Here is a 1,153,433-nt window from a genome sequence, read left to right on the forward strand (position 1 = left end):
ACTATTTTGAGTGGCACTGTACAAATGGTAGGATATGGATTGTTCCACTGTACTGTTGCCATTTCAAATTAACTGCAAAATAAGTTGTAGGCATTCACTTTTACTTTTGACTAAAGTATTGAAGTATGGCACTATTTTTGTTGCAACGTTCATATAACCTCTGGCTTTCTCCATTGATGTATTTCATTGCATTGCTTATTTTTCATCTGAGGGCCTTCTTAATTATTGTTATGTTGCTAAATATATCTTTTAGAAGACGAGAGTGGTTCAGAGGAGGAAACTATGCAGTATTACACTACTGGAGATCCTGGCTTTAGAAATCGTCGGAAACGAAAGCTTGAACCTCAAAACAAAACTTCCCAAAGCCTATTATCTGTTCTTCTTAATGTAAACCATGGACTTGTCACCTTACAGACAGATGCAAAGGTAATGTTTAACTACAATGGCCACCTTCCTTATTTTCTACAGTCAGGCCTCTTAGTTTTACCATAAACAGCACTTGAAGACCACACGTCTATACATTGACTTAATGTTGGCCTTAGTTGCCAAAATATCTTGCAGGGGGGTTTGTAGTTTCTTTTTAAACCCAATAGTATGACAGATTTCATGTTTTCCTGTAAGAAAATAAATTTAAGACGGATGCAAATATTAAATTGATTGAGGTAAGCACTTAAAGTAAGTAATTTGGTGTCATTTTCTTCTGAAAAGTCAAATTTAACAATAGACAAAAAAGGTTAATCTCCTAATTCCTTGTTTTGACAGTTCTCTTCATTTTTTATCTATTAGCAAGAAGATGGTAAAAGAATAGAAGGAAAGCATGGTGAATTCTGGCTAGAAATTGACTCTGGTGTTTTGTTCAGTGTAAGTCAGTATGAGGGATATGAAGATCAGCAATATATTTGCCTCCATACCAACCGACTATGCCTTTATCATCAAGGTAGGATTTGGCTACAGTACTGTATTACATGTCATTGAAACTGTCAAAAAGTCTATATACCCAAATAATCCAAACCAAATAGGATAGACTTATGAGAAATACTATTAATTTATCTGCAAATTTAGCACTTTTGTGTACTTTCTTTATTATTGCTCTTTTTTAAATATTTCCATAATTAATGGTTTAAATGAGTTCTGGACAAACTTACTTGAAGGTTTCTAATTATATTTTCTTTTTCTTTAATTTTTTCACACATTCAGTAATGCTTTTCTGATTTCATTGATTTTTTTCTTGCGTCATCTAATATAATGTACAAGTAGTAATTCACATTCCATCTTCTATGACTACTGTCATCTCAGGCCAACATAAATATTGAAATTCCAAAGTGTTTCATGGATTTGCCCATGGTTTTCAATACAGTTGTTGGTGCATTGTTACACGATCCTTGCATATCCACAATCATTTTTCAAACCAGTGATTCTGCTTTGATCTAGAGCAGCCCTTGCTCCTGCCAGGGGTTCAGTGTCATTAGGACTACAGCTTTGCTATACTAGGTGAATAATCAAGCAATACTAGTTAAATAAAACTACTGCTTTTTCCATTATGAGCAATATACTTAATGGTCACTGTTAATAACAGGAGAAAATCTGTGAAGTGCTTGCACAACACCTGGAAAAGTCCAATAACACCAAAGTACACACTTCAATCTAGCCAAGAAATCCTAAAAGAAATACTTGTTGAAAAGCATCAAGAAGAAGAGACTGCGCTGTGCGAAAAAGCATAAAACATGGAGAAACAGACAGTGACAAAGTCTTTTAGAATGATGAATACTACTTTGAAAAATATAGACACTAGTAAACAAAAATAAAATGTGAAGAGACTTACATGGATGTCTGTCTACAGCCTTCTATGAAGCGCTGTGGGGGAATCTGTCATGCTCCAGGGCTGCATTTCAGCCAACAGTGTTAAGGATACAGTCAAAACTGATAGAATGAAGACTGCTGAGAAATGTAACAGGTTTTGACTTTTCATATTGTAACTTTAGGAAAAGTTCTTCTTTACAAAAGAAGTACTATTGGCCCCAAATAGAACAAAACAATTAAGACCAACGTTCAGCAGAAGTCTGGAGATTTCACATAAACTGTAATAAATAGTCCACCTCAAAGTCCTGACCAAACATACGTGAAACTGTGTGGAATCACTTGTACAGGGATGAAAACAACAAGAAGACAAGTTAAAAAGAAGATTTATAGTAAATCCTATAAGGCTATTGCATTGTAAGAGAGGCCACACTAAATTCTTAATTATTTTTAAAAACATTCTTGTTGCTTTTTATCTGGCTTTAAAAACATTTGTTTTGAGTGGCCCAAGACGTGTGCACAGTGGCGCATATGTATATAATGTTATATGAGCTAAAGTCTGCACATCTTCTAAGACAACCAGACAGGCTATAAAACATCCTGTGCATTTACTAACATATCAGATTTTAAAAATATTGCAGCACATCAGAAAAATACATGTTGAACATTTTTAAAGCTGCACCACTTTCCACATTCTTTCTCTTGTGTATACTTTTAAAATCAGCATTATCTGTTAAATGAGTATTATATGTTAAACCTTGGGTGTAAGTCCTACGAATTAGCAGTGCTAGCTGCTGTTTTCTACAGTCATGTTAAAGACGTTACACTTGTCACTAACATGGCATTAGGAACATGGAAATCCAAATCTGTTACAGGTTGTCTTAGTTTGGGGTGTACTAGTTTTATTTGGTTTTATTGTGTGCTTAACTGTTTTCTTTTAGCAGCCTGTTTCTGTTTGACTATTTTACTAGGTTTGGTGGATGACACAGTTCCTAAGGGAGAGATCAAAATGCCCAGTAAAACCCGACCTCACTGGCTGGAGCCTACAATCTACCGTTCTGAAGAAGGACTCATTAGTAAACAAAATGCCTCAGATCCAGTTGCAGTAGAAAACCAGACTATGTTGTCAGTTGCCATCAAGATACATTCAGAAAATCTGGAGCGCAATCTTAAAGAGTATATCGTTTCTGTGGGAGTAAGAGGAGCGACTCTTCAGCACTGCATTGTTCCTTCTAGCCTCAGCTGGCATGAGCAGGTTTAGCTATTTCTCATTTTTTCTCACACTTCCTTTGAATTTTGTCCATAATATGTACAGTTTATATCGTGTAAGCCTTGGTTGCTTTTTTGCATGAAATGCATCAAAAAGTATTTATATAATAACTGTTATTTTCTGAACAGGTCTGTATACTTCCTACTGTTGATATTCTGTTTTATGTTGTATATGTCACATTTGATGTCATGTTTTTCATTCATAGTTATTAGAAAAGTAAACTCTTATTAGGTGTATTTGCATTAAGTGCAGAAAAACATGTTGTGGTCATCTTGTCTGTGTGTTTGTCTATACAAGATGAAACAAGTGTAGTTCCAGTGGATGAATTTCATTTGACCATACTTACTCTTCAAGGAGATTTTTTGGGAAAGTTCAGTTTTTGCTAAGCTTAGCGTGTTGAATATAGCATGCCTTACACATTCAGACTATTTGAATAGCAATAGCAAATTTTCATTTCATCTATGTAATCATTCATCTATCTTAAAAGATTACAAAACTTTATGTGAGACCTGCGTTACTGACTAATTTACCCATTCAAAATTACCTTAAAAGAGCTTACTTCATCCTGTATTTTTTTTAGACATTTACATGTGCAATAGTTGGTCCTGATGGCAATACATCACCTCAATACAATGTATTGAAAGGGCAGAAGACTCATGCACAAAGCCAAGATCTCTGCATCAACTCAACATAGCTGGACTTCACAATAGATGTTAACTGTCCACAACCAACAACCAATAAATGAACATCAGTCAGTGATATTTACAAATATATTGGAAATGCACTGTTGCAGTTTTTTCATATAATGCACCAGTTCTATCCACAAAATGCATCCTCTTCTGCTTTGCTTCTTCTTCCATTTTTTTGACTAGATCTCACCAATAGAGGTTTCAACATGATATTTATGACCAGATGACTTTCCTGATGCCAACTTGTATGACGTTACAAAATGATTGGTGTTAACATAAAAAAATTAAGCCATCAAAGAAAAGGACAGTATCCCTAGTGGCAAACACAGAGGTGGATCTGTGATGTTTTAAGGTTGCTTTGCCACCTCTGACACTGGGTGCCTTGAAACTGTGCATAGTATTATCGATTCTGAAGATTAACAAAGAATTTTAGTGTCAAAATGCATGGTCTCCATCAAAGGTCATGGATCTTCCAGCATGACAATGACCCAAATCACACTTCAAAACAGTTTTTTTGGACAGGTTTGAAGTTGTTACCAATGAGACCTGATCTAAATCCCATTGAACTCTTGTAGGGAGATTTGAAAAAACATTTGGGAGATGATACCCATCAAATCTTGGAAACCTGGAGCATTTTGCAAAAGAGTGCTCAAAAATTCTGGAAGAAGGATGCAAGAAACTTGGTTATCAGTACAGAAAGCATTTGTCTACAATTGTTCATTCCAAAGGGTGTGCCACCAAATACTAAATCAACAATGGCAACAATTTTGCCAGAACTTTTTTTGGGATTCTGTGTGAAATAAGATTAGATTTGGCTTTTTCCCCACAGGTTTTTGTGTTCATCCAATACAAGTAAATGTTAACACCAATCATTTTGTAATTTCATACATTTTGTGGAAGAATTGGTACATTATCTGAAAAAACTGCAACAGTGTCAATATTTTTGGCCACAACTGTATCGCTTAAGTTGAAATCGAGGTCTATGAAAGCTATTTCAACGACCATAAGACTATTTGGGCTCATGTTTTAACAACACGATATTATAAAATACTATTAAAAATTTGGATGTGTGCATCAGTAGGCCTTGTGCCCTAGGAACCAAGTTACCCAAACTATTATTTAACATTACAGTAATTATTTGCCGCTCAAGTGCTGATCTTTCTGATCATAAAATAGTTCATTACGATAGCAATTGACGAGAAGAATTAATAATTAATTGCAGAATTATGGTATTTGAGGGTTTGCTCTAAAGTGCCTCTTTCTCTTGCACGATTTAGCTTAAAAACTAATCAGCACATTGTCATCTTATAACAGGCTTAAATCCCGAGTTTAGTATTTTTCTGTCCAGCCATTTTAGCTCTAGACCATCCTCAAGAAACTGTGACACACAGACACACACCCATCATCAAGATATAAATATTTTCGTTATTAGGAGACCCTAAAACATTGAGATCCATCAAAAAACAGAGATCAACATTTCTGACGAATCAAAAGCTTTCGCTCCTCCTCCATAGATGATGGTTATGGTGGGGGAGGGTGCCCTCTGCATGTAATTAATTACATTCCATTATCACTGTTAGTTTTGAATATGACTTGTTACTATAAAAATATCTAATAAAAAAATTTTGACAGCTCCGTCTTTAATGAAGTAAATAACAAATAATAAAATACTTCAACTTTCAAAACAGTTGACTAACTCCTGAAACAGACATGAATGTTGCATCATTTTTTAACTTGTTTATGTGTATAATTTTGGTTTAATGCTTCAATAGGCACACTTTTAGATTTTATTTTAAGTCATCATATTTCTTTTTATAATGTATTGTACAAATATGTATATAATCTTTCATGAAAGAAAAATGCCTTTTGGCTATATTCTGTTGTCATTCTGTGAATAAATTAGGAGAAGCACTAAATGTACCTGTTAAAAAAATTAACTCTACCTGTAACTATGAATGAGATGATTTGAATCACAAGTTTTTTTTTGACTCTTCAACAGATTTTAGATTTTTTGAATGTATCAGATGAGCCAGTTCTTGGATATAGTCCACCTGTATCAGGCACTACATTTCACTTGCACCTGTGGAGCTGCTCTCTCGATTACAGGTATTATAAAATGAAATTTGCTCTAACTTTTATTGGTTATGCTGATTTCTGCGTTATAATGTAGGGTTGTGTCAGTGTCTTTCTGACAAATTAATAAAAAAGGCAGTGTCCACCATAAAAGTAAAATGAAGCAGTGCTTAATATGCAGTATTTTGACTCTTGCGCATTTTTCAGGTGTGATTTTAAGCCAAGATGTCTCCTTCACCTAAGTATAGCTGTGTGCTGTCTTTGTATTAGTGTTTTTATTATGCATTTTGTGTGGTTTTATATGCTGCATCTATATATATTATTTCTTTTCAGACCCCGATCTCTCCCAGTACGATCCCTCCTTACTGTTGAAACATTTAGTATCTCCAGGAATATATCACTTGACAAGTCTTCCTCAACATTGAGGTATGCATTACTGAAACTCCTACCAAGGTTTATGTATGATGTACAGCAATATGTTAGGACAGTACTAATTTAAAGGAGCATTTGCAAATAAAAGTTAACACTTTTAATTTAGAAAATGAATGATGAGTAAGCATTCTCCCAAATGTCAACAAGAAGATTACTTTTTTCATAAACATTGCTATAAAAGTAAGAAAAAATAAAATTTTTAAAAAGTTAACGTTTCTTAAATTTTATTTAAAATAATATTCAGAGTATATGTTTGGAAAAAATGTTACAGTATAAGACAACAAATATGTCCCAAAAATTTTATAATATTTTAGAGCAATGAAAAAAAAATTGTCATCAGTATATCCCACACATATGAGTTGGTAGGAACAATGACAGTTGCCAAAGAATTTTTCAGTATATACCAAGGTGTCTTTTGAAAAAATATAATGGAGGATTTCTAAGACGCTCATGAATAGAAGGTGTAGTTTGCAAAAAAAAAGTTACACCTTTTTTACATGCTAAAAAAACCTTGTTTTTCACAGAATAATACTTGATGAAGCTGCTTTGTTTTTATCTGACAAATGCAATGCAGTGTCCGTTAACCTCAGCAGAGGTGAGTTTATTTTTGGTTTGCTGCTTGATGCTCTGCCGTTTAATTTGAAGAGATTCAATCTTGATTTTCTTTCATATTTGCAAATATTTATGTATTCATTAAACATATGTAAATATTCGGAAGTGTAAAGTGAATTCGTCACCTCCGTCTTAGTTTTGTAGCTTCTTGCAACTATTTCAGCAGTAGCACATTTATGTAAATATGTTTTAAGAAAGTTTTTTCTTTTTCAAGTTTCGTTGATCTTTTAATTTAAAATACTTATTTTAATTTATTTCGCATATTGAGGAGATGGTAGTAGTATGTATTAAAAATAGAAAAATGTTCAAAAGTCAGAATTTAACTTTGTTTTTTAAGGAACCAAAAAAACCCTGTATATGATGTATTGTTTCCTTCACTATATTATGTTGTAGTATTTTTGAAGAATGTGGAAAACTATGTTTTTTCCACAGTTAAACCAGCCCAACGGCCCATTAAAAAATTATACAAGTTACAATGCATACATTCATAATGTGACATGTTCTGCTGAAAAAAATAATTTAATTCTTGATTTTAATATACAGATTATGTGCAGGTAGTGGATATGGGTCTATTAGAGCTACGCATTAGTGCAACCAAACCTGGAAAAAATGGCGAAAGGGTAAGAAGATTGTTTATTAACTGTTTATTACAGTTTAGCGTGCATGTTTATTAACTGTTTATTACAGTTTAGCGTGCAGAAATGTCCCAGTAAGGGGGACTACTGAAATGGTAACGGTTTACCTGTGACACATAATTATTACTGAAATGATTTGAAGTGTTGTGCTATAGTCAAAAGAAAAAAGTCAGTGCACCCCATTAAATGTTGTTTCATTTTTAACATATGTGAACATATGAAACTTTGATTTTCATTTAAAGAGTATATACAGTTAAAGGTGATATAATGTGACTGTGGTATAGCGGGTCTGTGGCTTCAAAAAAAAGGTCGAGTTTTAAATCCATAAAGCCATGTCACTCTTCGTGGGCACGACTGCGGGGAGTTAATGAGGTAGTTGGAGCGAGTCGCACCTGTATGTGCAGGTGTGATTGTTCTCAATTGCTTCATTGGCTTCCTGCGGCGTGTGATTAAAGCGCTGTGCAAACGGAGACGGGAGGGTATATATACGGGTCGGCACAAGGAAAGATGGAGAAGTTAAAAGATGGGGAGAAATCAAAAATGCGAGAATCAAAGAAAAGGAACGAAAGTGAATGAGGTTAAAGGACATGAAGGCAGGCTTGGGAAGGACGATCTGGCCACCTGGAAGGAGGAGACAGCACAAGCTGGGGCACCGTGAAGGACTGCTAGCTGTGGCGCTCTAGGGGCTAGTTTGCCCCACTGAACATTCGGGTGGAGTGTGGCGAGCAAGGCAGGTGCACTCCCTAGACTTCCGAGGTGCAACCATGTGAGCGCGAAGGAAGAAGGGAGGATAGCTGACCTTGGAGGGTCTGGCAGTGATGACTGGAGGCAGCCAAGACGGAGGTCGGCTGAAAGAAGCTCGTGCCTGTTGAGTCTCCGGCGGCTACGTGAGCAATGGGCGAGCCGGGGAGAAAGAGAAGGAGGTGGGTTGAGATCAGGAGGAGTTAGTCTGCATTTTTAACCTCGGATTTTTAATGGATTTGTTTATTATTTTTATTCCCACTTTTTACTGATTTTTATGGATTTATATATGTACTTTGTTTTTGAACACTGCACAACTGACACTTTTTTGTTGATTTTTACTTTTGTTTTGATTGGTTTGTAATAAAGCACTTAAGCACTTTTTCCACCATCCTTTGGCATCATCAGTGAATTGTCCTCATATGTCAGCTCATCTCTGTCATAACTATTGACGGTGTGGGTTCAGCAGACTCCCATGTGGGAAGAGGGAGTCTGTAGGGGACCGGCATTGTCACAGTGACATGATGTTCAGAATGCTATATATATATTTTGTAGTCCATTGTATATTTTAAATAAACATAAATGCAAAATTAGCTTATAAAATTGTAAGTACACTCCTACCTTTATCACTACTTGAAATAGCTAAAATTAGAATGATGTGCTTCAGGTAAGGTGCAAGTAAGTAGAACATCATTAGAGAGTATCTTGGAGGGAAATGTTATATTTAATGTCTAATACTTTGGTTTAAGTATGTTTTATTACCATGCCTAAATCAAAAGAGCTCTCTGTGGCCTTCAGAAAGAATGTTTTACATGCCTATGAGTCTGAGAAGGGATTTAGAAAGCACTACAAACAACTGGAAAGCAACCCTTCCATTGTCTGGGGCAGATTGCAAACATCTGCCAACTTGTCCAGGCCTGGCCACCCTAGCAAGTTTAGCCTGAGAGGGGAGCACAAGATGCTGAAAGAAATCTCTTAAGAACTCTAGAATTTCATCACAGGACCTACAAGAAGCTCTGCCACTATTGATATCAAAGTCCATGAGTCTACCATAAAAAAGAGGCTGAATAAATCGGATCTACATGACAGTTGTGCCAGGAGAAAACCTTTGTTGTGCAGAAAAAACACAGGGACAAAAGTAAAGTTTGCTCAAGAACATCTAGGCATAGACTAGGGTTTCTGGAACAAGGTGCTCTGGACAGATGTGGCAAAGATAGTTAGTTATTTAGCCACAACACCTAAACGCGTTTGGTAAAAACCAAAGACAACATTTGATCACAAAAACCCAATACCAGCTATAAAGCGTGGTGGTGGAAATGGTTTGGGGTTGCTCTGCTGCATCAGGGCATAGGAGCTCATTTATAAAGCTTGATTATGCATAAAATAAAATATTTTGAAATATGCATACACAACTTCTGAATCAAACATCTGGATTTATAACAGAAAACTTCATGGGCAAATTTGCATATTTTTACCACATCTTCGATATATGTGCATGCAACATTTTGGCGAAACTGAGAAATGACGACACACTTTATTAAGTAGGGAAATGCAGCCAGACCAGCAAAACGATGAGTTGCACACATAATAATTCACATCACCAAGCCATTATTATAATGTGCATTGGCATAACAAGCATAGTACACATCAAAAGTGCTGAATATATTGTATAGACTGTGTTTTAGTTTCCTTTTAAGAGGGAAATGACTGACAGGTCAGGAATATCTCATCCAAGCTTCACTCTGTCATGTCCTCTGTGCTGAAAACCTTGAACTGACTGAAAAGGTGCTACATACATTTTTCGTATGGTGTGGGTGCACATACATTAAACATAATATGTTTTTGCCGACATAAAAAGCAATTTGCAGCAGTGTCCAGTTCTCCTAATGCAATTGGAGCAAGTTACTGCAATAATATTGTTTAAGTACACCTAGCACTATATTATACTTGTTTTCAGATTTGATAATGCATAACTTTCTCAGTATTAACAGTTAATAAATATTTTATTCCACCTTAACATTTCATTTTTATTTTACTGCTTTAACTTTTTTCTTGTCTTAATTGATATGTTTGTAGACTGAACCTAGATTTGAAATGCGCTGCTCCAGTGATGTTATTCATATACGCACCTGTGCAGACTCCTGTGCCGCCCTCATGAACCTCATACAGTATATAGCAAGTTACGGTGATCTGGCACCTCCTTCTGAACTAGAAACTAATGTTGTATGCCACACAAAACGAGGCAGAGTAAGTTCAAAGCGTAATCAAAACTTTCATGTTGCACATTGTTGATAATTATATAGTATGCTCTTGTCTAAACTAGAAAGTAAAATATAGCATGTAACAGTACTTTTAAGTAATAATCAATGGCTGTTACTTTCCTAAACATTATAAGCATGTAAAGAAAGCTGTAATTGTTCCATTGGTCAACAGACTGTTTGTAACTCCATTTTTGATTTTGTCATATGATAAAGTTTGGGAACTCCTCTCAGCCTGCATAGTAATTTACTCGTACTTTCAACAAAAAAGTCAACAGTGGTATGTCTTTCATTTCCTAGGAACATCTGAGTACTGGGGTGTTTTCTGAACAAAGATTTTTAGTGAAGCAGTATTTAGTTGTATGAAATTAAATCAAATGTGAAAAACTGACTGGGCAAAAATTTGGGTACCATTGTAATTTTGCTGATTTGATGCATGTAACTGCTCAATACTGATTACTTGCAACACCAAATTGGTTGGATTAGCTTGTTAAGCCTTGAACTTCATAGACAGGTTTGTCCAATCGTGAGAAAAGGTATTTAAGGTGATCAATTGCAAGTTGTACTTCCCTTTGACTCTCCCCTGAAGAGTGACAGCATGGGATCCTCAAAGCAACTCTCAAAATATCAGAAAACAAAGATTGTTCAGTATCATTGTTTAGGGGAAGGCTACAAAAAGCTATCTCAGAGGTTTAAACTGTCAGTTTCAACTGTAAGGAATGTAATCAGTAAATGGAGGGCCACAGGCAAAGTTGCTGTTAAAACCCAGGTCTGGCAGGCCAAGAAAAATACAGGAGCGGCATATGCGCAGGATTGTGAGAATGGTTACAGACAACCCACAGATCACCTCTAAAGACCTGCAAGAACATCTTGCAGATGGTGTATCTGTACATTGTTCTACAATTCAACGCAATTTGCACAAAGAACATCTGTATGGCAGGGTGATGAGAAAGAAGCCCTTTCTGCACTCGCGCCACAAACAGAGTCGCTTGTTGTATGCAAATGCTCATTTAGACAAGCCAGATTCATTTTGGAACAAAGTGCTTTGGAATGATGAGACAAAAATTGAGTTATTTGGTCATAACAAAAAGCGCTTTGCATGGCGGAAGAAGAACACCGCATTCCAAGGGACTGGGGCCCTTGTTAAAGTCGAGGGTTGGATGAATTCAACCCAATATCAACAAATTCTTCAGGATAATGTTCAAGCATCAGTCACAAAGTTGAAGTTACGCAGGGGTTGCATATTCCAAGAAGACAACGACCCAAAACAGTTCGAAATCTACAAAGGCATTCATGCAGAGGGAGAAGTACAAAGTTCTGGAATGGCCGTCACAGTCCCCTGACTTGAATATCATCGAAAATCTATGGGATGATTTGAAGCAGGTTGTTCATGCTTGGTAGCCATCAAATTTAACTGAACTGGAGAGATTTTGCATGGAAGAATGGTCAAAAATACCTCCATCCAGAATCCAGACACTCATCAAAGGCTATAGGAGGTGTCTAGAGGCTGTCATATTTGCAAAAGGAAGCTCAACTAAGTATTGATATAATATCTCTGTTGGGGTGCCCAAATTTATGCACCTGTCTAATTTTGTTATGATGCATATTGAATATTTTCTGTTAATCCGATAAACTTAATGTCACTGCTGAAATACTACACTTTCCATAAGGCAAGTCATATATTAAAAGGAAGTTGGTACTTTGAAAGCTCAGCCAATGATAAACAAAAATCCAAAGAATTAAGAGGGGTTCCAAAACTTTTTCATATGACTGTATGTATGTATATATATATATATATATATATATATATATATATATATATATATATATATATATATATATATATATATGTTGTTTTTTAAAGGGTATTTACCAAGTGCATTTTTTATGAAATTTGTGTTATAAAGTGTGTGACTGCATTACCATTTTTTTCTTTTCTATTTTTAGCTTGATATTCTCAGCCAACCTCCATCACATCCTTCACCCCTTCCTGAAGCTGAGCAGCAGATGCTGCAGGACTTAATGAGTGAAGCAATGGAGGACACAGACATCCAGCAGATGATGCCCTCTGATGGCCCACATACTAATGGTGAAAGTTCTCTTTTCCAGTGCTGATTACAGTTCAGTAACACAAGTAAACATTCATCATAGCAGTTCTAACAGATGGTTATGCAATAGTGCAGTGATCCCCAAACTGTTTTTAGCCAAGGACTCCCCAAAATGTTTTACCATTTGGTCAGGGACCCCCACTAAAATAAATCCAATATTGCAAAGTGGATTATGATCTTATGATATTCTTATGATTATTGTTCTTGGTTACTGCTATTTGTAGTCGCACTGCATGATTTTAGATAATAGTAGACATGTTATTAAAAGTAAGTGCTTAACCACTGTAAACTACTAAATGAAAATGAAATATTTAATGTATCAAAATCAAATGTTTCATATATACCATATAGCAATGACTGGGATAAAGATCATTTATTGTTCCAGTCTTTTTAGAATGCATGCTTTTCTTTCTTGAGATGAGAAGTTGAAACAGAAAGCTTAGGCAATAATACGGTAGATGAAGCTGAACAAAATTATTCTGTTTTTGCCTATCTATGTAGTTATTTCATTGCCAAAATTACATTTAAAGATAAACTTCTAGTCAATAATGCAAACATTTCATATTGCCAAATGTTGTTGTGCAATCTTGCTATTCTAAATTATTTTTAAAGCCTTCATTTCCATTATATAATGGTATATGCAGTAATATAAATATATTTTTAACACAACTGATTTTAGCTTTATTATTGCTTTTAATAAATTTTATTACTGTACATGTAACACTGTCTTTTTTTTCCTCTCTCTCTAAAGGTTCACATGATGTACTTGCACAGACAGTGGAGCCAGCTCGTTCTGATCTCTTCCTGTTTCCAGATGAAAGTGGTACTTCTTCACGGGAGCCAAGCCCAACCCACATACCTTTTCACCAGCCAATGATTTTCACTGCAGTTCCAGAGTCTGCTCCAGAGAGTGACGATTTCTGTATTCTAGAGACTCCCTTATCAGGAGTTAATGTTAGTAGCAAAACAAAGTTACTTTTCCTGTTATTTGATATGTACAGTAGCACCCAAGCAAGAAGTTCTGGTTTGCATTTCCCTTTTTTTTAATAAATTAGAATTTCTTGCATGTATTATGAAGGTATTTGCCCTGATGTGTATATCAATTAATTCAGTTTCTATTTGTAAAGCTCATTCAGTCCAGTTTTAGTCTTCTTGAGGTGATGCTAGATCTGTATGTTTGAAATACCTTTTTATAGTATATAATTTAAGTTTCTTAATATATTAATACTGTAGTTTATGAGCATTTCTAAATTTTTTTTAAGTAGAATTTGTTTTTTGACTTTCTTTATGGAACCATAGAAATTAACAGTTTGTGGAATGCGCATTGTACATTCTCTCATGTCCTAATCATCATCTTTGTTTTCATACAATGTTTTGACATATGCTCTAGTGTTACGTTGGGCCATATATACTGTATATATGGAAATTATCCCACTTTCATACTCCACTGAATAAATAAATTTAATCTAATAAAAAGCTAAAGCTGGTTTTAAACCATTTGTATTTATGTAGGATCGTGATGAAGAGCCACTAGTGAAGAAGCTAACCATGGATTCAATTGAAATTAAAGAAAATCACTTCTGCCCTGTTGACAGGGCTGACTCAAATAAGGTGCCAATGCGCTTCCCTGTTCCAGAGATTAGGTATTTAGTGAAGGAAATCTCTCTCATCTGGCACTTGTATGGAGGAAGAGATTTTGGGAGTGGGCAGATCACATCCTCCCCAGCTAAGAGTCACATGTGAGTCATATTTCTGGCAGAACATTTAAAAATTAATTCTATTAGATTCTACGTTTTTGCAGTCCGTGAATCTAAAATTATAATGATTTATTAATGATATTTATTTATAGAATTTATTGAGATGGTATGGTTTTGTATATTTTCCTTTTTCATACTTATTAGTCTTTACTCTCATAGTATAAAGATGTTTCCTTTTGTTTGACATAAAGATAATTCTTAAGTAAAATTTAGTTTTTCAATAATCATGGCCTGCTGTCATTGCTGCAGACACTTAACTTCATTAAAGCTTCATTTAGTAATTTTATAAAAACACAACTTCCTAAACAGTTTACATTTGCAGTAGATGGAGTACTAGTTCATACATGAAATAAAAGTTCTGCAAAGTGGGAACCTTATCGCTGTATTTTATTGGATTGTCTTTGACCTGTACAGTATAGACATAATTACAAGGCACAGCTTTATCAATGCTTCAATTATAGACTTACATTGATGGTGTTTTTTAAATGTATGAGACATCTGTTTGTTTGCTTGTTTATTTATTTATGTATGCATTTTTAATCAGATATTTTATATTGCTGCACACAAACATCCAATATTGGATGAATATGTCCATCTTACAAAGACACCATAAACCATATCTGAGGTTATGACTGAAGTTTTTGCTCATTATTTTACATAGTATAGAAATATTATATTGACCCAAACTGTTAATGAACAAACAGGACGAATGTCCAAAATAAAGACTTCCCATACATAAAAATGGGTTTGAACTCCTTAGATTATTAGACTGTGATTTTAGCAGGTATTCTTGTGTAAATGAATGTTTTTCAGTCAATAACATGTAGCATCTTCTTTAACAGCTATAAACTTCACACAGTTTTCTTAACCAATTATCAGTCTCTTGACATCCTGCTGGAGTGATCATTTGCATTCCTCTTTACAAAACCCAGCAAGGGTTATGAGGTTTAAAGGTTGTCTTGTGTGAACAGCCATCTTCATGCCCTGCCACAGCACTTCATTTGGATTTTGGTCAAGACTTTGGTTGACCATTCCAGGACACAGAACCTCTTCTTAGCATGCGCATACATAGGGCTTTTGTTTCGTATTTTGGCTAAAACGCTATTCCCTGCAATTGAAGGCTGCTCTAGGATTGTTTTTTTATTTTTAATAAAAGTGATAAATATAAGTTCACTTTGAAAATAACAGCTTGTCACACTTATGAAAAAATAACTATTTCAAAAATTATGAAAAATAATATTGAAAATATATATTGAAAAATTGTGTTGATTGATCAAAAAGTGTTGACTGTCTCAAAATGAGGACATTAGAAAATTGTTTCAGTGGTGTTTAAAATTAGGAAACTTCAGAAAGTTTTTTTATGTCATGTTATGGTTGCTGGAAATTATTTAGTGACTTTTGAACCAAAGAGGAATTTGCAGCATACATGTTTATGAAGAACTTTTATTTTTATAGCTGCACGCCACACAGTTCTCCATCACAAACTCCGGTGAGGCAGGCCCGTACCTCGGCTCGTATTGGTGGTGGAAGAGGAAGAAAGCTTGATGTTCTCATGGAAATACAGCTGAGCAAGGTACAAGAATCACTTGGTTTAATTAAGTAATTACATACTGTAAAATTATATTATTTCTGACGCCTTCAATACAAAATATATGTAAGTCTAGGTATTTTCTTAAACTAATTTTATATTACTGTATTATATTAATATTATTATATTTATATACACTAATTTTTATATAAGTTTAAATGATAATTTGTTGTCAGTTCTTTATATTCATCATAGTGAGTGCAGAATGCAAAAAAAAAAATATGTAAACCATTTTTATTTCATGTCTCACTTTGCTCATACATGGCTGATACATGACTTTTTTTGTACATTTTTCATATTCTTCATATGTCTCTTTTATTACTTGTTGACACTTCAGTTTTTTTAAACCTCAGTTTAAATATGTGCATTCAGGTCAATTGGTCCTCTGAATTGCCATAGTGTGAGTATGCACATACTGTAGTTATGTTTGTGTTTAAATTGACAGAGTAAAAGAACAAATAAATAAACTAATGAACACACTAACTAACATTCATTATTTATCCCAGTGGGAAATTTGGCTTTTTACACAAGCTTAATAAATTAATAATTCCGCGCACATTATGATTTGAATACACCCTAGAATGACTACAAAGAATGAAACTTCTGATTTGGCAGTCACAGTCTCAATGAGTCATTATGCAGACATTGAATAAAGGAGCCCCCATAGCATTCTGTCAAATGTTTCTTTGGCTGATAGTCCTCAGTATTAGTGTGGCAGAGAGAGGATGTATGGCATTGTTCATAATGGCACTCAGTTTTGTTTTCATTCTCTCCTTCGTTAATACCTCCAGGGGGCCCAAAGTGTGTCACGTAATTGAGCCTACCTTTTTAATTAGCATGTTGATTCAGTGGGCTTCTCTTGAAATGATGTTGCCAGCCATGCACACCACAGCATAGAAAATTTCAATGGCAGTCACAGAGTTCTAGAAGATGTGCAGGATGCCACTACCCACATTTAATAATGCTGTCTTCTAAGGAGAAAAGTCTGCTCTGCCCTTTCCTGTGTGTCATAAGACCAGTCCAGCCTGTTGATGTGGACATCCAAGTACTAGTAGGAGTGGACCACCACTACATCCACACCCCTGAATAGTGATCAGGCTTAGAGGCTTTTTGGTGCAGCAAAAGTCAATAAGCAGTTCCTTGGATTTATTGATGTTAAGATGCAGACAGTTCTTTTTGCACCAAGAAACAAAGTTCTGACTTCTGCATTCTGTCTCATCCCCATAAGTGCAGAATCATCTTGAGAATTTTTGCAAGTGAAATTACGTGGCCTTGTATTATATAGTCTGAGGTGTAAAGAGATACTGTTCTTTGTGGTGCTTCAGTGTTGTTCACATCTGTTTTAGAAACACAGTCATTGAGTGTCACAACTTACCCTTAAATAAACTGAATGTCCTTTATTGAAAGTTACATCATTAAACTGTTTGTCATCAGGTTAGGTTACAGCTCCTGCAAAGCTGAGCCAAACTGCAGTTGTGAACATAGAAAAATGGATAGTTCGGTTCTCTTCTTAAAATACCTGTTTTGAAGCTAATGCAATTTTAATTATTGTGCTTAAACTTTTAAATAAATGTTCCTTAACTTATCTATGCCTCTCTTCACTAATGAAAAAAGGAAAAATACATTTTATGTAAGGAGTGTGTTTCCAATGCTTAATGCACATACGTAGATTAGGATATTTAAACAGTTGTTTGCATGTAAACTTTATTACGAGGGTAAGTCAAAAAGTAGCAGCAATAATGTTTGAACTTTGTGTACTGTGGACTGCAGTGGTATTTTACACATGCATGCATGTCAGTTTTGTGTACGTTGCCTTTTTATATGTACCATGGAAGAACTTCAGGGTCTTTTATCCACTTTTTGTCAGCTGAAGGTGCTTTAAATCCTTTGAGAACTTTCAGCACAGTATGGAAACAATATTATGCTTTAGTGGCATGTCTGTTAATGGACTGAAAAGTTCAAGAATGACCTTAAGAGTGTCATAAATGAAGTACAGTCAGGTTACCCATTCATGTCCTCTACTGCTGACAATATTGAACATGTTCTTGACATGGTCCTAATGAACATGCAGGTGACTGTTGGACTAAATGTGTTTAATAACCCTGGAGATTATGTCAAAAATGATGCTCAAGTAACCTATCTGTTCCTTACATACAGTTACCTTTGTAGTATATTTTATGACACATGAAGATGGCTTGCTGTCACATGGATAATGTAATGTCCAGCCAGCAACCTTGTAGGTTAAAGTCCAGTCCCTTAGCCACTATGCCATGTTAATTGTAAAGTCTTATCTTTGTGTGATTTTAATAACTGACTTTATCCATCCAAACATCCATTGATTCTGTTTGACTTTTTCCATTAACCTATGAAAATGGAGCCAGAGGCTTTTCAAGGACCAGTGTTTGCAGAGCAAATACCACACTTTGATGACACATCCCAGTTTACAGTTGTGATTTAGCAAAAACATTTTTGTAGTAAGTCCACACACATACTTGAGGGATTTGCAATCTTCACAGAGATTATCCATGCCTGAAATTGAATCCAGGCTGCAGCGCTAAACACAGTCTTTACTGTAGGCTCATATTCAACCAGCTATCAATGCCTTATCAAGTATTAACGCAATCAACAATTAATAGATGTATTTCAGTGATTTCATGTAAGTATTTTGTTTAGTTTTTCAATTCCAATGAAACTTGTGGAATAATGGGTCCGTGGCTAAGCAGCATGTGGTTGGTTTTTGAATAATTAAATAGCTGACTCGATCTCCATGGGTGTGCATACTCGTATGGCTGCAGGAGGTTACTGGAGTGATTGGGATGGAGCGCACCTGCATGTGAGGGTATGGTCTGTCTTGATTGCTCCATTGGCTTGCCGTGATTTACAATTAAGGCTCTGCGCCCATGGAGGCATATAAGGGGGTGCTGGTATAGAAAAGAGAGAACCGAAGAAGATGGTGAGCGAAGGTTAACTGGAGAGAAGAAGAGACAGCTATAAAGAGAGAGAAAGAGCCAGGAATAGAGGCAGGTGGTCAGGAGTGAGCCTCAGGGCTGCAGGAGCTTGAGGCTGAAGAAGGGAAGCTCCTGCAGAGTGATTGCAGGGGAGTAGGGGTGGCCCCATATGCCGTGTTTCCACAGACACTGAGGGACTGGCGGTGAGAGGGGTATGCGGCTCAGCGAGGCACCCCAGGGTTGTCGAGACCAGGCAATTGGGAACCGAGCCTGGATGAGAAGGTTGAGTGTACTGTCAGTTGGGAGTCTCCCTGGTTGCTGGATTCCATATAGGGTAAGCTGAGGAGACATCAGCGTTTAGACAGCAGCACTGAGGCTTGTGAATTTGTGTTAAAAAGAACTGTCTGTGTGCTTTTAACCTTGTTTTTAAAGGATTATTTATGAATTGATTTTATCCTTCACTTTCACCATGTTTTTATTGGACTATTTATTTATTGAAGACTTTTTGACTCTTGTACTGCATTTTTCCTAAAATTGCCTTCTTTTTACAGGTGAAGTTCCAGCATGAGGTTTACCCCGAGAGTGGGACAGACTGTGAATTCGGTGTAGGGGAGCGGCCAGTGTCCCGACAGATGTTTATTGTTCAGGACTTAGAGATACGGGACCGCCTGGCATCTTCACAAATGAATAAATTCCTTTATCTGTATTCCAGCAAAGAATTACCAAGAAAGGCACATTCTAATATGGTAAGACTACACCCAGGGATGGTGCAAACACTATTTCGTGCATGGTCAGTTCAATGCAATGTAATTCATTATGTTTCTACAGCTGACAGTGAAAGCTTTACACGTATGTCCCGAGTCAGGACGTGCACCTCAGGAGTGCTGTTTGCGAGTTTCTTTGATGCCCCTTCGTCTGAATATCGATCAGGTCTGTAATGTAAAAGAAATACATTTGAGGAAGTTGTGTATTTTCTTTTTAGTTCTCTGCTTTCTTTAAGGTAGAAAAAAAATCAAATCAGTTCTTTTTATCTTCACAGGATGCTCTGTTTTTCCTGAAAGAGTTTTTCTCTAGTCTAGCTGCTGAGGTGGAGCTTTTAGCACCACCCGAACAAGAAGGTAAATCAGTCTCCTTAGTTCTATATTTATATAGAAGTTTTTAATTTTCAGTCTAATCATACAAGCTCACAGGCATGAATGCTTTCACGTTCTATTTAACTGCAATTTAAAAAGAATACTCAGATGATACACCCAAAAAGATTTTAATTTAATTAATAGTGGTCTTATTTTTCGTATTATTAATATAAAAAATCTGAATTAGCAGTATATGTGCTGTTTGCACAACCAGAATAACAAGGGGCTTTATAGCTTAAGTAATTACTTAAACTGTATTTTATTTACATGCAATTGATTACAAAATTAATTGTGTACTGTAATAGACATACATACAGCAGATAATAAAATGTGAATTAATTCTGAAGGACATTAATATAAATAAAAATATAAAAAATGTAAAATTTACATTAAATTTATTTGTGTAAATGCTGTCATGCAAAATTCTACAAAATAATTCAGATCACTTGATTACATATGTTATAAGCGTACAGTAAATTCACCGAGTTTCTTTAGTGTAAATAGTGGACATTAAAATGGATCCTGTTATGGTTTGACCAAGTTTCTTGTTTTGTGTTGGTAAATCCATTTCTGTTTTCTTTCCTTTTCTGATGTATTGTACTTTAACTAGTATTTTCTTGTTTATTTATTTTACTTTATCTTGCTATGTTAATTATGTTCCTCGTTTCTTAGTATATTAAGCCTAAGGAGATGAGATCCTGATGATGCAGCTATGGGACCACCCTTGGCTTATACGAGTTGTTGGGTGCCTCAGTACTATTGCTGAGTCAAGCTGTTGTTCTTGTTGTTCATGTGCCTTTCAGATTTTGTTTTATTTGGATTTTCTGTTTTTTTGAATCTCTGCCCTTGTCCTTAGTTTTTCATTTTTGCCTTCTAGAGCATTAGTTTTGCTTGCTTTGGAGCTTTGTTTAATAAACGTTTCTAGAAACTTTGTTTTTGGTTGCTGCGGGTTATTTGACCAAGCGACATTGTTCTGCTATAACATCGCTGGTGATTCTCCAAGGGGGACCATATCCCCCCATCCCCCAATCTGACTATTGTTGTGGACTGTGTTTTGAACACACTGGGTCACAACAAAAAAAATGTTTAAGAAACTCTGGTTTTAATAATTTATTTTAAATTTTAAGCAGCTGTAGGTTTAAATTAATTGTTTTCAGTGTCTTGAATCATTTGGAGCAGGTGTCTTGGTGCAAGTAGGTCAAATAAAGAGAAAGTAAAGCTTATTTTTTAATTTGTTTTTTTCCTTTATCCATTATCTGTTACTTAATCTCATGCATTTTGCAGCTGTTTTTATTAATTCATCATGAATACATTTGGAGCCTTTTAAAACTGTTTTTGGTAAATAATATTCAAAATGTTTTTTGACAGTGAAGAAGCCTCCAGCACCAGACCTGTCCTGTAGCTTTCCTAAGCATGGAAGTAGCAGTTTGGATCCTGCTCCAATAATTTCGGTCCCAGGACAAAGTAGACAGAGCATGAATGGAATGACACTTTCCAGCAGCACAGAACATGGTGAAGCTGACACTTCCACTTCAGGAGCGTCATTTACTGACCAGCCAGTGTTCTTCAGGTATACAAATCAGACATTTTAAATAATATAATGAAATACGTGTGTTTTCTTGGCTTAATAAATTTATCATACCAACACAATTTTTTATTTAGTATCTCACTATGCTTTTTGACTCACTTTTAAACAACTTTGAATTTGAACGAAATCGCACTTTTAAGTAGCATGCAGATCTTTCCATATCCTAAAAATAATATTATCAAAGAAGTCACTCTTGACGTTCTGTTCAGATAAATTGGGTTTTCAGTTACTGCTCATATGACATATAGTATGTACTGCTGGGCCTTTACAATTGTTTAACTAAACCATGAAAGTGGCTAGTGCCAGAAAGAGTTGCATTGCAGTATTGGGAGACTTTTACTGTCACAGCATTGGAAAATACAGTATTGGCTTTTTGTTTTGGATGACAGTGTACCTGAAAACCTCAAGGAAAATTTCATTCAAGAAAAAAGTTTTGCTAAGGATAGATGTTCAGAAAAACTAGACTGCTTAATTCTTAGCCACTGTGTAATTCAGAAAAATACCTCTACACTTAATGGGGCTTTTGCAAAACAACATTGCAGTATTCATAATTGTTATATTTTGTATATTTGTGTCATTGAAGAATAAATCTACCAGTTAGTTATTGAACAGTTACTTGCATTGCAGGGAATTCCGTTTTACTTCAGAAGTACCCATTCGCCTGGATTACCATGGGAAACACATGGCAATGGAGCAGGTATGAAATTAGAGAAAAAGAAAGTTTTATGATTAGTAGGGAAATTATGTATCGGATAGCTTTTTGATGTATGAAAATTCATTTCAGGGCACCTTTGCAGGCATCGTAATCGGGCTAACTCAACTCAACTGTTCAGAACTGAAGCTGAAGAGACTTTGCTGCAGGCAAGGGTAGGGCCACCTTTGCTTATATACACTCTAGGAATATAAATGTATTTTCAAACTTAACAAAACAATTTTCTACTTTGAAATGCACATTGGACTTGTGTTTTTTAAAAACTGCAAGTACACTTAAAATTTCTTTCTTATTTGTTTGTTTTTATTTTTAAGTCTACTGGGTGTTGATAAACTCTTTGCTTATGCAATTGGTGAATGGCTAAATGATATTAAAAAAAATCAGCTGCCAGGAATTTTGGGAGGAGTTGGCCCAATCCATTCTTTGGTCCAATTAGGTAAGTGAGATATTGTCCATAATATTTTTTTGTAAAACTCGTGATAGCTGATGTGGAGAAGCTGCAGTAATTTACTGCCTGTAATGATATACAGTATGTGCAGTATATTATTTTAGTAGTGAAAATAAGATACTAGGCTTGCTTATTGTACATACAACCCTAAAGCAAGTCATTCTATTTCAAAATTGTTTATATCAACTATTGTATATTCACCTTGCAAGACTATAATATTTTGTGTATAGCACATTGGCAATGGATATGAAAGTATAGATTAATGTATTTGGCATGTTGCTGTTTAATAACTTATACAGTGGGGTCAAAGTAATTATCTGTGTCCATTCATAAGCAAAATGATAGAATGCTAGAGCAGGGGTAGGCAACGTCGGTCCTGGAGTGCCACAGTATGTGCAGGTTTTTGTTCCAACCCATTTCCTTAACGAGAACTCAATTATTGCTGATGAAGCACATATTGCTTAAGTGACATTTTAATGCTTCATTTTAGTGGTCTCGCTTGTTAAGGTTCTCCAACCTTAATTACTTATTTCAATCTTAAACTGCTGCATTCAGTGTTTTAATTGCTCCTTATTAGCAATAAGATGTAAAAGACAAAGCAGCCAGCAGTTCTCCAGCTAGCTTTTTTCCAATTACATCTTTGTGTGTTCATCATGCACGGTTTGATTTAATAAAACACTTAATAGAAAAATGTGACAGACTGAAAATGATCTGTTTTAGGCTTCAAATCATTTGGATGATATCCTTGGAAAGGAAAAAAATCTACGATATAAAAGCCTTACATTGCACAGACTAACAAGCCATAAAATTAAATAAGGTCTGAGATTGGCAATGATTGGTTTCTAATTAAGCAATTGGGTTGAATGAAAACCTGTAGCCACTGCGGCTCACCAGGACCGACATTGCCTACCCCTGTTTTACATCTTATTGCTAATAAGGAGCAATTAAAACACTGAATGCAGCAGTTTAAGATTGAAATAAGCAATTAAGGTTGGAGAACCTTAACAAGCGAGACCACTAAAATGAAGCATTAAAATGTCACTTAAGCAATATGTGCTTCATCAGCAATAATTGAGTTCTCGTTAAGGAAATGGGTTGGAACAAAAACCTGCACATACTGTGGCACTCCAGGACCGACGTTGCCTACCCCTGTGCTAGAGTATTATTGAATTGCAGTGTAATAGTACAATATCATGAGTAGCATATGTTTTTTGGCATATACAGTATATTATTTTTGTCACTTTACAGTTCAGGGTGTAAAAGACCTGGTTTGGCTACCAATTGAACAGTATAGAAAAGATGGAAGGATTGTTAGGGGTTTTCAGCGTGGTGCTTCTTCTTTTGGAACCTCAACTGCCATGGCTGCTTTGGAACTAACCAATAGGATGGTTCAGACAATTCAGGTAAATATGAAATGAATTATGCATGCTCAAGATATCTTAGCTGCATGTGTCCCCTTACCTCCAACTGATCTTTCAGTCAATGTGGAATTAGAGCTTGTCCTTTTAAGATTAACTGTAGACATGTTGCCAGCACAAAGTACTTTCATGTGTCCATGCTCACTCAGCAATATGACTTAATTCTGTGAATTTTGGAACAACAGTAAAAGGTGTACGTTTAAACTGAATATATACAGCATACAGTTAGGTCCATAAATATTTGGACAGAGACAACTTTTTTCTAATTTTGGTTCTGTGCATTACCACAATGAATTTTAAATGAAACAATTCAGATGCAGTTGAAGTGCAGACTTTCAGCTTTAATTCAGTGGGGTGAACAAAACGATTGCATAAAAATTTGAGGCAACTAAAGCATTTTTTTAACACAATCCCTTCATTTCAGGGTCTCAAAAGTAATTGGACAATTGAATCAAAGGCTATTTCATGGGCAGGTGTGGGCAAGTCTGTCGTTATGTCACTATTAATTAAGCAGATAAAAGGCCTGGAGTTGATTTGAGGTGTGGTGCTTGCATGTGGAAGATTTTGCTGTGAACAGACAACATGCGGTCAAAGGAGCTCTCCATGCAGGTGAAAGAAGCCATCCTTAAGCTGCAAAAACAGAAAAAACCCCATCTGAGAAATTGCTACAATATTACGAGTGGCAAAATCTACAGTTTGGTACATCCTGAGAAAGAAAGCAAGCACTGGTGAACTCAGCAACGCAAAAAGACCTGGACATCCAAGGAAGACAACAGTGGTGGATGATCGCAGAATCATTTCCATGGTGAAGAGAAACCCCTTCACAACAGCCAACCAAGTGAACAACACTCTCCAGGGGGTAGGCGTATCGATATCCAAGTCTACCATAAAGAGAAGACTGCATAAAAGTAAATACAGAGGGTGCACTGCAAGGTGCAAGCCACTCATAAGCCTCAAGAATAGAAAGGCTAGATTGGACTTTGCTAAAGAACATCTAAAAAAGCCAGCACAGTTCTGGAAAAACATTCTTTGGACAGATGAAACCAAGATCAACCTCTACCAGAATGATGAAAGAAAAAAGTATGGAGAAGGCGTGGAACAGCTCATTATCCAAAGCATACCACATCATCTGTAAAACATGGTGGAAGCAGTGTGATGACTTGGGCGTGCATGGCTGCCAGTGGTACTGGGACACTAGTGTTTATTGATGATGTGACACAGGACAGAAGCAGCCAAATGAATTCTGAGGTGTTCAGAGACATACTGTCTGCTCAAATCCAGCTAAATGCAGTCAAATTGATTGGGAGGCGTTTTATGATACAGATGGACAATGACCCAAAACATACAGCCAAAGCAACCCAGGAGTTTATTAAAGCAAAGAAGTGGAAAATTCTTTAATGGCCAAGTCAGTCACCTGATCTTAACCAAATTGAGCATGCATTTGACTTGTTGAAGACTAATCTTCAGACAGAAAGGCCCACAAACAAACAGCAACTGAAAGCCGCTGCAGTAAAGGCCTGGCAGAGCATTAAAAAGGAGGAAACCCAGCATCTGGTGATGTCCATGAGTTCAAGACTTCAGGCTGTCATTGCCAGCAAAGGGTTTTCAACCAAGTATTAGAAATGAACATTTTATTTCCAGTTATTTAATTTGTCCAATTACTTTTGAGCCCCTGAAATGAAGGGATTATGTTAAAAAAATGCTTTAGTTGCCTCACATTTTTATGCAATCGTTTTGTTTACCCCACTGAATTAAAGCTGAAAGTCTGCACTTCAACTGCATCCGAGTTGTTTAATTTAAAATTCATTGTGGTAATGTACAGAACCAAAATTAGAAAAAAGTTGTCTCTGTTCAAATATTTATGGACCGAACTGTATACATTGCATAAATTTTTAGTGTAAGCTTCTGTTCAATACTTATAGGTCTATAAATATTTCTTAGGTTTTAAATATCCTGTGAGCTACAGATTTGTAGCTTTGGAAGTGGTCTGTAGTTGTTTTAGATGAAGACCCCAGATACTTGTTAGAAATTAGTGATATTTTATCGTACCGTAATTGACTGCAGCTATGAGCAGATGTCCTGCTATTGTGCATATGATTTTATGGTTCAAGCAGTGGACAAGGAGAATATCAATGCCCTTTAACTCCCTTGGAAAATTAAAGCAGATAGGTAGGGAGGATGGAACTGAAAGCACAAGACAGGGTGTATTTCTTCAAGACAAAGGACTTTTGCGCTGTTCTGAGATACATGGGACACTGCCCTCTTCTCCCTAGAATGTATTCATATCATTCCATCAACTAAGGTTAAATAAAGGTTTGAGGAGTAGCAGCAATGACAAAGCACCAATCTAGGAGATGGAGAAGATCAAGAATGGAAAATTTTAGCTGTTCACAATGACTACCATAATTATTAAAAAATCAATATGAACAGGTGCACTTGCAGGTATAACAGGAGCATGCTGTGTTAAAGTAATATAATATAACTAAGTCCAAATAGACAGCTTCATTAAAGTATTTTAAAAGAGAGTTTTTTTCCTTCCAACACAGGCAGCAGCTGAAACAGCCTATGATATGGTATCTCCTGGTCCTGATGACAGTGAATTAAAAAGAATCAAGCGCCTCTCTCACTATCGACTAACGCATCAACCAGTTGACTTACGAGAAGGTGTAGCCAAAGCATACACAGTTGTCAAGGAGGTATTGTATAGCAGTCATTTTTTCTTTAATAGTATTAAAATGTTTACATCAAGAGGAGCTTTGGTTATTTTAAAAGACATGCTTTCTCATTTTGTAACTAATTGTTTAATTGTATATATAAATCTAACATGGGACATAAATAGTTTCAAATGTAGCTTGTCAGAGAAATGTGTCCCATCAGTTTTCGTAAATTTCAGACTGCATTGATGTTTAACCCTCAAGGTATGACAGTTTTTGTCTGAATGCTTATGTTGGATGTTGCATCATATATGCTTTGTAGTCAACTAATGACAATATAAAACCAAAAAATAGAAACAAGACAGTTAGGCAGTTTACACATATTACAATTTATAAACCTCAGCAACAAATTAAGCATTATTTTATGTAAGATGTAATAATTATCTTTGCGTAGTTACCAAAAGTGAAGGGATTTACATTTTGGTCAAGGTGGTGTTTAGGTGAAATGAAACATAATTTGGATTGTCAGCAGAAAATGGTGGAGATATTATTACAGCAACACACTAAAGACCAAACAACTTTATTTAAAATATTCTGTCAGTGCTTTTAAATGCTAAGTAGAATATTATGAGGTTTTGAAATTCCAGCCATAGTTTCCTTGATCGCATGTCGACAAATTTACTTGGCTATACAACAGGAAGGCACAGGGTCATGCAGTATAAGCATTGTACAGTCAAGCCAACATTGTGTGCAATCATTGTGTTTAAATTGCTGTGTCTCAGCAAAATACAACTTGTTGCTTGATATTGAGTGACTAGTAATTCATGATGTACAGGTGCTGGTCATAAAATTAGAATATCATGACAAAGTTGATTTATTTCAGTAATTCCATTCAAAAAGTGAAACTTGTATATTAGATTCATTCATTACACACAGACTGATGTTTAATCAAATGTTTATTTCTTTTAATTTTGATGATTATAACTGACAGCTAATGAAAGTCCCAAATTCAGTATCTCGGAAAATTAGAATATTGTGAAAAGGTTCAATATTGAAGACACCTGGTGCCACACTCTAATCAGCTAATTAACTCAAAACACCTGCAAAAGCCTTTAAATAGTCTCTCAGTCTAGTTCTGTAGGCTACACAATCATGGGGAAGACTGCTGACTTGACAGTTGTCCAAAAGACGACCATTGACACCTTGCACAAGGAGGGCAAGACACAAAAGGTCATTGCTAAAGAGGCTGGCTGTTCACAGACCTCTGTGTCCAAGCACATTAATAGAGAGGCGAAGGGAAGGACAAGATGTGGTAGAAAAAAGTGTACAAGCAATAGAGATAACCGCACCCTGGAGAGGATTGTGAAACAAAACCCATTCAAAAATGTGGGGGAGATTCACAAAGAGTGGACTGCAGCTGGAGTCAGTGCTTCAAGAACCACCACGCACAGACGTATGCAAGACATGGGTTTCAGCTGTCGCATTCCTTGTGTCAAGCCACTCTTGAACAAGAGATAGCGTCAGAAGCGTCTCGCCTGGGCTAAAGACAAAAAGGACTCGACTGCTGCTGAATGGTCCAAAGTCATGTTCTCTGATGAAAGTAAATTTTGCATTTCCTTTGGAAATCAAGGTCCCAGAGTCTGGAGGAAGAGAGGAGAGGCACAGAATCCACATTGCGTGAGGTCCAGTGTAAAGTTTCCACAGTCAGTGATGGTTTGGGGTGCCATGTCATCTGCTGGTGTTGGTCCATTGTGTTTTCTGAGGTCCAAGGTCAACGCAGCCGTCTACCAGGAAGTTTTAGAGCACTTCATGCTTCCTGCTGCTGACGAACTTTATGGAGATGCAGATTTCATTTTCCAACAGGACCTGGCACCTGCACACAGTGCCAAAGCTACCAGTACCTGGTTTAAGGACCATGGTATCCCTGTTCTTGATTGGCCAGCAAACTCGCCTGACCTTAACCCCGTAGAAAATCTATGGGGTATTGTGAAGAGGAAGATGCAATACGCCAGACCCAACAATTCAGAAGAGCTGAAGGCCACTATCAGAGCAACATGGGTTCTCATAACACCTGAGCAGTGCCACAGACTGATTGACTCCATGCCACACCGCATTGCTGCAGTAATCCAGGCCAAAGGAGCCCCAACTAAATATTGAGTGCTGTACATGCTCATACTTTTCATGTTCATACCTTTCAGTTGGCCAACATTTCTAAAAATCCTTTTTTTGCATTGGTCTTAATTGATATTCTAATTTTCCGAGATACTGAATTTGGGATTTTCATTAGTTGTCAGTTATAATCATCAACATTAAAAGAAATAAACATTTGAAATACATCAGTCTGTGTGTAATGAATGAATCTAATATACAAGTTTCTCTTTCTGAATGGAATTACTGAAATAAATCAACTTTGTCATGATATTCTAATTTTATGACCACAACCTATATTTATCTGCAGTTGACCTGAAGCATTCCACTGTGAGAAGAAGGTGGTTTTAGTAATCAGTGCCTTCAGACAATTAGAGAATGTGTGCCAGCATACTGAAAGTTGGTAGTATAGTTAATAAGTAAAAGTCAATAGCAAAATGATTTTGGCAAAAAGTACTCTGCTGATCCTTAAGGATTATGTTGGCACATAAAAATGATCCAGATACCCAACTGCAATACAGTATCCAAAACATCAGGCTGGAGCCTATTCCAGCTAGCATATGTCCCAAGGCAGGAACAAACCCTGAACATGTGTGCCAGTCCATTGTAGGGCAAACACATAGACACACACAAACCCACACACTAATCACACACTAGGTACAATTTAGCATCAGCAACTCACTTAATATTCATATCTTTGGAGTGTGGGAGAAAACTGGAGTACCCAGAGGAATCACATACAGACACGGTGTGAACATGCAGACTCAACACAGAGGGGACCCTGGTCTGCTTACTGTGAGCCAGCAGCACTACCTCTGCACCACAGTGCTGCCCCAGTCACAAAGAGTACAACTTCGCTCATGCGAGTCAGTTGTACGCAAACTTTAACTGCCAGTACACAGTAGCCCAAACTGATCTTCAAGTCTCTGGCTGCATGACCAGGTGTGTGTAATTGCTTGTTTGTGGCCATTTGTTGGTTGCAGCATCAGTACAGGAAGGAAGACAACATCCAGGAGACTGTTGCCTCTGCAGTTCCACCACTGCTTCTCTTACTGCTTCTATACGGTGTGTATCATTCTATGGCTGACAGCAATGCCACAAATAACATGATAAACAAAAGATATACATACAGTGTCCTATAGCGATTGGTTTTGGAAATTTTTAGAACATTATTATCCTATTTTCCTGTGGCCCTCAGCCGCAAGTATGAATGACTTCAACTCAGTGAGCCATAAAGTGGTGCATGATTGTATTTACAATTCTTTAAGGTACAAGTACACAAGTTTACAAAAATTACGATTTAAATTTTACCTCTCATGAACAAACACATTCATCATTTTAGACATCACTAATTGCATTAGCCATAGAATGAAAGAGTATGAATGTGAAATAATATTGGCATATGAATGAATTTGCAATGAATAGATTTTTTAATTTTATAGACAGGAAAATCCAGTATTTTTTTTTTTAATGTAAGGCTGATGATTTTGTTTGTGGTATGAAAGTTGACATTATTTATACAGCAGTATTTACATATATCCCTTCCAAGTGTAAAATGGTGTTATTTTAAAGACTATCTCCCGTGCTTATTGTGTCCGTCTTGCTATCATTAGTACATTAGTAGTTTACTTTTAGATTTCTGTTTCAGTTCCTAGTATTACCATCATGCTTGCAAAATCTTTGTTCTGTTTGAGTTGAAGCTGTTGAAAATATCATTTTGCAGGGAATAACGGACACTGCACTGACAATTTATGATACAGCAACACGAGAGCATGAACAACGAGGAGTCACTGGAGCTGTGGGTGGAGTTTTGAGGCAAATCCCTCCTGCTGTGGTGAAGCCACTCATTGTGGCAACAGAGGCTACTTCCAACGTTTTGGGTGGCATGAGAAACCAGATACGCCCAGATGCTCGCCAAGAAGAATCTCAGAAATGGAGATTAGGGGAGGACTGATCATTCAGTAGAGAAGGAAGTACAGCAGTAGCTTAAAGCATAGCAGTGCTTAACACTATACCAGTAGCATTTGCTTATCTTGTGCTGATAAATAACCTATACTGAGCAACCCAAACTGTATGCACATTCCTTTTGATCAGCATTTTACTTCCTTGGGGGTCTCCAGTTGTGCCTTTCTATAAGCATGATTATTAACATATGCATCATAAAATCTTATTTTAATAGTTCTGTGTCCTTTCAAGCTGATAGTTTCATAGAATGAGTTCTGCTAATTTACCATAAAGATTAATAGCAGTTACCTTGCAGTACTCATTACATTTAACACATTTTTTTTTTTAAAACTATCACTGGATTTTCAATACTGGTGTTTACCGCTTGGGCCATTTAACCATATACTAGCTATATGACGATGCTCCATTTCCTCTTCTTGTTGTCACATTTTTGGCACACCCACTATAATTTAATGCTTCAGAATATAACAGTAAAAAATTACAAAGACTTTTATGAACAACCAGTATAGCAGTGCTTATTTTTGAACTGATGAGATTTAATTGAATTAGTACAATTATAGATTTGCTTTCAGCATTACAGTTCATTTGGAGTTCAAATCAAGTTAGAAGTACAAATTATAATAGCACTTCCAAAGGTTCTATATGCAGAAGTTATTGACTGGAAAAATGTAATGTAAATGTAGCCAGTCTTGTTTTGGTTTCAGGATGGTATTTCATCATAGAATCTGATCGCTTATGCTTATTTCACAAAGCTTTGCTATAATAGAGCCATGAACTTGTTGATAATTATTAAAGGATTGTTTTCAGTTGCTAGCATGAAACTTCTTTTCTGAGAAAAGCTTATATTTTCCTTTAATAATATATAATTTGCTTTTTTCCTCTCATCTTTATGTAAGAATATTTCTCAAAGATAACTTCCTTGAAAATGAAGATGCTGCCATATTTTATCAAAGCTGAACTTTATTAATGCACTCTGGGATCTCTTGGTCTCAAAAGTATCTTCAGACAGTCAAAGACCATTGTGTTAATAATTGTGCTGCTCATTTCATTTGTACATTTTTAATTATTACATTTTAATTTTTTGTATTTCAACATGTCATTATTAAAATAAGGGAAACTGTAAATGTTGCTAATGTACATATGTGTCAGATGTTGAAAATGTTTACCTCTTGTGATATCCTTAGCCATTGCTGTTTTCCTAGTCATTTCTATTTCCTCACTTTTATATTCAGGCTTCACTGCTATTATATTTGGGCAGTTAATGGTAAGTCTTAATTATCATGTACTGTTCACTTAAATTTGCTAGCAATTTTTATATTTCATAAAAATTATAGAAAGAAAGACCTACTTTAAGCCTACACATACAGAGTGAGTACTGGAATATTTTTGTTGAATTGCAAGAAGAGAAAACAAATTGCCTCAGTTAACCGCAGGAGTCATACACTATTACAAATCCAGTTTAACCAATTTCAAACAGTGCTTAGGTGGGCTTAAGTTGTGTTTTCATGTATATTTTGTTCATATGTGCTCTGTAATGCAGGTTCTTTATTTAAGTACCTAGGAAATATTATATTGCTTGTATATAGTTGATGAGTGTACAGACTAAATAGTTAATTTGTGCAAATGATAAGGCATGTAATTACCTGTGTAAAGATAAATAAATAACTCCTTTGAATTTGGTGTTTTTATCTCTTTGTTCATTCCTTAATTTTTCATTCCTATGCTCATTCATTAATTTTCCATACTTATGTATTCTAGTACTGGGTCATTGGAAGCCAAAGCACACCCCAGTAGCAGTGGGTACACACTCAACACTGACTCGGCAATCATTCTAACCTGCAAGGCTTTTCAGATGTAGGAGAAATCCTTGAAGACTCTGAAGCAGCGAGGCAGTTGTGGCAATAACTTTGCCAAAAAGCCAACCTTCAAACTATTTCTGTAAAATTATTTTATGGTATTGTGCATTATACCAAATTATGGCTAGTTTGTATGTTTACCGCTACTAATTAATTGTTTGGAGATTAGAAGAGTTCATTCATTAGAAGAGTTTCATATATATTTTTTTTTCCATTGTTAATAATTTTATCATTTTAACTCCATTTGCAGTTTACCCCACAAAAGGGGGTACATTTTTCTAAATAGGTTTATAGGGTCTTTAATGTCAGTACAGTGAAATTCTTTTAACTTGCGTATGCTAATCAACATGGAACATGTCCCCACTTTCTAGCACCATGATTAGTTAAGTATGATGTGCCACTAAATCAAACCGTGTTCAGTTTAATTCATTCTTCTATATTGCCATTCACTGAGATCATGCCCAAGGCCCTTACACAGGTTTACAAATATAGGATGGTACCAGTGAACTACATAATCTTGCAGCATTTGTATACAGAAAAGTGCTTATCAAAGAAAAGAAACCGTGTAATAGAAAACAGTGTCACCTGTTATAATAAAATAACGTCATGCTAATATAAGTTCCTGTTAACCTAGGCATGAATTACAAGCAGTTGAGGTGGCTCTACTGTCATTTATAATGGCCAAAGTCACATTGTTGCTGACTTAATTTGTTCACATGTAAGTTATCATTTTACTGTTAGCTGCATACATGATAATACTTTAGAACTTGATCTTAAGTGTCCACATCAGTATTAACACTTACTAAATAAGATGGTCCGAAGCCATGTACAGTATACGGTCATAAAGTAACTGAACAGAATAACAGTTTGAGAATAAAAGTTCATCTTATTTTTATCCCAGAATAATGTCACAGTGGGAAGATTGATATATTTTGTAAACAAAGCCATCCCTCATAGGGAATCACAGTGGGAGTTACTGTATTTTTATTATGTTCATTATCATTTTTCTTAGCTGTTCCCTTGGGCAGCGCCAAACATAGTCATCTTTAAAGAATATAGTACACTGACATACTTTCATCAGATACCCAGAGCTGTCTCTGTCCTTACCCTCAAACCAGTCAGATTAATTACAAAAGAAAAAGCAGACCCACTAAAGAGCTGGCTCCAGAGGATCACAACAACAGTTCACAAAACAGGCTGGATATTCTGCAACAGTTTATGGAACCTGCAGTTTCAGATCATTGCTAAAGGCCCGGGATATGGTATGTAAAATACTTTTAGTGATTGCTGATATATCTGGAGTAGTAAAGCTCTGGCCATGGTTCCAGTCCCTCATTAAAAACAGTTTAATTTTTGGTAGTTTTGCTTACCTGTTGTATGTCTTTGGCTGTGCCTCAGTATTGTCTTTTGGTAATTTAAATGATTCATGTGAGAGCACCTTGTTACAATGATTAGGGATTATTTATATTAAAGTTTTTTTTTCTTTTTTGTAGAAGCACCTCAGCCATTCTTGTTGATTCATCTACATAAAAAGCAATGTATAAAAGAGGTATGCTGTCATGGTGGAACCAATTCAAGAATGAGGGACAAAAATAAATTATTATACAAACAACAGATGCAAAGGAGAGGTGCACAAGGAATTAAAAAAAAAAAAAACTTGCTGCTCATTTGTGCTGGCCTATATCAGTCATGTGCCCTGGCCGCTAGGTAGTTTGGCTGCCTCAATATACAGTACTTGTCACTTCCAGTCGCTCTGTCTCACTACACTTCAGGTCTTTATTCCTTTTTCTAGATGACCATCTGTCCTTTGTCTCCTCCAGAGACAAAGATTAATAGGACGCATATGCCAGCGATACAGCTAAGATATGGTATCACCAGTGTCTTCTTACGAAAAGCCAGTGCAGCAGCAGGCACGGGTGGGTCCACGTCCTCTGCACTGGGTAATTCTTAAGAGTTAGCGGACACCTCTCCAAATTTACAAATATACTTTAGTAAAACTGCCAGGAAGTCTTTGGTTTGTTTTTTGTCCTGAAGAACTCACTCAGCCAGTTGTATATACACTGCCTGGCCAAAAAAAAAGGTCACACACACTAATATTTCGTTGGACCGCCTTTAGCTTTGATTACGGCACGCATTCGCTGTGGCATTGTTTCGATAAGCTTCTGCAATGTCACAAGATTTAGTTCCATCCAGTGTTGCATTAATTTTTCACCAAGATCTTGCATTGATGATGGTAGAGTCTGACCGCTGCGCAAAGCCTTCTCCAGCAGATTCTCAACTCTGGAACAGGGTAAATCTGGACTCATCAGACCACATGACCTTCTTCCATTGCTCCAGAGTCCAATCTTTATGCTCCCTAGCAAATTGAAGCCTTTTTTTCCGGTTTGCCTCACAAGTTAGTGGTTTTCTTATGGCTACACAGCTGTTCAGTCCCAATCCCTTGAGTTCCCTTCACATAGTGAAAGTAAGAGCATTTCCACATGCACAATTAAACATAGACCTGAGTTCTACTGTTGTTTTTCTTCGATTTGATTTCACCAAACGTTTAAGTGATCGCCGATCACGATCATTCAGGATTTTTTTCCGGCCACATTTCTTCCTCGAAGACGATGGGTCCCCACTATCCTTCCAGTTTTTAATAATGCGTTGGACAGTTCTTAACCCAATTTTAGTAGTTTCTGCAATCTCCTTAGATGTTTTCTCTGCTTGATGCATGCCAATGTTTTGACCCTTCTCAAACAGACTAACATATTTTCCACGACCACGAGACGTGTCTTTCAACATGGTTGTTTAAGAAATGAGAAGCAACTCATTGCACCAGTTGGGGTTAAATAACTTGTTGCCAGCTGAAAGATAATCGCCCATGCAGTAATTATCCAATAGGAGGCTCGTACCTATTTGCTTAGTTAAATCCAGGTGGCGACTTTTTTTTTGGCCAGGCAGTGTAACTTGTTTTCCAAAGAGTGAGACAAGTTTCTAATTGATGTCCAATCTATTCACTTTGCCACCAGTGGGCCCAGCCAAGTTCTCAAGGATAATTAAAGTAAACAGGAGGGCCACAGCAAAGGGTCTGAATAGTTAAAAACTGAAATCTCTCCTTATATCATTTTTTTTTTTATAATTTTGCAGATTTTTATGAAAACACATTTTCACTTTCGCTTTATCAGTATGGGTTATTGAGTGTAACTTGATGGGCAAAATGGCAAATGCAACCATTTAAAAGTTAATTACAATATTAAATACAGTGTTTAGAAATTGAAGGGGTCTAAATGCTTTCTGAAACCACTGTATGATGAGCTGCCCAGACACTGCTGTTGCATTCAAGACACAACCATCTTCTGACAATCTTCTCAGAGTTTGGGGTCCTGTTCTTGCATTAACCCTTTGTTATCATAATTTGTGCATCAAATTTGATTAACTGCTGTGGTGTGGTAATGGATGTGATACCCAGTGTTGGCGATTTGCAATTTTAGGCGCCACAATTGACCCCTAGAAACACAACCAGTAAATTAAATAGACATTACAAAAATTGGCATACTGTATGAACCACGCATTAAAAATACAGTTTTCTCATCGTGTCAGCACTTCGTTTGAAAGCTGGACATGTACTGTAGCTTTACTTCTAACGCTGTACTTATTACCTCTGACACACTTGGGGCATCGACGTTTGTCGTTTGAGAAGGTCACAAAAAAGCAGTCACCCTCGGAGTGGAGCGAGTTTGTCGCAATCCACACAACCCTGAACCTCGCACTTCTTTTGAATGTTGCAGAAATCAGATTACCAGAAAAATATAACAAAGCATGAAAACACGAGTAGGACTGGCAAAACTCCATAATCCCAGTGAAAATAGATAGCATGTTAACTGAAATTTATCATTATCAGTATTGGCACGCAGAAGGAAAAACAAACGAGGTCGTTCAAGTGTGCGGGGCTTCACATAACAGGCTTGACTATATATGATATGCCTCATTACAAATCACCTCTTTCCTTTCGAGTTTGCCGCCCCCACCCTCGTTATTTTTGCCGTGTAGTCTTTCTCTTCTATCCTGCTAAATAAACCAATAAACGCGCGCCTCTCAGCATATTCACAGCAAACTGCTCGAGTCGTCTGGTTCGCCTGAGCCTTGCGCTTGACACGTGATGTCGTTTCCATGGTAGCGTGGTGCTGTTGGCCAGGCGTTTCTAGTTGATGTCGGACTTCAGCGCGAGTCGATGACGGAGTCATGTAAGTACTGTACGGCTTGAAATGGTAGAGATGAAACTAAAAGCGACTTTACTTGTATTGATAGAAAGAACATAACCACTGCACAAATACATCTTTTATGGTCATCTACGATGAAGCACAAATCCAGTGGAAAAAAAGGTAAAATTTTGTACCCAGGGGCTGTCCGACTGCAGGTAGCGCATGACTTTAACTCTCATCCCCACAGCATCTGTCATATTAAAATAGTTCTTTAAGTTTTATATAACGTTAACAGAATATTAAGTTTTTCCACGAGATGTTCCAAACACACTGAGCAATTTCACATTGGCCAGTTCATGTGTAGGGTGTTGCGAACAAGTGCGAATTTATATTCTGATAAATTGTATCTTTTTTGTAATCCATTTAACTATCCAGATATCCATCCATTTGGATCAGGTATAAGAGAAGGACCGACATCTCAGAGCACACTCAGCTACTTGGTATGGAATTATATACACTTGTCACAAATTTACGATTTAGTACTGTGTGTTAATATCAGGTTGGAAACCAGAGCTTTCACAGTATATTGCTCAACCTCCACATGGGGAGCATCCCATCCGGAAATGAAACCATGCCCAAATCCCACATGCTAGGTCCTGTCCTGTTACACCCTTAAAGCAGTAACAATTTACATGACATGCTTAATGTTGGGGATAGACTCAGTAACATTTTTTTTCTTGCTTATTATAACTTATAAAACAACTAAACTGAAATAACTTTAGTGCAGAGAGAAGTTTTATCTCACAGTAAACAGTTCAGTCTCAATGTTATGAACAATCACACAGCATTGCATATCCTGTATTCTGTAATAAACTAAATGAGCAAGCAACTGGTTCAACAAGAGTTTTTTTAACATTTGATTAAATAGTTGCATTAAAACCTGTAAACATAAAGTTCCAATATTAGGTGTCAGAATAAAGATAATGATACCCCGATACAAGGGAGACCGGTGTTCATGTCCCAGGTGTTTTCTGTGTAGAACTGGCATATTCCATTTTGTGTCAGGGAGGAATGCAGAATTTTCATTGGATGTTGTTCAAATTCCTCCCTTCTCTTTGATATTGTATCCTGTTATACTCTTAATATAATGGTGGGGATTGACATAGTAACATTGTACTTTATAGCATTTCAGGCATTTACCATATTGCCACTCTTAAGGTCTCTGGTGTATAACAATAAGCCAAAGATTATTGTTCTAACTTCTGTCTGCACTCTAGGAATTTTACATTTGCAGTTTTTGTAATTTTCATTAACAAAATAAAGTGCATGAATACCTCAGTCTTCATAGAAGAATTTGTAATGTGATCCATGTGACACCAGACTATAAAAAAGGTTTCATAAATGGAAGACAGTGTAACCTGACCTATTAATATTCTTTTTGTATATTATCCTGACACCGTTACCTAAGGCAACCTTTAAGATCAGAAGACACTGCAAAACAATTTTTATAAGTACATTAAAAATGAGTAAAGTAACTTGCCAAGGGTCACACAGCAAGCCAAATGTGAGAAGTGAACTGAGAACCTTGTGAATTAGAAAAGCTCAGCGCCTCAAACACTACCATGCATTGTCTGCATGCCATTTAAACTTGAATAGAAGATTCTGTTACTCGCTGCAAGCTTATTGTTTTCAAAGTGGAAATAGATGAGATGGAACTAAACACTAGATAAGTATAAGTGTAATGCTTTTCATAGTAGTAGGAAAGAGCATCTATTGTATTTTAAGTTTAAGAAACTCAAGATAGCGGCACGGTGGCGCAGTGGGTAGCGCTGCTGCCTCGCAGTTAGGAGACCCGGGTTCGCTTCCCGGGTCCTCCCTGCGTGGAGTTTGCATGTTCTCCCCGTGTCTGCGTGGGTTTCCTCCGGGCACTCCGGTTTCCTCCCACAGTCCAAAGACATGCAGGTTAGGTGGATTGGTGATTCTAAATTGGCCCTAGTGTGTGCTTGGTGTGTGGGTGTGTTTGTGTGTGTCCTGCGGTGGGTTGGCACCCTGCCCGGGATTGGTTCCCTTCCTTGTGCCCTGTGTTGGCTGGGATTGGCTCCAGAAGACCCCCGTGACCCTGTGTTCGGATTCAGCGGGTTGGATAATGGATGGATGGATGGATGGATGGATGGAAACTCAAGATGAGCTTTTCAAATATGTGCCCACAGACCTATCTACAAATGTGATTACATTGTTTTCATTAGTGACATGGTTAGGAAAATATATTTTAAAAACACAGAATTTGAAAAATTAACTGCAGCATCTTGCAAAAGTCTGTAAATAGTTCCTGTATTCACACTTTAAAAGGTAAAATAAAAATACTGCATGAATAATCAGCAGGCTAGCTAACTGAAGAAATTGCCTTGCAGAAATGTTCCTTTTATAATTGTGGTGCATATTTATATTTATACTAATACAAAAATTGGACAATACATACATTTTATTATTTAAATAACTTCTTGTAAGAAAATGCATGTTCTTCCTGAAGATTCAGTTCCAGTACCTTTACTGATTTGCAGTTTGTATTATTTACTTTTCTTTCTATTCCGACCATACACTCTTACTCCATGCCTTGCCACTATGGCACCCCCTGCATATACTGTAGAATAAAAGGGAAATAAGTTTTTCTGTGATTATTTGAAAATGGGTTACTGCCTCTTTGCAACACACCATTTCTGTTACTCATTGATGAAGCATCTTTTAATCACTATGATGTACAGAGTTACCAGAATTAAAATAATTAGTGGAATGTTTTTTTCTTTTTTAGATGAATAGCCCAAAGATGACCGATGTAGCAGCAAATTTACGCACTCTGGACTTTGAGTCAGGCCTTAGTGTCGATGAAAGGCAGTTTTTGTTTCTGCGTGCCCGTGCTTCTGCGAAGACGATATGTGGCTGTGCCCATGCCACTTTCTTCTGTAAACTCCTGCATACAGTGAGGTAGGAAACCTTAATGAAAATTTTGGAATGTACCTGATAAATTGAGAAGCTGGCTACCGCTTGTGTGTGTCACATAAATGTAAAAGCTCTTTTTATGTGATTAAACAGAAAATAAGATAATCAATGAAAAGATTAAAAACCAGCAGTGACTTCTAGAGATGCCATGGCCTGAATACCCTATTTAAAACATTCTCTCTCACAAAACAGTTAATGTGCTTATGATTTAAAATAAAACACTTTTTTGTCTTGTATAAATACAATTGCAAATATTGTATTTTTGAATAAAAATTACCAATAATATTAATTCTGGCTAAGTTTCCCTTTCAAAGGGGCATTCAGTTAAATGAAGAATGTGAAAAGGTTTCAGGTCTTTTATTAGACTAAAACCTAAGATGTTTAAACTATTTATGGCACCCACTTTCTTTGAGATTATTTTTCACTTGATTTTGATTGTTAAGTGTCCTGTGATCAAACCCTCTGGCCAGACCTTATCTGTAGGGTGTTTTCATATTCTCACAGTGTCTTTGTGAGTTCTTTATATATGGATGCTCAGGTTTCCCTTCCACATCTCCAAAGACATGCAGGTTAGGTGTGTGCATTAATGGGCCCTGCAATGAAATAGCACCTTCTTCAGTGCTGTTTCCTGTCATACACCCAGTCTTGTCAAGACACACTCCAGCACCCTGCAGCCCTGAATTGGATTAAGCAGGTATTTAAATGATGCTTTTTGTTTTATGTTGTCTGATAACTCCTACATATTTAGGTTAGGTAAATATGTAATATGATATATTTGACTCACGGGTAGTGCAGTGGTCAAAATTGCAGCTTCACAGGTCCATAGAAGTTAGCTGAATTCTCCACCAGTTAGCATGTGTGTAAAATTTATATGTTCTCAATTGGCCTAGTATCAGTGACTGAAGATAGTAATGAAAGTAAGAATTTTGTCACATGTATAGAGTACTGTGAAGTTCTTACTTGCAGCCCAACAAACATGCAACACATGGCAACATCGTGATAAACAAGAAAGAATCTTTTAATTAAAATAAATGGAAAGTCCTTACTCAGTTTTATAATGCATTTCCACACTGAACACCATACCAAGGCATCACATACTTGTAATATAGCTAGTTTTCATATTGTCTTTCCTTTGATGATCCATTCTGCCCAGTGTTAGTTCCTATGTTGTGCTTTATCCTGTGAAGATCACATTTAACTTCCTGGAAATGTACTTAAAAAAAAATGTTCAGAAAATGGCTGGATGGATTTTGAGTTATAAAAATAAGCAGCATTGTTTTTCACAGCTTATTGTACTTTGATGGACATACATGCTGTACATACATACAGACAGACATACATTCTCAAAACCGTTTAATCCAGTTCAGGGCTATGGTGGGTTGAATCCTGTCCTGGCAGCACTGAGTGCAAGGCAGGGAGATAACCCTAGACATGACACTTGATCATTGCTGAAAACACCAAAATCTACTTAGAGTGCATGTGGTCCAGGTTAGAGTTGCAAGTTAATGTAATATGAATGTCTTTGTGGATGTGGGTGGAAAACTCACATAGACAAGCAGAGAATGCACATTCTAAATGGATGAAGGAATTGAACCTATGGTACAGGATCTACATGGCAGCTGCAAGTTGGTCACCCTACCAGCATAACAAGATATTATATTATTGGAAAAGGGCATATCTTGAGTTTATTATAGGCTTCAACTATAGTGAGCCAATAAGCTGAAATTGTACTTTTATACTGGTTTAAAATAACTGATCTATTTATATATTGTATTTTATAAAAAAAATAAAAGCAAATATATTATATTTGTGAATTTCCCCTTGAGATTAATAAAGTATCTATCTATCTATCTATCTATCTATCTATCTATCTATCTATCTATCTATCTATCTAGTAATAGTAAAAATTATATTCTTATTTAAATTACATTGGGTTATAATTAACTGTTTGAGCATAACACTCAGCCTTAGATTGTGAGTACAATTCAGTGAGCTAATGAGAAATGCAGGGCTAACTATTTGTTCAACTTGCTTTTTCAGAAAAAAGCTGTTAAAAGGCAGTGCCTCTGTAATGTCTAAACCTTCATCCATGTTCTCCAGTGATGCAGAATGTCTAAAAGTAGGTATTATTGGCGGAGGTCACATTGGAAAGCAGCTGGTTCATGCCTTACTTGAAGTTGCATGTCTAAAGCCATCTGCCATCAATGTTTCTAGCAGGAGACCAGAAACATTAGGTAAGGAGTTTGCCACACTCATTCCTGGAGCTCCCTGTAGTTAGGGAAGTTTCATAATCATACCTCAGTAATGATTGCAGACCTCCAATTTTAACCTTTTCTTAATTCACTGTTTCTACCTTTGGTCTGTCCTTCCAAGTATTCATTTTGTGTTTTACCTTTCTAAGAAAGTACCAGATATGCAAGTGTGATGTATATACTTGATTAATTTTCTGAGACATTTTGTTACTTCTTTTCATTCACCTCTCCACCCAATTTGTAAACTTTCCATCTCAATTATAGGATCACAGGAGGTCATTGCCAATTGGCAGCAGTAGGCAACATGCAGGAGACAACCTAGGACCAAATGCCAGATCATCACAAGGAATAATGATTTAGCCAATTTAGATTCAGCAGTTAAATAAACACAGCTTCATGAATAAGGAGAATCTGGAGTAATCTGTATTGGGGTTGGGAAATTATGGGTTCATTCACACAGACAATGATAGAGCCAGGACCTGAATGTGCATCCTTATACCTGTGAGTCAGCACTACTACATAATGCAACATTCTGCAACCCTATTTTTTAATTTCTTCTACTTCTTTGTTATAGAAAGCAGTTGAAGTTCGGTTCATACAAGTAGAAAAGACATTTTGCTGTTACAGAATATAGAAACGCTCAACTGTAAAATAAGTAAATTGAAATAACTTTAGTGCCCAGAAAAGTATTAGCTCAGTGTACACAATCCAGTCTAAATATCATGAACAAGGAAAACACACAGCATTGAGTATCCTGTATTCTGTAATAAACTACATTAGCAATCATAGGCTCCCACAAACCTTCTCTGGGTAAGTTGGTTGCAGCTTTTAAAAATTTTACGTTCAACTACAGGCGGATAACACTGCTCTTTGTGCCGAGTAAGGTCCTTGCTAGGGTCGTCCTCAATAGGATCCGTGATCACTTGCTCACCCTAGGTTTTACACCTAAAAAGTCTATCATCAACTGTATCCTGGCACTGAGGGTTCTCATGGAGCGCAAACATGAATATCGGCAGAGTTTCTTTGCAGGCTTTGTCGATTTTCGCAAAGCGTTCGAGCTGCCCTGTGGGACATCCTGAGGGTTCGCGGGATCCCCTCGAGGTTGCTGGATATCATGGCCGGCCTGTACACTGGTACTGTGAGTGCTGTGCAGAGTGGAGGCAGGACCTCTGTGTTTTTCCCAGTTGATTCTGGGGTTCGTTAGGGGTGTGTTCTTGCTCCTGCTCTGTTCATTGCTTGTATGGACTGGGTGTTGGGCAAGGTCGTGGGGTCCAGCAGCTGTGGGGCATCTGTTGGTGAAGAAAGATTCACGGATCTTGACTTTGCTGATGATGCTGTGATCTTTGTGGAGTCAATGGAGGCTGTGATCGGGACGCTCGAGAGACTGAGCGAGGAGTCTGAGTGTCTGGGCTTGTGAGTGTCCTGGATAAAAACCAAGATCCAGGCCTTTGTGTCTCTTGGGCACAACTATCAGCAGTGTGTCTGTTTGTGGAGATAGTGTCGACCTTGTCGAGAGGTTTACATACCTTGGCAGTGACATTCATGTCTCTGGTGATTCTTCCTATGAAGTCAGTAGGCGGATTGGGAGAGCATGGGGGGGTCATGAGGTCACTGGAAAGGGGTGTGTTGCGCTCCCGATGTCTTTGCAAAAGGACGAAGGTCCAAGTCTTTAGAGTCCTGGTGCTTCCTGTCTTGCTATATGATTGCGAGACATGGACGCTATCCAATGACCTGAGACAAAGACTGAACTCCTTTGGTACTGTGTCTCTCCGGAAAATCCTTAGGTACCGTTAGTTTGACTTTGTGTCGAATGAGCGGTTGCTCATGGAGTCCCGAATGAGGCACATTGGTTGCATTGTGAGGGAGCGTCAGTTACGGCACTATGGCCATGTGGCGCGTTTCCCCAAGGGTTATCCGGCTCATAAGATCCTCATAGCTGGGGAACCGAGTGGCTGGACCAGGCCAAGGGGTCGCCCACATAACACCTGGCTGCGGCAGATAGAGGGTCATTTCTGGAGGGTGGAACTAGACCACATGTCTGCCTGGGGTGTTGCCAACCGGGATCCCAAGTTGTTTGGTCATGTAGTGGCTGGGGAAACGCACAGTACCAGTGCATGCTCCCCAACTTGACTTGACTTGCCACTATGGTAAATATTGCTATTTTTGCCAGTTGTTCCAAAACATTTTTTTCAAGAGTGAAATTATAGGTGATCAAGAATTAAAGAGAAAATGCTCTGTCTTGCTTTTTTTAATTTTTGACCAAATACTTATTATAAATCACATGGAAATGAGTGCTAACCTGAAATGTAAAAAAATTAATGTAGCAAAAAATGTTTAAAATAGCAAACTGATGAACACAGAGGGGCGGCACGGTGGCGCAGTGGGTAGCGCTGCTGCCTCGCAGTTGGGAGATCTTGGGGACCTGGGTTCGCTTCCCGGGTCCTCCCTGCGTGGAGTTTGCATGTTCTCCCCGTGTCTGCGTGGGTTTCCTCCGGGCGCTCCGGTTTCCTCCCACAGTCCAAAGACATGCAGGTTAGGTGGATTGGCGATTCTAAATTGGCCCTAGTGTGTGTGTGGGTGTGTTTGTGTGTGTCCTGCGGTGGGTTGGCACCCTGCCCAGGATTGGTTCCCTGCCTTGTGCCCTGTGTTGGCTGGGATTGGCTCCAGCAGACCCCCGTGACCCTGTGTTCGGATTCAGCGGGTTGGAAAATGGATGGATGGATGGATGGATGAACACAGAAGGCAGTGTGGTTTAGTGTCCAACACACTGGACTTAATGTTACAAGTTCATATATAATTCCTGATTCCCTCTGTGACATTGAGTGAGTTGTCTAAGCAAGTAATGCTTTTGGGGTGAAACCCATTATAAAAGGCACAGCTTGAAGTTAGGATTGATTTATTGAGTCTTAGCAAAAGGATCATTTGGTGCTGCTAATTTCATTCTTAGATTTTTAATTCTGAAGACATGCTGTGTGATCTAGTCATTAAGGAGTTGGTCATGAAGCAAACAGGTCAGTAATCACTTTATTGGCTAGGTCAAATTCAATCTATACCATATACGTATACTACTGGTTAAAAGTTTTAGAACACCTCAGATTTTTCTACTTTTTCTTCAGATTTATTCAGTTTAAATGCAATGATTGACTTAAAATGGTGAAAAGGTAAGTTCTAAACTGTTAGAGGTTTACATTTAAAGTTTAGGTTAGCAAAAACTGAAAAAAATGAAATTTTAGAATTTACAAATGGGCCTTCTTCTGGGAACAATACATTACAACCTACAGATGTTTTCCAGCAATTAAAGTAAATTAAGTCTTGAAAGCTGACGCAAACAGTTTGCACAGGTGACCCACCTTCTGTTGATTACTTAAAAACCCATTGTCTGTCTTAAAGCAGAGTTGGAATAGACTGTGCTGCTACACCCTCTACTCCCTAGAAATGTGGAAATTCCAGTGATAATAGAAAGAAAACTGCAATTAATAAATGAAACAAGATAGAACATTATTATAGTTAGAAGTGTAGGCCTTTCATTTAGAGGAACTGCAAAAAACAAAGTATGAGCGAGTACAATTGGGTTCCTTCACAATCCAAAGACAATTAGAAACTGCTATAGAAAGTGATCTGGCAGACCTAAAGTCACAACCCAAGTTTCTAAGGGTCACCAACTTCTAAAACTTTTGACCGGTAGCTTATCACTACAGTCATTTGGTGTGAAATGCATAGTATAAAGTGTAAACACTCCATAGTATAGGGCTTACAATTAAGAATGTCATGTAAGGTTAAGTGATGATTACCAAAGAGTACACTTAGAAATTAAATGATACTGTATATTTTTGTTAGTTATTTCTGTTTTAAAAGTATATAGAAGTACTTAACAACAGATAATTGTGCTGAAGATTTCACTTAGCCAATAGCAAAAGGTTTATGATTCGTCTGTTACTAAATAAAAGAGAAATTCCCAAAAAAACAACATAAGCCCTTAATGAACTGAGTTATTCAGTAAAATAAACTGTCTTTATACTTGTTCAGCTATTTCTATTTTTGTTTTTCAATCATAGCATTACACACGTGGTAATAATCTTTTTTTTTCATTTTAGAAGACTTAGAGAAGCTAGAAGTGAAATGCTTTTATAACAATGGACGGCTGGCTGCTTGGGCAGATGTTCTTTTCCTCTGCTGCCTGCCATCTCACCTGTCTCATGTCTGTGCAGAGATTCAACACAAGCTTAATCGTACCTGTGTGGTGTACAGTTTTGTGTCAGCAGTGCCAGTACTGAGGTAGCCACCTTAATTGCAATTTTTCATCTTTTTTTTTGGATGGGTAACCATTTCATACTTCTGGAACACCAATTTACTTATGACCTGAGGGACTGGTTTCCTGCCAGTACTACTGTAGTTGTCCAGATATGACAGCACCAAAGTCTGGAGCAGACGTTGTGCTGCATAATCTGATTTTGCAGTTATTGAGCAAATCTGCAAGATCAGGAGACTGTAGCAACACAGTCCCTGTAGAACAGCTGGTCATCAGTCACACCCAAATCCCCCCAAGGTTGCATAGCAGCTTGGTGAGTGTTAACAATAATGAGCCTAGCAGAGGAGAGGTGGGGTGCTGAATAGCATCAAGCACCAAGCTTTAAGTGGAAGTCAGAATGCACACTTTTACAGGTTTCATTGACGAGCCAGTGTGTTTTACCACATACACAGATTTATGTTGCATTTATATTATTATAAATGGTCTTGGTTATAGTTAATTGTTTTACATTGAATAGAGAAAAAAAATCTTTATTGTTACTGGTGACTTGTTTTAAAAAGTTAGGGTTTTTTGGTTTATTAAGGGCTATGTCTTTAATATTTTAGTAATGTTCAATTTCTTTTCTTTGTTACTCCACCATCCTTATCTTAACATCGGTACATTCATTTTTTGTCCATATCATTGTAAAATGCTTCTTGATAAGACATTTTCTAATTCTACTGCATCGTGATGTACAGTATTTTTGTGATATTTTTTTCCATAGCTCATCAGCGATTTATTTTTTCTTTATTTTTTTTCTGACTGCAGTCATGGAATGGAAGGGGATAGGACTGTGCTTTGTTGACATGAAAAGAAACTTTACTTTTCCATACACGCAAAAAAATGTAATGAAGCAGAGCTATGTATACGTACATGTGCAGTTTGTTTTTTGTCAATAATTAAATTTAAGATGTTTTTTGTCTTTAAATATAGCCATTTATTTATACCTAACTTATCTTAAATGTCAACTGGAAATTTGATGCTCATTTTTATGATGACTGCAAACAATATACTGTGCAGAATACCAGAACACAGTAAATGTTTACTTTCACTGACATTCATTTCTTTTCCCATCAAAATTGCTCTTATTTTCTATGTCTGCAATTGTAACATTTTACAATTACTGTTGTTTAATTGCAGACAACAATTTTTCTTAATTATTGTACATAGCAAATGTACTTTATATGTCACATTTCTTTTTATTTTAATATATTTGCTTTCATGTACAGTAACTGTTTTTTGTAGGGGACCAATGCATTCCCACACAACTTTTATATGTTTTTGTATATCACATTTATTAATATATACCAGATTGACAGGGTTTGAGTGATCGTTTATATAACTTTACATACTAACAATAAATATTAACAACATGCAGTATGATTAAAGTAAACTAGTTTCTATCCATTTTCTAACTCTGACTCAGTCTACTTCTCTAGTTCCTATGTTTTGCTTTTGCTTAACTTTTAAGTCTTAATTCATAATTTCACACTGATTATACTGTTCCTTGTTATTCTTTAGACTCCAGCAGTTACTGTCTCATAATATGATTTTGAGACCAGAATACAACTTTACAAGTGAAAGCTCTGGTGAGGTCTGGTTGACCAAATGCGGTATTGTTGCATCGCTGAGAGACCCTGTGGTAATTGAGGCTACCTGCCCTTTCAGAGAAAACTGTAAGAGCATAAGATCAATTTTAGGATCTCTATGAATGCTTGAATGATTTACTGATATGACATACAATTAAACAGTGGCTACCCCATGGCCCTACCCTGGAAAGGTAGCTTAAGAAGATGGATGGATAGAGATTGACAATGTGCTTGTTAATAAAACTTGTAGTGCATTGATTCAATGCTGCAACGTTTATTAACAAACACATGTCTTATATAATACTTGATAGAAATGCCATTTAGGAATACTCACGTTTGCAATCAATTATAGAAAATTATACCAGTTTAACCAGCCACAACATATTTTTAGTACACAAATGGCACAAAAGTAAACCATTGCAAAAGTTACTACTGGTAAGGAGATCAATAATAAGAATATTCATTCTGAAAATACCAGTAATAGTAATTTCAGCTTGAATAAAATGACTAAAAATACCATTTAAAAGGATAAATTCCTATTGAATTAAATTGGTGGCTTTACATATTTTGTTTGTAAGAACCTCATACTTTAGACATATTTACAGTTACTCTCTGTGGCTTGCATGTTTCTTTAGATAAAGTATGTTTCTATTAGATATCTAATCCAAAGGGTTAAAGATGATTCAGGTCTTCTGTCCATGCCAGTGTGAAACAATCCTTTCTGCATTTGACATACTGTACATACTGAAACAATTCTCTTTCATTAGTGTTTGGTACATACTGTACAATCACAGCATACAGTCATATGAAAAAGTTTGGGAACCTCTCTCAGCCAGCATAATAATTTACTCTACTTTCAACAAAAAAGATAACAGTGGTATGTCTTTCATTTCCTAGGAACATCTGAGTACTGGGGTGTTTTCCGAACAAAGATTTTTAGTGAAGCAGTATTTAGTTGTATAAAATTAAATCAAATGTGAAAAACTGTGCAAAAATTTCGGTCCCCATGTAATTTTGCTGATTTGAATGCATGTAACTGCTCAATACTGATTACCTGCAACACCAAATTGGTTGGATTAGCTGGTTAAGCCTTGAACTTCATATACAGATGTGTCCAATCATGAGAAAAGGTATTTAAGGAGGTCAATTGCAAGTTGTGCTTCTCTTTGACTCTCCTCTGAAGAGTGACAGCATGGGCTCCTCAAAGCAACTCTCAAAAGATCTGAAAACAAAAATTGTTCAGTATGATGGTTTAGGGCAGCGGTTCTCAAACTGTGGGGCACGCTTCAATGGCTCGTGCCCCAAACATTTCTCTGTGTTTGTTATCTTTTCTTACAATATAACACTTAATTCACAGTGGGAAGTAATTTCACCAAATAAATTGTATTTCACCACAAGTGAAGTCCATGCAATTAGCAGATATTTTTTCATCTCATCTGCAACTTTTTTCTCCATGTGCAAAAGCATAGCACAGTTTAGACAGATAGAACTTTATTTGTCCCTGGAGGGAAACTTGCCTTTTCAAAGAAGCTCAATAAATAGAACACAGAGCTCCTGTGAAATGTTGTAGAGCATGGAAATGAGGGCACAGCTAGAGAGCAAATACCTGCAAGCAATTTGTTGCTACTAAAATTCATTGGCCTAGGTATGTGGCCGCCGGTGATTGGATTACTGATTTGGGGAAACAGTGCAGATGGTGTTACCCATGGTGTTACCTCTGCTCCTAAATGAGAACTGCAAGGCAGAACTGGTGTAATGAATATGTAGATAGAACAAAAAAAGGGGCGCGAATGTTGCCATATGTGGCATAATTTTGGTATTCGTAGGGAAATTTTAAACTTGTAGCAGTGTATCGACAGCAAAAAATATAGGAATAAATTTTATTAGGGTTTCAAAAAAACGTTAGGGGGCGCGATTAAAACTGTTATGAAAACTTGGGTTGCAAATACTTAAAGGCTGAGAAATGCTGGTTTAGGGGAAGGCTACAAAAAGTCAGTTTCAACTGTAAGGAATGTAATCAGGAAATGGAAGGCCACAGGCACAGTTGCTGTTAAACCTAGCAGGTCTGGCAGGCCAAGAAAAATACAGGAGCGGCATATGTGTAGAATTGATCAGATCACCTCCAAAGACCTGCAAGAACATCTTGCTGCAGATGGTGTATCTGTACATCGTTCTACAATTCAGCGCAATTTGCACAAAGAACATCTGTATGGCAGGGTGATGAGAAAGAAGCCCTTTCTGCACTCACGCCACAAACAGAGTCGCTTGTTGTATGCAAATGCTCATTTAGACAAGCCAGATTAATTTTGGAAGTGCTTTGGATTGATGAAATAAAAATTGAGTTATTTGGTCAGAACAAAAAGTGCTTTGCATGGCGGAAGAAAAACACCACATTCCAAGAAAAACACCAGCTACCTACTTTTCAAATTTGGTGGAGGTTCCATCATGCTAGAGGGCTGTGTAGCTAGTACAGGGACTGGGGCCCTTGTTAAAGTCGAGGGTCAGATGAATTCAACCCAATATCAACAAATTCTTCAGGATAATGTTCAAGCATCAGTCACAAAGTTAAAGTTACGCAGGGGTTGGATATTCCAGCAAGACAATGACCCAAAGCACAGTTCAAAATCTACAAGGCATTCATGCAGAGGGAGAAGTACAATGTTCTGGAATGGCCGTCACAGTCCCCTGACTTGAATATCATTGAAAATCTATGGGATGATTTGAAGCAGGCTGTCCATGCTCGGCAGCCATCAAATTTAACTGAACTGGAGAGATTTTGTATGGAAGAATGGTCACAAATACCTCCATCCAGAATCCAGACACCCATCAAAGGCTATAGGAGGCGTCTAGAGGCTGTTATATTTGCAAAAGGAGGCTCAACTAAGTATTGATGTAATATCTCTGTTGGGGTGCCCAAATCTATGCACCTGTCTAATTTTGTTATGATGCATATTGCATATTTTCTATTAATCCAATAAACTTAATGTCACTGCTGAAATACTACTGTTTCCATAAGGCAAGTCATATATTAAAAGGAAGTTGCTACTTTGAAAGCTCAGCCAATAATAAATAAAAATCCAAACAATTAAGAGGGGTTCCCAAACTTTTTCATATGACTGTAAATTAAACTGAATAAAATTGGTTTGCTAAGAATCGGGATGTTTGAGCACTCTGTACATGAATTAAAATTAACGAGTTGTTGCTGTGCCAGTTATTTGCTTGCTTCTTTAATCTCTTTGCAGAATTAAAATGTTGTTTTTGTTTCAATAAAAATAACACATATTAAACAGTGTTTTTGGATCACATTTTCATGTTTAATTCATATCAGTCTGTCTTCATGTATTGTTTGCTGAGGTGACTTTTCTATATTCTAAGTCATATATTTGACATGATAAGATGATATGCAGTATGTGTACGATTTTAGTAACCTGTGCAAAATGGTTTTTGTCTGTTTGTATACAGCAGGAATTTCTCTATCTAAAAAGTGGCCCGAGGCTGTTTTATACTCTCTATTAAATATGTGCACTGCAATGCATTTGGCCTCCAAGCAGACTATTAGCATCATTAATGAGTTGCTGCTTCTGCAAGGAACATCTGCAGTATATGACACCGAGCAAGTCTTCCAGTTCAAAACGCAGAGCTTTGTCAGCACATCCTTTGCTTCTGGTCTGTCTGATACAGAGTAAGTTGGAAATAAGTTCATTCAATCCATTATAGTACGTCTACTGGCAAATAAACAGCTCAGTCCGAAAGGTCAATAAACGCAAACTGCTGGCTGGTCGTTAACTGGAAAGGAGGAACTGATCAGTCTTGTAGTAGTAACAGACAAGGAGACATGTGTTTGAATTTCTCAAATACTAAACTTATATATTTGTTTGTATATTCATCAATGTATTCATATTAGCATCATTTATTACCATCTATGTTGAGTAATGATGGTTCTGTGTATGTGAATTTGTTTTTTTTTTTTATATATATATATATTTTCATGATGAACCTCCTTTGATGTGAAATTAGTGATCATTTATCAGTCAGGCTGAAGGTGAAGTTTATCTCAAAATTCAACCTTTATTTAGTCATAGATATAACAATTGAAAAACAAAACAATATACTGTAAGATAAAGATAAAGTCTTTCTCCTAGAAACAGAATGCATTGCCATTTTTCTGTTTTTGTCATTAAACCTAGATACTTGCTAAAGGTGTAAATGATCTCTTGAACCATGTTGCATTTATTACACATTTCAGGATTTGATCACTTGTCAAACCGCTAAAACAGAATTTATAGTCCTGAGGATGAGTAGGGTCATTAGTGATATGGTGAGGTCTGCTGTACATATTGATGTTCCGCTAGTGTTTTTTTAAACCAACCAGCCTATTTCTTTAATCTTTCTGCAAAACTTATACACAGAAGATTGGTAAAATCCTGCAGTTAAAATTCAGATTATTGTTTTTACAAGGAAAAGCAAATTTTGTTGAAATATTGTTGATTAGGGTGGCACGGTAGCGCAGTGGTAGCGCTGCTGCCTTGCAGTTAGGAGACCTGGGTTCACTTCCCTGGTCCTCCCTGCGTGGAGTTTGCATGTTCTCCCCGTGTCTGCGTAGGTTTCCTCCAGATGTTCCGGTTTCCTCCCACAGTCCACAGACATGCAAGTTAGGTGCATTGGCGATCCTAAATTGTCCCTAGTGTGTGGGTGTATGTGCGTGTGCCCTGTGGTAGGCTGGGGCCCTGCCTGGGGTTTGTTCCTGCCTTCCGCCCTGTGTTGGCTGCAATTGGCTCCAGCAGACCCCCGTGACCCTGTGTTCGGATTCAGCGGGTTGAAAAATGGATGGATGGACAATGGACGGATGGATGGATATCGTTGATTATTTATATTGATTCATTGATAATCAATCTGAATCTTGAAGTACAGAACTGTATTTATACGATGGATGTGGCACACTGTTCTTCTGTTTATCTTGGTGTTTTTCACTCTCTGTAAAGTTTAAAACCATTTCTCAGTTTTAAACAGGGGAGGTGCAGTAGTAGGTTTGAATCCCTCCCCAGACATTATTTGTATGAAGTTTGCACATCTCTGGTCTATTCCCCATAACAAAGATGCATTTGTTAGGCTCATTGGCAGATCCAAGTGTGATTATATGAGCTCTACGTTTGGATGAGTGCCCTGTCCGTGACTGACTCCTTCTTGCACAAAATGCTACCTGAATAGACTTAGACTTCCTGTAAATCAGAAGTGGATGAACAGACTTGAAATTGAATGGATAGATGAATAGAATTTTAAAGTATTCCTGGGATACTATGTCTGTCCAGCTTCCATTGCTATATAAAATATAAACTATGGATGCAACACACACCTTTTCTGTGCACTTGTACCAGCTGTTCCCTAAAAAACAAATAATGTAAGCCAATTGCCCTGCAGGAGAAGCAGTGCAGCCTAGTATCAAAAGTGTATTGGGTATACTTTTGAAACAGAATATCACTGTAAATTCAGATGCAATCAGATATGACGTATATCTGGTTGCCAATTGTTTGTCATATAATGGTGAGAGGCATATTTAGCAAGTTTTGTTTGCTAGAGCAATTAAATTATCCAGCAGTCAAATTTGTTAATTTGGATTGCATCCATTCAGAACCATTCTATGGCATGTCGCACACACGTCCATTCTCATCCCTATGTGTCTAGTTTAGAGACATCAGTCAGCCAATCATGAGTGAGAAAACTCAAGTATTCCAAAACAGGCATTTTCCACCCAGACAGTGTTCAAGTTACGTTTAAAAATCTAGGGCTATGATACATCAATGACTACCATAATGCTACCATGACACCCACTCAGATGTTCTCCCGCTGCATTAATTTTACCCTTTTCATGTATTGTCCTGTTCACACAACTACTTTGTCCAATTTCATTCTTTCGTCTGTATTCAATTCATTGTTTTGTTTGTGTTGTGCTGTAATGTTTACAATTGCTTTACAAAGTGCCTTGAGACGGTTCTAATTATTAAAAGTGTAATGCTATGGATGTGTATGATTACTGTTATGCATTATTGACTTTTGGAATTCTAGTAACATGCTTTTCTATTTACATGATATCTGCATTTAGGTCTTTTCCCTGGTTAAGTCTGGTAGAAGTGCAGAAGAAGGAAACTCCCCTGTCAAAAACTCTTTCAGATGAATATTTGCAAAGACACCTCTCAACAGTGTACTTTGCAGCTCTTGGAGTCCCAGAAGCTGAAAGGAAAGAGGAGTACAGAGAAAATCAGAAAGCTATCAGGTGGAGTCCTGAGTAATGTTTCTGTAATTCATATACATTTCATCTAAGTATATTTTAAACTATTCATCCTTGTCTACCATCTGCACCCGAAGAGTTAACAAAATAAAAGTCACTGAAATGTCTTAAGAGTATGATTGCTCTTTGTATGTGTTAATTTAAAAAATATATGTAAGTATTAAAAAATACATGTTTTTTTTGACCGTAAAATTTGTGTTTCAGGGATCTGGTTTAAAGGAACACCCCTGATCATTAATGGTCTGATGCAGATGAGCATCTTGTTGGCAATGATGACTGCCAGTGGTTTTAATAGTGACGCAAAACTGGTGCAAATACAGTCGCTAAACTTGGAATATTGATATGCAGTACATTTGATTAAATTTCATAGTTTGAAGTCATGCATTCTTATATAAACATCAGGCTCAGAAAGTATCCACCTCTACTGTCACACAGAGCCAAAGCCAGTCCAGTCAGCATCAACTGTAAGGCAGGAATCAACCCTGGAGGAGAAACAATTCTATAGCAGTACATGCTAATACGCTAGTACACAGTAAAAGTAAAAAAAAATCAAAATCATTTAAATATAAGTACACCTATTTCTCAAGCCCACTTACTTCATTTAAGGGTCACCGCAACCATCAATAAAAATACACAGTAATCAATTAAGAATTGGTGCATTGGATTGCTTATAAATGTGGAATTTAGGGAACAGCCATTTAGAAAATATGGGTGTAAATGTCGAAATGTTTGGATCAATTGAGGCCAGTGGTGTGACCGTATGGTCCAGGTTTTGTATTTGACTCCTGTTTGATCTGTCCTGCCCACAGCCAATTAGGCCCAACAGTTCAACGTGATTTTTATAAAAGTCAAACCGTTTCTAATCATTCAAGAAATACAGCAATTTTTAAAACAAATTTTGGCAACATTTAAACAGTTCATTATAAGTCATGGTCAGGTTCATAAAATACTCTGAGCCCAGTATACAATAACGTATTAATTTTGTTCTCCAAATTATACTTTTAGATCTGTCCAAACTGCTACAGTCGACCACACTACTGTGCAGCTTGTACAATTTATGTCATCTGGGCGTTCACTGCCATAGTCAGAATTAGAAAAGTAAGGAATCAGGACATTAGCAATGCTAAACTTATATCCCCCCTGTCATTCTAAACATGGTGGAGTAACAGAAATCTTGAGCATGCCCAAATAAAAGCATAATCCAGTTGAAATATACACGTTGATGAGGGTGGTTTAGTGGTTTATGCTGCTAGCTCTGAGCACTTGGCTGGTCCATAATAAATGCTTGACTACGCCCCGCATCTCATCAGCTTTCCATCCCTTGCTGCTAGACTAGGTTTCAATCTATGTCAGCGTTAAAATGGAGATCAGGAACATGCATATATTAAATGCAGATACCAATTACTAAAAATTATGTTCAGTACTCACATGCTCTTTGAAGAGAAGTAAAGCAAGTAAATATTTTGTGTGCCAACAATTTATCACAACTGTTTAGCTTTGTTCAGTGGAAGAGATGGCAAACTACAATATTCTGAGGTGGGATTATACACACAACCAAAATGAAGACCTCTAGAAACATCATTAATGTGCTAAAGCAAAACAGGGGTTGGGCCTAACAGAGACAGACAAACGTCCTCTGATACTGAAAAGATTCGGCAAGCCAGTGTAGTTAGCCACATTTCTGTTGTCTTTGATGCCGCGTCCTCTCCTGTTATAAAGCTTCCTCTACTTCTCTCTGTCCTGCGACATTTCTTCCAGGTGTCTTCCTCTTGCTCTTCTGTCTCTTGATTCCTCTATCACCATATCTTTCCACCTATTTCTTGACTTTCCTGCTGTTCTCTTTCCCACTGGAATCCATCTTTCCACTCTTCTTGCAGTCCCGAGTTGTCCATACACTATACTTGTCCTGCCCATCTTCTTATTCTCGAGACGCCTATTTTACTCGGCTCCATCTGAACTGTCTTTTACATTTACTTATTTGGCTGACACCTTTATCCAAGGCAACTTACAACATTTATGGTACAATCGGTTATATTTCTTTTGGTTTTCCAATTGGAGCACAGGCAGGTTTTCTCTCAAATCCTCGTTACTAATCTTTCTTGACCATATTAATCCCATAATCCGTCTCAAGCATCTTTGGTCAAATACATCCAGTCTTCTCTTAATTGCTTGGCTAAATGTCCAGCTTTCAGAGCCGTACAAGGCTACTGGTACCATTAGTGCGTCATAGACTCCTAATTTTGTCCACGGTTTGATGTCTCCGCGCCTCCAAAGTCCTCTTTCTAACTTGACATGTACTGCTCCTGCCAAAACTAATCTCTTCGTCATGTCTATCTCACAGCCACCTTAATCCTCAAGCTCACTTCCCAAATATGTGAATCTCTTGACTCTTTCCAGCTCTTGGCCTTTTCAGTTCATCAACTTTCATCCATTTTGCTTTGGCTATGTTTCGTATGTAATCTGATCTTCTCTGATTCAGATCCAAATACTCTGAACAGCTCTACTAATCCTGCTATAACTCACTGCCAGAAGCTCTGTATCATCTGTGTATTCAAGATTTTTCACCGGTGCTCCACCGATATCTAGTCTACCACTATCATCTATTTCATCAGCCTCCCTCAGTACATGGTCCAGTGCCAAGATGAACAACCATATTGACAGAATATACCCTTGACATCCTCCTCTCCTGAGTCCAAATCACTCAGACCTGTTTTTCAATTCTCACACCGCATCTGCATTCTTGTACAGATTGACTACCATTTTAATGATCTTCTCGGGTATACCATATCTTCTCATTATCACCCACAGTCCCTCTCACCATACCAAATCATAAGTCTGTTTAAAATCTACAAAGCCACAGGCCAGTGTAGGAAGCGACATACCTAAAGGGAACAGTAAGGCTAACCACTATAGAAGGTGCAATGCAAATGAATGCACTGGGAACACTGAGGAGAGAGACAGGGCATGACTGTCCAGGAGGAAGACAATGCAATTCTCATAACACTCTGTAGCCCAAGAGTGTCCGATGAGGTCCTGAGGATGACAGGTTACTTACCTCTATGGCCTCAGTCTCAGGTAGGTACACAGAGTGCTGCATCTTTTGATTTCAGCTAATCGTTATGGACTGGCAGGTGACTTTTTATTTTGGAAAATAGTCTACACTTCTTAACTCCTTCATGCAGCAGTACAACAGTACACACTACAGTGTAGGATTGAGAATAAGGAACATTCAAGGAAATTGATGCCAATGCCACCACACCAAAAGCATAGGAAGTTAGATGCCGAGGTTTGTCTCTCACCTAATTGGTCACCTCCTTTCTCACATTCATTTATGCCAGAACATCCCAGCTGCATTTGCTGCAAGGCAGGACCCAAACCCTGGACAGGCCCTAGACCAGGGGTCTCCAACTCCAGTCCCGGAGAGCTATTGTGGCTGCAGGTTTTCATTCTAACCCTTTTCTTAATTAGTGACCAGATTTTGCTGCTAATTAACTCTTTGCCTTGATTTTAACTGATGCACAACTTAAGACTCAGGCCCCTTAATTATTTTTTTCCTTAATTAGCAACCAAACAATAATAAGACACAAAATGAACCAACACATAAACAACAACCTGCATCCATCACACAATAACTGAAAATCAAGAAAGGTGAAGGCCTCAGTAATGTTGATCTGCTCAGGTCCACAAAACATTTTGACAGCGCTCTTAAAAAAGAAAATCAACAGTTTTGGAAATGTCTGCCATGGCAGAATGAGTGCCATGGAATTAAATAACGGGTTTAATTAGCAACGAGAATTGGCTTCAAATTAAGAAACTGAAAGAAGGTTGGAGTTGGTCACCTGTTCGCTCACTTCACATCAAATTTATGTTTAGGTGCCGTTTAAGGAAAAAAGAATCAATTCAGCGGTCATAGTCCATTAAAATAAAGGGAAATAGTTAATTAGCAGCAAAAACTGGTCACTAATTAAGAAAAGAGAATGAAAACTTCCAGCCACAGTAGCTCTCCAGGACTGGACTTGCAGACCACTGCCCCAGACCTTTTGCATATGATTTAGCTAAACGTTGACTACTGATAATTCCACCTCTAAGCTGTTGTGACCAGTTAGATAAAAGTGGACCGAGGTGGTCTGTATTTTCTGGATTGAAGCAGTGATCTTTTATGAGTTAAACATAAGAGCTGTAAGGGAAAAACAGAGGGGCCAATACACAAGAATCTAAGAAGTAAGCAACCACAGTAACAGGAAAAGATCATATTCAAAAACAAAATCACTTAAGCCAAAAGTCCAACACCTCGGAAGGAAACTGCTGTTATATTAAGCTAAACAAAATGGTATTACTTTGAAACAAAGTTCATATAACAAAATGTACAAGGGGGCATGAACATGCTCCCTAACAATCTGTGGAGTATTGGCAGCCAAATGGCCAAAATGGCACATGTTCGCATCATCCCACATTATGCCAACATGGGACAAAATGACAAGATTAAAATAAACTGGAAAATTCTGACTATCCTGGGGTTCCTGACATATGTTCTGCAAATCAAAGTAACAGGCCCATTTTTAACATCAGAGGACCACCTTCCAAGCTCATTGAGAGGGGGCACTGTTGCTAAGAGTATCATCTCTTTTCTCATCCACAGCGCTGAGGAGGCGATCACTAAGGTCAACTAACTCCACTCATTTCCGGTCGGCACCCAGATGTCCACAGAAGGAGGCATCTCATTTGGGCCTGAGCTCCCAAATATCCCAAATATTGACTCGCTCTTCCCATCCATTGATTTATTATAGCCTGAGAAGGCTGCTTACTTTGTGTTCTTCTTTTTGTTTTTTTTTGTGTTGCACCTTCAAGCGCCGCTTTGTTTGTCTGCATGAACCTCAGATTAAAAGGGGTGACCCAGATAGCAACCCAACATTCCTTTGGGATTCCCTCTTGTGTCTTGCACAAATGCCTAAGGGTCAGGACAGTATCCTTAACCAAATGCACATTCCTGCATCACTAATTGTCAGCCATGACCCCTTTAACTAAACGCTTTGGCTATCATTTTGGGGAAGGCCTTAGAAGTGATCCCAAGGTGGGGTTTAGAAGGCTGCCCTCTAGTTGGGGTAGAGGGAAGAATTGAGGTTGCATAGTGTAAGAAAGGGAGACTATGGCTTTTACTTTAGTACTGTTCTTCGACAAATAAAGGGTTAAATAATTAATTGCACTCATTTGACGTTTTTTTCACTTCTTTTTACATTTTTCACAGACTGCACCCTCTCCTTTGACTCCTAGCTTTAAGTTTTTTAAATTCAATTTGTTAACTTACATTGTGTTGCGAGAAAAGCATTATATAAATGTAAAGAATTATTATTGTTAATGAAGGAAATTCTGTGATGTAAAAAGAATGTGAAAGGGCAAGGCAGCTTCTATAGGAACATCAATGGAAAGAAATGACACTCTGCTGCTGTGCTGTGCTGTGCTGTGCTGACGGACTCTGTAAACTTTTAAGTCTTTCTTTAGCTAAACACTACAACTTGTTTCTTGTTGATTTTAAATGGAACAGTGGAAACAGGATTATGCTTTCAAATGGATTTCACACCATATGTGGGACAGTTTTAAATGTCTTACAAAAACAAAGAATTAATTTAATTAACATTCAACGCAGTTTAAAAGAATAACACGAAAGGTTTGTTGGAATCTGAAGGGAAATGGAAGTCCGGCTCCGACTATGTCTCCATCTCCTTAATAAACAAGTCGTAGGTGAGTTTGTCTGCTTTCTGTCCCGTCTGACTCTTCCTTTCCAGAAACAGTCCTTTCGTGTCCCGACGTGGCAGTGCGATGCTTCGTTCCCAACGGGGCTCTTCAATTTCTAGAAGCTCCCTGATGTGTCGTGAAACTGCCTAAAAGTAAGTATTAAGAATTTTTTTTTAGTCAAACAGAGTTGGGATTTTAGCATCAGGAAGAGAGATCCACAAATTAAACAACCTGCCATATTGTTAACATTCATTGATTTATAACAATGCTCATCATGAAGGGCAATATATACAAGGCAAAATAAACACAGACTCATTGATCACTTTTTATGTTTTAGCATTTGTGCCTGAGGGTTGCTCCTTTTGCTCAACGTTTATTGCCTGTATGGGCTGAAATCACTTTACAGTAATCCCTTTTTTAGGAGCCATATTGTATCCCCGGAGAAGTGCAGGGGTTCTCAGATAAAGTACTGGGGAGCCTGTGGTTTTCAAAGTTTTCATTTCATACATTATGTGCCTCACCTTAAATTTAATGTTGTCTTTAACTAGTTTACTGTATTTCTGCTTTTACTTTTCACATTAAACAATAAAAACATTAAACACTAACCCTGCTAAGCATCTTACTAAGAAAACACAGTAATACCTGTAAGTCCCATTCAGCCAGTTGTCTGTGTGTAAAACACAACTAATCCAATCAAGGACCATGAGAGCCAGAGTCGGCAGGAACCATCAACCATCAGCCCACTGCAGGGCCCACTCTTGCACACAGCCACAAAGCCAGCTTATACTCCTCAGTTCACCCGACACAAACCTTTGGGATATGTGAGTAAAAAACGAGAGAAATCCATCCTGAAATGGGGAAAATGTGCAACCGCCACAGAGTGGATCGAGCCAATTCAGGAGCTGTGAGGCAATCACTGCACCACCATACTGAGTGTAGAACACTTACTGAATTGTGTTGATTTCTGGACTGACACCACAAAGCATTGGCCAGCCAATGCATTAATAAACACGATTCATGAACCAATTAAATCAACCAATCAAACTAACTGAATGATTACTTCAGAAACTACAGGAAGTGTCACGTATTGAACCAATTAATGGACTGACAAGTTAACATATTAACTGAACAAAGTTCCGGTTTAAACTATTTAATTGCTTGTGGTTATAAAACTTATGGAAATCAAGCAGTCAAATAAACTATCAGGTTCTGTTATGGCCTTTTCCAGTAGGCACCCTGGCCAGCCTGGAGTGTTAGCTCCATGAATAGACTGGGTTCAACACCAGGAAATTCACTGTGCAAAACTCATTCCATGTAAAGCGCAGGTTCAAAGCCACGACAGCGACAAACTAACAACAACAACAACCTGAGTCAGTCATAACGCAAATAGTAATCTTATACTCCGCTTATTTTAAAGAATCTTTCATCTTTCACCAAACTAACATCATTTTGGACCAGAATTTTTAAGTGCCTTTCAGACAGCCTTGGGGTCACAATCCCTCCTAACCCATTAACAGCTGTGTTCGGTGTTCTTCCAGACGGATTTGAAGTGGAGAAGGACAAGCAAACGGTGATTGCATTCACTACACTTTTGGCACGCAGACTTATTTTGTTAAATTGGAAGAATCCTAACTCTCCTCTGCTAAGTCAGTGGGAAACCGATGTTTTATATTATTTGAAATTGGAAAAAATCTAATTCTCAGTTAGAGGATCTGTACAGAACTTTTTCAAAACCTGGCAGGATCTAATCAATATTATTTTAGAATAAGAGAAATAATTATTACCGCATTTATTTTCCTTCTCCATTTTTTATATACCTAAATATATTTCTACCTTCTTTTTGTTTATTGTTGCCTTATTAAAAAGCCCTAAGCAATTCTCCTTTGGCTACGCTCTCCTTCTCAGGGGTGGGGTTTGATTTGTTTTCAATTTTTCTTTTTTTTTGGTTATAAATTGATCTATTTGTATGGAATGATTACAATAAAATTAATAAAAAAAATTTTTAAATTTTAAAAAAAGAAAAAAAAGAATCTTTCAGTATAGAAGTCCAAAACAAGCTTCTGCCAGGAAACCTCAGATTAAATTTAAAACAGCAATTGACTGAAGTGCTGTCACTGCTCTGGCTGTTGTCTTCTCCAGATACTGCTGGAGGGGGCAGACGGTTATGGAGGACAGCAATTCAAAAGTCCCAGGGTTGAGTGGGGCAGAAGCTACGGGTGTCCATCATGGCCGGGGTCAAGCAGCTGTGGGATCTCATTGCCAGGGTGTGGTAGCTTTTAATAATGTTAAGATAATAATGATTTGATAAAATAAACCAATCAGTGTTTAGTAAGGAGCTTCTCTCTCCCATAGCACAAAGTCTCTTGGAGCAAAGTTTCTCCTGACTGAACCCAGGAAATATTTTTCTCAGACTGATATAGCATTGTAATATAATTAAAAAGCAAGAATGTATAATAAAAAGGAAAACAAAGATATGTAACATAATAATAAGTAGGAATAATATATATATAGTGTGCCAGACAGCTGGGGAACCCACCCAGCCAGAACGCCTGGATGGTCCATGACAGGGATGATACCTCCCCAGGGCCACGAGAGGGCAGTCGCCCGGGTCTGCTTGGGGGCCACTGGAATGGAGCTGGGAAGCTCATCCCTATGGGAGGACATGGCCACCACCAGGGTGCATCCAGACAGCTATGGAACCCTGGATGGCAGCACTTGTGCCACACCAGGAAGTGCTGCCAGAAGAAATCCCAGGAGTGCTTCCGGGTGCTCTCCTGACACTTCCGCCACGCCAGGAAGTGTCGTCAGACAGAGCACCTGGAGCCCATCCGAGTCATTATAAAAGGGGTTGGGAGGAAGGAGGGGAGTGGAGGTCCAAAAAAGAGAAAGAGAGAGAGAGAGAGAGAGAGAGAACGAGAAAGAAGAATTGTTGGGATAAGGCATTGTGGTGCTGTGGACATTCTGGTGTCTGTCTGTCTGCCTGTGTCCGGGGGTTGGCTTTCCACTATATATATATATATATATATATATATATATATATATATATATATATATATATATATATATATATATGGTAGATGAAGGTATAATAAGCAGATTAGCAGTACAAAGCTTATGGAATACACACTGGAGTGTTAATGTTTAATAATGGTGGAGATCATGGCTGCCTACACATACTTATACTATTTTTTCATTTATTTATTTGCTTATTTTATTCATTCACAAACCCAACTACTAAAAACAGAAATATGACAGCGTGTTATAAATACATATATATATATATGCTATAAGCAGTCTTCAGAATTCTCACCTTCATGTCTTCAAAATCTGTTATGCCAATTCGAGGAAGTGTGGAGCAGTTAATAAAGATTAATTTTCTACCATCAATGAAGTTATCTGTAAAACACTCCTGAGGAAAATTGTCATGTTATTAACTACAGAGCCATTTAAATTACAAGCACAAAATAATTCATGAAAATAATAAAGACGAAGAAACACTGGGATGAAAAAAAAAGTCAGAATGTAGAGAAAACATAAACGCAGGGAGAACATGCAAATTCCATACAGATAGTGGCCATCAGTGCTAGCCATTATGCCAACACTGACATGTGCTTAAGTGAAAATCAATAATTTGATTGGATAAGGGGAAATCCTGTCAAAATTATAACCTTTCTTTAAGCTTTTTTTAATATATACTTTATTAATTGCAGTTGGCACAAAACAGGGTGCAATAATATTAGGAGCTAGAGTTACGAGTGCTGAAGGACAGGTGACTCTGCACACAAATGCAAGCACAGTGCTCAGGTATGGCGCCTCAGTCTGCACTCAAACCAGGAGCTTCAGCTACCTGCAGAGCCACTGACTCACTCATTGGTCACCCTGCATTGGTGATATCCTGCAAATATGTGTCACGATTTAACTATGATTCTCTTCGTCTCATTTTTTTTTCAATCCAGACTGGGGGAAAAAAACAGAGAAAACTTAAAAGCAACGTCGGTCCCATCAGAATCGTCAGTGTTCTGCAGCAACACTCGGCACGTTTAGTACTGTTTACTGTTTATAGTTACCGGGTGCCAAAAACAGCAAATTTCTAATAACAAACATAAAATGAGTTAAGCCATAATTTTTGCAGTAACTCTCATCTTTACCTTATATTGAGGGAAACCGAGGGACTCGATCCATTCCGAGACCGTCTCGCAGTTCCAGTGCAGGAAGTCCGCCATGATGTCAAGCCGCGTCTCGTTGCCAAGGAAACCTGGCTTGTGGACTGAGCCGCATCTGAAGTTGTAAACCGGTATATTAAAAACTAAGAATTGTAATTGAATTGAAGCGAAAAGCCTGTTCTAACTTTATCACATCTTAAATTAACATCTGCATAAAACTGTGACATATGTTTACTGTATATATGGGTCAATAGGTTGCGTGTACTGACTGAGCCATCTTAAGGTTTACAGTTAAACGAGCACGCGGGTCTTCATGGCAAACTATATACTGTCCAGGTCAGGGTTTGCATTTTGAGTCTGCAGCGCTAACCGTTGTGTCACCTCCGTTAATAAGCCACACTGGTGACTAACGTGTACGCGTCATTAGCTGCAACAACCTTGTTTTAAATGTTACAGTGCATCCGGAAAGTATTCACAGCGCATCACTTTTCCCACATTTCGTTATGTTACAGCCTTATTCCAAAATGGATTAAATTCATTTTTTTCCTCAGAATTCTACACTCAACACCCCATAATGACAACGTGAAAAAAGTTTACTTGAGATTTTTGCAAATATATTAAAAATAAAAAAATTGAGAAAGCACATGTACATTCACAGCCTTTGCCATGAAGCTCAAAATTGAGCTCAGGTGCATCCTGTTTCCCCAGATCATCCTGGAGATGTTTCTGCAGCTTAATTGGAGTCCACCTGCGGTAAATTCAGTTGATTGGACATGATTTGGAAAGGCACACACCTGTCTATATAAGGTCCCACAGTTGACAGTTCATGTCAGAGCACAAACCAAGAAGTCAAAGGAATTGTCTGTAGACCTCCGAGACAGGATTGTCTCAAGGCACAAATCTGGGGAATGTTGCAGAAAAAATTCTGCTGCTTTGAAGGTCCCAATGAACACAGTGGCCTCCATCATCCGTAAGTGGAAGAAGTTCGAAACCACCAGGACTCTTCCTAGAGTTGGCCAGCCATCTAAACTGAGCGATCGGGGGATAAGGGCCTTAGTCAGGGAGGTGACCAAGAGCCTGATGGTCACTCTGTCAGAGCTCCAGAGGTCCTCTGTGGAGAGAGGAGAACCTTCCAGAAGGACAACCATCTCTGCAGCAATCCACCAATCAGGCCTGTATGGTAGAGTGGCCAGACGAAAGCCACTCCTTAGTAAAAGGCACATGGCAGCCCGCCTGGAGTTTGCCAAAAGGCACCTGAAGGACTCTCGGACCATGAGAAAGAAAATTCTCTTGTCTGATGAGACAAAGATTGAACTCTTTGGTGTGAATGCCAGGCGTCACGTTTGAAGGAAACCAGGCACCGCTCATCACCAGGCCAATACCATCCCTACAGTGAAGCATGGTGGTGGCAGCATCATGCTGTGGGGATGTTTTTCAGCGGCAGGGACTGGGAGACTAGTCAGGATAAAGGAAAAGATGACTGCAGCAATGTACAGAGACATCCTGGATGAAAACCTGCTCCAGAGCGCTCTTGACCTCAGACTGGGGCGACGGTTCATCTTTCAGCAGGACAACGACCCTAAGCACACAGCCAAGATATCAAAGGAGTGGCTTCAGGACAACTCTGTGAATGTCCTTGAGTGGCCCAGCTAGAGCCCAGACTTGAATCCGTTTGAACACCTCTGGAGAGATCTTAAAATGGCTGTGCACCGACGCTTCACATCCAACCTGATGGAGCTTGAGAGGTGCTGCAAAGAGGAATGGGCGAAACTGACCAAGGATAGGTGTGCCAAGCTTGTGGCATCATATTCAAAAAGACTTGAGGCTGTGCTGCCAAAGGTGCATCGACAAAGTATTGAGCAAAGGCTGTGAATACTTTGAGCAAAGGCTGTGAATACTTATGTACATGGGATTTTTCAGTTTTTTTATTTTTAATAAATTTGCAAAAACCTCAAGTAAACTTTTTTTCACGTTGTCATTATAGATAGATAGATTGATACTTTATTAATCCCATGGGGAAATTCACAATTTATGGGGTGTTGTAGGTAGAATTCTGAGGAAAAAAATTAATTTAATCCATTTTGGAATAAGGCTGTTAACATAACAAAATGTGGAAAACGTGATGCGCTGTGAATACTTTCCGGATGCACTGTAGGTGGAGTAAGAAAACATGCAGCCGCAATGACCACCCGGAACCCGAGTTTGAGAGCTGAATTTGCCCGACCTGCGACAGACGATCAAGCGCCTGCCGTCGTGTTAGTTTCCTGGTGGTCTCATTAACCCTCATTTATTCAAATACATCCATTTGGACTATAAAAATGGCTTATCCTGCTTTGCTACTCAATTCCGCTCATCTTCTGCTTTTTAGAACTTGCTACTGGAAAGAAAAGACATTTACGAAGAGGGAGACAATCCCGTTAATGTTACAGAATATGGTAGCATTTAATGAGCCTGCAGTTAGCAGACACCACTTTTCATTACACTTGCCCATTTTTAAATGTGTTACTTTTTCATTATTTCACATAATGATGTCGTGTTTTAACGTAAAGATCGACTTTGGAATTTCAACCAAAAACAAAATCCATAGACAGATGGATGTTTTGAACATTTTTGGAAGGCTGTGTGTGCCTGTGGTAAAATCTTGAGAACACCACAAGATGACAAATGGACCGAATTTTATGAAATTTTGTGGACAACTTGCAGTCGATGGTCAAGAGCGTAATACGCTTTGGCTGAACTATTTCGCTTTAAATTTTTAACATTCACATTTTATTAAAGTTTATACCAACATCAGTCTTTCCACTCCTCTGATTATCTTTGAAAGAAGTTTAAAAGACTTTTGTAAATGTTGCGTTCAATCCAGAAGTCGAGCATTTAACTTTTTAAGTTCGACATCTTAAACATTCATACATTTAGATAAATGTACACTGTAAACTCAACTTATGCTGTAAATAAGGAAAATAACCAAGCGCTTGCAGATCTTTAAAATCCTGAGGTGATAAAGTGGCATTAAAAGCAGGAATTGGCATCCGATTAAGAAATTAACAGTTATTGTCACACTATTGTTCACAATATCGCTCGCATATTACACAAAGACCGGGGGGGGGGGGGGGGTTCAATCATACAAACCTTTAAAAAGCAAAGCATAATGCTAAACAAAACAAATGTGACTAGCCACCCTGTAGGCAGGGACGACAATGATGAACACAATATTTAACAGCAGGCTTTAAGGGAAACCTGTCCCTACTTCCGGTTAGATCATTTACCCATAATTCCAGTTTTGTAGGTACAGTACTACTAAATTCCTCCACTTTCTACTTTTCATTGCTCTTTTACATGGAATTGTCAAAGTTTTATCACGCATCGTTAATAGCCGAGCGCCAGACACGACGTTACCGTAAATTAATTGCTGTGCAAGCAATATGATTCTTTTTGTCAAGTCTGTCGATACGGCGATTGACGTTTAAAAAGCAAAAATGGGTACACAATTAAGCACCAGTAACAAGTGAGAGAGAGAGAGTGGTTGGGGGCATGTGCAGATTACTACCCGGATTGGGACCCGAGTGCAGCCATGGGACGGGTGACACCTCGGCACCGCACTGCAACAGTGTGGGGTTTCTTACAGTGGCTGGAGTTCCAATCCTCCCACCAACCCCCAGATTTTCCCTTATAAATTGGAGGACCTGCTTGCAGGGGTGGATGCAGGTTAAGGACCTACGCTCAAATCACACTGGTCCAATTTAGAGGCCACAATTAATCTACCTGCACACCTATTTTGGAACGTGAACATAGATAGATAGATAGATAGATAGATAGATAGATAGATAGATAGATAGATAGATTGACAGATCTTTTGATACTGGGGAGAAATCTGGCTTTTCATATTTTGTGGTGAGCCTATGCACAAATGCCTTGGTTTGTGACTTTAATAATCTGGTTACCCTACCATAAAGCTGCGACTGTGAAAGCACCCGGGTAACAGTTGTTGTGTACACAGCCTCTCCAGTCCTAGCTTGTAATCCCTTCAGAGTTTTCAGAAGTGTCTTGAATTCCTCCCTCCCTCATTACTGTTTTTGCCTTTTGATGGATGATCTGCTCTAGCCAGTTTTCCAGCTGTCCCATACTATTTCCAGTTCTTAATATCTGATTTAACTGGACTCGGGTATTCAGTGATGTTTCATTTATCCATCACCTTTTTACATAGTTACTTGGAATGTTCTTTTTGATTTCATTGCGTATGTTTGTGTAGGCTTTCAACCTCAGGTTCAAATCCTACTAATGAGGCTGCATGACCTTGACCAAAATGTCAGTTCACCTACAGGTGCACAGATTAGGAAAACAAACGAAATTAAACCAAATTGTATCCTTCAAATGTTCAAGTCACCTTGAATACGTCAGTCCAATAAGTAAATGTAATATCCAGCAGAGATGGCCTGCCATGATGTTCCAGTAGGTGAACCATTGATCAATGGTGTCACCAGTTACACGTCGCAGACTGTTCCATGATAAGATTTCTGTCTATTTTCCTAGCAAGAGACTGACAATAGAACTTGCGGAAAGCAGCACATAAACGTTAAGGCTTATAAAAAAATTAACTTAGCAAAAAGTGTTAATTTACATAAGGTTGTCAAAACGTATTCATTTATTTTTAATGATGTTGCGTTCCTCAAAAGGCTTAAAATATTAATGATGTTGCGTTCCTCAAAAGGCTTAAAATAATATTTCCGAGAACAGTCTTGAACATCTCTTAACATCTTTAAATACATCACGTAGTTTACTCCTTCGAACGACGCCCCCCAACGCTCCGTTTTTCTACTATTTCGCCTCCTGCTCAGTACAAACGGCCTTCATCATCGATAGCCGTCGAAGAACGTGGGCACGGAGACGTGCACGCGCGCTCCCTGTTCGGTCATTTCCGGCTGTTTTCGGCGCGTCGTCACCCTCCTGTTTGCTCGTACGCGCGCGGCAGGCTGTTTGGTTTATGTGAACGCGCTGCGCGTCTCTCGGCAACCCGGTTCGATCGAGTGCAGAGACTACTAGGCAGCAAGCTACTCCGCCGTCCATCGGGGCTCCATTGCCCTGCTCAGCAGAGATGGAGAATGAAGGTAAGATCTGATTAAAAACAAATTAACAATTTTTTCAGTCGACAGGCATTAGCAGGGTTACCCAAAACAGATCATTTCCTGAAGGAAGCCGCGACACAGACAGAGGCTTTGCAGTCTGATGCGCCGTTGCGACACACGGACTCTTGGCCAAATGATGGCAGATGTTATTGGTCTTTATAAATATTTTGGAAAAGCCGGTAAGCTTCTATCATGTGTTTTCGAGAGTGGAAGTGAGGTGCTCATGTGTGTTACCTACCCGTTTTTGAAAAGTCAGGTCATCTTAAACCCGGATTTGGCAGATGAGTAAATTAACTGTCAGTCCGTGGCCCACATGTTCTGTGATGTTTCTTCATATGGACTGCTTTTAGGCCACCGTGGAAGCAGCCACCTTTGTATAATTCTCGTAAAGGCACAAACTGGCATACAGATTTAACTCGAGAATGTTAGAAGTGGCATCCAGAGATTAGGCGCTGTCAGATCAATAAACAACCCTACTACCACTATGATCAAGAAGAAATAAAACCAGCTTAAGAAATACATTGTTGAAAAAAGTGTGGAAATCAGCCTTAGCACCCAGCATTGAGAAAGGAGAAGTGTTCATATGCACTGTATGTTCATTCCCATTACAACTGGCCAAGCATACATTTTTGCAAACTCCAACTTTTTACAGTTTTACTTATTTTTAAAACCTTCTTTTCTAGAATGAGTTCACAGTAAGCTAGGTGTTGGTATAATGAGTGAAATGGAACGTGCCAACCCTGGATCAGACACCAGGACATCAAAGAACTCGAAAGTAAAATGAGTCTCAACTTGGCAGGCTGTGTTATTTTAGCAAGTGGTTAGGGAGAAAAATACGACAGGCATAAATAGTGCTCTCATGCACTCAAGCCAGCTCTCACAGAGGACAAGTAGAGAGTGACCAATCTATCTGAAAAATATCTTTGTACTCTATTAAAAAAAAAAAAAAAACAATGATCGTGGTTTCCACTTTATATTGAATAAAACATGTTAGTGCTGCAGACAGTAAAATGTCCATTACTGTCCCACTGCTACTGAAAGGTCTTTTCACATTATACATTTCAGTTTACCGATGAACAGACACAACATTATCATCTGTACAAGTAGCAATGTGTAGCACACACCAAAGATGTGACATCATCATGTCCATACTTTTCCTGCAGCTTATTCAGGGCCAGGGTTGTGGGGACAACGTTCTATGTAAAGAAGCTCAGACACCCCTTTTCTCTACCACTTCCTCCTTCAACTCCTCTGGAGGAACACTGAGGTGGTCCCAGGCCAGCTAAGAGAGGTGATCTGTCTTATCGTGCCCGGTATCTGCTCTGAGGTCTCCTCCTGGTTGCACATGTCTGCAAGAACACTTTCAGGAGGTGTCCAGGAGACATCCTAATCAGGTGCCCAAACCACCTCAACTGGGTGCTTTGGAAGTGTAGGAACAGCAGCTCTGGTTGTGGAGGTCAAATTAATCTTTAAGGCTGAGCACAGACACCCTGTGATGGAAGCTCATTTCTGCCATTTGTATCACAATCCAGTTCTTTTGGTCACTACCAGGACATCTGAGCTTCTTTACTCAGACTGCTGTCCCTACAACCTGGACCTGGATAAGCTGCAGAAAATGGCTGGATATGATGACATCACATAAGGGTAGGAATGTAGATCAACTAGTAAACTGAGAGCTTTGTCTTTTGGCCCAACTCTGTCTTCACCACGACTGACTGGTACAACATCTACATGTCTGTGGATGCCTCTTTGATCCACCTGTCAATCTTCCACTCCCTTCTTATCTCACTCATGGAGAAGACCCTGAGATATGTAAACTCCACCACTTAAGGAAGCACCTCATCCCCAAATTGGAGAGAGGACTCTAGCCTGATCCTCATCCTGGCTGCTTCACACTTGACTGCCCCCCCATTGTGTGTCTGAGGCCACAGCTCAATGAAGTTAATAAGACCACCTCTCCTGGAAAAAGAAGATATATGAACTTGGGGTCACTGAACTGGACACCTTCCATTATTTGGCAGCGCCTAGAAATTCTGTACACACAGTAAAAGTAATGAACAGAATCGAGAACATAGAACAGCCCTGGCAGAGTTCCACATTCACTGGGAACAAGTCTGACATACTGCTATGCAAACCAGGTTTTCATACTAGTAGTGCAGGGACCAAATAGAATGCACCCCATACTCCAGAAGCACCCTCCAAAGGACATCTCAAGGACACAAAGCACTTATAGACTGATTGGGCATACTCCCATAAACCCTCAGGAATCCTTGCAAGGGTAGAAAGTTGATCCTGTGTTGTGTGACCAGGACAAAATCCATATTGTTCCTCCAGAATCTGAGGTTTGCCCAACAGCCGGACATTCCTTCTCAGAACCCTGGGATAGGTCTTCCTCGGGATGGTGAGGAGAGTGACTCCCCATAAACTTGGAGCACACCTTCCAGTCCCCTTTCTTACAGATGTGGATCACCACTCCAGAGGCACTGTCCCTGGGGGAACCATGTCACCATAGCAGAGGAAAAACAGAAAATCCAGCATGATGTTGAATCATTGGGAAAAACAGATGCTTGCTGGCCAGCAAGGCCAAGCTAAGAAGACTAATGATAAACAAAGCTGTGCAGGCATGTATCTGAAAATGTGGCCAGCAGCTGAGCCAGCGCATATCAAGGTTTCTCCTGTCTCCTGTGATGCCATGTCCAATATACAGGGGAAGCCACTTGACCAGTGGCTGTAGTGATGTGTACGTAATAAATATGAGGAAAAAAATCCAATTGGCGTAACACTGACACCCACTATACATTTTATGAATCATCTTGTTCAACAGCAGGGGGACCATAACCCATCCTGACTGTACTGGTGCAGGGACAGAATTAACTCTGAGTGGGACACCAGTCCACCACAGACCACACTCACTGTTGCAACTGTACAGTTAAGTCAATAATTGATTTTACAGGCAACGTGTCACCATACCAGCCCTTAAAGGTAAGCTTGGTATAGAAAGCCAAGAATGATGGTCTAGATTTCATATTTGCTTAGAAATCATTGTTTAGAGCCTAGTTAAATACAGACTTACAGTAAGCCTGTGTGTTGTGATAAAAAATTACAGGCTAATAAAAAACGTTCAAAGTGTTGAAGAAACTTGTGTCATTAACTAAATATAATCTTACCACTGCTGACTCACAGCCCGGGGGAGGACTGATTGAAGTGTCAGCCAGGTCATGGTCTCTGTGGAGTTTACACATTTTTCCCCGGTGCTCTTTCTCCATCATTCTAAAATTGTGCCTGTTAAGTGAGTTATTGACTCTCCAAGGTTCCCAAATGCTGGCCTGTACATGAGTGGACCCTATGATGATTTCTCTACCTTTGGCCCCAGTGCTCCAGCTCCTTCAGTCCTAAACCTAGCTAAGGGAGTTCAATAATGGATGGATGGAACTCTCTTAATAATCAGATATGCTTTAGTATAGTGAGGTAAAGATAGTGAAGAGGAGTTCAGTGGCAGTTGAACTGGTCAGTTCTACAGGTTGACCAAAGGAAACAAGTAAAGTGGCATAGAAACAACAGCACTGAAAGCTTTAGACGGCCTGTTCAAAAAATGCAAAATGAAAAGCAGGTGCAGGTGACCATTGCCACATAGCGGGGTTATTGTTGTGTGCCTTTTAGCTTGGAGCAGTCACTTTCCACCAAGCGCACAGGGTCTATATGAAACACTTGTGTACAAATGTTATCAGATTAATCAACTTCCTATACTTCAACATTAAAAAAGGAAACCTTAAAGCAGTTCTGTTTGCATTGTGGCTGCTTGCTTTACTGTATCAATGACTTATTTACTTTCCCGACTTTTAAAATAATACAATGGAGGTGACACAGAGTAGCAGGATCACCCTTTGGCTTTTCCATTTTATACAAAGAGGCTCAGGATAACAAGCAAGTGAGTCCGAATAAGTTGTCCCTGATAATGATTTATGAAGGCCCAGATGATTTGGTGGGTTTCTTTGCTGGGAAAGTGTAGCGTGATTGCTTCGGAAGTTACGTGAGTGATGCCTCACATTTATTCCATCTGTACTTAACTAAAAGGTGCTCTATATGGCTTGATGTGGAGAACTGACAGTTGTGTTAAGCCAGCTGATTGCCCCCAGTAGTCTCCTTTAGAGATTTTCAAATACTCTAGGTAACCTTGTGACCCTTTTCAGAACATTATAGTTGGTACCTGTATGATGATACATCATTTTAGAAGCATGGTGGCATAGTAGCCACATTTCCAGGAGACTGGGTTCAAATCACAGCTTGGTCACTGCTCATGTGTGGAGTTTACATGCTCTCCCTGTGTAGGAACCCATTTATGTTTGTGTGCAGTGGTTTTCCCCCCAGGATCTCAAAGATGCATGTTTTAGGTGAACCCATGTGAGAGTGCATGCCTAGTGCTGCCTGAATTGGCTCCAGTTCCCCACGACCTTAAATTTGTTAAGTGGATTCAATAGATGGATGGATAATTGTGAAACATTGTATGCTTCATACCAAAGCAAATCCTCATCCTGATGAGCTATTCAACCCCTTCTTTATTCCAGAGATGGAGAATCTCGACTCAGTCTCAGCAGTGAACTCCCGTCTGGCTGCTTTGTCTCTCTCTTCATTTCCCGGAATCACATCTGAGAATTGTCAGCATCATTCCCAAGAGAGGTATTTGCTGTTATAACTCACGGTTAAAGAGATAAAAACAAAGAGTCAGGTCCCAGGTTATCTTTTGTTGTTTTGGCTCATCTAAGCTTTAAATTGATGGTCTTCGAAATAAAAAGGCTGACTACTTTAAATGTCAGTCTACAACTGTGAGAGACACCAGGGGCCTCATGTATAAACGGTGCGTATGCACAGAAATGTTGCGTAATAATAATAATAATAATACATTTTATTTATATAGCGCCTTTCCCATGCTCAAGGCACTTACAGAATATAATAAAGAACGGCAGAATATACAGTATATAGCATTGTACAAACCAGATAAATAAATAAAGAAGATTAAGACAGTAAATTCTGAAAACTGTCTTAATCTTCTTTATTGTTCAAATCGAGACGTATAAAACCTAAACTTGGCGTAAAGCCATGCACATTTCCACGGTACCTCATACCCTGGCGTACGCAAGTTCTCCGCTCGGTTTTACAGACTGGCGGCACCCAGTGTCAAAAGGTAACCACACAGGAACAGTAGCACTGCTTTCTTTTTTAGATCCACATCCCTGACGCAGCTTTATAAATACACTGAAATTAACCGCATATTGTTTATTAGTTTAATGCATCTGATTGTAATTAACCAGTAACAATATAATGGTCCACAGAATGGTCAAACTATTTCAAATACCATAACTGCTTTAGCATTGTTACTCTCACTGCACGTTCTTTTACTTCTGTCAGCTGCTCCCGTTAGGGGTTGTCACAGCAGATCATCTTTTTTCATATTACTGTGACTGCACCACTCGGAGCAGCTGATTGGAAAGAGGATTATTGGTATACAGCATTAAGCACAGGCTGCATCAGCCATGCTTCCTATTTGAACTGCTTCTCACACGGCAAACGCTTCAAAACCTTTCCTGTACGGACCTCGCGGTTCAGAAAGAGTTTCATCCCAAGAGCTCTAAATGCAATCAATCAGTTCATCAAGTGCTCCTTGTAGAACTGTTTGGACTTATAAGTACAATCACCTCACTGTAAACTTGCACTACAGTTATAATATTGCACAACCTGAGCCACTTTATAAAGCACGTATTTACATATGATGATGATATCATTTTTAAGATGAAATGCAGCAAAATATGTTTATTATACAGATAAAACTTTAACATTTAAATAATCTATATTGTTAATAATAAAGGACACGGTGTCGCTACGGTAGCAAGGATCTGGCGCTCCGTTCATGGATTGTTCCTGTCTCACACTGTATGCTTCACTGGGACTGGCGTGAAGGATAGAATAATTAAACATGTACTACGAAGATATTTCAACATCCCTTAAAAGTTTTGAATAATCGGCGTTATAAGTTTACAGATGGCTTCACGTCTATTACAGAGCTGATTGTGTGGCGATTCGGTATTTGGAGAAAGAAAAGGAAGGACAGGAATTGGGGGTTAGTACGTTTGAAAGAGACAGTACTGCTGTAATAAATTATTTCATCGAAGGTCGTGCATAATCACTGCGCCACCGTGTTCCCATGTTTAATAACATGCTTTAACTCCTGTCATCATTAAAATGATTTCAAGTATACATCTCAGTACTTTAATTATTCAGAGAGCTGTAATATTACGAATGTAATGGATTTTGTGCCCTGTTGGAGGAAGAAAAAGCCGGTAAGCACGTAGTGATTCACACACATAGAGCACATAGAAGATCAAATACAAAACAAAGCATTTAACGTTCTACTTTTGTTACGATGGGATTTGAGAAACTAGTAAATTAAATGATATTAAGATGAAGTTTATGATATTCTACTTTAATGACAAAATAAACTACATGATTAAAGTGGAAATTTCAAGATTAAAGTTGACATTTCCTGCTTTTTTCCCCACTGTGTGTCTATTTTTTTTTCTCTGTACCCTAATAAGCTTTCATATGACGCTCAAGACAGTGGGCTACGACCCGCCTTTTCACGTCGACTTTAATATCTGATAACTTCTTTTTTATTTAGGGCACTGTGCGACTTTGTGACCTTGAGCGTTCAAGTTTCTCCGACACGCTATGTCACTCGATCAACTTCCTTTTTTTGTTTATACCACTGTTTAAACCAACAAATAGTACGTTTTTCTTTGCCTCCACTTGGTATTCGCTGAAATTCTTATATTTTTTCCCCCGTGCTTTTTCCATTGTCTTTTCACAGAAGGTTGAGCTTAATGGCTATTTATATTGATTTGCATATTCAAAGAGGCGTAATTCTGGGAGGAGTTAGGGCGGGACAGCAGGTGCATGCACGTGCGTTACTTTTCACGCTGATCAGGATTTATGTAGCGGAAGAATGTGGAAGTTTGCGTACGTACAGATTCCTGCATCTGGATTTTGCTGTGCGTACGCACATTCCCACTTTTGTGCTTACACCATGTTATGGTGTGAGTTCTACGCACGGCGTTATACATGAGGCCCCAGGGAACAGCAACAGTGGGCTTGAAATCTTTGTGATTAGTGCCATCATACAATAAATGGCATATTCCTTCAGGAAGACGGCAACTAAATTCCAGTACTTGGTGTGTGTCATTCTGTGAACTTGTACCTTTGAAAAGAGAGCCTCACTTGAATTTTGTTTTTGTATTTGCTTCAGATTCAAGAAATATACAAAAAAGAAATAATATTTGTAGTGATGGCTGAGAAAAATTTGTAATCTCGTGCTTTCAGGGAGAACAGAGATAATCAAGTCCCTCCTGTGGGGACCCAACTCGAACAACAGGAAACAATATCAAAATGTCCATGAAAGAAATCTCAAATTAGTCATTTCCCATAATGGAAATGTCAGGTATCCAGTCAAATGATCACAACATCTCAAACATGTGCTTTTACTGAAACATTGTTGAATACAGTAATCCCTCGCTATATCGCGCTTCGCCTTTCGCGGCTTCACTCCATCGCGGATTTTATATGTAAGCATATTTAAATATATATCGCGGATTTTTTGCTGGTTCGCGGATTTCTGCGGACAATGGGTCTTTTAATTTCTGGTACATGCTTTCTCAGTTGGTTTGCCCAGTTGATTTCATACAAGGGACGCTATTGGCAGATGGCTGAGAAGCTACCCAACTTACTTTTCTCTCTCTCTTGCGCTGACTTTCTCTGATCCTGACGTAGGGGGATTGAGCAGGGGGGCTGTTCGCACACCTAGATGATAGGGACGCTCGTCTAAAAATGCTGAAAGATTATCTTCACGTTGCTACCTTCTGTGCAGCTGCTTCCTGAAGCGACATGCTGCACGGTGCTTCGCATACTTAAAAGCTCGAAGGGCACGTATTGATTTTTGATTGAAAAACAAACTCTGTCTCTCTCTATCTCTCTCTCTCTCTCTCTCTCTCTTTGTCTGCTCCTGACGGAGGGGGTGTGAGCTGCCGCCTTCAACAGCTTTGTGCTGCGGTGCTTCGCATACTTAAAAGCCAAACAGCCCTATTGATTTGTTTGCTTTTCTCTGTCTCTCTGACATTATCTGCTCCTGACGCGCACTCCTTTGAAGAGGAAGATATGTTTGCATTCTTTTAATTGTGAGACAGAACTGTCATCTCTGTCTTGTCATGGAGCACAGTTTAAACTTTTGAAAAAGAGACAAATGTTTGTTTGCAGTGTTTGAATAACGTTCCTGTCTCTCTACAACCTCCTGTGTTTCTGCGCAAATCTGTGACCCAAGCATGACAATATAAAAATAACCATATAAACATATGGTTTCTATTTCGCGGATTTTCTTATTTCGCGGGTGGCTCTGGAACGCAACCCCCACGATGGAGGAGGGATTACTGTATACCATTTACAAAAAGTCATCTTTTGTAAAGTAGTAGTAGTTTTGAATTGAAGATCCACTTTCTCAACCCAATGTTCTGTTTGTCTTCTCACAGTGGTACACAGAGGTGGTCTTTTCTGCTAGTTTTGATTTCTTACCTTCTTTCGAATGTTTTGTTTGTGAACCCTTCTGTGTCCCCTTGATTTTATTCATACAAAAGGTCAGAAATTTATGCTAAAACAAATTGATTAGAAGTACGACACAACTTAAAGGAAACAATGAAGAAAACCATCAGAGAAGGTTATCTCCATTTGATATGAGTGTCGAGACTGAAGGAGTATTCTGCTTGTCGAATAGTAAAATAAATAATGAACAGCGACCAATTCCATTTTATTCTGAGTGGTTTATGCTGACATTGTGGGCAGCCAGTATTTGTTCCTCCTTGCTGTCTATTCCGTGAGCAGCTCTGTGGTGGTGTCCTGAGACGCAGTGTCTATAAGTGCAGAATATCTTCAGTTGTAATATCCTGGGATTGTGCACAGATGTACAGTGTTTACTTTGTGCTTTCCCCAAAGGCTTCATCAAGCAGAAAATTCCCAACTTTCCGTGCAGACTTCTGAGCAGGAGGCACTGCCCTCAGGAGACGCTGCTTCAAAGCTCTGCAACCAATCATCACCTGCCAAGGTAAGTATAAGTTATTGCTGCTCCAAACCCGACTTCTTTGTGACAGTTAAGTCTCTTCTGGTCACTGGCCATGTAATGCCGCCTCCGTTTGCCTCAGATCTCTCACATCAAATTGCACTTCATTTTCACACATGGAAAAGGTAAATGGCAAACAAATTTGTTAATTGTTCTTGGATTCTGTAGATATGATGGCATACTAACGAGTAATGTGGATCATGTTTTGTTTTTAGAATCTTGAAGAAGGAAAAGCGCCTACTTGGACTAATTCAGCTCTTAGCCAGAATGTCCCTGCTGAGTCCGTGTATCGCTCTGACCCCCTCGCTCTTGAGGCTCGGCTTGCAGCAGAGAGCATAAAAGGTGATTTTTTTTTTTTTACTTTAAACTCTATGAAGCAGCATTATACAGTAAAAGTATACATTAGCAGAATCACTAATTTGTTGCTTTTCTGTTTATTCTTATTTATCTTTAAATACTGGTTCTGCTTGAATATCCTCTGGCCCTCCATGACCCTTAATTAAATAAAATAAGTAGGATTAAAAATGTATCCATTTTTATTTATAGTTTTCTTTGGTAGCATGGTGGTGTAGTTGTTAGCAACACTGTCTCATAGCTCCAAAGTCCTGTGCTTGACTCTAGACAAGTCACTGCCTGTGTCACACTTCCACATTCTTCAAGTATCTGCATGTGGTTTCATCTGGATAGTCTGGCTTTCCTTTCCATATCCACAAGCTATGAATGTTAAACTAATTCATGTCTGTAAGTGACTTTGTATGACTGAGCGCACGAGTGTTCCCCACGCGACCCCATCCAGATTTGATTCCCATACTCAATGCTGGTGGGACAGACTCCAGCCCCTGTGATCCGGCACTGGATTGCGTGGGCTTTGTAGGGTTGTTGTAGATTAGCACAATTGGTTTTGCTACTCCATTTCAAATTCTTTCTCAGTCACTGTTTATGAGGAGTTTGAAAATGTTCCCAGTGTTCCTGTAGCATGATGTTTGTTTATTTTATGTGATTCTATTGTCTGTAAACATAACGTTTTTTGATTTCCTTTACATTTCCATTGTCGTATTCTGTAATTTAAATGGATTAGTTTACCAATGTAATTTAAGTAAACGGTAGTGCCACTTTCTCTATCTATCCTGCATTGTTCTTTATTAATTGTCATGTCTGCTTTGCTTCTGCACAGTTATTGAGCAGTGAGTTTACAATTATCGCTCTATGTCATAAGTACATCATTAGTATTCTGTAAAGTTCCCTGCTCATATGTAATGATAACTGTGTTATCTATTCCACTGAAAAAAACAAAAGTCTTATTTACTTCTGTAATAATACAAAAGTATGACTTCTTATTGGTGGAATATGCCATGTCATTTTCTAACCTGCTTAATCCAGACCAGGGTTGAGGAGAGGTGCCGGAGCCTAGGACACAAGGCAGGAACAGGCCTTGGATAGAGCGCCAGTCCATCACAGGGTGAACACACACACACACAGACACACAGAGAGGCTAATTTAGTGTCGCCAATCCACCTAACCTGTAAGTCTTTCGAGTGTGGGGAAAAAGCCAGAGTATCTGGAGGAAAGCCATGCAGATACGAGGAGAACATGCAAACTCCACACAAGGAGGACCTGGGATGTGAATCCTGGTGCTACCACTGCACCTGTTGGTTTAATATTTTGGAATGAAAGGGAAGCATTAGCTTGTCTGCCTAACCATCTATTTATCAACCTGCTTATTCAGTTCAAGACCACCTGGTGCCAGTGCCCATGGGTTGGAAGGCTGCAATCAGCTTATCGCCGGACATTTTTGTGCACATCTCACATTCACATGGAACCAACTTAGAGTTGTCAGTTCACTTACCTGACAAGACTTTGGGATGTGCGAGGAAAATTGGAGTCCCTGACGAAAAACTCACTGTCTCTTGGATCCCATTGTTTCTAATAGGGAAGGGGCAAATGCTCACCAAAATAATCGAGTTCTCCTTTGATCCAGTGGACACAATCAGTGTACAGCACAGAAAAGAGCAGGCCATTAAGTCCATTTACACAAGTGCACGCATAAAATAGCACAGGATGAAGAAAATTGAAACGGAGTTCGCTACTTACTAACCAAGCAGAAAGCCCTAATCTATGGTTTGCCTGCATGATCCAATATAATCTTAATTATATTTACTTTATTTCTTGCTTTAGTTTCACTCCCTTCTTAATTTCTACTCCATCCTCCACTCCAAAGGTTGTGCTCATCATTATGTGCTAGATATTTTAAGGCTTTGTTGGTTTGTGAATTTGCCTATGCAAAACTAAAGTCATTCTTCATTATCACTGAATGTTTGTACACCACATTTTGCATAAACAATCTTGTCATTTCCACATGCTGAATGCATTTGTAGTTAAACACAGAAAGAGCATCAATAATGGCTCAGTCACCTGGCTGATTTTAAAATGCAGCATTTTCGCCTCACAGGGTCTGGACTCGGATTCAGCTCCTGCCTATGGAGTTTGCATCTCCCATCCAATGGCCACTCATTCGGGCCGATTAGTGTTGCTAGTCTAGTGTGAGTCTTTGGCTGTGTCGGAGTGTTGCTCTCTCACCCATGTGTTGTGCCCTTTGCGACTGTGTCTTTCTCTGCCTCCCTGCAATTCCAAATAGGATTAGTAGTTTGGAGAAACATTTGGGTGGAAATGCATGTGTTATCTAACAGTGTGCCTTCCAGCGTTTATCAAACGGACCTTGTCCAATTCATTTTTCAAGGTGGTCTGATTTTATTCCTACATCATGAAGCACAAGCCGGGCACCATCCCTGGACTTGTTGCCAGTCCACTATAGGAAATAGGCATGTGTGCTCCTACACTCACTTGTATGGGGCCACCATAGAGTTGTGAATTAACTCGTCATGCATGTCTTAAGGATGTAGCAGTAATCAGAGGAAAAATAAACCCACATGGACAAGGAGAGAGCATGCTAACTCCTCACAGATAGTATCTTGTAATGAATTAAAATCCAAGCTCCTAAAACTGTGAGGCACCTGGAGAAAGCACTACTGTGTCCTAGCGGGTCTCTCAGATAACTCTTCATCCATCCATTTTCAAATCTGTCAATCCAGTAGAGCAGTGGTCCCCAACCTTTTTGACAGCAAGGACCACTTCATTAGATGCAAATTTTTCCACGGACCGGTCTTTGGGGGCAATTTTATACACAATTTACATAACATTTCTTTTATTATTAAGTTATTAAGCAGTTCGCATACATTTGCAACCCAAGATTTTTCTTCTTTTTTTGCATATAACAAAGACATATGCTTTGCATTTGCCATTCCAACAGATTGCACATCACAAACATTAACACTGTTATCGTTTTTTTCGTGTCTGCCGTTTCTATAGGAGGGTGACAATGAGTTAAATTCCAATGGATGTTTTTCAAATGTTGACAAGCAATAAGCAAAAGGTATCACTAAAAACCACAGAAAACAAAAACATCAAAAAAAAAAAAAAAAACAGTACGAGGAAAGTTCGAAGAAAGAATTTTTTTTACAATGTTTCTGTTTGGGGATCGTTGTGCAAACGTGCACATCTGAGCTGCGACCACAGATCTAACTGCTCTGTAGATGATTCATTCAGGCATTTCAAGGTCACTTCGTTGTAATGAAAGCATCTGCTGAATGTACTTCGTAGTAACGCGATTTCTATAGACTCGTGTCATATGGGGAAACTGTCGGGACCGTAACAATACTTTGTTGTAATACTCGCTCACCTCGGTCTCTCTCCTCTCTCTGCGCCACTGCAAAGCCCCGCCTGGCAAGCATTCTGAAAAGTCTGAGTGAGTCTCCGTTGCCGGCAGTTCTCTCGCGGCCCGGCTGTCAGACGGCTGCAGCCCGGTAGTGGGTCGCGGACCGGTGGTTGGGGACCCCTGCAGTAGAGGGTCACAGAATGCCAGAGGGTATCTCTTCAGCACTGAATCCAAGGCATGAACCACCTCAGGATGGTGTGCCAACCCATCACAGGGCACATTCACTCAGACAGAAATGACATTGATTGGCTAGCAGCACATCTAAGCAGGTTAGAAAATGGATGGGAAATGCTTAAGTGTCCTTCTCCAGATAGTTTGTATTATTCTAGCTTTGTCAGAGCTGCAGGACCATTTGAGATGTACTGGATACAGTACTGTCTTACTTTTACACTTTAGAATGTCCAACAGATTGAAATCTCAGTCTATGTATCCTTTAATCATTATTTTATATTGCCCCATTAACAACATGCAGCTTTATATAGTGTGTACCAAAGGAAGTAGCATTACAGTTCAGGATCTGGATTCAAGCTTACCAGCATAATAAAATAAATGCAACAAGTGTACATAAGAACAAAAAATGCAGTCGGTAATGGATAACCTTAATGTTATATTGTGTATACCAATAAGAAAAAGGTAAAGTAGCCAATAGTTACTTTGGCAAAGAAATCTGGTGTTTACAAGCATTAAAATAAGAAGCCTAGTCTGTAACAGAAATAAAATCTTGCTGTACTTCTTTATATGCCCTGTTTTGTGCCACAGTAACTACAATTTATTGTCAATATACTGAAAATCTAATTGTACATCACTTACTCAGAATATGAAACCAATGCAGGAAGCACTTCAAGACAGAGGAGCTTTTATCTGTTGCACCTCTACATGATAATCGCCTTCTTCTACCTTCTCAAACCTACACCGTATTTAATGTTTTGAAAACATCCAGGATTAAAACACTTAGAGAAGTGTATAAAGATCATGTCTTTGCATGTTATCAACAATTACCCTTCAAATGTAACTTCCCATCCACACAATTTTTCCACTACTTTCAAATTAGAAAATTTTCTAAAAGGAACCTGCCCAGTTTTCCTCACCTCCCACCCATTTCTGTTCCAGATGAAATAATAATAAGTCTTGAAGTTTCAGACAGTATCTCAATAATATATATAAAACATATTAAAGTCTCTTCCTTTCAAAGATTCCTATGGTACGATGGGGAATGATCTTTCACTTAACTTCTTAGAAAAGGAGTGGAAGGCAGCCATGCATACAATACACTCTTCACTCCATATGCGCAAAGCGTTCAATCATTCAACTTCAAATCTTTTATTGAAGCGCATTTATCTTGTTTAAAATTGTCCAAAATGTATCCAGGCCAAGATTCAACATATGAACGTTACAGTCTAGCTCCAGCCTCACCAGGACGTTACAGTCTAGCTCCAGCCTCACTAGGCCACATATTTTGGCCACTAAATTAACATAATTCTGGACAAAATCTTTGCATGCCTATCAGACAGCCTTGGTATCACAATGACTCCTAATCCATCAACAGCTTTGTTTGGTGGACTCCCAGATGGGCTGAAAGTGGAGAAGGACAAGTTAATTGTAATTGCCTATTCTGTACCACACTACTAGCGTGTAGACTTTTCTTTGCTTAATTGGAAGAATCCCAGTCCACCTCTTTTAAGTCAATGGGTAACTTATGTCCTAATCTATTTGAAATTAGAAAAAATCAAATTTTTGCTTAGAGGATTTGTTCAAAACTTTTTAAAAATTTGGTCAAATCTAATTATCAAATTTTAGAAGAAGCATTTATATTGGGGAAAAGTACTTTCTCTTTTAGCACAACCCATTAGATTTACTTGCGCTGCTGAGAGGTGTGCAAGTGTGTGTATGTGTGTGTGTGTGTGTGAATGTGAGAATGAGTCTGCGCTCGCTTAAGATGGTAAATACCAATTAAATAGTGGCTGTATACTGATTAGTGGGCACCGGCTGACAGCTGAGGAGGGTAAAGAGGGGGACGGGTTAGTGAGAGGTGAAACAAGTGTTTTTGGAAAATTTTTTTTTTTTTTTGTTTTTGTTAGAGAGAAATGAAAGGAAAGGCAGCGATTGCTCATGGGAGAGGAAAAAGATAGAGAGGGATAGGCAGTTGTGGTCATGCTGAGAAGTTAAGAGAGCCAGCTGAAGAGTTGTTGTAGACATTCTGTGTCATGGCCATAATCAAGTCTGCTGAGCAGAGGAGCAGATGTGATGGAGTGCGTTGTGGCACCCTGAGGAGCCGTCGAGACCAGACAGGGTGGAGGTGTGTGTGCTGGACAGGGATGTGCCAGGCTGTGTTGTTGAGATCCTTGATATCCTGAAAAGGACAGAGAGAGAGAGAGAAAATGAGATGGATTTACCTCTTTAAAATACATTTATTGGATTTTCATATTCAAAGACATCATTTTTATTTGACTTGATTTAATGCATTTATTTATTTATTGAAATGCACTATTTGTTGGCACTTTTGAGCACTTCTATTTTCATTATTTTAATAAACTCTGCTATTCTTCGGAATTTCAGAGTCTTACTTGTCTTCACACTCTGCCTGGTCCATTTTGGTCATGACTATCGATGTCCTGGATTGTGCCCATGGCTGTGAGTGCTGGACATTGCAGAGATCAAGCATACATTTTGTGCGTAATGATTTCATTCCCGTTCTGCGGTGGGCTGGCGCTCTGCCTGGGGTTTGTTTCCTGCCTTGCACCATGTTTTGGCTGGGATTGGCTCCAGCAGACCCCCGTGACCCTGTAGTTAGGATATAGCGGGTTGGATAATGGATGGATGGTTTCATTCCACTTTCCCCATTTGCTTTGTGTCTTGCAGAACAACACCCTCCCCTGCAAGTCCCAACTGTCTGGACCTCTCCAGACATCAAGGAATTCAAAGCAAAGCTGAGGCACGAGAAAGGCAAAGTCTTGACTGTGTACCGTGGAGATGTCTTGACGGTCAATGTCCCCACTGTTCCCGAGGGAAAGCAGGTCTGCTGGGAATTTGCAACTGACAACTATGACATTGGATTTGGAATTTATTTTGACTGGACGCCTGTTGTAAGCAGAGCCATTACTGTCCAAGTGAGTGAGTCAAGTGAAGATGAAGATGAAGAAGAAGATGTTGAAGGTGGGTGGAAACATTTGAGTGCAACTGTAGCATAACAGAAATATTTAACCTATAGAATGTTGTACATTGAATTGTTTGCTTTGTCGTTGTCATGTTACAAGGAATTCACAAAATATTTATTTACCGTATATACTCACGTATAAGCCGGGTCTTGAAAAATCGATCATAAAATCAGACCTCAACTTAGGGCTTGTTTATACTTCACGCTCAGAACGCAGATGCGCATGCATTATGGCTGCCACGCGTTTCCAACGTTCATTTGACATGTTCTCTGAGTAGATCCTCTTATACACCCGTTCAAAAATAAGACACTTAGTTTTTGTTTTTTTTTAACATCTTCTTGCTTCCTCAAATCTCGCACCAGTTTCTCAGACACATCTAGTTTTGTTGCAGCACCGCAGTTACCAATGTCTTTCACCACTTCAACAATTTTTAATTTAATAATAGCTTCATATTTTCTTCTGATCAAACACTCCATCAATGATAAGGGATGCTCTTACGATAAAGGTATATGAGGGTGTGAGATACAAAAAACACAAATCACTGCAAACGTCAAACACTCCATCAATGATAAGGGATGCTCTTACGATAAAGGTATATGAGGGTGTGAGATACAAAAAACACAAATCACTGCAAACGTCAAACACTCCATCAATGATAAGGGATGCTCTTACGATAAAGGTATATGAGGGTGTGAGATACAAAAAACACAAATCACTGCAAACGTCGCTTCAGAATAGTTCAGGTATTACCATGTGGTCACGTAGGCACAATACATATAAAAAAAAGGCAGTGTGGTCAGTGGTTACTCTGTCAGGTGAGCGTTAGCATATCATAATCTCTTGAACCAATAGTGTGAGTTTTCCGACTTATATGAACAACACTATAAAATACCAGAAATTATATGGTAAAATCAAGCCCCGACTTATCTGTCGGAGAACTTAAACGCGAGTATATACAGTAGTTACGGTGCCCAGTAAAGATAGTAATCATATAACACCATTTCACAATGCTCCACTGATTATTACTGAGTACATTAATTAGTAAAATGGACATTGTTTGGCAGTCCTTTGGTAATGACAGTGGCAGCTCAGTTGTCCAGCTTGTTTAACTTGGGAGTCCAAAATCAGACAGCTGTCTCTGTCACATTATTCACAAGAATTTCAGGAGAGATTTCCCTCTAAAATTCAAGCCAGCTGCAAAATGGACATGACCTGTAGAGCAAAGGAGGCCGAGCCAGATATGTCCTACAGCAGGGGGCGCTTCACAGAAAAAGAGACTCTCATCATTGATTTATTGCTGCAACAGCAGTGGAGTGCTCACAGCACATCTTATTTAATCCAGTCAGATATTCACGAAAACATAAATAAACACTATGGACTTTTATCCAGCAAAAATGTAATTTTCTGTCCTAATTTTCTGTATAAGCTATAAATGTACAAATTGTTCAATTAAGCAACTTCCACAGTAGTCTCCAAAGTTCACAATTTTCATGATATTTCACCACAAGCTCAGTGCTCTTTCCAGAAGCAGGCCTCAACCTCTTTCTTTTGGTTGAGTTAAATTTTCTTTTACAGTGTGCAAGTTTACTCCTTCCACATCTGATGAAGAATAACAAAGAACCATCAACATCAATGAAAAAAAACATGTCTGCCCCTTTTTAGACCTTACTGAAGAGGGAGTGTGTCATCTTACAGATGGGACAGCCTCCCAAGTTTACCAAATGTACTTTCAGTAATTAAAAAGAGTGTGATTCATCTTGTTGTCTACAGATACATTTCTCTTCTTTTCGTGCCCCCAATCCCCTATGAATACCACCATCCATGAGGAGTTTATAATAATGCTTAGCAAACTGCATCTGTGATTCACAGCTACCTCACATAAAGAGCCTGACAAGGATTTCCCGTTGTCTGCCTGCGCTGTATCTAATTCTTTCAGAACAGCAATTTTCAACCAGTATGACATAAGGGTTTTTAAAGCAAATTAATTAAAGAGTTCTTTAAAGAAATATGATGCAAAAGAAGTCTACAATGCAAATTTGATACCATTTTATATGATTTATGTATCATTTTAATAATGTACTACCAGGGACGTTCAAAAAGGTTTCGCACATTTTTTTTTATTAATTTCAAAAACAAATTTCATCACTTTTCTACAGTCACCTTTGTTTGGGATTCAATTTTCCCAGCGTCATACCAACTTTTTAATGCCCAATTGCTACTCCTTTCGCCTTCACTGTTTCCAGTGAAAGTATAAAAGTGTGGAAACTTTTTGTATGTCCCTCGTATATGTGAAATATAAAGTAGTAAATGTATAATTTCATGCATTTATAGCCAGTTTACGCATCAACTTGTTACACATTTGTATACTAAAAATTATTTTGTATAATCAACTTATATGAACATTTACTTCAATAATATACACATTATGTTAATGTTGCATATGTAATTATTTCAAGTAATGCGTCTTCTTGTCAATCACATCTAGTGTCCCTCTTTATCCCCCACTATGCCGCGGCCGAATTTGATCACACATTTTGGCTTTTTTCTCTTTCTTCATCATGTAAAGCACTTTGAGCTACATCATTTGTATGAAGATGTGCTATAGAAATAAATGTTGTTGTTGTTGTTGTTGTTATCAGTAGTGTCTTCTGAATTTACCAGCTGTGAGGTGATAGCCATATGGACAAGAACTCGCACAAAGGCAGTACATTGACATAGCTGATACCAGCAAGAGGTCCTCCGCACCACTGAAATCAGGACCCAGCTGACTTTTATTTGTGAGAGTCACTTACCTCCTGTCTCTTCCAGGAATGCATCCATGTTAGTTACTTGATAAAAAAAACACTGTAAAAACATATTCAAAAGCTGCGTTGCCTGATAATTTGGGTTCTACTGGGTAAAAAATGTTTGTATGGAACACAGTTGGCTTTCCTAATATAATGTGGCAGTATAAGTCAACAGTAGCAGCAACTCTATCGTTCCTCCCCCACACTATGCGACTCTTCAATTCCACCCGGGGGGGGTAAACGTTAACATTAATCAAAGTTATTGACTGTCTGTATACCTGCATTGTTGTCACTCTTTAATATTGTTCTTTATCAGTATGCTGCTGCTGGAGTATGTGAATTTCCCCTTGGGATTAATTAAGTATCTATCTCTCTCTCTCTCTCTCTCCTTCTGACCATCATAATATTAAAATGTGGCACTAGATTGCTTTAGTTCTAAATTTAAGTTCTCTACGAGGCCTGAAGCTATTTTCAGTGCAGGCGGTTTAGTCTTTCTGGCCATCTTCTATGTCATGTTTGTTCACCTTTGTTTATTCTGTGGGTCAAAATCACACTTTATCCCATTTTCTTTTTTGAAAGTGAAATGGAATTTACATTGGCTGACATGAAAAGTTTGGAAGAAAAATGAGTTGGTGACTCAAATATGAATTTCTTTAAAGTTTACAGTGTTTGATAATGAGTCATTGTCCACAAGAACACTATGGAACAGCATCTCGTGTTCTGTGGTCCAATCCATTTGTCAGCTCTTTTTGCAACTTGCATTCGTAAGTGAATTAAACATAAAGTGTGATGTAGCACTTGTCCATGATAAGTTATAATTGTGATACACTAAATTAAAATTATAAGACAGCGCAACCAAATTAAGACATGTCAAAGCTAAATTGTGAGTTGGTAAATCATGATTATGAGATGTCTACATATAAGATAGTACAAACCTAACCTATATATGAGATAGTACAAACCTAAGTCTTAGTCATGAAGTTCTAAATAAATTATGAGGCTAAAAGTGTGTCATCATCTATATATATAATTCACTAAGTCCATGGCAAGCAAGACCAAGCCCCGCCCACCAACAATTCACTAAGCAGCTGACCATGGCACACGCACTACAGAGCCAACAATTTGCACAAGAGCGAAAGTATTTGCCAAGAATGTTTTCATTAATCAAGAACGAAAGTCGGAGGTTCGAAGAAGATCACATACCATCATAGTTCCGACCATAAACGATGCTGACTGGCGTTCCAGCGGCGTTATTCCCATGACCCGCCGGGCAGCCATTACTCCCACTGGCATGCATCCGCATAAAGTCAGACTTATAATTGGTTCAGTTGTCATGCTTCTCAGAAACCTCATGCCAGCAAGAAGTCTCTGTAAAGCCACTAGACTGACTGTTCTCAGCATTCATCGCAATGTACTGGAGTGTAAGACAATCGCAGCTGCTACCTCACAAACTGTCCATATTCCCCAGATTTCCCTGACCCCATCAGATTCAAATTTGCCTTTTACTTTTACACGCAGACAATTTCCTGTTAGATTGGCCTTTGCAATGACAATTAATAAGGCACAGGGCCAAACTTTCAAAACGATATGCCTGTATCTGCCAAACCCAGTTTTCAGTCACGGACAATTGTATGTTACTCTCTCCAGAGTTCCATCTCTTCATTCAATTACAGTCGTATCCTCAAACCCACCCCATTTGGACAACTGTGTCTTTCAAGAAGTGTTCACCCATCAATACATAATTATGCGGCGTACCGCGGGTTGGCTAGTTATCATTATTTACTGATGTAAAATCACAAGATAAAGCACCTAATTAAGACATACTAGGTGTAACATATGTGTTAGTAGATCACAATTATGAAATACTAAATCAAATTTATGATGTGGTAAGTCATAATTTTCAGGTGCAAAGTCATCATCATGACATTAAAAGACATTTTCATGAAATACAATCTGTTTTTGCTTTGCACCCTCCCCCACCATAACATATCGTCTATGGGGCAGAAGCAAAAGCTTTAAATTTGTCAAAAATTTCAGTCCCTAGTTGTCAACGGATCTCGACATTTTAGGGTCCCCAATACCAAAAATGTCAATATCTCAATGATGGTTGTGTATCTGTCTGTCTGTGTGTCACAGTTTCTTGAAGGCGATCTAGAGCTAAAACAGCTGGACGGAAAAATACCAAATTCGAAACTTAAGCCTGTCATGAGATGACGACAAGAGATAGAGACACTCTAGAGGAACCCTCAAATACCGTAATTCTGCAATTAATTATGAATTCTTCTTGTCAATTGCTATCGTATGACCTATTTTATGAAGAGAAAGATCAGCATTAGAGCCGTAAACAATTACTGAAATGTTATAGAATAGTTCGAGCAACTTGATTCTTAGGGCGCAAAGCCTACTGGCACTCACATCCAAATTTTTTTTCTTTCAATTATTTGGCCTTCCATACTGCACGCTTTATCTCTGTGAAGGCAACATACTGTAAATTGTATCTTTTGGGCAACAATGTCCTGCCTTTACCAGTAGAAATAACTCGACTGCTGTTTGCTTTCTGAAGGAATTATGGATTCTTGTCAGCCTTCCAGGACTATCACTGCGCTGGCCCCCAACCCGTTTAAGTTTTTTTAATCCTGTAATATACAAGGGCTGTCACCTGTTTTTATAATCAAGAATCAAATGCCAAATATTAAAATTTGCATCCATTTGAATATATTCTAATGTTGGTTTTTGAGATCTGTATGCACATTCCTGCATGATGTGAACACAGATTGCATGGTCTCACACAAAGAGCAAGCACATACATACTTTATTGCACTGCTGTTAAGTAAACCAACAGTGCATGTTTTGGTTCTCAAAAATAATAATTATCAGGGACAAAAAGTCTGTGATAGTCCATTATTTTCCTTTTTGTAAAGTACATATAGTTATTTCTGTAAGCTTTTTCCATTTTTGTGGAATTTTGTTGCGCCCAGGTAGGGCAAAGACAGATCTTGGAGGATTTATGAGCACGTATGAAGTTGTAAACAGTGCAAGCCTTGGTCGAATGTAGTAAGTACTCCTTAAAAACATGCCCCTTTACAATGTATTGCATGTGGTGCTTCTTCCATTCTGCTTTCTTCCTGGAATGTGTCTGCCCTGACTTTGTCATTTGTCATTTAGCCTGGAGTGTTGTCATCTAACTTGGGATATACCTGCAGTGCCAGATCTCATGTACTTAAGTTTAATTAATTTCCCTTTCATCACCAACTTCGTAGTTTCCTACTAATCACTATTGTGTCTTTCAAGATTTTGAACTTTTTATAACTTGTTTGGGTTAAAGACATCTGCTAAATAATTACTGGCAATGAGGAGTTGTTAACTGATGATCACAGTAGGACATTTAGTATGCCCATGTGTAAAATTCATCTTGGGATGCATCTTCAGTGATGTTCCTGGGGTCATGGGATGTTTCTGGTCTTTCAACATTAGACACCCTCACCCAGGTGACCCAGCCGGAGTTGATCAAGCCCTGTCTTTGTCCCAGTAGCAGCCACCCTCTTAATCCAAAGTCACCTGGTGACTTTCTCTGCGGCTTCATTCACAGATTTAATGGCCCCCTTCCTTGCCTCTCCTGTAATGCACAATTGATTGAGGATTTTGCAAAGTGAATGTCCTGTAAATCCTCTACAGACAACCTCTGTGGGCTCACAGAGCGCGTTTTCCTGCCTCTGTCCTGGCACTTCTCCACCAGTTCCTGGTACTTGACACATTTCTTCTCATTTGCTTCTTCCATTTGCTCTTCCCAGGGCACTGTCAGTTCAAGCATGATCAGGTGTTTTGTCACCACAGAGGTGATGATCATGTTTGGCCGAAGTGATGTCATGACTATATGTTGCGGAAACTTCAACTGTTTATCCAGGTCATCATGCAGCTAGCTGCCAGTCGGGGGCTGTAGAAAGGAGGCCTGTCCTTGTTTTTGGTTGTGGGCAGGGTTCCTCTCCAGCTTTCACAAAGTGAGATCTTTATGGTGTGATGGTACTTGCTGAACCGGATAGCAGTGGATATACTTTTATGAACTGCCTGAGCACCTAATTGTGGCGTCAGCGGTAGCAGCCTTCCCCAAGGGCCTTTGGGCAGCTGCTGAGGAGGTGTTCTAAGGATCCTCTACCAGAGCATACTTTTGCCCCAGATGTGTAGGTTTGTGTAGGTTTGCTGGGCTGGATAGAGCATCGTAGACTGCTTGCACAAGGAAGCGGACACTATGGAAGTCTTCCCGCAATATGTTAGACCAGGTACACTCTCCCACCTTGTCCATGCTCCCTTCTGTCTGAGCCCCACTGTCCTGTTCACCTCCTCTTCCTCCATGCCTGCTCAAACCTCTCCTAGATAAGACAGTGTCTCTCCTTGCCCAGGACTTTGCCAGCCTGCATCTTTGGAAAGTATCCAATTCCGACTAATTGTTCTGTTTTTGAAATACATAATCCTCACAAAGCCCCAAATTTGTATTAAAGGGAGACGAGCAGTGAAATTACATGTTCTGACCTCAGGCAGTGGTGAGGAGCAGTTATGAGAAACAACAATGGGGTTGAACAATCACTAGCCTAATGTTCTTTGTGCAGAATTTCCATGTAGAAGTTAGGTAGAGAGATATCATTAACTCCAAATGTGCGTTTCTCTGCCTTCACTTTGATTACATCAGTTTGTGCACTCACAAACTCGAAAATGTGCCTTTGCATCTATCGACCTTCAAGTGCCATCTTTCCTGTATTCTGGAGTTTAGGAATTATTCAGCCATAGAGTGGCCAGCTACTCCAACAAAGGAGTAGTGGAGATAAACCATTGTAGAGAGTCACCTTTGAAAAGAAAACGGTCTGCTGTTCCTTTCAGGACAGAAGGCTGTCTCTTTTATTTATTGTAGTAATGGTAGTCCAACAAGCAACTTGAATATCTGTGAATACAGTATGGCTATCTGAAAAAAATCCTACAATGCATTTACAGTTACACTGTACGTGACGTTACGTGACACTGACTGGAGACATTTAAATTGTTAAATTCAATTCAGAGTATTTAAAAATTGGAGAAGCACAGTGGAACAGTGGTAGTTTTCTCCCATAGTCCAAAGACATGCAGGTTATGTGACACGACATTTCTAAAATGACCTCAGTGCGTGAGTGTGTGTGTGTGTGTGTGCGTGCGCGCACGCGCCCTGCAATGAACTGGCATCCTATCCAGATTTTGTTCCTGTCTTGTACCCTAGGCCAGCTGGGATAGGCTGCAGCACCCCCGTGATCCTGGTCTGGATTAAGTAGGTTAGAAAATGACATGACATATTTAAATATTAGTACATATTAGATTTATTTGAAAATCAGATGACAAAGTGTCATTCATTCAATGTACAGTATATTGTTATCTTCTCTGTAGAGTCCACTGGTAATATTGCAGATCTCTTTTCAGCCATTCTGTCTTTCTCTCTTTGTTTTTCTTGAACTTAGAAAAATTCACTTCAAGAACATCGTTCACAATAAAGCAGTTGTCCCAGCCTGCAGAAGTGGGTTCGTTTAAGTGTTCTCCAATTAGTAGTGAGGGCGTGCCTCTCTCTTCCACTTTCTCTTCCTCTTTCTTTCTCTTTGTTTCTTTAGCTTCTGTTGGGTTTTGCCCATACTGAGTGCAGACCTGTTGCCTCATTCAGTCTCAGAGAATCCCCTACAATAGTAATAAAATAAGGAAAGTGATGCTGTGATACTTTGTCGTATATGAAGTACTGTATAGGGAAAGTATTGTAATCTCTCTATTAAAAAAGAAAATCCTGTGATGAGACATGATCTTGAAGAGAGACAGAGAGACACTTCAGAGAGGCAGAGACACTTTCACTTCCCGCGACACGGTCAAGGCAAGTCATACTGACATCCATTGGAAGCAGGTTCCCGTGAGACGATGACTTGTCAAACAAGATCACAGTCATGTAACCTCTCAGTTGTTGCCCCGCCCTGCAAAAAACCATTTGCCCTTCCTTCAACCATTTTCATCCTTTGATAAGACGTGATCTTGAAGAGAGACAGAGAGACATTTTCACTTCCTGTGACACGGTCAAGTCACGGTCAAGGCATGTCATACTGACACCCATTGGAAGCATGTTCCCGTGAGATGGTGACTTCTCAAACAAGATCACAGTCGTGTAACCTCTTAGTTGTTGCCCCGCCCTACTTACAACCAATTGCCCTACTTACAACCATTTTCAAACAAGATCACGGTCATCTAAAAAGCGAAGAAGAAAGAGCAGCTCTAAAAAAACTGAAGTTGAAGATGACACGACTACGACTAAGCGAAGAAGAAAGAGCAGCGTGTCAAAAAAAGTCCCAAAAGCGCTGGAGACATAGTAGAACTTCATAAAGACGATCAAAAACGGTGGCGCCATACACATGCAGAGCAAGTTCAAAAATATGACAGTACTAAAATTCGAAAGTGTCAAAAAAGACAGTATAGTTTGCATTCGCGCTAACAAACGGAAATTATTACTCGGTGAAATAACAGAACAGCAAACACTATTCGAATATATGGACATAGGTGATATTTCGGAAGTATGTAGATATTGTAAGGCTTTAAAGTTTAAGTCGGAGACTTGTAGATTGGCAAATCCGTGTTGCCGTCAGAGAAAAGTACCGCTGCTTCCCAATGAAGAGGCGTTTCCGCAAGAATTCAAAGATTTGGTGTTGGTGAACTGGAAATCCACAAACACTACAGGCTAAATATACGCGTCTACAATACTCATTTCACGTTACCATCATTCAATGCACAAAACGTTGATTTACACAATAATGGACCATACACTATGAGAATCTGTGTTCCCGCGACAATTAAAGCTATGACAAGTTTAAATTCGAAAAAAACGCAATTTGGTCAGGTGTATCTTTATGATCACAGAGAAGCGCTGCAACATAGAATCGAAAGAGTTAAACGAACCGACGTACTAGAAATTCTACAGCCAATAATGGATACAAATCCATACGTCCAAAAGTATCACACATTACACGACATTTATCTAGTGAACACGGACAAAGAAATTGTCTTGGATTTCTATCTGAATCTGAAAGATTCTGAAAGAGAGACAGAGTAGATATTTGTGTACATCCAATTTCGAAAGACGGAGATATCAAAGACACAGTAGATATTTGTGTACATCCAAAGTCGAAGCTAATCGTCTCTTCTTTATTAAATCGAATCAAGCTAAACTTAGAACAGAACATACGCAAGGCCTCATTGATCACATTCAGAATTCAAATATCAATAGTTCAGACAAATTCAAAATAGGTAAAGCAGTAATATTACCTTCATCATATCAAGGTGTAATCCAAGAGCATTGCAACAGTTGTATCATGATGCAAGGGCAATATCCCAAACTATCGGTCGGCCAGAGTTATTTATTACAATGACGTGCAATCCACAATGGCCAGAAATCCGCAGATTCTTGAGAACAATGCCACCGGCTACATCGGCTCTGCATATTCCCACTTTCGTAAGTAGATTATTTTATCAGAAAGTCTTATTTTTATTGAATGGACTCAAAACGGTGTTCGGGCAAATCAGAGCATACATTTACACCATTGGATTTCAAAAACGGGGTTTGCCTCACATGCATTTATTGGTTACTTTGCAAAAAAAATTATTAACTGCTGATGATGTGGATCGGTTTGTCTGTGCTGAGATTCCAAACAGAGAAACCTGTCCTAAATTATGGTACAAAGTCATTAAGCACATGTCTCACGGACCACATTTAAAAGATTCAGTATTGGATCTCAAAAGAAAAGTGTATAAAGAAATTTGTACGGAAGTTTTAAAATAAAAAGTGATCATAATACCTATGTAACAATTCCAATGAAAACAAAATAACTTGTATTTCCACTGGACCAAACCCCGGGGTTGGTGAGTGAAGCGAGCAGGGGGCGGAGCCCCCTAGTCTTTCAAAAATTCGACCTCAAGATTTTGATGAATCTCAACGTTTTAGACCTCCCTGAGTCCGATTTACTTTCTCATAGACAAAGTATTTTATTCGTCCAAAAATTCGATGTCAAGATTGTGATGAATCTCGATGTTTTAGGCCTCCCTGAGTCCGATTTACTTTCTCATTGGGAAAGCATTGTAATTGTCCAAAAGTTCGATTTTGATGAAATCTTGATGTTTTAGACCTCCCTGAGTCAGAAAATACCATTTTTGGAATTATGTCTGTGTGTGTGTGTGGGTGTGGGGGTTTGTGTATGTGTGTGTGTGCGTTTGTGTTTGTAAACACAATAACCTGAGTACGCTTTCACTTCGGTCAACCAAATTTTGCATACAAATATTAGGTACAAAACGTAGATTTCTATCAACTTTTGAGCTATTTTTGCTAACCGGAACTGGAACTTTTTTATTCATGCAGCTGCAGAGTCAGATTTATTCAGCTTTACTTTTATAATAATTGTTCAATATATCATTAATTTGATTTGATTTGTTGTTAATGGTTCTTTAATGTACATAATATAAAAATATAATCATTGTCTTGTGGTTTACTCCTCAAATATCCATTCCCATATCTGAGTATACGATGAAGTCGAGGGGAGACCATTCCCGATTTTTTGTTAAAGTGTTGATAGGTAAAAATAATTTGCATGGTAAGTTTGGAATTTTTGAAATCAGTAATTTTTTCACAGTTGTGGCATTCATTCATTTCCCTCATTATTTGCTGAAAATGGAGAAAAGAAGATGGATCTAGCCAAAGTGCTAAAATGTGGAGGTCTATTGAGCACTAGTGGAAAACCCTTAAAAACTGCACTTTGAAGCAGAAAAGGTCCCAGTTTCAGAAAACACACATTCCTTGTTTTAAATGTGCACAATGAAGGCTGAATTAATTCACTTTTCTCATAGATTATTGGCACTGTCTTTCCTGAGGGAAGCATATGTGGTTGGTTCTTTGTTCACTGCAGCTGTTATGGGCGGAGTTTCATGTAAACTACAGCCATTGTTATGGAAGCCATGACGTAGAGTCCAATATCCTGAAGCAAAGTGTGTGTCTGTAGTTGTAAAGCACAATTTTGCCTTTTAGCTAAAATGGTTGGAAAATGCACACACCCAGGATATGAGCATAACATCAAATAATGGAGTGACCTCATTTTAACGTGCATTTGTTTGGAGTACAGACAACCTCCACTAAACATTGTAGAGCATCCACACTCCGTGCAATCACTTGGATCTTTGAGGCATTGGCGCTAAGAAGAGCAGTAAACACATATATTCTAATGAATGCTGTCTGGTAAGTCCTTACAGCTTCAGTCACTTCTGCCAGTTTAACTTCAGAAAAAGGAAAAATGTCATCAGAACTCTTTATTTGATGATGACTGGAAAATCATCTTTATCAGTAATAAAAAATGCTGCATCACATTGCAAAGCACACTCATCTGTGTTTTCCGTGGTGATAACAGGAAGTCTGTCTGTCTGTCTTTCTCATCGTCCTTGAAAGACATTATTTTATTTTATTCCTGATGTGCACCACCAGTTAAGTTTTCCTCTTCTGCCTGTCCAGTTACATCTCTGTCCTTTTCACCTCACCTCCAATCTGTTACATTTTTTTCGTATTTCGTGGCTTGAACAAATGAGGTTCAGTAAAATGGCATCTTCATAGTCGAACATACCAGTTATATAAACTGAGAACTCCTTTGACTAAATGCTTAGAGACTTCAGTCTTTTGAAATGCACCAAATTCTGATCTAAGAAAAGGTAATTTTGACCAACCCTTCCCTGAGCTTTGTTGAATTGTAGTGCATATTATTAATCATGGCAGAATTATATGATAAAGTGATGCAACATCAGTTATGATTGTTAACCTTTTCATCAGGAACTCTCTTGTTGCATAGACCAGAAGGAACGTGGCTATTCACAGATTTATGTTAAAAATCTGTGTTAAGCAATGATGACTAGTATTCGGTTAGTGATATAATCTACCAGTTTGTAATCTACCAATTTCCAACAAGTTCCACTCATAGCCTTCATTTTTATCTTAGCAAGTTTGGGATATTTGCAGCACACTCCCATGTCATTCACTTGGACAGAATCACAACAGGCTTGATTTTGGCTTAAGCCACTGGAGTAGGCGGCTCTGTGTACGAGACTTGACATCCAGCGAGCACTCACCTGGAAGAACAATGTATACAATGAAAAAATGGGTGTTTAAAACTGCAAAAAGAGAAGAGAGATTTGCCTGATGTTTTGAGATTTTTATACCATTAAAGAAGATAAAAAGGAACAAAGACAGGTGGACACTTAAGGCTAAACTCAATGTACCTGGAAAGCATTCATACAACCTCTGGTGTTGTCAGGTACTACATCATGTAGTTGTCAAAAAGCTGTGTGCTGACAATACTTTGGAAATTTGAAACTGTGTTGAGAGAGCATGATCAAGTCTTATAATCTGTCACCCACTGCGATTCCTAATTAATTTTGTCATCCTCATAACAACGAGATCCAGCAACTGACATCTGAAAGTCTGACATTCTCTCTTACTATTGTGATTGGTGCTGTTTATTCTCTTTTTTTTTAATACGTTCCTGAGGAGTTTTTGCAATTTCTTAATGGTTATTCTGGAGTTTCTGAGGCGAGGGAATTTGATTAAGACATTTATTTCATCCTTTCTTGGTTCCTGACTGAATTCATTGGTGGGGCAGGGGTTATACATTCCCTGGGGATATGTTCATTAGAGATTGCAGCTTTTATTAAACCAGAGAATCTCTCAATCTCCCCCCCCCCCCCACCCCCTCTCTCTCTCTCTCTCTCTCTCTCTCTCTCTCTCTCTCTCTCTCTCTCTCTCTCTCTCTCTCTCTCTCTATATATATATATATATATATATATATATATATATATACAGTGGTGTGAAAAACTATTTGCCCCCCTTCCTGATTTCTTATTCTTTTGCATGTTTGTCACACAAAATGTTTCTGATCATCAAACACATTTAACCATTAGTCAAATATAACACAAGTAAACACACAATGCAGTTTTTAAATGATGGTTTTTATTATTTAGGGAGAAAAAAAATCCAAACCTACATGACCCCGTGTGAAAAAGTAATTGCCCCCTTGTTAAAAAATAACCTAACTGTGGTGTATCACACCTGAGTTCAATTTCCGTAGCCACCCCCAGGCCTGATTACTGCCACACCTGTTTCAATCAAGAAATCACTTAAATAGGAGCTGCCTGACACAGAGAAGTAGACCAAAAGCACCTCAAAAGCTAGACATCATGCCAAGATCCAAAGAAATTCAGGAACAAATGAGAACAGAAGTAATTGAGATCTATCAGTCTGGTAAAGGTTACAAAGCCATTTCTAAAGCTTTGGGACCCCAGCGAACCACAGTGAGAGCCATTATCCACAAATGGCAAAAACATGGAACAGTGGTGAACCTTCCCAGGAGTGGCCGGCCGACCAAAATTACCCCAAGAGCGCAGAGACGACTCATCCGAGAGGTCACAAAAGACCCCAGGACAACGTCTAAAGAACTGCAGGCCTCACTTGCCTCAATTAAGGTCAGTGTTCACGACTCCACCATAAGAAAGAGACTGGGCAAAAACGGCCTGCATGGCAGATTTCCAAGACGCAAACCACTGTTAAGCAAAAAGAACATTAGGGCTCGTCTCAATTTTGCTAAGAAACATCTCAATGATTGCCAAGACTTTTGGGAAAATACCTTGTGGACTGATGAGACAAAAGTTGAACTTTTTGGAAGGCAAATGTCCCGTTACATCTGGCGTAAAAGGAACACAGCATTTCAGAAAAAGAACATCATACCAACAGTAAAATATGGTGGTGGTAGTGTGATGGTCTGGGGTTGTTTTGCTGCTTCAGGACCTGGAAGGCTTGCTGTGATAGATGGAACCATGAATTCTACTGTCTACCAAAAAATCCTGAAGGAGAATGTCCGGCCATCTGTTCGTCAACTCAAGCTGAAGCGATCTTGGGTGCTGCAACAGGACAATGACCCAAAACACACCAGCAAATCCACCTCTGAATGGCTGAAGAAAAACAAAATGAAGACTTTGGAGTGGCCTAGTCAAAGTCCTGACCTGAATCCAATTGAGATGCTATGGCATACCTTAAAAAGGCGGTTCATGCTAGAAAACCCTCAAATAAAGCTGAATTACAACAATTTTGCAAAGATGAGTGGGCCAAAATTCCTCCAGAGCGCTGTAAAAGACTCATTGCAAGTTATCGCAAACGCTTGATTGCAGTTATTGCTGCTAAGGGTGGCCCAACCAGTTATTAGGTTCAGGGGGCAATTACTTTTTCATACAGGGCCATGTAGGTTTGGATTTTTTTTTCTCCCTAAATAATAAAAAACCACCATTTACAAACTGCATTTTGTGTTTACTTGTGTTATATTTGACTAATGGTTAAATGTGTTTGATGATCAGAAACATTTTGTGTGACAAACATGCAAAAGAATAAGAAATCAGGAAGGGGGCAAATAGTTTTTCACACCACTGTATATACTGTATATATATAAAATCCTAAGCCTAATAGTGCAATGATTTTATGTCACGTTTTTTGTCACGCTTTAAATGTGGCTTATTTTAAAACCTACATATATATATTTGGTATCATTCTTTTCAGAATTTATTGAACTTTAATGTGATGTTGTTAGATTTTCAGATTCTTATTCTGTTTTTAAATTATACACTAAAATATCAAGAACTTGCATCTCGCGAGACGAGACTTTGTGCCAAGACATTTAACCACACCCGGGGCCGGAAATAAAAGACAAAGAGTAGATGACAAAGACAGCTGCTGTAGAGGCTTTTAAATGTTCGAAGCGCAGCGTGAGATGCAGATCACATGGCACGGCACCAGCAGCAAGCCAGTAGCTGATCGAGCAAAGAGGAGGTAAAAAAAACTATTTGTTTCCCCATTGTATCTCCGTTTAAGAGGGGGTTTCGGAGGAGTGACCGCGTCTCCTTGAAGTGCGTTCAGCCCCCCTCTTCACAACACGAGTGGCAGAGACGTGAAGTGGCTGGCGCATAGCGTTGGCCAGGGAGGTTGGCGAGTGAAGTAAGCAGGGGGTATATATATATATATATATATACAGTGGAACCTCTAGATACGATCACCTCTGTATACGAGAAATTCAAAATACGAGGAAAGTATGAGCGAAAAATTCAGATCTAAATATGAGCATTGGCTCACGTAACGAGCCACGAGCCAGGCTGTGGGTATAGCTCGCAGCTTAGCGAGGGGGCGTGGTAGCTGTAGCGAGCCGCAGGGCGATCTGCGGTGTCTGCGTTTCTCACCTAAGTGCACAGATGGGAAACTGCCCACATCCATGATTTGTCCTGTGGCTGATGGGCTGGGCAGGGTTGCCACCCGTCCTTTAAAATACGGAATCGTCCAGTATTTGAGAATGAAATTGCGCGTCCCGTTTTGAATCAATACGTATGTGTCCCTTATTTTTTTGTATTAAAAGTGGTAACCCTAGCAGCTGCCATGTCGTCCCCACATATATAGAGAAGCGCGAGCCGGTTAAGGGGGAGAAGAAGTAAAAGAAAAGAGAGGAGAGGAGAGAGAACGGAGGTTGCAGGACGGGCAGGAATCCGCAGCAGTAGGAAGTCGGTGCGAGAGAGCGAGCGAGTACAGGCTCGCGTGTAGCTGAACAGGCGAGCCAAACAGCTGAAGCAGGACGGTGTAGAGAAGGTCAGCTGCATTAAGTGTCTCGCCTGTTGCAGAGCCCGCATGGGAGAAGCAGGTGAGACGCTAACAGAGAAGAAGCACCGGGGATTGTCATCTGTTTTTTGAAGACTGCTTCCTGTTGACGTTTTAACCTCGTGTTAAAGGATTGTTATTCTTATGTACTTTAAACCCCATTTCACAACTGTTTTAAGGATTATTTATTTAAAGATTTATTGAATGCTCTACTGCACTTTGGACACCTGTTTTGATTCTTTTAATAATCAGTTATATTATTTACCAGTGTTATTTATTAAAGGTAGACTACAGTATATATAATTTATCAGTGTTATTTGTTAGGAAAATTGATTTTTATGTTAATATATTTGGAATGCGGAACGGATTAACTGGATTTCCATTATTTTCAATGGGGAAGTTTGTTCTAGATACGAGAAATTCGCTATACAAGCTCAGTGCTGGAACGAATTAAACTCGTATCTAGAGGTTCCACTGTATATATATATATATATATATATATATATATATATATATATATTCACGGCATTCGTAGTCTGTGTCACAATCTGATTGTATGGGTGGTTACCTACCAGGTAACGCTTGTGGTTGGCCAGCAATCTGCTAACATCTGCCACGGTGCCCTCAGTTTGTGAGGAGCAGATCATAGAATGGTTGAAATAGTTTACTGTCAAATAAATGCAAAGAGTACGCGACACGTGTTTTGCCCTCATTCTGGGCTCATCAGGCGTACACACTCCACTGCACTCCCTCTCGGGAATTGAACCTTGGACGTCAGCGCCAGAGGCGATGCCCCTAACGTTGCGCCACGGTGTGTGGTTCGTTTATATATATATATATATATATATATATATATATATATATATATATATATATATATATGTATATATATATGTATATGTATATAAATATATATATATATATATATATATATATAATAGAGAGAGAGAGAGATAGAGAGACTCAAGAGTACTTCTGGTGACACATGATTACACTAAGAATGCAATTCCAGGTCTAGTGGAACCTCCTTAAAATGTGTGAGTTCTCTTCCCCGCGGCTCCCTCTGGTGACACCCACATACACTGTCAGGTCTGTCCATCAGGACTGCAGTTCCCAAGGTGTCCTGTGAGTGTACAAATGGAAGTTGGACTCGAGTGAACTTTCCGCCTCTTCTGTTATACTGTATGTTCCCGGCCAGGAAAGGTATGTGCAGCTGCCCTGGCTGGGACATCTGTCCACCCATATCCTTGCCTTATGACCTCCTGTCTGGGTAAGGAACCACCCTCCTTTGTGATCAGGATGCTAGTCTGTCCACTTTGGCACCTATAAAATATTATCTACGTCCTTAGTAGTACAGCAGTAATTCTAAGATGAACAAAGGAAAAATAACACTTGAGAGTGGATACACTTAGCTTCTTTTAATATTGTCTGACACTCACAGTAATACAATTTTCAAAGGAAGCTATTGGCAAAGCTAAGTGCAGTTGTGCGGTTTCTGCAGTTGTCTCCATCACTTTAAGAGCGCAGGAGGTATTTTTTTAATTATGGGCAGGAGTGATGTTGTACGTTGGTCCATACATGAGCTTCCATTTTCAGTGCAGTTGCCAGAGATTTATGCTTTTCTCACTGTCTTTGCTTCCAAATTAAGAACATGCAATTTTCTAACATGGGATACAATCTTTTGCTGGCACAGTTCAATTCTAAATAGCCTGCAGTAACTGCTGACCATAAACTGACCACCAAACCACGGGGTACACCTGCTTTGCTTTAATACCCTGCGTGAGTTGCTTCCATTTGTTTTTTCATATCTGTGTTTCGACTTCTCCTTGTCAGTTTGTTTGTGGCTTAAAGGCTTCATGGCTTCAGTTACCCGTCTTATGTAAAATAATGTAATGTGTAATAAAACTCACAATTTACATGCACGTCAGGTGAATTGGCTACACTGTGTGTTTGGGGTGTGTGTGTGTGTTCGCCCTGCAAAGGATTGGCACCCTTTTCCAGGGTTTGTTCCTGCCTTGCACCCAATGATAGGTGGTAGTGGCTCCAGTACCCCCCTGAGCCTGGTCTGGATTAAGCAGGTTAGAAAATGAAATGAAATGAGATCACAGTGGCACACTTTAAACCTTTAGCCACACTAAATTGTCATTTTTAGCATCTTATTGCGGTACCATTTTGAATATTGACAAGCTGTGTCGTTTTGTGACTTTCCTGTCAGCTGTTGTTGAGGCAACCTCCAAGAAGTCCCTGGGAGAGTGCTTCCGTGATGTCATCAGCATGACCCTTTGAAAAGGTTGTTTATGCGCTGTTCGGGTATCCATGTTTTGGATAAAACTCAAAGACTTAATTTGTGCTTCTCTGTATTTTTGTTCTTGGTTTTATGACTTGCTTTCCGGCTTACGATACTGATTCTTGTCTCACATTTCTGACTTGGTGAATGATCAGTTTGTCTCTTTGGTTTTGTCCCTGGCAAACACTCCATTTTGTTTTCGTTTCATTGTTTGGTCCGTAAATTAAAAAATTCTGCTTCAGCAGAATACTTAATGAGAAGTCGTGTAATGTGGCCCTGGCCTTAGCAGTGGAGTTTGGCAAACGGTTGTGTGTTGGACTGGAGGCCTGGTTAGTCAAACCAGTCGAGGGGTGGCATGGCCATTACATTACATCTGTAATCTGCCAATACTTAAGGCCTTTAAAATGAGAAAGTTGAGCAACATGTGAAGGTAGGATTTGATTTAGCTTTGTCTTCTATATGAATAATTAACTCTGCGACTTCAGCCATGTAAGGTCATATATTATTTCTGCTTCAAGAAGAATTACTGTCCCTTAGCCCTCAACTTACTGTTTGTTTGTTTTTTTTCCCTCCAGGCCCTGTTAGTCCAGGAGATGTGGAGAAAGGATCCAAAACATCACGTATGTCTCATCTGGGTGAAATTTTGCCTGTCTACAGGCAAGACAGCCATCTGATGGTGCAGCATGGGAGCCATGAATACCCAGGAGAAGGAACATACCTCCTGAAATTTGACAACTCCTACTCACTGTGGAGAAACAAAACTCTTTATTACAGAGTTTATTATAGTGATTGAGAAGCAATCCAAGGCCTTTCAAGGACTGCAGATGTCACCAAGCTGTTTCTCTTTCCCGTGTTGTGATTTCTGTCAGTGTTCCCCCTTTCAGAGGGGTGGCTTCATGTACTGGTAATGTGGTTCATAAGAAAAGTGCAAATCCAAATCCTCAGCCTGTGAATTTCAAAACTACTACAGTTTTGTAATAGTAGACAGGGAAACACACGTTTGACTTTCCCTAGTGGTTTTTGGGGGCTTTTGCTTGGGGAAAATGAAGCCACTGTATGGTGTTAAAAAAAATACCCAACTCTACCCACTCAAAAGCCAACATTCCAGCCAAATACTTCACATCCATAATACGCTGGCAGTATTTGAATGATCTACCCTCATCAGTGTAAGTCATGACACCTGAGATGTGTGAGCTGCAGGAACGTCAGGGGAAATGTGCTGCCTGGCTCGTGGGTACCTGTATCTGTAGGAAAATGAGTAAACGTTTCTGTTATTTTCTGCGTGGTTATGATCAGGTTTCATAGTCAGCAATTTAGTATGCAGGAGGAAAAAAAAAAAGAATTCATTGTTCTTCTCCTGTGCTGTGACAGAGGGTTTATATAATAATTTATACTTAAGTAGAGTATATTAAAGTGGCAGTCTGTCATCTGATTAGAATTTTAAGGTACCTGAATATGGAAGCTACCAACTTACTGGTTTAGCATCATCGGCCCACCACTGCAGGTTCATTATGAACAACATGTCTGAAAGGGATGAGGAAATAGAAGGCGCCTAGGAAAAGAAATGACAAAATATTGGTATTATAAAATAGTTGACTTTTTGAGATGAAAGACAAGGCTGTAGTGGCTTAATTCAGGGAGGCTGTTGAATTTGGAGAATCGGTAATTCAATTATATCATTGATCAGTGAGCCGAGACATGAGTTGGACGAGTTTTGTTTGGGCTTTGTGTAAACTCTCTGGTGCTCATCTCGCCTGTGATGTTACTGTGAGGATGGCCTTTTCTTTTGAATGGAATGTATATTTACTGTGTACGACAATCACTGCTTTTCTCACCACGTGCAGCCTCATTTCCTTTTGTCCAATATACTATGTTTCCAGTAGCATGAAAACCATTACAAACCTATGCACACATTTACACTGACACATTTATGATGCACTCTGATGCAGACACACACATTCTGTAATGTTTAGAAATTCACTCCTGCTGATTTGCACTCTTGTGCTTTTGATACAGAAGCAAATTCCCAGACACACACACACACACACATACAGATCATTTCAGAATCACAAGGCTCAAAAGCGTGTCTGGGCTGCTCACATTTTCAGGTTGTTTATACGATATAGTGGTCCAGGTGACAGAGGTGTCTTTTCCAAGTGAAGTAAACGTTGTGCTCAAGCCAAAAAATATTGAAATTGTTACATGGATAACTGCAGATTATTTATTTCTTTATAAAGATGATAGTTTACAACATCACCAGCAGATACGAGATTTTTAATTGTATCATAGTGAAGGCAGATCTGTGATTTTTATTAAATGTGGAAACAAAGTATACTGAGATATTATTTTCTAAGTGGGTACTGAATGTCAATGTTTGTAGCAAAAACTATAAAATTCAGATCATTTTTATATAAAACCATTTACTTGCACTAATGATTGTAGTACATATTAACTAGTAATGAAAAATTGTGTGTGTATATACACTATATATATATATATATATATATATGAATCTGTCAATGGAGTTTGTTTTCTTGACCCACTAATGGATCAGAGGTTTCTGTTGCTGGTCCCTAAATGACTCCTGATTTCTTTTAACAAAATAAACTGTGTGATGCCAACTGACTAAGATTTATATCATGTTTGATATCAATGTTAAAGGCTAATTTATGTGTCATAAATCTCCCCAGGTAATCAAAGATTTGGCTGCCCTTTGGAGGTTGAACCTCTCCAGGGGCCTCATGTATAACGCCGTGCATAGAGCTCACACTATAACATGGTGTAAGCACAAAAGCGGGATTGTGCGTACGCATAGAAAAATCCAGATGCAGGAATCTGTACGTACGCAAACTTTCACGTTCTTCCACTACATAAATCCCGATCAGCGTGAAAAGTAACGCACGTGCACGCGTCTTCTGTCCCGCGCCAACTCCTCCCAGAATTATGCCTCTTTGAATATGCAAATCAATATAAATAGCCTTCTGTGAAAAGACAATGGGAAAAGCACGGGGAAAAATATAAGAATTTCAGTGAATACCAAGTGGAGGGAAAGGAAAAACGTACTATTTGTTGGTTTAAACAGTGATATAAACAGCAAAAGGAAGTTGATCGAGTGACAGAGTGTTGGAGAAACTCGAAAGCTCAAGTTCACAAAGTCGCACAGTGCCCGAAATAAAAAAGAAATCACATATCAAAGTCGCCGTGAAAAGGCAAGTCGTAGCCCACCGTCTGAGTGTCATATGAAAGCTTATTAGGGTACAGACAAAAAAATAGGCACACAGTGGGAAAAAAAGCACGAAATGTCAACTTTAATCTCGAAATGTCCACTTTAATCACATAGTTTATTTTGCCATTAAAGTAGAACATCATAAACTTCATCTTAAAATCGTTTAATTTACTAGTTTCTCAAATCCCATTGTAACTAAAGTAGCACTGTAAATGCTTTGTTCTGTATTTGATCTTCTATGTGTGTGAATCACTACCTGCTTCTGAAACGGGCTTTCTCTTTCTCCGACAGGACACATAATCCATTACATTCGCGATATTACAGCTCTCTGGATAATTAAAATACTGAGATGTATACGTGATATCTTTTTCATGATGATAGGAATAAAAGCATGTTATTAAACATGGGAACACGGTGGCGCAGTGCTTGTTCATGTCTCACGCAAGAGACTTGCTGCACCATGCGCGACCTTCGATGAAATAATTTATTACAGAAGTACTGTCTCTTTCAAACGTACTAACCTCCAATTCCTGTCCTTACTTTTCTTTCTCCAAATACCCAATCGCCACACAATCAGCTCTGTAATAGACGTGAAGCCATCTGTAAGCTTAGAACGCTGATTCTTCAAAACTTTTAAAGAACATTGAAATATCTTCGTAGTACATGTCTATCCATCTGTCGCGTCAGCACGAGCAAGAATACAACGCAATGCAGGAATAATCCCTGAACTAGCTAGCGCTGAGGCACTGTGTCCTCACATGTTTAATTATTAACAATACAGATTATTTAAATGAAGTTAAAGTTTTATCTGTATAATCAACATATTTTGCTGCATTTCATCTTAAAAATGATATCGTCATCATATGTAAATGCGCGCTTTATAAAGTGGCGCAGGTTGTGCAATATTATAACTGTAGTGCAAGTTTACAGTGAGGTAATTATACTTATAAGTACAAACAGTTCTACAAGGAGCACTTGATGGACTGATTGAGTGCGTTTATAGTTCTTAGGATGAAACGTTTTCTAAACTGCAAAGTCTGTACAGGGAAGTCTGAAACGTTTTGCCATGGCTCAGGCAGCGTCTGCTTCATGCTGTGTACTGATAATTCTCTTTCCGATCAGCTGCTGCTGTGATTCCCCACTCAGATATAGTGATATAAATACTCCGAGTGGTGCAGTGAGAGTAATATGGAAAAAGATGATCTGTTATGGCAACCCTTAACGGGAGCAGCTGAAAGAAGAAGAAGATGCATTGAGAGTAACAATGCTAAAGCAGTTATGGTATTTGGAATACTATGGCTATTCCCTGGACCATTATATTGCTGCAGGTTAATTACAATCAGATGCATTACACTAATAAACAATATGCAGTTAGTTTCAGTGTATTTATAAAGCCGCGTCAGGAATGTGGATCTAAGAAAGAAAGGGTGACCACACAGGAACAGTAGCACTGCTTTGACGCTGGGTGCCGCCAGTCTGCAAAACTGAGCGGAGAAATTGCGTACGCCAAGGTATGAGTTACCGTGGAAATGTGCGTGGCTTTACGGCAAGTTTAGGTTTTATACATCGCGATTTGAGCGTGGAAACATTCGTATGCAACATTTCTGTGCGTTATCACCGTTTATACATGAGGCCCCAGAATGTTCTGATTGTTCGCAATTTCCTGAGTGGTGACCCCCCCTTTACGTTACAGCCCAGTAGACTTGCTGTGCCTCAGGGATCCAGGGAACCTCCATTTTCATTTAATGTCACCAAAGTCTTCTGAAAGGAATGTCAGTGTGCATCAGAGCTACTCTCATCACACCGAGGAGGACAGTGGGACCCATAAACATCCACAGCTAGTGTGAAACTACATTTCGTTTTAATTCGCTTTTGTTTATATATCTGAAAGTGACCAAACACTGAGTGAGATGGTGGTATCAGTGCTGGGTCCCTTGAAATCTGTTATCTGGTTAAATGTGTTCACAGTTCTGTACTGCTGATTATTTCAGTTGCAAGCAGTCTATGAATTAGCAGGTTAATTTAATATTCTTAATAGAGAATTTGCTTTATTTGTCATCTTGTTGCTTGTGTATTAAGCTTGGACTGAATGATTGTGCACTATGTGTTTTGTGTTTCTGAGATATTTGCAGTAATTACTAGAGAGCTGTTCAAGAATTTGTTTTCATTATTACTACTACTAGGGGGTTTTGCTCGCTCCAGTTTCTGTTATTTTAAAGGGGAAAAATTGTCTTGGAACTCGAACGATTTGGAACTCGAACGGGGTTCTGGAATGGATTAAGTATCCAAAGTTTCACTGTACTTTCATTATCTCTAAGCTGCTCTGCATTTGATACCGCACCAACGTTTTTGTCTTTATGACATTCTACTTTGTCATCTACTCTTTGTCTTTTATTTCCGGCCCCGGGTGTGGTTAAATCTCTTGGCACAAAGTCTCGTCTTGTGGGACATGAAAGTATCTCTCTAAAAAAGTAACGTCTCGTCCCAGACTAAAAAGTCTTGTCTTATCCCAGGATTTTTTTATTATAATAGAGAGACATTGTCTCCTTAATGTGTCTCCTTTCAAACCTGACTCTTAAGACGCTTTCTCACCTCAGGAACTTCTTTCAGGAATCAGGGACGTTTTAGAAATGCAGGAATTGTTGTAGCATTCCCACCACAAGAAATAAAAAATTGAGACTAATATTTGCCTTTTTAAATAAAATATAGTACAGTAGTGTGGACTTAGGCTCAATCTGCCTTCAAGCTGGAGTAATTTGATCAGTTGTGTCCATGCTTTGTGACTTTTTGAGACATTTGAGAACAGCTCACCATGTTTCTGTTCATGTTATCACACAGATTTATTATTTGTCTTGAGTGGCACAACGGCCCCGCAGTTGAGGCTGCTGTCTCACAGCGTCTGGCCTGTACTTGAGTGGGTTATCCTCCGGCTACTCCAGTTCTCCTTCTACTTTACAGATACTTGCTGACTGAATTTTGAAAGAGAGAAACAAGGAGGATAAGATTTAATCATCAGTTAGAATTGCTTAGTTCTACTAATCACATACAGTGCTGTGAAGAAGTATTTGCCCCCTTCCTGATTTTCTCTGTTTTTAATTATTCATAAGACTTGTTTCTGATCTCCAAACAAATTTAGTATAATAGATAGATAGATAGATAGATAGATAGATAGATAGATAGATAGATAGATAGATAGATAGATAGATAGATAGATAGATAGATAGATAGATAGATAGATAGATACTTTATTAATCCCAAGGGGAAATTCACAAATACAAATGACAACCTGAGTAAACATAATACAGCTTTTAGGTGATCATTTCATTTATTGAAAGATAAAAGTTCACTAACACCTATGTGAAAAAGTAATTACCCCCCAAAGCTTAATGCTTGGGTGTTCCACGTTTAGCAGTAACTACTGCACTCAAATGCTTCTGGTAATAGGAGATCAGTCTTTGGCATCGCTGCAGAGAAATTCTGGCCCACTCTCCTCTACAGAATTGTTTTAACTTAAGCACATTGCAGGTATTTGACGAGGAACTGCCCATTTAAGGTCCCAATACAACATTTCAGTTGGGTCCCATTCAGAACTTTGACTAGGCCACTCCAAAATTTTAATTTTGTTATTTTTTGCACCCATACAGAACTGGACTGGCTCTCACACTTCCAATTCTTGTCCTGCTGCATAACCCAGACGTGCTTGAGCTTCAGATCATCGACTGATAACCAGATATTCTGCTTCAGTATTTTCTGGTAGAGAGTTAAATTCTTGCTTTCCTCAATTAAGGCAAGTTGCCCAGGTGCTGAGATATAAAGCATCCCCACACCATCACACCACCACTACATGTGTGACTGTGGCCATGATGTTCTTATGGTTGAAAGATGAGTTAGCTTTATGCCAGATGTCTTCCAAAAAGTTCTCCTTTTGACTCATCGGTCCATAGAAGATTATACCAAATGGTTTTGGGGTGTAGTAGAGGTGCATTTTGGCAAATTTTAGATAGGCCTTTATGTTCTTCTTGTTTAGCAGTGTAACTCTCCCATGGATACCATTTTTGCCCTTTCTAATCATGAATGCTGACATTAACTGAGCTGAGAGAGGCCTGCAGTTCCTTAGATTGTTCATCTGGGTTCTTTTGTGGTTTCCCAAATGAGTTTCCTATGCACTTTTGAAGTACTTTTGCTAGACTGGCCACTGCTGGGCAGATTTTCCACTATTCCAAGTCTTCTCTATATGGAGATGATGGCTATCATGCTGTTTTGTTGAAGTCCCAGGGTTTTAGAGATTGCTTCCAACTGATAAATTTCACCAACTTTCTTTCTCAAATCTGGATATTTATTTTTGGCATGTTGTACTGCTTGTTGAGACCTTTTAGCCAACTTCACATTGCTTCACAAGGTGCTATTTAAGTGACGTTTAGATTCAACAATAACCAAGCCTGAGCGTGCGTGTCTAGTCAAATTTAACCCATTGTTTAAATTTTTTCATTGGTTAATTGAGTGACTAGGGGGCAATTACTTTTTCCTTCAGTAAATTGAATCACCATTAAAAAAAAAAGAAAAAAAACTATTGTGTTTACTCAGGTTGTCATTTGTATTATACTAAAATTATTTGAAGATCAGAAACATTTAAGTGTTATGAAGAAGCGAAAGCAGAGGAAAGCACAAAGGGGGCAAATACTTTTTCATTGCACTGTATATGCTAGAAATATGGCCTAAGGTGGAGAGGCGTCTTGGCCCCTTCCCAGTCTGGCACACATACTCATACACTCCTGTTTTTCATGGGAGGTGGTCCCATTACGCTCTAGCCGTATGCTTACAAAGATAGTCACATAATTCTGAATGATGTATGTAATGAATCAGGCCTTTGAACATTCTAATCTCCAAAACCTTCCTTTTCTACCCCCTCTCCTCTCTTGTTCTTTGACCTACAATGCAGATCTGTTTTTAAAGCTAATGGGGTTCCAATCTCTTGTGCTTTTGCTTCCCAATTCTCACTTACGCTGCCCACCAGTCAGTATCAATCTTATACACAGTGCTTTGTGAGGCCTCTCATGGCTCATAATGAATACGTTCGTGTGGCATTTCGATCTTTCCTCTGCCCCTTCTGTTGAACCTCCTTGACGTTTACCCTGAATATCTCACAGGCTCAGATTTCCATGTAAAGATGGTTAAGTCCGAGCCTTTCTTAGGTTAGGCTGTTGTAATCCGTTGTAAGGTCTTAAGCGTGAATAACATCTCGGCACAGAATTCTATCACCATTTAGTGGATAAAATAGCATCATGCTGCAAAAACAAAACATGTCTATGCGTTTTGCCACCTTACGGTAACTCATCAATATTCATGAGTGGGGTGAAGCCATCATCGAAAACGCACAATGGCGTATAAAAGAGCAACTGTAAAGCCAGTTTTAGAACAACAAACTGAAACTTAACCATTTACCAAATCAAGTGATATTGGGGACAGTGTGAATTGGTTATTAAATATTGACAAGGATAGTGAAACTGATGCATATGGCAATACAAGTAAGCCCGTGATTCGCTAGCGAATCGGAAATCCAAGAATGGCAATCAGTTTCTGTTCTGTCCGATATCTGGATGGGTGACATATCATGGAGGGTGGGTGCGTCTGGGGAAATGTCATTTAATTACATAAGCATATCTGTAGTACAGTGGTCTCGTTTTGTGGAGACGTGATTCCGTTGCCTTTGCTGACACCGACTGCTGGCAGATGGAGCACAGCAAGTTCAGTTCACAGGTTGTGGTGTTTGTTTGCCTGCCACTGAGTCTGGGGAGCCACTGGGTTAGAGTCTGTGACCGTTATGTGATCTATATTACCAGCACAGTAGATTAGAGCAACTCTGGGAAGTCGCTGCATTTGACTCTGGGGCGGGCGCCACGGCGCATTACGTTGTGTTATTTGGGTGCCACCTACTGACTCTGGGACGCCGCCGCGTTTTGGGAAGTCGCTGCGTTTGACTCTGGGGCGGGCGCCACCGCGTTTTGGGACGCTGCTGCGTTTGACTCTGGACTCTGGGGCGGGTGCCAAACTGAATGACCGTTATGTGATCTACATTACTGGCACAGTGGATTAGAGCAAGTCTAGTTTACAGGTGGCGGGCTCGTTGCAGTGCACGTGACATCCGGTTTACAACCTTCTCGTTTCTGTGTTTTCTGTGGCTGTGTTGTTAGCTATGGGCGGGCTCGTTGTAGTGCGGCAGTGCGCGTGCGCTTCGGTTAGTAATATAGATACAACTGGACCACCATGGTATGCCCGGTGATTCTACTTGTGTAACGTTGCATCAGGATGCAGTGTCTGTGTGGCAAAATGACTGTGATTAGGTGCAAGGACAAGAAAAACATTGGCACCCTTAGCACTGTTCACAATGCAGCAACTGTCGATGTTTGTGGAAGGGGAAATGTGGAAGTCACTAAGCTGCTGCCCAGTGTTACTGTAGCCTACTATAACACGATGTGGATTAACTCATTGAAAAAAAAACTCAAACCAGAGCCAGTCACAACCAGAAATGAGTGAAAACCTTAGCAACAAAACCTTTTTTACATCAAGGTTGAGGTTGCAATCAAAGTTGGAGAGAAGAAAAGTAAAATGGGGAGTCAGAACATAGAGAAGGAAATACACGCTAAGTCTGATTGTGTTTTTTTTTTTGTTTTCCAAATCATGGATACAGAATGAATTTTTGCACCAGACTTAAAGGGTCGGGCTGATGACACAATGTGTAGAGACATCCGAAATAACATTCAGTGACAATCAGGAGCATCGTGCCAGTAACATGCATCACAACCTGGTGGCGCCCAATTGCAAAACAAAATAATGTCGCAGCCTCATGAATTAATTAGTCATTATATCCAGGAAACATTTTAAAGCAAGGTAACCACTCAGAAAAGTTCTATAGAAAAAACACGTAAATTTTTGTTATAAAAATGTATTTTAAGAGTGAAAACATTTAGAGAGTGAGCAAATCATAACATCGTAAAGCACCGGCTCTGTCAGAAAAATGGCAAACACTACTGTAGTGGAAAGTCATCATGCAGCTGTTAAATTTAATATGCTTGGTGATTTCCAGTCATGTTAACTGACTGGTCTGGTGACAAGCTCAGCAAATCAGTTAGCAACTGTGTCATACTCAATGACTAATGTGACATCGGCTCAAGTTGACCGAGCGTGAGTGAGTGTGGGTGTGTGCTGTAGGGTACCTTTGCGATGTACTGTACTGTCGCACCATGCATTGCTACGTCCTCCTATGTGCTCGGTGATGATGGGAAAGACTTTCACTTTCCCAGTGACATTGTGATGAAAATCAGCCTCAAGAAAATAGTTAAGACTTAGCTGGATTAAAAACAAGATACCACTGCACTCCTCCTCCTGAAGCCGTGTTTGTCTAAATCAAGCTGATAATGGGGGCTACCAGTTCCCCTATAGAAACTTATGGTTAATGGATTCCTATAAAGGTGCCCCCAACCCCACAAATCTGTTTAATTAACAATGCCAACTGGTTTATAGTAGAACAAATCATAATGAGTCAGACAGAGTAAAGCCACCCTCATGGGTTTGTGTGTCTGATTTTAACATAGTCTTTATATAGAATACGCTACCCTGGCTGTCCATTTGTCTCTCCAGGATTTTTAATCGCCTGGAGCTCGCAAATCGTTTGAACTAATGATCTGAAATTTGGTACACATATACTACGTGACGTTTGAACTAATGACCTGAAATTTGGTACACATATACTACGTGACATTTTCTATCCGTTTTCAGAATCTGAATCAGAATATCTTTATCATTGTAACAAATACAATGAAATTAGGTGCTGTCCCTGCAGTGTCAAAATATAAATAAACTAGCCATGTGCGGCCAACTACGTTGCGCATGTTAAAGTTGTCTGTGAAGGGCTCCCTGTTTAAACGCGGCTGCCAGTTGTGAACTGGGCCCTTTGTCACACAGCATTGTGATTTTTTATAAGGGAAACAAAATTACAAAAGAAAACCCTTGGACGTTGATTCGATAGGAACGGCCTACTCGGAATCACTGTCCAAATAGTAATTATGTGGTTGTGTAGGAGCATTTTTGCTTCTCTCCGTTCACAGTCTGTCTCGTTTTCACGACGCTGTCGTTTCCTCTCACGATCCCTTCTCAACCTTTCTCCAATCTCGCAGGTTGCTTTGTGGCAATCCAAAAAGTAAGGCAATATACACGGAGCAATGGTTATAAAAGGGGGACACATAGGTATCCAGGCTCTTTAAAGCATAAATAGGGATCACTTCACTGACATGTGAGCAAGCCAAGGGTACAACTGTGAGACACGCAGCACTTGCCAGCTACAATGTAACAATAATAATTTCCGGAACGTGCTGTTACGTTGTCATTCATTTTACCCACTTTCTTTCATTCACATGTTACGTACCTTTTATCTTCGGCAATCTCATTCTCTAACCAGGCCTCAGGAGCTAACCAGCGTAACACTGTCCACCACCCCTTTCGTTATTCCGGCACATTGTTGACATCCGTGAGTAACAACAACGTACTAAACTGGAAGGTGGTCTATGCATGCGTGGAATTCACGGACAAACAAAGATCAAGATCCAAATGAAGATTATATATAAAGATTAGTTAATTTAAAGCACAAAAATGTGTTTAGTTTGAATGTCTGTGTTTTGAGGTGTGACTGGAGTACTACAGTCTTCAGTAGTATAAGCCTGGAGGAGATTCCTTATGCAATGCCTCTGTTTTAGCTGTCTCTCTACTGCCATCTAGTGCTTCTTCTTCTAATTCATTCGCGGACAAACAAAGATCAAGATCCAAATGAAGATTATATATAGAGATATAATTAAGAAAGGATAAGAAGAAATAAGGTAGAACACAAACATTCAACATAAAGCCTTATTGCACATGAACACTATTGCACAAGATGTCATCTATTGCACTGCTGCATTGGAGGTGATTAGGTGGCATTTAGAAACTGTTATTCAGTCTATTAGTCTTTGTTTTAATGCTCCTCTATCTTTTGCCTGATGGCAACCGTTGGAACATGTCATGAGCGGGGTGTGAGGAGTCTATTAACATATTTTCTGCTTTCCTGAGGCAGCAAGAGCTGTGCAGTTCATCCAGAGAGGATAAAGAACAGCCGATGATCTGCTGGGCAGTCTTTACGATCCGCTGAAGTGTTTTCCTCTGTGCTGTTGTGGACCTGGAAAACCACACGCAGAGGCAGTAGCACAGGATACTCTCGATAGAGAAGCGATAGAAGGACACCAGCAGTTTTTGGGGGATGTTATTTTTCCTGAGGACTCTCAGAAAATAAAGTCTCTGCTGTGCCTTCTTCGCCAGCTCAGCTGTGTTCACACCCCAGGACAGGTCTACCATGATGTGGACTCCCAGGAAGCGGAAGTCTGACACCCTCTCTACACAGTCCCTTCTGATGCAGAGTGGTTTGATGATTCGGGATGATGATTGACCTCCAAGGTTATTCCTCTTTTTATTTTTATCTTACTTTATTGTAGAATCAACTCTCTGCAGTGGCCAGCAGGTCGGCCATGCGGCGCATGTGTACAGGTGCCATTCTCATCCCTACCACCTTCGCCATCACTTCCCCTACCTCTTCATATCTTAAATCATTCTTCAGGCAGATTGAAGAAGCTTAAGTGAAAAATTAAGGAAAACGTACAAAGTAATTGCAACACAAACTCGGACCTCATCAGTTTTAACGAGAAAAGATGCCAACTAAAGAAGAGAATAAGCAGGCCACTAGGGTGGAGAAAAGAAGAGCTGCTCAGGAAGCAGCAAGCACATCAACCTCTGAGCAAACGAATGCTACACGTACAGAGAAAGAGAATGAAAACTAGGAATGATTAAGTCAAGTGTATCCGTGCACCGTTACTGGTTTATTTATAATTTGCACTCATTCTAACACAGAAACAAAACAAGATAAACGGCGTTCAGATTCCACCAGAAATTAGCCACCGACTAATAGATTGGCTGCCATGAAAACCTGCCCTCCAACTTTACAAATTCTGAGACCTGTGTCCCTTTTCACCGTCACCTCAGGTGAGGATGTGATCATTTATGGCATTTTGACAGGAGGAAGAAGAGGAGGAATGCCTGACACGTCAGCTGTGGGTCCTTTGCTTATCTACCTGACACACCTGTCATAAGCTGTGACCCAATTCAGTTCAGTTTCCTGATGATCGACACGTATCCCAAGTTGCTGAGCTTTGAAAATACTTTTCTTTTCTTTACAAGAGATCGCCTTTGTGCCTTTGAGTTTAGCACTTTTCTATACCCGTGATGTGATAATGGGCACTCCTGGGAGTTTCTATTATTAAAGGAACTGACTGCCATATCCTGAGCTTCCCTTTTTCATGTCCTTATTTAGTTGGTGGATTGTGTTAAAACGTACTATAATGGGGAGTGATATCTGGCATATAGATTGATAGTTTTTTTTGTAAAATTGACTTTATTGAATAACTCAGAGCCATACTTTTATTTTAAAAATAATAATGATTAAGAAAAAGCTAGATAAGCAAGTGTTTGCTTGGACACATTTATGACACTACTAGATCCAATAAGAAGTTCTGTTAAGTGCGGAGTGGTGGCTCTGAGGCTAGAGATCTGTGTCGGCAGGCGAAGGTTGCTGGTTCGAATCCCGTAAGTGCCAGAAGTGATTCCACTCCGTTGAGGCCTTGAGTAAGGCCCTTAATCTACAATTGCTTCGTCCTGGGTATGACATTAAGCTGTATTCTCCAAATTACAGGGAAAAACTTGGGGGTTGGTGGCAGGATTGGCACTCCAGCCACTGTAAAAAACTCTCACCCTGTTCCATTCCATTCAGACTAGTGTGGTGCTGAGGTGTCAGCCATTGCACGACTGCACTTGGGCCCTAATTCGGGATCCTGAGGTGGTTCATTGTGTCATTGGTGCGGCAATGCGCTGTATCAGTGCATATCCACAAAGTCTGTCTCTGCTCTGGGATATGTAATTTGTGGTAGAGGGGGTTGAAGGCTCTGCATCAGATCTGCTTGTAACTGATTGCACAAGACTGCTCTCCTCCATATGGAGTGCAAAGCCACTGCTTTGATACTCTTATCTGCGACTCCAGACATCTGGATTTAGTTATACAGGTGATGTTTATGAGCCTCTAGAAGGAGAAGACACAAAGACAGCCTGGGGGAATACAGCTGGCTGAAATGAAAGGACAGACTGGCTAAGGATGGAATGGAGGCTGAGACATGCCTATGGGTCAACTGCAGTACACATCCACTGGGCCAAGAGTTGTGTCAAAAGACCTTCAGGACTGGATGAATTGATGGCATGCTGTGTGTCTCCTGCTCCATTTATGCCAATGGCCATGCTGCTGCTTCTGCCATTCCACTCAAGGGCCATGCTGCACCACGTCGGACCAGAGACCAATCGACATACTAAGATGGAGAGCCACCTAGTAGCCTAAGCTTGAGGAACTGCTTATTACTCCGGTTGTATTATTTTCCCAACACTCATTTTACTCTGCTTATATTTTGGGCACAATTGGAAATCATAAAATCATAAATAATCTTAAAATAATTAAAAAATATATTCTGGTACTTTCTCTAACTGCCTAAGGTTACAGATGTAAAAGAAGGTGGAGGAGTATTTAACTACAATAGTATTCAATCCTGACATGGACCAGGCTGGTAAGAATAAACAAACAAGAGCTTTATCTGAGATTTGGGGCCTTCTGTTCAGGTGTACATAATAAAAAAATCCGAAAGGGAACACAAGGGTCACCCAAGGACCTTACCACGACAAAACATTTTACCTTAGCCATTTCGGCTTACTTTGTGTTTAGTTCAAATCATGGGGCTGTAGCTGGGCTTTTGATATTGATTTTTATGCATGTTGTTCTTTGAAACTAATTGGATTTTGTCTTAGTTTGTTGCTTTGGTGAAAGCAAATTGTGGTGGTAAGCACTGACTTTTGTTTGAATCTCTTTATTTGTGCCTGATTTTCCTGCCAGTGGCAAGAGATTGTGGGTTCACTTCCCAGGTCCTCCCTGTGTGGAGAGCGCTTTGAGTAGTGAGAAAAGCGCTATATAAATGTAAAGAATTATTATTAAGTGCAGCTTTTGGCAATTACAGTCAGCCGGCACCTCCCACCACATACGTACACATTAGTGTTGCATATTGGTTGGACATTCAAGTAAGAACTTCACAGTATTCTGTATGTGTGACAGTAAAACGTCCAGCTGATATGGACTACTACAGCAGTAATCTGTGACATGCAGCCTGTCTTAACCGTGTCTCACCCTCCATCGGACTGCTGGCTTACTCTGACCCCCCAAATAGAAACACAACCTAGTGAGTCATTGCCTCCTTTTAATGCTGCACTCCTATTGGCTTTATGGCCCATTATTATTTTCATTTGTTTTAACTTTCTGGTTACTTTACTATAATGCCTGGGATTGAAGAACCTCTGGATTTTTTTTATCACTATCAAATTGGTTTGGTTTTTTATTCCATAATGTGTCAATTACAGAAGCAAACCATGCATTTACTAAGCCCACTTTGATCAATATTTCACAAAATACAGGAAAGCAATGTGAAAACATTAAATGCATGAAGAAATACAATGAGGAATATGAAATCGTCCTAAATATCCAGTGCTTTGTTTCTGTTGGTGGATTGCAAATACTTCCAAATGAGTCCGTTGGCAATTTATTAAGAGTTAAACACATTGCTGTCTCTTTTAATAGCGATTGCCCCTAGCCAGCGGTAATCCAATGAAGGACCATTATTATTATTCTTTAACAGCTCCTTCTGGGAATCCAGCCTCTGTACTGTTATGATGAAATTCTTGCAGCACAGAAATCACTTGTGGTCTGCTGCTTTATTTTTGGTTTTGTTAGTCAGGTGAAGAGTTTAGGAAGATGACTTGGATATTCTGTAGTGAACTAGAAACATCACCACTGGAGGCTAGTGAAAACAATTTGGGTGGGTGTGCAGCTTTTGGGGGGTGCCTTTCACGTCTCTATCTATCTATCTATCCATCCATCCATCCATCCTGCCACTGCTTTGATACTCTTATCTGCGACATCAGACGTCTGGATTTAGTTATACAGGTGATTTTTATGAGCCTCTATAAGGAGAAGACATGAAAACAGCCTGGGGGAATACAGGTGGCTAAGATGAAAGGAAAGACTGGCTATCTATCTATCTATCTATCTTGCCAACTATACTAAAATTAAAATCTATCTATCTTTCCAACTTTACTAAAATTAAAATCTATCTATTTGGTCATTCTACATGCTCTTGCGGTACTCATCATAGTACCAATGCACATCTTGGCCTGTCTAGTACCAGGCCCATAGGACAAATCCAGGCTAAAATGTATTCTACCCTTTCCACCGTACTGTCCAATCTGATGCCAGCTTTCCTATTTCTACTTTGCTCCAAAACTTCAGTCCGTGACATCTGTAGTCCCCTTATTCTTAACATAACTTGCCCTATAGATGTAGAAAGGAACAGGTGCACCTGCCACCCAAATTTTATACTACACCTGTCTATAAATTGCCAAAACTTGCCCAGTTCACCATTCTGCCAAAACCCACACCATAATGTCCGTACTCCCACCTCCATAATCTTCCAAAAATGCGTACTTCTGTCTGTCCCATAGCACATCCATAGCAAAAGTCCAATACAAATCTTATTCTGCCTCTTATTCTAACAGAATGCCCAGTCCTTGGCCATTTCCACTCTATCTCATAAATCCACATCATACAATCACTAGTCCTCTGATTTTTCTCAAGTCTTGCATCCCAGTTTATTGTTTACCTCACCCACAGAGTCATTCCCACCCTAATTGTACTCTACACTTGCTGCCAGTCTGCCCAGTCCTATTCAGGTTTTCCAGACTTGCCTCACCTGGGCACAAATTCAAATTGTAAGATCCACAGACCCCATCTTAAAACATAACTCACCCCCCAACCTGTCTTGTACACCCACAGGACAAGTCCAACCTAATTCTTCTTTTGCCTTTATGATCAGGATACCTAGATTTCCTTAAACATAATTTTGCCCTCGTTTCCTTCAGGCCTGAAAATGTCTTCATTTCTTTCTGATTAAATTGAGTCATTTCACTAAGCCTGCTACAGCAGTGCTTCCTAACATTTTTTTTTCTGCAGTGGTACACTTTTTGTAACTATTAACCACAATCACATGTATATTTCATCTATTAATTCATCTATTATTCTCGACAGAATGTGTGTATTTTTGGTCACCTCTTTGTTGTGCCTTCATCTAGCCGTTCAGCAATACTAAGCCTGACAAAAACATTTAGCCTCACACTACTTTTTAGATGACTGCGGCTATGTGTATGCCGCTTGCATTTTCCAGAAAGATGTTTTAGGTCTCGTACCCCCATCATTGTACACAACGCTTTGCTACCAGTATTTTTAAACAACAAACAAGGAAAGCAAAAAAAGGCAGCACCAGTTAGCCAACTCCGTTTGTCATAACAAGAGCTGGAAAAAATCCATGTGTAAGCTCGGCCTTGAATTCTTAAGTTAGGTCGGTCCAGTCCAAGCTCCTTTATCTTCTTTTTTTCTTCAAGTGAATGATTTCCTGAAGGAGTGTTTCATTAAAGAAATACCCGAATTTTCTTCAATTTCTGAAGTTCTACTTAAAGTTGTGCTCACTCATTCATAGTTACGTAACGTAAAAGGCGGGTGTGGACTGGGGACCATTGATGTTCACATGACATAGAGCATCAACGATTGTCCAATCACATTAGATTAAAAAACCTAAAACAACAGTAATTCGCTGCCAATAAATGTGGGAGTGTCCGAGGTGCCTAGAGCTGCAGCCCCAGAAAAATCTGAAAACAACCAATTAAAGGGCAGCCTCAGGTCACCTGCACTTACACAGACTCTCATTTGGCCGGCGTCCTTCACTGCATAAATATTCACACAGAATTTTTTTTTAGTTCACACAGAAATTAAACAGACAAGTCGGAAGTAGTTTTTAATGGATGTTGACATGTGCTGACACCAGGCATGGTGTGCAAATAAACAAATTTACTTCATGATTATTTCACATTACCTAATTAATTTAAGTAGAGTTTTTAAAATATTTGGGGGGTTTCGGTAGCACCCCAGTGTTCCGCATTTCAAACCGCCACTGAACATCGCCATCCTGGCTGGTTTCCTCGTCCTCATGTCTAGGTTTTCCCTGCTTTGTCCTGACATGTAACAGCCATTTGTCCGACAGTTTATTTCTTGGCAGGGTGGTGGAGGAGGATAGGAGATAAGCAACTGGATGGCAAACCAATGACCCAATATTTGACTCTGAGAAAATCGCTTTACCTGCCTGTGAAAAATACATGTAAACGGTGCTACTAAATATGCATCCTTGTAAAGTGCCTCGGGATGAAATCCCTGTAGAGGAGCGTTATGTAAAGTCGAGGTTGTTTTTGATGCCTGTTGCCTATACATAAATCAGTGATACACTGCTGTGATATTGAAACAGACTCAGAGGCACCATAAAATAATAAAAAAGAAGACATTTAATTTCAAGAACCAAACCTCCTTTATTTTGTATAGCACTTCTCTATAGTGAATGCCATCTCGAGGTACCTGAACAGTTCATTACTGTGATCCTCTTGTGCTTGGAGCGGAGGCTGCTAAGGTGACTCCCTCAGGGTCTCCGAGTGAGTCTGGGATGGGGACTGAACTGGCAGCCAGGGCACAGTGCCAAAGTGCCCGCACGGAAAACACACAAAAGACCCCCAATAGTTAAAAGGAAAATTTGTTTTGCTTAACATTCTCCCCGGCATTTGATGTGCAAGTCTCCTGTTGGTTACCTTCTAACATCCTCCACATGTGCTGCCGAGCTCTGAGGTGACACATCAGTGGCTGGACCCACAGCTGTTACATCTGTAAGGCTGTAAGCAGAATCTGCAGGGGGCTCATGGGTGTCGTGACAGGGGTTCAGATGTATGTTTTGATGTCTTTTTTCCTCATTTTTGATTCTTTGATGTATGCTGATTATGCTAATGTTACTTTGGTCAGTTATGTGCATTATTCTTTGTTTTTTTATTTTGTTTATGTATTGAAGCTGCCTATGGTATGTTCCGTGTGTTTTCTGGGTGGTTCCCCACAAGATGGGGCCAGCTGCACTCCACCCTATAAATCTCCCACAATTCCTGGCAGTTCATTTTGAGTGAGCCAGGCAATGGCACGTTTACTTGTATTTATTTGATTTGTTGGATTTAAAGATTTTTTTTACCCTTTTGCTCTGTATTTTGATGATTCTTTGAATATCTGCATTCGGACTTGTTTGCTTCGGAATGTCTTTGGTTTCACAAACAACTTATTTTTTGCCTTTTGTGCTCTTACAGAGCTTCAGTCTCCTAACAAGCCGTTTTGTGAAGAATAAATGGTTTTATTTATAAAGATTCTGGGTGTGTCCTATTACTAGCTGGGGTTTGGTGGTGATATCCCCCTCTAGTGGGCAATTATGGAAGTGTTTTGGGGACTCCTAGTTCTACTTTAGCCCAAATTCTCATTTGCATAATAAATGGACCAGGTCAGACACAAAGACCTGACACAGACCACTTGGCATCCACTAAACTGTGCAGGGCCCCCAATACTTCCTTTGTTCCTGTGTACTCTTGATAGTAAGCTGGGGTTGGATGTGAGACCTGAGGAAAGGTGCTGTGGTATATGGGGTCTCTGTTTCACTTACCAGCTGGGATGTCAGAACTATGACGAGTGCTGTGAAGGGCTTCTCTAAACACTAAGAGACGTTGCTGGTACTCTAAATAGAAATGGGAAGAGATGCAGGAAGAGAACTGGCCCACTACATGTACTGGCTGGCAGCAATCAGGTCTGTCTGTGTTCAGTCAGCTCAGTCAAATAATCCGTTCACTTTGGTCAGCTGTTTGAACGAGTGGAGCAACTAAGGAAGCAATTACTTGTTCACACAGGAAATACAGACATTGGATAGCTTCATTACTTAAATATATTAGGTAGCAATTTAGAGATGCTGTTATGGGTTTATTCTGATTCCCTTTATCATATATTACATTGTCTAAAGATCTAAAGTTGTTCATTGTGACAAATGCACAAAAACAGATGATGTCAGGAAGGGGCTAATACTTTTTCACAGCACCGTTGAGTACTTTTATTTTATTCTCTCATTGATCTTGAGGTGCTTGAGGTGTGCAGCAGCTAATTATTCAGCATGCTTCAGAACATACTGTATCTACTCTTAGCCTGGGGAGGGTCCCACTTCTCTGAAAGACATCCAGCATGTTTCCAGTAACAAAGAAAGGTAACTACAGTGACGGAATGGCTACAGGACTGACATCACGAAAACCCAGAAAAGACACCTCAGATCACAGAGGAGAAAACGTCATTGGAACTCCTGCTGCCTCTCAGCTGGCAGTCTGTATTGGACAATGCAGGCATTTGTCTGCTTCTCACCTGGATTAGGGCAGGCAGCTATGTGAAGGTCATGTTCTTGACTTTTCTAGTGCCTTTCGTTTACAGTAATGTGGTCCTTACTGGCAGAAGTCCAGCAAAGGTCAATGAAGTTGGGTATCCACTTAGTATCTTAAATGATTACTTGGCAGGAATATTAGTTTGTGAGATAATCTGCACAGCTGTATGTCAGAACAAGTGGTCACCAGCTAAGTCCCTTAAGGAACTTCCTTTGCCCCCTACTTGTTCAGTCACGTTTATACAATTTTAAGACTTGTCACCTACAGAAAATATCTGAAGATTTTGAGATCACGATGTGTATAAGTGATGGACAGGAGAATGAATACAGAAGATTGGCGGATTTCTCGAGGTGGAAAACCAAGCAGATGGTGGTGGACTTCAATATGAACAAAGTAATCTTTATCCAGGTACTAAAAATCGAGCGGTTACAGGTGTATAAGCACCTCTTTTAGTTTATTTGGAGTGACAGAAATCTCGGTTAAGTTGAAAGCTAAACCCTTATACATATGAAATAAAGGTACAAACAAATCGCTAAACTCTTATTTGCCAGTTCATTAACCTTCCGCGCCTGAGCAGGCACCCTGTAAAACTGCGCTATCGTAGCGTACCCACAACGCTTCTGACCGCAGACTATGGAGCGAAGGCAAGATGACGTGACCACGCCCGTTACGTCATCGATGGGCGGAGATTTTCAGGTGGCTTTAATTGAAAGGTCTGCCGCGTTAATGAGTTTCTGGACGGGACGATCTGTGACCGACTGAAATATTGTAAATTTAGTGTGCTTTATTTGTCGAAATGGGAAAAGTTAATTTTTATGTCCTGTGGTCTCTGCGTGAGGTGCCCCGTCAGTTAATAAGGTAAATTGATATTTTAGATACGCCCTTAAACTACATGGTGTTGGTTTTAAAATGTAAAAGCTTTACAGTTGGACGTTGTCTTAGATCGGCAGTAAGAAACCATCTATGATGAAGGTGTTGAGAAACTCACATTCGAGCCTTGTGCAGTCTTTGACGTAAGAAAAAAAAAGACAACGTTGTGTCAAACAAACATCAATAATGGATGTTTCAGGATTTATATCTCGAAAAGCGACTCTCCCAAACACTGCCTACGTGTGGCACTTGTAATTTGTGGTCCATCGGGCACCGCTGACTTACGCCCGCTTGAGACGATCACACGCTGTGAGACAAACGACTTGGCAGTATAGAGTCACAGGGGGCTGAGCCGAGGGACAAGGAGCAGTTACAGCTAAAGAAAAGGTGTCACGAGGGGTCGCTATTATTAGACTTTAAGGTTACTGTCTCGTTTGAGCAAATGTAACAAAGGCAAACCTCACACACAGGATTTTTTTTTATAAATGGCTAATCTCAAACTGTGCACAACGACTAACTTTCTACATTTTAATTAAAACCACTGCGCTTATTTTACCAGGCTGGTTGGTGGCTGTCCGGGAGGGTCATGCCTCGTACAACCGAGCGGGTTTGAGATTGTATGTATGTATTTGTATGGAGGAATAATGCTCGAGCATTACATGTTGTAATATTACTTATTATTTGGCTGACACACTTACCTGAGAGAGTTACAGTTACAACCCACCGCAGCCAAACATTACTTTTGTTCTGAAAATTCCCCCCCAGGAAAGTTTTAGTGGCAGGATTAGTACCGGTGCTATTTAAAGTGGGTGAAGATTGCAGGTTGCATGTAACATAGGCAAAGGCCAACATAACCTAATTCAGCTCTGGGCCTAATTAGTAGGTGTTGGATCTAGTCTTGATCTGGTGGTGTTCTTTCAGAACCGCCGCATCTCTAGTCTTACTTGGACTTATTGAGTGTACACTCAGTGCTTGGTTTCTGTTGGAAGTGGCTTTGTATTCTCATCCCAGGGTTATTTCCTGCTAAAGATGGCCTTCTACTTACCCCTGGGATACCAGGCTACCTCTCTCTGCTTCACTTAAAGGGCCAGATCTCCAAGACAGTTCTCCTGTGTCCAGCTCAGTCAGAGAGACAATATGATCCCATATGTTCTCTTCAGGAACATGTACCCTCTATCTCTACCAGCCACAAAGTGCTGCTAGCAGTGACATTCCCCTCTTTGTTTCACTTTCTTTTCACCTGCCATTTTGCATCCTTGGAGTGAACTGCCAGGCCTCCTCTCTCTTTTGGTTTCAAATTCTGCATGATGGCCTTCCAGAGCACACTGTATGCTACCTGGCATACCTCCCTGTGCCCCAGCAGCTCTTGTTTCCACACTGAAATGTGAAGGACCTTTTTCACCTCTCAGTATAGACAACTCTTTGTGTTTAATCCTAGTGGTGCCTTTATTCTCAGCCGGGCATGCTCTCCTAGCATACCCCTTCATGTGCAGGGCAGGCAGACAGCTGTGTTGCCATTCATGTCCTCATATGAACTGTAAATAGTCATTAGTTTTCAAAAATTAGCGTCTCTCAAAACTGTGCAGCTTCATAAACTAAATTGGGAAGGGGGGGGGGGGGAGTAGTGTTAAACTTGGAGAAAAGACTGTAAATTCTCAAGAAGGCGCAGGAAAGTACGAAAGGCAAAGGCACCAACACAGCATGGTAAAACCCGACATAATAAGGAAGGCGCATGCGTTGCCGCCATATTGTGAGTGGCACTACTGCCTAGTGAAGGCGCAGGCGTCACCGCCATATTGTGCGTGGCACTACTGCGGAGTGAAGTTAGGAATAATGTGCTGCTTGGGATCATACAAAACGCCGAACGCGACCCACCGTCTGAAACTGCGGAGGCAAAGCAGGCACGGGTTCAAACCGAACGAGCTCGACTGACGGATATATGCCTACAACGTGCGTCTCAAACCGCAGAAGCAAGGCAAGCACGGGTTCAAAACAACGCAGGCTCCTACAACGCGCGTCTGAAACTACGGCTGCCCAGCGGGCACGGGTTCAAAATGCCGGGAGTAGGCGAGCGAAGCGAGCAGGGGGCGAAGCCCCCTTGTAATAGCCTAATCCATTAACAAACAGTGATAAAAACATGATTCCATTACTGAAAGGCTGAAGATTAACAATTTTACAATTTGTATGCCTACCTATATAGTCTGTCTGTCCACATCAGTGTCAGGCTGGACTGGTCTCGTAATACAAAGGGACTGTAGTGGAAAGGGCAGAGGAGACTGTGTTCATATAATGTGGGTAGTGAAGTCCTTCACATCTTCTATTACTCTGGGATTGCCAGTGCGATTTTTCTACACTGTCGTGTGCTGGGCTGGTAACATCGCTACAGGAAAGGCCCACTGAATCAACAAGTTAATTAACTCTTTGAGGGCTGAATATTTGTTTCCAAAAAACTCAGTTTTCTGAAAAGCACGCAGTTCACTAGTTTCACATATAAATCAACATAAAACGTCTGTCACTACGTGCTGTGGCTGCTGTTTGGCATCCCTGGCAGCAGTGGCTGTGCAGGGGCGGCTCAATGGCCAGCAGGAATGCACGGTGGGCCGACTACCTCTCTGCCTTCACACAGCAGGCGGTCGACAGTGGCAGTCACAGTGTGATGCAATATGGTTTGTACCTCTTGTCATAATAAGTGGTGGTTCTCTTAGTCGAACGCTGCTGTAAGCGTATCAGCTACACAAACGCGTTCAGCACCACGATCAACTGGGGACTGATAGACTGATGCTGGTACCTCAATTTCATTTTTGATCTCCATCTCCAGATCACTTGCATCAAACTGAGTCCGAAAAGTCAGCCTGATTCAGCGATAATACAGAAAACATCCATGGAGTATTTTGCTTTGCACATTTGCTTTAGTCTCATCAGATGCTGATGCCATTTTTTGAGGCTATTTTCTCCTTGCTACTCCTGGACGTGCAGGAAATCGAGGCCAAATCATCAAAGCTATGTAACTTTCCTTCAAGCAAAGAGAGTCAAACTAAAAAATAAGGGCAAGTTTTGTCTCAGTTTACAGTCCTCTACCCCTGAATTTTGACAAAAGGCAACATCAGCCCTGAAAGAGTTAAAAGGCAGGCTGTTCTGGGATGCAGCCTGGACCCTCAGTAGCGAGGGGAGAATGAAAACAAAACTGAGTTCCATTATGAACAATGCTGCACATCCCCTGTCTGACACATCAACACTGAGGACTTTCAGCCAATGAATCATTCAGCAGACGTGTGTCAAGAAACACTACTGGGGCTCCTTTATACCAACAACAATACGCCTGGATTGCCTCATTAGGAATGTGACAGCCAAGTCGGATGTTTTCTTATTCCTAAAATAAATGAATATATATGTAATTTATTTTTTTTATTTATTTAAAGAGCTTCTGTAAAAATCCAAATATCCTCCTGTTGACAAATAAAGTTCTGTCTAGCTAATCACAGTTTAAACTGTCTGGCTCATCACCAGCTTTCAAATATGGCTACTTAGACTGCATTTCACCTTGAATTGGATTGAGGAGCTTTGAAAATATTCTCTTATGAGGACTCGTATTCTGTAATATCATGCACTGAGGTGTTGTATTTAATGATTTTTTTTTAACTTGACTCAAATAACCATAGTTCATGTAATTGCCAGCTCCAGATGTTTGTTTCACATTTGAACATGATACGGTGTGTTACTTGTGATTTTATTTTTGTGATGCGCCTTGTTAACCCAAATGTACAAACTTTTTATCTAAGATTAGTACCTCGATTTATTAAGTTCCTTTGTATAATGAAATATAGATAAACAATGAACTTGGAAGCCTAATTGCTAGATTATGCCTTTTTACAACTGGTCATTATTCCACTTATGCATGTAATATCATCATTAAAATAATCATTATAACAATGTAAATGAGTACATTTACACACCTGAATGTTTTCTTCTTCTAGCAAGTGTAATCGCCTCTACTATCAATCCCAACTGCCCTTGCCATTGCCAAGACAGCTAATCGTGTTTGGCCTGGGAGACTGGAAATCATACACCAGTGATGCTAGCATCTCGGTCGAGGTGTCTGTCAGTCCGGACATTAAGCCGCAAAAGATTGGACAGCTAACCTCTGACTCAAGGTAATGTAAGACCACTGAAGTGGAACTGGACTTGGACCTGGAGCCACAATTGTTAGTTAAGCATTGCCATAGCCATATCAATGAGCCCAGTAAACTGGAGAATAATGCTAATGGGTCAGCTGTAAAAGTTCTTTCAAGGGTACTAAAGTGAAAAATGACAGCAGACTATGTAACTGAAATTCCAGTGTTCTGTAATGGAGTGGTGAACCTGTTTCAGTCCTTTTCCCTGACTCACCGGGTAACCCTGATGAAAGTCACTTAAACCAACAATGCTTTAATTATGGAAACAATTGTATTGCAATTTGTAATTCACTCTGGGGGAGGGAGGTGGTTTGCTTCATTTTCATCTTGACTGGAAGCCAATATGTTTATCCATCCATTATCCAACCCGTTATATCCTAACTGCAGGGTCACGGGGGTCTGCTGGAGCCAATCCCAGCCAACACAGGGCACAAGGCAGGAAACAAACCCCAGGCAGGGTGCAAGCCCACTGCAGAGCACACACACCCACACACCAAGCACACACTAGGGTCAATTTAGGATCGCCAATGCACCTAACCTGCATGTCTTTGGACTGTTGGAGGAAACCAGAGCACCCGGAGGAAACCCACGCGGACACGGGGAGAACATGCAAACTCCACGTAGGGAGGACCCGGGAAGCGAACCTGGGTCTCCTAACTGCGAGGCAGGCCAATATGTTTAGCAGATGCCAATGTTACTGCTTGTTCTTTTTGTAGAAGCATCGTATGGGAAGGCGACTGGAGGCTTGATTTGCTTACTGCAGCAATAGAACAAGCAGAGCTGGGGGTCTTTGGTAAAATTATGCTGACTGTCAATGGACAGGTATGTATGTGGACTGATATTTTTCTCAGTTTGTAGCCAAAGGGTTCAGTGTATGTGGAAAATTGGAAGTTAGAAAGGATATGAATTTTCTTATTTAAATCTGACCAGATAGTCACTACTCCTCATTATGCCTTTGAATAATCCAAGTAAAAAAAAAAAACGGAATATGGTCACGATAGTAGAAAAAATATTTCTGCCTAAAATGTTTTCCTTAATTCAGATGCCTTCATTATATTTGTACCTCTGGATCATTTCTTGCACTAGTCCTCCCCTGCCTTATGACCCAGAAGAGGTGTAGCTGAGTTCTCTTGGCCTGCTTCAAGGAGGCACATGGCTTCTGGACATCAATGTTTTATGGCAGGGGGGTGAATGGGGGATTCTGCAGTTACTTTGATTAACGTAGCCTGCCAAAGTTCAGCCAGGAATGTTCTCTCTTGTTTATAAAAGATACAGTCTGAACTGTAAGCAAACTTAATTCTACAGTATGTGATTTGGTTCACATTCTTCTTTATATGGAGAACTTCAGAATACACAGACTTAAAGTACTTTTACAGACTTTAAAAATATAAAATCTCAACAAACTATGAAATGCACTGTAACGTAAGAGTTCATCAAGTTTTCCACTGTATTTTTCAAGAATGTGTTATTTATTTTGCAGACCTTTCAAGTTCATTATTTCTATGTATAATTTCCCTTCTCAGTACACTTAAACCAGTGGTCTGTAAAACTCTGAAGACCTTCAGAAAAGTCGAAACCAGTTATGCCCCACCTTTTTCACCCATTTCTGTCTGCAAATCTATAACCTCACCTAACTGTAATGCAATTTCATTTAATTTTACTCTTTAGTCAGTAAAAGCAACAATCTAAGTTTGTCTCCACTTCTCATTAGTGATTTGACCAGTCTGCCCTCCATCTCTTTGTCCCAATACTAAATGCCAAACTAGTATACTTTTTGATTTCTTAACAACTTCTGTCCTTGAAACTCGCACAGATCTTCTTTGTTCTTATTTGGTTGCAAATTGATGGATGCACAGCTACAGTGGATCAGAAAGTATCCAGAACCCTTCATTTTCTGCATAGTCAATTGTGTTGTACATTTAATTATAATTGGGATAAATTTGCCATTTTTGCCCATCAAGGTGTACACTGAATAACCCATAATGAGAAAGTGGAAACGTTTTCAGAAAGATTTGCAAATTTCCTAAAAATCCGTGCCTGAAATCTCGCATTTCTGTAAGTGTTCAGACCCTTTATTGTGGTGCTCCAGATTGTGGTTAGGTGCGTCTTGTTTGCTTTAATTCTTCTTGAGATGTGTCTGGAACTTGATTCTTGAGTCTACCTCTAGCAAATTGAATTGATTGGACATTGTTTAGAAAGGTGCACACCCCGTGTTATATAAGGTTTCACAATTCGCACTGCTTGTTGGGACTAAAACCAAACCTTGAAGTCCAAGGAACTCTCTGTAGACCTCTACAATCAAGTTCTTGTTAGGCATGGATCAGGGCAACGGGATAAAACCCTTTCTAAAGCTTTGAGTGTTCCCAGGAGCACAGTGGCCTCAATGATTGTGAACTGGAAGACGTTTCGAGCCACCAGGACTCTTCGTAGAGTTGGTCATCTGACCCAACTGAGTAACCAGACAAGAAGAGCCTTGATCAGGTGGGGTGACCAAGAACCCAATGATCACTCTAACAGAACTTCAGAAGTCTGCTACTGAGATACAAGAACCTGTTGGAAGGATTATCATTTCAACAGTACTCCAACAATCATGTGTTTATGGTAGAGTGGCTAGATGGAAGCCACTGTTTGGTAAAAGACCTATGGCAGCCCTTTTGGAGCTTGCCAAACAGCAGTTTAAGGACTTGAAGAGCATAAGGAAAGAGACTCTCTGGCCTGACTCAAAAATTTAACTCCTTGAACAGAATTTGGAGCTTTCTGTCTGCCAGAGACCAGGCACTGTTGATGACCTGCCTAATACCATTCATCCGGTGAAGCATGCTGGTTGCAACATAAGGGCTATGGGGGGTGCTTCTCAGCGACATCAACAGTGAGACTAGTCAGAATTGAGGGAAGGATGAATGCAGCCAAATACAATGAAGTGCTTGGGGGGGAAAAAAAACCTGCTTCGGAGTACACACCACCTTGGACTGGGCTGTGGTTCACCTTTCAGCACAATTATCTGAGGCAAGCAGCCACGGGAGGGATCCTCAAAGTTGACCTAGGCCATTTTGCTACTTTTGCTCTTCACCAAGTAGCGTATTCTAAGAGGCAGAGTAGCCCTCACAATATCGTGAGTAAAGTGGTGCTCTGCAGCTCCAGTCGGACACTGGTGATAGTATTTTTCTATCTTCTACTTCTGTCCTGTCCAAAGCCAGGAAGAGTAGCTTCAGGTCACAGTGGTAGTGACATCACACCCTGCACCAGGACAGAGTTCAAGGGCTATGGCCAATTATTGAAAATGCTATAGTCCGTATGGACTAGTCACTGAAGAGCAAGCCCTTTGAATTTCTAAACAATTTTTTTTTCACAACAGGTTAAAACCAGTTTTACCAGTAGTACTCCTGTGCCTTCTCGGAAACGTCTCAATATGGATTGGCAGGTGAGCTCACGGCAGATAGATGCCACCGTGATGTCTTTGACAAGTGGAATCAGTCATTTGGTAAGAAAACATTATTGTCTGTGAATAACGAGAACCAATGTGGGAGGTGTAAGAGGGCATTTTAGTCAAAGTACTGCTGAAATTGGATCACTTTAAGGAAATAGTCAGAACTTTATTTGTCCTCCGGGTGTAATCAGTGTGTGTGTGTATAATAATATGTATGTGTATAGATAGATACAGTGCATCCGGAAAGTATTCACAGCGCATCACTTTTTCCACATTTTGTTATGTTACAGCCTTATTCCAAAATGGATTAAATTCATTTTTTTCCTCAGAATTCTACACACAACACCCCATAATGACAACGTGAAAAAAGTTTACTTGAGATTTTTGCAAATTTATTAAAAATAAAAACATTGAGAAAGCACATGTACATAAGTATTCACAGCCTTTGCCATGAAGCTCGAAATTGAGCTCAGGTGCATCCTGTTTCCCCTGATCATCCTTGAGATGTTTCTGCAGCTTAACTGGAGTCCACCTGTGGTAAATTCAGTTGATTGGACAGGATTTGGAAAGGCACACACCTGTCTATATAAGGTCCCACAGTTGACAGTTAATGTCAGAGCACAAACCAAGCATGAAGTCAAAGGAATTGTTTGTAGACCTCCGAGACAGGATTGTCTCGAGGCACATATCTGGGGAAGGTTACAGAAAAAAAGTCTGCTGCTTTGAAGGTCCCAATGAGCACAGTGGCCTCCATCATCCATAAGTGGAAGAAGTTCGAAACCACCAGGACTCTTTCTAGAGCTGGCCGGCCATCTAAACTGAGCGATTGGGAGAGAAGGGCCTTAGTCAGGGGAGGTGACCAAGAACCCGTTGGTCACTCTGTCAGAGCTCCAGAGGTCCTCTGTGGAGAGAGGAGAACCTTCCAGAAGGACAACCATCTCTGCAGCAACCTACCAATCAGGCCTGTATGGTAGAGTGGCCAGACGGAAGCCACTTCTTAGTAAAAGGCACATGGCAGCCTGCCTGGAGTTTGCCAAAAGGCACCTGAAGGACTCTCAGACCATGAGAAAGAAAATTCTCTGGTCTGATGAGTCAAAGATTGAACTCTTTGGAGTGAATGCCAGGCGTCACGTTTAGAGGAAACCTGGCACCATCCCTACAGTGAAGCGTGGTGGTGGCAGCATCATGCTGTGGGGATGTTTTTCAGTGGCAGGAATTGGGAGACTAGTCAGGATAAAGGGAAAGATGAATGCAGCAATGTACAGAGACATCCTGGATGAAAACCTGCTCCAGAGCGCTATTGACCTCAGACTGGGGCGACGGTTCATCTTTCAGCAGGACAACAACCCGAAGCACACAGCCAAGATATCAAAGGAGTGGCTTCAGGACAACTCTGTGAATGTCCTTGAGTGGCCCAGACTTGAATCCGATTGAACATCTCTGGAGAGATCTTAAAATGGCTGTGCACCGACGCTTCCCATCTAACCTGATGGATCTTGAGAGGTGCTGCAAAGAGGAATGGGCAAAACTGGCCAAGGATACGTGTGCCAAGCTTATGGCATCATATTCAAAAATGACTTGAGGCTGTAATTGCTGCCAAAGGTGCACCGACAAAGTATTGAGCAAAGGCTGTGAATACTTATGTACATGGGATTTCTCAGTTTTTTTTAATTAAATTTGCAAAAACCTCAAGTAAACTTTTTTCACGTTGTCATTATGGGGTGTTGTGTGCAGAATTCTGAGGGAAAAAAATGAATTTAATCCATTTTGGAATAAGGCTGCAACTTAACAAAATGTGGAAAAAGTGATGCTCTGTGAATACTTTCTGGATGCACTGTATGTGTGTGAGTATATACAAACCCACACCAGAATTACTTAAAAGACAGAAAAAGGAGCCCAGTAACGTTTCTTGACATACTTCTGCTGAATAATTCGTTGGCTGAATGTCCTCAATATTGGTGTATCACAGAGAGGATGTGCAGCATTGTTCATAATGGCACTCAGTTTTGTCTTCATTATCTCCTTTGTTACAACAACATAAAGTTCTCATCTTGACGCCTATACTTTCTCACATCCCCTTTATCACTTAAAACACCCCCATAAGTGTGGAATCATTTGAAAATTTGTGCAAGTGACATGACTTTGTGTTTATATTTGCATTCGGATGTGTGCAGAGTGAAAAGGAAAGGAGACAGGGCTGTTCCTGGTGGTGCTCCAGTGTTGCTCACACAGATAGTCCATTATCCAGGACACCACAGGCTCCTCCACCTGCATACCTCTGTGGTTACACCTTAACAGGGATGGCTGGATAGTATTGAGAGTACTGGAGAAATCAAAAAAAGATTTTACATTTAAGTGTATTGCCATATAAGGTATTTTCTTGTATGTCTTCTGCTGACCAGTGCCAATAGTGTCACACAAACAACATGACATCATTTAATGCTTTTAAACCCATTGTTTCCTGCTTTGTGGTCAGTGCTGCCAAGCTACTCTCAGCTCCAACTGAACCCCAAGTTGCAGAAAGTGCTACCAGGATAACCTCGGGCCCACTCATGACCCTAAACTTGTTTAGTCAGGTTTGAAAATATTATATTATAAATGGGACACTTTCCATTAAATTCCACATTAGATTCTAAATATGACAAGCAATCATCAAACATACACCTGCATTTGACATTAAGAGCAACTCTCGAATAACCTTCTAATCCGAAGTAAATAGTACTAGGGTGTTGTACCATGTTAGCCATTGTGAATGTAGTGAAAAGTCAAGCAAAATGACACCTTTTATTGGCTAACTAAAAAGATTACAATATGCAAGCTTTCGTGAAGAAGGGGCCTGAGTTGCCTCGAAAGCTTGCATATTGTAATCTTTTTAGTTAGCTAATAAAAGGTGTCATTTTGCTTGACTTTTCACTAAATCCAAAGTAAATAAAAATAATGCTAAACTTAAAGTAAATCTCATTGACAAGGACTGCTATATCATTTGTACATCTTAAATGTTAAGTGAATATAAGCGCTATATAAATGTAATGAATTATTATTAGTTTTACTTCTAATAATAAATAATATTAATAATAATTAAATGCATGGATCATGGCAATAAAAATAGTTCCTTTTTTTTAATTTATTTTTTAAAGCTTCCATGATATCCCTTTTCATGTTGTTGAAGACCAGAACTAAATAACCAGCACCCCTCAATCAAATGAGGATGCCGAGTGTACTCTGGATCTTTTCTGGGCAACCAGTATCATTCTGACTATGGGTGCAGGGGGAGGGGAGGTATGCACTTCTTAATTTTAATTTTGAAAACTTTCTTAGGAAGTATAATCAAGTAATATTTCTACAGCCTGTGACACTTGATTATGACATGTCAGTGAAACCTGATGTGCTGAATGTGGCAAGTGAAGACCAGAGTGCGGCACAAGATGACCCTCCTTTTAAAAAGAAATGCATGCTTCCAAACACCATAGAAGAGGAGCAGCTATTCTGCAGTCAGAAGAATCCTCTGCATATCGCTCATGAGTGGGTTAAGGAGATACCGTTAGGTAAGATTGGGTTCGACCTTCTCACTTTGGAAACTGTCACTTTATCTCTTTCTAAGATGCTGTTTTTCTTGGAATGACTTTATCCATCCATCCATCCATTTTCCAACCCGCTGAATCCGAACGCAGGGTCACGGGGGGTCTGCTGGAGCCAATCCCCGCCAACACAGGGCACAAGGCAGGGAACCAATCCAGGCAGGGTGCCAACCCACCACAGGACACACACAAACACACCCACACACCAAGCACACACTAGGGCCAATTTAGAATCACCAATCCACCTAACCTGCATGTCTTTGGACTGTGGGAGGAAACCGGAGCGCTCGGAGGAAACCCACGCAGACACGGGGAGAACATGCAAACTCCACGCAGGGTGGACCCGGGAAGCGAACCCGGGTCTCCTAACTGCGAGGCAGCAGCGCTACCCACTGCGCCACCGTGGGAATGACTTTATTCATTTCCATAACTGAACAGTTCATTCATTAGGTGGTCACGTTAGTTGTCTGCATCGCAAGGGCTAATTAATCCTACTTTATTTCAGTGGTTTACTTAAATTTGCTGCCTTTTTGTTTTCTGAAATTTCACAAATATGATAGTCAGGATTGTTGGACGGCTTGGTGATCATTTATTGTAAATGCTTGCATACCTTACCTTGGAGGACACTTCTCAACCAGATCATCCTGGTCTGATATTTTTTTTAATTTTAATACATTTTACACAATACTCTTTTTAGCTATTAATTAACAATAGTTTTAATTAAGACAATGACATAAAGCAGCTCAGCCTGTTCATCTTCTTCTTAACAGATGCAGAGGTAAACAAGACCAAGCTTCAAGGTAAGAATTACTGTGTGCTTGATGATGCTTTTAATTTCATTGGCCAGTCTTCTCTGTTTTGCACGGTTTTCTAGAATAAGCTAAAGGGTAATGTTTATGTACATAGTTAGTTGTCTCTGTCCAAATATTTATGGACTTTTTTTTCTAATTTTGGTTCTGTACATTATCACAATGAATTTGAAATGAAACAACTCAGATTCAGTTGAAGTGCAGACTTTCAGCTTTAATTCAGTGGGGTGAACAAAACGATTGCATAAAAATGTGAGGCAACTAAAGCATTTTGTGAACACAATCCCTTCATTTCAGGGGCTCAAAAGTAATTGGACAATTGACTCCAAGGCTATTTCATGGGCAGGTGTGGGCAAGCCCATCGTTCTGTCATTATCAATTAAGCAGATAAAAGGCCTGGAGTTGATTTGAGGTGTGGGTGCTTGCATGTGGAAGATTTTGCTGTGAACAGACAACATGAGGTCAAAGGAGCTCTCCATGCAGGTGAAAGAAGCCATCCTTAAGCTGCAAAAACAGAAAAAACCCATCCGAGAAATTGCTACAATATTACGAGTGGCAAAATCTACAGTTTGGTACATCATGAGAAAGAAAGCAAGCACTGGTGAACTCAGCAACGCAAAAAGACCTGGACGTCCACAGAAGACAACAGTGGTGGATGATCACAGAATCATTTCCATGGTGAAGAGAAACCCCTTCACAACAGCCAACCAAGTGAACAACACTCTCCCAGGGGGTAGGCGTATCAATCTCCAAGTCTACCATAAAGAAAAGACTGCATGAAAGTAAATACAGAGGGTGCACTGCAAGGTGCAAGCCACTCATAAGCCTCAAGAATAGAAAGGCTAGATTGGACTTTGCTAAAGAACATCTAAAAAAGCCAGCACAGTTCTGGAAAAACATTCTTTGGACAGATGAAACCAAGATCAACCTCTACCAGAATGATGGCAGAAAAAAGTATGGAGAAGGCGTGGAACAGCTCATTATCCAAAGCATACCACATCATCTGTAAAACATGGTGGAAGCAGTGTGATGGCTTGGGCATGCATGGCTGCCAGTGGCACTGGTACACTAGTGTTTATTGATGATGTGACACAGGACAGAAGCAGCCAAATGAATTCTGAGGTGTTCAGAGATATACTGTCTGCTCAAATCCAGCTAAATGCAGTCAAATTGACTGGGTGGCATTTCATGATACAGATGGATCTTAACCCAACTGAGCAGGCATTTCACTTGTTGAAGACTAAACTTCAGACAGAAAGGCCCACAAACAAACAGCAACTGAAAGCCACTGCAGTAAAGGCCTGGCAGAGCATTAAAAAGGAGGAAACCCAGCATCTGGTGATGTCTTGAACTCATGGACTTCAGGCTGTCATTGCCAGCAAAGGGGTTTCAACCAAGTATTAGAAATGAACATTTTATTTCCAGTTATTTAATTTGTCCAATTACTTTTGAGCCCCTGAAATGAAGGGATTGTGTTAAAAAAAATGCTTTAGTTGCCTCACATTTTTATGCAATCATTTTGTTCACCCCACTGAATTAAACCTGAAAGTCTGCACTTCAACTACATCTGAGTTATTTCATTTCAAATTCATTGTGGGTAATGTACAGAACCAAAATTAGAAAAAAAGTTGTCTCTGTCCAAATATTTATGGACCTAACTGTACGTGAAAACTGTTCCTATCTAAGCTTTTTTTTTCTTTTTGAAAATAACATTCTTCTCTGAAAATCTGTTAACTTTAACAAATCCCAAGTTTCTGCATTTGTGAACCCAGACTGAAACTCTGAAAGAAGGCAACAGGCTGCTTAATATGGTAAAATGAGTCCTTTGATTCTCATTGAGGAAAGGTTTAATTCTCATGGACAGAGATAATGTTCTTCTATTACTGTCAAGAGATTATGTGGTTTTCACTTTATGATACCGGCACTGTATTTGTGTTATGGTTGAAACAAGCTACAGTTTTTATGAATCTGCATCTGTAGTGCAATAGCAGACGGTTCCAAGAAAGTAGTAAAGAAAAAAACTACACCAGAAAAAGAATTAGGGTCTCTAGGGAGCACTGGGAGATGTTATTTGGAGGTTTAAAAGTTGGTGAACAGCTGAGAAGGGCCTAAACATTATTAGGAGCCGGAGGATTTTTATTGCTGCTTGGTAGGCACGAGCACCTGTAGCCATAAAAATGGTGTTTAGACCCTAGAGGATTCTTTACATTTCAGGGGGCAGCAGCTGTTCCACACAGTATTAGAAATTACTCTCCGGTATCTGGGGGAAAAAATTTAAATATGTGCTGAAGGTCCTGAATAGGCCTATACAGTGGGAACAACCGCTTGAAAATTGTACTATTACTATTAAATATTCTGGCCATATTTTCATTTGCCCATTGAGGGGCGGGGGGAGACATGACATCGGGAGTGGGGAGCCGGGCAGGGCCCTCCTCACTGTCCTGTTTCACTATTACGCAGGTGGAGCCGCGTAGTATGTAATATATTCGAAGTTTTCAAATGCATCATATGCATAACATATCTTTAAAATCTGTTCAGTTTAATATCTTAAAATTCAAGCCATGTCAGAAGTTCCACTCAACTCCACTAGGAGTTTAAACAAGATGTTTTGAGATGAATTGTGGGTGCTGTGCCCATGGATGATTCTCTGAGGCTGGAGTTACAAAGGGAATGACTGCCACCTTATCTCCAGAGCCAGATGAATGTGAAAAACTTGCCTCTGGCATCCACATCATGGTGCTGTTGGAAGACTGCGATAATTCAAATATGTGAGACACAAAGTTAAAGAGAGAGAGAGCCTCACTTAGAAGTTATGGATGCTAAGGTTCTAGAAGAGTTCGAGTGAGCAGTGTGACAGAGATGCACTGTCTAGACTGTAATTTTTACATTATAATTCAAGAGAACAAATGATTAAGGGGTGTGGAGTGAATAGAGAAATCCTTTGTATGATGTCCAATTACTAGAAGAGAGTGGACCTGTCAACTTAGGTTTTGTGTACTTTGAGATGCCTGACAGCAGTGTGCTTTATACAAGACAGACCATCAAGTCAGCAGGAGGATGAAGGTGGAAACCTCTGTGAGAGACTACTGTTTAATCTGTACTTTCTGTGTGTGGCAAAATGAGCTCACAGTTTGACTTTGCACAGAGGAACTCTTATTTACAGGTAAAATGAGCAGAAATAAAGGTGAAGGTTGCTGATTGAACAACAGACACATTTTGTCCTAGCCCAGCACCACAGGTAGAACACTCATTGGTAAAAGATTTGAGAACATGGGTTGTGAGTGACCAGGATTGGTCCAGTGACATCTGGCCATCGGAAGGGAGTTGACCATTAAATTATGAGACCCCATTGGTCTGACATGTACAGTAAGGAAGAACAATACTGGTTTAAAAATGGGGGCACACCAGGAGTTGCTGGTCTCTTCCTTTCCATCAATATCCATCTAGAGACCATGCTGGATTAAAGATCTATAAGAAGAGCAAGACTGGAAGAGCCTCCTGATATGCCTAAACTACAAAGAGCTGCTATCCGTCCAGGTTGTATGGTTACAGCCTTACTTTGCTTGTGCTTTTGGCACATTAAGAATTTAGTTTAGAGTATGTTTGTCATTCAGCTGTATATTTGAGTGAATAAACTTTGAACCCATTTCTCTGCTTAGTCATGAACTCTTCCTAATAAGCCATTTGGGGTCTAGAAGAAGAATTTGACTGGACTATTAGGAGTTACAGGCTGTTAGGATTGGATTAATAGAGCAGGAGTCAAAGGTTTGGGATACTCAGGTTTACATGGAAAGTCCTTGGGTAGGATCGGGTCACTCTGGACACTTCCAGGACAAAACACTTTTACAGAGAGTGTTTAAAAATGTCCTTACAGAATATTTCGACCAAGACCCAGAAATTAATATAAAACACAGTATTCCATACCCCGCCTCCACTGGCACAGGTAACAGCAGATGTATGGAAGGAATTCCCTTCATAACTGGAATAACATTAAATGGAATGGTGATCATTATCATTATTGACATCCTGTTCATTATATATCAACACCTTATCAGTTATATTATTAGCATTGTGCAGATTTTACTATAATTAAATCTTCAGGCCTTTAAATTTATTCTATTTGTATTGTTTTGTTTTTTTTTATCTTTTATAGTGTGCCCAAATCCAAGATGGGGTCAAGCAATGTGCCTCAGTGATCCTGAAACTGCAGTTTTGATTGGCGGAGAGGGACAAAATGAGAAGCATTGCACAGACTCGCTTTGGAAACTTGAGATCGGTATCGAAGTGTATTGTTCTCTAATCTAGCAGCTAACAAAAGCATGAAAAAAATTTTCATGAATTCTTGCATCTTTATTGTATGTATAGCATCCTTTTTATAGAGCAAATAACAAAAGGTGACACACCTTTTTCGGCTTTCTGCTTTTGTTAAAGGATAAGATTGGTATTAAGTTATTTCTTCCCAAACATGGTAAATATGCATTTGTCACGCATAATTGTATTCTAAAGTTAAGCACTCTCTCTATACATTTAAAAAATATACTATTTTGTAACGAATCCATGGAAGACTAATGGAAAATAAAAATATAAAAACTTACCGAATATGTAAATTTTTCAAGCCAAGGCAGTTGTTGAGAATTGATCTGCATATTGCAATTACACACGCATTTTGAAAATAGGTGATATGCTTCACTTCTGAACAAAAAACATTAATTTAATGAGATTTAGTCAATTTAAAAGAAGACCGACTGTGCGCCCTACCTCAGGCCTTGTCGCCTCCAGTGGTGGCTCTAAGGCTAGGGATCTGCACTGGCAATCAGAAGGTTGCCAATTTGAATCCCGTAAATGCTAATAGGGACTCTGCTCTGTTGGGCCCTTGAGCAAGGCCCTTAACCTGCAATTGCTAAGCGCTTTGAGTAGTGAGAAAAAAAATAAATAAATAAATGCACAGAATTATTAATAATCTTTCACCCCCCAGTGTGCGCCTTCCAATCGAAGGACCAAATCGCAGTAAACTATTCATGCCATGTGGTTGGTTGGGTTCTGATTTATTTCCCTATTTTTGTGAGAACTCACACAAGGGAATAGAAAACATATCCTTACCACAAGAATAGTAGTACCAAGATTATGCGATTTAAAATGTGTATTTCTAGATCTCTTTTGTTGTCACAAACATGCATCAGAAACGTGGAAGGCATGTTTCCTTTTATCGAAACTCGGAGAATATATTCAGTAAGGTTTAATGTGCTGGAACCCCATGCCCCATAAGATTCATTTTAAATCACCAGGACTGGTGTCATATATATTTTTTTTTAAATTCTAGAAAACATTTAACTTTTTAGAACACAGTTTTGAGTGGCAAATACTTCTATACCATGTGTGTGAAGAAACAGCTTCAACTTGAAAAAATGCTGAATATATCCATTAAGGTAAAGTCTGTAAAAAAAAAAAAAAAAAAAAAAAAAAAGTCATGTTCAGCCTTTTCTGACTTTTAATAAGATACAGCAATCAATAACTAAATGAAACAAATGGAATAAAACCGAAATTGGCACAGAACCTTTTATAAAGAAAAATTTTGTATTTAGTCATCCTATTGGTATAATGTATGATTTTCATTCCAAAAGTAATCTCTCTGCACTGTACACTTCATACTCTGAGAAGATGTGAACAAATTCATAATGCAAAGTAAATAAACTCTTAATGAAAATTCTTAAACTTTATATTCATGTGAAATAATCTGAAATAAAACTGAAATTGGGAGCCCGAGTAAGACATGCTGCTGTATCCTGGATTTTAATCCTATTCTCAATTTCTCTGTGCGAATTTCTGTAGGTGGAGAGTTTATTCTTCCATGTTAGGTTCATTGGCAACTGTAAATATTGGCCGCCTATGTGTGGTTGAGGACCCAGCATTGGGTTGGTGTCTCTTTTCAGGATGGTTCTTGCCTTGTGCCCATTGTTAATTTAGACTGTAGCCTTTCACAACCTGGAATTGGACTTGGGGGGGCTTTGGGTGTGTGTGTGTATGTCTACTTTGTCAGAGAGCAAAAAAGAATTTAATCTGTGTGAAGTTAAGCATACAATGGTACCATTCTAGAATGATATATTTCTTCATGTATGTTAGAATGTCATTGAAGTTCTCATACAGTATGGTGTCCTAACCTTTAAACTGTTTGATTTGGCAGAAAATGACTTTTGGTTTCCAATGGACTCCTCTGCATGTTTGTCCATGCCACTGTCTTCTCGTGGACATACAGCCACTTATGACTCTGACTCAAAGCTCATTTACATTTTTGGTGGAATACGAGATGGGAAACGTTACAATAACATGTATGTCCTCAACACTTTGACATGGAAATGGACTCCGATAAATGTAAGTTTTTGTATATTCTGCCAGGTTTCCTCCATGCATCTGCTGGATGACGTGTACAGTATTCGGTCAGTAAACCTGACCACTCATTTATAAAAATGGAGAATGATGGTCATTTATAAAGCATACTTGACCCAGCCCATTAGGTCTGCTAATAGCAGAATGAAATGAAAGATGCACAATTGCTTTCTGATGCACATCATTTATACAGTTAGGTCCATAAGTATTTGAACAGAGACAACTTTTTTCTAATTTTGGTTCTGTACATTACCACAATGAATTTTAAATGAAACAACTCCGATGCAGTTGAAGTGCAGACTTTCAGCTTTAATTCAGTGGGGTGAACAAAACGATTGCATAAAAATGTGAGGAACTAAAGCATTTTTTTAAACACAATCCCTTCATTTCAGGTCTCTCTGTTAATTAGTTAGTTAATTTCCAAACAGAAAAGTAGGCTGCTTAACAGATCATCTTCATCTTTTTCTTCTTCTCTTTATCCAGGAATTGAGTTTTTCTCTTGCATTTTTTTTTTCTTCTCTCTGGATAAAAGTATGATTTAAAGACTGCAAATAAAGAATAAAACCAAACACAAATACCAAAGAAGGGAAAACTGCCCTTGCATGCAATGGTCTCCTAGTAAATCAGCCGGAGGCGACCTTCATCTAAGCCCATCTTGGACTGCTGCCGTGTCATTTTGCATAAACACATCAAAAGAAACGGTCTACAGTACTGGAACTTTCGGTTATTTTAGCTGTTTTACTAACACACCATGCATGTTAATAAAGTACAAAGAACTTAAGTGTTGAAGAAAATGCGGGTTTAATCATTAAAAATGCACAGTTCAACAATTATTTCTTCTAAATGGTGTGGAACAGTAAAACCCGAGGACACCTCCTCGTACTGAATGGCCTCTTCGTCTGAAAGTACATCAGTTGTAGAAACGTAACTAAAACATCGTACTGTAGTCGAGTTCAGATAAAATAATAAATAAATAAATAAATGTACACATCTTCATCTGTGCTTCCTAAATGATGCTTTGTCCTGAATGACTGACAATTGCTGCATTTCTTTTCATGGCCGTGTTTATTTCATTATAATGTAACACAATGTTGACTTTTTTTTTTTTTCTTTAATTGATATTTACAATGAATGTTTGGATTAAAACAGTTCTTTGTGCTTGCAGGCTAAAGGCAAAGTGCCCACCCTGGCATTTCACAGCGCTACAATCTACAGAAAAGAGCTCTATGTTTTCGGGGGTGTTTATCCCAAGAACATTCCAGAAGGTGAAGCTTGCAACAATACGCTTTTCATCTTTAACCCAGAATATGAGCTGTGGTACCAACCAATTGTTGAAGGGGATAGGCCCCTGCCTAGATTTGGGTAGGTCTCTTTAGCATTCATTTGCAGATTGTCTGTCTGTGATTGTCTGTAAAAAGCAGACCACTGTGTTTAGCTGTAAAACGAATCTCCTGTGTTTTTCATACAGCATCCATTTTAGTCTGTGAACATATCTGCAAGTAGCTTCAAATCTTGAAAAGAGAAACTCGTGTGCGGCCGAGATCATTGTGGAAATTCCCACCTAATTCGGTGGTTCTCTAGTTTAGTCCTGGGGGTCTCCTATGGCTACAAGTGTTTTGTTCCAACCAGTTTCACAATCGGTAAATCATTTTTACCTCTAATTGATCTCATTATTGTATTCACTGCCCTTTTTCTTCTCTGTTACGCAGCAGCAGTGTGAAACTTGCATTTATACAATAAGGAATATGTGTGTTGTTTCTTATATCCTCTGTTTTAACTGTTTTGTCACTTTTTTTGGGGGAGTTTTCTGTCTTAATTGTTTTCGAGTACTAACCATCAGATGGGCTGAGCAGACCACCCTACAAACAACATGGAACACTAAAGGGCGGCCATTTTAACATTACCACTTGTAGTGTGCTTATTAGTAAGTGATAGCTTAAATAAGCAGAACACTTGAGAACATATTAAAAAAACAAAAATGAATGAATTATTACCAAGGATGACTCACAGAACTATGGGGTGGGGGGGCTATACATAAGCAGTCATTGTGCGCCCCCTCCTCTCGATCCATGTCTGTCACATGTGTTTTCTTTCCAGGCTTCGAGGGCCACCCACCCAGCGGGCCCTGGGTCATCATTGCCCTTTTTCCCCTCACTATGATGCCCATGATTATTACCCATGTAACACACACACACACGTACACACATGCTTCTTTCTGTAAATATTTAGCATATCCAGTTTGTAATTTCTAGGAACTAACTGCCTTCCTAATTAAGCCTGGAGTCCAAATAAAAGCAGAAGCTGTTTGTAGCCACAGGGGGTCCCAGGACTGAACTTGAGGACTACTGGCCTAATTAGTGTCTGTCACTGTAAATGTGAAATCGTCCGTTGTTCAAAAGCTGTATGGATGGAGGAATATTTAAAACACAGTACTGCTCTGCCTTACTAGCATCTTCTGTCGTAAGTAACCGAACTGTAAGGCGTTTATATTGAATTTTGTCATTACTGTGTGGCGAAACTCAAATTAGTTTCACTTCTGATTTCTAGTTAACTCTTTTTAACATGTGCTACAGTAGCAACAGAATTTCATATTAGGGTGGGCCTAATTTTGTTTTTATTACTTTTAAATACACATTTGATTAAAACAAATGAGAAGTCCAGTCCTACTACGGTACATGACACTTTTTTTTTTTTTTTTTTCTTTTTGCATGCCTAGTTTCAATGGTTTCTGCTAACACTCATTTAAATCCACTTACAAATGGTGAGGCTGCCTACATGTCGATGATGCGTCAGACATAGCAGCCCATCGCAAGGCACAAATGGTCAAATAATATCTGTCAGGATTTTGACCAGTATGGCATTATATAAAAGCAAACACTCCAATTATTGTTTTACCATTCCATGCAATTTGTGTCTGCATAACTGATACGTGTTTCCAGTCTGGTAATGCATGAGTGAGTCCGTCTTCAGCTGGATTAGTACAAGAATGGCAACACGGTATCCTTTGATACCCTTTAATCCACTCGTGCACCGTTAGCTGTTGTATCAATGAGCCGCAAAGCTGGGCGTCTTACCGCCTAATAGAAGTTTGAATACTTTGAAACCGTTGAGATGGTGGCTCGTGGATATCCGTCAAATCCGTGACCTGGCTGATTCTTCAGCAGATGGCAGCTCAATGGTTGTAGATTCCACCACCCCCCCCAGCACACTCTATCATTGCTAAAGTGAACACAGCTAGTGGTGGGATATCGCCAAAATTTTCAGTGCCGACCACTGCTGTTTGTTTCCTTTCACTAATGACACCTAAAATGGCCGTTTGTCAAGATGTCATTCACATTTCTCAACTGCAAGTCTAGTGATGGGCAAGTCACAAATTGTTTGTTCTTTTTGAACCTCTCTTTCCAGTGAATCATGCAAATCGATTCTCGGGAGTGCTAAGTACGTTATGTAAGTTAGCGGTTGATAGTCTGTTAGCGTTGTGTACAAGAGCAGTGTTTGGGGGTGGCAAGTGGGCTGACCGCCCCAGGCCCTGCGTCTAAGGTGGCCCCTGCTTTTGAGCTCCGTGTGTCCCTTTCGAGCAGATTTGTCAAATTATATTCTTCAGTATATATATATTTGAGATTCTTCTAAGAGGATCTCTTCCTAAAATAGGTATAGCCCATTAGTTGTTAGGTTGGCTCTGTTTTGACTTGGGAGCAACTGATGGCTTGTCGCTTATGACTCATTTGTGTCCGGAGAGCCTTCCATCGTTTAAGTCAAGACATTGGTTCAGTTTGCTACAGTAGGCCTAGTTGAAACAGTGCGGGAAGGGTTTGGAAGTGGAACAGGCAGCAACATTTTACTAATGGTTTAGCCGTATCGCTGTCGATGCCATGAGTGGAAGAGATTGTGGCGCATTTTTTTTAATAGATTATATCATTATATTTTGATAGTCATCATGTTATCTTGCAAAAATTTAGCTGAATACTGTAATAAGAAAATCCAGTGTATGGTAACATTATTTTTATTCAATTCGTGCGCAAGTTTATACAGTCTACATATACCGGTAATAGCGTTTGACGTAACCAGCCCCACGTGGGGTTGGTCAGCCCTAGGCCCTGCACACCACTAAGACCACCTCTGCTTGTGTGTTTTGAGTGGCTGTGATTGGTAACATTTTAAGTTAATCTCATTTTCTAGACCTACTTTTTTATGTAGGTGTACGCTGTATAATCACCATCTATACATGTGCTTTTCAAATGCTTTTTATGAGTTAAATGGACTTTTCTTCTGATAAAGTTCACACTGGTTTATAATCAACAGATATTTTAAATGTAATTTTTTAAATTAAAATGCATATATGTGGTGCAAAATACTTTTCATTTAAAAAAAAAAAAAATGGGGTGGGCCGTGTCCAATACTGACACTGCTCCTGGTGTGCCATTATTTTTATTCATCTTAATACCATTATTGCATTTCTCATTGTAATTTATCTTGTGGGTTTCTCTAAAATTACTATTTTAAAATTGCCAACATATGTGTGTGTGTGTGTGTGTGTGTGTCGTGCAAAACTGAGATTTCAAATTCGTGATCCTACTTGAAAACTTTTTTGACTGGGTGCCATTTAAATTTGTTTTATAAAGCAATGTTACAAAGTTTTTGCTTCTTAATTCTATTGTCAAAATAACTCCTCTTGCATTTAAACACCGCAGTACAAATATTACCAGTTTCCACCTTTTTTTGTTTTTGTTTAACAATAACTACACTTTTTCAGGGTATGCCATCGTTGAATCATTCAGGTTCGACAAACTGACTGCCGTACTTTTAATTTAGTTTTAAAGGGAGTAATGGGATGGAAGACAATAATACAGGGCCGGTTACTGGGCCCCTCGGACAAAGTCTGGCACTTTAATGAGTTTATTTTTGCCTTGTGAAGGCCTGCTGTTTGCCATTTCTAATATCAAAGGAAAATAACAAATTGTGACAATCCACAGTTCCACAGCAGTCTGACAAAACAGACCGAGAACACGTTGTCGGGAAAACGAGACCTCTGCCATGTTACTCAATATCTACGTATCGAGGGCGGTTCAAAAATGTACACTACGGTGATCTCTTAAATCTTCCCTAGTAGTTCACTTACAACATTTATTGCTGAGTTTGGAACCTGAGGCTGTGAATTTTGCGTTAATCAATATTTTTACTTGTAGTCATTCAGCTACTCTCCTGACAAACAAGCTGATCATTTTTGGAGGAAAGAAAAATCAGGCCTACCTTAATGACCTTCACATAATGGATTTAGGTATTACTTTGTGAATTTATTTTTTTTAAACTAGAAATGCTTTTAGTTGGCTTCAACAGATAAGCCATACGTTTTTGATAATCCAAAGCTGGTGCCCTCCTACAGTCTTAATTTATGTATATTTTGTACTTGCAAGATGGGCCAGTTTGAGAAAATCTTAGTACTTGCTGTCTGCCTGGGCAGCTGGTACCAACAATTTTCTTACGTTACTTCGACTCTTTTCACAGGTTTCATGGAGTATACATCAGTACAGTACGCTAATTTACCACCAGTCCCAAGAGGGTAAGTTTTTTATCTAAATTCACCAATGTAGCCCTACCCCGCCAGCACTGTGGGATTCCCTCAAACTGCTTTTTCAGTTAAAAATGTTTGCTTTCGATGGAAGCTGTACTGAGAAGATCATTTCTCCAGATATTCCATCAGTTACATGAGGCAGCAGGCAGTAAGAACATTTAAACCAAACATCTGACTCTTGTCTTCAGGCCCTCCTAACTTTTAAATTGATTTCCTCAAAAAAAAAAAAAAAAAAAAGCAATTATTCTAAGAGATAACATACACATAAATATACACACACATACATAATTCTCAAACCTGCTTAATAAAAACCCGTGTCATGGAGGACTGGAGTTCATCCTTACTTTACTGGGCGTAAGCTGGGAAAGAAGCCTGAAGAGGGCACCAGTCCATCACTCTTGGCAATACCTGCACTCACACTGGGCCGATTTAGAATCCCACACAAAGGTCTTTGAGGATGTGAAAGGACTGGGCACAGGAGTTGAAGCCAGGATACTGGATTTGCGAGGAAGGAGTGCTAACCACTGCAGCAGTGTGCTCTTCTGGTAGATGGTACTTTGCTTTGGTGTGTGCTAAAAATTTATCTGTTCTGTCCAAGACTGCTTGATTGGCCTCATGCATTGTTCAGCTTATAAAACGGAAGCATGGATGTGACATATTGACCTTCTTGAAACACTGATCATTTCTGTAAACATTAATAAAATTTAATGACAGACACTTGACAGTCCATCTTGTATCGCAGGTTTCATGCTGCAGTACCAGTTTCTGACCAGAAACTCCTAATAAGTGGAGGACGTAGTGCAATCGGCACCTTGCAGGACATACATCTTTTTGATTTAGGTAAGTGTCTATTGTGAAATTGTGTTCAGTCATGACACCTAGGTCTCCATGTTAGGTTTACATTGGTCATATTTAGGGTTGATGCAGGTTCTTTTACACCATCATAGTGCTGGAGTCAGTTCTGTTTAATAAGGGGGGCTCCGCCCCCTGCTCGCTTCGCTCGCCTACCCCCAGCATTGGGTATCCTGAAATACATTAGTCGAGCTCGTTCGTCTTGGAGCCGTGCCCGCTTTGCTTGCGGCATTTCAGACGCGCGTTGTAGGCACTTGCATTCATTCATTCATTTTATCTAGCCAGGCTCGTGTTTGTATATCCGTCAGTTGAGCTCGTTCGTTTTGAACCCGTGCCTGCTTTGCTTACGCAGTTTCATACGCACATTGAAGGAGCCTGCGTTCATTGATCCTATATAGGTGGGCTCGTGTTTGTATCGTTGAGCTGTATTATGCTTGAATTCAGTGTAAAGCGTTCAGCGGTTTGTACAATCCCAAGCAGCACATCATTCCTAACTTCACCCCGTAGTAGTGCCACTCACAATATGGCGGTGACGCCTGCGCCTTCCGTAGTATCATTGTGGACCTGTGGGGCAGCTGTAGCCTCTTCCGTTTGACTCTGGGTTGCAGCGCAGAATCCTCTTTTTTGTATGGCTGTGTTGTTAGTCGTTAGCTATGGGCGCGTTGTTGCTTCATTTCTCATTCACGTCAGTTGAGCTCTTTCGTTTTTGGGCCGTGACTCCTTCGTTCGCGGTGGATATGACTTTGCATGCGGTCTATGAGACGCGCACTGTACGCGCCTGCGCAGTATGTCTCATGGTCCCATCGTCGTGTACCTGTGTTCATGCCATCCGGTTTACCATTCTCGGTTAGTAATATAGATTGGTTGTATTGTTTACGGTCTTTGATAAAATTATGCAGGACATAAACCTCACATTATATTCAAATTTATCTAAGGTATAACTGGGATGTGCTTTCAATGTGGCTTTTGGATATTTATGGTTTGTTTAATAACTTCCCGAATATGCCGATCACCACAGGCCTACAGTATGTGCTGCAGAATCGAGTAATAAGATTTACAGGGTTTGATGTTCTCCAATACTGGCATTCTTCACTGGGTCTGTGGTGTCCTATGAGCTTTGTTGGTTTGCTTCATCCCTACCTAAAGTAAAACGCATTAATAGATGCAATTTAAATGTCACTTACTGCTAAAATTAGCTCTCGTTTTATTCAGCCAGCTGTAGTTGGACGGCCATCCGCACCCCAGCTCTGTGCTCGGTGCCTCGGGCGGGACACAGCCTAATCAACCTCAACACCACGCACCTCACCGACACGGAGAAGCAGAAGCAAACGCAGAAAGGTTTCTGCACCCTCTTGCTCTTTGGTGGTTCAGATTGTGCTGGAAACTTCTACAGCGATACTGTGAAAGCTGTAGTCGAAATCTAACTGCAAAACACAGATGACATTTCTATTTCCGATTTATTTCTGTGGGGTTGAGGTTTGAATGTTTTTTTTTTTACAACAGAACTGGAATAATTTGTAAAACAGGAATTAGCTTTAGGCTAAACTGTATTGATTGGTTTGCCATAGCACTTTATTTAATGTTAGATCACATTATTGAAATGAATGGTATTCATAATCGTAAGTGTGGCACAGATGAAGTAAACACAATCATGTTATTTAAAAATGGGGCAGTGAACAAAGCGTGCAGGACTAAGCCTGGTCTGGTCTGTGTGGCATTTCTACACTCCAGCTCTTTTAACACTGACGTATAAATACTAACTTTTTACAATTTTTAATGATGCATTTTTGTGTATATATGTATAATTATAACATACTGCCATGTAAGTAATATAATAGGTGGTAAAAAAATATTGAGTGCTGCAGAGAAGAATAAACAATCTTCATAAATTGAATAGACCTCGTTTTTAAGTAGAACTAAACCATTCCTACTATAAAGTGTACATTAAACTAGACAACTGTATGACTTGCACTTGTGCACACTTTTTTTTTTTTTCTTTTGAAAATCTGCATCGGTGTCCTCACTTGTTTGCACAAACATGGGTTGGGAATCCTGAGGAAAAGGCCTGTCAGCATTCTCCGAATAAAATGCACTGCAGGGACACCCTGTTTGGTTTCCCTTGCTCTTCAATTTGATTGTTTGCTTTCAGTGCCAGTTCAGAGAATGAATAGCCGACCTTCTATCAGGTAAACTTTTTTATTTAGAAAGAGAAACTTTCACCTTGGATTTTATTAGCACTTTTATTGTCGTGTGTGTAAATACAGTCAGTCACGCCCTGTGATTATGTAATGGGCATTATGACTTTTATTTCTGTCCACTTATTGTGTAATTTTCTTTCTGACTTGTAAAATAGAACATTTTAAGAATATTTATTTGTATACAAAGCAGCATTATTTGCAGTGCACTTTAGTAATTGCCAAATATACCTTTGAATTTTATCCAGAGAAATAAAATGTTTAATGCAGCGCTGTGGTTTAGCCATACATTTGTATGTTAAAAAATAATTGTAGTCTTGTCTAATGTGTTGTGACCATTTTGAAATTTTAAGTTATAGCCAATGCATATGTTTATGTATTGTATGTTTGCTTTGATAACTTTTTAAAATAAATTAAACATTTACATTTAAGTATAGCACTTAACTTATCTTTTATTCTATAAATACAGTACTTCTGTAGTTAAATGACTGCAAATTAATTTAAAGGCTTTCCATATGTGTTTGTATCCTTGTGGAGACGTCTTCCTATGTATGCCAACTTGACCAGCACAGTGTGGAAAGAACCCCCCCTGCGAGGTACACACAATGGGGGTGATAACCAGAAAGCTGTGGAGGAAGGTTTTAACAGTTAACCATGAACAGGGAAAGAACAAACTCAAATCTGCTGTCCTGTTTCACCTGCCTTAACAGGACACAAAGTCTGGAGTGCCGTATCCACTTTCTAACATTCGTAACACACACAAATATTTCTCGCCTCCATTCGGATCCTCTGGCTATGCTACCCTTGCTTTCAGTGAGTTTTCATTCCAGGGAACCTGCCAGGGATGAAAAATTCTGTCTTGGGGAGCCACAGCATCTGTAGTCTGTGGATTTGTTTTTTCCTTTTAGTTGGTTGCTGCTTTGGACATGTGATGAAGCCTCTTGCTTATTAATGTGTCTATCTCGACATTTCAAAAAGCACAAAATGCGTTCTCTGAATTATCGGTGCATCCTTTTGTGAATTCAGGGCAGTATTTCATTCATTTTCAGTCAGGTTGATTATTTCTTATTAAAGTTGGTTAAGCAAGTGCAAATTGTAATGTCTAATCTATTTTGTGAATATTCTGAAGTGAAAATCTTTGGGTTCTGTTGTCTACCAGAATAATGAACTGATACTTGAGAGTGACTCACATCCCACCTACCTTAGGTCATGTCAGTTGGGTTAGAGGTAGCACAGGACTCCTAAAAGAATGAAACTCTCTTAAAAGTGCTGCCAATCCACTTGTGTGTGTGTGTGTAAAATATATATATATATATATATATATATATATATATATATATATATATATATATAATATAATAATACACATGCTCTCTCGCACTCACAAACACACACAACTATTTACAAATTCACTCACACATTTGCCTTTCACTGCCTGCCCTGCTGCATTCTGTAGGGAACTGTTATTTCTGTCCATCCTTAATTCCCTTAACCTGGACACTATCTCTTCCAGTCAGAGGGTACCATCTATTATTCTGTATGTCACAGGTTCCCAAACTTATAAGCTTTAGGTAACCATTACTTGCCTTGATAGCTCAGCTACCATTTTAATTAGTTTAATCTCCTGGTGCTGGCCAATCTGTGTCTCATTAATAGATTAAAAACGTAATTCCTGAAAAGAAATATCTTGGGCACAGTCACCTATAAGAGTTTATTGAATTGTAGACCACAGGTTTGTACTTCATTGTTCCTGGTAACTCGTCACAATGCAAACCACCGGATTAGCCCACACCAAAGGTCACGTGCTCCCTTCATGATTGGAGGTCGGGTGGTGTGTCGGGCTGGCAAGATGGGTGACTTGCTTTAAAAGCTTCAACTTCAAGCAGAGTGTCATTGATCTTCTTTATTGTTGGAAACGGAGTCATGTCCACCTTGAACCTGAAACAACAAAGGTATGTTGATGAGTGCTACTTTATTTCGGTTGTGCTATATATTTAGTTGTCTGTCTTTGTTCATTCCACTGATACCTCATAATTTAATTTCTTTTTTTTTTCTGCATTGTTGTTACCACTGTCAACAATTACTAATTTTGATTTGAACAGCACTTTGTGAATTAATAAGTGCAAATAAAAGGTTAATTCACATTTTGATGGACCAAAGTGGGTAGTAGTGGTGGTAGTAGTACTGTTTAGAGTATAGTAGATTAGTTCCAGACACTGTTTCAGCATTTGACAACTTAAATCTCAGCACTTAAGTAAGAAAGTCCAATTAAGACGTTCTCCTTTTTAAAATGGTCAGGTACTACTTACCTTGCAGCATTGTAAACCTGAGGAACCAGGCATATGTCTGCCATGGATATCTGAAAAATAGATACAAAATGACAGTTTACTACATTTCTTCCTAGTCTGGTTTCTTACAAGTCAAAGGTGCTTCTCCATAAACATTCCTCAGGGAAGCCTACTATATATACTGTGTTTTCTGTTAGCTGTCTGTTTTTATTAGGTAGCCAGCACTGCAAAGTTGAAATAAATAAAAACACATTATTATTCTATTCACGTTGTCTTCTCTGTGCTCTTACACTAAAAGGAGGAAAAAAATAACACAATACACTGTTAAAAACAGCAATATGCTAAAGATGGGTTTTACGTGGGTGGCACAACTTGTTTGTTAGAAGTATAAACTCCATGTGAGGAGTATATTTAGTAGTGTTAACTCTGATATACCTTACTTGGTTACCCAATGTTTCTACATCAGGGGTCTCAAACTCCGATCCTGTAGCACTACTGTGGCTGCAGGTTTCCATTCTAACCCTTATCTTAGTGACCAGTTCTTGATGCTAATTAACTTAATTTCTCTACATTTTAATTGCCTTGTGTTTTAAGATTCAGTCCTCTGAATTGCTTAATATTTTTCTTAACCTGATACCAAATGTGAAGTGAGCCAACAGATTACCATCTAAGTCGGGGACTCGGTCTCCTACCAGTTTCACTCCAATCGGTTTTGTTAATCAGAAGCCAATTCTTGTTGCGTAATTAAACAGATTATTTAATTCCATGGCTTGTTGATGCTCTCATTCTGCCACAGCAGACAATTCCAAATCTGTTATTTTTCTTTTTTCTAAGAACACCATCAAAATGTTTTGGAGCTGAGCAGATCAAGATTACTGAGACCTTCACCTTTCTTTATTTTCAGATGCTGTATGATGAACACCGGTCCCTGATTATGTGTTTACTGAATTTGTAGCTCAGTGTTTGGCTGTTAATTAAGGAAAAAAAAGAAAAAAAGGGTCTGAGTTTTAAACAGCAAGTCAATAGAGTTAATTAGCAGCAAAAACTGGTCACTAATTAGGAAAAGGGTTAGAATGAAAACCTGCAGCTACAGTAGTACTACGGAACTGGAGCCGGAGACCCCCTGTACTACATGTACAGAATTAAAGATGCAAGACTATAAAAGATGCAGCTACAGAACAGTATATATATTTTTTTTATATTTTGACTGCAAGGTGGAGATATTACCTGACATTATTTGTCAGTTTTTTAAAAGGCGTTAACTGGTTTTATTTATTAAGATCAATTTGGTCTTCGGCTATTCTGTAGCTCTTCCTTAAGAGGTATCTCTGGTACTGTGCATTTCATTTTTTAAGCAGGAAAGCCTATTAACACTTCCTTGTCCTACACTTTTATTTTCAAGTGCTTTAATGAAAAAGTAATTTCATGATGATCACACCTATGTGCAAATAGGAACAACTGATCTGTTGGCTTCTTTGTCATTTTGCAGCAAGTTAAGCAAACCAAAAGCAACTAAAACTGTGAATGCATCAGTGTTAAGAACTGAAACAGCAATGAACATTTGTGAATCTTAATAAATTAGCTAAAATTTAGCCCAGAACAATTTTGCATTAACAGCCATATTTGTCATCGTGTCTAGAATTAAAATCTGCAGGAACTGTGGCCTTTTAGAAATAAGACTAAGGATCACTTGTATATTGACCTTCTCCAAAAATAAATCTACAATATCTGAAATGACTCACAAGGCAGAGAATTAAATAGCTTAATAAAATCCTGCAACCACTTCAGCTGTAATACCGACATTGGAGACCTCATTTTAGATTATTAATTGAGACTCTATCATACTTGGCTGATTTCAAAGTTAATGATTAGGTTAGATGAACTTTATTATGCCAGGGAGAAATTTGTTTGGAGCAGCAAAGTACAAAAAAAATAGAACACTATTACAATTTCAAGAATGTATGTCTGTCCTACTTCAAATGAGGAGAGCTCTGTACCCCAAAAGAATACTAAAGAAAGGAAAAATATATACAGTATATAAAATGTGTGCATGTGATATTAAAGAAAAATACCATAATTTCATATCATGAAAAGCAACACTGTACAAGTTTCTAAACTAAAGGATGATGCATGACTAAAGATTAAAGCAACTGTACTTAATAGTTTTGCAATCATTTCTGCTTGTCTGTAGTACTGCAATGTAAGTAAACATAGTTTACTCCTTATAGTTATCAATTTCTTGTTTTTATGACACTATACAATAATGTGGGCCAATCTTCTGATGATGATCATGCTCAAACTCCACCTCACATGATCAGGAGGGAATTTCAGTCGGCACTTGCTTCTAAATGCCTTAACACACTTGCAATTTTATTTCTGAGACTGACTGATTTTAAGGACGGCATTAACTTTTGTACATTAGTAAGACATTTTAAATATACAGGCATAAGGTATAAAAATATTAATTAAAAATATATATTAATACTAAAGACAGATGAGAAAAGGCTTACCAACCAAATCAGTATTAAGAAATATACGAGTTTAATATGATCAACAGTGAAGAGGTGGACTGCACTGTACAGAAAAAAAATCATAAAAATGTCTAAAGTGCTACAAAGGGCCTTACAATTACAGGTCAGGTAATGTACAGTATGTTACACACGCAATTTTTTTTTTTTTTTGCAGTGATTTGTGAAGGCCACTAAAACAGCTCCTTGATTTAGCAGCTACCACCATTATAGATAGTTATGCTAGATACTTTAATCCGATAAAAATGTAAGGTGTTGCACCAGATTATGCTAATTTATTCAGATGTGGTGAAAGTTTATGATAAGTATATGCATTTAAGATTGCTCTGAGGAATGGCAAAGGCTGGAAGTATGCTGCTGTATTCTAAATGTTAATCATCTATGAGGAATCCACTCCAGGGGCCTCATGTATAAACGGTGCGTACGCACAAAAATGTTGCGTACGAACATTTCCACGCTCAAATCACAATGTATAAAACCTAAACTTGGTGAAAAGCCGTGCACATTTCCACGGTAGCTCATACTCTGTCGTACGCAAGTTCTCCGCTTGGTTTTGCAAACTGGCGGCACCCAGCGTCAAAGCAGTGCTACTGTTCCTGTGTGGTTACCCTTTCTTTTTTAGATCCACATCCCTGACACGGCTTTATCATATATACACTGAAACTAACTGCATATTGTTTATTAGTTTAAGGCATCTGATTGTAATTAACCTGTAACAATACAATGGTCCACGGAATAGCCAAAGTATTCTAAATACCATAGCTGCTTTAGCGTTGTTACTCTCACTGCACCACCTTCTTCTTTCAGCTGCTCCCGTTAGGGGTTGCCACAATGGGTCATCTTTTTCTATATTACTCTCGCTGCACCACTCGGAGTACTTGTATCACTGTATCTGAGTGTGGAATCACAGATCTACAGCAGCTGATCAGAAAGAGAATTATCGGTATACAGCATCAAACACACGCTGCCTCAGCCATGCTGTCTATTGAACTGCTCTCACACAGCAAATGCTTGAAAGCCTTTCCTGTATGGACCTCGCGGTTCAGAAACCAGTTTCATCAAAAGAACTCTAAACGCACTTGGTCTCAATCAAGTGCTCCTTGTAGAACTGTTTGTACTTATAAGTACAATTACCTCACTGTAAACTTGCACTACAATTATAATATTGCACAACCTGAGCCACTTTATAAAGCGCGTATTTACATACGATGACGATATCATTTTTAAGATGAAATGCAGCAAAATATGTTTATTATATTATACAGACAAAACTTTAACTTCATTTAAATAATCTATATTGTTAATAATTAAACATGTGAGGACACGGTGCCGCAGCGTTCACGGATTGTTCCTGCCTCGAGCTGTATTCTTGCTGGTGCTGGCACAACGCTGGAAGGATAGATGGATTGAATAATTAAACATTACGAAGATATTTTGATGTTCCTTAAAAGTTTTAAAGAATCGGCGTTCTAAGCTTATAGATGGCTTAACGTCTATTACAGAGCTGATTGTGTGGCGATTGGGTATTTGGAGAAAGAAAAGTAAGGACAGGAATTGGGGGTTAGTATGTTTGAAAGAGACAGTACTGCAACAATAAAGTATTTCATCGAAGGTTGCGCAAGGCGCAGCAAGCATCTTATGTGAGACATGAACAATCACTGCGCCACCGTGTTCCCATGTTTAATAACATGCTTTAATTCCTGTCATCATGAAAATTATATCACGTATACATCTCAGTATTTTAATTATTCAGAGAGCTGTATTATTATGAAAGTAATGGATTCTGTGCCCTGTCGGAGGAAGAGACAGCCCGGAAGCACGTAGTGATTCACACACACAGAGCACATAGAAGATCAAATACAAAACAAAGCATTTAATGTGCTACTTTAGTTACGATGGGATTTGAGTAACTAGTAAATTAAATGATTTTAAGAAGAAGTTTAGGATGTTCTACTTTTAATCTCGAAATTTCCACTTTAATCACGTACTTTGTCATTAAAGTTGACATTTCATGTTTTTTTCCCCACTGTGTGCCTTTTTCTTCTCTCTGTACCCTAATAAACTTTCATATGACACTCAGACAACGACTTTGATACGTGACAACTTTTTTATTTCGGGCACTGTGCGACTTTGTGAACTTGAGCTTTTGAGTTTCTCCGACACACTATGTCACTCGATCAACTTCCTTATGTTATTTATACCACTGTTTAAACCAACAAATAGTACATTTTTCCTTTCCTCCACTTGGTATTCTCTGAAATTCTTCTATTTCCCTCGTGCTTTTGCCAGTCTTTTCACAGAAGGCTGAGCTTAAGGACTATTTATATTAATATGCATATTCAAAGAGGCATAATTCTGGGAGGAGTTGGGGTGGGACAGCAGGCGCGTGCACTTGCGTTACTTTTCACGCTGACCAGGGTTTATGGAGCGGAAGAACGTGGAAGTTGGCGTTCTCACAGATTTATGCATCTGGATTTTTTTGTGTGTACGAACATTTCCGCTTTTGTGCTTACACCATGTTATAGTGTGAGTTCTACGCACGGCGTTATACATGAGGCCCCAGGTCTGACATTCACCACCGCTATTACCATTTAAATGAACAGGAGTTTTCCTTCAAGGATCTGATTTTATTTGGTTTTAAGAATCTCAAGTTACACATTGAATAAAGCAGTCTATTTACGGGCTGTCATTTAATTCTGAATGTGCTAATGCTAATATTATTATTATTTTTTTTCACCAATTTGCAATGAAATCTTTGTAAATTAAAGCTTCTGAATTCTGACCTAAATTATTATACATGAGTGTGCTTGTGTTTTATTGCATTTTTATAAACTATAAAAAAATATTTATAATATTACCTCATCTCCTACACAGTACTGTCCAGCTGACTGTACCAGGATTTGTTCCAGAGCTGCAGATAAAGGAAGAAAGCAAGAGGACAACTGAAACTTAAGACTGATTCCAAACTTATCAAGAAGCTTGCCTAATAAAACTCTTAATGCACATATTTAATCATAAGTTCAAACAGTAAAGATGAAAACATATATAATATTACAGTTATCTTTTGACAATATTGTGGAACTGTGACTTGACTATTTTGGCTCTTTGAAGTCACTGGCTGTTTAACTATTATTTCACATTTTGAGAATATGATATTGCATAGATTAGCGAATGGTTTCAGGTCGGTTCCTGCCTTGTGCAATTTCTTTAGGGATGAGCTGTGGCTTCATGTTAACTTTAAATATGAAATAAGTGTGTTCAGACAGTGGATAAATGATTAGGTACATAAACTCACTGTTTCACTTTTTTCAATTTTGAGAGTACTCCACATAGTTGTTTTCTGTCAAACCAAAATCATTAAAAGAAATGCATGTTTAGGACAAATTCCCCAGAATAGCCTCCTATAATGTAGTACAATTTTAAAACAAGGCCAAAAACAACAATAACTTCTGGCCACTGCATTGTTGCAGAACAGTTTGTCTTCCTGCTTCTGTCCTGAAGTTCAGAGTTGTAGGACCCTGCAAAAATCTAAATGTGCAGCTTTACATTTGAGTGATTTTATCCTTTTAAATGACTACTTACACAAGAATGTGCTTATCCAAGTGGAGTAGTTATTTAACTTTATAAAAGGTCATCTATTCACAATGTGAGAATAAAAGACATTTGTGTGAAATCTAGGATAGTTACAGTTGTATAATATGACATTGTATTAGAAATGCATTGTATTAGAAATGGTGACATTACCTGCATTCAAAAAAACACATTTGTTTCTTAAGTGATACAAAGGGACAGTTAGTGAGTCCACATGTGTATGTGTGTAAATATAAAATTGTATTAAGTTTAACATTTAGGAATTTACAAGATTATGATTGTGTGAGTCTCCTCGCACACACAAATACTTTCAACAATTTCATACAATAGTGGTTTTCTATTTAACACTTCTAAGGAATGATTACAGTATTTGGTAGCACCATTAGTTTAATGAAATACCTAAGGGTAGAAAACGTATAGTGTGTTTGCCATTTTGATTCAAGTGTAATGTTGGTCCTAAGTTAAAGCCAGGTGGTAGAGAGCTGGCTGTGTGGTGTTGACTCCATTCAAAAGCACACTCCGCACTGATCCTCAGTGGTGGAAGTGAAACTGGCTGAAATACGCTTGGCTTGTTGATTTAAGCAAGACTTGCTTGCTAGGTGTGTCTTGTGAAACACCTCTAGGGAAGAATTAGTACATGAGTTACTACCTAACCTTTATATGGACAGTGGAAGAAGGAATACAAAAAAAACCAAACACAGAAAACCTGAAAACACACACTGCAAACAAAACCACTACCCCAGCCTGGTACAAGCAAAATGAAAATGGCAGAATTTCACTACTATTCCATGACAGTTTCAATACTGGGGTAAACATTGAAAGACGTTCCTGTAAAAGACATTTACTTAAATCAAATGAAACTTTAATATGTCACATACATATTATACATACAATACAATAAGTTGTGAAATGCTTAGTGTTCAAATCCAGTGACTGTGCCTTTGAGAAAAATATAAAGGATAATAATAATAATACCTGATTTTATAAGAAAATCATTAACAGAATTATAAATATGTGATAAATAATAAATAATAACTCAAGTAACCTGATGTAGGAGAGTTAACAATAGGACATCATGTAATGCTGGACACTTTCCTTATTCAAGACACAAATGAACTATGGGAGCTCCTTCTTAGTCTCTCTATAAGAATATGGGCATGTAAACCTGCATCATCATGTTTAGAATTTTTAGACTTCCATAGATGAATAACATTACACTGTGACACACTCTCCATTAAGCAGGAAAGAATAAAAATAATCAAACAGGTGGTTAGAAATATAATGCTTTAGATGCTGAAACTTTCCTTTACGTGTACATAGACTTTTTGGATTATTTGTGTTATGATGAACATATGAATATTGAGTATTCATGCTGCACTATTGATAGCTTTTTATTGTGTTTAGAGCAGGCATGTCAAACACCCGCAACAGAAATCTGTGCGGCCCGCATGACCAATCCTAGTTAGCACTAAACTTGTACAAAATGATTACTATCATTTGTGATTGAATCATTCTGCATCTTCGGCGTTACTTATTGACTTTTCTTACTTCTGCCTTCTGACAAAAGCGCGTTTTCCCATGGCATTACAGTACCAGAAACGTCATCTGCTAGTATAGCCACGAGCCTTGTACAAAGTTAATGAGCCGCGACGTCGCAATTGAAATGCTAGGCTGCAGCAGGGGCAGCCTTAGGCATGTGCAAACTGCACCTGTACAGGGCAGCCACGCCAATATATATTGAATATAAAACAGAAAGAGAAAATAACGAGAACAGCTGACGGCAATGTGGCCGAAAAACATTGTGTTTCTTGTTAATTAGTATACTGTATTTACTAATGTCGCTCGAGTCGGAGCAGTAAGCTATATGTAGTATTATAACGTTCTGCCGTAATGAGAATATCATGGACCGCCACTTGGTTTTCAAGTTTCGGACACGCGCATATAGAAGCGTGTCATGAGCACGAGGCGGCAATGCAGTGTCCGCAACGGACGTGGCCATCCGCCGTGCATAAGATACCATATTGACATTGGCGGGCGAAGGGGCCACCGATTCTTTCTCTGCCCAGGGCCGCCACGAGCCTAGAGCCGCCCCTGGCAGGCTACACTACTGGCTGGGCTGCTGAGACTGGCCACTGGGCAGAACTGACCATCACGAGTAGTAATAGCTTGCATATTTTCACGTTTTTTTGCTCTGCTTTTATGTAATTTTGTGCTAGTATTGTAACGAACAGTTAGTGCAGACTACAGCTGAAGATCTGAAGTGGACGTGAGAAGTTGGCAAGTTGTTTATTAATACACTTTTGTGATTTTGAGTTTGTAAACTTAGTGTAGGTCAGGGGGCTTTTTGCATATCGGCTTATTTTACAATATAAACTTTGAAGTAAACTTAGTAAAGTAAAATTTGATTTTTGGAGGATTTGTTTTCCAACTTGAATTACTGGGCAATGAATTCAGTGAGTGTTTTCGTAATTTCAGTTCACACGAACAGGACTTTGCGCTGTTTACATCACCATACTCTTACAACATTGAGAATGCGCCTGAGAATATCCAAATGGAATTGATTGAACTGCAGTCAGATTCTATTCTGAAGGCAAAATACAACGAAGTTGGTGTGCCAGGCTTGTATGCTTACCTGCCACCCTCGTATGTGCAGATCCGTAAGTTGGCATCGAGAGTACTATGTTCGGAAGCATTTACCTTTATGAGCAATTGTTTTCGTTAATGAAAGCTACCAAAACCCTCATCGCTCAAGATTTAACGTCGAGCACCTTTCATCCCTCATAAAAGTTGAGCCTGATATTGACGAGCTGGTTACTAACAAGAGATGCCAAGTGTCGGGACAAAAGAAATAGATCTCACACTGTAAGACTCCTATATAAGCAATGAATACAATGTAATGAATATAATATAATAATATAAGGACCTAGCTAAGAGACTAAGACTCTAATTGTACGCTGTTGTATGGAGATTGTATGGAAATAAATTGCTTTTCTTTAAACTTTAAAGTTTAAGTGTTACATTTTTTAAAGTTTTCAGTATGTTACAGTGCGGCCCGCTGACGCACATATGGCAGTCGAAGCGGCCCACCAATGGTAGTGAGTTTGACATGCCTGGTTTAGAGGAGAGCAAGGTGGCACAATAAATCTTATGGACTCAGTCTTATACTGTATGCATAAGACTTGGACATTAGGATAACTGTATGGGACTCAGCTAGCATCCTTTCTTTCTTTCTTCCTGCCATGGCAATGGAAAATGGATGGCTGTTTTACTAAAACAGGATTTCTTGAGCCATAGTGTTTAAGTGCTGACACGGTGAAGCTGTAGGGTAGAAAAAGTCTCAATAATGCTAACTGTATCACAGCCATTGTAATTAAATAAAGGATGTTATGTTTCACATGTTATATATTAATACAGACAACATTAATAAATATATAATGCTGATTATGATTTGATGGGAAAGTAGTGAAATTTATAGTTTAAACGGTTTTCCATTTTTAACCTACAACCCATGTGAAAAGTAGTGAATCTTTTTGTTAATACCTACTACTGTAAATGACTGTCATTGAGGTTTGATTGATTGATGAATTGATTGGTTGATTGATTTTTGGGTAACATTCTTAAATCTAGAAAAACTCCATCTTTATCTTATTTTTTGTAAAGATAGTAAAAAAAAAACATTATTTTATACTGTATCATGTATTCATGTCATTTTGAGAAAAGAAAATGTATAGGCAACTCACTAGCCACTTGCTACTTTGCAGGAATAACTGATTTTTTAATGCTTACTTTTGTTAAATGAACTTGAAAACTTTAACTGAAAATGCAATCAAATCAATTTAGGGTTTCTAGTTCAGAGAAGATTATGTATCCAGAATGTCAAGTTTTGTTAATGTTGCTTTAAAGATATTCAAGTATAATAAAACTAAGTTTTAAAATATATAGTAGGCTACTTATAATGCGTATATCATAAAATGTATTAATTAGAATTATCTTGGGTGCAGTGCTAAACTTTAGCAGGAAACCAACTATACTGAACACTGTATTTTCAAAATACTTACGAGACTTTGCTTGGATAACAAATGTTGGTATAAACTTTTAGGTAACAAGTTCTGAAATATTCTGAAATTCTGGAATATATTCATATATCACAGATGGCGTGAATGTAATTTTACCAAAAGTTACTGTTTCAAAAGGAAAAGTGCAACTGTTTAGAAGAAAATTACATACAACTGTATATGGAATAAAATTAATAAATTGATTCCACTCACCTTGAAAGCCTCGTTCAATGAAATACTTGGCCCATTCTGCTTTTCCTTCACCAACCTTTTGCAGCACATGAAGATTCTGGAAGAAACCAAACCAACATCATATGCCTTACAGAATTGTACTGAACAGATTGAAAAGATGTTTAAACATCAATTGTGGACTTCCTAACAATTGTAGAAAAATGTTTTGTCAGGTATTGTCCTAAAATCAGCATCTATAGATGTGATCAGTTTCATAGTATGCCGCCTTCTCTGCTGACTACTGTCGAATTTTATATTAAATATATAATACATAATAGCTGCTTAGTTCTTCTTCTTTCGGCTGCTCCCATTAGGGGTTGCCACAGCAGATCATCTTTTTCCATATCTTCCATAATAGCTGCTTAGTTCAAATCTAGGAAATAGATTGCATGCTTTTCACTGTAAAATTACTACAAGTGAGAAATACTGTCAGAAATGGAGTGCCAGTATACTTTACTTGGACCTTAGTCGTATATCAGTTACAATGGACAGGTCAGGTCAAGTTAAGGAGCATGCGCTGGTACAGCGTGTTGCCCCAACAACCACATGACGAAACATCTCAGGCTCCCAGATGGCAAACCTCCAGGCAGACATGTGGTCCCACCCCCTGGAAATGACAAACTATCTGCCACAGCCAGGTGTTATGTGGGTGTCCACTTGGCCTGGTCTGGCTGCTCGGGTCCTCAACAATGGGAATCCATTAAATACCTTAATCTTGGTTTTTACCTAGGATACGCGCAAGCTCAGTCACTCAGACTCCTTGCTCAGTCTCTTGAGAGCTGTGAACAGAGTCTCTGTGAAGATCACAGCATTGTTGGCAAAGTCAAGATTTGCATATCTTTCTTTACCAACAGAGGCCCCACAGTCACTGAACTCCACGACCCTGGCAAAACACTAGGTCCATACAAGCACTGAACAGAGTAGGAGCAAGAACACCCCTGACAAAGCCCAGAATCAACTGGGAAAAACACAAAGGTATTGCCTCCACTCTGCACAGAACTCACGGTACCAGTGTACAGACCAGCCATGAAATCCAACAACTTTGGGGGTGATCGCGCAAAGTCTCAGGATGTCACACAGGGTACCTCGATCAACTGAGCTGAATACTTTATGAAAAACGACAAAGACTACAAAGAAACTCTGCTGATATTCGTGCTAGTGCTTAATGAGAACCCTTACTTATCAAAATATAAATCACTTGCTTCAGCAGAGGCAGGTAATTACTGTATTTCTGACCAAAATAAATGGATTAATCACAAGCTAACCCCCCATAGTACAGGACTGTTAATTTTTTTACAAATACGATGACAATAATAACACACACCTGAAGTGGCTGAATGCCTGAGGTGATAAGATCACAGATCACTCGTACTTGTGCTCTCTTTTTGGGGTCCTGAGGAAGAAGATGTGGACCAGGTCTTGTCTCTTCAATATACTGAATAATTGCAAGCTGTTTGGAAAAATAAAAAGACAATTGGTCTTAATAGATAAGGGCTTCATTTGTGCAAGGAGGGGAAAAAAAAGAAAAAAAACGTTTAAAACTCGGGACTATTTTCTCTTATTTACAGTATACTACAAAGGCTACACTGCCTATTTTTGTCTGGTCATTATTTCTGTCAGATTATATAGCCCAATAAAATATATTAAAAGACTGATATACATTGTAGGTGGTATGGTATTGTTGCATTTCAATATCTGAATTAAACACAATTTGACTACAATGTTTATGTAGAGTTACGGGCAGGAAATCCTACACTTTTTTTATACTTTCTTCAAAAACTACATTTAACACACTATTAATGTCACTTGTGAATTAATAGTAATTGTTTATCAGGCTCAATACAGTTATTTTTTTCCTAAAAATAGGATTTGTTCATAATTGTCACAATAAAAGTAGCAATATATCGTACCATACTCCTAAGGATTCAGCTTTAGTTTTTCCTTTTATTTGTTAATGCTTTCCCAGCATTATACACTAACTCTCTCTTTACATCTAATTAGTAGACTTTATCCAGAAGGACATGGCAACAACATACATAAAAACCAGAAACGTAATCCGTCTTATCACTTAAGCCCATTCCTGCAGATGCGTTCATACTCACCGACTGGGAGATGGTGATTCCATCAATGCAGACAGCAGGCACTTGCTGCATGGGGTTTATTTTTCTATATTGATCAGTCAGCTGTAGAGACAGATAATTTGTCTGCAGGTTTGGTTTCCGTAACTGTACTATAATGCTGTTTCAGCAAAGTACTATACAGTGGTGCTTACAATGAAAAGCACTATATGAAACATTTTAAATTTACATAGATTATTAATTCACAAGGAAAAAATTAGGTTCACATTACTTAATTTTGTCATTATTTTAAAGGGAATGTCTTATTCTGTATACACACTGGTGATGCATTTGTTTCACTAGCAACACGGAAACTATAGTCAGATGAAAATATCAAAATGCTGGACACAATGTATACGTATCAGATTTAAAAAAACAGTTAAAACTCCCACTAGTGCCTCTGGCCTTATACATTCAGAAGACATTTTTAAAGTAACACTGCATCTTATGAAAATTGTATTTTACATTGACCAGTTCCATTTAGCTCCTATCAAGTGTAAATGTGCAGATTACATTTTATCTCAGTCATTTATGAATGACGTCATGTGTGTTAAGATTTAAGTTGAATAATGTTTATGCTAAGCCACAGCTCTGTTATGGCATGGTTCACACATGCCGTTACTGACTCCACTCTATAACAGCCTGCTGGCATATGAATCAGAAAATGCTTCTGAGCAGGTTTCAGTTCCTATGACTTTTACACTTACCACTTCTGATAGCTATTTCTTTACACTTAAATTAATTTGACTACACAATTGCAATATCATTTGAACTGCATCATTCTTGCAAGATATTCCATATGCCATTTTTAGTGGAAAATGAAAAATTCAAGATTACATTGACCAGTACCATCTACTGCCTGACAAATATAATAATAATAATTCATTACATTTATATAGCGCTTTTCTCAGTGCTCAAAGCGCAAATATGCTACATGTGACAAGAAAAGGCCGGGTAAAAACAGCATTGTATCTTCTAAATATGTACATACAAGAAATAAACTTGCACTTTTCAAAGTAAATATCATTCTAAACATTACAAGAGTTTCTACATTTCTACAACTGGAGTCCTGGCAGATTATCTGTCATACTCCATGTCTCACAGTGACTCAACTGACTATTGGTGTACATATGTGTACGTGAAAGTGTTTTTTGATTAAAAAAAAAGAAAAAAAAAAACTTCTATACTAATTTGTGTTGTGGTGATACTGACTAGATAACACAGAGTTTATCAATTTGTAATTGGGTCTCACACTGGTAAAGATTTGAAAATTACTGTGGTTTATTTTTTTAAGCACTAATGCTTTTTTTAAAATCGATATTTATTACATATGGCTTCATATTTTAGATTTTCAAATATTACATTTATTTTGTTTCAAATAATTTATTTTGTTGTTTTTTTCAGGTGTTTTTCAGGTGACAATTTACATTACCAGGTCTTGATCTTCCAAACTGTCCTAAATTTGCATATGCTTTAATTTCACCATAAAACTAGTTCTGTAATAGGAAATATTCCCATACTTTGTATTTGACACATGCAACCTTTTCACGTCCAATATATAATGGGACAGAACATCAAAGGTAATCTTAACAACTGGTCCTTCTGCTGCAATCCCTAGACATTTTGTGTGAAACACATTACATTACAATTTTGTAGCTAAGTTTACCATATGCATAGTATTGTAATGAAATTCTTACTTGTGTGCTAATAAGTTGAAAATTATAAAAAGTTATACCTGCCACAAACCTATAATACTAACAGTCTAAAACTAAAAAACTGCCGTTAACCATTATGCATATCAAGCATATTCACTCATAGGTAGAGACTGTGCCATAGAGATCAATGCACTGACCCTTAAGCCACAAGACTACAGCTTCTATCCAGACCTCCAAACCCCAGGACCAACAGGGTTGATGGGAGTGAACCTCTCACCAGAATGCAAGAAAGAAACTAAAGAAAGGGTAAGAGTAGGAACATACTATGCCTTCTTTGTTACATGACTTCCTACAGTTATTGTACCAGACAGCATTTGAGAAGGCACAATCAATAAATATTCTTAGACGCTTAGGATGCTGGTGTACGTTTTAAATTATATTAGCCAGATAGTCTGCTGATGGTGAGAGTGCCCAGAAATCTGAAGCTGATGACCCTCTCTGGACTACGTTGCCCTGTCTTTCAAGGCTTCCTAAAATCAGTAACATGTTCTTTACTTTAGTTGATGTTAAGGGAGAGTTTGTTGTTGTGGTACTACACTGACAAGTCTTTAACCTGCTCCCTGTGGGCTGTTGTGCTTTGTCATTTTTGTTGGTGATATACAGTGCAATAGAAGTGTTACAGGTATACCTGAAAATGAAATTAAAGCTTTGTCAAGATATCTAGTAATGGGTAAACTGGGACCAAAGAAATGCAAGGACAGCCACCTTTGGGTACTCCTGTGCTCTGTGTAATTGTGAAAAAGATTCTGTAGTTATCTGCAAAGCGTTTGGACTGCCAGTCAGAAAATCTAACAGAGGTGATAGGATCCAAGTCCTTGATTGTAATCAGTTTGAATGAGATTATTGTATTAAATCTTGCTATTATTCTTAAAGAGATATTTTCCTATTTTCTAGGTGAGTCAAAATGATATGAGAAGTGAGGGAATTGGAATCCACTGGGGATACATTTTGGCAGTATTGGGGATACTAATTTTAAAAAAAGTAATTTCAAAAACAAAGGTGTATAGTGCTTTTTGCATATTATTGCCAAGGGCATTTTAATATTAAGTGATTTGCTTGGGTGACAAACTGAGTCAGTACATATTAAACCAGAATACTGTATCTACTGTTCAGAACTCCATGCCACTGTTGGCCTAACACAGAGACCCTTTGCAATTCCTTGCATTACAAGTTTAATTAATTACATACCTTTCACCAATGCATCTTAAAATTCAGAAATCCACTACATGGGAACACAGTAAGTTAACAGACTTGCTCAGGGTACTCAGTGCTGAAAAACGTACATTCAAGACTGGCCCATGCCAACATCACATTGCCTAATAGGTAAACTGAAGGTTCCTTTAATTCCTAAAAAGATTCCAGTGACCATTTTCCTTGGATGATGTGCACGTTGACATTGTCGATACAAAGTAATTAAAATTACAGAAGCATTACTCCAGTTCTTTCTCAAGCTATAATGTCGGGACTGTTTAGGAAGGAGTTCCAATACCTGCTGTCCACCATCTTTGATCAGATTCACTGGGAACTGGTCATATTCAATACCTTTCAGGGCAAAAGCTAGAAAGAAAAATGAAAGATATTGATATTATTCGTTGCTGTCACTAAAATTGAGAAGCTCGATGAGGTCCAGTATAATAACTGGAAATGAAAATGCCCTGTACACAAAGTATTGGTTACTGATAAGCCACTCGCCTTTTGTCCAGGACGGGCGGGGCCGGCTTCTACTCACCGATCCGCACTCGCCAAGAGCAGGAACTCCTGAAGTAGCCATAGAGCACGGGCTGCAAAAGCACAAAGTAAGGGAGACGACCGTTAGATCGCCATACTTTTACGCTCAGTGACACCCCAAACCCCCCAACCCGGCACCGAACCCGCTTTTTCTATTTTAGAGCGCGCACCTTGTAATACACACCTTGTCTTTTGCACTCATCGTCCCAGCACTGAAGTTTTGCAACGTTTGCCTGGACTCTTAGCCCGCCACGCTCGCTGCAGCAATAGCCAATCGCACGCACGCACTCAAATCCTCCTCCTCTTGCGCCCCTCTACATTCAGTGACTATGCACTTTTCTATGATTTGAGGACAATGCAAAGCAAGCGGATCTGTTTTATATTATTTACACAGCAAGCGAAGCCCTGAGATGACCTGTCGACGCAAAACCAGGTTGTTCAAAATTTGCGCTCGATTTGATAGCTGATGACTTTCGACGAGAGCAGGCAATTCGTGTGGTGGTGTGGAGAACATGCAAACTCCACACTGAGGACTTTCAAGCCACAGCCGAACGGGCATCTTTGGGGCTTGGTGGAGTTTGATGCTATGTGCGGCAAATCGCGGAGCAACGGCGTGGGTTTCTGGCCCAACACAAGTTTTGGTATTTCATTCATAAAGTTTAACATTACGTAAACACCAATTGTAAAAAAAAAAAACATGAATGAAAACGAGCTTTGCCGGATTCTCTTAAATTCCTGCATAAGAAGGACCTTTAAATATATCAAATACGTGATCTCGCAAACGTATTGCGACCTTGTCGGAATGAAATTTTCTTATCTGACGGTACGTCTTACTGGAAAGCCTCTTTGTCTTAGATTATGTCAATAATGGAAAGACAGAGTGCACGCAACCTTAGACATGAAATTACTCATCTTAGTCACGTTTTGGCATTAAAGTTTTGGTGGGGTCATACCAGAATTTGTATTTATGTGTGCAGACATAACGCTAACATTAACTAATAATATGTCTCTCTTTTGCTAATGACAAGCAAGACCTGCAAGTTCGAGTACCCTTTGTACTATATACATATTTTAAAAAAATCAAACAATGGGGTATTGATTCCTGGTTTGTCACAATTGGCATTAGATCACCCGTTTGACACCATCTTCTTACAAAATACAGTAATACAGATTTTGAATGTTAGGCACACAGAGAGACAGACAACCTCCCACTGTCCACGAAAAAAGTGTTGGCTAAGAGCTGCCTAAAACAGAATCAGCAATATCTCACTAAAACAGGGGCATCACACCGCTGGCTTCTTTTCCACAAAGTGTGAGGCTTCCTTGGTGGGTTTCTCGGGATTTAGTGCTGTCGGATGGCCCTCCTCAGCAGTGGGTGAAGATCAAGATACTCTTCAGTGCCTTTCCAATCTGTGAATGTCTTTTGCTTGATGCATTTCTTATACTGATCTTTATTTATTTATTTTTTACATTATTCTGGCTACCATTAAGGGAGCAGATTGTACTGGCCTTTTCACACTTCTTTACTGGCTTATGCTGCAAAGCTTTGACTGAGAAGAAGCTCCAAGCCCCAAGTGCAAAGACATGATTTAGAAAATAAAAAAACAACAGCCCTCATTTAACACCAAGAATAAGGGGCTCTAGCCTTCAAGCTACATCAATAAATTGGAATATTGTGGTTGCACACGCACACACTCAAGGGTAAATCTATGGCACCACATGGCCATTACAACTAACACCCTGAGCCGGAGCCAGGCTTGCAGCATCCTGCACAAAGACAATTTCATATACTGTACTACAAAACACTATTTTTCTAGATGAGAAATTATTTTGAGCATATGATGAACAATTGGAATAATACTTAACAAGACAAAAAGTTATCTATAGCATCAGCTGACCTTGAGACACTACACGCTCTTTTAAATGTTTGCATCACCATGTCATTGAGTAATATTACCTCAAGCTAAACAAGGAAAAAATGCTGTTTTTCAGAAAAATGAAATATGTGAGGCCTTTACAAATAAGCTTGAAAAACAGGTCTTAAAAATTAAGCAAGAAGTAAAGAATTTAGGCATTATTACAGACTTCAATCTGAACTTCAAAGCATGTATTAACCATATTACTATGGCTGTTTTTTATATATCACAAACATATCATGAGTCAGACCTGTTATCATAACTCAAGATGATGGAAAAATTAACAGTTTTAACTGACTAGATAACTATAATGCACTCCTAACAGGGCTACCTGTGAAAGACACAAATTGTCTGCAGTGAGTTCATAATGCAGCAGTAAGAATCTTAACTACTTAAAGAGAATTTCTATCCAGTCCTACTCATTGTTATATTGGTTACTTTTGCCCTTTAGAACTAGAAAATATTCTTAATCAAATATAAATCTTTGAACACTCTGGCCTTTTTATGTTTTGGAGTGCCTGTCCTCTTATATTCCAGGTTGAAATCTCAGATGCTCAAGCACTGGTTTGCTTATTCTTCTAACAGACAAGCACAAAAGAAGTGGTGGGGCAGCCTTTTGCTGTGCATCTAAAATCTGTAATTTATGCCTAATTCAGTAGAAGCTTCTTAAAAGTTATTTTTTTCAGTTTGTTTTTTTCAGAATTCTCTTCTTCCTCTGGTTTTAATAGATTATAATATGTATTGTAATGTCATATACTTTAAAGATTTGCAATCGTTACTAATTTCTGCTATCCTCTGTCTTCTTTTCCAGTATTCCTGATGGCATCTTGTGTCACTGCCACCTGATCAAAGTACTGTTACTCACCTGTGACGTCAGAAGAAATGTGCATGCTCCAACTTTTGGTGAAACCCACTGCATCTAATCGTACAGGATGGAGCATCACAACAATAATAAACTACTTTAGCATATTTATGTTTAGCAGAATCAACAGAGGGGGCCAAGTGGTCTTTTGCCCTTAGAATCTTTGCAGGTTTTTTTTATCCAGCATCTTGCCACCTGGAGATCTCCTCTTCTCCCTTAACATCCAACCATTATAACCGTCAGAGACTTCAAAAATGAGTTTAGTTAATAGTAATGTAAGACATGTTTAAGGACTCTTACATTAAAATTGTATTATTCATTTATCTGCATGGTGCAATTCTTATTTATTTGTATTTTTATGTATTTATTTGTATTTTGTTCTTCAACTTCTTGTAAGCCACTAAGATTGATGTTGTTTTACACTAATTTTCCCAACAAAGACAATATCACATACCCTTCCATACTCACCGCTTCCCTGTTAAAGATTCCTACAGAGACACCTTCAGACACAGACTGTAATGGACTCACTTTTTTATTGGACTAACTGCACGTTTCTACACTCGGGCTCAGACCGAGTTCTTCTTTCAACTATGCAGTGGTCTGATTCTCTAAAACATTAAAATAACCCAAAAATGTAGTCAAGACTTATAGTTCCCAGAACTTTTATTACTTCATAAAAACATGTTTGTTAAATGCGCAGTTTAAACTAACCAGGGTAAAGACGTGTGTAGTTGTTCATTCATTGTCTTGAAAATGCACATTTTATTGTGTTAATATAAATATTTACTAAGCTAACACAACAGGATATTAAAGTAAAACAAATTAATTTTGCAAGTATTAAAATAACTACTACTGTACTAGCAAGAATTTATCTTTTCAAAAATTCCAAGTGTTGCTTCGCCTTATATATAACAAATTAATTACACTGTAGAACTATTATGACTGCTAGATTTTCTCCTGTTTAGTAAGCCGTTTCACCAGTTCCTAGCATTACCTTTAGCACTTCCAGTTAAGCTGACACGTATATATATATCTGCATGAAGTTAAAGTCTGTATGCTGTATGAAATTGCTTTGTACAGTTTATTGAAAAATGCCGTCTAGTCGCTTTATGAACGCAACAGAAATGAAACGTAAGGTCAGCAAGGTGGAGCAACTGACATCACAGCCTTTGGACGCCAGACCAAAGGTTCGCTCTGACTCAAGCTTGCACTTTACCTTGTCTCCTTCAGATCTCTATGGTTTTATTACTGCTATTCCAGTATCACGCAATATACTTAAAATGTAGTCAATATGACTTATTAAAGTGTTGAAAAACATTTTGTAAATGATAAAGGAAGGACAAAAAGAGCTACATTAGTAAGGCAAGCGCGGTCAGTAATACGAAATTTCTACATAACAAACGCCTCCCTAAAATAACAATAAATCATGTCAGCAGATCTATGTTTTGTACGTTTGTTTAACAATTGTCCGTTTTTAGAAAATAATTTCTGTAAATTTTTTTATAGGTGGCCCGTGCACTTATTTAAAAAGTATAACACTGGCAATGCCCTGCACATGTCGTGCAAAAAAAAGCATGCGTTACTTTCCACAATACACCACAGCACAGTAGTGTCTTCTATATAGTCTCAACTTTATAAAAAAAATCTTTTTATTATAAAAACAGTACTTTTAATAATATTCAATGCTATTTAAAAATGGTCAGTCAATGGACTGAATTACTCCAACAGTACCTTTAAAGCTGCACACATCTTCGGTCAGCTTAAGTTGCCTATTAAAGAACGCAGGTACGCCTTTTAATTTTTAAAAGCCCGCCTCCTAAACAGAATAACGCATTTTAATTGGCCACAATAATTGTTAGTGAGAAAAGCGGGACGCACGCTCTCTTTTGGTTTGATGGGTAATGTAGTTTTAAATAACGGTATGCCTTTTTGTGGTGTAGCTATAAGGAATCGTTTAAGCACTACATTTTCCATGAAGCCCTTTGGTGTGACGTGTCAGGGTCAGACAACGTAGTAGTCTATAACAGTGTTGGATTTTTTTTCCATTATTTTTTCATACCCCCTTCGTGTTGTCTGTGCGAAATTGATCAGGTTTAGCGAGCATGCTTTTTAGTTACTATTATTATTTTATTACCAGAGAACAAAATGAACATAAAGCGAGGAAAGGAGAAATTTGACGTAACAATTAGTGGCGATTTCATTTTCCTACTTTATTACTGCTTATGTTCTGGAGATAAATGAAAACCACATTTGCAAAGTATGACTGATTTTTGTCTTCGACGTTTGCATGGAGACGCAATTGTATTGAGAGCACCGTGAGGACGCATTTATAGAAATCGTGTTTATGTCTTGCACACAGATGCAGATTTTACTTAGAAGAGCTGACTTTAGCTTCCAGTGAAATTTAAAACTTACTGTAAATGCGCCGTGGTCACGTGACTTGGAACGTGTTCTCTCATACAGGCACTGGATTCCATGACAACCGCGGGAGCCACTGTCTGACAAATGTGATTGGCCAACGTGAGCGCTGTGATCACATGTTCCGCACGGTGGCGTAAACTTTAGAACTTCGCTTGCTTCTTCGAGCCATTTTATGTTTGTTGCACTGCATGAAATAGTTATTTTAAGTAGATGTTGTAGAAGCTTACAAAATACTGAATTTGCTGTTGTAATAAATCTTCATTTCATGATACTAATATCACTTCGTTCATAATTAAAATGTAGAATGAAGTGCCTTCAGAAACAGCCTTGTCAGTTCTGCATTAGATTGGCTGGTAAGTACAATTAAAGATCTTGCAGTAATATTGTTCAAAAATGACCAAATGCGTTTTCCAGTCCGCTGAACTTAACGTTTTTTTGCAGACCCCTGGGTCATTTGACTGGTTCTTTGTATCGCTCCCTTCGACAAGTTATTTGTCAATGACTATAGCGACTTTTTGCGCACACCATTCAATGTGACATGCCTGCGCGGGAATCCGAGACAGGTCCACCTCGTCAGGTGCACGAACTTCGAAAGCGGGGAGGCACAGGAAGGCAAGATCAGAAACATGGTCAAAATGGGAGACACGACGAACCAATTAAGCCCAACAGGGCCAGCGACGAGCTCCATATATGTCAGAAAACCCCTGGACATGTACCTGCAGTTCACTCCAGAGACTATTCGTTTTGGCTGTTGCTTGTTCTGCTACTTTCTATCCTCACCAGGTTTTACAAAATCCTGGAACCACCTCACGTATGGTAAGTAAAGTCGCACAACTCGGACTATATTAAAAGTCAATGTACAATTGTGAGGCGCATAGCGTTTAGCAGCACTCCAGGAGATTGGTTATGATCTGTGTGTACTGCGAATGTTTCCTTGTGTCCAGATATATTTTTTTTCCTGGATACTTAAGTGTACTTTTACAGTCTAATGATTGGTCTCTTGTAAGTGAGAAAGATGTTGTGCCAATGTGTTCCTAGTAATTGACAAGCCTCCTATCTTCCTTGTGATGGTCAGGTCTTCTATTGGGATGCAATGATTGATTTTAGTAGCTACTTTTTATATTTTAACAGAGTATTTTTTAAAAGTGCATAATTGTATTTTTACAGTTTGCAGTGTACCACTCAAGTGGTATAAAATGAGTATTTTTGTTTGTTAACAGCTGCAGTGCTGTAAAAAAAAAAGTTTTTTTTTCCCCGTTTAGTTTCTTACATTATTGTGTGTATGTGTGTGTATATATATATACACCCATGGTGAATCATTAGGTCACCTACCAAACACTAATCTTAAATATTAGATCATTTTGAAAAATAAAAATGCAACGTTTTTTAAACTTGTTTATCTACTGAAAAACCACTGCCCATATGAAAACACATTGCATTCTGGAACTGGTTATGCCACAGTTAGCAGCAGTGAGTATTACTCACTATGTCACTTCAACATGATGGCATTTGGTTCTAGTTGCCTCTGGGGACTCCTTAATCTTAGTAATGTTTGTGTATATTTAACATGCAGTAAACCAAATATTGAAACATTCTTCTGCTTTTTCTAATCTGTTTATCTAATCCTCAATTCTCTAGAGATGATGTTTATCCTCGGAGCACTGAATGCAAGTTGGAACCCAACTGTGTACTGGGTGCCAGTCTGTCGCTGGGCGCACTAATGCAGTTAAGCTGGGCCAATTCAGAATCAGCTGTTAACTTCACACATGCATTTGGGCTGTGGGAGAAAAAAATATGTATCTTTCATAGACACTCTGCGTTATATCTGTTGGGCAACATGACAGCCTGTATTTAAAGACCTAACCTTCTTAATCTCTTTAACTGAATTGAGTTCATTAGTTGGGGGCTTCAGGTTTAGATATCCATATGCTTCATTTCTGATTGCTTTGAACACAACACGTTTGATGTAATGTTTCTACTTACATTATCTGTTTTTTATACAGCTGTAAATCACAAAAAATTGGCCGAACTTGATGTGAAAAATAGCATTTAATGCAGGGGATTATTTATTCATTTTCTAAAGCCAGTTTATTTCAATATATATTAGCGGGATGTCTGAAGCCTTTCTCAGCAGCACTGGGTGCAAGGCAGGAATCAACTGTGGACAGGGCACCAGTCCATCAATGCAGATACTATGTGGATGTGAATTTAGAATCACATTTAAAAAAAATAAAAATAAAAATTGGAGGAATCTAGAATACCTGGAGAAAACCAATATGGAGAATGTGCAGTTTCGATGTGGAACATGCAAGTTTTACAAGATGAAATGCAAAATCACAATACTGAAGTTGTGCAGCAGCAGTGCTGACCACCAAGTCACTTTGCAAATAATCAGATAGAGGCAGATGCTTCAGTAGAGCCCATAAAAGTGCTTTTATTGAAAGAATATAAACCAAGTGTTGTTATGCACCTCCCACCATTGTCCCTTTGCAGACCGACCAAAACCTGTGTAGCAGTTTTTGCCATGTGGCAGTAATGGATAAAATAGATCAATGCAGTGTCATTGCAACAAATACGTAGTATGCAGACTAAAAAATATATATATATATATTTTTTTCTTTTCAGTTGGGATGAGACTCACTTTGGTAAAATGGGAAGTTACTACATTAATCAAACTTTTTTCTTTGATGTACATCCACCTCTTGGAAAGGTAACTCTTTTTGATTTTGCTTTACCTGATCATGGGGCCAATATTATTTATTGACTTAATGTCTACAAGGTTGGGGCTGCATTTGAAGTGGCTGAACTATCAGAATGTGCAGAGTTTGAGACCTCCTGATGTGAAGACTAAAGCCTTATGATGGCTTTAAATCTGTACCTGTATTGTTCTTAAAAGCTTTATATATGGGATCCTTTGCGATAAGTAAAGAATGTTTTCAAATGTATTTTACAAGGCATTTCACATTACAGTGCCTGACAAAATCATATACTGTATTACATTTTGCGTATAACCGCAGGAGTCTGTGGCTCTTCTAATAAAGGTCTTTGTGTTGGCTGTAGATGCTGATTGGGCTGGTAGGGTACCTGACCGGTTATGATGGTACATTCCCATTCCTTAAACCTGGAGATGAGTATGGACAGCACAGTTACTGGGGCATGCGAGCGGTGAGTTTTTCATAGGCATGCTCTTTTTTGGCTAAAGTAATTGGTGTGAAATGAGTTGTATTTCAGTGCAGATGTTTGAAGAAATGTATTACATACTCATTACTGAATTATTTCGTCTTAAATAACGGTGGCACAGGGCTGTTGATGCACAGTTTCAGTATTTCGTTTTTTTCTTTTTTTTTCCTCTGGATACTCCAGTTTTCAACAGAGACACACATTTTAGGTTAGGTGGCAGTTCTACATTGGCTCAGTGGTGGTGTACATCAGTGGGTCCTGTGAAAAACCTGTGTTCTGCCTTACACCTCACTCTGCTGGAATTAGCCAGAGGTTCATGTTCCTTTAAATTGGTTTAAGCAGGTTTTCAAATATTATGTATTTTCTCATCATTGTTCACCTCTTTGAGCCTTAACTGTCTTCCCTCACATAATTAAGGCAGTCAGTTATGTACAGTATACTAATATTTGAAACATAACTATAGAGAAAAATGTTGCTATTCTGTTAATGCTGAAGAAGGTTTAATCTACATTTTACATATTGACACATATGCATTTGTTTCCTTTGTTATCAAGTTACCGGTATCTGTAAACTTGTGAATTCTAACAATGAAAAAATCAGCTGAGGTTTTGTTTTATTGCACTGTATATATGTGTGCTTTGCTCATCTCTTGTCCCTCTTGTTCTTTAGTTCTGTGCTCTTCTTGGCTCAAGTTTGGCACCTTTTGCTTATCTTATTGTGTTGGAATTGTCCAAGTCACTTCCCGCTGCCATGATTGCTGCCTCATTACTGATTTTTGGTAAGGGTTATTTCTTGCTTAATCTTCTTCCACATGGTACATGTGCATCTTTTTACTTGTGTATTAAGTGCTATTGTAATGCTATTTTTTACTTCTGTTACTTTGCTAAACTCATTTTTATTTCTTGTAGTACAACATGTCTGTATATACATTGCAGTCTCATTTATCTTGACTGGTCATCGATATTCCCCGTATCAAACAGTGCCAAAACTAAATCAGAGGCACAATGTTTTCTGTGTATGTTAGCTGCTAAAGTAAGGTTTGCATCTAGTAATATATCATGTGCAGGAGTTGGCATAGCGCATTTTACAAAGAATGACAGACGAAAAATGTCACATGTTTCAGCTGAACATCTGGCCAGTCTAACACATTGCTGTACTAATTTGTCCTGATTCCTGTCTCCCAAAGAAATTTCTCTAACAGGTTCAAGTTAGTTGTCAGATTACACTGTTCATTTTTACATTCAGAAACTCTCCAGCGATTATAATCATTGTGCTGTAGTAATCCTACTTATTTAGGTACAAAATATTTGTAAAATAATACCTGTTTTACTTGCAAGTTAAAAGCAAGCCACTAGGCTATGACTTGCTGCTGTGCTTAATAGAGACAAACTGCTCTTAATAAATGTTGTAAGGGCATAATATTGTTCTGATAAAATGACACATCTGGATGAAGAAGAAAATACACATTTTTTGTGTTAATAACATACAGACTTTATTAACACAATTTTACAGAATATTTAACCACTAGCTGCGTGTGGTCTTTGGGACAAAAATACAACTCGAAGACTCCCTAGCAGTTTTACTATATTTGTGAACTTGGAGAGCCATCAGGTAACTCTTAAGAATTACCCAGTGCAGAGGATGGCTTTTGTAAGAAGACCCTGGCGATACCATATCTTAGCCGTATCGCTGGCAGATTAGTCCTATTCATCTTTGTCACAACAACAACAACAACATTTATTTATATAGCACATTTTCATACAAAAAGTACAGTAGCTCAAAGTGCTTTACATAATGAAGAAAAGAAAAATAACAGACAAAATAACTAATGTTGTCTTATTTTAATTTCTTAACATAGAAAATGAGTAAGGTCCGATGGCCAGGGTGGACAAGAAAAACAAAAAAAAAAAAACTCCAGAAGGCTGGAGAAAAAAAATAAAATCTGTAGGGGTTCCAGGCCACGAGACCGCCCAGTCCCCTCTGGGCATTCTACCTAACATAAATGAAATAGTCCTCTTTGTAGTTAGGGTTCTCACGGAATCACTTGATGCTGATGGTCATACAGACTTCTGGCTTTTAATCCATCCATCATTGTTGGAACATCATGGTACTTTGAGTAGATGGTGGTGGCTTGGAAGGACAATGGAAAAGGAAACAGAAGAGAGAGTAGGGGTTAGTACAGATTTTAGAGCCACCATGAAAAGTTATTATAATGAATTGGATATACAGAGTATCAGGATTTAATTTACAGTGAAGTTATGAGAAGGCCATGTTAAAGTAATGTGTTTTTAGCAGTTTTTTAAAGTGCTCCACTGTATTAGCCTGGCGAATTCCTACTGGCAGGCTATTCCAGATTTTAAGTGTATAACAGCAGAAGGCCGCCTCACCACTTCTTTTAAGTTTTGCTCTTGGAATTCTAAGGAGACACTCAGTTGAGGATCTGAGGTTACGATTTGGAATATAAGATGTCAGACATTCCGATATATAAGATGGGGCGAGATTATTTAAGGCTTTATAAACCATAAGCAGAATTTTAAAGTCAATCCTGAATGACACAGGTAACCAGTGTAGTGACATCAAAACTGGAGAGATGTGCTCGGATTTTCTTTTCCTGGTTAGGATTCTAGCAGCTGCATTCTGCACTAGTTGCAAACGATTTATGTCTTTTTTGGGTAGTCCTGAGAGGAGTGCGTTACAGTAATCTAGTCGACTGAAAACAAACGCGTGAACTAATTTCTCAGCATCTTTCAATGATATAAGCAGTCTAACTTTTGCTATGTTTCTTAAGTGAAAAAATGCTGTCCTAGTGATCTGATTAATATGCGATTTAAGATTTAGATTACAGTCAACAGTTACCCCTAAGCTTTTTACCTGTGTTTTGACTTTTAATCCTAATGTATCCAGTTTATTTCTAATAGCCTCATTGTATCCATTATTGCCAATCACTAAGGTTTCAGTTTTCTCTTTATTTAATTTGAGAAAGTTACTATTCATCCATTCTGAGATACAAGTCAGACATTGCGTTAGTGAATCAAGAGAATCGGGGTCATCAGGTGCAATTGATAAATACAGCTGTGTGTCATCAGCATAGCTGTGGTAGCTCACGTTGTGCCCTAAAATAATCTGACCTAAGGAAGCATGTAGACCCAGAATAGAGCCTTGTGGAACACCATATAGGATATCATGTGTCTTTGAGTTGTAATTACCACAACTAACAAAGAATTTTCTCCCTGTCAGGTAGGATTCAAACCAATTTAAGACACTGCCAGAGAGGCCCACCCATTGACTAAGGCGATTTCTAAGAATATTATGATCAATGGTGTCAAATGCGGCACTCAGATCTAAGAGGATGAGAACAGATAAATGACCTCTGTCTGCATTTACCCGCAAGACATTTACTACTTTAACGAGTGCAGTTTCTGTGCTGTGATTTGTTCTAAAACCTGACTGAAATTTGTCAAGAATAGCATGTTTATTGAGGTGCTCATTTAACTGTATAATGACTGCCTTCTCTAGAATTTTACTTAAGAAAGGCAGGTTAGAGATGGGTCTAAAATTTTCAAGAGCAGAGGGGTCGAGATTATTTTTCTTAAGTAGGGGTTTAACTACACCAGTCTTAAGACAGTCTGGGAAGACCCCCGTATCTAATGACGAATTTACTATGTCAAGAACATTATCAATTAGCACGCCTGATACCTCTTTGAAAAAATTTGTTGGTATTAGGTCAAGGACGCAGGTGGAGGGTTTCATTTGAGAAATTATTTTATGTAAATCAGGTAAATCTATCCTAGTGAAAGAGTTTAATTTGTTTATAACGGAATTCTGGGGTTTAGGAGGATCCTTAGTGTTGGGGAGATATACTATGTTATTTCTAATATCATTAATTTTTTGATTGAAAAATACAGCAATAGCCTCACAGGTTTTACTGGAAGTACTTAGGAGGCATTCCTTTGAGTTACCTGGGTTTAACAGACGATCAATAGTCGAAAATAAGACTCTGGGATTACTAGCATTGTTATTTATAATCTTAGAGAAATAGCAGCGCCTTTCAAGATGGACTGTGTTATTGTATTCTGTTATTTTAACTTTTTTAATATTTCATAGTGGACAGTTAGTTTAGTCATCCTCCATTTACGCTCAGCTCTACGGCATGTTCTGTTTAAATCAGACACTCTTTGGGTCTTCCATGGTATAACAATGCTAGAAGATTTTTTAACTGTCTTTTCAGGTGCAACTATGTCAACAGCAGCTGTCACCTTAGTATTAAATCTTTCCACCTTGCTATTTACATTCTCCTCACTATTATAGTTGGCACTATAAACGGACTGATTGCTTAGAATGTTTGTAAGTTTTAAAGCTGCTGATGAGTCAAAGAAGCGTTTTTTAACAGTATGTTTCTCATGAGTGTTTTCTATCATTATTTCTATATTAAAAAGTAGAAGAAAATGGTCTGATAGACCCTTATCAATGACCTGCTTTATATCAACTTTTAGTCCTTTAGTAATCACGTATGACCTGCTTTATGTGTAGGCTGATTAACGAGCTGTCTCAAATCAAAAGAGTCCAGGAGGTTCATAAATTCTTTTACTTTTTGGTCACACTGATTATCTATATAAAAGTTAAAGTCGCCGACTATTAAGAGTGTGTCATAGTTTGTAATTAAAATTGACATTAAGTCAGAGAATTCCTCAAAGAAAGACAAGTTGAATTTAGGAGGTCTATACACGGATAATACTAGAACTTGAGAATCTCCATGAATAACAACAGCGAGATACTCAAAGGATTTGAATTTACCAAAACTGACATCTTTACATTTTAACCGGCTTGAGTAAATGTTTGCTAGTCCGCCACCTCTCTTTCCTTGGCGAGCTGCACGAGTAAAACTGTAATCCAGAGGCGCAGATTCGATTAAAACAGCTGCGCCATCTGAGCTAAGCCACGTTTCACTTAGTGCAATAAAATCAATTTTTTTATCACTAATAAGATCGTTGATAAAAAAAACGTCTTGTTAGTTAAAGCTCTAACATTTAATAGTGCCATATTTAATGTTTTGGAAGGGCAGAGATGAATACTATGTGCATTATTGATATTTGGAATAGGAACTAAGTTATTTTTATTAGCGCCACTCTGTGTGTATTTTTTGTTTAATCTATAATCTGTTTTTATAGTTTTAATACATTTTTCATCTAAAGTAGTAATTTTAATTAAATTATTGGTGTTTATGCTGTATTGCCTAGATTTTCTACGTGCATTGAGATTGGTTATTACAGTATTTATGTTGTGCACTTTTACAGAAGATTTTATTAAACAATTATCATGTCCTACAAGAAAGTACTGTAATGTTTTTAGTGAAAACTTCAAGCCTTGCCTTCCATTGCTGAGGTGTTTCATTTGCATGAGCCGTGGCATTTGCTTCATTTCGACGTTACATCTCTTCATCTGTGTCCTTAGTACAATGTCATTGTTGTATGGTGATGTTTGCCGCATGCAGGTCTTTCATAGTGAGAAGTGAGGTGCATGCAGTGCTGGAAACATTTACAAGTGCATGCATGTGCCATCTGGTGGCTGTGGCTGAGCGTGAGCACAGTGGACTGCTCCATACACACACAGGTCTTTCGTTTATATATGTCTGTTCTGAACGATATAATAAAAGAAATGCTTAGATAGAACAATGATGGAAGAAACAATGCAAATGTTATGTAGTTATTTTCTATTTTAAGTTTAAATTTATTCACAATAACAGAGATGGCCACAGTAAATGCATGTAAACATTCAATTAGCAGTTGACTTTTAAGTAGAATGTCTGGATTAATGGAAACCTTCAAAACCTGGAAGGCTTCAGGAACAGTAGTAATAATGAATAAAAACAATAAAGGAAACTGTCGTGCACAACTGCTGTTGCTTGCAGTCTTTGCAGACTCTCAAACTTTGTTGAACTAAATAGGTATAGTGAATAATAATAATCATTGTATCATTTGACAAACCACTGTGTGAATTATTCAAGACCAGTTGTCCTTATGCTGATTTCTTTTTTGAATATGCTGTATATCTCACTGTTTTTCTTTGATCTATGTGGAAACAGTCTGATTTGAAGCAAGTGCGGGTGGGCTCGGGGGTTTGAATGCTTGTATTTGAGCTTCTCTGTTTTACAGACATGGGCTGCATTACAATCTCCCAGTACATCTTGCTGGATCCTATTCTCATGTTTTTTATTCTGGGATCAGTTCTGAGCAATGTCAAGTTCAACTGCCATCATAAGAGGTAAGATTTATAGATATAACAGGAACCAAATCAGTCCTGCTAATGCTGTAAAAACTGATTTATTACGTTAGAAAACCACAGGGCAGAATGGTTTTATGGCCACTGCATAAGATGGCTCTCCGAATATAAATGCTATTCAGATTGTTGACTCAAAAAATAGTTTTTAAGACTTGTCGGGTTCAAGGTTGAAATTTTCCTTAATGTAGAAGCGCTCTTCTTTATCCTTTCTTTTGCAAGCACATATGACGATATTTTAACTTACTACAGTTTTGCGGATGTTGCCTTTTGGTAGTTTTTTCTTATACCAAACTATTCTTATAGGATGCTTTCATTGTGGGGACTATCTTACTGAGATGATCACAGTATGATTACATAGTTGTTAAATTGCTTTTTTTTTTAAATTACCATATTAATGAATATTTAACAAGATAAGTTTTCATTCCAGCCAATTTGATATCTACTAAGCCTCACAGTAAAGTCCAGTTGTGATGCAGTTATTATGGAAGGTACATAAATGTGATAATGGAGTTTACATGTTCTCCCCGTGTCTGCGTGGGTTTCCTCTCACAGTCCAAAGACATGCAGGTTAGGTGGATTGGCGATCCTAAATTGTCCCTAGTGTTTGCTTGGTGTGTGTGTGTGTGCCCTGGGGTGGGTTGGGGCCCTTCCTGGGATTGGTTCCTGCCTTGCACCCTGTGTTGGCTGGGATTGGCTCCAGCAGACCCCCATGATCCTATCCATATTACTAACTGAGAATAAACCGGATATGGACGCAGGTACACGGCGATGGGACCATGAGACGTACTGCGCAGGCGCCTACAGCGCGCGTCTCATAAATTATCCACCGCGAATGAAGGAGTCACGGCCCAAAAACGAAAGAGCTCAACTAACGTGAATGAGAAATGAAGCAACAATGCGCCCATAGCTAACGACTAACGACACAGCCACACAAAAAAGAGGATTCTGCGCTGCAGCCCAGAGTCAAACGGAAGAGGCTACGGAGGCCCCACAGGTCCACAAAGATAGTACGAAAGGCGCAGGCGTCCAAAACGCGCTTCTGAATAGGACATGAATCAACAACGCGCCACGAACTCTCCGTATTAAACATACGGCATCCTCACACGTCCAAACCATATAGCATATGTGAATCACATTACAGGGATGCATTATTAACGGTACAACCACAGAAAACGCTCCATATTAACAGTAAGTGCAATTATCCATATTACTAACGGTAGACAACGGATAACTAATGGAGTCACGGTCACGGCTCCAAAACGATCCAGCTCAACTAACGGAGCTACAAAAGCGAGCCCGCATGGATAAAAACAATAGACGTAGGCGCCTACAACGCGCGTCTGCAACCGCGGAAGCAAAACTGTCTCGGCTCCAAAACCAAACGGCTCCACATGAACAAATACAATGTACATAGACGCCTAAAACGCGCGTCACAAACTGCGGAAGCAAAGCAGGCACGGGTTCAAAACGAAAGACCACAACTGACGGAGATACAAACACGAGCCCGCCTGGATATAATCAATGAACGCAGGCGCCTACAGTGTGCGTCTGAAATGCTGCAAGCAATGCAGGCACATATCTCATACATTCATCAATGTATTTCGGGTTACGCCGACAATAATCTCTTTCAAATCTATTTCGGGTTACTCAAGACCAGGGTTTGGCGAGCGAAGTAGCAGGGAGCAGAGCCCCCTAGTAGTTAGGATATAGCGGGTTGGATAATGGATGGATGGATGTGATAATCTGAAGTGAAATAAGTCCTCTTGGTTCACAGCTGGATATATGTATGATGTATGGCTATTTTTTTCTTCATCCACTTAAATAATCCTTGACTAATTTTGTTTTCCAATTTAACTAACTCCTTTATTAGTTTTCATTATCAGCCCTTATTTTGAAGTGTGTAATTTTATTTCTACAAAGCAACTGAAGTCTGTATTTTAATTAAAGATTTGTATAAGGCTAATGAAGATCTGTATTTTCTATTACATTTTTAATGTGAAATGTCTCATTTTTTATTGTTTTCCTTTTGATTCACTCACTTTTTGTAGAAAACACTATTTATTTTAATTATATACAGTACAGATAGATATAATTAACCAAAAGCTGGTGCTGCTGCAAACAAGAATACATGCTGATTGTGAAGCTTCTTTAGGACCTTTTCTATCTACATGATCATTAATAAACAATGTCCTAATTAACTAAAACATTTCTACAATGAAAAACTAATTTGTCCAGCACAGCATTTGCCCTACATAAACTTGTTATTTTGGTAGTAAAGTTTTGTTACTCAGTGTTTTGTTCTGAAAAATGAAAAAAAAAATCTTATTGAAAAATGTTTATTGTTCTACCCCAGAATACTGCAGCTGGGGCACACATGTTAGCAAAAATCATACTTTGGTGAAGCAAAACCTAATGGAGCAGTTTTACTTCTATCATTTTGCAGAGCTAATAACTCTGCCAGGTTTAAATGTTTTGAGTTATTGTATGCAGAGATTCTTGAAAAACGATACCTTTAAATGGTCAAATTATAGTAAGAAACGTGTAAAAAGTATACAGCAGTTGAAAACTGGAAACAAAATGTTTAGCCTTTCACAATACTTTGTCTCTCTCGCTCATATACTGTACTTACGCTGTGTGTAGGGAAAAGAGAAGTGGAGCAGATTCTTCAGTATAGATCTGTTGGTGGTTCTAACTCTCAGTGTTTCTCGAAGTTCACAAGTAGTTTCTTTGTCTTTGTGCCATTCTGGACCAGTTTATTGTCCAAACACATTTTTGTTACATCTATTGCTTCATTCCTTTTTGCTGTCTTATTTTTGATCCACAAAAGATGACAGTTTCATGCATTTAATGAAAGGTTTGCATACAAGTTCACTTTCTGCCTTTATGCCACATTAGCAACAGAGCATTTTTTCTTATAATTAGGTGCTGTTGCGTTGCATGCCATTTTCCATTCCTGCTCAATTAGGGCAGATGGTAGTGACTTATCTGTAAGATGTGTGTTCCCAAATGAGCATGTTGGTATTCATTGCCAGTTAGCATTAGTATTTTTAGAGGCCTTTGTTTTTTGGGTGGTTTTGTGATTATTTATTTTCCTTGATTCTCTTGACATGACAACTGCATTCATCCAAACTTTCCTCATTGAACCCTAGGCCCTTCTCTACTCTCTGGTGGATGTGGCTCCTTCTCACTGGAGTGAACTTGGCAGGAGCCCTGGGAGTTAAATTTGTAGGTCTGTTTGTTGTCCTCATGGTTGGAATCAATACAATCCATGATCTCTGGAGGTTGTTGGGTGATACACACCTCTCCTTGGTATGTCTGGCCTTTTTTTTTTTTTTTTTTTGAGCTTTCTACAATGTACAAAGAGACTTCTACAATTTACAGGCCACTGACCACAAATCTTTAACATCTGCTTCCCAGGTCCACTTTGGCAGGCACTTGCTGGCTCGAGTGTTATGTCTTATCCTGGTCCCTGCAGCTCTGTACATATCTGTGTTTGCAGTTCATTTTATAGTTTTAAGCAGAAGGTAAGATATGCATCCTAAATAACACAGATTAACATTCCAAAGAGATTACACAGAGTGCACTGAGACAGACTGTTAGACATGAGTAACAAGATTGGTAAATACTGATGTTTGGTTTAGTGATTGAAATTTACAAATGCTGTCTGATAAGTTGTTTGACTAGCCTCTTGTTTTTCAATTACAATGAATAGCATTAGGAAACCTCTTCTAGCCTTAGGAATTTTATTTCAAAATAATCTGCTTACAATTCCTGGTAGTCTTCAGTACCATCTCCTATAAGAGTGTGCCCTGTTTTTACCCAAGTATTCAAAGGGTTTGGCTAGTGTGTACACCTGTCCATTCTTTGCTGGTGTTATGCCTTTGACCAATTAGTATCTGACAAGAAAATTGTTAGACATGGTTCTTGCTTAAAGAGAAATGAAACAATATTAATTGCTGATTTTACTTTTACTGTCTTCAGTGGTCCTGGAGACGGCTTCTTTAGCTCTGCATTTCAGTCTCGACTCACTGGGAACAACTTGCACAATGCCTCTATGCCTGAATGTACGTATGCCTGCCTGCCTGCATGCATGCATAAGCTAATTAAATGCTGATGGGGATTTTCTCATACTTACACTTAGTTTGGGTTTAGAAAAATGAACTAGTATAGTTAGCACCTTTTTCCCATATTAGTACTTATCAGCTTCTGTTTTTCTATTTGTGTTTATCATGTGATGTCCTGGTTCTGAATCTTTCATCTAATCTCTGTAATGAGTATGCACATTCTCCCTGTAGGTATTCTATGAACTCTTTGTGATCCTCATACAACCCAAAGATGTGTGTTAGGCTAATTTCCATAAAGGCTTGTGCTGGACAGATATTTTTAAGACTGCTCCCATGCACCTTTCTAAAAGTTTTTGTCCCAGTAAAGCACAGACTAATCTTCAGATCCCAACTTCTGCATGCATCAGAACAAGTTGTGTCCTGCTTCTATTTGTACATTAGAATAATCGTCTAGTTGTTTCTATGATAAATTTTGTCCTGCTCCACATGTTCATGAGAGAGATAGATAAATAGATAGAACTTTATTTATCCCCAGGATGTTTCATTACATTCCTTAAGGGATTTGTTCAAGGTGTGACAAGTGTAGAGGGCATAGCAGCCACTCAACCCGACACAGACAGATGCAAGGGGCACTTATAAAAACACAAATGTTTTTGTATTTTTTCTTCACCTCATTGGAAACGCCTTACACTAACCACAATCACAGCACAATTTTTTTCTTATTCTTTTCTTTCTCTTTTCATTCTCCTCCACTCTTCCTTGGCAAGCTTCGCCTCCTGACTCTGGCTCACTGAGTACTGTCTGCTGGCTCCTTTTATATGTTACCCAGAAGTGCTCCAGGTGCTTGATGACCTATTTCTGGCAGCACTTCCACCCACGCTTGCTCCCCCAGTTTTCTCAGCAAAAAAGGGTCGGCCGGGCAAGAACCCCGGCTGTCTGCGACAAAGGTTACTCACTGACAGTACATCAACAAAATGTGCAAAACTGTGCATGCGCAAACAGGAAACGGGACATGTGATTTTAGGGTAGGGCATTAGTGTCTTAAAAGTTATGACTTTGTGAAAGGACTTCCACCTGGTTTTGTTATCTAGATAGATACATTCATACAGCACATACTGTACATACTTACATTTTTAGCTGCAGGGTAAACCACAGATCAGAGAAGATCTTCTGGAATGTCTTATGAATGATATTAGATAATGAAACCACTTAGATAATACAAATAAAAATAAAGCACATGGAGTATAAAACTAAAAAATATCAGATGCTAGGCACAAGGTCCAAGGAAAGCATGTGGAATCTGATTTCTTTTTTTTTTCTTTTTTTTTTTAAATTTGAAAATATGTTGAATTGAGGTCGTTGTCCTTGTTCATCTGGCAAAGTCTACAGAGATGTCATCTCATCTTTGTGTGACATATCTGGTAATTTTAATAAAACTTAAATAAGTGTCCTTCTGGAATGTAGAAGAGGCCCAGCTGGTGTTCAGCAGCTCTGTAAAGTCTGTTCTTTAAGTAGAAAAGGCCCTATGTGCTTCTGAAAGTCGAGCACAAGGACAATGCCTTCAAGTTCTATTGAAATACTGGAATCTTTTTTTTTTCAGTTTATATAGTAATTGGTTTGTAAAACATTCATGTAAGTCATTTAAAGTCATATTAATGTTGGTGGCAGCATTCAGAATTCAACATAAATGTACTTATCTTCATTTTATATTTTCAGACTTAGCTTATGGGTCATTGGTTACTGTGAAAAACATCCGCATTGCCGGTGGATATCTCCACTCACACTGGCATCTGTACCCTGAAGGTGTTGGTGCGAGACAGCAACAGGTAATTGATAATACTTAACGCACCTCTTAAAATTTCTTTTTTAACTTCATACAGATTTACCATTTACTTATGAAATATTGGTGCAGTTTATAAAGAACAACTTCTGTCAACGTAAACATGGTATGTTTCTTACTGCAGATCCTCAAAATGAATTAGTTGTAAGGTTTCAAGGAAAATATCTATGTTCATCATCACATATTTCAGCATCTCTTGTCAATCATCTACAACTGACAATAGATGCTGATTAAAGAAAATGCAAAGATGTCTCTGATGTTACCCTTGAAAAAGCAGGCCTGTGACATAATTTAATCAGCTTTTCTTATTTCTGACAAAAATGCTGTCATTTTCATGTTATTTGCTGCTTATTTTTTGTAGTAATGAATATTTTTGTATGGTGATTTTTGGCATCTATAAAACATGTTTTTTGTGCTGTATTTTTCCTTTTTAAAGGTCACAGTTGCCAATTTTACTAAAGCCATTAACATAATGCATCCAGAAACAAGCATTTATGCCTTTTGTGCCTGCTGAATCCTGAAATAATGACATCAGAACTACAGTGCATCCGGAAAGTATTCACATCGCATCACATTTTCCACATTTTGTTATGTTACAGCCTTATTCCAAAATGGATTAAATTCATTTTTTTCCTCAGAATTCTACACACAACACCCCATAATGACAACATGAAAAAAGTTTACTTGAGGTTTTTGCAAATTTATTAAAAATGAAAAAACTGAGAAAGCACATGTACATAAGTATTCACAGCCTTTACCATGAAGCTCGAAATTGAGCTCAGGTGCATCCTGTTTCACCTGATCATCCTTGAGATGTTTCTGCAGCTTAATTGGAGTCCACCTGTGGTAAATTCATTTGATTGGACATGATTTGGAAAGGCACACACCTGTCTATATAAGGTCCCACAGTTGAAAGTTCATGTCAGAGCACAAACCAAGCATGAAGTCAAAGGAATTGTCTGTAGACCTCCGAGACAGGATTGTCTCAAGGCACAAATCTGGGGAAGGTTACAGAAAAATTTCTGCTGCTTTGAAGGTCCCAGTGAGCACAGTGGCCTCCATCATCCGTAAGTGGAGGAAGTTCGAAAACACCAGGACTCTTCCTAGAGCTGGCCGGCCATCTAAACTGAGCGATCGGGGGAAAAGGGCCTTAGTCAGGGAGGTCACCAAGAACCCGATGGTCACTCTGTCAGAGCTCCAGAGGTCCTCTGTGGAGAGATGAGAACCTTCCAGAAGGACAACCATCTCTGCAGCAATCCACCAGTCAGGCCTGTATGGCCAGACGGAAGCCACTCCCTAATAAAAGGCACATGGCAGCCCGCCTGGAGTTTGCCAAAAGGCACCTGAAGGACTCTCAGACCATGAGAAAGAAAAATCTCTGGTCTGATGAGACAAAGATTGAACTCTTTGGTGTGAATGCCAGGCGTCACGTTTGAAGGAAACCAGGCACCACTCATCACCAGGCCAATACCATCCCTACAGTGAAGCATGGTGGTGGCAGCATCATGCTGTGGGGATGTTTTTCAGCGGCAGGGATTGGGAGACTAGTCAGGATAAAGGGAAAGATGACTGCAGCAATGTACAGAGACATCCTGGATGAAAACCTGCTCCAGAGCGCTCTTGACCTCAGACTGGGGCGACGGTTCATCTTTCAGCAGGACAACGACCCTAAGCACACAGCCAAGATATCAAAGGAGTGGCTTCAGGACAACTCTGTGAATGTCCTTGAGTGGCCCAGCCAGAGCCCAGACGAATCCGATTGAACATCTCTGGAGAGATCTTAAAATGGCTGTGCACCGACGCTTCCCATCTAACCTGATGGAGCTTGAGAGGTGCTGCAAAGAGGAATGGGTGAAACTGGCCAAGGATAGGTGTGCCAAGCTTGTGGCATCATATTCAAAAAAACTTGAGGCTGTAATTGCTGCCAAAGGTGCATCGACAAAGTATTGAGCAAAGGCTGTGAATACTTATGTACATGTGATTTCTCAGTTTTTTTTATTTTTAATAAATTTGCAAAAACCTCAAGTAAAGTTTTTTCACGTTGTTATTATGGGGTGTTGTGTGTAGAATTCTGAGGAAAAGAATGAATTTAATCCATTTGGAATAAGGCTGTAACATAACAAAATGTGGAAAAAGTGATGCGCTGTGAATACTTTACGGATGCACTGTATATACTGTACACAGACTCTACAGAGTTGTTGCATGAGTGCAGGATATTTTCCTAGATGAGTAATTGAATACTGTTTTTAATCGCAACTTTTGTCAACCTCACAAACAGAGTTTAATCTTTAGGCAAACACTGTCTGCAGTGAAATAAGATGTATTTATTTTAGCTTAAAGTATGGACAGTTCCCTAGCATTTCTACTTCTGTATCAAATCCTTGTGAAAGATTATGCACCTCTGCAGCCACCCACATGTGTCTACTTTTCTTAACTACGTAATCTGCAAAAACCTTTGCTTCTCTTTGCTTTTTTGTTAGAGCATTGCATAAAATCTATATCAACATAGTGACTAAGGCACATTATTACTTTATAATGATACTGGATGTCACTCACCTAACCTAACCAGCAGACCTGATGGACTGAATTATTTCACAACATTCATATTTTTGATATAACTAGCACTGGATGATATCAGTAAAATATCCATCTTACTAACCGAAGGTTGTAAACCGGATATGGACGCAGGGCGCATCGAGGCGCACGCGCACTGCCGCACAGCACAGAAAACACAGAAACGAGAAGGTTGTAAACCGGATGTCACGCGCACTGCAACAAGCCCGCCACAGAGCAAAATAAAACCCGCCACAGAGCAAAAAAATAAACGAGAGGATTCGAAGGTTGTATTACAGTACGGAAACCCCAGAGGTCCACACTACACAGCATATTGGAATCACATTACTGTATTACAGTAATACATTATTAACAGTCCAGCCACAGAAAACACAGAAACGGCACCAGATGGAAAGAAACAATACACGAGCGCTCCGTATTAAACGTGAGTGCGATTATAATTCTTAACAGTAGACGCCGTATAGCTAACGGAGTCACGGCTCCAAGAACAAACAGCTCAACTAACGGAAATACAAAAACGAGCCCACATGGATACACACAATGAACGCAGGCGCCTACAACACGTTTCTAAAACAGCGGAGGCAAAACAGTCACGTCTCCAAAATGAAACAGCTCAACTAACGGAAACACAAAAACGAGCCCGCATGGATAGACACAATGCACGCAGGTGTCTAATGAATAATAATATTCCATTTGGAGGAAAAGTACTCTTATTAGGAGGAGACTTCCGGCAGTACCTGGCTATTGTTCCGCATGCCATGCATTCAGCGATTGTTCAATCCAGTTTAAAATACGCAGACAATTGGCATTACTTTGAGAAACTACATTTTGTACAAAACATGCATTGTACAGATTCAGAATATACCAATTGGTTGTTGCAACTAGGAGATGGAAACCTTACCAATACATATGAACTTCACCCAGATATTATTCAGATCCCTCAAGCCTTTATTTGCGACGACTTAGTAACACAGGTGTTTGGTCAAGCAATCTCATTAGACGAAATACCACTTTTAACGCACCGAGCTATATTATGTCCAAAGAATATTGACGTTGATCAGATAAATGACCAAGTCATTGCATTGCTTCCTGGAGAAAGCCGCCTCTTTCTAAGTACTGACAATGTTGATTCTGAAGATGAAACTGAGCATATTAATTTCCCATTAGAATATTTAAACACTATTAACCCGGCCGGGTTACCACAGCACAGTCGTAACCTTAACATGGGAACAATAGTCATGGTATTAAGAAACCTTAATACTAAACAAGGTTTATGCAACGGTACACGATTACGAATGTCACGCGCACTGCAACAAGCCCGCCACCTGTAAACTAGACTTGCTCTAATCCACTGTGCCAGTAATGTTGATCACATAGCGGTCATTCAGTTTGGCGCCCGCCCCAGAGTCCAGAGTCAAACGCAGCGGTGTCCCGCCCAAACAACACATCCTGTGAGCTACACTTGCTCTAATCCACTGTGACAGTAGTATAGATCACATGACGGTCACAGACTCTAACCCAGCGGCTTCCCAGACTCAGTGGCTGGCACACAAACACCACAACCTGTAAACTGAACTTGCTGTGCTCCACTCTGCCAGCAGTTGGTGTCAGCAAAGGCAACGGAATCACATCTCCACAAAACGAGACCGCTTTACTACAGATATGCTTATGTAATTAAATGACATTTCCCCAGACGCACCCACCCTCCATGATATGTCATCCATCCAGATATCGGACGGAACAGAAATTTCCGATTCCCTGGCAAATCGTGGGCTTACTGGTCTTTTTCAGAACACACACAATTACTATTCAGTAGTAACAACAAACCCTGATCTCGCACTACATCTGTACAGGTGGTGCTCTAGTGTCCTGCTCATATTTGTAACTTTTTTTACAGGTCACTGCATATTTACATAAAGATTTCAACAATGTGTGGATTGTAAGGAAAAGGGAATCCAAACCAGGTGAGGAATGCCAGTAATTTGTCAGTTTTAAAGGACTTTCTTTTCTTTTGTGTGCCACTGTAGACATAGTTTTAAGGCAAACATATAACCCCTGTGTTGATGAGTGTGTGCCATCTTGAATTCATTTTTTTTCTTAGAGGACCCCATGGACCCTGTAGAATTAGTCCGACATGGAGACATTATTAGACTGGAGCACAAAGAGTAAGTAATGGAATACAAAAGAATGGTAGTGGTGGCTGTGCAAGGAGCTGTGTGGGTATGCTGGAGAATGCCTAGACTACAAGAAAAAATTAAAAAGAGGCGTTCATGTAGGAGAGTATCTCTTCTCAAATTCTGCCCTCATGCACCGTTGTGGAAGCTGCTTCTGTGCAAACCTGTTTGTGTTTTCAGCTAAACTGGTGCTGAATTAAATAAACAGCATCGTTCTGCTCTTTCCTTGTTCACTCATAAGTACTAAACAGCTTATTACGTGTGTCCAGCCAACGGAGAAGTGTGTGCATTGTAAACATCTTCAGTTCTGAGATTGGTTTTCTTCTACTTTTTATTTACAGTAACTGTGTCATCTTTAATTGTTTTACACAACCAGTTTATGGTGCAAATGATGCCCATTGAGGGGCATCTAGCTAACTGAGTGTAATTTCTGACTTGGATTCTTCACCAATTATGCCAATTGTTGTGCTTAATTAGCCATTTTAATAAAACTAGTTTGTCAGATTTCTTATAAAAGTGAAGCAAACACTTTTAAGTATCCAGTCCTAAAGAAACTGGTACAAACTGTTTAAAAAGGCAAAATAAGAATCAGCATTATGTTTAGTTGTCTATTGTGGTAGTATTTTTTCCTAAAGCCAAATTTTTACACATTTAAATCTTGAAAACGTGTCTGAAGCCAGTAAGCAGAGTTGAAAGAATCGGAAGAAAAAAACCTAAAAGTGGAATGGTTTAAAGCTGTCTGGACGCCTTTTGATCTTTGGCTCCTCGTTTCCCAGCACTTGTTGGCACCACACTCTTGCCACATGCTGAATTCTCAATCTGTTTCCTATTATTATTTTATTTTCTTCCTTCTAGAACATCACGCAACCTTCATAGTCACCTGCATGAGGCGCCATTAACCAAAAAGCACCTTCAGGTCACAGGTTATGGAATAGTAGGTGGCCTTGTTTTATTTTTTGTTTTTATTTGGAACACAATGTCCCAGTTCCTTGTTTTGCCTGCAGTACTGGTAGATATGCTGGGGACATTCCGATTAATGCATCTTTTTTGTTTGGCAGAATGGTACAGGGGATCCAAATGATTTCTGGCAAATTGAAGTATGGGGCGGTAAGAAAGGGGATTTAATCAAAGTACTCCGTAGCAAGCTGCGATTTATTCACATCTCCACAGGGTGTGTTCTCTTCTCTTCTGGGAAGACTCTGCCAAAATGGTAAGTCAGATACATATTTTTTATGTTTCCATTTAGCAAAAGTTAGAATGGATCCTTTGATTTGGAAATGAGGAACATAACAGTCTTTGAGTTACAGGGACCTGTTTGCGAAGCTTGACAGGTTAAGAAATTGCTGCTACTGTTCTGCAGTTATATTAGAATGAAGCTATGGGTCAAGGCTAGAATTGGTGTTCTCTTCATAGTTTTTGTGCCATATTTACAGAGGTGGCTATGGCTATCTGCGTTAAATTGGCGCTTTTTTGTACAGTAAGTGAAGTCCGAGGATCAGTGTGCTGTAAATGACTTGATGAAAACTGACACTGCCTTGTACATACATGATTCTAGACTGAGACTTGTTCCTTTCTGCCAGTCAGTTTTCCTCCAAAGTCACTTGCTTGTTTAGAATGAGGAAATTAATTTATAAATGGCAGGTAGAAAAATACCTGAAGTCTTCCTGTTGATGTGCTGATCTATTGGTGTATAACATTCCAGTTGCAGTAAGAGTGCTATATATAGATTAATGGATAAAGGAAACCATCACTTGCTGCTTCAGCCCACTGTGGAAGTTTAGTGCAGGACAGGCAGCGATTAACACATTTGTACTCTAAAGCTGCACTAGAAGATGTCTGCATGGGAAACCGGCCTAGTCAGTCTTCTTCCTTATTTCCAGGGGCTGGGAGCAGGTAGAGGTGACATGTAGCCCATACTTGAAAGAGACCCCCAGCTCTCAGTGGAACATCGAGGATCACTTCAACACAAAATGTAAGCTTTGTGTGAACTGCGTAGTGTAGAATAATTAACTTCATGGTATTTGTGGCCATTCTTTATGTCATTTTGAATTGTTCTGTTTCCCTTTTATAACATTCACAAACTGGAGATCTGTATGAAGTGCCCCCCATTTTGTACAGAGCTCAGTTTGGCTTACCTTTGGGCTTGTAAAGATCTGTACACTTCAGTGTTCCTTTTTACTTTCTCGTATACAAAGTATTGTAATCGTCCAAAAAATACGACCTCGAGATTTTGATGAATCTCGCCATTTAAGACCTCCCCAAGTCTGAAAATACCATTTTTGGAATTATGTGTCTGTATTTGTGTGCGCGCGTGTGTGTGTGTGTGTGTGTGTGTGTGTGTAAACATGATAACTTGAGTACGCATTCACTTAGGTCAACCAAGTTTTGCATACAAGTATTAGGTAAAAAATGTAGATTTCTGTCAACTTTTGAGCCATTTCCGTTAACCAGAAGTGGTACTTTACTTTTTATTCATTCAGCTGCAGAGTCTCAACTTTACCTTTATGATAATTGTTCAATATATTATTAGTTTGATTTGTTGTTGATGATTTTTTAATATACATAATATAAAAATATAATCATTGTCTTGTGGCTTACTCCTCAAATATCCATCCCCATATCTGAGTATACGAGAAAGTCGAGGGGAGACCACTCCTGATTTTTCTTTCATATACCTCTTCATTGCACAGAACTGTTGGCTGTGGTTGTAAGTAAAGTTCAAGATTCTTTCCTTTATTGGGTTCTCATGTAAGTAAATAGTGCTGTACACATCCATCTGTTTAAATTTGTGTCACTAACCAGAGACCTGAAAAACTGCCAGGGCACATTGTAGCTTTTCAGGCTTAAAAGGAGGAGCACAGACAGATTTAAGTGGATTATGTTCATTCAGAAGCACAAAGGCTAAATCTGTTCTGCCAAGAAGGGTTTGGGCTGCTTACTTAGAAGTACATTTTTTTTATCATATGGTAAGAATAACACACCCTAAGCACTGTGCTCGTGTACAGACATTTTTTGCTACTTGAGGGTGTTCATGAGGGCTAGTTACATTGGAGAACTGTAGACGGCGGTTGTCAGCTTACTTGCACAGTGATAAGACAGAATTTCTGAGTGGTGTTTACATAAAATAGAGAATCTCAACCAGAAAATACAAAGTAGACACTCCAGGTCAGAGTGTGTTCTTGCTGGGGAAACGATGGTACTTGATATGTAGGCTGGAGAGGTGAAATTCTAGCACTTGTCTGCAACACACTGAGGCCCTGATGAACTGCTTGCTTGAAGGAGAACTCAGGCTTATAACTCTGCCTGATAAAATGTGGTGGCTGAACGTGAATGTTAGGTCAGTTTATGTGTGTGCACAATAACTGCTGGTTTCATAGGATTGGTATGGCTTCATCCACGTTGGCCATCTGCACCCCAGATTAGTCTATGTTCTTTTTAACATCAGGGGCTCCATTTCCATTCAAATACCTCTTTGGCCTTGTTCTTTAAGTTATCTCCTCAATTGCTTCAGCCAGCCATCTTCAAACTCTTTCTCCATTTGCCAAAACCACCTGTGCCTAGTCATGTCATGGTCTACTTTACTGTGTTTATACCAACCCGCTGTCTCATCTGGGCACCGTCTCTGTGTTGCTGTCTGTGAAACGCTTTATGTTTAATCCGTCATCCTCATCTTAGTCCAGCTTTGTTTTGTGATTTTCCTTCATAAGCCACGTCTTGGTCTTCAGAAACAGCATAACAAAACTTTTTTTTTTTTTTTTCATAATTGGCAGAGTTTTTAAAAACTGATTGTGTTATTTAGTTTGGGGACCTGTTTTTTCCCAAATTTATGACATGTTTATTATTTTGTTTTCCAGTGCCTAACATTAGTTTGGATGTTTTAAAGCCCACATTCCCAGAGATTTTAATCGAGTCCCACATTGTGATGATCAGGGTAGGTATGAGTGAGTAGAACTACTTGCCAATGTAATGCAAGAAGACACTCATTAGTGGCTGACAATGCTGGTAATTTTTTTTTTTCCACATACCTGGTGGTGAATTTGGCGTAGGTGCAGAGTATATGAGCTGTGTCTATTAAATAACGAGACTGTGATTCCACGTAATAAACAAAGCAGTCAGAACCGGTTATAACTGCATGTGTGGTGACCTTGAACATATCTGAACCCGCATGACAAGCAGCAACACTCTATGATGTTCAGTTGATTGTGAGTCACCATTTAGTTTGGTTGTGTTTTCTGTAGTGTGCCGAAAAAATGCGAAGTTTAAAAGTTGTGCAAAGATGGTCCCAAGGGTTCTCACACCAGAACAAAAAGAACGTCGCAAGGAATGCTGTGTTGACATTCTACAGCAACTTGAGCAGATCCAAACCTGTTTCATAAAGTAATCACTTATGACGAAACCTGGATATTCCAGTATGATCCTGAAACCAAAAAACAGTCAATGCACTGGAAAACACCGTCATCACCAAGAATGAAAAAAGCTTGTCAAAGCAAATCAAATTTCAAAGCCATGCTCATTGTGTTTTTCGATATCAAGGGTGTCATTTTGGAAGAATGGGTTCCAGAAGGCAGAACAGTTAACCAGCATTATTATAAGGAAGGTTTGATAAAGCTGAGAGAAAAAGTCAGAAAAAAATGGCCGCAACTGTGGGAAAATGGTTTAATTCTTCACCAGGACAATGCGCCTGCTCAAACAGCACTTTCTGTAAAGCAGTGTTTGACTGACAAGCACATTACTACACTTGAACATCATCCATATTCGCCCAGTTTAGCACCGTGCAACTTTTATCTTTTCCCAAATGTTAAATCAGTGCTTAAAGGGACACGTTTTGAGTCAGTTGATGCTGTAAAGAAGAAAACGACGGATGTGTGACAGAAACTGATTTGCTCCATGCCTTCGACCTGTGGAAAACAAGACTGCAGCAATGTATTAGTGCAAATGGGGAGTATACTGAAGGGGACAAGCATTAAATTTGTAATACATATAAATAAAGGTGAGTTATTTAATAGACACACCTCGTATGTCAGCATTCATTACAACCTGTTGACTACGCCAGGGGTACTCCTCTCCAGTCCTGGAGGTCTGCAGCGGGTGCAGGTTTTTACTCCACCCAGTTCCATAATAAGAAGGCAGGCCTAACAAATAATAAAACTAGGATTTTAAGTGTATGGCTTGTTAGTTCTTCATTCTTCCAAGACAAGTCTTTATTACATTATAGATTTTTCATTTTCTCTCTCTCATTATCCATGTTTTGCGGTCTGGAACAGATTTGGTCTTTCTCTTCTCTCTCATTTATTTCAAAATGTTGTATTAACACAGGTATTTCATGATGCATGTACACAGGTTTAAATGAAAGTACGTTAGCTGGAGAGCTGGCGATTCCTTTCTCATTTTGCACCTCAACTGATTGCTGGTTAAGAAAACTGCATCTATTAAAACCTTAATGCACCTGTTTAAAACTAAAATAGGCAATTAAGGGTTCTGAATCATAACAAATAAGTAAAACCAAGCTGAAAATATATTTTTCTTTAGTAGTAAATCAATGGGTGCTAATTAAAAATTAGGTTAAAGCAAAAACCTGCAGCCACAATGGACCTCCAGGACTGGAGTTGAGTAGCCCTGGACTAGACATAATGGACAGATAAAGCAACTCCTATTCACATTCACAAATAGGGCTCTGATGTGGTCATTTTGGGCCAATACCAAATTTCTGCCACACACAAGAGGTACTCATTTGGGCAGGGGAAATTATTTGAAAGAAATCTCTGACATTCCATTTTGCTGGGTTCAGTTTTTTTCTTAATAGACAATATCGCCCCCACTCACTGTGCTGAAATGGTGTAAACTAAAATAATAAAGTAATCTGTAGGGCATGCAGCACTTCACTCAAAGGTTCTGCAAACTGCTTTTTCTTTAAATACTTGATTGTGTGATTGGTCTTCATAGCCCAGAAACCTACCTGTTCACACTGACTGACTTCAGTATTATTACTCTGTTACTTGCAATAGGGAAACAGTGGTTTAAAGCCAAAGGACAACGAAGTGAGTTCCAAACCCTGGCACTGGCCAATCAACTATCAGGTAAGTGCAACACTCTACTCATTATCAGTTCTGAAGGACGTATTCAACTAGCGGCATCGAGAGTTACCTATGCATGGCTTTAAAATAAACAGTAGATTTACGTCAATACCTTTGAATAAGGCAGAGATTGCAAAATGGAAGTGTTAAAGAATAAACATACAGACCTGAAGACCGGAGTTTTGTTGTGTAGTGGACAGCATGGCCTTGTGATGGCACCTTGTCAACATATTCTTTTGTAGTGTCAAGCCAGATCATCTTTGGCTGGAATTAAAACGTTGTCCCATGTCACAACAAAGAAGCTTGATGTCTGCTTGCACTGTCTTACATCTGCCATACATCAGATTAGAAAAGAAGGCCCAAAAGGGACACACAACTGACTGTTCTTCAGATAGAGAACTCGCCCTGCTATATGACATTTGTTGTATTTTTCTTTGTGATTTTCCAATTGTTGATTAGCCTTTTTTTTTTTTTTTTTTTTTTTGCTCTGATTTTTTTGTGTGTTTGTGCAGATTTATGCTGTGTGCATTTTTTAACCCCCACAGTTTATAATTTCCCTGCACATGAACATAGGATGCCCAGTTTATTCATTTCTAAATACAGTTTGTTAAGGTGTGCTAAAGCGGAGGTGTGTATGCTGAGAAACCAACATGACAGTGAGCTACAGAACATTACAATACACAAGAAAACGGACACTTTTTAATATATTTGTGTATGTACAGTATTTGTACACATGTGTTGTGTTTATGGTGTATCACTAATCTCTGTGTCTTTTCTTTTTGGGCTCTTCTTAACATAACATAACTAAAGACTCCCAGAGTTTTTCCTGGGGTCCTTGTATTTGATTATCAGTATCACTGATGTCTTGCAGTGGACACCAACAGTTGGATTAGCCCCCTTTCAATACCTGAAATCTAAAACTTAAATGTAAACAGCACTCTGATCCCCCTTTAGCATGTGAGAAGAATCTGTCTTATTGGAACAGTCAGATTTCCCTCTTTTTGTAATCTTGTATTTTATACGTTCATTATTGTCTTGTATACAGAGTGCACTGAAGTTCTTCTTTGCATTCACTAATCAACACGCAGTATGTATGCTGTGATTTAGATGTATGCTGGTAACAGGCAGACAAACCAGAACAGATAGCGTTTGTATAGAAGCAGATTTTCTTATGATGCATGTGGCCTGCCACAAAAACCACAGTGGAGAAACATTAAACCTGAGCCTGAAGGTGACGGGCCTGAATCGAGCCACAGCGTGTAAACCTGTCCTGACGGAGATTATTTGGGCCATAATGGCACCGAGGTTTTGATCACATTTGACTAATAACCACTGTTTAAAAATGCTCACTTGCATGTCATCTGCTAATTCTACTGAAGTATTTCACATGAATTACACCTTTTTTTGTTTCCTTGACTGTCTTATAGCTACACGTGCGCAGATCGTCTGCTCAGTTATGTGCTTAGTTAGATGTTTTTGTTTAACGTCTGCACTTGAAAGGTTCTCTTTGTCGACTGGGGTGGTTACCAAAATCGGTGACTCTTTTAGAGGTTAACGAGCAACTTCACAAGGGACGAGTATAACATACGAGATACTTTTTCATAGGGTTCCCAGAAGCCCTCTTAATTGGCTACTTCACAAATGAGTGCAAAAAGTACTAATTTGTTAATTCCACCCTTTGAAGTCGCCCAGAAAAAAAGCATCATAAGTCGAATAAAAAACAACTTTTATTATATGATGTCATTTTTGTTCCCTCAGTGGGAATAAAATAAAACTCATAAAAGAAATGAAGTAAACATTTTATTATAATTTAACAACCAAACAAGGTAAAGTGTATCAATAGGCACAAAATCAGACATCGTTTATTTTTTTTTTTTATGATAAATGCCGAAGAAATGACAAAGCCACGCCGTGAAAGAAAGTCACACTTTTCTTAAGTAGTGCTTCTGGTTCTGTTAGATGCAACAGAGACTTGTTGTATATTAAGGCTCATGACGTCCTTTTCTAAAGCAAGAAAAAACAAAAGAGGATTGAGACACTGAAGAGGGTAAGTGTCTGCATATCATGGCCTAACCCAGCGTTTCTCAACCTTTAAGTATTTGTGACCCGAGTTTTCATAACAGTTTTAATCACGCCTCCCTAATGTTTTTTTGAAACCGTAATAAAATTTATTCCTATATTTTTTGCTGCCAATACACCACTACAAGTTTAAAATTTCCCTACAAATAGTGAAATTACGCCACATATGGCAACATTCGCTACGTCTTTTTTGTTACTTTGGGGGGCGCACCCCACAGTTTGAGAACCGCTGGCCTAACCTGACTCTTGCTCAGACGCACAGACACCACATGAACAGCCTGGTGGCAATCTCTAAACTGTTTGTGTATATATTTAATTTATCAGATCACTAATGTTTCTGCAATCCGTAAATGAAGTGAATAAATTCAATGATGTAATCCCACAACTGGTTTGGATGGTGCACACTGTCTGTTTATTGCTAATTTATAGGCAGTAGCTCAGCAACAATGACATGAATACAAACTCTCTTAATTACAAAATAAATAGCCAAAAACATTAATGGTGATGACCAGCCTAGCATCCACACCAGTCTGCTATAAACCCTCTGCCTGATGACAAGCAGACATATCTAATTACCATGCCCCTCATAACAACACTTCACACTCGGCTATCATAGGGCAGCAGGACTGTATGAAGGTCTGAAACCACCCAGCAATTTATGAGAAGAGCGGAAGGGCATTTTACAGATGCTGTAGCTAAGCCAGTATGGGGGGTTGCTAATGTGCCGAGTACTGTTCTTCAGACACGGTCAGAGGGTTAGTCACAGGTATCAAGCGTCATGTGTGAAGCAGATGCTTGTCCATCAACAGACTCAGTTTCTTGTCATCTCACACAATGCTAAATTGGCCCACAGATGAAGACCTTGTAGCCAATTGCCCAGGCAGTTTTGCCACAATACCCATAAAAAGTCCTTGATGATTACAAATTAATTGTATGTTTAAAACAAGAACCTTTCCAGTAGATGTGACAAGGCTTGAAGAGGATGGTAGTATGCAAGGGTATTAGCTAGGATTTAACTTCAATAACATGTGAGCGTTGGTTGTTGGCAATTCTGTGGATTTCCTTCTCAGCAGGTTTTCTTTATTGTATCCATCCTACTCTCTATCCAAACGGTGACACCAATCAGTCCTTCCCTTTTCTTTCTTTCAGCATCTCTCCATAACCAATAGCAATACAGAACAGTTGCTGTCATCATGAAAATGATATCATATCAAGTGTAAATTTTAGTGTTATAAATGTACAGAAAACTGTCTTGGTTTGAATTTAATGTGATCCCTCTGTCTGTTAACTGTGGGTACTGCAAAGGGGTTCTCCATTTAAGAAGCACTTGGCAATTAACGAATGGGTCAGGAAGCATGTAGAGTTCGGTAAATTTAAAGTGTTACTTTAGTTACAGTGAGTTTTCTGAAGCTCTGGTAAATTAATGATTGATCTGAAGATTGAGTTTATGATGTTCGTAGCATTGCAGTGTTTCTGGGAAACTTGCCTCAGTTTACTATCATTCACTGATGTGATGTCATTGTAAACCATATACCATCCCTTACCTGCTCTTCACATACTCCGAGGGCACTCATTCAGCATGTAACATTGATGTCTTGTAACCCAATTCCTTCTTGTCTTTAAGGGTCTAAGGTTCTCTGGGGTGAATGAGACAGAATATCGAGTGTACCTGCTGGGAAATCCTGTGAGTAAACAAAAATGCGTTGTTCTGAACCTAAGAGGGTGACAAAGTAGAGCGACCTTTCTTGATGTACACCATCTTTGTGTTTCTAGGTGATCTGGTGGTTGAACCTCTTTAGCCTTGCATTGTATGCCCTCATGGCTGGGGTGGCTGCTGTGCTGTTAAAGCGAGGGATTGCTCTGAGTCAAGAAGCCAGACGTGAGTAAATTCAACCTGAGTTGACTAGAGGGGACTAAAAGTCCTGTGAAGTAGTCAGCTGTCACAGAAGTTACTTTGGGGGGGATGATCTGGTTCATACTGAAGAAAAATGTGCTATATTCTGGAAATATGTAATGCACATCTAAACTGTCAAGTCCGTTTTACAGTCTTTTACTATCTCACCCCCAGAGCGCTGCATGGTACTTCTTGGCGGTGGCCAACAGATGTTGATGGGATGGTTGCTTCATTATCTGCCATTTTTTACGATGGGACGGATTTTATATTTCCATCACTACTTTCCTGCCATGTTGTTTAGCAGCATGTTAACAGGTTGGTAACCCGGCGCTCTGCCATCTAATTCCTAAGTTGTTCCTCTGACGTCTTGACAATTACCATTTGTAGGTCTAAATCAGTGGTCCCCAACCTTTTTGACAGCAAGGACCACTTTATTAGATGCAAATTTTTCCACGGACCGGTTGGGGGGAGTGGGGGGGGGGCAGTTTTATACACAATTTACATAACATTTCTATTATTATTAAGTTATTAAGCAGTCCGCATATGTTTGCAACCTGAGATTTTTCTTCTTTTTTTGCATATAACAGACATATGCTTTGCATTTGCCATTCCAACAGATTGCACATCACAAACATTAACACTGTTTTCGTTTTTTTCGAGTCTGCCGTTTCTATAGGAGGGTGACAATGAGTTAAATTCCAATGGATGTTTTTCAAATGTTGACAAGCAATAAGCAAAAGGTATCACTGAAAACCACAGAAAACAAAAACAGCAAAAAAAAAAAAACAGTACGAGGAAAGTTCGATGAAAGAATTTTTTTACAATGTTTCTGTTTGGGGATCGTTGTGCAAACGTGCACATCTGAGCTGTGACCACAGATCTAACTGCTCTGTGGATGATTCCTTCAGGCATTTCAAGGTCACTTCGTTGTAATGAAAGCATCTGCTGAATGTACTTCGTAGTAACGCGATTTCTATAGACTCGTGTCATATGGGGAAACTGTCGGGACCGTAACAATACTTTGTTGTAATACTCTCTCACCTCGGTCTCTCTCCTCTCTCTGGGCCGCTGCAAAGCCCCGCCCGGCAAGCATTCTGAAAAGTCTGAGTGAGTCTCCGTTGCCGGCAGTTCTCTCGCGGCCCGGCTGTCAGATGGCTGCGGCCCGGTAGTGGGTCGCGGACCGGTGGTTGGGGACCCCTGGTCTAAATAACCGTTGTGTACTGAAATGGATCATTTTTTATATAGTAAACCTGCAGATGCTATTGCTCATGTGGAGACCTTCTCAATGTTAGCAGTGCCTTTCCTTTAACTCCTCGCATCATGCCACAGTCTCCTCCGAGTCTGGTCCTGGGGGTGCCGGACATGTGCACTAAGTGGCAGGTTATGATTGTAGCACACGGACAGACGAGACACCACTGCTGTTTGCTTAGTTGTGCACTTTTCTGCTTTTTAGACCAGTAGAACACCTAAAGCTCTGATATGGTGTCTTTAATGCTTGTAGTTCTGCTGTTGGCATTTTAGGACCTTTTATTTTAAGATATCCCTGTGAACTGAGTGAATGGTTATCATTTCTGTTTTTTCTTTGCTTTTAGCAATAACGTGGGACATACTGCTACAGAGCTGTGATTTAATTGTTCCCTCTCACCTGGCTAAAAGCACCTATCAAGGAGGACTTGTTTTTCTGGCTGCACTGGTCCTATACAGGTGAGCAGAATGTCAATAACTCAACAATGACAGGCTGTTAACCCCTTACAATAGAGCTGCTGTTTTAGCAGTAAGTGCTATTATCTTATTCTGACTGCCCTTCCTGTTGATGTCAAACACATCTTGCAATTACTTATGCTCAGGTTGTGAAAGTTCTTGTGTGCATTTTAAGTAAATATTTAACTACATGTCACCCAACAAATAAAAAGTATACTCACTTGCAAAGTCAAGGGCCCGAATCAGGTGGGTACTTCTGTCCTGTCACCGGCTACACTCATGGCTACATGGTTTGGTCTTTTCTAGTTTCTACTTGTTTCATCCGCTTTCCTATGGCATGATGGGACCTCTGGCTCATGAGCGTGGCAGTCCAATGGCGGGGCTAAAGTGGATGGAGTCGTGGGAGTTTTAGGTGGAGATCTGCTGTTGCTCCCCACACAGACTCTGAACTGTCCTTCCTTCATTGACTGCACAAAAGCACCAGCATCAGAAAAATGGATTGGCATGTGTTCCGGCCAAAACCTCGGAGTTGTTTGGTGAGACAGTATCCTTCTACTCAGGCCTTACATTTATATTGGAAGGTACATTCATGGATGACATTTTAGTTTGGAACACTGTTTGTAGTTCATTTGACCAGCAAGCCCCTTTGTCCTGTTTGTGCACCACTCCAGTAAGCTGCTTTAATGCGTTTATAATAAGAAGATGACTGCTGTGCAGCTCATGGGGGCTGCCTGCCCAGCCCACTCAGGCTGCAATACCAGCGGGTTTCTTATTTCCTGCCACATTTTCACTTGACTCCGTTTTGAAGGAAGTTGCTTGCACTGATACATTTGTGACTGATGGGACCACCACTCCTCGTTTGGGAGCCTTCTGCCTGCACCGACTTTGCTGTTTCTTGTTACTTATTTAAACTTGTTTTATCGTGGGCTGAAACAGTCAAACCGAAGAAGCCACCTAATTTAGTTGAGATTACATTTGTTATTAGAGAAACGTTTTCTGTTAAATCTTTAATAAAGCATAACTTGTATTTAGTAATCTTTCCGTTTATGCCCATTTTATTTTATCTCTGTTTTTATATTCTGTTTGCTTTGCCAACCAACAGATTATTGTCAGTTCTTCATTTTTGCTGACAGTATTTGCAGTTCGGCTTTGTTTTGCTGCTGACAGAGCAGGCCAGAAGGTTTCTCTCACAGCCGTAGCACAAGCAGCTTTTATAATCAAGTAGTGTTTTTCTTTCCGTTTACAAAGTAGCAACTTTGTTTCTAACAAATATATTTAAATAATGGGAAGCTGCAGATTATTTTGTCATGGTCAAAACATTTACTAGTAGATCATTTTTGCATTTGTTTTTTTTTCATATTGTAAGTAAAAACATCAAGATGACAGATCATAAAGCGGAGCTTCCATTTGTAGCTCATAAAATAAACATTTCGACAGTGGTATTCCAGTCTGGTTTATTTGAGAAATGCCAGTTTTACAAAAAATAAATCGCTCATCTTCTGTTTTTTTAAAGCCGGAAGGGTTTCCTGGTGACGTTTTTTAATGCATCATGTCACTGAGGGGGGTGACCCTGGGGTCTAAGTGCGTTTGCAGTGAACAACGGAAGGAGGTCAGGACCACACGTAACCAGTCCGCTGCTGGTCTTGTAGTGGTCTGCATGGGCAGCTGAGCTCTGGTAACAATGACACACCAGTGATTAATGAAGTGTCCCATTAAGGGGGCAGCACGAAAGGGACTGGCGGTATTTCAACTTCAGGAAACATACTTGGAAACACAACATTAAATGATATGAAAATGACGGCTGTAAGACAAACTGCAGGAGTGTTGTAAATATTCACTTCAGGGCTATTGAAATGAACAAATCCGTCAAATTCAGGGTAAATCATCACTGAATGAGGACTTCAATACTGCATTAGTACGGTCACGCTTTATGTTCAGTCCTGTTAACTACTTCACTGAAAGAGGCACCTTTATCGGGAAAAGAAAGATGTGGCGTGATGCCTTTATGACAGGGGTGTCCAACTCCGGTGCTGGTGGGCCCGCAGTGGCTGCAGGTTTTCATTCTAATCATCTTGTCGGTGGTCTTAGAAAAACAGAAGATCAACTGTCAGCTATGGCAGAATGAAAGCAGCAACAAGTCATGATATCAATAACGGCTTTAATTAACAGCAAGAACTGGCTTCTCATTAAGAAACTGGTTGAAGTGAAATTGGCTGGAGTTTGACGTTCCAATTTAGCTGGTCATCTGTGGGCTCGTTTCACATCTCACTTCTGTTTGACTGCCATTTAATGAAACGAATCAATTCAGAGGACTGAATCCTTAAAAACAGGGCTAGTAAAATGAAGGGAAAAGGAGTTAATTAGCAGTGAAAACTGCTCGCTGATTAGGAAAGGGGGTAAAATAAAAACCTGCAGTCCACCAGGGCTGGAGTCGGACACCCCTGCTTTATGAGAATTTAAAAATTTAGTTGCACATTACTAGCATCATTGCCAACTTTTGTTTTATTCTTTTTCCAATTTCATAGATGTAACAACAGCTGGTGAAGTAACCAGCTGCCAACCCCCTGAGAATTTTGCTACTTGTAGCTATCATGTGCACAGCTTATTGTAATAATATTAACAATCCCCCTTCACCAGAAGGCAAAATGTCTCTTGTCAGATGCTGGTCACTACTCATGAAGAATAATGAGTGGCAGTGTGAACTGTACACTGGAGCCCAAGCTCGGCAGAATCCACATTGTGGAATATTATATTAAATAGCAGAAATGAAAGACATCACAAAAGTATCTGCACAGTACTCCGATGTAATTCAGCATGGAAGAACGTCACGTCATCTTACAATGTGCACTTCACTAACAGCATTGCCGATATTGAAGATTAAGTAATGGTTAGATGGACAAGGCAGTCTTTTTTATTTTTTTTCACAACGCAGTGAGACATTTAATATTGAAAATTAAACAACTGATTCATTACAGTGCTGCACTTTGTTTCAAATCGTGACAGTTGCTATGTTTATGTTTTATGGTTGACCTCTTTTAGAATGTTTTTTATCTTATGTATTACATTAAGAGTATTCCTTTTATCAATATAGACCTCCAGGGTACTCCACGAAGAGCGTTTATGAAATCACTGACTAAGCCCTGCTTGAATAAGCTTTGTTTTCCCATTGAGGCCTAGTTGGTTCTATAAGCACCAAGTGGGAAGGTGGGCTTCACCAATCCACGATTATGTGTGCACTTGTGAGATTTAAGTAGCTCCAAGAACCAATTGTCGATGACATTTATCAGGGCTTAAAAACCACGGAGGAAGGCACAATATCAACAGATTGAGTACCTGTGACTTTAAACTGTTGTGATGTATGGTGCATTATGGGACATCTTTGAAAAGTTAAGAGTTTCATTTAATTGTCTTAAAACAGAAGAACATGAAACAGGGACAGAGGAGCTCATTTCAGCAGTTGATCAAGGAGTAACAAAAATGTGTTTGCTGTAAAGAAAGTGAGGAAGGCTGCGAGGCAATCTATAGCAGGCCAGTGTCTAAGTACATTACGATTCTGAATTTGGGCATTGCTTATTTAAATATTACTGGCATTATTCATGTTAAAAAAATCGACACATATTAGTTTGTGAACATCATGCTTGAAATGCTTAGCAAATATTCATCAGCAGTATGAAGCACATTTGGCAGTAATTGAAAATGATACACAAGAACATACTTCACAATTACTAGAATATAAATGTATATGCAAAGTTGTGTCTATAGGTTTACATACCCTGGCAAAATTTGTAACGTGTACTTTAAAGAAAAGATGACTGATCAGGCAAAACACATTTCATTTACGTTTACAGTAATCCCTCGCTATATCGCGCTTCGCCTTTCGCGGCTTCACTCCATCGCGGATTTTATATGTAAGCATATTTAAATATATATCGCGGATTTCTGCGGACAATGGGTCTTTTAATTTCTGGTACATGCTTCCTCAGTTGGTTTGCCCAGTTGATTTCATACAAGGGACGCTATTGGCAGATGGCTGAGAAGCTACCCAGCTTACTTTTCTCTCTCTCTTGCGCTGACTTTCTCTGATCCTGACGTAGGGGGATTGAGCAGGGGGGCTGTTCGCACACCTAGACGATACGGACGCTCCTCTAAAAATGCTGAAAGATTATCTTCACGTTGCTATCTTTTGTGCAGCTGCTTCCTGAAACGACAAGCTGCACGGTGCTTCACATACTTAAAAGCTCGAAGGGCACGTATTGATTTTTGATTGAAAAACAAACTCTGTCTCTCTCTCTATCTCTCTCTCTTTGTCTGCTCCTGACGGAGGGGGTGTGAGCTGCAACAGCTTTGTGCCGCGGTGCTTCGCATAGTTAAAAGCAAACAGCCCTATTGATTTGTTTGCTTTTCTCTATCTCTCTGACATGATCTGCTCCTGACATGCACTCCTTTGAAGAGGAAGATATGTTTGCATTCTTTTAATTGTGAGACGGAACTGTCATCTCTGTCTTGTCATGGAGCACAGTTTAAACTTTTGAAAAAGAGACAAATGTTTGTTTGCAGTGTTTGAATAACGTTCCTGTCTCTCTACAACCTCCTGTGTTTCTGCGCAAATCTGTGACCCAAGCATGACAATATAAAAATAACCATATAAACATATGGTTTCTACTTCGCAGATTTTCTTATTTCGCGGGTGGCTCTGGAACGCAACCCCCGCGATGGAGGAGGGATTACTGTAATGGAGTCCAAGTTGAACTATAAGGTATCACAAAATAGCACAACCATTAAACAAAATCTAATAAAAAAAGGAAAACAATGAGATGGTCCCTGTTGAAAAGCTTGCATACCCTTAGTTCTTATTACTGTTTACTGCTCCCTTTAGCATCAATGATGGCGTGCAGTCTTTTGTGATAGTTGTGGATGAGGCCCTTGATTTTCTCCGGTGGTAGAGATGCTCATTCTTCTTGGCGAAAAGCCTCCATTTCCCATAAATCCTTTGGTTGTCTTGCATGAACTACACGTTAGACATATTCCCAAAGTGGCTCAATGATATTGAGGTCAGGAGACTGTGATGGCCCCTCCATCACCTTCATTTTTTTCTGCTGTACCCACTGAAGGGTTGACTTGGCCTTGTGTTTTGGATCATTGTCATGTTGGAAGATCCATGCGCAGCTTCCGGCCTGATGAATGCAAGTTTTCCTCCAATATTTTCCGGTAACAAGATGAATGCAGCAATTTTCACTGAGTTACCTGTGGTGCTGCAGCTCATAAACCCCCAGAACATCAGAGATCCACCTCCGTGCTTCATAGTAGGTATGGTATACATTTAATCATAGGCCTTGAGGCGTCCTTTCCAAACATAGCGTTTATGGTTGTGACCATAAATTTCCATTTTGGTCTCATCACTCCAAAGGACTTTGTTCCAGAAGTTTTGAGGCTTGTTTAGATGCTGTTTGGCATATTGCAAGCTGGCTGTTTTTGTGGAATTGGCACAGTAAAGGCGTTTGCAACTCAACCGTGCTGACCATTTAAGTTCAAGTACCTTCTTATTGTGCATCTTGAAATAGCAACACTACTTGTTTGCAGAGAAGCTGGTATCTCAGCTGAAGTGGTTTGTGACTTTTTTTTGGCAGCTCGACAACTGATCCTGGCAGATGTGGCTGAAATCTTGGATGGTCTACCTGACCGTGGCTTGGTAACAACAGAACCCCTACCTTCCCACTTTTTTTTTTTTTATCAGAGTCTGAACACTAGTGACAGGCATTTTCAGATCTCCGGATATCTTTTTAGATCCTTTTCCTGATTTATACAATTCAACATCCTTTTCTTGCTGGTCCTTTGACAGCTCTTTGCTTTCCCCATGGCTTGGTATCCAGTAAAGTCAGTGCAGCTCTGCATGAATTCAAATTGACTATTTATACAAAGACACTGACTACAATCAAAGAAGTTACCGGTTTGGACACTCTCCCTTATTTGCCCTTAATTTGAACCTGTTTGTGTTATCAGCCCCAACATTCAAGGGGATGTACGACCCATTCGGGTGATTTCAGTTATCATTATGATTTAAAAAGGACACACAATTATGTGATAAGAAATTGCTTCACCTGTCACACTCCCTAATTATAAGGAGGAAAGCTTTCTGCATGATTACTTGCATTTTCCTAAACAATGACTGATATTTCACAAATTCTGCCAGGGTATGTAAACTTAGGAGCTTCTGTGATCCCACTGTCACTCCGGCTGATTAGTTCGCCCTCATCAGAATGTCACATTGCGCAATACGACAGAACATTTAGTTTGGTGCTGCCATTATTCACACATGGGTGCAGTCTGTTGTGCCTATGGAGTCTAAATAACATTACTTAGTGACACTGACATGACATTGGATAAATACATTTTACACAGACTCGCCCCCCCCAAAAATCAAATTGATTCAAACAGCATTTGCAGTGGTGAGTTGACTTCTTAATGTATGGCCTCATCTGATCGCATACAGTATAAAGTTATTTGTTTTGTAATTGATTGTCAGGAAATGCCAATAGGTCCGTGCTGTATTTGAACTATTTGTTAGGGATAATCCAAGCTTCCTCATCCTTTGGATTTTCAAGTACCAGATACACTATGGATGATCTCACAGGATTCTTGAAAATAAATTGACTTTGTAGGTGTGGAATGTAACCACCAACATCTGTATGATAATCATCATCACGAACCAGACCTGACTTCACAAAGTTTATAACAAGGGTTTCTGTTTTACTACTACATCATCAATTAGAGTATTTTTAGTTTTAACGTTTTACTAGTGGAGAAAAACACAATATGGACTGTCAAATACATTTCATTATTGAGGTATGTAATTGAATCTATTAATGTATGTTAACTTTATTATTTTACAATGTAAAATGCAACCACCTATAGGAGGGGCCAAGGAGGTCGGGTGCAGTGTGAGTTGGGTGGTGGCCGAAGGCGGGGACCTTGGTGGTCCAATCCTCGGCTACAGAAGCTGGCTTTTGGGATGTGGAATGTCACCTCTCTGAAGGGGAAGGAGCCTGAGCTTGTGCGTGAGGTTGAGAGGTTCCAGCTAGATATAGTCGGACTCACCTCGAAGCACAGCTTGGACTCTGGAACCAATCTCCTTGAGAGGGGCTGGACTCTGTACCACTCTGGAGTTGCCCCCGGTGAGAGGCGCCGAGCGGGTGTGGGCATACTTATTGCCCCCTGACTTGGAGCGTGTACATTGGGGTTTACCCCGGTGGACGAGAGGTTAGCCTCCCTCTGCCTTCAGGTGGGGGGATGGATCCTAACTGTTGTTTGTGCGTATGCGCCGAACAGCAATCTGGAGTACCCACACTTTTTGGAGTCCCTGGAGGGGGTGCTAGAGGGCATACCTTTTGGGGACTCCCTCGTTCTGCTGGGAGACTTCAGTGCTCACGTGGGCAATGACAGTGAGACCTGGAAGGGCATGATTGGGAGGAATGGCCCCCCCGATCTGAACCCTAGCGGTGTTTTGTTATTGGACTTCTGTGCTCGTCACGGATTGTCCATAACGAACACCATGTTCAAGCATAGGGGTGTTCATATGTGCACTTGGCACCAGGACACCCTAGGCCTCAGTTCAATGATCGACTTTGTGGTCGTGTCGTCGGACTTGCGGCCACATGTCTTGGACACTCGGGTGAAGAGAGGGGCGGAGCTGTCAACTGATCACCACCTGGTGGTGAGTTGGCTTCGATGGTGGGGGAGGATGCCGGTCAGGCCTGGTAGGCCCAAACGTGTTGTGAGGGTCTGCTGGGAACGTCTGGCAGAGCCCCCTGTCAGAAGTAGATTCAACTCCCACCTCTGGCAGAACTTCGACCACGTTCCGAGGGAGGTGGGGGACATTGAGACTGAATGGGCCATGTTCCGTGCCTCTATTGTTGAGTCAGCTGACCGGAACTGTGGCCGTAAGGTGGTCGGTGCCTGTCATGGCGGCAATCCCTGAACCCGTTGGTGGACACCGGTGGTGAGGGATGCCATCAAGCTGAAGGAGTCCTACAGGATCCTTTTATCCTGTGGGACTCTGGAGGCAGCTAATAGGTACCGGCAGGCCAAGCGGAATGCGGCTTTGGTGGTTGTTGAGGCAAAAACTCGGGCATGGGAGGAGTTTGGGGAGGCCATGGAGAATGACTTTCGGATGGCTTCGAGGAGATTCTGGTCCACCGTCCGGCATCTCATGAGGGGGAAACAGTGCAGTGTCAACACTGTGTATGGTGGGGATGGTGCGCTGCTGACCTCGACTCAGGACGTTTTGGGTCGGTGGGGGGAGTACTTCAAAGACCTCCTCAATCCCACTAACATGCCTTCCAATGAGGAAGCAGAGCCTGGGGACTTGGAGGTGGGCTCCCCCATCTCTGGGACTGAGGTCACCGAGGTGGTCAAAAAAATGAGATACGCCTGGAGTTCCTCAAGGCTCTGGATGTTGTAGGACTGTCTTGGTTGACACGTCTCTGCAACATCGCATGGACATCAGGGACAGTGCCTCTGGATTGGCAGACTGGGGTGGTGGTCCCCCTCTTTAAGAAAGGGGACCGGAGGGTGTGTTCCAACTACAGAGGGATCACACTCCTCAGCCTCCCTGGAAAAGTCTATTTGGGGGTCCTGGAGAGGAGGGTCCGTCGGATAGTCGAACCTCGGATTTAGGAGGAACAGTGTGGTTTTTGTCCTGGCCGCGGAACAGTGGACCAGCTCTACACCCTTGGCAGGGTCCTGGAAGGTGCATGGGAGTTTGCCCAACCAGTCTACATGTGTTTTGTGGACTTGGAAAAGGCGTTCGACCGTGTCCCTCGGGGGATCCTGTGGGGGGGTACTCCGAGAGTATGGGGTACCGGCCCCCCTGATAAGGGCTGTTCGGTCCCTGTACAACCGGTGTCATAGCTTGGTCCGCATTGCTGGCAGTAAGTCGAACCCGTTTCCAGTGAGAGTTGGACTCCACCAGGGCTGCCCTTTGTCACCGATTCTGTTCATAACTTTTATGGACAGCATTTCTAGGCGCAGCCAAGGTGTTGAGGGGGTCCAGTTTGGTGGACTCAGGATTGGGTCACTGCTTTTTGCAGATGATGTTGTCCTGTTTGCTTCATCAGGCCGTGATCTTCAGCTCTCTCTGGATTGGTTTGCAGCTGAGTGTGAAGCGGCTGGGATGGGAATCAGCACCTCCAAATCCGAGACCATGGTCCTCAGCCGGAAAAGGGTGGACTGCCCTCTCAGGGTTGGGAGCGAGATCCTGCCCCAAGTGGAGGAGTTCAAGTATCTCGGGGTCTTGTTCACGAGTGAGGGAAGAATGGAGTGTGAGATCGACAGACGGATGGTTGCGGCGTCCGCAGTGATGCGGGCTCTGCATTGGTCTGTCGTGGTGCAAAAGGAGCTGAGCCATATGGCAAAGCTCTCAATTTACCAGTCGATCTATGTTCCTACCCTCACGTATGGTCATGAGCTGTGGGTAGTGACCGAAAGAACGAGATCGCGAATACAAGCGGCTGAAATGAGTTTCCTCCGCAGGGTGTCTGGGCTCTCCCTTAAAGATAGGGTGAGAAGCTCAGTCATCCGGGAGGGGCTCAGAGTAGAGCTGCTGCTCCTCCGCATCGAGAGGAGTCAGATGAGGTGGCTCGGGCATCTGATCAGGATGCCTCCTGGACGCTTCCCTGGTGAGGTGTTCCGGGCACGTCCAACCGGGAGAAGGCCCCGGGGAAAACCAAGGACACGCCGGAGGGACTGTCTCCCGGCTGGCCTGGGAACGCCTCGGGATTCTCCCGGAAGAGCTAGAAGACGTGGCCGGGGAGAGAGAAGTCTGGGCATCTCTACTCAAGCTGCTGCCCCCGCGACCCGACCTCGGATAAGCGGGAGACAATGGATGGATGGCTTTCCTTCTGATCCTTTTTTGTGCTGATGGTGTAAAAGCTCTGGTAGTATGTGAGGACAGCGGCACACTGATGTTGATCCTAGAAGGTCCTGAAGTGCACCACTTTAGTGACTTAGAATTGGGGCTCTTTATAACAGACAATTTTAACATTATGAAACACATGTTTGAAACTTTTTTTATTTATTTTCCCCCCCTATTATTATTGCTATATTTTTCCTTTTATCTCCTTCTGAAAAAGGCAATGGGGATGAATGGCATAATAATTTGAATGTGATATATTACTAATTCTTGTTTCCCGAGTTTTCCAGGTCTCTGACTGTGTCTGGCTTGTCTGACTCGTTTACTACAATCTGGCTGGGATTCTACGATTTGTTGATGGGCAGTTATTCTTGTTTTTCATGTATGGTAATTAGTTTCAGCTTCGTTTCTGATGTTTTAACAATTCTATATCCTTTTATGTGACAGCTCTGTGTTTAGTGAGTTTTGCTTTGAGAGTTGGTGAGGAGCGCTTGTGTTGTGGTGTTGTAGTTCTGAGCTGGCAGTGACAGACTGGACATCGAGCTCCGTGAAGAGGATTACTTGTGTTCTGTTTTGTGTGTTGTCTTTACCCCATTTTTGACACCCACTGCACTCTGTCTAAATTGAACTTCCTAAGATTTCTTCCATTTTTTCCCCCTGTAAGGCTTTATTTTTCTTGTCTTCTTAGAGAGTCAAGGCGTGAGGGCCTGTCAAACAACAGGGCCTATTAAATCTCATTGAGGCGTTCCTTGTATGATTTTAGGCTACACAAGAACTCAACTCTTATTGTTGTTATGTTTTACCATTTTGCAACAAACATCATATTAGTTTAACTGATAGTGTAACTTAAGACCACAGCAGCATTAGATGTGCTAAACCGTCCTGTCACTGACAAAAAAGGTGGTAATGGATGACAGAATTTAAACATCTTGTATTTTCAACCAATAGTTCCGGTTATAATGTCTTACTCCTGCCTTGCGCCCTGTGTTGGCTGAGTTTGGCTCCAGCAGACCCCCGTGACCCTCTAGTTAGGATATAGCGGGATGGATAATGTCTTACATGTTCAATACAAAACGGTAAGACAATTTCCATGAGAATTCTACAACATTATTTTAAAAAAAAAAACTAGAACGTTTCTCTGATGTTTTTGTTTCTCGTTGATCTGGTGTTTCGTGAACTCTCAATCCACCTCACTCCTCTAGGTTTCATCTTTAGCCTACTAGGCTAAGACAGGATGGTCAGTTGCCTTGTTGCCAAATTTGACTTGTCGTGATCCTCTTTGGTGGAACTGAAACAACAGGCTCTGATAAGGCCAGTGTCTCATTTTAAGCAAGGCTTACTTTCTCAGCGTGCTTTGTGGAATACCCCCAAATGAGACGGCTTTAAGTTTGGACGCAACATTGTTCCCCTTTGCCAGCTCCAGGATGCACACCACAACAGCAATCAGTCCGAGTCCACAGCTCGTCTTGATCTGCTGCCAGTTCACAGGTCAGATACTCACTGCAACAACGCTTAACCTGACGGACAGTCTTGTAGCTGTAAACACGCACTAAGAGGAGGTCGTCTCCAGATGATCAAATGCTGAATGCAAAACATAAACACAGACAACACTCCCATCTTGGTTAGTATATGAGGAGAATCCTACTTACTGGCACTGTCAGATGTCCTTCCGCTTCTAGTCAGTTTGGGTTTAATGTCACTCCTGTTCACTTTGGCACATCACAGGTTTCACACCTCAGTGGTCTTACCGGCAGTGCAGCTCTTTGGTTCTACCACTTCAAGTTAAATATAAAGCTCATCCTTCTAGGTAACATGTTGATAAAAATCACAAGGATATTGTACCCACATAGCACCTTTCTGCTCAGGAACCATGATTCAAAATGACAGTTCTGCCTTTAGAGGTGCAAAATATATAAAAGTGTGATGGACTGATGCCAGGCTTGGTTCCAGTAAAAATAGACTTTGACCCTAAACTGGATTAAGAGAATGTATGTAGACCCCATAATTTGATAAAGGCTGATGACAGCTGTCAGTAGTTTCATTTCTTATGGGCAGAGGACTTGGCCTTGACCAGTAAAGCCTTGAGTGTGGATTACACAAACTGAAGGTCCGCAGTGTGGTCGCCTGCCCTTTATTGCTGATCTGAAGTTCCTCTCGTACTGCTGGATTTGGCTAAGCAGCCTGAAATCAGCAAGCCTCTCACAGACAATTGAGTTCCCCCTTCTGCCTTTGGAAATCAAACAGAGAAACAGAACTGGAAAATCAAGAATCTTTATTTTGATGACAAAGAATGGCTACTGTGCACCTCAAGGGAGACGTGAAGGCATTTAGGGGAAACTCCTGCCCACAACTTCTAACTTCATAAAGGCAACTGTTCATAAATAAGGCAGATGGAGCCAGCACACCTTTAATATTTTTTCCTTTCCATTTTTAGAGTTGGCAAAAGATGATAAACTTCTTACTGCTTTAGCAAGGTGAAAATATCCATGGGGTAAATTTGAAGGAAGTCATTTTAAAGCTGTGCTGGTGACTTGGACTGTGAACAGATGACAGCCTGCCTTCGGGGTGGCACATGTCTTCTCAGGACAGCCTGACAGAACCTCACAATTAACACAGGATTTTCAGTAACATGAAAGAAGCGTCTTCAAAGTAAATGTGAACAGAAAAAAAGATGGGGTTGAGAGTCCCACTGCTCGTTTTATGACGCACACACACACACACACCGTCATTTCTCCCATTTTTTTCTTTTTTACATCATGGTGGCTGTCCACAGGCTGTAACGTTGATTGACTATATGTGATTCTTTGCCTCCAGAACCAGATTTCTTGCAGAGCTGCGCCCTGCTCTCATAGCCGTGACCTTGTTGGCGTATCTGGACCCTTCGTGACCGAGTTTATGATCAAATGACGAGCGCCTAATTGTCTCTGTTCAAAAATACAAGTGGTGTGCCTGCCAAGAAATGGCCGAGAGGTCTGGACAGCAACTCCCTTTTAGCAAGTACTGTGGTCTGCTCCACAGGGCAGGATATTTTATATTTCTACAGCACAAAGTAAAAGCACATTTTGTTTAAGCAACACATATGTTAAAGCAACCATTTACATAAGTAAAAAAAATAAACTAAAATAAAATACGATGCACTTACATGTTGCATATCAAACAAAACAGCCCTAACCTGCATTTTGATTTAAAAGGAACAACATGGAATGGTTAAGATTCAATTGGTCTATATCAAAATACAGAAAAACAAAACCTTTAAAAATAAAATACAGACTCTGTACACAGCATTGAGATTTTTGTTTTGCTTCTCCAAACTTACAGTTGTGAGGACGGAGGTCGAGTATCGCTGCAATTCTCTTACCATTTCTGCCCACAGGAATGCACTGCACAGGATCTGGGAGCCGCAATTGTTTTGTGGTTTGGCTGTTAGTTTCTTTATTTTCTTTACTTTAGCAGAAGCACATCTTCTAGGGGCTTTAAATGGTGGGCAGTGCTTGCTGGACAAAACGTTTTATGTTTTAGCCTTCCTTTTATCCTACCCGACTTTCAGCTGCTCAGTTAACACACAAGCTGCACACACATCATTCAAATCCTGTCCAGTCGTGACTCACAAAGAGCTTTACATCAAAGTTCATGCCGGCTTTACGTTTTTCTTTTTCGGGAAATAATTTAATGTTTGCTTTGATTAACAGTAACAAATATATTAAATGAGACTTGTTTGTTCTGTATTTGGCAGCAGTCTAACTCGTATGCACAGTCACAGCAAACGGTGCCTCTAGAATTTGTACAGATCTACCTTTTTTGTTTTTTCACTCCGGTTTTTAACAAAACATCCCTTCTAAAGCGCAGTCTTACACATTGCATGTAATAAATGGTCTGCATGTACATGTAGTGACCTTCAAGTGCTTTGCTGATTCTTCCCCTTCACTTCCTGTCAGTCTGTGGGTTTCCAGTTGTGTCTCTAAACTGAGATCAGGCGCCCGTCCAGCACTTCACTGCTCTGCTCCCGGCTTTGGTGGGCTGGGAATGCACTGATCTGGATGAGCAGAGGCGACGAATCCCGGCAGACACTCGCATCGGTAGGAGCCCTCTGTATTCTCACACTTGCCATTCTTGCAGAGTGGAATGCGGTCGCTGATGTCTTTACATTCATTTATGTCTGAAAAGAGCAGTCAGGCAGTTACATGGGATTCCATTTACTAGTGACCTTTCAAAAAATAATGTTAGGCCTTTGAAATGACACAGAAAATGAAAGGAGACGTAATGTAGTCAAAATCAAACAAAAAAAGACATGCAATTTAGAGAAAGGTCACATCTTCAGCAATTGTAAACTACCAAGGATGGAGCGTCCTGCTGCATTAGAGCTCCGGGGCCGTTCATTCAAATGCTGCTGGTGTGCAGTTTTCAATTTCTTCAAGCAAATTCATCACTCACCCCAAAAACATGAACGTCATGTCATGTTAAACTGATCCAGTATGAGTAAGTGTACAGTATGTGTGTAAGTGAGTGTAAGCAAAGATGGATGGTAGCAGGTGCTCGGAGATGTTGCCAAGTGTCCTGGAAGATAAAATCATAATTTTTTAAAACTGAAGACTGTCACTATTATAAGTTTATTTTGCTCAGACAAACTACGATGAAATATAAAGGAACTAACTAAGTTACAAACCACAAAGGGCCCTTACCTGTAAAGCAACTTATCTAACTACACCTGCATTATTCCTTTCTTTTGATCAATAATTGTACATTCTGTCTTCTTGAGATCAATAATTTACCAATAATTTACAACTTTAATGAATGTCTCATCTTATCAACGTAATTTATGGTACTCGTAGTTTACAATGGTTGACAATTTATCCTCTTTAATAAAATCCCTGTGTGCGTCCAGGTGTCCGTGTGTGTGTGTCTTCTGGTGAAGTGCGCATGCAAGTCGCAGTTCTTGTACTATCTCCTTCACAACTCTTACTCACTACCTCACCTTCATTTTCTTGGCCACCAAACTGGCCTCTCCAGATCATAAAATGAGTTCCCTCTGCCTGTGCCTCAGCAGGTTCCTGAACGTTCTGTTTGTTGTAGGTAGACAGAGATACCCACGGGATACTATGGACTGTACCCCACCCATGCTTTGTGACTCCCATCATGGTGGCATTTAAATGGAATCTTTCAGGGCCAGATGCTCTTCTTGATGCCAATCTCCTTTAGCTCCCTTCTTGACGCACGGAGGGGACTGTGGCCTTATTCTAAGCCCAGGTCATATTTTATTGTAAAATAATAATAATAATAATAAAAAACCTTGAGAATCCTAGGGCTTGTACCACATCACTCTTTGTTGAATACTTTTACAGCCACATATTTCTTACTGTGTTCCAGTAGTTGAATCTCAATCCTTATAATATAAAGTGGCATTGTGCCCAACAGGTCTTATTAAATGGGACTTTTCTGAATTTTGAGATTCTTAATTTCCATGTTGTCTAAGTGTCTCATTTACTTTATTACATTTTTTAATTATAAATTAATGCACCTTTGTTGTTTCTTCTCTGATTATTTGTCCATGCCTCTATCTCCTCGACCGAGACTCAGATGTGATTACATATAAGAAGAGACTCAGAGATTTGTGAATCACTTCTTCACTCTCAATATTTGTGAGGATATGGTAATTGATCCATTGTCTGTTGACAATTAGTACTTGGTTATGATCACAGCATACAACAGGTTAACTCCTATATCTAGACATATATTTCATCTCATTACATCTCCGAAACTGCTTTTCCTGGTGAGGATCACAGTGCAGCAGGCCAAACAGATCAGCCCGAGACTTCCATGTTCCCAGCTACTGATTCAAGCTCATTCTGAGGAACTCCCAAGACAGCCAAGAGATAGAATCCCTCCAGAGTGTCCTGGGTCTGCTGCAGGGTCTCCACCTGAGGGACATGCCTTGGACAGCTCTAGAGAGAGTTGCCTGGAGAGCATGCTTTCACCATGCCTAACCCACCTCGACTAGTTCCTCTCGATCCGGAAGTGCAGTGACTCTTCTGAGTGTCTCCTGAATTGCCAAGCTTCTCACCCTGTCATGGGAGTGTCAGCCCAGCCACCCTGCAAATAAACCTAATTTCTCCCACTTGTACTTGTGGCCATTGCCCACAGCTCATACAACCACAGGTGAGAACAGGGATGTAGACCACCCCAGTAAACGTAAGAGTTTTGTCATCAGACTCCTCTCTGGCTTCACTACCATGAATTGCTATACCACCTGCAGAACAGTTGCCACCCCTGCATTTCACATATCAGTCTTGTGTTTCCTGTTTCTATTACTCAAGAACAAGATCCTGAAATACTTTAACTCTTCTACTAATGACACTTGGAGAGAGCAATCCACTCTTTTCCGAGAGAGAGAATCATAATCTCAGACTTAAATTAACATGGAGCGGACAGGTATCTGCCTATTCTGAACAGGCTGATATTGTTTGGTGTGAACCATCAGTCTGGTCTACAAAACCTGCACTACAGCTTAGCTCTAAGAAACAGACCTTATACAAATTCCATGAATACATGGGAGTAAGTTAAAGCTATTCTAGACACGAGCAAGGCCCGAGAAAATCAAATCTTGACCCATGTATGTTCTGAACACTGGGGACCTTCTTCTCCAATCACATAAATATTCCTAGGTTTAATGTTATGCTATATTTGTAAGGTTTGTATTTCTTATTCTGTTTAAATTCTTAATGTATCTATGTTTGTGTGGTCTTTGTGTTATATGTCATGGGGGTTGAGTAAATGCTGAACGTCTAAAATAAATAAAGGTAGCCTATCTCATTTATTTGGACTAAAGCTCTAACTTTTACCTAGAAGGTTTCTTAAGTGCCAAAAACACTGCAGAGGACAAATAGGTGGGATATGGAACAGGCTGTCCCAATGCCCACAGCACTTCTTTCTACCATCTTCTGAGATGTGATGCTTTTCATGAATCTCCTGGTAGTTCCTTGCACCAGTGGCTGATGATTCATGGAAGTGGGATTCCATTCATAGTGTTCATTTAATTTAAAGCCCTCATGACTGTGAACAGCACGGAGGCTGGTGATGGGCTCAAGCAGCTGATAGTCGGTTAACTTTACCAATAAGCACACTGAATGTACAGCTGGAGGTGGTGACACAATCAACAGAGGTGTTGATGGCTTTTATCTCCCAGAGTGCAGCACCTTTGTTTCATCAGCCCTGGACAGCACTACACCCCCATGAATTCTCAATAGAAGTACTTTCAGTTGGCAAAATGCTGTGTCTCCCCAACTATGCAAGAGAAAAAATGAAACTTACCAAGACAAGCCATTTTAGTCAAGTCAAGTTCATATCCATCAAAGCAGTCACAAGTGTACCCTTCACGCACTCTGACGCAGCGGCCATTGTCACAGCCATTTAAAATCCCACATTCTTCTGCCTGCAATCCTTCAAATCCATCATATCGATCTGCACAGTAAAACAGAAGAGTCTTCTAAAATGTGCGTTTTGTAACCAGGATTTACTGGTTCTTAACACAGAGGGTGTTAACGTTAAGATAAACACACAGAATCCATCATCATACAAGGATTTTTGCACAGTTTTAACTATCATAAAGTTTTGAAAAGAAATGCAGTTTTCATTATAAATGATTTCACAGCCAAGACGTTGAGCAGTAACATTTAGTATTGTGCAGATCAAGGAGAGGCCACTGGTCAAGGCCTTGTGCTCAGTTTTCAAGGCAGACAACCAGCTGTGTCTGTACATTCACTGCCATTCTGGCACCGTCGTGTGTGAACAAAAGTCTTTGGAGCGCAGAGAACAGTCGATAACGAATGCTTACCAGGAAAGGTGTTTATCAGTGGAGGATTGTATTGTCTGGGGTGACCGCTGGGCACTCTGGGGGAAGAATATTCACGGTCAGGGTGTCTGGCAGGATAGAAAGGTCCAGTATGCAGTTCGGGTGGTCCGTATGCTGGTTCATTCACATTGTAGCCATAAAAAGGGATATCTGGTCCGTATTCATAGCCGGGCCGCTCTCTTAGGCCATCCACTGCTCGATTACATACCATTGCATATTCCTCTGGAAAAATTACACAAAAAAATATACATGCATTTAAAGTATTTATTGATTGTACAGCACATACGTGAAGCAATACATTTGTATTACTTTGTCGTATTTAATAGACAGAATTTATCGCTTCTTTAAGGGTTATTTTGAAATTAGCACCACAGAACACCATTGAGTCAAATACATTTTCAGCAAATCCTACCCATAACAAGATGGCATTGAAAGATTTAAATTATATAAATTACTTTTTTACTGTAAATAAATTACAGGGTCCAGGATTCAATAAGAAATAAGTGACACCTGCACATAAAGTCTAAGGTTTATTCTCAGATTTTCTCACCTGAGGTCGGTGTGGGACAGAGGGCACAGTTATTACTCCAGGCCACACCATACATGCAGCAGCATTCTGTAAACGTGGTCTGTCTTTGCAGTTGGGGGGCCGAGCACACGTATCCGTCAATCAGCTCCTTCCAGCAGATGTCCAGATGTATGGTTCCTTCCAAGTCTGTTAAAGAATAGAATACTCTGGTATTCAAAAGGTATGGCTCTTATATTAACCATTCAACATGTCTCTTAACTGTGCCATTTTCTGCTGGCATTAAAGCTTCTGACAAAGTACAGAAGAACACAGGAACACACTGAAGAACAACCTTAAAAGTAACTGCCACTCTAATTGGCCCCCTTGATGACAATCATTGGGACCCTTCTCATTCTGCAGTGTTTGAGAATGTGAACACCAAATGGCATGCTGGATATCATTAAAGTGCAGAGCTACACAAAATCTTCATCTAGTTGACAGGTAGTGGAGCACCGTTAAAGTGCGTCTGTCACAGAGTGCGCAGGGATAAAATGTCAGATTTGTACATGGAGTGCAGTACCTGTGGTAAAGCTGGAGTTGACACATCGTCTCCTAGTTACATCCAGAATAAGAGGAGGACTGCAGAAGCAGTTATATGAACCGGGTGTATTGACACACTCCCCATCCTCGCAGACGTCCTCATGCTCGCACTCATTATTGTCTCCATAAAAAAAAAAGGGCAAAAATCACTTAGTGTATAATATAATAATGAAGTTTATGTATCACAATTCTGAAGACTACTGTCACCATTCTACACAAATGCATGTAACTGCTTCTGCTAAGCATCTCAGAATTATTTCCAGGAATTGCACTAAAAGCCTAAGATAAAATTTGTTCTACCCCAGAGTGTGATATGAAAAAATGTTATGAAGTGTCCTACGCCTGAGAACTAAGAGCTGATGTTTGAGAATGAGTGACGTTAGATATAATGGCACTGATGAAGGCGTTTTGTAGTTTCCTGGGAAATCATGATTCCTGATACTAACAATAAGACTTCATTACAAACTTGATAATAATAATAATAATATTCATAGGGATGTGATTACATTCAAATAAAAGCTTTATCCCACTCTCATGAAGTATTACAGAATCATGCATTGAACTGGGCCACTTAGCAACAACATCTTTATATATAATATGCTACCGTATATACAGTATATATATATACCATTTGTTTGTCTGTCCAGGATTTTAAATCATATAAATCACCTGTAAATCATTTAAATCGCCTGTAGCTCGCAAAACGTTTGAACTATTGACGTGAAATTTGGTTCACATATACTACGTGTCGTCTACTATCCAAGGTTATTCCTCTTTTTATTTTTATTTTATGTTATTGTACAATCAATTCTGGGCAGCAGGATGACCGTGCGGTGTATGCGTACGGGCGCCGTTCTCATTCCCTACCACCTTCACCGTCACTTTCTCTTCATATCTTAAATCATTCTTGAGGCAGATTGAAGACTTAAGTGTCAGCTTAAGTGAAAAATTAAGGAAATCATACTAAGTAATTGCAACACAAACACCGACTTAATCAGTTTTAACGTGAAAAGATGCTGACAGAAGAAGAGAAGAAGTGGGCTCAGGAAGCAGCAAGCACATCAACCTTTGAGCAAACGAATGCTAAACGTACAGAGAAAGAGGATGAAAACTAGGAACGCTCAAGTCAAGTGTAACGTGCAGTGCACTGTTACTGTCACAAATAATACTGTAATGAGCACCGACATTGGAAAGGCAGAGAAACACACACCAAATGAGACTTAGACCTGATAATGGGCGTGACTATTAACAATATTAATGATCTACAGTCGTACTTCCATAAGAATCGCCTTCCTGGCCACAGGAAACACCTTATAAAATAACATTTACTGAAACTAGCCATAGCTATTCTGCCGTTGTTTAAGAAGCTGTGTTCACTCTTCCAGTGTTTCCGATTGTCTTCCTGAGCTGCGTGTTGTGCCTCTTTCTATGATCCCCCTTTATCTTCAGCGAGGGTCTATTTATCCAGTGCCCTGGGAGTATCTGCCTGTCTTCTTGTGCCCTCCCAGGCCTGTAAAGTATACACGAAATGTTCAAAAGGTCCATAGAATGCAGAGCTCAGTGTACGTCTGTGACATTTCAGTGTCACTCACCCCATCCAGCCTTGCTTATGTTCAGGGTAATATACTGGCTACTAGAATACATTGTGTATGCATGAGCACCTGTGTGTTGGTACTGTGCGTTTTATAGTCGTACTCATCCAAACGCAAGACAATGATCTTTATGTACATGCTGACAATTACACCCGCAAATCCAGGAAAACCAGCAGTTTGCATGAATACAGCTTTCTGGAACAGTACATCATGTGGAGTGCTGGGGAAATGTGTTAATCTGCATATTACCTCACACGTTGTAAAGGTACAAAATTCGAGCAATGGTTGATTGGGTGATACCCAAAATTATAGCTTTTGCATAGTTTCATTTTCCCCGTGGCTAAAAAATTAACATGAGCAACACTTTCATTTCGGCTGACAGGACATGTCTTCTCGGTGTAGATGAAGTGATCACACGCTACAAATATTATTCCATCTCTGTCAGATCTATCTTTTTATGAGTTCATTGTTGTCCAGCATTTCCAAAACATTCCAAAAGAAATGTGTGTGCCGATCTGTGCCTGAACGCTTTCTTCTGGAAGCTCCTAGCAAGTTATACCAGCTCAAAAGCTCTCCAAAATCCTGTTCAAGTTAAGAGTAGTTTCCTAAATTAGGTAAATTGATAACATTCTATTATCTTGCTCCTATGAGTAAGACCAAATTTGCATCTGAGATTTGTGAGCCCTTTAGGACCGTTTTCCTGCACTGAGATGCTTGATAAATACGGACACTGGTCTTCTGAAGTAGTGTTCTTTGCTAATTTATTCTTCACAGGAATTGGCCCTTATTTGCTGCCAGTGTGTCTAAACCACATCCCTTTTCAAAGTGGCCCAGTCTGGTATCTCGGCTCCATTAGATGAGTTACAGTGGTGCTCATTTCCGCACTGTGGACTACTTACCCACACACTCCAAATGAACTGTATCATAGTAAAATCCATCACGACAGATGCACCTGTATCTTGGGACTGTGTTTATGCACACTCCATTTTTACAAATCTCAGATCCAAAAAGGAAGCATTCATCAGCATCTATATTGTAATGGGTGAGAAAAGAAAGAAGAGCAAAAAAAAAAACGGGCAAAACTATCAGCTAAACAAATGGTTTATAGGCACAGCAAGGATTTAAAGTAGCAAACAACAAACAGATTTACAGATAGAAAAACCTCCACGGCCATCAGGATGTCTGATCTAATCTGTCTACATCCTGAAAAAAAAGTCTGGCGATGCTGTGAGCAACGTAGCTATTGATAGGTGGATCAGCAGACACCTTGATGGTGACCAAACCTTAAATAGTCCTGGATGCAATTCTAAACTGGGTTGATAAATGGCAGAGGCAGCTTAATGTAAAAACATTCACTCATTCATTTCCAAACTCGCTTCTTCTAATTCAAGGTTACAGAAGACTGCATGATATTCTGGCAGTATGGGTCCCACTCACGGACACACTTCCGCTAACACTAATACAGAACCAATTCAGTCACCAATCTACTGTCCATCTACATCATTGGCAAGTTGGACGACACCAGTGCTGACATGGAGAAAACATGCAAACTCCATGGATTCCCCTGACCGTGAATAAAAGTCTAGTCCTTGCAAGTCAGAGTTAGCTGCTTGTCACCACCTTGTCACCCATTCATAGAAACTGAAGAGTGTCAATAAACATGCAAACCAAAAATGACAAGGGGTTGCTGTATGAAGTCTGCATTTTTGAGACATGTCATAGACTCACCGCTGTACAGTGGATGTGTTAAGCCAAAGGCACTGCCATCCACAGCAAGGAAACCGTTCCCTTTTGGGCAAAGTTCATTGTATTCGGCTATGGAAAAAACAAACAACATGATAACATTTTAAATTTAAACCATTGTGCTAAATCTGATCTTGTCTAGTTGTCTACAGTGACATCTGCATAGTGTTTGAGGTACTGAAAACAGCAACTAGGAAAATGTTTTATTTTAACTCTGATGACTCTAAGCATCACTTTAAGTATAGTAACTTTGAATTGTAATAAAAATATACAAGAGATACAATTGTGAACTCAAAATGATGTCTGAAGCGAAAACAAAGATGGCACAGGGTTTGCTTCAGCTTGTAACACTTTAGAGCCAGGATCATCAATTAGCGATCTGTAGGTCAAACCCTCTGCTCCAAAGCCATCTTCCAGCACATTTTTAAAATTATATTAAAATTATGTAGAATCCAGCCACCCTTTTTCTTTAATGTGATTTTCCTGGGGGGGCGTCACTAGGATATATAGATGTATTGATACCACAAGAAAGGATACCATTTCACTGCAGGGAACACTCATGGGCACACATTTGTGCTGTGTTACAGACACATTTCTAATATTCTGGCTGGTGGGCATGCCCAAGAGAAACCTCAAGACCACTCCAGTGATCAAGTAAAAGCCAAGCCTCATGATTGCTCTCCGCGAAGGCTTTCAACACAGTGCCAAATGGTGAAGTAATATTCTCAAGAGAGAAAGCTGTCCATGGGCTCTTTCCCACAGCATTAACTTTTCTCAGGAACTGGGGACTTTTGTGGCATTCCCATCAAAGGTAGGTAGCTCCTGGTCCTTTTTTTTGTAGCTCCTACTCCAGGGTATACTGTATACAGTATTTTTCAATCAACCAGGAACTATCACGAGTGGGGCTCAGGTAATGAATTGTGCTGATTGGTTGATCACAAGCACTGGCAACATTGTACACATCAGCTGCTAGTTTGGACCTTGGAGCATCACTCTTCACAACTGCCTCCCTTGTGGACTGCATCAAAGCAATGACCTCCCCTATGAACTTGCAATCATACTGAAGAAATAAGATATGTGTGCTTCTCCATGAATTCCCAAATATGCCTCACTTTGTACCGTATCACTCTTGTTTGCACATCACATATATTGCATAAAAGTTTCAGGTCCTGTAGTGCGAAAAGTATCCAGTAACCACAAGTATCCACAACCACTACATCGGACAGGAGCTCATTGGTTCCTGAACACAAAAGTTCCTGCAGTAGGAAAGCTCCTGATGCTTTCTGAAACAATTACTCCATTGACCTTGTTAACCTTACCAAACACTCTTTAAGATGTTCATTCACTGTCATAAAGAAGGACTTACCTTCTAATCACACCACTCCCTGACATTCCTTTTTAGATGTGTAAAACTCTTAAATGCTGAAGGATCATCAGTCTACTGTATACTCACCACCTCCCACAATGGGGCACAGGTGTGTCTCACAGTTGTCTCCCCAGCCTTCACCCACAGTGCAGCAGCATTCTTGCTTGGTGGTGTTTCCTGACAGGACGCTGTCACAGAAGCTGGGGTCGTTCAGATTGTAGTAGCACTCCTTTCTCTCTTCTTCTCCTGCTGGGGGTGCACCAGGTATTTTGGGAATTTTGGGCTCTTCTATACACCCAAAAGAAAGTGCACAGCATAAAGAAACAGGTGTGTTATGAAGAAACAATGCAAACAATGGAAAAAGCTTTACAAAGAGCTTACCCCCATCAGAGAGACACCATATGATACTGGGGTTAAATATGATTTATGATCTTTTATGCTGCTTCACATTCCTAGTTACAGTGATCATGGCCGTGTTTTCGGGCTAAGCTTTAGTTCATTCACAGGCCCCTAAATAAGGCTCTGCTGCTTCAGGAGAGTTTCTGTTTGATTCTTGCTGATTTCTTATCTGAAGTGGCCTCTTTTCTTGATACTTTTGCACTATTCAGGTATGTTTGGGAGTAGAGTGGCTTAGTAAATGTACAGATTACAAACTCCGGTGTGAATAACACTGCAAGAGCCGAGATACAATTGTGAACTCAAAATGATGTCTGAAGCGAAAACAAAGATGGCACGGGGTTTGCTTGAGCTTGTAACACTTTAGAGCCAGGATCATCAATTAGCGATCTGTAGGTCAAACCCTCTGCTCCAAAGCCATCTTCCAGCACATTTTTAAAATTATATTAAAATTATGTAGAATCTATAAGAGTTAGGTATCTTTAAAATAAGTTATGTGCAGACAGGATTCATAACAAAATCAAACAAATTACTCCACGTTTGCCACTTTGGCCTCGCCTTAGTTTACGCCTTAAAGGTTAAAATGAATAACTCCGCGATTATGGCTTTGCTTGTAAAGTCAGCACCTCACAGGCAGGAGAGTACAAGGGCTTCCAATGGCTAGAGAGTCGCACTTGGAGCAAAGGGGTAGGTGCTCAGGCATCGTGCCTCTGAAGATGGTGGCACCCAACGGTGGACTCTGTTATGATAGCAACTGCTACATTGTGGACCAGAGAGATCAGCTGTGTATTTTGGAACACTGATATAAAAGATATACTTTTTACACCATTTGTCATTGACATTCTCTATTTCTGTCTTCCTCTTAAAGCATTTTGATGGAGGCATTTTTCCTAGCTAACATATTTTGATGAGTTATGTGAATTTTGAATATTAGTTTCAAGTTTATCAGTAGAAGTGATGTGATTGGGTTCAACTACTCTGAAATTTCTTGACAAAACATTCAATGAAATGATTAAGATTCCTTGTATGGAATAATAATAATACTGAAATGATATCAATTTTGACAGATTTGAACTGACTTAATGTGTGTAATGTGATTGGATAGCTGATTAGATGAGAATGTCATGGAGGAATGAGGATGTGTGCCTGTTAAAGTGTGTGTGAGGTGTGGGTAGAGTTATGTCAGGGCTTGCTCGGGGAGAATTTGGCCTCAGGTAAAATCTATCTGATGGCCCTTGGCTTAAAGGAAAGAACGATTCTGCTTATTTTGTTTATTGGCCACCAATTTTAATTCCATCCATTGTTTAGAGAATTCATGTTTTACATTACAGGTTCTTGGTGAGCTGAGGCCAGATGTCACTGGTCACCATCCTCCTTCAGGTGTCTTTTACAAAAGGTAGGCTGTAGAAGTTTTGATCAAACAGATAGTAAGTGCAATATCACTATTTCTTTATTTTCACAAAACTAAAGAGTAAAATTAACTACAGCTTTACTTTGTTTGTAAAAGGCACATGCCAAAGATATTTCCATACTATTAAATCAGAGTGATGATGGGGTGTGTGTATTTATTTTTCAAGGAAGCAATACTAATGAAGACTACAACATATTTAATTCATTTTTACAATCTCAGACAACCGGAGACATCGGACATGAGGCAGGAACCAAAAGTAATAGACCACTGCAGATAAGAGAATAAACCTAACATACACATTTTTGGGATGAGGGGGAAGAAAACTAAAGGGAGGAATGTACAGACTGAGAACTGGCCATGATCAGGTTGAGAGATCAACAAATTTCTAAAACAATATGGGGAAGTCAATGCACTCCCACGACACTAGTAAAACAATTTAAAATAATACAAGTAAATGAAAGTAAGAAAGTAACAACAGCAGTTTTATCAAATTTGGGGTTGTAGGTAAGCAAAGAAATGAACATTGAAAATGCCAGATTTACATGTAATAAAATCAACGACCAGAAGATGGCAGAGTAGGCTTGTAATTCGACAGTTTTAGGCCCACAAGCGCGTCTTTCAAGACCAAGCTGCAGTGGTGACTGATGTTTATTGCATTGCTATTGTTAACTGATTTCCAGACTCTCAATCTGTGGGGTTAATCTCTTGCGGTGCCCTGCTTATACCGAGACGCATTTCATTTTCTTACTTACAGAAGCACATGACGCTGCCCCATTCATCAGCCATGTGATCCTACCTTGCTAGAAGTTATTTGGTAGAATTAAAGCAGCCACCTCTAATCAGTTGACTGCGAAAAAAAGCAAACAACCTCCATGCATGACAGCAATTTTGTAGAAATTCAATGTTGTCAAGAATGTTTGTGTTAAATGGCTAACAGAATTATGGAAATGAATGATGTCCTTAAACAACGAGTGAGTTAATGTCTGCACGTTATTGAGTCTGCCAACCTCCTCTTATCTTGAAGACAAAAGATATTTGACATCTGATTATATCACCTTCTGTGGACGAGGACCTACATTCATTTAATATGTTATAATATCACCTTTGTTCCAGGATAACCAATTGTATAATACACTTAATAGTTTTTATGGCTATGGCATCTGTTAAGGTGAGGAAACAAAAATACTGAGCAATAGTTTGCATGGCACAACAATTACGTTTGGTCATTAGGTTGTTAGACAGTAGAAATTAGAAAGAGAGGAGGATTAGGGTTAGTATGAAAGGATGAAACAGAGGAAAATCAAAAATGTGGTTTTCATGTACTGTGTATCACCAGAACAAGGGTTCATATCAGAGTAGTCAGCTTTTGACCAAATTTTTCACCACACTGAGGAAATAATCAGAGTTTAGAAAAAGACCTCCTCTACCTGTCATGATCCTGTTGCGACACTGGTTGGTCTGGGGATCAAACTCTTCATTGTCAGAGGGACAGAGGCACAAGAAGGTCCCCTCTACATTCTCGCAAAAAGCTGAGCCACACACTGCAGTGAAACTCTCGCATTCGTTCATATCTGTTTATGATACGATAGATTCAATTAGTGACTGCAAAGCATAAAACAGACAGCATACCAAAGTGAGAACAGAAGATGTGGAGATCCTCAATGAGCAAAACTTCCATGGTTTCTTTTTCATTAGATTTTGTCTTGCAACATTCTTGCAATATTGAGCACAGTATGTTGTGGAGTACAATTAGGCCATCACATTAGAAACGTGTGGTTTATAGGACACAGACAAATACAATTGTACATTAAACGTCTATTTTCTAGTGATACATAATTAAGGCTCTCACAGCTCACAAATACCCTTTAGTGCAGCGGACAAGCCTCTGGTCAGGGCTGGACTAGGGCTGAAACTTTGTATAGTGCCCAGGAAAAGTATGACAGTTAAGAAACAGTAGAAAGACCACACAAAATGTACAAATGAATGATAAAACTCCCATGGCTGTGTTCGTTTCATACATACCGACACATGCTGAAGTCCCTGGAGAGTTCTGAAAGCCTTGATCACACACACAGTGGTAGGAGCCATCAGTGTTTTCGCAGAAGCCATGGCTACCACAGATGGTCTTATTAACACACTCATCAATGTCTAGGAGAGAATAAGATAATAAAAGACAGCTATTTGACACTTTGAGCCCGAGGGTTCAGCTGAATAGTAGTAACAACAGTAGTATTAATATTGTGATGTGTATGTGCCACCAAGAATGATGCGTTAGCTGTACCTGGATGGCCTGCCACGTGACCAGAGTCATCAGTGTACTTTAAGAAGCCTGTTGGACTGAACCTGCGTGTTGTGCAGTGGAGCTGATTTTTACATAATAATGACATCCTGCTATTGTCTTCCAGTCTAATCACGTTACTAGAAGAAAAACAAGTATTAAGTTTCTATTTATTCAATGACTTTTGAAAAATATTTTGGTGAGCAATTAGAAGTAATCTGTAAAACTGTAATAAATGTGCACCTCAGCAGCTGGCAAAGTGAAGCAAAATGTTTCATTGAAATTAATAGCTACATCTAAAAATACCAGGAAAGAACTTAACTGTGAAAAAGAATCGTTAAAAAGTCACAAAGAGGCCCAAGAAGCACCTGCTGCTTACTAAAGGGGGAGAATGTCACAGATTGATAACACTTTCTGGATGTACGTTTATTACATTGCAGTATATGCACGTGTAAGGGCAGTTCAGAGCTGCTCATGTATATTACTTATGAGTACAATTGCTTTAAAGTAAAATTGTTAGGGATACCATACTGAACCGGTAAAAGACACATGCTTTCATTTTTTTAATTGTTAAAGTACTCTTTCTTAGTAATCAAAGCCTGATGTTGTTTCTTATTTAATTATATCGAGTTTTCTCTTATATAGAGCTCTTCACGGAGTATAAGATTAGAGGGCTTACACAGCTGAAGAAACACAATACATCAGGGGTCATCAAATAGACATGACCTGGCAAACACTCTTTGGGACAGGCCCTGCTATAACAAACACGACATCACACACACACACACACACACTTTTTTTATCCCCGTCCTGGCTGCTCTTAAAGGTCTATCCTGTTTTCACCCTCTTTCTCCAGTTCCCTTAAAGGTTCAATCCCATTGGTAACTGCGGTGAACCACCAGGGGGCGTACAGCTCCCCAAACACCTGACACAACAGACACAGAGCACAAGTCCGACACACAACACACGTTTATTAAGAGTGGGAAACGTTTTTCTCTCGTTTCCCACCACTCCAGCACAGTACAGCACCAAGCACAATATACAATGCAGCAAGGCACTTTTCTTCTTCTTCCTCCTCGTCTCCCTCTCTTCTTCGCCTCCACTCCTCCATCGACCTCCTCCCGACTCTGGCTCATCTCTGTGAGACTGTTGGCTCCTTTAAAGATTACTCCAGGTGACTTGTTAGGGAGGTCTGGAATTACTCCCAGGTGTGGTGGAAGCCCAAAGTAGGGCTTTTCATCTCCTTCAGCTTCCCCTGGTGGCATTCCCAGAACCCAACAGGGCTGAGCTGACCAATACCAAGTCCCATATAACCCTGTGGGACTCCGAGGGGCTGCTGCACTCCAGGGGGGCTGCCAAATAACAGTCTGGGGGAGACAGTGTCCTTCATAAGTCATCTTTTTCTGTCCTTCCAATATAGAGGTGTCCCAGCTGGGTAATGGCGCCGGCCACCATCCATCACACTGCATTTCTGTTTTCCCTTTTAAAAGGGACATGAATTGGACAACAGGTTAAGTGGGTTCTTAAAACAGGACATTCTACAACAGCGGGGAAAAACTACAATAGTCCAGCCAGTAATCACTGTCAGGCATGTGCCTTTACAAGCCGCTACACATACGCATCACGATGGCTATGACAATTCTTTTTATTTTTTTTTTAAAGTGAGACACCAATGCATTATAGACACATGCATACTGTCTTTTTCTTCTTTTCCAACTGCATGACTTATACAGAAAAACAGTATGAATTATAAAACTAATGATAGTTTATTTACTTTTGCAAGAGGCCATTTTAGCATCATCTATGCTTCTGTCCACATGAATAAAGCCCATCTGCCCTCGCCTGTTCACAACTCTTATTAGAGTTAGTCCTGTACCATAATACTTTGAGTCGAGTCCCATGGGTATCATGGGATTGCTGCAGAAATGCAGACCTCTAAGACACAATCTCTCATTCTCTCCTGGACACTCTCATTCAATCACCCACTCATTCATGTCACACACATTAAGTCATTTCAGATCAGTCAAATGTATGTCTCTGCAAGACAAGGACTCATCAAGCATCATCCTGGTATCATCGCCACTCCAAACGAGCAAGCTCAGTCATTTAAATATTTTTTTAGTGGCTGTACCCAATCATGTAACCTTTACTGCTTGGCCAGGAAGTGACATTCAAAATTCAGGAGACAGTGAGCTAGCTAGCAAAAATGTCTCTATGAAAATGTCTTAAGAAGTACATGAATACCAAAATTTGTCACTTCAATGATGAACGAGTTGAAAAGGATGCCACCTGTCTCGTCTGCAATGAAACACTCACTAAAGTGCAGTTCAGCACCTGTCCCTTTTAAACGTGCTGTGCATTTCTGATTTGATAGATGGCTATCATGGGGCGGCACAGTGCCTCGCAGTTAGGAGACCCGGGTTCACTTCCTGGATCCTCCCTGCGTGGAGTTTGCAGGTTCTCCCCGTGTCTGTATGGGTTTCCTCCCACAGTCCAAAGACATGCAGGTTAGGTGTATTGGCGATTCTAAATTGTGCTTGGTGTGTGGGTGTGAGTGTGCGTGTACCCTGAAGTGGGGTGGCGCCCTGCCCAGGGTTTGTTTCCTGTCTTGCGCCCTGTGTTGGCTGGGATTGGCTCCAGCAGACCCCTGTGACCCTGTAGTTTGGATATAGCGGGTTGGATAATGGATGGATGAATGGATGGCTAGATGCCTATCATTGATATATTCTACATAATTTTTGTATAACTGATAAAAAATGCATTGGAGGATGGATTAGGGCCACAGACATCTTACACCTGGGCTGCTAACTGATGATGCCAGTAATTCTTACTCTTCCTGTGAAGCCTCCTGAGTACAGCATTACAGTACAACAGCTTGATTTTTGTTTGTAATCTTCCCTCTCTCTTTACATCATTGGCACTCTCCTTCCATCTGTTAGCTGAATCAAGGTAGTCCATAAAGGGTCATGGAGAGCTGGAGATTTACACTACAGCATCAGGCACCAAGCTGCTAACAGCCATGGACAGGCTGCCAATCCAATATCGAGCACGTTGATGCATTTAGTCAGACTCACTCAACCACATTAACAGTCACTGAGCTTGGAAGCCAACCTGTGTACCTAGAGGGCTAAATCAGGAGTGTTAATAACTATACCTTCATATCGCCCACTGATTGACCAGCCTGATAAAAATACCATTTATCACACGTGCAGGGGGCTATAAAGCACCATTTCACAATATAGGCTTGGCTCCATCTTCAATTACTACTTGTGATGTAAGGTAATACCTGCCATGAAGGTAGCTTGACCTATACTCTGATTTGTAGCCATTGTGCACATGGAAACCTTTTATCTTCATGGCTAAGTGTTGTGTTTCTGTGGAGTTTTACAGCAGTCTCAATTCGGATACATTCATCTATTCACATATTCAAGCATTCCTCACAAAGTGGGCCACAAGTGAGCATTCCAAAATGTATAGGTAGTTCTAACTTGTGATTGACAGTAGTTCATCTAAAACAGACTCAAATGAATAAAAACCTCAATAAAAGATTGAACCAAACCCTACAAAGACCATAGCTGGTCATCTCACATGAAGCACCCTGGAATCACAGTTTTTATACTAGTCAATTTTATGTTTTCCTTAGTTTGATATTTTGAAAGATTTACTAGAAGAATGTGCCAAGCAAATTGTAAATGTGAGTCCCCCTCTCTCTGATATCATAATTGAGACCCTTATTTAGGCTTTTGTCACCTGGCAAGTTGATTGCTGATACACCTGCTGGGATCCTAAACAGATTACAAAATGTGTAAGATTCAGCAGCATGGGTCCCCACAAAACCCTGGGATCCCATTACTCCAACAATGTCTCCTTGTTCACTATAAACTACACCTTTTAGTTTTTAACATCCTTCATGGTCTGTCCCCAAATTATCTGTATTCCTTATTAATAAGAAAAAAAAAACATTCACCCCACTACATTCAATTAGTTCCTTAGTTCCTCTGACACCGTGGTGTTTAATATTCCATTGTTCAGGCTCTGAACTATGGGTGACAGAGCTCTTAGCGTAGCGGGCCCACAGTTGTGAAATGCCCTGCCACAGGAGCTCTGTGTCTGCACCTCACTCTCTTTTTTTATCTATTTATTTATTTTTTTAAATATTTTTATTGATTTTATTTGAAGCAAATAACATTCCATATTATCGAGTCAAACTTAAAAAACCAAAACAAGAACTTTGATCCCACCAATACATTTACTGTAATGTGATGTTTTAACTGTGAATACCACTTATGACCAACAGAAGAGCGGTAACAGCATTACTTCTACTGATGCACACAAAGATGAACTCAATAAATCAAATATTTGTGTTGGAATTTACTGGCAAGAGGCTATAAGTATAATGGGCACAATGAGGCCTGATGACTGACTTCATTTTTGGCATCGGAGTGTAATCTGTAGCACTGTAGATAAGAAGAGTATTCCCCCATCAGATTGCAGCAAAACTGGAACTTTCCCTAAGTTTGCTGACCCCTTTTTAAAGCCTATGACTGAACTGACAAACTTTTCAAACAAAACAAAATCCATCATTTTTTAAGACAGCTAATCAATCTTTTCCATTTGGTTTTAATTTGTATTCCCTGTATTCCTGCTTATTTACATAAGTGAAATACAAACCTTCATCTAATTGAATGTTTTTTCAACTGAACATTCTTGTATCTGAGCCACATTCTTGCTGGCTCTACAAATACTTCTTTATATACCAAATGGCTGGTTGACTTCTGAGGACTTGCTAATCCTTTCTTTGCTGTCAGCTATTAAACACCAAATGTCTCATCTTCAGCAATGGCCCTTATCCCCTCTTTTCTTTGTGACTGTCCAAAGACTGAATTGTTGTGCAGCTCTCTGAGGCTTATTTTAGTGCTGATGGCTACTGTTTATTTTTGACCTTTCAAAGTCTCAGATAGGCTACTTGCTTTGGCTTTTGGTTGTGAACCACTTTGTTTTTGGAACTTTATCTGTTTTGTCCCACCTTGCCTCCTCTTCTAGTTCCAATTAGCTTTCCATCCTTTTTACATACCACTATATACGCATGTGTGTCCTTCCACTGCACTGAGCCCATCAAAAATCAATGCCACTGGAAGCAGTCATTTCTGTGCTGACATAAAGCAATCATACCCACTTAGTTAATTGCACTAAAAGATGACAAGGTGGGTACACAACGGCAGGGAGTGAAGATCCTGTCGATCTGCTTGATTTGCCATCCAGTTTTTAGACACATTGGTATACAATTGTTGGAAGTTTTCCATTTTTGTTTCCCTGTGTATCATGTTATGAAGTACCTTCAGATATCGCTTGGAAATTAATACCACTGAATATTCCTCCTGAAGTTCTTCCCTTTGGTAACAACTATATGCTTTTCTATGGAGGCAACCTTTTTGTCTCACTCCTCTTTCCTGCAGTTTCTCAAAGAAAGCTGAACTTAGGACAGTGGTTCTCAAGTTCAGTCTCCCTGGGCCCACTGTGGCTGCAGGTTTTTGTTCCAACCATTTACACAATCAGTCACAAACGATTTTACCTTTAATTCATCTCATTGTTTAAATAACTGTCATTTTTACTTCTTCCCTTATTTTACATTAAAAATGTGCATTAGTGTTGAATTTACTCTTGCAAGAAATTAAGAAATTTGTATTTCTTTTGTATTTTTTGATGCACAACTCATTTTCTTTTAAATTCTTTTGCTCTCTTACTTGACTCCAAATACTGACAATTAATGAGAAATATAGCAGACACCAGGGCAAACAACATTGAGAGCTAAAGGGCAGCTACGTTGTGTCACCCATTGTGTGCTTATCGATATATAGCAAATTAAGGGTTATTGGTCTGTCACAGAAAAACGTGTGCATCCCTGGTCTTTAAGGCTAGATCTTGGTCTCAATCATGAGCTTATGCCCTGATACGCATAACATTATACATGAATTGTTTGGCCATGGAATTTGGCTATGGGTTCTTCTCATGGTTGGCAGCGACATGGCTGCACACCCCATTGCAGTTAGCAACACAAATGTGCACCGTGGCTGATGTTCTTCTCACGGCAGACAGCGATGAGGATGCGCAGCGTGGATGACAGGTATGGTATGGTGAAGTCACCACAAACAAGTGCTGAACATCAACTCTGGGATAATGACACTGATCAACAAGGTCACTCGGCTGTAAGAACAACTGTGACAAACAACTGCATGATAGAAATGTGCAGTGATTGACAAAGGGCCATGGTGAATGAACAGCAGTGACAAACAAATCTGTGATAACATAGCAGAAGAAAAAACAGAGCTGAACCAAAGGTCTGTGTGTGTCCTAGTTGTCAATAAACAGAAACATAAAATGAACAACATATTTAACAGCAAAACATGAAATATTATGCCTTTAACACAAAAAGTCCTGTTTTGTTCAGTAAATATTTAGCACAACCGGTTTGTAATTTCTGGAATGATTCCTGGAAATTGATTGGGATGAAAACCTGCAGTCACCGGGGCCTCCAAGACGGAACTTGAGAACCGCTGTTCTATATTACATATTCCCTTTGGAGCACCTGATCTGCCAGCAACAGTAATATCAATTCAGATTCACATGCTGTTAGTGCTTATGACATACATAAACACATAATCTATCATTTATGCACAATAAATGTTATATAAAATGGAAACTGTATTAAACATGACTTTCTTATTCCTTGAGTCCAGTTAAAAACATATGTCCTTTTCTTAACTCTTTGAGGGCTGAGTATTTTTTCCAAAAAACATAGTTTCTGAAAAGCAATGGTTTCACACATAAATCAACATAAAACATCTGTTGCTGCATGCTGTGGCTGCCAGTATGCCAAGAATGTGCGGCAGGCTGTCTTTGCGTGGCTGGGACAAAGTCGCAGTGCATTGCAAACTGGTTTCTACTTCTTATCATTGTTAAGTGGCAGTCCTCCCTGGCGAACAATGTTAGTACAACGATTAGCTGGGGACCAATCAGCTGAAGCTGGAACCTCACATTTGTTTTCAATCACTGGTATCAAAATCTGAGTCCGACAAGTCATAGTCCAGTTCAAAGATAATATGGAAAATGTCGTCCACGGAATATTTTGCTTTACGCATTCGCTTTGATCTCTCGCCAGATGTCAGTGCCATTTTTGCCGTTGTTTGCGCCTTTCTACTCATGCGAGCGCAGGAAATCTCAGTCATATCAATGAATCTAACTTTCCTTCTAGCAATGAGAGTCCAACTAAAAAATAACAGTTGGTTTTGTCACAGTTTACAGTCGATTACCATCGTCAACTCCTCCTTTTGACAAAAGTCGACATCAGCTCTGAAAGAGTTAAACTTCAAATGTGGCCAAAGCAGGTACTTGATCATTGTCTCTTATTTTTCAGTTAATAAAACCTGTTAAGGAGGGCGTGGATGGAATGCCACCCTATCTGGGATTGAAGGTGTACTGTTGCTTGGCCAAGAGACCACTATAATGAATTGATGGTGGGAGACTACATTCCTGTGTTTTCAAAGTATGCTGGATGCAGCATCCATCTAGCATTACTCCCATTTAGACACCTGCAGGACTACAACAGAGGTATAAGTCTAACAAGCAGAACTGTTGGGGTCCACCAGGAGGAGGCTCCCCTATCCTATGGAAGTTCTGCTTGACTCAAAAGTGCTTCCTGGATGTGCAGGAAGTACTTCCGGGTCCAGTTTGAAAAAAAACTCTTCCAGTTTAGCCAGGTGAGTTGGAGTCAGACAAAGATAACCTGGAGAGGTGTGCAGGAAAAAAAGAAATGAAAGAAAGAAAAAGAACTGTATTTCATTACAGTGGGGTGACAAGCAACTTTGAAGTTTAAAAAAAAAATACTGAGTCTTTTGAGCCAGGAATTGTATGTGTAGTTGTAGTCTGGGTTTGGGTTGTGAGACGCCATTGAGTGTCCACAAGCCTGACAGTTATATATATAACATCTGCATATACAGGGAGTCCTTGGGTTACAACGTCTCGAGTTTACAACGTTTTGAGTTTACAACGTTCACTCCCATAAAAACTTAAAAAAAATTGAGACATGAGCGTTTCGGCTTATGCTATTAGCATCATACTTACAGACTACATGGGCGAACTAGTTTGGTTGCACGCAGCGGAAGAATACACAGTAACACAGCGTATGAGTGAGGGAGTTGGCGAACTCGTTTGGTTGCGCGTGGAGGAAGTGTTCCGTTTGTGTGACTTTGTGGCCCTTATCATGGCTCCTAAACTAAAGTCAGAGTCTTCAAATGGTAGTGCTTCGAAGAAGAGGAAAGCCATCACGATGGAAGTGAAATTAGACATTGTAAAGAGATCAGAAGGAATAAAGGTAAGGATTTTTTTTGTCATTTTTTCTGTTACTACAGTACAGTGTACAGTACAGTATATTTAGGTCCTTTTCCTTTTTCTGTGGCTTAGTTGTGTTTTTATGTTCTAGATTATGATTTTGCAAATGTGTTAGGATAGGTAAGTGACTTAGGCTAGGGTGTGTTTCGACTTACACCAAAATTCGGGTTACATCACTGTTGTAGGAACGTAACTGTGTCGTAACCCGAGGACCCCCATACTGCTTTGTTAGACTGTCCAAATTTCTTGGCTTGGCTACTGGACCACAACTATCATTACCGGTACCTCATCTCTGAAACTTGTCATGTTGGGGTAAACAAGGACAATGGAAATTTGTTCAGTAACCATCCAGTAGTCTGGTGGGCATTTTAGTTGTAATTTGCATATCAATATCAATCACTAGGTCTTTATTTTATATATCTCTATGAACAGTATGCACTAGCACAATATAAAAAACCTTCACAATAAATGCAAAGTATGAAGCTTCAGCAAGATACCTTTAAATGCATAAAGTCACAAAGAAGAGAACGCTGCAACAGATTTCAATAAAGTAACAGTGTAAGATAAATTGATCATTCTGACAACCTAAAGGGACGATTCTGCTCTAGTGTTGCACTGACAAGACTCTGTGAATAGCGGTGACTGTTGGAATTCATAAATGTATTGAGGACACAAAAAGGTCTCTATTTATAACAGAGCTCTCTTCATATAGATTTTTTGAATTTTTTTTTTGTCTGTACACTAAAATCCAAATAGAAAACCCACAATAACTGCATTCTAAAGCTGCTAATTCTCATTGCTCATCTGCAGCAGTTAGTTTTTAGTTCTCCATTACTTTGGTGTAAAATTCACCTGTTTAATATTGGGGCTAATAAAGCAGTCAACATAAAATGGAGACGTCTCACTGGTAAGCTGCTTTTGCTTTGTTTTGCTGCATTCTAATTATTGGGCAGTCTGTTCAATAAATTAGCAAACATTTATTGGCTTTGGCTCATACATGCTGGTATTGAGGGGATTACCACCATACCGCATCATTGTGAAAAAATGCAGTTTGATAATTGCACATACTATAGTCTAACTAGTTTATACAAAGGGTTATATGTATATGGAACAAAGTATGAATTATGCAATTTAAGAGTAAACTGACAATGTTTAAAAATTTATTGATTTGTTTATTAGAACAGATCAGTCATAATGGACCACTTTAATATTTTTCTGGGGAAGCACTAATCAGGCATCAATTTCACCATTAAAGTGGCACAGGAAATAACACAGGAGTTCTGACAATTTTTCAGTGCACTAGCAGTGTGCCCTTCAACCCTTTGTTAAAGCCCTCTAGTACAGATCTGCTTGCTCTGAGTTTAATGGTCTGATATTTTTGCTATACTGTTATGATTATACTAGTTTGTATTTCCTACTTTGTGTTTTTTGACCTACGTTTTTTGAGTATGAACACCAGAGATGTTACTTTATTTTGACCTGTCTTTATCACGTCTCCTGTCCTTGCCACAGTCTGCACTCCTTAACCTGCTCCTGTTGCGAGGAGAGCACTGTGTGACGTCACTCTGATCTCTGACTTTGTTGCTCACTTCCTGTACTGGCAAAGGTGGAAGCTGGAGGTCACATTTACTAATGGACAACTCTAAAATCATGGATGGCTGGCGTGATGCTGACAACAACTAAGGTAAAAGAATTACTGATTGCAGCCTGATCATGCCAGTAGTGTTTTGTTTATGTCATTTTGTTTTCTAAGTTCGGGACAATAAAAGCACAAAAAATTTTAAAAAATTTCGAAAAGTTTCCATTTGTGCTAGTTTCCATTCCTGTATTTTTGCTTACCAATATCTAGAAATGTGAGATTGGTGGGCAAAAATTTAAAAAGAAATGAATGCATTGTTGCATTATGCTTACTGCAGAGGATGTGTATGTGATGTATGCGTTGTTTGGTGGTTTCTAGATTTCATCAGATGGATTTGATTTAAACATAATTTGTATACACTTTTGCTGAATTCAGCATGAACAATTTGTATGTAGGTGATTTATAAGGAAAAATCTGCAAATATCTATTGTCATGCATGCACACCACATGCGCATGTGGAAGGCTCGGCTCACGAGGTAAACTGGGGGACAGATGATGGTGACACGCAGCTAATAATCTCTCTTCCTCTTCCACCCCAAGAGTGGAGGCGGACCCACCCCATTGAAACCCCACCCCTTCCGATAACCCTGCTATAAAAGAGCATAACCGGAAGTCGGTGTTCATTCAAAGGAATGAAACTGGCCACAGAAGCATTAAAATTACAATTGCTAAAGTTCAGTGAACGCTTGCTGTTCATGTTTTTGATTTTGCTCATTTTTTTTTTTTTAATCTTGCTGTCGTTGGTATTAAATGCGGATCTCACTGGAACCCCAAGACTTTACCCTGTACTGCCTCTTTTCTCCACACACATTTGTAAATTAAAAGAGATCCCAATTCAGTTCTCTCTCTGGTGAACTAGCTAACACAGCAGGTGAAATGGCTCCAGTTTCCTTTCCATATACATGCAAGTCTATTAAAACTGCAACTGTTTAGTCTGTTTTGCCAGGTAAATGTTTTTCTGCTATCTTTTGTGTTTGGTAAATATATTTCTGTTGTTTGGCATTTGTGTAGTTATTGTGTGAGACACAAAAATTACTGTACTAGTTTGCATTAAAGCAGAGCCTAGAATATGATGACTTCCAAAAGAAGCTTGAGAGTCATTTTGACCTAGGGATTAAATAAATGAAGTTTCATCGTTTACCACCAATTCTCATTAGTTAAAGATACAAATAGAACATGTTAACTGATATCCTTTATTCTTCTTAATGTCAATGCTGAGGTCATTTTGTTTGTTACGAGTTAAGATTTTGTTCTCAAATCACACTGTGTTCCAATAATGGGGAGTAGATATTACATAAACATCACTAAATGCCATTGTACATCATCCATTTGTATATATATATATATATATATATATATTATATATATATATATATATATATATATATGGCTTTATTCCAAATAAAATAACTATAAATGTGTATACAATATATTGCACTCCAGTAATATGCAATAACTTTCAGACACTGTAATGTGGTGAATTTGGAAGCTGCAGGAAAGATGATATCACGTTCCCTATGGAATATAAGCTTGGAAATCTTTTGGTTTGAGTAATTACTGCACAGTGAAAAGAAGAAGTAGTAGAGAAGTGTTGTTAGTTTGAGAGCCATTCTATACTGACCCGTTATGCCAGCGACCTAACATACCACAAGCAACAGCGGAGTCATGAAGCCGTCAGGGTGATACGTTAAACCTGAACATAGCCCAGTTCTATAAGGGAACTGTCGTCTTCATTATAAATCATGACAGACCACAGTTGCATTGTCAGCTATGTAGAACATCTACAGTATCGTCATAGGTGATGAAATAGGATGATAATATATTTCTAAAATAGAGAACTCGATCTCATTAGCAAGTCATTAAATAACTGGTATTTTTTATTGCTCAGAATTATTGTAAAACCATTACAATTACCTATTCTTTCAAGTCGGAAAAGAGATTTCTTGTTTGAAAAGTTTTAAGAACTTGGCTTGAAACAGTCAAGTGAATCTCATCTGGAATCTGCTATAAGACTTTCTAATGAGGTGTGATCTGAAGCTGCAAACTGTGTTGCGCTGAGTAAGACGGAGCCTCTGTTAAAATTCCACTGACACAACTGAATTTCACTTTAAGCTCTGCCAAAATTATATTGCGCAGTAGCAGGTAGTTGTAAAATAAAATAAAAAAAGTCTACTGTCAGCATTTAAAATGCTACCCAAAATATTACACAGGACAAAAACAAAAATGTGAGCTCGAAAAAATATTTTAGTTTAATCCATACACTCTGATTCTGTTCTATAAACCATATCAAAATGTTTTATCGTGTTTGATCTTACAGTATGTCTATGACTAAATGTCCCAGTAATAAAATTATAATGATTTACATAGGAAGTAACTAGTGCTACTTACGGTAACTCCCATATTAAAAGTATAAAAATATAGGGGCCTATGAGAGCTGCATGCTAACCTACACGTACAAGTGTCAGAATTAGAGCTGCCTCCATAACACAAAGCAAGAAGGAAGGGGCGTGTGAAAAGCTCAGTTTGTACCTATCAAAGTCACAAAAGGTGGAAACTATACAAGAAAAAAACTACGTTTGGTCAGTGAGGCTCTCACAAGGGCTGATAATACAAAAATAACACATCTTTGAGTACGATGAACAGTGTGTGACAAAACCTCACACTCTTTACGAGACTTTAGAATCAGATGCCTGACAGAAGGAGAGCAGCAAGAAGTAGTCTGGCCGCAGCATGAGGCACTGTGGAATGTGAAACAATATGGAATGGGATGGAGAGACTTGCAGACAAAAACATGCAGAAATGCTGGGAAATCTGAGAGACAGTTGCTCACTAGCATTATTGCTAAATAAACTGTAACTTTAACTTTCAGCACTGTAATAGCACAACACACAACTAAGTCTACTCTCATTCTTGCTGGGCTAATATTCTTTGTGCAACAACATGTGAAACTACTGTATCTGTGCGGATTTGAATGGCAGACAATTTTGCTCAAAAAGTCCAGCACTACACTGATCCTGAAACTTGCAGCCAATTTTCTCACAAGCTTTAATTTTTCTGTTCTTTTTCTCATGAGATATCAAGCATAAGTTTATTGGCATTTGTACACAGTACAATGAAATTCTTCGTTGTACATGTCCTCAAACAGTGACAATATGACAAAACTAACAAACAGGGGTGGGCAAAAGTAGGTTTATAGTTATGGGTACACAAGGCCGGTAATTTGAGCACTTACACGAGATTGTACTGAAGTGCACTAAGCCATTGTGACATTCTTTTGAGTTAATAAAGTTAGTAAGGCTATTGTAATAATCATAACCTGCATGTCTTTTTCCATACAAATAACTGTAAACATACCTTTGCACACCCCATATATATATATATGTATATATATATATATGTATATATATATATATATATATATATATATATATATATATATATATATATATATACACACACACATACATACATACATATATACACACACATTTATAAAATACGTATATCATGTCATGCAGCATGTTTGAGGACCACCTGTATCACTGTGAAGGGCACTGTCCCTAACTGGCCTCTTTCCTCTGCAGTTCAGAGAAGACACCCCAGGAGACAGACAGACAGACAGACAGACAGACTGACTGACTGACTGACTACACCCCCATCATTCCCAAAAGTTCCACCCTTTCCAGGAGAAATTACATAACAACAGCTGACCCCGGAAGGAGGTGACTCACTTGCCACCTGAACCTTCAGCCTGACCAAGCACCTTGTCAGACCTAACCCTTAGAGAAACACTGCTTAAGCACTTGATTTGTGTTTCAGCTCCCCTATACGCTTGTTTATTTTATTAAGTTCTATTATTATGTGCATTGCCTCGAAATTAAATGAGGTGGCCCAGCTGGCACCACAACTATTTTTGGGAGTCTATTTTGCTCTTCATCAGTGTCAAAAAAGCCAAATTAAATCCACTGTGATTCAGTTTATAAAAATTACATATACAATAATCCAAGACATTGAGTACTTTCTGTAAGCACTATAGTATTTGTGTATTGTGTTTTTAACATTGCAGAAGTGTTATTGTGATTGACTGAGCAGTAACCTTACTACTTCTGTAAAGTAACTGTCTCTGAATCTAAAGGTAACAGTCAATGGTCCTGTACTGTTTTGTGAAAGACTGATTGTGCAATTAGAATGGAAGAGTCCTTGAAGAAGGCTTAAAAAATGATTTAACTTCAGGGAAAATACATCAATTGTTTGCAAGACATTTAATTCTTACTTTAGATCAGACTTCACACAATGACAACCACTGTGCTCCTGGAATATATAAACCAAGTCAAAAACCGCAAATGTATCCGAAGTGTATGATAAGAGATATCGACACGTAACTTTAATTTGTTCAAGGTGGCCTGATGTTACCCCTTGTTTGTCTAAGAGCTGGAAAGCACTCATTCTTCGTGGAGTAACATGTGAATCAAATGACAACTGGGAGACATCAGTCCAACTGCACTGGTCTGTGGAAAAACAGGAGAGACATTTCACTTGGTGGCACGGTGGCGCAGTGATAGCACTGCTGCCTCGCAGTAAAGAGACCTGGTTCACTTCCCGGGTCCTCCCTGCATGGAGTTTGCATGTTCTCCCCGTGTCTGTATGGGTTTCCTCCGGGTGCTCCGGTTTCCTCCCACAGTCCAAAGACATGCAGGTTAGGTCGATTGGCGATTCTAAATTGGCCCTAATGTGTGCTTGGTGTGTGAGTGTGTGTCCTGCAGTGGGTTGCCGCCCTGCCCAGGATTGGTTCCCTGCCTTGCGCCCTGTGTTGGCTGGGATTGGCTCCAGCAGACCCCCGTGACCCTGTGTTCAGATTCTGCGGGTTGGAAAACGGATGGATGGATGGCTGGACATTTCACTTTGACTTTGCTGTCGAGGGAATAGGGAGCAATTAAAATTTAAAGTTGGATGAATATTCTGTAGCTCATTCTTTCACATTGCCACATAAATAATTTTCCAAATTTTCTATAACATATCCAGGCATCTTATTTTAATGTGAATTAAATTAGCTTAGTAACAAAACTATCTACAAACACATTTCAGAGTAACATGGTATGTTGTTTTTTTACTATCAGATTCAATTATTTTCATTAGAGTGTTTATTCTTCATAAAAAGAATTGTTTTCCCTAAAAAGCAAATATTTCACATAGTTGGTAACTCACAAAGATCTGCTGGAAAAACTGTTGTTTAGACTGTTATGTTAAGCTTGGACCAATCACTTCCAATTTTTCCACCATTTACTTTCACTACATTTTAAAGGTTGAATATAATTAGGATGAGTTGAGGTGGGTGTTCTGTAGATTAAATGTATGACACTACAATAAAAAAGAAAGAACTTTAAATGCAAATAAATTTGTAACATGAAGCACAGCGCAAACAAAATGTACATGATTATTTAAAATTTTAGATAGTCACATTTGTTAAAAAGTTGCTGCCTGGATAAAATTCTCATATTGTAGTCTTTTAAAAATCAACACACTGCCACTGGCCATCTGTTTAGCAAGAGTCAATTGGTGCACTTTATATAATGAGTAATCTACTGATAAGAGGCCATACACTGTGCAGTAACAGGAGGTGTCTGAATTAGTCCCACAAAAAGATAATAAACAACACAAATACGTTTAGCATCTAACATCAATACGGTCTCTCTGCAAACATATCTTTTTAAAATTACTTTATATAGTCAGGACTTCAGTGTAAAGGATGAGAAAAACTAAAATCCTGCAGAAATCTTTGTAAAGCTGCCAGCAAGTCGATGGAGTTATTATTTAAGGACCACCTACCACGAAGCAAAGGAAAACCAGCTGCCATCCAAACAAAATAGCCATATCTTATTTTTTGTTCTGGAAATTCAGTTTACAAGTAGTATCAATTGTTTGTGCTTTTTCAAAAGCTTTGCAAGTCTTGTAACTCGCCTTCAGTTCATATGGTGCTGTGAATGGGTATACAGCTGGTAAGACACTGCCAGGGGCTAGGATGGCATGGAAAATGCTAAAATTTCACAAGATAACTCCAAGTCATAATGGCAGCAGGAAAGGCCCTATGCATACCAGTGTGGGAACCCTGGGGCTGCCACGAGACTCCAAGGGGCAGTAGGCAGGGGCAGCAGCACAAATGAGAGCAAATGTCTGATGTCTGATTTTCTGTTAAGGAAGGAAGCAAGGAATGCCACAGTGGGTTGGCAGGCAATAGAAGCGTAAATGAACTGTCTTGTAAATTTATTGCCATTGGTACCGTATTTTTTATTTCTTTATTCTTTATATAACATATCATTTTTGACATTTTGTACTTAAACCATTTTCAGTAACATAAAGGAATTAGTTTAGCTTAAACATAATTAATTATTTCTTCCATCCTATATACCCAAGGATTCATTTCACAATAAATGAAAAAATGTAATAAAAAAAGAAAACAAAACAGTTCAAACACTTCTTATATAAGTATTCCACCCAAAAGTGATATTCTTGAAATATATTACCCTAGGCGTTTTGTAGTGATGACCACGAAAATTCTTTAATATAATGTTTTTATGGAGAGTGAAGATAAAAACGTTAATGATGTAATACAAGCCAGTGGTGATCAATGCTGTGCAATGGCAAATGACATGAAAAATGTCTATAGAAAAAAATTCTCATGTCATATAATCCACATGTCAGTTATCCAGCTGTTTGTTTGGAACATGCAAAATACCTGCACTTTGGATAAAATATTGGTAGATACTTCCTGAAAAATCAGTGCACAGCATAAACTTGAAAGATAATGCTGAGCTTTTGAATTGAAGGCCCGCCTGTCCCACTCATTCACTGGTCAAAAGTCTTGTCTTCAACGAGGGGTGGAGTTTAGTGGCACGGTGTGCCAGTCGGCGGGTGCTGACACAGAGTGGGAGACGTGTGCCAGAGGGGCTCTGAGCGCCTGCCAAAAGGAGTCCTGTAATTAACTCAGGCTGCAAACGCGAGTTCGAAACTCGCTGCCAACAGCTCACCATGGACCAAATCTTCAGACTAAAAGAAATTCGCCACTACATATACATAAGCCTTGACCTTGGATATCTTATTGGTTTAATAAGACTACTGCAATGTGTAAAAACTGGTAGCAAGCAAATCATTTGAATGGAGAATTCGCTTTTGTATTTAATTTAACAAAAAAAAAAGTATATATGTCCTTTTGGAGATTTGGCCCAAACAGCAAACATCCAAAATGCAGGAACTGACTCTAACAATGAAATCAAAATTCTCACTGTATTTGTATATATTTGTGTACCTTTATTTTATAAAAATATGTCTATGAACATTTGACTTATAAATGCAATTTGATCATACAAATCTGATATTTCACTAACTGATACATTTAGGCAGACATGTATTGATAAGCATAAAGCACCACCCCCTAAATGACATATTGCACAGAAAAGGACAGGATTTTCATACATTAGACAGCAAGATAAACAAACTTGAAAAAGACAGAAGAAAAATCAACCATAATGACTGAAACTGAAGAGCTTCCCAGTGGGATGCAGAGATGGTTGGGATGGCGTGGCACGGTAGATCATACTTCTACCTTACAGCTGCAGAATCCTGTGTTTGGATCCCAGGACAAGGGTGTTTTCCCATGTTGACATGAGTTTTCTAAAGGTGCTCTGCCTCCCACCCACATTCTAAAGACACATGGGATAAGTTGATTGGCATTCTAAACTAAGGTTTGGCTCCTACATTAGACTCTGGGCAGTCAGAATCAACTCCAGCCTCCTACAAAACTGTATTGGAATCACAACATTCCAAAAATGAACGGCTAGATGTTTTGCATTTTGCTTAATAAATAAAATGCTGTAAAATGACATAATTACAAAACAGTAAATAATTCTTTTGGGTATTTTCATAATTATACTAACATTTTCAGTGCACAGTTTTGAATACATTCTGTGACTAATCTGAAAAATACTCATGTTCAACATGCTTCAAATTCAGTCCTTTGATTCTTTTATTGTTCTTATTTTACTTTCCAATATTTGCAGTTCATTTAAGCCACGTATCCACACATGGTTGAAAGGAGCCAGAGCCTATCCCAGACGAGACACAACTTCCATCCATTGCTCTCCCTCACACATTCACAATAATTCACATTGCAGCGAGCAATGTTATCAACCACAAGCGTCAAAGTTTGAAAAAAAGTGGTTATAAGCTTTAAGAAATAATCAGAAACACTATTTAATTTTGCAACAAATTAGGCTGTGATTACAAAGAATCTTCAAATTACATAATCCTAGCCATGTATAAAAAATGGTGTATTTTATTCAAAAAGGTTCATAACCAAGTAATCAAAAGGTTTCTTCACCAGAAGACCCAAGGATGAACTTTTCTGTTCAACCTAGCAGCCATAGCATGTAAAAGATTATTTGCAGCTGCTTTAGCTCTGGCTGCAGTACAAAACAAATATTGTGCCTTATAGTCTTGGCATTTGTTGAAATTACATGATAAAATCAAAGCCAGGCATCTTTTGAAGATGCACCTGAACTCCTACTTCACTTTGCCATTGGATTTATTCCCACAGGGGTTATCCGCTGTGTATCAGTGTTCTGTTAGTTTCATTCTGGTGTTCCAAATCTGAACAAAGATTCTAATTTAGTTCTAAGCATTTTTAAGAATTTACTATATATCCTAGCAAAAATCATTTTTTAATAACCTATATCCCTCTTAGGTTTGCATGGCTGCTTAAATGTGATCTACAAAGATGAAGCTTATGAAGATGAATCGTATAGCTTTTTTTTTCCCAAACATGGAAAAAAAGAAAGAGGACAGAAAGAAAGATCCTATTAAGACTCTGGACCAGGATTTTTACACCTTTTCTTGACTGTGAGAGTCTGAATATAGACAGAGGAAGGAGGAGTAGCCACAGGACATCTCCTAAAGGTTTGGCCATTTTGTTAGGAAAATGCTAAATCTTGCTTCCATCCTAGTAGTGTACGGTATACAAAGTTTCACACTTGAAACATGAAGGTGGTTACTAGGGTGATCTATATTCATAAATAAAATTCTTGCAAATAAAATAGGAATCTGTTTGTTCACCAATCATGCAAAAACAGCTCATCTGAATTCATAAAACATGTAGGTTGCCACTGGTCCAACCTAAAACATAAGAAATTTGACAAAAGAGAGGAGACCATTCAGTCCATCAAGCCCACTTGTTTAACTAATAGCCAAGCTGCCCAAATATCTCATCCAGCAACTTCTTAAATGCTGTCAAGGTTTCTGCCTCAACTCCATGTATCAGCAATTTGTGAGTCCCACAACTCTTTACATATGAAGTGCTTCCTGGCTTCAGTCTTAAATGTACTTCCCCTTAATTTCCACTGATGTCCTTGAGTATGTGATTCACCTTTAAGCTGAAAGAATATTGCTGGATCAGCTTTATTAATGTCAGCCTACATGGCATTCAAAGATTTAATTGGGGGGGGGGGGGGGGGTTGTAATGAAAGGAAATTCATGAAAAGTTCATGAAATTTTGGAAGCATACTACTCTTGCTAGAACTTAAAATGTAGAATTTAAGACCTTTCAAAGGTTCCATTGAGAAACGGAGTTACAACGTGGGTTGCAATCAAAATGGTAATAAAACTTGCCATGATAGTGTGGTGGTGGTGGGGTCAATGGGGTTTGAGGGCGACTGGATGAATGAGTGTGTCGTGATGAGGGACCAACACAAAAATTGTGTATCACTCAAAAACAGCTTTGTTTACTTTAACAAAATTTTGTATTTAAATTATTTATGCAATTTAAAATACAGACATCATGGAGTTTCAACAATTTCAACATGGAGTCATAACAGGTGGGTCAACACCACAAAAAGTATGCATTACTCCAAAACAGCTAAGTAGATGTTCATGAAATTTTGCATGTATATTATGGTTACCCCAACTTAAATAGTTTATGGAGTTTCATCATTTCGTCATGAATTGAGATTCACTAGAAGGAACAACACAAACACCAGTAACACCAGTAGTTTTGCTGAACTCAAATGTTGTGCCAATGATACGATTATTCAACAAGATGTCAAGTTCATTAATGTGGGATTAAAAATCTGTTTATTAAGCCACACTAAACCAGGAAATACAAAGTAGTAATGTTCGCGGCTCCAACCCAGCAAAGAGCAACCATAATCATACACAAAATGAACATATTCTTGACATATTGTAGAAAGGTAGTGTAGATGATGAACGGGAGACTGGCATTTTAGCCAGTATCAATATTTGAAAAACATAATGATATTTGCTTTCATACCTTAACCATGACACAAATATACCCGGGCAACTCTGGATACTTTGGCTAATCTGTCATGGAGCTCTTTTGTGATTTTGGATCTCATTTAAAAGATGCTGTGCACCCTTGATTTGTAACATTATATATTAACAAAGTACATCCAGAGCTATAACTTCTTTGACATGTTTAAGGAGCATTTCAAGATGGAAACCTGTTTTTTCATTTGTATGCCATCAACCACAGCAGAAACAAAAAAGTAGTCTTTTGTAGAAAACTAGACATGACATAGAAAAGGTTTATATTGAGCCAACAATCACACCTGTTATTGTTATTAAGTTTTAACTTTGTTATTCTTGGAAATAGACAAAGAAAATCAGTTCGATTATTCACTGCTAATGGCAATAAACCTGGAAAAACCCTTCAGATAAGAGCCAAATACTAACTTGTTTTATACTTTGCTCAAGTTACGATGTCGTGTTGGAACCATGAGACTATTTGGAAATTTAGATTTGGGCAAACAGAGTACTTAAGGAGTTTATCAGATCATCACTTGTAGATCATTACTTGTAGTCTTGTTCAGAAAACCAACTAACATCTCATGTCAGAGGTCCCACTATCAAAACCAAAGCTTCTCAATTTAGAAACTACTACAAGCCTTTCTCTCAAGACCATCCTGGACTTTCTTAGGAATACTTAACACCAATATGTAGGAAAAAATGTCATAGTTACAAACAGGTTCAACATAAAATTATTTTATTTTAAAACATATTGGAAAATGCTTTTGTGTTCTCTTTTATTTTAAACTACTTAAATAGCATTCTGTCACTTGCTACTGAAGAATCAATGCATGAGCCTCCATAAGGTGTGATTTTCCTTTTTATCTTTATTGCTGCAATAAACAGTGTGATGCAAGGGTGAACAGAGGGTGTGCATTTTCCAGGTCTTAGATGGTTGTGTAAAAGCTTGTATGTATAGCAGTCCTAACATGTTATGGCAGTTATAAAATCTTCAATAAGATCTCCAGTATTGTTCACTCAGAGGCTGTTGCTAAGTGTCTGGATAAGTGTAATACAAATTTGTGCTAAAAACAGTTAAGGCGTACATTCAAAAGAAGTTAAATTGAGCTGTTTTTTGACATTTGGACTGAAGGAAAACAGACCTTGTAACTTTGTGCAAAACGTGACGGTGCTAAAGTGTTAATTAAATTATAATTTTGTTCACTCTGCTACTCTTGGAAATATAGGTGGTGGTTAAGTGAGTATTTACTCTTGTCAGTTTAACTGTAAAATTATCAGTTCTGGTGCTTTCACGTTTTTTAGGTATCTTGCCATAGTTATTCAAGGAATACTACATGCTCTCATGCTGACCATTTATTGTACACCAAAGTATAATGCGTCTTTTATCATTAAATTCTCATACTTATTGTCTATAATAATAACTAATTATGATGGGTTCCTTGTACTAGGTGATCTCAGATTTCTTGTAAATATCCAGTACATCATAAAAGCATGGGTCCTCCCTGCGTGGAGTTTGCATGTTCTCCGCGTGTCTGTGTGGGTTTCCTCTGGGTGCTCCGGTTTCCTCCCACAGTCCAAAGACATGCAGGTTAGGTGCATTGGCAATTCTAAAATTGTCCCTAGTGTGTTTGGTGGGTATGTGTATGTGTGTGTCTGTGTCCTGCGGTGGGTTGGTGCCCTGCCCGGGATTGGTTCCTGCCATGCACCCTGTGTTGGCTGGGATTGGCTCCAGCAGACCCCCCGTGACCCTGTGTTCGGATTCAGCAGGTTGGAACATGGATGGATAGATAGATCATAAAAGCAAGAGAGTTTATTAACTTGCTGCATTTCTTTGATCTCAGTCAGCATGTCACTCAGCCAACACAGAAAGCAGGACACATGCTGGACCTAATCATTTCAAAAGAATTAACAATCGATGCAAGGCAGGTCATGGATACTGGTATATCTGACCATTTCTTCATTTTATTTCACATGTAATATTGGTAACTAGAGCTAAAGAGCATTACGTTGTTAACAGACATGACTTTGATGCCGGTGCAGCTTCTCAGTTTACTAATATACTGAACAGCCAGTCTGAACTCAGTGCTTAATACGGACTGCAATGTAAACAGTCAGATGGAAATGTTTAATACTAAGGTGACATAGTTGATCTTAAAAAACGTAAATCTTCCACCAATTAAATACCAAACACTGTGTAAACATAAAAGCAAATGTCGGAAGGGGTGGATTAAAGTGGAGGAAAACTAAATTAACAGTCAGTTATGATATAATGAGCACAAGCAGTCCAACTTGAGAGGTAGTAAAAATGCAAATGATTATGTGGAAAAACTGAGAGTATTATTTTCAACTATTAAGCATCTTCTAAACTCAGCTCCAAGATGGGTTGGCTCCGGAAACCTTCATGATAAAAACATGAGGCTTATGTAACATTTTTTAAAAATAAAGAGGTAATATTGGATGTAATATAATATATTCTTCAAAAGCAAACTGTGCTTAACCTCAGTGTGCTCATTATGATGAATTAAATTCCTTTACTAAAATACGTTTATCTGATCTTCATAGAATGATCAGTCAAAAAAATATCCACTTGTGTCCTTGACCCTGTTCCAGCAGGCTTTTTCAAGAACTTTCTGATTTGCTAATTGACAGTGGACCAGAGATAGTTTATTAGATGTTTCCAGATTCTTTAAAGTCTGCAGTAATTAAACCACTACTTAAGAAATATGATTATTCTGTCTTTGATAATTTTATACCTATCTCTAACTTGCCTTTTTAAAATAAACTTCTAGAAAGAGTAGCTTTTCAACAGTTATATGATTACTTGAATAAAAGCCCTATTCTTGAAAGGTTTCAGTCAAGTTTTACACTAAAGTGCAGGAACTGTGTTGGTTTAAGCAGTTCATAATTTAATTTTTAATGTTGACTCAGACATCATGTCTCTTCTTGTTCTCTTGGATCTGAACACAGCATTTGACACCATAGACCACGGTATTTTCATTAATCCCACCAGTCACTAGGTGGATCCCTCTGGTAGTGTCTTAAACTGGTTTTAGTCTTACAGAACAGGTAGAAAATTTGTTGTAAATTGTGATGATTATGTGTGGGAGGTTCAGGAATCGAATCTGCACCCACTGTTATTTTTATTCTACATACTCCTGTTAAGTCAGATTATTTTAAAACACAAGATGAACTACAACAACTATGCAGATGACATACATCTTTACTTATCTGATCACTGCCTCTAAGTCCTCTGATCAAATATCTTAATAACATTATAGAATGGGTGAGTAGCAATTTCCTTAAGCTTAATAAGGGAAAAAAATTAAATTTTAGCTGTTGGAAGAAATGAAAAAAGCGAGGGTCTAGAAATAAACTTGATGTCCTGGCCTCTCTTTCCAAGAGAAGATACTTCAGCATCAAAGCCAGATCTGCCAGGCTGCAGGAGAGTTTTTACTCCCAAGCTGTTAGACTCCTTAACACCAGGCTGCCCCCTGGGACCTTCCACACGGCCTCAACCACCTCTAAAAACAGAACTGTTATACATGCGAGCCACTGTCCTGCAAAGACGAGTGTGCAGGTAGAAAAGAACTGGAAATCTCCTACTGACCTTGAAGTATTTTGACACTCTTGATATCCTTCTTCTGTGAAAGATTCTTACCTGTCATTGTTTACACATGTCTTAAACAACTATTATCATACACTGATAATTTCTGTATTATCTATATCTATTATTTATTATTTATTTATTTATTATATTACATATCTTACACATCAATATTGCTGCTACGTCTTTGTCTTGTCTTTGCACAATGTCTTGTCTTGTTTGTGTTTTAATTTTAAATTTAAATTTTAATTCTATTTTTAATTTATTATTTGCATGTCATGTTGTTACACTGTGGACCCTGAGCTTCGCAATTTCGTCTATCTGTATACTTGTATATGGCTGAGATGACAATAAAGTTCATTTTGACTTTTGACAAATCAAGCCAAAAGTAAAGAATTAAGGTGTTATGGACTCAGATCTAAACTTCAAATAGCATAATAACTGTAGTTCCAAGATTGTGTTTTTTCATTTAAGATATATTGGAAAAGTAAGACCTGCTATGAAATCCCAAGACACTGAAAAAATAATTAATGTGTTTGTTTTTAGCTGGCTACGTTACAATAAGGCATTCATAACAAGGCTGCCCAAGAAAGACAAAAACTAAATGAAGCTAGTTCAAGATGGAGCATCAAGAATCTTAATCAGCAAAAGAAAACTGGAACACATCTTACTGGTTTTTGTTAAATTGGTTACCTGTGGACTTCAGAATTCACTTTAAAATACTTTTAAACCTATATAAAGCTTTGAATAATCTTGTTGCTTCTTATGGTTTTGAGTGCTTGCTCCTTTATATTTCCAGTCACAATGTTAGATCTTCTAATAGCGGTTAGCTTATTCCCAGAGCAAAGCATAAAAGAAATGGTGAGGCGGCCTTTTGCTGTTATGCACCAAAAATCTGGAAAGCTTTACCAATAGAGATATGCCAGGCTAAGAGCGTGGAACTTTTTAAAAAAGCTCTAAGAATCCACTCTTTTAATTTGGCCTTTCAAAGTTGCTTTTTTTGCAAGTGTTTTAATAGACTATGGTATTAATTGCAATATCATATGCTTAATGGATTTGCAATCATTAGTAATCTCTACTATTCTCAGTTTTCTTTTCTGATTTTCTGTGATGGCGTCTTGCACCACTGCCATCTGATCAAAGTACTCTGCTTCTGCGGTCTGTGATGTTGGAAGGAATGTGGACCCCCAACTTTCAATGAGATCCACTGCCTGTAATCCTATACGACAGCGCACCCTAACAATAACGAATGACTTTAGCACATTTATATCTCGCAGAATGCCCACTGGGGGTAGGGTGGTCTTTTGACTTGGATGTTTTCTTTTTCTGTCCATAGTATTTGGACTTATTGTTAAAATCACTGGAGACTTTAAAAATGAATGTACTGATTTAATCCATATTTAAGGACTTGTATCACTCACTCGTTTATCTGTAATATGTAAGTCTGTATTTATCTATTTTTTATTTTATGCGTTTATTATTTTTTTGTGTTTATTTATTTATTGTATATGTGATTTTTTTCTTTAACGTCTTGTAAAGCATATTGAGCTACACACTGTAGAAATAAATGTATACATTTTAAGTTATACTTTTATTTCAATATAGGCATTTATAATAAAGGCTTAAGTAAGTAAACTTGATATTCATTGAGGCAACAGGGTTGATATTTTATCAGTATTTATTGACTAATTATGTTTTCCCCAGACCATTGTTTCAATAATTCTACATGACTACAGGTCATTTTTCAAAAATGACTTGTTTGCAAAAAAAAGAAAATACTCCATCTTTGTGAGCTGCATACTTCTACTGAGGTAAATTTGTCTTTTAACTCCAAACTCCTAAAATGCCATGGAACCACATCAGGCAAATACTTTGTTTAGAAAAATGAACAACAAATAACTCACCACAATCTCCAGTTGTTTCTCCATTCTGACAACCCATAAAGCACCTGTACGAGCCGATGGTATTCTCGCAGCGCCACGTGCCACAGATGTTAATGCCATACTCCATACATTCATCCTTATCTAAAGACAGCAACAATAATAAGCAAGAAGCCTATGTTCTGTTTCAAAAACCAATGAGTCAACTGTGATTACTAAAATGTTCCAAGAATAATATTTTCAAAGCAATAGTGTATAATATAACGAAATAGAGAAAAGAACAGTAAAAAAAAGTAATATAATTTATATTCCCTGAGAACACTTACATGTGTTTGGCTAGTTTTTTCTCCTTGAAATATGACCTTGAAACTTTGACTTTTAAAGTGAAAATCTGGCCCGACGTACAGAACTTCGTTTTTGAGTGGTGACAAAACAGTTTTTGTGTGAGTATTTAGTCAAACCTAAGAAAAATCTCCCTAGCTAATAATTATCAATGGAACAAAACAAAAAGTTTGCTGGCAACTTGATTCAGCATGGCTAAAAATTATTTGATTTTATAGATGTAGTTGTATAGATGATGTTTCCAGGTCAAATTCAAATTAATAAAATAATGAAACAAGTTTTCTAAAACCAAAACCACACTAAGATGAATAGCAAAATTAAATAGTCCTTCAAAAAACAAACATTTGTTTCCTTTAAGGGTTTTACTCAATTTATAACCAAACAGCCATCATCATTTACACATCTTCTAAAAATGACATTTAAGTTTTTAGTCAGGGCTGTTCTAAGGAAATAGATGAGTTAGAACTTGACATTGTAGGAGCAAACTGAAAATTATTTGATGGCAATTTTAACACTCTAACAATGCATGGAAAAGTCCAACAGGAAAGATATGACTGTAAAATTTCTTAATTGAGCTTCTCATTCTTCATCTAATCATATGCTGAAATAACTGCTTTAGAAGATGAACTACCAATCAGTCTACCTATAGCTTTCCATGTTTCTTTTGAAGAAAAAAAAAACTAATTCAGAGTTTGGATAAATGCCTTCAAATTTAACTACTTAGAGAAATGGTGAAATTCTGTTCCATAAAAAATGCTGGAGCAGTTTTGAGAACAACAGGCCATGCAGCCCTACAAACCTCAACATTCCTATTTGCCTATTTTTTTTTTCCAAAATAACATTGAGTTTTGAAAGTCCCTTAAGTCCCAACCTCTACCACGTTATTTGGTAATTTATTCCATGCGTCTCTGGTTTCTGAGAAGAAAAAGCTCACTTTCAGTAAAGAAAAACTTTCTAACATGTGTGAAACGTGTGTCCCTCATTCATTGGTCAGGAGTCCTGTCTCCAATACTAAAGTTTGTGTCCAACATGACCTGACATGTGAATTATGTGACACATGAGATTTTTCAGGGATGTTTTTGATATTTTGCTGTGGTTAAGCATTGGCCTCCAAAGATGTCTATTCTATCAGAAAGTCTATCTCCGTTCTCCATAAGAACATGAGATTAAACATTGTTTCATCACTACAAAATACATGGAGTGGTAACATATAAAGCATATCATTTTTAGAGTGTAGTATTCCTTTAAAACTATTAGTGTAGTTAGGTGGTAGATTGAGCTCACCCTGTCTGTAGTGCTACTTCAGTTTATTAAATGATGCTTCAGGTCTATCGCCGTACTCCATGGACATGAAAAACATATTCTACTAGGTGAGATGGACAATAACAGAATTAAATAATTATTTATAGTAGTTAAATAGCTAAATCTTTTTTTTTCATTTCACTCTAATTACTCTGGGTAATTTGTATTGTGTTGAGGGCATTTTGTGTTGTTTACTCAGTTTATGATGGTGGTGGCTATTCATGGCTAATACATTTTGAAATCCACAACACACTCAGGTTTGTTCCTTATTATAATGACTTTAAGAGGTTATTAATTTTGGTTATTAGTAATTTGGTGAAAGGAAAGGATGAAATTAGGGTTTAGGTGTTATCATCACTATGAATTGGTCTTGATATTCTGTATACCACTTAAGAATGTGAGGGGTTCTTGTGTGTAGGTATAAGTGAAAGGACATGCTGCAATACCATTGTTTTATTCTGGGACACAGTGGCATACACAGGTCCTGTTCCTATACCTTATTTAAAAATAAAATTAAGGGCTGTTCAAACACATACTTTTTTCAGTATCACAAATGCAGTAAGCAGGTGTGTGGTATAGCGGCTTAGAAAAAGGTGGCTGTTTTTTAAATAAATAATTAATTGGCCGGCTTGAACTCTTTGGGTGTGTGTGCTCACGCAGCGCCGGGAGGCTGGTGAGATAACTGGGGCAAGATGCACCTGCACGAGAGGGTGTGGTGTGTCTCAGTTGCTTCATCGGCTTCCTGCAGTGCGCAACTGCGCCCATGGAGGCATATAAGAAAGACTCAGCAAGGGAAAAAGGAAAAACATAGACTGGCCAGTGAGCGAGGAAGAGGAGAAAGGAAGGACAGTGGTTAAAAGTAGAGGAAGAAAAATGGGAAGAAAGACAGGAGAGCGATTGCCCATATGGGATAGATTGGAGACTGGTGGTTGGGAGTGGAGCCTCAGGGCGAGAAGGCTGAGGCAGAAGAGAGGGTGTTCCTACTGAGCGATCGCCAGGCATGCAGTGTCTCCCGCACATGCCATGGGACAGGTGTCAGGAGATGTACAGTACTGTGCAAAAGTTTTAGGCAGGTGTGAAAAAATGCTGTAAACAAAGAATGCTTTCAAAAATGGAAGTGTTCATCATTTATTTTCATCAACCAACAAGATGCAGTGAATGAACAAAAGAGAAATCTAAATCAAATCAATGTTTGGTGTGACCACCCTTTGCCTTCTAAACAGCATCAATTCTTCTAGGTACACTTGCACACAGTTTTTGAAGGAACTCGGCTGGTAGGTTGTTTCAAACATCTTGGAGAACTAACCACAGGTCTTCTGTGGATGTAGGCTTCCTCACATCCTTCTGTCTCTTCATGTAATCTCAGACACACTCGATGATGTTGAGATCAGGGCTCTGTGGGGGCCATACCATCACTTCCAGGACTTCTTGTTCTTCTTTACACTGAAGATAGTTCTTAATGACTTTGACTGTATGTTTGGGGTCGTTGTCCTGCTGCAGAATAAATTTGGTGCCAATCATACGCCTCCCTGATGGTATTGCATGATGGATAAGTATCTGCCTGTATTTCTCAGCATTGAGAACACCATTAATCCTGACCAAATCTCCAACTCCATTTGCAGAAATGCAGCCCCAAACATTCAAGGACCCTCCACCATGCTTCACTGTTGCCTGCAGACACTTATTATTGTACCGCTCTCCAGCCCTTCGATGAACAAACTACCTTCTGCTGCAGCCAAATATTTCAAATTTTGACTCATCAGTCCAGAGCACCTGCTGCCATTTTTCTGCACCCCAGTTCCTATGTTTTTGTGCATACTTGAGTCGCTTGGCCTTGTTTCCACGTCGGAGGTATGGCTTTTTGGCTGCAACTCTTCCATGAAGACCACTTCTGGCCAGACTTCTCCGGACAGTAGATGGGTGTACCTGGGTCCCACTGGTTTCTGCCAGTTCTGAGCTGATGGCACTGCTGGACATCTTCCGATTTCGAAGGGTAATAAGCTTGATGTGTCTTTCATCTGCTGCACTAAGTTTCCTTGGCCGACCACTGTGTCTACGATCCTCAACATTGCCCGTTTCTTTGTGCTTCTTCAAAAGAGCTTGAACAGCACATCTTGAAACCCCAGTCTGCTTTGAAATCTTTGTCTGGGAGAGACCTTGCTGATGCAGTGGAACTACGTTGTGTCTTGTTGCTGTGCTCAATCTTGCCATGACATGAAACTGTCTTCCATAACCTCACCTTGGTAGCAGAGTTTGGCTGTTCCTCACCCAGTTTTAAGCCTCCTACACAGCTGTTTCTGTTTCAGTTAATGACTGTGTTTCAACCTACGTGTGACATTGATGATCATTAGCACCTGTTTGGTAGAATTGGTTGATCATACACCTGACTAGAATCCTACAAAATCCCTGACTTTGTGCAAGTGTACCTATAAGAATTGATGCTGGTTTGAAGGCAAAAGGTAGTAACACTAAATATTGATTTGATTTAGATTTTTCTTTTGTTCGCTCACTTTGCATTTTGTAAATTGATAACAATAAACAATCATTATTTATATTTCTGAAAGCATTCTTTGTTTACAGCATTTTTTCACACCTGCCTAAAACTTTTGCACAGTACTGTATGCAGCTCAGCATGGAGCCCCATGGTTACTGAAGGCCCGGCAATGGGGACTCAAGCCTGTCGGTGAGCATCTCCTCTTACTGCAAGGTCTGAACAGGATAAGTAGAGGAGATGTCAGATTCTAGATGGAAGCATTGGGGCTCATGAATTTTTTTAAAGGAACTGTCTCTTAGATTTTAACCTCATTTTAAGGGTTTATTTATGGATTGATTTTAACCTTCACTGTCTACACTTGGTTTTTATCCAATTATTTATTTATTAACTTATTAACTTTTAGTACTGGCCTTAGATCTTACTTGTACATTGTCCCAGTTAAACTTATGTCCTGTTGATTTTGTATGTGTATAGATCTGTGATTGTGAGTCCTTACTTCTAACGGCTTTGTGATGTTCCTGTATACGTGTTGTGATTCTTTTTGATGTTTGTCCTATGTATACCGCTGGGCAAGAACTGCATGGAATGCTATAAACTGCATTTTGTGTTTCTGCTGTCGATTTCTTGTTTTTAGCGTTGAAAAGGACAGTGCGCAGATTGTTCAAAGGTTTGTGTGCTATTCTGATGCCTGATTTGGCCAGGATGCGTGCTGCACCTTCAGACACACCGTAATGATAAGGAAGTGCGTACCAGGTGGGATGGGGGGTCTGGTTCGAGTCAATTGTTTGCTGAGTTTTTTGGCATCTTCTGTGTAGGCATTGTTTAATGAATGTCTTTGAGTATCTGTTTGAAGTGAAAAGATGGAAAAAATAGCGTCTTTCGTTCATTTTTGTTTCCTTCATATTACAATGGGTGTGGACTCTTCTGAATAAAGTTTTAACACAGCTCCGTTTATGAGACAATGGGTGATTGCTGGCAAAGTGTAATATCTTGTCTGCATAGAATTCTTTACGGTAAACACTAGTGGTCAGGGTGGTGTCGTTACTTCTTACAATGGAGATGTCCAGGAAGCTGATGTGTTGGTTCATTTCTTTTTCCATGGTGAATTGGATTGGAGGCAATGTTGTGACATAAACCCAGCATATGCAAACTTAAGTAGAACATGTTCATAATAAATAAAACTTTACAACCAATCCCCCCCCCCCCCCCCCCCATCCCCCACCTAATTTTTGCTATTGTATTGCCTTTGATTCTTGTATGTCTAAGCATTATCCTCTGATGAAGGCTCCTGGTAGGGGCTGAAAGCTCAGGAATAAAAACTACTTTATGACACGTGATTCATTTTTTCTCCCTTTGTGGATCTCCAGCTGCTTATATATATATACAGTATATATATAAAACATATATTATTATTATATTCAATATAAACTTATAGCATTTGTTTACATATAGGATATTTATTGTTTCTTTGTTTTAGAGCTACAAGAAGATCTCATTTAGAATTAAATTAGCTACAATCAAGCAATACACAATGGCGTAAGTTTAGAAGCAATGTTCCACTAAATGATTTAATAGATGCCTTGTACAGAGTTTTTTTAGTAGCTGTGTCTTTGCACATAAGCCTTTGTTTGATTAATTTAATTTATATACTAACTCCATTTTGATTCTACTCATGCAAAATATCATTACACAAACTGCTTCTGTAACATTTAAGAAGCCATAATAAAGTCATCCATGAGTAAAAACAACTGATATGTGTGAGAGGTTAAGTAAAATACTGCATGAAGATGCAAATAACAGTGGCTGTTTCAAAACCGTTAGCGTAGTCATTCAAAAGGTTTCTGATCTGAAAACAATTGTTGCTGCCTGTTGATGTCCTCACAGGTGGCGCAGTGGTAGTGCTGCTGCTTTGCAGTAAGGAGACTGTGGAAGATTGTGGATTTGCTTCCCGGTTCCTCCCTGTGTGGATAGCGCTTTGAGTACTAAGAAAAGTGCTATATAAATGTAATGAATTATTATTATTATTATTGAATTGCTGTGGTGGGTTGGCACCCTGCCCGGGATTGGTTCCTGCCTTGTGCCCTGTGTTGGCTGGGATTGGCTCCAGCAGACCCCCGTGACCCTGCGGGTTGGAAAATGGATGGATTATTGAATCTTGTTCTTACCTTCACAATCTTTAGTCTCCTCTGAAAACTGAAATCCCGCATCACAGATGCACTGGTATGACCCACCAATGTTCAGACACTGGCCTCTTGAGCATGTAGTAGGCTCCTCACACTCATTGACATCTGCAAAGAGATTATCAGAATAGAATGAGTGCTATTCATCCTCCCTGTTTTAAGTCAGTAGTCGTCACTTAGTTGGGATTTACCCAGTATGTTCACAAGGATTCACAATATTGTGACAGGTGTCTAATCTTTGCATAATGTTTTATTGTTTATGAATCAGTTGCTTGAGTTTATAAAGACACCTCTGCATTTTCATGATCTTATGAAATGTAAATAATCAGCCATACCACCAGTTTTTGGTGTTTAATGAATGTCCCTGAGAGCTGTATTTTAAGGCCACTTTAAAAAGATACTATCGTCATATAAACGGCAGGAGATTCCCAGTATTCTTTAACCAAAATAAAACATGACAAACTGTACACATGCAGCAAGTATCTGATTATAATAAATATGCAATATTTTACAAAAATCAATGCTTTCTTTCCTGTCATTTGTTTTTATTTGTGGAGAATAGTAAAAGGAACACATACTTTGACGGTGACTTCATTATTTCCTGTGATATATTTGTGAATGGGGAGTAAAGCAAGATAATATGGTGAGCACCCTATCTATGAGGAGAGGAAGTAGATTACTGTCATCTTCAAACATAAATAAATAAAGGAAGAGGGAACTTCCAAAGTTTTTTCAATCTAAAGTAGACAAATCAAAAGAATACTTTTACATCTGGACTGTGCAGCTGCCAGAAAGAGGATAAGTGCCATAGAAAGTTCATTCCCCAACCATTAGAATTGTCTGTCAATTGTCAGACTATGTGATTGAACAAATACTACACATAGAACAGAGCTATCACGAGTATGCATCAATGACCTTCATGGCTTCCCTCTATACTGGCCAAGACCTCTGTAAGAAGTAAGAAATACTAATGGTGAAGTGGGATGTACTGTTGGTTCTGATAAGAACACAAAGTATTTTCCTGTTGTTGACATTTGTTATGCTTCTGGGATTATTCAGTACTAGCTGTGTTACCTGTCAAAAACAGGTAATATATAATAAATGTAAAAATATTTGATATCTCTTGCCGTACTGGTATCTTCAGTACTTTATCTTGGTATCCTCGCGTGTGTCTGAGACCCTCTTGATGGGTTCTCACTCTGTTGAGCACTTTTCTGTAAAGTCTGCTTCTCAGAGTCCCATTATTTTTGAGGCGCCTTGCTCACCTCCTGTCCACATTTATACTTCCCATCTTTGAAGGTGACTCTCCACGTGCCTCCTATGCCTTTATTCATTCTTGTGTGTCTCAGTCACTTGCACGTCCTCTCTCAGTCACTCCCCTAAAGACCTTAGTGTTTTATTATATAGTACATTTTACTTGGTGCTATAAGGAGGTACACCTTAAGGGCCGACAAATTCACAATAAAATAAACACACATTCCAAGCAATCTAATATAAAAAGTGTATGTAAAAAGTTGTCCTCACAGGTGGCGCAGTGGTAGTGCTGCTGCTTTGCAGTAAGGAGACTGTGGAAGATTGTGGGTTCGCTTCCCGGTTCCTCCCTGTGTGTATAGCGCTTTGAGTACTGAGAAAAGCGCTATATAAATGTAATGAATTATTATTTATTATTATTATTATTATGTACTCTATGTATGTACTAGGGGGCTCCGCCCCCTGCTTGCTTCGCTCGCCAACCCCTGGTGTTGGGAATGACAAAGAGCGTGATGTATGAATGAGATATAGAATAGTGTGACGGTGTAGATGATGCAAATAGAAAGCAAACAATAAAGTGTGTGGCACAGTGTAAAGGTTTATTTGAAAATTTCTTTGTACACGCCGTTTAAGTGTAAAAGGTAATTCCAGCTCAGAACTTGTAAGGTCATTTAAGATGGTTATTGTTGTGATCAGAGTCAAGTTTGTCAGAGCTTAGAAAGAGTTGTGTCTTTCCAGGAAGTAATGGAATGACTTGGGTATTTATGTTTTCCACATTAATATTTTTTGGACATAATATAGTGCGTTGTGTTAAAAGGGGCATTTGGTCTAATGAGATTGCTGTTCCAAATCTCTCTGTAACTAAGTCGTCGCAGATAAAGGTTTGAGGAATTGTAATAATATGTGGCTGAAGTCCATCTGTATTGGTGAGTGTACCATCTTTCAGTTGTAATAAGCAATTGTTATGATTTGGTTCTGGACATCGTATCTTTTTTACTAACTATCTTTTGAAAGCAATGCCAATTGTCTGTGTATTTTAAGGTGCACTGAACAATAGCTGAGTGCATGGCATCTGGAAGAATAGCTAATCACTGTCTAAAATCTCCTCCTCATAAAAGTACCTTTCCTCCAAATCGAATATTATTATTCATAAACGTTTGTTCATGCCATTGAACATTCATCAATAAACAACATTTTTTCAAGACGGATGTCACGTGCAGTGCTACCGTTAATGTTCATAGTGGATTCCGATTTGTAGGATCTAATGTAGTTGATAAAGATTTCACTTTCAGGTACATCGTCAGTTATAAGCTTCTGTAGATATTCAGTATATGAATGTAAAGAAGGCAGTCTAATTTGACCCTTTTGACAACAACGTGTAAATGTATAACTTGTATTGCCAGTTGTTTCTTCAGGGAAGTGAACTGAATGACAATGATTGCAAATGACATTCATTAATCCGAATGAATTTTCCTGGTGTATGTTTTGCTTGTGCCTTTTGAGAGGCGCGTTGTTGCATGTGTAGTATTTGGGACGTGTTGTTTTGGAGCTGTAATCGATTTGCCTGTGCTGCGTGAGAAGCCAGTTGTAGCCTTCGCTGCCATTAACGTATGTCTGAGACGGGAGGTGTTTCGTTTTGAATCCGTGCCTGTTGCGATGCAGCACTTTGATTGATAGTTTGCGTCATGTGGATCTAGGATGTAGATTTGTGCATATTAAATGAACTATTGTAGGATCTAATGCAGTTCATAAAGTTTTTACTTTTAGGTACATCGTTAGTTAGAAGCTTTAGTTGAGCTTTGCGTTTTTGGAGTCGAGTCATTTTTTCTTTTAGAAATATGGATAAGTAATAAGGAGTACTGCACTCACTGTTAATATTGAGCCTTATTGCACTCACTGTTAATATGGAGCCTTTTCTGCGGTTGAATGGTTAATAGTGCCTTATTGTAATGAGATCCACCCATGCTGCATAGCCGTCTATTTTGTTGTTTCTTTCGTGTTCGTGTGTTTGTTCCTGTTATCCTTTCCTTTTCGTTTTGTACCCGTGACCGTGTATTCATGACTTGTTTCTTTCTCAGCATGCGAAATATGGATAAGTAATAAGGAGGATCGCAGTCACTGTTAATATGTTTCCTTTTCTGCAGTTGAACGGTTAATAGTGCTTTATTGTAAGGAGATCCACCAATGCTGACACCTATGCTGTCTAGTGTGAAGGTGTTGATGTTCACTTTAGAATATGTGGCTTTGGGTGTCACTTCTTATGGATGTGTGTGTGTGTGGGGGGGGGGGGGGGGGGGGATGGGGGGTTGGGGATTGTTGTCGCGCGAGCGTCTTCTTTCTTTTTGTGTTCCTGTGTCTTGTTGAATCGCCCTGTTTGTGTGTGTCCCGTCCCTTGCTTGTAGGGTCTGTGGGGTGGTTTTGTGTTCTTTTTTTTGTGTTCCATGGGCTTGTTGAATCCCCCTCTTGGTGTGTGTCCCGTCCGGTGCCCGTAGGGGGGGGGGTGGGTGCCTTGCTGTTGTGCGCGAGCCTCTTTTTTTTTTTTTTTTTTTTTTTTGGGTCTAGTTTCGTGTGCAATGTGTTTCGTGCTTTGCCTGCGTTTCCTCATTTCTCCATTTTTCCTGTGCTCACTCCTTTTTTCTGTGGTCTTGTCCGCCTCTCTCGCCCTCTTTTGTCCGCCTTTCTCGGCTCCTCAGCCGACTCTCGCGGACTCTTTTTGCGCCTGCGCAGTACGTCTTTTTGCAGCTACGGCCCATTGCCGGATGTGCCTGCGTCCATCATCCGGTTTAGCATTCTCGGTTAGTAATATGGATGGTGCTTATGCATTTTGAAACTGCTAAAGACTGAATAACATAAGTTGTCAGGGATTTAAAATTCAAACCCATCATGGCAATAAACTTCATGTAAATGTTTCTACCATAAACATTTTAATGTATAGCCTGAAATGCAAACATGCTACAACATCACTTGACAAACAGAAAACAAAAACTCCAACAGCAGCAGTGGAAACCTGCCTTGAAAATGGGACCAGTCCATCACAAGGCACATCAGGTTTGTAGGATATGGGAGGAAAACCAGAGAAAACCCATACGGACACAGAGCGAATGTATAAACGTCAATGGAGATATTGACTAAGCAGGATTTGTGCCTGCAACTCCGAACCAGTAAGGCAACAGCACTAACCACAGTGCCACCCACCTTAGGTTAACTAATATTAACAAATAAAGATGTATCTCTTGGCTGATTATTCGTATATTAATCAGTAGTCTATATTTTATTTTAGCATAGTAAATCCCAAATAATTAGATTTCTAGAACACTTACTATCCAAAAACAGATCCAGTTAAGATCTTTTTTACTGGCCATTTTACATAATCGAACATATAATGGATTTTTCATCAATATTTAATATCCTTCGATATTTCCAGGAATTAGACACCATTTCCGCATTATATAAAATCTTATTAGAGTCCCTTCCTTTCAAAGATCCAAGAGGACATTGGGAAAAAGATCTCTTAATTAATATATCAGAAAAGGAGTGGAAGGTAGCATTGCAGAGAATTCACTCGAGCTCCATATGTGCAAAGCATAGAATTATTCAACTTAAAATTATATATCGAGCTCATCTGTCTCGCTTAAAACTGTCCAAAATGTTTCCGGGGCAAGATCCAAACTGCGAACGCTGCAACCAAGCTCCTGCCTCCCTGGGTCACATGTTCTGGGCCTGCACCAAATTAACATCATTTTGGACTAAAATTTTTAAGTGCCTCTCAGACAGCCTTAGTATCACAATCCCTCCTAACCCACTAACAGCTGTGTTCGGTGTTCTTCCAGACGGACTTGAAGTGGAGAAGGACAAGCAAACGGTGATTGCATTCACTACACTTTTGGCACGCAGACTTATTTTGTTAAATTGGAAAAATCCTAACTCTCCTCTGATAAGTCAGTGGGAAACCGATGTTTTATATTATTTGAAATTGGAAAAAATCTAATTCTCAGTTAGAGGATCTGTACAGAATTTTTTCAAAACCTGGCAGGATCTAATCAATAATATTTTAGAATAAGAAGAAATAATTATTTCCACATTTCTTTCCCTTCTCCATTTTTTATTTACCTATATATATTTTTTCCTTTTTTTTTTGTTTATTTTTGCCCTATTAAAAAGCCCTAAGCAATTCTCCTTTGGCCATGCTCTCCTTCTCAAGAGTGGGGTTTGATTTGTCTTTAATTCTTTTTTGTATAAATTGATCTATTTGTATGGAATGATTACAATAAAATTAATAAATAAATAAATAAAAAATTATATATATATATATATATATATATATATATATATATATATATATATATATATATATATATATATATATATATATATATATAATATCCTTTACATGGTCAATAATATGACATAAAATGATATTTCAGCACCTCATGGAAAGATGATGTCATAAAGCATTGCAATCATATCTACAAATATAACTGGCACATTGTACAACCAAAATCAAATGGAGTACTTAAATCAGCATCTTCTACATGCAATGCAACTACTAAGAATGTCTGCTAGTGTTTATTAAACTACTACTAAATGTGTTAAAGAGGACTGCTCATGCTAAACTGTCAGGGAGCAAAGTTATGTCCACTATGAAAAGTACTGGCATCTAACTCCACATGCCTCATTGCTTGTCATCTCCTCTCCATAGAAATGCACCAGAAGTGCAGGGGCCAGAACATGCCCACCAAGACTAACTGAAGTAAAGGATGTCAATCAGGCCTTTCTAGGGAGTAAACAAGTTTCTTGGCACTGTATTAGAGAAAAACAGTTAAGGAGACCCATAAAAAGGCTGTAAATCTACACCCGATTAATGATTAAAAATATCTGTTTTGAAGAAAAAAGTCTGCGGGACATTCCCAAAAGAAAGACGTTTATCTCTATGTCTCTATCAGCAGTCTGTCTTCACACACATTGTCTCTAGCACTAATAAACTATTAGCTTTTCTTAAACATCTTTTTCATTTAACATCAAAAGAAGCTACAAACCTCTTCAAAAAATTTAAGACAAAACCATCTACACTACAGCTACAATTTAGTCCTCCTGGCCTATCCAAGGACCCAGAAGCACTAAGAACATCTCAACCTTAATTACCTCTGAATGACAGTAACAGAGAAATGCAGATTAATTTCTGATGAACTAATGACCTAATTGGACAGACAGAAGGCACTCTTAAATAAATAGCACACTTTGAATCATAGTAATGAAAATCCTATAATACGGCACTGTCCCCAATTATAACTATTTCGCTGAAGCTAACATTCTTCAAAATGTAAAAGATATATGCACAGAAACAGCATTGTCTTCATATTGGTGTGGTATTGAGTGCTTTTGAGCAAAACAGTTAAACCTGGTTCAAAACAGCCTGTGCAAATATCGTAAATAATCAAAACCTTAAAGGTCTAAATAAAACACGAAAAGTCCAAAAGAAAGCTGAACATTTTTTAGCCTCCAGGAATATACACGTCTAAACATATGGAGTTGTGCAGTCTTGCTGCTTGAATATAAAGCCAGACACACTATAAAGATATTTACAAGAAATCTGCCCTTTAAACTCCGGAGATGGGTGCTCACTGCTTCATTAGTGTCATGCTTGTTAACCTCAAAGAGACTGCTGACATTTGGCTGACAAAAGTCCCATCATCAGACCTACAACTGATAAGAAGTCAGAAGACCTGAAGCAACTGTAGTGCCCATACTACTTTTTTAGATTATGAGATATCTAAATCAGATGAGTTTAATTAAACTTGTGTTCAGTGTGAATATGGCTCAAGGAATGCTAAGCATTAATTGAAAAAGATAAGAATGTTATCAACACATAAATATGATGAACATATTTCTTAAATAATTGATATCATGAAATTACTGCATCGTGTTTTTCATTTAAGAATAACATACTTTGACATAATCTTAAAAAAATGAAAATGATCTACAGTGTTATTAAACTCAAGGTAGGATTTCTCACCTTGACAACTGATCCCATCAGTGCTTGTGGTATAGCCAGCAACACAGAGGCAGAAGTAGGAACCTTGGTTGTTCATGCATTCTCCATTAGGTCCACAGATATCCAGTGTCAAGCACTCATTCACATCTATAGAGACAAGCAAAAGTCACTAGACAACACACGTTAGCTACTAACCCTGTCTAACTAAATCATGACTAGGATGATGGAGAGGTTTAAATCACAACTGATGTTAGATTGGTAGCCATAATTTTGTATTGCTGGAATATGTTTGATTCACTGTACCCTGCTCAGGATAATAATAATTCTTTACATTTATATAGCGCTTTTCGCACTACTCAAAGCGCTCTCCACACAGGGAGGACCTGGGAGTCGAACCCACAATCTCCTTACTGCAAAGCAGCAGCACTGCGCTGATGAAGTGGTTGTAAAAATAAATGAATAGTTCAGGTGACTAAGGGCACTGTCAATCACTGAACCTTAACAATGCCAATGATGCCAGAGAAATACAAGACAAAGTACTTTATTAGCACAAGTAATCACACAAGGAGGTGATAAGTATGAGGAGGATAAGAGTGACAAAGTAAAATAGACAAAACAAAACCTTAGCTGTCCTACTGGGCCTGCTTAATACAAATCTTGCATCTCTGTCTATGTCTTGGGGTCAGGGGTGTATATACTTGCCAACCTTTAAGTGCATCCTCTCCTTCACTTTCAGTACCCATGTCTATGGTTTTGTACTCCGTGCCATTCAAACTCTTGCCAAAACCTATCCTCTTGAATTGAATCATCTCCATATGGTGTACAGACACAGATTTAAGCCATAGCTCAGCGCATACTCCCAGCCTCCTCAGAACTGCTTTGGAAAACAACAGGGGGATAATTTAGAGAGTCAAAGCTAGACTTCAGAACTCATCATCCTGTCTTCTTAGAGCACCACCTAAAAGCTCCAAGTGTCTCTGCTGCCCCGAACACCCATGATTAATTAATGGTACAAGGCAAGCACCAAGATCATCTGTCGGTTATATTGGGCAGCAGGGGCCACACATAACAATGTGGGGCTCTCTAATGCCACATTTTGGGCTGGTGGACTCCTGCCATACTACCTGGGCAATCGCTCATTGTTCTTCTAATTCTTCTTCTTTCGGTTACTCGTGTTAGGGGTTGCCACAGCAGATCATCTTCGTCCATATCTTTCTGTCCTCTGCATCTTGTTCTGTTACACCCATCACCTGCATGTCCTCTCTCACCACATCCATAAACCTTCTCTTAGGCCTTCCTCTTTTTCTTTTGCATGGCAGCCCTATCCTTAGCATCCTTCTTCCAATATACTCAGCATTTCTCCTCTGCACATGTCCAAATCAACGCAATCTCGCCTCTCTGACTTTGTCTCCCAACCGTCCAACTTGAGCTGACCCTCTAATGTACTCATTTCTAATCCTATCTGTCCTTGTCACACTCTTGTCAAATCTTAGAATTTTTAACTCTACTACCTCCAGCTCTGTCTCCTGCTTTCTGGTCAGTGCCACCGTCTCCAATCCATATAACATAGCTGGTCTGACTACCGTCCTGTAGACCTTCCCTTTCACTCTTGCTGATATCCGTCTGTCACAAATCACTCCTGACACTCTTGCTCATTGTTCTTCTAATCAACTAATTATTTTAGGGGTTGTCAACTCCAAAACGCAGTTAGGTGTCACTAGCAAGGCCAAAGAAGCTGCCATTGCCAGCACACTCACCAATAGGGTCCCTAATGAATCAGCTCGTATCGTGCATGCTGGGAAAATACCTGTGGCTTAGTTCCTTCGGTCAAAATAGATGTTATTTACTTATTTACCCTGCTTTTTCTGAATACTTTTCAGGATTTTAACATTTACTTAACATATGCATTGATATTCTGACCATTTTTACTTTCCCATGGGTACAAATTATTATAAACTGTTTGAGGGACACCACATGGGGACTCACATTCAGGCCGGAGAAAAAAACAAGATCCTTACCCGTGGGATCTCCATGGTGTTGAAGGACAGGGCATTGTCTCCCTGGAAATGCTAGATGTTTGCCTCATGGGTTACTGTTCCACCACAGGGCACATTGGAAACTGGAGCTCATTGGCTCATCCCTGTTGGGTTTTGTAAGTGCTGCTAGGGGGTGCTGAGGACACTAGCGAGTCCTGCTTTATCTGGTTTCAGCCTAACCAAGAAGTACTCCTGGGCCATGGTTTTGGGACACTGGAAGTACTTCTAGGTTTTAGATAAAAAGCAGCTGCCCGCCTAAACACAGGAAGCCAGAGGTGGAAGGAGGAGGAAGAGGACGATGAAGCTTGCTGAGAGGTCCAGAGGAAGAGTTACGGAGAGTGTAAGAAACAGAGTTATGGTTGTGGAGTAGGAAACTATTATTCTAAGAGTTTTCCACAATAAAATCCTCTTTGTTTCATTGGAACTTCTGCCTGAGTTTGTTCTGTTGGGAGTTTGACCGGCTGTAGCGCCCACTGGGGCCCACAACTGTGCATAGTGGAAGTATTGTGATGGGGAAAAGAATTATGACTTTGTTTTCTGATGGGTTTAATGTTTTACACATCTCTAAAATCAATTTGACTCAGTGTGTATGTTTGTCAGGAGTTAAGACTGTGGACAGGACAATTTAAAAATTGAACCAGAGTCTAAATGAAACTTTGCAAAACATTGTAAAATGCTAGAAGTCTATTGAAGTCATGTGCTGGACACATCATACACATTATACAGTATATATATTTATATATAATAAAAAAGCAAGGTGGACAGTCCTAACCTTACCCCTTTCGCTTATTCTTTATGTGACAGTGGCAATTCAGTGGCAAATCAAGCACAGGCATGAATGTTTATTTAAAAAATGTTTTGACCAATAAAACAGTCATTTTTAGTTATGTACATTTTGAAATTTAAAACATATAGATGTGCTAAAGTGTACTTTCAGTGTGGCAACACCTAAAACGGATGATAGTAAAACACTCTTTCATCCCATTTCCCGTGAGTATGACAGAAGATAGGTAAGGTGAATACAGTAGTTTATATCAAAACTGCATACAATACTAATAGTCAATTAAATTGATTGAAGATTTGGGGTATTTTAGGCTATTTTATTATGAACATTTTGAAGAAAGAAAAAACTAATTTCAATTAAAAATTGGCCCTGGAAAAGACCTTGCAAAATGCATAAACTTCCCCTTTAGTGATGTGCACCACTGAAAATACATAAAGTTGTTGTCTGACTTTCCTTTTGTTAATTCTTTCACCGACTTTCTTTAAACAAGAATAATTGTCAAGACTTTAATAAAGAAATTTTTTGATGCATTTTAAGTATGTATGCATCCAGCCATCCGTGAAAACGCATAGACATACCATATTCCTCTGTCTATTAATTCATCCTTCATTAATTTGAAACAAGTGCAGTTTAATATCCGTCAACCCAAAAATGGCTATATTTAATGACATTTTCTTTCCTCTCTTCTAACAAACAATCCTTTGCTGGCAAATTGTAGCCAGACTTAATAATGGATGTTTATTTTTCTTCTCATTAGATCTGTGCAGACTCAAAGACACCTTGTCAGTACAAATCACATTCACCCTTTTCTAGCACTGTCAGTGATACAGCTGTTCTCAACAAACAGTGGATATGCACTATGTTGTGTAAGAGGGGAAAAATGGAATCTTAAAAAAATATGTTGTTCTAAATAGAGATTTTTTCATCTTATCGCTTCTTTTCTGCATTTTTATGTATTTATGTATAATACATACCTATGCACATAATGCCACCAATGAGTTCATATCCTTGAGTACATGAACAGCTGTAAGACCCTGGGGAGTTAGTGCACTCTCCCCCTGAACAAGTGTTGCCATCTTCACATTCATTTATATCTGGAGAGGCAAATTATAAAAGTTGAAAGTGCATAGCATAGCAAAAGTTAAAAGACTGCTGTCATTTTGAGATTTTCATCAGACTACATACATTCAACTGAGTGAAACCATTTCCATAACATTCTTAAACCCACTTAATCCAATTCAGGGTTGCAGGGGGCTGAGGCCTAACATGTTAGCAATGGGTGTAAGGCACAAGGTGCCTGTCCATCAAAGGGCCACCTCACATTCACCACACATAGGGTCAATTTGGAATAACCAATGAATCTACACAGCACATCCTTGGGAATGTGGCAGGAAACCCAGAGTACACTGGAGGAAAGTTCAAGCATACTTGGGTAGAACATTCAAGCTCTACAACAACTGAATGTGGGATTTGGATCCATTATGCTTAAATCCAGAAGGTGAAAATGCTATGTATTGCACCACCATATTTCACTTGTTTTGAAAGTACAGTTTTAAAATTAGATAGCTTGAAAGTCTAAAATCTACTATATAATAAAGCACTAAGGTCTGTGTGTCTAGTTCCTCAGAGTAATCTGACTGTTCAGTTTGGCTTTGGTGATGTGACAAAAGGGGAAATGCAAGTGTGAAAGGTACAAGGAGGATTAAAGGTGCACAATGAGAGAGTCGCCTTCAAAGATGGAAAGTATAAAACCAGGCAAGAGGTGAGAAGGCACCTTGAAAATAATGACAGAGTCTGAGAAGCTGGCTTTATGGGAACACGCTTCAGAGAAGGAACTCCAGTGAAGAGACATTCGCACATGTAAATACAGAGAAAAAATGCTGACAGTTCATGAAGGGCAAGAGACAGCAAATACATTTAAATTATTCTATTGCCTGTCTTTGACAGGTACAGTGGCTACTAAATACAAAAAAGGAGTGAAAATGTAATGACTTAATGGAACTACACATTTAGACAATAGTTCATTATAAACAGAAATTAAATAATAAAGTGTGAGAAACAAGTTCTGAGACAGATCTGATTATTTTGCTATAATACTCAACTCCTAGCATTCATGAAATAAAATGGAGTGAATGTAAAACCTTAAGAGATTTTTCACCAGTAGCAGTAAAGTATTATCAATGGTTCAAAATGCTGCTTCCTTGGTTCAAATTTGATGAACACACCACTCCCTTAGTGGCTCAGCTACAATGGCATCCAGTGTGTTATCACATTTTCCTTTTAACGTTGCTACTGATTGATAAATCTGTAAATTGTCATACTCCAGCCTTATCCATTTATACTTAGGAGTTTCTAACATTGACCTCCTCATTTCTCTAAAGCATGAGTGTCAAACTCAGTTCCAGGAGGGCTGCTTGGCTATTCATTTTCATTCCAGCTATTTTAATAATTATGTAATAACCAATTACTAATACAAATGGAATATGGTGTGTTGTCTTCATTTTAAATGACTTGCATTTTAATTGTTTACTTTTTATTTAACCAGCAGCCAAAAGAACCAACTGATGAGCAGACTGACTCAATTCCATTTACGCTTAAGTATCCATTGTACAGTATCTGTCTCGATGAAATACTTGAAAAGGAAAGAGTTAATATCTATGAAATATTGTTCTGATTCACTAATCATTTTTATGGTGATATCACATAAAACAAAAACTGTTTTGAAAATGACCTGTTGGGGCAGAATGAGAACACTAATAAGCTAAAGAATTAAATAATGGGCTTCATTAACAGCTAAACTGGAGACTTTTTCAAGTGAAAATGGTGGCTCTACAAGGCATTTTGAGACCCCTGAGTTAAATGGACATCTGTTGGCTTGCTTTGCATCTTTTGATTGTTTGGCTGCCAGTTAAGGAAAAAAGCAATTAATCAAAGTAATCATAATTAAGGAAAAAGATGTCTGTTCCTTTCATAGCAATATTTTTTTACTAATTTAAAAAGTAACAAAAGCCAACACCCACTGCTGCCCTCCAGGGTTTGTGTTTGACACCCCTGCTCTAAAGCCTCTTTTAATTTTACATCTCCTTTGAGAACTGTCTTCCTAAGACTATACATGCTGCTCTGTCACTTTTAATATTCATATAATGCTTAAAAACTCTGTTTTTCTCCTCACAGCTATGCGTACTTTAATTTTAATAAGTAATTCTGAATCTACTGTTCTGATGCTATATTTACTGCTCTTTTTTAAAATTATTGTGACACGGTTATATATGTTTCTTTACTTTTTACTTTAATATGTTTTACCTAGTACAGTATCTGTATTCAATGTTTTACAATGAAATTTAACAATTTTGTGTTAAACTTTAAATCAGAATATTATTATAATGCAGAACTGAATTCTTTTCTATAACCTGAAGAGAGAGCAAGAGAGAGAGTGTGAGAGAGATGGGAGTAAGAAACACAATTTTAAGATCAAGGGCTCTCATTTTTATCAGTGTTGAGCAAATCCTACTGTGTAAAATACTAAAAGACTTCAGCAAAGCAAGTCCAAATGATCTATGACTGCATAGCAAGACATCGCGCAGTCGCAGACATCAGTTATAAACTAAAAAGAAACACATTTAAGAGGGAACATAGGAATAACTCATTTATATGTGAGTGACTTCAGAACAAAGAGTTTCAAAATAGTCCACTTATTTTTTTACTTATGTTGTTGACATGGATATCCTGCTGCTTTTTAAAGAATAGTAAAAAAAACTGGATCAATAAGCCACTAACAAATAGCAAAGTTAATTGTGTGCAACCCACTTTGTTGAGTTTTCGTCTGTTCCTTTATTATTTTAATGTCGTTCCAGTTTAACTGTTGATGATTTGTGAGGCTTGTTGAAACAGAGCCAGAGGCAAATAATACACAGCTCTGCAGAAACACAGATAGATTCAGAGCAAAACTCAGTACATGCGAGAGACAGAGATTTTAATCCTAAAAGAGATAACACTTTTATTGTGGTTAGAAACCTGTTTGCTTATTTTTAGCATTCAAGCAGTTTTTTTTTTTATTTTACATACTGAATTGTGTTAATGACATGATCTTGTTTCATATATGATTTAGCCTTTTATACGAGGATAAATCAAAAATTAAAGACAATTTGAAAAGTACTTACATATAAATATATATATAAGACATCCCTCCATACTTGTCCTTACAGGTGATGGAGACAGTCAGTTTTGATGAGTGACCTGGCTCTTCCCTATTTGTATTTGTATAAACTTGCAGTTGGTTTGGTATAAGTTGATGGCTTTTGTGATAAATTGATCTGCATAAGCAACATCCTTCAGTGAATTTCAGCAGGTTTCACTCCCGTTGTCCAAAGAACTCTCACTATAACACATTGTTTAACAAAGGTGTAATCCCACAGCAGAGCGTCCATGTTCATTTAACCTTGGCCTCACCTAGACTGATGGCAGAGCGCTGCCCTGTGCGCGTTCAAACTACCCATAAGCCACCATGAACGTGTTGTATTGTGTTAGCTTCTACCCATTGCAGTTACCGCATAATTTTCAACTTGCCTTTACCTTCTGATTTACCCTCATATCATGCCTTTCTTGTCCATGGAATGTATTACAAAAACATAATATAACGCCATGATATCAGCATTACTTTGTATGACACATTATACAGAAATGAATGACAACAGCACTCCTTTATATCTGGTATTAAGAGATTGAATCTGCAAGTTTAAACTAGAGCAGGGGGTCTTTAAATTCTAGCCTCTGACATATGAAGAGGAGCAGCTGAACAAGAAAGTAAAACTCAAATGTAATATTATTGGTTTGTTTGAAATTGTACCTTCACAGCTCTTGCTGTCAGCAGAGAGTCTATAACCAGCATCGCAACTGACGCATGAGTACGAGCCATCAGTATTCACACAAGCTGCACCCGGGCATACATTTGACAAGAGGCACTCATCAATATCTAGAGAAAATAATTAGAAGCAAAACATCATAGTAGTTAGACAAGCTTTTCAGAAGCATGCACAGAGTCCTGAAGGCATCTTGAAGGAGTGAATGTCTTTCTTGGCAGCAGTAGATTTGCTGCTGGACAAAATGTCAGTCCATAAAAGGTCACTTACAACTATCTGAACATGAGTGAAAACTGAGGCAATATTGCTTTTTCAAACAATCTGACAGCATGTCTCTAGATTACGGAAAGATAATGGAATTCCAAGAGAAATCAGAGTAGGCAGGAAGAAAGCTTGAAAACTAAATACATCAGGCTTTCACACCCTGAACTCTGAGACTCGTGTTTTAAACACTAATGCTTCCAAGACATGTTAAATCAGATTTATTTTTACTATCCTTGTATTGCAAACAAAAGCTGCAATCAAAGTCATTATTGCTCAAGACTGGGTAAAAAAAGGAATGAAAAACAAAGCCTAGTTACAGTCCACTGCCATATAGAAAGTTCATGAAAGTATGTTTTGAAAAAGGGAATTTTAAATGTGGGCAGGACATATGATACCTGTATCACTTATTAATTCACACCAGGTGGCACAAAGAGGTAACAAATATACAATTTTAAAGAATTAATGTAAGAAAGGATATGAAATTCTTTTTTTCATATTGCAAAAATGTAAGAATTATGATTACAGGCATTGTGCAACATATGAGATAAATAATGTAAACTCCTTATTAAGTAAATTTTAGTTGTTTACATATCATATCAGCTTTTCCTAAACTTATTTGTGGACTGTTGGTAGTTAGCCTTTAAATCCCTGTGACCTTAAAAGAATCTGGTATATGAAAAAGAAAATTAAAACTGAAGGCATCGTAAATACAATTAAAGCTATCTAATCTACAAAGCTTTAGGACCCAGATCACGGTCTGATTATTTGTTAATATCCTTCAATGTTCTTAACCCATTTATCCAGTTGTGGGGAAGCTGGAGCCTACCCCAGCAAGCATAGGGCAGGAAACATCCCAGGACTGGGTGCCAGTCCATTACAGGGTAAGCACAAATACACACACACACACGCACCCCCACATGCACACACACAATGACTACTCTAACAGTGCCAATTCACCTAACTTGCATGTCTTAGGAAGGAAATCGGAGTACACAGAGGAGACCTGGATGGACACTAGGAGAACATGCAGACTCCCAACAGGGAGGATGTAAACCCAGGTCTCCTTGTTGTGAGGCAGCAGCACTACCACTGTGCCACTATGCTGCTTTATTGGTAATTAGGGTTAACTTATATTAGGGTGACAACTTTTAAACTGCTCTAAAACTGGTAAATTAAAATACATTTTGAAAGTAGTGATTAATTTTGCAAAAGTATATACTTATGATTCTATGACCATATCAGAATATTTTATTTTAGAAAACATTAATTTGCATAGATACATTGGTGTAAAATGTAATATAGGCAAATATTCTAATATTTTGGAAGACATAATGAACAGTGAATTAATGTGCACGGAGGCACAGTATACAGTGCATCCGGAAAGTATTCACAGCGCATCACTTTTTCCACATTTTGTTATGTTACAGCTTTATTCTAAAATGGATTAAATTAATTTTTTTTCTCAGAATTCTACACACAACACCCCATAATGACAACGTGAAAAAAATTTACTTGAGGTTTTTGCAAATTTATTAAAAATTAAAAAACTGAGAAATCACATGTACATAAGTATTCATAGCCTTTGCTCAATACTTTGTCGATGCACCTTTGGCAGCAATTACAGCCTCAAGTCTTTTTGAATATGATGCCACAAGCTTGGCACACCTATTCTTGGCCAGTTTCGCCCATTCTTCTTTGCAGCGCCTCTCAAGCTCCATCAGGGTGGATGGGAAGCGTCGGTGCACAGCCATTTTAAGATCTCTCCAGAGATGTTCAATCGGATTCAAGTCTGGGCTCTGGCTGAGCCACTCAAGGACATTCACAGAGTTGTCCTGAAGCCACTCCTTTGATATCTTGGCTGTATGCTTAGGGTCGTTGTCCTGCTGAAAGATGAACCGTCGCCCCAGTCTGAGGTCAAGAGCGCTCTGGAGCAGGTTTTCATCCAGGATGTCTCTGTACATTGCTGCAGTCATCTTTCCCTTTATCCTGACTAGTCTCCCGGTCCCTGCCGCTGAAAAACATCCCCACAGCATGATGCTGCCACCACCATGCTTCACTGTAGGGATGGTATTGGCCTGGTGATGAGCGGTGCCTGGTTTCCTCCAAACGTGACGCCTGGCATTCACACCAAAGAGTTCAATCTTTGTCTCATCAGACCAGAGAATTTTCTTTCTCATGGTCTGAGAGTCCTTCAGGTGCCTTTTGGCAAACTCCAGGCGGGCTGCCATGTGCCTTTTACTAAGGAGTGGCTTCCGTCTGGCCACTCTACCATATAGGCATGATTGGTGGATTGCTGCAGAGATGGTCGTCCTTCTGGAAGGTTCTCCTCTCTCCACAGAGGACCTCTGGAGCTCTGACAGAGTGACCATCGGGTTCTTGGTCACCTCCCTGACTAAGGCCCTTCTCATCCGATCGCTCAGTTTAGATGGCCAGCCAGCTCTAGGAAGAGTCCTGGTGGTTTCGAACTTCTTCCACTTACGGATGATGGAGGCCACTGTGCTCATTGGGACCTTCAAAGCAGCAGAAATTTTTCTGTAACCTTCCTCAGATTTGTGCCTCGAGACAATCCTGTCTCAGAGGTCTACAGACAATTCCTTTGACCTTCATGCTTGGTTTGTGCTCTGACATGAACTGTCAACTGTGGGATCTTATATAGGCAGGTGTGTGCCTTTCCAAATCATGTCCAATCAACTGAATTTACCACAGGTGGACTCCAATTAAGCTGCAGAAACATCTCAAGGATGATCAGGGGAAACAGGATGCACCTGAGCTCAATTTTGAGCTTCATGGCAAAGGCTATGAATACTTATGTACATGTGCTTTCTCAGGTTTTTTATTTTTAATAAATTTGCAAAAATCTCAAGTAAACTTTTTTCAAGTTGTCATTATGGGGTGTTGTGTGCAGAATTCTGAGGAAAAAGATAAATTTAATCAATTTTGGAATAAGGCTGTAACATAACAAAATGTGGAAAAAGTGATGTGCTGTGAATACTTTCCGGATGCACTGTAAATGCAAGTGAGGAATAAAAGAAGCTCTTTGATATACTTACCTACACATTGCTGTCTATCTGCAGATAATCTGTGCCCATGAGGACAAGCCATACAAGAGTAGGAACCCACTGTATTAGCACACAGACCTCTGGGACAAATATTGTAGACTGCACATTCGTTAATATCTGAAAACATATATAAAAAAAGCTAAATCAAAGGGATTTTATCAGAATGCTGGCTTCTTCCAATCTCATTATTTCTGTAAGTTAGACCATCTAACTGGTATATTTGCTAGTAAGTTGCTCTTTTCTCAAGTTTAACTTAACTACAGCCATAAAAAACAAGCACAGTGCAGCTCATGTTGAAATGAGCAACTATCATGAACAGGATATCATCTGGCTCGGTAAACAATTCTTCTGTCCCAGGAAGTGCCAGAAACATTATTTTTCACACCAGACAAGTAGCAGGCCTCATTCACTGCACATGCATGTTTACGAATGGGGAAAGAGTCTGAGACAGTGACGTAATACTTCTCCAAGTTGTGAGTACACAAATCTCTCTTTGTCAGTCTTTTGGCATGAAACTAGCTGTTGGAAGTCCTGATGACCAAATCTCAGCTATGCCTTAGAAAACTTCGAAATTGGCCTCTGTGTGTTAACAAATGTGAATGTATCCACCAGTGTGTGGAATTCTAAAGCCTACCTTCACAGCGTTTTTTATCTTCAGAAAGACGGAACCCTTTTCTACATTTGAAGCAAGAGAAAGAGCCCTCCGTATTGGTGCAGACTCCACCTGCACAGATGTCTGGAAGCGTGCATTCATTGATATCTGAAAGAGAAATCACAGATTTGACATCAGCATATAATGGAGGTTTGATTTACTAGATTCATTGTAGTTACCAACATTTAAAATGTGTTGCTAGTTACTCTCTTATAGAAAGAAACAGTTGACAAGAAGTCATAGAGCCTAATTTGAATGAATGCAATGATGCAGTAATTTTTTTTACGTCAGATTTCAGTTGGGAAGTTGACTACCTTCACATTTTAGATGATCTTCTGAAATCTTGTACCCTGGTTTACAGTCTGAACACAAATAGGATCCTTCCACATTGGTGCACATGCCATTAAGGCAGGTTTCACTTCTCAAGCACTCGTTGATGTCTAAAGGAAAAAAAGCAAGAATTTACAGTTTTTTTTCTTGAATGTAGAGAAAAGCCAAGCAAAATGACACCTTTTATTGGCTAACTAAAAAGATTACAACATGCAAGCTTTCGAGGCAACTCAGGCCCCTTCTTCAGGCAAGATGTAATACAGAGACTGGAGTTCCCTATGTTTATATACACACTCTAGGACAAGAAACAACATTGGTAAATCTTTAAATGAGAAATTTTAAATGTAAAAAATTAATAGATTTATTCAGGCTAGGGTTAATTTAACAAGAGAGAGAAGAACAACGTATGCCTGAAGAAGGGGCCTGAGTTGCCTCGAAAGCTTGCATATTGTAATCTTTTTAGTTAGCCAATAAAAGGTGTCATTTTGTTTGGCTTTTCTCTACATTCATAATGGCTAACACGGTACAACACCCTAGTACTTTTCTTGAGTGGTAATGTTTAAAACCATTTTTCTACTGTGCAGATGTAACCAAATGGAATTGTATTTAAAGACTGAGTAAAAATTTAAAGGATAAGTTCAGTATTTTTCAATTACAGTAAATATTAATTTGCCATGTGAAACTGTTGTTCTAAAATAAACCATATTTAATACATTTTGGAAAAAACTAGCTAGCTCATGCATTTTATAATAGAGTTAATGCATCCCTATGTGAAAAAAAATTCTCAAATCTTACTAAATGCATCAATTTTTCAAGCCAAAATTTTATTAAGTATTGAACTGCATCTTGAGATTGCACACATATTGCTAAACCATGTATCCATGTTGTTTTAAGAAGCAATTTTAAATACACTGGCTGTGTGCTTCACTTTGCTGCTTGCCTTCCTCCATGGCAACCTTTCAGACTCAGAGACGTGAATTTACTGTGAAACGTCATCGTGAAGCACCATTGCTGACATTAAATGCTGATGCTCAGACATGATTTGCTGTCTCTGCTTTGTAGATAACTAGACAAAAATAACCGAAAAAGCCACACTTATGAAGCCTCACATTCTTTCACTATTTGGAAGCTTATTTCATTATTTTGCAAAAATATTGCCTGTTGCTACTGGAATTACCGTACACGCCTGTGCTTTGGTAGTCTAGTGAGAGAAATGTTAAGCTCACACATAACATGGAATCAAGTGACAACAACTGAACAGACTTTATAGGTATACATTTAGTTTTAATCAGGTTGAAGTTTAGTAAGTTTAGTACAGATGTTTTAGTGTAGGCACAGTAGTAGCACAGAGCTGTTGTTGCTGCCTCACAGCTTTAGGGTCTGAATGGAGTCTACATGTTCTCACTGTGTATTTATGGATTGATTGGTGTCAGTGTCACTGAGTTTACTCACTCAAAAACGTTATCCTCAGTTCTTTTATTACCATGCCCTCAACAAGACCAATTCATCATGCATTAAAAAATATAATAATTGATTTGTGGTACTTTAATCTGTTTCATCATGGTTAAGTTGTATTGCACACTCTGCTTTTTCATTTTTTTTATCATGCTTGTGCAAGATAATCTTATGATTTAAGCACGCATCTGTCTGTTTTTACAAGGCATGGCGGAACACAGAGGTAGAAGAAAATAGACAGAAGAAACAGAATTGCAGAAGCAAAAGTAGGAGTATAAGCACTATATAGCTTGGCGAAGAGAGGGGTTGTCAAAACGCCACCCATGACACCTGCTGCGAGCAGACAAGTGAACAGAAAACATACCCTTACCTTGAGAAAAGAGTACCAAGGATCCATGATGAAATGTATTTTTCCAAAAGTGGAAGGTATGTTTTCTTAAATCCAAAAGCTTTGTTACTTAAAAATTGACATACTGGATAAGTTTGCAGGCTTTTTTTCACATTGGGACACAGGTACCAATTAGCTCCATTATAAAACACAAGGTCAGGCAAGTTATTTTTCAAATTTTTAAAATATGTTTTACTTTAGGAAACAATTTCATGTGGCAAATTAATATATACCATGATTGTGATGAAATAACTATGACTTGAAAAAATACTGAAATTATTCTTTCAGTGCTGCACATTAGACTAACCAGACCTAACTCAATAAAGCAAGAGGCTGCTGAACATTTCCAGACCATTCTGACCTGAATTAGCAATGGAACAAAATAGTATAGAAATTCAGGTTATGGGTAAATGGCAGGAAAAATGTCATTTAAAATGTCTTTAAACTCTTGTTTAAAGTGACATGATTTATTCTATGCCTTCAGACATACCAAAGGTGGACATAACTGCTATTTTAAAAATTACTATTGTTAGCATTTTGAGAAGATAATTGCAAGTATAATTACATATGTATAATCTGGAATAAAAAAAAATACAATACTGCATTTTAAAACCTATTTTCAACATTTCTGGCTCAATGGAATGTGTTAAGTGAAGGCCTTGTGGAGACATTGCCCTTGCCCGTGTTCTATCCCAAAATAACTAAGTAACATAGCACATTCCTTAAAGATTATCATACTAAGACCAGAAAAGCAGGACAAGTGAAAACTTCTTCTAGCACAGCAGTTATTTCATACCTGGACAATTCCATCCATCCATTATCCAACCTGCTATATCCTAACTACAGTACAGGGTCACGGGGGGTCTGCTGGAGTCGATCCCAGCCAACACAGGGTGTAAGGCAGGAGGCAAACCCCGGGCAGGGCGCCAGCCCACCGCAGGGCGCACACACACACACACACCAAGCACACACTAGAGACAATTTAGGATTGCCAATCCACCTAACCTGCATGTCTTTGGACTGTGGGAGGAAACCGGAGCACCCGGAGGAAACCCACGCAGACACGGGGAGAACATGGACAATTCCACAACAATTTATTTAACCCATTCCCAAACTTCTATTAAGACTTTAAATCTTATAAGTAGTACACTAATGCTTCTTAGCACATCTGAAAATTGTTTCTTTTTTCAAATTAATATTAAATGCTTTACAATCCAAAAATGATGATCTTTGAAGAAATCCAAGGATAGATAAACCAGTTGTAGGGCATTCAACCTTTACCTACATATGACCTATACTACTGAATGATCTGGAAACTTGTATATGGGGTTTACCATCAGTCTAAGATTATAAATCCAGGCAATGGAATCTAGCATACCATGATAAGAGCCCGTCTGTTCAAACTGAAACTATGCTCGTCAGTCATTTACTCAAAAAAGCTTGTTAATCTTTATACATTGTTTCTGACACTTTTCTACTCTATTTTACTTCTCAGTATTGTGTCATGGCACTTACTATCAATGCTGCTTTGCCAAGGTACTGATCCAGTCCATGGAATGAGATATCAGAGCCATTGGAATCCTTAAGATTGAACACTTAGTGACCATAACACCAAATCATTTTTTTAACTTTAGTTTATACAGTTAAGGACTTTAATATTTACTAATGGAATTCTAGAATATCTGACAGGGTTAGGGGCAGCTGGTTAGCGTAAGTCACCAAAACAGTGACTTTGATACTTACAAATGATCATGGATCTCACAGAGGTTTGTTATTGACAGGATTATTGTAAACAGAAGTTTCTGTCTCCTCCGTTCTTACATAGAAGCTTTATACAGCACGACTTCATTTATACTTAATGTATAGAACTGTCAGGTTTTCCTCCAGGTACTCCGTTTTTCCCAAAATTATAAAGTCTTGTGTTCTGTGTTGAGTGGTATTTTAAACTGGCCCAGTATGAGTGAGTGAGGGTCTCCGCAAGAGTGTACCTGTGATAAACTGGCTCATTGTCAAAAGCATTACCTGCCTTGAATCCAGTGCTGCCTGGTTAAGCATCAAGTCACAGTGATCCTTAAATGATTATGCATTTTAGATAATTAAATGCTTTAGGTGTTTGCTTACCTTGATATGTGTGTTAATGTATGCAAATATTATAAGATTCTGTACATATTTGTTACATTATTATAGTTTTAAAAATGTCTGAAACACTCTGATCCTGTACTGAGTGGATAGCACTAGACAATAACAAACTGAACTGAATAAAATGCTTAAGGTGAAATGACATTATGCATGCTCAAAACATAAAAAAGTTAATCAAAATGAAAAGAAAACCAACATTTCTGTAGTAGATGGACTAGGACAACATAAAGTATCCATTCATAACCATTCAGTTTTTATTTATGATGTCTTGAATCAAAATCATTCTATTTAAACTTAGTCCTCTTCAATGTATCAGCTCTGCAGCAAGCAATGCTAACAACTGTAAACTGTGTTCCTGTTATTTCAAAGTATGAATGGAACAACGTTCTTTACAATTTCCTATACTAATTACTTACAATGTCACTGGCCAGCATATATCTTTCCACTCATTATGTGTGAAGAGGTCTATACGCAAACCATAAAAAGAATTTTAAAAGACTGTGTGTTGGCAGGCCTTGCCAACTTGTTCTTGTGCCCAGTAACACCCATGAGTTCCTATGACGGAGTACAAGGACAGAATTACAATAAATACTTTTTGTAATGACAGAAATTCCCCACAGTGTAACTTTTATCCTTGCCGCTTCTGTAAGATTTATAGCTAAGAGACGGCAAAGCTGACAAAAATGACAAAAAATGGAATTAATACACATGGGCCCATTATATAACATTTTGCTTGTTACAAAGAAATCATTATGGAAATGACAACAGGCGTATTATCCACTAAAGTGTGCTGTACCAGATGGCGTGTGTTATACAGTACTGTAATTAAATTGGAGAACTGTTTCTGGCACAGCCCTGCGTAATGTGACACTCCGTCGCATGCAACAAGCTCATGAAGTAAATCTACAAATGACTGTCTTCAGCATCTCTTTACAAATGAATATTGGCTCACTATAGCCTGAACTTTGAGCTGCGTATGGATCTGTAGCACTCATAAGCTGCCCACTGTAGATAAACACAGACAACATGAGGTCAGCAGTAAGAAAGAAAAACATTTGCTCAGCCTGCCTATGCAGTTTTTGGCATCTGCAGTCTCCATGAATCCCTGGTCACATCTACATCTGTAAGAGCCATCCACATTGATACACTGTCCGTTGATGCAGATTCCTGCAGTTAGGCACTCATCTTCATCTGAAAGTATCAAAGCAGATGGGAAAACTGAATGCCAGAAAATTTCATTTCCGCAGAGATGTGAAAATGATGCAACAAAATTTTTCTGTTTATTTATGCTCTGGATGTTTTTAGAGTAACTATAAATTGTTATATGATGACATATGGTCTGCAGCATATCTAATAACCTATCCAGTTACATTAAATATCTTAAAAGCAAAGAGATATAACACACAGAATTTTATGCTCTGCCATCAAATAGATGCTACCTTTTTGAATGAATTACTATAATACATGGTTTTCTGTAGTTTTATTTAATTAACTATGCACATGAATTAAAAGCCAAACACAAAACAAACAAAAATTCCATCAGTTAATGGAAATACGGTACCAGGACATTGTCACAGTCAATGTGTAACTCAGGAGCCAAAGAATTAGTTTTGTACCCTTTAGAACGTACATGACTGCTTTACCAAGAAAAAGAAACATAGGGGCCTTAAGGTTCAGACACTATGCACAATTAAAAAGGTAACTCATGCTTTTATTTCAAACTGACTGCTGTAATACTTTCTTCATACACTATTCTAATCTGTAGATAGTTCAAAATGCTGTTGCAAGTTTCATTAGTAGGACTTAGAAAGTAAGAATATCTATACACAAACTTTCCATTAAACATCCATCCATTATCCAACCCGCTATATCCTATCTACAGGGTCACGAGGGTCTGCTGGAGCCAATCCCAGTCAACACAAGGCAGGAAACAAACCCCGGGCAGGGCGCCAGCCCACCGCAGAGTTTCATTAGTAGGACTTAGAAAGTAAGAATATCTATACACAAATTTTCCATTAAACATCCATCCATCCATTATCCAACCCGCTATATCACAGGGGTCTGCTGGTCTGCTCTCAGTCTCAGCCAACACAGCCAACACAGAGCGCAAGGCAGGAAACAAACCCCACCGCAGAGTTTCATTAGTAGGTCTTAGAGAATAAGAATATCTATACACAAACTTTCCATTAAACATCCATCCATCCATTATCCAACCCGCTATATCCTATCTACAGGGTCACGGGGGTCTGCTGGAGCTAATCCCAGCCAACACAGGGCGCAAGGCAGGAAACAAACCCTGGGCAGGGCGCCCGCCCACCGCAGGAGACACACACACACCCACACACCAAGCACACACTAGGGACAATTTAGGAGCACAAATGCACCTAACCTGCATGTTTTTGGGCTGTGGGTGGAAACCAGAGCACCCGGAGGAAACCCACACAGACACGGGGAGAACATGCAAACTCTATGCAGGGAGGACCCGGGAAGCAAACCCGGGTCTCCTAACTGAGAGGCAGCAGCTCTACCCACTGCGCCACCGTGCCGCCCTTCCATTAAACACCAATTTTCCAATCCTTCTTTTAATACGTATAGTTTTAGAGGGCTTGGACCCAATTTATTTGACAAAACTCACATTCTTGAGCAGTCTTGATCTGGAAATTCCAAGGATAAATAAATAAGACCACTGTAGAAGTTAGTGGCTTTCACTACTGAGCCCCAAAGCTTCCTGCTTCTGTAACCAATGCCCAGTCGACAACAGGATGAACAGCCATTTCTTTTGTCTAGCATAATGTTAATAGAGCTTCTAAACAGGCTGTTCAAATTTCAATTAAGTTTCTTAGTTATTTTTATTAAATACAAATGTAACAGTCAATTACTAACTGCTAATGACATATTTTTATGCTTGATATTCTACCACAGCACTTAGTAGCTACTGCAACATTGACCCAGCCATTGGGTTTTGACCACATAATGAAGTGACTGTAAACCTTATATAAAAACTACTGACAGCACAGAAATACAAAATTGTACTATTGAAAAACTCTGAACTTCAACACGTGGCTTATATTTTAATATGTCCATATGGTGGGAATAGAAATTTTGGCCTTAACTGTTGACAATAATGTACAGTTTTATGCTTAAAGTTGCCTTAAGAACTATTTTTTGAACAAACATCTACATTCACTCCAAGCTGAAAACTTACGGAGTGTAGCACTTAAGTAAAAACCAATGTAACATCATACAGCTTACCTTGACAGTTCTTGTCATCCTGAGTTGCTACATATCCAAGCTTGCAGCTGCAGAAATAAGACCCTTCCAGGTTGACACAGGTTCCATTTTCACAAATTTTGTCAATAAGACATTCATCTTCATCTGTAAATGAGGTGACCAACATCATAATTTCAAAATGTCATGAAACGTGACAGATAGCAATGTATATGTTTTATTAACTCTCAGGTAAAAAAGAAATGATAGAAGCATCCTAATACTGTTTGAGACCTGTACACACAAAATCTAGGCAGAAATGCAATGAATCCTGTATTCCACATTGATACCATTATCTTCACACTGCTTCAAAGAACATGAACTATCTCCTTTGAGTATGTGTATGATGCATATCATTGTAGTTGTTCAGGATGACGTAGTTACTTTGTAAGTGGTCTTCAGTAAAGGTTTCTGCCAAATGTGCAATAATAATAACTATACAAACATACATACATACACACATGCATACATAGATTCTCAAATCCGCTTAATCTAATTCAGGGTCACGAGGCAGCAGGGCTGCGGTCTATCTTAGTATTATCAGGTACAAAGCAGGAAACAATCTGGACCTTTTATACAGTCACCCACACTCATACTGTATGGTATGTAGAATTGACAATTAACCTTACATAAAGTACATGTTTTATGGAGTATGGGAGGAAAACTGTAGCACTTGAACAGTCCCAGGTCCATAGGGAGAAAGTGCACATTACGAACAGAAAACAATCAAGCGTAGGATTTAGACTCCATGTGGCAGCAATGTTAATCACTACATCATCATTCTGCCCACTATAATAATAGAAAGTAATAATAATAATAATAATAATAACAGTTAAAGGTAAAGGAGCACAGTGGTTAGTGCTGTTACTTCACATATCTGTGGCTCTGACTTGAATTCCACACTCACTTGTTGCCCATTTGTACTTTCTCACTACCTTTCTGTGGATTTTGCTGCAGGTACTTCAGTTTTCCTCCTTCAAGTGGTTGACTGGCAATTAGAAACTGGCCCTGTGTAAGTGTGGGTGTGTGGATGAGTGTCTCCTGTGACGGACTGGTGCCCTGACTGGGATAGCTTTCTGCTTTGTGCCTAGTGCTGTTGGGATTCAACTGTAATAGTAATTAAAACACTTGATAGCAACACAGGGAAAAATACAATATTCACCAAAAACTTACTGTGCATACATTAGTGCTAGTAGGCAGATGATAAAGCTTCAACTTAGAGAAAATGAAACATATAAAGACAATATTGTGATAAAGTATTAGCTTTTCTGTGACTGACACACAGTAGGGGCGAGTTCTAATAAAGACTGCAGGTATCTACAGAACACAAATAACTTCCTGAGAGTCCTGGCCTGTACACTAAACATACTGTAACCATAAACAATATGGTGATTCAATCACTCTCTTTCCAACTGCAGGCTCCAGTTTTATCTACCTGTTTTTCTCAATTACTCATTTCAAACAGAATCTTAAATATCTAATAAAAAGCTGTACATCACTGTGCACTGCACACTTGATATTAATTATATCACGGACACCATTCGACAGTGCCATCTACAGCTCAGGTGTTTATATGTTTGTTTCTTTGGTACCTGGCTGATTAGGTGACATGGATGGAACGAGTCAGTGATTACCTTGTCATTTGCAGTCCAATCAAAGCATTAGTCAACCAGGGCCGTGTTGTCTACAATGACTTCATTTTCCACGAACTCCAGAGATTTTCTTTTTGCTTCCAAACAGTATTCGTATTAGGTGTTAGCTTTATTTACTATCATGTAGTGTATTTGTGATAAACACTTCCAAAAGTTAATTTTCTTGGGGAGTGGTTTTGCGGAGTTGTAGTTATTGCTTATGCATGGAGGCTTCAGAATATTTGGTTCAAATACATTCAGGCTATACAGTCTATACATGTCCGGGTGGATTTTTTCCATGCATTCCAGTTTTACTTCTACATTGAAAGGTGGTCAGGTCATGTGACTCAGAATTGGCTCTATATATGAGAAAGTGGGTGATCGAGGGGGCATGCTCTGTGACACAGCTACTTCCTGCTTTGAGTCTGAATGCTTTCGCTGCCGGTGATTCTACAATCGAATAGGTGGGACCACAAATTGGACTGATGACTTTATTGATTCTCCAGTACTAGAAGATGCTAAACATGTTAAGAATTTCTGCATGTAAGACAAACTATATAAATCTAGACGATGGAAACAATTCTTAGCATTCCTTCTTCCTAATATCCATAGCATTCATTAAGAATAGGCCAATTTTAAACTCCAGTCCTAATAAAGCTAGTAGAGGGGGAAGAGGCAGGTCACTGTAGAAAAGTGGTTCACCAATTCCAAAGCCCTTTATCAAAGAGCATTTTTGGAAAATTGCACAAAGACTTCAGTCATCAAATTTTATCAGGACTATCAACATGGGTTTCCTGCTGCTTGGGAAGACTGAGGCCACACAATCTGATGACAGCCAGAGGAAAAAGAAGGTCAGGCAAGTATAAATGAAATCAGATGGAAATTTATTTAACCATTTCCTTTAATGTTGGGAATGAATGCACTGATTCAAGGCAAAGGGTGGTACAGCCAATAAACTATGCTTAAGATTCATGTGTAATGTAATAAATCATGGAGGAAAACAGTTCAGCACAACGTAGATGAAGGCATCGGTTTCAAAGCGCTGCAAGAAAGAGTTTATTCTTATGTCAGATAGTGGCAGTAAGCAAATGATAGCCATTACCTTAAGCTGTAAAGACAAATATGTGCAGCTGTTACAGTACTCTTACTCATAATGTGTCACCAAACAAATCTCTGAGTGACGTCACTTAAATTGATCTTTTCAGATATAATCTTACAATGGTCATACTGATTTGATCTAGGATACTGCTTTCGTTTGCAACAGCTAAATCGATCAAATCTGTGACAGCAATAACTCAGCTTGAAACATTTTATCTGCCTAGTTATGAAGTATGGAACTTGTAATGGGTTCAGATGGTGAGGCTGTGTGCAGTATGGTGGTGACAATAACAATGCACTGGATTATATCAACCTAAATTAAACAGAAATCAAATTGCATTTGCCCAATCTGCACCCATTTGCATTTAAGCTTAGTTTCAAGGTGCAGCTACTGCCCACTAATAAGACACCTCTGCAATATAAGAAAAACTAAACATTTTTGTACTGGTTGAAGAACCTTTGGCAATATGTCCATTGTTTAGATGTGCAGTGTTCTGTACAAGGTTAAAAGGTGATAAAGAGCCATGTTATTGATTAACCCATATCCCATAAGCAGGAATTCACTAGTAAATAGAAATTGGGATTTTGAAATAGAGATACTTTTCTCCATCCAAGTCAACCAGAAAGGTGCTGAGCTCATTTACACTGAGAGGCAGCAGTATGTCCACTTGACAAATGCTATTTAACATCAATGAAGTAAGCAGCATGATTTAGTGGTTGTGAGACTGGAGTAAGAGAGGTACTTATGAAAAAGCTTTCATACACGTTTGTATCCCTGCTCCTCTTTAATTGAATCTACTTCAATAAACAGTCTATAGTATTAATTATATCCCAAATACATCTTTAGAAATCAGGTATATTACATTCAAAATCATTAAATACATACAATGAACTCAACAGTCAGCCATTGCTACTCACTAATACATTTGATGGCTGTTGACCTTTAAACTAAATTTATGAACCTCTCCCTTCCCTGTTTACCTGGGATGAAACATTCATGTGTGAACAGCAAAACCTATTGACCCAGGAATCTTGTCTATTTTTGCAAAAATCCAATGTTGTGATTAGAGGACATGCTCACCCTCTAATGTTGCTTCATTTTTAGGGTCTGAGATTTAGCTTCAACACTCAGGTCATTTGCCCTCTAACGTTTTTTGTAGTCATGGCACTGCCAATTGTGACACCAAGTTACAAACATGAACTCTCCTCATTACCACAGTAGGACAAAGTAGTTTAAGATGGGTTGTGCTTCAGCTCGAGTTTTGTGGTTATTTTTTTGCCTTTCGTTGTTCCTTTACTAGACCTTTTCACTGTGGAGAGGTTTGCTGAACCCAAGATCCTTTGCAAGTGATGTTGCAAGCCTTGTGCTCGTAAAAGTGTTACACCTTGCAGGAGAATGACCACAAAAATGAAGATTAAAAATTGATCCCCAAAAAATGTTCACATGAAATTTAAGAGAACCTTGTGTGGACCAAAGCTACCAGGAACCACTCCTGAATTTCATCGTAATGGCTATAATGGCTTTATGACGTAGGGGCTAAAGGTGTGGCTCAGATACAGTGCCCATCTTTATATGGTCATGCACAAGACAGATCCAGAATGTTTAAAAATTAGAAAACAAAAATCAGGGATAATCCACCTAATAGGTCATAACTATGGGAATAACTGTATGCCCCCAACTTGATATTGTGCATTCGGACTTTGTACCAGAAAATGAGAAGTTCCCTTCAATATGACTTTGAGTTAAGCAGTGGAAGTCTTTTACTCAGTAATTATTCATTTGTTGTTCAGAATTTAAAAAAAAAGATATTCAAGCATCAGATTCAAGAGTAATTCAGATTCTTTTCCTGGCTGGGGAATGTTTAGTTATACTCCGAATTGTTAAATGGATATTTGAGAGGATGTGAGAATTTACCAGTCATGTCTTTAAAAGTGTTTGCAGACCTGGAGAAAAAAAAAACATCTGAAGGAATACCCCACGATGTCCTGCAGAAGTCAAATAATGTAATTCAGGGCCAGAGCTGTATTGACTCTTGGCAAGGAAGCATGAGAATGGCTGAATGAAAAATATTCAAGGTTTAGAATCTGCACCCCCCAGATAGCATCCCCTAGCAGATATGTACTTTACATCCTTGTTCCCAAGTCTTCTTCTTCTTCTTCCGGCTTCTCCTGTCAGGGGTTGCCACAGCTGATCATCTTCTTCCATATCTTTCTGTCTTCTGCATTTTGTTCTGTTACACCCATCACCTGCATGTCCTCTCTCACCACATCCATAAACCTTTGCTTAGGCGTTCCTCTTTTCTTCTCCCTGGCAGCTCTATCCTAAGCATCCTTCTCCCAATATACCCAGCATCTCTCCTCTGCAAATGTCCAAACCAACACAATCTTGCCTCTCTGACTTTGTCTCCCAACTGTCCAACTTGAGCTGACCCTCTAATGTCCTCATTTCTAATCCTATCTATCCTCGTCACACCCAGTGCAAATCTTAGCATCTTTAACTCTGCTACCTCCAGCTCTGTCTCCTGCTTTCTGGTCAGTGCCACCATCTCCAACCCATATAACATAGCCAGTCTCACTACTGTCCTGTAGACCTTCCCTTTCACTCTTGCTAATTCCCGTCTGTCACAAATTACTCCTCACACTCTTCTCCACCCATTCCACCATGCCTGCACTCTCTTTTTCACCTCTCTTCCACAATCCCCATTACTCTGTACTGTTGATCCCAAGTATTTAAACTCATCCACCTTCACCAACTCTACTCCCTGCATCCTCACCATTCTTTTGACCTCCCTCTCATCCTTGTTCCCAAGTGAATGTAGAGAAAATTGAGATTATCCAACAGACTGGGGTGGTGGCCAGGGCTTATAGTGGACCTTTCTGATAAAGTGATTACCCCAGTTGAAGCTCTCAATTTCATTCTGTTTGCATCCTGAATTTCTTCTATGTTCACCAAATTTGTTAATTTACTATAACAATTATATCAAGGTTAAAAGATGGGGTATTAGTACAGAGTTGCAGGGTTAACTCTCCCTGACAGAATGAGAAGCCCAACAATCTGGGAAAACACTACTGTACAGCTGCTACAGTTCCAAATTGAATTACGTGACCTGAGGTGGTTTTGGACATCCAAAAGAGGTGGTCTCTGGACATCTGGAACAAGAGGTATACACCCAAGTGGGAGATACAGGGGCAGAACCAAGGTATGCTTGACTTATGATCCTTTTTTCATTCGCCTGGAAATGAGTGGAAATCCCTCAGGAAGAGCTGGAGACTTTTGATGGAAAAAGTGAAGCATGATGTACCTTTCTCAGTTTGTTACCAGTGCTACTCTCATAAGGACAAATGTTAATAGAAAATTAAATGAGACTGAACACACTGCATTACATGCACCTTTTCGTTTGAAAGGTGTGACATCAGAAAAAGCCTGAGAGATTTGCCCTTTCTTTGTCACTGTGTTCATTTATGCCCAGTAATTTAAAACTTACTCAATACAATAATGAATATTGTGCTTTAAAAACAAGGTATAATGAACCTAAAACCACACTCTCTGAAAAATGCAATTTTGATTTTTATGAAAGACTTAACAGTATATTATCATGGCAAAATATTTAGGATAGACCGGACTACTGGAGAAGGTTTTGATTTTAGTTAATGTATTCTTTCATATAAAAATAAAGAAAAAGCAACAATATCCTTCAGTGGAAAAATAATTAACACAAATTTCCTGTAATTAACACAAATTTCCTACAAAAAATATTTTTAAACATCAAGTCATTTTGCAACTAAAGCCACAAAAATGTCTTAAAACACTATTATTAACTTAATGGAAAAGGCTCAATTATTAGTGCAGTGAATGCCTCAAAACCTGAGCCAGTAACTTGTCTATTGTAGATCCTTTGCATAAAAAATGGACATGAAAGGTGAACCAAGATTTTATATACACAAATTCCAGCAAGACACTTACACTTTTGTTTTCCATTTAATTGAATTCATTCATCTGCTCTCCATTTTAACTTAAAATAATCTGCTTGTTCTGAAGCCAGTATTACAACGTAAACTTAAAAATTGCTGCAGCATACAGTATGTCATATATGAAGGGAAACATGGTTTTAATTTTACTTTGCCTTCTGTTTCCTGGTTAACTACAGTATCTGTCTATAGGTATAAGAATAAAACTTGACTAGAATGTACAGCCCTCTAACTCACTGTCCCTGGCTGGTCCTGCTATCACTGCATTATTAGTGTGTTCTTTTCTCTATTATAAACTGATATTATGAAATTGTGTTATGATACTTGCTTTCATCTGGATTACATGACCTATAATAAAACAACTGGAGAGTCAAAAGATAGTGTGAAGTAAAAAAAAAAAAAAACAGTAGCAGACCTGCATAAATGAATACATTTAAATACAGAGATAAACTGCTAAATACTGAAAATACAGCATAGATGTAAAGTGTCATGTAAAGGCCAGACACCAAATCTCCATTTCCTGGAATATCAAGTCATATCTCTGGTTTTAGTCAGTGCTTGAACTGGAACTAAATAACTGGTGGCACTCTATTTATTGCAATACTGTGGCATTCAATGAAACAGTTGGCGGGGAATGGGAAGGGGGGTTGTCCCCCATGAAGATTTCAGACAAGGTGCCCATACTCACTTCAAGGAAAAAGTGCCATATGGTAAAGTGCAGATCAACGCGATTCAATCACATTTGACTAAAGTGTGGGCCCTCGTGTAGATTTCTGCAGCGTTGGAAAGGTAGTGGTACTCACTGCTATAGTAAAAAGCTGCTGTTAGGGTGAAATGCAGATCATTGTGATACAATGATGACTAAACTGTTGGCTCTCGTGAAGATTTCTGTAAAGTTAAAGAGGTGCTGTTTCTCACTGCTATGCTAAGAAACTGTGCCAGTATGGTGAAACATGAATAGAAAAGCTGACAGGACAGTTCTTTGTGGTGCATAAGTGTTTCTCACATCAGAGACACTGTCACTGAGCTTCACAAACTGTGGTCTGCTGGATGGACAGTCCATTAGCCAGGACATGTAGCTTGAGACTGTGAGACTGATTGATTACTTTATTAAACTGAGTAGCAAAAAAATAAGGGAATGTTACAAAAATGAGGTCAGTCATACACAATATCAAAGCACAGTTAATAAAGCGATCAGTCATTAAGTTTAAAGGAGTTCCCTAAATTTGTAGGCAAAAAGATTGCTCAAAAACAGTTTTCTCGGAAAGTACAGTATTTTCTCCCTTTTACAAAGTTCGGAAACTACTTGAACATTGTAAAAAAATTATATAACACTGCCGCCATGATGTGAGAGGTCAAATGCACATATAATACGTGCCCAAGACAAACAAAATGGCGGTGCCCATAGAAAGCAAACAGACAATAGATTTATTGACAATATGTTGTTGTGGAATAGCGGGTCCGCGGCTTCAAAAAAAATAGGGCCAGAATTAAATCCATAAAGCTGTGTCACTCTCCATGGGTGCGATCCTTCTCAGTTGCTTCATTGGCTTCCTGCGGCATGTGATTAAGGCGCTGTGCACACGGAGATAAGTGTGTACTGTATATATACAAAAAGAGGACAGGAATCAAAGAAAGGGAAAAAGATCGAAAGGAAAGAAAGAGATTAAAAGATGTGAAAGGCAGTCTTGGAAGTACAATCTGGCCACCTGGAAAGAGGGAGACAGTACGAACAGGGGCCCCGCGAAGGAGCGTTGGTTGTGGCGCTCTAGGGGCCAGTTCACCCCACTGAATATTCGGGTGGAGTATGGCGAGCAAGGCAGGTGCCCTCCCTAGGCTTCTAAGTGTGACCAAGTGAGCGTAAAGGAAGAAGGGAAGAGAGCCGACCTTGGACGGTCTGGCTGTGATGTCCGGAGGCAGTCAAGACGGGGGTCAGCATAATGGAGCTTGTGACTGCTGAGTCTCTGCTGGCTATGCAAGCAATAGGTAAGCCGAGGAGAATGAGTAGGAGGTGGGCTGAGATCGGGAGGAGTTAGCCTTCATTTTTAACCACTGATTTTTAATGAATTTATTTATTGATGTTTATCCCCCACTTTTCACTGGATTTTTATGGATTTATATACAGTATGTACTGTTTTTAGAACACTGCACAATGGACACTTTTTTGGTTTTACTTTTGTTTTTGACTGTTTTTTTTAATAAAAGCACTTTGACACTTTTTCCACCATCCTCTGGCATCATCAGAGAATTGTCCTCATTTGTCAGCTCATCTCGGTCATAACTATCAACGGTGTTCAACTATCAGCAGGCTCCCATGTGGGAAGAGGGAGTCTATAGGGGACCGGCATTAATTGTCAATAAAATAATAGTAAACAATGTAAACAAATGAGAATAAAAATGAAAATGTGTGCAATCTTGACACATTGCATTTGGTCTGTAGACATGTCAGCTCATCTTGGTTATCGGATGAAATTCTGAGAGCACACTGACCAAAAGATGGGAGAGCTGCAGAAGAGAGCAGCCACTCACTTCAGAATTCTTCCACAGTGCAGGTGGAGGATGGCCAGGTGGCTTTCTGCATCTCTGTCAAATCTGTTGTTTAAGCAGAGAAATCCTGAACTTCACTGAAAATGTCTAACAAAACTGGGCAGTGCTCACTTTGTCTTACCCTGGCTTCCTAACCCCTTCCAAATGAAAACAGATTATTAGTGATTTACATACCCTTAAAGAAAAATAATTATTTGGAATGTCAGGGGTCTGCTGGAATGTGATAGAAGGGTGAATCTCATTTTTGCCATTATGTCAGCACCAATTTATATTATTTTAGAGATCACAGAACCTAAATGAGACCTAGTAATTCAGAAAAAAAATAGAAGTAATCTCAAAAAGAAGAAAATATGTAGTAACATTTCTTAGGAGATCAAAAGAAAAACAAAGTCAGATATCTAATTATGAAAGGGGTTCATTCATGTGGGTAATTTAACTTTTAAGTGTGAAATTCTCTGAAAGGAAAACTTGGAGCCAAATGGTCATGAAAAATAAAAGCGATTTCTTAAAATTTTATTTTCATTTTCATCTGTCAGTTCTGGTGAGGTATGTACACTTCATGAAAGGAACACAGGAAAGAGGCTAACTGTTTAGCATTAAGGAAAAAGAAGACTATGATCTGCGCCACCGCCACCTGACCAAAGCACCGTGCTGTCCCTAAATTGATAGATTGAAGGCCAGAGGTCCACATGACCATCATCATCAAATTCTTCCATGTGAAGCCTGAAAACCACGAGGACCGATTGAGATCATTTATGTTAGGTAGAATGCCTAGAGGGGGCTGGGTGGTCTCGTGGCCTCGGAGCCCCTGCAGATTTTGTTTTTTTCTCCAGCTGTCTGGAGCTTTTTTTTTTTTTTTTTTTTTTTAACGTCCTCCCTGGCCATCTGACCTTACTTTTATTCTATGTTAATTAGTACTGCCTAATTTTATTTTTATATTTTGTCTTTTTTCCTCTTTCTTTATCCTGTAAAGCACTTTGAGCTATATCTTTTGTATGAAAATGTGCTGTATAAATAAATGTTATTGTTGTTATTGTTCTTCATGAAGACCCCTACCCTCAATGAATGGAACAGAAATGATGTGTCCAAAACAGTCCGTACCTCCCATTGGTTAGACTTTGATGCCAATCTGAAAGGTAAATAAAGCCTTAAATATGATGCTGGTTATCACAACTATGAACTGCATGGGACCAAAATGTCAGGCTCTCCTCTGCATTTACCTGCTTATCAATGCACAGCTTTTGTTCTGTACTGTCCTGCTCTACAAAGTGTTTTGACACAAACTACCCTGCATCCAAAGAACTCCCACCAGCAGCCCTACAGTAAAACATTGCAGCAGAGCCCCACAGACAAAAACAACAGCATCTGTCAGTGATGAAAATATAATTCTTTTTTACCTCAGCCAATAAAGTCCTTTGTGAATTGACCTATGGTTGAACTGAAAGTGCAAGATATTGAATTTGGGCCAGCAAATACTAAAGGTAAACCATATATTGAAAACAATATTTTGCAGTGTGGACAAATCTTATAAAAAACATCTTGTATTTTTCATTTCTAATAGAAAAGAAGCCATCACCTTAAAATAAATGTGGCCTACTTAAAAAAGCAAGCAGTTTGACTGTCTATTTCTTAGCCAGACTATATATGAAAACTATGAAAAGAACATTAGGTCTAATGCCTTGGTGAGGGTTTCAACCACAGTCTTCACTGAATGTTCACTTTATGAAGTGGTGGACACAAAGATGACTGAGATATGCAAGCTGCAGTTCTAACAGAGGAGTGTGTTTGCACTTTTACAACAATAATTTCCTTTCTTACCTATACATCCATTGTTCGTCGCTCTGTATCCCACTCCACAGCTTACACAGTGGAATGAGCCCAGTGTGTTTATACATCCTCCAGTGAGACAGGTGGTAGGGTTTTGGCATTCATCAACGTCTGGGAAATGAAGGGAAATTCCATTACAACAAGCATTCATTGAACTCATATTAGATTAATTGTGCTGCTTTTGATTTAGCATCCAGAATATCGGTTTTACTAATGCATAAGTGCCAGTAAAGAGTATTTACATCCTATAAATACTGTATTTTTTATTGATATTAAGGATTAACTCTTGCCAAACCAGTGAATACTGAATTTTAAAGATTTTTGACAACTCAGGGCAGATATATGACCCAAAAGTGATGCTTTTGTTGGAAGGCAGATGTGAGATCATTAGTGGCTTCTTTCCAGATTAATCTGAAAAAAGAAAATTGTAACAAAGGAGACTTTACAAAATATATTACGTTTATGTAGCATTTTTTTCCTAAATGGCAGAACTCCAAACATTTGCTCTCTGTTAAAAGAGGTCATTCAGAAAAACATGGCATTTAGAAAATATTATTTTCTTATAAAGCCAGCAATCTAAAAGATGTGACATAAGGAGGTGATAAAGACATCTACAAGAGACTACCCAGTGTTCCCAGCCACTGAACAAAGTACTTTGGGGAGACAGCAAAAAGAAGAACTAGACACAAATCAACATTTTACAACAAGAAAGTCAAAAGGTCAGACAAATTAAAGGCCTAATCTTTGAGAGCAGCCGGTTAACTAAAAGAAATCTAGTTAGTATCTGCGGTTTAATTCTATTATCTTGCAAGAAACACAAGCTCTTTTTCAACATACATGGTAACTGACTAAATAAATAATAGGATTAAGTTAAAACTGAAATATGTAATTGAATAATGTGGGTAAATTAATTTAATGCAGCACACTATCTCAGACTTCAGTGTGTTTTCTGACTGGAATCTTTTATCACATTTTGGATGGGAGATGTTATATGCAACCACCATCATTTACACCAAGATGAATGCTGCTGAGTAAATCACCACATAGTACAAGCCTAGAGGCATTTAAGGGCTTCAGAAGAGTAGTGAGGCGTTTATTCAGAATGCCAGGGAAATCGAAAACTGGGGAGACGAATAGAAGACTGGGTTGACTGATGCGGCTCCACTCTCTCCATAAGTAAGTGAGGGGTAGCATTTACCAAAGAACCACAAAGTCATAACATGCAAGTCAATAAATGACAATTAAAAGAAGAGAGGGGCTTGCTGGGATGTATTTTGTGAATGCTAGCATTCTCTGTGTTGTTATTTCATTAGGAAGGAAAGGGAGCATGCGCATTACAGCAGCACAGGAAGACAGACTTTCCTCATCTTGTGACATGACCTGCTCTCACATGGAAGGAAGCAGGATAAATGTGATTCCACAAGGAATGGACTCCACCTGCCAGATAACATTGGTGGGGATTGTCTTTTCTTAGGTAGGGATTTCCACGATATGATTATTAGTACTACCTTGAGACATCTTTTCAATTTAAAATGTCAGTTATCATCTGCAAAAGCAAAGCTTTTTCAAGTTTTTTAATAGTTTGATGTTAGAAAAACTGAAAGTGTCATCACAGATAACCATGAAGAAAGCTTTTTAATTATTGCATTATATTGTTTCAATTAACATGTGGCCTGTTTCACTTAAATTAAATAGGAATTTGACAGTTGCCTGCTTCATGCGTTTGTAGCTGACCTTATTTCAAAGATACTTGATATACTTTCTCTTCATGTTCAGTATTTAAACATTATATGGTTTGAAAAATAGAATGATACTTTCAAAATGACCATAAACTTTAAAATAAATTTGTAACAGTAAAAGCACAGAAGCTAAAGTAGGTACAATAAAATGGTATTATCCAAAAAAATAAATGAGCTTCATACTCTAAGAGAAAAAATGAAAAATAAAAATAAACAATTGACATAATTTAAACAGTTGAAAAGTTAAAGCAATAACACATAATTCAATGAAAGAAATCTGCAAGTATGAAGAATCGCTTGCTCCTTAATAATCGAGATTTGCATGATGTTTAAACTGTGTAAAGTCAGCACAGGAAGATGGAAGTACATTTTCATGTACAAAGTCTAGGTGACTTCTACCAAAATGCTTCTAGTTATTTGTTATTTCCCATTTAAAGTAAAACCTGAAGACATTTCCGGAGTTTACAAAAGCATTTGTGGAAAAACTGTCAAAGCTTATTGGAAAGTTTCCAAAGTGAGGTATGGCAGATACTTACCCTCACAGTGTCCTCTCCTTGACTTCAAATATCCCTGTGCACACTCACAACTATAGGAGCCTAGAGTGTTTATACAATGATGTCCAGGGCAAATATTAGGCTGCTCACACTCATTGACATCTGTAGCAGCACAAAGCAAATACATTAAGTCTGACATTGTAAAAATGTTTCTAATCAACCATTACCAACAGTATTGTGAAAATGCATTAGTCAATAGTAAAAAGATGCAGGGTGGTTTCATACTGCATGAACAACTAGATAAAGCTACAGCAGACAGCATGCTGTATGTGACTTGAGTATTCCTTTCACTGAAGGAGTTCACTTTGTGGTTGTACTTATAAGGACTGAGTTTTTGACTGATAAGGAAAGCATACCCATTTCTATAGACTGACACTCAGATTCTGCTTATGCATGAGGTCATATTTAAGTAATTTTGCTTGCTTGTTATTTACTTAATTATGAATATTGAACATTCATGCATATATTCAAGAAATGAATCACTTTTTATATAAAGTTTCCTAAATACGTGGAAAATAAACTTCACACTAAACATCTAAACTAAACATTATTGATTAAGCATAAAGTCAACAAAACCACTGCATTTTTATTAGAAATAACAAATAACATGGATGAGTATGATCATCCATCCATTCACTGATCATTAAACTCACGAAATCTGGTTCATTCCCATGGGCTCACCACCTGTAGGAGGGGCCAAAGAGGTTGGGTGCAGTGTTAGTTGGGTGGTGGCCGAAGGTGGGGACCTTGGTTGTCCGATCCTTGGCTAGAGAAGCTAGCTCTTGGGACGTGGAATGTAACCTCTCTGAAGGGGAAGGAGCCTGAGATAGTGCGCGAGGTTGAGAGGTTCCGGCTAGATATAGTCGGGCTCACCTCGGTGCACAGTCGTGGACTCTGGAACCAGTCTCCTTGAGAGGGGCTGGACTCTCTACCACTCTGGAGTTGCCCCTGGTGAGAAGCGCTGAGCGGGTGTGGGCATACTTATTGCTGACTTGAAGCCTGTTCATTGGGGTTCACCCCGGTAGATGAGAGGGTAGCCTCCCTCTGCCTTTGGGTGGGGGGATGGGTGGTAACTGTTGTTTGCGCGTATGCGCTGAACAGCAGTCTGGAGTACCCACCCTTTTTGGAGTCCCTGGAGGGGGTGCTTGAGGGCCCACCTGCTGGGTACTCCCTCGTTCTGCTGGGAGATTTCAATGCTCATGTGGGCAATTACAGTGAGACTTGGAAGGGCGTGATTGGGTGGAATGGCCCCCCCGATCTGAACCCGAGTGATGTTTTGTTATTGGACTTCTGTGCTCATTATGGATTGTCCATAACGAACACCATGTTCAAGCATAGGGGTGTTCATATGTGCACTTGGCACCAGGACACCCTAGGCCTCAGTTCGATGATCGACTTTGTGGTCGTGTCATCAGATTTGCGGCCACATGTCCTGGACACTCGGGCAAGGAGAGTGGCGGAGCTGTGAACTGATCACCACCTGGTGGTGAGTTGGCTTAGTTGGTGGGGGAGGATGCCAGTCAGGCCTGGAAGGTCCAAACGTATTGTGAAGGTCTGCTGCGAACGTCTGGCAGAGTCCCCTGTCAGAAGCAGTTTCAACTCCCACCTTCGGCAGAACTTTGACCACGTCCCGAGGGAGGTGGGGGACATTGAGTCCAAATGGGCTATGTTCTGTGCCTCTATTGTTGAGGCAACTGACTGGAGCTGTGGCCGTAAGGTGGTCGGTGCCTGTCGTGGTGGCAATCCCCGAACCCGTTGGTGGACACTGGTGGTGAGGGATGCCGTCAAGCTGAAGAAGGAGTCCTATAGGACCCTTTTGTCCTGTAGGACTCCAGAGGCGGCTAACAGGTACCGGCAGGCCAAGCAGAATGCGGCTTCGGTGGTGCTGAGGCAAAAACTCGGCCGTGGGAGGAGTTTGGGGAGGCCATGGAGAATGACTTTCGGACGGCTTTGACGAGATTCTGGTCCACCTTCCAGCGTCTCAGGAGGGGGAAGTAGTGCAGCGTCAACACTGTATATGGTGGGGATGGTGTGCTGCTGACCTCAACTCTGGACATTGTGGGTCGGTGGGGGGAATACTTTGAAGACCTCCTCAATCCCACTAACATGTCTTCCAATAAGGAAGCAGAGCCTGGGGACTTGGAGGTGGGCTCTCCCATCTCTGGGACTGAGGTCACCAAGGTGGTCAAAAAACTCCTTGGTGGCAGGGCCCCGGGGGTGGAAGAGATACACCCGGAGTTCCTCAAGGCTCTGGATGTTGTAGGACTGTCTTGGTTGACACGCCCATGCAACATCGCATGGACATCGGGGACAGTGCCTCTGGATTGGCAGACAGGGGTGGTGGTCCCCCTCTTTAAGAAGGGGGACCGGAGGGTGTGTTCCAACAACAGAGGGATCACACTCCTCAGCCTCCCTGAAAAAGTCTATTCGGGGGTCCTGAAGAGGAGGGTCCGTCAGATAGTCGAACCTCAGATTCAGGAGGAACAGTGTGGTTTTCATTCTAGTCGTGGAACAGTTGACCAGCTCTACACCCTTGGCAGAGTCCTGGAGGGTGCATGGGAGTTTGCCCAACCAGTCTACATGTGTTTTGTGGACTTGGAAAAGGCGTTTGACCGTGTCCTTCGGGGAATCCTGTTGGGAATGCCCCAGGAGTATGGGGTACCGGACCCCTGATAAGGGCTGTTCAGTCCCTGTACAGCCGGTATCAGAGCTTGGTCCACATTGCCGACAGTAAGTCAAACCCATTTCCGGTGAGAGTTGGACTCTGCCAGGGCTGCCCTATGTCACTGATTCTGTTCATAACTTTTATGGACAGAATTTCTAGGCACAGCCAGGCCGTTGAGGGGGTCCAGTTTGGTGGGCTCAGGATTGGGTCACTGCTTTTTGCAGGTGATGTTGTCCTGTTTGCTTCGTCAGGCCGTGATCTTCAGCTCTCTCTGGATTGGTTCGCAGCCGAGTATGAAACAACTGGGATGGGAATCAGCACCTCCAAATTCTCAGCCTGAAAAGGGTGGAGTGCCCTCTCAGGATTGGGAGCAAGATCCTCCTCCAAGTGGAGGAGTTCCAGTATCTCGGGGTCTTGTTCACGAGTGAGGGAAGAATAGAGCGAGAGATCGGCAGGCGGATCGGTGCGACATCCGCAGTGATGCGGGCTCTGCATCGGTCTGTCGTGGTGAAAAAGGAGCTGAGCTGAAAGGCAACGCTTTCAATTTACCAGTAGATCTACGTTCCTACCCTCACCTATGGTCATGAGTTATGGGTAGTGACCGAAAGAACGAGATCGCGAATACAAGCGGCTGAGGTGTTCCGGGCACGTCTAACTGGGAGGAGGCCCCGAGGAAGACCCAGGACACACTAGGCTGGCCTGGGAACGCCTCAGAATTCCCCCAGAAGAGCTAGTAGAAGTGGCCAGGGAGAGGGAAGTCTGGGCATCTCTGCTCAAGATGCTGCCCCCGCGAACCAATCTCGGATAGGTGGAAGAGAATGGATGGAATCTGGTTCAGGATCACTGATTCTAGAGCCTACCTTTGTTGCATCAAGCACAAAATATGAACCAAACATGCATCCTGTGCCAGCTATCCACAAATGATGACATAGTAACTGCAACTGAAAAACATGAAAGGTATCAACCAACCTTGACAAGACCTCCGTTTTTGTGTGATGACCTGTATATATCCAGAGTAGCAGTAGCAGGTGTAAGAGCCTGCAGTGTTCACACATCTTCCTTTTCCTTCACAAGGAGCATTCTCACATTCATTGATATCTGAAAAACCAAAAATTTGTAAAGTTTATTAATTTAAAAGTTTATATCTTCATGCTGGGCCTTAGAAACAATTTCTTCTTTTTGCCACTTTGAGTTAAAATAGCAGATACATATCAAGGGAACAGTTTTAAATATAACCACTGTTAAATGTTGTAACAGAGTGAGCCATCAAACGTAACACAGACAAGGGAGTTTATGGTCCCTTGGAAGAAAGCTCATAAGGTGGGACATGACATGGAAAGGTGTTGGCCCATGTTATGGGTTGAAAGGGGAGGCATTAAGGCATGGTGACACCATCATACATAGCTGGAACCAGACTGTCTGGTGTATACAGTAGTTTTAGAATTCACTATACTGACAAACACATGTGCAATACATTTGTTTTGTATTTTAGCAAGGGCTTATATTTAATTGCTGTTTTTATTATTTTCAAGTAATTTTCACATTTTTTTATATTATGTATGTTTTGCTGGTCACAACCCAGGCACAGGGGATGCACAAACCAGTGTGTTTCTTTGTGCTGGTCACAAGCCCGGATAAATGGGGAGGGTTACATCAGGAAGGGCATCCAGTGTAAAATTTTGCCAAATCAATATGCGGACAACAATACAAATTTCCATACTGGATCGGTCGAGCCCTGGGTTAACAACAACCGCCACCAGTACTGTTAGCCAACAGGGTGCTGGCGGAAACTGGGCTACTGTTGGCCAAAGAAGAAGAAGGAGAAGAAGAGGGGGGAGATGTGTCCGGAGGCAGGAGAAGAGGAGGAAAGTAAAGAGTGGAACTGAGGGTAGGAACTTTGAATGCTGACAGTATGACTAGTCAGGGGAGAGAGTTAACAGATATGAAGGAGAGAAGGAAGGCTGATATATTGTGCGTGCAAGTGACTAAATGGAAGCGGAGTAAGGCCACGGGGATTGGAGGTGGATTCAAATTGTTCTATCATGGTGTGGATGGGAGGAGAAATGGGGTAGGAGTTATTTTGAAGGAACAGTATGTCAAGAGTGTTTTGTAAGTGAAAAGAGTGTCAGGCAGAGTAATGATTATGAAGCTGGAAATTGGAGGTGTGATGATGAATGTTGTTAGTGCATATGCACCGCAAGTTGGGTGTGCAATGGGTGAGAAAGAAGATTTTTAAAGTGAGTTGGATGAAGTGATGGACAGTGTACCCAAGGGGCAGAAAGTGGTGATTGGAGCGGATTTCAATGGGCATGTTGGTGAAGGGAACAGTGGAGACGAGGAGGTGATGGGTAGGTATGGTGTCAAGGAGAGGAATGAAGAAGGTCAGAGGATAGTGGATTTTGCCAAAAGGATGGACATGGCTGTGGTGAATACGTATTTTAAGAAGAGGGAGGAACATAGGGTTATGTACAAGAGTGGAGGAAGATGCACACAGGTAGATTACATCCTATGCAGAACAGTTGATCTGAAGGAGATTGAAGACTACAAAGTGGTGGCAGGGGAAAGTGTAGTTAAGCAGCATAGGATGGTGGTCTGTAGGATGGCGTTGAAGATCAAGAAGAGGAAGAGAGTGAGGGCAGAGCCAAGGATCAAATGGTGGAAGTTGAAAAAGGAAGACTGCAAGGTTGAGTTTAGGGAGGAGGTGAGACAGGCACTGGGTGGCAGTGAAGAGTTACCAGACAGCTGGGAAACTACAGCAGATGTAATAAAGGTGACAGCAAGAAGAGTGCTTGGCACAACATCTGGAAAGAGGAAGGAGGAAAAGGAAACCAGGTGGTGGAATTAGGAAATACAGGAGAGTATACAGAGGAAGAGGATGGCAAAGAAGAAGTGGGATTGTCAGAGAGATGCAGAAAGTAGACAAAAGTACAAGGAGATAAGGCGCAAGGAGAAGAGAGAGGCAGCGAAGGCTAAAGAAAAGGCGTATGACGAGTTGTATGACAGGTTGGACACTAAGGAGAAGGAAAAGGACCTGTACCAATTAGCTAGACAGAGGGACCAAGCTGGGAAAGATGTGCAGCAGGTTAGGGTGATAAAGGGTAAAGATGGAAATATACTCACAAGCGAGGAGAGTGTGTTGAGCAGATGGAAAGAGTACTTTGAGAGGCTGATGAATGAAGACAACGAGAGAGAGAAGAGGTTGGATGATGTGAAGATAGTGAATCAGGAAGAGCAACGGATTAGCAAGGAGGAAGTAAGGACAGCTATGAAGAGGATGAAAAATGGAAAGGCCGTTAGTCCAGATGACATACGTATGGAAGCATGGAGGTGTTTAGGAGAGATGGCAATGGAGTTTTTAACCAGATTGTTTAATGGAAACTTGGAAAGTGAGAGGATGCCTGAGGAGTGGAGAAGAAGTGTTTAAGAATAAGGAGGATGTGCTGGGCTGCAGTAACTGCAGGGGAATAAAATTGATGAGCCACAGCATGAAGTTATGGGAAAGAGTAGTAGAAGCTAGGTTAAGAAGTAAGGTGATGATTAGTGAGCAGCAGTATGGTTTCATGCCAAGAAAGAGCACCACAGATGCAATGTTTGCTCTGAGGATGTTGATGGAGAAGTTTAGAGATGTCCAGAAGGAGTTGCATTGCGTCTTTGTGGACCTGGAGAAAGCATATGACAGGGTGCCTTGAGAGGACTGTGGTATTGTATGAGGAAGTCGGGAGTGGCAGAGAAGTATGTAAGAATTGTACAGGATATGTACGAGGGAAGTGTGACAGTGGTGAGGTCTGCGGTAGGAGTGACGGATGCATTTAAGTTGGAGGTGGGATTACATCAGGGATCGGCTCTAAGCCCTTTCTTATTTGCATATGGTGATGGACAGCTTGACAGATGAGATTAGATAGGAGTCCCCGTGGACTATGATGTTTGCTGATGACATTGTGATCTGTAGTGATAGTAGGGAGCAGGTTGAGGAGACCCTGGAGAGGTGGAGATATGCTCTAGAGAGGAGAGGAATGAAGGTCAGTAGGAACAAGACAGAATACATGTGTGTAAATTTGAGGGAGGTCAGTGGAATGGTGAGGATGCAAGGAGTAGAGTTGGCGAAGGTGGATGAGTTTAAATACTTGGGATCAACAATACAGAGTAATGGGGATTGTGGAAGGGAGGTGAAAAAGAGAGTGCAAGCAGGGAGGAATGGGTGGAGAAGAGTGTCAGGAGTGATTTGTGACAGACGGGTATCAGCAAGAGTGAAAGGGAAGGTCTACAGGATGGTAGTGAGACCAGCTATGTTATATGGGTTGGAGACGGTGGCACTGACCAGAAAGCAGGAGACAGAGCTGGAGGTAGCAGAGTTAAAGATGCTAAGATTTGCGCTGGGTGTGACAAGGATGGATAGGATTAGAAATGAGGACATTAGAGGGTCAGCTCAAGTTGGACGGTTGGGAGACAAAGTCAGAGAGGCAAGATTGTGTTTGTTTGGACATGTGCAGAGGAGAGATGCTGGGTATATTGGGAGAAGGATGCTAAGAATAGAGCTGCCAGGGAAGAGGAAAAGAGGAAGGCGTAAGCGAATGTTTATGGATGTGGTGAGAGAGGACATGCAGGTGATGGGTGTAACAGAATAAGATGCAGAAGACAGAAAGATATGGAAGAAGATGATCTGCTGTGGCAACCCCTAACGGGAGCAGCCGAAAGAAGAAGAAGAAGATGTTTTGCTGGTCATCTTTCTAAATGTTCAGACACACTTGTGCCTTGTGGGTGGTTCCCACCCTAACATCACTACTGCTGAAACCTCCCCCCAGCTAAGCTGCATGTTCTGCCTGGGAAGGAGCCTCAGCAGTGTTTTTTTGAAGCTGCCTTGGAATTTTTTGTCTGAGCATTGACATTTCTTTGTTTTGTCAGTTTCCTTGATCAGTTTGCTCCTGTCATTAGATTGTATTTTCTGGATTTGGGTACTGGGACTTGTTCACCCTTAGGATTGTCTTTTGGCAAATAATTTCCACTCTTTTAACAACCCTTTTGTTATTCTTTTTGTTAAATGAATATTTTGAATTTATAAAGGATCTGTGTTGCCTTTTGGGTCACAATCTGGAATTTTCCATGGTTTATCCCTCTTTGGAGGTATTTAAGTATTATTTTTGTAGTTCTGTCCAGTTTCTCTACTTCTAAGCCTAGTAAGGCCAAAGCCTACTGGGAGTAGTTCTGAGTTAGCTGGTCTGGGCAAGCTTCATCTGGGTTGGCAGTGAAGGTCCTGTTATGGTCTGTTTGGAGGCCTCAGTTTTCAGTTTCTCTTGTCTGTAACTCCAATATACTGTAACAATATTAGTGTATGTAATTGTTCTGTACTCTTTTTTTTGGTATGCTACTTTATATTGGTGACCTCACTGCTGAGCAGTACGTTGTGTCATTGTAGCAAGGCGCGCCATGAGTTTAGTGACACGATTCTTTTTCTAGCTCTAGAAAACGATGCTCCCACTAATCTTGTTTTGACTGAATAGTTACTAGTGGATGGGCGAGAGTGATTGTCAATTAACTTCCTACAGGTGGGGCTGGTAGGGGTAATGAAGGTGCAGATGTTTTTAAGTGCTGCAGGAGGTGCAGTGAGAATGTCATTTATTGAAAACGATTGAGCTGATGGTGTTGAGGGCGACCTGAGATGAAAAAAAAGGAGATTGGTATAATCGTGGAGAGGAAGGACCGCGATCAGAAGAGAAGGAAAGAGAGGGAATTCTTAATAACTTGGAATTGTGAAGAACAAGAGAGAGAGTCAGGGTGGGTGGCCAGGACCTGCTAAGAATACATCTAAGAGGTTATGAGGTAGGATGTGCAAATCCCCACCAGGAATACGACGAGCGACTGGCCATCAAGAGCTGATGATAGTGGCAGATGGCTGCTAGGAATACCTTTTGGTGGCACAGCATGGAAAGACAAATGTGGCAAATAAATCTGCTGCTACAGAGCAGAGGCAGCAAAGTATGCTGGGAACTCCTCAGTGTCCATGAGGATGCCAGAGCAGGGGTTTATGCCCAGCTAGCTAGCACAATGAAGGGTGCTTAACCTTGATAAGGATGTGTGGACTGGTTCCACACGATGATCATTATGGGTTGCTTCTTCTGCTGCTGGCATGTTCTGCAGCAAAGGTGGTTTTACTCTCCTGGGATACTTCGGTTTGTTAAAAAAAACAACTAATTTCAAAGGAGACTTTTTAAGGATGATTTGTGTGATTTTCTGGATATTACCATTTTATTCTTTGAACTGATTTGAACATTTTAATTATTTATTTATTGACCTGCACAATTTGTTCAATAAACTTTGTAACTTTTTTAGAAATTTTAAGATCTATTTTATGTCTCTGTCTCTTCACTGTGCCCTTCTTTGTTTATAAACTATCTGTTAATCATAACATTTGAGTGTTGAGCAAGGTGTGCTCTGACAGCCATCTCCTTCAGTATGGAAGTGACAGCATTTTGTAATGGTGGCAGGGATTTTGCAAATGTGTGAATTGTCTAAAAATAAGAAATAGGAGATTTGTCATTTTGAATTCAATGTTTCAAAACTACTTGTCTGTATTCTGATCTCACCATTCATTTTATATTTACTTTTTAGGAAAGCACAGATCTGTGTATATATTAGGCCTGAACAATAACAACTGGCTTCCCAACAACAAAATGACAATGAACAAATTTTTAAAGCATCACTTTTTATATTTTGTAGTATGAACTGAAAGTCCTTTGGGGCATCATTCAGCAGGAGATGAATTTGACTCTGAATTTGAATGAAATCTGGAGGAGAATTGTTGTATTTACATTCACTTAGAACACCTGACTTAAAAATGGTTATTTCTAGGCTAGTTAAGAAGTTCCAAAGTTAAAATGACTAACAAAACAGAACTGATTTTGTTTCCATATCATTTAACCATTTGGTCTTCTTTAAGTATTGCTGATTTCAGTGACTTCTTCTAAACAGCACTCCTTCAAAGATAACTTGATTGACGGTAATTCTTAGTTACCGTGATTAGGCCATGATTATTTTGCATTCAGCTTACTTTACAAGCATAATTTCATTTTCTGTATTCAATACATCAATACAAAGAGCTAAAGAGACATCCTTTTTTACACTAAAAAATCCAGTCTTGACATGACCACTGGATAAACTATTAATGTAAAGCTGTTCGTACTTTCTGTTTCATTTGTCTCTAGGTTTGAGGTGCTGTACAAGTACTGCATTCATAATTTCTATACAGAGGTAATTAAAGAGGCTTTTTCAAGAAAGTAGTGCCTCATAATAATTATACTGATAAATTACAAGAAAGACACAGAAAAAGTGTAAACACCACTAGGATTTAACTGATGGCAAACAAGTCTTAAAACTATAAATTCACATATGCGGACTTTAGGGGTCCCCATGCTTTTTAAGGCAAGGCTCCCAAAAGTTTGCACCCTCTGGTCACGTCCCCTCAATATAAGGCCAGTTCTTTGAAGTGGAACATGATCTTGGATCTTAGTTACTACTAACAGCAGTTGACCACACAGCTTGACTCCATAATAGTAGACCTATTAATCAAAGCAAATGCGTAACTGCAGCAGACTGTTGATGCTCTGTGATCAAATATTGTATGACACCTCCAGGAGTTCTCAACCTTTTTTCCTTTTTTTGCTGGACTAAAGACCCCCATACCTCTAGGAACTGAAGTACCTCCACTTTTTGATATTAAATTGTTCAGTCCTTAACTCTTACTAGGAACATCTAAAGGTGAGATTTCTTTAACCTCTAGTACCCTACCATTATTGCATTTGGGGATTTTAACAATTAACTACAGATAGTTATTTTTGTGTGGCTCTGTGCCTTTTCCTTTTCTTATATATGTCATATGCTTTTTAATGAAATATTAATATAAGAAGAGTGGCATGGTTTGGTATGAAATAAAATATAGAAAACCTAAAAAAAAGTCCATATTTTTAATTGGCAAACATTATACAATTACATGCGAATTCAGATCAAAAGAAATAGAAGAACAAGTCAAAAATTTCATTGAACATAAGGTAAAACAAAGTAAAATAACTCAAATTATTGTGAAGGCTTAAGCCTACTTTTTGGCTGTGAAATTATGCTTCTAAGTTCAGCCAGTTTTGTATTTATTTTTTAAGGAAGGATGAATGTTACTGAGTAGTGGGGAGTATGTCCTTTACACTCTCTGTGAATATTAATGAGCATTACAATGAAATGTTAGATTAGTTTATTTTATTATTACTAATAAGCACTCATCATTGTTTCTCATTGTATATTCTTCTGCATGTGTGTTTCAATTTCTAAAACTGTTCTAAAAATGATTATATCCCAAAATATGTTTAAAAACAAAATGAAAATACTAACCACAACTGAGAGAGGGAACAGATTTGGGTTATGGAGGAGGCGAGACAGATCACAATCACTTAAGATGCTTCTTTTGGCATGGATCATGGCATTGACTGCCCCAGAAAGGAGAGAATAAGAGGGATTTGTAACCTCAGACCCCATGTGAGCAATGGGAGAATTGGAATTGGTATGGATGGGAGTGCAGTCTCGCAGCAAGAGCACTGCGAGACTGTGAAGCTAGGGTTTGGACGCTGTGTAACCAACTGTCCATTTAATGGCAACCTAAATAGTTGTTTGCTTGTTTGTTTATTTACTTACGTATGTACAGTATGTATGTATGAATGTATTTCATGAGTGCTCCCTCATGTAACCATGACAGCAGTTGTGAATTGCAACTCTAGTCAATAACTACACTGATACAGGACTAGTGTTATACAACAGCTGAAGAACATTTTGAGCTATGCTTATTTAAAAACTATGTGAGATAATTCAAAGACAGATTTTTATTTTTGTTTTAAGAACACCAAGCTCATGAGGACTTGCACCCAGACTGAAAAACCACTGGCTTAATTTGCCTTTTTTCCCAGTCCAAAACAGGATTATGACAGAGCACAATACATTAAGAAATCATTATTATAATCAAAACTACCTTATAGAAAAAAATTTTAAATTACCAGCCTATAACAAAATAATCTAACAACAGCTGGCAGGCAGGGGCAAGAACATCTCCAGATAAGAGGAGATTAAAGGGGGAGACAGCATGGATCAAGGGGAAGCAGCACTTCTTTGTATATTCTGTTGACTAGAAGGATTAGTACTGCAGATAATGAATGGAGACTACAGGTGTGCAATGACAAAACAGAGTTAATGTAACATCTAAGAAACAAGAAACACACTTGAGAATGTTTTTTATGCCACAGTAATGCTACTATTTTGAAATAAAATGGATTAATAGTTCACAGTAGGAGCACAATTCTCACAAGAGATGTTGAACAGTTAAAAATGTCAGACGCAGAACAAAATTTAATCAGACTAAATGAATGTGAAATACAGTTCGACACTCCAAACAGCTCAATCCCATCTCTTGACTTTAATAGATATTTTGTGAACATTCTTCAAAGTTGACAAAATGCATCGAATATTTAAATTGACATAAAAACATTAGAATTGCATTGAGCTCCATATTTTAACTTATTTTTTTTTACAGTCAAAAATAATCAGTCTTTGAAAGGAAGAGGTGCAGGTATTGCAAATATTTTGCTAAAAATGTTTTTATGTCTTACATAATTTTTTTCTGTTCTTTTATTATAAATATTCTTAAAACTTTTATTTTCAAGGAAAATGACCACATGTGTGTTTTGGATTATTTCTTTAGGTTGAGAAAGTTATTCAAATTTTTGTTATGTAAATTTCTGTGTGTCACGCCACCATTTTAAAGACCCAGTATTTTGTGGGTGAGTCACTAGGATGTATTGCACTGTTGCTAAGTAATTCCTCCCAACATGCACTGTGCGTCACGTCATGAAGGCTTTGCTATAAAAGTGTGTGCAATGCTTCAGCTCTCCTTCTGAGATTGACTTAAACCTTGAGCAGCGTTATTCTTGAGCTTCTAGAGTTAGGGGTATTCTGGTTAACAACTCATAGCTTCCAACTTTTCAAAATGCATGTATTTATAACATCTTACAATCCAATGTGCCAGCAGACAATATGAAGACACCTGGAATTAAATAAGACATAGCACGTCTGTGCTACAAGTCCAGTGGTGTATTCATGACTGGTTAACTCTCAGGTCTGTTGTAAAGCTGAAAAACAAGTGCCTCAGTCTAAAGGAGGCTCCATTAATCATATCAGTGTGGAGGCCATCCCATTGCTGATACCAATATACAAGAGGAAATACCAGACGTAAACCATGATGCAAACCTATTGCTATATTATATTCTACCAGTAAATTAATTTCCACAGAAAAAATGTGATTATAACCAAGTCTAATACATATCAACACATACAAATGAGAGTTTAAAAGAAATCTTATTGAGAAAGGAGATTCTATAAGAACATCAGTCAAATTATTTCAATCAACTTCTCTTACCAACACAATGAGTCTGCAGTGTGTTCATCTGATATCCAATATGACAGTAACATGTGTACCCATTTTGCACGGTGACACAAGTACCAGGACCACAAATGTGAGGATGTGCAGAACACCGGTCAATCTCTGAAATCACAACAAACACAACATGTTTAGCAATATAAGCAAACATTACAGTCACTGGTGATTTTCCCAAAACATTTATAATTTTAAAGAGGTAGAACAATAATCAGAGCAAGATAGGGAGCTGAGACATGGGTAATTAAGGGAGCACAGGAGAAGAAATTAGATGTGGCAGAATTGAGAATGTTGAGATGAATGCATTTTAAAAAAGGACGGAATAAGAAATGAGACAATCAGAGGTACAACAAAAGTGGGAGAGAAATCTAAGACAGCACAGAAAAGAAGGTTGAAGTGGTATAGACATGTGGTGAGGAGAGTCAATGAATATGTGGGCAAAAGAGTGATGGGAATGGAAGTACAGCAGAAGAGAAAGTGGGGGATGATAAATTGGAGGCAGATGGATAAAGTACAAGAAGATCTGAAGGAAAAGAGTGTGACTGGGGAGGAGGTGCAAGACCGAGCTATCTGGAGAAGGTTGATCAAGCATATCGACCCCAAAGATAAGTGGGAAAAGATGAAGAGGAAGAAGAAGAGCAAACCCATGTCTTCATTTTTGACAATGGTGGCTTGCATTTTTTCTTTTATTAAAAACTAGGGGGCTTTGCCCCCTGCTCGCTTCGCTCGCCAACCCCCATGTTTGGTTTTCTGGACACACTTATAAGATTTTTTATTCTTTGAATTGTTGCTTTTTCATTAGTTTCACTTTAATTTCAGAATTTCTGTAAAAACAATGTTTGGAATCTTTCGAGTCCACATATGCTGAATCTTTTAAATGAGGTCAGTGAGACATGTGTTTAATGACTTTGTCAGGTTAGAGATAATGAAAACTGGAATTCAAAAGACCCCAAAAAAACGTAGGCACGAAACACATGCAGAGCAAGATACAGAATATCAAAACAGAAAAAAACGACAGTGTCAAAAAAAAAAAGTAAACATCGCATTAGCGCAAAAAAAGAGAAATTATTACTCGGAGAAATAACTAAAAGGCGAATAGAGATTGAATATATGGACACAGATGATATGTCAGAAGTATGTAAATATTGTAAGGCTTTGAAGTTTAAGTCAGAGAATTTCAAAAACATGTTTTACCTTACATGCATTTATTGTTTACTTTGCAAAAAAAATTATTAACTGCTGATGATGTCAATCGCTTTGTCTGTGCTGAAATTCCAAACAGAGAAACTTATCCTGAATTATCTCTAACCTGCTCTGCATATGTTTGGCCCTTTTGTTTTGTAACCTCTTTATGACTTTTCACTTTGTTTTCTACTCTGTCTTTTATTTCTGACCTCGCTTTGTCCTGCTTTTTTTTCAATGACACCTGGTCCGTGGTGATTATTTTCCCTTTTTTGAGTATTAATTTCCGTTTGTTTGCGCTACTGTGATCTTTACTTTCTTTTTTTATACTTTCTAATTTTCCTACTTTCATATTCTTTAACTTTTTCCACATTTGAATTGCGCGTACGTTTTTTTTTTGGAGCCTTTCGAATTGCACTGCTTTCATAATCTGCTCTGCATGTGTATCGCGCCAATGTTTGTGAACGTATTTATGAAGTTCTATTTTGTCTTTTACTCTGTATTTTAATTCTGAGCCCAATTGGACGTGCTTTGTTTCAATTTCACTTGTTACAGGCTGATAATTACTTGCCTTATTTTCTGAATTTACACCTAGATTATTTTTTCTTTTTTCTTTCCAACGCTTTTGAGTCTCTTTTCTCCATGCTGCTTTCTTCTTCGCTTATTCGTCAACGTTTCATTTATAACGTATTGTCCTTATACGCTTTATATGCGCTGAGACCCTGGATCTGTGTGTGCTCAAATCCTTCACAAGACCGAATGTTTTGATGCCCCGTTGTCTTATTTGATAGATTGTAAGTAGGGAGTGTCTTGTAAGAATCTCATGTTCTACATCGTCCTGGGTCAATCTTTTGGCACAATGTCTCATGTTTACGGTCCCCGCGAGACGCACCGTGGTAAGTCTCTTTGGTCTCGCGGGTCTTTTAAATGTCTTCCGAGAAGATCACGTATCGTAGCCTTGCTTTTGCTTTCAAGGATTTTTTTTTATAATAGAGAGATATTCATTATTACTAAATAACCCATAACTTAATTCTGACTCAATTACAAGCAAAGAAAGTATGCAAAATAGTACTCATGAATATTGCATTTTTTATTGAGTCATATTCTGAAACCATTTATCTCTTCATTCCAACACAACTTTTCTATGCCTCCAGGACATTATTCTTTCTTTATTTATAAATTGTTTTTCTCAGGAGCAAGTTATCAGCAACTAAACCACAATCATGAGAGCTAGGTGTTGTCATTGACAGAAGCATAATTTGGTATACATGGAATAACTTCTCCTATTCTAATCTGACTATCTTGGCTAGAAAATGAGTGGGATAACCACAATTTACGTAAAAAAAATGGTACATTTTCCTTCACTGAACATTAGATGATTAAATTAAAAGGACAGCCATTAGCATCATCCATCCATCCATTTTCCAACCCACTGAATCCGAACACAGGGTCACGGGGGTCTGCTGGAGCCAATCCCAGCCAACAGGGTGCCAACCCACCGCAGCATTAGCATCATTGTTATGAATTTATTAAAGTCTGAAAGCACAAAATGTCGGCCTAGCTTGATTTTCAGACTTATAATTTTGTATTATGAATTACAATGAGATTCTAACAACCAACGTTTTTAACTTTAATGGAAATAATGATGCAGACTGTGAGGTAATGTAATTTTTTCTTACAATTTGCTATCCCTAGATTTTCATTCAGCCAGCCTTCCTCGCCTTGACTTCAAATAAGCAGGATGAGAGTGAGGGCAGATATTATCAGTCCTGCTTTAAGCATGGACACACTCTAGATTTAATGTATTCATGGACACTGAACATTAAAGAATTTGTGCTCTTGATGTGTAAGTCTTTGTGAGTATTACTTCCTTTTTAGAAATGGCTGCTTGCACTATTAAAAATGAATTAGAGTTAGTTATCGTAATTCGGTATTTATTTAGTAATGCCATATTTCAAAACATCTACTGACAGAATGGCTCACTGACATGGCGTCAGTCAACTGTGGTGCCCTTATGTTTTTTTTTGTTGTTTAAAATAAGTTCATCAATATGTTAACATATTCCATTAAGAGCTAAATGAGTTGTCCTGATTTGACTCCCAAAGAAAATATCTGAAGCTTTGTAATATTACTAAAGACTTTTCAAGAAGATTGTCATTACTTAGGTTTAAGTTCTGCCTATAATGCCCCTATTAAGCACACACTGTTAAGCAATAAGACCTCAAGAAAGACTTCTTTTTGGTCTTAATAACACCAACAAATCCTCAGTGAAGTGGTTATTTACCTCTGTAGTGTGGACATAAGAGCTTCATTTGGTCTATTTAAGCATTAATTAAAGATTTTTAAGCCTTATACAGTACTTAAGAATTCAATATTTTGTGACATATTATCCTCCACTTAATCCACCAAAGTGGTTATTTACATAAACCAGTTTGAACAGAGAAAAATAAGTGCTTTGTTAATGTTTTGCAAGAGCTATGAAGACCAAAAGAAGGATTTATTAAAGTTTTGTCACAGACCAGTATGTGTATAAAAGATGCATTATAGGTAGTACTTAATCTAAAGTGTTACCAATCTTTTTCAAAAGTTTTTTTTAATTAAAATGTCTATTACAATGGGCGGCACGGTGGTGCAGTGGGTAGCGCTGCTGACTCGCATTTAGGAGACCCGGGTTCACTTCCTGGGTCCTCCCTGCATGGAGTTTGCATGTTCTCCCTGTGTCTGCATGACATGAAGGTTAGGTGCATTGACAATTCTAAATTGTCCCTAGTGTGTGTGTGTGTGTGCGTGTGTGTGTGTGTGTGTGTGTGTGTGTGTGCGTGCGCGTGCCTGGCACCCTGCCCCGGGTTTGTTTCCTGCCTTGCACCCTGTGTTGGCTGGGATTGGTTCCAGCAGACCCCTGTGGCCCTGTAGTTAGGATATAGCGGGTTGGATAATGGATGGATGGATGTCTATTACAATGATGTCAATATTCTAATGTAAATATTGTTAACACATCATCACTTTAAACCAATTAATGCAACATCTATGAGCAGAACCGCCTGTACAATGGAGCAAAAATAACCTTAGAGTAGTTCAACAATTCCCAGTAATAAACAGCATTTTTACTTCAATGCATTATTATTTATTGTCTTCCCCACTGTATGTTGTATGGCTGATACTTCAAAATAAAAATAAAAATGTATTCATACAAATATTGCAACTGATTTGAACTATATTTGAACTGATGTAATGAAACTATTCTTTAACTAAGTATAATTAACTGTAATTATCCTTCTTAAACTGATCAATGTCTCAATAACCACCTGCTGTGACTTAATCTTTGCAATAAGCAATATACTGTTAGGCACATTTTGAGAAACAAAAGTGACAAAATCAACTAAACGTGAATTTCATGAATGATATACTTTCTGTGCTCACCTGTAATCTGGGTCGCTACATTAATTGAAGCTTTGTCCACTACTGAGGAATCTGGGTACAGTTGAACAGGCGACTGCGGAGTAGCCTTCTCTATGACACCTACTACATAAAAAGCATATAGTTAACCAATAATTATAGTGGTAAGTTGAAGGGGGGCAAGAAATTTGGGAGAGCAGTAGTACATGAGTATCATTAGCGTAGCTCATAAGATTACAGGATACACAATCATACGTACGTATGTGACAGGATAACTAGTGACACTTCATCATCCTGGTATGAGTGAGCATAGCAAGAGGCACAGGAAATCAATAATTAACATAATTTTAGTTTTCTGTGAGACTTTTTTGTACAGCCCTCCACAGCTACAATAATACAAGGAGGCGAAATGTATTATAAAAATGACACCTTTGTCAACAAAAATTCTCAAGGAAGGTATGAATATGAGAAGAATACAAAGGTATTGCTATACTGTTAATCTGCCCCCACAAATTCTTTTTGGATTGGGACCAATGCAAAACACACACCTGAATGTTTGGATGAGGTTTCTGTAGCAGTAATGGTCTATAATAAAATAATAAAAAAATTAAAAGCTAAAAATATAAAACAACACAGTTAACTTATTTTATAACTCCAGACATGCAAGCATTAGATAAAAAAATGTACCTTTTTAACTGATGTAGAACCTGTTTGAAAGAAAAAATTGATATCTGAAATGCTGAAATAAAGAATTCTGAAGACACCAGAATGCATTAGTTATTAGTTTTTTCACCAGGCTCTCCATTCTAATCCACAAAGACATGATATCTGAGACACTGCACACATAAGACATAGTTGAGAAACCCTGAAATGTCTTCCTTCCCTTATAGGACACTCTTACAAAAGAAACCATGTACCCTACATTTGTGTGGTAATCTACACTAGCAAGCTTGTCCCTCTTCCTTGGTGCTTTTAGTTTCTTTGTCCTTCTTTTACTAGACACTCTTGATACATCTATAGGGTCACCATGGGTTAAACATCATGTGCAGATTCTCCAGGAACCACTTCTAATAATAAAGACCAAGATTAAGCTTTTTAAATGTTCAATAAGGCAGAAATGCTCCTGCCCTGTTTGGCCCAAGATCCAGACAGAATGTCTCTTCTAGCCTACCATCCTGTATTTCACTACAGGGAAAAATTTATGTTGAAGATGTTTTGGAATTCTTTATATCTCAATGTCCTCTGTACCCATCACTAAACCATAAATCCATGTGTGCAGTCTCTTCATGAAAAATTACAAGTTCGGGAACAACAACTCTTTAACACATCTCTAGCTGTAAGCCGTTGCTTTACTTAGAGCGAGTGGACCATACTTCTCCTCATAAAACCTTTCACTCTTTTGCTGATCTCCCCTCCTAAGGGACTTAAAAGAAGCTCTTTGACTTCATTATGGCCACATACGATAAAAGGTTAATGCTATGACACTGTTTAAAGACTATGAATAAAACTGTGACATAGGAACAAAAAAATTAATGTGATTAAGTACTTGTACAAGCGCTTCTCAATGCATTCAGTGAATCATCAATCATTTTATAAATACTTTATACAGAACAGTAAAACTACATCAGGGTTCAGAGTGACCTTATTCAAATCAATGTGCTTCAAATTCATTATTCAATATAGAGTATAAGCTGTAAATTGAATGCTTTTTTGACATGATAAAGCATACATGTGTTTCTCATTTTAATGAAGAAATCTTTATTAGGTCTGACTACTCTTTAATATCTAAATGTATAATTTTTTATGAGTGGTCAAAACTATAGTATTCTTTCTACTTCTCCTTGTACACCCTTGGCTTGCTGCACTTTCTCTGCACACTTTGCCGCCAGTCAGTCTTACCTTCATGCTCTTTCTCAACCCTCCGAGATGACTCATCAGTATTGCCTTGGTGAACAGAACTCTTTTCTAGCTCTTCTTCTTCTACTTGCCTCATTAAAAGCTGAATTTCTGACCGAGAGTATGTGTAGCCATGGCCAGCTGGGCAGATCTCTTTAAACGTATCTGTGGGAAGAACAACAGAATGATGGAAAATATCATTTTTAGAAACTTGTCAGGTATAGCAGGGACAAACCTCTGCACAAGGCCTTGTTGCCAGTTACTCTAAATATAATGGAAATGTTGTTTTTATCTCTTAAACAAAATTTCGTTTGAAAGTGGGCTTTACTTATTTATTAATTTATTTTTACAAAAATATCAGTTTTAAGGAAAAAGTGTACTATTGTTGTTAATAATAAATAATTTCTTTATAGTTTTTTTACAGCTATAAATGTATATATTAGTCTTTTAATACACTGCATGATAAAAAGTCTTATTTTCTGACCTACAAACATGGCTAAGCACAGAAATACCTCCGGAAGCAGTAATCGTTGTAATATCAGTAGTAGTTGTATGGTCACATGTATGAGTACAGAGAAATTCTTATGTGCACATCCAAAAAATGTGAAGTACATTATACCTCTGTAACACCATGATGAATAACACGGCATTAAAACAATAATATCACAAGTTAAAATATTGAGAAAAATAAGACTTATTAATGAATATACAGTTATACTTTATTCTTATATGTTATGTCCAAGGTTGTTTTTAGAAATAGTATAGGCATATCAGTTTAACAAAGATTATGTGACAATAGTCTCCACTACTTAGGACACTTTCTGTGAGCATGATACTGTGCAATGTTCTGGCCCCTACCTTACAATACATAAGAAGGGACACTTTAAAGTAAAAGAAAAGAAATCTAAAGAAATGTTTTATTGAACCGACCAGCACCATACACCTGTGCTGTCTTTGTCTCTCTGATGGTGCTGCACTTAGATGAGCTACAGTGCTACCAGAGTTTTTCTCTGACCAAGTCATGTTAGATATAAGCTTCACTGCAGACCTTGTCTAATGATATCAACTGCTTGAGATATTAATTAAGTGAGAGGGGATCATAGACACTAACCCAGAAGGAAGCCTTGTTATCTTGTAAAATGTTCACAATGACTCCATGATTTTATGATCAGAGAATAATAGTTAAAAAAATCCATGTGGAAAAAAAGATGAAAAGTATAAAATGCTACATTAAAATATAGCAGAAGGCCCTGGTCAAGCTTTATATTATTTATCAATAACCTATATGGATCCTATAACAGTCAAGAAAGGAAAAATACATCTTTAGTACTTTCCCTGGACATTGCTAGTCAAATCCAAGGATGACTGGATGACTCTTTAACATTAAGCCATCTCTCAGGTTTATAATACAGTAAATGTTTCATCTCTGCCATTCCTTGACAATAGACTTACTATCATCTTTCCAGGATGTAAAACCTCTGTATATTACCAGTCAAGTAACTCACAGAGTTTCCTTTTCTACAACTCCTTCCATCCCCACAACCACATTTTCTACCTCTTTCACAGCTCCTTGGGTGTTGCAGCAGTGAGGCAGACTTCTGTAATGAAGTACTTAGAATAAGGAGTTTCTTCATTGATAGAGGATACCCTTCTTGTGTTGTGGACAGGGCCCACACACAAGCCAGGAGCAGATCTCTTTAAACATCTATGTTAAGAGGAAGCTCTGTAATGAAACCTGCATCTAGGTGGTCCTCCCTTTCCACTCTAACACTATAGATCTTCCAAAGCTCACTAAAAAAATCTCCATTTTGATCAGATGCCTTTTTTCCTAACCTTCCCCTTATCTCCTTTTGTGAACCATCTAACTTATGCAAAATTCTTTTCTGCAGCTCACTTCACAGAAGAACACGTTGTTCACCAATATATTGTAACTGGAGAGTGAAACCTGGAGCAACTGTACCACTTGCAAATATGTCACCAACAAAACCATTATATCTGGTCCCTCTGGTAAACTCAACATTAAGTAAAAGACCTTGGCCTAGTTTAAAAAACAGTTTACTGCATCTGTTGTAGGAAGCGTTTGGCCATCTACATAGGTGACACAGGGAGACAGCTAGCAGACCATTGAAATCAAAGACCTTACAAATCCTGTTGTTGAATACTTTACATCCTTTGAGCATAGCCACACAGATCTATCTGGTTGTGTTCTTTCACAAGGCTTCAAAGACACTTTTAAAATAAAACCAGAGGACCATTTTAGAGGGAAACACAGGGGGCGGAGAGGTAACTGCACTTTGTATAACTCCTGTTTCTGCTCCTGTTCCAAGGGCAGAGGAAGTCCTGCTCAAATAGAATATCACATCTGGATTTTCATCACCCTTCACCTTCTGATGAACACAGGATAAAATCAGCCAGAGACAGGAATTAAGAATCATTTCACCATCAGCAGATGGAAAGAAAATATTGTCAGCCTTGCTGACATATAAGACGCTTGAAGCGACTCAATACAAATCAACATTTCATTAAATGAGGGTTTTTTCCCAGCTGACACTCCAAATCATTATCTTCTCTATTTGTCTTTATTATAATATAAAGTATACACAGAAACGTTAGAGGTATCAAACCTGACCTACAGTGAAACCTCCGGTGACACTATCCAGTTTTTCTTCTATATTAACAGTAGAGTTTTTATATTGCTTTCATTTTAAAGGCCTATTTAAACAAGTCAGCTAGTTCAGAATGACATAAATATAAACATTACCACTTAGTGTCAAAGCATAGATCATGATGACTGATGACAATAAAAAGGCATTCTGCCAAGTTCTGGGAACAGAGTTGCTCAATAAAAGAACAAAAGAAATTAAAACACTTCTGTGGAAAGCTCAACACTTCTACAGAAGTGCAGGCATAGCTGGTAAGATGTTTTTATGAAAAGATATTAAATACGTCAGAGACCAAACATATCGACAATAAAACTGTTACTAAGAATGATGTGTAGCTTTGTGTTCATGTTGGCTTTGGCGAGTTACTAGATACCTGTTAAAAGTTACAATGATCCTTGTTGACAGGGGGTGTGTTCATATCATCTAAAAGAATTCCATGCATTTTTGTTTCAAGAACAAATTTCAAATGACGCACAACATGTTTCCATTTGTTATTTTATTTGCAATAAAAATTCTAATTGAAGTGGTATTGAAAAATACCTTGGGAGATTCCTCCTCTTAACAAACTTCTTTTTGATGTTTCCTGATTTGTAAAGTTCATAACAAATCAAAACAGTGATTAAGTAAAGGGGGTACAAGGGGTTCCTTGAAAGGACGTTTCATTAACTAAGTAATGTTGTTTAAAGTCAAACAGTTTGGCCACATAATCATGTGAACCCTAGATAAATATTTCCGGGCCGCAATGTTAACAGTGAAAACCAGAAGAGTTGCTTGTCTCTTCCTGGAATGCTGAGATGGTTTCTGTCAGGTAGCCTAATTCTGTACCTCCTGTAATGATCCAAATGGGCAAATAAAAATAATAATGACAATAATTTGTCTTTCATGCCATTAGAACCACTACATTGTCTATACCAGGGGTAGGCAACGTCGGTCCTGGAGTGCCACAGTATGTGCAGGTTTTTGTTCCAACCCAGTTCCTTAACGAGAACTCAATTATTGCTGATGAAGCACATATTGCTTAAGTGACATTTTAATGCTTCATTTTAGTGGTCTCGCTTGTTAAGGTTCTCCAACCTTAATTGCTTATTTCAATCTTAAACTGCTGCATTCAGTGTTTTAATTGCTCCTTATTAGCAATAAGATGTAAAAGACAAAGCAGCCAGCAGTTCTCCAGCTAGCTTTTTTCCAATTACATCTGTGTGTGTTCATCATGCACGGTTTGATTTAATAAAACACTTAATAGAAAAATGTGACAGACTGAAAATGATCTGTTTTAGGCTTCAAATCATTTGGATGATATCATTGGAAAGGAAAAAAATCTACGATATAAAAGCCTTACATTGCACAGACTAACAAGCCATAAAATTAAATAAGGTCTGAGATTGGCAATGATTGGTTTCTAATTAAGCAATTGGGTTGAATGAAAACCTGTAGCCACTGTGGCTCACCAGGACCGACATTGCCTCCCCTGTTTTACATCTTATTGCTAATAAGGAGCAATTAAAACACTGAATGCAGCAGTTTAAGATTGAAATAAGCAATTAAGGTTGGAGAACCTTAACAAGCGAGACCACTAAAATGAAGCATCAAAATGTCACTTAAGCAATATGTGCTTCATCAGCAATAATTGAGTTCTCGTTAAGGAACTGGGTTGGAACCAAAACCTGCACATACTGTGGCACTCCAGGACCGACGTTGCCTACCCCTGGTCTATACTATTTGACTGACAGTGGTAAAGAACATGGCAACTAGATAAAAAAAATCATGGGGTAATAAGTCTGATTTATTTAGTGAATGTCAGAACATAGGGCACAAAGGACATGGTTAAAAGCCAAGAGTATACTGTACACCAAACACCAGGGCAAAGTCAAAAAGGTGGTGAAACCAGAATCTCAAATAGGGGCCATGCAAAGACAGATATTCAAAAGGGTTTTGTGCAGCCTTGTGAACAGGGCTGCATGTTGCAATGACAAACAGCTGCCACTTTATTAATAAAATATATATAAATATATATATATATTGTACATACAGTATATGACAACACATACGTATGGCACATCTTGATGATTTCAGCAACATATCACACCACACACAGCAAAACAAAAACAATTGATAAGGAACCAAAAAAAGCCCAGAAATGTGTTTTAACCAAGGTCCCCTCAAATTCATGTTTTAGGTGTGTTTTGTTCATTTTTTATGTACATTAATGTTACTTTTATGAAGTGTTAGCAGTATTCTTTGTTTTTGATTGTGTCTATATAAGCCGCCTGAGTTATGTTCTGTGTGTTTTGTGGGTGGTCCCCCAAGAATTGAGGGCCAACTGCTAATCACCACCAGGAACTGCCCTCCGATTTATAAATCTGGAGGATCTCCCTGGTGGTTCATTTTGAATGTGCTAGGGCTAGGGAGTTTTTTGGTATATTTTTGTGAATTATTGCATTTTTGAAATTTTGCTGCTTTTGACAATTATTTGATTTGCTCTATTGGGAATTTCTTTGGACTGTCTTATGTCTCAGGCAGTTCAGTTTTCCCTTTGTGCTCCATGGAGCGTCATTGCCTTTTGGAATACTGTTTAATAAAAAATAAATATTTTATTTGCCCTATTACTAGATAGATAGATAGATAGATAGATAGATAGATAGATAGATAGATAGATAGATAGATAGATAGATAGATAGATATTAGAATATCAGAAGATATTTGACTTGCAAACTGATCTCTTTAAATGGTTTATTGCTTGGAATGTTCACATTATTTGTTACAATTTTCATTTAAAGTATAAACAGAAGATTGAAATTTGGCCAAATGTACAGAATTATTGTAATATTGTCTAGTTTATACAAGGAGCAGAACATTAACAGAATACTCCCTTTAGAATTCCCCAAGTAGTGCTGAGACAACACCATGATCTGCATTCTGTTTCCTTCAGCATGATGATTTACAGCAGTCAGATCTACAGTCATAGACAACTCTTCCAACAAAAAGATTGCCTGCTATGTATTAAGAGATAACTTTCAGACAGATTAAAAGGTAACTTTTAAACTTATTAAATACATACTTGGGTTTCAGAAATAGAAATTGTACTGCAAAACAATGTTAGAATTTTGGAGGTGCTGTGTAAATGTTCACACTGTTTGTGTTGTTATTTTCCTTTTATCCTGTGTGGGGCTTCTGATCTTTGTTTTAATTACTGTATAGCATTGCAGATCTATGTTATTTTCAGTGAACACTACAGGTATAACCTTCATTGTCATTTTTGTCATGCCATGCATGCACAAAGTTACATGCAATGTTACTAATGTATACAAGAAGAACCTCTGATGTTTTTAACTGTGTTTATTAGCATCAAGACTCTGGATCACTTCATTTACAGACAGACTAACCTGTATCGGGCAGCGGACATCGTTCACAACTCTTGCCCCATCCTTTGCCAACACGGCTACAGCAACAGATCTGCTTCGTAAGGGATTGAGCCAGCGGTAGGGAACAGGTTCCCCCAGATACTGAGCGGTAGCACCTGTCTTGTACCAGAGATATTGCTTTTTCCGCTATAAGACAAAAAGTATAATCAAACAAAAAAAAGCCAAATTATAATCAAGATTACATTTGATCTTAGCTGACTCATATTTGAATTAAGAACTAAATTAAGAGATTGTAGTATTAGTTAATCTATACAAAGCATATTTAAATTCTTTCTGGCTCATATTACCAATTCAAATCATTTTTTTTGCTATTGTGAAATGAGGACTCACATTGAGAGCTACTTTACTTTATTATATTTAAGGAAACCTTACTGAAATACATGAAATAATTACAAATATTACTGTATATAAATTGCTTAGGCATAATGAATCAGACATTTTTATTACAGCAAAGATAGAATGTTCTTCTTCCAAGAATACAGCATTGTTTTCTTTTTCAACCTGCCAAAGAATTACTCAGAATTAGGAAAGAAAACAGCAAATACTCTGTTTTCTGTTTATATTTCCTTCTACATTATATTGCAGTTCTCTATCATGACTAAGTTGCCAACATGCAAAAAAGTCTTGGCTTCCAGACAGCCTTATGTTTGATCAAATGGAATGATACACAAAATAGCACTCACAAGTATGCAGTCCTAATCCAAACCAGATATATGAATTGCTGTTTTACATGTCAGGCTTGTTAACAACTACTAAAAGCTTACAGACACAGTGGCTTCTTGCAACGTCCAACATAAAGCCAGGTTTGCAGGTACATCTGTAGCTACCTCGAGTATTCAAACACTCAGAGTTTTTACAGATTCCAGGCATCAGGCATTCATTAATGTCTGAAAGAATAAAACAGAAAACAAAAATCAGTTCCAAAATTGCCAGAACAGTCTCCCTTTATAAGTATTATTCAGTTCACTGTGAATCTGTAAATAAGCATGAGGCCTTTGATAATTTTCTTGTGCTATATAAATATGTTTAGTCCCAATGACACTTTATTTATAGGTTTCTGTTACATGATGGCACACCACAAGCTCTTTTTTACTTGGCTACTTGACTGAGCCCTGCAAAGGACCAATTCAGTATGTTTGCCTTACATCCAGTGCAAATAGAATAATAATAACACATGTATTTTACTGTAGTAAGACAAGTATTGCATTAGGTTACTCATTACTTTAAAAAGTGATCAAACTACGTAATGCACATTACTTTAAATATGTTAACCTACAGCTCTCAAGATTGTGTTGCTGAGTTTAGCACTATATGTTCACTATAACTCATCAATATAAATTTACTGATTTATGAAATAGTGGGACAGATTATTTCAGCCAGGAGAAGAAATAATACCAGTTGCCTCTGGAAATGTATTTTGTGAATGTTTCTACCCATTCCTGTTGAAAGTGTGTGCAAAACAAATACATGCACAAGCTGACAATGTGAAGCAGACTTGCACAGACTACAGAATCCTTAACAATAACCCAGTTAAGGGTTTACATGGCCACATAATTGGGCTATTCGTGGAGGAATCGACCTCTGTTAACCAGGTTTATCAGATGCCAATGACCCAGTTTCTCTAACCATAGTAAGGATTTACATAGCATTTCAGAAACCAGGCTACTGTGAATAACCAGGTTACATGACAGCAGCGAAAGACACATAGTAACAAAACCGCAACATTACACATTCGGGCACGTCAGACTAATCTAAACTTGCCATATACTGTAATGGCCTGGGATGCGGTGCAAAACCCATTTGAACTTGGAAAGAATATACAATTCCACACAGATTAGTGACCAGACTGGGAAATAATCTTTAGATTCCTGAAGATGTGCTAACCATTATAGTTTCTGTCAACCACTATAACTGATACTCATTTCACCTTACCATTATGGGCTGGGACACCATCTTGACACCATCTAATCATTTTTTGAATTATGTATGTTTTCTATCACCATGTCTGGACAGCTCAGCAGGAATTCTGCTGAATTTCATAAAATTCTACACCACTGGAATCCATTTTGTGAAGTGTAGTTTTTTGTATGTGATAGACTGTATTAAAACTGGCCCACAGCATGTCGTAATAAATTGGGCGACATGTTATAGACCCTGTTAAATGGTGGCATTTCAGACAGCCTACTTGACTGTGAAATATTCTTTTAGTCAGAACCACAGCCTACTTCGTTATTTTGAGGGTTGCTCCATGGATCATCACCTGAGATCTTACTTTTTAAGAATGTAGTTGTTAAATTCTAGGTTGATAAAGGGTCATCTTAGTCAACTTATTTTGACTAATACAAATAATAATAAAACTGTTTATTCTAAAATGTATACTAGTCAATTTTTTTTTCTAGTCACACAGTTTTCCAAGAGCCTATTTTCAATGGCCCAGTGTAGGCTCACCACATCCTAAACACTAAATGCAGAATGATCAAAGATAGACTGCCACAGTTGAGTAATACTGACCAGAGATACTAATTAATAGCAGAATGGTGAAGATATGCAAACGCCAAATGACTGTCAAGAAAGGAAATTACATCTTCAACAAGATCTATGTTCACTGTTTCAAAGCACTTGAGAAAGCCAAGTGAATATTAAATGTTTATTTTTATTCTTGGGAGCTGGTACTTCAATTTCGTATCAGCTCAAATATGTTCTTTTGGTTGGTGCTGTTTCGCTATAATGCTTTTCTTTACTTCTCAGCTCTACATGAAATAAAATATACCTGAAGGATAGAACAGACTTTGTATAGCATATTTACGAAAATGAAGGCTGAACTAAGGTCATATATTCAGGGGCAGGATCATGATTATTAAAAGTGCATTTATCAAATAAATTAGAGGAATAACATCAGTAGGCTACAGCAGAAATGAATCACATTTTATAGAGCATACTGTTAATTTAAAGATAAGCAAACTGCATATAAATTGCATTATATATTGCTGAACAAAATAATATAACATTGATTTAGTAATGGCCCTCCTACAATAAAACACCAAGTACTTCAGTTTTAGTTTAACATCCCAAGGACATGCTGCATGGTTAACGGACAACTCTAAACTGGCCAAATGTAAGTGTACAGTAGGTGTGGAACCCTGAGTTTGTTGCTTCCTCCTTTGTGGTCAATGCTAATGGGAAAGACTCGAGCTCCCTGCGACCCTGAACTAGAAAAGGAACTAAGAAAAATGGATGGATGGGAACTGAAACAACCTTGTCAATGGTCTAAGCAATTTAAAAACAAATGATGGAACACTGCATGAAAATAAAATTTCTGCAGTTGTACTACTGTAATCAGTGCTCCACTCTTGTTTACAAAGTATGGTTAAAAAAGTGGTAACAACACAAAGGGTTTGAATTCTTAATGTGAATGTATTATAAAGAGTACTTTATGTAGTACACCACATTGTAATTTGAATTACATAATTACTTTTTCATAGATTCTCACAATGATACAATTGTGCAGCCCAGATGCTGTGTCACTAATGCTACTAATTTGATTTTGAACCTTTAATGACGATGTCAAGTTGGTTCTACAGGCTGTAACTTATCCCTCTACAGCATGTGAATATCAACAATGAAATGATGTATGGTCTGTGCACAAACAGTACAAAATACACAATCTAATCCTTCCCATTCATGAATGACACAAGTGATGAGATGATGCCTTAAGGAAACTTTATATTAAATGATTACGGAATTCTGGATCAGTACTTGAGTTTCAAATAACGATGTCTTCAGGATTCAGAAGTGTGCCCGTCCTGTCTTGTTATTAGAAAGCTGACTCAGTTGGAAAAGAGCAAAAGCCAAGTGTGGAAACACTGTCCATGGTTCTGAATTCCAGAGCTGCTGTTAAGAAGTCACATTGAATGAAGTGATAGTGGGTCCTTATCTACAATTCTAAGTCTTTAAAAGCCGAGTATCTGCAGTATTAAACTAACAGTAACATGCTGGATTTGTTAAGGTCAGCTTCTTAATGTAACAATGCAGTGCTATGATGATAACACATAATGTATTCCCTTTTGCTTTTGGCCCACTAAGTTAGTAATGCATTCTTAACATCTAGGCTTGAACAACTATGTATACAATAAGTGATTCAACATACAGCAGCCATTTAAAAATTATCACCGGCATGTCAACATGTGCTGATCGTGCCACCAAACACAAACACAAACCAGACGCTGCTACAGCTATACTTCATTTAGAAATAGTGGATCAAAGGATGATTAACCAGTTTCAAGAACAATATGTTCCAGTAAATAATACATTTTTTTAATGTACATTTGTGTGTTCCGATGAACTCTCTTGGCCTTTAAATGGGTTACCCCGAGATAAATGCTAGGCATCCAAACCTTTCTGACTGTGTAACAATTTGAAACATATTTTTATTTTTATTACAAGTCTAGACTCTCACTAGAAACACATTTTGTAGTAATATCTCTTTTCAATCTGTTATCTATGATATCCACTCAATGATTATAACTTCACAACGTTAAGCTTTTTCAGAATTTGGCATTGAGATCTCTGCATATCTGTTAGACACATTCTTGTCTACTGGATGTTCTGTGCAAATCCAAGCCACTCCACTGATTAATAATTGCTCTAGCAGTGCATTCAGCTTTTCATTGTTGGCAAAATAATTATAAAAACTATTTTTCCAAGACAAAAAATAATGGTTTTAATTATACTGTCTACTGCCTAAATGGCTGAGTAATCAGAACCACATTATTTTAAAATTTGAGGCAGAAAATTAATTATATTTCTTTTCCAACAGAATATGATAGTGCATACTTTCAGAGTTCATGAAGAATGTGATCTTGATTAACCTGTTACGAGTGAAGAGTAGCGCCTAAAACACTGTCTCTACTGCCAAAATATTTTTCAGTTATTTTGGAAAAGATGACACATAACAGTAAACTGAAATCATTTGGACCATTGACTGTTTTAAGAAAAATAGTTTCCAGTATTGGCACTTGACAAAGTATTCCTGCTTGACTAAACAGCTTACTGAAAAGTTGATTGTTTTTGTGTGGATGCATTTTGACATTTTGGTTACCCAAATAGCTCTCTAGCACACAAAGCTCCAAGTGCTTGTGTCAGTCTTGTGCCAAAATGGAAATGCAAAACTTACTTTTGCTTTTTTTTTCTTCTACTTCTACAGTTGACCTTACCATGTAGCTAAACAAGGCATGAGCAACTCCAGACCACATTAAAACTACACTGGAGGAAAAATTCTTTTCTTTAGTGATCATCTCTTTATAGTCATTCAAGGCAGACACTGGAAATTTCAACCAGAAAACATGTTCTAAATAAATTCACTCTACTTCAATGAATACCAGGAATGCTACAAAGGAATATAATATTACAGAAATAGAAAATTAAGAACGCACAGAGTCATTGCAACAGCCAGAGTTCTTGGCTGAAAGCATGCAGAGTCTCTTGTCTCCCCAAATTTTTGATGTAGCAGTCATAGTAATGCATTGTTTCAGGTTTAATGTAATGCTAAAATATCTGTAAAGCATTGTAAAAGGGAACATTATGAAGTAAATCGGCTTTTTGTTTACTGATCAAAGCAAACTAACATCCTACACAAGTTGACAGTTAAGAACCAATGAATATTATATCATGCACAAAGGTTTTGGTACTCTTGTCATATTTCTGGCGCTGAAGCAGAATACACAGTGACAAAAATATGCTTATATAGTCATTTAGATGATTATGCTTATATCCTATAATACACAAATGACATCAGATTTGCAATATTGAGTGTGCTGTGACCTTCCCATAAAAGCACAGACAGAGCGAGTTATTAATTAAGTGTCAGAGGTTTATGGATGTTACAGAAGGATAGTTAGACATAGCTATATTTAGTAACACTAAAAGGCAATAGATTGTGCGTAGATGTTTACAGGCATTGGTAAACCCAACGTTGTAAACACATCTCGAACTGTAATCAGAAGATTATAATCAAAAAGTGTGTTTAAACACAAATTTTTTCCCTAACTCTTTCTGTTTTCTTTTGGACAAACAATCTGGCCACTGTTTAATGTGCATGGCCATTTTTTTTATAACATGGCTGCCATGATGTCATGAGTCACATGACACATGTATCATATGCCTAGCAACCATGGATCAAAGTCACTAGACACCTATGGAAACAAATACACAAAATGGTGGTGCCCAAGAAAAAAATTGACAACAAAATGATGTCACTGAAATAATAATATATAAAATATTATATATATATAAAATAAAAGAGGAGACTACCTGGGGGAATTTTATGGCCTTGGGAGAGATTTTAGTGTAGAGCTTATAGAGAATGATATGATTATTGACCACCTTATTTATCTGACCATGTGCACATAAACTTATTTACTGACATTTTGTGTTCAGTAACTGAAAAACAAATACAACATAAAATGAATACTATAAACAAAAATTTAAACATAACAACAGAGACACACGAATTACTGAATGCAAGTAATAGATTATTCAGGATATTGTAATTTACGTAAACTCTTTAATCTTTCTTTGTAATAACAAATCAGTTTTGTCAAGCCACTTTGCCAACCTTGCATCTGATACTGTGGAGGTTGATGTTTATATCAGTACTGTATGTACAGGAAGTGTTAGCTGGTTAATAACACTTACTGATAAGTTGTATTCAATGGGCACCTGTGTCTTTCAAATACAGTTTATATCACTTGTGTTTTATTTTCAGAATATTTTAAATGTAACTAGCTCTGCTACCCATCTAAGATGGGTTCAAATCTAAGTAATTAATGAGGATCTCAATGTTAACCTTTGCAGTGCACCATGCAATGCATCTGTCTCTGATATACGCCATAGGGTACGGGATTCGTAAAAGCAGTGTTAATGATTGTAATTCACCATCTATTGGAATTACAAATACAATGCATTTGCATATGTTGTCATGGAGGATCGCTCCAGTGGAGTGACTTAGGGAGCTGGATTGACCAGGTGGTGCAAGTGGCTCACCACAGAAGTCTGGGAAGGCAGCAGGAGTCAGCAAGGCTTGGACTGGGAGCCCTATTGTGAGTGCCATGGCCTTTGGGTACCTGAACCTCGGGTCCGGAGTGAGTGCCTTCTTGCAGACATGGTGTGGCAGGGACCCGTAGAAGGATGGCGGTGCCTGTCGGATAGCTGTCCCCTTGACTGTAAGGTCCAGTCAGGATAAGCTGAGGAGATGGCCATTTTAAAGGAGTGCACCCGGGCTCATCATTTTAAGAACAGTTTCCTACCATGTTTTAACCTTGTTTTAATGGATTGTTTGGCTAATTTTAACCTCCACATGGACACTGTGTTTGTATGAATTATTTATTTACTGGATTGGGTGCACTGCACATTTTGGACACTTGGATTTTTGAACTGTTTTTAATAAAAGCACTTCTTCACATTTGCTCTTACCCCTTGCAATGTGTGAGTGTTCTCATTTGCTGGCTCATCCCGGTCATGACTATTGGTGGTGGCAGGTTCAAGAGGCTCCTGGAGGGAATCGGTAGCATGGAGCTGACCCACACTGTCACAACTGTTTGTTTTTGCCAATGCTGCCCAGAGCCAATGTTCCCCCAAGTAATTGTAGTAGTAGTAGAAGTATTGGTGGTAGTACTAGTAGTATATGTAATAGTAGTAGAAGTAGCACTGTTGTTGATCAACTGAACACTCTTCTCCTTACTTGATAGTCCGGAACAAACAGTCTTAGGCCACATACCACAACTATAAAGTTAATCGCTGACCTCTGGCCCATGCTGCTCTTGTACCAGGTACAATTTAGCATAATTGCGATGAGAACAGGGCATTCGGCCTAACAATGCTGTACTCCTGTTCCATCCTTGCTGCTTGTGCCACCATCAACCTCTTTGTACACCACAGAATCTCTATACCAGAGTGTGGTCCTTTCTGCATGCCCTGCGGCATTAATCTTATGTCTGCATATTAATTGCAGTTCACTTTCTAAATGCACCCCACCTTTCTTGTATAACTAATTAGTTCAAACATATTTTAGCTGTAGGTTGATAATATCCATTCATGACAGATCTGCAGCAGCCAACAATTTTACCTTGAGACTTCAACGGAGATTTTACTCTCCTTTGGGTACTTCTTTTAAAAATATTATGTTTAGGACATTTGAACAACAGATAGTCACTGAGCCTCCACAACCAACAGCCAACAACATGACCTCAGTCAATGCCATTTTAACATCACTTGAGTTGGATCCTGCGGTCTATGAAAGCTGCTGGGCCACCACAAGTCTATCTGGGTTATGTTTTCAACTACATGACATTGTAAAGTACAGCTAGAAAGCTTGCATTCTGTTAACACTTGTCACCCAGGTGCATCTGTGGATCACCTTATTGGCTCAGATCACGTATGCAATACCACACCAGGATGAAAGGGAGTGCTGTCGCTAATAGTCTTGTCTCTTCTCTCTGTAGCTCTGAGAAGGTGCCCCTTGAGGGCAAGTAACCCCACACTCATTGCTCACAGACACTCTGCCCTTTCAGTCTGAACCATATAAAGGTGGCTGTTCCTGGAAGAAATCGTCTCAGTCTTGACTCAAGCCTACTGCAGAATGGAGCTCTACAGACAGACCCCTAGCAGAGAGCCATCAGAGGCTGCGATTTGCTTATTTTTCTTGTGCTTGCACAATCAAGCGCCCGTTTATTTTGATGCCAAGAGCAGTTTTTTCTTGTTCTTTTATTAAACGGAATGGCCAAGTTGGCACTCCAACATTTCTTTAGACTTTGTTTGTTACTCGTACCCAACATACTGTTATTTTATGATATGGCTTATCGTTACAAAATTTTTAATAAAAATATGATAACTGACTCATTTTAAATGCTCCAACTTTCAAAACAGTTAACAAATTCCCAAACATATCTAAATGTTATGCCATGCATACATTTTCTAACTTGTTAAAATTGTGCTTTATGTTTCTGCTAAAACTAAAATCCGTTAAATGCTCAAATAGGCTGTAAAGGGATTAAACTTATGAAATTACTAAATTGGCTTTATTCAAGAGGACTAAAGAATTCATATTAGTATTATAGACAATTAAAGTGACTAAAATGTATCTTTTAATTTATTTTTTAAAAATATGCATCTTACACAACAGGATCAAGCAAACACTCCACTGTTCATGTTACAGCATGACTAACCATACATCTGCGTTCTTACACATGCTAACCACATCAGCCTCTTCCAAGCCACAAGCCAGCCCACACAGAGTTTTGAAGGTTGACACACTCTGCATTATGGCTTACTTTGTAGTCATACTCTCTCCTTTATATGGAATCATAGTTGCCTATTTAAACATTGCTCAGTAGTAACAATACTGATGAACACAGAAACACTACTCCCTTCTTAATCATAACTTAATGATGAGAAAAAAGACTTAATGGAAGACACTCTAAATCAACAGCAATAAATAATAAGATTCTGAGTGCTTAACATGTCAGTCAGTATTTATTTTAACATTTTACTCTATGCAGATTATTTAGGCTGTGTCAAGTTAAGGAGAACAAAAGTAAAGTTTTTAATCACATGCTAGCCATTCAGATTAGGAAATGACGAAAGGCTTTTAACACTTTTAACAAAAGACAAGAAATTCAAATTGTTTCTTGGCAGCAAAGTAGTCTGTTTGATAATAATGACAGACTTGTAGAAAAATTCAGTTGAGGGTTTGGCAAATTCTTTCAGACAGGGATTATAAATAATTTGGAGGATGTTGTTATTGAAGAGGAAGATAGCAAAGCAGAAGCTGACAGCACAGTAACTAAAAAACAGAGCATTTTTCTGAAGCTGTAGGACACAAAACATATTGAAATGATCATACATATTATTTAAATCAAAGCAGGTGAAATCACCCTAAGCACTTGTGATGGTCAATCATTAAAGTGGCACATTGTTCTTCAAAGACATTTGTTAGACATAACCATTTCAGGGCATATCCAATGGCACACATCAGAGCCAAATAGTTCTGTTCTAATTAGTAAAGAAATTCTTATTGAGTATCAATTGTCAGCATTCATATTGAAGCAGTCTGGTAGTTGCTGAAGAGATATCAAGCAAAGAAAACTACAGGGATGGTCCTGGAGCCACCACTGGTAACTGGAGAGCTTCTACATGCGCCAGTATAGGGAGAAACGGTCACCAGGGGTAATATAGTTAATGAATATCCTCTATGTAAATAGTCCACTGCATTAAAAGAGATCACAGGTGAAAGGCCAAGACAGTTACCCCAAAGTGTTAGGTGACAGCATAAGCCTCTTCCTCAGAGCAGATGGGGCCTGCTGCATGTTATGGAGGGCACTAAGTAATTGGGCTGCTAAGAGTGCCTGGTATTTTAACTATGACCTAGAGTTGTCAAAAGGTGACACTGAGGACACAACCTTCGATTTTCAAGATTAACTTCAATTTTATTGTCATATGGACACAATATACTGAAATTCCTACTTTGAGTTGCGAGTTCCTAGGCTGGTAAGCCACAATGGGGTGGGCTTGTTAAACTGTACTTTGCTCAGCTATTTAGTGGATAAGTTATCCCACCTTGAAGTTAGGAGAGAAACATTTTTGAGTTAGGCCCAGTAGGTCACCTTCCTGTATGATTCTTTGTACTTTGTCTTCTCTTAATCATTTTTGTGTTATTAATATCTAGTATTGTTACTTTTTATTCCAGGTTAGGGTGACACAGAGAGGTGCCTCCTTTTACAAAATGGAAATAAAATGTCTTATTATATTGTATATTCTTATGATTAGATGAAACCCTATTACCAAATAAAAATGCATTTACATCTCACACTGCTTTAAATTTATTTTATTCTATATCCTGTAAATGCCAATAGGGACTCTGCTCTGTTGAGCCCTTGAGCAAGGCCCTTAACCTGCAATTGCTGAGCACTTTGAGTAGTGAGAAAAGCGCTACATAAATGCAAAGAATTATTATTATTTCTATCTGATAGGAATCTCATATGCAAATTAGTTATTATATAAATATCCAAAATAAAGGAGAACAAATTGCAAATTACTATCTATCTGAACTTTTTTGTGGAAGCTTTCGAGGTGTTCAAAAAGAATATAAATTAGCCAACACTTGACACTGTTCACTGTTATAAAGAATGTTTAAACCCTTCCAAAATTTCAGTGCTAGAGCAAAATAACTGAAAATAAAATATTTAAACATGTTTTGTTTGTTTACCAAATTTAAATGTCCCATTATTTTGCAAAGGTACAAATATATTAATTAGAAATCTCTAAAAAATGTTCAGTTGTACTGTAGTAACTGGAAAGGCCAGTAAATTAAATGCTGTTATTCCCTGGACACCAATGATCCCTGCAGACTTTCCATTTAGTTTTAAATGGCTGAAGTTTCTAATTACATTAAGGTTTTCGGTGAGCCTAAATTAAGGTAAAGACTCCAAAATGGTAAATATTTTATATATTTTACTTCCAAAAGAAATTTTGTAGTATTATAGTTTAATTCGATAGCCAAATGTTAATAATTACAAAATGTCTTTTATCCTTCCCAACGGCTAAAGCAAATATTTTCCGATGCAGGCAGACAATGCTGTTGCAGTTGTCTATACAGTTTAGTGAGATTATGAGGCGTTGGCACCAGTGTAGCACAGACAGGACCCGTGCATAGAATGTCTCTGAGACAGAAATAAAAACACACAAATGTCAGGGCAGGAAGAAAACCGCTGCTGTGATGTAGGAAGCTGTGTGGCTGAAGTTAAGACCTCAGAAGTGAATTGTCTGAGTGAACTACAAAGACAGATACAATATATGCCATTGAGACTTTGCAATTCAGTAAATCTCCTATCTGTCCAAAGGCAGCACATGGTCCCAAATGATGGAGCTCAGACAATATGAAGGCTGGGAGGAGGCCAGTCATTACCCTCCAGCCTTGAAGGTGAAAGCACAAGACAATTCCTGACACAGCAGAATGATAACAGGTACAAGAAACAGAATATTGAATAAAGTTGCACGTTTCATAAACCAAAATAACTGTTTTTTATTAAGAATTTTGATAGAAGGAAAACCTGCATCCACTGCAACCCTTTAGGCCTGCAATTGAGCACTCCAAGGCAAATAATTTTAATATGTCCATAAATTAACTACTGAGTGATACTTTTCAGTCACATAGCATTATACAGTACTTGAATGGAAATCCTTCAAACAAGGAAAGTGGTATCTACACATGCATGTTACACCCCCCCACTACTAATAAAACCAAAATCCATCCATCCATCCATTTTCCAACCCGCTGAATCCGAACACAGGGTCACGGGGGTCTGCTGGAGCCAATCCCAGCCAACACAGGGCACAAGGCAGGAAACAATCCCGGGCAGGGTGCCAACCCACCGCAGGACACACACAAACACACCCACACACCAAGCACACACTAGGGCCAATTTAGAATCGCCAATCCACCTAACCTGCATGGCTTTGGACTGTGGGAGGAAACCGGAGCGCCCGGAGGAAACCCACGCAGACACGGGGAGAACATGCAAACTCCACGCAGGGAGGACCCGGGAAGCGAACCCGGGTCCCCAGGTCACCCAACTGCGAGGCAGCAGCGCTACCCACTGCGCCACCGTGCCACCCTAAAACCAAAATGAATACAAAAATCATCAAAGAACAATTTTCCTTGACAAGCAGAAATCTGCTTACATTCATCCTTCCTTGCAAGTTCAAAGTACAATAGTTCTAAATTTCACTTTGCATTTAAATCTGGTTTAGCTAGGCTCAGGTTGTGGGTCTGCGTCTTTTGACCTTTCTGGGGTGCTTGGTACCACACAGTGTAGGTGTGCTTGTTACAGTCTGGAAAAGTAGGGGAAGGATAGAAAAATAGTATTGAAAGGTAGAGCACAGTTACTAGGCAGTGACAGTCACTAATTTGTTAATGAACAGTGCAGTATATACCTTCAAAATAAAACTAAAAACTAAAACAAAAAGATAAATAGATCAAGGGCCTTCAAACAAAAGGAAATCCAAACTAGAAATGCATCAAACACACAGATCCTTGATCTGAATCCCAGACACTGTCTGCTGAGTTCCCATGTAAGTACTTTTTCTCTGTCATGACACTGTAAACACGATTTGCATGACCTGGCAGAGTTGCTTTACCTCTGTTTACTCATTGCTGGTACTTTCATGTGTCTGATGACCTCTGCCCAAAGCTACTTATTAGGTAGTCATCAGGTGAAGAGGCGCCTGTCTTCTTCGTAACTGCAATATACAATTACTTGAAGGGCTTGTGGTTTTACTCTGCAACTATGGCTTTTATGCACATGGTAAAAAGGCTTTCACTTGAACAGTTCAGGATGTACTTATTTTTTGGTCTGACCACAGCCAATATTATTATCTGTGAAGGAACTGAATGCCTCTTACGTACATGTAGGTGTACACTCCTGAAACAGAACAGCATTTGATACCAATAATGAGGCCAATAACACCAAGACTGGTTATCTTATAATATAAAGTGTTTCCAAATATTGCATATGCTGCCAGTTGAACTCACTTCAGCTTTGTTATTAGCAGTTTACTGTGCCTAGTACTGTGCTGTAGACGTGGGAATGATAGACAGATCAGCGCTCAAAATGGTAGTGGTCTTGATAGAGTCTTGTTTGATTACATTAACCATGAGCCACTGAATCAATTATTTTCCATTGTTGCTTTGCAATTCTTATTTGAAGCAATTGCAAAATGGGAGAGACAAACATATCATTGAGTAGGCCATAGGTGTGCAGTGAGATCAAAATAAACGTTGCAAATAGTACAAAACAGTTGTATTTATGGTATCCCTTCTATCCAGCAACACACCACCATATCCAGACCATCTACAGAATGTGGAATGCATTGCAGCATCATATTTGAAGTTGTTGTTTGCATACAAATGAATGATACTGACTTTGAACACCTTGATTTTATTTAACCACAATCAGTTTTTTTTTCTGCCAGATTGCTTTGATTTAGGCAAAAACATTCTAGATCAGGGTTCTTGCTTCTCCAACATTTCATTTTTAACCTAGTCCTCTTTTTGTAGTTGTCAATAATCCCTGTTCATAATGAACTTCACCCCACTGAGAAATCTATTGCATTTATCTGGCTTACTCTCCATTGTCAGGCATTTTTTTCATGGGTGATACATTTCTTGAGGTGTCAGTAGTATTGCATGCTGAATGACTGTTGGTACACACAATGCTCAAGTTACTTAAATTGTTTTCAGCAGCACATGTACTGTTTCATGAGATCTGTAAATGCAGTATCCATAGATTTAGATGGAGCTGTCTCTCGGTCATTGTTCAAAATGATATTTTAAAAACAAAATGAAAACTAACTCACTCTTCACAGATAACATAATGAGACGCTTCTACAAGTAGTTGCAAGTGAGTCACAAAATGCTAGAGTTTTCTACTTTATAATGTGTTTCAAAGTATAACTTACGCAAAGTTACTTTTTCTGCTCACATTAATATGATAAATGATTTTTATCAATATATACAAGGTGGCCCATATTTATGTATATGATTGAAAAGGCGTTATTTTCAGGAAACTATCAATGTTATTATCAAGTAACATAATGGAACATGAACATTAAGAACCTTAAATGTTTTTTCATGCCCTGTTCTCCATGGCGTGCTCCACAAATGCGCCATCCAGATCGATACACACGTGAAGATGAAGAGCAACGTTGTCACAGGTGACTTGGCACATCTGTACTGTTATCCTCTGAAAGTCTTCTGTGATAGCTGCACTACCGACAATCGATTCACCGCCATTCTGTATTCGAACACAGCAGGGGTTGCCCTTTCCAGCACATTGTTACTCCCATTCTCAGGCTACACAGTGAGGCCATTTTCGATACTTTTTATGCAGTAGTTTAAATGCTACAGCCTGTGAAACGTCAGATACATAAATATGTGCCACCCTGTAGTATCTTCAGAGCATTTCGTCTGTGTATAGGGAAATAAAAGTTTCAACTATAATACCTTAAACTCTGAAAAATAACTGGAATACTGCAACATTTAAATAAATTTTAGGTGATTGGTGTCAACAAGATAACATTTTACAGTTTTCATGACAAAACATGTTCTAACTCACACTTCCTGTCCACATGTTTAAATGGCTGCTTTATCTTTTCATTGCCTTAACTTAGTCAAAGTCTAAATTTGTTTGGTTGATATTTTTTATTCACTTTGTACAAAGGAACATCAAATGGAATCTCAGATGACAACTTCTTGAAGCACTTAAAAAATGCTGCTTTGTATTTGAAGAAATATTTGCCTTTATAACATTAAAAATGTTCCTTTAAAGTTAATATTAAAGTATGCAAAAAGGGCAACAAATTTAAATGTATGTGGTTCTGTTAATGTTCTACTTAGAAATGTGCCATATTTATATAATATGTACCATTTTTAAATATATCATTATATTCTCTAACCTGATTTACTTAAAATATTGTATACTGTACATGATCCTTAATAAAAAAAGTTTAAAAAACAGTATAGCACATGTAAATGCTGTTTTTTTTCAAAGATAACCACCTCCACATAAAATCTCAATGAAATGATTGAAAAACCAACTATCTTTTGTAAAACTATGTTTATCTATTTATTTATGTGCTGTGTTCATTTCAAACTCAGTGCTGGATAGATAGATAGATAGATAGATAGATAGATAGATAGATAGATAGATAGATAGATAGATAGATAGATAGATAGATAGATAGATAGATAGATAGATATCTGTGTGTCTGTCTGGTTGCTATGTCCCTAGCATCCAAAAAAATGGTGCACCACAAACACTTGCAGTAATAAAATGCATTGCAGTGGTCATTCCAACAAATGGTTCATGACAAACATCAACACTACTTTTATGATTCCCATACCAAATGGCATATAACAGAAACATATACATTTCATTTGTCATTCCCCAGACGGGTGACAAAGATAGATAGATAGATAGATAGATAGATAGATAGATAGATAGATAGATAGATAGATAGATAGATAGATAGATAGATAGATAGATAGATAGATAGATAGATAGCCATAAATTTTAAAATATTAATAATGTCCTTAAATTTACACTTTCTAACTTGTCAGGAAGTGTTATTTTAGCAAAAGACAGAAAAAAACAGAAAATTAGTTGTAGTGGTACAAACAAACTCAATCAAAATACCTTCTGAACCTCTGAAACATGGCAGAAGTTGGAGCCATCAGTCAATTATGTGATGAAAAACATTATTTTTCCGTCTCTCCATCTTCCGACACACTTATCCAGTTCAGGGCTAAAGGGATGGCTCTAGCGCCCACAGCATTACGCACAAGAGGAGGACCACAGAAGGGCACACTCAGACACACACGCAATCATCAAATGTAGGACAACTTGCAGTTGCCAAATAGCCTAATACATTTGTCTTTGGGATGAGGGGAAAAGCATACAATGAGAATGTGTAAACTGCGCACAAACAGTAATTGTGTTGAGAATTTAAACTCAGTCTCATGGTGTTATTAGGCCATAGCTGTGCCTGAAAACTATTACAAAATATAAAAAACGTTCTAGGTGTTTACCTTGACAGTGGGTGCTGTTCATCCGCTTGTAACCTTTTGGACACTTCACGTGACCATTTTCAATCACTGCATTTGCTAAAAAAGAAAGGGAATGTTTTGGTTAGTAGGAAAATGTGTTTTATTTTCATACAAAAATTTTTTAAACCAACTACATATAATTGTACTGAATTCACATTAAAATTCTTCATTTATCTATTTTCTAACAAAAATGGTTGAAGGGAGTTATAAATTATGCCCACAGCACTAAACCAAATAAAAGCGCAATGATTATGTTTGGGATGCGGAAGGAAGCAGAAGTACCTGTAAAAACTCATTGGACTGGGACTCACAAATAGGAATTTGGAACTAAGACCTTGGACTCATGAGAAATTGTGCCAAGCTAAATTCACATTCAAATAGCAGAGATTATTCTTTATGCTTAAAATATACTCTCAAAGCAAATGTGATATTAAAAAAATGTGCTTATAGGTGAGAGCATTTAAGTAAATTATTTTACTATAAGTGAATAATTCTGTAGGCTCTTTACTTTTTCTTCTCTCCCTTATTTTGTGTAATGCACCTTACTATATTTTTCTGTATACTTGTGTACATTACAAAAGATGAAATCTTATATATACATTAAGTGAAGACTTATAAAAAAAAATTAAGAAAACATTAATACATTGTGGGTTTTTAAAAATGTATAGAATTAACAGTACAACCATGTTACCCATAAGCTATTCTTAATGAACACATTATTAATCACCTTAAATTGCCCTTTAATGCAACTACAGCAGCAAAGCCCTGTCATTGTACGTACAAAAAACTGCTTAGCTTTAAAATGTTAATGTACATTAAATAATAATAGCACATTTTACATTTTATTGCACGAAGCACCATATTATCAGAAAAAAGAAAATTTTATTCAGTATTCTAGCTGTTTGTGAAGAAGGATAACCAACAGCAATTATGAACGGCACTGATAATGGACAGCCCTGTCTGATTCTATGTTCTGGAGTAAAACTGTCTGAATTTATAGTGTGTATATGAACAGGGAAATTCGGGCTGGGACATAATAATTTAATCCATGCATATAATATTGAGTCCTAAACCAAATATGCATAATACATTGAGCAGATACCCCCGTTCAACTCTTTCAAAAGTTTTTTAGGTTTCCAGACAGCAAGCAGAGCCAATGAAAGGACAGATTCTTTGGAAGTATACAAAACACTAAACAGTTATTGAAGGTTTGATAATAGATACCTGTATTAAGAAATTGAATTTAAAAGACACCTTTTCAGAAAATTGTTCTAAATAACCATATGGATCACTGGATTTTCCCTTTGTAGGGGCTTTGAAGTACCTTGGATCTTAGAGATCATCAATGGCTGATTCAGTTCTTCTGAGTACAGTGTATTGCCAGTTGCAGCATTTCTATTTTGTAGAAGAAATCACTGCCATGTGCCTCACATTCTTTACATTCTGACATGTAAAAATTCTTATAGCAGTCCTTAAATATGTTTTTTTTCAATTAACCAAAAACAGTTCTAATTGATATTGTTAATATCTATGACTGCATTCTAAAATTTCTTCTTGTGTACTGTAGTGTAAGTGTTGAGTTAAGGTCTTATTAACTTTTTCCCATGTTTATAATGAGAATGGTGGGATTTAACAGATAATTGCTCTATTTGTTTTATGGCCAAACAACTTAATTCTGTTTGTAATGACAAACGTTTATGTAATTTGCAGCACTAGGTGACCCTGCACACACTTAATTTGTTTTAGAAGTTACGGTAATTAGTTTGGATCTCCTTCTAGGTTTGTAATTTATTTCAATGTGAAACATACTCAATAATCTATTCTATCAAATAATTTTTTATAAGTGTTTCCCCAGTATCCAGACAGATACCTCTGGGGAAACACGTGTCTTTTTTAAATAGGAGGATAAGATTATTTTCGGGAAGTGAAACGGTGTTCGTATTGACATGTGCTCTTCAAAAGGGTTATTGATCCAGAGGGAAGCTGGAAGCAGAGGTGAAGGGTGGTAAGGGAATTATTCTTGGGTGGATATGAATGGAAGATGTGAGAGAGAAGTGATGGATACAAGAATGAACATGGAGGATATGAACTTGGTAGGAAAATGAAAAGGCAGACAGTACATTTTAGAACTGGCACATAAGTTTCAAGCTGGTGTGCATGAACATCTGCTGCTGGGAAGCACCTGATAACCTAAGAGTGGTGCAATCAGACAGATTACATTCTGGTGAGAAAATTCAACAGCAGAATGTTTGTAGTGTACTTACAAAACAACAACCTGTGTGCAACACTACAGGTAATGGACTTGGAGATGAAAGGGAAAAGGCTTGAGGAGTGAAATATAGAGTTAGAAAAAACAGAGCAGTTTAGATACTATTCAAAAAAGAAAGCAAATCAGTTAGGAATTTCCAGAGTCAACTGAGCAGAGAATGTCTGGAGAGAGAGGGGAGAACATTGTCCATAGAAAAAGCCAGGAGAGGTGAGGTGATCAAATGGATATGGTCTACTGCAGGGAAAGGACGGGAAGGGAAGAAAAGGTGGTGTTCAAGCGAGGCATTAATTTTAACAAAAGAATAACAAAAGAAAGCAGACATAAAGGCAAAGGGAGCAGTAAAGGTAACAACAGGAAGGGCAGTGTTGGATATGTAATGAGGAATTCATGGTTGTAAGCCTGTCATTTGAGCTTGGGACCAGGTTGACCTAGGTAGTAATGCCGAGACGTTTGTTGCAGGTCTGTGGAGAGAAAAGCAAGTCTGCTGTTTGGGACGTACATGGACGTACATGGATGTTTAATTGCAAAAAAAGTGTTGCCACTCACTCAAGTGGCTTATCCTTTGGCAGTGAAAAGATAAATGGTATTTTTGACTTGACCTTAAATAGGTGAACTGTATAGTTGCTGACTGAATATTAACTTATATTGATTTATGAATCCACAGAATATATTACAATCTCTTGTGAATTGTTCAGGTTGGGGTGTGTGAGGTTTGTATATAGGTGGTGGACCTACAGGGACATTGCTTAAATTATCTAAGGTTGTTGGAGGGTAGTGACTTCAGCAATTGATTGTTGTGCAGAGGTTGTGAGATTAGTAATGTGTTCTTTCTTTACTTTTTGTTCTTTTGGAGGTGTTTAATTTATTAAAAAAAACTCTTCATCTTAGGGTTGCTCATGATCCCTCTTTATGTCAAGCCATTATGTTGCGGTTGTGGCGGCTGAAGCCTAACTCAGCTAGCATAGAATGCAAGGCTGGAACAAATCCTGGATAGGGCACCAGGTGATACATACACACACACACGCACGCACACACACACACACATGCACACACACACCTACACAACCACACACTAGAGTCAGTTTGCGTTGCCAATTCAACTAACCTGCATGTCTTTAGACATTGGGAAGAAATTGAATCACCTGAAAGAAGCCCATGCAGACACAGTGAGAACATACAAACTCCATGCAAGGAAGTCTTATTACTACAACGCAGCAGTGCTACCACTGTACCAGCATGCCACACTCCCTCTTTAATTTCTGGGCAATACTATTAACAAATTAAGATAAATGTCAAAACCAAGTGAGTAGTCAGGAGTGTGCAATGGCTGAAACCAGAAGGACAACAAAACCAGATGCCAACTTTAAAGGAATACTGTACTAACAAACTATATTTTTTAGACTTTGTTGTAATTTATAGTGATGGGCAAAAAAAATAAACTCACATTTTCACAAAGAACAGAGATAACAATATATCTGATAGTATAGGAGATCTATGGCAAACAATAACAAAAAGTCCATGAAAAAATCTCACATTACTTGTGTCACATAACCACATGTCAAGTCATCCAGTTGTATGCTCACAATATGCAAAACATATTTATTTTGTGCTAAAATATTGCTGAATTAAACTTCTCCAGAGGCTGAAAATAGTCCATAAACAGGCAGCCCATTCACAAGAGACTTGTGAAAGATCTACCTCGTTCATTGGTCAAAAGTCCAGTCCTCATCTCGTAAGCTGTTGTCCAATAATACTGTAGTTCCAAACATCAGGAACGCTCTTCTCCACATGAGTGTTTTAACAGATACTGTAGTACTAAAAAAGAAGCTAAATATTGGGCTGTTAATTGGAAATAAACTAGAATGCACTGCAATCACTTAAAAACTGTTCTGGCTTATTTAGAACCATTTTTTCATTCATATGATTAGCCTTTTTTCTGTTTTTTGTCTCCAGTTAATATTTCAACATTCTGTTCAGTTTTAGTGTTTTAAAACAATGAACTACAATCATGTTTTCTACATTATGTTTAAATCAAATGTATGTTTGATGGATTCTCCTCTACTGATTATGGCTACAATGTGTTATTCAATGAACATTCTGTGTCTCCCTGTGTGCGTTTTGCCTGATTCTGCCAGGATAAACTCTGGACACCCATGATTTAAGAATTAAATTAGGCAGACTCAGAAGATGAATACATGGGGTTGAAACAGCATTTTTGTAATGGCCCTGTGACTGTGTCCTCTACAGGAGACAATGTATAAAATGAAGACTGATTTTGTGGGTTGTTCATCTGTGCCCTGTGATGGAGTGGCATTGCATTTACAAATGGTGTCTACCATGCAGCAACGGCACTAGATAGGCACTGTGTTCCCATATTCTTAAACATTTATTCATTTCAGGAAATAGATGGACGGAGGGGTGGATCGATTCTGAATACTTTTGGTTTTTCAAGAACCCTTTACAAAGGGTGAATAGGTTATTTGAGTATACTGTGAGTTTAATCATGCCCATGTGCTTCCTGAACAATGCAATTAAGCCATTTAAGGTCACTCATCCTGGATGCATCCCAACATACTGTATGATATTTAGAAATTGTCTGTTTTGCCTTTTTCCTTTTAGAATCCTCAAGTCAGGTGAATGAAATATGAGACATGTGTTTTTCTACAACTTTCTTTCTCCTATAAGCCATCTTAAATCAGTCCTTCAGTGACCAGATTACTGCTCAGAAATATAATCTGTATTGTAAATCATCAAGAGGACCACAAGGGAAAACAGAAAGAAAATGATGAAGACAAGAGAACAAAATACTGAATATAAAAAAGAAAAAAAGTTTGTGTGTGTTGATTCAAATATTAGAATCTTGAAGCCTTGCATTACAAAGTTTAATTAAAACTCAACACATTTTGTATAAAACCATCACAGAGATGCATTTTTCCATTATTTCTCTTAAAATTTACTTTGCATAATATGTATTTGCTTCCTAGGAAAAAAATGTATATAAACGCATTTAAAGTCTATGGATGAAATCAATTTTGCTTTTTAATTTTAATAAGAAACACACATGACTGACTGTAATGATCTGGGCTCATTAAAAGAATATGTGGTATTAGGACATATTTTGTCATGGGTTTTTAGCCTTTTGGGTTTTTTTACCATGTAGAATCTGTCTAATCAGATGATAGGTAGAATAACATTTTGGACTTGTTAAAATTTGTTAATGTCACTGAGGAAACTGTATAAAGGTCAGTATCGTACAGTTCAATGTTGTCCAAGTTTCTGGATACAAGCAGAAATCTCTGCATGTGCTCCCACTTCACTATCACTTTTTCCACATATGAGTCAGCAGGGCTACTGACTTCTTCCTTCTTGTCCGCTACTCCATTACACTCCTGACATCTATTTCAGTTCTACTTCTCACAATCACCCGATGCCACTGGAAACACCTGTCCCACTCGACCCTCATGGTGCTCCCACTTAAATAACCTGGAATTCGACAGGATGTTTTAGAGATTTGCTGTCAACCAAGTGGCTCCCCCTGCAGGAAACTGCAGGTACTTGGCCCCATGTGACTGATAGGTTTTTCAGTCTGCTGGCTGCTACAGTAATAATATAAAAGAGGCAGAATATACATAGTATTAAACTTGCAATTCAAGAAATGTTGTCTATGTCAGCGACCAGGCAGAAATCCAGCACTGGAACTTTTTTTGTTCTCATCTGGTTCGGTTAAATTTTGTGAGGATAAACAATCTTTCTAAAACAACTGCTAATGGCAATGCACTCTGCTTATAAAATGAAGGATGAAACAGAGAGAACATTATCTGCATGTAAAAAAAAATGAAAAATCTGCATTAAACAAATGTTGAAATAAAGATTGAAAATAAAATAAAGAACAAAAGGCAGGCAGTACTAAAATTAACATAAAACTGTGAACTCGAACATAAAGAAACCAGGGGTTTTAGCATCAAGAGAGCCTCTGTGAAGTGGAGTAAGGTACAACCTGAGATTTGGAAGACCACCTGTAAAGGACTCATGTAGATGGTCAGACATCACTAAAACACAAAAATCTATTATAATAAATATGTTATAAATAATATTATATAAAACAATATAATTTTATTAATAGTAATCCGACAGTTGTATCGTGTCTGAGTTTTTGTAAGGAAAGGTTGGTGATGTTTAAAAATTGCTGCCTCCCAGATTTCCTGCCATAGTTCACCTGAATAGTAGAGCTAGCTCTAAACTCTGTCACACTCTGCCCTCCCAGAGGAAAGATGTGAAGGCTTCTTCATATGCTTAAAGCCGTGATTGAGAGCCTTGACATTCCAGCTAACAGAATTTATTGAATGATCCATATTAACCTGTCTTTGTATTTTTGGTGTTATTTGTCAGAGTTAAAACAGAAAGATGAGAACCTTTCAAATTATGGCTTTGGCCACTAATAACAGATTTGTCCTTGATGGATCTTGCTACAATTAAAACAACTCAAAAAAGCAGAGTTGGCATAAAAGGGGATAATTATAATTTCTGTAATAATTCTCTGAACTCTGATATACATATAATTTATTTTAATGTAAAGAAACATATTATTAGTAGATTTAGTTAAGTGTGTTATAAATATTGAAAATCAACGTATTCATTTTTAAATCCACTTAGTCCTTGAAAGGGTCAAAACGTTACCCTCTCAGCTTTGGATGTAACACAGAAACAAAATCTTGATAATATGCCTATCCATTAGAAGGCAAAGTCACTAACACTGGCCAAGTAATATTTGCAAATTTACCTAACATACACATATTTGAGATGTGGGAGAAAATTGTAAAAATGTTAGTGAACAGAGGAAGAATGTGCAAACTCCATTAAGTCTGTGAGTGGGACTGGGAATAAACCTTACAACTATGAGGCAACTGAACTTATTACTGGCCTATGATGCCGGCCACTTCTGCGATATATTTGAATTATTTTCAAATCATTCTTTTATTCAAAAATTCCATCTAACCAGCTATTCATGTTTCTTTAAGAAATAATGTCTGGTTATTAGTATCATATACAGTTAAACACAAATTGTAGACAAACATAATATTTAGCACTGATTTAAAAGAATTCAGACAGACAGACAGACAGACAGACAGACAGACAGACAGACAGACAGACAGACAGACAGACAGATAGATAGATAGATAGATAGATAGATAGATAGATAGATAGATAGATAGGAATTAGTTTACAAATCCCTCAATATATTACACCAATAAATTCTGAACAGTTTTGCTATCTTCCAAACTGTTTGCCATTGACATTTACAACATTGTGTGACCTGTACACAGTGACATGTACTATTGCATTGCCTTGCTTAGAAGTGACCAGCATGACTAAGTTTGTTATTTTTGCAAATTACATGATCTCTTGTTGCTTCCTCTTCAATTAGTTAGCTTTACACACAATTATTTCAAAATTCTCATACTATATAGATTCCTCCTAAGAACCTCATCATTGGCTTACCTCTATGCGCAAGCGAACTATTACTTCTTCCTTTCTTTTCTGCACTTCTTATGAAGAAGGCAACATTTTGTGGATATAAGCCATTTCTTTTAGAAAAATAAAACCTAGTTGTGGTTTAATCCCAAATTTTTACATTTAATATTCTATATTAAAAAAAAGGTTTCAGTTCAAAAACTTTAAGGTGGCTGGTTATAGGTATGCCAGTTAATGAGGGGTTATTTTACCAACAAGATACACTTAACTGTCAAACCGAACTCAAATAGAGTTCCATTTCTTCAATAAATCATTGCCCCATTCAATTTTAATTAAGCATTTTTTTTATACACAATTCATGCTGAGAAACACACCTTGGCAAAATGAATCCAAGTTCAAGCTGTCTCAGACTTGAGAGTTCCTCACTTATGGGGACCTGCCCACTGACCCAAATAATATAACATCTATGATTCCTTCAAGTGTGCCTCTTCCTGTGACAGGGCATACTGAAACAGGGAAAGTTTATCCTTGCTTCATCATGACCCAGACAGCGCACAGCAAGACAGAGGAAAGAAAACATGTTCATCTGGACGGATTGAAGAATGAGAACAATGACACTGCCCTGCTGTGTGTCTAAAACACCGTCTGGCAGGCAGACTTTAGGTAAACACACAGTGACAAGAGAGCCAAATCCAAAGAAAAAGGAAGAAATCTTTATTATTACATCTTAAGTATTGCAGCTAGTATTATCATGTATTAATAATAACCTTTTGTCATTATAGTCATTTACACTCTGCTTATCCTAATGACAGGCCAGGGTAAAAAAATCACTGGCCAGCGTAGCCTATCTTCATAAACTTCTTCCAACACCTCTTCGGGAATTCTCATGCAATCCTAGCACAGCTGAGAGATACAGTATAATCCCTGTAGCCTGTCCTGCGTTTGCACCTCAGGTTTCTCTCATTGGATCATGCCTTGAACAACTACCATGGAGAAAACTACAGAACATCGTAACTAAACATCCAAACCACCTCAGAAGGCTCCTGTTCATCCAATAAAGCAATGGCTCTACTCTGGGATCCTCTTGTATTGTTGAGCTTGTTAGTTATGGAGATTAAGCATGGCAACTCAGCAGTGCAATGTAGGGACCTTATTTTGTCTTTATTTGTATTCACAATCTCATTGTTTCAGCCGCTACGTAGAGTCCATGACCATTGGTTGAGGATGGTAATGGAGTCAGGTAAATCAAAATCCACAAAGCACATGTAGGAAGATTAGCAAATTCCCATAAACCCTTAAACATCTATGCAAGGACATACAGTTGGTACTCTGTTTTGCACTCAGGATAGAATCCAAACTTTCCCACCTGGATCTGAGATCTGAGTCTCTCTTCCTGGACCCCTGCATGGACTTTCCCAAGAAAGGCTGAGACATAAGATCCACCAACAAATGTAACATACCCCCTTTTGTCTACTTTCTTTTCAAATGAGAATGATCACCCCATTTTGCCAGTCCCAAGGCACTATCTCCACCTTCCATGCAACTCTGAAGTGGACTGTTATCTAAAACACTTCCACAATATCCAGTACTTTGACCATTTTGGATCTCCTCCAGTCTTGAGGTGTTGCTCCACACAGATTTTTCAAAATAGGTCTAATTAGACTATCTGGGTCAGTCAACTACCATGCACTCTCTGGTGAATTCATCTCTATGGCCTGCTGTAGCTCCAGGATTGAGTCCCATTATCACTGTTGTAAGTGAGGTTTTCTTTAATTTATTTGAAACATCATTAATGAGTTATATGTCTATATCTGGTCCCTTCCCTTAGACCAGAAGATATTCAATAACAGAGCTGCAAAAAATTAAATGGGCTTAGACCCCCAGTAGAATAATCTCAAATTTTTTCGCCCACAAATGAAAGAACCTTTAGTCCATCCTTAGCTTTGTCTATCACTGTAACCAGATTTAAATTCACTCACTGTCCAAAAAGGTCACACTAGAGCTAATCTCCCAATGTGAGAACCCACAAAAAAATGAAGATTCCCACTCAGTTTAGTGTTGTAGCTAAAGACCAAACAATCTTCCTAGCAAAGATCTACCTTTTCAGTCAAAGATGAAAAAAGCTGTAAATATGTTAACAACTTTAGTAGAATGACTGGCTAGTTTATATGATACAGAAATGCTGATTTTGCACAGTAATACAGTATTTCAAGAGGTTTATATAAAAATGACTGCTGTTTCCCATCTCGCTCTCTTGTTGTGCGCTTGTTTTTGTTTAATTTTATGTCATTTGTTTTGCACAAAATGATAAAACTGTGCCTTCAACTAGGCAGACTTTTGGCATACTTAACTATGTCTAATTGCCTTAGAAATGTTTTGAGAGGAAACACGCTTGAAGGGTTTGCTTTTCCGTCAGTGAGTTTCAGAGTCTTTGTGGTTTTATCAGTTTTTCTTTGTTGTATTTATTGTTTTGTCAGCATCAGTCTCTCAAAAACAGTTCAACCACAATAAGAAAGTGACTGAACTATAATAAAAGTGAATAAGGGGAGAAAAGTGAAGGAAATAGTGATATTCCCTATCAGAGTTCAAAATGCTTCCATTAACACAATGGAGCCTAGTGCATAAACTACTAAGAATCTGACAAGAGCTTGTATCACCCAGCCAAGGATCACAGACCCCGACATGAGTACATTCTTACAATAACTAGCTCCAGTAAACAATGGAAAATAAAAATACAGCATATGATAAAGAGTCAGAGTCAACAGTCAATAACCAGCTTGTGCAAGTGTGAGGCATAGTGCTGTATCTGTGACAATACTAACACTACTAATACTAAACAAAAAAGAAAATAAAAGAAACAAACAATGAAGAAAATTAACAAAAAAAGAGATGATGTGACTGATGAACTTAAAAATAATAATAATTTGCTGCACTGATATAGCACTTTTCCAGCTACTCAAAGTGTTTGACACTTGTATTTAGTTCCTTTTACAAAAGCCTTTTAGATTCTTAGCTTTAGTTTGCTTATCTATCATGAACAGAATCCAATAAATCTCCTTTGGTACAATTTAACAAAAACAACCCAGCAACACATTTTATCCATATAAATATGTATTATTTAAAGTATTTCTGTGCCTATTAGTCAAGACAGACTGCCTCTGCCAAAGTTTATTAATGAAATTTAAGATCATGAAAGGTGAAAGAGAAGCCCAGAGTTTTATGAGATAGATAAACACCACTGTTTCTGTGAAAATCATGTAATGAGCAATAGTGATGATAAACTGAAAATTAGCTCTAAAATTTCAAGTTTATTGTTATGTGCACATAGTTCATAGTGTACATAGTACAATGAAATTCTTACCTGCACATCTCCTCAGAACTGTTAAAAATAATACAATACCAAAAACAGACACCTACACAAAGCATCAAGTATAAATAGCATATGAAAATAGCACGGGAAAGGTGCTATATAAATAAAATGCATTATTATTATTATTATGAAATATACTGTATATAAAGATAGAAAATATATATTTGCAAGTGTTTTACACAGACTATTTTAACTTTGTGATGGTTAATATCAAAACTGCTCTTCTATTACTTCCCCTTTCCAACCCACATAAAAGAGGCTGTCATCAGGAAGTCGATTTAACTGGGTACTTCCTGGGAATACAAAGAGAGAGAGAGAGAGAGACGGAGTTGGGGGACACGCCTCAATGCCTGAGGATTGGCCTCGAAGACAGAATTAACTTGGGAAAATCAGCTGGCAGGGACGCAATAATATGGAAGGATGGGGAGAGCAATATATTCAGGTTATTGTCTCCCACAATACACTAGATGGCACCATTTCTGGATATCAGTACCCATTCAGGCACCAGCAGGGAATGGCAGGAACTGTAGTCTGGTAGTGCAGCCCTGCTGGGGTCCATGGGTGCAGGGAGTTACATTCCCTACTATTTTGCACTTCTGTATGACCAGGAAATGCTTCCAACAGGTGAAGCCCTGGCACCAGAACTACTCCCAGGTCCTCCATACAGGAGACCAGACTGCCCTGACCAGGCGAGTTTGAGCCGGAAGTGGAGATAGGCAACACTCAACTGGAGGAGTAGCAGTGTGGTAGAAATAGAGAGAGAAAGAGAAGGAGAAGAGAAGAAACACCCTGTTTAATCACTGTGTATAAGATATTTTTAAAATAAAACCCCTTTATTTGAACATGGGACTGTGTTTGTGTGTTGTGTTTGGGGGTCAGTGGCACTCTCTAGCCTTATATATACATATATATATATATATATATATATATATATATATATATATATATATATATATATATATATACATATATATACTGTATATATATATATATATATATATATATATATATACTAGGGGGTTCGCCCCCTGCTTGCTTTACTCGCCAACTCCCCTGGCCTGCGCTACGCACCAGCCACTTTGCGTCTCAGCCGCTCGCATTGTGAAGGGGGGCTGAACGCACCCCAAGGAGACACAGTCGCTCCTCTGAAAACCCCTCTTAAACGTTGATACAATGGGAAACAAATACAATTTTTTCCTTACCTCCTCTTTGCTTGATCAGCTGCTAGCTTGCTGCTTCTGCTGCTGCCATGCCGCGTGATCTACATCTCGCACAGCGCTTCAAACATTTAAAAACCTGTACAGCAGCTGCCCTACTCTTTGTCTTTTATTTTCAGCCCCGGGTATGGTGAAATCTCTTGGCCCAAAGTCTCGTCTCACGGGATGTGACTTCTTGATATTTTTTAGTTTATAATTTAAAAATGGAATAAGAATCTGAAAGGTTAACAACATTACATTAAAGTTTGATAAATTCTGAAAAGAATGATACCAAACATATATATGTAGGTTTTAAAATAGGCCCGATTTAAAACGTGACATAAAATCATTGCACTTTTAGGCTGAGGATTTTATATACTGTATATAGAATAGATATATATATCCATCCATTTTCCAACCCGCTGAATCTGAACACAGGGTCATGGGGGTCTGCTGGAGCCAATCCCAGCCAACACAGGGCACAAGGCAGGAACCAATCCCGGGCACGGTGCCAACCCACCGCAGATATATATATATATATATATATATATATATATATATATATATATACTGTATATATATATATGGCTTTCTAAGTTTTATATACAATATGTTCTGAACAGAAGGCAGCTTGGTGCTAGTTATATTCTGTGCTGCCTTCATTACCCTTTGCTGTGCTTTATGTTGTTGAGCTGAGCGCGTGTTGTGCCAGGATGTGATGTAGCCAGTGAGGATGGACTGCACTGTACACCTATAGAAATTAGCATCAAGCGATAGAGAAAAGCGAGTTGCCCTCTTATATCTGAGAAAGTGCAGGCGCTAGTGAGCCATTGTCCCATCAGCAGACAACAGAGTATCTTCATCTTAGATCTGGAGGGAAGATTTACTTTTGCTCACTATTAAACTGTATATGATACACTCTAATATTCTAGCAACCTATATGCAAACAATATAGTAGTACTGGTCAAGAGTGTAGCCTGTTAGGGGTCAATCTTAGAGAGATGAACCCCCACTGACAATTGCAGAGTATCTTCTCATGTCACTTTGGCTTTCAAGAGAAGGTAGACCTTGTCTGTGTAGAGGATGCCCTGGAACGGAATCTTACAAGAGCAGTGATGGGACAATATGATGATTCTGTTTTTTCTCATCACTAAGTTATAATTATAATCAGCTATGGCTGGATAACAGAGTAAAAACTCTAATTTCTGCAGTACAGAGACTGAGTATTAACTTTACAGAGCACAAAATGCAGTCTGAACTTCTATGCAAACAGTATAAAGTATTGCTTTACCACTTTTAAAATTTTCAACCATAGCTCGCTTCTCTGTTTGAGTTCTTCAGTTGTGCTTATGCAACATGTAAAAAAGATACATCTGCCATAGCATGCTCAGGGTCAAGGTAGTGTAGTGGCTAATGCTGGTATGTCTCCAATCCAGAAGACTGTCTTTGAATGAAGACGCCGTCATTATAAATGTGGAGACTGCCTCTTCTTCCTAGGTCTGCATGAGTTTTTACTTTCACAATCCAAAGCCACATGGGATTGGTCAACGGGCATCTCTGGCTTGGCAATAGTGTGCCATTTGACAAATTTTCACAAATAACGGGTCTGAATACACACATAAATAAGAGAGGTCAGTGTTTAATTTTTAAGAAATTTACAATCCTTTCTGAAAACGTTTTTCCTTTGTTATTATGGGTTATTGATTGTACTGTAGATTGAAAGGCAAGAATGTCAATTGTACTGTATATCCATTTAAAATTAGATTTACAACACTATATGGTGAGCAGAAAGAAAAGGGGTCTGAATATTTTCTGCATACACTGTATTTCATGTTATTATTGATATATTTATGGCTGTCACACCAATACAGATTCAAGGTGCTTGGTAATAAAGTGTTATTAAATCAAACAAGCACTTGTCAATGAAGTTATAAGCTTAAGCCTAAGAATAAAAACCACCTATGTCACTGGTTTATACATTATAAACGGTATAGGCAGGTACTGTATATCAGGGATGTTTGATTTTACAGTTTGTAAATAAAAAGGGAGCCTTAAAGAACACAAGGAAGGAAGAAGATAGACTGAGAGTGGCTGTGAAAGGTCATGAAGTGGTAGCAGAATTTTATACAAAGTTAATGGGTAAACTATAGACATACATATAGAGAAACTGGTTCTATGTAAGCAACAATAAGACAAGGCAGTGTTATAGTGACTGTTGATAATCGAATGAAGGTTTAGCAGTAGATAAGATGTCATTAATTGAACTTATAGATTACTCGCTTTGATGAATTTGGAAAGAGTTAGTGGATCTCAGGTTCAGGATCTCAGGAACTGTCTTTATTCATCTCATGGTTGGAGTTTGAAGTTATACAGCAGAAAAGAAAGGAAGGAAAAGACACATGTATGTTTAGTTGACAAATACAGTACAGCATTATTAAGACACTAGACATGTAAGCATGTAAGAGGAAATCTACATTAAAATTTACTCTACACAGATGGTATCTTAGCCTGGAATAATACTAGGTACACAGTCTATGAGACAGCAATGGCATTTTGCTGCACCAATGTGCCATCAGAAACTAAGGAAGAGTAAGGAAGAGAATATGATCTTTATGCAAAAAAAACAATCATGGCTTGTTTTTATCAACTCCAACTAATGTTCCAATCTATGCATTTTGTAAGACAAAAGACAAAATGGCACATGCTGTCTCGAGATACAAATAAAATGTTTTTTTTCCAGTAAGAAAGGAGCAACCTAAACATAAAATGTGAGGCCATTTTATTCAGAACATCTGACAGTGTATTTCGCCTCTTCAGACGCTCACACATAAATGACATTCAGTCAGGCCTCTATTACAACGCTCATCTACTGCAATCGTGTCAGATACACTCCAGTAAAAGCTCACAAATTATTTTCTTCTTAGCCGATTACTGATCCAGATAAAATAACTCTTAAATACTGCAAGTATTTCTTCTGAGCTTCTTCTAATAATGAGCTGTTTTTCTCCAGAAACTTATGAAATACCCCACAGAGTCATCATCAGATGAAATATGTACTGACTGACAACTGAAAACACATGCCAGAAAATACACTGCAGGTGGTTTTATTCAGTTTTCAATAAAGCTTATTAAAACATATTGTAATCAAAAAGACAGGAGCATTAGTTACCACTGAGAAGAAACTGACTTTACAAATGAACTTAAATCTTTGGCACTACAAATGAACTGCTTTGAAGACCACTGTCTCTGAATCTCAGCAGTGTTCTTTATTCCCACATCTTCTATAAGCTTAGATGAACTGACAAAAAGGAAATTTAAAAACATCAGTTATTTGATCCACCAAGAGCTCTGACAAAATGAGTCTTCCCCTGTCCTAATTGTCAGCAAACCTAAGAGGCTTACATTGTAAGGAAAGGGGATACCCAGACAAACTCTCTTATTCTCGAGTTTTTGTTTAGAATGCCATTCAATTTATGATGAGTAAAAGTAAATTTATGGTCATACAACATGCCGTAGACCTTAAATCATCAAAAAGGAAAACAACTGGGCTCTTCTAGTCATCATTTGATCTGCTTTGTTTCTTCTCTTTTTGTTTAACAGCTAAGATAGCACAAAGTCATGAACATTTCTGTTTTTGTACTTTCCCTGACTATTAATCTTTGTTTTTGACTTTTTTTTTCTTTGGGTCTAACTAATTTTGAGACCTAGTCCTGGCAAAACACCATGCTTCTGATTGTTCATCTCAACCAAGTTCTTAATCACAGGATAATTGCCTTTAATAATATTTGAAATGGCATGATTCAGACTTTTACATTGTTTTTAATTAACCTTCATGTGGAGTACTTCTGAGCTGTCAGCTGTGAACTGAACTTTCAGATGAGACAATGACACCACAATAGGCATGTAGAGAGGGTTGTGGACTTGGTTTGCATAAGGACGAGACTGACTGTAATATTCAGTTCAGTTAAGTTTGCTCTAACAATATACAGCACTCTTCACTGAATCCAGGCTGAGTACAAGTACTGTTTGAATTATTCATAAAGCAAACCACATTTACAAACATAAACGCAAATTAATAATACCTAAGTCATTCTCTTTGGTTATAATAATGCTCTATCACAAATGTTTTCTCACTAACCTCATTTGAATGTCACTGTTTTCCTTGCCTCCTTATATTGAACAAATATTTCAGTGACATAATCACATCATGTACTACCACAGGTTGGACAACTGTGACTGCAGACACTGCATTAAAACTTATTAACATTTTTCTTTTAAACAGGTGTTTTTGGTAAATTTGAATATCAATGAAGGGAATTTTTCAGTAATTACTTCCTCTCCTGATGTGGTTGAAAGACTTGCATATGACAAGGAGTCTTTAAGCTATGTTGATAAAAGCCTCATTAATTAGATGTGGTATCTTTCCTAATCTGGAGTTTACCAAAGAGGGACCTCAGATGTTTCTGGTGTAGATGGAGTTGGTGCCAGTGGTCAAAAGGTCCACCTAAAAAACTTTGAAAAAGAAACTCTGAAATGAAGAGGAAAAAATAACTATGACTCTTTGCAAGTACGCATCTAGAAACTATTCAAAGGAAACCGCCTTCTGAAGGAAAGTGAGTGAAGTCCTCACAAAAGACTTACAGTATTAGCACTTATTTAACTGCATTTGTAGACCTCAAGTACTGTCCATTATTTTAAGAACAAGAAATGTACTTAAATAAGTGATAAAGCACACTTGCCTGTGTTTTCTTCCAAACATGTAGTTATGACATTGACCTATTATAATGGAGAATACCATCTAGCATATAGGTTGATCATTTTTTATGTCTTACAATATCATATTTTAAAAAGATCAGACAAGTAGGAACACTAACATCTAATAATATCTCATTTTAAAGGGAAGGAAGATGTATAACCAGTTGTTGCTCTTGCACAATTATGGATACTAGACACAATTGGATTAGATAAGACCTTTTGTTTTGAGTCATCTGTGGCGGGTAGGGGGAGAGTTGACAACAGTGACCCTAGGAAGAAGGGCTGGAGCTGAAGGGAAAGGTAGAATGCATGGAATCCTTTCCCCCTATCAAAGAAAGCATGTCATTTAAGGGGGATAAGTCTGTCTGAGCTGAAACACTGACACCTTCACTCTACAAGAGGTATGTCAAGGACCATTAGATCTAGATAAATGAGGCCTGCAAAGCCATGCAGCCTCCCTCTCTCATTACTGCCTTATGCAGACAGGCTGCGCTGTTTGTTTCTTCCAATTCCTATCCTGAAGAAAGGCCATCAAGGGTCATGTTACTAAGACAGAGAGCCACCTGGTAGTAAGCCTATTGAATGCAAGATGAACTGCTTATTATCAGGCTGTATTATTTTATTAAAACTCACTTTTATACTCTGCTTATATTTGGACATACTAATTATAATGCCTAAATAAATGTGTAACTTTCTCTCCAGCCTGTTCTAGTACTCTATTTAAATGCCTGGGGTTACAGTTGTAAAAAGAAGGAGAAGTATTGAACTACAGCAGCAATCAATCTGACATTGTGGTAAAATCATGGGATTGGGGGCATTCTGTTATGGTCTGTGTAATAAAGATTATAAAGGGGAACAAGGTCATCCTAGAACCCTACCACAACAAAATACCCATAATGCAAGGGGATTATAGTAAAACAAAATTACTAGGTGCATGAATAAAAGAACAAAGGGTCTGAGTTTCATTTCACAAAGAGCTTTTCATTGCGCATATATACATTAATATGCAGATTATTTTAAATACAGATTGAACTTTAAATTGTATTGTGGTAGAAATGCTTGCTGCCTGATTGGGTTTGGACACTTCCGTCCTACTGATAGTTTTCTATTACTGTTGAGCACAAGCAGTAAAGTCTCCATCTTAGCACTTCAGGTACACTGTTAAAAATTATGTTTGTTTAATGGCACTTTATGGTTCTTTACTGGGCTGTGTGGCACCTCATAGAGCCATTGCTTGGCAAAGCACCATTTCAGTCTAGGAAGGCTTTTTTACATATCAAGTTGGTTTTTTTGTGCTTTGAAAAACTTCCTAACATGTAGAAGAAACCTGAAATCTTTAATGTATGGTAGGCTACCTAGCAGGACATTAACAGATTAAGAAAACCTGGACTTAGCCTGTGTTACTGTATATATGCAGCAAGAGTCTCTTTAAAGGATAACTTAGAGGTATTTCACAAATCTGCTACCATCTATTCTTGGTAATTTACTGTATGGAACCTGTTATGGTTCTAAATACATAAAGGTTCCTTCTTTAGCCTTCATGTGGATGGGTCTTTTGAGAACTAATAATGGTTCCCATTTGGCATCACTCTGAAGAACCACTCTGGCACCTTTACTTTTAAGAGCGAAGGTAGGGGTGTGATTGGGATGAAGTTCTCTGAAGGAACTGTAGAATCTTTTGAAAATGGTAACTTAGAGTCTGGCTAAGTTTAGGATGGAAGATGGATGATATTGCTATTTGTAAGGAGCTTTATCAAATTTAATGGATTTGAGTACTGAAGATTTGGATTTGTGCTATAGCACATTGCATTTCAAAAAAAAAAACAACATATACTTAACATGAAAGAACTTAATGTACAGTTTATATATAACACTGGACCAAGAAAGTCTGCTAAATAAAAAAATAACAATTCAGTCATGTGTCCATTTTCTAAATTTACTTTTCCCATTATGATAAACTTAAACATGTGAAATTGAATATTTACCATCTGTTGGCATTCTTTGTGGAATTTCTGAGACCCGAAAACACAGAGGAAAATGTTAAATGGTAAATACAAAGCTGCTCATTCAACTTTCTACATCAAGCATGTAGTGCAAGTGCTGTTTGTCATAGTTAAAAAGTCCCATGAAAATGTATTCATTATGGTGCAAGCTTTGTAACCACATATTATACCCTTTTTGAAATAATCAATTTTTACACTATGTTCGATACTTCTGTTTTTTGAAAAAAACATAAATCTTCAGCTAAAATCATTACTTTTTTAGACTGGAAGGAAATACCTCATGCATGAAAGATTATTTATTTATTTATATATTTTTTTTAACTTTCCAGCCATTATGACAGCTCCAAAAACTGAAACAGCACACCCACCAATGTAATCTCTGATCTAATGGTGTACAAAGGATAAGAGGACCCATAATTAGCTTGATCATTTTTACAAAAAGTACATTTAGAAAAATGAAGAATAGGCTGGAGTATTTAAGCAGATGTGAAAAAAATGAAATGTATATCTCTGTTTGTTTTCAAATTAAATCATGCATTGAATAGTTAATGCTTAGACAATAATAAATTGCAAGTCTGATTAAGGTGTGACCAAATATAGCATGTCTGAGAGATGCAGGAACCTGAACCCCTGAGGCAGGAGGTGCTTCAGTTTTAAACATTTAAAGCTGAATTAATAAAAGGAGGATTCTTTTCTTCTGAGACTTCATTTACTTAGTAAAAGAATAGACGTAATATACGGTAAATGCGAATACACAACACATACAAGTCAGCGTAAAATTCTCTATAGGAAAGAACACATAAAACTGCATTATATTAGCGACACTAAATTACATCAGAGGTACTAAATTTAAAGTCTAGGCAGTTAAAATGCTCATGAACTCTGAAAAACAAATATCACAAGCCTGTGTCAGAAATAGTAGAGTATTGTTTGGCATAAGTAATGCAGGAAACAAGAAATGTTGCTTGTTTAGCCTTCAACTAATCTGACAGTTGCAGCTACAACTTTCCCAACTTTCAGATACAAAATCCTGCAGTGGCAGTAGTTTTTCCATTATAATGAGTTTTCCATTATTAAATCATAGACTAATTATTATAATTCTTTGATAAAATGCAATTTCCAAACAACCTATTTTGCAATCATTCTGCAGCAGGGGAATATAAGGTTTTTTTTGGACCAGATGAAAAAAGCTGCCAAAATTTAGGCAGAGTTAGTTAACAAGAGATCAGAATTCGTAATCATCAAAACCAAACCATAATTCTAAATTAGTGTTAACAAAATTCCTACCCAAAGTCAAAACCAGGTAAACTCTACAATAATCAGTCTTCTTTTCAAAACACTAAAGTTTATCCAGTCTTTCCTTTTGTTGTGACAGAGTTTCGAACATTGTTGAAAGCACATCACTGTTTTTTACACGGGTGGACTGATGGCGTTGCAAGTCATAAACCACATCTGTAGCAATGTTTTTGAAAATGAAGCACAGGCAGGTATTCTTGCTCGGACAAGCATAGTAAAGCAAGATTACTGACTAAGCTGCAACACAGCGGTTTAAAGTTAATCTCTTTATACTCTACAAAATCTTCGTTTACATCATTTCACTTTCATAAGTGAAAGACTTTAAAAGATAATGATTCAGCTTCACTTTTTAAACAAGATAAAAAGATGGAACGGAATTAGATTAAGATCTAATTCCCATGAATATTTCAAGATGCTAGGGTGTTTGCAGGTCCTTTGTAATTCCAGAAATGTGTAAAATCAGGTCCACTGTGAAGTATATGACAGCATGAAGCCTTAGTGATATTATGTTAAGGTAACAACAACTTTGTCTCATGGCAGCCGTAGTTGAGTCCCACCCTAGACTTCAGAATTCACAGCCTAAAGGGAAGTAGTTTCCTGAGCAAATAATCTGAGTTTACTAATGCCCTTTAAAGTTTTTGACTATATAAACGAACTTAATCGTTTTTAATGTCTAAAACAAAATGTGGAACTTTTCTTTTGAACATTTCACAGTAAAAGCACCTTTCCAAACAAACTTTAAACACAATCAGGGTGCTTTTGGAAAAAAGTAATGCAAAATTTACATAATAGTAACTGTGATTGTAATTCCATTTACAGTATATTCATACCTTATAATACAATGAAAAGCTTTTGCTTCTGTGTTAACTGATATAGACACCTGAAGCAATAATGCATGTTGCAACAACATGTCAGACACACATTACTAAACAGAGCTACAGTATTACAATCTGAAAGAAAGAAAGTGCCATTCCAAATTATGAATACAAAACAAAATACCTTATACCTGTGTGCAAGGTATTATGTTTTTATTGTTCATGTTTCCTGAGGCAGGTGTATGAATGTCGAACAATGAGACTGAAGAAGTGCACGTCAGTGAACTAACCTCTCCCAAATTGCTTATTAAATAAACTTTTGCACACTATTTGTTGTGAATATCTCAAATTGTTATTTTTATGTAATGTACTTGACTTCTAGACTATATGCAAGATCAGGAAAAGAAAAAAAAATATTTTCATCAAAGAAACAATGTTTTAGATTAACTTAGGCTCTCAATCAAAAAGAAAAACAGGAAATGGTTTATCTGAGATGTATTGTACATAGGCCAGAAACTAGATGGAAGGGTTAACTTTAGATCTGTGATAAGTTTAATTGCTGAAATGCCTCGAAAGACATTACTAATATTGGTGCTTTTTAGATCAGTGAAGAACTAAGGGGCAGTTACAGCTATTACTAATTAAAAGCAGCTCCAGTATGAGGACCAGCTGTTTCAGGCTGGCGTAAACACGTGTGGCGAAGCTGCAAGTGTATTACATGGGGTGGGATAGATTAGCCCATTTATATAAAAATTTAAAACAGACCTCAATTTTAGGACAAGTTTCGAACCAACCCTAAATCATATATTTTCAATGTATTCTTCAGTGGTTGGGTTTTTAGAACAAGAAATTCAGTGTTTATAGTTTATTGTGGTCAGTACTGTACAATTTTGTCCAGAATTACAGTTTATTCATCAATGATTATAAAACAAGGAAATAATAGTTAATCTTACAAAATGCTGTTAGTACTTTACAGTTTTATTCCATTAAGCACTACTCTTGTGCTGAAAAATGTGGTACAGAATAATAATATTCTATTGTTTTTTTCACTGGTTTTAAAGAGTAGAAAAGTTTCTCTAGTAAAGATCAAAAGAATAATTTTTGAAAGATTTCCTGTAAACTTGGAGATATTCTCCAGTCTCTCAATCTCCCATATTTGATCCAAAAAATTTCTACATTTTCTGTTAACAAAATTTGTTACCAAATTATATGGTTTGTTAGTCCTTTATGCTTTGACAAACATTTCTAATATTATCAATTTTTCTTTTCTGAAAATATCATCCAAATGTTTTGTGGAGCAGAGCAGGAGGAGGATATCTCGGTCTACCATTTAGTTTTTGGAATTTTTTTTTCAAATTATTTATTTAATCATTTGCACTTCAGAACAAGTCATCCACCTGAAGCTAAGAATGTTCGGGCCTGGCCAGTACTTGGATGGGAGACCAAACAGGAAAAGCATGGGTTGGTACTGGAAGAGGTGTTGGCAGGGCCAGCAGGGGGGCACTGACCCTGTGGTCTGTGTGTGGATCCCAATGCCCCAATGAAGGAATGGGGACACTGTGCTGTAAAAATGACACAGTCCTTCTGATGAGATGTACAATTGAGGTCCTTAGTCTCTGTATTCATAAAAGATTCCAGGACATCCTTAGCCAAGAGTAGGATGTATCCAGATGTCCTGCCTTAATTGTCCCCTAAGGCCTGGTCATTCTTGCCCCCCTAATCATCCCCTGTCTCTGATTGGCTAACTAGCTCTCACCACTTCACCACCTAACAGCTAATGTGTGGTGAGCGTTCTGGTGTAAAAATGGCTGCTGTCGCATCATCCAAGTGGATGGTGCACATTAGTGCTGGGTTAAGGGGCTCCACAGTCACCATGTAAAGTGCTTTGAGTAGTGAGAAGAGCATTATATAAGTATAAAAAACTATTATTATTATTATTATTATTATTATTATTGGGCAAAAACAACAAAAATGTAAATAGGACAAAGCTCAATGGTAAGTTGTCAGTTCTCTTTTAATTTGCAGATCATTGTTGGCTAAAAGTTGGTTAAGAAAATATGGAGCAATTAAAAACTGAGAATGCACCAATGCCAAATGCCAAAGGTGCAGTCAGAAGAGTTAGTGTGCAGACCAAAACCAGCACACTGGACAGACCTGTGAATAAACTGTGCCTCTTTCAAGAAACAGCCAACGTTTGAAATAAGAAATTTCAGAGAATTTTCAGAGTTGAAAGAGCACGTAAGGTTCCTTAATCTTAAGTGACGAGTGAAAGAAAATTGGGCCCAAAAAGGAATATTGCATTTCTAATAATAACTGACTTGTAGACACAAAAATGTAAGTACTGTGTCACAGACAAAAAAAAAGAAACCTGGACAATCGATTGTATACTAAATCTACTTATTGTAGCACTGGCGTGTAAACTAAAAGAAAACATTTGCATACCACTTCTGAGTGAACTTTGATGTGAATGACAGGCATCAAATATTTTTTTACCATCATCAGTCATATGAAATTGATGACAAATTTTCTTATTCTTATGGGAACCATTGTGTAAACAAGTAGTGTGACTCAAACTGAAGACTCTAAAAGCAATCCTGAGCTCTCAACATGAGGACAAGTGTATGTTAATATTGGTTATAATTGAAGAATGAAAATCACCTCTCACAAAAACTGCACTAAAGCAAGATCTCCATTCAGTCAGGTATAATAATTTAACTTGCGATTGTCAGAATGGCTGGAATGTAAAAATCTCCACTGCACCAGAACCAAATCTTCCCACAGCTGAGATATAACTTAATAAAGATGCCGCTTTCTGTACTTCAAGGAGCACTGAACCTTTGAGACCTCTGCTTTAAAAGGATTATAAGCATGTTCAGAAATGTCCACAGTTAATAGTGCGTTCAGCCAGACACACAGACTGTATCAAAAAATCACGTGTGCCAAGTCAGGGATTCAAGCTACATGTATTTTGAAGTATATTAAAAACAGAAATCAATTCAGGTTTCAGCATTTTCTGCATTTCCACTTTAGGGTACAGGAGCAAAGAGCAAGTCTTTACAGTACTTTTTCCTTGAATTAAATTCATTTGACAGAGACCTGACTACTGAAGTTATTACAAACAGTATGCCACACCTGATCCACTTACTGTTTTTTTCAGAATAACTCCATTGATTCTTTTGTTTTTATATTTAGATCAACAAATGTAACTGCAATCTTGTACAGGAACCTGAAAAGCAAACACATTAGTGGATGTGTATTTGAAGCCACAAAACTTTGGTGTAGGGTGGGGTGGAGTTCAACTAAGCTTAGCCATTCATTAATCAGCCAGATGGAAGCAATCTACAAAAAAATTATTCTTTTTAGACAGCAAGCCTCGGCTAGCCTCAAAAACACCAAATTGGATTACTTTGTAAATGTCATCCCACAACTTAAACTATTATTTACATGTTGTATTTAGAGTCATCCTGACACTGGGCCAAAACTGTATATCTCGCTACAGTCACTATCATCAAGATATTAGTTCTCATTTAATTCACCACTAGATCACTATTTAATCTAAAATAGCTACAGGGAAAATAATTTTTCCAGCAGTGCATTACACAGAACGCAACAGAAAATCTAAAAAGAGCTGAAAAATGTTCCCAATGCACTTCATTTATAGTTAAACATTATGAAATTGTACCCAAATCAGGTGCAATATATTCAAAAACTGAAAGATCAATTAACACTAGAATTACCAGAGCCTACGAAAAAACTCGGAAATCCGGCCCACCTTAAATCCCATCGCACCTCTCCGTCAGTGACTTTTGTCCTGTAAATGTGCCGATAAAGACAAGCAGAAAGCAGCCTGCTATTCCATCCCCCCACCGCCACAGAACGTGCAGAAAGTTCTCCCAGCTCATACCTTGATTATCTGGGAGTGAAGTGCTGGAGTTTTAGAGTGGAAATAATAGATCATTATTTGGAACAAATGCATTTCATGTGTGTTCCGTTTCTACAATAATCTGTGTAAACACATTGTTAAAACAGAAAAGTTTTTCATATTTTAGTAGTAAATGACAAAATGTTGGCATAAACTATATAATGTGTGAAGCCTGAAGTCCAAAGATCAAATAAACACTTTCACAAAAGGTTCAAGGATGATACAACAGCTTCTGTGGTGTAGCGGTAACATCTGCTGATCTGTAATCAAGAGTTCCCGGTGGGTTACGCCACGGAAGCTGTTGTATCGTCTTTGAAGGGCCCACTGAACCAAAACACCTTCACCCCAGGGCCAATGAGGAGTTATTAATGAACCTTTCTGGCACAAGTTTGGACTTGTAGGAATATCGGAGGAAAGACCACAGACATGAGAAGCAGAGATAATCACATGGAAAACAACAACAATTGGGCACATGAAAACAATGCATTATATGTAAACACAGTAAAAGTAATACAATTACAAATGTAAGTGGAGGCTTTGGTTCACATATCAAAATCAAGCTATTTATAATGTTGAAAACAAAGGCCAAAATTCCAAATGCAACAGAGGGTTCATTTTTAAGGGAACAAAGATTAGATTCCAGATCCTGGACACAACCCTAATCTTCAGCTCTTCTTTTACACAATGGGGTTGATACTGTGCTGTTCCCTCACTTGCTGATCATCATGGGCTCCTTTATTCTTTTGTTCTCACTATTAATTTTAATGTAGCAGGGTTGGTTTGGTATGGGTTCTGTAATGGGGAGGTGGTCGCTGAGCATGGGGTTTTATTTACTTCTAACTTCTACCCGAATATAGCTTATGCTCTCCTTTAAAGTGTTTGTTATGTATTTCAATAAAAATTTGATCACACGCAAATAAACAAAGATCTGTTGTAACAGCAGTTAATCTTTCCTCAACTTTCTCTCTTTCTGATTTCTCTATGTTTCTTTTGTCTTTCTTTATTCCCTCAAATCACATTTATCTTCTACTTAATGATCTTTCAGAGTCCTGAATTTGTTCAGATCCATGGTCACCAAATTTAAGCAGCTTTAAAACTGTATTATGGTTACAAATTTTTAAGAAATTCTTTAGTGACTATAGCTCAATTTGCATAAGGAGACAGAAAAGCATAGCACTACATTGTGTTTCATTGGTACAGAGAAGTCACGGAACCATCTGTATTGTACTGTGACTTATCTTGAACTGTTATGTTGCTTTTCTGTATTTAGACTGCAGACTGTCATTCAGTTTTAAGATGGTATCACAGCAGGTGTGGAATCTTAAACAACATTGCTTTCAGCATACATGTTGGATGGAATTTTTCATAAAACAGGCATTATTTGCCTAAATGGCATAAATAAAACATCCATAGGCTTCGTATGAATGATTTTGGGAACTTGAAGTAGTTGTGGACAGCTGGTGCCATTTTTGGCATCTACTCTTACAACCAGAGTCCAAAAGGTTGCAACAGAAGGGATTGGGAATGGAGAGACAGACTAGGCTAAACAGCGATTGTGTGACTGGGGAGAGTTCTTGACCCTCTTAAATTTGTATAGTATAAGATATTAATATGAATGCTGAAAAGACAAATTTCAATGTCAACTTCTTTTTCACATATAGTGACCTAAGAGAATGAAGATGCTTCACATACTGCATTACGCAACTACACTCTTGCTTGAGGCATTTATGTTTGAGCATACCTATATACCTCTGGTGCCAAAAAATAATAGCTTCATAAATGGTTCAAATATATAGTTCAACTAACCTGTCTCAAGATAAACATTAGCACATAGAAAAAATATATCTGTGGTCTTTTATAATCTTACAGAAACAAATCTAACAACTCTGATGATAGATACTTTAGAGAAACTTCTTTAAGATACTTTAGAAAAACTTCTTTACATATTTGCTGGCTGTTGCAGATATCTGCAAATAATCATCTGTCCTGCTATTCTGTTCAACTGAAAATGTATTTTTAAATTATAAATGCATGCTTACATATGTGAAAAAAACTGGGAGCAATGCTACTTTTGGGAAAAATGTCCACTTGCAATTGTAGCATGCTTTATTATATAACATTATAGAGTGACATAGCATGCCTATGATTTGATCAGGGTAACCTTCCATCACTCTAATTGCAATAAATATGGCCTGTCCAGCTCATTGTTTCTCATTCACTACACTTTGTGAAGAACATGTGTTGACAATGTGTTTCTCTCACCTAATTATTATGCCAATTTGACATCTGTAGTACAGTACACATTTGCATTTTAGTAAAAAAAAAAAAAAATCTAATCATTTAGCAATACACTTTACATTTACAGGGTGAATTTGGGCAAATTAAGAAAATCTCACATTTGTCATTGTGTTTTGAGTCTAACTATAGCAAGCCTCAGGTGTCAGTTGTTATCAGAACACACTATAAGATTAGCTTCAGGCTCTTGGAAAGATTTGCAAAGAAAAGCTTATCTTAAAATGACTCCTGTGACTGTTACTGAGATGAAAAGTAGTTTCTGAACAGAGAATATGTTAAGCTATTTTAACTGATCAAAAGAAAACTTTCCTTTAAATAGTAGGGGTGCTGTCCCTTTGTCTTCCTTAAAGAATTTACTACTGATGAATCCCAGCATCAAAATAATCTTCAGAACAATGTGACTCAGCACCAATGAGAGCGTGTCTTTGTTGCCTACTTCATTGTTTTCTGCCAAAACAGTTATTTCCTTAAGATTTAAAATTAGATGTGTTTTACATATTGCTTAGATTCTTTGTGCATTGCTTCTCCTTGTCATACAACAATAATAATAATAATAATAATAAATTTTATTTATATTGCACTTTATATTTTAGCAATCCCAAAGTGCTACAGAGTAAAAATAGAATAATAAAATAAAAAAGAACAGAAGAGTCTATAAAATACTTTAACAAAATGACTTTCTAAAAAGATGAGTTTTTAGGTTTCGCTTAAAGGCCTCAGTCGACTGTGGGGCTCTCAGGTAATCAGGGAGGGCATTCCACAGCCTCGGCGCCACCGATGAAAACGCCCTGTCACCCATGCTGCTGAGCTTAGTTCTGGGGACTTGAAGAGTGTTAGTGAGTACAGAGCGGAGGGAACGTAAGGAGTTATGGGGGGTAAGGAGTTCCTGTAGATACAGAGGGGCATGTCCATAAATGCACTGATGGGTAAGAAGGGAGACCTTGTACTCTATTCTGAATGAAACAGGGAGCCAGTGAAGGGTTTTCAGGATTGGGGTGATGTGATCATACTTTCGCACCCTCATCAGGATCCTGGCAGCGCTGTTCTGAATATACTGGAGTCTCTGGATACTCTTGCCAGGAATCCCAATGAGGAGTGCATTACAGTAATCCAGCCTGGAAGAGACAAAGGCATGGACGAGCTTCTCTGCATCTGCCAGGGTGAGTAATGGGCGGAGTTTGGTGATGTTCTTGAGATGGTAAAAAGATGACTTACAGAGATATTTGATGTGGGTGTCAAAAGTAAGTTGGGAGTCCATTCTAACACCCAAATTAGTAACAGATGTGGAAAGAGGAATATTTTGGCCAGAGAAAGTAATACTGGTGATGGTAGAAGAGCGAAGATGATGTGATGTACCAACTAAGATGGCTTCTGTTTTGGATCTGTTCAACTGAAGAAAATTGAGCCTCATCCATGCCTCTATCTCCTCCAGGCAGGTAGACAATGTAGATGTTGGCAGAGGAGCAGTAGAGGAGGTGGGAGTAGTCCTGAGGTAAAGCTGAGTGTCATCGGCATAGCAATGGAACGATAAACCATGTCTGCCAATGACAGTTCCAAGGGGGAGCATGTAGATAGTAAAAAGGATAGGGCCCAGCACAGAGCCCTGTGGAACACCACAGGCGACGTTGTGGGTGTGGGACTTTGCGCTGCCAAGGGCGACATGCTCAGTTCTGCCAGTCAGGTATGATGTAAACCAATTTAGAACAATTCCTGAGAGTCCAATAGTGTATTGCAGGCGGTGAAGAAGGATGTTATGGTCTATTGTGTCAAAAGCAGCTGTCAGGTCAAGGAGGATAAGTAGTGAAGGTGAACCAGTATCTGCCGTCATCAGAAGATCATTGGTGACCCTGACCAGGGCTGTTTCGGTGCTATGGCCAGGGCGAAAACCAGACTGAAACTTTTCAAACAGATTGTTCAGTTTGAGATGATCGTGAAGTTGTGCTGCAACTATTTTTTCCAGAACTTTGGAGAGAAATGGAAGATTGGAGATGGGCCTATAATTGGAGAGAACTTCAGGATCCAAGGTGGATTTTTTCAGTAGAGGTCTGATGACAGCAGTTTTTAGTGCAGAAGGAATATGGCCAGCCAGGAGGGACTGATTTATTATCCTGGTGATAAGTGGAGAGATGGCAGAAATGTTGGCCCTCAGCAAGGGTGAGGGGAAAGGGTCCAGGGAACTAGTAGACGGTTTCATTTTCCTGATGACATCCTCCACCTCTTCCCGTGTGGCAACAGAGAAAGAGCAAAGAGGATGGACGGTCTCAGACAATGAGTCAACAGTTGGGAAGGGCAAGATATCCTTGGTAGAGAGGTGTAAACGGATATTATCAACTTTTTGTTTAAAAAAGTTGATATACATGTTGCATCTGTCATCAGTGGTCTCAGAATGGGCAGGTAAAGGAGGTTTGACAAGATGATTTATGGTTGAAAAAAGTTTTTTAGGGTTGCTGGAGCCATTTCTGATGATGGTGGAATAAAACTTGGACCGTGCAACCTTCAGAGCTTCTGCATACGCTCTCATGTGTTCTCTGTAAGCCTGTTTATGGACAGTCAGCCCAGAGGCCTTGAGCCGCCGCTCAAGGACACGCCCAGCCGCCTTCATTTTTCGCAGCTCGCAGGTATACCAAGGTGCTGAGCACGAGAATGAGACGGACCTAGATGTTAAAGGGGCGTGGAAGTCCAGGAGACTGCTCAGGGACTGGTTGTAAAAATCCACAAGGTCAGCAACAGAGAGGGAGCTGATAAAGTCAGAGGAGAGAAATGTAAGGTCCAAGGCCAAGGCATCCACATTGATATTCTTCAGATTTCTGAAGTAGATCTGTCGTTTTGGTTTGATACGGGAGGAGAAAAAGGGCAGCTCCAATGACACAACTTTGTGGTCTGAAATACCAAGATCAAATACCTGTAGATTCCTGATTGGGGCACAGTTTGAAATGACCAAGTCAAGAGTGTGACCCCTAGAATGTGTGGGAACATCAACATGTTGTTGTAGGTTGAGAGAATCTAGCAGCTCAAGGAAATCAGCAGTGAGATAACCTGTGGGATTGTCAACATGAATATTTATATCTCCTAAGATTATGATGTTGGCAGAAGTAGCACAGAGTGTTGTGAGAAGATCAGTAATTTCCGGAATAAAGGCAGAATTGGGTTTTGGAGGTCGATAGATAAGGAGAACAGTCAGGGGAAACGGGGGCTTACATTTAAATGCAAGGCACTCACAGGAAGATATTGCAAGATTAGTTGGATGATTATATAAAATGACTACCACAATATCGAGTTATCTAAGACTATCTGATGCCATCTGTGTGTAATTACCGGTACCAACATGCGTTCTACAGTATTTATATTGTGGAATATGACATGTTAGAAAGCATGTCCTCCATCACAATCTTTGAATCACCATCTGAAATGTTATGTTACATGGCATTTGTGTAGTAAACCTTCTCTACAGCCAAACATATTTGTATTTCATCTTCATTTTGATTCACATCAAAATGAGCCACTGTAATGGTACATGGTAATGAAATAGAGCCCTATAAAGACGCTGTGGTTAGAATGAAACCGAATATATGTTTTATGAGATTTTTCTTTGCTTTGTTTTACTCCCCAAAGTCTGTTTCATGTTTTAAATACAGCAAGAATGTAAGGAATGACTAAAAATGTGTTGCTGCTGTTGTGCTGGCCAGCTGCCTACTGACTACAGCAAATATTGAAATCTGCCACTCTCTGTGCATTTCAGCATCGTGACGTTCTGTCTGTGAATGCATATCCTGCTCATATGCCATGTTATACACGGGTATCCCTCTACTTTTCACTTGACAGACTCACATATTCTATTAAAAACAGAATTGCATTATAGCAGCTGAGTAGAGTATTGAAATAAATAATGACTACTCTTCAGTCATCTTCTACACTGTTAACATTAGGTACAACAATGAGTCTTTAAAAAATGAATCAATAAAGACAAGACGTCCTAGCAACAACACATTGAAATCCTCCATTCAGCCAATATGTCAGGAGCAAAGGCACTGTGTGAAAAAATTAAAAAATTCATTGTTGTTATTCTTTAAAATTTCTTCAAGGTACTGCAAATGGTAGATCAATAATAATGTGGAAATTGTATGATTAGAAGGTAAGACAAAAAAATGTAAAGTCTTTATCAAATGTGGGCTGATTCCAACTTTGCATCAACCTTCTAGACACTTTGTAATCTGGCACACAGCAAGCAAAAACATTGGCAACAGAAGATAAGGTTATTAGTGGCATGTGGACGTGCTGAAATATGCCATATTGCATAACATTGTTTTATGTTACTTGAGGTTTGGCTACCAAAATTATTTTTCCTAAGAACGTCACTCTGAGAAAGAAAATTTACTATACATGACCACTGTGTTCATAAGAAGAGGATTGTACAATACTGAACTTTAGATTTACAGCAAATCTTATTTTGTTTTTCTAAGGAAGACAGTAAGGTGCAATGGCTAAAGATCTGTATTTAAGACATATGACAGCAAGCTTCAGATTGGTTGAAAATGACCACAACTCTACTTAAAAACACAATGTTCTGTATTTGTAAGGTGAAATGTATTACTAATTACACTATATACAATGAGCACTGTCTGAAACAATGTAATTATTATACAGTAGTTAATGGAATAATGTATTGTAATCTTTTAATATGTAATATAAGACAGATAGATAGATAGATAGATAGATAGATAGATAGATAGATAGATAGATAGATAGATAGATAGATAGATAGATAGATAGATAGATAGATAGATAGATAGATAGATAGACACTTTATTAATCCCAAGGGGAAATTCACATACTCCAGCAGCAGCATACTGATAAAAAACAATATTAAATTAAGAGTGATAAAAATGCAGGTATAACAGACATCAACTTTGTATAATGTTAACGTTTACCCCAACCCCCCCACCCCCACGAGTGGAATTGAAGAGTCGCATAGTATTGGGGAGGAACGATCTCCTCAGTCTGTCAGTGGAGCAGGACAGTGACAGCAGTCTGTCGGTGAAGCTGCTCCTCTGTCTGGAGATGTTACTGTTTAGTGGATGCATTGGATTCTCCATGATTGACAGGAGCCTGCTCAGCACCCGTCGCTCTGCCACAGATGTCAAACTGTCCAGCTCCGTGCCTACAATAGTGCCTGCCTTTCTCACCAGTTTGTCCAGGCGTGAGGCGTCCCTCTTCTTTATGCTGCCTCCCCAGCACACCACCTCATAGAAGGGGGCACTCGCCACAACCGTCTGATAGAACATCTGCAGCATCTTATTGCAGATGTTGAAGGACGCCAGCCTTCTAAGAAAGTATAGTCGGCTCTGTCATTTCTTGCACAGAGCATCAGTATTGGCAGTCCAGTCCAGTTTATCATCCAGCTGCACTCCCATAAGGTAATGACCCTAAAGTCTACATAGTATTTAAAAATAAAGCAACATTCATTGTAGTGAATTTTTATATAAGCAGTTTAAGATATTATTTTGAAATGATTATTTTCCTCAGGCATATAAATACACTCTGTCAATCTGTGCTATTTATATAGGTTTAAATAAGGACATATACAGTAGGCATAATCCTTAGAAAAATTTTAGAGGCATTGCAGAGACACTCAGTTTACTGATAATTGTGATAAAATGAAAGTACCTGGCATTGTTCTTAGAACTTGCACCATATGTTCAGGTAAGGATACATCAGACATATTGAGACCGTTATGGTGCATCACCCGAAATACAGTATAATAATTCATCATATTGGTCCTGACTTTGGATTGAATATTCTTTTGCAGTCAAATATAGGACATTTTGGAAACTCCTTATTTAAGAAAGTGATGTATGCAAACAAGATGTATTTAAGAATTAAAATGAAGTAAAAACATTAATTTGCTGACAAAAATAGGGTGTTAACAGAATGTCTGTAGGCATCAGTATTTTTTAACACAATCTAAAAATTTTAAACACCCTCTACTTAATAGCTTACATTAGTATAATATTATATTATGAAATTAGACAATGCAATTTTGCAACAGAAGCTTATGGCATCAAATTGTTTCAGAGCATAACGAGAAGTTTGTTCTCCACCACACCCTTTCAGGGGTCCATATCTTTGAGTATCCTCCTAAGCCTTCTTTGTATTATATACTATATTAGATTTTGTTCATTCAGACAATGGCCTAAATGCTGTGCTAACATTTCTGTTCATGAAGGTATCGTGCTTCATCATTTGGATGACACTACTCGTTTTCAATATCCACAACGGCATTTTATTATGTACATTATATAGAAAGGTTTATAATTGAGTAAATAATATCTACAGCTCACCATATTCAAAAATGAAGTTGTTTTTAAATATTTATATAGTAAATGTATTAGGAGTATAAAAATGTGAAGAGGCACAACAGAGACTGGTAAACAGAGAGATGCTGTCAAACAGAATATCTTTTCATTATTTTTCTAAAATGAACAAAAGCTGATTCTGATTAGAAAGGAGGTCAAAAAGAAGGTCGGTTACTGTTTGTCTAAACCTTGCATTGCACTGTGACTAATGTAACCACCCAGAGGGTAGAATGTGTTTTTTTCCCCAAAAGCAAAAATAAACAGATGTGGTTTTACAGCTCAATCTCTATAATTCCACTCCGTTAAAAGGGAACAGTTGGGCAAATTAAAGTTGCCTAACCTTCTCCTGTGTTGAAGACACATCATTTACATTACTATCTTTAAACAGAAACATGAAGAATCTTTTTGGTTGACAAAAAGAAATCCATGAAAAACAATTCTAGAGATAAAAGTAATCATCACTAATTTCTAGAAAAGTCACTTGAAAACTTGCCCTAATGAGGGAGGCAGCAGCATAAATGAATTGTGTCTTGTTTCCTGGATAGCATCTTTTAATTTACAGGCATAATGATGATCTGGACTGTATAATTCACACTACTCATACATGTTGAAACCAAGTATATGCACGTATGTATAATGAATGATTGTATGTATGTGCACTCCATAATATTTGGGACATTTTTCCTTGATTTACCCCTCTGCTCCAGAGTTTAAAATTACAAATCTAACAATTCAGATGTGATTAAAGTGTACATTGCAGACTTTAATTTAAAGATACTTGCAAACATTTTGGTACACACCATGTAGAAATGGCAACACTTTTTCTACATGGTCCCCCATTTCAGGGTACCATAATGTTTGGGACATAGCAATGGCAGCTCTATTAAAGCAGTCATATTTAGTACTTAGCCTTGAACACACATTATGGAGGGTACTGTATATTCTTGGCATTCCACTAGGGCAGAATACAATAAAGTTGTCCGTGAATAGTTAACTTCAATTTTGTGGCTCATGGGTTAGAGTTTCAATGACTAAGATACAATTATATTGCTGCAATGACTTAAGTATTTCATTCTTGCTTGTAATAATTTAGGATTGTTATTCACCTTCAGTGAAACAGCTTTAAAGTTAGCCTGTAGCATCAATATGGAGAAACATGGTGCTTAAAGGCAGAATATTTCACATTTTATATAATTTTAGACAGAGTTTTAAAAAATGGTTTAAATAAGATGTTTCTTGTCCATGTTCAGAGTATTTTCCACATGTTTTTTTCTGATGAAGAAAGGGAGGATCTTTTTCTGCTAACAAGATATTTTACATACTTTTTCACACATTGCATGGTTTCTGATGTTAGAAGCTGAGTTTAGCTCTGAATGCTTAAAGGTGAATGATTTTCCCAAATATTACAAACCTGTAACAATATGAGATTCATCATTAAACACAAAGGGAGAAATCTACTGTTAAAGTGTAGATGTAACTGCACATAAGACGGCAAGAAGAAACTCTGTACATTTGTTCTGACCAAGAGTGACTAGAACAGTGATTACTGTTGCTGCCTCCATGCTCCAAAGTCATGGGTTTGAATCTCAGTCCAGGCACAGTTTGTGTGTATGAATGTCCACCCTGTGACTTCATTGGTTTTCTATTCAGATTCCCCTCCATATTTCAAACACATACTGGTCTAGATGACCAGTGAATCTATGGGCCCAGTATGTGTAAGTAATGGATTTGTGTTCTTCAAAAAACTGGCACCTCGTCCAGTACTTATTCTTGCCTTGCACCTGATGCCAACAGCATTGATAAAGAATAGGTTTAAAAATTAATGATGGAATAAACAAAGGAATGAATGAAACAATAAATAAAGGATTATTAAATCCACAGGAGAAATTATGTCTGTAATTAGACCAACCAACACCTATAAGCACTCCCACACAAATAGAATTATGCTAAATATTTTTGAACCTAGACTGTATTTTCTTTGCTTTGTTGTTTGCTAGTGTACTTGCTTATTGGATTAATGCTCTTTCCATATGGTTGCACTGTTCACCATAATCTGCTACTAAAATAATAATACTGTAAGATTTCTTATGTTCAAATGCATATTTTGATACATTACAGTTTTGCAGAAGCATTACATGAGGCACGGGATCAACCATAGAAAGGACACCAGTTTAGAGTTATTATTATCATTATTATTATTGTATATTTACCTTTATCCAAGGCAACTTACAAGATCAGGATAAATGACAACAATTAAGAGTTATTTTTTCCATGGTTGGAGCACAGGCAAGTTAAGTGACACACACAGGATAACACCATACGTCACGATCGCAAATGAAGCAGCAAATTTATGGTTTAAAGTTCATTGCCTTAGTTAGCCCTTACACCATACTCCCTAGAATCATTCATTCATCTAAAACTGCTCATACTGTAAATCATTAAATTCAGTTATAAACTGCACCTTATCTGCAATTCAGTTTTAAATACACAGAAAAAAGAAACATCTTGGTGAGCAATGTTTAAACTGAAATCAGAATTTTTGCATATTAATGTGTGTATTGGAAAGAAATGATTTGCAGTACTGTAAAAGAGATGAAGAGCCATTATCACCCCACACAGCAGCCCCAGAGTAACTGTCAAGTCAAGGAAACCTTTGTGTCCAGCAGGTGTGGGTTTAAGTCTCAGAGGGAGTATCATGAACCCTTATCAATCACACAGTTTATTAATACTTTTAATAATGTAATCCATACTATGAAACTAGTACAATATTCTGAGCAGGTGGTGCAATGGTAGTGTTGCTGCCACGCAGTAAGGAGACCATGAATTTACATTCTGGATCCTCCCAGCATGGAGAGCACCTTAAGTAGTGAGAAAAGTGCTATATAAATGTAAGGAGTTATTTTTATTATTACGTTTACAGTAATTAAGAAGACGGTCTGTGATGTCACATTCAACAAAATAAAATTTGTGTGCAATGTAAATCTGTGCTTTTAGATTATCTGTCCATCTGTTGTGTTACTGCCAGGGGTTTTTCACTGTCTTGTATTTATGTTAGGTTTTATTGTAGTTTTTGTTAACTTTGATTGTTATTGTTTTTCTTGTTTTTAATGTTATTCCTTTCAGATTTGTGTATTATATCTCTTTAAATTAGCTCATGATAGAAAGTACTCTATTACAGGCTATTGCTTATTTCACTGTGGTTGTTATGGGCGGGTCCTTGGAGGTTGCAACCTTAGTACTGTGATGAAACAGATGTATATCTATATATATAATTCACTAAGCCGCCGACAAGCAGCCACCTATGGAAAGCACGCCGGAAGGGGCGTGGATTCACTAAACTGCCGACAAGTAAGACGCCAATGGCGCACGCAGGAAGGAGCCACGCCCACCAACTCTTAGACCATTGGATACGACGAAAACTCGCAGAGCCACGCCCACCAACTCGGAAAACATGCCGTCATTTCTGTTTGTCTGTGCCACGGTCCACATGCAGCTCTGAGCCACATTGACTTTTCATTAGTCAACCTCAGTGGAACCTTGGTTCACACAGAGGCAGCGCCAGAGAGAGACAGAGGCACACACACAGGCAGAGCGAGAGAGAGAGCCGCGCACACACACAGGCAGCGCCAGAGAGAGACAGAGGCACACACAGGCAGCCCAAGAGAGACAGCTGAGCACACACCCAGGCAGAGCGAGAGAGAGAGCCACGCACACACAGAGGCAGCACCAGAGAGAGACAGAGCCACACACACAGGCAGCGAGAGAGAGAGAGCCGCGCACACACACAGGCAGCGCCAGAGAGAGACAGAGGCACACACAGGCAGCCCGAGAGAGAGAGAGCCGCGCACACACACAGGCAGCGCCAGAGAGAGACAGAGGCACACACATAGGCAGCGCGAGAGAGAGAGCCACGCACACACAGAAGCAGCACCAGAGAGAGACAGAGCCACACACACAGGCAGCGCGAGAGAGAGAGCCGCGCACACACACAGGCAGCGCCAGAGAGAGACAGAGGCACACACAGGCAGCCCGAGAGAGAGAGCCGCGCACACACACAGGCAGCGCCAGAGAGAGACAGAGGCACACACACAGGCAGCGCGAGAGAGAGAGACAGAGGCACACACACAGGCAGCGCGAGAGAGAGAGTCGCGCAATCCTTTAAAACTGAGGTTAAAACACAATGAAGCAAGCAGTCTTTAAAAACCAATAAGCCCTGTGCCTCTTTTTCATTAGCGTCTCACCTGCTTCACCGATGCAGACCCTGCAACGGTCGAGACGCTCTCTCACCAGCTGACTTTCTCTGTGCCTGACTCCACTACTGTCAGTCGCCTGATTAAAAATGGCCTTTTGAAGGGGAGCTATGGACCCGCTATACCACAGGAATACATTGCCTTCGAGCCTGCTCTTGCTCACTCTAACGTACCGGCTTTCTCTCTCTCCTCACTCGCTCGCACACTGCACAGGGGAGAAATGCCTGCAGCACGACTCCACCCGGAAACCGTTTCAGCCACACTTCCAAGCCAATCGCTACGCTGTGAGTGCGATGATTATTTATTTAAAAATGGCTTTTTGAAGGGGAGCTGTGGACCCGCTATACCACAGGATCACCTGTGACATTGCCTTCACATTGTTTTCCTTTTATTTATGATCCCATCGAGCAGATCAGACACCCAGGCAAACAACACTGAATAATCAATAGCTGCAACCACTTTGCCCGCCCCAACTCCTCACCTGAGTCGGTTTCGTCTGTGTTCAGCAGTGTTTCCCAAACTCGGTCCTGGTGAACCCCTGTGGATGCAGGGTTTTGTTCCAACCAGACTCCTAATCATTAATGCCGGTGAAACTCATCAGGGATAAGTCGGTTTTTCAAATGCAGCCGTGTAGCAGATTAGTCTAGCAGGATGTAATAATCCAAGATGAATGCGCGCCCCCGCGCTGAGTGAAAAGCCAATGTATATTGAGTCTAGAAAACATGATCAGCAAGTCTTTGATAGGCTGCAACAAAATGATGAAAGAACGGGTGCATTTTTTTCTCACAAGCTGGGTGGGTGGGTGTTAGTTAGTTAATTAGTTACTCGAAGGATTTCAAGATTTAATATGCACAAGCGGTAACACTGCAAAAGCAGCCCAAACCAGAAAAGACGGCTGGCAAAAAGTGGCCGACAAATTAAATGCATGTGCATTGTACTTACTGAAACGGATTTTGCAAATGTTCATTTTTTCCCTCTGCTTAAAAAACATTAAACAAGCGGCCTGATTATGCGGCATATACTACGCCGCGGGTTGGTATGCAGCATGTAAAACAGTTTGTCGTGGATAATTTGCCTTTTACTTTAACACGAAGACAATTTCCTGTTAGATTTGCCTTTGCGATGACAATTAATAAGGCACAGGGCCAAACTTTCAAAAAGATGTGCATGTATCTGCCAAAACCAGTTTTTAGTCACGGACAGTTGTATGTTGCTCTCTCCAGAGTTCCATCTTTTCATTCACTTACTGGTATGCCTGCAGGAATACGTGCAGCGAGCGAGCGACACACACACACATACAGGTGCGCGCGAGAGAGAGAGAGCGCTGGACGCATAAGAAGAAGAATACTGCATTACATTGATATACCGGTGTTTTCAGTATTCAAAGCGCTATCCACACAGGGAGAAACCTGCAAAGCAGCAACACTACCACTGCGCTACAAGGCAGTTAAAGAATGCACTGGGCTCGATTTTGTTTTCACTTCTGTTTACAGCAATTGGATCATAGCGTGCATTATTGCAATGTTACTTTTCTTGGTTGCTTATTACATTACAGATGTATCACATGTTAATTTTTTTTCCCTGTGCTTAAAAGACATTAAAAAAGTGTTTCTCAACTGTGACTCCGGAACAACTCAGTACGCAAGCTATATTAAGCGTCAACAACGAAGACTCGCTACACCTTAATGAACAAGTGCTGAAACTTATCCCTACCAACGAAGTAACTTTCACCAGCGTGGCCTCCATCGTCACAGACGATCCCGCTTTCAGTCACGGACAATTGTATGTTGCTCTCTCCAGAGGTCCATCTTTTCATTCACTCACAGTGGTATCCACAAACCCACCCCATTTGGACAACTGTGTCGTTCAGGAAGTGTTCACCCATCAATACATAATTATGCAGCGTATGCTACGCCGCTGGTTGGCTAGTATATATATATATCAGTATATATATTTATCCGTGCAGGGGATTAAACAAAAAAAACAACAAACAATTCTATCATTTGCTAAAAATCTTTGTGCTTTGTTTGTTTGTGTATTGACCTTTTGTTCACATCTTTCACTTTGCCCAGTGTGGATTGGTGGTGTCCTGGAATTGGAAACCCTGCAGATTTTGGGTTTTTTTTCCTTCAGCTTATTTGTAGCTTTTTTTTTTTGTTGTTCTCCTGGCCATCTGACCTTATCATTGCACTCATTTTTAGAGACTTTCAATATGATGTTAAATATAAGGACTCTACTTTTCTACTAAATATATTTATCTATGTAAGCTCATATTGATTTATTTTTTTATTTCTTCTTAAATATTAGTTTTACCTAATTTAACTTCTTTTGTTTTCTTGTAACTATTTCTTTGACATCTTATAAAGCACTTTGAGCTACACCCCACGAATGAAAAACACTACAAAAATAAAGACATGTTGTTGAAATGTTTCTTGCCCTTCTTTTTGATCTTGATGCACAGTTTTCTTTGATCCCCTGGCTTTGACCTGTTTTGATTTCACGTCCTTCACCTGGTTACTCCAAATCTTGTTTTTTTTTGTTTTTATTGATTTTGTTCTTAGATTATTGCTTTTGGTTTGTGGATTGGACCTATTTGCCTCAGATTGCCTTTTTAGGTAAATCTTTTTTTGGATTTTCCAACATTTTTGCTTAATTGCTCTATTTTTGTTAAACAAAATTCTCAATTTAGAAAGATTCATTGTTGCCCTATTTTTTTACAAGTCAGAGGTTTAACTTTTTCTACTTTGTTGGACATTTTGAAGATATTTGTAATATTTTGAACTGTCTGAAGTTTGGCGGTAGCAGTTTGGGGACTGGCTGCCTTGGGGTAAACTTCTTCAGGACATGCTAGTGAAGGACATGGCCCGCTTTTATGGCTTATTTTGGAGGTCATCCATTCATTATTAAAAATGTTTAATCAATTTTAGTTTGTAAGAACTGCTTGGCATCCTGTCTACAATATGATTTATTGGGTTAACATACTGTGCTCAAAGTGTACATTACTTCATAGCTGCATACACACAGACTAGTTGAAAAAGTGGTAGTGAATTTTATAAAAAGTTATACAAACGTTTTCTGCTTCTAAAAGCAGCATTTAAAAATAATCAAAGGGAGAAAAGAGATGTATTCTAAAAATTAATGTTTGGCTATTAGATATGTACATTGTTTAGCTATTTCAGTGCTCCTGTGTACCATGAAGTGATAACTAAATAAGGTACTAAGTGCAGTTTTTAGGAGACAGCTTTACGTTTGTCTATAATTAAAAGAAGAAATATGACCAATCAATCTATACATATTAATAAAAGGCAAAGCCCTCACTGACTCACTGACTGACTGACTGACTCACTCATCACTAATTCTCGAACTTCCCGTGTAGGTGGAAGGCTGAAATTTGGCAGGCTCATTCCTTACAGCTTATTTACAAAAGTTAGGCAGGTTTCATTTCGAAATTCTACGCGTAATGGTCATAACTGGAACATATTTTTTGTCCATATACTGTAATGGAGGAGGCGGAGTCACGTATCGCGTCATCACGCCTCCTACGTAATCACGTGAACTAAAAACAAGGAAGAGATTTACAGCACGAGTCAAACGCGGGAACGAAGGTAAATGACGTTAATTTTTGACTGTCTTTTAATACTGTGTAAGCATACATATTAACACATGTGCAATTAAACGTGTGCATTTACGGGGTGATTTCTCAGGCTTAAAAGCTCGCCTTTTATCAAACGCGGGAACAAAGGTAACTGACGTTGTTCACTGTCTTTTAATACTGTGTAACCATACATATTAACACAAGTGCAATTAAACGTGTGCATTTACGGGGTGATTTCTCAGGCTTAAAAGCTCGCCTTTTACTAAAAAGGTAAATGCAAAACTATTTTCAATCATTCTATGATCTGCTTCTCACAACTGAAGGCACCGTGGCTGATGTTACGTCACTTGCTGTCCAACCATAAGCTTTACCTGGTAGGTAACCGGACACTCACTTCACTCCCTTTTGGGAATCGAACCTCTGAGGTTTTCTTTTGTTCTTAATTAAAATTTAAAAGCAATACTTCACCGCTGCTAAGCCCCTCTAGCGCTGACATCCGAGGTTCGATTACCGTAAGCAAGTGCAGTGAGTGTGTAATTACATTCACGGCATTCGTAGTCTGATTCACAATCTGATTGTATGGGTGGTTACCTACCAGGTAACGCTTATACTTGGCCACCAAGTCAGGTCGAAGTGATCACTCGAGTAAAGGCAGCTTCACAAAAAAACTGATCCTTAACAAACTGTTATTAGTATATTTTCCCTCAATTTAAAAACGTTTTATTTTCTTCTTAATAAAAATTTAAAAGCGGTACTTCGCCGGTGCGAAGCGCCTGGATTTGACCGACTGACACATACAGACATATTCATGAGTGCAGGTACTTCGGAAAGAAAGCACCGTGTAAACCTAAAGTTTAAATTAACTTCATAGACCTACAAAAGGTTGCCATTCATTTGTGGCAAGATTGCTTTTCTTCTGTACAACTATACGTTGCATTCTCAAGAGTGTGCTTGCACGGCTTCAGAGATATATATATATATATATATATATATATATATATATATATATATATATATATATATATATATATATGTATGTCTATATATAAATATGTAAGCTTATAAGTACTGCCTTACTTCTCTTTAAGAAAAGAAGATGCAATGATACTTGATTTAAATGATTCCATGTCTTCCTGGGTTTGCGTAGCTTATTGTCAATATCTTTACACCTGTTTTTAACACTTATTTACTGAAACGGGCTTTCACGAAAAAAGTTAGGGCTTTGCTACAGGATACACCCTCCACAAGTTAAGCAAGTAAAAATAAAATATATATTTCTGTTTTATTTAAACCTTTTAAGTTCGTATGCATAGCCCCATTTGGCTGTTTAATTTTTTTTTTTCTTTCTTCAGTAATATTTAATCTCCTTAAAGAAAAAGAACATATCCATTTTACTTTTTTTGTATCTCTGTAGTAATATTTTAGTGTAAAAGAATAACCAGTATTTAAACCTTTTATGTTACTTTATACATTTATTTTACACGATGTTGAAAAATTAATAAGAAAGCTACATATTTTGGCAGCTGCTGCTTTCATTTTCAATGAAATGAAAAAAGCTCTCCAAGAGAAAACGTCAATGAAGAAGAAACAGTTTGCACTATTTAAAAATCAGAAACCCTCATTTATAAAAGTTTGCTGCAGATGACTTAACTGAAACTAAATGAATAGTTCCTATGTGTATAATACATATTTATCTATTTTACTTATGCCTTTATTCCACCAACTTACAACATCTGAGGTACAATTTGTTACATTACTTTTGTTTTTTGCAGCACAGGCAGGTGAAGTGACTTCCTCAGGGTCACACAGTGGTGTCAGTACCACGATTTGAACTGACAAGCTCCGGGTTTACTGAAATATTACTGAACAAAGAAAAAAAACGAAAACGGGCAAATACGGCTATGCATACAGATGTCCATCCGTCCATTATCCAACCTGCTATATCCTAAATACAGGAGCCAATAAGTAGATATGTATATATAGATAGATATGTATGTAGATAGATATGTATATATAGATAGATATGTATATAGATAGATATGTATATATAGATAGATATGTATGTAGATAGATATGTATATATAGATAGATATGTATGTATATATATATATGTATATATAGATAGATATGTATGTATGTAGATATACAAATATGTATATGTATATATGTGTATATATATGTAGATATACAAATATGTATATGTATATATGTGTATATATATGTAGATATACAAATATGTATATGTATATATGTGTATATATATGTAGATATACAAATATGTATATGTACAGTATGTGTGTGTGTGTATGTATGTGTATATATATGTTGATATATGTATATATATGTGGATGTGTATATGTATATATATATGTACAGTATATATGTATATATGTTTATGTATATATATGTTTACATAACCTCTTTAACACACTACTTCTCCGCTGCGAAGCGCGGGTATTTTGCTAGTATGTAGATATGTGTATATGTAGATATGTATATATATGTATATGTATATATATGTTTATGTGTGTGTGTTGTGTGTATTATATATATAAAAGACAGCAACACTCATAACAATGACAACACAATTACATTGACAATCATGTTACGTTATTTTTAAAATGTTTCCTTTTTTTTTTTTCATAACCTCTTTAACACACTACTTCTCCGCTGCGAAGCGCGGGTATTTTGCTAGTTTGAAATAAAGGAGACAATTCATCCATCCATCCATCCATTTTCCAACCCGCTGAATCCAAACACAGGGTCACGGGGGTCTGCTGGAGCCAATCCCAGCCAACACAGGGCACAAGGCAGGGACCAATCCCGGGCAGGGTGCCAACCCACCGCAGGACACACACAAACACACCCACACACCAGGGCCAATTTAGAATCGCCAATCCACGTAACCTGCATGTCTTTGGAATGTGGGAGGAAACCCATGCAGACACGGGGAGAACATGCAAACTCCACACAGGGAGGACCCGGGAATTGAACCAAGGTCCCCAGATCTCCCAACTGCGAGGCAGCAGCGCTACCCACTGCGCCACCGTGTCGCCCGGAGACAATTCAATCACATGCAAAAAAATATGAAATCATAATTATACAGAAAACCCGTGCAACAGTCTCCTAGTGTATCAGTGCAGTCTCCTAGTGTAGTCTTCTCAGAATTAGGGTGGGTGTTCTGAGTACAGGTGTTACCATCAGAGAATAATTTTGCGTTTCCATGTCTCCACCTACAATGACCACTAATACCTGCCCTCACTAAACTCATTTTCTCCTTCACACTGTTTTACTTCTCACACTTTGGCAAAACCAGGTTGGCCCGTTTTTTTCTTTTTTTCAAAAATGAACAAAATGTAATCATTTACAAGAATGCACCCAGAGCTTTATTCTATATGTTTAACGGAAATATCTAATGAGAAACAGAAAGAAAAAGAGAAACATCAAAAGGATTTGTATCATTGTATAGTCCACCGCTCACTGTAATTAAAAAGTGATAACAACTCCATGAACCTTGACTGAGATAGAAAAACAAAAGCCAGATGGTCACCTAAAAATGAGTTCACTTAGTTCTCATTATGAAGAAAGAAAGATACATGAAAGTCCCTCAGTTAATAAAAAATAAAACCATCTAACATGATGAACCATTATTTTAAAATGTATTGATCATTGCTGGGGAATATTTTCGTTTGGGTTTGGTAGAGATAACATGAATCATTAAACAGGAAACACATGAAGAAAAAATACAAAATAAATCATAATACTGATCAGCGATTGCTCTTGGTCAATATTAAAAGTAAATCAGTAAAAGTAAAAGTAAGTACAAAATTAAAAGTAAATCAATTGTGTACACTGTTGTAAGAAATCAACTTTCTAATTTAATATGTCTATATCTGCTCTGGAGCAATGAATTTTAGATTTTTTAATTTTACATTTGAGGTATAAATATAGACATTTTCTCCCCAGTAAGATGTTATGTTATTATTACTTTCATCATTTTTCTCTTATAAAGTTTGTTATTCCCAATTGACTATTAAAGCACTCAGAAATACTGAATGTATCATAATTTTTGTAAGTCACTTTTGGTAAATGTGTATGCCAAACAAAGAAACATAATTCAGAACTGTAGTACAGAAATATGGAAAAAAGGAATGTAACTAAGTTATGAGCCTTCCACAAAGAGTCTACTCTGAATATACTCAGACATTTTGATTCAAAATTGAAAAGTGTGCTTATAATATTGTAAAATATCACATTACTGTTTAAGTTCAGATAATTGTTTGATATTTGTAGCTATAATTACTTAATGGTACCTAAAATGAATTCAGCATATAAAACATGATCTCAAAAATATGACTTAATATTTCTGGAAACACGATGAATACAATTACATCATGGTTTAGTTTAAGTGCTTTGTTATTAAGTACAAAAGACGTGTTCCCTGAGGAGCAGAAGATCACATTTTAAAATGTCTAGAAAAGTGTTATTAAGCCTAGTAGTCACTGTTTACATTTCACACCTGGTTTGGGAGGACACTCCGTACACTTGTTCAATCCCCAGGATTTTCCAATACTGCCACAGCAATCATCCTGCTTAGTCAGACCAGGAAGAGGTTTACCACACTACAATGCAAAAAAAATGCAGTTAATATATAACCTTTGGACAAGCTTTTTCTCAAGTACATTTTAAAAAGGTACTAAAAATATACAAAGGCTCATACTGTGCCATCAACCCAGCAACTATTTACTGGCTGTGAAGTGCCCAGATTTGAACAGCAGGACTCTGGGAAGTTCCAAGACTTGTTTATTCTGAGGAAATAATGTCTAAAATTTCATAAGATTAGGTACTGTTCATTCACATTTGTCACCCTTAAATTTTAGATATGCAATCTTACACAACTTGCACCCTTACCTCTAGGTGACTGAACACCTGTACTATAAATTATGTTTTGTTATAAATCATGAACACAGAATTAGAAGCATGTAAACACAAATTCCAACTTCACTTCTTAGATCTATCTACTACTGCAATAAAGAAAATATATCCCTTTAGAACATGTTATTTACTTTTAAATGAGAAACACGTGCACTGGAGAAGGCATAAAAATATGGATAGTTTAGACTTCTGTTTACCCCTTCCATGTATCCATAATTGAACCTGATTAATCTAGCTCAGCGTCCTGGGGACCTTAAGTATAAACTCTTAAAGATCTAACACCAGTCAAATGTACAGGGTAGGAAAAGAACAAAACACTGAAGTTGAACACCAACTTCTTCAAAAACTGGAAAAGTAGATGAACGCAGAAAATCTTTTTGTTCTCATAGTAATTATTACGCCCATTTATCTATTATTACAGAGTACAGTATATGAAGTGTCTATAGCCATGTTGCTGCCTCCTTTGTTTCCTATACTCATGCTGCATATTCTCTTAATAACAGTGTTTCAAGTAACAGAATTTCATGTCTGGCTAACTCTTAATGTTTCTGAACAAGGTCACACCCCTGTGTTCAACACTGCCTTCACTTAAAGTGTCAAAACACCCAATTAGAGAGTAGCAGGAGATAATTGCTCTTGCATGAGTAACTGCAAACATATTACAGGGATTTGTGAGTTCACAAAAAAGAAACTTGGAACACATTCAGATACAGCATGTAGTGTAACAAAAAAGTAGACCCGGAACCAGCTAGGTACAGTAGGACATGAGATAAAGATATAGAAACCTCGAAAAATATTAAAATGATCTTACACCATCTTAATGCTAATCATGTGACATTAAAGCCAAAGGGCTTTTACCCTACAATCATTACTACACTGACATTATGTTGTAAGACACAAAGAAAGTTCCACTACAAGATAAGTTTTCCCTTCCTGCTCCTCGCTCCATCATATTCTTCATAATATTCTTATTCATTACAAACCTAACCATGCAGTATCAGCCAAATAATTGCTACTGCCATGTAGGTTCTGGGCAGCTTGGTGGCACAGTGGTAGTGCTGTTCCCTTGCAGTAAGAGGACCAGGGTTCACGTCCTGGGTGCTTTCTTTCATGGAGTTTGCATGTTCTCCCCGTGTCTGTGTGGGTTCACTCTGGGTGCTCTGGTCTCCTCTCACTGTCATGCAGAATAAGTGAACTGGCGATGATGAATTGGCCCTAGTGTGTTTTTTTGTGTGTATGTGTTTGCCGTGCAATGAACTGGCACCCTATTCCTGCACCCTGTGCTAGCTGGGATAGCCATCCCGACAACCTGGCATGAATCAAGTGGGTTAGAAAATGACATGATATGTAGATTCTGTAATAATACAAATAAACAGCTTTCTGTCACATTCTTGATAATTACTATTGAAAAAATTTTATTTTTTATTAAACCACTCACCTGGCCATCAACAGTTTCTTGAAAACATCTCCCAACATAGCTATTGAGCCTGTTCTGCTGCCTTGAAGAACCACCTCCATTTCCAATGACGCTGTTGCCATTAATGGAGTTGTTTTCTGTTCCTTGTTGTGCTCCTTTGGATAACTGAGTCCTCTGCTGCACAGAATGAATCAACTGCACTCCTTCAAGGCTATTTTGGTCTGTCCTTGGAGGCTCTGGTTTTACCCTGGCTACTTGGTGGATCTGCACTTTAGTTTCCGGTGGGTGGTGTATGTGTACATTTACCAAGGATGGATGCACAGAAGCTGTGAAAATAAATTTTTGCTTGTTGAGCTTCCTTTAAAACAGTATAAGCTGTTCAGACACAAAGATAGTTTAAAAGAAATGCTCTCAAAATGTTAACTAGTGAGTTGAATGGAATTAATTCATAATTACAGTAGACTATGTTTGGTCGGTAATGTCTGCAGACAAATAATTTAAAGAACCATAAACTCCTTGCACAAACAGGATCACTGTTATTTAAACTTGGTTGCCTAAAGAATGCCAACTTGTTGGGCAAAATTAAAAACAAATAACAAACTAACAAATATTACTCTTAATCAGGTTATCTAAGTCAATCTAACATTGAGAAAGGAAAGCAGTTTACAACCTTGGGAAATGTCATACAGCTTTGAAAAACATGGAACATTGTTTATGATTACAGTAAGACTCACAGAATTTCTAGATGGACAAAGCAAATGAAAACTGTTATTTTTTTAAATTATCTTTGGCCATGCAACAGGACCCCAATATGAGTGATCTGTGCCTTGCTGATCAATTATAGAGACATTCTACAGCGATCCATACAACAATTTAGTGAATGACTTACATGACTTACAAATACACACTTTCAAAAAACATGCTTATAAATAACCATTTGATTTTCTGTAATTTCAACAATATAAAAATTCCTAAGAATTTTTTGTATTTTTCAGACTGCAGTCACTCAAAAACAAAAACAAAACTGCAGGGATGTCGTAGCACCAACAAGCACAGAGCTCATTCTATCAGTTCAGCCTGCACAAGTGAGTCTAACTGGACTACCTTTCAAAAATAAATAGATGCATCCACTAAAGTTCATTTCAAATTGAAAAATGATCAGTATTAGTGTTATTTGAAGGAGTGGAAGAATATTTACCCTTTTATGTTTTCAAAAAAAATTCTAAAAAATGTAAACATCTTAGCATGTGACTTTTTAAAACCTCTAATTATAACTTAAAAAAACATAACCTTATGTGGAAAAGCTCAAATAATTTAGATAAGCAAACAAATCTTTATAAAAGGTGGTTTAGGAATAAACAAAACCCTGAAGGGTAAAGAAGAAAGGTGTTGAAAGTGTCTTTCATTCAGAAGCTGAAGGCAACACAAAGGAGTTATTTATAGAGTACAGCTGTGAGAAAAAGTTTTTAAACACTTACTGTATATACGGTATATAATCAGCGTTAAATCAAAAACACAAAATCCACTGAAATACTTCCACTACTACAGAGTATACTGAAAACAGTTCTGCAATTTTATTATATTAATACAAAGCATGCAAGCCTATAAAAAAAAGTACTGGTTGCCATATGGATGCCAATGTTTTTTAAGGAGACAAGTCTAAAATGTTCTTCAGAGCTTTCTCATTGATCAGGTGACTTTGAAAAGGGGGTATTGTTTCAGCTGGACCAGACCAGCCACTCACTGATGAGATAAAAAATAAATGGCAACACTGAACACAAAGCTGTCAGGGACCCCATAACTTTTTAGACAGGCCTCGAGTATCTGCAGCTTTATGTTGTATACTGAACATCATTTATTCTTAGTCTACATTTAGTTCTGTTTGGTGGTTAAACTACAAATTTCACAATACAGCAAATTTTATGAGTAGATTTCATTTGTCTCTCAAAGTGACAAGATAGCTGCCACTGAGGAACCAATGAAATTGAAAAAAAATGCACTATTTTACATTCATATTTACTAAATATGATTTTTGTATTTATAAGAATTACAGTACTTATGAATGCTTTGAAATCACTTTGTCTGGCACCTCCTAACTCAAGAGAACAACAAAACATATGATATACCAATCAACTCGTCTATGCAAGATGTTGAACTTTTTGAGGTTCCCCCCTATTTCTGGGCCTCTACACCCAAAAAAACTCATTTTAGGCAATATTTTGTGCATCAAATTACACCCTAATGATAGAGTAAATCAATTCGTGTCTTCAGCAACATAATTAGGACTTGAACTTGTGAATGCCACATCAACTATTCCCATGGGTTTATCCTGCTTTTCACAAAACTTTGAAAAATTGGGGATCAGTAATAAGGGCATGTGAAGTCCATTTTAAGCAATTTCAAGGTTGTTGATTACAAATATACTAAAATTCTTGATATTTTATTCTTTACCGGTGGTCCTAGCCCTCTAAGAGCCACTCCCAGAAGGTTAACATTGACAATTTTCAAGAAAAGGCATGTGGAGTGTCATTTCAGACTATTTCAATGTCAGTGATTACAAATATATTATACTTGATTTTGATCCTTTACCGGGGATCAAGCTCCCTTTGAAACTCTATCAGAGGATAAAAAATAACAAATTTATATTACAATTTAGAATATTTTGGATTTAAACACTTTAATTGAATCAATTACTTCACAGAAATAATATCTCTGTGTCTATAAAGGTTTCATTCAAAAATTATTATTGTTATATTTTACTAAAAACATAGATAGATGAGAGAAAAACTGAACACATCTACCTAGTTGATTTGAAAGTGGTAATGTAAACATGGAGTGAGAAAAGGATGTATTCTGAGTAGGCCGGTTGCTTTCCTTTCTTAGTGCTAGTTGTTTGTCAGGACGAAGAGCTGGAAGGTGACAGAACTTCCCTGTGGAGTTAGATGGACACCAGCAGTGGTCTCTTCCGATACAGCGTCCACCATTCATACAAGGAATCTGGCAGAAGTCTGAAATAAAATGTTAATATGGTCATTAGTCATTGAGGAAGAAAGTATATATTCTTTGTTTTCCTACACACCAAAACTAATTTACTTGATTTATACATATTCACATTTGGCGACTTCCTGATCTGACAACTAATGAGCACCAATAAATGACAGGAAAATTGGAAGCAATTAATGTTGATCAAATCATTTCCTCAATGCTCATTTATCCTGTTTCACTGAACCTACACCTTTATTTAAGTGAAATCTGAGTCTTTGACAATGATTTTAAGAAGGTCCCATTTTGTTCCTTTGGGCTAAAGTTCCACTTACAATTTTCATATCAGTGTATTAGATAACACAAGAAGCCCAAGGCTACCATAAACTTCAATCTCTAAGAAATCTTTTTTTTAAAGGAAGAATTTCAAAACCTTAATAAAGATAAAATAAAACAAATTTAATTAAAGACTTGGTGTTAGCTGAAAGTAAGCTTGTATTCCCTGGCTAGCTAATAAAGAAGGGGTCCACTTAAAATGATGAAAATATAGTAAGCTTGTCAATTAAAAACTTACAAAATAAACAAGCAGACAGGAAGAGTTGCTGCATGTTTAGAGCTAAGTAGATTTTTTTTACTCATCACTTTGAATAATGTGAAACAAGTGCTTTCATTCTGATAATTTAAACTAAAAATGACTCCATGATTTAAAGTGTAACTAAACAAAAATTAATCCAATGAATCACAAGAGTTCTAACGAATGATCATATGAAACATATCAACAGCGGTGATGTTTAGTCTAAACAGCAACTCCAAACTTGTGCTCAATCCAGCAGACTGTGGCTCTTACCACAAGTACTTTATTTAATGCAATTTCCCAACATTTCCAAAACAATTTACTGTAAAACATACTTAAAAATAGACACATGATCAAAACATGTATTCTACAAACAGAAACAGGTGTTGTTTTGCATTTGAACTGTGCTAAAATTAATGCCAAAATTAAAAGTGAACACACAACAGATGCATAAATGATTAAATAAGTGTTAAAAGTTAAAATATAAACTTTAAAACAAAATAATACAAGTTGACATATACATATTTTGTTAAATCAGATATTACAAAACAAAAACAATGATAGTCTAACAAATACAGAACTTTTCATTAATGAAGCATTATATTTTTTAGGCCTTGCAGATGTAAACTTGCATTCTTACAACAACTTTCATAATATAAATCTTCCTTAGGTGGTCCTTAATATGAAAAAACAATGCTTTTAATAATACAATTATATTATAAATATGTCTCTAGAGCCATTGCCTCGTGTTTTCCCTGCACTGAAGATCTGCACAATTCCAATATTAAAAATATCACAAAAGTTAAATGTGGCAGGCAAGCCTTTAGTTATAAGTTGCAACAAGGTTAAAAAAGTCACCTAGCAAATGTAAAGGATGCTTTATCTGACTCCACATTTTAAAACCAGCTCATGGGTTACCACTTTTTTGCAGACTATTCTGACTGCAACACATGGTGCAATATTGATTTGTTGCATATTATAATTTTTTTGTTCTGTCTTGAAGGAATAAATTCCTTATTTGGCCCAGCGACTAATCTGTCCTAGGGTAGCTAAGTGACGGGTGACTTTGCATTTTTTCAGCTGGACCAGACCAACCGCTCACTAATGACATAAAAATAAATGGCAACACAGAAAACAAAGCTGTCAGGGACCCCATAACTTGTTAGACAGGCCTTAAGTATCTGCAGCTCTATGCTGTGGGCTGAACTTCATTTACTCTTAATCTAGATTTATTTCTGCATGATTGTTAAACTCTATATTTTACAATACAGCAAATTTTTATGAGAATGTTTCATTTGTGTCTCAAAGTGATAACATAGCCGGCACTGAGGAATCAAAAAACATTAAAGTATGTTCTTTCATTTCATTTTACTAACTGCCATGTGAGCTTCATGAGTCACATTTTTATGAATATATAATTATAATATAATGGAGATGAGGAAGTGATGGGTAGGTATGGTGTCAAGGAGAGGAATGAAGAAGGTCAGAGGATAGTGGATTTTGCCAAAAGGATGGACATGGCTGTGGTGAATACATATTTTAAGAAGAGGGAGGAACATAGGGTTACGTACAAGAGTGGAGGAAGATGCACACAGGTAGATTACATCCTATGCAGAAGAGTTGATCTGAAGGAGATTGAAGACTGCAAAGTGGTGGCAGGGGAAAGTGTAGTTAAGCAGCATAGGATGGTGGTCTGTAGGATGACGATAGAGATCAAGAAGAGGAAGAGAGTGAGGGCAGAGCCAAGGATCAAATAGTGGAAATTGAAAAAGGAAGACTGAGTTTAGGGAGGAGGCAAGACAGGCACTGGGTGGCAGTGAAGAGTTACCAGACAGCTGGGAAACTACAGCAGATGTAGTAAGTGTGACAGCAAGAAGGGTGCTTGGCGTGACATCTGGAAAGAGGAAGGAGGAAAAGGAAACCTGATGGTGGAATGAGGAAATACAGGAGAGTGTACAGAGGAAGAGGATGGCAAAGAAGAAGTGCGATAGTCAGAGAGATGCAGAAAGTAGACAAGAGTACAAGGAGATAAGGTGCAAGGTGAAGAGAGAGGTGGCGAAGGCTACAGAAAAGGCATATGATGAGTTGTATGAGAGGTTGGACACTAAGGAGGGAGAAAAGGACCTGTATCGATTGGCTAGACAGAGGAAGCGAGCTGGGAAAGATGTGCAGCAGGTTAGGGTGATAAAGGATAAAGATGGAAACGTACTCACAAGCGAGGAGGGTGTGTTGAGCAGATGGTAAGAGTACTTTGAGAGGCTGATGAATGAACAGAATGAGAGAGAGAAGAGGTTGGATGATGAGGAGATAGTGAATCTGGAAGTGCAACAGATTAGCAAGGAGGAAGTAAGGACAGTTATGAAGATGAAAAATTGAAAGGCCGTTGGTCCAGATGGAAGCATGGAGGTGTTTAGGAGAGATGGCAGTGGAGTTTTTAACCACATTGTTTAATGGAATCTTGGAAAGTGAGAAAATGCCTGAGGAGTGGAGAAGAAGTGTACTGGTGCCGATATTTAAGAATAAGGTGGATGTGCAGGACTGCACTAACTACAGGGGAATAAAATTGATGAGCCACAGCATTAAGTTATGGGAAAGAGTAGTGGAAGCTAGGTTAAGAAGTGAGGTGATGATTAGTGAGAAGCAGTATGGTTTCAGGCCAAGAAAGAGCACCACAGATGCAATGTTTGCTCTGAGAATGTTGATGGAGAAGTTTAGAGAAGGCCAGAAGGAGTTGCATTGCGTCTTTGTGGACCTGGAGAAAGCATATGACAGGGTGCCTCGAGAGGAGCTGTGGTATTGTATGAGGAAGTCGGGAATGGCAGAGAAGTACGTAAGAGTTGTACAGGATATGTACGAGGGAAGTGTGACAGTGGTGAGGTGTGCGGTAGGAGTGACGGATGCATTCAAGTTGGAGATGGGATTACATCAGGGATCAGCTCTGAGCCCTTTCTTATTTGCAATGGTGATGGACAGGTTGACAGACGAGATTAGACAGGAGTCCCCGTGGACTATGATGTTTGCTGATGACACTGATCTGTAGCAATAGTAGGGAGCAGGTTGAGGAGACCCTGGAGAGGTGGAGATATGCTCTAGAGAGGAGAGGAATGAAGGTCAGTAGGAAAAAGACAGAATACATGTGTATAAATGAGAGGGAGGTCAGTGGAATGGTGAGGATGCAGGGAGTAGAGTTGGTGAAGGTGGATGAGTTTAAATATTTGGGATCAACAGTACAGAGTAATGGGGATTGTGGAAGAGAGGTGAAAAAGAGAGTGCAGGCAGGGTGGAATGGGTAAGGAAGAGTGTCAGGAGTAATTTACGACAGACACGGGTATCAGCAAGAGTGAAAGGGAAGGTCTACAGGATGGTAGCGAGACCAGCTATGTTATATGGGTTGGAGACAGTGGCACTGACCAGAAAGCAGGAGACAGACCTGGAGGTAGCAGAGTTAAAGATGCTAAGATTTGCGCTGGGTGTGACAAGGACGGATAGGATTAGAAATGAGGACATTAGAGGGTCAGCTCAAGTTGGACAGTTGGGAGACAAAGTCAGAGAGGCGAGATTGTGTTGGTTTGGACATGTGCAGAGGAGAGATGCTGGGTATATTGGGAGAAGGGTGCTAAGGATAGAGCTGCCAGGGAAGAGGGAAAGAGGAAGGCCTAAGCAAAGATTTATGGATGTGGTGAGAGAGGACATGCAGGTGATGGGTGTAACAGAACAAGATGCAGAGGACAGAAAGATATAGAAGAAGATGATCCGCTGTGGCAACTCCTAACGGGAGCAGCCGAAAGAAGAAGAAGATATAATTCTTTTAATTCTTTTAACTAGCAAACTATTAAATTTACAATCAAACATGGCAGTCCAAAAGAAGTATTATACCTTGTTCAACTGGGAAAAAGAACATCACTCTCACTGGTATATTTTCTTTGATTTTGCAACAATTAAATAAAACTACATTTTCTCAGGGCTTCTCAAATAACATAAGTATTGGCATAAACACGATTGCCTTAACCTGTCTTGAGTTAATCAGAAACAGTCTGTGTTAGATGAAACACCAGAGGCTCGATTGCAAAATGATGCTTATTCAGGTAAGACATACTCTGCTAAGTCTCGATGTGATAAACGTGCTTCATGGAATGCCTCCTAGATTAAGCCATGCAGACTTGTTTATATATGTTTACAGTGGTGATGTCACACATCACAAGATCAATGTCATATGACCAAAAAGTGCAGATAAAGCCACAACAAAGATGGCCACCAAGATTAAAAATTTATGTCACCAGCATGATATTTCCTTCACAATAATAAAAATAAGCAATAACACCAAGATACAAATTTATAATTATGTATAAAATTGATAAAGAACTCAAACATAATGTGATCCAAAACAAAAGGACAGAAGTCTCAACAGGCTACAGTAAAATCTAACTGCTGGGCACCCTTCTTACATTACGAAGCAAAGTAGTTTATGATATATGATGTTTTGGTTTGTTTGCTTGAAATACTTATCCGGTTTCATAGCTTTCTAAGGGAAGGTAAAATATTTTTACTTGTCATAACACAAATAAGTTTAAAATAAAAAGGAGTATATTTTCACTTTTTCACAATTGCTTTAAAATAAATAAGAGTACATTTTCACCTCATCTTATTTTATGAAAAATTTCTTACATATTAATTTATTATGACATCAATATAAAGGAGCATGATTCACTGATAAAGAGTTGGTACCAATCTAATCTGAGCTAAGAAAAAAATCTGGAGTCTTGAAGAGAATATAAATCCTCTGATCCTGTGGTAAATAATAAGTATTTAAACTCATGGAGTTTCAAGATAACTGCAATATATTCCAGAAATAAAAATTTGAGCACCTATTGCTTGTCTCTGACATCCTATAAATCCTGTACTTTGTAATGACACACAAGACTAATAATTCAGAACTGAAAGCCACTGTTGTTGAGGTGACTATGATAACTAAAAAACCTGCTTGACAAAACATTTTTATTTCAAAGGATATTAATTAAACCAAAAGACTTTCCACTGAAGCACAGAAGGATGCAACTCTTAATTAAATTAAGTTTTATAACAAGCATAAATAAAACTCAGGACCAAATATTATATACAGTGGGAAAAGACTTGGGGAATCCATGTTTTTCTCATGGAAAAGTGTATGTGGCCGGCTCCGGGGTGGGAAATAAAACAAAATATTTATTTTTTTTAATGTCTGAATGGACAAACATTGGGCAAAGTTTGCAAAAAAAGTTTGCGCACTTCATTTTGAAATGTAAACAAGTTCTTAATTAGAACATTTGCTATATCTTTTTTATATGAAAAATGTTCCCTCTGGCTAACAGAAATATTACATTTTTAAATGCATGTCATGTATTTCTGTTAGTTTTTAATAAGAAATTACAACTAATTAAATAAAAAATAATTCAAAATTGGGGAAGATGCTGGTTAATTTTCTGTAATTGCTCATTACTTTTGCCAATATGAATCAAGTGACAACATAACCACTATACAAATTGTCTAAAAATGATTTTAATCACTGTAAAAAACATTCCAATGTTTTCCTTCACCAGTTTCTTGCTTTTGCACTTGCTTTTCTTTTGGAAACCTGCTACAATATTTGCTGGACACTTAAACACAAACAAGACTTGTTTTAAAATTCTACTTACATAGGCGAAAGCCTGATTTGGAGTCTTGATTTTGACTTTGGCTATTTTCACTGTAAACAGTTGTGGTATCGCCCTTTTCACAGTTGTTGTAGCAATGTCCATTATTGCAGACTTGCTTGCAGATCATGGGGGTGAAAACAATCTTTATTCGGTCAATGCCAGCTGTCAGGTTGGACCCTAGAACAAAGGCGAATATGAGAAACAAAGGCCAATATTCAAGGACTGTTCTCCTCTGGAACTCTATAATGCAGCAGGATGACAAGATGAAGTACTCCATGCGGGGTTCTAATTCATAACATGACAGGCTGCATGCTGTTGTCAAGCAGAATAAAAAAATAGAACTAAAACAAAACTAAAGTGCTACTACTTAGCTAGTTTAGGTATTCCTATGTTGGTTTTGACCCCTGAATATAAGATGGACTGAAATACCCACTTACCTACTTTAAAGTACCACCCAGAATACACCTCTCTTCCTCCCACCTGAGACCCTTGACCTGTGCCCAAAAGCCCAGGCAAACCCGTGAATTTTAACCTTATTTGGACATCAGATCTCTAGACAACTTAGGCCGGTCTCCCCACTTACTGAGGACATTAAGAAATCAAACAGAAAGAAGTACTTCTAAAAATCCTATTATATATATATATATATATATATATATATATATATATATATATATATATATATATATATATATATATATATATATACAAATACAACATAAAAATGGTTTGCTTACCTAAAGTCTTACAGTAGCTAGCAAGCCTGCTTGTAGACAACTTCACATTGTTGAGTCAGGGGAAGTTGGACTGTCTGATTTTAACAGTACAAACCTCTTTTATAAGTTCAAATAAAGTTAAAACATCTACTAGATGATTAATTGCCAGTTACAAAAAAGGACCTGCTAGAGCAACATTACCCAGCAGTATAAAAAGAACTGAACTTTTACAAAAAAATGTTTTGTCAATCAATTAGGAATAGCAGAGAACAGATAAAAAATGGGACTTTCAGCATCCAGAGAAACAGAAGTCTCCTGACCAAACTAAACTTAGAAACACAAACTAAATGCCTGTAAAATGTAACCTTGAAAATTTAAAGTTTGACAATTTTTGTTGGCAGGTCACTTTGAACATTTAGCTTTTAAAGTGACAGTCATCAGGGAAAAGTGATTTTTAAAACACTAAGATGCAATTAGTCTGTTAGGAACTTACTTAATATTTATTTGTAACAATCAAGGCTGCTAGCCAGTATCGTGCTATTAAATCAATATACTGGGCCTAAAACTACCACCACTGAGAACACCATTTAACTTGCTTGAAGACAGCAACAGCTTTTGCTTTAATTCCACGTCTTACTGGTCTGCTCCTGTTTGCCCATTGTGGTTGCCCAAAGCAACCCCCCCCCCCTCCCCCCCCCCCCCCCCACAACACACACACACCTTCCTCTCTCTTTCTATTTCTCTCTCTGTCTCATACAGTATGTAACACTTCATCAATGTCAGTCTCTTCAGTCCAGCTGAGACTGGTCACTGAGCATGCCTTTCTTCTAAACTTACTTTGATGTTAGTCTGGAGAGTGCACGTCTAGTCAAGGCATGCCATGCCAATAGTGATGCGCGCATGAGTGCTGACGGGCTGCTGCTATTAATCGATTTTCATGACTATTGGTTGCTGGATTAAATTTTGGAGTTTGGAATGCCTGTCTAGAAATATTGGATTTGAATCTTAGTATTTTTCACATAAATACCCTTGACTACAGACTACAGTGGTCTGCTGTTAGATCTCAGTTTAGCAAGGTGATCCTTGGTCCCAAACACCTTGAGTACCACTGTTCTAGACAACCACAATTTAAGGATCCTTAGAGGCAATCCACAATATCACTTTTTGATTTAGGAACAATCCCAAAAGTCCAATAGCGTTCTGTCATTCTATTACTGCATGTCTCTTACTACAGAGCTCACAGAGAAGTAACTTCTTGAGTACTTTCTAACTATATATAGCCTTCTGCTTGACAATGTCCTTCCTTTCAAACTGGCATTATGACAAGTGTCATAAGGGCAGACATACTTTTTTATGGCATTTCCGAGTGCCTATCCCTGTCCTATTCCACCTATTCATTGTATGGCATTCCAGTGTGCACTAGGCAGCCCACCAGACATGGTTACATCAGTGCCTGAGCATGCAAAACAGGCTTTTTAATATGTTCTGTTTCTTCAGGGCAGGGACGTCCCGCAGAACTTCACAGCAACTCTAATTCATGAATTTATTTTAAGAGAGAATGGGCACACAACTGGAATCCTAGAAAACAAACACCATAAAAAGAGGCTGCTACTCTTGAAAGAGAAAAGAAAACTCCTGGCCACAGTTAAAGCAACCAACTTACTTTCTGTGCCATGTCACATATTACCCTCAAATTTAAATTACAATGAGGTGTTTATTTTGGCAGCTAAAATGATCGTAGACCTGAATTTGTGCTTTACGGGGCTTACAATGGAAACAGCACATGTAGAAGTAACTAGATTACAATTATAATGCATCTACGAAGGTGTGTTATATAGACTATATGGACAAAAGTATTGGGATGCCTGACCATTACACTAACAGGGACTTTAATGACATTGCATTCAAATACATAGACTTTAATATGGAGTTGGTCCCCCTATTATAGCTTCAACTCTTCTTGGAAGGCTTTTCACAAGATTTTGGAATGTTTCTGTAGGAACTGGTACCCATTCATTCAGTAAAGCATTCATGAGTTCAGGAAGAGATGTTGGACTGGCTCACAATCACTGTTCCACTTCATCCCAAAGGAGTTCGATGGGACTGAGGTCAGGGCTTTGTGCAGGCCAGCCATGTTCTTCCACACCGAACTTATCCAACCATGTCTTTATAGATTTTGCTTTGTGCACTGAGGCACAGTCATGCTGGAATAGAAAAGGGTCTTGCCCAAACTGTTTCCACAAAGGTGGAAACATAGCCTTGTCCAAAATGTCTTGGTATGCTGAAGCATTAAGATTCCTCTTCACTGGAAGTAAGGGGCCTACACCCAACCCTGAAAAATAACCCATCTGACTGCCAAAAAGAGAAATGTGATTTGTCTCTCCATGGAACACATTTCAGCTGCTCAAAAGTTCAGTGGTGATGTGCTTTACACCACTCCATCTGACACGTGGCATTGGACTTGGTGATGTGACACTTGCGTGCAGCTGCTCGGCCATGGAAACCCATTCCATGAAGCCAGCGGAAGTTTGGAATTCTTTAGCTATGGAATAAGCAGAGCATTGGTGACTTTTACGCACCATGCACCTTAGCAGTCATTGACCCCGCACTGTGACTTTACGTGGTTTTCTGCTTTGTGGCTGAGTTGCTGTTGTTGCTAAACGCTTCCACTTTCCAATAAATCCACTTACAGTTGACCATAGAATATCCAACAAGGACGAAAATTCATGAACCGTCTTACTGCAAAGGTGGCATCCAATCACAGTATCATGCCTGAAGCCGCTGAGCTCTTCAGAACGATACATTTTTTTTCACAAATGTTTGCAAATGGAAACTGCATGGCTAGGTGTTTGATTTTTGACACCTGTGGTAATAGGTCTGAATTCAATAATTAAGTGGTGTGTCCCAATACGTTTGCCCATATAGTGTAATATCGATCCCCAATTAACTGTATGTGTCAGCTATAAAAGAGGGCTAGAAATTAGCATTTGTGAATTTTCTAAGCAACAGAGTTCCAAATAGCTGCCAAAACTGCAGAAGTCACAAATACTTCAACTTAATGCATATATCAAAGTCTCAAAAATAATGATAGCAGCTGTTACACATGGCCAAAGTGCACTAGCAAAGAGAAACACAGGTCACCACAAGGACCTTCATAAGACAGTTGCAAATTATCACAAAACTACAGCCTCATAACTTCCACAGAGTTGAATTGGCACCTCTGTGACGCAGTCTCTACAAAATCTGTACAACATGACCTTCACAAAGTGTACCCACACAAAGAGACCAAGTACAAGGAGCATAAAACCTTGATCACTGAGCAATTTCCTACATCCAGATGGGTTTATATTTATAGGCAGCCAAAGGGTGCCTTCAACTCACAATGCAGGTTATGTTGCAAAAATTAATGGGGGGGGGGGGGGGGGTCTGGGGGGTGAGGATCCTGTAACTCTATGAGCAGTCATATATGGTCATATAATGGCCCAGGTATATGAGGTCATTTTACAGGACCAGTGGCACGCTAAGTTGTAAACAGTGTCACTTTATGATGTTCCCCTATTTCATCGTGATAATGCCACCATAAACAACAGACCATTTCAAGAGTGGTATATATTATATTGAACCATCTATTTTATGCTACTACTGTTCCATACATGATTGGTATACCACTATAACTATGTTGCAAAAAATAAAGTTTCATTAAACATTCATCAACTAAGATCAGACGTTAACATATCCAGTTGTACTAAATCTTCTTCTTCCTCTTTTTCTTTTGGCTGCTCCCGTTAGGGGTTGCCATAGTGGATCATCTTTTTCCATATCTTCCTGTCCTCTACATCCTGCTCCATTAGCCCCACCACCTTCTTGTCCTCTCTCACCACATCCATAAACCTCCTCTTAGGTCTTCCTCTTTTCCTTTTGCCTAGTAGCTCTATCTTTAACATCCTTCTCCCAATATACTCAGCATCTCTTCTCTGCACATGTCCAAACCAATGCAATCTCTCCTTTCTGACTTTATCTCCAATCCTTCCAACCTGAGCCAACCCTCTAATGTAGTCATTTCTAATCCTGTCCAGTGTTTTGTGAAGTGACACATAACTGCACTTTTTAAATAATCTGATTTATCAAAACTTCTTAAATCTTTCAAAAGAATTATTGGTCTTGCTGGAAAAAATAATAAAACAAAGGTAGAGCAGCCCCAATGGACAGAGCACAAAACAAAAGGAAGAAATTGTAAACAAAAAAAAACAGAAAATACAAAGTAAAAAAAGATGAAAATACAAACTAAAAAAATTGAAAACACAAACTAAAAATAGATGAAAATACAAACTAATGAAAATGTTAACAAAAAAACAAAATGGAAAAGACGTCACTAGAGAAGGAGGAAGTCTGTGGATTAGTGGGGAGAAATGGGAAAATCCCAGAGAGGTATTTCATTCAACAGGACTTGAAAGGAAAAATGGAAAAATATTTTTAGATGACAAGGTTGCAGCTTGAACTTTAAGCAGTAGTGCTCTTTGTTCAGAGGCAGACATTAGTGTAATTCTGGAGGCAGCAGTAGTGGTGCACATTCTACTAATGTCCGTCTCAGGTGTGCTTCAAAGCAAATGTGCTAATCTGCAGCACCCAAGCTTACAAAAAGTTCAAGCTGACATAGTGATCTGTGTATGTCCTTTTTATAAAACTAACAAGTCATTGAGCATCACACAAAGAAGCAATTGTGGCTAGAAAAGGATGATAAATCCTAACTGACAGGGAAACATCAGTGCACTGATGATAGGGGACTATGTTTACCCAACATGCAGCTGTTGCTGTTTATATTCAGTTGCCCTTCTGATTTTTTTTACCTATGTTAAACAAGATGACGTTTTGATCTTCAATGTCAAGTTTAAGTGGTCACACTCCAGAAATGGCAGCAAGTGAAATTAAAATGGGGCAATATTATATTGAGTGCTGCTATCTGACAGATCCACAGTCCTGTTTATGAATCCAGTCGCAGGGCATGCCAGAGTGCAGTTTGCATGTTCTTACTGTGTATGTGTGAGTTTTTTCATCCACTGCTCCTGGTACACCCAAAAACTTATTCAGTCTGAGTGAATGTGGGAGTCTATGACTGTGTTCTCCGGTGGACTAGCAGCCAGTACTGCCAGATTTGCCACAGGGTCCCACAATCACAAGTAGAATAAGCAGATTTTCATCATTCTTTTTTTGCATTTTCATATTTTTTTAGTTTATATTTTCATTTTTTTTATTAATGTGCATTTTCATTTTGTTTGGTTTGCAGCTTCATTCTTGTTTTTTTTGTAATTTGCCCTTTGCAGATACCATAACGAATATACGAAAAAACAGTTACCAGCCACAGGTGAAATGTCAGACATGCAAACCTAACATTTAAATCAAATGAAGAAATACAGGGATGCAATTATCCTCTGAGCAACTGTGAGGAACACTAGTCATAAAAGCTCTTCTCATTACCTTTCGGTGCCACAGCATTGCTAACTTTTTCCTCTTCTTGTTTGATGGCAACATGCTTTAGACCATTGTATGTCTGGCCATTGGGTAAGGCATTTGAAGTGATTTGTCCAGATGGGAATCTTTTGACAGTACGGGAAGATCCTGTTAGTTGAGGTGAGGAATCAGGTTGGACTCTTTTGCTCTGACTCCTGTAAAATAGACAACATCAAATTACCTCAAAATCTGGGATGCCATACAACATGCTGCAGAATACTTCAATCCTAGGCAACTCTGTGCAGAAGCTACAAAGATCAAACACAGTTCGATTAAAAAACTGAAAAGATAGGCATCTTGCAATAGTAAAAGACAAAGTAGAAGAATAGATAAATTGATGAATTATACCGGAGGTAACGCCTGACAGGTATCAGACCATACAATAGTGGCAGTGCTACTATGTTGAATTGCAAGAAAAGTTGAGGCTCATGAAAGAAGTAGCAACAGTTTAAAAACTAGAGATAACAAGCAGGCCTCTATGTACAGTACTGTGCAAAAGTTTTAGGCAGGTGTGAAAAAAATGTTGTAAACAAAGAATGCTTTCAAAAATGTAAGTGTTAATCATTTATTTTCATCAATCAACAAAATGCAGTTAATGAACAAAAGAGAAATCTAAATCAAATCAATATTTGGTGTGACCACCCTTTGCCTTCAAAACAGCATCAGTTCTTCTTGGTACACTTGCACACAGTTTTTGAAGGAACTTGGCTGGTAGGTTGTTCCAAACATTTTGGAGAACTAACCACAGATCTTCTGTGGATGTAGGCTTCCTCACATCCTTCTGTCTCTTCATGTAATCCCAGACACATTCGATGATGTTGAGATCAGGGCTCTGTGGGGGCTATACCATCACTTCCAGGACTTCTTGTTCTTCTTTACGCTGAAAATAGTTCTTAATGACTTTGGCTGTATGTTTGGGGTCGTTGTCCTGCTGCAGAATAAATCTGGGGCCAATCATACGCCTCCCTGATGGTATTGCATGATGGATAAGTATCTGCCTGTATTTCTCAGCATTGAGAACACCATTAATCCTGACCAAATCTCCAACTCCATTTGCAGAAATGCAGCCCCAAACGTTCAAGGAACCTCCACCATGCTTCACTGTTGCCTGCAGACTCATTATTGTACTGCTCTCCAGCCCTTCGATGAACAAACTACCTTCTGCTACAGCTACATATTTCAAATTTTCACTCATTAGTCCAGAGCACCTCCTGCTATTTTTCTGCACCCCAGTTCCTATGTTTTCATGCATACTTGAGTCGCTTGGCCTTGTTTCCACGTCGGAGGTATGGCTTTTTGGCTGCAACTCTTCCATGAAGACCACTTCTGGCCAGACTTCTCCGGACAGTAGATGGGTGTACCTGGGTCCCACTGGTTTCTGCCAGTTCTGAGCTGATGGCACTGCTGGACATCTTCCGATTTCGAAGGGTAATAAGCTTGATATGTCTTTCATCTGCTGCACTAAGTTTCCTTGGCTGTCCACTGTGTCTACGATCCTCGACGTTGCCCGTTTCTTTGTGCTTCTTCAAAAGAGCTTGAACAGCACATCTTGAAACCCCAATCTGCTTTGAAATCTTTGTCTGGGAGAGACCTTGCTGATGCAGTATAACTACCTTGTGTCTTGTTGCTGTGCTCAATCTTGCCATGACATGAAACTGTCTTCCACAACCTCACCCTGGTAGCAGAGTTTGGCTGTTCCTCACCCAGTTTTAAGCCTCCAACATAGCTGTTTCTGGTTCAGTTAATGACTGTGTTTCAACCTACGTGTGACACTGATGATCATTAGCACCTGTTTGGTATAATTGGTTGATCATACACCTGACTATAATCCTACAAAATCCCTGACTTTGTGCAAGTGTATCTATAAGAATTGATGCTGGTTTGAAGGCAAAAGGTAGTAACACCAAATATTGATTTGATTTCGATTTTTCTTTTGTTCTCTCACTTTGCATTTTGTAAATTGATAACAATAAACAATCATTATATTTCTGAAAGCATTCTTTGTTTACAGCATTTTTTCACACCTGCCTAAAACTTTTGCACAGTACTGTATATTTAAATACCAAATAACATGTGATGGATTGCAGATGCAGGGACAGAACCTCGAGAACTGGCAGCACTTCTTTGGTGGGTGGACCAAAAGACAGATTTTCATATTTGGTTTGTGTGACATCGAAAAGTCATAATATTTGCATTATTTCTCAGTGTAACAAGATGTTAAACAGTAATTATTCCAAATAAAAGGTTTTTACCACAAACCCAATTAAAAATATATTTTCTGACTTTTGTTAACATATCTGTGTCTCTGAACAGTGACCACTGGTTGGTTGGGCAATGGATCCAAAGAAGCAGGTTGATATGCAATGTCTTTGTGTTTGGTTTCACTCTTGGCCAGTTACTTTGGCATTTCGCTGATACCTGTTGTTTTTTTCACTGCTCTTTAATATGTCCCTAATGCTCTTCTTTTTTGGGCAAAACTGCACACACTAGTTAAGCCATTTTTGGATAAAAATAAACAGTAGTACAAATTTTCAGCACATTACAGCTGTCTCATAAAAAATAATTTCTTCTAACATTTAATTAACATTCTGTACATAAATCAAACACATCTTAAACTTCTAATCTTTTACAGAATGTTAAAGAATAATCTAATATAATCAGTCATAAAAATCTTGACTTTTTTACTCCTGTCAGACCCAAACCATTTAGCCCGTTTCTAAATCTTACATTACTTTTCTCACATGTGTAAGAATGACAATATCAAATACAGAAATGTGAATATTAATCTTTTGGATTAAAATGACACATTATACAGACAAGGAGAGCACTTTATAAATATTATATTATAAATATCTTGAGGAATGATTAATTTACTGCAAATGCTAACATAAGAAGCCTAAATGCAAAAATGTGGTTTTGAATAAGATCATTTTTGACCTTCAAAAAAAGACTCACTTTTTAAATATAATTTATGACTTTAGGAAGTATCAGATTTTTGTTCGGCACAGATTTTTATTTGAAGATAATTGAATAACTGCTCTCTACATTGCTTTGATTTCCTAATTGCCGGCATCTTCATGCTAAGAAAGTTAGATCATACACTACCATGAGCTCCAGACAGATTGTTCCCTTCAGGGTAGATTTAAGATTATTTTCCAAGGCCATGCACACAATAACAAAAAATCATTGTAGTCCTTAATACATAGACAAAAAAAATGGAGAATATAAATGAAAGGTCAAATTTAGAATGTTGGAAGCTGGAAACTAAACATTTTAACAAAATTTAAGTATGGCCACTAAAACTAAAACCGAACTGTCTCACCACGAGATTCTCTTTTTAACAATGTTTTTCAAAAAGTTCACAGTTTTATTAATTCCAGTCAATCCTATTTGCTTCCTATTTCTTGCTATATATTTTGGAGTGTAAAAATGACTTTGAATGTAATTTTACATTCACTTGTACTAATAAAAGTTTACATACACAAGAAATACAAAACATATTCAACTCATTCTTATTCAGTAAAGTTCTGCTTATAAGTCAGTGCGCTATACAAGGATCATAACATACTATATGTATAGTATAAGTTCAACTTAAACACCAAAACACTAAAATAATGCTGACACTTAAACAGTGAAGTAAAATGCAGTGTCTACAGGAATATGTAATGGTATAAATGTGGTCATTCTGATAGCTTTACAGGGACAGATTTAAAGGATGTGGAGGAAGGCAGTGGGGCTTGAAGTGTAAAAGTGTTGTCTGTTTGCTGCACAGTGCAGAATTTTTAATATGCACACTCTGGTTAATAATAATAATCCTTTAATGGCACTATATAGTTCTTTACTGGATTGTGTGGTTCCTCGCAGTATCTTCCAATAATTACAGTACTTCTTATTAGATTGTGTTCCTTCTCTATTTTCTTGTGTCGGAGATTCAGTATTAGATTTAATTTGAATATGATGTAGTATGGGCGGCACGGTGGCGCAGTGGGTAGCACTGCTGCCTCGCAGTTGGGAGACCTGGGGACCCGGGTTCGCTTCCCGGGTCCATCCTGCGTGGAGTTTGCATGTTCTCCCCGTGTCTGCGTGGGTTTCCTCCGGGCGCTCCGGTTTCCTCCCACTGTCCAAAGACATGCTGGTTAGGTGGATTGGCGATTCTAAATTGGCCCTAGTGTATGCATGGTGTGTGGGTGTGTTTGTGTGTGTTCTGCGGTGGGATGGCACCCTGCCCGGGATTGGTTCGTGCCCTGTGTTGGCTGGGATTGGCTCCAGCAGACCCCCGTGACCCTGTGTTCGGATTCAGCGGGTTGGAAAATGGATGGATGGATGATCTAGTATTCTATGTTTAATTTGTTATTGTATTCAATTATAATGAAATCATTAAAATCAATAAAACACTGCTCTGCAATGAATGCCGCGACTCTTAATTTATTTTCTATGTGAAGGACCATTTTGTGTATGATATGGTTATGTTTTTGGGAAAAAATACAGTAGTTGTGCATTGAGCTAATGTGTGTGTGGTGCTATGAAAGATAGAAAAGAAATAACAAAGCATGGAAAAGAAACATTAATAAGCTAGAAAAAAAGCTATACTCTGAAAGTTTGCCAGAGTCCAAACGTTAATATATTTGGTTATACTGAACACAGAGTTTGTATTGTTTGTTTATATGTTACTTTATGTGTTAATAATTGACATCATTTTTAGATATTTAAAACAAATGTCAGAAAGGATTATTAATAAGGTATAGACCACCATTTTGAAGAAAACTTTAATATCTGCATAAGAAAACACAGGTAAAGTTTATTCACATGCTGAAACAAGTTAGACAATGCATGCATGGCATAACATTCAGGTGCGTTCAGTGACTAAGTTAATTGATATGAAAGTTGGAGCATTTCACATTTTTTATTTACTTTATCCAAGATTCAGTTATTACATTTCTGTTTATTAAATAGTTTTGAAACAATGAGTCATATTTAAAAGTAATACCAATAACAGAATGCATTTCCATGCGCTAGTAGCCTATCTATACAGGTGGCGCAATGGTAGCACTGCTTCCTTGCAGTAAGGAGATAGTGGGTTCACGTCATGGGCACTCCGTGTGTAGAAAGCATTTTAAGTAGTGAGAAAAGAGCTATATAAATTTAAAGAATTATTATTAAATATGTGCTTTTAAACAATACTTTACATTCCCGTTAAAAATAGAGCACAGATTGAAGCTCTTGAGCCACCACAAGCCAATACACCGCAGATTCTAATTAGAGACAGTGGAAATGGCATCGATTGAAATTGTATGAGTTAGTGATGGAAGGTCTGTGACTAATTGCGGGTCCAGTTTATCAAACATAAGATTTTTGAAAGTATATTCAATAGAGTAGCTCCCCATAATTAGTAATTGAAAAAATATCATCAAATAGCATCAAATCAGTATTATTATTAACCTATGAAAGGAGAAAAGGAACTGAAATAGGTTCCCCATCTAGGTATTAACATTTGTTCAAACACAGTAAAGGAACTAATTTATTGTATAATCGGAATACGAATAGTACACAATGGGCAAGAAGATCAAGGGCATACCATGATTGTTCGTGTATATCTGACACTGAAAGACTGTGGGCTTAAGCCACTGAAGCCTCCCACCTCCGGATGCCAATGTCCGTTTTTAAACCTGTCCTATATTTATATCAGTTAGGGCAGCTGCACCTTTCGCATGTTATTAATTATTTCAAACACCATTTAGTTAATGGTTTATGATGTCACTTCTTTACAATAATAATCTGCAGATAATATTGTTCAAGCAGTTCAGACTTAATGTGTATATGCTTACATAATTGCTTTCCCCTTTCATTTATTTCCAGAGAAGTGACTTATTTTCTTTTGTAATCTATTAGTTAACTTACCTAAAGCAGCAGGTGAAGGTTGGTGCTGTCCAAACTGTTTGCACGCATGCACACTTTGCCCTTCATTTAACTCACATGTATTAGGCATCCTAACGGCTGTCAGACAAGTAAAAGAGGAAAATATACAAATGTGTTCAAGCAACTGCTCTCACGTAAAACTGAAACAATACATTAGTTCCTACTTAGGGTAAATGCAGACAGAGGCCATTTATCTGTTCTCATCCTCTTAGATCTGAGTGCCGCATTTGACACCATTGATCATAATATTCTTAAGAATCGCCTTAGTCAATGGGTGGGCCTCTCTGGCAGTGTCTTAAATTGGTTTGAATCCTACTTGGCAGGGAGAAAATTCTTTGTTAGTTGTGGTAATTATAACTCAAAGACACATGATATTCTATATGGTGTTCCACAAGGCTCTATCCTGGGTCCACTGCTCTTCTCAATCTACATGCTTCCATTAGGTCAGATTATCTCAGGGCACAACGTGAGCTACCACAGCTATGCTGATGACACACAGCTGTATTTATCAATAGCACCTGATGACCCCAAATCTCTTGATTCGCTAACACAATGTCTAACTTGTATCTCAGAATGGATGAATAGTAACTTTCTCAAATTAAATAAAGAAAAAACCGAAATCTTAGTGATTGGCAATAATGGATACAATGAGGCTATTAGAAATAAACTGGATGCATTAGGATTAAAAGTCAAATCGGAGGTAAAAAGCTTAGGGGTAACCGTTGATTGTAATCTGAATTTTAAATCGCATATTAATCAGATCACTAGGACAGCATTTTTTCACCTAAGAAACATAGCAAAAGTTAGACCTCTTATATCATCGAAAGATGCAGAGAAATTAGTTCATGCGTTTGTTTTCAGTCGGCTAGATTACTGTAACGCACTCCTCTCAGGACTACCCAAAAAAGACATCAATCGTTTGCAACTAGTGCAGAATGCAGCTGCTAGAATCCTTACCAGGAAAAGAAAATCCGAACACATTTCTCCAGTTTTGATGTCACTACACTGGTTACCTGTGTCATTCAGAATTGACTTTAAAATTCTGCTTATGGTTTATAAAGCTTTAAATAATCTCGCCCCGCCTTATATATCGGAATGTCTGACACCTTATATTCCAAATCGTAACCTCAGATCCTCAACTGAGTGTCTCCTTAGAATTCCAAGAGCAAAACTTAAAAGAAGTGGTGAGGTGGCCTTCTGCTGTTATGCACCTAAAATCTGGAATAGCCTGCCAGTAGGAATTCGCCAGGCTAATACAGTGGAGCACTTTAAAAAACTACTGAAAACACATTATTTTAACATGGCCTTCTCATAACTTCACTGTAATTTAATCCTGATACTCTGTATATCTAATTCATTATAATAACTATTCATTCAAAATCTGTACTAACCCCTACTCTCTCTTCTGTTTCCTTTTCCGGTGTCCTGTTGGTGGTGGCGTGTGCCACCACCATCTACCCAAAGCACCATGATGTTCCAACAATGATGGATGGATTAAAAGCCAGAAATCTGTATGACCATCAGCATCAAGTGACTCCGTGAAAAACCCGAACTACAAAGAGGACTATTTCATTTATGTTAGGTAGAATGCCCAAAGGGGACTGGGCGGTCTCGTGGCCTGGAACCCCTACAGATTTTATTTTTTTTCTCCAGCCTTCTGGAGTTTTTTTTTGTTTTTTCTGTCCACCCTGGCCATCGGACCTTACTCCTTTCTATGTTAATTAATGTTGTCTTATTTTAATTTCTTATTTTGTCTTTTATTTTTCTTCTCTCCATTATGTAAAGCACTTTGAGCTACTTTTTGTATGAAAATGTGCTATATAAATAAATGTTGTTGTTGTTGTACTTGAAGTCGCACAGAAAGTTTCTGCACAGTAAGATGGAGGAGTTAATAAATTCAGCCAAGCTTTTCAAAGGGAACTTTTGAAACTTTAAAACTTCATACAATGTGATCCATTCGAGATATCTGAACAAAAATTGAACTCTCATGTCAAATTTCTTTGAAGAATAAGTGTGATTCATCTCAGCAAAATTTGTCCATGTGGTGGCCGAGTTGTTTCATCCAGACAGACAGGTGGACATACATACATGGGCTTTCACAGTAGATGCTTCATGCATTATATGTGAATGCACCTAAAAAGACAATGTTATTTCTTTCAGTGAGGGAAAAAGCTTTACGTAGTTTTTGTTTTAAAAGGACCTTGGGCGTGTATATTATTATGCAACACTGTTAGTGTTAAAACATAAAAAATAATTTAATAAATATGTATATACAGTAATCCCTCCTCCATCGCGGGGGTTGCGTTCCAGAGACACCCGCGAAATAAGAAAATCTGCGAAGTAGAAACCATATGTTTATATGGTTATTTTTATATTGTCATGCTTGGGTCACAGATTTGCACAGAAACACAGGAGGTTGTAGAGAGACAGGAACGTTATTCAAACACTGCAAACAAACATTTGTCTCTTTTTCAAAAGTTTAAACTGTGCTCCATGACAAGACAGAGATGACAGTTCTGTCTCACAATTAAAAGAATGCAAACATATCTTCCTCTTCAAAGGAGTGCGTGTCAGGAGCACAGAATGTCACATAGATAGAGAAAACAATCTCTAGCAAACAAATCAATAGGGCTGTTTGGTTTTTAAGTATGCGAAGCACCGCGGCACAAAGCTGTTGAAGGCGGCAGCTCACACCCCCTCCGTCAGGAGCAGGGAGAGAGAGAGAGAGAGAGAGATAGAGAGAGACAGAGTTTGTTTTTCAGTCAAAAATCAATATGTGCCCTTCGAGCTTTTAAGTATGTGAAGCTCCGTGCAGCATGTCGTTTCAGGAAGCAGCTGCACAAAAGATAGCAACGTGAAGATAATCTTTCAGCATTTTTAGACGAGCGTCCGTAACGTCTAGATGTGCGAACAGCCCCCCTGCTCAATCCCCATACGTCAGGATCAGAGAAAGTCAGCGCAAGAGAGACAGAGAAAAGTAAGCAATCTAGCTTCTCAGCCATCTGCCAATAGCGTCCCTTGTATGAAATCAACTGGGCAAACCAACTGAGGAAGCATGTACCAGAAATTAAAAGTCCCATTGTCCGCAGAAATCCGCGAACCAGCAAAAAATCCGCGATATATATTTAAATATGCTTACATATAAAATCCGCGATGGAGTGAAGCCGCGAAAGGCGAAGCGCGATATAGCGAGGGATCACTGTACTTATTTTAATTACATGAACAAAAATGGAAGAAGGCAGAGAAAGGGGATAATCATTAGAAAGCAATGCAGGTAAAAATGACTGAAGGGGCTTAAATGGATATGAACACATTTACAGGCAAGCAGCCTCTGTATGGTTGGACTTATGAAATGAACTTGTAAAGAGGAATAAATTATTTCACAGCTAGACAAATGTCTACTCTGTTTTCTTTTCAAATGAAATATTTTCCTACAAGTCTGAGAAGAATTTAAATAAAGCTACTGTGTAGTTAGGTTCTTAGACTGTTAATACCTTAAACAGCTGTTAGTATAACCATACAGTACAAAACCCATGAAATTAGATATGAAAAAGCTGTTTCTTATGAAAACGCAAACCCCATATAATTAACTTATTTTTATGTTCATATGTGTATATCCAGTAGTACAGTATGCATTAACAGCTCTGTATATAGAATTTGTTTTTACTAAAATATTTACAATATTAAAAGTCTGTGTCTCAGGTTAGCAACAGGACACAGAATGTATAAGTAAAGCAGATGCACTAGCAGTGTAAATAAAAAACAAGCTGTGTATCATTTTTCTTGAAAGTATGAATCGTAATTGTAAAAAAGCTGAAACCAGGATTGAATTGCAATTTACTATTAGTAGATTATAGTTATACTCAGGGAATAGGGATACAAAAAAAATTAAAAACTGAACAGGTCATTAGCTTCATCTTACTGTTATTGATTCATGTCCATTTGTGTGCAGTGAGTTCAGAATAACATGTTTACGATTAATTTTATTTTATTTTAATCACATAAGCCTTCTTTGCTTTTGCTTACAGAGCACCGCCACAACTCAGTCCTGATTTGCCTATCATGCAAAAGTACATTTTGGCCAGTTAGGATGGAAACAATCCAGGAACTCACATGCAATGTACAAGAATGCCACAACAAATTTCAACTTTATGTTTAATTACATTAGTTTGCACACTTGTAGGAGTTCTAAATTCACTATTAATCAGCTTTGAAGTCTTTCTGTCAGAAGTTCGAGAGACAATAGTGGGCAGGAATTCTTGATTTTAAAGTGATAAAGCCAACAACTTGTATGTTTTATATGAAATTCTATCTTCTTTGTAACATTGCTGAGACCAAAAAAATGAACTCAAATAGAAGAATTTAACATGAATGGGGCTTGTGGTACAGGAATCTCTGCAGTATTGCTAATGATTGCATCACATCATTTTTGGGAATAAAGAAAAAATTTATGTGTTATATGAGTTTTTCTCAGCATCACTCACTTCACCCCAAACCAGATGAAGAAAAGTGTCACTAGCATCATCTTTCGCAATTATTTCTTGCTGCCTATATGCTTTAAGTTTTAATCTTCACCTCAAATACACATGTTCTAGTCAGCTATCCGTTTTTCTTCTTCATGTCTCCTATATAAACTTTGATATGATAAACTTTATTTTCATAACTACAAAAACAGTGCAGAATAACTGAAGTCTCTCATTTGTACTGAATTATAAATATATGATAATAAAAAAATCTGGTCTCTATATTTTAGTGAACATGTTCTTAAATAGCCACAGCAGTCAGCTCCTTTTCAGAGTGAATGTAACCTCTGAGTTATCTTGTATACACTGGCTTTCTGCCCAATACTAAATCATCTCTAAAAGTCTGTGATTAACTTAAAAAGCCATATCTTCCAACACCTGAGAATATCCTTCTATGCTTTCTATACCGCTTACACTACAAAAACCTGTTAGACAGTCAGGGCATTACGATCCTAGTTATTCTGCCAAATTGGAAAAAAATGTAGGCCAGAAGGCTAAGAGGATGGGTCAGGAGATGAAAGAGAAGCTTGTAAGTTAAAAAAAACAAACTAGGTCGAAATTAAAAAAAATATAAAAAAATCTAAATACCAAAGCCCAAACATTAACAAAAAAATTAAACATAAAAAACTGTACTAGCTCTCTAAAAGACTTTTGCACAAACTTATGTATGAAAGAGTTTTAAGTCCAGAAAGTTAGATGCTACCAATAGCTCTCAGGCTTTTTAATGGCTGTTTTATCATTTACAAATTTCAAATGTGCTTTTTACTGTGACAGTAATCAACTGCGCATTAACTTCAACTGACAGCTGTCAAAGCTCTACCCAGACATAATTCATTTATCCATTCTTGTAACTGTCATACTTTTGCCATGTGCCTGCCTTTGTAGTCTTACATTACAACTACAATTGATCTTTAAATCTCCCAAGATGGCACATGCTGTTAAAATCTGGATACTTCTTAGATACTTCCTGGTATCTTTCAGTGCTTCAGTTTGTCTTTTTATTACATTCACTAGCTCTGATTGTTATAATTAGTTTGTATATTTCATATTTTATTATAATCTTATGTGTTTGATCTAATGGTTTGTGGTGGTTTTGATTGTGTTAAAGACTGACCAACTGATTTTATATTTCAGCAGGAATTACAATCACTTTTATGGTTGTAGAATATTCTTTATTTTGTCTAAAAATGTAACAAAAAATGTTTTTGATGTAAGCAGGTAGTGAGGACTAGTGGCTAGGATGCTGGATCTTCAGCTGCAAGGCTGAAAGCTGAATGTCTGCCTCACTGTGCAACCATGAACATATCATTTAGCATGACCTGTTCTCCATTAGCAGAAAACAAATAATTGTACTATTGCATGTTGTATAATACTCTGCAAGTACTTGTACTATACTGAACTAGTGTACTACTTTGTCAAAAGATGTCTAAAATATAAAAAGCAACTGTTACTGCCAGCTAGCTTTTATGATAGACTGGCCATCTAGCTCTGTGAAGAGGATTACTTGTGTTCTGTTTTGCGTAGTGTATTTACCCCATTTTTTGATATCCGTTGCACACCCAACCTACCTGGGTGTAGGGTGAAGGGGTCTCTCTCTGAATTGCCTTTCCCAAGATTTCTTCAATTTTTTTCCCTACAAGGTTTTTTGGGGAGTTTACGTATATACCTAAGTGTGATATACTATTAATTATGTATGTTGTCCTTTATCAGATATTTTTCAGAAGTCACTCTATACCAGGAAACTTTACCTGAAGATTGAGAAGTAGTAAATGTATCACTATAAGAACAAGCTAAGATCAAGTCAATCCTGTTGATTAAGGGCAGCTTGGCTTAATTTGTATTACATGCTATCATTTGCATAACATTCTCAAATATGTTTAATCAGAGTCAAAATCGGTTTAGATAGGGGATAGTGTGTCTCATATGCAAAGATAGAATTTCAAAAGAGCAGGTACTATTTACTTACCCTTTAAGGAAGCTTTTGGATACATATACTGTGAAACAATAGTCCTCACATTATAAGAGCCGGGGATTTAGAGCTCACCTGCCGCAAGGGTTAACCATACAAGGCAACAAGTTGTAGAAGAAACAAGTTAAACTGAACTTGAGAATGGCTGATATGACATTCTACATAGATCATCTTGAGGTCTTTGCTCTTTTCAAATTACATACATCAGTTGAATAAAATAAATGAAGTTGGTTAAATCTGAAAATGATACTGACATATAGGTGAATTAAAAGATATCCAAAGTCAGCAGAATGTTGGAAAATTGACTTAGACAAAGTTTACATTTGGTATTTGACAAGACATTTGTAGTTATATAGCATGTCACTATATTGCAAAGTCTACTTAGGTTAGCTGTGGCCCTGTTCTAGTGATATAAACAGGTAAATAAGTAAAAATCCCTATATTACTAATTTTTAATGTAAAATGAACAAGGATATAAGGAATAACCAGTTTATCTGCATCACAAGAAAATGAATGAAATGAACCAAACTTGATTAAGTACTGTATATTTAACTGATTGCAGAAACCACCTAGAGAAAGTCTTCTGAGCTTGAAACAGTGCCAGCAAATTACACAATGCTTTGGCACGCGTAGCCACATTTCATCAAGTAAGGTAAATCTTTGTGCTAAATTAGCCTGTTAATTAGTCTCATAAATTACCATCAAGTGAAGTATTAGACTGAAGATCAGTAATCCTTGTTCTTCAATGTATGAACCTGATGATTACTCAAGAGAGCGATTATGAAATTTAGATAAGGCCTAATTACACACACTACTTTAAACTTAAAATAACCACCCTGATATCTAAGCTGATTGGAAATCAGTTACAAGGATTTTGGCTTATAGTTTAAAGACTAATAATTCCCTAATTAAACGAATTATGGTATATTAGACACGCCTGTAGTACCATAAAACTACTGAATTATTGTTCCAGAATACTGTGACTATATAAGCTGATATGAAAACAACAAAAATGACTACTTAATGCTCTAAAATTTACACACAGCTACATCTAGGAAGACCCAAAATTGGACAGAACAGTTTCTAAAACAATCCAAATCATGAACGCAAAGATAAAAACAAAATCAGAGTTACTGAAAAGCACCTGTCTGTGTAATATCTATCTATTAATGTTATGATTTGTATTTGTTATAAATATTTTTATAACGAAACCCTTGTTTTTCATTTTTTCTTGAAAATTTTGGCTCATATAAAGGTTTTGAAGGCTGCTGAATCTTATCTTGATAACAGCTTTTTTTTTTTTTAAAGTTTATTATAGCGTGTTTTACACTACGTCATTTTTTTCCTTTGGGCACCACCATTTTGGGCTTGGTTATGTTCTGCTGCTAGTTATTCAGCTACGCAGGACAACCTGAGGTTGCAACTCATGGTGTCATTGGTTAGAGGGTATATAGGTCAGCTTGATAACTCCCTGGTTATCCAAGTGTGTGGACAGAAACCTTGATTGTTATTAGTTCATTTTTGTTTGTTTTCCTGGTTAAGATCCTGTGCTTCGGTTCTTAGTTTAATTTAATTTTTGGAACTGCTTTTAGGCTTGACAACATATTGATTTCGATTTTTTGTTAACAAAATTTGCATGACTTTTGACATTTCTTTTCTCGACCCATGTTTGTAAAAGTCTGCTTTAACTGTTTCTGTAACAAAATAGTCATCTTTATCTTTTGACAGCATCAAGTGTGGTTGTTAAGGAGAAAAGCTAATGCTAATGTAAAGTAAGCAATCTCCAGAAAATAACGACAGAAAATTGATACACAAGAGTTATGATGATATTGTCTTCATTAAAGAATGATCATCTATAAGTTGCATCAAAGCCAGATGACAATAAGAACATATAAAAGAACATATACATATGGTGTTGAAATTTAATATAACACAGGTAGAGTAAAAATATCTGATATCATTAATCACTGCTTCTAGAACTGTGGCATATGAGCATTAAGGAAACATATAAGCTATAAAAGATAAGTGTTTTAAATCATAAAGAGGATTAGTAGGGTAGATGCATACAATGAGCTCTTCAAGAAAAACACCTGAAGGAATGTGTTAGTTGCTTAAAAGAGGGTAAACTGTCCAGTTATCCAAAGTTTTTTCTTTGTGTGAATGACAATAGTTCAATTGAACAAGCTACACAGTACTGAAGTAATAAAAATACTTTGGGGACCTTTAATTTTTTTTATATTTTCAAAATGTTAAGCAAAGTGGCATTGGTGAGTTATGTTAGGATGAATGGCCCATTCTCAGCAAAACCTTTTTTTTTTATTGTCAATGAAAAGCAAAATGACATGTCTGCTACTGATAGTTATCTTTTTAATTAAAAATATTTAATAGGTAGACACATGAACTCAGAATCACTCAGAAATACTAAAGATAGAAAATTAATTTAAGGATCTTAATAAGCGAAAAATGAATGCATTCTATCACCAACACATTAGTGTATATGATTTTTTTCACAGGTTTTTCACATTTTTTAAAATCTTTTCATTATCCTAAGTGAGCAGGTTTCTACTCAGCACTTTCATAATAACAACTTTCCTGGAGTTATCATAAAGGTGATTCCACAAGAAAGTGTCAGCCCTTTAATAAGAACACAATAAAAGGATGAATCAGCAAAACCAAAACAAAACAAATAAAAAAATGCAAACTATAAAAAAACATCAGCAGTAAATGTAGTTTTTTCATAATAATACAAAATAATGATAGTGAGAACATTCCTTTTATCATTACAGTTTCCATGACAGCTGGAAACAGGAATGCAGATTCTTCTTTGAGTAATCCAACAGGCATCCTTTGTTTCAGTGCCAAATGTTGTTAAATATTATGGAGTTCTCAAAACAGATTTCTTTTTATCAATGCATTTTTTATATTGCTTTTGTTTTTACAATTGTACCCTTGAACTGACTGCCAGTCCCATCTGTCCCATGTCTGCACTTTAAATGTTGCCTTTTAAATTTCTCTTTTTATGACTCTCATTGTCCACCTTCATGTTTGGAACTGAAAACAAGCATTTGTTTAATTTGTAAGACCTCATCTCCACACAGAGCACATTTCATATCCCTTGTTCAGAATGTGTCTTAAGCATGAAAGTTTAAAATATTGTTATACAAACATGAAATTCACTGTATAAGTATAACATTCTGCATTTATTACATTTCAATAAAAATCTTCAAATCTTTAAAATTCTGGATTTAATTTCTAACTCAAGTGTTTCCTTTATGTAAAAGTAACTGGTTGTACTCCAGGACTCCAGTGACCTTCCACACTCTAAACATGTTCTACCAAATTAAGAACTGATTCTAAACTCCCCTAGCAAGTGAACAATCGTCTCAGCGTGAGCTCTGTGGGGACTGAGATTCCAACCATGGCATGCTTCCAGATTGTACCTGTGCTTGTCAAACTTGTGTCTGGCTTTCCACAACCTTATATTTACTGAACTGAGCTGGTAAGCTCACTGATGTAAAGGTAACTGTATTCATCTGGGAGGACAATTAAACAATATCAACACTTTGCAAAGAGAAGAAGCAACACTCCACACCGAGAATAATTCCAAATTGGCAATGCAAACTGAAATGGTATGTTTATTAACTAAAGCCACACAAAGAAGAATACAAAAATGGATGACAAAATGCAATATAAACAGACAGCTGAACAATTTCCAGCAGCCTTTCTGAACTGCCTGCACAGACTGTGATAACTGTCTGCCTAGTAAAGTGGTTCACCCACTCGCCTTCCTCAAAAGTACAAAACACTCTTTTGTTCATCTTCCATGTCTCTCTCTCTCTCTCTCTCCTCTCTCACAGCTTTGGCCTCTCTCGCTCACCACTGAATCTTTGTGCCAACTGTCCTTCTGACTCTACACTCAGTAAGTGCTCTGCTTTAAGGGTATCTCTTACAAAATAAACATTGTCCCAATCCTGTTTATAAGGGACCACGCGCTCCATCCTAGCAGATGAAATGGAAACTATTAGCCTCCAACCAGTAATCCTTAACCTCCTTCTATAGCAAGTGCTGAAGAAATGATCTGTTTTATCTGGTTTGTACAATGCTTTATACTGTATACACTGCCGTTCTTTATTATATTCTGTAAGTGCCTTGAGCATGGGAAAGGTACTATATAAATAAAAAGTATTATTATTATTATTACTCCAAACTGCTTTACACACATATATAAAGTACATACGTTGGATGCACTAGGTGCTAAAGGCATGAATGAGTATGGAAAAAAGACAAAGAGTAAGAATTTTTTAGAAGTATCTTTAAATGAAAGCTTCACTGAAAACTAAGGGATGCACAAGGGAATCAGACTTACATGTCTGATTTTAACTAATAGAAGGAAAAAAAAGAAAACATATTTCTAATCAGAGATGTATCTGCCACACCACAGGTAGTAAGGGTAGAAGGCAGCAGATGGAGCCATCAAACAAAGAAAGAATTCAGCAAATGTGTAAGGCTAGAAGATAAGGCTGAGAACCAAAGACCACAGAAATAGCACTCCTGCTGTCGTCTATGAAGGATCATCTTCTATTTTTGGTAGAAATGAAGAGAGACTGTCACTGTAATGCTGGGTCTATTCTTTCATAATATCATAGGGTCAATATTGCCACATGTACAGAGTACATATTTCTGATGGCAATCTGGTCCCAGTTTCAGCAGTTATTAGCCCTAGGTTACCACAAGTCAGTCTTTCCTGGCCTCACTCTTTCTCTGAAGAGTCGGATATTCCTGTCACAAGGTTGGTTGACTTTCCTTCTAAGACCCTGAGAAATACTGCATGTTTCTGGGCAGATCATTATCATGGCACAAACCTGGCAGTAATCCTCTGGTCAGAGGGTAAAAGATTTCCTGTTGGATTTGTAATTTGGGAAGTACTCATACTCACGTAGACAACACACATCAGTGAAGCCATATCACATAATATGCCCCTTCATGATGTATCTGACCAGTTTCCAAAGTAAAATAAAATACACAATTATACAACACACACCAGTACTTCATCTAAACTTAGTTCTGGCCTTTTTCTTATGAGATGCTTTTAATAGTACTGTCATCCCTTTTGTGAACAGAATGTTACATAAGTAAAATGTACCATGTGAATATGTAAGACTATGGCTTTAAAATACTGTGGGCTACATAAATGACATGCAGATTCCTATACACAGCACATATAGAATCATAATATTAATGTGGTGCTTTCAATTCCTTTGAGAGACTTTGTAGATTGGTTACTTTGATGCTGGGGCACCTTAAGCATTATTCAGATAGCAACGATCACCTCCAGTTTTTGTATCATATTTAATTCATATTGCTTCTCCTCCATTTTGGCAACTTTCTGGTACAGGAGAGGGATTGCTTGCACTTGTACTGGTAGATTCATTGAGAGTTTCTATCCACAAATTGTAAGGTTACTGAACAGCTAGACAGCTAGTCATAATAAGAATATGTATGTATGTATGTATGTATGTATGTATGTATTCTGTTCTGTATATATTTTCAAACATGTGCATAGGAGAGACACCTTCAGGGCTTATCCAAGGTATGAAATACCCCACCGGGGCGAGGGGTGCTAACATTGTCATTTTTTTTTCACCTACACAGCAGTGAGAAGACACCCTTGAAGGCAACTAACCCTGCCCCTTCCAGCCAGACAGCTATAATAATCTAACGCCCCTGATTGTCAGCATCTCATTTGGACACAGACAATATTGAGTATGCAGTTCCAACACTGTGCCCAAGAACCACTTTAGACAACGCTGAGATGGCTATTTATATTACATTTTCTGGCCACAAGCACTTGCTTTGTTTATTGCTCGCCACTGCAATCAAAAGGAGTGAACCAGATGGCACCCCAACACTTCATACACTCATCCCACGTTCCTTCCACCAGTCCACAATATAGACATCTTGCTTCATTCTATGTTTGTATACTGTTTTGTGTGAATGTGTGTGTGTTTTCTTTTGTTGGTATTGTATTGCTGTCACTATTTTGAATAAACATGCAAGTAAGAATTTCATTGTACTATAGACACTATAGACAATACATTCATTTTACAACACAGGAAGGCAGAGATCTGGAGGAGAGAAAAGCCCTTGTTGTTAATGTGCCATAACACTTTATTTTAAACCTAAGGCCCGACTTAAGCATGGACATGTGGATAGTGTGTTTAGTTTGAGAAATCTTTACAGCGATCTCACAGTTATAACTGCACCAACTACAGGTTTGTGAATTCAAAATATTGTAATACTTTACTGAATTATTTTTTTTTACTCTCACCTCTAATGCTCAGCATTATAACCGGAAGAATTACTATACAATACCATATAAAAATATTTAGTAACATTTCAAATTGAACAGCTAGACCACCTGTTCTTAAACATTTTTTCCCGTGTAACATGAATGTCATAGCTGGCAATACTCCCTTTATATCATCATGTCTTTTAGTAAAAATTGTGAATCCAGATTTGTCAAAGGAGCATGTCACAAATACAAGTACTTCAGGAAACCCATTTCTGACAGTTGCTTCAACCAATGAGCACATTTTTCACTCTGCAAGACTTGTTCATTCACATGACCCTTACTCTCTTGTACGTACAATGACATCAATGCACATCACAAATGTAGCACAGAATAGGTGATTTGATTGTAAGCTGGCAAAAAATCTTATCACTGCGTGTAACCTTATTCATTGAAAATGCAGCTTGGCGAACTGGGCTCTTGCTAGTTGTGTGAGGCTTTTTGTGTCTTTAGTTATGACTTGATTCGATTGTGGAACTCATTGTTTTTACTTTGAGAGAACTCACATATTTATTTAGCGTGTGTGTGCGATGGCTTGTTTTTGATTGTCTCTTAAATTTAATAGGTTTTAATGTATGATGGGTATGGGATTCTGAGTGCAAACACAGTAGACAGGGCTCACCTTCAGTAAGCAAGCATATAGATGCATTCCCAGCTAACGTAATGATAACATTACTGGCTGGTTATCTGCTGGTTACAGGATAACCTAACACATAACGGTTATTTTTTTATTAATAAAGTAAATATTTTACTTTTATCTTTTCTGTCCTCCCTGGCCATCTGACTATACCATCAAATGTATCTTTAGACACTTAAAAACAAAATAAGTACTATTTCTATTACCAGTAAATTTATGTTAAGTAAATGTGTTTTAATTTACTGTATTCTTATGTAATATTTTACTATGTATTGTATTCATTATGATTTTTATCTATTCCTAATTTGCTTTTCTTTTCTTATTTTTTCTTTTTTAAAGTTTAGTAAGTTCAACATCAACCTCTACGTAAACATTGGATAATATCTGCAGAATATCAGTTTGATGTTTGTGCTTTTTTTGCTTTCTTTTCTGATAAGTGACCACTCTTTTATTATCAGGTTCTTGAGAAAATAATTCCAATTCATCAATTATATTTATCTGTCATTTAAAGATGGCACACAATCTTCTCCTTGATTTTTTTGATGATATATAAAAGGATTGTTATGAGAATGAGAGATGTCACGGATCTGAAGAAACAAATGTCTATAATTATCATAATTCCACTATCTACAAGATAGCAGAATCAAACTATTAAAATGGCAAGGTGTTACTGAAGAAGTGCATGCTGTTACATCCCCATTTGGAGATCCAGATTACCTGTTCAAGACATTTTTATTGATTCTTTTAAAGTAAAGCACTACTATTTTTTAAAATTCATTTTAGCAGTCAGAAATTCATCACTAAACTAAAATCAGTTACAATTTTTTTTGTTATAGTGATGTGCTCCGGGATCCCCCTGTACATTTAGGACCCTGGGTTTAAGCACATGTAGGCCCATGCATTAATCAAGAATTAAAAATAAAATAAAAATTTAAATAAATAAAAATGTAAAATACTCATGCAAAAAAGTTAAAATAAGGGGAAAATGAAGCATGAAAATGTTGCTTTTAAGAAATTGCTGTTAAGCTATTGCTAATGATATTTATTTAAACTTTAACTGAATTTAATGTTTCAAAATCAAGAATGGCAGCATCTCAATTTACATTTTGTTTAATGTACCTTGCTTTTGGCCAAATCTGCATTATACCAAATTCCAAACTGATTTCATATTTCGTGCAGATGCAGAAAACAACAGTTCTGAGAACTCTGGACTGACTAAACGATCTTGTCTGACTTCAGACAAGTTCTTTGGCACTTGTAAAACCCCAGCAACATTGTATAATTTAGGAGCTTGTCTGGGTTTCACCAAACAGAGCCTTGGGGTTGAAATGACAGGCACATTATAAAACTGGTACATGATGTAAGCCTAATGTTTATGAAGTGCACGGTACATGACCCCAACAAAACTGTCCCAAAAGAATGGTTAAGCATTTTATAATATCAAGTACATTACCAAGGGATATTTAAGTATTTAATCATTTTGGGAAGAATAAAAACTCTTTATGCGAGTAGCATTTAAGGAAAATGTAAATGGTTACTTATTCCAAATACTGGAAGCTACTTTCTCTAGTGACTACTAAAGTAGAAAAAATATCTCTACAACAAAAATAAAGGAGCAATTATGTAACATAAATGCTCCTAAAAGCAAGAAGCATTGGATACATACACTAATTACGTTAATTTAATGACTGAAGACTAATAATTATGAAGTATATATATTGTGAAGGATTTTTATATACACAATATTCAATGTTTATTTTATAAACCATCCTTATCAGCAAGCACTCCCAAAAGGGAATTTAAACAGCAAATAAGACCACAATAAAGTATTAAACAAACAAATTAATCAGAATTGTAAAGTCAACACATCAGATATAAAAACTGAAAATGCAGCACTGCTAGATACCAGAAGGAACTTGGAACTACTGTGTATCTAGGGAAAACATTTAGGGGTATTATTGTTTAAGAAAGATCTATCCTTTGGTTTTGGAGTAAATTGTAATAAGTTTATCCAAGCAGCAGTGGACAAGCAGCAGTAGGAAAACACATTGGAACACCAGAGGACATCAACCCAAATCAGAGCTGCGAAATATGGTCCACTCCTCTCAGTAGGAAACCTAGCCCTCTTATTTATGAAGATAAACCCCATGTCACCACCTGTCAGTAAGAAGGTTTTGTGTACTCTTACTTCCCTGCTGATCCTCCACCTCTGTTAAGGAAGGATTAGGAAACTCGGGCCCATGCTGCCTCTCATTCTCTCCTTTACTGGTGCTCTGCTCACTGTGTCCTCACTAGCATGTGTAGGAACAAACTCTGCTGGAGGACTCCTGTGGGATTTTACTATTTTTAATTTCTTCAATGCATCCTCAAAATTAATCTCCTCAGACAGCTAAATTTTTGTTAAAGTGTGGATTATTTTCCTGTGTATTTTAAAATGTATGGTTCTGGATTCTGTACATTGAAAAAAATGGCTTGATGAGAAACGTCTACTTAGAATAGTATAGTCTGTCAACTTGTACTTTATTTATAGCAATATCAAGTCAGGATTTGTGACTTTACAGCAGAGTCAATAGCAGGTGGTTCCATATGAAAAGATGCTTAGCACAGTATGCAAAACCTACTCTAAGGGATCTTCCAAATTTGTACCTTGACCTTTCTGGAGTATTACTTTTTAATTATACAGACCTAATAAAACTGTTAGCACTCAAGCTAGGAATGATAAGGCCATATTAATCTTAAATATTTCCAAAAGCACATCTGCAGATTCAATGATGCAGATAAAATGGCAGGTGGATGTTTCTGCAGATCATACAAAAATTTTGAAACAGAAGTTTGATGACTGGCTCTCAATAACAAAGGTAAAATTTTAGTTTAAATACTGCAGTTATTAGTAACAAGACCTTAACAAAGGTTTATTCTGGTGTTAACAACACATATAAAGCATCAATGCAATATGATGGTCAAAGTAAGTAATAGTCAGAGGTGGCTTAAGTGAGACAAACTTCTCATGATATTGCATGCCTCATTATAAAACCAGAGAATCCTACCTTTTTAACAAGTAATTTTACCATTATGTTAATATACTAGATTGCACAGAGATGAATAATGCATCAAACTGATGTTTTATAAGTGTTATGAACACCAAATGAAGCCTTTTTGGTCTTGTTACATATATGTAAATTAGTAATAGATGTATTCCAAAGTCAAAGTGAACTTTATTGTCATCTCAGCCATATACAAATATACAGATAGACGAAATTATGAAGCTCAGGGTCCACAGTGTAACAACATGACATGCAAATAATAAATTAAAAATAGAATTAAAATTAAAATTTAAAATTAAAACACAAACAAGACAAGACCTTGTGCAAAGACAAGACAAAGAAGTAGCAGCAATATTGATGTGTAAGATATGTAATATAATAAATAAATAATAAATAATAAATAGGCCTATAGATAATACAGATATTATCAGTGTATAATAATAATTGTTTAAGACATGTGTAAACAATGACAGGTCAGAATGTTTCACAGCAGAAGGATAACAAGAGTGTCAAAATACTTAAAGGTCAGTATGAGATTTTCAGTTCTTCTCTACATGCATACTCATCTTTGCAGAACAGTGGCTCGCATGTATAAAAGTTCTGTTTTTAGAGGTGTTTGAGGCCGTGCGGAAGGTCCCAGGGGGCAGCCTGGTGTTAAGGAGTCTAACAGCTTGGGGGTAAAATGTTTGTAGTGCCTAAACTAAAGTGTTACCTTAATAAACATAGTTTATATCAAACTTTACCTAGTCCAATTTCATAAGAAAAAACAATCAGAAACACAAAAATCATAAATAAAATGCATGCTCATTAAAGCCATGTTTAAGCAATGTTACCAAATATGCAGTTAACAGTCAGGAAACAATTTGTCTTCTTTATTATTGAAATGAATATTACCATGTTGTTTTAGAATTGACTGGGTAATTATGGAGAAAAATTCTGTTCCATTCATTCAAAATGAATATACTGTACAGTATAATGAGTTGAACAGAGGATTTTATATATGTATTCCAGGATTCTGTGATATGGGTTATGAAGAAAGCCTGAAGGAGCTGAATCTTTCAAGTTTAAGCAAATGAGGATTTAGGGGATACATGAAAGAAGGATAAAAATGGTGATTTTATATGGACACTTGTTGAGTTGAAATCCATTGCTGCATATAGGTTATTCAAAGTATACATTTAGAAAAAGATTATCCTTCTAGACATCACTAGATCAGCAAGAGCTGTGGTGGCACACAACTATGCAAGTTTAAGCAAGGCCTGTAGACTGACTAGGACCCAAGTGTGGGATATAACAAAAAATGTCAAGATGCATCAAGGCCAGGATGTTAAACTTAGATCCTGGAGGGCCGCAATGGCTGCCGGTCTTCATTCTAGCTCTTAAAATAGGCAGATACTGCTGCTAATGAAATAGACTTCTTTGGTCCTAATTTTGACTGAGACCGCTTGACTGTTTCTGTTATCCTTAACCAGAAGCCAAACGGTAATGAGATTCAATATTAGCCAACACATGATCAGCTAAGTCGATCATCATACAATATGTGCTTCCATCAATGACTTAAATGAAGTGAAGGTCTGAGAAATATTAATTTGCTCTGATTCAAAAAAAAACATTTCATGGTGCTCTCAGAAAAAAGGAAAATGAACAGTTTTGGAAATGTTTGGTGAGGCAGAATGAGAGCATTGTTAAGCTGTAAAGTTTAATTGCAAGGTTTATTAACATTGGTTGGCATTGAAAATGTTGCCCCTCCAAAAACTGACTTTGAGAGCTTTTGGGTATCTGGTCATCTGTTGGCTCACTTTCCATTACATGATTCTTTGGCTGCTGGTTACAGAAAAAAACAAACAGTTAAGGGTACTGAATCTTAACAAGAAATTCACGTAATTTTAAGACAAAATAAAGGATGCTCTGTTAGCACCAGTAATTGATTAGGAATCAAAGAAGTAACTGGAAAGAAAAACTGCAGCCACTGCAGGATCAGAGTTTGACCCAACCACTGATCTAGGTTGTTGCAACATGTAAATCAGCCCTTAATGAAAGCCACTGACATGCAACTTCAGAAAGAGGATACAGCCTAATATCATGGGTTTAGCATTGGCATTAATTTGTTGCTTTTATCTCTGTATGGAGAGCAATGGATGAAGGAATGAGGCCAAAAGTGGAAGGAGCATTAAGAGCTGCAGGCAAATACCCGGCCAACTACTGTGTTATCAATAAAATATTGTCAAAATGTAGAGAGTAATTTTTATATTAATAAAATGTCAGGCAGTATTTTTGCACAGCAGTGTTTGGGTGTACTGTATACAGTTACTCTTTAAGATGTTTTTTAAGATTTTCATAACCTAAATAAATTAATTTCATTGCAGGGACCTAAAAAGCTTCTAACTATCAGTGGTTAAATAACCAGAATAAAACCACTGCAGTTAAAGTATAATAATAAACCTTTTTTTGGACATTATATTGAAACTTTTAGACTAAAGACTACTTTATAGATCAGCTGCACAACTCATCAGATTTAATAATGCTGTACAAACATTTTGCTTTTATAGACTAATTGTCCATTTACAGCACAAGATTATTACAATACTAACTACATATAAGCACTCTATGTGCATTCTCAATGTCTACTTAAACCCATGAGATATTATCAAGTACAGTTTATTTTAACCTCAATGTACTTTTCAGCTCCAAAGCTAACATCTCTATTCAGTAACCTTCTCATATCATATTGTTTTCTTAAAAAGAATTGCTCAATTTTTAGTTTTACAACAAAATAATCATCACATTACTTAATAGTAACCAGTATTCTATCACTTCATTACTGTATGATTCTAGTTTCCTTAAATGTGACATCACTCCTTAAGAAATAACAAGATCTCAACCTCCTTGGCCCCGTCTCGAAATAAAAAGTGAGGTTAGTAAATGGATAGATGAATGGATGGGTTGATGGATGGACAGTTCAGCAATGACATGCTTGATATTCTTTGCAAAGAGTCATACCACATCACCAATGAACCATGAATCGAGCACCTAAGGCTTGAAATCACTACACCTCCACAACAGAGAAATATCTATTGTACTGAATCTGGTCTTCATGAAAATATTATTTATTTTACTTTAATCAGACCTGAATGAGTCATTAACATGCAAGGTGCAGTCACACATGCACCTTCATTCAAACGGGACCAATTTTGAGTCACCAGTTAAACTAATGTGAACCTCTTTAGGATGCAGGAGACCAACTGGAGTACCCAAAGAAAGACACACATGGAAAATGTGCAGACTCCACATAGACAACGGTCATTTCAGAATTCTAAGTTAGAACTCTGGACTGGTCAGACATTAGCACTAACCAATACACTGCCCTAGTGCAGCATATAATAATGACAAGCTAAAACTGCTCATTAACCATAGGAATGCTACAGTACATGCATAGGCTAAATTACTGCCTTACCTACAGTGCCACCAGCCATTACATTTAGCACTGCTTTTACTACTTTAGAGCTTACAGATCAATTCAATTTCAATTTAATGATCAAAACACACTAATCATTTACAGAGAATAAAAGTTCCCTAACTGCACCATTTGATCCAAAATACAGAACATTTCACCTTATTTAATGATCAGTTCTTTACCATTGTTTCCATTCTTCTAACTGCATGAGTAACAACATAGTTGCAGCTCTTAGGTGTTACAAGTCAAAGAACCTTCACCAGGCATACTAACAAAAAAAAGGCAACTAAGAAGTTTACGCAGTCCTCTTCTGTTTTATTGTCAGTAATGTTTATGAAAAAAATCACAATCGGAAATTAATATTGTGAAGAAAGCAGTTTAAAAGAAAATCGATACTTACAACTCACCAAAGGAAATATCCGCTCCTGCATACAAACTTTACTTATTATTAAAATGATCTTTGAAAGTTGTTTAGTTTATTTTTTCGCTTAATCCTTGCAAGAAATGGCCCTGAAAATGTTCTAACCTATAGTACATGCAAGAAAATAAAACTACAGAATATCTTTTGAAGACATGAGAAAGATAAAACTGTGAAAGGAGAAAGGTATATTGTTTTAAATCCTTCCTTATTCTAGGTATAATCATAGTTTAGTTCCTTCAAGTAAAATAATGCAGGATTTGGAGGTTTCGACAAACATTTATCATGGTTGGCTGCCAGACCACCTGTATTTTTACATACAGTATCTCAGAGCTTCCTGATCTTATGGGGATCAAGGATCCTATTAGAGGAGACAGCATTATGTTGTTATAGGAACACTAATGTATGTTTCTAAAGCATACAGTTTAATATCAAACTGAGCCACATTCATTCTTTATAAATATGACTGTTATATTGGCATTTATACTTGTGATCTAATAAAGTTATTCTTATTCTAAATTTATTAATAACTAACTATGATCATTGGTATAGCAAGTAGGAAAGCTGATCAACCTTGGGCATGGGTGCTTTATGTGTGGAACTAATATACTCTTCAGAACCTTCTTCCAGAAATGTTGATTTCCTCCCACATCTTATATACTTTGCTTTCATGTTAACTGGTGTATTGCTAAAAATGGTGTTTCTTTTTATATTGTATGCTTTCATAATTCATTTTCAGAGCTAAGTGAGAAATAGGCAATAATTATCAAGTACTCCTGTCTCCCATATCCCCTTAAGTACTAATGTTGTAATCTTTCTTTGTCAGCATCCATTGAAGAGAAAAGAATATGTGTCTCATTAGTATGGAAAACACAAACAGCGGTTGATGGTGCAAGGAACCCTATCAGAACTGGGTAATGTTAAGAATGGTGTTCCACAGGGGTCAGTACTAGGCCACTACTATTTTTAATATATACTGTAATACTGTAAATGATTTGGATAGGAATATAAGTTACAGGCTGATTAAAATTGCAGATGATGCCAAGATAAGTGGATTAGAAGATAATCACGAATCTGTTGAATCATTACAGAGGAAGTTAGACAGCATACTAGCTTGAGCAGATTTGTGGAAGATGAAATTTTATGCAAGTAAATGTAAGGTATTACACATAGAAAGTAAAAATGTTAGTTTTAAATACACAATGGAAGATATGAAAATCGAGGGTACACCTTATGAGAAGGATTTAGGAGTCGTAGTGAACTGTATGCTATCAATTGCCAACAGTGTCCAGAAGCCATTAAGAATGCCAACAGCAATGTCAGGTTTAAAACACGATGTGTGGAGTACAAGTCCCAGGAGGTCATGCTGAAGCTTTATGATATACAAGTGAAGCCTCACCTGGAGTACTGTGTGCAATTTTGCTCTCCAGGCTAAAAAAAGGACACGGCAGTGCTCAAAAATATCCAGAGAAGAACGGCTAGGCTGATTCCAGGGCTACACGGGATGAATTATGAGGAAAGAAAAGAGCTGATCCTTATTAGTTTAAGCAAAAGAAAATTAAGAAGTGTTTAAAATTATGAAGAGAATTAGCACAGTGGATCGAGAATGTTATCTTAAAAAGAGTTCCACAAGAACACGGGGACACAGTTGGAAATTTGTTAAAGGGAAATTTTGCACCAATATTAGGATGTTTTTTTTTCACACAGAGAATCATAGACACATGGAATAAGCTACCAAGTAGCATGCTAGACAGTAGGACTTTCAAAACTCAACTTGATGTTTTTTTAGAAGAATTAAGTGGAGAGGGCTAGAGAGCTTTGTTGGGCTGAATGACCTATTCTCATGTAGATTGTTACAATATTCTAAACCTTGCTTTCCAGGTGTGATGAAACTGCAATTTAGTGGTTTGTGTTCCGCATTCATCTATATTACATCTCTGTACGGTATTCTTCTTTGATAATCAGCAACATTTAATGCTTCATTTTTTATTATCCAGCAAGTTTCACTCATTTCAAAACCAATGATTTTTCTTATTTTTTTTTCATTAAGCATACATTTTCAGGAAATTCATGCTACTTAGCCTGAACTCTGCAAATGTATTTATGAGTTAGTATGTCTGGGATAGAAAAGTGTTTAACTGTGCATATTTCCTGTCTTGCACAAATTGCCACCATCTTTGGTTCTGAGCTTCCTATAATCCTAACAAGAGAAGTGTAAGAAAGTAAATGGACTGATATCAGCATATGCTTTGCTTTTAAGACGGATTCACAGTACCGCTTTCATTCTTTTTTTTTTAATTATCTTGTAAGTACTGTATCTTTAATTTAATTCATTAAAAAAATATTATAACTGTTAGGCCTTGATTCTGCTCCATAACAGTTGCTTTGTGTGCTGTCTGGTTCTAATCACACCACCTGGGTAGCTTTTCCCTCAAGCCTTACCCTAGTTACTAATTATCAAGGTGTCATGTGAATGGAAAAGTAAGTGCATTTCATGGAAGGAAAACTCCAATGTCCCTGCTTTTGTGCCTCTATGAAAGCCTTTCATCAGATTTATGTTGTTCTGCTTGATATTTTTTTCTTTATCATTCCTGAATTGTGTTTTCTTATTTTAAATAAATTACTGTCTCAAAGAAATTAAAACGTTTTGATACTTAATCACTGCCCCCGTAATCTGCTTTTACTAAGCTTCGACTTTCTGTTGCCTCCCTCACTGAAAATTCTAATTCACCTTTAACATGCATTATATGCAACCCATGTGGCCTTTTGTACTGACACTACTTTATATTCTCCAGTTACACTGATGGTGGAATATATAGACATACTGGAAAATATAAAAATACCTTCATACTTACGCTCACATTTATAACTGCTAAATCCAGTTCAGAACCTCAGGGAGGCAAAGTTTATCACGGCAATACTAGACATAAAGCAGGAACCAGTGCTGGTGAGACAGTCTATTGCAAAGGGTCCCACCACACACACACACATGCACACTTCCAGCATCTCATTGAGCAAATTTAAAAAACTGATGTGTCATAACTTGGTATGTATAGATTAGACAGAAATTAGTAATATAAATTAATAAATAAATCAGTGGTATCTGCTTCAGTTTCTGCACGCTGCCAATCAGTCAGTTGGCTTCTAGAAGTATCTGACTATGAATAGGATATGTCTCCCAACACCATTTAGAAAGCTCCATCAGATCATCATACAGAAGTTTTATTGAAAGTAATGACACTCTCTTTATTGGTGTAAAGCTTCTAGCAAGCATTAGCTAATACGCTTCTTAAAACTAGGGAATTACCCACAGTATAAATAGGCTCAGATACAATCTGTTTTATTCAAACAGTTTTGGTGTGAATAAAGTTGATCTGTTTGCAACAGAGAATGCCTCTAAATGTCAGAATTGTAAAGCAAATAAGACCGAGGAGCTATCACTGAGAAGGCACGGATATATGAGGATCAATCCAATATAAATATTCAATAATAAGTATTTATTATAGAGTAATTTTTAAAAATTTGATTCAAAGAAAAATTCTGTGAAGAGAAATAATTTTAATCAACTTGTACGGTTAACTATTATTCTTGATCCAAAAACAGGGTAGCACCCTCACAACGAATTTTCTGATAAAACTAGCTAAGAATGTTGCATACCTAACTTTTGCTTTTCTTTCTACAGTCGCATTTTAAGCTTTTGTTGAGATTTAGGCCATACATAAATGTTAAGTATATTTCATATACTGAGAAATTAAACTACCAATGGGATATATGTAAAGAATATGGTGCCTTAGAAAAATGGTAATGGATACAATGCTAAGTGCCAGCAATTTGAATCTTTTAGTTTTCAATCTTAATAAACAGTCAATTAATAAATATAAGTGGTCATATAAAAACAGATTTAACCAGACAAAGAACATGGACAAAATGTGTGATGCGGCATCTGCTGTTAAGGCTTTGTTAGTTTGCACCTACAGTAATAAGGAAAGAATGGATGGAAACAGGTTGCTATTCCTCAGTCTTCTTCAATGTGTAAAGTTTATTAAGGTTCAGTGGCGGCTCATAGCTAAAATTAGTGGGGGTGCTGCTCCAGAAAATTTTTAGCCTTTGTTTTAAAATTGTGTAAAAGGAAACAAACATGTATAAAAAGAAAATTTATTCAGAAACTTGATAAAATCCTAAAAGAACAAAATCAAACATTTCTTACTTACTATATCCTAAATTGTTACAGTTCAAGCTTGATCTATTCATTTAAAAATGAAATCCATTCTTCTTGTTTTAATTTGCGTGAAAAGATCAATAATTTCTCCTTGATCTCTGGATGACAACTGTAGAAATTTTTCTCCATTGAAAGCAGGGGTCGGCACTGCGGGAGCGACAGTGCTCTCTCTCCCTCACAGCCTCGCCTGCTGCTTCCTATGTGCGCATGCGCACAACAGCCAAAGATTTTTGTATCTTTTTCATAAACTGGGGGATGGCTGCTGACATTAAGCTTAAGGATTATATATTGTACAAGTATAAAGAAAGAATTAAAGAAAAAAGGACTCATTATATTAAATGTTATCAATAATATCAAGTGGAAATAGGGGATGCTGCAGTTCCACAGTGCCTATACGCGAGCCGCCACTGTTCAGGTTAACACCTTCATGATTTATTTCCACACAACATCTGTTTCACCTTCTATTTCATGTTTCATATTACTAATATAATAGGAAAACTAAAGCAGGAAGCTTGAAATATGTGCAGAGTTGCAAACATATTTACTGCATAAGAACTTAAGAAATTTATGTAGTAAATAAGAGGAGAATACCAGTCCGTCTATCAAGCTTGTTTGTTTAGTGGATAGCTAAGATCTCTCAATATCTCATCCAGATTATTTTTAAGGGTTGCCAAGGTTTCTGCTTCAACTACATGTTTTGGTTGTTCCAGATTCTCCCAACTCTTTGAGTAAAGAAGTTTGTCCAAGCTTCAATCCTAAATGCACTTCTTCTTAATTTCTTAAGTGGAAAGAATTCTACTGGATCTACTTTATCAATGCCTTTGTGGATTTTGAAGTCCTGGATTAGGCCCCCATACAGCCTCCTCTGCTTGAGACTAAACAGGTTTAATTCTCTGAGTCTTTTATGAGTATGACATGTCCATAGGTCCTGGTGCTAAAAAGCATCAATCTAGTAAAATAAGCTATTCTATGTATTGATGTACATAGTATAGTAGTGGATCATGAATAAATGCCAAATGGCCTACTCAGGTGTTCTATATATGCCCTATATTAAAAAAGTAAACCAAAGCATTATCTTTCAAAACAATTTATTCAAATTACACATCACAATAGATCTATACTTCAAATGTAAACAACACAAATATGACTACATTTTGAGATAGGATGTTGAATATGTTTATTTTTAGAGTGAGAGGGTAAGATAACAATTGAAACACAAACTGATGCATGCCTTAATAGGTGATATAATGAGTCTAAATGAATAACATAAGTCTAAATAAATAAGTGATATAATAATATAATAAGTAGTATAATAAGTCTAAATGAGCACCTAGAATCTGAATTATCTTATCAAATTTAAAGGTATGAAGAAAGGGTTTTGCTGAAAGAACCAGCCAAGTGGCCACTGACAACTCTGAAAGACCAAATATAATTAGTGTCTTGTGACGAATTATCATGTGTTCTCAACTGATCATACAATGTGCAGTTGTGAGACGTATGGAATGTATTTAATGTGAAAAGGTAAGCAATCCCTGGAAACGCTCATGTAAACCCTGCCTGGAATTTGCAAAAGACTTGTAGGATACCCATGAAAAGATATGGCAAGCGATCATATGAGACAATAAAAGAAAAACTGAACTTTAAGCTTGTGGTGAAAATCAAAGCATTACCTTCAAAGTAAATTTAGCAACATTCATGTAACCACGACCATCCCTGTCTTATACATTATAGACTTGGTTTCATTCAGAGTGACCAAAAACTTACATTGAGATGAGTATAGACAAAAGCTTACTTGTGTTACTCTGGATAACATATTGATTTTCTAACTTTGTTCTCAAGCAAAATGCTAATAATTTTCAATGACACAAACCAAAATGTACAGCACAGCAGCTATTCACTGACAGAATTAATGCAAACCTTATTCTGCATTTTAATACAGAAAAGGCTAATAAAACACCTAAGCAATTTTCAATGATGCAAAATAAAAAAACAAAACTCAAACCTCAGTATCTCCAAAACACAATACGATATCAACATGATATTTTACTTCAAAAGAATTATCAATGACTGTGTGACACAACAACACAAATTTCAGGTGTTCATTTTGACCACAATAATTACTTGAGAATTGTTAAATACAGTATTTAAGCTTATTGAATAAGAATGAGATTTTTAAGTTTGCCACTCAATAACTCTTCAACAACTTACCGTATAAATAATCAGGTCCATGTTTTATGAATGCTTATTTAATGCTGAGTGAAAAAGGTCAAATTCTGTTTTTGACTAGGGCAAATAATAAGCAAACAAGAAAAACATTTTGTATTCAGATCTGTGCTTGTACTGGAGTAACAAAAGTCTTTTGAGTTGGTGGGAGTGACAAGGGATCCACCAGGACTGCAACTCAGGGGTCAGGATGGCGTGTTTGCTGATCAGCCCTCATTTGTTTCTCAGCATTTAAGTTGAACGTTATGACTGTGGTGCATTCTACTGTACATGCTCCATAACATTTCAATATTATTACTAGACTGTTGAAATAATTATTAGCGCCATTCTAACAATTGTTCTTTGCTGCAAAACTACTTCTAGTTCTCTAAATCTTAAAGTTAATTGTACAGTAACATTTTGCAAGGGCTTAATAAGCTCAGAAACACTAGATGCTAAATAGTACTGCAAAAATGTTTCTTTCTATTGCAATGATGAGGTGACAAGTGTCAGATCTGCTTTTGATTAATTTTATGCATGTAACATATATTGTATCTTTCTTCTAGGCCAAGCTGGGTAGAGCAGCTAGTATTATTATGAGTAAGTGTTGTTTGTAATGCATGGACAATCCATATAGAAATATTTTTTGTTTTGTATCCAGTGCTAACAAGACAAACACCCAGGGCCTCATGTATAAAACCTTGCTTAAATTCCTTACTAACATCTTGCTTACACTTGAAATGCAAAAAAAGCATATGTGCAAAAAAAAAAAAAAAAGACATTTTAAAACTGTATATACATTACATGGCACACCAAGTTCCTTTATAAATGTCAAATCAAACTAAAACTATGTGCACATGTATGAGCTTTTAACATCTCCATGTCTCCTCTCACTAGTAGCCATGTATGGCTTAAAAACGAGATATTCTGAATATTCAGGATTTAATCACCATATACATACATTTTGCCATGTTTCTGAGGGATGTCTCAACTATAAACCATGGAAGAATACAGAAAACAAAACATTACCGAATGTGAAGTTGAGGTATTAATGACTGAAGTGGAGAACCGTAAAAACTCTCTGTGTTGGTCACAAACAAAAACAAAAAAACAAGAATGGGAGCAGTTAAGTGGAGTAAGCAATAGAAATGTGTCATCATGCAGTGCCAAGACCAACACCAATACCGTGGAACCTATGCGATTTGTGCTGAGTGATGAGGTGCTGCAGACGTAAAAGGAAACATAGACTTAATTAATGAAGAATGAGTGTGCAGAACTGCAAATTATTAAGAACATTCTATTTGAACTTGTAAAAAATAAAATTGGACACAAGCGTCAGTAGGCTTTGCGTCCCAGTAAGCAAGTTACCCAAACTATTCTATAACATATCAGTCATTATTTACTGCTCTAATGCTGATCTTTCTGATCATAAAATAGGTCATTACGATAGCTATTCACAAGAAAACTTCATAATTAATTACAGAATTATGGTATTTGAGAGCTCCTCTACAGTGCTTCTTTCTCTTGCACGATTTGGCTCAAAAACTAATCAGCACATCATCATCTCATAACAGGCTTAAGTTTCAAATTTGGTATTTTTTCATCCAGCTGTTTTAGCTCTAGACCATCATCAAGAAACTGTGACACACAGACACACACTCATCATCAAGATATCAATGTTTTCAGTATCAGGGCACCCTAAAATGCTGAGATCCTTAAAAAACCGGAGATTTAAATTTTTGACGAATCTAAAGCTTTTGCTCCTAAATAGACAATAGATCATTGGGTGGGCACAAAGCAAAAATCTAATAATTTTGCCATGTAAATGGTAGTGTTGCAATACATACTGGTCTCTTTAAATTAGATGTACAATACCCAAATATCACATTGATGTCCCAAGAGACAGGATCAGGGTCATTCATGCACTCACATTGGCCTATCTTAGGCAGCAGAGGTAGTCCATATTTCTGTGTTACACCATGCAGTACTGCACAAGCCAACACAACAAAGCAAACCTTTTTGAGGCTGTACAGTAGTGTGTCTCCTGACAAATCTAAACACTACCATCTACCTTTTAATGAACCAATGATCTGTTCAATCACCAATCATGTGCGGGAGTGCCTTTCAATATATATCTTCTCTGGTGGTGTTTGCGGGTTGGTGCCTGTTATGAGGAGCCAGGCACTAAGGGGGTACCCACTATCACCTGATAGAAAGATTAAACAAGTTGTGCTGTATACAACATAACTGGGAAACACAGCGTTACATATTTTAGAGGATATTGATAATTGGCAGGTTAGGACAAAACCAGGTTTTCAGGAACTGCAATGATTTTTTGGCTCATGATGATGACTAGCTTATAAGCCAATCTAAACTTCCATAAGTTGTCCTCTTGAAGTTGTGTGTTGAATTGAAGCCTAAAATACAGAGATAATCATGCAGAAATTACAGAATCCCTGTTCTGCTAAAGGTTTTAGCATCCATAGGGTATTTGGCGATGGGTGCTTTTCAGCATGAATAGGCTGACTGGTCAAAAATCTGTGTTACGTTGTCTGTATGGGATGGCATAATTAAGATGCTACCCAGATACATCCAATTACCTTACAATGAGGGTGAGCAGGCTGAGATCAAAAGGAAATCTGCAGTAACTGCTCATTTTCTTAATGTAATCAGCGAAATTGACTGCACACATGTTGTGATAAAGGAACTATTATAGAACGAGTTTGCCTTTGTAAACAGAAAGCACATTCATTCAATTAATATACAACTAATGTTACACTCACATGAGTCAGACTAACTTTGTTGCAAGATGGCCTGAAAAACTGCAAGTTTCCTTTATTTTTTCAAATAGGAGTATAGGAAGCAGACTTCAGGGTCATGCTGTGTGAGATGGTTGGTTTATTGTAGCACTGCCATTGCCAGTTAATGTATGTTGTACAACACACAGCACACCCTTTTCAGAGATAAAACAGATACGCACTAAAAGCAACTGACATTAGGCATTATTACCACCACTGAAGACAGCTGTATTTAGAGAACACGTCAGTTGACTGTGATACAATTAGCTCAAGAATATCAGAATGTGACTAATGCATCATTGAAATGAATAATGAAACAAGAGTTTCTGTTCACTTCATTGTCTGGAAACATGGAACTGCTAAAATGCCAACACCAAAAACGTCTATTTAGGTCTTATAGATGGTCAAAATTTGCCACAACATTAAACCAATTTTTACAGCAAGTTTGTGTTTTATAAATTTGACTGTTGTGTAAGAAATGGCTTACGCACATTTCCGAGTGAATAGAATACATCCTCTCACTGGTTCTTAGAACCAACAGATGCTTTCTGTTTTATGCATCCTTAGCTGTGGCTGGTGTCAACAGCAATACTACTGAATATATGAACCATTCTGAACAGAAACAGCCTTCAAAGGAGCAACTTAAAAAATGCTTCAGTGTTGCACAAGGCAAAAAACACATTTTCTGTTCCTCTTCATGTTTCTCTGGAGTTGACAAGTTGATATACAAGTAAGCCTCTTCATCATAATAACTCCAGATATTTTAATTTAACCAACTTGTATAGTCCAAAAAAATGCATGCTTGCATCACGAGATTCAGTGACATATGATGAACAATCAGTAATGCAGTTGTTTTGTGAGATGGACTTTCGTAGACCTTAAATCACACGGTCTATTTGCTGCATGCTTTTTCCTTCATTTGAAATGAACAAACTGGTAATAATGTTACAGAACCATTTTTATATATAGCCCACAAATAGACAGGTTACTTTTCTTACATACTAAGATGACCAAAGGCCTCAATAATTATATTTTCCAACAGCCTCTCTTACCTTAGCTTTAACTATAAGCTACAGTCTTCTAGCAAGATAATGCCACATCATACAGAGTTGCCAAAAAGGTTCTGCATCTGCAATCATAGTCAATTGGTGTGAACCAGTAAGGTATCGGTAAGAGTAATGGATCCAATTACTTACAGTAATGTGTATAAGAATTACTGTGTGTCACAAAAGAAATATATATATTTATACTGTGCATACATATTGTCACACACGTGCGCATGGGAGGCAGCTAAAGGGCTTGAGTGAAGGCAGTTCTGAGGCATGCCGGGATGTGGCAGAGTGCACTGACTCTTTTTCTCCCTTTCCTGTAGACCATTCATGGGAGATTCCACCTGGCTCTCTTGACGTCACTTCCGGGACCAAGCCAATGGAAGGAGACCTTACTGGCTCCGCCCCCTGTGATGTCACATCCGGGCTTGAACCAATGGTTGAAGAACATGGGCCCGATCCTTATGACCTCACTTCCTGTCTTCCCCTTTAAAAGCCTGCACCCTTTCCCTATTCCCGCCGTCTTGTTTTGAACTGTGTTGTGAGCACATCAGTGCTGTATTTCAAAAGAAACCAACTTTGCAGCCAGGAGAACAAATTATACGGGTGGCTGCCCCAAACCTTTATGTGACTATGCCTCATTTTTGTGACAATATATACACACACAATATATAAATAAAGTTAAAAAGCAACAACTCTACCTTGGTCATGGAATTCAATAGTGGTGTCCTAGGAGAAAACTGTTTTGACTTTGATCCAATTTACTTCATTTGGCCAGTATTTTTTTTCTTTCAAAGTTAACAGGTTTAATTAAAAGCTCAAAAAAAAAAAAGCGCATTCGTTTATTGTCATAGAAAACAAGGAAGATGACTATTGACTTCAGCAAGACCCATATGGATTACTCCCCACTGCTTATCCACAGCTCCAATGTGATTACAGTCAGGAGCACCAAGGAGACATCACTTGGTCCCTCAATAGCATCTTCCTAGCCAAGAAAGCACAACAGTACTTCTAATTCCTGCAACAACTGAGGAGAGTCTCAAGTCTCCCCTCTCCCACCTTTTCTATATTCTACATGGGTACCATAGAGTGCATCTCGACCAGCCATATCATTGTCTAATATGGGAACTGCAATCTCTCAAAGAATAAGCTCCTGCACATAGTGAAAGCAGATGAGAAGATCGTCTGGGTCTCTCGCTCTCTCTCTCTCTAACGCACATACTGCAGCTGCAAAGCCTTCAGCATAGTGGGTGACCTCCCTCCACCCTTCCCAGGGACTCTTTGCCCTTCTGTTGTCTGGGAAAGGTAATGCAGCCTCTGGGCCAGTCCTGCAAAGAGATTATGTAAAAGCTTCCACGAGGCTGTTAGGCTCCTAAACAACACTGCTCCCCTCAGCCATCAGGTCCCAAATTGACAAGAGTTTAACTATCCGCTCCACTAACTAATGAATTGCTTTATTGCACTAGCCAATTAACTGTACTCTCCATTTTGTAGTGCTAGACATATTATTTGTCACTCAAGGACTGATCTACTGATGCTTACACATTTACATACATTCACAAATATGATTTATAATTGCCACATGCAACTGCAACTGTTCATTTATTTGTTTTGGGAGAGTCCTTTCTATTTATTGCTTTATATATTGCATTTGTTTAATTACACTACTGTATGTGTAGTCTTGGGTATACATGCTCCAGTCCAAGAAAAGGTTCTCAACCTTTTCTCTATGTGCACCAACTCCATGAATTTAAATGTTGCAAATTATCACCTGTTTCTTGGTCTTAAATTGTTAACTATCCATCCATCTATCCATTTTCCAACCCGCTGAATCCGAACACAGGGTCACGGGGGTCTGCTGGAGCCAATCCCAGCCAACACAGGGCACAAGGCAGGGAACCAATCCTGGGCAGGGTGCCAACCCACCGCAGGACACACACAAACACCAAGCACACACTAAGGCCAATTTAGAATCGCCAATCCACCTAACCTGCATGTCTTTGGAATGTGGGAGGAAACCGGAGCGCCCGGAGGAAACCCACACAGACACGGGGAGAACATGCAAACTCCACGCAGGGAGGACCCGGGAATCGAACCCAGGTCCCCAGATCTCCCAACTGCGAGGCAGCAGCGCTACCCACTGCGCCACCGTGCCGCCTAATTGTTAACTACTGAACTCTTATTAGGTAAAACTGAATGTGATATTTCTTCATCCACCATGAACATTGTTTTTGAGGGCTTTATCAAGGTATTAATGCTAGATAGATTATGTGTGTGTGTTTTGATTTTTTATGCACCTAATGTTTTTTTTAATTATTTAATTATTTATTTTTTACTGTGTTAACTATAGTGCGGTTTTAAAATAATAAAAAAAAAATTCCATACATTTACTTTACAAAACATATATACAGTTAAGAGTTTGAATTTCATGTGTTGCAGAGATGGAGATTTCCCTCCAGGGTAACAACAAATGGAGGGCATTTTATTGGCTTTTGGGGATTTCAACAGATAATAAATCAATGAAGAATGATATGATCGCTGTGAACTAGAAAATTTACTATCTTACCATGTTGTTGTACTAAATGCATTCACTTACAGTTTCTGTTCATTTACTGAAAAATAAATACTACTTAAAAACAATACCAAAATTGTAAAAAAATATTATGTCATTACCGCATCAGTTAGTAAATGTCAAAATAATTCAAGATATTTTAATTTACAGAAAACTTTTAAGGCTGCTTTTTACAAAAGTACACTTTTCAAATCAAGTTGGTCACAAAATTTCTTTATATGGTTTATGACATTTGCTCTTGTGGGGCTACAGGAGTTTAAAGTGCAAACATTAGCTGGTTAATAACACTTACGGGAAAAGAATATTTAATGGTAAAGCCAAACTAACTCAGATTTCAAATTCCACAAACTCCTCATACTTTACATTTTCCAAATTAAAAGTAAATTAAAAGACCTCCTCCCCAAAGAAGACTGCATTGCCATTGCACCTCCTCAGAGTTACTCATCCAGAATTTGCCACAGAATTGGACAGCAATAATTACACTGGTATTGTCCCATTTACTCCAATACCAGTCAGGTAGCGTCATTTGGACTTCCATCACATTTGTGGCAGATTAAGAAGCACTGTTCTAGCCCTGCACTGTTTTATTTTTTAATTGGCACTTTGTGCAGTTCATGGGTATGTGCACACCCTCTGTCTTGCATGTAGTAGCAGGGTCCAGAAGAAACTTTATTTTGTTCCACTGGATACTTCTGTATGGATGACATGACCTTGAAGTTGACTTCACCTTACTATCAGCATGACAAGAGACATTCAAGCTTATTAAAATGCTGGATACATTTTAAAGTCTTGTAATGAATCTCAAGATCACCTTTACTGTGACAAATATGTTCTTAGATTTTTCAGATAAGCTTTGAGGTAAGGTAGTTCTACTCACTAATCATGGTGTTGGAGAGAGCCAACATGTTGTGTGTTGATTAGCACGTGCAAGTAAGAATTTCACCCTTTAATGACCCTTTAAACTATAAAGCAAAACTGCCTATCTTGACCCTTCTTGTACAAATAGGAGAAGAATAGGATAAGAATAGGAATAGGAGTTTCCATTACAATTTAGAAAGTCATAATAGTAAACTCATACTCTCAATTTTGGTTGAATACTGGCAAATAAATCTTACAAGTTGAATTTCCTGTGTAATGTTTATTGATTCGGGTATTTATTTTATACTCTTTTTTTTTCTACATAACAGACTGCTTAAATAAGGTACTTAAATAAGGTATATATTTTTTTCTTCTATGTCATTTTTGACCAATTACCTCATTCAGGCCTAAGGGCTTAAACACACTCAAAAGTCTTAAGATATAATATATAAAAAAAAGTCTGAAAACGAAAAATCCAAAAATGAGGAAGGCGACAGCCAAAGCCCTGGCACAAACAAAAACAGTATGTATATATTAAGTTAATTTGCAGAAGTAAATAAGAAAAAACCAAGCAAAACTCCAAGATCATATAATTGTGCCAAAGTTTCATCCTTGACTTTAATCTGATTAATCCTTTTGGTTTTCTGTTTTTTGTGCATTATTTCATGTATTTGTTAATGAAACTGTTTTGCAAGTTTCTTTCTTTTACTGTTCAATGCTTTTCATTAAGTTTTTTCAGTGTTTTCAATTATTTTGGCATTTTCCGTTGTAAAGTTTATTAAGTCAGTTATCTTTCCTGTTTCCTCTATGTTGTACCCCTCCACGATGATGATGCTGTGCATCTGCCTTTTATGAATCTGTATTTTGAGTTTCTGGGTGTTACAATCTGTTCTCCTGCACAAACTAAATACCCAGGCATAGCTCAAAAATATGGGTCTCAAGGCTCCAATAAGGTGGCCTTAATCAAAAATGTGAAAGCAGCAACAAACAGGGGAAAAAGCTTTAATATTCCAAAAGTACAGGAAGGGAAAGGGGAACTACTGAAATCCTAAGGTCCCTAACAGCAAAAGTCTGTTCTTTTATATTGAAAATATTATTTTTAACAGATATTCAGAAAAGTAAAACAAGAACAAAAAGCAAAAATGTCATTCCTTTAAAAAAAGGCAAACCAAAGGGAAAAAAAGCATTTTTCAGTCTTTTGAACCATACTTAAAACAAGCTAAAGTCCAAACACCAGACAATCAGAGCAAGCTGAACAACAGAAGCAGGTACAAATGCCACAACAGTCATTTTAGGGACTGCCTGGCTCTTAAAAAGGACTGGAGGAGACATGAAAGACAAGAGCCAGGAATGAAATCCTAGCTGTACCATAACATTCTGTGTTTCGACACCTCCCTTAACGTTTTCAGGCTTGCTTTTTAAGTTGCTGTATTGTTTTTGAGTTTTGTGATATTACAACACAAAAAGCTCAATATTTCAAAGAAAGACAAAACATTCCAAAATAAAGATTGAATTTTAATATAAAGGACCCTTCAAGTAACGCTAATAGTTATTAAATGAAGTGCAAAATCACAAACAAAACAAAAAATAACCACAGAAAAAATAAGGGAACAGGGGAAAATCACAAAACTCACAAAAGACAAAAAAACCCCTGACAAAACTAAAACATAATCTTAACTTTAGCTTAGTTTCATAAATTAACAATACTAACTAGTGCTGATTGGTAAAATTAACCAATGCTTTTTTCGCAGTGAATATGCACTATGACTTTGTTCACCGAATATTATCCTGACTTTTTCTCTCAGTGCCCCAAGATGCTTTATGAGGCCATTGAGACATCACAGAGCTATACCAGTCAATGCTGAATGGGTCAGCCCCACCCAGTATATAATGATGATTCTGTTAGTGGGATAAAAATTAGTGGAAGACTTACAAATACATTTAAACACAAAACACTCATCCAGAATGAAACTGGAAATATGTTCGTATATTCATATTTTGAAGGTAATGTCTTTTTGTACTGAAAACCGGGACTCTTACCCGGCTTGGATGCCTTCTTAAAGGAATGACCAGGGGAAGGAGCTTACATTAGTACCCTTCCTGGGTCAAAAGAGAGCAGTCCCCCTGCCTTGGTACAGTGCCATGGGTTTGGAGCATAGAAGCACAACTCTGCTGGGGCTGGTGGAAACCACTAGAGTTACATGGGTAATGGCTGAGTCCTCCTTTGCAGGGCTGCCACCACACTCAGAAGTATGCCCGAATAGAGATCACGGGACACCTGGGGCACTTCCAGGTGCCCTATAAAAGGAACTGCCCCATCCCATTCGAGGAACCAGAGTTGGGAGAAAGAGGACAAAGCTTGAGGGAGGAGTGGAGGCAGAAGAGAGAGGAAGAGACAAGGAGAAGGCAAACTGCTTGACTGTGTTGGACTGTGCTTATTACTGCGCTGTGTACTGTGCATGGGTGTTGGAGAAAAAAGGGAAAGTATTTCCCACCTGTAAATAAAGTCTTGTGTGTGTTACTGGACTGGTGTCTGTGTCTGCTGTGTCAAGTGTTGGGGAGCTGGTGTGCCCCCTGGTGGTCACAGTATGTATTTGTACATAACCTGTTTTTAATACATGAGCCTATAAGTTTAATCATAATACCCAGAGTGCTGTGCAGTTGATGTAGACAGGAAGGACTGAAGATCTGTGTGCACGTTATGCATTTGGTAGAAGAAGCAGTGAACAAGCAAGGAAGGAGAAAAAAAAACTGTACTCTTCTGTTGGAGAGAGCGGAGTACCTGTTATTGGGCAAGCCTCAGTTAGTTCATGTTTTCTGTCTCACACAGTCTGCAAGAAATTTATTTATTTTGATATTTAATTCTAATAATTTTATATCAGGTTAGTACGTTGGTGCAGTGCTACCTCACATCTAATATCATATTTTAGGCCACAGTGATTTTGCCAAACTTGCCAGCAAAAGACATTCATCAGGGTTCAGTCATCATTAATAGGAACATGCATACTTACTTTTTTTGTTATTTGCAGTACCTATAAAAAGTATTCACCACTTTGGACGTTTTCACACTGAATTACAGTGGCTTAAATTTGCTATCAGTTATTTGGTATTTTTAATTTTTTTTCACTTCGTAGTGATTTCTTTTCACTTTATTATTTATTAAACAGACCTTTACTATTGATCAGTGTCAAAAGACCAATTTAAAACCACAGTGATTTAATGTTGTATAGTAGTAAAATGTGAAAACGTCCAAGGTGGTGATTATTTTTACAGGCACTGTAATTACTGTTACCCTTTTACCCATTTGCCCAACCTTTTTCCTTTATTGTTCAGATCAGGGAATGGTGGGGCAGGGAGTTTAGGACAGGCCAGGTTAAGAATGAACATGAAGGAACAAACAGCAGTGTAAAAATAAAAATGCATAGTAATGTAAATTCTAAGCCAACATTTAAATGTAAAAGTAAAACAAATAACACATTAAAAACAGCTTTCCTTAATGCTAGAAGTATCAAAAATAAAACAAGTGAGTTGGAGTTGTATGTAGGGGAGCAATGATATTATAGCAATAATGGAAACTTGGCAAAATAACAAAGATGGGGATAAGTATAACATAGAGGGATGCACATTTTTAGGAAGGATAGATAGCACAGAAAAAGAGGGGGTTACTGTTTATGTCAAACAGAATTTAAACATAAGGGAAGCAACAAAAGGGTATAATCAAAGTGGAGCATATTATATTATTTATCTGGACTTTCAGAAAGCATTTGATAAGGTGCCACATGAGAGGTTGGGCATCAGACTAAAAGAAGTGGGAGTTCAGGGTGATGTGTGTAATGGGCAGAATGGCTCAGACACAGGAAGCAGAATTAGCTGACATTAAGAGTGGTGTCCCAATGGGATCAGTTCTAGGGCCACTGCTATTTTTAATATTTATAAACAATTTAAATAGGAATATGCTGTAAGTAACAAGCTTGTTAAGTTTGCAGATAATACCAAGAGAGGTGGATTGGCAGATAATTTGGAATCCGTTAAATCATTACAGAAGGATTTGGGCAGCATAGTGGCTTGGGCAGATTTGTGGCAGATGAAATTTAATGTTAGTAAATGTAAAGTATTACACATAGGAAGTGGAAAATGTTAGGTCTGAATACACAATGGGAGTTAAAAATCAAAAGTACACCTTATTAGAAGGATTTAGGAGTCATAGTGGACTTCACACTATCAAATTCCTGACAGTGTTCATAAACCATTAAGCAGGTTAACAGAATGTTATGTTATATAATGCCCTGATGTGTAGAGTACAAGTCCAAGTGGGTTATGCTCGACCTTTATAATGCACTAGTGAGGCCTTATCTGGAGTATTGTGTGTAGTTTTGGTTTCCAGGCTAAAAATGACATAGCAGCACTAGAAATAGTCCGGAAAAGAGTGACTAGGCTGATTCCAGGGCTACAGGGAATAAATTATGAGGAAATATAAAAAGAGTTTAGGCTTTTCAGTTTAAGCAAAAGAAGATTAACAGATGACATGACCGAAGTATTTAAAATTATGAAGAGAATTAGTACAGTGGATCGAGACTGTTATTTTAAAATGAGTTCATCAAGAACACACAAATGTTAGGAAGTTCTTTATTACACAGAGAATGATAGACACTTCGACTAAGCTACTAAGTATAGTGGTAGCCAGTAGGACATTACATACTTTCAAAACTAGACTTGATGCTTTTTTTAGAAGATTTAAGTGGATAAGACAGATGAGATTTGTTGGGCTCAATGACCTGTTCTTGTCTAGACTGTTCTAATGTTCTAATGTTCACACATACATTGTGACTTATATGATGCCAGACAGGAAGCCAACCATATTTCTGTAATTCACAACACAGAATAAGAAAAAATTTCCTCACTAGAAAAATGATTGCACATTATATTCTTGATAATGTCTTTACGTGATCACAAAAGAAAGCCTAAATTTGCAAACCAGATAAACAAAAGGAATTGTATACTGTGTTTTAGTATTTTTCATTTAATTACATGGATTTCAACTTCCTTCCCTAAAATATTTATAACAGATTTTAGAAAGACTGAAATCATTTGAAGATGTTTGTTGAATATAAGCTTAAACCAAAAACAACCCTCATGGTGAGGTGAGAAAGTTGGCCCCCTGAAAGTACAGAGTTTGTGCAGTACCTTTTAATTTTCTTTAACAAGCTTTGCTTTTCCAGCCCGCAAGTGGTAACTTTAGATGTTAAACGATGAGAAAGGATTCCAGTTATATGCGCAGTGCCACGCAAACCTAGAAAAAACACATTCAAGAAACACTAAAAAAAAAACATGTTGACAATGGGAGCAAATATAAACTGAACAGCTGGCAGGCCTGCCATGATTCTGATTTACTGCCATTTAAGCCTACAGCTTGATTTGAAGTGCATGGTCAGTGTGCCACATTGACTTAAAACTTTGATTTCTCTTCTTCCAGTTCATATTCACATATATCACTTAAACACCTGGGTTAATTTAAATTAAATATTTTAATAATTGAGAATCCCCACATCTTGAAATGAAATAATTACAAAGCAGCAGTAGTTCTCACTAAGTAACCCATGAATGTCATAGACAATTAAAAGTTATTTTAATTTACCCTTTCTATTTTTGTAACATATTTAAATTATCTTTTCAACTGTTAAATAATTAACCACTTTAGTTAATTCATCCTCCACATGATTCATAGGCTCATTCTTTTTGCTCATAAATAATGTTTTAGATCTGTGCTACAATTTATTTTCATTTCTTCATATTTTATTTTTTGTTATCCCCATTGTTTTTTTCAAATCTCTGTTGTATATGGTATAATAGTTCAAACAATGAACTGAATAATCCACAAAGATAAAAAAAAAGGCTACTAATCAGAAAACTTTCACTTCGTACAACACTACTAAGAAAATCTGCTATGTATATACTGGCATTAAACTGACCTGAAACGGAAATGTGTGATACAAATCATAGACGTGTATTCTTGAAGATATAATTTCCTTTGGATTACATTTTACTCTAAATAAATAAATGCGCTTGATTGTGTTTGAAGATTGGTCTTCCATTCAGTATTCATGCTATGTGTCCAGCTCCAAAGTCTTAAGAATCTGAACTGGGAAAGCAACTGAAGAAAGTTGAATGATGGGTTGCCTTGAGGGTGATATCCATGTCTTACTGTGTATTGTAGTCTGTCCATGGAAGTGACTAAGTAGGCAAGTGTACTTTTCCAGTCATGTAATCTTCATGTTTGTGTTATGGTTCAGCAAGGCTTTCTTCACTGGTTTGTGGGAATTTTCTCTTCTGGTGTTATTCTGGTTAAATCTGATTTAATATTTCTAATGTTTTTATGTAATTTATGTTAGGTATGTTGATTATTTTGTATTGCTGCATTGCATCTCTGAACATTTTGATGTTCCTTGTGTTTTATGGGTGGAACCCCAGGAGTTTGGGCCATGCAGACATCACTTCTGCTGGATCAAACAGTTCTGTAGTAGATCACTTAGTATATAATGTAATCTGTGCATGGGAACCCTGTCCAGGGATATGCGGTCAGAGGAGGCAGGTGAGGCAGAGCCTCACTTGTCATCATGAAAAGTAGAAAAACTAATAGTGATAACATAAAATAAATATGTCCACTGGTCTGTGCTATAAATTTGTTTTCTGTATGATTCCAATAACTTTGATCATTTTTATAGTCAAAATCGCTGAATTGGCACATTTCCTGTTCAAATACAGGAGAGAAACGGCGATGAGCCTCGCCTCACCTCGGACTGCGCTCTCCCTCACACACTGGGCTGATGCATGTAATTGGAGTGTTCCTGTTGCTGTCTCTCTGTATGTCGCCTATATAATGTTTGCAGACACGTTTGTTATACAGCTGACTTTCCACAGTCTGACTAATATCTTTAATGAATGTATGTGACATATTTAGTCTTGCTGATCAGACATAAAACCGCAGTGAAAAGGCACAAGGTGAGGCAGACAGCACTGTGTCGCACTGAAGGGGGCGCATGTGAGTCCAACAGGTGCTTGTTGCTGCTGTTCTTTTATGTGGAGGAGCTAATAAGTTAGTGGTATTAGAAAATCAAGTGCACTGTAGCAGTCTGTTTATTTTTTGTTCCAACTGACTGCCAAAATGAAAGATTAAGATTTTTTAAACTAAAGGAAAATAAGGAGTACTTTTACAAGAAAGTGACAGAGATTTTCGTGAAGGATAGGCTCATGGACTTAATTTACAAACAAAGGTAAGACCATAAACGGTTTTCAATTTTACAAAAAAATGGGATCAGACTAAGAAAAAAAAATCCAATATTTAAAAACTAAATTTTGACCTTTAAATAAAATATTTTTTTGCTTTTCATGTTATCCCTTTGTTGAACAGTGTGTATTAAAATTGATTAAGGCATCAGAATTAAAAGCTTTTAAAAACAACTAAATATTTCAATTAAGGTCAAAATTGAAATCCATTTTTTGTTGTACTCCACTCAATACTTTCATTTGTATTGAATGAGTATGAATTGTGGAATTGCAATGGCAAATTTGGAACACATGGAGGGCGCCGAGCAAATGCGCTCTCTCTCCACTCTCTCTCACCGCTATACTGTAAACGTAACGTTCTTTCTTAGCCAAACATGTAACTTACCTATGTGTGTGTAAAGAATGCTGATGAGATATGAAACATAACCAATAGTCAATGTGCATGTTGCCAATTGAATAGTGAATAAGCTACTCTTTGAGGTTCATATATTTGTAAATATGACTCTGAAGGAGTCACTGCCTCACCAGCCAAGAACCTCACCGCATGTCACTGACCCTGTCATTTGTTTACTCAGCAATAAATACAAGAAAATGCTATGGTGATGTTGCATAGTAGAAAAATGAAATTTTAGGTTTTTGCAAAGCTTTATTTAGATTATTCATTATTTATTATATTTGGATATGTATTGTATGTCAGCCTCAACTATTTGCAAATTACAACAACAATGGTAAGTAAGAAGACAAGACTGATTAGACAGAGACATCTGAAAGTGCTGTGTTTCACCAGGTGCTGCAATACATCCAGAAGGTTGCTGATGGATCCTCAGCAAGCCAATATGAAGAATGTTCTGAATGGTCTTTACAATATTATTGCAGAATATGAGACATCTGGAATTTTCGTAAAGCAATCAGTGATGCATTTCAAAATGGTGACATTGAAACATACAAAAAAAGCAGGCACAAACTCAGAAAAGCAATCAAAGTGACTAAATGTCAGAACAGGAGTAAACTAGAGATTCTCAAAAACTTTGGCAAGGATTAGGGGTACTTACACACTACAAAGCAAAACCTAATCCAGTCTCATCTTTACGCTCCCTTCCTGATCAGCTTTATGCTGTATCTGTTTTGATCACCATAACATGCTGCCTGCATTTCAATTCCTGCAGCACAACATGTCACACGATTCACCTGTCTTTATTTCTATACATGATGTAAAAAGGACTTCTAAATAAGATAATATTCACAAGGAATCCACTTTGGATTCGATTTCAGGGTGATCTTTAAAAATGTGTAGCAACCAACTGGGTGAAGTAGCATCTTTAATATTTCTGTGAGAAAATATGTGGTTCCTGCTAACTTCAGAAGGACAACCATTATCCCTGTGCCTAAGAAAACAATAGTTGACTGCCTGAATGACTACAAACCAATGGCGCTCACTCCAAACAAGATGAAGTTTTTTGAGAGACTGGTACTAGGACACATTAAAAAGAACATCTATATATATAATTCACTAAGTCCATGGCAAGCAAGACGCACGCAAGACAGAGCCACGGCCACCAACTCACAGAGCCCTGCCCACCAACAATTCACTAAGCAGCCGACCATGGCACGCAAGTCAGAGACCATGGGATACGCACGACAGAGCCACGCCCGCCAACTCACAGAGCCCCGCCCACCAACTCTAAGACCATGGGATATGCACGACAGAGCCCTGCCCACCAACTCTAACCCTCCTCCCGAGTCCACCCTCGCTCTCGAGGCACGCAGCACCTCACCAAACACCGCCTCAGTTGCTTTCGTCTCTGCTACAGTCCACATGCACCTCTGAGCCACGTTGACTTTTCATTGTTCTTTTTGGTTCCAGCTGCTTTTCTATATATAATCCACCAAGTCGCCCGACCATGGGATACACACGCACGCAAGACAGAGCCCCGCCCGCCAACTCTAACCCTCCTCCCGCCTCATGGGGTACGCACGACACAGCCCCGCCCACCAACTCTAGCACTTACTGTCGCCGGTTGCATTAACAAGCAACCTTTGTGGTGTCACATGCATGTACTTACACTGACGACAAATATGACAGCTCTTCCTCACGAACAAGGTTTCGCAAGATGGGAAAAATGGAACACCTGCAACATTACCTTCACATTGTTTTCCTTTTATTTCTGATCCCGTTCAACAACTATGTGGCGACATCGACTTCTCAACTGTGACTCCAGAACAACTCAGTACGCGAGCTATATTAAGCATAAATAACGAAGAATCGCTATACCTTAATGAACAGGTACTGAAACTTATTCCTACCGACAAAGTAACTTTCACCAGCGTTAACTCCATCGTCACAGACGATCCCGCACATCAACTTTCATTCCCCGAAGAATTTCTTAGCAGTCTTACTCCCACTGGCATGCCTCTGCATAAACTCAAACTTACAGTATAATTGGTTCAGTCGTCATGCTTCTCAGAAACCTCATGACAGCAAGAAGTCTCTGTAAAGGCACTAGACTGACTGTTACCAAAATTCACCGCAATGTACTGAAGTGTAAAACAATCGCAGCTGCTACCTCACAAACTGTCCATATTCCCCAGATTTCCCTGACCCCATCAGATTCAAATTTGCCTTTTACTTTTACACGCAGACAATTTCCTGTTAGATTGGCCTTTGCAATGACAATTAATAAGGCGCAGAGACAAACTTTCAAAAAGATATGCCTGTATCTGCCAAAACCAGTTTTCAGTTATGGACAATTGTATGTTGCTCTCTCCAGAGTTCCATCTTTTCATTCACTCACAGTCGTATCCTCAAACCCACCCCATTTGGACAACTGTGTCTTTCAGGAAGTGTTCACCCATCAATAAATAACTATGCGGCATATGTTACGCAGCGGGTTGGTTAGTTCCAGATAAACAAATACCTCCCCAATGCAGGAGGTATCACTAACAGTGCCTCCTGTTTGCTCCACAGCTCCAAGCAGTCACCAGGAAAGGAGGTACAGTCCAGGACTGGGGGCTGGGCCCATAAAAGCAAAAGAATGAAGCCAAGATGGCATCTTTTGACCCCACAGCAGGCAGAGAGGTGGAGCTCTTAGCAGTCAAAATCTGTTTAAGTTTAAAGAAAGCTTGTTGATGACACAGTGTGTGCCAATTTGTGTTTCTTTTCAGACTTTTTCTTTTCAAAGTTACAAATTAAACAATGGACTGCTGGCTTGGTACCCTAACCATTGCACCCATATGTGTCAAGTTTATAACTGTTTATAACTATATGTTTTTAACTATAAGTAGTATATCAACATATTGTATTTATATGTTGTATGCTATATATACTTCTTGCATGTGTGCTTTGTTTTATTGTCAACTGTACTAACATGCAAGTTAAGAATTTCATTATAGTGAATACATCTGACAATAAATTTGACTTGACTTGACCTGAAGAACACAATATAATAGCCTATTGAACACTTTGTTCTTAAGTAAGTAACAGAACATTTAAGTGTTCTCCTACAGAACAGCTTCAATGACAAGACTGCATATTGCAAAAAGGATGGGTAGCAAAAATTTTACGTTGAAAATAATCAAGAAAAAAAAAGTACTTTAGCAGACATGGAAAGAGACAAATTCTGAGCTGCACCGATAAAGCAGTACAGTTACAGTATTATGGACACCGTGAACTGGTTCTGGTTCCACAAGTTTTAGCTTTCGAGCAACCTGTTTTAGACACACAAAATACTGGTCATACTGTAAAAGGCCCAAAATATCTTTATTTTCGTAGACACCTGAGGGGACAGGGCATGAATAATAAGACACCCTAGAACTGTTATCACCTCGCCATACCACCAACTTTCCATGCCACCAACAACTATTTGTTGAGAAAGGCATCAATGTCTGGCATAGAAACAACCAAAAAACATTGAAAAGCCACCCAAAAGGGTGTGATATCTGTGCAAAAATAACCACAGAATGGGAATCTCTATCAACTGTCAAATCATAAAACAAGTGCTATCAGCATAAAGTATGAACCATCATAAAAAATACTAAAAACACCCTTTACCAATAATTCCTCACTACTACAGCTGGATAAAAGGCACCTCAACATCAAATTTCAGACTGGTACATTTTATCACAAAGCATTACATGACATAAATACCGGTGTCCCCTTGTCTAGTCTTCAACACTTGTAATGTCAATTATAATACTTTTTGTACTATATAATTCACTTTTTTGAAATTACTATTTTCGTATACAGATACTTTTATTTATTTGTATTTCGCTGTTGCACTTCCCAGAAATGTTTTTGGTGTAACACATTCCAATGTTGCTCTGCTAAAAAGAGGGAAATGTACTACTGTATTTGTAGAAAAAATTAAACTCTTCAAACATTTATAACTATTTTTGGAAGAACAAAAGTAGTGTGTTCATCCTTTTCAACAATTTTTAGCTTATTGTAAGAGTTGATAATGGGCAAGATATAAGACAACTTTCACTATTTTGTACTATTGCAATGCATTTGCAATGATGTCTTTTTATTATTTCATATCTTAATTTATGATCCGTAATCCCACTTATGCAAAATTTACAACAGATAAAAGTTGATAACTGTATGCATTAACATATTTTTAAAAGTGGGAATGGACAGTTCAGGATTGTACAAATTTCTATCTTTAATTTTTTTTACCAAGTATTAACAGCACTGCAGCATGCTATTCCCATATGCACCAACAGATAAAAAAAAATAAAACTAATCTATAACCTTAAATAACCTTTTATGTTTGAATTCATTAAACTGCGACCACTAATTTTAGAGAACACCATCATCTTTTAATCATTTGCAGATCTTGTAAAAAATGACAGGTTTATAAATCCACTGCCTTGTGGTACAAGAAGCTTCTCTTTGGCATTCTTGATCACTTTTATAATCCACATTTATAAAACATTTTACTAATAGGTCCTTTCAAAAACCAGACTGAGGAATGAAAATGCTATTTAGCCAATTATTTTCTAAAAATAAGCGACAAAATGTATAATTTATGAAACATCTGTGTTTTGTTAACTTACTGTAGTTCAAGGATTTGTAAAAACGTGGATTGACATATTTTAAATTTTACAAGCAGCTAAAGGAAAGAAACAGGCAACACAGATTATTATTACAGTTCTGCACAATAATAAAAACTACAAGTTAAAAGAATTAATGGGTCAGCTGTCCAGCATCTAGTACAGGAGGCAAATGAAAAATTGCTCTGTTGAAATGTGTGAAGAAATGCTTTCCTGAATTGTTTGACACATTGGCTGTGTTAGATTTTACTAATAGCTTTTAAACTCATTCCAAACTCAGATGAGCATTCACTACATTGTTGGCAGATAATGAGAATTTTAATTGGAGGGTCTGCACTAGAGCTGGGGTAGGGTGCATAGCTTGGAAGAGTTTAATGGGTGAAGAAAGTCTGAAAAAATATTAAGGTAATCAAGTCCCAGACTTGGACAGGACTGGAAACAATAAACAAGTCTGAGCTACCTGGCAAATTTAAGGCATGGTTAATCCACCATGCTCTTCTGCCCAGAATCCTTTGGCCCCATAGTGTATACACTGTATCCCTGTCCACTGCAAAAAGACTTGAGAGGAAAATAAGTTGTTACCTCTGCCTCTGGCCTTTACAGGGAGTCAAACCAGTTGCAGTTGCCCTTATCTTCAGGGATAGATTAATTTAAAGTCACAAACATCAGGCTGGTAATGACCTTAAGAGATTCAAACGATGAGAAGATAAAGTATGCTGGAATTGTTACATGAACTGGTAGGAAATGGAAAGCACAAAAGGTAAAGGGGGAATCAAAAACAAGAATAAGCATAAACAGACCGTTGGTACATCTTCAGTCAATTACTTACAGTAGATTCTGAGCTTCATCCCAGTGATAGACCCCAGTTGATAGTTCCATCAATGAGGTCCAAGCAGCAAGAGGAGAAAGCGCCAGGCTTTAGCAGACTAGCCTAAGTCCCCTTGGAAATTATGAGGCAGAAACTAACCTGGACAGAAGTATGGCACTATCATATATGGATGCTGTTAAGATCTGTTACCCTCACCTGCAAACCTAAAAAGATGTAGGTTATCAGAAGACAACAAATGCAAGCTTTGTAACAATGACAGGAACCTTTGAGCATGTCTTCAAAAATTTAAGTATCCTGATGTCCTGCCTAAATTGCTCCTAACCATCCCCTGCAACTAACTTGCTAACTTTCACTCTCACACCCTTCACCACCAAATAACTAATGTGTGGTGCGTGCACTGGCTCCAAAATGGCTGCCATGGCATCATCCGGGTGGTTGCTGCATATTGGTGGTGATTGAGGTGGCTCCCCACTGTCTATGTAAAGAGCTTTGAGTGTCTAGAAAAGTGCCTTATTCTACTCTAGCTCATCTAGCTCAACTAAGACGATAGCCTATTTTTCACCGTAATGTACACATACTAAAGTTTAACATTGAAAAAATGCAGTTAGAATTGCATAAAACAGCACACCTTTTACTTTTACAGATAAAAGTATATTATTTGTTTTCTCTGTGGTTTTTATTTATTTGTGTCTTTCCTATCCGGGCGGAGTGGTGGCTCTGAGGTAGGGATCTGCACTGGCAATCGGAAGGTTGCCGGTTCAAATCCCGTAAATGCCAAAAGGGACTCTGCTCTGTTGAACCCTTGAAGTCTGCAATTGCTCCGTCCTGGGTATGACGTTAATCTGTATCCAGCCCTGCATGTAGGTCCTCCAACCTGCAGGAAAAAAGAATTGGCACTCCAGCCACCATAAAAAACCTCACACTGGTTCCACTCCATCTGAACTAGTGTGGTGCTGCACTTGAGTCCTAATCTGGATCCTGAGTCGGTTTGTCGTGTGGTGGGTGCGGCAATGTGCTGTGTCAGCATGTGCTCCTAACCCTCTCTCTTTCCTACAACAGATGTAGGCTTTCTGTCACAGACTACATCATAGAATAAGGGTGTCAGACTCAGTTTCTGGATTTGTTTTCCAGCCACTTTCTCAATTAGTCGCCACTTACTTCTACTTACTGAACAGATTATATTTACTTCAGTTTTAATTGATTTACTTCTAAGATTTTTAACCTTTAATAGTTTTTTTTCTTTTCATTTCTTAACCAACAACCAAACAATAAAGAGATGTAAAGTGATCCACTACACTCCAGCCAATTTCCTAATTACAATACTTACTGTTAACAGAATATCTTTTATTCTATTTCTTCTTAGTGTTCTCATTCTGCCACACCAGACATCTCTTCAACTGCCGATTTTCTTTTTCTGGGAGCATGATCAATATTTCTCAGATCTTTATTTTTTCCTTTTCAAATACATACTGTATATTTATTGAAATAAATATTATGTAATACACTCATAGGTGCAGATTTGCTTTGCATTTCATTCTTGCTTGACTGCTGGTTAAGGAAAAATTAACAAGCACGCTGAATCTTTTAATTCAAGCCAATTACCATTAAGACAAACAATTTTCCACTATCCAGTATTAGAAGTAATTGGTTACTAATTAAGAAAGTGGCTGCAACAAAAACCTGACAGCCCTGTCCTACAATGTTAAAGAAAGAGCAAACCATAACATTCACTTTATCAGAATCCCCAACCTCAAGAGAACAGAACTTTAAAAATTGTCTTTTTAATTTTGTCATTGAAGTTTAGCTGTCTTAGAAGTAAGGTGCAGCACGGAGGCTAATGGACAAAAACAATATTCTGATTTGTTAGGTATGAAATAGAAAACTAAGAAAGTCAATATTTTGTTTAATAACGCCACATGCTACAATTAATGATTTCACATACACATGCACACACAAACACCCACACACACAAATACTCCAACTAAATGTCATTTCTGCACCTAACATATTCTCAGTAAAATCTGAATCACAAGTGCTATTGCTTTGCAAGTGAATGTTCTCTGGCCAGCAGATTAATAAAATCTTATACACAAATGTAAAATTTACAATGTAGTCAATATTAGAATGACGAGGAAAAATGTCTTGTTACACATGCCTTAAGTCTGTTTTACATGCTAAAATTGTATTGGATGAAATAACATTGGATGCTTTTTTAAAAATAAAGGAAAGAGTCTATTTTTTCATTATGCTATTAAAAGGAATTTTCAGTAAGCTAAATATTTATGATAGCCTTTATAATCAGACTTACTCATACTCTCTAAAAATATATCCTTAGTGAGCATGAGCTACCACAAAAGTAAGAGAACAGCAGACAGAGAGTAATTTGTTAATCCCAACAGGGATATGATGTAATAGCAACAAACACACACAGGCTTATAACAAATCTCAAATAAACACTGTAATAAAGCCTAGAAGTATGTTGAGGCAAATAGGAAAAATTGTATCATTCTTTATGTTGCTTACATCCTCTAGATCTTCTAGGGAAAAATAACTCTGGCACCAGAGCATAGAAAAGTCCTTGGTAATACCACAAAGGGTGAACATAAACAAGTCCTAACAAAACACTGACTATATAAATGTTATGAGACTCAGTGGTTCCTTTGGCACCCAATTAATGCAGTACACTGGACACATTCTCAGCATTGATATAAAAGGGGTGGGTGCCCAGCATCACTATGCAACAACATTCCTTTAATTATCTATCATTATGGAGATTGCTGCACTGAAAATATGTACCTATACCCAGGCCAAACAGCAGAAAGCAATTAGGAACAATATTTGACTATTGTGCTAGATAGCATCTTTCACCACAACTGCATCACTAATTGTTTCTCCCTGCAGATGTTTTCCTTTCAGGAGACTTCATAGTCATAAGGAAATACACAGAAACGTTCACTTTCCAAGCTCAACATCTTTCTTTGCATTTGTCTGAATCTTATAAATATGGCCTGGCTCATTTGAGAAAGAATCGTGGGAAAGTAACAGCATTTCTAGGTCAAAATAAATCATACATATATCAAAGTGTCCTTAATAATGTAAACTAAACTAAATTGGCTAACATATAAAATCTGCTCCACTGCTGTAGCCTATCTTCTTTCCTAATCCTCTCTAATCGTCTGTAATAAGATATAAAGTTTTGGGCCAAAGTAAAGGGACTGTAAACATCATAAAAAGTAATGAAAGTATGTTTTGCATGCATATGGAGTATACTGTACTTGTATGGCACAAGATTAGGGAAAACTATTTTTAGAACAGTATGCAATAAGTACATTTAATCACTACCAACTTGTTGCACTCGACATATGGAAAATTATAATACTGGCAGCATATTTGATGAAAAGAAAATAAGTTATTTCATTTCAGTGCTTTAATTCACAGACATTGCTTACTTACATAAAAATAAAATCAGCAACATAGCATGACAAATTATATTTTTCATATTCTTGAAGTTGCAATTTATATGTTCCTATGAACTTGGTAATAATTTAAGAATACTATAATTTTGCAGGAATTCTTCATTGGTGGGTGAGCCTTTAATGTTCTGGATCATAGGCTATCTTTCTGGCAGACCACAGTTTGTGAGATTCAAGGACTATGTCTCTACTTCGGATGTGAGCAACACTGGAGCACCACAAGGAACAGTCCTGTCTCTTTTTCGTTTCACTCTGTACACCTCTGACTACAAATATAACACCAGGTCATGTCACTTACAGAAATTCTCAGATGATTTTGCATGTATGGGGTGTATTGATAAATGGGGCGAGTCAAAATATTGGAGTCAGGTAAAGAACTTTGTTTCTTAGTGCAAAGACAATTGTCTGCACCTCAATATCATCAAAACAAAGCCACTACTCATTGACTTTTGCAACACCAAAGAGCCGCTACACCCAGACACTATTCAGGGAGTGCATGTGGAGACGGTACACTGCTACAAGTACTTGGGGGTCCACATCAATGACAGGCTTGACTGGTCTCATAGCACAGAAGAACTACAGTATATAAATAAGAAAGGGCAGAACAGATGGTTTTCTTAGAAGAATGTGTTCCTTCAATGCAGGTACTTCCATTCTTTTCATTTTCTACTATTTACTAGAACTGAACATTTTAAACCTTGGATTGAACACTCCACAGAACCTTATGAAGGCAGATGACTTATATAATCTTTTATTCAAAAAATAGCTACATCAGCCACTTTTGCTCTTTTTATGCTGCATATACTAAGGTGACTAGACATTAAACAAATTATAAATTTGTTGACCAATGTAACTCATTTTACCTTTTTACCCTGTTAAGTAAATTAGTGTTTTTTCAGCATGTGGTGGTCTTCAGCTTTTTTTATATGAAAGCAGTTTAAGTGTTTTTTTTAGGTTCATCAGGTTCTTTGACTTTCATTGAGTTCCAGAAAGCCGTCTGTCACATCACTGATTACACACTTGCCCTTGTTACTCTCAATGTGATACTCAAAGCATTCCCAGACAGAGTCTTCCCATTTACAACCAATTTTATGCTATGTGTCCATGTTCAAAAACATTTTCCGTCTAGGTAGCCGACAGCTGTCATTCTCATTAAGCCACATACCCATATTGTGCAAAGCCATGTAGTGAAAAAGGACAGATGGTCAACTGCAGTGTTCCCTCTAAGACCAGCTACCCAGAGAGGGACTGCTTACTATTATATAATTTACATTGAACACACATAATGCATGTTTGCAAAGGACCAGAACGTAAAAACAAAATGCATGGGAAATTTAAACCATGTACCTTTTGTAATGGTGTATCACATTCAACTAGCTTTTTGAAAAAACATTGAAACTTGATTAAAAATTGCTATAAACCATAATTCTGGATTTGCATCAGAGTTTAAAAGAAAAATCACATTCTGTACTGACTACCGGCCAAACAAATGTTTTTCTTTTATCCATTCATGACTGAATACACCAAACTCACCAGAGCCTAACCCAACAGCTTCAGATGCCAGGAAAAAAATACACCAGAGCCAGAAATGTTAGTTCTTGAAATATTCAACAATAATATAAGAAACCAAGAAGAGAAGAAAGACAAAAGGATAGGAAAGTGTTTAGGTTTACTATATTCGTAGTTTCATATCAGTGGGTGGGTTTAGGGATTATAGTTGTGTTGATCTCTGTATGATAATCCATTTGTGCTTGACACTTCCTGCTATACTGTCTTCAAAACCAGTTAGATTGTGTATATCTTTACATATAAAAACAGTGTGGTAAAAAAAAATTGCCAGCTTTATGGTGGGCCCAATCATTCCTTCTAAGCCACCGTCTCTGAATCAGTGGCTTGAGGTCTGATCATAAATTTAGGACTATTATTTTAAAACCTTGATTATTTGCTGAAATATCTGGTCAAAAGTGTTTTGCTTCACCGTGTTTCACAAACCAACACTGGCGCACAGTGGATGACGGCCAAATTGAACACAAATGATGTTCCTGATGGGCAAGTTTAAAACAAACTAAACAATTTCCAAAACATTTGCTTATGGGCTTCCCATGCCAAGTTTAAATACTTTGGCTGTAATTTTCTTTTGTACCCATTTTTATTTTACTTCAGTTAGTTTTCAAGTATGCAATTTTAATTTCACTTACATTTTCATTTTTTACTCTTTTAAGTTTCGGTTTTATTTTGTTTCTGTTTTGGATAATGACCTTGTTCAATATTCTGATCACTCTTGTTAGCACATGAGATTTCCATTTCTTATGAACCACAGGCAGTTTTCTGAATGCTACAGCAACATTGGCATTACACCATGTCCTTTGAAACTGGCACCAGTTTACAGCCATCTTGGCAATTCGATTTTAACCGGGAAAACTTCAAAGGGACCCACACATTCACACAATATAATATGCTGAGAAACAGTATGAGAAGGTATGAAACTAGCAAAATATAAATCAAAGATACTTAATTTTGGACTCTATAACGTGGCAGTGAGCAGCACATATTTGTTTAACACAGAAGGAGAATGTGAAACACGGACTCATTTCTGATTGGTAATTGTCTTAAGTAATCAGATGAAAGACAATCTTTAACTGGTATTATTAAACTAAATAAACAAAATCACCACAATGCAATATTGATTATATATTTTGCAGAATAAGTATGACATATGAAATGGAACTCAGTCAGACATGTACACAAAATTACAGAGAAATATAATGAATTCCTGTCCTGGTGAACAAAAAAAATACCAAAGTACAGGCATGGTGGCATGTTTGTTAGCACTGACTGAGAAATTAATGCCCTTAAAGTTAATACTTGCTGGCATTGTTGTCTTATTAGTGGAATGAAGTGAATATTTATAGTTAAAGAAAGCACTTTTGTGTTAGAGAGGTACATGATTACAGATCAGTTTGTATGTTCCCACTTTAGGTTTGTAAAATTCCAGCTCCAAAAAGAGAAGTAGAGCAAAGAGAAAAAAGGTAGAGCTAACTTGCTGATATACGTCTGACCAAAAACTCTGACACCCTTGCACTGGTTACTGTGCTCTGTTTTACTCTTATCGCTTCCCTGAAATATGTAGCTTCTTTCAGTATTTGCATTTTGTGATGGGTACAGAATACCTTGTGACCAAGTACTTTGAGGATGGCGTCTCACATGCCTGTAAAATAATATGCTATATTACTTTATGTACATATACTAAATGGACTATAAAACTATATTGCCATAGATTTGTACATTAATGGAAAAAAACTCATAAACCTTAAACCTGCATCAAATGTTATTAGTTCCACACATAATGAATCTTGATTTGGGTTTAGTATGATTCACATTTGTAGGCTACATTATACTACATTAAAATTCAGTTAGTCTTTAAAGTCAGAAAATTGCCCAGAGTGAAACCTACACTATCATCCTGCCATGTTTAACCTAAAACTATTCTTCTGTCACCTTATATTGCAAACTAAGTGGTAAAAATGAATCATTTTGAGCATATGTGTAGGCCAACAATTCAAGACAGAAAGAGATGCATTAAAAGGACTGAGCCATCTTGATTTTATTATATTATTTGCCATTTATAAAACAGATATTAACCAAAACACAAGCCAGGAAAGTGACTTGTACAACTGTTCCAGGTAAGGTGTAGGCAAAAAGTTTTCTTTGTGAGTAAAACTTAGCAGTTACATTACCCAGTGAGCGCTATATTATGTAATATAATGACTGTATTGATTCATATGCAATAATTTTATGTATTACAGAATGCACTTCAAATGTTTTTTTTGAAAAGTGGCATGGTTATTTAAATTATTCAAGAATATAAAATTAATTAATGTATTCCTTCATTCGTTGATTCATGGAGCTGAACAGATATTCTGTATGATGTTCACAAATGAAAGTTAGAAAACACTATGTGGGTAAGTTGACCATATACCTTTTTTAAATAGTGCATTACATACACCTAATTATTTAAAAAAACATTCAGAGCTGATTTACAATTGCTATAGATCACAACTCTGTATTGGTGTCATTGTTCTAAATGCAGACTTGTCTGCCTCAACACAATTCTGGACTTGCAAAAATAATTACCGGTTAGAAATGTATTTCAATTTTTTCAAAAAATAATATTTTCCAGTCATTCATTCATTATCCAATCCACCTAATGCACCAGACTTTCACTTGACTGCATCAGGCACAAGACAGAAATCAAATCCATAAGTTAGTTAGTTAGTTCTCAAGAAACACAAAAGTAATGCATGAAAATTAGAAAAAGGAAAAGAATATTTTATACCACCAAAGAAAGCCATTTAGCCACCTTACAACAAACAGCAAGGGTTAAAACTATATTGTCATTAATAAATTGGAGAGACTCCTGCTTCTCAAACTTGACATCTCCGAACAACTGCTGCTTTATGCTAGAACTGTTAAGCATCCATCACAGCAAGCAAAAGCTGGATTTCTTTGTCATTAACGACCATGGAACATAACCGAGATATATCTAATTTTCCTTTTGTTTTTATAACGGCTTTAAAACATCATTTTCAAGAGCTCTTTCAATATTATCAATGTTTATTTTAGTCACTTCAGGCTCAGTCAACATGTCGTTTTGAATACAGTCTGTGCTTTTTATGGCTGCTGACTTGATACACAATGCCTAGAAAAATAAAGTATAATGAAAAATAAATATTAAGGTCACCTGTATTACATTTTTGCAATAACTGTAAAGGGAGAAAAAAAGAGAAACTAAGTACAGTTTATTCCCTTAAGTTATTTACTGAACATCTGATCCTGCCTACAGCGCTCAACTGGCATCCCACACTGAAAAGCATGAAGTCTGCTCCTGCACACCTAATCCAGCATTCGATAACTGCATTTTTTTATTTTTTTAACTATGAAAAAGAAAAAGAATTGACTATTTACTGTGTTAAACATGTTTAGGCAATCTTCAGAGAAATTATCAGTGTTGTTCATGTGCATTATAGTGAGGCTTTTCACTTTCTCTATGTTGAAGTCTCTTTGCATGCCTAGAAATTCCCGTTTTAGTGCAGGGCTGAGTTTTCAAGTGTCACATCACTTGAAGGGTGCAGCTGAGCTCTCATCTGCTTATTTTAAGCAACCATCCACAAGTTACGTGTACTTCATGTTTTGCACACACGCCAGGAGGAAAAACATAAACTTTTAACCATAAAAAGAAATATATAAAATGAATATGCAGAGTACAATATTTAACCTACATTAAGATATAGTATATTTGAATATACACTTAATAAATACTCATTTTTAGTATGTTCACTTCTGCTTAATTTGAGAGCCTTACTTCTAAGCAACTAACATTTATCAGAGAAGGCCATAATACAATCGGACTGGGACACTCCAATATCAATTTTCAAAGGATTCACCATTCCAGACATCCCAAATTATAATAGGTAATTTTCAGAAGTGTGGATTTCTTTACTCACTTCTTGCAACGTTACTGAAAAATGATCTGCACTGAAACATAAAAAGTTATGTATGCTAGCACATGAGCGGAGGTTAGGAGGAACATTGATCTCTACCTATTGTTACACATTTCTTATAACTGTGGGTTTGGCCTTTTAAACACATAGCTGTATAATATAAACGCTTTTATAGACATGATAATGGAATGCAGAGCATCAATATTTCACAGAATCTTCAAATCTTAATTCACTTTTTATTCATGCATCAACAGGAGCAGCCAGATTCCCCAAACTTCTGAGGATGCTACACAACTTGATAAAAAAGATGATTGGTGTAGCCTCTGAATACATGAGGGGTCAGCCTGAAGGTGATCATTTTGGTCAGATATTCAAATATGTAATGTTTAACTTGTTATTTAATAATCTGCTTTGAAAAGGCAACTTGCACAACAATCACCCACTGCCAAGAGCTGCTGGGCAGCTCATTTAAGAATCATCTCTGTAGAATGTTTTCAAAGCTAGGACTGCAAATCTTCTTTGTTTGTCCTTAAGATTATCACCTTATAAAATTAATTTTTTTTATTCACTGGCTACACTATACCCAACCTACTTCTATGATCGGAAACAATTGATGCCATCCCAATTATGAAAAATCAGAAAGGCCAACAGTCAATCTGTGCCAAGTTAAAAAATAACAGAATAATGAAATCCAGAATCATGCTGCCCAAGTATGGAAAGGACCTATAAGAGAGGAAAAAACAGTTCCAACGTAAACATACTGCCATGGTAGTCAAATATATAACACCTTCAAAAAGCCCAAAGAGGCTGTGTTAGACAAAGCATTGTTGGGAGTACTATTTGCCAAATGATTAGTTTACGAAACATTTCATTTATTACCTGCACAATTACTTTATTCTGTTTAATTGACATATTATTTTTATTCTTTCCTTGTTTGACATGTTTATTTTTCTGTGTAAGTTTGTACAAGTGAAAAGATATAAACAAGGATGCTAAATTGATCGTCAGACTGCAGGCTAAGAGTGCGGCAAATGTGTGCTCTTCTTGCCTGTGGTTCATTTACCTGGATAAAGAAGAGATGTCAGATACTCTCCTGGTCTACAGGTTAATCCACAGAATAAGTAGTGTCTGAAATACTCAGCAGGACAAAATAAATAAAATGTCTGTTTTGCTAAAATACTGAAATGTTTTCGAATGCTGCAAAAAAGAATTGATAGGACTGTTTGAAGTGCATTTTTTAAAGCATACTAAGGAACTTGGATTTCTCCACTCTTTCCCTTTTTGTGTTGTAGCAGAATGTAATCACTCTAACAAAGATTGCTGCAAAACTGTTGCTGGCCTTTCGCTGGAGATCACCTCCACTTTGTCTCATTTTAGGGCATCGTTGTTTAAGTTAGTCCTCATGGAACTTTCTGCTTTCCTGTTTGTGGATCACGTGTGAATTGTTGGTGTTTCCTTTTTTTCTCTCTCTGTTGTTATTAAGATAAAAAAGTTGTTGTAATTTTCAGATATGTATCAATTAAATATATGTTAAAAAATAATAGTAACGAACATTAAGTGTATACTTTACAAAAGTAAAAAAAAAAACATATTGGAAATGTCCTAAATGTCCTCTTCCTTTCATAATTTTGATGTGCGTACAATTAAGAGCTGCCATGTGACTAATACACTGTACATGTAGGAATATTTCATATTAATTTATCAGATATTTTTACAGTTGCAACTCCCATGTGCAAAGACAATTGTTTCCATAACTAGATTACTGCTAGCTGAAGTTCACTGAATAAGCAGCTTTACTCTTCATAGCTCAATCTTATAGCCATTTGGCTCCACTGACAATTCTGAATGTTTATTATGTAAGTTAAACAAACTTACATGTAAACCTGAAGGATATACTGTAATAAGAGCCCAATTAAGATAAAGTGAATTCTTTTAGCTATATGATGAAACTATAAAACAGACAGACATTGTTAATCTTTGTTCATCATAACATCAATGTTCTTCGCTATATTTTATATATTTATTTTTCCTTTTCAAACATTTTATTAGGAAACACTTGTAAATGTATATAAACATGCCATTACATTCTCAATTTAGGGTTATGATGGTGTGGGGACTGGAGCCTATCTCGTCCGCACTGGGCACAAGTCAAAAAATGTTTGTAAATCACATTTAAATTCTTGCAAATTATGCCAAAGCTGCTGAAATTACTTCTGTAATTTTAGGCAAATACTTCACAAAAATACCTACTCACTGAATCCACCCAGCAAAAAACGGCTGTATTTCACAATAATTGCCAACAGTCTAAAGAATGATTTAACTTTCACGGTCCAGTGTCAAATTTTGTTGTCAAAGTGTGAAAGCACTGGCTAAAGACAGAGTTTCAACATATGGGAGAGCAACCATATATCACTGTTCTTGATTTATTATTTGAGTCACTAATTAGGATACCAGGAGGTACCATATGCAGGATCACTTTCACAAACAGACATATTCATTCAGGAAGGTAAAAGGGAAGATGCACTTAGTTGTTATATGTCTCCCTCACATTTGGAGAAAAAGTCAGGTTTGAGAGTTTCCTCGACCACCTAAAAAGATAACTGAAATGAACTGTCTCTCCTGAACAGCTCACCCTGATCCATGATAGGTCTAGTGGAATGGTTACCAGCTCTGATTGTTGTCAATGAGCTTTTGTATACTTTGTTTCCCATCTCCCCAGCAATAAGAATGTATTTTTAAAGCCAGTTGCTGCCAAGGAATTTGCTTTTTCAAAAGACCACAATTTAGATCTGTTTGGACAGTAGCATTATACTTGACAGATGAGCTAATAACACGAAACCATAAGCTATTCCTTGCCTGAATTGTCTTCACAGGAGTAAGAGATTTCTTTTTGTCAAAAAATAATTTATGGTTAGGTTTTGTTTTTTTTTTTACTTTACACCTGACTACACATAACCTAGTCAACTATTTCAGTATTGTCAGTGGAAAGTAGAAGTCTAACATGTAAACAGTTGTATCATCTTAAGAATTCTGTAGATAGTAATGAGATGTGATCACACAATTTACAGCCTGTGCTTTACTGATGAGCCAAATCTTTACTACTGTACTTTGCAAAATTGCATCCAGCCAGGCAAACAGAATACAAAGTTAATCATTGTGACATGACTGCATCCAAACATTTTGGCAATTTCCCCAACGAGCTCACAAATGGAGTGTTACAGGCAGAAGTTACAACTGCACTTTCATGCCATTGTACAAAAGAAACCATTACTGTGATAGGCCTTGGGAATAATGACGGTACTGACTCATGGACAACAGGAGTAGTATGAACAGTTGAAAGTACTGGTGGGAAAGTGAAAAACTGCACAAGTAAAATGAAGCAAGTGGTATACAGTACAGTAATCAAAACCAAACACATTTGAGGATTCCTAATATTCTACACGAAGGACATTGTGACATAGGGAGCTTTTTCCCTATATAAAATTTTTCTCTTAACAAGTATTTCCCTCTTGTGAGCACAAGGCACAAAACCTATAAAAAAATGGTTGCTTGTGACCTGGCAGGATATGGTTTACTAATGCAATCAAAGAAAATCTTGGAAATAAAACAGAATAGGATAGTAACCCCTTAAAGATTTTCTGATCACTGCAAGGATTACACCCCTTCTATAGACATGAAAACATAATTTGTCAAGATGCTGAGAGCTTCATTTTTAAAGTGAAAAATGAATTAAGTTCAGGACAGAGTTATAAACATAGCTAACACAATTCAATCACATCCAATGGGAAAAGAATAAGTGTGTGAAAACTGACAGGGTGTTTTCACAGCAAAGCAAAACGAAAATGCAAAGCGGTTAATATAAAACACAGGAAACAAAAGAATCGAATAATTATTAAGTTTGCTCTCTGCTATAACTCCCCTGGGCAACACCACTGGTTCACTCAGGTTGACCTTCAGGTTTCATTAAGATGACTTGACTCCTGACCTTTTTACAGATTTATTATCTTCCAAGTTAAAAAGGCTTCCAGGTCTCTGCTCCAAATTAGTTTTGCCTTAACTACTACCCCGTTCTACTCACTTAACCTGCTATCACACTTTCTTCTTTGTGTAAAATGGTATATTAAGGTCTCCCTGTACTGTGGGAATGAAATCTAAGATCTGGTACTTATGAATTTCTTTATGTTTTCATGCATTTATTTTTTTAAATTACACTTGTGTAATTAATGTGCTGCGGAACTATGTACACATTTTCTTAGAGAAAATATGCTAATTATTGTCACTGGCTTGCACAACTCTTTTCATATATTACATTATAGTTGTTCCACTTTTTGTAGAAAAGACACAGCTTTATCCATAACTCTCAGTGGATTTGCCTTTACACACGAGTGTAACCAATACTAAGTTAAAAATGCTAGGAGCTAGAAGATCTAAATATCAATTTTATTTAATATTAATATTAAAAGTTTGGAAAAGAGCACAATGAAAAGCTCAAAGTTTACCATCATGCATTTCAGACTGCATGCATACTCTGACTTTGCGAATATGAGAACAAAAGAACAAAAGTTTTGACGAGAATTGACAGCTCAGCCCAATAGCATAGCCTATTCATTCAAGTGTCCAAAGTAATGTCATTTAATACAACGATTGGTAACTTATTGCTGCTACCTATGAATCCCTATGGAAAGAAATGTTTTAAGTCACAAGTTACTCTTAAGCAGCTACCTTTTGAGCCTGTGTTTTTTTTAACAAATCATTGTAAAATAATAGCAAGAAATAGCCCTAACTACCTCCGACAGCTTTAAACACTACTATAAGATCACCTCTTAATTTGTGTCTGCATAAAATGAAGAGTCTAAACTTGTATATCTCTCTCTTCACTTTTCAGCATATCTCTGGAGTCTTTAAACTGTCTGGGTGGAAAGCTGCACACAAACTTTGTGATGAGTGCTCACAAGTGTATTATTCATATTAGGTACTTTGTATTTGACACACTGCTATGTATCCTAGAATCCTATTATTATTTCTAATAAATTTCCATTCACTGTCCTGCTGTGGGCGGCTCGCCATTCCTTCTCATAAGTTATACTTTCCAATATAAGATGCCTGTTCTATGAGGAGTTGTCATGGCAGCCAAGAAAGCCCAGAAAAATACCAATAACTATAAAGAGTGAAACAAAAATGGTCACTTTTTTAACAGAATTAGCACAAGTGACAGAATAAATAAGGGAGAACATAAAGCACAAACGAAAACAGAAATAAAATCCTACATTTATTCTAGGGACAACTATATGAGTATTATGTTTACATCTGTTAGTAGGTCAGCTGCATTTATAAAATGCACAAAAGTATTCCAGTTATCACCACCAGATTTTATTAGTAAGTAACTCTTGACCCTGGCCTCTTCCTCCTAACCCTTAAACCATTATCCCAAATACTCCATTCAACTGTAGACTGAAAGAGACACTAGTGGTTTACTTCCAGTCGAGCCACAGAAGCCACTTCTGGGATAAAGGGCTTCTCTTTAGTGGTTTTTGATTACTGGATTTCATTTTGGGTCTTGTTTGCTTTGGGTGCATTTTAAGGAAGTCCTTCTTTGAGCCTGTTGTAACTTTCTCACCACCAAATACAAAACAGGTGAGGCCTTCAAAAGACAGACAAAAACACGCCACAGTCCTCACTGGCCTGCCCCAATATAAGTCTAACTCAGGTATGCCTGACAACAACAACAATAACATTTATTTATATAGCACATTTTCATACAAATAATGTAGCTCAAAGTGCTTTACATGATGAAGAAAAGAGAAAAAAAGTCAAAGTAAGAATTAAAATAAGACAACACTAATTAACATAGAATAAGAGGAAGGTCTGATGGCCAGGGAGGACAGAAAAAACAAAAAAAAACTCCAGATGGCTGGAGAAAAAAAATAAAATCTGCAGGGGTTCCAGACCATGAGACCGCCCAGCCCCCGATGACCCAAGGCAAATGGGAGGCCTCAGACTTGTCCAGGCCTTAAAATGGGGAACAGGCTTTTATAGTTCAAAAATAACAAGAGAATCTCAGATATCTCAAAAAATGTCTCACAAGACAGAGAACCTTGAAACTATGGCTTTTACAGAGACAAGTCCTACAAGAATCTTTATTTTAAAAAATCAGGATTCATTCATAAAATAAATAAATGCAAGAAAAGGCTCAAAAGAGCAAAAAGGAGTTGCCTGAAAGACAATCCTAGGGTAAATAAGCCTTAATCCAATACACAGAAATCAAAATCCAAAAAAAAGCAAATACGTAATCAGAAAATCAGAAAAAGCAAAGAAATGGCAATACACTCTAGAAAACTCACTAAATTAAATGCTAAAGGACTTGCTTCCCAGCATGCCTTTAAAGGCTGCAGGCAGTCCCATAGCAGTGATGTAAGGGATTTTAAGGTTCTACCCATAAAATACAAGGAACATAAGAGAACAATGCCACATGCATAGAAACTGCATAATAAGTAAATAAAACAAAATTAAAAGAAAATACTTCATTAGAATAAACATGAGACAAATAATTAATAAATAATAAATAGGATAATAAAACAGAAAATAAATATAATAGCTTCTTTTTTACTATCTGTGTTCTCATTTTGATGGTTATAAATAACAATCTTCATATTTAATGTGCTTGTGTTGAACTTCTCTGGGAAGCTATAGGTTTTTCCTAGCTCCTCCCCCTTGTTAAGATACAGTTTTAAACTCCAGGCCCCATTTTAAACCTTTGCAGGCCAAAGCCTGGCAGTGGGGTCTGGATACTTGGGCTTAAGCCATAACTGGGTAGGCTGATGAAAGTCCTGGCCTCAGTTACAGGTCTTTTAGAGGTCTCATACTATTTTGCTAATTAAGATAATTTAAAATCATAACATTAGCAGGAAGTATCTTTATATTGTAAGACAATTCAAATGTATTTTCTTAGTGTTGGGAATATGCTTCTTTGGACAGCTGCATGCAGTAAAGATAGTACTTCACAGTCCATTTGGTCTGAAATATGTTTTATACAGCTGAGCTTAAGATCAGTGTTTAATTGTTGTATTTAATTACTCTTTTGGGTTATTCTGGTTTTATTATAATTAGTACATTTAATTCATTGAACAAATGCACTGTATGTTTAAGTGTCTTGACATTGTTCAAGTTTCAGTACATTAAAAATCTAACTTAAATTAAAGTACCCTAAGCGCTTGAGTAGTTTTGTAACCTGGCACATTTTGCTTTTACTCAAGTACATTTTTGAAAATATTAAATGACTTTATAGATTAATGCAAATTGTTTTACCATGAGTTCTATTAATTGCTATATCAGTTTTGTATTTTATGTTTAAAGAACTAATTGATAACTTCTTCACAAATGTTTTAACTTGAAATGCATAGAAGTACTGTAAAGAGAAGAGTTTATGTACAGAAATTTATGTCCTGTAATCTTTAGGTAGCCCATTAACATTAGGTAAGTATGGTATCAATTACATGTATAATATACTGTGCTTTATTCATCAGTTGGTATGCTTTAACTGTTCAATTTCGTCATTTGCCTTTATGTCTACACACACACATACTATTAGAGAAAACAACTGGATTCTGTATGCCTGTAAAATAATTAATAAAAGATTGGATATGCTTCTTAGTGCTCTGTTCTCAGACCTATTCTCTCTCTTTAGTCCCTGTTCCTGATGACTGCCAAATCAGCAATCTGGTGGTCTCATCTTTATTATGGTAAGGAGAAGTGGAATTTCTGTATTAGGGGCTAATGGAGCATAGCTCCACTAGATGTTGTGAAAAGCAATGAAGCTTCTCTCTGTAATTTAACTCAATATTATATGGAGCAACTTCCAACTTTGGTGTCTTAAAATGTTACTCTAATGTTCTATTATATGATTAATGTAATTACATGCCTAGGAAAGTTTTGCTTTTTGTAGTACCTGAAATTGTCTTTGTGTCAGGTGCAGAAAGAGAAGATATGCATGTTGAAAATTGTTCTTTTTAAGTGTTTTCTGCCAGTGTGAAGTTTGAGTCATACAAAGTGTGTAGTCCACATGTTTTGTCTGTGCTATTGTGGCTTGTTCTTTTTCACTTCAAAGCTATTTGATTCTAAACTTGTGGTGTTGCCGTTTCTGTTTAGGCAATTGATAGTGAATTGATTTTACTGAGCAGTGCGTGGTTGTGAGGCTCTTATTTCATGTAACACTTAAATCTATATTGCTGTATTTTCTCTGTTTGATTAATTACTTTGTGAAAGGTGTGTGATTTGCACACCTTGGTAGTAAATACAGCAAAAGACGGTTAGACATTATTGGTTAGGTAGAATCATGTAAACATTAGAGAATTCTGCACACACACAGGAATATTGAGATTTGGCCCCACTAGAATGTTCATGCCTACAGCGCCACTCCTAAGGAGGCAGCAAAAAAAAAAAAAAAGACCTGGATAATCTTCAGAACTTGGAAAATGCAGCATAATACAGGAAACTGCAAAGTGCTACACTTATTGAAAAGAAATGCTAAATATAAATACAAGAGGGGAGGGAGAGACTGTCTTAAAAAGATTTGGAGGTTTATTTTGCCAAAACATTTATTACTGTATCTTGGCAATTAAAGAAGGCCTGTTAAATGTTAGTCTATATTCAGCATATTCTACCAAATAACCTAACAGATGTCTTGCTCAAACTGCATAATATGCTAGTGAGACCACATCTGAAGTAATGTGTGCAGTTTTGGTCACCACTGTATAAAAATGGCATATCAGCACTAGATGTTGTGCAAAGAAGAGCAAGCAAAAACATTCTTACACTAAAGAACATGTCCTACTAGCACATAGTTAGGGAACAAAAGCTCTTTACTCTTGAGCAGAGAAGGCTACATGAGGACCTAATCTAAATCTTCAAAATTCTCAAAGGGATCAATTGCACGAACACAATATTTCTGACTAAACAGCAAATCATATACTTAAGGACAACAGTGGAAATAATGGAGAAGCACTTTTAAGATTGAAGCCTATAATCACTTCTTCATAACCTAATTATGTAGATATGTTTTAAATGTTGTCAAGGTAGTTTGTCCCAGTATCTCCAAAACTAGTAAAAGGGGAGTATTAGTCTTTTGACAACCATAAGCACCAAAAATAAATGTAGTACTTAGCAACATTATGTATGTTTTAAAAGCAATGACCACAGTAACTAATAATACTTAACAGATGAACAGAATTGGCTTTGTTTTTTTAGTAGGATGTTACAAGAATTGTAATTTCATAAGAAGCTGATGCAGTCGTCTTTACAATTTCCTGAGAGCAGGACTAAATACGTAACGTAATGTCAAAAGCAGATAAATACAGGTTGAGTATTCCTGATACAAAATTCTACAATTTGACATGCTCCAAAATACAAAACCTTTTGAGCACTGACATGATGACACAAATAAAAAACTCTACACCAGAGGTCTCTTTCATAAAACTTAACTTGGATTTGAGTATGAAAATATGCTTCCACAAAAAAGTGGATCTGAATAGCATATGTGCAGATTCAAAACAGATTTATTCTTTCAGAATGGGATTGGGGAGGGATGGGGGGTCACAGCATGAAACTTAGGGTGCCACAAAACAACTATACACAATGGTGATCCAGGGGTATGGTGGGACAACTCCTGTAAAGCATCAAATGCCACAAGGAAAAGGCGTACAATCAATATTACGGGGGAAAGTGGGGGGTGCTCCATGAAGCATAGAGGATTGCTAAGTAAAGAATCAAAGTCAATGAGCTTTGTACCCAGTGAAGCAACACAATAACACCCGCACTCAAATGTATGGGTAACAAAAGCAGCTTTATTCTTGTTGAGTGCCATTATTTGCTCAGATTACATTAGGAGAAATGCACACTGCGGAAAATTGCCTTTTCATGTTGGCCAAAAAATATTATGTTTTATGTATGTGCACCAACACTATATGAAAACTGAAGTGACTCATCGTTTGGTAAATTGACTTTTAGCACAGAAGGCACAATGGAGCTGAAGCTTGGTCGAAATATTCCTGACCTGTTGGCCAGTTCTCTGAGAAGTGACAACAGGTCAAATGATGAAAAAACAAAAAACTTCTTCAGTGCAAATACACAGTATTGGCCCTCTTAAAACAAAACTAAAATTCAGTCTATACATCATTTTCATCACTTTTGAGGTTTAACATGTTTGTCACATCAATGAACATTATAATAATGGCTTGGTGATGTGAATTATATGCATGTGAGTCATCATTTAGAGGTTTTGGCTGGATTTTGGCTGCTTGATCAAGGTGTCCACAAGATATCTTATTATGTATATGCAAACATTCCAAAATCCGAAAATATCTGAAATCCAAAATATTTCTGGTCCCAGGCATTTCAGATTAGGGATACTCAACCTGTACCTAACATTTACTGAAGATCCCAATCCCAAATATTCAAATGAACTATTAATATCATTAATCATACAGCAAATAAGGAAAGTCATGTTTATGAACTGAATACCCACCTGTCCTCCTCATCCATTGGTCAAGAGTCCTGTTTTCAATTCAAAAGAGAGCCCTCATGTGAAGAAGCTTCTTGTTTTGTACAGTTATTCATTTAACAACATTTTTGGAAAAAATACATGCGTCTTGTACGTTGTGAGCATACAACTTAGATTATTTGACATGTGGATTATGCAACATGAGGTGAGATTTTTTCATGGACATTTTTCATAATGTTTGCTATTTCCTGTTCTGTCACAAAATTTGTTATGTCCTTTCTCCATAAAAACATGACATTAAAAACTTTTCTCAACCACCACAACAAACTACATGGAGTAAGTAATATATATAAAAAATACATATATAATTTTTGGGTGAAGTATTCCTTTAATGTTCATAGTGTTGCCATCTGGTAAAAAAAAAAAAAGATGGCGCCAGGGGACATAAAATGTATTAACCATTAAAAAACTCATGTCTAATCCAAAAACTGATGCCAAAACTGAGTTCTGCAACTCAAAAAACTAATATATATTCAGATATGTAATGTAATAACCAGATAAGTAATTAATTTAAAAAGAACATAAATAATATTTAAAAAAAAAAAACTCTGTCCATAAAAGTTTCAACTCATGTATATATGTAAACCAGGTACAAATATACTGGATTTGAGCCTAACCTTTGTACATTAATAACAAACTAGTCAATTTTGCCAAACCATAGCCAAGTGTGTGGTCTATCAAATTTCTGCACACCACCAATTGTTTTTCACTGACCCATATCTAAACAATGAAAGGTTTTCAAACTAAAGCACATAAAACTAGGAAAAATGCAAGAATACATAAAACACAAAACAGCAGCAGCAGGTGGAGACTGCTCCCCAGAAGGAAAGTAAATTGAAATGTCAAACAGGAAAATGGGGAGCTACCAGCTCGCAACAGCACGAGAAAGCACAAGTGTTTTTGTCTTCATACACATCCCAAATGTAATTAGACCAACATATGCCTGATCTCTGTAAAATATCCATAGAGCGTGTCAGTAACTACAGACCTAGGAATCTATGAATTACATAGAAGAGCATTTCAACATCGAAATTATTGGAAAAGTGAAGAAAACTGTAGTTCAGTGGTAAGATAAAGCCAGCATCCAACTTAAGGAATTCTCTGAATTAGCTGTTTACTGCTTAACATTAAGATTATCTTGTTAATCATTTATGAGAACATTTCAAATTTTGTATGTAAACTACTGTAAGCATACAGGCAGACATTAATAACTAAGTATATTACTGGCTGGTTGTCAGGTAATTTTCATTTTTTGCACATTTAGCCAAACACTGAAATGATTACCTTCTTGGACTGCATCGATTGTACAAATCTTTTACTTAGAGAGCATTTTTCTGTTATTGCAGACATTTCCATCTGTCTATGTTTTGGGGATGTCACTGATTTCAAACTTGTGTTTTGTTTTTGCTCATTACCAATATAATTAAAAAACATCACAGGTACTATGTCACCATAACCTGTCTCTCTTCCACTCCAAGACCACGAAACAGAAGCGAAAGTAGAAGATGGACAACTATGAGATGCAGCATTGTCAAACAACTGCGGGCCCTTGAGTGTGAGATTCACCATCTCCTTGCCAGACAGATGCACCTCAGGAAACTGAAGGCTTGACTTCTAAAGAGACCTCCTCAGCAGCTGAGATCAACAGAACTCATTTTGATTCAGCAACATTAACCCCACACTGTGCCAATTGCTTACTAAGCCAAGTAAGTTTTACCCCCGCTCCTACTCAAAATAACAACATTGAAATCTGGCTGTTTCAGCAATGCTCAAGGCCAGATCACCTCTGTTGGCTCAGGCAACCATCGCCATCCAGAACCACTTTGATCGTTTCCACTCACCCACCATGCCGGCAGACTTTGGTGATGTATTTGTTATTGGGGATTCAATTGTACACAACTTCAATATTTCATGCCCTAAACAGAATTCTTTTGTTTCTAGTTTTCCTGGTGCATGAGTTTGAGATATAACAAGAGCACCAACAGTCATCAAGAAGCACAAGAACAGGGCCGTTGGGACTATCGTACTATATGCGGGTGTAAACAACATTCAATATCAACAGTCGGAGGTTTTAAAGATGGACTTTGCAGCACTAATTTAAGTCTACAAAGAAGTGGATCCCAACTGCAAGAATCATTTTGGGTCCCCTGTCTTTGGCTGGAAGGTTGGTTGTGTCCAATAGTCATCTGCTAGCCTTAAATCTCTGGTTGAGAGGCTACTGCAAGAGACAAAACATCGGTTTTGTGGACAACTGGGATCTTTTCATCAGGCTAACGGTCTGCATCCAAACAGATTCAGGACCCGAGTCCTCTCCAACAATATCGCGAAGGTTGTCTGTCTTTCCTGATTATGTAATTTTAGTCCTAATGTTTTCTATAATGTTGTGTTAGGATGTGATAATTCTGTAGTGAGTTCACCTTTAGATGTGCACTGTATTAGCACTGTAATAATGAGTCATAGTCTAACAGAACAATCAGTATAAATAAAAATAATTCAATTACTATTACACCTATAAATGTGCACTGTATTAGAACTATAACAACAGATTATAGATTACATAAAAAATCCGCACAAAGCAGCATTGACACAAATAACTCAATTACCATTTCAAGCTCCAATTCAGCTCTGCTCTTCTGAGACCTTAAATGTGGCTTTGTTAAATAACCAGCAAGACTTTACATTAACGATCTTATCAGTGATAGGAAAATCGACTTTCTTACATTAAGTGAAACATGGCTCAACTCTGATGGTGAAACATTGTTAATTGAAGCAGCACCTTCGAATTACAACTTTGGTCATTCGGTTTAGTGAGTATTTATCTCAAGAAGATTAAATGGCAGAAATGCCGGTTTTGGTACTTTCATGTCTTTTGAGTATCTTGCCATGGTAATTCAAGGAGTGCCTCGGTCTCTCATTTTGACCATTAAAATATAATGTGCCTTTTTCTGAGGAATTCTCAGACTTGGTATCTATAATAATAACTAACTATGACAGGTCCCTAATTGTAGGCTATATTAATTTTCATGTGCATAACCAGTGTGACCCGAAAGTAAGGAAATTCATAAACTTACTGCACACTTTTGATCTCAGTCAGCACATCAGCCAGTCCAAACATAAGGAAGCATTCTGGATTTAGTGTTATCAAAAGGATTAAAAGATGAAGTGAAGCCAGTCATGGATGTTGGTATATTGGACCATTTTTGCATTTTATTCAATGTAGAAATACTGATAATCATAACTAATCAGGCGCATATTGTTAAAAAACTTTATTTTGATTCATCTGCAGCTTCAATGTTTGCTAATATTCTGAACAATTAGTCTGATGGCAGTGCTTACCTCAAAAGTGCTAATAGTGTTAACATTAAGGTGGAAAATATTTATGCTAAGGTGAGAGCTGAAGCTGACATAGTGGTCCCTGAAAAGACAGTTAAAAATCCTCCAGCACTATTATACCTTGGAAGATCAAAAGAGTTTCTGATGTAAAGAGAACATGCTGGAGAGCTGAGAATAAATGAGAAAAACTAAAACTTTTAAATCCAGCTCAATCAATGGAATGGCTGCTAAAAACTACTAGTGAAACCTGTGAGGCTTTTTCAATATTTTTTTAAACACAACATAAATGATATTAGAAAAAATATAGCACATCCCTGCAAAGTCCTTTTTAAGAGTTACATTTAGTAGGAGTTAAATTCTTTCACTGGAATAGATTGATCAATCAGGGATCTGCAAGTCGGATAGTTGAGCCTCGGATTCAGGAGGAACAGTGTGGTTTTCGTCCTGGTCGCGGAACAGTGGACCAGCTCTATACCCTTAGCAGGGTCCTGGAGGGTGCATGGGAGTTTGCCCAACCAGTCTACATGTGTTTTGTGGACTTGGAAAAGGCATTCGACCGTGTCCCTCGGGGAATCCTGTGGGGGGTACTCCGAGAGTATGGGGTACCGGCCCCCCTGATAAGGGCTGTTCGGTCCCTGTACAATCGGTGCCAGAGCTTGGTCCGCATTGCCGGCAGTAAGTCGAACCCGTTTCCAGTGAGAGTTGGACTCTGCCAGGGCTGCCCTTTGTCACCGATTCTGTTCATAACTTTTATGGACAGAATTTCTAGGCACAGCCAGGGCGTTGAGGGGGTCCGGTTTGGTGGGCTCAGGATTGGGTCACTGCTTTTTGCAGATGATGGTGTCCTGTTTGCTTCATCAGGCCGTGATCTTCAGCTCTCTCTGGATCGGTTCACAGCCGAGTGTGAAGCGGCTGGGATGAGAATCAGCACCTCCAAATCCGAGACCATGGTCCTCAGCCGGAAAAGGGTGGAGTGCCCTCTCAGGGTTGGTAGCGAGATCCTGCCCCAAGTGGAGGAGTTCAAGTATCTCGGGGTCTTGTTCACGAGTGAGGGAAGAATGGAGCGTGAGATCGACAGGCGGATCGGTGCGGCATCTGCAGTAATGTGGGCGCTGCATCGGTCGGCCGTGGTGAAAAAGGAGCTGAGCCGCAAGGCGAAGCTCTCAATTTACCAGTCGATCTATGTTCCTACCCTCACCTATGGTCATGAGCTATGGGTAGTGACTGAAAGAACGAGATCGCGAATACAAGCGGCTGAAATGAGTTTCCTCCGCAGGGTGTCTGGGCTTTCCCTTAAAGATAGGGTGAGAAGCTCAGTCATCCGGGAGGGGCTCAGAGTAGAGCCGCTGCTCCTCCGCATTGAGAGGAGTCAGATGAGGTGGCTCGGGCATCTGATCAGGATGCCTCCTGGACGCCTCCCTGGTGAGGTGTTCCGGGCACGTCCAACCGGGAGGAGGCCCCGGGGAAGACCCAAGACACGTTGGAGGGACTATGTCTCTCAACTGGCCTGGGAACGCCTTGGGATTCTCCCGGAAGAGCTAGAAGAAGTGGCCGGGGAGAGGGAAGTCTGGGCATCTCTGCTCAAGCTGCTGCCCCCGCGACCCGACCTCGGATAAGCGGGAGACAATGGATGGATGGATGGATGGGATCTGCAATCTATACTAATCTCTACCATTCTCTGCTGCCTTTTCCGATTCGTCTGCTGGAGTGATCTGCACCACCATCACTTAATCAAGGCATCATGCGGCACCCTACGTTGATGGAATGAAGGTGGGTGCCCCAACTGTCCACAAGACCAACATTATCAAAAATTACCATGTGAAGCCAGAAAACCAAGAAAACTGATTTAAGAACATTTATGTTAGGTCAAATGCCCAGTGGAGGATGAGTGGTCTTTTGGCCTTGGAACCCCTGCAGATTTTTCCTCCAACCTAACTGGAGTTTTTTTTTTGTTTGTTTGTTTTTTCTGTCATCTCAGCCATACGACTTTACCTTTTTCATTACTTAATCTTTAATAATACTGGTTAATCTTATTTATTTTTCTTTTCATGTATCCTTATCTTTGTCATCTTGTAAAGCACTTTGAGCTACATTGTATGAAAATGTGCTATATAAATAAATATTAATGTTGTTGTTACTTGAAGTCACTGACTGTAAATCAACACAGCAAGAAAAAAGACAAATACGCCTGTATTATCATGAGACTTAGAAGGAACGTTTATTGGGTTTATTTATTCTCACTCTTGAAGATTAACACACACAGATATACACACATACAGTACACATGGTGATCCAAGCCAGAGAAATTTCAAATGATGCCAATTGCTAGTCACTCTGCAATATTCTACATAGGATTCTCTACATAAGGATTCACCAGCACTAACAAACATGCAAGTGTCATTGAGACACACATACTGCAAAAGTGCAACTCGTTTGATTATGTGCCACTTACTCACTAAACTATATCTTGCTTTTAACACAGTTGTTCTACAAGGAGAGATTTCAACAGCCTTGATAAACCCTGCAGGTAAGAAAGTGGTAATTTTGCTTACACTTATCATTTCAATCACTCTAGATAAAAGACAAAGTACAGAAAATCTAAAAGCAATGTGGTATTTATTAATGTATAACAATATCAAATGTAAGAAAATAAAATAGATAGCAAAGTCTATATATAAACAGTCCTAGAGAAGCTTAATGAAAAGTAGAAATGTTAAGGGGTGGATGTTTACCAGGGGGGATTTTGGTTTAGTGATCAGTGTTATTCATAGGTTATGTTTTATCCGGATCACATGGTCTCATGTCTCTTGATCTCTGACGTCACTTCCTATGTTGCCCTTCTGTCATTTTTTTCTTCTGTTTTGGTCTTTCAGACGAGCCATATTTATATTAAAATGCACACATGTGGTTTTGGGACATGTGACATTGCACACATTTCATTAGGTACCTTGTTCTGATGACAAAATGACTCTGATCAAAGTGTTTGATCTTTTAAGTACTTCCACACACCACTTCTTTTTTTCTATACTAAATCAAATCCTAGTCCTATGGCATCCATCTCTACCCAGGATATGAATTAATTAAAACAGGTTCTGCAGCATCTGCAAAGGTTTCTCATTCCAAGGTCATAAACTAAATGGAAAAGAAGTTGACTGGAACAGATGCATAAATTACTACCACATTACAAAAGGAAGTAAAAGAAAGGCTTGCAATGCCTGTAATTAAAGTCCTATAAATTCAGTTCATCCTGGTTCATTTGAGCAAAATATTTAAAACAGTGTAAACTGTCTGCTCTTCAAAAATTGAAAATTTTTCACACCAGGACAACTCCACAAAGGAAAAGGGAAAATAAATATGGAACAAGGGATTTTTGTTTATGTGCTTGCCTTAAACTCAACTTAACCTATTTTCACTGTACTTATTATGTTAGGGACTGGCAATTTCCATCAATTTTGAATTAAGGGAACTTTCTCAACTTAGAAGCACATTTTGATTCTTCTAGTGCTTCAGGGATGGTACAGAGTTGAGACTTAAAAGTCTCCATATGCCATTTTACAACTACTGGATCCACATAACAATATTTTTTTCCTAAAAGTAATTATTGTTTGTTTTCTGGAATTTGTACACACCCTTCTTTTTACTCAGCATCAAGCTACATGTTGCTTAAAGAATTAATTTGGCTGGTGTCTGAGGTGTTGCCAGGGTTTCATCCTTGGCTCTAGTGTCTTTTCTTTTTATTTATTTTAGTGGCCTTTATGCATTCTATTGTGATTTATGTTTTGTAATAAGCTTTTGTTTACTTTATTTTTATGTGTATTTCTTTTTTAAAGAGATTTAGATGGTTTATTAATTACAGTATACTGTGTTATTATCTATATACAGTACTGCAATGGTAAAAAGTGCAATTTCAGTGCTGGGTTTGTGTCTTTGTATTCAATTAGAGATCATGATACTATGTTATTTGAAAATCTCATTAAATAACTTGACCACAGATCAATGTCGTACTCACAACAAATATGCCTACGAGTGCATTACCAAGAGACCTTAGCAAGCAAACTTCATCCTGCACAACACAACACAGCAGGACTGCACTGCCACAAGCCAACTCTCAGTTGTGTCGATCACGTACATGATTGGTGGAACTAGTAGTTTTTGCTTTTTTTTGCTTTTCCAATATTTGTTGCATGTTTATTTGTAATTTTATTCATTCTACTAACTGGCACAACCAGTTCCTCACACTTTATTGTACTGTACTTTAGATTGCCTTCTCTGGGTGTATTTATGATGTTATTAGGCGAAACTTGACCAAAAGTGTTATGATACTAAAGAGGTTGTAGTGGCAGAAAAATTCAGCCAGCTCCACGCTAATTCTTTGTTAGTTGTGGATCTGTCACTTTGACTTGCTCTTTGTTATTTGTATTGCATCTCCCTAATGCTGCAGCCTTTATAAAGATCCATGAAGCTTTGGTTCTTCACTGACAGATTAGATGACATTCTCTTATTGTTGTTGCTCAACACACTTTTTTGGATTATTTGATCTTTATGGTTTTGATTATTTGGCTCATGTTTCAGGTTTTTATTTTTGGTTGAAGGACTTGGTTTTGTTCATTTTCAGGTTTCCAAACTTGTCTTAATTCTATTTGGTCTATGTTTTGTTTTTGCTTTGAATATTTTTATAATAAAAGCTTTAATTATAAAGTTGTGTTGCTCCCTTTGCCTTGTCATGGCACATGAGACTTCAGTTGTTGCTGCAAACCAGAACTGTATCCATTGAATGAAAGTTAACATCAAACCCTGACCAAGTAAGAAATTATTTTTATCAACCAAAGAATGACTGCGATGGGGGTTTGCCCGGGGTTTGTTTCCTGCCTTGCACCCTGTGTTGGCTCGGATTGGCTCCAGCAGACTCCTGTGACCCTGTAGTTAGGATATAGTGGGTTGGATACTGGATGGATGGATGAACAAAGAATGAGATTTTCTGTGAATATTAGAAAAGCCAGATCAGCTGATAAAGCAGTATCAATCCCAGTTGAATGTAACTTTTTCTTTGGGAATATTAACAGACAAACCATTGCATTAATCATCAACCAAAGTCTGCTCTCACTTCTTCCTTTATAACCCTGTGGCAGCACTACATCATTGCTTTCTATGCATCAGCTTAGCACTGGTTCAGTTTTTGTTTCCACTGCAGGCTTCCTACTGCTTAGGATGTGGCCGGTAACACAGCCAGGAAGCCCCTCTCCTGAAATGTACAATTTTATTGCATAAGACAGCCTGGAAAAGACTTTGGCTTGGATGTCACTTTTAGTCCAGCTTTGCTAAAGGACAGTGAGTTAGAAGAGGACATATATAAATACATATTTATCACATTGAAGAAAAAGAGCTCACTGATCAATAACTCTTAGTAGACATACATTAATGCTGGCAAGGGAGAACCACTATGTGAAAACTCAAAGAAGGTAACCACTACAGTGCAGTTGACCACCACAAGGTACGACTAAACCCAAAGAGACAACAGAAAGAAATAATCCATACTAGTGAAAATCCTCCATGGGCTCCGAAGACTTCAAGACAAAGAACTGGCAACATCCCTTAAGAGGACAGGAAACAAAAAAAACAATAAGCACTATGACTGCTTGGACTTGGATCCAAAGCTAATTCAGCCTGTAACCTTGTAACTAAGGCAAAGCCAAGGAATGTATTTGCATATATGTGTATGGTTGCTGGTATTACTGAAGCTGAAAGTAATAACACATGGATTAGGTAAACCTTTTGCTTTTCAAATTTCTCTTTTTTAATTTAAGATAAAATCCAAAGTCATACGAGTAAGACCTTTCCATTAAACCTACCATACAACTGATGGTGCCAAAGCATGTAGAAGCTTCAAACTATGAGACACACAAAGTATGAATCCATAGTATGTAGGTACTGAGTAACTTGTTAAACAGACAAAGATTTAACCATCTAATCAGGTAATAGACCAGAAGTCTTTTACAAAATCATTTAAAAACAGACTTTGAACAAATGCTTTTCTTAAGCAGTTCTTTAGACAAGACTGCTAGGTAATGACAAGTTCACAAAATATATCTCCATGCAAATTGAAATTTTCTTAGAGAGCAATGTTTCCCAAAGGATTTCTGCAGGAACACTCTGGGAAAAAAATAATCTCGAAACAAATTGAGATTGTCTTCTAAATCTTTTTTTCCCCAGAGATTTCTCTGAGAACACTCTGGGAAATACTGAATGCAGCTTTAAAAAGAGAAAGTATGTTGTACGGTTCACATATTTAATAAATTACAGACTAGAAGGGCATTAGAACTGATAACCAAGATTTCTTTAAACGTTTGGTAATATGCTAATCACCTGATTAAGCACTTTACAGAAAAATGGTGTCTCTAAAATCAGAATATAATGTTTTTCCTACAAAAGGAACAGGGCATCTTATATTTCAGTCAAATTATCATCATTATGAAAATGAAGACATTGTGCTTGTGTAATATATTCTCCTACAGCATCGGAGACTCCAGGTGACTTACTATCTGCAGAAAAAACCCTTGATAGAGAAGAATCGAGAAAGCTATTTATTGTATTACACAAATTCGGATTTTGTCACAATTATTTATGCATTGATTAAATAGTTTTCTACTATTCTAGAAGACTCAGATGAAATAAAAAATAGAAACTCAAATTATTTCAAACTACAATGTGGAGTCAGACAACTATAAACCCCTGGCTATTAAGAAAGGCAAACAAAGGATCGTAATAAACTAAAAACTTACTCTTACAAAAATTATGTGAATAAAGACCAAGCTCAAAAGGCTAAAAGGAATTGCCTAAAACAGCAAAGTAAATCCAAGGCAAACAAGTCCAAATCACAAAAAATCAAAAAACAGTAGAAATACAGAGCACAGAGATCAAAAATCCAGTAAATTCACTATAAGCACAGAAAATCACAAAACCAAGAAACTCATTTCTCCCAAATGCATTCGAATGAACCGCTAGGTACTGTAGGTTGACCCCACCTTTATAGGGCTGAGGGTAGCGCCTTGTAGTGATGGACAGGTGGCCCCACCTCTTAAGGAACCACCCACAAAACACAAGCAAAATAATCAAAGCATACATACATGCACATAATTGAATGCCAAGAAAAATGCAAATAAACAGAAATAAAATTAATACAAGGAAAATAATCAAAAATTAACAAGGAGGACATAAACAAAGACTTGAACCTCACCAGGAGTCTCATGTGTAAACAGTGCATGCACACAAAAATGTTGCATACACCCATTTCCATGCTCATGTCGAGATGTATAAACACTAAATTTGGCGTAACGCTAGGCAGATTTTCACAGCAGCATGTTTCTGCTCAGTTTTGTAAACAGGTGGCACCCAGCGTCCATGATGAGGCCTTTATCAAATACACAGAAATTAAATGTATATCATTTACAAATTTAAGGCACTTGATTGTAATCAATCTGCAACAATATAATGGTTCATGAAATGGCCAAACTATTCCAACTACCATGGCTGCTTTATCATTGTTAGAAGACATTGCAAATGGAAGAATTAAAAAAGATGTGTTTATAGATGATGATGACTGGCTTCTAAGTTGATTTCAATTTCCAAAAGCTATCCTCTTGGAGCTGTGTGCTGAACTGGGGCCGGCTTTAGAAAGGTAGACTTTGAGGAATTGTGCTCTACCTTTTTCTTTGCAAGTTCTGTCCACCCTCGGGTTTTAAGCCTCAGGAACTTTTCAAAGTGAACTGGCTGACCTATCGGGTATTTCTCAGTCATCACTGAGTCATGCCATGTCAACTGTATGGGATGGTATTATCCTTGCCATCCAGATATACAAGATTTCCTTACACTGTGGTTGAACAGGCAAACATCAAAGGGCAATTCGCAGCGCATCCGGCTTTCCAAATGTAATTGGAGTGGTCGATTGGACACACATCGCTATAAAGATGCCTTCAGAGAATAAATTTGCTTATGTAAATAGAAAGCATTTCCACTCTATTAATGTGCTAATTATCTTTCATGCAAAAATGCATCTCATTAATGTTGTGGCGAGATGGCCTGCCTCAACTTATGATTCATTAATTCTGAGAAATAGTAATAATAATAACAATAATACATTTTATTTATACAGCACCTTTAGTGTTGGGAACAAACTTGAAAATGGTATTGTGTGTGATGGCTGGCTTCTCGGTAAGATAAGACATTTAAAATTACCCATCTGGTCAAAATTGTAAGTTATCTGTATGATGTAATCATATAACATGATTACTTAGGGTACCTGCTGAAGACGTGGCTTCTCACCCTGCTTGTCAACCCACTGACTGAACAAGACTGACGTTATAATGATAATAATGGTAGAACTTAGTATAGGGTAGTTTAAGGGCCGTTGGCACTGCCTGGATAAGACAGGTGGATTGCTACTCTATAGTCCACAGAAAGAGAGTCACATTGTGCAAGCATGTGGTGTGCTGGAAAATGTGGCACACAATCTTGGCTTGTCCATACCTGAAGAGATGCAATATGACGAACCTGACCCTGACCCCACCCCCCAAAATGATCAGCCAAATCAAACAGCATTACAGCTTCATTTGAATGTAATCAGCAGAATGCAAAAACAGGTAATCAGATGCAGCATTTATTTTTCAACCAATTCAATTAAGTTGTGGTCAATATCACATAGTACAGCATTTATATTCCTTAATTCCTTTCTCCACATTTCTTATGCCATCCACTATTGCAATTCCATGACTCCAGAACAGCATCCAGCGGAACACAGCCAGATAGTCGCCCCACAGTTTCCGAAGCAGGGTTGTGTGCGTAGCCAGCACCCAAAGAAGGGCTCGAGACAGCAGCACCATCACAGTCTAGAATTGCATCCCCACTATGGGGATCACCTTTTGTAATATTGTCTGAAACAGAATAAACAGTAATAACGTATCTACTGCCTGCTTGTTTGTCTTATTAACCATGCAAATTATTTACACGAGTATGGATAATGGTAAACAAAAAAAAAAAGAAAACTCCACCTCCCCTGCTGGTATAGTGCCAGTTATATGTGTCTCGCCGATAACTGCAGCCAGAATTCCGCTACCTCCTGCAGTGGTGCTGACACTCAGACGGCAGACTGCTTTTCACTTTTTCATGTCAACTTTGATATCTGACCACTTCTTTTTTATTTCAGGCACTGTGCAACTTTTTGCACTTGAACTTTTTAATGCCTTCGCCACGCTGTGCCACTCCATCAGTTTCCATTTGTTGTTTATACCACTGCTTTAGCCACCAAATACTACATTTTTCATTGTCTCCACTTCACTGAGCAGGACCTCCATTTTGTATTCGCTGAAATTCTTCTTTTTTACATGTGCTTTGTCATTGTCTTTTAACAAAACAATGAACAGAAGTGGCTGTTTATATTGATTTGCATATTCAAATAAGTGAATTTCTGGGAGGAGCCGGAGTGGGGCTATAGGCTCATGATTGAGCTTTAAAATTCACATTGATCTTGATTTATAAAGCGAAAGTGCATAGAACTTTGTTTACTCACAGTTTTATGTATCTGAAGTTTTAGTGTGTATGCACAGTTCTAGTTTTGTCCGTATGCCATGTTTTAGTGTGAATTCTACCCAAGGCATTATACATGAACACCCCAGGTGAGGAACCTTGACTGAAATATAACAGGTGTCACCAATACTCTTTGCAATTGCTATCGAACACATAGTTATCCATCTCCAGAAGAAGTCAGACATAAAACTATAAGAGAAGGGTTTACACAAAAAAATTCTTTATGCTGATGGTATTGTGCTTTATAACTCAGACCCAGTAAAAATTTGCAACAAGAACTTTTTAAAATCTCCATATTCAAAATTAATGTAAATAAAAGCATGCATTTATAAGTGAATTCTCTCGCAAGATCACTTTTGCTGGCTGTACTAGAACAGGTTAAATATGTTTAAGAAAACATAAAGATCTCTTTAAACACTAGTTTAACTAATATGAAATTCTTCTAACTCTTGCTAGGAGAATCAATATCTTCAAAATATTCTCCCAAAGTTCCTGTTTCACAGAATTGCTATATATAATAACTAGGATTAGACAATAATGGAATGGAATGTTGATCATTGTAAGATAAAATATCTGCAATATAGATAATCTCAAATTACAAGAACCTTGCTACCACATGTTGTTATAACACTGAAAATACATTTTCTATGTTTAGTTCTCATTTACACAAATATTATATTTGTACAATTTGCTCAAATTATGGAGTATGTGGTGTGTGGTTTTTTGTTCTTTCTTCATGGATACCTTGTTGGGAAAACACAATAGTTTCCATCCTGCCACTTAACCATATACCAAAGGTTCTGAGTCTCAGGAAAATGCTCTACACATTTTAAAGTATGCAAATTAGGCTACAATTATACAAGATAGCACAATATATACATTTCCTCTTTTATTATTTAAACAAAAATTACTGCTTAAAAAACAGGACCTGAGAGCACACTCCATCATATAATGACAACTTGTCGTAATTAGGGTGCATAAAAATAAAGAATTTTTAAGTCATTTTTAAAGAAAAATAAATGTTCATGTAAAGTAGCCCAACAAAAAATAACAATAAAAGAGCCTGACAAAACCACTAGTTTTTAATGACAAACTCTCTAACTGGCTTAATAAAAATGTTTGTTTTAAACATGTAAACACTGAAATTTCACATCTGAATGCGAATGCACATCATAGACTAAGTGAAACAGGCTTATCTATGGTTAAGTGCATAAAACTGTGCTCCACAGTGTTTAAGGACTGCTGTGCTACTTAAGTATTTTCAACCTGGCACTATGTACTCGGTCTTTGAGTGAGGCTTCTTCTGCTTTGTGAAATGGGAGCATGTCTTGTCAAAAAACAGCTAACAGCATAGATGTAAGCCTTCCATCTAACAATCTCTAGTTAGTGGTTTGACACTTCTGTAAATGAAAATTGCCTGCCTTGCAGACCCTGCATGGAAAAGTCTCCACAACTTGTAGACTTGGTACTGATACTCAGTTTAGGATAGACTGCAAGATGTGTAGTCCCGACATATGGAAGAGTATTTCTAGTACCGGTTTTGATCAATACTTCTTTTTGTTGTACAGTTGACAAATAGCAGTACTAGGATCAGCACTTTCACCATATTCATTTGGTTTAAACCGAAATATGGTGCTGTTGCATTTTATTTTATTTTTTGGACATGAGATTATCTATTGCTGTCAGCTTCATATGACAGCATACTCTGATTCTGATATCATCAGAAGCATCTCCCAGGTATTCCCTGCACAATCAGAGCTACATATTTTGTTTCTAATCTGCTTGCTCTACTGTTGTTTACAATATAATGCCTACAATTAGTATCATATCCTTCTTTATAGAATTAGACTCAATTGTTAGATACAGTAATCTATGGTGAATTCAAAACAGCCACATATTAAAAAAAACATGATGCTACAGAGAGCTAAAGCTACAGTTGACATGGTGCTACTGAACTTTTAGTTCTGATACTGGGCTGAAAATATAGACAAAAAGTAATCAAAACCACACCTGTATAGTCAGCCCTCGAAAGAAAATTATTTTCAAAATCGTTACTGTTGACTTAGCTCTGTGCTCCAGTCAGCACTAACTGTTGTCAGTTCAGTAACAATATATTGGTTCACCATTTAAAAATATGGAACCAATGTTAGGCACTCTTAACGGAAGAGAAGCTCTTATCTGTTCAGAGACACAGAAACAGGACAGGCAAGGCAGGCGATTGCTTGGAGCCCCCCGAGGCAGTCCATTTACAAAGGTACTCATTATAACAACAAATTAATGGAAATTACCCCTGAAGCATAGCATCGACACACTACAGCAGAAGCCCTCCTCTGGGGGCCTCAATCTAGAGAGTGTGAGAATGTTGGTGTTTGTGATAAACATTATTTTTTAAAATAACGTTAAGTGTTATCAAAGATGATTTCATAAATCATGAAGAGCATTAACATGTCTGGAGGGAAACATTGGATTGACTCAGTTGGTTTAGAGAATTCGACTATATCTGCTTCAGGTTTAGCCTCTCCAGAATCCACTGTAGTCAGTGTGCGGCAAAAATCAGCAGCGCCCATTCAGCCACAGGGTGTGTGGGTAACAGTGGGACGGGGTCTAAGAAGTCAGAATGTAGCCCCTCTGCAGCCCGGACTGTTCCCATCATTGTGGTGAAAAGCTGTTTAAATCCTACTTGAGACCTACCATGTGCGAGGAGAGGCTTTCACCCCGACCACTAACTTCAGTAGCATGCTGTGTTCAAAGGTCCTTGGAGTTGGAGGACATAGCGGGTGCATTTATCATAGCCAAAATCCGAAAACAGTAATGTAATTTTGAAAGTTACAGTAATACCTTTACACAACATTTTTTTTGTTTTTTAAATTTCTATTATGTACACTTTTTATTTTTTTTTTAAGGATTACAATATGCAATTTATATTTATTTATATTTACCATGTGTACACATACCTTACACTTATTTGCATGTTATTTACTTTATTTAAATAAATGTTAAATAAAATATTTATTTTACTTTATTTAAATTTACAGTCTGTTATACCTGCATTTTTATCACTCTTTAATGTAATATTGTTTTTTATTTTTATCAGAAGGCTGCTGCTGGAGCATGTGAATTTCCCCTTGGGATTAATAAAGTCTAAATCTATCTATCTATTTAGATTTTTTTTAATTTACTCTATTATTGTTTTTCTATCTTCTGTAAAAACTTCATATTTATTGCAGTCTTTATTTAATCTGTTTCTAACAAAATTAAAATAAAGAATCTGTGCCCCCATAGTCCCTAGAGTCACATTTGTATGTGTACGTAGCACCTCTTTATGGTAAAGCACATCTTTATGGTATTCAACCTGCTGAAATCACTACGGATTGTGACATTTAGAGATCTCTATGTTGATAATGTTTTTTAATCTTTTAACTTTTATGCACAAAATGTAATCTTAAAGCAATACATTTCTTCTATACGCAAATTAGAAACCTCATCAAAAGCAGTCTACTCCACTTCCCTCATCTCTCATCTATATATTTATTGATACTGGTGAGTTTGGGTGAAGACACACTGCATCACACATTATATCAAAACATTTGAAGGAAATCAGCCCTTGATGACCTCAGGAAATGAAAAGAGTGGGATCTTTCAATGAAAATTTCACAAAATGAACAGAATTCAGGCATTCACAAAATACATTCAATTTCAATATGCAGCTGCTACAAATTGTTCATTGTTCAAATATATCTCGTATACAATTGCCAAGCTACAACTTGTAAGCCATCTCATTAACTATCTATGCCACTACTTCATATGTTTTGGGGATCTCCTACAATTAATCCATTTTTGGAAAAAAATCTATATCTTAGATATCTTGGATAGTCTTCAATTTAAAATCACTTCTAATGCCTTAAGAGTAATATCTGGAGTGATGCCAGATGGGAAAAAAGTGTGCTATGAAAACTAGTTGTAATATGGTATGCCACACTACTTGTATGAAGACTTACTTTTCTCAATTAGAAGGATTCCAATACGCTTTTCTACAACTCTGAGCAAAAGTGATGTTTTATATTATCTCAGACTGAAAAAAAAATCAACTTTTCAGAATTTGGCAATAACTCCTTAATCCAACATTTAGCATGTCAGGCTTGTGCTGTGCTGAACAGTTTTTATTTTATTTGCTACTTTACCCTAAGAATACTGTATAAAGAGTCAATTTAGTTGGGGTTTTCTAGTCGTCTAGATCTCTCAGTCAGGCTGAAGTAGAGTGCAGAGTTTCATGGACTGTCTTTGGAAAATACTATTGCATTTGCTCTGTTGTATACATTTGGTCAGTGTTTTGATATTATGTTCTTAAAATGAACTAACAAAACCAGAATTAAATGAGAGAAATATACTTTGTGTTTCCTCTAAACAAGAGAAAAAGGAAAAGAAAAACAACTTTTACTTAGCATTATATTTCATGTTGATTTGTCTATAAATATATATTTTTATCTTGTATAATCCTTGCATTATAAATATGTATCTTATCTGTAAGCTATATACTGTATATATCTCCATGCCTGAACCACAAAACAGAGAAAGTGAAGAAGTTTTAAGGAGAACCTTTGTCAGTTTATGAACTTTGTTTATAAATATCAGATGGTACCTTCCTTCACATAATTTGGACTTTACTACCAAGATGCAAGAGAGAGACCCTACATCTAACATATGCATTCCGATTATAATTCAGAAAATCTGTAGAGTGTCCTCTGCTTATTTGTTCAAGCTGAAAGATTTAGCACTTTTAGTATACCCTGATAATTCAGGAATAAGCATGTTAATCTGTTTTGTGGATTTTTTTAATACATTTATATTGTCCATTGTAAATAGCTGAAATCCTGTAATGTCTGAAAATTAAGGGGCTCTGCCAGAGGGACAGAAACTGTGCGATTTTGCCAGCCATCAGCTGGGAAATGGAGGTGTGAAACAGAGCTTGCGAGGAAGTGTGTAATAGTCCCCCAGGACATTCGAGGTCAAGCATCTCTCTGTAGGAGCTAGGAAATTCACTTTATAAAGGGTTGGAGGCAAGGTTGTTGTTGTTGTGACTAGAATGAGGATAGCAGACCTTTGTGTTCATAGAGTTGGCAGCATAATGGTCCCAGCCCATTGGAGCAAAAACCAGGTTGTAAAATGAAAGGAAGAAAGAAAACAGAAAGATAACTTTGGACATCTGACCTGACAGAAAGAGAAAAAGTATGTGAAGGATATAAGGGACACAGGAAAATCTGCAGGTCCAGATGTATTTAATCCTTGAGTTCTAAAGGCCTGTGCTGACCAGCTTTGTGGGGTCTCCTGTCACCTGAAGGCTCCAGAAAGTGCCGCTGCAGTGGAAGACAACATGCATTATTCCTGTTCCAAAGAATGACTACAGACCAGTGGCACTTACATCTCACATCATCAACACCTTTGAAGGGCTGGTTCTGGACTATATGGGTCATCATAAGGTAGACCACCTCGACCCATTACTGGTTACCAATCAAACAAAGATTGGAGTGGAAGATGCAATTATCTGTCTGCTCCACAAGGCATATTCTCATCTGGACAAAGCTAGCAGCACTGTGAGGATTATGTTTTTTTGATTTCTCCAGTGACGTTGGTACCATCCTGCCATCCCTGTTAGGAGGTAAGCTCAGAGACATGCAGGTGGGTGAGCCAATGGTGTCCTGGATAAGGACTGTCTGTTGGGAAGATGGCAGTTTGTGAGACTCAAGGACTGTATTTCTGATATGAAGATGAGCAACACTGGGGCACAACAAGGAACAGTCCTGCTTCCTTTTCTCTTTACTTTGTACACCTTCCAGGGGTGTCGAACTCCGGGCCTGGAGGGCCGCAGTGGCTACAGGTTTTCATTCTAACCCTTTTCCTAATCAGTGAGTAGTTTTCACTACTAATTAATTCCTTTTCCCTTTATTTCAATAGCCCTGTTTTTAAGCATTCAGTCCTCTGAATTGATTTGTTTCTTCATTAAATGGCAGCCAAACAGAAATGAGACGTGAAACGAGCCAACAGATGAGCAGCTAAACTGGGATTTCAAACTCCAACCAATTTCACTCCAAACAGTCTCTTAATGAGAAGCTGATTCTTGCTGTTAATTAAACCCGTTATTTAATTCAATGGCTTGTTGCTGCTCTCATTCTGCCACAGCAGACATTTCCTAATTTTTCAATTTTTCTGTTTTTTCTAAGAACATCGTCAAAATGTTTTGGTGACCTGAGAGACCAACCTTACTGAGACCTTCACCTTTCTTTATTTTCAGATATTGTGTGATGGGCACAGGTGAGCTGGTCACGTGGTGGCTTGTTTGTCTCATTATTGTTTGGCTACGAATTAAGGAAAAAGAGACAACTAAGGGTCTCGAGTCAAGTTAATTAAAACGAAAGCAAAAGAAGTTAATTAGCAGTAAAAATGGCTCACTAATGAAGAAGATGGTTAGAATGAAAACATGCAGCCACTGCGGCCCTCGAGGACCGGAGTCCGACACCTGTGCCTTAGACTATAAATATAATGCATCCCAATGGGACTGATTCCTAAAGTAGGTTAAGAAATAACTGTGACTAACATTATGACTCTGTGTGTGATTCAGAAGCACAGATATGCCTTTTGTTTTTTTCCAAAAAAGATGATTCAGTACACAAAAATGTTTAAATATAACTAAGTTTATGAAAATTGTGCAGCAAGGAATACACACACACACACACAGATGGTTTAATGAAAAAGTATATGCTTTAATCACAAAACTCAGTATAGGTTCAGTTATAGCAATTGATCAAAATATTATTTTTGCAAAAATGATAACTGACAAAAACCATAAAAAGTGCCCTGGAGCCATGCCAGGAAAAAGTGCCCGTATGCAAGCGCCTGGTGGCCAGGCCTACTATGGGGCCAAGTGAGGCACAGCCCGAAAACATAATGTTGGACAGCCCTCTAGTGAACCAAGCACCTGGAGGAGCTCTTGGGGCTGGGTGCAATGTGACCTGGGCAGCGGTGGAAGGCAGAGGCCTTGGTGGAATGGAACCTAGATACATAAACTGACTCCTGGGATGTGGAATATCACCTCTCTTAAGGGGGAGGAGCCAGAGTTTGTTACTGGACCACTGTGCTAGGCATGGTTTGCCCATAACAAACACCATGTTCAAACATAAGGTGTCTCATAAGTGCACCTGGTACCAGAGCACCTTAGGCCATCGATTTTATAATCATATCATCAGATTTGTGGCCATATGTTCTGGAGACAGAAGCAGAACTATCAGCTGATCACCATTTGGTGGTGAGTTGGGTCAGATGGTTGGGGAGGCACCTGGACACATCTGGAAATCCCAAGCAAGCAGTGAGCATAGACTGAGAATGCCTGGGAGAGGCCCCTGTCCAGAAGACCTTCAACTCCAACCTCCAAAAGAGCTTTTCCTGCAGAAAAAGAGTCTGAATGGACATTATTCAAAGCCTCCATTGTGAAGGTATTTGCAAACAGTTGCATTCTGAAGGCCATTGGTGCCTCTTGTGCTACACCAGGACCCAATGGTGAACAACAGAGGTAAGGGATGCCATCAGGCTGAAAAAGGTGGCCATCCATGTACGGTTAGTATGGAAAACTCCTGAAGCAGCAGAGAGTTACCAACAGGCCAAAAAGGTCGTGGCCTTGGCAGTCAGGGATGCAAAAACCCAGATTTGGGAGGAGTTCGGAAAGACCTTGGAAAAAGACTATCGATCGGGCTCAAATAGATTCTGGCAAACCATCAGGTGACTCAGAAATGGAAGGCAGGGATTCACACAGGCTATTCTAAGCAAGGGTGGAGAAGGGCTGTCCCGGACTGAACATGTTGTCTGGTGGTGGAAGGAACACTTTGAAGAGCTTCTGAACCCAATGGACATTCCCTTGGTGGAGGAGGCAGAGCCACAAGCTGATGGGGCATTAATGCCCATTTCCCTGTGGGAGGCTACAGAGGCAGTTAAGCACCTCTGAAGTGGCAATGCCCCAGGGGTGGATGAGATGCACCCAGAAACGCTGAAGGCTCTGGATATTGTTGGGCTGTCATGGCTGACACGCCTGTTTAATGTTACTTGGTCATCAGGAGCTGTGCCTCTGTAATGACAGACTGGGGTGTTGGTCTCCATTTTTAAAAAGGGGGGCAGGAGGGTGTGCTCCAGCTATCGGGGGATCACACTCCTCAGCCTCCCTGGGAAAGCTTATGCCAGTATACTAGAAAGGAGACTCCACCCAGTTGTGGAACCTCAGATCCAGGACGAGCAATGTGGATTATGTTCATGCCATGGAACAGTGGACCAGCTTTATTCTAGAGGGGGCATGGGAATAAGCTCAATGCATCTACATGTTTTTTGTGGACTTAGAAGCTGCAAACTCCAGCACGCATTGGGACAATCTGTGACCAAGTGTGAAGCAATAGGTATGAGAATCAGCACCTCCAAATCTGAGTCCAAGGTCATCAGTTGGAAAAAGGTGGACTGTCCTCACCGAGTGGAAGGTGAAGTACTACCTCAAATTGAGTTTAAGTACCTCAGGTCTTGTTCTTGAGTGAACTGAAAACGGATGGTGAGTTCAATAGATGGATTGGAGCGGTGAGAACGGTTATATGGTGGCTATACCGATCTGAAATGGTGAAGAAGGAGCTGAATCAGAAGGCAAAGCTCTCACTTTACCAGTCGATCTACGTCCCTACTCTCACCTATAGTCATGAGCTTTGGACAATGGCTGAAAGAATGAGATTGCGGATACAAGTGGCCGAAATGAGCTTTTTCAGCAGGGTGGCTGGGGTCTCCCTTAGAGATAGGATGAGAATCACGGACATCCAGACCCAGGGTTCGCTGGGAGGATTATATCTCCCAGATTGCCTGGGAATGCCTTGGGATTCCATAGTATGAGTTGGCAAGAGTGGCTGGGGAAAAAGACATATGGGTCTCACTGCTAAGACTCTTGACCCCGCGACCCGGCATCAGAAAATGAGTGAATGAATGAATGAATGAATGAAAACCAGAGTACTGAAAATGATTAGAAAAAAATTGTAAAAAATGAAGAAAAACAAAACAAAACAAAATGAAACTGGCATGGAGAGAATAAAACAAAGTTTTTCATCAGTTTTCTGACGATTTGCTATTTTATGCATAGTAACTATTCTGCTCAACAAAATTCACATTGAACACTTTTTAAATTGTTATATCAAAATCATGCACAATAAATAAGTTGTTCATAACAGTCTCAAACTATATACTTACTACACATAGAGTATTATTGTATGAAATCTACAAAAGTCAAAATACTGCTCTGTGCTTTAAGCCTACCATTAAAAGTTGAGACGTATACATTAAAGTGGACAATCTATAGGTTAGTGACTAGAAAAAGCCTAGATATGCTGTGATGCACAGGAATACTGCTTGACATTCAAGGGATGCTACACACTGAAGAAAGGATGAAGAAGTTTTATGTGCCTCTGTTATCTGAGCAACCACAACATAAGTAAAGAATTTTAAGCATCAAGAACACTACCTGAAAAAAACTTCCATCAAATTAAAAATAGTACTATGGGAAACATACGTTAAAAATACTTGGTGTCTGTGATGGACTCTTAAGCCAAAATGTCTGATTTGCATTGAATGCTTTTGTGCATGACTACCACTTCACAACTCATGAACCCTGGAATCCTTTTTTATAGTAGGGAGCCTTCTGTGTTTTTTTTTTATCTATACATACCAGTGTTATGAATTAGATGTAATATTTTACACACGTTTTACAAATGATGTGTCCCAAAAACTGCTGAGCTGCTGCCCTTACTCAGCTTGAGACTAGTATTAAACAGCATGTGATTACAGATGCACAAGATGTTTAAGCACCAGTGCAATATTGGATGACACAAAAATGTACAATTAACTGAACTTTTAGAACGTTGGCCAAATCAATATGTAGGTGAAGTACATAAACTTGCAAGTATCTAAGTAAAGTATTAATATTAATAGTGAAATACACCATTGATTGGAAACTGTGATTACCAACCATAACAGAAAGTATCTACTATAGAAATTTCATTGCTGTATAAATATGACATTTCAGAAAAGTCACCCCTGCTTGAAAGTAGACTAGATACATGTCATGTCATTGCTACACATGTACAATAATATCTCAGAGTACATCCTGGTGACCCTCACCAGCAGTCAGCCTTTTAGTTGACTGTGTCTTCCATTCCCAAAAGACGGATAGTGGACGAGCACCTCTACAGAAAATTGGTAAGATCTATCAGATTGGAGGCCAACAGATTTTGTGATTTTGTTATGCTCACAGGAAATGTCTGACACCTTGTGAACACAGAGGTTTCAGCCTGGTTAATCTAAACACAGCTGACTCTAATAACCACTTTTTCTTAACACTTACTAGCTGCAAATCTGAACGTCAGTATTCCATATTGGATAAAGCTTGACACTGAGCTCATTCATGTGAGCTGAGTAGAGAGGAATGCCCTGCTTTGGCGGGAGTCTGAGCATTAGTTAATATCCTCAGGGGTCATACTAAGCTATGTTGTGAAATGTTATTTTACAGGAAATGACACTCCAAGTTTTTCCCATTATTGTTACTAAAATACACATGAACAAATGTTCTTTTATTTAATAGTAAGATCTGTCCAAAATAATGTTGGATCTGATTCCCAAGTATGAAACACAAACATCAGAGAAGATAGAACTGTATGACAGCATAAGAATGCAATAAATTTATTGAATTTATGATACAGAAGGTATATAGTATACACCACTGAGACTGACCTTATATTTAAAATTAGTTAAAAGAGTTGTCTAGCTTAGTTTAACATAATGTATTATATGCTTGGTAGCCCCCTCAATAAATCAGTCAGTCAATCTTCTACCGTTATCTTATATTTTTTTCTTATTAGTGGGCAAATTGCCACAGGCACAGCTTTAAAAAATAGTTTCTCTTTGTTTTTCTTTCATTTGAAATAATTAGGACAGAATTGTTTTTCCTTTCAGCAAGAATTTTAATTGACTTACGTGGAAGGAACTTGGCTTGTGGATGCAGGTTTATGTCTGGAATTTGGGATGCTTTCACTTCTGTTTCTAGTCAAATTTCCTCGTACGCTGGCTTCCAGTTTTCTTCTGTCAAGATGGGCTGAAGCTGGCCGGACTGGCTGGAGCACTCGTGAGGTGCCTGAAGGGATATATACCTGTTCGGGGGCCTTTTCCTCACATCTAAAACCTTGAAAGCCAGAGCGGCAAACACATGTCTGTGGACGACTGCATGAGCCACGATTTTGGCACGGAGGGTTGCAGTCAGCTAGAAGACAAAAAAAGAAAGAAACAAAAAAAGTATTAAAACCAGCTTTTCCTCTGTCTGTTCATTTTTACTACATCGGAAATAGACTCATACTTCAAAAGTATACAAAAGGCAGAATTTTCAGAACACATGTATTTTGTTGCCATATTCCTCAGTAACACAATACAAAATACAACTGCACAAAAATATTAACGGAACACTTAATCATCACAGTCTAACACTAAGTCAGTGAATCTTCAGGGATATCAATCAGTACAATTAGGAAGCATAAGTGATTGTGAATCAACTTCACTCGCTTCACTTTGCAGTATACATGAAAGTGACAACAGGTGCACTGGAGAGGCAACAGCAAGACAAACCACAAACAGGGAATGGTTTTGCAGGTGGTGGTCACAGACAACTGCTCTCTCTCCTTACCCTTCCTGACTGATTCTTCTCTAGTTTTATATTTTGCTAGTCTCCTTGCCACTACTGGTAGCATGAGGCGGTACCTGCAGGTAGTTCAACTCCTCCAGGATGACACCACCATAGGTGATGTCGCAAGAAGGTCCCAGCACAGTCTCAAGAGCATGGATTACATACTAGGAGACGGGCTGTTACACAAGGAGAGCTGGACAGGGACGTAGAAGGGCATCAACTTAGCAGCAGGACTGGTATCTCCTCCTTGTGTGAGGAGGATAATGAAAAGCACTGTCAGAGCCCTACAAAATGACGTCCAGCTGGCTACTGGTGTGCATGTTTCTGACCAAACTGTCAGAAACAGACTCTATTAGGGCAGCATGAGGGCCCGATGTCCTCTAGTGGGACATATGCTCACAACCCATCACCAGAGGGCTGGATAGGCATTCACCAGAGAATACCACAATTGGCAGTTCCGCTATTGGTGCCCTGTTCTCTTCACAGATGACAGAAGGTTCACAATGAGCACATGTGACAGACGTGAAAGAGTCCTGAGGCGCCGTGGTGAATGTTATGCAGCCTGCAAAATCATCCAGCATGCACAGTTTTGGCAGTGAGTCAGTGATGGTCTGAGCAGTGTATTTTAGTGGGGAGCTGCACATTAGCCCTTACACGCATCATTCACAAGATAGAATATGTTGGGTTCAGTAGCATAGCAGGTATGAAACAATGAATTTTTCAGACAGAAAAATCATTTTATATTTGCTCATCAACACTTTAGGCAGAACTTGATTTAGACTTAAAAACCTTCACGTTTTGTTTAAAATTCTATATTTTGAAGCTTACAATTAATAATTCTCCTTTTCCTATTACACATGAACTATGATGCAGTCCCAATTTATCCACTCATTAATTGTTTTAACCTTGTGGACAGGTGGAGGAAATACAGGTTGAGCCTAGAGAAGTATTGGGGTTTTCACTCCTTTTTATTCAAAGGCAGGTTTGGACAAAAGAAGGAAATGAGGGCACAAAGCACAAAAACAGAACAAAAAAAGCAGCCATCTCGGCTTCAAGATCATAGGCTTGAAAGAGTGGTCTGGTTCATAGAGCTCCATCCTCAATCAAGACTGGGTCCAAGTGAGATGGGGACGTCATTTCTTTACGGGTCTCTGACCAGAACGGCCAGAGTAAACTGGCCTGAAGGGGTGACTTCTTGGGGAAGAGATGACACCATTAATGACAGTGCCCCCTCTCACCCTGAGGGGGTAGAACTTAGATGAACCCAGAAGGGGCTCCTCTGACACACCTGAGTGACAGTATCTGGTACAACAGCTATGAAGCAACTTTGTGCAGTACACTTGCACACATTCCTTTTTTTTATGCAATCATATATTTATTAAGATCATTGTCCCAATTTATTTGTGCTCTACTAATTTAGTACTGGAAATTAAAAAAAGCACCAATATGTCAATCTGTGTCCCGTACAAACTACAGTATGTCTTATTTAAAATTTTTAGGTGTGCAAGACATTAGTTACTAGGCCGTGATTTATGTTCTGCTGCTTTCTAGATGTCTAGAAACAACATGTTCACTCCTATAATCAAATTAACTGAAGGAGCACACACTGAAAGCATAGATACCATTTTTGTGTTATTATTCTTTGTGTGTTTTCTTTAACCAGTCAAAAGAAAGAACACCGATGTCTGAAAAACACCCAAAATATAATCTGTTATTTTTACTTCAAATTGTTTACCTATAATTCTTAAAAAAGGCCTAAAGTAATTTAACTGTAGACAGTTTGATATTTGACCAAGCGCCGTGGTATCCATACCAAATAATTACCACCTATGTTAACAAGAAGTGACTAGAACATTACATGGTTACTTGTTGTCATGTATGCGGTGGGCTGGCGCCCTGCCCGGGGTTTGTTTCCTGCCCTGTGTTGGCTGGGATTAGCTCCAGCAGACCACCGTGTTCCTGTAGTTAGGATATAGCAGGTTGGATAAGGGATGGATGGATTGTTGTCATGTAGTGCAAGTCTAGTAACAAAAAAACTTCAGATAAATATTAGACCAGGCGATGATCTGTTAGAGAGCAGCAGATATTGTAGCCTAGCTCTTTGTCATATGTTTCTTATTCTTCCTTAAAATTGACCTTCACACTGCATTTTGAAATTGTTTATGCTGAGAACTAATCTTTTCACAGGAAAACACCTTAATAGTTCACATAATGTTAAAACATGGCTCCCAGTCAAATTCGCTTACAACTTTCTACAACAATGCACAATAGGTCAGTGGTGCCAAAGGTCAAGATCTACTTTTGAAAATATATTACAGAGGAGTTTCTTCACCCGGTTTGTGTATTTTTCTTTTCAATGTGAGTTTTTTCTCTTAGTTGCCAGTCCTCACACTTATCCATTTACAATAGTGGCAAATGAGTTACTCTTTAAACTACCAAACACATACATACATAAATAAATACATTCATACATATTAAAATTGGTAAATAAATGAAACTTCAATAAATAGGGATTGGTGCAAGAAATGTTGCCACTATTGATTTGGTTGTGCTTTTAATTTATTTTGTGGTACTTGTTTTTTATCCCTATTCTTGTATTAATTTAAAAATGTAACTGCCAAAAAGCTGAACATTTATCCTTTAAGTTTGGCAGAAAAATAAAACATTTGGTAAGCTTAAAATCAACATTTTTTTCTTGAAGTAAATAGTTTTATATCTTCTAGGAGGTTTTATGTTGTTTGGCAGTAGTCATTTTACAATTCAGCTATGTGTCAGTAGATGGGGAATTGGAACATGATGCATTAATGTTAAAGATGATTAACAAGTTGATGGTTGTCAGTGACTAAGTGTTGAACTAACTACTTTACATACCCTAAACATTTACAAGAAAAGCTGTTTGGGTTTCAAAGAAATGGAGAAACTAATTAATTAAAGCCCACTTTTGTAAATACTGAAGAAAAACATCTATTCATTTAAATGTGAGCAAATTTACAAAACTGAGACTTTGGCCGCTAACTCTACCACACAGACTGCTTAAAGGAAGAACAGAGGACTGAGCAAGCATTTAATCAGAAATGGTAACATAATACTCATAATTTCAGAACTTTGTTAATTCATCTGATGCTCACTGCTAAGATATCCTGGGACTAACTATTTCATTTATTTTCAAAGGTATTATATTTAATAAGTAAGAAGATGAACCTAAAAGTAGATAAAGTGAATAACCCATTATTGTCATACTGATATTTTCATATTGGTTTCTAAAAAGATGTCATATACAGAATAACAGATGGCTTTTTATTACAATACACGTTTATAAACTGGCATTTTTAAACAGTAATTAAAATTATTATTTGAGATGACGCTGACAATAAAGAAAAAATATAGCTTCTCTTTCACATATTTCTATCCATCTATTTTATGTTAACTTAATTAACTAAACTAGTGTCATTTGATGCAAATCAGAAACTAGGCCTAAACGGGACAGCAGTCCACTGCACATCAGACATGAGGAAAACATACAGACTCCACACAGACAGTGAATAGACTAGACCCACTTACTTGAAGCAGAAAGCTAACAATCTCCGGTGTTACTGCTGTTCTATCTACTTTTTTAATATTGTTTTTACAATTTTAGTTTCAGAGGTTTATACTTGATAAAACGCTCTGGAAAACTGAACCATGCAGGCTCAGTTGCTACTCTGTTACGTGCTCCAGCTTTGTTGCAGTTATGGGTTGTGGATTTTATGTTCAAGGACAAAATAAAATTTTAGAACTGAAATACAATAGTCACAATATATACTTGCATATATCCATCTTCTATTGCGCTTATGTTAAAAGAAAAAAGTTTTATTTTGTTTATTTCAACAGGAATGTTTGGTTTATTTGTAAAAGTAAGTCTATTTCCATGACTGGATCACAACAGAGAAAGTGAAAGTGTTTGAACCTTATTCATAAATTGTACAGATTTCATAATATTTCTAGCATCAATGCTGCATTAATCAGCCTCCATTAATTTGGAGTCCCTCTTTGGGGTGTCTGGTTAATTAGTTTTTATTAATTACCAGCATTGCTAAAGGCAAGACTAATAATTGATTAAATAATTGATCCGCTCTGCTTTTCTATTTATAATATGTATAAAAAATTATAAACAAACAACTTTGGTACAAGCTGTACTTTATACTAGAAAAACAAGAGTCACACAATGACAAAATACAATTAATACATTAGAGTTTTTGATAAGAAAACAAACATTTAACAATTAAAATAAACATTTTTGTTAATAAATTAAATAATTTGTGTTTTCTGCATGAAACATTTCTGAAAGGGCAGACTTATGAATCTTCTGGGTTGCAATTCCCCCACATTTTCCAAATGTAATTACTAAACAAAGCCTTGCTCTTCCTCCAACAGTCTGTGGCAGCAGTACAACAAAATTTTCCTGGATAATAAAGAAGAGCTTCAAAGACAAATGGAGGTAACATTAACTCAATCTAGAATTCTAGCAAAGAGTGTAACGCCTTTGATTATGTCTTGTAAATGTTGTACTTTTGCATCTGATTTCAATTCGCTCATTTCTTTAATTGAATGATTTAACAGGCAATGAATTGAAAACATGCAAGTCTACATCCACTGCCAAATGTTGTCAGATTTCTTGAAATAAATGTCTAGCCTTTTCTGACTTTCTGTTCCATCCCAGTCTTTACTTTTTATTTACCATAAACTAGCATATCTTGAAAGACATGACCTTTTAATTAGCTAGGATGTCACACTCTTTGTCCTGTATTCTTTATTCAATTAGGCAAGGCAATATTCTTGCTGATGACTGCAGACAGGCAGACATACTATAGAATTTTGGGTTTAGATACAGTGGCTACAACTTTCCTCAATGCATTATCATATTTAACAAACTTTGCACTTCCCAGTTTGAAACCAAAGGATTGTGACATTTAGTTCATTATTGGTTACTGAATGTAAGCAGCTATAATATATTCAGTAATCCATCCATCCATCCATTTTCCAACCCGCTGAATCCGAACACAGGGTCACGGGGGTCTGCTGGAGCCAATCCCAGCCAACACAGGGCACAAGGCAGGAACCAATCCCGGGCAGGGTGCCAACCCACCGCAGGACACACACAAACACATCCACACACCAAGCACACACTGGGGCCAATTTAGAATCGCCAATCCACCTAACCAGCATGTCTTTGGACTGTGGGAGGAAACCGGAGCGCCCGGAGGAAACCCACACAGACACGGGGAGAACATGCAAACTCCACGCAGGGAAGACCCGGGAAGCGAACCCAGGTCCCCAGGTCTCACAACTGCGAGGCAGCAGATCTACCCACTGCGCCACCGTGCCGCCCTATCAGTAATCCATATTGTTAAAAAATTAATGTGTTTAAAAGAATGATTCGTAAGTGTTAAATTAACTCAGTCAATATAAATCACTGCTGGTTGACTTTCTTTACATTCCTGTATTTTTGCAGGAACAGCCACCTTTGAAAGGCAACAGAATAATGACACATACTGGTCACATATTGGGCTGGTAGAAAGAAATAATCTGCAATCATTTAAAAACTGGCCAAGTGTGTTAGAAAATAATTTCCACAATTTTATCAGATGAAAGTTTAAAAAGACTCAATAAACATACTAATCAAAATGATATGATTTTCAACCATTTCTTGAAAAAACAAAAAAGGCAAAAAAGCAAGGAGGAAATCATTAAAGGTTCTTGGGTGATACTTCCCATATCCTCATGTACACTATCAAGTGTATTACTTTACTTGTCCTTAATGAGCTGGATAAATACACAAACTGAAAACTGAACCATTCAGAATATGAAAATATGCAACAATAAGATTAAATGTGTGCTTACTTGATACAGCTAATAAATAACAATTAAGTAACAATCTTTTTAAAAAATCCAAAATGGATACACAGTTCTCCTAATCTATCACTAAATGTGGTGTAGCAGATCCACAGCTCATGTCAAAAAGGCCACTTTTAAATAAATAATCGCTGCACTCGCGGCTTAGAGAGGGGGCGTGGTAGTGTGGCCGAGCGGTTCCCGGATGAACTCGTGATGCGGGCGGTGAGCAGTTGTCCAAATCCGTAATTGATACCGGGAGCTGTTAATTGCCACATCTGATCCACATCCCCATAATAAATAGAAGCGCGAGGTGGCTAGGAGGGGAAAAGAGAGAAAAAAAGAACAAAAGACATACAGAGGTTAGAAGTAGAGGAAGACAGGAAGCAGCAAGGAGAAGCCTGTGCATGCGTGTGTGAGTGAGCAAATGTGCTGTCTGTGGAGAGATATGCAGTTGGACAGTGAGCTCACATGGGGTGTTTGGCCGGCACCCCGGGAGCAATTGGTATTGGTCGCTCCCGCTGAGCGTTTTGAGGAGCAGGAGTGACTGGAAGAAGGATGGTTCGCCGCATAAGGCCAAGAAAGCAGCGGGAGTCGGGACTTGGAACGTGAAAGCCCCAGCATGAGCGCCCTGGTTGCTGGGGAGCCCAAGTCGCAGTTTAGTGAAGCCTATCGGAGCCAGGGATCGGTGAGGTGAACAGACCAACAGGAGAATGCAGAGAGAAGGTCAGCTGCAGGTAGGGTGGCTCCTTGGTGCATAGCCTGGACGGGAGAAGCAGGGGAGTCACCAGTAGAAGAAAGGCACCGGGCTGATTTGTTTAAAGGGACAGCTTCCAGCCATTGCTTTAACCTTGTTGTTTTTTATAGGATTTTTTTTTCTAATGGATTTTAACTTCCACCTGTCACTCGTTTTTATGGATTATTTATTTAATGACTTCTATTTAAAGCACTGCACTATTTATCTGAACACTGTTTTGTTTTATTGGTTTTAAATAAAAGTACTTTGCATTTTTGCACCATCCCCTTGCTTCTTTGTTGTGCCTCACTGTCTAGCTCATCGGTGACATTACAGACGGTGGCAGGTTCAAGGGCTCCCAGAAGCAAGATGGAAGCATGGAGCGAACGAACCCACATTGTCACACTAAAGTATTGCCAGTTCTTTTTGCAAGTAACCTTATGTTGCCTTTAAGTTGTGGCTGAAAGTCAAACTTCAGTATTGCTTGTATGAAATCTATGAGTAGGAGTTTTTATTAGTTTAATTGGATGACATAGTCTGGTTTCTGTTTTTTCTGAGAGGTATTGTACATCAGACTAAACCTGTCTTGGTGTCTACACTCTTACCATTTGCAAGTCATTCTCTTTTATATCAGAAACTCGGTTATTGGCAAAGAATTGGCTTGAATCTTTATTTATAATCCTCTGCTTATATTTAACTGCTAAATGCATGTTAAATAATACAGTTTGGAGCAATCTGAAAGTTGAGAAATTTTTTTAAAATATTTCAATGGCATTCTTTATGTCCGTGATCACCTGCTCACCTACCAGCAACCAAAACAGTTGTTACAAAACCAAAACAGTAATTACTCCTAAGAAGTCTACCATCGACCGCATCCTGGCACTGAGGGTTCTCATGGAGCACAAACGCGAATATCGGCAGAGTTTCTTTGCAGCCTTTGGCAATTTTTGTAAAGCGTTTGACTCGGTTGATCAAGCTGCCCTCTGGGTCATCCTGAGGGTTCGCGGGATCCCGTCGAGGTTGCTGGATATCATGAACGGCCTGCACGCTGGTACTGTGAGTGCTGTGCAGAGTGGAGGCAGAATCCCTGTTTTTTTCCCCAGTTGATTCTGGGGTTCATTAGGGGTGTGTTCTGCTCCTACTCTGTTCAATGCTTGTATGGACTGGGTGTTGCGCAAGGTCCTGGGGTCCAGCGGCTGTGGGGCATCTGTTGGTGAAGAAAGATTCATGGATCTTGACTTTGCTGACGATGTTGTGATCTTCACGGAGTCAATGGAGGCTCTGATCAGGGCGTTCGAGAGACTGAGTGAGGAGTCTGAGTGTCTGGGCTTGCGAGTGTCCTGGATAAAAACCAACATCCAGGCCTTTAATGACCGCTTGGGCATAGCCATCAGCAGTATGTCTGTTTGCGGAGACAGTGTTGATGTTGTTGAGAGGTTTACTTACCTTGGCGGTGACATTCATGTCTAGGGTGACTCTTCCTATGAAGTCAGTAGACGGATTGGGAGAGCATGAGGTTTCATCAGGTCACTGGAAAGGGGTGGGTGGCGCTACCGATATCTATGCAAAAGGACGAAGGTCCAAGTCTTTAGAGTCCTGGTGCTTCCTGCCTTGCTATATGGTTGCGAGACATGGACGCTATCCAGTGACCTGAGACGAAGACTGGACTCCTTTGGAACTGTGTCTCACAGTCCCTGGGCCACGTGTCTGTCTGGGGTGTTGCCAACCAGGATCCCGAGTTGTTTCGTTGTGTGGTGGGTGCAGCAACACACTGTACCAGTGCATGCTCCCCAACTTGACTTGATTTGATTCTTTATGTGCAGCAATTGAAATGAAATCCTCTGGAATGCTCATTTTATGTTTTTAGAAACTCAGATACAGATCTCACTGATATTTATTTTGTTGTAGTATCCTTCTCTGATTGTTTTTTTTTTTTTTGTGATGCATCATCTTTTGAATGACAGAGACATAGCAACCAGACACATAAACACTTATCATTTTATTAAGGTGGATATTTTATGACTTACTTGATTTTATAACTAATTATTTAATAAATGTAGACAGCAAGTGAACAAAACATGTGACTGCAAGTGCAGTGATAAAAAAACAGACTCTGGCTGCAAATGTTATGTGCAGGCTTACTGGTGGAGCAGTTATATGGCTAACTGGCATCAGGAATAAACTGTAGTGGTGAGAACTGAGCAAGTTAAGGAGTTTTCAGGGCATATGCCATAATTACGCTCAGCCATTTGCTTTTTAATATCATGCATTTTTCATAATGTAATTTGTATTTTGTGCACACAACAGAGACAACATGACCACTAAAAATTGTCACAAAATCACTTATGGCATTAAAGTAAAAAAACTATTTGAAGAAAGCTTCCTTATGTCGACAGAAGACAATAGTGAAGAAAATGATATATGACACCATATGTTTAACAAAAATGGACTGCTAAAAAAAGTCATTGATGTGCTATTAGCTGGCCATGTAACACCCATTCTAGCTGTAAGTTTCTTTTGCAAAGTCAAATATAATGTAGCTACCCTGTCACTTTATGCAGGTATGCTAAACAGATCACCTTCTCTCAAAAAGTTGAAAATTGATAAAATATGCTTCACAACCTCAGATAATGCTTTAAATTACTGCCATATGTTAACACAAGGAAGAATGTCAGAGAATAATTGAAAGATCGCATTAAATGCAACGCTTAAAAGGATGCAGGTGTGATGATACAAATGTTTAAAAACTGAATATATGATTGTTACACTTCAATAACACCTTAGAATACACCGCATGAAAAAAATCAGCAGAACATCTTAAAATCTGAGTTTTCTCAAATAGTGTCCATCCTAATACTGTATTAGTTAAAAATTAGTGAATTAGTGGATTAGTGAATGTGATTAGTGAATTACTGTTAATGTTGCATAAACCAAGGAGTATGGTATTTCTTTCTATACTTGCTGTCCCTATTTATCTGCCAATTTTATGAGCTACATTTAAGGTTTTTGCTAATAAAATAATTATGTATATTATGTGTGAAAAAGTACATAATTGTTTCACCTTCACATGCAATCAACAAATTCCTTATACATAAAATGTACTCGGTAAAAAAAAATGTGGTTTTGATTGTGAGATGGTATTTCTTGAAAATCTCTGGAAAAAAGGGGCCCAAGGTAAAGTGTTGGCCATAACATAGTATTAACCGTAATAGAGAAACAGATAAATAATGGGAGAAAACTAGGGCTATATTCTTTCAAGAGAAAGAAAATCAAAAGAATTAGAAATATGACAAGACAAATACAAAAGAAACAGAAAAAGGATAACTATTGGAGTAGTAGACAAAGCTAACAGAAGGAAAAACATAAATACATTTTCATAAATGGATAAAAATGTCCATGCCTTTGTTTTAAGTGAAAAAAATCCATTCTATAAGCATCTAAATGAAAGAAAAACTTTCAAACAAAGAGTATGTACAGTAAATCTGTGACTCAAGACAGTGAAGACGTAGTACCAGATAGAGCAGCGATACTCAACTCCAGTCCTGGAGGTCCATTGTGGCTACAGGTTTTTGCTTTAACCGAATTTGTAATTAGAACCCATTTATTTTCTACTAAAGCCACATATTTTTGGGTTTAGTTTTAGTTAACTCATTTGTTACAATTCAGAACCCTTAATTGTCTATTTTAGTTTTAAACAGCGGCATTAAGACTTAAATTGTTACCTGTTTTCTTAACCAGCCATCCATTAATAATGAGACGCAAATAATAAAAGGAATCACCAGCTCTCCAGCTAACATACTTCTGTTTAAACCTGTGTATATGCATCATGAAATACCTGTGCTAATTCAATGTTTTAAAATAAATGATAGAGAAGGAAATGTTCTGAACCGTAAAATATATGGATAATGTTCTCAGAAAACAAAAAAATCTACAGCGTGATAAAGATCCTCCAGGATTGGAGTTGAGTACCCGAGAGATACAGAATAGTGGAGTAGAGTTCACGGTGGATTCCATCCATCCACCTTTGAAACCCACTTTATCCAGAATGGGCTTGTGGAGAAACGAGAGCCTATCCCAACAAGCACGGGGTGCAAGACAGGAAAATTTGGGTTTTAGATTTGCTCACAGAGTAAATTCCTAGCAGTTTTATTGGCAAAATAGATAGCCTTAATCTATCTAATCTAATCCTCTGGTTCCCTTTGTCTGCTTTTCTATATCAAGAAATAAAATCAAGAAAACATATATCTACTTGTAAAGTAAGGGCTAAAAAGCAACATAACTACCAAATACTAAAGTATGACAGGGGGTACAAAAGTTCCTTGTGGGTGTACAGTTAAAACAGAATCAGCCTAAAGTCTAAATAGCTGAAGCCTACAAACTGCATGATTCATTGTAATATTGAATTACTCCAACTTGAGGATTTAAAAGAGCTTTTAATGTGTATTAGTTTATTTAAAATACTGAACAAAGTTATCATTACACAAATATCTTATGTAATCATTCATCTTTATTTATCTTTAGTTACCACTTACACTGGAAGACAGAAATGGTCTGTATGCTCTTGGTTTCTGTTTCAGACACTGCTGCAAACATTTTCATAGGCTGAAAGTTTGATGACATTCATTTATCAGTGAGAGATAACAGCTGAAGTTAAAGGGAAATGACAATAGCTAAAAGCATACCACATCACACTGGCTGAATGAGCTTCAAAGGCTCAAGCATTATACTGATTAGATTATCCCATGGATGTCTTATTTTTGTCTCCTTCCTGTACAGTAAACTTGGACATAGAAGTTGTAAACAATCAGCGCAAAGGAACCCAATGACTACTAAACCCTGACAGCAATGTTCATGTTAGACAGTCTACTGGAAAAGTTATCCACATTCTGGTTTAACTCCATCCAAACATTAAGTGCCCAATAATCATGAGTTTACTTAATATGAAAAAAGTCATAGATAAATATATTTATAGTTAGGATGCTTGAAAGGTTTGACCTACAAGAAAAGCTGAAATTATTCTTGAGCAGAGTTCTGCTTTCAAATTTAGCTAACTTGTCTAATTTCATACTGATTCACAGTTTATGCATCAAGCTACTAAAATTCAAGTAAGGTATGACGTGATTTTAATGAAATAACCAAAACATTCAACTTGACAGTGCATTTGGCAGGAAGATCTAAACATGTTATATTTGTTACAGCCTCCCTATACTGGAAGGTTTTAATTTTTCTCTAATAGCACCACTGATGTGAGTAGATTAAGTCAGAGTTTTGTTGAAGACTACAATTTTTTTTTTTGGACTCGGTAATAGTTTTGACAACTGGAGGAAAAAAAAAGTTATTTTAAGACTGGATACTATCCGAAACAGAATTCAGGCCAAGGAAAGCTGGACTTCAATCAAATGGCAACTCCATTCTACCAGATTTTTTAACAATCATGTTCAGCTGCTTAAAAATAGTATGAAAAATACTTTACTACTCTCACTCTATTTGTATAACAGCCGTTGTTGTATGAATATGCTGTATGTTTAAATATGCAACATATGATGCACTAGCAACATTTTCTTTGATGAGTCTTTCTTCACAACCAAAAGTAATCTAAAGTAATAATACAAAACAGAACAAATAAACAGGCAAACTGCCAAATGGCCTTAAAAGCCATTTAATAAAGATATATCTAAAATGGGGTTTGGCGTCATTCTCAGTACTAATAGTTTACTTTATCAAATATGACCAGTTAAGGACACAGTTTAAGGAGTTGTGCACTAGGAATTGAAGATGCCAAAAGGAAAGAGACAAAATCATAGTCATAAGGCTAGCAAAAGGTTAGCACATAGAATGACAGCAGGAATAGGCCAATTATTATTATATTAATTAATTAATTAATTAATATATACAATTATTAATAGGCCCCAAACCATGCGACTCTTCAACTCCACCCGGGGGGTAAACGTTAACATTATTCAAAGTTATTGTCTGTTTTTACCTGCATTTTTATTACTCTTTAATTTAATATTGTTTTTGTATCAGTATGCTGCTGCTGGAGTATATGGGATTAATAAAGTATCTATCTATCTATCTATTAAACCCAAAATGCAAAGCACAAAATAAAGCCCAGAAAACAAACATCTTAACCCTAACATCTTCTTGGAAGTGCTTATTAGCTTTCTCTAATGTTAAAGAGAGTGGAGAAGTAAAGAAGTGATCTGAAACAAGCACACTGGGATAAGGGCACCACCATAACAGCAACATAACGTTGTGCTACACCTTTTTTGGTCACATAATAGCAACGAGAAAATTGTTACAAAATGGCTGGGATCTGGATGTCAATAATGCCACATTATAATATAACATGGTCACATAAATCAATTTCACAAAAACTGGCATTTGAAGATGAGAAGGAATGCTGGACAACAGATCATGAGGTTGACAGTTCAATCCCCACCACCATTTTACTGTGAGACCCCCCAGAATGTCACTTATAGCTGCATTGAATTTTTAAAAATAAAATGTTTTAGTTGATAGATTTGATAAAGTTTAACTTTTTTATTTTAGACAAAGGTTAAGAAAAGAATTTTGGGGATAGTAGGCTTATTTGCAGTGTAAGTTCCCTTTACAACATGTTTGTAATAACCATAAGTAGAAACATTTAGTTAAGAAAACATTACAGGGTGGGCGGCACGGTGGTGCAGTGGGTAGCACTGCTGCCTCGCAGTTGGTAGACCTGGGGACCCGGATTCGCTTCCCAGGCCCTCCCTGCGTGGAGTTTGCATGTTCTCCCCGTGTCTGCGTGGGTTTCCTCCCACAGTCCAAAGACATGCAGGTTAGGTTCATTGGCGATTCTAAATTGGCCCTAGTGTGTGCTTGGTGTGTGGGTGTGTTTGTGTGTGTCCTGCAGTGGGTTGGCACCCTGCCCAGGATTGGTTCCTGCCTTGTGCCCTGTGTTGGCTGGGATTGGCTCCAGCAGACCCCCGTGACTCTGTGTTCGGATTCAGCGGGTTGGAAAATGGATGGATGGACATTACAGGGTTATGCTTAGAAAATGATTGACTATTGACGTAAAAAAAGAAATAGTTACCTCAAATACAAAAACAGTGAAATTAATTGAAAGTGGAATCATTGTGGGTAGAAATATTGTGTACACTACAAAAAGTCACGTCATGAGAACACCCTAATATTATAATGATTAAATAAAACTTTTCTCTTAGATGTAGGCTTAATTTGTCAGATTTACAGGATTTAATTGTTTTACTTTCTTGATTTGAAAAATTAATTTACAAGGATGTCTGTTACTTTTGCCTCAAGGTAGAGCTGGCAATATTTTTTGAATAACATCAACATTTATTTATTTAGTACATTTTACACAGAGGATGTTCAAAGAAGTGTGAAATAGAATACAAAGAAAAGTTCAAAACTGGGAGCCTAACTATAAGACATCAAGCCTTCAATCACAATCCTTCTCAATTAACAATGTGCTACTACACATTCCTCTTGATTTAAAGGGACAAAGCACAGGCAAAACGTTTTTGTACGTTTTTGTGTAAACTTATTAAAAAAACAACTGAAATCACTAAGCTACATTAGATCAGCTGTCATTATTCTAAGCCTTTTTCACTTCGAGCATATTAAACAAAAGTCTAAAGATCCCTTTACAAAAAGTAATGATGACAAGACCTGAACTTTGTTCCCCTTGTCCGACTCCAAGAAGCACACTGCATCTGCACTTATTTTTAGTCTTGATTATCTATTGGTCCGCAGCTCTGGGGTGCACTGAAATAATGCTAAACTCAAAAGTTAGCTTTTTATCATGAATACGGAGTAAGACCATATCAGGACGGAACCATTCCAATCTCATAGCACACTGCAACTGACCCCCAATGTGTCTGAACTTTCTATAGTCTTTAGAGGGGCAGTTCTACAAACACGGTCAAAAGCATTATCTTGTGTGACCATGTTCCCTGTATTGGGCTAAAAGTGTCATACAATCTGCCACATTCCCACTGTCTGTCATTTATTCAACAATGGCGGAATGTTCTTCCCCTTTGTGTCTTCGGGGAACATGGCATGTGTCCATACTGGATATAATCATGGAAGAAACAGTAAAAATATCCAGTAACACCCTGCTCCAATCTGCAAAGAGGCTCTTTCAAAGAACACAATTACAGAGTTGTCTGCCAGGTTCCCTGAACTAAATCCTAAACATCACGTAATTGAAAGACTCCTTGATTTTGCCCTCTTCTCAACAATAACAATAGCTCAAAAGACCAGGAATACTGAAGAGGCACAGAATGGAAATACATGATTCCGAAGCCAAAAGACCCATGTACTAGGTTAATTGGCAACTCCAAACTGGTCTGGAGTGTGTGGATGTAGGTGTATCTTGTGATGAAATTGGTTAATAACAGCAACAAGTTTGAATGTGAGCATGACAGGGCCCTACATTTAACTGGTGACACATTGTGGTTTGGCTTCTGCCTTACTGCCTGAAACACTACTACTGAATTAGAAGGATTTACAAAATAGAGGGAAAGATGCATGCAAATCTCATATTTGTCATGTGGTTGTCAGAAGGTGTGGAGGAAACTTACCTTAAAATGGTACCAACACTTTAAGACACATTAAAGACTATATCTCTACAGATTTTCAAATCTAAGATGAAAGGTTAACAAGTTATTATAATAACTCATTTGCTGCATATCTTCAGCTGCATCTTTGCTTTTTGTATTCACTAATCCATATGAAAATGACGGCACTTCAGGTAACAGTTCAGGTTTAAAGTTGAAGATGAATACCTTATTGTTGTGAGTCCACTGAAAAGTGGTTTACTTTAATATAGCAAATAGTTTGACTGGGGAAGAAGAGGCTTTCAACAGGTGTACTCTGAGATAGGGTTGAGTTAAAAAGGCAAAGGCTGGTGAACTGGAAGGCTAACTATCTAGTGCCTAAGTTCAAAACAAAAAAGAAAGATTCATGGTAGAAGTTCAAAGCAAAGATTAAACCCTACTGTAGATATTCGCGTATTAGTCGATCTCGCAGATAAGTCGAGTATATTTTTAAGCCAGAAATTATGAAATTTGTTATGAGCCGCGTATAAGTCGAGGGTAAAACTTGACAGCTTGCGACCTTTAACACTACATACCAGCCAACAGGCACGCACGATCGTATCCGCTATATGCCGGCTTGCTCCGATGACCTTTAACACTATGTACCGGCCGACAGGCACGTGCAATTGCAGCCGCTAGATGCGGGCTTGCTCCGGCGACCTTTAACACTATGTACCAGCCGACAGGCACGCGCGATCGTATCCGCTATATACCGGCTTGCTCCAGCGACCTTTAACACTATGTACTAGCCGATAGGCACGCGCAATCGTATCCACTATATGCTGGCTTGCTCCCGCGACCTTTAACACTATGTACTAGCCGATAGGCACGCGCAATCGTATCCACTATATGCCGGCTTGCTCCCGCGACCTTTAACACTATGTACTAGCCCAGGGGTGGGCAGATTCAGTCCTGGAGGGCCGCAGGGGTTGCAGGTTTTTGTTCCAACCCAGTTGCTTAATTAAAAACCAATCCTTGTCAATTATTTAATTGCATGGCTTGCTAGTGCTTTAACTCTGCCATGTCAGGTCATTCTCATATCCTAGATTTATTTTCCTTTCTAAGGATATCATCCAAATGATTTGAAGTCTAAAACAGATGAGTAATTCTCAGTGCTTCACTTTTTTCTCTTCACTTTCCTTCCAAGTATTTAATTAAACCAAATAGTGCATGATAAATACACACAGGTGTAAATGAAAACAAGCTAAATGGAGAAATGCTGGTCTCTTTTGTCATTATTTGCTATTGCTAATTAGGAGCAATTAAAAACCAAGACTACAGCTGTTTAAGACTAAAATAAGCAATAAGGGTTCAAAATCTTAACGAGCGAGACAACTAAAGTGAAGCTGAAGTGTTACTTGAGCAATAAGGGCTTCTTATTAAGCAATTGGGTTGGAGCAAAAACCTGTAGCCACTGCGGCCCTCCAGGACTGAATCTGCCCACCCCTGTACTAGCCGATAGGCACGCGCGATCGTATCCACTATATGCCGGCTTGCTCCCGCGACCTTTAACACTATGTACTGGCCGACAGGCACGCGCGATTGCAGCTGCTAGATGCCGGCTTGCTCCCGCGACCTTTAACACTATGTACTAGCCGACAGGCACGTGCGATCGTATCCACTATATGTCGGCTTGCTCCCGCGACCTTTAACACTATGTACTAGCCGATAGGCACGCACAATCGTATCCACTATATGCCGGCTTGCTCCCGCGACCTTTAACACTATGTACTGGCCGACAGGCACACGCGATTGCAGCCGCTAGATGCCGGCTTGCTCCCGCGACCTTTAACACTATGTACCAGCCGACAGGCAAACGCGATGGCTGCCACTAGATGGCACGTGGCAGCTAATGGTTTGTTTGTTATCCAAAACCTGCAAAAGCTCATGCTCAAATTCAAGTATTTCACAGTTTAAAGAATTATTTAATGAAATTAGAAAAAAACTAGCTAATTAGCAATAGTATTGCTGGCTTATAATTATTTCAAAGACCATGGGAACGGCAGATGACCGGTGACTTAACACCGTGAAGCGTTGAGTGTACAATGTCATTACCCAAATTCTATGGACAATTGTGTTGCCCCGTGGATAAGTCGACCCTGTTTTTCTGAATGAATTTTAAGGCATAAATTTTTCGACTTATACGCGAGTATCCACGATAAATACTCCAAATGGTACCTAACAAATAATTATTTTGTAAAAAAAAAAGTGAAGAGCACAGTGCACTTATCTGAAAGTTAGGACAGCAAAGACACCATAGTGCTAACTTAAATAAGGCAGTGTGATGATATCATTTACATTTACATTTATTTTCTTAGCAGACATTTTTATCCAAGAACAGATGGGTCTTCAAATGCTTCTTAAATACATTGAGGGAGCCAGCAGTACGGTTGCAGGCAAACAGCCCGTTCCATCGACTAGGAACTACACAGGAAAAGAGTCTGGATTGAGACTTGATGCCACCTAGCATCACCATAAACTGTTCCCTGACAGACCAGAGTGGGAGAGAAGGAGCATAGCACTTCATCAATGTCTCCATATACTCAGGTGCTGACCCACTGACTACTATGTAGGCAAGCATCAGGGTTTTGAAATGAATGTGTAGTGCTACAGGAAGCCAATGTAGCAACCTGAAAAGAAGAGTGACATGTGGCCATCTCGACTGCTTAAATGCCAGACAGGCTGTTGCATCCGGATCATCTGCAGAGGCTTGATAGCACATGAAGGTGCTCCTGACAGAAGTGAGTTGCAGTAGACCTGACGTGATAAGACCAAAGCCTGAACCAGAAGTTTTGCTGCATGTTCTGTTAGATAAGGTCTGATCTTGCAGATGTTGTACAGTGTCAACATGCATGAATGAGAAATAGTAGAAATGTAGCCAGAAAAAGATAGCTGCTCATCAGTTACCACATCAAGGTAGCGTACTGACTTTAGCAACTGGTGTTTGCAACAGTGAGCCAATACGTACAGAGATGGGGAGATGAACAGACTGGCTGGCTGGGATCACAAGAAGCTCGCTTTTTGCCAGTTTGAGGTGTAGATGGTGGTCCTTCATCCAGGTTGATACATCACACTGATCATGTGATGGCAACACTTCTGTGAATAATATGGCTATCACTGCATTGACAAATCAAAATGGCCCTCATGGCAAATCAATGGCGCATAATGGCTTTGAGTTACATAATTGAAATAACTAATAAAAATAAACAAAAGTCAAGAGGATAAAAATTTCAAATATAAAAAGAGAAACTTATATTATAACACTTAAAGAGTTTTTGTGTTCCCCCACAGATGTCTTCAGTTTCCTCTATTTTCCCTAATAGTTATGACAGCACTCAAATCCAAAAGTACAGTATAGTATACAATGAAGAACGACTATAGATATTAAATTACGTTTGACATCATGTGCTTCCATATACAAGAAACACTGTATACTGTAACAAACTAAATGATACCCCTCAGATTTTACTTAATAGGTGTTCAAATAAATATGTAACTCATTCTCTAAAATAAACTAATGTTGAAGCTCCATTACACTTCTGCTTTTCAGTATGCAACACTCAGACAAATAAAGACATGAAGTGCAATTGAGCTACAGTCAGTAGCCTGAAAACTTGTGCCCTGTGGGACCCCACCAGAGTTAGCTTATGCAAGGATATTCTTTTGAGAAAAAAGTGAATGCTGCTCAGGTCAGCTGATATAACAACACCAAGCCAATTTTTCAGACATATACATTACCTGGTTAATTTAATTTGCAGCCAGAAACTCTTAATATTTAGCACTAGAAACGTGTGTCAACTGAAATTTATGATATTTATCTCTGGAATTTGTGTAATTTTAGCATTTCCCTCAATACTGTAACTGCCACTCATATTCTTACTGAAAGAGCACTGAATTTCAAGTCCATTCCATTCCAGGCTCGTCAGTACCTGCTTTCCTCCAAGCGTTACTGATTTTTTTTTAAAGATTTTAACATGACTTTTGTGTAATGTATATAAGTAAAGTAGTCTGATCATTTTAAAAAAGTTTAGCTATTCTTTCTTGAAACTCCAATTGCACTGAACTTTAAAAAGGCAGCATGGTAGTGTGGCATATACAGCTCCTACCATACAGTGCTTGATGGGTCTTTGGTCTAGCCTAGTGAGCCTGCTGCATGGAGTTTACCGACTATACATGGAAATGATTTGCAAACTTCTCTTGTGAATTCATTCATCCTAAACACACAGTACTGAGCATTTTGTCAACTCTAAATTGCTCTGCTGTGTGACATGACACGTTTTTACACTATACTTTGCCTAGATCAAATTGTACAGCATGGAATGCTACAAATTCATAAAGCTTTAAGTTTACTTGATGACATGATCCAAATCCACCCCAAGCAAGTCTAATGCTTTGCATCTATGCTATTGCATTACTTTGCACTATGGGAAAACTGAAAAAAGGCTTCCTAATTTCAGTATTATTTAAAAAAAAAGCATGCATTTCCTAATCTGCTATATCCACCTAACGGGCACAGGGAGCAAGTGCCAAAACCAGCAGCCAAGATAAGCACCACTTGTAAGCAGAGCACCAGTCACACATATTAGGCCAATTTGCACTTGCCAGCTAATCCTGACCTGCCCATTTTTGCTAAAGGAATCCCTGGAGGAAAAGCAACATCGACAGTGTGCAAACACCAAATAGGCAGGGGACAGGCTAGGATTTAAACTCTGAAATCCTGTGCAGTGAGGCAACATTGTTAATAAACACTATATCAACATTTTGCCTAAAATGAGCCAGTATTATTGAATTCCAAAAAGATGTACAATAACATCTAAGAAAGTTAACAACTTTGAAATTAACTGACTGAAATGTACATGACAATGAATGGGCTGTTTCTCTGCCATACTCCCCATTTTAAGGACCCATCTGAGAATTTCTGCAAATGACATGACTTGGTCACTGTTATACATACAGTCAGAGGTGTACAGAGTGAAGAGAAAATGTAGTGTGAAACAAGGTGTTGCAAAATACTTTTACCTGTTAGGACTCAGGTAGTGTAGAATGGAGAGGAATCAAATAAATAAAGTTTTAATGTATAAGATGGAACATACCCCTAAATCTTGCCTAAAACTAGTGACTAGGAGATATACCAGAAAAACTACTTATAATGAAGATTCTTTCACTCCTGCAGGCAACCCTACCAAAAAGAACCTAAATGTTAGCAGCTTTATTGTCAAGCTTGTAAGAGCATGACTGGCTCAACTAGCTCTACAGAAGCCAGAAGTGAGCACCTACCTGACTTAGGCTAAGTGGCTGTGCTTGACAGTGAGAGCATCCATATCACTGCAGAGGAGATATCGCATGACCATCCAGTAAGAAGAGATAAATGCAGGAACACAGTTAGATATAAGACAGATCTAATTACAGTACTGTGAAACTCACACTTACTCATTTTGGTATGTAACACAATAACCAGGGTGACATAATTTTTTACATTTAAAGAAGAACCCATTTCCCTGTTTTGATTTGATTCTTACTCAGTGTAAATGATCTAATTGCTTTAAATATGTAAATACCCTACCTCATGAGAAGAAGCGTTTTGATCTGGATCAACATTATTTATCTGTAATCCTGTTTTATAATGTGAAGGCCTGTAAGTTTTGTTTGAAAATGGGGACTAGGCACAACATTCACATACTCTATTACTATTAATGCTAATCTACAATGCCTGTAGTACAGGTGTGGATTCTACTAGAGGAATAATTAAGATACTACTAAATGGTTATATGGCATTTGCTGAAATTCTACCCACCTTTTTATGACCCAGCATGTAGAAAATTAACATGAGAACCTACTCCTATGATTTTGCAATGTTTTACCTCAAGTCAGTTTGGTACATGAATGCTATAATACAACATTTTCAGTCCTGCTTAATTCACTTTGGTGCTGCAGGGAGGTTGAGGCCCATCCTAAGAAGCATTGGGACCAAGGTTCATCGCAAATGAATGCTATATACCAGGGATAATCAGCTCAAAATGGCTAAAGAACAATTCCTGGCAACCTCTTCATCAAGCAGTAAACCTACTCCTGTCTCTAGCCAATCCAGAACTAATCAGGTTGTTAACTCTTGCAGACATGAAGAGCACATGTCTTCATGTGTGTACAACACTGATGGTCGACCCTTTATACTATGTTTTCAAGTTTGAGGTTGCTGGACAATATACACATGCACATACTTTCATTTGCTTCAGTACTGGAATTTCTCTGTGTGTGAGCTATCTCTCCATAATTCAAGGCCGGATTAAGAACCCCATAGGCCACTGGGTGATTTAATGAGTAGAGCTCTCTAATAGAGAGGTGATTTTGCTTTTAACAATTCATTTCGGCATGTGGACACCCAGATGTTTCAAGCAATGTGGTTGTTCCTGCTCTTGATTTCGGTGCCTAGACACAAGATAGTTTTGAGTCTTACGTAGGGAAGGGGGGTGATTTCATCAGACGGACACTCATTCATTTCATTGACTGGGCAAAAGGTACAAGATGAAAAGGCCTCTTGCCATCAACGCTCCCTGGACACGCACCCAGGATATCCTGATAGTAGATCATATTTAAAATCTTTATAAGTAAAAAGGTAGTATCAATCATCCTCATCCAGATTCTCTTTGAAAATGCATGTTTGTTTTCATGTATGTATGTATGTCATTGGCTTTAAATTTGCAGTTAATGTAGATACATCCATATGGACAGAAAAATGTGGCAGTGCATGGACAGCTCTCCTGACAAGAGCGTCATCTAGTTTGACATTAAAATGATGTCATTCTGATTGTGCGAACATCTTCAGAAAGAAGCCGGATTTTGAATGACTGCTGTTCCAGCCTGAGGGAATGTTGTTGTGGAGTGAACTGACTGTACTTATTACTAGGAAACCCCTTCTACAATCCTCTGTGCAAAGAAATATCTTGCATCATTTGCATGAAATTTACCCTAAAAAGCTTCCATCTGTGTCTCTTCATCCTGGCTGAAGAACTTGGTTTCAAAATGACATCTGGTACACTCCATACTTATTGCTTTGTCACTGTTTGCTTATAATGAAAAGGCCTTTTCCAGCTGTCCTGGAATTATCCTAGTCCAGCTCGCCTCTGTTGTTGCATTCTTTTTTTAAGTACTGAGACCACAGTACTCCAGATGTGGCTTTGTAATAAAGTTATACAGCTCTAGTACAACTTTCTGACTTGTACTAAGTGTATTGGTTCAATGCTGTCCAACGTCCCATTAGTCTCTTAAATTGCTTTTATGTACTATCTACTGTACCTGTGAAGACAAGGTCATTAGAACTTCCAAGTCTACTGAAGTGTAGTTTCTACCACTATATCTTCCTGTTGTGCAATTGTAATGTCTTCCATGTAAAAATTTATAAAAATTAAATATTATTTGCCACACATCCACTCAACCAGAAATTTGCCTATTTTCATAGGTAACAAAACAAGATTTCAGGAAAACCTGTGCAAAATTCAGAATGAAAGAACTCTCATACATGTCACCCCATCCCCATGGGAACTGGCATGGTGGTATTTGTGATTACTCTATCCTTATCTTTATTTTTGGTGTTCAACATTGTTATTTGCATATATTTGCTAAAATAAAGATAGTACTAGCGTGTTGTACCGTGTTAGCCATTATGAATGTAGTGAGAAGTCAAGCAAAATGACACATTTTATTGGCTAACTAAAAAGATTACAACATGCAAGATTTCGAGGCAACTCAGACCCCTTCTTCAGGCAAGATGTCTGAAGAAGGGGCCCAAGTTGCCTCGAAAGCTTGCATATTGTAATCTTTTCAGTTAGACAATAAAAGGTGTCATTTTGCTCGGCTTCTCAGCAAAATGAAGATTAAATAGTCATAAAAAGGGTTGGTGACCCAGCTGGGAAAAACCACGTTTAAGTACAGAATTTGTTTGCAAGTATTGAAATGTGCTCTCTCAAAGGTCTAAAAGGAAGTGCTGCTGACAAAGCTTTGGGTTTTTTGTGCCGCATTTGGTCAAAAGACGACAACGATCCTGGTGATGTCTTCTTTTATGTTGATTGGGGCAAAAGAGATGAAATTAAGAGCGGTAGGGGTGTGACATCAACCACCGTTAGTCAGGAATTTCACCATCCTGAAAACAGGAACGAAAGGAACTTTTATATATGATGTAACCCCTTCTTGCTCCCCCACCCATGCACAGTTAAAGCAGTCCCCGTAAAGCTCTCATGAATTCCTGGTACCTATACTGCCCTTGTGTGGCTTCTCCACATAAAGTTTGGCTGCAACCCAAACTTGATTATGCACCTTGCTACATAAAGCATTCCCCCAGTAAATGACACAGAGTTTTGATTGCAGTAACATAAAATTGATTGGAAAGATCTGAATTTCTTTTATTTTAAATAGCTGGATTAAGGGAGTTTGAAAGATGGACGGATGGATGGGGGTGGAAGGGGTGTAAAAAATAAATGAACACATATTTGAACTTTATATCTGTATCTGACAGCTCTAGCTGAAATAAACTCTGTTCTTCCAATAACACAAAGATTACTCACAAAAGGAAATCTGACTAGTATGAGACAACCATGTCTTTAATGATGGTTTAATGATTGCACAGCTGACATCCTCAATTTTTGCACAAAACAAAATCATAAGTTTTTCCACTACTACGTACTCTTCCAGTCTTTTCTGAGAAAGATTCAAGTCACCTGCTGGTTCACTTATAGCCACCTTACAGCTCTGCAGCTTTTTGTATTTTATGCCCAACCACAGTTTAAATTTTCATTGGTTAAGAGAGAGGATTTCATTGGTTATATTTTCACTTGGAAAACACCACAAGTTAATGAATGAAGTAAATGGCAGCAGTCTGAAATGAAAGTGGAATCAGAGGACCAGAGTTGGTAATATAAACTAGCCAATGTCAAAACAAAGAGATGGAGAGTCAAAGAAACAAGCTCAGAATGAGAAACCAAAATCATTGCTAAGGAGCAAATCAATAGAGTCAAAAACCAGTAAAGTACATTGTGAATTGAGCCAAGCTGTAAACTGAAGGACATAGTCAAAGACAGACAAAGCTTGTAATCAGAAATCAATATAAAAACTCATAGAAAATCAAGTGAGGGCTTCATGTTGTATCCAGACACTTGTACCAGGAAGTACTTGACACTGATCATTAACCATTTGACCTAATGATGTCACGTGCCACATACTTGTGGTTCATCTTATGTTTTTAACAGGTCTATTTGAGTGTCTTTTCGTGCATTACACTCTCTTCCTGGCCTTCAGCTTTCCCCCAGAATTAACCCTAAAATTGATTCAGTTAGGAGGGTAACACAATTATTTTCTTTATGTTTTCATTCTTCCGCCACCTCACCATTTTCGGTTTTCGTTGACATGACACATTGCAATGTTGCAAAACACAGAGCCTCAGAAGTTGCATTACATGATATCACCAGCACAACAGTTTATAAGCTGCCAGAAGGTGTTTACTCGCATTCTAGTTTGCATTCAAAGAAGAGTTGATGAGTTATTTAGTGTGTTTCTGGCTTTGAACTTTAATGGTTGTTTTTTATTCCGATTCTGGCTAGCATTCAGGTTTTGACGTTAGGTTATTTTGAATTCCTGGTAAATGGCTTTGCTTCAGTAGTTTTGATTGCGACCCATTCCTGACCTTTCTTTACCAGCATTTATGTAGTAGAGAAGTGTAAGCTTAAAAAAACAGGTTGGCTTTGCATTTGCTATGGTCTAACTGAACTGCTAGCTCTTCAGTCTGGCATTTTAAAATAAATATTTTTTAATTCTGTGGCAGAATGCATAATCAATAGACAGATATTGCTGGCTTCCATTTATGTAAATCATTTTCTATTTTGTTTTTGGTGTGTTTTAACAAATCTCAGTGTTTATGTGTACTAATTCTGTGTTTAGCAATTTCTACAGTACTTTAATTTTACCTGAGAAGGTGCCATGGGGCTCTATGCCTGACTAAGTGAAGAGTGCTCTACAAAATAAACTGAATTAAACTGAACTGAACACGGTTTTGTGAACTGAATCAAAATTAACATGACACACTTGAAGCTGGTAAATGTCATGAATATGAACATTTTAAACATTTGCCTTTAAGATTATTTAATGGATTTCTGTGTTGTTTTCTTCTTTATGGATATCAGAATATGTAGAATCCATTTCTATAATTGTTTTTGTAATTTGGGGTCATTTTCCGTTTGTTAAAATATTTTGGGCTGTACTTTTTGTGATTGCTATGGTTGTTGCTACCATGTGACAATAGGAGATCTTGACTATTGGGATGATATAAAGGACAGTGTTGCACATCTCTCAAACTTCAACTTTCTGGATAAAACATTGTGATTTAGTGCCTTTTAACTTAATTATTTAGCATTTATTTTGACTAAGGGTTTTATTTACATTCTGAGTTTTGCTTTTGACCTTCGGTTTCGACTTTGGCCTGTTCTTTGACAAACAATGTAGGATTAGTCCATCTTCTGGTCTCTTTAAACTTCTTTTCTAGTCTGCTCTTTACTTCCAAACAGTACAGTAAGACATTGGCTATTTGAATAAGCTTCCCATTTGAGAAAATACACCACAATGCTCACTCATTATAGTCTCTGCAAACTGCTGCAAGGAAAATGAAAGATATAAATCACTGGAGTCAATGACATGGCAGCAGATAAATTCTAAACTAGCTTCTTCTGCACTTACATTTGAAGAGAAGTATTTCAGCAGATTTTCCAGATTCTCATGACCATATTGGATAAAATTTTCACAAGACTCTTTGGCAGCTACAGCTCTGTTTGGTTCCAAAACAGTAAGCCAAGTAAAAAGGACCATGGAATCAGCCGGGAATCATTTGTCAGTTTCTTCTATCACGGAGCTCACGTATCAACAGTTCATGTTATCAATGGCAGGCATTTGAATGTCACAATCAAATAACATGTCCTTTCAAGTTGTTATCATCAAGGTATCAAAAATATCTTCTTCTGATTGTCCAAGATGGCTTATTATACTGTATCTCTCAAGACTTCTTTTTTAGCCAGAACCATGGGCTTGCCTGTAGAATGATTTAAGAGTTGGAGATCATGCTTCAATACATCTTTCATTAGATGACAAAGCTTTCACGTTACCGGAGTTCTGAATATTAGTGGCAGCCAAGTGCTCCTGCATATCTCTCAGGGCTTTCAGTGACTGGCACACAACTGCCGCTGCACTTTAAATTGATAACTGTCTAACTGTATGCAATTGAGTAAACCAGTGCTGGTTCTTCCCACTGTTTCTGTATTTCATAAAGAGTTGTGACCTGTTGGGGGTGCTGCGGCCCCCCAAACTCCAAACACAACAGGCTCAGACACAAGTTCAGCCAGCACAAAGCGTTTTTGTTGTTTGAAATGCTTGTAGAAAGAGTTTTTCCTCCCTCTCCTCAGCTTCTCCCAGCAAGCTTCTCCTCCTTCCGATTCTGGCTCCTGGGATTAAGACAATTCTTTTTATCTAACACTTGGGAGTAGTTCTGATGTCCAAAAATCCTGTCCCAGAAGCACTTCCGGGTGAGACTGGAGCCCAACACAGTAGGGCTCACTAGTCCCTTCTGTGGCCACTGGTGGCACCCACAGAACCCAACGGGGTTGTGCCTAAGAACTCCAGTTCCCAAGAAGCCTTGTGAGAATCTGTGGTCCTTACATAACCCAGGGAGCTGGGTTAGTGTACTGGGGGAGACAATGCCCTGTGCAAGTTATCTCCCCCCGGTTCTTCCAGGCTGTGGCCGTCTCTGCCGGGCAAGGTTTCCAGGTGACGCCCCTCACAGCATATTGCTTCAAACAGCTGAGTCGCTGAAAAAAAAATGTTCTCTCATTTAGTTGGAATTTGTTTATCTGTTGTACCATTCTGGCTGCACCACTCACTCAAAGGGCAAGTTGGTGAGCTGTGCAATTCACTCCTGGTAATTATGGACTGAATGCTTTCCCTAGTTTTTGAACAACTCTTTGGCAGTGCCCTACCATAACAACTCTCAGCCTGTGAAAACTGGTACTAGTTTGTTCATCGTTTTCACTCAGTGTGTGTTTCATATCTCAAACAATTAATCCTTTTCATTCACAATCACGAAAAATGTTACCACCTTGTTGCTTTCTATATATCTTACCTTACATAAGTAAATAAGTTGCTGCTAATATCTGTTTCCTCATCAAGTACTAAAAAACACAACTGTTGTCCTTAAACCGATTCCCAGCTCTTCTTAGAGTGTGCTAGCTAAGTCTTTGTGCATTTCTGAGAAACTGAGTAACCTTTGTCATTCGGGTTGTTTTGACAAACTGAAGGGTCTCTGCTCCTGATACTCTGTATATCCAATTCATTATAATAACTATTTATTCAAAATCTGTACTAACCCTTACTCTCTCTTCTGTTTCCTTTTCCGGTGTCCTTTTGGTGGCATCTACCCAAAGCACCATGATGTTCCAACAATGATGGATGGATTAAAAGCCAGAAGTCTGTATGACCATCAGCATCAAGTGACTCCGTGAGAACCCTAACTACAAAGAGGACTATTTCATTTATGTTAGGTAGAATGCCCAGAGGGGACTGGGTGGTCTCGTGGCCACCCTGGCCATCGGACCTTACTCTTATTCTATGTTAACTAATGTTGTCTTTTTAATTTATTATTTTGTCTTTTATTTTTCTTTTCTTCATTATGTAAAGCACTTTGAGCTACTTTTTGTATGAAAATGTGCTATATAAATAAATGTTGTTGTTCTTGTTGTTGTTGCTCAGGATGTGCCCACTCCTTTCACTCTGGTAAACCTGATGGGCGCATTCAGAGGCAGTGCCTTAAGTGGAGAGCTCTGTGATGAGTGTGCTCTAGCACGTCATAGTCTTTCTTTTTTATTTATTTATGAAGTATCTATGATATGTGTGTGTTCACCCTGCAATTGACTGGCGCACTATCCAGGGATTGTTTCTGCCGTGTACCCAATGTTTATTGCGATAGGCTCCAGCTACCCCAGGGCCGTGCTCAAAACTAAGCATGTTTGGTCATTGGATGGATTACATGCTTCAATGTATTATTGACATTATTGCTAACATAATAGTTATAACATTATCGCACCATCATTTTGTTTCTTGCTGGTTTTTTTTCATAGTTGTCACATGAGTATAGTTTAGGATTTTATCTCATCATAACTATTTAATATGAAGGCAAAGTAGTTATTAGCTACCTTTGGGATTAACTCAAATAAAAAGAAATACATTGCAGAGAAAGGATGTTCAGATCAGGTTTAGAGATTTTGCTTTGTTTTTTGACTAATTTTTAACAGGTCCATTTGAGTATCTCTGCATGGTTTAAACTGTCTGCCTGGCTTTTGGCTTTCCCCGGATATGATCCTAAAAAAACCCTTCATTTCCTGGTCTTTTTTTCTGATCATTATTTTATTATCAAAAAATAAATAAATAATATGGAATATAAAAATAAACAGCCATACAAAAGAAAATTCCCAACCCATCCAATATTTCCCTTTCCCATACTATCTCACAATGAGATAAGGAGTTAATACAGTCACCAGAGAAGAGAGGGGTAAGAGGATCACGATCAAACAACAATAGTAAAGTGAAAAAGAGCATTGATTACAGAAACCATAGCCAGGAGACTGCAGCAAACCAGGATTTAAACAATTCAGCAGCAGTAATCCAAGTTTCAATTGAATTGCTAGAGGCTCCATTAATCTGTGATAAAGATAATTCAAGGTGGATTAAATAAAATAGGAATACTGGTAATTGTCCATAGTAACATGTTCAAGTGCCATACAGCAGGAGGCAAAAAATAATTTTGGTTGCCAGAGCAGCAAGACAGTATGATTGCATTACATTGTGAGGGTTTAATCGGGATAAGGACCATTAGAAAGTGTAATAGTTAACAAAAGAAGAGAAGATAACATGTGGCCCATATGGGGACAAAAGAAAAAGGCAGGAAGGCAGTGGTTTAGCATGTGGAGATAAGTGCCAGTTAAATCAAGGGGACATTATTAACAATAGGATTGTGGAGAGGTCCATCAAATGATGCATTCTGGGAGCAAGATAAAGTCTATGCAGCATTTTGAATTAGGTGTCCAGATAGTCCTGGAGCAAAGCTTAATACAGGAGAATAGAGTGTAAAATGATGAAGGGGTGGTTTAGAGGATAATTTCAGTACTTTTCAAGTGAAACTTATTTCTTCACAATCATGGTATATATTTGTTTGCCACATGAAATTGTGTGCTAAACTGAAATATATTTTATAAATTTAAAATTTCACTCTTGCCTTTTCTAATGGAGCTTATGGATACTAAGGTCCCATTATAAAAAAAAAAGCTCTAAAGCTTAACAAATATGTACAATTTTCAAGCATAAAAATATTACTCGGTATTGATCTACATTTTGAGATTGCACACATATTGCAAAACAGCACATCCATGTTGTTTTAAGAAGGTAAAAACGCAAAAAGAAAACCTTTGTTGTGAGATTCGGCCATCTTAAAAGGAGACCAGCAGTACAGGGTGGTCCAGATCTAATTATGCAACTTTTAATGCAATGCAGGAAAGCACCCGCTGATCAACTGACAACTGTCTACTCTTAACCCCTTCCGAAATGCTATTGCTGTGCTAGGACATGATAATTGTTTAATAAAATCTTCCGTAAAAGTGCACAACATTAATACTCTGATAACCAATCTCAATGCACGTAGAAAATCTAGGTAATACGGCATAAACACCAATAATTTAATTAAAATTACTACTTTAGATGAACAATGTATTAAACTATAAAAACAGACTATAGATTAAACAAAAAATACACACAGAGCGGCGCTAATAAAAATAACTTAGTTCCTGTTCCAAATATCAATAACGCACATAGTATTCATCTCTGCCCCTCCGAAACATTAAATATGGCACTATTAAATGTTAGAGCTTTAACTAACAAGACGTTTTTTATCAACAATCTTATTAGTGATAGAAAAATTGATTTTATTGCACTAAGTGAAATGTGGCTTAGCTCAAATGGTGCAGCTGTTTTAATCGAATCTGCGCCTCCGGATTACAGTTTTACTCGTGCAGCTCGCCAAGGAAAGAGAGGTGGCGGACTAGCAAACATTTACTCAAGCCGGTTAAAATGTAAAGATGTCAGTTTTGGTAAATTCAAGTCCTTTGAGTATCTCGCCGTTGTTATTCATGGAGATTCTCACGTTCTAGTATTATCCGTGTATAGACCTCCTAAATTCAACGCGTCTTTCTTTGAGGAATTCTGACTTAATGTCAATTTTAATTATGAACTATGACACACTCTTAATAGACGGCAACTTTAATTTTCATATAGATAATCAGTGTGACCAAAAAGTAAAAGAATTTATGAACCTCCTGGACTCTTTTGATTTGAGACAGCTCGTTAATCAGCCTACACACAAAGCAGGTCATACGTTAGACTTAGTGATTACTAAAGGACTAAAAGTTGATATAAAGCAGGTCATTGATACGGGTCTATCAGACCATTTTCTTCTACTTTTTAATATAGAAATAATGATAGAAAACATTCATGAGAAGCATATTGTTAAAAAACGCTTCTTTGACTCATCAGCAGCTTTAAAACTTTCAAACATTCTAAACAATCAATCCGTTTATAGTGCCAACTATAATAGCGAGGATAATGTAAATAATAAGGTGGAAAGATTTAATACTAAAGTGACAGCTGCTGTTGACATAGTTGCACCTGTAAAGACAGTTAAAAAATCTTCTAGCATTGTTATACCATGGAAGACCCAAAGAGTGTCTGATTTAAAGAGAACATGCCGTAGAGCTGAGCGTAAATGGAGGAAGAGTAAACTAACTATCCACTATGAAATATTAAAAGTTAAAATAACAGAATACAATAACACAGTCCGTCTTGAGAGGCGCTGCTATTTTTCTAAGATTATAAATAACAATGCTAGTAATCCCAGAGTCTTATTCTCGACGATTGATCATCTGTTAAATCCATGTAACTCAAAGGAATGCCTCCTAAGTACTTCCAGTAAAACCTGTGAGGCTATCGCTGTATTTTTCAATCAAAACATTAATGATATTAGAAATAACATAGTATATCACCCCAACACTAAGGATCCTCCTAAACCCCAGTATTCCGTTATAAACAAATTAAACTCTTTCACTAGGATAGATTTACCTGATTTACATAAAATAATTTCTTAACTGAAACCCTCCACCTGCGTCCTTGACCCAATACCAACAAATTTTTTCAAAGAAGTATCGGGCGTGCTAATTGATAATATTCTTGACATAGTAAATTCGTCATTAGATACGGGGGTCTTCCCAGACTGTCTTAAGACTGCTGTAGTTAAACCCCTACTTAAGAAAAATAATCTTGACCCCTATGCTCTTGAAAATTTTAGACCCATCTCTAACCTGCCTTTCATAAGTAAAATTCTAGAGAAGGCAGTCATTATGCAGTTAAATGACCACCTCAATAAACATACTATTCTTGGTAAATTTCCGTCAGAAACTGCACTCGTTAAAGTAGTAAATGACTTGTGGGTAAATGCAGACAGAGGCCATTTATCTGTTCTCATCCTCTTAGATCTGAGTGCCACATTTGACACCATTGATCATAATATTCTTAGAAATCGCCTTAGTTAATGGGTGGGCCTCTCTGGCAGTGTCCTAAATTGGTTTGAATCCTACCTGGCAGGGATAAAATTCTTTGTTAGTTGTGGTAATTACAACTCAAAGACACATGATATCCTATATGGTGTTCCACAACGCTCTATTCTGGGTCCGCTGCTTTTCTCAATCTACATGCTTCCGTTAGGTCAGATTATCTCAGGGCACAACGTGAGCTACCACAGCTATGCTGATGACACACAGCTGTATTTATCAATATCACCTGATGACCCCGATTCTCTTGATTCACTAACACAATGTCTCATTTGTATTTCTGAATGGATGAATAGTAACTTTCTCAAGCTAAATAAAGAGAAAACTGAAATCTTAGTGATTGGCAATAATGGATACAATGAGGCTATTAGAAATAAACTGGATACATTAGGATTAAAAGTCAAGACGGAGGTAAAAAGCTTAGGGGTAACTGTTGACTGTAATCTTAATTTTAAATCGCATATTAATCAGATCACTAGGACAGCATTTTTTCACTTAAGAAACATAGCAAAAGTTAGACCTCTTATATCATTGAAAGATGCTGAGAAATTAGTTCATGCGTTTGTTTTCAGTCGACTAGATAACTGTAACGCAATCCTCTCAGGAATACCCAAAAAAGACATAAATCGTTTGCAACTAGTGCAGAATGTAGCTGCTAGAATCCTAACCAGGAAAAGAAAATCTGAGCACATCTCTCCAGTTTTGATGTCACTACACTGGTTACCTGTGTCATTCAGGATTGACTTTAAAATTCTGCTTATGGTTTATAAAGCCTTAAATAATCTCGCCCCATCTTATATATTGGAATGTCTGACATCTTATATTCCAAATCGTAACCTCAGATCCTCAAATGAGTGTCTCCTTAGAATTCCAAGAGCAAAACTTAAAAGAAGTGGTGAGGCGGCCTTCTGCGGTTATGCACCTAAAATCTGGAATAGCCTGCCAGTAGGAATTCGCCAGGCTAATACAATGGAGCACTTTAAAAAACTGCTAAAAACACATTACTTTAACATGGCCTTCTCATAACTTCACTGTAAATTAAATAACGATACTCTGTATATCCAATTAATTATAATAACTATTCATGGTGGCTCTAAAATCTGTACTAACCCCTACTCTCTCTTCTGTTTCCTTTTCCGGTGTCCTTTTGGTGGTGGCTTGCGCCACAACCATCTACTCAAAGCACTGTGATGTTCCAACAATGATGGATTAAAAGCCAGAAGTCTGCATGATCATCATCATCAAGTCCTTCTGTGAGAACCCTAAATACAAAGAGGATTATTTCATTTATGTTAGGTAGAATGCCCAGAGGGGATTGGGCGGTCTTGTGGCCTGGAACCCCTGCAGATTTTATTTTTTTCTCCAGCCGTCTGGAGTTTTTTTTTTTGTCTTTTCTGTCCAGCCTGGCCATCGGACCTTACTCTTTTTCAATGTTAACTAATGTTGTCTTATTTTAATTTCTTATTTTGTCTTTTATTTTTCTTTTCTTCATTATGTAAAGCACTTTGAGCTACTTTTTTGTATGAAAATGTGCTATATAAATAAATGTTGTTGTTGTTGTTGTCTCCCCGCCATTTTGGAATGCAGGGCAGGTGCTGCCATCTATCGTCAACAAAAAGAATTTTTTGTGAATTCTTTATGTAATAAACATAATAAGTTATAGCGTAATGAAAATTGCATAATTAGATCTGGACCACCCTATATGCCTCACGTTGTCAAGTCCGTCTTCACCAAGAGCTGATATTGACATTGAATGCTGATGTCCAGTTTTAAATTGCTGTCTTTGTTCTTTTAGACAACTAGACATTAATAACTGAAAAAAGTCACAATTGTTTATATTATTTCATTTTATGGAAATCTTATTTCTTTACTTAGCAAAGATTGCCTGCTGCCTCTGGATTGATAAAGCATGTGTGTGCTTCAGTGAGAGTACACATGGGTAACATGCAATGAATTGACAAGAACTGAACAGCAGAAATTAGCTCGGGTGGAAGCCCAGTGCCATTTCAACACTCAAAGTCCAACGGGTCTAAGATCAGCCAATGAAATGAGAACATGTAGAAGATTGGAAAGGTAGTAAAGTTGTCTGCATTGTTGTAGTCTTCATGGTAGTATGCTGAAGAAGATTTCTCATTGAGTCCCAATAGGCAGCCATGCTGTCACTGGATCAATTTTTATGGTGGATGCTGCAGATTCTTTGATGAGTAAAAAGCTAAGGTCTCCAGCCCGAACAAGACATTAATTTTTGGTAAGTGGCAGATGAGACATGGAGTGAATAAATGGGCTCTGTTTGCCTTGGAAGAATGAAGCTTGAACTAGACAGTCATCACAATGACGTGCTGCATGACAATCCCCATTTTCCAGTCATTTTTCTTTAAAAAAAATCCTTTTTGCATGCTTCTTATAACTTTAGACTGCTAATGTTTTGCTATCTAAAACTGTTTAAAAATTTCCTAAAAACCAAATTATTTGACATATGGTGATTTGTCCCTTCACTCTGAATATTTTTTTTCTTTTCCTTGTAACACAGTTATTCTCAAACCAACAATTTTTTCATAAAAACAGCATGTTTTTCCTAAAATGCTGTACTTATTTTGGAGCTTTAAAAGTCAATTTGCTTGACTTCAATTAGTTGTGACTTATTTCACTATTTTTAGCAGATGACACATTTATACAAGGCAATTTAGCTCCAGAGAGAGATCTGTCAAGCGGTTGCTTAGTGAGTAAGTGTATCGATTCCTTACTTAATTTGATTCCTTGTTCATTATTTTTTTCATTTATGAATTCTTTTTAGCACAGATTTATACTGTTTTCCTAATTCATGATTCTAGAGCTATATTCATTCTCTTCAGTCTACTGTGGAATATTAGTCAGAAGCTACAGTATGATTCGACAGAAGGAGTAAAGCACTTTTTGGTTCAAGAAACTTTCTGTTTCTAGATATATACTATTTTGAACAAAAAAATAGAATGTGAAATATTTAACCGGAAATAAATAGAATGAATCCAATCCTATTATAAACTCTAAGTAAAGTGGTAGAAAACAATACCAAAAATGGCAAAGCAACCTGAAAAATGAGAAAGTCTTTTGGGCCATTCACTTTTAAAAATGTACATTAATAAACATGAATGCTAGTCATTCAAAGATGTATAACAGTAACAGATTAAAATTGATCGTTGTAAAAAACCTGCAGACACTGTAGGTTCCAGGTTCATGTTTTCTCAGCTCTGCTTTCGCACAACCTACAACTACTTATTCGTGAATCAGGATTATCCCACTATCCAGTACTAAAGCAATATTTTCTCTTTCTTCTTCTTTATCCTCACAGTACATTTCTCTTGATGTACCACAGATTAAGAACAATGGCCCTTATGTCTCACATCATGAAGACCTTTGAGAGACTGGTCCCGGACTATAGGAGTCCTCTTGAGGTAGACCACCTGGACTCCCTGAAGTTTGCCTATCAAACAAAGAATTTGGTGCCTTGGATAATGAACTGTCGGCCAGATTGCAGTTTGTGAGACTCAAGGACCGTGTCTCAGATGTGGATTTGAGCAACACTGGAATAGTCCTCTCTCCATTTCTCTTCACTCTGTACACCTCAGACTACAAATATAACACTAGGACACGTCACTTGCTGAAATTCTGCATTTATATAAGATGCTTCTGCACTTATAGAGTGTATTGATAAAGGGGGTAAGACAGAATATGGAGTAAGGTGGAGAACTTTGTTTCTTGGTGCAAAGAGAATTGTCTGTTTCTTAATGTCAGCAAAACCAAGGAACTGATTATTGACTTTCATTGCACTAAAGCGCTTCTAAGTTTGGTCACTATTTAAGGACTGAATGTAGGGGCAGTGCCATCCTACATGTAATTGGGGGTCTACATCAATGACAGGTTTGACTAGTCTTGAAACACAGAGGAACTATATAAGAAAGGGCAGAGTATGCTCTTTTTTCTTTAGTAGACTGTGTTCGTTTAATTTGGAAGGAACATCCTTCACATCTTCTACAACCCAGGGATAGCCAGTGCTATTATCTATGCTAACTAAAACGGCAGCCTCAGTTATGGGACCCACTCTGGACCCCCTGGAGGTAGTAGCAAAGGAGACAATGAAAACAAAACTGTGTGCCATCTGACATACTAACTCTGAGGACTTTCAGACAACGAATCATTCAGCAGAAGCGTGTCAAGAAATGCAACTGGGGCTCCTTTATACCAACAGGAATACATCTGCATAATGCCTCACTGGGACTGGGACTGCCAAGACAAAAGTTTCCTTCCTTTTTAAAATTTCTTCCTTCTTAGTCATTCTGTTGTGCGTTCAGACAATAGTGTATGTGTATATATATATATTTATTTATATATCCATTTATTTATGTATGTATATATTTAAAGAGCTTCTGTAAAAAGCTAAATTTCCCTCCAGGCACAAATTAAGTACTATCTATGTACTCTATGGTAAAATTAAATGATCTAAACTAAAAAATGCAATTTTATACCCTATCCAGATCAAAAGAGTACAAAAACCATATTCAATATGCAAAAAAAGTTTTCAAGTCACAAATCTTTCAGTAAACTTGCATAGTTTAGATTTATTTTAAATAAGACATAGCCATTTTTTTATGGGCTTCAGTTTCTTTAACAAGGTACATAAATCCATAGACGTCAGATATGGCTGCGAATGGAGGTCTGCCTCTAAGCATTCTGTTCTTTCTCTTCATTTCCTAACATTATCACGGTTGTATGCTTCCTGACTCCACTCTCCAGGATTGTTCTAATGTCATGTAGTAAGATTACTGCTACTGTTAAAATGTCACTGTAAATTCACATCCTAATTACTAAGATTTAGTGGTGGTGGCACAGCTGTAAAACTTAACACCTACCTAAGAATGCATATTTGAATTCTCAGAAGATGCCAAAGTCACATATAAAAAAAAAAATCAGAATTTGATTAAAAACAAATCTGTGATCAAAGCTTAAGATCCAATAAATCATGTTTATACTAAGAGTTTTCCAAGACTACCAGTACATGTCTGCCTGCCAGTTGTATTATGTTTTTTAAATCAATTATTTTGAAAAGGCAATAAAATACTGGCTTGGTCATTTGTCAGGCAATAATCAAGGCGATGGAAATATCAGAAATTTCCAAGGTTTCATCTAAACTATGCAGAGCTCATGTCTGCTTTATATCTAAACCTAATACACACCTGTGATATCGCAAACACATGGCTTGTCTTTATTGGGGAAAGTTTTTTGTTTTTTTAAAGAATTATGTTTAGAGCAGAGATCATTGTACATTCAAGACATGCAGTCACAGCCTAGATCTATTGAATGTGCATTACAAATAATAAACTTCCTAACTAAGGATATTTATAGATTGAAGAATGAATGTAAGCTAGCAGGACATGCATTAAAAACTTTTGAAGGAGAAATTATAATGCAAACAGTCATGTTGCTTGCAATTATATAACAAATGAACCATGTTTTTATAAGGTAAGAGGTATAATGTGTTGCTTTTTTGGCCAGTGATAAAAATGTATTAAGGCCATTTGTAGCACAAGATGACCCTCGAAGCACAGCAGCAAACACACTGCCAAGGAGAGCAGATGTACAATAAGGTTAGTCAAAGCATTTCTTCCTTGTCTGAACTTTATACATTAATGCGGCAAGAGTACTATTTATTCTGTGTTGCAGTTTGGGCTCGGTACATATTATTAAGACACAATGCAGCCCCCCCAGTGTTACTAATATTCTTGACCATTCCACACCATGCAAGTCTAACAATGTTTGGAGCAAAAAAGATGGCTCCAAGTACACTAAATGAAGGGCTTCACATATTTAAATGTAAATATATTGTACTTTTCAGGACCTTGTTTATTATTTTTTTATGATTATTTCATGCTACCAGCTCTGTTGGTAGCCTACAAGTTTACAACTGTCTGGTTCTGCAAAACTCCACGCCATTTTTTTTTTTTTTGCTGGCGTCAGCTGGATGAGAGTGGCATTTATATGATTAAGTATTGCACAACCCAGCAGGCACTCAAAATACCAGTGTTAAGGGGGATCAGCATAATAAGAGCTACAGTCCAATTAAAGGTTTACTAACAAAATTTGATGAACAGCAAAGGGATTGCAGTGGGATTAGGGTGACTAAATATAGGGAGAATATTTTTTAAATGAGAGTCTGATATATCTCATGCACTGCTTTGGATTATTCATGTTTAGGGTAAAAAATCAGAAAAAAGTACATTACTAAAACTTACTATATTACTAAAAAGATCAATTACAAAACACTGATCATGTGTGGAACTGAGTACTTAAAATTTTTTCACCTAATGTAATGAAGATCAAGATGTGCATGAAGTGTTTTTATAAACGGACATTAGCTATAACTCATGAATATTGTGTAGAAAGTATTGTGGAATATTTTGGGCAAAATAAAATAAATACATAAATAAATAACAGTATAGTGAAATTTGCAATAAAAATAACATGATATGTGAGCATATATATCTGTCACAAAATATATTTTATTGATTTTTAATGTATCTATTTAGTTCTTCATTCTAGTCACAATCCACACAACACCCTATTACTAGGCGGGCGTCTTTATCCAGTGGAAATTGCAATATTTGAGATACAATTGGTATAATTTTGTTTGCTTTCCCAATTGGAGCACAGGCAGGTGAAGCAACTTGCTCATCGTCACACAGTGTCAGTAGCAGGACTTGTACCCACAACCTCAGGGTTTGAAAGTCAAAATCTTAACCACTACACCACACCATCTGCCTATTATAGCATACAGCTTGAAATGAAAACTGTCGTTTTCACCTGTCAAAGCTGAGAGGCTGAGCTGCAGCAAGTACTGGTTTTTGGTTGGTGGATCACCTATAGAATGGACATAAATCTTCAACCACCAAGTGCCACATTTACAGCGGAGACTTGAAAAAGGAGACTCCTATGAAGAGGAGGAACTCAGAGACTTTTGAATTAAAGGAGTGGTTTTACTAAGTAATTCTGGGCACCTTTTCTTGCACTCAGATCTGTCAAAGAATCCCCTTTTGAAAGCTGTGACTGTGAGTGTCTGTGCAGACAGGATTGCAAGAAACTGTTGCCTAGAATTACTGCAGTTCAGGTTGTTATAGTGGTTAAACGTCAATAGTGGGACTGCAGTTTGAAATATTAATGCTAGTTCATACTATGACCCACAGTAAGTCACCCAATATGCTTGTAAAGGATATTTTTCTTGCATAATATACATAGAAAAATACACTTTGAAATAGTGTTCACCATGAAAAGCACAATTTTAAACAAAGACAATCAGTAATCGATTAGGGTGTAAAAATAAGGTTTGAAACTCAATTATATATAATGTACAAAACATTTTTGCAATGTAGCCATTATTGTACAATTCCCATTGCCAGAAACACATCTTAAGAGCCAATAAATATAAGCTTTAAATTTTAGTAAACAGACTACTTATGTAGCACTTAATGTATTTTTTAAATATTTTTTTACCGTTTTAATAATCCTTCCTTTAGTAGTAAACATCTGATGAGACATGATCCCTGGACTTGAGCATTATGTAATGTAGCTGAGATACAGAATGAGCACAATACTGCAGAAATGCTGCACAACATAACAACAGTATGTACAGTACATTAATAACCTTTCTGTTTATGTCTTACTGACACAAGTAAAGTACAAGGTTATTTCTCTAAATCTAACCATTCTAGACTTCAGTATATTCAACATCTGTGCTAGCAAAATAAAGAAGGCTGCAACTGGGCACCTGCAAAAGCTGGACTCTAAAGAAGAAAGTTGGCTTGGCAAAGGCCATCCTGAGCGCACATATACTCCCATAAGGACAAAGCTGTGCCATTCTGCTTAATGCTGTTATACCTCACAGCTCTTGAGTCAAGTTAATATATACTACATGTTCTTCTGCCATTTAATTTTTTTTATTGCTGTGCAGATGTGCTGTCAAGGTGGTCTGGCAACAATAATTTGCCTCTGTGTGAGTGCAACATCTTGAAAATAGTTCTGCCTTGCACCTGCAGTTACTGGGATAGTCTAAGGTGCCTTTCAAAAGCTAATGTTAAAAAGCAGACATTGAAAATAAATAGCTTGTTATTTCTGCATAACTGAATGCGGTAGCTTGGATAATTTAAATGCTTTCATTCCATAAATGTTTTCTCTGGCCAGCCTTAATTTCCTCATTCTAATGATTTTCATCCCAGAGGTCAATCGCTAAATTAATAGTTAAATTAAAGGTTTGCTTTAATTGTAATAAACTATTTAAATCATTCATAAAAAGCTTCTCATTTAACGATGCATTTGTAAAATAAAGAATCTAAACAAATTAAAGCACATTGTTTGCGTTCAACATTCATGATTTGTGGAAGTTTGAGTTAACAACCAACTTAAATCCATATAAGAAGGCCCATGGATAGTTATTCACTTAATAACAAAAGTAAATAAAAAGATCAAAAAATACAACATAAAGTATGTCTGTATTATTAGTGGTTTGTTTTTTTTCTGTTTAAACAGTGAAACCAATAATAACTGCTACAGCACACCATCTGCTTTCAAAATTACTGAAAAAAGAGTGGCAGATAAGTTTTTGCATTTGTAAACACCGGAGAATCATAAAGAGTAGTCAAAGACAGCTCCAAGGGTTGGTACACAAGAAAGCAGGGCCAATCATCAACATTAGAAGACCAAACCAAAAGGAGAGAAAATGACACCAGGATTAACAACAGAATCTTTTCCTTAAGAGAGATACACAGACAGACAGACAGACAGACAGACAGACAGACAGACAGACAGACAGACAGACAGACAGACAGACAGACAGACAGACAGGAAATCTATACATATAAAAGCCAAAGCCCACTTTCCATATAGGTGGGAAGCTGAAATTTCACGTGCTCATTCCTTGCAGTGTACTTACAAAAGTTACTTATGTTTCATGTCCTATTGTGACACCCAAGGGGGGGAAATAGGTGTACCCACTAAACTATATATATATAGACAGGGGAAATCCCTCCTCACTTTTTCTGCAACTTCCAATATACGTAGCAAGCCCAAATTTCCCATGCTCATCCTTTACACTATACTTACAAACGTTAAGTATGTTTCATTTCGTGCCGTGCCCCGTAACGAACTTTCGAAAATAACGTCTTCTTTTTGGCAGTTCTCACCATTATGCCCCAAAGAATTTTTGGAACTGACCTCTCCTTTTGGCGGTTTCATTCCTTATTTCCGTTAACAGACAATTTCTTTCATGGCAGAGACACACAATGACCGCCCCCAGTCCCCCTTCCTTTTTCCGCATGGCCACTGTCCGCGTACCTACCACGTGGTTGGCTCCCTACCTATATACTTTAACGACATTCCACGCTCATGTGCATCCTTACTCCCTTCCTTACTTTCCTCAGCTGGTCATCATGCTTACGGCTCCCTTCTTCTTTACTCCACCGCTTCAAGCCTGTTATTGTTCGCCTTCCTTCACATCTTCCCGCTGGTGACTCCTGCCTTTTCATTTACTCCACTGCTTCAAGCCTGTTTTTGTTGACCTTGCTTCACGTCTTCCTGCTGGTGACTCCTGTCTTTTCATTTACTCCACCACTTCAAGACTGACATTGTTGGGTTTCCTTACTTATTCACGTATCCCTCCTCGTGACTGTTGCCTTTTCTTTTACTCCACTGCTTCAAGGCTGTCATTGTTGGGCTTCCTTACTTGTTCATGTATGTCTTCCTGGTGCTGACTTCTGCTTTTCATTTCCTGCACCACCGCTTCTCGCCTTCCTTCATACTTTCTTTCTCAACAGGTGCAAGTTTACCCCGTATAACATGTCTATTCCAGTGATCACCGTTGATCACAATTTTACTGACCCCGTACCCAGTGGTTTCCATGCCCTGAGATTGCACCTGCCTCTTCCATTCTCTTTCTTACTTACTGCATGGCCATATCAGTCTCAGCCTTGATATCCGCAGAGACATTGTGCCTTATCTACTGAATGACTGGGACAGGTTTCAGGTGTGGACTGATGATGGTACAGCACACAATTATACTACACAGGACCACTATAGCAGTGAAATGCTTAAGCTCTCAGCCTATGGTTCTGCATGTGAACTGATAGTTGCTGTGGAATTGTTTTGTTGTCACTTTCAAGTGTATAGAAATGGAGAAATATTTTACACCTTTGAACAACCGTTAATGCCTGTTAAACATCTTAGATTCACGGGTAGCGATTTGAGTAGTGGACACTTCGATGTTTATGAATGTTTCAACTCTGACAACGTGGACACAAAGTTATCAATGAAACCTGTTGTATCTTTACAACAGTTGACAAACACGGAATGTAACTTGAACACAACATGTCCTCCAAATATGATCCTGATTGAAAGAAATAATGAAAATCAAATCCTTGATGACAGCAACACTGATAATAGTGACAAAACAATTACATTGACAATCATGTTACGTTATTTTTAAAATGTTTCCTTTTCTTTTTCATAACTTCTTTAACACACTACTTCTCTGCTGCGAAGCGCGGGTATTTTGCTAGTACTGTACACTATATAATAGATAGATAGATAGATAGATAGATAGATAGATAGATAGATAGATAGATAGATAGATAGATAGATAGATAGATAGATAGATAGATAGATAGATAGATAGATAGATAGATAGATAGATAGATAGATAGATAGATAGATAGATAGATAGATAGATAGATAGATAGAGAACTTCTGTAAGTCTGTTAAAATGTATTTTGTTCAAAGGTAATTTTTCCATTAAGACTTTTTGATTTTAAATTTGGACCTTTCTTATATATAGCACAAGTCCATCTTCTATAAGGATGCCACATACTGCACAACGTGTGCATCATGTGTTTAGCAAAGTGGCATGTCCATCCCTACAAAGTACCCAGTATGTGTGCTTCTTGACTTATATCAGGCATATCCACACACCTTCTGGTGTGGCCTGGACACATCAGTGATGTTAACCAGGGTCATTGGGTGTTTTGGGTCTTTCGAACATCATACACCCTTGCCCAGGCGACCAAGCCAGAGCTGATCAATCTCCAGCTTGAGACCAAGTAATCCAAAGCCATTGTGATGCCTTCTTTGCAGCTTTTGTGATGTGCTTGATGGCCTTCCTGTTGTGCAGAATTCTAATCTCAAGGATCTTGACTGCCTGATATAGAGACTGGCCTGCAAAACCTCTACCTCTAGGCATTCCGGTTGTACCTGTCAGACTCGTGTAGCAGAGGTTTGATGGGCTAGGAAGAAAGTCATATACCATATATACATCCAGTGCTGCTGAAATAATACTAACAGATGTATTTTTACTTCAGTAAGATAAAGTACTGAGTTAGTCGTTACTTTAAAAAGTCATCAGACTACTTAACGCACATTACTTTAAACAAGATACCCTACTGATCCCAAAATTGTGTTGCTGAGTTTACCACTGAACGTTCAGCTCATCCAACACAAAATTTACTAATTTCTGAAATACTGACACAGATTATTTTGGATTTGTAGAAGGAATAATGTGATTGCCCGATCATTTGCCTTTGGAAATCTATTTTGAAGATGTTTCTACCCATGGATTCTGAAAGCAAATGCAAAGCAAATACATGGGCAGGCTGATAGAGTGCAACAGACATAGGCAGATTACAAAATCCTCAACTGTAACCCGGTTATGGGTTTGCATGGCCATATAATCGGATTATAAGGTGAGAAGTCTACCTCTGTTGACTGGGTTTCTCGGAGGACAATAACGTGCTTTCTCTAATAAGAATTAGGGGTTTTATGGCATTTTAGAAATCAGGTTTCTATGAATAATCAGGTCATTGAAGTGAAAATAAAGACACTATTTGTTACTGCTGCACAACTCACATCATGCAGTTCAACCACAAAGAATGGTGGTACTGATAACAAATAACTTTAATAGTTCACTCAGTAGCAGTTGTGCAGTTTGACTGCACATGAACTGATGATAAACATTTTGTCAAGAAAGAGATTAATATAAGGTTCAGAGCAGGCCCCACCACATACTTGAAAACATGTAATGCCAATGTAGATAATATCACATGACACTCACAGCAGTGGCACATTTATAAATATCTATTTGAGGGCTGTTTTGAAAACAAATTGAGAGTAAAGTATGTTGAGTGTGTCGTGTACCATGAAGACAAGAATGGGATAACAATTTGTAACTGCCATTACTCATAGAATGATGGCACTCTAAGAAAGTGGTTACCCCTTCTGTCTCACAGATGCAGCAACCTCAGTTTGAATCCAATGCCAAGTCATTTTTTATGTGGGGGTTGCATTGTTTGCACAATACTTCCTATAGGCACTCCAGTTTTCATCTTTCTCCGTATTTGGGTTCAGAGTCAACCTTTGTAAGTGTGCAGTGAATGGGCTGTGCAATGAATGCCACTCTACTCAAAACTGGTTCTTCCTTTGCAGTTAGTGCTGCCAGGATAGAGATTAGCCCAATAATCTGGATAAGGCTAGGCAGATTTGAAAATGTTACGTTCTGCAAATCTCAAATTTTCACATAAAGTTAAAAGCAGAAAATAACCATTCATTTTTAATTTTTTTAAACTTAATTGTAACTTCTTAAAGGACTGTCAAAAACATACAAAAACATAAGAGGTTTTACACAGTATTAAGCAAAACTAGAAATACTTGTAATTAGCTTTTATTCTGCTCATGGTGTAAGCATAAATGATTGTGAAGTAATTTTCTTACCACTTAAAACATCTGCCACTTGTACTAAGTAACTAGGAGCTTCTCTTGTGGTTAATCTAACTAATTAAAAGAGAATTTCCATGTGACAGGCAGACAAAAAGCAGTCTTTTACTATAACAGGGTGTTTCAGATTTTCCTTCAATCAGAACTTTTGTAATTTCATGACACTTTAATTTATATGTGTCTGTTCATTAACAGATACCTCAAGGTATATATAACCATGAACCAAAGCCTCAATACAAAACTAACAATGTCTCACTGAAAAAACATGCATTCACGTAGAACAGAACTTCACACTAAGATTTGAAGTGAAAATATTCACCTGAAACTAATAAAGTGAAGTGAAATCAGATAAGTGTTGAAAAGTGTATCCCAATAGAAAAGGCTATAATCTTACTGAGCGTTTCTCACCCTATCTCTAAGAGAGAGCCTAGCCACCCATTGCAGAAAGCTCATTTTGGCCGCTTGCACCTGTGATCTAATTCTCTTGGTCATTACTCAAAGCTCATTACCATAGGTGAGGTTAGGGACATAGATCGACTGCTAATTGAGAGCTTCACCTTCAGTCTCAGCTCCTTTTTCACCAGTACAGATCAGTATAGCAACCGCATAACTGCGCTCACCACTCCAATCCGTCTGTTGATCTCACCATTCCTTACTCCCATGAACAAGACTCCTCCACTTGGGGCAGTAATGCACCTTTCACTTGAAGAGCACATTCCACCTTTTTCCTACTGAGGACCATTACCTCAGATTTGTAGGTGCTGATTCTCATTTCTTCGACTTCATACTTGGTCGCAAACAATGCTTATGTGTGCTGGATTTCACATCCTGATAAAGCCAACAGTACCACATCATCTGCAAAAAGCAGTGACACGATTCTAAGGCCACGATAAGGTGATAATTCCCGGAAAGGAGCATCATGATGTGAGGATATTTTTCAGATGCATGGGCTGGGAAACTGGTCAAGGTTAAGGGAAAACTGAATGGAGCAAAGTACAGAGCTATCCTTAATGAAAAGCTGCTCCAGAGCATTCTGGACCTCAGACTTGGCCAAAGGTTCACCTTCCAACAGGACAATGACCTTTATACTGAAAGCAAAGACAACACAAGAGTGGGGTGGGGTCAACTCTGGGAATGTGCTTGAGTGGCCCAGCCAGAGCCGGGACTTGAATCTACTCAGACATCTATAAAAAGATCTGAAAATACCTGTCCACTGATGGTCTCCTTCCAAGCTCTAAAAGCTTAAGAGACTGTTCAGAGAAGAATGTCAGAAAATCCCGAACTCCAGTTGCACGAAACGTTTTGTATCATACCCACAAAGACTCCAGGGCTGTAATAGCTGCCAAAGGGTCTTCAACTAAGTAATTAGAAATGGGTCTCAATGCTTGTGTTAATGTCATATTTCAGTTTTTTAAATTTAATAAATTTATAAAACATTTCATCTTTGTCATTCTGGGGTATGGAATTCTGCTTGATGTAGGGAAAAATAGTTTAAATGATTTTAGAACAACACTGCAACATAACAAAATGGGAAAAAAGTGAAGGGATCTGAATACTTTCTGAATCCACTTCAGGTAGGCTCTGTTTTAAAATGTAGCAGTCCAAGTCTTGGTAGACCCAAGCCATTTACCACAAGGAATGAGAGTATGTGGAGGGTGTTAAATATCAGATCCAATAAGATCTTAGTGAATTAAGTTTTCAGTTAGGTTTTTCTTATCAGTAATTTACAAAAAAGTAAAAATTAACATTAGCACGTTGTTACTTTGAAGCCTGTGGTAGGTGATTGGAAGCTACAAGGGACACAATACCACATTCATACAGTAGATATTGTATTTTAAAACTGTAGAGTAATTTAGGAATGTAAATATGTAACCTCAGTCAGTCGTTTTCTAATCTGCTTAGTCCTTAACAGGTAACACGGGGTGCCAGAGCCTATCCCAGCTAGCATAGGACACAAGGCAGGGACAAACCGTGAACAGAACCTGCTTACAGCATTCAGTTTAACAATTTGAATAAACTTATAAACAACTGATTGTTGTGCTTCAACTGGTTTAAAGATTTACAGACAATAACATGTATGGTCAAAGTCTTTGGTCATTCATAAGTAAATTCATTAAACCTATTAATCCATCTCATTGTACTTGCATACAATTTTTGAAATCCACTTCTACAACCCCTGGCCCTGCAGCATCAAACTTGTGTCAGCTTAGTCTTTTAGTGGGCTAATTTCCTTAGCCAAAATGTTTCTCTAGCAAACGAAAAGTTGAAACACTCTATTATCATTGAGTTGTGACTTTACCCAGTGATGACGTTGACCTATTTGTGAAAATTTGCAGTTCTTTGTATGTCATAAAGTGTTTACTCTGTCCATGTACATGCTAGGTTCATCTAGAATGGTAATGTGTTGCATGTTGGTCATACATGCAAGTAAGAATTTCACTGTATTGTGTACATTATTTAGGCTTACTTTGAAAAGGTTGGAATCACCCAAAAAATGTTATGTTTTTGGTAGAAATTTGTACGTTTTATCAACTTTCCATGAAATTAATTTAAATTATACTCAATATATTACTAATGTTGCAAGGGGCTATTGGTTAGATTTATCATTTATTATATAAATATGGCAGCCAAGACCCATTTTCAGCAGCCATTCCTCCAGCATCTTAATGGTAAACTCCCTTAGCTCATTCTTAATATATTATGTTTAAATGTAATTGATTATTAAATTAACCTTTTAAATTGTGTTAGCACAGTTGAAACCCTTCATCCTGTTCAAAAAAGCAAGCAAAATGTCTTTCCTTAAGTTGCAAGGTACTGGCATTCCTAAAGTTCTGGTCTAGGTTAAAAAAATCAATAAATACAACAGTTTTTTCAAGAAATACATTTGTCTATTACTGTTTTGAAAAATGGGGACATGCAACAATTTGCCATGAAACAAAGGTGTCAACCACCGTCTTGAGAGAAGATAGTAAACTGGAACTAAACAGGACAGGAAAAGAAGCAGAAGGTCCAGATATACAGCTACACAAAAGAATAAGTACATCAGAGTATGTAGTCTGAGAAACAGACTCCTTACAGGTCTCGAGTTGGCTGCCTCCTGAAATACATGCCAAATACCAGTGTCATCTGCAGCAGTGAAAAGATGACTCTGGGAACCTGGCCATAATACTCTTTTCCAGTCATCCACTGTCCAAAGTCTGTGTTCCTTTGCCCATTTTAACCTTTTCTTTTTATTTGCCAGTTTCAGATAGGGATTTTTCTTTGAAACTCTGCATCTAAGGCCAGCATCCTGGAGTCGTCTTTTCACTTTTGCAGATGACTCTGGTATTTGGCGTGTACTGTTTAATAAAAACACTTTAACAGATACACTCCCTCATTCACTACTGGACACTCTCATCCAATCACTCACACATTCACATCAAACACATTAGGTCATTTCAGACCTGTTAACTTTACATTTGTTCAGGTTAAGGAGTCATCAAGCATATGCTGCATTGAATTCAATGTGGCATTATTATCATTTCCAAATGAGCAAGCTCAGCCTTTCACATTCATTTCTTTTCTAATGAAGGTCCAAAATGCTTGTACCTAATCACACAACCTTTAACGATTTGCCTAAATAACATTCAAAAATCAACAACATACAAAATCTAAATGATTTAACTTAACTTAAATGGGTTAATGTCTCTGTCAAAATGTCTTTAAAGGAAAACTGATACCAGGAATCATTTTAATTACGAATGGACCGAAAAGTATGTCTTTATAATGCCATCATTCCAAAATTCTCAACAGACCTTTCTAATCTACAACTAAATAGTTGCAATCATAAAATAGTTCAAAGTGAGGCGCCACCTTGTTTAGAAGCATAGCACAGTCTTGGCAGAAGGAAATTACTGCCTTAAAGGCAACTTACGATAACATCAGGAAAACACTGATCTGCTTACTAACTCAACATGAACAAGCACAAAGTGTCTCCCTCCAAGCTATATGGATACTAGCGAAGCCTTCGGACCGCAGTACCTTCAGAGATGCAGTGGTATTAAGAGAGTGTGTTTTAGTCATTTTATCGAAGCTTGCTACTGATAAATTGATGAGTAATATTAATAAATCGGTAAAACAGGTACCTCTCTCAGCTGCAACTGCTGCATGTCATGTTCACATCATGACAGAGAGAATATCTAGAGTCAGCTGATAGAGACAGTCAGTGATGCTAATTATTTATACCCAGCCATTGATGAACAGACAGTTGTAGGAGTGGCGTCGACTAAGAAGGCAAAGGTTGCCTGAGCACCTGCCCATTTGCTTTCCATTTGCTGTGTGTGCCTTGCATTTGTAGGGGAGCCTTCCCACTCACCTCATTGTAACTGCAAACTTTATAATCAAAGTGGCAAATATGAAGTGAGTTATTTAATTTTGTCATGAGTCATTTCCTGGGTCTTGCAAGCCTAATTAAAATGAATTCAGTGTCTGCCCTCCCAAGATCTACACACATACTAGCATACATAACTTTTTCGTGCTTCAGAGCAGAATGTTTTTCAGCACTGTATGGAGAAGCAAGTGAAGAAATTCCCACTTCCACCAGAAAAATTAATTTTGGGATGTCTTCAAAGCCTATAGAAGACATTAAAGTACAGTCATGTGAAAAAGTTTGGGAACCCCTCTTAATTCTTTGGATTTTTGTTTATCATTGGCTGAGCTTTCAAAGTAGCAACTTCCTTTTAATATATGACATTTGCCTTATGGAAACAGTAGTATTTCAGCAGTGACATTAAGTTTATTGGATTAACAGAAAATATGCACTTTGCATCATAACAAAATTAGACAGGTGCATAAATTTGGGCACCCCAAGAGAGATATGACATCGATACTTAGCTGAGCCTCCTTTTGCAAATATAATAGCCTCTAGATGCCTCTTAAAGCCTTTGATGAGTGTCTGGATTCTGGATGGAAGTATTTTTGACCATTCTTACATACAAAATCTCTCCAGTTCAGTTAAATTTGATGGCTGCTGAGCATGGACAGCCTGCTTTAAATCATCCCATAGATTTTCGATGATATTCAAGTCACTCAAGTACTTCTCCCTCTGCATGAATGCCTCTGTAGATTTCGAACTGTGTTTTGGGTCATTGTCTTGTTGGAATATCCAACCCCTGCGTAACATCAACTTTGTGACTGATGCTTGAACATTATGCTGAAGAATTTGTTGATCTTCTTCTTTCGGGCTGCTCCCGTTAGGGGTTGCCACAGCTGATCATCTTCTTCCATATCTTTCTGTCCTCTGCATCTTGTTCTGTTACACCCATCACCTGCATGTCCTCTCTCACCACATCCATAAACCTTCGTTTAGGCCTTCCTCTTTTCTTCTTCCCTGGCATCTCTATCCTTAGCATCCTTCTCCCAATATACCCAGCATCTCTCCTCTGCACATGTCCAAACCAACGCAATCTCGCCTCTCTGACTTTGTCTCCCAACCATCCAGCTTGAGCTGACCCTCTAATGTACTCATTTCTAATCCTATCCACACTCGTCACACCCAGTGCAAATCTTAGCATCTTTAACTCTGCTACCTCCAGCTCTGTCTCCTGCTTTCTGGTCAGTGCCACCGTCTCCAACCCATATAACATAGCTGGTCTCACTACCATCCTGTAGACCTTCCCTTTCACTCTTGCTGATACCCGTCTGTCACAAATCACTCCTGACACTCTTCTCCACCCATTCCACCCTGCCAGCACTCTCTTCTTCACCTCACTTCCAAAATCCCCATTACTCTGTACTGTTGATCCAAAGTATTTAAACTCATCCACCTTTGCCAACTCTACTCGCTGCATCCTCACCATTCCACTGACCTCCCTCTCATTTACACACATGTATTCTTTCTTGTTCCTACTGACTTTCATTCCTCTCTTCTCTAGAGCATATCTCCACCTCTACAGGGTCTCCTCAACCTGCTCCCTACTATTGCTACAGATCACAATGTCATCAGTAAACATCATAGTCCACGGGGACTCCTGTCTAATCTCGTCTGCCAACCTGTCCATCACCATTACAAATAAGAAAGGGCTCAGAGCTGATCCCTGATGTAATCCCACCTCCACGTTGAATGCATCCGTCGCTCCTACCGCAGACCTCACCACTGTCACACTTCCCTCGTACATATCCTGTACAACTCTTACGTACTTCTCTGCCACTCCCGACTTCCTCATACAATATCACAGCTCCTCTCAAGGCACCCTGTCATATGCTTTTTCCACGTCCGCAAAGACGCAATGCAACTCTTTCTGGCCTTCTCTAAACTTCTCCATCAACATCCTCAGAGTAAACATTGCATCTGTGGTGCTCTTTCTTGGCATGAAACCATACCGCTGCTCACTAATCATCACCTCACTTCTTAACCTAGCTTCCACTACTCTTTCCCATAACTTCATGCTGTGGCTCATCAATTTTATCCCCCTGTAGTTACTACAGTCCTGCACATCCCCCTTATTCTTAAATATCGGCACTAGTGCACTTCTTCTTCACTCCTCAGGCATCCTCTCACTTTCCAAGATTCCATTAAACAATTTGGTTAAAAACTCCACTGCCATCTCTCCTAAACACCTCCATGCTTCCATAGGTATGTCATCTGGACCAATGGCCTTTCCATTTTTCATCCTCTTCATAGCTGTCCTTACTTCCTCCTTTCTAATCCATTGCACTTCCTGATTCACTATCTCCACATCATCCAACCTCTTCACTCTCCTCGCTTGTGAGTACGTTTCCATCTTTATCGTTTATCACCCTAACCTGCTGCACATCTTTCCCAGCTCGGTCCCTCTGTCGAGCCAATTGGTACAGGTCCTTTTCTCCCACCTTAGTGTCCAACCTCTCATACAACTCATCATACGCCTTTTCTTTAGCCTTCGCCACCTCTCTCTTCACCTTGCGCCTTATCTCCTTGTACTCTTGTCTACTTTCTGCATCTCTCTGACTATCCCACTTCTTCTTTGCCATCCTCTTCCTCTGTATACTCTCCTGTATTTCCTCATTCCACCACCAGGTTTCCTTTTCCTCCTTCCTCTTTCCAGATGTCATGCCAAGCACCCTTCTTGCTGTCACCCTTACTACATCTGCTGTAGTTTCCCAAGTGTCTGGTAACTCTTCACTGCCACCCAGTGCCTGTCTCACCTCCTCCCTAAACTCAGCCTTGCAGTCTTCCTTTTTCAATTTCCACCATTTGATCCTTGGCTCTGCCCTCACTCTCTTCCTCTTCTTGATCTCTAACGTCATCCTACAGACCACCATCCTATGCTGCTTAACTACACTTTCCCCTTCCACCACTTTGCCGTCTTCAATCTCTTTCAGATCAACTCTTCTGCATAGGATGTAATCTACCTGTGTGCATCTTCCTCCACTCTTCTACGTAACCCTATGTTCCACCCTCTTCTTAAAATACATATTCACCACAGCCATGCCCATCCTTTTGGCAAAATCCACTATCCTCTGACCTTCTTCATTCCTCTCCTTGACACCATACCTACCAATCACCTCCTCGTCTCCGCTGTTCCCTTCACCAACATGCCCATTGAAAATCCGCTCCAATCACCACTTTCTGTCCCTTGGGTACACTGTTCATCACTTCATCTAACTCATGGTTCCACCCACAAATTGACTGTATATTTCCACACAGGTCACAATTGCAGCAGTATTTATTTTGCATTAATATTTATATTTGTATTACATGTAGAATATCCAAAACTACTTTGAAAACAAGCTCAATTTATTCGCTAACAGACAACAAATAAAAATAACATCACCAGCAAGAAGTGATACATGAGCAGTGAGAAATTATGTGAAAACATTGTTCCATAACGGCGGCACGGTGGCGCAGTGGTAGCGCTGCTGCCTCACAGTTAGGAGACCCGGGTTCGCTTCCCGGGTCCTCCCTGTGTGGAGTCTGCATGTTCTCCCCGTGTCTGCATGGGTTTCCTCCGGGCGCTCCGGTTTCCTCCCACAGTCCAAAGACATGCAGGTTAGGTGGATTGGTGATTCTAAATTGGCCCTAGTGTATGCTTGGTGTGTTTGTTTGTGTCCTGAGGTGGGTTGGCACCCTGCCCAGGATTGGTTCCCTGCCTTGTGCCCCGTGTTGGCTGGGATTGGCTCCAGCAGACCCCCGTGACCCTGTGTTCGGATTCAACGGGTTGGAAAATGGATGGATGGATGGATTGTTCCATAACTGCAAAATATGTTGCTTCTATTCCTTCCAACAGAACTGAAATGTAGAACAGAGTCAATATGAACTCAATAGATGATTGCTTATGCTGCAGAAGTTAATTAAGCGAAAGTGCTCAGAAATCATTTCATCTATACTGGGGGGAACAACCTAGTTCAATTCAAGGATGCCCCTAGTTAAGGGATGCCATCTTTTTCCCCACTGTGGTTCCAGACTTGGCCAGGTTGGCTACCAAGTTTGGCAGAGTTCATACTTTGGGCCAGGCAAAAGTCAAATGAAATTAAAATGCTGAATTTTATCTTTTGAGTTACTGATCAGTTTCAATGACACCTAACATTGTATACCCTTTATAGTAGTGGATCTTAATGTTACCACTGACCTGTATGAATAAGCAGCTCAGAATAAGCCTTGTCAGAAAATCAGGTAAACTGACTGACAATGAAGGAAATAACAGAAAAAACACCAGCCAACAGCATCCTTCCATAGAACTTCATTAGCATTTGTAGAAAAATTAACTAACTTGATCCATGTTCTGGCAGTCATGTCTGCTTTAAACAGATTCAGCTTGCGGCCAAAGACTCGAATCACACTTAGTGTGTGTCCATCCATCCATCCATTCGTGTGAATTTGTGAATTTCCCCCTGGGATTAATAAAGTATCTATCTATCTATCTATCTATCTATCTATCTATTCTCTTCTGCTTATCCGAGTTCGGGTCGCGGGGGTAGCAGCTTGAGCAGAGATGCCCAGACTTCCCTCTCCCCGGCCACTTCGTCTAGCTCTTCCGGGAGAATCCCGAGGCGTTCCCAGGTCAGCCGGGAGACATAGTCCCTCCAGCGTGTCCTGGGTCTTCCCCGGGGCCTCCTCCCAGTTGGGCGTGCCCGGAACACCTCACCAGGGAGGCGTCCAGGAGGCATCCTAATCAGATGCCCGAGCCACCTCATCTGACTCCTCTCGATGCGGAGGAGCAGCGGCTCTACTCTGAGCCCCTCCCGGATGACTGAGCTTCTCACCCTATCTTTAAGGGAGAGCCCAGACACCCTGCGGAGGAAACTCATTTCAGCCGCTTGTATTCGCGATCTCGTTCTTTCGGTCACTACCCATAGCTCATGACCATAGGTGAGGGTAGGAACATAGATCGACTGGTAAATTGAGAGCTTTGCCTTACGGCTCAGCTCCTTTTTCACCACGACAGACCGATGCAGAGCCCGCATCACTGCGGACGCCGCACCGATCCGCCTGTCGATCTCACACTCCATTCTTCCCTCACTCGTGAACAAGACACCAAGATACTTGAACTCCTCCACTTGAGGCAGGATCTCGCTCCCAACCCTAAGAGGGCACTCCACCCTTTTCCGGCTGAGGACCATGGTCTCGGATTTGGAGGTGCTGATTCCCATTCCAGCCGCTTCACACTCAGCTGCGAACCGATCCAGACAGAGCTGAAGATCACGGCCTGATGAAGCAAACAGGACAACATCATCTGCAAAAAGCAGTGACCCAATCCTGAGTCCACCAAACCGGACCCCCTCAACACCCTGGCTGTGCCTAGAAATTCTGTCCATAAAAGTTATGAACAGAATCGGTGACAAAGGGCAGCCCTGGCGGAGTCCAACTCTCACTGGAAACGGGTTCGACTTACTGCCGGCAATGCGGACCAATCTCTGACACCGGTTGTACAGGGACCGAACCGCCCTTATCAGGGGGTCCGGTACTCCATACTCCCGGAGCACCCCCCACAGGATTCCCCGAGGAACACGGTCGAACGCCTTTTCCAAGTCCACAAAACACATGTAGACTGGTTGGGCGAACTCCCATGCACCCTCCAGGACTCTGCTAAGGGTGTAGAGCTGGTCCACTGTTCCGCGACCAGGACGAAAACCACACTGTTCCTCCTGAATCCGAGGTTCGACTATCCGACGGACCCTCCTCTCCAGAACCCCCGAATAGACTTTTCCAGGGAGGCTGAGGAGTGTGATCCCTCTGTAGTTGGAACACACCCTCCGGTCCCCCTTCTTAAAGAGGGGGACCACCACCCCGGTCTGCCAATCCAGAGGCATTGTCCCTGATGTCCATGCGATGTTGCAAAGGCGTGTCAACCAAGACAGTCCTACAACATCCAGAGCCTTGAGGAACTCCGGGCGTATCTCATCCACCCCTGGGGCCCTGCCACCAAGGAGTTTTTTGACCACCTCGGTGACCTCAGTCCCAGAGATGGGGGAGCCCACCTCCAAGTCCCCAGGCTCTGCTTCCTCACTGGAAGGCATGTTATTGGGATTGAGGAGGTCTTCGAAGTACTCCCCCCCACCGACCCAAAACGTCCCGAGTCGAGGTCAGCAGCGCACCATCCCCACCATATACAGTGTTGACACTGCACTGCTTCCCCCTCCTGAGACGCCAGACGGTGGACCAGAATCTCCTCGAAGCTGTCCGAAAGTCGTTCTCCATGGCCTCCCCAAACTCCTCCCATGCCCAAGTTTTTGCCTCAGCAACCACTGAAGCTGCATTCCGCTTGGCCTGCCGGTACCTATTAGCTGCCTCCAGAGTCCCACAGGACAAAAGGGACCGGTAGGACTCCTTCTTCAGCTTGACGGCATCCCTCACCACTGGTGTCCACCAACGGGTTCGGGGATTGCCGCCACGACAGGCACCAACCACCTTACGGCCACAGCTCCGGTCAGCTGCCTCAACAATAGAGGCACGGAACATGGCCCATTCGGACTCAATGTCCCCCACCTCCCTCGGGACATGGTCAAAGTTTTGCCGGAGGTGGGAGTTGAAGCTACTTCTGACAGGGGGCTCTGCCAGATGTTCCCAGCAGACCCTCACAACACGTTTGGGCCTACCAGGCCTGACCGGCATCCTCCCCCACCATTGAAGCCAACTCACCACCAGGAGGTGATCAGTTGATAGCTCCGCCCCTCTCTTCACCCGAGTGTCCAAGACATGTGGCCGCAAGTCCGACGACACGACCACAAAGTCGATCATCAAACTGAGGCCTAGGGTGTCCTGGTGCCAAGTGCACATATGAACACCCCTATGCTTGAACATGGTGTTCGTTATGGACAATCCGTGACGAGCACAGAAGTCCAATAACAAAACACCACTCGGGTTCAGATCAGGGGGGCCATTCCTCCCAATCACGCCCTTCCAGGTCTCACTGTCATTGCCCACGTGAGCATTGAAGTCTCCCAGCAGTACGAGGGAGTCCCCAGATGGTATGCCCTCTAGCACACCTTCCAGGGACTCCAAAAAGGGTGGGTACTCCGAACTGCTGTTCGGCGCATACGCACAAACAACAGTTAGGACCCGTCCCCCCACCCGAAGGCGGAGGGAAGCTACCCTCTCGTCTACCGGGGTAAACCCCAATGAACAGGCTCCAAGTCGGGGGGCAATAAGTATACCCACACCCGCTCTGCGCTTCTCACCGGGGGCAACTCCAGAGTGGTAGAGAGTCCAGCCCCTCTCAAGGAGATTGGTTCCAGAGTCCAAGCTGTGCGTCGAGGTGAGCCCGACTATATCTAGCCGGAACCTCTCAACCTCACGCACAAGCTCAGGCTCCTTCCCCTTCAGAGAGGTGACATTCCACGTCCCAAGAGCCAGCTTCTGTAGCCGAGGATCGGACCGCCAAGGTCCCCGCCTTCGGCCACCACCCAACTCACACTGCACCCGACCTCCTTGGCACCTCCCATAGGTGGTGAGCCCATGGGAAGGGGGACCCACGTTGCCTCTTCGGGCTGTGCCCGGCCAAGCCCCATGGGTGCAAGCCCGGCCACCAGGCGCTCGCCATCGAGCCCCACCTCCAGGCCTGGCTCCAGAGGGGGGCCCCGGTGACCCGCGTCTGGGCGAGGGAAAAACGCCGTCCAAATTTTTTATTCGTCATAGGAGGTTTGTATAACCGCTCTTTGTCTCATCCCTCACCTAGGACCAGTTTGCCTTGGGTGGCCCTACCAGGGGCATAAAGCCCCGGACAACAGAGCTCCTAGGATCACTGGGACACGCAAACCCCTCCACCACGGTAAGGTGACGGTTCGAGGAGGGTTCTTAGTGTGTGTGCACCATGTATTTGCACAGACGAAGTAGGAAGGGGTGGGTTGGTTCCAATAATAAGGAAACTTACCTGATGAAGTTCTGGTGATGGACACTTAAAATTTTCTTTTACCTGGTATCAAGAAAAGAAAATAGCTACAGAGTATCCCTCAGGATCTTGTTAAAGATGGAAATTTCAAATTTACATTTTTAATGATATTCAAGAAAGGTAAGGTGCAGCCTCCCACAGAACCTTATCCACCATCCAGTAAGTAAGAGTTTTTGCATACTCTATACATGTGACAATGCTACTAGTAATACTAATACACATTTCTATCTGCAGGTAATGTAGATTCCAGTATTGATTGGTAGACTGACCTATTTAACAGTTAAGGACTGTTGTGTTGGTGGTCCAGTATTGTCCTTTATGTTTGCATAAGGTTTTGCACTAGAGTGTCCCTGCACTTGTGTTTTAAGAGCATTTTTTCCCTTCGTCCCCAGTTATTCAAGACACTTACTTTAATGTACTGTACTACCACCAGTCTAGGGTAAGGTAAAGATTTGAATAAAAAAGTAAAGCAGTCTGATGCACACAATTTGTTAAAATACAATTGACTGTTTTATATTTAATACGTATCTTGGTAAAAATAACGCCTCCATCAGATTTTTTTTTCTTTGCTTTAGAATTTCTAAGAAGAACAGATATCCACTTCTAATTAATTTGCAGTTCAAGTAACACACCTAGTATAACTCAGCTGGTCATGACTCCCACTGCAAATGCTGAGGATAAGGATTAAATAAAGAAGTGGATTAATAGTGCACTTTAAAAAAGAAATCATAAAATGAAGGAAAATGCCTCCTAGCTAATTTTTTCCATCACTTGAAATACTCTTTCTATCTTCCCTCAAGTCATTTTTTTGGTACTAAAGCTATAATCACAGGTGTTCTTTTAAGTCTATATCTTTAATTATTTTATTCTAATCTAAAGACAAGGAAAATTTAAAAAAACAATATACTTTGCATCATAACACTGCATTTTTGTTACATGATGTGGTTTTTGTATGTTAGTAAATGTTTGCTCTAATGTAGAAATATACGTTTGATACTGTGTATGGCTTTTAAAAATATATTTAACTTTTTTATATTATATTATAAATGTCAAGGATTCATTACAATGTAAAAATTACATGTCTCACAAGTAGTTTATTTACTTTTGTCCATTTTGGATAGTTGAGCAATGAGTGCAATGTACAGTTTTGAGTTAAGCACATACCGCTGTACTGTACAGTGTACTTTATCTATATTCTGCCAAAAGGCAGCTACAAAAGAAAAAGGACAGAGGAAAGCAAGAGAGAAAAATGTGGTGAAAAAACTAATAAGGCCAGAGTTGTAGGCATAAAGACAAACTCACATTTGTTTAGCCAGGTAAACTAAAAATATTAGTCTAAAAAATCCACACAGAAGTCTCAATGTCCAACAAGATTCATTAACTAAAACCACAAAAGATTCAAGATTCCAAGAAATCCACACTCCACACATCAGGGGACCACCACCCCGGTCTGCCAATCCAGAGGCATTGTCCCTGATGTCCATGCGATGTTGCAAAGGCGTGTCAACCAAGACAGTCCTACAACATCCAGAGCCTTGAGGAACTCCGGGCGTATCTCATCCACCCCTGGGGCCCTGCCACCAAGGAGTTTTTTGACCACCTCGGTGACCTCAGTCCCAGAGATGGGGGAGCCCACCTCCAAGTCCCCAGGCTCTGCTTCCTCACTGGAAGGCATGTTATTGGGATTGAGGAGGTCTTCGAAGTACTCCCCCCACCGACCCAAAACGTCCCGAGTCGAGGTCAGCAGCGCACCATCCCCACCATATACAGTGTTGACACTGCACTGCTTCCCCCTCCTGAGACGCCAGACGGTGGACCAGAATCTCCTCGAAGCTGTCCGAAAGTCGTTCTCCATGGCCTCCCCAAACTCCTCCCATGCCCAAGTTTTTGCCTCAGCAACCACTGAAGCTGCATTCCGCTTGGCCTGCCGGTACCTATTAGCTGCCTCCAGAGTCCCACAGGACAAAAGGGACCAGTAGGACTCCTTCTTCAGCTTGACGGCATCCCTCACCGCTGGTGTCCACCAACGGGTTCGGGGATTGCCGCCACGACAGGCACCAACCACCTTACGGCCACAGCTCCGGTCAGCTGCCTCAACAATAGAGGCACGGAACATGGCCCATTCGGACTCAATGTCCCCCACCTCCCTCGGGACATGGTCAAAGTTTTGCCGGAGGTGGGAGTTGAAGCTACTTCTGACAGGGGGCTCTGCCAGATGTTCCCAGCAGACCCTCACAACACGTTTGGGCCTACCAGGCCTGACCGGCATCCTCCCCCACCATTGAAGCCAACTCACCACCAGGAGGTGATCAGTTGATAGCTCCGCCCCTCTCTTCACCCGAGTGTCCAAGACATGTGGCCGCAAGTCCGACGACACGACCACAAAGTCGATCATCAAACTGAGGCCTAGGGTGTCCTGGTGCCAAGTGCACATATGAACACCCCTATGCTTGAACATGGTGTTCGTTATGGACAATCCGTGACGAGCACAGAAGTCCAATAACAAAACACCACTCGGGTTCAGATCAGGGGGGCCATTCCTCCCAATCACGCCCTTCCAGGTCTCACTGTCATTGCCCACGTGAGCATTGAAGTCTCCCAGCAGTACGAGGGAGTCCCCAGATGGTATGCCCTCTAGCACACCTTCCAGGGACTCCAAAAAGGGTGGGTACTCCGAACTGCTGTTCGGCGCATACGCACAAACAACAGTTAGGACCCGTCCCCCCACCCGAAGGCGGAGGGAAGCTACCCTCTCGTCTACCGGGGTAAACCCCAATGAACAGGCTCCAAGTCGGGGGGCAATAAGTATACCCACACCCGCTCTGCGCTTCTCACCGGGGGCAACTCCAGAGTGGTAGAGAGTCCAGCCCCTCTCAAGGAGATTGGTTCCAGAGTCCAAGCTGTGCGTCGAGGTGAGCCCGACTATATCTAGCCGGAACCTCTCAACCTCACGCACAAGCTCAGGCTCCTTCCCCTTCAGAGAGGTGACATTCCACGTCCCAAGAGCCAGCTTCTGTAGCCGAGGATCGGACCGCCCAGGTCCCCGCCTTCGGCCACCACCCAACTCACACTGCACCCGACCTCCTTGGCACCTCCCATAGGTGGTGAGCCCATGGGAAGGGGGACCCACGTTGCCTCTTCGGGCTGTGCCCGGCCAAGCCCCATGGGTGCAAGCCCGGCCACCAGGCGCTCGCCATCGAGCCCCACCTCCAGGCCTGGCTCCAGAGGGGGGCCCCGGTGACCCGCGTCTGGGCGAGGGAAAAACGCCGTCCAAATTTTTTATTCGTCATAGGAGGTTTGTATAACCGCTCTTTGTCTCATCCCTCACCTAGGACCAGTTTGCCTTGGGTGGCCCTACCAGGGGCATAAAGCCCCGGACAACAGAGCTCCTAGGATCACTGGGACACGCAAACCCCTCCACCACGGTAAGGTGACGGTTCGAGGAGGGTTCTTAGTGTGTGTGCACCATGTATTTGCACAGACGAAGTAGGAAGGGGTGGGTTGGTTCCAATAATAAGGAAACTTACCTGATGAAGTTCTGGTGATGGACACTTAAAATTTTCTTTTACCTGGTATCAAGAAAAGAAAATAGCTACAGAGTATCCCTCAGGATCTTGTTAAAGATGGAAATTTCAAATTTACATTTTTAATGATATTCAAGAAAGGTAAGGTGCAGCCTCCCACAGAACCTTATCCACCATCCAGTAAGTAAGAGTTTTTGCATACTCTATACATGTGACAATGCTACTAGTAATACTAATACACATTTCTATCTGCAGGTAATGTAGATTCCAGTATTGATTGGTAGACTGACCTATTTAACAGTTAAGGACTGTTGTGTTGGTGGTCCAGTATTGTCCTTTATGTTTGCATAAGGTTTTGCACTAGAGTGTCCCTGCACTTGTGTTTTAAGAGCATTTTTTCCCTTCGTCCCCAGTTATTCAAGACACTTACTTTAATGTACTGTACTACCACCAGTCTAGGGTAAGGTAAAGATTTGAATAAAAAAGTAAAGCAGTCTGATGCACACAATTTGTTAAAATACAATTGACTGTTTTATATTTAATACGTATCTTGGTAAAAATAACGCCTCCATCAGATTTTTTTTTCTTTGCTTTAGAATTTCTAAGAAGAACAGATATCCACTTCTAATTAATTTGCAGTTCAAGTAACACACCTAGTATAACTCAGCTGGTCATGACTCCCACTGCAAATGCTGAGGATAAGGATTAAATAAAGAAGTGGATTAATAGTGCACTTTAAAAAAGAAATCATAAAATGAAGGAAAATGCCTCCTAGCTAATTTTTTCCATCACTTGAAATACTCTTTCTATCTTCCCTCAAGTCATTTTTTTGGTACTAAAGCTATAATCACAGGTGTTCTTTTAAGTCTATATCTTTAATTATTTTATTCTAATCTAAAGACAAGGAAAATTTAAAAAAACAATATACTTTGCATCATAACACTGCATTTTTGTTACATGATGTGGTTTTTGTATGTTAGTAAATGTTTGCTCTAATGTAGAAATATACGTTTGATACTGTGTATGGCTTTTAAAAATATATTTAACTTTTTTATATTATATTATAAATGTCAAGGATTCATTACAATGTAAAAATTACATGTCTCACAAGTAGTTTATTTACTTTTGTCCATTTTGGATAGTTGAGCAATGAGTGCAATGTACAGTTTTGAGTTAAGCACATACCGCTGTACTGTACAGTGTACTTTATCTATATTCTGCCAAAAGGCAGCTACAAAAGAAAAAGGACAGAGGAAAGCAAGAGAGAAAAATGTGGTGAAAAAACTAATAAGGCCAGAGTTGTAGGCATAAAGACAAACTCACATTTGTTTAGCCAGGTAAACTAAAAATATTAGTCTAAAAAATCCACACAGAAGTCTCAATGTCCAACAAGATTCATTAACTAAAACCACAAAAGATTCAAGATTCCAAGAAATCCACACTCCACACATCAGGAAGTCAGTGACACTTTCCTTTATACCATCACTGTCATGACTAAAGTGTTTTTTCAATGTATTTAGTTTTTTTTTTTCTTGTTGTTTTTCAAATATTTTGTCTATTTTGTGATTAATTCTATTTGCATTACTGTAAGAATATATGCAGTTTTATTTATCTTCTGCCCTGATTCTTACTTGTGGAGTCAGAGGAGGTAGGGCCACCTGATTATGCAGCTGGGGAACTACACACAGCAGTATAAACAATCAAAAAAGTTTCAGCATTGACTTGATTGGATTCCCGTGTGTTTGATTTATGATTTTGATTTTTGGTTTTCCTGACATTTGACTCCTGCATTTTTGTTTATATGTTACTGTCTTACTGTGTTAAAAGGACATTCCTTGCTGGTTCTACACTATAAACCACCAATTAAGAATTTACAGTATATTACTTATGCAAGCTGAATCTTCAGGTCTCATGTAGAATAGTTAATCCATGCAGATATGTTGGGTCCAAATTTAAATAAATAACAACATTTACTTGTGTTTGTTGGGTACATTTTCAATCAAGTAGAGAAAATGATACATTTTACCCATGGCTTATTTTAATTAGAACATAGGTGATTGACAAATGAAAGGATAAGAATTGGAATTAGTTAAACTAGTGTCAGAGTAGTCAGACATAGCTAAAGATAAAAAACTAAGAAAAAAAACACAGATCATTTCTCAAGTTTTAAGGAAGATCCCCAAATACAATGTCACTAACAAAATTAGTGCCACAACCAAAAGATTCTAAAGGAAAAATAACAGTAATCCCTCCTCCATTGCGGGGGTTGCGTTCCAGAGCCACCCGCGAAATAAGAAAATCCGCGAAGTAGAAACCATATGTTTATATGGTTATTTTTATATTGTCATGCTTGGGTCACAGATTTGCGCAGAAACACAGGAGGTTGTAGAGAGACAGGAACGTTATTCAAACACTGCAAACAAACATTTGTCTCTTTTTCAAAAGTTTAAACTGTGCTCCATGACAAGACAGAGATGACAGTTCTGTCTCACAATTAAAAGAATGCAAACATATCTTCCTGTTCAAAGGAGCAAACAAATCAATAGGGCTGTTTGGCTTTTTAAGTATGCGAAGCACCGCGGCACAAAGCTGTTGAAGGTGGCAGCTCACACCCCCTCCGTCAGGAGCAGACAGAGAGAGAGAGAGAGAGAGACAGATAAAAAAATCAATACGTGCCCTTCGTGCTTTTAAGCAGCTGCACAGAAGGTAGCCAACGTGAAGATAATCTTTCAGCATTTTTAGACGAGCGTCCGTATCGTCTAGGTGTGCGAACAGCCCCCCTGCTCAATCCCCCTACGTCAGGATCAGAAAAAGTCAGCGCAAGAGAGAGAGAGAGAGAGAGAAAAGTAAGCTGGGTAGCTTCTCAGCCATCTGCCAATAGCGTCCCTTGTATGAAATCAACTGGGCAAACCAACTGAGGAAGCATGTACCAGAAATTAAAAGACCCATTGTCCGCAGAAACCCGCGAAGCAGCGAAAAATCCGCGATTTATATTTAAATATGCTTACATATAAAATCCGCGATGGAGTGAAGCCGCGAAAGGCGAAGCGCGATATAGCGAGGGATCACTGTATTCTCAAAAACAGCATCTTTTAACTAAATTGTTTCCTTACTTTGCATCAAAATTCAGACACATCTTAATGCAAATGGCCATCAATGATGGCAAACGTCATGGATTAAGAACCATGCAAAAATACAAAATAGAGGAGACCATGCAAAAAAAAAAAAATACAAAATGACAGTACCAGTAGAAAGCAAATACATGAAATACAGGTGAAATTATATTGTTATAAGTATAGTGGAAAAAATGAGTGTCCAACAGGAAATTTAGAGTAGTAAATATGGTAGATGATAAGATAAGAATAGGTATGCAGGAAAACAGCCAGGGGTCAGAAATACCATAAGAATCAAACAAGAATGATTGCCAAAAGAAAAGGCACTAAACCAAACTCGAAGTACAACAAGAAGATTCATGAAACTAAATATCCAGTGGGTATCTTGGGTTAGCCTTTCCTAATTATCACTGTGAAGGATTGCTTTAGCAACTAGATCAAAAGTTATAATGCCTGAGGATGTGTGCCCCCATGTTATTTAGCATCTGAGTGATGACATAATGTGTCATGTGACTGGCAACAGGCATGTAGTGAAAGTAAACAATTTGGCTACAGCCATTTAAGGACTGAAACAAAATACCAAATACACAAAAGAAAAAGTAAATAGTCAGGATTGTCAGAATCACAATAAAAAATTTACTGACTACAACAAAATAAAGGTAGCATGCTAGGAAATGCAAAAATAATCAGAACACAACATTACCTAAACAACATTATGTAAACATACAACATAAAATAAGAGTATGATTTTTGTAAACCTCACTCTATTGTTTTATGCATTTTTGGATAACTTTTATATTCTACTTTAACAGTTTTCATTTATGTTTTTCCTATGCTTGTCTGTTTATTCTGAACTTGTGTCTTTTATTGGATTGCTCTTTTGGACTGCAGACAGTAATAAAAGATATTTTAATATACATATAAATATGGCTCCATTTTGGTTCCCAGACTGTCTCATAAGGAATGATGTTGCAACTTTCAACTTTCCAACATTGAGACTCAGCTTCCAATTCAAAGGGTCACAGTGCACCTCTCAGCATGCGCCAGTCAGCATGAAACTGACACATTGGAGAGTTACAGTACCTTAAATTAATCACTGAATAAATGAATTTTGTAGTATTTCTTTTACTAGAGAGCCTCAGTGATAGGAGCTAAAGTGTATTGCCAGTAGCAAAATCGGTAATCTGCATATAGTTGGAGAAGAATGAATCATTTTTCTTTTTTTCACCGCAGTCGTTGCAAAGTGGAGATGATTTAAATTATTATTTTAAAGTACACCTCACTGTTTCAAGCATGTATCAGTTTCCCACACTGAACAGTTAATTAGACAGCAGTAAATGTTCCTGTCATGCTGGGAGATATACTTAACAGTACTGTAAAAGTTTTAGCTGAGGAAATTAAAATGAATATCATCAATGTTGAAACAGTGCTTAAAAAAGGTGATTTAAAAGGCACTAAAATTTTCAAAGGAAAATTGTGCATACATATTTCTGTCATTTTTGTTGTGGTTGTCAAGATAGAAGACCTCCTACTATTTTATTGCACCTCAGATCTAAGTGTTTTCAAAGGACAAACAAAGTGGACATTCATGAACGGAAAAGTAATAAGTGACTTAAAAAAAACAAATAACCAAGTACATGAATATTTCATTTATCAGGATATTCAACCATATGTTACAGAGCCTGGCAAAGATTTTAGTGAATTTGTGAATATCACAAATGACACATTAAAGCATACACTAACTGGAAATTTCTTATTTTATGTGCTCTAGCAGTGGGCTGAAATTTAAACACTTTGTGCAACTATAATTACTTATGCTGGTAAATGTTTGCAAAACAGCTGCCGCTGAACAGCTCCATTCTACTGGCTTTAAATCCCATACCTGGTCTTTGTCTGTGAGGAGTCTACACATTCTCCCCATGTCTGCACTCTGGTTTTCCTTCCAAATCCCCAAAGGCTTGCTATTTAGGTTGACTAGCGATTTCCATCTGACCTAGTGTGAGTGCGGCTGTGTGGGTCAGTGTATAACTGTAACAGACTAACACCCTGCCCAGTGCTGTTTTGTAGCCAGGAAAGGCTCTGGCCTCTCCATGACTCTAAATTAAATTAAATAGTTTTGAGAGTGTTATGTTATTAATAAAACAGCCTTAAATATATTTTACAGAACACAGGTAAGGCGCATTTGTCTGTACTTACTGGAACCAATTTTATCAACCCTCCTGTGAACTCAAACCTCATTTGCAACTTTCTAGTCACCATGGCCTTCTACCATCTGAATGCAATGTTTTCCACACTACTGATAAAATTTCCACAGATCCAAGAGGCTTATTATCTATAGTGCTTGAAGCACATTGGACAACCGCATACTAAACCGTGGGCCTTTTTTTAGGTTTTGCTTCAGGCATAACATTTATTTTGTCATTTCTAAAAACAAGTGCAACATTTTTTTTTTTCATTTAGTTCCTGTTTTATGCTCCTTTTCAATAATTCTTTTCTAAATATCCCTGAGTAATCATTTTTTTCATATATGCATATTGTCTTTATTCTTTTACATAAGCCATACCTTCCATTTATTTTTGCAGTATGACACATTTAATTTTCGCATTTCCCTAAATTCATTTCTTAGTACAAGTATTTTTGCTCTAACATTCTGCATTTTTGGGAATCTTTATTCCCAAAAAATATTCTTTTCTCAGATTTACTTTCATCCTTAATGGTGATTAGTTTGTAAAAAGGTGAGGTCGATATAGGTGCCATTCCACTTTAGGGTTGGAAAAACCTGATGAGGAAGTAGCCATTTGTTTTACGCATTACTTGCAGTTTCTCTTCAGTCAAACTTGTTTAGTTTTGACAAATCTTCCAACTTTTAATCACTCTTTAAGATTTTTTAACATCCACAAAATTTCCAAATGTTCCTAATTTCAAAGTTAAATTACTATATATCTTTTCTCAGTGTATTGCCATAAGCAGTATGCAACTCCTGACACTTCAAAGAACATTGACCTTCCTTAACATCATTTAAATAGTCAGAATCTCTGGGGCTTTAAACGTATCAATGTTACAAAGTCAATTAATAAAATGACTTAAACTATATTTTTATAAAATAGAAAAAAGAAAACACTATGTACTTGGAATACAGAAGTTAGACAGTCATGTAATACAGTTATAATAAACCCGTGTAATTGTAGTAGTTCACAAGCAAATTTTCAGAAAGCAATTAGTAAAGCTTATACAGGTACATAGTTATATAAAATGACCAGTACTAATAGACAAATGTGCTTTTGGTTTGCATACCATTTATAAAATGTTTAATCCTGCTGACAATGTTCATGTAAAAATTAAGAGATATATTTTAAATAGGTTGGGCTCTAGGCCTCTCCCCAATTTTCTTCTGTGAGGAAAAAAAATTTAAAAATATGCATGGGTGAAAAAACTGAAACATACGAAAGCAAAGAGAAAAATCAAATGATGTTGCAGATCCCAAGGACAGGAGCTGCCTATGCCTGTGTTTAAGCTGTTAAGTGAAATAATGTCTGCAGGATATTCAGTTTGCTATTTAAACAAACACTGAAATCCTGTCACCACTCCAAAGAAACTCATTTCCACAAAATGTCAATTAAAATAACACTATTGCCAAAAGGTACATGAATGCCCAACATCTGGACCTGTAAAGAAAAAGTTGCATGCAGTAGTTTTTCATGTACTCACGCTTTATACATCTGTTTGAACCAGGAGCTACAGCCCATCCTGAACAGCAATGTCCTCCACAGACATTAGGCCTAAGAAGTACAAAAAAGAAAACAAACTCTTGAGCTTTTTTCCTAGATCAGTACACATTAAAAATACTACTGAATTTTACAGTTGCAATATAAAGTGAAAAACATGTCTACTATTAGATGTTTTTAAAAGAAAAGTCTGTCCATCCTATGAACAGATGAATATAATTAAATAAAAATCAGGTTACCTCACCTTTTAGCTAATATTCTAAAATCTCTCAGAACGTTTTTACTGGTTCTTCTGGTTGGCATTTCCATCCCAGTTAGAACAAGGTATTGTAAGCAATATAAAGCTAATCTGCAAATTAATGAATATACATCTATAAAGACTGAAATCTTTGGATTAACAAAGTACAGACTGAAAACAAGGAACTTCCTAATCCTTAAAATGGATAGTTAATAATCACTAACGTGATGTTTGGCAAGCCATTAACCTGTCCATGTGCTATCTCTAAAAAAAAAATAAATAAAAAAAAAATGACATATATCTTGATATAAGAAATAACATTGGGTAAACACTTTATCAAATGTAAATCAAAAATCCCACATTTGTTTTAAAAATATTACTTAGAATCGGAAAAAATATGAAATGACAAAACTGACAAAAACATAAATTCATGAAATCTGAAATATTTATATTTTTAAATGAACAAAATAAACATGTATTAATGCACATTAATTATATGATAAATAATTTCAGCCAGCATATCTTCCCCATGTCCTACCATGTTTTTTTCTCCTGGTATTCCAACTTTCCTCTTACACATAAAAACCCCTTGGCATTCTGTTCACTTTGCTCCCCACAACTCTGACCTCGATAAGCAGCCTAAAAAACAGCTGCATGAATACACATTTTCCTGTAACAATATGGCATAACTCTGTTCTGCACTACACTGATACCATAACCTGGGTTAATTTCTGTCTTTGCTGCCAGGAAAGACTGAAGGTTACTATCAATTTACATTCAGTACATCTCAATGTGTTCTTCTCCTTAAATCAATTTAGAAACACAGGAAGCCAGCCTATCCTGGAGCAATGGATACAAGACAACAGTGTAACTTGGATGGACAGGACAATGGTCTATCACAAGTTGTGACAACAAAGTATAAGGGTGCAGTACTTTATTTGAAATCTCGACAATGTCAAGATCTTAATTCTCCATTCTTCTGCCTACAATGTAATAAATGAAAAACATCTCACTCATACTTCTCTAACTATGTTACAAATTTGATTGATTCTTCATCCCTTGCTCTGTAGATCTTTAATGTGTGCTCACTGTATACTATCAATTTTAACCCCGGTGGGGAAAAAAAGGAAAATCTACAAGTAGGTACACATATACAGGTACAGTATTAATGGGATGGCTTAGTCTGAGAGAATATAAAAATGATGTCTCTTGAGGAGGTTAATGCTAAAGCATGAATACATACAGTAAACAAATATTGGACCTGTGGAAGAACCCCCCCCGAGGAAGACAGGAATAGTTCAATCAATTAGATTTTAATTCAGTCATAGATGAGTACATGGATTCTACGTTGCAAGGAAGAAAAGCAAAGTTCCATTATTCGATTGGCTTTTTATAATTTCTCTCTTCCTCCCCCTTCCCCTTATTTATCGAAAAAAACATATTGTTTACTTAAGCATTTTATTCTATTACACTAATGGGCCATCTGTTCTTATTTTTTTTTTTTTACTTGTCAGATAGACCCTAAAGAAGGAAAGGTTATCTTTCCTGTGTCAAATAGATGCGTTCCTAAAGAAATTGGAAATTGTCCTAGGTCAGCTTACTGCACCCTGTCTTATGACAGATGCCTGTATGAATAACCTGCCGTTATACAAAACGGCTTTGTCAGCTATGAACCCTAAGTAGCTTGCAAGCAGTTAATTTTTCTTTCACCGGCCCTCACCAAATTTTTTTTGATGGTAACAAATTGAAACTGTGAAAATAAGAAAATCAACAACTTACATGTTTATCTAAATTTTTTAATTTGGTATTTAGTATAATTTAAAGAATAAACAAACTTTTCTTGGATGTATCTATTTTTAGTGAAAACATTTTTGGGTATCTAAACTGCAATGCCTGATAGAAAGTGTTTCATCGCTGAATCAGCTTGATAAATCGCATGTCAGTCCATTACAGAAACCACATATCTACATACCCACACCAGGCAAGTTATATTCACCAGTTAAATGACACACGTCTTGTAGAAGATAAAAACAAACAGGAGAAAATGGAGAAAAATACAAACTACACATGTGATTAGAAAACAGCAAACTTCACACAGACTATGTATACTCCAAAAATGTAATCCAGGATTCTGGAGCTGTTAGGCAATAGAGCTACCCACTGTGCCCATCCAAAAACCATAAATTTACTTAAATGTATTCAAATAATCAAACAAGTTACTTTTAAACACCTAACTTAGGAAAACTATGAGATGACATTCAGTTTTATACTTGTACAGTCTTACAAGGAGTAATCATGCAGAATTTGCAAGTGGTGAGAAGTTATTTAAAGAGGAGATACCAAAACAGTAGTCAGACAAGCCTAATTTTAAACTCTATATTTGACAGGTCAAACTAAACAAAAGCAGATAAGTAAGACTTATGAAGTTGTAATGATCAATGGTCAAAACCAAAAAGCAAAACCTAAAAGGCCAAAAAAAAAGAATTGCTCAAGAAGAAGTCTTATGTCTTTGGAGGAAAAAGAGCAGATGCCAGTACAAGTCTTGGCATATGTATGAAGAGAAATCTTTATAAAGTAAGGAGCCATGGCTACACTGGCTCTTCGAGAGGCTTTTGCCAAATACAATATTATGTGGAGTGTTCAGGAAGACTTTTTCACTCCTCGACAGTGGCTCATGAGCCCATATATCTACTATCTGGATCTCTGCCAACAGATATGTCCCATTGTTAAGAGCTCTACTATGCACAATCACTGAAGGTGCTGGGTCTTTCAGTGAATAAATTCTTTAAAACAGGTGTCTTTTAGATTTGACTTACAGACAGACTGGTAGTCCTCAGCTTACCCTCAGCTGAAAATGTCATGAAGATTATCATTTGCATGTCTCAAAAGTTCAGATATCAAGGTTCAATTAAGAAGGGATATGACCAGAATTCAGGATTTGCAAATGTGATTTGTGCAGTACCTATGTGCCCACACGAGCACCTTCAGTGATTGGAAAAATCAACATTCAATAAATATTCAGATCACCTGCCATTTGAATAGAGTTAACCATGCATGATTTCTTGCCATTAATGTGGCATTACTTCTTAAAATATATGAATATTTGAGGCCATTCTTTGGGCAGAGACAGCATGCTCATTCACAAATTTAGGATGATTTTTTTTTTTATATACAGATCAAGAAGGTAGGATTTAGGAACATTTACCTGTGTGTACAGACATTTTTAAGTCACTTGAGGGAACTATTGGGAAATAATTATGCATTCAAAGTTTGCATCATTCTTATTCCTATAAATTAGGCCAGAGTTTCCTCTCATTGTCTAGAGACATTTAGTTAACTTTACCGGATTTGTTAAAACACACTCAAACACACAAAAAAATAAGAAAATGAAAGCTAATACTATCAATTGCTGCAGCTGCTCTAAATCTCAACCTCAGCACCACCCTCTGTACCAGAGGCGTGACCACGGGGAGGGCTGGGGTGGGCACTGCCCCAAACCCCCCCCCCCCCCCCCCCCATGAGACAAGCCGTGCCCCCCCTGCAAAATGCTCTGTCTGTCCAATGAAAACTCTGGAGAAGAATAACATTTGATCTTCAAAACTGAGTTGCTTTCCAATCGGCCCGTTTGAATTTGCGGCATATCCGGCAGTGTCTCCTCCACAGGCACCGTGCTGCTCATAGTTGACTTTGCCGCACATTTTGCAGCACGTTTTGAACCTGTTGACCGCATTCTTTAATTAAAACAGTGTATACGTTCCATTCTTCTTTTTAATTTTCTGGTTAGTAACACCAAAGGCTATGCATTAGTGGCTTATTAAAAGCAGACATCTTCAACCTCTGTCCCTCTGCAAGCTACTGGCTCCACGGTTGAGCCCAGCACCGCTGCTACCAACACGGAGCACAGCGCACCCACGTCGGGAACTGAAACTCCAAAAGATGTAGATAAGCCTACACAATCCTCCAGCTCTGCGCCCGTGTCAGGTACTCCAAACCTCTGCCTTCAACAAAATATACAGCCCGGTCTGCCTTACTTAAATAATGGATAGTCCATCCCAGCCCATTTTAATTAATTATCCCAAGCGCGCATTCGGAAAGACACTCAGATGTTTTAGTGCAAGCTGGTATCAGTCTCAACCACGGCTTGAATATTCTGTTGTCCATGATGCCAGCTTTTGCGTTGCCTGCCGCAAATTTAGTGTTTCCAATTCAGACGGCGAGGACATATTCACCAAACACAGCTACACTAATTGGAAAAAAGCTCTAGAAAAAGACGGTGGCGGCTTCCACAAACACGCGTCTAGTATCCTGCATGTCAGAGCCATGTCTGCATGGCAAGAGTGTCGGCGCCGGGCAGAGACGGGTGAATGCATAGTTCAACTACTGTGTCCAACCCAGATAGAAAACAATAGATATTATGTGAAAAGCATTGGGGAGGCCGTTCAGTTCCTTGCAGTCAATGAACTGGCTCTGCGTGGTCGCAATCACGAATGTGGGGAGGAGGGACTATTTCCTTAAGTGCTTTGATTACACAATCAAAAAAGATGCCAAACTTGAAGAAATTGTAAAATACATCCCAGACAACACAAAATACACATCCAATGTAATTCAAAATGAAATAATTGAGACTCTTTGTCACCGATTCTGTTCATAACTTTTATGGACAGAATTTCTAGGCGCAGCCAGGGTATTGAGGGGGTCCGGTTTGGTGGACTCAGGATTGGGTCACTGCTTTTTGCAGATGATATTGTCCTGTTTGCTTCATCAGGCTGTGATCTTCAGCTCTCTCTGGATCGGTTCACAGCTGAGTGTGAAGCGGCTGGGATGGGAATCAGCACCTTCAAATCCGAGACCATGGTCCTCAGCCGGAGAAGGGTGGAGTGCCCTCTTAGGGTTGGGAGCGAGATCCTGCCTCAAGTGGAGGAGTTCAAGTATCTCAGGGTCTTGTTCATGAGTGAGGGAAGAATGGAGCGTGAGATCGACAGGCGGATCGGTGCGGCGTCCGCAGTGATGCGGGCTCTGCATCGGTCTGTCGTGGTGAAAAAGGAGCTGAGCCATAAGGCAAAGCTCTCAATTTACCGGTCGATCTATGTTCCTACCCTCACCTATGGTCATGAGCTGTGGGTAGTGACCGAAAGAACGAGATCGCGAATACAAGCGGCTGAAATGAGTTTCCTCCGCAGGGTGTCTGGGCTCTCCCTTAAAGATAGGGTGAGAAGCTCAGTCATCCGGGAGGGGCTCAGAGTAGAGCCGCTGCTCCTCCGCATCGAGAGGAGTCAGATGAGGTGGCTCGGGCATCTGATCAGGATACCTCCTGGACGCCTCCCTGGTGAGGTGTTCCGGGCACGTCCAAACGGGAGGAGGCCCCGGGGAAGACCCAGGACACGCTGGAGGGACTATGTCTCCCGGCTGGCCTGGGAACACCTCGGGATTCTCCCGGAAGAGCTAGAAGAAGTGGCCGGGGAGAGGGAAGTCTGGGCATCTCTGCTCAAGCTGCTGCCGCCGCGACCCGACCTCGGATAAGCGGAAGAGAATGGATGGATGGATGGATAATTGAGACTCTTGCCAAAATGGTGGTAAAAGATATCAGGACCAAATATGAAAAAGCTGACTCTCCTGGACTTTGCATTAAAAGTGATGGTACCAGGGATCGCTGTAACATTGAGAATTTGTCTGTAGTGATTAGATTTGTCCAGAACTCCATCCCTGAAGAACACCTGATTGACTTAATTGAACTAAATTAGCTTGATGCTGAATATATTTGTAACCAAATTCTGTCACATCTCTCTGAGCTAGGTTACAGCCCAGACAATTTAGTGTGGCAGTGTTTTGATGGTGCTTCTGTCCTGTCTGGGGCAAGGGGTGGTGTCCAGGCTTTGTTACAAAACAAAGTTGGTAAGTACATTCCATATGTACACTGCTATAACCACCAGCTCCATTTAGAAGTGATACATGTAATGGAATCAGAACCTCTGGCTAAGAAGTTCTTTGACTGGTCAAATTCATTGAACACATTTTGTCACAGACATTATGTTTCACACACATACAATACACCCACACTGAAAAGACTTATAGAAAAACAATGGACCAGTCATTATGATGTCACAAAGTCCATTGTCAACAATGAGGAAGCTATAAGGGGGCTTCTCTCAGAGGTAGCAGAGGCTGACACTGCCCCTTTTGACATTTGCATAGAGACATGTGGTCTTTTGACCCAATTAAAAAAGCAGAATTTCTTCAATACAGGAAAATTCCTCCTTCATGTGCTTGGTCTGCTGAAACCAGCCAATGCAATTCTACAAGCACATGCAGTGGATTCTTTGTTGCATTCGCTGTATGTCACAGCACTCATCATTGGTGTGTCTTCAGCTGCATGCGAAAGCTCTTTCTCTACTTTGAACCGCATTCTCACTCCACTCTGCCGAACAATGCTGCATTCAAGGAAGAGAAATGTAGTCATTCTGGCACATGAGAAAAACATCACAGAAAACCTAGACATGAATGAATTTATTTCAGAATTTGCCAAGAGTAACCGCAGACTGGTCCTGTAGATAATATCCAGGTTAAACACTGGAAACTGATGTCCTATAGCCTCCCATGACTACAATAAGCCACATTTCTGTTCTTGCTCTCATACTGTATGTTTTATACATTTGACTTTATTGATATTTACCTTGTAGATGTAGTTCTATATTTGTTCACAAAAAATAATAATACAAGTTCCATTGCCTCTGTTAATTTTATTGAACAATAGTTTATGATTTATGAACTTTTGCTTTCATATGTTATATAAAACTTGTTGTTATTATTATTTAACCCCCCCCTACAAAAATGGGGAAGGGTGGATGGATGGATATTTTTTGCCCCCCCAGACAAGCCAAATGCCCACCCACACATGATGTTCTGGTCACACCTCTGCTCTGTACCCATCATAATATCATCACAACCTCATCCATTTTGCTTGCAAAATTTCCTAAGGTGACCTAAACCTAACACAATAGTTAGGGGAAAAAGAACAAGGTCCCATTAAGTTACTTAATATCCATATATAGCCCTCTAAGGAAACCTGATTAGCCCCGGCACACACAATGCAACAAAGTCTGATGTGTCGATGTTCATGGTGTTTAGTATTGGAGAACAGAGACCTACATTCCAGTCAAGTGGTAACTGATGAAGATAATCCATCCATCCATCCATTGTCTCCCGCTTATCCGAGGTCGGGTCGCAGGGGCAGCAGCTTGAGCAGAGATGCCCAGACTTCCCTCTCCCCGGCCACTTCTTCTAGCTCTTCCGGGAGAATCCCAAGACGTTCCCAGGCCAGTCGAGAGACATAGTCCCTCCAGCGTGTCCTGGGTCTTCCCCGGGGCCTCCTCCCGGTTGGACGTGCCCGGAACACCTCACCAGGGAGGCGTCCAGGAGGCATCCTGATCAGATGCCCGAGCCACCTCATCTGACTCCTCTCGATGCGGAGGAGCAGCGGCTCTACTCTGAGCCCCCTCCCGGATGACTGAGCTTCTCACCCTATCTTTAAGGGAAAGCCCAGACACCCCTGCGGAGGAAACTCATTTCAGCCGCTTGTATTCGCGATCTCGTTCTTTCGGTCACTACCCATAGCTCATGACCATAGGTGAGGGTAGGAACATAGATCGACTGGTAAATTGAGAGCTTCGCCTTGCGGCTCAGCTCCTTTTTCACCACGACAGACCGATGCAACGCCCGCATTACTGCGGATGCGCACCGATCCGCCTGTCGATCTCACGCTCCATTCTTCCTCACTCGTGAACAAGACCCCGAGATACTTGAACTCCTCCACTTGGGGCAGGATCTCGCTACCAACCCTGAGAGGGCACTCCACCCTTTTCCGGCTGAGGACCATGGGTCTCGGATTTGGAGGTGCTGATTCTCATCCCAGCCGCTTCACACTCGGCTGCGAACCGATCCAGAGAGAGCTGAAGATCACGGCCTGATGAAGCAAACAGGACAACATCATCTGCAAAAAGCAGTGACTCAATCCTGAGCCCACCAAACCGGACCCCCTCAACACCCTGGCTGCGCCTAGAAATTCTGTCCATAAAAGTTATGAACAGAATCGGTGACAAAGGGCAGCCCTGGCGGAGTCCAACTCTCACTGGAAACGGGTTCGACTTACTGCCGGCAATGCGGACCAAGCTCTGGCACCGATCGTACAGGGACTGAACAGCCCTTATCAGGGGGGCCAGTACCCCATACTCTCGGAGTACCCCCCACAGGATTCCCGAGGGGACACGGTCGAATGCCTTTTTCTAAGTCCACAAAACACATGTAGACTGGTTGGGCAAACTCCCATGCACCCTCCAGGACCCTGCTAAGGGTATAGAGCTGGTCCACTGTTCCGCGACCAGGGACGAAAACCACACTGTTCCTCCTGAATTCCGAGGCTCGACTATCCGACGGACCCTCCTCTCCAGGACCCCTGAATAGACTTTTTCCAGGGAGGCTGAGGAGTGTGATCCCTCTGTAGTTGGAACACACCCTCCGATTCCCCCTTCTTAAAGAGGGGGACCACCACCCCCGGTCTGCCAATCCAGAGGCACTGTCCCTGATGTCCATGCGATGTTGCAGAGGCGTGTCAGCCAAGACAGTCCTACAACATCCAGAGTCTTGAGGAACTCCGGGCGTATCTCATCCACCCCCCGGGGCCCTGCCCACCAAGGAGTTTTTTGACCACCTCGGTGACCTCAGTCCCAGAGATGGGGGAGCCCACCTCTGAGTCCCCAGGCTCTGAAGATAATTCATGTTTTAAATCTGTTTCTCTGTAAGGGAATCTGTAAGGGAAATAATGATGTTTTTAATTTTTTATAAGCATAATTTTAAAGTAAATACAGTTAAGGAAGGATACAATAATCTACATTATTTTTTTATCCTTTATCTTCTCAGTCTGCATATTTTAATACAGTGGCATGAGGTCTGCATCAGGCACAAAACAAAAACAAATCCTGGACGGGGCACACTAACACACCCACTCTCACTCAGTCATTTCTTTCATTCACCTTTGTAGGAAGAGGGTTAATTTGATCACTCGGTTAATAAATGAGAACAATTAACAAGACAGCCCCACACCAAGGAATGGCAAATTAATATAGGTTGAGTGAGAGATCTCATTTTCACTTTGCAGCCAGGATACCAGAAATACGAAGATATCTATAGAATTTATGAATGAGGTTAATAAATAAGTGAAAGTCTACATTTAACACATTCACTTTCTCTGTTGTGGTTCATCATGGTGATAGACAATTTTTCAACAAACAATCCAAACACACTTGTAGTAATAAACAAAATAGTACAATCTATATATAACATAAGAACAGAAGATGAATATATACAAGTACTGTATACTGTATATATATATATATATATATACATATATATATATATATTGTATTTAGAGGTATATATAGATGAAAAACAATAACAAAAAACATAAAATTACAACAGCTTATTTAAACTTTTATCTCCTCCTAGAAAAAAGGGACATGACTTATGAATTCTATCAATTCAGTGATCAAGATGGATAAGTTATTTAGTTAGTGGTTAAGTTTCTAGTGCCTACACCATGAAGATTGCATTAATTTGATGGTCTACACTGGTTTACACATTTAAGTATGTTTGTGCGTGAGATGCTGCTCATCACTTTCGTACTGGATTTAGGAAGCAACTTATAACAACTAGACGTTATCCTTCACAAATACTTTTCAGTTACATTGATGCCAAAAAAATAATACATTTGCTGGATTTATCTAGTATATTAAGTAACAATTAATAGTTCTCAGAATCAAAGTAGGCGCACTTCTGGTCTGGCATAGGTAATGCTTTGTTTGGACTTTCAGCGTGTTTTCCTTTCCTTGTTTTAGAAGCTCATCTCCCTCATCACCTTGTTCGAACCGCCTGGTTGTGGGCAGTGCTGCAGATTTGATGTTTTTACACACAGTGTCCACTGCTGCTAACAAAATTCCATCTGCTAGGTCAGCTGGTGCTCTGTCAGCTTCCATCATTAGCAAGGCAAATGTTTGGATTTTACACACAGTCTCACTCTTGCTTGTTCACTTGCTTACCTGGGGAAGGTTCTGACTCATGGCCTCCTCGTTCAGCACCAATACAGAAAACTCCCCCACCCTTCTTTTGTTATGACCATACCTTATGGCCAATGATGTCCTGCTTTGGACAGGAGAAGTAACTGCCAGGTTGAGAACACTTGATAGAATGAGTGAAGATCTGGGAGTGCAAAGGGTTTTTAAAGGAAGGAACAGACATCTTTTCTGAGTGCACCTAAGTCCATTCTTTTGGTTGACTAGTGGGTAAAGTTTAGTCCATCAAAGCTGCCAATTGCAGAGTTACATGTCTTTGTTCAAGTTTTTCTATTTACATTGCACCTCGGACAGCAATCTCTGGGATGTCACTTGGCTTGTGATTGATTATTTTATCACATAAGAATGCAGCCCAAAGAGAGGCCCTGTTAGAAGGACTGAGGCTCTTTAGCCGGCGGTTTTTTTAAGCCAGAGACTTGTTATGCAAAATGTATATTGTCAGTCTGTCCTACAGCTTTCTAAACCACGTTGTTCCAATATAAAGTAATTAATACCAGGCCTGTTACATCTAACCCATGAACTGCCAATACATCATTAGGATTTGAAAGGAAATCAGAGAAACCTGTGAAAACCTATAAGAACATGTGAGAAACCAGAAAGTTCTACAAAGTGGACAGAGATTCAAATCTGGTACCCATAAAATGTAATTCATACATTTATTTCATATTGCTATTCAAATAACTAATTCCTTGCAATTTCTGGATTCCAAAAATGATTCTGCCAGCCCTGAATGAAAAGCAGTAGCCACTCTTGGATGGAGCACCATTCCACTGCAGCATACACTAATACAGACTCCTAGCTCTTTTAAAGTCACCTTTTTACCTACCATGCATGTATTTAGGATGTGGAAGTTAATCAGAGTATTAATGAAAATGGATAATGACATGTCAAGGCCTTCATACAGAGACCAGAGGTACGTGTCAAATACAAGATATTGGGGTATTTTCAGCAGAGTTGGCACTCTCATCCAAATTTCATTAAACAAAATAATTTATTTATAACATAAAATCAGTCTTATTTTAGCAACAAAACATATATAGAAAATTGACATTCCTTTGAAAAATATGAGTAGTAAAGCTGTCGTTTTCATATATAAATCATCTTGTGTCAAACGAACCATGTCAGGTTTTCATACTGTATTATGTGATCCCTAAACCACATTTTTTGAATGCCTCTGGACACCAACACTGCATTTTATAATTTATGATATGCCAAAAGTTCAGTCCTGTGGTCTCCCTGTGGCTGTATGCACTTCTTCCAAGCATTTTTACCTTTAATTGATCTCCTTGTTTAATCACCAGTTCTTTTTATTTATCATCTTATTTTGCATTCAGAAAAGTGCATTAATGTCAGATTTATATTCATAAGGAATTTAAAATATTTATATTTTTGTCATATTTTTAAATGCTTAATTGATTTTCTTTTTAATTCACGTTTTCTGTGTTTGTTTTCTTAATAGTACCTGAATACTGACAATTGTGTGGCAGGCGGCCGGGCTCAATGCCCAGCCAGGACGCCCCTGCACTCTATATTCAGGGGGAGCAGCCCTGGATGGTGCAATACCTCCCCCTGGACGCTAGATGGCTGCCCCCCCTGGGTTGGAGCGGTGCCTCTGTTTCCCGCAGGGCTCCATGGGAATTGGAGTTGGGTGCAGCCCTGTTGGGTCCCGCAGGCCCAGCCAGGGGGTGCTGCAGCTGGGACTCCTGAGCCCGTATGGGCAACATATTCACCACACCCGGAAGTGCAACCAGAGCACGGCAATCAAGCACCTGGAGCACTTCCGGGTGAACTATAAAAGGGGCCAGCAGCCACCACTCTAGGAGCCAAAATCAGGAGGAGGAGGACGAGGTTGCCAGGGAATAGTGGTGGAGGAAGAGAAAGAGTGCTGTATTGTGTGTTTCAGCTTGGAACTTTGTACTGCCTGTGGGACACGGGGAAGACGTGCGTCCACAGGTGAAGAAAAAAATAAATGTTTATTTTACACGTGCCTCCATGTGAATGTGTGTCGGGTCAGGCGCCTATATAGCACCTTTTTCACAATTGATGATGAGGAAAAATCAACACTGGTGCAAATGACACTGAATGCCAAAAGGCAGTTATTTAAGTGTTACCCACTTATATTTGCATTAGAAAATAAAGACATAAATAAACAGAAAACTAAAAATAAATATATTTTAAGGCAAAAAATGAATGCTAATGAAAAAGTATAACACAAATTCCTGCTTCATTCAGTAAAAAGTGAGCATGACAAGTTTGTTATTTATGGATTGATATTTTAAAAAACACACTCAGACTGAGAAGTTACAGCTGCCTTTATTAACATAGGAGTCCAATTGAAAGAAGATATTGGTGGAGATGGAAAGCTGCCGTCACAAGGGGCCTGCAGGACTAAATTTGAGAATGCTGCTAAAAGAGATAAATTGCCCTAATTTTATGTTTAAGTAGTCACATTATGTTTTATGATGTTATTACTGAAATGTAACAATACTTCAGCCTTGCCAAACAGAAAGTAATGAAAAATTCTGCCCTTAAAAGTACTGTATTTCAATATGAAATTTGTGAATAGGATCAGTAAATGATTACTGCCATAAAAACTCAAGTTTCCGGTTTGCTGGAACAATAACCTCCTGGATCTGCGTATGGTTAATTTAAATTTAAATGGTCAGTGTACATCACAGCAGAAATATTACAGATCAGGTTTAAAGGTGATAAAATTATACTGAAGGCAAGGAAAGTTATATTTCATCATCTCTTTACATTTGTCTGACATTTCCTAATTTTATTTGAAGCTATAGAACTATTAATATTTCCTTGTCAGAACACAGTAGTGAATGCTTCATATTCTTGCAACATTCCTTATTAAAACTGTGGTCACCTTTAAATGTTCACTCATCCATGCATTTTCTTAATCTGTTTATTTATGGAGTGTATAGGGAACTTAATACTAGACATACACCACATGCACAACTTCTTGTAAACAAAAATCCATCATCAGGGTCTCCTGGTGCGAAGGGTCCAAGAATTATTGTATGTTATCTTATAAAAAACCATCCTTCCTTTACCTACTATCACTAATAATCTGCAGCTATGTGAATTTTACACCGCCTTCACACCATTTCAAGTTATGTTTGATGGTCCAAGTAGTATAAAGACACTATATGAAAAAAACATCCTCTAGCTGAAGCCAAATAGGACTAGTTCTGATACACAGCATTTGTAGAATCAAGCAGAGAATACAAGAACAGATCTAACAAAGTGCGTGAGTATAATATAATTTATTGCCAAGTCAAGTCAAGTCGGGGAGCATGCACTGGTACAGTGCGTTGCCACACCCACTACACGACGAAACAACTCGGGATCCCGGTTGGCAACCCCCCAGGCAGTCCAGTCCCACCCTCTGGAAATGACCCTCTATCTGCAACCGCTCATTCGACACAAAGTCAAACCAACGGTACCCAAGGATTTTACGGAGAGACACAGTACCAAAGGAGTCCAGTCTTCATCTCAGGTCACTGGATAGCGTCCATGTCTCACAACCATATAGCAAGACAATAAGCACCAGGACTCTAAAGACTTGGACCTTCGTCCTTTTGCATAGATATCGGGAGCGCCACACACCTCTTTCCAGCGACCTCATGACCCCCCATGCTCTCCCGATCCATCTACTGACTACATAGGAAGAGTCACCAGAGACATGAATGTCACCGCCAAGGTAAATAAACCTCTCGACAAGGTTGACACTCTCTCCGCAAAAAGACACTGCTGATGGCTGTGCCCAAGAGGTCATTAAATGCCTGGATCTGGAGACACTCAGACTCCTCGTTCAGTCTGTCAAGCCCCCCTATCACAGCCTCCATTGACTCCGCGAAGACCACAGCATCGTCAGCAAATCCAAGATCCGTGAATCTTTCTTGCCCAACACCCAGTCCATACAAGCATTGAACAGAGTAGGAGCAAGAACACACCCCTGATGAACCCCGGAATCAACTGGGAAAAACACAGAGATTCTGCCTCCACTCTGCACAGTACTCACAGTACCAGTGTATAGGCCGGCCATGATATCCAGCAACCTTGAGGAGATTCCGCGAACCCTCAGGATGTTCCACAGGGCAGGTCGATCAACTGAGTCAAACGCTTTATGAAAATCGACAAAGGCTGAAAAGAAACTGCTGATATTCACGTTTGCACTCCATGAGAACCCTCAGTGCCAGGATGCGGTCGATGGTAGACTTCTTAGGTGTAAAACCAGACTGTTACGATCGCTGGTAAGTGAGCAAGTGATCACGGATCCTATTGAGGACGACCCTAGCAAGAACCTTACCCGACGCTGAGAGCAGTGTTATTCCCCTGTAGTTGCTGCAATCCAGGCGATCACCCTTCCCTTTCCAGATAGGGACGACAAGTCCCGTTTTCCAGTCAGTTGGGATGATGCCGGTCTCCCAAATGGAAGAAAAGATTGCTTGCAATGCCAGGAGGACAGCCTTACTACCAGGTTTTGAAACAATTTTATTGCCAGTTTGAAACAATGTATTATAGTGTTATTGACTGTACTACCATTTTTCAACCAATTCTTTGCATATAACATTATCCATGGCCTATGGCCCAGGAGGTTGCTTGTATCTTTCAATGTGTTTTTCTATTTAAGATAAAAATAAACTATAACAGACACAAACAGTATCTGTGTAACAACTGTATCAAGATTCTACTATATAAACATGCTTAATACCATGTCATGAAACACTTCTTGGAACCTTCAGAGATACACCTTAAGGAGCAGGATTCATTAATATGTGCTATAACAACAAATGAACTCTCAACTATAAGTGAACTTCTGCTTTATTGAGTTGCTATTGTTCTCAGCATTGCAGGATCAAATTGGAATTACGGTAGTGCTGAAGGCATTCTCTGCTAAAACAACAGACTTGAACAAGATGCAGAATCAGGATCCCCAACCCACCTCCCCTTGTACACTCAACAGTGTCAAAAAAGTTGCTACTGGTATTCTTGTGCTGTACCATCTTCCAATACCTAGAGGTCTGATAACAGCAGTGTTAATCAGAAAAAGTGACATTTCCACAGACTTCACCATGTCAGGAAGTGCATGGAAGACCATTCATTTGAAAATTTCTACTTGGAAACTGACCTCTTGGCCACTTTGGTGTGCGCATTCAGGGACATCTTACTGTCACTGAAGGAAACTCGGGTCCACTCAGCAGATGCTGATCTCATTTATCTCTCTCTTTCTCAATTTGTCTCTGTTACTAGACACTGTCTGTGGAGTCATGGAGTCACTTGTATGAACACATAAGATCAGCTCTAACTCCCGTGTCTAGGTCTGTGCCACTGATGCAACACAAATTGATTGAGGTAGAACCATTACATCAAGGAAGCAGTCTCAATGATTCTACGGCATGAATGACACCTTTATTTCACAATAGACAGATGCTAGAAAGAGTCATGTTTTACCAGAACAATCAGTGTACATAGTAAGCAGAAAAACATTCCTAAAATTTAAAATCCAGCAGCATTCTCAATGACACTTTCTTCTGTTTCATCTGACAGCTCTCAGTCCTTATGTGGCAGTGCAGAACCAGACTCATCACCAATATGCAAAACATTTGAACAGTATTCTTCTAGACAACAGCGATGGCCAGGTTGTTGATGCTGTACTGCAAAGACCTTTATGACACTCAATACATTTCACGGTCTTAGCAAAAAAATAAATAAAACAATATATTCTAAGCAACTTTTGTCGATGCTTACCAGTGATTTAGGCTTTCTACATCTTGATGTTGAGTTCTGTTGACACAAGTTGTGAAAGTGTAAATTTGGAACTTACAGACAGCAACAATACTTGTTGCTATGCTCTTTTTTGGCAAATGTAATTTTAGAGTATACTACTGTACTGAGTCTACTGTTGTTGTAAAGGAGAGCATTGTGCATGGAGTAATCCTTTGAACTTTTTAATAAAATGCTTGCATTTATGCACAAACATCACTTTTTGAAACCCCCACTTAATCAAAAAAATAAATGGATAACTAATGGATTAGCAAAACAGCTGCTAGTTGCTGCCCTAATATGCAGTATATCATGTAAATTTTGATCCAGTTGGTTTAGAATTCACTATTTTCCTTTCTCTGTCATTCCTTGTATCATGAATTCATTTCAAGATGTATCATATTGCATTGCAAGTTAATTCGTGGGCTGGAGGCAAAGATGAAGAGAACAATGCTCCGTACATGGTTAATTATTTAATTCCTCAGCATCTCTGGATTAAAGAGCACATCTTACTCTCAATAAATTAAGGGAATGAAACTTCTTTAGTTTTGAGCATAAAAAGCTGCATGAGCACCTAAAACGGGTGTTCACAATTCTCAAAGTCATTGACAAAATTCATCAATCAGAGTTGTTCCTTCTTTAAATAGTAAATAATATATTTGTGTTTAAAATTAAAGGAAATGTACATTTAACACAGTAGCCTGGCAGCATTTCTGCACATAAAGTGCCATAGAAATCTGCAACAAATGACTTAGTCATGTAGTCGACACAGAAACCTTGCAACTTTTGACAAGATATTGGGGCAGCTTAAAATACTTCTTAACCAAACAGGTTTGATGGACTGAATTGTTTCCACACATTTGTCAGACCTATTTGTTTTTCTGTGTTGTAAGGTATAATAATGCTTTCAGTGTATATCTTAATCTTACATTTAACTGAATTTGTTTTTGCCTATTTACAGTATATTAATTTTGAATTTATCATACTAAATAGGTTTATTCTTTTTCATCTTTTAAAAATGAGGAGGCATTCTGAACCATAGCATAGGACTTCATTCTATAACATATATACATTAAATAATGGCTGAGTGACAGGAGGAGGTGATACCACTGCCTCTGCTTTCATACACCAATAAGAATATCAACAGATATTGTTAATAGCCGAGGAAGAAATAGGCATTTTGTGAAGTATGATAAATCAAACACAATCCCATTGCTGCAAACAAATGCTAAAAACAGATAATGATTATTGTCTTTGCTCTAGAAAACTAAGACATATTAAGATTCATTACCATACTACACACACTTATGACCTAATACAATACATTATATGTAATGTTGACTGTCTATTTATCAAAAAAATAGCAATTATTGTAAAATATTCAGCATGCATGGACAGATAGAAGTCTAGCCAACAGGCGTATCACTAAGAAGTATGCACAGTTTATCTACACACATTTAGACACATGGCAACCAGGAGTGTTTTCTTTATTCTCCATGGGACATTCAGTTATAGATGTAACAAAAATGAAAGGTTTATAACATTTGCTCAACAGATTGCTTTTTTTATTTTGACTTGCTGTTTCTGCATAACAAGTGTAGTACTAGAGTCATCCAGGTCCTACGCTGGGGACTCTCTTCCCTGAAGGTACTGTAGGTATGACTCACTGTATTCTTTCTTGTTCATTCCTGATAATTTTGTTTTGACATAAAAATTATGAAAATCAAAATCCTTAGAGGTTTATATGATAAAATACACCTTATGGACTCCAAATGAAAACTATAATAAAAGTTTTCACATCAGCAATTAATTAAAAGTGATTATGCTAGGCCTGGTTTATTTCTTTTCATAAAGTACTATATAATGTGCTGCTAAAGGTTACAGTAAATTTTAGTGAAATGCATGCTGTGAGGTTAAGTGTTAGTTTTTAGTATGAGATTGATCTTATGGCTAGACTTGAAGCAGATGCTATGATTCCTCAGCCAAGTCCACATGGTAGTTTTATGCAGATAAAAATAAGATAGCTTTACTGTACAAATATCCAAATAAAGTTTGATAATAGTTTAAAAAGTAGTCAATTTCCACAGCAAATTCTAAACAGAAGAGAATATACTGTAGGAAAATCAGAGATGGGTGAAGAACATTTAATCCACACAAGTGAGGGTTTCCCACATGTACAGTATAATCTGATCTGTTAAATCAAAATACTTCCTCCACTAGAATTTTCAAAATTGCACTCCAAAACTCTTGCGAGTACAGTACACTGTAAAAAATGTTCGAGATAGTCCGACAACTGCTTTGCTACTGTATAACCAACACGTTGAGAAATGTTTCTCAGCAATGTGTGGTATATTCTCTATATCTTTTCATCCAGGTCCATTTGTGAGCATCCTTTTCACTATGTAATGTCCCTCAGTGCGTTTTCTCAGTAGGATGAAAGCTATAGAAGAATAACTGACTAACTGATATTTAGTGGCTAGCTGATGTCATTACTCAGCAGAAGGTTATGAGTAAATACATTCAAGAGAAAAATAATGTGCACAATTTGAGCGCTGGCAAAGGCTGCACTAGCTCAAATGCATTAAGTCTTAGTTTCAGAGCAACATAACTGTCATCAAAATGTAGTTTACTTCAGTGTAGGATGACGATCATCTTTCCCCACATAAAGTATAATAGAAATTCGTTCTGCTGAAAGCTGAAAATTTGAGAGTGCCCTGAAAACTATCGAATTGTAATTAAAATACCGAGGCTTGGCGTTTTACTTCACAAATAGGATAAACACTTCTCATAACATCCATCCATCCATCCATTTTCCAACCCGCTGAATCCGAACACAGGGTCACGGGGGTCTGCTGGAGCCAATCCCAGCCAACACAGGGCACAAGGCAGGAACCAATCCTGGGCAGGGTGCCAACCCATGGCAGGACACACACACCCACACACCAAGCACACACTAGGGCCAATTTAGAATCGCCAACCCATCTAACCTGCATGTCTTTGGACTGTGGGAGGAAACTGGAGCACCGGGAGGAAAACCACGCAGACACGGGGAGAACATGCAAACTCCACGCAGGGAGGACGCCGGGAAGTGAACCCGGGTCTCCTAACTGCGAGGGCAGCAGCACTACCACTGCGCCACCCTCTCATAACATCATTGGGTAAATATAAAACAGTGTATCATTTATTTAAGAGAAACATAACTATAGTGTATTTCTCAAAATTTTCAAAACATTGCTTATTACATTTTATGACAGAGATAAGATAAACCCAAATCTCCCATTTTAAATAAGAAATGTTCTGAAAGAGCAGTGCAACACAAAATACAAACTGTTGATATTTACTGTACAAAGCAATGCATGCTATGTCAAAATGCATGCATTATCATGTCAACAAATTTCAGCCCTCAGATTTAGTTCCCCCAAGATATTCCCATCTTTATTTCTCAATGAAAGATTTTCTTAAGAAAGAACAATTTTTACCGATTATACTAGACGTCACACTTGAATCATTTGCAGGATAAAATAACCCCACATGACAGACAACTGAATTATTTTGATGTGTAAATGGAAATTCATCCCAAGTGCTTTTAGAGAGAAAATTTCATCCATCTACCTCAATTTATGTCACAGAGGCAGATTACAATACTCTAAACTTATTCAAATGAAATTTACACATTTTAGGTGACTTTGGCATCTTAAGTGGTTATACAAGAGCTTCAGATGGAATTTGAATGTATGAAACTATAGAAGACTCCAAGTAATCACACTGTAAATAAATAGTGAAATATGTTTTATGTTTTATGTATGGTGCATTCTCATCAGCTGAGCATATTTAATTTCAAATACAAGTATATCTCTGCAATACTGAATCCTAATAAATGTGTTTGAAAATGTTATGTGAAATAATAGGTTGCAGAATGTTCTCTGATGTGGAATAAAAAAATAAAATTAGATAATTTGCACCTTCAATAATTAGGCTCTTTATTGTGAAAGAGTTGTTGAAAAAGTACTGTATACAACAGAATTGAATGTTTAAATTAGTGTCTTACTATTTACTCTCCATTTCTTCTTCCTCTTGTTTTTGTTATTCATATAATGCACATGAGCAACAGAATTTCTTATTTAGGCAGTACAAAATTCCCCCTGTCTTGTAGGTGTATCAAGTCAGAAGCCTAAGGTTGGTGCTTCTTTATTTATTAGTGTAAAAGGAGATCAAAACTTTAAACAATGAATTGCTCCATTTGTGAAATCAACCTGATTAAATGAATAACATGGGTCTGCTGTTTGAATATTTCAGTTAACTGTTAATCCTGATTTAGGCCAGTCCTGAGCAATACACATTTGACTAATTATGGCCCTTAGTAAGTTGTCGACATACACATTTTACAAGCAAATGTTATGAGAAAATTTCTGAAAAATTCGACCAAAAACGTTTTATATGATAAGGGGTATAGAACTACTTCTAATGTATTTTTGTCTTTAATGAATAGTGGATTGAGCCATATTCTTCAAACAGAGAAATGGTGCAGCAGTATTCATTGGTGGCCTTCTACCAAAATGTTTCCAAGTTCAATGTATACAATTTTTCATAGAGAATTTACAGACTTTTCTCACTTCTTCAGGTCAATGTTTAAGACTCTACAATCAAAAAGACATGCTGCAAATACAGTATCCGTGGCAGGGAAAGTACAAAGAAAATGTTGTACACAATAATAAATTTGGGGAAAGTTAGGTAACATGCACCCAATCTCCAAGTGTTCAATGCAATGTTATATAAATGTGTAAGTCCAAAGCAAAGCAGAACCTCATAAAATTGACAGAACTCTGTGTTGAAGAATTAGGTTTATGGATGCTTCACTTCTGGAAGACCTGAATGTGTCGATATCACTGAAGAAACTATAAATATTGCTGTTATGGGATTTTATTAGGAGAATGTTGGGCAAGCTATTATTCCATAATATGAGCAGAGCTGAGACACAGCTGAGTCATGCAGTAAGACAGTAATCTAAAACATACAAGTAGTTCTATATCATGATAATTAAAATTAAAAAACCTTACAATTATAACCTCAGGGCTCATTTAATAGTTGTTACACTCTGAACCAGAGGGGGGCACTGTTTCCTAATGCCTTTTCACTTCCTCCTTCTCCAGAAAGGATGACTGACAGTTCTACAATCAACTCCATTTTGAAGCAAGCCTGTTTCATATTTTTCAATTTATCATTTACTTTTTGAACCATAAAATATACAGGGTTCACCACAGTGTCCCAACTCTTCTTGAAACGTTCTTGTGTCTTGTAACAAAATAAATAAATTATTGCATCACCCCAGTCCCAAAGTTATCACGTCCTAGTGAGTGAATGACTTCCGGCCTGTTGCTCTGACATCACATGTGATGAAGACCATGGAGAGGCTGCTGCTTCACCACCTGAGGCCACAGGTTCAACACGCCCTCGACCCTCTGCAGTTTGCATATCAGGAGAAAGTGGGAGCGGAGGATGCCATCATCTATATGCTACATCGATCCCTCTCCCACTTGGACAGAGGCAGTGGTGCTGTAAGAATTATGTTTCTAGACTTCTCTAGTGCCTTCAACACAATCCAACCTCTGCTCCTTAGGGACAAGCCTGACAGAGATGGGAGTAGATTCATACCTGGTGGCATGGATCGTGGACTATCTTTAAAGACAGACCTCAGTATGTGCGTCTTGGGTACTGCACATCTGACATTGTGGTCAGCAACACAGGAGCGCCACAGGGGACTGTACTTTCTCCGGTCCTGTTCAGCCTATATACATTGGACTTCCAATATAACTCGGAGTCCTGCCACGTGCAAAAGTTCGCTGACGACACTGCTATCGTGGGCTGCATCAGGAGTGGGCAGGAGGGGGGAATATAGGGACCTAAACAATGACTTTGTTAAATGGTGCGACTCAAACCACCTACACCTGAACACCAGCAAAACCAAGGAAGCTGGTGGTGGATTTTAGGAGGCCCAGACTCCTCATGGACCCCATGATCATCAGAGGTGACTGTGTGCAGATGGTGCAGACCTATAAATACCTGGGAGTGCAGCTGGATGATAAATTAGACTGGACTGCCAATACTGATGCTCTGTGTAAGAAAGGACAGAGCCGGTTATACTTCCTTAGAAGACTGGTGTCCTTCAACATCTGCAATAAGATGCTGCAGATGTTCTATCAGACGGTTGTGGCGAGCACCCTCTTCTACGCGGTGGTGTGTTGGGGAGGCAGCATTAAGAAGAAAGACGCCTCATGCCTGGACAAACTGGTGAGGAAGGCAGGCTCTATTGTTGGCATGGAGCTGGACAGCTTGACATCTGTGGCAGAGCGACGGGCGCTAAGCAGGCTCCTATCAATTATGGAGAATCCATTGCATCCACTAAACAGTGTCATCTCCAGACACAAGAGCATCTTCAGCAACAGACTGCTGTCAGTGTCCTGCTCCACTGACAGACAGAGATCGTTCCTCCCCCAAACTATGCGACTCTTCGATTCCACCCGGGGGGGGTAAATGTTAACATTATACAAAGTTATTGTCTGTTTTTACCTGCATTATTATCAATCTTTAATATTTTTTTTGTATCAGTATGCTGCTGCTGGAGTATGTGAATTTCCCCTTGGGATTAATAAAGTATCTATCTATCTATATATATATATTGTGGCAGACAACCAGGGATTCTGCCCCACCGGGATGCCTGGAAGAAGGACGGACTGAGAGAGGGGCACTATCTTTTCCTGGGCGCAAGAGGGCAGCCCACCTGGATTCCATCAGGGCCACGGAAATGGACAACCCTGTGCGGACCTGTGGCCACCACCAGGGGGTGCCTGGACGGTCCTAGAGCCCTGGAGCACAGCACTTTTGCCACACCAGGAAGTGCTGCCGAACCAGGAACTGTGTATGCCCAGAGTGCTTCCGGATGCAAGGGCAGCACTTCCACCACATTAGGAAGTGCTGCCAGAAGACCATCACCGAGCACCTGGAGCACATCCGCGGCGAGATAAAAGGGGCTGCCTCACTCCATTTGAGGAGCCGGAGTCAGGAGGAGGAAGACAGAGCTTGCGAAAGAGGAGTGGAGGTAGCTGAAGAGAGGAAAGGACTGAGTATAGCGTGGTGATTGTGCACGGTAGTTGGATTTGTGTGTGGGGAATTGTAAATAAATCGTGTGTGTTGTGAAGATCTGGAGTCATGTCTGTCTGTGGCCGGGCTATCTTTTACAATATATATATATAAATTTTGTAGCAGTTCCAGTTCCAAATAAATTGTCACAACTACTTCACAATACTGGCAGAGCCATCTTAACATATGGTCACAATGGGCACTGGCAGGGGGCCCCAGCAGCACAGGGGCCCACAATGTTTCTGATGTTTATGTATGTTTCTGTTTTGCTCTCAAAACAGGGGCCCAGCAGATTACTTTACCCAGGGGCCTATGATGCTGTTAAGATGGCCATTAATAATGCTAAAGGTTATGTAACAAGTTTTTAAGTATATGGGAACAATTACTTTTTCACGGCATGCATTAGATACTACATAACTTTGTTCTAAAAATAAATAAAAATGTATATAATAAATGATAAATACCAAATAATTTTTTCCCATGGGGTCCTTTTTATCAATCATTAAAAATCTGATGCAATTCACTTTGAAAAATTAGAGGTGATGCAGAAAAAAAAAAAATCAGACAGGGTGAGAACTTTTTCATGGCACTATACATATTATGTGATGTTAAGACGCATGATCAAACCGCCAAGGTGGCAAAGGATGCAGGCAGCACCAATGAAAGTGCACAGTGCAGTGTGAGATGACAGGAACTGCAACAAGGCAGTAATACCTGTGAAACCTCCATGGGCACTTGACAGAGACATTATGCAGAGTCACAGGATGAGTCTAAACTGATCCCTTCAGAGAATTAAAGGGAATACGAATGAAACAACATATAGTCAGAGTAGCTAACAGGAGAACAAAAGCTGTGGAGAACTTGCAGGTTATAACGCACAGCTCACAACTGGGACTGTGATGACTAGAAAATATCTTAGGAACTAGCTAAGAGACATAAGAATAAAGCGGCTACAAAGGGTAGAGATTAATCAAATCCACAGTGATTCAAAGTTGTATAGCATTAAAATGTGAAAACTTCCAATGGGGCGAATACTTTTTGTAAGCACAGTATGCGGTTAAACCAGATTTGTGAGTTGATGCATGCAGGAATATAGAAGCAGAAGAAGCCATGTCTTGTGCTATATTTGCTTGGCAGCGGCAGCAGCTCTGCCTTACTACTATAATACTGAGAGAATCTCTATGGGTCATCATATTTTGCCTTTTCTGCAATATTTCTGTTAATGTTTTCACATAACCTAAACTTTAGCATCATGTGAACAACCTATTCATCTCAAAAAGTACAAATTCAACTTAAAGAAATTAATTTGGCTTTGCAAGGAAAACAACAGCAATCTAAACACATGGATATTGTTTTCTGTATTGTGGTATAACAAGTTCTTTATAACAGTATTTTTCATTATTGTATGGGATGCTTTTATGTAAGTATTTGTACTGGTACTATTTAAAGAAGGAAACATGACAGAAAAGTCTCAAAGAAGCAGTATTTGAAATTAGAAGGGGATTTTGTAGTAAAAAAATATAGGAGAGAAACTGAAACATTACACCAGAATACCATATCCATGGCGCACTCCCAGAACATTTGCAGAAAATTACCTTGGAAGAACAAAGGGAACACAAGGGGTTGGCCGACAAACCCATAACAAAGCATCTGTGGGATGTTAAATATAGGCAGTGTACAAATTTAAGTTGAGTATGTTGGTAATTGGGGATCTTGGATGCTAAAGTAAAAATTATATTCCAAATCAAGAACAGGGAGAGAGTTAAAGTGGCTCCTCCAAACCAACTGAACTGGTATTGTTTTAAAAGTGGCTTTCTTAGTACTGTACATAATAAATAGAAACTCTTTGTTTTAGGCAATAGAAACTGAATAAAGGATAGCAAAGGATGAGGGGACAAAGGAGAAGGCACAGTGAGACTTGAGAACAGACCTAATTTGAGGATAAAAGAAAAAGAAAGAGAATGGAACAGTCAAAGCAGTCAAAGCCCCAGATATTTCCAAATGTGGTGATACCGCATTGCCTCCAGGGTGGAACAAAATGGGGTTGCTCCACTGAGCAAGGATTATGAAAAATAAGAGTGAAGGAATGTAGGCTTGGGCCCCTGCATGTTTCTCCACGTTATGCCATAAAATAAGGCCATATGTAATTAGTGGGCCCAAATTTAATGAAAGTTGTTGCAATTTCTGAGAAGTAAAAGGGAGAAAAAGAGATAAATCTGAGGAAAAACAATTGGGACCCAAGATGGAGTAATATCAGTGGATTCCAACCAGTACCTCAATGATTCAGCTCTAAATATGGCAAGGAGACACCCCCTCCAAACTATCACAAATTAATGTGGAATATTTCATGGAATTTGTTTTACCATTCCAAAGAAGTTTCAACAAAAGTAACCTGACATCAGACCAGAATTTAATTGGAGCAGTAAGACAGAGCATACTACTAACAAAATTATACAGAAGAGCAATGTTTATTTTAGTAATATCCAGCCTGGACCAAAACGTCAGGAGCAAAAATGACCAAGAGGAGAAAGAGATTCCTTGGCATTATCAAAGATGTGGTTGTATTTTAATGAGGCAATATCATGGAGGGAAGGAAGAAGAGAAATTGATGCCCAGGTATTTAATAAACTTTGAACGTGGAACAAAATGTTCTGGACAAATTAAGGGGAAGAAAAACTGACTTGAACTAATTGATTATTTTACCCAGACACAGACTTATTGGTGCCAAATAAGTTAAACACATATGCAAGAACAGCTTCAGCATCTCCATGAAAAAGCAGCATATCATTGGCATAAAATGGGGAGTGCCATGTAAGGTTAGTGAGGAGATTAAGTTTGATTTATGGATAGCAACAGATAAAGGTTCAAAAGACAGAGTGAAGAAGAGGGGGGAAGTGAGCAGCCCTGCCTGAATCCATTAGAAATTTGAAAAGATTGCACCAAAGTTGATTTATTCAGAATAATACCAGACAGAGATAAATAAAGTGTCTTGACTATATTGATGTAGGCCTCCCCAAAACCAATGTATATATAACTTGCCACAGAAAGCACCAGTTCATTTGGTCAAATGCCATTTCAGAGTCTAAAGAGTGCAAAGCTGGTGCCTGTGGAAGGCTGGGTGCTGCATCAATAATGTGGAGAAGACATCTCATATTGTCTGTTGTCTGGTGAGAACAAACAAAGCCAGTGCCGTTGGAGTGAATTAACTTGGAAAATAAAATTTGAAGGCAGCTTGCCAAAAATTTACAAAACAGTTTGCATCAGAATTCATCAAAGAGATGGACCGAAACAATCTATTGGCATTTTACCTTGTTTTTTTAAAAAAAAAAAAGATGATCATGGCACTATTAATAGAATCATTCATTTGGGTAGTGGAGATGGTAGATTTAAACATTTGAAAAAATGGGGTTAATAGTTTCTTCCAAAACACAGAAAAAACTTCAGGTGCCAACCCATCTGACCCTGGTGACTGGCATATTTGGGGTACAAGTGAACAGAAAATAAATTGGTGTAACACCTAAAAAAACTGTCTTTTGATCCCAATCGGATTATTAGTAAGATGCCCAACCATATTGTGAACAGAGGTGGTAGTGGAAGATGCTTCAGACTTATGCAGCCTAAGTTAGTAATTTACTTGGCTTAGTCCATGTCTACTGGATGTCAAATTCCGCTTTCTGGAAAAGAATAGTTTCCTTTATCTTTAAATGCCTCACTTAAGCCTCCTGCCATTACCCTTTGCCACTCATGACTCATATTATAAAATTTCTTTATATGCTGACAATATTTTGAATTTTTCTTGTTAATTCTCCTTCTTATCTCTCTCATATCATTTGTTACATTACTTTGTTTGAGACTCTATCTGTATATTGTTTTGTTCTAGCCAGGGTTCCTTCCCTGGCATTTGTGTACCTTTCCTTTGTTTGTTTGTTAGTTTGGTTATTTCTCTAAGTATTATGTTAATTTATTATTTTGTTGATATGTTTATTATTGTTTTTGCTATGTTTAACAATATTTATATACTGTTTCTCTAAATATCTTTATGTTCCCTATATTCTGTGAGTTGTTCCCCTTGAGGCAGGGCCACCTGTCCATCACATCACATTCCAGCCCTATAAAGGCTCATGGAATATGCAGTCCCTTGTAGTTCATTAAATACGCTATGGAGGTAAGTTTTGTTTACTGTGCTGTTTCGCTATCATTTTCTGGCTATTTTGATCATTTTGCTTCTGTTTATTGAGTTACTCTCTTTGAATACAATCTGGAATTTGTTTGTTGTGGATAGCCTTTTAGGGAAATCCTTTTTTAAATTGTGTTTGAATATGTTGTTATTTTTACAATTTTTGGTAATAAATCCTCTTTTATAAAAATTCTGGTGGGACTTGTCTCTGTTCAAGCTGGAGTTTCATGGTATTCTATCTATCTATCTGTTCCTTCTTGTGTGACATATGTCAAGACGGTCTTTTGCATTTTGAAATTTAAAAGTATGTTCTCCATTTTGAGGGCTTTTTTTTCATGGGTCAGGTTTGCTTTGGGTGAGATTAGTTGGGTACAGATAGATTCTTAATAGATATTGAGATCTGTTGGGTACAGATAGATTCTTAATAGATACTGAGATTTGTTGGGTACAGATAGATTCTTAATAGATATTGAGATTTGTTGGGTACAGATAGATTCTTAACAGATATAAAATTCACTGCGCAATGTCTGCTCTCCTTCCATTAAATTCCTTACAGTCGTATTTTAGGTGTATCAAGGAATCCCTTTCCCCAGGGTTTTTTTTTACCTCTGTCCTTCCTTTCTAGACTAGTAGTTGTCAATATTAATATAGATACATGTTTTAACTTTGTTAGCGCCATAATCCCTCTACATCTCTCCTTATAAATATTGGTCATTAGTTAGAGCTGTTCTGTCTGCCATTCTATGGAATTGTAACAGACCTTCTACTAAAACTTCGATTTTGATTTGTGACCTTCCTTCAAATCTACTATCCCAGTTCCCTATTGAATCCAACATGGTCTACCCTTGATCCCTATCTTTTCTCCACTTCACTTCCTTGAAATGAAAGTCATGTGCTCCTTCTTTTTAAGTCCATTAGACTTGTTTGCTCTTCAGTATTGGTGGAAAGTTGGGGAACATCTTAGTACATCTCCAATTTGGCACAACCCCACCCCCCAGCTTCCAGGGTCCTTCGCTTTGTATTGGTGGCTAGCCCAGCTCTTTTCGGCCATTGATTGAGCTGTAAACAGGCCAGGAGATGAACTAAATTCTACAGCCAGAAATGAGGCATAATCAGGAAGTCAGAATAGCTGTTGCCTAAGCCAAAACGCTAAATAAAAATCAAAGTCAAAGGGGATTACTAAAGTGTTGAAGACCTGAGTCACATGCACAAATAGATCAATAGGGTTGGCTTATAAAGCATAATACTGGTGGCATCACCCAGCATGACTTACAGTACCACACTAGTATCCAGAAATAGCTTAGTAGCAACAGAATCTGAAAAACGGTGGCATTCGCAGGAAAAACAAATAGGAAAATAATAAATTGTAATTATTTGTAAGAACTTGATTTGAACGAAATAATAATGCTAAACTGTTCTTTGATATTCAAAATGTCTAGATATGCCAAAGGAAAGCTTAGAAAAAAAGTATTAAATGTTTAATAGATTTTTACTTATCACTACATCATAACAGTCAAGGCATCAAGACATTCCAATTACTGAGGACCAGGTTTTCTATTTCTCCTTCTTCCTTCTTTTTATTTTCAAATCAGGTCAGTCCTTAAAGTAAGCAGGGTCCCAATATACTCGAACTTCCTTCCCAGTCCCTTTAAAACTTTTCCTTCTAATTATCTCCAAACATGCATCACCTGTTTTTACATCGTCTGTATGGCCACCCCTATCTTAACAGAAGCCATTGTTATTACAACATTGTCACTGGCAATCCCTTGACAGCACTTTAAAATATCTAAAAATTATGCAGGGATCTTAAAACAATTAAAAAAAAAATAAAATAAAAAAAAAACCCTTAATACTCAAAGGCGTTCATTTGAAAGTTGATAGTTTGCATCTGATACATTTTGGGTATAAGCAGTTTCATCTTTCCATATGTTTCCCTAAATATTTTGACATTGCGACGTCTGATTACACAGTCTTTTTCTAAACAAGGAAGTGACAATGGAAAAGACTAGTGTAGATGTTGCCACTTCTTATTTGAGAATTATATCTGATAACTAGGACTAATTAATTACTATATTTGTTTAGTAGCATAATTACTGATTGAGGCATGACATATAGTCCAGACTATTTCAGAATTGTTTTGCTTATTACACATGTAAAAACAATTAATTGGCTATATTGTGTATAAAACTTATGTTTCTTCTTGTGTTCACTAGGGTCTCTTTCCATAAAATCATACTGACATGTTAATTGGCCATTCTAACTTACTCTAACTGTAACTTAGGCCTTTGTGTCTTCCAACACTGGTTTCTTCTTTAGACTCACTATTGCCAAGCCAGGACCAAGCTCTCTACAACCCTTAATTTAAATTAGCAGATCATAAAGCAAATGGCTGGATGGGGCTCTGAAGAAATAAACAGTAGAAATCTTTACTGAAAATGGTTCTACTAAATACCATAGAAAATTAAAAGTTTAGAAAAATTGTGATAAAAACATGCCATTTAGCCCAACAATAGTCCATTCTATTCACCTAGGTCAGGGATGGCGAACTCCAGGCCTCGAGTGCTGCAGTGGCTTCGGGTTTTCATTCTTACCATCTTCTTAATTAGTGACCAGTTTTTGCTGCTGATTACTTATTTTAATTAATTTGACTCAGCCCCCTTAGTGGTTTCTTTTTCTTTAATTAGCAGCCCAACAATAATGAGACACAAAACAAGTCACCACACCACCAGCTCCCAGTGCCCATTACACAATATCTGAAATTAAAGAGAGGTGATGGTCTTAGTAAGGCTGATCTCTCAGGTCACCAAAACATTTTGATGGTGCTCTTAAAAAGAACAGAAAACAACAGTTTTCGAAATGTGTGCTATGGCAGAATGAGAACAGCAACAAGCCATGGAATTAAATAATGGGTTTAATTAACAGCAAGAATTGGCTTCTCATTAAGAAAGTGATTGGAGTGAAATTGGTAGGCATCTGAAGCCCCAGTTTAGCTGATCACCTGTTGGCTCGTTTCACATCTCATTTCTGCTTGGTTGTCATTTAATTAAGAAAGGAATCGATTCAGAGGGCGGAACTCTTCTAACAGGGCTGTTAAAGTGATGGGGAAAAAGTTAATTAGCAGTGAAAATCGGTCACTGATTAGGAAAAGGGTTAGAATGAAAACCTGTAGCCACTGTAGCACTCCAGGCCTGGAGTTCGCCACCCCTGACCTAGGTTGTCAAAAATAAAATCAAGTTGAGATCTGAAGGTCTGTAAAGTCCTACTCTCCACCGCACTACTTGGTAAATTATCCCATATATGTATGGTTCTTTAAGTGAAGAAAAATTTTTGTAACATTCTCCCTTAAGTTTCCATGCATGTTCATATCTTCTTGTTGAAGAATTTATTTTAAAGCAACAAATGGGATCTAATGTATTAATTATTTTCATAATTGTAAACACTTAATCATGCCCCCTTTCTTAATCAAGCAATCCACTTCCTTAAACTGAAAAGGTTCAACTCCTTCATTCACTCCTCATAGTTTATACCTCTTAGTTTAGAATCAGTGTAGTCTCCTCTGGATCTTCTCTAGTACTGCTATGTCTTTTTTTTGTTATATGGACACCAAAACTGAACAAAGTATTCCAGGTGAGGCAATACTAGTACATTATATCCTAAGCATAACTTCCCCTTGACTTGTACTCCAGACATCAAGATATTTAATCTAACATTCTATTAGCTTTCTTGATTGTTTCTACACTGTCTGGATGTAATTACTAATGAGTCCACTATGACTCCTAGGTCCTTCTAATAAGGGGTGCTTTCAAGTTTCTAACCTCCCATTGTATATTCAAAACTCACATTTTAACTTCCTACATGTACTACTTTACATATTCTTACAATTAATTTTATCTACCACAAATCTGCCCAAGCCTTTATGCTATCCAAATCTCTCTGTAACAGTTTAACCAATTCTACATGATCTGCCCTTCCACCTAGATTGGTATGATCTGCAAATTCTGCAGATTATTGATTATATTTTTGCCCAGATTGTTTGTTTATTAAAAACAGCAGCCACCTAAGCACTGATCCCTAAAGGATAACACTTTTAATTTCATCTAATTCTGAAAATGTTCGCTTCACCAATACCCTTTGCTTCCAATGTTTGAGCTAATTTTGTACCCACCTACAAACTGTGCCCTGAATGTCCACTTCCTTAAGTTTGATCACCAACCTATCATGTGGCACCATATCAATTGCCATATGAAAATCCAGATAAATAATATTTATATACACTTCTCTTATTGTATGCTTCTATTGGTTCCTCATAGAATTCCAGCATTTTAGTGAAACACGACCTTCCTCGTCTGAATGATTGTTGAGTATTTGCTAATACTCCTGTTCTTAACATGTGCAGCTCAATCTTTTACTTAATAATTGATTCCATGAATTTACTGTACCTGTGATGCATGTTAAATTTACTGCCTTATAGTTACAGGGAAAACAGCCTGATCATGCTTTTTATACAACAGGATAATACTTGCTATCCTTTGGTCTATATAGGAATTTCCCCAGTGTGCAGAGATTTTTAAAAATATGTGTCAAGGGTTTATATATGTACTCACTAACTTCCTTCAGCTCAAGGATAAATGTTATCTGGTCCTAGTGATTTTTTTAGATTTCAGACTATTTAATCCAAGTAGTACTTCTCCCTCCACAATTTCCAAATCACTAAGTATCTCCTTAGTAGTTATTGAGTTCTTCAAATATATAGACTTCAGAAAAATGCAAAGTTCAAACCATTTCATATATCACTGTCTGTATACTGTAGCCCACCTTCACCATTCCTAATACTCTTTATCTCCTCCTTCATCATTCTTTTCCAACTAAAATAGTGACATTTCCCTTTAACTGTCTTTTAGCCTTCCTAATATCCCTTTTTAACCATTATTCACATATTCTCATATGCCAAATGGTTAGCACTGGAGTTATTAGTCTTATATGTCTTATACAGTTGTTTTTTTCCTTTGTGCTCTCCCCCACAGTAACCTATCATCTATGGGGGAAGAGCAAAAACATTAAATTTGTCAAAAATTTCGATTTCCAGTTTTCAGCGGATCTCGACATGTTAGGGTCCCCTGATACTGAAAAACATTGGTATCTTGATGATGGGTATGTGTCTGTCTGTCTGTGTGTCACATTTTCTTGAGGACAGTCTAGAGCTGAATGGAAAAATACCAAACTCAAAACTTAAGCCTGTTATGAGATGACAATGTACTGATTAGTTTTTGAGCCAAATCGTGCAAAGGAAAGATGCACTCTGGAGGAACCCTCAAACACCGTAATTCTGCAATTAATTATGAGTTCTTCTCATCAATTGCTATCGTAATGACCTATTTTATGATCAGAAAGGTCACCATCAAAGCAGTAAATAATTACTGAAATGCTGTAGAATAGTTCAGGTAACTTGGTTCCTAGGGCGTAAAGCTTTCTGACATTCACATTTAAATTATTTCCTTTGTAACTTCCGTTTTTGCTTCTTATTTATATACCTTGGAGTATTATTTAACTTCTTACTGCTTCCAAATTTTGGGATGAACTTGTCCTACACTGTATGTGAAACAATTTTAAACCTCATATCTCCTTGACTGCCTCCACACTTAAAATCTTATGCCAATTTATATTACTTAAGCTTTACCGTGTCTGCTTAAAGTTTGCCCTGCTAAAATTAAAGTTCATTTTGTTTTAGAATATACAGACTTCCAAAACACTCTGAAATTTATTACAGTATATTATTGTCACTAGATCTTAATGATTCAATCACTTTTTGCCCATCTACTTTATCTTGCTTATTACAGAATACTAAATTTTGGCAGGCACCCACCATTTAAAATATTTATATGCACAGACAAACCAGTATAAGGTGAGTAACCCAGTTAAGGCAGAAAATCGGTTTACATGCGCAAGTAATCTTCTAAAGTTCTTCTTTGTCAAGATGCTCTGTTGACATTAAACTGCACAAAAAAATATTTGAATGTTATCAGCCACTGTGAACCTGAAAACAAGCATGGCATCTGAGAATTTTATTGTATATCATAAATAAACTTATCCTTCATGTGCTGTGAAGCAAATAATATCCTTGCTCTTTTTACTTCTCTGATATATGGACACTAGCCACTGCCTACCCTGACTGATCTGCTTCAACATATCTATAGCAAACAGCTGGATGAAAACTAAACTGACACTTTATTAACAGATTTATGTTACCAGATACTATGCAGCATACTCTTTTCTGCTTGGCTGTGCCCCTGCAAATAAATCAGTACACCCAGTTTTGTTCCAATAATAATAATGCTGGTATTTTTGCTTCTATTGCATTAGATTTCTCGCTACTATAAAATGTAATTAGACTACGTCATGCATATTACTCCTAACGTGTTACTGTTTCAGATTAGTGCTTCAACATATTGTGTTAAAAAACAGCCATTGATTTCATCTAAAAACTCCTGTGCTCTGCTATTTGTAGGATATCATATAAAAATAATCAATATCTGTATAAAAATTAATAATTAAAAAAATATATCAATGAAAAGAATTATGAACACCAAGGATCAACGGTTGAAAAAAAAATGTAAAATGAAAACTCAGTATGAAGTGTAGGTAGTTTCTATTACCTAGGAAAAGAGCTCTAAATTTAATGTGTAAAATGGGAGATAAATAATTTAGTATTTTATTATTATTATTATTTTTATTATTACTATTATTATTAGCATGGATTATAACAAACGCTGTTTTAAATATAAGTGACATAATCTATTTTCATTAAAGTCACAACAAACAATTATGAAATCACATATGTTAAATAAAAGTATTAGAATAAATATTTTGCTGGTAAATTTTTATTCACACTGTAAATTATCTATGAATCTTCAAATATGAGACTACAAGGACTAAAAAGGAGATTACAGTAAACTTGGAAAGTATATACTGTAACAGTTAATGCAATTTGTATTGTGTGCAAAATAATGTAAAAAAAATAAAATAAAACATAGAAAAGTAGTGCCTGGGGCGACAGTTGTCATGATTGTAGACTCCAGAGGTCTTATTTCAGTAATTTGCTCCATTTTCCTAAGAGAAAGCAACAAAACATTTCATAATTATAGGTTGTATGATACTGTGTAGTTAGACATTAAAAGGTTTTTAAAAATTGGCAGCCAATGCATTTCTGTTTTCATTAACCATTTGCAACAGGTATTCAAGGCGCTGTGATTCCTAGATAGATATTACACGTGTTGCTGTCACACAAATGTGTTTCATCCTGCACCAGACCTTCATCCAGTAATCAGGAACTTAGGTAGGCAAGTAAAGCTGATCAGGCCAGAGTTGGCACTAGGAACTTGTATCAGTAATGCAAGGAGTGACCGTCTAGTGACATTGTTTAAAGTCACATTCAACATGGAAAACATGGTGAGACTAAAACAAGTCATTAGCTGATTATTCAAAAGAACAGCAAAAAAAGAGAACATAAATCCCATGAAGCAAAGTTTGAGGGGAAAAAATGTGCTGACTCTACAACGGAGTACAGAATGATTAAATGAACGCCTTAAATAATGAAGCATGGCAATGTGAAAATGAATGGATTATTGAATAAATCATGATTGAAGAATTCCTATCAAAATAATGGAAGACAAGAAGTGTGGCAACAGACTTAATCTATCAACATGGGTATAACAGCTTCTGCTAACCTGTACTAAAGCCAATGGAAATACACTGTGCAGGTTTGGGCAATGGATAGATGATTTTAAATACAGTGAAAAAACTATTTTAATTTGTGAATGACAAAGAATTAGGCAGAAACCAGAGGAATAGGTTAGGTTAGGGTTTGTAGAGATGTTATTTGGAAAACTACAGAGTAGCAAATGGAGCAGTACCTATGTATGCTGGCACTGAAGATCCTGTGCTCCTTCTCACCCACTGAGGTCTGTTAATGACTGATGATGCCACCTGTACATGGCATCAAATACCAATCCAGACTTTTCATGTGTAGCTCCTAGCTGAACTACGGACTAGTTTAAGAAGTGTTTGAAGACTCTCTTTTTCTCTATATATGTTTCTAATTGATTATGGTTTTGATGTAAAGGTCATTATCGCTAAGAAAAGAGAAACTAGTCTAGTGGTTTAGAACTCTTCTAATGGTCAAATTTGTTACCTTGTCCAGTAAAACGGACTTGAATATATTAACCTCTTTTTGGGTAAAAGCTAAAGGAGTAACGGTAAACGTAAATAGAAATGTAATTTAATGTAAATGTAACATGGAAAAACAATCATTTGAAACTGTACATGAACATAGCAAGTTTATACCCAGAACATACATTATGTTAAACATAACAAGTTTATACCTGGAACACACATCTCAAAAAAATACGTCATTTCCCACATACTGTAGGTTCGCAATTGAATACACCATTTGAGTACAGTTTAATCTCACTACTGCAGCATTTCATGTAGATAAAGGTTAATTATAACTTTTACTATAATAGATGCTTTTCTTCTACTGTACACATTAATCTGACACCTATTGAAATTATATTCCTCCCAAAATCGTAGCATGTATTTCGCTCAGACAGTTAGTTTAAAATTTAGCGTTTACAGTGCTGTGTATGTTCAATGTGAAAGCGTTCTGTCCGTATATCAATAGAAGCCTTCCATAAGAGGGAAATTACTTTTATAATTACTTACACATATACATTTTAGAACATCATGGTATTGCTCCCTAAAATCAAAAATAAAAACAGTGATACAACAATTGGTTTCAAGTATATACGAATAGAAGATAGACTAGGGAAAAAAAAGCAATATGTAGTATACAATCTCAAAAAAGGCCTTAATATGCAAAGCTCCAAAAAGGAAGAGGAGGACTTACAAATACACTCAAATAACTATTCATATTTAATGTATTAATAACATAAGATTGTAACAATGAAACTAAAAAGGCAACTGAAATATAAAACTTTCTAAAGATACCAAATATTAAACTAATTAAAAGGCTCTAATCCTGAAGGATTAAAATTAAATGCAAAGAAATTCAACAGGAAACCAAAACTTTAAAAACACTGTGATGGATGGACGGCCTGCAGCTCAACCTGGCCGGGAGCCCCAAAGATGGGAAGGATGGGGGAAGGCAGCTACTTTAGGACACTGCCTCCCTGAAAACACTAGATGGCAGCTCCCCTGTAGTGTAATGGTGCCCCAGATTCCCACAGGGCATCCTGGGACTTGGAGTTCAGTTTTTCAGCCCTGTTGGGTACCGTGGGTGCCACCACGGGGTGCTGTGAGAGGTCCAGGGAACTCATGCTTCCTTTGTAGCCTGGAAGTACTTGGAAGTCACGAGGACGGAAGCCCTGAAGTACTTCCGGGCTGATCAAAGACCTGGAATTCTCCATTTGACCCAGAAGTGCTGGTAAGTCACATGGGAGGAAGAACAGAAGCACTTCCAGGTCAAGGACTATTTAAAGGACTGCTGTGAACCCTGCAAATGGAGCCAGAGTCGGGTGGAGGTGGACAAAGCTTGCTGTGAGGTGTGGAAGAGAAAGAGAAAGGAAAAAGAATAGTATATGTGTTGTGTAATTGTTTATTACTTGTGGCTGTGGTGGTGGAGAACACTGTGAAGAAAAGAAAAGGAATAAAAAGTGTTCTTGGTGCTTTTACCTCGTGTTGTCAGTGTCTGTCTGTTGGGTTTAAAGGGGCAACTGTGACCCCTAGTGTTACAGCACAAAATCTACAAATCCAGAAATCAAAAACAGAATTCAAAAGCCAAAAGGCCGAAAACAAAAATATCAAAATACAAACAAACTTGCAAATAGAATAAAAGAAAAGGTAAACGCAAAATGGGAGCCATACAACAAGCCTAATTAAAAGCTAATGCTTTGACTCCAAGTCTCAAACAGCAGAGGTATAACATAGAGCAGGGGTGCCCAATACGTCAATCGCGATCGACCGGTAGATCGGAAAGGTAGTGCAGGTAGATAGCGTTTCATTCATACAAAATTTTTTTAAATGTTAGTCTATATATCCTTCATATGGCATTTGCCTCTTCACTGACATACAGGGCGGCCAGTCTGAAATCTCTTTTCTTCTAACACACTAGTCATCCCACACGCACGATCAAACGCGCGAGCTACTGCAAAACTCCGGCTGTGATCTAGTTAGCCTTCCAATTTATATCGACTAAAGAAGGGATTTAAAAAAAATTTTTTTGGGGTGGGTATGGGCTGGATGTGGAATTGGAAAAGGATTTTTTTTTCTCACAATCGAAGTGCATTTGTCTGATCTGTCAATCTATCATTGCTATTCCAATGAAGGAAAATGTGGAAAGGCACTTTTGAACTGTTCATAAAAACTACGAAACTGACGTCCTTCCGAAAAGAAACCTGAGAGAGAGAAAGGAGAAGGAACTAAAATCACAGTTAATCGGACAGCTGTCATTTTTCACTCGGCTGAATTCAAAAGCAAAGGCAGACACACTGAAGTATCGTTCCGGGTGAGTTAATCGATCATTAAGCATAAGAAGTCCTTCCAAGATGGAGAGATGATAAAAGATGCCTTCGTTGAGACAGATGGCTAGGGAGAAATTCCTGCTGAGATTTCAAGACCCCTGGCCGGAGAAAAAGGAGTTTCTCCTTGTCATTAAACATGCAGAATACAAGCAACTTAATAACGATCAATGGCCGCTAGACTTGGCATTTTTTTTTTCCCGATCTGACCAACATGTTGAATGAGCTTAATTTACAGCTACAAGGAAAAGAGAACTACATGGTCAATATGATTAGCTCAGTTAATGCTTTCAAATGATAAATGCAACATCTGTTCTCAAAGCTGCAGCACCTTGATTTGGGGGAACATCCAAAACCTCACGTCAGAGCTGAAGACACAATGGAAGGCGTGTGTGCAACTTGACAGCATACACTACACAGAGCACATTGAAAATTGCCTGTCAGACTTTGACAGACGGTTTCAAAACTCAGCTTTAATTGAGCCAATCGCTACATTTAAGTGCTATCCATTTAGGGAAGATGTTGAGGGTGATTCACCTGCATCAAAAATTGCAACAATGTTTCACCTAAAACTCCTCTACAGTGGAGGATGAGATTTTGAGACTACAGGATGACATTCAGCTGAAGTCTGGGGCTCCTGGACAGTTTTGGAACTTACTTACAGAGGAAAAGTACCCAAATATGAGGAAATGTGCTACCTCCTTGACTGCATTATTTGGCTCTACTTATTTATGCGAGTCAGTCTTCTCCCACATGAAGATTATTAAATCCAAATACTGTAGTGACCATAAATGTATTGAATTGTTATTGTGCCATAAAGGTTATTCAGTTATGCAAGGCAGGACAACATATATTTTATGTATAAAGTATACTCAGTATATGTGTGTGTATGTGTGTATATATATATATATATATATATATATATATATATATACTAGCAAAATACCCGCGCTTCGCAGCGGAGAAGTAGTGTGTTAGAGTTTATGAAAAAGTAAAGGAAACATTTTAAAAATAACGTAACATGATTGTCAATGTAATTATGTTGTCATTGTTATGAGTGTTGCTGTCATATATATATATATATATATATATATATATATATATATATATATATATATATATATATATATATATATATATATATATATGTATATATATATATATATATACATACACACACATATATATATATATATATATATATACATATGAGTGTTGCTGTCATATTATATATATATATAACAATGACAACACAATTACATTGACAATCATGTTACGTTATTTTTAAAATGTTTCCTTTACTTTTTCATAACCTCATTAACACAATACTTCTCCACTGCGAAGCGCGGGTATTTTGCTAGTATTTTATATATACACATACACATATATATATACACACACACACATATATATGTATACACACACATATATATATATATATATACACACATATACACACATACATGCAGTTTCAATAACATAGAAATCAATATAAACAACATTAACATCATTATCATATGAGAATATGAAGTAATATATAAGAAGCACATTTCATATAAATATAAATTATTAAACAGTAAAATCTTCTTCTGTAATTTGCTACCGTGGCTATTCGTTTGTCTGTCCAGGATTTTAAATCACCTGTAGCTCGCAAACCGTTTCACCTATTGACTTGAAATCTGGTACACATATAGTACGTCACGTCTACTATCCGCTTTATGGGTGATGATTGTATTACTCTTTTTATGTTTATTTTATTTTATTGTAGAATCAACTCCTATCTGCGCACACCAGGGCGTCTGTGGGCGGATGCGTATGGTGTATTCACTCCATGTTATCGTGCATTGCGCTGTCACTGGTATTTTGATAAAAGAATTTGAACAACATATAAGAAGCGTATAAATTATTAAACAGTAAAACATTAACATTTAAGAAGTAAAGTTACATTAAGTACTACTGCAGTGCCTTCGGGTATACCTCATTTTTTGTTTGCCCATTACATGCTTAAATGTATACATGTTTTGGTGTACCTACCCGGGAACACGCGACATATAACCGAGCGTGGAAGAAGCATGGATTTTAAACACGCGTTGAGTTCATCTGCTGGTCTCCCTCGTGGAATAACTGGTAATGTTTGACTAAAATCTACAGCGAGTAAAACGACATTACCTCCTATTTTTTTTTTTTTTTTACGATCTCTGAGATCTTGCTTTTTTCGGTTCAAGGCTTCATAAGCTCTTTTATGTTCTATGGTGTACTTATCCCAAACCATCATCTTTTTGAATGTTGCAAGACTTTCGCCTTGTATGTAGATCGGGGTAATTACATTCATTGCATTCCTAGTCTGAATCACAATCTGATTGTATGGGTGGTTACCTAGCACTGTAGGGTTGCCACCCGTTCTTTAAAATACGGAATCGTCCCGCATTTGAGAATGAAATTGCGCGTCCCGTTTTGAATCAATACGGGACGGGATTTGTCCCGTATTTTTTTTATCATTTTTTTTAAAGCAACGTCTCATGCAAATCATCCCACACGCATTTTATGAAGATGCCTCCTTTCCTACTTTTGATTGGGTAATACTTGATGTCATCGTTAGTTTGATTGGTCTGTTTAACTGTCCAGTGAGGAGGGCGGGTCTTTTAAGTAGAGTCTGCAAAGTGTTGGCACTGAGATGTGGCACCCGCTGCAGTATGCGTCCCTTATTTTTTTGTATTAAAAGTGGTAACCCTACCTGGCAGGTAACACTTATGTTTGGTCATGAAGTCGTCTAAAATCTGCCACGTGCCCTCTTTTAATTGCGAGAAGCAGATATATATAACCAAATTCTAGCGCTTCGTTGCGGTGAAGTACTGCTTTTAATTTTTTAAGAAGAAAAGAAAACCTTTTTAAACGGATCGAAAATATACCAATAACAATTTGTTAAGGATCTATTTTTGTGAACCTCGCTTTTCACAGCTGTCGCGCTACGGCGTGTGTTTTGTTTATTTGACAGTATGTAGATCGTGGTAATTACATTCATGGCATTCATTTTCTGAATCACAATCTGACTGTATGGGTGGTTACCTGCCAGGTTACGCTTGTGGTTGGTCAGGAAGTCGCCTTACATCCGCCACGTGCCCTCTTTCTGTTCCCAGAAGCTGATCATAGAATGGTTTTAATAGTTTACTTTCAAATAATGCAAAGAGTATGCGACACATGTTTCTCCCTAATTCTGGGCTCATCAGGCATACACACTCACTGCATCCCCTCTCGGGAATCGAATCTCTATCGTCAGCGCCAGAGTTGAAGCCCCTAACGTTGCGGTCAGCAAGTCGGCTAACATCCGCCATGTGCCGTCTTTCAGTTGCGAGAAGCAGATCAATAGAATGGTTGAAACTGTTGCCCCTAATGTTGCGCTACGGCGTGTGGTTCGTTTATACCTCGTGTCTTCTCATTAAACTTTTATCTCGCGAATATGTTATTGCAATCCGCAGCGGGAGCGTTTCTATAAACTTAATTTAAACTTACGTTTTACACCGTGCTTTGTTTCCCTTATGAACATGCTTGTATGCTTCACTCGCTCCCTTCTCAATTGTTTAATGAATTTTTTGCTGTTCGCTGTTTGCGGCTCTTCCTTCATTTCTCCCTACTGCGTTCTTTTATCTTGCGAATATGTTATTGCAATCCTTAACGGGAGCGTTTCAATAAACTTAATTTAAACTTACGTTTTACACGGTGCTTTGTTTCCCTTATGATGATGCTTGTATGCTTCACTCGCTCGCTTCTTACTGTTTCGCTCCCTTCTCAATTGTTTAATGAATTTTTTGTTCTTCGCTGTTTGCGGCTCTTCCTTCATTTCTCCCTACTGTGTTCACAGTCTTTTCACGTGATTACGTGGGAGGCGTGATGATGTGACACTCAACTCCGCCTCCCACGGCCATCGAGCTGCCGTCCATTACAGTATATTGTCAAAAAAGAGGTTCCAGTTATGACCATTACGCGTTGAATTTCGAAATGAAACCTGCCTAACTTTTGTAAGTAAGCTATAAGGAATCAGCCTGCCAAATTTTAGCCTTCCACCTACACGGGAAGTTGGACAATTAGTGATGAGTGAGTGAGTGAGTGAGTCAGTCAGTCAGTCAGTGAGGGCTTTGCCTTTTATTAATTAGTATATATATATATATAATCTCCATCCATCCATCCATTGTCTCCCGCTTATCCGAGGTCGGGTCGCGGGGGCAGCAGCTTGAGCAGAGATGCCCAGACTTCCCTCTCCCCGGCCACTTTTAGCTCTTCCGGGAGAATCCCAAGGCGTTCCCAGGCCAGTCGAGAGACAGTCCCTCCAGCGTGTCCTGGGTCTTCCCCGGGGCCTCCTCCCGGTTAGACGTGCCTGGAACACCTCACCAGGGAGGCGTCCAGGAGGCATCCTGATCAGATGCCCGAGCCACCTCATCTGACTCCTCTCGATGCGGAGGAGCAGCGGCTCTACTCTGAGCCCCTCCCGGATGACTGAGCTTCTCACCCTATCTTTAAGGGAAAGCCCAGACACCCTGCGGAGGAAACTTATTTCAGCCGCTTGTATTCGCGATCTCGTTCTTTCGGTCACTACCCATAGCTCATGACCATAGGTGAGGGTAGGAACATAGATCGACTGGTAAATTGAGAGCTTCGCCTTGCGGCTCAGCTCCTTTTTCACCACGACAGACCGATGCAGCGCCCGTATTACTGCGGATGCCGCACCGATCCGCCTGTCGATCTCACGCTCCATTCTTCCCTCACTCGTGAACAAGACCCCGAGATACTTGAACTCCTCCACTTGGGGCAGGATCTCGCTACCAACCCTGAGAGGGCACTCCACCCTTTTCCGGCTGAGAACCATGGTCTCGGATTTGGAGGTGCTGATTCTCATCCCAGCCGCTTCACACTTGGCTGCGAACCAATCCAGAGAGGGCTGAAGATCATGGCCTGATGAAGCAAACAGGACAACATCATCTGCAAAAAGCAGATTTTTATATATATAGCATTTTTAATGTAGGTAGATTATTTCGACCTGGTCATTTTAAAAGTAGCTCGCAAGCCGAAAAAGTGTGGGCACCCCTGACATAGAGTTTCAAGTCACAGCTGAAAAGTTTTAAGTACGTAATTTCAAAGAAAGGAAATAAGGCAAAATTAAAAATAATGCAAAAAAGGAAATAGAGAATAGACATAGGGGTATGGGAAAATTATGAGATTTATAAAAAATGAAAAAAAAATATAAAACAATGATACAATCTTAACGGTATTTAAATCTTGTAGTATTAAGTTCATTCAACAGATGTGCTTCTACAATTTGAACTTTATCCACTGTATATGGGGATGTCAATAAAAGGACCCCTCCCGCAACCACTGTACAACAGACTGCCTACAAATTTCAAAGGTAATTTACACAGTCATTAGATTAGTGTTCTCAAAAACACATGAACATGTTCATGGCAGGCGGCACAGTGGCAGCGCTGCTGCCTCACACTAAGAAGGCCTGGGTTCGCTTCCTGGGTCCTCCCTGCATGGAGTTTGAATGTTCTCCCCGTGTCTGTGTGGGTTTCCTCCAGGTGCTCTGGTTTCCTCCCACAGTCCAAAGACATGCAGGTTAGGTGCATTGGCGATCCTAAATTGCCCCTAGTGTGTGCTTGGTGTGTGTGTGCCGCCCAGGGTTTGTTCCTGCCCTGTGCTGGCTGGGATTGGCTCCAGCAGACCCCCGTGACCTTGTGTTAGGATATAGCGGGTTGGATAACGGATGAATGTTTATGACAAACCAACCCTTTAAAATTTAAAGACCCCATAAACAAATATTGTACATGAGTAAAACATTTCTAGTGTTCATGCCAAATGGTGTCAACACTCTGCAGCAGAAGCACCATTAGATACAAGTAAAGCTCAAAAGGCTAAGGGAGTGATAATGTATGTTTCATTGCTGTGAAGCAGAAATATGCAGCATGCCATGCATTCATAAGACGTTTCTCTGAACTAGGATTACATTCAAAATATGGTGTCTAATGCATTTCAATATGTGATTTTAAAGGACTTCTGGCTTTTGTATCATATATTGTGGGTACTTTTAATCCCAGAATGTAGTGTAAGTCACTATGTCACTGTAGTTGCTCTTCAGCTATCAATGCATCATTTTATAAGCTTGCTTAATCCAGCACATTCCAATAGAGAGCTGGCACTTATTTTGGCAGCACTGAACATAAGGCAAAAAGCAGGAAACAACTTTGGATGGGGGACTTTCCATTATGCAGCACACTTATACACACATCTGCACTTTCTCAAACTAGAACAATTTAAGAGTCGCAATTCAAGTTGAATTAAAAACTGAGTAGGAAGACCAGAATTCCTAAAGGAAACACACTGAAATACTATGATGATGTTGGTTGCCCGGTCTTAAACTAGAAAATCAATCAAACCTTATTTCATACAGCACACTTCATGCAACATACAGTCACAAGTCAATTCTTAAAAGGACAATAATATAATGGTTAAAAACACGTTTTGTTAATTAATTACAGACATTTTAAAACAATTTTAGCATTCATCAACATGAATGTTAAAATCATACTAAACACTCCTCACTTGGGGCTTCATGTAGATAGATAGATAGATAGATAGATAGATAGATAGATAGATAGATAGATAGATAGATAGATACTTTATTAATCCCAAGGGGAAATTTACATACTCCAGCAGCAGCATACTGATACAAAAACAATATTAAAGAGTAATAAAAATGCAGGTAAAAACAGACAATAACTTTGAATAATGTTAACGTTTACCCCTCTGGGTGGAATTGAAGAGTCGCATAGTTTGGGGGAGGAACAATCTCCTCAGTCTGTCAGTGGAGCAGGACAGTGACAGCAGTCTGTCGCTGAAGCTGCTCCTCTGTCTGGAGATGACACTGTTTAGTGGATGCAGTGGATTCTCCATAATTGATATGAGCCTGCTGAGTGTCCGTTGCTCTGCCACGTATAACGTATGTATAACACCGTGCATAGAATTCAAACTAAAACATGGCGTAAGTACAAAAGTGGAAATGTGCATATGCAAAAAAAAAAAAATTCAAATGCACAAAACCTTGCATAAGCCAACTTCCACTCACTTCTGCTCCATAAATTTCAGTCAGCGTGAAATGTAACACACATGCACGTGCCAGCTGCCCCACCCTGATTGCTGCCAGAATTTTGCATATTTTAATATGCAAATCAATATAAATATCACCTTCCAATCAGTGTTTAGTTTAAAGACAATGGGTAAAGAATGTGAAAAAAGAGAATGCGAAGTGGAGGCAAGGAAAAACATACTATTTGCTAGCTTACGCAGCATGGCGGAGACACTCGAAAGTTCAAGTTCAAAAAGTCACACAGTGCCCAAAATAAAAAAGAAATGGTCAGATATCACAGTCAACGTGAAAAAGCGAGTCACAGCCCACTGTCTGTTTATTCTGTTTCAGACAATATTACAAAAACTTCCCCCCCGTGTGATGGTCAGGCAGTGATAGTGCTGCTGTGCAAAGCACGTCTTCGGGCACTGACTGCACACACACCTCTGCCTTGGAAACCACTGGGGGACTATCTGGCTGTGTGCAGACAGATCCTGTTCTGAGTCACAAAAATGCAATAGTGGATGCTGTAAGTGATGTGGTCAATGAACTAAGGAACATAAGGGCTGTACTATGTGATACAGACCACCAATTAAATTAATTGGTTAAAAAAAACATACTGTATCTGATTACATGTTTTTACTTTCTGCTAATTACATTCAAACAAAGCTGTAACACTGTGCAGAATGATTACAATCAAGTGAATTAAATTTGTAAACGATATGCAATTCATTTTGGAATATTTGATAAAACCTGCATCATAGATGTGAATTTGAAAAAGAAAAGCAGACCACAGAAACAGTACCACTGTTTTGACGCTGGGTGACCCGAGTTTACAAAACCATATGTATGCAAGGGGGGGAGGCTGCCATGAAAATGTGCATGGCTTTATGCCAAGTTTAGTTTTTATACATCTCGCAATGAGCATGGAAACAGGCATACGTAACATTTGTGTGCGTACGCACCATTTATACATGAGGCCCCAGTTGTGTATTATTTAATAATTAGGACCCTTTTATTTCCTGAGAGACTGAACCACTGACATCTAAAATTTACTTAAGTCTTGAAGCAAAGCATTTCAGCACAGCAATATGGAAATATACAGGAAATGCATGAACAAGCCTAGAAAAACAATTAGAACATCTAAATGTCAGTATGATTATAAACTGAAAGCCGACCACAACAGCAGTTGTAATGTACATATTCATCACATTAAGAAACTTCCTCCTTCATAACATATCCCATGTTCACACATGCCTCTACTTTTCCAATGCTAAGAAATCTGCCCAGGCTTTTATTACATCCCAGATCAACTACTGTAACTCCGTACTTGCAGGTGTAACTTCTAATCTGTTATTGCAGCTCTAGTTGGTTGAGAACTCTGCTGCAAGAGTCCTTACAAAGACCTACAACAGCAAGCATGCAACACCCATCCTGCTCTGCCTTCACTGGCTCCATGTGTCTTACAGGATTGAGTTTAAAATTCTATTCATAACCAATAAAGCTTTACATAACCTTACACTAGACTACATCACTAATCTTCTCCATCATTATGTGCTTGTTCACCCACTAAGTCCCACTGATTCTGACAATCTCATTCTGCTCCAAACTATACAAAACACTTATGCAAACTAAACTTACACGAATTCAGCAAAACATAAGTTCACATCCATTAAATTCACAGTAACTCTGTTCTGTATTTTAATGGGCAGTACGGAATAAAAACAACAGATTTCACAGTTTTTTAACAATCATTTACAATAATTTCTCAATATTCATGCAGCAGTACTTAATAAGGATTTTACTTTTCACCATTTGTTTAGTTTGTGAATCGAGCTTCACTTCACAAAAGCTGTGGATATTCCACATATGTGTAATTTTTCTTGAAAGTTTGCACCTGAGAATCTGCAGGGTTAGGAGCCATGGCGGCAAGCAAAAATGAGCCTCGACCGTTATAGGAGATGGACGTCTGAAGCAGAGCTCCGCTTGCAGCGGCTTTAATTTCCCACGTATTTCACATTGTTTAGAGGTATCCTGTATTTAACCCGACCAAGGAACTTCCACTACAATATACAAGCATGAGTAACAAGAAGAAAAGTCAGAAAGAACCGGAAAAGAAACTTAAAGCTGCTTCAAAGTCTGGACAGACATCCGGCCCGAGTGTAAGGTATGGCCTCTCGGAAACTGACTTGGAACAGGCAGACGAAGGCGCAGATCTCCTGGGACCCTGCTCCATTGTTTCGTCTCCAGTCGAGAGTGAAAACGGGAGCGAAGGTGCAAGTGATACAGGTGATACATGTCGCGCTGGATCGCCGATTTCTGAGGTTCATTCGAGACTAGAAAAGGTCCTGCGGGATGTGCTTTCATCTACTCATCGCGAGCCTGCAGCACCTGCTGTAACAGGAGCTGCACTTCCACTCTCAGAGCATGAAATCCGAAGCGAACTGTCCGAACTGAAAGAGATGATTGCTACACTGGCTACGGCCATAAATGAGCTTAAGAAGGAAAACAAGAATGATCTTATGAAGTCTAACATTGAGCTTCAGAAGGATAACAAAGACCGGGAAACGCGTCTATTTAAACGTTTTGACATGAACTTTAAAGGCATGTTTGAGAAATTAGAGAAATTAGAAGAACATATCGAAGAAAATAGATTCAAACTGAAAAAGCTTACCGACCAGATTAAAGACGCTACAGATCAGCTGGATGACGTTTAGCAGGCATTCACGGCTCGAGTTGAAACAGCGGAACAATTGGCGTCTAACGCCGATGAAAAAGCCACAGCTGCGAATTCCGAATGCAAAAAACTCAAAGACAGACTTGCGGCCCTGGAAGATGGGCATAGAAGAAATAATATAAGAATTGAGGGTATACCTGAGAAACGAGAAAGCTCAAGCCCAATGAAATTTGCCGTAGAATTACTGTCTAAAATAATTGGAGATGATTTTAAACTCGACATTGAAATAGCAGCGGCTTATCGCACAAACAGGCCTAGCACCTTTAAACCTAGGTCTTTTATTGTCCGCTTCGAGCGACTACGATGTAAGCTTGATGTGATGGCACTTCTCAGACACATGCAAGAAATTATATTTGAAAATAATCTTATTCGTATTTTCCCCGACTTCTCACCATCAACAGCTGCAAAACGTGGAGCCTACTCTGACATTAAAAAGCTGCTACGGGAAGCCGATATCAAATACAGCCTCTTGTATCCCGCCAAACTGAAAGTGGAAGTTCAAGATCAATATTATAAGTTTTCAAGCAAAGAAGCAGCCAAAAAGGAATTAAAGAAGCTGTTTCCGACACTCTTTTGAAAGTTAATAAGGAGCCGTATTCTATCAAGGCATGGGAAGGACCTGTCATCTGCTCTCTGGATCCATATTTAAAGAGACTGGTATTATAATTATACATCCTTTTCATTATCTGGACATTATATGTTTATGTCTTAATCAGAGTTATAGACGTGAGTGTGGAAGTAATTAAAGTAGGATTTTTTTTTTTTTTACCTTAAAGTAGACTGTTTAACATCATACACTTGGTTTATTGCTATTTATACTATTCATACTATTACATTATATTATTATAGTAGGAATTACCATGTTAATCCTAGATTACTTTTTAAAATCATTCCCAGGGTTCATTTTTTTTTTTTTTTTTGATTTTAATATTTTAATTTTTAAAATTGCTGAAGATTATTTTAAGCTTAGATTGTTAATGATTATATTTTCGGCAGACAGTATTAAGAATTCAGCTGCAATAGATATCTCTTTGTTTTAATTCTCTAAGGCCGCTGCAGGGTGGTGTTTGTTTTGTTTTGGATGTGCTCTGTCTCTTCGTATGTCAGAGGACCGGGACATCGCAAAGTGGGATCTAGCCTCATGTGGGGAGGCAAAATGGGGGGGGGTGGGGGGATAAAGGGGGGAGAGAAGGAGAGCAGGCTATATCTAATCTATTCTTCTAATCCCTATAACTATAAATATCAATGCAACAATAGGCTAAAATGCAGTAACTCATGGGGAAATTTTAAACTAAGATTGAAACTGCCTCATTACCAGCTAAGACTATAAAATGACATTAAAACTCAGAATCAATGTCTCCATGATGGGACAGTTAACTTTGTGAGCTGGAATGTTAAAGGCCTGAATCACGAACGAAAGAGAAAGAAAGTATGCTCTCACCTAACAGGCTTAAACGCTAAAATAGTATTTTTACAGGAGACCCACTTACTAAGCAAAGATCAGTTCAGACTACAAAAAGACAGGACTGGCCAAATGTTCCATTCTAGCTTTATAAAGAAAACTAGAGGGGTGGGAATTCTCATACACAGAACAATTCCATTTGTAGCATCAGATGTAGTATCGGACCCTGAAGGGAGATATGTGATGGTCACGGGCAACTTATATAACAGTAAAATGATTTTGATAAATGTTTATGCACCCAATGCTGATGATAAGGAATTCATGCAAAATCTATTTGCATCCATTCCCAGTGTGAACACTCATAAAATTATAATGGCTGGGGACTTTAATTGTGTTTTAAATCCACTCTTAGATAGGACTCCTGTGTCAGGGGGGACGATATCTAATACTGCAAAGACAATTACACAGTTTTTAAATGATCACAACTTATCAGACCCCTGGAGGTTTCTTAACCCAAACTCAAGAACATATTCATTCTACTCACCAGTGCATTATAGCTACTCAAGAATTGATTATTTTTTTATTGATAATAATTTCTTGTCTACAATTAAATCATGCAAATATGACACAATTGTTATCTCCGACCATGCACCTCTAGTCTTGGAGCTAAAATCAATAAGCCCCTCACACTCACCTCACAGATGGCGCCTTAACCCTCTTCTATTAGCAGACGAGAACTGCACAGAGTTTATATCCAAACAAATCAGCTTCTTCCTAGAGACAAACACGCCCACAGAGGTTTCTGCAGGAACACTCTGGGAAACTCTAAAGGCCTTCTTAAGAGGACAGATTATTTCATTTGTTTCCCACAGATTTAAATTAGCAACCAAGAAAATATCAGAGCTAAGAAGCGAAATTACTAGAATAGATGAAGAACAAGCCAGGCATCCAAGCAAAGCTCTCCACAAGAAAAGGCAGGCCCTGCACACAGAACTTAACATCTTAACAACTAAAGAAACTGAACAACTTATTTATAAGTCTAGACATCATTACTATGAACACAGAGAAAAAGCTAATAAGCTTTTAGCTCAACAAATTCACAAACAAGAAGTTCACAATGCAATACCAGTAATTGCCAACACGAATGGAGAAGAAATTATAGACCATAAAAATATAATGCACACATTTAGAGATTATTATAAATCCTTATATTCTACTGAGCTCAAAGAAGACAACACACAATCTAATGCATTTCTGGATACATTACAGACACCACAAATAGATGCTTTAAGTGCTGAGGAACTGGATAAACCTCTAACGCTAACAGAATTACTAGATGCTATAAAGTCATTACAAAGCGGGAAATCAGCAGGCCCTGATGGTTACCCCGTAGAATTTTATAAGAAATTCTCCACTCAGCTAGCTCCCCTCTTATTGGCAACATTTACAGAAGCTAGAGACAACCAAATACTACCTCAAACATTTCGACAAGCATTAATCACCGTCTTTCCTAAACAAAATAAGGACTTGTTACAATGTGCATCATACAGACCAATTTCACTCCTGAATAATGATGTTAAGATACTCTCAAAAATCATAGCTAGAAGGATGGAGAAAGTGCTGCCCTCGGTAACATCACAGGATCAAACTGGATTTATTAAAGGCCGACATCCATCTTCCAATCTCCGACGCTTGTTCAATGTTATATATTCACCAGCAAAATCAAACACCCCAGAGATACTACTATCATTAGACGCAGAAAAAGCATTTGATATGATTGAATGGAACTACCTTTTCACTGCATTGGAGAAATTTGGGTTTGGCCCGAATATTTGTGCATGGATCAAACTACTGTATACCAATCCAGAAGCTTCAGTTTGTATTAATAACATTTGCTCAGACTACTTTAAGCTAGAACGTGGCACCAGACAAGGATGTCCCTTGTCACCACTGCTGTTTGCAATCGCCATTGAACCACTGGCGGTTCACTGCCGAAATTCTTATCAGATAAAGGGGATTGTCAGAGAAGGACTGGAACAGAAAATTTCTCTATATGCAGATGATATGGTTTTATATATATCAGACCCAGAAAACACTGTCCCTGCAGTTCTAACAGCACTAACAGAATTTCAAAAGATTTCTGGTCTTAAAATTAATCTGAATAAAAGTATACTCTTTCCAGTGAATTCACAAGCATATAATATCAGATTGGACACCCTACCTTTTACCATAGCAGATCAGTTTAAATACCTAGGGGTAATTATCACAAGTAAACATAAAGCTCTTTATCAACAAAATTTTGCCGCCTGTATGGAAAAAATTATGCAAGATCTGGATAGATGGTCAACCCTTCATCTCACTCTAGCCGGAAGAATTAACATTGTTAAGAGGAATATCCTTCCTAAACTTCTTTTTTATTTCAAAACATTCCAATATATATCAATAAATCATTTTTTAAACAGTTAGATTCAACAATAACCTCATTCATTTGGAACTCAAAACACCCACGTATCCGAAGAGCGACCCTACAAAGACCTCAGGCAGAAGGTGGCATGGCTTTATCTAATTTTCAGTTTTATTACTGGGCAGCAAACATATAAGCCATAAAAACCTGGACACAAATAAATGAACATACACAGGCTTGGTCCGCAATAGAAATAAATTCCTGTAGTACTTCTTTATACTCCCTGCTCTGCTCTCCAATAAATACAAGTTATCGCAAATATACTAATAACCCAATTGTGCTTTACTCACTTAGAATATGGAACCAAATTAGAAAGCATTTTAAGATGGAAAATCTTTTATCGGTGGCACCTCTGCAAGAAAACCACCTCTTTCAACCCTCGCAAACATATCCAGTTTTTAATACCTGGAAAAGTTTTGGGATTAAAATGCTCAGAGATCTCTATATAGACAACATATTTGCATCTTTTGAACAATTACGTTCAAAATTCAACCTCCCAGCTACACATTTCTTTCACTATCTTCAAATTAGAAATTTTGTTAAACAGAAATTGCCCAATTTTCCCCACCTTGTACCCTCCACAATGCTGGAAAAAATACTGCTCAATGCCAAGGAATTAAACACCATTTCCGCATTATATAAAATCCTATTAGAGTCCCTACCTTTCAAAGATCCAAGAGGACATTGGGAAGAAGATCTCTTAATCAATATATCAGAAAAGGAGTGGAAGGTAGCAAAGCAGAGAATTCACTCGAGCTCCATATGCGCAAAGCATACAATTATTCAACTAAAAATTATATATCGAGCTCATCTGTCTCGCTTAAAACTGTCCAAAATGTTTCCAGGGCAAGATCCAACCTGCAAACGCTGCAACCAAGCTCCTGCCTCACAGGGTCACATGTTCTGGGTCTGCACCAAATTAACATCATTTTGGACAAAAATTTTTAAGTGCCTTTCGGACAGCCTTGGGGTCACAATCCCTCCTAACCCACTAACAGCTGTGTTCGATGTTCTTCCAGACGGACTTGAAGTGGAAAAGGACAAGCAAACGGTGATTGCATTCACTACACTTTTGGCACGCAGACTCATTCTGTTAAATTGGAAGAATCCTAACTCTCCTCTGATAAGTCAGTGGGGAAACCGATGTTTTATATTATTTGAAATTGGAAAAAATCAAATTCTCAGTTAGAGGATCTGTACAAAATTTTTTCAAAACCTGGCAGGATCTGATCAATATTATTTTAGAATAAGAGAAACAACCATTACCGCATTTAACTCCCTTCTCTATCTCTTATTTACATATATATTTATTTCTCCCTTTCCTTTGCTTAATGTTGTCTTATTAAAAAGCCCTAAGCAATTCTCCTTTAGCTGAGCTCTCCTTCTCAGGGGTGGGGTTTGATTTGTTTTTCAATTTGTTTAATAAAATCTATAAATTTCTATCCTGCTTAGTCCTGAACATGGTTGCTGGAGGTGATGGAGCCTGTACCAACTAGCATAGGGCACAAGGCAGGAATAAAGCCTGGACAGGACACCAGTCCATCACAGGGCTATACTGTATATATACACAATACCATACACTATATTTACATATTATCACACACGTGCACATGAGAGGCAGTCAAAGGGCTTAACTGAGGGTAAGATATCAACTTGAGGGTTGATAAAGTTCACTAACCTCTCTTCTCCCTTTTCCACAGATCAGCAAAAGGTAAACCCAATTACACCAGCACCAACTTCTGCCCTCCTCTCCAGACCATGCCCTTCTACTGACTTCGCTTCCGCCACTCCCTGCACAGAACTGCCTCTTCCTGCATAGCTACTATAAAAACCCACACCCTTTATTCTTCTGCTAGTTAATTGGAACTCGTTGCATTTATTCATGTTGCCTGTTAATATATGAAGTGGATCCCCCAAACCTTTTTTTTTTTTTTGTCTTTTTGTTACAGTGGCGTAGTCGGCAGGACTTTGCTTCGACATTTCCGAGGAGCAGGACCTACTGACCAAACTGACAATGGACTTACAACACGTCAAGGTCCAAATAGTAGAATCAGAGACACGGATTGAAGCATGTCTGGTGGTACAACAAGATCAAACACGGACTCCCTCCGAGGGACTTGTCCCTTTAACGGATGACAATGATATCGAAACCTATTTTCTTATTTTTGAAAGAACAGCCAACCTGAACTTCTGGCCACACACTGAGTGGGGAAACATCTTGGTGCTGTGCTTGAAGGGTAAGACGCAGCGGGCTTATTATGATCTTTTGGAGGAGGATGCTGCTGATAATGACAAATTCAGGGACGAAGCCCTTGAAAGGTTTGGCATCTCCATGGACCAGCAGGTGAGGCTGTGGCGCGAATGGCACTTTGACCCAGAGTGGTCAACTCACACACAGGCCTTTGAGATCTGGGAGATAGACCAGGCACTGGCTAAGGCCAGAAGTAAAAAATGGCCGCAAGATCGTTGAACAATTAGTCTGTGATGTGCTCATTAATGACTTACCTGATTCCATTGCCCAGCCGGTCCGTAGGCCATTCAGGAATATGGAGGTCCAGATTGAAATCATCGAGCAGCATAGGACAGTGTCCCGATCCGAGAAGTCTAAAAGGCCCGCTCATCAAACCCGACAAGTGCAAAGGGCCCCTTCAGAAGCCAACCGCAGAGTGTCAGACACAGCGACCAGACCGAAGGAGAAAAGTTTGGGTGTCCCCTCCTTGCTGAACCCATGGACTGCACCTACTGTAGGCACAAGGAGAGAGGCACTGTGTACTTGTTAACCCTCTGTCCGTTACACACACAGAAGTGGCGATAGTTAATGGGCACAAGTCTCTGCTTTATTTGACTTAGGGAGTAACATTTCCATTGTTGCTCACTGGCTAGTGTTATTGCTGCAGTGGCTCGCTGAAAAGACCAGTACAACCTGTACTCACGGGGAAACCCAGAAATATGGCACCAACACCTGTGTGGTTAGCATCGGGAATGTCCTAGGAAGCCTCACAATGGCTGTCTTACCAGATCCGCTGTACCCCATGATACTAGGACACGACTGGTCAAACAGCAAAGCCATTAACCAAATCGCCACTCCGGCCTCACATTTGGGCCTAATTTTGGACACATAGAGTGTGCCCCAGAGCGTCGATGGAGCTGAACACCCCATCATGTTCCCGAGCCAGAAACTGCTAGATCAGGAGACCAGGTAGGCCATGGTCGAAAGAGAAGCCCTTGTGATCAAATAGGCTGTGACACAGCTGAGGTACTACCTACTAGGCCACGAGTTCACTCTGGTGACGGACCATGCTGCCCTCCAGTGGATGGCCCTGCGCAAGGAGTAGAACCAGTGGGTCACAAGGTGGTTTTTGGACCTTCAGCCCTCTCATTTCACTGTTGTTTATCATAGGGGCTCGCTGCAGGCTAATACGGATGCCCTCTCCCATGTTCACAACATCTCAGTCCGGGACACCCGACCTCGTGGGTCCTTGGGGGGGGGGGCCGTGTCACACACATGTGCATGGGAGGCAGTCAAAGGGCTTTAGTGAGGGTAAGATGTCAGCTTTAGGGTTGATAAAGTGCACTAACCTCACTTCTCCTTTTTCTATGGATCAGCAGAAGGGAAACCCAATTAAACCAGCACCAACTTCTACCCTCCTATCCAGACAACGCCCTCCTACTGACCTCACTTCCGCCATTCCCGGCATAGAACCGGCTCTTCCTGCACAACCTCTATAAAAACCCACACCCTTTATTCCTCAGCTAGTCATTTGGGACTCTGTCTTCTTTGATAACTCTTTTCATTTATTCATGGTATAAGAGATTTTATATTATATATATATATATATATATATATATATATATATATATATATATATATATATATATATATATCTTAAAGCTATTTATTATATTGGGAAAATAACAGGACAGTATGGTGCCACAAAGGTATGACACTTCTACCTTGAAGCTCAAATCCTGGTCTGGTCACTGCCATTGCGGAGTTTGTCAGTATGAGATTTTCTCCAGCTACTCTGGTTTTCCTCCAACATGCACATTAGTTAAGCTGGTTACTCTAAACTGGCTCAGAGTAGGAGTGGGTTTGAACAGTATATGATTGTTTCTTACAATGGACCGGTGCTCCTGCAAAAGGTAAATTAATGCCTTGAACCCAGGTGGGTTAAGTATAACTACTAATGACCTTAAATTTGGAAAGTGCAAACACATGAATGGATTGGTCAGTTAACTATGCCTAAGGAACAGAAGATAAAAACCATTAGACATGGTGTACTGCCATAAAATGTCATTTTCGGTTTTACTGAAGATATAATTATCAAAAATTAATCAGTGCTGTTAACAATTATTTTAATGTTAAAGAGTGTCTTTAAGGGTGCCAACAAGATCAAAAGACACTATTAAAGAGTCTAGAAATAAAAAAATAACTATAGAAACAATAACAACAACATTAAATGTATACCAGTCCATAGGAAAGGCTTAAAAACACTACAAAGCAAGTGTTATATCATAATTGGTGAAGAAATACTGACAGTTATTTGCAAGTAGGACAAACAATAAAAAGAAATCCCATCATGAATTTCTGGCCATGTGTAATTACTTGATCAGCTTTACTAATGAGCACTTGAATCATTTCAGATAATGGTCTGAACTCTGAATTATTCATCTCATTCCGTAGTCAAGCCTCTCATTTATCACCACTTACTAGAATAACAGCCTCAAATACCTTTGTCGTCTTCCACTATTAAGTTTTAATAGACTACCTTGGGTAGAGAATAATGCTGCTAGAGTCTGAGCCCACTATACACTTTGCCTTTTCTGTCCTGTACTCAAAGGTGGAAAATTCAATCTGTAACACGTGAGTTCTAGAACTGCAAAAACTATGCAGGAGCAAGGGAGTGTGTCTGTCACAGACCACAGAACAAGACCTAAGATGTGATGTTTTGTGCTCCATATAAACTCTTAAAAATAAAGGTGCCAAAGTAGTTCTTCAGAGTGATGCCATACGTGGAAGTATTTTTGGTCCCCAAAAGAATCATCCTCATGAAAGTTACAGAAAGTACCTTTATTTATTTAGATTTGATGTTCCATAAATATCCATGAATAGATAACAAATGTATGAAATGCCAATGGGTTTTGATTTTATAAAGAACTCATTCTGCATACAATAGGCTAAGTTCATGTTTTCTTGATGTGTAGGCAACCTGTATATATATATATATATATATATATATATATATATATATATATACAGTGATCCCTCGCTATATCGCGCTTCGCCTTTTGCGGCTTCACTCCATCGCGGATTTTATATGTAAGCATATTTAAATATATATCGCGGATTTTTCGCTGCTTCGCGGGTTTCTGCGGACAATGGGTCTTTTAATTTCTGGTACATGCTTCCTCAGTTGGTTTGCCCAGTTGATTTCATACAAGGGACGCTATTGGCAGATGGCTGAGAAGCTACCCAACTTACTTTCTCTCTCTCTCTCTTGCGCTGACGTAGGGGGGTGTGAGCAGGGGGGCTGTTCGCACACCTAGACGATACGGACACTCGTCTAAAAATGCTGAAAGATCATCTTCACGTTGCTATCTTTTGTGCAGCTGCTTCGTGAAGCGACATGCTGCACGGTGCTTCGCATACTTAAAAGCACGAAGGGCACGTATTGATTTTTTTATCTGTCTCTCTCTCTGCTCCTGACGGAGGGGGTGTGAGCTGCCGCCTTCAACAGCTTTGTGCCGTGGTGCTTCGCATACTTAAAAGCCAAACAGCACTATTGATTTGTTTGCTCCTTTGAAGAGGAAGATATGTTTGCATTCTTTTAATTGTGAGACTGAACTGTGATCTCTGTCTTGTCATGGAGCACAGTTTAAACTTTTGAAAAAGAGACAAATGTTTGTTTGCAGTGTTTGAATAACGTTCCTGTCTCTCTACAACCTCCTGTGTTTCTGCGCAAATCTGTGACCCAAGCATGACAATATAAAAATAACCATATAAACATATGGTTTCTACTTCGCGGATTTTCTTATTTCGCGGGTGGCTCTGGAACGCAACCCCCGCGATGGAGGAGGGATTACTGTATATATATATATATATATATATATATATATATAGCCTACTATACATTAAGATGTCATTTTTTTCCCCACATACTAGAAACCTTTTCAAAGCCCAAAGAACCAGCTTCATGTGGAAAGAACCCTACATGGAGTGTAATATTTCTATGCCAAGCAATGGCTCTGAGAGGAACCACACAACCCAATGAAGTGCCATTAAAGAGGCAGTATTTTTGAGAGTGTTGGAGAAGATGCACTACAATTGTAAAGGATAATTGTTATCAAGAAGCTCCTTTATGCTTGCTTTCATTTATCTCTGTTTATTTTCATATACCAATTAATAATGTGTTGTGAATACTTTCACAAGTCTGACTGTTTTGATTATAAACCTAGTCGAAATGCATAAATATGACCAATAACAGACAACTTAGCAAATGGTTCAAACAATGTGCCTTAATGATTTTGATAGAAAAAGGAAAACTATTTGAAACAGGAAAGTAGCAGGCTGTGTGCCCTAGGGGTGTAAGTGTTGGACTTCAAAGCAAAAGACTGCAGGTTGCAGATTCAGCTCCTACCAAATAGCACTCACGATGCCCTGAGTGAGCCGCTGAAACTACCATTTCAGATGAAAGCATCTGCTAAACAAACATAAAAATATATGACTGCGATCGAGGCGCACGAGACATGAATATTTTGTTTGTCTTTCATATAGAAATTCAGTAAAAAACAGGCAATGTATTAACTTGTTAATAAGTCATGATTTTAGTGTTAGATTATTTTAATTAGCTTCTTTATATAAACCATTTTACGTTTATGTAAACGATAGGTGTGTTTTATATATTCCCTTTCAGTAGCGAACACCATCCCAATGCACACTTCAAGTTACCCAGCCATTACTCAACTGCGTACTTACACGGTCTATGGGTTACAGATGGAGAACCAGCAGGTCAAGTGAGAGTGCGCCAACAGACCCGGCATTCTGGCGGGATTGAGTCGTGTGGTTGTGATTTAGAGTCTCGCTTACAGCTACTGTATGGCATAAGATACATTGCATAATTTCATGAAATTGTAAAAGTTAATTATGCCAGTAAATAAATGTATAGGCCTACCGTGCAACCCCTAAATCGAAAAAATGAATGAATCTATGATGTAACACTGAGAAACATTACATAGAAAACGAGTCGGAAGCGCTCTGTGTCGACTAGTAACTGTAATGACTGCGGCAGGGAAAATGACTTAAATGCTATTATTGACAACAAACTCTTAAAGCTGATAAAATTTAACCAACTAATAATCAATACACATATGGATGTTACTTGTTTGATACAAATTTCAAAATGTGCTGCACCAAGAAAGATCTACCCGCACAGCTTCACTGAGATGCGTCAAATGAAAGGATCGGCATTGCTGACATGCCTAACACGTATTTTACAGTAATACTGCTCCGATTAAAACCTGACGTGTGTATTGCTCACTTTAACTCGTGTAATTGTGTTTGCCTTGCGTGTTTCACATCCCCGTCGTCATCACGTGTTACACACCTGACGGGTGGACGCCTTTAAGGTGGCAGATTTACTTACCCTGCGAGGCGTCTAGGAGACGCGCTCCTCAGTCTGCTCTCTGCATCACTCCGGGGAGTCACTCCTCCTTGTCGGTTGTACGCTGGGGTTCCCTGCCCCACGGTATCCCTGCCGTGTGTCTTTGCCGGCTCCTGAGCGTTGCGTCCGGTGACATTAAGGCTGCCGCTGTTACGAGCGCCCAACTCGCGAGCCGCTACTCGGCTCTCTTGCTGCCAGGATCGAGCTCGCGCCCTGTCCACGCCGGCGCGTGTTCCCTGAGAATCGGCTGTCGGCGAAAGCGCAACGCCGGCCAGAACAGCTATAACAAAGGTTTCAAGTCGCCACATTTTTGGAGCTTTCCAGACGTTTATTAAAGAGCGCGCCCTCGTTATCCAACTCTAAACAAATTTCAGCTGCAAGCACTTCTTCGCTGTCGAAGGACCTGCATACGAGCCCAGTGGCCGTTTTAACAGAAGACCAGAATACAATACGTGTGCTGGTAAGCTTGACTTTCACTGTTCATAATTCACCAAGTGTCACATTCACGGATTGTAAAGGAGTCCGCGAGGCTGTTTGTTTAATTGTTATCCACTCGCTAAGAAGGAAGCCGGGCACTGTAGGCTGAATTGCAGTCTCGTGGCTGTACTTTAACAGGTGTGCACTCGCCGGCAGGTTACTCTCGGACCGCCTGTCGCACTGCTGGCCAAGAAATCTCTGAGCCCCCCTATTCCACCTCGCATATAGCTTACACAGGAGCGCTGCTGCTTCTTTTCTTTGCTCGAGCAGTCCTCGTCTCGCACTTTGAATTTTATTCCTGCAACTCTGACCACCTCCTTGGATCTGAAGTCACCGGGAAATTCTTGAGAGTTTGCATGGCTTTTATTTTAGAAACACCCACTTTTGTGTCTTTCCGAATTCTGCATGCCCCCACCGTGCAAACACGCGTACTCGCTCTTCTTAAAAGATCTGACGTTAATGGCCATGTAAAACACACACATGGGGGGGGCAGCTGGGGCGAAAAGCTCATTTTGCAACACCCACTTCAGCATGTGGGAACATCGCTTAACTCTTTGCAGTTGGATCTTTATATCGTGGTGCTAATACTTTACCCATTTAATTTTAGCTAGAATGTCAGTTTTACATTTTTCACCTATTAGGAATACAGATTTCTGCTTTCTTTTGCAATGTCTTTCTTCTGTGGTTAACGATGAAGTTAGGGATCAGGGATTACAATACTATATGGTAACAGGCATGCGAGTACGTTTTAGTTTTCTTATTGCTCGGGAGTGTGTGCGTTCTATCCAGGCATGTATCCCGTCGTGTCTCGATTCCTGCCAGGACTGGAACAGAAAACTGGTGATCATGAAATAAAAATAACGGATTTTGGAGATAGCTTCCGTGCTGCGGCAACCTGTTGTTTGGATAACTACCTTCATAGGAAACTATATCATTTCATGTAATGCTTAAAAGATTATGCTGAATCCTATAGCAGTGCCAGTGAAGCTTTAGTACTTTCGTGGTAATAGTCCTTACTGCATGAAGAAAGCTGATATCCTTTAGTAGAAATACTAACCGGTCGCTTTTTCAAAACATCTGTGCCAAATGTAGATGAAGGTAGCGGATAACATGAAATACATTAAATAATGCGTTGATTGAAAGGCTTTTATCTTATCGTCTAATTGTCATATCTGTAGTTTAATATGTGATTCAAATGATTCATTTTGAAAACCCACTTTTTCTGCGAGACATCTATTCTGGCAAACAGCATCCAGTACCAGAGGTGATACCAGCCCATCAAAGGGTGCACTCGCTCGCACTGTGGAAATCCACGTAGCAACTACGTCCTATTAACTGTATTTACAGTAGAGGGATATCCATGTCACAATCCGCCCCTGCTCCAGATCAAATTATTAAGGGTGGTGTTTGAAAGGGGGTGGGGGGTTATGATTTGATAAAGGAAAATGTAATGATTTTAATCGAATTTAAAAATCTAATAAGTAAAATTCTATCCGACAGCTTGTGAAAAAGGGGATCGTAGCCCGTTTAAAAGACACCGTAGGGCCGGGCCAGGTAACAGTATGGAGAACATGCAAACTTAACACAGGAGACATCCCGACCAAGAAACTAACACACATACATTTAAACCAGATGTACGTAGCCTATAAAAAGACAGCAGAAACCAACCGATGGAGAGGGCGCAAGCCCATCAAAAAGTAGTGCCATACACAAACCCATCACGGTCATGCCAATTCATGGTTGTCACGGACCAATTAACTTAATTACCACGTCTTTAGTGTTTAGATTGAAAAGTGGAATATTGGGAGAAAAGCGCTCATAGGTGAAAGAAGAGCGCACAAAATCCAAAAAGTGACCGGACCAAGTCTCATGGGACGATACAGGGATAGGAACTGTACAATCCAGCCTTCAATGTGCGATCTAAATATCCAATTAATTACATTTTGTATGTGCATAAATACTAATAATTAATGGGAAGACTTTATGTGATCATTAATATTTGACTATGATTATTTATGATGATGTATTATATATCTGGGTTTAAACTTAACTCCTGATAAGTAATATCTATTTCTTAATTCCAGTACGCGAAAATGATTTATAATTGATCTAAAGTAATTGCCAAGTAACCATCATTGCTCCCCATCATTCCTAGTAAATTGGAAGAGGTTTAAACTGGCGAGGTGTAAGGTAGATGTATCCGAACTAAAATTAGGGGAAAACGGAGTGCACATACAAATTCCAAGCCAGGCGTTAAACCGGTGCTTGAATGCTGAAGTGGCAAACCAATAAACTATCCCACAGTCCATGGCATTTGCTATAGTTACTGCTGCTTCTGGACAAAGTGAAGAGGCAAACGCTTGGTGGCTGTAGCTTGTTTTTAAAAAGTGCTCAAATTACTTTTTTTTTATTTAAAAAAAAAAGAAGTACCGGAATCGGAGTGTATGGTTCAGCCACGTTGGCAAATACAATGTACTTGTCATTACTTTTTCATTTTTATTCTGGTGCGAAATGACATCTGGAGCGCGTCCATTGGATAGCACTTTCATTCCAGGGTTCTGGTACCGCACAGGCTGGAGCCGTGCAAGCTACAAGAGGCACTGGAGCGGCTCATTCCAGTATTAAGCACAATGCGCCGACTGGTGTGCACGCGGGTGGGAGCGCGCTCTAAATATTTGCGTTGCCTGACCGCGCAACTATTTTTCCCCCACGCTTTCACATTAGGCACGCAATATGCTGGAATTCAGATCACATTCTCGACGCCTTTGGCATTGCAGGATGGCAGCAGCATTTAAGTGAGAATGTTCATCTCGCACAATAAACAGAAGAGCAAAGGTGTTTTATTTAGCGTGACAGAAGATGTGAAATTAGATATGAATGAGATGTTCATTTTGGCATATTGCCATAATACATACAGGCTCTAGTGTAAAAAAAAAAAAAGACAAACCAGTAAATGTGACATCAGATTCACCCAGGTTCAGCTCGTGTTTGAAAGACATTTTGCAATTGAGATGAAAATAAAGCGGTATTTAAACTTTGATATCTAGTTACTTTTATCTATAATCTAATGCTCTGTAAAGATCACTTAAGGATTGCTTAATGTGATAATTGTTGCAGGGTGTATTTCAATAGTTTTTATTAACAACTTAGTAAACACTAATAAAACAAACCTTTCCTGAACTTAATATAGGAAGCAGGCTGTGTTATTATTGTATTAAAACAAAATATATTAAACTGTTTACTTTTTACAGTGCACACAAAAATGTCTCCATGCACACTTCGAGATGTATAAAAATTAATCTTGGCGTAAAGCCATGTAGATTTTCACCGCAGCCACACACCTTGTGTATGCACTTTTCTGCTGGGTTGTGCAAAGTGGCAGCACCCAGCTCAAAGCAGTGCTGCGGTTTCTGTGCTGTTTCCCTTTCTTTTTCATATTTGTGGTAGTGTTAGAAGACATCGCAAATGGAAGAATTAGAAGAGATGATGGATGATGATGACTGGCTTCTAAGTTGGTTTCAATTTCCAAAGCTATCCTTTTGGATCTGCGTTCTGAACTGGCACCGGCTTTACAAAGGCAGACGTTGAGGAATTGTGCTCTGCCTGCTCCATTGCAAATTCTGTCCACCCTCGGGTTCTTAGCCACAGGAGCTTTTCAATATGAACTTGCTGACTGATTGGGTAATTCACAAACATCACTGAGTCTTGCAATACCAGCTGTATAGGATGGTATAATCCGCTTGTCATCAAGACATATAAGATTTCCTTACACTGTGGTTGAACTGGGAAACATCAAAGCGCAATTCGCAGCAACGTTCAGTTTTCCAAATGTAATTGGAGGAATGAATTTGCTTATGTAAATAGAAAGCATTTCCACTCTATTAATGTGCTGCTTTATAGTCCACAGAGTGTGTTGCATTGTGCAAGCATGTAGGGTGCGGCATAATGTGGCACACACTCATGGTTTGCCCGTACCTGAAGAGATGCAGTATGATGAATCTGACCCTGACCCACTAAATGATCAGCCAAATCAGACGGCATTACAACTTCATCTGAATGTAATTAACAGAATGTAAAAACAGTAATCAGATGCCGCATTTATTTTTTAACCAATTCATTTAATTTGTGATCAATTTCACAGTACAGCCCTTATATTCCTTAGTTCATTGGCAACATCTCTTACAGCATCCATTATTGCATTTTGTGACTCCAGAACAGCACAGAGCTAGATGGTCGCTTAGCAGTTTCTGAGGCAGATGTGAGTGTGCAGCCAGCATCTGAAGATGTATTGGGCACAGTAGCACCATCACTGCATGGATTTGCATCCTTGGAATGGGGGACAGCTTTTGTAATATTGTCTGAAACAGAGTAAATGGACAGTGGGCTGCAAGTTTCCTTTTCATGTTGATATCTGACCACTTCTTTTTTTTATTTGACACTGTGCGACTTTCTGAACTTGAACTTTTGAGTGTCTCCAGCATGATGTATCACTCTATCACTTTCCTTTTGTTACTTATACAGTAATCCCTCCTCCATCGCGAGGGTTGCGTTCCAGAGCCACCCGCGAAATAAGAAAATCCGCGAAGTAGAAACCATATGTTTGTATGGTTATTTTTATATTGTCATGCTTGGGTCACAGATTTGCGCAGCAACACAGGAGGTTGTAGAGAGACAGGAACGTTATTCAAACACTGCAAACAAACATTTGTCTCTTTTTCAAAAGTTTAAACTGTGCTCCATGACAAGACAGAGATGACAGTTCTGTCTCACAATTAAAAGAATGCAAACGTATCTTCCTCTTCAAAGGAAACAGAGAGGAAAGCAAACAAATCAATAGGGCTGTTTGGCTTTTAAGTATGCAAAGCACCGCCGGTACAAAGCTGTTGAAGGCGGCAGCTCACACCCCCTCCGTCAGGAGCAGGGAGAGAGAGAGAGAGACAGAAAAACAAAGTCAAAAATCAATACGTGCCCTTTGAGCTTTTAAGTATGCGAAGCACCGTGCAGCATGTCGCTTCACGAAGCAGCTGCACACAGAAGGTAGCAACGTGAACATAATCTTTCAGCATTTTTAGACAAGCGTCCGTATCGTCTAGGTGTGCGAACAGCCCCCCTGCTCACACCCCCTACGTCAGGATCAGAGAAAGTCAGCGCAAGAGAGAGAGAGAAAGTAAGTTGGGTAGCTTCTCAGCCATCTGCCAATAGCGTCCCTTGTATGAAATCAACTGGGCAAACCAACTGAGGAAGCATGTACCAGAAATTAAAAGACCCATTGTCCTCAGAAATCCACGAACCAGCAAAAAATCCGCGATATATATTTAAATATGCTTACATGTAAAATCCGCGATAGAGTGAAGCCGCGAAAGGCGAAGCGCGATATAGCGAGGGATCACTGTACTGCTACTTAAGCCAACAAATTATACCTTGCCTCCATTTCGCAGTCGCTGAACTTGCTCATTTTTCCATGTGCTTTTGGCATTGTCTTTTAACAAAACACTGAACGGATGGAGCTATTTGTACTGATTTGCATATTCAAATATGCAAAATTATGTGAAGATTCGGGGTGGGGCTGTAGGAATGTGCACATGCGTTAAATTTCACATTCAATGGGATTATGAAAGAGGAAGTGCATGGAACTTGGCTCTGGGTGGATGTATGCACAGTTTATGCATCTGAATTTTTTTGTGCATATGTTTTAGTGTGAATTATATGCACAGTGTTATACATGAGACCCCATCTGATTTTAGAGCTGCTTATTCACCTAAAGATGTCTCTAGACAATGGGAAGGAATGTTGTTATCCCACAACCTGATCTTTTTTTCTTTTTAATAAGGACTGGGAGCTACTTCGGTACTATATGCAGAGCCAGGTAGGGACGGTGACATAAAAAGGGAGCCACCCAGAGCTATACAAAGTGTGACATTAGGAGCTGCAGAGTATGGAAGAACAGCATTTTCAGGACAAGTAGTCCATGTTCAACAGCTTCTCCCATGGCTTGACTAGTTCAGGGAGGCAGTCTCTCTCAGGGCCTTAGCATTAAGGGGAGGTCAGTTTGGGGCTCTGATTTTAGACTTTCCAAGAGACAGACTTTTATATATATACAGTATATATATATATATATATATATATATATATATATATATATATATATATATATATATATATTTATATTTATTTATTTATGTTAGGTAGAATGCCCAGAGGGGACTGGGCGGTCTCGTGGCCTGGAACCCCTACAGATTTTATTTTTTTCTCCAGCCTTCTGGAGTTTTTTTTTGTTTTTTCTGTCCACCCTGGCCATCGGACCTTACTCCTTTTCTATGTTAACTAATGTTGTCTTATTTTAATTTCTTATTTTGTCTTTTATTTTTCTTCTCTTCATTATGTAAAGCACTTTGAGCTACTTTTTGTATGAAAATGTGCTATATAAATAAATGTTGTTGTTGTTGTATATAAAGACTTTTAATTACCAACACTGTCTTGTCATTCCTCTTGTTTTTTGGTCATATAATCATATAAAATGGATCAAATATTTTCTGTAATGCAGGCAATCAGGAACTTACTAATACTTCATTACACTTGTCAAAAATTTCAACGCAGAAGCCAGGAAGATCCTCCAGGAAATGTCAAGCTTGTTTTTATTGGGTGAGACATTTGGCCAATAGAGGAACGTTCATTGATGAGCAACTATGTTTTTCTTGCTTGCCATAATTGAATATTTTGTGACATTTTTTTACATATTGATAAGACATAAGGGCCTAAATGGTTTAAAAAAAAAAAAAAACTGAGACGTTCTCTAGTTTTTGATCATGAGGCAAATATGAAGAAATCTGTGAAATATATGGGAAAACCGAGAAGAGAATGATGTATTACATATTGGATCTTCTGACTTTTCCTTGGTCCTTCTATTCATCTCCATCTTCTTCGTATCAGATTATTCCGTGAGACTCAGGCATGATGTTGGTCCCAGTCGGGTCCTTATCCCTTTGGTGCTCCATTTTGCTGTTGTCTATTTGTCAGTCTTGTTTCCTCAAAGATGCTTGCACATTCTCCATTGCATTGTGTTTACTTGTGTCTTGGAACTTAAACAATATATTTATTTTTCTTGTCCATAAGCCCTTTATGAATCCTGCAATTGTATTTTAAAGTTTGTTCACAAACATCAAGCATCTGAGAAATATTCAAGTTCAAATTAAATTCAAATGGCATTGGCATACTAACCATACACAGTATTGCAGCATACAATGGCATGAAATAATGTTCTCCAGAATGTTATACATCAACTCAGGACAAGTGCAAGACAGGTAAAGAACTATACTATCTACTATATAATAAAATACTAAAGTCTGTGTGTCTAGTCCCTCAGAGCAATCAGATTGGTCAATTTAGCTTTGGTGTGATGGTGAGAGGGTGATGGTGCAAGGAACCTCATCAGAACTGGCCAATGTTAAGAGTGGTGTTCCACAGGGGTCAGTGCTAGGGCCGCTGTTATTTTTAATACTTATATTCCTATCTAAATCATTTATATATAACAAGCTGGTTAAGTTTGCAGATGATACCAAGATAGGTGGATTAGCAGATAATTTGGAATCTGTTATATCATTACAGAAGGACTTGGATAGCATACAGGCTTGGGCAGATTTGTAGCAGATGAAATTTAATGTCAGTAAATGTAAAGTATTACACATTGGAAGTAAAAATGTTAGGTTTGAATACACAATGGGCGGTCGGAAAATCGAGAGTACACCTTATGAGAAGGATTTAGGAGTCATAGTGGACTGTAAGCTATCGACTTCCCGACAGTGTTCAGAAGCCATTAAGAAGGCTAACAGAATGTTAGGTTATATAACATGATGTGTGGAGTACAAGTCCAAGGAGGTTATGCTCAACCTTTATAATGCACTGGTGAGGCCTTATCTTGAGTACTGTGTGCAGTTTTGGTCTCCAGGCTACAAAAAGGACATAGCAGCGCTAGAAAAGGTGCAGAGAAGAGCGACTAGGCTGATTCCAGGGCTACAGGGGTTGAATTATGAGGAAAGATTAAAAGAGCTGAGCCTTTACAGTTTAAGCAAAAGAAGATTAAGAGGTGACTTGATTGAAGTGTTTAAAATTATGAAGGGAATTAGTGCAGTGGATCGAGACAGTTATTTTAAAATGAGTTCATCAAGAACATGGGGACACAGTTGGAAACTTGTTAAGGGTAAATTTCGCACAAACATTAGGAAGTTTTTCTTTACACAAAGAACGATAGAAACTTGGAATAAGCTACCAAGTAGTGTGGTAGACAGTAAGACGTTAGGGTCTTTCAAAACTCGACTTGATGTTTTCTTGGAAGAAATAAGTGGATAGTACTGGCGAGCTTTGTTGGGCTAAATGGCCTGTTCTCGTCTAGAGTGTTCTAATGTTCTAAGCGACACCTTATTCATAAATGACACCCTATTCGTGTGATTTGTCAGTTTGGTTTTGGTGACACAACGAAAAAGGAAGTGCCAATGTGAGATGCACGATGAGAAGGAAATACATAGGAGGCATGGGGAAAGTCACCTTCAAAGATAGCAATTATTAAAATGGTCAGGATACATGAAAGCCACCTCGAAAATAATAACATTCGAGACAGCACATCCTGCAGGGCCTTTTCTAGTCATCTACTCATCGCGAGCCCGCAGCACCTGCTGTAACAGGAGCTGCATTTCCACTCGCGGAGCACGAAATCCGAAACAAACTGTCCGAACTGAAAGAGATGATCACTACACTGGCCACTGCCATGGCTACGGCCATAAATGAGCTTAAGAAGGATAACAAGAATGAGCTTAAGAAGGCGAACATTGCGCTTAAGAACAAGCTTAAGAAGGATAACAAAGACTGGGAAACGCGCCTATTTAAAAGTTTTGACGTGAACTTTAAAGGCATGTTGGAGAAATTAGAGGAACACATCAAAGAAAACAGATCCAAACTGAAAATGCTTGCCGACCAGATTAATGACATTACAGATCAGCTGGATGACGTTAAGCAGGCATTCACGGCTCGAGTTGAAACAGCGGAACAATTGGCGTCTAACGCCGATGAAAAAGCTACAGCTGTGAATTCCAAATGCAAAAAACTCGGAGACAGACTTGCGGCCCTGGAAGATGGGTGCAGAAGAAACAATATAAGAATTGAGGCTATACCTGAGAAACGAGAAAGCTCAAGCCCAGTGAAATTTGCAGTAGAATTACTCTCTAAAATAATTGGAGATGATTTTAAACTCGACATTGAGATAGCAGCTGCTTATCGTATATACAGATCAAGCACCTTTAAACCTAAGTCTTTTATTGTCCGCTTCGAGCAATTACGATGTAAGCTTGATGTGATGGCACTTCTCAGACACAAGCAAGAGATTATATTTGAAAATAATCTTATTCGTATTTTCCCCGACTTCTCACCATTAACAGCTGCAAAACGCGCAGCCTACTTTAACATTAAAAACTTGCTACAGAAAGCCGATATCAAATACAGCCTCTTGTATCCCGCCAAACCAAAAGTGGAAGTTCAAGACCAATATTATGTATTTTCAAGCAAGGAGGAAGCTGAAAAGGAACTAAAGAAGCTGTTTCCGACACTCTTTTGAAAGTTAATAAGGAGCCATATTCTGTCAAGGCATGGGAAGGACCTATCATCTGCTGTCGGATCCACTTTTAAAGAGACTGGTATTATAATTATATATCCTTTTCTTTACTTGGACATTATATGTTTATGTCTTAATTACAGTTATAGACGTGAGTGTGGAAGTAATTAAAGTAGGATTTGTTTTTTTTTTGGTTTTTTTTTACTACCTTTAAGTAGACTGTTTAACATCATACTCTTGGTTTATTGCTATTTCTACTATTACATTACTATTACTATTACATTTATACTATTACATTATACTATTACATTAGGATTTACTATGTTTATCCTAGACTACTTTTTAAAATCATTCCCAGGGTTCATTCTTTTATTATCTTAATATCTTAAAATTTCTGAAGATTATTTTAAGCTTAAAGACTGTTAATGATTATATTTTCAGCATATAGTATTTAGAATTCAGCTGCAATAGATATCTCTTTATTTTAATTCTCTAACTCCGCTGCGTGGTGGGGTTTGTTTTGTTTTGGACGTGCTCTGTCTCTTTGTATGTCAGAGGACCAGGATATCGCAAAGTGGGATCAAGCCTCATGTGGGGAGGCAAAATGGAGGGGTGGGGGGATAAAGGGGGGAGAGAAGGAGAGCAGGCTATATCTAATCTATTCTTCTAATCCTTATAACTATAAATATCAATGCAACAATAGGCTAAAATGCAATAACTTATGGGGAATTTTGAAATTAAGATTAAAACTGCCTCACTTACCAGTTAAGACTATAAAATGACATTAAAAACTCAGAATCAATGTCTCCATGATGGGACAGTTAATTTTGTGAGCTGGAATGCTAAAGGCCTGAATCACGAATTAAAGAGAATAAAATCTTATTAGAGTCCCTACCTTTCAAAGACCCAAGAGGGCATTGGGAAGAAGATCTCTTAATCAATATATCAGACAAGGAGTGGAAGGTAGCAAAGCAGAGAATTCACTCGAGTTCCATATGTGCAAAACATAGAATTATTCAGCTAAAAATTATATATCGAGCTCATCTGTCTCGCTTAAAACTGTCCAAAATGTTTCCAGGGCAAGATCCAACCTGCGAATGCTGCAACCAAGCTCCTGCCTCACTGGGTCACATGTTTTGGGCCTGCACCAAACTAACATCATTTTGGACCAAAATTTTTAAGTGCCTTTCAGACAGCCTTGGGGTCACAATCCCTCCTAACCCACTAACAGCTGTGTTCGGTGTTCTTCCAGACGAACTTGAAGTGGAGAAGGACAAGCAAACGGTGATTGCATTCACTACACTTTTGGCACGCAGACTTATTTTGTTAAATTGGAAGAATCCTAACTCTCCTCTGATAAGTCAGTGGGAAACCGATGTTTTATATTATTTGACATTGGAAAAAATCTAATTCTCAGTTAGAGGATCTGTACAGAATTTTTTTTAAAACTGGCAGGATCTAATCAATATTATTTTAGAATAAGAGAAATAACTATTACCGCATTTAATTCCCTTCTCCATTTTTTATTTACCTATATATATTTCTTCTTTTATTTTGCTTATTGTTACCTTATTAAAAAGCCCTAAGCAATTCTCCTTTGGCTATTTTTTTTTGTTATAAATTGATCTATTTGTATGGAATGATAACAATAAAATTAATAAATAAAATTTAAAAAAAAAAAAAGAAAAGAAAATAATAACAGTCTGAGAAGCAGGCCCTTCTAGAATGCTTGTGAAGAGAAAGTCACACACATGCAAATACCAAAGAAAGCAGCTGAAAGTGCTTGTAGGGCAATAGGTATCAAATATTTTTTAATTATTCTATTACCGGTCCTCGACAGGTAGAGTGTCGAGTAATAGATAATAGATGAATAAATGAAGGGTAATGAAACGATAGTAATAAATAAACAACAACCACTAATAATAAAAGCAATAGTGTAACAAATGTACTATATATAAATAAACTATTAGGAGCAGGTCTGATGGAGGGGGGCAAAATATTGTTCAGACTCTGAACAGGCAAGGGTTGAAGCTTTTTCAGAACCTGGCATAACTGGTTCAAGTGCTTCAGGTCCTTCTGCCAGTTGAGTGGGACAAAGCAACCGTGGGAAGGGTGGAAACGATCCTGTACAATGCAGTAGGCTTTGAAGATGTAATGCTTAATAAAGATATCTTTAATGTAAGGTAAAGAGGACCCAGTGATCTTCTCTTCTGTTTGTAGTCTTAAAATAATATTTATGCACAACTGAATTGAATATGCTTAATGCAAACATGAATATCTAAACACAAAGTTCAAAAAGTAAGATGCATGTTTTACTCCTCTCAGTCAAAAGTAAATTTGCAAAATGATTTTATTATCATTTTTAGTGTTTATGTTGAGATACATTAGTTGTGGAATGGATAATCACATGGATCTGGGAACAACCCAGATCCATGGGGACATAATTTCCACAGTCATTTATAAATATTTTGGGAGATTATAATTTGTAATCAGTTACATAAAAAAATGCCACCACAGCAGTCTGGATGTGTGCCAAATACACACTCTGTGTGCCAACAGAGACCCCCACCTCTAAGTCGGAGATCACACACTGATATGCCTGAGCAGGTTGGATTTAATGATAATATAATAAATAAGACAGATGTGCCTGGACAGGGTTTTTTTTTTCATCCCAATGTCTTTAAAGAGCCAGTGTATTTCATTAAAAACCATAAAGGAACAGTATATACTCCGATATCTTTACTTAACAGTAAGACAAACCTTAATAGAAGTTTAAGCAGTCTATGATCTGTTTATTGCAAAAACACACATAGCTTCTTATATTTCAATTTACATTTTCTGAATTAGATAAATCTTAGCAATGTTTCCAACAGGTGTATACTCCATATGTCTTTCTTATGGGAGTCCTGGTAAATATTGTATACTTCAGGCTAAATGTTAAATGAACGGAGAGACTTCCTTAAAAATCTATCTATCTATCTATCTATCTATCTATCTATCTATCTATCTATCTATCTATCTATCTATCTATCTATCTATCTATCTATCTATCTATCTATCTATCTATCTATCTATCTATCTATCTATCTATCTATCTCCTTTAAATTAACTTTATTCCTCTAATCCAAACTTTATTTTTATAAGTATGCTTATCATTTAATTTAAAGGACAAGGGCATTTAGGTGAGTCCATAAAACATTGTTGGAAAATGAAGGCATCTCTGACACCCAAATTAACTCTTCATTACCGTGAAGTGACTATGGAACTGCTTAAAGTCATTATATTACATTGATTGTGTATAAAATTAATTCAATTTGTGGCCTTTCTCATTATTTTGGAAAAGTCAGCAACTCTTGTTTGTGTTGTAACATAGCCCCCTAAACTGAACAAAAATATCTGTATGACAATGTGAATTTGTAAACCCATGTAAATTGATTTTAGATTTGAACAGATTGTTTCACTTGTTTACAAAGCAAGCATCATTCCTTAAGAGAGTGTGGTCCATCCAGAATATTAACCAGTCAGCGCCCGTTTTTTTCCCAAAGTGTTGTTTGCAGAGCACTAAAATGTGTTTGAAATGAGCCTAGGACTTAATGAACTCCAAAAAAAACAAGTGGCATTACTAATGAAGTAAATTGTCCTCTGACAGTGAGCAATTACTGAGGTCAGCATGGCCATTTCCAAACATTCCCACCTCTCTCACCACTCTGTGGAGACAACCCCCTCCCAGTCGATCAGCCTAACATTCTGCCTTACAGATATTGAGGGGTTAAAGTGATTCATCATAGACCTCTTGGACCCTGTAAGGGCCATGCCACTGGTGTAGAGGTTTGGTTCAATCAATATAATACTTGCTTTTTACGGGACAGTTAATTGTTCTGGCTATGAATAGACTAGGAGGCCTTTGGCACAGGCAGACCCCAGGACTCAAAGACATTCTGCTTCTGGTCAAATAAAGTTTGAATGCTTCCTCTCCTCACAGTCGTAGAGAAAAGCTACTGGCAGGTGGGCTTTGGCTATTCTGTGGTTTGACGCCCTGCAACAATGTCACACTTTGGAGGCCAGTGGCCTCTGTCTCTTAATCTACTACAGTCATGACAAGAATACTGAACTCAATACAAGCTTCCCTGCAAAATTATTAATGAGAAAGTGAAACACATCTTTATTTTGTAATTTTTCCCCTAAAACTTCCCTCTAAAGTTACTGATTGCCACTGTTGAAATTTTAAACTCTGTAGGGCTTTACCATTATTGTTACATTAATAGATGCTGCCAGCACTGGATTGATGCGTAAAGAATAAACCTTTTTTGTCACCTTTGGTGAAACGTTGCTTTTTATAATTCTTTGATGCCTTTTAAGAGGCCTCGACAAATGATGATCTCTTTAAGAGCATGCATTTATACATGTATAAGACGATGAAGGAGTTTACAAAAATAAGTAATGTACAATATTTATGCTAAACACATGTCAATTGTTGTACATGTCAGTCCATGTAGTTAGTGCTACTGGCTCACAGCTCGTGTCCTGGATTTAAATAAAAACCTGAGAATTGCCTGTGTGGATTTTGCACATTTTCCCTGTGACTTTGTGGATTTTCTTCTGGGAATTGCAGTTTTCTTCACAAATCTCAGACATGTTCTACACGTTAGGTTAAATTTGCAATTGAAAGAAGGATTAGATTTTTTTTTTTTTTTTATTTTATTTATTAATTTTATTGTAATCATTCCATACAAATAGATCAATTTATAACAAAAAAAAAAAGTTTGAAGACAAATCAAACCCCACCCCTGAGAAGGAGAGCTTAGCCAAAGGAGAATTGCTTAGGGCTTTTTAATAAGGCAACAATAAACAAAAGAAAGGAAGAAATATATATAGGTAAATAAAAAATGGAGAAGGAAAATAAATGCGGTAATAGTTATTTCTCTTATTCTAAAATAATATTGATTAGATCCTGCCAGGTTTTGAAAAAATTCTGTACAGATTCTCTAACTGAGAATTAGATTCTTCCAATTTAACAAAATAAGTCTGCGTGCCAAAAGTGTAGTGAATGCAATCACCGTTTGCTTGTCCTTCTCCACTTCAAGTCCGTCTGGAAAAACACCAAACACAGCTGTTAGTGGGTTAGGAGGAATTGTGATACCAAGGCTGTCTGAGAGGCACTTAAAAATTTTGGTCCAAAATGATGTTAGTTTGGTGCAGGCCCAAAACATGTGACCCAGTGAGGCAGGAGCTTGGATGCAGCGTTCGCAGGTTGGATCTTGCCCTGGAAACATTTTGGACAGTTTTAAGCGAGACAGATGAGCTCGATATATAATTTTTAGTTGAATAATTCTATGCTTTGCGCATATGGAGCTCGAGTGAATTCTCTGCTTTGCTACCTTCCACTCCTTTTCAGATATATTGATTAAGAGATCTTCTTCCCAATGTCCTCTTGGGTCTTTGAAAGGTAGGGACTCTAATAAGATTTTATATAATGCGGAAATGATGTTTAATTCCTCGAAATTGAGCAGTATTTTTTCCAGCATGGTGGAGGGTACGAGGTGAGGAAAATCTGGCAGTTTCTGTTTAACAAAATTTCTAATTTGAAGATAGTGAAAGAAATGTGTAGCTGGGAGGTTGAATTTGGAACGTAATTGTTCAAAAGATGCAAATATGTTGTCTATATAAAGATCCCTGAGCATTTTAATCCCAAAACTTTTCCAGGTATGTTTGCAAGGGTTGAAAGAGGTGGTTCTCTTGCAGAGGTGCCACGGATAAAAGATTTTCCATCTTAAAATGCTTTCTAAGTTGGTTCCATATTCTGAGTGAGTAAAGCACAATCGGTTTATTAGTATATTTGCGATAACTTGCATTTATTGGAGCACACAGCAGTGAATATAAAGAAGTACTACAGGATTTTACTTCTATTGCGAGCCAAACCTGTGCATGTTCATTTTTTTGTGTCCAGGTTTTTATGGCTTGTATGTTTGCTGCCCAGTAATAAAACTGAAAATTAGGTAAAGCCATGCCACCTTCTGAGGTCTTTGTAGGGTCACTCTTCGGATACGTGGGTGTTTTGAGTTGCAAATGAATGAGGTTATTGTTGAATCTGCTTAAAAAAATATTTATTGATATATATTGGAATGTTTTGAAATAAAAAAAGAAGTTTAGGAAGGATATTCATCTTAACAATGTTAATTCTTCCGGCTAGAGTGAGATGAAGGGTTGACCATTTATGCAAGTCTTGCTTAATTTTTTCCATACAGATGGCAAAATTTTGTTGATAAAGAGCTTTATGTTTACTTGTGATAATTACCCCTAGGTATTTAAACTTATCTGCTATGGTAAAAGGTAGGGTGTCTAATCTAATATTATATGCTTGTGAATTCACTGGAAAGAGTATACTTTTATTCAGATTAATTCTGAGACCGGATATCTTTTGAAATTCCGTTAGTGCTGTTAGAACTGCAGGCACAGTGTTTTCTGGGTCTGATATACAGTGCATCCGGAAAGTATTCACAGCGCGTCACTTTTTCCACATTTTGTTATGTTGCAGCCTTATTCCAAAATGGATTAAATTCATTTTTTCCTCAGAATTCTACACACAACACCCCATAATGACAACGTGAAAAATGTTTACTTGAGATTTTTGCAAATTTATTAAAAATAAAAAAATTGACAAAGCACATGTACATAAGTATTCACAGCCTTTGCCATGAAGCTCAAAATTGAGCTCAGGTGCATCCTGTTTCCCCTGATCATCCTTGAGATGTTTCTGCAGCTTAATTGGAGTCCACCTGTGGTAAATTCAGTTGATTGGACATGATTTGGAAAGGCACACACCTGTCTCTATAAGGTCCCACAGTTGACAGTTCATGTCAGAGCACAAACCAAGCATGAAGTTAAAGGAATTGACTGTGGACCTCCAAGACAGGATTGTCTCGAGGCACAAATCTGGGGAAGGTTACAGAAAAATTTCTGCTGCTTTGAAGGTCCCAATGAGCACAGTGGCCTCCATCATCCGTAAGTGGAAGAAGTTCAAAACCACCAGGACTCTTCCTAGAGCTGGCCGGCCATCTAAACTGAGCAATCGGGGGAGAAGGGCCTTAGTCAGGGAGGTGACCAAGAACCCGATGGTCACTCTGTCAGAGCTCCAGAGGTCCTCTGTGAAGAGAGGAGAACCTTCCAGAAGGACAACCATCTCTGCAGCAATCCACCAATCAGGCCTGTATGGCAGAGTGGCCAGATGGAAGCCACTACTTAGTAAAAGGCACATGGCAGCCCGCCTGGAGTTTGCTAAAAGGCACCTGAAGAACTCTCAGACCATGAGAAAGAAAATTCTCTGGTCTGATGAGACAAAGATTGAACTCTTTGGTGTGAATGCCAGGTGTCACATTTGGAGGAAACCTGGCACCATCCCTACAGTGAAGCATGGTGGTGGCAGCATCATGCTGTGGGGATGTTTTTTCAGTGGCAGGAACTGGGAGACTAGTCAGGATAAAGGAAAGATGACTGCAGCAATGTACAGAGACATCCTGGATGAAAACCTGCTCCAGAGCGCTCTTGACCTCAGACTGGGGTGACGGTTCATCTTTCAGCAGGATAACAACCCTAAGCACACAGCCAAGATATCAAAGGAGTGGCTTCAGGACAACTCTGTGAATGTCCTGGAGTGGCCCAGCCAGAGCCCAGACTTGAATCCGATTGAACATCTCTGGAGAGATCTTAAAATGGCTGTGCACCGACGCTTCCCATCCAACCTGATGGAGCTTGAGAGGTGCTGCAAAGAGGAATGGGCGAAACTGGCCAAGGATAGGTGTGCCAAGCTTGTGGCATCATATTCAAAAAGACATGAGGCTGTAATTGCTGCCAAAGGTGCATCGACAAAGTATTGAGCAAAGGCTGTGAATACTTATGTACATGTGATTTCTCAGTTTTTTTATTTTTAATAAATTTGCAAAAACCTCAAGTAAACTTTTTTCACGTTGTCATTATGGGGTGTTGTGTGTAGAATTCTGAGGAAAAAAATGAATTTAATCCATTTTGGAATAAGGCTGTAACATAACAAAATGTGGAAAAAGTGATGCGCTGTGAATACTTTCCGGGTGCACTGTATATAAAACCATGTCATCTGCATACAGTGATCCCTCGCTATATCGCGCTTTGCCTTTCGCGGCTTCACTCCATCGCGGATTTTATATGTAAGCATATTTAAATATATATCGCGGATTTTTTGCTGGTTCGCGGATTTCTGCGGACAATGGGTCTTTTAATTTCTGGTACATGCTTCCTCAGTTGGTTTGCCCAGTTGATTTCATACAAGGGACATTATTGGCAGATGGCTGAGAAGCTAGATTGCTTACTTTTCTCTCTCTCTTGCGCTGACTTTCTGTGATCCTGACGTATGGTGATTGAGCAGGGGGGCTGTTCGCACACTTAAGACGATACGGACGCTCGTCAGAAAATGCTGAAAGATTATCTTCACGTTGCTATCTTTTGTGCAGCTGCTTCCTGAAACGACATGCTGCACAGTGCTTCGCATACTTAAAAGCTCGAAGGGCACGTATTGATTTTTGACTGAAAAACAAACTCTCTCTCTCTCTCTCTCTCTCTCCCTGCTCCTGACGGAGGGGGTGTGAGCTGCCGCCTTCAACAGCTTTGTGCCGCGGTGCTTCGCATACTTAAAAGCCAAACAGCCCTATTGATTTGTTTGCTAGAGATTGTTTTCTCTATCTATGTGACATTCTGTGCTCCTGACACGCACTCCTTTGAAGAGGAAGATATGTTTGCATTCTTTTAATTGTGAGACAGAACTGTCATCTCTGTCTTGTCATGGAGCACAGTTTAAACTTTTGAAAAAGAGACAAATGTTTGTTTGCAGTGTTTGAATAACGTTCCTGTCTCTCTACAACCTCCTGTGTTTCTGCGCAAATCTGTGACCCAAGCATGACAATATAAAAATAACCATATAAACATATGGTTTCTACTTCGCGGATTTTCTTATTTCGCGGGTGGCTCTGGAACGCAACCCCCGCGATGGAGGAGGGATTACTGTATAGAGACATTTTCTGTTCCAGTCCTTCTCTGATAATCCCCTTTATCTGATAAGAATTTCGACAGTGAACCGCCAGTGGTTCAATGTCGATTGCAAACAGCAGTGGTGACAAGGGACATCCTTGTCTGGTACCACGTTCTAGCTTAAAGTAGTCTGAGCAAATGTTATTAATACAAACTGAAGCTTCTGGATTGGTATACAGTAGTTTGATCCATGCACAAATATTCGGGCCAAACCCAAATTTCTCCAATGCAGTGAAAAGGTCGTTCCATTCAATCATATCAAATGCTTTTTCTGCGTCTAATGATAGTAATATCTCTGGGGTGTTTGATTTTGCTGGTGAATATATAACATTAAACAAGCGTCGGAGATTGGAAGATAGCTGTCGGCCTTTAATAAATCCAGTTTGATCCTGTGATATTACCGAGGGCAGCACTTTCTCCATCCTTCTAGCTAGAATTTTTGTGAGTATCTTAACATCATTATTCAGGAGTGAAATTGGTCTGTACGATGCACATTGTAACAAGTCCTTATTTTGTTTAGGAAAGACAGTGATTAATGCTTGATGAAATGTTTGAGGTAGTATTTGGTTGTCTCTAGCTTCTGTAAATGTTGCCAATAAGAGGGGAGCTAGCTGAGTGGAGAATTTCTTATAAAATTCTACGGGGTAACCATCAGGGCCTGCTGATTTCCCGCTTTGAAGTGACTTTATGAGGATTAGATTAAATGTACAACTGCGGAAGTGCTTTTGAATTAGGTTTGAACATTTTCTCTTCATTATTTATATAGTGCAGCCCTATAATTATTTGCAAAATACTTTTTGAAGTGAACAGAACATCTGCTTGTTTGTGAGAAATACAAAGGTTTTGTAATTTTCCCTTGTGATGGTCCTTATGCACTTAGGGAGTCTAAAATGACTTGCAACTCTCTCTCTTATCTCTCTTATATATATAGTTTGAATATTTTTTGTATAGAAAACTAGATTAGTTTCTCACTTAGTGGCCAAACTGCTTTTTCCAACATCCAGGATTAAACCCCACATCCAGTCAGCTTTATTAAGTTATAGAAGAAGAATATCTGCACCCAGGTAACTTCCACTAAATCATTATCATTATTGCACGTGCTATATACACAGTTTACTGTATTTTATTATTTTACATAGTAATAGGTGAGATTATTAGTCTTCGTTAGTTTAATTGGCATTTCTAAAATGTCCATCAAGAGCATCAATATACGTATAGTTGACAGGTTTGTGCCATAAAGTAGCACACTGCACGTGTTTTATTGTGGAACAGTTCCATGGGCAATTTTGATTTTGCTTCCAAAGTGCTTCAGTCCTTTTCAATTTTATTGCAGCGCCTTCCACGCATTTTGTTATTTCCAGGAACTTACTGGTAACATGCTGATTGCAGGACATGGTGAATAAAGCCAAAATCAAGTATTAATCCTGCCATTTTAGAGATCAAGACCTAATGTAATTTCCATGAATTTCCTTGATCTGCTTACTTGTGAACATAGATGTAAAGTTGATGGGTCAAAGGCATAAAATGTCACAATAGCAGCATATGAGACATGCTGGCATTGATACAAGACAACAGATAATAAGAGAATTGGGTGACAATGTTTAAAAGTTTTATCATTCGATAGCTCACATTTTTGGAAAGTTAGCTGTTTGAATGTGCTTTGAAATTGGATAGGCTCTACGTTTGTAGCCACGGCTATTCCTTCTTGTATTCATATTGCATGCATGTATTTCATTCAATATATGAAGTTGTACTCGTTGTCTTTTTTGGCTTCTGTTGCTTTTGTAATTCTTAAAGTAGAAACTACCATAATACTGTCACTAGTCTGGACATGCAAGTATGAATTTAATTGCACTATGTATACATAACAATAAACATGAACCAGACCCAATGCATGTTCCACTTTAATGTCAACAAGACTGCAGCATTTTCCACTTACAGGTGGAGTGGAAAGTGCAGCAAGCAGTGAGATGTGCAGAGTTTGCTGGTTGGAAATGAGGTTTGTCCACTTTTCGGGAACAGCTGAAATATAAAACAAACATTTGTATTCATTCTGGTTCATATTGACATCTGTTCTTTCAGTTTCCTAGCTTTAGTTTTCTTTATGTGTTATATATATATGCCTTGTGAGTCAATTGTGCGAAAAACAGTAGCAATATAACAAGCACAGCAACCAAACACTGGTACTCACCTGTCTATATTTTTTAAACAAATTCAAAATGAAGCTTGAAGCTTGGTGTTATGAATCATTTTACACCCCTTTTAGTAATCTTACTATTATATCTAGATCTGTTAATGCAGACAGTTACTGGCGCACTCTGTTTTGTGTGAACAAGCAAATGTGTTTGAATTCCTAAGATGGTTAACTCAAGAATTTAAGTGGTGTTCATTTGTCACATAGCTTAACTGCAAATATCAATGAAAAATGTTGTCAGTCTGTTATTATTTATGTGTGCATTATTTATACCCAAAATATGACTAAATCTTTGGGACACATTGTATATTTATGGAAAATACTAATATACATAGGCACCATTACAGCACCATGTGGAGTTTGTGTCTGTCTTTTTTTTTTTTCTTCCCACATGCCCAAATACATGCGGGTTACGTTAATTGGTGACTCTAATTTGACTCCAGTGTGGGTGTGCTTGAGTGGGCTATGTGATGGAGTCACACCCAGTCCAGAGCTGTTTCCTGTTTGGGAATGTTATGTTACTAATAAACCCAAACAGACAGACCTACTGTATAAATGTCTATTTAGTTTATTGTCTCACTATTCCATGGAAGCTCTGCTTAGGTTCCTGAATCATTAGAAATAAACAAACAAGAGACTTTTCGATAATTAACACCTAACCAAGATACTTTACATTTTGCTTTAAATTTGGAGTAGAAGCAGATGTCTCAGTTAATATGTGAATTAAACGTAGAATTAAGCTAAAATGGCAGCTTTGTGAATTCCATTTTGAAACCTTAGGCCCTGGTCTGCACTGCCTGGCAGTACATTTTATTTTATATAGCGCCTTTTTATACTGAATACCAGGCAAAACACTTTACATATACAGAGGTACAGTACAGTAAAATTGTATCTACATGAGTCTTTTAACAGATAGGGTAATTGACTCGACTGGAGTAAAACGGCAAAGTTGTGGTATTAAAGTTCAATTGCTTTGCCACGAGGTCATACTGAAGAAACCACTCTTTACGTTGTTTTTTTTTTTTGTTTTGTTTTGTTTTATTTTCTACTGAAGCCTCTGAGTCAGTCACAGCCACATGCCGGGGAGGGAACACACAGACACCTTATTTGAACTTGACTATGCAAGTAAGTGGTTGGGAAAGTCATTCAGCTTGTCAGAGCAAACCAAGCAAAAATAGAACCAAATATGAGGCCAGGGGATACATGACAGCGTTCTTGGGCCATTCGAGTTCAATAATATCATTAAAAGAAACAATACTGGTAAATGTGTCTGTTGTTTACCATTTTATAGTTTTGTTAAGTAGAACCTCTGTAAACCTCATAGGTTAATGTCAGTGCACTAACAGGATGCTACCCAGGATCAGGCAAGATACTAAAGAAAGGCATTTTATCTCACATATTACTGACCCAAAGAATGACCTCCAACCTCCTGGTGTTTCCTCATTATACTTACAGGTTTGTGGGGGGATTCTTCTCTAAACTCTTTAAGTTAGCTTAACAAATTACCACACACAGGCAATTTGCTAAAAATTTTCCCCTAGCCCATGCCACATCTGCAGGAGAAATCTATGGAAGGATGTGAAGGTCTTCCTGGAAAGAATGGAGGTGTTCTGTGATGAACTGGGTAGGAATTTTATTCTTTCTCGATTTTAGAAAGTAGTGACCTCCCTCTTAAGATATGTATAGTAGCTAAACTTATGAAGCTCTGTCTTCATCATGTAAGTAAAGCTTACATCCAGTCAGAGTTCGGAGAGCTTAATAAGTCCAGTATAAATTGGAATGAATGTCATGCCAGTATAGGAGGAAAGGTAAGTCAGGGCCCTACATGTGTACAGGATGGCATAAATACATAGAAACAAAGGCAACTAGGAAAGATAAAAAAACAAGTTTGCCTTGTGAGAAAATATCCGTTGTTACTTCAGACCCTGCTAATTATAGCCCTTCCAGTGCCTCCAATACAGATTTGAAGCATCGTAATTGTGCCATTACTGTTAGTGCAGCCTTACTTCTCTCATTAGGGCCTTTCTGACAACTGCCCCAAGTCTTGTGTGACTCTTCCATGCCCATAATTCTCCTGACTCCGATTGTGCCCCTGAGCTAAACACTATTTTCTGGTGTGCCCTAACTATCAGAGCCTGTGAATGGGGCCTGTCATGGCACCCTGAGGATACTTTACTCCACACTTCTCTTTCATAGTTTTACTTAGGCATCTTTTCTCCTTTGTACTCCTGTCCCTTTGCCAATCCTGCTGCTCTTTTCAAAGAGTTAGCTTGCCCACCTGGACTTTTGCTAGCTCTGTTGCAGGCCTGTGACAAATTAATCACATAAAACCCATTCTAAAGCGACAGACTGAACACATGCAGTTAATAGTTTATAGCCAATCATCCTGCTCTCCAATCCCTCTGCGTTATTCTAGTCTCCCTGTACCCCTCTGTCTCAGCGCTCGTCACTGCCTCACTCTCTTGTGCCTGTCAGCATATCTGTCTTGTAACTAGTACTTCTTTGTTCAGCTCTGTCATGAAGTAGTTGCTGCTTTCTAATTATATTTATAGTTCACATTTTAACAATGTTTGCCTTAATCCATTGATTGCAACTTGAACTGGTATTAAGGCTTAGCACAAACAGATTAAAACTCTACTTTTCATTTTAGTCAGGATTTGGAGGTATTCATGGTCGATATGATCTTATGGATTAAACTAAGGACAAATCTGTCACCGGATGCCTGTCATTAAATTGTCAGGGTGCTGGCCTAGCAAAATGCTGCATGTCCATTTTACTGAGCTTCAACTGGAAAATAGCATGATAAATCATGCAGTCTACAACTGTTATCACTGATGGCAAGTCATTTAATACGTTTACATTTGCCAAATATGCGGTTTCTCGAATTTCCCTCAGAATGGTCCTCCAGTCCATCATATTCAGCTCACAGTCTTTAGACTAAGTATGTGTGCACCATCAGGCAGAGGCAAACCTGAGCAAACAGGTGAAAAAAGGCTAACTTTTAATTTTCCTCCGTGTTCCAACTCAAAAACATGAATGTGGGTGTGATGGCTGACAAATATGCGTGTCTGATTAGGCTGGCGTGCTGTGGCGTGTTCATTCGAATGGAAGCTCCCATCTTTAGTTAGTCATACACTCTGGTGCACTGCTCGTATGATCTAGAAGAATCCATCAAGAGACACAAAAGTGTGTGTGTGAGTCAATGTGTATGAACAGGTATACACGTGTGCGGTGTGTTTGTGAGACATTTTGGTGTACACCTTCATGCTTCTGCAAGGGTATAGTTGTGCCCCAGTCAATGTGTAAACATTCACTTTTATATAATGACAGTCAGTGTGTATCATTTAGCTTGTAAGTGCAAGTTTTTCAGTCACAGGTAGTGTGTTTACAAGTATAGCTTTATGTACACTAATTAGTGTTTTATGCATATTTCAGCGTTCGTGCAGATAACAAAATGTCCAACTAAATGCAGAGTGACTTGGAAAGTTAATACAATTCAGATATCACAAGTTTGATTAAATGTCCTTTACAGGAAAAAAAATAAAATTTGCATAATATTTCATTTCTTGTCAAGCTTCCAGTGTTACAAATTTCTTTTTGGAGCAGAATCAGGAATCCTTTAGAGAAGTACGGCAGTGAACATGAGTGGGAGACCTTGTATAGACGTGCCTGTGTTCTGTATTTGAGATTTTTCTTTGGTATGCATTTTCTTTATGTCAGTGTGCCTCTGTGTTCAGGATTGGTATATGTGTGAGTTTTTTCTGATCCCGTCTTCCTACCTTGTGCTCGTGTACTTTGATGTGTCAGTATGCATGTGTCTTTGGCCCCTCCCCCCAGTCATTGCTGGCCTCTCCCCCCCAGGCATGAGCGGCTTGTGATATATCGTTAGTGATTGTGCATTGTGAGGCGCCAGAGCTCCCCAACTCTCCTGCCTGACACCTTGTTAATTAATTTCTTCCCTGCACAAAAGCCGAGCGTTTCTTCCTGTCAGTTTCAAAAAAAAAAAAAGAAACCCCAGTGGAAGCACATTATCGTTTTTATTTGGTCCGACAGCACTGATTGAATGCCTAGTCAGTACTGAAGTTATGCCAGGAGAGTAAGAGTTCAAGTATAGCCCTTAAAAGGCCAAACGCTGATGAATACCCCTCCTAAGACAGCGCCTCATCTGCACGCACCTCTTAAACCTTAAATAGCTCAATGGACTGAGTCGGCAGCCAGATGTCTTTCCTGAAAAACTGCAGTACTGATTTTGTATAGCATCCTTGCTAGCCAGCCCTTCTGTTATACAGAGGTTACGGCGGGGGTTGCATCAGTGAGCAACTGCAATGGGGGAAAAATAGCTAAGTTCATTTCACTCTGAAAAATTCAACCGTACTACAAAAACAAACCGGGATAACCCATGATGGCTTAACTGCTGAAGTGTTATGTTTCTGACTTTCATATTCTTTAGCATATAGTCATGTACAGTCATCTTAAGCTCTTTACAACTATATCAGTGTACAACATGTACTGAAAAGAAATGTGTAAACAAATGTAAGATGATGGTTTGATTTGGGATGGTTTTCACTGTAGTAATGTGTCGTGTTAGATTTAAAGATTACTCATATTCATTTAACTATTGCACAAGCTCTTTCAGAGGCTGGGTGGGATATATACAGTAACTGAACCTGCAGCCTTTCAAGGCCATCTGTTTAACATCCATTCTACACATGACTTAAAGCTTTAAACACAATACTCCTATGATGGGATTGCATAACATAAAGCATACAGTATTACAAAGTCATAATTTTATTATCCCAAACTCTGAAGCCTGATTGGAATCTTGACTATTCTTTGCATGATTGTAGGTTTCTTCCCATAACCCTACCCCCAGTGTGTTGTAACCTGTCAATGTTAAGCTGTCCTGAATTTACAGATGTTAAATGGTCACTGGGCTCCCAGTTCAGAATAAGCTTTTTCTTTAACCATAGAAGAATGTGAGAAACAGGCCCCAAACAAATAGCCAGTCTCAATGTAGCCATTCAGAGAACTGTAGACTTTCACAAATAAGCTAAACTAGTCAGGGTAGACGTGGTAGACTCGGTTCAAGTCTTAAGTAAAATCGGATGTTAGTTCATTCTTGTCTTTGTCTTGCACCGGACATAATACAGGAACTGGAAAAAATGAATATGTTTAATGGGTCATTCATCTGGAATGGTTATTTTTTTTTTTTGTTCTTTATTTCGCCTTATACAATTTCTTGTATTAGGAATTTGTTAGTTTTCCCATACCCCTTGGGGTCAGAGCGCAAGGTCAGCCATTGTACAGTGCCCCTGGAGCAATTGCAGGTTAAGGGTCTTGCTGAAGGGCCCAGCAGAGTAGGATCTCTTTTGGCAGTGACGGGGATTCGAACCAGCAACCTTCAGGATACCAGCGCAAATCTATAGCCTCAGAGCTACCTGGAGAAAGTCAACAGAAAAACTACTAAATTTAATTTAGCATTGCAGAGTATAAGTGTTGAGGAAAGACTAAGAAATTTAGTTTATAAGATATGTGGGAATAAATAACTCATTCTTATGCTTCTGGTCAGTTATCAGATCCCACACAGTACATTCCTCTATTCTAGTCTGGGTATACAAAGCCAGTTTGGCAACAAGGCAAAGTCTCATTTTAGTCCAGACACCTAACTTGACATTTGGGAATTAAAGGATGGAGCACAATACCAGCACATGAAAGAGGCAATGCTGAAAAGCAGGTGCTTTAAAACTCTTTTATGATATTTGTGGTTTGCAAGGGATGAGTGGAGTTATTTTCTTAACCAGATGCAGAGCACAGCCTTTAACCTTTGTAAAAGAGGACAACAACAAGATAAAGGTTTGGGATGAAAAAAACAATACATGCTTTTCAGCGAAAGAAACGTCTCTGTAGATGCGAAACTGAAAATAGACTCCCCAAGATGGTGACACTTCCGGTAAAATACAGGCCAGACTGTTAGAGGCGGGGCCAGGTGGACGGACACAAGAAATCACGTCAGAGTCTGTAAGGTTGTCAGTCAACCAGTCTGCAGAGGGAGGAAGAGAAGAGGTGTTAGTGTACAGCACCACCATGTGGATCGTCAAGGAATTACCACCACCAGAGCTTTTACGCTCTCCCCAATGTGCACATTTGTGATACCATAATAATAATGTTTTGCTACACTGTGTCCTCAGAGTTGGAGACATACCAACTGTAAATGTGAGAATTACATTTAAAAGAATTCAGCAAGGCTGCAATTTTGTCATGGATTTTGCACACAGGAGTATACCTCATTACAAGATTTGATGGTAATTCTTTGAATTGTTAAGATTATATAACATTCGAAAGCCAAATTAATCTGATGTAGTGTCATGGGGGAATGGAGCATACTTCAGTAGCATTAGGCACAAACTAGGAACAGGATGCCATTTTATTGCATGGCCAACTCACACACACATCCATACCCACTCATGTAGGCCATTTGTGCTTCCGCTTAATTAATTGCAGTTTTTAAATAAGAAATTGCTGGCGCATATGTTATGGTGATCTGTAGAGGAGCTGTTCATCAAGTGTCTGTTAAAGTGGTTTGGGTTCATCTGGGAATCAGCAGCCATAAAAATATTCAAAAAGAAATATGGACAAAATCTGAGCAAGTGAGTTAATAATTAATCTGTGTGTATGAATAAAACCCACAGATACACATATATGATGAATGTCTTCTAAAATTAGGCTCACTCAGCCTGGAGTTTCCATGATGTCACGTGAGAGCAGGAAGATGCTATCTAATTAAGTAAGATAATTTAGTGACAGGAGCAAACCAGTAAAACACAAGATTCTCATTGTGATGTGGATGATCAGCCTGTAATCTGATCCGATGATTTTAACACTTGGATAGTAGCTGAATGAGTGGGTACACCTAGTGAAGACATGATACAACAACATTCTACTGCAGCATAATTCATTATACACAGAAGACACATTACCAGTATAAATAAAAGTACCTTCATTCTAAGCAGATTGCGTATTGCGTATTGTCCTGGCAATTTCAAAATCCAGATAATCAGAGCATCACTTACATCTCAGCTAAGCAACACAAATGCCAAAACCACCTTCTTCACCACTTAAGCAGCTACAGTGCAGAAGGATCGAAAGCAAAACCAGAGAGTTTCAAAAGCACCGCTATGGTTTAAAGAATTTGTTTTTTAGTGTTCTGCCAAGAAGGAAAAAAGCAAAGGGGGAAAAAAAACCTTCTCCTTTAAATGCCAGACCAAAGGGCTAGGAGTTTAGCCACATCATTACATGGGCAAACACCACTTGCTTTTTTTAAATCTAAAGTTCCCTGCTAAAGACATAACTGGCAAAAAAGGATCAGGAAAAGGATCGTAAGTCGAAAAGCCAGAAATTAGTTGTTAACCAGTAAGTCAAAATAAATGTGAAAACCTAAACACTAACCAGACTCAAAGTCAAAAAGCATTTCTTTGTGATTCTGGCAGTAAAATATTAAAAATAGGTGAGGCCTACAAAAATTACCCACAAAAAACAGGCCAGAATTCTGTCTAGTCTGCCCAAAAAAGGTCTTACTCTAGGGGAGCCTCAACATAGTAAACTGGGAGGCTTCAGCCTATAAAGCAATAAACAAAGGGAAATGGCAAAATTAGCAATGTCCAAAAAATATATCAAGAATATCAAAAAATATTTACGCTGCATTTACTCAAAATTACCAAAGTTCTGCAGTTTTAGTTTGCTTCATGGGATTCTGGCAAAAGCTTGATGCATTGAAATGATTCCACAGACAAAATATCTTCCTTATAAAAACTTTAGTAAAAACTCAAAGTAAAACAGTTCACACAAAAATAAAGAAAAGATTTAAGAGAAGTACTTTATAAAGGTTACAAATCTGTTTTATTTCTTTAAGTTTGCTTATACTAAAACTGACTTAATTAACTTAATTAACACTGTTTCACGGATATATCTAAGAAGGTCTCATGTTAACTTACAGGAGATAAAAGGCTATACCATATTCTATAGCAATGAAAGAAAATTATATTCTATTCAAATTAAGCAGCCACAAATATGAGTTTAACTTAAAGCATTAACTTTCTAAGGTTGGCTCTTATAAATATCTTACCAGTGAGAGAAACTGTAAAAACTCTGGCTCTAAGATAATTCCAAGACAAGATTCTCTCTAAAAAAAAGAAGGATTTTATTTGACAAAAGGCAAAAAAGAGAAAAATATCACAAATCCACAAAGGAGCAAAAAGAGATGCCTAAAAGGCAATCCTTAGTGAACAAGTCCTGATCCACAAACCAAAGGCAAAATCAACAATCACAAAACCTGAGTAGCAAAGAAAAAAGGCATTGCTTACAGAATGCAACTACATAACTACACTAAAATAATGAATAACATGGGAGCCGCTGTCCAGTCCTCCCTGTTTTGTGGGAATGGAAAAGGTGACCCCACCTCTTGGGGTTCCACCCCAAAACACAAGGAATTTAGTAACAGTTAAAATAATAGTACATAAATATTCTTAAACATAGCAGAAATAATAATACATTAAACATGTTTAGTAAGTAGTAACTGGAAAATACAATATTAACTGAAACTATCATAACAAATTAACATTAATGAGAAAATAAACCAATAAGAAAAGGAATATAAACATAAGCCATGGATGGAACCTTGGCTATAACATAATAGATGCACCACAGTATTCAACACCAGAACTGAAACAACTAACACATACAATCTTTCAGATATTCAAAACAAGACATCCAAAATGTCAGCATCCATAAACAAAATGGCATTGTGATAAAAAAAAAAATAAAATAAAATAAACTATACTCTAGAGGTTAATAAGAAACAAAAAAACACATGTACAAAATTAAATTATGTATTAAATTAATTAAATTATAAATATCATTTTTAACAGAGAAGTAGTGTTACATGGCTAGAAAAAACTTTTTAAAAATCTTTCTTATGGATTAATGAATAGATTTGTGCCAGATTGAGAATATCAGAAATGTTACGTCTTCAATATGATTCAGCACACTGTTAAAGAATGTCTGATGCAGCTTGCCTGTAATAAGATGCTATTCTGTGTAACATCCACTAGAGAGCACCCTGTCTTTCAATACAGAATGAAGGATGCAGGCTAGGCAAGGTCATTTAGAGGGTGTAAATCTGTAAGAGTGCAAGAGAAGGAGAAAGTGAAGAGAGCAAAGGATAAATAGATTGCCTGGGGCTTTTATGTTGTTTCTCTTGTAACTATGTGTTGGTATGCATGGTGTTGTTATCTGAGGTTCAGTCCTACTTAAACTCGCTGTCTAATCCCAATCTTGGCTTTCACTCACTCTCTAACGTGAGAGTTTATTATCTTCAGGTTGTAGTTTGTTGTTTTTCTGGCTTTCTGCATTCTTTTTATTTGTGACTTCTGGCATTTCTTACTTCAAATTTGTTTTGCCTTGCTATTTGGATTAATTTTGTTCATGTTTTACACTTCCTTCCTTGCCCATTTGGTCTAGTTTTCCTTAGTATGTGTACAACACTCATCTGTGCTTGCTTATGTTGTGCAATTCTTAAATAAAACTAAGGTGGCCATCACTGTCTCTTAAAACTCCTTATTCTTACAGAGTGCTAGGGGGTTCCGCCCACCCCCGGGTTTGGTTTACCGGATATACAATTTAAAGAGATTGTTATTTTCATGGGAATTGTTACATATGCATTACTTTCACATTTACTTTAAAACTTTAGTAAAAACAATATTTGGAATTAACTTTTCTTCAAGATCACATTGAATTTTGATTCCGTGTTTGGACTTACATCGTGACAATGCAAGGTATAACTGCCTGTAAGTGAATATCGTCTCTTTCTCTCTAATAAATAAAATACCTTTTTTGAATGTTTGTCCATGCTCTTTCTTCTTCGCTTAGTCGTTGACGTGTCATGTAGGACATATAAAATTATTGTCCTGATAAAATTTATAAGAGCTGAGAGTGCAGGAAGTGTGTCACACGACTGAGGTTAGACGGCCGTGGTCTTGTTTGAAAATAGTTGTAAGTAGGCCATGAATTGAAAGAATCTCATGTTAAAAGTCTCTGTCTGATGAGACTTCATACTGCTCCAAAGTTTTTGGAATCTTTTAATTCTTGCTGTCAACACGAATTAGATGATCTACAAGTCTCCGTCTTAAAGTTTAAATCCGAACAATATATTTGATCTCTTTTCGCTGTTTCATTACTTCACTAAGTATTACTATCCTTTTTTTGAGATTTTCGAATTTTCATACTTCCATTATCTATAACCTGCTCTGTATGTGTGCCGCGCCAACGTTTTTGGAATCTTTTAATTCTCGCGGATATGCCTCTTCATTGGGAAGAAACTACTTTTTTTCCCTGATGGCAACATGAATTAGACTATCTACAAGACTCTGACTTAAAGTTTAAATCCGAACAATATATTCAATCTGTTTTCGCTGTTCCGTTATTTCATTGAGTAATAATTTTTGTTTGTTTGCGCTAATGCGATCTTTCCTATCCTCTTTGAGACTTTTGAATTTTAGTACCTTCATTATCTCTAACCTGCTCTGCATGTGTCAACATTTTTTGAATTCTTTACGATGTTCTACTTTGTCATCTACTCTTTGTCCTTTATTTCCGGCCCCGAGCGTGGTTAAATCTCTCTCGCGGGATGTATAAGTGTCTCTCTGAGAAAATCACGTCTCGTCTCCTTCCAAGATTTTTTTTTATAATCGATACTGAAATGCAAGTGTGAAAGATGGGAGTCTCTAAAATAGTTTGTGTTTAGATAACATTCAGTGCTCTTGTGAGCAGAAACACCAAAACAAAACTTCCGCCTTGTGCCCCAATGATACTGCATTCTCATGCGCTGCATACAAACCCCACTACACTGTTTCATCATCCCACTTATGGGGTCCCAGGTGTACCTAGAAACATTATGGCTGCCCCCTCGTGCCTAGGGGGTACCCTTAAGCTGTATTGTGTCATCTCTGGGCTCATTTTACCTGAGCAACATTTATCTGATCTCTCTGCTTATCATACTATTAACATGTCTGGTGTACAGAAGGAATCACATTGTTCACAGGGGTGGAATCTGAACCTGCAAAATTGGCCAACTCCTTCACTATGTGCTTTCAAATGGCATGCCCTTGGCTGGTGACCTTGGCCCACGTTACAGCAGATTGCATCATTATAATTGTTGCCTTTGCTGACTTCCAGTAATAGCCTTGTGTGTCATGCAGAACATGGATGAATGCAGCCATCAAACTGTCTAACATGACCAAATGTGAGCTTAATGTCTGCTTCTCTTGCTGCAGGGGTTCCTTTCCAGTCTGTATCTGCTGTGTAACCTGCTCACCATTGTCTCCTTCAGGCTAAAGGGTTAAAGAAGCTGAGCTATTCTCTAATGAATGTCCTGTGGAGCTGCTGAGAAGAATCACATGGGGAATCTCCAGGAAGCCAGCCCTTGGTACCATTTGCTCTCAGATGCATGCTGATATAGTGACCTCTCCAAGAAGTGCAGGGCTGGCCTCCTGCCTGCCTGGTGACCAGGGCTGAATGTTGTCTTCCGCTGAAGTTAGTAGGAATGTTAATGCCAGTTTGCCTTAAAAAAAAAAAAAAATGCACGGTGAGACTTTCAGGAAAGCGGCAGCTGGCAATAGCTTGGTAATTACACAGCAGCCAGCCATTTTTTTTAGCCCATGCAAAATGTGCTGTGAGCTTTTTAAGTAAAATTGTACCTTCCTTCAAACCAATTATGAGTTGTGGTTTTTTTGGTGAAACTGACTGCAAAGAATGGGAATACTTAGCAAGACTCCTTGCTAATTTTTTGTCATCACTTGAACATAGCATTTATGGTTGATTCAATCCTAACAGTGCACATATTGGGAATTATTGGTTTCTCACAACGTTTACAGCCCAGTTTCACTCCAGGTTGCAGTGCCTTTTGCACATTCACTCTTGTTCTCATGGGTGTCCTCCCACAGTCCACAGGCATAACTTTAGGTAATTCCCAGCAGTTGACAAGAGTTCCATTCTGCAAGATTGTAGCTTGTGCTGCTGGGGTACAGTCCATTTCACTGCAACCCGGAATAGGAATGCAGACATAAGTAAATGAAAGGATGGAGCTTTGTAAAAGGGAATGATTCTGAAGGCATGCTGTTTAGCAAAATCTAATACTGGGATGTCAGCACATGCTATGTTCTCTTGGTTCTCCATCTGCCCCATTTTTGTGACATCACGCGTTTCTTCTTAAATGTTTCAGAGTGTCATTCTTGCGGATGTCTGTTGTCATCACATCATTTCATGTTCTGTTCCCATTCATATTTTGGAGGTGTTCTGTGGGTGGGGTGGCTGGCTATCCATTGAAGCATTTCTAAGTATCCCCACTGTGGTACTTCACAAATCATTGCAGAGGCTTGATTGACCTCACTTCCCAGAGTGTTTGATATTTTATTCTTGCCGTGTGGGCTGTCTTTCTATTTTTTCATTTATGTTTTTGCTTTGTGTTCAACTGGTGCCGCCACTCCTCCCTTAAAGAATGAACGTGATATTGCTTGCATTTTGTGCATGTTATATGATGTTACTCTTGGGGCTTCTGGCTCAAAGAGTGCCGCAAGATTATACCACCACTGCACAGCTAACCATCTGCCTGCTTTATCAATAAGTTGTAGGATGTACATGCTGCAAGTATGTAAATGGTCGGCCATGAACCATTAACCCTCTGCATTATTTACTAACGGTAATTTTCTGACTATTCCAGGACTGACTTTATGTGACGCCTCACATATTATCCTTTTTTTTTTTTACTTGCCTAACTCCCTGTGCCCCCCACTAAATTGGCCCACATTTCACATAGCTTGCATTATTTATGACAGACCTGGTAACCTCTGGCCCATCCCTAACCATCACTGTTTTTCTTGCTCTATATGATGTTTCACTCATCTTGCATAATTTATTAAGGCTTTTAACCCAAGTCTCTCCACCCACCCGCACAACACATGCCAAGCATTTCTTTGTTTCTTGTTGTGCACATCATCAAACTGTGCATTTTCTCCTGCATCCCCAGTCCCCACAAAGTACTTACTTCATATGATGATCCACATGCCTTGCATTACCAATTATTATTATTACTGGCTCAAGTGACATGTCAGACATATTTTAGGGTGGTGTTCCTCACTCCACCCTTGCCCACCCAGGCTGGCATTACATAACATTTTTCACATTTTCTAAGCAGTGGTGTTTATTGGAGGGTAAAACTTTGGACAAGAAGATTACACAGCTTTTCTGGCTATTGATCAGTGCTGTAAATTCTACAGGAGAGAGAGTACCTGTGGCGCCACGCTGGCAGATTCATCGCCAGTGCGAACGCTAGGCAGACTTACATACAACTAAGTCCCACTCCTTATCAGTGAACACAAGATTCTTGTGTCACTGCCAAGCTTGCACCGATTGCTGCTCAACGTGCATCCCTTTGGCATTCACCAAGTGCCGACAACTGGGCTTCACGAGGTATAGCAGGTTGGAGTGCTGAGATTCTTTGGTGAAAGAATGAATGACATCCATCACTGAAAATGCATCCTAAACATAAGGGATAAACTGTCAATCTGAAGCTTTTGCAGACCTGAAAGGTTACGCACGACAGAAACAGAGCACCTGAGCATCAGCAGTGTGTATGTGTAGGAGGCCTTTTGAGAATGCGGACGTGGCTTCTTGTACCTGTACCCGCACGTGTTCACCATGTGCTGTGCAGCCGCCAGATGTCTTGCTTTCTCGCCGCACTGTTGTTAGAGGGGAAGACTTGATGGCTCCACGCCTCAGGCTAACATGACAGCTGACACAGATTTTTTATTTCTTTTTAAACTTTAAAGCTAAAATGCAAAACAAACTGAAGGGTGCAAGCGAACTAGCAGAAGCTCCTGTTTGCCTGCCTTTAGGAGGCAGTTCACTTCACGAAAGGTCTTTATAGGTGTGTAAAATCTAAAGTGCACACTGCCTTGCCCCCATCCCAATTGACATGGACAGTATACAAAGGTGTCCTCATACATTTCATTGTATTCTGCATACATGACAATAGTACTGTTGCTATGTGTGCATTTGCCTTCACGCCAATGGCACATCTACACCCACAATGTATGAGTATATACAAGTAGATGCATCTTAATGCTGGTACACACAAAAATAGTAAATTACCTCAATGTGCATACACCATGGGACAGCTATCCAAATACACACATTGTAATAATCTTGTATGTACACATGCAATGGCTCCTGGGTGCACTCATGTACAGACACGGACACACGGACTGTACTCCACATACACTTTATACTCACAAACAGACATCAGTATTGGTGCACACATGGCGTACTTTCACACAAAAAGCAGGTTTATATACCCACATCCACACATATACATGAAAACATATTTTTTCAAAAAATTTCAAGTACATACAGTGCATGCACACATATTGCTCTGTATAAATTCATACTGTAAAGGAAAAGCATCCTACACAGATAATCCCAATGCACAGGACAAAATGACTAAAAATGTCTTTTATACAAAAAGGAGATATCAACAGTGGAAAAATGCATAACAAAAAGGGAACGAACAAAAATAAAACCCTAGCTTTCACCTTGGGTGACACAGACACAGGACTGGTGCTACTATAACGTATCAGGAAGAGCTTCATCCATGAGAAAATGCAGTCCTTAACAAGATAGACTTAAAAGCAATGAGACATCATTTGTAGGGAGATCATTCCAGATGTTTGTCTGATGTGACACAGTTCCCTCTTTTCTAAATTTTGAATTCTAGATAGCTGTAAGATGGTTTTTGATAACCTTCTGCTGTACTAATTAACTTCCAGCCTTGGTCGGGTAATGATGATACGTGAACTAAACACACACTACATACTACAAAGTAGGTGCAAATGTTGCCTCGACAGAAAATAGATTTCTATACAGATCCTTAATAAGGAAGGCTCAAGTAAATAGACCACCCAAATCAGTCAATGAAAGTTTAATCATTAAAACTTAACAACCCCCTGATATTGGTTAACATTTCTAAACCCAACATGGAGAGTGAAGTGTAAGATATCCTCCAGCTTCGCCCTGCCTGTCTTGCTTGACCGGATGGCTTTTCCTTCAAATTAAACTTCACCTCTCACTCTTTCCGCACTTTGAGTCCTTTACACCCAGAGAAGGGCACTATATGTCAGTATCAATGCCTATGAAGCACAGTCAAGCAGAACCCCTGCAGCCATCCCCCACCCCCCATTTTGTTTTCCTTGCTCTTTCAGATGATTGTGTTGTTGTCGCCCCCTTTTCTTCTTTGCCCTTGAACTCTTCTGTCCTCAAGCTTTCTACCACTGCTGTTCCTTGCATCACTGGCTCAGGTCTTAAGATGCAAGCATTAATGAATGCCTTCAGGTTTAACCAGCTGGGGTTCAACCAGGCGGCAACAAAACAATCTGACCTCACGTGATTGCCAACAAACTCGTCTCTTCCTGGTGCAGGAATCAAGAAGCCAGGCAGGTCTTTTAAAAGGAAAATATCTGAGCAGCAGGAGCTTTGTAGGACATCTGTTTAAGAGCAATAGTCAGAGGCTGCCTTTAAGCAGTAATGGATAGTCTTGTCCTGACCCCCATACTCAATGTCAAAGTGCTTTCAGCAAATCAATTGACAACATATAATTAAAACATTGGCTTTACAGGGTGCAACATTAGGAGAGAATGTTCTAACTACTGATAAGAGGCAGAGAAATGACAAGCTGTATGGACGTCAAATCTAAAATTAGCGAGTTTCATCCAGCCCCATCTCATCCTCACCTCAGACAAGCAAGTCGTTACCACAGACCAGGCAAATTGAATTGAACAAGGACTTCCTCCTTCACCTGTGGCCTCTACAGGGGAGGAGAGCAGGCTGTCAAAAAGCTGGGAGCTACCAGATAAATCAGATAGGCTACGATGTCACATCCCTGAAGGCAGCCCGAGAATTTGAGATGAGCTCCTGTTACGGCAGATGTGTGACCCATCCGTGCAATCAGGTGGGGCCTGAGGTGATCCTTATGTAGTAAACAGGGCTGCAAGTCTGATCACTGGCACTCTCATCTGGTGGGCAGACCAGTTGATTGAAGGGAGCATCGATTGATCAGACAAACAAGAATGTTTTCATAAATACATAAATGATAGGGGGTGCTAGCTCCCTCCGAAATTCTGTACCTTTTAAGAATAGTGATCAACTTATTAATAGTAAAATGTCTCTTCCCCACACCCTGGTGAAAAGAGGATTACAACTCAGTAAAATGAAAATAAACAACTGTATTTAGCTCTAATATCATTTTCTGACAATCAGTTAAAAGAAGACCATTTGTAGAAAAAAATGAAGATTTAATTTAAAATCAGTTTTTTCCTCTTCATCTAGATTATGCTGGAGCAGAAAATAAGTAGAAAAAAGGATAGAGCACAGAGAGAATAAAGCAAAATCACCTTCTTTATTTTAAGAGGTACCATTTTCCTCAGATGTATACTGTTTTCTTAAAATTTTTAGCATTCTTCACTGCAAACTTAACTAATCAGGTGGAGGTTTATGTTGTCTTTTGCTTAGTCACACTATATATAAGTTTTACCAGACTAACACGTTCCACGATACCCCAGCACATATATAATTATTATGTTCACATTTCCAAACCATTGTGATATTTCAAAAACTCATTATTAAAACCTTAATAATAAAAGAAGTGAGTCATCTTTTTCTACACTTTTGTCATTCTTACCTTAGCAATCAAATAATGCCTTGTTTGTCATAAAAATGGCCATTCTTAAAGGCCATAGCAACATCCCAACCATTGTACTCCCTGCCAGAATGTTCACGGATAACAGCAATGCACTAATCACTGACAGCAATAGAGTTGGTAACTGCCTTTCACTCAATGTTATTGAGATATACTGTGGTACCTCCAGGACCCTTAATTGAATTGAACCATACATGTGCATAGCAAATGTTAATAAATGAATAGATGCTACAAACCAAATTACAAAAAAATTAAGATATTCTGGACAATGCTAATAATAACAAAAAGAAGTGATTTGAATGTTTACTTTGATATGTATTCAAACAAAAACAGTATAAAGGCAAGGTATTCTATGTTTGACCTGGTCAGCTGTATTTTTTTTGATGATATACTGTACATTTATTCTGAAATAGATGCCTGCAACATGTTCACTAAAATTTGGGACACTGGTAGTTTAGGACTAATAGTGATGTGACAATGTAATATAACAAGGCAATGTGAAACAGGTGAGGTGATCGTGTTACAATATACAAGGAGCCTCCAGAAAAGGCCTAGTCCAGCAAGAGCGAGTATGGATGGAGGCTTACCAGTTTCACAACAGAGGTGTCAGCGAATAATCCCAGCAGTAGGAGAACGACCAATTGTTTTGCGTTCAGTCTCATTTAAGATAAGTAACATTATAAGATTAGTAATGTTAGTAACAATTATTAAGTAATGTTTTAAGATTAGTAACATTATTATGCAACATATTGGATTTGAGTTTTGTGGTTTGATAGGTCAAGTTTTCAAATAGTTTTTGGAAGAAAAAGCCATTGTGCTACTTCCCTGTCAAGAGATTGTTCCTGCTTTGTGCCTGATACTTGCTGGGATAGCTCCAGCTTCCCCGTGACCTTGCTCTGAATAAGTAGGTTTAGAAGATGGATGGATGCTGTTTGTCTCCCTCAGAGAGGAGCAGCTTACATACATTGGCAGATGGGCCTATTCTGAGCAAATGTGGGAGTGTGCGAAGGTGTGCTTTGAGACAGACTGGTGTCCAATCCCGCCTCCAGTTGACCTAAACAGAGCAGGAAGTCTGTTCAAAGTCTGCACAAAGAGTGTGACTAGGCTTGGATGCAAAGCCAAAACTCTGCAGCTGTGAGACAACAGCATTAGCTGCAATACCTCGGCAAGAGAAGAAAGGTATCCCAGAATATTACTGTATGTATTTCCTACAAAAGCTGACCCTAAATGACCAACCCAAAGTTTTTTTTTGAGAGGACGGCTAAGCCTCTGTGATTTTTTGGAGTAAAGCAACCATGTATGTCCTATCATCTCTCTTGTATTTTCAATATCTAGCAGTTTCAATCCACTTTTCAGGAATCTGTTACTCCATTTCCAGTTATTCTGCACTTGCTATGGTATGCAGGTTCTTTCTTTCTTTCTTCTAAGCACATGGATATCTTGGAATGATTTGTCAAAGATGACTATGAATGTGTCTGAAACTTTGAAGCAAGTTATGATTTACTTCCTAATTTGGCCAATAAGGTCACTGAGGAGTGTTTCCATTTAAAGAGAAAAATCAGCCGGTGTACAGCAGCCAGGAGAGATCACAATAAACACATTTCCTCCAGATGTCTAGCGGTCAACCTTTGGCTTGTCTGAGATTTCAGATAGCGTAGGCTGTTGGAGTAATTTTACCACATGGTGTATCCAGATATGTGCCCCATGTCTGGTCTGCCTAAGTGAAGAACTCAGGACAGGCAGCACCCATCTTGCAGCACCTTCTACAGGAGTAATTGCACTCCAGCCTTGGCTATACTTCACTCAGCCCACTTTCTCCCATTTAAAAGATGCCCTTTAAGCACATTTCTATAAATTACCAAACACCCACATCCTAGGTGCATGACTTTCACCAGTCTTTAAAGCAGAAGCACACTACCTTCTGCATGGATCTGGGGCCCCTTAAAGGTCTCCACAATGTGAGGCTCTTAATAAGGTAATCCTTGAAATGTAATGTGAATTTAATGTCTTGTGTATGCACATCTCTCGGATGAAAACACGGACAGGCTGGATGAAAGCCCACACCAAAAAGGGGAGAAACATGCAAAGATTTGAACTTAGGGCTCTGGGACTATGAGCCAGCACCACTATTGTCAGGTGTGCTAGCCACTTGCACCCTGACAGTATGGCAATAATATTTTTATGCTATATATACAGTAGATTTTTTATTTTCAGAGCATATGAAAAGTATTCATTCCATTGGAAGGTTTCACACTTTCCCCTTAAACAACATTGAATCACAGTGGATTTATGACACTGATCAACAAAAAAAGACTTTTTAATGTCAAAGTGAAAATAGATCTCTGCAGAGTTAGTCACAATTAATTACAAACTTGGGGGCTCTGCCCCCTGCTCGCCAACCCCCGGGTATGGTTAACCAGATGTACAATTTAAAGCGATTGTTATTTTCATGGGAACTGTTACATATGCATAATATAACTAACTATTTTACATTACAGCGAGTAATTATCCATAGTTAAAAATAGTAAAACTAATAAATTGAAAGAATGTTTCATGTTGCGTCAAAGGTATTGTTGAGTTTTCATTAGCTTTGAAATAAACATGCAAATACTTTTTAAACTTACACTTTTACTGTAACACTTCAGTAAAAACAATATTTGGAATTAACTTTTCGTCAATATCGCAATGCATTTTGATTTGGACTTACATTGTGACAACGCAACATATAACTGCCCGTGAGTGAATATCATTTCTTTCACTCTAATAAATAAATACATTTTTACATTACAGCAAGTAATTAACCATAGTAAAAAATAGTAAAACGTAATAAATTGAAAGAAAATTATGTTACGTTAGAGGTATTCGTCACATCACCTATGTCCGTATATTCAATCTCTTTTCGTTGTTCCTTTATTTCACAGAGTAATAATTTCCATTTGTTAGCGCTAATGCGATCTTTACTATCAATTTTTTGTGCCTTTCAAATTTTACTACTTTCATAATCTTTAACCTGCTCTGCATGTGTATCACGCCAACCTTTTTGAACCTCTTTACGATGTTCTACTTTGTCTTCTACTCTTTGCCTTTTATTTCCGTCCTCGCTTGGACCTGCTAGGTTTTCCATTCCACTTGGTCCGGGCTGATTATTACTTTCCTTATTTTCCAAATTTGCACTTAGATTATTATTGTTCTTAATACACTTTTCAGCGTCTTTTCAACACGCTGCCATTTCTTCTTTGCTTAGTTGTTGACTTGTCATCTAGAATGTATAGAATTATTGTTCAGAAATGGACTATTATGAATGAAACAAATAGATTTTATGTATAACAATACTGTCCAGAAAAGCTTCTTTAAAGGATGAAATGGAGGACTTTTCATAAACGACTTAAAATGAGGAAAATGTAAAAATTTATAACAGCTGAGAGCACAGGAAGTGTGTTTGACAAAAGCATTCACACGAATGAGAGGTGATTGGACCATGTGTGTGGTTGAATATGGTTGAGAGGAGTGCGGGACTTGAAAAAATCTCCTAGCAAAAGTCTTGTCTCTCGGGACTTGAAATTATCTCTTTGAAAAAGTCTTGTCTCAGGATTTCCTTTTATAATAAAGAGATATAAAACACAAAAGAACTGATCACATGTGTTCACCCCTTCAAGTCAGAATTTGGTAGATGCACCTTTAGCAGCCATGACAGCCTTGAGTCTGTGTGTTCAGGTCTCTCCTTAGTAGCTTTACACATCTGTTCTCTGACTTTTTTCCTCATTCTTCTTTCTAAAACTGCTTGAGCTCTGTCAATTTGCATGGGGATTGTTAGTGAACAGCCATTGTCAAAGCCAGCTTCATATTCTCAGATGGATTGTGATCTGGACTCTGACTCTGTCGCTCCGGGAAATTAACGCCATTCTTTTGTAGCTTTGGCTTTCTGCTTGGGGGTGTTGTTTTGCTGGGAAATAAAATCTTCTTCCGAGGTGCAGGTTTTCTTGCAGACTGCATCATATTTCCATCCAAGATTTCCCCATATTTTGCTGCATTCATTTTACCCTCGATCCTCACAAGCCTTTGAGTGCCCATTGCAGAGAAGCATCCCCAGAATAAAATGCTGCTACCACCATGGTTCACAGTGGTGATGGTGTGTTTTTGATTATATGTTTGGCTTACACCAAACATAGTGTTTAGTCTGGAGGTTAAAAAGTTAAATTTTCGCCCAGTCAGACCATTGACCCTTCTAACTGCTCCCATGTGCCTTCTGGCAAATTCTAGCTGAGATGTTGTGTGTGTTTTTAACAGTTGTTTTCTCTTTGCCCCTCTCCATAAACCTGCAACTCTCGAAGCACCTGGGCAACAGTTGTTGTCTGCACTCTCTCTCCAGTCTCAGCCACTGTACCTTGTAACTCCTTCAGAGTCCTCAAAGGTCTGTTGATGGCCTCCTTCACTTGTCTTCTTAATATGCAGCCATTCAGTTCTTGTGAATTGCCTGCTCATATTTACAGCTGTGCCATACTCTTTCCATTTCTTGAAGACTTAACTCAAGAATTCTAATCACTTGTCTCTGGGGGATATTCAGTGCATTGGTTATTTTCTTGTCACAATAAGTCACATCATCGGGTGGGAGGGCTTCCAGGGCTTTAGCTCCTGATCTCAGGTGTCCAACCCCTGATCATCTTGAGATTCCTCCCCACTCCGTCTCATGATCTCTGGTGTCTAGCACCTGATCTTTAAGAGCTCAGCCCCCACTTCCTACCGTTATGCTATCAAATATGCATGGACGACTCGCACAATACTCTATGGAGGACACCCCTCCAAAGACTGCAATGCAGAAGACTCCACACACCCCCACCCACATCATCATCTGTGCAAAACTCCACAGGGGACCACCTGATTGGTTATTGACTAGCGGCATTAATAGAGGAAGGCAAAGCCCCTGATAAGTGCTGAAACTAGCAACACCTCTGGACTCCATCCCCTGGCCTGTGCTTTTCTTGGAGTTGCTTGGAATGTTCTTTTGTCTTCATTGTGTAGATTAGTCCACCACACTAACTCACTGTAAGTTGGACCATCCACATTCAGGTGCATTTAGGTTACAATCAACTGAAACCAAGCTGATCTCCATTTAAATAATTCTGTGACTTCTAAAGTCAGTTGGCTACACTAGTGATGATTTAGGTGTGTCATATTAAAGGGTAAATACTTATGTGATTAATTATTTTGCATTTTATGTCTGTAATTAGTATAGACCACTTGCAGTGATCTCTTTTCCATTTTGTATTAGATTAAGAGTCTTTTTCTGTTGATCAATGTCAAACAAGCCAGCTATGATTTAATGTTGCATAACAATAAAATGTAAAAAACTATCAAGGTGGTGAATACTTTTTACTGGAACAGATACTCTTTTTACTTTTAACATTCTTTCCCTTTACATTTACTGTACTGGCCTCCTTTGACCCTGAACTGGATGAGCAGTTGGGAAATGGATGGATTGATAGTTGCTGTATTTTATACTGTAAATGTCAGTGATGAACATTATCTGAAACTGCATTGCCCTCGCTTCACATTGCTTGCAGTTATAGTTTGTATTAATAGTTGTGAGTACCACAATGGATGGACAGGCATCCTGAAGGGAATGGAGGATGATTCTTTGCACAGCTGGGATGTCATAATGAAAGGAAAATGGAATAGGAGTCTAATACAATGGAAGGACTGGAGGAAACAACAATGTATGAATCCTTAATCCCCGATACACTAGGTGGCAGCGTCCTTGGGCTGTGGTACCCTGCAGGATACCCACAGGGCATGCTGTGAATTAGAGTTCTTAGGTGCACCTCTGTCAGGTCCTTTGGGGCCACAAAGGGACACTACAGGGATGTGTAATCCCTATTTTATGGGACTTCCGTCAGACCCAGAAGTGCTTCCAGTGGACCATGTCCTAGTGCCTGGTCTAAGATTAAAGGGGGCGCTCCACCTTGTGCAGGGAGTCAGCGTTGGGAGGCAGAGGCCAAATTCTTTGGAGAAGTGAAAGGTGACAGGAGGAACTATACTTCTGTGTTTGTAGTACATTGATTGTGCTTTCCTGTTTGCTGCAGTACTGTGATTAATTAAAGGGACAATATTTGAACCCATGACCATGCTGGGTGTGATTGTGTCTGTTTTTTGGGGCTTTGTAGTGCCCCCTCCTGGTTATATTGTATAATCCATGGTACAATTGAAGAAGTGTTCAGTGCAAATAGCCTGTGATGCCTCAAAACTCAAGAAAGATGGCTTCAGATCCAAGCCTGTTCACTAACCCTATGAGTTACGCATATTCCTGCCACATTTTATTTATGACAAAAACATTGGTGACTGCAAATCGTCTCAATATGAGTGTGAGTGTGTGTATGTGTGAACATGCTCACAATGGACCTGCATCCCCTCCCGGACTGGTTACTGACTTTCACTTAGTGCTGTCAAGATAGGCTCAGGGTCCCAATGACTCAATAATGGTAAAAAAAAAAAAAATATACTATTTCAGGGAATACCTGGATGGAATTACAGTATATGAGGAACAGAACTGGTATAAAAAATGCCAGCAGGCAGGACTACTAGGATTGCATTCTGAATATCTGTAGCATTAATAACGGTCTGCTTTTTGAAAATTCAAGACTGTATTCAGATCCCAAACCTGGCGCATCCTGAATTGCACCTCTATGTGAGTTATTAATATGAACTGGTTTAATGAAAAGCACCGTATAGATTAACGATAATAGGACTTGTTGCAGAGGGCACAGTGTCCAGTGCTTCTGTTTTAAAGCTGCAGGGGCTTGGGTTTCAAATTCAGGCCCCAGCACTCCATGAACTGAGTTATTTTATCAATATGAGTTGTTTTTATTGGAAGGCACTATATAAGTTAAACCGCCATCAACAGATGTCACATTATTAGCATTAACAATCATATTAGTTCATTTTAAAAAGCATTAGAAAGTCATCAGACATTTGAGAATGTAAACCCCCTGGCTAGTAGTTCAGCCATCTGGTTAATTGAAGAGCAAAGAGAGGGCCAAAGCTCTCCCGTTTTGAAACTTGCTGATGAAGCATTTAATTAGAAAGTCTGCCACACACACTCGCACAAACACACCTCACTGTAAATTTAACAGTTTTGCTTATTCTGTAATCCAATCCAGAAATGAGCAGGACTGCAGTGATTTAGGGGCTCTGCCTTCAATCTTGCTGTTCCACATTCACTGCTGGCTTACAATACAAGAAAGCCTTCATGGTGGGGAGAAACATCGATAAATAATTCATTGGCATTTGCTTCACCACTTCCCATTCTGTTGAGCAGCTCCGGAAAGTTGAGAAAATCGCACTTTCCCACTCCTGTCTCACAAAGAGCCTGGTGGCTTTGAGACGCACCCATGCAGGAAAAGAGGGCCGCCTCCTTCCATAGTCGCCTCCTGATTTAGAGCGGCTGCCTGCTCACAATTTATGAACATCTGCTAACTTGTGAGTGGTCACTGACTGAGGACCTTATTCCATTTTTTTTGATGCCACCAGCAGAGATGCAGATCATATACAGCTGCCATCCCAAGAGTATTGGTCAGAATAGCTGGGCAGTCACTACACCAGCAAAAGAAAAATGGTTGTGGGAAGATGTTGTATCTTTTTTATTACTTTTGTCACTAGTTTTGAGAAAGATACTAATAAGGCCATTTAAATGACAAGGTCTGTGTCAGAGTCATCTGTGTGTGTGTGTGTGCTGAGCTACCGGGACTCTGAGACTCTGATTAAAACCATTCAAGATGTAGGATAAGTGAATCCAGTTCAAATAAAGGAATGCAGTCAATTAGCGCATTGCTGCGCATGTGGAAAGTCCTGCCATCCAGATTTACCCAATTTGCAGGAAAGGGGGTGGGGTGGGGGGTAAGCAGTGGTAGGACCACACTTTATCACTCAATAGTGACCCCTGCTGTCAGTTAGGTGTCTTACAGAGACCTGAGCAGTAGTGATGGTCACAAGGATGTCAGAGGTGGTCCGGCAAATTAGCCCTTTTAACACTTCTGGGAGGCATCGTCAATGAGTAAACTCAAGTTAACCTAAACAATGGCGAACGAAGACCTCTAGTTTCAGATTCCAAACATAACCATTCTTCCTATTGATATAGCATAATACAATAAATCCAAACAATCAAAAGAGATACAAATCCACCATTTTTATACGCTATTGCCGCATTTATGTTTGTAGCCAGCACTTCAAATCTGATGAGAACATAAAGTTCTCTTGCTACTTTAAGACAGATGCTGTGCCTTTTTAACTGGAACGACTTTTGTGCCCTGCGATGGGTTGGTGCCCTGGGATTTGTTTCTGCCTTGCGCCCTGTGCTGGCTGGGATTGGCTCCAGCAGACCCCCGTGACCCCGTGTTAGGATATAGCGGGTTGGAGAATGACTGACTGACTGACTGACTGACTGACTGACTGACTTTAGTGTCGTACTGACACAGGAATCCACTTATGAAATGCTTGTCTTGGAGTTAGTATGAGAGAGTTTGTGCCGAATGGCAGGTGACTTCTCAATGAAATACGGCTATGCAAGGTCACCTGGTCAGCATACACAACTTAAAGTAACTGCAACATGATTTAATGTTTTTTTTTTATGAGTAACAATATAAACTAATTTCAAATGATGTATTTCTGTGTGTTTTATGTCAGGAACTAAATAACTAGTCTATAAACATAAAAAAAACATTTGAAAACAATGCAACAAGAAATTTTCCCTAGGAAAACATACGTCAAATATGGTTATTTTATAAGTTTAATGGTAAATAAATAAAAAAAAACACAGATTACCTAACTAGTCCTGCTATGGTCCACTGTAGAAAAAAGGTGGACTCTTGAAGAGAAAAGGGATGGTGAGATCGACAGACGCAGTTGGACAAACCAATCTGTAGTGGTGAAGAAGGAGCTGAGTCAGAAGGCAAAGCTGTCAATTCACCAGTTGATCTACATCTCTACCTCTCACCTATGATGGTCATGAACTTTGAGTATTGACCGAAAGAATGAGATTGTGAGTACAAAAAATTTGAATACAGTGTGGAATATGACCCAGACACAGACAGGCAGATACGTTTAAATTACCCCACACACGTTTATTTAGGGTTTCCATATTACAATTTACTCACACAAGCCCCAATACCCCACAGTCCAAGCCAATAAACAATGCCTTCTCTCTCTCTCTTCAGACCACCTCCTTCTCTCCTTCTGAGACCTCGTCCTTCTTCCACCCAACTCAAGTCATCCTCTGAAGGGAGGCGGCCCCATTAAATAAGCACCCGGATGTGCTCCAGGTGTGTCCCCGGCAATCTCCCACCAACACGCCCCAGTGTGGCGGAAGTGCCGACTGTATCCCCGGAAGCACTCCGGGTGTCCCCTCTTTTCTTTCCCCCAGCACGTCCGGGTGTGGCGGAAGTGCTGAGGTCCAGGGTCCTACTGGTATTGGGGTGCCCCCTGGCGGTGACCACGGGCCCCTACAGGGTCGAGCTTCCTAGCTCTGTACCTGTGGCCCCCAGGGCGGTCACCCCCTCGAGGTCTGGAGGAGGCACAAGCCCTCCTCCGGTCTTCTCGAGCATCCCAGCTGGGTACCACCCCTATCCAGGTACCACAGCAGTATAATTAATAGATTATGGGAACCTTTCTAGAGATGTGCAGTGTAGTGTTTAATGTCATACTTATTAAGTATTAATTGATGCTTATACTATTTTAGATATGTCATGAACTCTGCCTCTTTCTTTAGGTCTCATCATGTGCTTCTATTGCCATTAATTTGGATTCAGCTCTGAAGGTCCTGGAAAGTCAAAGCTAAGCAGCTTTTGGCATGTCTAAGGTTTTGGTTGGGCTTGACTGGGTTAATGAAGATGGACAGATATTTAATATGACAGGTTTTACGTGGTGTTTTCATGCCTCCCCACACCCACTGGTGACTCAATACTTGCCCCATGTGAGTACGTGCTTGAAGGACATAACAGCACCAGAGAAAGTTCAAAGAACAAAAACTTGGCTGACTCTGAGACTACGAGGAGAGACTGAAAGAGGTGAACATTTTAGGTTTAGGTACACAGACAATTAGAGGGGAGGTAACATGACTAAACTGTTTAAAATTATGAAAGAAATTAGTCAAGTGGATTCCAGTTGTTACTTTAAAATAAATTCTGCAGCAAGAGCATGGGGGACACGGTAGGGAAGTTGTTAAGGGCAGATAACGCACAGATGTTAGAGTTTTGTTTTTCATGCAAAGAACCAGAACCGCAGACACATTGAATCAAGGACTATGCAGTGTGGTGGAAAGATTCTGTTTAACATATAAAAGAATGAATGATGTATCTTTGGTGTATCCATCCACTGAAAACGGCATAATTCAACAATGAACCGAACTGAGTGACACCATGGTTTGCAGTATTGCTTCACACAAACAGTGGTCTGGATTCAAATCTATGCCCGATCCTGTCTGACATCACGTGTCTGGAAGACTTTAATCTGCATTTTTTTTTCTTGGCACTTGATGATCACTTCACATCCCACAGATGAACATATCAAGTTGACAGGTGACTCTAAAGTGTCACAGCATGTTATGAGGACTCCTTGTGATGGGCTAGCATCCCTTCAGGAATGGTTCCTGTCCAGTTTCTGATATTGCCAGGATGGATATCATCATTCTGTAATCCTTTGATAGAATAAATGTGTTTACAGGATGGATAGGGTGGCACAGTGAAATGGTCACTAGTGCTGCTGTCTGACATCTTCTGGCTTCATTTTCCAGTCCAGTCACCAATGGCGTGGAGTTTACTTTACCTTGCCAACTTCTGCTGACTTTCCAAAGATGCACATTTTAGTTTAACAAAATGAGTGGAGGGAAGAAGAAGAACAAACACATGGATGGACTTAACTGTCAAGAAGCCGATGAGAGGGTCCTTAGCTGAGACAGGACTGAGACTCTTCTTGTTAAAGTCTCTGTCCTTTTCTTTAGTCCTACTGCTAATTCACATTCTTCCTAAATCTTTAATCAAAGCCCACATTGGCATATTAAAACATTTTATTTCTTTCAGTACTGAATCCTTTCAGATTCATGGTAAGCAATTAAAGATGTCTTAAATTTGCAGCTAATTAGCATTTCAGCCCTTTTAATTGGTTTCAGCTCTGAGTTATTGTTCAAGTGAAGTGATTTCATGAAGCCTTGACTGAACCCCTAATTTGCTTATTTGAACCTTTTAATTTGCTTCAGCTTTTATTTTAAGAAATGCTGAACAGTGGGAAGAAAGCTCACCAGCAGCCTTAGACATTTTAATCGGTCACAGCTCTGAAGTGTCTGGAGAGAAAACAGTAAATTGCACAGGCTGGCTGAAGCCTATTGAGTCGCTTTAGAATTGTGTTTAACAAGCGAAAGTAGCTTGACATCAAGATCTAATTTCAATATTGCCTTTTTGGTAGAGAGTAAGTAAAGAGGAACTTTGTTTTATATAGCACCTTGAATTCTGCACTTCAGCGCCTTACTAGTACTCCTTTCATGTATTTTTCGGTGTGATGACCATCTGATTTCCCAGTTCTACATGACTTATATTGCTACATCAGTGCAGTGGGGTGCCTGGATACCTCACAGCACTTGGACCACACGTTGAATCCTGGCTGTGTGGAGTTCCCTTTGTTCATGTGGGCTTCCAGTTTCCTCCCACAATTCAAAGAGTGTCCTTTGTGATGGACAAGTATGAAGACTAGGGCTTCTTGCAAATCGCACCAGTTTCCACAGGGTTTGGCTCCATCTCTCCATAAACTTGCCCTTGGTATTCAGGAATTAGAGAGAACTCTGTAGTTATGAATTACAGATTAATGCCTAAATCACTATTACTTGAAGAACAGGTTTGCAGAGTGCCCCACTGTATGCCTCAGTTATGCACATTTTGTAATTTAATACATTGTGAAGTGGACCTCCAGCCGCACACGCCTGAAGTCTGGCTCAGTTCAGCTCCTCTGAGTAGTCTGGATGTTCTCTTCAGCCTTGTGTGGGTGTCCTGCAGGAACTCTGCTTGAACTCCCCAGCCCCCCCATACCCTTAGACTGAATGTTGACTCTTCATTGATCTGTGAGAATGTTCTATGATGGACGGAAATCTATTCTGGGGAGGGTTATGCCGGGACAGACTCCAGATTCCTGAAATGCGAATGGATACTTAGTCACAAATTACTAACAGATAAAAATTTAATGTGCTTTTAACTAAAAAACGGATTTGTAATGTGACTCATCGTTACTCATCTGAATTACTGGCATTTTATGATGCAGTAAACGCCGGTTTAAACTAATAGCATAAATGGCAAAAAACAGTTTACTGGCAATTAACATTTTATGATGTTTAATAATTTTAAATGTTGAACCAGAATGCAAATTTGTATGCTCATTTTCTTTCACTTAAATTGTTAATAAATAGGTCATTAAATAAACAGAAAATTGATAGCTTTTGTAATGGAGACCGGGCATGGAGTGGTGTTGCGTATGATGGGATGATTCAAGGTTCCTTACCTGGACAGGAGGCCAGTTTAGAGGAATGACATGGGGAGACTAATTACATGGTCTATTTGCTCCCCTCGACATGACACAACAGGTGGCAGTCCTCTTGGACTATGGTGCCGACTTGGATGCCTATAGGCCTGGCTGGGAGCTGTTGTCCAGTGGCACATCCCTGTGGTGGGGAGTTGCAGGGACTAATTGTCCTCACTTGAGGGAATCGAAGTACCTCCAGCCAGTAATTGTGCAATGCCAAAAGTGCTCCCAGCTCTGGCATAAAAGGAGCCACTCAGTCTCATCCAGAAGAGTCAGAGTCAGGATCCAGCGCACAACACTCGTCTGAAGAGAGAGAAAAGGAAGAAAGGTGAAGGCCAAGGAATTGTGTTTGTGCAGTCTGTGTACAGAGGTTGGTTAAAATACACCATTATTTGAACCTGAACTTACATTGGTGTCAGCGTGTTGAAGGGTTTGGGGCTCAGTGGCACCCTCTACTGGTCATAATGTGTTATCAAAACATTGAATGGCCATTACCAGTATTCATCAGTCCGATACAAATGAGCCAACAGGAACTTACTGGAAAGGTAATTTGGTAATCAGGAATTTAATGAGTGATAAAGGCACTGACTCGTTAAAGTAACTGTGATTTCTATCGTGTCGGCAAGCTGAAGAAACAGCCATTTAGTGCATGAATTGAATGACACACAAACTAAAATCAGACCGGCAGCATTTTCAAAACTTCCATCCATCCATTTACCAACCCGCTGAATCCAAAAACAGGGTCACGGGGGTCTGCTGGAGCCAATTCCAGCCAACACAGGGCAGGAACCAATCCTGGGCAGGGTGCCAACCCAACGCAGGACACACACAAACACTCCCACACACCAAGCACACACTAGGGCCAATTTAGAATTGCCAATCCAACTAACCAGCATGTCTTTGCACTGTGGGAGGAAACCAGAGCACCCGGAGGAAACCCACGCAGACACGGGGAGAACATGCAAACTCCACGCAGGGAGGACCCGGGAAGCGAACCCAGGTCCCCAGGTCTCCCAACTGTGAGGCAGCAGCGCTACCCATTGCGCCACCGTGCCACCCATTTTCAAAACTTGCGAAGTTATAATCTTTAATTATGCATTATACTCAAAATGTAATAAAAAACACAATCTGTAATTTTTATAGTCCAAAAGGTCATGTCACATTAGATGACTTTTCCAGTAATTTTCAGTTGCAGCCTTCATTTACACAATCTTAGCGAGTCTGAGGTAGTCTGCTAATGTGACATGCCCAGAGAGCTGGTCCTATTATTGCAGGACTCACTCTAATAAAATCAAACAGGTCTGATTTTGTGTTTAGTCGTCGGCATGGGCTGTGTGCGCATGAGAGCTGACAACCAATGAGTGCTCATCTTGTAGTAAAATGCAGCGACGAGAAATAAAGAACGCAAACAGAAGAGAAGCTTGCCTGTCTGATGTGTTGTGTTTTACATACTAAGACAGAACGGGAAAAAAGAGAAAAAAAACGAACCTGTTAAAACTCCATAGAGCACCACCATCAGGCAGCAAATTATTGGCTGTCACAAAAAGGGGCGAGCAAGACTGTGCTGCAAGGTTAACACACAGTTAGTAAATGTGACATGGTCAGCGATTTTCAGTTGTGTAAACCGGCATGGTGAGGCACAGGAGGCAGCAACTGTGGCTGGCAAATCTAACACAGCCGACGACTACAATTGTGAGAGCAACTTTAGTTAACTTTACAGCTCCAACGCTGACAGGTTAAGTGAGTTACTGGAGTTCACTTAGTGAGACCTCATTTAGATATACTGTAGATTAAAGTTGATCATGTATTATTCATTGTAGTCACCCGTTATGCAAACACTTAAATTGTATGATTCATTTACAGTAAACATTTAAGGATCATTGGTAATCAACTGTTACTTCTTTCTGGTTGCCTTTCTTTTCCCAGTATTCAGAAATGGAGGATAAAGGCATTTTTGTCAGTTTTTGAACTGGAGCCTCCTGGCATTGTTACATTTGCCTTAGAGTCTGTGTGTTCACCCTGCAATTGACTGGCACCCTGTTCAGGGATTGTTACTGCCTTGTGCCATTTTCTTGCTGAGAGAAGCTCCAGCTTCTCCACAACCCTGCCTGGGATAAGCAGGTCAGGAAAAAGTGGATGAATGGATGGATTCCAATGACCAGACCCAGTGTCAGACCTTCATGATACTCCCTTAATATTGTAGTCCCACAATACCTTGCAGAATTCCCAGGGAGGAGCTGACTTATCAGAAGGCCAAGGTCAGAGAGACTTTACCTCACCTAAGATTTATTGTTGGTATAGATTGGAGTTTGGTTTAATTTCCTCTGTGGCCAGTTTAATCTTAATTTATTGTGCTTCATCTACATCACCCTTTACTCATATTATAACTGTTAAGGATTTTAAGAAGCTAATAAAAAAAATAAACTACTGTCTTTAGATAATTGTATATGAATGTGCATTTGTATGAGCATACCTCACGTGTTTACTGAATTTATTTCATCTCTCTAAACTCGTAATACGGAGGAGAACTATATGAAGAATACTTTGAATTATTTAATCTCCTTTATATATTGTAATCTTGCTTGATCTATAAAATGCACGCAGGTGATGTATGTTGACAAGAGACTTTATAAAGTAAAGATTTATTGACTGATATTCATCCATTAACAAGCCAGGTTACTCCAGTTCAGGCTCAAAGAGGCTGGAGCCAATCCTAGCAGCATTAGGCACAACAGTTGCTTCAAATCCAAAAGAAACAATTAAAGCCCTACATTTGTAAATCTGACTAGTAAGTGACATTTATATCTTGAACGGATAATTCTACTATTAATGCATTCTGACTAAAACATTTGCTCACATTGAATGTACATCTCATCTGTTTACTTTCACTTTTATAAATTTAGGTCATCATTGACTTGAGCAATCTGGCCCAGTGACTAAACCCTGAGACCTTAAACCATAAAACCGCTGGGTTAACATCTGCCCCAGAGTCAGACACACTGTGAGCTGAGGAAGCTGCTTAATCTGCTTGCACTCCAGTTGTAAAAAAATGTTATAAACAGCTGTCTAACTGTAAAGTCCTTTAGAATGGTGTTCAGTTTGGAACGGCGCTATAGAAAGTAAAGGCTAAAGGGATGTTTAACTAATTCAGGGCAGAGTTGGGGTTCTTTAATGCTGCATTACTGTGCCAATAATCTTTTCATTTGAATCCTTGGCAGTCAAATCTGTCTGAGTTCTCCTAATTTCACTGAACAAGCAAGCTGTTATGCTGAGCCCTTTCATCACAGTTTCATCTTTAATCACGTAACTTTAAAGACCAGGATACCCCAAGGGCTTTTACTCAGGAGTGAACTGTTTGATACTGAATTAGAAATGGAACTCGACAGGCCAGTAAAAACACTTTTTTTAAATCGCTGAGCTATCCCAGTAGAATGGCCTGAGACTCAAGGTGGTCAGTCCTGGAGTCTTCGGAGAGACCCGGCGACTTGCCTCTTGTGAATCCCCTCTGTTATCGGCAGCTGCTGCTCTCATTAGGCACACTTGTTTTTTTTGCGGAATTTTTGCCTGTGCATGATTCATGACGCACAAGTCAAGTGGATTACACATCAGATATAATATGGGGAGCCCTGCTTCCCACCCAAAGCCACAATGTGCACACTAATTGAAACGACCTGCACGAAAGGAGCCGATATACCAGCAAATCATTAATCACCACATGAAAACTAGGTCACCTTGATTTTTTTAGAAAACAGATGTTTCACCATAAAACAAACTTTCTCTGTGAGCCACAAATCTCCAGATTCACAGTAGGCAGTGTGTGTGCAGAAGGCTTTGCACCTGCACTATTCCAGTGTACGTCTTATTTATGACCCATTGTCAGTCAGGCTGAACTCTCAAGAAACAGGCATAAAAACTATATTTTGTATAAACACACATATATATACAGTATATAACAACTATATATTCATCCATCCATTTTCCAACCCGCTGAATCTGAACACAGGGTCATGGGGGTCTGCTGGAGCCAATCCCAGCAACACAGGGCACAAGGCAGGAACCAATCCTGGGCAGGGTGCCAACCCACCATAGGACACACACACACACACACACACACACCAAGCACACACTGGGGCCAATTTAGAATCGCCAATCCACCTAACCTGCATGTCTTTGGACTGTGGGAGGAAACCGGAGCGCCCGGAGGAAACCCACGCAGACACGGGGAGAACATGCAAACTCCACGCAGGGAGGACCCGGGAAGCAAACCCGGGTCTCCTAACTGTGAGGCAGCAACGTTACCACTGCGCCACCATGCCGCCCACTATATATTCAGCTTTGTATAATGTTATTAATCCATTTTGCACACTAAAGCCCTCATTTCAACCTTCAGATCACATCTTGCATGTTTGCTTTTCTATTGGTTTTTGTGTTTGTTTCTTCACCAATCACACAAAAACAGCTGAATCGATTTTCTGGGGATTCCTAGTGGGTGGGACAACAACACAAACACAAAATAAAAAGTGCATTACTCCTAAACAGCTGAGGGGATGCTCCATGTATATACAGTTAGCCCAACTTAACATGCAGACTTTATGAAGGTTCACATTTTTTATCATGAATAGTGGTCCAATAAAATGAACAATGCAAACACTGGTAGTTTACACTAGCTTACATATTGTATTAATGATTCAGTTATTCAACAAGACATAAAGACTGCATTAACGCTGCTGCCCCCTCATTGTTTGGGGTGGAACTGCTTACCATTTCAGAACCTTGAATGTGACTCCCAAGTGCTTGTGCCTGGCTGTATATATAGTGACCACTAGGGGGCCATGAACATCAGATACAGTCCTGGTTTAAAAAAAAAAAGTGATTTTTTTTTTATTTGATAACAATACCTCAATAGACTTTGTTCAGTGCAGAAAAGTATAAGTAAGCAATAAGGTCAACATTTACTGCCTCCTGTCTCCTTCCACTCCTCCTTAGTGAACAACTGAGAACCATCTCATCTGGGTTGAGCATCAATTCACGTTGTCTTTCCATTACAACTTCCCGGCCATCCAGGAAATCATTCTCCAACCCAGTTTAGGATGCCAGTACTACTACTATGTGTATATATATCAAACATCAAGGAGGGCACTGTACATGTATATACAGTATATAGATAGATAGATAGATAGATAGATAGATAGATAGATAGATAGATAGATAGATAGATAGATAGATAGATACTTTATTAATCACAAGGGGAAATTCACATACTCCAGCAGCAGCATACTGATACCATCCATCCATTTTCCAATCCGCTGAATCCGAACACAGGGTCACGGGGGTCTGCTGGAGCCAATCCCAGCCAACACAGGGCACAAGGCAGGAACCAATCCCGGGCAGGGTGCCAACCCACCGCAGGACACACACAAACACACCCACAAACCAAGCACACACTAGGGACAATTTAGAATCGCCAATCCACCTAACCTGCATGTCTTTGGACTGTGGGAGGAAACCGGAGCACCCGGAGGAAACGCACGCAGACACGGGGAGAACATGCAAACTCCACGCAGGGAACACCCGAGAAGCGAACCCAGGTCCCCAAGTCTCCCAACTGCGAGGCAGCAGCGCTACCCACTGCGCCACCGTGCCGCCCAGCATACTGATACAAAAAACAATATTAAAGAGTAATAAAAATGCAGGTAAAAACAGACAATAACTTTGAATAATGTTAACGTTTACCCCCCCGGGTGGAATTGAAGAGACGCATAGTTTGTGAGAGGAACAATCTCCTCAGTCTGTCAGTGGAGCAGGACAGTGACAGCAGTCTGTCGCTGAAGCTGCTCTTCTGTCTGGAGATGACACTGTTTAGTGGATGCAGTGGATTCTCCATTATTGACAGGAGCCTGCTCAGTGCCCGTCGCTCTGCCACAGATGTCAAGCTGTCCAGCTCCATGCCTACAATAGAGCCTGCCTTCCTCACCAGTTTGTCCAGGAGTGAGGTGTCCTTCTTCTTAATGCTGCCTCCCCAGCACACCAACACGTAGAAGAGGGCGCTCGCCACAACCGTCTGATAGAACATCTGCAGCATTTTATTGCAGATGTTGAAGGACGCCAGTCTTCTAAGGAAGATCCCCTGTTTGTTGTATTCTTGCTAATGTATGCAAATAACGGAGTACCCCCAAGGAGTTTATGCACAATGTCCAGTGAGAGCTCGACTATGACAGTTTTATTTTAGCATTTTAGGAGTAAATGTAAAGAGTATAATCTCCAAGTCATTGATGGTGGTGTACAACAGAGGGCATATTACCTGAGTTTTAACACAAGTTTTAATAGAAACCCATCTGAGAGATGCTTATGCTTTGAATTAAACTGGCCTTTACCAATTCATTGAAAGTGTATAGTGGCAGTCCTTTTGCTGTGTTGATTGTTTAATTTTACTTTGCCACAGATTTGGAGGATTACTATTATTATTGTTGTTGCTGCCCTGATTATTATCTATGTTGTAGCCTATAGTTTTTTTTGTCTGTCTCCCCCCAGTGTTTACGACAGGTTGGCGCCCATGTATATTGCATTGTGTATATATAATAATTATGTCATTTTGTAAAATTTTGTTAATTTCTGGAATCTTTTTAAGCTGTCATGTCTGCTAAAAGTCATTCAAGTTCACATTGCTTATGTTTAGTTAAATAGAAAAGCCAACTTTCTGCTCGCAGAACAGAGTTAGAAGCAGCTAAGCTATTTAGAGAAGCATGCAGGCGGAGTGATACAGTTAAGTTTCTTTTCATTTTCAATTTCATATCATTCATTATTTTCAATGTCTCTTTTGTGTTTTAAAGTTAATCTTTTTTCATTGTTTCAGCTTTGCCCCCTGCTCGCTTCACTCACCAATGGGGGGTTACATGCCAGCCGCTTCGCATCTCTGCCGCTCGCATATGTAGATTTCATTTTCACCAAACAACAAATCTTTTAATTCTCATGGATACACCTCCTCATTGAGAAGAAACACTACTTTTCTCTGATGGCAGCACAAATTAGATGATCTACAAGTCTCCAACTTAAAGTTAAAATCCAAACAATATATTCAATCTCTTTTCGCTGTTCCGTTATTTCACCGAGTAATAATTTCCGTTTGTTTGCGCTAATGCGATCTTTACTATCCTTTTTTTGAGACTTTCAAATTTTAGTACTTCCATTATCTCTAACCTGCTCTGCATGTGATATCGCACCAACATTTTTGAATTCTTTATGATGTTCTATTTTGTCACCTACTCTTTGTCTTTTATTTCCAGCCCCGGGTGTGGTTAAATCTCTTGGCACAAAGTCTCATCTCGCAGGACATGAAAATATCTCTCTGAAAAAGTCACGTCTCATCCCAGGCTAAAAAGTCTCATCTCATCTCAGGATGTTTTTATTATAATAGAGAGATATATTATTTATTCTCTTTTCCGTTGTTCAGGGAATGCTCTGTATAGCGAAGCCTGTATAACTATAGGTATTTTATGTGAATTAAGTGTATCATCTCCCTCTTAAGTGTAACTGGGGGAGGGGGAGCGGCAAAAATATACTTACTTGGTATTATGTAACACACCAGGATGGCCTGTGATGCAGGAATGACAACTCTGCGTTACCACTCAGCCTTTTAAAAACTAAATGGTTGCTTATCAGTTCTTGTCACTTGATTGCACACTGTGCTTGTGCTCAACCTTTCTTTTGCTAGACTGCCAAAGCACTCATGTGCATGATGATAGCAGAAGTAATAGGCAACATGTTTGTGAAATAACACAATATTTTTTTGAGTGGCAGGATGAAGCTTCCATATAGTGAAGCACTGTGAGTGAACCTAAGTGTGACTTTGCCTAGCTGTCTACAAAACAGAGATAGTAATTCACATCCGGACATCAGCATTCAATAATATCAGTAACAGTGGTTGGTGAATCCACATCCCTGACCCTAAAGGGTCCACAGAGAAGGACAAAGCACATAGCTGATTTCCTTTTAAAAATATTTTTATTTCTGCTTTCTTTCCTTCCTAAAATAACATGGATATGTTGTTTTGAAATATGTGTGCAATTTCAAGATGCAGATTAACACTCTAGAACACTCTTGGCTTGAAAAATGAACATATTCTGTTACTTTTTTATAGTTTTGTGTTCACATTGGGCGGCACGATGGCGCAGTGGTTGCGCTGCTGCCTCGCAATAAGGAGTCCTGGGTTTGCTTCCCAGGTCCTCCCAGTGTGGAGTTTGCATGGTCTCCCTGTGTCTGCGTGGGTTTCCTCCGGGTTCTCCGGTTTCCTGCCACAGTCCAAAGACATGCAGGTTAGGTGCATTGGCGATTCTAAATTGTCCCTAGTGTGTGCCCCGCGGTGGGCTAGCGCCCTGCCCCGGATTTGTTCCTACCTTGCGCCCTATGCTGGCTGGGATTCACTCCAGCAGAACCCCGTGACCCTGTGTTAGGATACAGCAGGTTGGAAAATGACTGACATGACTGACTGACTGTTTTCACATTGAACCCTTTACTTCCATTATAAAGCACAAGTGCAGGCTAGGTATTTATTGAAATTTATAAGAAACTAGTTGTGCTACCTGTCTAAAATGGGTTGAAATCTAAGTAATCAATGCAGACCTCACTATTAATGTTTGCAGAGCACCATCTTTTGGAATGTATTTTGTAATGCATGTAGTATTAAAACACATTGCATTTATCATTACAACAGATGGTGTATCACAAACATTTGTAGTAATAAACTTCATTATTACAAATGTTTGTGATGCACCATTTGTTGGAATGGCAGAAACATGGCAACCGGATGGACACACAGACGGACACACAGACACGTATGCTTTTATTAAGATGAATTCTTCCATTTAGAACACAAATTCATGTGGCAAATTACTAAATACCATTATTGTGAAGAAATAACTTTAACTTGAAAAATACTGAACTTACACTTTAGTTACAGTACAGTATATTCATTCCTGGCATTCTGGATGGCAAGAAAATTTTCCAATGCCAAATCCACCAGTTTGTTTGGAAGATTTTTCCTGGCCTTCATTCCCCAAGGCTCCCCAGAGTCTTTCATTGTAATTTCCCGTCAAAAGTTTTCTTTAATAACTTCCAGTTTTTCTAGATTTTAATTTTTCAGGGCCCATTGTTAAAGCACTCTTTCACTTTTTATGTGCTTGGGGGTGTTCTGAATGCACTGAGTATATTTTTGGAGGGTTTTCATTTTCTTGTTTTCTTGGGGCAGTTCATAATTTTTATTTTCACATGCCCACTATCTTTTCCTTCCCCATTTGCACTATAAGTATAAATGCTGTACATTTCAAAATTAATAAAATTGTATATCTGGTCATTTTCATTTTGGCACCACTTTTTTTTTTCTAGCAAGTCTGTCACATACAGACCCCCAGAAGAAACAGAAGTCATCTATTTCTGTGACTGGTATTGTTTCTGAGGTGGAGACCATTGGTAAATACATCAATGTAGGTAGAATGAGTGCTTTAATTTGTAGCACTTTTCCCCCCAAAGCTCAGTTCCCTCACCATCTATAGTGTTGTCAGTAATCCTTACTTGTTCTTTTTCAGCTTATATTTTCATACTCTCTAGTGCCTTTTGTTGTCCTCATTTACTGTTTTGAAGCATTTTAAAGTAATCCTCAATATGTAGCAGGAGTTAACAGGAGTTGTTAACATGTAACAGGAGTTATGTTCCTATGGATAACTGTCACACGCAAAGTGTGATTTTTGGATCTCCTCATTCACTTCCAGATATTTTAGTTCCTCTTATTTTATTTTCTCCTCTTACTTGCTTCAGGAGGACTTCCACACACAAATTGACTAGACTAACTAATAGCAGGGTATATCCTGGTCTTAACCCTCTTTTGACGTTTAGTTCTTTAAGGAGGTCTCTATTAATGACTACTTTATGTGTAATTCGGTGATTTGTCATGTGTCAATGATGTGTTAAAACTGTGGTTATCTTTGAATTACAATAAATGCTGATACACTATGAACTGTGGTAGGGCACAGTGGGGCGGTGATTGCTATCTACAGTATGTCTTCTTATTTATTATGATACTCTAGAAGTGATCAAATGGTTGATCACCAGGACTGGGCAAGTGAACAATCTGACTTGGGCTGTTCAGAATATTTCATGCATTGTAGTTTTTCAGTGTTACAGAAAATGAAAAACTTTCAGGCTCTTGCACACTCGTCTCATGTTCTTTTGGTATATTCTAAATCACCTTCTACCAAACCGCTCTATTCCACTTGTCACAAATATGTGTCTGTGGACCATCCTCTGAGCTAATCACAGGTATGTAATACCACTTTAAGTCAAGAGGGGGCACTGATGCTAACAGTTTCCTCTATTAATCCCACCGCAGCACAGAGAAGACGCCCAGTGAGGGAAATTGACTCCGCCCCTTGATGCTGATGTGAGAGAGGATTCAGTTTTACACCGAACCCAAGACAGGACAAAGTTACCTGCTGAGAATTTTGTCATTATCTAGCCAGAATACAATATTTTGTGAAAGCTTTCTGTTGGCATGCATAGCTGCCCTAATTTTTTTTTCTTCTAAAGAAAATATTTTTGTTAGAATTAAATGGGGATGACCAGTTTGGCGCCCCAACAGTTTCCAATGGCAACTTGTAATTCCTTCACTCAACCACACACTTTGTTTTTTTTACATGGAGTCCATGATGCTACCAGTGACCTCAGTTTAGCCTTGAGCTAGGACAAGCTATGAAACTAGCATCTGTCGACTCCTTGTACATGGCATACAAGCCAATAAATTGTCAGAGCGGCTAGAGCAACATCCCAGTACTTATGCAGAGAGACATACTCTCTCTAAAATTGATTCTTTTAAGGAATAGCCCACACAAATATTATATTTTTTAATATGTTACTTAACCCATGAACTTTACAGTAATAGCTGAGTAAAATTTTAAATTGCATGTTTTCATGGGGAATGGAGAGGATACATTTTATGATATAATACAAGCCAATAGTGACCAATCCTGTACAGCAGCAAACGATGTGAAAACATGTTACTCATGTTTCATAATCTACATGTCATTTATCCAATTGTATGCCCAAAACATGCAAAACACGTTTTTTTCTAAAATACTGTTAAATACATACATCTGAAAAAAATCATCACACATCATAAACAGGAAATTAAAGCCTCATAGAATGGCCTTTTTGAATTGAAGATCTGCCTCTCCCCTCATTCATTGGTCAAGAGACCTGTCAAGAGATTATACTGGTCACCACTACAAAGTACATCGGGGTAAGTAGCCCTAATTTAATTTCAAACCTTTGCACACCACAGATTAGGTGACAAAATGACAACACATTAAACATTAGAGGAAAATAAGACTTAGCTAAAAAATATATATATATATATATATATATATATATATATATATATATATATATATATATATATATTGTGAAAGGGTGCTTCCCGGACACAGACAGGCAGACACGTTCCAGTCCATCACCACGTTTATTTTACACTTTACTATTATTTACAAAGTCCTTACGTGCACCACCACCAAGCCCCACAGTCCCCCAAAGTCCAGACTCTCAATAGTCTTCTCTCTCTTCTCCACACAGGGCCTCTCCTCGCCCCCTCTGCACCGGCCTCGTCAACCTCCTACCCAACTCCAGCCTTGATTGCAGGGTGGCGGCTCCTTAAATAGGCGGCTGATTGCGGGCCGCCCCCAGCCACCTGTGACATAACTCCCCCGCTAGCTGAGACCTCCAGGGACCAGCGGACCGTTCCACGAGGATGAGAACCCCTCGGCGGCAAGCCGACACTCCGTAGCCTAGGGCCCGATCCTGTAAATAAAACAGAAAAACAAGGGCGGAGGCATTGCCCTGACGCAGCCCCACGGCTCGTCCTCAGTTGGGCCAACACTCTCGGCCCCGATCGGCACCCCGATGCTCCTTTTTCCGGCCTCCACCTCGGCGCCTTCCTCGATCCCTGCCACGGGACCACCAGTGGGATCACGCTCCGTCTCCTCCCAGCCAACGGGTAATTCCTCTGCCTCCGCAGAGGACGGCCCTTTGAAGGACGCGCGCACCCAGTGGCACGTCCTCCCTTATCGGAGGAACTGGCTTCCCTAAGCCGCTTCCTCCGTTTACTTTGGGACTCCGCGACGGTTTGGATCTGCCCATTGTAAGAGGGCAGACCCAGCCCCGCTGGTGTCCGGAGCTTCACGGGGTCAGTCTCCCTTACCTTCCCCGCTGTGCCTCTCCGTTCAGGAGCTCCTGCAGCGCGCCGATCCTTTCTTGCCTGCGGCTCTCGATCCAACGCCACTGCCATCCCTCCTGACTCCAGCGTCTCCGCCCGGAGGGCACATCGCTCGGCCGGTGGCGACAGCACAAGTCGTAGTCTATCCTGCAGCTCCTGCAAAATCGCTGCCAAGGAGAGAGAAGCAGCCGGCGGTGGGCTTACCTTGTGAGTAGTTCCACTTACCGACTGCTCTCTATGGGCCCTTTCCTGCCGGCCACTCGGGTTTCTTTGGAGCACGGGACGGACATTCCCTGCTCTCGCCTCCAACCAATCGCTGGCGAGAGAACAGGACACGCTGTCCAATCCCGTGCCTGTTACGAGGAGGGACTTCCGGTCGGCCATCTCGCTCTCCTCTCTCACTGGAGAGCGATTCTCCGGGCAGCTCCGCTGCTGCTGCGGCTTCCCCAGCTGCAGCCTCTCCTTCTCGGCAGCCTCCTTCTTGGCCACCGCATCGGTGAGCCGCCCCTGAAACAATAATAAGTCCAACGGCGGACCTCCTGTGGTCCGCGACACACTCAATAGATGCGGGGTTGGGTGCACGCCGCCCCTGGGTGAGGTTGCCTGCTGTGCCGGGCCTTCCACAGACAATTTATGAAATGCAGGTCCCCACCTTGACCCAGGTGGAGCATCCTGCCGACTACGCCACTGTGAAAGGGTGCTTCCCGGACACAGACAGGCAGACACGTTCCAGTCCATCACCACACGTTTATTTTACACTTTACTATTATTTACAAAGTCCTTACATGCACCACCACCAAGCTCCACAGTCCCCCAAAATCCAGACTCTCAATAGTCTTCTCTCTCTTCTCCACACAGGGCCTCTCCTCGCCCCCTCTGCACCGGCCTCGTCAACCTCCTACCCGACTCCAACCTTGATTGCAGGGCGGCGGCTCCTTAAATAGGCGGCTGATTGCGGGCCGCACCCAGCCACCTGTGACAATATATATATATATATATATATTTTTTTTTTTTTTTTTTTTGATTTTATTAAAATTATATAACATTCCATACAAATAACTCAAGTTTTACCAAAAAAAGGTTAGAAACAAATCAACCCCCACCCCTACTTAGCTAATAATTTAATGCTTCTTGAAACAAACAGGTGCCAAGACACAAGAAGGCAACAGATCATTGGAATAAGAGATGGTATTACAACAAAGAAAAATGGGACTGTGAATAAGTTATGGGCTTGCTTTAGAAGAAATTTCTACAGGTTGGATGCCTTAATCCGTACCAAGAAGAGAACATTCACTTGATAACCTTTGAGAAAGACAGACATACAGTGAGTACCCGGGCGTGAAAGCTGCTCTTTTTATCATTTTGTTCAAATGTTGTTTACAAAATGATGCACTCATCATGAATGCCCCTTGTACTCAATGCTTCTCTCCATAAACAAAACATTTTAGCAAATTCTTGGTTATACAAAAATATCTTACAGATATTTATCTTATTTTGAAGTTTGTCTGCAGATATTGAAAAGAGCCTTGTCTTACAACTCGTGCAGAGTCTGCTGTTCCTTAGTACAAGCCAAAAAGTTTTAAGTGTGTGTTTAAATGCAGGTTAACTCTAAATGTAAATGTGTAGATACAGCAAAAATAGAGAACTAATGTCTGTAAAGCCATATAAAACATAAATCACAGTGACATTTTAATTACTGATTATATTTATTCTGCAGTACAGTCACAAACTAAACTTAACTGAGAAAGCTTTCTCAAAAGAAGTAAGAAACTGAGAAAACAGCAATCTTTCCTGTGCAGTGTGGGCAAACCGCTAACGTTATTGACAGAGATTATCAAAAACAGATGCGCATAAATCATAAATATAGCAAAAACAAGAGCTTGGACCAAAGTCACATAACAAAGATGTCAACTTGCACACAGGAGAGCGTGACAACATGGTAAGTCGTAAAACCATCAGAAAAGACTGTTACGCTAAAAAAAGCTGAGCTTAGACAATGCAAAAATATGGGACCCTGCCAAAATATGCCCAACACCATAAGCTGCAAAACACAGGTGACTATCATTTAGCTGCCCCGGGTGAACTAGTTACACAGTTACACAGTGTAGATGATGTCATATGACTGATGTGACAGCAGGGGTCGCTGTTGACCCGTGAACCCGTAGACAATATGTCCAGACACCAGATAAAAGTATTAGAAATGAATTTAGTTATTATAATTATGTGCACAATGCACCTCCACCTCCACAATACTCAAATAAATCAATAATCAATACAATAATCAACAATAAATCCTCCTCTCCACCCAGCAGCTCTGTCACACTCCCACCCAACTCTGGCTATGCCGGCTGGGTTTCCCACAGTCCTTTTTATAGTCGTCGACCCGGAAGTGCTTCTGTCCTTCACTCCATGTGATTCCATAGCACTTCCGGGTCAGATGAAAACTCTTCTTTTCTTCAGCCCGGAAGTACTTCATTTCTTCTGTCCCCGTGACGAGGTAGTACTTCCGGGCTATATTAGAAACACTCGTGCCTCCCTGCAGCATCCCCTGGCGGCCCCCACGGTATCCAGCAGGGCTGTGAATCCGAACTCCATTGTCCATGATGCTCTGCGGGAATTCAGGGCACCTCCCTGTTGCAGGGGGGACTCCATCTAGCGGCCTGGGGGTGCTGGCCGGGATAAACTGCCAGCCATCTCTCACACTGAACAAGTGACATACCTTGCAGGGACAGGTTTACAGGGGCCATGAATGATGACTTTGAGGTTACATTTCATCTTACTGTGAGCATAACTTTGTATTCGTTACCAGAACCTCATTATTTGTTCTTTGATGATTTTTTTAACAAATCAGCAGTCTACTGTAAAGGCAACAAGTGGCCACATTATTAGGAACACTTATTTTCACAGTCCTCAATTGGATGAAGCAGGTACAAGAATGAAATGCTGTGTTATTTATCACTTAGACCAGGTGGGATCCCCTTTTGCCTCCAGTGGTCTGAACAATACAGATTTTGATTCACGCTATCTCAGTAGCATCACACAGTTCCAGCAGAATTTTCATTCATACTGTCATGCTGCAAATCGCCATTCCAACTCATTCCAAAGGTGTTCTGTTGGATTGAGGTTTGGGGACTGCACCATCCATTGGAATAAACTGAAGAAAACAACAATAATTAGGTATGGTGTTGCATTTCAATGACACTCAGTTGGCATTAAGAGGGCTAATGTACAATGTATGACACCATTATCCTATCACCACCAGCATGTGCTACTACCCACAGGGCCCACATCTTCTTAGTTGATATACTGTAAGTGGAGCCGCCGTGGTCTTCTGCTGCTGTTGTCCATCTGGTTCAAGGCCTGACATGCTGTTTTCAGAGATGACCTTCTTTAGAACAGTGGTTCCTAACTTTTTTATATCCAAGAGCCACTGTTCCAGCTACATGTAAGCTGTGGATCACCAGCTTAGGTGTAATATTGCAATGCCATAAATCCGGAATTGTTTTTTTTTTCAATAGATGAATAAGTGTATAAACACTTGCACAAGTTGCTAATTAGTTGCCAGATGACAAGGAAATTGTAACTTGAAAGTAATGAAAAATAAATTATACAGTCAGGTCCATAACTATTTTGACAGTGACACAATTTTCAGCACTTTGTCTCTGTATGCCACCACAATGGATTCGAAATAAAGCAATCATTATGTGATTAGGAGTGATGTTTAGGAGTGAAAGCTATTCTTCTGCCTAGCCTCCCATTTCCAGGGGCTCAAAAGTATTTGGTCATTTGACTGACAAGCTGTTCCACAGCCAGGTGTGAGCAGGTCTGTCATTATTTCATTAACTATTAAGCAGGTAAAAGGTCTGGAGTTGATTCCATTTGTATTTGTAATCTGTCACTGTGCACTCTCAATATGAGGTCCAAAGAGCTGTCCATGTAAGTAAAAACAGGCCATTATTAGGCTGAAAAAACAAAACAAACCCTTTAGAGAAACAGCAGAAACACCAGGAGTGGTCAAATCAACAATTTGGTACATTCTTAACAAGAAGGAACATGCTGGTGAACTCAGCAACACCAGAAGAAATCTGTGCTGGATGATTGCAGAATTCTGTCCTTGTTGAAGAAGAACCCCTTCACAACATTTAGTCAAACCAAGACCACTCTCATAGGCCTATCATTGCCAAAGTCTACAATCAAGAGAAGACTTCATGAAAGTAAACACAGAGGGTTTACAACAAGGGCAAAACCACTGGTAATCATCTAGCATAGGAAGCACAGATTAGACTTCACCAGAAAACATTTTTAAAAGCCTGTCCAGTTCTGGAACAATTTTCTTTGGACAAAGGAAAATAAGATCAATACATAGCAGAATTTTGGAAAGAGAAGAGTTTGGAGAAGTAAAGAAACACCTTCTAATCTGATGAATACCACATCATCTGTGAAACATGGTGGAGGCAGTGTTATGGCATGATGATGAATGGGTGCCAGTGGAAGTCAGCCACTGGTGTTTATTGATGATATGACTGCTGGCAGAAGTAGCAGAGTGAATTCTGAAGTGTACAGGGCTGCACTATCTGCTGAGATTCAGCCAAATGCTTCAAAACTGATAGGACAACGCTTTACAGTACAGATGGACAATGAGACAAAACATACTGTGACAACAAACCAAGTGCTTTTTAACGCAAAGAAGTGGAATATTCTCTAAAAGTCAAGTCAATTAACTGACCGCAACCCAATTGGTTGTGTTGCAGAAAGTCCAACGAACAAGCAGCACCTGAAGACAGCTGCAGTAAAGGCCTGGGAAAGTATCACTAGGATTGAAACCCAACACCTGGAGATGGACATGGGTTCCAGTCTTCAGGTAATCATTGACTGTAAAGAATTTTCAACCAAATATTGAAAGTGATCATTATATTTATGATTATGTTAGTTTGTCCAAATACTTTTGAGCCCCTGGAAATGGATCGTTATGCAGAAAAATGGCTGTCATTCCCAAACGGCTCATATGATATTATTGGTAAACCCCTTGAATTAAAGTTGAAAGTCTATACTTCACTCACATGATGATTGCCTAATTTCAAATCCATTGTGGTGGTGTATAGAGCCAAAATTATGAATATTGTGTCACTGTCCAAATACTTATGAACCTAACTGTACATACAATTTATTGGTTACATGCATACTGATTACATAAAGAATGGTAACATACTATATATCCATACAAATCAATAGTTAAAATCACAAAACAGTGAATGGGAGCCTTGTGTTTGCATTTTGCTCACTAGTTTTTCAACATTACGCTTCATAGAAGTTAAAGACAGTCTCAAAGCTGGTTCTACATGCAAAGGTTTTTTGTGTTTTTCTTTTATAGTACTAACAGCATTGAGTAAAAAGGAAGAAAAGAAAATGAATCAATAAACTCTTCTTTAGTCAAACACCAAAAGATCTTGAAGTAAATTGCTTGTGACTTTAATTACTGCACAGCTATTTAGCTTTTGCTTTAGAATGAAGTTCAGATGCTGTGTCCAAATTCAATTTGCCTTTGAATAAAATGGAAATCGTGATGTTGAGCATATATCATACCAACAGCAAAAACTTGTTTGTGCAATTTGATAATGTATTTCAAGTACAAAATATAAACAAAGAATCAAAAGAAAAAAGTAATTACATTGTAAAAAATGTTAAAAAATCAAAATGATGGTGTAATCTGACCACATCCTGACAAATACTGTTAAAGTATTGCTTCATGTCCTAATGATACCAATACTAAGGAAAAATTATATATAAAGTACCTTATGGTATATACAGCATTCAAAACTTGGAAATTTTCCCAAATTTTCCATTATACATTATTGAATCACAGTGGAGTAAATTTGTTTTTTTGACACTGATCAACAGAAAAAGACTCTTAAATATTAAAGTGAAAACAGAGATCTGAAAAATGGTCTAAATTATTTACAACTATAAAGCACAAAATAACTGTCAGAATTCCGTAGATGCGCCTTTGGCAGCCATGACAGCCTTGAGTCTGTGTGCTCAGGTGTCTGTCTATCAGCTTTGCACAACTGGACACTTCCATTTTTTCTCTGTTCTTCTTTGTAAAACTACTCGAGCTCTGTCAGGTTACATGGACATTGTGGGTGAACAGCTTTTTCAAGTCCAGCCACAAATTCCCAGTTTGATTGAGAGTTGGTCTTTGACTCAGCCACTCCGAGATGTAAACATTGTTTTGAAGCCACTCCTGTGGAGCTTTATTCTTGGGGTCGTTGCCTTGCTGGAAAACAAATCTTCTCCCAAGGTACAGAACTCTTGTAGACTACATCAGGTTTCCATTCAGGAAATATATTTTGCTGTATTCATTTTCTTCTGCACTCTCATAATCCTTTCAGGGTCTGCTGCAGAAATGAATCCACAGAGCCTGATGCTGCCACCACCAAGCATCATGGCGAGGATGCTGTGTTTTTGATAATGTAGTGTTTAAACATGGCATTTAGGCCAAAATGCTCACTTTTGGTCTCATAAGACCATAGAACCTTCTTCCAGCTGACTTCAGGATCTCCCATGTGCCTTCTGGCAAATTCTAGCCGAGATGCCATGTGGAGTTTTTTTAACAGAGGCTTTTTCTTTGCCACTGTCCTGCAATGCTGCGACTGGTGAAGCTCCCGGGCACAGTTGTTGTCTGTACAGCCTCTTCAGCCTCAGACCATCGAAGCTTGTAACTCCTTCAGTGTCCTCAGAGTTCTCTTGGTGGCCTCCTTCACTTGTCATGCCTAGAGATTTACTGCTGTGCCAGACTCTTTCCATTACTTAATGGTTGATTTAACTGGACTCCAAGGTATATTCAAAGACTTGCGCATTTTCTTGTATCCATTCCCTGACTTATGCTTTTTGGTTTTCCAAGGAGATGAACACTCTTTACAGGCACTATATTTGGGGTACTGGCCTGAGAGTTTACAAGACACTAGAAAGGCTGGTGAACTCTGGCACTACCAGGTACTGGATGGGAGTTTAGCAATCCAGTTTTTAGAGCACAATAAGAGTTAATCACTGTAAAGGCTGAAGTTTACTTTTTGGATTACTACACATAGCATACCAGGATAGTGTAGGCTACTGGCCACTTAATCTATCTGATTTAATGACTAAAGGATAAAATGATTGGTACAGAACACAGGAAAGGCAACTGGCATTCATGTCACTATGTGTGCTGCTAGCCACAGGGTGTAATAGAAGTCGAAACTGTTTGATGATTGCTAAAGTTACAAGGCAGTGTACGAGTGGGTCATAAATCAGTAGATTACACAAAAAAAGAAAAAAAGTTTGTGTCAATATCAGTGATGGCACCAAAAGAGACATGAGGAATCTGATGGATTGCTCTTTTCTTTACCCATGACTAGCTTATATTAACATCACAACTTTGAACTCTCTGTTCCACTGGTCTATTATCCTAATGCTTTGTAACAACGTTTGCAATGATACTCACCTCATTACTATTTAGAAGTAGGTTCAGTCTTCTCTAGTCACTTAGCATCTTGGCACTTTGTTTCTCAAATGTCTATTTGGATTTCTCAGTTGCTCTTGTGGTGGTACACATTTTCTCATTTCTTGATCTCTAGCTGTTGCTAAATTGTCAATCTCACATTTTGGAATGTTTTGAAACAATACCACACTATTCCTGATGCCCAATTTGTTAAATGTCTGCAGCATGGGTCATGCATATCAGTAGTTTTAGCTCTTATCATGGATTGTCTGAATATCGTACTGTGAGATTGAAAACCGGGTTGTGGTTGTCCCCCATGTGGGATTTCTCACGGGTTGTACTTCGATATGTTATCGTACAGCAGGGGTGGTGGTGATTTCCACCATGTGATTTTGTGCATCTCGTACAAAGAGTGGGAGGCATGGAGGAGCCACTCGAAGATCAGGGGCTGAAGCCCCCCTAATGATAACACTGGCGTAAATGGAATATTGGAGAACATATTAAAGTGCTTGGGCAGTTATGAAGGTGAGCATCAGTGATAAATGGCATCAATTTGCAGCTTTGTAAAATCAAAGAACTTGCATGTCTTTGAGACAAACCGTCAGAAAATGCCAGTTTCAATGGTGGCCTACATAAATTAAGACAGGGAAATAGGAAGTGCTTTTCCAGACATTAGATTAGCTTGAACTCAGCTGTGTTCCTTCAAAAAAACCTGACTTAAGGAAAGTATTTTCCATTCTACTGTTGTTTTTTTATTTGATAATGGTATACAAATATCCTCAAGTTTACTGAATCAGCTCTGAGGCAAATCTGAAAGTGTCCAGACAGCAAACTCAGCAAACATTAATGTGCAAACCTTAATCTCTTGAAACACAAATCATGCAAGCCAGCCAGAATGGAGTTTAGTGGGGAGCAAGCTCTTGGTGTGAGGCGAACAGCCAAATCCATATGCAGACAATAAAGCAGAGTAAATAGTACAACTGGCAGGGCAGCAGCCCAGGAGTTGGAGAATTCATGGACAGGGAAGGCAGGTCCAATGTGAAGCAGACCTTCTGATGACAGATCCTCATTACTACAGGCTTTCGGACTCTGCCATCAACTGGTAACACAGCTGATCTTTGTTTCCATTATCTGTCCTCACCACTCTTTCCAAGTGCTATTACTGGTGCATTTCTAAGAACACAAGTCTATTTAAACTTGTCAACAGCAGTGCTGCAGACGGCTGGCGAGTCATGGGTGTCTGAAAGGCAGATATAAAGGAAGAATTGGAGACTACAGGAATGAGATAAATACACAAACAACCTGCATCATTCTCAACTTAATACATCTTTAGATTTCTATGTTAACATGGCTACCCCCTTTATTGTATGTGATTATATGTTAACTACCTAAAATACTACAATTCAGAATGGCATCGTAAATATTTTGAGGTTAATTCAGGGTCACAGAGGCCAGATCCTATCCTAACTACATTTGGGTACAAGAAGAAACTTTACCTTTGTGGTTTACCAGTCAGTCACAGGTGATGAGACAGATTGAGTAATACACTCTTGACTATAAACATGGCTGACCAGTAGTGCTGCTCCATGAGCCAAATGACTGGGCTTCATATTTAGACTATATTCACACTACTATATTTTCTGTTAAAACTGTATTTAAACAAACCAATATCTGTGTAAGTATATACGCCCACACTAATATGACAGAAAATGCATAAGGTGTAAACATTATCCTAAACTGGTCATGCAGAAACAAGACGAAGAAGTGTCCTCCAGACTAGACAGGAAATGGCAAATACAAAAAGCAAAACTGACAATGAGGTAGGATTTTTAATGGCAGTAAACTGACTGAGAAAACAGAACAAGCAGGATCCAGTCATGGAAGGGCCACATAATAAGCACAAACCAATCAGAGCACAAATAGTCTGCGTTTTTAAAACTCTTGATTTTCACCCTTCCACAATGCAACACTGAGCCAGCATTTTCAGAAATATATGGCTTTGGAGAGCGTTTTCAAATGGCTCTATTAATCACCATTTAAAAGACCAGGATAGCGTGGAAAAAACAGAGTCTAATGTCTGCATTTGGTAGCCTTAGTTTTAAGCAACCACACCTCACAGTAAAGATGGGCTTGCAGGACAACACCCAAACCTACAAATGCAAATAGGATTGATAAGGGAGATGCAACATGTCCAAAGGACTTTACCAATAGACACTTAGTAGATAAGTTCATTAGCCAATCAGAAGGAGAAAAGAATCTGTTCACGAAAGATGATTGGTTGTTTATAATGCAGGCCAGGAACCCTAGGCAATCAAAGTCCTCCCTAAATGATAGATAGATAGATAGATAGATAGATAGATAGATAGATAGATAGATAGATAGATAGATAGATAGATAGATAGATAGATAGATAGATAGATAGATAGATAGATAGATAGATAGATAGATAGATAGATAGATAGATAGAATACCATGAAACTCCAGCATGAACAGAGACAAGTCCCACCAGAATCTTTATAAAAGAGGATTTATTACCAAAAATTGCAAAAATAATAAAATACTCAAACAAAATTTTAAAAGGAGGCAAAAAAAGGATTTCCCTAAAAGGCTATCCACAGCAAACAAGATCCAAATCGTAATTCAACAGAGTAACCCAATAAACAGAAGCAAAATAACCAGAATAAATAGAAAGAAATAATGAAAAACAGTGCAGTTAACAAATCTCACCTCCAAAGCGCACTCAATGAACCACAAAGGACTGCATATAACATGAGCCTTTATAGGGCTGGAAGCAGCCTTTCAACTGTGATGGACAGGTGGCCCTGCCTCAAGGGGAACCACTCATAAAACATAGGGAACATAAAGATAGTCAAAGAAACAGTATATAAATATTGATAAACATAACAAAAACAATAATAAAATAAACATATCTAACAAAATAAACATATCAACAAAATAATAAATGAACATAACAATACTAACAGAAATAATCAAACTAAAAAATTCAAACTGAAAAACTAATGAAAAAAACAAAGGAAAGGAACTTACACATATGCCAGGGAAGAAGCCCTGGCCAAAACATAACAATATACAGATAGGGTCTCAAACAAACCAAAGAAACCAACAATATGATAGAGATCAGAATAAGCATTAACAAGAAAAATTCAAAATATTGTCATTTTTATTTGTCTTCAAGGTGGTGTAGGCACCATTGAAGTTCAATCAGTCTCTCATGCATCACGGTGGCATGTGTGTTTAATGATCTTGGCACTCATATACATAACCTGCTTATGAAATATTTTTCTTTCTTATACAATCGTCATGTGGTGGGTGCGGCAACGCGCTATCAGCACATGTTCCCAACCATATACAATATATATTTTATTTCTATATTATTATAATTATTATAATGTTATAATGCCTGATTTTACTTTTTATTATATATTCATGCTTTTTGTTTTTGTTATTATGCTTTGAGAAAATTATTACTTGGATTCTGCCAGAAGAAATACTGAGAAAGTTCATTGTTTCTACAGAATTTTAGCAGAATGTGGAAAAGCTCCTAGATAGCAGTGACTGGATTATTGTATCAAAATAATATTATCTTAAAGTTTTAAAATATTAACACACCCTGGTGTAATGATAATGTATTTTTATGCACATTTTTATCGATTTTGTGTTTTTTGGATCTGTCAATCACGTTTCTGTTGTTTATTGTTCATTTTGATCTTTTTCTGAAAAGTTCATTTTGGCTAATGTCTCATTCTTACTGTTTACATGGCGTCACTGGAAGCATCATATGACCTTGATTCTTGCATTAATGACATCCCAAGGTGACATTATAAAGATGTAACAGTTTCAGCATTCCCTATCTCTTGGTGGAAAAAAACAACGTTTTTCCTTAGCACAGTTAGCTTATATCCAAGTAGGCGCTAATGCTAGGTTGATTTTTAGTGTCCTGACTCTTGCTTACATTACTGACTTTGATTTTTGCCTTGCCCCTTGGCTTGCATGTTCTCATTTCACTTTGACTTCCTGATTACAACAGTGTTTCCTGCTTCAGACTACATCTATTTTTGGTGCCATCTCCTGGTCTTTTGCCACTTGTAATAATCATCAGATAATTAATTTGCCCTTATTCACTTAACACCTGGCACTTGAGAAAACCACAACTGCTGAACTCAGAAGCACTGCAGCACTGACCTGCTTAATGCTGGAATGTTTGAATTGTGGCCCTCTGTAGCCTCCCACCTTCCAAATGACTCTGTGTTCTTACAGCACCTGAAGAAGATAACAGCCAGAGTGTTATGATAGCCTTAACTAACAGAGAGAGCAAAAGTGAGAGTAAAAGTGAATGTTCTAACTATGACAGCAACATTCACCCAGCCAATATTTAATGGGGTCTCCCTGTAGAGCCTAACATGGATGAATGTTGAATAATTATTTAACACACACTAAGTGCTAAGTCTTTAGAGGCACTTTTTAGTTTTGGCTTTAGCTGTTACATTACCGATAAACTGACTCACAAGACACAGTAAAATAAAAAAAAAGAAAATGATGGGAAGATTTGAAAGTCAAAGAACGAGCAAAAAGTCAAAACCAGAGGTCAAAGAGATCTTTCTTCAAAATCAATATGTGAGGAAAATGTAAAAACAAGAGCAGAGATCCAAAAACCAAGAAGGGCAAAATAAAAATTCTTATTAAGGCAGCAAAACAAGATTCACATGACCAGCTTGGATACACTGGAAACATTCAAGGTGACCTTTAACACTGTCACTAAAATGACTTTATAAATGAGCACACCACCGAGAATTCTGGGAAGAGTCACCATGGAGAGAACAGAAACAATTACCTAAAATGGTGGTGCCCGTATGGAAAACAAAATGGCATCACTATAAGATATTATTCAATATTAAACTTTTTTAAAGTGTATTCCTCATAAAATTAAAAATAATCATCAAATTTATTGTGTCACAAAACCTTATAAACCATATATAGTTTGACAGAAACTCAACAGGAATTTGTACATAAGATGTGTAAAAGTTGGAGATCATAACAACTATTGTGAAATGGAGTTCCCGACATAGCAAATGGTGGTGTGAGGCCTCCAAAATAAACCAAAAATACTCACTGACCTATCTTAATGTAGTCTCACTTCTAGACAGCAAGTCTCCAACTACTACTTGCAGGCTTTGGCTGTCACAGGCCCAAAATGGGGAGTTGGTTTTTAAAGTTCTAAATACAGTAGAACCTCTGGTCACGAACGTTTCCGATCACGTACAAATCGGGCTAAGATCAAAAAGCAAAATTTTGCATCTGTTCACGACCACACTCTCTGGTGACGAACAAAAACACTGGCGGCCAGTTTCCCTATGCGCGTACGTACGCGCAAATGATTTCCCATTCTCTATTTCCCATTTTCTTTTGTTTGTGTATACAGGGCCTATCAAAGCAGCTGATGTTGCGAAAGGAGTTATAATGTTAATCAAGCAGAGGCCTCAAGTGCTGGAAAAAACTGTTGCTAGTGTGGTTGAACGAGAAGCAGCTTGCAGGGGATAGTGTAAGCGAGGCAATCATATGCAAGAAAGCCAGGAAGATTCATGGCGATTTGCTGAAAAAAAATCCTTCTCCGAGTGGCAAAGGTGAGGAATTTAAAGCCAGTAGAGGATGGTTTGAAAAGTTTTGCAAAAGAAGTGGCATTTATTTTTCTTCCCTGTGCTTAAAACTCATAAAAAAATGTTTACAGCGAGTGGTTCGTAAGGGTCTAGCGCAAACTCTTACAATGTTAGTTTTCTCTGTTGTTCAAGGTTTTCTCAGTGTTATTCAATATTTTTGCATTTAGTTTACTATTACACTGTGCATTCTATGGTATAACTATTTTTGTGCTTAAAAATATAATATTTACATACAGTTCATACAGTTTGGAACAGATTAATTGTATTTACATACAATCTTATGGGGAAATTACGTTCGGGTCGTGACCAAATCGGGTCATGTTCATAGTTTTGGAACAAATTACGGTCGTGACCAGAGGTACCACTGTACAATAAAAATCCAAAAATATATAAAAAAAGGGGGTTAATTGTAAAAGTTTGGCTGCAAAGACAATTCAAGCTGGACTCTTTATAAATTGAGGCTTTATTAACAAAACAAAAAAAGAAAGAAAAATGGCACAAAAAGAACAAAAGAATGTGCCTAAAAAGGCAAGCCAAGGCAAACAAGTCGAGCCCCCAATCCAAAAGCAAAGTCCAAAGACAGAAGCAAATAATGAGAGAATCCAAGGAAAAGAACAATACTCATGAAAACTCAATGATCCACTGCTGGGTCCTTCTCTCGGACCTGAATATAAAGCCAGAGAGAGGACCCAGCAACAGTTACGTTAGGGTGGCCCCGCCTTCTAGGGCTCCACCCATGAAGTACAATGAATGAAGAAACATTTAAAGAGACAGTACATTGATATTAAATAATAACAAACGTAACAGAAATGACAAAGTATGAAAAATAATATTTCAGAAATTACAAAAACAATAAAACAGAAAATGAATACAAGTCAGGGAAAAATCCTGGCTGTAACAGATACAGGCTGATTCATTTTGGGTGAACAGCTCCTCTTACTGGCAGTACAGCTATTGGGAAATGTAATTAGATCACTGTAACATGTTACTTTGTACAGTGTTACCCTCAACTTCATTTGTTAATCATATTTTAAACAATATCCATTGGACCTTCTATTGCCAGCTCTGCTTTAATAAGTTAATGCGTTTGAATGCCTATACTCAGTTCACCACTTCTGTCTGTCTGTCTCCATCACTGCTATGGCTGCACATTTGCTGCTACTCTGGCGTTGTGTTCTAATGCCTTCTCTCTTCCTGCCTGTGCAGAACAAAAAATGGATGGCTATTCCACTGCTGACAACACTTCCGTTGTCCACCCTCCTGGACCCACCCCTTATGACCCATATGACCAGAAGTTTAGCCACTTTAAATCCATTCAGTATTACACCTGAAAAGACACAATTTTCACCTTTGTAAAAAAGATTGCTTTGCTTTCATTTATTTCCATTATATGCAGTCATGGACTTGCCACAAACGTTTTCCTGTTTGCTTCTTTTCTTCCACCTGGTAAGTGGGTTGTCAAGTCCCACCCATCTCCTGACATCACTACCAGTGTACAGTGAAGTATGTTAGAAGAGGGCAGTCTGTGGACTTGACCTTACTCTTATTCATATTCTTATTCAAGTGTTTGAACACTTTGGCGTGCTTCTTTCCCTTTGCTTTTGGACTGTCTTTTTGTTTCTTTTCTGCTTTGCCGTTATTTACCAAATTCTCACAGCATTAAACTGATTCACAATCTATGTGAGAGCTACAAAGATTTCACTTGAAAAGTTGCTAGTTCTCTGCAATGGTGGGTACCACCACATACAAAAGCAGCTTATTGTTGTGCCTTTGTTGATGCGCAATTTCATCTGAATGTCCCAACATGGTATATAAATATTTGCAAGTGGCAAAAATGAATGTGGTTCCATCATTGGACTTCACGTGCACTGTGGATTTTCCACACTGTATTTGCAACACTTGCTTGTGGAATGGCTAACCATGTTAATCGTGTTCTCAGTTAGAAGTGTAAGCATCTCCTGGCGCCAAACACCAATTGCTGACTTACGTACCAGGCTGTGCAATTTCCTTAACTGGATAATATTAACAAAATGCCTTGATGGAGAGCTTCTTGTTTGAAAAGGTTACTGAGGCGACCGCATACACGAAATGAAAGGCCTCTCCTTGGGGATCACGGGGCCAACAGTTGGGAGTGAAGACATTTGGAATGAGCATAACGAGGCCAGATCAAAAGCCTGCCTCTCCATGACAAACTGCAAAGCTCATGCCAGCCAGGAAGCCAGTCTGAGAAAAACATACTGACTGCATGAGTATCACTCGAGATTTGTAAAGTGCCCATAGAGTAACCAGTGATTTAAAACAGCATATATAGCTACCCGAAAGAACAAATGTCCAGTATGGGGAAACTAATCATTAGTGCAAGACTATGGTCTGATGTTATTCAAGGAGCAAGAAAGCAATTAGAACAGAAAAACTCACTCGCTCCAATAAAAAGGTCCTTGAGGTTTTTCTCCAGATTTCTCTCAAAGCTTAAAGACATATGCTTGGATAATGGGTGACTGTAACCTGGCACGCTGTGAGTGGGCGTGTGTATGTGTGCCCCCTAGTTATACCACCCAGGGTTGTTTCTTTTCTTTGGCCTGGTGCTAGAAAATAGAAGGAAGCAATGGATTTCCCATGGGCCGCCCAAAGTCACCTCAAGCTTATAATTTGTGAATTTTTCTTTGTAACTGAAGGCAGCAGCCATTCCCAGGCATGAATCTTTATGTCCTCCTGTCCTGCTACAGTTGTGCTTTCCAAACTTTTTCCATGGCGACCTCTCACAGTCTTCCAAATTTCTGCTTGACACCCTGGTATAATAGGCCTGTGTATTTCTATACATAGCTGGATTTTTAGAAGGGGAGGAGAGGAAAGAAAGCCATGGTTACATTTACAGACATTTTTTTAATGAAAGATTTTCCATAGTTAGTAATTCACATATGACTGGTGAGTTTTACACATTTCTTTGAGGTTAGGCCAAATGTGAGACAAGTTGAGTTGCATTTCTTAATCAAGCATTTGTAAACTTTCTGCGTTTTTCATGTTTTATACAATACAGTGTTTCTGATTTTCCTACTTATTATTATAATGGCTTTAAAGTCACAATTTTAAAAATCCCATTGAATGTCTTAGTTGGCTGCTTGCTGAAAGGCTACAGTTTTTACCTGAATTTTGTAAGTAAGGTCATAAGCAGGTCATCTTTATAATATACACCCTGAAGAAATTGGTAAAAATATTAATAATAAGAAATATAAAAAGTATACTGTACTTTTTTGTGTGAGTAACTTGGTCTACAAGTGTTTTGCAAGACAAGCAACAATTTTTAATAAATTTTAACTTGATAAACGAGCAAGGTCTTGCAATACGAGTAGTACGTATTGTGAACATGGTGAACACGGCCCCAAGGGCCTCTGTAACCTCCGCTTAAACAGTAATACAATGGGAAACAAACTAGTGTCTCACTGCCTTGTCTCTCTTTCCCCAGACATCCTCTGCTCTGGTTGAGACTTGCAAGCTGCCATGCCACTTTGAGGAGGAAGATTTTTGTGTTCTTTTGATCAAGAGGCGAAGCTGTGGCGACCAGTTTTGACAGTGCACTCACATAGCTCCTGAAAGAGACTTGTGTTTGTTCCGCCTGTATTTGAATAAAGTTTCAGTCTCTTGAAAACCCAACAGTATACACTTTTTCTGCCGAGCGTTACGTGATCATAACTGAGCCAGTGGTTCTTCTCTCTTTTGTTGCAGGATTGTGGATAATAGTCTTCCATGCTCGGTCTCAGTTGGTGAGCCTCACTTGTATAGTTAACATCCGTATGAGCGTATACTGTATACTAAAGCATTGTGACCATGTGTGTGTGCGTAACGATTCTTTTCAAAGGTAAAGTGCAGGTTAATTTGTTTTATGTATTTTTACTTTATATTTTGTATTAATCATTTTTAAATGAATATTTTTGTGTTGTGGAATGAATCATCTGAGTGTCCATTATTTCTTATGTGGAAATTCACTTTGATATACGAGTGCTTTGGATTATAAGCATGTTTCCGAAACAAATTATGCTCGCAAACCGAGCATAATTGTATATATGTTCTAAATGTATAAATTGGATTCAGAAAGTATTCAGACTGCTTCTCTTTCTGAACACTTTATTTGTTACAGATTAATTTTAAGTAGATAAATTTGCCATTTGTCCCCATCAGTCTACACTCAATTTCAGAAATGTCTGCTAATTTAATAAAAGTCAAAAACTGAAATCTCTCATTCATTTAAGCATGGAGACCCTTTGCTGTGGCACTCCAAAGTGTGGTCCGGTGTATGTTGTTTGCTTTAATTCTCCTTGAGATGTGTCTAGAACTTTATTGGAGCCCACCTGCGGCAAATTGAATTGATTGATGTGTATATAAGGCCCCACAATTCACACTGCATATTAGGACAAAAACTCAAGCCATTGAGTCCAAAGGAACTCTCTGTAGACCTCCATGATGAAATTGTGATAAGGCATAGATCTGGGATAAACCAATTTCTAAAGCTTTGAGTGTTCCTTGGAGCACAGTGGCCTCAATAATTGTTAACGTTTTTAACCACCAGAACTCTTTCAAGAGCTGGTCGTTCAGTCAAACTAAGTACCCAGAAAAAAGGGGTCTTAGTCAGGGAGGTCAACAAATGGTCACCCTAGTACAGCTTCAGAAGTCCTCTGCTGAGATGGGAGAACCTATTGGAAGGAAGACCATCTCAGCAGCACTCCATAAGTCAGGTGTTAATGGCAGACGGAACCCACTCTTGGGTAAAAGGCATATGATAGCAATTAAAAGACTCTGACAGCACAAGGAAAAGGAGCATTAGATCAAAAATATTTGGACAAAAATCCAAGAAATATGTCTGGAGAAGACCTAGTACTGTTCATCAGCTGCCTATTACCATCTCTGAGGTGAAGCATGGTGGTGGCAGCATCATGCTTTGGATGTGCTTCTCAGCAGGAGGAACAGGAAGACTGATCAGAATTGTGGGAAGGATGAATGCAACCAAATTCAGAGAGGTACTTGAAAAAAGAGTCCTCCAGAGTGGAACACGACCACAGACAGGGGTGACAGTTCAGCATAAAAATGATCTGAACCATACGGCCAAGACAATGCTGAAGTGGCTTTGGCACAAGTCTCTTGACTGTCCTTGAATGGCCCAGCCAAAGTCCAGACTTAAGCCCCATAGAAAGAAAGATCTGAAGATGGCAGTGTAGAGACGTTTCCCATCCAATGTAACTGAGCATCAGAGGATCTGCCAGGAAGAATGGGATAAACTGCCCAGATCCAGGTGTGCAAAGCCTGAAGAGACTTACTTCAAGAAGAGACCGCGATTGCTGATAAAGGGGCTTTGACAAAGGACTGAATTAAGGATTTGACTACTTATAAATGATTGAGAAATTTTCATTTTTTATCATTAATAAATTTGCAAACCTTTTTCAAAACATGTTTTCAATTTGTTGTTATGAGTTTCTAAGTGTACATTGAGGGGCAAAAATGGACATTAAAATTAAACCTACAACACAAGAAAGTGAATACTGTCTGAATACCGTCTGATCCAACTGTATGCAGCACCCAGAATATTTAAGCTATGTTCAAATATATACAAATATATTGTAAAGTTATTTTTAATGTGAATATTCCCATCTTGGCGGAATGGTGGCGCAGTGGGTAGCACTGCTGCCTCGCAGTTGGGAGATCTGGGGACCTGGGTTCGCTTCCCGGGTCCTCCCTGCGTGGAGTTTGCATGTTCTCCCCGTGTCTGCGTGGGTTTCCTCTGGGCACTCCGGTTTCCTCCCACAGTCCAAAGACATGCTGGTTAGGTGGATTGGTGATTCTAAATTGGCTTTGGTGTGTGGGTGTGTGTGTGTGTGTCCTGCGGTGGGTTGGCACCCTGCCCAGGATTGGTTCCTGCCCTGTGTTGGCTGGGATTGGCTCCAGCAGACCCCCGTGACCCTGTGTTTTGATTCAGTGGGTTGGAAAATGGATGGATGGATGGATATTCCCATCTTAACTTTTGGTTAATTTGACAGACCCTATTGCATTATCAATCCATCCATCCATCCATTTTCCAACCCACTGAATCCAAACACAGGGTCACGGGGGTCCCTATTGCATTATTTAAAGCTGAAATTGAAATTAAAAATTAAAACAAATTAAGATCCCAATTCTGTCACTCTGAGAAGCTCGGGAGTCACACATATTGGAGGACCCATGGGCACAACCTGTATTGTAAATTCAAGGATCAGAGGGCTAAATGTGGCTAAGAAGCCGATCCTCTGGAAGGTTTCAGGGTTGAATGATTTGCCTGGAGAGATCAGGGTCAGCCTGGACAGCTGCATCTAGTCCCCCAAGCACATATGCAACCTCCATTTTCAGTCTGAGTTTTACAAGATTCCCACAAAAGAATCTGTGAAACAGAACTGTCACGTAACACCCTGAAACTGTTTCATATATCATGTCCAGCAGCAGCACCATCTGTGTGGTCAAGCAGTTTTATGGCTGACAGGAAGCAATCATTCTGTGAAAACCATCCCAAAGATTCCCCTCCATGAAAAGCAGAAGGCGGATATCTGTAGAAGAGCCTGAAACAATTTACGAGCCCAGAGCTCCTGGGCCATTTCTGTCTCTCTGGCCTCAAACTGTCCTGTCAGTAAGGTTTACTTTTGAAGGAATCCTTTTCTTTCTCTGTTTTGCATGGAGCTTGAAAAGATAACACAGAATGAAGGCTGTGTAACTATAGTGAAAATTTTCTGTTTTCGCATTTTCATTATGATGTATTGAGTGTTGCTTGTGTGGGGAAAAAATAAAGTAAACAATATTACCACAAGGATGCAATATAGCATAATATGTAAAAAAAAAAGTGAAGGGATCTGAATATTTTATGAAAGCATAACACATACTTGCTAACCTACATTGTAAAACTGTAAAACAACCCGCTATATCCTAACTACAGGGTAACGAGGGTCTGCTGGAGCCAATCCCAGCCAACACAGAGCACAAGGCAGGAAAAAAACCCCGGGAAGGGTGCCAGCCCACCGCAGTACCCAATCATATTCAAGCTAAATACAGTAGACATGACTGCTCACCTCAGCTCTCAATGTACTTAAATAACTCCACCAAAATTATGTACATCTTCAATAAATGTGATTCTGAGTCTGTTTAGAAGTAGGACACCTTAATTACAAATGATCATTTAAAAAGAGATGAGTAGATGGAGCGTCAGGGACCAATAAGGACCAACATGATGTGAAAGAACCTCATTGGTTCAGAGGTGAAACAGGTGGCAGCAAGAATCTTACAAGTAAATGACCGAAAAGGTGACACACCACACATAGAGGACAAGGATCTCACCCTCATTATGAGATGAAAGTCTGCTTAGATGAGTGCCCATAAGAAGTTGGTAGAAATGCAGAAGATCCTTCCAAGATAGAAGAGAGAGGCAGACCATCACATAAAGATTAAAAAGAACACGTGTCACAAGGGTGTGCTGTGGCTTCTTCCCACACATTGGCTATTGGTACATTCTCTGGCTGAGGAACCATTTGTAACATCACACCTTCCCATTTCTTTCAGTTTTAGTACATTTACTTTTGTCATTTCAGAAAAAAAGCAAAGACCCTGTTCCATCCTCACAAAAAGCAACTAATAATTACTTCCAGTGTTTGTGTGAAAATTCAAAGCAGATCAAACACAGTAAGTGCGTGCTGCATGACTCCAAATGCAATGTGACTGACAAATAACATTTATGGCTGAGCTAAATATTATCCATTTTTACTTTAGTAGTAGTAGTAGTAGTAGTAGAGTAGTAGTAGTAGTAGTAGAGCTTTATTGTCATCCTAACAATATACTTACAGTACACAGTGGGACGAAATATCGTCCTCCAGAGTAAAAAGGTGCAGATATATATATATATATATATATAACTAAAAAACATATACAGTATTACGTAGTATTATTTATTCCAGAGAGTGTGTGGAGTAAAGAGTCCAGTGTGGAGGAGGGCAGCATGGTGTTCAGGAGCCGGACTGCTTGGGGAAAGAAACTATTGCACAATCTCGCAGACCTGCTCCTGATGCTGCAGAGTCGTCTTCCAGATGGAAGAGGAATAAACAGTTGGTGGGAGGGGTGGTGGGGGTCAGCCATGATGCTAGTGGCTTTATGAAGGCAGCGTGAGGTGTAGATCTCCTGCAGGCTGGGTAGAGAGCTGCCAATGATGCACTCAGCAGTCCGCACAATCCTCTGAAGGGCTTTGCGGTCGGAGGCATGGCAGTTTCCATACCAGACTGTAATACAGCTGGTCAGGACGCTCTCTATGGTGCCTCTGTAGAAGGTGGTAAGTATGGGCTTAGGGAGGTGCACCTTCTTCAGTCGTCGCAGGAAGTAAAGATGCTGATGGGCTCTTTTTGTTAGATAGTTGGTGTTTTTGGTCCAGGACAGGTCCTCTGTGATATGAACACCTAGGAACTTGGTGCTCTTCACTCTCTCTACTGTGACGCCATCAATGTTGAGGGACAAAATGATGTGAGTGGTCAGCTTTAAGTCAAAACATCTGCAGCCTATCACATTGGGACCTACAATTTTGAAGGATCCTGATATGAAATGTCTTTCTGGGACGCTTGCATTTCCCATAGCACATGGACACAGTTTTTGTCATGGGGTAGCTTGTGCTTTACAGACTACTTGAGACTATAGCCCCATAGTGATGCCATTTTCTGTTAATGAAAGTGTTGAGCCAACCTAACACTTTGATTTGAGTTTACTTCTGGTGTACATTTCCTTATGTTACTTTTGCGTATTTGAAATCTTGGTAGGCGGCACGGTGGCGCAGTGGGTAGCGCTGCTGCCTCGCAGTTGGGAGACCTGGGGACCTGGGTTCGCTTCCCGGGTCCTCCCTGCATGGAGTTTGCATGTTCTCCCTGTGTCTGCGTGGGTTTCCGTCCACAGACATGCAGGTTAGGTGGATTGGCGATTCTAAATTGGCCCGTGTTTGTGCGTGTCCTGCGATGGGTTGGCACCCTGCCCGGGATTGGTTCCTGCCTTGTGCCCTGTGTTGGCTGGGATTGGCTCCAGCAGACCCCTGTGTTTGGGTTTGGATGGATGGATGGAAATTTTGGTATTTGATACACTATATTAATCCCCAAGGGGAAATTGTCTTTTCACATGACCTTTGGAGGTCAGGGCCCAGTGTAAGCTGGCCATTTAACTTTTCTATTGGACACATGTTTGGTTCCCATATTCTTGTGGTCTCGACATGTTCACGTGAAAACCATCTCTTCTTTTTCGATAGCTATCAGACTGTCAGATTTTAACTCTGTAATTGAAGATGGAGGTGGATGCCTGCTCAATCACAGCGGCAAATGCAAGGATCAGTGAAAATTTAACGTGAAGAACTCAATCAACTAATAGTAACTGGACATACTGATGAAGAGGCTTCCAGATGATTTTCTGTAGTGAACACAATCCTTTACAATCACACAGTGCTCTTGTTTACTTGTTTTTACTACAGTTGGATCCCAGGCTGGTTAAGCAACTTGCTCAGGGTCAGAGATAGGAATTCACCCTACCACCTTTAAGTTTAAAGAGTGATGCGTTAACCACTGGTCTACACTGACATTATTATTATTATTATATTGAATTGGTTTAAGTGAGTCTGATTAGAAGAATTTATACAGGGCAACAAAGGCCTTCATATATAAGTGAGTGAATCCTTGAAACACGTAAATAAGGAGCCTTTAATCTATGGACTGACAAAAGAGAAGGGAAGTGGGACCTTCGAGACAAATAAGACAGAGCAACAGGACAGGCCAGAACACTAAAAAGATCAAAAGACCCTCTTTGCCTCATTAATACACTAACCGTGATGGCAGAAGGGACTTAAGCGGCATATTCAAAACAAAATGGTTTATTGGGTGTAATATATAACAAAAGTGACAAAAATAAAAATAATTTCCGATCTAACTTGAAAGGCAGCTTCTCTGACAAAGAAGGGAGGCACCTTAACAGAAAAATTAAGAGACTTGGGATAGAAAGTAAAAAAAAAAAAGAGAGATAGAGGTTTTCAAAAGGTGTATATTTGGAATTGTACATCCTCGAAAATATCGCTGAACTAGTCTTGATGGCACAGTGGTTGGTGCTGCTGCCTCAGGGACGCAGCTTTCTGGGTTAGAATCCCAAACCTGGGTCACGGCCTGTGTAAAGTCTGAATAGTTGTGCTTATCATTAACTCCAGGCACTCGGATTTTCTTCTCACATCCCAAAGATGTGTGTATTTTTGGTTAACTGGCAGTTCTAATGTGTGAGTGAGCCATTTAACAGTCTTACATTGCAGCCAGGATAGACTTCGGCCCCCCCGTTACTCTGACTTGGATTAAGTGGGGCTGAGAAAGTTATGTTAATCTTGATTATAAACACATGATTAGGAATCGCAAAAAAAGGTTGTCCTCAGACCATTTAGGAGGGTGAGTGACTGGAGCCCAGCAGTAGGCTCAGGTCCTCAGTATCACACGTGTTCTGCAGCTGCTGCCACAACCGCAGCCTTTTATTTCAAGGCCAGAGCAGCAGCCTAATATTTTGAAGATGCAAGTGAAAGGCACAGCAGGCCAGCATTTTATTTGTTTATTTACATCTCCACTTTTTTATAGAATTAATATAAAATCCTAACTCCATTCTACTTTGCTTGCTTGCTTTTTTAGTGTTATTTTTAGAGCAACAGTGAACTAACATCTTCAGCCATATCAAAAAGGGTAGCAAAATTTAATAAGTAGACAGCATGAGCAGAGGACGGGGGACATGGACAGTGGTTGGGGCAGCTCGATTCAGTGTGTACATCTTTACGATTTATTTATCACTCATTTCTAGTGACGTCTTATCCCAGCTAGGATTGCGGGTTTTCAGAGCCTATTTATGTACCCAGTGAACTCAAGGCCAGTCACACTCACATTTTGGAAAACAGAATGAAGCCAGGACCCCTAAAGGAAACCACACAAACAAAAGGAGAGCAGACAAATCCGTCAAGAATGACACAGGGACTCGAGTGCTATGAGATGGCAGCCTAAGTGGGTGGGTCAGATGGTCACACAAGAACCCTCCAGACCCAGACTCCCTCAAACTCAAAAACAAAGAAGACATTTACCATTCATGGTAACTTTGAACTCGCACCCACCTCTCCTTAAAAAAAAAATCTGCTATTGGAAAGAAAAATGACACATCTAATTGAAGGGCTAACGCCTCGGGATGCTGTAATGCTCCATGTGTCATGTGTCGACATCCTGTGTCATATTTAGACCATTAGCTTTGGTTTGAATTCAGCAAAAACACGTTCCAACTCTGTCCAAGAATGCTTCTAATTAAAATCATTTGTAAAATAATTCCTCCAGAGAAATGGTTTCCTGATGAACAGAATCCTATTTTCCATTGAGCCAACCTGTAAATTGGTGGTTTCAGCTGAGCATTTCCTGTAGAATTAATAATCACAACCCATTCAGATGAAGCACGTGAAGCGCATAACAATGGAGAAGCCGGGGTGTCTGGGTAGGATTGAGTGAGGTATGCCACTATGTGTTTTAGGAAACTGTCCTCATGCTTGGTGTGACAGCGGGCCAACAAGGAGACCCTTGAGGTTTGAGGGAAAGACACCATAATGTAAGGGTGGATCTTAAATATTCCACGACACATTCCTATGACTATATTTTAACAAAGATGAGCCCGACAGTTAAAATAAGTAACTGAACTGTCTCCCTCTGTGACCCACAGGCGGCTGGCAATGCCAAGTGACAGACAAGGCTCATCATAGCCAGTAGGCACACACATGTGCTCGGATGACTCAAGCGGATGCTCTTACTGAAACGCCTTGGCCTCCTACTCTCACCTTTCCACTGGCCCATAAGTCATTCTTCTAAATTATGCTGTTTGATGTTCTTTCTTTTATATCCTGGCTTTCTGCTGTGAAACCATCCCAAAGTGTTCTATAAATGCAGAGTGTAATGGAACTGGCGCACTGGTAGGATACACAACTTACTGAGGGCCATGCTGGGGAGTCAAACCTTGAGGTTTAAGGTCAGGTGTGTTAACTACTAAGCCTCACTTGTCTATAATTTAGAAGACTGATTCATAAAACCAAAATCTCAATATATAAAATGTCCATCTGTCCATCTATCACATGATTATCCACTAACTAGTCCGGCTAGAACCTTGATTTCGCTCCTAAACAAAAGCTTAAGACCTGATGCATTCTGGAAATTCAGAAATTTCTAGGTAGCAGCAACCTTAGCAAAGTGACCTGTGGTCATGTGTTTATTATGGCAAAGTGCTCGCAGCACCTAGTGACATGGGAGAAAGAAAAAGAAGCATAGTGACATCTGCTGAGCACCAAACACATCAAAGGAGAACAATTAAGTGACACCGAATAGGAAAGAGTAAGCAGACAAGGTGCTTAAGTGTATACACAAGAAAGAAGTAATCCTGAATATAGCCTGATTTGTTCTTGACATTCCAAAAATGCTGTGACAACAAGGTGTCCATTTTACAGGTGGCCAGAAAAGTTTATTGTAATTAAATCACAAATACTTAAGTTCACCTATTGAATATCCCCCAGGATACTATACAAACATGTTCAGAATTCATTTTCAAGTGTAAGCATTTTGTTTATTGATGATCAAACATAGAACTTTGTTAAGTGTCAATGTGGTCAGGTGTTTTTGGCAAAGTGATTACTAAAAAAATGATAAACACCATAATGGTAGGAAGAAAAGGATGGGTCACGACATCTGCTAAGCGTCTGGCAAATGGCATATGTGATGAAAAGTGACAAATACATGATTACTCTCACACTACTGGAACTGCAACTTTCATCTTGGTCTTAATCATAAAGTTTATATCCTGTAATGTTCTATAAATTCAAAAACGCTTAGGTAGTGGCAACCTGGTGACCATGACCTGTGCTTGTGTGATTATGGCAAAGTGTTTGAGAAGAAAAGGGATAACTGCCATAGTTGCAGAAAGAAAAAGAACAGCAGCAACATCTGCTCAGTATCAAGCACACCACAAAAGGCAATTAAAAGACAAAGAATGAGAAGATATATGAAGACAAGACTTTAAAATGCATAGAAAGGCAAAAAGTAATACAGACATAACATTTTAGGTGTGCCTAGTGGCCATAAAGAATGACAAAGTGACCTGTAGTTGTGTGTATATAGCAAAGCGATTGAGAAATCAAGTGATAACCACCATAATGGCAGAAGGAATAAGGAGAGCAGCAACATCTACTGAGTGTTAGGGAAATCACACCAGGCAATTAAGTGATGAAGAACAACAAATAATTAGAGGACAAGACGCTGAACCACACTGATAAGGAAGAAGTAATCCTGAATATAGGCCAACTGAGCAGCAGACAAAAACAACACAAAGTCCAGAATACATATGCAAAAACACCCCGGAGACAGAAATCAAGAACATTGTCAAACAGTTGAAACTTTCACCATATGAAAACATGAGATAACTGTGAGATAACAACACAAAATGGCAGAGACTGGGATCAAAATACATGCATGTATTTATGTCTTATTTTACACGTGGTGTTTATTTCACAATTATTACTGCAGTCTTTACCGTCTTTTTTTTTTCTTTGCCAGGCTAATACAGTGGAGCACTTTAAAAAACTGTTAAAAACTCATTATTTTAGCATGGCTTTCTCATAGCTCCATTTTAGTTTAACCCTGATACTCTGTATGTGCATTTAATTATCTTTTTTTTTCGTGGCTCCAAAATCCGTACTAAACCCCAACTTTCTCTGCTGTTCTTTTTCCAATTTTCTGTGGTGGCGATCTGTGCCCCCACCACCTGATTAAAGCACCATGCAGTCCCTGCATTGATGGATTGAAGGCCAGAGTTCCACATGACCATCATCATTTAATTCTTCCATGAGGTGCCTGAAAACCATGAGGACTGATTAATATAGTTTATGTTAGTTAGAATGTTAGAGGGGGCTGGCGGTCTCGTGGTCTGGAACCCCTGCAGATTTTGTTTTTTTCTCCAGCTGTCTGGACTTTTTTTTTGTTTTTTTTTGTCCTCCCTGGCCATCGGACCTTACTTTTATTCTATGTTAATTAGTATACTGCCTAATTTTATTCTCATATTTTGTCTTTCTTCACTTGTATGAAAATGTGCTATATAAATAAATATTGTTCATGTTGTTGTTTATGCAATGCCATTGGAAAGACAGTGTGAGTGTGATCCTCACATTAGTGAAATAACAGGAAATAATGCGATAAATATGGTGACATTTGCATTCTGTGTTATCCCTTGGTGTATGTAAAACCTCCCAGTGTTATCAGCACTGGTTTAAATCTGAGTATTTTAACTTATGATTTCATTTTGCTCTTTTGTTCCTGTTTGTGCTGTCTCATTTTATTTTTCTACAAATTCTTGCTTCCTTCTCATCCCCTGATCATTTTTGGCTTATAATAATCTTCAGCACCCTTCTTCTTCTTCTTCTTTCGGCTGCTCCCATTAGGGGTTGCCACAGCTCATCATCTTCTTCCATATCTTTCTGTCCTCTGCATCTTATTCTGTTACACCCATCACCTGCATGTCGTCTCTCACCACATCCATAAACCTTCTCTTGGGCCTTCCTCTTTTCCTCTTCTCTGGCAGCTCTATCCTTAGCATCCTTCTCCCAATATACTCAGCATCTCTCCTCTGCACATGTCCAAACCAAAGCAATCTCCTCTCTCTGACTTTGTCTCCCAACTGTCCAACTTCAGCTGACCCTCTAATGTACTCATTTCTAATCCTGTCCACTCTCATCACACCCAATGCAAATCTTAGCATCTTTAACTCTGCTACCTCCAGCTCAGTCTCCTGCTTTTTGGTCGGTGACACCGTCTCCATCCCATATAACATAGCTGGTCTCACTACCATCTTGTAGACCTTCCCTTTCACTCTTGCTAATACCCGTCTGTCACAAAATACTTGACACTCTTCTCCACCCATTCCATCGTGCCTGCACTCTCTTTTTCACCTCTTTTCCACAATCCCCATTACTCTGTACTGTTGATCCAAAGTATTTAAACTCATCCAACTTTGCCAACTCTACTCCTTGCATCCTCACCATTCCACCGACCTTTCTCTCATGTATTCTGTCTTGTTCCTACTGACCTTCATTCTTCTGCACTCTAGAGCATATCTCCACCTCTCCAGGGTCTCCTCAACCTGCTCACTACTATCACTACAGATCACAATGTCATCAGCTAACATCATAGTCCACAGGGACTCCTGTCTAATCTCGTCTGTTAACCTGTCCATCATCATTGCAAATAAGAAAGGGCTCAGAGCCAATCCCTGATGTAATCCCACCTCCAACTTGAATGCATCCATCGCTCCTACCGCAGACATCACCACTGTCTCACTTCCCTCGTACATATCCTGTACAACTCTTACATACTTCTCTGCCACTCCCGACTTCCTCATACAATACCACCCTGTCATATGCTTTCTCCAGCACCCTATGTGTCCTTAATAATAACAACTTTACCTTGAAATTTCTTTCTTCCTTACATTAAATAACTTAATGCTAATATTTGAAGCCATATCACTGGACAATTCTTAGAAGGTTGATGCTCTATTGGATCCAGTGCTGTGAAAGTCTACTTAAGAACATCCAGAGAGATGGCTAGCTTCAATTCTACACGCATTCCTAATAAGAAGTCAATTTCTGACTTTTTTCTGACTGCTAGCTTAACTACATGTAATTTCTCAGCTTCAAAATACAATGTATTAATTCCAACTTACTCTACAGGATTCATTTTACTTTCTAAAAGAATCTGAAACACAAACACAAACTTGGATGTTTATTGTCACACACATGCACATCAGAAGAAGCTAACAAGCTCAAAAGATGGTAACTGCATGCCAGACCAAAGGGTGGCAGAGATCACTAACTCTTTCTCTCTTTCCCCTGCAGACCCCCCAAAGGAAATCCTGCCTGACCCTAACGATGTCACTTCCGGTTCCGGCCATAATGACATCACTTCCTCCAACTGGCCTATATAAATGCCATCTTGCCTCCTTTAATTCAGTTCTGTTTTGAATTAAGATAATTCAGGCCTGTGAAGTCCTGTTATTGCTAATTTTTTCATCATTCTGTTATGTATACAGAGTGGCTACCCCAAACCTTTACCTGTTTCTTTGCTGTCTTTCACTATATATATATTGTCACACATGTGCACATGGGAGGCAGCTAAAGGGCTTGAGTAAGGGCAGTTCTGAGTCATACTGGGATGTGGCAGAATGCGCTGACTCTTTTTCTCTCTTTCCTGCAGACCATTCATGGGAGATTCCACCTGATCCTCTTGACATCACTTCCGGGACCGAGCCTATGGAAGGAGTCCTTCCCGGCTCCGGCACCTGTGATGTCACATCCGGGCTCGAACCTATGGCTGAAGACCTTCATGAGCCCGGCCTCTTTGATCTCACTTCCTGTCTTCCCCTTTAAAAGCAACCACCTTTTCCCTCAGTTCTGTTTTGGACTCTGTTTTGTGCACATCAGTGCTGTATTTAATTTACGACTTTGCAGCCAGGAAACCAATTATACGGGTGGCTGCCCCAAACCTTTCTATGACTCTGAGTCGAGTTTGTGACATTGGCGTAGTCGGCAGGATGGAGAAGTCCCGGAAGAGAAGGGGACAGGACCTGCAATGCACCCAGGTGGGAGCGTACTGGGGCCGAGTTTTCAGGCGGGGAGGGTGTCCCGTGGTTCGGCGAGACCCGGTATGGACTCTGCTCCCGGCACGCTTAACCAGGCAACCTAGAGAGGCCAGGGAGTGTGCGGGAAGGGCTCACAGAGTTGGGCTGCTCCGGAGGGGGGAGACAAAAGGGGCTTATTATGGTCTCTCGGAGGAGAGTGCCCACCTCCCTGTGAGACCAGACCCCTGATTGCCACCTAGGGATGCCCCAGACTGGCAGGTGAGTAAGGTAAGAAACTGGAGGTTGGACCCAGAGCAGCCGATCCTCAAACAAGCCTGGTCCTTCTGGGCAATGGTAGGGCAGTGGTTATGGCCGCATGAAAACAAGCCCTACCAAGTAATAGACCAGGTAGTCTGCTGTCTGCTCCTGAAAGTGCTTTCCTGTGGCTTCACCCAGTCGGTCTGGGGTAAGCAGTTTAAGAACCTGGCAGAGCTCATAGAGCTTCTGGAGACACAAAGGACGGCCTCACAATCTGAGGGAGCAGAATCGTCCCTTTGTCGAACTCAGCTGGAGTACGTCCCAAGACCTAGCCAAGTACAACCCGGAGCTTGTGCCGATGTCCCCGGAGTCGCGGACGCGCAAACCGCTTGGAAGTGAGGAGGGATACAGGTGGAGGGGGAGGAGGGGTTGGTGTGCTCTGACTAACCCGTTGGCAGTCCCACACACAGGCGTGGTAATCGTAAACGGTAACAAAACCACAGCTTTGTTCGATTCCGGCAGCAACATTTCCATTGTTGCCCGCCAATTTGTGCTACCGCGTCAGTACTTAAAATTTAAGATCTGTATAACCTATGTCCACTGAGAAATCCACTGGTACAGGTCCTCCTGTTGTATTGTCAGTTACGGGGGATTGGTTCAGAAATTAACAGTGGCAGTCCTTCCAGATCCTCCACACCTGGTGATACTAGGGCGGGACTGGTCTAAAATTAAAAGCGGTGAGACACATACCACTCCTGGGGTTAACTTGGGCCTAGTTATAGACGGGGATGAGCCATCTCAAGCTGCATCCACGCCGTGTAAACAGCCGGCAGAGAGAGACGAAGCGACCTCTCTGAGTGACATGGCAACTCCCGGACCGTCGCGTGCTGATACATCATCCACCAGCGGCGAGACAGAGCGGGAGGAAACCATGCCCCTTGAGGTCGGCCCAGACCCTCTCTCCCTTTTGCGGTTTCAATTTAGAGAGACACCAGCTTCTTTTAAAAGGGAGCAGTGCAATGATGATTCACTGAAGTTTGCCAAAAATGCAGTGGTCCTAGTTAACGGCCACCGCACTAACCAGTCAATGCCACAGGGTCCTCACTTTGTGTTAGAAAATGACCTTCTGTATCGCTTGGCTGAGCATGATGGGCAGGAGAGAAGGCTACTGTTAATCCCGCGGACCTTCCGGAGGCAGGTCTTTGAGTTAGCACATGCCCACCTCCTAGGTGGCCATTTGGGCACTGAGAAAACCCTGGAGCATATCAAGCTCCGCTTCTATTGGCCGGGAATCAATGAAGAGGTTCATCGCTTTTGCACTTCCTGCCCAGTGTGTCAATTGCAACAAATTCCTAGGAAGGACCGTGCTCCTCTCGTTCCTATTCCCCTGATTGATGTTCCCTTCCACAGAATTGGGGTTGATTTAGTCGGACCTCTAGAGCCCTCAGCACCACTAGTGGACACTGGCAGTATCGTGTCCTTCCATTTGGGTTACATGGGGCTCCAGCCACCTTCCAGCATCTGGTGGACAAAGTGCTCAGGCCTCATAACTCCTACAGTGCTGCCTACCTGGATGACGTGGTCATCTATTCCAGCACATGGTATTGCGGACACTTGGTGAGGCTGGGCTTCAGATTAATCTCAAGAAATGTTTCTTTGGATTAAGCAAAGCCAAGTATTTAGGCTACCTGGTGGGTCGGAGAACCATGAAACCACAGTGTTCCAAAGTAGATGCCATTTTGAAATGGCACTGTCCACAAACCAAGCGGCAGGTCCAAGCCTTTCTCGGGTTAGCGGAATACTACCGCTGGTTTGTGCCCCAGTTCTCGGAGAGAGCGGCGCCCCTGACTGGTTTGACAAAGAAGAGGGCCCCAAACATTGTGGTATGGACTGAAAAGACAAGCGCTGGATTTAGTGACTTGAAGCAGGCCCTTACGTCCACACCTATTTTGTAAGCACCTAACTTTTCTTTACCTTTCATCCTCCAGACGGACGCTTCGGGGGCCGTGCTGAGCCAAAGCATTAATGGTGTGGAACACTCCATCATGTTCCTGAGCCGGAAACTGTTGGACCGGGAGACCAGGTATGTGGCGGTGGAGAGAGAAGCTTTGGCGATTAAATGGGCGATTACTCAGCTGAGGTACTACCTGTTGGGCCGGGAATTCACCCTTGTCACGGACCATGCACCTTTACAGGTCGAGTCGCCAAGTGGTTTCTTGACCTCCAGCCGTACAAGTTTTCACTTGTTCATTGTCTGGGCACTCTTCACGCCAACGTCAATGCTCTTTCTAGGGGTCACGACCTCTTGGTCAGGATCACCCGACCCGGCAGGTCTGGGCTGAGGGGGGGAGCCTCGTCACACGCGTGCGCATAGGAGGCAGCTAAAGGGCTTGAGTAAGGGCAGTTCCGAGTCATACCAGGATGTGGCAGAGTGCACTGACTCTTTTTCTCCCTTTCCTGCAGACAATTCACGGGAGATGGCACGTGGTCCTCTTGACGTAACTTCCGGAACTGAGCCTATGGAAGGAGTCCTTGCCGGCTCCGGCCTCTGTGATGTCACGTCTAGGATCGAACCTATGGCTGAAGACTTTCATGAGCCCAGCCCCTTTGATCTCCCTTCCTGTCTTCCCCTTTAAAAGCCTCCACCTTTTCCCTATTCCCTCAGTTCTGTTTTGGTCTCGGTTTTTGTGCATATCAGTTCTGTATCTAATTTACGACTTTGCAGCCAGGAAACCAATTATACGGGTGGCTGCCCAAAACCTTTCTATGACTCTGAGTCGAGTTTGTGACAATATATATATATATATATATATATATATATATATATATATATATATATATCCTGCGGTGGGATGGTGCCCTGCCCGGGATTGGTTCCTGCCTTGCGCTCTGTGTTGGCTGGGATTGGCTCCAGCAGACCCCCGTGACCCTGTGTTCGGATTCAGCGGATTGGAAAATGGATGAATATATATGTGTGTATATATATATACACGAGGGGGAGTCAAGCTAAAGTTAGAAAATGGGATTTATTAGAAAATGGAAAAAACCTTAACAAAACTGATAATGTCATTTCTCAATGTAGTCTCCACCCTTCTCAATATATATTACTATTTGAAATATAATGCTTGTAGAAAGACTACATACCCTTTTAAAGTTTCATATTAAATACTTACATTTGTATCCTCCTAACATAGAATGATTTTGTTAATTTTCAATATTTGCTGAAGTTTTCATTTTGTTTTTCTTTTGGTTTGTTTCCATCAGCTCCAGCTGTTAAGGACTTAAGTTTATTATTTCATAAGTGAAACACACTAGAATAAACCCTAAAATAAAAGGCAGATGAAAACCAAGGTAAGGTAAGGAGCTTTGATACTTCTTATGTTTTGTAAGGAGTTACTTCATCATCTACAGCAAGCAGAACTTTTTCATTTCAACAACAAATTCTTTTGTTATCAAAATTAAAATATACAAAGTAACATCAGTGACATTGCTGTATCTTTGCTATGTACACAGTGGCATAGCTAGGGGCAGGCGGAGGGGGTGGTCTGCCCGAGGCGGCACATTTTTGGGGGTGGCATCATTGGCCAAAAGGCTCAGTACAATTCGTGTGTAAGCAGCAGGGTTTGGAAAAATATCACTCATGAATGAAAAAAGTAAAATTCTCTGATTTTTATCCAAAAATGCTTCAAAAATAATTTTCAGACTGTCCTTCTGTGACGGCATCAGACACAGCAGCTGAAATTTATGAGGCAATAACAAAAATAAACAAACATTTCACTGATAATAATTTCTAGGAAGATAAACAACTAATTTACAATTTATAGTTTCGTTTCGTTATCAATCCGAATGAGTTCTTGCTCTGCGCAGAAAACATCCCCACCTATCACTTGTACACTACACTGATTCTGGTTTTCGCAGCGTAATTATAGTAAACTAATAATTAGAACGTGGCTTATCAGTGTGTCTATACTATATTCTTGTCTAGTTGATGGTTATAAATAATTATATGTGAAAAATGGTTGCTGTTTCTCAATATATGAGTAAATCTATGCAAAAGTTATCTTAATTTTTCTCTATACGTCATTTTCATTTTCTATTTAAATAGGTTAACATATTCAGATATGTTGGAGGGTGACAAATTGAAGCACCGCCCCGCCCCGAGCGGCGCAAACTCTAGCTATGCCACTGTATGTACATGTTCTTCAAAACACCATTGACGTAAGGGAAGTAAAAGTCACAAAAAAATAAACACCAAATTGCAAAGGGGCCAGAGGCACAGCACCTGAAGACCAATTAATGTTACAGTGAAAGGGCTGTGGCCATCTGCGTTCTTTCATAGTCCTCTCAGATCAAAGTGGCCCTAATGACTGCAGCACCTGAGAGTCCTGATTTAGGAGGAGGCCCTGCCCCGCAGACATTAGACACATTTGAAGAGAAGGGACTGGGAGAAAATAAAACTCTAAACCAAATGAAGACAGGCCAGGTACCGATGCAGTTGTCATTTTTACAGTTTCTTACTCTAACATGAGATAGCTGATGTACTATAAGGCTATAGCTGCTCTCAGACTTAGCAGATGACTTTGAATTTTTTTCCCCATATTTTGCCAAGCTAAACATTTCAGCATGTTCATTTTTAGCTGTGTCATGTGAATGGTTATAGTTAAGTGGTTTAACATGTATTAACACGTACATGGATGGCCTGCCTCCTTTGAAAATTTCTTCAAAGAACAATTAAAAAAAATTTATTGCTGTATTCCAGTCATGAGCTAGAAACTTTCATGAAAATAATCCAAAAGGTTACTGAAGCATGTTAGATTTCTGAAGGTGAAGAAAACTAAACATTCCATTGTGTAATTATTACTTTATGTCAATGAGGTTATGTTATAAACTAGTCATTTATAATGTATTCTCATACTATGGAAATTATGAGAAGTATTAGCTTCCCACTGGCAAATTTCACCCATATGCCTTTGCGAGTGATAGAATTTGACATAACTTTCTTACTGTTATGCCACAGCTGCATTAAGTTTATATTCCATTTTATTGCTGTATTTGTTGTTTTTGCATTATTGTTTTTATGTATTTTTGTTAGTATTGTGTCATGTAAATATTGTTATGTATTGTATATATGTGTTTCAAGTCTACAGTCCTTGTATTTTGTGGGTGAAACACCATAATGGCGGAGCCACTGTCATGTCACAACTGAGGGACCGCTCTCACACTGCAAACATGAAATCTAAGCAACTGCAAAGTGCTTATATCACAGCATTAAATCTTCTTTACCTTATCATAAGAATTATCGTCTTATCAAAAAACTTGTACTTATGATTATTTACCTTACTTTAAGAAATCTTGTCAAGTAAAATTTGCTTACTCCATTGGCAGATTTTTCTGTTAAATAAAAGCAAAAACACTTCCATTTAAAGTTTTTTTGTTTAATTTTTAAGTATGCATTTTTTGCAGTGCAGTCTTTACACTCAGGTTAGGAGATGAGTCCCTGAGAAGTTCAGTGTGTTTCATTATTGTAATTCTTGGATTTTTGCTCTGTCTTTAGTTACTGGATTTTGGATTTGGACTTGTTCGCCTTGAGTTGCCTTTTAGGCAAACCTTTTCTGCTCCTTCTTTCACTTTTTGCTTTCATTCTTTCATTTATTGATCATTTTTGACTAAAACCTTCATTTTTCATTGCTGTTTGTCATTTCAAGATAGATGTTTATAGTCATTGTCTCCCTTGATGGGCATTTTTGCATTTTTTGAATATTTTAAACAAAATTTGAACTTCGAAAGCCTAATCCTCAGTTAAAGCCTACCTTTTGAGTTTGGAGTCAGGCTGCCTGGAATGAGGCCTGTTTTGGAGTCAGAATCAGGAAAGTCCTTATCTAGCTGGTGGTATTTAGAGGCCTGCTCACCCTTTTTCCTATTTTACACTGCATCTCAATTACAACCACTCAGTTTTGGCAAGTTGTAACCTTTCATCATGTCTCAGCCAATGTTATTCCCCTGTCTAGGGTTCAAATTCCATGTTTTACGTACACTTTGTTCATTTTCATTTATTGTTATGTTTATTATGTACATCATTCTTTGTTTTTCATTTTGTCAATGTAGTTAAGCTACTTTTCTTAGGTTCCATGTGTTTAGTGAGCAGTCCCCCAAAAGGCAGTGGCCACCTGCCAATCACCACCAGGAACTGCTGACCACCCTATACATCCGAAGGTCCTTCCAGTTCATTGGCAGTTCATTGTGAATATGCTAAGGAGTTGGTGAGCATACTTGTTTTTTATTGAGATTTCTGTGAATTATTAGAGCTTTGATTTATTTTATTTTCTGCTATGTTTTCTGATCTTACTTTCAGGTTCTGCATTGAGACTTTATTTGACTTCGACTGCCTTTGTTACAGGCAATTCCATTGTGCCTTTGTGCGCCACATAGCTTTACTGTGATTGGAATCTTTATTGTAAATTTTTTATTTTATAAAGATTCAGCGCTTGCTAATAATAAAGCTAGGGTTTGACAGTGATATCCACCTCTATTGGTCATTATTCAAAGTGTTTAGAACTATGTGCTTTGGAACTCTTTAGTGCTTGGGACTCCTAGTTCATAACAACTCTCACCTCATTTTGTTACATAAAATAAAAATAAAGTGATCACCATCTGCTTTCACATTGGTATTTAGGATGACATAATACTGCTCCATTTATTTCCTTTGATTTTTACTTTTACACAAAAATAAGAGCAACTTTTTATAAGCATCAAACAGCAGGTCAACAGTGATATTGCTGTTATCCAAACAGAAAGAACATGCGATCAGAAGGAAGCAGAAATCTATTTATATATATATAAAAGTCAATGCATGTGAGTGTGTATGTATGTATGTTCCAGCATCACTTCCCAACAGCTGGAGCAATTTTCATGAAATTTGGTACACATGTCCCTCATTGGTCGACTAAAAATACTGTAGGGTGAAATCAAACCTAACCAACCCCTTTCTGGGTAGGGTTGGGGGTGATCTTGTGGTCTTGTACGCATGTTATCATCCAGTTGACACTCACAATGACCACCAAAGAGTGAAATGGAGGTGACAGCCAGCATTCTTTATGTTTGAGCACCACCGCGCCCCTGTTGCTTTTGAAATTAAATAGAGTTGGCCGGTTCTAAGAGTCAACTGGATGATAACATACATAGAAGACCGCAAGACAAGCACATTAGTGAGTCTTCATTGTTTGTTAATTTATTTTTATTTTTAAAGTTGTTTTTTTTTTATTATATTTTTCTCAAACAATTAAAAAAAAACACTTTATTTTTCTCCTGGGCAACACTGGGTATTTCAGCTAGTGTGTGATATAACAAAAGGTAACTCCAAAAACCCTAAATGTCATGTCAACGCAGCAGAATGCAAAAGGCAATTAGAAATGAAAAAAGGTGTTGTGATATTTGCCCGGACACCACCAGTCGGAGACCACATCTTTATCCAAATTACACTCTTTATTGTCTTCCACACAACACAACTCACAGTCCCGCACAACAACATGGTGCCTCTAGCCCCAGTCTCCCTTCTCCTGGGCCTTCTCTCACCTTGTCCCTGGGCCACCTGTACTCTCTCTGCAGGAGCTTCGTCCTGCTCCTGCTCCCGACTCCAGGTCACTGACAGGAGGGAGGCGGCCCCTCTTATCCTCACCCGGATGAGCTCCAGCTGCTCTCCATGACGTCGCGTCCTGGTGTGGCGGAAGCGTCAGGAGATAACCCGGAAGCACTCCGGGTGACCCTGGATGGATTGTCCTCCATTTGTGTGGTGGAAGTAAATAAGTCCTGGGCTCCATGAGGCTCAGGGCGCCCCCTGGCAGTGACCAGAGGCCCCAACGGTCTTGAGCCTCCCTGCTCTCCTTCCATGGGCCTCTTCTACTCCAGGGCGGTTGCCCCCTCGTGGCCCGGAGGACAAATATACCACCACCTAGTCCTTCCAGGCGTCCCGGCCGGGTCTGACTCCCAGCCATGTACGACAGTGTGCACAGCAAGCCTCTCATGGTTATAATGTCATCATTTTTGAACATGCAGAACTCAATTTGTTCTTAAGTTTTTATTTTGGATTCCTTGGAATTTTTTATTCATATATTTTAACTATTCAAAGTGCCCAGCATTGCCAATATAAATAAAATTCAACATAGTGTAGCAGTAGATGCTCGTGTCCACCTCTCGAACCCTCAGGTACCACTCTGATGACCAGGTGAATGTATAATAATCTTTTATTATAATATTATACTGTGCACAAAGCACTCTCCACTCCACACTCATTAAACAATAAACTCTTCTCTCAATACACAATCCTCCACTCCCAGACACGTCGCCACCCTACCTCCCAGCTCAGCTCAATGTTCTGGGCTTCCCAGAGTCCTTTTATATCCCCTGACCCGGAAGTGGCTCCAAGCCAAACCCACAAGTCCGTTTTCCTTCTGGGTCAGGGCAAAGTCCTTTTCTTCATCCCGGGAGCACATCGCTTCTTCCAGTCACGTGACTGGGATGCACTCCCGGGTTATAGGGCATGCCAGAGCCCACTAGCCCCCCTACAGTGACTCCTGGCGGCCCCCAAGGTATCCAGCAGGGCTGTGTCAAAACACCACAAAGTCCATGAGGCCCTGCTGGAACTCGGGGCGCAAATATGCTGTCCGGAGGGCTCCTCCTAGCGGCCTGGGGGTGACGACCGGAGTCCATAGCCGGTCGTCTGTCACAGTCCCTCCCCCTTAGCGACGACCAGTGGGGCGGAGTGTTGATTCCCGCGAGGGACGTCTTCCTCCAGGAGAACGCTTTATCTGGACCGTGGTTCTGTTGTCGAGATCCCCCAGCGAACCTTGGGGGAACGGTGTATCTGGTATCCCACCGCTCCCCTGTCCTCCGGGGACAACTCCTCCACACATGGCCCGGTTGCCGGCAGTTATAGCACCGCCGACGTCCTCCTGGTGGCCTCTCTTCCCGAGACCTAAAGCACCTCGGGAATTCTGTCAGCTCCACCCTGTCCTCCGCCAAGGAGGGGTTAACAGCCGCTTTGCTGCTCTTGGCCCGTTTCTTTTCCCTGTTAGGAGACCCGCATTTCTGTGTGGGGATCTCCTGCTTTCTCTGGGGCTTGTGCACAACGTGAGGCTCTCTATGGAAGAGAGAGAGCCTCTTTGCTGTTTGCATGCCCGTTGTCCTATGTAAACTCGGAGGCGGCGTCATTAGTACCGTATCGCTCCGGGTAACAGCACTGTTCAGCTGTCCCGGGACGATCGGTGCTTCCCCCGCCTCATCATTAACCAACGGCAACCCCCTTATCACGCAGATCGGGCTTTTAATGTCCGCCTTAGTCCCGAGCAGCGTCTGATACCGCTGCTCCGGTTCTAACGGACAATTACCCGACCACTCCGTCATGGTGCCACATTCCCTTGTCGGGTTCACAGTGCTTTGGCAACCGCTACTTATTAAACGCGGTGCCGATTCACACTGCGTCCCCTTATGATATACGGTACAGAGAGCACCTACCTGCACCGCCGCATTAATCGAGGCCGGGGCTTCACGGCCTAACCGCCGAAGGTACGTCATCAGTCCCTTCAACGGCGCTTCGGCTGCAGCTCCCAGCTCCTCCACACGCTCCTTCACCTCCTGTAGTCCCTGGAAGAAAGCGTAAAGGGGCGCGAGACATTTCTCGAGCTCCTGCAAGTTTATTAAGTTATTTGTCTCGGCCGGCAGTAAGGCTATTTCCTTATTTTGGTCACCTGCCGACCGGGAACCAATGAGCACGTCCACTCCTGGCACGTGCTCTGCTGATGAGCGCAAGGGCTCCTGGGACATGGAGTCTTCTGAGGGACGGGTGGCTACAACAAGCCGACTGGGATCTGCCTCTTTCACTTTAGCGGCAGATCCTTCAGTCACATTCCGTCTCTCTTTCTTTTTATTTAATAATGGCGCTGCTTCGCTCGCCGCCCCCTTCCCCTTCAGGGAGCCCAGACTTGTCAGGGAAGCACTGACCTCACCGAAGGCTTGTAACTGACCTTCCTCCCGGTCGCCATCGCGCGAGGTCACGTGAACTGTGTCAGCGTATGGGCTGCTCCTCTGCCGACTCCTAGAACTGGTCGCCGTCTTGTTTTCGCGGCCATCTTGCCTAGGGGTGAGGCGGGCGTGCTCTTTGTCCGCTTCGTGCAGACAAGCCTCTGCAAACAGAGAAAAAGAAGCTCCTGGCGGTTCATGTGCATTCCCAGCACTTACCTCGGAACGTAGGCGGTCTTTCTCCAACTCCCTGTAATAGTCCTCGGGAGTTGCTATGCGGCAACTTTCCAGCTGCTGCCCCGCTCGGGTTTGCTCTGCTTTGAGCTGCGCCCGGTCCTCCTCACTGCCGGTCAGGTAAGACCATAGCGTCTCCATCGGATCTGGGACCGAAGTCTTCTGGACAACTCCAGCCTTCTTCCCAGTCTTCTTCCCCATGCTTGCCTGCTGTAGAGGACGGCTCTCAGCTGCAGCACTCTTGGTCGCGGGTGGAATTTTCACCTCCGCGGTTACTAGAGGGACCTTTCTAGGGTTCTCTGCCACAACGAATTTAATATTTAATGCAGATCCTCTGCCTCCAGACGGCCAGCGAATCCTGCCGACTACGCCAGTGTAGCAGTAGATGCTCGTGTCCACCTCTCAAACCCTCAGGTACCACTCTGATGACCAGGTGAATGTATAATAATCTTTTATTATAATATTATACTGTGCACAAAGCACTCTCCACTCCACACTCATTAAACAATAAACTCTTCTCTCAATACACAATCCTCCACTCCCAGACACGTCGCCACCCTACCTCCCAGCTCAGCTCAATGTTCTGGGCTTCCCAGAGTCCTTTTATATCCCCTGACCCGGAAGTGGCTCCAAGCCAAACCCACAAGTCCGTTTTCCTTCCGGGTCAGGGCAAAGTCCTTTTCTTCATCCCGGGAGCACATCGCTTCTTCCAGTCACGTGACTGGGATGCACTCCCGGGTTATAGGGCATGCCAGAGCCCACTAGCCCCCCTACAGTGACTCCTGGCGGCCCCCAAGGTATCCAGCAGGGCTGTGTCAAAACACCACAAAGTCCATGAGGCCCTGCTGGAACTCGGGGCGCAAATATGCTGTCCGGAGGGCTCCTCCTAGCGGCCTGGGGGTGACGACCGGAGTCCATAGCCGGTCGTCTGTCACAATAGCTAAACACAACCGATAATTAGACAAAAAGGCACTGTTGAACAAAAGCTGTAATCCAGCAAGACAAAGAAACTCTTATTCATGACATAGAGCCTAAATTTTCAGTCAGGCCAACGGCAAGACACATTTTATGAAAATTGATTCTACTAATTCTTCTAAATGGCTTAAAATTTAATTTATATAGATTTTAAAGTGCATCCATTTTGAATTCTGTTTTCAGCAAGGAGCCCTGCCATTTTGTAAATCTGTTTTTTTTGCCAATGTCTTCTGTTGTCATCATATGATTCATGTAAGCAGCAACTCATACCATTACTGGGTTGCCCTTATTTAAGAGGGCAATGCACTGTTTACAGTCATTGAAGATTCTGGATCAAAACAAAACAAATGTTTCATATAATATGATCTTTTCTCAAGATTATTGGGGTGGGCTTGTGGTTGTTATATTCTCTGGTTAACATGTCTGGTTTTGTTATTTTGATTTCAGTCTATCTTTTAGTTTTTGACATTGGCCCATTTAAGACAAAGTGTACTCTTTCATCTCATAGTCCTTTAGCAGAAATTATTTTATTCTCCTTTTTTGGGCAAAACAGGCAGACTTAAAAGTAATGGTGACTCCACTTGCCAAGTTTACAGAGGATATTCTATAGCAGCTCTGGTTGCCAATGTGTCAAGACCATGATGGGAGTGCAAGTGCGAAAAGTGTTACGTGCAATCACAGTCAGGGCACAAGCATCCATATTTACTATGTGTGAACACGATTTTGATTAAAACAGAGTGTGTGTGTGTGGGGGGGGGGGGGGGGGGGTGCACTCTTCATTTACTTCAATAGTGTTATGTTTACCCCCAGAAAAACAAGCCAAAAACATTGAGGTTCTCTTCAGAAAGGAAAAATGTTATTCTACTGTATGTACCAAAAACATGTAAATACCAAAACATCAACATACATACAGTAGGAAAGTAAGTCGAGTGTCCACTGAACTAATGGTTCAGTTTAGTTTGTACTAAAACTGGCTTTACAACTTCTTGTTTCAACGCCACTGAGTGTTTTGGTTGAAAGCTCTGCCCACTCATGAATAGTGATAAGTTACCATAGCATGGCAGAAAACATGGAAACTTCCATATTGTTTTTACAGTATGATGTTATTTCATCCACAAGGTGGCAGCAGAAAACTGTCCAGAGGGTTATTTGGGCTTAACGCTCTATATTACATCAATACAGCTTAACCTGAAAAAGTCTTGGGAGTTGATTGCTTTGACATAGAATTCCAAGCCCAACGGATGCTGCGGGTTAATGTCAAGTAGGTTAAGGAGAGTGCACCTTTTCAGGGCACAGTGTAGCAATTTTCAACGTAGTATTATCTCTCTATTATAAAATAAAATCTTGGAAGAAGATGAGACATAATTTTCTTGGAGAGACACTTATACGTCCTGCGAGATGAGTCCACGCCAGGGGCAGGAAATAAAGGACAAAGAGTAGATGACAAAGTAGAACATCGTAAAGAATTAAAAAATGTTGGCGCGATACACATGCAGAGCAGTTTAGAGATAATAGATGTATGAAAAGTGGAAAGTCTCAGAAAAAGGATAGGAAGATCGCATTAGCACAAACAAACGTAAATTCTTACTCGGTGAAATAATGGAACAGCGAAAAGAGATCAAATATATTGTTCAGATTTAAACTTTAAGTCAGAGACTTGTAGATCATCTAATTCGTGTTGCCAGCGAGAATTAAAAGATTCCAAAAACATTGGCACGGTATGAAGTCCCATGAGATGGAGACTTTTAACATGAGATTCTTTCAAGTCACTGCCTACTTACAACTAATTTCAAACAAGACCACGGTCATCTAACCTCAGTCGTGTGAATGCTTTTGACAGACACACTTCCTGCGCTCTCAGCTCTTATAAATTTTATCAGGACAATAATTTTATACGTTCTAGATGACGTGTCAACGACTAAACGAAGAAGAAAGAGCATGGACAAACATTCGAAAAAAGTTGTTTTATTTATTAGAGAGAAAGAAACGATATTCACTCACAGGCAGTTATACATTGCGTTGTCATGATGTAAGTCCAAACACGGAATCAAAATTCAATGCGATCTTGAAGAAAAGTTAATTCCAAATATTGTTTTTACTAAAGTTTTAAAGTAAAAGTGAAAATAATGCATATGTAACAATTCCCATGAAAATAACAATCTCTTAAAAGTGTATATCTGGTTAGCCAAACCAGGAGGTGGGTGAGTGAAGTGAGCAGGGGGCGTAGCCCCCTAGTATATCAACAAAAACAGGGCCCAGCCTGTGAGCATCACTCTGAGATCAGTGACAGCATCTGTCCAGGTCACAGAAGACCCACTTTACAGCTACAGGACAAGCTGTGTTGACTATGAAGGGTAAACCTGATCTCAGTTACAATTTGCTTTACATTGCTTTATGTACATACTAATGTATGAGTTTTGACCTGAATACCCACAATGTCACTACTTTACAAATAATGTACATCTTGCCTTCAATCAGTCAATCAGCCCCACATACAGCATCTTTACTCTATAATAAAAACAGACATTGAGTTACATCAAGAGTCGTCATTGAGCCCCTATCTTTTCACTCTAACTATGGATGTTTTCATAAGGAAAAAACTAGATAAGGCCCCATGGACCATCCTACTTGCAGATGCAATGTAGCATAGCTAAGAATAATGGAGAAAAGGAACTGAGGCACTGGAGAAGAGCTATGTAGGGCGAAGACCTTAAGATTAGTAGGGAAATGACAGAACATTTAAGATTTAAGGGACAAGAAGAAGATGGAAAGGTAAATCTACATGGACAAAGGCTTAAAAAGGTAGAGATGTTCAAATATCTTGGATTGTTTATAACAGAGTATGGGGAACTTGATCTAGAAATAAACCATTGAATGCAATCAGTTTGGAAAAACTGGAAAAGGGTATCAGGAGTGTTATGTGACTGAAGAATCAATGCAAGAGTGAAGGGTAAAGTGTATTAAACAGTGGTCAGACCAGCATTATTGTATGGATTAGAAACCCGGGCAGTCAAAAAGATGCATGAAAGGAAACTGGATGTTACAGAAATGATAATGTTGAGATGGATGTGTAGAGTAACAGAGCTTGATAAGATCAGGAATGCAAGAATCAGAGGTACATTTAAAGTTGTGGAAATCTCTATAAAATACAGGAAAGAAGGTTAAAGTAGAATGGGCATATGATGAAAAGAGAGCTAAACAATGTGGGGAGAAGAAGCATGGATATGGAAGAGAAGAAGATGAACAAAGAGAGAGTGTGAAGGGGGATCTAAGGGAGAAAGTGTACAATAGATGAGAATGGAGGAGGCTGGCCCAGTATAGAAACCCCAGAAGAAAGTAGCTTTAGAAGAAAAATATTGTTCTTTTAGCCCAGTCAACAGTTATGTGATATAGCACTTTGCACATTAAACAGATTTGAGAATGAATGGAGGAGCCTTTACAACAACCATAACATTACTAAAAAATGGCAGAATGAAAGGCTAACAAGGAAACAGATTACTGTATGCTCACCAGCCAGGCAGCTAATCGCCTTTCAACATGATGCTGCATGTTATAAAATTATCCAAGCTCCTCTCTACTTCATTTGCCTTGTTTCTTACATGTGCTGTATAAAGTATAAAAAGCATAATCAAAATGTTTTGTTTGCATGTATTTGTGTAATCTTAAACTATATGGCCTCCAGGCAAACTTGCTTGCCAGTCTCCAGTTCTAATTTTCATTCAGAGGCGCTTTATTGGATTGACATGACATAAGGTGCTGCCAAAAAACACATGCATTATGACATATTTTTTTTATATACAAGAAGAAAAATATGTTAAATTAGATAATGAAATAATAATAGCTTCCTGCCATGCTTACCATGGGTTTCAGATGGTGAATTTAGATGGAAGGAAGAACAAACAAGCAAACAGATCAGGAATTCTACTGGACAGCATGGTGGAGCACCAGGTAGATTTTGGACTTTGGGTCTGCTCCCATCTGGGGTGCCTTCTTTATGGAATGTGTATGTTCTCCCTGTGTTCTTAAAGAGCTGGATGAGGAGTTCCAAGCAGGTCAGGTGTGAATGACTACTCTGTGGTCAACTGGGTGCTGCCAAGACACATTGTGTGACCTTCAGCAAGTCGCTCACTCTGTTAATATCCTATAATTAGAAATATAAAAGCAGGTTAGATACAGTATGTCTTGATTAAAGAAAGGTCCATCCATTCATTTTTAATAGGTGCATGTGACCAGCTCATTGGAAGGCAAACTCACGCACATACCTACACCAGGCAATTCAAAACTGCCAGTGAACTTAACACAAACAACTTTAGGATGTTCAAGGAAAACTAGCGGACTTGGAGACTCAGGGAGAATATGCAAATTCCACACAGGCAGTGCCCAGATTAATCATTGCACCACGGTGCTACCCACCATGAAAAAGTGCTGTATAAAAAAAGAAGTTAGTTAGGCCTTAAATCTAGTTATTGCAATAAAATTCAACCTCTACCACACTCTGAGTGTAAGATCCTGAGCGCTGCAAATAAAATATAACATAGCCCACTTAATCCAGTTTAGGATAAGTGTGCAGTCAGAATCTATCCTGGCAGCACTAAGTGCAAGGCAAAGAAGAACATAAGAAATTTCACAAATGAGAGAAGACCTTGCAGTCCAACAAGACCCTTTATTTAGCTAATAGCTAAGCTGTCCAGCACCCCTGGAGAGGGAGCCAGTCTATCACGAAGCTCACTCACACATCCACACTCAAAAGGGGACAATCTGGAATCACCGGTTCATCTAACTCACAACATTGGGGCCTTGGTTAGCAATGCTACCCTCCCTTCAGGATCCTGGGTTTACGTTATGTGACCAGCAGTTTTCTGAACGTGTCCCCAAAGACATGGTGTTAGGTTAAGTGAAGATTCTAAACTGACTCCGACATGAGCGTGAACATGCATGGGACCTGCTTGGACTAGGCCAACTCTTGTTTTTTGTGCTTGATGTAGCCACAATAGTTTCCAGCCCCCTGACACCCTAATTTGGAATAAGTAGGTTTAATACAATGTTGTGCTATATTAAAATTCCAAGATCTTAGCAGAATTAAAGCGTGAAGACTTTTATTTAATTTTAGCTCTAATTTGCCACTTCTGCCCCTGTAGTGACACATTCAATGTCCATTTTTCAAAGCACACAGAAGGTCAAAAAGTGCTAATGAAAAATAAAAGTAGAAACAGTCCTGCCAGCTTTCACAGGGGGCGTCCCTAGCTGCGCTCTTTAAAGAAGGCAGCAAACATGTTGTGCAAAGACGCCCTGGGTGGAATCTGAGCCTGAAAACTGGACAAAGGCCCAGTGTTCGCCTGTCAAAAAACTATTGGAGGAACTGGAAAAGAAAGTCAATTATGCAAATATGGTATCTGCCAAGAAACTAAGAGGAACTTCTTCCAAGTGTTTCAAGATGAGAGCCTTTACAAAACCGCAAGGAGAAATGAGCCTAAAGGCAGCAGAGCTAATAAATACTAGGACTAGGCCAAGGTAGTCATTTGGTGTCATATCAACTGATGCCTTCATCCAGTGTGGTGGTGTCCACAGGGATTCAAAGCCTATCTCTCCAGTTGGTGCAAGGTCGAAACCAATCCTGAACAGAACACCCAATCTTATCATGCCTGTTCAGATTAGCGAATATCATTAATTCACAGCTAGTGAAAATCAGGAAAGACACAAGGGAAATGCTCACTAATGGCTCTGAAAGGCTGTCACTGCGATCACCCAATATGGCCGATGCTTAAAGATCCAGCTGTCAACCTGGAGCTCTGGTTGAGAGAGGTGTACATTTGGGGTCTAACAGTTTTCAGGCTTACAGACAAGTGATGAGCTTCATACTGTTGACTAAGTTCTGCCTAAAGCACGCTAAGCTGAGAGTCACATGCTCCCTTCTTTATTTTTTAATTTGTGATTATTTTCTAACGATTCTTACAACACTTTTCACTGTGAAGTTTCTCTCAAAGCCTTTTATTTGAGCACAAGGGTGTAAAGGGGAGAAAAATTATGCTCAGGTATGAAATGTTAAGGACTGCACAAACTGCATTGTTTTCTGAAATGTCCTTGTTACAATGTTTTCACTTGTGTATTTTTAACATTTAGCATTTTGTGATAATTGTCTGACAGAATTCCTTAAAGGAACAGTTTGAACTGGTTGCTTAAAAGAAAGAAGAAGCCCTCTGACAGTAAGAAAAACTTGCTCTGCTCAACTTATACCAGATAAAAACTTTGTCCTAGCCTAGGGGTCACAGGGAAAAAGTTGAGTTGGTGAACGTTTCAAGGACATAAGTTTTGCCTAAAAAAAGAACTGGCCAATGAGAGGCCTGAACATCTGAACTTTGACGTAAGAGGTATATCAAGGAAGCACAAGACTAGAAGCTTGTAGTTTTATGAAGAATAACTTCTTGCTTCAAGGAATCATAATCACCAAGTTTATTGAGAGGGACATTTTGCAACGCAATTAGGGCATCCCCAGACAAATATGGGACGACAGACCAGGTTCATCTATCCCAGCACATCAAAGTCACAGAGTGTTCAAAAGCTAGCAGGAACATCTCGGGGTCGTCTGTAGGACCCATCTTCACCAGCAGATCCTTAGGGGCAACAGCGGGAATAGGAGGCAGATCATCTGGGTCTGGAGGAAGTGAAACATTTTGAGCATGGCAAAACACATCATCCTGAGGATCCATCTGTGCAACCACTTCTGGTACCACTTGCCACGCTTGGGTCACAAAGTTGCACAGATACAGTCAGGAAAACTTTATTCAAACACTTCAAACATATATATGTCTTATTCAGGAGTGATATGGGCTCCGTGTCAACCCGGAGGGCACAGCTTCGTCTCTCAATTAAAAGAATAGAAAATCTTCATTTTCAGAGGGGCGTGCCTCAGGAGCGGGAGCCCCAACAGGAGCAAAGGATGTCTGGGGGAAGAGAGACAAGGCAGTGAGACAAAAGGACAGCTGCAGTACAGGCTTTTAAATGTTCAAAGCCCCACACGAGATGCAGATCACACGGCACAGCAGCAGCAAGGCAGCAGCTGACCCAGCAAAGAGAAGATAAAAAACTGTATTTGTTTCACATTGAATCGCCGTTTAAGAGGGGGTTTCGGAGGAGTGGCCACAGCCCCTTGGGTCTGCATTCAGCATGTTTACAACTGGCATAAATTCAGGTTAATAGAGAAGCCCAGAGTATCTGCCATTACATCACTATGAAGGTCACGCTGGATCAGAGGCTGGGTCACTGTATCTTTCTCATTTTATCATCAAGAAACCACACCAGATTAGAGACCACTCAGCTTACTAAGATGAAGAATCACCTGGTTATCTAGGCAAGACAAGGTGCCACCCATTCAGGTTCAATTCTTCTGTTTCAAAATAATTAAGAACCTTAAAAGTTCATTTATGAAACATGAATAAAAGAACAAGCCTTCTCTCCTGCTTGTTTTAACACTCTATTTTGTGTCCTGGGGTCATAAATATAAAAGAAAGGGAGTGGGGGGGGGGAGTACCTGGCAAACATAACTCTAACAGTGACCATTGCTGAAGCTACAGATAGCAGCTGCATCATTTTGACTGGCTGGTCACATCACAAATATGAGGACTGTAGTGGGGATTTGAGACATTTGTTTAGGTCTAAGTAATAAAGAGTCTGAAAGTGAGAAGAGGGTCAACTGTAGGCAAAGCTGTTTAGCATGCCACTATAATCTGTAAGGGTTATTCATACACATAATTTTACTGACAATGAGAATCTACTGTAAATGACGTGGCGAATATGACAGGTAGACAAAATGAGTCAAGCGTTACATAGTGCTGAAGTTCTGATGTGCCCATTTTGGTAATGATCAATTTTATGGCCATGGTCATCAGGGTTGACAGGGTTTCCCAAGCAAGCAACCTCTGCAGTAACCATGTGCTATTCCCTAATCATATGCTTGTCAGCAAATCGATTGTACCCATGATGCTAGTTCGAAGAGAAGGTATGAAAATCAAACCACTGCATAAAACTCCAGAGCTTACCTATGGACGGATGGAGAACATCGCTCCAGCCTGTGCCTAAGGCAATGCTGTCAAAGACTGGAAAAGTGCAGATCGCTGGAAACCCCGACTGCATTATGCTTTGGTCAAGTATAGTTCATATATTATTATGAGTGTTGAACCAATATTAAATAGAAGCAAGTATAATCTTCAGTTAGTGTTACTGATTCTTTCAATCACTGCTGTACCACTAGGGAATGATATCTATAAATATATGGGTTTAGTAAAGGCGGCAGTCTCTAATGAACGTCTTCCCAGGGAGCAACACCTCCTGCTGGATACATTAACCTAGGAGCCTTACGAGGATTCAGGCCACTCTCTGAGATTTTCATATTTAATGGGAGCAGGTTCTTCATCGTCAGTCCAAACCAAACAATTGATTTGTTTTGTTTCTCGTATTTGCCATTGCTGGTCTCCGTGTGTAACAGCAATCTGCAAATGGAGGTCAAGTGTGGCAGACACTTGTACTTCCTATTTCTGCTGATGCATGCATGCAAAGTGTAGGCGAACAGCTACATCATTTGTGGTTTTGGCTGCTTTAGTACGTACAGGAGATACCTTTTTAAAACAATGTGGATGGAGCTTGTTTTGGTTTAAAAAACGCCATTTTTAAACTAAAACGTAGTATTGTGAACGCAGCCTATGTCTGTTCCATAATGTCTCCATTAAATCTCTTCACAGTCACATCCTCAGCCTTGTCACTCATGCCCTGGTACCTTGCTTAGAACTGCCCATGTTGAACCCTTTGCTTAGCATTAAAGGCACAGATGGGAAGAACAGTGTTTCTCTCTAGATTTCTGGTATTCATATGCCATCCTGTGATCTAACTTCCTTTCTTATAGGCTCAAGAAAATTCTAACAACTTAAAGCCAAATGAAAACATTTATTTTTAGGAGCTGCATGAGCATATATTTTCAATTTAGACTGCTCTGGGACACAAAAAGCTATCTATCCTGCCTCCTAAGCATATGGAAAATGGAGCATGTTATACAACAAATGCTGAGCTCAACTTTAGTATCAATTAGCTTCAAAAGAATGGGGAGCAGAGAAGAACTTCATATATCCAAACTAAGAGACTTGGAAGCTTCTCAAAAGTCTGCATTTTTAATTAATATACACATTCAAGAACAGACTCAGCAGAAACATAGCAATTAAATAATACAAGAAACACAGGCCCACCATGCTGGCAGGCATGATCAGCACATACATAACTCAATCCCACTTAATCTAATGCAGGGTTATGGAAGAGCTAGAGCCTTCACCCGACAGCATAAAACATAAAGCAGCCCTGGTCAGGCCGACTCACAAACAGGTAAAGAAAGGTTTGGAATCTCCAGTTAACCTAACCCAGACGTCTTTGGGGATGCAGAAGAAAACCCATACAGATACAGCAGAAGCATGCAAAGGACTGGGCATAAGACTGCTTGGTGTGTTCGTGATGGCTGTTATCAACAACAAAATTATTTTATTTCAAGGATCATTAAATTAGAGCAGGCCATATGATGAACCCCTAAGTTATTTAGAAAAACACAAAAGGGACTGCACAGCAAAATTTGATGGTAATATTCACTCCATAATAATAATAAATAATAATTCATTACATTTAAATAGCGCTTTTCTCAGTACTCAAAGCGCTATCCACACAGGGAGGAACTGGGAAGCGAACCCACAATCTTCCATAACCAATGATCCTCTGGAAATCAAGATGTTGTGATCAAGCAGTGATCACAGTGACTCCTTAAAGGAATACTCCATCCAAAAATTATACCATTTTGTATGTTACATAGCCCATGTAGTTTATGGCTAAGAAAAAAGTTTAATGTCATGTTTTTGTGAAGAAAGAACATAACAAAGTTTCTGACAGAATGAGACCCAATAGCAACCAAAACTGACCAGCAGGAAACAATATCAAAAATGTCCATGAAAAAAATCTCACATTACTCATGTCAAGTCATTCAGTCACACACACTGAGAACGTGCAGAACACGTGTATTGTTTACTAAAACTTTGTTAAATAAAGTAGTGCATGAACAGGAAGCTCCTCCACATGGGATTGCACGTTTGAATTGAAGATTACCTTATTTGGCTGACACCTTTATCCAATGCAACTTACAACATTTTTATGATACAATTGGTTGCATTTCTTTTGGTTTTCCAATTGGAACACAGGCAGGTCAAGTGACTTGCTTAGGGTAACACAGTGTCAGCCTCAGGGCCAAAGCCAAGATGTGCCCCTTCCCCTCATTCACTGGTCAAGAGTCCATTTTCGGCCACTCAAGAAGTAAGTTATTAAAAAAATAACAATAAAGACTAAAGTTTTCATTAAAGTGGCAGTGCCTGCCTTGAACAGGACACAAGTCCACCACATTGTGGACTGCTAAATCTCAAGTCAAGTCAAGTCAAGTGTGGGAGCATGCACTGGTGCAGCGCGTTGCTGCACCCACTATACGACGAAACAACTTGAGATCCTGGTTGGCAACCCCCCCAGGCAGACACGCGGTCCAGTCCCACTCTCTGGAAGTGACACCCTCTATCTGCCGCAGCCAGGTGTTACGTGGGCGACCGCTTGACCTGGTCCAGCCACTTGGGTCCCCAACAATGAGGATCTTATGAGCTGGATCACCCTTGGGGAAACGCACCACATGGCCGTAGTGCCGTAACTGACGCTCCCTCACAATGCAGGTATTGTGCCTCATTCGGGACTCCATGAGCAACTGCTCATTTGACACAAAGTCAAACCAATGGTACCCAAGGATTTTCCGGAGAGACACAGTACCAAAGGAGTCCAGTCTTCGTCTCAGGTCACTGGATAGCGTCCATGTCTCGCAACCATATAGCAAGACAGGAAGCACCAGGACTCTAAAGACTTGGACCTTCATCCTTTTGCATTAATATCGGGAGCGCCACACACCCCTTTGCAGCAACTTCATGACCCCCCCACCATGCTCTCCCAATCCGTCTACTGACTTCATAGGAAGAGTCACCAGAAACATGAATGTCACTGCTAAGGTAAATAAACCTCTCGACAAGGTCGACACTCTCTCTACAGACAGACACACTACTGATGGCTGTGCCTAAGAGGTCATTAAAGGCCTTTAATGACCTCTTGGGCTAAATCTCACACAATTATCAAATATGTTATTACATGATGAGTAGGTGTACTGCTGTGGACTTGCATCACGAGTCATATTAGTTTACAGATTTGAACTGTGGCAACTGTTGATGGCCAGCTGCCAATCCACAACAGCCCTCAGAAGCAGGATCTTATGAACCTGAGGTTCCCTGAGCAGCTTAACTGTCTACTCAGCCACAATCCTGCACAGCACCACACCACTCAAGAGTGAAAAGTCATCAAAATCATTCAGTTTTTCACAAGAAGTTTATACTTTCATGTGGCTTTGAATAGCAATTATAGTGAAGGATAGCGATTCTCAGTCTTGATCCAGGGGGCCAGTCTTAACCTCGGAGGACCACCCTCCCCCCAATAGGTTTTTTGGGTCATTACTGTCATGTGCACAGAGTACAGTGAAATTCCTTGTTGCATGTGCTAATCACAACATTGCTCTTTGCAAAGACAGCTTCAGCTTGGCGGCTGCTCTCTGAAACTCATGCCCTGGTATCTGAACAGAAGCTTAATTGATCATAACATTCAAATTACTGTTGGAAAGTCTCTCTCTTTGTCCCTTGCACTTTAGATTGGCTGCCCCATGCTTATTCTTTTTTAAAATTTGCTTCTCATGATGGAGAATCTTTTAAGTGCATTCTGTACATTTTTAATTTTGCAGACTGACAGGGTTTGTTTCCTCGCAATTGATCACAAATTTGAGTGAGCTGCTGTCACAAGATGAGATTTTACAGCCTTGAATTGGGTTTTCTGGAGGGTATGCACTGTAACGGGTGCTATTTTTATAAAAACAAATGCAAAGATTAGTTGATTCTTTACATGATTGGATGTCATATACTGCATTTAAATGATGGTGTGTTTCTGCTCAGTAATTGCCAAATTAGAATAATAACCTATGTGTGCTTTTACCTTTATTAACAGTTGTTGAAAAGATACTTTTGCATTTTATCTTTAGGAGTAGATTAGTCTGCATTGTCTTTTCAGATTTGTCTGGTGTGATGTTAAGCAAAATGACACCTTTTATTGGCTAACTAGAAAGATTACAATATGCAAGCTTTAGAGGCAACTCGGGCCCCTTCTTCAGGCAAGATGTAATCAATGCTTACCTTCTCACCACATCCATAATGGATAACACGGTACAAAATCCTAGTACTACAGATTTTAATCTTTAATTCCTTCTAAAAAAAGCAGCGCTCCTTCTTCTGATACACAGAACACATAGAGGCTCCTTAATAAATTATTTTTATTGCCACTGTACATGACCTATACTGAAACTGTTTTAGAAGAGGAAAAAGACAAATAAAGATGTACTGCACAAATAGTTACAGGAAAAGAACCAGGGTGTTGTACCGTGTTAGCCATTATGAATGTAGAGAAAAGCCAAGCAAAATTACACCTTTTATTGGCTAACTAAAAAGATTACAATATGCAAGCTTTCGAGGCAACTCAGGCCCCTTCTTCAGGCAAGATGTAAACAGACGAAAGGTAACAAGAATATAGACAAAGACACTGAAAGTGCTATTTATGGACTATCTATACCAGCCCTATCTCTGGGGCACACAAGCAAAGAATGTTGCAGTTGGAGATTCCTAGCTTTCCAAAAGAGTTGTGAAAGTAAAGACCTGACCGATGGTCAGATGAGGAGAAGGAAAAAGAATCATCCATCCATCCATTTTCCAACCCGCTTAATCCGAACACAGGGTCACGGGGGTCTGCTGGAGCCAATCCCAGCCAACACAGGGCACAAGGCAGGAACCAATCCCAGGCAGGGTGCCAACCCACTGCAGGACACACACAAACACACCCACACACCAAGCACACACTAGGGCCAATCCAGAATCGCCAATCCACCTAATCTGCATGTCTGTGGGCGGAAACCGGAGCGCCCGGAGGAAACCCACGCAGACACGGGGAGAACATGCAAACTCCACGCAGGGAGGACCCGGGAAGTGAACCCGGGTCTCCTAACTGTGAGGCAGCAGCGCTACCACTGCGCCACCATGCTGCCCGGAAAAAGAATCAATGACGTAAAAAATAATTAAATCATACAATGTTGTTTAGGATGGAAGGGAAAGATTGAAAGTCCTTCTTAACTTCTGCCAACACACTGCGATAGTTAGATATGAGAAGTAAAGAAGCAAGGTAGGAATATCAATACCCACGTATCTGAAATGAGATGCACATGGAATATTAACAGAAAGATACAGCCTTGGTCCAACTGATTTAACAGCTCAGAGTAGTTCTTATAAAACTGAAACCGTTTCAGAATCTGTGTTAGATTAATTTTATTGTTCTCTAAAAATAAAAGAACATCATTCACATATAGACAGATCAAATCAGACACCCGTTCGTTTATGGACATGAGGAGATTTGAATTGTAATAGCCAATGGTCAAGAGACAATCCAAAAGCATAGCATAGCCCTGCCTAGAATAACAAATTTCTGGCACAATAGTATGAGCTCTCAGCTGTCCATCGGATATTGCTATCATAAGCAATGCCACACAAATGAGGAAAGAGTTGGTACAAGACAGATAACAAGAGTTCAAGTGGCAGAACATCTAAACCTGGGGATTTATCTTTTTCATGAGCTTAAGAATATTCATAAGCTCCTTCACTGAGACCGAAGCATCCAACACGGCCACGTCTTTTGTGTATACACAAGGGTGTTGTATATACACTAAATGTATAAACAAGAAAGATTATGTTTAGATAAGAAATTCAGTTCACGTGGCTCTGCATTCCCCTCCAGTGCAAACAACCTACAGTAGAAAGAGATCAACTCTGATTTTTTTGCTTTTTATCACGATTTAGGGTACCACTCTAAATCTTAACAGCTGAGACTGTTGCAAATGATTAATTCCTACATTGCTCATAGTCTACTCAGTGTTGATCCCACACCATGATAACGAGCCTGTGCTCCATGTAACTGAAATCGTGCATGTTGAAATAATAAAACATTTAACTCGTAGATTTTACGGCCAACATTTTTATTTTGAGACTCTCACTGTGGATGTTGAGTGTGACTGCGCTAAAACTCTTTAATTTAGCCTCCAGTTCAGCTATTTTACTAAGCCTTTGCTAGTTTTTATGAGATGCAAATGCTATAGAATTATCCCTAATAAAATCATTCATGGCATCCCACAGAATGGTAGGGTCAGAAACAGATCTGCGATTGAATTGCAAGAAGTCATTTAGCTTAGCAGAAAACTGTTCACAGAAAGCTTTGTCTTTTGCAGCAATGTGTTAAATTTCCACCTCAGGGCACAGGGAGGAAGCAGCAGGAGATTGAACTTGATCACACTGCCATTATGATTAGAGATTCCAAATTAATGTCACAAACGTATGCCAAACTGAGTGCTGTGATTTCCTCTCTTACTGCAAATTTTTAAAACTGAATGTTTTCACGTTTTCAACCAAAATCTAATATTAGATAAAGGGCACATGAGTGAACAAATAACACATGTTTATGTTTATTTTATAAACAATGTTATCCAACACCATCTGGCACTGTGTGGAACAGTAATTAACCCCTTACACTTAATAACTGGTGGCGCCACCTTTTGCTGCAATGACTGCTACCAAATGCTTTCTTTTATTCAATCCCAGTCTTTCATATAACTCTGGAGGAATGTTCCTCTTTCATGGAACTGTAGGTCTGGGAAAGCAGAATATAGTCTATTCAAGATATATTTATGTATTGGTAAAAAACAAAACTAACAACATAAAAAAAATCTCTTACTATTAGTTACATAGCTTGATAACAATCAGATAATGTTTAAGGGTGGACAGAGTTTATGCAGCGCACAGCACAAGATGGGTTATGTGAAGATTGCATAGGAGAAGGGGAACCATCTAAAATCAAGTTCATTACTGCATTTGTATCCAAAACATGATACATGATTAACACTGGAAATGCTGGAAGTAAATGCAACCATTTTGCGACTCAAGTCAGCGCACAAATATGCCATATAGCCAATCCTACCACCTCGGGAGTCTAAAATTGTAACATGCACATTAAACTGTAATAAAAATATGGGGCACACCAAGGCATATGATGATGCCACTATTCAAAAATAATTTACCAGACCTTCTCATTATTAAAGTCTGCAGGAAGCACATTTCAGCAAGAACGCCAAAGAAACAGCAGACAGCTTGTGTAACACTTCCATTAAATTTACCAACCTCCAAACATCATTATATTGGAGCATCAATGCTTCTTGAGCCTATCATCTCCCATAATTACACTTTCTGGGGATACGTGAATTATTAATAATGCACTCATAAAACTCATAATGTCTTCTATACTGCCATCTGAAGATATCCAGGTTTCCACATCATAATGTCTTTCAGGCTGGTGCATTTTGGGATCACCTCTTCTTCTGGGACAGACAGTCTACATTGTTATAAAATAATTTGCATTTCACTTCCTGTGGAGCGACTTCTGCATTAACAATTTGCCATTATACTATGGTGGGAAGGTGCTTGTAGGATTATTTGAAGGAAAAATAGCCCATGAAATGGAAGTAACAGGTAGGAGTCTAAGTGCCAGGAGGCGTGAACAAAACTAAATGTCAAAGCCAGAGCACAAACCAGAGTTGTGCTCAATCAATGTAGCAAAGTTCTAAACAATAACTCTTTTTTAATACCCCTGCTTATAGCGATGAATTTTCTATTTTGTCAGGTTTATCCAAAGCTTAGCTAACAAGTGGCTGTACCATTTTAAATGGGTGGGCCTTGAGGTCAGTCATGTGCAACTATAAACAACATGGCTGCAGACATACAAAGAGAGTCTGAATAACCTGGAGTTCATCATAGGCATCATTTTAACCAGCCACATATTAAAACAAGTACAATATGAACTGCGTTAACCAGAAGTATGCACAGTGCTAAGATGGTTCAATTAAATTTGAGAAAAGCATCTTCTACACCGCCATCTCTTTTGAGGCATCATGTGAACCTGGTTAGAACTTACCCTAAGAGTACTTGGATTAAGGCAGAAAACAAAACTGGACAAGTGCTGCTCCGCTGCTAGGCACACACCTACAATGGACTCAATTTAATGTCACAAATCCACCTATTTCATATTTTATCTGTACTGGTACAGTAAATGCGTACAACGGTATGGACTTATAAACATAAAGAATGAAGATTGCTTGAAATAAGGATCAGCAGTCGCTGTTATAACTCAAGACCAGTATAAAGTATTGTCATACTGGATATTTGTTGGACTGATCGTTGCAGATAAGAAGAAACGAGATAAAGCAGAAGCCTTGAATTTACCGTCAGGTAGATCAACAATGTTGGTGATGATGATGATGATATTACGAACTGTCCATTAGATGTGTGGCCCCATTCTATACTACTTGCTTGCAAGAGTGGTGTTTGGGGGTGGCAAATGGGGCGACTGCCCCAGGCCTCATGCCTAAGGGGGCCCTGCTTTTGAGGTCCACGTGTCCCATGCAAGCGGATTTATCAAGTTATATTCTCCAGTTATATTTTGATAAAGGCAGCGTGTTTTCTTGCAAAAATTTAGCTGAATACTGTAATGTGAAAATCCGCTGCATGCTAACATGATTTTTATTAAATTCGCAAGCAACTTTATACAGTCCATGCATACCGGTAACAGTGTTTGACGTAACCGGCCCACGTGGGGTTGGTCAGCCCTAGGCCCCGCACACCCCAAGGCCACCTCTGCTTGCTTGAACACAGCTGGGCCAAAACCCATGGTGAAACAATACTGTGAAAACAGTGCAGTATACCATGTGAACACAGACCCAACTTGAACTTGGACTCCTATTCACTAATAATTCAGAAAAGACCAAAGAGGAAAAGATAACAAAAACTCTGTCTTTCCAAAAAAAAAAAATGGCTGTAGGCTTGGTGGAGGAAGAGGCAGTACGTTTCTGGCAACATTTAAGGAGTATACTTAATTTTTTTTCTGTGCTAAAATAGCTTATGTTACTTTGCAATAAAAAATGTACCTCGTCTGATAATGCTTTTCTGTTTGATAAGAAAAATTTTGGAATCTGGCAAATACAAGCAAGAGTTTGTAAAAACCTGAACTAAAGGAGTTTTACTTGAAGCAGGAGCACTGATGGCTTTTAAAATGTCCACTCATTTGTTTAGAAGCACCGCATTTACTTGTTGGAATAAACTCCATGGACTATCCCATAAATTGTCATTCACTATTAAACTTTGGACAGTATGGTGACACAATTAACAGCACAACTGACTCACAGCTCCAGGCAACAGGGTTCAAATCCCAGTCCAGTCACTGCCTGTATGGTGCTGGCACATTCTCCATGTTTTTGTCTGGGTACTCCAATTTTCCTCCCACATCCCAAAGACAAGCACTAGTGGGTAGGGGGGGCTCTGTAAGCATGAGTGTGCCTGCTACTGACTGGCGTGCCATCCAGGGTTGGTCCTTGCCTTTAGTAAATGTTAATTTTGCCACTTTTTAGCCCTTTGAAGAGCATCACATTACACAAAGCCTTGACAGGCAGGTTTAAAACTATCTATAAAATAGGACCAGCGCCCATTTGTACATCCCGTGATAAATTCTAGCTGTGCAATAATCACTGGCCCATGTAAAGAAACATTACAGTGAAGTGTGTCAGTGGTGGGGGGCTGAACCTGTAATGCTCATTGATTCATAGTGTTAACATTTTTTAAAACAGTTGTATTTGGGATATTTGCTGAATCACATTGGTCTTTTTTTAGCTTTTTAACAAAAAAAAAAAAAAAGGAAAAGGAGCGGCTCTCGAGAAAACCAAACGTCCTGCCGGATGTCTTCTGATGTGCTTGTAGGCGTAGCTGAATGATGTCTTCAATTCTCCACGCTTCCCCCGGAGCCATTGCTCTCTTAGCTTTGGATTTCCTAGGCTTACTGTTTCTTCTCCTCCTCCCATTTTTACACACACCCTGGGGCTCAGGTGGATTTCTTTCATTAAAAACACACCTTTGATTGATCTAATGGTTTTCATGTCTTAGTTGTACATACTGTAGAGTAATTGATGTATTGAGAAAACGAAGCAGAAGCTGGCCACTTGCACAATGCAAAAGTGGGAAACCCAGTGGGCATTCTGATCTGTGTCTTTTCACCGGGGATGTCAGTTGATGCAGCAGTAGGCTTTTGGACTCTTTGAGGAAGACCAAGTGCTTTGTAGAAATTCACTTGCACCCGTGGAAAACAAAGGGAGATTGTCGGTACGTTACTGAGTACGCATAATATTCAACACATTACATATGCCTCACAAAAAACTACAAGGTAATATAAACATAGAAATTTTAAATTGGGTGTTTTATGTCAGAATATACACAATAATGGGCTGTTTGTACCTGTTGTCATGACAACTAGTGCAAAACTGTCATATCACCCTGGCAGAGGAGGCTCCTGCCAATGGCAGATACGTAAGCCTTTTCAAATGTATTCATGTCTGTATTGAGCAGCTGCTTATTCAAGAACTGAGCCTTTTGTGCTCACACTGAAAACAAAAGATTACATTTCTACAAGCCTTTTTGCCAGATTTGTGTAGGTAAGGTAGACATTATTCCCAGTGACATTGTCACAGACCCCAGTTTAGTGCCTGTTTAGGGCACCTTTAGTGTGGAGCATGCACTCCCTTTCCTAATATTGGACTATATTAAAAAGTATGGATTGCTCTTACTGTCAGCAAATCAACAACAGCCTGATATGACAGTGTACATCCAGCACAGTTGTGCCTCATGTCTTGCATCAGCCTGTCAGTTGCTGTTGGTATTGGCTTCAATTCCCCTTTACTCTTAACCAGGAACAAATTGGGAGGATTAAATTTAAGATTGATGATTTGTACTAAGAGACATGTACAAAATTATGTGAATAGGATCAGGGTCAGTATAAACGCTGATGTAATTTAAAAGCCTGAGGTGCCCAGGTGGCATCTCCCTACAATCAACACCAGATCACTCATTTGCCTTACTGGATACTGAAGCTTCATAATCGGTGAGGCCACCCTCCAAACACTACTGCTTGTTATAGGTAAACCTGAGCAGACATGACAAACTCACTGCTCTAAAGGTCAAAAGCTCAGCAACATGACCATAACTTCAAGGCACAACCATGGTGCCATGTTCTAATACTAAGTTATATGTCCTCTAGTGCTTGCCTGTGTCTAATACACTATAATACGGATCTTCGTTTTGACTTCACCTCTGATATCCCAAAACACCACCCATCCACTCCAGGGGTTTAACGACCAGATTGGAGACCATTTCAACATCTATCCATTCTTTCATGCACTTTACTGAATCCACATAGTCAGACTTTGTTTTGAGGGTCATGAGGGGAAAGAGCCTATTCTTATAGCATTGGACAGATGGCAGGGATTGACTCTGTACAGGTCATCGGTTCTCTGCAAAGCCCACTTGCTTTCACACTCATATAGGGGTGAAACTAACCCGATAAATATATTTGGAAGGAAAACCAGAGTAATTTGCAAAAACCTTTACAGGTCACAAGGAAAATGTGCAAACTCCACACAAAAAGTGGCTGGGCTGGAATGAATGTGGTAATGTTATTTATTATTTCATTAAAGTAAAATGTGCAGTGATGATAATCTGGACATGTTGAGTTAGCCTAATGTATGGAGCATGCAAACCGTTCAAAAGGCCCATTTCTGTGACAACAAAAGGCCCTAAAGAAATGTACCTGATATTCAAAAAGTAGCTACTGGAGCATTCCAGATGGATCTAGCAAGGTCCAGACACTAACATTGCAGGCCACTGTGCATTCATGGATTCTGTAGGGCCAGAACAGCAGCAGCAGCAGCAGGGAAACAAATGTGTACCACAAACCTTATGAGGATGAGAGGACACCACAATAGAGGCACAGCTGTGCGGGCCGCTGAAGAGACAGCCCGCCTGGCCGAGATCAAAGTCCATGTGAACATTCACTAGAAACGAGGCAAACCAACATATACTAATCACCCCCGCAGGCAGCGGGAACACAGAGAGGCACATGAGGAAGAATCACATGAGCCAACCCACAACACAGAAAAGAGTACCTTGTGTATCAAAGAGAGAGAAACGGGAAAAGAAGCAAAACATCCGCTCTTGTCATGAAACGTCGAACCCTCAGAGGAGTCTGCAGCAGAGCCAAGCTGGCGGGCACAGTGGTGGTAACTGGCTATTGCCAGGCTGCAGCTCTTATGGCATGTAATATTTTTTCAGTATGTATCTACACATGAAATAAAAGAACACTGGATATTCTTGACTGTTACTTGCTTATCCAAATTTTAAAACAGCTGCTTAAAAACATAACAAATGATATTAAACCTGCTCTACCTGACACGGGATTGCAAAGAAGAAGATGACTATTCTGGCAGGTCCACAAGCAACCACAAAAACAATATGGTGTCACCCATCAGGTTAATGACAAGACATAGGATGGCCTGAGGAATCCTGCACTATCATATGGATTTGGCAAAGATTAAATGCTGGCACCCTCTTGAGTGTATAAATCTAGTCATGCATCTTAGATAGCATAGTCTACAACAGATTAAACCATCTGACCTGTGCAGATAACATTTTTTTAATCTTGCATGGATCTACAAATACTCTTGAAGAGTTGACATTGTTGCCCAAACTTCATCATAGGGGACATCAATAAAATGAGGAAACTGTAGTAGTGGAAGCAATTAATGCAAGTTTCCTAAAACCCCTCTATGAATAAGTGGCTATTAAAGAAAATAAACATCCACTGATTGAATTCTCCATTTTATAGTCCATACGAAGTGTTTTTTTTCACACCAGATTGCTTCATAATTAGTTAGACATTACATGGTATCTACAAAGCAGATGTAATGCAACTGTTCCTATAATTTAAGTAGAAGCTCCAATTTTAAATCATTCATTCAGGGTCACACAGTGCGTCAGTTTTGGAAATTCAACCAGATGTCTTTGCCTATTAATTACAAAACTGAATACATGTGGCAACATCTGCAAAATATAACGCTCTCCTTTTTAACCAGGGCTTTGGTTTTTCAAACTTATGCCAGAAGGACCAGCTTCCCTGTGACAACAGCAGAACTGGGACTCTAATACAGTCCAAAAGCTGATCAGCACCATGGCTAGCACACTGAAGCCTAGCAGTGGCCAGCCCTTACCTCTTCCTAATATCCTGGATCAACATGTCAACTCTTGCATTCATTATTTTACCAAATCTACCATGCTTTTAGGACACATGCACAGAGAAGGGTACAAGAACATCATCCTCCAGGTTTTACTAAACAGGTGCCTAACCATCTTCATTCTAATCATTGCTGGCTCATCATTAGTGAGCTTTAATTTTCGGCCACCCATTTATCAGTTCGCTTTACTGCTGGCAATAGATCATGTTCTAAATCCTTTTGGAGGGCTTACCCTCAGGCAACTGTTTAAATACAATACTGCCCTAGCCATTGCTGAATTCTTACCCAATAATCTAATTTAAAGGTAAATCTGTTGTGTAACCTAGTGTTTTGCCTTCTTGATCACAGTACAAAACACCAATAAAGAGTTAATAAGGCAGGTCAATGCTGCTGCCATGGCAAAGCTCCTCTTACTTTGACCAACTCCCAAACTTTTATTCAGCAGCACTTACCTGTAGCTGTCCATACTATTATGGCCTCTTGCAGGTCTTGCTTAGCCATTTCGTACCACAAGTTACTATTGCAAATGTGATTTGGCTTTGTTGCATAATGGGTCCATGACGGTGCAGGATTTTTTTAATATAAACAATGGAAAGATATGTAGCAGTGGGGTGTGCAATGGGGAAGTGATCTGATTGCATGCTCATGTGCAAGTGCAATCAGCACAGCCATTTCCCATTGATAATATGTGAGTTATTAAGAGAAACCAGCTATACCCACAGGGTATTTAAGGGTTGGAGAAGGACAGAGTTGAAAACTATAGCAAGAATGAACAGAGAGATGAACTCCCTATTGTACCTCACTTCACAGTGCATCACTCTTCTTTGAATGTCACGTTTGCCATGAAGTTTACAGCACTTGTTGTGCGATGGAAAAGAAAAACACAAATGTGGCCACTCATTGTGTTCCAGAAAACAAAGTTCTTGTTGTGGCAAAGTGCCATATGTACTTGCAGAACTGTGAAAAAAGGCATAGGGTGTTTCAAAGATGATTAGGTTTGGTGCTAAATGACAACGCTGCAGAGTCATTCACACTTGATCTTGACCCTAAAAGTCATACACTACATGTTATTAAGGGGCAGAGAGACATTAAGAAACCAAATTTTCAATTTTCGAATTCCAATTCCACAGGATCATTTCATGTAGCAGCCTTGCATACTGCTCCCACTTATCATGTCCAGGAAATGACATTTGTGAGCTTATGCTATGTTGTCCAAAGTATTCTTGGTTCCATTCAGAATCTTTACAAAAACATAAAAGACCTATGCCGTCTTTTCTAAAGCAACACCCGAGCAGCATGATTCAATTTCAGCATGATTCAGATGTTGCTGTAGGACAGATGGCCTTACACTTTCTTCATTAGTACTTTGGTATAAAGAGGACTTCATTGCTGACAAAGAACATAAGAAAAATGACAAATTAAAGAAGACCATTCAGTCCATCAAGTTTGATTGTTTAGCTCATAGTTAAGCTGACCCAATATCTCATCCAGATTCTTCTTAAAGGTTGTCAAGGTTTCTGCTTCAACTCCATGACTTGGTAGTTGGTTCCAGATTCACACAACTCTTTTATGCATTTCCACTTAGTTTCTACTTGTCTTCCCATATGTGAATCGCTATTTAGTTGAAAGAATTCAGCTAGATCTGCTTTACTGGTGTCTTTTAAGAATTCTTGAAGACCTAGATTAGGTCCTTATGCAGTCTCCTCTGCTCAAGACTAAACAGATTTAATTCGCTTCGTCTGTCAGACCAGGACATGTCTTTAAGTCATGGCATGCACCTGGTTGCTCTCCTCCGCACAGTTTCAAGTGCTGCTACGTCTTTCTTGTTGTGTGGTGTCCAGAACTGCACAAAACACTCCAGATGTTGTCTCACTAATAAATGAAATAGTCTAGACACAATATCCCTCAAGTTAAATTTTTACAATATATCTTCACATTTAATTTGCCTTTTTAGTTGCTTCTCCACATTTCCCACATGATGAAAACACCATCAGTGTAAACCCCTAAATCCTTTTCATAAGTCGCTTTCTTTAGTACAGTGTCTCCACTTTTGTACTCATAACATTGGTCAACAAGCATTTTGCTACTAGGATTCTTTCACCTGTACTTTAACAAATTTCACTTGCCGACTCCAAATCTGAAAACCATTTTCGTCCAGCACATCTCATTTTTTAGTTATGATGTTCTAGGTCTTGGACAACTAGGGTGACTGGACAATAAAGGCGATGCGTTTCAGCATTTAAGAAATAAGTTTGGTCTCGAGAAAAGTGAAGCCAAAATTAAGGAAGGTGTTTTTGTTGGCCCTGAAATCTGTGAACTGATGCTTGACGATGAGTTCAAAAGGAAACTGAAGCCAACTGAATCGGCACCTTCATTCATGCAGGTTGTCCAGAATTTTCTTGACAGTCACAGAGCAGAGAATAATGCCGAGTTTGTGGAGAATATGCTGAAAGTATATTAGCTTACGGGAGCCAGAATATCACTGAAGATGCATGTTTTACATTCTTATCTCGACTTTTTTCCACCAAATCTAAGCGATGTCAGAGATGAGCATGGGGAAAAATTTCATCAAGATATAAAGGTGATGGAAAACTGATATCGGGGAAAATTCACTCCGAGCATGATGGGTGACTACTGTTGGTTCTTGCAAAGAGAGATGGATGTGCAGTACAAGCGCAAAAGCGAGTGCCTCCAACATTGTTAGGCATGCTGACCTCACTTTTATATTGAGGTAAATTGACATAAATATGCTTTAACGTGTCTCTGGTATCATTTTCTGGTTTGTTTCCAGAATAAACACATCAAAACAATTTTGGTGGGACATAGTCCAAACTCCAGATATCGTGTTGATATATTATATTGATATTCAAAAGTGTCAAACATCAATGATGTGTATTTCAAAAACCTGACGCGTTAGCTTAATTCCGATTTCATATTTGAAATCAGTGTAAAAAAACTTAATGAAGAGCAGCTCTGAAGTTCCCAGTAGCAAACAAAAATATTTTTTGTAGACCAGTGTAATTGGCATTCCTATTGCCCATGTGCACCACCTTGTATTTTCCCACCTTAAACAGTATTTTTCAAGAGTTTGCCTAGTCGTGAAGATTGACAAAACCTTTTTGAATTGTTTTATGCCTTTATTATCTGCTATCCCCCCAATTTAAAAATCATCTGCAGATTTCACAAGTTTACAAACTACACTGCAGTCAATGTGATTAACATAAACTACAACCTAAATTACAACCCAAATTCCCAAAAAAGTTGGGACAGTGTGTAAAATGTAAATAAAAACAGAATGCAATATTTTGCACATTTCATAAACTCTTATATTTTATTCACAACACAACAAAGAAAACATCAAATGCTGAAATTGAGACATTTTACTTTCATGAAAAATACTAGCTCATTTTGAATTTAATGGCACCAGGATTTCTCAAAAAAGTTGGGATGGGGACAACAAAGGCTATAAAAGTAAGCGATACTAAAAATAAACATAGCTGGAGGAACATTTTGCAACTAATTACATTAATTGGGTATAAAAAGAGCATCTTAAAGAGGCAGAGTCTCTCAGAAGTAACGATATGAAAAGGTTCACAAATTTGCAAAAAAAACTGTGTCTAAATATTGTGGAACAATTTCAGAACAATGTTCCTCAAAGTAAAATTATGAAAACTTTGAATATCTCATCATTTACAGTACATAATATCATAAAACGATTCAAGAATCTGGAAAAATCTCTGTGCCCATGATCTTCAGGCCCTCAGGTGCCACTTTATTTAAAACAGGCATAATTGTATCATGGAAATCACTGCATGGGCTCAGGAACACTTCCAGAAATCATTGTTTGTGAACATAATTCGACAAGTGCAGGTTAAAGCTCTATTATTCAAAGAAGAAGCCATATGCGAACATGATCCAGAAATGCCTCTGTCTTCTCTAGACCAAAGCTCATTTAAAATTGACTGAGGTAAAGTGGAAAACTGTTCTATGGTCAGACGATTCAAAATTTGACATTCTTTTTAGAAAACATGGATGCTGCTTCCTCCAGACTAAAGAGGAGAGGGACCATCCGGCTTGTCATCAGTGCTTATTTCAAAAGCCTGCATCTCTGATGGTATAGGGGTGCATTAGTGCCTATGGAATGGGAGCTTGCACATCTGGAAAGGCACCATCAATGCTGATAGGATTTTAGAGTAACATATGCTCCCATCCAGTTGACGTCTTTTTCAAGGAAGGCCTTGCATACTTCAGCAAGACATTGCTAAATTGCATACTACATCTATTAGAAGAGCATGGCTTCGTAGTATAAGAATCTGGGTGCTGAACTGGCCTGCCTGTAGTCCAGACCTTTCACCAATTTAAAACATGAAATGAAAAATACAACAAAGAAGACCTAAGACTGTTGAGCAACTAGAATTCTATATCAGACAAGAATGGCGACAACACTCTTCTCCCAAAAGTTAAGGCAACTGGTTTCCAACTTTATTGAGATGTGTTGCTGCCATCAAATTCAAAATGACCTTATTATTTTCTTAAAATGGTACATTTCCTCAGTTTAAATATTTGATATGTTTTCTATGTTCTATTTTAAATAGAATTTTGGTTTATGAGATTTGCAAATCATTGCGTTGTGATATTATTTACATTTTACACAGCGTCCCAACTTTTTTGAAACTGGGGTTGTAGAAAGAGTTGCAGCCCAAGGAATGGAGAGATTCCACTGATAACCTCATTCCACCAGAGAATTACCCTCTTCACTGTACTCTTTCTCTCTTGCTGGTTATCCAATTTGAGATCTCATTTTTTAAGTTACCTCTGATGCCAACAGTTTTTAATTTGAAAATTAATCTTTGGTGTAGGAGTGAATCAAAGGCTTTTTGAAAGTCCAAGTAAATTATGTTCGATGTTTCGCTTTTTTCAAGGGCGCTTTCACACTTGGTTCATTGGTTTAAGTCCAGATCCCAGCTAAATTGTTCCCTTCCACTGCCCCCTCTGGTCTGATATCAGAATGCTTTAGGCTGATGTGGACCACAGTACATTTGCATTATACTTTTATCATCTGTTTTAGTTTATTCTTGTCAGCAGATAGCAAGGCTTGGATGACACCATGCCTCTTTTTCTATTTAGCCTAGCTGTTTGCTGAGCTTTTATAGTTTATGATTGATGTAGTTGGTTTCACTACCAAAATATTGTAATGAACAATGAACTGCATATCTACTGGAGTTCACATGAACCTTAATACAGACCCCTATTTTTGATGGACCTAAGTATGGTTCTCGGGTCCACACCCAGATATTGAAAATAGTTTTCACACCTCAGCTCTAGTGCAAAAGCACCCAAAGTGACATGTAAAAATCAGGGTCACTGGCAGAACCTATCCCAGCAGCATCAGGCACAAGGCAGGAACCACTTGCACTGATCCAGCACAGGATCACAACCTAACTCACATGCTTTTGGGGACATATAATAACTGAGCATGAGATCTGAACCCAAAATATTGTGTCTGTGAGGAGGTAGTGTTAATCACTGTGCCACCATGAACAGTTATCCCCTGATATAAAAACCAGTGAATGAAAAAGGCTGTACTTACTTTTCTTTTTTTAAACTTTTATTACTTACTAGAATTATGTAGGAATGAAGGCATATCATCTTAACATCCAACAGAGTGTAGAGAGTTAAACACAGAGGATGAAGACCCTTAAGAAAACACAGTTCTGCTAGTGTGATAGTCACATCACTTCACCGGATTGCAGTCCCTCCCCCTATAAACCTCCTTACGCCAGTAAAAAGCAATTCATCATTTGATTCAGTTGGGGACAGGCGGGTGCCAGTGAAAGGTCTGGTATCATTTAGAGGTGTATGCAATGTGCTACAGGGCTTCATTTCAACCCCCTGTACTTCGCTATACTAAGAACTATTCTGTGAAGCCATCAATCTCTAGGCCACAACATTTTGTCCTTTTGTTTATATTTAAATTAGTGCACTACCTGGTCTACAATGTGAGTGCCTCTTCCTTTAAGGTATCCTCATCAATCACCAGTCACAAACAGGGATATGACACACTCACACAAACATTCATCAATTAATAAATCCGCATCTATAAAGTTCCATGCATATGCTGAAATCATCTCAGAAAGCTGCATATGAACACCTTTAAGAGGAGCATAAAACTGTAGACCCCATCTGTGCCACACTGTTCACATACTCACTTTACCAGAGACAAGATGAAAAGGAGAGGAGTGACTTTTGCCAAATTTTTTAGATTGCTTTGACACCCTCAATTCTGGGATGTCAGTTTCCAGAGGGACTCCTACAGAAGCGCTGATTCTGTTCACACTAAAGTCTATGGCTGTGACATTTTTAGTAAAAAGTGCCCCCTACTGGTGAAAGGGCACCATAATTTGATTAAAAGAAAAAACAACTAATTTTCATACTTTTAAAGCTCTCAAGTGAGATGAGGCTGCAAGACAATTGAGCGGACTCCAAGTGATGCACCAGAGAGAATCCTTCTCATCCCCTGGAGTCCGGAAGCCAAACAGATGTGGAATGCTGGAATTTGGTTGCTGCACATAGCCTAAAATCTTTACAAATGAGCAGCAATTAATCCTAATGTCAAAATAGGATAAGCATAACTGGAAATTTAAATATAAAGGCAAATGAATTGCTCCAGAATATAGGATAAGAAGACAGACTGAAAGGTTTGAGACCCCGTGAGAACTTTGAAGCTGACCAAAGATACAAAAATAAATAAATAAACCAAAACAAAATGCACTGAAACTGAAGAATCCATTAATCAAAATCAGTTCAGGGAAATGTGGAATAATTTAAGCAGAACACAAACGCAAGAGGAATTGGCCCTGAAGAATGGAGCAATTTGAAAGGGAAAAGAAAAAAATAACAAAACAAAACACAATGTTTAAGACCTTTATAAACAATTCCAGAAAAACAGAGCAGAAAAAAAAAACTTCCTATCTGAACATATTCTAATGTGAGCCAAGCTCCAAATGGTTCAGTGGTCACGTAAAGATGCCCACTAGCACCATAAGGACCACCTGATGACCCCTTGAGAGCTGGTAGGGGAGCTCAACAAACCGAAGGCCCGCAGCCTTGAAAACAGTCAAGTTGAGATACACGCACATAGCAGCCCCCAAGTGGAGAGAGACCCTGCCAAAATGATTCAGCCATCTTGCCAGATACAACAGTATGTTCTCTCTCTGAGAGTGGTACTGTCTTCAAAGCCTCCTTTTTTAAACTTTATATTCTAACTACTTTTCTTCACCTATGACCCAAGCACCTGAATATGAAGTGAGCAAAAATATGACATTTTATTAGGACAGCTTCACTGCATAACCAGACTCAATTTAGGGCAGCTCATTGTGCTCATTTGGGCAAACTATCATAGCCTGGCAATGACCTGTGCATGAACATGTTAAGAGGGAGCAACGTTTAGGTGCTGCTGCATATACAGTCATATGAAAAAGTTTGGGAACCCCTCTCAGCCTGCATAATAATTTACTCAACTTTCAACAAAAAAGATAACAGTGGTATGTCTTTCATTTCCTAGGAACATCTGAGTACTGGGGTGTTTTCCGAACAAAGATATTTAGTGAAGCAGTATTTAGTTGTATGAAATTAAATCAAATGTGAAAAACTGGCTGTGCAAAAATTTGGGTCCCCATGTAATTTTGCTGATTTGAATGCATGTAACTGCTCAATACTGATTACTTGCAACAACAAATTGGTTGGATTAGCTCGTTAAGCCTTGAACTTCATAGACAAGTGTGTCCAATCATGAGAAAAGGTATTTAAGGTTGTCAATTGCAAGCTGTGCTTCCCTTTGACTGTCCTCTGAAGAGTGACAGCATGGGATCCTCAAAGCAACTCTCAAAAGATCTGAAAACAAACATTGTTCGGTATCATGGTTGAAGGGAAGGCTACAAAAAGCTATCTCAGAGGTTTAAACTGTCAATTTCAACTGTAAGGAATGGAATCAGGAAATGGAAGGCCACAGGCACAGTTGCTGTTAAAACCCAGGTCTGGCAGGCCAAGAAAAATACAGGAGCGGCATATGCGCAGGATCGTGAGAATGGTTACAGACAACCCACAGATCACCTCCAAAGACTTGCAAGAACATCTTGCTGCAGATGGTGTATCTGTACATCGTTCTACAATTCAGCGCAATTTGCACAAAGAACATCTGTATGGCAGGGTGATGAGAAAGAAGCCCTTTCTGCACTCACGCCACAAACAGAGTTGCTTGTTGTATGCAAATGCTCATTTAGACAAGCCAGATTCATTGTGGAATAAAGTGCTTTGGACTGATGAGACAAAAATTGAGTTATTTGGTCAGAACAAAAAGCGCTTTGCATGGCGGAAGAAGAACACCTCATTCCAAGAAAAACACCTTATACCTACTGTCAAATTTGGTGGCGGTTCCATCATGCTGTGGGGCTGTGTGGCTAGTTCAGGGACTGGGGCCCTTGTTAAAGTCAAGGATCAGATGAATTCAACCCAATATCAACAAATTCTTCAGGATAATGTTCAAGCATCATTCACAAAGTTGAAGTTACGCAGGGATTGGATACTCCAACAAGACAGTGACCCAAAACACAGTTCAAAATCTACAAAGGCATTCATGCAGAGGGAGAAGTACAATGTTCTGGAATGGTCATCACAGTCCCCTGACTTGAATATCATCGAAACTCTATGGGATGATTTGAAGTAGGTTGTCCATGCTCGACAGCCATCATATTTAACTGAACTGGAGAGATTTTGTATGGAAGAATGGTCAAAAATACCTCCATCCAGAATCCAGACACTCATCAAAGGCTATAGGAGACATCTAGAGGCTGTTATATTTGCAAAAGGAGGCTCAACTAAGTATTGATAAATTTATGCACCTATCTAATTTTGTTATGATACATATTGTATATTTTCTGTTAATCCAATAAATGTAATGTCACTGCTGAAATACTACTGTTTCCATAAGGCATGTCATATATTAAAAGGAAGTTGCTACTTTGAAAGCTCAGCCAATGATAAACAAAAATGTAAAGAATTAAGATGGGTTCCCACACTTTTTCATATGACTGTAGATGATCATCTACAATTCCAAATTGGTGGTTTCATTATTTCTCTCTGCATCTTCCCAGCTTAATTACTTGAATGATTTTCGTTGTCAAAATCAAGTCTGCATGACTCTACAGTTTGGGGAAGTGACCACCTGCACCAACTCTAATCATTTTCAGGACACACTATGCCTTTTTCAGAATTCTGAAGTACACAGATACACTTATAAAAATACAGTTAACTCTACTGTACACTCGATAACACTCAATAGAATGCCTATCCATCACAGGGAACATAGAGAGTTCAGAGCCACTGACTCAAATATATTGTACTGCTGCTGTGTTTGCTCCTTTTTACATTACAGAAAGGTCATCATCCAAAACCCTCTCTTAGTTCACGTAACAGAATCATGATATTAAGCACATCAGTAAAGTTAACAGCTGAAAATAAACTAAGTTTTAGCATAGTCAAAGTTCAGGTCTGAATCCTATTGAGATAATGCTGCATGAGATTAAGAGAACTGTTAATAAACCAATATCTTCAAACATCGATAAATTCAAAAAGTGTTTTATGGTAGGAACAGGCCAAAATTCCTTCCTGGTTACCATCCATTGTTTTTTTCTGATCAACTGTTTCTATTACAGGTTCCTTTATAGCTGTCTGTCCTCTCTTCTTTGAGCACAGGACAAAAGCCAAGACCGGATATAATGCCAGGAAGCATGTCTTTAGTCAAAGAGGTGTGGGAATCTGGAAAAAAAACACTGAGACATGACAACTTTTAACCTTTTCTTAACAACTTTTAAGAAGAATCTTGATGAAATATTGGGACAGCATTGATACTAGCCAAACAAACGAGTATGATGAACTGAATGGTTGCCTCTCATTTGTCTAATATCGTATGTTCTTAGCCAAGGACGTGCAGTTTTAAATCTATTTATTAAGCTAGTTCCTATCCCAGCAACACAGAGTGCAAGGCGGACACCCTGAACATGACACCAGTGTACAATGATGCAAACTCACACATACCAAACCAACTGAAATCTGTCAGTGAATTTAACATGGTTGCATCTGGAATATAGGAGAAGCAGAAATACAGTACCAGAACCAAATATACATAGATACTCAATTAAAATATGCAAACTTCACACTCTGTAAATTAACTGCAGGACCCTGGAACTGTGACCTAGCAGTATGAACCACTGTGCCTTCACACCTTTATTTATGTTTAAAATAATCTGTTGCAAAATACTAGGGCGTAAGGAAAGCTGTATCTTATTTTTCCGACCACTGCTGTTAAAAACATAAGGTGGAGACACTACAATAAATATTTACATGAAAGCAGTGACTCTTAACCACTGGTAGTGGATGTGCATGATCAGCCCCCAACTGGGGGTTAGATTATGGCCATTTTAGAAGGCCTCAAACCCATTTTTGCTATTGTTGGGACAGCAGCACTGGGTTCAAGGCAGGTAAAGAAAAAACCTAGACATGGGTGCCAGTCCACTACAGGGTTTAATCATGTACACACCCACATGAGGACATGTAAGAGTCAACAATAAACATAGCATGCATGTCTTTGGGGATCAGGGAGAAGAACTTATGCTGAGACATGGAGAACATGTGAACACACAGACATTGAACAGCACTTAAGAGGTATACAGTTCTATGTGTCACCAGCTTTTACTATATATTGATGTTTTCTTCTACCCTTTCTCTGATTTTGACCCATATATAAATGTTATTTTTTTATAAGCTTGTAGAAAATATTCTGTTCTCTGTTTCATGTTCACATCCTACAGGATTTATATCAGCTAAACTTTTTTAGTTAGATATAGGGGGGCTTCATTATGTTCTTTGTTAAGGAAGTGTATGATGCCTGAGCTAAACTATATTTACAATGATAAAAGGGGTGGCATAGTGGCGAGACCTCTTTTCTTGTAGCTCCATGAGGCTAGGTTCACTTCTCAGCTGTTTCCATTTAGTGAACAGCAGGTGTTCTTAACATTTTACCTTGGTGTACCACTCCTGAGAACTTACATGTTTCAAAGTACCACCATTTTTTCTGTCTTAAATGGTAAAGTACTAAACTCTTATTAGGAGCTCCCAACAATCCTCAGCTAGATACATTGGCTATAATATGAATAGATGGTTGAATGCACAACTGCAGTTGTAATGAACATGACTAAAGGTTGAATGTGAATCCTCTTCATTTTTCGTAGGTAAACATTATGTTGCATTAAAAGAACTGATTTCACCATCATTTGCCCTCTATCATTTAAATATGCAACACTATAATTTAAAACAACTGCAACTGACAGCTTTTAGTTACAAAGGAGGGATGAATCAAGTATTAGTTATTTCTAAACCTATAAATAAAGTGTTAATTATTAAAAGTTTTTTTTACCCACTTTAAGTTAAACTATGTGGAATTTTAAACTAACGAGTCTCGTAAAGCCCTAACATAATTCAAACTGTGTAGTTGCATATGAACTCAGATTAAAATAAGGAGAAAAATAACCCATAATTTCCAAAAGACTCCAGTTAAAGCAAAATGAGGAAAATAAAATTGTTGTATTTGATACTCACCCTGCATTGTTTGTACTGATGGTTGGGGGGAAAATGTTTAATCCCATGTCTTCACAGAGAATGGTGATAACAAAACTCCTGATATAATAGACTTGATGGGGACACATTTGAAAAACAGCAAACAATATCAAATCGTCCGTGGAAAAAAAATAATCTCAAATTACTCATGCCACATAATCCAAATGTTATGTACCCATGCAGACATATTTAATGCAACATCCCAAACACTTTTTTTCAGTTGGAATATTATTACATAAAAATTACTTCTGGAAAATCCCCTTGCTGACAACAAGTGTGCTCAAATGATATCAAACATTTGAAATGAGTCGTGCACAGTAATAGATCTTTCATTGTCTACCATGGCATCAGACGCAGCATCTTTCCCATTGTGCGAAGTGGAGATCCTCAAGCCCTCTGAGCAAAAGTACCTCTTGAAGTATAATTCAAAAGTAAAAGCTTTTCACTTTCTATCTCTTTGTGCCTTTGGTCATGTTTGCTGCTGCAAACTATTTTTTTGGTGTTACCTCTCATACCACAGGTTGAGAACCACTAGCGTAAAGATACTTTTCTCCACGTGTGCTTTTTCACTGTGTAATTTATTTTCCTCCACATACTAAGCCAAGCGTATTGGGCATTAGGTGACTTTAAATGTGCACTTTCTGAGTAAGTACATCTGGCTCTAAACTGGTGCTCTGTTCAGAGTAGGCTCCTGTATTACACACATAGAATTGCGTCAGGTATCCCAATACCCAGATTATGTCACTTTAGCAAATGAACAGAAATACATTCTTTGACCAATAAGTAAAAATGTATTGTATGGGCCCAGAGCAGCTTTTTAATTATTTGTTTCTTTGTTCATAACTGTCTAATATCCAGGCTATTAAAGTCAGTAGTGTTGAAGAGATTGACTTTGTGCAATGACTATGAGAAAGTACTCCTTTTCCAAAGAGCAGGCAATACTTGTTATTGATATATGAAGAAACTAGCTGTCCCCCGCGGCTCCACCCACCAGAATGTTCAAGCAAATAATAGAAGAAAACCTGGTCCAAATCCGTTAAGTAGTTCTCTCGTGAAAAGCGGACAGAAATACAGACAGACATTGGGTTTCATATATATATATTGTGGAATGAGCCCCGGACACAGACAGGCAGACATGTTGTAGTCACTACCACACGTTTATTTATACCTAATATTTACAAGTCTTTAAGTGCCACACAAACCTCCAATCTTCCCCAAAGTCCAGGCCAAACCACACTGCCTCTTCCTCGGACCGCCTCCTTCTCTGTCTACTCTGACCTCGTCCTTCTTCCACCCGACTCCAGCCCCAAATGAAGGGAGACGGCCCCTTTTATCCATACCCGGATGTGCTCCAGGTGTGCACCGGCAATCTTCCATCGACATGCCCCAGTGTGATGGAAGTGCTGGCTGTCTCCCCGGAAACACTCCGGGTGTTCCCTCTCTTCTCCCCCCCCCCAGCACTTCCTGGTGTGGTGGAAGTGCTGGGGTCCAGGGTCCTCTAGGCATGGGGACGCCCCATGGTGGTGACCACAGGCCCCTACAGGGTTGAGCTTCCAAGCCCTGTATCCGTGGCCCCCAATACAACCAGGGCGGTTGCCCCCTTGTGGTCTGGAGGAGGCATGAGCCCTCCTCTTGTCTCCCCAGGTGTCCCGGCCGGGTAGGAACCCCAGCCGGGTGCCACAATATATTATTTATATATATATTTATATATATATATATATATATATATATATATATATATATATAGAGAGAGAGAGAGAGAGAGAGAGAGAGAGAGAGAGAGAGAGAGAGAGAGAGAGAGAGAGAGAGAGAGAGAGAGAGAGAGAGAGAGAGAGAGAGAGAGAGAGAGAGAGAGAGAGAGAGAGAGATGTGTGGACTGTGGTTTGGATATAAAAGCAACACGCTTACGTCACACAATCTGAAACATAAGATAAACTTTAACATTTACTAATACCGAGAAAGATACTGTCCCCTTCAGAATTACTGGAATCCCCTGCAAAGATTAGCTAAAAGGCCTACAAAAACAGATTCTTCATTACTCATTAGCTTGATCTTACACTCAAATTATGAAGAAAATGTAAACTTTCACTAAAGTTAAATAAAATATTACAATAACCAATTAGTCCAAGTACGTCCAATAATTCTGTATCACATCTCAGAATTTAAAAGCAAAATTCTTTCCATTCTGAGCATTAACCTGAATGCAGGCTCTCTGTTAGGATTTTACATTTTCTCACTAGCAGTGCCTGGTCTGAGAAAACCAGCAGCAATATTGCTGCCAAACTGACTTTTAGCATGGGCTCTATGTACACTTGTAATGAAAAGGTAACTTCAGTAAATGGATTAGATTATGACTATTGCTTTCAGTAAGTAACAAAAGTTAACACCTTTATATTAACAGGACTGCTGTATACTGCTTTTATTACACATATGTGGACAAATTTGTTGGCACCCTTACTTGAAAAAGTGCTGTATGCCTCCTGAAATGTAATTAAATGAAAAGCACTTGTGTCATGTATACCTGCATGCCTTTGATACACTATGTCTTCAAGTAAAGCAAAGCAAATGTGGAAAGAGATAAAATATCGCATATTCTTTAAAGATAATCTAAAATGGTCCGGAAACATTTGTTGGTACCACTAGAAAAGATTATAAGTAATCACACATGTCTCCTATCAGTCATTTAGCCTATCTAAAAGGGGAAAAGTAGTCACTCTGCTGTTTGGTATCATCGTGTGTCCCACACTGAACATGGCCCAGAGAAAGCAAAGAAGAGGCTAGTCTGAGGAGATATGGCATAAACCTATAGACAAGCGTGTTAAAGGCAAAGACTATAAGACCATCTTCAAGCAGCTTGATGTTCCTGTGAAGTTATGAATATTATTAAGATGTTTAAGGTCCATGGGATTGTTGTAGCCATAAGTAGAAAATCGACCCCAGAATGGGCAGGTGGATATTGAGAATGGAAGACAAAAAGCCAAGAACAACATATAAAGAGATACAAGCCGAATTGCATGGTCAAGGACATTCAGTGTCTGATCACAACATCCAATGCTTTTTGAGTGTCAGTGGACTCTGTGGAAAAATACCCAGAAGGACTCCACTTTTCAAAGACAAACATAAAAAAGAGATACGGGAATTTGCTAAAATGCATATCGACAAGCCACACTGCTTCTGGGAGAATTTCAGAATGCCCTTTGGATAAATGAGACAAAACTGGAGCTTTTTGGCAAGTCACATCAGCTCTATGTCCACAGAAAAAAATAAGCTTTCAAAGAAAAGAACCCCATGGAGGACAAGGAAGACACCAAATTAGGTTTTGGGCAGGGCTGTGGAGTCGGTAGATAAATTCTTCGACTCCGACTCTGACTCCTTAGTTTTCGGTACTTCTGACTCCGACTCCTCTGTATTTAATATGCTAATGTATTTTCCATGTTGATTGAAGGAAGGAAACATACATGTCATTTAACCACAGAACTACTGGCTAGGAAGCTGACTCTCTACTGTATTGGCCAGTTTAAACAAAAGACAAGAACCCCTGAACACACATCAGGCCATAGCACACACCTCCACCTACATCATTACACTTGTTTACACTCAAATTAACTTGTTAAACACATTATATCTGAAATAAAATGAAAACACTTTTTTAATGTACCATAATCCAGATTACAATATGTGAATGTCAGGTTGTATAATAGCTCAGCTGAACTTTACACTAGTAATAACACAACTATGTACTGGGCTTTGTTCTTACATCAGAGAAGTACTTAATTATGGCTACTGTTTGTGAAATGGGTCATTTGAACTTGCTGTATTTTTTTTTCATTACAATTTAAATTTATTAGGAGTCGGAGTCGGTACATTTTTGCCGACTCCGACCCTGACTCCAGGTACCCAAAATTGTCTTCGACTCCACAGCCCTGGTTTTGGGGCTGTTTTGCTGCATTTGGCATGGAGTGCATTGAGACTGTGCAGGGAACAATAAAATCTGACTATCAAGACATTCTGCAGCGAAACATACTGTACAGTGTCATAAAGCTCTGTCACAGTTGCAGGATAATGGCCCAAAACACACAGAATAAAAACACTCAAAAATGACTAACAACAAAACATTGGACTATTCCCAAGTGGCTGCTTATGAGTTCTAATTTGAATCCTATTAAACATCTATTGAAAGAACTGAAACATGTAGTCTGAAGAAGGAGCCCTTCAAATCTGACACAGCTGGTGCAGTTTGATCAGGAAGAGTGGGACAAACTACCTGTTGACAGGTGCGAAAGTCTCACTGAGAGGTATAAGAATTGCGTGTTTGCAGATTGCCTCTAAAAGTATTAGGTTAAAGGTCAGTCATTTTTATCCTTGCCATTTTCTTTTGTGTTATTTGAAATATCCTTTTGAGTCACAACTCTAAAGCAAAGTGTGATTTTTGTTAAACATGGAATAAACAATGATGGGTGCCAGTTACTTTGTCAGTTCCATGCTATTTCACGGAGAATTGTGAGCTCTTTTTTTTTGTGGAGGGCAGGTGTTATCTGTGTAGGGTTTGCACCTTTCGTGTCCACATGGGTTTTTCTCCAGACACCCCAATTTCACTCACACATCCCCACAGACACATATGTCATGTTGACTGTCAATTCTGGGTGGGTATTAGTGTGGCTGTGTACATTAATTGGTGATGTGATGGACTGACTGTTTAATACTGTTACCTGGTCTGAGCCTAATGTAGCCAGGATGAGCACCAGCCTCCAATAACTCAATTGTGAGTTTGAGAATGTCATGCTATGTTTTGTTATGATACTAGGCATTCAATTATGTAAAGCAACATGCAAACAGTGTGCTCCTGTATATATGACAGTGGACTCAAAACAAACTACAACAGAATGACTGTAATCAGCTTGTTCCACTTGCAGCTGAGTCCTCATGGAACTACAATATTAACAGAGATTTATGTGAACAGTGCTAATAGGAATGACAGGGTGACCAATGCAACCATGTAATTACAGCACAGCTCACTTCTAGCTCCTCACAATCTGTTTTTCATGCAGCATAAGTGAGTGACAAGCCTCAATTGTGAGCAAAATATAATGTGATTTAAAAGGAAAAAAATAAAAAAACTTCCAGGAATTCTGCATTCAAGAGGTAGGTAAGAGCTCAAAGTGATCTGGCTGCTAATTAAGAGCTTCACTGCAGTGGAAGTGGAAACTGTTTTATATTTTCACTTTCCCTTGATGGAATGCTTGCCTATTACAGAGCATATTCTGCCAATTTATTACTAGTCATTTAATTTTATACACACATCTTCAATATAAACAGGAAACACAGGACATGCAAACTTCACCCTGAGAATAATTCTGTCTGGAATGAATGCTACATCTCAAGCACTGTGATATAATGGCATTTCCACCGAGTGAGCACTTTATCGCTTTAATGGAAATGCTTGAATACTATAACACTTAGGTGACTATGGTGATATATAGGCCCAATATTGTGAAAGCCAACTCTAGAACATCCAAGGAGATTGCGGGTTTTAATTCCTCAAACATTCCTAATTAGAAGTCAATTTCTGGCAATCTTCTGACTGCTAGCTTAAGTAAATGTAATCTCTCTGCTTCCAAATACATTACAATAATTCCAACCTACTTTAGCTGGTTTATTTTACTTTCCAAAAGAATTTAGCAAAGAAGGCAGTTATTTTCCTAAACTCAACTTGTTTACATATATACCGTATTTTTCTCTTTTGAAATATAATACCTGTAGAAAGACTATATGCCATTTTAAACTTCTGCATTTTTGGACTAAACCTGAAAATAAAGCACATGGAATCCAATTTATAACCTGTGTTTATGCATAGTAACCCACCCAGACTAAGCAAAAAAAAAAAAAACAAAAAAAAAACAACTGGCCTAAAAACACTGTATTGGAACAGCAGCAACTGTAATTTGGGTCTAGCAAAATCATTTGTGGAATTGTATGATGGCAGAGGGCTTAGGTCTGTTACTTTACAACTCCTGGAGACTGGGTTCACAAACCACACAGCAGGCTAACATGCCTGCACCTGTGTTCAAGGATGTAGTGAGTCAGACTGTTCTTTTAAGTCTTTCTCTGCTGGACAGTCAAAAGCATGGCGCTTATAAAAGATCTCAGACATGCTGTTGTGGGGGGAACATTTTGAACTTTCAACTTTAATGAAGATCCCATTTAATTAATAGACATACAACCGTGCCTAGATCAGGTGATCCCCCAGTAGATGCCGATTCATCTAAAAGCCTGATGGCAAATGCCATTCACACTTCAAAGGCAAAACTGAAAGAGCTACAGGGCTTAATGTCAAAGACAGAAGTATTACATGTGACTAGCAGAAAGCCAGTATTCAGTCAACACTGAATCTCATTTGGGGTACACAAAACAATTCTTTAGAGATTCTGAAACCACTTGGAAGAAATTCCTGTGGTCTAACAGAACAAAAATAGAAATTTGAGGTTGAAATTATAAATGTTGCACAATGTCCAAACCATAAGGTAAAGGTGAGGTAGTATTTCGTAAAGGGGCTGCATTTCTTCAGGAGGGACAAAGCAACTTATCAGAAGAGAGGGGAGAATGAAAGGGTGACACACAGGTGCTTAGAACAGAACAGAGAGTTCCCAATTTGGTTAATACATCTTTTGCACAGTTATTAGTTTTAAAGAATTTTATTTACTAAATGGATATCCATTTAGAATAAACATGCTCCAGTGAAGTAAATGTGGCAGCAACTGCCCACACCTCTTTTTCAGTTTCTCACTGGAGCATATTTCTGAGTTCACACAGGAAGAGTACAAATAAACAACAGGATTAAACTGATTATAAAATCTGTGGGAATGGGAAGCAAGAGCCACAGGGTTACCCCTGCACAAAACTTTGCATCTCCATTAAGCACATTGCCACAGCTCTGCAGCTGACACGTTTCCTTATCCTGTTCCATTTAATATACTACACAGTAGAGCATCCACTGTGTTTTCTTTAGTTGCCCTGGTTTTATCATTTTACACTACAGTCTGCTGTTCTTCCTCTTGATGAAATAATGTTCTTTGCATCCTTAGTTTTCCTTTACTCTCTCTGCAACTTCATACTTTGTTCTAGATATATCGTTCCAGCTGTTCTTTTTCATTTAGGTCTTTCCCCATTTCATTATTTTACTCTGAACCCATGACATCTGCTTCTCTTTTTCTGGTTTTATTACTTTACACTGCACCCTTAGCATTTCCTGTTCTTTCCCAGCACCATTATTTTGCATTAAATCCACAGTGATTGCTGATGTTTCTCTGCCTCTAATCTTTAACTCTACACCCTTAGTGTTTCTTGCTCTCTGTCTGGCTTTCCCTTCTTTATTTTCTTAACTCTTTTACCTTGTTGTATAACTAATCTACTGTCATAAGGGATTTTACTTAGTACTTGGTCTTTCCCATGAAAAGACAGTAAATGAAACAAAAAAGAAGCACAGCAAACTGAAAGGTTATTACTTAAGTAATCAGGCCTTCAAATAAAATGAAAGAATGTCAAGTGGTGTATCAGAGGCAGTTTCAATAAACCCAGTCTACATGACTACTTTTATACTATGTGCCTGAAGTGCCCTCTGGTGGAAAAAAGTATTAATATACATATAAAAAACTAGGTATTGACTCTGTCTATACCAGGGGTTCCCATCCAGAGGTGCTTATAAAAGCTGAAGTTGCGAAGCTCTCTATTAGTTACCAAAAACAGCATGAGAAAAATCATAGGAGAAAAGCACAAACAAATGTCTCACTGACTGACGTGTTCTCAACTCAGTCTGTTTCATTCCGTTATACTGGTTTCTGACCATCTTTATTCATTTTTAAATAAGTGCCATTATTACATACTAATATTGCTGTTATTGTTATTTGAATTTTTTAAAAAAATGTTAAAAACAGTATCTTAAAAATTGCCCCTTTGTCGTTTGCTTTGATATGTTACTAGTATAAACTCAAATTACTGAACAGGGTGGGGGAAAATTTACTTTCCAAAAGTTTCCATGGGATAAATGGGGTGAAAAACGTTGGGAACTCCTGATCTATGCAAACAATGTCCAAATGAGTTTGTAGGAGAGAAATTTATTCTGGTTACATTTCTGAAAGCCAAGTGATTAAAACTTGAATAAAATTATAATATAAAACTAAAAAAAACAATGGTTTGCACTCTTAACTTTTGCAATTAGGGCTGCTAGAGGCACCAAATCAAAACCTTTTTCAAGAAATATTAGTTTGCTTTAAAATTTATTACATACTATTAACTAAACACATAGAAAAAACATTGTTACAAAAAGGGAATTACAAAATAGCACCAAAACCAACTTCTGTTACCACTGAGCCAACATCTTTAGAATACAAGAAGAAAGCATTGAGTGATGACAGGGAGCTGATCTGGAAGTAGAAAGCTCTCCATCAAAAGAAGCGGTCTCAGAACAACTTGTACGAGTAACATTGTCAAACAGTTTCATTAATATTTGTGTGTATGTTTTATATATAAAAGAGAGATACACACACACACATACACACATTTCTGCTAATATTTACTAATAACAGCAAAATGTGTTCACATGTTCAAATAATTGTGGTAGCTACTGTAGCAAAGTATAAAAAGTAAGTTTAATCCCCAGCTGAAGGTCTCTGAATTAAAAGATATTCACTAAAACTTAGATTCTGACAACAAAATCCATTATTATCTTTTACCAAGCTACAGATAGTGGCAATTATAGCTTGAATCATCTCTTAAGCGAGGGTTTGTTGATTACTACTGGATTAAGTTAATGCAATTCTCACATCATAATTAAAAATCTTTCCTTTACAGGCTGTAGTCCAATCCAAAAAATCTTTAATTACTCAAGCACCAAACTGCAAAGCCTCCAAAATCAACCCCATTTATACCTAACCTTGTTGTGTAATCAGTAAACATTACCAAATAAACTCTTCAGAAACTGAGCCTAATATTCACATTCAGAATAAAGACTTGATTCTTCACATGAGATATCAGTGACACTGCATTTTTTTATTTTAACTCATGTTTTTCTTAATGAGGGGTATTATAACCTTTAGTTTCCTATTTATGATAGGTATAATATATAAGCAGTGACTTGTTTGAAACAACCTATAATGTTAACTTCTGAAACACGTTACAGAGTAGCTTTCTTTTGAAGAACGAATATAATGAAAATACTAATCAAGATAACAATAACAAAAGAAGATTTTTTTAAAAAAAACAGTTCATTTATGAACTAAACTGCAACATACAGTGTACGGAACAGTCAATCATCAATAAGTTATGCCTTTTTACTAAAGCATATTCTGTTGATATTCTAAAAGTAATTTAAAAGTGGACACTTCTTTTCATTAAACACAAAATAAAATTCCTAAAATTAAAAAGATTTGCCATACAGGTGGAACAAAACACAATGATTATACTTTATTATTTACAAAATTTGACTTTGCACTTTACTATGACCTATAATGAGCTAAAAAATGTCAATGTTTACCTTAAAAAAAAATTATAAACATCTGCTTAACTTTTGGAAGACTGCATATCACTGTTTCATTGAGGGTAAGAAGACCTCAGAGTCAAGCTGCGTTGTAGCTACAGTCACATTCGTTTAGAATTTCCACTGGAGGGTGTTTGAGAAAAATAAATAAATATGAGGAAAAGTAAACATTTTAGATATTTGCCAAACCTTAAATTTTTAAAAACAGAACATCTGCATATTTATTAACTTCATTTTAATTTGTTCCATAAGCAACACAGTTTGTTCTGCTGCCATTCAAATCTTAACAGTGCAATAAATTCAAAGATTCATTTCTGATGTCTGATAGCATACAGGGTTACAAATTCTAAGACCAAAAGTAACCTGTTCATATCTCCTGTCTTAGATAGCATCAAAATATTTACACCATTTTGACCTTCTCCATTATATAGCTAGTAATATTGTCTTAGATACAGAAAGACAGGCATTGTGATGCATAAACAGTGCATTGTTTCTTTTGCAGCATGTGTCTAGAAGGGTGTTCTGATAATGTATGCTCAGCTTTGACTTTCAACAGCAGCTAAGTCATAACTATTTTTCTGCTACAGTATTTGAACTTTAGAGAAAGATATCCTAATTCGTTCATAAATGACAATGACTGTTTTGCAAGCCCATTAACAGTCCAGAGTACTCTACTGATTTTACTCAAGTGATAAATGAGTAAAATCACGAGTCCAATAATAAGAAATAATAAATGGCCAATAAGTCCAACCAGCGCTAGTGTGATCATGAGTAACTGCAAAGCATATAGCTTAGCAGTACTGGAAACCCCCATTGTGCCCCGATATTGTGCATGTTGAATATTATACAAAAGAAGTACATATATACAGCAAAATTATAACAAAACATGTGCTTTTCAGAACATTAAAAATTGCTTTTTTTGAAATTATAATACAGTATGCTTGTGCAAACTGCGGCTTTTTTTCTTACTGTGATATATGAATTCTAGAGAATGGGACCTAATGTCTGTTAACTGTAGAAATAATATAACATTAGCATTCTCAATAGCCATCCTAATGCATTTATACTATATGTGTACTGTCTAACCTTGTTCAAAAATTAATGACACTATCAAGAAGTACAAAAATGCATGCATCAGAGGTACCAGGGATATCTTTACAAGGGAGGAAAATCAATATTATTTATAACAGGGGGTTTCTTCCATCTTTCATTAACTTTAGTAGAAATATATCGACCTCAAAAGCACAAAAAAATCAAGTATTATATAAACATATACTGTACATAAACTCATAAAATAAGGCAAGAAAAAAAAAAACATTCACATTTTATAGGCAGTAAGCTCCTGTAAATGGCCCAAGTGCTTCCCAGCGGTAAATACACCCTGCTCAGTACAGCACTAAAATGATCCCATTAAGCTGATTCAAAAATTTTTGAATTTTTTTTCCAAAATTTTCAAAATAGCAAATTAATTTCAGCACAGCTACTGAATGAAACAAAACAGAGAAGCAGGAAACAAAAACACTTCAATGGTGGTATATAATTGATCTTCTCTTCATCTTTACAATTGCCAAGTAATTCATATTTGCTATATACTGTTAAATTGAAGTGTTTTGAATGGTCTGTAAGGCGACTAGCAGCTATATTTAACACTAATTTTTAACAAAGGTGAAACCCCAATTTTGCATAAATAAACAAGTCATTTTGAGGGGGATATCTGCGACCATACAAACGCATGCTGCACTTCAAACACTAAAAAGAGCTCTCAATGGCATCCCTCTTAACCTAACCAGTGCAATCTATTACATAACTTAAAGTAAATACTACTTAGAATTTCCTGGAATCTCTTTCTTAGTTAACTTATTTAACCTGCTTCCTATATTAAGAAACAATTTCTCAAAAATTTAAAATGAAGTGCATAGAGAAGCGGGATTATTCTTACCCTGTTCTGTATTCTTTCAACTACTGCAATAGCTAGTAATGATAAACTTGCAGTTTTTGTGAGTAAAGCTGATACAGCTAATAACACCCTCCTTAGTTTCTGACCATGTAGCCATTCTTTAATTATAAGAATATAAAATAAATTCCCAACTACAGAAAACGGGAGACAGGAAGGTCACAAAAACCTTAGCATATTTTCATTTTAGGTCTTTTCTGCTTCTAGTTAGGCAAGCTTAATATCCTTCGGTGACCATATAATTATTTAAAGTAAACTCTATCAAAAGCACCCTCTGAAGTACAATATTTCAAAAACAAGACTACATTCTTGTAAGTGGGGTTAAGGAGAACAGATAAATAAAAAAATAGATATATTTTGAACTGGGACAGGAGAACAAAGGAATTACTGTGACTGTCTTGCATAAGACATTATTATTAAATTGGTAAAGACCTCCTTGCTGTGTTGATCTGAGCAGCTTTCATGGTAACAGCTGCCAAAGTGTTATCTATACATTATTATATTTGCCCTTTAAAAATTAGTGATTTGTGTAGCTTTATTCAGGAACCTATTGTATAAAACCTACCACACATCTATTCATACCCTGTCACAGCATACCATACAGTAGCACTTTCCTTTATGGATTGTGACATTAATGTATTCCATTGGTTACTCTGATGCCCTTAAATGGAGGCCTCCCTAGCAGAGCACCACCAGCAATGTGTCCGTACATACATTCACAGCATTCCAAAACCTTCACAGCCTTCACTGATGGCAAGTTTCAGCATCTTGTGCAACTCTTCACAGGAGTCATACGTGGGGAGGCACAGCTGGTTAAAACTGTAATTTAAAAAATTGTTAGTGTTACTATTAGAATAGACAACTGCAGTTTCAATGGACCTACAATTAATTCCATGACAAACAAAATATATGACTTGATCTTTATAGTATTTAATCAGAATACTGTGGTTGCTGGGAAACATTTACACTCCTTGTCATGTAGTTTATCAAATTAAATATATTCAGTTGACTGTGTACCTTTTATATTTACTTAGCTTCACTAGATGTTTTATTTGTTGATTCTGATTTTACTTTCCTATCTATCCATGTGCACACTTAGCTGTTTTAAAAATGGCAATATCTGGGACTTGGGAGGAGATCATTATTCTGTTTACTCCCTTTATTCAGCATGAATTGCAAAAAAAAAAGTGTCCTTTACTTTTCCATGAGGATTTTGAAAATTCCCAGTATTTATGTGTCTGACAAAGATAATAATATGTAGTGAAAACTGGGTGCAGTATATTTAGTATACTTAGCTTTGCACTGAAACTGTTCTGAATTGCAGCAGGGTGCATTGTGTTTAAATTAAACAAGATTTAACAAGTCACAGAATATCAATATGACTGAAGCATGAGATTAGTAATATAGTTTATAAATCTAAACTGAAAGACATTAACCTTCTTAAAAGAATTTTTAAGTACTGTCCTTAACAGGACTTTCTGTTCTTTCCCTTGCAGGTGCATGATGGAACAGTCACGACTGCATTTACATTTTGTAGACTTGGCTCACGCTCCAAAAAAAAAAACCAAAAAGTGCTTTTAGCAAAATCTTTTTTATTGCTATGGAATTTCCTAGATCTGAAGAACTATATATAATATATAATAATATATTCTCTATTAACAGCACTTATTATTTGTTTTACACAGTTACAAAACATTAAAATTAAAATGAATTTTATAAACTATTGTTTCCTTCAGAAAAAAATAAAAGACTTTCAATTTTATTTTTCACTTTTTAGAGTTTAAAGGTCCCTGTCATTGTGATGCTTATTCTACAGTTCCTTAAACTGTTTAAATATGCAAAAATAAAAGACATGGGAGAATGTGCAAACTCCACAAAGGAAGTGACTAAGCTGGAATTAAAATTCTAATCCTGCAAGGCTAATTACTGTGCCAACAAGCCATTACTGTAAATTCCTATGAAGATTTACCATTTAAATAAACAAAATAAATAGCAAAACAAGTTAATGTTGAAGAAAATGCAAAAATCTCACCATGTGTGTGCAGTTGGCAGTGTGCTATGTGTTGGAGCAGCTATAATTTGAAAGGAAGGGCACAGTGCAGCAAAGCCTCCAGGAGGCAGTTGGGATGAGCCAGTGGTAAACTGAAGCAATCGAGCTAGTTCCTCTTGGGTGAAACTGGACACCACAGCCCAAAACCATTTCATCACCTGCAGAACAGTGTAACAGTAACAAAAAGAAAAGCAAAAAAAAAAAAAAAAAGGTTAACGTTTACAGTATTTATAGAGAAATGTGGTCAGGTCAAAATCAATTAACGCTAATGTGTCTGTCTTTGAAAGTTATTCAATGCATGATATGAAGCTGGTATTCTGTAGCCAACAGGTTATGCGAGATCTAAAGACCTTTTCTCTAGGATTAAAATTCAAAATGAGATAATAATTTGTGCTACTGAAAGAGTCAATATTTATTCTTAAATAAATGTGTTGTAATTGACTGACTCACTCATCACTAATTTTCCAACTTCCTGTGTAGGTAGAAGACTGAAATTTGGCAGGCTCATTCCTTACAGCTTACTTACAAAAGTTAGGCAGGTTTCATTTCGAAATTCTAAGCGTAATGGTCATAACTGGAACCTCTTTTTTGTCCATATACTGTAATATGTGAATTATGTGAATTTCCCCCTGGGATTAATAAAGTATCTATCTATCTATCTATCTATCTATCTATCTATCTATCTATCTATCTATCTATCTATCTATCTATCTATCTATCTATCTAATAGACTGCAGCTCGATGGCTGTGGGAGGCAGAGTTGTGTATCGTGTCATCACGCCTCCCATGTAATCACGTGAACTGACTGTGAACGCAGTACGTAGAAAACAAGGATGAGCCTCAAAGAGCGCTGAAGAAAACATTCATTACACAATTGAGAAGGCAGCGAAACAATAAGAAGCGAGCGAGTGATGCATACAAGCATATTCATAAGTGCAGCTACTGCGGAAACAAAGCACGGTGTAAACTGTAAGTTTAAATTAAGTTTATAGAAACGCTCCTGCTGCCGTTTGCAATACCATATTCGCGACATACAAGTTTAATGAAAAGACACGAGGTATATAATAGACTTTGGATCACTTTGTAACAGAGTTAAAATTGCTGTAGCGAGAAACTTTTAAGTGCCGGGTCTTAGCTAACATTAAATAAAGCCGTGGACATCGCAACATCACACAAGAGAGCGGCTCACGTGAACTGACTGAACGCAGCACGAGTGATCACTTCGATGAATCAAACCTGTTCAAAAAACACATTACACAATTGATAATGTAGGAAAAGAATATGAAGCGACTGACGCATACAGACATATTCATGAGTGCAGGTACTTCGGAAACAAAGCACCGTGTAAACCTAAAGTTTAAATTAAGTTCATAGACCTACAAAAGGTTGCCATTGATTTGAGGCAAGATTGCTTTTCTCCTGTACAACTATACGTTGCATTCTCAACAGTAAGCTTGCATTGCTTGGTCATATTACAACCGGAGTGCTGAACTGACAACGTGGTATACAAAGAGAACTATAACAATCATAATAAACGAACAATAAAACAGCAGAGAACCTGTGGATTAAATAAAAAGGCTGCTTCCTTGGCGAAGCAAGGAAAAAGGATGGCCTTATATGGCGTTCGTTTATAAAACAGCGGAGAAGCTGTGTAAAGGCTGCTTCACAAAAAAACAGCAGAGCTCCTTATATGAGCAGGCAGTCAGCTAAAGAAGGAAATCAATAAATAACTATAATCGTAATAAGCGAACAAAAAATAGCAGAGAATCCGCGGATTACATAAAGGAAATGGGTACCTGAACAGAAAAGTGAGTCTCAAATAGCTACACAATAACTATAACAATCGTAATAAACGAACAATAAAACAATACAGAACCGCTAAGCAAGGAGAAAGTGTGTGTATATATATATATGTGTGTATATATATATGTAGATATGTATATACAGTATATGTGTATATATATGTAGATATGTATATATATATATATATGTAGATATGTATATATGTGTCTGTATGTGTATATACATATATATGTGTGTATGTATGTATGTGTGTATATATATGTATGTGTATATGTATATATTTATATGTGTGTGTGTGTATGTATGTGTATATATATATATATGTTGATATGTATATATATATATATATATATATATATATGTATATATATATGTGGATGTGTATGTGGATGTGTATATGTATATATATATGTATATATATGTATATGTAGATATGTGTACACAACTTCTCCGCTGCGAAGCGCGGGTATTTTGCTAGTCTTCAAATATATGTGAACAGTTTTCTGAAAAGATAGTGCTTTTCCAGTGTTATTCAGCAGCAGCTACTTTGCTTAAAATGCATGCATATGTGACATGTGTTAGCTGATATATATGCTATTGTAGGGACAGGAATGTCTAAGTCGCAACTGGACCACAGAAATCAGAAGCAGGATTTGAAGTGAAATACATTTTTTGTCATGATTTATATACACTGAATTCATAAAGTAAATTAATTTTATTACACCAGCGACCATAGTTTTATGAATTGATTCACTTTTATTCCAAAATTTAATACATAAAATTGAATTTTTTTATTTTGTTTGAAGCAAATAACATCCCATAAGATCCTGTCTAATTTATACAACAAAGAATATAACATTACATACAATCAGATCGAACTTAACAAACCAGAATTCATCTCCCATCCAATAGAAAGAGAGGAGAGCCAAAAGCAAAGGCAAATCTTTAAAAACAACAAAGAAGGAAGAACTTTAATTTTATATGAGATAAATGTGTTCGACAAAAGATTTTAAGTTGGATGATTGAATGCTTTGCACATATCAAGCTCGAGTGTATTCTATGCATGGCTGCCTTCCACTCCTTTAATGAGATGTTAAGTGAAAGATCTTTTCACCACCGTACACAGAGATCTTTGAAATGAACAGACTTTAATATGTTTTTATATATTATTGAGATACTGTTTGAGTCTTCAGGACTTATTATTATTTCTTCTGAAACAAAAATGATTGGGAGGTGAGGAAAATTGGGCAAGTTTCTTTAAGCAAAGTTTCTGATTTGAAAGTAGTGATAATATTGTGTTGATGGGAAGTTAAATTTGAAGCATAATTGTTCAGAAGATGCAAAGACATTATCTACACTGTATATACAATTCTCTAAGTGTTTTAATCCCAGAATTTGTTTTGCAAACATTAAATACTGTGTATGTTTGAGAAGGTAGAAAACGGTGGTTATCATGTAGAGGTGCAACAGATAAAAGCCCCTGTGTCTTAAAGTCCTTCCTGCACTTTCTGTTCAAATCTTTCTCTGGTAATCCCCTTTATCACTGATGCATTTTGAAAGTGAATAGGCAATATTTTTGAAACTATTATGTCAGTTAATTTATCGACTATCAGAGTGTGGTAGACTGATTTTCTAATTTCAATTAACATGTTGGTTTTGATTGTTGAATGTATGCACACAATGAACTCAAAGGTGTAATTCTTACTTTGCCAACTATCTGGCATTTTCAAGTATCTGATAACATGATAATAAATATCCTGCACTGCCATCACAGGATTTATTTTCACAGCCAGCAAAACGTTATCTATTAAAACTTTCATCTTATCAGGTGTTGCTTGTTCTTGCGGCACAAGATCTTCTCTGCATTCACGTATGTTAATATTTTTTTCAACAAACCATTTGATTGTTTTTCAAGTTTTGTGACTGAATCAATAAAAGATTTGTGGTTCAAACGTCATTTGAGATGGCCCATTTTCCACCTTCTCCATGCTCTCCCCAAGGATAAATTCATTAAAAGATTCTTCTTCCAAACATATTTTTTCAAAATATACCATCCATCTGAAAGTAGTTAAAAATTCCTCACAGAAGCACATGCTGCCCAATGCTATGTGGTAAGTCTGTTTTAACAAAACATTCCATCAACCATTCTGTACTAAACACTGTTGGGTTTTAACACTACTACTTTAACTGTCTTTGGCTTTTTGCTTAGATATGGTTAAATTGACAAAGAAACAATAGCATATACCATTTCACATTGCACAATTCTGTTTGAAACATGTTTAAATTTTTACAGTTTAATTTTGCTTAAAATCTGGGTCTTTTTTTGAGTTACCATGTATAATCTGTGAGTGACACTCCTATAATGTGTAAGTGATTGCTCATGTGCTCAGCTTAGAGGGAACACTGTTCCATATATGTTATATGGTGGATAGGTCTGGTCTTTGGCGGGGGCACTGCTGGACAGTCAGATTTGTCCTAAAACGACTCCAGCATTGTTTGGGTTGTATGCTTCAGGTCAGGGTTTCTTCAAAGACATTTGTGTATTTGGCTGCGTTTGTCCTTCTCTCAATTCTGACCAGCCTCCCTATCTCTATCATGAGAAGCACCACCATAGCATGAGGCTGCCACCACCATGCTTCACTGTAGTGATGGAATTAGGCAGAAAATGAGCAGTACCTGGTTTTAGACATGGTGCTTAGAGTTCTACCCAAAGAGTTCAATTTTTGTCTCTTCAGACCAGAGAATCTTTTTACTCCTACTCTTAAAGTCCTTTAAACTATCATATGTTACTGATGGAGTCCCGACAGCCAACTCTGAGGAGAGTCCTGGTGGTTCCAGACTTTATGATTACTGAGGACATTGTGCTCCTGTGAATACTCAAAGCTTTAGAAAACATTTTATACCCTTGTCCTGATCTATGCCTGTCCACCATTTTATCGTGGACGTCGACAGAGAGTTCCTTGGACCGTATGGCTTGGTTTTTGTCTTTACATGCAGTATGAATTGTTGGAGCTTATATAAACACACTTTATGAGCATTGGTAAATGATGTCCAATCAATTCCATTCATTACAGGGGACACCAATAAAGTTTTAGACACAACAAGGATAATTAAAGCAAACCAGATACACCTGACCACAATTTAGAGCCACGGTACTCAACCTTGCCCTACTCAGGAGCCACCCTGACAAAAACAATATTTTTTCAAGAGCCACAATTCAAAAACGTCCCTTTCCTCCCTGAAGCCATTATGTGTTGGAGAACAAGTATATGTTTTTTAGGGATGAAAAGCATGATGTAATAACTGAAGTGTTTCAACAGTATCATTATTAAATGATTTCCAACTGCTGATCACATGTTGCATGTTGCTGTTTTTCACAGCCCATAACAGCATAACAGACAGCACTCCTGATCATCACAGCCCGTGGCAGCATAACAGACAGCACTGCTGATCATCACAGCCCATAACAGCAGGAAAGAAACAGACAGCACATTGATCATCATTTTCCACACTCCAGAACAGCAGGTAACATACAGATCATTGCTGATGAATGCACAGTTTCTCTTTGATGTTCCACTTTCTCTTTCCTATATTCCGTCAAGAAGGAAAAAAAGAAACAGACTTTCAGTTCTACAGTAGCCTACATTAATATTTTAAACTAGAAGGGGTTATTAGAAGAGCAACATTGTACTTACTTCACTCAGTGCAATTTCTGACAATCCTTCTGCCACAAAAGGGATTTATAGTCAAGCTATACACTAGAAATCCGAAGGGCCTGTGTTGTGTGCTGTTGAGTCATTCTGTTTTGGTTACGGCATTTTATTTTTGAGAATACAGAGAAAGCTGCTTCTCACTGGTATGTGGATGGAAACATTGAGTTGATGCAACTTGTAAGACTGCAGATGTTTGGAAGATGCCCTGCCAATTTCCAAAGGTCCACTACATCTTTCATCTGAAACTGACGCTGAAGTTCATCTGAGTCCTTTAACTCTGCAAACTCCAGTTCAAGCTGCACAAGTTCCAACTGGTCAATTATCTGCTTCATTCAACCTCTCTCAGTGAGGAATGGACTTTATATAAGTAGAAAAACATTTCTTTAGTTCCTGAAGCCATGGAATCTTGATTTGTAGTGACGACTGTGACCGACAGGACTGCATCTGCATGCATCACCATCACTTTTTGCACAGCGGGGAAAGATAAGTAATCAGAACTGCTGATACTGTTTTCAAGTACATCCAGTTTCTCACAAACCTCTCTGACAGCCGTGTAGAGTTTATACACGGTCATGTTTCTTCCCTGCATCTTGAGATTAAGTTCATTTAAGTGCTGTGTAATGTCACACAGGAAAGCAACAGAAAGTTTCCACTATTTGTCATCCAAAAATGACAATCGGTAAGTCTCCCCTGGGCCAACAATAAAGGCTTTCAGTGGTTCAAGCAGGTCAATGAAATGTGCAAGCGTACGTCCTTTAGATAGCAATACCAAATCCCAGTAGTCAGTGTCAGACTCTTCACATAGCAGTTTAAAGTTGAAGTGGTTTCTCGCATGAGGCCCTGATCTAATTAACCACTTTGATTACAGTTGCCATCACATCATTCAGACTCTTAAACTTCACAAACAAGGCTTGCTGATGTACAAAACAGTGGTAAATGACAAAAAGCCCTCAGCAACTCCATCATTTTTCATTGCAGCTTTCAGCAAAGCCATAGCCCCAGTTCTCTCGAAAACTATTGCCAGTGCAGCATCTGTTATGAATGCTATGATTTTTTTCTGGCCCAATGTTAAACTTTGTCAACGTCTCCAGTAAAGCACTTTTGATCTCCACACCTGTTATTCCATTCTTCAGTAGAACCATGTCAAGCATCCATCCATCCATCCATCCATTGTCTCCCACTTATCCGAGGTCGGGTCGCGGGGGCAGCAGCTTGAGCAGAGATGCCCAGACTTCCCTCTCCCCGGCCACTTCTTCTAGCTCTTCCGGGAGAATCCCAAGGCGTTCCCAGGCCAGTCGAGAGACATAGTCCCTCCAGCGTGTCCTGGGTCTTCCCCGGGGCCTCCTCCCGGTTGGACGTGCCTGGAACACCTCACCAGGGAGGCGTCCAGGAGGCATCCTGATCAGATGCCCGAGCCACCTCATCTGACTCCTCTCGATGCGGAGGAGCAGCGGCTCTACTCTGAGCCCCTCCCAGATGACTGAGCTTCTCACCCTATCTTTAAGGGAAAGCCCAGACACCCTGCGGAGGAAACTCATTTCAGCCGCTTGTATTCGCGATCTCGTTCTTTCGGTCACTACCCATAGCTCATGACCATAGGTGAGGGTAGGAACATAGATCGATTGGTAAATTGAGAGCTTCGCCTTGCGGCTCAGCTCCTTTTTCACCACGACAGACCGATGCAACGCCCGCATTACTGCGGATGCCGCACCGATCCGCCTGTCGATCTCACGCTCCATTCTTCCCTCACTCGTGAACAAGACCCCGAGATACTTGAACTCCTCCACTTGGGGCAGGATCTCGCTACCAACCCTGAGAGGGCACTCCACCCTTTTCCGGTTGAGGACCATGGTCTCGGATTTGGAGGTGCTGATTCTCATCCCAGCCGCTTCACACTCGGCTGTGAACCGATCCAGAGAGAGCTGAAGATCACGGCCTGATGAAGCAAACAGGACAACATCATCTGCAAAAAGCAGTGACCCAATCCTGAGCCCACCAAACCGGACCCCCTCAACACCCTGGCTGCGCCTAGAAATTCTGTCCATAAAAGTTATGAACAGAATCGGTGACAAAGGGCAGCCCTGGCGGAGTCCAACTCTCACTGGAAACGGGTTCGACTTACTGCCGGCAATGCGGACCAAGCTCTGGCACTGATCGTACAGGGACTGAACAGCCCTTATCAGGGGGGCCAGTACCCCATACTCTCGGAGTACCCCCCACAGGATTCCCCGAGGGACACGGTCGAATGCCTTTTCTAAGTCCACAAAACACATGTAGACTGGTTGGGCAAACTCCCATGCACCCTCCAGGACCCTGCTAAGGGTATAGAGCTGGTCCACTGTTCCGCGACCAGGACGAAAACCACACTGTTCCTCCTGAATCCGAGGCTCGACTATCCGACGGACCCTCCTCTCCAGGACCCCTGAATAGACTTTTCCAGGGAGGCTGAGGAGTGTGATCCCTCTGTAGTTGGAACACACCCTCCGATCCCCTTCTTAAAGAGGGGGACCACCACCCCGGTCTGCCAATCCAGAGGCACTGTCCCTGATGTCCATGCGATGTTGCAGAGGCGTGTCAGCCAAGACAGTCCTACAACATCCAGAGCCTTGAGGAACTCCGGGCATATCTCATCCACCCCCGGGGCCCTGCCACCAAGGAGTTTTTTGACCACCTCGGTGACCTCAGTCCCAGAGATGGGGGAGCCCACCTCTGAGTCCCCAGGCTCTGCTTCCTCATTGGAAGGCATGTTAATGGGATTGAGGAGGTCTTCAAAGTATTCCCCCCACCGACCCACAACGTCCCGAGTCGAGGTCAGCAGCGCACCATCCCCACCATATACAGTGTTGACACTGCACTGCTTCCCCTTCCTGAGACGCCGGATGGTGGACCAGAATCTCCTCGAAGCCGTCCGAAAGTCATTCTCCATGGCCTCCCCAAACTCCTCCCACGCCCGAGTTTTTGCCTCAGCAACCACCAAAGCCGCATTCCGCTTGGCCTGCCGGTACCTATCAGCTGCCTCCGGGGTCCCACAGGACAAAAGGGTCCTGTAGGACTCCTTCTTCAGCTTGACGGCATCCTTCACTGCCGGTGTCCACCAGCGGGTTCGGGGATTGCCGCCACGACAGGCACCGACCACCTTACGGCCACAGCTCCGGTCAGCTGCCTCAACAATAGAGGCACGGAACATGGCCCATTCGGACTCAATGTCCCCCACCTCCCTCGGGATGTGGTCGAAGTTCTGCCGGAGGTGGGAGTTGAAGCTACTTCTGACAGGGGGCTCTGCCAGACGTTCCCAGCAGACCCTCACAACACGTTTGGGCCTACCACGCCTGACCGGCATCCTCCCCCACCATCGAAGCCAACTCACCACCAGGTGGTGATCAGTTGACAGCTCCGCCCCTCTCTTCACCCGAGTGTCCAAGACATGTGGCCGCAAGTCCGACGACACGACCACAAAGTCGATCATCGAACTGAGGCCTAGGGTGTCCTGGTGCCAAGTGCACATATGAACACCCCTATGCTTGAACATGGAGAAGTCCAATAACAAAACACCGCTCGGGTTCAGATCAGGGGGGCCATTCCTCCCAATCACGCCCTTCCAGGTCTCACTGTCATTGCCCACGTGAGCATTGAAGTCTCCCAGCAGAACGAGGGAGTCCCCAGAAGGTATGCCCTCTAGCACCCCCTCCAGGGACTCCAAAAAGGGTGGGTACTCCGAACTGCTGTTCGGTGCATACGCACAAACAACAGTTAGGACCCGTCCCCCCACCCGAAGGCGAAGGGAGGCTACCCTCTCGTCCACCGGGGTAAACCCCAATGTACAGGCTCCAAGTTGGGGGGCAATAAGTATACCCACACCTGCTCGGCGCCTCTCACCGGGGGCAACTCCAGAGTGGTAGAGAGTCCAGCCCCTCTCAAGGAGATTGGTTCCAGAGTCCAAGCTGTGCGTCGAGGTGAGCCCGACTATATCTAGCCGGAACCTCTCAACTTCGCGCACTAGCTCAGGCTCCTTCCCCTTCAGAGAGGTGACATTCCACGTCCCAAGAGCCAGTTTCTGTAGCCGAGGATCGGACCGCCAAGGTCCCCGCCTTTGGCCACCACCCAACTCACACTGCACCCGACCTCCTTGGCCCCTCTCATAGGTGGTGAGCCCATGGGAAGGGGGACCCACGTTGCCTCTTCGGGCTGTGCCCGGCCGAGCCCCATGGGTGCAGGCCCGGCCACCAGGCGCTCGCCATCGAGCCCCACCTCCAGGCCTGGCTCCAGAGTGGGGCCCCGGTGACCCGCGTCCGGGCAAGGGAAAACGCCGTCCAAAATGGTTTTTCTTCATAGGAGGTTTGTTTAACCGCTCTTTGTCTCATCCCTCACCTAGGACCAGTTTGCCTTGTCTGTTGTCCGGGGCTTTATGCCCCTGGTAGGGCCACCATGTCAAGCAGTTCTTCTGTAATGTCAGACTCACTGGTGATTGCTTGGATAAAGATGAGTAATTGTGGTGTATCATTGGTATCCATGTTTTCTTCCATTGCAAGTCTGACAAGCTCTGCGGATGACAGTTTGTCCTTGAGCATATTTCCAATATTCTCTGAAATGTCCGATGCCCTCCTACCCACGACAGAACCTGACAGTTCAATATTTTTTGCCTCTCGTTCCACATCTTTCTCAGTGTTTTCCTTCATCAGTATATGGCTTCATCTTTTTCATCTGTTCATGTATGATTTTGTAGGATGCCTCTGTCGCCCTTCTGAGCAGTTCGGTTTAGTTTGAGTTTTGCCAGGTTTTCGGCCCCTAGCTGTCCGTCCTGAGTGTTTAGTTTTGTGATGGTGCTGCTAATTTGATCTTTTAAACTGCAAAACGATGTTACCACAAAGCAGACAGATGAATTTTCCTGTATTGCTTGACAAAAAGAAAACTAATGTTTTCAGCCCTCTTTAAATGCCCAGTATTTCTCTTCATATTGGTGTCTCTTACATTCTTTAACAATTTTTTCTAAATGCTAGTTTTCCAGTGTTCATGCCTAGCACAAGACCAGAGGTAAATTGTGATTGTGTTTTTCAGGTGGTTGAGGGGTGGGGACACAATTGATTGATGTATGCAAATAAGAATGAAATCAATTCTGCTGACAATGTTTTTTTTTTTTTCATTATTTTGTAAAAGATTTTATTGTTCCCAAGTAGGACTTAAAAGAGCTGCAACTGGCCTTTGAAGAGCCTCGCGTTGAATACCACTGATTTAGAGAGTTACAGCAAAGGGTCTATTTATACAAATAAATAATTTGCAAAACTACCTGCAAATATTTTTCACTTTGTTATTAGGGGTTTGGGAGTGTATATTAATGTGTAAAAATGGTAAATTTATCCATTTTAAATTAAACCCATAACACAGTAAATTGTATAGAAAGTAAAGGGGTCTTAATACTTTCTGAATCCACAGTAAGTCAGAGAGGGAAAGATTTTACCAATAAAATTAAAAGTTGAAGGATGACAATCTGATTTGTTGGGTTAAAATTAATATATTAAAAAGTGAAAGTTGAAAGAAAAAAAAATTCTTCCATATGAAGGTTCTTGATGTAATATATAGATGTCACAATTATCTTCAGAAAGGAGGGTTATCAAGCAAATGTGATGGATACTCAGTTTGTTACATTAATTAATATTGTTTAAAATCTGTGTATTCTTTTAGGAATTTTTATAATTTAAGCAAAAGTGACTATGTCTATTGGGAATGATGCCATCTTAAAACAAACAGGGCTGAATTATTCTTCGGCTATGAAATAGAGAACTATAATAGCTACCAGCTGGACTGTGTGTGAAGAGATCTGGGAAATTACTGTTTGCTAAATATCAAGAGGTGACCATAGTACTAGGGTGTTATACTGTGTTAGCCATTATGAATGTAGAGAAAAGTCAAGCAAAATGACACCTTTTATTGGCTAACCAAAAAGATTACAATATGCAAGCTTTCAAGGCAACTCAGGCCCCTTCTTCAGGCAAGATTTAATGTAATGAAAGCTTATAAATAACAACAGCAAATCTGCACCTACTTTCTCTCTGAAATGCCAGGATCCACCAACAATTACAGCATGGGTTTTAAAGTCTAAGACATTGATGTCTCCTGTGCCACACATCAGCAGCTGCAAAGAGAAAAATTTTATGTCTTGGTATTGTAAACAAATGTTTTCTCAAAAGCGTGTCCTTACACCTGTACAATTAAATACTGGCAAACTATACAAGTCAAAATTCATGAATTACAATAGTAAAATTGTTTAAGACTGCTCAAAACTACAGCACAAAGAAATCTGAGATGACCTTCTCTAAATGATACAACACTTAAAAACAGTTAACAACTATTGAACAGGAAGAAGTATAGAGTTTGTAACTAAGGAGGTGTTTAATTTTACTTTTGTAAAGTGCTTTATGATGATATGTTCACTAATAAAAACAAACCTTGCTTGAATACGTACCATTATTGGAGCACAAAATTGTTCATGAACAAATGTAAACTTCCTCACACATATATTCTCTATTTAATAGACAAATGCTAGTTCTGTAAAACACTACTGAAGAGTTCTACGTAAAAAAAATTAAAATAAAAACACTTTCATAAAACTACATAGTCTATTCCTTTTATTTTTTCACAGTTAAGGAAGCAGAGTATAAGAAATCACTTTCTGAATGGTGGTTGAAGGTTTCTTCCATTAAATTTTAAATAGAATTTATCTTGACATAAAAAAAATCTTTATTTGCAGAGAGAATACATTAAATAATAACATTAGCAGCTGTCCAAATTTTAATTTACCTTCAGAGGAAGTTAATTAATAAAACCAGTGTAAAAAAACACTATGTCAGACAGTATAAAGGTACCGTGTACATACCTCCAATTCATTTTCATCAAATATAGCTAATAGATTTTCAGGAACTAATTCATTTAAACCTGAAAAATGAGATTAATATGCTACTTAAACAGCATCTAGAAATTCCTAAAAATTCATAAATGTTATACTTAGAAGAAAACAAAATTAGCATTAAAATTCTATTAAAAAAAATAAACTTATTGACATTGTTTTCAACATACATTACACAGAAATGGAAACTAACAATGCTGCTGCATTATGTGTACATGTCCCAAAAAGAAAAAAACTTTAAAAGAAATCTTTGCAACTTAAGTTACACTAACATATAAAGCAAATAGCATTAGTCATTTGGAACACAAGCATACGCCTATGCATGGTGTTTTTATTTATTTATTTTTCTGTGTACTTTCTAAGATGCAAGCTTTAGCTTTTACGCTTTCATAGTAAGCAATATGTTTTCTTTTCAAATTGAATACTATATACCAGTGGTTCCCAAACTCAGTCCTGGAGGCCCACTATGGCTGCAGGTTTTAGTTCCAATCAGTATCACAATTAGTGATAATAACTTATCTCATATAACTAGTTGTTTTTTACATTTCATTCTCCGTGAAGCACTGCAGCTTGTCAATATGCATTTTAGCAAATTACAATCTGTTTTTTTTTGTTTTACTTTCAACAGTTGAGTTCTCCTGGTTTTTCTTCCATTGAGCCCACTGTCAATCTAAAAAGGATGGATGGTGCAATCAGACATTGATTGACACTGACCTTGGAGTTCAGTTTGTCTTTTCTTTTTTGTCTACTATTCTCATTATTCTCCTTCCCATTCTGGAGTCAATTTTCCTCTTGCAGCTGGTTCCAGGAAGGTTGGCTACAGTTCTGTTTACCTTAAACTTGTTAATATTTGCAACTGTTGTCACAGGAACATCAAGCTGCTTGGAGATGGTCTTAAAGCCTTTGCCTTTAAAATGCCTGTTTATATTTTTCTGTCTGACCTCTTCAAGAAACTCTCCCCTTTGCTTTCTCTGGTCAGTGTTTAGTGTGGGACACATGATGACACCAAACAGCAGAGTGACTACGTTTCTACATTTAAACAGGCTGAATGACAATTGGAGATATGTGTGATACTAATTAAAGAAAACAGCTAGTTTGAAAAATCACTCTAATCCAATTATTTATGATCTTTTCTAGGGGTGCCAACAAATGTGTCCAGACCACTTTAGAATATCTTTGTAGAATAAACAATACCTTCTCTCTTTTTCACACTTGCTTTGATTTTATCAATGACATATCAAGGGCATAGAGGTACACATGGTACAATTGCTTTCATTTAGTCACTTTTCAGGAGGCTCTTAAAGACCTCTTGGGCACAGTCATCAGCAGTGTGTCTGTTTGCGGAGAGAGTGTCGACCTTGTTAGTGACATTCATGTCTCTGGTGACTCTTCCTATGACGTCAGTAGACAGATTGGGTGAGCATGGGGGGTCATGAGGTCGCTGGGTAGGGGTGTGTGGCACTCCTGATATCTATGCAAAAGGACGAAGGTTCAAGTCTTTAGAGTCCTGGTGCTTCCTGCCTTGCTATATAGTTGCAAGAGATGGACGCTATCCAATGACCTGAGACAAAGACTGGACTCCTTTGGTACTGTGTCTCTCCGGAAAATCCTTGGGTACCGTTGGTTTGACTTTGTGTCGAATGAGCGGTTGCTCATGGAGTCCCGAATGCAGCACACTGCCTGCATTTTGAGGGAGCGTTAGTTATGGCACTAGGGCCATGAGGCGCGTCTCCCAGAGGGTGATCCAGCTCGTAAGACCCTCATTGTTGGGGACCGGAGTGGCTGGACCAGGCCAAGGGGTCGCCCACGTAACACCTGGCTGCAGCAGATAGAGGGTCATTTCCAGAGGGTGGGACTGGACCGCGTGTCTGCCTGGGGGTTTGCCAACAGTGATCCCAAGCTGTTTCATTGTGTAGTGCGTGCGGCAATGCACTGCACCAGTGCATGCTCCCCAACTTGACTTGACTTCATACAGCACTTTTCCAGTGAGCTGTAAGGATATTGACAAATTTGTCCAGGACTGTAACTCTTAGTACATTTTAATAAAGATTTACCAAACTTTGTAATTTCTACATTGACCGCAAAGCTCTTAAAATAGGAAGTGATAGTTCTTTTAATTAGGCACCGAGACCAATTAACACTAGAATTACCAGAGCCTACGAAAAAACTCGTAGATCCGGCCCACCTTAAATCGCTTCTTAAAACCTTTCTCACCTCTCCGCCAGCGTCTTTTGTCATCTAAATGTACTGATAAAGACAAGCTGCCAGCAGCCGGCTATTCCATCCCCCCAACGACTTAGAACGTAAACAGGCTTTTCCCAGCTAATGCCTTGATTGATTATCTGGGAGTGAAGTGGAGTTTTAGAGTAGAAATAATAAGATTGTTATTTGGAACACACGCATTTCATATGTGTTGCATTTTTACAGTAATCTGTGTAAACACATTGTTAAAACAGAAACCGTTTACAATATTCTAGTAGCAAATGACAAAATGTAGGCATAAACTATATAATGTATGAAGCCTGAAGTCCAAATATCAAAGAAACACTTTCACAAAAGGTACAAAAAAAAAAGCCACCGCCAAAAAAACCCGCCTTAGTGTGAGACATTGACATGAATTAACTATCACTGCTTCCGTGGCGTAACAGTATCAGTCGCTGACTGGGAATCAGAAGGTCATGAGTTCGATCCTGTACTTCCCATTTGAGAAGTGTTCTTCCCATTTGAGAAGTGTTCTTATTTTCACTATTTTAGAATAAAATGATACATTTGATTTCAGTCTGTAACAGCCGGTTTAATTTATGATATTTGTAAAGGTTAGCTTTATTTTTTTAAAATTCACTTTTCATTGTCTCAGTCGCGTTCAGGATCCATCCCTACCGCCCCCCACCTGACACTGCTGTTTTTACATAAAGACGCGCTATAGTTCTGCAGTGTATCACGATACATACGACCGCGTGTTTTTTTCCCCCAGTATTGCCAGTCCCCACGTGTTGCTGTATGCTGTTTCTTTTGTACTCCAGGACATGCAGAGGAAAGCATAGTAAAGAGCAGTAACTTCAGCGCTATATGCAATCATCAGACACTCCCCATCTGACACTGCTAAAGCTCTGCAGTGTACTTGTGACTGCATTGTCGTACCAATGCTTGCGAACTGAAGTGTCTGCATGCACTTTTCGTGGCATTATACGTGTATTTTTTGAGCATGCCCATGTAGCTCAAACACAGGAACATATGTTGATGTAAAAGTATAACAAAACAAGTGCACTTTTATTCAAGACTATAACCGAAGAAAAAAGAAAGCAAGTTACAGTAGGTGGAATGCTAAGAACTGCTGATTTCCATTCTGTGCTATATAACTGTTAACATTTGAATCTGATGATTGCATATAGCGCTGTCTGATTTAGTGTGCGCAAGAACATGCAGGTGGCCAGTTGCTGAGTGCTACAACGCACATTTTAAAAAAAGAAAGAGACAAATATATGTGACGTTTTGAAGAAATCATTTTATGACGCGAATAGTACCAATCAGAAAACATCGTCGAAGTAATGCAATATTATTTGAAAACGAACAGCGTCAGGTTGGGTGTGAAGTTATACTGGTGCTGTTTGAGTCAGATCAGAAGCTGAATAAGCTGAAAAAGCTCCTGTTCTGACTCTAAGTAAAAAAGCATGAATTAATCAACAGAAATAACCGCGATTGACATTTTAAAGTTAACGATTTACAGTGCATACCAATTTATAAATTCAATGTCCATTTGAGGAAAAAAAAACACTTTCTTCAAAGCTGGGAATCGAACTCGCGTCTCTGTGGCACAGTAAGGCAGTGGTGCTCCAAGTCAGCAAACAGTCCTTATAACTTATTTTTTCAAGATCCATAACACACAGACAGACCGAGCATTGCGTAATACAGAGACAGACAGGCAGAGATATACAAATAAACAGGGAAGGCACATGTACTGAAAGAAAAAAAAAAATCAACATGTGCGTTGTTTCTGCAGCACTGAATGAGCTCACCCGCTCTAACATCAGCCCTCCCCCGATCTGACTCTCTAAGTAACAGCGCAATTACAGACACAAATCAAGTGCATGTGTGTACTGTATAATATTAACAAAAAGAGCAGCATACTACTGAAAACGGCAAATATAGGAGTGAGTGGGGATCGAACCAGGACTCTTGATTACACTTGGTTTGCGTCTGTACTTGCGCTGTTACTTAGAGAGCCAGATCGGGGGAGGGGTGATGTTAGAGTGGGTGAGCTTATTCAGTTTTGCAGAAACAACGCACATGTTGATTTTTTTTTCTTTCAGTACATGTGCCTTCCCTGTTTGTTTGTATATCTCTGCCTGTCTGTCTCTGTATTACGCAGTGCTCTGTCTGTCTGTGTGTTATGGATCTTGAAAAAAATAAGTTATAAGGACAGTTGTTCATGTTAATTGCAGTCTCAATTGTTAAAAAAATATTTTAAAAGGAGCATCCCACATGAAAATATAATGATCTCATTACCTGACAGTCCATACCAATTTACAAATTTTATGTCCGTTTGAGGTTAAAAAGAAAAAAAAGAAGTAACACTTTATCCCCAGCGGGGAATTGAACTCATGTTTGTGAGGCTGAGAAAAGCTACTCGCTCTGAGAGTCAAATCTTAGCGCGCTACGCCACGGAAGCTGTTATATGGTATGTGAAGCTTTTGTGGAAGTGTTTATTTGATCTTAGGAACTCCGGCTTTACACATTCTATAGTTTATGCCTACATTTTGTAACATTTATTACTAAAATATGAAAAAGTTTCTGTTTTAGCAATGTGTTTACACAGATTACTGTAGAAACAGAACACGCATGAAATGCATGTATTCCAAATAGCGATCTATTATTTCTATTCTAAAACTCCAGCAGTTCAGTCACTCCCAGGTAATCAAACAAGGCATGAGCTGGGAAAACTTAGTGAACGTTCTGCGACGGTGGGGGATGGAATAGCCGGCTGCTCGCTGCTCCTCTTAATCGGCACATTTAGAAGACAAAAGAGAGGTGAGAACAGTTTTAAGGTGGGCCGGATCTACGAGTTTTTTCGTAGACTCTGGTAATTCTAGTGTTAAAAACAGAATTTGGTTGAAACAAAAACCTGCAGTCACAGTGGGTCCATAGGACTATATACTGGTTTTAAAAAAGCACTTTATAAAATTTTTGTAAAATAAATTAATAAACCAAATAAGACACTTCTAAACCTACTGTAGGACCATCATACCTAATACACGAGAATCATATTTTTTCTTGCTATTGTATAAAGTAAATAGAAAAGGCACACCAGCATTTTATTCTACACAAATGCTATGATGTGGATAATTATATCCAGACCTACCCTTCAGAAAATGCTCCACCTCCTCTCTGACTTGACTAGCAAGCCTGTACTGAGCAAGAAGATTTAGGTAAAGTATCTTGTTTTCATTTGTAACTTTAACCTGTGCACCACCTGCTACCAGTTCAACCACCTTGAAGCCAAAAATAAATAAATAAGAGATTAGTGTATGTATTTCAAGAATCTCATGAAGGCTAAAGTGAATAGATTTGAAACTATAAAAAAGTGGAAAAAATATTGAATTAGGCCTGGTCATAAAACGTGAAAGAAAATTTCAATTAATTTTAACATACTTAAAGTTGGTGGTTGACCTTAACAATTCAAAATGCAAAATAATAATAAATAAAAGTATTTAAAAGCAATATGAAATACAACTAAACAGACAAATGAATGATCTCACAGTATCCGACTTTTACATTAGTGTATGGTACTTTATTATTCAACTACCATTATTAAAAAACAGAAAAAGACAAAACATACAGAAGCTAAAGCATAAGCTAAACAAATAGCAGATATTTGAATATAAGCAGTAAAACAAAACAGAGCATTTATTGCATCTGTCATTTCAGTCCTGTCTTTGAAAATTAATCTTTAACTCTTAAGTGGCTAACTGTACAAATTGTAAGTCTAATTCTGCTAGGTTAGGTTAAGTACACATACTCGAGATAAGTACAAAGAGTAATAATTACCTTTAACAGTACAGAAAATAATTCAGAATTTAGCATTTAGCAGCATCACTACAAGTAACAGAATTAAAAAAAAAAGCTCTGGGAATAAAAGAGCTCTTAAATCAGTTGCTTTTTACACTTGGAAACTTAAATCTGCAGCCTGATGGAAACAGGTGAAATTTAGAGAAAACAGGATGGCTAATGTGTGACAGAACTGAGTCAACCTTCCTTCTAACCTGTTTGTAGTACAGATCAGTGAAATAGACCTGCTGCAAATTAATACTTCTACTGCAAGTTATTAAGACGGTTTATATTCTTAATGCTGAGTTCGCCAAACCAATAAATAAAAGCAGATGTGAAAACAAATTAAAAAAAAGTGTCATTGTGGTTTTGTCCATTTCAAAATTCTTTCCTAAGGAAAAAAAAATTGTGTCTGCCACTTCTTACAAATTTGTTTTTTGTTAAGATCAAAATTTAGCCTGTTATCAGTGATTGTCCCTAGACATTTCTAGTGTTCTACCATCTCCATTTTAATTAAAGTTGAGACAGTGAAAGAAGGAGAGCACCCAAGATCTAGAACCATATCCTTTACTTTGGACAAACTCTTCAACAATATTTTTGTGGTTGTCCTCCTTATCTTGTAGAAGACCAACTCTGACAAAGTTATCTGCAAATTTCAGTGAGAGTTTGTCCTAAAATGGACTGGCATCCATCTAAAACTATTTCCTGCTTTATTCCAAGTACTGCTGGGTCTGACTCCAGCTACCCGAGTTCCTGTATTGTACCAAGAAAAAATAATCATTGTGAATAAAGGATTTAGATTGGTTATAGCACTAAAAGCAAGGTGAGTACTTTAACCACCTGACAACTTCAAGCAATGAACCCAAATCCGGGTTATTAAACTATCTTTGGGGATCACGAATGGTCTTTTCATGACTGCATGGATTTTCGTGAGTTAATCATGTTTCCTTTCACATCTTAAAGACATGCCTATTAAGTTATTTGGCAAATGTAAACTGGATCAGTGTAAATGAGTGTGAGATGTGACTGAGTAGACTGACCTCCAGTAGACTGGTATAATTTGAGAAAATATTTCTCTTGTAATGAATGGCCTTGCATTCATCCACATAGGTGAAGTACCAGAAATCATAAAATAAGACAATGATGCCAAATTGAAAAGATCTTACATAATGAAGTAATAAGAGCCAACTATATACATTTTAAGTATCTATCCGAAATGTAAATATTTAAATAAACTTAACTTTTAGAAAAAAATCATAAATACATTTTGATCAATCTACTAACTTTGTTCCTTAAAGCAGCATGGGAAAATGAATGAAAAGGGAAAATCTATACTGCTGACAGCTCAAAATTATAAATGGGCTTCTTGCATTTATGCATAAATGTGGTGCTTCTAATTTGAATCAAGATGATTTTCTGACATTCAAGCCAACATCTTTCTCCAAACATCAAAAATATTACTTTTCATTAGTACATCTTCATAGTAGTTCAATACTTTACATATGCATGAAAAAATAGAACCCAAGATGAGAAAAGCTCCACAGCACTGTTTCAAATAACCACTGAATCACCTGCACAAAAAAATATGTTTCATTTACCAACAGGAGCGGTTTCTTCACAACAATCTTAAACTATTCCTGGTTTTGCATATTTCTATTGATGTGAAAATCTTTTCTTCTGATAATATATGCAATGTATGACATGCTACAAAATGCTACAGCTTCACCCTTAGAAATAACCAAAAAACTCTGTGTAGGAAAAAGTCCACAAAAAGTGAAAAAATAAACTCTGGACAGTATTTCTCTGCCGTGTCTTATCACCTATTAGAAGTATGTTTTTCAGTCAATCTGAATGTATTTTTGTTTATCAACAATGAGCAACATGACAAAGGTTCATGTGGAAGTTAAATGGTACAGCTTACCTTTTCAAGCTGCCCCGCACTGTTGTATTTCTCTTCTGCAAACACCAAATCCATTTCATTGACATCATTATTAATAACAAAGCAAACTTTGGTTTTGTAGAATTCTGGATCATCTGTCTCAAAGTACTGCAATAATAAAAGAAATTCCCTTAAAAAATAAAGGCTAGAGGAAAACTGCTAATCCAGCACAATACTGAATCACAAATATAACAGTATGGAAGAGACAGGCCTGCAAGCTAAACCAACACGTTAATCTACTGTAGTTTTTCTTAAGAAAGTCATGTGTGAAGATTCCTCGTTTCTATGTTAAACACATTTTTAATTTCCACCTGTATCCTTAAGTACATGGTGTCCTATTTAACTGAGATAATCCTGTTGAGTCAATCTTATCAATGATTTTTTAGAATTTTTGAAGACCTGAACTTGACCTTCACTCATTCTTCTCTGCTCAAGAATTAAGAGGTTCAATTCCCTATATCTGTCAGAATAAAACACGACCTAGGTGTTTAGTCCGGAGATATATTTGGTTGCTCTTCTCTACTGATTCCACAGATGATCTCAATCCACATGGTGAGTTCTCATCCTATTTGCACTCTTTGTCTCCAGCAACATAACCAACTTATGTCTTGTAAGTTACCTTGATTTAAAATTTTGAAATAAATATTTGGTGTAGAAGTGTGTCAAAAGATTTCTAAAAGTTTTACTTGTGTCAATATTTCAGTGAACATTAGTTAACTATACACATGCATCTGGATAAAAAAATTAGTTCCCAATAAATGCAAGTAAGAAATGTGCACAGTTATTGTGAAAAATAATTTATTATATTGCTTCACAAGGAGAACTACACAAATACAACTTCTGCTTAAACAACCATAAAGGAGGAAGCACAATAATAGGAAGTTTATTACAAAACAGTTATACTTCCCTCATGAACAAACATTTATACTCCCCCCAGACTCTGTCCAAGTGAAGTTTGCACATTCACCATGTGTCTGAGTGAGATTTCCTCCAACATCCTCAGAGATGTGCACATTGGGTGAAATTGTGATTCAAAATACACTTTTTATGAGTGTAAATGAGCTGTGTGTGCCTGTGTGTGTATGGATTGGGCTCTGAGAGGGACTGGCTGTTCTCTGCAAGCCGCTCTGTGCTGCTGAGAATAGGCTCTGGTCGTCTATTACCCTAAATTGGATTAAAAGAGTTTGTAATTCTTAGGCATTAAAATAATTGTAAAAAAGTAAGTAAGAATGAGACAACACCTAAACCTAGGTATTTTCAGGCATTTCTAAACAAAATCACAGAATGGCTCAGTGTTTTTGTTACATTACACAAAGAAGGAATTAGGACCTACACACGAACTATTCCATGACAACACAAAATATAACCAAGTCTGACCATTTTTGAAAACGAAATGTAGAAGAGAACATTTGTAGAGATGTATAAACGTAAAACCGATATATATAACTGCAGATCTGTTAAATCAGTACTGTTTAAAAAAATTAAAAAATGGTGGTACATTATGTAAGGTATGTTCTACCAGTTTTTACAATGGCAATCCTAGCTAGATTCATCCCTGCTTGAACACTACAGGGAAATATCCATCCATCCATCCATCCATTTTCCAACCCGCTGAATCCGAACACAGGGTCACGGGGGTCTGCTGGAGCCAATCCCAGCCAACACAGGGCACAAGGCAGGGAACCAATCCTGGGCAGGGTGCCAACCCACCGCAGGACACACACAAACACACCCACACACCAAGCACACACAAGGGCCAATTTAGAATCACCAATCCACCTAACCTGCATGTCTTTGGACTGTGGGAGGAAACCGGAGCGCCCGGAGGAAACCCACGCAGACACGGGGAGAACATGCAAACTCCACGCAGGGAGGACCCGGGAAGCGAACCGGGTCTCCTAACTGCGAGGCAGCAGCGCTACCACTGCGCCACCGTGCCGCCCACAAGGAAATATTTTCAAGTGAAATCTAAAAGAATAAAATCTTACAGGAATGAATATTACCACAAAATGTAAGTGTTCTGTTACACATAAAAGAATAGGATTAAGAATTTCATGCCAATTGCTTAGGGAAAGATAAAGTGGATCTTTTTCTGTTCAAGCGACAGAATATGTGTACCTTGTAGCTCATCCGCAAGCCTATGATCTGTGCTAAAAAAGAGCGAGTAAACCTTGCTCTGACTAATTGTTTATAAGCTCCACCAAGCGCTGATTCATATAAGCATTTGCCAACGACTTTTCCTGCAAACTCATACACCTTCAGTCTAAAATGGACAGGACGTTCAGAATTTGGATGGACCTATGAAAAAAGAAAAAAAAAAAAGAGAATGAACTGTTATTGGTGGAAAAAAAAATGACAGTAGTGTAATCGGACTTGTAATTTGCCACCAAATACTTTTAACAGAATATAATCTGGTCAGAAATAAGTATGAGCCAGATAAGATTTAATCAAAAACACAGCCTGATTTTTAAGAAAGGCAGTGAAATTCATACATATCAAATATTAGAAAAAAGTATAAGCTGCCATAAAGACAACATTCTGTCATGTCTTCACAAAAGTCAACATGTATAAATCTACATTATATTTCCTTTTACGAAGAGCTCATTTTTAGGACTCTACAGAAAAAGAAAAATGACTTTACCAAGCCTTGATTGGTGTCAATGAAACGAGTAAAGAATTGATTTGATGTGTCAAACAATGATTTGCAGATCAGTTCAAACCATTCCCTTCGTGGCCCACCCCAGTCCAAGGCTAAAAAACACAAAACAAAATTACAATAAGAAAAATTCAGGAGTAAATCAGAGTTCAGAAATAAATGACATGACATAGTATGAGTAAATAGATTACACATACCTTCCTCATCTTGGAACACAATCTCAAAATTTTTACTCCAATCAGAAACTGAAAAATTTTTTGTAGCCTTAAGGGACTAGATGAAAAAAATAATACAGTATTTAGAACACTGATCCATCAATTTTTCCCAGTTTTCCAACTCAAGAAAGTTTAAATTGTATGTCAGTTCACCATAATAATTAACACTGTAATTCTCCAGGTTTACACTTGTTGCTGTACTGCTTGAATACTGTGCAGTATATTTAAAGAAATATGCACTTCTTTGATGGTTACATTAAAGGCTTTAAGAAGAAATGTACGAGGAGAGTTGATATGGATGGAAAGTAAATATTAAATACAAATAAAATGATCTCCAAACCTGTTTGTCCTTGAGATTCTAAATATGTTTCCACCATGGAAGAACACTGGAGAGCATAAAATGTCTGGAATGACTGGCCACGCCCAGTTTGTCTACTACCACTGTGGCTGTTGTACCTAACCCTTCTATCAGTCAGCATCAACTATCTTAATAACAATCAAAAACTATCTACAATGCACCTGTGCAAAATGCACTGATTTCCTCCAGTTGTTGTACCTAGCCCTTCCATCACTGAGCATTATCCATCTTAACAATAATCAAAAATGATCTACAATACACCTGTGCAAAATACAATGATTTCCTGGTTCAGTGGTTCATTTGACACATTCAGACAATTGCTAATAAATTATGTTAATTGGGTAGAAAAGTACATGGAACTGACTGTTAAAGATGAGATTCAGGCTTATCATCAGAAGGAGTTTTGGCACATCTTATACTGCTGTACTCCCAAGCCACCCAACTCTTAAAAGTGGGGTCTCCAATATTCTTTATGATTGGCAGGGCACTGAAACATCCCTTTCACAGGATTCAGCTCAAGTGGAGTAGTCTACCCCTTGGTTTAGCTCAGACTAAGATTAAGATATAAGGCAACAATGGAAAGTGACATTTAAGTATTGTGACAAGCTACCTTTAAGATTCATTATAAATCCCAAGGGCACATCAACCATTTTCACAGAGTTTTGAAATACAGGATTAACAGGTGTGAACAAATACTGCACCATATTCCAATCCTCTAAACCATGGCACAAATTAATTCATCATTCATTTGACACATGTTGAAAATGATCATCATGGGCCTTGACTAGGTCTCCAGAAAAAAAGAACAGGTTTTAGATAAAAATAACAGGTCTCTATAAAGGCACTCATCTTTGGAGCCTTGGTGAAATTTTCTGAGGGTTAGTTTTAGGAGAAATGGCGAAGGGGTAGGGGTGGGAGGGCATGTTATGCTTATTTGATTTGCTTCATTTCTTGGTTTCCAATTTGAATATTTAAAGAAACTTCCATTTGTCTGCAAATTGGGGAAGCTGTTTTTTTACTAGATAGGTCTCTGTAACCTTATTTAATGCAACCAACACAACATATTAACTAAATATCTTGACATCTTCAATTAAAAGCAGATTAAATGCTCCTACTTCAATTGTATGAAATCACATTACCGTACATACAAAACGTCGTTACAATAGTAGCAATGCTGGACTCACAGTATCAAGGAGGAAGTTGCGGCTAATCTTCAAACAGATTTTAGTACGAGGTCGTTTTGAATGCAGTTGTCTAAGCTCACGCTGGAAGAAGTTCACTTTGTCCTGAAATGTTTCTGAGCCTCCTAACCCAAGAGAATTAAAAGATAAAATAAAGTTTTCTAATTCAAACAATTCCATTTCAGAGAAAGATATCATTAGGTTCCTGTTAATTTAAACCGTAATGAAAATTGCTTATCTTTTGTTACAAGTAAAATCTTACAGGACTATTTAGTATATTTAAAATCACCATTTAATAGAAAGATACAAAAACTTACCAATGTTTTTATGTAGAAACCTTATAAAGGTGGCTGCCATGATATTCCTTTCCTTACAGCTGAGCTCTACTGGTGGCTGCATTCCGTCATCCACAACAAGTGTTAGGTGTTTATGAATTGGGTCAGGACCATGATATGAAAACTAAAAGAAAATAAGCCTTCAGTGAAGATTTAACATACAAACTAAGGGCACTTCCAGAAGACTGCAACAATAAGGCAGTAATAACAAAAATGTACAACAGTAAATTAAAAAGTAAAGGCAATTTGAAAACTACACAGTTAATCACAATGGATAGAAGCGGACATAATTCATCATATTTATGATGACTTTTGGGTAGTCTGAACATGGACAGCGCAGTGCTCAGCGTCAACCAGACCAACAGCAAAGGTCAAAGGCACATGGATGCTCTGCTGCAGGACTGCACCATTGTTGAACAATTCACCATAGTGAGATTTCTTTAGGCAGAGGGAGTGAAACCTACTGACATGGCTTTGTACAGAATTAAACACCGCGTGACTCAACAAAGTTTATGAATTGGTAGAAATGTTTAAAGTGAAATGTGCAAGTATAACCGACAAAGCTCGATCTGGTTATCCATCAACATTAAGCACACTACTCAACATTGATATGGCGAACACCTTCTTTAAAGAAGACCAACAGATTGTGTTCTCCACTGTTGCTGCACATGTGGATATCAGCTATTGATCTGCCAATGCCACCTGGCATTGATGACCTGGGGTACCGAAAAGTTTGCACAAGATGGGTACCCAAAGAGCTTACTGATCTGCATAAACCAACATCATTTGGTGAATTTTAGCAGGTTTCACTCCCTCTGCCCAAAGAAATCTCACTACAGCACATTGTTCAACAATGATGCAATGCTGCAGGCACAGTATTTTGTGGGTCTTGACTTTGTTTAGACTAAATGACACAGCGCTGTACTATGCATGTCTGAACTACTATAAGCCATCGTGAACATACTGCATTGCGTCAGATTCTATCCCATGTGGTTACCACGTAATTTTCAAATTTCCTTTTCTTTTTGATTTACCCTTGTATATTATACACCACATATAATATGGACTTTGAAAGTATATAACAATCTTTTCAGAAGTAACATTAACAATAAAAAGGAACATAATTGCCAACCCTTCATTTTTTACTAGCAGTGTCATGAGTAATTTGTATTTTATGCAAGCTTCTGAACATTGAAGAATTTGCAGATAAAAATAATGTATAGCTGCCTCTTTTAGATAAGAGTTTCTCATCAGCTATACTTTTCTTTTCCAAATTGTTCTTCAATTTCAATCCTACTTAATGCTGTAAAGATATACATAGTCAATCCTTAAATACAGCTAGAGTTATCATTGAGAGGTGGATAAATGAAAATAGCACTCATAGCATTCTTTTTGCAAATCACTAGAGATGAAGATATATATTTCTTTAGATCCAGTTAATTTTACTTCAAAAATACATTTTGGGTGAAACACTGGCTTTGGAAGCATTTTATTATTCTTTTCTGTAAGCCTGCAGTAAATATCGTGTAATTTATTTTAGTCAGAGGATTACATTATAAAAGAAATAGTAGTACAGTAAGCGTAACACTTCATTGTGTTTTAAATCAAATATAAAACAAGGACTTGCCTTTGTTCCTGGACATACTCTAAAAGTGAAAAGGCGCCAAGGAATGATTTTCAAATAATATTCCTTTATAGAAAATTGCTTAAGGAGAGAAAGAAAAACAAGACTTCACTACTAAAATTTGGAAAATTAAAAAAAGTCAAAAAAGTTTATATTTCAAACAGATAACAAGTTTACAATTAAGACCTGATCAATAAGGAAAGGTATAACAATAAAAATACCAATTGTTTTTTAAATGCAAGATTACTAGTTCGTACTTTACACCTAGGAAAAGTAAAATCCCACAATACCTCCATAACTAAAAAGTCTGAAATGCAAAGTTTGTATTATGATTAGAAGACTGAATGCCAGAAGACTCTGCAACATCCTTTAACACTTAAAAGTATGACTAACATTAAATTAATAACTTTGGAGTTCAAAAGAGAGTAAAACTTCATAGCCATTGAGCTCTGAAATGTCCCTATTTAGTATTTCCTTCCTGTTCATAGCTTTTTTTTCTTTTAATATTTTAATTTACCTTTGGTGATATATAACAATATACTTTTTTTGGTTTTTTCACTTTCTCTACTTGTCCCTCTGAAGGAGAGTCCCTGTCCTCCTCATCCTCTTCATTGGCTGTTGACAGTCTGCGCTGAGGCGCTAGCACTGCAGAGGAGGGTAGCTGCCAGAAAAAGTTGGAGTAATTCCCTGCATTATAAAGGTACGCCTCAAAGTAAATATTCATCCCTGGAGTTGAGACGTTTTTTTCAACAGTGTTTTTTTCATTCTCTGAAAAAAAGATAACATTGGTTAAATATAAAAGCGTCTGCAAAATATACAAAGCCATTTAATGAAAACAAAGAAAAAAAGTCACCAATAACACAAATCATTTCCAAAAGCTAAGAACTCTCACCACTGAGCACAATAATATCAAATTCTCCATTGCTTATTGTTTGGTTCTGATAGGAGATGCAAACCCTGAAACATCCTTTCTTCAATAAGGTCAACTTTAGCAACACCTGGTAGAGTTGTTTATTTGATACTACTGACTTAAAAAAGTAATCCCCTGATCTTTCTTCATCTTGAGTGTCCAGCTAGGAGATGCAAAAAGACAAAAACAAATCATATAATTATAAGGTATTAAGGAAAAACAATAATTATATAAATGCTACAAACACAAGCAAATAAACTTACATATTTGTAGTAATCAACTAAAAAAAAAAAAAAAAAAAAACACACATTCTCAGAATTGTTTGAGTCTTGCTAAGTATGCTGCCTCCAAAATAGTACTGTGCGAAATTCTTTGTCAATAAATAGTTTTCCTCAAAGTCGAGCAAGAGGAATCAAAATCTATTCATATATTTCTCAGCAGTCATCATCCCATCAGTTTTGACCAGATCCATCACACTGTTGGCTGAAATGAATTCCCAAGAACATGAAAGAATCATTGCTGTGCTTCACAGGAAGGCCAAAAACAGGAATCAATGTACCTCTTTGCCAATCTTGAACCTGACATGCTAGAATTTCCATGAACCAAAATTTTCAAATTTGGACTTTTCATTCAATGAGACTTTCTGTCACTTCATGTCTGTCAGAGTGAGTTACCACAGACATTTCAAAAAGCCTTTTAAAGATCCCACAGCATTCAGGGCTACCAACCAATAATTGGTTACAATGCATGGGTAGCACACTTGGCTCAGGTAACTGCTACCTCATTAATCTGAACCAGGTATGCTGTTGATTGAATTTAACAAATAAATGGAATGGAATGGCTGGGGATACATAGAATACAGGGTTGCGAACCTAGCCTCTTATGTTCTTGCCATCTCACAAGGTTTTTGTAAAAAATACAAGAAATTCTTGTTACATTTTCTTGTTTATTTCTATCTGTTCTAAAGTTATATGCCATTTCCATAAGCAAATAAACACCTACTGCCTAGAACACTAGGTTTAAACATTTTAAGTGGCTAAAACATTTGCAAAATACTATATAAATATAATCAAAAAAATACAACAAACAACTTGTTGTTCAGGAGTGAGCAATGTTGGTTCTAGAGGGCCACAGTGGCTGCAGTTTTTTTGTTCCAACCCAATTGCCTAATTAGAAACCAATCCGTGCCAGTATCGGACCTTATTTAATTTCATTTTAACTCTGCAATGTCAGGTCATTCTTATACTGTAGACTTTTCCTTTCCAAAGGTATCATCCAAATCATTTGATGTTTAAAACTTCACTTTGTTCTCTTCAGTTTTGTTTGAAGTATTTTATTAAACCAGAAAGTTCACAATGAATACACACAGGTGTAAACAGAAGCAAGTTAGATGGATTCTTTTGTTACATGCATGTTATATTTAATGAGGAGCAATTAAAAGCACTGAATGCAGTTGTTTAAGACTGAAATAACCATTTAAGGGTGGGGAATCTTAACAAGCAAGACAACAAAAATGAAGTATCACAATGCTGGTTGAGCAATAAGTGCTTCATGAGCAATAGTTGACTCCTCATTATGAAACTGGGTTGAAACAAAAACCTGCAGCCACTGCAGCCCACCAGGACCAATGTTGCTCACTCCTAGATTATATAAAGTACATGTAATGCTTATACGTACTTTAAAACTTAACAATTTTACCTAAATGCAAATGTGAAAACATGCCAAATAATTTAGAGCAATATCAAAATATATGGTCTATTTTTATATGGACAGAATTTAAGTTACTAGGCAAAATACATACTGATAAAGAATGGTTTAACAGTAGATGAAGTGTAATAGAAAATACTTCAGTTTTAAAATACAATAATGTACTACAACTTACAGTCTAACAATTTTAATTTTAACAGGACTAAATCTGCAAAACATTGAACATTTGATGTTTAAAGTCTGTAAAGCTTGGCTTTCGATATTATTTCAATATTTCAAGTTAAAAAAAGACTTTCAATACCTTAAATAAATTACAACTCATTAATGGGGAAAAAAAAGACACAACAGAAGGTGAAGTAAATGATTGTCTTACTGGAAGAACCTGTACACCATATACATGTTCATCATTTAGGGCAACTGAATTGTTTGTTGGATTTCCATATTCATCTCTGGGTTCAACCTGTAAAGTGTGCTGCTGTCCAGCTGTCAAAACCAGAGTGGAAAAATGGCAAGTAATTTTTGTTTTAGATGGAACGACAGCTCCTACAATGGAAAAATAAAATATTTTTTAAAATACAGAGTAATGAAAAAGCATGTCTACATGTGTAACACCTTACCTCTTTATACAAAACTGGACACTACAGATCCAATTTCATGTTCATTGAATATATCTCTGCAGATTTCAATTCACAATTACAATTTATTTGCTTCATTTAAAAGGCTGAAGTAATAAAAGAGTTAATGTGTTTGTCCACTGGCAAATGTCATAATTTCTAAATGTTTCTTGTTGTCACTTTGGGGTTTTCCTAAATGTATAAAAGGTTTGAACAGTTCCCTACATGCTTTTCTTGAGTTCATCAAGAAAAACATTGCATCATGTTTTAGATTTGAATAGATATTTAAATGTGTGACAGTCTAAACCCAGATACATTTATAACTTCCATTTTCAGATATTGATTTTACATGCGACAGAGATATATTACAAAATACTAATCCCAGAGGATATGCTTACTTGGTAAGAAAACAGAATGTAAAACTAAGCACAGTAAAACTTCTGTTTCAGACTTATTATTTTATCCTTAGAAAATTTAACTTTTGGTAGATAAACTGAAGTAAAGTATGAGTAGATTTGGATTAACTCTAACACTATAAACAAAGAATAGAGAAAAAAAATCATAATGTTCTTGCAATCTCAAGTTCAAAAATAAGAGAAAATCTACTGAAACCTACTTGAGGCTAGATAAAAATGTCAAAAACATAATTGAACTAACTTTTTTATTTTAGTGTCTACATTGTATAATGGATAATCTACTATTACACAAAATTTTTACTAGGATCTTCAGTCCAAATCATCATTTAAACTAGCCACAGGTTGTAATGTAATGCCCTACATATTTAGTATACAGATTCTTAGTAAGACTTAACTTGATTAATCGGATTAAAGCAAGAATATTTAATACATTAAAAATTAACATGGACAACAATAAGTTCATACGGTTAATATTGTTCCACACATAGAATACAGTTCATTTTTTTAAATTTGTATATGGTAATCAATATGCAATAAATCACCACTCTCCAGCACCATGACAGGAGTATTAACACAAAAAAGAGGCTCCAGTTGACTCATCTGTTATTTACTCTGTATGTATGCCCTATAATCACTGTTTAGACCTCAAATCATGGGATTTACTACATATATCACTCTATAAACATTTTACAGAGCGAGGCAAAAAAGCACTTAAAATGTATTTAAAAGTGTCTTGTTATACTGCACCACTTTTAAAAGACTAACTACTTTTAAGTACATAATACCCAAGTCCTTGTTTTGTTTAATGAAAGGGTTTTAATTAATGCTGCCTTATTGAAAACGGTTCCTGGAACCTGAAAGAAACTTTGCAGCTTGCTTGGCTCCAGATGAGTATGTGGAAAACTGTGCAGACCTGGAAAGCCTTCAACAAGACTTTAATGAAACTGAGACTACTGACTGATTTCAAGCTGAGCTGTGCTGTCATGAAATCAAGAACCTGTTGTTTTCAATAATTTGGAAATAAATCAGTGTTAATACTAAATGAAAAAACTGAAAAAACAGCAGAAAAAATAATTAATGCCCCGGTCATTTTCATCACATCTTCTCAAACAAGCAAGATAATCTGCTTTTATGGAATTTACAGTGTCTTCAGTGTGTTTTTACCACAGCTATAAGCAGGTCAATCAATCAGTTTTCAAACCAATTCAACGTTAAAACTGAGCACTTGATTTGGATGGTGCCCGGGTTACCGGTAACAGGTTACAAACTGTACTAGCCAGCTAGTGTGAAAATTTCTTATGAGAGACAGTATCTCATTGATAAGGTTCCTTAAAATAGGTTCTATAGGCAATACCAGCTTAAGGTGGTATTTCTTAAAGTCTTTGACGTGAATCAAAAATGGGTTTCTTAAAATAAAAGGGAAACAAGAATCAAAACATAACCCTTTTCTATGTCAAGAAAAACAAAAAAAACAAAACACAAACATAATACCTGGTTGAAATACTTTGTAGTAAGGGCTATATGCCACATTTAGCCCTCCCAGCTTCACTGTTATTTCATAGCGGCCAGCTTTCCTCACTGTGAAAGCAACCTTAACCACATTAGTATTAGGCTCCTGAAGCACTTCTTGTGACACTGGAATGTCTTGTGCCAGCTCAATATGGGAAATATGCACACGCAAGCCAACAGGACGGGCTGCTGGAAACGGCTGTCCATTCTTGTAGAATAACTGCAGGGACAATATGGATAAAGCAAATTAAAAATGATATATAAGAAATTAAGCTTTTAACATACAACATTTAAATACCTGTTAAGAATATTCAAAGAGTTGAGCCTTCTGCTTAAAGTGAAAGAAGTTTGCAAATTCTGTAATCAACTGAATCTAAGGTTAAGCTGTTTTCAAGTTCTACTTTTATTACAATGTCGAAAAGGATCAATAACATTAGAATACCACCAATGAAAAGACAACCCTTTAACATTTTCATTTATTTTATTTTCTTCTTAATTGCCCTACATTTTTTAATAACACAATTTATGAATGCTACTGGATGAAAAATACACTTCTTCTTTGATAGGATATTGTAGGTTCATTCCACACAAGGAATTAAATAAAAGTTGAAGGGGAAAAAAGTATCAACACACGTAAGGGAAACACAAGGGAGAGCACAAAATATCAAAACATCTGATGACAAACATAATATGCTGCCTCACTGGACCTATAGATATTTGGACCACTTCATTAAAATTTGGGATGGCTCAAACACTTGCCTTCCTCTTCATTTAATTATTTCACAATACTGGGAGCATCCCCAAATAGTGAACAAATACCCCAACTCTCTTTTTTACTCTAGACTTAATTTGCGTTCTTGCATAGGGCTTCTTTAAACCCACTTTCACTGTTACCTTCAGCCTAGCTACACAATCACTTCTGGGTCCAGAAACAGCCCTTCTTTGGTTATAGAACACAAACTCCAGTTGGTCAAAAACTAGTCCTAGCTGCTCTGTGAATCTCTGCAGCCAAAGACTTCAGGAATCTTTAAATGGCTAGGCCTCACATATAACCTCGATCAATATATTAAATGCATTCTCCTAGGCACATCCACCTCTTCCCCACCTACCCCCTTTACACTGGTGGCCTTGCCTCTTGCTCTTTGAATGCACAATTTATAACATTGTATACCACCCCCAACTTTGGCTGCCTTCTACACAGGCATACCAGGTTGCATTCTCATTGGTCTCAACCCAAACACCTCTACCACCACCCCAACCAAACCCTCGTTTTCAAATAGTCCATGGGACACATTACCCTGCATTGTGCCATCTTGATAGAGCCAGTGGCCTTAGTAATTGTTTGCCAACCAACCACCCCATAATATACAGGTACTTAGTGTTATTTTTCTACTATTGTTTGATTATAAGAACTAATCTGATATCTATTCAGATTACATTTACTTTGACCAACTGTTGCTAAAAACCATGGTCAAACATTTCTTAAATGACATCTGAGTCTTTCAATTATGCTTCAATATTGAAAAAAAGGTTTCTCACGTGAACTCGGAAAGTCATAGCATGACCCACTTCCTGTGGCTCTTTCCAGTCCCAAGAGACTTTACATGACCTTGGGTCAAGGTAGTTGCCACGGACATAATCATAGATAGTGCGATCTCCTCTTCGGCCACGTTCTTCATTCTGAAGAAAACTGACAACTCTAGCTGCAAGCTCGCACAGAAACTTTATTGTAAAGACAAACGCAATGATGGAAACTGTAATTCCACCTGTCAGTTAAAGAGAGATACTTTTATTAAAGACAGAAACAAACAAAAAAAATCCAATCAAACATTTTCTATCTTCCATTTAATTCATTTCCAATGAACCAGAGTTTGTACAAACAGCAATGACCAGGTTTCAGAAAACATTCATACCACACTTGGCCATCACAAGCAAGATAAATGTAAAACATGTCATAATAATCATATTAACAATACTATAAGCATTGGACAGTGTCACACTCTTCAAAAATATAAGAGTAAATATTTATATACAATCTTGATCAATCGGATATGGTAACCTATATTCCATCTTAGGCTATGTCCACATTACTATGTTTTCATTTAAAAATGGCATTTTTTAAACCAAAATGATTCCTGTCCACACTAGTGTTTTCACATCATTTACAAAAGTACTCCCATCCACACTAAAATGACTGAAAACTCATATGATATACAGGTTTATCTACACTTGGCATGTGCAGTTCAGCAGAAAAATCCTTAAAGGGATGGTAACACCACCGGCCACGGAATTTATCACAAAACTGTACTGACCAGTAAAATATTCAAACTGCACAAAATGCAATTTAAATGCATACACATAAGCAACAAAACTAGTGCCATAGAAACCAAATATTCTATACCTGCTGTGTTGGAAAATGGCATTTTTCTGTGAATGGTGACCAATAATGTAATGAGATGTTGTAATGAGCAAGACCCTGGGCCCCATGTGTCAGACACACACGCACTGCATACTTTCCTGAACATTTCTAACCTGCAAACTTACATATATGCACGTAACTAGTAGCATTGTGTGCTCATGAAAGTCTTACCTATGGGAACGCATTCTAAATAGTTGCAGCACATGTGTAACAAACAGCAAGACACTAGTAATACAGCAACAGAGGGTTGTTAAAATCTTATCACATATTGCTTAAAGTGTGAATGAATTTAGATGTTGCTGTAGAAAATATACACCATATGACAATATACTTATAGATATACACACTACCCAAAACAAGACTTTCTTTTGTATTTCTGTTATTAACACAGCTCAAGTAATTACTTTCTTATCCATATTACTAACCGAGAATGCTAAACCGGATGATGGACGCAGGCACATCCGGCAATGGGCCGTAGCTGCAAAAAGACGTACTGCGCAGGCGCAAAAAGAGTCCGCGAGAGTCGGCTGAGAAGCCGAGAAAGGCGGATAAAAGAGGGCGAGAGAGGCGGATGAGGGTCCGCGAGAGGCGCAGGCGCAAAAAGAGTCCGCGAGAGTCGGAGAGGTGGACGAGACCACAGAAAAAAGGAGTGAGCACATACAAAAAGTAGTCACAGAAATGAGGCGCAACGAAAAAAGGAAAAGGCACATAAAAAAGTAGTCAAATGCGGGCAAAGCACGAAACACATTGCACACAAAACAAAACACACCAAAAAAAAAAGAACAGACGAGCGCACAACAGCAAGGCACGACCACACCCCCCCACCCCCCCACCCTACAGGCGCTGGACGGGACGGGACGGGACACACACCAAGAGGGGGATTCAACAAGCCCATGGAAGACAAAAAAAAAAGAACACAAAACCACCCCACAGACCCTACAAGCAAGGGACGGGACACACACAAAGAGGGGGATTCAAACAAGACACAGGAACACAAAAAGAAAGAAGACGCTCGCGCAATAACAACCCCCCCCCCCACACATCCATAAGAAGTGACACCCAAAGCCACATATTCTAAAGTGAACGTCAACACCTTCACACTAGGCAGCATAGGTGTCGGCATAGGTGTCAGCATAGGTGGATGTCCTTACAATAAAGCACTATTAACCGTTCAACTGCAGAAAAGGCTCCATATTAACAGTGAGTGCGATCCTCCTTATTACTTATCCATATTTCGCATGCTGAGAGAGAAACAAGTCATGAATACACGGTCACGGGTACAAAACGATTCACGTGTCAAAGTGCTGCATCGAAAGAAGCACGATTTCAAACCGAAAGAGCTCGCGTATCAGACATACAAAAAAGGGAGCGAAGAGACAGAATACATGAACGGAGACGTGTACAACGCGCAAATGAACTGACAGAAAAAAAAAAAGCAAGACGCGAAAAGCACAAAGCTCAAATGACCGACATACAAAAACGGACAAGGCTCGATACAAACAATGCACGGCGTAGACTGAAACGGACTTTGCGCAAAGCGGAGGCGAAGAAAAAAAAAGAAAAAATAGCGCGTCACAAATAATGGACATGCAACAAAAAGGCAATCAAACGCAAAAAGAAAAACATGCCCGTCGCGGACATCAACGCCACACACCTGTTAAACGCTTACGCCAAATGGCTGAAAACGCCTTCAATAAGGAATCCACTATTGAGGAAAATTCATTGGGATTAATGAATGTCATTTGCAATCATTGTCATTCACTTAACTTCACAGAAGAAACAACTGGCAATACAAATAATGAATTTACACGTTGTTGTCAAAAAGGTCAGATTAGACTGCCTCCTTTACATTCATATCCTGAATATCTAAAGAAGCTTCTAACTAACGATGTGCCTGAAAGTAAAAACTTTAGGAACTGCATTAGATCCTACAATAGTTCATTTGCTTTTGCATTTACCGGAGTACATATCAGGCCACCAAAAGGCAATGGCCCATACTGCTTTCGCATATGTGGACAAATATTGCATCGCATTGGAACAGTGCACCCTGAAACAAATCAACAACGCAAATATGCACAAATCTACATCCTAGATCCAGATGAGGCAATCTATCAACGCATGAACCTTCCTGAAAACAAACAATGCACAGAGCTTATAATGAGAAACGTCACTCATGTCATAAACAATCACCCATTAGCTAAGTCTATAAAAATGCTACATGAAGTTGAAAAGGATGCAAATACAAAAGCAAATGCAGAAGGTATAGCGGCAACTACAATTGCTTTGGTCTTGATAAAGGACAAAGAACAAGATCCAAAACGATACAATCTGCCCGTCGTTAATGAAGTGGCAATTGTCTTTCAAAGTAAAGATGGTGAGCCTACATTTCACAGAGATATTGTTCTACATTTACGTCCTGATAAAAACAACACACCTATATTCCAACGCATAGACATTTGCTTTCCGGTTCTTGATACTTTAACATACCCCATATTATTTCCAACTGGACAGGAAGGATGGAGTGCTACAATTTCAAGAATTAAAAAACAGCAGGCACAGAGACGATCACGTGTATCCATGAATTTATCTCAGACGACTTAGTAAAAGAGATATTTGGAACAGCAATCACATTAGACCAAATACCCCTTTTAACACAACGCACTATATTATGTCCAAAAAATATTAATGTTAATCACATTAATAACCAGGTCATTTCATTACTTCCTGGAGAGACACAGATCTTTCTAAGCTCTGACAAAGTTGACTCTGATGACGACAATGAACATATAAATTTCCCCTTAGAATATTTGAACACTATTAACCCAGCCGGATTACCAAAACACAACCTTGCCCTTAAAAACGTAACAATAATCATGCTATTAAGAAACCTTAACACAAAACAGGGTTTATGCAATGGCACACGGTTAGTCGTCAACACCATGACACGCAATGTTATTCAAGCAACAGTTCTTACATCTGCTGTTCTCATTCCTAGAATTGACCTTACGAGTTCTGACCTAGATTTACCTTTTACATTGAAACGGCAACAGTTCCCCATTAAATCTGCATTTGCCATGACCATCAACAAATCACACGGACAAACCATGCACAAGGTTGGCATCTACCTCTCTGAACCCGTTTTTGGACATGGACAACTTTATGTTGCCTTCTCACGTGTTCGATGTTCATCTGACGTTAGACTTAAAATTATAAATGATCCATGCCAAGGAAGACTCATTCAAGGACAAGACACCATCTTTACTACTAATGTCGTATACAAAGAAATATTCCAATAAAACATTAATATATGCCAAACACTCTATTTGTTATTTCTATGCGCATCATCCAAAGCTGCACACTATTCTATTTCTAATTCATACATCTCACTCTTTGTCATGTCCCAACGCGAGGGGTTGGCGAGCGAAGCGAGCAGGGGGCGGAGCCCCCTAGTATGAAAGAAATAACACAAAAATGTATTGGAAAAGATACTTTAAATATTTGTAAACATTAATATATAGTGAGGTTGTGTGGTACTTAGTGCTTCTGTCTCATAATTACTAAACCCTGGCTTTAGATCCTAGCCCATTCACTACTTATGTGGAATTTGCTAATTTGTCCTGAATTTAGGTCTAATTTAACAGCCCCTTCACCCCCCTTCCCAATACATACATTTCAAAGTCATACAGCATATGCTGACTGTAGAGTATAAATTAGTCAGTCTCAATATTGGTGTGAGTGTGTGCTTCCTTTTAAACATGTTATCACAGTAAGTGGGTTTGAAAAATTAATTAATAAACTTTCAATATACTGTATTATGGCTTTCTACAGAAGAAAACTCATAAAAAGATATTCAATTAAAAATAGATGGATATCATATAGTAAAGCATGATTACTGCTTAGTTTCAATATTATTGGAGGTTAGCTTTTATATATATATATATATATATATATATATATATATATATATATATATACATACAGTGGTGTGAAAAACTATTTGCCCCCTTCCTGATTTCTTATTCTTTTGCATGTTTGTCACACAAAATGTTTCTGATCATCAAACACATTTAACCATTAGTCAAATATAACACAAGTAAACACAAAATGCAGTTTTTAAATGATGGTGTTTATTATTTAGGGAGAAAAAAAATCCAAACCTACATGGCCCTGTGTGAAAAAGTAATTGCCCCCTTGTTAAAAATAACCTAACTGTGGTGTATCACACCTGAGTTCAATTTCCGTAGCCACCCCCAGGTCTGATTACTGCCACACCTGTTTCAATCAAGAAATCACTTAAATAGGAGCTGCCTGACACAGAGAAGTAGACCAAAAGCACCTCAAAAGCTAGACATCATGCCAAGATCCAAAGAAAATCAGGAACAAATGAGAACAGAAGTAATTGAGATCTATCAGTCTGGTAAAGGTTATAAAGCCATTTCTAAAGCTTTGGGACTCCAGCGAACCACAGTGAGAGCCATTATCCACAAATGGCAAAAACATGGAACAGTCGTGAACCTTCCCAGGAGTGGCCGGCCGACCAAAATTACCCCAAGAGCGCAGAGACGACTCATCCGAGAGGTTACAAAAGACCCCAGGACAACGTCTAAAGAACTGCAGGCCTCACTTGCCTCAATTAAGGTCAGTGTTCACGACTCCACCATAAGAAAGAGACTGGGCAAAAAACGGCCTGCATGGCAGATTTCCAAGACGCAAACCACTGTTAAGCAAAAAGAACATTAGGGCTCGTCTCAATTTTGCTAAGAAACATCTCAATGATTGCCAAGACTTTTGGGAAAATACCTTGTGGACTGATGAGGCAAAAGTTGAACTTTTTGGAAGGCAAATGTCCCGTTACATCTGGCGTAAAAGGAACACAGCATAGAACATCATACCAACAGTAAAATATGGTGGTGGTAGTGTGATGGTCTAGGGTTGTTTTGCTGCTTCAGGACCTGGAAGGCTTGCTGTGATAGATGGAACCATGAATTCTACTGTCTACCAAAAAATCCTGAAGGAGAATGTCCGGCCATCTGTTCGTCAACTCAAGCTGAAGCGATCTTGGGTGCTGCAACAGGACAATGACCCAAAACACACCAGCAAATCCACCTCTGAAGTCCTGACCTGAATCCAATTGAGATGCTATGGCATGACCTTAAAAAGGCGGTTCATGCTAGAAAACCCTCAAATAAAGATGAATTACAACAATTTTGCAAAGATGAGTGGGCCAAAATTCCTCCAGAGCGCTGTATAAGACTCATTGCAAGTTATCGCAAACGCTTGATTGCAGTTATTGCTGCTAAGGGTGGCCCAACCAGTTATTAGGTTCAGGGGGCAATTACTTTTTCACACAGGGCCATATAGGTTTGGATTTTTTTTTCTCCCTAAATGGTGGTTTTTATTATTTACAAACTGCATTTTGTGTTTACTTGTGTTATATTTGACTAATGGTTAAATGTGGTTTGATGATCAGAAACATTTTTGTGTGACAAACATGCAAAAGAATAAGAAATCAGGAAGGGGGCAAATAGTTTTTCACACCACTGTATATATATATATATATATATATATATATATATATTATATATATATATATACAGTAATCCCTCCTCCATCGTGGGGGTTGCGTTCCAGAGCCCCCGCGAAATAAGAAAATCCGCGAAGTAGAAACCATATGTTTATATGGTTATTTTTATATTGTCATGCTTGGGTCACAGATTTGCGCAGAAACACAGGAGGTTGTAGAGAGACAGGAACGTTATTCAAACACTGCAAACAAACATTTGTCTCTTTTTCAAAAGTTTAAACTGTGCTCCATGACAAGACAGAGATGACAGTTCTGTCTCACAATTAAAAGAATGCAAACATATCTTCCTCTTCAAAGGAAACAGAGAGGAAAGCAAACAAATCAATAGGGCTGTTTGGCTTTTAAGTATGCGAAGCACCACCGGTACAAAGCTGTTGAAGGCGGCAGCTCACACCCCCTCCGTCAGGAGCAGAGAGAGGGAGAGAGAGAGAGAGAGAGAGAGAGACAGACAGAGAAAAACAAAGTCAAAAATCAATACGTGCCCTTTGAGCTTTTACGTATGCGAAGCACCGTGCAGCATGTCGCTTCACGAAGCAGCTGCACACAGAAGGTAGCAACGTGAAGATAATCTTTCAGCATTTTTAGACGAGCGTCCGTATCGTCTAGGTGTGCGAACAGCCCCCCTGCTCACACCCCCTACGTCAGGATCAGAGAAAGTCAGCGCAAGAGAGAGAGAGAGAGAGAGAGAGAGAAAGTAAGTTGGGTAGCTTCTCAGCCATCTGCCAATAGCGTCCCTTGTATGAAATCAACTGGGCAAACCAACTGAGGAAGCATGTACCAGAAATTAAAAGACCCATTGTCCTCAGAAATCCGCGAACCAGCAAAAAATCTGCGATATATATTTAAATATGCTTACATATAAAATCCGCGATAGAGTGAAGCCGCGAAAGGCGAAGCGCGATATAGCGAGGGATCACTGTATACAGTATATATATATATATATATATACATATATATATATATATATACACACTAGTCATTTAGCCCATTACAACAATAGTGCATAAACATTAGTAGGAACAGTCTATATTAAATGGCAAGGGACTTTGACCTCATTCTTTTTGTTGGTCGTATTTTTCTTTGTCTTTCAGCCTTTCTTTTGTTGATGTTTACTTGCTGAGCTGACTGTTCTTCGTGGGCTGCCACCATGTATTGTGTGTCTTAAATGTTCTGTGACAGTAATACTGTCTTGTACGTCCGCTGGCTTGTACGTCCGTAATATACCTTTCATTTTGTCTGGCAGTAATACAGGCGTGCGCGTCGGTAATATGCCTTTAATCTCCTCTGACAGTAATACTGGCTTGTATGTGGCTGTAATATGAGTCACTGTATTGTGTACCTTTTAATTTCCTCTTGCAGTAATACTGGTTTGTATTTCCGTAAAACGCTTCTAACTTTCTCTGACTGTAATATCGCGTATCGCACCGTGCCCCGCGCATGCATACTTCACCAGAAGACACCCACACACGGACACCTGGACGCACACAGGGATTTTATTAAAGAGGATATATATTTAGTTTTATGTCAAGTAATGGAACTATAAAACAATATTTTGTGACAAAATTACATTTAAAAACTTTAAGAGATCTTAAACATTCTAAATGCATCCTTTGGAATGTGAATGGGTATAATTTATTCCACAGCACAAGTAGGAAAAGATGTATTTTGTTATTTGCTCAATGACACATTTACAGTATTCTGTCATGAAAACAGGTAACCTTCCAGAGTTACTTGCTTTCTGTGATACCAGTCAATCCACACAGACATGGAGAGAATGTGTCAAGTCCATACAGGCCTTGATCAAACTAAGAATCAAACACAAGATACTAGTAATGAGAGGCAGGAAAGCTAGCTATGTGGAATTGCTCCACCCATGTATAAGTAAAGTTTAAAGGGTATTATTTCTCATTAAGTGTGCTTACATGCACTTCAATAACCTATTTACGAAAGCCTGATTTCTAAAATGCCATGAAAACCCTTATCCCAATTAGAGAAATTTGGTTATTAGCCTCTGAGAAACCTGGTAAACAGTGGTTGATTTCTATGCAAATATTCTGATTAGATGGTCATGTAAACCCTTAACTGGGTTACTGTTACGGACCTTGTAGTCTATGCATGTCCGCTGCATTCTGTTAGCCTGTGCATGTATTTGATTTGCATACACTTTCAGCAGCCATGGATAGAAGCTTCCACAAAATAAATTTCCAGAGGCAAATGTTCAGGCAATCACATTATTCCTTCAAATAATCTATCTCAATATTTCAGAAATCGGTAAATTTATGTTGATGAGCTGAATGTACTATGCTAAACTGAGCCACACAATCTTGAGAGAAGTATTAACATATTAAAAGTAACACGCATCATGTAGTGTGACTATTTTTAAAGTAACGAGTAACCTAATGCAATACTTATCTTATTGATGGATAAAATACATGTGTTATTATTATTCCAGCAGCACTGGATAGAAGCCCATATACTGGGTCCTTTGCAGGGCTCAATCGCACAACCATGAAGATAAGAGTGTGCTGTGTGTATTCCAGTAATAAAAACCTATAAATAAAGCGTCAGCTTGACTAAATATATTTATAAAATGCAAGAAAATTATCACAGGCATCATGCTTATTTTCACATTTGCAGTGATCAATAAAGACATTTAACTCTTTTTTGCGCAGTTTAATAACATTGGAATTGGCTCCAGCAGACCCCCGTAACCCTGTAGTTAGGATATAGCGGGTTGGATAACGGATGGATGGATGGATGACATTGGAGTGTTTTGGCAAAGGATAACTCCAGAAAATTACTTGCCAATTTCAACAAGTATTTTAAGAAACCAGGTTTCTGCCTTAACCAGGTTATTCAGCTTAATCCGGTTATGTGTGTACATGTAAACTCACTGATTTAGGAATATCCAAAGGTTTTTTCCACCCACCATTCGAAGGTATTGCCTCAGCCTACTTCAATATCTTGTTATTTGAGGTGACTAAAATATTGTTCAGAGGTATCCTAGAACTTAGCAGTAATAAGAAGATTTAGCTTGAAAGAAGAAAAATGAGGTGGATTATAATAATCTTTCAGTTTTTATAATGATACATGCACATTATGAACTGTTCCAAAAATTCAACAAATGCATTCTTCTCCTCCCATTCTTAATTATAGTTATGCAGTAACTGTTAAACAATTCTAAGATCAGATGTAAAATATATCTCTGCATACAGCAACGTTCAAACTGCAGTAACCACTCCAAAAAATAAAGTCTGAATAAACTTTTTCATAAATTACATATTTTTAAAAATCATAGTGACTTACCAATCACGTAAAACATGAGGTCTCTTATGAGAACACACAATGCAACTGTACAGCCAAAAATTAGAGCACCAGCTAGAACAACATGAAACAAGCAATCAGTTTTATTAATATCCTTATCACATATAGTATTAAAGCACTTTTTGCAATTCATCGTCACAAAGTAAAATATTCCTCTGGACTCTTTCAGAACTACAAAATATCTCTCTAGCACTACCATAGAATATGTGAAAATTAATCATTCATTTAGAGTAGAAACTACCTTTAAATAATCTAAGGCTGGGGTTTGTGTCTATGTGACATGGGTTTAAAACCATTGTTTGTATTACATATAGAGCAGAACACATATATGCAGAGCCACAAAATGACAATTTTATCAGTAATAATTGTTTCACTAGATAGTGTTTTCCCCTCCAGCTTCCTCTGCATTCATAAATAGTGAAGATCATGCGTTTTATTTTTTTTCATTAATCTAATAGACAGCATATAAATTAATATAATTTCGCTTTCTTAAACAAAGGACAAAACAGATTTTAAATGGAACTCAGCAAACTGTGCCAAAGGTTTTCCCACCAGGTAAAGCCTTACCTAAAGACCACTTCTCATTTAGTTGCCTCTGAAGTAAACTTTCAACTAGTTGGATGTCGTAGTCTTTGCTGCAATGTCCCCTGTTGGTCTGAAGGAACTTTATGCCAGTTGACAGCCTGACATAGTCTTCATAATAATATCCCCAGGAAGCCAGGGAGAGTTGCACTTGTTGGTCAAACTGGGCTAAATCATCCAAGCTTGTGCAACCCAACGCCTTCAACCTTTTTTTAGGAAATATAAATATGAAACATATAAGTAACACTCATATTTTGTTAATTGTATTATGTAAGAAAACCCCGTTGGTAACCATATTTCTTCTTGTGTTTAATGGGAAAATTCTCAGCATTTTTTTCTAGCAGAAGCTGTTTAATTTTCATGACAATTACTTTAAAAATTCTACTTTTCCTGAGTTCTAGGTGGCATTTCTCCCCTTTGCAATCTTAGGTAGTACTATTAAACCTTTCAGTTAATCATCACCATTTTGAAGAATCATATAAATTTATCTTAACATGCACATAATCCAGATTATCTAAAATCAGAATCCAAACATTATTATATGAAAACAGTAAACAGAGATTTTCAAGATACTTTAATTTACACTTTTTAAAGTTCCAATAGTAAATCTATCAAAGTAAGTCAAGGTTCTGCCTAGTGCTGGGAGGTATACCAGTTCATACCGAAAACCGTTTTTTATTTTTGTTATGATATGGATTTTTCTTATACCGCAATACCGGTTTAAATAGCCTAAAACAATGTTCGGAACATGACGCAGCGGGAAACTGTTTAAGGGGGACCTTTTTCACTTCTACACCGCTAAACACGCATGCAATTGAGTACAAGCGTTAGTGGATCTTTTGAGCAGTGAAAATGGACAGAGAACATTCAGAAACTGAAACTGTAGCAGACGATACAGTTGAACATGATGACACAGAAGAACTTTTGCTGAAAAAGGAGCCATGTGTTGTCTGGAGATACTTTGGTTTTAAAAGGTCTGATGTGGACCAAACAGCTATTTACTGGAAATGCTGTTGAGCTAAAGTTGTTGCCAGAGACGGCAACACAAGCAATTTGCTGCACCACTTTAGCCACACACATGCTTTGGAGTAACCTGAATGTATGGAACTATACACCCTCCACGTCCTTAGGTAAAACTGAAAAAGCTAGAGGACACTCAAGTCAGACGTCACTTGTAGACATGTTTGCTTTAGGTACTGCCTACGACAAAAAAAGCAAGTGGTGGATCAAGATAGCCAATGCCATTACATTCCATATAGCTAACGTGTCAGTGGACAGAGATTGTTAACATTAACAGAAAGTGTAGTTGGTTTACAAAAAATATTTACTATTCATTCCTTTTCTAAGACATGTTCAGTGCAATACAACTTTTGACAAGCACCTCTGGATATGTTACTAAGTCTAAATAGCTCTTTGGATGGCTGAAAATATGTTGTCAAAATTATAGTTTAAGTTGTTTGCAAAATTTGTTCAACAAAAAGGTTCTATATTTTGACTGCAACTGTCATGCAATATGATTCCTTCTCTTCATTAGAGCCACCCCCTTAAAAACTTTCACTTCATGGGGCCATGCAAACCTGTATTAATTCTTGTGTGCACATTAACATTTTTTTTTGTACAATTCTAATGACAGTGGACTAGGTTATTCTTAGCCAGTAATTGCAGTGGAAAATGTGATTAACATCCACTCGTGCATGGGAAAAAAATACCGTTGAATACTGTGAAACCAGTATAATTTTGAAAAATACAGTGATTTTGGTCATACCGCCCAGCACTAGTTCTGCCATGTGCTGGTATAATATTTATATCTGACAAGTTAATGGAAGGGGGGAACTTATTCAGAGTAAAATCGTAAAATAAAGATATAAATGTATTCCCTTAAAAGTGATTATAACAGATAAATAAACCACTAATAAAATGTATTCAAATTTACTAAGTAAACATATACTTTAAATATGTACTTAATCATCAGATACGGTTAATTTCACTATTTTTAGACCCATTTTCATTATCCATTGGACTCACGTGTGGTAATAATGCTCAAGGCCTTGAGACCAGAGCCACTCTTGTAATGCAAATTCTCTCAAAAGATGATTCTGAGATTCCTGGAGTTTCTGCACTGGCACAGATTTGACTACAGCTTCTTCTAACTTAGAAATAACAATAAAGCTCAGCTCTTCCAAGGACAGAACATCTGTACAAAAATATTTAAAAATAAGTTAAAATCCTTGCAAATGACTAAAATGTAGGAAAAAAAAGATAAATAATGAAACACCTAACAAAGAGAATTAATAAACACAATTTATTTTAAACATTGGTTGGAATGCTAGTTTGAGCAGCTACCTAAATCTACTGGGCTTCACTTAGCAAAGATACATAGCAAGTATTGTATATAGTGTGCCAAATAAATTGTTTAAAGAAACAAGAAATTACTATAAACAATGCACATAATTTACAACACATGTACTGTAACACATGCTGTATTACCCAGCATTATTATACTAGTTTATTCTTTATTGTCACTCAACGATGCTTGATAAAGCTAAGTAATTCATTATTTGTAGTTTTGATAAAATGCATTTAATTTTAAATAAACTTTGAAATTCAGACACATTTTATGTTTTAGAAATTTATATCCCCCATTACTATTAGTAAAACTGATGTTCTCACCAAAGGACATTCCTATAACATGTCTGAATATATTTACAGCAAGAAATGGTAAATTATTTGGGATGTTGGTACCAGTTATGTTGTGACCTATGATTATAATTACAATTGTTGTTAATCAGCCCAGTGGTTGAGCATACAGGCTGATAGATAGATAGATAGATAGATAGATAGATAGATAGATAGATAGATAGATAGATAGATAGATAGATAGATAGATAGATAGATAGATAGATAGATAGATAGATAGATAGATAGATAGATAGATAGATAGATAGATAGATAGATAGATAGATAGATAGATAGATAGATAGATAGATAGATAGATAGATAGATAGATAGATAGATAGATAGATAGATAGATAGATAGATAGATAGATAGATAGATAGATAGATAGATAGATAGATAGATAGATAGATAGATAGATAGATAGATAGATAGATAGATAGATAGATAGATAGATAGATAGATAGATAGATAGATAGATAGATAGATAGATAGATAGATAGATACTTTATTAATCCCATGGGGAAATTCACATACTCCAGCAGCAGCATATTGATAAAAAAACAATATTAAATTAAAGAGTGGTAAAAAAATGCAGCTATAACAGACAATAACTTACTTACTTTATTGTCTGGTTTCTCTTTTAGTGATGCTAATGTTAAAGATGTTTATGTTTCCAATCAAATGCCAATTGTTTTCAGTGTTGTAGTACCTTCTTATGTTCTCAGGTTGCGGATATCATGCTACAAGTTCTTCCACTAAAAATGGTTTTTCTGATGATTATGCAAGTCCTTCTGATATTGCCTCCGTGTAAGCTCATCAGAATGCAGACAAACTGGTTAGTCTCTTTAATTCTACGCCCACATACTCAATTTTTTTACTCTGGTTAAAAAAGTCACTTTGCATCTAAAGCCCGTCCCTGTGGTTTAATGACTCTGTCCAGGCTTTTAGGCAAGAGTGTAGGAAAGCAGAGTGTACAAAGAAAAACAAAAAATAGCTGATAGCTGGTGATATCCTGAAAACCAGTATGTCTGAATTCCAGTGGGGTGTTACATCAACCAGGGCAAAATATTTATCTGATACTAGCCAACCCGTGGCGTACCATACGGCGTATAATCAGGCCGCTTTTTTAATGATTTTTAAGCACAGGGAAAAAATTAACATTTGAAAAATCCGGAGGAGAGGGGAAGGACGCCCATTACGCCCCATCCGTCATGGTAGTCTGCTGATTTCTCGTTCAGTAACCTGTGAGTAGTGATGGGCGGGGTGAAGCCTCGCGAAGCATCAACACGTTTGAAGCAATTGTGTCGGAAATCGTATCGAAGCTTAGAAGCATTTGACACTCACCTCTCTCGTGACACCTCCTGGCCATTTTCATTAACGTTACAGAAACTTATGATACACTTCAATGACGTCTGTTAAAAGTCGTATTGCTTTTATTTTTTCGTAGCTACAGACTGACAATGAAGAGAAGGGTTCGTCAGCAGCTTCTAGTGTCTGAACTAACACCCACCTACTCAGCTTGTGTGAAAAAAATGCGCCCGTTCTTTCATCATTTTGTTGCAGCCTATCAAAGACTTGGTGATCATGTTTTGTAGACTCAATATATATTGTGTTTTCACTCAGCGCGAGGGCGCGCATTCATCTCGGATTATTACATCTTGCTAGACTAATCTGCTACACGGCTGCGTTTGAAAAACCGACTTATCCCGGATGAGTTTCACCGGCATTAATGATTAGGAATCTGGTTGGAACAAAACCCTGCAGCCACAGGGGTTCACCAGGACCAAGTTTGGCAAACACTGCTGAACAGAGACGAAACCGACTCAGGTGAGGAGTGGGGGCGGGGAAAGTAGTTGGAGCTATTGATTATTCAGTGTTGTTTGCCTGGGTGTCTGATCTGCTCAACAGGATTATAAATAAAAGGAAAACAATGTGAAGGCAATGTCACAGGTGATCCTGTGGTATAGCGGGTCCACAGCTCCCCTTCAAAAGCCCATTTTTAAATAAATAATCATCGCACTCACAGTGTAGACTTGTGCTTCGGGCATTTCTCCCCTGTGCAGTATGTGAGCGAGTGAGGAGAGAGAGAGAAAGCCGGTACGTTAGAGTGAGCGAGAGCAGGCTCGAAGCCAATGTGTTCCTGTGGTATAGCAGGTCCATAGCTCACATTCAAAAGGCCATTTTTAATCAGGCGACTGACAGTAGTGGAGTCAGGCACAGAGAAGGTCAGCTGCAGAGAGAGCGTCTCGACTGTTGCAGGGCCTGAAGCAGGTGAGACGCTAATGAAAAAGAGGCACATTGATTTTTAAAGACTGTTTCCTTCATTGTGTTTTAACTTCAGTTTTAAAGGATTGTGCGGCTCTCTCTTGCGCTGCCTGTGTGTGCCTCTGTCTCTCTGTGGTGCTGCCTCTGTGTGTGTGCGTGGCTCTCTCTCACGCGCTGCCTGTGTGTGCGCTTGTCTCTCTCTCTGGCATTGCCTCTGTGTGTGTGCGCGTCTCTCTCTCACGCGCTGCCTGTGTATGCCTCTGTCTCTCTCTGGCGTTGCCTCTGTGTGTGTGTGTGTGTGTGTGTGTGTGTGCGCGCGCGGCTCTCTCTCTCACGGTGCCTCTGTGTGAACCAAGATTTCACTGAGGTTGACTAATGAAAAGTCAACGTAGCTCAGAGCTGCAAGTGGAATGTGGCACAGACAAACAGAAATGACGGCATGTTTTTCGAGGCGTCGTTTCCGAGTTGGTAGGCGTGACTGTGATTTTTTCGTCGTATCCAATGGTCTAAGAGTTGGTGGGCGTGGCTCCTTCCTGCGTGCGCCATTGGCATCTTACTTGCCGGCGGTTTAGTGAATCCATGCCCCTTCCGGCGTGCTTTCCATGGTTGGCTACTTGTCTCCTGGCTTAGTGAATTATATATATAGATTGTTTCTCCAAATTACCAGAAACTTAAAATTTTGTCCTTGAACAATAAATTCTGTACTTAATCACCACTTAGCTTTACTGCAGGCAGGAGTTTTTGAAGTGTTTTACTGATAAGTAAAATCTTTCATATCACCCTCTATTTTGTTTTCTTTGTTGCACTTGACTTGTGATGTCTTAAGTCAATTTCATTGTTTGCCTTTTCTCTCTTGCAAAAACATGTACCCAGTATGACGTCTACGCCCTCTTCCCTTGATGAAATTCCATCTTGTCTATTCAAAGAGACCTTTGATGTTATTGGTCCTATTTTCCAGCTTATGTTTAGTATTGCTCTTGCCACCAGCACGGTTTCTGCATCCTTTAAGAATGTCCAGTCTATGCTTAAAAACATGAATTGCACCCTAGTTTCCTTAGAAATTTTTGTCTTGTTTTAAAATATCTCTCTAAAATTCTTAAAAAGGTTGCTCTTTCTCAGCTGCTGTCTTTCCTCGTTAATAATAATATTGATTGTTAACATTTCCATCTGGTTTCAGGGCTTTCACACTACCTAATCTACTAATCTACTCTTCTGAAGGTCATGGATTCTGGTGATTGTGTCATTTTGCTTTTAATGGAATTAAATGCTGATATGGTTGACCAAACTATACTATACCTGACTGTTTGATAATTGGGTTGTTATCCAGGGTACAGCACTGGTCTGGCTTGACCTTATCTTAAAAGACAGAACTATGTCTATAAACATCAGTTCTCCTCATTTATTGTTCTTTTATGTGGAGTTCCACAGGGAGTCCATTTTAGAGCTTGCTCTCTTTTCCATTTATATGCTACCACTAGGGCAGATCACTAGGAAATACATTTCTTTTCACTTTTATGCTGGTGATATACAGCTTTATTTGCCTGTGAAACGTACTAATAACTGCGCTTTAAAGATCTTTATTGACAGTTTGGAGAACATTAAAAGATAGTTGTAAAAGTAAATCTGATGTCAACTCGTTAGGTCCCTGAAAAAAATTGCAAGATTTTCTTAAAGTCTGAGAAAGTGAACCCACCTTACAGACCTGGGGGTGATATTTGATTTTTTGATTCAAACCTCAAATATGACGAAACATTCCAAGTTTGTTGTCAAAAGTAGCATTTTACAGCTTAGAATGATCACGAAGTCATTTTTGTTATTTTGTGATTTAGAGAAAGTGATCTATGCATTCGTATCATCCCGTCTAGACTAGGGATGTCATAAAAAAACGATACTTTGGTCCTAATTTCATGTTAGAGTTCCAAAAACATAATGATACAAGCTTTTTTACTGCATCGAAAGTACCGAGAATGTCAGCACTGCACTCATGCATGACTGCAAGAAGGACAAATTACTCTGGAAGGTACAATAATCAATGATGAAAACAGGAAAAACTACATATTATACAAAAATGTTTCACAGTGTTGATGATACAGCACCGCATTAACAGATGACAAAAAGAAAAACAGCAGAGATCACGTCTGTAAATGCTTTGTGTTTACGTAAGAGAATGCAGATAATGAGATTAGTCACTTTTCAATTGTGTCCTACATAATCAGATAAATAAATGGCGGCTTCACATTCCTTCTTTGATTGTAATGCACATTTCTATAGATGTCCATCAGTCTAAACATCTGTCCATTTTCTAACTAGATACAGTTCAGGGTCGTGCTGGGGTGGACTCATACACATCCACAGTTAGGCATATTGAACTGTGGGTGTGGGAAGACTACCAGTGCAAGCAACAGTTGTAGCAAGTAAACATCAAGGAAAGCTTCAAACAAAGTGGCTCTTTGGCTTGTCCACACCAGCACTTATATGAGCAGCTCCTTTTGTTAATGCCAAAATAAAACGTATTTAGTGTTTCAGTACTTCAAAGGGCAAGTCACATCTTCCTATGAATATGACATGTACTTTGTTAACAGAGATGCATAACCACTAAAACACAGTTAGTAAGACAATTAAAACAGCATACATCATTGCTAAATACAAATCTGCAAACACTGAATTTATGTCACGCATTTGGCTTTTGATGACAAACTACCATTCACTAGTATAACCTATAAGTGAAAGCACAGATGCCATATATTTGAATGGGGCGATAAGGAATGTAATGCTGTCATACAGTTACGAATGTATTGGGTACAGGTAGTGACAGACCAAGTAATTTTCAAAATCTGGATTTATACATGGCATAAGAAATAAAGTCTAATCACTCATGTAAGAAACCTTGAAAACATCAAAATAAAGGCAGTTTAACAGGATTTCCTAAAAATAAAGGATTAATGTAAAACTGACAAGTTTGATTTCACACAGGAAGCTTTAAAACTGGGACATCTGAAAAAAAGGGGAGGGACAGATTTGAAAAATGAAAACACCATGAGATTCTGACATTTGAAATTTGAATTGATTTGACTAATCCATTAAATATCACTCTTTAGTAATATTTTTAACCAGCTAATTATTCAAATATCTATCTTACAATAGACAAATATTACAAATCTAACCAACTGATTTGCTAACAAATCAGATACTAAAACATGCTGTTGCAAAAACAGCTTTAAATAGTTGGTTTAAAAGGAAATACCTGTAATTATTTTGAAATGCATCAATTTAACAGAACATACATAGTAACATTTGAATTTTTCTATTTTAATATGGATTTTAAGCAGTACTATTTAGTTACTGGACAGAAAATATCAGAATAAATTTAGAATGTGCACATGCTAAGATAAACAAGGTAGTTAATTGATTATCATTCTTTATAAACTCTGCTAAAATCCTCCCAAAATTATAAACCCCATTTGTTGTTACACTGTGGGGATCCCCATCTCTGTCACACATTAAAATTTAAGCCTTGCAATGCATTTTGATATTTATGAATGCCAATACTGGTTTACTTAAATGACAGTTGGGTAATTACTTGCTGTATATACCAGTATTTTAAAGCTGTTATTACTATTGGTACTTATATGTTTTATACTGTATTTCAGAAAAAGGCACAATATTGTTCACTTCAAGAAATGGACGTACTTCAATAAAAAAATAACTGAATGGGGATTTTTGTTTTTGCTGCAGCATCAAAAGGTATCAAGTATCATAAATTTTCATTGACATTGGTATTGAAAACAAAATTCTAGTACAGGTTGACATTCAAAAATCCGGCAACCTCTGGACCTGAGAAGTGACGGATTATGGATGGTTATATATGCTGTATATATTTAACAGAAAATGACTACCTGTACAGTCCTTTAATGAAAGAAAATTAAACACTAAATGAAAAGCAAATGAAATTTTAATGTTCACCAACTAAATAAAACAGTTCTACAGAATTTTAGTTAGCCCTAGCCTCAGGAACAAAACATTTTTAATAATAATAATAATAATAATAATAATTCATTACATTTATATAGCGCTTTTCTCAGTACTCAAAGCGCTATCCACACAGGGAGGAACCGGGAAGCGAACCCACAATCTTCCACAGTCTCCTTACTGCAAAGCAGCAGCACTACCACTGCGCCTTTTTGAAACCAAACCAATGTAGTATCAGTGGTGAACCACCCCTTCTTGTGGTAACCCCTATGGCAATTCTGCATCCTCAGTTGTTAAGAGTTCTTTTTGGCAACATTTCCAAAACAAGTCTCATCAGCATTGTACACTTATTCAGGACTTAAATGTTCATCACTAACTAAATTTGCAAATTCATCCACATACGCACTAGCCGCATCTTTGTCTGCTGAACGTTTTTCCCTACACACCGCACGAAACTGTAAGCCATGTCGCGACTTGAAACGATGCAGCCAACCTTCTGAATATTCACACTTGTGTTGCAATCCCACCTCTTCATGAACCACTTTGGCTTGTTCCTTTAATAAATCACCAGAAATGTCCACACCTTCACTTACACGAAAATTAAACCAGGTTATCAGAACTTGGTCCAGTTCCAAACTTTTTCCCTCTGTCATTGACTTCCTAACAAACATTTGCTTTTTTGATCCACTGTCAGAAAAGAACTTTAACAGTTTTTCTTTCTGCCTTTTAATATCATACACTGTTGAAGAGCCAATGTCATATGTTGCACAAATGGTTTGCACAGATACGCCGCTATCAAGTTTTTTTTAGCACCTCCACTTTCTCTGTGATCGACAACGCAGGATGTTTACATTTTATGCCACCTTTTCTTTGCTGAATCCATAATGGGGCTATACAGCAGCAAATGAATGATAAAATGAGAAGGAATGAGCAGGATTGCCTGTTAGCAGGTGCAAGCAAGACCCAGCAACCGATTATCGACTACAGCGCCATCAAAACATAAACAGCGCCTCCAGAAAACAGTGGCGCGCCAATGTGGTAAATTTGAAAATGCGCTCCGAAATCCATGCCGGAAATCTGAAGGAACCGGATTATCGATGGCCGGATTTTTGAATGTCAACCTGTATTGTAAAATTCCCAGTCTAGAGTATTGTAATTCTTTGTATGCATGGATCAGTCAATCTTCTTTGCTATGCCTGTGTTTAGTACAGAATGTTACAGCTAAACTACTAATTGGTATTAAAAAAAGAAATTACATAAAAAATATATTAACTGACCCTGGCCTGTCTGACCACCCAGTCACTTCCAGGGCATTCTCCAAATTATTATGGTGCCTGCTTGTGATTGTAGTGGAATTAAAAAAATACATGATGCTCAGTATGCTATGCCCAGTCTGTTGCTCTAACTCAAGATAAGCAACTTTATAAAAATGGCATCAACTACTACTGCAAACTGCTATTCACTTTTGTTTAATCATGTGACTTAGAACTTTTTTTTTTAACTTCATGAATACATCTTCATTTTCTTCAGGGAGTGTTTGTTTTATAGTATTTGCAAGATACATAAACAAACATATTTGTTAGCAGTGTTTCTGATTATTAATAAAAGAAAACTGGTATGACCATATTTCTCCATTTACAATATGAATGATGTTGGTCAAAGAAAAAATATTTAGGAAAAAAAGTTTTGTTTATTTCTAAAAATATTTGATAAGGAATAATATTTGTAAAAAAAAAAAAAAGTGTAAAGACTGAAATTAGTTTGATCCCGAATATTTTTCCTTGACAACCTGTTCCGAGCTTTTTTTTTTTTTGCAATATTAAGTTGAACAACTAAACATGTCAAAGGTCTGTGCACATTGAGTTCTCAGATTATTGACTCCTCAAATAAGCATTACTACTTTCAATGTCCCAATGAGAATCCTCTTTAATAAAATCCTTGTGTGCGTCCAGGTGTCCGTGTGTGTGTGTGTCTTCTGGTGAAGTGCGCACGCGCGGGGCACGGTGCGATGCGCGATATTACTGTCAGAGAAAGTTACAGGCGTTTTACGGAAACACAAACCAGTATTACTGCGAGAGGAGATTAAAGGCATATTACCGACGGGCACGCCTGTATTACCGCCAGAAAAAATTAAAGGTATATTACGGATGTTCAAGCCAGCGGACGTACAAGACAGTATTACGGTCACAGAAAATTAAAGACACACAATACACGGCGGCAGCCCAAGAAGAACGGTCAGCTCAGCAAGTAAACATCAACAAAAGAAAGGCTGAAAGAAAGAAAAATACGACCAACAAAAAGAATGAAGTCAAAGTCCCTTGCCATTTAATATAGACTGTTCATACTAATGTTTATCCATATTACTAAACGAGAATGGTAAACCGGATATGGACGCAGGGACCTGCCCGTGGACGCAAAAGACATAGTGCGCAGGCGCCACACAAAGCCCCCCTCCAACTAACAGAAATCGCAGGAGACATGGTGCGCAGGCGCCACACAAAGCCTTCCTCCACTAACAGAAATAAGAAATGAGGCAACACGCCCATAGCACACAAAAAAAAAAAAAGGAGTCAGACGCAGGCACCACACAAAGCCCATAGCACCTAAAAAAGAGGAGTAAGACCCACGCCCCCGAGTGAAACGGGACAGACTACGGAGTCCACAAAGGGTCACCCATCAAGCCCGAGATTACCACTCAAAAACGAAAGAGCAACCGCAAGCAAACACCCGACATCATACAGAAACCCCACAAATACGGACAAAACAACATATTTGAATCACATTAACCCCGCCCCACAATGAAACGGGACATACTACGGAGTCCACAAAGGTTCACAAATCAAGCCCGAGATGGTACGGAAAAAGAGGAGTCACCCCCCCGCACCAGAGTAAAACGGGACAGACTACGGAGTCCACAAAGGGTCACACGTCAACCCCGAGATATTACGGAAAGCGAATTGTGGTACGGAAAACAGCAGATACTACGATAGGAGCATTCGCCTACAACGCGCATCTGAAATCAACGTACACACTACACAGCATAATCCACGCACTTCTAAAAAACCGCACGTGGACACCCGACGTCATACATAAACAACAAGAAACTGGACTACACTACATATTGGAATCACATTACAGTGATGTAATATTAACAAGACAACCACAGATAACACAGGCGCAACACCTGATGGGTAATAATAAGAAGAAAACGAACGCTCCGTATTAAACATACGTCATCTGAATACGTACAAACTATACAGCATAGGTGAATCTCATTACACTGATGCACTATTAACCGTACAACCACAGAAAACGCTCCTTATTACTTACCCATATTACTAACGATAAAGAACAGACAAGTCATGAATTCACGATCACAGGTGCAAAACGATACGGCTCGAGTAACGGGACCACAAAGACGAGCCCGCATGAAAAAAAAACAATAAACGTACGCACCTACAACGCGCTTCTGAAACCGCGGAAGAAAAACTATCTCGGCTCCAAAAACGAAAACCTCGACTAACACAGATACAGAAACAAGCCCAAATGGACAGATACAATGAACGTAGACGCATGCAGCGCGCATCTCAAACTGCGGAAGCGAAGCAGGCACGGGTTCAAAAGAAAAGCGCTCGAGTGACAGACATACATAAACGGGACCGACGGGAAAAAATCCATGAACGCAGATGTCTACAACGCGCGTCTGAAATGCCGGAAAACAAGCAGAAAGTAAAAACTTTATGAACTGCATTAGATCCTACGATAGTTCATTTGCTTTTGCATCTACCGGAGTAAATATCAAGCCACCAGCTTGCAATGGCCCATACTGCTTTCGCGTATGTGGACAAATATTACATCGCATTGGAACAGTGCACCCTGAAACAAATCACGAACGCAAATTTGCAGAAATATACATCTTAGATCCAGATGACGCAATCTATCAACGAGTCAACCTTCCTGAAAACAAACAATGCACGGAGCTTATAATGAGAAACGTCACTAAGGTCATAAACAATCACCCATTAGCTAAGTCTATAAAAATGCTACATGAGGTTGAAAGAGAGGCCAATACAAAAGCAACCTACGGCTGCCCGGCGGGCACGGGTTCAAAACACCGGGGGTAGGCGAGCGAAGCGAGCAGGGGGCGGAGCCCCCTTGTGCACTACTGTTCTAGCACCCATTATTGTAAGGGGCTAAATGACTAGTCTCATAATAAATTTGAACTTGGAAAATGTAAAGATTGTTTCATAACTAGAGATCAATATGGTGTAATGTCCATACAGCAACAGAAATAACAAAACCATGGTGATTGTCCAAAACTAAAGAAATTAAGATTCCAAGGTAGTACCATCTAGATCACGTGCACAATTTTCTTATAATTTGAAGGGCACCTCAAAAGGCCCATAGAACCAATGATGCTTGCAACAGTCTATCAGGCAAAAGTGGTAAGGAAGGATTTGGCAATCTCCCTGCTCAGTAAAACTGTGCATTTAAAGACCCACCATACACACTGTACCCCCCAGACCTGGTTCCATGTGACTATCACCTGTTCCACAGTCTGATGTGCTTTTATATCAAAAGTGAAGACATCAAATCAGCTACAGAAGAATCTTTGCAAAAAGCAAGACAAACTGTTTTATGTGAATGGTATAGAAAGGCTCTGTGAATGGTATAACAAATTTATTAATGTTTCCCGCGTTCTTCCTGAAAAATAAAGCCCGTTTAATTTACTATTGGTTCTCAAAAAAATTGAATTGCCCTTCGTATATATTATTAATGAAGGGGACACAGGTGTGGTAGATCACAAAATATCTTTTTCACTAATGTTTAATTAATATGAACCCTTTCTCTGTACCAAATGTTAACATATGTAATACACTTAGTTTATTCACCATCCAAAAAGCTAATACGGTAATAATAATAAATTTTATTTATATAGCATGGGAAAAGATATATATTGATAACAAGTATTGGAAGATAAATTAAGAAAAAACAATACATTAATATGAAACTCACATACCTTTAAAGAGGTGTCTGTAATCGGAGAAGCCATTTCCATTGATCCATTCTTCAATTTGGTTCTCCTTTGTTTTATTCCACTTGACTTCCCAAAAAAGAATCCACAAAACTGAGCAAAAAACAAAAGTCACCAGAAAATTTGGGTCCATCAGACCATCTTCAGTCCTGACTTTGAGATTTCTTGCTTCAATGAAATGAGTTCATGACAAAGTGACATATAAAACTCACAGTAAAAAAAAAAAAAAAAAAAAAAAAAGCCAAAACAAAGATCTTCTTTGTGTGCAATTATTGAGTGTTCATGGAGAACTTATCATTTACATTGAAAAAAACCTCTTCTAAGAGTAAATACCTATTTAAAAACACAATAAAATGAACACTGTTTAGTACTTAAGACATTAAACAGAGCTGCTACTCCTTGACATTCCCTCATTCATTGGTCAACAGTCTAGTCTTTAATTTAAAACGCACTTGCTGTTCATGCACCACTCTGATTTTCCAGAACTATATACTCAATGATATTTTAGCAAATAAATGCATGCCCTTTGGTCACTGTGAGCATACAATTGCATAACTGACTTGTAGATTATGAAACACAAATGAAGTAACAAGATTTTTTTCATGAATATTTTAATATTATTTGCTGTTACTTAGTGCTGGCCTCATGTAGACCCCTATTGGAACTTCTATCATAAACTTCATGATCTCTGTTCTTCATAAAAACAACTTTTCTCAGCCCTCTCTGCAAACAATACTAGGTATGCAAAAGATTCAAAAATAGCATTTAAATATCATATATCAAATATCATTTTTGGGTGGAGTATTCCTTTAAGGCCAGTAAGGATTGTATGCTATAAATATTGCAGCCCAAGGTATCAGCCATGCTGGTCTTTAGCAGGTGCAAGCATTGCTCACATTACTCCTCAAGGTTTCTTTAAAACTTTTAAATTTTTTAATAGGAATGTATGCAGCTGAAATAGAGGAGTAAAAGAAAATGTCTATTTTTAATTTTTTGCAGTACATGGAGTTGAAAATTATCTTTCTTGTATTTTATAGAACAATTGGCAGATGTCAAAAATGTATACTGTTCAGGACATTTTTCAGTATTACACAATAAGGCAGTTTTGTGATGTGCTTTGACTTGAAATTCAGTTCATAGATCAATAATTCACAGAGCCTCTCAAAGTTGTATTTCTGAAGAATACAATGGTCTCTGTCTTCATCAAACATTAATGTGACCAATAAAAAAGGTAACGATTATTCCCACACTTAAAAATGAAGGTTTGAGAGACAGTGTTTTGGTGGCATAACCTTCATCAGACAGGTGTCATGGAAGTAATATTTTCATTGATGTAGCAATCTGCATGAAAAAGCTTCCTTCGTTCAAACTGCTTAAGACATCTTACTATCATTAACAACTAATAATGAAACACGATATAAACAAATACAGGAATTCAATAATTAGCAAAGGAAATATAATTTTGGAACTGGCACTTGAATGAAGGGAGGGACTCAGTTTACCTGCTGCAGTGATATGGCACGTACTATATTACAAATCATAAGTGGACTTTAATTTGTGCTTCTGTTATGGTTTCGGAATGCAGCAACATTTAAGAAGTCAATTGCCTTTCCTCCACCCTAACTGAAAACTGTACGAAAATGAGAAGTGAATAATAATAATAAAAACAGAACATGAAAACAAGTTGGTTTTACAAAGGACGGAAAAAAACAAGTACATTTTTACAAAGCGGGAAATCAAATGAAAAGAAACGGCATTAGATACAAGGAATGGAATGAAACGTCCAGGAGGTGAAAAGGTTTTGATCTACTGAAACATATTCAATCCTTGACACTATCATTTATTTTTTTATAAAGCTGTGGTGATGTTTGCATTTAGAATGCAGAGCCTCGACATTGAAAAACGTAAAAGCTTCCTTTCTGAAAGGACTAGTACTGTACAGCAGGGAACGAACAAGTTTAGCCTGAATGACCTTCTCCCTCATTGGCTTTATTGTGTATAACGATGCAGGAATGCCTACGGTAAAGATGCAGTGTTAAATACTGTACTTTCACCTTAAGTCAACGCACGTTCCTTCACCATAAGCATAAAGATGTACACTATTACAACAGTTCCAGCCTTGATAGTTAATATTATCGCAGAAATGAACTGGGTCATTTGGACAAAGCGACAACACAAATAAAGGAACGAGAAAGCTCGAAGTGCCTTGGGGCAAAGGGCGAGTGTCATCGACTGCAAGTTATCGCTCGCGTTGTTATCTATGACATGACCCTATGAGTCAATCAAAAAGCCACCGATGACGGGATGACACCTACCTCCGTGTAAATGTAATTCTTCCTCGTCCTTCATATGTGTACATATATATATATGTATATATATATGTTCCACCAATGTTGTTTTTAGAAACTTCGTCTTCTCTTAGAACACAAGATTCCGTCCATACGAACCGGTTCCACCTGAGTTCTGTTTACCTGGACTCAAGCGGAAGAGACGCACTGCACGTCTACACGCAAAAGGTGTGATTGGGGCGGAGCCGAGCAAAACGTACAAAGACGTAGTGGGAAGGCCCACCTTCTTGCGTCTTTGCATGCGCCAGTTTTTCAGTGACGTAAAACTCGGGAGACACTGTTCCGTACATGTTAGATGCGTGGGGCTTTTCATTCTAAATATGGTACGTGAGCTCTGCTTTAAGTTTTTGTTCAGGGGAAGCATTTGTCATACCTGTTAGCTGTTAATGTTCTTGTAATGTAGTGCGCTACTGATACAATTTTGTGTGACCGACAAAGTGTCTTCGACATAACTACGCATTTTAGTCCTCGTGTTCATTAACTCGCTACGAAGGCAAAAGACAGAATATAAGGTTATATGATTTAGTATTGAACTAACAAAACAGGTACAATTGTTCGATTTAAACTTTTGAGTCTACAGATGATATTCAGACTCTCGCGGAACTAAAATAGCGCAGTTGCAAGTTTTTTAGTCGTCCATACAGTTCACAATCCTTATTTGCGTTCGCATCGTAATGTGATTCTGATCTTTCATTTACTTGCTGCATTGCAACGTACATACAGCAGTACCACATTTATTCGTCATGTTCAATAAAGTAAATAGTTGTTTCATTTACACCTAGGCATACCTCGTGTCTAATTCGTGGTAGAGACGTGTGTATACGATATAACCATATTTGCATCGTTGTCATAGCTAGTAGGATCATCATCATAAACGTGAAGAAGTGCTTTTTCAAAAATTCACTGGTATCTATGATATTCTAGGGAAAACTAGAGAGAACATGCATACAGTGAATGTCCACATGAAGCTGACAAGTTTCAGACTTTGAACACAAGATACACCAATGTGTCATCTTAAAAAATAGTATATAAACTAAAAACCATAATCAAAAGCATTAATTACTTTGGCATCGATCTGCATACGGGATCTTTTATTTAATCCAACAAAATTACGTGTTGTCACTTTGCTGCATGTTATGACATTTTTATCCGTTTTTGCAGTTTCTTTTTTTAAGATGAAAGGCATTCATTTCTAAGCATGTAGTGAAATAGATACAGTACTTGTTATTTGATGTTGTTACTGACCTTCCACTTCATTGGAAATAATTGCCTAATTTTCTGAGTTCGATGTGGGTAAACTGCCGACTTTAGGTATTTATCAATAACCCAATAGTTACTTTATACAGCTCTCACAATGTTCTTTATGAAGCAAGATGTAATTAAACGAAACAGAACATTTGTAAAGTAAAACTAAAGTAGAAAATAAATTGAGAAACTGTGGAGCCAGTCTTGGCATTATCCCAATTTTTAACTGAATAAACAAGGTTGACAATAGGCAAGAATTAGATTAACCATGGTTAAGACAAAATTCCTTTGTATGGTATGGAATTTCTCAAAAAGATGAAAGAAATATTAGCTAATATAACCAGTATGTCCTTCATGGTTTATTTTCAAGGGAAAACAGAAGCAAGCAAAAAAATACGCAAAAATGAAGCGGATGATAAGTCTAAAGGATCAGAGAATGTAAGTCTGTGTTCCTTATTTCCTAATCTGCTTGTGTCTGTCTAGTTTAATTCTTTCACATGCATAATTTTTTCTAATTAGTTTTCAAGAATACTTTTACAGTTATTAGAAAAAAATTAGCCATCACATCATGAATCATTTATGTAATTAAGCCAAAAGAGGTGCGGTGGTAAGCATCACACTTAGAGAAACAAGGGAATGCCTTGCTCCTGTAAGGAGTATTTTTTGACACCATACTAGTTTAGGGTAGTGTTAAGACTGGAGAAAAGTAAATGTGGTCTGCAACAGCTGATCATATTATTATTATTTTTTTCCCTTTTCTTTTTCTTGAAGGGGTGCCATGTCAAAAATAGCTCTGGTTTATAGTTTGTTTTTTTTTTTTGGTTATTTTTTTAAACAGCTTAGTTAAGGGTTATGCACAGAGGGTGGTGGTCTCCATTGCTCCCCCAGTCTTTTATCATCCACCCGTTACTATGGTTAGATTTTAAGTCCATCAGAAAGAAAGAAGGATTGATAACTAAAAATTATCAGAGAATTGAGCTGCATACAGCATTAGCAATTGTTCATATTTTGCACAGTTGATCGTTTTTTTCTATCCCTTGAAGATGTAATACTTTTGGATAAGTGACAGTTTTTAATTCTACTGCTTTTGCCCTATGTTGCTGTATTTATAAACCTTTTCTAACAAATTGCTTGTTAATTTGTAGTTGCACTGATACCTTTAGTTATGAAAAGAAGTGCAGTGCGGTGTTTTGCTGGTGCTTTGGCAGATTTCGAAATCTGCTTCCACCACTGCAAAGATTCCCGAGTGCTTTTGTTTTTACATCTGTGCTACATAATACTTTTTAGACTGACTGTCACTTAACCTCGTCATTTGGGATTTCATATTGGTTAGTCATGTCCCAACTAATTAGATTAATGAGCCAAAATTAAGAAAAATGTTTGTGTTGAAAGCAGTCACTCCCTGCATTTTTGAGATCTTAGAAGAAACATATATTACCTTTAGTCGCTTTCTCCTTAGAACAGCATATAACACCTCCATACCAAGTCTTTCTCTTAAGTCGGCATTCACTTTCCACTGGCTCTCCGACACTTCACACATCCATCTGATCATTCTAATCTGCGACTGCCAAGAGGGACAGTGACCTTATTCAAAGTCCATGCCTGAGGAGTAAACAGGTTGAAAATAATTGCTGTTTAAAATTGTTTATATTTTAACAAGCGTTTTATTTTTTATTTATTTTGCTCTTAGAAAAGAGCAGGATAGAGCAAAATCTCAACCAAAAAAGAAAGAAGATCCATCTGCAATTAAGGAACAAGAAGTGTAAGTTGTAGTAATTTTTAAAATGAACGAAGACTACATATTAAAATGATAATGTAATTAGTACCGAAACTGAAAGCATGTCTGATATTTTTGAAGATTTAGTAATTAATCTTTTTGCCAATTGTAATGAACAATTAAACTAAAGTAACTCTTCCTGGCATTCATTCCAATAAACTCAAATAAATGTAAATATAATTTAAGACTGAATTTGTTTTGTAAATAGTGAAAAAAGTATAATAATCAGGAAGTTGAATGTTTATTTTATAATAAGCATTCCAAAAATGCAATTTGATGTGTGTTATTTTGTATTTTATCTTCTAGACCCAAGTACCCTTCCTGCCTTTTTTTTCAATATAATACACAGCTTGGTCCTCCGTACTATATCTTGGTTGACACAAACTTTATTAACTTTTCAATTAAAGCAAAACTGGATATTGTGCAATCTATGATGGACTGCCTGTATGCCAAATGTAAGTCTAAATATTTTTTCAATAGTAATCATTCTTTTCAGACAATAGTATTATGCTTTTTCCTTTTTCCTGCTGCTACTGTATTTATTCAACTGTTCAATTAAGATTCTACTTCAGATATATTCTAAGTCACAGTCAGGTGTGATTACAATATATGCAAGTGGTTGAACAAGAAAACTGGTGGAAAGTGCAACATAGTAAATTTTTAGGTTGGCTATAGTAACGGAACAGGAAGACAACAAATCTGTCGAGCAAAGGAATTTTTAAGGGTAATCCTAAATTAGTGTGATGCACATAAGCATAAGCAATATCATTTTAAATCAGTCTTGAGAAACCAAGGAATATATGGTGTAATCTTATATTTTCATGCTTCATTCTGATTCTCTCTTGAATGAAATGTAGATAATTACTCTGCTATTGTGAAAACATTAAGTATTGTATACACACTACTGTTTAATTAGAAGGAGCAAAAATACTTTAAATGGTGAAAACTGCGTCCATCGTTACTAGGGAAAAGTGTAGGCTCTAACTGAACTAAACACTAGATTATGCCTGTAAGTGAAATCCAAATATTAGCCAGTATTTAAACATTTTGTAAGACCACTGGTCTGTTTCTCATCTTTTTACTTTTAATCCTACTACATTTCCTTCCATCCATCCTCTTCTGCTTATCCGAGATCGGGTTGCAGAGGCAGCAGCTTGAGCAGAGATGCCCAGACTTCCCTCTCCCTGGCCACTTCTACTAGCTCTTCCTGGGGAATCACGATGCGTTCCCAGGCCAGCCGAGAGACATAGTCCCTCCAGCGTGTCCTGGGTCTTCCCTGGGGCCTCCTCCTGGTTAGATGTGCCCGGAATGGCTCACCAGGGAGGCGTCCAGGAGGCATCCTGATCAGATGCCCAAGCCACCTCATTTGACTCCTCTCTTTAAGGAAAAGCCCAGACACCCTGCGGAGGAAACTCATTTCAGCTGCTTGTATTCATGATCTCGTTCTTTAGGTCATTACCCACAGCTCATGACCATAGGTGAGGGTAGGAACGTAGATCAGCTGGTAAATTGAGAACTTTGCCTTTCGGCTCAGCTCCTTTTTCACCACGACAGACCAATGCAGAGCCCGCATCACTGTGGACGCTGCACTGATCCACCTGTCAATCTCCCGCTCCATTTTTCCCTCACTCGTGAACAAGACCCCGAGATTAATTAATGCTAGATATATAGACTGAAAAAACATATTGAAAGCATGAAACAACTGAATGGCCTTTTGCATTTTCAAGATCTTATCTCGCTTTTTTAAAAACAATGTTACTGACAATTAAGTAAAACTGTGATGTTTTTTCTTAATGAGCATGCTGTTCATATTTTCACTTTTTAAAAATCCTGATAAAACTCCTATATTATTTTGAACCGATTTGCTTCTTTAGTCAAATTTGTGAAATTAGCTAACTAACCTTAAATGTCATAAAGCTGTGATACCAGTGCTTGAATAACAAAGGCATTGTTACTGATTGGTGTCAGTATCTGAAACAATTGAAGTACAAGGCGCTTGATGCAAATAACCACTAGCTTGCTAATAAACAAGAATTTCCAATCAAAATTTTAATAAGTGTATCACTTGAAATCAAATTTAGAGGTAAATGTAACGAAAAGTGATTAACTCCTGAACTTTCACACACCACTCATGATTTTCAGTTTATTGACTATGAATAATATATTTTCATGGCATTCTTTTTAAGGTAGTAGTCATGCCATTATTTGAAGCTTTATATTGTTAGTGAGTGAAAAAGTTTTATCAGCTTCATTATACCTAGATGTAAATGTACAGAATGCAAATAATATAAATGTTAAAATAAGTTGTGAGGATAATTTTAAGAATAATCATAACATGTTTTCTATTTGTAGGTGCATTACAGTTTTAACAGTGCAAGTTTTATGTTATTAAGGTTGGGTTTAATTTAAATAATAGCTTTCTAATCATTCTTTTCTCTTGTTATTAATTAGGCGTGCCATGTATTACAGACTGTGTAATGGGTGAGATTGAGAAACTGGGTCAGAAATTCAGAGTAGCACTCAGGTATGGTTAACATACATGAATTTCTTGCCGACTCTTGAGGATGCTAAAAGAAGTGTACTGTATATACATGTTAAGCATTCAGCTATGTGTAAAAGCACTTTATTTATAAGCTTACATATAATGTCATTGTACATACATAATGAAGAACTTCTTTATATGTGGAGCCAGTCATTGTACAAACAGAAATGTTACTAACAAGAGATTGTTTCTAGAGCTTCCAGTGTGTAGAATTATATTAGCCTTCTCATTCGTAGATTTCTGATCCTAACTCTAGAAGAATGTTGTCTTTAAAGAGCTAAATTTATTTGCTATGTAACATTCCAAGTTCAGTATGATGCTGCATTATGCTTGTTTGTGATCAAAGGTGGATGAAACATCTATTGTAACTTACGTATCAAAAGTATTTTACATCCTTTATTAAATAATTAAGAATACATTTTTTTTTACTTTATCACATTTGATATTATGCAAAACTTATAATAATGGCCACAGGATGTCACTGTTCTACAGCATTTTAGTATTTAAGGATAGGGGCCTTGGTATAAAAGTGTGAGTATAGATGCTGTAAATACATTTTCATACCCACTTAATCCAATGTATGCTTAAGAGGAAACAAAGTCAACAACACAGAAAAAGGCTCCAGTTCATTGCATAGCACACACACATAATCACTCCCTCACTTCCAGTTAACCTCACCTACACATGTGAACTTGGGAGGAAACACACTCAGGCATGTGGAATAATATATACAGTACTGTGCAAAAGTTTTAGGCAGGTGTGAAAAAATGCTGTAAACAAAGAATGCTTTCAAAAATGAAAGTGTTAATCATTTATTTTCATCAATCAACAAAATGCAGTGAATGAACAAAAGAGAAATCTATAAATCAAATCAATATTTGGTGTGACCACCCTTTGCCTTCAAAACAGCATCAATTCTTCTAGGTACACTTGCACACAGTTTTTGAAGGAACTCGGCTGGTAGGTTGTTCCAAACATCTTGGAGAACTAACCACAGATCTTCTGTGGATGTAGGCTTCCTCACATCCTTCTGTCTCTTCATGTAATCCCAGACACACTCGATGTTGAGGGTTCTGTGGGGGCCATACCATCACTTCCAGGACTTTTTGTTCTTCTTTACACTGAAGATAGTTCTTAATGACTTTGGCTGTATGCTTGTTGTTGTTGTTGTCCTGCTGCAGAATAAATTTGGGGCCAATCATACGCCTCCCTGATGGTATTGCATGATGGATAAGTATCTGCCTGTATTTCTCAGCATTGAGAACACCATTAATCCTGACCGAATCTCCAACTCCGTTTGCAGAAATGCAGCCCCAAACATTCAAGGAACCTCCACCATGCTTCACTGTTGCCTGCAGACACTCATTATTGTACTGCTCTCCAGCCCTTCGACGAACAAACTGCCTTCTGCTACAGCCAAATATTTCAAATTTTGACTCGTCAGTCCAGAGCACCTGCTGCCATTTTTCTGTACCCCAGTTCCTATGTTTTCGTGCATACTTGAGTCGCTTGGCCTTGTTTCCACGTCGGAGGCATGGCTTTTTGGCTGCAACTCTTCCATGAAGACCACTTCTGGCCAGACTTCTCCGGACAGTAGATGGGTGTACCTTGGTCCCACTGGTTTCTGACAGTTCTGAGCTGATGGCACTGCTGGACATCTTCCGATTTTGAAGGGTAATAATCTTTCATCTGCTGCACTGTTTCCTTGGCCGACCACTGCGTCTACGATCCTCCACGTTGCCCGTTTCTTTCTTTGTGCTTCTTCAAAAGGGCTTGAACAGCACATCTTGAAACCTCAGTCTGCTTTGAAATCTTTGTCTGGGGGAGACCTTGCTGATGCAGTATAACTACCTTGTGTCTTGTTGCTGTGCTCAATCTTGCCATGACATGAAACTGTCTTCCACAACCTCATCTTGGTAGCAGAGTTTGACTGTTCCTCACCCAGTTTTAAGCCTCCTACACAGCTGTTTCTGTTTCAGTTAATGACTGTGTTTCAACCTACGTGTGACATTGATGATCATTAGCACCTGTTTGGTATAATTGGTTGATCATACGCCTGACTATAATCCTACAAAATCCTTGACTTTGCAAGTGTACCTATAAGAATTGATGCTGGCTTGAAGGCAAAAGGTAGTAACACCAAATATTGATTTGATTTAGATTTTTCTTTTGTTCGCTCACTTTGCATTTTGTAAATTGATAACAATAAACAATCATTATTTATATTTCTGAAACCATTCTTTGTTTACAGTATTTTTTCACACCTGCCTAAAACTTTTGCACAGTACTGTGTGTGTGTGTGTGTAATATATAATATAAAAAATTAAAATTATTTGCAGCTGGAGATCCACAAAGGGAGAAAATGAATCGTAAAGTAGTTTTTATTCCTGAGCTTTTAGCCCCTGCCAGGAGCCTTCATCAGAGGATAATGCTTAGACCTACAAGAATCAAAGGCAATACAATAGCAAAAATTAGGTGGTGGGGTGGGGGGTATTGGTTGTTAAGTTTTATTTATTATAAACATGTTCTTCTTAAGTTTGCATGTGCTGGGTTTATGTCCAAATGTCTGTTAATAGCGTTCTTGTTTACTAGCCAAGATTCAGCCAGCTCTCTGGCACTTTTAGTACTGGCCTTAACTCTTACATTTAACTGGGACACATTCATTAAACAATGCTTACACAGGAGATGCCAAAAAACTCGGCAAACAATCGACTTGAACCAGAACCCACATCCCACCTGGTACTCACTTCCTTATCATCATAGGGTGTCTGATGGTGCAGCGCACATCCTGGCCAAGTGAAGCATCAGAATAGCACACAAACCCGCAACCAATCTGCTAGAACAGGACAGCGAGGAGGGCTCTGCCCGGCTCCCTACTCCTGACGTCATGCTTCCCCCTCCCCTTGGCCCGCAGCCTCTGTCTCAGATTAGCACGAATATATCGCTCCTGCAAACGAACTATGATTTTTTTTTTTTTTTCAGTGCAATGAAAGAAGCCGCAAAATCAACTGGAATGTACAAGCAAATTCTAGAAAAAAGCCCAATCTAAATCTGTTAAGTAGTTCTCTCGTTTGCTACCTATGTGGATGTAAGATACGCCCCGAGGCTGGCGTGCGAGTGAGGAGTGCCCCCTCCCCTCGGCCCGTTGCATCTCTCTCAGATTTGCACAAATAAATCGGTACCACAACCGAACAATGATACTTTGCGCGATGAGAGAGGTCACAAAATCAATCGGAATGTTCAAGCAGATTATAGAAGGAAAAAAAAAAAAAACCCATCTAAATCATCAAGTAGTTCTCTCGTGAAAAGTGGGGAGACAGACAGATGTTGGATTTTTTTTATACATAGAAAGACACAGACTGGTTCAGCATAATTTTCTTCACAGAACGTGTAAAGATTTCATATAGTGTATGTGAATATGGACTTTTAATCTTTAATCTGTCATCTTATTATTCACTTTGGCAGTGTATAAAATTTTTTCTGATTAATGCCCTGATTAACTTCTCAGTCATGCAGAGATTTTTTTATTTTTTTTTATTCAACAGAATTGCCAAAGACCCACGGTTTGAAAGATTACCTTGTACACACAAGGGAATATATGCAGATGATTGCTTAGTCCAAAGAGTCACACAGGTAAACAGCACAAGGATGGAATGAATGGAAGCGTCATTTTTGATATTCAAATGTTTATATGTAACAAAATATAATGCCTGAATGTTTGTTTTGAAGTTACAGATCTTCTCTAGTCAGTGTTTTCAAATGGTGCTTTGAACATCCATTGGGGCCTGATGCCAAGCAGAAAAGTGGCTCTGGGTTCTGTTTAACAGATAAAACTAATTCTGTGTTTATATCTATAATTTAAGTTTATTTAATGGCATTAGTCTCAATCCATTAACAGAACTATAACAATATAAGAAGTAGTATAGCAGTGTGACAGCTCGGTTCTATATCTTAACAAATATACGTAGCTTATGGTAGTTGTCTTTGTAAAATGTCAGGAGATTTCTGTTGAATCAGAACCTAACCTAGATCATGTATGTTCAGTCTTGATCCTGGAGAGCTGTAGTGGCTGCAGGCTTAAAAAAAAAAAAAATTGCGAAACTCGCTTATTAATCCAATTCAGAGTCAAAGGGACTGGAACCCATCCTAGCAGCACTGGGAGCAAGGCAAGGAAAACACTGTGCTAGTTTATCACAGGGCCCACTCACGTACACATCCACATTCAAATGCTGATAGGTTTATTTGCAACTCTAAACTAACATGGACATTTTTAGACATGAGGGAGGAAAACCCTGACAGATAAGAGTCTTTAGTACCAAGCAGTTTCTTCACTGGAAGTCAGTTATTTTTGTTTTTTGGAAAATAGCATTCAGTTGACATTTTTTCATATTTTACTTTTTTGGGAATTTTTACAAAATTTTATTAAATGGAGCTACTTAGTAATAAATACTGTACACAGACTAGCTGGGGTTGCATTATTTGTAGAACAAGAACTAAACTCATTATTGACAAGCTAGGTAAAGTAAAATAATCCCAAAAAGAGAGAACATTAAGACACTTCTTTACAGTTGAAATCATAGCAGCAATATGCACCATTCTGAATGTTATTAAAAGTCATATTTTTTGAGACCACTGAGAGTTTGAGAAAGTCTTGTGAATAAACAAAGTTTTTCACTAAGATTAATGTTAAATTAACCTTGCACTACTGTAGCCTTTAGCAATAGATTGCTCACAGTTGTCTTAGAAAGACATCTATAGCCAGTTTACTTGTAGTCATGATATTTCCCTCTGCTGCTTGCAAAAATAAAACATTGGTTTTCGTATCGTTGTAAACTGTATTTAAAAAAAAAAAAAAAAAAAAATTCTCCCTGGGGTTTTTAGTCTGTGAACAGTTCCCATCTGAATACTTTTGCATTTGGAGTTTTCCATTTCCTTCTCGCCACTAGAAAACCATCCAAAAAAAAAACTTAAAAGTAATTTGCTTTAAACAGTGGACCCTTTCAACAACACGTGGATATATGTACAGCAGATATAATAAGTCTACATACCCCTGCTAAAATTGCTGATTTTGTGTAATAAAAAAAACGAAACCAGGATAAATTCTGTCAACTTATTCCGCCTTTATTGAAAAATTGCAGTCTATACAAAGAAGGTGTAAACAAATCAAACTGTTTAGTGAAAAAAGGGGCAAAATCCTACAAAAACCTGTTTGCATTAGTGTGCACACCCTCTAAGCTAATACTTAATTAAAGCACCTTTTGATTTTATTACAGCACTCAGTCTGTTTTAGCAAGAGTCTTATCAGTTTGGCACATCTGGACTTAGCAATTTTTGCCAACTTGCAAAAAAATTCCATATCTGTCAGATTACAAGGACATTTTCTGTGCATAGCTCTTTTCAAGTCACCCCACAGATTTTCAGTTGTATTAAGGTCTAGGCTCTGGCTGGGCCATTCCAGACCATTGATCCTCCTTTGAAGCCATTACTTAGGGTTGTTGTCATGCTAAAAGGTGATGTTCCTCTTCATCTTCAGCTTATTAGCAGATGCTTGAAGGTTTTTGTGCCAAAATAGACTGGTACTTGGAGCTATTCATGATTCCATCTACCTTGTCTAAAGCCCTAGTTCCAGCTGAAGAAAAGCAGCCCCAAAGCTTGATGCTGCTTCCACCATGCTTTACTGTGAATATGGTGGTGTTTTGATGATGTGTTGTACTATTTTTGTGCCAAAAATACCTTTTGGAATTATGGCCAAATAGTTCAACCTTGGTCTAATTAGCCATAATACATGTTTCCAAATGGTTGTGGGAGACTGGATATAGTGTTTTGCAAAGTTTAGCCGGGCTTGGAAGTTTTTTTTCCTTTGGCAGAAATGGCTTTCGTCTTTCTATAATACCGCACAACTTAGACATATGAAGCATACAAGTGGTTGTTGTCATGTGTAGGGAACAACCAGTACTTGCCAGAGAATCATGCAGTTTCTTTAATGTTGCAGTAGGCATCTTGGTGGCCTCACTGACCAGTTTTCTCTTTGTCTTCTCATCAGTCTTGGAGGGACATCCTAATCTTGGTAGAGTCACTGTTGAGCCATATTTTCTACACTTGTTGATGACTTTTTTTTAAGATGGTTGAGATGGGTTGTACCAACTTTAGGTTATCGGTGATGCTACTGACTCTCTAAACCATGTAGTTCTATTTTTGCTTCATACAATCTATGACCAGTTCCTTAGTTTTGCTGACATTAAGGGAGAGTTTGTTACCCTGGTACCAAAGTATCAGAATTCTCAGTAACCCATCTCATTTTTTACTGATCAGGAATGTGTAGTTGGAACTTTGTCTGGCCTCACAGTCATTGCTAAGGTCCTAGGTGAACAACAAGTACAGCAGGGAACTCCCCACACTACCCTGTGGGGTGCCAATGATAAAAAGATAGTTGTGGAAGAAGTGATACTGCCAATCCACACATGCTTGGGGCTGCCATTTATGCAGCACAAAATCCGGATGGGGATTGTGGTGTAAGGATGAAGTCTAGGCGCTTCTCTGTAAAATGAAACCCCAGTGGGAAAAAAAAAATATCTCTCTTACTGGAAAAAGTACTTTTGTTTCTGTTTACTTTATAGCAATAAACTAAACACGGTACTTGGATTAGGAAACGATCCTCAAATACTGTATTTAGATCAAGTAACTGATAAATAAGAATGGTTTCAAAATCCAGAGAAAAGAAATAATTTATTTATCCACCTAGAACTGAGTTTAATAAAATCAAGTATAGTCCCAATGATTGCTCATACAAGCAGCTATGTGTTGTAGCAAGGAGTCATACAGTTGTTTTCAATGTGGAGCAGTGGATTATCCAGCAAAGCACTTTTCATCTAAAAATTAAACTAAAAATTAGTAGTGCACAGAATGGTCTACACATATTCTAGCAAAGATAGTGAATGGGGTTGTGATATAATGTTGGTGTTCTGGAATAATCCCATTAAGAAAAAAATGGCACCACTTAGGCATGATACAAAATTCCATATGATAAGCAACAACCTCTTTGAATTATAGTACTGACCAATTGCCCCAGATAAGTAGTGGAGACAACTAGCCATCATAGGCCATGGCATGCCACATTATAACATCTGTATGTGTGTTGTTTTGAAAATGTTGTCTGGTTTTTATTTTTATCATGAATCCCAAGGGGACTTGTTAGTGACAATAGTTGCCAGTTTTGATTGGTTAATGGCAGTCATCTTAACGTATGCTATACAAATTGTAACATTGCTTCTGTATAAAGAGTGTATATGTTGTTTTATTTTATATTTCTTTGTATTTATCTAGTCAAATATGTTAACGGTGATGGACAGTAGTATTAGTTTCAAATGAGGACAAAGAATTTATTAGCAGCTGCTCATTCTCAAATGAAAATAAGCTGCTTTCTGCTCTTCTACATCTGTATATATGCATTCCTAAACTTTCTTTTATTTTCATAGCACAAGTGTTACATTGTAGCCACAGTGGATAGAGACTTGAAAAGAAGAATTCGAAAAATTCCTGGTGTCCCTATCATGTACATTTCAAACCACAGGTGAGGTTTCTCAAATGTTCAAGCATGCCATTTTATTTTTCTTCAAAACAAAATTCCTAACAATTGACATGCAGTACATTTGCTCACTATTGTAAAAGTTTTTTTTTTTTTAATATTTTAATATTACAGTGATTAAACTAAGTTTTATGGAAATATTATAGTAACAAATGTGTGAATGGGTTTCATACAAAAAATGGACCGAAGGAAAACTGAAAAGTCACAACTGTAAATTGACAGAGCTGCATTTTTTTCTGAATACTGTGAAATTGCTTTATACATGAAACATAATAGTTTTAATCATGTTAAGCTGAAATTGTTTGTGTGATGCAATTAAATTAAAACTTAAATACATCAGATGAGATTTTTTTATTTGGGACTAGGATTTTAAAATACTTGTTAAATTAATCTGCATTTGTTTTATTCTTTATTTAGATACAATATTGAAAGGATGCCAGATGATTACGGTGCTCCCAGATTGTAAAGTACTGCACTATGACATTACTGTACATAAAAGGCATTTTCTACCAACAGGAAAATAACTTGTTAATAAACACCTTTGAAATGAGATGCAACGCAATGGAATAAACTGTACATTTTATTTACCATAGTACTTTATGAAGTACATTCATTATAGGTTAATTTTAAAAAGGAGCAAATATGCTATTGTTAGAAATGGTGCTGTATCTTCAATGCAGATAAAGACCCATTTAAACTTCTACTTTGAAAATGAAGCTATCAATAAAAATGGCTTGTATATGTTATATTTGTATACAGTATACTATTATGCCTTTATTTTCTCTACTAATGAGAAATGGATAGTTTATTCACAGTAAATTGGGTAGAATGACTTAAGTTTTACTGTACCTAACACACAGCCTGTTTTAATATAGTATTAAGAAATTAAATTCACCATCATTCAGAGTCTGTCAATAGTTTGATTATTGTATCAAAAAATCCTGCATTAAAAAATAGATAACTATATAACGTTGAGCCTTTTGCAATTCTGGCAGATGCAGACTTGTTGACTTTAATAAATGTTGTTTTGTTCTGATTTTCAGTCTTGTGTATTTAGCCATTCCATTCCCACATGCAGATTCTGTCATTCAATGTTTTATTGCCTATACTGTATATTGTTGTTTTGTATACTGTATGTGCGTGTGTGTGCACACTCAGTTTCATTAGCTGTATACATTTTGCAAACATAAATTGCATAAATCTAGATGGTCAACAGCATACCTTTTGCCTTATATATTGTTCAGTTCTAAATATTTACTATTGTACAGAAATGTGTACCTAACTGTGCATGCAGTGCAAGTGTGGATCTCTTTTCAAATAACATAATTTTATTGTGTTTTCAACTTTCTACAAACTATTTAATAGAACCAGTGGCTAACTGAAACCTACTATATAATCTAATCATTTCATGTACATGTGTTGGTTTAAAATTTGCTTCATTCAGTATACAGTACTGCTCAAAAAATTAAGGGAATGTTTAATCATCACAGTCTAACACAAAGGCGGTGAAGTTTCAGGGATATCAGTCTGTCCAGTCAGGAATCATAAGTGATTGTGAATCAACTTCACTTGCTTTGGCGCAAATGAAAATGACAACAGGTGCACTGGGGAGACAACAGCAAGACAACCCCAAAAAGGTAATGGTTTTGCAGGTGGTGGCCACAGATAATTACTCTTTCCTTATCCTTCCTGACTGATTCTTCTCTAGTTTTGTGTTTTGCTAATGTCCTTAGTAGCATGAAGCAGTACCTGCAGCTGATTCAGGATGCACAGGTAGGCCAAGACCATCGGGGAGAAACTAGAAAACCGGTCATTACATGAGATCTGGACAGGGCCAAAGAAGGGCATCAACCTAGCACTAGGACCAATATCTGCTCCTTTGAATGAGGAGGAGCACTGCCAGAGCCCTACAAAATGACCTCCAGCTGGCTACTGGTGTGCGTGGTTCTGGCCAAACTGTCGGAAACAGACTCCTAGAGTGTGGCATAAGGACCCAACGCTCTCTAGTGGAACATGTGCTCAAAGCCCATCACTGTGCAGCTTATCCATCCATCCATCCATTTTCCAACCCGCTGAATCCGAACACAGGGTCACGGGGGTCTGCTGGAGCCAATCCCAGCCAACACAGGGCACAAGGCAGGGAACCAATCCTGGGCAGGGTGCCAACCCACCACAGGACACACACAAACACACCCACACACCAAGCACACACTAGGGCCAATTTGGAATCGCCAATCCACCTAACCTGCATGTCTTTGGACTGTGGGAGGAAACCGGAGCGCCCGGAGGAAACCCACGCAGACACGGGGAGAACATGCAAACTCCACACAGGGAGGACCCGGGAAGCGAACCCGGGTCCCCAGGTCTCCCAACTGCGAGGCAGCAGCGCTACCCACTGCGCCACCGTGCCGCCACTGTGCAGCTTATTTGCCAGAGAATACCTCAATTGGTAACTCCACCATTGGCACCCCATTCTCTTCTCAGATAAGAGCATGATCATAGAAATGAATACTAGCTTTCCTGTATGAGCTTTACAATGCATTTCTTGTTTATTCACTTAAAAGCTGCATCTTATCTAAATAATGCTAAAGTAATGCCAATATCCACACAAATATTAAGAGTCTTATTTCAGTTCAAGTTCAAAGTTTATTGTCATGTGCACAGTAAGGAAACATGTTTCCCTGTACAATGAAATTCTTTCTTTGCTGTCCACACCAAATGACAAAACCAACATATAAAAATAAACATAGTAAGTAACAGAGGTAGGATAAAGTATAAAAACAGAAGTGTAATGTGCAGGTAGGTGTGTGATGGACAAGTCAAATACAGTTACAGTTGTGTGAGGCAGATAGAATGAGGTGAACTACGGTTATAAACTCCAGTCAGTTATTTAGGAGTCTAATGGCCATGGGAAAGAAAGAGTTCTTTAGCCTGGAAGTCCTGCATTTTCCTGCCTGAGGGTAGAAGTGTGAACAGTTCGTGTTGGGGTTGGGTGGGGTCCCTGAGGATCGAGGCAGTTCTCCTGCGGACTCCGCAGTTGCAGATGCTCTGCAGAGAGGGCAGTGGGGTCCTTGTGATCTTCTCAGCAGTCTTTACCACTCTGTGCAGGCGTTTACGGTCCATAGCAGTAGTGTTGCCGTACCACACGGTGATGCAGCTGGTCAAGATGCTCTGAACAATGCAGCTGTAAAAGTTGCAGAGGATCTTAGTTGACATACCAAACTTCCTCAGCCTCCTCAGAAAGTACAGCCGCTGTTGAGCCCTCTTGACCAGCTGTGTGGTGTTAAGTGTCCAAGTGAGGTCCTCACTGTTGTAGACGCCCAGTATTTAATGCTGCTCACCCACTCCACTTCAAGCCCTCGGATGAACAGTGGCCGGTGAGGTCTCCTCTCCTTCGTCTTGTCTGTGTTGAGAGTGAGGTTGTTGTCCTCACACCATGATGCCAAACTGTCCACCTCACTCCTGTAGGCCGCCTCATCCCCACCAGTGATGCATCCTACCACTGTGGTGTCGTCTGCGAAGTTTAGGATGATGTTATCTTTGTGGGAGGTGACACAGTTGATTACATTTAACAAAACTGTAGAAGGCAATGTTGTTACTCCAATAATGGCGAAGTGATTACAGTAGGTATGTCCAGCTTGTTCTATACCTAGTCAATTCTGGACAAATTTTGCTTTAATTATATCAAATAGTCCTAAGAATGTCTGTAATGCTGGGCTTCATGCACAGAGGTATCACTAGGGTTAGTGTCACCCAGTGTGGTAACCAAGGCCCAAAGAGACATCTGGGTGACTAGATGAATACAGCTCCCTGGCAGTGAGTTGATCATACTTTGAACAATGCAGTGTACGGACACTCTGCTATCAATGCTGCACAGTAATTCACACATTTAACGGTGTGTGGACACTTAATCGATTTGTCAAGCTCGGTTTGTGCATCTCCCTTGGTGATTTCAACCCGAAACACTACACAAAGACAATCATTTAGATGTCACCCAGTGTGGTATGGACTTCTCAAGTAATGTCACTGGTCTACTGCAGTATGGTGTTTTCTATTGCTTTGCAAGTTTGTCTTTGAATTAAATGTGGTAAAACAGAAATCTTAAAAAACATTGTTTGCATTTGTTACAATATGTGATCCTAACCGTATGCCAGAAAATAAAAGTCTGCTTGAGAATACTCCTTACATTTCCTTAAGACAAAGTATCCTCAGTCTTTATTGACCCATCACAAAGGGCTTTACAAAGCTAAAAAAAATTACATCAAATGTAACAACTGAATGGCACAATATTTGAGAAAAAATATACACAATGAATAATAATGTAGACAAATGACCTCTAAACAAAATTCCTGGATGTGAATCAAAAGAATTGTTTGATTTTCATGTTATGAACAGTAAGAGATCCCTACATCAAAAAAGTTTAGTTAGGGTACAGGTTTTTATGAATGGTTAAAAAGTGAGATGTGTGATGGCCATCTGTGTATATAATAAAATAAGTGTGTATCATTTGTTTTGTATGGTTTAAGAAAAACATCAAAAAACAGCTATTGGAAGTTTGTTAAAAAAATACTTTTAATGTTTTTGTAAAAAAATAGATTTTTAAGGATGATCTAAAGAATGACACAGAAATTATGTGACAAATATTAGGAACTCATGAAAAGCATATATACATTTCAAACCTGCCTAGTCCAATTCAGACTTATGGGTCCTGCAGCATATCCTTGCAGAACTGAACACAAGGAAGGGACTCACTCTGAGCAGGATGACAATCCATTGCAGGGCATGCACATGTACACAGCCACACAGGGACCAATACCAAGCTGCCAATTAATCCACACAGACATGGGGAGGTCTTGCAAACTCCACACAGACCATAACCTGTTGAGGAATTTAAAGGCAGTTTGCTGGATTCTTGAGGCAGCAGTACTAACTACTGCACTATCCTTATAAAAACATAATGAACAAGAATAAGATAATATATGTTTTTACTTAGTGAATAAATTTGGGTAACCATGAAAAGGAAATGTAGCATCACTGCAGCTTGAACTAAATTCATCATATTTAAGTTAAAACATTTTTTGTAAGTTCCAAACAAACCAACTTTACTTTATATAGTCCCTTACTATAACAAACACCACTCCAATTCACTTTATAAACAAAGATACTATTGTGGAAAATACTCCACAAATAAACAAATACAGTAATCTTGAGTCATTGTTAGAATTGAAATTCAAAATGGGCATCCTTTTATTTCACCAATTGGTGGAGACCCATGTGCTCTTGTTCACTGCAATATGGCAGACTGAAGAAAACTTAACAGAATAAGCTCCTTTTATCAGTTAGGTTCATTTATATATAATAGCTAAAAAGCATTTCAATGACACCTGTGAATAGTATATGCTTGTAACAGCCCTCTCCCAATCAGTACCATCCAAAGGTCACAAAATAAAAAGTCTTGGGTAGATGTCTGGTTCATAAAATAAACTTCTAACATGTGAACTGTTATCAAAAAACAAACATATAAAGTTAAAATGATATATATGACCTAATCTTCTAATTTAAATGTGCTGGTACAAATGATGTCAGAATATGCTACCTTAAAGATATTATAGCCTAAGTGCTGATATATACAGTATATATACTTAGTTTCACAGAGTGAAAGAAAGGCAGGAATTGAATTGTTATTTACTGTGCCATATCTTTTGCATATGAAAATGATGAAAGAAATGAGGGAAAAAAAAACACTTTCAAACCCGCTTAATCATCCAGCTGCTGAATTTAAGTTAATAACATATTCATTAACTAAATCATTGTACAGACACCATGGAACATTCCCTCACATATCATTAAAGTTTACCAAATCTATAATCTTAGCAGCAAATGTATGAAAAGGAAGCACTTAAAATCATAACAAACAGCATATACAGTGCATCCGGAAAGTATTCCGGTTAGGTGTGCCAAGCTTGTGGCATCATATTCAAAAAGACTTGAGGCTGTAATTGTTGCCAAAGGTGCATTGACAAAGTATTGAGCAAAGGCTCATAATACATATGTACATAATACTTATGTACATGTGATTTCTCAGGTTTTTTATTTTTAATAAATTTGATAAATTTGCAAAAATCTCAAGTAAACTTTTTTCATGTTGTCATTATAGGGTGTTGTGTGTAGAATTCTGAGAAAAAAAATGAATTGAATCCATTTTGGAATAAGGCTGTAACATAACAAAATGTGGAAAAAGTGATGCGCTGTGAATACTTTCCGGATGCACTGTATGTTAAAGAGACAATAATAATAATTAATTGATTACATTTATACAGTGCTTTTCTGGGTACTGAAACTGCTTTACAGAGACAGTGGGGAACCACTTCAACCACCACCAATGTGCAGCATTCACCGGAATAATGTGATGGTCATTATTGTGCCAGCACACTCAACACACTTTAGTTATGAGGTGGTAAAGGGGTGAGAGAAATAGTTAGCCAATAAAGAACAGGGGATAAGTAGTGGGCCAGAATACCCAGGTAGGGATTTAGCCAGGACATTGGAGACCACCCTACTCTCTCCTAAGGATGATGAACAATCTTTTATGAGCACAGTGAGTCAGAACTTCACTTTTATGTCTTACCTGAAGGAAGGCAGCAACTTTTACAGCACACCAAGTGTCCTTGTAACTGCACTTGGGTATTAGGATCCACACACAGATCTCAGGGAAAGCACAGCCTGCTGGCCTCACCAACACCCCTTCCATTAGCACCCCAAGCTTTTCCTAGACCAGGGGTGGGCAAAGTCATTTCCAGAGGGCTGCAGTGGCTGCAGGTTTTTGTTCCAACCCAGTTGCTTATTAAGAAGCATGTATTGCTCAAGTAACTCTTCTGCTTCATTTTAGTTGTTTCGCTCATTAGGATTTTGAACCCATCCATCCATCCATTATCCAACCCGCTGAATCCGAACACAGGGTCACGGGGGTCTGCTGGAGCCAATCCCAGCCAACACAGGGCACAAGGCAGGAACCAATCCCGGGCAGGGCGCCAACCCACCGCAGATTTTGAACCCTTATTGCTTATTTTAGTCTTAAACAGCTGTTCTCTTGGTTTGTAATGTTTTTTATTAGCAATAAGATTCGAATGACAAAAGAAAGCCACATTTCTCCATTTTGCTTGTTTCCATTTACACCTGTGTGTATTGTGCACTATTTGGTTTAATTAAATACTTGGGAGGAAAGTGAAGAGAAAAAAGTGAAAGATTGAGTATTATTCATACATTTTAGACTTCATATCATTTAGATGATATCATTAGAAAGGAAATGCAAATCTAGGATATGAGAATGGCCTGACATGGCAGAGTTAAAACACTAACAAGCCATGAAATTGAATTATTGGCAAGGATTGTTTTCTAATTAAGCAACTGGGTTGTTGCGAAAACCTGCAGCCACTGTGGCCCCCCCAGGACTGACTTTGCCCACCACTGTACAGTCTCCCATCCAAGTACCGGCTGGGCCCAAATATGGAGGAACTGTTCTGAAGGTCGGGTGCTATTGCTGCTCACAAATGATGAATTGCTGATGTTACAAACCTATTTCTTAAATTAAAAATGTATGTAATTTTACAATTTACACTGAGAATTTTTTCAATTATAAAAATACTAATTATTACAAAACAATACAAAAACTATATCCATGTATACACTGGGGTGTATTATAAATGTCACAAATATAAAATAAATAGAGATAAAAATAAAATATCGATTCTAGGTTTTACAATAATTCATATTTTTTGTCACATGCTGCTTAAATCATTTCAATGTTTTCATATAATAAATCAATTTGTTTTGAATTTTCTAATGCTTACTTTCTTCTTTGACTATTGTAGTGAAAAGTCAAGCAAAATTACACCTTTTATTGGCTAACTAAAAAGATTACAATATGCAAGCTTTCGAGGCAACTCAGGCTCCTTCTTTAGGCAAGATGTAATCAATTTCTGAATACTGAATTTTCCATAAATAACAATAACTTTTACATTTACATTACAAATATCTTCGCCTCTTTGCCTAGTAGTCACGTGGTAAATGCGGAGAATAATTCTAAGAGACGTCTCCAATTTTATTAGTTCCATTTTTGAAATATTACAAGCTTTCCTCTAATTAACATCTTGAAACCGTGAGACCCGGAAACCTTTTGCTGAAAGGCTAACATTTATATATTACATTTTTTTCTTCTTACGCCCATACCTTTTACTTTTGGATTTAATTCAACATTTCGCTTTGAATTCATGAGGTTTACAGTGTGTAAAATTTAGCCAAGACATCACATCAAATAGAACTACATATTGTTTGATCGATACTGGATATTCCTCTGATCACTCTAAGTAGTACGGAAGCGTATTAGGGCCACAGTGAAGAAGAAAAAAAACTAAATGTCGAGATTAAAGTCGACATTTCCACTTTATTCTCGTAGTTTATTTTGTCATTAAAGCAGAATAAAATTAAACTTCATCTTAAAATAACTATTTAATTTACTAGATTTTCTCAAATCCCGTCATAATTTATGTAGCACATTAAATGCTTTGTGTTAAGTGTTCCCCGACCCAGTTATTAATCACTACGCGCTTCTTAAACTGACTTCCTGTTGTATTGAGGAGGCGCAGGCAGCGATCGCCGCACAGAATCCATTCACTTCATGATATCCCTGCTCTCTGAACATTTAGAATGCTAAGATAAATACTTGATATCATTTTCATGATGAAATGCATTAAAGCAGGTATTAAACATGCACTCTGGTGTACGTTCAGTGTAGAGAAGTTTATGGCAGGTGTGACGAGGCTCCAAAAAACTGGATGTATGAATGGGTATCGCACAGGTTTAACTGAAATATTTGTGTAAGTGTTGTGTTCGTGATCTGGTGGTCGAAGACACGAACACAGAATTCAATGGATGTTCTTCTGTGCGGACTTTCATTATTGCATGCGTGCTGTCTTTGTCTGACGTACCACCCCCCGGCTGTTCCTATCCTTCCTTTTTCATTCTCCACATAACCAATCACCACACGATAAACGTCTTTGTGAAATTAAAACTAGTTATAAACCTAGACCACGGAGTGTACAGAACCTTAAAAAATCTTCGTTATACATTTTTAAATATGCCATCCATTCAGGGTTACGCCCATCCCAGCAAGCATCGTTGGCCAGGCAGGAACACATCCTGAACAGGACGCCAGCTCATTGCATGGTGAATACGAGCACACACATACCCTACGGTCAATATAGCAGAACAAAACCCCACTGCCAACATGACTTTGAAAAGAAACTGAAGCACGCTGAGTAAACCTGGCAGGAAAACATGCAAACTCAAGGAAGGGTACACCCGGAACCTCCTTGCTGCCAGGCAGCAGTGCAACCTTTACACCACCGTGCTCCCACAGGATTAGTACATGCTTTAATGCATTTCATCATGAAAAATGATATCAAGTATTTATCTTAGCATTGTAAATGTTCAGGGAGCAGGGATATCATAAAATTAATGTATTCTGTGTGGTGATCGCTGCTTGAGCCTCCTCTTTGTGCAGAGGAAATCAGTTTAAGAAGCACGTAGTGATTAATATGGCTCGGGGAACGCTTAACACAAAGCATTTCATGCGCTACATAATTTATGACGGGGTTTGGGAAGATCTACTAAATTAAATATTCATTTTAAGATGAAGTTTAGTGTACAATGTTCTACTTCAATGACAAACTACGAGAATAAAGTTAACATGTCGACTTTAATCTCGACATAAATGTCGAGAATAAACTCAACATGTCGACTTTAATCTCGACGTAAATGGCAAGAATAAAATGGAAATGTCGCCTTTAATCTCGACAGTTTTTTTTTCTTCACTGTGTCCGTATTTTTTTTTTTTTCACTGTGGTCCTAATACGCTTCCGTAAAGTAGACAAGTAACTGGCTGTTAGCATTAAACAACTGTGTCACCAGTGAAATGCCATTTTAAACAGTTTCCCAAAGCCACTGTTGAATCTAGTCCCAAGCGTTTCCGGGTTGCCCTGTGACGACATTTTTAGTCGACAGGAGTGACAAATCAGCAAACAGAAAGATAGGCACCGCCCCCTTCGAGATTCGAGCTCGCGCCGGGTTACCAAGCACGCGCAGCGCGATTTCGTCAATAGGGCCGACGCCATTGCTTGCTGCACTGTAATTCTTTTGAAGAAAAGAGAACATCGGATTTATTTACCTGTATTGATGTAATGGGACCTGAAGACGGGAAACTTGAAAGTAGAAAACATACGATTTAAGACACTCATTTTGGAGTTTTATTTTTGAAAGAGACTTTCCGTTCTCTTTCACTTGGCTCAGGCTATTTGTTGACACTTTTGCGGCCTGCACCCAAGAAAGATGTACCCGTCTTGGGGAAAGCATGGCGGTGGCTCTTACCATAACACGGGTCAGTATTCGAATTACCATAACAAACCACCGCCTCCTAGAGGCTCCAGCTTGTACAGCGGAAACTACGGTGGTTATGGTTCATCGGGAAGCTACTCTGCCTCTTCGGGCCCAGGGTCATCCAACTTCCAAAGCCTTAGAGAACAACACCTCCAACAAATGCAGCAACTTCAACAACTTCACCAGAAGCAATTGCAGTCGGTGCTGCACTCCAGCAGTACACCTTACAGTGGAGGCTCCTCGCACAGCAGCAGCGGGACCTGGCATGGAAGCTCTTCGAGTTCGGGTTCGACTGGTTATTCGTCGGGGCCCAACTATCAGCAACAGCATCAACACCACGGACCGCCGCCATCGTTTCCTCCCCCATCTCACGGACCACCGCCACCGTTTCACGTTCCTCCTCCAAACCAGCAACAGCACGGGCCGGGAGAGCAGCAGGCTCCCGTCCCGATACCTGGCCCTCCATCGGGGGAAAAACAGGACCATAAGCCTCCTGTTACTCCAACAGAAGACGACCAGGTCCAGCAGTCGAAACTTACCGTTCCCCAACCAGCCCTTCATCAGAGTAATCAGTCGCCAGCACCTAATGTGCCTCCTGTACACTTACTTCATTCTGAGCAGCAGCAGTATCCTCCGCCACCTACCGCACAGTCGGAATCCACAGACCGTGTTATTCCGTCACATACCCCTCCAGAGACCAATAGTCCTGCGGGTTCAACTGCCCCCGTACTTGATATCAGTGAGCCAAGACAGGAGCAGTCTCCGGATTTGTCGTCGATGTCATTACAGGTATCATGTTTCTCCTTCATTCGATAAACGATAGGGTTTTGTTATGGTAGGCAGTGATGTTTAGGGTTGCCAAGTATTTCGCCAAAAGAAGACATTACTGGTTGTAATAGATCTGAATTATTAAGGTAGAGTAAACGACCTTATACTGTATTTTACGTACCTGCTAATATCAAAGTATTAAAAGGTTTCATAGATGGTTGCGATCATGTGAAGAACATCCTTAGGAAACGAGGACACTGAAGAACAGGACTCAAAGCCGAGTATGGAGTTGTCAGTTAAACTTTTGTTTTTTGTTTACCCCAGTAAGATTTCTAGATGTGTGGTTAAAAGTATACCACAGGTAATTTTATATCTCGCCTCATAATTTTTGAGCATTATTAGAAAGGTAGTGTGTGGGGAAGTATGAATTATATTTGGCAAATAAAGGCTATGGTTTTGTTGGATAAAATTTTGAGAATTCTTAAAATCTCAAATTGAAATGGGTGCAGTAGAGGGGTTAAGTGGGAAGAGATGGAGATGTAATCCACTTAATGAATTAGCCTACCCATATGATTGTTCCTACCTTGTACCCTATGATTGGCATCCCCAGCTTCCTGTGATGCTGCTCAGGGTAAACAGGTTTAGAAGATAGAATTGAGATGTAGCAGTTGTTACCAACAGCCCCCTCCACAATTATTGGCACACCTGGAAAATATTACTAAAAAGGGTTGTAGATAATTAATATTTTGGTGAACTACCTTAATGTCAACACTGGGGAAAAAAGATAGAAATCCCACCTTTTAATAAATTTTATTCTGAGAAAAAATAAGCAATAACTAATTATTTTTAATAAAACCACATATGCCATGATTATTGGTACCCCAGGAATTCTTATGAACAAAGTATAAATGGAAAAGCAGTAATCCACGACTTCCTGATTCACTGGGGTATAAATATGAGGTGCATAGAGGCAATATTGCTTTATTCATTCATCAGCATGGGAGAGATAACACAATTCAAATGAGGGGAATTGTGTTGACCTTCATTAAATTAGGGAATGGCTATTGGAGAAATAGGTACTCACCATAAAATGCCCATGTCTACAGTTGGGGCAATAGTTAAAAGTTCAGATCAACTGGAGCTGTTACCCAATTGCCTGGAAGAGGACCCTAGTTAATTTTGCCTCCACTCAGTGAGGAGGCTGGTAGGGAAGGTTATAAAATCCCAAAGGTTCCCTATTCGAATAAATATAGAAAAAAAGTAGCATCTTGGCATCACCAAGTGTCCAAAACTACCATCAGACTCTGTGCCTTTCCTGTCACCTAACCACAAATGTAAGTGCCTGAATTTGTTAAACATGATTAGAACTTTGTTCTATGGTCAGACAAAATGAAAATTAAGTTTTTTGGCAACAAATACTTAAGGTATGTTTGGCATAAAAGTAGGATGGCTACACCGAAAAGAACCTGATCCTCGCTGTCTAGGGTGGTGGAGGTTCTGTGCCCTGGGAATATTGTTAGGGTAAATGGCTTCATGGACTCCATGAAATACCCAGAGATTTTAAACCTCTGCCATGAAACTAAAAGTGGGTCATTGGATCATCCTGCAGGACTGTGATCCAGAACATATGTCCACATTAACACAAAAATGGTTAATTCAACACAAAATCAAGCATGTCATGGCAGTCTCAGTCCCAAGACCTAAACCCCTTTTAAAACCTATGGGGTGATTTGAAGGGTGTTTATGGGGGTGTACAAGAGAGGACCTAGGGCCTTGGATGATGTGGAGAGACTCCCAGCTTTGTGTTCTACATCCTTACAAGATGTTTTAGGAGAAGACTCTGAGCTGTTGTATTGGCAAAGGGGAGTTCTACACATTATTAAATGCAGCGGTGACAATAATCGTTGCACATGTGGTGGATCAAGATAATTTACCAAAAGGTGTTTTTTATAATATAACCATTTTAACTTCTCTTTCCAAGGGGTGCCAATAATTGTGGAGGGGACTGTGTATGTGTTAAATGAGAATTAAGTTTGTTACACAATATATTTAAATGTCTACATATCCTTCATGATATTGTCATTTACTATATATTTTAGGAACAGCAGCAGTATTGGTATAAGCAACATTTACAGAGTCTTCAAAAGTTAAAACAGCAGCAGAAAAATGAAAAAGAAAATAAACAAGAACTCACTGGCCAATGCCCTGTTCCTCCTCCACCAAAGGAACCTCCTGCTGATGCAGCACCACCACCACCACCTCCCAGGGAAGAACTGCCCCCTCCACCTCCTCCAGAAGAAGTTAAGGTATTAACATGTTTTACTTTGTTTTTGTATAAATCTTTTACACGTTCAAATACATTTCCTTTATAAGTATGTGTATGAACAAATGTCCCAAGAAAAAAATAAACCCTGGTCAAGACCTTGTATAATTAATTCCTTGTGCTTTACTGGGTTGGTATATATGTGAGTAAAGCTTGTAAAGTGTTAAATGTTATTGAGTGCATGTCAGAACAATGTTATGTAAGTGAGTTTGTTGTAGGAAATTTGAACCAGTAACTTGATTTTTTTAGTGAGGTTTATTCATTTTCTAAGATTAGCTGTTAGATAAGTATCTGTAAATGATGACATTTAAATGTAACGGACAGTCTCCGACCAAAGAAGGAAACTATCGAAGAATTGCTTCCAGACACAGCCATGTGTCGCTTGCTGGACAGCTTCTTGCCCCTTCTCTAGGGTGATGGTTTTTATGTGTGAATGCTTTCAACCTGGAAAACGGATCGGTGGTTGTAATATGTATGAATCCCAGAGACTGTTCTGGGAAGGTCAGCCCTGGAATTGCTTTGGTTGGATGTATGGAAGGGTCATCTTTATGTGAAAGGTTATATCATTCTTTTATTTCTGTGCACTTATTCTTCTGTTTTCATACAGACTGATATCGTCACATCTACAGAGGACCCAGAAGAAGCAGCACGCTTGAAACAGTTGCAGGCAGCTGCAGCTCAGTGGCAGCACACTCAACATCAAAGAGCAGGTTATCAGTACCAAGCCATGATGCAGCAGCACACACATCTGCAGCAGCTCTTGCAACAATACCAGCAATTTATGCAGCAACCAGCCCATCTGCAGGTTTGTTTTCTTTTCTTTGAATGTCTGTGTACCATTTAATCATGGTCAGACAGTGCCCTTGAGTTTTGTTATTCCTTAGCTAAAGTGAACAATAATGGACTGTTTCATTTTCTCCTCACATAGACTTCATTTAACATTTGCAGTTTAGTCTGTGATAAGACTGTTAGTTCCTAGTCTGCCTGATGTAAAAATTGGCAATATCCAAATATTGCTAACTGAAGTGTAGTAAAATTACTATGTAAAAAGCACTGGTACCAGGTATACTTATGGGCCACTTTGTTTGAACCTGGTGTTTGTTAAGGACAAACCATGCCAAAACACCACTCGGGTTTAGGTAAGGAAGGCAATTATTTCCAATCATGTCTCTCCTGGTGTCTCCACTGTTACCCACATGGGCATTGGAGTTCCTCGGTGGAACTCTGCAGTCTCCCAACTGTGACCCTTTCCAAGATCCCCTCCATGCACTCCAAAATGCCTGGTATTCTGAACTGACATTTGGTGCATGAGCACATATGGCTGTCACAGTCCTCCCCTTTGCAACCTTCAGCTGCATAGAGGCAGCCCTCTTGTTCTCTGGGACAAACTCCAACATAGCATTGACCAGGCAGGGGCTCAGTAAGAAGCCCATTCCCACCTGATGCCTTTTCCCTGGGCATCTGCAGAGTAAAGGAAAGTCCTGCCTCTTTTGAGGGGTTTGATTCCAGAACCAATCCAGTGGGTGGGTGTGAGCCCAACATATCTAGTTGGTAGCATTCTGTCTCACCCACCAACTTTGACTCCTTCCTTCAAGAGCCGGTGACATTCCACAGCTTGGGCACAGTCTGAAATCACAATGTGGGACTGCCCTCCTGTGGACCCACCACCTGCAGGAGGAATAAAGGCGGGAGGTCGAAAATGGAGGCCTTGGTGGACTGGAACCCAGATACACAAACTGACTCTTGGGACATGTTTGTAATCCATATGTGAAATCTATACAAAATCACTCAATATTACTTAAACACGTTACTTTAGTCCCTGCATTTTGCCCTTCCTCCACTACTCTACTCCTCTTGTCTGCCTTTTTGGCTTTTGTGGCCAAGAGATATTAAATCAGTGCCCATTAATAGTTTATATAAATCAAGGCATGATCAGACAGTTTGCTTTTCCAAAAGGAGTTACTTTTGTAATGTACAAGAAGCATAGGTTCTCATAAAAACAAAAGATAAATAAATAAATGGTGGGTTTCATTTGTGTTTGTAGAGCAGTGTTGAAGGTTCAATAGTCAAAGAATAAAATGCAGGATTAAACTAATCAGGATTATTTCCCCTCTTTAAAGATTTAGCAAAGATACAACGCATGTAAACCTTAATGCTTATTTTTCATTACGCCTCTGTTTAAAGAACCATGTGTCAATCTAGCAGTCTCCAAAAGATATGCGTGGTTGAGGTAGCTGAGTGTGCTTTCCTCACACTGAAAATTCCATTTAAAGTGGTGATTTTAAAGACATTAAAATGATATAAGGAAAATCAGAAATATGGCAGTTATTTTCCATTATTTTTATTGAGAAAGGGAGCCAGCTTATGTTTGCTACAATATAAAATGGGCAAATCAGAAATCTTAGGTTCAAGAGTGAAACAGAACAGAATTAGGAGCAAAACAATGCTTTTACAATGCTGAAGGAGTGTTTAAAGTCAGTTGTTAAAAACCGTTTACCCAAAAGCAGATCAGTGTGGTAGGTAAACATAACTGTATTATAAATGATGATACAAACTAATAATTACAAATCATTGAACGATAATCTTGGAAGTGATGTGCAAAACACATGTATTTCTTGTTGCATAGCGTGTCTGGAGTAACACGATGTGGAAATTAGAATGAGGTAAAATAAAGGACTGTTCTTTTAGAATAGAATGTCAGTTTTTACCTTTGAATAATAATTTTTTCAGATCCGTTTGAATTTAACAGTCCTACTTAGAGCATTGTTCCTATAAGAGCAGTTGTTTTTGATTTCCAACCTGGAGGCTAACAGACTAGCTAGCTCGCTCCTGAGAACATTACTATCCTTTTATTGCAAACGAAAAAAATTCATAAACTCCTTTTTACTTAATAATAAAACCGATTCTTACTTCATAACATGCACAAATAAAATTTCAAGAAAAAAGTCTGTACATTATTTTCTGTGTAATCAAACTCAATGTCAAGTTTCATAGCCAGTTAATCTATTTTTTTATTTGCATGGATTTGCTGGCTATAATCTTGCTGTCCTCTCTGCCTATTTGATGGTTCTGTGATCTCGCCCCTTCAGACTTGCACTTTCTGACAAATGCAGACACCTGCTCCTGATCCTTTACCAACCACCACCTTATAAAAAAAACAAAGAAATCCTATTATGTTATTATCGTTTTCTTCATATTTTAGAAAAGCTGGAAGCTGAACAGTATCATCGCCAGACAGAGGAGCAGCTTCAGCGACAGACTGCTGTCACTGTCCTGCTGCACTGACAGACTGAGGAGATTGTTCCTCCCCCACACTATGCGACTTCTTCAATTCCATTGGGGGGGTTAAACATTAACACTCTACAAGATTATTGACTATTATAACCGCCTCACACTGTCCACCTTGCGTTTTGCAACTTTTATTAAACTTTAATTAATACTGTTTTTGTCAGTATGCTGCTGCTGGAGTATGTGAATTTCCCCTTGGGGATTAATAAAAGTATCTATCTATCCTATCATTTATCTAATCTATCTAATCTATCTAAGCTTTGTTAGTGCTGAATCCTTTTCATTAGCAGGAGATTTGGTCTTATAAGGGTTTTTTTTTGTTTTTTTCTTCTTCTTTCATTTTCTGCATGCTTGTACCAGCCTAATCTGAATGAAGGAAGCTTGGGAGGTTGTGCTTTAGCCTCTTTTAGTAGGTTACACTGTAAACCATTTGTTACCTAGCAATCCTGAAAAGATTGAATACAAAAAGCAGTTTTATGATACATGTTTCCATTGTGTGTGTGAGTGTTCACAGGTAGGGTTTTTAACCTTTTTATTATAAACAATCGATTCATAGAAGGCTGTAATTCATGAAATTAGATCAATGTTTGCAACACTAATTAGGAGTTATTTCCCATTCTCTACATTAGGAGGTTTACAGTTTTTGTTGTAGTTTGTACCTCACTGTATAGATGATTATACTTTATAATTTAAGCAAGACAACTTATTAAGCTGGTGGGAGCATGCTTCTTTGAAGTCTTATAACCAATGTTGTTTCAGTAAAGCAACCAACCTTTTTTAAAAAAAAAAAAAAAAAAAAAAAAATAAAAAAAAAAAAGTTAAAATCTCCTGATTTTAATCAGTGGCTGGTCAATCGGACCATCCCAAATACACTATATTCAAACCACTTCATTGTGATGTTATTATGATCGGTTTAGTCAAATGCTTGTGCCACATTAGATTTTTCTTTGTTTATAATAAATGTAATTTATCTAGGACTATATTAATATTTTTTTTTCTGATTTGTAGACAATGCCTCTGGAGATGCAGCTTAGACATTTTGAAATGCAGCAGCACCAGTTTATTCCACTTTTTCAAGAATGGGAGAGGCATTTTAAAATCTGGCAAGAACAATTTCAGGCATATCCCCACAAAGACCAGCTGAAGGAATATGAATCACAGTGGAAGCAGTGGCAGGATCAAATGCAATCAACTTATGCTCACCTGCATGAAAGGGTTATGACTCTTCGCAATATGCAACATCAGTATGCGTCAGCTCCACCTTATGGCATGGTTGGCATTCCACCTTATGGTCAATATCATCAACCACCACCTAGTGTACATGGTAGTATTCTGCCTCCTCCCCCGGTGACCTCCGTGCCTCCTCCCCCGGTGACCTCCGTGCCTCCTCCCCCGGTGACCTCCGTGCCTCCTCCCCCAGTGACCTCCGTGCCTCCTCCCCCAGTGACCTCCGTGCCCCCGTCTTCAGTGCCCTCGGTTCCCTCCGTGCCCCCACCTTTGGGTTCCCGGGTTCCCTCCGTGCCCCCGCCTCCAGTGACCTCCGTGCCCCCGCCCATGTCTGTGCCCCCTCCTCCAGTGACCTCTGTGCCCCCTCCTCCAGTGACCTCTGTGCCCCCTCCTCCAGTGACCTCTGTGCCCCCTCCTCCGGTGACCTCCGTGCCCCCGCCCATGTCTGTGCCCCCGCCTCCGGTGACCTCAGTGCCCCCGCCCATGTCTGTGCCCCCGCCTCCGGTGACCTCCGTGCCCCCACCCATGTCTGTGCCCCCGCCTCCGGTGACCTCCGTGCCCCCGCCCATGTCTGTTCCCCCACCTCCGATGACCTCCGTGCCCCCACCCATGTCTGTGCCCCCGCCCCCAGTTCCACTTCCTAACTGTCCACCTCCGTCTCAGCCTGCACAAACATCTCCTCAAGTTTCATCATCTTTAAGTAAAGTTTTCTCAGAGACCCCAAATTCTGCAGTAATTCAGCCTCCATCATCATTGGCTTCTGGACAGCCTGGGTTTCTCACTACATCTTTACCATCTGCTTTTACTTCATCAAGTCCAAGTGTAAAGCCGTTTGATCTGTTATCACCACCTAGTCAGGGATCTCCAGCAGAAAGTCAGAGAAATTCCAGGTAAGATTATCACTTTTTTTGATGTGTTCAGATAGATAGACACCATCATTGACAAGTGAAACAACAATCTGAAAGTAGTTTGTTTGAAGGCTTATTGTCTGTCTCACAGATCTTTATTTCCATTCATAACTATACTCTTAGTTTGAAGATAATTGAATTTAAAGAATGCTGGTCATCATGCTCCTCTTTTTTCAGTGCGAGAGCAGCAGTTATTAGTTGTCAGTGGCATGACAGTTTGTATTCATTCATATGTACATGTAATGGGACGGGTATCCCCTGAAGTACTATCAATCATTTTATGAAAATTAGGGTATATAAAGAATGTCATTTAATACCCTTTCTCATCTTACAAACCACAACGAAGCTGAATTTTTGTGGTTATGGAGACTGAGTCTGGGCTGATTTTGGAAATACATGCCACAGGAACTGATATTGGATCACTTTTACAGTCATTTTAAGTACACCTTTCTGCAGCCTGCTGACCAGGGTGGAGCTGGATACTGGTGTCATGCAATCAAGAATGAAATACCAACTACAGTGGTGCTTGAAAGTTAGTGAACCCTTCATAATTTTACATATTCCTGTATAAATATGACCTAAATCATCATTAGATTTTCACACAAGTTGTAAAAGTAATAATAATAATAATTCTTTGCATTTATATTGCACTTTTCTCACTACTCAAAGCATACATATAGAAACCAACTAAACAAAGGAGACAAAAATGTCATACTTAGTAATTTATTTATTGAGGAAAATCATTCAATATTACTGTGAGTGGCAGAAGTATGTGAACTTAGTAACATAATACTGGGTGATATTCCTCAATAATAAATGATCAAGTGTGATATTTTTTAATCATTTGTTTAGATGGGTTTTCCTTATCTACCTTTAGGACTTGTGTGAAAATCTAATGATGATTTAAGTCTTTATGCAGGAATGTAGAAAATTCCAAAGGGTTCACTAACTTTCAAGCACCACGGTACATGTTAGGTATTTAATGTTGTGTTCTGTGCAGCTTAGCGGTTATATTCAGTGGTCACCAATTTATTTTGTGTGCAATACCATTTGAATTTTGACAGCTACCATCATACTTCATTTTTCTTTCAGTTAATACGTCCTGACAGCTGAGCTGGTGATGATGCTTTGTCTTTCTGGCAATGTATTGTGTTGAATCCTGGCAGAGGACTGAGATTTTAATTCTGTCTTTAGATTGCTTCCAATTAATACAATGTACCATATATCAAAATAATTATTCTGGGCACCATAAGTCTATGTGGTATCTACTTACAAGAATACAAATGTTTTTATTTTAAACTATTTTAATTACTGAATGATAAATTTGATGAAATGTTATATTTCATTTCATTCTACACTCTGCAATTGCAAAGTATCTGACCTAGATAGAATTGGCTCTTAGGTGGGATGTTTACACATAGCTGTTTTGTCAGGAGTAAACCTGATTTATTCAGTAAACACTCAAGCAAGCTGCATTAAAAAAAAACATTGATTCAATTGAAAAGTACACGACTGTCAGCCCTCAATTTCAGTCCCCAGCCTACAGTTATGAAATTGTTCTATGTTTGCTGCTCTGTAGTGACCCGATACATTCATATACACTCTATGAAATGTTTTTTCCTTTTCTAACATATTTGGACGTAAAGATTTGATTTTCCATTAAAAAGTATCTTTAGATAAAGGTGACGTAATTGGAAAAACAACAATGACAATCTGACTTTGCAATAATTTATTCAATGAAAAATACCAACTGGGAGAACCATTTTCTCAGTCCTCCATGCAGAATTCTTTCAGCTGTGAGATGTTTGAAAAGTACCTTGATTTCATAGCCTGCTTCAAATCCCGCTATAGCATATTAATGGGATTCTACGGAGGCTCTGAACTGCACAGTAAAAAAAATTTGGGATAACCCATATCTCATACATGTGTGAAACTATCTCGTAATGCAAGAAAATATCTTGTACGTATAAGATGTTTTCACTTGCGTACAAGATACTTTCACGTACATATGAGATAAAGTTAGATTAAAAATGTACAAAAGTGTGCTTGGGGCTTCCTTATTACGACTTTACTAGGCTTCAGTTTGACATCACTTCCATCTCTTACAGCATGGTGATTTAAAAAAAAACAAAAAAAAAAAAACAGATGAGTGGGCTTTTTTTTGTTAAAGAAGTGTGTGATGGTTGAAGATCAGTCTAACTGCAGCCTGCAATACCTATAACATCAGGTAAGGTAATGCCCACAACCATGCTTTACGGTTGCTGTCAGCATCCTCTGGTCAAGTTACATCTTTTGTTTTGTCAAAAATGTCTTCTTGTACTATGGCCAAATAACTTTATATTTGCCTAGTCTGTTCAGAGCACAGAAGTTCTGGTCTTTGCCTGGATATTCATGGGCAAACTTTAGTCTTTCCCTGATGTTCTTTTTGGATAGAAAGTTTCCCCCTGGCATACCTGCCATTTAGATCCAGTTTGTACAGTCTGTTTATAATGGTAGACTCGTGCACGTCTAACCGGGAGGAGGCCCGGGGAAGACCCAGGACACACTGGAGGGACTATGTCTCTCGGCTGGACTGGGAATGCCTCGGGATTCCCCCGGAAGAGCTAGAAGAAGTGGCCGGGGAGAGGGAAGTCTGGGTATCTCTGCTCAAGCTGCTGCCCCCGTGACCCGATCTCGGATAAGCGGAAGAGGATGGCTGGATGGATGGACTCGTGCACTTTCATACCGCCATTGGTAACTGATAACTTTTTTGGTCCCATGATGTAATTCTGGTGTTCTCAGAGATTTCTTTCAGGCTGAGCTTGTCTGTATTGCCTGGCCTGGATAAGATGGCAGTTGTCTGAAATCTTCTCCACTCTGTAAACAATGTTCCAGACAGTGGAATGATAGATTTCCCATTGTTGGGAGATCTTTTAAAATCTTTGGACAGACTCCTATGCTTCTAAAACCTTCTTTGAGATGGTCTCTTAGAGCTGTTTCGATCTAGATATAGTAATAACACACTTCCAACAACTAAGAGCAAACAAAATCAAATCTTTGTTTTAAATACCTGATCTGGTGCACCTGATTCTAATTTTAAAAAATTTGAGGTGGTGTAAATTTTTTCCACATACGAATTTGCATCTATGTTGGTTTAAATTATACAGTGACACTTTATATTCCAATGTGGTATGATGTTTGTTATATCTATTGGTACTGTTTAAATGAAGATCAAATCTTGATATGTCCACGTGTTAAAAATGACAAAAATAATGTATGACTCCATTTTCAAAGCTGCTCGTTTGCACCGTTGTGTGATAGACAGAGATGTTTCAATGTGTTCACATTAGCAAGGCACATATACTCACCAGCCTCTGAACATTCAAACTCTCCACTAGCAAAAGCTCCTCTGTGTTTCAAGATCATTGATCCTGTTTTGTTGCTAATTGTTATATTTGTGAACCATTTATGTCTTTTTATATCTTAACTTTTTTTAGGGTGACTATGTTTTTCACAATCCAATGCATGACTGGTATAACAAGGCTGGGGGTGCTTATAAAGATGGATACTATCTGTTCAGTTTCTTTTTTTAATTCATATTTGCTAATTCTGCATACCCATATCCTTTTCCATTGTTAATACTGCTCACATTAATGTCATTTTCACAGAAGTAGAAGGAGGCCCTATGCAGCAATGTATGTCATAAGTATGTGTTATAAGTGCATCACATAGTGTGAATGCACATCAGTCTAACGGAGACAAAAAGGAAACCAGACAGCTTGTGGACCACAAGCCATTATTTTAAATAGAATTAGTATGTCTGTTGATTCTAGCATAATGAAGCCTTTGTTCTAGCTATTCCTTCCCCTATCACCACTCAAACCATGCCAATGTCACTCAAGCTCATAGTCCAAGGGGTATGTGAAACTGCTTACTAGTCACCCTACGTTTAGTTCATTCATTTTCTTTTTTGAGCTATATCCAACAGCTTTAAAATAGTTTGAACATGTTTTATGAAAAAGTGGCATTGAATGCTTTATTTCTTGAACATTGACGCACTTTCTTCACAAATTCTCTACCACTTAGTGTTTAAACCAACACTTGCTAGTGTTCGTTTGGCTCCTTCTATCCTGCTTTATTTTCTGTTTTTATAATGTGAGTTGGCAATTTGCCAGATGAACACTGGGAGAGAAAGAGATTACAAATAGTGACATATAGTGTGCTTGTAGAGAAATTGGCTTGTGTGTATTGCATTAAATTAAAAAAAAAAAAAAAAGTTGTTTTAGTAAGATTTTTCATGGCTCAGAAATGTCCCTTAGGGAATATATTGTCCCCTTTTAGCCTAAAATAAATATTTTTTTGACTCCTCATTAATTTGAGTTTGCAAATAATTGCAAATATTTCTGTGCAGAATTATGGTGTTATGTGTAACAAAGCTTTAAATTCAGAATAATTTTAGATCACTTGAAGTATCTTTTTTGTTCTGCTTGGGTTATCATGTACCTTTGTTTTTGTTCACTTAATATTGAAATGAACAGTAATTAATGTTCTTTTCTTGTATAGGCTTAACACTACTTCAGAAATGACTGCTCCTGGATTTCAAACCCCAGTACCTAAGCCAGATTTACCCTCAGGTCATTGCTCACAGTCTAAATATGATCAGCAATCTGATGAAAAGCAAGGAAGATTTAATCAGTTATCCAGATTTGAGCATCAGCATAGATTTGGTCCACCTCCTACTGTTGAACCATTACCAGTGTCTGTATTACAACAGCCACCAAAATTTGACTCGCCTGTAAAAACTGAACAGCCTCCAAAAGAATCTGATGCTCCAACTCGGCACCCACCAAGGATTAATGTCCCTTCAAAAACAGAATCGCCAGTACAACCAGATACATCTAAAAGTGTCTCCCAACCATCATCAAAATTGAATGAATTTGCAAAAATGGAGACACTTAAAGCTCAAGCCCAGCAGACAAAAGAATTTAATGCACTATCAAAGGGTGATCAAAATAACAAATTTGAGGAATCTACAGCACATGTGCCTCGTCAGTCAGACAAACTTAATTCAACTCAGCCAATTCCAAAAGATGCTATGTCACAAGACCAAAATTTAAAAACCTGTAAACCATCATCTAGTGTTCCAATTATATCATCATCTGGTAATTTAACCACAGACTATGATTTTGATGCAGATGGTGACTTTTTTCTTCCAAATGATCCTATTCCTCAGACCTCGGTATCAGTAGGAGAGCAAAAGCAATCAGACTCAAAAGAGAATTCATTAAAAGTAAATCTTGAAGAGGTTGCCAAACCAGCTTCCACATTACCAATTAATGATGATAAGAATGTTTTTGCCAGCAATAGAAATGTTACAAAACCACAAGAAGTACAAAAGGATGAAGCTAAACCATTTGAAAAAGACACGAAGAAAAACTCTGATACTGTTGCAAAACCAGACACTCCTAAAGGCACTCCTAAGTTATGTAATTTGGAAACCCAGAAAGCCATTTCAACTCCAAAGACAGAAGGTTTTAGTCAGGGGCCTGTGCCTATAAGAGGTCCACCAGGAAAGACACTTCATTCTAATATTGCTTCTAAGCCTATTTCAGCTAAACAAGATTCATTTACTTTGGATTATCGAGGAATGCATGGTGAAGATAAAAAAGAAAATAGTCAAAATCAAGGTATCAACTCATGGAAGAATTCTCAAATGGAAAAACAAAATCTAACTGAGCGAAAGCCACTGCTTTTTCATGAAGAAACGTGGCATGGAGAGGAGGAACAGGGACATTTTAGAGAGCCCTATTTTCAAAATCGAGGCAGAGGAAGACCTGCAATGGACAGAGAACAAGTCGAGGACATGAGCAGGCAAAGAGGATGGGAAGAGCCTGGGAGCGATTATTGGCCAGATAGAGAGCCCTTTCAGAGAGAAAACCGACCTCCATTTAGACGGCCTCCACTTTTGGCCCATGAGCCAATGGAGAGAGATCCAAGGCATAATTTTCCTTTACCTCATGATCCATTGGATCGAGATCGCAGGCATCCTCCTCCTTTACCTTATGAATACATGGAAAGAGAGCCCAGACACCCTCCCCTCCTACCTCACGATACTGTGGAAAGAGATACTAGACGACCCCCTGTGTTTCCACAGCAAGTGATGGATAGAGAGCCCAGGCATCCTCCTCCTTTGCCACATGAGTTAATAGAAAGAGACCCCAGAGGTCATGCTCCACATGAAGTCATAGGCCGAGAAATGAGACGACCACCAATTCCTTTCGATATGGAACGAGATAGAAGACGTGGGGAATATTTTCCAGAGTATGAGCATGAATTTGATGTGGAACAAAATAGATTTGTTGCACCTTACACTGATTATAATGAGAATTATAATCAAGATCAGGGTTACTACATGCAGAGAGAAGATTGGGAAGTAGAGGATCGCAGAAGAAATTGTCCACAGTACCCACCTCAGTTACCACCTGACCGTTTCTGTGAAGATCGCTGGATAGAGAAGAGAGATCATTCCTATTTATATGAAAGAGATTTTCAGGACAGAGGTAGTTATGGAGATGAGGAATATGCAGAACAGGCACTCTTCCGACAGGAAGAAAGAGATTACATGCCAGACAGACCAGAGTGGAGCAGAGAACCATTACACGAAAGGCGATACATGCCTGATCTCGGTAACCGGAGACCACAATTTGAAGATCGATTGGAGGTTCCTTCAGCGTTGCCACCTTCTACTATTCCTCCTCCGCACCATGATGCCCCAGAGGTTATGGTAGATGATTCATCAGGAGCAGCAAAAGGAGTTCTAGCACTTTCACAAAGACAACATGAAATCATTCTTAAAGCTGCTCAGGAACTTAAAATGTTAAGGTAATTTTCCATCTTTAAATACTACATGAACATTTTGCTTCAACTTGTTTGAATCTGGTAGCAAATTTAAATTAGTTTGAACTGTGAAATATCTGATGAAGTTGCAGAATCTCACTTTTGGTTTAAATAATACATGCAGAATTAATGTAATTATGCTATAAGATTGGACAAGGTATTGCTTTAGAATTCTTTTTTTTAATTGTCAAAAAGTTGGTGTAATTGTTCATGTTATTAGAATAACAGATGGAAGTTTTTTTTTTTTTTTTGTGAATCCATTGTATCTGTTCTGTTCCCATCTATGCATTATCTTGAGTAATGTATATTTAATGAAAAAAAAGATATTCTAAAGTTCAATTCCAGGATCAAGAAAGCCTACGTCATCACTATTATACATATGAATGAGAGAGGGAGAGTATGGCTTGCCTGTTTGTCACGCAAAATCACACGCACCCTGTCCTTTGAATCTAGGTCTTGGTCTGAATCGACAGCTCATGCAGTTACACATGCAACAAGGCCTGGTTTTGTGATTGTGGGATGAATGGACTAAAATTAGGCTTCGGGTACCTTTCGTGGCTGGCACAGCTACATACCCAGGTGTGCTACCCCACACATCCCTGACATAACTGACCAAACACACCACTACTCTGACATAAGCATAATCCCTCAATTGCATGTGCAGCCATAGTGGACACGGTTTTAGACCTCAGTGCTACATACACACCTCCACTCGGCACAACAGGCAATGTCACCAGTATGCACTGTCCTACATGGTTGACATTTCAAGTATGGGTGAGCGATCATGTTACAGGTCAGCCATGAAACCACGTTCGCCAACAGGAGACCCTCACAGTAATCTCAATAGACTGACTGGAATTGCCTGCTCCATTGTGCATTTAGGCCACATACTGGATGGCATAAGAAGCACACTGACAGGTGCTGATGATGAACTGTGTTATACAAGCAGGCTGATCAAGTTCATCGCTTATGTGAGACCACAACAGAACAGAATAAACCTTGATTTTTATCTGTAGCTCATGGAGGTGCTGTTATTTAGAATATGATAGAAACAGACCAACAGTGTCTGTGTAACAAAATGTTATTCATTTCGGCTGTTAGTTGGCCTTACCTTCCCATGTTCATGCTTAACATTATTTAGGTCTATCCATCCATCCATTTTCCAACCCGCTGAGTCCGAACACAGGGTCACGGGGGTCTGCTGGAGCCAATCCCAGCCAACACAGGGCACAAGACGGGAACTAATTCCGGGCAGGGTGCCAACCCCACCGCAGGGCACACACAACACACCCACACCACCAAGCACACACTAGGGGCCAATTTAGAATCGCCAATCACCTAACCTGCATGTCCTTTGGACTGTGGGAGGAAACCGGAGCGCCCGGAGGAAACCCACACAGACACGGGGAGAACATGCAAACTCCATGCAGGGAGGACCTGGGAAGCGAACCCAGGTCCCCAGATCTCCCAACTGCGAGGCAGCAGTGCTACCCACTGCGCCACCGTGCCGCCCCATTATTTAGGTCTATTACGTGCTTATTTCCAAACGTACATTTATATTTGTGTTTATATTGTTTGCACGTGTATACATTTGTATTAGTTTATATATGTATATAATGTGTGAAAAAAATGTTATTTCCATGCTGAAAAGGAAAGAAGAGCAAAGACACAAGGTTTAAGATGTTATAGCCTTTATACAATACAATACAATACAATACAGTTTATTTTTGTATAGCCCAAAATCACACAGGAAGTGCTGCAATGGGCTTTAACAGGCCATGCCTCTTGACAGCCCCCCAGCCTTGACTCTCTAAGAATTAGACAAGGAAAAACTCCCGAAAAAAAATGGAAGAAACCTTGGGAAAGGCAGTTCAAAGAGAGACCCCTTTCCAGGTAGGTTGGGCGTGCAGTGGGTGTCAAAAGAAGGGGGTCAATACAATACAATACACAGAACAGAACAAATCCTCAATAAAATATTAAAAATTTTTTAGAAGTATGGAGCAGAATTTAACAGTAGATGATATCACATAATAAGATTTAGATAATTTTAGACTCCTGGACACCTCATCCATCAAGCTGCCTCCCCCGTTTGGCCATTCCACGGCTGAAACAGTGTTGGGCCAGCCAGTCCGATGAAAGGACCCCTCTTTCTCACGATTCCTGCAATCCTCCATCAGGGATGACTTTACCTTATGCACGCAAAACAACTTGGAAGGTGGGCTGTGGCACCAAGTGCCACATTTGAGTACCGAGAAGAGAAACAGAATAGGTGAGGGTTAGTATCCAATTCTAACTATTATGTTACTTATGTTTTAGTTTTAATGACTAACAACAGAGATGCAGTATGTACAGTTAATCAGCAGCTCTAGTCAGGATATGCTAAACTGAAGTAGTGAGTCTTCAGCCGGGATTTAAAAGCTGAGACCGAAGGGGCATCTCTTATAGTAGCAGGCAGACCATTCCACAGTTTAGGGGCCCTGTAACTAAAAGCTCGACCTTCCATTGTTATTTTATTAATCCTTGGAACCATAAGCAGACCAGCATCTTGAGATCTTAATGTGCGCTCTGGTTTGTAAGTCATGATAAGTTCAGACAAGTAAGCTGGACCACGGCCATTTAATGCTTTATATGTTAAAAGAAGGATTTTGAAATCTTCCCTAAACTTAGCCGGGAGCCAGTGTAAGGATTTAAGAACTGGAGTTATGTGTTCGTATTTTCTTGTTCTTGTAATAATTCTCGCAGCCGCATTTTGGATTAACTGGAGTCTGTATAAAGAACAATTTGAACATCCAGTGAACACTGCATTGCAGTAGTCAATCCTACTAGAGATAAATGCATGAATTAATTTCTCAGAATCCTGTTTATTTAGAAAGCGCCTTAATTTCCTAACATTTTTAAGATGGAAGAAACATGTTTTGGACAACTTTGTAATATGCTCTTTAAATGACATGCTAGAATCAAAGATAACTCCTAGATTGCGGGCTGATTCAGTAAAATTAATTGGGATTCCAACTGAGTTAAATGATGACAAAATATTGTTATGATCAGCGTCATTCCCTCCAACAGTTAACATCTCTGTTTTATCTGTATTTAAAGACAAGTAGTTCTCATTCATCCACTCCTTTAATCGCTAACACAACTAATTAAAGACAACATCGGAGAAACTTCATCTGATTTAAATGAAAGGTACAACTGGGTGTCATCTGCATACGAGTGAAAATTAACATTGTTTCCTAATGATAGATCCCAGTGGAAGCATGTAAAGTGAAAACCGTAAAGGTCCCAGTACTGAGCCCTGCGGGACACCATATTGAACGTCTGTGTATAATGATGGAGTACTGTCAGCACATTTCTGTACATACTGGAATCGATTTGATAAATAAGAACTAAACAAAGCGAGCACGGTGCCTGTAAGCCCCACATTATTTTCTAGCCTGTGTAGTAAAATAGAATGGTCAATGGTGTCAAATGCTGCACTTAAGTCCAACAACATAATTACAGTGGAGTTTCCTTCATCGGAGGATATCAGAATGTCATTTACAACCCGCGTTAGTGCCGTTTCTGTACTATGACCAGTGCGAAAGCCAGACTGGAATTTCTCAAATAAATTGTAATGTGTAAGGTGTGACTGAAGCTGACTGGCGACTACTTTTTCTAGTATTTTAGAGAGAAACGGTAGATTTGAAATAGGCCTAGAATTATGTAGTATGTGTGGGTCTAGGTCTGACTTTTTAAGTAATGGTTTAATGACTGACACTTTTAGTGTATCAGGTACTGTGCCATGCAATAATGAACTACTGATAATGTTTAGAAAAGGCGCTGCAAGAACATTAATTGCACTTTTTACTAGTTTTGTTGGCACTGGATCTAGGGAACAAGTAGTGGGCTTCATTTTAGAAATTAAATTTAAGACTTCCTGCTCGGTTACAGGATTAAAATTACTAAAGTGCTGAATGCAATGTGAGATAGGGTCTGCTAAGCCAGTATTTGGTTTGTAGTGTGATGCAGAGATCTGGAATCTTATATTTTTAATTTTCTCATTGAAGAAGTTCATAAAGTCTGTACTGCTAATATCTGTTGGTATTTTGCACTGTTGATCTGAATTTCCATTTGTTAATTTAGCCACTGTTCTAAACAGTACCCGAGGATTTTTATTATTGTTATCTATTAATGTAGAATAGTATTCTGAGCGAGCTTTAAAGAGGGCTTTTTTATATTTATTAACACTCTCTGTCCATGCAGTTTGAAAAACATGTAGCTTTGTTGTTCTCCATCTGCGCTCCAGTTTTTGACACTCTAATTTAAGAGCTTGAGTGTTTTCATTAAACCAGGGAGAGCTTCTATGTGCTTTGATCACTTTTGTTTTAAGGGGAGCCACTGTGTCCAGAGCATCTCTCAAGGTCACATTATAATGTGATGTTAGCTGATCTAAATTGTTTTCCACGTTTACATTTGATGTTAACTGATCTGAATGGTTTTCCACAGTTACACTCGACTTACTCAAAGTATCTAAGTTTTGAAGCAGAATTATAATCTAGATGTTGCACTGTCCTTGTTTTAATCTGGGAGTGTGTTGACAAGGGCAGGACTAAATCAAATGTAATTAAGTAGTGATCTGAAATAACTTCATTTAATGGAGTGATATTTAAATTTTGAATTTCAACTTTGTAAGTTATAATTAAATCTAATGTGTGGTTATGATTATGAGTTGGACCTTTGACAATCTGACAAAATCCTACTGAATTTAACAAATAAGTAAAACATTTGCTAAAAGTGTCAGTTTCCACATCAATGTGTACATTAAAATCCCCCATCAGTACTACATGATCATAATTTATAGCCAAATCAGATAGAAGGTTGCTAAATTCAGTCATGAACAATGAATACGGCCCTGGTGGTCTGTCGACTAGCACTATAATTGTGTTGGAATCTGTTTTATTATTTAAAATGAACGCCTCAAAGGATGTAAAGTTGCCTAAATTTTTAGAAGTGATTTGCATTTTATTACAATGAATTATTCCAAGGCCTCCTCCTTGACTAAAATCGCTAGACTTATGAAGGAACGAGTAGCCATCTGGTGACACCTCAGCTAGGGGAACAGTGTCACATTTACTAAGCCAGGTTTCAGTGAGAAGACACAGATCAGATTTTGTACTTGATATAATATCATTTACCAAAACAGCTTTAGTGCCAAGAGAGAGAATGTTCAATAAGCAGCATTTAAAACTGCATGGTTCTTTCTGAACTGCTGATATATTTTTTGTTTTAATTTGAAGTAAATTTCTATTACAGATGCCCCTGGTGGAGGGTCTGGTTTTATCCCTTGGTCTAATTATACACCTTATTTTTTGGTTATCAATTAATTTAAGGTTTGTATCAGGACTAAATTTACTGGATGCCCCATGACAAGGATTATGGGTAAGAGCTTCAGGAAAGTAACAGGTGGGATAAACAACAGCCTGTGATTTAAGATCACATGACTGCAGCCTGGATGGTGCTCTAATCAGTCAAACAGGCAGTTTTGCTGCCATATTTTGGGATAATACATAAGATCCCCTCCAGTTAGGATGAAGACCATCTCTTCTGAAAAATCCAGGCCTTTCCCAAAAATCATCCCAATTGTTCACAAACGCTATGCTTTTGTTTGCACACCAGGTTTCTAGCCAGCAGTGAAGGGAATGCAATCTGCTATAAATCACATCCCCTCTATGTAATCTTGGTAAGGGGCCAGATACAACTAAATTCTGACATTTTCTTTTGGCTTTGATGCATAGAGAGATGAAGTTCCTCTTTTAATACCTCAGATTGCTGTGAATAAATATCATTAGTGCCGACATGCAGCAATAAGGTAGATACTTCATCGTCGATGACACGGTCCAATGCGGCCTCTATGCCAGAAATCTTGGCCCCTGCGAGGCACTTAACATTAACTGCTGGTTTAACACAGTTTGGAGTTCTAACATTCCGCACTATGGAATCGCCAATTATGAGCACTTTCTTATTCTCAGTTTCCACAGGCGCGCTGCGGAGTGCTGAGAATCAGTTCTGGGTCCGAATTGGTGACCTGGGTGCCAGGGGACTACATTTTGGAAACTTAGATCCCCGTCTTACTGTTACCCACTTGCCCTGTGGCTGAATTGGTGCTGCTGACTTCGGCCGTGCACTGACTACAGTGGGACCTGGAGAGACTGAAGCAGAATCAGAAGTAGCTGAATTGTCTAAACAAACCGAGTCGATCCAATTTTCGGTTTGCCTAATTGCTATCATATTCCTAACGTGGTCCTCCAATTTGCGTATTTTCCCGACCAACTCTAAATTAACTAAACACTTTTGGCAGGTGAAGCTGTCTACAATGTCGGCCGGAAAACCTGAACTGTACATGCTGCAGGACACACAACATATAAATGTGCCCTCAACGGGCAGAGAGCAAATAGAACTTATGTTTAGTATTGATGTCATCTTCTCCATTTTCTGTAGTTACTTAAGTGCTTTCTGCTTCAGAGACCGTCGGCTTTAAGTTTCCACCACCCGCTGAGCGATCGACTTTAGTTTCTCACTGCCGGTTATTTCTACTGGTCAGCTGCCGGCTTTACTTCAGATGAACTTGCTCGGGTGTTTGTGAAGGGCTACGTGCCTGTGGGAGACGCCGCTGCTCGGTGCTTCCGCTCACTGCTATGCTCAGTGCTTCCACTCGTGCTTCCACCTGAGAGAGAGAGAGAGAGAAAATCAGTGGGTATCAGGCATGCCAGTGAACAGGAAAGAGCAGGTAAAATATTGGAGGGAAAGGAGGAAACCATGCCAGGGCAGATGAAAGGAGAAAATGAGAGTATGTGATGAAAAGCTGCCATTAAAGAGGATGAAAACAGAGATTAAAGAATTAGTTCGTCATTAAAACCTTGAGAAATATGAGTAATTCCAGGCTGAGAATGAGCTCAAGTGTTCTGTTTTTCTTTGAAAAGTGTCTTTGAAACCCTGTGAACTAACAAACGGAGAAATCGGTGTGGATATGAGACTTTGATTTTTAAAGCTTGAAAGTGCTTCTAGAAAGGGTCTTCTGGTTGTCTCTGTGTTTCACCTATGTAGATGGTTAGACACTTTCTACAATAAATGCTGTAAATAAAATTTTAGACTGGCAAGTGGATTGTTGTTTGTTTGGTAAATTTAATGTTAAAGGAACTTGGCATAAGGGTATTGTTGGTGATATATTTGAGCTGTAACAGGAGCCGCTGTGTCACTTGCAAGGTTTCTGGTGAGGAATGTGACTCTCCTTTGTGAAGTGAGCTTTAAATGAGAATTTTGCTTAGTTTAGTTGGTCAACAAAAGGAGATAACGGGAGGTTTAGAAAGAAAAGAGATCTTTGGAAAGATCAGTTAGAAAATTAGGAACATCTGTTTGACTTGTTGGGGAGAGAAACAGTGTTAAGGTGGAATGGAAGGAGCAGCAGGATGAAGATTTCATTTTTGGGGCTCCTATTAGAATGGATATTACGAAATCTGCTCCTGGCTGGAGCAGATCTCATCCATACATCCACAGAAAGTTCCTTTTAAACACAATTTAAAACTTGAAATATCAAAATAAGAGTCCATTTAACGTAAGACTGCAAATGCAATGAACTTCACTCATTTGATTCCAATCATCTCTTCCTGGAAATTAAAAGAATGCAAAGGTGTCTCCATCAGTGCTGTCGAGCTTTGTGAGCAATCTACTGGAGAGGGAACTTGACCAGGCAGTAAACTCCATATAGAGTACATTGTGGAGCATACCAGGTTTCTGCTAGCATGAGAAATAGTGTGAGACTTGCAACTTTGTGTTCCGGCCTAGAGCTGCCTGCAGTTGATCCCACACTGTGGAAGTACCAGATGTATGGAAGTGTGTTTTCTCTGTATTTGAACTAGCAACAGAAAATGAAGTCACTGCCTAACTTGCCACAATATATATTATTCATCTTAATAAAAGCACAAGTGTCTGTGTGTCTTATGGGTTTGTCTGTGCTATCCCAGCAGGAAAGCATTGCTGACATTGAAATGGTTATTTAAAATGTTGTTTTTAAAACTATTGTAATAATAAAGGGAAAATCAGGAATATATTTATTTTCAATCGTCTTTTATGTGGAATGAAACTAGTTTTTTGCTTGCTGTAGTAATGCTCTAATCACCTGCTGAATTTAATCAATGGCTTTCAAACCGGATGACTCCATTGTTGCTCAGTAAATCGGTTGTTCTGAAAAGATTTTTTTTTTTTTTCAGCATCTGTTTTTCTAAGCTTTACTGTAATGTAGTTGTTCTAATATGTACAAAGAAGGATAATTAATCAGGACAGCATTCATATAAGTCTATATCAGGTAGTTTGTTATACCTCATTATCTGCTTTTGAAAACCTTATTATATAGTTTTCTGCTGCACAATGTATGTGCTATACATTTTTTTAACTGTATTTTGTTGTACGCTAGTTTTTCTAATTTGGGCTCAAAGGATTCAGTTTCATATTTTCTAATTATTTATGAATTTTGACATGCTTTTTCAGGTGTCACATTGTTGTGGATGAGGTGGCCTTAAAATTATGTCACAATGTTCCAGGAAATTTTCCAAAAACAATATTGGAATGATGGGATGATGATATGAAATAAATTTAAAATTACCTCTGAAATTTTTATTCTATGCATCCATTTTTAAACACTCTTATTCTGAACAGGGTTTTGGGGAGGTTGTAGTCTATCCCAGCAAGCATTGGGCACTAGGGAGGAAGAATGCCTGGACATGGTGCTAAGTTAAATTCTATTTTTTGTAGAGTTTTAACTAAAAGTGATTTAATTTAATTACCTATTTTTTCATTACTGTAAAAGTAATCAGTAGACTCCCAAAAATTACCTTTCATATACTCACATTGAATATGAACAGTCAAATGAGAAGCAATATGCCTGTCAATGAAGCCAGTAACTTTAACTTTAGATCTATAAATGAAAGTGTTGTGGAAACAAATGCCTTATCAATTACGAATTCTGAAAACGACAAGCATGTTCTTTGTTTGATCAAACAAAGCAGAGAATATCCAGCTGAAACATGATAGGTTCAGGTTCTTTGACAAGAAAGCCAATATATCCTCTAATGCTGACTTCAGTACTGACCTCTGGCACATTACTGTCTTTCTTTCTGCGTTAAATACCCTCTCGGAAGGTGCCATGATAGCAGAGACAAATATTTTTTTTTGTTAACAGGCTGAGTAATTAACACTTGTCACTTCACTTGACTTTAATGTGATTATTCTTTTTCTGTTCAAAAATGTAACCAATTTTACGTCTTAGTCTTGATTAAACTTCTTAGCAAACTTTTTAATTAACTACAATTGCTGTTTCTCTTTCGCAATGGAAAAAGGATACAGAAATATGTAGCCCCAATGTTAACTTTATTTCAATAGTTCACTTTCTGAACCAATGTGATCTATGCAGTGTGCACGGTACAGTAAGTTATGCTATGCACTAGTTCAAAACAACAGTAAGTAGTGCATTGAACATATAAAAAATAAGTAAGATGACACTGGTTTATATAGTCTGTATTATGAAAAAAACAATATTCTTGACCAGCATAGAAGATTTGTGGAAGTCAGTTGTATTGATATTTTAGGTAACAAAAATAGTACATGTCCAGGAAGATGACAATGACATCTGTTCACCCTCAGTATCACATTTACCAAACTGAGAATGAAAAGAAGGGGGCGGGGGGTGATGTTGGCATCATATCTGTAGGGTGTGTTTATTTTGGGAGAGAGTGATAGAAAAGGGAAAGATTGTAGTAAAGGATATGCTGAGTAGTTCCTGCATCATCTGCTTCTTCTGCCTCTTTATAGTTGTAGTGCAAGAGAGGCTAGAAATTGAATTCAAGAGTCAAATTGCAGCAGGAGCGTTAGTAGTAGGTGGATTCACTGCATGAAAGAACGATAAGACGCTGGTTTGTTCAGCTGTTCGTAACTTTCTTTCGTGCAGCTTCTTATAGCACTCTATAGGAAATGCAACATTGGTCCTTATAGTGAAAAAGATACTTTGAAACTACAAAAGCCATTTTAGAATTTAAATTACTATCTGGATACATGCCATTCTCCTTTTCATTCTTGACTATTCCCAAAAAGCTGCACTGTGAATTCCCATGTTAAATATCTAAAGTGCAAGTCAGGAAAAGAGATTTTAGACTGTTTTCTTTGTTTCTTTACGTAAAGGTGCCAATTACCATTACAAGCAAAACCATTGAAAACTGTTTTCCAGTTATAAATCACTGCATGCATGTTCTTGTGCACATTTGCATACAAGGTTTGTAATGTTTTACTAGAGAAAAGCCAAGCAAAATGACACCTTTTATTGGCTAACTAAAAAGATTACAATATGCAAGCTTTCGAGGCAACTCAGGCCCCCTGTTCAGGCCTCGAAAGCTTGCATATTGTAATCTTTTTAGTTAGCCAATAAAAGGTGTCATTTTGCTTGGCTTTTCTCTACATTCATAATGGCTAACACAGTAAAACACCCTAATATTTTACTAGAAATATAAAAACTTCATGTATTGTTTTATGTGCCCATCTGATTGAAATGCAGATTGATTCCCATGTATATTATCATGACTGGGGTTGCCGACGATTCACCATCTCAAACGGCAGCGATGTAAGGACAGCCCCATAGCTTCTTTGCTGTGTCTAGTAAACAGTTAACCAAGAGCAAAGTAATTGGTGCTCCTCTGTAAGATCAGGCTTACTGCGTAACGCGCTTGTTGCATGATGTTTAGAAGATTTAACACTGGGCTTTGACCTACTCTTCCTCTCACTCTCCTGATCTGCCACAGCAGTATTCCGAGCTGCTGGTAGTGTTCTAATCTGAAGATGGGAGTAAAGGCAGAGCAATTGCCGTGTCACAGCTCCTATCTTGAGTGCTGAAGTAACAGCTCCAATTTTGAATGAAGTATTGAGACTGTACCTGCCTTCTCTATATAGTGATAAAGTACCTGTATTTTCCTTTGAAACCTGGACTCGCCTTCCTGTCTCATGCACCTCTATGACCCAAGCTTGACACAATACTTGTATAACTGTTTACAGATGTAGGTTTTACATATTCATTGTACTTGTACAATGACAGCAAAGACTTTCTATTCTACGCTATAAAAAACTGCATTTCTTAAAGTGCAAGAATATTTTATTTGAAAATGAGATATTAGATGGAATAGAAATACAGGTATGTATACAGAACAGTACAGTATCTGCACAAGACATAACTAACCACATGGACGTTAAGTGGAGCACTGACTTAGAATTCGGCTGTTAGTATGATGTTGCATCTGCACTCTCGCCAAGACTGCCTGAGACCGGAAATTCCACAATAGACTGTCACTTTCTTTTGGTATAACAAGAAAGAGACAGCCTGTTTCAGAGTTCTCGATACTTGGCAGAGTGTAGGCACTTCATTAAGTATTTTTTGCTTTGCATTATTATCTTCGGCCGGCCATTTTTAGTCAAAAAAACTTTCATTATACTGAAATGTACATTTAGTTAAAATAAAATCGGTTAAAACATGATGTTGTATGAATGGTTGTCGAGGCTCGCAAAAAAACATTTGTTATTCCAAAAATTGTTAGTTTGGTATTCGCTTATTTGACCTGTACTTGTATGTTGCAGTAGCAGTTTGACTTTTGTTGTTACTTTTAGTTAAAGACACATGCTATTTTTTTTTTCAAGAGAATGCTCACTCTGTGTCATGCAGTTTCTTTGCTTTTTATTGTAAGTGCTCTTGGGCTGTTTATCTTTACCATTAAGTTCTGCATTTTCCCTGAGTGATGTTATGCGGATGCATTTATCCGTGTGTTGCACTGAAGGTCCATTAATTAGAACAATAGGATGTAGATGCCGCATTATGTTGCATTGGTGGTTTCTTGCATGAAAAACTTTTAATGCTTTGTAAATTTTATTGCTTAAAAATGTTGATGATACTGTTGTCAATGAATATGATATTGCATAGCCCTAGTTGTAGCTTTAATCTGCATTTGCACTTATAAGGGCAGGACCACATGAAGCAAATGATTTCCTTTTCACTGCTAGGGGCATATTCAGTAGAATTACATTTTCATTGTCTCCACGATGACTAATTATGCACCATTATTATAAGAATGTTGCAGGCAGGTCTCAAGGTACAACAGTTCCACAGATAAAGAATGAGAACATAAAACGTTTGTCATTTTTTATTAAAAACAAAAAAAATTTCAACACTCTGGCTGTGTAAATATCTGCCACGGCATGCAATGAAAAGTAACTGAATAAGTGAATGTAACTAGCAGCAAGCACAGGTCTGTGGTAAGCTAGGTCATAAGTACGCAGTTAATTTGGCAGCTGCCTGTTCAGCTGGAGCAGGAGACCCTGGCACTTGTAATTCTCAGAGTCCTAAGTATGCCTCTCAACTGTGGCGTCTAAGTGTATAGGTGCAGATAGGATGATATTACACTATTTTTTCTCAACAAAGCAAACACGCAACAATGCAATAACCTTTGTCAATGGTGAACAGTTGTCAATTTAGGTAAGGAGAGGTGTTTAAGAATGTTTAAGTACAAATTCGATCAACATTGTGGTTAATTTCAGTTGACATTGCAGTCAATCCTTGGTATCCAAGGGGGATTGGTTCCAGGACACCCAAATATAAAAAATATGTGGATGCCTAATTCCCTTTTATAAAACGGCATAGTGTTTGCATATAACTTGTGCATGTCCTCCTGTACAATTTAAATAATTTCTAGGTTACTTATAATAGTTGAAGCAGCACTAGCTCTTCCATTAATTTGTTTCTTTCTGCTTTATTGTGCCAATACTCGACTTGTTCTTACTGACCCACATTGGTACGAGACATGCCAGGCTTAAAATGTTCTCATTAAGAGAGAGTACTTTACACTCCTGAATTTGCTCTGGTTAAGTCCCTGCACATTATACATACCACCCATCACTACTACTGATGGGATGGTTTAGTGAGGTTCTCTGACCTTGTCTTGCCATTATTGCTAGCAACGTCTTGACAGCGCCAAAATGTTGATCAGACTTGACTAGAGATGAAGTAAAAATCATAACAGATTCTGTGTGGGTTAAACAGTGGAAAGATAATTACTGAGCCTCACTGCAAGAAAGAGGAGGGGTCGACATCTCTCTCCACCACCTTGTTTTCTTGGCATCCTGCAGGGTATGCCTACACATCCTCTTATGTGCATGGATTCAGCATAGTACTTTGCGCATGGCAAATTCAAGTTTTGCTTTTTGGAATTTTATAGATTTTTTTAATATATTTTCGATCTGCTGTTGGATGAGTCTCTGGATGCAGAACTCGATAGATTTGGAGGTCAGACAGTATTTGGATTTTGTGATTAAAATGCAGGCCTTCATATAAATGCAATGTTGTTTCTTTAAATGTCGTGTACAATAATACTAACAAACATGAGCCAACAGACTAAGGCAACTAATCAAGGCCAACATTCTTAAGTAGAACTTGCATTTGAGGTTTAAGTTATTTTGCTTCAAGAATTTGTTTTGACTAATTTCTCACTTTATATTTAGATTTATGTAGATTTTTCTGTTGGAAGTGGTATGTGGATTACTGTAATTTTGCGTATATCCTGGAATTTATGGTTTTGAGGCAGGAATAAAAAACTTCAAACACCAGCTAGTGTGTTCTATTAAAAATTTCTGGGCAATAAGACAGCAGACCAGTGTAACTCCTGGACATGATCTTGGCTAAGTTTTAGAAGTGGAAAGGGAACTATTGCAGAGAAGGGCTAAATTAATGTCAAATCTGTAACCCTTTAATGCTTGTCAAATTATAAGATAATGCATAGGTGATATTTTTTTTTCTTTCCTGTGTTACAGAGAACGTCAGGAGCAATTTCAAGTTCATAATGAGTATGGACCTAGTGATACTAATGCCCAATTCTCACATGCAGAGCCCGTTGCAGCTGGAATGTTAGGATTTGATATGCCTCCAGATAATTTACAGGTAAAAGAAATAACTAGTGGAATTGGTTTAATCATGATCATCCTGTTTTTGGAATCTATTTTACCACAAAGGTAAAATAGTCATTTGCCTAATTATGCAAAGTGTCTTAATTTTTTAATGACCATGAAATAATGTTTCTTAAGCATAATAGTTATAACCAATATTGTTGTTTTACCTTTAATGTAATATATTCAAAACTGCTTTCATGAGTGATTGATTTTTATTCACATTTTGTCCAAGAAAAGCCAGTTTTTAGCAAATTGATGGATATGTCTAATCTGCATGTTATATTATGCCTATTTATTTGAGAACCGTTTGTAAAGTGTCAGTGATCATTTAGAGATAATGAATGTGAATGTATTTCATCTTCAATTCTAAGCCTTAAACATTTTTCGCTAAATGTATATGTTAATAATGAGTTTATAGTCACTGCAGAATACGACCAAATGTTTTCCTGTAAGTTTTATATGGTATTATTTTTTTAAATCTTCATCCAACCTATTTAAAAAAATTTGTGAATGCTGCCAATTTTTTTCTTTTTCAGTCAAAAGTCTTTTCCACAAATGATGCAATTCTTCCTAATGCTGCCCAGTCCTTTTCTGAGGAACAACACTGGGGAGGTGGACAATTGCATAATCAGTGGGATGTGGGCAACAGTTCACCAGGCCCAGATCATAACTTTGGTCTTTCTGGTTCTGAGCCTGTTCCACCTCATAGCAAGCCCCCAGTTATTCCTAAAACTGTAGATTATGGACATGGTCGAGGTAAGCAATTTTTTTTTCCTCAAAAAAATCATTGGTTGTATATTAAATAAAAAAAACGAAAGAACAGAAATTTCTAACACAGTAATACTATGGTATTCTTTCCATTTATTTGTTCTGTTCTGGTTTCCTCCCACAGTCCAAAGACATGCAGGTTAGGTGGATTGGCGATTCTAAATTGGCCCTAGTGTGTGCTTGGTGTGTGGGTGTGTTTGTGTGTGTCCTGCGGTGGGTTGGCACCCTGCCCAGGATTGTTTCCTGCCTTGTGCCCTGTGTTGGCTGGGATTGGCTCCAGCAGACCCCCGTGACCCTGTGTTCGGATTCAGCGGGTTGGAAAATGGATGGATGGATGGATGGATGTTCTGTTCTGTGTGTTGTATTGTATTGTATTGTATTGACCCCCTTCTTTTTGACACCCACTGCATACCCAACCTACCTGGAAAGGGGTCTCTTTTTGAACTGCCTTTCCCAAGATTTCTTTCATTTTTTCCCTACAAGGGTTTTTTTTGGGAGTTTTTCCCTTGTCTTCTTAGAGAGTCAAGGCTGGGGGGCTGTCAAGAGACAGGACCTGTTAAAGCCCATTGCGTCACTTCTTGTGTGATTTTGGGCTATGTAAAAATAAATTGTATTGTATTTAGCTTTTTTTAATTAGCTTTTGGCTATTCAGCTGGAGCAGGAGAACTCTTCTCCCAGTCTTTTTTATTGTTAGAAAAACTATAAAATATGTGCATTAGTAATGTGGCAGTTGACATTTTCCAGTTTGTTCTGAAAAAGAAGTCATTGACTGTCTTTGTGGAGTTAACTTGTTCTGTAATGACTGCAAAACTTTCCTTTATTTTTTTGGGGTTATTTTCCTCCTTTTAACACTAGAATTACCAAAACTTACGAAAAAACTCGTAAACCCAGCCCATCTCAAATCCCTTCACACCTCTCCATCAGTGTCTTTTGTCTTGTAAATGTGTCGATAAGGAGCAAGCAGCCTGCTATCACATCCCCCCACCACCACAAAAGGGGCACAAAGTTTTCTCAGCTCAAGTCTGTTTACTTGCGTGTCAGTTGCTTAGAGTTGTATAGAGTAAATACTATATTGGTATTTGGAACACATGCATTTCATGTGTGTTCCATGTCTACAACAATCTATGTAAACACATCGTTAAAACAAATGTTTTTCATGTTTTAGTAATAATTGGGAAAATGTAGACATGAAGTGTATAATGTGTGAAGCCTGAAGTCGGAATATCAAATAAACACTTTAACAAAAGGTACAAGTATAACAAAACAAAGTGCACTTTTATTCAAGAATATAACTGCAGAAAAAGAACCCACGTTGGGGTGCGACATTGACACGTCTTGTATACGACCGCTTTGATGGTACAGCGGTAAGAACTGCTGACTGGTAATCAAAAGGTAGGCACACGTGTGTGTGTGTGTGTGTGTGTGTGTGTATATGTATATGTGTGTGTGTATATGTATGTATGTGTATATATGTATGTATGTGTGTATGTATGTGTATATATGTATGTACAGTGCATCCGGAAAGTATTCACAGCGCATCACTTTTTCCACATTTTGTTATGTTACAGCCTTATTCCAAAATGGATTAAATTCATTTTTTTCCTCAGAATTCTACACACAACACCCCATAATGACAACGTGAAAAAAAATTTACTTGAGGTTTTTGCAAATTTATTAAAAATAAAAAAACTGAGAAATCACATGTACATAAATATTCACAGCCTTTGCTCAATACTTAGTCGATGCACCTTTGGAAGCAATTACAGCCTCAAGTCGTTTTGAATATGATACCACAAGCTTGGCACACCTATCCTTGGCCAGTTTCGCCCATTCCTCTTTGCAGCACCTCTCAAGCTCCATCAGGTTGGATGGGAAGCGTCGGTGCACAGCCATTTTAGGATCTCTCCGGAGATGTTCAATCGGATTCAAGTCTGTGCTCTGGCTGGGCCACTCAAGGACATTCACAGAGTTGCCCTGAAGCCACTCCTTTGATATCTTGGCCGTGTGCTTAGGGTCGTTGTCCTGCTGAAAGATGAATCGTCGCCCCAGTCTGAGGTCAAGAGCGCTCTGGAGCAGGTTTTCATCCAGGATGTCTCTGTACATTGCTGCAGTCATCTTCCCCTTTATCCTGACTAGTCTCCCAGTCTCTGCTGCTGAAAAACATCCCCACAGCATGATGCTGCCACCACCATGCTTCACTGTAGGGATGGTATTGGCCTGGTGATGAGCGGTGCCTGATTTCTTCCAAACGTGACACCTGGCATTCACACCAAAGAGTTCAATCTTTGTCTCATCAGACCAGAGAATTTTCTTTCTCATAGTCTAAGAGTCCTTCAGGTGCCTTTTGGCAAACTCCAGGTGGGCTGCCATGTGCCTTTTACTAAAGAGTGGCTTCCGTCTGGCCACTTTACCATACAGGCCTGATTGGTGGATTGCTGCAGAGATGGTTGTCCTTCTGGAAGGTTCTCCTCTCTCCACAGAGGACCTCTGGAGCTCTGACAGAGTGACCATCGGGTTCTTGGTCACCTCCCTGACTAAGGCCCTTCTCCCCCGATCTAACAGTTTAGATGGCCGGCCAGCTCTAGGAAGAGTCCTGGTGGTTTCGAACTTCTTCCACTTACGGATGATGGAGGCCACTGTGCTCATTGGGACCTTCAAAGCAGCAGAAATTTTTCTGTAACCTTCCCCAGATTTGTGCCTCGAGAAAATCCTGTCTCGGAGGTCTACAGACAATTCCTTTGACTTCATGCTTGGTTTGTGCTCTGACATGAACTGTCAACTGTGGGACCTTATATAGACAGGTGTGTGCCTTTCCAAATCATGTCCAGTCAACTGAATTTACCACAGGTGGACTCCAATTAAGCTGCAGAAACATCTCAAGGATGATCAGGGAAAACAGGATGCACCAGAGCTCAATTTCGAGCTTCATGGCAAAGGCTGTGAATACTTATGCTTCGGACGTGCGCAGAAGGCGACTGCGCATTCGGCTTCGGACGGACATGAGTGAGGAGGCAGGCGAATTATGTATTAAGATGTGTATATATATGTGTGTATGTATATGTGTATATGTATATATGTGTGTATGTATATGTGTATATGTATGTATGTATATATGTGTATGTGTATATATGTATGAATGTATATGTGTATATGTATGTATGTATATGTATACAGTAATCCCTCGCTATATCGCGCTTCGACTTTCGCGGCTTCACTCTATCGCGGATTTTATATGTAAGCATATTTAAATAAATATCGCGGATTTCTGCGGACAATGGGTCTTTTAATTTCTGGTACATGCTTCCTCAGTTGGTTTGCCCAGTTGATTTCATACAAGGGACGCTATTGGCAGATGGCTGAGAAGCTACCCAACCAGAGAGCGTATTACGTATTAAATAAAACTCCTCAAATGTATTGTGAGCATGGGGGATGTTCGCACCCCAGAAGATACGGCCGCTCCTCAAAAAACGCTGAAAGATTACCTTCACATTGCTGTCTTCCTTGCTGGGCTTACATATGGCTGATTTGTCAAGCGATATGCTTCCCACACTGTGCTTTGCATACTTAAAAGATCAAACAGCACGTATTGATTTTTGATTGTTTGCTTTTCTCTCCTCTTGCTCTGACATTCTCTGCTCCTGACAGAGGGGGTGTGAGCAGGGGGGCTGTTCGCACCCCTAGACGATACGGACGCTCGTCTAAAAATGCTGAAAGATTACCTTCACGTTGCTCCCTTTTGTGCAGCTGCTTTGTCAAGCGACATGCTTCCCGCACGGTGCTTCGAATACTTAAAAGCCAAACAGCCCTATTGATTTTTGTTTGCTTTTTTCTCTCTCTCTCTCTCTGACATTCTCTGCTCCTGACGCGCACTCCTTTGAAGAGGAAGATATGTTTGCATTCTTTTAATTGTGAGACGGAACTGTCATCTCTGTCTTGTCATGGAGCACAGTTTAAATTTTTGAAAAAGAGACAAATGTTTGTTTGCAGTGTTTGAATAAAGTTCCTGTCTCTCTACAACCTCCTGTGTTTCTGTGCAAATCTGTGACCCAAGCATGACAATATAAAAATAACCATATAAACATATGGTTTCTACTTTGCGGATTTTCACCTTTCGTGGGGGGGTCTGGAACTCAACCCCAGCGATAGAGGAGGGATTACTGTGTATATATATATGTATGTATGTAAGTATATGTACATGTGTGTGTGTATATGTATGTATGTATGTATGCATTTTTTTAAACGGAAATTGGAAAGCTAGCTGAAATGTGTAAATTTCAAAATATGTGGCATATCGGTATTCATCCTGCTGTTTATATTTTTAGACCTCTAGCACCTCTGCCTAATAGTTAATATTATGCATTTGTATAACTTGGCTTCATCAGTTAATTGTGAATATTCTCCTTTTATTTTCCTTTGTTCTTATTGATGAATTGATCATTGTGAGAAGTTATTCCTGGCCAATGTTCTAAGCACACTGATTACCGAGTAAATTATACAACAAGAAAAATCACATTTGTCTCCTTTTTTCCATACTTTTCGCTCCCTCTCTTTTACTTAAGATGGTGCCACGGCTAAAGTTGAACATATCTCCTATGGTGAAAGAATTACTTTAAGACCTGATCCAGTACCTCCGGAACGATCTTTTGAGAAAGGTATTTAAAATTGAATGTACAGAAATATTTTTTTCATTTGAATAAAATACTAAAGATAAACATTAGTCTTATTTATAATTACAATGTTACAATTTTTAACATTTATTATCACAAACTATTTTTTAATTACCTTATATTGTGAAATAAATTAACCATTTCAGACCTAAGCCCCCAAAGTCCACTTGAGGGTACCGTGGTATTTTTGACTGTAAAGTAGCAATATTTCACCCTATTATTGTTTTTTTGCCCATTGATTCAGTATAATTTTAGCGTATTAGTTGTTGTATGAAACCTGTTTGCAATAGTTGCAATAGGACTAAAACAAGAAGGTGAAAATTCTTTTTTACCTTTTAACTGTAAAAAAAAAAAATCACAACACGCAACTTCAAAGAGTATTTTTTTTTTGCCCCCCAATGCATATCCATTTAGTTGACCATAAACCAGTGATTGGTTATACTGTTATCAAGTGCTTTATGTCCTCTGTTTTAGTAAAACATAAGCTTTTCATTAATTTAAAGCTGAGTTGAGTTTATAATGCCTGACAAATGCTTGCTTCAATCGTCCAAGCCATACCAAAAATGGGCAGTTGTCAGAGTAACTGCTGAATGCATATACAGTTAGGTCCATAAATATTTGGACAATTTTTTTTCTAATTTTGGTTCTGTACATTACCACAATGAATTTTAAATGAAACAACAAAGATGCAGTTGAAGTGCAAACTTTCAGGTTTAATTCAGTGGGGTGAACAAAACGATTGCATAAAAATGTGAGGCAACTAAAGCATTTTTTTAACACAATCCCTTCATTTCAGGAGCTCAAAAGAAATTGGACAAATTAAATAACTGGAAATAAAATGTTCATTTCTAATACTTGGTTGAAACCCCTTTGCTGGCAATGACAGCCTGAAGTCTTGAACTCATGGACATCACCAGATGCTGGGTTTCCTCCTTTTTAATGCTCTGCCAGGCCTTTACTGCAGCGGCTTTCAGTTGCTGTTTGTTTGTGGGCCCTTCTGTCCAATGTTTAGTCTTCAACAAGTGAAATGCATGCTCAATTGGGTTAAGATCAGGTGACTGACTTGGCCATTCAAGAATTTTCCACTTCTTTGCTTTAATAAACTCCTGGGTTGCTTTGGCTGTATGTTTTGGGTCATTGTCCATCTGTATCGTGAAGCGCCGCCCAATCAGTTTGACTGCATTTAGCTGGATTTGAGCAGACAGTATGTCTCTGAACACCTCAGAATTTATTCGGCTGCTTCTGTCCTGTGTCACATCATCAATAAACACTAGTGTCCCAATGCCACTGGTAGCCATGCATGCCCAAGCCATCACGCTGCCTCCACAGTGTTTTACAGATGATGTGGTATGCTTTGGATAATGAGCTGTTCCATGCCTTCTCCATACTTTTTTCTTGCCGTCATTCTGGTAGAGGTTAATCTTGGTTTCATCTATCCAAAGAATATTTTTCCAGAACTGTGCTGGCATTTTTAGATGTTCTTTAGCAAAGTCCAATCTAGCCTTTCTATTTCTTGAGGTTTATGAGTGGCTTGCACCTTGCAGTGCACCCTCTGTATTTACTTTCGTGCAGTCTTCTCTTTATGGTAGACTTGGATATTGATACGCCTACCCCCTGGAGAGTGTTGTTCACTTGGTTGGCTATTGTGAAGGGGTTTCTCTTCACCATGGAAATGATTCTGCGATCATCCACCACTGTTGTCTTCTGTGGACGTCCAGGTCTTTTTGCATTGCTGAGTTCACCAGTACTTGCTTTTTTTCCTCAGGATGTACCAAACTGTACATTTTGCCACTCGTAATATTGTAGGAATTTCTCGGATGGGTTTTTTCTGTTTTTGCAGCTTAAGGATGGCTTCTTTCACCTGCATGGAGAGATCCTTTGACCGCATGTTGTCTGTTCACAGCAAAATCTTCCACATGCAAGCACCACACCTCAAATCAACTCCAGGCCTTTTATCTGCTTAATTGATAATGACATAACGACAGACTTCCCACACCTGCCCATGAAAAAGCCTTTGAGTCAATTGTCCAATTACTTTTGAGCCCCTGAAATGAAGGATTGTGTTAAAAAAATGCTTTAGTTGCCTCACATTTTTATGCAATCATTTTGTTCACCCCACTGAATTAAAGCTGAAAGTCTGCACTTCAGCTGCATCTGAGTTGTTTCATTTAAAATTCATTGTGGTAATGTACAGAACCAAAATTAGAAAAAAGTTGTCTCTGTCCAAATATTTATGGACCTAACTGTACAAGCGTCATAAATGCTCAATGTCTGCTATTAGGTGAAATTTGAATTGTCTTTATATACTAGCGATCAAAATTCAAGAACAAATTACATTTTTATAATTTACAAAGTCACTGCTTATCCAATTTAAATGATGTCTCGACATCAACAGCAACAATAACATTAATTTATATACAAATGGTGAAGTGCTCTACAAGATGAAGAAAGAAAAGTTTATATGAAATAGAAGATTAGGCAATGCTAAGTAACAAAGAATAAAGTAAGGTCAGATGGCAAGGAGGACAGAAAAAGCAAAAAAAAATCTCCATGAATAGAAGAGGCATGTTGTAATTATATTTAATCAGTGAAAGCTATCCCACATCACAAAACAAAAGATTTCAACAATATAGTTGAAGAAGGTTAGCGATCAAAATAAGAGATCCAGTTAACAGATTATTCTAATCTGGCAGTATCTTCAAATACCAGGCAACACCAACAGATAAGTCAACACTGGTAGGCATTTTGCTAGATGACGAGCCACTCTATGGTAACTTAAATGCAGCAATTTCAGGTTGTTCAGATGAAAGCTGATAGGATGTCTATCTCAACCATTGGAAGAGAGGTTAGTTGTTCTCAGGATGTAATTTCTTGAATTTTGAAGGAGTACAAAGAAACAATCATTCAAGTCCTGATAAAATGCCGGTCACCAACATAAATGAGTGCACGAGAAAAAAGGATGATACTGGGACTCCCAATGGGGGATTGGTTCAACACCACTACTGGAATTGCTCATCAACTCAGTGCTGAACAGGTCGGAAATTTGTCTTGACATACAGTGTCTCATCATCTGAGAGAATTGGAACTGAAGGCCTAAAGAAAGTTGTTAAGGAAGATTAGCCTTTGCTGATTTGCATGTTGTGTAGTCTGAGGAGAACTGGTCCAAAGTTCACTTCAGTGATTAAAGCAAGTTTCATTTAGTTGGTTCAGATGGGAAACATTATGTTCACTGTCAAATTGGGGAAAGACCAAACTCAAAGTATGTTAAAGTAGCAAAGTTGGGATGAGGAAGTGTCACAGTAGGTGTATGTTTTTTGCAGCAGCAGTCACACTTCATACAGCTAAATGGCAAGGTGAATGCCAACTTGTATCAGATCCATCCCTGCGAGCATAAGCCAGTTAGCCAGATGTTAGCTGGACATTGAGTGGAACAAAATCAAGCGAGAGCAGTGCAAGAAATTAGTCATGTCCTGTGGGGACAGATGTGCCAGTGTCATTGAATGCAATGGCCTCTACATTTCCTACTAAATTTTGAAAGCTGTTACTGTCTAAAAGCATTGACAAATTTCATCTGCAGGCTTCTTATGCAGTTTTATCAGTTATCTGATTTTGATCACTGTAGTTTACCAAAATTAAATGGTTTTTGTTGAATTACTTTGTTTGCCTTGGTTATTTTTTAAAGCATTCTAGTAAACAATAATCATGCCTACAGCTACTGTGACTTTAAATTTTGAGCAGTGACAGTCACCAATATTTGAAAGAAACAATTTTTTATAAATTGTTCTCAAATTTTGGTTACAATTTTATATCAAGCTGATCTTCAATAAATAAAGCTGATAGTACATGAGCTGCCAGGCATTTAGAGAGAACTCTGTTGATGCCACTCTCCCTTTTAGGACAAAGTGGGCATTGCCCATTTTACTAGGCTTTTAGTGGCACTCAAGGCCTGTTAAGACAGCAGATTTAACAGGGATACAGAAATTCAGATGCACCCTTGACCCCCATCTGCATTCCTGAGTGAATTGTAAAGTAAATGGCTGAACTGTTTGGTCAGCTCTATACTTCATCTGCTAACAAAGGTATAAATCAAACTTGAGCTGACACATCTGCGTAGACTCCTAGAGGCAGCCAAATGGACGTTAGTTTTAGGCTTGTAACCACAAACTGCAATCTTGCTATATGTCACAGACAAAGTAAGGCTTTGTAACTGTAACTGTAAATGGAATTGACTTTGATCCAACCAGCAGAGGTTACACCTTCCTTCAAAACTAGCTACATTATTTTTTCTGTCTGGGGGAGCGGAAAGCTGATGATCTGTTCTGTTTGTGGTGAGAAGCCACCCACTTTTGACAAAATAAAGCTTACAACCTTTCTTTGGCCTGGAAGCCATTCTCCATGGAGCCTTGGAGCTAGAGCTCTGAACTAGCTCTAAGTTTCACCCTTCCAAACCAAGCTCCGTACTAGTGACTTACTTCAAGAGGGGAATTTGAGTGCCTGTACTGTTATGCGTGGAAGATGAAAGTTTTTGACTCTGACGTTTTGTAGGACACAGCAAAGAGGCAAAGAAAGAGCTGAGGAAGGCAGCACACCATGTGACAAAAACCAAGAGTGCACTCCAACACAAGAGTCCCCCACTTGAACCTGGGGCAACAACATTCAACTCCACATAACACTGGACATCATCCTTGAACGCTTAGTATCGTTAAACTGTTTATCTGTGCCAAGATAAATAAGAACTCTAAATAGCCAGTAAACAGCCGGCCTCTTCTGTGTAATAGGTTAGCCTCATCTGTCTTGCAATGCCAAACTATGACTTGCTGTTTTCAATCATGCAAATGTAAAAGGTATTTTAATAAGAATTCTTTAAAATTGAGTTAATGTGTATTACTCTCTCACTAAATCTTGAATTTTATATTTCAGAGCCACTGATACCAAGAGATCATTATGAAAGAGATTCATTTTATGAGCGACGTGCAGATCCGTACTTACAACACAGAGAGTACAGCAGGGATAGGGAACGAGAACGAGATAGTTACAGAGAGAAGCAGCCTGTAGAATATGAGAGAGAACGCTATGAAAGGGACCGTCACCTTCGTGAAGAAAGGTTTGTGTTTGTTTTTTATTTCTGTAGCTTTGACATTTTTTGCTTGTTTTTCTCTGTTAACCCTTAACTACTTGGATAATTTCTCATCTCATAAGTACTTGTGAGGTGTATTTTATGCACCAGTGTTAAATTGACTGTTTATGTGCATGCTGTGAGGTTATAATATAAAATATTGCAATCATTTTAAATAGTACATGTTTTTAATGTAATTTAATACCATATTACTGAATATCGTGTTTCCCCGAAAATAAGACCTATCATGATTTCCAGGCTGCTCTGTAATATAAGCCCTACCCCAAAAATAAGCCCTAGTCAAGATTGTCAGCTGAAAAGTAAGGTGCCTAAGGCCAGGTTTATACTTCTCGAGATGCGACGCATGTGCCCGAAACATCCATTAAATTCCAAAGACACCTTGCCACACTATCTCTGAAAAGGATGTTTAATTATTACATCCATCAATTAGGGGATGCGCCCATTCCAGCAGCATCGGCGCAAGGCCAAGGTGAACAGAAGCACACACATACACTGGCGTCATTTTAGCGTCACCAAATTCCCAAAACTTCATGTCTTTGAATGGAAAACTGAGCACACTGTGGAAACCCACCAGGAAAACATGCAAACTCCAGGCAGGGATCACAAGGGACATGATTCCCTGTGAGACAGCAGCGCTACCGCTCTGCCGCCGTGCCACCCCCATATGTGTAACTATTAACGCTAGAGGCGCTGTTGCCCCGCTAAACCCACGAGACAGACGTCCAAGACACACTTGTAAAAGCACCAAGAAGAATTCTTTAATTATTTCTTCAAATAAAGTGCACAAAGCACCACATACTCCACAGTTCACAAATCAATAATCAATAATACAATAAACACAATCCACCACTCCCAGCAGCTTAGTCACCCAACCTCCCAACTCCAGCTCTCCTTGCTTGGTCTTCACCAGTCCTTTAAATAGTCCATGACCCGGAAGTGTTTCTCCCGGGTTCAACGCCACATCATCCATTCTCAAGTAGCCCGGAAGTACTGCGGGCTTCTGTCCTCTTTGATTCTGAAGTACTTCCGGGTTGTCGTAACAATTGGAGTCCCCAGGTTCTTTGTGATTTCCCCCAGGCGGCACCCAACTGGGCTGAGGAAACGGACTCCATGTCCCAGGATGCCCTGAGTGAATCCGGGGAACTGTTACCGTCCAGGGGAGCTGCCACCTAGCATCCCAGGAGATGTAGTGCCCTGGAAAGGCTGCCTTCCTCCATTCTTCTTTTCCAGGGACGTACCGGCTGTCCCTCACACAGTATTAATTATTTAAACAAAGTTAACGATTACAGTGGAACCTTGGGTCACGACCGTAATTCATTCCCGAAGTAATTTCCCCCATAGGATTGTATGTAAATACAATTAATCCGTTTCGGACCGTACGAGCTGTATGTAAATATATATTTTTTTAAAGATTTTTAAGCACAGAAATATTTAATTATACCATAGAATGCACAGTGTAATAGTAAACTAAATGTTTGTTTACTTCTTCTGTAATGTTTACTACTTCTGCTTGGGCTCTCTTGCTCGCTGTCTCTCTCTCTTGCTCGCTCTCTGTCTGTTGCTCGCACTCTCTCCCTCTCTCTCATTCTTGCGCTCTCTCTCTTGCTCGCTCGCTGCACAGGGAGAGACTGAACACGTGCAGAAATCATCGGCGCATACAAACCGGAAGGGAAACTGGCTTGTTCGTCACCTGAGTGTGTGGTCATGAACAGATGCAAAAGTTTGTCCGTGACCCAAGGTTCCACTGTATCTGTAAAATGTAACATACATATTTTAATGCATTTCATCATGAAAGTGATATCAAGTATAAATCTAAGAATTCTAAATGTGCAGAGAGCTGGAATATTATAAACGTAATGTGTTCTGTGTGGCGATCAATTGCTGCTTGCCGCTGCTGTCAGGTCAGGAGGAAGCCCCAGAAGCGCATAGCGATTTAATAACTGGGTTGGGTTTAAGATGATGTTTATGACGGTTTGCTTTAATGATAAACTTCAAGGTTAAAGTGGACATATCGAGGTTAAAGCCGAAATTTCCACTTTAATCACAAAATAGACATTTTCATTATGTCCTTATTTATTTTTCTCTCTGGCTCAAATATGCTGCCGTACATTTTGATGGTATTGTGAAGGTGCAAAAAAAAAAAAGATGGTATGTAAGACTTTTAAAATGTATCGCGTCATTACTTTGGGGAATATGTAATGGTTGAGTGTAAAAGCAACATGAATACATTTGTATGTCGCCATTTTGCTTCACCACATCGAACTATTTATCAAACATCGAAGCACGCACATCGATCCTGGAGGATCCTAAAATCGGCTGGAGTAATGTGGAGAGTTATGACGCTGTTCCAGAAGATGACATGACTGTATTTGGATAAATGTATATTTTTGTACATTAATAAATATAAGATATCCCCTGAAAATAAGCCCTAGTGCATCTTTTGGAGCAAAAATTAATAAGACCCGGTCTTATTTTCGGGGAAACCATGGTAGTATGACAGTCTAGGATTATCTGAAAGTAAATTGATCCACTTATCCAGTGCTCATTTTTCTCCAGTCACACTTACATCCACTGCAGAATTTGCACATGTATCACATTTCACTTCAGTTGTTGAATGTACTTTGCAGTCAAAACTCATTGCAAGAAGAACATCTCGAGTTAAAGGACATTGGACAAAAATAACTGAGACTGGTGTACAAAATACAACAGTGTGAGTAGTTAAGTGTTAAAAAATGGAGAATTTACAGCAGAAGGTTATTTTATAGAATCTCTGGCTTAGAAGTGATACTTTAAAGAAGAACTACCTAGATTTAATTTACTGTTTATTTCAATAGTTTAACTGAAATTATTAATGTATGAAATGCATAGTTATTCTATCAAGTTATATACACTTTACCATTTGCCTTTAATACATAGCAGCAGATTCTTGCCCTTGCAGTAAAAGGTAATATTGTTTGTCCGTGAAAGACCTGTTTGGAGATTTATTCAACCACATCATCTATGTTCTGTTTTTTTGCTTTGATTATTGATACTAACGTCAGATATTATAGCTTTTACTGTCTGAATGTAATAGTAATACTGTGGCATGCAAAGGTTTGGGCACCCTTGCTTAAAATGTCTGTTACTGTGAATAGTTAAGTGAGCAGAAGATTAACTAATTATCAAAAGGCATAAAGTTAAAGATGACACATTTTATTTAAGCATTTTTTTGCCAGATTAATGTATTGTTTGTGTTTTGTACAATTGTACGGTGAAAAAAGGAAAGGAGCACCATGCAAAAGTTTGGGAACCCAAAAATATTTGAGATCTAGGATAACTTTTGCCAAAGTCTCAGAACTTATTAGCTTGTTAGGACTTTGGCTTGTTCACAGATATCGTAAGAAACCCCAGGTGATGCAAATTGCAAAGTTGTATAACTTCTCTTACTCCTCAACCCTTGTCCCAGCAATTAGCAGCCATGGGCTCCTCTAAGCAGCTGCCTAGCACTCTGAATGATAAAATTATTGGTGCTCACAAAGCAGGAGAAGGCTACAAGAAGATAGCAAAGCATTTTCAGATAGCGGGTTCCTCAGTTTGTAATGTTAATAAGAAATGGCAGTTAACAGGAATGGTGGAGGGCAAGTTGAGGACTGGAAGACCAAGAAAACTTTCTGAAAGAAATGCTTATTGTATTGCTAGAAAGGCAAATCAAAAGCCCTATTTGACTGCAAAGACCTTTAGGAAGATTTAGAAGACACTGTAGTGCTGGTGCACTGTTCTACTGTGACACCTAAACAAATATGACCTTCATGGTACAAAAGAAAGCCTTTCCTGCATCCTAACCACAAAATTCAGCACCTGAAGTTTGCAGATGAACATCTAAACAAGATTGATGAATTTTGGAAAGAAGTCCTGTGGACTGATGAAATCAAAATACAGTAATCCCTCACTATATCGTGCTTCGACTTTGGCGGCTTCACTCTATCGCGGATTTTATATGTAAGCATATTTAAATATATATTGTGGATTTTTTGCTATTTCGCGGATTTCTGCGGACAATGGGTCTTTTAATTTCTGGTACATGCTTCCTCAGTTGGTTTGCCCAGTTGATTTCATACAAGGGACGCTATTGGCAGATGGCTGAGAAGCTACCCAACCACAGCGCGTATTACCTATTAAATAAAACTCCTCAAATATATTGTGAGCACGGGGGCTGTTCGCACCCCTAGAAGATACGGCCGCTCCTCAAAAAACACTGAAAGATTACCTTCACATTGCTCTCTTCCTTGCTGGGCTTAAATGTGGCTGCTTTGTCAAGCGATATGCTTCCTGCATGGTGCTTTGCATACTTAAAAGATCAAACAGCACGTATTGATTTTTGATTGTTTGCCATTCTCTCTCTTGCTCTGACATTCTCTGCTCCTGAGGAGGGGGTGTGAGCAGGGGGGCTGTTCGCACCCCTAGACGATATGGACGCTCATCTAAAAATGCTGGAAGATTATCTTCACGTTGCTCCCTTTCTTGCAGCTGGTTTGTCATGCGATTCGCACCCCTAGACGATACGGACGCTCATCTAAAAATGCTGGAAGATTATCTTCACGTTGCTCCCTTTCTTGCAGCTGGTTTGTCACGCGATATGCTTCCTGCATGGTGCTTCGCATACTTAAAAGCTCGAACAGCACGTATTGATTTTTAATTGTTTGTTTTTCTCTGTGTCTCTCTCTCTCACTCTCTCTGACATTCTCTACTCCTGACGGAGGGGGTGTGAGCAGGGTGGCTGTTCGCACCACTAGACGATACGGACACTCCTCTAAAAAAATGCTGAAAGGCTACCTTTATATTGCTCCCATCCTAGCAGCTGCGTTGTCCGGCGGTGCTTTGCATACTTAAAAGCCCAAACAGCCCTATTGATTTCTGATTGTTTGCTTTTATCTCTCTCTCTCTCTCTCTCTCTCTCTGACATTCCCTGCTCCTGACACGCACTCCTTTGAAGAGGAAGATATGTTTGCATTCTTTTAATTGTGAGACAGAACTGTCATCTCTGTCTTGTTATGGAGCACAGTTTAAACTTTTGAAAAAGAGACAAATGTTTGTTTGCAGTGTTTGAATAACGTTCCTGTCTCTCTACAACCTCCTGTGTTTCTGTGCAAATCTGTGACCCAAGCATGACAATATAAAAATAACCATATAAACATATGGTTTCTACTTCGCGGATTTTCACCTTTCGCGGGGGGTTCTGGAATGCAACCCCCGCGATCGAGGAGGGATTACTGTAGAACTGTTTGGCCCAGATTGCAAAGGTATGTTTGGAGAAAAAAGGGTGCTGAATTCCATGAAAAGAACATGTCTCCAACTATTAACCATGGGGGTGGGATTGGTCATGCTTTGGGCTTTTGTTGCAGCCAGTGGCACAGGCAATATGTCGTTGGTAGAAGGAAGAATGGATTCAAATAAATACCAGCAAATTCTGGAAGCAAACTTCACACCATCTGTTAAAAAAAAAAAAAGTTGAAGTTAAAAAGATGATGGGTCCTGCAACAAGATAATGCTGAAAAACACACCTCAAAATCTACAATGGAATACCTGAAGAGGTGCAAGCTGATGGTTTTGCCATGGTCCTCACAGTCCCCTGACGTAAACATCATTGAAAATCTGTGGATAGATCTCAGAAGAGCAGTGCATACAGGACAGCCCACGAATCTTGCAGAATTAGAAGACTTTTGCAATGACACATGGACAAAAATACCCCAAGTAAGAATTGAAAGACTTTAAGCTGGCTAAGACAATTGTTCACAAGCTTAGATACTTGCCAAACGGGGTGTTGCTAAGTATTGACCATGTTGGGTGGCCAAACCTTTTTGTACCTGTGAATAATGGAAATTAAAAATGTAATTTTGCTTATAATATTAAATAAATGTGTCATCTTTTAACTTTGCCTTTCTGCTCACTTAACTATTCACAGTAACAGACATTTTAAGCAAGAGTGTCCAAATGTGTGCATGACACAGTATATATATTATAAGAGAGTTTGTGGCACTGGGATTTGATTGGTCACAACACAGGCTTATTTTTATCCCTTGTAATTTTGAAAAATGTTTATTTAGTCTTACCACTGATTACATTACCAGTTTTTATTTGTGAATTTATGTTCAGGTTGCCTCCAGGTTCTACTTCTAGATCTGGAATGTACAGAGATAGGGATGGCAGGGATAGCAGAGACCGAGAACGAGAAGGCAGAGAAATCAGGGAGAACAAGGATCACTATGGCAGGCCTGGTTTTGAGAGACCACATTTTGAACGTGGACCTGATCGTCCTCCTTATGAGCATAGCCTTCCTGGTTATGCAGGTATGTTTATATAATATCTGCTTTTTTTCCATTTTATAATGTAACTTTCACTGTGGGATTGAGGGAATCACAACTGTTTAAAAAAATCTGTCAAGGATTAAATTTATAAATTGTGAAGGTAGTGGTACTCTTTAAAGCTGATTAAATAGTTTTAATCAGCTCTTTATAGCTGATTTCTAGTTATATTACATTTTACTATGAGTTCAGAGAATAAAATACATGCTTTGTACAGTTGTGAGTGGCAACTGTTTGAATGAAGGTGTGAAAATAACAGCGAGATATCTTGCTGGGTAATAACATGACAATCCAAATACCAAAGAAGAAACCAGGTAAGACAACAATGTCTGTTTTTTCTTCTCTGCACATGATAGAAGGGGGTTACAGTTCTTCTTCCGTTTGTCCATCTATTGTGTAACCTACTAGTCCAAGATTTAGAGTTTCAGAACTTATCCATTTGACAGATACAACTTACGTGAGGCAGACCCCTCTAATGATCAATATCGAACATATTACTGACCACATGGAATGCAGCTGCTAAAATAACATGCTTTACTTTTTGCTAAAACTGAAGTTAATCAGAACAAGGTATTTATTACCAGAATGTCATAAAAGCAGATAAAATGTATATGTCACATTTTCTAATGGTATGAGAGAGACTGAGATGCAGCTTTCAGTTACAAATATGTAACTGCAGTTAAAGCCAGTTTTATCTATGATTAACTCTGGATAATTAAAATACCAAAAGAGCAGGTCACACATAGAAATTTTATTATAATTATAATTATAGTATTATAGTATCATGGTGTAATTTAATATTCATAATACTAAATAATAAAACAATTACAAAAGAATGAATGTATCCATGCAATATTTATTACATATTTATCAAAATAGGATGAGAATTCCTGAGTGGCAGTTACACAATATATTCAGAAAAATTAAAGGACAGTAAGGAAGAAGAACATATATATGTCTCATTAGAATTCAATAAAGGTTAACAAAAGGTTTATGGTGTTTGAACAGTACATTTCACAAACATAAATAAACAATATCTAATAATATGCATTTGTTTTCAAATCATAACATGAAAGCTGATACACATAAACAAAGGCAAGAGAGGAGAAAATATATAAAAAAAATAAATAAAATAAAAACAAAGTTTAATACTGAACTGTTTATAAAGTGAGAATATGCAAACAAAAGGCAAGAGAATAAAAATACTTTTAAAACCATCAAAAATGAAAACTAAATTAAGAAAATTAAGTTTAAAAGGTGGCTAAACTGGAGCTGAACAGTAAATAATTGTTTAAGGCAAAGTCACGATATGAGCATATGAGTGTATACTGAAATAATAGTCTAAATCTTCCTGACAATAAATGATAATTCTGTTTATATTGTCTCAATCTGAGAAGCTAGTGTTTACAGTTCTGACGCCTTATGTGGAGGTGGTCATCCCTTACTCACTGGTAGAAACTGATATGTGCAGATTTGTACATCCAGGGAACACAAGTACAAAATTTTTTTTTATAACTTTTATGTCCCAACTCCTCACAAATCCAAATTTCACACAAGTGTAATTGTATGCATACAACAAAAATAACTGAAGTGACTGACGTTGATCCTAAGTGAGCAGATGATAGCCACTGGCATTTGCATAGCTCTGGATGCACCAAAGTAAGGAATCTGATCATTTAGGAGGCATATTTGGAAAAATAACCCAGCAAACTTTTTATAGGAATTTTGAAATCATGAATTGATTTTTAAATGTAAATTGTGATCTGTGGAGACGGATATTAAAAGAAAAATTAGAGATTTGAAGAATTAAATCATGAGTAATGACACTTAATTTTAATTAAAATACAGTGTATGTTAATGTTAATTTTCCGTATGCATTATTAAATGATGTAAAGTTCACAACCTCAAATGTCAAACCTGACACACTGATTTGTTGACCATGCTCATGTGTTTGTAAATGAGATGTTATAAATGACAAAATCTGGAATATACTTAGATTTACCAGTTCATGTGACACCAATATAATGTTTGTATTTTTTTTAGTTTGGATTTTTAAAATGTAATTATTTTTTTAGTTTGTTTTTTAAAATTTAAAGATATCAGTCAAATTTAGTATGTGTACATGTTGAGATATATCAGGTAGTCCATGTTGATGATGTCATTCATTTTTATTATTTAAATGTCTGTTATGTAAACTCAGTGATTCATTTTTTATTGCTTATTCATTATTTTTCTTTCTTTATTCAGTTTGTTTTTATTTTCTTGCATCTGTCTTTGACATCTTGTACAGTACTTATAAATGTTATTTATAAACCAATGCTGAAAATCCCTCCAGAGCATTTAAAACTCCCATATTTAAAGAATAATTAATAATGAATGCTGTTAAAAGTGAAATTCAAGTACTTTTATTAATCCTTTTTTTTTTTTTTCCTGTCATCAAAAATTCAGGTGAAAAACGTGTTTACCCAGAGGAGAGACCACCTGTACCTGTTCCCCCTGTACCCCACCCACCTCCACCTCAGCCACGGGTAGAGAAAAAGCCAGAAATGAAGAATGTTGATGATATCCTCAAACCTCCTGGCAGAGAGAGTCGCCCTGAGAGAGTGAGCATTTTGGTGATGCTTTGATGTAAACTAATATAATATCATAAAAAAAACCTCTAATTATTTGTATAATAGGTAATATTTCTTTATAGTTGTAAACATATAGAATAAAGGCTATAGTATCCACCACCTAATAAATGAAAAACATTTCCTGTGAAATTTTATGACATGGTGTATGATACAGTATTGTGATATTTGCATGCATGTTTGTGACTTCCTCTGTACGCAAGTCTCCCTTGCTGCTTCTGTGTTTGGCTTGTTGAGAACTGCTGCAGTGAACCTCTTATTTTAACATCGTTCCTTTTGATAATATGAGTGTTTTTCATGAGTGTTGTATTTATGCCAGTGTTAGATTGTTGTCTTATTATTCCATGTTCTTTGTTTTAATTATCTTTGCCTTAAAGTTGGTTTCTCCTTAGTTGCAAAAGTTCATTAACATTTGCACAGGCATACATTCATCCACAGTAGGCATGTACAATTTTCCTGAAGTTGAACTACCTGTACAGTCACCTGTAATGCTTTTTGTTTTCAGTTCTTTGGGCCTGAAGTTTCCCTTCATTTTATCTAACAGCAGCATTCTAGGAACCCTGTTTTGCCTGAGAGCTTGATGTTTTACTAAGAGGCTATTATCACTTGCCTTTTGTTGTATATAATGTATTTGGTAGTCTTGTTGTGCATGCTCAATATTATAAAATCGTAAGACCCAAATAACTTCATCATCATTTTCTTTTTTCGGCTGCTCCCATTAGGAGTCGTCACAGCAAATCATCTTTTTCCATATTCTCCTGTCCTCTGCATCTTGCTGTTTTACACCACCATCTGCACGTTCTCTCTCACCACATGCATAAACCTCCTCTTTGGCCTTCCTCTTTTCCTCTTACCTGGCAACTCCTTCCTTAGCATCCTGTTCCCAATATAATCAGCATCTCTCCTCTGCATATGTCCAAACCAGTACAATCTCGCCTCTCTGACTTTATCTTCCAACCATCCAACATGAGCTGACCCTCTAATGTACTAATTTCTAGTCTTGTCCATCCTTGTCACATCCAGTGCAAATCTTAAAATGTTTAACTCTGCCACTTCCAGCTCTGTCTACAGTTTTTTGGTCAGTGGTACTGTCTCCAACCCATATACATAGCTGGTCTCACTACTGTCTTGTAGACCTTCTCTTTCACTCTTGCTGATACCCATCTGTCACAAATCACTCCCGACACTCTTATCCACCCTGCCTGCATTCTCTTCTTCACCTCTCTTCCACACTCCCCTGTACTGTTGATTCCAGGTATTTAAACTTATCCGCATTTGTCAACTCTACTCCCTGCATCCTCACCACTCCTCTGACCTCCCTCTCATTTACACACATGCATTCTCTCTTCTTCCTACTGACTCTCATTCCCCTCCTCTCTATAGTATAACTCCACCTCTCCACCTGCTGTACATCTTTCCCAGCTCGGTCCCTCTGTCTAGCCAATCAGTACAGGTCTACTATCTGCATCTCTCTGACTATCCCAATTCTTCTTCGCCAACCTCTTCCTCTGTATACTCTCTTGTACTTTCTCATTCCACCACCAGATTTCCTTTTCCCCCCTACCTCTGTCCAGATGTCATACCAAGCACCTTTCTTGCTGTCACCCTTACTACTTCTGCTGTAGTTCCCCAGCTGTCTGGTAACTCTTCACTGCCACCTAGTGCCTGTCTTACCTCCTCCCTGAAGTCAACCTTGTATTCTTCCTTTTTTCAACTTCCACCATTTACCCATGTGCATCTTCATCCACTCTTGTACGTCACCCTATATTCCTCCCTCTTCTTAAAATACGTGTTCATGTGACGATGTGGGTTCAGCTCCGTGCTCCCATCCTCTGTTAGGGAGCCCTTGAACCCAACACCGTCTGTAATGTCACCGATGAGCTAGACAGTGAGGCAATAACAATGGAGCAAGGGGATGATGTAAAAATGTGCAGAGTGCTTTTATTAAACAAACAAAACGAGCGTTCAAACAAAGTGCAGCAGTGCAAAGTTCAATAAATAATCCATAAGAAATGTGGAGGTTAAAATCTATAAATAGAAAAAACAATCCCTTAAAAGCAGAGTAGGGGTGGGCAGTATGACCAAAAGTCTATATCACGGTATTTTTCTAAATTATCCCAGTTTCACGGTATTTGACGGTATTTTTTTCCCATGCATGAGTGTATCTTAAACAAATTTTCCACTGCAATTACTGGCTAAGAATAACCTATTCCACTGTCAAGAGCATTGTATATTGTACAAAAAAAACATTTTAATGTGCACATAAGTATTAATACAGGTTTGCATTGCCCCATAAAGTGATACTTTTCAAGGGGGTGGCACTAATGAAGAGAAGGAAATCACATTGCGTGACAGATGCAGTCAAAATATAGAACCTTGTTATTTAACAAATTTTGCAAAAACTTAAATTATAATTTTGACAACATATTTTCAACCATCCAAAAAGGTATTTATACTTAGGAAAATATCCAGAAGTGCTTGTCAAAAGTTGTATTGCACTGAACTGTACAATAAATAAATATTTTTTGTAAAACAACTACACTTTCTGTTAATGTTAACAATCTCTGTCCACTGACACATTAAAGTGACTTTTTAAACAACTTTACCATCATTAAACTGCATAATATTTAAACTAATAAATAATAACAATAAAATAAATAATTGTATTATTACTGATAGTTGCACTATTACTTCAAGGCTTCAAAAGCCCAGGTGCATTACACAGTATTCACCAAATTAAAATAAAATAAAACAAGTGCAATCTTGGTGATGACATCTTTACCAACTGAACTATCATTTAGGCAAACTGCATTAATATGGACCTTGCTTCAAGCTAAGCTATATACATAAATAATACAACTGCAACTTGCATTTATAATTGTATTTGTGGTACAGCCCTACGGAATCGTATTAGGGTCACAGTGAAGAAAAAAAAATACGGACACAGGGAAGAAAATAAAACTATACATCGAGAATAAAGTCGACATTTCCACTCTATTCTCATAGTTTATAATTAAAGTAGAATATCGTAAACTAAACTTCATCCTAAAATCATTTTTTAATTTACTAGATTTTCTCAAACCCCGTCATAAGTTAATGTAGCACATTAAATGCTTTGTGTTGTGTTCCCCGACCCAGTTGTTAATCACTACGCTTCTTAAACTGACTTCCTCCGCACTAAGAGGAGACAACGATCACCATACAGAATCCATTCACTGTATGATATTCCTGCTCTCTGAAAATTTAGAATTTATATCAAGTATTTATTTATATCAAGTATTTATCTTGGCATTCCAAATGTTCAGAGAGCATGAATATCATGTGAATGGATTCTGTGCGGTGATCGCTGCCGGTGCCGGTGCCTCCTCGTAGTGCAGAGGAAGTCAGTTTAAGAAGCTCAGTGAACACTTAACACAAAGCATTTAATGTGCTATATAACTTATGACGGGGTTTGAGAAAATCTAGTAAATTAAATATTCATTTTACGATGAAGTTTAGTTTACGATGTTCTACTCTAATGACAAAGTACGAGAATAAAGTCAACATGTCGTCACAATATTACACAATACCCAGGTACATTACACTGTATTGAAAACAAATAAAACAAGTACAACTTGGCTTGCAGTATTATCCAGTAGTATAGAAACAGTGTTTACACATCTGACCTTTTAAAACTAAAGCATCTCCAGGCGACAGACGTGACTTATTTTTTTCGGCTCTCTGTCCATTTTCACCGCGCGGCATATCTATGCTACCGCCCACTATTTGGTGGTGTAGCAGTGAAAAAGAGCCCTAGTGCAACAAATCTGTGTTTAGTGGTGTAGCAGTGAAAAAGGTCCCCACTTGAACAGTTTCCCGCTGCGCCACGTTCCGAACGTCGTTTAGGCAATTTAAACCGGTGTTGCGGCATAAGAAAAATCCATATCATAAAAAAAATAAAAAACGGTTTTCGGTATGAACCAGTATACCGCCCAGCACTAAAGCAGAGGTTAAAACGTTGTGCAGGAAGCTGTCTTTTAAAAATCCGATGCATCCTTCTACTACTGCTGGTGGCTCCCCTGTTTCACCCAAATGGGTCCCGCAACAGAGGAGTCACCCAAGCTGCAGCTGACCTGCTCTGCCTACTTCGGCTGTTCGGTTTTGCCTTACCGATCCCTGGCTCCGGCAGGCTCCTCCAAACAGTGACTTGGGATCCCCCAACGACCAGGGCTCACACGCTGGGGAATCCACGTCCCAAGTCCCAACTCCCACTGCCTTCCGGGAGAGTCATCCGCCTTCCAGTCACTCCCGTCCTTCATAATAAAAAAAAAAAAAAAACTCAGCAGGAGCGACCACTACTTCTGCTCCTCAGGTGTCGGCCAAACACCCAAGCACCCTGTTCAGCCGCAACGCGAGCCTGCCTACACTCGCTCGCTCGCTCTTCTGCACCGTCTTTCTCTCTTTCTCCATTGCTTCCTACAACCTCCGTTCTTTCTCTTTCCTTTTTTTTCTTTCTTGTTCATCCACTTCTTTCTCTTCTCCTAGCCGACTCGCGCTTCTATAAATGCCGAGAGGACATAGCAGCTGCAGCACATTAGCAGTCTCAGGAACAATCGCGGATGTGGGAAGTCCCTCACCTGTGCACTTAGGTGAGAAACGCCCACACCGCAGATCGCCCTGAGACCCGCTACAGCCACCACGCCCCTTCGCTAAACCGCGAGCGCGGTGATTCTTTATTTAAATAAAACAACTGGCCTTTGCTAAGAGAGCTGTGGACCCACAACACCGCAGTTCACCACAGCCGTACTTTATCCAACTCACTCTAAAATTCTTCATTGTCATCCATCGCACACCTAACTTGCAGGGTATGTGCACTAACAACATTCATCATCACACTTTCAATTTCATAATCATCACTCTGTCCACCTCCAAAACACTCTTGACATACTTCTCCTTTAGAATAACCCCTACCCCATTTCTCCTCCCATCCATACCATGATAGATCAATTTGAATCCACCTCAGGTCCACCTGGCCTTACTCCCCTTCCATTTAATCTCTTGCACACGCAATATATCAACCTTCCTTCTCTCCATCATATCAGCCAACTCTCTCCCCTTCCCACTCTTGCCGCCAACATCTAAAGTTCCTACCCTCACTTCCACTCTCTTACCTTCTTCCTCTCCTTCTGCTTCTGTACACACCTACCCTCTCTTCTTCTCCTCCTTCGGCCATCAGTAGCCCAATTTCCTCCAGCACCCTGTTGGTTAAAAGTACCGGCTGGCGGCTGTTATTAACCTGGGCCTCAACCAATCCAGTATGGAAATCTGTATTGTTGTCTGCATATTAATCTGGCAAAATTTTACACCTGATGCTCTTCCTGATGTAACCCTCCCCATTTATCTGGGCTTTGACTAGCACGCAGATACAGACTGGTTTGTGCATCCTCTTTGGCACAGTTAGACCGAAAAAACTCATGCAGATATAATAATCTGTCAGATTAATGTACTGTATGTTCCTATCCAGTCAGAGGTTTTGGGACATTTTGTTCATTTTCTGCTGTATATTCTTTGTTTCCATTTTAATATAATTTTTGCAACTTTTGTATAATCATATATCTAGAAAATATCAGAAAATGTTTTATTTTCAGCTTTTATTTTATTGGATAGATTTGTCTTTTGTAGAATAGCTTTTATTTGGAAGAGCTTTTGCAGTTTTATTTTCTTGTATAGATTTACTATAGTTCTCATTTCCTAGATTGTTATCATAATGAGAGGATTGCCAGGAAGTGGAAAAACACATGTTGCCAAATTAATTCGGGTAAGTGAAACTCAAGCTATGTTCTTTACATTTACTTAATAACAACAACAACAACATTTATTTATATAGCACACTTTCATACAAAAAGTAGCTCAAAGTGCTTTACATAATGAAGAAAAGAAAAATAAAAGACAAAATAAGAAATTAAAATAAGACAACATTAGTTAACATAGAAAAGGAGTAAGGTCCAATGACCAAGGTGGACAGAAAAAACAAAAAAAAAAAACTCCAGAAAGCTGGAGAAAAAAATAAAATCTGTAGGGGTTCCAGGCCACGAGACCGCCCAGTCCCCACTGGGCATTCTACCTAACATAAATGAAATATAAATAGTCAACATAATTTTAACAATACTGTGTAGCAGAAATTAAAATATTTGCGTTCCCATAAAAAGCAAAGGCAATTTTATAATATGGACAAAAACATCAAATAACCTCTCAAACAAGCAAAGTTCTTTCGGATATGTTAAATTTTTGAGTGGTCACAACAGTAAAAATCATATAGTACAGGGGTGGGCAAAGTCATTCCTGGAGGGCCGCAGTGGCTGCAGGTTTTTGTTCTAACCCAATTGCTTAATAAGAAGCACTTATTGCTCTAGAAACACTTCTGCTTCATTTTAGTTATCTCCCCCATTAAGATTTTGAACCCTTATTGCTTATTTAAGTCTTAAACAGCTGCATTCTCGGTTTTTAATTGCTCCTTATTAGCAATAAGATGCAAATGACAAAAGAAACCAGCAGTTATCCATTTTGCTTGTTACCCTTTACACCTGTGTGTATTTATCGTGCACTATTTGGTTTAATTAAATACTTGGAAGGAAAGAGAAGAGAAAAAAGTGAAGGACTGAGAATTACCCATCCATTTTATACTTCAGCGTATTTGGCTGATATCCTTAGAATGGATAAAAAAATCTAGGATATGAGAATGACTTGACATAGCAGAGTTAAAGCACTAATAAGCCATGAAATGTAATTATTGGCAAGGATTGTTTTCTAATTAAGCAACTGGGTTGGAACAAAAACCCGCAGCCACTGCGGCCCTCCAGGAATGACTTTGCCCACCCCTGATATAGTAAATTGGGCTTTTATTTGTTTCATCATATCAAAAAAAATCTAAATTCTCTCATTGTACAGTCCTGTAATCCACCACAAGTCAGTGTAGTTATAGTCAAAGTGTCTTCTGCATCCCTGCCACCACATAGGATATTTTCCACAGCAGGCTTCTTGAGGAGAGTTCTATAAACAATTCATTATTCACTGGATACTAATTCCATATTACATTTCATGAATAACATGTTTGCATTTGGGTGAAAGATTTACAGAAAATTAAAGTAAGGTATGGTCTGCATTTGAATGTACAGCAATAGCACAATTTAGAAATGCTGAGGCATGTTAAGAGCTTTCTTCAGAGTGGAGAACCACTAGATTTGGATAGATTTTATTCAGAATGAGTATATGTGAAAGATCACAAAGAAAAACTTTTGAGGACTTTTAATTTCTGGAATGTAGTATAAGAACTGTTATCTCTTATTTAAAAAAAAAATATCTTGTAACAAGACGTGATCTTCCTCCAAAGATTTTCTATGGGGTTGAGATCTGGAGACTGGCTAGGCCACTCCAGGACCTTGAAATACTTCTTACGAAGCCACTCCTTCGTTACCTGGGAGTTGTGTTTGAGATCATTGTCATGCTGAAAGACCCAGCCACGTTTCATCTTCAATGCCCTTGCTGATGAAAGGAGGTTTTCACTCAAAATCTGACGATACATGGCCCCATTCATTTTCCTTTACACGGATCAGTCGTCCTGGTCCCTTCGCAGAAAAACAGCCCCAAAGCATGATGTTGCCACCCCCATGCTGTACAGTAGGTATGGTGTTCTTTGGATGCAACTCACGAGTAGAGTTTTTACCAAAAAGTTCTATTTTGGTTTCATCTGACCATATGACATTCAGTCTTCCCAGCTGGTGCAGGTCTACAATTTTGTTTCTGGTGTCCTTTGACAGCTCTTTGGTCTTGGCCATAGTGGAGTTTGGAGTGTGACTGTTTGAGGTTGTGGACAGGTGTCTTTTATATTGATAATGAGTTCAAACAGGTGCCATTAATACAGGTAATGAGTGGAGGACAGAGGAGCCTCTTACAGAAGAAGTTACAGGTCTGTGAGAGCCAGAAATCTTGCTTGTTTGTAGGTGACCAAATACTTATTTTCCACCATAATTTGCAAATAAATTCTTTAAAAATCAGACAATGTGAATATCTGGATTTTTTTTCTCATTTTGTCTCTTATAGTTGAGGTATACCTATGATGAAAATTACAGGCCTCTCTCATCTTTTTAAGTGGGAGAACTTGCACAATTGGTGGCTGACTAAATACTTTATTTGCCCTACTGTATATAGATATTGTAAGTCTTTAAAGTTCAAGTCGGAGACTAGTAGAAGAATTGAAAGATTTGTTGTTTGGTGAAAGTGAAATCCACAAACACTACTGGCAAAATATATGCGTCTACAATAATCTTTTCGCGTTAGCATCATTCAATGCACAAAACATTGATTTACACAATAATGGACCATATGCTATGAGAATCTGTGTTCCCGCAACAATTACAGCTACGACAAGTTTAATTTAGAAAAAAAACACAATTTGGTCAGGTGTATCTTTATGATCACAGAGAAGCGATGCAACATAGAATCGAAAGAGTTAAACGATCCGACGTAATAGACATTATACCGCCAATAATGGATACAAATCCAAACGTCCAAAAGTATTGCACTTTATGAGAAATTTATCAGCTAAACACGGACAAAGAAATTTTCTTTGGATTTCTATATGAATCCAAAAGATCAGTCGCATTTATAATAAACCCACATGTGACTAATTGTCAGCGATAATAATTTCGAAAGTCGGAGATATCAAAGACAGAGTAGATATTTGTGTATGTCCAAAGGCAAAGTATGATTCGTCATTTACTGTATGTCAAATACATCAACACATGCCGACCCTTTACTCTTTCCTTTGCTTTTCCCAGATGGTGTAACAGGATGGTTGTACAATATGAAACAAATGCATTCAGAAAAACGAATAACACCCACACAATATTTTGGGTCAAAATTAGCAATACGTTCCCATGTATTTAACCCACTTCTATCAACTCAACGTCTATCACAACATTACATTATTATTGCGTATTTAAAAGTTGCAGCTAATCGTCTCTTCTTTATTAAATTGAATCAAGCTAAACTTAGAACAGAACATATGCAAGGTTTCATTGATCGCGTTCAAAATTCAAATATCAATAGTTCAGACGAATTCAAAATAGGTAAAGCAGTAATATCAAGGTAGGCCAAGAGCATTGCAACAGTTATATCATGATGCAATGGCAATATCCAGAACTATCAGTCGGCCAGATTTATTTCTTACAATGATGTGCAATCCACAATGGCCAGAAATCCGCAACTTCTTGAGAACAATGCCACCGGCTACATTGGCTCTGGATATTCCCACTTTCATGTAGATTGTTTTATCAGAAAGTCTTATTTTTATTGAATGAAATCGAAATGGTATTCGGGCAAAAAGGAGATCTTGATATGACATTCATATTAAAACGTTTACAGTTTCCCGTGAGAATAGTTTTTGCAATGATAATTAACAAATCGCAAGCACAAATATTTGAAAAAGTTGGTTTATTTATAAGAGATGAAGAAACAATATTCACTCACGGGCAGTTATATGTTGCATTATCACGCTGTAAGACAAAACAAGGAATCAAAATTCAATGCGATCTTGAAGAAAAGTTAATTCCAAATATTGTTTTTACTGAAGTTTTAAAATAAAAAGTGAACATAAAGCATATGCAACAATTCCCATGAAAAAAAAAACACTTTAAATTGTATTTCCACAGGACCAAACCCGGGGGTTGGCGAGAAGGGGACGCAGCCCCCTAGTTTCAATAAAACATAAAATATTGTAAATTGTATTGTTGCATGTATTCAATTATCTAACCTTAATAATTTTTTTACAGCCAACTAACTATAGAAACTATTTAAAATATTTCTTAATATATCTATTAAGAATAGTTTAAAGATTTCAATTTTGCATTATTTCATCTTCCATGAGTTGTTTTATAGTCATTGCAGTATAATTACATTATATGTGTTATTATGTGTTGTGGAGTCACAGGCCCACAAGGTAGGGTTCATTTAGGTTTTAGTTATGTAGCATACAAATTTTAATTTTGTTTAAAATATGTAGAATGTAGATTTTGTTTGCACACTAGCCTGTTAAAAATTAGAGGGAACATTGTGATATATTTCACTTAATGTTAAAACTCCATTTTCCATTCCTAATGCATAATTTTTGTGTTATTTTTAAGCTGGGTGTCCCTCTTTAATTGTTTTTATTTGATTAGTATGGGTTGACTGTTGATTATGAAATTTGATCACAATTTTCATTCCTAATTTATTCTGTGTTTTCTGTAGCCTGTATCCATAATGTTCTTTTGGTAGAATGTACTTTTGTAAGTAAATGCACAAAAACACTGGATGGTTGTGAGTTTTCAATAGGTCTTCACTAACAATTGTTAGAAAACAGAACTATGTAAGTATGCACAAGCACTCTCAGTTGCTGTAACATGGGCATACCTTGCCCACGTCCAAAAAATGTATATATAATATATAATATAATATATAATAATATATAATATAAGTTAAAGTAGCATATTGCAGAGTACTAGGTATAACAGTAATAAAAATACCTTCAAATATGTGTTATTTTCCTTAATCTTCAATGTGCAACTGATTCAAGAAGCTTCAGTAAATTTCTTCAAAACGAAGTAAATCTTCAATGATTTGGGTAACTCTGAATGCAATGGATCACTAAAAATATGCTAAAATTAAAATGTTCTTAAAAGCACAAGAAAAAACCACCAAGGCTTTTTGGCTTGTACTTTATCACATGCTGATTTTCAACATGAAAATGTTCGGTTTTTTTCTGTTTTAGGATAAGGAAGTTGAATTTGGAGGAGCACCACCTAGAGTTCTTGGGTTGGATGACTATTTTATGACTGAAGTTGAAAAAGTGGAAAAGGACCCTGACACAGGGAAAAGAGTCAAAAAGAAGGTACATTTTGCCATAGTTCATGAGATTATTTTTCTTATTTGTATGAAGGTCACTATATATAATAGAAGACAATAAATTGGCTGTGTAGTTATTTTTGGTTAGTAGAAGATTAATAATGCATTAACTGCATCTCCAAAATTATATACTGAATAGCTAAATCTAATATATAACTAAATATAGTAATTCATTAATTTTGCATGATGGTTATCTGATGTTATTAGGTCATTTGAGATTACAGTTGTACAATATCTGATCTTGTTTTCTCGTAACAGGTTCTAGAATATGAATATGAGCCAGAAATGGAAGATACCTATCGAAGCAGTATGCTGAAAACGTTTCGCAAAACTTTAGATGATGGGTTTTTTCCCTTTATTATTATTGATGCCATCAATGACAGAGTGAAATATTTTGACCAGTTTTGGAGTGCTGCAAAAACAAAGGGCTTTGAGGTAAGATACTTGAGTAATATTAAATGTAAATGTGTTCTCAGCATTGATATATTGTGATAGATCTTTGTCAATCATACAACTTAACATTGGCCCCAGAAGTCCGGCTTTGGTCTCATTAGACCATAGAATCTTCATCCTAATTTTTAAACCTTCAGCTGAGATTTAATAAGTCATCTTGCATCTCTTCCTTACAAGCCAGAATATGAAGGGGTTGCATGAACGGATCACAAAAATCTACAAACCTGACCCATCTGTGACAGGCAAACTTGTTACTTAAATTGCTTTTAATACAGTGGCATATTCTTTGTGTTTTTACAAAGGAATTTTGACATATTACACATTATTACAAAGTAGAAAAGCTGTATTTTTATCTTTGCTGTAATAAATAAAATTTAACCAGTTTCAAAAGTGTATAAACAACAAGACTCTTCTCTCCACCTAGATTTTCTTGTGCTCTCTCACTTTCTCTCTCTCTCTGAAGAAGAGTGTAACAGACTGAGTCACCTGCCAGCACATCTTGAGGATGCAGTAGATCAAAGATTTTAGACAGGCCTTTTGGGGGAGGTGAAAATGTTCTACTCAGGCATAAACTGAGTTCTCATGCTCTGCATATTTTAGTAGTTACCATTAGAGTTCTCCCATCTTTGAGGACTTTGAGCTACTTTTTTGTATGAAAATGTGCTATACAAATAAATATTATTATTATTATTATCTTTCCAGTTCATTGTTTTCATGTGAATTTTCTGTCTGCATTTTGCGAGAAATGTCAGGTTGCTTCCCTGTTTGTTACCTGATCCTCACAAAAAGATTAGTCCTAGTTTTCCTGGAAAAAAAACTCACTGAACACCTTAATTGTGTATTGCATCACTAAAAAACATTGTGACTACAAATACTTTGTTTATTGCTACCTTGGTTATATACTAGTCAGACACAATGCTAAAACCACCTGCTGAATATTGTGTAGGTCCCCCTTGTGCCTCCAAGTGGCTCAGACCCATCAAGCCATGACCTTTGTAGATGTCCTCTTATATCTGGCATCAAGATGTTAGTAGCAAGTCCTTTTAAGTCCTGTAAGTTTGAATGTGGATCTCCATGGATCGGACTTGTTGTTCTAGCACATCCCACAGATGCTTGATTAGATTGAGATCTGGGGAATTTGAAGGCCAACTCATCACCTTGAACCATTTATCATGGCCCTCAAACCATTCCTGAACATTTTGTGCAGTGTGGCAGGGCAGGGTACATTTTCCTGCTGAAATAGGCCACTGCCATTAGGGAATACTGTTTCCATGAAGGGGTGTAGTTGTCTGCAACAGTCTGTAGGTAGGTTTTACGAGTCAAATTAACATCGACATGAATGCCAGGACCCACAGTTTCCCAGCAGAACATTGCCCAGAACATCACACTGCCTCTGCTAACTTGTTGCCTTCTCATAGTGTATCCTACTGCCATCTCTTTTCCAGGTAAACAATAGATCTTCTTCTTTTGGCTTCTCCCATTAGGTGTTGCCACAGCGGATCATCTTCTTCCATACCTTTCTGTTCTCTGCATCTTGTTCTGTTACACCCATCACCTGCATGTCCTCTCTCACTATTTCCATAAACCTTCTCTTAGGCCTTCCTCTTTTTCTCTTCCCTGGCAGCTCCATCTTTAACATCCTTTTCCCAATATACTCAGCATCTCTCCTCTGCACATGTCCAAACCAGCACAAACGATAGATATATGCTGTATATGACAGGATTCTGAAAGGAAGATGGTGAAGTAATAGTAAACAGATAAACTTGAAAAGTTAAGTCATGTAACAGATTAAGGCTGTGTTGATTTCTGAATGAGAGGTGGTTAGGTTTAAATAAACTGTGAACTATAAATTGTCAACTTCTTAACTACTTTGTCACTGTGAAAGGTAAATGCAAATTTAGACATTATTTTTAAAAATCTTTCAAACTTCTACTGTCTTTCCAAAATTGTTTTCATTATGGGGCTGTTTAACCTCATTATAATTACTTAAATGTTCTGCCAAAAAAACAATTGCTGTCTAATTGCATACAATTCTTATTTTTCTTGATTTATTAGGTGTATTTGGCAGAAATCACTGCTGACAACCAGACTTGTGCCAAACGAAATATCCATGGGCGCAAATTCAAGGACATTGCAAAGGTCTGAATTAATTTTGTAATTCTTTGTTTTTATTTACTTGCCAGTTTCTCACTAGGTAACAAGATGGTTCCAGTTGGCATTTTGAAAGGGTACAAATCCCATTGTGTGTGGCTGACACTCCACTAGTAACATAATTTAAATAGTCTTATTTTAGTATTTCTCTTTGAATTGTAACAACATTTATTTCTAAAGCACATTTTCTTACAAACACTGTGTAAGTGCTTTCCAAGATGGCAATGAAAATGTTTCATGAAAAAACAAAACAAATTGAGTAGATGAAAATAAGAATGAATAAAATGACATGCTGAAAATAGTACATAAGAATTAATCAAATATACAAGTTACAGAAAAAGTTAAGTCATTATATATGTGTGTTTTCTTTTTCTTCCTCAAGTCTCTAAAGGTACACTTATATGGTCAAGTGGCAGTGGAGGAAGGGGTGGTGTTCAGCAAAAAAAAAAAAAAAAACAGTAGTCATTAGAAGTGGTCATGATAACATCATTTTGGTACACCTTCCTCTGAATTCAACTACTTTGTTAGCAATGAACATTGTGTATAATTTATTATTTGAATACCACTGTATATTTTCTTTTTGTTAATCTTTAGTTTTTTTATTATTAAAAAATGCACACTATGTATGTGATAAAATGTAACATACAAGAAAGTGTGGGACATACAAGAAAACATGAAATGTGTCTTCTCAGTTACATTAACATAGACAAGAACAAAAAGCACAGAGATAACAGATTAAACTTTCACAAACTTCAGATGCATTTATGTGTTATAAACAATCTTTGGATAACTATTCTAACCTTTGTGGAAGGCTGAAATTACACAATTCACAGCCCCTAATGATGCAGATCTACAAATACAAAAAGAGTGCCCCACCCTGTGTGGGATTACTGGAGCCTCTGCCTCGAACCAGGCCTGGGGTGAGGGCCTGTAATAGGCAATTTAGCCAGAAGTGATAAAAGACCGAAACACAACAAAATAAAAAAACAGAATAATCCTACTTTGGAGAGAAAAAAGCACTAAGCAGGTAATAAATAAAAATGACTAGCCACCGCGCATAATTATTTATTGATGGGTGAACACTTCCTGAAAGGCACAGTTGTCCAAATGGGGTGGGTTTGAGGATACGACTGTAATTGAATGAAAAGATGGAACTCTGGAGAGAGCAACATACAATTGTCTGTGACTGAAAACTGGTTTTGGCAGATACAGGCATACAGTGCATCCGGAAAGTATTCACAGCGCATCACTTTTTCCACATTTTGTTATGTTACAGCCTTATTCCAAAATGGATTAAATTCATTTTTTTCCTCCGAATTCTACACACAACACCCCATAATGACAACGTGAAAAAAGTTTACTTGAGGTTTTTGCAAATTTATTAAAAATAAAAAAACTGAGAAATCACATGTACATAAGTATTCACAGCCTTTGCCGTGAAGCTCAAAATTGTAGCTCAGATGCATCCTGTTTCCCCTGATCATCCTTGATGTTTCTGCAGCTTCATTGGAGTCCACCTGTGGTAAATTCAGTTGACTAGACATGATTTGGAAAGGCACACACCTGTCTATATAAGGTCCTACAGTTGACAGTTCATGTCATAGCACAAACCAAGCATGAAGTTAAAGAAAGTGTCTGTAGACCTCCGAGACAGGATTGTCTGGAGGCACAAATCTGGGGAAGGTTACAGAGAAATTTCTGCTGCTTTGAAGGTCCCAATGAGCACAGTGGCCTCCATCATCCGTAAGTGGAAGAAGTTCGAAACCACCAGGACTCTTCCTAGAGCTGGCTGGCCATCTAAACTGAGCGATCGGGGAAGAAGGGCCTAAGTCAGGGAGGTGACCAAGAACCTGATGGACACTCTGTCAGAGCTCAAGAGGTCCTCTGTGGAGAGAGGAGAACCTTCCAGAAGGACAACCATCTCTGCAGCAATCCACCAATCAGGCATGTATGGTAGAGTGGCCAGACAGAAGCCACTCCTTAGTAAAAGGCACATGGCAGCCCACCTGGAATTTGACAAAAGGCACCTGAAGGACTCTCAGACCATGAGAGAGAAAATTCTCTGGTCTGATGAGACAAAGATTGAACTCTTCGGTGTGAATGCCAGGCGTCATGTTTGGAGGAAACCAGGCACCGCACATCACCAGGCCAATACCATCCCTACAGTGAAGCATGGTGGTGGCAGCATCATGTTGTGGGGATGTTTTTCAGCGGCAGGGACTGGGAGACTAGTCTGGATAAAGGGAAAGATGACTGCAGCAATGTACAGAGACATCCTGGATGAAAACCTGCTCCAGAGCACTCTTGACCTCAGACTGGGGCGACAGTTCATCTTTCAGCAGGACAACGACCCTAAGCACACAGCCAAGATATCAAAGGAGTGGCTTCAGGACACTCTGTGAATGTCCTTGAGTGGCCCAGCTAGAGCCCAGACTTGAATCCGATTGAACATCTCTGGAGAGATCTTAAAATGGCTGTGCACCGATGCTTCCCATCCAACCTGATGGAGCTTGAGAGGTGCTGCAAAGAGGAATGGGCAAAACTGGCCAAGGATAGGTGTGCCAAGCTTGTGGCATCATATTCAAAAAGACTTGAGGCTGTAATTGCTGCCAAAAGTGCATCAACAAAGTATTGAGCAAAGGCTGTGAATACTTATGTACATGGGATTTCTCAGTTTTTTTGTTTTTAATAAATTTGCAAAAACCTCAAGTAAACTTTTTTCACATTGTCATTATGGGGTGTTGTGTGTAGAATTCTGAGAAAAAAAAATGAATTTAATCCATTTTGGAATAAGGCTGTAACATAACAAAATGTGGAAAAAGTGATGCGCTGTGAATACTTTCTGGATGCACTGTATCTTTTTGAAAGTTTGGCCCTGTGCCTTATTAATTCATTGTGAAGGCCAATCTCACAGGAAATTGTCTGCGTGTAAAAGTAAAAGGCAAATTTGAATCTGATGGGGTCAGGGATATCCGAGGAATAAGTACAGTTTGTGAGGTAGCAGCTGCAATAGTTTTACACTCCAGTACATTGCGATGAATGGTAGTAACAGAAAGTCTTGTGCCATTACAGAGACTTCTTGCTGGCAGGAGGTTTCTGAGAAGCATGACGACTGAACCTATTTTAATTTTGAGTTTATGCGGAGGCATGCCAGTGGGAGTAAGACTGTTAAGAAATTCTTCGGGGAATGAAATTTGATCTGTGGGATCGTCTGTGATGATGGAGTCAACACTGGTGAAAGTTACTTCGTCGGTAGGGATAAGTTTCAGTACTTGTTCATTAAGGTGTAGTGAGTCTTCGTTGGTGACGCTTAATATAGCTCACGAACTGAGTTTTTCCAGAGTCACAGTTGAGAAGTCGATGTCGCCATATAGTTGTTGAACGGGATCAGAAATAAAAGGAAAACAATGTGAAGGTAATGGAAGTGGGAGGAGGGTTAGAGTTGGCGGGCGGGGCTCTGTCATGTGTATCCCATTACGCGGGAGGAGGGTTAGAGTTTATGTGGGGGCATGCCAGTGAAACTTGACTTGCAGGATCGTCTGTGACGATGAAGTCAACGCTGGTGAAAGTTACTTCGTCGGTAGGGATAAGTTTCAGTACTTGTTCATTAAGGTGTAGCGAGTCTTCGTTGGTGACGCTTAATATAGCTTGCGTATTGAGTTGCTCCGGAGTCACAGTTGAGAAGTTGATGTCGCCATATAGTTGTTGAACGGGATTAGAAATAAAAGGAAAACAATGTGAAGGTAATAGACGTGGGAGAAGGTTTAGAGTTGGCGGGCAGGGCTCGGTCATGCGTATCCCATGACGTGGGAGGAGGGGTAGAGTTGGCGGGCGGAGCTCTGTCGTGTGTATCCCATGGTCTCTGTCTTGCGTGCCATGGTCGGCTGCTTAGTGAATTGTTGGTGGGCGGGGCTGCGTCTTGCTTACCATGGACTTAGTGAATTATATATATAGATTGTATTACAATTTCAGTTTTGGTTTTGATCAAATAGAGTTCCTAGATTATCATTTTCATGCACCATTTCTAAACCCTCTTCTCACACTTAATTTAAGTAATGGCTTTCATTCTCCACTGATATGCATCATATAACCATAAAGATACCAGCATACTTTATAATGGAAAATTATTTTTTTTCCTCCCTCAGGTCTAATAAATGATTTAATGACCCTTAAAAATATGTTGCGTACCCCAGTTATCTGCATCTGATCGAAAAGACAATGCTGAATCAACAATTTGATAAGAAAGATTAACAGTACTATTGTTACATTTTTCATTCAATATGTGAGGCTGGGTAGTATTGAGCACTGATCAAAAAATACAGGAATAATACACTCACATAAGAGTCATTCTTATCAAGCAACATTTTGATATTCTGTAAGATAACCAGCAGTGATATCCTCTACACTTCTGTTTGCACAATTGGCAAACTAGTTAGTGCAGTTAAGAGACTTTGTGCACTTAGTGGAGAATGTTTCATTGTCATGGAGGTCAGGGCTACTGGCCTTTTATCATGTTGACTAGTTGGCCACAAAGCTAGTAGTGATCGAATGTTTTCAGAGTTTAGGTACAGTTCTGTAGCTGAAGGACCCAGTTACAAAAGCAAATGAAAAACGGGGGAGAAAGCTGCTTGGAGCAGATCTCTAGGAGCTGTCCCAATATGGTGTTTTGCTCCACTACTTTGTTGTGTCCTTAACTTGCCTATCTTGGTTACTTTAACCACAGGAATCAAGTCTTTAATAAAATGTATTTATTAGTAAAGAGCTAGGTCACCCTTTTCTTAAAATACACTTCTGTAATAATTATCAGACCTTTCAGGGCTAGATTTAGATTTTTACCTTTAAACTACCTCTTGACCAAAGTGTGTCTCTTTGTTGTAATGGACTTTTTAGCTGTAAAACTTGCATTCATTTGATTTAATTTTTATAGAGGGCATGATGTTTTAACCAGATAATTACAGTATTTGAAATGGCTGTAGCATTTAGCATTTTGTTGTTTGACCATTTCTTTTTTTTTGGGATAAGCGAGCTTTGATTTTTCACTGGAAAAAGTTTATCTGAGTGCTAGTTATCAAACAGTTAGTCAAATTCTTAGTTGCCCATGCCAATTCCTGTGTAAAGTCCAGTTTTATTTCAGTGCTAGTTGTTTATTTTTTCTATAAATGATATCTTTACAGATGGCTGACCATTGGGAGACTGCTCCCCGTCACATGGTGCGATTGGATATTCGATCCTTACTGCAAGATGCTGCTATTGAGGAGGTTAGTACTAGTGATTATTATTATTATTATTATTATTATTATTACTATTATTATTATTATTATTCTAAAGATCACCAAAAGATAAGAGGCAATTTTTTCAATATACTCTTTATATGAGTTCTTTTGTGACTCAAGCATGTTTTAATTTAAACTTTTGAATCACTGTTTTCTTTATAACCTTAAATTGTTTACTGCTTTTGCTTTTTCAGTTTTCATTGGTTTATAGATATTTTTACTGTAAATTAAATAACATCTAATAATTAAATTTTGTTTCCATTATTAATGCCTACTTGAACTTGAACTTGAACTTGAATTAATGTTGGTCTATATTTCAAACTAGCCTCGGTTCTTGGAGTTACCCACATTAAACATTTGTATTGTCATAATTCTTTCTTTGTAGTCTTTTTTTTTTAATTATAAATGATAATTTAATATATTACCTTTATACACATTTGTATAAAGAAAAGCAAGGAAGCAGAAATGTGTTACTTTTCTTAGGAAAATGAAGAAAACATGTTTGAGTTTCTTAATTCACCCAAACATGTTGAAATTAAGAAATACCTTAACCATAACATATATTCATGTAAAGTTCTGTCAAAAAAAGGAATAAATGAGAATGAAAATCTGCGTCCATAATGTACTAGGGCCACGTTTGTCTGTGTTACCCTGGATGTTTTGTAAAGTGTACTACTGTTGTTAAAATCCATGTTGTTAGATCCAGTAAGTTTTTTTTTCTTCTTCATATTTCTAGCATGTTTTAAAAAACAAGACCATAAATGTGCTAAACCTACTCTTGAAGTATGTTGTGAATACATTTATATATGTATCGATTTATGTATTTATGTAAAGAGCTTCTTTTAAAAGCCAAATTTCCCCTTGGGAGAAATTAATTTCTATATCAATCTATTTATCTAATGCATTTTAAAAACAAGGATGCAATAATGACATAGTCTGGTTTGTTTAAGATATTAATATGCTACCCAAGTGCCAGTATATGCATCACACTAGCAGGTATATATGCTTTTTTGGTGTTATCCTGATCAACTGCTGTTATACTGTACGTCCACTTGCACGCAAATGTTTTTTTTTATTTTAGTCTTGATTTCCATTGCTTGAAAAATAGAAAACTAATATTACATCTGAAAGTGCCATTCTAGTAGTTATCACTTGATGCTTGTAAATAGTCATTTCTTCACTATTTTAAGAATCTCTTACCTGCTTACAGTTGTGTTCTGCATTTTAAATACAGGTTGAGATGGAAGATTTTAATCCAGCTGAAGAAGAACAACAAAAAGATGACCCGAAAACTGATGGTGCTGAAGAGGAGGAAAGCGATCTGGTAGGATAAAATGCATTGTAGCGATACTGTGAATATCATTGCATTTATATTTGTTCTTCTTTCTGAATGTTTCATTTTCAAATTGAATATTTAAAGATACAGGAAATATTTTTAGTTTGAAATAAACCTGAATGTCACTACTGCTGGTCTTAATATTTTATTATTCTTCAATAAAACACCTCAATCTCATTTGAAATGTTACAACAACCTTCTCTTTATCCAAGTTTGCTTGAAATGTAAATGTTTTAATATTTAAGAAAAGCTATTATTGTGGCTGGCAAAATAATGGTAATTTTTGGAAATAAAAATGTTAGTTAGTTTTTAATAATAGTAATGCAAACCCCAAAAAATAAAATATATTTGGTTTCATCTCATCATTTGAATGCTGCAAGTAATTTCTTTTAGAGCTTAGCATATTACAGTATTTTCTGAAACTGCTTTCTACCAAATTAAATTACAATAATAATAAAATAAAAGTGTGTGTGTGTGTGTGTGTGTGTGTGTGTGTGTGTGTGTGTATATATATATATATATATATATATATATATATATATATTATATTCTGCATTAAAATATTTATATACATAAATTTTGCTCAGAAATAATATCTGAGATAATATAAGAAACACTAGTATAGTCTTTATATAATCCGAAATGTGAAAAACATTAAACCTTTAAAATTTTTAAAGAATTAAAATTCTCAAAGGATTAAAAATAACTGTTGCTACCAACTTATAAAGCTAATTTAAAGATATTCGATAAGAGATTCTAACTTTGTCATCAATTTAGGAAATAATTTATTAGAGATACTTAACAGGTTTTGATTACAAACATTCAGACATTATTTAATTAAAAACTACATATATATGTAAGTATGTATAGACTGTGTGTGTGTGTATGTGTGTGTGTGTATATGTATATATGTAATATAAATATTTCTAATGTCTTATAAAATTCAGTCTCTAATCTTCTGAAAGTACAGTTCTTTAAACTTCATTTCTTGTACCTGGCAAAGAATGTTTCCCTTAAGTAAAAGTTACTTGTTTAATTGATATAAACCAGTTAGAACAAAATAAACCTATTGTATATAAGGACATTCTAATATGTAAAAAAAATTCTCTGAAAAATTAGTGTAATTGAAACTTGTAGTAAATTGGTCTAGGTTTGGTAGTCAGACAAGTGAATGATATAGCCAAAAAATGTTTACTGTCCCTTAAAATGGGTTTAATTACTGTTTATGTACATTTTTATATATTTTTTCCTGAAACTTCATGAAGCCTGCACTCTATTTTCTGAATAAAATGGTGGTTAATACAATGGTAAAGAAATGTCTGTCAAGTTACAGAATGAAGGTCTAAGCAATAATGTTGTTTTCCATTAGCTTTACAGACACCTGCAATGCAGTTAATTTTTTAAACTAACTTGCTTTATGCAAAACTGTTTAAATTCATTATTATTTATTTTATGGAAGACACATTTTTAACCGTATAAACTCTTTTCAAATACTGCCTATGCCATAAGTAGGTAGGAGTTATATAGTACTTTTTTATGAAGCTGCATTTATTAAAAGTTGTTTTTGCCTAATTGCCTTCTGTAGTGAAAAACTTAGTTCTCCAATGCTTTTCTTTTTCTTCAGTTAAAAATACCTGAATGATAAATTGCTACTAGCAAATCTGAATGACTCCATTCATTAAGATGCAGTCCTTTCCTTTTCTCACAAATATAAATTCTGTAGGAAGAGAAAACCTTTGTTTTTGATAATTGAAAATGGTATTAATAAACTTATTAAGCAAACATTGTATTTTTCTTAAAGGTATAGCCCTCTGAAATATTGTATATTTCTAAAGGAAGAGAACTACTTGAATTTTTAATTTCGTTTTTTTTTTTTAAAATGCAAAGATTTGTTTTTTGCTTGGTGTAGCAATTTCACAGTCCCTGTACAAGTCTGGTATTTAATGTATTTTCTTATGGGAGCTCTGATGTGTTGCTTTCTGGAGTGATTGTTTTTAGATTTAACCAAACATCGTTTAGGCTGCTGCTGCTCATTTTTTATAATAATGATCTAAGAGAAGTTACAAGATTTGTCAATGTTACACCTGAGAACATGACAATACTGGGCTTGGCAATTTAACTGTAACTTCTTTTTTCTAGCATTATTTGAAGGCAATCACTATTGTGGGTATCAGTATACACACAATTTCTGTCTTATGTTAATATTGTGCAAAAAAATATGCTAAGAAGTATGTTCCTTCAGAATTGATGTTTATTATGTTGCAATATTCATAAAAAATGGTGAGATGTTTATAAAGTTATTTTTTTGATTTGACAGGAATAATGCTGTATGCATTATTCACATTATAATGTGTGTGTGTATGTGTGTGTATATATATATATATATATATATATATATATATATATATATATATAATTAATTATACAGCTGTTGTAATTTTTTTTACTTGCATTAGCAATTTGAAAATTAGAGAGAGATGGCTTGTGTGTACTGTGCACCCTAAGCTGGAATATATCACTGTTCAGTTCCTATCCTGTGTTTTCTGTTGAAGTAGTGGTGAAATTCTGAAATTTACTGAACACAGCATTTTGAGAAAATATTTATTAATGAATTTAGTAATTAACCAGGTCAAGTATAAAAAAAGAAAAAAACAAACACAATTAACTAAACAATTAGTTTTCATCATAGTGAAGTATACATTAACCAAAATAATATGAGAATTTCTCTAATAAAAATAAAAACTAACTTAGATATTGAGTTTACATTAAAATCCTGGACATAATGTTTGAACAAGCAAAACTTTCTATGAAATCAGTCAAGATTTATTCAAGTCGTTTGTGATTTAAATAATGTCTCCATTACTGTACAACAGCAATGTAGGCAAAAACCAGTGAAGGTATATTGCGAGAGTTTTCCAAAAAAAATACTAAATGTTGAAACAAATAACCTTATAATTTGTAAACTTGTTTAACTTCCTTTGAATAGCATTGTCTCCTAAAAAAAACAAAAAAAGTTTATTCTTCTAAAATGTGTCCTGAACCAAAAATGTTTTTTATATAGTTCCTAACACCTTTGCAGGAAATATTTGTAACTGTATTCTTCCAATCTTTTATTTAATGTGTACTTTGATTAGGGACATTTGTCAGTCTTTTTAGCTTTAAAACATGACCTACAACAATATCAAATGAAATGTTTGCGGTATTTGTTTAAAACCTGTTTTTATTAACTATTATATGTTTTTAATGTCTTCACTTCATTTTCCACACATTCGCAATGGTCTTTGTAGTCCACACTACTGTGTGTTGAATGCTCCTTAACTTTTTGGAGTCTCTCTCTCTTTCTTTCTCTATATGCAATAGGGGTATATTCCAAAAAGCAAATGGGAGATGGACACATCAGAAGCAAAGCTTGGTAGGTATTTTGTAATGCTTATTGTCTTTATCATAATGTTTGTTTTTATTATTACTATTCTGTTTGAAATACAGAGTAAAACATTTTCTGCAAACATAGCATTTAGACATAATAGTTTATGTATTTTCATTTATGTGTCTTAAACTCCTTGTGTGATGTGCTATTGGAAACTAGTCTTTAAATCATTTTTATTAATTTTGTAAAACATCTTACATAATTTATTTTAAATTTAGTTGTGGAACTATTTAAGCAAAACAAGACACTTTACAGATATCCGAGTACATCATTCTCTTTCAAAGTATCGACGGTGGTTTTCATTGCCACACTATGACTAATTTAAGTGTTATTTCTAAAATCCAGTAGATTTGCAATGCCAACATAAAGGCACTAACTTATGCTAAAGAGAAGGTGGCATTAATAACATTTTTAATGCCAGGGTGTTTCTTTTTTCGAGGATTAGCTAGGTTTTAATTCAGACTGTGTGTTCGCCATTTCTGACATTGAGAAATATCCTAAGAACTCCAAAACCACTGTAAACTTGCCTAAGCCAAGTTTGTTCTTGAAATAAAGGTTAAAAAAATAACCCAAACTGGACACAACATCATCACCTCACAATACTAGAAAGGACAATGTCTTAAGTGGTGCTGAAGTAGCTTGTCTTGGAAGAAATATGTGTAGTTGTGCATACGCAGTATTATGGAATAAGCAGAATTTGATTATAAATACTACACTCATTTCCTAAATGGGTTGGAAATATATAGAGTTTGAAAATCCAATTCTGCCTCTAAACGAATGAGGAAAGAAAATTGCCTTCTTTGTATGGGTATAAAACTTCAGCAGCTTTATAAGTTGTCTTGTTGCTTAATCTGTTTTTTTAAGATAATACTATGGATCTATTGTTCAGGCCAAAGGGAAAAAAAAGACAGCATTTAGGCACTGCTTTGTATGCTGATAAATATGATTTTAAACAGAAGTATATTATTTTTGTGACATTTTTTGAGAATTGCAGATGTTTTTGTGATTTATTTTAAGTTTAAAGTTTTTAAATTAATAAAATGTTAAAATACTACAATGTAAGCACAAGTCTCACAGTAAAGTTGTATGATATGAACATAGTAGTATATTAATTTCACTTTAGGAATGGCATTTTGATTAGAATAATAAAGTGCTGAATTAATGTGGTATTCAAACACACTAACATTTTATCACATAAAATAAATGATTGTAGCGCAGTTTAACTGAGAAAATTTGTGAAATAAGAATTGGCATAAACATGGTTCTTGTTTGCAGTAAGTTGTACATTTGTTATTCTACAATCGCTGGTGTTTTAACAGTGCTATGTATTAGCCAATACTACTTGTGTTATTGAATGAATTAAAGTAAAACTGGTGCGTGCCCTAGTTTTTTAGGCTATAATGAAGTATTAACATGTGCATATTACAATTGTCTGCTGTCATAAAATGGAGTTAACACACATGGCTTAAAACGACACATACACCTGGACAGACATGGTCTTCAAAAGTGTCCACCAGCACCCAAACAAAAAAAAAAAATGTCCTCTCTTCACTTTGTAAACTTGTAGCTTGACATATCCTTTTTCTTGAAGTGATGCAATTGCTGTTTTTTTAATGTTGAAAAGTGCTGGATTTCAATTAGTGTTTTGGTTTTGTCTAACAAACTACAGACCTTACCTACTAGTTCATAATAAACAAAACAGTATATTATTAATGTTTCTACAGCTGTGCTCTTCTAATAGTTCATATATATGTAAACAGAATGCATTTAATGTTGTTATAACTGTGCTGTCCTTTATTTCACGTATTTGTGTACAATAGATGATATATTTTTGTATACAATGTATTTTTATTTGACTTATTTTTCTTGACATTAATTGATTTCACTAAATGTATCCTCTCCAATACTGATTTTCTATTCTGGTATAATCTCATGTAAAAACCGTTTTAATCGATGATTTTTAAGGTTAAGCAACTTGCTAATATGATTCATATCAAGGGGACAGTATTCCTGTGACTGGTACAGTGTGAATACTATTACAAAAATAACTTGTTTGTTAATGTGGGTTTAAATGGTAGTCTTAATTTCACCTGTATTTGGAATTAACCTGTCCCTCCCCAGCACCGTACTGCTACATCATTTCTATGCCCACTTTTTTCGACACCTCATTCTGTAATAAGCAGTGTTAATGATTTACATGTAATTAGCAAGATAAAACTGATCATAATTAGCAAGATGAAACTGATCAGTAAATCTGTTTAGTAGGAAGTTATACAATCCCACAGAATAAACCCCAAGCATTATTTTTACTGGCCATTTCATAGCAGTTTTCCATTTTAGTTAAACTGTGTTTAATCAAAGCCTTCCCAACTAGACTGCTTCAGGTATTGAAACATGCATAAAAATGCAGTCTGTGTAAAGCTAATTTCAATAGTCATAAAACGTTACCCACCTTTTTTATATTGTTAGACATACGAGTTATGCCAGGAATAATTTCACTGTACCCTCTGAATGTGACCAGTAGTACTACTATAACAGAAATTTAAGAGTATGTTAAATGACTTTACAGTTTTTGTTGTATTGGTCTAAGGGTAACTTTTTGAATGTACTCTAGTCATACAAATTAATGAGGAATGACTAAAAAAAAGACAATTAGTATATGCCACCCAAATACGGGGTGTTAATAAGAAATGTAATGAGTTACTTTGTGAGGTGGAAGTACATTATGAACAAGAGTAATTGTGTACTATCTGAAATAGTAAAATGTGTGCTTCAATTTAAATGTTTAAATATTGTCATTTGTAATGGGGGGAAAAAAATCAAAAGTATCATAATCCCAAAATATTTCACCAACCTCATTAGGATATACAGTAGCAGGTTGGATAATGGATGGATGGATGGATGAAATATTCAAAAACATGCTCTACATCAGTGTTTCTCAACCTTTGAAGTATTTGCGACCCGAGTTTTCATAACAGTTTTAATCGCGCCCCCCTAACGTTTTTTGAAACCCTAATAAAATGTATTCCTATATTTTTTGCTGCCGATACACCGCTACAAGTTTAAAATTTTCCTACGAATAACAAAATTACGTCACATATGGCAACATTCGCGCCCCCTTTTTTGTTACTTTGGGGTGCGCCCCATAGTTTAAGAATCATGCCATGCTGTACATGGTAATGTTTCATATTTGTCATTTATTACCATCTGAGAGTGTCTGTTAAAGGGCTTGGACCACCAATAATGAATCAAATACTAAAATGTTATATTTGTGATCAGTAGTCCCAAAATATAATTAAATGACACATGTCTTGCCATCTTGATTACCATATGAAGGTTGATGGAACCTGTAAATTCTTTTTTTGTCGTTTTATTTTCACACCCTGGAAATGTACATTTCTGAACCATTGTTCTTGAAACATAAAATTGTAACGGCTGACCTTTTACCCAGACCAGCCACTACACTGCCAAGACTATTTCCTTGGATTAGCCTGAAGACTCTCGAGATGATAACAAGCTGTGCTCCTTACAGATTGTCTTAATTTTCCTGACACAATGAAATAACCAGCCAGTAAACAGTAGACAGATATGTAAAACCAAAAACAGATATATTGACAATGATAAATATAAATACACACGAAGACAGGTGAATATTCAATCATATATAAATAAAATTCTTTTGCGTTTGAAACGGAATTTATGTATGACCACGTGATATGGAAATTATGTATGAAACGGAAATTATGTATGACCACACGATATGGAAATTACCTATGACCACAGAACATATTATAATGCAGAAACTAGCCAGGCGCGTTCTGACAGAGAAGTTTTATTTATTCGTCCACATGACTGTCGCTGAAACTGCCACGTTGAAACTTTTTTTTAGTTGGCAGTACTTGATAGTAGAAGAGATGAGGAATACAGCTTTGTGTCTTTCTACTTTTTAACTGTTCGGAGCTGTAAACAGTGTGAAGACGAGACCGCCTTCACCTGCGAAGGGTCGTGAGAACAAAGTGGACGCTGGGAGGCGCAGAATGTCAGGCAGCTCCGCAGAGTCGAGAGCTTCGCAGTTTCGGGCGGTGTTCTCTCTTCTCGTACTGTTTGTGACACTTCAAGTCCCCCGTCGGCTCTTGGGAGAGTGGAAATCTTTGCAAATGAGTGTAATCGGCACCATCGAAGCACGACTCTGTTTGTAAATTGCCCTGCACAACTACTTACTGTCTCTTAAGGTAAGTTCGGGTCACTAAAACCCCACAACATTCAAGGTTGCTTTAGTGATTGTTTTAACAAGTAAATCACAGGCATGTAGTGCAAGGTTGTCAGGCAAAAATTTGGACAATCACATAGAAAATATAATTTCTATACCACAGCGGTCGTGTAGCGCCTTTCACAAGGGATCTACTACTTACCTATTGTGTTATAGCGCCTTTAAAATGTAGTTTACCCGAAACCACTCCAGTAGTGCTCAATGTATCTTTACTTCTTAAATGTTAATGTTTTACTGTTTAATAACTTAGACTACATTTTATTTTTTTCCCTTGCTCTCAGTGAGCGAAGCCACTGGGTAATCAACTAGTAATATACAGTGCATCCGTAAAGTATTCACAGCGCATCACTTTTTCCACATTTTGTTATGTTATAGCCTTATTCCAAAATGGTGTGTTGGCTGGGATTGGCTCCAGCAGACCCCCGTGACCCTGTGTTCGGATACAGCAGGTTGGACAATGGATGGATGGATGGATTAAATTCATTTTTTTCCTCAGAATTCTACACACAACACCCCATAATGACAACGTGAAAAAAGTTTACTTGAAATTTTTGCAAATTTATTAAAAATAAAAAAATTGAGAAAGCACATGTACATAAGTATTCACAGCCTTTACCATGAAGCTCAAAATTGAGCTCAGTTGCATCCTGTTTCCCCAGATCATCCTTGAGATGTTTCTGCAGCTTAATTGGAGTCCACCTGTGGTAAATTCAGTTGATTGGATATGATTTGGAAAGGCACACACCTGTCTATATAAGGTCCCACAGTTGACAGTTCATGTCAGAGCACAAACCAAGCATGAAGTCAAAGGAATTGTCTGTAGACCTCCGAGACAGGATTGTCTCAAGGCACAAATCTGGGGAAGGTTACTGAAAAATTTCTGCTGCTTTGAAGGTCCCAATGAGCACAGTGGCCTCCATCATCCGTAAGTGGAAGAAGTTCGAAACCACCAGGACTCTTCCTAGAGCTGGTCGGCCATCTAAACTGAGTGATCGGGGGAGAAGGGCCTTAGTCAGGGAGGTGACCAAGAACCCGATGGTCACTCTGTCAGAGCTCCAGAAGTCCTCTGTGGAGAGAGGAGAACCTTCCAGAAGGACAACCATCTCTGCAGCAATTCACCAATCGGGCCTGTATGGTAGAGTGGCCAGACAGAAGCCACTCCTTAGTAAAAGGCACATGGCAGCCTGCCTGGAGTTTGCCAAAAGGCACCTGAAGGACTCTCAGACCATGAGAAAGAAAATTCTCTGGTCTGATGAGACAAAGATTGAACTCTTTGGTGTGAATGCCAGGCGTCACGTTTGGAGGAAACCAGGCACCGCTCATCACCAGGCCAATACCATCCCTACAGTGAACCATGGTGGTGGCAGCATCATGCTGTGGGGATGTTTTTCAGCGGCAGGAACTGGGAAACTAGTCAGGATAAAGGAAAAGATGACTGCAGCAATGTACAGAGACATCCTTGATGAAAACCTGCTCAAGAGCGCTCTTGACCTCAGACTGGGGCGACGGTTCATCTTTCAGCAGGACAACGACCCTAAGCACACAGCCAAGATATCAAAGGTGTGGCTTCAGGACAACTCTGTGAATGTTCTTGAGTGGCCCAGACTTGAATCCGATTGAACATCTCTGGAGAGATCTTAAAATGGCTGTGCACCGACGCTTCCCATCCAACCTGATGGAGCTTGAGAGGTGCTGCAAAGAGGAATGGGTGAAACTGGCCAAAGATAGGTGTGCCAAGCTTGTGGCATCATATTCAAAAAGACTTGAGGCTGTAATTGCTGCCAAAGGTGCATCAACAAAGTATTGAGCAAAGGCTGTGAATACTTATGTACATGGGATTTCTCAGTTTTTTTATTTTTAATAAATTTGCAAAAACCTCAAGTAAACTTTTTTCACGTTGTCATTATGGGGTGTTGTGTGTAGAATTCTGAGGAAATAAATGAATTTAATCCATTTTGGAATAAGGCTGTAGGAATATGCCATAAAAAGATTATTTCTAGATCCCTTTTGTTGTCGCAAACATCCTTTGAAAACACAGCAGACATGTATTCTTATAGCTAAACTTTTACTGATTCAGAGAGAGCATATTTAGGCAGTTTTTAGGCTTTTATTTTCCAATTGCTTCTTGTGTCCCCTGTCTTCCTTTATAAATTGATAGGGCAGGCAAGATTTTTTTTTTTAAAGTTATAGAAAACGTTTGACTTTATAACACAGGCTTGCATGGCAAATGCATATATAGAATAATTGTGACGAAATAACTTGAAAAATACCAAAGTTATCCTTAAGAGGGCCAATGGTGCGTATTTGCACTGAAGAATTTCTTTTGGTTTTTCACCAGTTTATAAAGGTTACCTGTTGTCATGTCTCAGTGAACTGGCTGACAGGTCAGTAATATCTCAGGAAGGCTTCAGCTCCATCATACCTGCTGTGCCGGAAGCCATCAACCGACAAATGAGTCTTTAATTCAGTTTTCATATGATGTAGGTGTGCGTACATAAAACATGTTTTTGCCAACATAAAATGGCAATTTGCAGCAGTGTTGGATTTTCTTAACATAATCTGTCCACTTTACTAAACTCATACTGCAGTAAGGGCATGTAGCGAAAATGAAGCTGCTCCTGTTAACCATAAACGGTTACATTCCATTAATGAACCTAGTCATCTGTGATGCTGAGATTAACAAATGTTATGGCTTTGTGGTCTAGATCAACACGTTACTCATTTATTTTGAGGCAAAGTAGCTTTGGGAGATATGATGGTACTGTACGTGATGGCTGGCTTGTTGGTAAGGTAAATGGTAAACCCCCAGTTTTTCAATATGGCCTATGTTATTCATTGTAATAGGAGTCATGTCATTATTTGTGACAGGTAATAGTGGGAACATGCTCAGATGTTGCTGGCTTGTGGCTTTACTTGACCCCCAGGTCACAGAGGAGGGGCATTACATAGGACTTGATGCATAAGGAGGGAGGCTGCTCTGCCAGCCAGTGATGGTCTGCAGTATTATGATTGCTTATGTACTAGGTTGATTAGCTTAGCCCATACACGGTTATTTCAGGGTGGCAATCAGACAGGGTTAAAGACTTGTTTATTGTGTGCACATTTACAAGGTAATTGTGGTTTATAAAGGTAAATTGCATAGAAATGTGCATACACCAGGTTTTATACATCTGAATTTTTTTTTTCTGTTTTGTTCTTCTTTTCCTGTATTTTGGCGTACATATATTTACACACTTAAATCTACTCAAAGTTTATAAGTGAGATCCCTCAGCCAATCTGAAGGGTTACTTCCATGGCAAGTGCTTCGCTAATCATGAACACATCAAGTCAGCAAGCTAAAATGTTTTCTTTTGTAATATAGACAATTACAGTAATCCCTCGCTATATCGCGCTTCGCCTTTCGCGGCTTCACTCCATCGCGGATTTTATATGTAAGCATATTTAAATATATATTGCGGATTTTTCGCTGCTTCGCGGGTTTCTGCGGACAATGGGTCTTTTAATTTCTGGTACATGCTTCCTCAGTTGGTTTGCCCAGTTGATTTCATACAAGGGACGCTATTGGCAGATGGCTGAGAAGCTACCCAGCTTACTTTTCTCTGTCTCTCTTGCACTGACTTTCTCTGATCCTGACGTAGGGGGTGTGAGCAGGGGGGCTGTTCGCACACCTAGACGATACGGACGCTAGTCTAAAAATGCTGAAAGATTATCTTCACGTTGCTATCTTTTGTGCAGCTGCTTCCTGAAACGACATGCAGCACGGTGCTTCGCATACTTAAAAGCTCGAAGGGCACGTATTGATTTTTGATTGAAAAACAAACTGTCTCTCTCTCTCTCTCTCTCTCTCTCTTTGTCTGCTCCTGACGGAGGGGGTGTGAGCTGCCGCCTTCAACAGCTTTGTGCCACGGTGCTTCGCATACTTAAAAGCAGCCCTATTGATTTGTTTGCTTTTCTCTCTATCTCTGTGACAGCCTGTGCTCCTGACACGCACTCCTTTGAAGAGGAAGATATGTTTGCATTCTTTTAATTGTGAGACGGAACTGTCATCTCTGTCTTGTCATGGAGCACAGTTTAAACTTTTGAAAAAGAGACAAATGTTTGTTTGCAGTGTTTGTATAACGTTCCTGTCTCTCTACAATCTCCTGTGTTTCTGCGCAAATCTGTGACCCAAGCATGACAATATAAAAATAACCATATAAACATATGGTTTCTACTTCGCGGATTTTCTTATTTCGCGGGTGGCTCTGGAACGCAACCCCCGCCATGGAGGAGGGATTACTGTATAGTGTTCCAAAGATTATGTTGAAACATATAACTTTTTTGGTTTTATTGGGGTTTCTGTCACACTCAATATGTTGTGATCATATTTTGAAACACAAGCTACTGTACATAGTCTTAAACTTAAACAGCTAGATCTAATCACAGTGTTTTGGATATCACCAGTAGTATTAATATTGTGATTTAAGGTTTTGTTAGATGTGCCCAGTTTTAAAGGTACCAACGTTTCTGTAATTAAAGAACAATGAAAAAGGTGTGTGTAGTTGATACAAACAGATATTCATATAATTGCTGCAAAAATTTGTAAATACGATGAAATAGTAACATAGTTTTATCTAATGGCCCTAAAGTTAAGCAAGCAACCGAAAATATGATTGGAAAGTTAAGTATGTAAATTAAAACATCCAGTCTTCTGGTTCATTTAAAGTCAATATACTTATTGCATTCTACAATTTATTCCACACCTTGCTATTATTGATGAGTTTTGTTGTAAACAAAACATTCTGCATTTTTAAGTTTTACAGCTGAAGCAAATATTTGATTTAATCACTATAGGCACTTTGGTGTCAATTTTAAATTAAGTAAAAAAAATATTACACATGCATAACAAAGAAAATATATAAGGTGTTACATTTTCTTTCATACTCCATTCAATATTTGGAAGTTTTTTTTTTTTGATTTTTACTTAGTTATATTGAATATTCACCATCTAATTAGTTTGTTAATCTCAGGTTTGTGTTATGCCAGATGGAGCAGTGGGTAAACAAAAGGAAAACAATTTTAACCTGCTTTAGGCATATGTTTGCAGTTATCCATAATATTCTAACATTATACAGTACCTAATTTAACTGTTGTTGATTTCTGAAAAGAATGTCAAATGGAAATATCTTCAGTTTTAATTGTGAAAGATACAGTAATTCTAAAGCAGTTATAGTTTGAAATGAATGAACAGTAATTGAAAATATTCAAGCTATTGATTAGATAATTTGGTACTTTATACAATTGGGGATTTAAATATGCCAATCTAAATAGTTTCTGCCTGTGTTTTAATGGAAATATCCTTAATATCCTTCAGCCTGTTGTATTAAATAATTTTTTTTCTGGAAATTTCTCGAATTTATATTGTACTGTGGCCTCGTAGCCAATTGCAAAACAAAGCTGCGCACAGAGACAAAAAGTTTTGTCTGAAACCACCTGTTACTATATTTTGTGAAGTTTATTCATCAAGAATATTTGAATATTGTTCTAATATTATCAAGACTGTTATCAAAGAGTTAGAACATTTAGCAAATTGAACTGTGATTTGTATTTGTGGCGCAAGCGTTAATACTTAATTTGTTTTTAATATCTGTCACAGAAATTCTTTTACAAGGTTAAGTCAGAGAAAACAGTTTATGAGAAAAATTAAATCCCAGTCATGCCCATAAAATAAAAAGGGAAGATCTAGAGGAGATATAAACCAACACATTTACATATGTTTACAATTAAACATTTCTGCTTTCTAAGAGCTGTTGCTACAGTGATACAAAAATGTTTTGATAAGTTGCTTCTCGAATGAGGTTCACTAGTAAGATCTACTAAATGGATTATGAACTCTTGATATTATAGATGTCAGGGTAGTAGAGTGGTGTGACACCACCTTAAGAGGCTTTGTTGAAACACCATTTCTGTAGGTTGCATCCATTGTCCAACTGGTTCTTTTATTATATTATTGCTAATTTTTTTGACTGTGTAGTTCTGTTCTCAGATATTTTAAAATGCTGGATAACATAAATCTTCATATTTGGTCTGCTACTTTGATCTTTAGTTCTTTGTTTTGCTTTCTTAAAATAAACTATTTCCCCCATTTTGCACATTGTGATCTATAAATACACCTAGAAATAGGTTTCTTCCTTTATAAATAATTGACTTAGTGCTTTTTTGTAAAGTAAATGTGCTTTTACTTGAATCATTTGCACATTCAAAGAAAAACAACTGTACCTGTGTATGACAAATTCCTTTTGTAAATCCAGACTATCACAGCAATATAAAGATTAATTATCACGTTGAGGGCATGTGTGAATACATTTGGGGGACAAATGTTGAAAGGACCTCAATCCAGGAATTTTCCTTCTCCACACCCATTCTAATTCATGCAAGTGAACCAATCATTAAAGACACAGTGATATAGACAAGAAGATGATAAGCAATACATTTTTTTCAGAAAGTTTTTTTTTTTTTTTTGGTAATATTCATTGTTTGAAGTGTCTGCCCATAATGTAGTTAGAATTCTGGTAATCAAATGAACAATGCCAGGTGCTATCTGCTTGATGATAATTGTTTTCAACCATCAAAAGCGAATGATGCTTTGAGATAATAGTGAAATATTTAAGAACAGTAAAAAAATGTAATCCCATGTCTTTATATCTGCATTGTTTATTATTTTAAAAAAAACAATAGATAATGCACCAATCTTTCTTGACTTTCATTATCATGGAAGATAGTAGGTTGTTGTATGATAAAAAATTTAGCAGTATTGTAATGAAGTATCATTTCAAATGGATTTTGCTAAATGTTTTCATTAGTTTATGGTAGTCATTTGTTAAAATGTTTTCAACATCAATCTTTAACAGGTGCTGCCTGAAGTTGTTTTGATTAATTTTTCTTGTTGCTTAAAGGCAAAGTGGCAACAATTTTAAAAGTTATTAAAAGATGACTTGATTAGATGCTGTGGAATAAAGAGTGGGGAGTTGAGATGTTGAGCAAGCAGTAAAACTGCAGGAGGTATTACACTAGGTGAATGTGCAACAGAAATGGCCACAGCTCATTCCAAAAAGCTGTAGAGAATGATTGTTGAAAAAGGTGATTTGAGAGTTCAGTGGTGGGTAGTCAGTTGTCTCCAAGCATTTGCACTATGTACACCTTAACTACAGTAATACCTAATAATGTTTAGAGCTTCTTTCCCATGACGCATATACATGTGGAAGACCATACAGGTTAAATGACACTGTAAATCAAAGATGGCAATTGAACCAGAAAGTTTTGTATTAGTCTGATTCTCTAGGGTTAAAGTTTTGGCGATAATGTCACGCTGAATTAAATTTCATGTACCACTGTACTTTTTTTTGAGTGTCCAGAGCAAGTAGTTTTACAGATCACAACAGAATAACATTCAAAGCAAAATTATAACTGAGGGAAGAAAAATGTAAATTTCTTTCTCTAAAAGTTTAATAACCGCATGTACAGATAAGATAAAGAAGAGTCAGTTTGCCCATAACTGCCTTTTTAGAAAGGTGAATTATTGAAAGTTATAACCAATTAAGACTTATGGGCAGACCTGGGGAAAAAACTTTTTTTTCAGTAGGAGATATATAAACCTTTAGTCCGGTTAGTGGGTTGTTCAAAGGTTTTTGGTATACTAATAAATTCTTATTCAAATGATTTTAAGTAAATGTTAATATTGCAATTAAAATAATAGTGCAATATACAGTGCCTTCAGCAAGTATTCACTCATCATTGATTTTTTTCTCACTTTGCTGAGTTGCATAATCATATTAAAGCATGTTTATATGATAGTTTTTTCTACTGATCTTGAAGCAATTGTAATATTAGAAAAAGGTATTTAGATGGCTTAATAATGGTAAAAATCTTAAAAATGTTTAGTTAAGTTTTCAACCTCTTTGTTTTAACAACATAAACTGCATGAGGTTTTCAATTTTCCTTGTGAAATCACATTAAATATATGGTAACAATTTATGTCTGTGTTAATTTAGAATTTATCTGTGTTCAGTTGTATGATTGCACAATAAAAATCATTGACTATGTGAATTCTCATAACTAATACGACAAATTACACCAGTCCTGGTGTTAGGAAGACCAAGGGGCTGCCCATGGAACAAGACGAAGTTTTTAGGAGGACAAAAAAAACCAAAAAGACTGACAAAGCTTTGAATGCTCCTTGGAGCTCTGAGAAGTCCATTGTAACAACATTGATACAAGTGTTGCATAGCCCAGAAAGCAACTAATATAGGGACATCCTTCCAAACTGAGCAATTAAAGAGCAACAGCAGTTTTCAAAGAAGTGACCAAGAGACCTGCTGCAGTGCTGTTTAGCTGAAACTGGAGGAACATAGGACATCAACAATCTCTTCAGCACTTCACAGACTCAGCCTCTTTGGTAGAGTGCCTAGATGAAAGTTGCTCCTGTGAAATTCCAATTTAAATGATGTCTGGGATTTGTTAGATGCCATGGGAGAAAATATGAAACCTTTTAGTGGGGGGAAAACTGGAGTGATGAGTCTAAAGTTGATCTCTTTGACCTGAGGGCAAAACAGGATGTTTGGGGCAAACCAAATATGGAACAACACCCACGTTTGCTATTAAGCATACTGGTGGCAGTAACGTGCTGGTGTTGCTTTTCAGCAAGAAGAACTGGACATCAAGTGCTATCAAGGACATCCTGGATGGAGCCAAATACAGACAAATCAATTAGGAGAACCAGTTGCAGTCATGTATTATTTTCCAGCAGGACGATGACACAAAGCAAATTGTAAAAACTACTAAAATATGAAATTTTAAAAAAAAGTTAGTGTTCTGGATTTGCCCATGCAGAACAAAGACTTGAATCCAATTGAAAATCTCTGGTGTGAATTGAAAAACACCTATTCATCAGTCTTCTCCATTTAATTTAAAAGAGATGGAGCAAATTTGAATTGTAAAGTGAGCAAAAACTCCAAAATCTAAATATGCAAAGCTCACACAGACATACTGAAGAAGACTTAAGGCTATAATTGCTGCTAAGTGACTACATACAAATTATCAGAGGGGAAAGCTTGTAAATGACTAATTTAAGCCTTTCATTTTTTCAAAAACAAAAATTTTAAAATAATGTTTTTTGATTCATGCATGTGTTGAATTTATTGTACTAGTTAAGGGAGAAAAATATTTTAACGCATTAATTTGGAGGTGTAACAGGAACAAAATGAGTAAAAATTCAAGGGGGTGAATACTTTTGAAGGTGCTTTACATAAAACTATTTTTGTGTTAGAAGTGGTTTTTTTTTTGTTTCTTTTTTAAAATAGAGTTCCTCATAGTGAAATCATAATAGAAATAATTTATGACGTGTAAGAGTATTAAGTCATGGCAAGATAACAAACAAGGAAGGGAATATAAAACCCCAGTCTACAAACGTTACAAAAAATTATAATACCAAATTAATTAGCAATGTTAATAATACAGAAACAGTAATAAATCCAAAAGCAAGCATCCAAATTAAATGTACGTATTGTATTGAAATGCTATGTATGTGTGTATATTCTGGAAGGCAATATTTTTCCTCTTGAAATAAATAAAGCTATCATCAAAGTAAAAATAGCAACAAGGAAATGTGTAAAATTTAAATCGTTTTCAAGGAGCAGGACAGACATATGATCTAATACAGATCAATGCAGGATAGCTAGAAACAGTGATGGTTCTAATTTCTTAAAACAAAATTGGTAATGTAATTGGTTTAAGTAACATAATACAGAAGATGCAATGGATTAAAAACAAAGCAAAAGATGTTATGCTTCCAGACAATGAAACAAATTCACATCTGAGTACATAAGAAATGGATGTTATTGTGAAAATGGTATGAAATGTTTTAATATTGTATCATTTGTTACAAAATGGCAACGGTTCTTTTAAAAAAATATAATTATTCTAATAAGCTGCATAATTTCAGTGGCCTTTTTATGAAGAAATGTATTAATTGTTATTAAGGGATGGTTTTATTTTATATAGGACGTAATTTTACTAGAATTTGGGATAAAGGAATGAGCAATTTTTAATATGACAGTCTTGTTGATAATTATTCTTCTGCATGTATTAGTCAGTACATATCAAATCTTAAAAAAGAATAAAAGCAGGACTCAACCCCTGCAGTACTGCTAACTTGTAGGCAAGCATGCTTCCATTTGTACTATTCTGCAACTGCTGAATACCGAGACTAAAATGGTCATTTTCAACTACTAGTTGCCATATATCATCAGAATTTTTCCAGTATTTTAACCACCTTTCGGTGTGGTTGGATTTTTCTGAATCCTCAGACAACAATGTTGCCTTTAAAAAGCAAGGAATTTCTTGTATGTCAGGAATTACAGACAGCGTATACACAGTATGCATGTGTATATTCAGTACCTTGCAAAAATAATCAGCCTCAACCCTTTTCTTGCATAAATGATTGTTGCAACCTGTGATTTTGAATCAATTTCACTTGGACTTTTTATTTTTTAAATAAAACACTTTTTTAAAAGTGCCCAAAAGATAAAGAATTATAAACCATTAAAAATAAATTAGAAAAACTGAAATGTCAGCAATTTATAAATATTCATACCATCCCATTCCAGTTTTCTTTTTGGTTAAACCAAGATTGGCCTATTCCTCCTCATAAAACTGCTCAAGGGCATGCCAGGTTAGTAGGGGAGCTGCAGTAAAAAGCAAGGATATTCAATAAAGGTTAAGGCAAGGAATTTGACTGGGACACTCAAGGACATCCATTTTCTTTTTTTTATTCCACTCCATTGTTGCTCAAACATTGGTGCTTTTTAGGTCATTTGTCTTTTAGAAAGAAACACATCCTCCCCAGTTTAAGCTTTCTGTCAAAGACCAGAAAGGTTTCCTTTTAGAACCTGTATTTATTGTGTAGCATTAATCTTGCCTTCAGTCCCGACCAGATTCCCAGTCAGCCATTGCTAAAAAACACATCCCCACAACATGATTTTGCTCCCATCACGTATCACCGTGGGAATGGTGTTACCTAGGTGATGTGCAATATTACATTTATGACGCAATTTAATGTTAAAGCCAAAATGTTCCACTGCAGTCTCCTTGGAGAACATGACTTTTTGCTAATTTCATAAAGACCTTGTTTATGCAATGCCTTAGGGATTGCTGGCCCATGAACATACTCTCCAGTTGCGGTCACAGACTTCAGCAACTCATTCAGAGTGACAGATTTGGCAAAGTAGTAGCCTCTCTGACAAGCATCATTTTTTAAAAAACACATTTCTGAAAATTTTATACAATCCTGTTTATTTGGTGAAAAGTTTAATTTCATGCACTTCATGTCTAACTTCAAATGTAATTTTTTTTTTTTTTTTTTTTTTTTTTTTACACAATCCAACTAATTGAGTAATAAAAGTAATCACCCGATTAATCGATTTATCAAAATAGCCATTAATTGCAGTCCAGATTTTAAATATGTGACGTTTTCACTGTGTGCTTTACATAAATCTATCATCTAAATACTTGTCACCTTAATGCATTATTAAATATTTGTTGTTTTTGTCTGTATCCCTTTCAAGCAGCCATACTTGTTGCATAATTAATGACTTGTAGGTCAAACTACACATGTTTAATTGTGTTAAATGGGTTTAGGCAGTGGCTGGATTTACAAGGTGTGTTGATAATTTAATTTTTGTTAAGTAGTTTTATAACAAAAATCATACTTGTATGAAATACTAAGCCTGCATTTTCTATTCATTTGTATTGCACTGAAAAAAACATAATTCGTTTGAATGTATATATATCAAAACAAAATCTCATACAACAAAGCAAATTTATTATCTACAGCTGGAAGATACCTGGGTGAGTAAGTGTTTTATTACTTAGTAAAACTTTAACTGAAAAGGCTGTTGCGTTACACAGCAAAGACCTCTCTTGAATTTTAAAGGCTTACTTATCCTGAATGTGCCTTAACTCTGCAGACAAACTTGATGGTTTGAGAAGCAGCAGCAAACGAAAACGTGAATGGGACCCAATGGCAGGCATGGAAGATTATCTTCAGCTTCCAGATGATTATGATACCCGAATGTCGGAGCCAGGAAAAAAAAGGGTAAATAACAATTCCTAATACTTTATTTCAATATTAGTTCATATTTTTTCCTTTCACCTTTTTCCTAACCTACAGGTCAAAGGTTAAAGAATCTGTTTATTAATGTTGCATTCTTCAAGCAGCCTCAAAAATTGCAAATTAAGATTGTATAAATAAAGCATATACGACCAAATATATTGTTGGCACATGAGTTTTTTCACTCTTAAGTAATGACTGATTTTTACAACACTGCCTGGGTGCAAGAGTTGAATATTATAGTAAAGGCACGTCAGTTGCCAAACATCACGTACATGCCATTTGTCAAATTAGTTAAAAAGGTAAAATAGTGCAGATGATCCAATAACCTGTTCAATATCCTGATGATGATAAAATAAATGCATGTTAGATAATGTAGCTCCTCCCAAAAATCTTTATAAACAATACTTATGTCTACCTAAAACATGGCATTTCTTAATTTTGTTTTCTTTCATGAAGCTACTTATATTGCGTTAATGTTTTGCTGAGCTTGAACTTAAAAGTTACTGATCTTTATTCTAGGTAATTTAATAAAATGTACCAATTTTTGTGCTTCTTGTATTAGTGGATTCAAGACAAGTACAGTAGCAACGTTTATTATATTGGAATAAACAAAAACTCCCCTTTGCTTCATAAGTGATTATTACTTATTGGCAGTTATTGTGCAGAAAATCACACATTCAGAATAGGTAAGAGCTTAGCAGACCAGCTACAGAATTGAATATTAAAGCTACAAAGCCGGGACCCATTTAAAATCCATTGCAAAGTAATGCACATTCTGCTGAAAGATTAACACTAGAATCCCTGAAACCTATGAAAAATCTCGTAATCGTGGGCCACCTTAAATTCCTTCGCACCTCTCCATCAGCGTCTTTCGGTTTGTAAATGTGTTGATCAGCACAAGCAGCAAGCAGCCTGCTATCCCATCCCCCTCCTTGGCAAAGCTGAACTCTGGCAAAAAGTCCTCCCAGCTCAAGTCTTGTTAATCTGCATGTGAGGTGCCTGGAGCTGCATTGGGTAAATAATGTTATTTGGAACACATGCATTTCATGTGTGTTCTATGTCTACAACGATCTATGTAAATGTAGGATGACAGAACATGCATGAAACACAAGAAATGTTGAACAAACACATAAAATACAATCTTTTTTTCATGTTAGTACTAACCACAACATTTTGACATGGAGTGTATAATGTGTGAAGATTAAATAATGTGTGCAAATATTAAATAAACACTTTCATAAAAGGAACATGTATAACAAAACAAATAGATAGAATGCACTTTTATTCAAGAATATAACTGGAAAAAAAAGAAATCTTGTTTGGGTACAATGCCATTACGACCGCTTGGGTGGCGCAGCAGTAACAAGAAATACATACATTTGATTTGAGTCTGTAACAGCCAGTTTAAATTTATGTACTTTTTTTTTTTTTTTTTTTTTTTTTTTTTTATATTCAGTTTTATTATCTCGGTCACGTTCATGCTTCCCCTGATCTGACACTGCTGTTTTCAGATAAAGATGTGCTATAACAGAGATGAACTCAGATGAGGGTTCTACGTCAGAGAAATGGAACAGAAGCCCTCCCCGCAAGAAACGTCCACTCACATATAAGAACAATGCACTCTACACAACTGTTGTTACGGTTCTCCCTTTGTCTAGAAACTGTTTCATAAGTTTTATGACCTTAGTCTTGGAAAGTCTTTCTCCTGTGGGGTGACTGGGATCTTTTCCTGAATAAGATCAAACACAATTGCAGAGAGTGCGACAGGAGCTTCCACATGCAGCTAAAGTCATTCGCGTACTGAAGTAGCATTGCACATGTACGTTGTCAGCATGCCCATGTCGATCAAACACAGGAAGCTCTGCAGTTTAGTTGTGACTTTACGCTGTAGGGACACAAGTAAATAAATCAAGGTAAACAGCATTCTATGTGGCTTTTATATACTGTAAGTAATATATACATGTTTTCATATAAAGACCATCACAAAACATAATCACAAACCAAACTTTGCACAATACCTTGGCGAGCTCTGTAAGCGCTGTTGTTTCGTTGAAGGACACATGTGGGGCAGGCTGACTGGCAGGATGATGCCCGACCGCTCTCTGCATCCAAATGGTGCCATCTTTCATCTTTACACCCGGTGCAGCTGTATTGTTCTTATATGTGAGTGGACGTTTCTTATGGGGAGGGCTTCTGCTCTCTTTCTCTGATGTAGAACCCTCATCTGAGTTCACCTGTTATAGCACGACTTTATTTGAAAACAGCAGTGTCAGATCGGGAGGAGTGTGAACATGACTGAGAGAATAATACTGAATAAAAAAAAAAGCTAACCTTTACAAATACCATAAATTTACACCGGGTGTCAAATGTATGTTTTTATTGTACAATAGTAATAATAAGAGCAGCTCACTACTGAAAATGTTACTTCTGGAGAGTGCCTGGATTCAATCTCTTGATTACGAGTCAGCAGTTGTTACCGTTGCGCCACCCAAGCATTCATATCAGCGTCGAACCCTAACCCAATTTCTTTTTCTTCAGTTATACAGTATTCTTGAATAAAACCGCATTTGTTTTGTTATACGTGTACCTTTTGTCAAAGTGTTTATTTGATATTTGGACTTCAGTCTTCACACATTATACATTCCATGTCAAAATGTTGTGGTTAGTACTATAACATGAAAAATCTGTTCAACATTTCTTACGCTTGTCGCATTTATGTCATCCAACATTTACATAGATCGTTGTAGACGTGGTACACACATGAAATGCATGTGTTCCTAATAATGCTATAGTTTTTACCCTATGCAACTCCAGGCACCTCACATGCAGATAAACAAGACTTGAGCAAAAAGTTCTTCCAGTTTGACTTGAGCTGCATCGGGGATAGCATAGCAGACTGCTTGCTGCTTGTGCTGATCGATACATTTGCAAAACAAAAGACGCTGATGGAGAGGTGTGAAGGAATACAAGATGGCCCGGGATTACAAGTTTTTTCGTAGGCTTCTGGGTTTCTAGTGTTAAAGTGAGTTTGCTTCTATCTTTTTCCCTTAAACTGTGCTACAGGTGCAGAGTGCATTGTGGTTAGTCATTTCTTGAAATTTGTACCTAGACTTAGTATATCTCTTAGGCACACATTATGTTAATATTAATATCTTTTAAGCTATGATATTAAATTGAGATGTTTGTACTTTTTAAAAGATATTTTTAAAATTCATCTTAATCGGAGGAGTTTTACTTTTATGTATTTTTTTTTATTCACTCACAGTTTCTTGAGATCTCAGGACCTTTATTCATTATTTTTTTTATTGTAAATCACTTTTACTTTTTTGACAAATAAAATTTGTATTTTTTGTCAAATTTGCTCTGATCCTGTCAAGATCATTGGGCATCTATCTGTTTTCAACCAAAATGTAAACTTCATAATGGAATCCTGTTGGGACTGTGACTAGGTTTCTCACCATGTTGCTAACAGACATTTGTTTTCATTCTGGAATTAAATTTGCATAACTTCAGCTTATTGTACTTCTAAACCTATAACGTTCAGTCCATTTGCAGCTTTTGTTTTAATGACCTGAAATTATTCTTTCAGCTAACTGTACTTTGTTGTCTATATTTTCATTCAATCTTTACAAGTTTCCTGGCACTTGCTTGGACCTGGAGACTGTGAACATGTTAAATGTTGGTCAGATATGCATTAAGAATTGCACTGTACTAACAATAATACAGATAATAACAGACTTGAACTTGACTAAGAGAAGCATTACAATATCTAGATAATTCCACTTTTGTTGCATTTCATGCTATTAGCAGTATTTGATTTCTGCATTTGGACAGGAAGGCTTTATTCTTTTCTGATCCAAAAATTTAAACATTGTTTGCCAAACTTATTTTTCTTTTTCAGTTTTCTAAAAATAAATATGATTTATAGTCCACCACCGCCCCTAAATGTTGTCTGTGTGTTATTGGATCATATGTTGTAGAAAAATGTTAACTTGTTGCATTCCACGTTTTTAGCTTACTAGTGAAAAGGTGTGCTGCGTTGCTTATGTTTTGATTTTAATTGCGGTAATGAGGAATTAAGTAAAATGACAACTAAAAAGATAAGCTTTCGAGAAAATTTGGGCACATTCTTCAGGCAAGATGTAATACAAACACTGGAAATCCCTTTGTTTATACAGACACTCAATACACTATTTTAATGGAAGTGTAATTTCAGAGTTATTTTGGGATTTGTGTTTGATTTGGTTTTCAAATGCAGTACTGACAGATCTTTCATAAGTCAGTCTCTATCCATTTACTCGCTTTGTCTATTCTGTGCCTCATTCATCCTATGTTCCCCCACTGGATCGTAATATTTACCTTCCAAGACTGGCTTTTTTAACATTTGCATAATTAATCAAAATGAATTTGTTGCTTTAACCCTATGAAAATAATTTTTTACTAAACAGATAGCATATAAATTTTCAGTTTTTAGTTATTCAAAGTATAACTTTTTGAATTGAACAACAGAAATATCGAGTTAACTATTAAATGATAATTTAGGTATTGGATTAAATATAATAATTTAAAAAATATACTAAACTGAATGAGCAGCTACGGTATTTACAGTATTAACAAAAAGGTTGCTGGTGTAATTCGCTGCACTTGCACACTACGTTATCCTAAACAATTGTAATAGCCATCTCATTTTTATATGATACTTAGTTTTTTTGTTGTTGTTTTTTTGAAACTGTATTTACATCAAATGTTTGTAAACATACTGTAGTTCATTGTGGAAAAAAAGTTTAGCAGTGTTTTATTTATATTTTAATATGCAGTAATGGGAGATTGGGAACTACATTCATTTCTAGTGTTTTATATAATTAGACATTTTTTAAGTAGAAGAGTAGTTTTAAGTCATCAGCAAGACATTACTGATGGTTAGTCAAATTGGGAATGTTTTTTAATCTTTTTATCCTTTAGTCTTAGATTTTTAATTTTTTTTTTGGTCTGGCAGTGTAGAGGCTGCCATCTTGTTGTTGTCCTTTCATCCCTCAGGAATTATTCTACTCCCCCATACCCCATTTTTCCTTACAGGCCTGGGGTGGCAGGGAACATATTCTTTTTGTTTTTTTTTCATCACTTTTTTCATTTTAATAAAATGTTGATCACATAAAAAATAATCATGATAGAGAAATTACACAAAATATAAATAAGTATTAGTATGCTAAGTAATTAGGTATCAATGTGTTTGATCTTTGTTTTGGCACACACAGATATAAATAATGGGGTTGCTTTATGCTCCTGTAGATTTGTTCACAAAATGGATTATGACTCTATGTATAAATAAAATGTGATAAAGTGAAGTGAATCTTAAGTGTTGTTTATTGCACTATATAAAAAAAGATGGGATTATTGTTAGATTGCTTTTGCCTGCATTTCTAGCAGTTTTGAATTATTGCTTTCTGCATGTTATCAGCCTGCAAAACATTTCTTTTATAATGTCTAATTAAACTTGATAAATAAGAGCATTTTAAAAGCATAAGAAAAAAGAAACAACTATTTTTCTCTTTTTCTATTAAACAGTTGTAATTCTTCCTGACAACAAACTGATAATGCTGCACAATAGAATGTAGTGTTTAAAATTATTTCGTTCACATTATTTATTTGATAGTACAGTGGAATCTCGGTTCACGACCATAATTCGTTCCAAAACTCTGGTTGTAATCCGATTTGGTTGTGAACCGAAGCAATTTCCCCCATAGGATTGTATGTAAATACAATTAATCCGTTCCAGACCATACGAACTGTATGTAAATATGGTTTTCTTTTAAGTTTTTGAGCACAAATATAGTTAATCAAACCATAGAATGCACAGTGTAATAGTAAACTAAATGTAAAAACATTGAATAACACTGAGAAAACCTTGAACAACAGAGAAAACTAACACTGCAATAGTTTGCGCTATAGCGCTACCAACCTCTGGCTAAAAACACTTTTTTTTTTTTTTTTTTTTTTTTTTTTTTAATGAGTTTTAAGCACAGGGAAAAAAATGAACATTTGAAAAAATCCGTAATTTAATAAACCCACCAAGAAAAGTAACATTGCAACAATGCACGCTACGAACCAATCGCTGTAAACAGAAGGGAAAACAAAGTCAAGCCCAGTGCATTCTTTAACTGCCTTCCTACCTTATGAATCCAGCCCCCTCTCTCTCGCACTGCCTGTGTTTGTGCATCTGTCTCTCTCACGCTGCCTGTGTGTATGCATCTGTCTCTCTCTGACGCTGCCTGTGTGTGTGTGTGTCACACACTCTCTTTCTCTCTCTCGCTCGCTGCACAGGAAATGCACAGGGAGAGACTGAACATGTACAAGCCGAAAGGGATACTGGCTTCTTCGTATACTGAGTGTGTGGTCGTGAACCGAGGCAAAAGTTTGGCGAACTTTTTGGTCGTAAACTGATTTGTACGTGTACTGAGACATTCGTGAACCGAGGTTCCACTGTATATTGTATTTTTTCTGTGTTTATTTTTAAGTAGCAATCCTGTTTATTTGTAAAATATATACAGTAAGAAAATATAGTTACATTTGGAGTAACATTTTGCTTGAATATCATCTATTTTTAGGTAAGATGGGCAGATCTGGAGGAGAAAAAAGATGCGGAAAGAAAACGGGCTATTGGATTTGTAGTTGGGCAGACTGACTGGGAAAAAATTACAGATGAAAGTGGTCAGCTTGCTCAAAGAGCTCTCAATCGCACCAAATATTTTTAATTTTGTTCCTCGGTCATTTGTTAGAATATCAGGTAAGCTATAATCAAATTGTGTATAAAGTTTCTGTTTTGCAGTGCAGTTCATAAATGTGGTTTTTGCAAGTCAGCATAATTCTATGTGTTTGCTTGAATTATTTTTTTTTTAAGAACTGAGAGTCTTATATTTTGTGTTGTACTGCTTTTTCAGAGAGAATCGTTTTAATGCAAACACTAAGTCAATAAGTAAATGCATCAAAGTGATTTTTCAGCTACTGCAAAAGGTGGTCATATTTACTTTTGCCTATTCTCTGCTGTTATCCTATTGAATTTTTCTGACATTTTGTTTATTGAAATAAAAATTGAGTTCCTGTAGTGGAGATATGCCAGCTTTCGTACTCTGTGAAAGAATTATGAATATGTCAATGCTGGGTTAAAAGTCCCTAAACTTTTTGTTACTACACCGATAAACAGAATGCAAATCTGTATTAGTTTTTGGCTATTTTCACATTTCTGTAAACATCTATGAGCATTTTTAATGTTAAAATGTAATACTGGCAATGAAAGAAATTATTCACTTAAGTAAAAGGCAAGGCCTGCTTTTGAGTACATTTATATATAGTAATGTGTATTTTTGCAACATAATAAATTATAATTCTTTGTAATTTTGATAGTTTCATTTTGTTACAGAATAGAGTATAAAATATAGCATTTAAAATTGCAGTTGAAAAGCATACTCACCCATCCATTTTCAAACTTTTATAATTAACTATGCAAGATTGTGACCTATTTTGAACTGCATGCAAATACTATCTCCCTCTTTGTTTCTGTCACATATACAATCTGAATAAAATCATCAGCTTTTTTTTCCTTTTTATTTTAATAGTAAGCATCATGTCAGCTTAAACAGAGGTCAAAGATACCACATTAACTCTAAACTCATTTTATTAATGCTTCCATTCTTTCATTTACTGTAGATTTTTTTTAATCATCAATGCACAGTTTAGTCATGTTTAAAGTCTGTGAACCTATTCAGTATTATGCATGTATGTATGTCTTGCGTCATACCTTGAACTAAGGAATTAGTTGGCCTCACCACAACTCTTATAGCAGCAACCCAAGCTTTTCCAGGTTGGTCTCCCTTCAAAGTACTGGCTAGGCCCAAATATTCTTAGCTTCATTCCTTTTCTGAATTGCATGTGGTATGTTGTCAAACAATATACAAGTGGAGCACAATTAAATAAAAAAAATGGCAGCCCTGCCTTTAGGACATCATCCTAAAGTCCACAAAGAAAATAGGATTACATTTTACATATTTTTCTAAGTTTACATCCAGAGTTCTCTGACCTTCCCTGCCTGCCCCTGTAATTAGTGGTACATAGATCAACAATAAGAAAAACCCAGAGCTGAAATACCATCCTTGGATTGGTTGCCAGAAAGAAGTATCACCTTTCAAAAAGGAATAAATCTGCCAGTCAGAAATTTGACTGAGACCAACTGGAAAAGCCTAAAGAGTTCGGGTCCAGTAAACCTCTTCTCTGGGCAAATGACATCAAAGTGGAACTATGTGGACCACAAGTGGGTCCATGTTTGGTAAAGCATCATGGTGGGAGTGTCTTTTTATGAGGCTGGCTTTATTACTTTGGCCGGGCTATTTTGACATACTTGAGAGACTAGTGAATTCTGAGAAACATCAGCAAATTCTTGAAGAATGTCAGACCATCAGTTATTTAGGCTGTACACAAAGTGAAGGTTTAAGCAATACAATGATCTTAAACATTCAGGTACAGTGTGTTGCTGCACTCACCACATGACAAAACCGCTCAGGATCCTGGTTGGCAACCTCCAAGCAGACATGTAGTCCAGTTCCATCCCCCGGAAATGACCCTCTATCTGCCGCAGCCGGGTGTTACGTGGGCATCCCCTTGGCCTGGTCTAGCCACAAGGTCCTCAACAATGAGGATCCTGCGAGCCGGATCACCCTCTGGGAATCGCACCACATGGCCATAGTGCCGTAACTGACGCTTCCTCCGGACTACGTGAGCAACTGCTCATTTGACACAAAATCATACCAGCAGTACCCAAGGATTCTTAGAAGAGGCACACAGTACCAAAGGAGTCCAGTCTTTGTCTCAGGGCACTGGATAGTGTCCATGTCTTGCGACCATAGAAACCATACAAACCACACTTCTGTTGGGACACTTTCTAAAAATGCAATAAAAACTAAAATCTGTAATTTGGTAATTCACTTGAACCATTATTTAACAGGTAAAAGGACAAAGAAACTATTTTCAGTGTTTTCACTGACAAACTTAATTCTGTTTGGTAAACATAAGAAAATTTAAAAATTAATGGCTTCAAAACACTCCAAAAAAGAGGCAAAGTACGACTGTAAAGGTTATACAAGTAACATTCTGTAATGTTCCTCAATTAGCAGGTTAACTGGTAACAAGTGGGGCTATCAAAATTGGGTAAAAAAGGAGCATCCACCAAAGGCTCAGTCTTTGTAAACAAAGATGGGTCGTGGCTTACCACTTTGTGCTGAACTTTGTGAGAGAATTTTCTCTCAATTTAAAAGCAACGGTTCTTAGCACAGGATAGCAAAGAATTTGGGTCTGTCACCGTATACAGTTAATGAGAAAAGATTCAGTGAGTCAGGAAAAATCTTTGTGTGTAAAGGCCCAAAGCAGAAACCACTGCTGAATTTGCATGACTTTGAGCCCTTAGGCGGTATTGCATTAGAAACCATCGTGCTACCATCACAGACATAGCCACATGGGCTCGGGAGTACTTTGGGAAATAATTGTTGCTTAACACATTCCGCTGCTGCATCAAGAAATGCTCCCTGAAACTGTATTAGATAGATACTTTATTAATCAGGGCGGCACGGTGGCGCAGTGGTAGCGCTGCTGCCTCGCAGTAAGGAGACCCGAGTTCGCTTCCCGGGTCCTCCCTGCGTGGAGTTTTCATGTTCTCCCCGTGTCTACGTGGGTTTCCTCCGGGTGCTCCGGTTTCCTCCCACAGTCCAAAGACATGCAGGTTAGGTCAATTGGCGATTCTAAATTGGCCCTAGTGTGTTGCTTGGTGTGTGGGTGTTTGTGTGTGTGTGTCCTGCGGTGGGTTGGCGCCCTGCCTGGGATTGGTTCCCTGCCTTGTGCCCTGTGTTGGCTGGGATTGGCTCCAGCAGACCCCCGTGACCCTGTGTTCGGATTCAGCGGGTTGAAAAATGGATGGATACTTTATTAATCCCAAGGGGAAATTCACAAATGTCCAGGGAATGAGTCCACATAAAAGAAAGTGGTAGGAGTGATCAGTGAAATAGAGAAAAAAGTAGAAAGATAAAGTCATTCACGGAGCCACTCGCAGCGGCGCCTGAGTCATAATCATAATCATAGTCATATTATGCAAAGAGGAAGTCGTACATCAATTTTGTGCAGAAGTGTTGGCGAGTTCTCTGAGACAAAACTCATCTGAAAGACAATGGAAACGTGTGCTGTGGTCAGATGAGTCCACATTTCAGCTTGTTTTCAGGAAAAATGGACGTCGGATTCTACATGCTAAATATGAGAAAGACCATCCAGACTGTTATCAACAAAAGGTGCAAAAAAACAGCATCTGTGATGGTATGAGGGTGCATCAGTGCCCATGGCATGGGGGAATCTGTATATATGTGAAGGCACCATTGATGGCGGAGGCTTACATTGGAATTTTAGAGAAACATATGCCTCCGTTAAGACAACGTCTTTTCCCAGGAAATCCATGTGTATTTCAGCAGCGCAATGCCAGGCCTCGTTCTGTACAAATTACAAAAGCCTGACTTCGTAGACCGAGTCCGTGTGCTGGACTGGCCTGCCTGCTGTCCAGATCTGTCACTTATTGATAATGTCTGGTGCATCATGAAGAGGAGAATCAGACTACGGCTACCAGGAGTGTTGAGCAGTCCTGTATACAGCAAGAATGGGCAAACATTCCACTTAACAATTAGTTTCCTTGGTTCCCAATCAATTAAGAAGTATAATTAAAAGAAAAGGTGATATGACCCAGTGGTAAACTTACCTTTGTCCCAACTTTATTGGAGTGTATTTCAGGCATCAATTTCTACTTTTGTTTATGTTTAACAAATTAAATTACGTTTGTTGGTGAAAACACTGAAAACTTTTTTCTTTGTCCTTTTGCCTGTTAAATAAAGATTCAAGTGAATTACCAAATTACAGATTTTAGTTTTTATTGCATTTTTGGAAAGTGTCACAACTTTTTTAGAAATGGGGTTTGTGGCAAAACAGGAAACTCCAGAACTCTAAAGTCTTTCTTCCTTTTGCAAAGGTATTGGCAGTGCCACACGCCCCTTTCCATAGACCTCATAACCCCCCATGCTCTCCCAATCTGTCTTCTGACATCATAGGAAGAGTCACCAGAGACATGACTGTTGCTGCCGAGGTGAGTAAACCTCTCAACAAGGTCGACATTCTCTCCACAGACAGACACACTGCTGATGGTTGTGCCCAAGAGGTCATTAAAGGCCGGGATCTTGTTTTTTATCCAGAACACTCACAAGCCCAGACACTCCTCGTTCAGCTTCCTGAGCTCCCCAATCAAAGCCTTCATTGACTCTGCAAACAAAACACTGCATTGTTGGCAAAGTAAAGATCAGTGAATCTCCCTTCACCAACAGCCGCTGGACTGCACAACACCCAGTCCATGTAAGCATTGAAACAGAGTAGGAGCAAGAACATGTAAGAATAACAGCAACAAAAAAAAAACCTTCCAGCAAGATTACAGGGGTTGATAATGGTTGTTGGAGGCAACCTCAACTTAAATGTTATTCTCTAAAATGGGTTAATTTACTTTTATTCACAATAATATCTGTTGCTTCATTAAATATCACAGTCTAATAATGTATAAATTCAAGTATTTTATTTGTTGGAAATCTTATTAGCGATATTCATTGTTTATATTTATTTAGTGTTCAGGATCACATAAAATTTTTATAATATCTAAAATAATGTTGGCCTTGAAAGGTTCACAAATATCTCGGCATGGCTCTGTCTATATTTACAAATGTATAGATGTGTGTGTGTGTGTGTGTGTGTGTGTATATAATATACACACACACACACAGGGTGGGCCATAAGTTTTCATACGTAGGAAAAATGCACATTTTTTTATGAAAAACCATTTTTGTTTATATAATATGCTCTATATATTATCTACATGACTGCCATTGTTTTGAAAACCCATTTCAATACGTGTCCACCACTGCTGATGAACACGTATTAGCACAGCTGGAGTTATGCTTGTCATGGCATTGGTGATACGTTCCCTAAGATGATTTATGTTTTGTATCTTTTCCTGATACATCATGGCCTTCAAATGCCCCAAAGATAAAAATCAAGTGGGGTGAGATCTGGGGATCTGGGAGGCCACTCCGCAGGACCACTGCGACCAATCCAAGCATTATAAATAAAAATGGTTTTTCATAAAAAAAATGTTTATTTTTCCTATGTATGGAAACTTATGGCCCACCCGGTGTGTGTGTATATATACATAAATCAATTTAGTGTGTCTCATAATCTTAAAATGGATATACAACTCGCTACCAGCTGAGAGAACTAAATTGTTCCTCAAATTTTATGCACCTTTTCAGGTCCCGTTCATCTCTATTCATTGTACAACTGTGATAAAAGTCCTCCTTAGATGTGGATACTCTTGGTTTTGTAGCTTCTTAGTAAATTTAGATAGCTCTCATCTCCTATTATTGAGTAGCATAATTTTATATTACTCATGTTTCATGTTTGGGGATATGAATAACATAATAGGGAGTTAATACAAAATAAGAAGTTTCCTGTTCTCCTGGAGGAATATTGCTATTTATGAAGCATTCATCTACCAGTAAAACATTACCTAGTTGGCCACATTGGTTGCATTTTCTTGGAGACTACTATGGTAACCAAACTGGTCAAAAAACTTTTTTTTAATTTTTTTTTATGGCCTAACAACAATAAAGTTCAATTGCAAAAAAGAAGCCAGGGAAATAGTTTAATAAATCAATTCCAAAAACAGACATACACATTGTTTCTAATCTAAATTTTCTAAAGATTCTATAAAATTACTTAGAGTTAGGTGTAAGGAAATGGTTTAAACATTAATGTAAACTGAATGGAAATTGAAAGTTCATTATACATAAAGTAAATAAAAGCTTCATGATAACTCTCAGGCACTGAAAAGAGTAGCATGACTGTTATCTCTGCTGGCATTTATACTACAAGGCAAGATGTTATTTCATGTTGAATTTTATTACTTTGAGTAAATTAGTCTTGCTTAATACACCTTTCAGACTCTTTATAGAAAATAACCATAAGGATTCAAATCTTTTTTAAAACATGTTCTAGAGCAATGCTGCACTTTAATGACAATGTTATTTAAAACCATCTCACTCAAAATACACACTTCTATAGTATTCTAGCTTATTTTTGACTGGTTAATGAATGTGCTGCTAGGTAGCAGTAATGTTCATTGAAGAAACTGATTTGATGCCAAATTGATTAAAGTAAACGAAAAAAACTGCGTTTGAAATAGAAATATGTTATTGCTCTAATAGAATATTACTCTTAAACATGTAGTTTATTCCTTCAATGACTGACTGATTATTCTTTTTTCTTTTTAATTCCCATAGATATTCATTCTGAAAAATAACAGAACCTTGCAGCTGTAAGAAGTGGTCCTGAAACCTGTAATTATAGTTTATACTGTGTGCATATGGCTAACGGAAACTTTTCAAGAAAGTTGCTGAAAATGGAGTCTCAGTAATTGTATCAGTCCTGCTTTTACAACGCAAATGTTTTTTTCTCCAAATTGGTTTTTGTGTACCAAATTTAAGTTCCCAGCTTCTGTGTTATTTTTCCAACAGTTCTGCATTATTATGAATTTGTTCTAAATTTCTTTTATTAAAGAACTACAACAAAATCTGATTAATAGCATGTTCAATTTTAAGTTATTGAATACTCATTGCAACTGTTTCAGCAGTTTTTGTAGGGTGAAGACTCCTGATGTCTAGTTCATGAATATTGTACATTTTTTAATAAAACCAAGCTGTGAAATCATGGCTAGATTTCTTGAATGGCCGACTCAGTGTCATATTTTTCCAATCAGTCTTCACGCTAAATACAGTTCTTATAACCTTGTATTCTCACTTACGGTTTGAGTTTTTCCCCAGACAAGTAGGCGTTGGTGAACTTTAAAAATTCTAGTACCCTTTGGTCTGTTAAAGGATCCTGCAATAACAATAAAAACTGATGTGGTAATGAATGCTTTGAAAAAAGCACTTGTAATGCTGAACAGAATGGGGACATGGAGCACCTTTAAATCTTCATCAACCACTGAAACATCAGGAGGCCACCTTTTATTGGCAGAAAATGCTACATTTGTAAAAACCAAAAGAAGTTGTTCATCTGCACCTCACATTTCCAAATTAAGCCAAGAGATGACCACTCCCAACTCCTTTGTTAAAGAAGAACAGAATCCTAGTGCTGAAAAGAGAAGGTAAGTAGCAAAGCACTTTTTAATGGTTTGCTAGCCTCATGGTGTTCCGTACGAACCTGGCTAACAATGTTTAGCACAACTACATAGTCTTGTGTTCAGATCATGCAGTGTATATAGTTGTCATCTGCATGGTTTTGAACATTTCATAGTCAATGCATTTTCCTGTGCAGTGGCTCAAGGCTCACAACTTTTGTAATATGTACATTTTTATTGTTATATTTTGCCAGGTGACTATGCCAGAGAGAATCACAATGATCTGAAACAGACCAGGCCTCAGCAAGTGTTGATATGTAGGGAACTCGGTGTAAAGAACAGATAGTAGGTGGGTCACACAAAACAACTTACCCAGATGAATCAGTTTTATTTTCAAATGGAACATTATGGCTGCAAAATGTTGCTTAATATACTGGCATCTTCCTGTGCTCACAAGCACATTATGTGGGCAAGGGTTATGAAAATCAAAATTACAAAAATGGCTTTGCCTTTTACAAAGTAGCAAAATTTTTGCTTCTTGATTATTTCCCAGTCAGGATCTCGGGAGCAGCAGATAAAGTATTGTGCTCTTATATGGAAAGGTTCTCATCTTTTGTTTGCATAAATTGACCTCTGTCTTCCTAGTTTTCCTGAAAGGATTTTGAACCATTTCTCCATCTGATATTAATGGTGATGTGTAGCCTGTTGACAGCTACATGCAAGTAAGAATTTCACTGCTCTCTGTACATGTGACAATAATTAACCTATAAATGTATAAATAAATGGAATTGTGCTAACAGAACAGATGGCAGCTTTACCACAGTGTGGTTTCAAACAGAAAAGTTTAGCACAGTATCAGGCAGGTAATTCCTGAATAAGTCTAAGGTGGTGCATAAAGTGGGTACATTACTGTTTAATATTCTACAAAAAAGGATCACATGTATGATGATCGCATACTGTCCATCTGTCTAGCTGTCGCAGTCCATGATAAATAATGGACTTTTGGTCTAACATTTAAATCTACTAAGGTTATATATACATTATTCATATCAGGGGTCCATAGCACCACAGTAGTTCTCAGAAATCCTTTAATTTTTTAATGTAAATCACCTCATGTGCTAATATGAATTCTTCCAGATTTTTCATTGTCTTTTATCTATGTGTTCAAAATTGATGATAATTAGCATCCCATTGTAATCATTTTGAACCCTTGTTTTTTGTTTTGTCTGAGGATTTTCACTTTATATTTATTTATAAATTGTGATTACATTTCACTCCCATGTCTACTGCATGCTTATTTTTCCATTTGCTCTCCTTGTATATGCTTTACTGCAGCATCTCTTTGTAATCTTTGCTGGTCAGGTGATTCATTTTGTTGAACTTGACATGCCCTCTCTGGAATACATACATATATATAATATATATATATATATATATATATATATATATATATATATATATATATATATGTGTGTGTGTGTATATAAATGAAAAAAATAATGCATTTTATTTATAGGGGCACTTTACATTACCAGTAAACCTCAAAGTGCAACATAAAAATTTTAAAAAAGGGCAAAGCAAGATAAAACAACAATAATGATAGCATTCTTGTTACTAAGCTTTCCTAAATAGAAAAGTCTTTAGCTGTTTTTTAAAACAGCCCACAATCTGCGGTGTTCTTAGGCTCTCTGGTAGAACATTCCAGAGCTGTGGAGCAGCGGCTGCAAAGGCTCGGCCTCCCATTGTATGAAGTTTGGTCACAGGGTGGCGAAGGCGGTGGGTATTTGTAAAACGGAGGTTTCTTGTAGTGGATTGTAGTATAAGGAGTTCTTGTAAGATATTGTGGAGCATTTCCATGAATACACTGGTGAGTAAACAGTTTGCATTCGATACGGAGATGGATAGGGAGCCAATGAAGTGATAGATTTGTGAAGGATTTGTGAAATGTGTTCATATGTCTGCACCCTCATCAGGATTCTTGCAGCACTATTTTGAATTTGTTGGGTATCCTGATGAGGAGTGCATTACAATAGTCCAGACTGGATGAGACAAAGGCATGAACCAGCTTTTCAGCATCACAGAGGGAGAGGTAGGGACGGAGTTTGGCTATGTTTCAGAGTTGAAGAAATGCAATTTTACAAAGGTGATGGATATGTGTATCAAGTGACAGATGGGAGCCTAACTTGACACCCAGATTTGTAACAGAAGGGTAGAGAGTAATGGTATGGTCAGAAAAGGTTGATGGGGGTGCCAATTAAAAGAGCTTCAGTTTTGGTGCTGTTCACCTTGAGGAAGTTCTTGGACATCCAGGCCTCAATCTCATACAAGCAAGAGGAGAAAGTTGAAGAAGGTATAAGAGAAGTCGAATCCAGTATCACATAGAGCTGCGTATCATCGGCGTAGCAATGGAATGAAACTCCATGCTTGCAGATGATGTGACCCAGGGGTAATATATAGATAATAAAGAGGGTCTGACCAAGGACTGATCCTTGTGGGACCCCACAGGTGACAGTGTGGGTATGAGATTTAGCATCCCCCAAGGTCACATACTTAGCCCTGTCTGTAAGATAGGACTCGAACCACTCCAAAGCAATGCCAGAAAGTCCAATTGTATTGTGAAGATGATGAAGAATATTATGATCTACCGTATCAAATGCAGCTGTGAGGTCCAGGAGGATAAGGAGTGATGGAGAGCCCTGGTCAGCAGCCATCAGGAGGTCATTGGTGACTGACCAGGGCTGTCTCTGTACATATATTTAATATACAAATTGGTTGTATACAGCTGTATTTATGAAACATTAGGAATGCTGATTTTACAAATCATGATTGAAACTTGCCTTTCAAAAATACAAAAAAGGTTAATCTTAGCAATGATTTTTTACGAACGAATTTGTATAGTACTGCAATATCGCATAGCACATCCAAAGCCAAACAATGGCAAAATTAGTGTGAGGTGACATAAAACATCTTGTTTTTTTATATATATCAAATTAATCATCAGATTAAAAATTCAATTTGAATTATTTTCGCATAGTGATATTAGATCTTGCAGTCATATGTGTGCTTTTTAATAATTCCCGTGCATTATGTGAATTTCTGTACAATTAACCTCAATGTAAAGCAATTTTATAGAAACATAAAATATTTTTTAAATGATCAGTTTGAGGCACGAGTGAAAAACATGATTTTCTTTTACACCATTATCTAAAATTTAAAATGAAAGTGTCTATCATTGTATTGTGCGTCTTTTAGTTCTAGCTTCTTTGTGTGCCGTTTACTTCTCATACTTTTAAAACTGTGAGCTTCTTGCCTCTTAAAAAAAAATTAAAAATAATACTTTTTTTTCTTACAGGTCTTAGTTTATATTTCTCTGTGGCATAAGACTTCTGCTTTCAGTCTGTGCGATCTTTGCATTTAGATTGCTTATTTTACATTAGCTATTAAATAATTCTTACATTTTGTTCGTTTTTATCTATTTAAAATGTTACATTTTATGTACGTAAAAAAACTTTATAATTCTTTGTGAAAAGTAAGCAAGTTATCTTTGTTTGCTTTTGAACTATGTAGATTCTGGCCAGGTGGGAGTAAACATAGAGCCCAAAAAACATTAGTGACGGCTAATCGTCCCGGAGTGGTACTGAATATGACGATATATTTTAGCAGAGTATGGATCCAACCATCTGTCAGGTAGAGGTTTTTTAAACTGTCCCATCATCAAATAACCTGGATCTTCTAAGACTTGAAATATTAAGAAGAGATTTAGCTTTTTTGTTTTAGGACTCTACAAATATCTTGCATTAATTACTAAGTTTCAAAGCAAAAAAGTTTAGAAACTTTCAAAACCAGCAGGGAAATAAAATAAAAAATGATTTTAAAAATAATAGGACCAGGGTGCGGGACATTATTATACAGTGATAAATAAAAAAAAAAATGTTCAAACAATCTAAAGAGTACTTACTATTTTGTGTAGTCTTTTTGAATGACAGTTGTATCATTTGATTCAAATGAAATGGTATATATAGGCAGGCCCATTTCTTTAGCTCTGTAATTCTTAAAATATAAAGTTTATGTTTCTGTTTTCTTTACAAGTTAGTTGATGATAAAAAGATTGCTGCTTTCACCAAAGTTCGCTGACGACACTGCTATCGTGGGCTGCATCAGGAGTGGGCAGGAGGAGGAGTATAGGGACCTAATCAATGACTTTGTTAAATGGTGCGACTCAAACCACCTACACCTGAACACCAGCAAAACCAAGGAGCTGGTGGTGGATTTTAGGAGGACCAGACCCCTCATGGACCCCGTGATCATCAGAGGTGACTGTGTGCAGATGGTGCAGACCTATAAATACCAGGGAGTGCAGCTGGATGATAAATTGGACTGGACTGCCAATACTGATGCTCTGTGCAAGAGAGGACAGAGCCGACTCTACTTCCTTAGAAGGCTGGCGTCTTTTAACATCTGCAATAAGATGCTGCAGATGTTCTATTAGACGGTTGTGGCGAGCGCCCTCTTCTATGCGGTGGTGTGCTGGGGAGACAGCATAAAGAAGAAGGACGCCTCACGCCTGGACAAACTGGTGAGGAAGGCAGGCTCTATTGTAGGCACGGAGCTGGAGAGTTTGACATCTGTGGCAGAGCGACGGGCGCTGAGCAGGCTACTGTCAATCATGGAGAATCCACTGCATCCACTGAACAGTATCATCTCCAGACAGAGGAGCAGCTTCAGCGACAGACTGCTGCAACTGTCCTGCTCCACTGACAGACAAAGTTATTGTCTGTTATACCTGCATTGTTATCACTCTTTAATTTAATATTGTTCTTTGTATCAGTATGCTGCTGCTGAAGTATGTGAATTTCCCCTTGGGATTAATAAAGTATCTATATATCTAAGCTTTATGTATTGCTTACTATTCACTGTTAGACATGAAACAACTGTATCAGAAGACAAGGGAATGAAACTTGAAATGGCGTTCATCTACAATAATTGATACCATCATGCTTCAGCGTTACTGTTTAAAACACTACAGTAAATTACAAATTTAAATACATGTATTAAAGAAAATTTTATAATGAGATGCAGTCTTTGTAATGTTGTGCTGATGTCTGTGGAAAGTGCCTTTAACTGAATGTGAAATTGAAGTTATTTTATTTGATAATAGGTCAGCATATAGTCAGCCATAACAGCAGCAGCTGGCAGAATGTGAACCTGTTAGAAGTCCATATTTTCTCGGTAGGTGGGACAGCATAGACAGGAATTGACACTGAGTTCTAGAAGAAAAGCTAGAAAAAAGGTTCAGCTTCGGTGCCACAAACATCATCAGACCAAACTTGGTGGATATCGATAAAGTGCTGCTTCATATGATCTTGGTTTAATAAAACACTTTGTCAAACTTCTGTCAAAGGGTGCACCGTGTTTTATGCATTTGTGCTGAATGTTTCCAGGCTTGTCTGAGACTAAGCTGAAAGAGGATATTTTTGCCAGACCTGATACAAGAAAACTTATTGTGCAGTGAATTATCTGGAACGAGAGGCTTGGGTATCATTCAGAGAAAAGTTTTTGGGTAACAGTAAGGATCCAAATTATAAAGAAATTGTGAAAAATGCATTAGTTAAGGTTAGGGGATTTGGACTGTAGCATGAGTCAAAAAGTTCACTTTTTGGATTTACATTTGGAATTTTTCCCTGAAAATCTTGGAGCAATGAGTGAAGAGCAAGGTACCGGGATGTCAGTATAATGGCGAGCTAATGCTGGATGATTCGTTGGGACACAAAACAATGTTGTGGATCAAAAAAAACACGAAGACATGAAAGAAAAACTAAAGAAGTTGCATGTATGTCAATGAGAATGTACTGTTTTTTATTTAGATACAGTATATGTTTCAAAATATTAGACTAAATATTTACATGTTAAATTGTTTTAGAAAAATATTGTGTACATTAATAAATTGTGTCATTTATTACATCTTAATTAAATTTCTTTTCAGTTTTGTACTTACAGTGCATCCGGAAAGTATTCCCAGCGCATCACTTTTTCCACATTTTGTTATGTTACAGCCTTATTCCAAAATGGATTAAATTCATTTTTTTCCTCAGAATTCTACACACAACACCCCATAATGACAACATGAAAAAAATTTACTTGAAATTTTTGCAAATTTATTAATAATAAAAGAATTGAGAAAGCACATGTACATAAGTATTCACAGCCTTTACCATGAAGCTCAAAATTGAGCTCAGGTGCATCCTGTTTCCCCTGATCATCCTTGAGATGTTTCTGCAGCTTAATTGGAGTCCACCTGTTGTAAATTCAGTTGATTGGACATGATTTGGAAAGGTACACACCTGTCTGTATAAGGTCCCACAGTTGACAGTTCATGTCAGAGTACAAACCAAGCATGAAGTCAAAGGAATTGTCTGTAGACCACCGAGACAGGATTGTCTCGAGGCACAAATCTGAGGAAGGTTACAGAAAAATTTCTGCTGCTTTGAAGGTCCCAATGAGCACAGTGGCCTCCATCGTCCGTATGTGGAAGAAGTTCGAAACCACCAGGACTCTTCCTAGAGCTGGCCGGCCATCTAAACTGAGCAATCGGGGGAGAAGGGCCTTAGTCAGGGAGGTGACCAAGAACCCGATGGTCACTCTGTCAGAGCTCCAGAAGTTCTCTGTGGAGAGAGGAGAACCTTCCAGAAGGACAACCATCTCTGCAGCAATCCACCAATCAGGCCTGTATGGTAGAGTGGCCAGACAGAAGCCACTCCTTAGTAAAAGGCACATGGCAGCCCGCCTGGAGTTTGCCAAAAGGCACCTGAAGGACCCTCAGACCATGAGAAAGAAAATTCTCTGGTCTGATGAGACAAAGATTGAACTCTTTGGTGTGAATGCCAGGCGTCACGTTTGGAGGAAACCAGGCACCGCTCATCACCAGGCCAATACCATCCCTACAGTGAAGCATGGTGGTGGCAGCATCATGCTGTGGGGATGTTTTTCAGCGGCAGGGACTGGGAGACTAGTCAAGATAAAGGGAAAGATGACTGCAGCAATGTACAGAGACATCCTGGATGAAAACCTGCTCCAGAGCGCTCTTGACCTCAGACTGGGGCGACGGTTCATCTTTCAGCAGGACAACGACCCTAAGCACACAGCTAAGATATCAAAGGAGTGGCTTCAGGACAACTCTGTGAATGTCCTTGAGTGGCCCAGACTTGAATCCGACTGAACATCCCTGGAGAGATCTTAAAATGGCTGTGCACCGACGCTTCCCATCCAACCTGATGGAGCTTGAGAGGTGCTGCAAAGAGGAATGGGCGAAACTGGCCAAGGATAGGTGTGCCAAGCTTGTGGCATCATATTCAACAGGACTTGAGGCTGTAATTGCTGCCAAAGGTGCATGGACAAAGTATTGAGCAAAGGCTGTGAATACTTATGTACATGGGATTTCTCAGTTTTTTTATTTTTAATAAATTTGCAAAAACCTCAAGTAAACTTTTCACGTTGTCATTATGGGGTGTTGTGTGTAGAATTCTGAGGAAAAAAATGAATTGAATCCATTTTGGAATAAGGCTGTAACATAACAAAATATGGAAAACGTGATGCGCTGTGAATACTTTCCGGATGCACTGTAAATGTAGTGTGACGGAAGCATTATAATTATATTTTTTGTTGTGTTTATGAATGCAAATAAAAAATATTCACAATGAAAACACTTTTGAGTTTAATTTTGCAGACCTGGGTTTATATCAGTAATTTTAAATTAGTATCAAAAAATGGTCCCAACATATTTATTAGGTCTTGTTTACTAATAACACACCAGGAATCTCTTTGAGTTTTGATTTCATTGTAACTGAGTTTGGATTTGGCTCTGCTGTACCTTCTTCCCTCACCTGAAGGCCAGTAAATAAGTATTTTTTTTTCGTTTGACGTTCCTGGAACAATTACCCATATTTAATCATGTTATGGTGCTTTATTGTCCTTTTTTTTTCTCCCCCCCCCCTTCATATGTGTACATTTATATTTTATTTATTGATGCAGTGTTCGCTTGTATAATGGTATGTAGGGCAGCATGCAGACATACAATGAAGCTGTCCTTTGTAAACAAAATCTGAATCAATGTCTTAAGAAGTACGTTCCTTTTTCTTGATGTACTACAGGTGGAATATTTTTAGGGTCTGTAATTTTGTGGTTTTTGTTGTTAGAACTTCTGCACAATTTTAAAGAACATTTACAACTTGTGTGCCTTATGAAATTTCTGTTCAGATTTTAACCCTTCTCGGAGCTCAGCCAACTCAGCATCATGAGGGCTGAAATGATGCAGAAAAAGTGTTTTGCTTTTTGTTGTTCTGTGGAAAACCTTCCAAGAGTCCATATCCTTTCTGAAAGATACAGGATTGAAGTTAAAAGTGAATTGTAGCTATTAAACCCGGCATGCTCAGAAAGAAACAGAGCCATTGATGTTTGCTGTGAAGGTGGGCTGAAGGGGAACCGATTGATTTTTAATTGCCTAAAACGTACTTACTTGCTGCTAAGTACAGCTTAAAAACTAAACCAACCAATGGAAAGGCCAGCCTTGAATAATGAAGATGGAGACCAACACGGCTGGTTGTGTGGCAGGAGGATGTGATCCCCTGCCCTGGCGTGTGGTATGCCTCCATTGTCATCCACTTTAAAGAAACTCTTCATGAGCCAAAGGATTTTTGGCCTCCGTTTTTCCAGATATCATCTTCAACATTCCAGTCAGCCACCAGTACTCTTAATTTTTCAGGGAATGATCCATTTAGAACGTTTTTCAAAAAAATCAGATTGTTGTTCTATAATTACTAGAATACTTATGAATTTTTGAAGACAATCATGTTTCCCTAATTTTGTTATATCTAGGGTTAGGAAAAAGGGCTCCTTGTTTAAGGGCTGTCATTTAATCAGGGATGAAGCTGTTTTCTTTTTAGGAAGAGAGGAGTAAATTTAAAGTTTTATAACAGTGAAATATTTAGGCATCAAGTTGGAAATGGAATTAGTTGCTCATTACCCATACTTATGAAAGACATCATATAGTAATTGTATTTTGCCTATAATTTTTGTGAAAACATAAAGTGGGTTAATAATAAAAAAGTTAAATGCCTAATTATAACAGGAATACAGTCTTATTTTTTTCCTTTCTTTTTCTTGTTCTTACTATGTATATTGTTTTTCAAGTCATGGAAACCTGACCAGTTTTGAATGTTGCATAAGGCCCTTTGGAACTTTTCAGGTGTGCAAGTGTTGCAAAATAATAGAAATAAATTAGAAGAAAGAGAGGGAGAAGGAAACACATAGCTTATTAAGAATAGGATTTAAAAAAATATATCAATTGTAGACACCCGGAGAGTGAAAAAGCTTTCACAGGAGCTGACAGAAGAAAAGAAAATGATGACCGTGAAAAGGAGAATATGCAAAACTGGAGAAAAAATATCAGGAGGGTAAAGCAGATTGAGACGTTTTCACCAAGAGACTTCACTTTTTTACACATTTAGATATGATATGTGGTGTCCTCTGTCCCTAAGGATTCAGAAAGGGTAGCTGCTATGGAAGACATCCTGCAGATTTCCTGTCTCAAAGAAGGCAGGCACCTCTTTACCTAATGACTACAGACCAGTGGCACTTGCATCTCACCTTTGAGAGACTGGTATTGGACTGCATGTGATCTTTTGTGGAAGACCACCTGGACCCACTGCTGTTCACCTATTGGACAAAGATGGAAGAGGAGGATGCAAATATCTATCTGCTTTACAGGGCTTATTCTCACCTTGACAAGGCTAGCAGCACTGTGAGGTTCATGTTTTATGATTTCTCCAGTGCCTTCAGTACTATCCAGCTATCCCTGTTAAGTGGTAAACTGAGAGATACGTAGGTAGACGAGCCTGTGGTGTTCTGAGCAGTGTGTGAGAGTTGTGGACTGTGTCTCTGATAGGTATGTGAGCAACATTGGAGCACTAGAAGCAACAGTCCTATCTCCTTTCTCTTAACTCTGTACACCTCTGAATACAAATATATCACCAGGGCATGTCACTTACAAAACTTTTCAGATAATTTTGCACTTATTTAAGTGTATTGTTAGGTGAGATGAGATGGGGTATTTGAATGAGTCAACTTTATTTCTTGGTGCAAAAAGAATTGTCTGCATCTTAACATCAGCAAAACCAAGGAACTGCTTATTGACTTTCTCTACACCAAAGCGCCTCTGTGTCCAGTTTCTATCCAGAGTGGCTGTAGAGGTGGTCCATAATAATGACAGGTTGGACTGGTCTCGGAATATAGTGAAACTATGTAACAAAGACTGCGGTGGGTTGGCACCCTGCCCTGGATTGGTTCCTGCCTTGTGCCCTGTGTTGGCTGGGATTGGCTCCAGCAGACCCCCGTGACCCTGTGTTCGGATTCTGCAGATTGGATAATGGATGGATGGATGGATATGTAAGAAAGAGCAAAGCAAACTCTTCTTTTCCTCTTCCTTATTAGACTGCATTGCTTTAATGCGGGAGGTTAAATCCTTTTACATCTTCTATAACTCTGTGATGGCCAGTGCGAACATCTCTTCATGTGAAACCCAATGAGCTGATTTAATGGGCAAGCTCAGTTATATGACACACTCTGGACCCCCTGGAGGTAGTAGCAAAAGAGAGAATTAACCTCCTTAGCATTGGATCCAGGTGTCACATGGGCAGTAAAAACGGTGCTAAACACCTTAGGTCCGAGTGTCACTCGGACAACTGTATAGACGTGTGTCGCGCAAAACCCAAGGTATTGTACTTTCCACATTCCTGACTTTGTATTTTTAGTGTTTTGCAGAAAGTTGATAATAATAAAATTTAATAAAGATGTAATTTTTCAAGCCAAAAAATGCTATGCTTTTTACATGTTTTTTTTTGGGGAAAAAAATGTAATGCTAAGGAAGTTAAAGCAAAGCTGAGTGCCTTTATGAACAATGCTACACATCCTCACCCTGACAACCTGAGCACTTTCAGCCAATGAATCATTCAGCAGAAGTGTGACAAGAAACAACTACGGAGGCTCCTTCATACCAACAGCAGTATGCCTGGATAATGCTTCCCTAGGACTGTTACAGCCAAGTCAGAAGTTTTCTTTAAATTGTTTCTTTGTTTAGACCAAAGTATGTGTGTGTTTATTTATTTACTTGCTTATCTGCCTATTTATGTATTTATTTATTTAAAGAGGTTCTGTAAAAAGCCAAATTTCCCCCTGGGGTCAAATAAACGTTTTATCTGTCTGTCTATGATAAAGCAAATGTGCTTTCCTGTAGTCTTTATATATTTCTGTATAGTCAGTATATATTATAAAATATGTACGTGTTTGTAAGTAATATGTAGCTGTTTTGCAGATGTTGTTAGGCTTTAAAGTGTATAATAGATTATTAGCAAAACGTGTGTTGGTTGCTTATGAAAAATATTACAGAAATCCAATACTCTTGCCTCCTGTCTGTTCCAGTCATTCTGTGTTTTTGTTTTACCTCATTTTAAATGATGCCATGATGATAATGTACAGTACAAATGTATTACATGTAAACTGCCTTTGACAAGTCAGCTTTGCTACTTTAAATCCAGAAACATCTGTGTTGAAGGTATTTTTTCCTCCTCCTCTAGCATTGTTCAGTTCTGTTCTTAAAAGTAATCATTTTAAATATTTTTTTTCTTACCTAAAACAATTCAATTTCACCATCCTGTATACACACAGTAGAGGCCATTTGACGTTTTTGAGACTAGCTGTTTATTCATTAGATATTTAAGTCTCGCATCTTTTCATTATTAGGATCTGTGATATTTTCCACCTTGGAATTCTTGTAGTATCCTTTGACCTGAAAAGTAAAGGGACTGGCAGTTTCAAATTGTCACAGGCCTAACGAGAACTGTCTCGACGTACACGGGGTATTCTTTATCTCTAGAAGATGATCATCCATTCCAGACAGGTTAACCATTGGCTTTGGGAGTGCAGTAGGATTTAGGAAAATTCTCTTTTGTAATCTTGTTCAGTTTTAAAATAAGGCAAAATGGATAAATGTATATACAAAAAACTTTAAATATATATATATATATAAAATGATATACATTATACATGCAGTATATTATATATAATAAATATATATTTATGTCTTTGATTCCACTCTGCTGTAAAAGTGATTACCAGATTAACTGTTTCAATGAAAAGCATATCCCTCTTAAATAAGTAGTAATAATGTTAAAACTTTTCTTGGTGGTGTTTATTTCAGTACATTGATTTGCTTATATATTACAAGAATTATTTACATTTACTTATTTGACTGATGCGTTTGTACAAAGTGACTTGCAACATTTCTGATACAATTGGTTACACTTCTTGTAGTTTTCCAGTTGGCCCACTGGCAGTTGACGTGACTTGCTCAGGGTCACACAGTCCCAGCAGCAGGACTTGAACCCACAACCTCAGGGTTTGAAGTCCAAAGCCTTAACCACGACATCACATTGCCTGCCATTGCTTACCAGCATATCAATACATTGAATGATCAAAGATCTCTTAAAATCAAACTAGAAGTCCAAATAAATACATAAATGCATAACAAATTGTACATTAATGTGTTGTTTTAAGATTTTGATTTCTGTCCTACATGATATTTTTACACTGTTTTCTTCATTCTGTAACAAATTCAACAAAATGAACAATATCTGAAAAGGAGACCGTGTTTCTGATATGGACGTGAGCACCACTGGAGCACCACTTGTCTGCTTTTCTCTGTACACTTCAAACTATAAATATAACACCAGGTCATGTCACTTGCAGACTTTCTTAGATGATTATGCACTTATGGGGTGCACTGATAAGGGGAATGAGATGGAGTTTAGGAGTCTTGGTGCAGGAAGAGTTGTGGTTATTGACTTCCAGCGCACTAAAGTGTCTCTACGCTTGGTCACTATCCAGGGAGCGGATGTAGAGATGGTGGGCTTCTATAATAAGTACTCAATGATAGGATGGACTGCTCTCTCAACACAGAGGAACTATATAAAAAAGGGCATTGTGGGCTCTTTTTTTCCAAAGGAAACTGCATTCCTTTAATGTGTGTAGTGACATCCGTCACATCTTCTACAACTCTGTGATGGCCAGCGCTATTTTCTATGCTGTGGTGTGTTGGGCTGATAACATCACTGCAAGAGGGGCCCACCGAATCAACAAGCTAATTAAAAGAGCAGCTTCAGCAGTTATGGGACACACTCTGGGCCAGCTGGAGGTCATATCATAGGAAGAATGAAGACAAAACCGAAAGCCATTGTGAACAGTGCTGCACATACCGTCTCTGAAACAGCAACACCTGAGTACTTTCAGCCAATGAATTATAGAAGTGTGTCAAGAAATGCTATGGGGGCTCCTTTATACCAACAGCAATATGTCTGAATAATACCTCACGAGGACTGCCAAGTCAGAGGTTTTCTTTCTTTTTATTCATTCTTGCGTGTTTGTATATATTTATGTATCTACGTATTTGTTTGTTTGTTTATTTATTTAAAGAGTTTCTATAAAAAGCTGAATCCCCCCTCCCAGGGAGAAATAAAGTTTGTTCTGTCTATTTAAAAGAAGCACTGTTACTTTCTGCTTGAAACTTGCATGAAGCGAATTTTGAAAATAAATAAAAATTCAGCATTTTCAAAGTTCTTCACACTAATAATTGTTGCTGTTGATAATACGGTTTAAACCATCCTTCATGATGGCTTATGCAATTATGGATATTTGAACAGATGAACATAAGTCCTTCATGAGAACAATTAGAAATGCATTCTGATGTAATGTACCAGTTAAAAAGTTCAATCAAAAGTGAGTTTCAAAAACTTTAATTTAATAAGGTGTTCTGATAGGGCATCGAGCCGTTAACTGTAACGTTGGCTTTCAATCCCCAACTCCATCTTGCAGTGTGACCCTGAGCAACCAAAATAATTGTAATGGATCATCAACATGCTGATTGGAAAAGTATCTGCCAAATAAACAACAATAATGTGCAGATATAAATTCTGTTATTTGTAAATATATGAGCTTATTTCCAATTGGAATTATTTAAAGATAAGTTGGTTATGTTTCACCTAAATAATGCTCCATGTGATGATCTTTTTAGATATTCATAATTGTTTTTTGTAGATCGTTTCAAGATGGAGCTTTTGAAATCGTGGTGTTATGAAGTAAAAAATACAATATGATTTTACCTTTTCTTTGATAGGCTGAGCAGGCTTCGAAAATGGAATGGAGTCCTTGTTTATGACAATTATGTTATACTCATTTTTTGCTTTTTTATGTGTGTATTTTAGAACTTTTCCTACTAAGTGATATATATATATGTGGCGTATGGCTGGGGCACCTCTCTGTACTGGAAGGACGTCATCTCCCCCAAAGTGCTAGTGGGCAGCCCCCCTGACTTGCAGTGGGCCCACAGGTTTGGAGCATGGAAGCCCAACATTGCTTGGCCACAGCCAGGGGGCACTTGGATAATTGCTGAGCCCTTGGTTGCAGCACTTCAATCACACCCAGAAGTGCTGCCAGAAGAACGGCATTGGTCACCTGGAGCTCTTCCCGGCGTCCTATAAAAGGAGCCAGAGTCAGGAGGAAGTGGACAAAGAGAGCAGAGAAGTGTGTTTGGTGCTCTGTATTGTGCTAGAGAACTGTGCTGTACAGGTGGGAAATGAGGGAAGGCATTTCCCACGTGAAAAAAATAAAAGTGTGTGCTGAGCTTGTGTCCTGTGTCCGTCTGTGTTGTGTGGCGGGACCGCCCTCTGCAGGCCACATTATATATTTATATTGCTCAGGATCTATACTTGTTAAACAATCCTTTCATAAATGAATGACAAATATTCATTAGTAATTCAGGAACAATCTACATGTGCAATTTTATTTCCTTGTGTTTATTGTACTAGTATTATACTAATTTTGTGACTGATAAAATAAAGTTAAACTAAATATTATAGTTTTAACCATAATTAGTATACAATTACTAGATAAAGTTTGAAGATTTAAACTGGTCGGGGACCTCACTGTCCAGTTTGCAGATTACTTTGTAGATGGCTTTCTTCCATGATGGGTCACAGTCCTTTGCCATTGAAATTGCATTAAAGAACTCCTGTAAGGTGATTTCTGCAACTTCAAGAAACCTCTCTGGGACCTACCAGTAACAAAGAAATACAATAATATCAAGTTAATTTTGGCTTAAACCTGTAGTTACATTTAAGATGCAAATCTCAGCACAACTAATGATAAAAATAATGTACTGTAATTAATGTTGTATTTTACATGTCCTTCCTTTGATAAAAGGAACTTCTGAAGCTTCTAATGTAGATTTGAAAAAGATAAGCCACATTATGTCAGTTATGGATCTGTTGATTGATATTTAGAGGACTCCAGATCATCCCTGAAACAATGGAGGATGTACCTGTGGTCGAAATGATGAATATTACAGTAGTAGTGTGATTTTTTTTTTTTTTTTAAATAAATACATCTCATAGAAAATCTATAACTTTTACTGTTTTTAATGAGATGCTATCAGACATTTACAGTACATTGCTGCTTATGTCAGAAGTTTACCCCACAGGTACAACCTATATTCAGCCATCTGGAGACAGGTGACAGGTTTTAAAAATTTACAGTTTTGTGAACACCCAGCAATACAGAATTACTTTCATGTCCAACTATTATACTTGGATTATAAATTTTATGATTGATCATCACTCATAAGCAACCATAGCAATGTTAAAATCAAGCACACGTCTTCACCTAACAGACTCCCCAGGCACTGAATTGCATTAAGTTTGTATGAGCAGATTATAGTACTGGTATGATCATGTTGTTTAACATGGTACCATATTATTATCCTGCAGCCAATGAGTGGATAATGTTGAGGTTCTTTTTTTTTTTTTGTTATTAAAAACGAGTAACAATCAAATCAAACTTAATAAAACCATAATTCAACACCCATCCAAAAGAAAGAGAGGACATCCAGCCAACAAAGCTAATCTTTGAAGCAGTAAGGAAGGAAGAGTATCATAGAAGATTATTCTAAAATGTTATTGATAAGATCCTGCCTTGTTTTAAAAAACGCTTGAACAGATCCTCATGAGTGAGAGGTTCAGATAAGGGTGGTTAGGGATGGAAAATAATATTAAATGCCTTAAATAGGTGAATTATCAGCTGAGCTATAACCCGTTGGTGGACACCAGCAGTGAGGGATGCCGTCAAGCTGAAGGAGTCCTACCGGTCCCTTTTGTCCTGTGGGACCCTGGAGGCAGCTGATAGGTACCGGCAGGCCAAGCGGAATGCGGCTTTGGTGGTTGCTGAGGCAAAAACTCGGGCGTGGGAGGAGTTTGGGGAGGCCATGGAGAACGACTTTCGGATGGCTTCGAGGAGATTCTGGTCCACCATCCGGCGTCTCAGGAAGGGAAAGCAGTGCAGTGTCAACACTGTGTATGATGGGGATGGTGCGCTGCTGACCTCGACTCGGGTCGGTGGGGGGAGTACTTCGAAGACCTACTCAATCCCATTAACATGCCTTCCAATGTGGAAGCAGAGCCTGGGGACTCAGAGGTGGGCTCCCCCATCTCTGGGACTGAGGTCACCGAGGTGGTCAAAAAACTCCTTGGTGGCAGGGCCCCGGGGGTGGATGAGATACGCCCGGAGTTCCTCTAGGCTCTGGATGTTGTAGGACTGTCTTGGTTGACACGCCTCTGCAACATCGCATGGACATCAGGGACAGTGCCTCTGGATTGGCAGACCGGGGTGGTGGTCCCCCTCTTTAAGAAGGGGGATCGGAGGGTGTGTTCCAACTACAGAGGGATCACACTCCTCAGCCTCCCTGGAAAAGTCTATCCAGGGGTCCTGGAGAGGAGGGTCCGTCGGATAGTCGAGCCTCGGATTCAGGAGGAACAGTGTGGTTTTCGTCCTGGTCGCGGAACAGTGGACCAGCTCTACACCCTTAGCAGGGTCCTGGAGGGTGCATGGGAGTTTGCCCAACCAGTCTACATGTGTTTTGTGGACTTGGAAAAGGCATTCGACCGTGTCCCTCGGGGGATCCTGTGGGGGGTACTCCAAGAGTATGGGGTACCGGCCTCCTTGATAAGGGCTGTTCGGTCCCTGTACGATCGTTGCCAGAGCCTGGTCCGCATTGCCGGCAGTAAGTCGAACCCGTTTCCAGTGAGAGTTGGACTCCGCCAGGGCTGCCCTTTGTCACCGATTCTGTTCATAACTTTTATGGACAGAATTTCTAGGCGCAGCCAGGGCGTTGAGGGGGTCCGGTTTGGTGGGCTCAGGATTGGGTCACTGCTTTTTTGCAGATGATGTTGTCCTGTTTGCTTCATCAGGCTGTGATCTTCAGCTCTCTCTGGATCGGTTCGCAGCCGAGTGTGAAGCGGCTGGGATGAGAATCAGCACCTCCAAATCCGAGACCATGGTCCTCAGCCGGAAAAGGGTGGAGTGCCCTCTCAGGGTTGGGAGCGAGATCCTGCCCCAAGTGGAGGAGTTCAAGTATCTCGGGGTCTTGTTCACGAGTGAGGGAAGAATGGAGCGCGAGATCGACAGGCGGATCGGTGCGGCATCTGCAGTAATGCGGGCGCTGCATCGGTCTGTCGTGGTGAAAAAGGAGCTGAGCCGCAAGGCAAAGCTCTGAATTTACCAGTCGATCTATGTTCCTACCCTCACCTATGGTCATGAGCTATGGGTAGTGACCGAAAGAACGAGATCGCGAATACAAGCGGCTGAAATGAGTTTCCTCCGCAGGGTGTCTGGGCTCTCCCTTAAAGATAGGGTGAGAAGCTCAGTCATCCGGGAGGGGCTCAGAGTAGAGCCGCTGCTCCTCCGCATCGAGAGGAGTCAGATGAGGTGGCTCGGGCATCTGATCAGGATGCCTCCTGGACGCCTCCCTGGTGAGGTGTTCCGGGCACGTCTAACCGGGAGGAGGCCCCGGGGAAGACCCAGGACACATTGGAGGGACTATGTCTCTCGACTGGCCTGGGAACACCTTGGGATTCTCCCGGAAGAGCTAGAAGAAGTGGCCGGGGAGAGGGAAGTCTGGGCATCTCTGCTCAAGCTGCTGCCCCCGCGACCCGACCTCGGATAAGCGGGAGACGATGGATGGATGGATCAGCTGAGCTACATGAAAAGCAGATCTGTTCTGGACATACTGAATCAGTAATAGCTAGCTTTGATTCACATTGCTTCAATGAATACAAACCATTTATGCTTTAAAGATTACATTTTGCCTGAAGAAGGGGCCTGAGTTGCCTCGAAAGCTTACATATTGTAATCCTTATAGTTAGCCAGTAAAAGGTGTCATTTTGCTTGATGTTTCACTACATTCATAATGGCTAACACAGTACAACACCCTAGTATTGCTTTAAATTTGAAATACTTTTATTCACATATAATGCTAAGTTAATAATAATGAGCTATGTGCAGACCAAAACCAGCAAAAACAACATGAGGTGACACTGTTGTGTTTTTTCATTATACTGAATTCAGAAAACTGCAATGTTGTGAAAAGTTCATAATTTAGTCTGCATTGTTCCATAACTTTAACATAATAATATTTTTGCTAGTATCTTTCTGATGAGGAAGTCATGAACATTTACTTAAGGCAAAGACAGAGAAGCCTGCATATGTGTAGATGATGGTTTGTGCCTCCTTGTGACTTTTATAAAGATTGACTACTTTCTCCATCTTTGTAGTGTGACTGATCATAAAGCCATAGGTCCTTACAGATGCCTTTGTAACTGTTTCAAGATGAATGGGCAGCTTTTTGTGTTTTAATAATAACTTGATTGAATACAGATTTTCACTATTATGTATGTATAAAGTGATTTTGAAGAAAAACATAACAAAACGCATGCCGTGTGAAGAATATCTGCTTGCAGTGTCATATATTTACTGGACTAGAGGCTCACATGTGTCTTCAGATCAACAGCACATTAATTAGGGGTCTTCCTAATTGAAGACTTTGTGTTCAGCTTAATTTAGACCAGCAAAAGTTTGGCATAACCCAGTACAGTTGAAGCTCTACATTAACATTGCAGGGTGAACAATCTACTTTGCGTATCCAGACAGAGAGTAAAATAAGGAAACTTTTGTGTAGATTATTTATGACTATTGTGAGAGTTAAATTTAAAGGAGGCCATGTGTGGTGTTATTTGCATTCCTGTTTATTTTGCTATCAAGGAAAATTTCTTGTTAATGTGATTCAATTCATATATATGAACTTGCAGATTAAGTCATTACCTGGTAGCAATTTTGTTTCATGAAATGACACAGTAGCTTCAAAACCTGTATATCCATATACAGTATCTTGCAAACCTGCTCATCCCAGCAAGCAATGGGCACAAGGCAGGACTAATCCCTGGACTGGGGACCAGACCATCGCATTGCAAACATAGAGCCAATTTAACAATGCCAATTCACCAAGCCTGTGTGCTTTTGGACTCTATGAGAAAACAGGAGCATCTGGATGAATTCCATGCGAACACACAGGAGAATATATAAATTCCATGCAGAGGGCACCAGAGACATGAACCCACTGCACCACCATGCTTGACCAGAGGTTGTATATTCAAGATCATTAACATATGCCATGCATCATCCATTCACCAAATCTGCCTGTTCAGAGCAGAGTTGTGGGAAAGTGTGTCAGATTAAACTTGTTACATTTTATTTGTATTTAATCTTCCTAATAAAAATGTTAATGATTTATTGTATTACTTAACTGCATAGCCTGTGCTCACAAATGTCTGGAGTTATGGTTCTTTTTTATTACATTTTGTTAATCTAAACTGACCTCATTATAGTTGATGAACTCACAATACGTATATGTTTATGAATATCCCAGTGAAAAACTGGAGCTGTAAATCTTGCTGCTTTCATTAAACTGAAAACAGAGATTTGTAACTAGAATCATTTCCGTAAGGCCATGAAAGGTCTTTAATCCAAAGTAAACTTAGGAAAATCCATTGACTTCTCAAATGTAACATACAGGATTTAGTCTGATCCAGGATTCTATTTTAACTTGTATTCTAAACAGGTCCATTAAATCCATTTCCCTCTTTTAAGCTTAGCTATTAACTTTTGACATTTCTCATTATCTATGCTAGAAAATTGATTTTTTTTTTTATTCAGAGAATAAATGTTAACATTTTAATGCATTTTCTTTCTAATCTAGTAAAAGAAACTAAGTTCTTTCTAAATGATAAATATTAGAAATATTAGTAGGTCATAAACTGCAAAAAGACTAAATGGCACAAGTGCTTATTTTGTTACAGTAAATGTGAATTTTCTGTCATATTAACAAAACCTGATATGTCCCAGCATGGAAAAATGCCAAACCAATCCACCTGTATGAGCTTGTTGGACATCCCATTCCAAAACCATGGATGTTAATACGGAATTGGCCCAATGTGGCTAGAATAGCCTCCACTCTTCTGTGGGAATTTGTGATCATTCAGTTAAAAGAACATTTATGGGGTCAGGTACTGATTTCAGGATGAGATGACCTGACTCTCAATTTGTGCTCCAGTTCACCCAAATGGTGTTCAGTAGGGTTGAGGTCCACTTGAATATGAATCTGGCTTTATGCACAGGGGCGTAATCATCCTGGAAAAAAGAGCCTTCCTCTACGTTGTTGCCACAAACCTGGAAGCACCACAATTGTCTAAAATGTCTTTGTATGCTATGGCATTAAGTATTTCACTGAAACGAAGGGGACTAGCCCAAAGCTGAAAAACAGACCAGAGCATTATACGTCCTATACCATATTTTACAGTATACTCTGTGCAATCCAAAAGGTAGCATTCTCCTTGAAGCATGTTTCATCACCCCAAAGAACATGTTTCCACTTCTCCAGCATCCAGTGGAAGTGAACGTTACACCTCTATAACTAACTCTTGGCTTTATGCATGGTGATCTTAGACATGTGCGTAGCTGCTCAGCCATGGAAACTTAAAAATAATAATAAGGTTTTAATGTACCACGGCATGCACTGAACACATGGGTTCCATTTACATTTGAGTCGCATAAGCAAAACGTAGGTCAGGGCGAAAATGCGTGCACTGTAATTAAAATATCGTTTTTTCTATATTTCAATTCAGTCAGAGTGCTATTGAAAATTGTTGTGCGTGCCGTAGGTTGCCGATCCCTGCTTTAAATTATCGTGCTGCAAAACACGGAGGAAATTCGATCAAAGATTTATAGACATAGAGAATGACCTGACCAGAGAATATTACTGAACATAATACAGTGTCTCTCTTTGTTAATAAACAGTTACATAAATGCTGTCATTTCCGTCAATTATATCCTTAATGAAATAACATTAAAATAAGTTAACTTTTTGGCCTTTATATATAACTGGCAAATTTAACAGTAAAGTGATGATATTTTAGTCAGGCTTTTGATAAACAAAAAAATAATCCAAGAAAGGAATAACTTAATAGTGTTTATCTGGATGCATCCTGGATGTGTTAATAGTTGTTTTTATTACTAATTTGAATGTAATAAAGAGAGCGACTGATTATTTGAATTTTTGATCAAAGTACTATAAACTGTGGAGAAATAAATTACCAGCCTTGTCTAGACTGGGAGGGATTCTGTAACACTGAATGTTAATATAGTTGTTGATTGAATGACTGATTCCTTTACTAATTTGAAATGTGTTAATTACCAAGACTGTCTTTAGTTAATTTTTTTTAATATATAATTTGTACTGTGTATTACTGTAAACTGTTAACAAAATATTTTGCCCTCATTGTAGTTGATATCTTTAACATTTTGCTCAGTTATGTCATTTTAACAATGCCTATCTGATGTAATTACTTCTAGAAAAGCAATAAATGTTATGAAGCCAGAATAATACATTTCCTCAAGAGAAGAATGTCTTAGTTCTTAAGTAAAGAAAACTTCATTTGCAGTTTCCCACCAGACCATTCCTTTTACCTCTGAGTTCTATAAATCTTTCTCTACATTCCACGTCAGTGTCAATCTGTGCCTCTTCAGGCATGGCTCTTTGATTAATCCCAAGTTGTTTTAGTGGGATTCTATGGCTTCCTCTTCCCACAGTTTTATAATAAAGCCATTCTAAAGTTTACATAATGAGCTTAAAGGCAAACCCACTGGCAGGTGCAATATTCCATGAGGGTCATCTTAAGGGCACATGAATACGTGACAGTTTGGGGGATCTGTTTTATGCCAATCTGCAAAATGACTTCCATTTGTAGGTTCAGCTGAGGATGCTCAACATATAGAAATATGATTATAAATTGGCTAGAAAGGAGAGAACTTCTCATTTCCAAAATGGGACAAGAAGATTTGAAAATCATCTTTTACATTAGTTTTTGAACATAAAATCCTTGTTTAATCAAAACTAAATCATTACTTATTAAAAGAGGAATTATAGTCAAAAATGGGAAGATGCATGCAGTAGAAGCAAGCAAGAATGGATTTCTGTGCTTCCGAGGTGCAGGGTCACATCCTTTTACAGCTATGATAGCAATCAGATGTCACCTACATTATAATTTATAGCAATCAGATGTCACCTACATTAACAGTTTGTCTTTTTCACAAAACTGTTCGTTACTCCCAATTTGTTGGTTGTCATGTGTGAACAGCTCACTTCTGGGTTGTCTGGTTTTGACTTTACCTCTTTTGTCTTGCATCTCCTATTTCAAACTTCACAATCTTTGTCATGATGGAAATCCTGAAAAGTGTTTTGGGGCTAAAGGATTGAACACCCCTTTAAGTGGTCTCTTCCACATCCTTAGCTCTTTCCCAAGATTTTTTTTTTAGGTATTAAGATCCTATATTAATTCAATTTTTTAGGAGGTAAATAATTGTCTTAGTTCTTACCATATTTCCTTATTGTTTTTAATGTAAAATGTGTTTACGTCCATTTCACTGTTGATTTGCTACCCATAACATTGCTGTTGCCACTTGCTTGGTGGGTATTGTACCTAATGTAACAAGGCCAATGTGGAGTGAGGCCATACTAAAATACAAACCCTGACTGGGAGTGTAATGAAATGAGCTCTGCCTTGGCTTGATGGACTAAAATATATATGATTACCTCAAAAACTAATATTTGAAGATAGCTATAAATGAAAAAAAAATGCACCAGACATATTATACTATACCAAAATCTGATTTCTGGCAATGGAGCAGGGAACCACTGTTGTCCACATTAGCAATGACGCTGACCAGCTATTTAGCCATTTCAATGATTGCAGTTGCCATAAATTTCTTTTACCATGCCCAGTTTGCTTTGGTAGTGCCAACCCTACTAGGCTTGCATACTACAATTTTGTAAATATTATCGTAAGAATTATGTTTCTAATTTTCAAAGCTTTTATATTACTTTCTCAAATACAGAATTCCTAAAAAAAAGAAAAATAACACAGTGTCCCAGCAGCCAATATGCAAAACATAAAACCTTACATTTAATGTCTTGAGTACTCTTCGAAAAGGCATATGCATGAGTTGTCGAGGGTTACATTTCCAACAAACAGTCCTTTAACTTTATCTGCATACGTTATAGGCCTTAGCTGCAAGGATTACCAGCACTAAAGTGCAGAGTGTCACATTTTATGTTCTCCTTATAAAATACAGTGTTCCCTGTTAATAATAAAAGTTTAAAATTAAAATCCCAAAAATTGGGCTGAGAAAGTTTTAAGTAAAACCACCTGACATCTTTATCTTTGGTAAATTTCAGGAATTGATGTTCACATTTGGGTTTTTAATTTGAAAGTCCTGAGAGAAGTGTGCAGAAATTAGTTGATAAAAAGTGCTACTTAAATTGATTATGTTCTTCCTCACATTAAACAAATTAAGGAATATTTCATTTGGAATTCCAGAATTTTTTACATTTTTTAACTTGTAAATCTTGCTCAGTCAAGGTTGCCTCCCTTACTTTTTGGCTGAATTTGCATTTGCATAAAATGGTATACTGAAGGCTAAATTTGGAAACAAAGCAAGTCTACTTTGAACTGAACACACACTAACTGTAAAGCTGATATTTGTGTGTATCAGAATACAAACGTTTTATTGCACAATGTTACAACTGCTGTAAACAAGAGTCAGATGTGATTTCTTTATGAAGTCCAACTTGACAATCTCCAAAGCTGCTTGCATGCATATGTCCTCTAGCCTGTCTTATTGACTTTCAAATAACATTTGGATTTTGGTTTTGTCAAGGATCTTTTTGATCAGGGCTGAATACTTACATTTTACATATGTGCTTAATTATATTTTAAAGATAAACCTTAGGAAATTAAAAAATACCTTGCCATGTTATTGTGTGCCTTTTTTCAATGTTAGTACAATTGTTTAATATATGATTAAAAAGTAATACATTTTCTAGAAAGTATTATTTGACACAACAGAAGGATGGATGAGGTGTCAGATTCCAATCACAAGACTAGCAGCTCCAAAACGTAGCTGAGATTTGAAAAGCTACGCTTGTTTTTCCTCGCCTCCTTATTTTTAAGTCTGAATAACTGAAGTAGTCCACTTCACTCCTTAGTATTTCAGTTGACTGCCTATGGACACTAAAGCTAACAACCCAAACTCCTCCTATGTAAAGATAGAGTGGGTGTGCTGCATATCAGTTGAGCTCACATTGTGGCAAAGCAGCGTTGGCCTACAGTGCAGCATTTTGATAAGTATGTTACCATTGGGATGGAAATTATTCAGTTACTTTCTTTTATTGTTTACTCTTATTTGAACCAGTAAAGGATTTATTGGGGATTATTTTTTTCAATTGTGTACTTGATTTTTCAATTACTATTAAAATACAATCAAGTTTCTAAAACTGCTATTATCTTAAGTTCTGCGTGCACAAGAATCAATTACAGACGAGAGTCGGTGCGCACCCCTGCATTTACTCCAAAACATTTACAAGGGAGGTACTTCCTAGGTAGTGAATGCGATGCTTCATACCACTCAGTGCAAACAATTATTTATATAATCGTAGAAGGATTTTGTAAACGTTTATATTCATCATACCTGAAAATCGTTGGCTTTGTTGTAATGCATGTTGAGTGCTCGGAACAGCTCCGAATCCCGGGTTACCACCAGGTCCTTCCTGTTGTTTATGCCATCCATAATAGCTTGACGAGCAAATTTTTCCATTTGAATGTAGTAAAACTCACGAAAATTACTGAACCATTTAATCAGCTGAGAGGTGATGCAACGATTGAACTTTTAAGGGAAAACAGAGATGGAAGCGACAAGTTAAATCATTTCATTGTCTGTATTGTAAGGACTTTGAACATAGGAACTACACATATAAGTTAAATGTGTTATACCTGTAGATACGCTGTTTTGAAAAGTGTTCAAGAAACTGATTTCATAGATTCAAGGAATACTCCACCAAAAAAATTTTTTTTATGTTATGATTTCATGCAGAATGGAGAGAAAGTTTGATATAATAGAAGCCAATAGTCACCAATGCTTCACAATGATAATGTGAAAAACGTGTTGCATAACCCAATCGTATGCTCAAAATGTGCAAAACATGTACTTTCATGCTTATATCGTTAAGTAGATACTTGTGGGAAAAATCAGTGCACATCACTAAATGAAGACTAAAGCCACATGGGATGGATTTTTGAATTAAAGACGGGACCAGCGAATGTGGGGAGAAGCAGATCCTCAATTCTAAAAGTTCATGCCTTGAGGCTTTTGTTTGCTGTTTATAACGTGTGCTGATTTTTCCAGAAGCTTTTAGTGAACAGTATTTTAGCAAAAAAAATGCATGTGCTTTGCACGTGCCAATATCAGTTATACAGTCGTGTAGGTTATGCAACATGAATAACGTGAGTCCTCCCCAGAACTCCCAGAATTATTTCACATCGTTTATTGTTGTAGAGAACTGGTCACTGTTGGCTTTTATTATTTATTAAAAAAATTCCATTCTGCATGAAAACAAAATAATATTTTTTTTCTCAGCCATCACAACAAATTGCATGGGGTAAGTAAAACAAAAAATATATTTTTGGGTGAAGTATTCCTTTAAATTAGAAGAAGCAGAGGATGTCATAGTAAATAAGTCACCACCTTGGAAGTTTATTGCTGCAAGTAAATGAACATAATTTCCTATTTTAAGCCTCTATTTTTCATAGTAGGGAAACAAATCCCAAAATGTATTTTGCAACACTGTAAAAAGAATTAGAAAATGTGAAGTTCTAACCGACAAAGACAACTTTTTTTGTTATGCAATACAGTGATATGTTGATAAAAAGTACAAATGAAGCAAGCAGCACTACTTCATATCAAGTGACTCTGCTTAACAATATTAGATTTAATTTGTGAAAACAGTTAGGGTGGACTGGAGTTTTATAAATTTCTGAAATATGAGTATCCACTATAACCTGTAATCATACATATTGCCAAATATCTTGGTGAAATATTTGAATACAGTGCATTTGCTGACCATGCAGAAGCAGCTGTTGTTAATGGAAGAAGCTGAACATTTATCATAATGATTACTCATTGTGAATCTGCTGAAGAGTCATTCAGTACTTCTTATCTTGTCAAGATTAAAACATGGGTACTTGGCAGTCATCATTTTTAAGCTAATTGTCTTAAATTGTAATAGGTCTTCTCTGTTTTGACGATTTATATAACTTAAGTACTGTGGTGGCGTTGGGTGTTTACAGGACCCAAAATCAATGCCAGGCTTCACAAAATTCAATTATGAAAATAAAAGCAATTTAGATTTATTATTATTTTTTACCTTGACATCTGGGAAAAATGTTTTCAGAACATTAGAGCTGGGATACCGAGTGTAGAAGAACATCAGCTTTGCTTTCTTCAGGTGGTTTGGTGTTAGACCTTCCTGAATGTTTGAAAAGTTAAGGACTGGAACATTTCTGGATGAATGTATTGTTAAATAATGCACATGATACAGAGAAGGAGTAAAACAAGAAATCTTCTGTCCTTTATACTTTATCAGAAACCTGTAAAATGCTGCTGTCATAATGTAATTTTTCTTGTGAATCACTTAGACGTTCAAGTAACATAGACAATAGGAGCCACCAATGCATATAATTAATTCTGTTAAAATTGTGAATTTGTAGTCCAACATTCACAGTTAATTACATTATTCTAAGACATGGTTGACTGATCTGCAAGATGGATAATGTTGTCCTGAAATAAAATCAGTGGCTCATGTTGGCAAACTCTGCTTTAATAAATTACATTGGGGAATTGATCCAGAGACCACATAATTCAATCTAAAATATGGCTAAAGAATATGATATTTTTCCACAGAATCTTTAAAAAAGTGCTTTGTTAAACCGTGAATGAGGAATTTCAGACAATAGCCCCACATTTATTTGCAGGATGAAACAATAAGCTTAGAAGTCTTTGTTACATCAGCTTTGAATCCTGTGGTCTTTGCGTAAACTAAAGGACCCGGCTGTTAAAAACAGCACTTATCACTTTTATGTAATTAGATGTCTTTGGTGTACAGGCTGTAAACATCTGCTGTAAATACTCCAACTTAACAAAGCTTCTCGTTCCCTGCATTTTGAGATTCTTACGGCAGTTGTTCATTTCAGGATTTGTGTAATATTACTGTACGGCCTTGTTTTGTATCATTAAATTAGTATTATTGATTTCCTGATTAATGCTTCACTCTCTTTCTGTGCATTGCTGCCTGAGCCTGTCTACCAGGAACATGCACTTTACTAGTGCTGCTATTTTTTTTAACATTTTTTTGTAATGGTGAATTTTATGTTTCACATTTCAATTCAAATCTCAGAATATATGTTTATTTGGAGAAGTGGGGTGGGTTTGGTTCTATTTCTTGTCAAACTTTATCCCATGGCTTTCCAGTAGCGTCAGTAACTTGTTGGTTTTCTTGGTTATTATACGTCAGGACTAACTCACTAGTAATTTTCCAGGACCAAATTTAAAATGTGTGCGTTTCTGCAAATGGCACAGTATGCAACATACCTTCACTTTCAGTATTTGTATCATACTTCATTGCAGTTTTTATCATGTTTTCAGTATGCTTTACCTTTGTTATTTCCTGACAGTCACACTGTAAAGTGACTGTATTTTCATGTAATTGAATACAGCATCTTATGGTCTCTTAACAGCTCTATTGGAGTTTGCTTTTCCTGCCTTTTTTGCACTCGGTGAAATTTAAGTAGCAAAGCAGTGGTATTGTTAAGGAGCATGGTGGCTCAGAAGGTGGCTTTGCTGCATCACATCACTTTAAAGCACAGTTCCTGGCTGGGATACGTCTACTGTAGAGTTGGCCTTTTCCTCCCAGTGTTTATGTTCAGTAAATTACTGTTTCTGTCCCCCATCCACTCCCCCCATGTTTAACATTTTGAACTGTTAAGTGGCTGCAGACAGTAAGGCATACTATGGGCTTGGGTCTTTGCTAATGTTTGCTCCTGCCATTTGCCTGATGCAGCCAGTTTAATCTCTACTTCACTCCGTCCTAAACTGAACAACCACATCCAGTAAGATGTGTGTGTTTATGTATTATCAAAAGATAACTTTTGTAAATGTTTATATTGAAGTTTTGTGTATATTTGTGTATGTTTACCCACCATATTTCACTGACTAAAGGTGACAAAAATGTCTTAAAACAGCACAAATTAAACATGTCATAGATTTCAGTTTAATGAAAGTGCCCCATCTGGCTAATGCAGTCATAGGTTCATAATTCTCGCTTAAGTGGCCTGATACTTCATTGCTTGTATGCTGCATAGGCAGTGAATAAGTGTCATTTTTGTAGCTGAAATGAAAATTTACAATTATGGCAAAGACAAGGGTACAAATTAGCAAGGAACAGAAGAGATTTTAAAAAATGCCTAACGTAATGTTTTCCAGACAGCCAGAACATGTTGTATGTGTTTTTTCTGTTTACTTAATATGTAAATAGCTATCTTTTAATTAGCCTCAGTTATTGTTTGTGAAGAGGAGCATGTGACAGCTGCTAAAAGAGCCCTTTTTAATATAAATCATTCGCTGATAGACTGCTTTCATGGTCTAATTCCTGTCCATGGACTTGTCTGTTTTATCATAAACAGGCAACATTGGTAATGAAAGCAGTATTTTCTTTAGATGCGGAAATCATTTTTATGCAAGACTAACAGCAAGGAAAACAAAATAAAATAAGTAATTTTTGGTGAGGGTGGTGGTGGTATATATATTTTTTTTGTTTTTCTTAAAATTTAATGAGACTTCAGGAAATCTGGCTTCCTTACGACAGATTAGAATATTATTTTAGAAGATTTGTAAAACTGTGTTCAAGTAAAAGCGGGTGAAATACAGGAGATGAATGTGAGTCAAGTGTGTGGTTCACCTCTGTCTTTGGGAACTTGCCATGCTTACTTTGACAGAAGCATAACCATGATGTTCCTGCGACAAGTTTAATGTCTTACTATGGTTTTTATTGCCAATGTAATTGCTTATTCAAACAATTGTTTAGGTGGAATTACATTATTGTGGTAATAACCTTATGGATTACCTGGTGATGCCAATTTATCTTGACATCTCCTGCTTCAAATTACCTTACTCTCCTTACTTTTGTTGATACTTTCATTAAATAAGAACGTACCAGTATTATCTCCTCTGATTGTTGATTATGATAAACTATTTTTTTTTAATAATCTGAATAATTGTCTTAAAAAAAACTGTCAGAAGCTGCTTAGTGCTTTTTAATGTTCCATATGTTGTGCTTTTTATAATTGTCATTTACAGACTGAGTGTGTGTGTGTGAGTGTTACATTTATGTAAAAAGCCTATCTAAATGAAACATGTATTGTCCAAAACTATTTTTATGAATATTATTTTTTTCATATTATATGATTTTTTTTTTTTATAATTATATATAATTATTTTATATTGCGACTTGTCTGTCAGTTAAAAAAGCTGAAGCTGTCTGTGTTTTACAGTGCTATACAGTCGCTCTGGCATTGTGCTTTGCTCAATTGTTTTGGAGGCGCATGATCAAGGCCATCGAAATATTCATTGTGATACATGTCTGCCGCTTAGAATTCTAAAAACCTATGCTAAGTACATCAGGGAACAGGCAAAGATGATAGCATAAGAAGAAACATGAAACATCAGTGAAATGAAGGTTAGCATAATGGAAGAACATTGTAATGTGGTACAGAAACAAAGTTTTGCATTTAAGCCTGGTGAGTGCACATGATGAGCTGAGCAAAATAAACTAATTTAACAATAGTGGGAATGGAATCCACAGCAAAAAATCAATATAAATTCAGAAATATTTCATATATGTTTACTAACTTAAATCGGTTCAGTAAAGTTGTGTAAGCTTCATAAAATATGGTATTAAAATGTTAGACAAAAACTGAATCATGGCCATATATGTTATAGAAAGGAAGACAGTGATTATAGTGTGTAAACAGGTAAAAAAAACGCTAAAACATGGTAGTCCTTTGTAGAGTTTCAGAACAGAATTGGGCAGCTACTCATAATTATTAATCATCTTCTGTGTGGGCATGGTAGAGCAAAGGCACTTTGAATTCATCTTTCACTATAATCAGTGTTAACTACTTTTTCTTAAGACAAAATGTTCTTTATTGAAGGTTCTTCAAGTTCCTAAGTCATAGATGACCACTGTAACTGCCGTTTTCTGTTTCAAGGAGTGTCCTATAAATCCTTGAACTATGTGTCTTTTATTTGTACTTCCCATTCTATTCTAATTTACTTATATATGTCAGTTTTCATTTGTTTTTGGAAAATTTATGTTATTCTAGCAGCATCTTATGCAAGATGGGAAAGTAGCCTTACATGGGGCACCATTTCATCACAGAGCATGCACAGGCTTGGCCACTTTAAGACAGCCAAGCAATCGAATATCTTTAGAATGTACAGTATGAGTAAAACTGCAGATCTGGAAGGAAAAAAGTAGACACATAGACACAGGGAGGATGTGCAAACTCCACATAGACATTGTCTGAGGGAGTCTCTGAAGCCACGAGGCAGCAGCACTAACCTCAGTGCCACAGTGCAGCTCCCATATGATTACAACTGAGCGCTCAGACTTGGCTAAGCAGTCATTGAAATGAAATGGTTGAATAACTGGAATGATTTTACAGCTTTCAGCACACAGCGTTTCACTTGAACAATTGTCTGTTTTTGAAAACATACCTTTTTTAAAATAATATTCTTTAAAAATAGGCAACAATGCAAACACAAAGGTTTCCGGTTTCATTTGCATAAAGTACTCTATTTGGAAACATTTAACAAGAACAGAATTTTAATAAGTAAGTAATGAGACCCAAATCATTTTCTGTGAGTCCATCCATCCATCCATTTTCCAACCCGCTGAATCCGAACACAGGGTCACGGGGGTCTGCTGGAGCCAATCCCAGCCAACACAGGGCACAAGGCAGGGAACAATCCCGGGCAGGGTGCCAACCCACCGCAGGACACACACAAACGCACCCACACACCAAGCACACACTAGGGCCAATTTAGAATCACCAATCCTGCATGTCTTTGGACTGTGGGAGGAAACCGGAGCGCCCGGAGGAAACCCACGCAGACACGGGGAGAACATGCAAACTCCACGCAGGGCGGTAAAAAAGACAAATCTTTTGAGAAGTAAAAAAAAATGTTTTTCTTCCATCCATTCATTTTCAGAGTCTCTTTTTCTGATTACAAAAGTCCATGTTGGTCAAAGCCAACAGATGCTGCTTGGACTCAACACAAACTAACATCGGACTCGCTACAAGGTCTATGAATGGCACATTATTCATACAGCCGCACTCACTAATTCTGTCATAGTAATATAGAAATAAAGGTATGTCAATTTAAACTACAGGTGCCAACACTGGCCACAAAGACTAAAATTTAAATTTATGTTAATAAGAGGCCATTTTAGTAATGAGCATTTAAAGTGTGGAAAGTATGTGGCTTAATCTTGTCAGCAGCATGAGGAGCTGATAATTAAAGAAAGTTAGAAAATGCATACTTCGCAGAATGTTCAGGTGCGTTGGGGACTTTAACTGATTTGAAAGTTGGAGCTTTTTTTTATTTTTGTTACATCATCGAAGAGTCAATTATCACATTTGTATTTATGTCATGTTTTTGTAGCAGTGAATCATATTTAAAAATAACAGCAATATTAGCATCCAATAACATTCAATGGTAGACTACATTACATGCTTTTTAACAGCATGCTACAATAGCACATATTTAAAACGTAGGCCAAGTAGGCTTGTGTTGGCTCAGCAGCTTGCATAGACGGCAGATTACAATTCAAATGATGTAAAAATGCCATTGATTAATTTGCTGCTATTAGTTATGGGGGGTCTGTCACTACCTGTACTTCAGATTTCTTCAAACATAACAGGTTTGGAGCTCTGCCATTAAATTGTAGCGTCAGAGAAACACTGAATCATTATAATGTGCAGTTGTGAGTTTCGATTTTTTTTGTATGTAAATGTTTGCATAATTCCTGTCCTCATACATTCATTTCTAGATAACTGACTGTTTGCTTTTTTTTTAATTACACTATTAATAACTTTAAAGGTTAATTTACCTCAAGCAGCAGCTGAAGTGAGCTGGTCTTCCAGTGGGTTTACAGCATTTGATTAACTTGTATTGGGGATCTGTTTTGTCATCAGAAGCAGACAATGCATTTCAGTAGGAGATTTTGAAGTTTTCAGAAGTTTGTGCAGATCGTACTATTCAAGATAACTCAATGAAAACTGACCTTTCCCAATTAATAAAGTTTCAACAGAATCAGTCCATTGAGAGCTGATCTGTTTCACATAGACAGACAGACAAACAGACATGTCAACCACAGTAGGGGCTTCTTACATATTATAAAAAATGCTTTAATTACATCATGCTCTAGCAGTCAGTACCCATTAATGAAGATTTTTAAATAACGGTTTGCTAAATGACAGGTTAAATTTAATGGAAGATAATGATTATTATTTTAAAAAGGTTGTTATACAGCATTTGTAGTTTCTGCCACTGTTTTGATATATGGAAAATGCATGATGACACGAATGTAGCTTAAAAGTCTAAATGAAAGTCTTCTGTGTTTTAGTAAAAGAATTTAGTATGGCAACCTTGATACCAAGTGCAAAAGAAAACGTAATAATATGATTAGCATAACCAGTAAAGTTATTGGAAGGCCTCACAGTTCACTGTTTGATGCACACTGTGCAGTATGTACAGGCCAGATAGAGATTTGTTTTTAATTTTCACATTCTCTGTGTATTGAGTTTGCAAGATTACCCTCTGAGAAATGCTACAAAAATTTAGAGGACCACAAGCAACAGTATAAAGAGATTATTCCAAAATGAATCTCTTAACTGAACTCTTAACAACTCTTACTCTGTCACTCGTATTTTGTTATTTTCCAGAATTATAGATGTAGCAGGCTACTCTGTTTACTCCAGTGCACTTGATTAATAATGAACTGTGCCATGTATTTAATGTAAACTTATACAGTGCATCCGGAAAGTATTCCCAGCGCGTCACTTTTTCCACATTTTGTTATGTTACAGCCTTATTCCAAAATGGATTAAATTCATTTTTTCCTCAGAATTCTACACACAACACCCCATAATGACAATGTGAAAAAAGTTTACTTGAGATTTTTGCAAATTTATTAAAAATAAAAAAATTGAGAAAGCACATGTACATAAGTATTCACAGCCTTTGCCATGAAGCTCAAAATTGAGCTCAGGTGCATCCTGTTTCCCCTGATCATCCTTGAGATGTTTCTGCAGCTTAACTGGAGTCCACCTGTGGTAAATTCAGTTGGTTGGACCTGATTTGGAAAGGCACACACCTGTCTATATAAGGTCCCACAATTGACAGTTCATGTCAGAGCACAAACCAAGCATGAAGTCAAAGGAATTGTCTGTAGACCTCCGAGACAGGATTTTCTCGAGGCACAAATCTGGGGAAGGTTACAGAAAAATTTCTGCTGCTTTGAAGGTCCCAATGAGCACAGTGGCCTCCATCATCCATAAGTGGAAGAAGTTTGAAACCACCAGGACTCTTCCTAGAGCTGGCCGGCCATCTAAACTGAGCGATCAGGGGAGAAGGGCCTTAGTCAGGGAGGTGACCAAGAACCCGATGGTCATTCTGTCAGAGCTCCAAAGGTCTTCTGTGGAGAGAGGAGAACCTTCCAGAAGGACAACCATCTCTGCAGCAATCCACCAATCAGGCCTGTATGGTAGAGTGGCCAGACGGAAGCCACTCCCTAGTAAAAGGCACATGGCAGCCCACCTGGAGTTTGTCAAAAGGCACCTGAAGGACTCTCAGACCATGAGAAAGAAAATTCTCTGGTCTGATGAGACAAAGATTGAACTCTTTGGTGTGAATGCCAGGCGTCACGTTTGGAGGAAACCAGGCACCGCTCATCACCAGGCCAATACCATCCCTACAGTGAAGCATGGTGGTGGAAGCATCATGCTGTGGGGATGTTTTTCAGCGGCAGGAACTGGGAGACTAGTCAGGATAAAGGGGAAGATGACTGCAGCAATGTACAGAGACATCCTGGATGAAAACCTGCTCCAGAGCGCTCTTGACCTCAGACTGGGGCGACGGTTCATCTTTCAGCAGGACAACGACCCTAAGCACACAGCCAAGATATCAAAGGAGTGGCTTCAGGACAACTCTGTGAATGTCCTTGAGTGGCCCAGCCAGAGCCCAGACTTGAATCCGATTGAACATCTCTGGAGAGATCTTAAAATGGCTGTGCACCGACGCTTCCCATCCAACCTGATGGAGCTTGAGAGGTGCTGCAATGAGGAATGGGTGAAGCTGGCCAAGGATAGGTGTGCCAAGCTTGTGGCATCATATTGAAAAAGACTTGAGGCTGTAATTGCTGCCAAAGGTGCATCGACAAAGTATTGAGCAAAGGCTGTGAATACTTATGTACATGGGATTTCTCAGATTTTTTATTTTAATAAATTTGCAAAAACCTCAAGTAAACTTTTTTCACGTTGTCATTATGGGGTGTTGTGTGTAGAATTCTGAGGAAAAAAATGAATTTAATCCATTTTGGAATAAAGCTGTAACATAACAAAATGTGGAAAAAGTGATGCGCTGTGAATACTTTCTGGATGCACTGTATCTATTACTGTGACAACACCACAACCTTCTGTATTAATGAATAGTAAAGTTATTCTGTGAAATAAAATAGTTTATTTTTTTTAAATACATTTGATTTTTGTATCAAATTTAATGAGTAAGATACCGGTTCACTTACTGACTATTGTAATAATCACAAGGTGAGATATCCAGAATGAGGAAGAGGCAGGACTAAACCCCCTGAACCATCCTCACCACCTCCCAGCTCCATCCTCTCTGCACGTACTTTATTATTCATCACAAAGTGCTTTCAGCCAATTAATATCTAACACTACACTCTTCCTAATACTGTGTGATGAGAGCTGCTGTTTTTGGTGTTGTCTTATCAAAGATAAACACAGATAGGCCCTAAAGCATTGATCATGACCAAAGTGCATACGCCTCTGAATTTTGTTTTTGTAAGATATGGTTTGACTATTGTGTTGTCTGGCTCCTTTACTGTTAAAGCAAAGCTAGATAGAAAATAAATACTCTGAAAGCCTTTGAAATGCACCTCTTTTCTAAACAATTTCTTATCAAAGCTCTGAATTCCTTTTTTCACTTGTCTTTTTCCAGACTTAAAGTCATTACGTGTTCAGATTAAAGAAGACGCTGTAATTTTCTTTGGGGTGCCTGAGATCAAAGTGAAAGGTCTCCTTGATGTTGGCGCTCCTGCAACTCTAAAAGCTCTACTGAGGCAAGCAGCTTTCACTATGTAGCAAAAAGAAGGTAAGGAAATTACTATTGTATTTGTCAGTTTACATCTGTCTTCAAAGATGATATTTACCAACAATTTCAAATTGGCTGAAAGAAACCATATTATTGTACAACTCGGCAATTAGCCGAATGCAAAGTATGCCTTTTTCCTCAATGTAAACATGAGCTTTGCATACAGGGACTTAATTTAGAAAAGTAACATTTGAGCATTGTAGCCTGCTGTGGTTAATATGACTTTTTATATAATAAGGATAAGCATTTTAACTGTTCCTGCTTAGTTTTTAAATGATGTGGTGTGTGATTTCACATATTAAAAGATTCTGTGGAAATGTAAAATGTGTAAATATTATATGAACAAAATATATTTTGTTGTCTGCAGTTTCAGAAGATGATGTAGTTGATCAGCTAATTAGAAGGCACGTTGCCCTCTCACCCCTAGCCTATCCTGGACATTGTCTGAACAGTACCGTATGAGTCAAACAGCCTCTTTGCACTTCATTTTGGGATGTTTTCTGTTTATTGAACAATAGGAAATGATACACATTATTTCCCCATGAAGTCCAGGAGGACTGTATTTCTCCATACTACAGTGTTTATTGCATGATGTAACAGCTTTGTGCTTCTGCTTGTTTTGTATAATTTTAGATATTTTTTCTAGTATATTTCCTGCTCTTTTATATTGTTGCCCTGTTATTGTGTAGTGTTTGAATCTGTTTTTAAACTTTTAATATGTAATTAAAAAGATGTTTCTACAACTCTGCTCCATGCCTATTTTGATTTGCTTCCACTTTTACCCAAAGATCCCTGAAGAATGCTAACACTAAGTGTGACCTCCTGAAGCCAGATTTAAATAAAAGACATGACACATCCCAACTAAAGTATTAAATACTGTACCTTCCCTTCCAATAACTAATGTAATATATGTTAACATAAGAAATTAATTTCTGTAAAGGATATATTCAGTGACATATAAGGACTGCGATCTGCCAGGCTTTGAGGGTCTGCACATTCCATTTTCACATGAGGAAGACACAAGCTCCCGGCTGGGACTTGACTTAGTGTTTTTTCATGTAACTGGTGAGCCAAGTGAGTTGAGGTGACTTTTGACTTCACCTTCATAGCTTCCCAAGGAAAATCTACAGACTGTGGTGGAGACCTATCCACGCTTGGGGAGATACACTGAAGGCTTGAAAAATTCCTGTGAGGACCATACTTAAGAATATGTTCAAGAATCTGATTTTCGTGTACGACAGGGCTGTAGTTCATAGGAAGGGCAGTTTGAGGAAGGTAATGTTTTTTTGGAATCTGATTCATTGGTCTAGCCTCTTGGCTCACAGGAGTCTTTCGCACAACGAGAGATAGTGCTTCATTCTGGTCTTCGTTAGCTGATGTTTCAGCATTGTAACAGTCGTGATATCTAACTTTGAAAGCTTCTTCGGTGTTCAGTTGGGTTTGAGGGCAAGGTGTTTCCGTGTTGTTTTCAGTTGAAGATGTGCTGCTTGTTGTGTAGTCTTGTATATCAAGCATTTGAGATAATTGTCTAAAAAAGGTGCTTGAGAAACTTTTTAAGACTGAATCCACACTCTCATTCACTGCTCTTGATAGCTGATATTTTAGGACTTCTGATATACTGTTTGCGTCATCCAGCACTGAAGGAACACCACTGCTAGCCTGAAAATTAACCGTCTGTGGAATCTGTGATTTGTTTGTTTTGTCCCCATAGTCACAGTTCACTGTGGAGCTGAATGTTTCAGTAAGGACCTTGCACCTTTTATCACCAGAATTTTCTGTGGAGACTCCACCTTCTGGCTCATTAAAAGTGGAGTCCCTGAAGTCATAAACTTGGAAGAATTTTTCCTGCAGTTGTCGTAACAGTCTCTGCATGGATTGTAGCTGTTCTTTTAACTTTTGGCATTCATCCTCTTTTTTGTTCCATTTCTTGGGTGCAGAAGTCTCATATGAGTTATATTGATGTTGTGGAAGTCTCTGTTTCCTCTTGTTCTCTCTGTAACTTTCTCTAACCTCTGTAAATGGGTCAGTCCTTCCTCCTTCACCAGGACTCTGCTCATTTGGAGAAGCAGCCATTCCTCTGATAATGTTCTCAACTCTAGCTCGTTTAGCTTGGTGGTTCTCATTTATCGGCCTCTCACCCTCACTACTGGAGAGGTGGCTTTCTGGGGAAAGTGGTTCCATTGTGCTTTCTCTGGAAGAACTGCTGCTTCTGTCTTCTACACCACAGTCTGCAGTGGTGGAACTTGGAAGAGCACTAGCAGAAAGGTAGAAAAAGTTATCATCTGCAAGCCTTTTATTATGTATAGATTTTTGCAGTAGCTGTGAAATGATGGAACTGTTTGGATAGGCGCCCAAAGAGTCTTCAAACAGGTTTCTTCGAAGGCAAGGGTAAAGCATTTTATTTTCATCACTTTCTAGGTAGCAATCGGTGGAGCTATGCATGCTGGTTTCTAAAATACTCTTATTCATTATGAGAATAATCACATATGTGGCTTGTCCTTCAGCATCAAGGTATGCTAATGTACCAGCACAAATGTGGTCAAGAACTTGTTGAATCTTGAAAAAGAGCTGTAACAAAACATATTAGAGGGAAATGTAAACTGTAATTTGGCAAGAAATTAGATTACAGATTATTTAATAGATTAAAATGAACATTAGCATATAAACCTTTTAAAGCTCTACTATGGAGTATGCAAAATGTTTTCTAATTTCTTTTTGATGGAAAGAAACTTCCTTTTGTAATGATCAATTCTGATAGTATTTTAGTGTGACTTGTCTGAGAGTGGCTGGGTTTCAACATTTCTGCCACCTTCTAAAGCAAGAGCAGGAAACCCTAGGTCTGCAGTCTTGGTCTGCTTGCAGGCTTTAATGTTGAACTGTCTTTATGAAAATCTGAAGTCAGTTTCTGCTGTTAATTGAACTGTTGTCTCATTTAATTGAATATGTTAGTCATGCGTTCATTCTTACAACATCAGTAGTCCCCATCAGTGTACATTTTAGAGGATTAACAAGTGGTGTGGCCCAGAAAATTGGAGTACTCTTAAATTTGTCCTTTTTCTAACTTATGTAGTAAACAGATCTGAAAATAAACTTTTTTTTTGTATTTACAGAAAAGTAAATCCCACAGTATTAATAATTTCTGAGATTGTGTCCGATTAAACAAGCAGGCTCAGTTAACAGCAAAGGTTTACCTAATATGAAGAATCTGTTTTAAAATAAAGCCCCCCAATCTCTGTGGAACTCCTGGACGAGCTTTGCCCAATTTTGACCTAAGGTATGACCGTGGTATTTATCTGAGAGTTTGAGAAAAATATCTGGCAGCATCAGTTGCAGTGATGCTCGTCTTAGATATCAATTCTGTGTTTGATACACTTTTATATTTGGCTTATAAATAATGCCATTACATAACTGAAATACACAAAAAATGTTTTAAAGCTCTCTACGTCATTTCTTCACCATTGTTAACTAGTTTTTCTTCTGGTTAAAGCTAAATGGATCTGAATCCAACTCTGATTAAAAAGTGGCACATGCAGATAATGTTTTCTTGCACATTAACATTATGATTATGTTTTTGGGTGACTCTGAAAAAGATCCGTACAAGCCAGCTAAGAACAAGCGTACCTGACACAGAAGGCATTCCAGCCAGAAATCAAAGCATGGCACCAGCTCCTTTGGGCAGCACCCCAATCCACAGTCCCACAGAAGAAATCACTCACTGGTTTATAAAAATAACTGGCCGATACATTTTTAAAACTTTCATGCACTTAATCTTTTCTTCTGCCTTTATTGATTTTTGTTTTAAATGTAATCAGATGATTATATCAGGTGCATAGCAGCAGTTATATCTCATTGCCGAGATGATTTTAACTTGAGAGAATATTATTAAATGGTTGCATATAATAAAAATATCTTGCTTTTAATGGATACATGTTGCATTTTTTTTTATCTTATTTAACCAAGTAAGTCATTTGAAAGCAGGTTCTCTGCCAGTTCAGCGATCAGGATGCTGGGTTCAGTCTCATCTTAGACCCTTGATTAGTGACTGGGAGGTAATACAGGAATTTGTTAGTGGTGGTTTTTACTGTAAGTGGGAATAAATCCTGTCGAATATACAAATTAACTTTGTGTAGCTGCCTCCTCAGTGTTGTCTGAAGTTGTCACCTTAGTATACTCAGTAAATCTCACTTGTTTGCCTTGCTTGTTTCCAGTTGTGCTATTTACGGCACATGCATAGAAAGTGCAGGTTCTGCTTCAAAAGCTTAAGTCCTACATGAAACGAAGAGATCTGAGATCCTAAAAAAATGTATGTGATACAGCGCTTCTTTTATCTGCTGTCTTAAAAGATAGTTCACATGCATGATAGTGTAAGCCTAATTAAAATGCCATTTTAATTAGCCTACAATGAGAGACATACTTTCCACTAGTCAGAGCACATTGATTGATTGAGGGGGAAAAATAGACAAGTTTGTGTATATGTAATTAGTAAATCTTAATGTTTATTTTCAGCACCTGCATACTCCAAAATAGGATCAGAGGGTTTGGAGCCTGTCCTGGCAGTATTGAGTGCAAGGCAGGAACCAACTCTGGGTGAAACATTAGGTCATCGCATGACATACTGTAACAACCAGTCACTCATACCTGACCAGTTTTAAGTAATCCATCAACCTACCCTACAAGTGTCTGGGATGTCACGGAATGCATGCAAAACACAGACAGTGACTAACCAAGATCTGAACTCAGGAAATCTGGATCAGGGAGGCAGCAGCACAATACACTGTGCTACCCAGCCAACTCCATTTGTAGTCATTAAGCTCCAAATGAGCAGGATGCTGTGAAATGTTCATTTTTCCTCATTTTTAATCCTGCATACCCTGTTAAAATCAAAATGCATACATTCTGATGTCCATCATTAGAATGTCCAGATGATTTGAGATAAGAATTTCCCTATTGCTTTAAAATGCTGAAACATCTTTCTTCTCCAGTCCCCACCATTTTAGTCAAGTTCATATTTTAAATAAACTTTTTTTTTTATCCTCCTTGTAGCCCAAAAAAAAGAATGTGACTATACACTCTTAAAAATAACAATTCTAAAATGTCACTGTACTGGGGTTTTGTGGTTCCTCATAGAGCCATTGTTTGACCAAAAAAAAATTCTGGGAAGGGTTCTTTGGGCTTTGAAAAGCGTCCTAAAATGTGGGCAAAACAGAAATATTTAACTTATAGCAAGATCAGGACATATCAAGAGAACCTGAACTTAGGGCAGCAAGAGTCCTTTTAAAATAAGAAACTCATTGGTATTTCATAAAACTTATCTATTCATGGTGCTGGTTACGGATATAAATTAATAAAAGAGTCTTTCTGGAACCTTCCTGTGGATAATTCTTCTGGGAACCAAAAATGAGGCCCCTTTGGTATCATTCTGAAGAATGTGAACTTTTATTTGTAAGAGAACGGCTCAAAATTGCATTACGTCTAACGGGTTTGCTACCATTATGGTTTAGTTATTAATTATGAAAGCAAACATACATTTGTCTTATTTCACGTTTTATTTAGTACAATAGCAGGAAAATTTGTTCTTCTTATGCACATTCATAATCAATTTTGAGTTTCCTTTTAATCTGCAGTTCCAATAAACAGCATCATGGTCGAAAGTATTTTTGAATCCATTTGATGAAGAAATTACAAAGCAAATTGCTGAAGTTTACTTCTTTGCCGAATTAAGTTTCTGATCTCGAGGTAATGCTGCATACTTACATAAATGAGTATGTAATAGCTGTGGAAGTGATGAAAAGTAATGCCTCAAGCAGCTTTTTGATAATGGCCTTCCGACATGTTTTATGGCTTCTTCAGATCCATCGTGAATTTCCCATTGGGATTAATAAAGTATCTATCTATCTATCTATCTATCGAATGCCATTCTAAATTCCCTATAAAGACAAACTGCCTCGTTTAAGTTTTAAAACGTTTAAAGTAAATGAAATTTTAAATATCTTTGTACTGAAGGTACATGTTTTAAAAACTAAGTGCAATAAAAGCCGGATTCTCCTCACAGTATCCAACAAGACGATAGAAGTAGTAAGCGTGCGCCGTTTTCAGGTCCGCGCTGCGTCTCGCTAAGTACTCTCTTAAAAATAACGGCCCTTAATGGCACTTCACCGGGATGCGCCATTGCTCGTACAGCCACTGCTTGACAAAGAGCCGTTTCATTCTGTGAAGGGTTCTTTCCCCATATAAAATCGGGTTCTTTGGGCTTTGAAAATGTTCCTAATATCTGAATAAATCAGGAAACTTTAGGCTACCTAGCAGGATACTGACTGATCGAAATCACCTGAACTTAGCCTGTAACTGCAAGCAGAAAGAGTTCTTTTAAAATCTTTAAAATTCTTTTAAAAATCACGAACCCAATGGTATTTCCAGCATCTGTTATAGTGTCCATTTGTGGAACATAAGATCTAAATAAATGAAGGTATGTTTCTGGATCCTTCATGTTGATGATGATTCTTTTGGGGACTAAAACTGGTTCCAGTATGGCATCACTCTGAAGAACCATTTGGGCACCTTTATTTCTTAAGAGTGAACGAGCAGTGTGCCACCCGCGTCTTTACTGATCTTTTTTTTTTTTTTGTTTGTTTGTTTTTTTAATTGGAGCCAACAAGATGTGCTCTGTTTATTTGAAAAGGACGATTTTAGCAATTGCGTTGCCGGTGTTTCCATTATAAGAGATGCTAAAGAAAATCATCAAGAGTTCTGGGCAATGGATCAGACGTGTTCTGCTTAACTATCTGAGAAGACTTTAAATGTATCATAATGAAATAGAAAATCTCAGTCCCTGGCAGCAATACAGCAAATATAACGGAAGACGCGGTTGGACGTTTGAATTTAAATTTTTATTTCGAATTCGCTGCCAGCTGTGTTTTATGACTAAGAGAGCATCTTTTCTCTTTGCCTTCATGGGAATGCCACACAACCTGGTTAACAGGTGAAGATAAAAAGTCAAGGCATGTGTTGACTGTGCCCGCCCCGCCATGCAGCACTGCAATGGATCAGACGAGCGTGTTGCAAACTTTACCAGGAAAAGCAAGACCTCCGAAATTATAAAGTTTTTTTTTTTTTTTTTTTTTAAAAAAGGCCCTCGCATTTCCCTTTATTCTAACACGTCTACACACTTGAAGCAGATAAAGCGCTTTACAGTCGCATTGTGTGACCGAGAGAAAAGACTCCTGTACTGTCCATGGTGTCACCCGCAGACGGTTCGACCCAAGGGGGCGGTGTATTCAATTATTGAGTGCAAGTTCTGATTCATAGTCTTGTTACAAGCCAGATACTCTTATGGCTATTTATACAAAGATACCGAGTTAAATTGATTTGGATATGAGAAGGCACCAATTGAAGTTTACTTTCGAAACGTTTCGACAGGCGGACTGATTATTTATTGGAGGGTCAGTCCCAACCTCTGACAATTAACAGACCTTCACACGCAAAGTGGAATCACTTGTATTGCTGGAGGGCACTATATACATGTGTGTTGGCTAACATTTTTTCAAATGTCTAGTTATTTTACTTTGAGTTTTACCATTTGGCAAAAACGTCTTTATAGTAAAAATGTACCTGTGTAGGTAAAAATCTCAAGACCGAATAATTTAGAAAAATGAAATGTAAAGTGGTGATTTCTCTTTGCCCATGACACTCTCCTGGAAAATAAACTGTATATAAAATATGCTTATAATATGTTTCATTGTGAATAAAAAAATCTCACAACATAATGTTGAAGTGAGTGCCCCGCCGGAGCAGTACAATCTAAAGACAGATGTGTTCAAATTCTGTGAAAATCAGTCCGTCCATTTTCCTCGTCCTCGTATCAGGGCAGCTGAAACCGTCCTAAATAACCGGACTCGGGTGTTAAGGTGTCACTTGATGTCGGTGACCAGCGAGTGCGTGTGCGCGAAGACAGACTGGCGTCCCGTCCACACTCGGCATCTGGCTATCTGTCTCCAAAATTCTATTAAACATCCTCGTATAAAGCGCAGCTGCAAACGTTAAGTTAACCCGACTCCTTGGCATCGCTTTTATAAAACTGTGGTTTAAAGGGCAGAACTATTCCGTTGTTTTAGACGACTCATTTTCAGTGCAATATAAAAGCAGTTAAAGGGGAAAACCTCTAGATATAAATATGCTGCGGTACTTAAGAAATTAAGTTCAATCGCTGTTTTTAATTTTGTTAACTTTGATACAAATTGCAGAAAATTCATTGAAGCAAGTATTTGGCATCGAAAGAGCCAAAAACGATCCTGGAGTCCTACCTTACTGCCGGAGCCCCTGGGATCCTCGCGACAAAGTAAACTTGCAGCTGCTCTCCGAAAGGACTGTGAGAGAGCGAGCGAGCGCGCGCGCTAATTTATTAAGCAGATACACTCGGGCGCGTTCTGATGTCACCGGTGCCATAAAAGGCAACGAGGCGCGCGCGCGCGCGCGTCCCGGACGTCAGCACACAGCGTTGGGCAGGGCGCTGTAGCTGCTGAGGCCGCATAAAGTGAAAGCAGATAGAACTTCTAAAAGCTGATCTGAGAGTTTGTGTGAGTGAGTGAGTGATGTACATTGACGTGACGGAGTGAGCATCGTGCAAATGGAGTTTACGGAGACTTTGCGAACACTTCCTTCTTTGCAACCCCTGCATTTACGTTTACATTCACTTATTTGGCTGACGCCTTTATGAAAGGCGACTTACAACATTTGACGTCCCATTGGTCACATTTCTTTTGTTTTTCACAATTGAAGCATAGGCAGGGTTGAATGTGACTTGCTTTTAGTCACACACACAGAAAAGTTAAACTAATGAGGAAATTTAAGTTCATTTAAAATGATCACATTTGCTTACTCCTGACGTCCCCAACTAAATGCACATACTCTTGGTTTTGCAGTTTTTTCACAATATACATTAATTATTAATTGATTGTATTATTTGTACCCTGAGTCCATATTTTATAATATATTTCTGCTCTTTTATGCATCTAAATTTTCTCCTGAGATTAATAGTTTTTCTAATTGAATCCAATTATAGCTGTTTGTAGTTATATTGTAATAAATCTCTTAAGTGTCTCTTTAATATACTTAAATGACGTTGAAATAACTTCGTTGGGTTATTTCTTTTTAAACAGCGACATTATCGTCTCAGTGACTGTTATCATTATTCACTTATTTTATGTTAATCTTAGTCAAAAATCAACCCTTTTTATACTCAAAATACGCTACGACCTTTTTCACTATACAGTACACAGTTGCATTAGTTTGGTTTCACCTAAAATAGAAGTTTTATGTACAACACCGTCCTGTATTTGTAAAAGTATGATATTTACCTTTAAGATCCTCAACTTTGTAAATTTTGAAAGACTTTTAGTAAACTTTTTTTTTTTTTTTTTACTGAATGTGGATTTCTTGTGGTTGTTGATGATTTTATTGTCTTTTTTGATACACTGCAAACTTGTAGCCCACCCTTCCATCACAAAAGCATTTTTTTCTTTTCCAATACACCATAAGAAGTAACTTTAGGATTACACAGAAACTTCAGTCCACGAATATAACTCCTATTCATTTCATAAAATAATCTATTAACCACTGCAGAGTTTTAATAAAACTTTAATGTGTTGTTTGTGTTGATAGAATGCGTGTGTCACGTTTTAATGGCCCATGTTAAGCAGTTGAACACGAACATATTCAGTTATTAAAAAATCCAAAGGTTTGACTAAATCAAAGCTCGCTATTGCTGCACACCAATAGTGGCAGAAGTGAACCCACAGCCTCCAAATCATCAGCCACTATGAGCCTAGGCCCTCACGACTCCTTATTAGATATGCGGTTCAGAAAAGAATGTCGCTCTTTGATTAACAGATTTGACCGAAACATTTTTCTCTCTTCTCTCCTCAATGAAAATGTATAAACTTTGTGATTTTTGACGCTCGTGCCTTCCCCATTTTCAAGTTCCATAATATACACCCATCATTTCTGAACACATTTTACGTGATTTCAGGAAAAAAGAGCAGGTGTGTGGAGTTTACGATTTAATGGGGCAAGAAGCCTTGAATGGCACAGCAAGACCCCCGCGCCTCTCTCTCTCTCTCTCCATAAAACCAGATCGTGATACAGAGTAGCCTACTGACCCCTCAGTGTCAGGAGGGTTACATAAATTGATCGATCTGATCATTAAGGGAAGTCGATTGCTGGTTTCTAGTTGCTTTTCTTGGCGGAGCTGACTTGTTCAGCCTACCTGAAATGTTAATTAAGCATGTGTGAATGGATATACTGATAATATGTATTGAGTACTGCGAGACGTGCAAGACAAACAGTTGTGTTGCTTGATCAGTGTCAAGCCATGCAGACAAGTAGTGAATGTGTTAATGCAGTGGCGGTACACGATGTAAAAAGTTAAACACGTTTTGAAAACCACTTGTGCCAATGTGTATGTAACTCGTTATCAGGGTCACACAAAAAAAGAGAGAGAATGAAACCACGGAATACTTCATATTTGACTGCAAAATGTCAAACTGGTAAACTGTCATCAAATGTTGACATTTTACCACAGATTGCGACCTGTACAGTCTTGGCAATGCCATTCATTTGTCCGAATCGTGGAGGGTCAGGTTATGACCGACGGCGCGCACTCAACCATAGTCAGGGCACCGTTAAGCTCGCGTCTCGTCACGTGGCATCGACAAAAGCGCTGTGGCACATGCGCAACACTTACTTCTTTTATACGATTAATGGGTTATTAAGGAATCCAGTGTTTTGTATGTTTGTGTTTATAATGACTTTTTTTTCGTTTACAAATTGTACACTATCGTGCCTCAAGTGAAAAAACAATTGCGCTTATAACTAATTGGATTTGGCGTACCCGTTAATTTGTATTCTGTATAAAATGTTATTTTAACACCTAAAAACGGGAGTGTACACATTGCGACTTAGCTACACTCATTAACATTGAAGGTAGAAAAGTGGCTCTTCGACTCATACTGCATACAATCACTCAAAGTTTAGATTTTCTTTATCTGTTGCCTGCTAGGCGATTTACTGTACTTTAAAGATTTCTATGTTTTTCTTGTTAGGAACATTTTCAAAGCCTAAAGAACCAATTTTATCTACAAAGCACCCTCCACAGAATGAAATGGTTTTCTGTCAAGTAATCGTTCTACGAGAAACCGCACGTAGTGCCAGTTTAGAAGACTTTTTTTTTTTGTTTAAAGTTCAAGGCGAAACGTCTCTCCGGTTTCTCTTTTTTCTTTTTTATGCAGACGCCACATTTCCACTGTGCCGGTTTACAGTCACTGAGCCCTTCGCGAGTAAATCGAAGGCCCTGAGAAATCTATACGGGGTTCCTCTGACACACGCCGTGGACTCGGGTGAAAGAAAGTATTTTTTTGGACCCGCACTTTCCTTTCCGTGCCATCGTCACTGCGAATACCCCATATAAGGCGCCCCGATTTTGTCCTTAACTGGCGAGATTTTCTGATGTGGCGGGATCCTTCTTGATCGTCAATTTGCGAAATAGATTTGACTTTCCTTACTCGAGCAACTCTTTATAGTGTATTATAAAACAATTACGGCTAATATGAAATTTGTGCCTTATGTTATGATGTTTTATTTGGCAGGGCATTTAACACGGGCGAGTTCTTAAGAGTTAGGACAAATTCAAATACACTGTTTATATATTTCGACAATTTGTGTGCATTAAACGACTTGCTCAGAATCCTTGTGATTCTTGAAAATTTCTTAAATTCATCTTTTATTGTGCCATCCCTACCGCATTTTGTCTCGTGCGTCTACTCCAGTTTTTCACAACGATCCAGTTTAGTCGCCAATTAAACAACGTCAAAGTGTCGCATGTTTTGAAATACTCCATTTTAATATGAATGTTTATGATGATGATTGAGTATATTATTTTTTCTGTTCATTTTATTTAATACATTCGTTATCGACTCCTGCTTGCTAACCCGGTTCAAGCGCCAATGGTAACATCATCAGGCGCAAAGCAGGAGCCAGCCATAGGCTGGGCACATTCGGGATGAAGCATCACATACGATGTACTGATAACTGCTATTCAGCAAAGAAACTGGTACAGTTTGACGTATATAAAAGGTTACGTTCACGCTAGTTTACTTTAGTACGTAACCCCGCTAAAACGCGATCGCTCCCATGTTTTAGGCAGCCCACTTCCTTAACCAATAATGTGTTACAGCTACCGGTGGATATGATTGGTGTGACTGATCTTTTCGTGTAAAGGTTTCATTATTTTTTACTTGTGTAAAGCAGACGTAAGTAGATGAAGAAATCCGTTAAAAGCTTCGGGGCAAAAAGAAAAAAAAAAAAGGTGTACGCGCAGGCACGTGACCGGGGCCCCTGGCACCGAATGCCGAGTACGCGCATGCTGCGCATCTTTGTTGGTGCAGATGCAGGGTTTTGGATTACAAATTTTATAACAAAAGTGACGGAAATTCCGACTCCTTTATTTAAATGACGAAATGATGATCGGCCTGCAATTGTCAACAGTTTAAATTTTTGTGATCAAATTAAAGACTAACACATCACTGTGTAGTGCGCTTGTTCACTGAAAAGAATATCTTGCTAATTTTTTTTATTCCGATTTTTATAAATAGTGAACATCCATCCATCCTCCAACCCGCTGAATCCGAACACAGGGTCACGGGGGTCTGCTGGAGCCAATCCCAGCCAAAACAGGGCACAAGGCAGGAACCAAACCCGGGCAGGTTGCCAACCCACCGCAGGACACACACAAACACACCCACCCACACACCAAGCATACACTAGGGCCAATTTGGAATCGCCAGTCCACCTAACCAGCATGTCTTTGGACGGTGGGAGGAAACCCACGGGTGGGAGGAAACCCACGCAGACACGGGGAGAACATGCAAACTCCACGCAGGGAGGACCCGGGAAGCAAACCCAGGTCCCCAGGTCTCCCAACTGCGAGGCAGCAGCGCTACCCACTGCGCCACCGTGCTGCCCAATAGTGAACAGCGTGGGGAAGCTTGCAATAAACGAAGATCATGGCTGCATCGGCATCAAAGATACAGCGTTGAGTGAGATGCCAGTTCGTGGCAAGACATTAACACGGCTGGCCAATCGACCGAACCGAACTGGTCACGGGATGCGACTACACGCAGACCTCGCCAAGAGGGGGCGAACGGGGCAGTGAGGTGTAGGCGCTGAACACTGCGCTATCGTGTCTTCCACACCTTTAAAGTAGCTGTTTTTTTGTTTTGTTTTGTTTTTTTCTTATGACATTTTATTGGGTTGTGGTCCCTCGTTGAACCATTACTTCATAAAGGACTATTTCATTTTGGAGGGGTTCTTTGGGTTTGAAAAAAGTGCCTAACATGTTAGGCAGGAGCTTAAGGCTTTGGAGGCTGTGGGTTCTAATTCCTCTAATTACACCCCGCAAGTCACTTCACCTACCTGTGCTCCAACTGGGAGAGAAAAGAAAGAAAGAAAAGTAAATAATTAATATCTCTCGGATGTTAAGTCGCCTTGGATGACGACGTCAGTCACATAATAAGTAATAATAATATGAAATCTTAATATTTAGTGCAGGATACTAACTGATAACACCTGAACTTATCATGTTCTTTTTTTAAATTCAGAAGCATATTTTAATTTTACAAATATATTACCATCTAATGATTATTTAAGGTCACTGTTATGGATCTAACAATACTTTTTGGGACCATCATGTGTGGAAGGCTCTTTTAGGAACCAAAAAAAGTTTCCCATGTGGCAATGCACTGAAGAACCATTCTGGCCCCTTCATTTTTTAAACGTGTGGGCCGAAAGCAGTAAGGTGTCCAGAGCAATTTTTCTTAACAGCCATGCAAGAAGCAAACAGATGTTAAAAGACGTTTGTGATGTACAATTTTTTTAAATACAGAATACTGGGGGTAATTAAAATTTTCTGGAAGTGTAGAGTTTTCCATAACTTTTGTTTCATGTATCCATTTTAGGTTAAAAAAAAAAAAAACACACTATCAAACTGCTAGACCTAGTTAGCAAAGAATCTGTTTTCAAATGAGATTAGATAAATTTCCCCTTGGGTGTTAATAAAGTCTTAGATGAAACTTACAGCCAGGGCCGGATTTATATGAAAAGAGGCCCTAGGCTATTCCACTTATGAGGCCCTTTCACCTTCCATTTTTAAGTTTGTAAATTACATGAGAGATAATAAAATACATCATTACTGTGATTAACCAATACATTTTTATGTTTGTTTATTAGTCATATGCGTAGAATTTCTCCTTATTTTCGGTTCAGTGTTTTAGTGTTCACTGTTTTTAGAATAGTGTAATTTTAATTTTACTAACAATTTGAATGTAGGCCCCTCTTGATCTTGAGGCCCTAGGCTGAAGCCTAGTTAGCCTATAGGAAAATCCGGCCCTGCTTACAAAATAAATAAGTGAATTAATTAACAGATAGATAAATAATGAATGTACATTGCACAGAAACAGCAGAGCGAACTAAAGAGTATAAGTGTTTTGTCTGGGGTGTTGGGTGGAAGCACTGAATTGTCTGATAGTATAGCAGCGGGCAGAAATAATGTCAATATTTTAGAATTTCTGTGTAAGTTTTAACCTGTCTTTACTCTGTTTATTTATTTAATCATTTATTTTTATTTATGTCTGTTACTGGAAGCAACTGAGAAGGCAAGTATCATGTTTTCTTGAGTAAACTTGACTAAATCAAAACCCTGAGCTTGAAGTTATCTGTTTAAGAATTGAAACATCAAGCTGCAAAATCAAAATAAATATTTTTAAACATTTCTTGGCAAGAAAAGTGATTCAAGATGTACTTTACAAATGTGATTGCTTCATAAGCGATGAACTATTTGATATTGCATAGCTTACAATTAATATATGCAGTCACTACACTGTGTAATCTGTTCAATTGTTTTCCTTTGATTGTTTTGTCTGTCAGTCATTTTCCAACCCGCTATGTCCTAACACAAGGTCACGGGGGTCAACTGGAGCCATCCCAGCCAGCACTGGGCGCAAGGCAGGAGCAAACTCCAGGTTAGGGTGCCAGCCGACCGCAGGGCACACACTAGGGACAATTTAGGATCACCAATGTACTTAACCTGCATGTCTTTGGACACGGGGAGAACATGCAAACTCCATGTAGGGAAGACCCGGGAAGCGAACCCAGGCCTTGTTACTGCGAGGCAGCAGCGCTACCACTGCACCACCGTTTTATAAATTTAATTTCTTTGGTTATCTAGAGTGAAAAGCTCCCATTTCACAAGCAATAATTTAAGCTTGTGATTTGAAAATGAAATGTATAAGGTGTTTTCTATTTGAGAAACCCCAATTTTGGCTGCCATTCACCATCTGTCTTTTTGTGTAAAACTGCTTCACTCCTTTTAGTTTCTTCAGAGTTTAGATTTCTAACTATAAGTAAATGTCAGCCCCTACATTTGTAAACCTGTCCAGTCCACTTGATGGATACTCGGGGCTATTGGATGTAAGACATGAAGCAGTCCTTTTTTGGAGGGCTGGTCAGTGTGTAAACGTTATTGAGCAACATCAAGGAACACACACCTCAATGTCCAATGTAGCAGGTATTTTTTTTATACTCCAATGCAGCACATTTGTGTTTTGCAATGTTCTATAAAAAAGTTCGGAATGACAACTCCATATCATTACTAAACAATTTCTAACCCACAATTGAATTCTGAGTTCCCTTCTTCCTGAATTGGTTATCTGGGCTAACCTCCTTGGACTTCATTTTATGCCTATCTATATAATTCACTAAGCAGCCGACCATGGCACGCAAAACAGAGACCATGGGATACGCACTACAGAGCCACGCCCACCAACTCTAACCCTTCTCCCGAGTCCACCCTCGCTCTCGAGGCTTGCTCCTCGATGTTGGAGACGGGACAAACGGAACACCTGTGACACTGCCTTCACATTGTTTTCCTTTTATTTCTGATCCCGTTCAACAACTATATGGCGACATCGACTTCTCAACTGTGACTCTGGAACAACTCAGTACGTGAGCTATATTAAGCGTCGCCAACAAAGACTCACTACACCTTAATGAACAAGTACTGAAACTTATCCCTACCGTTAAAGTAACTTTCACCAGCGTTGACTCCATCGTCACAGATGATCCCGCAGATCAACTTTCATTCCCCGAAGAATTTCTTAATAGTCTTACTCCCACTGGCATGCCTCCGCATAAACTCAAAATTAAAATTGGTTCAGTCGTCATGCTTCTCAGAAACCTCATGCCAGCAAGAAGTCTCTGTGATGGCACTAGACTGACTGTTACCAGCATTCACCACAATGTACTGGAGTGTAAAACTATCGCAGCTGCTACCTCACAAACTGTCCTTATTCCCCGGATATCCCTGACCCCATCAGATTCAAATTTGCCTTTTACTTTTACACGCAGACAATTTCCTGTTAGATTGACCTTTGCAATGACAATAAGGCACAGGGCCAAACTTTCAAAAAGATATGCCTGTATCTGCCAAAACCAGTTTTCAGTCACGGACAATTGTATGTTGCTCTCTCCAGAGTTCCATCTTTTCATTCACTCACAGTCGTATCCTCAAACCCACCCCATTTGGACAACTGTGTCTTTCAGGAAGTGTTCACCCATCAATAAATAATTATGCGGCGTATGCTACGCCGCGGGTTGGCTAGTAGCAATTATTTTGCTCGTCCTTATTTTTGCATTGTGCATAAGCAGACTATGGTGCAAACTGCCATGACGTCTCTTCTTGGTCCTTCCCTCCTCCCAATGTTTTGATAAGCAGGCCTACACTCTTAAAATATTGGTTCCTTAAAGGCATTTCATGGTACTTTGCTGGGTTGTATGGTTCTTCATTGATCTATTGCTTGACAAAGAACCATTTAATTCTGGGACAGGTTCTCTGCATATGAAGTTGGTTCTTTGTGCTTTGAAAAACTTCCTAATATCTAAAAAACCTGAAATGTTTCATGTATGGTAGACTACAAAGCAGGGTACTAGCAGATTAAGAAAACCTGGACTTAGTCTGTGTGATTGTATACAGTGAGAGTCCTTTTAAAATCATCACGTATCTGAATTTTACAAATCCGTTACCATCTATTCATGTTGATTTGCTGTTTGGAATTTAAGGATTTAAACCAGGGGTGTCGAACTCCAGTCCTGGAGGGCCGCAATGGTTGCAGGTTTTCATTGTAACCACCTTCTTAATTAGTGACCTGTTTTGCTGCTAATTAACTTTTGCCTTAGTTTTAATTAACTCAGCTAAGACCCTTTAGTTCTTTCTTTTTCCTTAATTAGCAGCCAAACAATAATTTGACACAAAATGAACAAACAGGTGACCAGCTAAGCACATTATCTGAACATAAAGAAAGGTGATGGTCTTGGTAATGTTGATCTCTCAGGTCAGTAATCAGAAACAGAAAATCAACAGTTTGGGAAATGTCTGCTGTGGTAGAATGAGAGCAGCAGCAAGCCATGGAATTAAACAACAGGTTTAATTAACAGCCAGAATTGGCTTCTCATTAAGCAACTGGTTGGAGTGAAATTGGTTGGCGTTTGAAGCCCCAATTTAGCTGGTCATCTGTTGGTTCGTTTCATGTCTCATTTCTGTTTGGCTGCCATTTAATGAAGAAAAGGACTGAATCCTTAAAAATAGGGCTAGTAAAATGAAGGGAAATGGAATTAATTAGCAGTGAAAACTGGTCAACTGTTAGAATGAAAACCTGCAGCCACTGCGGCCCTCCAGGCCTGGAGTTCGACACCTGTGATCTAAACAAATAAAGGTTTGTTTTGGAGCCTTTTTTTGGATGGCTCTTTTGGGAACCAGAAAATGCTTCCTCTGTGGCATCACTTGGAAGAATCACTCTGGCACCTTTATTTTTAAGTGTATATTAGCACAAGCTAGGAGAGAGTCTGTAGTGGTGAAGGGACATTCAAAAATGGGAGGCATGCAACTGGAGACCAAGGACAGGTCCGTAATTTGTGAATCCAGCAAAAAAACAAATAATAGTCAGTGTGCTCCCCTTGACTTTCTCATATACTCAGATAGAGGAAAAGGTCATGAGAACCACTTCCAGTTGTGTAATATTTCTCAAATATCATATCTCTTTGTTTCTCATCATACCTAATTGATAATATCGATACACAATCATTTAGCTCTATAATCACATTTTATATTAAAATTATATTTTTGCACTTAGGGAGGTTGAAAATGGCAGCGGAATTTTTTTCATGATTACATGCGCAGTACTTAGTTTACATGCAAAGTAAACTAAGAAAATGTGTTAAAACTGTATTATATAATATTTGTTGCAATAAATGGCTATAGATAAAACTTCATTTAGCTTGTGATTATGATGGCAAAAATAAAAAAAAAAATCATAAAATTAAATGTATTACCAGGAACACGACGAGGACGTAGCAGCTTATTATTCCTATTACATCTTTATATGTATAAATAAAAATAAAATGAATAATAGTTATTGAAAGAATTTGCTTTATATTTAATACAGTGTTTAATATCGTGTACAAATTTATATTTACATGATACAAAAATTCTGATGGTTGTTTACTCAAGTGGAAGTAGTATTTAAGTTTTCTCAAATTTCATATCTGTTAGCTTTTTCTCATTATAAATATCTATACAAAATTTGAATCATCTATCTGTAATTATAACCATAGTTTACTTGAAAATTTGCAAAAGTACTCCATTAAAGTACCACTTCTGGTTGCCGGAAGTGGCCCAAACGTTGATAGGATTCCATATTTTGATATAAGGCAGGTGTACAAAATCTCATTGACCTAGGTCAGAGCGTTTTCAAGTTATCATGTTTACACACACAGACATAATTTGAAAAATGGTATTTTTAGGACTCAGGAAGGTCTAAAACGTAAAGATTCGTCAAAATCCCGAGATCACATTTTTACACGATTCCTATACTTTCTCTATATTATGTATCCGAGAAAATAAAAAGCACAAAAAGGCAAGAGAAATAAGAGGAGTTCAAAACGCAGAAGATATGAAAATGTGATGAATAATCAACACAAGAAACTGGAAAAATGATAGATAGATAGATAGATAGATAGATAGATAGATAGATAGATAGATAGATAGATAGATAGATAGATACTTTATTAATCCCAATGGGAAATTCACATTCTTCAGCAGCAGCATACTGATACAATAAATAATATTAAATTAAAGAATGATAACAATGCAGGTGAAAAACAGAAAAACAGACAATAACTATGTATAATGTTGAATGTTAACGTTTACCCCTCTGGGTGGAATTAAAGAGTCGCATAGTTTGGGGGAGAAACGATCTCCTCAATCTGTCAGTGGAGCAGGACAGTGACAGCAGTCTGTCGCTGAAGCTGCTCTTCTGTCTGGAGATGATACTATTAAGTGGATGCAGTGGATTCTCCATAATTGATAGGAGCCTGCTGAGCGCCCTTTGCTCTGCCACAGATGTTAAACTGTCCAGCTCCATGCCAACAATAGAGCTTGCCTTCCTCACCAGTTTGTCCAGACGTGAGGCGTCTTTCCTCTTAATGCTGCCTCCCTAGCACACCACTGCGTAGAAGAGGGTGCTCGCCACAACTGTCTGATAGAACATCTGCATCATCTTATTGCAGATGTTGAAGGACGCCAGCCTTCTAAGGTAGTATAACCGGCTCTGTCCTTTCTTGCACAGCGCATCAGTATTGGCAGTCCAGTCTAATTTATCATCCAGCTGCACTCCCAGATATTTATAGGTCTGCACCATCTGCACACAGTCATCTCTGATGATCACTGGGTCCATGAGGGGTCTGGGCCTCCTAAAATCCACCACCAGCTCTTTGGTTTTGCTGGTGTTCAGGTGTAGGTGGTTTGAGTCGCACCATTTAACAAAGTCATTGATTAGGTCCCTATACTCCTCCTCCAGCCCATTCCTGATGCAGCCCACGATAGCAGTGTCATCAGCGAACTTTTGCACATGGCAGGACTCCGAGTTGTATTGGAAGTCCGATGTATATAGGCTGAACAGGACCGGAGAAAGTACAGTCCCCTGTGGCGCTCCTGTGTTGCTGACCACAATGTCAGACGTGCAGTTCCCAAGACGCACATACTGAGGTCTGTCTTTAAGATAGTCCACGATCCATGCCACTAGGTATGAATCTAATCCCATCTCTGTCAGCTTGTCCCTAAGGAGCAGAGGTTGGATTGTGTTGAAGGCGCTAGAGAAGTCTAGAAACATAATTCTTACAGCACCACTACCTCTGTCCAAGTGAGAGAGGGATCGGTGTAGCATATAGATGATGGCATCCTCTGCTCCCACCTTCTCCTGATATGCAAACTGCAGAGGGTCGAGGGCGTGTTGAACCTGTGGCCTAAGGTGGTGAAGCAGCAGCCTCTCCATGGTCTTCATCACATGTGATGTCAGAGCAACAGGCCGAAAGTCATTCAGCTCACTAGGACGTGATACCTTTGGGATTGGGGTGATACAAGATGTTTTCCAAAGCCTTGGGACTTTCCCCTGTTCCAGGCTCAGGTTGAAGATGCGCTGTAGAGGGCCCCCCAGCTCCGATGCACAGACCTTCAGCAGTCGTGGCGATACTCCATCTGGACCCGCTGCTTTGCTGGCACGAAGTCTCCTCAGCTCTTTGCTCACTTGCGCTGTTGTAATTATGGGTGGGGATGTCTTTCCTATGCTGGTATCAGCAGAAGGATGTGTGGAGGGTGCAATACTCCGAGGTGAGAGTGAGAGTGGGTTAGGGTGGTCAAACCTGTTAAAGAAGTTGTTCATTTGGTTTGCTCTCTTCACGTCTCTCTCAATGGTGGTACCCCGCTTCGAGCTGCAGCCAGTGATGATCTTCATCCCATCCCACACTTCCTTCATGCTGTTATTCTGCAACTTCTGCTCCAGCTTTCTCCTGTACTGCTCCTTTGCCGCCCTGAGCTGGACTCGGAGTTCCTTCTGCACACGCTTGAGCTCATGCTGATCACCGTTTTTAAAAGCCCTTTTCTTCTGGTTCAAAAGGCCCTTGATGTCACTTGTAATCCATGGCTTGTTGTTAGCATAGCAGCGTACAGTTCTTACTGGAACTACAATGTCCATACAGAAGTTGATGTAGTCAGTAGTGCAGTCAACAACTTCCTCAATGTTCTCATTATGAGATCCCTGCAGGATATCCCAGTCTGTAGTTCCAAAAAGTTCTCTCAGAGTATTCTCAGCCTCCGGGGTCCACTTCCTGAATGATCGTGTGGTTACAGGTAGGACTCTCACTTTTGGTTTATAGTGAGGCTGAAGCAGAACCAGGTTATGATCTGCTTTCCCAAGCGCAGGCAGCGGGGTGGCGCTGTATGCGTCTTTAACGTTTGCATACAGTAAATCAATAGTCTTATTTCCCCGGGTGTTACAGTCCACATACTGGGAGAATGCAGATAATGTTTTGTCCAGCGTCACATGGTTAAAGTCTCCAGCGATTAGCACAAGCGCCTCAGGGTGCTGCGTTTGTAACTTAGCAACAGCAGAATGGATGATGTCACTCGCTGACTCCTCGTCCGCCCGAGGAGGAATATACACGATGACAACAATGACATGTCCAAACTCTCTGGGCAAGTAGTAGGGACGTAAACTTACGGCCAACAGTTCGATATCCCTGCAGCAAGTGGAGATTTTTTTTTTTACAAAAGAATGAGTATAGTGACAAAAGGCCTCAGTGTCCGTGCAGATTATTTGTTTTATTTCCATTTTCTGAAAATTGATATGTCAAGAATAAATCATTTAGACAAATGGTTAACCAAACTCCTGCACGGAGCACACACCACTCCATAAAAGTGACACCTGTGTAGACCAGGGAGGGACAAGCAGACACAGCAAAAAGGGCAAAATAGGACTGGGAATGCGACAAAGACCACTGTTGTTATACAAGTGAGTTCCACCATGTTGTTGCTATCATGACATTGCTGCTATGATCAATGGTATCATGACTTTTCCATTGATTTTTAGTCACAGACTTCATTCTATGGTGTGTCCAAGCACGGGTAGTAACAGAGCAGTGACAAGCCAAGAATAGTTAGGTAATTTGAAATGAATCCACTTCCAAGTAATATCTACCAGTGAAAGATTAGGGATATAGCTTTTTTTACATAAGTAAACTATATCATACAAAAAATGACATTGTAAACACTCCAGCAGATTGAGCATGCAAGGAATGTAACCATCAGCACTTTAAAACACAGTTTTATTCTGAGACTTCAATTCACTAGCTTGTTAATAAATTCAATCAAATAAAAATAAGAGTTATAGCCTGCGACTCAAAACTCGTTGACGGCTCAGCTCATTGAGTTCTTCTGGGGCGCTTGATGTATTTGAATGCTGTGCAGTTGCTGTCTGTGTCCTGCATTTGTTGGTACAAAGTGAGAGGAGGACAATGGTGTTTACTGTACGTTGTAAGGTCTGAAGGAGATAAATGACTGGTTTCCATGATATTCTGCCCTCCAAAGAGTGATATAGGAATCCACATGGCTCCTACATATTGTCACAGAGGATGTGAAGCTTCTTGTAGTTAAAGGAAGGGAACAAGTCAATAGTATTTATACTATTTTATGCATTCTAACTATTAAGGATGGGCCGTCCTGGATGTGACAGAACCAAGAACAAAGCATTCAGGACATTGACCCAGAAATAATGTTAACATCTCTGGCTCAGGATGGAGAACCAGAAGCCTTGTCTGCTTTATTATATATGATTTTTGCTTTGCAATGTCTACCTTATGATAATTGTGTCTGAATTTTTCTCATTAAATTCTTCTTCTAAAGCCCACTTCCATGTGGAGTCCAGCCTTTCTCCTATTGTACATATCCTCCGCAATCCCCCTTCACGCAGTCCATGCACTTTAACCTTGCCTTTCTCTTCTTCTCCATCCCACCACCTCCATATCCATGTTTCTTCTCAACACATTGTTTAGTTCTTTTCTCATGACATGCCCATACCACTTCAACCTTCTTTCCTATATTTTCCTGTAATTTTCACTGAACCAATGATTCTCTCATTGCTGATCTTATCAAGCTTTGTTACTCCACACATCCATAACATCCTCATTTCTGTAACATCCACTTTCCTTTCATGCGTCTTTTTAGCTGCCCAGGTTTCTGGTCCATACAATACTGCCGATCTGACCACTGTTTTATACACTTTACCCTTCACTTTTCACTGATTCTCCAATCACATAACACTTGGGATACCTTTTTCCAGTTTTTCCAACCTGACTGCATTGTTCGGTATAATTTATCTCTAAATCTAGTGCCCCAAACTCTTTTATTGTTGATCTGAGATATTTGAACTTTTCCACCCTTTAAAATCTTTCTTACTCGTAGTTAACTTCTCCATCTTGTTCTTGTCCCTTAAATCTTAAAATGTTCTTTTTTTTTCTACAAATCTTAAAGCCCGTAATCCACTAAGGCAAATGACAAATTTTGATCCATATAAGCCAAAGAGGGTCTGTATCAGTATGTCTCTGCAAAATCAAAAAGCCTTCTTCAGTGTTTTCACTTTTCAACTCACTTACTTTGTGTAGGAGTATTGTCTCCATTTTTCGCTACCCGTGCTCTCTCCTGTCTGATTAGTTTCTTCTGTTGTTTTCACAGCGTACTGTTGTAATATTTTTTAATAAAACGGTCAGGGAGAATTAAAGAAAGTATGCACTTGATTAAACATTATACAAAGTATTCATGGACGCTGATTTAACACAAATAATTGATCAAGCCTAACTTAAAGTGCCCAGCACTGTGGTGAGATGCTTTAATAACTCGTTTGAGTCTGGACTTTAATAATCAAGTAATACCAGGAGGCATGCCGGTCCAAGCACTAAAAGAAGGCGGCTGCAGCCTGCCCCCGTCCCTCCCATTTTCCTCACACTTGGTACGTTCCCATCTCTCGCCCTACTCCCCCTCTTCCTTTCCGTCAAAATCAGTTGGTTTCCTCCGCAGCGCTTCCGCCGTCTTTGCTAAGCGGCTCCCACTCGAGCTCTCTGTGCTCCTACAGTTTTTTTTCTGCTGCTGTCCCCATTCACCACCATGCTGTCTCAGTCTCGCTGTGTGTCCCGGACGCTTGGCCGCTCCTTGTCAGCAATCAGCCAGGTAAGGCTGTGCCGGGCGTGATTTGGCCAACGACTGCGGGAAGGAGGAGTCCAGCTAAGGGCGGCTGTAGGCCGCTGTAGGGCCTGGCACTCCAAGGGCAGGGTGACACTCAAGTTTCGGGGAACTCTTTCACAGTCGTTTCTGAAGAGTTTTCCCTCGTGACATTAGTCGAGGAGGCGGCAACATGGACATGTCCTGTTCAGGGGGTCAAAAGAAAGCCTATATTAGACGGCGAAGTCACGTCCTGTAAACGTCACTTTCAGTTTGTCCTGACCGGGCTCAGCAGTCCTGCTTTCTCGTGCTCGTATTTAGTAAGGCGCCGCAAGCTGTCAGAGTGTTGGAAAGTGGAGAGACGTGTGACTGTACACATTAGCTTTATGAAATGTGGTAGCTTAAGCTTGACGTAAGTTATCAGATGTGACTTATGTGTAGCAGGACATTTGTAAGTTAAAATAGTTCTGGTCAATTTCCCATAGTTCAGGTGTGAATTCGAAGCAGCAGCGGAGTCGTAGTGACGGTGACATTGAGCCCATGGTGTGGCCGCCACAGACAGACTCACACACACACACGTGTCCAGGTTCACGGGCAGTTAGGCGGCTGTGAAGTGACCTGACTGACCGGTTTGAGATACGATGTTACAGAACTGCCTTCACTACAACAGAAAGTCTATTAAGAAAAACCAGAAACTGCGATCACATGAATCAAGTCTTGCTAGGAGGAGACGCTCTGACAAGCTAGTGAAGCAATAACCAGCGTTTTGGCACCTTCTCTGTGTGTAGTTCTTGTTAAGGGTTTCACAGCCTCTACAGGCTTATTCTGCATTTTTCTAGTGAGCTAGGTTACATAACCGAGATGTGTACTTTGTCTTATCAACGGTTACGCCAGACTCGACATTAGATTAATAGTTGGGAATGGTAATGTAACTATACTAAACTACTATTGTTTGTTCACGGTGTACTGTCACTACTTCTTTAGTTGTAGCCCCATTATGTAATGACATCAAGATTTCAGTCTTGTTGGAGATCTGCACTTATATTTAGTTATTATACCTACAAAGTGTGCATTGAAACTCTCATGTATGGGGTGCCACAGTTCAAAGTGAGTTGAAATCACAGCTGAATAGGCAGCACAGTTAGAACTGTGTGGTTAAGTTGCTTTCTTGGGTAGCGATGTGAATCAGTGGTTCAACACCTTAAATTCTCAGGCCGCTGTGTCATATCTTTGCACAAAATAGCATAGTTATTTATTATCAGTAGAAGTATTTTTTTCCTGGTGTCAGCTTTCCTTAATTTCTTTCTATAGACAACAGATGTTTAACAGTCTTAGGAAAGGTGCAACAATTGGGGGAAAAAAATGATATGGAATGGTCTGTACAGTACTTTAGTGATACCACAGGAATTCAGTCTGTGGAAAATTTTACAATACAACTGATTGTACTGTACAGTGATATACAATCAAGTATTATGTGCACAACTAAATGTAGAATAAAATGATCAGGAAATTGAATCAAATGAACCATTTAAGTAATGTTTAATTTGAAACTAAAGACATTGGGTCAAATAAAGTAAACACGCTGCATAGATGATTGGTACGGGGTGGCTTAATGCCTTTGTGCATGTCAACTTTTGCAAATATATTGTAGATTGTTTGTGTGTTCATTTCTTTCCCTTTATCATTCAGTATGCACTGCAGTACAGCAAACAAGCTGTCAGTTGTCTTCACTTATAAACATTCTTGAATGTGTGTGTGCACGTCTGCATATATTTAAATAAATTATGTATCTCAAAAACTACTCATACAAAAATTTTGCAAATCAGTAGTCCTTGTCCTATAACTAAATAAAAGCAGACTGCAAAAATCCCATTTAAACAATTACTATAACAATTATCGTTTGAACTGTTTTTCTGGAGAAATGGAGATGGGTATAGGCCCGGAGCCTGCAACAAGGAAAATACAGTGCAGCTTGTGGGAAAAACAAAGGCCTTCTATTTGTTTACTACACCTTGCGCTCACTGTGCATCTCAAGTCCTGTCTTCATGCCATAGTCCTGACAGTTACAGCACTCCTAAATGCATTCCTTGATGCTGGCTCGGTGTCAGCTACTTTGAAAATTGCTTTTGTAACCCCAGCATTTAAAAAGTCTGGTCATGATCCTGACAGTCTCAACAATATTCGGCCCATATCTCACCTGCGTTGTTGTCTAAAGTTCTTGACTGTGTTGTGGCCTCCCCACTCACCAGTTACTAGTAATAAGCTGATGGAGGCTTTTCAGTCAGGTTTCAGAGCACAACATAGCTGTGAAAATACTCTGTTTCAGATAACTATTGATTTGCTTATGGTAGCTGACTCTGGGCAAACCTGTATACTAATTCTGTTAGACCTCAGTGCAGCATTTGATACTGTAACATCATATTCTACTGTTCAGAATGGACAACATTCTGGCCATCTCTGACACTGTCCTCCAGTGGTTTAAGTCCTATCAGGCTGATAAGCAAGCATTTGTTAGTCTTAGAAATTGCAGGTCCAGCTCAGCGCTGGTCACATGAGGAGTTCCACAAGGCTCTGTCCTCGGCACTCTTCTGTATCTACAGTATATGCATTCCCTTGGCCATGTTATTTGTGTCTTTGCACTAAGTTGTCATATGTGGATGATAATCAGATCTATTGCAGTATTAAAAGTGAAAGTTCATCAGGGCCTTTCTCAGCTTATGACTTCCCTCTGGATGGAATATAGCTCTTTTAAAATTAAAACTAACAAAACCAAAGTCATGCCAATTGGCACTAAAGCTCAGCTTAATTACTGAGATTAGCCGACTAAATGCATTCTTTCAGAAAACAACTTAAAACTTGTTTGTTCAGGAAGGCATTTAATTTGCCCTGACTTTCTGCCACTTGTTTCAGTTTAACTTGTCTGTCTAGATCAGGGGTGGGCAGATTCAGTCCTGGAGGGCCGCAGTGGCTGCAGGTTTTTGCTCCAACCCAATTGCTTAATAAGAAGCCCTTATTGCTCAAGTAACACTTCAGCTTCACTTTAGTTGTCTCGCTCGTTAAGATTTTGAACCCTTATTGCTTATTTTAGTCTTAAATAGCTGTATTCTTGGTTTTTAATTGCTCCTAATTAGCAATACCATGCAAATGACAAAAGAGACCAGGGGGGTATTTTTCGTACGTCGCTTAAACCATCCGAGATCAGGTGCCTCATCTTGAATGAGTTAATGCCAGTGAAACTAATCCAGATAAGTCGGTTTTTCAAACGCAGATGTGTATTAGATTAGTGTAGCTGGATCTAATCATACGAGATGAATGCGCGCGCCCGCGCTGAGTGAAAAGCCCATATATATTGAGTCTAGAAAACATGATCAGCAAGTCTTTGATAGGCTGCAACAAAATGACGAAAGAACGGGCGCATTTTTTTTCACACACGCGGCGCAAGACCTTTTATTCGAAGGACACGAAGAATTTCAAGATTTAATATGCACAAGCGGTAACACTGCAAAAGCAGCCCAGACCAGAAAAGACGGCTGGCAAAAAGTGGCCAAAAAAATTAAACGCTAAGTAGTGTACATTGTACTTAGTGAATGCAACGTTTCATTTCCTATGTGTCAGATTAATTATTATTTAATATGTCATAATTCCAGATCAAATGTGAGCACAAGGAGAACATGGGAACAGGTTAAAGTGAAGTACAAGAATATACTTCAAACTGGTAAATATTGGTATATAACTATTTAAAGAATTGTTGACATAAAGAATCATATATAATATAAAAAACATTAATTTTAAAGCTAATAAGGAGGCAGACAAGCAAAAAACAGGTGGAGGTCCACGCGGTCCAGACCTAACCCCTGCAGAAGAGTTGGCTCTCCAGCAAAATGCCCATCGCCCTGTTTCTGAGGGCATTCCAGGGGGAAGCTCCTCCTCAGAACCAGTGGCAGGATGCAGTGGTCACTTAATTTCAGGTAAAGGATGGTCATTGCATATTTGTCCTCCATGTGTGCTATAGGTATGTTCCATATAGCCCTCTTTTTCGTTGGGTCAGTTGCAGGGAATGTCATATCCTTTGAACCTGTGTCTGACCAACGAGATATTAACTAAGGTCAAATATTTGATGAAGACACTGTGTCTGATTATTCATCAGGAGGAGAGGTACACTTTCCAAATAATGTTTGATCAAACTCCACTCTGATCAGTCCCATGTGCCCCAATCACATTTGGAAATCCTGGTAATGAGAATGTTAGGCTGATTGTGGGATTCTTCGTGGAACTGTGGGTGTTTTTACCTGTGTATTACCTACCTGCAATGGCATGAAACGCCTCTTTTATTGTCTGCACACGCAGGTGTCCAGGAAACACAATGAAAACCTGAAGAAAATGTTTCAGAGCCAAACAGACTTTACGAATTGCCTGGAAAACTGCACTTTTCGATCGCTGTTCCGCATCGCCTACAGTATATAAAAAAAGTGCCGCTTGCAAGAAACCTCAAAGCAATGCCTATTGTCTGTGTGGTTGTGAGAGCCCGACTTCGCCGAGTTTGACTTCGAATATACGGAGCTAATAAATCTTTGAGGTACAATATTCCCCCTCGGCTAAAGCGGTATCTTTCGTACAGAATTTCCTCCGGGGGCAATAAAGGATCTTACCGATCGCGCAAAACCCTCTTTATATGAAATTCTCTTCCTATAATTTGCACATCAATATCAATTGGTCGCTCATTCATGAACGGCGAAGCCCTGACTGGATGACTTCCACACCGTCACTGATCACGTGTGTAAACTAATCCTTGTTTACGCAGAACAAACCTGCTCCGAGCAGGTTTGCGGATTTGGATGTGTTGCTATGACAACACTTCCAGCAAGAGTTTCAAAAAACCGACAGATCCAGGATCAGGCCAAATCGTCAACAATTACATCCGGCTAAACGAGTAATCCACGTACGAAAAATACCCCCCAGCATTTCTCCATTTAGTTTGTTTTCATTTACACCTGCGTGTATTTATCACACACTGTTTGGTTTAATTAAATACTTGGAAGGAAAGTGAAGAGAAAAAAGTGAAGCACTGAGAATTACTCATCTGTTTTAGACTTCATATCATTTGGATGATATCCTTAGAAAGGAAAATAAATCTAGGATATGAGAATGACCTGACATGGCAGAGTTAAAGCACTAGCAAGCCATGCAATTAAATAATTGACAAGGATTGGTTTTTAATTAAGCAACTGGGTTGGAACAAAAACCTGTAACCACTGCGGCCCTCCAGGACTGAATCTGCCCACCCCTGGTCTAGATGCCCAGGAACCTTTGTGTTTGTACCACAATATGTGTTATTTGTTCATGGTTTTCTGGTAGTATTTATATTTTTGTATTTGTTTCTATTTTGTCACTTCTGTTTCAATGCATTGTATATCCTGCATTTATCTTTTAGTATTTATGCAAATATTATTTGTATCCAGTGTTGTCTATGCCCTGTTGTTCTTTCTGAATTTCGGTGATGTGCTTTGAACATGGAAAAGGTGCTATATAAATGTATTTTTTATCATTATCATTACTCAGTCCAAGTGCCGCCACCTAATGCAAATGTATTGAATCACAATGTCATGTTGCTACAGCTGTGAATGCCATGAGCTCTAAAGGCCGCATCATGTCTGAATTTCAATTATAAAGAGTCCAATTTCCGGCATCAACGCAGATCACTCATCTCTGCAATCTGCGAATGGCATCTGTAATTGGAGATGTTTTATTATGCAGCATTTTGCCAATGCAGTAATGCCATTTCTTAGTCTCATATCTTGGCATGACAAATTAACTTGTATGATAATAAACATAAACTGCATATAGTTAACAAAAACAGCTTCATTCTCACTAGGTGTGCTTAGTACAATATTTAGTACTCTGTAAATGTAGGAAAACTGAACACTGTTGCAAACTGCATTCTTTTTTTAACCTGTACACCCCACACCATGTGAAAATTGAAAGTGGTGCCTCATCAGTCTGTGTACAGCGTCCAACACAGCAGACATGAAGGAGGTGAAACTTTGCTGACATATTCCTGACCTATCAGCCAGTTTCCTCTGGAAGGTGCTTCTGCCAGAAAGCCAACCAGTGTTAAAACCTGAATGTGAACAGGTATAGCCCCATTTCAGGCAATCTGTCTTTCTAATGCTGGGGCCAACTCCGCACCTAGGTCTCGAAGAAGGTCTTTTGGGAGTCTGACTTGACTCATAAGCCAGTCATCATCATGAAATCCTGCCTGTCTCCTAAAGCTTGTTCCCTTTGTATATGACAAATTGCATACTCTTCAAGTAGTGCCATGTTGTATTAGATTAGCAGGCCATAGTTAGGCTGTAGAGCTTGAGATTTATTGCTTTCTGTACACAGGGAGTGAATCACACTTGTGTGGGTACTTCATGCATACAGTGTATCCGGAAAGTATTCACAGTGCATCACTTTTTCCACATTTTGTTATGTTACAGCCTTATTCCAAAATGGATTAAATTCATTTTTTTCCTCAGAATTCTACACACAATACCCCATAATGACAACGTGAAAAAAGTTTACTTGAGGTTTTTTTGCAAATTTATTAAAAATAAAAAAACTGAGAAATCACATGTACATAAGTATTCACAGCCTTTGCTCAATACTTTGTCGATGTACCTTTGGCAGCAATTACAGCCTCAAGTCTTTTTGAATATGATGCCACAAGCTTGGCACACCTATCCTTGGCCAGTTTCGCCCATTCCTCTTTGCAGCACCTCTCAAGCTCCATCAGGTTGGATGGGAAACGTCGGTGCACAGCCATTTTAAGATCTCTCCAGAGATGTTCAATCGGATTCAAGTCTGGGCTCTGGCTGGGCCACTCAAGGACATTCACAGAGTTGTCCCGAAGCCACTCCTTTGATATCTTGGCTGTGTGCTTAGGGTCGTTGTCCTGTTGAAAGATGAACCGTCGCCCCAGTCTGAGGTCAAGAGCGCTCTGGAGCAGGTTTTCATCCAGGATGTCTCTGTACATTGCTGCAGTCATCTTTCCCTTTATCCTGATTAGTCTCCCAGTCCCTGCCGCTGAAAAACATTCCCACAGCATGATGCTGCCACTACCATGCTTTACTGTAGGGATGGTATTGGCCTGGTGATGAGTGGTGCCTGGATTCCTCCAAACGTGACGCCTGGCATTCACACCAAAGAGTTCAATCTTTGTCTCATCAGACCAGAGAATTTTCTTTCTCATGGTCTGAGAGTCCTTCAGGTGCCTTTTGGCAAACTCCAGATGGGCTGCCATGTGCCTTTTACTAAGGAGTGGCTTCCGTCTGGCCACTCTACCATACAGGCCTGATTGGTGGATTGCTGCAGAGATGGTTGTCCTTCTGGAAGGTTCTTTTGGAATAAGGCTGTAACATAACAAAATGTGGAAAAAGTGATGCGCTGTATTAACCAGAATTGATTGCATTGGTTTGTAATCCTGAGAAGTGACAATGTAAACTGACAGAAAACTCAAGTAAGTTCTTCAGTGCAAATACACATTATTGAACCTCTTAAAAGGCAACTACCATAGAATGTATACCTCATATTCATCACTTTTGAAGTTTGTTTGTCACATCAACACACTTCATAATAATGGCTCAGTGATACGAGTAATTATATCCGTGAGTTGTTTTTTAGCTGGTTTGGCTGTATTTCCCTACTTGGTCAAGGGTGTCATTGTTTCCCACGTTCTCTGAAATGTTGTAAACACATGGATGAGAGCAGCCATAAATGCACATTTCAGTCTTCTTTTTGTGTGTATGCAGACTTTATAAACTGACCCCTTGTGTCCATGAGCTTCACTCATGTTTGTGACATTGCTTTCTCATTAGCATGGCTTAAAATGAAGGCAATGCATTCTGTAACTGTTGAGCATGTTTACATTTTATACAGTGTGTCTTGTAATTTGTTCAGCTTTGCTTTTCTTGCCAACAGTAAAGATACCTTTACTTTTCAAAAATGTTTAGATAACTGAGTTATGGAAGGAGAAAATTAAAACAAAACTGAGTGCCTTTATGAACAATGCTGCACATCCTCTCTCTGATAGATGAGACAAAACTGGAGCTTTTTGGCAAGTCACATATGCTCTGTCCATAGAGGAAAAAAATAAGCGTTAAAAGAAAAGAACACGATACTGTACCTACGAAATATAGATATAACTTTATGTTTACAGAAGCTCTTTAAATAAATATACAAATAGGTAGATAAGTAAGCAAATAAATATTGTCACACATTTTGGTCTGAACACACACCATAATGACTGTAAAATAAGAAATTTAAAAAGAAAAAAGTTCTAACTTGGCAGCCCCAGTCCCAGAGAGGCATTATGCAGATGTATTGCTATGAGTATAAAGAAGCCCCAGTCACATTTCTTGACACAGTTCTGCTGAATAATTTGTTGCCTGAAAGTCCTCAGTTTTCATGTCTCTGAAAGAGAGGGTGTGCAGCATGGTTCATAATGACACTCAGATTTGTTTTAATTTTCACCTTTGCTACTACCTCCAGGGGGTGCAGAGTGCATCCTATAACTGAGCCTGCTGTTTTAATTAGCTTGTTAATTCAGTGGGCCTCACTTGATGCAATGTTACTAATCCAGCAAACCACAGTGTAGAAAATCGTACTGGCAATCGCAGAGTAAATATTTAGGTTGCTCAGTTACATTTTGAGACTACTTGTTAGGTTAAGGATCCAATTATTTTTGTGCATGCCATTTACATTTGTGTTATTTGAAAGTTTGTTGAATTAAAACTGTAAAGCAAAGTCTTTTTTTGTCAATTACAGAATAAACAATGATGGCTGCCAATTGCTTTTGTAAGTTTCAAGTTATTTCTTTTTTTCTGGAGGATATATCAACAAATTGGTCCAATTCTATTTTATCTTTTTTAAATCTTTTAGAACTGATTTTTTTTCCCTTTTCTCCCAGGTCAGAATATTTTTTACAAAAAACTCAAGTTTTCTGAAAAGCACATAAAGCAATAGTTTCTCACATAAATTGATATACAACATCTGTTGCCATGTCCAGTGTGCTGTTGCCACATGTTCACCGTCTCTGGCTGCAATGGCAGCGTGGGAGCAGGGAAGGTGAGGAGCTGCCGGCGTTTTTGAAAACCACACAAAGCAAACCATGCTGGTTCTATGGCCACTCTCGCTGTGTGTTTGCTGCCTCAGGTGGCAGCGGCAGCAGCTAGGGCTGGGTATTGGCACTGATGTCCTGTCTCGATTCAATATCGATTTTATCTTAAGTAAATTGGCGTGCGCTGTTATATTTGAAGCAATTTCGTTTTTTAAAGTTTACTTAACCATGCATATAGGGCATTAATATAATGTGAGAAATTTCAATAATTCTTTATTTGAAGGCTGTCTACATAGTGACTTCATAACCTATGCATAAACATGGAAATGACAGTTAAGAAGAAATCCTTCATTGGTAATGAACAATTAACATCAGTATTTGGAAGATGTGGAATAAAATATCATTACTCTTTAAAAAAAAAAAGAAAAAAAAAAAAAGTTTTCACAGCACTGCACTCATTCAAAATTCACCATAATTTAACTAACATGTATCAGATTCCACACATATGGGGGATCCTTGTTGTAATAAAATGCAATGGCATCTACTTTATAAAACATCTGTATAATTTTGAGAATAATATTATTATATATCCATGTAGACACCCTTCAGCTAAACTGTTGGCCAAGTTTTTTCCCCTATTGGACATTTAAAATCTGAAATTAGTCAAAAATAAGAGCATTAAGACTCATTTCTTTCTATAATTCTGCATTAGGCACATATCTTAAGTTGCTCATATGTAACAGTCATATTAATCATTTTTCGAAAATGTGTTTTTACACTTCATCCTCAGCCAAAAGATAAACATTTTAAAATGAGGATCTAGAGCAGATGCTTGTTGACAGTGGCATTGGATGAATGGAACATAAAGGAAAAAGAACCGGCCATCATGACTAACTACACCACTAATATGATTTTTACGGTGCAGCTTATGGTGATACTCCCGTCAGCTGCTTTGTGCACAAGCTCACTTTGGTATCACAGGCTTCTCTGAACATTCCATCATTTGCCCCCTTCCTTGGCCGGGCGAAGTGAGTTGCAAACCTTTTCCACCTTAGCAGTACAGCTAGCCACTTAAAAAGCTTTAACCTGTGATTGTACAGGCAAATTTAACAATTGACCGGAGATTATCATTTAGGGCTTAAAGAGAAGCAACATTTATTGGACTTGCCAACACGCAAACTTATGATTGGTGCTTTCACGGGATGAAACATTCATTGGAAATGCTAGAAAGGCTTTTGGAACAACAGCCAGTCATCTGAGCAGCTCTGCATACTGTATACACACTCGTTTTTTAATGTAGTGACGTGATTGTCACATAGGAATCTACTTCCCTGGATGTTCATCTGTAGCAAGTAGGCTACCACCTACTAGGAGAATGAGATTGGACCTGGCTAAGGGTCGTGTTGGTGTTTCCGGTGTTCCCAGAAGGAGGTGTTTCATCTCGCAGGACACCCTGGATATCATCAAGAGGTGTCACAGCACACAACTTGATGGCAACTCCGGTCACTACCAGGAACCAAGAAGGACGGCTGCGAGGGCTCTGAGGGCAGATAAGGAGGCAGTTGTTGGAGGAATCTGTGAGCAAGTGACCCATGTCCTGCTTACAGAGGCATTATGTGCATCCGAATCTGTTTCTCAGAGAGTCACAGTCAGGGAGGGTAATGGAACGGTCCTTACGGATGATGCTGCAATTGTGACCCACTGGCATGGCTACTTTGAGCAGCTGTTTAATGCTGATCCTCCAGCTAGGACGTTGAACTTCATTGGGTCCACGGTTCTTGAGGCTGATCCTCCAATTATCTGTCAACCACCCAGTCTCACTGATATTGCTCTGGTGGTGAACCAGCTGAGGGCAGGGATCAGTGGTATCTGGTGTGAGCTTCTCCAGGCTGCTGGTAAGGCTGTCCTCCTTGCATTGCAGGCAGTTTTCGCTTCTATTTGGGTTACAGGCGTCATCCCAACTGACTGAAAAACAGGACTTGTCATCCCTATCTGGAAAAGGAAGGGTGATCGCCTGGATTGTGGCAACTACATTGGGATAACACTGCTCTTGGTGCCAGATAAGGTCTTTGCTAGGGTCATCCTCAATAGGATACGTGATCTCTTGCTCACCTACCAGTGACCGGAGCAGTCTTGTTTGATGCGTAAGAAGTCTACCGTAGACCGCATCCTGGCACTGAGGGTTCTCATGGATTGCAAGCATGAATATTGGCAGAGTCTCTTAGCAGCCTTTGTTGATTTTCGTAAAGCATTTTACTCGGTTGATTGAGCTTCTCTATGGGACATCCTGAGACTTTGTGGGATCTACCCCCCGAAAACTCCCCCCCCCCCCCCCCCAACCCCCCCAAAGTTTCTGTATATCATGGCTGGCCTGTACACTGGTACTGTGAGTGATGTGCAGAGTGCAGGCAGAACCTCTATGTTTTTGCCAGTTGATTCTGGGGTTCCGTCAGGGATGTGTTCTTGCTCCTAATCTGTTCAGTGCTTGCATGGACTGGGTGTTGGTCAGGGTTGTGGGGTCCAGTGGCTGTAAGGGCATCTGTGGGTGAAGAGAAGTTCACTGATCTTGACTTTGCTGATGATGCTGTGGTCTTCATGGAGTCAATGGAGGGTCTAATCTGGCCTCTTGAGAGACTGAGCAAGGACTCCGAGTGTCTGGGCTTGTGAGTGTCCTGGATAAAAACCAAGATCTAGGTCTTTAATGACTTCTTGGCCACAGTCATCAGCAGTGTGTCTGACTGCGGAAAGAATGTAGACCTCGTCGAAAGATTTACTTACCTCGGCAGTGGCATTCATGTCTTTGGTGACTCTTCCTATGAAGTCAGTAGATGGATTGGGAGAGCTTGGGGGGTCATGAGGTCGCTGGAAAGGGGTGTGTGATGCTCCCGATATCTTTGCAAAAGGATGAATGTCCAAGTCTTTAGAATCCTGGTGCTTCCTGTTTTGCTATAATAACCGGAGATGAAGACTGAACTCCTTCGGTACTGTGTCTCTTCAGAGAATTTTTGGGTACCGCTGGTTTGACTTTGTGTGAAACGAGCGGTTGCTCACAAAGTCCCAAATGAGGTACATTACGTTGTAAAGGAGCGTCAGTTATGGCACTATGGCCATGTGGTGCGATTCCCTGAGGGTGATCTGGCTCACATGATCCTCATTGTTGAGGAACCAAGCGACTGGACCAGGCCATGGGGCACCCACGTAACACCCGGTTGCAGCAGACAGATGCTCATTTCCTAGGGGTGACCCTGGACTGCGTTTCTACTTGGGAGGTGCCAACCAGGAACCCGAGCTGTTTCATCATCTGGTGAGTGAGGCAATGCAGAGTACCAGTGCACGCTCCCCAGCCTGACTTCATATCTTTGCAGATAAAAACTGCTATCGATTATTTGATTTTTTGGGTGCAAGGCGAATTAAATGGGATTGGAGCTACCCGCCATCTCTAGTGTTGAGTGTTAGAATGTTGTACTTCTGAGTTGCACAACTTACATATGGCTTTGCTTTTATTCAGTTGTTCTTTCCATAGGATGTCCAGACATTTAAATGTTGAAGGCACCAATTAGATAGTAAAGTGCTTTTTCCTTAGAAAGCCATAACAGGCACATTAGCAACATGTACTTCTACTTGATCGGATGCCAAAAATAAAGATAAGCAAAATTCTACATGTAGTAATTAAGCAGGGTAGAGATTCACAAGATCAATCTTGAGAATTTGAGAATCGATATTGAATCATTTCAACAAAAAAGGTAATGCTTAATCGTAAAATCATTATTTTTTTTTACCCAGGGCTAGTGGTGGCAATCGCAGTGCAACACAATCTGGTTTGTACCTCTTGTCATTGTAGTTGGCAGTTCTCTCAGGGGAATGTTGCTATAGGCGCATCAGCTACACAAATGTGTTTAGCAACATGATCAGCTGTTGTCAGTAACTCACTTTCATTTTAGATCACAATCTCCAGATGACTTGCGCCAACATCGAAGTCCGACAAGTTAGTCCAATTCGAAATAATAATATATATCCAAAACACCGTCACAAAATTGCAGATGCTGTGATCCAGATAGACTTAAAGTGTTAATAGGTATAAAATGTTCTTTTTTTGGATCTGCTGTGAATACTATTCAAGATTACAAAATGAAAACAGAAGTAATCTGCGTGTATTATTTAGAACAGTTGCCATTTTGAGGAATCTGAAATCCAAAATGACATGCAAAACTTATACTGTTACAAGCACAGCTTGTATTCTTTAAAGTGTAATAGATAATATAAGAACACAGATTTCAAAATAGTTCTAAAAATAGTACAAATTATTTTAACACTAAAAATACCGTTGTGTTGTCAAATGATATATTTTCTTTTACACACTGCGTTTGTAATTTCAACCTAATAACAGAACAGGAAGTTGTCGTTTTAGTTTCTAAAATGAAACTCGCCAAGTGCCCTGTAGACCTAGTTCAGTTAAACTTAATTAAAGGATCAATCGCTCTTCTTGCAGCACTCCTTAACTTTTATCAGTTGATCACTATTAACTGGCATAGTTTATATTGCACTAAAAGTGTCATCTGGCAAACCATTATTGAAATAATTAGATCTAAACACAAATGTGCTTAATTATTAACCCATTTGAAATCTACCTTTATTTTCTAAAGTACTTGGGGGGATTGGGAGTAATAGCCTCAGAGCTTGTTGGGAAAGCTGTAACAGCATTAACTAATATGTTGAATGAGATTTTAATGGGAATGCTGCAGCTTTTGACACTGTTGACCATGAAAGCTTGAAAATTATGTTGGCCTTTGAGAGTCTGTGTTTCTGTGGCTTATGACATACCTAAGCCAATTTTCATCTTGAAAAGATATGTAATGAATTGTACTCTGACTTTACTTACCCAGCTTGTGTATGTTAGGGCACAGTACAAGAACTTCCAGGGTCATTATTGTTGTGTGTGCAGAGTACAGTGAAATTCTTATTTGTATTTGCTAATCAATATACAGTGGAACCTCGAGATACGATCACCTCTGTATACGAGAAATTCAAAATACAAGGAAAGTATGAGCGAAAATTTCTGATCTAAATGCGAGCATTGGCTCGTGTAACGAGCCAGGCTGTGGGTATAGCTCTCAGCTTAGCGAGGGGGCGTGGTAGCAGTTGCGAGCCGCGGTCTGCGGTGTCTGCGTTTCTCACTTAAGTGCACAGGTGGGAAACTGCCCACATCCATGATTGTTCCTGTGGCTGATGGGCTGCAGCTGCCATGTCCTCCCCGCATATATAGAGAAGCGCGAGCCGGTTAAGGGGGAGAAGAAGTAAAAGGAGAGAGAGAGCAAGCAAGCAGGCAGGCAGGAGAGCAGGCTCACGTGTAGCTGAACAGGCGAGCCAAACAGCTGAAGCAGGACGGTGTAGAGAAGGTCAGCTGCATTAAGAATGTCTCGCCTGTTGCAGAGCCCGCAGGTGAGACGCTAACAGAGAAGAAGCACCGGGGATTGTCGTCTGTTTTTTAAAGACTGCATCCTTTTGACGTTTTAACCTCGTGTTAAAGGATTGTTATTCTTGTGTATTTTAAACCTCCATTTCACAACTGTTTTAAGGATTATTTATTTAAAGATTTATTGAATGCTCTACTGCACTTTGGACACCTGTTTTGATTCTTTTAATAATCAGTTATATTATTTACCAGTGTTATTTATTAAAGGTAGACTACAGTATATATAATTTATCAGTGTTATTTGTTAGGAAAATTGATTTTTATATTAATATATTTGGGGTGCGGAACGGATTAACTGGATTTCCATTATTTTCAATGGGGAAGTTTGTTTTAGATACGAGAAATTCGCTATACAAGCTCAGTGCTGGAACGAATTAAACTCGTATCTAGAGGTTCCACTGTACAGTGTATTTCCACTGACTGACACCATGTTTAGTGAATATAAATACCTTATCTCAAAACCTCTGATTTCCTTACTTGAGACATCTCAGAACATATATCACTAGCAGATATATCTATTATTTAAAAAAATCTTGGGACGAGACGTGATCTTTGGAAGAGAGACAGTTTCACATCCCGCGAGACAGACACGTCACGTCATACTTACAACCTTTGTAAGCAGAGCATGTTAGAGATAATGGAAGTAGGAAAATTAGAAAGTCTCAAAAAAAATGAGTGAAAAGATCACATTAGCACAAACAAATGGAAAATATTACTTGGTGAAATAATGAAAAAGCGAAAAGAGATTGCATAGTGTTTGAGGACAAAAGGACAGGTGCTGTACATGCTTTTAAATGTTTGAAGCACCGCCTGAAATGCCGATCACATGGAACGAAAGAAGCAGCAAGCCAGTAGCTTATCGAGCAAAGAGGATGTAAAAAAAAAAAAAAAAAAAAAATGTTACTTGTTTCCCAGTGTATCACCTTTTAAGAGGGGTTTCATAGGAGCTACCATGTCACCTTGGTGTGGGAAGGGGTAGGCAAGCAAAGTGCAGGTCACGTGACAAAACAGCAGCAAGCCAACAGCTGATTGAGCAAAGAGGAGTTTAAAAAAATATATTTGTATCCCATTGTATCACCGTTTAAGCATGGTTTTGGAAGAGCAGATGCGTCTCCTTGGGGTGCATTCAGACCCCGTCTTCACAATGGCGCAAAGTGCAGGCGGGAGAGGGGAAGTGGTTGGCAAGCAAAGCGAGCAGGGGGTAAAGCTCCCTAGTTATTGAATTAAAAAAATTCAATAGTCTGCCTTGTCGTAAAACTGATATTCATTCATTCATCTGTGCCACACACATTTCTGTATTTTTCTTTACCACAGTCTTCCATGTATTATTTATGAAGTACTAATGTTTTGTTGGTTTTAACTAGTGCTGGGTGGTATGACCAAAATTCTATTATCACTGTATTTTTCAAAATTATACCGGTTTCACGGTATTAGACAGTATTTTTTTCCCATGCATGGGTGGATGTTAACCACATTTTCCACTGCAATTACTGCAGTAGACCGGCTAAGAATAACCAATTTCACTGTCATGAGAATTGTACATTGTACAAAAGAACATTTTAATGTGCACACAAGTATTAGAACAGGTTTGCATGGCCCCATAAAGTGAAAGTTTTCAAGGGGGTGGCACTAATGAAGATAAGGAATCACATTGCATCACAGTTGCAGTCAAAATATAGAACCTTTTTATTGAACAAACAACTTAAACTATAATTTTGACAACATATTTTCAACCATCCAAAGAGACATTTAGACTTAGTAAAATATCCAGAGGTGCTGTCAAAAGTTGTATTGCACTGAACATGTCATAGAAAAGGAATAGTCAATATTTTTTGTAAACCAACTACACTTTCTGTTAATGTTAACAATCTCTGTCCACTGACACGTTAAAGTATAATAAAATAAAACAAGTGCAACTTGGTGATGACATCTTTACCAACTGATCCATCATATTGCAAATTGAATTAATATGGACCTTGCTTCAAGCTAAGCTATACTGTATACATAAATAATAAAACTGCAACTTGCATTTATAATGCTGTTTGTGGTATAGTGGGTCCGCGGCTTAAAAAAAAATATGGCCAGTTTTTAAATCCAGTTAGCCGTGTCCGTCTCCATGGGTGTGATTGCACGACCACGGGGAGTTGAAGAGGTGATTGGGGCGAGTCGCACGTGCGGGTGCGATTGTTCTCAATTGCTTCATCGGCTTCCTAAGGTGTGTGATTAAGGCACTGCGTCCAAGGAGGTGTATATTTTTGGGCTGGCAGGATAGGGGGAAGGAAAAAAGAAAAGTTAGAACAGATGGAGGTTAAAGAAGGGAATAGGCAGTCATGGGAGACGAACCAGACACCAGGAAGGAGAAGGCAGCACGAGCTGGGGCTCCGTGAGGGAGCACAGTCTGAGGCGCTCTAGGGGCTGTTTCGCCCCACTGACTAAGCGTGTAGAGTGGGGCGAGCATCGAGATGTAAGGCAATAATAATAAATAATTCATTTTATTTATAAGGCACTTTACATTGGTAATAAATCTCAAATTGCTACATAAAAATATTTAACAAAGTCAAAACAAGATAAAAACAGAGATAACACAACAATGAATAGTGGCATTCTTGTTAATAAAACAGCCCAAAGTTCTCTGGTAGGGCATTCCAGAGCTGTGGAGCAGCGACTGCAAAGGCCTCCCAATGGATCCGAGGAGTGACTGACTGAGCGTGAAGGAAGACGGAAGGTGTGCCGACCTCGGACGGTCTGGCTGCGCAGTGTGGCGGTAGGCAGAAAGAAGTTTGTGCTGCAGAGGCTCCTCCAACAACACCAGTGATGGGTGAGCCGGGGAGACAGAAGGTGGTGGGCTGCGATCGGGTGAGGAGAGAGAGGGCATTTTAACGTCTTATTTTAACAGATTTATTTAGTATGGATTTTATCCCCACGTTTCACTGTTTTTATGGATTTGCTGTTTATTTGGGTACTGTATTTTTTTAACACTGCACAATGGACACTTGGTTTTATTTTTGACTGTTTTTAATAAAAGCACTTTCCACTATCCTCTAGCTTCAATGAGATTTGTCATCTCATATCAGTCATAACTATCGACAGTGTTGGTTCAACAGACTCCCATGTAGGAAGAGGGAGTCTGTAGGGGACCGACATCGTCACACTATTACATTACACAGTATTCAAGTATTGGGGAAAAAAGAAAAATGTGCTCCTTGGCTTGTAGTATTATCCAGTACTATAGAAACAGTAGTAACACATTTTAAATAATAATGGTCCACATCTGACCTTTTAAAACCAAAGTATATACAGACAACAGACATGACTCCCTTTTTTGGCAAAAGTTCTTGTGTGTCATCATGTTCAACTTTATCATCTGCTAAAGCTTCAGTTTCGGAATGTTCTCTGTCCATTTTCACGGTGCAGTACCTCCACTAACAGATGTACTCCATTGCATGCGTGTTTAGCGTTGTAGCAGTGACAAAGGTCCCCCCTTAAACAGTTTCCTGCTGCACACGTTCCAAACGTTGTTTAGGCTATTTAAACCGGTGTTGCGGTATAAGAAAAATCCATATCATAACAAAAATAAAAAACGGTTTTCGTTATGTCGTATTCTTGCAGCACATTCCACAAGGAAATGTCACATACATAGACTAGGAAGAATAGTTTTATTAAATGTATTGCCTAGCATTATTATTGTTGAATTTTATTAGATAACTAACACCTTTTAATTTATTTACAAAGAATCCATATATGGAATTGCTTTATTTGAATCAAGCTACAATTATTACTGCTAACAACATTATCAAAGACAGCTAATTGAATAAATTTAAAACTATTTACTTTTTGATATCTTATGCATTAAGTATATAGTCGGTGCTTGTCCTATGTGTTTGTTTGGTATACTTGTGCATCTCAAATTGCCTTGGCCAGTGCTTCCTCTCTTCATCACATTCCCATAATGCCTGCTTCTCAGAATCTGTCAGTTCCAGGCACTTATTAGTTAGCAACCCAACATTGCTTGGTAGTTATTGGTTTTGTTGTCATTGAAATGCTCTATTTTAACTGCTTTTCTGTAAAACTAAAAAAAAATGTAACAATTGAGAATTGAACTGCCATTTTTTTAACATTAGAAAGCCCAACATTCATTTTACTGAATCAGTATGTAACTTTTAAGAATTTTTTCACATCCGTCTATCTACCATCTATTTACCATACATATCCATCCCTGATATCCAAAGAGTTGCTTTTTCCATTTGAAAAATGTTGGAGAATTAAGGTTGATTTATACTTCTGTATTGAGCCTACACCCTAGCTTGATGCAGATCTCCTCAGAATTGTGACTATTTGTCTTGTTAGCGTGAACCCTACAACTCTGATTGGCCAGTTTGATAACTACATATTTTCTGAAAAGCATTTCCATTGTTGAAGAAGTTAGAAAATAAACTAATTTATTTGATACTTCATAACATAACTACAAAGACGATTAGATGGCAGCCAGTTCAGGGCATGAAATGTTGACTTGCATTGGTTTGGAAGTTGGTGGATGTATGAAAAAGTGGAAAAATATGAAAGGCCAAGTATGTTTGGCTATGAAGGAAAATGTGTAGCAAGATAAACGGTGATCCTGGAGGGCAGGAACTGCCTGCATTTTAATGGATCATTTGATTTTCTTTTAAGCTACAAACACTGACAAGTACAATACCATTCAGGAATGTAACTGCAGTGCAACATAAACTACTTTCAGTGATGTAGGCTACAGGCACAGCTACTGCATAGGCTCAACGCAGAAGTATAATTCAGCCTTTACAATATGTTTGTTAATGGTTGAGGTTAATTTGATTTAACTGTGTGTTTAACAAAATCTGTGTGTTTATGTATATAGTTGTTCTGTGGTTTTTCCATTGGTACATTATAAATAAGTGTTCTGAGCTCAATTTAAGTTAGTCAGTTGAGTAGTATACACTCAAACATTAGAGAAAATGGCTTTTAACTTTACATTTAACCTCCTTAGTGTTGTGTTTATGCCCAGAAAAGTTAGTCAAAAACAGTTTTTTTTTTGTTTTTTTTAAACAGAAATGTTATGTTAACAGAAGCATGTAAGTTTCAAAACATCGACAGAAATACAATAGGAAAGGTACAACATGTCTACTGTGCTGATGCAGAAATAGTACATGTCCTTCATGTGATATTTTTTGAAACAGTTACCAATGCACAGCCCGATGTTGAACTTGGGACGGTAGAAGATTGTTTCTTTGCACACTTTTCTTATAATATTTGTCTGTTGCGCCTGAGAGGGTAGAATGTGGGTGCCTTATCTGCAGGATTGTTTCCTTCTTTGTGTTATTATACAAGTAGGCTACCACAGTGCAAGGTTTAGTGACTTACAAATTTCCCCAACGCGAACATCTTTCTTGGACATTCTACTTCATTGCAATGATTTGCCTTTTTGTGACAGATACTGCACTCTGCTGCAGCATTACGGGACTGAAGTCGTCAGGCATGTCATGGTGGTTCATTTGTACAGCATCAGCATCAGCATCTGATGACCAATTCACATTGTCATCACTATTTGATTCAACTAATTTTTCAGTTTCAGTTTGTTATTAAACAAACACTTTTTATCCTCTTGTTTATACTGCATTGTGTTTTGGTTGAAGGCTCTGCCCTATTCATGAATCTTGATGAGTTACCTTAGAGTGGCAAAACACACAGAAATATTAATGATGTTTTGTAGCTTGATGTTATTTTATCCACTAGATGGCAGCAGAATGTTGTCTGTCTTTATTTAGGCAGATCATTAAATGTCACCCCAAGTCTGACTCATGGTTAACTATAATTGCATAGAGTTTTGAGCCCAAGTCATACTCGGTATTAATGCCAAGGATGCTGCAGTATAACTTTGTAACTTCTGCTGCAACAGGAAGGACAAGTTTCTTGTCTGAGGTTCTGTCTGTAACCAGAAATTGTCAAATTCTTAGTCCTTTAACTCTTAAAATTAGTTTCTAGTTTCTTTGTGGAGCTTTTTATTTCTTGAGGGCTTTGTTCTGTAGTTCGTACGTACAGTATCTGATATTTCCAGTGCAAGCCAAAATACTTTTGTATTTGTTTATAAATATATGCTTTGTATGTGTTTATAAATATATGCTCAAATCTGTGTGTAACATGTGATTTTATGACACATTTCTATATTAAAGTAACATGGATTCTTTTTGTCTGTACACTGTGGCAGTGCATTCTTTTTGTAATAGAAATTATGCATATATTGGTGCATGTATTCTACATTTAGTTATCCATTTATCAGTTACAACATGATCAATTGTGTAAAGCTTTTTGTTGTAAACTTCTTTCTTTTCCTCCCCAATAGGCCAACAGTACATTAGGAAAGCGCTGTGTTTCAGGTGAGTACAATTTTTCTGAGGATTGTACTGCTCACCAGATTATTAATGAATGATTAATGATGTTCAGTTTCCATTGGTATAACAACCCTTAGGAATTGCTCTAGTGGATGAAAATGTTAACTACTCTCTGAACAGAAGAGTATGCCTTTTTATGAAGCATTCTGTTAACATGATGCTGTACAAAATAAACACATAAATTTCTCACAATTCTCAACTCTCCGTTTTATTTTTTAAAGGCCTTTCTACATGTCATCGACTAGCTTACAAGAACAGCAGGCAACCTCTGTAAGTCTTTCTAATGTTTCTAAATTGATTTTCATTTAAAAACTACTGTAAATACTAGCCTTTAAAATATACACGTGTGTGATATATGTATGATGCTCTGATAAATCAGCCAAGTTTCATTAGAAAAGACTTGATTTGTGATTCCCACCCTCCCAGCATCTGCTTTTCTGCACCGTAATTTAGTTGTTTGCGGTGTGCCATCTGTTGGAGTGACAAATGCAATGCATATATATGTTATATGCCATTTGGTAGGAGATTTGTAAAAGCTGAGTTAATATTTGTGATGTGTGTGGTATAAATCAAAATCCTGATTAAAGAGAGCAACTTCTCCACAGGACAAATCAGTAATCAGGCAGGAGAAAAAGCTGTTCATTGTATCTTTTAATTATTCCTCAGCAAAATGCCTTAGAAGGGAGAATTCTTCAAAAGCAGTCTGTTACAGCATGGTCAGAATGAAGGCAGAAGCTCATACTTATTGATAAGTGAATTTACATAATAGTGCTGATTAATGTTAACATATCATACTCTGATTGATTAAAAGATGTGAGGTGTTTAGCATAGAGCACAACCAGCCTAAATAAAAGTACTTCTCCATTATATCCTTGTTCCTCAATATCTCTTAGTTTTAGACATTACCCTTGAAACCTCTGTGTATATGACAACTGTTCAGTTTTATTGTTTACAGGACATCTGCTGATCTCTTAATCATACATTTGGTGTATTACAACTGCCTGCTCCTGGTACATTCTTGTCTTTGTTGTTCACTTGACCTTTGTCTGGTTTTCTAATATGCCTGAACAGGTTTTCCGACGTGTATTAACCCTTTTATACTTCTAAGATTGCAAAACTATCATAAATGATTATGTGAGACCCAAGTCTAATTTTTCTTCCACATTCCCCACTTTTGGACTTATTTAAGTCCCACTAAAACTGTAAGGACTAGTTTCCTACTTTTAACTCCTATTTATAATTTGTATAAATCCTATGTGTTTCAAAGACTTAATATGGTATGTCCTCCCTTAGAGACTAGAAAGAAGGGAAAGATCCCTGTCTAGCCGAATTCAGGAAAACAGAAATCATTAATATCTAAAATATCACATACAGTGGTGTGAAAAACTATTTGCCCCCTTCCTGATTTCTTATTCTTTTGCATGTTTGTCACACAAAATGTTTCTGATCATCAAACACATTTAACCATTAGTCAAATATAACACAAGTAAACACAAAATGCAGTTTTTAAATGATGGTTTTTATTATTTAGGGAGAAAAAAAATCCAAACCTACATGGCCCTGTGTGAAAAAGTAATTGCCCCCTTGTTAAAAAATAACCTAACTGTGGTGTATCACACCTGAGTTCAATTTCCGTAGCCACCCCCAGGCCTGATTACTGCCACACCTGTTTCAATCAAGAAATCACTTAAATAGGAGCTGCCTGACACAGAGAAGTAGACCAAAAGCACCTCAAAAGCTAGACATCATGCCAAGATCCAAAGAAATTCAGGAACAAATGAGAACAGAAGTAATTGAGATCTATCAGTCTGGTAAAGGTTATAAAGCCATTTCTAAAGCTTTGGGACTCCAGCGAACCACAGTGAGAGCCATTATCCACAAATGGCAAAAACATGGAACAGTGGTGAACCTTCCCAGGAGTGGCCGGCCGACCAAAATTACCCCAAGAGCGCAGAGACGACTCATCCGAGAGGTCACAAAAGACCCCAGGACAACGTCTAAAGAACTGCAGGCCTCACTTGCCTCAATTAAGGTCAGTGTTCACGACTCCACCATAAGAAAGAGACTGGGCAAAAACGGCCTGCATGGCAGATTTCCAAGACGCAAACCACTGTTAAGCAAAAAGAACATTAGGGCTCGTCTCAATTTTGCTAAGAAACATCTCAATGATTGCCAAGACTTTTGGGAAAATACCTTGTGGACTGATGAGACAAAAGTTGAACTTTTTGGAAGGCAAATGTCCCGTTACATCTGGCGTAAAAGGAACACAGCATTTCAGAAAAAGAACATCATACCAACAGTAAAATATGGTGGTGGTAGTGTGATGGTCTGGGGTTGTTTTGCTGCTTCAGGACCTGGAAGGCTTGCTGTGATAGATGGAACCATGAATTCTACTGTCTACCAAAAAATCCTGAAGGAGAATGTCTGGCCATCTGTTCGTCAACTCAAGCTGAAGCGATCTTGGGTGCTGCAACAGGACAATGACCCAAAACACACCAGCAAATCCACCTCTGAATGGCTGAAGAAAAACAAAATGAAGACTTTGGAGTGGCCTAGTCAAAGTCCTGACCTGAATCCAATTGAGATGCTATGGCATGACCTTAAAAAGTCGGTTCATGCTAGAAAACCCTCAAATAAAGCTGAATTACAACAATTTTGCAAAGATGAGTGGGCCAAAATTCCTCCAGAGCGCTGTAATAGACTCATTGCAAGTTATCGCAAACGCTTGATTGCAGTTATTGCTGCTAAGGGTGGCCCAACCAGTTATTAGGTTCAGGGGGCAATTACTTTTTCACACAGGGCCATGTAGGTTTGGATTTTTTTTTCTCCCTAAATAATAAAAACCACCATTTACAAACTGCATTTTGTGTTTACTTGTGTTATATTTGACTAATGGTTAAATGTGTTTGATGATCAGAAACATTTTGTGTGACAAACATGCAAAAGAATAAGAAATCAGGAAGGGGGCAAATAGTTTTTCACACCACTGTAAATCAAGTCAAACAATAACAGTCCTCAATAAATTGGTGTTCCATAACCTCATGACATCTAAGTGTGAGCAACTATTTTATTTCCTTCTTATCCAACAATCTTTTGCTATGTTATTTCGCAGTAGCATACCTAGTCCTATATTTTTCATCGGTGGTTAGATGATTTAATATTATCATTGGTGGTAACACAGACAGCACACGTATTTACCTGAAAACTTCAAAATGTCTCTAATTTATGTTGGCAATGGTGTATACAACATTAAACAGAGACAGTCCTCATACACACAACTATGCTCGCAACCTATGTTCTCATCTACAAAGTTTCCCCAATTTACATCTAACTGTGGTCTTAAAATTATGCTATCACCTTTGTTGCATAAAGCAGAATTTTTGTATTGATGTAGATGTATAATGTGTGTGTTTATGTATGTACTTGTATATAATATGCACATACATTTTTATTTGATTTAGCTCTGCTGCACATTTTATTTTCCCAAGTGACTGAACTGGGTTTAGTGGGTATGAGAATGCTATATTAATAATAAATATTTTGTGTAAGAAAAAGAAAAGAGAGAAAAACTGTACACGTTCAGTACAAGCTATTAATATCAAATTTATGCTGAAATGTGAACAGATTCTCTATCCTTTCTGCTACTGTTCCTTTTCATTTCAATTAATGTGTTTTTCAAATCATATTTGTTACTGTGCCACATTCTGCTTTTATTGCATCACAGACAGCTGATAGTGTACCATAACACGAACACTGAGTTAATGCAGAATTGTTTTATTATGCATATGTTAATTAACGTCTTATATGCAGATATATGCTTAAATCTTCATTGGTTGTTTATTTATTAATATATTTTATTTTTTTCTCTCTATTTAGGAAATCTGAGAGCAGGTCAAGTGTGTTTCAGATAAGGTATTTCCGTACATCTGTTATCTATAGTAAGTATTGGTAACACTATCTTACAGTTACCTTTACATTCACTGGTAACTAACAAGTAGAGGTTTTTATTACTCACGTTTTTCTTTTATAGTTTCAATTGTAATATTTAGCCTGAGCTGCTTGGTATTTCTTTCAGGAAATGATGTGATCACAGTCAACACTCCTGCATTTGCAGAGTCGGTAACAGAGGGAGATGTCAGGTGGGAGAAAGGTACCATTTTATTTTAGCCCTTGTATAGTTATTTGAGTTGCTGTTTTTATTCTGTGGTAAATGAGTTTTTTTTTTCTTTTCCAAGGCTGTACTTCACATTGCAGGTTTTAAAGTTTTGTTTTGTTAAAAAGCCAGAATTTGGAAATAAATTTGGAGCATATTGTGTTGTGAAGAAATGTTCATATACAAAGATTCTAATCAAGAGTAATGTAATATATATTAGAACAGTGTTTAGATACATGGTTTTGTGTGTCATTTTGAAAACAACGCATGCATTGAATAGTTTAAGCATTCAGATTCCAGTGTCCTCCATCCTACATTGTAGACCTTTGGGTGGGTGCTGGAGTCTCTGATACTACTGTAATTCAGAGTAATTTTCTTTTATAGTCACTGCCAAACAGCATCAATACAAGGTTGCAAATATCCCTTGGTAGATTTGTCAAGGAAATATGCTACATGCACTGTCTGTAGGCTTGCAAAAAAGGATTCTGTGATTTCTTCTGTAGCAGATTTGCACTTCTAAGTCACACCTAGAAAATGTGCCAAGACCAATGGTTTGTCAGATATAACTTCTGTCAACTATATTATTTAATCAATAAAATGTCTACCAATAAGGCGCTGTGGATTGTATGCGCAATGTGCTAGGTTGACCATGTCTCTTTAGCAGTAGTGTGGACAGTGGATGTGCGGCAATGATTAGTTCTACGAGCTGGCATGTAAAGTTTGCATGAGATACAGTTTCGCCAGCTTTTTGTTTATACAAGACAAATGCATTCTAATTGCATTGTTCCACCAGATGGCGAAATATCTTTTTGTAGTACTTCTTTTGTTGCCTCTGCATAATGGGATAGAAAATTCAATTCTTGATCCGCTTGATCTACGCCACCCATCTATTGTAGTTGACCACAGCTTAAGACTTCGTAAACTGCTTGTTGCCTTTTGCCAATACACTGACCATAGGGGTATTATGTACAGTGCTAAGAAGACAAATATCTTTCTTGTCTTTCCATTTCAGCACAAGCACTTAACCCTTTTGCCAAGCTACAACAACAACATTTATTTATATAGCACATTTTCATACAAATGATGTAGTTCAAAGTGCTTTACATGATGATGAAAGAGAAAAAAGACAAAATAAAAAAGAAAATAGAATTGGGGAACACTAATTAACATAGAATAAAAGTAAGGTCCGATTGCCTGGGAGGACAGAAAAAACAAACTCCAGACGGCTGGAGGAAAAAAAAAAATCTGCAGGGGTTTCCGAGACTGCCCAGCCCCCTCTAGGCATTCTGCCTAACATAAATTACCTCAATCAATCACCGTGCTGTAATTTAGCTCTGCCAAAGTCCTTCGGCATGCCACAACAGTTGGGACGCACAGTTTTGTATGCGTCTTTCTTTGCAGCAAGATTTCAAAAAGCTGTGATGAAGTATAAAAATTCTCCATGGTTACACAGTAAACTTGATCCAGCAAAGCATCTGTCAAAGTCAGCACTGATGACGTAGCAATGCCGTACTGATTGTATTTTGGATCAAACATGGTTCCTTTCCCTGTGCACAGAACTGAATTCCAAACGTATCCTGTTTTAGATTCACAAAGCTCGTAAAACTTTTATGCCAAATCTTGCTCTTTTGACGAAATGTGCTGTATCCATGATAGTCTGCCCTTATAAGCCATGAGACTTAATCGATACTGACATCACATTCCAGAATGTAAACACTCTGAAATGTTGCTGTAATGGCCTTGTATATCCCAAATTTTCTTCAGTTTGGGTGTTGGATGGGTGTTCTCATCAAAGTCTTCATTGTTGGTAAAGTGCAGATATTTCATAATTAGTGAAAACCTACACTCAGACATAATTTCTCCAAAGGACACCAGCACTGACCGCTCTTTTACAATCCGAATGATTCTTGCTTCTAACGCTTATACACAACGCTTCTGTACAGTTGCCCGAGTGAAATTCGAGATGATTGCTTTTAGCATGGTTTTCACAGCGAGTAATGCTCAGGTCTAACGCTAAGGAGGTTAAGGTACTGAGCAGTTAAATTTTCCTAAAAGTTTTACTGTTTGATGTGCTTTTCGATTTTTGACATTTCAGCTATTCCATTTCGGTTTATTTCTACAAAATTAAGGCAGGAAACCACTGACTTTACAGAGTGCACAAGTTTAAATTGTTATTTTGATAATACAGGGATCTTATAAAGTTAGTGATCACTGTTACTTTTTTAATATATATATATATATTATATATATATATATATATATATATATATATATATGTATATATATATATATATATATATATATATATATATATATAAATAAAAACATATATAATCCCGGACACTAGTATTAACCTGAGTCCTCATTACCTCATACACATCGTAGACAATCTTTATGTACTACTTTGGTACTCCTTTCTCCCTCATGCACCTTCAAACCTCTTGATGTGTCACCTTATTATAAGCCTTCCACAAATCAACAAAGTCCTTTGCAAAGCTTTTCTGTTTTTCTCAGTGCTTCTCAATGAGTGGCCTCAATGCAAAAACTGCATCAGTTATAACTCTTGTCTTTTGTAAACCCAAACTGCTCCTCCGCTTTGAATATCTTGTTTCATGAGCCTTCTCTGTAAACCCCTTTCCCAGATTTCCATTGTGGTATCAGTAATGTTTTGCTAAAAATGGCATTGTATTGTTTGTTTATTATTTACAAAAATGTATATTTTTTTATAGCTGTGGGTGACACTGTTGCTGAAGATGAGGTAGTTTGTGAAATTGAAACAGACAAGGTAAATGTGTTGTTATATTATTCTTTCATTCTTTGTCTTTACCTTTGTGGGGTCACTGGCAGGTGACAAGTGGTTTGCACAATGTAATTAAGACATTGACAGTAAGTGTGCAAAGGTCTTCAAACAAGTTGATGCTCATAAGGTCATTGAGTGATTTGTCTGACAAATAAATGTAGTCTTTGGGTTTGCATTTCTGCTTCAGAAAGTGTCCGTTAGTATGCCTGATTTGATGCTCTCCCTCTCTTTACAACATTTGACTTTTTTAATTTGTTTTTGTCAAATTTTAAATGCATTTTAATTTAATATTTTAAAATATTGAATGTTGCTGTCCTTTAGTTTAGGAAATAAAGTAAGACCTAATCCTATTTCCTTACCACAGATGTGGTATAAAGATCGTTTTTAATTGTGGAAATCCATGTTTGTGATTTTAATTTAATTAAAAGGTATTTTACTGCAATAATAGTTTAAATTGCATGTTTACAAAATATAAAAAATAATTTAAAAGCTACATTGTGTCATACATTTCCCGACTGTTTGATTTTTACCTGGCACATTTATGCCAATTTTTTATTTTTAAGGCAGCACAATTTTGTAATGTAATATCTTTTTAAATACTGACCAAGTTGGTTTTAAAAGAATGTTTTATATCTTGAAATTTGCATTTTAGTAAAATGTTGTGTTATTTACTAGTATGTTTTCATTTCAATTATCTACAAAGTAGCTGAACCTCTTTTTAGAGTGGAGTTGCTTTGTATTTTTTCCTATGTAACATCTTGCCTGTCTCTGAAGTGGGCAATGTTACGTGGTTTCTAGACAACAAAACCTGTACAGTACACTCCCCACCTTCACTAGGTGAGAGGTTATATTTTGAAACCATTTTGGATGATATTGTAACTGGGGAAGCCTTAAGTGTCTAATAGAAATTAGCCAGTCTTTTACTTTCAGACGTCCATTCAAGTGCCATCTCCTGCTGCTGGTGTCATTGAAGCCTTCCTGGTCCCTGATGGTGGTAAAGTTGAGGGAGGAACTCCACTTTTCACACTTAGGAAAGGAGGTAAGTTATTTAAATCTTTTGTGAGTTTATTGTAGTAGCTCATACTTTGACAAATGTTTGTCACTAATCATTTTGTTTTAGCTTTGGAGGTGAATAAGTCATAATACGCAGTGATTGGTCCAATATACTGTATACTGACAGCAGCAAATGTGACCACTTCATAAAAAATGTATGGGCAGAGTTCTGTTATTTAGTGAGGTGAGGTTGCAAAGTGAAGTGGAAAAAGTATGGACTTTTCACATTTACATTAAAGTGGATTTTTAAATGTATTTTATACTAGGGGGTTCCACCCCCTGCTCACTTCACTCGCCAACCCCCGGGTTTGGTTAACCAGAAGTACAATTTAAAGAGATTGTTTTTTTTCATGTGAATTGTTACATATGCATTATGTTTACTTTTACTTTAAAACTTCAGTAAAAACAATATTTGGAATTAACTTTTCTTCAAGACCACATTGAATTTTGATTCCTTGTTTGGTCTTACATCGTGATAACGCAACGTATAACTGCCCGTAAGTAAATACCTTTACTCTCTTATTGTTCTTTTTTGCCTTTTTTGGGCATTCTTTTCACTCCAATGCTTTTGTGTCTGTTTTCGATGAGCTGCTCGTTCTTCTTCGCTTAGTTGTAGATGTGTCATCTTTAACTTAGAGCAGTTCTAAAAAAATTTCTTCTTTGCGTAGTCGTTTTTGAAGTTCTATCCAACAACTGAGAGGTTAGATGACTGTGATCTTGTTTGAAAATGGTTGTAAGTAGGGCGTGACTGGCAAAGGTCACCGTCTCATGGGACTTGCTTCCAAAGGATGTCAGTATGACGTGACTTGACCGTTTCGCGGGATATGGAAGTGTCTCTCTGAAGTGTGTCTCTTCAAAAGATCATGTCGCTTCACCAAAAATCTCGTCTCGTCCCAAGTTTTTTTTTTATAATAGATTACTAATCAGTGTTTATCCTGTGCTTAAATCTCACACTGATTTACTGCCTGTGTGGAGTTTACAAGCAGTGTCTTTGTGATTTTTAGTTTAGCATAATTTATTTCGAGTTTCTGCATTGGCCTTTCGAGTTTCTGCATGAGTAAGGCCCTATGATGGACTTGTGCCTTTCTGGTGAAGGTTCCTTCTTTGCACTTGACCTTAAACTATGCTAAGCAGGTTTGAGAATGTTGTGTCCTGTTTTTGTTTTACACTCAAACAAAATAATCATTTCCTCTTTTCTGTGTTTTTAAATTAAAGCATTGAGCAGTAGAATGAATAGCCATCTAAGGCCCATGTACATTTCTTCTAAGTAAGCATGGAAAGCCTTTTCTGAAAACTTTTGAGCAGTCAGACTGAGCATAGAGATTAAAAATGCACACCTGTTCCATATCCTTGGATTTGTTACACTGAATGGAAGAACATACCTGCACTGATCTAATCCTGCTCTCAGTTGGTTTTTCTGATCCATTGATCTTCTCATACTTCTCCATTAAGATGTATTTCTGGATGACTGCTAATACTTTCCAATTTGGCTCTGAGGCTAGGGATCTGCACTGGCAATCAGAAGGTTGCCGGTTCAAATCCCGTAAGATGCCAAAAGGGACTCTGCTCTTTTGGGCCCTTGAGCAAGGCCCTTAACCTGCAATTGCTAAGCACTTTGAGTAGTGAGAAAAGCGCTATATAAATGCAAAGAATCATTAAAGAATATTTTGTTTTTTAAACCATCAGCAATGACTCTTTTTTGGTTTCTCTATCAACCAAAGGTTAATATCACTTTATAAAACGGATGGTTGCATGATAAAATGCTAGACCTGCAGGTTTTGCTTTTACTTGAAAACTCAGAATTAAATTTACTAATCCTTGTTTTCTTTCTGTCTGGCACTTTTCTCCTACATTTTATGAACAGAACTGCAATAATGCTTGACACTGCTCGATGCCTTATATCGCACATATGCATTAGCCATTAGAAGAGAGAATTCTTTTAATTTTTGATGAGAATTTCAAGTTTTTGTTCTCTTTGAACTTGTTCTTGTATCTGCACTCAGTTTGATTATCTGCAGGTTTGAGAACATGCACTGCATTGGGTAGCTCCTGTGCGAACAAGCTGTTGGTAGTACAGGCTTTCAGCTGGCTATTACAAAATTGTCAAAAATACCAGCATGTAATATCACCAGTAAGCATTCCCAGACAAAACAAAAGAAAGTGGTTAGGAAGATTAAATAATTTATAATTAAGTTTGTTTGGTTTAAAAAGCAGTGAAAATATGTTAAAAAATTAATACTTTTGGCTAGTAGAAAAATATGACAGTCTTTAGAAAGTGCATTAAATCTGTTTGCTGGACCTGACTTTGTAATTTACTGGTAGGTTATAGGGATATAACAGATTTCAAATCATTTATATTACATTTACATTAAATATGCAAAAACAGTCTGGTGTAGTATCTTTGTTATAACTTTAGTTTTTTTTACAGTCATGAGGCAAATTACAGTGATACTGACACCATAGTAGAGAGCATATTTTAAATTCTGTGGGGAAAAAAAAGTTAAATGATTTCTGCAAATCTCCCAGTCTTAAGGTCAGAATTAACCCAATTTTATCTGCACTTCCCCATCTTGAAGAAGGTGTTGGGGTCCTATATACAAATGCATTAATGTCCCTAGATCACTGCAGTTTCAAGATATGCAAGCCCAAGAAGTACAGCAAGAAGAGTGTCATCTAAAGCTAAAGGTCCCTATAAGTGTCTGAAATCAGTCTGGTAGGTTCATCCAGTTATCAGAGTTACTGCTCATATTACAAGGAAAATGAAGCACTTTCTAGCACTTTGTTAAACCACTAGAAGAACAGCTTTTTTTCAGTATTAGAAATGTGAGAAAGCAGCAGGGCTTTACCAAGTACAGACTGGGAGACCACAGCCTTGGTTTTGAAATGGGTTGCAGCAGGAAACAGTGTCTTCTAAGTGAACAGAGACACTGTGGTGTCTAAGTCAAGATAGGCAGATACAGAAAAGCACTTCCTGTTAGTCTGCCCAGCAAACATAAGGATAGTAAGTTTACTTTTCCCAAAATCATGAAAAATTAAGATGACATTAGTTTCACCACTATGGTTTATATTTAAATTCTAGTTTGTAAATAAGGGCTTAGAGCTGTAATTAAAATAAATGTAATTTTGTGTATGTATATCTATATAACTCTGTGTGTGTGTGTGTGTGTATATATTTATTGTGACGGGTGGCTGCGGCCATTACCTGGCCAGGATGGCAACAGAATGGTAGGACCGGTGGAGAGAGCATCAGTGAGGCAGTACCTCCATTGGGACATTAGAGGGCAGCCCTCCTGGATGGCTGTGGTACCACAGAATCCCGCAGGGCATGCTGGGAGCTAGAGTTTAGTACAGCCCTGCTGGGTTCTTTGGGGATTATATTGCATTGTCTGCATTGTATTTTTCATTACAACAGAAGGTAATTTCCAATTATAGGCACTGCTATCGAGAATCCTATAGCATATACTGTATAGCTGCAGCAAAAGACAAACTGTAACTGTATAAAAGAAAACAGAGAAATATTTCCTGTATCGGCCATTTTATTTCCTTTCATCTTTATCTGTATTAGCTATGCCAATCTGTCTGTCCAGCAGATAAAGTTTGTTGAGCAATTTCAGCATTGACAGTTGCAGTGGGCATCTAGTTTAGCATGTTATGAAATAAGATGCATTGCATTCTTCATTCCAACAGATGTCACACATCAAGAATTATCACTATATTGAAGTATCATACCAAAAGCTATATACATAAGGTAACAAGTAAACACTAAAAGTTAGATATTTTTCTTTTTAAATTTTATTTTTATAAATGAATTTCCATTTGTCCTAGAGAGTGCGGGCAGGGTGGAATGGTTGGAGAAGAGTGTCAGGAGTAATTTGTGACAGACTGGTATCTGCAAGAGTGGAAGGGAAGGTCTACAGGATGGTAGTGAGACCAGCTATGTTATATGTGTTGGAGACGGTGGCACTGACCAGAAAACAGGAGACAGAGCTGGAGGTGGCAGAGTTAAAGATGCTAAGATTTGCATTGTGTGTGACGAGGATGGATAGGATTAGAAATGAGGACATTAGAGGGTCTGCTCAAGTTGGACGGTTGGGAGACAAAATCAGAGAGGCGAGATTGCGTTGGTTTGGACATGTGCAGAGGAGAGATGCTGGGTATATTGGGAGAAGGACGTTAAAAGATAAAGCTGCCAAGGAAGAGGAAAAGAGGAATGCCTAAGAGAAGGTTTATGGATGTGGTGAGAGAGGACATGCAGGTGATGGGTGTAACAGAACAAGATACAGAGGACAGAAAGATATGGAAGAAGATGATCCACTGTGGCAACCCCTAATGGGAGCAGCCAAAAGAAGAAGAATATCCAACTGTCCTGCAGATACAATTGAAGGAAACTTGCTTCCAAGTGAAAGCAGTTTTGGCGAAATTCAAAAAAAAAAGATCATCCATATTAACACTTCCAGTTTTTCAAGCATGTTTAAGCAATTGGTGATACTAAATTTGAATAAAGGATACGTGTAAAAAAAATTGCAGAGAGAGAGTGTGTTGAACTCGACAAAACAAGTTCCCTGAACAGCAAAGAGCAAGATTAGGAAGTGAAGCTGGAGTTGTGTGTTTTATGAACAGAGACAGACAATCATTTAATATCACTTAGCTTTGTAAAAGTATCAAATTTGTTTTCCTCTCTTCAATTTCTAGCTGCTGCTACTAAAGCTACAAAAGCTCAGGTGTCTGACAGTGTGCAGGCTGCTGCTCCTAAGGTGGAGGGTCCTACTCCCCCTCCTTCCACATTACCACCTGCTGCAGCTGCTCCTGGTCCCATACCCACAACTATGCCTCCTGTTCCATCAGTATCTGGTCAAGCCATTACTTCCAAACCAGGTAGACCATGCCAACACATTTACATCTCTGGCATCTATGACCCAAGTATTTTTATCTTTGTAGCTCTTAAAATGAATGTATTTTTTTTTTTTTAGTAATAAAACTTTTCAATGTTTCCTGGTAATTATAAAGTACACTTAGGATGATTATTGTAAATAATAATGCACAAAATAGAAAAAAATACAAATGAAAATATTTATATATTTACAATAACAAAATGTGTATTTAATATCTTTTGGGCTTATCTCTGGCTTATTCTCATTTAAAATTAAAATGTACCTAATTTTCTTCATTATTTTCCATTATGGGTTTTAGTTTCAGCGGTTAAACCCTCAGAAGCTCCCCCCTCACCTTCATTTGACAGTGCGGTTAAAGGAGCAAGATCTGAGCACAGGGTAAGTAAAAGGGTAAATTGTTTCAACATTGTGGTTGTTGCAAGAGTATACAGAAGCTTTAAGTTAGATAGAGATAGATAGATAGATACTTTATTAATCCCGATGGGAAATTCACATTCTTCAGCAGCAGCATACTGATACAATAAATAATATTAAATTAAAGAATGATAATAATACAGGTGAAAAAAACAGACAATAACTATGTATAATGTTAAATGTGCCAATGCCAGTTTATAACCTTTACTAATTTTGTTACATATTATTAGACAATATTTCTCTGACATTGTCAGATGTGTTATTTTGTTTGGAAAATGGGATTTGTTAGCAAGGTACATAGCATTGCCTTATGGAAAATTCGTATTAAAAAGTAATGTTTTTGTCACATCTGAAGCATTTCATAATTTATCATTGGGATGCATACTTCTGTCTATTGAAATGATTTGAAGCAAGTGAATCACACAGAGCAGACAATAATCAAAACCACACTGCTCTGTCTGAACAGGTATTGTCTTGCCTTTTTTCCAGGGGTGCATTTAAGTAGTATTCCATCTTCAGTATGATTATAAGTCACCATTTTAAAGATGCTCAGCATCCCCTTACTCCTTATGTATTTATCATTTTGGTATTACATAGTTTAATTATTAATGAAATGTAAGACTTCTTCATTGAACTTATAGTTGCCTAATTCTAGTCATGGTTTTATTGCATACATATTTTTACAGTCCATTCCGTGCCTTTGTGGGATTTTGGTTATTTAAACAGTAGATACTTTATCTGTAATAAGATAATTCATAACTTTATCAACTAATAATGTAACATTTCATTTTATACTTTGTGATAAGCATAAACATATTATAGTTATCAGATACTATTCTGTAAATAGTATTAAGTAAGTTTTAAATTATGCTAATCATGACATGTACATTTTAAAAGATAATGGATTATGTTATATCAAACACAGAATAACACCAGGGAAGTCGAATGAATGTAAAAAGGTTTGTATATTATATAAAAATAAGACCCACAATGAAGGGCAAGAACAAGGTGCATTCAAAACACCAACAAGCAGTAAAGGAATAAACAGCCTTGTGGCCTTTTAGGTGTTAGTTTGTGACTATCATGTCAGAGGCTTCTTGTACCTTGCCATCCCATTTCCATTTTTGGAAATCTTAACTCCTACTAGTCATAGGCTCGCCACCAGCTGTCCCCTTGACTGTACAATAGGGCCGCAAAATTAATTGTGTGTTATTTTTGAGTATGATTCCACTTAGTACTCCTGTTTTGTAAGTAATCGAGCAAATACTGTGATTTTAAGCTTATAATGACCTTGAAAATTATTTAGAAAGTGTGTATGTGTATTCTAGCACATTATATAAATGGCACACAATGGCAGCAGCATGGAACTATGTGTTACTATCTAATACCTCTCGTGCTTGTTATATATTGTTCCATGTAGTGCTTTAACATATCCATGCAATAGAACTATGAGGTTGTGATTACATTAAGTTGTTAAGCTTGTATTGCTATCATGTAATATTTTACTCTGCACTTTGATTTTACGTAACATGCAACATTTTTTTTTATTCGATAGAACCCCAATTTAACATTACCATGTTTAACATTTTCCTGCAATTTACATATTTAAATGGTGAGTGGTACTAAAGAGTAGTATTGCAGAAGTAACATTTATTTAGGAAAAAAAAGATTTTTTTTGTTGCATATACTATATATGTATGCAATATGTATGAAATAAAATTTAAATGTCAGTAATTTTCTGTATTCATGAATAACAAAAACAGTGACACAGTTATCCTGCATTTGTATTGTAAACAATGAAAATGGAACAATGTTGTTTTAAGCACACGTTTTTTAATTTTTAAACTAATCCATCATTTAACAATTTTTAAATGGTTCCCTCAATCTGTAAAATGGAAGTTCTACTGTGCTGTGACTATACAGAATGCAGTATATGCAAAATACATATTTGATTGTAATGTGTTTAACCAAAATTAATTATTTCAATTACAATGTCAAGGACAATAATCATCATATATGAATTTTGTGGTAATTGTGTACTCCTGCTCTACACTCTTCCTCATCCCTGGTGGTTTTCCTTATGTTCAAGAGACACTATGCTAGAGCTGTGCCTGGCAGCCCCTGGTATCCTTGCTTCTGTCTCCCTTGTGTGACTGTATGCCATCTTGTAGCCCATAGTTGTTGCTAGCTTTAATATATTCTCTTTGGCATGTTTTGTTACTTTAAAAGGATTAGGTAGTCCAATTACTGACAACTCTCACCAGTCTGGTGGTGTACTAGCTGTTACAATGGTGCTGGTGTGGCAAGTTGTTTTGCCACTACCATTGTATACCAAACTGGGGCCTTGTTTCACTGTGATGTGCTATTTTATCATTCTTCAGTATAATTAAACTCAGCTGCAACCTTGTCAAATAAAAGTATGTAAAACTATGTATTTGAAATTGTTTTGAACTTTTATTTTTTGAACATGTAGCGAAAGTGATGTAGCAGAAATTTTAGTAAACTGTTTTATTTTGAACTGTTCTATTCCTAGTTACTGTATAATCCCTTGTCTTGTGGCAGAGGTCAGGGATGTAGATTTAGGATGACTGCTTTCTTGTTCTCCAATAGGCATATATCTTGTATTAAGCAAAATAGTGCAGAAAATAGCTGTGTTACAGAGTACCAAAATGTTTGTTTATCAAATATATTGTGAGCACACACATCTATCATTTTCTCATGGCCAGTTCTTTTATTAAGTAGGTTAGGCCTTTAGGACTAGAGGTCTACAAGCAGAAATGGTTCAGCAGTGGCAGCTACCACACGCTAATATTAACATATGGTCTACCTCTGGCTGATTTTGCACCATCCACTTTCATACCCTTCCAGCTGCTGTTCTTTTTACCCAAGTGCAGAACTTAAATTCACTTTATGAAACTAACCACAAGACCTCACGCTTAAAATTCTGTTTCTTGCTTTGAAAAAAATAAACCTCTTTTCTTCCAGGAAATAAAATGATGTCCTATTTTTAAATACAGTATATAGTCATTTAGTAGAAATGGGTATAGTGAAAAATATTTTTTAAGATAGGTAACCACATTATTGTCTACATACCATCCAGGGTGACAGTCTATTTGTCTAATAATATTTTGTGTTTCAGGTAAAAATGAACAGAATGAGGCTAAGGATTGCACAGAGGCTCAAAGAAGCACAGAACACTTGTGCCATGTTGACAACTTTTAATGAAGTTGATATGAGGTGAGAAGTGGCCAATAGAGCTCATAAATAATAACACCGAAAAATGACTTTAATATTGTGATTTGTGCGAGGTCAGCCAAATGCTGTCAAAGTCAACACTAATTAAAAATCTTCTGTATAATTTAACGGTATGGGTGTGTAAATCTACTGTATCTGTTAAAGCTTGGTAGATTCAGAGAGGAATACTAGTTATCAATAATAGTAATCTTTAAAAATACTTTTTGTTTTTAAAAGTCATCCTACTAGCCCAGTTCAGATCTCTATATAAATTGACACGTTTACAAAAGGTCCACTAATGAAAATTACAAGCAAAAGTAAAACATTGTCAATATAATACAGTAATCCTTCCTCGATCGCGGGGATTGCGTTCCAGAACCCCCCACGAAAGGTGAAAATCCGCGAAGTAAAAACCATATGTTCATATGGTTATTTTTATATATTTTAAGCCCTTATATACTCTCCCACACTATTATAAACATTTCCCGCACAATTATACAGCATAAACCCTTTGTATTCTCTTAGATATTAGGTACGATTCATTGAAATTATGTATGTAAAAAGTTTATATACAGTAAAACCTAAATGTTATTTTAAAGATATCGAGCGTCTCCAGGCCACCAGCAATAAATACGTACAATGCAAGAAAAATTGTATACAGTAAAATGTATGTACAGTGACACTAAACTATGTACATGTAATAAGTACTGTACATAGAAAATTAATTATGGTTACTCACTAACAATGACACGACGACTTGTCCGATAAAGATGAGTTTAATTTTACTGCACAACAAAGGAGAGTGTTACAGCTCTTCTAAAGGAGCCTCTTCAGGCAATTGTGTAGCACCGCTGTTGTTCTTCTTCCAGCACTCTTCAATCCAAATCCCGAAAGCAGATTCCATCCGGACTACCGCCTTATTACGTCCACTTACAACTTGTTTTGCGCCCTGGTTAAGGGACACTGCAGCCGTAGATCTTGTATTCTTTTCTTTCTTTTTCAATAAAAAGAATCGTGGACTCACTGATGCCATAATGGTGTCCTGCAGCGGTGTAGCTGTTCCCTTCCTTCAACATATCTAAAACTTTTACCTTTTTGGCAATCGTTAGCATCTTCTGTTGGCGCTTGGGCACGGCCCCTGAAGCAGTAGCAGGAGCACGTTGATGCTGAATGAGTGAGATGAGACTTCCTGGTTAATGCAGCGGAATCGAATTCGCCGCTCCGTCGCTGAACCAATCAGCACACAGGAACTTAACTGCGTGCTCTGATTGGGTAACTTCTCAGCCATCCACCAATACTGTCCCTTGTATGAAATCAGCTGGGAAAACCAACTGAGGAAGCATGTACCAGAAATAAAAAGACCCATTGTCTGCAGACCCGCAAAGCAGCGAAAAATCCGTGTTATATATTTAGATATGCTTACATATAAAATTCGCGATAGAGTGAAGCTTCGAAAGTCAAAAGTGCGATATAGCGAGGGATTACTGTAAAGTATTATACTGATGCAAAGCTTTTTTGTGATCATTTGAGATCCTGCATTGTTTTAAGTGTTAACTCTTAACCCTGAATTTATTTAGCTTACATTACTCCTGTCCTAAAAAATTAAATATGAACTCTTTTATGAATTGTTCAGAAGGTCAAACACATGCCATAGAAATGAAAAGGGTAAGCATAGCTAGAAGCTTAAATAATGGAGTTATAAATTAGCCAATCAAAGAGCTAATTGAGAGGTCGTAGTTTAAGAGGCACTCAGCTGTATAAAAGCAAGAAACCTCATTAGCTGGATTTTGTTCCATATGGCTTAGTCTAATACTCAGAATGTTATTGTAAAAATCACAGAAAAACTGTTTGAAATGTATCGGTCTACTGTAAGAAAAGTATTCTTAAAGTAGGAAAAAAAATGTAAGTCCTTGTTGCTTATACTTTAATGTCAGTGTCTTTCAGAATTATTTCTCGGAGCAAAAAAAAAAAACGTTGGTTGCCCAATGGAATTTTTCGGACAGCAATCTTGTACCCTTGTTCGCTGTGTTCATGGCTCACCAGGGGCGGCCTTAGGCATGTGCAAACTGTGCACCTGCACAGGGCTGCCAAATCCCAGGGGCTGCCACGCCAATATATATTGAATATAAAACAGAAAGAGAAAATAGCGACACAGCTGATGGCAATGTGGCCAAAAAACATTGCATTTCTTGTTGATTAGTACGCTGTATTTACTAATGTCGCTAGAGTCGGAGCAGTAAGCTATATGTAGTATTATAAAGTCCTGCTGTAATGAGAATATCATGGGCTGCCACTTGATTTTCAAGTTATGGACACGCGCATATAGAAGCGAAGCTAGTGCAAGTGGGCAAGTCATCTTACAAGTTAATGTTTCACCTAGTTTTAATAAAGTGTTAGCGCAATAGTCATAGTGAATATCTGGTCGGATAGGGGACACAAGACATTCGCATACCCATTCTAAGCAAAATGAAGAGATTTCGAGTACATGAATCTGGTTATTCGAAATGAAAGAGAAAGGCGGCTCAGGAGGCTTTCATTGCGTCACAGGAAGGAGCAAGTGGGCGAAGGGGCCAAGGCCGCCACGAGCCTATAGCCGCCCCTGAACTTACTATTACATAAACTGAATAGTAAACAATGACATTAGTAGAATGTTAACCAGATGAACATCTTTACCTGGGAGATATAAAAATAATACATGCTTTATGTTTATATATTCTGTAGAAGGGTGAATCTATAATATATACTAACAGCTACAATTATAAATGCTATGTTTGGCAAAATCTTTCTACAACTTGAACAGCCTTATCTATATTGTGAAACATTGTATAGGAATATAGGAATGAGCCTGTGTTTCTGCTCATAGAACTGGAAGCCTCACCGTCATTGAGTAACATAGGAATTATCCATCCATCCATTTTCCAACCCGCTGAATCCGAACACAGGGTCACGGGGGTCTGCTGGAGCCAATCCCAGCCAACACAGGGCACAAGGCAGGAAACAATCCTGGGCAGGGTGCCAACCCACCGCAGGACACACACAAACACACCCACACACCAAGCACACACTAGGGCCAATTTAGAATCGCCAATCCACCTAACCTCCATGTCTTTGGAATGTGGGAGGAAACCGGAGCGCCCGGAGGAAACCCACGCAGACACGGGGAGAACATGCAAACTCCACGCAGGGAGGACCCGGGAATCGAACCCAGGTCCCCAGATCTCCCAACTGCGAGGCAGCAGCGCTACCCACTGCGCCACCGTGCCGCCCATAGGAATTATATCATACCAAATATCCCAGAGGAGAATGTTGTTTATTATTAAAACTGTAGATGTTTAGTGAAAAAAGGTAATTTAGCATTACTGTTAAACACTTGACTTAACAAATAATAACCTGTTCCTGTTTCATTATCTTCATTAAATATTGTAGTTGACATACTGATTTTTTTAATTTTTAGAAAATTTTACAAATGTTAACACAACTTTGTGGCTAGAAATTAAACTAGGTAAAAGACAATTTTTAGTATTTACCACTTCCACTGCTTGATGTTGCAAGAAAATTTGAATTAGGTCTGTTTTTTAGAACACTGCCTTTTCACACCTTTTAAGTAAGCATTCTTGTATATGGAGCACAAACATATTAAATAACTTGCCAAGAGCCATACATTCAGGTATTAACTCTGATGTTAAGCATAGTAGACTAGCTGAAATACCTGGAGCAGCCTTGGGAAGGAATAAAGTGCAAGTGTGACCACTAAACTAAATGCCCCAGGGAACAAAATTTTGCCCCAAGTGAAAGTGTCACTGTGTATACCCACCATGGGGAGCAGCTTGACAAACCTTTGCCAATACCCAAAACTCCTTTTAGGGGCACTTCCCTAATAAAGTGCAGTATGGTGCTGTCACTTAATAGATTTTACCAAAGTAAATGTTTATACTGAAACATAGCCTATGGTCTTTATCTCTACAATAAGGGAGGGGTACCAAACACACAATCATTTGTATATATTACGAGATTTAGGATACGTATTTTTTTTCTGTTTTGATGCTTTGAGTGGCACACAGGTTTTGAGAAGAAACCCGCTGTCTTATGATGTTACAAAAGGAAAGACTGATGCATTTCTTTTTAATGACTTCTACACTAATTATTCATTGTATGATATTTACTGGTGGTCTTGACCACAAGTAAATAAATAAATATTCTGCTTAACATAGTTTGATTCAGGTGGAATATGGATCTCTTAAAGATTGATTATGCAAAAAATATTTTCCTAATTTATCCCTTAAATCATTGTTTCCATTTTATTTGAATATACGTGATTTTGATTCATCTTAACTAAACTATAAAGAATTTCCTGCTAAAGGTGAAAAGCTGCTCATTACACAGTTGGAATAAAAATATGTACATCACAACTGGATTAAGATATTTTTCCTAAATTACTGACCTTCCTGCTTATTTTTAAAAGAACTTGAAATAATGATTTAAATGAAAAGATTTTAAACAATGTTTAGTAAATATATATGGATACGTCTAAAACTAAATTTTAGCAGATCCACTGGGATTGTATTTATCCTTATGAAACTCTATATTTTCTTTGACAAAAATAAATATTTTCACATAATGCCTCTGAAACAATGATAAGATTGGTAAAACTATCTTTATTAATTTATGTGTGCATTTTACATTTTCCAGCAAAAGAGGCAACACTTTGAGAATTTCTTTCAGGAGCTAATGAAGGTGTCATCTTACAGCTATTTAGATGTTCTCTTGGTCATATAATTCTGTTTTCATTGATTTGGTAAAGGAAGGTCTCCCAAAGATGGCTTTTTTTCTGGAGACTAAGGGAAGGAGTTGTATTAGATGGCTTGGGCTCTGTAGAAGGTCCTCTGAGAATAACCAGATGACTGTGAGACATGCTGAAATGGAACAGGCTTTTATGACAAGGCAATAAGGTTTGCATAGGCTTTATAAGTGAAGATTTTTATCACTTCTTCTCTGTTTTCTCTGAGTGCATTTGTCTTGGGAGACTCTAATGCCGTTAGCAAGGTAACCCTAGAAGTTAAATACACTTACAGGCAGGAAAACAAAAATTTGAATGGGAAAATAGGGGAAAATTTGTATTATCTGGAGAAAACTTGTCTTAATATCTTTCATTACTATAACATCTACAATTAAGATTTATTTATAAAAAACGATTCTCCCTTTGCAACACAGTATGCTTTGGCAAGAAAATTAATTTGAATATGCAGTCACTCTTGCCATGATTATTTCCTATTTTTTTTCTTACATTATTTTTGGTGAAGTGCTATTTATAACAAATTAAGTTATTATAGACTCATAATTACCAACATCTGCCCTCACAAGCTGTTTAAGTAGCTTTATGTGTGAATTCTTTTTTGACAGTCACAAATTTTGTCCTCCAACATTACCAGAGACCTATGTATTTCAAAGTGGCCTTACGTGAGTTTGGACATGTGCATCGATGGTACTGCGGTGTTATCTAAATTTTATGGTACTAAACGATCATTGTTCAGATTTTTCTTCAATAATTTAAATATCACAAAGCTTATGGTTTCCTGTATTTAATATGTCTGAGTTATTAATTTGATTATTATAAAGTCCCCCCAAATGTATTACATTGCAGAGAAATATTTTATTGCTGATCTGTCTTACAGGTAAAGCCAGTCTTTACTTTTGTTGAAATAATTAATACAACAAAGCCTTTCCTTTACTTATCAGGAGCTTGTGTACTCCATATAAGAGTAGAGATGGAACGAATTGCATGATATTACACGATGTTAGTCTATGCTGCTGAAAGTACCCCATAGCTCAGTATTGCCACTACTGTACTTCAAAGTGGAGATAATGTAGCCTGGCTGGTTGGCAGTAATTGATTTGTGACACACATGCTGCTTAGCAGTCAGTACTTCATTTGCATCAAGACCACAGCATCCTCTATGTGACATTCTGTAGATCATTTGCAGAGTTACAGATGGGGCCACTTTTTATCTCCCTGGAACTGTTGCTTTATTAATATGGTCTTTAATATCGGGTGCATCCACGTTTAACTTGATCTGGCACAAAAATTACTTTGCAGCAACAAACATCCTTGTCACCCAGAAGCAATACTGCATCTGACAAAACTGCAATTTGCCATTACAAGAAGAATGAGTACTGTACTTTATTCTGATATTCTCCCATTTTGTATAAGCAGTAGGAAGTGTGTGCAGATTTACATTTGAATGATACTGCTGGTACAGTATAATCTGAATCCTCCCAAATATGCAATTGTGACAGTGAATTTTAGCAAATAAATTAATTAAAAAGATGCATGCAACCATATTGACTAAAATCAGCATGGTGTAAAAAGAATGATTGTAGGAACAGCAAACAATTCAAACCTAGCGTGTGGTTGTTGGGTGGGAGTGGTAAGAGCTTCAGGATATACTGGATGGATGGGTTTGGAATAGACACTTCACACTTGGGTTTAATATCTTCAGGACGCCTAAACTAGAGATATATGTATCTAAAATCTTTTTGAGTGGGGGCCATGCATTTTATGATAGCGTAAAATGTAATAAGTATTTCAATGAAAACCAATAATACTTTTAGTGTTTTTTATATTTTAATACATAATGTAGTTTGTTTAAATGTTGTAAAATATGCAGACAATATTTCTAACGTAGCCGTACTCACTTATTACGGTGCAGGAGAATGGCAGTTTGCAAAATTACCCCAAGTAATGCTTATGCTTAATGGTGTGTCCTGTTAGTGTTGTTCTTGAGTTTTAGCTTTGCATTCTGTATCAGCGCGTGCTCCTAACTTCTCATTCTGTTTCTAAAAGGTCTAAAACTGTCATGGTCAGATGCTCTGTAAAAATGCTGTCAAAGCTCAGTTTTCAAAGGGTAGTAACATGCAGCTTATGTCAGGGTCAGACACCTGAGGGTAAATTCAGAGGTGTGGGAGAATTTCTTGCAGTACTAGGAATTGTTCCTCATGTTTGCCTTGGGCATCACTGAGTGCAGGTGTGGATGTAAAACGGTAACCGCACTCTCGCTGATCACTCCTTTTAGCAGGTCCTCAGTAGCAGCACACTCCTGACTGAATGGTGTTCACCAGCCCGTTCACCTGCAGTCCAGCTTAAACACTTAATTACAGATGGTTGTAAGATATTGTGGTAGATTATCTGTCCCTACTACTCCACAATTCAGTTTGTTCTGCCAAGGTGTACAGTAGTTTATTCAAGCCTCTCATGATAATGTAGTGTGCTGTTGAACTGAGAATAACTTGAGCTTTTTGTGGATATAAATGGCTTTTCACTTTTCTGGTTTCATTGTCTGGAGGTTTTGATAGGTAAATATCTTAATTCTTTTACAGTAACATTCACGAAATGAGAAACAAGCACAAAGACGTCTTCCTTAAGAAGCACAACATCAAGCTTGGATTTATGTCTGCCTTTGTAAAAGCTGCAGCATATGCTCTGCAGGACCAGCCAGCTGTTAATGCTGGTAAGACTTCTTTCCAACATTTTACTTTTTAACATTTTAGTAATCAATTTAAAGAAAAGGAAATTATTTTTTATGAACACGTGTGTGTGTGTGTTATGGGGGGAATTTGTGGCACTTATGTTTTAAGTTGTTGATGGAAAAGGTATAGCGTACATCTGTTTTACAAGAGGACAGAAAGATCCATTGTGTGGTTGTCTTAAGAAATCCTTCAACACTGAAAAAAGCCTGAAAAATCTGTAAATGCTTTGGATTGTACACTTTTTTTCTTTTCTGTTGTTTCAGTTATTGACGACACAACCAAAGAAATTGTATATAGGGACTATGTGGATATCAGTGTGGCAGTAGCTACTCCAAAGGTAAATGAAGTGTGTTCTGTAATTCAGCAGCATTCTTTTTTGATGTTTTGTTTAATATTTGAATGCATCCTGGAATGAGCATTTCTTTAATTTCATCATGATTTATTTATGACATTATTCATCAAATCCTTGTATGAAGCAGAAACTGAAGTATTATTTCCTGTTGGTGACAGGGTCTTGTGGTTCCAGTTATTCGTGGTGTTGAGACTATGAACTTCGTAGATATTGAAAGAACTATTAATGAACTTGGAGAAAAGGTATGGCCATCTAAACTATACACCTCTTAATTTTATGATGTGTCTTTGCATTAAAAGTATAATATACAGTGAACTTTGCTCATTAAGCACAATGTTTAATGGTGATACGTTTCTAGGCTCGCAAGAATGAACTAGCAGTTGAAGACATGGATGGTGGGACCTTTACTATAAGCAATGGAGGGGTATTTGGGTCCCTTTTTGGAACTCCCATTATTAATCCTCCCCAGTCTGCTATCTTGGGCATGCATGGCATCTTTGACAGACCAGTGGCTATTAGTGGTAAAGTAAGTCATTTTTAAAGAATTTCTCCTAACAGTTTATGTGGTAAGTTTGCACATTTTACTGAGGTCTGTTTAGATGTTCTGACTATTTGTGTTTCTTCTCATACCATAAAGTCACATCATAACAATGCATTTAGTGTGAGTAAGTCAACCCTGTAATGGAATGATGGCTGAAGTTTTGTAGGGCGGGCTTAGATTGTCATAAAAATTCACAGCCTCAGATGATGTAATTTACAGTTAATTTGTGTAATTTCAGCAGTTAAATTTCAAGTTTTATTCAGTTGATAATCATAATTACTGTAATGGAATTTGTCATTTTTAAGAGAAATAAAAACAGACCTCAAGGGTGGTTTGATTCTCAGGTAAGTATTTGGCCTTTTTTGTTTTTTTTTTTCCTTCTCACCCCATCACACCTTTTGTACTTTATTTCACTGAAACCTAGCACTACTGTTTCTTGCTAATTTGGTTAGCAGCATACTACAATGATCATTTGTTTTGTGTACCTCCAACTCTGCTTTCAGGGGACTGTTAATATCCAAGGTTTATTACTTTATTTAAGTCAACGATATGAGGAACTCTGATAAGAATTGCTTTATTGTGAAATATCCAATTTATATAACACTAAACTATCTCTCAAACAACACCACTCAATTAAAGACAGCTTAGCTGTTTAACTGCCTTAATAACAATTGTATAAACAATGTAGTTTTCTGTTAGTTTTTGGTTAAAACTTGCCAAGACAAGTGGTTTGAGGTGTTGAAGAACATGAGTGCAGATATAGGTACCCGAGAACCATCGTGGACTGCTCACTGTATAAGAATACCCAGTAAATAAATTTCTAAATGCTTGTAGAGAATTATATCCACATCGCAAAATGATCGGCCAATCCATGCACAAAACTTTCCATAAAGTCTGTATATACTTTGGACCTGCAGGTCACTGGAAAATTGACAAACTCAAAACAGACTAACATGAACCACATTAAATCTGTATATCCTTTTTTTTCTCATTTTAGTTTTACTTTGACACCTTTTTTGTGACTGATCTCTTGTTTGTTTTATTTTCAGGTTGAAATCCGGCCTATGATGTATGTTGCTTTGACATATGACCATCGCCTCATTGACGGGAGAGAGGCAGTGACCTTCCTACGCAAGATCAAAGCTACAGTAGAGGATCCCCGTGTGCTGCTGCTCGGCCTGTAGTAGGGACATCCAATACAAATTCAGTGCTGTCCATAACAATCTTCTCTGCTGCAGATTTGGCTGTGCCACTTGGGTTATTACCACACGTATGAGGAGGTGTTCTGAGAGGTGAAGGTGGGGATAGTGAATTCCAGAGTTAAAATACCTATTGCGGGCATATAACAGTCCAGGAAGTCAGTAGATCAGATTCCTTACCAGTGTGAATGAGGATACACTTGCATTTTATTAAAGGAGTTGCAACATTTAATGTTACTTTTTATTCTCCCCCCCCCCCCCCCCAACCCCCACCTGAAATAAGCTTGGATTATAAAGTGCAAGGCATGTTTTTATTGTATGCAAATGCCAGGATTTTTAAGTATATCTTGGAAACATATTTACTAGGTCTGTACGGTAAGAAGGAGCTGTTATTTAAGGTAACAAAAAGAGAAAATCTATATAAATTAAATGCATAAAAGCAATACAAACATTTGTCTTTCTCACACTAAAAATCTGGTTTGTTGAGTGCTCTGGAATGTTCAAAATTGTTTGTCCTGTAAACTGAACTTGTAAAACTATTTAAGGAGTATGATTTTAAACATTAAATACACCAATATCTTAATTCCAAGTCTGTTAGCTGTGTCCTTTCCTCAACAAGATTTACATCATGTAAATGCAGAAAATGGTCTTCATCCTTCACTCCTCTTAAACATTTAATCTGTGACATAGTCACCCCCTCCTTCATCTTCGTTTCTGCCTAAACTAAGCAACATAAAACATTAAATCATAAAACAGCCAGGATTATGTATTCAATTGAACTTGTATTTTTCACATTTGTTTGCTAAATTAAAATAAAAGCATGGTTTTTGGCTGTTTTCCCATGTTTCTAGTGGTCTTTGGGGAAATTCCTGAGTTTTAAACTATGTTCTTAGAAGTGTGCGATTCTGTATCTGCCTGCAGGTTTTCTTTCCAGCTCACTTTGTTCTTTTTGATTCCCCATCCCTGTTTCTACTTGGTGGCTCAGTTTTACTTTTTACCAGACTTGGTGAGGAATTTACAGATGGCCTCTCAACAGTGTGTACAGAAGGAGTTATGTTCTTTTCCTTATTCAGTTACTGTATATTGCATCATTCTGAACGTTATTAGGATTTAAAAGCACCAAAATATTTACAGCTTTTTAATTAATGAATAAATATGTATTTTGCATCAAAGAATTGAAGTATTATTTTGTTTAGTCATACAGCTTTATAACATTTCAAAGCAGTAAATTACCAGTGTATTATTGTATCAAGAACACCAGGACCGTATTGTCAATGTCAGGTATGATTTCAGTATTTAGAAGTGGGTTGCACAGAATATGAATTAGTGTTTAGCAGTTTTATGTAACACAAGTACAAATCGGATTGCTTAGTACTGTAAAAAATGTATCCATTTGATTTTTCTACTCATTAATGTATATTTTTTCCATATTGAACGTTTCTGGATCTTGAATCAATCTGATGTTCAATAAAGGGGATGTGGATGATGCAAACTCCTGAATTGCTGCTCTCCTGGTTATCAGACACATCAGCTGGTAGCTTCAATAACTTCCCTCATTTTCTGTTAGTCTGTCCCAGCATGGTGAAGGACTTTTGGACCACACCTTGCAAAACCGCTTTAATTTGTAGATGTTAGTGTTTTTCAAGCATTAACTGTTACTTAATTTTAGGTGTTGCCACAGCATCTCCATGCTGTTTATTTCTAGACTTGGATTAAGCCATTGCAGAACTTTTTTATTTTGAGTATTCATGTGTGGACCAGCTACTTCTTTCACGATACATCACCCAGCTGAGCTTCAGCTTACAGACGGGTTATTTTTATGAAAAATCCTCTTGGCACAGAACAGAATTCATAGTGCTTTTAATGGCTGAAAATTGTCTGGGTCCCCAGATTGCAAAATCATGGAGAAAAAGTTCTGACCACAGAATGCTTTGCCAGACTTGATATTGAGGTGATAAACACTGGAGTTAGCTGAGCAGATAGAGACCTATGGATCTAAGATTCTGTTTTTGTGACTTCATGTAAAATGTTTCTGTGTCTTGCCAGGTAGAGCACCAGGTCATCATCCTTCACACCTGATAGGTGTGTTTTTCCAGAGTTTTTAGGCTTTGGTGTGCTTACTGAAACCCTGTCTTCTCTGTATCTCGGTGGGTTTCACTCCAGGTTCCTTGCATAGACTTGGGTGTTGAGTTACCTGGCTATTCAAAATGGGTTCTGCTGTATCCATCTAGTTAGGCCCTCAAAATGTGTCTGCAGCTTGCAGCAGTAATATTCATCCAACACCCCTCCTCTGTATTTTAATGAGACCTCATGTCCTTGACCATCACTGATGGGGCCGAGACTGCAAGTCTTTATAAGGTGGATATAGTGCTTGATGTAAACTCAGTTTGTTCTCTACCTGTTGAGGACATGTGTTCATGTTGCATGTCCTGTGATCAATTTAACATGGCTTTTCTTGCTGATGAGAAACACAGCACAACACTTGTCCGGGATGTGCAGTCAGTTTAAGAGTTGCTTATAAAGAGGCACAATTTGCAGGACTGTAGTAGGAACTTGGCAGACAAACTAGAAGCAGGACTGACTTGGTTTGTTTTGATAACTCAGACATTTCACATTTTATTTAAGGTTGTGGAGGATATGAACTTCTGGTGTCGACTTTCAGCATTACATCAAGTGTTATTTACATTTAAAAAAAACGGGTGCACTTCTTACATGCAGTCCCCTGCCTGTTTTAAGGACCAAAAACTAATTAAACAAATTACTATTAATCGTAAGTAAACTTGCCATAAGACCTGATCCTCCTAGATCTCTCTTCTGCCTTCAAAATGGTACACCATGATCCTTCTTGCCAGGCTCTTTTATCTTGGCATCACTGGAACTGCTATCAGATGGTTTGAGCCCTACATCTCTGGCAGATCCTACATCGTGTCCTGGTCAGGCAAGTGTCATTTGATCAGTGCTGGGTCCTCGTGCTGTACAAAGAGGAAAGCACTCACTGGGTTCCATCATTCAATCCCATGGGCTCTATCAGCTGATGATACACAGCTGTACCTGTCATTCCACCTGGAGGACAATACAGTATCAGCTAGAGTCTCTGCATGTCCTACTGATATCTCATCCTGGATGAAGGACCACCAATTACAGTTGAACCTGGAAACAACTGAGCTCCTTGTGATCCCGGCCAGCGAGTCTGCTCATCTCCCTATCAGTGTACAGCTTGGCTTACTGTGGCTAGCATCTGCCAAGTGAGTACGCTACTTTGGTGTGGTGACTGATGAGAAGTTATCTTTCGCTGACCACATTTCTACTTTTTCTCATTCATGCAGGTTCACGCTGTACAACATCCTCAAGATCAGACCTTATCTAACAGCATATGCAGCTCAACCTCTGGTCCAGACTTTGGTCTTGTCACGTCTGGACTACTGGAACTCCCTTTTGGCAGGAGTACCTTCATGTGCTATCAATCTGCTGCACTTGGCCAAGAATGTAGCGGACCATCTGGCATTTAACCAGTCGAGGTGGGCACATGTCACTCTTCTCTTCAGGCCGTTCCATTGGCTCCCTGTAGCAGTACACATTAAGTTCAAATCCCAGATGATTGCCTACAGAGTAGTTGGTGGGTCTGCACCTGAGTATATGGAGACACTGGTGAGGTGCTATGTTCCTTCTCACCCACTTGGGTCTCTGTCTGGAATTGCCATCTCTATGTGGCATCAAGTCTCAATCCAGACTCTTTTCCTTTGTAGTTCCTAGTTGATGGAATGTGGTGCTCACCTCCCATCCATACTGCTGACACCAACTGAAGCCCCATCTGTTCTGTGAATATCTTTTGAACTGATTTACATTGTTGGTTAATTTGTTTTAAGTTTAATTGCCTTATCAATTATAATCCATGATGTAAATTACTATTACCTGTTTTCACTTGTGGCAATCAACTTTTGTTATCTGTCCTACTACACTTGCCGAACAAACAGGCCTGAGCTTAATGTTACTCGATTGTTTACCTCTTTTGTAAAACTTGGTTGTAAATCCTTTACAGTCGAGGACTGGCTTAACCCTGGAATCTGTAGACCTCACCAGGTGCTGGGTTTGTTTCTCTGGTGAGGCTCTGCCAGGCCTGTACCCTCACCCATCTCAATTCTCATGTATTCTGGGGGCTTGTTACTTTTAGTCTTCAGCAAGTGAAATGCAAGTTCAGCTGGGCCTACAGATGATTGAAGAATATTCCAATGTTTGCCCTTGAAGTCAAAAGTTTTGTTGCTTTGGTATCCTTTAGATTGTTGTACTGCTGCAGAGCCGTAAAAGTACGTTTTGACACAATCTGATCAAATAAGACCTCTCCACTTTTATCAGCAGTCACTTTCTCAATAAACATAAGGGAACCCATTTCTGTGACAGCCATACTGTACATGGCCAGGCCATATCAACACCTGCACCATGTTTCACAGAGGAGGTGGTGTTCTTAGGGGCATGAGCTGACCCATTCTTTCTCCTACATTTCTTTTTACATCACTTTACATAACTAGGGAATCTTCCTCCCATTTGTCCATAAGACATTGCTCCAAAACTGCAGGTTTTTTGACGTGCGTCTTAGCAAACTGCAACCTGGCGCTTCTGTTTGTAAGGCTTGTCAGTGGTTTGCACCTTGTGGTGAACCGTCTGCCTTTACACTCGTCTTGGATTCTGCTACTGCTACATCCTGGAGAGTGTTTTTGATGTGGCTCAGCAGTTGAAAAGGGTTTTTTTCTTGACAAGTAAAAGCCTCTTGAGTAGCCTTCCTTGCTCTATCAGGCAGTTTCTTATTCCTCAGCTCACCAGTACATTCTTTCAGTTTTAATAATTTAACAAACTGTTCATTTGGGCAAACCAACATTTTTTGCTATGTCTCAGATGATTTATTTGTGATTTGTCAGCCTCAAGATGGCCTGCTTTATTTGCATTAACAGCTCTTTGGCCTTCGTGTTGAACAGCAACAGATTCCAAATGACAATGGCACAGCTGAAGATTAAATGTGCACGACTTGACAATGCAGAATACAACACACACCTGACCGAGGAACTGCTAAGCAGACAATTGGTTCCTTAAAGCAGCGTCTTGCACACAAGAAGTTTTGCAGTTCCTACACCATTTATTTGCCCCATGTTTTCTGTAAACCCCCTTGATTTAATGCTGAAAGTCTAATGTTGTTGTGCCTAGAGGGGACTGGGTGGTCTCACGGCCTCGTAACTCCTGCAGGTTTTGTTTTTTTTTTCTCCAGCCCTCTGGAGTTTTTCTTTCTTTGTTTCTTCTGTCCTTCCTGGCCATCGGACCTTACTGTATTCTTGTTGCCTAACCTTATTTTTATATTTTTCGTTTTCCTTTCTTCATCTTGTAAAACACTTTGAGCTACATCACTTGTATGAAAATGTGCTATACAAATAAATGTTGTAATGTTTTTAAAATAGTCTATCGTTTGCCCTCCGTGTACCTTGAGCGCCCGCCTTTCCTCCATTTTTGAATGTCTCTTCTCTGGCACTCCCCTTCTCGCATGCGTTCTCGTCCAGCCTGCTTCTCAGACTCCCACCTCCTGGCCAGTTTTCTATGTGCTGTCTCTCTCCGGGTGTCTCTTACGCCTTTCCTCTTCATGCATCTCACACTCTCGTCTGTCGTGTAGGCAAAGCCTAACTGACCAATCACAGACCCCTCAGTGTTTTATTATATAATAGAAGATGTACAGAGAAGGCTGGAGGAGTCCACACCAGTAAAGCAAGAAAGATCCTCGTCAAAAACCCAGTGAAGGTCTCTGGCTCTTGGATTTTAACTTCAATATACTGAAACAGTAACAATGTTATAATTTTCAGCACTAAAAAATAAAGCATTGTGTCTTTTGAATTAGAGTCAAAAGGAGTGAATCTTAATACAAAAATAAAAATCGGAGTCCACCATTGGCTGATACATTTTAACTTGATAACAGAACAGAAAATTGTAAATTTTATTTCTAAAGTAAAACTGCACCATCGGCCCTTGAGACATACATAGAGCCAGCAAATTATTCTATGTAGACCACTTATGCTAAAATCACTTAAATTCATTTTTCCCCACACATCACCCAATACTCAGTAAACTAGAATGACAAGGTGAAAATGGAATGTTAGAAATTTTTGCAAATTTTTAAAAATAACCTGTAATATCACAATTATTCTATTGTAATTATACCTTAATTACAGCTTTGTTCACCACGCCAGCTGGTTACTGCGGGTGCCTTTGCGTGGCATGACATTCATCTCGTTATCAGTGTTTGGCAAAACAAAGAAAGCACCTTTGATTCGTATCGCACTACTTTGTTCTGGTAACAGATTCGCTGCTGTGCCCTTTTGATTCTTGTTTTAAATTTCAGCTTGGTCACTTGGCCTGTCTGTCCTCACGGTAACTAATTTTGCTTTGTTTTCTGGCCCAATATAATTTCCTGGTTTTGTCGTCTTACTAATGTGGCCCAGCCATAACATATTCCAACACTATGCTTTAACATTTGAAATGTGGCTCCTGTACATCCCATTCTGAGTCCCCAAGTGGTCAGTTCAGTTGATTGGACTCACTCTTACTGCTGTGTCCATTTTTAACTTTATTTAAAGATCTCCACTGAGCGACAAAGGTCCTAATGTTCTAAAAGTGTAGTAGCATTGCCTAAACTTCTACATGCTGTAGGTCAGTGGTCTCCAGCTCCAGCCCTGGAGGGCCGCAGTGATTGCCGGTGTTCATTCTAACCCTTTTCTTAATTGGTGAACAGTTTTTGCTGCTAATTAACTTTTTCCTTTCATTTTAATTGACTTATTTTTTTAAGATTTGTTTCCCTCAATTTCTTCATCTTTCCTCTGAATTGCTTCATTTCTTTCCTTAAATGGCACCCAAACAGAAATGACATGTGAAGTGAGTGAGCCAACAGAAGACCAACTAAGTCAGGACCTCAAACTCCAACCAGTTGCTTAATTAGGTGCCACGTCTTGTTGTTGTTTAAACCCGTTCTTTAATTTCATGGCTTGTAGCTGCTGTCATTGTGCAATGGCGGACATTTCTGAAATTATTGATTTTCTGTTTTTCTAAGAGCACACTGTTAAAATGTTCTGGGGACTTGAGCAGATCATCATTCCTGAGACCTTCATCTTTCTTTATTGATTGATGATATGATGGATTAAAAGCCAGAAGTCTGCATGACCATCATCATCAAGTCCTTCCATGAGAACCCTAATTACAAAGAGGACTACTTCATTTATGTTAGGTAGAATGCCCAGAGGGGACTGGGCGGTCTCGTGGCCTGGAACCCCTGCAGATTTAATTTTTTTCTCCAGCCGTCTGGAGTTTTTTTTTGTTTTTTCTGTCCCCCTTGGCCATCAGACCTTACTCTTTTTCTATGTTAACTAATGTCTTATTTTAATTTCTAATTTTGTCTTTTATTTTTCTTTTCTTTATGTAAATCACTTTGAGCTACTTTTTGTATGAAAATGTGCTATATAAATAAATGTTGTTGTTTATTTTCAGATCTTGTATGATGGACACAGTCTGCTGGTCCTGTTTTGGCTCATTTTGCATTTCATTATTGTTTGGCTGTTAATTAGGGAAAAAGAAACAAAAGGTCTGAGTCTTCAAGTGCAAGTCAATTAAAATGAATTCAAGAGAACGTCATTAGCAGCAAAAACAGGTCACTAATTAAGAAACGGGTTAGAATGGAAACCTGTAGCCACTGCGGCCCTCCAGGACCAGAGCTGGAGACCCCTGCTATAAGTAAAACATGGAAATGGCTAGCAGACGATTTCAGGAAGCTCATTTGAGTCGTTTTGATCAAAGGCTTTACAAAGCCTGTGGTAGATCACTTCATGTCCCTTGATCATAACCACACTGAGCTCTCCATTTGTGGTCTTCCACAGGGCTCCAAAGACACTTTTCATAGAAAAGCTCCTTCTCAGCCTGAGATCACACACTTCTCCGGGTCTTAAGGACCCACTCTTTAATCTCTCCCTTCATCTTCTCTAATGGCAGTGTTTTCTCACCTTTTCTCCTTTCGTCTGCCCTGGTGGTGTTCCCTCCTGCTTTTTCCTTTTCAGCTGCACACCTGCATTAACCCTTTCAAAAGCCACACGGTTTAATTATTTCCTGTTTCTGTACTACATATGCAGCCATACTGCATTAGGTGTAAGAGCTTTGAGTCTGTATAAAAATGAACTGAAGTGAAGTTTAAATTTGTAGCTTTTATAGTAACGTATCTAGTCCAGTCATATCTTTTAGTATTTTTGTAATTTCTTTTGAATTTTATAAAATACACTTAACAGTATTTCTAAGATAGCTGTTACTTGTCAAAGCACCGGAGAGTGTTGTCTCACATGGATTACAATGTACACATAAGAATGTCACTGTACTCTGCACACATGACCGTGTTGATCTGCACTGCTAAAATGACTCTTTTGACCACAACAAGTCAAGCTGTTGCTCAAATGCTTTTCTCTCATTTTTTAGGGTTCGTTTTTACTTCACGTTCAGAACGTGTATGCACACACATTGTGGCCGCCACGCGTTCCCAGCGTTCATCTGACGCGTCCTCTGAGCAGGTCCTCAGAAATTAACACAACGCGGGCGTGAGTTGCAGTACCAGCAAAAAGTCGGGTACAGTGTGCTAAAAGTTGGAATGTGACGTCAGAGTTTCTGTTTACTATCTACATGTGACAGAAAGTCGTTATGCAGATCCTACGGGATCGATGTGCGCGTTTCGATGTTTGACCAATGGTTCGATGTGGTGAAGCAAAATGCCGACATACAGATGCATTCGTGGTGCTTTTATATTTAAACGTTGCATATTCCCCATCGTAATGACACATTTTAAAAGTCTCACATACCATCTTTTGTGAGGTCCTTTTTTTTTTTGCAACTTCACAACAGCAACATAATGTACAGCCACAGAGAAAAAAAAATTAAGGACATGGTGAAAAGGTGTATTTTGTGATTAAAGTGGAAATTTCGGCTTTAATCTCAAAATGTCCACTTTAACCTCGTAGTTTATCATTAAAGCAGACCGTCGTAAATGTCATCCTCCTGACCTGACAGCAGCGACAAGCAGCAACAGCTCACCACACAGAACACATTAAATGCATGATGTTCCAACTCTCTGCACATTTAGAATCCTTAGATTTATACTTCAATGCATTTCATCATAAAAGTGATAAAGTATGTACGTTACATTTTACAGATAAATCTTTAATTTCGTTTAAATAATGAATACTGTTAATAATTACACACATGAGGGTGGCAGACCGGTAGCACTGCTGTCTCGCAGGGAGTCACGTCACTGGTATTCCCTGCTTGGAGTTTACGTTTTCCTGCTGGGTTTCCACCCTGTGCTGCGGTTTCCTTCCAAAGATCTGCAGATTTGGTGACACTAAAATGACGCCAGTGTATGTGAGTGCTTGTATTCACCTTGCGATGAGCTGATGCCCTGTCTAGAGATTGTTTCTGCCTCATGCCCAATGCTAGCTGGAATGGGCGCATCCTTGGATTGATGAATTTAATCATTAAACATCCTTTTCAGAGAGATTGCGGCAAAGTGTCATCGGAATTTAATGGGTGTTCCAGGCAATTCACAACACAACGAAGCCGAACCTGTTCTCACCGTGATAATATCTAGCAGTGCCACCTGGTGGATTCCTCCAGATTTACGTAAAGTACGCACGCAAGTATAAACAGTAAACGCTTGCGTAGCGGGAGCATCTGCTGCAGCATGCATCGTGCCTCATGAAGTACAAACCTGGCATTAGACTGTGCAGAACATGAACTCTGAATGAAGAACTCAACAGTCAAGTTGCAGCCTGTAGCCATTATGTGTCAGACGTGTAGAGGAAGAGGTTGGGGAGCAACATAGTGTGGCTGTTTAAAGCCGGCTTTTAAACTGTTTGTCAGAGTACGCTATTAGGGCATGCATGTTTATATGCAGCAGTCAACAAGCTGGCCATACACTGTTACAAAACACTGAGCACATCTGCAAGGTTTTTCTCTGCACTGGGCTGCTGGTTCCTCCAAAGACGCCTCTGTCAGAGGACAGGCTTGGACTCCAGCTCTCCATCACCCTCTAGTGGAGAAAGCAGGGTTACAAAATGAATAGACAATGGATGTTTGCCAAATTTTTCTTTTCTCAAGTAAAGAACTTTGAAAAGAAGGCCCTTCCTTGCATTCTCCAGCTCCAGTAATGTAGTTTTTATTTATGTGTTTTTTGTTTTACTGTGGCATCACCTCATTTCTTCGGCTGGTTTGACTAGACAAGCTCCTTCATGTGCTATGCATGTTGGCATTGGGAGAACTCACAGACAGGCTTTACAGATCTGTTTTCAGATATCATGGAGTCTCCTTCTTTGACAACTGCATTGACTTGCGCTTGAATTGTACGCAGTCTACTTTGCTGTTGGCTACTGAAGCCACGGCATTGACTCGTTTCCTTGTTAGCAGCAGGAAGAGGAGTCCGTAGCCTGTGTGGAGGGGCTTCAAACATTTAGTGGTGCTCCACTTCCAGTATATTTCAGGTAAGAACCTGTGCATGCAGCTCTGGATTCACACGCCTTAGCTTACCACCATATCATCTACTGCTCTGCTGACTTCTAAAACACTCCTTGCTTCTGCTGTACGATGAATGAGAACATTGAAATAAAATGCAGAAATTTCCGCTGGCACACAAAGGAAATGATTTAATTCAGGGTTTTCATAAAAGGGGTAATGAAGACCAATTGTATACTTTGCAGCAGTAGCGGCTTCACAATTGAAATCAAGTCTCATCCAGCTATTGTTAAGCCCCCTCCGTCGTGCCGAGCCTTGCCTGATGCAGCCATTCTTGTCGAAGAGGCAGCTAATGAAATCCCCACTAGCCGAGTCCTTCGGCTGCTCCTCTCTTTACCTTGTTACAGCGGGGTCAAGTGTGCACAGCTGTGCCGGGGGGGACCCTCGAATACTTCGTTTAGTTTTATAATCACACCGCACAATAGTGCCTATTAGGAGCCTTTGTTTCAGTGCCAGGGCCCACACAAATATCCAAACAATACAGTCTGGAGGAAAAACACCGAATTCATTAATCTAGTACAAAAACATGAACGTTGGATTACCATAAGAATGGGAGGAACTGTAATACAGAAGAATAATACGAAACAATAGAATTCAGGTTTTTTATTGCCACTTAAGATTCCATTAGCAAGAAAGGGTCCATTTTAATGTGGCACTGCGCAAGGTGCATCGATATCTCGCCATGGGGCATGGGGTTATGAAAGCAGCCTTCTTTCAAATCTTATTATGCTACACGTATCTGCATCAGCCTTTTCCAGGTAATCTGATTTGCTTTCATCTTTTATATATATATATATATATATATATATATATATAATATACACACACACACACACAAACAGGACAATAAAATTTCCAAGTTTTGAAAATTAGTAATTTTCTCTTCTGTGATTTAGATTGTGTGTGTAGCCATTTGTGACTCCATGAAAGAATATGAGAAAAATCTAATTAAAGTAAAAACTCCAGATAAGCAAACACTGAAATGTGTTTCTGTATATCAAATGACAAGTAAGGAGTGTGAACTGTAAAGCAGAAATGAAATGAACACACCCTTAAACTTGTAAAGTGATGCAAAGTTAGTTTTAAGTGAATGAAATTGATAAACTTCTCGTCACATTCTGTGACCCCTAAGTTTAACATTGAGAGACTAGGGGGCTCCTTGAAAGTCACAATATTGTGTGTGCTAATCAGTTGGAGGCCAGCACTTGTACATAACAGATCAGCTCTTACAACATTTCCACATTTTTAGCCTAATAGTCCAAATTAAGGCCGACTGCATGCAGTGGAGTTTTAATGTGTATTTATATACAGTGGTGTGAAAAACTATTTGCCCCCTTCCTGATTTCTTATTGTTTTGCATGTTTGTCACACAAAATGTTTCTGATCATCAAACACATTTAACCATTAGTCAAATATAACACAAGTAAACACAAAATGCAGTTTTTAAATGATGGTGTTTATTATTTAGGGAGAAAAAAAATCCAAACCTACATGGCCGTGTGTGAAAAAGTAATTGCCCCCTTGTTAAAAAATAACCTAACTGTGGTGTATCACACCTGAGTTCAATTTCCGTAGCCACCCCCAGGCCTGACTACTGTCACACCTGTTTCAATCAAGAAATCACTTAAATAGGAGCTGCCTGACACAGAGAAGTAGACCAAAAGCACCTCAAAAGCTAGACATCATGCCAAGATCCAAAGAAATTCAGGAACAAATGAGAACAGAAGTAATTGAGATCTATCAGTCTGGTAAAGGTTATAAAGCCATTTCTAAAGCTTTGGGACTCCAGCGAACCACAGTGAGAGCCATTATCCACAAATGGCAAAAACATGGAACAGTGGTGAACCTTCCCAGGAGTGGCCGGCCGACCAAAATTACCCCAAGAGCACAGAGACGACTCATCCGAGAGGTCACAAAAGACCCCAGGACAACGTCTAAAGAACTGCAGGCCTCACTTGCCTCAATTAAGGTCAGTGTTCACGACTCCACCATAAGAAAGAGACTGGGCAAAAACGGCCTGCATGGCAGATTTCCAAGACGCAAACCACTGTTAAGCAAAAAGAACATTAGGGCTCGTCTCAATTTTGCTAAGAAACATCTCAATGATTGCCAAGACTTTTGGGAAAATACCTTGTGGACTGATGAGACAAAAGTTGAACTTTTTGGAAGGCAAATGTCCCGTTACATCTGGCGTAAAAGGAACACAGCATTTCAGAAAAAGAACATCATACCAACAGTAAAATATGGTGGTGGTAGTGTGATGGTCTGGGGTTGTTTTGCTGCTTCAGGACCTGGAAGGCTTGCTGTGATAGATGGAACCATGAATTCTACTGTCTACCAAAAAATCCTGAAGGAGAATGTCCGGCCATCTGTTCATCAACTCAAGCTGAAGCGATCTTGGGTGCTGCAACAGGACAATGACCCAAAACACACCAGCAAATCCACCTCTGAATGGCTGAAGAAAAACAAAATGAAGACTTTGGAGTGGCCTAGTCAAAGTCCTGACCTGAATCCAATTGAGATGCTATGGCATGACCTTAAAAAGGCGGTTCATGCTAGAAAACCCTCAAATAAAGCTGAATTACAACAATTTTGCAAAGATGAGTGGGCCAAAATTCCTCCAGAGTGCTGTAAAAGACTCATTGCAAGTTATCGCAAACGCTTGATTGCAGTTATTGCTGCTAAGGGTGGCCCAACCAGTTATTAGGTTCAGGGGGCAATTACTTTTTCACACAGGGCCATGTAGGTTTGGATTTTTTTTTCTCCCTAAATAATGAAAACCATCATTTACAAACTGCATTTTGTGTTTACTTGTGTTATATTTGACTAATGGTTAAATGTGTTTGATGATCAGAAACATTTTGTGTGACAAACATGCAAAAGAATAAGAAATCAGGAAGGGGGCAAATAGTTTTTCACACCACTGTATTTTGATGCACGAGCTAGAAATGTAACAATGCAAAAAAAAAAATGGCTTGTATAATCTGCCCACACTTCCAAGTGAGGACTCTGGGAATGAATCTGTAAGATCAGAGATTTTGACAAATGGAACTCCCTAATTATTTACCCCTTGTGGTTCTCTGACACAGCTAGACAGACTAGCTGTTTGACATCCGTTTTCCTTCTGCTCATTTTAAATGGACAGATCTCTGAGTCTCACAGGTGGTTAGTATTCTGTAGATTCTTAGATAAAACCACATAGTGAAGACAGTCATAGCAAAATGGTGGTAATGTTACTAAAAAGACTAACAAACGGGCCAAAGGTGGAGCAACTGAAAATCACCCAAAGCACAGTAAGGCTCGTTATAAAGACATGGAAATGATACGGCACAACTGAGAATGACTGTGTCCGCCCGTCAGAAATCAGGGAGGGCACTGGTCAGGATAGCCACTAAAAGTCTTTAGCTCTTCTAAATGCACTGTGCAGTAATCCATCATGGATGACATGAGAAATGCAGATGCAGAATGCTACTTGATGGCAGAGTGGCCCAAAGATGACCACTGCTGAGCAGCACTGACGTCCCATCTTAACCCCAATTTACCACAAGGCCTAAGGGAGATGCCAAAACTAGATAACACGAAGATTCTAAAGTCCAGTGACACCACAAACCTTCACGAATCAGCATGCACATTATCTGAGAGCACCATGCCCACTGTGGACAATGGAGGTGGCTGCACCATTCTACAGTGGGGTGTTTTCTAAATCAGGGTTAGCAAATCAAAACCAATAAAACAAACCAGAGAGTTAGAAGGACAACTGGTCATAGTCTGCAGGTGTCCTCTTTCCCAGGATATTCATTAGCCTAAAAATAGAAATGTCAATGTTCTGGTGCATAGAAAGCTACATACCATCATGCAGATCTGCTGACAATCAATAGCAGAAAACAAACAACAGCCGTTCATAACTTTAAAAATTTAATAGAAAAAAAGTAGATGTGGGCATTACACATAAACTGATATACTGTGATTGAAACCCACACAGACATGGGGAGAACATGCAAACTCCATGCAGGGAGGACCCGGGAAGCGAACCCAGGTCTCCTTACTGCAAGGCAGCAGCGCTACCACTGTGGTCAAAACAGTTACGTGTAATCATATACTATTGAAAAAGCAAAAACAACAGAGAAACTAAATACAAACACAAATACATATTGACTGCAAAAGGAATGTGCCTACAAGAACAGACAAACCGCCAGGGCTCAGTGAGGTTAGCTTGGCTAGTTAACATTTCCATAGTACCTGCCTTGACGGAAATAGAAACTACAGTATATAATCAAAAACTTAATAAATACATATGATATCTACTCCAAATAATAAGTAGGTGAACTATCAAACTGTACAAACATCCATCCATCCATTATCCAACCCGCTGAATCTGAACACAGGGTCACGGGGGTCTGCTGGAGCCAATCCCAGCCAACACAGGGCACAAGGCAGGAACCAATCCCGGGCAGGGTGCCAACCCACCGCAGTCTGTACAAACAGCAAATTTCAATACATTTATAAATGTACTAAGCAAACGAGAGTCCTCAAAGATGGAACCTTAAAGTACAAATTAAGGTCCAGGAATACAGAAAGTGATCATGAAAGACTCTGAACATTAAGATTTGCAAAGATGAGTGATCAAAAATGGTGGTGCCTACAATGAAGAGCTAGTAGATTCATCCTCAAACACTTCATGGCTGGAATTGCCGGTGTTATTATTTTGGGGAGCAAGGAGTTAATATATTTATGAATTCAATCATCCCTTTATATTTATAAATGAAATGACTCAAAAAAAATTTGTTTCAACTTGATATTTAAGGTTTCTTTATTTGGAAAATGTCCATCCATCCATCCATTGTCTCCCGCTTATCCGAGGTCGGGTCGCGGGGGCAGCAGCTTGAGCAGAGATGCCCAGACTTCCCTCTCCCCGGCCACTTCTTCTAGCTCTTCCGGGAGAATCCCAAGGCGTTCCCAGGCCAGTCGAGAGACATAGTCCCTCCAGCGTGTCCTGGGTCTTCCCCGGGGCCTCCTCCCGGTTGGACGTGCCCGGAACACCTCACCAGGGAGGCGTCCAGGAGGCATCCTGATCAGATGCCCGAGCCACCTCATCTGACTCCTCTCGATGCGGAGGAGCAGCGGCTCTACTCTGAGCCCCTCCCGGATGACTGAGCTTCTCACCCTATCTTTAAGGGAAAGCCCAGACACCCTGCGGAGGAAACTCATTTCAGCCGCTTGTATTCGCGATCTCGTTCTTTTGGTCACTACCCATAGTTCATGACCATAGGTGAGGGTAGGAACATAGATTGAGTGGTAAATTGAGAGCTTCGCCTTGCGGCTCAGCTCCTTTTTCACCACGACAGACCGATGCAGCGCCCGCATTACTGCGGATGCCGCACCGATCCGCCTGTCGATCTCACGCTCCATTCTTCCCTCACTCGTGAACAAGATCCCGAGATACTTGAACTCCTCCACTTGAAGCAGGATCTCGCTACCAACCCTGAGAGGGCACTCCACCCTTTTCCGGCTGAGGACCATGGTCTCGGATTTGGAGGTGCTGATTCTCATTCCAGCCGCTTCACACTCGGCTGCGAACCGATCCAGAGAGAGCTGAAGATCACGGCCTGATGAAGCAAACAGGACAACATCATCTGCAAAAAGCAGTGACCCAATCCTGAGTCCACCAAAACGGACCCCCTCAACACCCTGGCTGCGCCTAGAAATTCTGTCCATAAAAGTTATGAACAGAATCGGTGACAAAGGGCAGCCCTGGCGGAGTCCAACTCTCACTGGAAACGGGTTCGACTTACTGCCGGCAATGCGGACCAAGCTCTGGAACCGATCGTACAGGGACCGAACAGCCCTTATCAGGGGGGCCGGTACCCCATACTCTCGGAGTACCCCCCACAGGATTCCCCGAGGGACACGGTCGAATGCCTTTTCCAAGTCCACAAAACACATGTAGACTGGTTGGGCAAACTCCCATGCACCCTCCAGGACCCTGCTAAGGGTATAGAGCTGGTCCACTGTTCCGCGACCAGGACGAAAACCACACTGTTCCTCCTGAATCCGAGGCTCGACTATCCGACGGACCCTCCTCTCCAGGACCCCTGAATAGACTTTTCCTGGGAGGCTGAGGAGTGTGATCCCTCTGTAGTTGGAACACACCCTCCGATCCCCCTTCTTAAAGAGGGGGACCACCACCCCAGTCTGCCAATCCAGAGGCACTGTCCCTGATGTCCATGCGATGTTGCAGAGGTGTGTCAACCAAGACAGTCCTACAACATCCAGAGCCTTGAGGAACTCCGGGCATATCTCATCCACCCCCGGGGCCCTGCCACCAAGGAGATTTTTGACCACCTCGGTGACCTCAGTCCCAGAGATGGGGGAGCCCACCTCTGAGTCCCCAGGCTCTGCTTCCTCATTGGAAGGCATGTTAATGGGATTGAGGAGGTCTTCGAAGTACTCCCCCCACCGACCCACAACGTCCCGAGTCGAGGTCAGCAGCGCACCATCCCCACCATATACAGTGTTGACACTGCACTGCTTCCCCTTCCTGAGACGCCGGATGGTGGACCAGAATCTCCTCGAAGCCGTCCGAAAGTCATTCTCCATGGCCTCCCCAAACTCCTCCCATGCCCGAGTTTTTGCCTCAGCAACCACCAAAGCCGCATTCCGCTTGGCCTGCCGGTACCTATCAGCTGCCTCCGGGGTCCCACAGGACAAAAGGGTCCCGTAGGACTCCTTCTTCAGCTTGACGGCATCCTTCACCACCGGTGTCCACCAACGGGTTCGGGGATTGCCGCCACGACAGGCACCGACCACCTTACGGCCACAGCTCCGGTCAGCCGCCTCAACAATAGAGGCACGGAACATGGCCCATTCGGACTCGATGTCCCCCACCTCCCTCGGGACATGGTCAAAGTTCTGCCGGAGGTGGGAGTTGAAGCTACTTCTGACAGGGGGCTCTGCCAGACGTTCCCAGCAGACCCTCACAACACGTTTGGGCCTACCACGCCTGACCGGCATCCTCCCCCACCGTCGAAGCCAACTCACCACCAGGTGGTGATCAGTTGACAGCTCCGCCCCTCTCTTCACCCGAGTGTCCAAGACATGTGGCCGCAAGTCCGACGACACGACCACAAAGTCGATCATCGAACTCAGGCCTAGGGTGTCCTGGTGCCAAGTGCACATATGAACACCCCTATGCTTGAACATGGTGTTCATTATGGACAATCCGTGACGAGCACAGAAGTCCAATAACAAAACACCGCTCGGGTTTAGATCGGGGGGGCCATTCCTCCCAATCACGCCCTTCCAGGTCTCACTGTCATTGCCCACATGAGCATTGAAGTCTCCCAGCAGAACGAGGGAGTCCCCAGAAGGTATGCCCTCTAGCACCCCCTCCAGGGACTCCAAAAAGGGTGGGTACTCCGAACTGCTGTTCGGCACATACGCACAAACAACAGTTAGGACCCGTCCCCCCACCCGAAGGCGAAGGGAGGCTACCCTCTCGTCCACCGGGGTAAACCCCAATGTACAGGCTCCAAGTCGGGGGGCAATAAGTATACCCACACCCGCTCGGCGCCTCTCACCGGGGGCAACTCCAGAGTGGTACAGAGTCCAGCCCCTCTCAAGGAGATTGGTTCCAGTGTCCAAGCTATGCGTCGAGGTGAGTCCGACTATATCTAGCCGGAACCTCTCAACTTCGCGCACTAGCTCAGGCTCCTTCCCCTTCAGAGAGGTGACATTCCATGTCCCAAGAGCCAGTTTCTGTAGCCGAGGATCGGACCGCCAAGGTCCCCGCCTTCGGCCACCACCCAACTCACACTGCACCCGACCTCCTTGGCCCCTCCCATAGGTGGTGAGCCCATGGGAAGGGGGACCCACGTTGCCTCTTCGGGCTGTGCCCGGCCGAGCCCCATGGGTGCAGGCCTGGCCACCAGGCGCTCGCCATCGAGCCCCACCTCCAGGCCTGGCTCCAGAGTGGGGCCCCGGTGACCCGTGTCCGGGCAAGGGAAAACGGCGTCCAAAGTAATGTGAAAATGGTAATTTGCCATTGTTAAATAGGCTCAGATAAAGCAGGATTTATTCTTACAATCCTGTAAAGTTCTACTAAAAAGAGATTTCATAAAACAGATGTCTAGATGGTGCCTAGTGTATTGCATATTCCTGGTGAAGACATACTTTCATAGAAAACTGTGTGACAATCTTCCCTGGCTTTGAGTATCTTGTAGATGCTGCTTGAATTTGCCGGAGTGCCAGCACTATTCCATTTGTTGTTACAACGTACTGCCAGTAAATGGTTGCATACCAGCATTTCCCATTCTAACCTTCACTGTCTGATCAAATGTACAAATATTATGCTGATTGAAGCTCCAAGGGAGACTGGAACTATGGGTCTCTTAACCGCAAACCCCCCACTCTCCGATGTAATGTACCCTTGGCCTAAAAATTACATTTGAGGAACTTTAAAAAGAAAGATTACGAGTTATGACTGAGGAACAGTTGTTGGTTTAAGGTTAGGTCTTCAAAAAACAGGTTTCTTAATTTACAGAGACACATAAAGGAGATTTTCTGTTTTATTGCACTGATAAGGCAGGCTGATGTGCTCCCTTTATCGCACTTTGAATCAGAAGGCTTGTGAAACACTGTCCTCAAGAGGCAAGCAATGTGAACAGCATCAAGCTAAGTTGACAAATCTTCAGCTAGCTACATAACCATCTACTTTCACAGAAAAAAAAATACTTTGTATTACGCAATGGTGGTAGCCCATGTAACTGGTATACAGGTTCATAGAACCTCCTTGAACCTGAATAAAAAAGAAAGGTTAAAGGTAGTTTTCTGTCATTTCTTATGCAGCTTTTCTTGCTCTTAAATATTCAATTACAGTTTTGTGTAATTCACATGCAATAGCTCCACCATGTGGAATGAATAGTTATAGCAGAAACAAGCTTTGTCTTACAAGCATCCCAGCATGCAGCAGTCAAATGTCACCTGATCTCAGATTTTCCTGTCTACCAGCCATGGTAAATCTATAATCACAAAGCTTATCTTTGTCATCCTCCGAGTGTTGATCATTTTTTACAAAGAAAGGGTAAAGAAGGAGAGACACAGTGTTGTTCATTGTGGTGCCTTTAGTTTAGGGTGACCATATTTTGATTTCCAAAAAAGAGGACGATCGGCACGGCCTCCAGACGAATTCAGACAAGCTTCTTGGTGGTTGATGAACATTATTTATTATACTTCAATGGTGCAGAATTAACCTCTGTAATAAAATAAAATGAAATCTGTAAAAAAATGTAACAAAATAATAGCTCTCTTAGACTCTTCAAATAAATAATTAAATATTGTTCTAAATATGAACTATTCTGTTCCAGCTTCAACAATATATCTCTTAAATGTAATAAAATAAATAACAGAAGAGTCTCACAAAGACAAAAAAACTTAAAAAGAATCTAGACTTTTCATCTTTAGTTTTCTTCTTCATCCTGCTTCTCTTCTTCATCCTCCTTGTCAGCCCATCCATATTTTGCTGTAGAGCTGATCTTTCCTAGCAGTTTTCGATAGCTTAACAAATAAGCATGAAAGTCTTTGCAAGACATGTCTTTGAAGTTGTACTGAACTAGTAGAATCCCCTTTAGTGACTCTACGGGGAGCTGGTTCCTCTCCTTGGTCCACTGGCTTTGCATTAGTGAAAAAACCCTCTCAACATTTGCATTGTGAGAGGGAAGTGCAAAGACAAACTGTGCAATTGTCAGTAGCTCTGAGTAACATGCAATGCTTTTTGCCTTTTCAAAATATTTGGTCCACTTCTGGTGTACCTGCAGGCCACTGAACTCCTCATCATGGTTGCACGTTTCTGTGAATTTCCTCAGATTGGTGACCTGGTCAAAACACTTAACATCATCGACTGCCACCCCCTTCTCTCCAAGGTAATTGATGCATGCCTCCACATCATTCCAGTTTGGTGGCTCACTCAGATCCATCCACATGAATGTTGAGAACTCTTCCATGGGAGTCATCCACTTCTCCAGATACTCCAGACATGCACTGTACATGCCATGCACATCTGCACAGAACTGGTCACAGCCTTTTTCAAGTCCATCTTTGTGCTTCTGTGCCAGTAGTCCCTTAACTTTAAGGTACATGAAGTTGTTGCTCTTGCGTTGAAGAAGAATGGTATGTATATTGTTTAATATCTTCTTCACTTCCATAATGGACATGTTCTCCTGTTCCATTTCTTGAATGTGGGTGTGGAACACAGACATGAGTGTGTGCATGTGCCAAAGGTAGATTTCAGCAAAATCATTTTAAAAAAAACTCTTGAGTGCTATGGGTGGCTTTTGCTGAGACAGAAAATATACCTTGTCTTGCTGTGAGAGAGCATCCTTCTGTAATCAATCTCAACAAAATCACAATACTCCTTCAGGCTCTCAGTGCGCACCGTGTAAATGTGAAAGTACTGGTAGATTTTGAATATGATATTCTCAATGTCAATTTCTATTGTGCCTGCCCCATGTTTGTGCACAATTATTCAATATGTGTGCTGGGCAACCCACACCGATCAGAGTCTTGTTTTGCAGTAAACTCTTCAAATTTGCAAACACATTCTTTCCAGCTTCATCACGTCGGATTCCTCCAAAATTTGTGTTGCAATTGTCTCCAGTAAATGCAATGCATTTTTCCGACAGATTTTTTTTTGCCAGGGTTTCTGTGAGATATTTTGCAATGGTTTCTGCTGCCCCATTGGGTGTGTCTTTAACTTCAATCAATTTTGTTTGCACGCCACCCTTCTTCCAGTCAAAATACTGGATTATGACTGGGAATATTTTCACTGCTCCGTGGTTACTCCCGTCTGTGGAAACACCACAGTACTGGATTTCTTTGAGTGCTTCATGAGTGATTTTAACAGAGTGGGGGGCTATAGCACCATTGACGATGGCTTCGGTCTTGGTGCGAGCACTACAAAACTTTTTTGCAATGTCAGAGTCAGGAAATGCCTTTTTAAGCAAAGTACTGGTGCAATCCATGGACCTGTAACTGTTGTGATGTTTCACTGTATGAAAAGCCATTGCACCTTCTGCTGCATTTACATCATCCTCTGTTTTTCCTGGTCTGACAAAAAACTCTTGTCAACTTTGCAGATGAACTAGTCTCACCTCGCACAGCTTTTTTATGTTTCTCGGTGTCCACGTGGGCTTTCAGATGCCCAGCACCTTTATTGGATACCGAGACATATGTTCCGGCTTTGCACACGGTACACTCCGCCTCCCACTTGTCCCGACCGGGACGGTATGTGGGAAATTTTCTTTGCAGTTCATCGGTGAAGCTGCACTTACTTACGCTTCGGCATTTTCCCTGCTATACTGCTCCGCTCTCTGCTCTGATCCCTGTCTGCACTGCTCCCTGTCTGTGTCTGTGTGTTTGCGCGCGCGGCGCAGACCTGCCCACAAGGCAGCCTCCCGATAATTACGTCACGCAAAAAAGTAGTACCCTAGCATTGTGTGCAAAACGCCAGTCAATTTACGTACATGCGTAATGGTCCTATGAAAAACCGGACATTTTCGTGAATTTATAAAACCCGCCAGGACGCCCCGGACAGGACGTAAAAAGTGGACGCTTGGTCACCCTACTTTAGTTTAGCTTTCAATGTTAAAATCTGCATTTGTCTGCTTGGGATTACAGGGGAGCTACACCTATCCCAGCGCAGGGCGTGTATGGAAGGAACTTTGAAATCCTGTTTATTACAAGACACACATGGCCTCACATTAAGAATTGCTAATTAAGCTGACGACATGACTTCTGACATGGACAAGCATCACATAAATATCACTCAAGCTGGGGCTCAAACCCTGAGCCGTGTGTCATGAGGCGGCAGCACTATGCCCTGTGCTAGGCCATAACGTCCATTTTAATATCTTCTTATTCAAAACTGAAGTTAAGAACCCGCGTCTACCCTAACATCCTACTTTTAGGTGTGCTCGGTGGGTAGTACAATTAACCAGGAGAGGCTGAATGAACCTCTGATGGTCCAGTTGTGTCCATTACTCCAATTCTGGCCTCAGTTCATTGGCTCCCAGTTGAATTTAGGATTCAATTTAAAATGTACCTTTTGGTTTATAAGTCACTAAATGGTGCTGCCCCATCCTATCTGGCCGAGTTGCTGGTTCGTTATACACCAGTCCGCTCTTTACGTTTCTCTCAACAGCAATTGTTGGTCGTGCCAAAGTCTAAGATGAAGACAAGGGGTGATCGTGCCCTTGTAGCTCTAGCACCAAAGTTATGGAATGCTCTGCCAATTGAAATTAGGTCAGTACCATCAACTCAATTGTTATTATTTTTTTTTTTTTATAATTGATTTTATTGTCATCATTCCATACAAATAGTCAATTTTTACAAAAAAATAGCATTGAAAACAAATCAACCCCCACCCCTGAGAAAGAGAGTATGGCCAACAGAATAAAACTTGAAGCTAGTAAAAAATAAATAATTTGATGAGTTTAATAGGCGGATACAGATAAATGGAGAAGAAAAAGAAATGGGAAGAGAATCTACTTCCTCAGTGCTTTAAGAGCTTATTCTGAAATATTATTGATTAGATCCTGCCAGGTTTTGAAAAAGTTCTGCACAGATCCTCTAACTGAGAATTTGATTTTTTTCATTTTCAAATAATATAAAACATCAGTTACCCACGGACTTAAAAGAGGACAGTTAGGATTCTTCCAGTTTAGCAAAATAAGTCTGCGTGCCAATAGTGTAGTGAAGGCAATCACAGTTTGTTTGTCCTTCTCCACTTTAAGCCCATCTGGGAGTCCACCAATGACAGCTCTTACTGGATTAGGAGGGATTGGGACACCAAGGCTGTCTGAAAGGCACTTAAACATTTTTGTCCAGAATGATGTTAATTTGGTGTAGGCCCAAAACATGTGACCCAGTGAGGCTGGAACTTGATTGCAGCGTTCACAGGTTGGATCTTGCCCTGGAAACATTTTGGACAGTTTTAAGTGAGACAGATGTGCTCGATATATAATTTTGAGGTGAATAATTGTATGCTCTGCGCATATGGAGCTCGAGTGAATTCTCTGCATTGCTCTGTTCCACTCCTTTTCTGATATGTTGAGTGAGAGATCCTTGTCCCATTGTCCTCTTGGATCTTTGAAAGGGAGGGACTGTAAAATAATCTTATATATTGCAGAAATGCTGTCCGAGTTCTAAAAACTGAGCAATATTTTTTCCAGCATAGAGGAAGGTGCGAGATGAGGAAAATCAGGCAGGTTCTGTTTAACAAAGTTTCTAATTTGAAGATAATGAAAGAAATGTGTTGCTGGAAAGTTAAATTTGTAATGTAATTGTTCATTGGATGCAAATATGTTGTCTATATAAAGATCTCTATGCAATTTAATCCCAAATCTTTTCCAGATATTAAAAACTGCATATGTTTGCGAGGGTTGAAAAAGGTGGTTCTCATGTATAGGTGCCACAGATAAAAAATTCTCCATCTTAAAATGCTTTCTACATTGGTTCTATATTCTGAGTGAGTGAAGCACAATTGGGTTATTAGTATATTGCCAATAACTTGCATTTATTGGGGCACAAAGCAGAGAATATAGAGAAGTACTTAAGGATTTTAATTCTATTGCGGATCAGGCCTGTTTATGTTCATCTATTTGTGTCCAGGTTTTTATAGCTTGCATGTTTGCTGCCCAGTAATAAAACTGAAAGTTAGGTAGAGCCATGCCACCTTCTGTCTTAGGTCTTTGTAGGGTCGCTCTTTGGATACGTGGATGTTTTAAGTTCCAAATAAAAAAGGTTATGGTTGAATCTAATTGCTTAAAAAATGATTTATTGATGTATATTGGAATGTTTTGAAATAAACAGAGAAGCTTAGGAAGGATATTCATATATCCGCCACAGCGGATCATCTTTTTCCATATCTTTCTGTCCTCTGCATCTTATTCTGTTACACCCATCACCTGCATGTCCTCTCTCACCACATCCATAAACCTCCACTTAGACCTTCCTTTTTTCCTCTTCCCTGGCAGCTCTATCCTTAGCATCCTTCTCCCAATATACCCAGCATCTCTCCTCTGCACATGTGCAAACCAACGCAATCTCGCCTCTCTGACTTTGTCTCTCAACCGTCCAACTTGAGCTGACCCTCTAATGTCCTCATTTCTAATCCTATCCGTCCTTGACACACCCAGAGCAAATATTAGCATCTTTAACTCTGCTACCTCCAGCTCTGTCTGCTGCTTTCTGGTCAGGGCCACCGTCTTCAATCCATATAACATAGCTGGTCTCACTACCGTCCTGTAGACCTTCCCTGTCACTCTTGCTGATACCCATCTGTCACAAATTACTCCTGACACTCTTCTCCACCCATTCCACCCTGCCTGCACTCTCTTCTTCACCTCTCTTCCACAATCCCCATTACTCTGTACTGTTGATCCCAAATATTTTAACTCATCCACCTTCGTCAACTCTACTCCCTGCATCCTCACCATTCCACTGACCTCCCTCTCATTTACAGACATGTATTCTGTCTTGTTCCTACTGACCTTCATTCCTCTCCTCTCTAGAGCATGTCTCCACTTCTTCAGGGTCTCCTCAACCTGCTCCCTACTATCGCTACAGATCACAATGTCATCAGCAAACATCATAGTCCATGGGGACTCTTGTCTAATCTGTCAACCTGTCCATCACCATTGCAAATAAGAAAGAGGTCAGAGCCGATCCCTGATGTAATCCCACCTCCACCTTGAATGCATCCGTCTCTCCTACTGCAGATCTCACCATGGTCACACTTCCCTCGTACATATCCTGTACAACTCTTACATACTTCTCTGCCACTCCCGACTTCCTCATACAATACCACAACTCCTCTCAAGGCACCCTGTCATATGCTTTCTCCAGGTCCACAAAGACACAATGCAACTCCTTCTGGACATCTCTAAACTTCTCCATCAACATCCTCAGAGCAAACATTGCATCTGTGGTGGTCTTTCTTGGCATGAAACCATACTGCTGCTCACTAATCATCACCTTACTTCTTAACCTAGCTTCCACTACTCTTTCCCATAACTTCATGCTGTGGCTCATCAATTTTATTACCCTGCAGTTACTGCAGTCCAGCACATCCCCCTTATTCCTAAATATCGGCAGCAGTACACTTCTTCTCCACTCCTCTCACTTTCCAAGATTCCATTAAACAATCTGGTTAAAAACTCCACTGCCATCTCTCCTAAACACCTCCATGCTTCCACAGGTATATCATCTGGACCAACGGCCTTTCCATTTTTCATCCTCTTCATAGCTGTCCTTACTTCCTTCTTGCTAATCCGTTGCACTTCCTGATTCACTATCTCCACATCATCCAACCTCTTCTCGCTCTTGTTTTCTTCATTCATCAGCCTCTCAAAGTACTCTTTCCATCTGCTCAACACCCTCTCCTCGCTTGTAAGTATGTTTCCATCTTTATCCTTTATTACCCTAACCTGCTGCACATCTTTCCCAGCTTGGTCCCTCTGTCTAGCCAATCGGTACAGGTCCTTTTCTCCCTCCTTAGTGTCCAACCTGTCATACAACTCATCATACGCCTTTTCTTTAGCCTTCACCACCTCTCTCTTCACCTTGCGCCTTATCTCCTCGTACTCTTGTCTACTTTCTGCATCTCTCTGACTATCCCACTTCTTCTTTCCCATCCTCTTCCTCTGTACACTCTCCTGTATTTCCTCATTCCGCCACCAGGTTTCCTTTTCCTCCTTCCTCTTTCCATATGTCACGCCAAGCACCCTTCTTGCTGACACCCTTACTACATCTGCTGTAGTTTCCCAGCTGTCTGGTAACTCTTCACTGCCACCCAGTGCCTGTCTTGCCTCCTCCCTAAACTCAACCTTGCTGTCTTCTTTTTTCAACTTCCACCATTTGATACTTGGCTCTGCCCTCACTCTCTTCCTCTTCTTGATCTCAACGTCATCCTACAGACCACCATTCTATGCTGCTTAACTACACTTTCCCGTGCCACCACTTTGCAGTCTTCAATCTCTTTCAGATCAACTCTTCTACATAGGATGTAATCTACCTGTGTGCATTTTCCTCCACTCTTGTACGTCACCCTATGTTCCTCCCTCTTCTTAAAATATGTATTCACCACAGCCATGTCCATCCTTTTAGCAAAATCCACTATCCTCTGACCTTCTTCATTCCTCTTCTTGACACCATACCTACCCATCACCTCCTCATCTCCACCGTTCCCTTCACCAACATGCCCATTGAAATCTGCTCCAATCACCACTTTCTGTCCCTTGGGTACACTGTTCATCACTTCATCCAACTCACTCCAAAAATCTTCTTTCTCACCCATTGCACACCCAACTTGCGGTGCATATGCACTAACAACATTCATCATCACACCTCCAATTTCCAGCTTCATAATCATTACTCTGCCTGACACTCTCTTCACCTCCAAAACTCTCTTGACATACTGTTCCTTCAGAATAACTCTCCTCCCATCCACACCATGATAGAAAAATTTGAATCCACCTCTGATCCCCCTGGCCTTACCCCCCTTCCATTTAGTCTCTTGCACACACAATATATCAACCTTCCTTCTCTCCATCATATCTGCTAACTCTCTCCCCTTACCAGTCATACTGCCAACATTCAAAGTTCCTACCCTCAGTTCCACTCTCTTTACTTTCCTCCTCTCCTGCTGTCTCCAGACACGTCTCCCACCTCTTCTTCTCCTTCTTCGGCCAACAGTAGTAAAATTTCCACCAGCACCCTATTGGCTAACAGTACTGGTGGCGGTCCTTGTTAACCCAGGGCTCGACTGATCTGGTATGGAAATTTGTATTGTTGTCCGCATATTGATTTGCAAAATTTTACACCAGATGCCCTTCCTGACGTAACCCTCTCCATTTATCCGGGCTTGGGACTGGCATGAAGAAACACACTGCTTTGTGCATTAATTTTAACAATGTTAATTCTTCCAGCTAGAGTGAGATGAAGGGTTAACCATCTATGCAAGTCTTGCTTAATATTTTCCATACAGATAGCGAAATTTTGTTGATAAAGAGCTTTATGTTTACTTGTGATGTTTACCCCTAGGTATTTAAACTGATCTGCAATAATAAAGGGAAGGTGTCCAATCTAATATTGTATGCTTGAGAATTCACTGGAAAGAACACACTTTTATTCAAATTAATTCTGAGACCAGAGATCTTTTGAAATTCTGTTAGTGCTGTTAGGACTGTAGGCACAGTATTTTGTGGGTCTGATATATACAGTACCATATCATCTGCATATAGAGAAATTTTCTGTTCAAGTCAACTCAAATTTTTAAATCAAGACTTAAAACACTTGTTTTCGATTGCTTTTAACTGTGTATGAGTAACTTTGGTATCAATTTTATTAAATTAATTTCTTCATATCTATTGTTTTTCTGTCATTTGTTTACCTTCTAATCGGTTCCTTTAACTTATTTGTTTTAGTATTTATGTAATTTTTATCTTTCATTTCTTTACCGATTTATTATTGACATATTTTTTTCATTTTATTGTACAGCACATTGGTTTACACTTATGGTGTTTTAAAATTGTGCTTTATAAATAAATTTTGATTTGATTCGATTCAACAAAGCAGAACTGACCAGAGTGAAACCTGCTCATCTTTGAAACTAAATTCTTTGTTATGGTAAGTTCTTCCTTACAGAACAATTAAACATTTTGGATATTCAGATCACCAGGTTTTTTTTCCCCAAAATTATTCATTTCCACCACACAGTGTTGGGGACCCATAAGAATATTCTCATAAAGCAGTAGTCACTTAGGCCAGGACACCACTCACACACATAGACACTTGTTCATACCAGGCAAATTAAACTAAAATGAGAACCCAGAAAGACTCATGTGAATCTCACACAATCAAACCCGAGCCTCAAAAAGAGTGGATATTCAGCTCTGTACACAAAGATCACATATTCTTCTGTGTTCTTGTCATTCTACATCCCATTTATTTTGTCACCACAGTTAATTTTACACCATCAGGAGTGGCAATATACAGGTGCTGGTCATAAAATTAGAATATCATGACAAAGTTGATTTATTTCAGTAATTCCATTCAAAAAGTGAAACTTGTATATTAGATTCATTCATTACACACGGACTGATGTATTTCAAATGTTTATTTCTTTTAATTTAGATGATTATAACTGACAACTAATGAATGTCCCAAATTCAGTATCTCGGAAAATTAGAATATTGTGAAAAGGTTCAATATTGAAGACACCTGGTGCCACACTCTAATCAGCTAATTAACTCAAAACACCTGCAAAAGCCTTTAAATGGTCTCTCAGTCTAGTTCTGTAGGCTACACAATCATGGGGAAGACTGCTGACTTGACAGTTGTCCAAAAGACGACCACTGACACCTTGCACAAGGAGGGCAAGACGCAAAAGGTCATTGCTAAAGAGGCTGGCTGTTCACAGAGCTCTGTGTCCAAGCACATTAATAGAGAGGCGAAGGGAAGGACAAGATGTGGTAGAAAAAAGTGTACAAGCAATAGGGATAACCGCACCCTGGAGAGGATTGTGAAACAAAACCCATTCAAAAATGTGGGGGAGATTAACAAAGAGTGGACTGCAGCTGGAGTCAGTGCTTCAAGAACCACCACGCACAGACGTATGCAAGACATGGGTTTCAGCTGTCACATTCCTTGTGTCAAGCCACTCTTGAACAAGAGACAGAGTCAGAAGCGTCTCGCCTTTGGACTACTGCTGAGTGGTCCAAAGTTATGTTCTCTGATGCAAGTAAATTTTGCATTTCCTTTGGAAATCAAGGTCCCAGAGTCTGGAGGAAGAGAGGAGAGGCACAGAATCCATGTTGCATGAGGTCCAGTGTAAAGTTTTCACAGTCAGTGATGGTTTGGGGTGCCATGTCATCTGCTGGTGTTGGTCCATTGTGTTTTCTGAGGTCCAAGGTCAACGCAGCAGTCTACCAGGAAGTTTTACAGCACTTCATGCTTCCTGCTGCTGACGAACTTTATGGAGATGCAGATTTCATTTTGCAACAGGACCTGGCACCTGCACACAGTGCCAAAGCTACCAGTACCTGGTTTAAGGACCATGGTATCCCTGTTGTTGATTGGCCTGCAAACTCGCCTGACCTTAACCCCATAGAAAATCTATGGGGTATTGTGAAGAGGAAGATGCAATACGCCAGACCCAACAATTCAGAAGAGCTGAAGGCCACTATCAGAGCAACATGGGCTCTCATAACACCAGAGCAGTGCCACAGACTGATCGACTCCATGCCACGCCGCATTGCTGCAGTAATCCAGGCCAAAGGAGCCCCAACTAAATATTGAGTGCTGTACATGCTCATACTTTTCATGTTCATACCTTTCAGTTGGCCAACATTTCTAAAAATCCTTTTTCTGCATTGGTCTTAATTGATATTCTAATTTTCCGAGATACTGAATTTGGGACTTTCATTAGTTGTCAGTTATAATCATCAACTTTAAAAGAAATAAACATTTGAAATATATCAGTCTGTGTGTAATGAATGAATCTAATATATAAGTTTCACTTTTTGAATGGAATTACTGAAATAAATCAACTTTGTCATGACATTCTAATTTTATGACCAGCACCTGTATATTTTTTTCCTGTAGGTTGTTAAAATCAGCACATATGATCTTACTTCCTAATAGCTTCATGACTAAGAAGCACTGGTTTCTCATGGATGAGTCTCCAGCCACGGGATTAAACTGAACATACCAACTGCCACAAGTGCTGAAGAAGTCGCTGTCTATTCCAGGTTACAGCAATTTATGTCTGCATATGGCTTTCAGAGCATTCGCTACTACCTGTGAAAGAATAGTGATGGGCAAAAATGTGCATGGCAGCTAATGAAATGTGAAAAGGTTTTATTAAATTCTGACTTACGCTACATTCTGTCAACAGCTGGAGTATTAACAATGAGACACTGTTACACACTAATGACACCATTTTCTGTGAACTGCATTGTTTAATAGATCAAGCTAATAACAGTAATTAAAAATTTATTTCACAGTTTTTTCCCCCCAAAATATAAACCACCATTTGGTAAAAAAGCATTTTGTTTGCGAATATAGAAACACTGTACAAACTGCTGCTGAAAAGAAATTCAAATATACTTATGTTCTGAAGGGCACCCTCTGCTGCACTATGGCAAGACAAACCTGACTGGAACCTCCCCCAGATTTTTGAAAATCTAAACAAATATTTACCTTTAGCAAGTGAAAAATATATCTGGACCCACCTTGTACATAAGACAGAGGGAAAACCATGACAACCCCTCAAGCAAAACCCAACATATGTGAACTAATGATATCCAGCATGAAATCAAGATTTCCAGTGATGGAACATCTTTAAAAACTCTTTCACTTTTTTATGAGTTGATTTAATAAATGCCTCATATTCCTGCATGCTAAGGCAGTATCCAGTAGACTAAAGGTTAGTCTTTAGAATTTATTAGTACATTATTTTAGGTACAGTATGCAGGGAAAAAACCAAGACAAACATTACAGTCCACATTGCACTATAGAATAACTCTGACAATGAGGGAGTGTCGAGGTGAATCTATGTCAGTTGGAGTCTCTGGGTCTTCTTTACTTTGCTTGAAGAGGATTCTGAGGTAAGGTATGCACAACGGCTGCGGCATTATAAATTCATTACTATACGCATTTATATACCCATCCATTTACTGAACTCACAGGTTTAGAGGTAGCAGGACAGGGAACAATCTCCTGTGCCACATACTATTTATGGATTTTTAAAAAGCAGTTATCAGTATTGCACATTAATGAAATAACACCTGTCCACTTATTTAAATACGGTAGAACCTTGGATTGTGAGCATAATTCGTTCTGGAAACGTGCTTGTAATCCAAAGCACTCGTATTATCAAAGCAAATTTCCCCATAAGAAATAATGGAAACTCAGATGATTAGTTCCACAACCCAAAACTATTCATATAAAAATGATTAATACAAAATATAAAGTAAAAATACATAAAACAAATTAACCTGCACTTTACCTTTGAAAATAATTGTGGCTGGTGTGAGGGGGACAAGAGAGGAGGAGGAGGAGGGTTATTGTGTAGGACAACTTTCACTCTATCTAACGGAATCCCTGCTATCTGTTGATTCACTGGAATCTTCTTTTTTATGCGACTTTAACAAGGAACCTATCCAATGACAGTTGCTTTTGCCTGAAGAGTCACAACACTTGGACACAAAATTAAAAAATGCTTTACGCACTGTAAGGTTTCTAAACTCTTTTGGGATTCCACCCAACGGGACGACACGCGGAAGAGCGTCCCGAAGCAACCGCAGGCTCCCAGCACTGTAGCAGATCACCGTAAAAGTGAATCCGAAAAGATTGCGGACATGATAGGAGTGCCTGCCGTTGATGGGTGATACAATGAACATTATAAATGTGCAGAGCACAGTATTACTTGGCCACTAACCTGGCCGTGACCCTGCCTGACTGCTGTGTCTCTGTATAGGAGAGTGGTAGATCCCGCTATAATAAATAACTGTGCTGTCCCTGTTTCAAGCTGAATAAAGCTGGTGTTGCTAAAGTACTGAAAGTCAGCTTTGTGTTTCGGGGTGCAAGACAGGGACTCACACGTCACAGCACACACGTGGTCACAATGCTATAGTAAACAGTATTCACTTGTACAGTTGTTGACTATATGAGTGAGGCACACCGACTGAGACCAAGAATGGGAGACAATGACCCACAGACCCGCAGCGAGAGAGAGAGAAGAACCATCAGCTCAGTTGTGATGACGTGATGTTCGTCAGACAAAGTGTAGACATACTACTCGTATTGCAAGACCTTGCTCGTTTATCAAGTTAAAATTTATAAAAAATTTTAGCTCGTCTTACAAAACATTCACAGACCAAGTTACTCGCAATCCAAGGTTTTACTGTACTGCCTTTTTCAACTTTCAACAGCTTTTCTTACAGTAGGAGCCACAAGGAAGCAGCCAGCCCTAAATTAGTTACTAGTCTGTCTCCGAATACACACGCATCCAACTCACCCACTCACTCAAATTGAGTTAGCATGGGTACAACAATTACCCAGACATTCGTACCTTTAGGATATTGGAAGGAATCAATTACAATGGGAAGACCCATGAAAACCCCAGAAGAACATGAATGATCTACACAAGACTGTGACCTGCCTAGTAATTCTTGGAGCTAAGGTGGTAGCAGCAGTGACAGCCACTCTTCTGAAGTGCAGCCCTATAAAATTACAGTAAAAAGTCCATTAATTCTGTAAGTAAATACAAAAGCTTACAATAGTTTAACATTTTATTTTGGACATGAATATAACTTGCATTCCATACCAATTTGTTTCACTTGTAAATATTAATGTGGTGCCGTATAAGTATTTTGATATTATTAGTTGCAATCCATTTACAATTTACTAGACTCCATCAGTTCTAGTGACTCTAAAATTAAGGCCGTGCAAAGGTGCTCACAGAAAAAGCACAAAGACACCTCTTCCGTGGGATTGTGCCTTTTATATACAGTAAGTTATAAGGTGTCCATGATGTCCCACATATTAAGGACAACTAAATTAGTTACACCCATTTCAGAATGACCCCTTGCATACATAAAAACAGTAATACAGGACTAGCATTGGGACTCAGCCACTGGTGGAACATGCTGCTGTAGTTTTCAGTCTGGACGCCCTTCAGTCACATGGGAGTTGTACTTATTTGCATCTTAGGATCTGTGACCAAAGAAGATACGTGTCAGTCTCATTCACTGTTGAGCCTAACTGCTCAAGCTGTGCCAGGCGACGGTGCTGAAGAAAGGATGGCATTTGATGTCACACACACCTCCTCCTCCTGAGCCCAAGCGATGTCTGGAGTCAAACTGTAAAAGCTGTAAATGGGACAGGGATTACTGAACTTGCACATGCCATCTAAAAAATACATACAATATTGTGGTCCAGTTTGTGTTTCAGCTCATTAGATTTGTCTGTTTAAGGGTCAAGCCAATCTGTTCTTGTTTTTATAATAAAGAATGTTTAAGATACTACAATGTAAAGGAAGAAAGCAGGCTGTAATACAGTAGGCTTTATTATACAGTACAACCCAATCTATTCTTCCTGTCTGCTAGCTTTGTCACAGTTGAGTGACAAGCAGCAAGAGAGATTGTTGTGGCTTTTTGGAATTTATTAAAATAGCAGTATTATTGCTCATGTAAGAACAGACTTTACTCCCTCCTGAATGGAGGGGTCACAAAATGGTGTACTTTTTTCACCACCCTTAGAGACAGTCTGTAAACTTTAACAACGTAATGAGCTAAAGGAACATTTGTTTCCTTTCAGTGCAACTACAGAAGCTACTTGAATACAGTGGAGCATCCTCAGGAGCCATGGTTTGAATGCCGGCTGTAACTCCTCTAAACAGAACACAGAAAAGGAAACGCTTCACATTTATGTCCTGAACACGGTCAGAAAAGAAAATTCAGATGATTCTGAATTACATTTTGAAGAGAGTAGCTAATGCAGGTAAAGAGTGAGCAGGAGTGGAACTATCTACTGGTCAATGGGGTCACAATATTTAATATTAATGCAATACAACTTGAGAGAATGCTCCCCTCAACCACTCTGCTCAAATTCACTGTAAACAAATATGGTCATCCTCCACTAAACAACAACTTTCATTAAAAAAACAATGTCAGTAAAGGTGAAAGTGGAAAACGTACATGATTGACTGTTCTAAATTATTTACAAGGACAAGAAGAAGAGTGACTGTTTCCTCAAATGAAAGACCCTTTTTCACAAATCCTTCTGCTTCTCACCAGCTGCACATTGGGTGATTTACCCAAATCACCTCTGGGTCTTCTTATACTGAAAACAGGCATGGCAGGAGTGTTGTGTTCGTTGGTTCCCCTTTTTAGAATGATGGCTATCCCAGATTTTTGTGAGATGGCTTGAATGGCTGACTCTCAAATGTCCTTGTTTAGTAGCAAAGAACAAAATAAATAAATAAAATACATACAGTACTTATATCCATTATCTGTATGTGTACTTTCTCATAATGTGGTGCAGTGTCACACACGTTCTAAAAAGTGTCACACACAGCTATAAGGACCAAATGAAGGTAATTCCACACCAGGCTAGGGGGGGGTGCGCTAACTCTTTCTCTTTTATCCCTGCAGACCAATCACAGGAAATTCTGCCTGATTCCAGCTACTATGACATCACTTCCGGGTCCGGCTATGAAGACGTCACGAAAATTAAAGTACCACTGTTGAATTATGTAGTGCTGAGGTGTCACCCGTGGCACGGCTGCACTCGGGTCCTAATTTGGGATCCTGAAGTGGTTTGTTGTGTGGCAATCGACTGTATCAGTATCAGTCAAAGAAAATATCATCACAGTTGTAAAGAAGGAAAAAGACTTAACATGGCTGTATCAAAGTTCAAATGCCCCAACCAAGTTCCCTTTTATAGTACAAAAATGACATGCCAATGGAATAAAAAGAACATCTCTGATATAGCACTATTCTATTACTACATATATATATATAGAATATATAGATATGCTCTAGAGAGGAGAGGAATGAAAGTCAGTAGGAACAAGACAGAATACATGTGTGTAAATGACAGGGAGGTCAGTGGAATGGTGAGGATGCAGGGAGTAGAGCTGGCGAAGGTGGATGAGTTTAAATACTTGGGATCAACAGTACAGAGTAATGGGGATTGTGGAAGAGAGGTGAGGGAGAGCGTGAAGGCAGGGAGAAATGGGTGGAGAAGAGTGTCAGGAGTGATTTGTGACAGACATATCAGCAAGAGTGAAAGTGAAGGTCTACAGGACGGTAGTGAGACCAGCTATGTTATATGGGTTGGAGACGGTGGCACTGACCAGAAAGCAGGAGACAGAGCTGGAGGTGGCAGAGTTAAAGATGCTAAGATTTGCACTGGGTGTGACGAGGATGGACAGGAATAGAAATGAGGACATTAGAGGATCAGCTCAAGTTGGACGGTTGGGAGACAAAGTCAGAGAGGCAAGATTGCGTTGGTTTGGACATGTGCAGAGGAGAGATGCTGAGTATATTGGGAGAAGGATGTTAAAGATAGAGCTGCCAGGGAAGAGGAAAAGAGGAAGGCCTAAGAGAAGGTTTATGGATGTGGTTAGAGAGGACATGCAGGTGATGGGTGAAACAGAGCAGGATGCACAGGACAGAAAGATATGGAAGAAGATGATCCGCTGCGGCGACCCCTAATGGGAGCAGCCGAAAGAAGAAGGTGCTCACTTTTATAAATTCTTGTGGGAAGAAAAACAATTTTGCATTTTACTTTTGAAAAATTCTGTGATATCTGTTATTTGCTTAGTTATCATCTTTGCATTGGTAGTAAAGGTGGTATTAGGTAGCAAAGTCAAAATGTTAGTTTTGGTCCATCACTACTATCTTGTGACAAAGAAGTGAAGTAATAATATGTGCCTGTAAATGTATCAAAAATCAGCCAGGGCTTAGATAAATTAAAGAAAATAACAACAGTATTTACTATCAAAAATGTAAGTTTACAACGTGGGGAAAATAAACCTTAAAATCATAGGAAAACTTTAATTCCATTTAAAACAAATGTCTAAAGAACATAAATTTAAGCTTTTTTACAACTGCCAGGTTTACTGCTAGTATTCTACTTCTTCATGTGACGGGTTGAGCCTTCTTGAATGGAAATTAGATTAGATAAACTTTATTAATCCCAAGGAGAAATTTGATGCATAGAGCAGCAGAAAAATGAAAAAGCAAGGATACAGCCTTACAGGATAGATAATACAACTGGTTAATCAATAAGTAAATAAATATAATAGTAAACTTAACAAGTACGTTGGGTGTGCGGTTGCAGACAAATACTTTCATTGCATGCTTCCCTATCCTGAGGGAATGAGAGTTTTTAGTGTATGTGAATGAATAATCTCTGCCAGTATCGACATTTTATGCAAAAGTCATTTGAACCCATCCTTGACTCACCTTCCTTGAGACCTAAAGGAAAAAGCAAAAAGAAGAACCAGGCTTGTAAGAATCGCAGTTACTTAAGTCTCAATCTCAGTAAGTAATGGAGTGGGTGGGTGTGTTGTGGCAGAGGAAGGAGTGTATCATTATGTAGAAGGCTAAAGCAGGGCTGCTCAAGTTAAATGTTGGAGGTGCTGTTGTTACTACAAGTTTTTATTCCATCCGAATTGTTTAGCCAATCCTTACTAAAAACTGCCCTTGATTAATTTTATGATTTTTTTTTTTTTTTTTAACTGATTTCATACTGCCTCATCAGGTCATTCTTATATTGTAAACTAGCGAGCTTACTCCCTGCTCACTTCGCTTGCCAGCCACTTTGCATCTCTGCCGCTCGTGTTGTGAAGAGGGGGGCTGAACGCACCCAAGGAGACGCAGTCACTCCTCCTAAACGGTGATACATTGGGAAAAAAATAGTTTTTTTTTTTACCTCCTTTTTGCTCGATCAGCTGCTGGATTGCTGCTGCCATGCTGCATGATCTGCATTTCACGCAGCGCTTCGAACATTTAAAAGCCTGTACAGCAGATATCCTACTCTTTGTCTTTTATTTCCGGCCCGGGGCATGGTTAAATCTATTGGCAAAAAGTCTTGTCTCGCGGGATGTGAGTTCTTGATATTTTAGTTTATAATTTAAAAACGGAATAAGAATCTGAAAATCTAACAACATCACATTAATGTTCGTTAAATTCTGAATAGATTGATACCAAACATATATATGTAGGTTTTTAAATAAGCCTGATTGAAAGCGTGACAAAAAAGTGACATAAAATCATTGCACTTTTAAGCTTAGCATTTTATATTATATTATATATATATATATATATATATATATATATATATATATATATATATATATATATATATATATTAAATAAATAAATAAATAAATAAATAGAGAGTAGATTTATCAACTAAATGCTTTTTGGCCCAGGGCAGATTAGTAATTCTCAGTCTTTCACTTTTTTAACCTTCCATTTTATGCCAAATATTTTAAATAAATGGATATTTAATACTGAACACGCACAGATGCAAAACCGATTATGATATGTGGCAAAGTGTTAGTTCCTCTTTACTTTCATTTCATTGTTAACTGACAGCTGGCTAAGACAAAAAAACAGCAGCTAAAAGAAGGAATTAGGAGTTCTAAAATCATAAGCAAAATGAAGCACAAAAATGTTGCTTGAGCAATAAGTTTTTCATCAGTAACAACTGCCTGATAATTAAACAAATGGGTTTTTAACCTCCAGGACTGTACTTGAGCACCTCAGACTGGAGAACGCGGTGTGCAAAATATGACTTATGTACATAATGTTGAACAAGTTGTCCTGCCATGGGGACCTTTGCTCATTCCATGTACAGTATATAAAAGCAAATAAAATCACCATGCTCAGTGGAGTAGATAGGCAGTAGCTTTATGGATTTAGCCTCCCTGAAATGATTAATATAAAAAAAGCAATTGATCATTAAACCCTCCCTCATCCCAAGAAAGCCATTTTTATCAAAAGTGTTGAAGAGACCCACTTCTTTGACCAATCTACATAATAAAGTAACAGAAAGATATGTCCATTTTGTTAATAAAAAAAATATATCTTTCAGACCACAAACAAAAAGATGACACACACAATTGTTCCATGTCAGCCTTCACTGAAGTTTCGATAGGTCTCACCTCAGTTAGTAGGGATGCAGCAGAGGTACTCAAGTAGTCAGGCAGACAGAGCTGGGTATGTGGTAAGATTCCTGAGGGGTGGCACTGCTTCAGGCTCTGCATATTTAGGAGGGGTGGAATGTTAGACACAAAACTCAATCAACATACTGTAGAAATATACAACATGTATTTAAGCAGATTTGAGAAATTACCAACATGGAGCCCCACCCTAGAGTCTGCAAAGTATAACTTAATACTAATAGGTCTTCTCTGGTCACAAGAGTGGCAAAATATACTTTTTTTAGTTCAAGAAAAATGTTTTTTTAAACCAGCGGTTCTCAAACTGTGGGTAACTGAAGTAACAAAAAAGGGGGTGCGAATGTTGCCATATGTGGCGTAATTTCGCTATTTGTAGGAAAATTTTAAACTTGTAGCGGTGTATCGGCAGCAAAAAATATAGGAATAAATTTTATTAGGGTTTCAAAAAAACGTTAGGGGGCGCGATTAAAACTGTCATGAAAACTCGGGTCACAAATACTTAAAGGTTGAGAAACGCTGTTTTAAACTATAAAGCATATCAAATCACTTCTCCTTACTATTGTGACATGTATAATAAGTGAGTCTACACATTCACTCATGGTAAGTACTTTAACCTTTTCTATAATTAAGGCACAAGCACCCAATGTCTACTTAAATGCCAAATTTTTAATTATAAGTATTATAATTTACTGCTAAACCATTTTGGAAAAAAAATCTCATTTCAATTGCTACTTGTCAAGCTTCAGTTCAATATTCACTGTATGATGGATTTAAAACATGATGGAGCATTACCACATGAGGTACCATCAAATATTAACTACTTTATATTTTAATGAAAGGAAGGCATATTTATTACATTTTTAATTGGCACAGAACAATCAAATAAAGAACAATTATAACAAAAGCTGTGACTTGTGGTTCAGGAGCAGCACCTAAATATTACACAGTCTATAATCAAAAGAACATAATTTACTGATATCCAGCATTTACCACATAAATCGACAAACCACAGAATAATTATCAAAGAAGTGATCACTAAATATAATAACAGAATGTTGCACAAAATAACTAAATATTGCAAATTAAAATAAAACATTTATTTGCAGATAGTCAGCACTTAACTCTTCTACCACAATAGGATACAATAAAATCTTAAAATGACTCTAAACAGCAGAAGCCTTACATAATACTTTCTTTACTGACATCTCTACTTCTTCTTAACTCTCAATGTGGTCTTTACACATTTTTTTGTCAAGGAACAGCAGAATGTCAACCTTTGCTGGTTTCAAACATGAAAGTTGACACTTGACTACATCATTTAGGGCCCTGCACTAAACAGTCTCTTTGATGGCGAAGTCGTGGCCGGTATGCACAAGAAGTTGTGAGTCAGTTTGTTCAGCATCGGAAAGTGAACATTGTGTACTAAGAGAATTAAAGCTATGCAACAAGCAGTGCACACTATGGTCCACAGTCAAGTGAAACAAAAATACAAATTTATTTACCAAAACTATTTCTCACACATTTCTCTAGTGATTTTGAAATGGGCCAACATTAAAATGAAATAGAGAACTGTGCTGTCCTCTCAGTTTCATCACTGCTGTATTGATTCTCCACCTCCCAGCCTGTCAAAGTTGAAAATATTGTTGCTTTAATATAAATTATATGAATCTGAAAAGCAAATTCCACATTCCTTCAGCTCCACAGCAAACCCACTCATCTTTTTCTTTTTTCCATCCCAGTGCAAGACCTTGCCTTCCTGGGGCCCTAAACAAAATTCTGTTTGGGCGCACACCACATTGTTTCTGACTCGTCTCTTGTGCTGGCCAGCATTGGCTGTGTTTCACACCCTGTCTATAGGAGTGGGCTCTGTGCTGATACAGGCTCTACTAACAAAACCTTATTATTATTCCTGTTAAAGGACCCCAAAGTACATTAGGGAAAGGATCTGTCACTTCACATTTCAGGAAAGGAGTGGAAGGCAGCCAGGCACAGAATACACTCAAGCAATATGTGCAAAGTACTCAATCATTCAACTTAAAATCTTTCATCAAGCACATCTATCTCATTTAAAATTGTCCAAAATGTTCCCAGGACAAAATTCGACCTTCAAGTTCCAGCCTTGCTAGGCCACATGTTCTGGGCATGCACCAAATTAACATTTTGGACAAAAATCTTTGCATGTCTATCAGACAGCCTCAGTGTCACAATCACTCCAAACACATTAACAGCGGTGTTTGGTGGACTTCCAGATGGGCTTAAAGTGGAGAAAGAAAAAACAAACTGTAACTACCTTTACTACACTCCTAGCACACAGATCTTGCTCAACTGGAAGAATCCCACCCTACTTTTAAGTCAGCGGGTAACTGATGTTCTGTACTACTTGAAACTAGGAAAAATCAAATTCCCACTTAGATGATCTGTTCAAAACATTTTTTAAAGCATGGCAGGATCTAATTAATAACATGTTAGAATAAGCTTCCACTTTGGGTAAAAGGGTACCCTTCCTTTCTTGTTTACTTTTATAGGATGGCTCCGGATGTAACTTTCATTACATTTTAGTTGGGAAGCCACTCGGATTCGAGCGCCATACACAAATAAAATAAACTGAATTTTAGAAACTTGTTTCATTGCTCAAAAAATGTGAGACATATTCGACTAACCATTTTCATATGCCAGTTTCTACAGTCCACGGTCTCCTTCCGCGTGTCTCTTGAATGTATACCCAGAACTCACCCGGCACGCTTCGGCTCCGCGCCTTTTTTAAGCTACGCGCGGTCACTCGGGCGATCGATCTCTCTCTCTCTCTCTCTCTCTCTCTCTCTCTCTCTCTCTCTCTCTCTGTGTGAGCTGGGAAATGTAGTTTTTTCAAGTCTCCCAGGAGTCAGTGCCAGTCAGACTTCAGTACGCGGCCACCTTGGAATCCGCCGAAACGGTGAGGAGAGTTGCCTCCTTCTGAACAGAAGCGACAGCAGCACTCTTGGCCAATGAATGAATTAAAATCATTTTTCTCCCATCACAACAAAGCTCATGGGGTATGTAGGCCTACCACGCAAAAAAATTGGCAAAATATTCTTTAAATCTAATAAGATCCAAACAATTGAAGTGTAGATGGTGCAGAATAACTAGTTTATTGATTAATTCAGTCTTAAAGGGAGGCATACCCTAAGTGTCAGTTTCAGCAAGTTCAAGCAAGAAAATCAGTGTGGTGTAGATTTTTTTTTATATATGTGGAAAACATCAACGTGTTTTTTTTGTTGAGGGGCGGCATATGTAACAGTGCAGATACAGTATGATTAATTGACAATTAATTATTTCAGCCTAAGAGGATGGTGCACCCGAAGTGTCAGTTTCAGTGAGTTCAGTATACAGCGAGCCTTGTTTGGGACCTGTGTGTGTCTCACTCCACTCACTGAGGCTGATTTATAATAATGTTTGTATATATTAAGCAAACCCCATCTTAGAAATTTCACAGTAGTACCTCATGTCAGCACATTGTTTAAAGCAGGGGTCTCCAGCTCCAGTCCTGGAGAGCTATTGTGGCTGCTGGTTTTCATTCTAACCCTTTTCTTAATTAGTGACCAGCTTTTGCTGCTAATTAACTCTTTGCCTTAATTTTTTATTGATGCACAACTTAAGTCTCAGGCCCCTTAATTATTTCTTTTTTCCTTAAATAGCAAACAATATTAAGACACAAAATGAACCAACACATAAACAACAACCTGCATCTGTCACATGATAACTGAAAATAAAGAAAGGTGAAGGCCTCAGTAATGTTGATCTGCTCAGGTCCACAAAACATTTTGACAGTGCTCTTAAAAAAGAAAATCAACAGTTTTGGAAATGTCTGCCATGGCAGAATGAGTGCCATGGAATTAAATAACGGGTTTAATTAGCAACGAGAATTGGCTTCAAATTAAGAAACTGAAAGAAGGTTGGAGTTTGAGGCCCCAACTTAGTTGGTCATCTTTTGGTTCACTTTACATCAAATTTATGTTTAGGTGCCATTTAAGGAAAAAATAATCAATTCAGCGGTCAGAGTCCATTAAAATAAAGGGAAATAGTTAATTTGCAGAAAAAACTAGGCACTAATTAATAAGAAAAGAATTAGAATGAAAACTTGCAGCCACAGTAGCTCTCCAGGACTGAAGTTGAAGACCCCTGGTTTAAAAATTCACAGTCCAGGCTTAAAAAGTATGTGAGCTGTTGTATTTAGTAACTGCTAGAACTGCCTTTAGCAGTAGTATCCTTCAGCAAGCATTTCCTGTAGCTGCTGATCATACTTGTATGATTTTAAGATGGAATTTAAAACTACTCCTCCTTATCAAACTGTTCAATTTCATTTAATATTTCTAAGATTGCTTACATGGACCGCTCTCTTAAGGTCATACCCCAGCTGTCCCGACATTGTCCAGTTAAAATGTCTTTATGCAGTTTTGAATTGATTGTTCCCCCAGTGATATCAAGTGGTTTAGGCCCTAAGACAGGAAAGCAGCCACAAACTTGATGCTTCCTCATTGTGCTTCACAGGTGCAATGAGGTTTTGATGTTGGTGTGTTTTGTTTTTTTTTTCACCAACAAATATAGTAATTTGCATTTCTACACATCATGGTCTCAGTAGTGTTGTCTACAATCCAGATAATCTTTTGAAAACCTCTGGGGTGTTCTTCCATGAACAATTCTTGTTCAGTTTTTTTGCTTATAGTTGACACTTGAAACAGAATCTTTGTTAAGTGTAGATGTTTACTGCAGATGCTTTGCTGTTATTTAAGGGTTCTTTTTCACCTCCTTCTGTATTGTATAGTGGGCCCTCACCATGACCTTCATGAGACTCTTACTCCTATGGCGAGTAGAAACTGTGCTGAATTTCCTCCATTGTAGGCAAGTTGGCTTACTGTGGATTGATAAATACCCAAACACTTAGAAAAGCTTCTGGCTAATACAGTGGAGCACTTTAAACAAAAAACTGCTAAAAACTCATTATTTTAACATGGCTTTCTCATAGTTTAATTTTAGTTTAATCCTGATACTCTGTATATGCATTTAATTATCATTATCATTCATGGTGACTCCATAATCTGTACTAACCCCTACTTTCTCTTCTGTTCTTTTTCTGGTTTTCTGTGGTGGCGATTTGTGCCACCACCACCCGATCAAATCACCGTGATGCCTCTACATTGATCCACATGACTGTCATCATCAAGTTCTTCCATATGAATCCTGAATACAATGAGGACTGATTGAGGTAATTCATGTTAGGTAGACTGCCTAGAGGGGGCTGGGTGGTCTCGTGGCCTCAGAACCCCAGCAGATTTTGTTTTTTTCTCCAGCCCTCTGGGGTATTTTTTTTTTTTTCTGTCCTCCCTGGCCATCGGGCCTTACTTTTATTCTTTGTTAATTAATATTGCCTAATTTTATTTTTTAACATAATGTGTCTTTTTTCTCTTTCTTCATCCTGTAAAGCACTTTGAGCTACATCATTTGTATAAAAATGTGCTATAGAAATAAATGTTGTTGTTGTTGTACATTTCCCAGTTTTATGCATCTCTACAAATGTTCATTTTCTAAGGTGCTCAAATATATCTTTTGATTGGGGTTAGGGTTCACATGAACAGTGTTCTGTCAGAAGGAAAAAACAGGAAAAAAATTCTCAGAGGGCCTGAAGAAAACTTTAACAGACTAGCTGGGCCACAGCACTGGGAATCCCACCTGCTTTTTTAACCCCAAATTTCCCTGGTACCAAAAACTGGCTAAAATGGTTTGGAAGGTGGATGAAGTGAAAAGATACATGCAAAGGTCAAAACTGGGAGAGAAAATCCCAGGGATCAAAACCAGAAACAAAAATCCCAAATCAAAGTCAAAAGTCAGAGCCTGTTACCAAAGGATGCAGAAATAGAGAAAATCGCATGAAGTCTTGAGGCGTTATACCCAATCTCGGATGACTGGGAAATGCACAGTGCTGACCTATTACTTTGTCACAGCACCGATGTCACAGTTTGTGCCATTCAGGGTCACTTCCTTAGCGACACTATGGTAATTGTAAACTGTACACCTTTGAAAAACAAAACCATGCCGAAACAAGATGTCAAAGTATTTTAACTGATCTTTCATAAATACAAATCAAGCAGCACTTATCACCATTGGTTATGCGATGTGTCAGAAGCCATAATAAGAATGAAAAGGACCAAACAAACACAATCTTAATATAACAAAAAGGGTCACGACAAACTCACCCTTCTTGGGAAGAGCAGACTCTGCTTGTAACCGAATCTGAATGTTTAATAGGGCAGGACATCTCTAACCCACATTTCTAGTCTCATCTCACCGATTGGACTAACTGACTCCCCTTTGGTTTTTGAGAATTGTTTGTTCTAGAGGTGCACATATCTTTTTCATCTTGGACTGTGAATATTTTAACATCATGTTCAGTATTGACAAGTACAAATGTGTGTGTGTTGTTAATTTAAACAGATTGTATTTATGTATAGCTGTGGTTTAGTTAATGGTCAGACCACATTTTTTGAACAGTAAATGCAGAAATCCAGGCAATTCCAAAGATTCATGAATGTTTTCTTGTAACTGACTGAGAGGCTTTTCCATTGACCTCTGCAGAGCTTTCAGTGTTATGTTTAGCTAATCAATGTTCAAATTGCCTATATAAGCAGTTAGGCAAAATTCCGATTACAGATTACAGTACAGTACAGTACTTATAGTTTGAATAGATAATATTAGAATAACAGATATTTTCCATTTCATTTTGACTAATTAAAATTGCATTTCAGATATCTAAACCTGCTTTTTGATTACTTCAATTCAGATAGATTTGTTAGATCTATAATTCAATTTTTGACTTGCTAAAATACGTACATTCATGAGAATTCTGTACCCTCAAATGTGATCTTTTACCTAAATACTTTAATGACTCAGAATGTTAAGTTATGAAATATATCTACAAGACATAAAGCAATAAATTTGTATGCCGAGCATAAGTTGTAGACAAATGATGTTAATCACCCTGCTACTTCAAGCAGCAATGCTCTTAATACAGGAGACTGAATGCAATATGTCCCATAATTGTCTCAGCCAAAGAGATAAAATGCTTAAAATTGACCTTATTGCATCTTGTTAGATTTAACTTCTCAGTGTAACTCTGTATGTTTGATGTTTGTGATAACAACATTTTCCCAGCTCTTATGACTATCTGTACATTTTCATTCTTGGTTGTATATCCCATGCCCGGTTATTGTCCCTGTGGATTTTGAATGTTCACCCAGTGGGTCTTTGTAGGTTTATCTCAAGGTACTTCCACATTTCCAGTGATATTCATGTTAGGTCAATTGTTGTTTCCAATTGGCTCTGTGGGACTGTGTATGTGCTGACTCATAGCCAAGGCTGGTTCCTGTCATTCTACTAGGAAAGATGGTGGCATCACACAACCCTGAACTGTAATAAGTAGGTTTGAAAATGCATGTAACATTATGTAATATTCCTTGACCACAACAGCTGAATTCCTCTTTTGACACCTGCCAGGTAAGGGTAAATACAAGATTGCTGGTAAAAATCTGCCAGCCCTTGTCTTTACATCCTCTAGCAGATATTCTACAGTATTAACCATTGGATTTAAGTCTGATCCAAAACCACCGAATGCACGACTCATTTTCATTCCTAGTCTATAATAACTAGTGCTTGTTCTGTTTGTGTGCTCTCCTGTTCCATAACCTAAGGTGTTTATTCTGCTACTGATTCAGATTTTACTGTGCCAACAATAACCCAACCTTTTCATCTTCAAACTCTGCCATAGATATTCTTGTTTCCCTATAAGAACTGCCATAAATGTAAAAAAAAAAAATAATTTTAACAATAACTGAACAAAGCTACTATCATAATTTTGAAAGACAGACAGCTTTTGGATCCATATACACATAACTAAAATGGTAGAAATGATTATCAAGAAATTTTAAAAAAGTCACACATCTTTCAAGTGGTAAAGTGAGTGTGATTTGTTAGTGTGGATTATTTGATTGGCTTTACCAGGTGTTATTTACCATTCCTGTAAGAAGCTCATATAAGACAGCACCAAGACTCCACCAATCACAGGCTTCGGTAACTTCGGTGGCCCCCCCAATCTCTGGAATAAAGAATTGAGAAAGAGAATTGTAATAAATCAAGTTTTAGATGGCAGCATATTTCTCGGGCACAGATCATTTGCTCTGACTGTTTCATCTGACCCATTACATATGTGTTTTACCACTAATTTATTTTTTTATCCCGTCGTGTTAACAGCAAAGAAAAAACAATGGAACTATAAATGGAGCATAATACTAGGGAAGCATCTTGAGGTCAAAAGATACACAATGTCTGAACAAACTTATCAAGAAAGCCTAACCCTGGACATGCTGGAAGCTGTTGTTGAGAAGAGAATAGTGGAAATATTGGATGGCTTTAAGAAAAATCCCCTCTGTCCCCTCCAGGAGCACCTATAGCCATAGACTCATTCCTCTAAAGCAGTGTTTCCCATACTCGGTCCTGGGGACTCCCTGTGGCTGCAGGTTTTTGTTCCAACCAGCTTCTGTTTTTAATTGGACTCCTGGGCTAATTAAGTGTTGTGTTATTTCCCAAGTTCTGTGTTTTGGGAACAATATAGAAATTAGAAAACTAAGTTTGGTAAAATATACAGTGCATCTGGAAAGTATTCACAGCGCATCACTTTTTCCACATTTTGTTATGTTACAGCCTTATTCCAAAATGGATTAAATTAATTTTTTCCTCAGAATTCTACACACAACACCCCATAATGACAAAGTGAAAAAAGTTTACTTGAGGTTTTTGCAAATTTATTAAAAATAAAAAAACTGAGAAATCCCATGTACATAAGTATTCACAGCCTTTGCTCAATACTTTGTCGATGCACCTTTGGCAGTAATTACAGCCTCAAGTCTTTTTGAATATGATGCCACAAGCTTGGCACACCTATCCTTGGCCAGTTTCGCCCATTCCTCTTTGCAGCACCTCTATAGCTCTATCAGGTTGGATGGGAAGCATCGGTGCACAGCCATTTTAAGATCTCTCCAGAGATGTTCAATCGGATTCAAGTCTGGGCTCTGGCTGGGCCACTCAAGGACATTCACAGAGTTGTCCTGAAGCCACTCCTTTGATTTCTTGGCTGTGTGCTTAGGGTCGTTGTGCTGCTGAAAGATGAACCGTCGCCCCAGTCTGAGGTCAAGAGCGCTCTGGAGCAGGTTTTCATCCAGGATGTCTCTGTACATTGCTGCAGTCATCTTTCCCTTTATCCTGATTAGTCTCCCAGTCCCTGCCGCTGAAAAACATCCCCACAGCATGATGCTGCCACCACCATGCTTCACTGTAAGGATGGTATTGGCCTGGTGATGAGCGGTGTCTGGTTTCCTCCAAACGTGACGCCTGGCATTCACACCAAAGAGTTCAATCTTTGTCTCATTAGACCAGAGAATTTTCTTTCTCATGGTCTGACAGTCCTTCAGGTACCTTTTGGCAAACTCCAGGTGGGCTGCCATGTGCCTTTTACTAAGGAGTGGCTTCCGTCTGGCCAATGTACCATACAGGCCTGATTGGTGGATTGCTGTAGAGATGGTTGTCCTTCTGGAAGGTTCTCCTCTCTCCACAGAGGACCTCTGGAGCTCTGACAGAGTGACCATCTGGTTTTTTGGTCACCTCCCTGACTAAGGCCCTTCTCCCCCGATCGCTCAGTTTAGATGGCCGGCCAGCTCTAGGAAGAGTCCTGGTGGTTTCGAACTTCTTCCACTTACGGATGATGGAGGCCACTGTGCTCATTGGGACCTTCAAAGCAGCAGAAATTTTTCTGTAACCTTCCCCAGATTTGTGCCTCGAGACAATCCTGTCTCAGAGGTCCACAGACAATTCCTTTGACTTCATGCTTGGTTTGTGCTCTGACATGAACTGTCAACTGTGGGACCTTATATGAACAGGTGTGTACCTTTCCAAATCATGTCCAATCAACTGAATTTACCACAGGTGGACTCCAATTAAGCTGCAGAAACATCTCAAGGATGGTCAGGGGAAACAGGATGCACCTGAGCTCAATTTCGAGCTTCATGGCAAAGGCTGTGAATACTTCTGTACATGTGCTTTCTCAATTTTTTTATTTTTAATAAATTTGCAAAAATCTCAAGTACACGTTTTTCACGTTGTCATCATGGGGTGTTGTGTGTAGAATTCGTAGGAAAAAAATGAATTTAATTTTGGAATAAGGCTGTAACATAACGAAATGTGGGAAAAGTGATGCGCTTTGAATACTTTCCAGATGCACTGTATATATATATGGCTTTGGGGACCACGGGAACTGAGCTTGGAAGCTCAACCCTATAGGGGCCCGTGGTCACCGCCAGGGGGCGCCCCAATGCCTGGAGAGCCCTGGTCCTCAGCTCTTCCGCCACACCCGGAAGTGCTGGGGGGAAGACGACCAGGGACATCCGGGGTGCTTTCAGGTGCGCAGCCAGTATTTCCGCCACACTGGGGAGTGCCGGTGGAAGATTATCGGGAGGCACCTGGAGCACATCCGGGTGATTATTAAAGGGGCCGCCTTCCTCCATTCAGTGGCTGGAGTTGGGAGGAAGAGAGACAGAGCTCAAGAGGAGAGGAGAGGAGAGGAGAGGAGAGGAGAGGAGAGGAGAGGAGAGGATTCGGACCAGAGAAAGAGGCATTGTACAGAGGCCTGGAATTTGGGGGAGTTTGGGGTTGTGTGTGCACCTGTGTAAATATTAATTTGTATAATAAACGTGTTGTGGGTGATTATACGATGTCTACCTGTCTGTGTCCGGGCCAGCTTCCACAATATATATATAAATATACCAAGCAGTTATATGGGAATAATATATTTTTTTCCTTTTAACAATATTTTAATCTTGATTTTCATTCTACTTTTCTAGGTGTTCTAAATGTTTAATTAATCCATTATTTACTAATTAGTGGGTCTGACTCTAAAGTAGTTGCAGCCTTTGATTATTCAGTGTTGTTTGCCTGGGTGTCTGCTCTGTTCATTTTAAATTGTCATTAATAAGATACAATGAAGGGGAAAAACTGCACAGAGTAAGGGCAAAATATAATGAAATCAACAATCGAGAGTTAAGCATTTAAATCTATAGCAAAAGCAGAAATATTTCTAAATGTGTTATAAATGTAAAAATCATGCTGCTATGCTTTTCTGAATGTAGAATAAAAGAAAAATAATACCAGCTAATTAAATGAGATCAGTGCTATCAGGTGTTGTCACTGATTAGGAATCGGGTTGGAACAAAAATCTGCAGCCACAGGGGGTCAGCAGGACCGAGGTTGGGAAGCACTGCACTAAAGTATGCAAAGAAGCTCCTCTTGGGATCCCTTCTACCCACTGCTGTCAGGCAGTTCAGTATTCCTCCTGACATCCCAGACTTAAAGCTTATACTCTTTACGTTAATTTTGCTATTTCTGCAAAATACCTCTATCTATCTATCTATCTATCTATCTATCTATCTATCTATCTATCTATCTATCTATCTATCTATCTATCTATCTATCTATCTATCTATCTATCTATCTATCCTATTATTTGTCCTGTGAGTCTGTATCTTTTGTTTCCTATGTTTTTCTCCTGTGTGTATCTAAATATACCCATGGGATTAATAAAATTAATATAATCTAATAATACCTCTGACTATTCTAAACAATGAAGACTTTGAGGTTGCTCCAGTTAGATTTTTAAAGTTGATTTTCTACATGTTACTTTCTGTGCAACACAGATGATTTGAATGAAAAGTGATGGAAGATATAGGTGAATAGACCTAGAGGGAGCTGGTGTGTTTAATATGCAGCATCCCTCCAAGAACACCTTTGTGCAAGCAAAAAAAGATGGATGTTAAAGGAACAAGAACAAATCTCAACATGATTTGGATCACTTGGACCACTAACACGTTCACTAATCATTACTGCCTTCATTTGAATCAGGTGTGCTGTTGGTGGACTTTAACAAATACATTGAACGACTCGGGGCTTGTATTGTTCCAGTCATCTCAGAAAATCAGTAAGGTTTTAGAGGACACAAAAATTTTTTGTTACCTTTTAATGTATGCGTGCTTTTTTCTTTTTATTCTAATGGTATATAGAAATAAACACTAACATTACAGATTCCTAACTTAAACATAATTGTCTTGAGTAGCCTAACTCTTTTACGCAGTGCAGTATTTTCTGGTAAATCCAAATTCACCATTGCATTACTCATTGTACATCACAGGTAAAGTCCACAGCAGGCCCAACTCCTGTTTTATCCTTTAAGCATAGTGGTTCTTAATCCCATGCTTGAACACCCATTATAGCTGCAGGCATTCATGTGGGAGAAAAATCAAAGACCCCTAAGGAAAAGCACATAGACATGTATAAACTATATACTGTATAGTCAGTGCTTAAGGTGAATTCAGACTTGGGACTCTGGAGCTGTAAGAAGTAGTGCTAACCACTGTGCAACAGTGCAAGCCCAATGATACATTTGTATATACGTACTGTAAAATGTAATTTGTTATCTGTTAAAGACTTCTTTTAATGATGATACAACAGTAGGTTTTACCTGGGGCACAGTACAGGTTTTCCATTGCTGTGGTACTGCAATCAAGCTGAACTTCGCTCCACTGACCAAAGTATGTCAAGCACACCTGACCTGCAATAAGACAGTGACAGAATATAATGTTTAATTGTCAGTTTTAAATTATGTAACACTTGAAAACCCAGAACTTTCTTAAAGTAAGCCACACCAAAATTTGAAAGCAAAACTAGAGTACTTGGGGAAGGATGTATAGATGGATCAATGAAAAGTTTTAACCATAGATAAAACCATAGATAGTTTACATCTTGCCTGAAGAAGGGGCCTGAGTTGCCTCGAAAGCTTGCATATTGTAATCTTTTTAGTTAGCCAATAAAAGGTGTCATTTTGCTTGGCTTTTCTCTACAACCATAGATAATTATATTTTGATGGATTCACAGCATGATTAATGAATAGTGATGTAGTGAAGATCTTGTACTCCATTTAAATCAGGCAACACTGCCTATATGGATCAATGTTAAAGTTATTGGTCCCCTCCCTGAATTTTCCTATCAAAATGAGGCTGGTTTTCATGATTGATTGGTTGACTGATTGCGGTTGAGGGTTGCCATGTAGCATTTTGCTTTCAACAGCATAATGGTTCTCTTGCTCAGTCACAACACCGTGGTGTATGTCAGCGGGGGTTTGGTCAAGGCTGTCTCTCTCTATCTTGTTTCTCCTTTTCAGGCTGACCACTCTACACAACAATGTATTCACCTTTATAAGCTAAATGTTCAGCTGAATGGAATAATGTATGAATTATTGTAGTAACAAATACATAAATTGATAGACAGGAAATATTCAGTAGCACTATGGTTTTGAGTCTGTCAAAGAGCATACAGGTGCAATACAATACAATTTATTTTTGTATATCTCAAAATCACACAAGAAGTGCCACAATGGGCTTTAACAGGCCCTGCCTTTTGACAGCCCCCCTGCCTTGAGTCTCTAAGAAGACACAGAAAAACTCCCAAAAAAACCCTTGTAGGGAAATAAAAAATGGAAGAAACAGGCAGTTCAAAGAGAGACCCCTTTCAGGGTAGGTTCGGCGTGCAGTGGGTCTCAGTAAAAAAGGGGGTAAATATAATACAATACACAGATAAGTAATATCGCTAATATCACTTTTTAGTTACTTGAAGTAAAAGGGCTCATATTTGGCTCAGTGTTTGGTTTTCTCACTACACCAAAAGAGTGAGGTAATGTGTAGGGTTGGATCTACCATCATGGCTGAAGGCCTTTTCAGCAGTACGGCACAGCTCGGCACAATGAAATTATCTAGTCTAAGCATGCCGAGATGACCAAGGGGAAATCCAACCACTTGATGAGACAATCGAGTCTCCGTAGCATTAAACTACCAGGTGTCTGTGGACTGCCTTGTTAAAAGTATGATCGACTCTCTGCTGAGTCACCAAGGGGCCTGGGGCATGGGTACCTGCTAGGACTCAAGTTCACTTTCGTAAGAAGAAGTGACTTAAACACAGGAGATTCTGAGTTTGTCAGATTCTGCCTTAAAGCTATTGGCTAATGAATACTGTAACGTCACTGATTCTTAAATGGATACATTAGTGTATGAATCAGTAGATTTCTAGATGATGGCACAGATTAATGGATGGTAAAGAATTCCTGAATAAGAAAACACAGAGAGATCTTTCAGTTCATCAGTGTCATTTGTATGCCAGACGGTAAGCTTGCCTTAGTGTCTCTTCTAGTTATTGTCATTCTACCACTCACGGCAGCTCTAACCTTTCTGAACACGGGAACTGCAATGATGTCTAAACTTTGAGTTTAAGTAGCTACAAAGAATCTTCTATTTTAGTCAGTGTTAAATGTGAGAGGAGACAAATGATGCTGTCTTGAGCAATAGGTACTTTGATAACTGCACTTGTTGCAGCAATGATGTTGAGGTATTCATTATGTTAAATTTTACAAAGTCAAGGGATGCTGCAGGATTGCAATTGTTTGCCATTTTGTGTTTATTTTACCAACAGCTATCCTGTGGCTGTTTTGATTTTCTTCAGCCTACCTGTCAATGTCTGGTTCCCAATCTATATATATAATTCACTAAGCTGCCACCAGCGCAAGCAAGACACCCATGGAAGCACGCAGGACGGAGCCACGCCCACCAACTCTAAGACCATTGGATACGACAACAACTCGCAGAGCCACACTCACCAACTCGGACGCAGCAACTCACAAAACACGGCATCATTGGATACGACGACAACTCGCCGAGCCACACCCACCGACTCGGACGCAGCAACTCACAACACAGGGCGTCTTTTGTGTTCGTCTCTGCTACACTCCACATGCACCTCTGAGCCACGTTGACTTTTCATTATTCTTTTCAGTTATGACGCACGACCACGTCCACCATCACAAACTGTTTTACACACCATGGTCTTAGAGTTGGTGGGCGGGTCTCCGTGAGTTGGTCTTGCGAGCGGGCACATGACCAGGCAGTGTGTATGCTTCAAGAACGAGGGTGGACGCGGCAGGACCATCTAAGAAAAATCATGTTTGTTGCGGATTTGAATCGCTGTATGCAGCGTGTAAAACAGTTTGTTTGTTGCGGATGTGAATTGCTGAATGAGCGTGTAAAACAGTTTGCGAGAGGTATTCCATGGTCTTAGAGTTGGTGGGCGGGTCTCCGTGAGTTGCTCTTGCAACCGGGCACATGACCAGGCAGTGTGTATGCTTCGAGTGCGAGGGTGGACGCGACAGGACCATCTAAGAAAAATCATGTTTGTTGCGGATTTGAATCGCTGTATGCAGTGTGTAAAACAGTTTGTTTGTCGCGGATGTGAATCGCTGAATGAGCGTGTAAAACAGTTTGCGAGAGGTATCCCATGGTCTTAGAGTTGGTTCTCTGTGAGTTGCTCTTGCGACCGGGCACGTGACCAGGCAGTGTGTATGCTTCGATGTGAATCGCTGTATGCAGCATGTAAAACAGTTTGTTTGTCGAGGATGTGAATCGCTTAATGAGCATGTAAAACAGTTTGCAAGAGGTATCCCATGGTCTTACAGTTGGTGGGCGGGTCTCTGTGAGTTGCTCTTGCGGCCGGGCACATGACCAGGCAGTGTGTATGCTTCGATGTGAATCGCTGTATGCAGCATGTAAAACAGTTTGTTTGTTGCGGATGTTAATCACTGAATGAGCGTGTAAAACTGTTTGCGAGAGGTATCCCATGGTCTTACAGTTGGTGGGCGGGTCTCTGTGAGTTGCTCTTGCGAAAGGGCACATGACCAGGCAGTGTGTATGCTTCGAGTGCGAGGGTGGACGCGACAGGACCATCTAAGAAAAATCATGTTTGTCGCGGATGTGAATCACTGTATGCAGCGTGTACAACTGTTTGTTTGTCGCGGATGTGAATCACTGAATGAGCGTGCGACGGTGGCCTTCCAATTGTCAGTCACGGACAATTGTATGTTGCCCTCTCCAGAGTTCCATCTTTTCATTCACCTACAGTCGTATCCTCAAACCCACCCCATTTGGACAACTGTGTCTTTCAGGAAGTGTTCACTCATCAATACGTAATTATGTGGCGTATGCTACACCGCGGGTTGGCTAGTATATACAGTATCTTTAACTGTACATAGTAAGGTCTGGATATACAGTATACTGTAGTTATAGTTAGATATAGTTTTGTGAGACTATAATAGGGTAAGAGCCCAGGGACTGTGGTAGACAAGTTATAATAGTGTATCTAAGTGACCTCACCTGAAATCAATTCCCAACCATTCTTATTGATTTGACACATTAGACCTTAATGAGACAGTTTTTCTCTCCCCTACTATTCTGTTCAAAAAACAGAGGGAGATAATCTCAACTGGTCCCTCACGTACTGACCAGCATTGTCTAGAAGGATGTTCTTTGGGTTCAGATCCCTACATATAATCCCCTGCTCATGAAGACTTTCAAGCGCCAGTAGGATCTGGGCCACCCACAGGCGGACCACATCTTCGGGGAGCCTTGATGTGCTCTGCTTGTTTCGCTCATTAGCAGTTCTTGGCTTTGATAGAAGACACCAACCATTAACTTCAATGTGCAAATCATTAGGTGACAACCTTTCGTTCTTCTGATCCTGTGCCTCAAATCTGAGCTGAGGGCCTTTGATGTCAAAGTCTGAGGCCTCCTTGTGTTTGGACTCAGGAGAGGACAATTCAACTTTCACCCATTCATCTTCCTCATTCTTATGGCTTCTGGTTCTGTGAGAGGTTACTTGTTGTTCTGACACAATCATGCCTTCAGGACATAGGTCTATGGAGATGGCGGACTTCTGTGCAGCACTCGAACTTTGGAAGGGCATACGTCTCCTCCCTGAGAGTATCTTTATTGCTGCTTCTAGTGCCTCTGTTTTGCCAGCCTTTTTTCTTTTCTCAATGGAGTTTTCATTTCCCTCTCTAACCTGAATGACCTCGTCCCTGTCTTTTAACAGCTGGATGCCAGACTCACTGCTTTTCTTTGGCTCAGGCTCATTTCCCCTTCTGCCACTTTTATCCAGCTTGCAGGCTGTTGTATTTTTGCTGTCTCCAGAGTTACTCTGCTCTTTTTCAACTGTCTGACCACAGTCTTTTAGCCCTGGGCCTGAAACTTCATTTTCAGAAATAACCTGGGATGTGCATTTAAATTCTGAACTGGAGCACATGTTCATGATACACAGTTGGGAGTCTAACAGTTTCTTCACAGTTTCAGTTTTTGCTGGAATTGACAAAGCATTGTGTTCACCAAGTGATTTGTTGTATACCAGATCATTCACAGTCCAGGACGGTCCGATTATGTCAGGGCAGCAGCTTTGAGAATGATACCCCTGAGGTTCTGTATCGTTCATGTCACATGGATTTTTTTCACTGGCTGACTCAATGTCTTTATGTGGTCCTGGTTGGCAACTTGATAAAACATTACATTCAGTAACAGCATCCTGCATGGGCCTCGTTAGATCTGTGTCTGAAATGGCAAAAGTGGGGAGTGTCTGGCTAGCGGCAGGTCCTGTAGATTCTTCTTCTTCAAGACTGCAGCTGTTACAGTGCTCTGGTGAATGATTTGAGGTTGGGGATTTTTCCTGTTCATATTCAAACTTGAGGACTGGTGCTGTGTAGCTGGTCTTTAGCTGAATTCTCTTTTGAGAGGGGCTGCAACATTCAGGGTACTCTTTATTCCATTCTGTAGGCTTGCGTAAATGTGAAAACAGGCGGCCACCTGGAGGGAACAAAAAGTTTATACATAGACAGACTGAAAAAAAGAAGTAAGTCAATATGCAAAAGACCAATTGCTTTATGATTAACGAAGCAATTTTCATTAAAAAAAGCCTAAAACAACAGAAGCAATCATAAAATCATCTAGAAACTAATAACCTGTCCAGTTTATTTTCCACCACGAAAAGGGTTAACAAATAACCAATTTGTGTGCAAATACTGTCCACCAGGCAACACGGTTCAACACCAGATGTGTATACACAAATACCAGATGTACTCCACGCCTTGGTTCATACAGAGCATGTGGTGGGAAAACATTAGCAGTCCAGAGAATGACAGCACAAACCAAGGAGTACTGATGCTCTGTTACATAACTGAAAAATGCTACAGCCCAGTTCAGCTTTGTTTGTAGCACCAGTTGAATCTCAACTCTTGTATCTCTTTTACAGCGCTCATACAGATATTGCTGGACAGGTTTGTCCAAAGTCTGGCAACTGGCATGGCTGTTAGACATGGGGTCAATGCAGTCACTTCAGGCTGAGCACTGCTGCAATGGGGAGGGGGGAGTGGATTTTAAAATCTGATCAAATTGGAAATACCCGCTAAAAGCTCAGTGGAGAATGCAGGTAGAGGAATAAAATTGGTGTGGTAGCATGTTAGTTGTGGATCTGCGTGCAGGATCAACCCTGAAAATTCTTTCCCATGGAAATCTCTGCTTGCATTTCTACATTCTACAATTTTTGAACCTGTTTTTACATAACAAGGTCACTCGAACGTACGTTGCCATCACTGGGGACTAAGCGTGAAGCAACCCTGGATAGGATACCTGCAGAGTGTTCTTATTCACAGCAGGCCAATCAAAAGTCAGTAATCATCCTAACATGCTTGTCTTTGTGACATGGAAGTAAACTAAAATAGCCAGGAAAATGAAACTCAATTGAAATACAAATAGAATGTGAAAGCTCCACACAATGTCAGGACAGAGATGAAATCCAGTTACCAACAGAGTAAGGCAGAGTTGAACTGTCAGTGTGAAATGAATACTTAGTGTATATGTATCATTGTTTTTATTTGAAGTGTATAGACAGAAACATTGGTTTCATATACAGTGTACATTTTAAGTGTTAATATCATATTTTTAATTTTATTGTGTAGTGCTATGAGACTGTTGTGCTAACTACTGGGCCATTACACAGCCTAGTTTTATTTTTAGTCCTTATAAAGTACCTTAATAGTAGTCTGATTGTAAATAATGTTTTCTGTATCATAATAAGATACTCTTGTAATTTTGACAATTGTAATATTTTGAATCAACAGAATGACTAACTGAATGTTCCTCCTGTGCTCCCTTTGTCTAAGGTGTGCTCTGTAAACTGACCTCTCTATGGTGGCTGTGGGTGCAGACATCATTTCTAGAGCTGTTTCCTGCCCTGTGCTCATTACATGCTAGAGCCTTCCTTCGACCAAGATAAAGCAGCCCTAAGAAGAACAATAAATGTCTATCACAATAGTTCATACTATAGATTATCCCTAATGCGGTTAGGAAGATGAGCTGCATGGCTGAAAAATGCTGATATTTGTACAAGTTAATTCTGAAGTAGATTATATGAAATGAAAAATAACAGTTTATAGGTTATATTGTATGTGCTATTCAAATCCTTTAATTAATGTCATGACAAAGGTGACATTATCACACCTTAACTGTAGTGCCTACTGTGGTAAAATTTGTGATAAATTTCAGGGTAGACATTGGTAAACATGGTGCTTGTAGTCTACTGTGACATTAATTTTTCTTTTTTGTTCTTCTAATAAATATTGCAAAACTATCAAGTCAGGTCAAGTCAAGTTGGGGAGCATGCACTGGTATAGCGCGTTGCCGCACCCACTATACGACGAAACAACTCGGGATCCCGGTTGGCAACCCACAAGGCAGACACGTGGTCCAGTCTCACCCTCCGGAAATGACCCTCTATCTGCCGCAGCCAGGTGTTATGTGGGCGACCCCTTGGCCTGGTCCAGCCACTCGCATCCCCAACAATGAGGATCTTATGAGCTGGATCACCCTCGGGGAAACATGGCACATGGCCATAGTGCTGTAACTGACACTCCCTCACAATGCAGGTAATGTGCCTCATTTGGGACTCCATGATCAACCGCTCATTCGACACAAAGTCAAACCAATGGTACCCAAGGATTTTCCGGAGAGACACAGTACCAAAGGAGTCCAGTCTTCGTATCAGGTCACTGGATAGCGTCCATGTCTCGCAACTGTATAGCAAGACAGGAAGCACCAGGACTCTAAAGACATGGACCTTCGTCCTTTTGCAAAGATATCGGGAGTGCCACACACCTCTTTCTAGTGACCTCATGACCCCTCATGCTCTCCCAATCTGTCTACTGACTTTATATGAAGAGTCACCAGAGACATGAATGTCACTGCCAAGGTAAATAAACCTCTCGAAAACTATCACTCTGTTTTTAGTCTCTTCACTTTGAAAATGATCTCATGTATCTAAAAGATTCTTGCAAACCGGCAGGTTTTTGATGGGTAAATGCTTCTATAAAAGAGAATGTATTAATTAGCATCCATCACTAACATTGATATGCATGTGTCAGAAATAACCCATGCTTTATCAAACCCATAGATTTAACTGGGCCCTTTTCACCTTCATTCAATTCCCAACTTTTTGGCCAACTCAAGACTACTCTTCTTTGGTTATCAATGTCTATTCCATGCCAAGCACCTCCATCACTACCACCTCAGGCTCTGAGAGCTCTTGAAAGCTTTTTTGTTCTCCCTTGCATTGGTTGCATTTGATTAGATTTACAGGAAAATGGCATTATGAAGGGAAAGACTGAGTTATAAAGATTCTGCAATTGTTCTCCTACCTTGTACATGTTCCAAGTGAAGAAGGATGGCGTCCTCACTGACATAGTATCTCAGCAGGCGTGCCATGTAGGGTACCCCTTGAGGAATAATGGTCTGGTGTTCCCGGCCTTCCAAGATAGACTTGAACAAACTCTAATGAATAAAAGATGTTTGCTCTTTTTTAATTGCAATTCAAGTAAATGGAGATAGAGCACATACTACATCACTCTTCATATTTTAAATTATCATGTTGTTCCTTCAATCTGCACAGATACACGGATTAGACTCCATCTCTGTTTGTCCGGCTTTCTGTCTTTCTTGCTCTTCGTGACAACACAACACTACCTGCCAAGGGCAGCACTAACATGTTAATTTTTTGGTGGCTGCTGGATTTAATTCTAACTACATTCATATTCAGAGATTAGTGTTCACCTTTAATTTAACATGTTACATAATAAGACTGACTATGTTTTGCCCCATTCCACAGCTAATTTGATAAATCCTAAACAAGTTGATTTTTATGCATAAAACCATATCAATGCTCTTCAGTTTCACATGCCAAGTCCTTATTTATGTTTCTGAGATGTATTTTTTATTAATTTAAAAACAAGTATTTTTCCATTGAAGAGACAAAGCTAAATATGGTAGTGTATGATCAGCTCTCAGACAGGATACACGCGACCAATCCGATTTAAATTCTGTAGGAATTACTGCATGAATTTGAATAGTAGAAGAAAACACATGTGAACATGCAGCACAAATGCATATGTATTTGAAGTGGGTTGATGACAGCAATTCTTACCCATTATGCTACAATGCTTCTTCACTGCACATATGAATTATTGATTTATTAGTGAAAAGATGTCTTTGCTGGGCTGGCTTCACTTTCCTGCATTTCATGATAGTTGCCATATTGGGATGTATTTGTAATGTAGAAGGTTTCCAAGCTTATAAGAACTTCCAGGAGCAGAAATGGCATAAAGGTAGCAGACGACAAGGGAAGGACCATTTAAGACCCACAGAAAAAGTAAAGGACCCACATGAACTTAACATCTTGACTTTAATATTTCTTCACTCCTTAAGTGTGGTTTTGTTAAATTAGTAGTTTGTGGGCTACTGGTTAATGATGATTTGTATTGATGTTTTATCTTTATGTGCTTCACCAACTCAAATCACATCCAGATGATGTTGTTTTAGCAAAAAAGTATTTCCTTTCTTTGAAGTGTTTTTAGATTTTTATTGATTTTAATTTGAAACAGATAACATCCCATGCAGTCAAATCAAATTTAACAAATCAAAGCAATATTCAACCCCCAGCCAAGAGAAAGAGAGAGGAGCCAGCAATCAAAGCTACTCTATAAAGGGAACAACAAAAGAATGGTATCCTTTTCCCCGAAATGGGACCTTATTCTAAAATATTATTGATTAGATCCTGCCATATCTTCAAAAAAGTTTTGAACAGATCCTCTAAGTGACAATTAGATTTTTTCCAATTTCAAGTAGTATAAAACATCAGTTGCTCAACGACTTAAGAGTGGTAGGGTGGGATTCTTTCAATTGAGCAAGATAAGTCTACATGCTAGGAGTGTAGTAAAGGGAATTACAGTTTGCTTGTCCTTCTCCACTTAAAGTCAATCTGGAAGTCCACCAAACACAGCTGTTACTGGATTAGGAGAGACTGTGACACCAAGGCTGTCTGATAGACATTCATAGATTTTTGTCCAAAATGTTGTTAATTTGGTGCATGCCCAGAATATGTGGCCCGGTGAGTCTGGAGCTCGATCGCAACGTTCACAGGATGAATCTTGCCCTGGAAACATTTTGGACAATTTTACACAAGATAAATGTACTCGACAGAAGATTTTAAGTTAAATAATTGAATGCTTTGCACATATGGCACTCGAGAATATTCTGTGCATGGCTGCTTTCCACTCCTTTTCTGAAATATTAAGTGACAGATCCTTTCCTCAATGTACTCTGGGGTCTTTGAAAGGAAGAGATTTTAAAATATTTTTTATAAATTGTAGAGATGCTATCTGAGTCTTCAAGACTGATCAATAATTCTTCTGGAATAGAACAAGGTGGAAGGTGAGGAATACTGAGCAGGTTTTGTTTAGCAAAGTTTCTAGCTTGAAAGCAGTAGAGAAATTGTGTTGATGCGAAGTTGCATCTTTGAAATGTTACATCTGGGTAGACTAATATGAGCAAACATCATCTGCCGGAGGGCAGAAGCAGTTGTGGAGGCTGTGGGTGCACTGGTGTCCATGTAAAAGTAAAGGAATGTCAGGAGATGGACATAACTACTCCATGCTGCTCAAAGGAAGCATATAATCAGAAACAAGTGAGACCGGCGACACTGCATTTACCTAAGAGGGCTGGTAGCCCTGGAGCGACCTCATGACAGCTCCAAGACTTTATACATGTAAATGACCCTGGAAGCTGTTCTGTGGCATAGTTTGGATGAAATCCCAAGAAGGTTTTAAAGGCAGTTCTTTATCAGAGGTCTATTGAGTCTGGAGCCAAGACCTGAATTGAATTGCAATTTTATCGGAGGAAACAAGGCCAGAAGGGAGAGAGAGAGAGATCATACATGATGAGATTGTAAGTGACAGAGAAGTGCCTCTTCATGGTTTTTGTGAGATGGGAAGGCCACTTCACCATACAGGAAAGACAATGCCCTGCCTAGGAAGGCCCACTGAAGAAGCAGATTTCTTTCTTTTTGTATGTTTTTCATTTTTTACTTGGTATTCTCTCTTTGATCATCTAACATCTGTGTCTTTTAGTGAATAAACTCACTATTTTAGATAGAGTCTTGGGTGTTTTCATTATTCTGGATGTTCTTTGCTGTCAAGACATAATTCTCTGTGCCAGACATTATAGAAACATGCAGTAAACTGGAATTGAATAGTAACAGATCAAACAGTCTAGAGCTGGATACTCACTTTAACTACAAAGGTCTCCTTTGAAACAGGATTCTGAACAAGAAGCACCTAAAAGACAAATATAAATGATGCAGGACCAGGTCAATTAATCAGTCTTTATGGAATGATGCCTTTCACAGTGAACACCATTACAGAGCTCACTCTACATAGTTGTACATTGTTGAATCACGAAGATGCATTTTAACCATAAACTGTGAGCAACTCTGGGTGCGGTGAGATAATACTTGATGAATCTGTGAGCAGTGGATGAACAATAAATGTTGTTTAAAACAGTAGGGAGCAGGTTGAGGAGACCCTGGAGAGGTGGAGGTTTACTCTACAGAGGAGAGGAATGAAGACAGAATACATATGTGTAAATGAGAGGAAGGTCAGTGGAATGGTGAGGATGCAAGGAGTAGGACTGGTGAAGGTGGATGAGTTTAAATTCTTGGGATCAACAGTACAGAATAATGGGGATTGTGGAAGAGAGGTGAAGAAGAGAGTGCAGGCAGGGTGGAATGGGTGGAGAAGAGTGTCAGGAGTAATTTGTGACAGATGGGTATCAGCAAGAGTGAAAGGGAAGGTCTACAGGATGGTAGTGAGACCAGCTATGTTACTGTATATGGATTGGAGACGGTGGCACTGACCAGAAAGCCAGAGACAGAGCTGGAAGTGGCAGAGTTGAAGATGCTAAGATTTGCATCGTGTGTGATGAGGATGGATAGGATTAGAAATGAGGACATTAGAGGGTCAGATCAAGTTGGATGGTTGGGAGACAAAGTCAGAGAGACGAGATTGCATTGGTTTGGACATGTGCAGAGGAGAGATGCTGGGTATATTGGGAGAAGGATGTAAAAGATACAGCTGCCAGGCAAGAGGAAAAGAGGAAGGCCAAAGAGAAGGTTTATGGATGTGGTGAGAGAGGATATGCAGGTGATGGGTGCAACAGAACAAGATGCAGAGGACAGGAAGATATGGAAAAAGATGATCCTCTGTGGCAATACTAACGGGAACAGCCGAAAGAAGAAGAAGAAGAAGAGGTGTGTACATGGTGACACAGGTGCACATGTTAACCACACCCAAATCACTTGGGTCACATAGAAAGGAAAAGTTTAATTACTAAATTCTTCCTAAAGCATATTAACTGCTGTAAAAGATTTTACACTGAATTTGGTACTTTTCTGTCTATGGCATTTTAATGATCTTGCAGTACATTCTGCAACTGCCAAGCGATCCTGCTGGGTGCTGTGTACCCTGTTGAAAATTTTCCAGAAGTTAATGTCTGTCTTTATACTTTTTGTGTGTAACAGAAAAATAATGAAGCTTTTGTTTAGTAATTACCATACCTTTAGCCACATCTGCCAATATACTATGGTCTTACTCTTTTTTATGTTCATAGTGTCATTCAAACAGAACATTACACAAACTTCCTTATATCTACCCATCAATCCAGAGACTGTATAAAAAAGGGAGAACAGTCAAACTTCACACATAAGTCATCTTAGCAAGATCCAAACTTTTTAAGGCTGAATTGATACCTTCTTCACCACTTTTCATGGGGACAGGATCTCAGCCTTTTGTTATAGATGTATTTGGACTTCTAAAATTGTAATAGAGGCACAAGTCTTTACTTACTTTACATTCACATAGTTAAATATGGAGAAAGACCAACTAAGGGGTCACTTACAGTTTATTTCTTTAATAAGAACATACTGTATCTCAACACTTTCCTCTAAGATGATAAGCAGTTGTCACATATGTAATTTGTTCTTTGTGTGGAACAGCTAAGGGGACTGCCCACTGCAGCAGGTGTTTCCTGAACTGCTTTCACAACATCATTTCAAAATATGTTGGTTTAATTTTCAGTATTGTGACTGATGTGAAATTTAAAAACAGCCCTGGTAACATTTGCACAAAATATGTAGGACATGGCTGTGTATTCTCAGGTGATTAATTTTTTTGTTTTGTGCTGTGCTACATACACTTTATTCACAATTTTATCTTAACCACCTTTGATAAGTGGAAGAACCTTGCACAATATTCTGGGAATGGATGAATAGAAATACAGATTCAGATTGCAACTCCAAACTTCTCTTATTTTAAGTCCATTACGGTTTCTTCCTTAATTTTTGTGCTGACTCAACAGGCTTGCAAAGAGCTCAGGATTCAGCAGTAGCCAAACATTAAATCTTCACATACAATTTTAATGCTCCTAAGTAACAGTATTTTAAGTCAGCATCTTGTGAAACTGCAAAAAGAAAACAAATTGTGTAAACTCTGTTAAATACGCCTCTGAAGGTATGCTATTGATCTTTTTTTTCTAAAAGTATGCTAACTTTGTGGTGAGTGTGGGAAACACTTGTCTACAAGCTAAAGATAGAAGTTTTAATTTTCACTTCCACTGTGATTGTTAGGTCTTTTCCTTGATAACAAACTTCACTAAAAATGTTACATTTTCTAAAGAAATAGAATTAGTTTCATTTTTACCATCCAGTATTCTTAAATGACAGCCCTGACCTTTACTTACAGTAAATTATATCATGATTTTTTGATTACCTTGTCAATGACCCCAATGACCTTACACATCTTCAGGTCTTCAACTGGTGAGCTGAGAATTCTGATTGGACGGAATCTTAGACTGCTAAAGCCATAACACTGCAGAGAGAGAGAGAGAGAGAGAGAGGAAGGGAATTCTCTTTTCTGCACAAAGTGGGTACAGGAAGTCATTTTGGTCAAAGGTGAAAGGCAGTTCAGTAATGCTGAGGCTACAGGTCATCTTTACTGAATGGAATGGAATTGAAACTGTTCCTGTAACTTGAAGGATTTCAAGCCTGATTTTCTTTTCCATGGGCTCCCTACTAATATTCTTTAACATTTACTGCATTAAGATGGCACCGTGTTTAGCAGTAGTGTCTCACAGCTCTCAGAGTTCCAATTCTGGCCCTGTCATTTTCTATGTACACACTGCACATTCTCTCTGTATCAGTTGTGTTTTTTTTCCAGGTACTCTGGTTTTCCTTCCTTATTCAAAAATATTTTAGATTCACACCCAAACGTGAATTGCTCAGATATGAGTGAGTGTGAGTGTGTGTGTGCTCTGTGATATACTGACCACCTGTCAAAGGCCTTGAACCCCTTTCTTTAGGATTGATTTTGGCTTCCTCTGTTTCTGAACTGGAATAATCAGGCTAGAAAATGGATGGTTGAATTTTTGATAGGTGTTGAGAGTCAGTACATTAGAGCAGTGTTTAGCTTTGCTGTTTCTCAGCTCCAGCTTCCTTGATTGAAATCATGTGCGACTACAGTTCAGAAATGTTTGCTTTGGACTGTCTGGCTCTACCATTGGTTCAGTGGTGTTCTATTAATGGCTTGGAAATCTATTACCGTTAGACAAATAAATATCTCCAGATTTTGTTTTGATTTCTTTTGATCAAGGCATGATGTGCTTACCAAATTCTGGCAGGGACACTCACTGTGTGAAGGTTGCACATTCTCCGGAAGTCTATGTTGGCTTTCAATGGGTACTCCAGTTTCCTCCACGTCCCAAATTGAGGATGCACAGGTTAGTTTGATTCGTGACTCCAAATCAGCTTCACATGGGTACGTAACTGAATTTCCTGCAGTGGACTGGCAGCCTGTCCAACACTGTGTCTTTGCCTTTACCTATGCTACTGGAATAGTCGTTGGCCACCAACTAGCCAAACATTTGATTAAGCAGTTTCAGTAAGCATGTTTGGAAGCAAAATGATTGTGGTCATGGGTTGGAATTAAATTTAGACTTTATCTTCTGTAGACTAGTGGAAAAAGAATCTGTTAATCAATACTTAAAACCCTGTCTCCATTGTCATGTATCGTTTCTCCAGGAAAACTGGAAAGAATTGCCAGTCAGGGCTGAGTTTTAAGAAACACTTTTAATAATTCCTTTATGGCAATTGTTCTGTTTTATTTTGATTTTGGTTATAAGTCAATATTATCTATTGATTCCAATCTGTCATATTTATTGGTGCAGCTTCTTCTTTTTTAATCTCTCGATACTCTAAGGTAACCTTGGCATGTTACAAATTGAAATTGATTAACTACCTTGTAGAACTTTACGCTGTCATATAGTGTACAAGATATGGTTATCCACTAAGCACCTTTACTTGAAATTTCATAGACGCATATACTATTGTCTGTTAGTTTGGTGCAATCATGTACTGTATAGAATAGCTTTGCTTGGGTCCTTCTTACAGTATCTGTCCCTATCATTCTGGTCCAATTTTTGCTTAAGCCTGTTATCACGTTCATTTTCCTGATGGTCGTCTTATGTATACTCTTTACAAGTTAGTGAATTCTCTTTGCATCTGTGGTGAGGTTCAGTATCTTGTGAACTAAAATGGGTTAGTCCTGTGAAGCAGTGTTGACTTTAGATATATTTACTTGCCACTCAGGTTAGGTAAGGTAGGTCTCTGGGACTTCTTCAGCTATCATTATACAAGTAAGACTGTAGTAATAACACAGTGTTTAAATTTAGAAGAGAGAATGCCTCAGTATAACTCAGGTTAACATCTCACCTCCATTGGGACATTGCAAACAAAGTGGAAGATAAGCCTCACAAACCACAGGAAAACAAGCATTATGTGTAGACAAAGCTTTCTAACCAAACGTCAGAGTGATTCCTGGCTCCAGTCAGTGCAATGAGAAAGCAGTGTTGGCATCCAGGTTACAACAATGAATGGTGAACTGATTTCTAGGTTAGTTGAGGTATGTGACATCACCTTGGTTTAAATGGAATAGGAATAGTATCATTTTTGGACTTCATGTGTCTTTCTGTACATCTTTGCCTTTTTTCCTTTTTTAATTTGTGGTTTTCATGCAATTCTTTTTCATAGAAAGTTTCAAAAAGAGGTAGCATCAGAGTGGGACAATTTACTTTTATAAACATTACTGTAACAATTTTTCATAGGCAGCATTTTAAGATTTTCTGCCAGTTGCTCAAAACGTTCATTGTTGACAGAGCAACTTAATGTATCAGACATCCAACTGCCGACATGTAATCAAAGACTTTTCACGCTGATGCCACCAAGTTCAAGAGATTTGAAGATGGATATATTATTGAGATAGAATACTGAATGTATTTCAATAAATGAATCTCAGGATAGAATTAAGCATATTCTGGGAATGAATATGTCATTATCCTTGGGTCATCCAGTTATGACTGTTACTTTAATGACTGTCCATTGTGTCCTATGTATCTGCCATCAATATACTGTAGGTTCATGTACTGCTTTTTGGCCTCAAAGCTACATTGCGCTAAGGCCGATTCAGCTGGTATAAAGTAACCACCTGGCTTACCCTGCGTGAAAAGATGGACTTTTAGTTCAGAATTGACATTTTGTGGTAATTAGAGTGAAACCAGCTTTTGATTTTTTTACATGTCTGCTGCTTACAGTATCTATCTATTTAAAAGCAGATTAAACAGACAGGCCCCTGCTTCTGTCTCTCCTCAGAACCATAACAGCGGGCTGCCATCTGTCGTGATAGTTTTTCTTTTTATTACAGTTGTTGTCTCGGGTACTTTCCACCTTCTCAGCTGGAGACTTTGATTCATCATAGATCAAGAAGTAATGGGTGAGCTGTATAGTAACCAGCATCCAATCTTGTGATTTTCCGTTTGTGGTCAGGATGACCTCCAGAGTTGTACTGTCCCAAGGGAAATGTTATTATTACTACATGTTGAATGCCCCTAGAAGAGTGGCATGTTGTCCATTTTCTGAAAAGGTGAGTGTTCATGTAGGCATACCCTTATATTTAAGATCTGTTCAGAAGAATTCTTGATACATTTCTGACTAGTCCATTGTAACATGTCCATTGCAACATCAGGAGAGAAGGAGATCAACTAATGTACTTTTTTAGAATGCACAGTGTGAAAGGCGACATATAAAACCAAGAATGATATGACTGAGGCATCCGTTCAAAAAGTGAATTGTCATGCAGTACTTCTAAGGTGGCTCAAGGCCCTTATGTTTAAAATGGATATAAAAGTGCAGGATGAGACAGATGCCTCTGCTTACCTGTGAGGTGGAGGCCATATTTACTAGGCTGCCTTGAAGGTGGCTGTTAAAGATTTCTTCTGCTCGCCTAAGATACTGAGTTGTCTTCCGCTTCACTGCTTCCCGACGCTCTTTGTTTGGATCAACTGCAAGACAAAAATAAAATTCCTTTGTGTGGAAATATTGTCATTAACTTCTCTATGAATTAAAGCAGGGGGAGAAAATGTGAAAAGGCTTTAAATCTCATAGAGTCTGGACACAAGCCAGATAGGAAATGATAAGACCGGCTAAGTTCCATTGAGTGGAGACCTTGAGTATACACAATATGGGCTTGAGGTTAAGGAGAAGGGCTAGAAAATACAAGGTTTAACCCCACCGTTGACTTCCTGTGAGTCGATGAAAAAGGCTGCGGAAATTTGCATTTCTCTGAGAAGCTTGTTAATTGTTTGGCAACAGTAACAATGAAAACGTAGACAGTACTGTATAAAGATTAAAGCTATGTCCAGAGGGGTGGCTCCCTTTCCCTTCCATAGGTAGCAGTGAAGAGTGTCACTGTAGTCAGTGTATTTAATAAGCTTGGCATACACATAAAAATAGCCTGCTTATGAAATAAATACAAATATGTAAAAATATATAGTTTGTATGTTACAGTGCTTGCTTTTTTGTTATTCATTGCCTTCTTTTACCTTAATTCTTGTGTTGCATAAACCTGCAAGAAAAAATTTCTTGGGCTTTGGCATAAGCAATGTCAAGAAGGTTCCTTGTTTCCCAAAATTTTCTAAAAGTGGACTGGTTACACTCGGAGTTTAATTCACTGATTGGTTTATTAGTCCAAAACAATATTATCTTAAAGTGACAGAAAGTGTTAACCACACCTTGGCATTTTGAGACCCCACTACCACTGGACCTCAGTCATTCTGGGCCACCTCCACTGATTGCTGTGTTCATCTCTCTCTCTCAGCTTTTACATCGGGGTCTTCCTAACTGTGGAAGAGTATGCATACTTATTATTTGTGTTGTGATTGATTTGTGGTGGTGATGTTTTGGTTATTTTGTCGCTCTTTTGCCTTTTCATTGTGATTTTCCCAGCACTGAACTTGGTCCATTCATGAAGCTAATGCTCCCTGCTGGAATTCCAAGTGCCCTTTCTCCCAATAGGACGACTGATTGTTTCCAAGCATAAATGCGCACTTCGTTTTCATAGTAAAAAACTGGGAAAAGGCAGTTACTGTACAAGCAATGTGCCTGATTAAAGCTAATTAGGCTACTTTTTGCTTGCCCTTATTTAAAATAAAGCATGGTCTATGGTAATTATTGCAAGGTACAGAAACTGTAAAGTCTGCGCACAAGGAAAACATGTTCACGTTGCTTATAATGCTAGCTTTTCTAGTCAGCTTGCTATGGCTGATAGCTGCTCATCACTTTCAAAAAGTGTTCAAGATTTATGAAATAACTTTTTCACAGTGCACAGCATTTTCTGCCTATCAACTCAAGTCCACTGCAATCTAGCAAATCATTTTAACTCTTTGAGGGCTGAAGATTTTTTTTACAAAAAACATAGTTATCTGAAAAGCAAAGGCTTCACACAGAAATCAACATAAAATGTTTGTTGTTGCATGCTGTGGCTGCCAGTTGGCCAAGAACGTGTGGCAGGCATGTTCCCAGGCTGTCTTCGTGTGGCTGGGGCATCAGCAGCGGTCACGGTCACAGTGCATTGCAATCTGGTTTCTACCTCTTAAATGGCAGTCCTCCCCGGCGAACAGAGCCGTAGGTATGTCAGCTACACGAACCTGTTCAGCACCAAGATTAGCTGAGGACTAGTCAGCTGAAGCTGGAACCTCACATTCGTTTTCAATTGCTTGTATCAAATTCGGGGTGTCCAACAAGTCATAGTCCAATCCAGAGAGAATAGGCAAAACAATGTCCACTGAGTATTTTGCTTTACGCATCCACTTTGATCTCTCGCAAGACGTCAGTGCCATTTTTGCCATTGTTTGCGCCTTGCTACTCACGGGAGAGCAGGAAATCTTGGTCAAAACCAATGAAGCTAATTTTCCTTCTAGCAACGAGAGTCCAACTAAAACATAACGGTTGGTTTTGTCACAGTTTACAGTTGATTACTATCATCAACTCCTCCTTTTGACAAAAGTTGACATCAGCCCTGAAAGAGTTGAAAACCACTGGCAATTGTGAGAATGTACCTCTATGTCTGCAGTTGTGTCTGCTTGTGTTACAAGGAAAAGAGACAGAGCAATTTTGGGTTTGGGTTTCAGTTATGGCAGTACCAGTCAAATTCAGTTGGGTCAGATCTACTGGCAGAACAGAAAATATTTAATTGTACCTGCACCTGCGGTTTGATTCTAATTGAATGCTTGCTGTAGTTTATTAATTGTGAAAATCTATGTTAGATTGCTTGTATCGACAGCAACTGCTGAACGAAGGTTCCCCAAGCTCATCTTAGTTAAGTCCAAACTCGGAGATCTATTTGGACAAGAATAGCTCTTTGATCTTCTTATTCTGTCAGTAAAGATATCACTTTTAACAAAGATGTATTTATTGTAATCGATCAAAACATGAGATCTAAAAGGAAGATTTTTATATGAAACTCAAAACCGATATTACTTAGCAAGCAAAAGGGTATTATTATTTTTGTTTTGTTTTTGTTCATGAGAAATCTTAATATTGTATCATGCTTGAGTGCCTAGGAGACACTTCAAGGGCTCTGTTCAGGTAAGCAATTCTACCCCTGGACAGGAGGGGGCGCTGATGCTAACCAGTTCTCCCTTTTAATTTGCAGCCCTGAGGTGCCTGCAGTGAGAAGACACCTAACCCTCAAAGCTCAAACAAAGCCCCATCCCGCCCGGGTGTAGAAGTATATACTCCAACTGATGGCCAGAAGAAGGTCATCATTTGGACCAAAGAATCTCTTGGAGATAGAACTCCCTAGAACTTTACTCTCAGGAAAAAGCAACATGTTGGCAGCAAAGCCTCAGTGCAACACACTGTTTCTTTTTTGCCAGTCTTTTGTGCTTATTAAATGGAGATCAAACAGTTGGTGCCCCAACAATT

The 1,153,433-nt window shown here is 38.6% G+C and overlaps 14 protein-coding genes across 31 annotated transcripts in view; 8 read left to right on the plus strand and 6 right to left on the minus strand.

Annotated features, from left to right (window-relative positions):
* The window catches only part of atg2b (autophagy related 2B), an 84,416-nt gene extending 51,767 nt beyond the window's left edge, over positions 1–32,649 (plus strand). For 2 of the 3 annotated variants that reach the window (XM_028822118.2, XM_028822119.2), the window contains exons 20-41: positions 254–426; positions 787–937; positions 2,769–3,052; positions 5,756–5,862; positions 6,163–6,255; positions 6,786–6,856; positions 7,417–7,493; positions 10,326–10,496; positions 12,455–12,596; positions 13,367–13,569; positions 14,128–14,354; positions 15,828–15,945; positions 19,460–19,654; positions 19,737–19,838; positions 19,948–20,026; positions 21,410–21,611; positions 22,257–22,326; positions 22,414–22,496; positions 22,656–22,777; positions 24,038–24,192; positions 26,754–26,903; positions 30,733–32,649. In XM_028822118.2, the coding sequence (XP_028677951.1) occupies positions 254–426; positions 787–937; positions 2,769–3,052; positions 5,756–5,862; positions 6,163–6,255; positions 6,786–6,856; positions 7,417–7,493; positions 10,326–10,496; positions 12,455–12,596; positions 13,367–13,569; positions 14,128–14,354; positions 15,828–15,945; positions 19,460–19,654; positions 19,737–19,838; positions 19,948–20,026; positions 21,410–21,611; positions 22,257–22,326; positions 22,414–22,496; positions 22,656–22,777; positions 24,038–24,192; positions 26,754–26,903; positions 30,733–30,963 (3,206 nt within the window). In that variant the 3' untranslated portion in view covers positions 30,964–32,649. The remainder of the gene's footprint in view (positions 1–253; positions 427–786; positions 938–2,768; positions 3,053–5,755; positions 5,863–6,162; positions 6,256–6,785; positions 6,857–7,416; positions 7,494–10,325; positions 10,497–12,454; positions 12,597–13,366; positions 13,570–14,127; positions 14,355–15,827; positions 15,946–19,459; positions 19,655–19,736; positions 19,839–19,947; positions 20,027–21,409; positions 21,612–22,256; positions 22,327–22,413; positions 22,497–22,655; positions 22,778–24,037; positions 24,193–26,753; positions 26,904–30,732) is intronic. The other variant, XM_051919861.1, reaches the window with a different exon arrangement.
* Positions 32,650–36,947: 4,298 nt separating this feature from the next.
* On the plus strand, positions 36,948–54,552 carry noxred1 (NADP-dependent oxidoreductase domain containing 1). Of its 3 annotated transcripts, none has more exons than XM_028821525.2 (7): positions 36,948–37,056; positions 39,824–39,996; positions 42,052–42,245; positions 46,358–46,538; positions 48,073–48,227; positions 51,603–51,822; positions 54,241–54,552. In XM_028821525.2, exons 2-7 carry the CDS (start codon positions 39,824–39,826, stop codon positions 54,425–54,427), a joined length of 1,110 nt encoding a protein of 369 aa, XP_028677358.1. In that variant the 5' UTR covers positions 36,948–37,056; the 3' UTR covers positions 54,428–54,552. The 3 variants fall into 3 exon arrangements, with proteins under 3 accessions (XP_028677358.1, XP_051775830.1, XP_051775831.1); XM_051919870.1 differs by having other exon boundaries at positions 36,957–37,065; positions 39,832–39,996; XM_051919871.1 differs by lacking the exon at positions 39,824–39,996 and having other exon boundaries at positions 36,996–37,056.
* Positions 54,553–59,541: 4,989 nt separating this feature from the next.
* Positions 59,542–64,436, minus strand: LOC114666603 (sterile alpha motif domain-containing protein 15-like). The gene is made up of 3 exons (XM_028821526.2): positions 64,308–64,436; positions 63,470–63,568; positions 59,542–60,305 (listed from the first exon to the last, which is right to left on the minus strand). Exons 1-3 carry the CDS (start codon positions 64,380–64,382, stop codon positions 60,132–60,134), a joined length of 348 nt encoding a protein of 115 aa, XP_028677359.1. The 5' UTR covers positions 64,383–64,436; the 3' UTR covers positions 59,542–60,131.
* A 4,827-nt stretch (positions 64,437–69,263) lies between these two features.
* On the plus strand, positions 69,264–106,924 carry tmed8 (transmembrane p24 trafficking protein 8). Its single transcript, XM_028821692.2, has 6 exons — positions 69,264–69,427; positions 74,011–74,122; positions 78,476–78,584; positions 78,815–78,941; positions 85,231–85,524; positions 104,877–106,924. Exons 1-6 carry the CDS (start codon positions 69,415–69,417, stop codon positions 105,092–105,094), a joined length of 873 nt encoding a protein of 290 aa, XP_028677525.1. The 5' UTR covers positions 69,264–69,414; the 3' UTR covers positions 105,095–106,924.
* An 18,810-nt stretch (positions 106,925–125,734) lies between these two features.
* On the plus strand, positions 125,735–152,345 carry zgc:163014 (uncharacterized protein LOC100038766 homolog). Of its 2 annotated transcripts, XM_028821367.2 has the most exons (13): positions 125,735–125,872; positions 129,859–130,035; positions 130,773–130,878; positions 133,412–133,537; positions 136,830–137,028; positions 137,832–137,861; positions 142,024–142,146; positions 144,052–144,239; positions 145,420–145,616; positions 149,441–149,532; positions 149,760–149,814; positions 150,569–150,666; positions 151,891–152,345. In XM_028821367.2, the coding sequence occupies exons 1-13, from the start codon at positions 125,811–125,813 to the stop codon at positions 152,100–152,102; spliced, it is 1,665 nt and encodes a 554-aa protein (XP_028677200.1). In that variant the 5' UTR covers positions 125,735–125,810; the 3' UTR covers positions 152,103–152,345. The 2 variants fall into 2 exon arrangements, with proteins under 2 accessions (XP_028677200.1, XP_028677201.1); XM_028821368.2 differs by lacking the exon at positions 129,859–130,035 and having other exon boundaries at positions 125,764–125,872.
* Positions 152,346–154,565: 2,220 nt separating this feature from the next.
* On the minus strand, positions 154,566–175,701 carry gstz1 (glutathione S-transferase zeta 1). 6 transcript variants are annotated; one of them, XM_028821373.2, is made up of 9 exons: positions 175,636–175,701; positions 171,128–171,179; positions 170,888–170,955; positions 167,669–167,749; positions 166,891–167,016; positions 165,549–165,624; positions 160,548–160,600; positions 155,183–155,232; positions 154,566–154,811 (listed from the first exon to the last, which is right to left on the minus strand). In XM_028821373.2, the coding sequence occupies exons 1-9, from the start codon at positions 175,651–175,653 to the stop codon at positions 154,685–154,687; spliced, it is 651 nt and encodes a 216-aa protein (XP_028677206.2). In that variant the 5' UTR covers positions 175,654–175,701; the 3' UTR covers positions 154,566–154,684. The 6 variants fall into 6 exon arrangements, with proteins under 6 accessions (XP_028677206.2, XP_051775834.1, XP_028677205.2 ...); XM_051919874.1 differs by having other exon boundaries at positions 171,091–171,179; positions 175,636–175,653; XM_028821372.2 differs by lacking the exon at positions 175,636–175,701 and adding an exon at positions 171,311–171,457.
* A 257-nt stretch (positions 175,702–175,958) lies between these two features.
* On the plus strand, positions 175,959–209,219 carry pomt2 (protein-O-mannosyltransferase 2). Its single transcript, XM_051919863.1, has 23 exons — positions 175,959–176,678; positions 176,767–177,141; positions 178,951–179,035; positions 179,386–179,490; positions 180,175–180,283; positions 185,658–185,766; positions 188,934–189,093; positions 189,202–189,308; positions 189,766–189,848; positions 191,565–191,674; positions 196,160–196,226; positions 196,364–196,427; positions 197,292–197,370; positions 197,495–197,646; positions 198,317–198,408; positions 200,291–200,367; positions 202,442–202,513; positions 206,214–206,273; positions 206,363–206,468; positions 206,658–206,798; positions 208,076–208,187; positions 208,491–209,016; positions 209,051–209,219. The coding sequence occupies exons 2-22, from the start codon at positions 176,864–176,866 to the stop codon at positions 208,594–208,596; spliced, it is 2,274 nt and encodes a 757-aa protein (XP_051775823.1). The 5' UTR covers positions 175,959–176,678; positions 176,767–176,863; the 3' UTR covers positions 208,597–209,016; positions 209,051–209,219.
* An 11,127-nt stretch (positions 209,220–220,346) lies between these two features.
* LOC114666327 (latent-transforming growth factor beta-binding protein 2-like) lies at positions 220,347–638,555 on the minus strand. The gene is made up of 38 exons (XM_051919743.1): positions 637,620–638,555; positions 578,260–578,330; positions 510,202–510,484; positions 413,518–413,705; positions 407,327–407,503; positions 400,900–401,106; positions 398,120–398,424; positions 396,266–396,368; positions 350,138–350,212; positions 334,263–334,385; positions 333,460–333,624; positions 327,417–327,578; positions 326,205–326,224; positions 326,066–326,102; positions 325,542–325,640; positions 320,922–321,047; positions 311,447–311,575; positions 307,795–307,914; positions 294,433–294,555; positions 292,300–292,371; positions 287,183–287,308; positions 286,851–286,976; positions 286,208–286,333; positions 282,881–283,006; positions 279,009–279,128; positions 275,236–275,361; positions 267,957–268,079; positions 261,678–261,797; positions 235,576–235,701; positions 234,981–235,124; positions 231,834–232,034; positions 230,366–230,452; positions 229,537–229,665; positions 227,026–227,166; positions 226,488–226,652; positions 225,920–226,159; positions 225,397–225,546; positions 220,347–222,247 (listed from the first exon to the last, which is right to left on the minus strand). Exons 1-38 carry the CDS (start codon positions 637,943–637,945, stop codon positions 222,081–222,083), a joined length of 5,454 nt encoding a protein of 1,817 aa, XP_051775703.1. The 5' UTR covers positions 637,946–638,555; the 3' UTR covers positions 220,347–222,080.
* Positions 638,556–784,155: 145,600 nt separating this feature from the next.
* On the minus strand, positions 784,156–848,712 carry arel1 (apoptosis resistant E3 ubiquitin protein ligase 1). Of its 2 annotated transcripts, XM_028821136.2 has the most exons (22): positions 848,537–848,712; positions 846,207–846,554; positions 834,301–834,469; positions 832,261–832,481; positions 831,676–831,747; positions 821,906–822,132; positions 820,349–820,586; positions 818,201–818,370; positions 816,103–816,283; positions 815,728–815,978; positions 815,214–815,291; positions 813,569–813,710; positions 813,255–813,376; positions 811,695–811,770; positions 811,483–811,592; positions 810,960–811,139; positions 808,824–808,949; positions 806,217–806,346; positions 800,828–800,886; positions 799,997–800,086; positions 788,423–788,598; positions 784,156–787,209 (listed from the first exon to the last, which is right to left on the minus strand). In XM_028821136.2, exons 2-22 carry the CDS (start codon positions 846,352–846,354, stop codon positions 787,107–787,109), a joined length of 3,069 nt encoding a protein of 1,022 aa, XP_028676969.1. In that variant the 5' UTR covers positions 846,355–846,554; positions 848,537–848,712; the 3' UTR covers positions 784,156–787,106. The 2 variants fall into 2 exon arrangements, with proteins under 2 accessions (XP_028676969.1, XP_051775688.1); XM_051919728.1 differs by lacking the exons at positions 834,301–834,469; positions 848,537–848,712 and having other exon boundaries at positions 846,207–846,307.
* A 40-nt stretch (positions 848,713–848,752) lies between these two features.
* fcf1 (FCF1 rRNA-processing protein) lies at positions 848,753–862,760 on the plus strand. Its single transcript, XM_028821732.2, has 8 exons — positions 848,753–848,892; positions 850,185–850,252; positions 851,505–851,576; positions 851,898–852,046; positions 854,043–854,115; positions 857,679–857,766; positions 861,609–861,703; positions 862,136–862,760. The coding sequence occupies exons 1-8, from the start codon at positions 848,809–848,811 to the stop codon at positions 862,182–862,184; spliced, it is 678 nt and encodes a 225-aa protein (XP_028677565.1). The 5' UTR covers positions 848,753–848,808; the 3' UTR covers positions 862,185–862,760.
* A 9,095-nt stretch (positions 862,761–871,855) lies between these two features.
* Positions 871,856–1,011,818, plus strand: ylpm1 (YLP motif containing 1). Of its 4 annotated transcripts, XM_028821188.2 has the most exons (21): positions 871,857–872,941; positions 875,020–875,226; positions 875,851–876,048; positions 879,540–880,648; positions 885,209–887,527; positions 901,415–901,541; positions 902,086–902,305; positions 906,877–906,969; positions 911,905–912,088; positions 918,254–918,447; positions 920,911–921,065; positions 926,827–926,889; positions 931,879–931,998; positions 932,271–932,447; positions 934,521–934,604; positions 939,791–939,874; positions 941,124–941,213; positions 944,586–944,637; positions 960,925–961,052; positions 967,676–967,854; positions 974,471–974,914. In XM_028821188.2, the coding sequence occupies exons 1-20, from the start codon at positions 872,105–872,107 to the stop codon at positions 967,820–967,822; spliced, it is 6,588 nt and encodes a 2,195-aa protein (XP_028677021.2). In that variant the 5' UTR covers positions 871,857–872,104; the 3' UTR covers positions 967,823–967,854; positions 974,471–974,914. The 4 variants fall into 4 exon arrangements, 3 of the variants coding, with proteins under 3 accessions (XP_051776150.1, XP_051776151.1, XP_028677021.2); XM_051920190.1 differs by lacking the exons at positions 960,925–961,052; positions 967,676–967,854; positions 974,471–974,914 and adding exons at positions 1,010,989–1,011,141; positions 1,011,509–1,011,818 and having other exon boundaries at positions 871,856–872,941; XR_003718576.2 differs by lacking the exons at positions 944,586–944,637; positions 974,471–974,914 and having other exon boundaries at positions 871,856–872,941; positions 967,676–967,744.
* prox2 (prospero homeobox 2) lies at positions 990,193–1,019,492 on the minus strand. Its single transcript, XM_028821189.2, has 5 exons — positions 1,019,442–1,019,492; positions 1,012,087–1,013,709; positions 1,002,056–1,002,163; positions 1,000,324–1,000,518; positions 990,193–990,466 (listed from the first exon to the last, which is right to left on the minus strand). The coding sequence occupies exons 2-5, from the start codon at positions 1,013,608–1,013,610 to the stop codon at positions 990,299–990,301; spliced, it is 1,995 nt and encodes a 664-aa protein (XP_028677022.2). The 5' UTR covers positions 1,013,611–1,013,709; positions 1,019,442–1,019,492; the 3' UTR covers positions 990,193–990,298.
* Positions 1,019,493–1,035,136: 15,644 nt separating this feature from the next.
* Positions 1,035,137–1,082,785, plus strand: dlst (dihydrolipoamide S-succinyltransferase). Its single transcript, XM_028822276.2, has 15 exons — positions 1,035,137–1,035,298; positions 1,056,215–1,056,248; positions 1,056,485–1,056,533; positions 1,060,140–1,060,201; positions 1,060,339–1,060,413; positions 1,063,146–1,063,201; positions 1,064,147–1,064,255; positions 1,068,962–1,069,144; positions 1,069,460–1,069,539; positions 1,072,715–1,072,812; positions 1,080,184–1,080,314; positions 1,080,597–1,080,670; positions 1,080,844–1,080,927; positions 1,081,044–1,081,211; positions 1,082,276–1,082,785. The coding sequence occupies exons 1-15, from the start codon at positions 1,035,236–1,035,238 to the stop codon at positions 1,082,408–1,082,410; spliced, it is 1,401 nt and encodes a 466-aa protein (XP_028678109.2). The 5' UTR covers positions 1,035,137–1,035,235; the 3' UTR covers positions 1,082,411–1,082,785.
* Positions 1,082,786–1,115,322: 32,537 nt separating this feature from the next.
* rps6kl1 (ribosomal protein S6 kinase-like 1) overlaps positions 1,115,323–1,153,433 on the minus strand; it is a 44,875-nt gene continuing 6,764 nt past the window's right edge. The window contains exons 4-12 of one of the 4 annotated variants that reach the window (XM_051919975.1): positions 1,150,386–1,150,510; positions 1,146,889–1,146,987; positions 1,144,354–1,144,401; positions 1,141,432–1,141,564; positions 1,137,380–1,138,546; positions 1,133,338–1,133,427; positions 1,128,788–1,128,870; positions 1,120,728–1,120,823; positions 1,115,323–1,115,919 (exon numbers count right to left, since the gene is read on the minus strand). In XM_051919975.1, the coding sequence (XP_051775935.1) occupies positions 1,115,809–1,115,919; positions 1,120,728–1,120,823; positions 1,128,788–1,128,870; positions 1,133,338–1,133,427; positions 1,137,380–1,138,546; positions 1,141,432–1,141,564; positions 1,144,354–1,144,401; positions 1,146,889–1,146,987; positions 1,150,386–1,150,510 (1,952 nt within the window). In that variant the 3' untranslated portion in view covers positions 1,115,323–1,115,808. Of the gene's footprint in view, positions 1,115,920–1,120,727; positions 1,120,824–1,128,773; positions 1,128,871–1,133,337; positions 1,133,428–1,137,196; positions 1,138,547–1,141,431; positions 1,141,565–1,144,353; positions 1,144,402–1,146,888; positions 1,146,988–1,150,385; positions 1,150,511–1,153,433 lie in introns of those variants that run through there. The other 3 variants (XM_051919973.1, XM_051919974.1, XM_051919976.1) reach the window with 3 other exon arrangements.

The sequence above is a fragment of the Erpetoichthys calabaricus genome, chromosome 16, assembly GCF_900747795.2.
Source record: "Erpetoichthys calabaricus chromosome 16, fErpCal1.3, whole genome shotgun sequence".
Lineage (NCBI taxonomy): Eukaryota > Metazoa > Chordata > Cladistia > Polypteriformes > Polypteridae > Erpetoichthys > Erpetoichthys calabaricus.

Coding starts and splice junctions, on each gene's coding strand:
- ylpm1 (XM_028821188.2), top strand. CDS start 872,105: ATGTACCCGTCTTGGGGAAAGCATGGCGGTGGCTCTTACCATAACACG. Junction 872,942..875,019: donor TGTCGTCGATGTCATTACAG/GTATCATGTTTC, acceptor TATATATTTTAG/GAACAGCAGCAGTATTGGTA. Junction 921,066..926,826: donor GAGAGAGTCGCCCTGAGAGA/GTGAGCATTTTG, acceptor CTCATTTCCTAG/ATTGTTATCATAATGAGAGG.
- arel1 (XM_028821136.2), bottom strand. CDS start 846,354: ATGGACCCAAATTTTCTGGTGACTTTTGTTTTTTGCTCAGTTTTGTGG. Junction 811,771..813,254: donor GCAACTTCCTCCTTGATACT/GTGAGTCCAGCA, acceptor TTTTTCATCTAG/TCCCTTAAGGCTACAAAAAA. Junction 787,210..788,422: donor CTGCCAACTGCACACACATG/GTGAGATTTTTG, acceptor TTTAAATTACAG/TTTTAACCAGCTGTGCCTCC.
- tmed8 (XM_028821692.2), top strand. Junction 74,123..78,475: donor CAGCATCATTCCCAAGAGAG/GTATTTGCTGTT, acceptor CTTTCCCCAAAG/GCTTCATCAAGCAGAAAATT. Junction 78,942..85,230: donor TGCAGCAGAGAGCATAAAAG/GTGATTTTTTTT, acceptor TGTGTCTTGCAG/AACAACACCCTCCCCTGCAA.
- fcf1 (XM_028821732.2), top strand. CDS start 848,809: ATGCGCCAGTTTTTCAGTGACGTAAAACTCGGGAGACACTGTTCCGTA. Junction 852,047..854,042: donor GGACTGCCTGTATGCCAAAT/GTAAGTCTAAAT, acceptor GTTATTAATTAG/GCGTGCCATGTATTACAGAC. Junction 854,116..857,678: donor AAATTCAGAGTAGCACTCAG/GTATGGTTAACA, acceptor TTTATTCAACAG/AATTGCCAAAGACCCACGGT.
- pomt2 (XM_051919863.1), top strand. CDS start 176,864: ATGCCTGCGCGGGAATCCGAGACAGGTCCACCTCGTCAGGTGCACGAA. Junction 177,142..178,950: donor CTGGAACCACCTCACGTATG/GTAAGTAAAGTC, acceptor TTTTCTTTTCAG/TTGGGATGAGACTCACTTTG. Junction 197,371..197,494: donor AGGTCACAGGTTATGGAATA/GTAGGTGGCCTT, acceptor TTTGTTTGGCAG/AATGGTACAGGGGATCCAAA.
- LOC114666327 (XM_051919743.1), bottom strand. CDS start 637,945: ATGTGGCGACTTGAAACCTTTGTTATAGCTGTTCTGGCCGGCGTTGCG. Junction 398,425..400,899: donor ACCACTTTCAAATCAACTAG/GTAGATGTGTTC, acceptor TTATTTTCACAG/CTTCTGTGCATCCATCCTTG. Junction 292,372..294,432: donor GGATGACAAGAACTGTCAAG/GTAAGCTGTATG, acceptor TGATACTTTCAG/ATGAAGATGAGTGCCTAACT.
- LOC114666603 (XM_028821526.2), bottom strand. CDS start 64,382: ATGGCGGACTTCCTGCACTGGAACTGCGAGACGGTCTCGGAATGGATC. Junction 63,569..64,307: donor TCGGTTTCCCTCAATATAAG/GTAAAGATGAGA, acceptor AATTTTCCTCAG/GAGTGTTTTACAGATAACTT. Junction 60,306..63,469: donor CAGATTTTGAAGACATGAAG/GTGAGAATTCTG, acceptor ACTTACTTTTAG/GCAGTTTCACGACACATCAG.
- dlst (XM_028822276.2), top strand. CDS start 1,035,236: ATGCTGTCTCAGTCTCGCTGTGTGTCCCGGACGCTTGGCCGCTCCTTG. Junction 1,056,249..1,056,484: donor AGGAAAGCGCTGTGTTTCAG/GTGAGTACAATT, acceptor TATTTTTTAAAG/GCCTTTCTACATGTCATCGA. Junction 1,072,813..1,080,183: donor TTTAATGAAGTTGATATGAG/GTGAGAAGTGGC, acceptor ATTCTTTTACAG/TAACATTCACGAAATGAGAA.
- gstz1 (XM_051919872.1), bottom strand. CDS start 171,328: ATGAGTGCAAAAGACAAGGTGTGTATTACAAG. Junction 167,750..170,887: donor TCAAAGATGGTGGACAGCAG/GTATTGGAACTC, acceptor CTGTCTCTACAG/CTGACTGATCAATATAGAAA. Junction 154,812..155,182: donor CAGGTTTACAATGCTGCAAG/GTAAGTAGTACC, acceptor TTGTTGTTTCAG/GTTCAAGGTGGACATGACTC.
- noxred1 (XM_028821525.2), top strand. CDS start 39,824: ATGAATAGCCCAAAGATGACCGATGTAGCAGCAAATTTACGCACTCTG. Junction 39,997..42,051: donor AAACTCCTGCATACAGTGAG/GTAGGAAACCTT, acceptor TTGCTTTTTCAG/AAAAAAGCTGTTAAAAGGCA. Junction 51,823..54,240: donor TCTGGTCTGTCTGATACAGA/GTAAGTTGGAAA, acceptor ATCTGCATTTAG/GTCTTTTCCCTGGTTAAGTC.
- prox2 (XM_028821189.2), bottom strand. CDS start 1,013,610: ATGAATAAGAGTATTTTAGAAACCAGCATGCATAGCTCCACCGATTGC. Junction 1,002,164..1,012,086: donor GTCCTTATATGTCACTGAAT/ATATCCTTTACA, acceptor AACTTTTCAAAC/ATTCAGGAAGGTCTAACACC. Junction 1,000,519..1,002,055: donor CATTTTTCCCAGATGTCAAG/GTAAAAAATAAT, acceptor TTCCCTTAAAAG/TTCAATCGTTGCATCACCTC.
- zgc:163014 (XM_028821367.2), top strand. CDS start 125,811: ATGGGAAAAGTTAATTTTTATGTCCTGTGGTCTCTGCGTGAGGTGCCC. Junction 133,538..136,829: donor CAAGTGGAATCAGTCATTTG/GTAAGAAAACAT, acceptor ATATTTCTACAG/CCTGTGACACTTGATTATGA. Junction 145,617..149,440: donor AGGCCCCTGCCTAGATTTGG/GTAGGTCTCTTT, acceptor TTTTACTTGTAG/TCATTCAGCTACTCTCCTGA.